Source organism: Hypanus sabinus, chromosome 19, assembly GCF_030144855.1.
Source record: "Hypanus sabinus isolate sHypSab1 chromosome 19, sHypSab1.hap1, whole genome shotgun sequence".
NCBI lineage: Eukaryota > Metazoa > Chordata > Chondrichthyes > Myliobatiformes > Dasyatidae > Hypanus > Hypanus sabinus.
The window spans coordinates 69,305,492-70,458,924 of NC_082724.1; the positions used below are offsets into that span (position 1 = coordinate 69,305,492).

At 41.0% G+C, this 1,153,433-nt stretch overlaps 11 protein-coding genes, 1 long non-coding RNA gene, 1 other non-coding gene and 3 pseudogenes across 33 annotated transcripts; 9 read left to right on the top strand and 7 right to left on the bottom strand.

Annotated features, from left to right (window-relative positions):
• Positions 1 to 8,357: 8,357 nt before the first annotated feature.
• On the bottom strand, positions 8,358 to 180,571 carry iars1 (isoleucyl-tRNA synthetase 1). 2 transcript variants are annotated; one of them, XM_059944615.1, is made up of 35 exons: positions 180,508 to 180,522; positions 167,443 to 167,537; positions 167,008 to 167,135; positions 160,164 to 160,320; positions 159,699 to 159,818; positions 159,163 to 159,245; positions 147,187 to 147,304; positions 144,833 to 144,980; positions 139,598 to 139,685; positions 132,763 to 132,823; positions 129,749 to 129,844; positions 126,168 to 126,290; positions 125,014 to 125,105; positions 116,755 to 116,853; positions 107,454 to 107,580; positions 104,414 to 104,487; positions 99,708 to 99,902; positions 94,466 to 94,552; positions 91,906 to 91,989; positions 87,693 to 87,837; positions 87,459 to 87,579; positions 86,979 to 87,070; positions 85,722 to 85,799; positions 74,746 to 74,867; positions 73,468 to 73,570; positions 71,980 to 72,063; positions 51,958 to 52,132; positions 51,141 to 51,253; positions 48,531 to 48,626; positions 42,968 to 43,144; positions 41,278 to 41,398; positions 39,567 to 39,692; positions 24,846 to 24,992; positions 17,131 to 17,283; positions 8,358 to 10,032 (listed from the first exon to the last, which is right to left on the bottom strand). In XM_059944615.1, the coding sequence occupies exons 3-35, from the start codon at positions 167,124 to 167,126 to the stop codon at positions 9,950 to 9,952; spliced, it is 3,807 nt and encodes a 1,268-aa protein (XP_059800598.1). In that variant the 5' UTR covers positions 167,127 to 167,135; positions 167,443 to 167,537; positions 180,508 to 180,522; the 3' UTR covers positions 8,358 to 9,949. The 2 variants fall into 2 exon arrangements, with proteins under 2 accessions (XP_059800598.1, XP_059800599.1); XM_059944616.1 differs by lacking the exon at positions 167,443 to 167,537 and having other exon boundaries at positions 180,508 to 180,571.
• Positions 180,572 to 215,997: 35,426 nt separating this feature from the next.
• Positions 215,998 to 217,084, top strand: wu:fb55g09 (uncharacterized). Its single transcript, XM_059944634.1, has one exon. It carries the CDS (start codon positions 216,383 to 216,385, stop codon positions 216,953 to 216,955), a length of 573 nt encoding a protein of 190 aa, XP_059800617.1. The 5' UTR covers positions 215,998 to 216,382; the 3' UTR covers positions 216,956 to 217,084.
• A 342-nt stretch (positions 217,085 to 217,426) lies between these two features.
• Positions 217,427 to 618,654, top strand: cenpp (centromere protein P). Of its 4 annotated transcripts, XM_059944631.1 has the most exons (12): positions 217,427 to 217,610; positions 217,885 to 218,000; positions 285,305 to 285,412; positions 286,411 to 286,537; positions 289,380 to 289,543; positions 291,432 to 291,517; positions 336,124 to 336,212; positions 365,113 to 365,209; positions 549,193 to 549,264; positions 600,793 to 600,872; positions 612,273 to 612,364; positions 617,891 to 618,654. In XM_059944631.1, exons 3-12 carry the CDS (start codon positions 285,307 to 285,309, stop codon positions 618,010 to 618,012), a joined length of 1,035 nt encoding a protein of 344 aa, XP_059800614.1. In that variant the 5' UTR covers positions 217,427 to 217,610; positions 217,885 to 218,000; positions 285,305 to 285,306; the 3' UTR covers positions 618,013 to 618,654. The 4 variants fall into 4 exon arrangements, with proteins under 4 accessions (XP_059800614.1, XP_059800612.1, XP_059800616.1 ...); XM_059944629.1 differs by lacking the exons at positions 217,427 to 217,610; positions 217,885 to 218,000 and having other exon boundaries at positions 285,174 to 285,412; XM_059944633.1 differs by lacking the exons at positions 217,427 to 217,610; positions 217,885 to 218,000 and having other exon boundaries at positions 285,177 to 285,452.
• Positions 218,134 to 284,909, bottom strand: nol8 (nucleolar protein 8). 2 transcript variants are annotated; one of them, XM_059944618.1, is made up of 17 exons: positions 284,876 to 284,909; positions 269,002 to 269,185; positions 268,121 to 268,183; positions 267,649 to 267,727; positions 262,204 to 262,354; positions 257,968 to 258,038; positions 254,022 to 255,753; positions 252,996 to 253,148; positions 243,658 to 243,783; positions 242,472 to 242,556; positions 239,289 to 239,439; positions 237,708 to 237,791; positions 231,114 to 231,421; positions 226,536 to 226,659; positions 225,304 to 225,371; positions 225,086 to 225,168; positions 218,134 to 218,989 (listed from the first exon to the last, which is right to left on the bottom strand). In XM_059944618.1, the coding sequence occupies exons 2-17, from the start codon at positions 269,138 to 269,140 to the stop codon at positions 218,936 to 218,938; spliced, it is 3,471 nt and encodes a 1,156-aa protein (XP_059800601.1). In that variant the 5' UTR covers positions 269,141 to 269,185; positions 284,876 to 284,909; the 3' UTR covers positions 218,134 to 218,935. The 2 variants fall into 2 exon arrangements, with proteins under 2 accessions (XP_059800601.1, XP_059800600.1); XM_059944617.1 differs by lacking the exon at positions 284,876 to 284,909 and adding an exon at positions 271,408 to 272,352.
• Positions 365,245 to 382,059, bottom strand: ogna (osteoglycin, paralog a). The gene is made up of 6 exons (XM_059944899.1): positions 381,561 to 382,059; positions 377,753 to 377,864; positions 376,629 to 376,787; positions 369,348 to 369,550; positions 367,984 to 368,079; positions 365,245 to 367,025 (listed from the first exon to the last, which is right to left on the bottom strand). The coding sequence occupies exons 1-6, from the start codon at positions 381,942 to 381,944 to the stop codon at positions 366,834 to 366,836; spliced, it is 1,146 nt and encodes a 381-aa protein (XP_059800882.1). The 5' UTR covers positions 381,945 to 382,059; the 3' UTR covers positions 365,245 to 366,833.
• On the bottom strand, positions 402,291 to 410,336 carry omd (osteomodulin). Its single transcript, XM_059944902.1, has 2 exons — positions 409,430 to 410,336; positions 402,291 to 404,844 (listed from the first exon to the last, which is right to left on the bottom strand). Exons 1-2 carry the CDS (start codon positions 410,334 to 410,336, stop codon positions 404,630 to 404,632), a joined length of 1,122 nt encoding a protein of 373 aa, XP_059800885.1. The 3' UTR covers positions 402,291 to 404,629.
• LOC132378181 (U6 spliceosomal RNA) lies at positions 418,928 to 419,034 on the top strand. Its single transcript, XR_009506910.1, has one exon. It is a non-coding gene; the product is annotated as a U6 spliceosomal RNA (small nuclear RNA).
• Positions 528,507 to 571,680, bottom strand: ecm2 (extracellular matrix protein 2, female organ and adipocyte specific). Of its 2 annotated transcripts, XM_059944619.1 has the most exons (11): positions 571,613 to 571,680; positions 550,804 to 551,103; positions 547,191 to 547,379; positions 545,634 to 546,665; positions 544,584 to 544,699; positions 543,774 to 543,909; positions 543,164 to 543,321; positions 538,094 to 538,233; positions 533,985 to 534,311; positions 532,068 to 532,227; positions 528,507 to 530,082 (listed from the first exon to the last, which is right to left on the bottom strand). In XM_059944619.1, the coding sequence occupies exons 2-11, from the start codon at positions 551,084 to 551,086 to the stop codon at positions 530,032 to 530,034; spliced, it is 2,592 nt and encodes an 863-aa protein (XP_059800602.1). In that variant the 5' UTR covers positions 551,087 to 551,103; positions 571,613 to 571,680; the 3' UTR covers positions 528,507 to 530,031. The 2 variants fall into 2 exon arrangements, with proteins under 2 accessions (XP_059800602.1, XP_059800604.1); XM_059944621.1 differs by lacking the exon at positions 547,191 to 547,379.
• On the bottom strand, positions 618,069 to 731,736 carry ippk (inositol 1,3,4,5,6-pentakisphosphate 2-kinase). 7 transcript variants are annotated; one of them, XM_059944627.1, is made up of 15 exons: positions 731,403 to 731,736; positions 698,784 to 698,840; positions 695,927 to 696,022; positions 690,121 to 690,187; positions 661,873 to 661,994; positions 660,993 to 661,082; positions 654,224 to 654,282; positions 653,145 to 653,217; positions 644,619 to 644,901; positions 639,338 to 639,488; positions 626,802 to 626,901; positions 624,784 to 624,863; positions 622,716 to 622,937; positions 619,234 to 619,286; positions 618,069 to 618,652 (listed from the first exon to the last, which is right to left on the bottom strand). In XM_059944627.1, the coding sequence occupies exons 1-14, from the start codon at positions 731,574 to 731,576 to the stop codon at positions 619,241 to 619,243; spliced, it is 1,620 nt and encodes a 539-aa protein (XP_059800610.1). In that variant the 5' UTR covers positions 731,577 to 731,736; the 3' UTR covers positions 618,069 to 618,652; positions 619,234 to 619,240. The 7 variants fall into 7 exon arrangements, with proteins under 7 accessions (XP_059800610.1, XP_059800609.1, XP_059800606.1 ...); XM_059944626.1 differs by having other exon boundaries at positions 619,222 to 619,286; XM_059944623.1 differs by having other exon boundaries at positions 619,234 to 619,313.
• Positions 731,737 to 812,686: 80,950 nt separating this feature from the next.
• On the bottom strand, positions 812,687 to 814,537 carry si:dkey-42i9.4 (uncharacterized protein LOC492503 homolog). Its single transcript, XM_059944635.1, has 2 exons — positions 813,884 to 814,537; positions 812,687 to 813,567 (listed from the first exon to the last, which is right to left on the bottom strand). Exons 1-2 carry the CDS (start codon positions 814,026 to 814,028, stop codon positions 813,224 to 813,226), a joined length of 489 nt encoding a protein of 162 aa, XP_059800618.1. The 5' UTR covers positions 814,029 to 814,537; the 3' UTR covers positions 812,687 to 813,223.
• Positions 814,538 to 849,295: 34,758 nt separating this feature from the next.
• On the top strand, positions 849,296 to 914,043 carry atrip (ATR interacting protein). Of its 4 annotated transcripts, none has more exons than XM_059944637.1 (15): positions 849,296 to 849,346; positions 851,170 to 851,623; positions 854,844 to 854,926; positions 856,406 to 856,576; positions 868,421 to 868,539; positions 874,744 to 874,889; positions 879,046 to 879,153; positions 879,997 to 880,101; positions 881,339 to 881,465; positions 882,940 to 883,665; positions 893,827 to 893,969; positions 903,991 to 904,082; positions 904,235 to 904,321; positions 911,632 to 911,884; positions 913,010 to 914,043. In XM_059944637.1, the coding sequence occupies exons 2-15, from the start codon at positions 851,182 to 851,184 to the stop codon at positions 913,081 to 913,083; spliced, it is 2,676 nt and encodes an 891-aa protein (XP_059800620.1). In that variant the 5' UTR covers positions 849,296 to 849,346; positions 851,170 to 851,181; the 3' UTR covers positions 913,084 to 914,043. The 4 variants fall into 4 exon arrangements, with proteins under 4 accessions (XP_059800620.1, XP_059800621.1, XP_059800619.1 ...); XM_059944636.1 differs by lacking the exon at positions 849,296 to 849,346 and adding an exon at positions 849,355 to 849,650; XM_059944638.1 differs by lacking the exons at positions 849,296 to 849,346; positions 913,010 to 914,043 and adding an exon at positions 849,353 to 849,650 and having other exon boundaries at positions 904,034 to 904,082; positions 911,632 to 911,766.
• A 68,721-nt stretch (positions 914,044 to 982,764) lies between these two features.
• On the top strand, positions 982,765 to 1,078,758 carry nisch (nischarin). Of its 5 annotated transcripts, XM_059944640.1 has the most exons (21): positions 982,766 to 983,004; positions 990,104 to 990,187; positions 992,138 to 992,320; positions 994,173 to 994,221; positions 995,843 to 996,006; positions 996,435 to 996,530; positions 997,193 to 997,288; positions 1,006,407 to 1,006,559; positions 1,011,582 to 1,011,650; positions 1,017,639 to 1,017,824; positions 1,020,295 to 1,020,423; positions 1,035,450 to 1,035,563; positions 1,038,012 to 1,038,120; positions 1,041,990 to 1,042,111; positions 1,043,727 to 1,043,791; positions 1,045,445 to 1,046,797; positions 1,048,198 to 1,048,381; positions 1,050,166 to 1,050,316; positions 1,074,479 to 1,074,610; positions 1,075,649 to 1,075,810; positions 1,077,031 to 1,078,758. In XM_059944640.1, the coding sequence occupies exons 1-21, from the start codon at positions 982,921 to 982,923 to the stop codon at positions 1,077,660 to 1,077,662; spliced, it is 4,317 nt and encodes a 1,438-aa protein (XP_059800623.1). In that variant the 5' UTR covers positions 982,766 to 982,920; the 3' UTR covers positions 1,077,663 to 1,078,758. The 5 variants fall into 5 exon arrangements, 4 of the variants coding, with proteins under 4 accessions (XP_059800624.1, XP_059800625.1, XP_059800623.1 ...); XM_059944641.1 differs by lacking the exons at positions 1,048,198 to 1,048,381; positions 1,050,166 to 1,050,316; positions 1,074,479 to 1,074,610; positions 1,075,649 to 1,075,810; positions 1,077,031 to 1,078,758 and having other exon boundaries at positions 982,765 to 983,004; positions 1,045,445 to 1,045,530; positions 1,046,079 to 1,046,226; XM_059944642.1 differs by lacking the exons at positions 1,048,198 to 1,048,381; positions 1,050,166 to 1,050,316; positions 1,074,479 to 1,074,610; positions 1,075,649 to 1,075,810; positions 1,077,031 to 1,078,758 and having other exon boundaries at positions 982,765 to 983,004; positions 1,045,445 to 1,045,530; positions 1,046,049 to 1,046,157.
• On the top strand, positions 1,058,527 to 1,062,781 carry LOC132378029 (NADH-ubiquinone oxidoreductase chain 1-like; annotated as a pseudogene).
• Positions 1,059,695 to 1,062,781, top strand: LOC132378027 (NADH-ubiquinone oxidoreductase chain 2-like; annotated as a pseudogene).
• On the top strand, positions 1,063,669 to 1,064,676 carry LOC132378028 (ATP synthase subunit a-like; annotated as a pseudogene).
• Positions 1,078,759 to 1,094,178: 15,420 nt separating the features above from the next.
• On the top strand, positions 1,094,179 to 1,115,047 carry LOC132378030 (uncharacterized). Of its 2 annotated transcripts, XR_009506869.1 has the most exons (4): positions 1,094,181 to 1,101,298; positions 1,102,628 to 1,102,900; positions 1,104,130 to 1,106,264; positions 1,111,952 to 1,115,046. It is a non-coding gene; the product is annotated as an uncharacterized LOC132378030 (long non-coding RNA). The 2 variants fall into 2 exon arrangements; XR_009506868.1 differs by having other exon boundaries at positions 1,094,179 to 1,101,298; positions 1,102,628 to 1,106,264; positions 1,111,952 to 1,115,047.
• Positions 1,115,048 to 1,153,433: the final 38,386 nt, after the last annotated feature.

The following is a 1,153,433-nucleotide window of genomic DNA, read 5'->3' on the forward strand; positions in this document are numbered from 1 at the left end:
GGGAAAGTAACTTTTTGAGTATGGTGGCATGGATATCATGTAGCCTCCTCTGTGATGGGAGTAGGGCAAACAGTCTGTGAGAAGTCTGTAAGGGTGGGTGGGTTCCTTCATGATATTGCTGGCCTTTTCCCAGCACCTTTCTGTATATATGTCCTTGATGGCAGACAGGATGGTGCTGGTGGTTTTAACTATCCAACAGAAATTCCTTTCTATCCTACCAGAGCAACAGGTCCACAGTCTATGCCATCTTATTGGCTCCTCATGCAACCCTGAAACATCTGGGCAGTAAAGATGCATATGTCAGGATGCTCTTTATCAACTACAGCTCAGCATTCAATACTATCTTCAACTCAAAACTAATCAATATGCTTTGGCCTCAATGCTTCCTTGTGCAATTGGATCCTCAATTTCCTCATTTGCAGACCCCAGACAGTTCAATCTTGGCAACAATACCTCCTCCACAGTTTCCATCAGCAAAGGTGCACCACAAAGCAGTGAGCCTGGCCTCCTGATCTACTCACTTTGCACTTAACTGTGTGGCTAAGCACAGTATCACTGCCTTATTAAAGTTTGCTTACACCACTCTTGAAGGCTGTATCAAAGGTGATGATGAATCTATCCCACAAGAAAATTAATCTCCGGGTTCTTTATGGTGACATGTATGTACTTTGATAATAAATTTATTTTGAACTTTGAATACTTCCCCAACTCCACAGCCAAATGTTAATATGTATTATCTTCATCTTTGTACTTACTGGGGTTTCTTTCAGCTGTTTGGAATGTTTCTTGCTCTTGCTTATCTTAACCATCTCTACTTTACAGGTCATGGAATGAATCAAACAATGGGAGCCAAATACAGTTTAATATGTTGTGAATGAATATACAGGTTGAGCACCCCTTATCTGAAACTGCAAAATCCAAAAAACACTCTGAAATCCAAATCTTTTGAGTGCTGACATGATATGACAAATAGAAAATTCCACAAGGTTCTGGGAAGGTTCCCAGGCGGTGCCAGTGTTCTGAAAAGTAGCCTCCCATTTCCTGAGTAGGGGTTGGTGCCAATTTGTGTTCAGCAGTCATCATAGTCAGACCTTCATGCATTATTCACAGTGATTACCATGTGTATGGTGTTCATTCTCTGCTCTGTGCGGTGAAGAATCAGAATCAGGTTTATTATCACTGACATGTGATGTGATATTTGTTAACTTAGCAGCAGCAGTTCAATGCAATACATAATCCAGCAGAGAAAAAATAAACCATAATAATAAACAAGTAAATCAATTACGTGTATTGAATAGATTTTTAAAAATGTGCAAAAGTAGAAATACTGTGTATTTAAAAAAAGTGAGGTAGTGTCCAAAGCTTCAATGTCCATTTAGAAATTGGATGGCAGAGGGGCAGAAGCTGTTCCTGAATTGCTGAGAGTTCTGGCTTCTTCAGGTATCTCCTATCTGACGGTAACAGTGAGAAAAGGGCTTGCCCTGGGTCTTGGATGTCCTTAAAAATGGATGCTACCTTTCTGAGACACCACTCCCTAAAAATGGTCCTGGGTACTTTGTAGGCTAGTGCTGAAGATGGAGCTGACTAAATTTACAACCTTCTGCAGCTTCTTTTGGTCCTGTGCAGTAGCCCCTCCATACCAGATAGAGATGCAGTTGATCAGAATACTCTCCACAGTACAAGAAGTTTTTGAGTGTATATGTTGACATGCCAAATCTCTTTAAACTTCTAATAAAGTATAGCCATCATCTTGCCTTCTTTCTAACTACATCTACATGTTGGGACCAGGTTAAATCCTCAGAGATCTTGACACCCAGCAACTTGAAGCTGCTCACTCTCTCCATTTCTGATCCCTTTATAAGGATTGGTACATACTTCCTGAAGTCCACAATCAGCTCTTTCGTGTTACTGACGTTGAGTGCCAGGTTGTTGCTGCAGCACCACTCCACGAGTTGGCATATCTCTCTCCTGTATGCCCTCTTATCACCACCTGAAATTTTACCAACAATGGTTGTATCATCAGCAAATTTGTAGACCTCAGTGAAAATGTCAAAAAAGGTCTGCAGTTACACCTATGGGTAATAGTGAAAAGATATAAAGAGGAGGCATTGATGGTTATCTATAGCAGAGGAAGTCAAGTTGATGGAAAACCTGACAGTGGTGGGTCATGCATCTGTGTTGGACAGCCACCATCTGCAACCTGAAACAGGACAAATGGTTTGAGTTTAATCCTGAAAGTAATGAACAGAAGTTAATGAAAAATAGAAAAATACTGCATAAAGCAAAAAATGAAGGTCTTCGTCATGTATCCAGAGTGGATTCATCAGAGTGGGAGTGAACATATGCCACCTAATGGTACGCTGATCATGAAATAAGAAAAGATCTGACATCGTCACTGTTGCAGACTGAATCAGCATATAGGAGAGAGATTGAAAACTTGGCTGAGTTGTGACTTAACAACAATCTCTTAATCAATGTCAGCAAAATAATGAGCTGTTATTTGACTTCAGAAGGAAGGAAGCCAGAGGTCCATGAGTCGGTCCTCAGTGACTGTATATGGTTAGATATACAGCACCAATAAAAAGTATTCCCCCCCCCACCCCAGAAATGTTTATGTTTTATTGTTTTACAACATCGAATCACAGTGGGGTTTTTTTTGACACTGATCAACAGAAAAACTCTTTTGTGAAAAAAGATGACTACAAAGTGATCCAAATTAATTATATAACACACTGTAAGGTTTCACTGCTAATGAAGAGGCTTCTCTGCAATGTTTCACTGCTAAGGTAATGGTTTCTCTGTAACAACAATGTTTGGGTTATGACTAGAGATAACAGGGCATGTTAGCCAATGTTCTTTCTTGTGTGTCTGGGAGCCAGGAATTTGTGGTCTTTTTGCCAGGGAGAGATGAGGAGAGAAGACGTGAATGGAGAGAGTTGGTAGACCACTAGACGGAGTGGACTTGGAGCAAGGGTACGAAGGTCAGCGACAATCGGAGGAGGTAGATGGTGGATGGATGGCCTTATTAGCAAGCTCCAATGTTGTGCATTAGACTGTTTCATGAGAATGAGCCCTTTTCTTTTTTTTTGTTATTAACCATACAATCAAATTAAGAATTATAAAGTTCAATCATTTAATCACATATTGTGTACTGTTTATTTCGTGGTACTGATTTGTAACAGGGGACACATTGCACAGCATCCACTCAAATGTAGTTTGGTCGGGCTGGGGACGATCATCCCCTATGTTAAGCCATTAGCTGAACTGAGAGTTACAATTACAAAATTACAAATTATAAATCACAAAATAAATAGTTGCATAAGTATTCATACCTTTAGCATGACACACCAAATCATCGCTGGTGCAGCCAATTAGTTTTAGAAGTCACAATTAATTAAATGGAGATCTGTTTCTGAAGACCTGTGTGCAGTCAAGATGCTTCAACTGAGTGTAGTAAAAATACACCTGTATCTGGAACATCCAACCGCTGGTGAGTCAGTATCCTGGCAAAAACTACTGTTACGGTATGTCTCCGGCAACAATGAATATAGAATTGAGTCAGGTTTTTTATAAAAATATATTAAACTCTGCTCAATAAAAATGAAAAGTGAATAAACGACTAACTTAACTGGAAGTTAACTGCTGTACAGCAACTCTGGAACAATTCTTAAAGTGGTATATGCGAACACAGTCTTGAAGTGGTAAATGCAAAAGTCCAAGTGATTTATACCGTTAATTAGGAGAGACTTTACCGAAGTAACAAATTCCTCGACGACGTGACATTACTGCTGATCCCAGCTGAAATATGCCTGGCCCGAAGGATTCACAATGAAGGAAATAAAAACAGCTTTAAGGAACTGACCTTTTCCTTGGCGAATGAACACTGCACAACCCTTTCTAATCTTACCGGTAGGGGTTATCTCAGATGCAGGTTACTATTCCCTGAATGAAGATTCAATAAGGTCGACCCTGTAGTAAACTGCTGACGACACAAACTTTACTCAATCCTTTGGGTTCCTGTACTTTGGCAAAGTCTTCACTCTCCAAAACTTAGACTTTAAAATTAAATCATAGATACATCAAACTGGCAGCGATGAGCAGAACTGCTGGCATAAGAATTCTGTACCTTACAGTAGAAAGTAAAACTCTGCTTTAAAACAAAACTGTGCCATGAGACCAAATACACAGCATAACCCAGTAACTAATGAATTGAACGACTCAACACAAAAACTCCTGCGTCACAGCAGGCTTTCCCGTTCTATACCTGTTGAGCACGTCATCACGTGACCTCACACTGGTGGAGAATTACATCACCTCACCATCACAAGACCATTACATCATGCTCAATTATGTCATGGTCATAAGACAGTCACAAAATACCCACGGGGTATGTAACACTACACCATGAAGACAAAAGAACACTCTAAGCAACTCCAAAAAATGTTACTGAAAAGCACAAGGCAGGAGATAGATACAAGAAAATTTCCAAGTAACTGATTATCCCTTTGAGTATGGTTAAGTCAATTGTCAAGAAATGGAAAGAATATGACATAGCTGCAAATCTGCTTAGATCAGGCTGTCCTCAAAAACTGAGACAGTGCAAGAAGGGAACTTGTGAGGGAGGCCAGCAAGAAACCTATGAGGAGCTACAAGCTTCAGTGGCTGAGATGAGAGAGTCTGCGCATACAACTGTTGCCTGGATGCTTCACCAGCTGCAGCTTTATTGGAGAATGACAAAAAGAAAGCCAAACACAGCACATCATCAAAAACACACCATCCCTACCGTGAAGCATGGTGAGGCTGTATCATGCTGTGGGGATGCTTCACTGCAGCAGGTCCTGGAAGGCTTTTGAAGGTAGAGGGTAAAATTAATGCAGCAAAATATAGGGAAATCCTGATGCAGTCTGCAAGATATCTGCAACTTGGGAGATTTGTTTTCCAGCAAGACAATGACCCAAACACAAACCAAAGTTACACAGGAATGGCTTATAAACAACAAAGTTAATGTCCTGGAGTGGCCAAGTCAAGAGTCCGGACCTCAATCCAATTGAGAATTTGTGGCTGGACTTGAGAAGGGTTGTTCACACTCTATCCTCGTGCAATCTGCCAGAGCTTGAGCAGTTTTGTAAAAAAATAGAGAAAAATTACAGTATCCAGATGTGCAAAGTTGACAGAGACTCAAGGATGTAATTGCTGTCAAAGGTGCATCTACTAAATACTGACCTGAAGGGGTTGAGTATGCAATCAATTTGCTTAATAATTGTAATAAATTTAGACCAATTTGTAGAAATTTGTTTTCACTTTGATATGAAAATGTCTTCTGTTGATCGGTGTCAAAAGAGCCAAATTAAATCCACTGTGATTCAACGTTATAAAACATGAGAACTTCCAAGGGGTTAGGGGGTGAATTTTTTTTATAGGCACTGTATGTATTTTGATAATAAATTTACTTTGTACTTTGATCTATCACAACAAACTAAAAATTGAATTAACTTGTAAATATTCAGGAGGTTGGATGCAGAAAATTAAGGCACGGCATAAAAATTTTAAAAGATTAATGGTGATAATGCGTTTGCTGATCACAACACAGCAAAGAAATACGTTGAGTTTTTGCCAAGATCCATGGACATTGAAGTCTAGAGCACCATGCATTCATAACAAGAAATCATGTCAGTTTATAAAATCAAAGCAAGATTGCTAAGACAACATTCCTTTTTTAATGAGGCAGACGACACTAGAACAAACAATTTAAAAAGTTATCCAGCACAGTGTCTCCTCATCCTGATGTCAACGACGATGTACTTTCTCCCTCGAGTTTCTCCGACCTGATGCAGTTGTAGTGTTTGGTGCTGCATTTATCATCTTTTGTAAGTTAAGTTAGTCACACTTTTTTCGTAAATACAAAATATATTTTTGCATGAAATCGGGTGTTTCATCTCCACCTGAAATGCCACATGAGTAACATGACCAGTGTCATTATTGCATTACATTTACATGTAATTACATTCAATCGTTGGATTTCACCTTACATAAAGCTTTAAAAAAATGTATAATAGTGCACTGTAACCTTTTAATCAAATAACAGCATCATAGGTGGAGACAAAGCCTTTTTTGTTGTTAACAGCTGATTCAGATATTCTCCCAATGTTCCTGTTCTGCTTGTTACGCTGTACACATTATAGTTGAATATTAATGATATGTAATAACTTTTCCTACAGCTTTCACATTATTCAAAACTCTTTCAAAAGTAACTCTTGAAACTGTATTGACCACCCCATTAAGCAAAGCATTCCAGATCCTAAAGTACATGTGATGCAAGAAATGTTTACCTTATGTTCCCTCTATGCATTTCATCAGTCAGAAGAAATCTGTGCCATTTGCTTATAGAACTTTAATTCAGGTCTACATCCTTCTTGGTTTTAAACAACACATCAGATCAATTTAGCTTCCTCTGTTCAGTGGAGGATAATCCCTGATTCTCAAATCTTTCAATTCATCAATAATCCATTATTCTTGGAATTACTATATGAGCAATTTTCTTTTGTAATCTTTTCCAACTCTTCTCAAGGTGTGATTGGAAAAATTGAAAAGAATATTCCAGCCAGGAAATTCTTATGTCTATTATACAAGTTTATAATAACTTCCCCACCCCACCCCCCACTTTGGGCCTGTTTAGAAAAGCCAAGATCCTTTATCCTTTACCAAATGCTATGTTTAGATTTGTGCATAAACACTGAGTTCTTCCAACTACCCCTATTTGAGATTGCAAGGTTTAGCTTTAATTCTTAGCTCACCCTTCACTCTGAAACATATCATCTGCATTCAATTTATCACCAATATTCTCATCCAAGTTCTTTTGCAATGTGACAAACAAGGGAATCAGCAGTGTTCCCTTTGGCACAAAAATCTGAAAAACAATCTTCTTCTACTATCTTCTAACTCTTTCTACTGAGCTAATTTTGTATCCCATTAACTAAATCACCATGGATTCCTTGCATCTTCTGGACCAGCCTACCTTACTGGACCCTGTGAAACACTTTGCTCAAGTCCACCACCACATCTGAAAGAATGCAATGAGCAAAGTGAAGAAGGATCCAACTGCTCTTTCTGCAATTCATGCGCAAGTTGCTCGCAATCTAACTTGTTAGGAAAGTAATTGGCACACTGGGCTTTATTGCAAGAGTTGGACTCTAAAAATAGGAAAGTATTGTTTTATGTTGGTAAGACTTCTATTGAAGTACTGTTCACTTTTGGTTCCCTTACCCCAAAGTGAACACTATGTATTGGGATTGGAAGCAGTACAAAAGAGACCACTAGGCTAATTCCCAGGATGAGAAGCTAAGCAATTTAGATATATTTTCCCTTGAAGTTTAGAAGGATGGTATGATAGACACAAATAAGGTGTTGAGGGCATGTGACAGGGAAGATGTGCTGTTTCCACTAATGGGTGATTATTAATTGAGGGAACATACTTGCAAGATAAGGGGAAATTCACTTAAAACTGAAACATGTAGCAACTTATTCTTGCGCTAGGAGGCAAATCTCTGCAAGTCACCACCTGGACAGCTGTGAGGCTAGATCATTTAGGGGAAGTAGATTTATTTTTAAAAGATCAGGGAATTAAGTTCTTTGAGGAACTGACACAGAACAGGAGATGGGACCTGGGCAAATCAGCCAGGATGATGTTGAATGGCATGGCAGACTTGAGGGGCTGAATGACCTCTCTTCTATTTGATATTATGGCACTATATTTTTCTCTAATCTATAAATTTAAAAATTGTATCTTGCCTCTCAAATTGTCATTGATGTACATCAAAAGCAGCAGTGGTCCTTATACTGAAAGCTGAGGAACTTCAGTAAACACCACTCATCAGCCTTGAAGTCAACAGCATAAACTGTGTTTCCCTGCCAAAACTGTTCTCTTGTTCCATTAGTTTCTGTTTTAAGTACCCACATCTGATATATTATTAAATGCCTTTGTTCATGTGACTTTTCCAAAAATGTTCTCACTACTGATTGCAAAACATGATGTCACATTAGCCTTTTTTTAAAGAAATAAAGGTCCTATATCAATAGCAGGTCTGGAAGACTCCAGACCAAAACGGCACATTTTATCAGGCCTGTTTATTTATTTGAATGGGGGAGGGGGTGTTTCTACAATAGGGTGACTGCCTCCTTCCCTGTTATTTCCCTTTGAGTTTTGTTTACACATTCGGGACATGGAAATCTAATTATTAGAAACTTGGCAAATACCTCATTGATGTATATAGTAATATTGTCAAAGTACTTTGGCATAGATATTACTGACAATAACAATATTTTGTTGGATTTCAAAATACCAAAACTGCACAATAGGATGTCATTAAATTTGTCACTACATTGCAACATAATCTTTAATTAAAATTAACACCATGTATCACAACATAAACAATTTCAGCTTGTTTTTTTTTTCCAGAGAGCTCAGAATCACTTGCATTCCCAATGGGCTATTAACAGTAATATATTTATTTCAGAAACCATAAGATTTTACAAATCTCATGTAAAACTCCTAGGCACATTTGGAACTGTATAATAAAAACAAACAATAATTTCCAAAACGTACTTTATCAGCTGCATGTTTTAAGTACTGACCATTGCTTGATCATTTGTCAGAAATTGCATTGCATAGTTTCATGGTTGAAGTTAGCCAGACATTTTTTTGTTACAATGGCTTACAGAAATAATTGAAATACAACATGCAACATATTCATAACAGCAAATCCATTTAGTAAATACAAAGGAGTAAAATTATTTCTTGAGACACTGCATCTAAATTCATAGGTTAATGCATCCTGAAGTTAACACAATCTGAATCCAAATAGAGACCAAGTAATACAAGGAAGTCCAGCATGTGAATTCTGAGATTGTAATTGCTACTGGAATAATTTTACTGGCTATTAGACTTTCACAGCAATTTTACAGTCTGAAGTTAATTTTGTTTTTATTCTGGCAATATTTGTTTTTTGAAAACTACATACAATGGAGGCCAGAAAACTGTTCATGATGTTACTCACTATATTTCTTGCAAAGCTGGTAATAAACTTAGCAAGACAAAGGATCTGAACCATGATGCTTCATGGGCCACTGAAATTGTGAAAATTCAATGACACCATTACAGAGTAACTAAAAAATTGGTGGTATCATTAAAAAATCATTTAAAATTGTTTTTAAATGAACTACTAAAAGCAGGTACTTCTACTTAGGATGAAGAAATATTGTTAAGCGACTTTGAAAACAAAATTAATTATTAAATCAGAATTGCTCGAGGGTAATACCTGTTACAGCCACAATATAAATATGAACTTTTGTGAATTCCTGGGAAAATGTGCTTTTTTTTTACTTGCAATAAACAGCACCACAATTTATAGATAGCAGAAACTATGAGAATGTTTGTTCAAGAACTTCACAGTAATGTAATTCCAAGTAGTCTTTAAAATCTAATGTACTGAATTCAGTCACGTGGAAGAAAATTCACTGTCTCTATTTTGCCTTCCATAAACCAGGTAGAACAGAATGATAGCAGAATCAGAAATTAGATGCATCAGTGGTGCAGGGAGTGATTCCCTTTCTTCCCACCCATGGGAATGTGCCTGTTTTTTGCCGAGCACCTCCATATCAAAGCATTGTGGAAACTAGAAGCTGTAACGAATGAATGAGACATAACCCTCCCAATATATTGAGCCCAACTAACAGATTAGCATGAATTGGGTTGAAAAGGAAAATTAAACCAACATTAACCATTAAACCAACTGAAACTGGTGAAATAAGTGTTCAATAATATTTGGAAACAGTTCTAGTAGGTGCAGTGATGCTTTTGAAGCAACATGGTAAACTTAAAATTAAAATCAGATATTCATATTCCATTAACTCCTATAATGCAGTGATAAAAGCTTAAATATCTTTTCAGATCTTAGGATTCAGCTGTACTTGGCAAAACATGAACATAGATGGTCTTCGTGTTTAACATTTTCAAAGACGAGTCATTTGTAATTCCTGAAAGAGAGATAAATCTTATGATTAAACAACTTACTTCAGTTAAATAATGTCATAATCATAGATCTACGCTAACGATCAAACATCTGAGTTAAAATTCAAGAGCATTTGAATAGCCAGTCACCAAGCACACTATAAAAAAAGGTTTTGTCTAGCAAAGTCGCCATCATCGGAGTGGATTGAATCGACTGGGATGGCTTTGGCTCAACAGGCCTCAGTGTGAACAGGCAGAGGTGAGGGTAGGTTCTGGTAAGTTGTTGTTTTTTTTTCTCCCTCCATATGATTTCTTTTTTAAATAGTAAGTTTGGAGAGAATGAAAGGCAGGATGTTGGGAAGTCAGGGAGACCTCCGGAGTCTCTGACAAAAACACCTGCAGGAAGTACATCCAGCTGCAGCTCCTAACAAACCACGTTAGGGAACTGGAGCAGGAGCTGGATGACCTCTGGATCATTTGGGAGAATGAGGAGTTTATAGATCAGGGAGGTAGTTACGCCAAAGGAGCAGTGCACAGGCAATTGAGTTACCATCAGGTGACGGAAGGGGAAAGGGCAGGCAGAGCAGGGTTCCCCTGTGACCATTCCCCTCAACAAGTATATCGACTTGGACACTGCTGGGGTGGGGGGGATGACTTATCAGGGACAAGCTACGCCAGCCGGATCTCTGGCACGGAGTCTGGTTCTTCAGTGCAGAAGGGAGGGTGGAAGAGGAGAGCAGTAGTGATAGGGGACTCAATAGTTAGAGGTACAGACAGGAGGTTGTGACAGAGACTTCTGGATGGTTTGTTGCCTCCCGGGTGCCAGGGTCAGGGATGTCTCTGATAGTGTGCACAGCATTCTGAAGTGGGAGGGTGAGCAGCCAAATGTCATGGTACACATCGGTACCAATGACATAGGAAGGAAGAGTGAGGAGGTCCTGAAGAATGAGTATAGAGAGCTTGGTAGGAAATTAAAAAGCAGGACCTCGAAGGTGGTAATCTCAGGATTGCTACCTGTGCCACGTGGCAGTGAGGGTAAGAATAGGATGCTCTGGAGGATGAACATGTGGCTGAGGATCTGGTGTAGGGGGCAGGGTTTCAGATTTCAGGATCATTAGGACCTCTTCTGGGGCAGGTGGGACCTGTACAAGAGAGACAGGTTACACTTGAACTACAGGAGGACCAATATCCTTGCAGGGAGGCTTGTTAGTGCTATTGGGGAAGGTTTAAACTAGATTTGCAGGGGAATGGGAACCAGAGTGCCAGAGTAGATAGTGGAGCAGGGGTGAAAATAAATAAAGTTAAAAGTTCATGCAAAGTCACAAATAGAAGGTTTGTGTGTGGTGGTAATAATCTTCTAAGGTGCGTCTATTTCAATGTAAGGAGTATTGTGGGGAAGGTAAATGAGCTGAGGGTGTGGATTGCCACATTGAATACGACATTATAGCCATTAGTGAAATTTGGCTACAGGAGGGGCAGGGCTGGCAGCTTAATGTTCCAGGGTTCCGATGTTTCAGACGTGATAGAGGCAGAGGTATGAAGGGTGGGGGGGGGGGGGGGTGGGGGTGACATTGCTAGTCAGGCAAAATGTTACAGCAGTTCTCAGGCAGGACAGATTAGAGGGCTTGTCTACCGAGGCCATATGGGTGGAGCTGAGAAACAGGAAAGGTATGACCACATTAATGGGTTTGTATTATAGACCACCCAATCGTCAGCGAGAATTGGAAGAGCAAATTAGCAGAGAGATAGCAGACAACTGCAGGAAACAAAGTTGTGATAGTAGGGGATTTTAATTTTCCACATATTGATTGGGACTCCCATATTGTTAAAGGTCTAGATGGGTTAGAGTTTGTAAAATGTGTTCAGGAAAGTTTTCCAAATCAATATATAGAGGTACCGACTACAGAGGATGCAATTTTAGATCTCCTATTAAGAAACGAGTTATGACAAGTGATGGAAGTGTGTGTAGGGGAACACTTTGGGTCTAGTGATCATAATGTCATTCGTTTCAACTTGATCATGGATAAAGATAGATCTGGTCCTCAGGTTGAGGTACTAAACTGGATAAAGGTCAAATTTGAAGTGAGAAAGGATCTAAAAAGCATGAATTGGGACAGGTTGTTCTCTGGCAAGGATGTGATTGGTAAGTGGGAGGCCTTCAAAGGAGAAATTTTGAGAGTACTTAGTTTGTATGTTCCTGTCAGGATTAAAGGCAAAGTGAAAAAGAATATGGAACCTTGGTTTTCGAGAGATATTGGAAATCTGACAGAGAGATGTATGAGAGGTATAGGCAACAGGGAGCAAATAAGGTGCTTGAGGAGTATAAAAATTGTAAGAAAATACTTAAGAAAGAAATCAGGAGGGCTGAAAGACATGAGGTTGCTTTGGCAGTCAAGGTGAAGGACTATCAATTTTGGCAGTCAAGAGCTTCTACAGGTATATTAAGAGCAAAAGGATAGTAAGGGATAAAATTGGTCCTCTTGAATATCAGAGTGGTCGGCTATGTATGGTACCAAAAGAAATGGGGGAGATCTTAAATGGGTTCTTTGCACCTGTATTTATTAAGGAAACTGGCAAGGAGTCTATGGAAATAAGGCAAACAAGCAGTGAGGTCATGGAGAGAGGAGGAGATGCTTGCTGTCTTGAGGCAAATCAGCATATATAACTCCACAGGACCTGACAGAGTATTCCCTCAGACCGTGAAGGAGACAATTGCAGGGTCTCTGGCTGATGTGTTTAAAATGTCAGTATCTACGGGTGAGGTGCCAGAGAATTGGAGGATAGCTCATGTTGTTCTGTTGTTTAAAAAAGGCTTTAAAAGTAATCCAGAAAATTATAGGCTGTTAAGTTTGACGTCTGTAGTAGGTAAATTATTGGAAGGAGTACTAAGAGATAGGATCTACAAGTATTTGGATAGACAGGGACTTATTAAGGAGAGTCGACATTGCTTTGTGTGTGGTAGGTCATGTTTAACGCATCTATTAGAATTTTGAGGAAGTTACCAGGAAAGTGGATAAAGGGAAGGCAGTGGATGTTGTCTACATGGACTTCAGTAAGGCCTTTGACAAGGTCCCGCATGGGAGGTTAGTTAGATATACGTGGTGAGGTGGTAAATTGGATTAGACTTGGCTCAATGGAAGAAGCCAGAGAGTGGTAGTGGAGGATTGCTTCTCTGAGTGGAGGCCTGTGACTAGTGGTGTGCCACAGGGATCAGTGCTGTGTCCATTGTTATTTGTCATCTATATCAATGTTCTGCATGATAATGTGGTAAAGTGGTCAGCAAATTTGCTGATGATACAAAGATTGGAGGTGAGGAAGGTTTTCAAAGCTTGTAGAGGGATTTGGACCAGCTGAAAAAATGGGCTGAAAAATGGCAGATGGAGTTTAATATAGACAAGTGTGAGGTATTGTACTTTGGATGGACAAACCAAGGTAGAACATACAAGGTAAATGGTAGGACATGAGGAGTGCAGTAGAACAGAGGGATTTGGGAATACAGATACAAAATTCCCTAAAAGTGGCGTCACAGGTAGATAGGGTCATAAAGAGAGCTTTTGGTACATTGGCCTTTATGAATCAAAGTATTGAGTATAAGAGTTGGAATGTTATGGTGAGGTTGTATAAGGCATTGGTAAGGCCAAATTTGGAGTATTGTGTGCAGTTTTGGTCACCTAATTACAGGAAGGATATTAATAAGGTTGAAAGACTGCACAAAAGGTTTACAAGGATGTTGCTGGGACTTGAGAAACTGAGTTACAGAGAAAGATTGTATAGGTTAGGACTTTATTCCCTGGAGTATAGAAGTATGAGGGGAGATTTGATAAAGGTGTATAAAATTATGATTGGTATAGATAAGAGTGAATGCAAGCAGGCTTTTTCCACTGAGGCTAGGGGAGAAAAAAACCAGAGAACATGGGTTGAAAGGGGAAAAGTTTAAAGGGAACATTGGGGGGGGGGGGGGCTTCTTTACACAGAGACTGGTGGGAGCGTGGAATGAGCTGCCAGATGAAGTGGTGAATGCAGGCTCACTTTTAATATTTAAGAAAAACTTGGACAGGTATATGGATAAGAGGGGTTTGGAGGGATATGGCCCAGGTGCAGGTCAGTGGGACTAGGCAGAAAAATGGTTCGGCCCAGCCAAGAAGGGCCAAAAGGCCTGTTTCTGTGCTGTGATGTTCTATGGTCCTAATAAAGCCCAAACTACAGAAAGAAAGACTAAATTACTAACAACCTTCCTAATTGTACTCAATCAAGAGCTGAAATGTCACATTACAACTCAATGATGAGACTCTACATGGTGAATTACTTACTAGGTCTGGGGAATATTCCACTTTTGCATTATTTACAGAGTCAGAGGGAAGTGCAGCAAATGATCAAGATCATTTGAACTGCTACTCTCATCGTCCTGTATCTGGCCCTCCATATCCCTACTGTACAGGTACCACTCCAAACTTCTCTTAAACATTGAAATCAAGCTCGCATGCACCACTTGTGTTGGCAGCTCATTCCACACTCTCACGGCCCACTGAGTGAAGAAGTTCCCCCTTTTGTTCCCCTTAAACTTCTCATCTTTCACCCTTAACCCCTGGTGGTTGTAGTCCTACCCATCCTCAGTGGAAATAGCCTGCTTGCATTTACCCTATCTATACTCCTTATAATATTGTTTAGCTCTATTAAATCTCCTCTCAATATTCTACATTCTAGAGAACACAGTCCTAACCTATTTAATCTTTCCTTATAACTCAGGTTCTCCTGACCCAGCAACATCCTTGCCAATTTTCTCTTGCAACTCTGTTTATATCTTTCCTGAAGGTAGGTGACCAAAGCTGCACACAGTACTCCAAAATAGGCCTCATCAACATCTTGTACAGCTTCAACATAATATGTCATCTTCTGTATACAGTACATTTGATTTATGAGAACCAATGCGTCAAAAGCTTTCTTTACAACCCTGTCTACCTGCAGTGCCCCTTTGTTCTACCACACTCCTCAGTGCCTCACTGTTCACCATGCAAGACCTACCCAGGTTGGTCCTACCAAAGTGCAACACCTTGTACTTGTCTGCATTAGATTCCATCAGCCATTTTTCAGCCCATTTTCCCAGCAGTTGCAGATTCCTTGGCAGGCCATGATAGCCTTCCTCACTGTCCACTACACCTCCAGTCTTGGTGTTATTCACAAATTTGCTGATTCAGTTAACCACATTATCATCCATGGTCGATAAGGTGGACAAACAAGGACTTAGTACTAATCCCTGTGGCACACCACTAGTCACAAGCCTCCAGTCAGAATGGCAAACTTGAAGTCCCACTGTAACCCGACAGCCCTGCACGCTACCCACAACACCCCAACCTTTATGTCATCAGCAAATTTACAGACAGTCAGAGAAATTTAATAGAAAGTCAAAGAGATGCCATTCAAGAGATTTATTTTGTTATATCTTATTGTGAAGTTAGAATGAGGCAACAATGGACTTTTTATGTTCACCTTTGGATGCTGACACTAAAGTTAAGATGCAGCTAAATGCCACAGCATTAACATTTTAATGGCTGGACAAGGAATGCAAATGCTCATCTAAAAATGAAGTAAGTTTTATTCTGTGCAGCTTCAAACAAGTTAAAAGCAACAATCAACCCTTGAATGTGATTTTGTGAGACAGATTTCGTGGCAGTAGTGATGTTTCTGAAACACATCGCTTCATCACTGAAAACATTTCAGAGCTCCAAATCTTTTTATAACCATAAGCTGACATAAACTCATTCTACTACTGCAGATCAGGACAGTATCATGGCCAGTAGAGTGACTAACAAAACACTCAATCTTGAACTGTATGGTCAAACAGCACCTAAGTAAAGTGATAAAGGGTTGATGAATCGGGCTGAGACCCTTCCCCAGGACTGAAAAGAAAGGGAGAAGCCAGAATAAAAAGATGGGGGAGAGGATGGATCTTGAAAGTGACAGATGAAGCCAGGTGAGGAGGAAGGTAGTTGGATGGGAGCGCAGTGATGAAGTAAGAAGTTGAGAGGTGACAGGTAAGAAAGGTAAAAGGCTGAAGGAGGAGGGGCACCAGAGGGAGGTGACAGTCATGTGACAAGAGAAGAGGTAAGAGGGGAGTCAGAAAAAGGAGTGGTAAATAAAGTTTTTGGGGGGGGGGGGGGGGGAGGGGAGAAATGACTGGAAGTTAGAGAAATTGATGTTCATGCTGATGTTCAGGTTGGAGGCAACCCCAGACAGGGGAGCAGGGGGAGGGTGTGAGTGTTGCTCCTCTGACCTCATTGACCTGATTGTGGAGTAGAGAAGGCCATGGACCAACATGTTGGAAAGGGAAAAGAGATTGGAATTAAAATGGTTGGCCAATGGGAAATCATGTTTGTTGCGGACAGAGTGAAGGTGCTCGACAGTTTCAAACAGTATGACAGCGTAAAATACCGAACAAGAACAGGGACAAACTCTGCAGGACTATCTACAATCAACCACAATGGTCCTATACTCAGTAATATATGAGAAATAACCTAATGAAAAGGAAAAAAGTGCATGAATACCACACATTACTTTGTCTTCTTCATTTGTCTCAGTTCAAATTGATTGATGTGTCTCCAAAAAGCAACACAGTTAAGATCAGGAATTCATCAAATTAATTAATGCAGTACATCAGAGATCTGTAATACAATGCCACCCAGGCATTTCTTTTAAATTCTCCCTCCTAAGCCATGAAAAATTTCCTGCCTCATATTGTTAAAGTGGGGCTGAACCATTCTCAAACTCAACTAACAAAGGGCATTAACTAAGGTTGCCAGAACAGAACACTTAAAAAACACAGCATGATGACACCCTAAAAGACTGAGCGTAGATAAAATAGCACAAATGTGATGCATATATAGTGTAGATAGATATGCCACCGGTATTTATCAAAATACAAAATAGCCCACAGGGAGTAAAGAAAATTCTAAGCTACATATTAATAAGGAGAACAAGACCAGTGTATGCAATAGATGAAGGACCAGAGTTCTTTAATGGACTACACAAATCTATTGATCACTATAGTCTGGCTAAACTGAACCATCAAAAGAAGTAATTACTCCCCAGTTCTCCTGGCTTTAACTTGTACCTTCAGTAGAATATACCTTTTGTATTGGTATCGTCAAGATACAAACTTAGTTTTTTGCTTCTGAGGCCAAACACTTTAGCCGCCTCATGAAGAAGTCCAGAGTACGTCAGCCCAGTCTGACCAACTGGGTTCTCCAGCAAAACAGCTCCAACTGTTCCCTTCAGGCATTCTGTATAAGAAGAGCAGAACTTGTTAGTAAAATGCTAAGAAAATAACTATCAAATTTCTACCACACATACAGATATGAAAGAACAATGTTAACAGATCAGTTGTATTGTCTTTCTGTCAAATCCACATTCGTCTTATTTCATTACAAATATAAGTTTCACCACTTCCTTTACTCAGTTTGAGTTCAAGTGATGTATTGAAGCAATTGATCATAAATTATGAAGAGCTCTGAAATGGTATCTAGGTTGACTCAAAAGAACTTTGGTTTTCTTGTTTTTTTTTAAAAGATAGAAATTCTGACCCTCATATTAATAACAATAAAAATCACAACTACATCATGGGGGTACCTCCTGCAGAACACAAATCTAATAACTAGAAGTTGAACTCATGACACTACATTTTGATCTTAAAATAGACAGATCAAAAATTTCATATTTTAATCCAAGATTTATATCCTGAATACAATTTACTTATTTTCCTAAACAGGCTATAAACAAGAAAAATGCAGAAACTATTCAGCAGTTTAGACTGCACCTATGGAAAGGGAAAGAATTGCTTAAGGCTGGTGCTGGTGATCTTCCATTATGTTCGGCATAATCAGAATCAAAATCATCGGCATTTGTCAAAAAATTTGTGGCAGCAGTACAATGCAATGCATAATAATAGAAAAAACATGAATTACACGAAATATTTTAAACAGTTAAGACCATAAGATATAGGAGCAGAAGTAGGCCATTTGACCCACTGAGTCTGCTCTGCCATTCAATCATGGGCTGATCTAATTCTTCCAGTTATCCCCACTCCCCTGCCTTCTCCCCATACCCTTTGATGCCCTGGCTAATCAAGAACCTATCTATCTCTGCCTTAAATGCACCCAATGACTTGTCCTCCACAGCTGCTCGTGGCAACAAATTCCACAGATTTATCACTTTCTGAATAAAGTTAATTTCTCCGCTTCTCTGTTCTAAATGGATATCCTTCAATTTCTGGAATCAATCATGTGAATCTTCTCCAAACTCTCTCCAATGACAGTATATCCTTTCTAAAATAAGGAACCCAAAACTGCACATAATACTCCAAGTGTGGTCTCATGAGTCCCTTATAGAGCCTCACATCAACATCACATTATATTCCATACCTCTAGAAATGAATGCCAACATTGCATTCACCTTCTTCATCACCAATTCAAGCTGGAGGTTAATCTTTATGGTATCCTGCACGAGGACTCCCAAGTCCCTTTGCATCTCTGCAGTTTGAATTCTCTCCCCATCTAAATAATAGTCTGCCCATTTGCTTCTTCTACCAAAGTGCATGACCAGACACTTTCCAACATTGTGTTCATTTGCCACTTCTTTGCCCATTCCCCTAAACTATTTAAGTCTCTCTGCAGGCTCTCTGTTTCCTCAACACTACCCGCTCCTACACTTATCTTTGCATCATTGGCACATTTAGCCACAAATCCATTAACCCCATAGTCAAACCATTGACATACACCATAAAAAGCAGTGACCCCTGTGGAACTCCACCAATAACCGGCAACCAGGCAGCATAAGATCCCTTTATTCCCACTCTCTGTTTTCTGCTGATCAGCCAAAGCTCCACCAATGCTAGTAACTCCCCTGTAATTTCATGGGATCTTATCTTGTTAAGCAGCCTCATGTGTGGCACCTTGACAAAGGCCTTCTGGAAATCCAGTACACCCCTTCTACTGCATCTCCTTTATCTACCCTGCTTGGAATTTCCTCAAAAAATTGCAGTAGGTTAGTCAGGCAGGATTTTACTTTCAGAAAACCATGCTGGCTTTGGGCTATCTTGTCATGTGCCTCCAGGTACTCCATAATCGCATCTGTAACAATCGAATCCAACAACTTCCTAAGCACTGATGTCAGGCTAACAGGTCTATAGTTTCCTTTCTGCTGCCACCCAACCTTCTTAAACAGCAGAGTAACATTTGCAATTTTCCAGTCATCCGGTAAATGCCAGAATCTATCGATTCTTGAAAGATCATCGTTAATACCTCCGCAATCTCTCCAGCTACTTCCTTCAGAACCCAAGGGTGTATTCCATCAGGTCCAGGAGAATTATGCACCCTCAGACCATTAAGCCTCCTAGGCATCTTCTCAGACGTAATTTTCACTGCACATATTTCATTTCCCTGACATTCTTGAATGTCCGTTGTTCTGCAGATGTCTTCCACTGTGAAGACTGATGCAAGATACGCTTTCAGTTCCTCTGTCATCTCTGCATCTCTGATTACAGTATCTCCAGCGTAATTTTCTATTGATTCTACATTTACCTTCACTCTCTTTTAATATCCTTTGATATTAGTCGCCAGCTTCCTTTCACAATTCACCTTTTCCATATAACAATTATAGCACGGAAACAGGCCATCTCGGCCCTTCTAGTCCATGCCAAATGCTTACTCTCACCTAGCCCCACCTACCTGCACTCAGCCCATAACCCTCATTCCTTTCCTGTCCACATACCCATCCAATTTATTTTTTAAATGACAAAATCAAACCTGCCTCTACCACTTCTACTGGAAGCTCACTCCACACAGCTACCACTCTCTGAATAAAGAAGTTCCCCATTCGTGTTACCCCTTAACCTTTGCCCCTTAACTTTCAACTCATGTCCTCTTGTTTGAATCTCCCCTACTCTCAATGGGGAAAGCCTATCCACTTCAACTCTATCTATCCCCCTCATAATTTTAAATACCTCTATCAAGTCCTCCCTCAACCTTCTACGCACCAAAGAATAAAGACCTAACTTGTTCAACCTTTCTCTGTAACTTAGGTGCTGAAACCCAGGTAACATTCTAGTAAATGTCCTCTGTACTCTCTCTATTTTGTTGACATCTTTCCTATAATTCAGTGACCAGAAATGTACACAATACTCCAAATTTGGCCTTACCAATGCCTTGTACAATTTTAACATTACATCCCAACTCCTATACTCAATGCTCTGATTTATAAAGGCCAGTGTACCAAAAGCTTCCTAATGACCTTCTTAGTTTCCTTTTGCAAGTTTTTAAAAGCTTTCCAATTCTCTATCTTCCCACCAGCTTTGGCTTCCTTGCATGCCCTCTCATTTGCTTTGGCTCTGAATTCACTTGTCAGCCGTTTGTCACTTGTTGGTTAAATTAAATAATCAGAGCAAAAATAAATAGTGAGGTCGTGTTCGTGGGTTCAATGTCCATTCAGAAATCAGATGGTAGAGTGGTAAAAAGCTAACTTTGAATTGTCCAGTGTGTGCCTTCAGGCCTCTGTACCTCCTTCCTGATAGTAGCAATGAGAACAAGGCATGTCCTGGCTGATGGGGGCCCTTAACGATGGATGCCACCTTTTTAAGGTATCACTCTTTGAAGATGTCCTGGATACTGGAGCTGATTAAGTTTACAACTCAATGCAGCTTATTTTGATCCTGTGCAGTTCCCCCCCCCCCCCCCCCAAATACCAGAAGGGTAATGCAGCCAACTAGATTGCTCTCCTTGGTACATCTGCAGAAATTTGCAAGCATTTTTTGGTGACATATCAAATCTTCTCAAACTCCAAATAAAATATAGCCACTAATGCATCTTCCTTGTAACTGCATTAATATGTTTGGGCCCTGGACAGATCTGCAGAAATATTGAAATTGCTCACTCTTTCCACATCTGATCCCTCTACAAGGACTGATGTGTATTCCCTTGTCTTACCCTTTCTGAAGTCCACAATCAATTCTTTAGTCTTACTAACACTGAGTGCAACGTTGTTGCTGTGACACCTCTCAACTAGCTGATATATCTCGCCCCTGTTTGCCCACTCAACACAAATCTGAAATTCTGCCAACATTAGTCGTGTTGTCAGCAAATTTAAAAATGGCATTTGAGCTGTGCCTAGCCACACAGTCATGAGTGTAGACAGAGTAGAGCAGTGGGCTAAACACACATTCCTGAAGTGCACTAGTGTTGACTGTCAGCAGGGTGGGGATATTACTTCTGATCTGCAAAGATTGTGCTCTTCTGGTTACGAAGTCAAGGATCCATTTGCAGAGGGAGGTACAGTGGCCCAGGTTTTGGAGCTTTTCAATCAGAACTGTTGGAGTGATTGCCTTAAATGCTGAGCTATAAATCAATAAACGGCATCCTAATGTAGATATTTGTATTGTCCAGGTAATCCAAAGCCACGTGAAGAGCCAATGACAACACATCTGCTGCAGACCTATTGGGGTGACAGGCAAATTGTGGTGGGTCCAGTTCCTTGCAGAAACAGGAGTTAATTCTAGCCATAATCAAAATCTCAAATCATTTCATCACTGTATATGTGAGTTCCACCGGACGATAGCCTTTAAAAACAAAATTATCTTCCTGATACACTGCAGCTATCAAAATAAAAGTTTTAATCCTATTCCTATATTAAGAATATAGTTTGTAAACCAATATTCTATTTTACTAATACAGGTTCTTTTTGTGCTTAAAATATTTTTATGTGGAGGTGAGTCTCTTGGCTTTGTTTCCACTTTGGAGGAATGGCTTTTTGGCAGCAACTCTTCCATGAAGACCACTTATCTAGAGTGTAGAGGGGTGTACTTAGGTTCCAGTGGTCCATGTGAGTTCAGAGCTAATACCAGCATTGCACTTCTTCCAATTTAGAAAGGGTGTCAGTTTGATGTATCTCTCATCTACTGCACTTAGATTCCATGCCTCACCACTGCATTTCTGGTCCTCAACCTTGCCCGTTTCTTTGTGCTCAGAAGAGCTTGGACAGCACAGCTTGAAACACATGTCTGCACAATATTTCTGCTTGGGTGAGACCTTGCTGATGCTGGATGACCACCTTGCGTCTTGTGGCTATGCTCACTCTTGCTATGGTGTCAAAATGTTCTTTCACCACTGAATGTTAAACTGTCACATCTGCCACACCCTCACCTTTTAGTTTGGTTATTGTTTGCTCAATTTGATTACTTTTCAACCAGCTTTTGTTTCAGTTAATCAATTTAGTTCATTGAACTCATTATCTCATTGATCATTAGCACCTGTGTATCTTTGTTTAATAATGTACTGAGGCTATAGACTTACAAAGTAATCAAGTTTTTATTTGAAAAGTGGTCTATGTTACTTAAATGAAATACAAAAAAAAATCAATGTACATTTAATTTTTTTGGAAATTTAAAATCTGTTTTCTACTGGCACACTAATACAGAAGACAAAAAATAAATATATAAAACCAAAATTTATATTAAAAAATCTAGGGTGCCTAAGACTGAAGGTCTTTCAATACTTAACGGGTTTCAAAGATTCCCCCATTTCTTCTAAACTCCAGCGAGTAGACCCAGAGCCGTCAAACACTCCTCACAAGTTAACACTTTCATTCCCAGGATCATTCTTTTGAACCTCCTCGACCCTCTCCAATTCCAGCATGTCTTCTCTTAGATAACAGGCCCAAAACTGCTCAGAACTGCTCCAAGTGTGCTCTGACCATTGCATTATAAAGCCTTAGCATTACTTCTTCACTTTTATATCCTCATCCTTTTGAAATAAATGCTAAATGCATTGGCTTTCCTTGCTGCCAACTCAACGCTGCAAGTTAACCATTAAGGGATACTGCATGAGGACTCCCAAGTCTCTTTGCACCTCTGATTTCTGAATATTCACCATTTAGAAAATTGTCTGCGCCTTTGCTCCTTCTACTGAAGTCTGTGACCATACACTTCCCTACACTATATTCCACCTGCCACTTCCTTGCCCATTCTCTTAATCCATCCAAGTCCTTTTGCAGACTTCTTGCTTCCTCAACCCTATCTGCCCTTGCACATATCTTTGTATTATCCACAAAATTGGCAACAAAGCCACCAATTCTATCATTCAAATCAATGACATATAACATGAAAAGAAGCAGCCCCTACACCGACTCATGCGGAACACCACCAGGCACTGGCAGCCAACCAGAAAAGCTCCCTTTATTCCTACACTTTGCCTACTACCTGGCAGCCAACCTTCTATCTAGTAAATAACATTCACCAACTCTCCTTTTGACTATCCTGTCTGTTATTTCCTCAAAAAAATTCCAGATTTGTCAGGCAAGATTCCCCCTTATGTAATCCATGATGACTTTAGCCTATTATATCAGAAAAGTACTGCACAATAGCATGGTTTCCTTGGTATTATACAAGAAAATTCAATTGTTGTAATATAATTGATAGACTATGGTTAAAAATAGTTAAATATTCTCAAGTTTAAATTTACCTGATTCCATTCCTGAGTTTGGTACATTTGTTGTTATTTGCAGAGTTTTCATTGACAGAAAAGGGATTTGCAAACTTTGATGATTTAATTATTTTCACGTCTACTTTTGCAGGTAGACCATCTCAACAAATTCCAAATCTCTTTATTAATCAACAAGAAGCTCAGATCTCAGCCTTCATACTCTGCCTTGTGTAGCTGGATCCTGAACTTCCTGCCAGATCGCTAGCTGGTGCTAAGAATGGGCTCCCTCACCTCTGCCCCTCAGGGCTGTGTTCAAAGCCCTCTCCTTTACTCCCTGTATACCCATGGTTGTTTCACCACCCACAGCTCTAATCTGCTAATTAAATTTGCTGATGATACTACATTGATTGGCCTAATCTCAAATAATAATGAGGCAGCCTACAGAGAAGAAGTCATCACCCTGACACAGTGGTGTCATGAAAACACCCTCTCCCTCAATGTCACAAAAACAAAGGGGCTGGTTGTGGACCACAGGAAGAGTGGAGACAGGCTAACCCCTATTGAGATCAATAGATCTGGGGTCAAGAGAGAGAACAGCTTTAAGTTCCTTGGCAAACACTTTACCGAGGCTCTCATTTGGTTTGTACATACTAGCTGTTTGGTGAAAAAGGCACTGTTGTGCCTTTTTCACCTCAGACGGTTGAAGAACTTTGGTATGGGCCCCCAGATCTAAAGAACTTTCTACAGGGGTACAATTGAGAGCATTCTGATTCACTGCCTGGTATGGGAACTGTATTTGCCTCAATCACATGACTTCGCAGAGAGTGGTGCGGACAGCCCAGTGCATCTGTACACCTGAACTTCCCACCATTCAGGATACTTACAAAGACAGGTGTGTAAAAAGGGCCCAAAAGATCATTTGGTGACCCAAGTCACCCCAATCACAAACTATTCCAACTGATAACATTGGGAAATGGTACCGAGGCATAAAAACCAGGACCAACAGGCACTGGGACAGCTTCCTCCCCCAGGCCATCCAACTGCTTAACTCAAGCTGACACAACTATATTTCTATGTTATATTGACTGTCCTGTTGTATATACTATTTATTATAAATTACTAAATATTGCACATTTAGATGGAGACATAAGGAAGATTTTTACTCATGTACATGAAGGATGCAAGTAATAAAGTTAATTCAATACAATAAAGGCAAGAATATTGCTAACCTTCAATGAAGTAGCAAAACATTTTAAGTTGCTTCACAAGATACTTTATCATAAAGTAGTTCAAAGCCTATGCACTATTACTACAGTTAAACCAGAAGACTTAAACAATCTTACATAGAACAAATGCATTAGCCGTTCTGGGCATACCTTGAGGTTTGGCATTCACAAGCTGTAAGTTGACATACTGGCAGAGTAGATTATCAGACTGTGTAATAGTTTCTACTGGCGCAGTACCAACTGTCACATACAGAGTTTTTCCATTGAGACGTTTCAGATCAGTATCATTTGTTAGTTCTGAAAGAGATGAAAATAATCATTGTTCCAGGAAGCACTTTTACTTATCTTCATAATTAAAAAAATGCAGCTGTCAGAAAAATTATTTAAGGTTAAGTTAAACATAGAAAACCTACAGCACCATGCAGGCCCTGCAGCGCACAATGCTGTGCCAAACATGTCCCTACGTGAGAAATTACCTAAGCTTACCCATAGCCCTCTATTTTTCTAAGCTCCATGTACCTTTCCAGGAGTCTCTTAAAAGACCCTATCGTAACCCCCTCCATCACCGTCACCGGCAGCCCATTCCACGCACTCACCGCTCTCTACGTAAAAAACTTAACCCTGACATCTCCTCTGTACCTACTTCCAAGCACCTTAAAACTGTGTCCTCTCGTGTTAGCCATTTCAGCCCTGGGAAAAAAGCCTCTGACTATCCACATGGTCAATGCCTCTCATCATCTTATACACTTCTATCAGGTCACCTCTCATCCTCCGTTGCTCCAAGGAGAAAAGGCCGAGTTCACTCAACCTATTCTCATAAGGCATACTCTCCAATACAGGCAACATCCTTGCAAATCTCCTCTGCAACTTTTCTATAGTTTCCACATCCTTCCTGTAGTGAGGTAACCAGAACTGAGCACAGTACTTAAAAGTGGGGTCTGACCGGGTCCTATATAGCTGTAACATTACCTCTCCGCTCTTGAACTCAATCCAACGGTTGATGAAGGTCAACCTTCTTAACCACACAGACAACCTGCACTGCAACTTTGAATGTCCTATAGATGCGGACCCCAAGATCCCTCTGATCTTCCACACTGCCAAGCCATTAATATTATATTCTGCCATCATATTTGACCTACCAAAATGAACTACCTCACACTTCTCAGCCCGGTTTTGCATCCTATCAATGTCCCACTGTAACCTCTGCCAGCCCTCCAGACCATCCACAACACCCCCAACCTTTGTCTCATCAGCAAATTTACTTCCTCATCCAGGTCATTAATAAAAATCATGAAGAGAAGGGGTGGGTCCCAGGACAGATCCCTGAGGCATGCCACTGGTCACTGACCTCCATGCAGAATATGACCTGCCTACAACCATTCTTTGCCTTCTGTGGGCAAGCCAGTTCTGCATCCACAAAGCAATGTCCCCTTGGATCCCATGCCTTCTTACTTTCTCAATAGCCTTGCATGGGGTACCTTATCAAATGCCTTGCTGAAATCCATATATGCTACATCTACTGCTCTATCTTCAAAACTCTTAGTATCTTTCCTTTCAGTTAGTCCTGACGAAGGGTCTTGCCCAGAAACGTTGACAGTGCTTCTCTCTAAAGATGCTGCCTGGCCTGCTGTGTTCCACCAGCATTTTGTGTGTGTTGTTTGAATTTCCAGCATCTGCAGATTTCCTCGTGTTTAGTCCCAGTATAGAACACCACTTATCACAAACCTCCAACTAGAGTAAGTCTCTTCAAACACTACTCTCTGTCTTCCGTGGGCAAGACATTTCTGAATCCAAATGTCCAACTCACCATTGATCCCATGCATTGCAGTCTTCTGGATGAGCCTCCCATGATGCACCTTGTCAAATGCCATACTAGAATCCATTTAGGCAACATCCCCAGTTTTATCTTCATCAATTACTCTCGCCACCTCATCAAAATACTCAATCAAGTTAGTAAGACACTATTTTCCTTGCACAAAACCATGCTGGCTCTCCCTAACTAAGCTGCATTTTTCCAAATGTTAGTAAATCCTGTCCTTAAGAATTTTCTCTGGTAACCTCCCTACCACTGACGAGAGACTTGTTGGTCTATAGTTTCCAAGATTATCCCTGGCCCTCTTTTTGAATAATGGAATAACGTTAACTATTCATCAGTCCTCCGGATCCTTGAACGTGATTAGAGAGGACACAAGGGTATTAGTCAAGGCCCCAACAATCTCCACATTTGCCTCTCTCAATAACCTGGGGTATATCCCATCAGGCCCTGAGAATTTATCCATCTTAATGCTCTTTAAGAGACCAAACTCTACTTCCTCCTTCTGACTTAAATGACTTAGCATATTAATGCACTTGGCACTGATCTGCCTATCCTTCACATCCTTTACTTGGTAAATACTGATTTAAAGTACTCATTAAGGACTTCACCCACATACACCACATCCAAACAAATATTCCCCTCTTTATCCTTGAGTGGTTCTAATCTCTCTCCAGTTATCCACTTGCTCTTGATGTATGTATAGAATGCCTTGGAATTCCCTTTAATCCTATTTGCCAAGGACTTTTCATGGCTTTTCCTTGCATTCCTAATTCCCTTGAGTTCTTTTCCAGCTCCTTTATAATCCTCAAGGGCTGTTAGATTCTAGCTTCCTTAAGCTTTACATCCTTTTCCTTTTTCTTCTTAACTAAATTCATCAGCTCTCTTGACATCTAAGGTTCTCTTATTTTGCCATCCTTGTTCTTGTTGCTCTGAGTTCTGTTTCTCACACTTACAGTTGAATTAACAGAAATACTAAAATGAAATATCTAATATCTATAGATTTCGATGTGCATCTTTACCACTGTTGTTATTTATTGCATTAGAAATATTTAGAACCCTGTGGCTAGTTTGTAATCTAACCCAGGCAAATCCTGTAATACCACAATTATAGGAGCAAGCTAAGATCCTGATCCATGGCTTCTGTCATTAATTAGAACCTTAATTTAGAATGTAAAATATCAATAGTTCTTGTTCTATACCTGGAAAAGTCTGAACAGGCACATTTAGAAATAGTGACTTCCATTCACCCACCTAGATGAAATTTGCTAGACAGGAACAGTAATAGTTAACAAAGTCACTAACTCACAGTAGGGATTAACAGTAAAGCATATTTAGCAGGTGTTGACCACATACCAGGAACAAATAAATTCTAAAACAAGACTAAAAGTGAATATAGTCTATTAACATTTGATATGTCAATGAACTTGTGAAGAGCAGGAAGATAAAACTTGAGAGAATAAGACTAATCAAGTGTGACGGTGGAAAAGTGTGAATAGAACTGGAGGAGATAGTGGAAGTACTTAATGAATACTTCAGTATTCACTGAGGAAAAGAAACTTGGCGATTGTAGGGATACTTACAGCGGACTGAAAAGCTTGAGCATATGGATATTAAGAAAGAGGATGTGCTGGACCATTTCGAAAGTATCAAGTTGGATAAGTCGCCAGGACCAGACAAAATATACCCCAGGCTACTGTGGGAGGTGAGGGAGGAGATTGCTGAGCCTCTGGCAATGATCTTTGCATCATCAATGGGGATGGGAGAGATTCCGGAGGTTTGGCGGGTTAAAGATGTTGTTCCATTATTCAAAAAAGGGAGTAGAGATAGCCCAAGAAATTATAGACCAGTGAGTCTTACTTCATTGGTTGGTAAGTTGACGGAGAAGATCCTGAGAGGCAGGTTTTATGAACATTTGGAGAGGCATAATATGATTAGGATTACGATTTGAAAGCTCTCCACAATTACCTTCTACAATCTACAAGTCACTGTGGATTCCATATGATTTAATCTTCTGGATCAGCTTACTATCTGGTCCAGGTGACCTTGTTAGTCACCTGGACCAGATGGTGTACACCCCAGGGTTCTTTAAGTAGTAGCTGAAGAGATTGTGGAATGGCTCTGGAAGACAAGAAAATTTAAATATCTCTCTACTCTTGAAGAAGAAGGGAGAGAGGCAGAAGAAAGGAAACTACGGGCCAATTGGTCTGACAGTGGTTGAGAAGATGTTGGAGTCGATGATTAAGTATGAGGTCTCACAGTATTTGGAGACACATGATAAAACAGGCCACAGTCAGCATGGTTTCCTCAAGGAAAAATCTTGCCTGACAAAGGAGAACTAGTTGATGTTGTGTACTTGGATTTTCAGAAGCCCACTGACAAGGTGCCACACGAGGCTGCTAAATAAGCTACAAGGACATGATATTAAAAGAAAAATTTTAGCATGGATAAAGCAGTGGCTGATTGGCAGGAAGCAAAGAGTAGTGAACAAAGGAAGCATTTCTGATTGGCTGCCAGTGACTAGTGGTGTTCCACAGGGGTCTGTTCTGGGACCAATTCCTTTTACATTATATGTCAATGATTTGGATGATGGAATTGATGGCTTTGTTGCAAAGTTTGCAGACGATGTGAAGATAGGTGAAGGGGCAGGTAGTTTTGAGAAAGTAGAGAAGACTAGACTGATTAGGAGAATTGGCAAAGAAGTGACAGATGGAATACAGTGTCAGGAAGTTATGATAGAAGAAATGAAAGGGTTGACTAATTTCTAAATGGAGAGAAAATACAAAAATCTGAGGCACAAAGGGATTGTGCAGGATCCCCTAAAGGTTCATTTGCAGGTTGAGTGTGTGTGGTGAGGAAGGCAAATGTTATGTTAGCATCCATTTCAAAAGGACTAGAATATAAAATCAAGGATGTAATTTTGAGCCTTTATAAAGCACTGGTGAGGCCTCCCTTGGAGTATTGTGAGCAGTTTTGGACCCCTTATCTTAAAAGTGTGCTGTAACTGGAGAGTGTTCAAAGGAGGCTCATAAAAATGATTCCAAGATTGAATGGTTTGTCATATGAAGCGCATTTGATGGCTCTGGACCGGTATTTAATAGAATTCAGAAGAATGAGGGGTGACCTCAATGAAACCTATTGAATGGTGAAACTTGATAGAGTGGATGCGGAGAGGATATTTCCTATGCTGGGAGAACCTAAGACCAGAAGACACAGCCTCAAAATAGAGGACTGTCCCTTCAGAACTGAGATGAGGAGAACTTTTTTTTTGGCCAGAGTGGTGAATATGTAGAATTCTTTGCCACTTTTCTTGATCGGGAAGTGACAAGAGGAATCTTATCCCTGGTAGGGTGGTGGGAGGATGGGGTAAGAGCAGACTGAGTGACTACTCAGTGAATTCTAGTGAATACTGTCGTGATGAGGCCACCCTCATCTTCTTCGGCACACTCTCAAAAAACTCAATCAAGTATAACCTGGTCCTCACCATGGTATGTTGACTTACACTATTAAGCTTGCGCTTGTGGGGGACTTCTGGTAAGATGGCGATTGTTTAGCTGCTCTGAACTTTTGCTCCGTCATTCTCCCTATCTTTGCACTATATGTCTCCATTCTTAAACCTTAGTTAGGTATTTTGTTAGGTCTCTTTTACTTGCCTGCGAACACATCTATCTTATAATGTCTACTAAAAGCACTAAAACCGGGAAAAAGGAAACTTCTACGGCTTTGCCAGCTGACATTCTCGCTGCTTTGGAACAGCATCGACAAGATATTTTAAAGGAATTTAGAACTTCTTTCAACCAGCTGGATGTCAAATTGGATCGGATCAACGCTAGAGTGGACGAACATGCTGAACATTTATCTCGCATCGACTCGACTTCTGATGATTTAAAATGCCGTGTTCAATGTCTTGAAACTCTCTGCTCCAGTCTAGAGGAGAAGAATTGTAAACTTTTTTCCAAAATGGTGGATCTTGAAAACCGGAACAGACGTTGCAATCTACGAACTCTTGGTTTGCCAGAGGCCACCGAACAGGGCTCTCCTGTGAAATTTTTTTCCGATTTTCTCTGTGAGATTTTTGGGAAAGAATTTCTTCCGAATCCACCTGAGCTTGAAAGGGCACACAGGATCTACGTTCCCTGTGCAATTCTGGGTTCACACCCACAGCCGGTAATTCTGTGCTTTCACCAATACCAGGTGAAAAACCATTTGATTATGGAGGCACGCCGCAGAGGTACTTTTGCTTTTCAAAATACAGTCATTCGTTTTGTGGAGGATTTTGCCCCCCAGGTTCTGAACATGCGTGCTGAGTTTAAAGGTGTAATGAAAGTGCTTTTTGATCGCGGATTCAGACCCTCCCTTCGAAACCCAGCCGATCTCCGAATTACGCTTACTACTGGAGAATATAAGTGGTTTAAATCAGTGAAGGAGGCTGAGGCATTTGTTGGAAGTCTTCCGGCCATCCCGTCTCCTTCGGAACCCGGTCTGACCTTCTAAAATGGTGGATAAGTACCTCTCGTAGTAAAGCTATTTTTTTCCGGACTCAGACTTTACTTGAATAATTCAGACATTAGCTATTAAAACTCTACGGGCTGTAGACAATCTCTCCCTGGACTTGGGGCGTTTTTTCTAAATAGATAATCTGAGTTTAATGTTTCCCTGCGGACGTTTAGATTGTACTTGTGTAATCTATTTTATTCTTGTATAACTTTATTTATAGAGTTCTACAATTGACTCTAACTTGTTTTGGAGGTTTGGACTTTTTATTGAAGGCTTCCCTGTTGGTTGATTCACAGTTTAAGTTTTGCTTTTTTTTTCTGTAAATGGTTGATAAGTACTCTCCTCAAATCTATAATTTCCCCCTTTTCTCCCTCCCTTTTTTTTTCTTTTAATCTTCTATAATTTTTCGCGGGTAGGTTAGTTTTGGTTTTCTTCTGATTTTCCTTGTATTAAGTTTTATACTTCTGTTGAAGTTGTTCCTATTTGTAATTATGTTTTCTAGTGCATAAACTAGTTACCATTTGCTATAGTATTTATACAGAACTGTTGTTAACGACACAGAACTGGAAGTCATATTTGGGTTAATTTTTTTGGTAGAGCTAGCTGCTTTTTTTGGTAGCTGTCTAGTTTTGGGTTGCGAGGGTGGGGTGGATTCTCCAGTTCTAACACTACTTGCTGTTTCTTTTGCTTTCCTTTGTTACTCAGGACATGTTTATGTTTTGATTCTACGAATCTATGTTTACATTTTTGCTCCCAGACTGTTATTGTACTGCTTGACTTTTTATATCCCTGCTGCGTTCTATGCATTAACAATTGATAATGGTTAATACACTTAAATTTGTGAGCTGGAATGTAAAGGGATTGAATCACCCTGTTAAAAGGAGGAAGGTATTCTCACATATTAAACAACTCAAAGCTGACATTGCTTTCCTTCAAGAAACTCATATTCGTTGTTTTGATAACTCCCGGCTTTTGTCAAAGTGGGCGGGTCAGCATTTTCATTCATCCTTTGCCACCAAAGCCGGGGGGGGGGGGTCTCCATCCTTATTAACTCAAATATTCCTTTTGAACTCCATAATAAGATATCTGATACAAATGGCCGTTTTATTATTGTTTCAGGTAAACTATATAATACTAAAGTTGTACTAGCACACCTGTATGCCCCCAATTTTGATGATGTTAATTTTTTTGAACGTTTTTTTCCCTCACTACCAGACTTAAACTCATACTCTCTTATACTGGGTGGTGATTTCAATTGTTGGTTAGATCCTAATTTGGATCGATCGTCCTCTGTTACTAGACCACCTACTAAATCTGCCTTAGCTATTCAATCGTTTCTCTCTGATTATGGTATCTCTGATATATGGCGTTTCCTTCATCCTACTGAGAGAGATTATTCTTTTTTTCACATGTTCACCATACCTTTACTAGAACTGACTACTTCTTACTCGATAATCAACTCATTCCATTTGTCTATTCTTGTGATTATCAGAGTATACTGATTTCTGACCATGCCCCAATTACTGTCTTTAAATTTTCCTGGTCTCCCTCAGAAGAATAAACACTGGCGGTTTGATTCGACTTTATTATCGGATGATGATTTTCTAAAATTTATTAAGGATCAGATAACTTTTTATTTTAACACCAATATATCACCTGAAGTGTCATCCCAGATTGTCTGGGATGCCATGAAAGCATATTTGAGGGGTCAAATAATCTCCTATACAGCAAATCTTAATAGAAAGTCCTGTGCAGATCGATTAGACCTCATTAATCAGATTAAAGAATTGGATCAACTGTATGCTCAAACTAAGAATCCTGAACTATACAAGAAGCGTGTCGAACTTCAAACTAAATTTAATCTTCTGTCTACTCAACCTGTCGAACGCCAACTTCTTGAAAGTAAGAGTCGCTTTTACATTCATGGTGACAAAGCTGGTAAATTTCTAGCCAATCAGCTGAGGCGTTCCAAAGCCAAACAACATATTACAAAGATCCGGAAGGAGAATGGAGACTTTACATCGGATCACTTAGAAATTAATGACGCATTTAAAAATTTCTATTCTCGACTTTATTCCTCTGAATCTTTGAATGACAATATCTCTGTTGATCATTTTTTAAATAATCTGAATATTCCTTCGCTTTCATCTGATTTTGAAGCGAAACTTAATGCGCCTATATCATCAGAAGAAATATCTTTGCAATTTCTGCATTGTCCTCAGGGAAATCTCCTGGACCTGATGGGTTCCCCGTAGAATTTTATAAATCATTCTCTTCACTTCTTTCTCCTCAGCTATTCTCAGTATTATCTGATTCGTTTAATTACGGCAAATTGCCACCCTCTTTTAATGAGGCATCTATTATTCTTTTATTAAAAAAGGGTAAAGACTCAACAGAGTATTCCTTGTATAGGCTGATTTCTTTGCTTAATGTTGATGTTAAAATCTTGGCCAAAATTTTGGCTTATAGATTAGAAACTGTTATTCCCTCTATTATTTCTGATGATCAAACTGGTTTTATTAAAAACCGTCTTCCTTTTTTTAACATTTGGCATTTATTTAACATTTTATATTCACCTCCAACTGGGATTCCTGAATGTGTTATTTCCCTCGATGCGGAGAAAGCATTTGATCGTATAGAGTGGAACTACCTTTTTGCAGTTTTAGAAAAATTTGACTTCGGTCAAAGTTTTATCTCTTGGATCAAATTGCTGTATTTGTGTCCTACTGCCTCTGTTTTAACTAATTTTCAGAAATCCCAGTTATTTAACCTCAAACGTGGCACCCGTCAGGGATGCCCTTTAAGTCCCTTACTCTTTGATTTGGCTATAGAATCTTTGGAGATAGCATTTCGAAATTGTCCTGAATTGACCGGGATTTGGAGAGGGGGTGTTGAGCATAAAGTTTCTCTTTATGCTGATGACTTGTTACTTTTTCTTTCAAATCCGTCTACATCCTTACCTCCAATGTTTTCACTTCTTGACCAGTTTAGCCAGTTCTCTGGCTATAAACTTAATTTACATAAGAGCGAACTTTTCCCAATTAATATAGAAGCACAAGAATTAACATTTCGTGATCTCCCTTTTAAAGTAGTTCATAATCAATTTACTTAACTTGGGATTACAGTCACAAGGAAGTTTAAAGATCTCTTTCGTGAAAATTTTGCCAATCATTCATAAACTATAAAACAGAGTCTGTTACAATGGTCACCTCTATCTACGTCTTTGGTAGGTCGTATTAATGTTGTTAAATGTATGTTCTCCCTAAACTTTTAAATTTATTTCAATCAATCCCAATTTTTATTCCTAAATCTTTTTTTGATTCCTTAGACTCTATTATTTTGTCATATCTGTGGGAGAATAAGCGCTCTAGAATTAATAAAGTTTATCTCCAAAAATCTAAAAAGAGGGTGGCATGGCTTTACCTAACTTTCGTTTATATTATTGGGCAGCCAATATACGTTGTGCTACCTTTTGGTCTTTTTTCCATGGCCAACCCGAGTGCCCTAATTGAGTGGCAATGGAGTTGAGCTCCACTAAAAAATTATCAATCTCTGCACTTCTTGGCTCTGTACTCCCTAGTAGTTTGTCCAGATTAATAGTTAATCCTCTTGTTAGACACACTTTGCGCATATGGGCTCAGTTTAGGAAATTTTATAGTTTCCATGGCTTTTCCGTTTCTAGTCCTATCTTACATAATCACCTTTTTTTTTACCTACTATGTATGACTCAGCATTCCATGATTGGTATAGGAAGGGCATTAGACATTTTGAAGATCTTTTTATTGATAATCGCTTCGCTTCTTTTCAACAGCTCTCTGTTAAGTTCAATCTGCCCAAAGCTCATTTTTTTAGATATCTCCAAATTAGACACTTTATTAATCCTTTAATTCCTAACTTCCCTGAAATGCCTGAGAAAAATGTTATTTCTTTCTGTTAATCCACTAGGTAAAGGTTTAATATCATTTATTCGTGATAAATTAGCAGCCTTGCAACGTGCCCCTGTGGATAAAATTAAAATGGCATGGGAGCATGATTTAAATACCTCCTTATCTGATGAGACTTGGGACTCGATTCTCAAATCGGTTCATTCAACCTCTCTTTGTGCTCGCCATTGCCTTTTACAGTTTAAGATTGTTCATAGAGCCCAAATGTCTAAATCTAAATTATCTCGATTTTACCCTAACATTAGTCCGCTTTGTGATAAATGCAAAAGGGGCGAGGCCTCTCTCATTCATATGCACTGGTTTTGTCCTAGCTTGGAGGAATTTTGGAAAGATGTCTTCATAACGTTATCGTATATTCTGAATCACCACCTAGAACCTAACCCTTTAATTGCTTTGTTCGGTTTCTGGGGTGAGACAGATTTACGTCTGAGTTCGACTAAGTGTCGAATATTATCTTTTGCCTCTCTCCTGGCTAGACGTTTAATCCTCCTTAGATGGAGAGATGTTGCCCAGCCCACGCATGCTCAATGGCTTAACGATATTATGGCCTGCTTAGACCTTGAAAAAATTCATTATTCAGTTCTTAATTCGGATTTGAAGTTCCATAAGGTCTGGGGACCTTTTATTGAGTACTTTCATAACCTTCCTCTTAACTAAGATTTTCTTTTCGGTCCCTTGCTTTCAGCTCCTTTTTTTTGGTAGTAGGCATTAATATCTTCTGTTGCTAAGTGTATTTACAGCTTTGGGGGTTTGATTGTCCTGATTTATATTCTCTATATTGTGTTGTGGTTGGTCTGGAGTTTTTTTTGTGTTGCGGGGCTTGGGGAGGATACTAATTTTATATGTCTTCAATTTGGGTGCTTTCTCAATGATCTTTCTTTGTATCATATTGTTATTGTATGTTTATTTTTGCACTGTATCAATGTTCTTCATTTTGATCTGGGTTTTTTTTAATCTGTAGCTATGTAGAAAATGTATAAAAAAAACTAATTAAAAAAAAGCTTGCGCTTGTCCAAATACAAATTTCTAAGATCAAGAAATACTTATAATTGAGTGTCTTTTAATACAATAATGTGAGGAAAATTAGGCAATTTGGCCCATAAATATTCTGCTCTGTCATTTATTCATGGCTAATATTTCTTCTAACCCCATTCTTCTGCCTTCTCCCCACAACCCTTAGCAACCAAGAACTTACCAAACTCTGCCTTAAAGATGGCCATTGACTGAGCTTCCCCAGCTCTCTGTAGCAATTAATTCCACAGATTCACCACCTGTTCCTCACCTGTTTTAAAAAATGTGCCTTTACACTGAGGCTGTGCCCTCAGATCCTAGACTCTCCTATTAATGGAATTATCCTCTCTTCATTTAGTCTATCCAGGCTTTTCAGTATCTGATAGATTTCAATGAGATACAGCTTGTTCATCAAGTGTAGGGCCAGTGACATCAAATGCTCCTCACAGCACATACATCTACTACACCAAAGCTCCTTTTTAAAAATAACAGCATCCAACTCTGAATTCATAATGTAACTTTTTTTGAGGTCTTTGTGCTCAATCAATATTCCCAAAATTAAGTAAAAGGAATGTAGATTAAATTTCAGCCCAGTTATTACAATAGAAAAAATATATATATTCTCTAATTCACATTTATTAAAGTACACAATAAAGTTAACAGCCTTGCTCAGCAAAATACAATTTTGCAACTGGTCAATAACCAACTAATCAACGACTGAGTACTTTGTTAATTAAAACAAATAAAAACAAATCAAGATATAATAAAGACTGAAGTAATATGGGTTAACAATCTTTCACAAGGCTAGAGTAGTGAATCAGTAGTGCAGCTAAAATAGAGTATGTTGCAAAACTTTTGTATGTGTAAATTGAACTACATATAAACATCCAGCAAGTAATCTGGAAAGAGGAGATTGAAAGTGAGCATCCATTACAACCATAGAACATTACAGCACTGAAACAGGTCTTTTGGCCCTTCTTGGCTATGCAGAACCATTTGTCTGCATAGTCCCACTGTCCTGCACCTGGCCCATGTCCAAGTTGTTTTTAAATGTTAAAAGTGAGCCCACATTTACAACTTCATCTGGCAGCTCATTCCACACTCCCACTACTCTCTGTGTGAAGCTCCTCCCCCAGTGCACCCTTTAACCTTTCCCCCCTTCACCCTTAACCCATGTCCTGTTTTTTTTCTCCCCTAGCCTCAGTAGAAAAAGCCTGCTTGCATTCACTCTATCTATACCCATCATAATTTTATATACTATCAAATCTCCCCTCATTCTTCTATGCTCCAGGGAATAAAGTCCTAACCTATTCAATCTTTCTCTGTAACTCAGTCTCTCAAGTCCCGGCAACATCCTTGTAAACCTTCTCTGCACTCTTTCAACCTTAATAATATCCTTCCTGTAATTCGGTGACCAAAACTGCACACAATATTCCAAATTCAGCCTCACCAATGCCTTATACAACCTCACCATAACCTTCCAACTCTTATACTCAATACTTTTGACTTATAAAGGCCAATGTACCAAAAGCTCTCTTTACTACCCTTTCTACCTGTGACGCCACTTCTAGGGAATTTTGTATCTGTATTCCCAGATCCCTCTGTTCTACTGCACTCCTCAGTGCCCTACCATTTACCTTGTATGTTCTACCTTGGTTTTTCCTTCCAAAGTGCAATACCTCACACTTGTCTGTACTAAAATCCATCTGCCATTTTTCAGCCCATTTTTGCAGATGGTCCAGATCCCTCTGCAAGCTTTGAAAACCTTCCTTATTCTCCACTACACCTCCAATCTTTGTATCAACAGCATATTTGCTGATCCATTTTCCCACATTATCATCCAGATCATTGATATAGATGACAAATAATGATGGACCCAGCACTGATCCCTGTGGCACACCACTAGTCACAGGCCTCCACTACCACTTTCTCCCATTGAGCCAATGTCTAATCCAATTTACTACCTCACCATGTATACCAAGCGACTGAATCTTCCTAACTAACCTCTCATTTAACAACACACACACAAAGTGCTGGTGGAACACAGCAGGCTAGGCAGCATCTATAGGGAGAAGCGCTGTCAACGTTTTGGGCCGAGACCCTTCGTCAGGACTAACCGAAAGGAAAGATAGTAAGAGATTTGAAAGTAGTGGGGGGAGGGGAAATGTGAAATGATAGGAGAAGACCGGAGGGGGTGGGATGAAGCCAAGAGCTGGAAAGGTGATTGGCAAAAGTGATACAGAGCTGGAGAAGGGAAAGGATCATGGGATTGGAGGCCTCAGGAGAAAGAAATTGGGGGCGGGGGGGGGGGGGGGGGAAGCACCAGAGGGAAATGGAGAACAGGCAAACAACAAAATATGTCAGGGATGGGGTAAGAAGGGGAGGAGGGGCATTAACGGAAGTTGGAGAAGTCAATGTTCATGCCATCAGGTTGGAGGCTACCCAGTCGGTATATAAAGTGTTGTTCCTCCAACCTGAGTTTGGATTCATTTTGACAATAGAGGAGGCCATGGATAGACATATCAGAATGGGAATGGGACGTGGAATTAAAATGTGTGGCCACTGGGAGATCCTGCTTTTTCTGTGCTGCGAAACGGTCTCCTAGTCTACGTCAGGTCTCACCAATATATAAAAGGCTCCTCCTTGCCCACTCGTCCCCCCCATCCCTTCCCACCGATCTCCCTCCTGGCACTTATCCTTGTAAACGGAACAAGTGCTACACCTGCCCTTACACTTCCTCCCTCACCACCATTCAGGGCCCCAGACAGTCCTTCCAGGTGAGGCGACACTTCACCTGTGAGTCAGCTGGTGTGGTATACTGCGTCCCGGTGTGGCCTTTTATATATTGGTGAGACCTGACGCAGACTGGGAGACCGTTTCGCGGAACACCTATGCTCGGTCCGCCAGAAAAAGCAGGTTGGGTAGCCTCCAACCTGATGGCATGAACATTGATTTCTCCAACTTCCATTAATGCCTCTCCTCCCCTTCTTACCCCATCCCTGACATATTTAGTTGTTTGCCTGTTCTCCATCTCCCTCTGGTGCTCCCCCCCCCACCTCCTTTCTTTCTCCTGAGGCCTCCCGTCCCATGATCCTTTGCCTTCTCCAGCTCTGTATCACTTTAATCAATCACCTTTCCAGCTCTTAGCTTCATCCCACCCACTCCAGTCTTCTCCTATCATTTCGCATTTCCCCCTCCCCTCACTACTTTCAAATCTCTTACCATCTTTCCTTTCGGTTAGTCCTGACGAAGGGTCTCAGCCTGAAACGTCGACAGCGCTTCTCTCTATAGATGCTGCCTAGCCTGCTGTGTTCTACCAGCACTTTGTGTGTGTTGTTGTTTGAATTTCCAGCATCTGCAGATTTCCTCGTGTTTAACCTCCCATTTATTTCATTTTATTAGTGGAACAGCATAAACCAAATCGCAAGTCAGAGCAATTTGCAACTCAAATCTAACTTCTTCTTTGCTTTAACCCTTTGACAATTTCATACATTAATAACAATGTTTGTTGTAAAGTCGTCATTTTTAACAGCAAGATCTAGCTGTTTACAAGAAAGTTGTAAAGAATCTCTCACTATAAAATTCCAAGAACTTGGGTTACTTTACCATTTTTTCCATAAAAGATAGCCAGATTTGATGCCTGCAGCTTGAATATGTTGACAATCACATTTTTCAGCTTGATCAAGTTCAGAATGTTATCACCCTTTGGATTTTCTAGTAGTATCACACCATCTGAAATACAAACCAAGAGAACTTTTAAAGAGAGCTGCAAAGGTAATTCAGTTTCAATAACCACATGTCCTTCTATATTCAATAATTTGTGCATCAGAGGTCACTAGAATTGCTAAAATGGCTTCTTGGTCATCAGCAAACATTTTCTGAGTGATTATTCAACACAGGTGGAAACTCAAGAATATTCAATTAATTCAGGGTACATGAGGGACTACACTGAGGATGATGGCTAAGTGGAATAAGCTGCCAGAGGAAATGTTAAAGGTGCATACAAATAAAATGTTTAAAAGCTGTTTAAGACAGATACATGGATAATTAAATTCAGAGGATGTGGGCCACACTATTGTCCTGTTGTACATACTATTTATTATAAATTGCACATTTGGACAGATACGTAACGTAAAGATTTTAAATCATGTATATGAAGGATGTAAATCACAAAGTCAATTCGATTCAATTCAAGTGGGACTAGCTCAGGTTGGCTACTTGATTATTGTGGACAAGTTAGGCAAATACCCTATGTCTATGCCATTAACTCTATGACCTATTTAAAGGAAGAACTGAGGTCATAATGTAAATAGTAAGTATTTTACATCAAGAAGGATTCTATCCTAAGAAACATATCACCATGTGCCTCCAAATCTGTCTTGAGGAATGTTCAATTCTGGAAACCTTGTGTGACCCTAGTTTTCTATGTGCACAATGCACAGCCCTGGATGATGTCATTACACTTAGGTTGACACAAATTAGTTGCAGATCAACAAAGATAAACTTTTAGGGCCCTCAATGAATCTGTGGGTATTCCTGGAGTTTAACAAAGTGAGTTTCATTCCATATTTGTGAAATAACCTTGAATCTTAGCATCCACCACCAGATCTGCTTTTCCATATGCAATTGATAAACAAGGTAATTGGTTAATATGATAGTGACCAAAAATTAATAAGATCTGCCCTGGATGATTATCAAATTTCCTGGTAGGATCAACTTTCTGATCCTTTGAGGTCAACTCAGTCTGAAAGGGAGGTACTCTTGGTCCGTTCAGAATAATTACACTTCTTAGATCACTGATAAATGTACTTACCAGTAACTTACTTGGCATGCAAGAAGTCCAAATAAATCAATGGTAAAGTAAAATTAGAACATAAACATGAAATGGCAGCATCAATGTTCAGTTTCTCAGTAAGGGCTTCCATATTGTACAAAAATTCAGTTTTATAAATATATTTTTGTCCAAGTTCAACAGCATAATTTAGTATGGGTCATGCTTCACCGCAGCGTTCCATCCCACTGATTCCATGACACCCCTACCTTTCAAGGGTGTTTATCAAAAAAGTCAACCAACATAACTCTTTTTTGGCTGATCAGAAATCCATCACCAAGGCCACCTACAGCAATTATCTTTTTATATCAAAAAATTAAACTTGCAAATGAGCAAATTAAAGCTCTTTCACTTTCTGTTTATGAGTTCCAAAGCATAACAGGGAATGGTTTAAATCTTACGCACCATAATTTTAATCAATAGCATAAATGCAGTGTATATTATGACATAAATACATATCTTGATTACAATGCTATTTGTTCCTACCTTGCTTTATTCCATCCACAGAAACCTTGACATTGACATATGCGCAGGTAAGGCCCATTGGCAGAGCACCAGCATCCGAAGTTCCTTTCACAAGAGTCAAATCAAGATTTGAGCCCTTCAACTAACAAGAAAAATGGTTATAGTTCGAAATGGTTACCAGATTACTGGCTGCCGCTGTACCTGCCTTAGGGCATTCCGTTCTTCTGCAGTCAATGGAACTAACAATTTGGAATAGATTCCAGAAGGTTGGCAATGCTTTGGCACCCACTTCATACCAGTCAGCAAAAATATCTGCAAAATTGTCATTAAACCTTCCAGCACAATTTTCAGCTTTGAACTTCCCACCACAATCATTAATAATCTCCTTCAAAAAGGCAGCAATGTTAGAAGCTGAACTCCATGAAAAAAGCAAAAACAAAAAAATCAAGACAATAAACATTTATAATTTTCTGGTGCAAATGCATCAAACAGTTTCATGTGGCATCCAGACAGGTTCAAAACTGCAGAAAATTTAGAAAAAATTCTTGCAGAATTGGGAAAACACAACTGTTGGAAACCCTGAGCAGGTAAGGAAGCACCTGTGGAAGGAGAAAAGAGTTATCAATTTAGATTGCAAGTATCTCACCCAAATTGTTAACTCCATTTCTCTTCCCACAGATGCTGCCTGATGTTCTGAGTTTCCAGCATTTTCTGTTTTGTTTCAAAGTTTCCTTGCTATAACAGATACTACACGAAGAACTAGACATTCCCTTCAAGTGAATTAGAATGGCTTGGAGGCAGAGAGATCTGACAGGCTTCAAGTTTTCTTTCGAATGGGTTCTAAGGTAGGCAATCTTGAAAAAGGCTTTATTTTTCTCATTCTTCTGTCATTAGCAAAATGTTGGGTGCAATGGATTGCTGCTGCTGAGTCAATCCAATATCAAGGCTCACTTAGGAAAAAAGGTCCTCCCTCCATTTTAAGAAAACTTAAAAAAATAAGCCATTGAAAACCCCTTTCTAAAAACTAACAAAACCATAAAAGCAAGATGTCTCAATGTACAAAATACACATTTCCCTTTATACATGTGCTATGCAAAGATTTTGGTATTCACTAATAAAACTGATAAGGCAAATCTGTCAAGGTAAATAACAGGAAAATTATGTATTATGGAATTTAACATTTGTTGCTTATGCTGCTAAATGTATGCTGGTACGTTGCTTAGAGCAAAGGACATCTTCCCAAGAAAGAAAATGCCAATGATCATTACTGCATGTTAAGTAGAGGAAGGTTATTGAAAAAACTACTGTGCCAGGAACTTGAAATAAATGCCTACTCGCCCTGTTACTGTGTGACATGCTGATAACCAGATGCAGAGTGGCTACGTGAGGCTGTTGTTGGGCAGGTCACAGCAAACAGTGTAGCCGCTCAATACCAGGTTGCAGAGTTTATGGCAGCACTTGACCGGCACCATGAATATGGGCCATTCCGGGGACTGGCAACACCTTCTCCATGTGTCGACAGACCACCGAGATTCTATAGGTTTTCTCATCAGCTCCTGCTGAATGTGATAGAAGCATCTGTTTCACTGTTTTGATTCAAGGGCCAATGAGCATTTTTGTGAGCTGGCTCTAAACAGGGTAATGTCGTAAGAAAATATATCTAAAAGAATTGTATTCCAATATTAATTCATTCAAGACAGAAACAGTTTACCTGTGTTTTTTCTTGTATAATCACGTCAACAGAATTCGGTACTGGGTAGGGCTTCAGGGAGGCTTTTACAGTTCCCAAAATAAAATCAGTGTGATTCTTAATAATGTTATCCAAATAAGCTCCTATTGGTTGAGAATTGTAATAAATTGTGATCTCATCCGATGGCACAAGATGGGCCTGTAGATGTAAATTTTATAACACATAGCATCATCTATTCAATAGTTCAATTTAATATCAGAGAAATGTATACAACATAGAACCTGAAGTTCTTATTCTTCAGATATCCATGAAAACTGTAGTGCCCCAAAAAATGAGTGACAGTAAAAATGTTAAAAGCCCAAAGCCTCTCCTACTCCTCCTGCAGCAGCAAAGCAACAACCCTCCCCCTTATCACTTCAGCAAAAAAACATCATTGTAATGATTGCTGAACCTTTTTAAAGAGACTTTAAAAAGGTAGAGACTAATTCCCAATGTATTGACAGTAGGCTGTTGAAGAATTAGAAGTTCTTAATCTCACACTACTACAGAGCAGAGAGCATACAAAAACACTCTAAATTAGCAAATGGTGCACATTATGGGGAAACTGCTTATTTTCTGAAAACAAAGTATTAAATAAATGTAAGTAATATGATGGTGTGGTATACACTTCCTGTAAAAAGAATTCACACCCCTTGGAAGTTTCATGTTTTACAATATTGAATCACAGGGGATTTAATTTGGCTTTTTTTTTTGATCGATCAATAGAAAAAGTCTCGTGTTAAAGTGAAAACAGATCTCCACAAAGTGATGTAAAATAATTACAAATTTAAAATACAAAATAATTGAGTGCATTAGTATTCACCAAATCATCACAAGTGCAGCCAACTGCTTTTAGAAGTCACATAATTGGTTAAGTGGAGATAACCTGTGTACAGTCAAGGTGTTTCAATTGACTATAGTAAGAATACACCTTTATGTGGAAGGTCCAACTGCTGGTGAGTCAATATCCTGGCAAAAACTACACCATGAAGACAAAAGAACACTCCAAGCAACTCTGTGAAAAGGTTATTGAAAAACAAGTCAGGAGATGGATACAAGAAAATTTCCAAGTCACTAAATATCCCTTTGAGTACAGTTAAGTCAATTATCAAGAAATGGAAAGAATATGGGATAGCTGTAAATCTGCCTAGAGCTTTAGAGCAGGCCATCTTCAAAAACTGAGTGACCATGCAAGAAGGGGACTGGTGAGAGAGGCCACCAAGAGACCTATGACAAATCTGGAGAAGCTAAAAGTTTCATTCACTGAGATGGAAGAGACTACACACACAACAACTGTTGAAAGAAATCTCACATGAAATCTTGGCTAGAGTTTGTCATAAGGCATGTGGGATACTCTGAAGTCAGCTGGAAGAAGGCTTTATGGTCCGATGCAACCAAAATCGACTTTTGGTTGATGATGTGTTCCATCAAAAACACACCATCCCTACTGTGAAGCATGGTGGAGGCTGCATCACGCTGTGGAGATGCTTCACTGCAGTAGGCCCTGGAAAGCTTGTGAAGGTAGAGGGTAAAATTAATATGGCAAAATACAGGCAAATTTGGAGGAAACCCCAATGTAATCTGCAAGAGAACTGTGACTCAGGAGAACATTTGTTTTCCAGTAAGAAAATGACCCCAAGCACAAAGCCAAAGTTACACAAAGCTACTTAAAAACAAAGTGAATGTCCGGGAGAGGCCAAGTCAGAGTCCAGACCTTAATCCAATTGAGAATTTGTGGCTGGACTTGAAAAGGGCTGTTTACTCATGATCCCCATACAATCTGACAGAGATTGAGCAGTTTTGTAAATAAGAATGGGGGAAAATTGCAGTGTTTAGATGTGCAAAGCTCAAGGCTGTAACTGCTGCCAAATGTGCCTGTAATAAATGCTTATGCAATCAGATATTTTGTGTTTTATATTTGTAATTAATTTAGATCACTTTGTAGAGATACGTTTTCACTTTGACAAGAAAGAGTCTTTTTCTGTTGATCAGTGTGTAAAAAAAAATGCCAAATCAATCCACTGTGATGCAATGTTGTAAAACATTAAAACATGAAAACTTCCACGGGGATGAATATGTCTTATAGGCATGGTACATGTTGAAAAAACGGAATCAAGTGTACCAATGTCCAAAGGGCCAGAACAGAATAAACTACACATATTAACCAGCAACAAGACTGATTAATGCATAATTCAACATTAAATAGTAAAAATATAATTACTAATTTATATAGTAGGGGAAAAAGTAATACTCTTGCTTCTGCTGGAAATCCATACCAAGTGTAATTAAATACAAATTTATAAAATACAACTAGTGCCACACCAATAATAAATTAACTTAACAGCTCATAAAACTTTAAGAAGCATTATCTCACCTCCGTTTTATCCCCCCCTTGTTCAGTCCCTAGGTACCTACCTACATGGGTGACAGTTCACATGCTCTGGATCTTTTCAATGATTTCAGGTTCCCTGGCCCCCATCATCTTATTTTCACTATGGATGTCCAGTCTCTATACACCTCCATACTCCACCAGGAAGGCCTCAAAGCTCTCTGGTTCTTTTTGGACACCAAACGCAACCAATTCCCCTCTGCCTGGAGGAAGAACTTGTCCTCTTTCTTAATAATTTTTCCTTTTTCTCGTTCCACTTCCTTCAACCAAAAGGTGTAGCCAAGGTCACTCACATGGGTCTCAGTTAAGCCTGCCTGTTTGTCAGCTATGTGGAATAGTCTATGTTCCAAGCCTCCAGTGGAGACTGTCCTGCACTCTTCCTATGCTACATCGATGACCGCATTGGCGTTGCTTCCTGCACCCACGTGGAACTTGTCGACTTCATCCACTTTGCCTCCAACTTCCACCATGTTCTCAAATTTATTTTGTTCATTTCTGACACTTCCCTCCCCTTGCATGATCTCTCTGTCTCAATCTCCAGAAACAGCTTATCTACTTGTCTATTACAAACCCATGGACTCTCACTGCTACCTGGACAGCACCTCTTCTCAGCTGGTTACTTGTGAAAATGACGAACCTTCTCTCAATTCCTCCATCTCCACAGCATCTGCTCTCAGGATGAAGCTTTTCATTCTAAAACAAAGGAGCTGTCCTCCCTCAAAGAAAGGAGCCTCCCTTCCTCCACTATCAATGCTGCCCTCAATCGTATCTCTTCACCCCATCATCCTGTCACCCTACTAGGACCAGAGCCTCTTGTCCTCACCTACCACCCCACCAGCCTTCATGTCCAGCAAATAATTCTCTGCAACTTCGGGCATCTCCAACTGGATCTCAAAACCAAGCACATCTCTTCCTCTTCACCCCCCCCCCCACACTTTCTGCTTTCTGCAGGGATTGCTCCCTACACAACTCCCTTGTCCATTCATCCCTCCCTACTGACACTTATCCTTGCAAGCAGAACGAGTGCTACACCTGCCCCTAACCTCCTCCCTCATTACCATTCAGGGCCCCAAACATTCCTTCCAGGGGAGGTGACACTTCACCTGTGAATTTTTTGGGGTCATATACCGTGTCCGGTGCTCCTGGTGTGGCCTCCTGTGTATCAGTGAGACCTGACGTGGATTGTGAGACCACGAGCACCTATGCTCCGTCCATCAGAAAAAGTGGTATCTCCCAGTGGTCACCCATTTTAATTCCATTTCCAATTCTGATATGCCTATCCATGGCCGCCTCCACTGTCGTGATGAGGCCACACTCAAGTTGGAGGAACAACAACCTTATATTCCATCTGGGTAGCCTCCAACCTGATGACTTGAACACTGATTTTTCGAACTTCCAGTAGTGCCCCCCCCCCCAAACTCCTTCACCATTCCCCAGCACCTTTTCCCTCGCTCACCTTATCTTGAGATTAATAGAACTTGCACTGGCTGCGTAGTGTTTAATCACAATAGCATCCTTATTGCCAAGTAAAACACCAATGCAACAGGGTATGTAAAAAGTAATAAGATTAAGAAGCCGAGATAAGTTAATGAATTATCTTTTTCCACCAAATACTGCAGATTTTGGACTAGCATGTACAGACTCAGTAAATATCCCTATCATAAGAAAAGATTATTTATGAGCAGGAGGAACCCAGAATGCTCATGTCTGCTTTGCCATTTAAACTGATAAAACCCATTGCTCAAGATCAACTCAGGTGTACAAGATGATGAGAGGCATTGCTCATGTGGATAGTCAGAGTCTTTTTCCCAGGGCTGGAATGGCTAGCATGAGAGGGCACAGTTTTAAGGTGCTTGGAAGTAGGTACAGAGATATTAGGGGTAAGTTTTTTTTTTAAAAAAACGCAGATAGTGGTGAGTGTGTGGAATGGGCTGCTGACGACAGTGGTGGAGGGGATACAATAGGGTCTTTCAAGAGACTCCTGGACAGGTACATGGAGCTCAGAAAAATAGCGGGCTATGGGTAACCCGAGGTAATTTCTAAGGTAAGGACATGTTCGGCACAGCTTTGTAGGCCAAAGGGCCTGTACTGTGCTGTAGGTTTTCTATGTTGCTAACTCCAATTTCCTGCTCTTCTCCATAATCCTTCAATTCCCTTGGTGTCATGACTCATCAACGATGACCGAATACTTGCACTCTTTTGGGTTGGAGAATTCCAGATGAGGTGGAACAAAAAGGTGAATACATTAAAAACCTTTCATTTGCCAAGCAACAAAACCACCTCTATCGAAATAAATGACACAAGTGAATACAGACTTTTATATTTATGGATATTTCTTTTTTGAAGAAAAATTAGTTAAGTAATACATTGATATCACTTGCCTGCATAACAATTCTTAAGTATAGGAATTCTGTTTTAAAATAAATGATGGATTAAAAAACTGGTGACTACCTAAACGAAAGATAAAATCTGAAATTTTTAATGTTTCAAAGCAAATTGGGTGGAAATAGTTTAAAACCTGCCTCAGCAGGTCTGGGTTAAATTACATTTAGTAAGAACATGAGATAGGTAAGGAAAAAAAATCAGCTAGAGTTCATAATCCAGCATTTCCTACATGTGGTGGGTTTGCAGTTAAGGAGAGGTTGATGATCTGCTGTGATGCACATTGGCATGGCTACCATACCAACTATCTTGACTCATGTAGGTGAAAGGGCTAGTTGGTTAAAAACAAGTTGCTAGCACTTGTATTGAATATGCAAAATAGTAGTACCTATGCCAAGACATCAACTAAACCTATTAACAAAAGCAGAGTACAATGTCCACCTGTTAAAAGACCATACATCTAATGGAAGAGGAGGACAAATTTCTTCCCCAAGGCATGCATGGAATTGTATTCTAACAAAAGTTCAATGCATTTAGGAAAATCTTTGGAAAGCAGAAGACTGCATGAAAAGAAAATGGTGGCAATGCAGGTTTGTCTGCATCTGTAGGAAGAGGAACAGTTATCATTTCAGGTTGAAAGCCTTCAATGTTCTTCCATCTGAAATATTAATCATTTTTCTCTTGCCACTAAGGTTGCCTGGACTGCTGAGTGGCTCCAGCATTTTTTGCTTATAGATATTACAAAAGATAATTCTTAAAATGGATAGAACTTGCCTTTTTTCTAAGTTTTTGGATACGATTTATCACCTCTCGTGCAACTCCTTCATCCACCATTGATTGGTCAGTTGTGACATTTAAAAGAACTAAAGCCTGAAAGAACACAAAAGCCTTCTGAAAAACTACTAGATACGTAGTCACCCCATGAAATCAAATATGTAAAGAGCATTAGACATATGTTGAAATCCGAGAAATACTTTCCATTAAGTGTTTTGAAGTTCTCAACTATAAGGGATATGTTGCCATACTTTGCTCAAACAAGCTGCAACAATATTATTAATGAAAGCTAAGACAGACCTTGTGTATTCTAACTCTCATCAATAACAAGTTTCAATCAAAGTTCTCATTGTCCCGCATCCCAATACACATTGGCACAGATATTACTGAACAATCTAAATAACATGTTAAAGATTCTAGCAATAAAACTGTGCAATCACCCAATATCAGTTAGCTCACTGATGTTATGAAAACAGCAAATACTGGAAGTATTCAGTAGGTTAGTGTTTAAAAAATGAACAGTTAATGTTTTAAGTCTGAAACCATTCAGCAGATTTAGGAAAAAGAGAAAATGTTAGCTTTCAGTAGCAGAAAAGGTAGAGAAGGTGGTAGCATAATAAAAGGAACATCGATTCTCTTGATTTTACCATATTCAGGATATTCCCTTTATTCAATGCATCCTTCTGTCACTGGAAACTTGATTTGTTTTCTCTCTTCCTCAGTTTCTTTTTCCACAAGTGCTTCCTGAGCTGCTGAGGGTTTCTAACATTTTTATTTTGAATTTCCAGCACCTACAGATTTTTGACTTTCATTATAAGAAAGTAGTCAGAGCTCAATGGATAGAAAGGGGGAACACAGAATATGAAATAGGGTTCTTGTACCTGATCACAATTTAGTGGACTTTAATACTGAATGAACTGCTGATTCCTACTGCAAGGATCAACAATTTGCAAACTATGGCCCATGGTAATCCTTGGGTTAGCCCATTGGCCCAAGCTCAGATATACCTCTGCATAAAAGGGCCATAGATGCACACAATAAAACTACTTCAACTACTAGTTGTGCCATCATTCTCGGCAGTGAATGATTATCATATATTAGTTTGGAAGAGGTGGAAAAATATGTACAAATGAAGTTTACTTGGGAAGGATAGATGGAAGATGTGGCCAAGGAGATTATTATGAGGGAAAATCATGCTTCTATAATTCAATGCCTTTAGTAGACCATAACAGCAATACTACGTACCGTATTGGTCTCCTTTCTCCAAAGAATGGTGTAAATGAATGAAAAGCATTTCAGTGTGGTTCCTGGAAAGGGCAAGTTATCACTGAGGAAAGATTGGATTTGTGAGACTTGCACCAGAGTGAGAGGGAACTTAATTGAAGCATAGAAGGTCCTGAGGGGCTTTGACAAAGTTGACGTGGAATTGTGAATTCTCTTGAGAATTAAGTTAAATTTTTTTTTTAAAGGAAGTAGCTATATTTTATCCCTTCAAGATCTTTGAAGCTCTCTTCTTTAGGTGACAGTGAAAGCGGTGATTTAAGAATGTTTGAAGTAGAAATATATAACTTCTTGATAAGCAAAGAACAGAGTTAGGTGCTTAAACAGATTTGATCCAATCAGATGACGATCAGGTCAGCAATTTTTGCTGAATGCAAGAGTAAACCTGAGTAGACACTGCTTCTAATATATATGCTTACAATAAAAAAATAACGTATGGAAAATCTTCAATTCTTCAAAGTGAGGCAGTTATTTCAAAAATGTTGCCTATACAGCATTCTGCTTGACAAATATATTTACACTAATAGAGAATTGCATTTTTGTAAAATTAATGTAAAGAAGAGAGTATGCACTCAATAGCATGGGTCTATGAATTTAGTCAAAAAAATTTTGAGGAAGCTCTGGCTCACTGTAGGAGAACCCATCACAAAAGCAAGATTACTTGGATGACTAAGGCAAGTGAAGGAGTCCCATGTCAAAGTTACTCATTCACTGACTGTAATTTGGTCTTGCGGTCAGCAGCCTGAAGGCTGTAGTAATCTCACAGCTCACAGTGCCTTGGATAGATGCAGTCTGCAAGGCATACGAGCAGAAAAATGTAAGATACACTGAGCTGGCCACAGATGGTAAGCAGCATGGATGGAAGGTGCAGATTTTCCCAGTAGAGGTTGGCTGCAAAGTATTTGTGGTTACTTCCATGGTCAGATTGCTGACGGGATTGGGAGTCCTTGGCCAGGGTTAGTGGCAAACTATAAAGAACTGAACGAAACAGAACTAACTAGAGAATTAGAGGATGAAGAGGAGTGATGACAGCTGGGTCCTAAAATGACCCATGGGTGGCCAGATGTGAAGAGGTGGGCATCTGGGACGCTGGGTCATACTATTGAGCTCTCTGGAGATGTAGTGGGCTGAAACTGATGAAACACTGAAGTAGTGGGAGATGACCTGATGACCTCTGGGAAGCATCTGCCACCCATGAAGTTCCTCCTCAAGATCTGTACGCTATGACCCAAGTTAGGACTTGCTTATGAAAGGGATTGAAACATCTTGTCTTATGAGATCAAACGTGCAGTTAATACTTACATTTTCCTATTACAATAAAACACTTACTTGAAAATCAGAATGGGCTTCATACTGATCATCTGCTCCTGCAATTCCATCAAATGCATACATGAGACGCAAGTCTTCCTCATGAAGTTCATGTCCTTCCACAATTATGGAGCCTGTTAAAAGAAGAGTATATAAAAACATACCAACATATTCACTGATTAGTGGCAAAGAAAGACATTGAGCCTTAGTCTTTTGGAACTCAGTCAAATGTATTGACTTCCATGGGGAAATAAACAGCATCACAATTTCTTTTCTCTTGTACCACAAAATGATATTTTGGGAACAACTAACCTCAATATCAGGTCTTGAAATAGTGAAACATATTGGTAGATTAAGCTAGCTTTCCTGTATAAAAATTCCAATGGTACAGAACTTCAAATAAAACAAAACCAAAAAAATTTGCATTTATAGCTTGTTACTCTAGATGCACCTTCAGGAAGTTAAACAACTGGTTAAAGAAAAGGCCACTCTGCTCATCAAGCCTGCCCTGCCATTCAATGTGATCTTGGATGATCTGCCTAAGGCTTTATCTTCACTTTTGTGTCGGCTTTCCAATAGCCTTCAATTCCCTAATCTTCAAAAAAAAAATCAACTTTATCTTGAAATACCCTCATTTATCAGAACACACAGTTCTCCAGAGCAGAGAATCCCCGAGATTCACCACCTTCTATGAGAAGAGGTGCTTGCTCATCCCAGTTTTAAATGATGATTAATCTTATTATATCTTTTTGTTTTTTTCCCCCTTGGGTTTAAACATAAATAAAACTATAAAGTGACTTTTTATCATGTAGAAAGGAAGCAGTTTCTGAATACTCACCTGTCTTCTGGAACTCCTCCAACTGTACACTCTGAAGACCTTTGATAGCTGCTGAAACAGATTTAAATGCTCCCTTCAGACGCTTTCCTAACACCATGTGATCTGGTTCTGCTCTAAGCCGAATGGCATACTTGTCTTTATCTGTGGATAATGTCAGCTGACGGACATTTAGTTCCTAGTGGGAATTAGTAAAAATGTTATGATTAATTTAAAACATTTTCAGTTATTATAACCATCAAATCACTAGTATATCAGTTATAACTCTTTCCAAAAATATATTTTTTCCATTTAGCTTTTCTTAAAACAGGTTATAATACAAAATATACTTATGAATGAGAAATGTCAATATGAGATTTCCAAACTCTTTGAGCAATTTTACATTTGCTTTCACCATGTTATGTGCTCACTTATCAAGATAGACCTGATAGCCATACATCCAAGCTAGCTGTTGATAATAAGATAGGTGGAAGGACAGGTAGTATTGAAGTAGTCTGCACAAGGACTTGAACACAGTCTCAGAATAAAAGGACCTCCCTTTAGAAATTTCTTTAGCTGGAGGGTGGTGAATCTGTGGAATTCATTGCCACAGATGGCTGTGGAGACCAACATTTTGGGTATACTTAAGTGCAGGTTGATAGGTTCCCGATTAGTAGGGTGTCAAAGGTTTCAGGGAGAAAGCAAGAAGAGGTTTGAGAAGAAGAAATAAATAAACCATAATCAAATGATGGAGAGTACCTGACAGGCCAAATGGCCTAATTCTGCTCCTATTTCATAATGACTTTGGACTAAGTTAAGTCCATTATAAGGTCAGTGATTCATTTCCAGCCCATCAATCCATATACACTTATTTCTTTGAAATCTAGTTCAAGTTACAAATACTAATTCAGAAGCAGGTGACACTGGGGATTTCAGTGAGCATACTATCAAAGAGAATTATAGTTGCTATTTTTAAAAAAAATACAAAGCACCTCTCATCCTCCGCCTCTCGAAGGAGAAAAAGCTGAGTTCACGCAACCTGTTTTCATAAGGCATGCTCCCCAAACCAGACAACATCCTTGTAAATCTCCTCTGCACTCTTTCTATGGCTTCCACATCCTTCCTGTAGTGAGGCCACCAGAACTGAACACAATACTCCAAGTGGGGTCTGACCAGGATCCTATATAGCTGCAACATTACCTCTTGGCTCCAAAATTCAATTCCATGATTGATGAAGGCTAATACACCTTCTTAACCACAGAGTCAACTTGCGCAGCTGCTTTGAGCGTTCTAAGGACTTGGACCCCAAGATCCCGCTGATCCTCCACACTGTCAAGAGTCTTACCATTAATGCTATATTCTACCATCATATTTGACCTACCAAAATGAACTACCTCACACTTATCTGGGTTGAACTCCATCTGCCACTTTTCAGCCCAGTTTTGCATCTTATTAATGTCCCACTGTAACCTCTGACAGCCCTCCACATCATCCACAACACCTCCAACCTTTGTGTCATCAGCAGATTTACTAACCCATCCCTCCACTTTTTCATCCAGGTCATTTATAAAAATCACAAAAAGTAAGAATCCTGGAACAGATCCCTGAGGCACACCACTGGTCACCGACCTCCATGCAGAATATGACCTGTCTACAACCACTCTTAGCCTTCTGTGGGCAAGCCAGTTCTGGATCCACAAAGCTATGTCCCCTTGTATCCCATACCTCCTTACTTTCTCAATAAGCCTTGCATGGGGTACCTTATCAAATGCCTTGCTGGAATCCATTTACACTATATCTGCTGCTCTTTCTTCATTAATATGTTTAGACACATCCTCAAAAATTCAATCAGGCTCATAAGGCACAACCTGCCCTTGACAAAGCCATGCTGACTATTCCTAATCATATTATGATCTCTAGAAATGTTCATAAAACCTGCCTCTCAGGATCTTCTCTGTTAACTTACCAACCACTGAAGTAAGACTCACTGGCCTATAATTCCCTGGGCTATCTCTACCCCCTTTCTTTACTTTACTTAAATGAATAATTGAATAAAGGAACAACATCCGCAACCCTCCAATCCTCCGGAACCTCTCCTGTCCCCATTGATGAAGCAAAAATCATTGCCAGAGGCTCAGCAATCTCCTCCTTTGCCTCCCACAGTAGTCTGGGGTACATCTCACCCAGTCCCAGTGACTTATCCAACTTGATGCTTATGTTTGTGAGATCTTAAGACTTTCTGACACTGTTTGCAACAAAGGTTCAGAACCTGGAATTTTCATTCTTGACATACTTCAGCACACAAGTCCCATCAGTCCAAAACTTTGAGCCCTGAAGCTGCATGTGCAACTCCTTCCTCCACAATGTGTCCATAATGCTTGCCATCATAGCAGCGGTGAGCTTTAGACAAGGAAACTGACTCAACTGCAGGACCCTGCTGAGTGTGGTGCGGACTGCCCAGTGCATCTGTAGACGTAGACTTCCCACTATTCAGGACATTTACAGGGATAGGTGTGTAAAAAATGGCCTGAAAGATCATTGGGGATCCAAGTCACCCCAACCACTAGCATCTGGGAAACAGTAATGCAGCATAAAAGTCAGGACCAACAGACTCCAGGACAGCTTCTTCCACCAGACCATCAGACTGATTAATTCATGGTGATACAATCATGTTTCTATGTTACACTGACTAACCTGTTGTACATACTATTTATTACAAATTACTATAAATTGCACATTTAGATGGAGACGTAACAAAGATTTTTACTCCTCACGTATATGATGTAAATAATAAGTCAATTCAATTCAATTCAATGGAGCTACTCTAGATTTTTCCATGATAAAAAGCACTGTGCACCAGTGAGTGCATGTTATGCAACAACAAGTAGATCACTGCTGCACAGACTGCTTCACTTGCATCTGCAGTGGTGTAACCATGCAGCAGTAAATTCTCCAAAATCCCAGGGTTTCAAACATCTAACGACCTTGAAGTCCTCCAACTGCCAGATTTCTTCCAGCCAGTTTGTCCACTCATGAGCGACTGATGTTGGTATAGTGTCATCCCAGACAAGCCCTTTCTTACACAGTTCTTGTACAATCTTTTTAGCAAATAGCACCATCAGATTCAAGATTCCTAAAGGATCGTAGATGGAACTAACTATGGAGAGGATTCCCCTTCTGGTGAGTGGTCTATCTCAGATCATGATCTTAAACTTGAAAGTATCAGACTGAATGCACTGTTAAAGGCTAGGTCCTTAATAGTGTTGCTGAGCAGAGAAATCTTGGGACCCAAGTTCAGAGCTCCTTGGAAGTGACTATATCGGTCAATAAGATGGTTCAAAAGGCTTATGGAATGCTTGCTTTTATTATTCGAGGCACTGAGTTCGAAAGTCAGGAAGTTATGTTGCAACTTTATAAAACTCTGGTTAGGCCATATCTGGATTATTGCACATAATTCTGGCCACTCCACTATAGGAAGGATGTTGAGGCTTTGGAGAGGCTGCAGAAGAGGTTTACCTGGATGCTGCCTGGTTTAGAGGGTTTGAACTGGATAAACTTAGGTTGTTTTCTCTAGAGTGTCGAAGGCAGGGCAGACATCAGACAGAGGTATACAAGCTTACGAGAAGCATAGATAGAGTGGACAGAGATTCATGGAGTTGAAATGACTAATACCAAAGGCATGCATTGAAGGTGAGACAGGGTAAGTTCAAAGGGAATGTGAAGGGTAAGTATTTTATTCAGAGAGTTGAGGATGCCTGGAACACACTGCCTTGGATAGTGACAGAGGCAAATATACTGGAGGTTTTTAAGAGACATTTGGATAAGAACATGCATGTAAAGAAGATGGAGGGATATAGAAATGGTGTAGGTAGGAGGGATTAGTGTTTGGGTGTGTTTGATTTGCTTTTTAGTTGGTTTGGGACAACATTGTTGGCTGAATGGCCCGTTCCTGTGCTGTACTCTAGTATGTTCTATGCATTGCACACACAGTACTCTCTCCACTGAAGGTAAAGTTTGATCCAAATCCTTCACGTCTTTCACTTTTTGCTCTTCTAGTGATCACAGCTAGCACACCAAGTCTGTTGCTTATCCATTTTGTGAGTCAAAAGCCGCCTCTAGTCCAAATGGATACAAGATCATGATACAGAAGACAACTGTTTCTTCCTCGGAGGACACCGACACAAGAAAGTCATCAAAATAGGAGCTGAGCAAAACTTTATTCAACATCTTGCGGCTGAACTGGTCTTAATGCATTGTCTTCTGTGCATTTCCTTACAGCATAATTTGCACAGCTTGGTGATGAAGATGCTCTAAAGAGACGAGCCAGCATTCTGAAGTCTACCATATCTTGTTTGAGGTCACCATCAGAGAAAACTCAGCAGATCTGTATCTTCTGCTGATACTATAACCCAATGAAACATTGATTCAATACCCGCCATGATTACCACTGGTTCTTTTCTAAATCTGGTTATGACTCCAATCAGCGAGCTAGTAAGATCTGGTCCTTATAAAAGCAGAGCATCGGGTGATATTCTCTGAAAAGTCACTCCACAGTCATACACAACACAGAGTTTCCCTTTTCTGGGATGATAAACACCATGATGTGAAATATACCAGCCTTTCCCATCACTGCTTCCAGATTCTCTGCAGGCACTCTTTCAGCACAACCTTTGGAGATGGCATCCTTAAACCTCTTCCTTCAATTTAGAACATGGTGTTCAGCAATCTTCCTAATGTTAACCTCCTTTTTCAAAGTTAAATTAATCTGATAATGGCCATCCACTAGTTTTGCAGAATTTGCAACCAGCTCCATGAACTTGTGTCTACTCTTGACAAACCAGGTTGTGCATCCTGACTGCATTCAGGGAAGTCTACCTTGAACTGCTGCTGTCAAAACTCAACCAAGTTCAAAACTAAGAACCTGTTAACTGTCAGCTCTGGCTGTAGAATCCTCTCTTCCATCACCATGATCTTTCATTGGTCCATTCATAGCCCAATCTAACATTGTTTTAATTGTATGGGATCCATCATTAAAACTGCAAATTACTTACAAAAGCTCCAATGCTTTGGGCACATTTGTCCCCATCAGCAGCTCAATTTCTGTATCAATCTCTGGCAAATAGACGTGTTTAAGGTGAGACCAGCCCTGGAGATCCAGCTGTTGCAGAATGTTCCATTTGTGGTCAGGCATACTTTCTTGCATACAGACATTAGGTGGTTCACAATAGTTTTCACCATCTAAGCCAACCACTTCCAAACCTGAAACAGTGGAGCTATTCACAATCTTCGCTTGACCCATGGCGCATAAGAGAATGTGTGTCATACTTCCTATGAGATTGAGCTTGTTCATGAGGCCCACTGTGAAGAAAACTTGTACTTCATTGATCTAGGAAAGCATAAGTAACCACTGTCTTGTTACCCTTCTTAGACCTCACCTGTAGTAGAACTAGGGGACGTTTACCATCATGAACCCAAGGCCTTATAAGGCTGTTGGATACCAGGGTACTACTCACAGCTGTGTCTGATTTTTTTCATAGCTTGTTTTGATTCTGTACCCTTTTTGTTAGAGAGAATATGAAGTATGGTAGCACAAACAAGAGAAAATCTGCAGATGCTGAAATCCAAGCAAAACTCACAAAATGCTGGAGGAACTCAGCAGGCCAGGCAGCATCTATGGAAAAAAAGTACAGTAGATGTTTTGGGCTGAGACCCTTCACCAGGACTGGAGAAAAAAAGATGAGTAGATTTAAAAGGTGGAGGATGGAAAGACAGAAACACAAGGTAATAGGTGAAATCAGGAGGGGGAGGGATGAAGTAAAGAGCTGGGCAATTGATTGGTGAAAGAGATAAAGGACTGGAGAAGGGGGAGTCTGGTAGGAGAGGACAGAAGGCCATGGAAGAAAGAAGGGGGGAAGCAGCACCAGAGGGAGGTGATGGGTGGGCAAGAAGATATGATAAGAGAATGGTGGAGGGGACAGGGCGGCATTACCAGAAGTTCAAGAAATCAGTGTTCGTGCCATCAGGTCAGAGGCTACACAGATGGCCAGTCTGAGAGTAGCTTCATCACATTAGAGGAGGCCAAGGATTGACATGTCAGAATGGCAATGGGAAGTGGAATTAAAATGGGTGGCCACTGGGAGATCCCGCACCTTCCGGCAGGCAGAGCGTAGGTGCTTGGCAAAGAGGTCTCCCAATCTATGTTGGATCTCACCAATATACAGGAGGCCACACCAGGAGCACCGTACACAGTATGTGACCCCAAAAGACTCAAAGGTGAAATGTTGCCTCAGTTGGAAGGTGCCCTGAACGGTAGTAAGGGAGGTGGCGTAGGGACAGGTGTAGCATTTGTTCCGCTTTCAAGGATAAAGGCCCAAATTTTCTTGGCTTGGTACTTGTGAAAGCTTTTAATGTAATGTTTATTGTTTTTCTTTTACTTTCTGCTCTATAAACATTTAGTCATGCTTTTACTCAATTAATGCAGGCTGATAGTAAACACCCTGAACTATCTCTTGGCGGTGTTGTTAATGTTTCACAGACAATTGATAAATTAATAAATCTGCATCAATATTGGGTGTTTTAGTCTTTCTTTGAGCCCTTTCAATATAGTAAGATTTTACACACAGAGAGTGGTGGGTGCGTGGAATGTCTGCTAAGGATAATGGTAGAGACAGATATATTAGGGACATTTAAGAAACACTTAAATAAGCTCTTGCATGATAAAAAAAAATGGAGGGCTATATTGGAGGGTTAGATTGAATTAGAGTACGTTAAAAGGTTGGCACAACATCAAGGCATTGATCATGTGGATGGATAGTCAGAGGTTTTCTCCCCAGGGCTGAAATGGCTAACATGAGAGGAAATCGTTTTAAGGTGCTTGGAAGTAGGTACAGAGGAGATGTCAGGGCTAAGTTGTTGTTGGTTTTGTTGTTTTTTTTTAAAAACGCAGAGAGTGGTAAGTGCGTGGAATGGGTGACGGTGGTGGAGGCGGATACAACAGGGTCTTTTAAGAGACTTTTGGATAGGTACATGGAGCTTAGAAAATAAAGGGCTATGGGTAACCCAAGGTAATAGAACCATAGAACATTATAGCACAGTACAGGCCCTTCAGCCCTCCATGTTGTGCCAACCCACATAATCCTTAACAAAGTACTAAACCCACACTACCCCATAACCCTCTATTTTTCTTTCATCTATTTGCATATCCAAGAGGCTCTTAAATACCCCTAATGTTTTAGCCTCCACCACCATCCTTGGCAAGTCATTCCAGGCACTCACAACCCTCTTGTAAAAAAAACTTACCCCTGATGTCTCTCCTAAACTTCCCTTCCTTAATTTTGTACATATGCCCTCTGGTGTTTTCTATTGGTGCCTTGGGAACAGGTACCGACTATCCACTCTATTTATGCCTCTCATAATCTTGAAGACCTCTATCAAGTCCCCTCTCATTCTTCTATGCTCCAAAGAGAAAAGTACCAGCTCTACTAAGCAACACTGTTACGTACCCGTGGGTATCTTGTACTTGTCACGTGACAGTGGTGTTGAAGCTATACTAGACTTAAAGTAATGGTCTTGTGATTGTGGAGTGACATCATTTTCCCCGCCAGTAGAGGTCATGTGACAGGTTTTTTTATACCGGATATAAAAGGAGGACCCCTCCCTGCGAGGAGGAGCAGTTCGTGGCTGGATTTACCATTTTGACTCCATGCCACTGTGTGGTCCAATATTATCACGCAGTTTGGTTGAAAGGTGGAGTTTTATTTAATGCCTAAAGTTTAAAAGATCATTGCCGGCAGTTTTTTTTATAATACTGCCAGTTAAAAATCAGTGAAGAGTGAAGATCGGAGTTCGGGAGTTAAAAGATAGAGGAAAGTCGATTTCGATGGTGAAACAGGTTTGGCGTTGTTTGATCCTCATTTGGAAGGAATTCATTTGCTGCCCCCGTGTTAACCCCTGCAAATAATAGCAGAAAGGGTTGGGTACAGTTTTGTAAAGGAAAGGTCAGTGGCTTTAAGCCGTTTCATTTTCATCTTTGTAAATTCTCCGGGAAAAGTATAGTTCAACAGGGAACCACAACAACATGACGTGAAAGAGAATTTAATTCATCTAAAAAGTCTCTCCTTTAACGGACTGTAAGCATTTTGAACTTTTGCAGTACTACTTTGAAGAACTGTTTTTGCAACATCACTTGAAGAACTGCTTTCACTTTATTCCTTTAAGAACTGTTTAAGCTGCCACACAGCAGATTTCCAGTTACATTAGTTGTTTGTTTACTTTTGGGGGGTTTGTTTTTCAATGTTTAATAAATGTTTTGTGTGTTATTTTAAAAAAAGCCCTGCCTCACTTATATATGTATTGTTGCTGAATACTTAACAACACACACAAAATGCTGGTGGAACACAGCAGGCCAGGCAGCATCTCTCGGGAGAAGCGCTGTCGATGTTTCAGGCCGAGACCCTTCGTCAGGACTAACTGAAAGGAAAGATAGTAAGAGATTTGAAAGTAGGAGGGAAGGGGAAATGATAGGAGAAGACCAGAAGGGGTGGGGTGAAGCTGAGAGCCAGAAAAGTGAATGGCAAAAGGGATACAGAGCTAGAGAAGGGAAAGGATCATGGGACGGGAGGCCTAGGGAGAAAGAAAAGGGAAGGGGAGCACCAGAGGGAGATGGAGAACAGGCAGAGTGATGGGCAGAGAGAAAAAGAAAAAAAAGGGAGGGGGAAAAAAACTAAATATATATCAGGGAAGGGGTAAGAAGAAGAGGAGGGGCATTAACAGAAGCTAGAGAAGTCAATGTTCACGGCATCAGGTTGGAGGCTACCCAGCCGGTATATAAGGTGCTGTTCCTCCAACCTGAGTTTGGATTCAACTTGACAGTAGAGGAGGCCATGGATAGACATATCAGAATGGGAATGGGACATGGAATTAAAATGTGTGGCCACTGGGAGATCCTGCTTTCTCTGGTGGACAGAGCGTAGGTGTTCAGCGAAACAGTCTCCCAATCTGCGTTGGGTCACACCAATATATAAAAGGTCACACCGGGAGCACCGGACACAGTATACCACACCAGCTGACTCACGGGTGAAGTGTTGCTTCACCTTGAAGGACTGTCTGGGGCCCTGAATGGTGGTGAGGGAGGAAGTATAAGGGCAGGTGTAATACTTGTTCCACTTGCAAGGATAAGTGCCAGGAGGGAGATCGGTGGGAAGGGATGGGGGGGGGATGAACGGACAAGGAGGTTGCACAGGGAGCATCCCTGCAGAAAGCAGTAAGGGGGAAGGGGGGTGAGATGTGCTTGGTAGTGGGATCCCGTTGGAGGTGGCGGAAGTTACGGAGAATAATACATTGGATCTGGAGGCTGGTGGGATGGTAGGTGAGGACAAGGGGGACCCTATCTCGTGTGGGGTGGTGGGCGGATGGGGTGAGGGCAGATATGCGGGAAATGGGAGAGATGCGTTTGAGAGTAGAGTTGATGATGGAAGAAGGGAAGCCCCTTTGCTTAAAAAAGGAAGACATCTCCTTCGTCCTGGAATGAAAAGCCTCATCCTGAGAGCAGATGTGGCAGAGATGAAGGAATTGTGAGAAGGGGATAGCATTTTTGCAAGAGACAGGGTGGGAAGAGGAATAGTCCAGGTAGCTGTGAGAGTCTGTAGGCTTATAGTAGATATCAGTAGATCGGCCGTCTCCAGCGATGGAGACAGAAAGATCAAGAAAGGGGAGGGAGGTGTCAGAAATAGACCAGGTGGGGGACGTCACGTGATGACGTAGGATCGAGACGCTGGAACTCAGCCCTCCCGTAAAAAAGTTAATAAATTAATGTTTAAGTGAAGATAAGTCAATCAATACTTTTTTAAGGTTACTCATAAACTACTCTGGATTGTTTTAAGCTATGCCTCATAAACAGAGGATGAAGAAAACTACTTCCGCGAAGACCGCTCAAGTTGGAACAGAATCAAGGCCTACTTCTATCGAAGAACTGCGGACTCAGGTACAACACACCACCGGTGAAACAGAAAAGGAGACCGCGGCAGCATCAGCCATTTCTAAAGGAAAAGATCAACGAGAACTGCGCAAGCGTAAAGGAACGAGCATGGGCAAAAGAGAGCAACCAGAACTACAAAACCCAGCAACGACTGAAACCGACAGTGAAGGTGAGTCTGAGAGAGAGGCGGACTCTCTGGAAAAATCAGATGAAGATGGAGAAGAAGAAGAAGATGAAAGTTCCTCTGAAAATACAAAAAAGACTGAGGCAAATAATGCATAAATTAGAAAAATTAAATGCATTAAAAGTAATTAAAGAAAAAGTAACAAAAATGGAGGCTATGTTTGATAAAATGACAAAGAAACAGGAAAAAATGGAAAAGAAAATTACAGATTTGGACGTCAAAGTGGAAGAAATGGATGGAAGAATGAAGAAGATGGAAGATGATAATGATGCCTGGACATCAGAAAGAAAACAACTCGTGGGAAAAATTGATAAGCTCGAAAATTTTAGTAGACACAACAATATTAAAATTGTTGGACTTAAAGAAGGTACAGAAGGAGAAGACCCAATAAATTTTTTTCAAAAATGGATACCTGAAAAATTGGAAATGGGAGAAGAAACTTCAATTGAGATTGAAAGGGTGCACAGAGCCTTAAGACCAAGATCTCAAGATGATCAAAATCCGCGATCAATGTTGATAAGATGTTTAAGATACCGGGATAAAGAAAAGATTTTGAAGGCAGCTGCCCAAGGTGCTAAAAGAAGAAAAGGTCCACTGATGATAGCAGAGAAACCAGTTCTTTTTTATCCTGATATAAGTTATAACCTTTTGAAGAGAAAGAAAGAATTCAATCCAGCTAAAAATGTTTTATGGAAAAAAGGTTATAAGTTTTTAATGTGTCACCCAGCAACACTGGAGGAGGGAAAAAGATTTTTTTCTGATTATCGAGAAGCGGAGGTGTTCGCACAAAAACTCCCATCTCTTCGCTAATTAAACGTAGAGACTTTTAAATGTAATGGTTAAAGATGAAGACAGAGATAGTGAATGGAATTGATGGACATTTAAGGATGATATAAGGGAGAAAAGTAAAATTTTAGAAATAATAACTGAGAATAGTATGTTTTTTTTTAATATATATACTTTTTATGTTGCGGGGGGGCTGGGGAGCTTTGAATCGGTTACTACGGGATTCACGTGTGTAATCATGGCGATTGCCATGACCCGTACAATAGAGGGGGGTAATGTTGTGTTTTTTTTCTTTCACAACATTAGTAGGGGGGTATTTTGTTTTTTTCTTTATTTTCTATTTTTCTTCTATTCTTTTGCTTGGATGATTGGTGGGGACACACATAGCAACATGGAGACTTCTAAAAAGATTTCCCAGGATACAATGAAAGTTGAAAGATTAGATATTATTATAGATTGGAGTAACATAATTAAAAATAATGACTAATCTATTGAATTTTTAAAGTTTTAATGTTAATGGGCTTAATGGACCAATAAAAAGAAAAAGAATTTTAACATATATTAAAAAAATGAAAATAGATATAGCTTTCTTACAAGAAACTCATTTAACGGATATAGAACATCAGAAATTAAAGAGAGACTGGGTTGGAAATGTTATTGCAGCTTCATTTAACTCAAAGGCGAGAGGAGTTGCAATTTTGGTTAATAAAAATTTACCAATTAAAATACAAAATGTATTAACTGATTCGGCAGGAAGATATTTAATTATACATTGTCAAATTTTTTCAGAACTATGGACTCTTATGAATATTTATGCACCAAATGAAAATGATGTAAAATTTATACAGGAGGTCTTTTTGAACTTGGCTAACGCACATGATAAAATATTAATAGGTGGAGATTTTAATTTTTGTTTAGATCCAGTTTTAGATAGATCAACAAAGGCTATTACAAAATCAAAAGTAGCAAAATTAACTCTATCGTTGATGAAAGATTTAAATTTGGTTGATATATGGAGAAGAATCAATCCAAAAGAAAGGGATTATTCATTCTATTCAAATAGACATAAAACATACTCAAGGATAGATTTTTTCCTATTATCAACAAATACTCAAGATAGAGTGAAAAATGTGGAATATAAAGCAAGAATATTGTCTGATCACTCTCCTTTAATAATGACAATGACAATGATAGATAAAGAGGAATCAATTTATAGATGGAGATTTAATTCAATTCTATTAAAACATCAAGATTTTTGTGATTTTATGAAAAAGCAGATTCAGTTCTTTTTAGATACAAATTTACATTCAGTTGATGATAAATTTATATTGTGGGAAGCAATGAAAGCATATTTGAGAGGCCAGATAATAAGTTATACTTCTAAAATTAAGAAGGAATATATGATAGAAATAGATCAATTGGAAAAAGAGATTATAAAATTAGAAAAAGAATCTCAAAGAAATATGACAGAAGAAAAACAAAGACAACTTATTAATATACACTCCAGACATATCGAACAGAAAAAGTAATTATGAGAACTAAACAAGAGATATTATGAACTAGGTGAAAGATCACATAAAGTTCTTGCATGGCAGTTAAAAACAGATCAGATTTCCAAAGCAATAAATGCAATTCGAACAAAAGTGAATGAAATTACTTATAAGCCTCTAGAAATTAATGAGGCTTTTAAGAATTTTTATTCTGAGTTGTATAAATCAGAATCAAAGAATGATGACGTTAAGATAGAAGAATTTTTATCACAAATAACTCTTCCAAAATTAAATATAGAAGAACAGAGGGGATTAGGTATGCCTTTTACATTGAAGGAAGTTGAAGAAGCTTTGGGATCACTTCAAAGTAATAAATCTCCAGGAGAAGATGGTTTTCCACCTGAATTTTATAAAAAGTTTAAAGATTTATTAATTCCTCCTTTTATGGAGTTAATATATCAAGCGGAAAGAACGCATAAACTTCCAGAATCTTTTTCAACAGCTATTTTAATAGTATTGCCAAAAAAAGATAGAGACCTTTTAAAACCAACATCATATAGACCTATTTCTTTATTAAACACCGATTATAAAATAATAGCAAAAATCTTATCTAATAGATTATCTAAATGCTTACCAAAATTAGTGCATATGGATCAAACAGGATTTATCAAAAATAGACAATCGGCAGATAATGTAACCCGGTTATTTAGTATAATCCATTTAGCGCAAAAGAGGGAGGAAATGAGTGTGGCAGTTGCTTTAGATGCAGAAAAAGCATTTGATAGATTGGAATGGGATTTTTTATTTAAGGTATTGGAAAAATATGGATTAGGAACATCATTTATAAAATGGATTAAAACCTTAAATACTAATCCCAAAGCTAACGTAGTGACAAATGGTCAAATTTCAACATCATTTCAGTTAACAAGATCAACTAGGCAAGGTTGCCCATTATCACCTGCTTTGTTTGTGTTGGCAATAGAACCACTAGCTGAATTAATTAGAATGGATCCAGATATTAAGGATTTCAGAGTTAATCAGGAAGAATACAAGATTAACTTATTTGCTGATGATGTTCTACTTTATTTAACAGATCCATTACATTCACTACGCAAATTATCCTATAGATTAGAAGAATATGGGAAAATACGGGTTATAAAATAAATTGGGATAAAAGTGAAATTTTACCTCTTACTAAAGGAGATTATAATCAATGTCGATTAATAACTCAATTTAGATGGCCAGCAAATGGTATAAAATATTTAGGTATAAGAGTTGATAATGACATAAAAAACTTATACAAATTAAATTATTTACCACTTTTGAAAAAAATTCAGGAAGATCTTGATAAATGGATGGCATTACCAATAACATTAGTAGGTACAGTAAATACTATAAAAATGAATATATTCCCTAGACTACAATATTTATTTCAATCATTACCAATACAATTACCCCAGAAGTTTTTTCAAGAGTTAAACAAATATGTGAGGAAATTTCTCTGGAAAGGTAAGATATCAAGAATATCGTTGGAAAAATTGACATGGAAATTTGATCTAGGAGGATTACAACTTCCAAATTTTAAGGATTATTATAAAGCAAATCAACTTAGATTTATTGCATCTTTTTTCGAGAAAGATAAACCGGCATGGGTTAGAATAGAACTAGATAAAATAGGAGAAAATGTACCAGAAGATTTTATATACAAATGGGAATCTAAATGGATACGGGAAAAGAAAGAATCTCCTATATTAAAACATTTGATTGATTTATGGAATAAGATAAATGTTGATGATGAGACAAAAAAATCTTTATTAGCAAAGAGATCTTTAATTCAAAATAGACTTATTCCTTTCACAATGGACAATCAACTTTTATATAATTGGATTCAAAAAGGGATTAGATATATAGGGAATTGTTTTGAAGGAGGTATATTAATGTCATTTGTTCAATTAAAGAATAAATATAAAGTATCAAATAATACTTTATTTTGTTACTTTCAATTAAGGGCTTATTTAAGAGAAAAATTAGGTCAAACAATGTTATTGCCGAAACCTAATGAAATAGAAATTTTAATTCAAAAAGGAAATATTAAAAAATTTGTATCTTGTATGTATAATTTGATTCAAAAACAGGCAATTAAACAAGGAGTTCATAAGTCAAGACAAAAATGGGAAAGTGATTTGAATATTAAAATTGAAGAAACAAATTGGTCAAGACTATGTCTTGATAGTATGACAAATACAATAAATGTTCGGTTAAGATTAGTGCAGTATAATTTTCTACATCAATTATATATTACACCACAAAAAATAAATAAATTAAATCCAAACTTATCGGATCAGTGTTTCCGATGTAACCAGGAAACTGGTACTTTTTTACATTCTACATGGTCTTGTTCTAAAATTCAACCTTTTTGGACAAATTTAAGACTTTTACTGGAACAAATTACAGGAACACAATTTCCTCATAATCCAATATTACTCTTATTAGGTGATATTGAAGGGATAAAACCAAAACTCAAACTAAATAAATACCAGAAAGAATTTATAAAAATTGCACTGGCAGTAGCCAAAAAAGCTATTGCAGTTACTTGGAAATCGGATACATATTTAAGTATAGACTCTTGGAAGAAAGAAATCTATGGTTGTATTCCATTAGAAAAAATTACTTATAATTTAAGAGATAAATATGAAACATTTCTGAAAATTTGGAGCCCTTATTTACAAAAGACAGGATTAAATCTATAAATGTTCTGAAGATGAAACAATTGGTTATTTGGGGAAAGAAATAAATATACATATTAAAGTTATTACGAATTCCATGGAGCATGTGGAGATCTTCCAACAACCAGGCAATCTTTCTTTCTTTTTTTTTCTATAGGGCAGTTAGGGGGGAGCGGATAAGGGGAGGGGGGAAGGGTTATATACATTGTTTTTCCATACTTCATTTTGTAACTACTTAAAAATGCAATAAAAAAAAGTTTAAAAAAAAAGTTTTAAAAAAAAGAAGAAATAGACCAGGTAAATTTGAGGGCAGGGTGAAGGTTGGAGGCAAAGTTAATGAAGTCAACGAGCTCAGCATGCGTGCAGAAGGCAGCGCCAATGCAGTCGTTGATGTAGTGAAGAAAAAGAGGGGGACGGATACCCATATAGGCTTGGAACATGGACTGTTCCACAAAGCCAACAAAAAGGCAGGCAAAACTAGGACCCATGCGGGTGCCCATGGCTACATCTTTGATTTGGAGGAAGTGGGAGGAGCCAAAGGAAAAATCGGCCTATCATAAAACTAGTTAAACATTTTAACCCAACTTGTTACACTGAACTGTAAACAATTCAGGCGGAGGGGGACGTCACCTGATGACGTAGGATCGAGACGCTGGAACCCAGCTCTCCCGTTAAAAAATCAGCAAATTAATGTTTAAGTGAAGGTACATTATACCACCGGCGATACAGAACAGGAAACTGCGGCAACATCGACCATTTCTAAAGAAAAAGACCAACAAGAACTGTGCAAACGTGAAGGAAGGAGCATGCGCAAACGAGAGCAACCTGAACTACAAATCAAAACCGAAAGTGAAAGTGAATCTGAGGGAGAGTCAGATTCTCTGGAAAAATCAGGCGAAGATGGAGATAAAAGTTCTTCTGGAAATATAGAAAAGACTGATGCAAATAATGCATAAATTAGGCGCATTAAAAGTAATCAAAAAAATGATAAATGTGGAGATTATGTTTGAGAAAATGACAAAAAGACAGGAAAAAATGGAAAAGAGAATTATAGATTTGGAAACTACAATGGAAGACATGGTTGAAAGAATGAATAAAATGGAAGATGATATTACTGCCTGGACATCAGAAAGAAAACAAATGTTGGAAAAAGTTGATAAGCTTTAAAATTTTAGTAGATGAAATAATATTAAAATTGTTGGACTTAAAGAAGATATAGAAGGAGAAGATCCAATAAATTTTTTTCAAAAATGGATTCCTGAAAAATTGGAAATGGAAGGAGAAACTCTAATTGAAATTGAAAGGGCTCATAAGACCTCATTTAAGGTCAAGACCTCAAGCTGACCAAAATCCACGATCAATTTTGATAAAATGCTTAAGATACCAAGATAAAGAAAAGATCCTGAAGGCGGCTGCCCAATGTGCTGATAAGAGAAACGGGCCATTGATGACAGGAGGGAAGGCAGTTCTTTTCTATCCTGATACAAGTTATAACCTTTTGAAGAGAAAGAAGGAATTTAACCCAGCGAAAAGAGTTTTATGGGAAAAGGGTTATAAATTTATAATGCGTCACGCAGCAACACTGATAATTTTTTTGGAGGAGGGAAAAAGAAGATTTTTTACCGATTATCGAGAAGCGGAGGAGTTCGCACAAAAACTTCCAAATACCCTCTAATTACACACAGAGATTTCCAAGTGTAATGGATTAAAGATGAAGACAGAGACAATGAATGGAAGTGATGGACATTTAAGGATGACATAGGGGAGAAAAGCAAAATTTCAGATATACTAATTGAATAGTATTTTTTTCTCTTCTTATATACATACTTGTTTATGTTGCGGGGGGGGCTGGGGAGCTTTGGATCAATTACTACGGGATTCACGTGTGTAATCATGGCGATCGCCATGACCCGTACAATAGAGGGGGGGTAAATGTTGTGTTCTTTTTTTTTTCACAACATTAGTAGGGGGGTATTTTGTTTTTTTCCTTACACTCTATTTTCCTTCTATCTTTCTGCCTGGATGATCGGTGGGGACACACATAGCAACATGGACAATTTTAGAAAGATTTCCCAAGATACCACGAAAGTTGAAAGATTAGGTATTATTATAGATTGGAGTAACATAATTGAAAATAATGACTAATTTACTGAATTTTTAAAGTTTTAATGTTAATGGGCTTAATGGACCGGTGAAAAGAAAAAGAATTCTAACATACATAAAAAAAATGAAAATAGATATAGCTTTTTTTTTACAAGAAACACACTTAACGGAGATAGAACATCAGAAATTAAAAAGAGACTGGGTTGGAAATGTTATTGCAGCTTCATTTAATTCAAAGGCGAGAGATAAAGAGGAATCAATTTATAGATGGAGATTTAATTCAATGTTACTAAAACATCAAGATTTTTGTGATTTTATGAAAAAGCAGATTCAGTTCTTTTTAGATACAAATTCACATTCAGTTGATGATAAATTTATATTGTGGGAAGCAATGAAAGCATATTTGAGAGGTCAGATAATAAGTTATACTTCTAAAATTAAGAAGGAATATATGATAGAAATAGATCAATTGGAAAAGAGATTACAAAATTAGAAAAAGAATCTCAAAGATATATGACAGAAGAAAAATGAAGACAACTTAGTAATAAGAAGTTACAATATAATACACTTCGGACATATCAAACAGAAAAAGCAAATATGAGAACTAAACAGAGGTATTATGAACTAAGTGAAAGATCACATAAGGTCCTTGCATGGCAGTTAAAAACAGACCAGACTTCTAAAACAATAAATGCAATTCGAACAAGAGTAAATAAATTTACTTATAAACCTTTAGAAATTAATGAAACTTTCAAGAATTTTTATTCTGAATTGTATAAATCAGAATCACAAAATGATAATGTCAAGATAGAAAGGTTTTTATCACAAATAACTCTTCCAAAATTAAATACGGAAGAACAGAAGAGATTAGATATGCCTTTTTACATTAAAAGAGGTTGAAGAAGCTTTAGGATCATTTCAAAGTAATAAATCTCAAGGAGAAGATGGTTTTCCGCTTGAATTTTATAAAAAGTTTAAAGATTTATTAATTCCTCCTTTTATGGAGTTAATACATCAAGCGGAAAGAACGCATAAACTTCCAGAATCTTTTTCGACAGCTATTTTAATAGTATTGCCAAAAAAAAGAGATCTTTTAAAGCCAACATCATATAGACCTATTTCTTGGTTAAATACTGATTATAATAATAGCAAAAATCTTATCTAACAGACTATCTAAATACTTACCAAAATTAATACATATGGATCAAACAGGATTTATTAAAAATAGACAATCAGCAGATAATGTAACTCAGTTATTTAGTATAATTCATTTGGCTCAAAAGGAGGAAATGAGTGTGGTCGTTGCTTTAGATGTAGAAAAAGCATTTGATATTTTTTATTTAAGGTATTGGAAAAATATGGATTAGGGGATATCTTTTATAAAATGGATCAAAACCTTAAATATTAATCCCAAAGCTAAAGTAGTGACAAATGGTCAAATTTCAACACCATTTCAGTTAACAAGGTCAACTAGGCAAGGTTGTCCATTACCACCTGCTTTATTTGTGTTGGCGATAGAACCATTAGCTGAATTAATTAGAATGGACCCAGATATTAAGGGTTTCAGAGTTAATCAGGAAGAATACAAGATTAACTTATTTGCTGATGATGTTCTGCTTTATTTAACAAACCCATTGTACTTGTTGCGTAAATTATCCTATAGATTAGAAGAATATGGGAAAATATCAGGTTACAAAATAAATTGGGATAAAAGTGAAATTTTACCTCTTACTAAAGGAGATTATAGTCAATGTCGATTAATAACTCAATTTAGATGGCCGGCAAATGGTATAAAATATTTAGGTATAAGGGTTGATAATGATATAAAGAACTTATACAAATTAAATTACTTACCATTATTGAAAAAAATTCAAGATCTTGATAAATGGATGATATTACCAATAACATTAGTAGGTAGAGTAAATACTGTAAAAATGAATATATTCATTGTGGAGGATGAATATATGAATATTCAACAGTGGAGGATCTCAGCAAGCCAGACAGCATCTATGAAAAAGGGTACAGCAGGGCTCAGCCTGAAATGTCGTCTGTACTCTTTTCCACAGATGCTGCCTGGCCTGCTGAATTCCTCCAGCATTTAGTGTGTGTAACTTTGAATCAGTATCAGACTCAGATTTATTATCACTGACACAGGTCGCCAAATGTGTTGTTTTGTGGCAGTAGTACAGTGCAAGACAAAAATTACTATAATTCACAAAACAAGTAGATAAATAAATAAAAAGTGCGAAAAAGGAATAGTGACCATTTAAAAGTCTGATGACAGAGGGGAAGAAGCTGTTCCTTCACACATTCACTCAGCAAACAGGAGTGCGGGTATAATTCTCTAGGGCATACTAGTCTTTCCTAGTGAACTTCATGAACAAGAAAATAAGTTGGTAAAGGGTCAGCTGGCCTTTTTTTTTAAATGTTCGTAAAAGAACAGTAAGAATCATTAAGCAATGGTTTAAAGTTCATGACACTATTTCACACTCAATAATTAGAAATATTGAGGGGCAAATTCAAACCCAATATTTCAAACTACAAATAAAATAAATTTCTATGGCTGTAAACTGCAAGAAAAACAGACTATGTTTTCATTTTTCATAAAATATCAGCTTTTACAAAACAGAATGCAATGACCACATGGAAAAAGATGCCATTAACTGTAAATTCCACTAGTTCTGCCATTTGTTCACTACTTCTTTTGATTTTACAGGCTGTCTCAAAATAATTTTACAATATTATACAAATTATGATAATTTAAAATAAAAATGAACTTGCCTCCAGAATATACTTTTCCAAGGATCTGATATCTTTAAGTGCATCTGCATCCTGATGGATAACCACAACTTCTTTCAGAGGATACTGGGAAGAAATTAAAATGCTTTTCAATTTAACTCTTGTCATATATGCTAGATCACTTTGAAGAGTGCAGCCAGTGAAGCAAACCAAGTGAAGGCAGCAAATATGAAAATTGACAAAAGAGGAAAAAATATACATGAAAGGCATAGCTAGGATAAGTAGCCAGTGTATGCTTCTTATGGCAGAGGCATCAAGACTAGTGGGTATATTTTTTAAGGTGAGTAGGAGGAAGTTTAAAAGAGATCTGATGTGTAAACTTTTCACACAAAGTGTATTTGGTATCAGGAATGAGTTGCCAGAGGAGATGATGGGAGCAGGAACAGTGACAACATTTATTTAAGAGATACCTGAACGGATATTTGAATGAGCAAGGCACAGCGGGATATAAAATTAATGCAGGTGTGCAAGATTAGCAAGAGAAAGACATGGAAGTTGGAAAAGTAACAGTGGGTCTAACTCCGTGACTCTATTACCCCAAGCAAAACATGAAATGTTGAGAAATAATGATAAATTTTCCTGAATACGCTGGCTAATTTATGGGCATACTAACGTGTTTAATTTATCAGTCTTGAGCTGCTGAACTGCAAACTGGAAAATAACTAACAAATAAAATTAACATGCAAACCCTCAAATGGATTCAAAATTTTAATAGCAAGCAAATTATCTGCATGGGGTATGACCAAAAATACTTACTGACAGTTCATACCAAAACAACCAGAATTCAAAATGTGCATTTTGGTAACAATTCCAAGAAACTAATATTAAGTAATAAATATTAAAACGTTGTTGGTTCAGCTCACATCAATTATATTGCAGTAGAGAAGGATGCCATTCAGCCCATCAGGTTCATGTCATCCCCTAGAATTGGGTTGACAACATTCTTTTTACCTTTCCTTTTCTACTGTAGCTCTGCAATGAGTTCTCACTCTCCATTTCCCTTTGTCACTTACCTACTCCAAGTAGTAATTTATAGAGGCCAATTAACCCACCATTCCAGCTTTGGAATGAGGCAGGAAACCAGAGCACCTGGTGGAAAACACATAGTTCAAGGGAGAATGTGCAAGCTCTGCAGCCTGCAATTCCAGGGAGGGTCTCTGGAATTGTCTCCCAAGACCATCAAGCACAATAAGAGGATATAGTTTATATTTCAAGTAGTGATCAAAAACAGATTTTATTGAAAAATATAAACACAAGAGATTCTGCAGATGCTGAAAATCCAGAGAAAGAAACACAAAATGCTGGGCGGACTTAGCAGGTCAGGTAGCATCTATGGAGTGGAATGAACAAGCAATGCTGTGGACTCAGATCTTTTATCTGGACTGGAAAGGAGGAGGAAAAGCCTGAGTAAGAAGGTTGGGAAAGGGGGGATTGAAGGAAAGTGTAGTTGTGAGATCTGCAATAACAAACCTTAACAGGAAGGGTCTTCCTGTCTCGTATCACCCTTCCAAGCTCAATAACTGACTGCATTTGGGCGACTGCAGCTTCAATATGCTTATTGATAATGGAATCCCTGTAGGAAAAACAAGTCAGAAATAACTTAATCAACCAAACAAAAATCAAGGAAAAGTTCCGGGCTCTTTGCCACAGTGGAAATGCAAGTTCTGATAAAATGAGAACAAGTAAAACAAATCAAGCGTTCTTTAGTATTTATCCAAAATCATTATAAAAGCAATGGAATGGGCTCATAGAAAGCACTATTCATCACAAAGAATTGCTTGAGATGCTGCTGAGACTTTCAAACTTATTGAAGTTACATATGTATATCATTACTTCAGTTTTTTTTAATTTCCCAAGAAATGTACACTTACAGGAAAGTGGTTACCTAACAAAGATCATCATAATCCCATAGGACAATGTCAGCTGTTTATTTCTAGTGCCTCTCAGGATAAATATCAATGAAGTTCACAAACATAATAGTCATTTTGAACCACTGCCATTTTCAATATTATTAGTGGAATGGATTGTAAATGCTCAGGAGATTCAATATATTGAAAATCTGATTGCTGTGTTTTTTTTTTTACAAACCATCACCCACAGTGGACATTTATTTAATATATTAAAAAATAGGAATATGTCAGTTGGATTTTAAAGGAATTACAGTAAATACGTTGGTCTATTTATGACTAACTTAATTAGGACAGCCCAATCATATTTAATTGATTTTTCTTGCACACTGAACTAGTGTCTACAAAAATAGTCAAGCTCATTATAGCATCAATTCTCTTCAGATTTCTTCAATTTCATTTACACTTTCAATATCCTACATGTATTTGTACTGTAACACTACTAGAACAGATCACTTCACGTATAGTGGATCCTTTATTGACGGGAGACAAAAAAAGAATCAACTTTTTTAGAAAATCATGTGCAAAGACAAGGACATCAAAATAAGTGTGAATCCAAACAGGACAATGCAGTGACAAAGTATGATGTGAACATTTCATACTTGAATGCAGTCTAATAATGGTAATAAACATTACAAATGAAATAGCTTGCTTAAAATATATTTTATCAAGGTCATCAGCTATGCAATAAAATTACAGAGCATTTTAGAAAATTAAGTTAAATTGCATTATTGAACAGCTTTCAAAGTTCAGCATAACTAGTCTAAATTTATGCCTTTAAAACTCCGCTATTTTTAAATATAAAATTAACACTTTTGGAATATGATGGACATCATCATACCTTACTTGTGGGAGCATGAGGTAGTGAATACTGTGTATATCCTTATTTTCTACAGAAGATGGATCTATCAAGTGCCTCAAGTTCTGGTACATCAATTCAGTGATAAATGGCGTAAAGGGTGCCTGCAACATATTTTAAACATTTAAATTTTGGTGATAACAGAAATCACAGAAATAGTCAACATTATCAAACTTTTAAGCAATACTACAACAAAACTTTAAGTGTAAAATTACTTTTCATCTATATATCCTGTCTGAATATTTACCTCCCCACAGTGTATACATTTATAAGAAACATCTTGTTGAATTAATATTATGTAACCATTATTTTGCTTTCTGTATGTTATTTAAATCTATTTTTCAATTCTATACTTTACACCTCCTGGTTTAGACTGTATGCACCTCCAAGAAATTCTTAAGTCTGATTGGTTGAACAGTTTCTTGTCCACCTCAAACTCTCCATAACTAACAATAAATATTGACAGTCTGGCACATACATCAGAGTTGAACGTTTCTGCTGAAAGCCCAAAAAATCTCTGTGGTTAGTTATGATTGAGAATAGCAAGTATCTTTCAGTTCTTTACTTTCTGACTGAGCAGCAATATCTACAGGTAACAGAGCTGACTGCACCCAATTTAACACCTGGATGTCTGTGCAATGAGTGAAAGAGTTTATGTGCATAATCCAAATATTGTTTTTAAAGCTGCATTCAGTTCTACAATGCAGGCTGGGGGCTATGAGAAACAGAACAGTCCAGGAAAACAGTTTAAGCTAGCTCATTAAATATATTTAAGACATAGCTAGATAGATTTTTGCATAGAAGGAGAATTACAGAATACGGGAAGAAGGCAGGTAGGTGGAGCTGAGTCCACAATCAGATCTGCCATGATCTTACTGATGGGGCCTGATGGCCTACTCCAGCTTCTATTTCTTATGTTTTATGACAGCGCAGAATCAACACGCCTAGTCTCAGAATCATGCAACACGACGTCCAGAGCTGCTCCACACAGAGGCTCTTTGGCCCACCATGTCCAGGATGACAGTAAATTGCCCATCTGCACGAACCCCATTTACCAGTACTGGGTCCTTAGCCTTCCGTGCTTTGGCAATTCAAGTACTTATCTCAACACTTCTTAAAACTAATCCAGAATCAAAAATTCTCAGATCCCTTCTAAATCTCTTCCCCTTGCCATAAACCAACATCCTTTAGTTCCAGCATATTACCCTCTGGGGCAGTTGTGTATCCAAAGAGCTCACTTTCATAATACTTCAATAGATGTCAGGATTGAGTCATCAAAATATTGACATTAAAGCTCATTTCTGCAAAGGTATTGGAAATTTCAAACCTGCCCAACCATTAAAAATGTGCTCTCTTTACAAGGGAATAATTCTATCGAGCATACAACAATACAGCACAGGAAAACCCTTTGACCCACCATGTCTATGTCGACAATGCAAACTAATCCCAAATGCCTGCATATCTCATCCCATCTGTTTATATGCCTGTCTAAATTCTTCTTAAATATTGCTACCTTATCTGCTTCCACCACCTCCTCATCAACATGTTCAAAGAATCTACCATAATGTGTAAACACATCTTGCCTTCAAATCTCCCTAAAACTTTAAATGTACACCCTCTATTAATTAACATATTTACAGAATCTTATTTACACACCAAAAACATTGAAGTAACCCAGTGTAATAGCTGAAAATGCATTTGATCACCTAAATTACCTAAAATTACGGTATCATATCAATAACATAGCAACAACATTTGAAGCCAAGAAGATTGAATTTATTTAAATCTTACATCAATCTTACATGAGGGAGTAAAAATCCATCGCAATGTACAGACATGTGAATTTATAAGTCTAATGGCTTGTAGGAAGAACCTGTCCCGTAGACTGCTGGTCCTGGCTTTAATGCTGTCAGACACAGCAGCTGAAACAAGTTTATGTTTGGGGAGAATGGTGTCCACGATAATCGTCCAAGCCTTTTTTTTTAAAAACACCTGCTGCTGTAAATGTCCTCAGTGGAGGGAAGTTCACATCCACAGATGTGAACCGGGCTGTCTGTACCACCCTCTGCAGTGTCCAGTGATCAAGGTTGGTGCAGTTCCCATAGGTCTTGAGGATCTGGGGGCTCATGCCAAACTTCTTCAGTCACCTGAGGTGAAATAGGCTCTGTTCTTTTTTTTGCCACACAGCTGTTGAGTACAGTCCAACTGAGATCTTCGATGATGTATATACCGAGGAACTTGAAACTACTCACCCATCTCAACTGCAGACCCACTGATGCTCATCAGGGTGAGCCTGTCTCCGTTCCTCCTGTAATCCACAATCAGCTCTTTTGTTTTTTGGACATTGAGGGAGAGATTGTTAGCTTGGCACCATTGAGTGGCTGCCTCTTCAGTGCTAGAAATAAGGCCGATTGATGTCTTGTCATCTGTGAATTTGATCAGCAGATTGGAGCTGTGTGTGAAGACGGAGTAGAGGAGTGGACTCAGGACACAACCCTGGGAAGCACCTATATTGAGGGGCAGAGGGGAAGAGGTGAGGGAGCCCATTCTTAACACCCGTTGGCAATCCAACTTAAGTCTAGGATCCAGTTGCACAAGGCAGAGTGCAGACCGAGGTCTCTGAACTTTCTGTCAAGTCAAGAGGGAATTATGGTGTTGAATGCTGAACTTTAGACCAGAAACAGCATTCTAAAATACGCATCCCTCTTCTCCAGGTGAGTGAGGACAGTGTGTAGTGCTGTGGCTATGGTGTCATCAGTAGACTGGTTTTGTCGGTAGGCGAATTGTTGAAGAAAGATGATATGAAGGCTAAGAGGGCAAGGAGAATGTGAAAAGGTTCAAAGATACAAAGGTTCATTTTATTGTTAAAGTATGCGTGTACAATACAACTCTGATATTCATCTTCTCCAGATAGCCATGAAATACTGAAGGACCGTGGGCATTGTTGAAGGAAAAGACATCAACTAACCCCCCCCCCCAGCTGGCATGAAACAAAACTCACAAACTACAAAATCACCCCCATCCCTCCCCTCGCAGAACAGAACAGAAACTATAGCATCAAAATCCCCAACCCCTCACTCAGACACAAGTAACTGATCGCTCACACAGAAAAACACCAAGAATAATTCCCAAATCCCTCAATCCTCTCTTGCACAAAAATTAACATATCGCCAACCCACCCAAAGAAAGAAAACACCAAAAAAAACTGAAGGAGAACAATACAAGGAGCAGTCTAATAATCACATAAATCTCAGAATATCGAAAAATCTTTCTGCCAGAGGAAAGTGGCCATACAAACCCAGTCCTTCTATGAACAGCAATTGCCTCACCATCAACCCAGCTACTGACCATTTTCACCCCCGTGGCCTCCATTAAGAGCAATCACTGACATCCTCCACATTCACCTCAATGCTTCAATCGTCTGATGCTTCAAAATGGAGTTGTTCATGACCCTAACTCTGGTCTTTTCCATGAGTCAGTTCGAGTATCTCTGTCCTTTTTGGGACGCCACCTCTGGTCTTCTCCATGAGGCAGCTCTCCAGACATAGCAGAACGCTATGTCATTCAACTGAAAGCCAAACTGCACATCACAGGCTCCAACAGTTTCAATAATACAATCAAGACAAGAGGAAAAAAGAGAAGGTATAGAAACAGAGAAATAATTGAAGAGATTATTTGGAAGATGTCGATCAAGGAACAGTTACTCGCTGGCGCCATCTCACCGGAAGAAACATTATGCGTAGCTTCCAATAATTTTGGCTCTTGTAATTTTACTTTAAAAGAAAATTCTTTAGCAACAACGTTCCTATGGTCAAGGGAAATCAGTCACTCTGCACGTACAGAAGTGTTGCACTTAGGAAAGTGAATTGGTCATCCACAGGCAATTGTTTCGCATTGGATCATTAATGGTGTATCTACTGAAAGATTCTAAATATAATGCAGGGTTTAACACTTAGGATCAAAAGCTGTATTTTCAAAAACATCTATCTATAAAACAACAGTTTTTTTGGACATTAAAGTTGTATGTGTCAACATCAGAAATATTGGACTAAATGGAAACCACAGAAGCAAATATGCTAAATTCAATGGAGTTTCTGAAGATAGAACAAATAACCTAATTAAAACTGCAGTGAATCCATCCTTCAGATCACCTCTAAAAATCTCATCCAGAATTTATGGCAAGATTGTTATTACATATTTTCCCACATTCAAGGGAACTTTTAAATGTAACCTGATTAAAGAAACACCCGCCTTTTCAAGTCAAGTCCAGTCACTTTTTATTGTTATTTCGACCATAACTGCTGGTACAGAACACAGTAAAAACGAGACATTTTTCGGGACCATGGTGTTACATGAAACAGTACAAAAACCACACTGAACTACTTAAAAAACACAGAAAAAAAACTAAACTACAGACCTACCCAGGACTGCATAAAATGCACAAAACAGAGCAGGCATTACAATAAATAATAAACAGGACAATAGGGCAGTAAGGTGTCAGTCCAGGCTCTGGGTATTGAGGCGTCTAATAGCTTGGGGGAAGAAACTGTTACATAGTCTGGTCATGAGAGTCTGAATGCTACGGTGTCTTTTCCCAGATGGCAGGAGGGAGAAGAGTTTGTATGAGGGGTGCGTGGGGTCCTTCATAATGCTGTTTGCTTTGCGGATGCAGCGTGGGGTGTAAGTGGCCATAGTAGCGGGAAGAGAGACCCCGATGATCTTCTCAGCTAACCTCACTATCCACTGCAGGGTTTTGCCACCAGAAATGTTACAATTTCCAAACCAGGCAGTGATACATCTGCTCAGGATGCTCTCAATACGACCCCTGTAGAATGTGATGAGGATGAGGGGTGGGAGATGGACTTTCCTCAGCCATCGCAGAAAGTAGAGATGCTGCTGGGCTTTCTTTGCTATGAAGCTGGTGTTGAGGGACCAGGTGAGAGTCTCCGCCAGGTGAACACCAAGAAATTTGGTGCTGTTTACAATCTCTACTGAGGAGCCGATGTTCAGCGGGGAGTGGTCGCTCTGTGCCCTCCTGAAGTCAACTACCATCTCTTTTGTTTTGTTCACATTCAGGGACAGGTTGTTGGCTCTGCAACAGTCTGTTAGCTGCTACACCTCCTCTCTGTAAGCTGACTTGTCGTTCTTGCTGATGAGACCCACCATGGTCATGTCATCAGCAAAGTTCAAGCCGTGAGTTGCAGCACAGCCATGGGTCAGCAGAGTGAACAGCAGTGGACTGAGCACACAGCCCTGAGGGGCCCCCATGCTCAGTGTGATGGTGTTGGAGATGCTGCCTCTGCTTCGGACTGACTGAGGTCTCCCAGTCAGAAAGTCTAGTATCCAGTTGCAGAGGGAGGTGTTCAGGCCCAGTAGGCTCAGCTTTCCAGTCAGTTTCTGAGGGATAACTCTGTTGAATGCTGAACTGAAGCCTCTGAACAGCATTCTAACATACGTGTCTTTTTTGTCCAGGTGGGTTAGGGCCAGGTGGAGGGTGATGGCAATGGCATCCGCTATTGAGCGATTGGAACGGAACGCGAACTGCAGGGGGTCCAGTGAGGGGGGCAGTAGGGTCTTGATATGCATGATGAACCTCTCGATGATGGATGCGAGTGCAATGGGACGGTAGTCATTCAGGCAGGACACTGAAGACTTCTTCGGCACGGAGATGATGGTGGCAGCCTTTAAGCACGTTGGAACGGTGGCATTGCTCAGGGAGATGTTGAAGATGTCAGTGAGAACATCTGCTAGCTGGTCTGCACATCCTCTAAACACTCTACCAGGAATATTGTGTGGTCCAGCTGATGAAGGGAAAGGTAAACTTAGGTAGAGGGATAGGTAAATGAGGGAATGGATTAAGGGGTATGATTAGCTTATGATCAATTGTCTTATAGGTACCTTATGTTACTGGGCAGACAGAAAGAAACTCTACCCAGCAACAGGTGACACATTAGGCATTTTTCTCTAAAAATGCTAAGCATAACTAAATATGGGTATGGTATGACTGAAGAGGCATCTTAAGGCATAACTAAATATGGGACATAATGTTCGCGAGAAGGGGGAAGTGTCGGGGGGGCGGTGCCAATAAGAGGAAGTTAAGTTGTATCTAGGCTAGTCTTGGCAGAAATAATTATAACTAACCAATAATGATTTTACATCTATTTGTATCTTAGTATGTGATCGAAACTATTCTAAAACTGTATTAACTTGTGTAATTATATTATTTCCTGTAATGATCAATGTAATAAATTGTTCAGAATTGTGTTTCGGGGGAGGGCAGTGCCCGGAATGTCTCTTTGGGAGATCAGTCTGCAACTTTCCCCATAACATGCTATGAATAAAAAGTGAAGTTTGATGAAGTATCTAAAAACACAAAATGCTGGCAGAACTCAGCAGGCCAGACAACATCTATGGGAGGAGGTAGTGACGACGTTTCGAGACGAAACCCTTCATCAGGGTTTCGGCCAGAAACGTCGTCACTACCTCCTCCCATAGCTGCTGTCTGGCCTGCTGAGTTCTGCCAGCATTTTGTGTTTTTATTTATTTCCAGCATCTGCAGATTCACTCGTGTTGTTTGATGAAGTACCGCTTGTTTTATGGTTTTATTGAATTCCTGGTACCTTGCGCTATTGTATCGGGTCAATCCGTCTTTGGCACAGCAGCCTTCTGTAGGTTGACCCTGCACAAGGTTCTTTTCACGTCGGCCACGGTGAGACACAGTACCTGGTCATTTGTAGAAGGGGTGGACATCCTCGCCGCCATGTCATTTCCCATCTCAAAACAAGCATAGAAGTTATTCAGCGCATCTGGGAGGGAGGCATCACCCGCACAGTCAGGTGATGTAATTGGTGATGTCCTGAATGCCCTTCCACATGCACCGCGTATCACCGCTGTCCTGGAAGTGGTTGTGGATTTGCTGGGCGTGTGCATGCTTTGCCCCTCTGATGGCCCGAGATAGTTTCACCCTTGGTGTTGTTAGGGCTGCCTTGTCACCTGCTCTGAAGGCGGAGTCACGGGTCCTCAGCAGCACACACACCTCCGCAGTCATCCACGGCTTCTGGTTACTGCATATAGTGATGGTCTTGGACAGAGTAACATCATCAATGCACTTGCTGATGTAGCTGGTCACTGATGCTGTGTACTCCTCTAAGTTGGTAGAGTTGCCATTAGTTGCAGCCTCCAGAAAATGTGCCAGTCAGTGTGCTCAAAGCAGTCATGAAGAACAGAGATGGCTCCTGCTGACCAGGTTTCCACCTGCTTCTGAACTGGTCTGGAGCACCTGACGAGCGATTTGTATGCTGGGATTAGCATAACAGAGATGTGGTCTGAGTAACCGAGGCGGAGGGCGGGGCTCCGCCCGGTAGGCGTCGGAGATGTTTGTGTAAACCAGGTCTAACATATTCTCCTCAGTCTTTCCGCAGCTCTCTCCGGTAAGACTCACGGTGGTGGCTTGTGTGTTTACATCAATACAGAATGGTGCAAGAACTCTATGCTGGTTTCCAGATACTGCTCATCGCTGGTGGAGTTTGTGGCTGCGAGATACAGACCATTTTATTTGCCACGGGAATTCACCACTGTCCTCATAGTCGGTGTCTACATTCCTCCCAGCACTAATGCTAAGGAGATGCTCAGTGAAACATATAGGGCTATTAGTGAACTGCAGAACGCACATTGCTTAAGTTTTCCTCAATTCCACATAAATACAATTTTTTTTAGCTTCTTTAGAAAATAAGTCAGAGAAAGAAAAATGAGTATTTTCAGCTTAACAAATGGGCAAGAAGCATCACAAAGGAGATTAAGTAGTCAAGTTATAGCTGAACAGAAGAGGTTCAATTGCAGTAACATTTTGTAGAGAATTCATCATTATAGTTCTGCAAGTAACAAGACTTTTAGAGGTGATTGAACTGCTTACTATTTCGCAATTTAAAATAATTTTACATGTGTGAAGAGTAGAAAATAAAATGAATTATTGTAGGATATCACCCTAGTAAGAAATCAAGCAAAATTGAGTAGATTTACTGATGCTCAAATTTCAGATTACAATTAAAAATTTAACAGAGCTTACACACAATCCTGGAACATCCAGACAGCAAAGATACATACATCAGGATGCTCTTAATTGATTACAGCTCAGCAATTAATAACATCATCCCCTCAAAACTAATCAGTAAACTCCAAGACCCGGTCTCAATACCCCCTTGTGTAACTAGATCCTAGATTTCCTCACTTGCAGACCCACATCACTTCAGATTGGCAAAAACATCTCCTCCACAATGTCCACCAGCACAAGAGCGCCACAGGGATGTGTGCTTAGCCCCCTGCTCTATTCATTCGATAACTTTGACTGAGCTAGGTACAGTTCCAACACCATATACAAGTTTGCTGGCTGTATAAAAGGTGGTGATGAATCAGCATACAGAAGGGAGATTTGACCAAGTGGTGTAATAACAACCACCTTTCACTCAATGTCCATAGGACCAAGGAAATGACTGTACCCTCAGGAGAGGAAAACCAGGGGTCCATGAGCCAGTACTCAACAAAGAATCAGAGGTAGAGAGGGTCAGTAACTTAAAAGTTCCTGGGTGTCACCATCTCAGAGGACCTGTCCTAAGCTCATCATATAAATATAATTGTAAAGTGTGATAATGCAAAAGTGTGTATGGAACTGGAGGAGATAGCAGAGATCATAAGGATGACTTACAGCAGATTAGAAAACTTGAACATATAGACATTAAGAGGTTGCGCTGGAGCTTTTGGAAAGCACCAAGTTGGATAAGACCAGATGAGATGTACCCCAGGCTACTGTGGGAGGAGAGGGAGGAGATTGCTGAGCCTCTGGCAATCTTCTCTGCATCATCAATGGGGATGGGAGAGATTCCAGAGAATTGGAGGGTTGTAAATGCTGTTCCTTTATCCATTAAAAGGGAGAAGATATAGTCCAGAAGATTATAGACCAGTGAGTCTTACTTCAGTGGTTGGTAAGTTGATGAAAAAGATCTTGAGAGGTAGGATTTCTGAACATTTGGACAGGCATATGATTAGGAATAGTCAGCATGGTTTTGTCAAAGGCAGGTCATGCCTTACGAGCCTGACTGAATTTTTTGAGGATGTGACTAAACATATTGATGAAGGCAGAACAGTAGATGTAGCATATATGGATTTCAACAAGGCATTTGATAAGGTACCCTATGAAAGGCTTATTGAGAAAGTAAGGAGGTATGAGAACCAAGGGGACCTTGCTTTGTGGATCCAGAATTGGCTTGCTCATAGAAGGCAACAAGTGGTTGTAAATGGGTCATGTTTTGTATGCCGGTCAGTGACCAGTGGTGTGCCTCAAGGATCTGTTCTGGGTCCTCTACTCTTCGTGATTCTTATAAGTAACCTGGATGTGGAAGAGGAGGGATGGGTTAGTAAATTTGCTGATGACACAAAGGTTGGCGGTGTTGTGGATAGTGTGGAGGGCTGTCAGAAGTTACAGTGGGACATTGATAGGATGCAAAACTGAGCTGAGAAGTGGCAGATGGAGTTCAACCCAGGAAAGTGCGAAGTGGTTCATTTTGGTAGGCCAAATATGATGGCAGAATGTAGTATGAATGGTAAGACTCTTGGCAGTGTGGAGGATCAGAGGGATCCTGGGGTCCGCGTCCATAGGACACTCAAAGCTGCTGTGCAGGTTGACTCCGTGGTTAAGAAGGCATACGGTGCATTGGCCTTCATCAATCGTGGGATTGAGTTTAAGAGCCAAGAGGTAATGTTACAGCTATACAAGGCCCTGGTCAGACCCCACTTGGAGTAATGTGCTCAGTTCTGGTCACCTAACTACAGGAAGGATGTGGAAACTATTGAAAAGGTGTAAAGGAGATTTACAAGGATATTGCCTGGATTGGGGTGCATTGATTATGAGAATAGGTTGAGTGAACTTGGCCTTTCCTCCTTGAAGCCGCGGAGGATGAGAGGTGACCTGATAGGTGTATAAGATGATGGAGAGGCATTGGTCGTGTGGATAGTCAGAGGTTTCTTCCCAGGACCGAAATGGCTAACATGAGAGGGTACAGTTTTAAGGTGCTTGGAAGTAGGTACAGAGGGGATGTCAGAGGTAAGTTTTTTTTAAAAACACAGAGAGTGGTGAGTACATGGAATGGCTGCCAGCGACGGTGGTGGAAGCGGATACGATGGGTTCTTTTAAGAGACTCCTGGATAGGTACATAGATCTTAGAAAAATAGAGGGCTATGGGTAACCCTAGGTAATTTCTGAAGTAATCCATGTTCGGCACAGCATTGTGGGCCAAAGGGGCTGTATGTGCTTTAGTTTTTCTATGCTTCTATGTAAAGAAAACACAACAGTGCCTCTACTTCCTCAGGAGTCTTAAGATATTCAGCATGTCATCGAAAGCATCAACAGACTTCTATCTGTGTGTGGTTGAAAGTGTACTGAGTGGTACATTGCAGTCTGGTATAGGAACATGAATGCCTTTGAGCAGAAAATCCTACAAAACATCATGGATTCGGTCCAGTATATCACAGGTAAATCCCTCCCTACCATTGAGCACATCTACATGAAATGTTGCTGTAGAAAATCATCATCCAGGCCAAGCCTCTTCTCGCTGCTGCCATCAGGTAAATGGTACAAGTGCCTCAGGACTCTCCCCACTAGGTTCAAGAACAGTTACTACCCTCAATAATCACGCTATCGTAAAAAAGGAGTAACTACACATTTTATTTCTGCTGTTCCCACAACTGATGGTTTCACTTTAAGAATTCATTATCTTGTTATTTTATGCTCTCACTATTTATTGTTATTTATTTATATGCGCATAGCTTGTTCTTCATTGCTCCTGTTTATAGTTACTGTTCTATAGATTTGCTCAGCATACCCACAGGAAAAAAGAATTTCAAGGTTGTATGTGGTGACATGTATGTACTGATAATAAATTTTACTTTGAACAGTACTTGCTTACCATCAGCCGGCACATGTTGAATAAAACTGCAAACAAAGTTTCCAAAGCCCTTTCACAATCTTCAGTTCCATTTTCACCCTATTGAAGAAAAAAAGAATCAAGAAATAGCTGAAAATTCAGATGCATAAAGTAAGAGTACCTTAATAACCTTCAGAGAGGATTTTAATATCATAAAGTTTCCTGCCTAAACAATCAACACCTCCATCAACTTCCACTGTTAATGTACTCAATGTATACTTGGTTCTATTACTGCTGAAACCCCCATTGCTACCCAAATCTAAGTAACATATAGCTGCCAACTAAAACTAGATCACAACATCTTGCTCCATTTTAAATGGTAATAAAGTAAGTTCCTTCAATATATAATAAGTACTGTGAATAATAGGGGAACCAGCAGATGTGCTGAACATAGATTTCCAGCACTTACTTACAAAAACTTCTGTGGAAAACAAAAACTAATGATGTACGAGGTAACAGTTTGGCAGCCTGTTAACAGCACAAAGAGAGTTGGTATAAATGGGTTTTTTTCAGGTTGTCAAGATGTAGTGTGAAGAAGGCAGACAAGGGTGTTATAAAGGATTACATGAATGGGTAACAACATGACAAACGGAGCATAATGTAGGAAAATCTGAATATTTTCAAAACAGTGATAGATTGTAGAATTCTGAGAAACTATAGGTTCTGGATGAATGTAAGGAAAGTAATTGGGAATAATGGCAGAATTATATTTAGTGAGAGGGGAATTAAACATTAAAACAAGGAGGTTATGCCTCAGTCACATAGGATACTGTTGAGAGCACAACCTGAGTACTGTGTTTCATTTTTCTCAGGGAAAAAATGTTTGCCATTTTAGCTGTTCAGAGAAAGTTTATTTGATTAGCACCAGCCTTCTGGCTTGGCTCTCAAGGAAAAGTTAGACAGGTTATTTTTGTACTTGTGTATTTTCAACAGTGTGAGAGGATTTTTTGAAACGTACAGGATCCTTGTAGTTGAAACAGCAACTGTTTTCCAATAAGGCAGCACCTACAGTACAAGATGGAATTTCACTCAGAAAGTCTAAGTTTTTGGAACTCTTCCTCAAGGCCGAGAGACACCTCGTCTTAGCAATGGATTTACTGCAGTTAGACAGGAAAGCAGTTACAGATATAGTGACAGAACAGACTGAGGAGCTGAGTGACCTACTCCTGCTTCTAACTTATATGTTAATATGTAAAATACTTCAAGATTGAATAAATTCTAGTACCAAATTTTACCTACCTTTAACCTTTTACGATTCATTCTGACATACCAATTGGTTAACATGTCCACAAATTTGACAAGTCTGGGCACCACAGTGTAGAGCCTGTATGCTTTAAATCAGAAAGAAACTGTACTTTAAAAACAAACCCAAAATAGCTGTAGACTTTAACTATTTTTAAAATAAAATTCCCAGCTATTACCTTCCACTTGATATGTTACTGCCTAGCACGTTGCTCTAAAGCAGGGTTTTCCAACATGGACCCCACACAAGTTAATGGTAGAGGCCCATGGCAGAAAAAGGCTGGGAACGCTTGCTCTAAAGCAAATTGTGACTCAGGATAAGACAAATGGATGTAAGACAAAGTTGTTCAACAAGTCAATTTATTAAGGAAAATGCATAGTCGTCATTTGAGGAGGCAGCGGTATTTCAGAATTCAAGTTCAACATTTCAGAATAGGAGTGCACAACATTTTAAATTGTCTTCATATTTATGATTACCTTCCATTTCTGCTTTGAAAAATTGGATGAGGGATTGTGTAAATGAAAGTATCCATTTATCCATGATGTTGTCGCTGCCCTCAACAGTGTTTTCATTGAAAAGGAATTCAATACCCTCTTCCTGGAATGAGAAATTTTTAGTTCACAAATAATTTACTAATAAATTAACAATCTCTACATATGCAAGACTTAAGCACAGAATTTGTGGATACACACAAAAACATACTCCTGTACCTTCTGCAATCTCTGAACATTCTGAATAAGGAACCTATATGCATTGTACCAAGGTAGGAAGACATCCTTGAGAATATCTCTCACTCCTTCTTCTTTAAACCTCAGGTTTTCTGCTCTCACAACAGGGGAATTAATCAGGTACAGCCTGAAAAAGAACATGACCATAATTTGTGGGGGAACTGTATATCGTCCATCAATAAATTAACACTATAATAAATTTTTCCAAAGATACAATATTCAACATTCAATCATAAACAAAATGCAATTCTGCTTCTGATATTTAACTGCAGGTTCAGTACATCTTATCCAAAATGCTTAGGGCCAGAAGTGTTTCAATTTCTGTGAATTTTGAAATAAGTAATGAGATAGCTTCAGACTGAACTTGTGTGCTACCGGTAAGCAGTCTTTGCCTTACACATATTCATCATACATATGTACTGATGCAGCCATTCAGCAGGTTAGATTTTCATCAGTGACAATCTTGGCAAACTAATGAATTTTCCTGTTGCCTCGTGATCGGCATTTTATCACCACAAATCTTTAAAAAAATTAATGTGCCTTTTCTTAAATTTCTGCAACTAACCTGCCAAATATTCACAAATAACTTCAGTTTTCAATTTGCACAGATCTTTGCTTGTTTCATGATCTGCATACCATTTAGCAGCATACCAGACAACGGAGTGACCTGTTGGGGCACCCTTTGAGAGAAAGGTAGTGCAGTCTGATGTGACCAGAATGAACATTAAATTTTCCTGAATGCTACTGGCATTGCTTTGCTTTGGAAATTGAAGAAGAAAAACCAGTTTATTGAAGAAAGACACATAGCAAGGAAAATATAGTTCCTCCTCATTTAACAAAGGACACTTCTGATGGCAACATTTCTGGTTGATCTGACACCCTTGTGCCTCTTGTCATTCTGGAGACATGTAGTCCTTTCATGCGCCATTTCTTCATCTCTTCTGCTGTTTGTTCTTTGTCTCTGATCCTGGAGATGTGCATTTCTCAGCTCCTTTGTCTCTTCCTCTCTCCTCCTTCTGTGCCTGCTGCTGTCATTTTGGAGACACGCATGCCTCTCCTCCTCTGTCTCTTCGTCTCATCTTTTTTCTCCTGACTCTTTGATCCTGAGTCATGCAGCCCTGGCCTCATCCCATTCTTGTTCTTTTTTTTGTAATTCATTTTTTTTTATTGAAGTTCATCAAACAAACATTTCTATAAGATGTATTTCGGACATTGTACATATATATCATATAATCATATATATCACACAATCTCCACAAAGTATTTATCTGGGGTATACACTTGTAGAAAAGAGTGGAAAGAAAAAAACAAGCAAAAGAACTATGTACAAGTAGGGAGTGATCTTTCTTTTTACAACAGATTCATTGATTTGTGAGAATAAAATTAGGCCTATGAGGGATTATGTAGTTAAACCATTTTTCCCAGTATGAACCAAATTATTCCAGCTTATGATTAACAGATGCTGTTATCTTCTTCATTTTGTAAATGTCCATTGTAATTTCCATCCATGTATTTAAAGTTGGCCTCTCCTGTGATAGTAAGAGTATTTTTACTAGCCACCAACAGTATATTCATTAAATATTTATCTCTTTTCAACCATTCTTGAGGTATATATGCAAAATATATGGTCTTACTCTCCAAGGGTATTTCACATTTAAAGATGTCTTGTCAGGCATTGTGTATCCCCCTCCAATAGTTTTTGATAACAGGGCAGTCCCAAAAAATATGAAAATGATTTGCATTTTGATTTTCACAATTTCCCCAACGAACAGGGAGGTTACTATCATAATGGGATTTCTGAGAGGGTGTAATAAAATATCTTATCAAGTTTTTCCATCCAAACTCCCTCCATTTCTGTGAATTGGTACACTTCTATTGATATCTCCATATTGTTTTCCATTCTTCCTCAGATATAATTATCCCTCCTTCCTTCTCCCATTTTGTTTTAATGTATGAAGTCGAATGTGTTTTAAGATTTGACAACCCCTTATACACGCTTGAAATGATTCTACTACCATTATCTGAATTATATGCTTTTCTAAAGAGCTCTATCAAGCATGTATTTGCCTTGGTTACATTTGTAAAGGGGGTTTCTTCTTTTTTCTTTGTTACTGTTGGGAAAGGGTTTCTTTGTTTTGTTAAAAGCAGGAATGTTTCTTCGTTGCGAGAGAGTGCTGGGAGAATTGTATTCCTTTGTAAACCAAATGGGGATTAATGTTCTTTCTTCCGAGTCTGTAAGCTTTTGTTGACGGGCTTTTGGGCAGATCGGCGCGAGGGGGTCGAGAGAGAGGACGCAATGCTGTAAACTGGGCGAGGAACGGACCGAGGCCCGGAGGTACTCCGAGGAGGGGGGATGAAGCTAGAAGTGCTTGGTTGACCACTTCGGAGGGTCCTGACCTGCTAGTCGAGGAGTTCGGAGGGGATCGAATGGTGGCCAGAAGACTTCAGTAATTGAGCTCCAACGGTTGTGACGAAGTGGTTTGGACTTTGATAAGTTTGGCATCTTTTCTTTATTTTTTTCTCTTCATATATACTGTATCGTTATTAATCACTTAGTTATCGTAACCTTTATAAATTGTACTCATTTAATCGCTTATGGTGTACTGTCTGTTTTTGAGCAAGGTGGGGACATCACACAGCATCCACACCAGCTGATTACCCAGTTTGGCGGGGCCGAAAGCTGCTCCCCCTAGACGAGAACGAGTGTGAGCGAGCCTGAGGTGACCCAGGGGGTTACACATTTTTAAGCGTCTTATTGTCGCATCTGTAAATACCGATAAAAATCTTGTTTTTCTAAGAAGTGTTTCGCTTTAAGCATTTCAAAACTGAACAGTGCTCCTTCTTCCATTATGTTGCAAAGAACTGTTATTGCTTTAGCTGTCCAGTCCTTAAATCAAGCATCCAATTTATTTGGTGTAAAATCAGAGTCATATGCACATCATTTAAGAATTGCAATATCTCCCTCTAGATTATATTCTTTTATAGTAGTTTTCCATATTTTAAGAGTCAATTTCACCAATGGGTATTGTATTCACCATAGTATTTATGTACCTTTGCAGGTTGTTATCAGCCAAAATTGCTTGTATGGGGATGGGAAGTATCTGCTCCTCAATGTTTTTCCATTGAGTGTCATATTGTGGGTTGCACCAACATTTCACAGCTCTCAACTGGCATAATTAGGCTGACCATATTTTGTTTTACCCTAATGCTGTATGATAGATAGGAAGCTGATTATTCTTGATGATGTGGTTGGCGTTCTCCTAACTGGACGCAATATAGTCACCGCTGTCCTTTGACCGCAGCAAAGGATTTTATGGGTGTCTTGAAGTACATCATTACAGGTTACAGGATGTTACATCATGCTTAAATTTAGAGATCTGATGTTCAGTTTTTGAATCTAGTCAAGACTACATCTACCAGGATGCTGCCTGGTTCAGAGAGTATGCATTATGATCAGAGATCAAGGGAGCTAGGGCTTTACTCTTTGGAGAGAAGGAGGATGAGGGGAGACATGAGAGAGGTATACAAGATATTAAAAGGAATAAATAGAGTGGACAGCCAGCGCCTCTTCCCTAGGGCGCCACTGCTCCGTACAAGAGGACATGGCTTTAAGTTAAGGGGAGGGAAGTTCAAAGGGGATATTAGAGGAAGGTTTTTCACTCAAAGAGTGGTTGGTGCATGGAATGCACTGCCTGAGTCTGTGGTGGAGGCAGATACACTAGTGAAGTTTAAGAGACTATTAGACAGGTATATGCAGGAATTTAAGGTGAGGAGAATATATGGGAGGCAGGGTTTAAGGGTCGACACAACATTGTGGGCCAAAGGGCCTGTACTGCGCTGTACTGTTCTGTGTTCTATGTAAGATGTTCTATAGGTGCATGCCTTTTCCACCAAATGGAAAAATATAACATTTAAAAATAATGGTCAAGGAAAAATGGCAGTGATGGCATAAACATCATGAAGTTATGAGAAGATGAACTACAAGAATAAATTTGTGAGTTGGAGCACCCTCATTCATTTTTTGACATTTATCATTTGATGAAAAATGTGCACAAATATTGGGAGAGACTGAAGGATGGTGACCCATGACTTTCAGACAAACATGCAACTCACATTTGGTGCTCATGAGTGAGGCTTTCCAGTAGGATATTCTGTAAATCAAATGTGATATACATGCAATTTTATTGCTTCTTACCTCAATGCATCTGCACCATAACTGTTAACAATATGCATTGGATCTGGGTAATTCTTCTTACGTTTGCTCATTTTCTGACCGTCACTAATGACAAGAACACAAATAAAACTCACTGATAACATATAATTGTTTACACATAAAAGTAAATGCTCTAATGAAGCAAACAATTTTATTTTATGTCTCATGAGGAAAAGGAATCTTCCTGCTTACATTTCTGATAAGATTACTTTAATGCTGAAAATAACTTCACATCTTGCTTTATTAACATTCAATCTATTGTCATCTTTAGTAAAATTCCTTCCTCAGGATTCAACAATTATACTGATGCCTCAATCCAGTAAAATTAGGAATTAAAATCACGAAGTTAGCCCACAAATGCCAGCCGTATTTATCTCTAGCAGTATTTATCTCTAATCACTGAAATATTTAAAAGGGGACTATCCAACCATTTAAAATTATTCATTGTCTTCATCTTCTCAAAAAAAATGTGCCTCTTCACAATATGGCTCAATTTGCTCCACAAAGAAAATAAGTGACCAGAATTTATTGCTGAACACAAGAAAAGGACTCACTGAATTTATATTCCACCCCTCAATGCTCCAAACTGAGTCTGGGAATCCCATATCGGCTAAACAAAAACTGCAGACATCTTACCCTGAATAACATCCGTGAAACTGGGTTTTTGTCAACCCTGCAGAGATCTATCCCTTCCTCTCAACTGAACGTTAAAGATTAACTAGAAGAATCAATATATATCCTTGTTTTACAACAGTCATTCTGGGTATAACCATCAAATTTAGTCAATTCTTCGGTTTTTCTAAATATTCTTCTCTGCATGTAGCCTACTATCCAGAAGCATAGAAGCTGAGTTTTACAATACTATTTTATAACTGTGGTTTCGTACAGATCATTACTTTAAACAAATAATTACTGAACAACACTTGCAGCTGGGCAAGGACTAAGATATTTCTGACCTTTGTCTGTTCACTTCCTCCACCCCATCAATTCAAATTTAATTATCATTCAACCATACAAATATACAGCAAAACGAAACAGCATCACTCCATGGCCAAGCTGCAAAACACAGTTCATACCATATGGTCACAAAGAGTGGGAACTCACCATTCCCTCCACCACAAATGCTCAAGTACTTTCATAAATGGAGATAACTGACTAAAGTCCAGAGAAACAACTGAAGTCTGTCCAACCTCTTATTATATCACATGCCATAATCCAGACAGCATCTCGGTAAACCTCTTCAAGCCATCCTTCCTACGATGGGATGACCAGAACCATATGGAATATTCCAGCACAACTGGTATAACCAGACTTTTAGAAAAACTGCAACCTAACTTCCTGACTTTTGAACTCAAATGCCTCAACTAATAAAGACAAGAATGCCATATGCTGTCTTAACCATCCTATCAACTTGAGCAGCCACTTTAAAGGAGCTATGAACTTGGACCCCAAGATTCCTCTGCTTCTCAATATTATTAAGGGTCCTACCATTAACTGTGAACTATTCCTTTACATTAGACCATCAAGATGCAACCCTTCACATTTGGCCTGATTAAACTCCATTTGCCATTTCTCCATCCATATCTACAACTGATCAAAATCCTGTTGCATTACCCATATAACAATTACAGCATGGAATTTAGGCCACCTTGGCCCTTCAAGTCCATGCCGAATGCTTACTCTCACTTAGTCCCACCTACTTGCACTCAGCCCATAAACCTCCATTCCTTTCCTGTCCATATACCTATCCAATTTTACCTTAAATAACAAAATGGAACCTGTCTCTACCACTTCTACTGGAAGCTCGTTCCACACAGCTACCACTCTCTGAGTAAAGAAATTCTCCCTCGTGTTACCCCTAAACTTTTGCCCCTTAACTCTCAACTCATGTCCTCTTATTTGAATCTCCCCTACTCTCAATGGAAAAAGCCTATCCACGTCAACTCTATCTATCCTTCTCATAATTTTAAATACCTCTATCAAGTCCCCCCCTCAACCTTCTACGCTCCAAAGAATAAAGACCTAACTTGTTCAACCTTTCTCTGTAACTTAGGTGCTGAAACCCAGGTAACATTCTAGTAAATCTCCTCTGTACTCTCTCTATTTTGTTGACATCTTTCCTATAATTCGGTGACCAGAATTGTACACAATATTCCAAATCTGGCCTCACCAATGCCTTGTACAATTTTAACATTATACTCAATGCTCTGATTTATAAAGGCCAGCATACCAAAAGCTTTCTTCACCACCCTATCCACATGAGATCCAACTTCAGGGAACTATGCACCATTATTCCCTAGATCACTCTGTTCTACTATATTCCTCAATGCCCAACATTTACCATGTATTGTTCGTCAGCTATCTACACCACCACCAATCTTCATATCATCTGCAAACTTATTAACCATACATCTTTGAAAAAACCTTCAGTCTTTGAAAAGTATGTTCTAATCATAGACGGTCATTCTATTGAGTTAAAGCACAAATGCTGAGAGTTCAAGCATAATTTTGATGATTATTGATGTACATGGCAGATTCTTACCTTGCCAATACAAGCCCATTTACTATCACATTCCTGAAAGGTGGTTTGCCAAACAGAGCCGTAGATAGTACCAGTAGAGTATAAAACCTATGGAAACAAATTTATACACAGAAAAACTGAGCAAGTTTTCAATCAAATTAATAAGCTCCTGAATAAGGGGACATGTCCACTAATGGACATCTTGTTAAGATGAATTATCTGTCACGAAAAACAAATTTGTTGGAAATATTCAAAACAGTAGAAAGAACCTGTGAATGAAGAAAATGTAAAAAAAGGGCTCAGCAGAGTTAAGGAGTGAGGAGGAGGGTTACACGGTGATTTAAGTGGATTACAAACATTAGCATAGACCAGCTGAGCTAAATGCCCTGTCTGTGCTATCTTTTCAATCTAATTCTTTAACTGGTTTCTGGTAAGAACAAAACATGCAACATAGAAAAACAGAATTCCTTTTCCTCAAATTTTATTTTATCTAGGACTGAGACAATTCAAATTGGCAGTTTTTAAACTTTCCTACTGAAAAATGTCAGTGTGAAGGTGCTAGAACAAACTGTGGCGACCCATTTCCTAGCATATCCGAACCGACTCACAATTAGATAGCCTACGGGGGTTTGCGAGCACAGAGCTTTGGAGCCTCTGCGCCATGGGGGGCCGGTTGACAGAGGCTTAAAAGTGAGGCTGAAGTTTTCCAATAAAGTTTTTTTCCTTCGACTGCAGTTACCGACTCTGTGTCGTAATTTTAGCGCTGTGTGTAGCACACCGCTACAATTGGTGACCCCGACGGTCCAAAGGATTTTTGGACCAGAAATGACCGACGCCGCCTCTGTTCATGCGGTTTCGTTGAAACTGCCAGGTTTCTGGGCACAGCGCCCGGACCTATGGTTCCAGCAAGCCGAAGCCCAATTCCACGTTCGCCAGATCACCTCAGAAGACACCCGCTACTACTACGTGGTGAGCTCCCTCGACCAGGACACAGCGGCCCAGGTCGCGGAGTTCGTACAGTCGCCCCCGGCAGACGGCAAGTACACGGAATTCAAAGCCCTGCTCCTCAGGACTTTCGGACTCTCACGGCACAAGCGGGCTGCCCGTTTACTGCACCTGGATGGCTTGGGCGACAGACCTCCATCGGCTTTAATGAATAAGATGTTGTCTCTCGCCGACGAACACACACCCTGCCTCACGTTTGAGCAGGCATTCCTGGAGCAGCTGCCCGAGGACATCCGCCTGCTGCTGTCCGACACGGATTTCAGTGACCCTCGGAAGGTGGCAGCCCGGGCGGACTTGCTGTGGAACGCCAAAAAGGTGAGCGTGGCGTCCATCGCACGGATCTCCCAGCCCCGCTCCCGGCAGCAAACCAGTCCAGGCCCGGCCGCAGAGCCCGCTAACCCCCGGCCCAATGAACACTGGTGCTTCTACCACCAGCGGTGGGGTGCAGAAGCCCGCCGTTGTCGCCCGCCCTGCAAGTTCCCGGGAAACGCCAGGGCCAGCCGCCGCTGATGGCTACGGCGGCTGGCCATCGGGATAGCCTCCTGTATGTGTGGGATAGAAGGTCGGGACGCCGGTTTTTGGTCGATACTGGGGCTGAGATCAGCGTTTTACCTCCGACGAGTTACGACACCCGCAGCAGGGCACCGGGTCCCCCCCTGAGGGCCGTGAATGGCAGCACCGTAAGGACCTATGGCACCCGCCAGGTGCAGCTCCAGTTCGGCTCCAGCCAGTTCACGTGGGACTTCACACTGGCCGCCGTAGCCCAACCGCTTCTGGGTGCGGATTTTTTGCGGGCTCACAGCCTGCTGGTCGACCTGCCCAGGAAGAGACTGGTACACGCCGAGACCTTTCAGCCGTTCTCCCTGGGTGCAGCCCAGTTGCCGGCCCCTCACCTCGGCTCCATCACGCTGTCCGACAACGACTTCACCAGGGTCCTGGCGGAGTTCCCATCGGTTCTGGCACCGCAGTTCACAGCAGCCATGCCCAGGCACGGCGTACAGCACCACATCCCGACCCAGGGACCACCCCTCCATGCCCGTGCTCGGCGGCTTCCCCCGGACAAGCTCCGACTGGCGAAGGAGGAGTTCCAGAGGATGGAGGAATTGGGGATCATCCGGCGGTCCGACAGCCCATGGGCCTCCCCCCTGCACATGGTGCCCAAAGCGACGGGGGGCTGGAGACCGTGCGGCGACTACCGCAGGCTGAACGAGGCTACCACACCGGACCGCTACCCTGTGCCGCACATTCAGGACTTTGCGGCAAACCTGCACGGCGCATGGATCTTCTCCAAGGTAGATCTCGTCCGGGGATACCATCAAATCCCGATGCATCCTGACGACGTCCCCAAAACGGCTCTCATCACCCCATTCGGCCTTTTCGAGTTCCTCCGCATGCCGTTCGGCCTGAAGAATGCCGCACAGACGTTCCAGCGGTTAATGGACGCGGTGGGATGGGACCTGGACTTCGCGTTCATCTATTTGGATGACATCCTCATAGCCAGCGGCAGTCGTCAGGAGCATCTGTCCCACCTCCGTCAACTCTGCGCCCGACTGAGTGAGTACGGTCTTACAATCAACCCTGCCAAATGCCAGTTCGGACTCGATACCATTGACTTCCTGGGCCACAGAATTACTAAAGACGGGGCAACCCCTCTGCCCGCTAAGGTAGATGCGGTCCGCCACTTCCCCCGACCCACCACGATCAAAGGCCTTCAGGAATTCGTAGGTATGGTCAATTTCTACCGCCGCTTCCTCCCTTCAGCTGCCCGGATCGTGCGCCCCCTGTTCGCCCTGATGTCGGGTCCGAGCAAGGACATTACCTGGGACGAGGAGTCCGCCGCCGCTTTCGTTCAAACGAAGGAAGCTTTGGCGGACGCCGCAATGCTAGTACATCCCAGAATGGACACCCCTACCGCCCTCACAGTGGACGCATCCAACACGGCAGTCGGTGGGGTGCTGGAGCAGCTCATCGCAGGTCGCTGGCAACCCCTGGCGTTTTTCAGCAAACACCTGCGACCACCCGAGCTTAAGTACAGTGCTTTCGACCGGGAACTGTTGGCGCTCTACCTGGCAATCCGGCATTTCAGGTACTTCCTAGAAGGTCGGCCCTTCACCGCGTTCACGGACCACAAACCGCTTACCTTTGCGTTTATGAAAGCATCCGACCCCTGGTCGTCCCGCCAGCAACGCCACCTGTCCTACATCTCTGAATACACGACGGATGTCCGGCACGTCTCGGGTAAGGACAATGTCGTGGCGGATGCGCTCTCTCGCCCTACCGTTCATGCCCTTTCCCAAGGGGTAGACTTTGAGGCACTGGCAGAGGCGCAGCAGGCGGATGAGGAGATTCCGAGTTACAGGACCGCAGTCTCCGGTCTGCAGCTCCAGGACCTCCCCGTGGGCCCGGGTGAGAGGACCCTACTCTGTGACGTCGCCACCGGCCAGCCCCGTCCAGTCGTCCCGACAGCATGGCGGCGCCGCGTTTTCGACTCCATTCATAACTTGGCGCATCCCTCCATCCGGACAACTGACCGGATGGTTTCAAGCAGGTTCTGGCCCAGACTGTGGACATTGGGGGGTGTATCGCCGGTTCTGGGGGGGGTTATGTGGCGACCCATTTCCTAGCGTATCCGAACCGACTCACAATTAGATAGCCTACGGGGGTTTGCGAGCACAGAGCTTTGGAGCCTCTGCGCCATGGGGGGCCGGTTGACAGAGGCTTAAAAGTGAGGCTGAAGTTTTCGAATAAAGTTTTTTCCTTCGACTGCAGTTACCGACTCCGTGTCGTAATTTTAGCGCTGCGTGTAGCACACCGCTACAAAACTATAATTATATCAGCAGCTGCAATTATGAAAGTGCACACTGATGTAAATGGAAGCATAGGGCCAGTTACACTCAATGAATTACATCTGCACACCCATTTGCAATTACCTCCTTCATAACCTGCATCACTTTAAGTTTATCTTTAGAAACACAGAAAACCAACAGCACAATACAGGCCCTTCAGCCCACAAAGCTGTGCCGAACATGTCCTTTCACAATTTTGGCACACAAATTTATCTGGTTGTCCAACAACAGTTCATAACTGCACTTTAAAACAGTTTTCACTTTGTACACTTTAAAGACACACTGCTGATGGTAAATGGTAAACACTTACTTTAGATGCTAATATCCTAAAATGGGGACATACAATAGGACATGATTTTTTTTCCTTTTCAAATAATTGAGGCAATAATGAAAGTTATTCAATATGACATTAATCTTCCGCACCATTACTTTGCATAAGGAATATATTCAACAGGCAGAAACTACCTCATTGGGGGAAAATTGTGAACTGGTGAACCTAATCTGACTGAATGCTGCCTGGCCTGCTGCGTTCCACCAGCATTTTGTGTGTGTGCTGCTTCTAATTTCTACTCTTTTTTTTACAGTTTTCTTCCTGATTGAACTAAAATACAGTATTTAAAACACAAAACCACTGCAAATGCTGAAAATCTGAATAAAGACAGAAAACACCAGAAATCCTCAGGCCAAAGTAATTCTGTTTCTCCCTCCACGGATACGACTGATCTGCTGCAGGTTTTCAACATTTTGTGCTTTTATTTCAAAATACAGCATCTTTTATTGACTTTCAAGATCATCTTCAGCCTTCAATTGCAAGACTCAAGAACATCTGTTAAATGCACTTGTTAAGCTCATGGCACTCAAATCAGTTACAAACTTGTTTTTGGAATCTCAGAGACTGTCACAATTGCCAAAATGGAAAACCTAACTATTCTACAGGTAAAGCAAGTTCAGTTCCTCTTCAGTAATGAAGTTAAAACATTGCGGTGGTGGAGTGGTTCTTACCCAAACTATTCCTAACCTAGAATGAAGACAAGAGAGACTGCAGAAGCTGGTATCTGGAGCAAAAAACTAATTGCTGGAGAAAATTAGCAGGTCGAAGTATCTGTGAAGTGAAAGGAAATGATGTCATTTTGAGTTGAGGACCCTCAGTTCTGAAACTTTGATAATCTCTCTTCCATCACAGAAATCACATTACCCATTGGGTTCCTCTAGCATTTTCTTTTATTCATAATGTAGAAAACCTAGAAACAGATCATGAGAAAAATACCCTAATTCAACTATGAAACAAGTAATTGGGACATTATTTACCAACTGGAACATCAGTTACAATCCAGTACTCCTTTGTTCAGCACAAATGTGATCAATAATTGACTAAAACAATGAAACTGGTGTAATAGAAATTAATTCTTTACCATCCTCTTGTTTGGTCAATTCCCTCAGCAATGAAGTCCGCTGGGAAGCTCTCCTCAAATTCTCTTTTGTTTTCAAACGGATAATGAACTTGAGCATATGGCATGCTTCCACTTTCAAACCAACAATCAAAGACCTCAGACACTCGTCGCAGTACACCTTTTCCACGATGTGATGGGATTGTGATGAAATCCACACTGGGGGGAAAAAAATCAGTGTAACTCTCAAAATTTGGTAAATCAAAGCATTAAACTGGTAATTACTGAAGTTTACAAGAAAGGCTTTCTCAACCTCAGCAGCACACATTTTTTTTAAATGGAGCTCTTCAAAAGTACTTCCTTTGCAATAAAGCACCTAGTAATGAAAGACGGTTGAAGAAGTTTGGTTTTGGCCCCCAAATACTAAGAACTTTCTACAGCGGTACAATTGAGAGCATACTGACTGGCTGCATCACTGCCTGGTATGGGAATGACTTCACTCAATCACAGGACTTTACAGAGCGGTGTGGACTGCCCAGCACATCTGTAGATGTAAACTTCCCACTATTCAGGACATTTGCAAAGACAGGTGTGTAAAAAAGGGCCTGTAGGATCACTGGAGAGAAGAGTCAGCACAACCACAAACTGTTCCAGCTGCTACCATCTGGGAAACGGTACCACAGCATAAAAGCCAGGACCAACAGGCTCCAGGACAGCTTCTTCCACCAGGCCATCAAACTGCTTAATTCATGGTGAAACAATTGTATTTCTATGTTATACTGACTGTCCTGATATACATACTATTTATTATAAATTGCACATTGCATATTTAGACGAAGACATAAGATTTTTCCTTCTCATGTACCGTATATGAAGGATGTATAGTTGGCTCTCCTTATCCACAGGGGATTGGTTCCAAGACCCTCCGCGGATATCAAAAAGCGTGGATCCTCAAGTCCCTTATATAAAATGGTGTAGTATTTGCATATAACCTACGAACATAACCTCCTGAATACTTTAAATCATCTCTAGATTAATACAATGTAAATGCTATGTAAATAGTTGTAATACTGTATTGTTCAGGGAATAATGATAAGAAAAAAATTCTGTACATGTTCAGTACAGACACAACCATCGTAGCTCTTCTGGGAACGCTGATGCTGCCTCGGCATCAGCCAATCCCGATTCTCCCATGATCTTTAAGTTCTTGAGGTTGTAGCGCTTTACATAGCTAGCCCGCCATCACTTACTAGCTTTAAACTCTTCTCTTGCTCACAACACAAATAGCAAATGAACGAGAAAGTGAGGCGAACAATGCTCAAACCAGTAATACTTTTAACCATCTCTAGATTACAGTACTTATAGTACCTAATGCAATGGAAATGCTATCTAAGTAGTTGTTATACTGTATTGTTTAGGGAATAAGGACGCCTTGGAGGAGGCTCAATAATACTAAAGTCAGGATCTGTGGAGGTTAAGGGCTGAGGACCACTTCGGCAAGCAACATGCCACTTTTCAAAAGATCTAAGATTTCTACTTTCTTGGCGAGAGAAAGCCTTACAGGAATTGCTTTGACCACTTAATTGTTTTTTAGGAGCCATTTTTTCATAGAAACAAAATAGCGACCGAACGAGACGCGAGGCAAATAATGCTTAAACAACGAGTGCTGAAGACAGAACTTTCAGGTTTTCCTGATCCGCAGCTGGTTGAGTCCACGCATGTGGAACCTGTGGATAAGGAGGGCAACTGTAATAAAGTCAATTCAATTAATAGCTTTTTAAAGTTTTTTTGGTCTGTTTTTGACAACTGAAAGATGTCAAAAGACAGTTTTACAACATCTAACTACCTTCAATTTCACAGTCACTCTTCGGGCACTGACGGTGAATGAATTTACAGTCAGAATTAGGGTGCAGCACAGCAAAAGATCAAAGAACATAGAATAGTACAGCATATTACAGGTCCTTCAACCCACAACGTTTTGCCGACCCTCAAACCCTGCCTCCCATATAATCCCCCACCTTAAATTCCCCCATATACCTGTCTAGTAGTCTTTTAAACTTCACTAGTGTATCTGCCTCCACCACTGATGCAGGCAGTGCATTCCACACATCAACCACTCTCTGAGTGAAAAACCTTCCTCTAATATCCCCCTTGAACTTGCCTCCCCTTACCTTAAAGCTATGTCCTCTTGTACTGAGCAGTGGTGCCCTGGGGAAGAGGCGCTAGCTATCCACTCTTATCTATTTCTCTTAATATCTTGTACACCTCTATCGTGTCTCCTCTCATCCTCCTTTTCACCAAAGAGTAAAACCCTAGCTCCCTTAATCTCTGATCTTAATCCATACTCTCTAAACCAGGCAGCATCCTGGTAAATCTCCTCTGTACCCTTTCCAATGCTTCCACATCCTTCCTATAGTGAGGCGATAAGAACTGGACACAGTACTCCAAGTGTGGCCTAACCAGAGTTTCATAGAGCTGCAGCATTACATTGCGACTCTTAAACTCTATCCGTCGACTTATGAAAGCTAACACCCCATAAGCTTTCTTAACTACCTTATCTACCTGTGAGGCAACTTTCAGGGATCTGTGGACATGTACTCCCAGATCCCTCTGCTCCTCCACACTACAGGGTCAGACTCAGTGCCAGAGGCCCTGCCACCATGGCTCACACCTGGTCGGTCTTCCCTGCCAACAGTATCCAGGACGGTAAACTTATTATTCAGGGGAATGGTTACAGGGGTGCTCTGCACTACCTGTCTACTCTCCTTCGCTTTCCCCCCTCCGACTGTCACCCAACGACCTGCTTCTGGCAGTCTGGTGTGACTACCTCCCTGTAGCTCTCATCTATGACTGTCAGGCCATCCTCACTCAGTGAATGATGGCTCAGTAAAAAATTCAAAACAAAAGTAATATCAAATTGGTAGGTGTTGACAATTGAGAGTTTAATCAAGCTGTAAAGGCCAGAAATTTGGCTTAATTTCAGGATAAGGAAATTGGCCACTTAATTCTGGATAAGGAGAAAATTATTCAGAGAACTCTAAATCTTTGAATCTTTCTACTGCAGGATTACTAAGTATACTCAAGACCATGATAGATTTTTCTAGGGTGAGAAATCAAGAAATATGAGTATTAAGGATGAACATGAAGGGGTGTGAATATCTTATGAATAGCAAAGCAGGATCAATTCTTGACTTTTTTTATGTTGTGATACAAAAACACAAACACCTCACAAAATTTTAAATATTTGACTGTAATGTTAAAGTAAGTGTCATTGGGTTGACACAAAAGTATTCGCATCTAGCTGAGGATCAACAGGAACTATCTTTCAGCAAAAATTGGTTAAAAACAATTTAATGTCTAAGTTCTGACACTTAACCTGTATGAATGAACCCTAAAATGCCAGTTTTAATTCTGACTTAACATCTTTTTGTGATTCTATTTACCGAATAACGTTAGTTAGCTTGTATAGTTTGTCAATTGGTGTTGTACGCTTTATCTTTAAAGAATACAACTGTTACTTCTTTTGCTTACAATAAAGATTCTTTATAAAGGCAAGGTGTTGTCAGTTGTCCTATTTACTACATTTTCAAATTAATTAAGGTCCTCCATTGGTTGGGGTTGACTATGGACCTTGTGTCCCAGCAGTCTACATGATATGCAAGCCAGGCCAGTACAATATGTAGAGCAAGCTATTGCCTATGTAGCAGGCTGATGAATCCAAAGGAACAGCAGAGACCAATACAGTTCAGCATCAATGGCTTTGCAGGAGTTGCCAGTCAGTGCTGAACTCAATATAGGACTGCCTTAGGGACTCCAGCTCCAGATTTTTCCCCTCAAGGTTTACTCCCAAAGCCTTCCCCATGAGTGAGTATAGTCACAAGGCAAAGGAGGTTTGAGATCAGAGTTTTCCTACTACATGAGCTGCCAGCCATGGCTGATAAACTCCATTTGCCCGAAGCAACTGTTTTTAAGGCATCAATAACCTGCCTTTGCCCAATCTCCTTTCAGCAGATATGGTTCCACTAGGCTTAGTAGTTATGCCACACGTGAAGGTCATCAGTTGGGCTTCGTTGTCAGTGGCTAGTTGAGACGCACACCATTGGGACCGTGACCACTCCCAGTTTAAAGAACCAATTAAGTAGCATTTACTTAAATAGTATTTTCAACCATAGAGAATGTCAATGTCATTTTGAGCCAATTGCTAAATCCAGCTGTTATTACATAGCAGATATATATAGCTAATATATGCAAACCAATGGCTCAGAAGCAACTATGACATAAATGACCAGATAATCTCTTTATCTTAAAACTAAATGCTACTGGTAGGAGGACAAATATAGACTAGAAAAACACCCTGTTTTTTCAATTAATGCTATACAGAGCTCCATTCCATTTGTGATGGAGACAAAATAATCAGTCTGATGTCTCATCTAAAAACATCTCAGCAAGCATAGCATTTACTCAGTATTACTCTGAAGTTCAGCTTTGCTAACAAGTTCAGGACTGTGGAATGACTCAACAATCTTCTGCATCAGCATTAAGTGTGGCACCCAAGTCAACAGTGGACTCATTCTGTTAAGCAACAGGTAGAGGTGACTTATGATATTATAACACCAAAGTTCATTTTATGCTCATAAGTGATAAACCTGGTTGGAACAGTAACAAATTTTTAAAGTATATAAATAACATTTTAACAGGGCAATCACAAAGTTCATATTAATATAATTCACCTCTCTCGATGAAGATCCTCAACTTTGACTCCACTCAGCTCTTCCAATTCTGCAACTGATCCCACACATACCACCTGTCAACAAAGTAATGTCTTAATGATAATAGTATTCTGTACACAGATTCAATCTATTTTCATGACATTAATTAGTGAACTACTTCTAAGTATTGTGGAAAACAACAACACTGTACTACTTAGATGCAATTTTTGCCTTAAAAGATGTACAAATGATATAAATGTATACTGATAAAGCTTCACAGTGGTTTCTACTTCAGGAAATCACTTCCTTTGAAATCAATGGAGGGCCGAGGAAACTATGCACAGCTGTATGATAATATGCATTTAATGAACATCAGAGGTATACGAAAATTTCAGGAAAGACAATATTATATAAATCATTGCTGCAAGATTTTTATTCAAAATTAAGAAAACTGCTGAAATTGTAAAGGACTTCAAAGGAATTTTGTTTTCTTTACCCAAGGTATGATTCACTGAGGTTAACACCACTTTAATTTCTGGAAAAAGGAAACCAATATTTAAGAAGGCAGTGAAGGACCAATAATTTCATGAATTTGTGGGTACTAGAGGCAATCTGGCTAAAATTTTAAAAATTGTGAGAAATGACACCTGTTAAACTCAACTCAACATTGTCTTTTACATTTTAACCCACCATGGACAATAGAAAAGTCACTGTTACAAACAGTGCAGCGAGCAACACTGTCATTACTTTTTACACCCCTATTAGGCAGGGGTACACTTTAGTGTAGTCTGGAGTGACATACATTTGATATTTGCTTTTTTAGGAACACTCTGCCATGGTGTGCTCTCTCGTGCCCTCTTGCTTACTCTCCGGGGGGGAAAAAGAAAAATCAATTTTCGGGATATTGTATATAACTTGTGGGCGTCAGGGAGCCACTATCAATATCGAGAGACTCCTGGAACATCCAGGAGAGGTGGGATGTCTGAATTCATCTACTATCCTGATAAAGGGTCTGAGCCCAAATCTTCAACTGTGTATTTATTTCCATCAATGCTGCTTGATTGGCTGAATTCCTCCAGCATTCTGTGTGTTGCATCTACTACCCTGTACGTCTTTGGAATGTGGGAGGAAACAGGAGCACCTGGAGGAAACCTACCATCACAGGAAAAATGTAGAAATTCCTTACAGACAGTAGTGGCTTGAATCCAGGTCTTTGGCACTGTAATAGAGTTACACTAACCGCTGTGCTACTGTGCTCTTACAAACAATACTCTTAATTTCCAGATATAATTATACTACAGATATAGAATATACACAAATGTTTTGGAATTAATCTATTTGGAAGTTCAGCCTTAAAGCAAGAAATCTGCAGAACATATGAATATTGGGAAAGTACTATACATATTTTACCTGCAATAAGAAAACAACACAGATGACCTTTAATGAACCAACCATACCAACACCATCATTAATCAGATGATAATGCATACTTTCATGATAAGCTACCTACTTTCCTCCCTTATGTTACTCCACACTTTAAGAAATGAGGGAGGCAAAAGACAGGTGGGTTAATCTGGCTTTACTGATTGGTGAGATTTAAGAGTCCATTATGAAAGATGTAGTTTTGGGGTACTTGAAAGCTAAAGGGAGATCTTGCTTAATGAATCTACTGTAATTCTTTGAAGAAGTAACAAGCAGGATAGACAAAGCAGTCACTGGATGGTGATTACTTGCATTTACTGACATGAGGCTGCTACACAAAATAGGAATCCATGATATTACCGTAAAGGTTCTTGCATAGATAGAAGATTGGCTGACTGGCAGAAGGCAAAGAGTGGAAAAGTCGGCTACTTTTCACTTTATATGTAAATGATCTGCATAATGGATTGACGGCTTTATGGACAGATTTGCAGCTGATACAAAGATACCTGAAGAGGCAGGTTGTGTTGAGGAAGAAGGGAGTCTGCACAAGGATATGGACAGGTTGAGAGAGAATGGGCAAAGAACTGACAAATAGAATACAGCATAGGGAAATGTATGGTAAACTATATTCTAAATAGGGAGAGAATTCAGAAATTGGAGGTTCAAAAGGATTTAGAAGTCTTAGTACCAAATTTCCCAAAGATTAACTTGCAGATCGAATTGGTAATATGGAAGGCAAACACAATGCTAGCTTTCATTTTGAGAGGACTAGAACACAAAGGCAAGGATGTTGTGGTAATGATTTATAAGGCATTGATCAGACCACATCTGAAGTTTTGTGAACAGTTTTGGGCTCCATAATCTAAGAAATGCTTGCATTGCAGACAGTGCAGAGGAGGTTCACAAGATTGATCCCGGAATGAAAGGGTTAATATATGAGGAGCTTTTGATGGCTCTGGGGCGTGTACTCATGGATATAGAAAGATGGTGGGAAGGGAGAATGGAGTGGATGGGGAGAGGATGTTTTCTGTGATGGAACAATTTAGGACCAGAGGGCACAGCATCAGAATAAAAGGAAACCCCTTCAGAACAGAGATGATGGGAGTTTGTTTTGCCAGAGTGGTGAATTTGAAATACCTTGCCATAAACAGCTGTGGAAACCAAATTATTGAGTGTAATTAAAAAGGATGATAGGTTCTTGATTAGTAAGAGTCTCAATGGTTACAGGGAAAGGCAGGAGAACGAGGTTGAAAGGAGAAAAAGAAAGTGCCATGGCCAAATGGTGGGGCAGGCTTGGTGGACCAAATGGTCTTTTCTACGGTCTTATGTAAGTGATATGCTGCAATTCCTGTTGCATAGGTTTGCTCAGAATCCCAGACAAGAGGAAAGAGAATAGGAATTTAAAGCTGGTCTGATACTCTGTTCTGTAGTACTATACTATACTCTTTTCAAATACCATTGAGAAGTATATTTCAGCCTCTATAACTGATATAAAGACACTCTTTTTGTATGCTGGCCATAAATATCACATCTGGAAATCATAATTACTTGTATGTCTTTTACTTTGAATACATTATTCTAGAACCATTTTAAGATCTTGGAAAATCTGAATTGGTTATTCATTCATTTCATTACTCACCTCTTCTAAGTCTTCACTAACCCATAAAGGAATGGGTGTTCCCCAATATCTGTTCCGAGAAATGGCCCAATCGCGTGCATCCTTCAACCAATTTCCAAACCTTTTCTCTCTTACAAATTCTGGTACCCTGTTCATGGGAATTATGAATGCAACTGAATCAATATAAATAATTTACTTTCTTTGTGTCATTTCAATATCTTTTTACAGCCCTGCCTCTACATCTGGAGGTCATCAATTCAAATAGTTATTCAGGAAGTCTGAACATCTAATGGCCTTCAATTCATTGCAATGATTGATGAATGCTATGAACAGCAAATAACTCAAACTGGCATTGTTTCACACAATGCTCTAGAGGTGAAAATTGATGATGATGATGTGAAAATGGGTTTGGTATTTTGCAAAAAAAGTACAGCTGCCAAAACATCAACATAGATGCTGCCTGGCCTGCTGTGCTCCTCCAGCATTTTGTGTGTGTTGCTTGAATTTCCAGCATTTGCAGATTGTCTCGTCTGGTATTTTGGAAAGTCAAGTTGTTTGTTTGCTAAATGAAGCTGGACACTCAGTCTTCGGGGAATACTGAACTACATGGAAGAGTTTAAACATATGGTATATCCTCAGCACCAAACTGGCATTGGACAGTTTCAATTAATGGACTAAATCTGAAATCAAATATTTTATCTTTCTTCATCTGTATTTTAACTGCTGTTAATGTTATATACAAATACACGCTGGGGAGAGATAATCAGTAACTAAGATTCATAGGCAAAGCTCAATTTGTTTTGATTTACAACTTTCATTCAGAATTCTATGGACTTCATATTTATAATGCTGTCACCTTTACAACTACACAAAATGAAACTAATTTTATCTTATTTTAGCCAATTTTTAAAAAACAGCATGATAACCCTTCGAATGAGTCAATTTCTTAAAAACCTGTGAAACACGAAAGATAACACCTTTCAAATATATAGTCAGCCCTCCTTATCCGCAAGTTCCACATGTGCAAATTCAACCAACCATGAATCGAGAAAACCCGGAAGTGCTCTTCCAGCACTTGTTGTTCGAGCGTGTACAGACTTTTTTTTCCCCTTGTCATTATCCCCCAAAACAATACAGTATAACAACCTTTTACATAGCATTTAACATTGTATTAGGTATTCTAAGTAACCTAGAAATGATTTAAAGCATACAGGAGGATGTGCGTAGGTTATCGTAGTTCGGGATTGAAAAAAACTGGAAGTTCTCTTACTAAGTAAGTCAGAACAGGTACATCCGGTATTATTTAGCGTCAGTCAAACATTTGTCTTAGTATTTAGCATGTATTTTACTTTTCTATGCATCTAAAACACTTAAGAAATGTATGTATTTCAATAATTAAACCACTGCATTGCTTAGTAATAACTGGAGCTTTCAATTGTAGGCTTTTGAATGAGTCCAAGTAAAATTGACTATTTCTCTTTCCTTCAACTTGCATTCAGTCAAGAGCTTTATCTGGCAACCAGGGTAAAACTGCAATGTCACTGTATACCATATATTGAAATATTCACTCATGGCCACTTTATTAAGTACACCTTTACAATTGCTCGTTATTGCAAAAATCTAACCAGCCAATCAGGTGGCAACAACTCAATGCATGAAAGCACGTAGACATGGTCAAGAGGTTTAATTATTGTTCAGATGAAACATCATAATAGTGAAGAAATGTGATCCAAGTGACTTTGACCATGGGATGATTGTTGGTGGCAAGTGGGTGGTTTGAGTATCTCAGAAACTGCTGATCTCCTAAGATTATCACATACAAAATTCTCTGGAGTTTACAGGAAATGGTGTGGAAAATGATAAACATCCAGTGAGCAATAGCTGTGTGGGTGAAAACTCCTCATTAATGAGAGAGGTCTGAGGAGAATAGCCAGACTGGTTCAACCTGACAGGAAGATAATCGTAAATCAAATAATTACACATTATAGCAGTTCAAATTTCAAAGTAAGCTTAATATCAAAGTACATACATGTGACCATATACAACCCTGAGATTCACATAGGCTGGTTCATCACCACATTTGACTTGGACAACGACAGTAGTGTTGACAGCAGACTTAAGTATGACATTACAGCTGTGCTTAGCCTCACAGTCAGAAGTATAGAGAGTAGAGCTGAAGACTAAACGTACAGCCTTGTGTGTACCTGTGTTACTGATAATTGCCAAGGAAGTGTTGTTGCCAATTTGAGCTCACTACAAGTGACCAAAATCAAGAATTCAGTTGCACAAGGAGGTATTAAGGCCTATGCCTTAGAGGTGTTTAATTAGTTTTGAGGGAATGATAGTATTGAATGCTGAATTGTAGTCAATGAAAAACATACAGGTGTCCCCTGCTTTACGCCACTTTGTTTTTACAAAAGACCTACATTAGTATCTGTTTTCACTAACTGAAAGAAATCCAAAGAGGACTTTCGCTTTTACGAAGAAAGGCATCCACATTAAACTTGTGTTTACCCAGAGAAAGACTACCACGACCGTGAAGCCTTGCACGGGCAGGTGTGTGCGCGCCGATTTTTTTTTTTTACAAATCCGTTTTGGCTAAACTTTCCCGATTCTGGTAAGTGAAACTACACTGTGCATACATTATTTCTACTTTATATAGGCTGTGTATTTATCATATCATTTATGATATGCTAGTGTTATTTTAGGTTTGATGTGTAATTTGGTAGGTTACTTTTTGGGTCTGGGAACACTCTCAAAAATTTTTCCCATATAAATTAATGGTAATTGCTTCTTTGCTTTACACCATTTCAGCTTACGAAAGGTTTCATAAGAACGCTCTACTTTCGGATAGTGGGGGAAACCTGTACTGGTGTATGCACCTTCTCTGTGCAGATGCTCCAGGGTTGAGTGAAGAACCAATGAAATGGCATCTGATGTTGACCTGTTGTGACAATAAGCAAATCGAAGCAGATCTGAGTTGCTACTCAGGCAAGAGTTGATGTGTTTCATCACCCACCTCCCAAAGCACTTCATCACAGTGGATGTAAGTGCTACTGGACAACAGACATTAGGGCAGGTTACCACGTATAGAAGAATGCACAACACATTGAACCGGTTAGACTACAGCAGAGGATCATACCACGTACCTTCCACTGAGTGTATATTTAAGTGAATATGCTTCTAATTCTTACAATCCTTCCTTAAGAATTATGTTTGGGCTTAGTTTTAATATCATATGTGATTCTAAAGGAATTGAAATATCAGGGTCACTTAATCATGTTTTAAGTACTGTTGCAAAATTCACTTACGTTTCAACATTAGGCATTTTTTTTCCAGCAATGTCTCGCTTTATTCCTCAAACTTAAAATTGCTGTTGGGTTTGATGTGGTTATCCAAAATTGTCAGAAACCCATTACTAAGATTAACAGTCTTCCAAACCAATGTACTAAGAAGTCTGTAACAAAGTGGCAAAAGTAATGGCTTGTTTGTGAAGGATTTATTTAGTACACTGAAGGAATAAACTATAATAACAAGAGCCAGAGTGTAGAGTTTTCCAAACAGGAAAACCATGGAACACATCACAGTACTGGCCATCTTGTTTGCCCAGCAACATGTAATTTCACAATGCTGTGGGAAGAATGCCAGATTCAGGATATCTGCCTTTTTAAATACAATGGAGAGTAAAATGATCAATATTGTTTGGAACTGACTGAATTACCTTTCAGACTCCCAGATATGCCTCTAAAAAGTGACTAATCCCTTGCCAAAACAGGACTGAGGCAAAATAGACAGTCAGCACATATGACAGGAGTCACAACACAATGATAAAATTGTTTTATCAAACTGGTTACAGCATAAAAGCCTAGAATTTTATGTTCATTCCAAAATGCCATGCAAACACTTTGTTAAGCCACGTTCTTGATTACTGCAGTTCTCAGTGTTGTTTGATAGGGAATAATAGTTAATTGGGTGGAGTCAGGTGGTAGTAGTAAAGGGCTTTTTTTCTGGAGGGGGGGACTCTGACAAGTGTTATGCCATGGGTATTACTGCTGGGTCCACTATTGTTCATCATCTACACCAACGATTTGTATGAAAATGTGTCTGGCAATGTTAGTAAGTTTCCAGACGACACCAAAATTGTTGATACAGTGGGCACTGGAAAGGGTTATGTTAAATGAAAACAGAAATGAGTAGGTCAAGGATTGGCAGATGAAATTTAACTCAGACATGTGTGAAGTAAGGTAACACGCCTGGAAAATAATGTAGAACAGAGAATTCTAGGGGTATGAGTATTGAGTTTTACTGAAAATGGCAATACAGATAGACAGGGTAGCGAGGAAGGCATTTAGCATGCTTGATTTCAAATGATAGGGTACTGAATACAAGAGATGATATGTTGTGTTACATCTGTAGAAAACTGATGAGACTGCAGAGTATTGTGGGTAGTCCGATCTGATAGTAAGGATGTCATTAAGCTGGAAAAGACACAGAAAATATTCACAAGGATGGTGCTGGGACTGGAGAATTTTATTAATAAGGAGAGATTGAATAGATAGGTACATCCCTGGAGCATAAGAAGCCGATGGGTGACTTTGTAGAGCTGTATAAAATCATGAAAGGCATAGAAGTGCATCCAGCTGCAGCTTCTAACAATCCACATTAAGGAGTTGGAGCTGGGGCTGGATGAACTCTGGCTCATGCGGGAGGCTGAAAGGGTGAGAGATTGGACATATAGAGAGGTAGTTATATCCAAGTTGCAGGACACAGGAAGCTGGGTGACAGTCAGGGAAAAAGAGTTAAGGAGCCAGTGCAGAGTACACCTGTGGCTATCCTTCTCAACAACAGGTATATCACTTTGGATACAGTTGGGATGGATGATCTAACAGAGGAAAGTCTCAGTGGTTGGGTCTCTTTCAAATCTGCCTTTGTGACTCAGACAGGAAGAGGAAAGAAGAGGCATGCTGTGGTGATATGGGATTGGTTAGTTAGAGGAATGGATAGGAGGTTCTGTGGGCTAGAACAAGATTCCCAGATGGTACATTGTTTCCCGGGTGCCAGAGCCTGGGACATCTCGGAACAAGTCCTCAGCATTCTTAGGTATGAGGGTGAACAGCCAGAAGTGTGGTCCACAATGACATGGGTAGGACAATAGAGAGAATAGGTTTTGCACAGAGGGTGGAGGTTATCTGAAACAAGCTGTCTGAGGAGGTGGTAGATGCAGGTAAAATTACAACATTTAAGAGGCATTTGGAAATGTATTTGGATATGGAAAGGCACAGAAGAACTAATGGGGCTAGTGTAGATAGGCCTCATGGTGAGTAGAGCAGAATTTGGCTGCAAGGGCCTATTTCTGTGATGTACAATTCAAAGGGGGATTAGTCCACTCCTCAGACACAATAACCCAAAAACTAACTTAGGCTGCGAGCCTTTCGTTTTCTTTCAGTAACTGATATACCCAATACATGTAAAAGTAACTTTCCAGGGCATTTTCAGGCTTGAAAGAGATGTCTTTCCATCAGCCTTCCAAACCATTCATGAATCACTCTAATGATCATCTGAACCATCAGTCTCACCCACTCAGAAAAGCTGTGCTTCCAGTCTCTCCCTCTTCCTTCTGTGTTCCACAACTGTAGTTTGCTTAACAACCTACATTTAAAACTCAAAGTGTCAAAGAGGGAGAATTCAAAGCTCTTGAATTCAAAGTAGAAAATCAAAGGAAAAAAGTTTCACAGGGATAATTCCAAAATTTAAGGTTCAGTCAGCTAAAGGCAGCCTCTGATCAGTATCAATTTTAATATCACGAGCATATGTCGTGAAATTTGTTGCACTTTGCAGCAGCAGCACAATGATAAATATACAAAAAAAGGTGAATTGCAGTGTGCATATATTTTACATATATATATATATATATATATATATATATATATATATATATATATATATATAAGTTTATTAAACAGTTAAATTCAGATAGGTAGTGCAAAAAGAATTTTTTTTAAAAGTACTGTGATATAAATATGAATATAAAAAGTTCATGGGTTAATCTCTTCTTGAATTGCTGAGTGTGTGCCTTCAGAGGCACCACTCCTTGAAGATGTCTTGGATACTATGGAGGCTAGTACCCATGATGGAGCTGGTAATTTTATAACTCTGCAGCTTTCTTCAATCCCCCCACCCCTATACCAGACTGATGGAGCCAGTCAGAATGCTCCCCACGGTACATCTAATTTTCGAGTATTGTAGGTGACAAAGCAAATCTCCTCAAACTCCTGATGAAACGCCACTAAATTGATTAAAATTAGGGATGCTCAAGTTGCTGGAATTTGAGTACAAAGATATATGGACTGTACGAATGAAGATTAAAATTGTTGCAAGGATGAATTGGTGTGCCAACAAGTACAGGAAAAGAGCAGAACAACAGAATGCAAAATGAAAATCACCACAAGCAGACTCAAAGGATGAATATAAAATACTAGTATATGGTATTGCAATGTCTGCTTACTTTTCAGTTTTGCTGTATTTCAAATTTTGCTGTCCGACCTACCATTTCCAACATGCTTAAAATTTTTATTTACAAAGGATTCTGGTTAATTGGGCCAATGGCTTATTTGGGACAATTCTGAAAGGACAAAAAATTATCAAGAAAATAGCCAGGATTCCCTTAATTTATTTGGGGCACTGTACCGCTTATTGGGACAGGAGACTGTTGTCAAACAATCTCAGCATGCTAGGATTGTGGTTTGCATAACACTTTACAGTACCAGCAACCCACCGTCTATAGGAATTTGTACATTCTCCTGTATGGGTTTCCTCTGGGTGCTCCAGTTTCCTCCCACAGTCCTAAAACATGCCTGTTAGTAGATCAATTTGTCATTGTAAATTGTCCCATGATTAAGCTAGCTTAAACCAGTGTTTGCTGGGCAGCATGGCTCAAAGGGCTAAAAGAGCCTAATCCATAAGACATAGGAGTAGTATGTGGTCAGTTGGCCCTTTGAGTCTTCTCTGCATGGCGGATCCTTATTTCCCCTCCTCAGCCCTAACCCCCAAAATCTTCCATGCTGTCCGTGTCCAATCAAGAACCTATCCTCTGCCTTAAATACACCCAATGACCTGGCCTCCATAGCTACCTGTGGAACAAATTCACCACCCACTGGTGAAAGAAATTTCGCCGTATCTCAGTTTTAAATGGGAACCCCTCTATCCTGAGGTTGTGCCCTCTTGCCTTAGACTCCCTCCACCATGGGAAACATCCTTTCCACATCTACTCTATCAAGGCCTTTCAACATTCGAAAGGTTTCAGTGAGATCCCCCCCATCTTTCTAAATTCCAGCAAGTACAGACTCAGAGCTATCATACTTTCCTCTTATGATAATCCTTTCATTCCCTTAATCATCCTTGTGAACCTCCACTGAACCCTCTCCAATGCCAGCACATCTTTTCCTAGATGAGGAGCCCAAAACTGTTCACAATACTCAAGGTGAGGTCTCACCCGTGCCTTATAAAGCCTCAGCATCACATCCCTGCTCTTGTATTCGAGACCTCTTGAAATGAATGCTAACGCAGCATTTTCCTTCCTCACTACCGACTCAACCTGCAAGCTACCATTCAGGGTAACAACAACACACACAAAATGCTGCTGGAACACAACAGGCCAGGCAGCATCTATAGGGAGAAGCGCTGTCGACGTTTCGGGCCGAGACCCTTCGTCAACTAACCAAAAGGAAAGATAGTAAGAGATTTGAAAGTAGTTGGGGGGGGAGGGGGAAATGCGAAATGATAGGAGAAGACTGCGGGGTGGGGGGGATGAAGCTAAAAACTGGAAAGGTGATTGATGAAAGTGATACAGAGCTGGAGAAGGGAAAGGATCATGGGATGGGAGGCATCAGGAGAAAGAAAGGTGGGGGAGGGGAGCACCAGAGGGAGATGGAGAACAGGCAAACAACTAAATATGTCAGGGATGGGGTAAGAAGGGGCATTAACGGAAGTTAGAGAAGTCATTGTTCATGCCATCAGGTTGGAGGATACCCAGCTGGTATATAAGGTATTGTTTCACCAACCTGATTTTGGATTCATTTTGACAATAGAGGAGGCATGGATAGACATATCAGAATGGGAATGGGACGTGGAATTAAAATGTGTGGCCACTGGGAGATCCTGCTTTTTCTGGCAGACCGAGTGTAGGTGTTCAGCGAAACGGTCTCCCAGTCTGCGTCGGGTCTCACTAATATATAAAAGGCCACACCGGGAGCACCGGACAAAGTATACCACACCAGCCGACTCACAGGTGAAGTGTCGCCTCACCTGGAAGGACTGTCTGGGGCCCTGAATGGTGGTGAGGGAGGAAGTGTAAGGGCAGGTGTAGCACTTGTTCCGTTTACAAGGATAAGTGCCAGGAGGGAGATCAGTGTGAAGGGATGGGGGGGGGGGGGGGGGGATGAGTGGACAAGGGAGTCATGTAGGGAGTGATCCCTGCGAAAAGAAGAAAGGGGAGGGGAGGGAAAAATGTGTTTGGTAGTGGGATCCCGTTGGAGGTGGCGGAAGTTACGGAGAATTATACGTTGGACCTGGAGGCTAGTGGGGTGGTAGGTAAGGACAAGGGGAAGCCTATCCCGAATGGGGTGGCGGATGGATGGGGTGAGGGCAGATGTCTGGGAAATGGGAGAGATGCGTTTGAGAGCAGAGTTAATGGTGGACGAAGGGAAGCCCCTTTGTTTAAAAAAGGAAGACATCTCCTTCGTCCTGGAATGAAAAGCCTCATCCTGAGAGCAGACGCGGCAGAGATGGAGGAATTGTGAGAAGGGGATAGCATTTTTGCAAGAGACAGGGTGGGAAGGGAACAGTCCAGGTAGCTGTGAGAGTCTGTCTGCTTATAACAGAGGAATTGTGAGAAGGGGATAGAACAAAGGATGAAGGAGATGTCTTCCTTTTTTAAGCAAAGGGGCTTCCCTTCGTCCACCATCAACTCTGCCCTCAAACGCATCTCTCTGCTTATGATATCTTTCATAATCTGAGGTAGTTCGGACTGAAACAGATGCATTTGTTTTCAAAAATGTATAAATAAATGCCTGAAAATATTGTAAATGAAAATTAAACACAAGAATTATAAAAGTAATGTTTGTACAGAGAACAATGACAATGTCTAAGTTGTCTAATGCCATAAAAACCAACAACCCTAAAGTATCACGATGCAGCAAAACATACCTCTGAATGAGTTTTTAACTACAGTCTATGTAAGGCACATCTACTTCAATCACAATCAGTGTAAGACAACCAGCATGATTAATACAATTTAATATTGCTCATTCAAATGTGTCATTACCAGTAGCATTTGTCATTATTCTCCAGCAGCTTGTCCACCATGTGCTCCACTCGCACAAACCAACTTGGAACAGCTTTGTAAATAAGTGGGGTGTCAGACCTGTGAAAAGACAATAACTTATGAAATTGCTGGAGGGAATGAAGAAAACAGATGCTATGCACATAATGGCCTGAAGCTCAACGCATTAGTTACTTGATTTATAATTCCACATAAAATTACTACTGAATACCAAATTGAAATAGGAACATTAAATATTATAGAGTCATGGGGAACACCAAAGAAAGCCAAATTCTATCTTCACAAAATAATACTTTGTAGCCCAAGCTATCAAAGCTAATCCAACAGTTTGACTTCTCTAAATCAAGGTTATGAAGGTGATCAACAATTCTACTAATATTTCAGTTAACTGGGTAAAATGCAAAAAAAAAGTACCCAAAATTCTGCTACCAACTGCTTTAAAGTCAGGTGTCAATGGAAACTTAATTCCCACCAAGCTTTTCTTTTGCTCCCTTACACCCAACTCATAGAAGAAAAATTATCTGCCAAGTTCCTTTTGCTTAATTTCAGAAAATTGCAACTATTTTAATTATTCATATACCACTTATGTACAGAAAGTTAAATTTTATTTTGTAATTGGGATCTTGCTATAGGTTTTAAATAATTGGTGAAAAGATTAGAAGGAAGATGAGTAAAATAATTACCTGGAAACAAAAAACAATTTGTAGCTCATTGCCTGAAAAGGTGGGAGAGCTTGGCACTTTCATTAAATTTATCAAAGTACAGTTAGGTAGGAAGAGGCCAAGTAGATCTTTCAAATCATTGTAGACAAAATGATTTTTAATTATTTAATTTTAAGCAGCTTATTCTGCTTTGTTTCAAATAGTTTGTAATGGAGCCAATAAAGCCTCTTATGGATTGCTGGAGCAAGAAAATGTAATTTTGTATATTATATTAACATTCAGTGTTCTGTGCTGCAAGGTAGCAAAAACAAATGATAATTATGAGGAATTATACCCAAGCACAGTGAAAACTTGCAGCATTGGAAACTTTTGTCCCAAGAAATTATGCAAGTTATGTCATCATTCACAGTGCTACAATATTCCCAGACTTCTATTGCTCAAGGACACAATGCAAAATATATTATAAGCTCTGCCTCCTTTCAGAAATTCCATTTAAAGTTCAAGGTTTATGGCAGAGTTCTAAAGAGTCACAGTGAATAATCGATACAGATAATTGTACTTAAATTAATCAGTCCAAATTAATTGATCAGAGCAAAATAAAAAGTATCTTCCTTTTTGCAAACAATTGATTGAGGATGTGTGTGTGGTGTGCAAGTTGTCTGGCACAGTACTGACCAGTGTTTGAACCAATCACAGCAGGGTAATGTGCACCCACTTTAATCAAATCCCCCTTTCACAATATAGGCACATAGCAATAAGAAATGATATACCATCGTTGTACTCCATTTTCATCCTAGGAAAAGCTTTCATTTCTAAGGGAGCCATATGAAAATTATTTTTTTAATTTGTTTATCAGGTCAAAATTATTACCTCCATGTCTCCCCTAAATACCAAATTATTTAAATATTTGAAATTTTACAGTACAATTAAATTTGAATTTATTAACATACCAGGAATACAAATTAATAGTTTAATAAAAGTTTCTTGCATTTCCTTCATTGAGGATCATTTTCTACTTAAAAATATTTTGGAAAAGACTAAAACAACAGCACTATGCGATGCAATACATCTTTTCCCATTCATTCCTTACTTTTGATGTTAATTTTGTTTCTGTATTTAGATTAGTTCAACTTTGGGTTTTTAAAAATAATTTTGTGTAATAAACAAACTGACACAGTATTCATTTCTTCAACAAAAAGTGAAGTGCAATTTTTAAAGAGTTCTGAAGGCAATCAAAGCATGCTTACATAATTGTTATATTTGTTACTAACAAGGAAAAAGAATAGCCTTGCCCATAGAAAACATGAATCAAATTCAGGTACTCAACAATGCATTAAAAATGCCGGTACATTTTACAATTGCATCAATATCAAAAAAGCTTTCAATAATACCTTATCACACAACAGCTAAAAATAACAACACATGCAAGACATTATTGGAAAATAGACCAATGTAAGTTGCCTATGTAAAGAAGAAGAAATTTAACCCAAAATATGCTTGAAATAAAAGAACTCCCTACTGCAAAATGCAATTCATATAGAAACCCTACAGCACAATACAGGCCCTTTGGTCCACAAAGCTGTGCCGAACATGTCCTTACCATAGAACTGCCTAGGCTTACCTGTTTTTCTAAGTTCTATGTACCCATCCAGGAATCTCTTAAAAGACCCCATTGTTTCTGCTTCCGCCACCACCGCTGACAGCCCATTCCACGCACTCACCACTCTCTGTATAACAAACTTACCCCGACATCTCCTCTGTACTACTTCCAAGCACCTTAGAAATCGGCCCTCTTCTGCTAGCCATTTCAGCTAAATTGCAGTTTGAAGACAAGACAATCAAGTATTTTACCAAGGTCTTAACTATTGCGAACATTATCTCCTTGCCTCAGACACTCATGCTATACATTGCCACTAGCCAAATGGCAACTGACCAGTCACAACCTTGAACTGAGCTACAACCATCCAGCAATACATTCATTTATTTTCACCTGTAACATTGTCCTTGCTTTTGCTCATATGCTGCCTAAACCTTTTCCTTGCCCTTTGGTATAGCAAAAGCTGACTGTGAAGAACAAACTTTAAAAGGCAGAGAAAAGGAAGAGAAACAGACCGGTTTACAACTTGGTAAAAGGGAGTAATAATAAGTGAAACAACTATCAATTCTTTTGACATGTAATTACCCTGCATTCTTCCCAACCTTCAAATCTCTCTCCCATTTTTTGTTTGTTATCTTAAAATTGATTTTAATCTCCAACATTGCCCAGTTCTAATGAAAGGATCATTGAGGTGTTTCCTGTTTTTATTTCAAATCATTCAAATTATTGTAATGATGTGGTGGCCTGCCTTGCATCTTGGAACACCTCAGAAACGTGAGCTGAGCCAAACCAAACTCCAAATCGCATAACCAATCACTCCAGTGGTTGTATTAACATAGGCTGCCAATCCACATCAGCATAATTTTAAAATTCTCATCTGTTTTCAAATCTCTCCATATCTGCCTTTTCTCATCTTCACAGGCTCCAAATCTGCATCCTAAGCTCTTTGCACAACTCCAATGACTCAGGGATCTTTGCAAAAGTACCAATGGTAGCCCAGAGCTCCATCAGAATACTACCACAATTTCACTTCCCTTTCTATGCTCTTCACTTTCAAAATGTCCCTTGCAAACATACTTCTCAATCACATTTTCTTGTTGGGAAGCTATGTATCAAAAACTGTTTCATGAATTTGTGAAGCATACATATGATATGAGTGTTACATGTATAAATGAAATTGTTCCTTGTTGATGTACTGGGTACCCAGAGTTGTACAGATTAACTATGATTAACAGAAATAACAGTACTTGCTCTAACAATTAAACAGTCCAATCACTCTTTTTTGCTTTCTAAGTCATCTTCACTAAAAATAGTGTTTTATCCTAAGTGCTGTTTCTTAATTTAAAAAATGTAATACCATTCTTAAGATAGCAAAAATTTTTCAAATCACTTCAACATTTCAAATATACTTGACATAACATAGTTAATCTGATGAGCTGCAGGAAGCAGTAGTAAAATTAATGTTTTACTTGTGGCACATTACAACACTCCTTAAGGATATCAGAAGCTTCTGGGTTGAATACATACTGAACCATGATTTTTTGCAGTTAGGCAGCTCTAAATATCTCTAAGACAATAGAAAGTCACAAGACCTCATGGATGTGGGCATTCCTGACTTAAGTAATATAAAAGATCTTTTCCCAGTTGTCCTTCACAAGTAGGGATGCAGCACCATCAATTATAAAATTCCGGTGAAGGTACTCACACATTGGTGCTTGCACAACTTCAAACACATCAAACTTCAAACAGTATTAACAGTTCAATTTAATTTCATTAGCCATTAGATTAAGTATGCAAAAATATAGGTCTGGTCCACAGGTCGAGATTCTAAATTGGAGAAAGGCCAGCTTTGATGGGTTAGAAATGATCTGGTATGTGTGGACTGGGACAGGCTATTTTTTTTGGCAAAGGTGTACTTGGTAAGTGGGAGGCCTTCAAAAGTGAATTTTTGAGTTTGTATGTGCCTGCCAGAATAAAAGGTAAAGATAAAAAGCAACACACACAAAAGGGTGGTGGAATGCAGCAGACCAGGCAGCATCTATAGGAAGAAGTACAGTCAATATTTCGGGTTGAGACCCTTTGTCAGAACTGACGGAGAAAAGAGATAGTAAGAGATTTGAAAGTGGGAGAGGGAGGGGAAAGACCCAAAATGATAGGAGAAGACAAGAAGGGGAAGGATGAAGCTAAGAGCTGGGAAGTTGATTGGCCAAAGGGACGCAAGGCTAGAGAAGGGCGGAATCATAGGACGGAAGGCCTTGGAAGAAAGAAGGGGGGATGGGAGCACAAGAGGAAGATGAAGAACAGGCAAGGAGTTATTGTGAAAGGGAGAGAGAAAAAATACACACTTAAAATAATAATAAATAAATAGGGATGGGGTAAGAAGGCGAGGAGGGGCATTAATGGAAGTTAGAGAAATCAATGCTCATGCTATCAGGTTGGCGGCTACCCAGATGAAATACAAGGTGTTGTTCCTCCAACCTGAGTGTGGCTTCATCTCGACAGTAGCGGAGGCCATGGATTGACATATCAGAATGGGAATGAGACGTGGAATTAAAACGTGTGGCCACTGGGAGATCCTGCTTTCTCTGGCAGACAGAGCATAGGTGTTCAGTGAAACGGTCTCCCAGTCTGAGTCGGGTCTCACCAATATATAGAAGGCCACACTGGGAGCACCGGACGCAGTATACCACACACCAGCTGGCTCACAGGAGAAGTGTCGCCTCACCTGGAAGGACTGTCTGGGGCCCTGAATAGTGGTGAGGGAGGAAGTGTAATGGCAGGTGTAGCACTTGTTTCGCTTACAAGGCTAAGTGCCAGGAGAGAGATCGGTGGGAAAGGATGGAGGGAGACGGATGGACAAGAGAGTCGCATAGGGAGCGATCCCTACGGAAAGCAGAAAGTGGTGGGGGAGGGAAAGATGTGCTTGGTGGTAGGATCCCGTTGGAGATGGCGGAAGTTACAGCAAATTATATGTAGAACGTATAAGCATGAATATTGATTTCCCTAACTTCCGTTAATGCCCTCCTCCCCTTCTTATTCCATCCCTATTTATTTATTTGTGTGTGTGTGTGTGTGTGTGTGTGTGTGTGTGTGTGTGTGTGTGTGTGTCCCCGTCTGTCTGTGTGTGTCTCCCCCTTTCAAATCTCTTACTATCTCTTTTTTCTGTTAGTACTGACGAAGGGCCTTGACCTGAAACGTCGACTGTACTTCTTCCTATAGATGTTGCCTGGCCTGCTGCGTTCCACCAGCATTTAGTGCGTGTTGCTTGAATTTCCAGCATCTGCAGATTTCCTTGTGTTTGCGTAAAGATAAAGAGTGTAAAGATCTTTGGTTTTGAAGAGATATTGAGGCCCTGGTTAAATAAAACAAAGGAAGTGCAGAGCAGGGTGAGGCAGGGAGGAACAAATGAGGTGTGTATGGAATATAAGAAATGCAGACAACACTTAAAGAAAGAAATCAGGAGGGCTAAAAGCATGAGGTTCCCCTAGCAGACACAAGGAGGAGAATCCTAATCCTAAGGGATTCTACAAGTTAAGAGCAAAAGGAATGCTCAGGTTAAAACTGGTCCTCCATAAGAACAGAATGGTAACCATGTGTGGAGCCAAAACAGATGAGGGAGATCTTAAATACAGGTTTCCCCCGCTATCCTAAGGTAGAGAGTTCCTATGAAACCGTTCGTAAGCCGAAATGTCATACAGCGAAGAAGCTATTAACATTAATTTATATGGGAAGGAGTTTTGAGTGTTCCCAAACCCAAAAAATAACCTACCAAATTATACCAAATAACACATAAAACCTAAAATAACATGAACATATAGTAAAAGCAGGAATGATATGATAAATACACAGCCTATATGAAGTAGAAATATTGTATGTATAGTGTAGTTTCACTTATCAGAATTGGGAAGACAGCAAGCTGAATTTGTAGGGAAAAAAAAAAATCCGCACGTACACGCATGTGCACACAACTGCCTGCACAAGGCTTCACAGTCATGGTCGTCTTTCTTGGGGTAAACGCACGTGTAAAGCACTCATTGTTTTTTTTTTGTAAAAGTGAAAATTCTCTTTGGTTAGCAAAAACAGGTACTAATGTAGGTCTTTCATAACAGCAAGCTGTTGTAAAGCGAATGTTTGAAAAACGGGGACCTGTAATTTTTTTGCATCTGTATTTACTCAGAAGACGAACGGAGTCAATAGAATTGAGGCAAAACTGCATGAACTTCATGGACCTTATACAAATTACAGAGGAGGTAGTATTTGCTGTCCTGAGGCAAATCAAGGTGGATAAATCACAAGGCCAGACAAGATGCTCCCTCAGACCATATGGTAGGTAGGGTCACCTACCTACAGGAAAGATTTTAATAAGGCTGAAAGCGGACAGATAAAATTTACAAGGAGAGAGTGTGAGAGTCTGGAACCGTAAGTAGTGCCTGCAAGCTCAATTTTAGTATATAAATGATGTTTGGATGGTAGGGATATGGAGGGCTATGGTCTTGGCGCAGGTCAATGGGAGTATACATTTTAAATGGTTTTGGCATTTCCATTCTCAGTCCTGATACAGTTGTGACTAGAATTATCAAGTTTAATTGTGATTCAGACATACATGAGTACCTATGAATACTGCTGAACAAGAGTTACACCAGAGCCAAAATGCAAAATACTGCACCAACAGTCATACACAACACAAGGCACATGTAGCCCATATAAGAAAGCAATAAAATAGTCACACAAAACAAATATCTAGTCCAAGTAATTGAGTCCAAGAAAGTTGCAGCAGTATGCAATCAAACAATACATTTGACTTCTGCTGAGTGAATACTGGAGACCAGCACTGACTCCAACATGGATGCCGAGCACTCCAGGTAAGCACACCAATTCCAACACCTCTCTCCTGGGCGGATACAAACAGGTGACACCACCGCTTGAGTCCTAGTCCTCGCCACGACCAAGGACATGCAGCTTCATCCCCGCCTTCAGTCAATAAACTCACAAATCTAAGTTGCACAATACCACATTATCAATGTCCGACAGCATCTTCGATCACGAGAAAAACACACCGCCTTTGCATATGAACTCCATGACACAGGCAGCAGCACCATCCACACCAAGTCTAGTTCCTTCACTTTCTCTGCCAACGTGCAATTTGGTGATGGGGTAGGCCTGCAGTACCAATGTCCAGGATCACAAGAAAAGCAACTAAAATGATCACTTGCTGTTCGACTTCACATTGCCTTCACGCACCGATGCCTCTCTGCCAATCCACATCAAGTCTGGCTCCTTCAGTTTCTCCACCAACATGCCACTCAGTGATGGGGGTAGGCCTGCAGTACTTTTAAGTTCTTAATGTCCAGCAAGGGCTTGTGATCATAAAAAATACACTTATAAAAGAGAGTAACACCTTCGGTTGGCTCTGTGGAAGCCATTGGGTCCAAGTACACCACCATCTTACTGGAACTTTTTCCTTCAAAAGATGCTACTCAAAGCTCTGGTGAATTGTTTGTTGTTTCAGAGTCTAGCACCTGCAGTCTCCGGTGTTAAGATTGATATTACTTCAGAACTATACAGATGAGCATATTGTTGGGTTTAGTATTTTGATTGATTTAGCTAATTTTATGAGATGATGGTAGAAAAGCTGCAACTGAATGCAATAAATTTACGTTAAGATGGTAAATTCTCCTCATCCAACAGAACGTGATTAGAAAATAGAGGACAAAAAAAATTAACCCTTTAAGTAAATAGAATATTTCAGTCAAGTGTGCCAGAACTGGATCTGTTTTAAATAAATTACCTGGCCAAAGAGTGGGGTGGTTACATGAACCAAATCAGATAACAGGTTGTTTAATAAACTAAAATTTTTTGGATAACTAAGCAGCTGTGTTTTGTACTGAGAATGCCCCACACCTAACTCAAATGGCAGCAAGCAAAATTCTAATATTTTCATAATATGATGAAAGGCTCTATACATTTCCAAATAGTTCTTACCTCCAGCAAAATGGATAATTGTGATTGAAAGTACTATTATGAACCAGTCGACCTTTATCTTTCAGATATTTAATGATATTTTTGTCTGCATCCTAGAAGGAGATTAAATATCATGTAATTCCAAATTCTAAAGACTGTGAAGTTAAAGTATACATTTTAGGATAAGGATATTAAAAATATCTAAATAACTCACAACAAAAGAATGAAGACAAGAAACTTCAGAATTTTTACATACTGAGCACTATAAAGCAATTAATCTTTAACTGTAAATCCCAAACATGACTAAATAGAAATATACTATTTATTTACCATTTAACGTGTTTTGTTCATCTGCAAGGTCATCTTTTTGACAACTATGTACATGAAACAACCACCAACAATAGACAATAGGTGCAGAAGTAGACCATTCGGCCCTTCGCGCCTGCACTGCAATTTTGAGATCATGGCTGAGCAATTACTATCAATACCCTGTTCCTGCCTTGTCCCCATATCCCTCGATTCCCCTATCCATAAGATACCTATCTAGCTCCTTCTTGAAAGCATCCAGAGAATTGGCCTCCACTACCTTCCGAGGCAGCGCATTCCAGACCCCCACAACTCTCTGGGAGATGAAGCTTTTTCTTAACTCTGTCCTAAATGACCTACCCCTTATTCTCAAACCATGCCCTCTGGTACTAGACTCTCCCAGCATCTGGAACATATTTCCTGCCTCTACCTTGTCCAATCCCTTAATAATCTTATATGTTGCAATCAGATCCCCTCTCAATCTCCTTAATTCCAGCGTGTACAAGCCCAGTCTCTCTAACCTTTCTGTGTAAGACAGTCCAGACATCCCAGGAATTAACCTCGTGAATCTCTGCACTTCCTCTGCAGCCAGGATGTCCTTCCTTAACCCTGGAGACCAAAACCGTACACAATACTCCAGGTGTGGTCTCACCAGGGCTCTGTACAAATGCAAGAGGATTTCCTTGCTCTTGTACTCAATTCCCTTTGTAATAAAGGCCAACATTCTATTAGCCTTCTTTGCTGCCTGCTGCACTTGCTCATTCATCTTCAGTGACTGATGAACAAGGACTCTGAGATCTCTTTGTATTTCTCCCTTACCAAACTCTACACCGTTCAGATAATAATCTGCCTTCCTGTTCTTCACATACCTTCACATACTGGCCAGTAAAATCCTTCACTTCAGTTGTGAAACAACCAGAGGCATCCACAGGGCACACAGGTGATGAATCTTTCTGGATTATGCCGTAATCCATACAGACACGAAAATCATCCTGTAGATGAAATACTGCATTAGGTTTGTTTAGGCAGCGAATTTCAGAGGAAGCTTGCAAAGGAAAATAGGAGTCTTTCAAGATATTGACAGAAATTTCTGGTCAAGATAAATGACTATTAATTTACAATTTTCATATTATTTCTGAAACAAAGTCAAAAATATCACTCTACTGATACTAGGGTAACAGCTTTAAACCAGTAATTTTAACAAAGTACAGCTGTTGAACAATGGTAAAACCTCAGTAAGATAACATTTAAAAATATAACCTTTATCGTGGGAATGAGCCCTTCTGCTATCTCTTAAACCCCTGCAAAATAACTGACTGCAAAACATGCAGTGACACAAATTGCACTACATCAGCCAATGTTCATCCAGTCTTAAGATCTATATCTGATGCAAAGATACCAAAAATCCTTCCCTAACACATATCTTTGCTCTTCTCCCTAAAGGTATTTAACTCATTCTCAACATTTATTATTTTGTATTTGTCATACTGTCAAGACATAGTCTTGACCAATTTGTTTCTTCAATTTTAATATTCAAATCACTTTCCCATTTTTGTCTTGACTTATGGACTCCTTGCTTAATTACCTGTCAATACAATAAATGTTCGGTTAAGATTAGTGCAGTATAATTTTCTACATCAATTATATATTACACCACAAAAAATAAAAAAATTTAATCCAAATTTATCGGATCAGTGTTTCCGATGTAACCAGGAAACTGGTACTTTTTTACATTCGACATGGTCTTGCTCTAAAATTCAACCATTTTGGACAAATTTAAGACTTTTACTGGAACAAATTACAGGAACACAATTTCCTCATAATCCAATATTATTTTTACTAGGTGATATTGAAGGGATAAAACCGAAACTCAAACTAAATAAGTATCAGAAAGAATTTATAAAAATTGCACTGGCAGTAGCCAAAAAAGCTATTGCAGTTACTTGGAAATCGGATACACATTTAAGTATAGATTCTTGGAAGAAAGAAATCTATGGTTGTATTCCATTAGAAAAAATTACTTATAATTTAAGAGATAAATATGAAACATTTTTGAAAATTTGGAGCCCTTATTTACAAAAGACAGGATTAAATATATAGATGCTTTTAAGATGAAACAATTGGTTATTAGGGGAAAGAAATAAATATACATATTAAAATTATTACGAACTCCATGGAGCATGTGGAGATCTTCCAACCACCAGGCATTCTTTCTTTCTTTCTTTCCTTTTTTTTTCTATGGGGCAGTTAGGGGGGAGGGGTTAAGGGGAGGGGGTATGGGTTATATACATTGTTTTTTCATACTTTGTAATCATTTAAAAATGCAATAAAAAATTATTAAAAAAAACATTTATTATTTTCATTTCCACGTGGTGCTTAGCAATTGCAAGTGGGTACCTGTAACCTGTATTCTACAATGGCAAATATTCACTTCAATTGATCACACAAAAAAAATGTTATTAGTAGGCCAGATCATTCTCCTATCAGATAATAACACAGATAGCACTTTCACAGAGTCTAGCAATGCCACCAGACCATCCTTCGTGTGTAATGAAAGTTCCAAACTGCACAGGGCTTCATATTGGCCTGTTTCTCCTCACCCCACTGCCAACCTACATGCCAGAAATGGCTCATATACTAGCAAAATTCCCATTCCTTTGAATAGGATCACTGAACGTGATTTATTTTTCTTTAGCATGTTAATTCTATTTACAAAAATACGTATTTACTTGTATGTAAAGGGGGTTTCTTCCTTTTGTTAACTAGCAGGAATGCTAATTTACTGATAACGAGAATGGTATTCCTTTGTAAACCAAATGGGGATTAATGTTCTTTCTTCTGAGTCTGTAAGCTTTTGTTGACAGGCTTTTGGGCAGATAGGAGCGAGGGGGTCGAGAGAGAGGACACAATGCTGTAAGCTGGGCGAGGATCGGACCCCAAGCAGGGTCCGAGGCCGGGAGGTACTCCGAGGAGGGGGGGGATGAAGCTAGGTGTGCTTGGGTGACCACTCGGAGGGTCCTGAGCTGCGAGTCGAGGAGTTCGGAGGGGATCAAATGGTGGCCAGAAGACTTCAGTAATTGAGCTCCAATGGTTGTGCACGAAGTGGTTTGGACTTTGATAAGTTTGGCGCCTTTTCTTTATTTTTTTTCTTCATATATACTGTATCGTTATTAATCACTTAGTTATAGTAACTTTTATAAATTGTACTCATTTAATCGCTTACGGTGTACTGTCTGTTTTTGGGCAAGGCGGGGACATCACACAGCATCCACACCAGCTAATTACCCAGTTTGGCGGGGATGAAGGCTGCTCCCCCTAGACGAAACGAGCTGAGCGAGCCTGAGGCGACCCAAGGGGTTACATGTAGAAAAAATATACTTTTAAATTTCAACTGTTTTTAAATGTGCCAAAAATGAGGTAAGAAAATCTTTGACAGTGCTGAATTGTGAAAGGCATCGAAGTGGTATATATGGAGCAAGCTGTCTGAGGACATGCTAGAAGAGTATACAATTATAATACTTATAGATTTAGAGGGACCTCAGTCAAATGGTGGGGAATGAGACTAGCTCCAGTAGACAACTTAGTTGTCACGTATTGAGTTGTGCGGAAGAGTCATACAACATGGAAACAAGCTATACGACTCCAAGGTGGTGTTCAGTGGCAGGATCTCAGCTTTCATAAGTCACGACTGCCATTTGTGTCCCAGAAAGACAGCAGTGGAGGGCTGCAGCTCAGTAAGTCCTGCAAATACCACAGGAATTAATAGGCTGTAGAAAATTAAGGCAAGGAGCCTAATGGAGATGTCTATGTTAGGATTAGCATGACGGGTCCTGTGCTAGTCAGGACGTAAAACTACTATAAATGGTGCTGGTTACACCTGTTAGAACCCATCATTTTTAAGACTGCTTACAGAAAAGAGTTTGGTTGCAACACCAATGAAAAGACAGGGTTTTTTTTAAGGTTGATAATATTGCCAGTGTAACTTTTATCATGCATGTTCTTGCAATGGGTAAAACACTGAGTGAAAATTATCAGGGCTATGAGATGGGGTGAACTTTTCTTTCAAGTTAGTGGCATCCTACTAAGGGCATCACTTTCATCAATGTAACTTTCTTCTATGCATCCATTGTATCTCCTCAGAAAGCCATAACTTCAGATTTCTATACACAGGGAAACCTACTTTAATATCACCGTGATTTAGTAATTCCATCAAAAACTTCACACAAAAGAAGATGAATTAGAAGAATATGTTAATATTCTTCAACTCACAAAAAAACTAACAATTTTCGTCTAGAGTCGATTAAACTCAACTATAATAAATTGTAAACAAAATAATACTGTACCTCACCATGGAAATTTTAGTACGGCATACACTGATGGGAATGAAGTGGAAATTAGAAAATGACCACTAGAATGTTAAAAATGAGTTTAGCCATAAAAAAATACTTACTGCACCGAAGTATGGAGCCTGGTGTACAACACCTGTACCCTCCTCCTCTTTAACATAATTGTCCACGAGCACTGAGAAAGCTCCAGTTTCTTTACACTGCAAGGGAAATATATAGGTATTTAAGTACTTAATAAAATCCTAGATAATCACATGTAAGTATACTCAATAAAGTTGTAATGAATAGGGGATATGAAATGGGTCACTTATTAAAGTATTTCAATACATAAAAGGCAAAATTAAAACAATAAATATGATCAATTACCAACAAATGAATCATTCCTAGTAGCTGGAATATCCCACCTACTAGCTTATGATTCAACTCAATTTACTTCCTCCAAATCAAAGATGCAGCTTTGAGAACTTGTACACAGAAAGTCTGGAGCTTAATTGAGAGAAAAATTCTCTCAACATTTTTATTATAAATTGATCCACTTTATACAATTCCTTCCTGATAAACTCTATGTTGCATTAATTTAATAACCAAGGCTGGAGTATCGCGAAGATACTTGCAGATGCTGGTCCACCCCAGTTGTCGACTTTTAACAGTACTGGGCATAAAACATATGTACAACTCCACAAGTGTATTTATTAAAGGAACACCCTAATGTCTGTTATATTTTACTACTGATAATTTTGATAAAAATTAGAGATATTTCATGACTAATACAACAGTCATTCTTACAGCTTTACAGCTCATCAATACACTCATTCTCAATATATTAATTTATACATTTGCCTGTAATTCAAAGTCTGGCATATTCCTTTTATAATACTGAGTTTGCAGTCTATAATTTATTTACAATGTAGTGAAATTTTTTGAACATCTCATCCTTCAATTATTACAGTGGACAACAAAGATTTTGCTTTTTGAACACTTCTGGGTGTATTGTACAGATTTTGGGCTGCTGATTATGAAAATCACTATGAACTTTCCCTATCATGCACCATTTTAAAACCTATATTTGTTATTTCAATTCATAATTCAAATCAATTGAAATACCGTCCAAAATGTAAGCCAAAATATTTTCTGTCGTGTCCAGGTATGCCTGGACATGCTTAGGCAGGGCAGATGTTTCATGGCAGGACAGGTATTATAAAGACTATAAACACATCACACATACACCAATACTGCATTGCGCTTACATGCATATTGGTTTGTGATCATGTTGATGGGCATGTTCTACACACACTGCATATTGTACATATTATAATAAAGTAATTGTGTTTTCAGAAGTATCTGTGATAGCAAAATGTCTCACCAATGTTGCAACAACCACAATATTATATTGTCATGAGTATATGCTTAATTCTCAAAGGCGGAACATGACTCGTCTTATTAAGAAAGCCAAAGAGCTCTACTTTGGGTGTAAAATTGGAAATCAAGGCAAAGCCTAAACTCCTCACATTTGTTGCGTAACATGCGCTGTCAATCTTACAGCTTGGCTCAGAGATACTCTGAAGTCAATGCCGTTCACTGTCTCGATAATATGGCGAAAGCAGAAGGATCATGTGACAGACTGCTACTTCTGTCTGACCAGTATGTCTGGCTTTTCTGTGAAAAACAAGGAACCCACTGAATACCCTGATCTCCCTTCAGCCATAAGACCTGTGCCACATGACGATAGTCTTTCAGGACTAAAGCCACCAAAGACATGGAGTCTAGAGGAGACAGACGAAGGTGCCATGATGCACAACCCGGGAATAGAAAACGACAGAGATTCTGATTCAGATTTTGAACCCTTTATGTCGAGTGAGCCTCATCTGATAACTTAATCTGAGTTAAATGACCTGGTCAGAGACTTGGTTTTGTCAAAGGCAAAGCAGAATTACTGGGATCAGGACTGCAAAGATGGGATCTGCTGTCATGAGGTGCAAGAATTTTCTTCTTTCACAGTCGCCAAGAGGATTTGATGCAATTCTTTGGTTGAGTTGATAATGTGTGTTTCTCCATGACCCACAACGAATCTTTTTATTGATTCTTCAGCGTTAAGCCTGAAAGCTGTGCTGCTACACAAAGGCAATGTCAACCCTTCAATACCATCTGGTTATGTAGTACACATAAGAAAATTACCAAAATTTGGAAGTCATATGTAGTACAACATCAACAACTAGAACATCTGTGGTGATCTGAAAGTAGTAGGGCTGCTACTAGACATGCAGCTTGGATACACCAAGTACCATTGTTTTATTTGCGAATGAGACAGCCATGCTGAAGAACCTCATTAACCATTCCGTAAGAAGTTGGTTCCAGGGCAGAAAAGTGTGGCACATAAGCCACTTATAGACCCAAAGATATTTTTGTCTCCTCTTCATATAAAACGGGGACTTATGAAAGCAATGAACAAGAAAGGTGAAGGATTCCAATATTTGAGACAGATGTTTCCCAGAATAACTGATGCCAAGATTAAGGAAGCCATTTTTGTTGGCCCACAAAATCAAGCAGATCATCAATGACAGGTAATTCCAAGTACTACTAGTGGGACCGGAGAAAGTGGCATGGAAGGCATTCAAGGATGTTATTGAAAATGATCTTGGCAACTACAAAGCACCAAACCACATGCAGCTGGTTGACAATATGTTTACAAAACCACGTAACATGCTATTAGACTCATTTTCTGCAAACCCATTTGGACTTCCCTGCAAATCTTCGCGCTGTCAGTGATAAGCATGGTGAAGGCTTTCACCAGCATATTATGGACATGGAGAAATGGTATCAGGGCAACTGGAATCCATCAATGCTGACTGATTATTGTTGGATACTGAAACAAGAAGCTTCTGACACAGAGTACAAACGGAAATCAAACATTTTTAATTTAGCTGAACTATTGTAAAGTGTCGGCACCATACTGCAGATGAGCAAATTATATTCAATAAAAGTAAATTTCTTGTTTCTCCAAATTCCTATATGATACAAGTAGTCTGAAATTATATTTGTGTTCAGCTTCAAGCAGTCTATCATAACCTTAAAAAATTTATGAGGAAACAAATTGCAGTTGGATGTACACTGACCTTACCTTCAAGAAATAGTCAAACAATGGTCTGTACTTCTTGCCTTTCAGGGCAATGCCCTTGAATCTTTATTTGGGAAACAAAAAGAAATCACCATTTTAACTTGACCTTATATAATTAACATCAGAATGGACAGTAATACAAGTGTTCTAGACAATCCCACTAAAGTATAACGACAAACTATTCTCCAACTGTCTATTCACATGGCTGTGAGAAATATTCACCAGAAAAACAAAATACGAAATAAAATATGGATAAACATTAAGAATATTACCTGATATTCAGCGAAGATCCATATGAATTCACAGATACTTATAGTGAATGATGTTTCTACCAAACACTTTAAAAGTATTTCAAACCAAAATGATTTGGATGCAATGGCCACTAAATAAGAAAGCAGTTGTGGAAATATGATACCCTACAAACAGCAAGGAGATGAATAAACAGACAAGAGAAAATCCACAGATGCTGGAAATCTGAGCAACACACACAAAATACTGGAGGAATTCAGCAGGGCAGGCAGAATCTATGGAAAAGAGTACAGTTGACGTTTTCGGCTGAAACACTTCAGCAGAACTGACTTATTTCAAGACAGATATATAATCAATCCATCTTGGTTTAGTGATATTATTTGATAGAGTAAAGATGGCAAGATCATTTAATCGTTTCAAGCACTATCACAGGATCTTTGGTGTCTTTCTGAACGATTACAGGCAGATGTATGGAGAATATAGATGTATGGACGGATGTACTGAGAATATGGATGTATGGATGGATGTGTGAAGAATATGGATGCATGGATAGATATGTGGAGAATATGGATATATGGACGGATGTGTAGAAAATATGGATGTATGGATGGATGTGTGAAGAATATGGATGCATGGATAGATATGTGGAGAATATGGATGTATGGATGGATGTGTAGAGAATATGGATGCATGGACGGATGTGTGGAGAATACGGATGTATGGATGGATGTGCGGGGAATATGGATGGATGTCGGGAATATGGATGTGTGGATGGATGTGTAGAGAATATGGATGTGTGGGGAATAGGAGTACACACACATGGCTCCCTGAAAATGGAGTCTCTGGTAGGCAGAGATGTGAAGACATCTTTTTGCATATTGGCTTTTAGCAGTCACAGCAATTAATTAGTTGGGAGACTGTAGTGAGTTATCAGTTGTACAAGATGTTGGTGAGGCCACACTTCGGTATTGCACTCATTTTTGCTCACACTACTATAGGAAATATGTTTTCAAATTGGAAAGAGTAGAAGAATGTATTTACAAGGATCTTGAGCAACACACAAAATGCTGGAGGCACTCAGCAGGCTAGACAACATCTATGGAGAGAAATAAGTGGATGATGTTTCGTGCTGAGACCCTTCATCAGGACTGGAAAGGAAGGGGGCGGAAGCCAAAATATAATGGTAGAGGGAGGGAGAACAGTACAAGCTGGTCAGTAATAGGTGAGACAAGATGAAGGGAAAGGTAGGTGCCTGAGGAAGGGGGGGTGATAGGTGGAAAAGGTAATACACTGAAGAAGAAGGAATCTCATAGGAGAGTACAGTGGAATAAAGGGAAGAAAGTGGAAAAGGAGGGAGATAATGAGCAATCATGAATGTGGAGAAGGGGCAAAAGGGCCACCAGAACAGAGGGGAAAAAAAACAAGATGAGTAGGAACTGAGGGGAGTGGTTACTGCAAGTTAGAAAAATCAATGTTCATGCCATCAGGTTAAAGACTATCCGGATGGAATATGAGGTGTTGCTCCTCCAGTCTGCATTTGGCCTCTTTGTGGCAGTGGAGTAGGCCATGGACAGACATGTCTGTATGAGAAAAAGTCAAATTGAAATGGATGCCACTTATTCAGTCACAATGAAGGGGCTTGGCCCAAAACATTGACAGTTTATTATACTCCATAGATGCTGTCTGATCTGTTGAGTTCTTCCAGCATTTTGTGTGTTTCTCAAGATGTCAAACATCTGCAAAACCTCTTGGGTCTCTCATTTACAAGGATGTCGCCAGGACTCAGACTGAGTTATAGAGGGATGCTGAGCAAGTAGGACTTTTTTCTTCTCCTTGGGCATAGAAACTGATAGGTACTTATTAAATCACAAGATATAGGAGCAGAATTGGGCCATTTGGCCCATTGAGTCTGCTCTGTAATTTCATCATAGGTGATCCAATTTTCCTCTCAACCCCAATCTCCTGCTTTTTTCCTGACCAATCTAGAATCAATCAACCTCTGTCTTAAATATACATGAAGACTTTGTCTGCACAGCTGTCTATGGCAAACAGGTCCAGTTTCACTATTCTCTGTCGAAAGGAATACCTACTTATCTCCTTTCTAAAAGGATGGCCCTCTATTCTGAGGCTGTGTCCTCTGGTCTTAGATTCTCCCAACGTAGGAAGTATCCTCTTCACATCCACTCTATTAAGGCCTTTCACCATTCAATGAGTTTCAATGAGGTTTCTTCTGAATTCCAGTCAATAAAGGCCCAGCCATCAAATGCTCTTCATATGACAGGTCATTCAATCCTGGAATCATTTTTATGAACCTCCTTTGAACCCTCTTCATGGAACACAGTTTATTACTTACATCTTCAATTGAAAATCAATTAATGAAAACCAGAACTGATTTTTATATATATATCGTGATAAATCGGGTAAACTATTATCTAACCAATTGAAAAATGCTTCGGTTAAACGTCAAATTATTAAGATTCGTCAACAGAATGGTGAACTGACAGTTAACCATGATGAGGTAAACAAATCTTTTCAAGGTTTTTATACCTCCCTGTATCATTCTGAATTTCCTCATGATCATAATACCATGCAAGATTTTCTTGGGAAATTGAATTTTCCAAAATTATCATCAGAAGAACTTTTAATATTAGAAACCCCTATTACGGATGCAGAAATTAAAGGTGTTATTTCCTCTATGAATTCTGGGAAAGCACCAGGACCAGATGGGTATACAGTGGAATTTTTAAAGTGTTTTTGCTCTACTCTTTTTCCTTGGTTATGAAAGGATTTTGAAGAAGCAATTAGACTAGGTAAATTGCCACACTCTTTTTATAGAGCTTCCATTTCTTTAATATTGAAAAAAGATAAAGACCCTACTGACTGTGCATCCTATAGGCCAATATCCTTATTGAATGTAGATTCCAAGATCTTTTCCAAGATACTGGAAAAGACTGGAGAAGGTATTACCTCAAATTATCTTGGAGGATCAAACTGGTTTTATTAAAAATCACTATTCTTTTTTCAATATTAGGAGATTATTGAATATTGTTTATACTCCTTCACGCAGCACCTCAGAATGTGTCATTTCATTAGATGCGGAGAAAGCATTTGATAGGATTGAATGGCCATATTTATTTACTGGGCTTAAGAAGTTTAATTTTAGTCCGACATTCATATCCTGGATTAAATTGATATATCATAATCCAGCAGCGGTTTTTACTAACAATCAAAGATCTCCCTTTTTTCGTTTATTTCGGGGTACCAGGCAAGGCTGTCCTCTTAGTCCATTATTATTTGATATTGCTATAGAACCTTTGGCAATTGCTATTAGAGAATCACCTAACATTTTTGGCATTACTTGCAGGATGGATATACATAAGTTATCATTATATGCAGATGACCTGTTATTATATATTTCTGATCCTGAGAAATCCATTCCTGCAGTTATATCATTGTTGGCTCAGTTTAGTAATTTTTCTGGGTATAAATTGAATCATAATAAGAGTGAATTGTTCCCCTTAAATAGACAGGTTCCAATTTATGGAAATTTACCTTTTAAATTAGTTAATGACTTTATATACTTAGGGATTAAAATTACAAAAAATCATAAGGAGTTATTCAAGGTTAAATTTTTACCCTTGATTGATCAGATTAAATGTTTGTTCACTAAATGGTCACCATTGTCTTTATCACTGATAGGTCAGATTAATGCTATCAAGATGATTATTTTACCCAAGTTATATATATTTCAAGCGGTACCAACTTTTATTCCGAAATCCTTTTTTGACCATGTTGATTCAAAAATTTCCTCGTATGTATGGCAGAACAAAAATCCTAGATTAGGTAAAAGATATTTACAGAAGGCAAGGAAGGAAGGTGGATTGGCATTGCCTAATTTTAGATTTTATTATTGGGCAATTAATATTCGATATTGAAATGTTGGTTAAGGGATTGGGATTTATCTCCAAGCTCTCATTAGGTAAATCTGGAAACTAAATCTGTACAAGGATTTTCACTGGGTTCTATTTTAGGGACTTCTCTTCCCTTTACTCTTTCTAAATTGCATAAACAAATTGACAATCCGATAGTCAAACACACTTTACGTATATGGTTTCAATTTCGGAAATTTTTTGGGTTGAATCAATTTGTTTTAACTAATCCTATTGTATCCAATTTCTTTTTTCATCCTTCTATTATGGACCAAGCTTATTCAGCTTGGAAGACTAAAGGAATACTATGATTTTCTGATCTATTTTTGTATAATTGTTTTATGTCTTCTGAACAATTATCTAATAAATATAATTTGCCCAGATCTCATTTTTTTAGATATTTACAGATTAGGAATTTCTTAAACACTGTACTTCCTACCTTTCCAAATCTTGATTCTTCGGGTATTTTGAAGAAATTGTTAGAACTAAATCCTTTTCAGAAAGGTGTAATATCAAATGTTTACAATATAATTATGAAAATATATTCAGAGGCCTTTTATAAGATTAAAAATGATTGGAAAAGAGAACTTAACTTTACTGTCTCTTTTGAGAATTGGGATAAAATTCTTCAATTAGTTAATTTATCCTCTATATGTGCTAAACATTCATTGATACAGTTTAAAGTTGTGCACAGGGCTCATGTGTCCAAGGATAAATTGGCTTGTTTTTATTCCCATATAAATCCTATTTGTGACAGATATCATTCTGAGATAGCTTCTTTAACTCTTATGTTTTGGTCATGTCCACATTTGAAAAAATATTGGAAAGACATTTTCATATTATTTCCACGGTATTGAACATTGATTTAGAATCTCATGCTATTACTGCAATCTTTGGTTTACCAATGATGGAGTCAATCCATTTATCTTCTTCTGCTTGTCGGATGATTGCAGTTCTTACATTAATGGCTAGAAGATCTATTTTGTTGAATTGGAAAGAAATTAATCCCCCTACCGTATTTCATTGGTTTTCTCAAACTATGTTATGTCTAAATTTGGAGAAAATTTAGAAGTGTCGTATATGACCCTTCTATTAAATTTGAAAAGATTTGGAGGCCATTTATTCATTATTTTCAAATGATGTAATTTGACCCTGTTCCAATCCTATTTGTTATTCCAGTTTTGATTTTATATATATGTATATATATATATATATATATACACGCTGAGAGGATTGGAGTTGGGGACACTGATGATTTTGTAATTTTATTTATAGATACTATAAACAGCCCATTTTTTTTCTTCTTTCCTTCTTTTTTTTCTTAATAGTTAGTGGTTAGTTTGTTAGTTTAGTTTTTCTTGGGGTATTAATATTATTTTTCTTTTTCTCTTTTCTGTTTTTTTTTCCCAACATGAATTACTTAGTTTTTTGTTTCGTTTATATGACATTTGTATCATTCATGATTTGGAAAGACTTAACTATATTGTACTTATTCCTTGTGTATCCTTTTATGTTCGTTTTAATTTTGTAAGTTTGTAATCCCATTATCTATGTACTAATCTTATCATGTTGATATTAATAAAAAGATTGACAAAGAAAGAACGAACCCTCTTCAGTTTCAGCACATCCTTTTTAAGATAAGGAGTCCAAACCTGTTAATAATAATAAACATGAGGCCTCACCAGTCCTTTATAAACTCTCAACACTACATCTTTGCTTTTATATTGTGGTCCACTTGAAATGAATGCTAACATAGCATTTCCTTTCCTCACCACAAACTCAACCTGCACATTAACCTTTAGGAAATCCTGCACAAGGACTGCCAAGTCCCTTCGCACCTCAGTTTTTTGTATTTTCTCTCCAATGAGAAAATAGTCAACCCTTTCACTTCTTCTATCAAAATGTACGACCATACACTTCCCGACACTGGAAACATTTAAGGAGTTAATTGGGGGAAGAGCTTGGGTTTTTCCTTCACAGAGATGTGTAGAGAACTATACCTACATGCAGATAATAATGTTGAGTCAATTATTCACTGACAATCTCTTTAAAGGAAAAACCCAAACTTTTCCCCAATTAACTCCTTAAATGTTTCCACTGATAACAGATTTCAGGGTTCAATTTAAAATTGCCCTTTGAAAAAAATGCAACTTTCCATTTACAATTTTCAGTCTTCTTGGTTAGCAAGTGAATCTTCACATTTGCCATTAAGTCTCTATTTATCATTTTATTGTATAGTACTGTAAATGAATTACAGAGATCATGAGCTGTGGATATTCTCCCATTTCTCTGCAATGAAATATTGAACCTCAGTATTCTTTCTTTCACATCTTAGTGCAGTATATAACAGTCAAAGTATAAACTTTATCGTGAGTAAAACACAAGGAGGGAAATACCAAGGTAAATGAGCACTTCTAAGAAATCTTGACGACCCGAAACATCTATTTTCACAGATACTGCTTGATTTGTGGCTGCTTCCAACAATTTCTGTTCTTGTAGATGAAAGTGGAAAACAAATATTGAAGTTTATTTATACTGTCACGAACTGATTAGTATACTGCTATTTTCAATTTTACAGTAAAATTTCTGTACTTATTTTCATGAACACAAGTGTTTAGTGAACACACCCTCAGATAACAAGTATGAGATCATGCACCAACCTTTCTAGGATATCATATTCAGCATCAGATTTAAAGAGTGCTACCAATCTGGCTTCCATCATTATGTAGATGTTTCCAGTAGAGAGCTCTGTTTAAAATATAAGGAAGTACAGTTTGATAGCTCGGCATGGAATGAATTGCCACCATTTTTTAAATTTTATTTTTAAGAATGTTTGTGGCAACCATCAGAAAATAAAATGCCTTTCCAGCACAGTACCAAAATCTGACAACTGCATTTATCAATCTCATGTTAAAAATCTGTCTTTCGTTCCTTCATGAGATGTTAACATTATTGACTAGACTACTTTTTAAATACCCAAATTATCTTTTGATAATTGCTGCTACCTTTACAGTGAAAAATATTCCCACTATACTCATAGTATGGAATTCCAGAATTTTGATCTAGTTGCAGTGAAAAATTATGCATTTCCAAATCAGGTTGGTGAGAGATCTGCAGAAATTAGAGATGTCTCTTGCCTTTGTTAACGCGAATGGTATAAATTGCACATCAGGGAAACACAGCTAAAGAAATATTGATAAGAGGCTGCAGCTAAATTCAAAGCTGTCACTGTGCCTCAAGCATTTGAGGAACTGCATTTTCAGTCATTGAAATTGAACAAGTTACTTTGTGCTAGATGCCACTGCAGTTTTATTGATACTGCAGTCATTCTTTCATCTGACAAATTCTTTACAATCCTTGATAACATGCAAAGATTTTGGAGAGTCAGGATTCTAGTTACTTACCTCAGAATACATAACCCCTTCCTCACTTTAACAGAGGGTAGTGAATACCTGGAATAAGCTATCAGAAGGGGAGCTGAGCAGAAATAATTACTTTTGAATTGTTTCTACAGGTACTTGGATAGGAAAGATACAGGGAATTATGGGTTTAATGCATGCAAATGGATGTGTATCATAGTCAACATAGTTGAAATGGGCAGAAAGGGTACAATTCTGTGCTGTACATTTATATAATTCTATACCGAGCTGCTGATCACGCCTCAGTGCCACCACTAAAACTGTCTAATTGCTCCTTAATATTTACCTTAATTCTATCATTGTATTAGCTTATCTACTGCTGAAATCCTTAAACATATTGATGTTACAAACAAATTTAATTCAATTAATTGTTGGCAGCTCTCCAATTAGTTGTTACTATTTCATGCACCCAATGTGTATTGGGTAGATGCTGCCAGGCTTGTTGAGCTCCTGTATTTTGTGTGTGTTTACCCAAAAGTCTCCTTTCTGCAAATGTTATTGCACTCATCTTCCATGTGCCTGCTGATCTCTTCACTCCACTGAGGTGCTTCTTAAAACCTATCTCTAATCACAAAAGTTTGTCAAATTTCATTTGAAAAGGATCCTCTAAAGCCACTTTAGCACTTTACAATATTAAAAATCTACAGATTCTTGCAGGTAAGCCTTGAATCAACTATTCTCGGGCTCTCTGAAGTCGGCCACTAACTTTGCATCACTGATTCATTCATAACAACAGAGCTAATATGCCAACTCACTCTATTCCATTCACTGATCTCTACTGGTTTCCTGTCCAACAGTCCTTCAATTTTACCAAACGGTCTCACCTGGAAAGATTTCTGCATCTCGCCCAAATTTCCAAATATCCACCATCACTGAATTCCAAAGAAGGAATTTCTATCCTGTTTATCCTAATGTTCATCATTCTCAGTAGTCTTCAGCTACCTACACCCAAAATTCCCTCCCTAAATCACACAGCATGGCAATAAGATGGTGCACCGAGTACCGAGTAGAGCTGCTACATTGCAGTGCCAAAGAGCTTCATTCAATCATTAAGAGATGCAGGTTGATCAGATGATTGACCCCTATAAATTGCTCTTGGGACTTGTGTATGAGTAGAATCTTGCATCATTTTATGTAAATACAATCAGTGTATGAATCTTGAATGGGTAGTTGATGGTGAGTGGGCCAAAGTTGATGGCACTGCCTGTTTTCCTCCCTTCTCTAAAAAGTCCAGGTTTTTTATTCAGCTAATGTCGTTATGTACTTCAGTGTCAAGTTCTGCTTAAAACCACCCATGAAGTCCTTTGAACTCCCTTATATTGCTTATTGTTGAACGACCAGGATGGGAAGAATTACTTTTTTCCTCTAGGTCAAAGACATCAAAAACTATTATTAATCACTGTGCAAATGAAAAGAAATAATAGTTCTACAAATAAATAGCTGAGCTAATAAAGTCACCATCCTATGCGAATTAAAGAATTCATCATCTGACTGAAAGTACCTGCCAAAACCGGTTAAAGATCGGATATGGTTACTGTGGCCTCTCATCATCTTGTACACCTCTATCAGGTCACCTCTCATCCTCTGTCGCTCAAAGGAGAAAAGGCCAAGTTCACTCAACCTAATCTTATGAGGCATGCTCTCCAATCCAACCTCCTTGTAAATCTCCTCTTCACCCTTTCTATGGCTTCCACATCCTTCCTGTAGTGAGGCGACCAGAACTGAGCACAATACTCTAAGTAGGGTCTGACCCATACAGCTGCAACATTACCTCTCGGCTTCCAAATTCAATTCCACGACTGATGAAGGCCAATACACCTTTCGCCTTCTTAACCAGAGCCAAGCTGCGCAGCTGCTTTGAGTGTCCTATGGACTCGGATCCCCAGATCCCGCTGATCCTCCATACTGCCAAGAGTCTTACCATTAATACTATATTGATGATGCAAAGATCATCGCTAGAGGCTCAGCAATCTCCTCCCTCACCTCCCACAGTAGCCTGGGGTACATCTTAGCCGGTCCCGGCAAATTATCCAACTTGATACTTTCCAAAAGCTCCAGCACATCCTCTTTCTTAATATCTATGTGCTCAAGCTTTTCAGTCTGCTGCAAGTCATCACTACAATCACCAGGATCCTTCTCCATAGTGAATACTGAAGTAAAGTATTCATTAATACCTCTGCTTGGATCCATACACACTTGACACTGTCACTACTGCCTTCCTTTTCCTTTCCCTACCCTTTTGAGCCCCAGGCCCAGGCTCTGTGCCAGAGACACGGCCACTACCGCTTCCCCCAGGTAGGCTGAGTCCCCCCCCCCCCCCCCAATTCTCAAACAGGAGTACTTATCGTCAAGGGGTACAGCCACAGGGGTACTCTCCAGTACCTGACTCTTCCCCTTCCCTCTCCTGACTGTGACCCACTTGTCTGTCTCCCGTGGCCCCGGTGTGACTACCTGCTATAACTCCTTTCTATCACCTCCTCGCTCTCCCTGACCAAGTGAAGGTCATCGAGCTGCATCTCCAGTTCCCTAACTCAGTCCCTCAGGAGCTGCAGCTCGACACACCTGGTGCAGATATGGCCATCTGGGAGGCTGGAAGACTCCAGGACCTCCCACATCTGACACCGAACACAGGAAACTGGCCTCACACACATACTTCCTCCTTTCCACAAATAACACAGGTAAACCTACCTCACTTCATCCCGTTACCACCTAAGCCCATTGAGCCAAAGCCCTATCACTCTGCTGCCCGCTGGATATAGCGGTCTTCTTTTTAAACCTTTCGTGCTCTACTGACCGACATCACACGCCTACGCAGTCTTGCCTCTCTTTTACCCCGAGTAGTAAAGCTGCCTTCGCTCTGGAAATCAGCCGTTCACTCGCAGCCTCCTTGCTCCAAACCTTTTTCTTTTAACATGCTTTTTTTTTGGGACCTGGGTATCACCGGCAGAGGTAGCATTTATGATCTACCCCTCATTATCCTTGAAATAATTGGCTTGCTAAGCCAATCAACCACATTCTGTAGGTTTGAAGCAACATATGGGCCAGACCAGGGAAAGAAAGCAGATTTCCCCCCCCTTAAACAGTTATAACATACGTGAGATTTATTTATTTATTTAACGATACAGCACGGTTGCACACCCTCCCAACCCAACAAACCTGCACCACCCAATTACACCCATGTGACCAAGTCACCTACTAACTCATACATCTTTGGAATGTGGGAGGGAAATGGAGCACCCAGAAGAAACCCGTACCATTACCTCCCTATGGACGGTGTCAGAATTGAACCCGGATCGCTAATATCATCACACTAATCATTACTGGATTGACTGGATTGAATTTAACTGACTGAATTTAAATTTCATAAATTGCCTGGATTACTAGTTTACTAATTTAACCACTGCACCCACCATAACCTTGTCCATGGTTAGATTAGATTCCAAACAAGTAGAATAATCTTTTTCTAAAAAAAGCCTATCCAACATAGATAATAAAACCATGACTACAGTAGTTTCTGAGAATTTTTTGAACTTAGAATAACGTATCTTCTAATTTCATATATTTATTTGCTGTCTCTTCCAAACCTGCATTTCAGTATTCAGTAATACTGATTATGGCTACATTACTCATTTTTCACTTAATCGTTCCTGCCGTCAACGACAAACATTATTTTCGCTTCTCTTCTTCCTACTTTCTCTAAGTATTAAACTAGTTTTACCTTTAACTTTTCTTTGATCTATTGAAAGGCAGTCAGCTTAAAAGGTTAACTGTTTCTCTCTACCAATGCGGCTGAATTTCTTTTACTGTTTCTGAAGTCCAGAATTTTGCATTTGGATTATATCTTCTCATTGCTGACTTTCCACAGAAATGACTTGGAAATGAGCTTAAATAGAAAGAATGACAGAATCTTTCTTTCCCAATATTTCCTAACATGAAGTGCTACACCAGAAATTTTGGAGAAAAATATGCAGGGTTTTCATTCTGTGCAATGCTCAATGAGCAATGGAAGCATATTATGAAGAGTTCTCCATCATTCCCCATTGCTTGCTAGACACTACACCCAATGAGAACACACATATTATTCTCCCCACTCAAAGGTTAATTATTTCCCTTTCAATGCTGCAGAACTCCTTTTACTGTTTCTAAATTTTAATGTGTTACTAACTAGTGCATTATTAGTCCACATTGAGCTTAGAACAAACTTTTTGATTACGTTAGGCAAGCAGTGAATGGATCTGGAGATCAGGTAGAAAGTATTTACATTTCTGGAACCTGAATATTAACTTTACTGCCTTTTTTACAAGATGCTATTGACACCTATCCAGTACACATGTTCATGCCTACTCTTTATAGCTAACTAATAAACATCATCATGAAATATTTTATTGGATTACCTAGAAGAGTGTAAAGATGATTTTACATTTCAGGCTTCAGAACTTTAAAATTAAACACACATTAGCTTAAAACAAGTTTTACCTTTGATTTTCACATATTGATATTCGGGGCTGACACATACTGCAAGGTTGCTAGGCAAGGTCCACGGTGTTGTTGTCCAAGCAACCAATGAAACATTTTCATTCTCCTCTAATGGAAAGGTCACAATGACAGAAGGATCTTGAACATCCTGCAAGAAAACAGTATGAAATGTACATCTTTCTAAAGTTTAGAATTAGATGTTTAAGTGTAATATATGTATACATCTGGAAACACAGGAAGTGATCATATCATGAATTCACATTTATCACTCTTAACAATTATCATGATCTATGAATGATTATTATTTATGAATGATTAGCGCAAACAGCTATTACAATTCAAGATAACTCTGGATTAAAAATGTTAACACATGTCAAAAATTAAATCACTTGATTTTAAACCAGATTACAATGCTCAGAAATAAAACCCATACATGCAGAATGACACTGGAAATATGGCACTGGAACTAAATGAATTAAACCTTTTTATATTCCATGGCTGCTTACAAAACTTTCACCTTATAACAACCAGTCCCATCTGATTCTTTCATCATCAAGATTTGTTAATTGGCACTGAAAAATGCTAACCACTCATCTTCAAAATATAAGCTAATAAAATTTATCACACCTTATCATACAAATGTAATTACTCTTAAAAATCTATGACACTTCAGTTTGTAGGTGCACAATTACTTTACCACTTTCTGATGGGGCCCTGCAAACTCATGACATGAAAAGAACCTCTGAAAGGAGTCAGAAATAGAAGTGAGTATTTTTTCCCAGAGAAGTCCTTCTCCTAAACTCCAGGAGTAAGTTTATGAAAGAAGTCCATTTTCTAGAGATGATGATGTATAGATCGAAGGGCTTTACTGCTGGGTAACTATATATGGGGTCAATTGCAGCAAATTTATTTCATTTTTTAAAATCAATTTATTTATTTATTTAGAGATTCCACGCGGAACAGGCCCTTCCAGCCCAATGAGCCACACTGCCCAGCAATCAGAGCACAATATACCATTTAACCTACCAATTGTGTGTCTTTGGACTGCGGGCAGAAACCAGAGCACCCGAGGAAACACGCGCAGTTAACGGGGAGAAAGCAATGTCATTTTACTTCTCTTACATCTGCTTTTCACCTCAAATGTGTTTCTGGAACTGTCAGAGCCTGTGATTTATAGTTTGGAGATTGATTGAGTGATCCAGTGCTTTGTCGTCTCCAAAATGATTCTGGGAAGCAAGCATATACTCTGACAGCCTCGACGAGAGGAAATTTTGAGACAGGGAATGAGTCAATGTTCGACAGCATTTCGCTGATCAGAGTGTCCATTAATACGATTTGAAGCATCAAGGCGAATGCAGAAGGCGAGCAAGAGTTCAGCACTGACTGCCTTCCTTTTGATCACTACAGAGGAGACTGTGAGCAGCCTGTCGTTGTGTGGCTCGCTGTGGCAGACAGGTAGGCCTCTGCCTTGTGTGGCATCCCTCTGTCCCACCCTTTTGATGAATGTCAGTGATATGGGAGGATGGCGCTGTAGTTCTGCATTTATGGATTGGACTATTGAGCTAATGGACTGTAGACTTTTCCCAGACATAGTTTTTATACTGTGTTTGTTAGTGCCTGCTTCATTTTCTGTTTTTTGCTGTGCAAGGGGAGAGGGTTTGGAGGTGATGTTCTTGTTCCATTTTGTGTGAAGGGAGGGGCTTTGGGTGTTGATGATCATTCTTTTTTGTACGGGAGGGGCAGGTTTGATATTTCTCTCTGAAAGACTTTCATTTTCTTTTTGTGTTTCCTGGCTATCTAGAGAAGATGAATTTCAGAGTGTGCACCAATACTCTTGAACAAACTCTTTACAGGTGGCACCAGGATTGAACTCCAAACTACAGATCATCCCAAACTGTAATAGTGTCATGCTAACCACAACACTGCCTTGGCATTTATGAAGAACTCAGTACAGATTTCATCACATCAGTTTCATTACAAGGCTGCATTGGTCTAGAAGCTGAAATAATTGAAGCAACAGGCTGCTTATCTTCTATCATGCCAGTATAGATGGGTACACCAACAAAATTAACAACTGACAAATTATTTGCAGCATCTGAGCCAAAGTTTATAACTTGCATTTAGTATTGAGAGGAAGGGGATTGAATCAGAAATAAATGCTTTGAATAGAGATTAATTCTAAATCATCAAACACTTCAGCAAATAATTACAGTAAAGGCCTTTTCCTGTTCATTTTTATTTCTTCCAGAACTGGTCATAGAATGCAAAATTTGGAGGAGCTTAACTATAGACTACAGTAATGCCATTGTTAGAACATTAATAAAACTATACTGAGCAATTAAAAATTATGTCACCTTATAATTTTGATGGGCTTCAAAGTTAGAAAGTGGCGTATTGCATGCAGTAGAAAATGGCATAACTTTCACACCTCTGTAGACAAATCCTTTATCATAAAGCTGTTTAAACACCCACCTGAAAGGAAAACAGATGCAAAGATACACATAATAGTATAAACTGTATTTCAAAGTCAGTCATTAAAGCTTATTCTGTGGACCTCTGTCTCAATTTCTAATATCGTCCCTAAGTCCATCAATAGCAGATGGGGAAATGTGTCTGCTGATTCTTCTTTTCCTTGCTTCACCTCAACTGAGCAAAATGAGCAACTTGATACAAAATTGGCTTAGTGGAAGGAGTCAGAGGATAGTAGTGTAGGATTATTTTTCAGATTGAAGGCCTATGGCACAGGAATGAGTGTTATTGATAATGCTAACAATTCGGCTGAGTATACAGGAAGCTTGAATGGTAATTTTGAAGAGGACACCAATAAGTTGTCATCAGATTTTACTGTGCCTCCTTGATGATGAACTCGGTCAAATGTTGACCGATTGTCAAGGACAGTTACTATCACCTAATCGACAATAGAATGAAGAAGTGCTATTGGCTGAACCTGATAATAATCCATGGCAGATGATCAATTTAAATCAATTAAACAATCTAATAATCTGACACTAGTATTGCATCAAACTACCAGATAGTCCTAAGAATCTTTGGTTGACCGATGTCCCAATCCCAAACTGGTCTATGCTACCTTTCGGGGTCCGAGGAAGACTAAACGTTGTGCAGTCATCTGTGGATATGCATGTGGCTTTGGAGGCCGAAGGCCAAAACACACATGCAGTTGGCAGTTGGACATGGAATGGCAGTTGTTGGAACAGGTGCATACACAGCTTTGTGGTGTCAGTCTCGTGCTGCTGCAAGGCCAAGATTTCGGTTGTCCTCAAAGTCGAATGCAGCTTTTCCGGTCAGGGCGCACCATGCAGCCCTGTCAGCTGCGGACTCCTCAAAATGTCGGTGCTGGAGGTCTACCCATTTGATGTACGATTTCAAATTGCCTTTGAATCTTTTTTAGGGTGACCCTGATTGCGACTGCCACACTCAAGCTCACCGTAGAGCAGCTGCCTGGGACTCTCGTTTCACCTATGCGGATTACATGGCCAGTCCAGCGTATCTGGGCCTGGAGGATCCTTGCCTCAAAGCTTGTGTTGTTGGCTCTGTCAAGGACTTTCTGGTTGGTGATTCGGTCCTGCCGTCAAATCCTCATGATTGACCGCAGAGAGCGCATGTGAAACTGCTCCAGCTGTTTGATGTGCCTGCGGTACAGGGTCCAGGTTTCGCAGCCGTACTGGAGAGAGGTGAGGACCACAGCCTTGTACACCTTGAGCTTGGTTGAAAGCTGAATGTCCTTGTGCTCCAGAACTTTGACACACAGTTTCCCGAGTGCCCGGCTGGCTTTCTGGATCCTTGCTATGATCTCTTTGTCAAGGGATCCGTCACTGGAGATGGTGCTTCCTAGATACTTGAAGTTCTCCACATTCTTCAGGACAGTGCTGTCAATGGTGATGCATGGCTGAGGAGGGTGACTGTTTGGTGCAGTTTGTAGGAGAACTTCTGTCTTACTGAGGCTGATTGTCAGGCCGAACAGCTTTGAGGCTGCAGGGAACTTATCGACAATTATCTGCAGGTGGTTCTGAGGGTGGGCCATGAGGGCACAGTCAACAGCAAACAGGGCTTCAGTGATGAGCCTCCTCAACGTTTTAGTCTTTGCAGCAAGGCGTCTCAGGTTTAGGTGATATCTTACGTAAATACCCAGGCCTAGGTCCTTAACAGCATGCTTCAGCATTTGGGTGAAGAAGAGGTTGAAGAGCTCTGGTGCTTCATGATGACCAGACTCTCAGCCACGTGATCTTAGTACTATTTGAACAACCCTTGTAAATAGGGTCAATTAGTGTGAGCAATAAAGGCAAGGATGCCAGAAATTTCAGCAATCCACAACCAATAAAAAATTCCTGACTGGAACCCTTGAAAATATCAAATTGCAGGTTTCAGTTTTCCTGGGGTCATACCGCCACCTGCTGGTAATCTAATGAAAGTACATATTTATGCAAAGACGTTCAGTCGGTTATTGGAACACCTCAGAACATTTGGCCCAATTGGCTGAAGTTTCATGGAAATAGTTTAAAAAACTATCAAAAATCAAACTGAGTAACAAATTATGTATTTAAATGAAATTGACCACAACACCATAAATATAAGAGCAGAATTAGGCCATGGGCCATTGAGTCTGCTCTGCCATTTCATCATGGCTGATCCATTTTCACTCTTGGCCCCAATCTCTTGCTTTATCCCCATATCCCTTCATGCCCTGACTAGTTAAGAATCTGTCTAACGACTTGGCCCCCACAACTGCCTGTGGCAACAAATTCCACTGACACACCACTTGCTGCTAAAGATCTCCGTTCTAAAGTGATGACCCTCTATTCTGAGGCTCTGTCCTCTAGTCTTTGACTTCCTCACCACAGGAAACATCCTCTCCACATCCACTCTATTAAGACCTTTCACCACTTGATGAAGTCACCCCTCATTCTTCTGAATTCCAGTCAGTAGAGACTCAAGGACATCAAATACTCCTCATACAACAAACCTTTCAATCCCAGAATAATTTTCATGAAACCCTTGAACCCTCTCCAAAGTCAGCATCCTTTTGAAGATAGGGGGCCCAAAACTACTCACAATACTCCAAGTGAGGTCTCACTAGTGCTTTATAAAGCCTCAACATTACATCCTTGCATTCACATTCTAGTCATCTGCAAATGAATGCTAACATCACATTTGTCTTCCTCACCACCAATTCAACCTGCATATTAACCTTTAGGAAATCCTGCTCAAGGACTCCCAAGTCTTTTTAGGCTACCAATTCTTGAATTTTCTCTCGATTTAGAAAATAGTCCACACTTTCATTTTTTCTACCAAAATACATGACCATACACTTCCTGACACTGTATTCGACCTGCCACTTCTGTGCACATTCTCCTAACTAGCCAAGTCCTTCTGTAGCCTCTCTACTATCTCAAAACTTCCTGCCCTTCCACCCATCTTTGTATCACTTGCAAACTTGGCCAAAAAGCCATCAATTCTGGCATCCAAATCATTGACATGTAAAATAAAGAGAAACAGTCCCAACACAGACCCCTGTGAAACACCAATAGTCACCGAAGCCAACCAGAAAAGGCTCCCTTTATTCCCACTCTTTGCCTCTTGCCGATCAGCCAAACCTCTATCCATGCCAGTATCTCTCTTGTAAATCCACGGGCTCTTAACTTGTTAAGCAGCCTCATGTGTGGCACCTTGTCAAATACCTTCTGAAAATCCAAGGACACAACATCAACCAATTCTCCTTGGTCTATTCTGCTTGTTATTTCTTCAAAGAATTCAAACAGGTTTGACAGGCAAGATTTTCCCTTCAGGAAACCATGTTGACTACAGGCTATGTAATCTTATGTCTCCAAGTTCCTCAAAACCACACCCTTAATAATCGACTCCAATGTCCTTCCAACCACTAAGGTCAGACTAACTGGCCTATAATTTCTTTTCTTCTGCCTCTATCTTTTCTTGAAGAGTGGAATGAAATTTGCAATTTTTCAGTCTTCCAGATCCATGCCAGAATCCATTGATTCTTAAAAGATGATTACTAATGCCTCCACAATTTCTTCAGCCCCCTCTTTCAGAACCCTGGGGTATCGTCCATCAGGTCCAGGTAACTTATCTATCTTCAGACCTTTTAGTTTCCCCAAGAACCTTCTCCTAGTAATGCTGCTAATTTCCACAATTACTTATTCAGTTTGTCCCACATTCTTAGCTCTCCAGCATCAATTTCCAGCAGTTCGATTATCTACTCTCATCTCTCCTTCACTCTTTACATTTCTGAAGAAACTTTTGGTATCCCCTTTAATATCACTGGCTAGCACAACTACATATTCCATCTTTATGACTTTAGTTGCCTTCTGTTGGTTTTTAAAAGCTTCCTAATCCTCCAACTTCCCCGCTATTATATGCCTTCTCTTTATCTTTTACGTTGCTTTGACTTCTCTTATCAGCCAGGGTTGTGTCATCCTGCCTTTAGAATACTACTTCCTCTTTGGGATGCACATATCCTGCACCTTCCAAATTCTTCCCAGAATTTCCAGCCATTGCTGCTCTGCCGTCATCACTGCTTGTGCTCCTTTCCAATCAATTTTGGTCAGCTATTTTCTCATGCTTCTGCAGTTCCCTTTACTCCACTGTAATACTGATACCTCTGACTTCAGTTTCTTCTCAAATTTCAAGGTGAATTCTATCATATTATGATTACTGGCCCCAAGGATTCCTTTACCTTAAACTCTCCAATCAATTCTGGTTTACTGCACAACATCTAATCCAAAATAGCTGAATCCCCTAGTGGGCTCAACTATGAAATGCTCTAAAATACCACCTTGTAGGCTTTGTAGAAATTCCCTCTCTTGGGATCCAGCACCTACCTGGTTTTTCCAGTCTACTTGCATATTGAAATCCCCCATGACTATCATAATATTGCCCTTTTGACATGCACTTTCTATCTCCTGTGTAATTTTTAGACCACATCTTTACCTTTAGACCCCCCATCAGGGTCTTTTTACCCTTGCAGTTCTTCAGCTCTACCCACAACAATTCAATGCCTCCTAATCCTATGTCACCTCCTTCAAGTGATTTGATTTAATTTTTTTTTTAAATCAACAGAGCCATGACAACCCCCCCCCCCCCCCACACACCTACCTTCCTATCCTTTTGACAGTGTGCATGCTTGGACATTAAGATCCTAGCTATAATCTTCTTTCAGCCATTACTCAGTGATGCCCACAACATCATACATGCCCAACTGTAACCATGCTATGGACATCAGTTCATTTTTATTGATGCTGTCTGACCTGATGTTCAGAGGATAAGTTCATCAGCCTTATTCTATATACTGTGTGCATTCAAATACACCTTTTATTTTGCAACAAATCCTGTTGACTGCAATTTTGCCCGATCATCAGCCTCTCCTTGCTAAGTCTCACTGCACACTAACCCTGCTTGTAAAACATTTACCTCAATCTCAGCACTATCAATCAGATTCTCACCCCCCCCCCCCCCGCCAAATAGTTTAAACCCTTCTGAACAGCTGTAGCAAACCTTCTTGCATGGATATTGGTTCTCCCTACATCAAGCGTAACATGTCCCTTTTCTATCTGTCATACCTTCCCCAGAAGAGATCCCAATGTACCATAAATCTGAACCCCTACTTGCTGCACCAGTTCCTCAATCATGTATTCAGTTGCCAAATCATCCCAGTCTCACCCTCTCTAGTGTGGGGCATGGAGTCCTCATCTAAGAAAAGATGCGCTGGCATGGGAGAGGGTTCAGAGGAGGTTCACAAGGATGATTCTGGGAATTAAAGGGTTATCATACGAGGAACGTTTGATGATGCTGGGTCTGTATTTGCTGGAGTTTAGAAGGACGGGTGGGGGGGGTGAATCTCACTGAAACCTTTTGAATGTTGAAAGGCCTTGATAGAGTAGTTGTGGAAAGGATGTTTCCCATGGTGGGGAAGTCTAGGACAAGAGGGAACAGCCTCAGTATAGAGGGGCATTTAAAACAGAGATGTGAAGAAACTTCTTTAGCCAGAGGGTGGTGAATTTGTTACCACAAGCAGCTGTGGAGGCCAGGTATTTAAGACAGGGCTTGATAGGTTCTTGATTGGACACAGCATCAAAGGTTACAGAGAGAAAGTTGAGGAGTGGGGCTGAGGAAGTGGGAAAAAGGATCAGCCATGATTGATTGGCAGAGTAGACTCAATAGGCCAAATAGCCTAATTCTGCTCCTATGTCTTATGGTCTTATGATACTTCTTGCATTGAAATATGCGCAGATCAGACACAAGTTGCACCATGCTCAATGATGCTAGGATTTTAGGCCCCCTCCATTCAGGTGCAAACCATTCCTTCTTTGCAGGTCCCACCTTCCCTGGAAGAGAGCCCAATGATCCAAAAATCTGACACTCTCCCTTCTACACCAACTCTTTAACCACATGTTAAACTGTATAAAGTTCTTAGTTCTGGCCTTACTTCATGTGGCATGGGTAGCAACACTGAGATCAAAACCCTGGCAGTCCTGCTCTTTAACTTAGCACCAAACTCCGTGTCCAGAACCTGACACCTATCCTACCATGCCACTGGTACCTTCATGGACCCATGACCTCTGGCTGTTCACCATCCTACTTAAGAATGCCAAGGACTCTACAGAGATGTCCCAGATCCTGGCATCCAAGAATCTCAATCTTGCCCAGAGAAACTCCTGTCTGTTCTCCTAAATAACAAACCCCTAATCACCAGAGTGTGCCTCTTCTCCCCCCCCCCACCCTTCTGAATCATAGAGGCAGACTCAGTGCCAGAGACCCGACTACTGTGTCTTTCCCAACGGTATCAAAAGTGACATACTTGCTGTTGAGGGGGCTGGCCACAGGGGTATTCTACACTGGATCCTTAACCCATTTCCCTTCCTGACTGTACCCTGCACCTTGGGTGTAACTACCTTTCTACATGTCCTTTCTATCACCCCTTCACTGAATGATCCTGAGTTCATCCAGATTGTCAGAAGTTGCAGCTGGATGCATTTCTCGCAGTTAGGGACCTGGAGGTCTCTGTTTCCCACATCCTCCAAGAGGAGCATTCAAATATGCTGCCTGATAATTCTACTGACCTAACTGAGTGGATATAAAGGAGGGAAGGAAAAAAAAAGTCTAGCCCTTTTCTCTTCTTTGCTTTTTCTTTCTGAATCCTCTCCTCATTGAAGCCTTGAAAAGCTTAAGTCTCAAGATCACCAATCTGACTTTGTTCACTCAGATGACGGCTTTGCAACAATGGCCGCTGCACTTACCCCTAATTGGCTCGTTAATAAAACCCAAATGCGGATTGGTCACTGGTCAAAGCTCAATTACGCTGCCGTGATCCGATGCTGCCTCTTTCTACTCGAGCAGAGGACCTGAGTAAAATGTCCTCTCAAACTTTTCATGTCCGGATTAGTCACTGTTCAAAGCTCAATTACAAAAAGCTCCATCTATCTAGAATTTACCCACCTGCATTCTAAATACTTCTAATGATCCAGCTTCCAACACCCACCAAGGCAGAGAATGCTAGAGATTCACATGTGGTGAGAAGCAACTTCTTCCTTTCTCCGGTTTAAGTTACCTGATCCTTATCTTACAGCTATGTCCCTATACTTGAGTCACTCTCATTCTATCTATCTGAAAGATGTCATTCCTCATTCTTCTATACTCCAAAAACTACAGGCAGAGCTGTACAATAACAACCTTTTGGCTTGTCGCGTCAATGCTGTTCTTTTTGCTTATTTGCCTGTATTACATTAATATTTTTCTCTGCTTTAAGTACTAACTAAATATCTCTGAAAAGTAGGCACTGCATTTGTCTCCACCACCTCTTCTGGCAGTGAAATCCAGATGTCACCAATCTCTGCAAAATATAAAACCTTTCCCTCAAATCCCTTTAAAACTCCTTCTTCTCACCTTAAGCCTTTTTCCTCTTGTTTCTGATACCATGACCATAGGAAAAAAAAATCAGCACTCTACCAAAACTCCTCATAATTTTATACATCTTTATCAGGTCTTTCCTCAACATCTTCTTTTCTTGGAAAATCATATAACTAAAGTCCTCCAATCCACGCAATATCCTGTAAGATTTCTGTTGCACTCTCACCAGCACAATTAGGTCCTTCTTATATGGCAGAGACCAGGACTACACGCAATATACCATGTATTCTGACCAGTATTCATAAAGTTGCAATAGAATGATCCAGCCTTTTATTCTATTCCTAGTTATGAATCCATATAACTTCTTCACCATCCTTTTCATACATGTTGCTACAATCAGTAAACTATACGAACCTATACCTCAAGGTCTCGTTCATCAAAACTCCTCAGTGCCCTAACATTTACTGCAAGTACTGTATACCTCTACTGAACTTCTTAAAATGTCCCTGTTGGCATTAAATTTTATCTGCCATATTGCACTCAACTTTCCAACTGATCAATATCCTTTTCTAGCCCAGACAAGCTTCCTTGCCATCCGCAATACCAACAACTTTCATGTCATTTCCAAACTTAATCATATTTCTACATTCAGTCAATAGGCCTCCAGATTCAATAACATTTTATTTACCTTATCCCACATCAAGATCAGTTGTTCCAATTTTAATCAGTTCTCTTTCAAGTGATAAGCCATTAAATACAGAGGATTTCAGTTAATTGGGACACTTTGGGAACACTACATTTTGCCCTAATTGTCTGCCCCAATTAGCTGAAGTTTATAGAAAAAGTTAAAACTGTATGAAAAAGACAAACTACCAATAAACTGAGTAACAAATTATGCAATTATATGAAATACAAAATGAATTAGAACACTAACAATACTACTACAGAACTATAATACTATAGTTCCTAATAGTTATCAACAGAGAAATTCATCCAGAGTACGCTGCTGCGCTCTTTTGATTGACTCTCAATGAGTAAAATTACTTGTACCACTGGACCTGGACTTCCAAGTTTGAGAGAGTGGAACTGTCCCAGTGCAACTGCTTTTAAAAACTCTCCCACAAAGGTCTCCTGCCATTGTTGAGTACGAACGATCAGCCAGCAAATGAATTAAATTAACACAGACAATGCACTGCTTTTGATGATTGCATCCTCCCAATCATCATTTTCATTGTAACATTCAAGATGATTGCCAATAACTTCAAATTCTTTATAGTTTCTAACTTGAAGTAGTGAAGTAGTTTCATTTTTGCTCACGCCCATTTCTGGCATCTCCAAGCCTGAATGCTTGAAAATTGCAGTGAGCAAAAATTCCAAACTGTCTTACTGATTATTTTTCACCAATTATCAGTGACAAAAAACAATCAATGGTTTTTGAACATAAACACATGCAACAGACGTTATTTAAAAAGTTTATTCTAAATGCAAGTGCATGCTACTGATGCTAGTTAGAAACTTTAGGTCCCAATTAAGTGCCATAGTATCCCAAATAGACAAAAGGAATCCCAACGATTTTCCTAATTTTTTTTTGTTCAATGAGCCAATTACCCAGAATCCACTGTATATTCAAGAGTTAAAAAGTATATTTTTGAGTTGTAATCAAGAAGGATTAGGAGAACCAAGCAGGTAAGTTGAAAAACGCCAATAATCAAATCAGCTGTAATCTAACCAAATGGAAAGCAGGTTCATGAAGAGATTGCCTAATCCTGCTCTTAATCTTTAGTGTGTCCCTCCTAATTCCATGACCCCCTTGACCTGCCTAAACATCCAATCTCTCAGTTAGTCAGCAGTAGGGCCTCTCAAATTAACCACGACTTATTGAGGCTCAGTTTAATCCTTCATTCATAACACTAAGATCTAAACCTAATTTCTGGTAATAATATATTTGAAGTGGTCTGTAGGACAGTGATTATTGATTTGGAGATTGAAAGAAGTTCTATATACCAATTAGAAAATGTGCATCAACAACACAAACTAAGAAAACATGGAGGCAAGACCAATAAAAATAATGAATATACAGCGATGTTAGACAAGAACCACTGCAGCCAAGAGCCCAAGCTTTTTCTCATAAATACTGCAGTTCCACAATTAACCCCAAACATTTACCCACATAACTGTGGGCAAGTCCCAATCTTCCTGCTGATTTCAATTTCAATTTCCACTTTGGTGTCCGCTTCTAGACTCAATGTAGAAACAAACAACAGAAAAAAGCTTAACAGACTGCCATCCACTTACATACTCGGGCTTCAAGGAAGAAAGGTGTAAACTTTAATTACTCAAGCTTCTTTTAACTAGTGTTTCAATTGTTTTTTTTTAATTTTTAAACTCATCATTCAAAAACCTTGGTAACTAGCAGCACTGAAATACAAATGGCAGGGGAGGGGGGAAGAGCTTTGACACTTGTCAAGTATTTCCAGAGGAGTTTTGCAGGTGCAACCACTTTTAGAATGACACATTTCTACATTTGGAGATTTGATGCTCATCTCAGCAAGCTAATCGAGTCTTACTAATTCACAAAAGCTTTGTTCAGAACACTGGGGAATAGATGCAGTAACTGCAAGCAAAGGGTCCTGCTAAAGAAAATCCAGGCCAAGGGGCTTTTCCATCCTAAGTGACTGGCAAATGTAGTCTTCAAGTAACAAATAATTAATGTATTATCCTTCATGATAAAAAAAACTGTAAGTCAACATGTGGGTCAAATGTATTAAAAGGCAAAATGGAAGAACAGTTACACTGGCCAATTCCCATAAACATTTTCATCAAATTGAATTTAAACTATAAAAGTTTTCCACCAAAGGAGCCGATCTTCAATGACAAGTACATCATCTGGATAAGGCCATTCATGTTTCTACAGCATGTCCACAGGCATATTGAATCTAACAGGAGGTTAGCTACCAATAGATTGGATTTCTAACAGTGAGGTAGGCCCCACCATGAATGGCTTTGACAGCCAACATAACCCATTTGCCAGAATCACCAACTATCAATGCTGACCTAATTGTTTTATTATTTGCATCTGCCACTGTCTTCATGCACATCACCCTACTCAAATCAGGAAATTACCTTCAGATAATATTATCATGCCAAACATTCAGAGAGAGGTGTTTTTTTAAACTAATTCTATTTCAAAGCTCCTGAAGCTCACCCTAATCATTATTTGTACTTCAGTCCATAAAACCATGTGACATAGGAGCAGAAATAGGACATTGGGCCCTTTGAATCTGCCCTGCCAAACATGGTTGATTTACTTTCCCTCTCAATCTCATTCCCCTACCTCTTCCCTGTAACCTATTGATGTTCTTACTAATCAAGAACCTATCAACCTCCACTTCAAAACAATTTTACACCCTTGTGCATCAAAAGTCATTAAAGGGGTAACTTAAGTGCACAATGGAGATTTATTTTCTCAGTCATTTTACCAAGTGTCTTTCATTGCACTTGACATTCTACAGTAGAATAATGCAGCTTATCAAGTGAACCAAATGAAGCCTTAATTTAGTTCATTGTCAAAAAACACCATTAAAAACTGAGCCCAGGGAGCTGGTTAATATCACACTGTGCCAATACATCACCAGCAGACAACAATACCACTTAGAAAGATAACTAACACCACTAAACTCAAAAATTATCACATCAATCTTCAATAGGAATAATAGAAAACCCTCCTTGTCCAACGGCTTCTGTTTCTCCAGTATACTAACACAGGTTTGCAGAATCAGGATTTACAGGCACAGGGAACTTTGAACATCTAAGGAATCAGCATTCTGAGACTAGCTTGTAGTGAATCAGAAGACCAACACTTCAGCTTAGGTGTATGCTGAGCACAAGCTTCTGAGGATTAAAGCTAATAAAAGTGCTGGCAGTTATGTGAGTATTTGAGAAATAAGAGTTCTTTCCCCAAAATTTTCTGCCACTCAATTGAGAACTGCAATGTTATATAAATGTCCTCTTATACATACATCTTAATCTGGCCAAACTGTGATTGAATTCACAAACATCTTCCTGCCAGTTTCCCATGCATTTAACACCCTATTCGATGCAAAAATCCAATTATTTCAGTATTCAACATATTCAGTCTCACTTTCTCTATGGGAAGGAAATTTCCAAAAATTCATAAACGTCAAGAATGCTGCATTTCTATCTTACAGATGTCAGCGGCAGATGCTTTCACTTTCTTCTCAATTTTAAATGGTGAATAGTAATAGATTACCAAGTATTAAAAAACTTAATAACAAGCAGTTTTTGTAAAGCAAATAAACTTGTATCATGTAAACATAGAGCTTCTGTGTTTGAGACTATAATATACAATACTGAATTCAAACTAAGATTGGACTATTCAATGTACCAACATAAACTAATTCTAAACAATTATCTTTAGTTTTATCACTTACCAGACAGATTCCATAAAAGATGGATACAGGGTCTTATAGTCATTCCTAAAATCAATCCAGCGTCCCAACCTCGTGATAACAGTCTGATGATGAAGAACATTTACACCCCTTACAAATAAAGTTCAGTTTTACAATAATAGTTTTTAAAAAGTAAAAGCAAAGTAACAAACATCAGTATTTTGTTGTAGTGTAATACTGAAAATGAAATAAATTAATATCTCAAAAACTTCTATTATATTAAATTTTGTAAATGCATTTAATCTTGTCTTTAAAAGATCCGTTAATTAGTTAATTTAAAAACCAGATAAATCAATGCATTGCAAATGAGCCAAAAATAAATTCATTTTTGAAACGAGTACTTTTAAAGTTATTAACTTCCCAAAGCAAACAGTTATGTTATATCCAATAATTAGCATACTGATCAGCCTAAAAAAGACTACTTCATAGCCTAAAACCTCTAGTGTTAATTCTGAAGGCAAGTCCAGAAACTTCGAGAAATTCTGTAGCTGCTGTGCAGTATCATGAACAGTACTTACTTCCCATTCACCTGAATATCTCATCACTATACTTCGACAATGTCTGTTGTATTCAGCTATTCCCATTTTTGCTACATCTTCAGGTCCTTTAATACCCAGCATCTTATCAATTTCATATTCCTATACGAGAGAATAATTAAAGACTGTTGTACTATGGTGTCAAATTTCAAATTTAAATTTTACATACATTCCAAGTCCTTCCTTAAACCATCCAAAGCACAATAAGATTTTTATAAAGCAATGACTATTTTAAAAATGAGGAGAAAGCTAAGCAATCCCTTTCAGGTATGAATAACAATTGTAATCACATTCTCTTTTAAGTGTTTCATTTCAACAATTGTCAAGATGATGAGAGGAGAAAGAATCAGTTAAAACTGAATAAATGCAAATATATTCATACACTGAAGCTCTTAATACACAGTACAATTTCCATCTGGTGAAACATCATCCATTCCAGTAACCTACCACAGGCAAACCATGGCAATCCCATCCAAATCTTCTTTCCACACTGAATCCACTTTGATGAGCAAATCTAGTCACTACATCCTTTATTGTCCCAGCAAGAATATGGCCATAGTGTGGAAGGCCAGTGGCAAAAGGTGGTCCATCATAGAAAGTGTACCTGTCAAGCCCAATATTAATTGACAATCGATAAAGATAAATCCATAAGACAGATACATAATCAATCAACAGAAAATCTATATTGAATACAAATACATTGAGATATTTACAGTGCCAATAAAAAGTATTCCCTCCCCTTGGAAGTTTTCACATTTTATTGTTTTACAACAATGAGTCACGCTGGATTTAATCTGTTTTTTTTGACACTGATCAGCAGAAAAACTCGTGTCAAAGTAAAAACATCTCTACAAAGTAATCCAAATGAATTACAATTATAAAATATAAAATAATTGATTGCACAAGTATTTACCCGCTTCAAGTCAGTATTTAGTCAATGCATCTTTGGCAGCAATTACAGCCTTGAGACTGTGTGGATAAGTCTCAAGGCTTTGTACATCTGGACGCTGCAATTTTTCCTCATTCTTCTTTACAAAACTGCTCAGTTTCTGTCAGATTGCACGGGGATCATGAGTGAACAGCCCTTTCCAAGTCCAGCCAAAAATTCTCAATTGGACTGAGGTCTGAGGTGACTTGGCTACTCCAGGACATTAATTTGTTGTTTTTAAGCCATTCCTGTGTAGGTTTGAGTTTATGCTTGGGGTCATTGTCTTCTGGAAAACAGATCATCCACCAAGTCGCAGTTCTCTAGCAGCTTGTAACAGGATTTCCCCAGGATTTCCCAGTACTTTGCTGTATTCACTTTACCCTCTAACTTCATAAGCCGACCAGGGCCTGCTACGGTGAAGCATCCTCACAGCATGATGCAGCAATCACTGTGCTTCACAGTAAGGATGGAGAGTTTTTGATGATGTATGGTGCTTGACTCATACCAAACAGCTCAATTTTGGTTTCATCAGACCATAGAACCTTCTTTGAACTGACTTCAGTCTCCCACATGCCTCCTGGCAAACTCTAGCTGAGATCTCATGTGAGTTTTTTTCAGTGGCTTTGTCTTTGCCACTCTCCTATAAGCTGCAACTGGTGAATCAGGCAACAGTTGTTGTATGCGCAGTCTCTCTCATCTCAGCCACTGAAACTTGTAACTCCTCCAGAATTGTCATAGCTTTCTTGATGGTCTCCCTCACTAGTCCCCTTCTTGCACGGTCACTCAGCTTTTGAGGACAGCCTGCTATAGGCAGATTTGCAGCTGTGCCATATTCTTTCGATTGATGTAACTGTACTCCAAGGGATATTCAATGACTTGGAAATGTTCTTGTAACCACTGATTTGTGCTTTTCAATACTTTTTTTATGGAGTTGCTCGGAGTGTTCTTTTGTCTTCATGGTGTTGTTTTTGTCAGGATACTGACTCACCAGCTGTTGGACCTTCCAGATCCAGGTGTATTCTTACTACGATCAATTGCAACACCTTGACTGTACACAGGTGATCTCAATTTAAATAATTATGTGACTTCTAAAACCAATTAGCTGCACCAGTGATGATCTGCTGTCATATTAAAGGGGGAACAACAATTAGTTTGTGTTTTATATTTGTAATTCATTTAAATCACTTTGTAGAGATGTGTTTTCACTCTGACAAGGAAGAATCATTTTCTGTTGATCACTTTCAAAAAAGCCAAATTAAATCCACCGTGATTCAATGTTGTAAAACAATAAAATAAAATATACTTTCGGGGGGGGGGGGGGTGTGAATACTTTTTATAGGCACTCTATATAAAAATAATTTGGCATGTGCTCTGCCTTTAAGAAAAGGAAAGAGAATAACAAAAGCAATAAATTAAAAGGACAAAGGATGTCAACATTATGTCATAAGAAGTTTGTTTAAAGAGTTCAAAATACATTTTATAAAAAACATTTCAAAAAGAGAAAACTATTTTAAAGAAAGTAGTGCAAAAATACAATTCCAACAAGGCTGAAAACTGGCAACAATCATGTAGATAAGTAGGAAGTGGGGTAGATAAGCACATATAGAAAACAAGCAGGAGCTGATGGAATGGAGATTGAAGATGGGTGGTGCAGAATCATGAATTGATTTGAAAATAAGGGTTTTCAGTACAACTGGGGACAAAGTCACGATGTAGGATTCAACCGACTTACAAGTAGGTGTGCGTCAGGGAAAATAAAGATGACAATTAAAAGAATGGAATTTAAAGTGAATAGACAACAAAACGATAGGAAGTTAGGCATTCAAAACTTTGATAGCGGTGATAAAAGTATAGTATAAATTTCAGTGACAAAGATAGTGGTGTAATAGCAAAGTGCAGAGGATTCCAGTTAATTGGGACACATCAAGACCATTTTGGCCCAATTAAGCAGCTGCCCCAATTATCTGAAGTTTAACGAAAATAGTTAGAGTAATAAAATGTCAAATTACCATTTAACTGAGTAACAAATTATATACTTAAATGAAATACAGAACAAATTAGAGCACTACCAATACTATAAAACTGTGTAATATTTCCTAATTATTGATGGAGGACTTCATCCAATGTACAGTGTCATGTGTGGGATGTCTAGGGAAAGGCACCTCTGATAAAGGGGCTTTTCTAGTCTATTCTGAGGCAACCCATTTAGCTTCGGTTCCTACCGACACTCATCTCTCATCTATGGCTCCAGCTAGCTGTTTCCATACAAAAGTGAACACACTCCTTCAAAGGGTGGGCTAAACCAGGTGAGTAGCTTCATATCCCAGTGAAATAGGACATGCCTAGTGAAGTCAACTCTGGCAGACTGGGCAGATAAAATCAGCAGTGAGACCCAATGGCCAAGAAGGCAGTTCTGCAATGTTTCGTGGAGCATGATAAGACACAGAAGTAATCATGGTTATTCACTGCAACCAAGGAAGACCCTAGTTAGTGATGACTACTTGTATGACTGGACTAGTCTTCTGAGGTCAAGAGAATGGAACTGTCCCAGTGCAGCAACTTTTCCACTTTAAAAACTCTCCTGCACAAGTTTCACTGTCAATTTCGGTTACAACGAACAACCAACATGCTCCGTGTTATTTTGATTTGACTGTAAATGAACAAAATTAGCATAAACACCTAGTGTAAATAATGGACTGCCTTCACATAATGTTTTTGATGATTGCTTCCTCCAAATCATCTTCATTTTAACATTCAAGATGACTGGTGATATCTTCAAATTCTTCATGTTCCTAACTTGAAGTAGTGAAAGAGTTTTATTTTCACTGCTGAGCATTTCTGACATCTGAATGCTTGAAACCACAGTTTCAAGTCTAAATTGTCTTACTGCTTATTTCTTGTCAACTTTCAGAGCCAAAACTTATTGCTTTTTGAACACAAACATGCACAATTAATTCTATTTTAAAACTTTGCTCTCAGAACAGTGTAGTTTATAACAGCTACACAAGTTCATGTGACCAACCCTAGTTAGAAACTGTTCAGCAGGTCTCCTGACCTATGCAAGCAGCATGGTGTCCGAAATAAACAAAGGAAATCCCTGCTATTTTCTCGATTAGATCTTTTTCTTGAAGAGCTGTCCCAAAAAAGCAGCAGCCCCAATTCACAGATGGATCAATTAACCAAATCTACCATATTTAGAGCTCTGTTCATAAGAAATTCTCATCACCTGGAATCATGACAGCTTAATTATTGCAAAAAATACACTTAAGCAAGTTGAAAAGAAATGACATGGTGGAACAATCAAACACAACAGGAAATCTGCAGATGGCTGGCTATCCAAACAACACACATAAAATGGTGGAACATTTATGGAAAAGAGTAAACGGCCGACATTTTGAGCCAAGGTATAGTAGAATATGTTTTATCAGATGTTGTAATTTGTTGTACAAAAAGTGTTAATACGGTGGTGCTAGAAAGTTTGTGAACCCCTGTAAAATTTCCACTATTTCTGCATAAATATGACCTAAACTGTAATCAGATCTTCACACAAGTCCTAAAATTAGATAAAGAGAACCCAATTAATGTTGCATGTATTTTGTTAGAAAAAGTATGTGAATCTCTAGGGTAATGCCTTCTACAAGAACAGGTGTTCCATTAAATGAGATGTGATTGGAGGTGTGGATTGTAGTGGTACCTTGCCTTATATAAAAAAAAGACACACAAAGTTAGGTTGCTGACAGGGCCTGCTCTTCTCAAGAAAGATCTGTTTAGGTGCCTCGATCAAAACAACTTTCAGAGGATCTTAGAAGAAATGTGGTGATATTAGAAAACATGAAACTAGACTACAAAATTATTTCTAAAGACCTGAGTGTTCATCAGTCCATAGTAAGAGAAATAGTCTTCAAATGGAGAAAACTCAGTACTGTTGCTACTCTCCCTAGGAGTGGGCATCCTGCAAAGATCACACCAAGAGCACAACATGCAATGCTGAAGGAGGTGAAAAAGAACCCAAGTGTACTGTAAAAAACCTACAGAAATCTCAAGAACTTGCTGAAGTCTCTGTTCACGTGTCCACCATAAGAAAAACACTGAACAAGAATGGTGTTCATGGAAGGACACCACAGAGGAAACCACTGCTCTCAAAAACCAAAACATTGCTGCATGTCTCAAGTTTGCAAAAGACCAACTGGATGTTCTACAGCACTTCTGGGACAGATGAGATAGAAGTTGAACTTTTGGCAGAAATGCACATTCCCGTGTTTGGAGGAAAAAGGGCAATGCACATCAACACCTCATCCCAACTGTGCAACATGGTGAAAGGAGTATCATGGTGTGGGACTGCTTTGCTACCTCTGGGCCTGAACAGCTTGCAATTGTTGAGGGAACAATGAATTCAAAATTGTATCAAGACATTTTACAGTTGAATGTCAAGGTAGCAGTCCATCACCTGAAACTTAACAGAAGTTGCATGATGCAACAAAACAATGATCCAAAAGACAAGAGTAAATCAAGAAAGAAAATTTGAGTTTTGGAATGGCCAAGTCAAAGTCTTGACTTTAATCTTATAGAAATGTTGTGGAAGGACCTGAAGCAAGTAGTTCATGCAAGGAAGCCTACCAACATCCCAGAGTTGACGCAGTTTTGTAAGGAGAAATGGTCTAAAATTCCTCCAAATCAATGTGCAGGACTAATCAACTGGAAACATTTGGTTGAAGTTATTGCTGTACAAAGGGGTCTTACTAGTTGCTGTAAGCTAAAGTTCACATACTTTTTTCAACAAATACATATGCTATTGGATCACTTTTCTTAATGAAAAAGCATAAAAATTTTTGTGTCATTTATTTCATTGGGTTGTCTTTATCTAGTTACAGGACGCGTGGAGATCTGATCATATTTTAGATCATAGTTATGCAGAAGCTTAAGTTTCACAAACTTTCTAGCACCACTTTACAATATATTCCCTCAGCACATTTGGACAGTAAAATACAGGTCGACCTTCACTAATCCGACTACAAAACCTATAATCTGGTTCCTTCGATAATTAATTCAGCACTGATTTCAAAATTTCCACGCAAATGTAATTTCAAATTTCCCGGGCCACCGTACCAATCTGCTGCACATTGTTTCGGTTGCGCTAGATCTGTTCACGTGTTAGCGTGCTCTTATAAGCACAGACAGGCAATTCCTGCTTGTTTTCCTGCATTTATTAATATAATTTATGTGAGGCGCAGCCACCTCGCACCCACCCGTCTCACCCTCCAGCGGCAGGGGACGCGCACTGAGTTGGTCTGTCTTTTCACCCGCCTACTGGCAGTCGCGCACTGCACTCCGGTATCGCTCAGCCGGCACTCCATTCTCTTCTGCCTACGACCTCAGATCAGGCGTGGTGACCTGCTGAACTTAAGCATGTTACTAAGCGGAGCAGAAGAAACTATCAAGGATTCCCTCAGTAACTGCAAGTGAAAAGGGAAGAGCCTAGTACCAAATCCCCGGCCGCCTGGCAGTCACGTGAAATGTGGCATATAGACCTCCTTTCTCCGACTTCTGTTTCTGCTCACCCAGATGTGCTGCCACCAACAGCAACAGTGCTTGAAGAAACTGTTGTGCCAGTTTCAGCACCAGTTTCTGATGCTTCACTCATTTTCAAGACAAAGATGTTGATGATCCTGACGACCCCACACTTGCAGACATGTAACTTTGCCTGAAGGTATATTAAACATTTCACTTTAGAAGCAGAAGTGCTCAGCTGTTCTGTACAATTCCTGTATATTTACCTGTACCCTTTATTTTATCTGTGTCTGTACAGTATATTACTTTATTAAAATTTCACTTGCTACTCATTTAATATTTGTTTCATTATTATCTAACTTGAACTGATTTACATATTTTAAAGGTATGATGAGGCGGTTAGCTATTGCTTAATGTGATCCTTCTGTAATTCAGCATTTTCACTAATCCGGCACTCCTCAGGTCCCAATGGTGCTGGATTATAGAAGGTCAACCTGTATTTTTTCATACAGGAGACCCTGGCAGCATGGGGGTAGAGATGAAAGGGGTGCATTCCTAGAAAGCAATCACTATTATGATTTTCCACAACACAAAACCACATATGTGCATGCATCAAGAAAAATATAACATAAAATTTGTATTTATTTGTTTTTGATCATTGAATCCACAAGAGCAATTTTTTATTATATATCTTAGGTACTTTGGTAGTGATTTGTGAATTTGTAAGGGTAAATTCCATTGCTCAAACTGCTGTAATGCATGTATTTAGTTTGTGCAACTAAGAAACACTGCAGAAAATCTATTTTAATATATGGCTTACTCTTAATTATTAAACAAACCCATGAGAAATGTTACCTTGGCTTGTTTTTAGCTTGCTTCAGACATTGCTGAAAACAATCCAACTCCTTCCAGATCTTTAGAATCTGCTCTTCCTCGGCAGGGAAGTTGATGGTTTCAGGCACAGGTTGAATCATTCTTTATATCTAATTTGAAACAAAGAATCAATCTTCTGAATAGAGCCATTAAGGTAATTAATTATAAATTCAGCAAATTAATAGATCAAAAAAAATCATGTGACTTAACCTGCAATAGATGACTAAAAATTTGGAGCCCATTTTGGCAACTGACTGATTCGAATGACTGAAGGATTGAAGCAGCTTAAAGACCATGGCCAGACAAACATGTGAAAATGTTTTATGGGGCTAGAGGGAAAACATTAACTTGGATATGACATCTCAGTGACGCAACTGTGACACTTCCTACTGACCAAAAATCTAGTAATGTCTGTACCTGGATTTCATATTTGCTGAAACCAGTGGGTATCTTTACCAGTTGGGGTTGGGTGCTGACCATTCACCACACTGAAAAATGTTCAGACAACAAATCTGGAAGTAAAAAGCACAATTGTTTTGCAACACTTGCAGGCTGCCCCCAACACAATCCTCGTTGATTTCATTTGATGCAAATGACTCATTTCACTGTGTGTTTCAATGTTCGTGACAAATAAATTTATTCTTCTCATTCATATCATAAAATTTCAAACTTCCAGAATGTTCAGAAAATCGAACGTTGAAGAATATTAGAAACTGATTTACATTTTTAATGGAAGTGACAGAACTTGTCAATATTTTTTGTTTAAGAAGTGTAGCAAAGACAAGCCAGAGAACTACAGCCTGACAGATGGGTGTAGTCTCTAAACCTGTTTAGCAAACCGAATGTTCGTGGGGAACCTGGTGCTAAAATATTCGCAGATTACTTAACTCGGGCTCAGGGTTTTGTAAGTAGCAGAGCAGTTACCTTGCTGTGATCTACTGAAAGTCATCTCTCAAGCCAAACTTTTGTCAGCTGATAGATCCTACCTACCTACGGGGGGGGGGGGGGGGGGGGGGGGCAGGCGCGTGGCCCTGGCATGCGGACCTCTGGCCCTTACCTTGTCCTCTCACCCCACTCATGACCAGCTGCACCTGATCAAAGCGTCTGGCGGGCAGGAAGCTGGAGTTTGGGCCCGGAGGCTGTCTAATGAGGCAATGAAGCCCTCAAAACTGCTTCGGCACCTTGGGTCCAAGCACCCTGCACTTAAAGACAAACCCGCTGAGTTTTTTGAGCAAAAAAAAAACGTGAGCAAGCGGGACAGAAGCAAGTGCCGAGAGCCACGTAAACCAAATTGTGGAATAGACTGGACATAAGGAACCCCCTTCAAGTATCGCTGTACTCCCATCAGCCCACAATGTGTAAGTCTTGTTACAGGGAAACAAGGCCAGGGCTCCCACTGATTCAGCGATATGGGTGTGTTGCAATGATTTTATATGTTCATATGAGGAAAACATGTGCTGTGTTTAATATCCAAACGATACTTAAAATGTAATAATGCTATTGACTTACTTGAGTTATAATTGACTATTAACTGTATTCATGTGAGGAAAATATGCAGTGTTTTTAACATTAAATTCGTTAGATAAACCTTTTTAGAAAGGGAATTAAGTGTATTAGCCACTTATAAGTGACTTATAGTTGACTTTTATCACCTATATTCTGGTCGTGATTAACACCCCCCCCCCACCCCCCAATCGGCCAGTCCGCAAGAATACTGTCAATATTAAACCGGTCCGCGGTCCAAAAAAGGTTGGTGACTCCTGATTCACATAAATGATTTGGATGTAAATACACAAGACTTGATCAGTAAACTTGCAGATGGCATGAAATTAGGTGATGTTGACAGTGAAGAATTATTGTAGATTACAAAGGATCTTAATCAATTACAGAAGTGTGCTGAGGAGTGGCAAATATATTTAAATACAAATAAGTATGAAGTAATGCATTTTGGGATGTCAAACCAGCATAAAACTAATACTATGGTAGGACACTAGGAAGTGCAATGGAAGAGTGAGACATAGCAGTACAGGTGTCGCCCATTTTTCGAACATTTGCTTCACGTCAACTCGCTGTTACGAAAGACCTACATTAGTTTCCTGTTTTCGCTAACAAAAGGTGTTTCCACTGTTACAAAAAAAGGCAGCGTGCGCCAAGCAGCCAAGTTCCTCCCCCGGAACTGTATTGTAGCCGGCATTGCTTAAACACATGCCTGTGTGCTTTATGTCGATTTATTTGTGCATCCATTAGCAAGATAAGTTCTAAGGTATCGCAAAAGCCTAAAAGAGTGCATAAGGGTGTTACACTTAGCGTAAAACTAGACATTAAGCATTTCGATCGTGGTGAACGAAGTAAGGACATAGTGAGTTTGGCTAAGGGTTCGTGGAAGTTGACGAAGATGATGTTGAAGAGGTTTTGGCATCCCATGACCAAGAACTGAGAGATGAAGAGCTTATGAAGAGGAAAGGATAACAATTGAAAGCAAACGCAGTAGCAAATGGCCCAAAAGTGAAGATGTCCAGGAACTGAACGGGAAGCAATTGTGTGAGATTTTCGCTGCGATTGACAACGCTGCAATGATTGCGGAAAAGTATGACTTTAATTTCGAAAGGGTACATAGGTTCAAGGCATATTTGCAGGATATTTGTAGAACTGTATGATAGAAAAATGCGCGCGGCTAAGCAGTCAAGCATACTGTCGTTTTTCAAGCCAGCCACAGCAGACGACGAAACTCGACCTTTGACATCGAGGCAGGCAAACATAGAAGAAGGTGACCTGTCTGCCCTGATGGAAACAGATGACAATGAGATGACATCCCAGTCTCCTCTACCTCCCACCACTCCAACCTCCGACAACTCAGCCTAACACACCATCATCAGGATGCTCACTGTCTTCCGGATTCTGGTAAGTGAAACTACACTGGGCGTACATTATTTCTACTTTATATAGGCTGTGTATTTTTGTGTTATTTGGTAGCTTCATAGCTTAAAGGTTACTGGAAAGAGTGTTACTGCTGGTAACACTTGTGCCGTGTGTTTCTGCTGAGAGCGCTTGCGCCACGTGTTTCTGCCGCCAGTGCTGCCAAGAGCACTTGTGTGAGATTTTCGCTGCGGTGGACAGTGTTGCAATAATTGTAGAAAAGTATTCCTACATTATATAGCCTGTGTATTTATCAGATCATTCCTGCTTTTACTATATGTTACTGTTATTTTAGGTTTTGTGTGTTATTTGGCATGATTTGGTAGGTTATTTTTTAGGTCTGCGAACGCTCACAAATTTTTTCCATATAAATAAATGGTAATTGCTTCTTTGCTTTACGACGTTCCAGCTTACGAACTGTTTCATAGGAATGCTCTACCTTCGAATAGTAGGGGGAAGCCTGTACAAGTGCCCAGTTCAAGTGACGTCACAGGTAGACAAGGTGGGTGAAAAGGAATACTATATGCTGACAATTAGTCAATGCATTAAGTAAAGGAACTGGTACATTACTCTGCAGTTATACAAGTCATTGGTGAGGATGCACTTGGAGTACTGTGTACAGTATTTCGTCATCCTGTTATAAGAAAGATGTGGTTAAAATGGAATCAGACAGAGAATTCCAAAGATCCACAACTTGCAGGTGAAAATATTTTTAATTTAGTTCCTAATGGTTTATTTAGAGATCACAATCCTTTTTTAAGATTTTATAATGCTCCTTGGTAAACCTTCCCTGTTAAATCCTGTATGAATTTCCCATGCTCTTGTGAAAATACATCATTTGCTAAGATAAAGATTATGGATTCAAACTGCTTATTCTCATTTCACTGATTAAACCAGCTCCTATACATCTGGAATCATTCTGATCCAGAGATTCTATTACATTCTATCTTTTGTAAATATATCCTTCCGTGGGTATAGCAACCTGATCTGCAGACAAAATTGTTGATATGATCTCAATGAGCTCCTACTTAAGTTATTTAATTCATTCACTTTTCACAATCTGACCACTAATGGTGAAGTGAGCATTTACTGCCCTTTTCTAAATGCCTTTAAGAAAATGGTAGCAATCTTCCTTCTTCAAGTACCAAAGCTATCCCCACTATATTGCTAATGAACAGGTTCAAGAATTTAGATCTAGATTTTGATTTAGATGGAGGGATTGTCGACAGAGTCTTTGTGGGTGCAAGTTAGGAACAGAAAAGGGTTAATAACTTTACTGGGCGTTTTTTTATAGGCCGCCCAATAGTAACAGGGAATATCAAGGAGCAGATAGGGAAACAGATCCTGGAAAGGTGTAATAATAAGAGTTGTTGTGATGGGAAATTTTAATTTCCCAAATATTGATTGGCATCTCCCTAGAGCAATGAGTTCAGATGGGGTGGAGATTGTTAGGTGTGCTCAGGAAAGTGTATGGAACCGGAGGAAACAGCAGAGGTACTTAATGAATACTTTAATTCAGTATTCACTATGGAAAAGGATCTTGGTGATTGTAGTGATGACTTGCAGCAGACTGAAAAGCTTCAGCATGTTGTTATTAAGAAAGAGGATGTGCTGGAGCTTTTGGAAAGCATCCAGTTGGATAAGACACCGGGAATGGATGAGATTTACTGTTGGGGGCGAGGGAGGAGATTGCTAAGACTCTGGCGATGATCTTTGCGTCATCAACACAGAAGGGAGAGGTTCCGGAGGATTGCGGATGTTGTTCCTTTATTCAAGAAAGGGAGTAGAGATAGCCCAGGAAATTACAGACCAGCAAGTCTTACCTCAGTGGTTGGTAAGTTAATGGAGAAGATCCTGAGAGGCACAACTCTTGTGAATGTTCAGCACAACTTTGTGGGCCGAAAGGCCTGTATTGTGCTGTAGGTTTTCTATGTTTCTATGTAGCTCTAACAAAGTTGATAGACCTTTACAAGTCAGTACACTTGTGTGCCTTAAAATGGAAACATGCAAGTGATGATGTTCCGATACACCTGAACCATTACTACAGTGGATTCTAGTTAACTGGGATGTATTGGAATCTGGACATTTTGGTATAAAAGTTCCATGGAAATAAATAAAAAGGTTTAAAAAAAATGCTATCTTAAAACTGAGTAAGACAGTATATACTTAAGTGAAATAAAGAACACATTAGAACATTATCAATACTACCAGAGTACTATAAAACTGTATTTGTTCCTAATTATTATCAATGAAGGAAGACTGCGGCAGCACACTATCTTCCTTTGTAAATAATGTAAATAATGGACTGTTTTCAAACAATGCTTTCAACAATTGCATCCTCCAACTCTTCATTCTCTTTGTAACATTCAAAGTGATTGTTGATATTGTGGCGACCCATTTCCTGGCACATCCGAACCGGCTCACAATTAGATAGCCTACGGGGGTTTGCGAGCACAGAGCTTTGGAGCCTCTGCGCCACGGGGGGCAGGTTGAGGGAGGCTTAAAAGTGAGGCTGAGGATTTCGAATAAAGTTTTTCCTTCGACTGCAGTTACCGACTCCGTGTCGTAATTTTAGCACTGCGTGTAGCACACCGCTACAATATCTTCAAATTCTTTGCAGATCCTAAACTGAAGTAGTCAAATTGTTTCATTCTCTCGCCTGGCTGTTTCCAGATCTCAAAGTCAGAATGCTTTAAAATGCAGTGAGCAAAACACTGAGTTGTTTCACTGATTATTTCTGCTAACCATCAGTGACAAAAATTGCTGCTTTTTGACATAAACACACACAAATGACGTTATTTAAAAATAGTTTGCTCTAAGCACAGGGTATTGTCTAACAGCCACACAAGTGCACATGTTTAATGTTAGTTAGGAACTGTTCAGTAACAGTCTCCTGTCCCAAATAAGCATCGTAGCATCCCAAATAAATGAAGAAAATCCCTGCTATTTTCTTGATTATTTTTGTTCTAAGAATTGTCCCAAATACAGGGCTGCCTTGATTAACCTGTCACCCAATTAAACAGAATACACTGTATTTCATGGTGGTTGAGGTCATGTTTGGAATTTCCAATCAGAGTAGCTACAAAAGAGTAACTACAGAAAGGCATTATAGACATTATTGTATTCAATCTTCCTGCAATATAAGTCAACATACAGTTTGCCTTCCTAATTGCTTGCTGTACCTGCACATTATCTTTCAGTGATTCAAGCACGAGTTAAAATCAATCCTTCTCAATGCTAACACCTTGCAAGTACTCACCATTTGAATAACTACTTTGCTCTTCTATCTTGTGTTCACAACAGGGACCTATTTTCTGCCAGTCTGAGCTCCGTGACAACAAACCAACAATACTGTAAAGATAAAATCATGTGGCAAGGAAGCATCTAATAGAGAGAAAAAAAAGGAATAGCAACAGGAAAAGAAGAAATGGACAAATTGGCTTGAGATGGGAGAAGTGCAGAAAATAGAAACAGTGGCACAAAAAATGAGAGGTAGAATTCAAGTAGAAAAGAAACATGCAAGTTTAATGGAAGAGGAAGAGTATCATGTTAAATAATAAGGTGAGAAATGCAAATACCAATACAGTGCATCAAATTAATTCCACTGTCCAGTATGTGTTGGGACTAGTGGTGCCAGAGAAGAAATAACTTCAGAGGATCATCTAGGAGATCACATTTATGAGGGGGAAGAGGAAAAATCGAGTATCTCATTTTGAGCTGTCTAATATAAAACTTACCATCAGTAACATCTGAAAACCAACATGCATCATCATCTTTACTGTAACTTTTCAAGGAACATTAATAAGAACCCACAGTTGTGGCTAGGCATAGCTCAAATATCATCTATAAATTTGCTGATGATACAACCATTGTAGAATCTCAGGTGGTGACGAGAGGGTGTACAGGAATGAGATATGCCAGCTGGTGGAGTGATGCCGCAGAAACAATTTGGCACTCAAGTCAGTAAGACAAAAGAGCTGATTGTGGATTTCTGGAAGGGTAAGATGAAAGAACACATACCGATCCTCATACAGGGATCAAAAGTGGAGAGAGTGAGCAGCTTCAAGTTCCTGTGTGTCAAGATCTCTGAGGATCTAACCTGGTCCCAACATATTAATGTAGTCATAAAGAAGGCAAGACAGCGACTATACTTCATTAGGAGTTTGAAGAGAATTGGTATGTCAACAAATACACTCAAAAACTTCTACAGTTGTATCACGGAGAGCATTCTGACAGGCTTCATCACTGTCTGGTATGGGAGGGGGGGGCTACTGCAAATGACCAAAAGAAGCTGCAGCGGGTTATAAATCTAGTCAGCTCTATCTTGGGCACTAGCCTACAAAGTATGCAGGACATTTTCAGGGAGGGATGTCTAAGGAAGGCAGCTTCCATTATTAAGGACCTCCAGCACCCAGGGCATGCCCTTTTCTCACTGTTACCATCAGGTAGGAGGTACAGAAGCCTGAAGACACACTCAGTTATTCAGAAACAGCTTCTTCCCCTCTCCCATCTGATTCCTAAATGGACACTGAACCCTTGGATTCTACCTCACTATTCTTAATCTACAGTATTTGTTTTTTTAATCTATTCAATATTCGTATTCTGTAATTGATTTACTTGTTTTTTTAATTTTATTTTTTTCTTCCTTCTAGATTATGTATTGCATTGAACTGCTGCTACAGATAACAAATTCCACTCACATGCCGGTGATAATAAACCCGATTCTGTTTGGGTACGACTCAAAGATTAATTTTGTTTTTCTTTGTTATGTATGGGTACTGAATGTAGACCAACAGGAATGCTGACATTCTTATAGAAGACAACAACACCCAAAGATGCATCACAGAAAAGAAAGAACATTGATTTTAGAATTATTATTGTTAACAAAAGAATAGCTAAAGAGGTGGGTTTTGAGGAAACGAAGGAGGTTCAAACAGTATACCACCAAAGATATGATAGTCACTTGCAGCCAGATGTCTCGACTCAAAGATCACCTATTTCCTCATCTTCATCATCCATCCCTCCCTCCGTGACATCATGCTTCCCTTCAGTGACATTTAAAAGCAATGTCAATTTCCATAAATTCCAATCTACATCTGATTGAAAACAGTATTTATAATCCAGGCAAAAAAATCCGAACCAATAAATTCAAACTCCTTTGGAAGCTTGAATCTGAAGCTAAACCACAGAGAGAAATGTCAAAGTGTAACCAGAGGAGGGGTATTAAGAAACCTGGAGAAAGTTTAGGATACTGATCAGACATCATGAAAGTTGATTTGAATGTATGAAATGAACTGTATTTTCCAGGGAACAGTGAGAAGAGCAAATGCAGTAAAGGACTGAAGTGAAGCCCACAAGACAAACCACTCCCTAGAAATTTGAAGCACTGAGTGACAGAACACATTGCTAATGGAAAAGCAGATTTATGGAAACATTATATTGGTTTGAAGCGCATAAAAATAAGATGCAGTGCAAAGGTTATGGTACACACACAACTCAGCGGCAAGGGATTACAAACAACAGTGTTCCTCAACAATGTTGCTCCTTTTGTCCTGCCCCCAGGTATCTCTCTCCACAGAGGAACTGTTGTGGAACTTGTGCATGAAGCACTAAAACAGGCAAAAAGTCAAAATAGCTGCATTTTAATTTGGTGGGTCTGAGCTAGGCAAAAGTTTCAAGTGCAATTTATTATTTATATCACTGAAGAAATATATTTTCAGATTCCTAGCTAGTGTAAGCCAAATATAATTCCATACCAACGCTGCAATATCATTGCTGAGCAACTTCCTTTATTTTAAATGTTCATTCTCTTTTCATTTTAAAAGCTTTCAATTCTACTTCATTGAACAACCCAAATTAGCAGCAACAAACTAAAAATACTGTCCAAGAAAGCTGTTTTGGGTGATCCTTAAGGGATACACCATATGATACACTTTGGAGTATTCCTATGCCTATAATCATTACACTAAGATTCAATATGTTCTATCATAATATGAACCAATAACATTCTTCTGTGTTCCTATATGCTCTGCATCCTGGACCTTCCACTCATACACTTATTATTAACGTATATATGTTACTATATGAAAACCCTGAGATTCATTTTCTTGCAGCCATAGTCAATAAATCCATAACAGAATCACTGAAGAAGGACCACACCAAGTTGGGCATTAAAAGTGGGCAAAGGACACCATCTGTGCAAATAGAAAAAGACAATAATAATAAATAAATAAGCAATAAATATCAAGAACATGAGATGAAGACTCCTTGAAAGTAATACATAGGTTGTGGGAACACTTCAACGAGGAAATGAAGTTGAGTGAATTTATCCCTTCTGGTTCAAGAGCCTGATGGTTGACGGGTAAAAACTATTCCTGAACCTGGTAGTGTGAGTCCTGAGGCTCCTGTACTATTTTCCTAATGGCAGAATCAAGAAGAGAGCATGTCCTGGGTGGTGGGAGTCCCTGATGATGGCTGTAGCTTTCCTGTGACAATGTTTCATGTAGATGTGCTCAATAGAGGGGAAGGCCATACCCTTCATTGACTGCACTGTATCCAGTACTTTTTGGAGGATTTTTCATCCAAGGAATTGGTGTTTCCATGCCAGGCTGTGATGCAGCCAGTCAATATACTCATCACTCATCTGCAGAAGTTCATTGAAGTTCAAAGGTTCATTTATTATCAAAGCATGTATCCATATACAGCTCTGAAATCTGTATTTCTCCAGATGGCCACGAAACAAAGAACATGAAAGTCATCAAACCCACCTTCCCTGTACAAAAAAAGGACGAAATCCCGATCATCAACCCCTCAAAACCTCCCTCCCACCTTACAAAACAGAACAGGAACAGCAATCCCCAAAAAACAACCCTTCTCCCACACAAAAAACATAACACCAACCCCCAAACATCCTCCCCTCACATAGCAAAACAGAAAAGGAACGGGCAATTAAAAAAAATTATAGAAAACATGTCTGAAAAAAGTCCACAATCCATAAACGCAGTAGTCCAATCCATAAACAGAGAACCACGATACCAGCCTACAGTATCACCAACGTTCATAGAAAGAGAGGCACAGAGGCCAACTCAACTGCCACAGTGAGCCACACAGCGAAAAGCCTCTCACAGAATCCTTCTCTGGCAGCGGTTGGCACAAACTCCTGCTTCCTACATTCACCTCAATCTCTCAGTCTTCCTCAATGCTTTAATCAATGATTAATGGACACTCTAAATAGTGAAATGGAGTCAAACATGTGAGTAACACTTTCACTTCTTGGAATCTTCTTGAAGACAGCAAAGCACTGGATCATCCAAATAATCTCCAAGCTATAAATCGTGGACTCTAATGGTCCCAGAAACACATTTAAGGTGAAAAACAGACATAAAAGTTAAAAAGCTTTTTTTTTGCTATCTGGGAGATGTCGACCAAGGAAGCGTTATATGTTAGCACCGTCTTGACCTTAAGTTTTAGACATCATGCCAAATCTTTGCAAACACCCAAGTAGTGACACTGCTGTGCTCTCTTAGTAATTGCACTTATATACTAGGCCCAGGACAGATCCTCCAAAATAATAACACTGAGGAAGTTCAAGTTTCTGACCCACTCCACCACTCCAATGCAGACTGCCTCATGGATCTTTAGTTTTCTCCTCCTAAAGACAATGATCAGTTCCTTGGTCTTGTTGACATTAAGAGGTTGGTGCTATTATATACCACAGAGCCAGATTTTCAATCTCCCTCCCCACATCCTGATTCATCACCAGCGACAGAAGTGATGTCATCAGCAAACTTGAATATAGCATTGAAGCTGTGCTTAGCCACACAGTCATAAGAGTAAAGCAAGCAGAGCAGGAGGCTAAGCACACAGCCTTGTGGTACACCTGTGCTGATGGAGACCGTGTAGGAGATGTTGTTGCCAATCTGAACACTGGGGTCTGCAAGTGAAGAAATCAGGGATCCAATTGCACAAGGAGGTGTGGAGGCCAAGGTCTTGAAGCTTATTGATTAGCTGAGAGGGGATGATGGTATTGAATGTTGAGCTGTAATCAATAAACAGCAACCGAATGTATGCACCTTTGCTGTCTAGTTACTTCAGAGTTTAGTGAAGAGCCAGTGAGATCGCATCTCATATTTATAAAGCTCTCCTCTAAAACTAAATAAGTTGCCAATATTCTCACTTGGGTGGCTAAACACAACTGCCGTAGTTAAGCATGGTCTGAATCACAAGCAATAAACATTTGTTACTTAAAAGAAATGCTAAATTGATGTGAATAAATTGCTGGACACAACTCTTGATATCAACAAAACGACTTCTTTAAGATCTCACAAGATTCTCCCAAATTAGATCACAGGAGGCTGGTGGGAGTAGTCACACGAGGCCGAGCTGGGCTAGGATCCTTTCCAACTCCCCAAATGGACACCATCAGAGGGAAGGAAAGGCGCCATCTAGTTCAGGAGGAGGTGGGAGCAACAGTGGAGGAGACGAGAACCTGCAAGGCGGTGGGAATGAAGCAACAGGGAGCTTAGACAAGATGGGATAATGCGATGGAGAGGAAAGTGACCTGGGCTGAGCTTTGGAAAGCCAAGCCACACCACATCCAATTTCCCATCCAGGCAGTGTCAATGTGCTTCCAAGCCCATCAAACCTGCACTCATGGGGCAGAGTCATTAGCGTGCCCACTGTGTTCCAAGTGAGGAACCCTGGAGCACATCCTCAGCAGCTGCACAAGGACACTTGGTGAGGGACGGTACTGATGGAGGCATGATCGGGTCCTGAAGATCATCGTAGAAGCCATCAGTGTAGGATTGGAGTGGGCGAAGTGGTCTCGACCCTCCAAGCAGATCATTGCCTTTGTAAGAGCTGGGGAGCAGCCAATACCTGCCAAAAGAACATCGGCAGGTTTCCTGACCTCTGCAAGAGACTGGCAGCTGTTGGTGGACCTCGAAAGACAGCTGAGGTTCCCCGACCATATCGCAGCCACCACCCTGCAACCAGACATTGTCCTTGTGTCTGAGTCTATGAAGCAGGTGGTGCTGCTGGAGCTGACAGACCCATGGGAAGATCACTTGGAAGAGGCCTTTGAAAGGAAGTATGCAGGACTTGTCAGCAACTGCCAGCAGGCTGGATGGAGAGCAAGGTGTCTCCCAGTTGTAGGGGATTTGCAGCTCGTTCCTTATCCAGAGCCTACAGCAATTTGGGCATCGAGGGAGAGAAGAAGAGGAGAGCCATCCGCAGTACCACCGATGCGGCAGAGAGGGCCTCAAGGTGGCTATGGCTCAAAAGAGGGGAGCCATGGAATCATCAGTAGCTAGCCATCTGGACACAAGCTGGGGTCTGATCAGCCCCAGCCGGGTCACCTGGAGAAGGGTGTATGATGTTGAAAGACCCGAAACACCCGATGATTCCAGGAACATCACTGATAATGTATCCAGAAGCATCAATAGATGTATGCACACAGCACACTAGTTGTTTTTTCTTTACAAGTATGTTAATTTATTTAACGAAGTATGTTTATATAAAACACCTAAATCAGGAACATAATCCTTTCTTTTCAAATCTTTTTATTATTATTATCCAAAATAACAAGAGTACATCAAAGTAAGTAACACTTACAATGTCTCAAAAAGAATAAAAAAGGATTGAAAAATAAGGTGACAAAAAAAAAATCATAATCCTGAACAGCACACAAAAACATAAGCTTCGCTGTAGTGGTTTGTGAAAACAGAAGCAAAATGCTGTTACTATAACCATATAACACGTCCGTTCAGAAATCATTCCGACATATCTAAAATTAAAACAATCACTTGTGGAACATCACAGGTTACAAAATATGCAATCCAACTGGTATCCAAAACGAACCAATTCAACTTTACTCATACGCAGGACTAAATCATGAACACAAAAAAGTAGAATAAAATAAAGGATATAAATTCTATTTGATGGTGTATTTCTGTTTATGATGCAATTTACAAGGAATTTATAATTTTCTATTTACGGTAGCCCTTCAGGCAATCACGTAGCATCACCATTATAGGCTGATGCAATATCCGGCTAATAACAGCAGGGTCTACAACACCTTAAGAGAAATTTTAAAAACTAGAACATGCAATCATATACCTGAAGTGAGCTGTGAATGTATCAAAAAAATTGAAGATTAAGATAGAATGATCCACGTCCTTTAACAAAAATTCTTTGGGGGCAACCTGCAGGACAACCAAGCCTCTCCAGATAGCATAAAGGCAGATATACGCAGAGCGTGAACAAAAGAAGGTTTGGGGAATGCCCCTTGATCAATAATGCCACGGGAACACGACAGTCATGCAGAAATGTGGCTATTAAGCGTCTCTTCGTACAGAGGGGAAAGGGAAAAAGAAGGCCTGGCTGCGTGGAGCTGCCGGGATGATCCCGTCAATCGGCTCCAGCACGCCTTTCTCGATCAGGTTAAATGCAGCCACGCACTGGAAAGTGCTCACTGCGTCGGAGGGAGAAATAACCAAGTGACTGAAGAAAGTATAACCCCGATACCCATCATTTCATCAGCGTGGCCCCGCTCGCTCGCTCACTCACCGACTTTCCCGATCCCACAACTGCACAGAGCCGGCGCTCCATCATCTGACCAATCCAAGGCGGCTCAACAATAACCCCCGTTTTCATTGGCTATTTCCCGTAACGTTGAAGAGTATTCATCTCCGATTGGTTAATTGTTGAACAGCCTTTGCTGCGGAGAATCATTCAGCGGAGAAATCGATTCTTTGGTGCGTGTCGTCGCGCCGACGCCCAAGTATTCCTAAATTCTTTTATCCGCATCTGGTGGTAATTTGCTGTGCTTTAGCAACTTAACTACTGCTTTAGACATTTTTTTTTAAATATTGTGGGTGTGTGAATACATTTTAAATGTGAGATGCAGCTTGTGACAAATCCTTGGATCTCAATTATCTGTGATTTCTGGCTACAGGAGAGGCCGGAAAGTAAGGTGTCCCAAGTTTACTGAATGCACGAAAATAGGTGGAAAGACATATTATGATGAAGGTATTGCAACCCTGTAATAGCCTATAGATAGATTTAGTGATTGCACAAAAACTTAGCAAATGGAATCTATGTGGAGAAACGTGAAGTAATAAGACTAAAAATGCAAATTCTAAATGCAGGGAGAATGCAAATGTCCAGAGGGATCTACATGTTCCTGGGTTTCAATTATAGACTTGACAAAGTGTAGAAACTAGATAAATGGCATTTTGGACTTCATTTTGCAAGCGGATTTGGAGTGCAAAAATAGGTAAGCAGTTGAGACTAAACTTTGAACAATTTTGGTCTCCTCAACTAAGAAAGAATAACTGAACTGGAGGCGCTTGTGATGGGGCTGATTGAATGTACAATTTTCTTTTTCGATCCTATACAGTACTAAATGGTGATGCAGCCAGTTAGAATGCTCTGTAGAAATTTGCAAGTGTTTTCAGTGATATACCAGGTTTCCTCACACTCTTAATGAAACATAGCCACTGTTGTGCTGCCTTTGAACTGCGTTGATATGTTGGGCCCAGGACAAATGCTCAGATGTTGAGAACCAGGAACGTGAAATTGCTCACTCTTTACATTTCTGATCACTCTTATGAGAATTGGTGTGTGTTCTCTTGTCTTTCTCTTTCTGAAGTCCACAATCAATTCTTTGGTCTTAGTTGGTCTTTGAGTGCAAGTTTGTTGCTGCAATGCCACTCAACCATCTGAAATTCTGCCAACGATAGTTATCAGCAAATTCTTAGATGGCATTTGAGCTGTGCCTAGCCACACAGTCATGAGTACAGAGAGAGGAGAGCAGTGGGCTAAGTACACATCCCTGATTATCAATTCTCTTTCATTTCAAGCTTCCTGGAGTACAAAATATGTCTAGTGCTTTGGCCTTAGAATGCCGAAATCTCCAAATATCAAAAATTCCATTATCAGTCAAAAAAGAGTTAATATAAGTGGCCGACTTATTAGGTAAAGTCTGAGTAGATATAGATCTGTCCAACAAAGGACAACAATTGTCCAACAATTAAAGTCACCACCCATTATTAGCTTATATTCATTTAGATTAGGTAGAGAAGTAAATAAGGACTTAAAAAAATAGGGATAATCCACATTTGGAGCATAACCATTAACCACAGCAACCTTTTTTGTTAAAAAGTGAGCCAGTAATTAACAAAAATCTACCATTCAGATCCGAAAAAATATCATGTTGGACAAATGCAATAGAGGAGTCAATAAAAATTGAAACTCCCCTAACTTTAGCATTCGAATTCGAATGGTACTGTTGACCCCTCCAAAACCTAAAGAAGTGATACTTGTCCTCTTTCCTCACATAAGTTTCTTGTGCAAAAATAATATGTGCATTCAGTCTTTGGAATACTTTGAAAAACTTTTTCCGTTCAATTGGATGGTTTAAGCCATCCAAGAGACAAAATTAATGGTCTGAGCCATATTTCTGAAATCAACCCTTTGGTATATAAAGGGTTAACCAAATTATGAACTCATGCACCCGGAAGAGGAACAAAAATAAGGGGCGGACCCAGAAGTGACGACATCGCGGACATTTTAGTAGTTTAAAATCAGCCCAAATGAAAAAACTAAAAAAAACTGGTGTAAAGAGCATAAGATTTAGAAATAGACCCCCCACCCCCCACCCAAGAGGAGAAAAAGTCATCCCAGCCAGGAAAAGGCTGGGAAAAAAGAGGAATGAAACTAAATCTACCCCCATATCAGCAGAAGACAACTCCGTATATATAGGATAAAAAAGATCCACCCAAACTCTAAAGAAATAATAATCACTATACTGAAACCAAAGTTCTAATATAATTGCTAGTTAAAAATAAAACAAAAAGAATATAATCACTAGTAACTTATCAATCAGGTTAAAACCCAAACAAACCAAAAAAAATTTAGACTGTGATAAGAGATGCATTATAGGAAGAAGACGAGAGAAAAAAAATGGCGAAATCAAAAAAAACAGAAATATTTTAGAGAAGAAATCGCCATCTTAGTTAAAAAAATTCACCTTCGAAGGATTAATAATAATGACCAAAAATAAAGTACAGTGATTAAAGTAAGTAAAATAAAAAGATTAGTACATCAAAAAAAAACTTTAGCTAGAGTATAAAATATAGAGTAAACCTACACCAATAGCCAGAAACAAAATCTGGTTTTGGAAACAAAAACCATCTTACAACAACCAAAATCACTCATTTATTAGAGATGAGAATCCGTAGCAGTAGGGAAGTTCTCATTCAGAAAGCTCACTTCAGATGTAGAAAAGAAAACACGCCGAGATGCATTGAGAGGCGAGATTCTGAGCTTTGCAGGGTATAAGAGAGCAGGTTTTAGATTTTTCTCATAACATTCGGACATCAGAGGTTTAAAAAGAAGCCTTACCTTCATTACTTCTGGACTAAAATCCTCCACTAATCGAAAAGCAAATTCTTGGAATTTGACCATCCCTACACACCGAGCCACACGAATAAGTTGCTCTTTAACATGCACATAGTGAAATCGGACAATTACAACCGGTGGTTTAGCTAAAGCACTTGGTGATCAACGCATAATTCTGTGAGCGTGATCAAGTAACGGAGAACTGGGAATACAGAAGGGAACGCATCCTTTAAAAGTTGAGCGAAATACTTCGAGGGGTCCCCTTGTTCAATACCTTCCGGAAGACCAAGTATACACAAGTTCTGTATTCTGGACCGATTTTCAAAGTCGACACTCTTGGCTTTAAGTGTTTCCACCTGTTTAATCATGAAACATAATTTCTGCTCTAGTTTTTCAATTATCAAGTCTCGCTTCCGAGCGTCCTCTTGCAAAGTTGTGATTAGAGCTTGCTGCTGGTTAACTACTGAATCAGTCTTATCCATATAATCCTGAAAAGCCTTTATATCTTGTTTGAAAATTCGTCGTCATTCTTCAAATTTTTCATTTAAAACCTCCAATAACATTTCATAAGTCAATTCAGTGTGCTTAGGATCGGTCTTTTTCTTCTTACCATTCCTGTTAGAATCTTTCCCAGGGTCTTGCCCTTTAGATCTCAGAGCCATTTCTGTATTCATTTCTTCAAAATTCACAATAAACTCTTAAAGATAAGTCCAAAAAAGTAGCAAGAATCTTTTGGTGTAGGTAAGAGTAAGTTAAATAAGGGTGATCATAGGTTAAAGAAAGTAAAGGTTATGGAGCGAATCTGAAACAGTGCTCACTCCATGAGCATCTCCTGCTGACCCCCACAACCACCTTCAATTGGGATTCCTGAATGTGTTATCTCCTTAAACGCAGAGAAAGTGTTCGACTGTGTGGAATGGAATTACCTCTTTGCTGTTTTAGAAAAATTTGGTTTAGGACCAAGTTTCGTCATGTGAATTAAACTGTTATATTCGTGTCCCACTGCATCTGTTTTGACCAACTCTCAGCAATCCCAACTTTTCAATCTCAAACGTGGAACCTGCCAAGGGTGCCCCTTAATCCCATGACTTTTCAATCTGGCTATAGAGCCACTGGTGATTAGGTTCCACAGTTGTGCAGATCTGATGGGGATGTGGAGCACAAACTCTCCCTTTATGCTGATGATCTTTTACTTTTTATGTCAAACGCAATCACCTCCTTAGCCCCAAGTTCTCACTTCTTAACAAATTTAGCCTATTTTCAGGATATAAAATTAATTTATACAACAGCAAACTTTTTCCAATAAATGGAGAAGCGTCAGAGTTCCATAACCTTTTAAGGTAGTGGATAACCAATTTACTTACCTTGGTGTCACAGTAACAAGGAATTATAAGTGTCTTTTTGGAGAACATAGAACAAAACTTCACTAATTTGTTAAATCATACAAAACAGAGCCTAGCACAGAGTTCACCCCCGTCCATGTCCCTAATGGGCTGATTTAATGTTGACAAAATGAACATCTTTCATAAATTCATATACCTTTTTCAATCCATACTAATTTTCATTCCCGAAGTCTTCTTTGACTCTACTAGACTGAGTCATATCATCCTATTTATGGAAGGGCAAGAGTCCCCAACAGAATAAAGTCCATCTTCAAAAATCTAGAAGTGTTGGGTGCATGGCTCTGCCCAATTTTCGCTTATATTACTGGGCAGCTAACATACGCTATCTCATCTGTTGGTCTCATTTCCACAACCAATCTGACTGACCAATATGGGTAGCAATGGAGCTGAACTCTATTTAGAATTTATCTATTTCCGTACTTTCTTGGATCTGCACTCCGTTTACTTACGCCTAAACCAATTGCTAATCCTGTTATCAGGCTCACCCTGATAAGTTCAGAAAGTATAGTGGTCTCTATGGCTTTTCTCTTTCAAGTCCTATTCTACAAAATCACCTCTTCTAGCCTTCTATACATGATCCAACATTTCATGACTGGTATAGAAAGGGCATCGGGCGCTTTAAAGATCTTTTTATGGACAACTGCTTTGCATCATTTGAGCAATTGTCTGCAAAGTTTAACTTACCCAACACTCATTTCTTAAGATTTGCAAATTAGACATTTTATCAGCCATTTGTTATCAAACTTCCCTGAGGCACCCGACACAAACATTGATATGTTCCTCTGCATGAATTCATTGCACAAAGGTCTAATATCTATTATCTGCGATCAGCTGGCGGTTCTGAGGTGAGCCCTCCTTGACAAAATTAAAACTGCCTGGGAGCAAGATTTAAAGTTTTCACTGTCAAACCATGTATACAATTCAGTTCTCAAATTAGTTAACTCAACCTCTTTATGTGCCCGCCACTGCCTGTTACAGCTCAAGGTCGTACACAGGGCCCATGTGTCTAAAAGTAAATTATCTCGCATTTACCCAGATGTTAATCCCTGCTGCAACAAATTCAAAAGGGGCGAGGCTTCCCTTATTCTCATGTACTGGATATGACCTAGCTTGGAAAAATACTGGAAAGATGTTTTCCAAACTCTATCCCAAATAATTAATTACAAACTGGAACCTAACCCTTTGATTGCTCTTTTCAGCACCTCTGGAGAGGGGGACACACACCTAAGTCTAACCAAACATTGCACACTGTCTTTTGCCTCTTTTTTGGCCAGGCGCGCCGTCTTACTCAGGTGGAGGGGTGCTGCCCCGCCCACCCATGCTCAGTGGCTTAGGGACATCATGTCCAGTCTATACCTTGAGAAGATCCATTATTCATCTCTCAATTCGGACATAAAGTTCCAAAAGGTGTGGAGCCCCTTTCTTGAATATTTTCAGAATTCCCAGCCAAACTAAAGGTTCATGCCTTCTTCCTTTCCTCTGCACATTTCCGCTTTCCCCTGACTTTCAGCATTTTCCAGTAGAATTCTACAAAATCAGATGTGCTTATGTTTATACAACAGTTTATGCGTTAGGAAAATACACCTTCTCTACACCAATACAGCTCTGTGGGGATAAAAGTTCTGTTTAATCCTTTTTGCTAATGTGATGATGGCTTGGAGATGGGAATTGGGAGGGGTAGGTCGGGGCAGGGAGGTAACCAAAACATGATTGTACTATGGGTGCATCTCTTTCATAGGTGAGAATTGTACATTTGTTATGTTGTTGGCGCATGGCCAAGTAGTTAAGGCATTTGTCTAGTTATCTGAAGGTCGCTAGTTCGAGCCTTGAACTTGAGCGTGTGTCCTTGAGCAAGACACTTAACTGCACATTGCTCTGGATAACACTGGTGCCAAGCTGTATGGGTCCTAATGTCCTTCCCCTTGACAACATTGGTGGCGTGGAGAGGGGAGACTTGCATAACTGCCGGTCTTACAAAAAAAAACCTTGCCCAGGCTTGTGCCCTGGAAACTTTCTAAGATGGAAATCCATGGTCTATCAAGACTAATGGAGGCCTACTACACTGCACACATTTGTTATGTACTGCACAAACCTCCTTTGTACTATGCTTTCTTGATTTTAAAAAACCAAAACCAATAGAAATATTGCTGAGAAAGAAGTGGAGCGAATGAGCAGTTTCAAGTTCCTCGGTGTCAAGATCTCTGAGGACATAATTTGGTCCCAACATATCAATGCAGTTATAAAGAAGGCAAGACAGGAACTATACTTCATTAGGAGTTTGAAGAGAATTGGCATGTCAACAAACTTACATAGATGTACCGTGGAGAACATTCTGACAAGCTGTATCACTGTCTGGTATGGGCAGCTACTGCACAGGACTGAAAGAAGCTGCAGAAGGTTTAAATTTAGTCGGCTGCATCTTGGGTACAAGCCTACAAAGTACCTAGAACATCTTCAAGGGGCGGTGTCTCAGAAAGGCAGAGTCCATTATTAAGGACCTCCAGCATGCCCTTTTCTCACTGTTATCATCATTATGTACAGAAGCCTGAAGGCACACACTCAGCTTCTTCCCCTCTGCCATCCAATTCCTAAATGACTATTGAACCCATGAACACTACCTACATTTTTTTTTTAATATAACTTCTGTTTTTTTGCATGGTTTTAATCTATCAATATACATATACTAATTAATTTACTTATTCTTTATCCTTTTCTTCTACATTATGTATTGCATTGAACTGCTGCTGCTAAGTTAACAAATTTCACGACATACATCAGTGATAATAAACCTGATTCTGATTCTACATGCAACGGTGAGGTGTTAACACTTCTGAGGTACTAATGTGAAGTGCTTTGGGAAACTTTGATCATGAAAGACAAAGTAAAAGTACAAATCTTTCTATGTTGAATTTTAAGATGATTTTAATGAGTAATTGTGCTGAAAAATAAAACCTAGAATCAGTGGGAATAAGTTACAATGCAAACATAATTGGAAGGTTCATGGAGCCCTGCTGTTTGTAATACAAGAAATGATGTGGTTGTTCAGGGTTTATAATAGGATATTATATGTTCATATGATTGTATAGCTGAGACACACAAAATGATCAAGTGTGCAAATGTACAAATTAAGGTGGCATGCTCCAAGTTGAACAAAATAACCTAGTGGATTTGAATGAAGTTGGTAAGTACTAAATGATGCACAATGTAGATAAATCCAAAGACCATAACATGGTGGTTTTAAATTCCAAAGAAATATTTTTTAAAAGTGAAAAAAAGGGAAAAAACCTATTTGGAAATCACAATTAGCTTTTAAGTTAAAGCCATGATATCAATAGCCTTTAACAATGTGTAAAACAAATCAGATGTTGGGATATATTAAAAAGATTGATATGTACAAAAAGTGTGATAATGTTGCAGCATTATAAAATTCTGATTATTCTCCATCTCGAGTATTGCATTCAGTTCTTAACTCCCCTTTGTTGGGAAGTTGTGTAGTCTTTGGAGAGGGTGCATAAGAGATTCACCAGGATGCTACTTGGATTAGAGGACATATAGTGCAAGGAGAGGCATGTACTGTTCTAGAATAAAGGATCATCTATTTCAGATAGAAACAGGGTGGAATTTCTTCCTTTAGAAGGTCCTGAATCTTTAGAATTCTCTATTCCAGAGAACTGTGGAGCTCATAACATCAAATATATATAAAACAGAGATTAAAATACAATAATGTTAAGGCAGATGGGGAGAGAGCAACAAAGTGGTGTTGGTGGTCAATATTGGATTAGCTACACTCTTATTAAAAGGTGAAGCGGACATGAGGGGCCAAATTGCTTTTCTGTGTGTAGGCAATTATGAAAACTAAATAGCAATAAAATTAATATAGTATCTTCAATAATAATAATACTTCTCAAAGCAGTTTAAGGGAGTGTGACAAGACAAAGATCAGTATTGGTTATAGGAGTCATATTGTTACGTCCGTAGCCCTCCTCCTTTGTGAGAATCGCAAGATCACTGTTGGGTTGGGTCAAGGGGCCCAGGAAATGAGAGAGAGAGACGTGCAGAATGCCTCGTTTCCCCGGCGATGTAAAGCTACGGGACATGGCCATTGTCTCCGGAAAACAAAGTTGTGGATTGAGATACTATGCTACGTGAATGCCCTCAGGCAAAGTGGGCTGGTTGAGGGAGAGATAGCAACACCCCCAACCTGATTGACATCTATGACCCTGCAAGTCAGGATAAAAGAGGGTCTGTAGGAACAGCCCCTCAGACGCACCAGAAGAAACGTTAAGCGACCACGTAACAGCAGGAAGTCATCTGAAGGAGGCCACGTGCGTTCAGTTCCGTTGCTGGAATTGGTGGCTGGAACCACAGAAAACGGCTTTTAGACAATAGACAATAGGTGCAGAAGTAGATCATTCGGCCCCTCAAGTCTGCACCGCCATTCTGAGATCATGGCTGATCATTCACTATCAATACCCAGTCCCTGCCTTGTCCCCATATCCTTTGGTTCCTCTATCCATCAGATATCTATCTAGCTCCTTCTTGAAAGCATCCAGAGAATTGGCCTCCACCGTCTTCTGAGGCAGTGCATTCCACACCTCCACAACTCTGTGGGAGAAGAAGTTCTTCCTCAACTCTATTTTAAATAACTGACCTCTTATTCTTAATCCATGCCCTCTGGTAATGGACTCTCCCAACATCTGGAACATATTTCCTGCCTCAATCCTATCAAATCCTTTAATTATCTTAAACGTTTCAATCAGATCCCCTCTCAATCTCCTCAATTCCAGTGTGTACAAGCCCAATCTCTCCAATCTCTCTGCGTAAGACAGCCCTGCCATCCCAGGAATCAACCTAGTGAATCTACGCTGCACTTCCTCAATTACCAGAATGTCCTTCCTTAAACCTGGAGACCAAAACTGTACACAATATTCCAGGTGTGGTCTCACCAGGGCCCTGTACAAATGCAAAAGGACATCCTTGCTCTTGTACTCAATTCCCCTTGTAATAAAGGCCAACATTCCATTTGCCCTCTTCACTGCCTGTTGCACTTGCTCATTCACCTTCATTGACTGATGAACTAGGACTCCTAGGTCTCTTTGCATTTCTCCCTTACCTAACTCTACACCATTCAGACAATACTCTGCCCCCTTGTTCCTGCTTCCAAAGTGGATAACTTCACATTTATTCACATTGAATGACATCTGCCAAGTATCTGCCCACTCACCCAGCCTATCCAAGTCTCCCTGTATTCTCCTAACTTCCTCTTCGCATGTCACACTGCCACCCAGTTTAGTATCGTCAGCAAACTTGCTGATATAGTTTTCAATGCCCTCATCTAAATCGTTGACATAAATCGTAAAGAGCTGTGGTCCCAATACAGAGCCCTGTGGTACCCCACTAGTCACCTCCAGCCAGTCTGAGAAACACCCATTCACTGCTACCCTTTGCTTTCTATCTGCCAACCAGTTTTCTATCCATGTTGAAACCCTGCCCCCAATGCCATGAGCTCTGATTTTACTCACCAATCTCCTATGTGGCACCTTATCGAATGCCTTCTGAAAATCTAGGTACACAACATCCACTGGCTTACCCACTCCCCTGACTCAACGGATTGGCATCATAAAAGACCTGGGCAAGTTTAAACTGCCTCGCTCTTAAACCCCAAAATGCTGCAGCTTGAACGAACTAACAGTGACTGTTATCTTTCCATTGGACAATACATTATCCCCTAGACAACGATAGAGCTATTTCTTATTGGTTATTATTATACCCGCGCTTTAGGTTTAGTATTGACAATGTATATTATCTGTATGTTTGCACTAATCTTATTTTTGTGCCCTTTATCAATAAATACTTTTAAAAATAGTACTATCAGACTTCAACGGACCTCTTTATCTTTGCTGGTAAGTGATCCAGTTATGGGATTTCGTAACAAAATATTTATTTTCTATCTGTATTGTATTTTGCTTTGAGTGTTTATTATGGTAGTTAGACACATGGGTTGGGGACATGGAAGATATGAAGAATTTAGTTTTGTATTCATGCTTTGTCTTTGAAGTTTAATAGAGCTAGGGAGTAAGTCTGGGGCTTTAGAATGCTGTGGACCCAATCCAAGACATCCCTGACCCTGGCACTTGGAAGACAACATACCTCCCTGGTGTCCCTAGCATGCCCACAGAATCTCATCTCTGTTCCTCCCACTATGGAAACTCCAATCACCGCTGCAGTCCTATTCACCTGTCTTCTCTTCTGAGCCACAGCACCAGACTCAGAGCCAGAGAACCGGTCATTGTTAGGTTGTACCCCTCAATAATATCCAAAGTGCCCAATGTATTACAGGAAAGATTCTAGCATGGATAAAGCAGTGGCTGATTGGCAAGAGACAAAGAGTGGGAACAAAGGGAGTCTTACCTCACTGGCTGCCGGTGACTAGTGGTGTTCCACAGAGGTCTTTGTAAGGACAGATTCTTTTTATGTTATATGTCAGTGATTTAGATGGTGGAATTGATGCCTTTGTTGAAAGTTTGCAGACGATATGAAGATAGGTGGAGGGGCAGGTAGTTTTCAGGAAGTAGAGAGGATACAGAAGGACTGTATCAGATTAGGATACAGATTAGGAGAATGGGCAAAGAAATGGCAGACGGAATACAGTGTTGTGAAGTGTATGGTCATACACTTGGATAGAAGAAAGTAAACGATTGACTATTTTCTAAATGGAGAGAAATTTACAAAAAACTGAGGCACAAAGGGTCTTGGGAGTACTTGTGCAGGATTCCCGAAATGTTAATTTGCAGGTTGAGTCTGGTGAGGAAGCAAATGCATTGTTAGGATACATTTCAAGAGGACCAGAATATAAAATCAAGGATGTAATGTTGAGACTTTATAAAGCACTGTTGGAACTTCACTTGGTGTATTGTGAACAGGTTTGGGCCCCTTCTCTTAGAAAGGATGTGCTGAAACTGGAGAGGATTCAATGGAGGTTCATGAATATGATTCCAGGATTAAATGGCTTGTCATCTGAAGAGCAACTGATGACTCTGGGCCTGTATTCACTAGAATTCGGAAGAATGAGGGTGATTTCCTGTCAGCCTAACATCAGTAGTGGGGAAGATGCTAGAGTCCATTATTAAAGATTAAATAGTGGCATATCTAGATAGCAGTGATAGGAATGGGCCGAGCCAGCATGGATTTACCAAGGGCAAATCATGTTTGACTAATCTATTGGAGTTTTTCGAGGATGTAACCAGGAAGTTAGACAAGGGAGATCCAGTGGATGTAGTGTACCTCGATTTTTCAGAAGGCTTTTGATAAGGTCCCACATAGGAGATTGGTGGGTAAAATCAGAGCTCATGGCATTGGGGAGAAGATATTGACATGGATAGAAAACTGGTTGGCAGATAGAAAGCAAAGGGTAGTGGTGAATGGGTGTTGCTCGGAATGGCAGGTGGTGACTAGAGCTGTACAGGTTGATTCTGTGGTTAAGAAGGCATACAGTGCATTGGCCTTCATCAATTGTGTGTTTGAGTTAAGGAGCCGAGAGATAATGTTGCAGCTTTATAGGACCCTGGTCAGACCCGACTTGGAGTACCGTGTTCATTTCTGGTTGCCCCACTACAGGAAACCATAGAAAGGTACAGAGGAGATTTACAAGGTTGTTGCTTGGATTGGGGAGCATGCCTTATGCAAATAGGTTGAGTGAACTTGGCCTTTTCTCCTTGGAGCGACTGAGGTTGAGTGGTGACCTGATAGAGGTGTATAAGATAATGAGAAGCATTGATTTTGTGGATAGTCAGAAGCTTTTTCCCAGGGCTGAAATGGCTAGCACGAGAGGGCATAGTTTTAAGGTGCTTGGCAGTAGGTACAGAGGAGATGTCAGGGGTAAATGAAAAGCCTCATCTTGAGAGCAGATGTGGCGAAGATGGAGGAATTGCGAGAAGGGGATGGCATTTTTGCAACAGACAGGGTGGGAAGAGGAATAGTCCAGGTAGCTGTGAGAGTCTGTAGGCTTATAGTAGATATCAGTAGATCGGCCGTCTCCAGAGATGGAGACAGAAAGATCAAGAAAGGGGAGGGAGGTGTCAGAAATGGACCAGGTAAATTTGAGGGCAGGGTGAAAGTTGGAGGCAAAGTTAATGAAGTCAACAAGCTCAGCATGCATGCAGGAGGCAGCGCCAATGCAGTCATCAATGTATCAAAGGAAAGGGGGGGGGGGAAACGGATAACTATATAGGCTTGGAACATGGACTGTTCCACAAAGCCAACAAACAGCCAGGCATAGCTGGGATCCATACAGGTGCCCATGGCTACACTTTTGGTTTGGAGGAAATGGGAGGAGCCAAAGGAGAAATTATTGAGAGTAATGACTGATTTTGCTAGACGGAGGAGAGTGGTGGTAGAGGAGAACTGGTTAGGTCCAGAATCCAAAAAGAAGCAGAGGGCTTTGAGACCCTCACATACTGTTCATATTTTATACCTTCCCAGTATAGTCAGGGTCAATTTTGACCCTTGCCCAAGAATCCCCCTATAACAAGTGTCTATACCAAATTTTGAGCCACTTTTGACAACTACAACTTGATTGGTGATCTATTCAGAAATAACATGCCACATTCCCTGCAAAGAAGCCAACTGAAAGTGAGTTAAGAAAGGTATGGGCTGGATGATGCCACATCTGTCTCCATGCTGCACACCATGAACTGTGCCAACATCTGTACCTTTAGATGGAAAGCATGTTGGGCCAAGGAAGAATCATGCTGCTCAGAGGAATTATGAAAGTGATGAAAGCAGTGGTCTGACTACAACAGTTTTCATGGGCAACTTATCTGAGAAAGCTTCTGATATGGCTTGGTTTTAAGCTGGACGAGAGCAAGGAGCTTCAGGAAAGTTGCAAGCATTCGGCTTTTGTGAGTATAAGGTATCAGAATCTACTCTGCGTGCATTAAGATTATCGCATGAACTTCAAGGGAAACAGCTGCTTGTAAAAGTAGATGCAAAGACCAAAGCTCAGATGGATGAATGAAAGGCCATAAAGAAAAGAGTCAATGAAAACAGTGGATTCATCAGATGATGCTGTGGATGAGGAAACTGAAAGGAGAGATCAGATCATAAAGGGAACAATAAAAGGATTAATAAGAAAATACTCCAGTGAACTAAATGAACCTTCCCAAGATCAAAATGCACATCCTAGAAAGAAGAGAAGGGAGAAGAGAGGTGTCCTCAGCTGTCAAAACCACTTCCTGCAGTCTCAGTCAACTCCTACAGCCACCACAAAAGAGGCCCTGGGACCTGAGATTGTTTCACAGCCACAAATCTCACCTGCCAAGCAGATAGATCTCCCTTGTCAGCAAAGGTGTTACCCCACAAGACCAAGATCCTACACAGTGATTAAATCTTCAGGCCCGAATGGAACAATTTAGAATTTACTATGCTGTGGATGTCTGTATATAGTATGCTGTGTATATACAGTGCCTATAAAATGTATTCACTCCCCAACCCCCCAGAAATTTTTATGTTTTATTGGTTTACAACAGTGCATCACAGTGCAGTTAATTTGGCTACATGAACAACACACTGGAGGAACTCAGCAGGTCAGGCAGCATCTGTGGAAACGAGCAGTCAACGTTTTGGGCCGAGACCCTTCGTCAGGACTCATTTGGCTACTTTGACACTGATCAACAGAAAAAGACTCCTTCCTGTCAAAGTGAAAACAGATCTCTACAAAGTGATCTCAATTAATTACAAATATAAAACACAAAATAATTGATTGCATATCTATTCACCCCCTTTAATATGACACATCAAATCATCACTGGGCAGCCAATTGGCTTTAGAAGTCACATAATTAGTTAAATAGAGATCTGTTTTTGGAGACCTATGTGCAGTCAATTAACTGTAGTAAAAATACACCTGTATCTGGAAGGTTCAACTGCTGGTGAGTCAGTATCTTGGCAAAAAATACACCATAAAGACAAAGGAACACTCCAAGCAACTTTGCGAAAAGGCTATTGAAAAGCACAAGTCAGGAGATGTATACAAGAAAATTATCAAGTCACTGAATATCCCTTAGAGTACAGTTAAGTCAATTATCATGAAAAGAATATGACACAGCTGTAAGTCTGCCTAGAGCAGGCTGTCCTCAAAAACTGAATGACTTTCCAAGAAGGGGACTAGTGAGGGAGACCACCAAGAGACCTATGACAACACTGGTGCAGTTACAAGTTTCAGTGACTGAGATGGGAGAGACTGTGCCTACAACAACTGTTGCCCAGGTGCTTCACCAGTTGCAGCTTTATGGGAGAGTGGCAAAGAGAAAGCCACTGGTGGAAAAAAAACTCACATGAAATCTTGGCTAAAGTTTGCCAGAAGGCATGTGGGAGACTCTGAAATCAACTGAAAGAAGGTTCTATGGTCTGATTAAACCAAAATTAAATGCCACATTTGGCATAAACCATACATGGCACGTCATCAAAAATACACCATTCCTACTGTGAAGTATTGTGGAGGCTGCATCATGCTGTGGGGATGCTTCACTGGAGCAGGCTTTGGAAGGCTTGTGAAGGTAGAGGGTAAGATGAATGCAGGAATATAAAGGGAAATCCTGAAGGAAAACCTGATGCAGTCTGCAAGAGAACTGCGACTTGGGGGAACATTTGTTTTCTGGCAAGACGATGACCCCAAGCATAAAGCCAAAGCTACACAGGACATCCTGGAGTGGCTAATTCAGAGTCCAGACTTCAATCCAAATGAGAATTTGTGGGTGGACTTGAAAAGGGCTGTTCACTGATGATCCCCATAAAATTTGACAGCGATTGAGCAGTTTTGTAAAAAGAGAATGGGGAAAAATTGCAGTGTCCAAATGTGCAAAGCTGACCTACCCACACAGACTCAAGGCTGCAATTGCTGCCAAAAGTCCATCTACTAAATACTGACTTGAAGGGGGTGAGTAATTATGCAATCAATTATTTTGTGTTTTTTTGCAATGACCATAAATGGCTGCATCATGGCCTGGTGAGGAAACACCAATGCCTAGGAATGGAAGAGTCCATAGAGAGGCTTCCGGTGACATCATCATCGAGAATAGCAGCTTAAGACACTAGATCCTCCGGAAAACACGTATTAAGCCCCATTAACCCATCAAATATAGTATTTGTCAACAGTATTTGAACTGATAAGAGGGGCAAGAATGGGGAAAAAGAATGGAAATAAAAAAAGCAACAATGCGGAGCCTGTGGTTGAGAGGGGTGCAGCGAGCGGCTCTCCTCCCCAACCGCGTGCTAGCGAGATGGACACTGGACCTCGTTCAGGCGAAGTGGCAAATATGATCGAAAATTTGAAAGAGATAAGGGAGTTCCAGAAAGATATAAAACATGATATTAAGTCAGAGCTCACCAACGTCAATCAAAAAATAGCGGTAGCAGAGACTCGAATTGAAAAGGTGGAAGATGGCATTCAAAACGTGGAATGGATACTAAGTCAGACGATAAAAATATTAAATCAACAAGAAGGCAAACTGCTTGACCTTGAGGGAAGATCACGGTGGAAAAATATCAGAATCTACAATGTTTCTGAAGGAGCGGAGGGCTCATCTATGACGGAGTTTGTCGGAAAGTTGCTGCGGGACGCGCTGGAGCTTCCCTTGACTATAGAGCTGGAAATCGAGAGAGCACATTGTACGCTTGTCCCAAAGTCTACCCGAGATAAGCCACACTCAATAATAATTAAATTCCTTCGATATGGTACCAAGGGGGAGATTCTACGAAGGGCCTGGTGTAAGAAGAGGGTATTTTTAGATGAAAGATTACCCTCCCACCAATCCTGCAGAAACATAAAGAATACTCTGAAATAAAGCGAACACTAAAACAAGAAAGGATTAGATTTCAAACTCCGTACCCTGCTAAACTTCGAGTGTTTTATGAAGATGGGATCCAATTGTATCAGACAGTGGAAGAGGTGACTACAGACATGAAGGCCAGAGGGTTGCCCGTCAGCGTGATCAAACTGAGGGAAAGCCTGGCAGAGGAATTATCCCACTCTGCTTGGGAAGTAGTGCGAGAATCGAGAAGGCAGAAGACAGGAGAAGGCCGAGAGAAGTATATCAGGAAGAGACCGGGTGTTTCCCAAAGACAGTCCTCACCCCCTTCAGAAGAGCCATAAAGTTTGGCTAACTTTAAAAATGTTGAGAAGCTAAACAGAAGCAAAAGTTCAGGGTGATATACCTATCTCGAGAAATACTTACTATAATGTGGATTTTATATTACTTAGTTGTTATTCTGTATTCACTCACTTACTCCTTTTTCCCCACCAAAATGAGAATATATGTGTGTGTGTGTGTGTGTGTGTGTGTGTGTATGTAGGAGCAGTACACAGGGAAATCTTTTCTGTGTAATGGATTTGTTCACTGACTTTTATGAATACTGCAATGGGGGCCCTTAACTCACAAGTAGGAGGGGTTATCCCCCACAGCTAGACATTTCCTCTAGCTCAACGCAGGGTCATCTACCAGAGACCTCAGCCTTGGAATCACATGTTTGTTGTCATTTCTGTTATTATTTGTGTTTCTTGGTTCTTATTTGTTCAGGGAGTAGATCGATTAAGTTTAATTCTGCTAATTTCAATGATACATTGGCAGATAAATACAGGTGGCTAAGGACAAGGTAATATTCATTTCTTTTAATGTCTGTGGGCTATTAAATCCAATCAAATGTAATAGAATTTTATCCAAAATGAAAAAAGAACAAGCCCATATAGTATATTTACAGGAAACTCATTTAAGTGATAATGAGCATAGAAAACTAAAGAGAAAGGGTTTTCCTCCTCAGATTAATCAGGACATAGGGAGAGGAGTTGCTATTCTTATCCCAAGTAAGCTAAATTTTGAAAAAGTATTCAAAATGGGAGATAAAGAGGGCAAATATATTCTGGTAAGGGGGAATATAGATGGCAATTCAGTTACTCTATTGAATATATATGCACCCCCGGGAAGTGATATTGGTTTCTTTCAGAAAATTACTGATATTATGGTAGCGGAAACAGAAGGTCTCCTGATATGTGGGGGAGACCTAAATTTACAATTACAACCAAACTTAGACTCTTCCAATAGAAAAACCTATGAAACAAAATCCTTACATAAGAAAGTTAATATACTTTTTGAGGATGTTGGTTTAATTGATATATGGAGGGACCTTTTCCCCCGACAGAAGGGATTACACTCATTATTCTGCTCCCCATTCTGTATATACAAGAATGGACTATTTCATTACATTTGGAAAAGAAAAGGCAAAATAAACACCTGTGTAATTGGAACAATAGATGCAAGTGACCATGCACCGATATATTTATTTGTTGATTTTGACCTACAACCAAAGAATACTATTTGGAAACTAAATTCAAGTCTACTCAATGATCCACACTTTAAGGAACAAATTTTAAAAAATTAGTCTCTACTTAGAATTTAATGATAATGGAGAGGTTTCACCTCCCATTTTATGGGATACTCTGAAGGTTGTCTTAAGAGGGAGAACTATAGCTATGTCTTCATATAAGAAAAAAATAAGGAATAAAACATTAGAGGAATTACAAAATAGGCTCAAGGAACTAGAGAAAAAACACAAATTGAATTTGGCACAGGATACGTTGGGGAAATTAAAAAAAATTAGGAATTAAGTTAATAGTTTGGCTATGCAAGAAATCAGGAAATATTTAATGTTTCTGAAACAGAGACATTATGAAAGTGGATCAAAGTCTACGAAAATACTGGCATGGAAACTGAAAAAAAAAGAAAATACAATTCATAGAATTAGGGACCCCAAGAACGAAAATGATAAAAAAAATAAGCTAAGTGAAATTCAAGAAGCTTTTGAGTGTTTTACAAAAATCTATATTCCAAAGTTCCAGGGGGAAGCATAACCCAAATTGATACCTACTTGAATTCTCTAGAGTTGCCCACTTTAGGCAAAGAACAAAATAGAACGATGACTGCTGACATAACTGAAGTTGAATTAAAAGCTGCAATTAGTAGGCTTAAATTAAGCAAGTCACCAGGATCAGATGGGTATATGGCAGAGTGGTACAAATAATTTAAAAATGAGCTAATTCCTGGTTTACTCCCCACACTGAACTGGGCTCTAAAAAAGACACAAATGCCACCTAGTTGGAAGGAAGTGATAATCTCAGCTATACCGAAAGAAGGCAAGGATAAAATGGAATGCGGGTCATTTAGACCAATATCCTTTCTTAATGTAGATTATAGATTATTTACCTCCATCATGGCCAAACTATTAGAGGAGTTTCTACCCATACTGATACGTAACGATCAGACCGGTTTTATACGAGAACGCCAAACACAAGACAATATATGAAGGACATTTCACATTACGGATCATATACAAAAAAATAAAATTGAAGCGATAGTGATAAGTGTGGATGCTGAAAAGGCATTTGATTCAGTTAATTGGAATTTTCTTTACAGAGTTTTACATAGATTTGGTTTCCAAGACAATTATTAAAACTATACAGACACTATATGACAACCCTATTGTTAGGATTAAAATCAATGTATATTTATCAAATAGTCTGCATGAGACAGGGTTGTGCATGGTCACCACTACTCTTCGCATTATATCTAGAACCATTAGTTCAATACATCAGACAAAATGAAGATATCAGGGGAATTACTATTAAAGGGATAGAGCATAAATTGGCTTGTTACATGGATGACATTTTGATCTATCTAGGGCAACCAACATACTCTTGAACTAAATTGATGCAATCCTTTGAACAATATGATCAATTATCAGGATACAAGATCAACACAGATAAAACCCAATAACTTTCATATTACTATAGCCCACCAAGAGAAATTGAAAGTAGATATCCCTGGGCATGGCAAACAGAGTCTTTCAAATATTTGGGCATCATTATGCCAAAAGATTTGGCAAAATTATTAGAATGTAATTATCAGCCTTTATATTAAAAAATTAAGCAAGATGGAACCTGATTCCTTTTTTCAGTCTCAGTTCAAGAATTAAGTCTATTAAAATGAATATACTGCCCAGACTGTTATATCTCTTTCAGACCCTACCAATAGAGGTTAATCAAAATCAATTCAATGAATGGAACAAGATGCTATCAAGGTATATTTGGCAGGGTAAAAGGCCTAGAGTTCGTCTCAAAACTTTGCAATTAGCAAAGGAAAAGTGGGGATGGGGCCTACGTTCTCTTACAGATTATTATTTTGCAGCATAGTTGAGAGCTGTGATATGTTGATGCAACCCATCATATGACGCTCAATGGAAAAACATTGAGGAGCGGCTACTTCCCATCCTCATACAAGCATTTTTGGCTGATAACAACCTGCAAAGGTACATAAATACTATTGATAACTCATGGGTGAAATTGACTCTTAAAATATGGAAAGCTACAATAAAAGAATATAATCTAGAGGGAGATATTGCAATTCTTAAATGGTGTGCATATCACTCTGATTTTACACCAAATAAATTGGAATCTAGAGTTAAGGACTGGACAGCTAAAGGAATAAGATTTCTTTGCAAAATAATGAAAGAAGGAACACTGTTCAGTTTTGAAATGCTTAAAGAGAAACACTTATTAGAAAAACATATTTTTATTGGTATTTACGGATGCGACAATATGTTAATAAGACGCTTAACAATGTAACCAAGGGAAGTACATTCTTGATAGAGCTCTTTAGAAAAGTATATAATTCAGATAATGGTAGTAGAATCATTTCTTAAAATCTTAAAACACAGTCGACTTCATACATTGAAACAAAATGGGAGAAGGAAGGAGGGATAATTATATCTGAGGAAGAATGGACAATAATATGGAGGTATCAATGGAAGTGTACCAGTTCACAGAAATGGAGGGAGTTTGGATGGGAAAACTTGATAAGGTATTTTATTACACCCTCTCAGAAATCCCATTATGATAGTAACCTCCCTGTTTGCTGGAGAAATTGTGGAAATCAAAATGCAAATCATTATCAATTTTTTTGGGACTACCCTGTTATCAAAGACTATTGGAGGGGTATACACAATGCCCTACAAGACATCTTTAAATGTAAAATACCCTTGGAGAGTAAGACCATATATTTTGGATATATACCTCAAGAATGGTTGAAAAGAGATAAATATTTAATGAATATACTGTTGGTGGCTGGTAAAAAGACTCTTACTAGGAAATGGTTATCACAGGAGAGCCCAACTTTAAATACATGGATGAAAATTACAATGGACATTTACAAAATGGAGAAGATAACAGCATCTGTTAATCATGAGCTGGAACAATTTGATTCATACTGGGAAAAATGGTTTAACTACATAATGCCTCATAGGCCTGATTTTATTCTCACAAATCAATGAATATGTTGTAAAAAAAATCACTCCCTACTTATGCACAGTTTTTTTTCCTTTTGCTTGTTTTTTCTTTCCACTCTTTTCTGTAAGTGTATACCTCAGATAAATACTATGACATATATGATTATATGATATATATGTACAATGTCTGAGAAACGTCTTATGGAAATGTTTGATGATGAACACTAAAAAGAATTACCAAAAAAAGAAAGAGTCCATAGAAAATGGTGGATACAGCTATGACAGGTGTGGATTCGGACAGGTACAGAATTTGTATGTTCCTCTCAGAATAAAAGGCAAAGATGACAGGTTTAGGGAACCTTAGTTTTTGAGAGATATTGAGGCACATTAAGAAAAAGAAGGTAGTGCATAGCAAGTATAGGCAGGTAGGCAAATATGAGAGATGCATGAGACCATTTAAGAAGGAAATTTGTATTTACTCAGAGATAGACATGGAGTCTACAGAACTGAGGCAAAGCCATAGCGAGATCATGGACCCTACATAGATTACAGAGGAGGAGATGTTTGCTATCTTGAGGCAAGTTTAGGTGGATAAATCCCTAGGGCCTGACAAAGTGTTCTCTTGGACCTTGTGGGAGGCTAGTGCAGAAGTTGCAGGGTTCCTAGCAGAGATGCGTAAAACATCCTTAGCCATGAGTAAGATGCCAGAGGTTGTTCCATTGTTTCAGAAAGTCTCTAAAAATACATCAGGAAATTATAAGCTGATGAGTCTGATATCAGTACAGTTGGCCTTCCTGATCCGCGGATTCCGTATGCGCAGATTCAACCAACCATGGATCGGGAAAACCCGGAAGTTCTCTCTCCAGCACTCGTTGCTTGAGCATGTACAGACTATTTTTTCTCGTCATTATTCCCTAAACAATACAGTATAACAACTATTTAAATAGCATTTACATTGTATTAAGTGCTATAAGTAATCTAGAAATGACTTAAAAGTACAGGCAGTCCCCAGGTTATGAATGAGTTCCATTCCTGAGTCCGTCTTTAAGTTGGATTTGAAGTCAGAACAAGTACATCAGGTATAATTTAGCGTCAGTTAGTCAAACGTTTTCCTTAGTATATCATACATATTTTACCTTTCTCTGCATATAAAACACTTAAGAAACATACGTATTTCAATAACTTAACCACTGCATTGCTTAGTAATAATTTCAACAAGGCAGGGCCTTTCACATTCTCCATTAAAATTGTTCCGATCGTTGACTGACTGTAGCCCAACGCTTTTCCAATGACTGATGGCGTTTCACCTCTTTCCGATCGCTTTATTACTTCCACCTTATTTTCAATCGCGATTGTGATTATTTTCGTGATCAGAAACACTGCGGATTCAGAGCTGCACCGCCAGGTCCTAATGTCCACATGTTAAATGAGTCTGGGGTTCCGCTGGGTCCTAAAGACCGCAGTACTGCCACATGTTAAATAAGGGACTTGAGCATCCGCAAATTTTAGTATCCGCGGGGGGTCCTGGAACCAATCCCCCGCAGATAAGGAGGGCTGACTGTTGTGGGAAAGTTAAGGGGCAGGATATATAAGTATTTGGATAGACAGGGACTGATTATGGATAATCAACATGGCTTTGGTGTGGTTGGTCATGTCTAGCCAATCATAGAGAGTTTTTTGAGGAAGTTACCGGAGGAGTTGATGAAGGCAAGGCAGTGGATGTTCTACCTGGACTTTAGCAAGGTGTTTGACAGGGTGCTTCATGGGATGTTGGTGGACAAGGTTCAGTCATTTGGCATTGAAGATGAGGCAGTAAATTGAATTAGACATTGGCTTCTGGGAGAAACCAGAGGGTGGTTGTTGAGAGTTGTCTCTTTGACTGGAGGCCTGTGACCAGTGGTGCGCCACTGGGATCGGTGCTGGATCTGTTGTCATTTGTCATCTATGTCAATTATCTGGATGACAATGTGGTAAATTGGATTGGGAAATTTGTGATGACACCAAGATTGGGATGTAGTGAACAGCGAGGAAAACTATAACATGGTGGAGGATTATAAATACCTGGGGATACGAATTGACAATAAACTGGTCAAAGAACACCGAGGCTGTCTACAAGAAGGGTCAGAGCCGTCTATTTCCTGAGGAGACTGAGGTCCTTTAACATCTGCCGGACGATGCTGAGGATGTTCTACCAGTCTATGGTGGCCAGTGCTATCATGTTTGCTGCTATGTGCTGGTGCAGCAGGCTGAGGGTAGCAGACACCAACAGAATCAACAACCTCATTCATAAGGCCAGTGATGTTGTGGGGGTGGAACTGGACTCTCTGACGGTGGTGTCTGAAAAGAGGATGCTGTCCAAGTTGCATGCCATCTTGGACAATGTCTCCCATCCACTCCATAATGTACTGGTTAGGCACAGGAGTACATTCAGCCAGAGACTCATTCCACTGAGATGTAACACTGAGCATCATAGGAAGTCATTCCTGCCTGTGGCCATCAAACTTTACAACACCTCCCTCGGAGTGCCAGACACCCTGAGCCAATAGGCTGGTCCGGGTCCTGGACTAATTTCCACTTGGCATTATTTACTTATTATTTAATTATTTATGGTTTTATATTGCTAGATTTCTACACTATTCTTGGTTGGTGTGACTGTAATGAAACCCAATTTCCCTTGGGATCAATAAAGTATGTCTGCCTGTCTGTCTATAAGTGCTTGCAGTGTGATCTCAACCAGCTGGAAAAATAGGAGATGGAATTTAATGCAGACAAGTGTGAGGTATTGTACTTCGGCAGGACCAAGCTGGATAGGTCTGATACAGTGAGCAGTAGGGCACCTCGGAGTGTGGTGGAACGGAGGCATCTGGGAACACAGATCCATAATTCCTCGAAAGTGATGTAACAGGTAGATAGGGCAGTGAAGAATGCTTTTGACACGTTGGCCATCATAAATCCGTGTACTGAGTGCAGGGGTTGGGATGCTAAGTTGAAGTTGTATTTAACATTCATGAGGCCTAAGTTGGAGTAATGTGTCCAGTTTTGGTTAGCTACCTACAGGAAAGATTGAAAGAGTGCAGAGAAACTTTACAAGGGTGCTGCCAGGACTTGAGGACCTGAGTTATAGGGGAAGTTGAATAGATTAGGACTTTATTCCCTGGAACATAAAAGATTGAGAGGTGTAGACGGGGGTAATGCAAGCAGGCTTTTTCCGGTGAGATTGAGTTAGAACAAAGAGGTAATGGGATAAGGGTGAAAGGTGAATTGTTTAAGGGGAACATAAGAGGGAATTTCTTTACCCAGAGGTTGATGAGAGGATAGAACGACCTGCCAGCACAAGTGGTGTATGCAGGGTCAATTTTAAATAAGCAAAATTTGAATAGTTACATGGATAGGATGGGTATGGAGGACTATAGTCTGGATGGAGGTCGATGAGACTAGTCAGATTACTGGTTTGGCATGGACCAGATGGGCTGAAGGGCCTGTTTCTGTTCAGTGAATCTATGACTACATTTTTAATAAACTGACCTTCACTTTGAAAAGCAGGATGATTATTCTTTAGAATAACATAGTGATTGGAAAATATCAACATATATCGGTGGAAGTCACTTCAAGGAATGTATGGTTAGTAAGCATAACTTAAAGGGGAATTACGTGATCCTTTTCTGACTGGCAAAAACAACATTAGTCGCACTTGTAAACATTTCACTGATAAAATAAGTGGTGTGTGGGTATTTTATTGCATGTTTACTGGGAACTTCACTGGGGAATGTGTAAAATATTTATTTGACATTGTAGTCCAATTTTTTTTGCTTTCTAATATGTCTGGAGCTGCTGGCTTATGAGTTCAATCTCCTGGAAATTTAGCAAATGTCATTGGATCAAACCTTAACTGAAATATATAGTTGAACTGCACTGCACGTAGCCTCAAGATATTCCAGAATCCTTGCCAGCTAGTGAAGCACTGTTTGAAGTGTTGTGATGTAGGAAACATAGTCACCAATTTCCACACTGCAAACTCCCATAGTTAACATTGCAGCAATAACCAGATAATGGGCAACAGCTTAGAGCCCCTCATATTACAGTGTCAGATTAATACACACAAAATGTTGGAGGAACTCAGCAGGTCAACTTAGTCATTGCTATTACTGAAGAGAAGGTGCTTGGTAAGCTGAAATGCCTGAAGGTAGATGTCCATTTGCTCCAGGTAACTAAACCCCAGGGTTCTGAAAGAGATAGCTGAAGAGAATATGCAGGCATTAGTAATGAACTTTCCAGAATCATTAGACTCTATATTAGTTCCTGAGGACTGAAGAACTGCAAATGTCACTCCTTTCTTTAAGAAGGAAAGGAGACAGAAGAAAGTAAATTACAGGTCCATTTGTCTGACTTCCGTGGTTGGAAAGATGTTGGAGTCTATTATTAAGGATAAGGTACTTGGAGTTACATAATTAAATAAGCGAAAGTCAACATGCCTTTTTAAAGGGGAAATCTTGCCTGACAACTTGTTTGGAATTCTTTGAGGAATTAACAAGCAAGATAGACAAAAGAGAGTCCATGTTTACTTGGAGTGTCAGAAGGCCTTTGACAAGGTGCCACACATGAGGCTGCTTAACAAGATAAGAGCCTAATGTATTACAGGAAAAATAGGCTGAGGGGCAGGTAGTATTGAGAAAGCAGGGTATCTGCAGAAGAACTAAAACAGATTGGGAGAATGAACAAAGAATTGGCAGATGGAATATAATGTAGGGAAGTGCATGGTAATGCATGTTGACAGAAGGAATAGAGGTGTGGACTACTTTGTAAATGGGGAGAAAATTCAAAAATCAGAGATACAAAGGGACTTGGAAGTCCTCATGCAGGATTCCCTGAAGGTGAACTTGTAGGTTGAGTCAGTAGTAAAGAAGACAAATGCAATGCTAGCATTCACTTTGGGAGGACTAGACTACAAAAGCAATGCTGAGGCTTTATATAGGACTGGCCAGAATGCACTTGGAGTATCGTGAGCAGTTTTGGGACCCTTATAACCATATAACAATTACAGCACGGAAACAGGCCATCTCAGCCCTTCTAGGCCGTGCCAAACTAAGTAAAGATGTGCTGGCATTGGAGAGGGTCAAGCGAAGGTTCACAAGAATGAGAATTAGCTTGTCAAAATGGTATTGCACAGTGCTTTTGCCCAATAATAGTATTGCAGCTTTTATTGGCCAAAGTATATGTAGTTTCTATTACCTTTATGTGGTAAATAGACTGCTTCCTAAATCAACTTAATTTTTCTTGTGACAAACAATTTTCTTGGAATCATACATTCTGGATACTCAGCTGAGAAACCAAAAGGACTTAATATCTGGCCCCTTAGTTTTGTATTACCATAGCTAACTCACTTAGTATGGCAGAAAAGGTACATAACAGTAAGTGAAGTTTTAAAATTCGGTTTTTATTTTTATTATTTTATATGTTGAGTGTGTTTTAATTGAATTTTTTATGCTTTTTTTTTCAAGTTAACCATTCCATCTCCACAATTATCTGTTTCTACCTTCACGATGTCAACTCTCATGATCTTGCAATGCCCTCTAAAACATTTGTCAGCTCCGGCCCCCACTATTACTGCCCATGTCCATCTAAGTTTCAGCTCCCCTCCCCCTCCATTCTTCCACCATTTATCCACTTGAATTAAACAGACACTGCTCCTTAGATTTAACATTCTAAGTGTTTTAAACCATCAGAGGCATTTGGAAACAATGACAAGGTCTTTGATCATACAAGCTGACAACAGGGAACAGGACAAGGTGTTAGATTCCACTATCTGAGACCATGCTGGTACTCAACATCCATTCCACTTGACGACGTGGCTAGGAACTGAGGGGGACAGGATTTCAGGACTGTAAAAAGGAAGTCCCATAACAGGTGACTATCAAAAAGTATTGAGTGTCATGAATCCCGTGACAAGTCGAAAAAGAGCAGCAGAAATGGAACACTCCTGGAGTCTGGTTTACTATAAATTAAGACTATATTTATTACTACTACGAATTAATTTCATTAAAACTGGATAATATGATACAGGATATAAACTATTTTATATATATATATCTGTAAATGTGTTTGTGTGGATACAATTATAATAGTCCCAGAGGTAGATATCAGTCTTACAGTGTCAGGTAAGTTTAAGCAGTTCAGTTCACCTTGTGTTGCGTCGAGTTGAATTGATGGAGGGAGAGAGAGTTGAGTTGATATTTATGCTGGCAGCTTTAGTTGTTCTTGCTTCCGAAGTCTTTAGAGTCACTTCGTGTGAACCCCACACAGACACAAATGGACAGAGCCCCTACTAGGGAACGGTCTACTAACCCACGGCATGAGTTCACCACAAGCAGACCCCCATAGGCAAGCTCTTACCTGCACTGGTAATCATAGGTCAAAATTAATTGGTCCGTGGCCTCCACCCTCATGGTGGCCTTAAACTACACCAGTGGGTTCTCGGGTAGCTTCCGCAATTCTCCCGTGTTGTGTCTCCTCTGCCATTATCAGACCAAAAGCCTCAACTTTTTATAATCCATTTGAAATTCCAGCTGTCCGTGAGCTCAACCGCTCTGAGTTGTTACCATGGTGACTTCCCAGCTCGTGTCTCAGCTGGCGCCGTACTCTCTCTCTCTCAAGGTTAATTAAAAGTGTTATCAAAACCAAGTCAGAGTCCTCTCTCTCTTTTAATTGCCTTCTTGTTCATTAGACTGCTGAATTTTCTAGCAGTTTCTCACCTGCGTGACATGAGGAACAGAGGGATCTTGGTGTACAAGTCCAAGGATCTTTTAAAGCACAAACACAGGTAGATAGCATGGTTAAAAAGGCCATGGGTGCTGGTCTTCATTAATCAAGGCTTTGAATATAAGAGAAGGAAGATTATGCTCTAACTTTATAAAAGATTGACCAAGCCTCAGCTGGAGTATTTTGTGCAGTTCTGGTTAGCACTGAATAGAAAAGATATGATCATGCTGGAGAGGGTGGAGGGGAGGTTCACCAGGAAGTTGCCCAGGCTGGAGCGTATTCATTATGAGGAGAGATTGGAGAGGGAAAGCCTGCTTCTCTGGAAATGAGAGGGTTATGAGGGACATGAATGAGATATCTAAAATTATGAAGTGTATAGATAGGGAAGACTGTAGGAACACGGCCCTTTTTTCAAAGGTGATCAAAAACAAGGTGACATGGATTTAGTGTTAGGGATAACAGTGTTAGAGGGAAATCTGATTATTACCCTTTTCACTCAGAGATTGGTAAGTAATTGGAATGCACTGGTGGAGAGAGAGAGGTGGGAAGCAGAGTCATCCACAGTATTTAAGAGATTCTTAGACAAACACTTGAATCACCATTGAAGGCTATGGACCAAGTGCTGGAAGATGGGATTAATACAGATAGTGGAAGTGGTGGGCTGAATAGCCATTTTCATGCTGTGGGGTTCTATGAGATCCAATCACAGTATTATGGACTCCTAAGGTCACATCTATCCATACTATCTTTTGGCCTTAACTGTCACAAACTTACAGATACTGATTACAACAGCAAACCCAACCACCTTCTTGAGGCACAAGTTAGTTAAATGACAAGTCCTCCTAAAGATACCTCCTTATATACACTCTTGACTGTTTCAGACATGAGTGGGGCTTATTGCTCAATCCTGATTGGCTGGGTCTGAATCACTTATTTCTGATTGGTTATTTTGAATTGGTCTTGTTCTGATTGGTTGAGCTTTAGGCCAAACCCTCTTTAGGAATGTGAGGTACCAGACTGGAGCTATCTCTCCACACTTAGAACCTACATTTAAGCCTCCCAAATGCTTCGTTTCTGGTGATTCCCTAGTCTTTCTCTTGTAGGCATTCTTTTCCTTGCCAAGGATGTTGGCTTCATCAAACTTTTTTCTACATGAGCATGATAGGTCGTGTTTAGTGATCCCACTTCATTCTGCTCTCAAGATTTTAAAGACTCTCTTATGTTCTGCTATTCTGGTCTTCCAGTCTCATCAAAATATATATTTTTGGCATGGTGATAGAGGTATGGAGTGCACAACTCCCTGACACAGTTCTTTAGGTCTTATAGGTGCTACTTTGCTTAGCATTTTTCTAATTGTGTCCTCATTTTTTGCTATTATGTGGACAACATATTTTCAGCAAATTCATCAGCTTTTCAGTTAAGCTGTCACTATGTTCTATCTGGAGGTTGTTGTGGTGTGTGCATCCATTCCTTTCTCAGTTATGTGCAGAGGGTAGCCATTTTTCTTGAATGCTTCTCTGATCTTCTTGCATTCTTACTCATTTGCAGCTCTAGTTGTGCAAAATATATTTGCTCTTAGTGCCATGCCTCGAATAATGCCAAACATTGTCTTCTTTGGTTGATTTGACTGGAAATTCAGCTACTGGTCTGTGTGAGTCTTCTTCTTGTAAACACTCAACTCCAGCTTGTCTAGCACCCTCACTTTCTACCTCCATGGAAAACTGTACGGCCTTGTTCTGATTGTTTAAATGTTTTTTTAAAAAATACCTCTAATACTTCCTGACCATGTTTCCACAGGATAAACGTGTCATCAGCATACCATGGCCATAAGTCTAGCTCTCTCTTGTAGCCAAGACTATTGTTTCAAAGCTGCCCAAGGTCACTGCCTAGTGGCATGGTTGGCATTTCATCTCTTTTGCTCATGAAACTGAATGTCCCCAATGCTTCATGTGAATGACCTTCCGGAATTATTTATGTTAAATCAGTTTCTTTCAGCAAGAAATTTGTTGAAACGTGCAGTTAGTTTGGGTGGGCATGTTGAAAGCATTCTGTCTGCTGTGAACATTTTGGTGGTGTCAGCTTTTTGGAAGCTATTAATGAGGTATATAGCAAGTTTCCAAAATTCTCATGAATGAGAAAGTGGCAAATTAAAATATACACTGAATCTGTTGAAAAAAGTTAACCATTAATGCTTAACTATGATATTAATGTAATTGCAGGGACATAAATAAAAGAAGATCAGGACTGGCAACTTTGACCTGCAGAGTATAGAAATTTAGCTGTGATAGAGTAAGATGTAAAAGAGGAACAAAAGTGATATTGATGAGGTCTGTGCGAAAGGTTCTCAATTCCACCATGAAGGCACAGAATGTTGATGAAGAAGATTTCCACATATTCCTTTGTGAAGTCATTATCAATGGTCATCCAATTACTAAGGCATCCTCTGATCCCAGTGACTTGGAAGCACGAGCATCTGTTGCTTCTGAAGACCTCACCATCCTTTCCTCCGAGGAGATGTGCTTATAGTTGGTGACATAGTGCACCACAAGTCTTGGATCAAGAGTCATTCAAGTCTTTTCAGACAGAAGAGGATTTGTGCGGCAGGTGTGCTTAAGACGAATACCAGCTATCTGGACAAGATCGGTCTTTTACAGGAGGCAGAGGTTTGAGGAGCCACAGTTCTATAAGCTTCACTTATTTTAGTTGTTCAACATTTAGTTCTTCACGACTTGGCCTACTGACTTGACAGACAGTGGTAGTAAAGATCACTCTGTACTAGGTTAAGAGTGGTCAACCTCTGGCCTAGATGACATTTACATGACTTGACTTAAAGAAGAAAGAGGACGTTTGCATAAATGTTAAGATGTTTGTCCTTGAAGATTTCATGTCTCCTAATTAGACCCTAGACCATAAGACATAGGACCAGAATTAGGCCATTTGGCCCATCAAGTCTGCTCCACCATTCAATCATGGCTGATACTTTTTTCCCTTTCCTCAGCCCCACTCTCCCACCTTCTCCCCATAACCTTTAATACCATGGCCAATCAAGAACCTATCAATCTCCACCTTAAATTTACCCAAAGATCTGGTCTCCACAGCTGCCTGTGGTAACAAATTTCACAAATTCACCACATTCTGGCTAAAGAAATTGCTCTGCATCTCTGTTTTAAATGGATGCCCCTCTATCTTGAGCCTGTGCCTTCTTGTCCTAGACTCCCCCACCATGGGAAGCATACTTTCCATATCTACTCTGTCTAGACCTTTTAACATTCGAATGGTTACAGTGAGATCACTCCCATCATTCTTCTAAATTCCCGCAAGTACAGGGCCCAGAACCAACAAACGTTCTTCATGTGATAACCCTTTCATTCCCAGAATCATCCTTGTGAACTTCCTCTAAACCCTCTCCAATCCCAGCGCATCTTTTATTAGATAAGGAGCACTAAACTGTTCACAATACTCAAGGTGAGGCCTCATCAGTGCCTTATAAAGCCTCAGCATCACATTGCTGCTCTCTTGAAATGAATGCTAACATTGCAATTGCATTCCTCATCACCAACTCAACCTTCAAGTTAACCTTTAGGGTGTTCTGTCCAAGCCCGTTGCATCTTGGATTTTTGGATTTTCTCCTCATTTAGAAAATAGTCTACACATTTATTTCTATTACCAAAGTGCATGACCATGCATTTTCCAACATTGTATTTCATTTGCATTTTCTTTCCCATTCTCCTGATCAAAGTCTTTCTGCAGCATACCTGTATCATGTGAACAATGGCAACAAAGCTATCTATTCCATAAAAGAGAGAGTACAGAGAAGATTTACTAGGATGTTACCTGGGCTTCAGCACCTAAGTTACAGGGAAAGATTGAACAAGTTATGTCTTTATTCTTTGGAGCGTAGAAGGTTGAGGTGGGACTTGATAGAGGTATTTGAAATTATGAGGGGGATAGATAGAGTTGACGTGGATAGGCTTTTCCCATTGAGAGTAGGAGAGATTCAAACAAGAGGACATGAGTTGAGATTTAGGGTTAGACTTTAGTTGAAAGTTTAAGGGTAACATGAGGGGGAATTTCTTTGCTCAGAGAGTGGTAGCTGTGCGGAATGAGCTTCCAGTAGAAGTGGTAGAGGCAGGTTCGGTTTTGTCATTTAAAGCAAAATTGGATAGGTATATGGACAGGAAAGGAATGGAGGGTCATGGGCTGAGTGCGAGTCAGTGAGATTAGGTGAGAGTAAGCATTCGGCATGGACTAGAAGGGCTGAGATGGCCTGTTTCCGTGCTGTAATTGTTATATGGTTATATGGTTATAATTCAAATCAATGATATACAGCATAAAAAGAAACAGTTCCAACACTGAACCTTGCCATTAGTAACTGGCACCCCACCAGAAAAGGATCCTTTTATTCCCACTTTCTGCCTCCTACTAAACAGCCAATGCTCTAACCATTCTAGTAACTTCCCTGTAATACTATTGGTTCTTAACTTGGTAAACAGCCTCATGTGTGGCACCTTGTCAAAGGCTTTCTGAAAGCCTAAATATACAACGTCCACTACATCCCCTTTATCCATCCATTTGTAATCTCCTCAAAGAATTCCAACAGGTTCATCAGGCAAGATTTTCCCTTTAAGGAAACCATGATGACGTTTTCCTATCTTCTTCTGTGTCACCAGGTACTCCATACCCTCATCAATTGACTCCAACATCTTCCCAACTACTGAGGTCAGGTTAACTGGTCTATAATTTCCTTACTGCTGCCTCCCTCCTTTCTTAAAGATATGATATTTTGTATAGAATGTAATTGTAATTATTATAGTGTAATAATTAGGGGCTGGGATTTAGGAGCCAGGTATCTATTTTCTATCTGCCTGTATTGTATTTGGCAGCGTGCGTTTTTATTATGGGTTACAGTAATTTGTCACATAGGTTGGGTGTGGTAGAAGCAAATGAGTATAGTCACGTATTCATGCTTTGTCCTTGTTAGTTTAGTTTAGTTGATAGGTGATGATCTGGCGATGAATATTTTTTGTTGACCATTTATTTCACTATATCACTAACTTATTTACAATCTTCGCTAACCATTCTTATTCCACTTGTATCGATAATATTGTAAATTTAGTTACATTAATTCTGATATCTCTAATTTTGGTTGTTTGTGTCTGTAATAAACATTCAAATATACTTTTTTCTACTTGGAACTCCATTATTTGGAAGCATGTCATACAGTGTTAATTTCTGTACAGTCGGCTTGGTTTGCTTTTCAAGTAATTGCTATGTTTTGATTAAGGAGACTATCAATGCAGTAATGAAAAATGTACAAAAGGGTTCTTAAATTGAGACCATATTGGTAGCAATAAAAAGAGCAATCATTTGACTAGGTTATACATGCTACAGGCCTTCTAACAATCAGTGAGATACAGAGAAGATATGTAAGCAAATCAAAGATGTGTGTAAGAGTAATAAGGTTATAGTAGTTTGGGGGGGGGTGGTGTTTCAACTTCCCCAAAGTTAACTGAGGTCAGCTTGGAAGGGGTGGAACTTATAATGTGTACCTAGGAGAGCTTTTTGAACATAAATGTTGAGAATCTTACTGGAGAAGGAGCAACACTGCACCTAATCTGTGGGAATAAAAAAGCCCTCAAACCTGTCATTGAGGTAAATTATATATCTTATTATGGATGGGGAATAAAGAATCAAGGGATGGCAAATTTTGTGTGAGCCATCTTGGACATGTGTGCCATAGGAGCCCTAATGGAGCATGTTAAAAAGGAGAATGTATCAGATGTCGTAGTGGACATAAGGTCAGATAATTTCTCTGGCCTGATGAGATGTTTCATAGGTTGTTATTGGAGACAAGAGAAGAAATGCTGGGGCTCTGAGTGAGATTTGATGCTGAGAGAACAGAAAATGCAGTACCTTTATTCAAGAAGAACAGCAGGGATAAACTAGGTAGTTACAGGTCAGTGAGTTGAACTTCAGTGGTAAGGAAGTCAAGGAAAATTATGGGGGAATATTATCAATCTGCATCTGGAAAAGCAGGGATTGATCAGGGATGGTCAGCACAGCTTTACTGAATGAAGATCAATCCTGCCTGACTAATTTGGTTGTGTTTCCTGAAGAAGTAACAAAATACTTTGATGACAATAATGCAGTTGATGTAATCTACATGAACTTCAGTAAGGCATTTGTCGAGGTTCCACATGAAAGGCTTGTCCAAAACCTACAAACCCCTGGGATCCCAAAGCGAGTTCACAAATTGGATCCAATGTTGGGCTGGTAAATGAGAAACAGTGGAAAAGGGAATATTGCTTTTGTGATTGGAGAACTGTAACTAATGATCATTAGTGCTAGGCCCATTACTGTTTCTTATCTATATTAATGGCTTTGATGTTAATGAAATAGACATGATGAAAAAGTTTGCAGATGCTATAAAAATTGATGGTGTTGATAGTGAAGAGGGTTGACAGGCTACAGGATAATACTGATAAGCAGGTAAATTGGGTCCAACAATGGCAGACAGAATTGAATTCTAATAGGAGTCAATTGATGCATTTTGGAGGAGATGTTAAGGACAGAACATGCAGTACACAATGATTGGTAGGGTCTTGTGGAGTATTGAGGAACAGACAGACTTTGGAATTCAAGTCCAAAGATCCCAAATGATGGCAGCACAGCTGAATAAAGTGGTGAAGAAGGAATGCAGAAATAGTCAGATCATGGAAGAGCATTTTATAACCTGATGAAACCTTGATTCAACCATAGCTGTTGCATTGTGTGTACTCTGTAATGTGATGAGTTTCTTCAGTGTGGCAACCAAAGATTTACCAGGATGTTATTGGGAATGAAATATTTCAGTTATCTGGAGAAGCTAGATAGGCTGGGGTTCTTATCCTTGTAGGGGAGAAAGCTGAGAGCAGACCCAATGGAAGCATAAAAAATGTTCAGGGGCATAGATGGGGTATATGGTAAAAAACTTTTTCTCTCTTTTAAAGGTGTCAAAGTCAAAGGGCACAGTGTTAGGATAAGGGATAAGAGGTTAGAAGTGTCTTAAGAAAGAAATTTCCTGCCTTGTAATGCACTACCTGTTAATAAAGGTGCTGTATCTCAATTTTTAAGAAGCACGTGGACATCCAAAACAAAGACACAGAAGGCTACAGACCCAGACTTATTGTGGATATAATTGGGTCTTTTACAATAGGTACATGGAGCTTAGAAAAATAGAGGGCTATGGGTAACCCTAGGTAATTTCTGAAGTACATGTTAAGTACAGCATTGTGGGCTGAAGGGCCTGTATTGTGCTGTAGGTTCTCTATGTTTCTAAATGGTGGTAACCGGGATTAGTATGGCCCTTAATGGGTGGCACGGATGTGGTAGGCAGAGAGGGCCATTTCCGTGGTGTATCACTGTATGACTCTCCAGAATAGAAAACGTTTATGAAAATAAGTGTCTTTACGACTTGCAAAAAATTCAACTGTTTGTACAGTAAGGTATGTAGCTTATGAAGTCTTATGAAAAAAATGTAGACTTAAAATAGAAAACGTGAGATTTTGGGCGTTTGTTTCTGTAGAGTACAGCACAGAAAAAAATCCTCAAGACATTATGTTCTCCAAGACCACTCCTCTATTGGGCTTCCTGTGCTGTAAACAGTGAAAAACAGCTGCTGGTCACGTTCGCGATGGTTGGCTCTGCAAATCAATGCAAACACTAAATTATGAAATATTGACAAACTGCTTGTTTTGGACAAATCTTTTCTGATTAATAAATCAATTTTATTTTTACCACCACTAGATTATCAAAAAAAGTATATATAAATTACAGTTTATATTAAGGACGACCAAAAGTGATAGAGGTAAAATGTACCATAGTCATCTAACTGTAAGTGAACACTGCAAGTTTCTTAATAAATATATTGCAAATAGTCGAATTTATAATGTGAGTAATTACAGTTTTTTCCCCAAATTTTGCGAGCAATTTAAACAAAATCTTTATTTTTCTCGGACTATACAACCCTCTCCCCCCCCCCCCCCACACACACTTTACGTTGCCCATCTAATTTCGAGGACGACCATATTTTTTGAAGCAGAGTTAGATGGCAGTTGTTATTGGTTGTTATAGTCATGTGACATGCAAGCCTCGCATTCGAAATTGGAATGTTGATAAATAGAAAGCCCAGTAACAAGCGGTACCAGTTGTGTGGTTTGTCGAGAGCGGTCTTACGTTAATGCCTCTACTGCCTCCCCACACCCCACCCTCTCTGCATTAGCTGTTTAGAAGAGAACGTTTTAAGAAGTCTGTATTGATTCGAGTGCATTATAAGAACTAAATTGTTTGACGGCATCAAAAGCCGATCGTGTTTGACCCTAAGCTGGGTATGCACTGTAGTAAACGTAGGGTGAAAAAAAAGTTGAGGAGGATAGTAAAAAGGTAGACGGAAAGAAGTGCTTACAGCACGTCGGTAACTATCATCGTTCAAGGAATAGCATTATTCCTTCACACTGAACAACTCTGAAGCCGAAGAGTATGTGACAAGGTAAGGCACGCCTAACAAGCAGAATGTCTCATAGCAAAAGAGGCGTTGCCCGTTGGGAGGCCAGTAAAGAGCGACCTGATTACAGAGTGTATTCGAAGCACAGGCTCGATTGGAAACGAGGGGCTTTTCGCTGTCACAGGCGTGCAAGAGTGGAGTGTGCCAAAGCGGGCATTGTTTTTGGCCGTTGCAGCCAGCGCCAACCTACCGTGTCTTCGGGGGTGACATTACGCCCAGCCAACGTCTACGGTAACCGGGCACCAGGCATGAGAGCACCCAGAAATACCAATCAGTTCCTGATGCACGAAAAATATCAATTAATGCATATAAGGTCGGACTCGATTGGAAGTGACAGTGGCTCAGAAATAGAGCTGGATATTGACATCGACTCGTATTTGGGCGTGTTAGAGAATGCCCGTGGCGGGCTGGACTGCATCACGACTCCCCCGTGTGACGAGAATCTGCTACACTTCGAATTCTTCGAGTCAGTAGATCATGATCAGAGTATACAATACTTTCCTTCAGAGGACGACGTGGTGAAAAGCGAAAGTTTTATGCGACAGGACTTTGCAGCATTTTGTAGTGCATTTGAGAATTGAATTTTATAGTTGTTTACCTTGAGGCAAGCTTTTGTAAAAGGGGGCGGGAAGATTATTTTCCACCTAGAGTAACGTCTGCGAATTATTCCAATAATGTACTTTGCCAATAAACTTGTTTTATTTTTAACATTGTCGAGTCAATGTTTAAAATGTGTTCGAAGTAAGTCTAAGTCCGAAACGTTGGTTTCTCTTTCCACAAGTAGTAAATTCAACCGATACTAGCACCTGCAAATTTGTGTTGCAAGATCCATTAATGTTCCTTTATAATATTTAGATCCAATAGTTTATCTTCTAGAATCGCTGAATGGTGAAAAATCGATCCGCGCGTATCTAGAACTTTTTAAAATATATAGGGCTTGCATATTAACTTGTCAGGAGATACTTAAGTTCGCGTTGAATTCATTTTTAGAATCGCGAGAATTCGCCTGCGCGCTGAAGAGGAGGTGCCGGTACTATTGAATTCCGCAGTTGAGAATAAAAACATCGGGAAGGGGGATGGTCTTCAGACAAATTGCCAATAGTTGGGAGTATTTAAAGATTCTTTAGTGGCATTGACGGCTTTTTTTCAAGTCTGCAACTTCAAAATAACGAAGTTCTCAATAATTCGGATGTTTTAGTATTTGCAGAGCTAAGACAGATTCTTATAATGAATAAGGTAAGTGGAAGCGGGCGTGATTCTAAGGATTGTCAAGGAGTTGTGAGTTTAATCGCGGTGAAAATTCTTAATACGCGCGTAAATTGGATTTTGTATCAGTACAGGGCTGAGCGTTCTTAAAACTAAAGTACTTCAGTTTAATATCTGATTTAAATGTAATTACACAAATGGTTTTGCAAAGAGCGGGCAAAACAATTGGAAGTTATTGCGGTGTTTTACTAAATTAACCAAAAGCAGTTCAGTTAACTGTACGGTGAACATTTCTTCCGAATAGGTGGTCTTGAAGCCAGTGCCAGAGACTGACAGCCCTTTAACTACTGGGTTCAAACTACAGCAAAGAGTTCTGGTCGGAGACCTTGCTATGTTTTATCCCTTAAACATTATTAGTTGGTAAGTGGGACGTACTTTGAAGTAATTAGATGTAGCTCATTACTTCAAAGTATTGGCCATGTGCTTTGAATTAAAGTGACTATACTAACCACCAGCCTAGGTAAGTAATAATGTAACAATAGATAAGTAGGTATCAGGTTGTTTCAAATTTTAATTGAGAAATTTTTGGTACAAGAATAATGAAAATATAATAGTGCTCTTAGGATATTTTAAACCTAGCTTCCAGCTGCACTCTCAAGTGGATGCTGAAGGCAAGAACACAGTCAACAAGTGTGGTTCCCATTTTTCTGGGATAAATATTGCTGGAAGAAGTGTGATATCAGCAAATGTTTCTTTGTGATTTGCATTAACCACAAATTGTTACATTTTGGCAGTTACATAGCAAGAGAACCACTTATTCTATGAATTAAGTGTATCAGAAGGTCACCATGTGTTGTCATACACTTTGTAATGCAGGATTTCTGCAGTAAAACCACAATTATCAGCTGGAGCTGTATAGAGGAAAAAAAATGATACTATTTGAAGGGCAAAAAACACCCTATGCTCCCAAAATAATCCCCCACTTCCATATGTATCATTTGAATTGAAGTTAATAGGTAGTCTTCCCAAATGTCTCATGCTAAAAATTTAATAACTCTTCAAAAGACCAAAGTCCATGACTTGATATACAGTTTAAAATACATTTTTTGTACAAAAAATCTACAAAAATCAAAGCTTTAAAATCCCCTAATAGTTTATTCAGCTTTTCTCCAGTCTTATAATTTCTAACCTTAGGCTGACCTAACTTACAAGTCTAAGTCAGCAGTGGTCCCAGTTATGACTACAGGTAATAAAACCAGAATAAAATACTTATTTAATAGATCACAGTAAAGCTTCAAATATTTCTCGTGTGTTTTCTGTTTGGATTAACAGCACCATCATTCCCATGAACTGATCTATTGCGTGTCTTTTTTTCTCCGTTTTTCTGTTTTGTGCTTCTTTTGGTATTCCTGAGAAATGGGAATAAAATGTGACATTATACAAAACATTAGATTAACATGTTTTCTTGGGTCCATAGATAAGTGATCATCTAAACAGGACAGCATTTCCAGCAAGTGGGATATGCAAGTATTCTCTTTTATACACTTTTGGAGGTGCACCACAATTAAAGCTAATTGTTGAGTTCAGAAGCAATGTGAACCAGTTTGCATTGGGGTAATCAGTGGTAGAGAAAGTCAGCAGCTTTAAATTCCTGGGTGTTAACACAAAAAACGACCTCTCCCAAGCCCAGCATATAGATGCAATCATAAGGAAAACATCAATGTCTTAAAGCTTGTCACCACACATTCTAACAAACTTTTACAGACATACCACACAGTATCTTGACTGGTGGCATCATAGGCAATTTGAATGTGTATGAACACAAGAAGCTGCAGACTGCAGTGGACTCTGCCCAAAATATCAGTGACATCCCTCCCAACCTTCTTGTATCTACAGGAGGCTTGCATTAAGGTGGCAAAATCCATCATGAAAGATTCCTGCCAGCCAGTCCATGCCATTTTCTCACAGATAATGTCAGCAAGAAGTACAGAACCCTGCACTCCCCCCACATGGCTCGAGCAGCTACTTCACTTCAATGACTCAATGCTTGAACCAACCAGCAAAGCTCTAATCACTATGATTTAATACACTACCATCACTGAACTAAAATAAAAGCTTTTTTGTTTTAATTATTTCTTGTAAAATGTGCATAATGTATGTTTTTCTTCTGAATTCTGCTTATATGATGCTGTATGCTTGTGATTCTGCTTTAAGTTTTTATTTGCATCAGTGCATAAATCAATAAACTTTTACCATTCAGATAAAAATGTTAAAACAACTCACAGAAATATAAAAGAATGAGATACTATTTTTAAGAAACAGTACATTTCCCTGGCTAATAATTTTTCTTCAATCAACATCACAAAAGTATACCACTTTACTGCTTGTTGAAGATTTTTCAGTGTAAAATGACTAGGAATACTGTATTTCTGACATTACAATAGCAACCTTTCAGCGGTGCTTCATTGGTGCAGAGATAAGTAGCCAATGATGTAAAAATAATGGAATAGCAAGCTAAAAAGTGAACATAACATGACACAATCCAATATTAAGATTGAAAAAGGATATAGGATGAACTAGTTAAAAAATTTGAATAAGGCAGACATAACCAAATGCAGTAATTAGCCACAACACACTTGGTAGAACCTTTAACTGATATACCAACAAACAACCAAAGGCTTTATTTAATAAAATTTGCCTGACATTATACAGATTGATGGTTCCTCTGTCAAAACATGGAGGAACCTTCACAAACTCTCAGTCCCCAATGACCCTGTGATTTCAGTCTCTGAGGCCAAAAAGATAGCAAACTTCAGGAGGATGAACCTGCGGAAAGCATTCAACCCAGATGGGGTACCTAGCCAAGTACTAAAAACCTGTACTAATCAACTGGCTAGCATGTTCACCACCATCTTTAAGCTCTTGTTTTGGTAGTCTGAGGTACCCCACCTGCTTCAAGCTGGCTTCAATTATACTGGTGCCCAAGAAGAATATGTGTTAACCTGCCTGAATAACTATTATCCAGTAGCACACATCCACTGTGATGAAGTGCTTTGAGAGGTTGGTGATGAATCGCAGCAACTGCCTGAGAAGCGACATTGGATCCACTCCAATTTGCCTATCAGCACAACAGGTGGATAGAAAATGCCATTTCATTGGCTCTTCATTCAACCCTGGAACATCTGGACAGCAAAGGTGCATATATCAGGATGTTCTTCCTCGACTTCAGTTCAGCATTCAATATTGCCATCCCCTCAAAACTAATCAATAAGCTTCAACAGCTTAGCCTCAATACCTCCTTGTACAAATGGATCCCCAATTTCCTCACTTGCAAACCCTGGTCAGTTTGGATTGGCAACACAATCTCCAACAACCAAGGTGTACCATAAGGATGTGTTCATTGACCCTGCTTTACTCACTTTATGATTGTGAGGCTAAGCACAGCTCTAATGCCATATTTAAGTTTGCTGACAACACCACTGTTGTTGGCCAAATCAAAGAGTTAGCAGGGCATCCAAAACTTTGATAAACTTCTATAGAGATGTGGTGGAGGCTATATTGACTAGTTGCATCACGGCCTGGTATGGAAACACCAGTGCCCTTGAAAAAGTAATGGATATGGACCAGTCCATCATGAGTAAAACCCTCCCCACCATTGAGTGCTGTCACAGGAGCCTCAGAACTCACACCACCAGTTTCAGGAAATTATTACTCCTCAATCATGAAGCTCTTGAACCAGCATGGATAACTTAAATCAGCTTCACTTGACCTATCACTGAACTGTTCCACAATTTATGAACTCACTTTCAAAAAGTCTTCATCTCAGCTTCTCGATATTTATTGCTTAATTATTGATTTATTTATTTCCCACTTTTATATTTGCATAATCTGTTGTCTTTTGCTCATTGGCCTATCCTGTTAAGTGTGGTCCTTCACTGATTCTTTTATAATTCTTGGATTTATTGAGTACGTGCATAAGAAAACAAACCTCAGGTTTGTATATGATGATCTAGACAGTATGTTCTTTGATAACAAATTTACTCTGAACTTTGAACCTATGGATATATATGACATCTCCTAAAATTACCCTTAATATCCTTGAATACCTTATTGTGTTGTTTCTACTGCCACTTTTGCCACTTTCCTTATACCCCTTTGCAGTTTTCTATTTGTTTAGAGATCAGGAGCATCACTACTGCTTTTCCCATTTGTTTAAGCCTTGCTGACTTCACAATTCCCTTACTGCTTGACTCCTATAAAATACACCTCTCTCCCACTAAAGGACAAGACTCCACAAAGGGAAGTATTAATGCTATGTATTCAATCATGAACAGCAAGAATAAATTACTTGATGCACAATGGAAACTATATTAAAAAATGTCAATGGCCATATTAATGTTAATGAAGTTATATAAATTCTGTGGACTACACCCTTGAGTGTTAATTGATATCAGTTTCTTCACCAATAATGCATCTAGTGTGTGTAAACTCTCTCCATTCAGGTGCAGCCCCTTGGAATGGAGAATTGCCCATATTATTTTTCTCATAAAGAAAGATATATTAATAAGTCATCAGTGCTTTACTCTAAAGTGTTCATTGATAAAGTTCTGAGTTGACCTGTTGATTATAGATTCCAAGTACATTAACAAAAAGCAACTAATCAGTTAGCCAAAATAGAATTGTAAAGGCTTAGTTATCTAACAAAACTTGTTGAATGGTTTGGGAATGAACTGATGTGTAATATGAAACTGTTATTTAAATGGATCTCACGAGACATTCCTGTCACTGTCTGTAAAGAGTTTGTATATTCTCCTCGGGATTACATAGGTTTCCTTTGGGTGCTCTGATTTCTTCCCACGTTCTGAAGATGTACCATTTGGTAGGTTAATTGGTCACTGTGATTAGTCTAGGATTAAATCAGGGGATTACTGGGCAGTGTGGATTGAAGGGCTGGAAGGACTTATTCAGCACTGCATGCCAACAATAAATAAACAAACGAACAAGAAAGAAGTGAACAAAAATGAGCATTATGAAATTACCACAAGTAACCTATTCATGACAAAATAATCGGTCAGGAAATAGCAGAACCAAATTGGTGGTACAGGTGAATGATGTCTCCATTGACCCAAGGACTAAAGTTTTCACTGTGTGGTTGACTTGCACAAAGGAATGGAGTCATAAAATCCAGTTTATTGAAGTTTAGCGGCAGAATAAATACTACAAATGGAAGAAAACTATCTTTCTTGTGAATTTATGTGACTGAACATAACTATAAAGATGGAAAGGAAAGACAAAAATATGTTGTTTTCTGTTCTGGACTCAAGGAAGATAAATCAGAATATTTTCCAAGCACTACAAGACAAGAGCTGTTGATTAGCAGACATTTGGGGATTCAATTTATGAAACTGCTGAAAAACTACAAAAATAACTTTGGCACACTTAACAATGCCTTTTCTCAAATGGACTGAAGCACAAAAGGATTCCCAGGGTTCAGACCCACTCAGTTCCAAATGCAGTTTGATTTTTATTTTCTTGTACTATACTTTTGTAGTTAGTTCTTGGCTTCACACTTCAGGAAGGATAATTTGGACAAAGGAGCTAATGAAAATTCACCAGTATCTCCACCATAGTTCACAGCATCAGTATCAGATAGCGGATATTGATCTGACATGGTTTACCTTGAATTTAAAATCACTATTGAGATGAATGAAGTGAAATAAAGACAAAGAGAAAAGAGAAACTAATTCCCCCGGTGACAAAAAGCACACAATCTGAATTACACTTCACACCAACGAAAGCAGAATTCTGAAACTTTCACCAAGATGTTATCATCAGCTTAAATAAAATAATAAATTGGTAATATTTTTGATTCACAAGGCCATTAAGGATTATTGAACAAGGCAATAAATGACTTAAAATTCAGATCAACCATGATCTAGTGCAGGGCATACACAAGGGCTTGAGTGTTCTATGTCCTTAGACTATCTGCAATACTTGTTCAATGATTATAAAAGCCTATGTGTTTTTACTTAATTATCCTAAACCTGGGCCTCTGTACCTCCCTCTGCAGCTGTATCTTTGACTTCCTAACTGGAAGACCACAATATGTGTGGATCAGAAATAACATCTCCACCTCACTGACAATCAACACTGGCACCTCAGAGATGTGTGCTTAGCCCACTACTCTACTCTCCCTACACCCATGACTGTGTGGTTAGGCACAGCTCAAACGTCATCTATATATTTGCTGACAACACAACTATTGTTGGCAGAATTTCAAATGGTGATGAGAGGTGAGAGGGTGTACAGGAGAGAGATATACCAGCACAGTGGTGTCACAGCAACATCCTTGCACTCAATGTCAGTACAACCAAAAAACTAACTTCAGAAAGGGTAAGACAAGGAAACACACACCAGTCCTGATAGGGGTATCGGAAGTGGAAAGAGTGAGCAACTTTAAGTTCCTGGGTGTCAGTATCTCTGAGGATTTATCCCAGGACCAACATATCATGCAGCTTCAATGGCACGATGGTGGCTATACTTAATTTGAAATTTAAGGAGATTTGATATGCCACCAAAGACACTTGCAAATTTCTACAGATGTACTGTACAGATCATTCCAAGTGGCTTCATCACCGTCTAGTATGTGTGTGTGGGGGGGAGGGGGGGGGGAAGGAGAGGCATTTGCCTGGGATCAAAATAAGCTGCAGAGACTTGTAAATTTAATCAGCTCCACCCTGGCACTAGCCTACGTAAAATCCATGACATCTTCAAAGAACACTGCCTCAAAATGGTGGCATCCATCATTAAGGACTCCCATCACCCAGGTCATGCTCTGTTCTCATTGCTACCATCAAGAAGGAGGTACGTTTGTACATGCACCTGAAGGCGCACACTCAACAATTCAGGAACAAGTCCTTCCCCTCTGCCATCTGATTTCTGAATGGACATTGAACCCATGAACACTACCTCACTACTATTTAAAAAATAATACTTCTACACTACCTATCTAATTTAATTATTATACTTACTGTAATTCATGATTTTTCTCTATTATTATGTATTGCATTGTAGTGCTGCCACAAAGACAACAAATTTGATGACATATCCCAGTGATATTAATCCTGATTCTAACAGAATAATCCATTAAAATTACTAATTATCTAAGAATTAATACATTTTTAATGTATGAAATTACAGAGCTATTATTGAAAGATTAAGGAATAAGATTATCCTGTCTTCTGAAAGAATTAGTTGTAAACAAAGGTAAAACAGAATCTGGATGCTGGAATCTAGAACAAAAAAAACCTGAAATAGCTCAGTAGGTCAAGCAGCATCTGTGGAGGCAAAAAGGTGAAAGTTGGTGTACTATGTGGAGCCGCTGCATTGTAACTGAGGATGCACAAAAATTAGTATATAGTAGTACGAAGAGTGGGGGGTTTTGTTAGGATAGGTAATAGGTGATAATGGGTATATGGAATCTGGATATTTAAAAAATCATTTACCTCAATTAGTAATGCTCGTTCTTTTTCCCAGGCTTCTCTCTCATCTGTCAGATCTCTACTTCGGCAAAACAGTTTAGGGCCATCTAAATGCAAAGAGAACAAGTCTTGCTGAGATATAATCTATTTAAAATGCCATTTTGAAAGATGCAGCAATTCAAGAGTAAATGAAACATAAATCCAGTATTAATGCTACATAACTTATATTGCACTTATTTTACCTTTAAGCCTTTGGTCATCTTTGAAAAAGAAAAAGAAATTTGCTTTCTTCTCAGGAAATTGTACCAAACTGTAACAAAATTCAAAACAAATGTCACTAAAGTTAGCAGGCATTCAAAAAAACATTTTGAATTCTAAGGATTATGAGGATTACAATCTGCTTAAAAGATATTCAAAGTGCAAAGGAATGGCATTATGTCATAATTTTACAAAAATGAAAAACTATAATTCAAAATTGCAGCAATAGTATAATTCTTAAAGTCAAGTACAAAAGGACAACAAAACTTTATTTTAAGTCATTAGTTTTATAATGATTGAAAAAAATCTGTAATTCTGATTCCAACTGAATATATCCATTAAATTTCTAATTTTATCACGTGTTCACAAAAATTTCCTTAAGTTGATGTGCAAGTTTAATTTACTGCATAATGTGAAGCTTTTAAGTTTATTATAGAACAATATTTTCCAATGTTTATTTTTTCTTGGTTTACCAATGATGCTTAGACAAATAATTTATAAGTGTGCAAGTAACATTAAACAATGCAACTGAATGTAAAATTTGAGAACAATTATGATTTTTCATTTCATACATTTTGACAGAAAAAATCAAATTGTATGACATTTCACATTAACTAAATGGGCTGGAAGTCCCACCAACCAGCGAACATGCCAAATGTGTCTTTTGCCTGCCATTGAATCATAGGTGCACAGGTGTCTATAGCCATTTCAGTGCGATTGCTGTTCTTGTGCCAAGTTACCATGACACAAGTCAGCAAGTAGACTTCTGAGAAAACTGCAGAAGTTTCCATTTCTCTGTTGGACATCTTGAGGAGTCTATGGAACAAGATGGGTGTATTAGTGTTGGCATCTAGCTGAAACAGAAGAATGCAATTCAGACAACACTAAGAGTCGGTTATGTGGGAAATCTGCCTAGAAGAGTCAGGTGAATTCAAAGTAACATGTACTGCAGTGGTTAGCGTGGTGCTATTACAGCTTGGGACATTCCAAAGTTTGGAGTTAGAATATGGCACCGTCTATAAGGAGTTTGTAAGCTTTCTAAGTGAGTGGGTTTCCTTCCACATTCCAAAGACATACAGATTAATAGGTTAATTACTCATTGGAGATTGTCCTGTGATTAGGCTAGTGTTAAATAGGTGGGTTGCTAAGTGATGCTAACCATTGGGCCGGAAGGGCCTGTTCTGCACTGCATCTCTAAACAATAAAATAAAATTACCTTTCTTCAGTGTTAGCTTCACAATCTTCGATATCCCCCTCATCTTCAGATGAGCTGTCTTGAAATCGAGGATCTTCATGCCATGGAAATGCTGACATTGTTACTGGCTCAGTTTTATAATGTTCTGAAGTAGTAAAAGACAAATCAAAATATTCTATTTCTATATGTTGTATAAACTGAATTGTTTTGAACTTAAAAGAGTGATACATTTGATTACCACATTCTGTTGAATACCCAATATCAGCAGCTTCCTTGTACAGGGAGGGATGAATATTGAGCCTATATATTGTACATCCTCCAATTAAATAAAGGGATGAACAAAGTAAACATCTTCAAACCCATTCACAAACTCCTTCTCTTAGCGGCGGTCTCTGGCAGTTATGTATATGTGAACTAGTTCATTCAAATTTTGATGTCACATTTGCCTCAAGTGTTCCATTTTGATTTGTCTATCTGTGACAGCTCATCTCAAATTCATAAAATCACCCAACTTATTTCTATCTCAGTTCATCTGCTGCTGAAACATTCATTCATACCTGTATTATTTCAGGACTTGACTACAATAATGCAACTCTCCATTGTTCTCTCTCATAAACTGGTAATACAGTTTTGGATGATCTCCAATGTACTAACTCAAGTTTATTCATCCATTTGCCGAACTACACTGGCTGCTATAAAATTCTCATCCTCTGAAAAAAGTGATCAGAATCAGATTTATTGTCACTGAATTGTGTTGTGAAGTTTGTTATTTTCTGTTTCTGTCATCCTCTCCCAACTTACAAGGATGGCATTTTGCACTCTTCCATTTCTGGTCTTTTGCTCGTTTTCCAATGTAATCAATCTACTATACCTCGCCAGCAGCAGTGCCTTAAATTGCTAAGGCCCTAAATACATTTCATAAGCCCTGGATCACTTTTAAGATATTGTTTTAAATTCACACATTTGACCAATCTTTTGTTTAATATCTCCTTGTGTGACACCATTGATCTATGTTAAAGTGTTTATGAAGTTCTTTAGGAAGTTTTCATAACATTAAAGGTGAGATGTAAATGAGAGTTGTTGTTACTTTTAAATAAGATCATCAGCATTCAGCCATATTAACAAGAAGAGTTAATGGGGGTGATTATTTAGGTATGGAGTTATTTCTACAATTATATAAATATATTGGTGTAGTGAGCTGACAGAAATCAATTTCAGTACTAATATTTTCAATTCACTAGTTTTATTTTTAATATAATGACATGAGTAGTCCAGAAAACATTTATCTGACAGCCTATCTCAAATCCATGAAAGCACCCAACTTCTGTTCTCAGTATATCTGTTGCTGAAACTTTCATCTATGTCAGTGTTATTTCCATATTTGCTTTCAAATCCTTTTCTGACTTTTAGCCTTGTCTGCAACTTTCTCTAGTCTTGCATTCTGGAGTGTATATGTCCCTGTTTTGGTTCATTACACACAGCGTCTTCCTTTACTCTAGTAAAAAAAGGCAGAGCCTCACATTGTTATATGTAGAAATAATAACTCTGCATGTTGAGTTTTGATAAAACATAATTGATCTGATTACTACTCTTCCCACTGAGGTTGCCCAACATGATTTCCAGCATTTTTTTATTTCCTTCACAATATGCTATTACACTCTTGAAAGCATTTCATTTTCTATCTTATACATCACTATAAGTTTCCATTAATTATTATACTTTGAACTACATACGTTTTCTCTATCTTCTTTCCTATTTCCTATTTTCATCCACAGACAGGCTACTTCAAGTGCCTTGAGATTTCTTATTACTGCTGAGTGATTGTAATTCAATTCTGTACTGATGGCCAATGCAAACTTCCAATCATCTAATGTATATGTATGTCTCAATGTATGTATGTGAAAAAGTGTCTGCAACAGTTGAAAAATACAAATCACTGGAGCAGCACAGAACTTGCAAGAAGGTTAAGGGAAAGGAAAATAAGTGACAAAATGCATTTATAAGGCTTTCATACAGCCCGTCACAACGTGCTTTGCTGTAGCTTAAGTACATTTTGACATATAGTTATTATGTAGGAAAATATGGCTGCTCATTTGAATATTACAAATTCTTATTTGGTTAGGTAATTACATGATGTCTTTTATTAGTGTTGGATTCTGAATACATATTGGTCAGATTATCACTGAAAATTTAACACTAAACAGCACTCTGGGTTTCTTTTGCGGTAGAGGCACATTTTTAATACTGATACAAAGCATCAAGAGTCAAGTCTCTGTATCAGTATACCATCACCAACCTTATCAGCTCTGGGGATCTCCCATTCACTGCCACCAACCTCATAGTTCCCACACCCAGCACTTCCCGTTTCTACCTCCTACCCAAGATCCACAAACCTGCCTGTCCAGATAGACCCATTGTCTCAGCTTGCTCCTGCCCCACCGAACTCATTTCTGCATACCTTGACACTGTCTTATTCCCCCTTGTTCAATCTCTTCCCACTTCTCACGCTTGAATTTTTTCAAAGATTTTAAGTTCCCTGGCCCCCACCGCCTTATCTTCACCATGGACGTCCAGTCCCTATATACCTCCATCCGGATGGTCTCAAAGCTCTTCGCTTCTTTTTGGATTCCAGACCTAACTAATTCCCCTCTACCACCACTCTCCTCCGTCTAGTGGAATTGGTTCTTACTCTCAATAATTTCTCCTTTGGCTCCTCCCACTTCCTCCAAACCAAGGGTGTAGCCATGGGCACCCATATGGGTCCCAGTTATGCCTGCCTTTTTGTTGGCTTTGTGGAACAGTCCATGTTCCAAGCCTATATGGGTATCCGCCCCCTCTTTTCCTTCGCTACATCCCACTAGACAGGTATATGGAAAAATTTAAGGTGGGGGGGGGGGTTATTTGGGAGGCAGGGTTTGAGGATTGTGGGCCGAAGGGCCTGTGATGTGCTGTACTATTCTATGTTCTATATCGACGACTGCATTGGCGCTGCCTCCTGCACGTATGCTGAGCTTGTTGACTTCATTAACTTTGCCTTCAACATTCACCCTGCCCTCAAATTTACCTGGTCCATTTCTGATACCTCCCTCCCCTTTCTTGATCGTTCTGTCTCCATCTCTGGAGACGGCTTATCTACTGATATCTACTATAAGCCTACAGACTCTCACAGCTACCTGGACTATTCCTCTTCCCACCCTGTCTCTTGCAAAAATGCTATCTGCTTCTCACAATTCCTCCATCTCCGCTGCATCTGCTCTCAGGATGAGGCTTTTCATTCCAGGACGAAGGAGATGTCTTCCTTTTTTAAACAAAGGGGTTTCCCTTCTTCCACCATCAACTCTGCTCTCAAACGCATCTCTCCCATTTCCCGCACATCTGCCCGCCACCCCACTCGGGATAGGATTCCCCTTGTCCTTACCTACCACCCCACCAGCCTCCATGTTCAACGAATAGTTCTCCGTAACTTCCGCCACCTCCAACAGGATCCCACTACCAAGCACATCTTTCCCTCCCCACCTCTTTCTGCTTTCCGCAGGGATCGCTCCTTAAGCGATTCCCTTGCCAACTTGTCCCCCCATCCCTTCCCACCGATCTCCCTCCTGGCACTTATCCTTGTAAACGGAACAAGTGCTACACCTGCCCTTACACTTCCTCGCTCACTACCATTCAGGGCCCCAGACAGTCCTTCCAGGTGAGGCGACACTTCACCTGTGAGTCGGCTGGTGTGGTAGACTGCATCCGGTGCTCCCGGTGTGGCCGCTTATATATTGGTGAGACCCGATGCAGACTGGGAGACCGTTTCACTGAACACCTACACTCGGTCCACCAGAGAAAGCAGGATCTCCCAGTGGCCACACATTTTAATTCCATGTCCCATTCCCATTCTGATATGTCTATACATGGCCTCCTCTACTGTCAAAATGAATCCAAACTCAGGTTGGAGGAACAACACCTTATATACCGGCTGGGTAGCCTCCAACTTGATGGCATGAACATTGACTTCTCTAACTTCCGTTAATGCCCCTCCTCCCCTTCTTACCCCATCCCTGACATATTAAGTTGTTTGTTTTTTTCCCCCTCTCTCTGCCCATCACTCTGCCTGTTCTCCATCTCCCTCTGGTGTTCCCCCCTCCACCTTTCTTTCTCCTGAGGCCTCCTGTCCCATAATCCATTCCTTTCTCCAGCTCTGTATCACTTTTACCAATCACCTCTCCAGCTCTTAGCTTCATCCCATCCCCTCCGGTCTTTTCCTATCATTTCACATTTCTCCCTCCTCCCACTACTTTCAAATCTCTTACTATCTTTCCTTTCAGTTAGTCCTGACAAAGGGTCTCGGCCCAAATCGTCGACAGTGCTTCTCCTTATAGATGCTGCCTGGCCTGCTGTGTCCCACCAGCATTTTGTGTGTGTTGTAAGAGTCAAGTCTCCTGAATTCATACAGTAATCTGCTGTTCTAAAGGGCAGGGATAAGAATTATGGCAGTTGGGTAAAGAAATTTCACTGGGACATTTTACTATAACATTAGAAGGCTGGAACTTGGCATCAGAAGGTAAAAAGTGTCCAAAACTAAAGAACAATTGTCACAAACTTTTTTTTTACCTGGCTTTTGACTGGAATCATGAGTGGCTGCTTCAAAAAATGAAAATGTAAAATTTGTAGATTCTTCCTTAACAGCATTTTTACTGAAAAGGTTATCAAATATGTGCTGGATGGTTGGGACTTCAGAAGATTCAGAGTACTGGTTTTCAAGTTGACTCTCATCCTTCTTATCCCATGCAACTTTTTCTTTTTCTTTGGTGCTAGAAATGAACATTCCTTTCAGGTTCTTATTCACATCAAAATAGATTTCTTTTGATACTTCTGGAAGTTTCTGTTCCTCTTCTTTCATTTTCTTTTTTGCTGCTTTGCTGCAATATTTATAAAAGAAGTCAACAACTAAGATGCAAATTCGATTAATTTGGTCAAGTTCAACTTAACCCTTTTTAGTAGAAAGCAAACTTCTGACACAGGTTAATAGCTGCAAGATGTTCTCAATAGACAATAGACAATAGGTGCAGAAGTAGACCATTCGGCCCTTCGAGCCTGCACCGCCATTCTGAGATCATGGCTGATCATCTACTATCAATACCCGGTTCCTACCTTGTCCCCATATCCCTTGATTCCCCTATCCATAAGATACCTATCTAGCTCCTTCTTGAAAGCATCCAGAGAATTGGCCTCCACTGCCTTCCGAGGCAGTGCATTCCAGACCCCCACAACTCTCTGGGAGAAGAAGTTTTTCCTTAACTCTGTCCTAAATGACCTACCCCTTATTCTCAAACCATGCCCTCTCGTACTGGACTCTCCCAGCATCTGGAACATATTTCCTGCCTCTATCTTGTCCAATCCCTTAATAATCTTATATGTTTCAATCAGATCCCCTCTCAATCTCCTTAATTCCAGCGTGTACAAGCCCAGTCTCTCTAACCTCTCTGCGTAAGACAGTCTAGACATCCCAGGAATTAACCTCGTGAATCTAAGCTGCACTTCCTCTATAGCCAGGATGTCCTTCCTTAACCCTGGAGACCAAAACTGTACACAATATTCCAGGTGTGGTCTCACCAGGGCCCTGTACAAATGCAAAAGGATTTCCTTGCTCTTGTACTCAATTCCCTTTGTAATAAAGGCCAACATTCCATTATCCTTCTTCACTGCCTGCTGCACTTGCTCATTCACCTTCAGTGACTGATGAACAAGGACTCCTAGATCTCTTTGTATTTCTCCCTTACCTAACTGTACACCGTTCAGATAATAATCTGCCTTCCTGTTCTTACTCCCAAAGTGGATAACCTCACACTTACTCACATTAAACGTCATCTGCCAAGTATCTGCCCACTCACTCAGCCTATCCAAGTCACCCTGAATTCTCCTAACATCCTCATCACATGTCACACTGCCACCCAGCTTAGTATCATCAGCAAACTTGCTGATGTTATTCTCTATTTAATATAACTTGTTAAATCAAATCTCCTTTCCAAATTCATTGCAGATATTTATAACCTTTAGTCAATGAGGTCCCTGTATGTTTCAGACTTATAAAACAGCTTTTTACATCAAGCCATGTCAAGAGATTTTCCAACAGATAATTAAAATTACATTGGAAAACAGCAATGGTACATTCAACAGCAGAGAAAAAATTGAGAAAAAGACATCCTAATGTCAATTGTTTGGAAAAATATTTTTATGAAGGAATTAGTATCAGAATAGTTAAAAGATTCATAATGGGATGAGGCAAAGCTAATGGATTTTATGAAAGGTAAAATGATATAATAGAAATTGCAGATGCTGGAAATCTGTAATAAAAGCCAAGAATGCTGGAAATGCTCACATCTTGTATCTCGCTGACCCTATATTTCGATGTACATGTGCTAACTAAATCGGAATATGACATTCCAAAGTTGAGAAGACGATGGAAAGACAATGTGAAAGTGAGAGCATGATGGAAGTTGGTGAAAAGGGGATGAAACTTTAAAATTCTGTACTTCAACAGACAGAATTGTAAAAATAAAAGGATAAACCTTAAAATGATTTTAACAGGTAGCTAAAACTGCAATTTGCCTTATGCTTCTTCTGAAAAATGTACCTATATTTTTCAGAACAATTCTTTAAACTTGGAAATTAAGTAACATTTTTAAACTAAGTTAAATTAAATTAAGTTATATCTACAAACTATCTCTTATCAAATAATGCAAAAAATGTTTCATTGACATCAGTATTCTTAATTTTACATAACTATAGAATTTGAATCTTTACCAAATCTTTACTAAATTAATCCTCAAGTTTTCACTGTTCAGGATGCAATTTTAATAGATGGGATGAAAAAAAAATAGACAATAGACAATAGATGCAGAAGTAGACCATTCGGCTCCTCGAGTCTGCACCACCATTCTGAGATCATGGCTGATCATTCACTATCAATACCCAGTCCCTGCCTTGTCCCCATATCCCTTGATTCCCCTATCCATCAGATATCTATCTAGCTCCTTCTTGAAAGCATCCAGAGAATTGGCCTCCACCGTCTTCCAAGGCAGTGCATTCCGCACCTCCACAACTCTCTGGGAGAAGAAGCTCTTCCTCAACTCTGTTTTAAATAACTGACATCTTATTCTCAATCCATGCCCTCTGGTACTGGACTCTCCCAACATCTGGAACATATTTCCTGCCTCAATCCTATCAAATCCTTTAATTATCTTAAACGTTTCAATCAGATCCCCTCTCAATCTCCTCAATTCCAGCGTGTACAAGCCCAATCTCTCCAATCTCTCTGCGTAAGACAGCCCTGCCATCCCAGGAATCAACCTAGTGAATCTACGCTGCACTTCCTCAATTGCCAGAATGTCCTTCCTTAAACCTGGAGACCAAAACTGTACACAATATTCCAGGTGTGGTCTCACCAGGGCCCTGTACAAATGCAAAAGGACATCCTTGCTCTTGTACTCAATTCCCCTTGTAACAAAGGCCAACATTCCATTTGCCCTCTTTACTGCCTGTTGCACTTGCTCATTCACCTTCATTGACTGGTGAACTAGGACTCCTAGGTCTCTTTGCATTTCTCCCTTACCTAACTCTACACCATTCAGACAATACTCTGCCCTCTTGTTCCTGCTTCCAAAGTGGATAACTTCACATTTATTCACATTGAATGACATCTGCCAAGTATCTGCCCACTCACCCAGCCTATCCAAGTCTCCCTGTATTCTCCTAACTTCCTCTTCGCATGTCACACAGCCACCCAGTTTAGTATCGTCAGCAAACTTGCTGATATAGTTTTCAATGCCCTCATCTAAATCGTTGACATAAATCGTAAAGAGCTGTGGTCCCAATTCAGAGCCCTGTGGTACCCCACTAGTCACCTCCAGCCAGTCCGAGAAACACCCATTCACTGCTACCCTTTGCTTTCTATCTGCCAACCAGTTTTCTATCCATGTTGAAACCCTGCCCCCAATGCCATGAGCTCTGATTTTACTCACCAATCTCCTATTTGGCACCTTATCGAATGCCTTCTGAAAATCTAGGTACACAACATCCACTGGCTTACCCTCGTCTAACATCCTTGTTACACCCTCAAAAAACTCCAACAGATTAGTCAAGCATGATTTGCCCTTGGTAAATCCATGCTGGCTCGGCCTAATCTTATTTCTGCCATTAAGATGTGCCACTATTTCGTCCTTAATAATGGACTCAAGCATTTTCCCCACGACTGACGTTAGGCTAACAGGGCAATAGTTCTCCGTTTTCTCCTTCCCTCCCTTCTTGAAAAGTGGGATAACATTAGCCACTCTCCAATCTTCAGGAACTGATCCTGAATCTAAGGAACATTGGAAAATGATTACCAATGCATCCGCAATTTCCTGAGCCACCTCTTTTAGAACCCTCGGATGCAGACCATCTGGACCCGGGGATTTATTAGCCTTCAGTCCTACCAGTCTACTCATCACAGTTTCTTTCCTAATGTCAATCTGTCTCAATTCCTCTGATATCTCATGACCCTGGCCCATCCATACATCTGGGAGATTGCTTGTGTCCTCCCTGGTGAAGACAGATCTAAAGTACGCATTAAATTCTGTTGCCATTTCCCTGTTTCCCATAACAATTTCTCCCAATTCATTCTTCAAGGGGCCAACATTGTTCTTAACTATCTTCTTTCTCCTCACATAGCTAAAAAAGCTTTTGGTATCCCCTTTTATATTCCTGGCTAGACTGAGCTCATACCTGATTTTTTTCTTTCCGTATTGCTTTTTTAGTTAAGATCTGCTGTTCCTTAAAACTTTCCCAATCATCTGTATTCCCACTCATCTTAGCCCTGTCATACTTCTTTTTCTTTAATGCTATACAATCTCTGACTTCCTTTGTCAACCACTGTGGCCCCTTCCCCCTCTTTGAATCCTTCCTTCTCATTGGAATGAACTGCATTTGCATCTTTTGTATTATGCCCAAGAATATCTGCCACTGCTGATCCACTGTTTTTCCTGCCAGGGCATCCGCCCATTTAACTTTGGCCAGCTCATCCCTCATGGCTCCGTAGTCTCCTTTATTTAATTGCAACACTGACACCTCTGATCTGCCCCTATCCCTCTCAAATTGTAGATAAAAACTTATCATGTTATGATCACTACTTCCTAATGGCTCCTTTACTTCAAGATCACTTATCAATTCCTGTTCATTACTCATCACCAAGTCCAAAATAGCCTTGTTCCTGGTTGGCTCAAGCACAAGCTGTTCCAAAAATACATCCCTTAGACACTCCACAAACTCCCTATCCTGGGGTCCAGCACCTACCTGATTCTCCCAGTTCACCTGCATGTTGAAATCTCCCATAACGACTGCATTACCTTTAGCACATGCCAATGTTAACTCCCTAATCAACTTGTACCCAATATCCACGCTACTGTTTGGGGGCCTGTACACAACACCCATTAGGGTCTTTTTACCCTTACTGTTCCTCAGCTCAATCCACACAGACTCTATTTCCCCTGTTCCCAAGTCACCTCTTGCTAAGAACTGAATCTCATTCCTCACCAACAGGGCTACCCCACCCCTCTTCCCATATTTCTGTCTCTACGATAGCACGTATACCCTGGTACACTCTATGAAAATCGATCTTTTACATATAGATACGCATAACCCAAGTTAAAGACACCCATTCACAAACAATTTTCATCTTTCATCAAGAAATCACATAAGCAAAATTTTCAATCCTGGCAGGAAAGGCCTATTCTGTATTTTGGAGCACAAGCTTCCTACTGAGATTTTCATGATGATACCGTAAATTCTGGTGTATAAGCCGAGAATTTGGCCCTAAATTTTGGTCCTACAATTAGGGGGTCAGCTTATACAGGGGGTGCCAACTTTGCAAAAACGAATGCAGGGAAGAAAGGTCATATTTATTGTCTGTTTTTGAGTCAAATTCGTTCCACTGTCGACACATGAATCCTTTGAATGTTTTGTTTAAGCTCGCATCTAGTGGCTGGAGAACAGACATCAAGCCACTGGGGATGACTGCAGTGTCCGTATTTTCAGCCTTCAATGCTGTTTTTGTCTTACCTGACAAGTGCGCTTTAACATGTCCCAGACAAGCAGCGACTTTTCCTTCCCGAAACCTTCGACACCAAACCACTTTAACCTACTTCAAGCAACCTGCTTCGTCCATCCAGCAGGGTTCTTGAAACAACAACACCCCACGGGAATTTTCTGAGCAATCTTTGTAATACAAGATCACGTCTATTCATAAATCGGGTGCACCAACTTTGCTGAAATTTTCGCTGATCTCATGGTGTTTTTTGGCCCATTTCAACACTTGAACTCAAATCATTTCTCTGGCAGCTATGTATCCAGATGTTCGCTGGTGATTCACCCACTCTAAAAATTTTTCTTCCAGTTCCAGCCACTGGCAGGTTTTCCCATGGTTTGCACATTTTGTCTTTGGCATTTCCCTCAGTGTGTCTTGTGCCTTTCTCCACTCTCTCACTTGTTTCTCATTTACACTAAACTTCTTAGCAGCTGCAGATTTGTTCCTTCAGCAAAATCAACAAACTTCAGCTTGAAGCCAGCATCATATCGCATTCATTTTAATCTTTTATACATGGTGGTCACAAACTCAATACTGAGTACATGTACTGATCCCGCCACCCCGTGTTATGTTTTAACGAGATTACGATGGGTGCTAAATGGTTTCACGGGGGTTACAGTTCAGAGGATTCTTTTCCATTGGAGACCTAATCCAAACTTTCCCTCCCTGATTTATTTATTAAGAATTCGCTTATAACGCTCTACAATGTGTAGGCCCGTTTTCTTAGCAGTACTGGTTCACAAAATTTCCAGGTTCCAGATCTGGCAAAGCTGAGTATGGGCATGTGAGATCTTGTGATCTTTTCTGGTTAAATCAAAAACCTGTACAAAAGGGGTTGACTTATACAAAGGTAACATGAAAAAGTCACCTTTTTAACCTTGAAAATGAGGGTTCGGCTTATACTCTGGAATATACGGTACTAGCCAATTTTGGAATAAACATTACAAATATACTGCCATTCTACTGGTTCAGAATGTTTCCACAATAGACTAGATTATAGAAATTCTTAATTACTCATCTGTATTTAACAACTGAATGGTAATTGTAGGTTACTATGTACTGCACCATATTGCATTTGTTATTACCTTATTTTCTTAGTTTCCTCAAACTTGTTTTCATAGATAATATGATCTTTTCTTGTAGGATCATATTGCAGTGCAGAAACATCTCTGGAAAAATGGAACATTTTACATTTAAAAGAAAAAATTTGGTAAAGTTATTGAAATAGAGTACAACTTTAATGATTCTTTTTTAAAAATAAGCACATTGCAATAGCATACAATATTGTACTAATTGCCATTTTGATGTCAACCGTTCCCTTTGGGAAACTATTGGCATTATTTTGTTATACACTAGTATCATCATTTTGTTGTATTACAGGAAAGATTTTAGCATGGACAAAGCAGTGGCTGATTGGCAGGAGGCAAAGAGTGGGAATAAACGCATCTTTTTCTGGTTGGCCGTTGGTGACTAGTGGTGTTCCATGGGGTCTATGTTGGAACCAAATCTTTTTATATTAAAAAAGCAAAGGAAAAGCAAGTGCTATGTTAGCATTTATTTCAAGAGGACTAGAATATTTTTGAGACTTTATAAAGCACTGGTGAGACCTCACTTGGAGGGCTGTGAATAGTTTTGAGGTCCTTATCTTAGAAAGGATGTGCTGAAACTGGAAAGGGATCAAAGAAGGTTCACAATAATGATTCCAGGTTTAAACGGCTTGTCACGTGAAGAGTGTTTAATGGCTCTGGGCCTGATTTCACTGGAATTAAGAAGAATGAGGGGTGACCTCATTGAAACCTATTGAATACTGAAAGGCCTTGATGGAGTGAAGATGAAGAGGAAGTATCCTATGGTGGGAGAATCTAAGATCAGAACATTCAGCCTTAGAATAGGAAGATGTCCTTTTAGAATGGAGATGAGGAATTTCTTTAGCCAGAAAGTAGTGAATCTGTGGAATTCATTGCCACAAGCAGCTGTGGAAGCCAAATCTTTATATATATCTAAGGCAGAGGTTGAGATCCCTTGATTGGTCAGAGCATGAAGGGACACAGAGAAAAGGCAGGAGATTGGGATGAGAGAGAAAAAATAAATTAGCCATGATGAAATGGCCAAGCAGACTCCATTGGCCAAAAGGCCTAATTCTGCTCCTATATCTTATGGTGCACAGTTGAAGCTAACTTCAATGAAACAAAAGAGGCCAAGTTGACCACTTTTTCTCTCTTTTCCTCTATTACATTGAGCAGAAGAATCAAATCCCTGAAAATCACATACCATCAGGCTCAAGGACAGTTCCTAACCCTGTGTAAGAAGACTAATAAATTGTCCTTAGCACAAGACAGTCTCTTGACTTCACAATCTCATTATTATTTTGTACTCTATAGTTTACCTGCATTGCACTTTCTCTGTAGCTGTTACTTTATTCTGCGTTTTTGTAGGGTGAGCAAAAGAACTTTATTGACGGAACAAATATGCTATCTTAAAAAAAATATTTATTGGCTTTAAGTTGATGCTCACAAAGCTTCAACCGATATAACAAAAGTTTGTTTTCTTTAAGTAAAACACACATTGAAATAACTGGTAATGCTGGGTTTGTGATTAACAATGGCAAATTAATAATTTTAGGCTGTGATGGGCTTTATAAATATTTAAAGTCAATTAAAATATACCTGAAATGTTTTAATTTTCTGTGTTCTTTATTGACTTCAGTTTTTTCAATGCCTTCCTGAACGATACTCTTCAAGATATTCAAAGCTCTCCTTTTTTCTGCAATAAGCTCTTCTTCCTCAGCATTCTGTTTTCCAACTGTGACTGAGTCTTCTGCAACAAAAAATTATAATCCTTAAATATGCATTAAAGTAAATTGCTACTTCATTAGGTTGTTCAACAGTAAACAAAAAGGGAGTTGTTGCATCTCCTGGGATTGCATGGATAGGTGCCATGCAAATGGTCTAACCTGATGCTTTTTGTCTTTCTCAAATGCATCATAGGTTACTAAACAGCAACAAGTGTGGACATAAGTAGAGTTTGATCTTATTTCTGATTCATCTTTTACTTTTCACTTTGAACAGAATGTTGGCCTAAACATGATACCAGCAGATACCTTTGACCTTCATTTATAAGACAGGAAGATCTTTCAACAAAATTGTCCTCTCACTCTCCTGCACTCCTCTGATTTATCTTCTTTCACTCTATTATAAGCATCTCCATCTATTTTCTTCCCATTCGTCAATTTTAAAAAGGACTAAACACAACATTTAATTTGGGTACAGACTAAGTACCAATGACCACTTTTTATCAATTCTCCACATTACTTTTATTTTAAGGATTTTTCTTTTCTTTGTAATTTTCTCATGCTTATATGATTTGTTTGTAGGATCCAAACCACGATAAATAAAACTGTAAAATGTTGCCGGACATATTTTTAAAATCCCTGATATTAACTATGCGCTGGTAAAAAGAAGTTTGCGTTAGCTCAATTTGTACTATCAACCACATAGGCAGTTAACAGTGTAATCAATACAGAAACTTCTCCTAACTTGAATATACCACTGGTTTATGTAAAACGTACACAGATTTTAATGGGTAGCAGTGAATGGCAGGTATGCACAAACTTCAGCAGAACAGATTAGACTCTTGGCTCTTCAAAAACGGAAGGTTATCTTCCTGACAATGTAATTGACAAATTATTCAGTATATTTTAGAAGACTTTTATTCAATTAAGCCATTGAATTATGACAATAATGTCATATTTCCAAAGAGTTCTGCAGATCATACTATCACCTCAGGGTTAGATGGTGAGCATTTCCAAATAAAAAGTGAAACTTTATATTTATCACTTGTTTGGAACCAATGTGCATTTTTATGATTTATTGTGACAGACACCCTATTGAAGGTTAGAAGGATGAGATGGCAAGGAAGTTTCATGTACTAAGTATTCACTGCACTTCCACAGCCATAGCACAACTCTGTGGCTCCAGGAATTAAATACTTCACGCAGCATTATACCCTATATTTCCCATCTATATTTAAAACATACACGTATTCAGAAACAATGGGTAAAAGAGAGTTAACTGTTCTCCCAAAGGATAAGGAGTACTTCCTGAATTGCAATGAGTACTTTGTCTATTAAGGTGTACAATAAATATATTCATTATCTCTAGGAAATTGCAGGTTGTTGCAACATCCACTATAGTGTTTTCTCCTTCACAAAGGGCTTTAGTTCAATAAAAAATAAATTGCGTAACATCATTCTCAAATTTGGTTGCCTTCAGAAATACATCCTAACTTAACCTATGCTACATGATGAACATGGCATGATAGATCCAATACAGACTTAAATAAGGCTGTGCCATGGCACCAGTTCAAAACCCAAACAAGTTATGCAAAAGAAAGTCACCCTTATTCCTGAGGTTTTCCCTTAAAAAAATTCAAAAGTACCAGAGAAATCCTTCTACTCATCACCAACAGCATCCCTCAAATCAAGATCTCCAGCAAATCAATATATGCATGGAATGAAATGAAGTTGCATGCATGAAAAGAAAACAATTTACCATCATAAAAATCTGTAGATCGATATTTAGAAATATTTGAGCAGTTCATATCAAACTGACAATATGTACATTATGGCTTACTGAAGGCAAGATAATTTTGTAAGGTAACAAATGTAGTGCCTATTTATCTCACCTCAAATTAAGAGCTAAAAAAATTGGGTGCAATAAGAATCTGATGCATTCTTAAAGACTTTACTTAACCTGAAGCCCTGACTACGAATGTGTTCTACAGAGTGAGTGAATGATCGATCAAAATTTTTGGAACTTCTTTTAATTTTTTCCAGTTTATATAGTTTATTTAGCTTTTATTTCTAGTCTCAAGCATTCACAATTGTCTTTCCTTTTGATCTTCAAGCCAACAAGCTGATTTTTAAAATTATCTCACACAAAAGTGTTAATTTATTAAGTATCAAAGTGAATATATGTGATGTATTTCATAGCCTCAGATTGAAACTGTAAGGTAAGGAATATGAGTTAACCACAGTAATGTTAATCAATAAGACAATTTATACATATAACATATATTATCAGTTTACAAATGAGAAAATCTGCAAATTCTGGAAATCCGAGCAACACACACAAAACGCTACAGGAACTCAGCAGACTAGGCAGCATCTAGGAAAAGAGTACAGTCAATGTTTGGCCGGAAACGATGACTGTACTCTTTTCCTAGATGCTGCCTGGCCTGCTGAGTTCCTCCAGCATTTTCAGTGTGTTGTACATGTTTTCTGTTTTCTTGTTAAGAGGCCAAATATAGTCATAATACCTCTATTAATTCACAAAAACACTTAACTTTCCGTAGAGAGACTTGAATACAAGCGACCAACTTAAGTGATACAAGGTAGAAATAAAAAATCTTAAATTTGGGAGAACATTATTGGAATACTACTTGGAACTACTGATGATTCACTTAAAGTCCTCTTTTACGCTTCATTAGATTTGATGTGAAAGTAATGAATAGTTTGGTTAAAACTAGCCTGATTTTTGTCAGAACTTCATAATTAATTTATTACAGTTAATTTATGGATATAATTATTAATTTACTGTTAATTTCTTCTTGGATTCCACTGATAAGTCTGAATGGTATTACTTCACCCCAGCATAAACAAAGAGAAAAAAGGGAAGGATTTACAAACAAAATGCTAATCTTCATATCAGTGTGTGATCTATTTTTTTAGAATATCACAATAGGATAGTCCAGTGAATGCAAAAACATATCTTAACCCAATGGATGACAAAACAGTCAAAAAGCAAAATAAAAACACTGAATAAAGTATATTTCATAATAAATTACGTCACCCATGTTTTCATCTTCACTTTCCAAGAATCGTTCATCCATGCGAAATCTTTCATCTGTACCAAACCGTGATTGTAAGGCCAACAGCTGCAAAATGAAGTGAATTCAACTCATTGAATCAAACTCATGTTTATCAAATTATATTTTCAGTTAAAAATATTTCCAAATTCTCTAATTTCACTCTATTAATAAATCTTGATGTATGCAATGTCAGTTTAGAGTCAATTTGCTCAAGTTACTTGTGCAAAAAGCTCCTTATTATTCTTAAATTTTACTTCCTATCTCTTTAGGTTACAGAAGTTAAAAAAAAACTCAACATCTAACCCACATAGCACTGAAGTGCACAAAGCTTTTATATATTAAATAATTTATTTTCATTTGATATCTGGAACATTGACCAACAAATATGGGACAAGCTATTGCAGAATGTAAGCCATAAAGGTGTTCAATATATTACTATTTTTTTTCAAATAGACTGACATTTCATTTCCCAGTGCCATATCCACCTAACACGCACTGAAAAAATAAAGGATCAGTGAAAATAAAAATGTACTTAAGATACCATGCAAAGGCATTTAAACAATTCAGCTCTATAGGTAATTAAAAATTGGGTTTTCAATTTATTGTCAGTTATCTATTCAAAATTCTGATTACATTTTGAAGGAAGGAACACATGCTGTTAATTTGGTTTATAATCAGAGCTATACCTTGAAATCAACATGAATCAAAATGGGGAACATTCATTATTTTTCAAATAAATAAATGAATGACAATCATTCAGTAAATAAAAATACCCCTTTTGAGTTGCATCACAGGCACATCTCTCCCCACTAGTGAGGGCATCTTCCAAGAGGTAGTGCCTCAAGACAGTGTCATCCATCACTAAGATGCTCACCATCCAGAACATGCCCTCTTGTTACTACTAGTGAGGAGGCCAGAAAACCCACACTCAACAATTTAAGAACATCCCCATCAGATTTCCATTTGGTCCAGAACATTACCTTGACATTCTTTATTTTTGCATTATCTATTTATATTGTAGTTACAACAATTTGACTTTGTACTGTACTGCTGCTGCAGAGCAACAAATCATAAAAGTTAGGGATAATAAAAATTGTCCTGATTCCGTAGAATACAAAAATGTCAGTAAAAATATTCATGCAAAATCTCTTGCAATGGATTTCTTACCTTCTGACCAGTTTTTCCTTCAAACTGAGGCTTGATTTTGAAACTTTCACTATGATCGACATCGTCATCTTCATCCTCCTCATCCTCACTATCAAATAATTTTCCAATGGTTCTACTTTTAAAATCCTATTGATAATTTAGAAGAAATAAAAATCACTGGGGTTACAATAAATTAAGTATATCCTTTTTCAGAGTTTGAAGAAATAAAATATTCTGAGAAATGAAGTAAGCTGATATTTGTAGATTTTTGCTGAATTGGAGGCCTTGAATTATATTTTTCAGTTTAAGAGATGAAGAGTAAAGAGTCAATCCTTACAGTGGGGTTTGATGAACATCACACTCAGGCTGGAGTTGGTGTTGCTGCCCCTCCACCCCGCTCAGTGTTCACTCAGCAGAACAATGGACTCAGGGTCTGCACCATATACATTTAGGAACTTAGAAGCATAAATGGGAACAGATGTTCTCAAGGAAATATACAGAAGAAATGTGACAAATGTTCAGGGGATATTTGCATGGAGTTCTGCATAGGTATGTTCCAAAGAGACAGGAAAAGGATGGTAGGGTACAGGAACCGTGGTGTACAAAGGCTGTTGTAAATCTAGTCGGAAGAAAAGCTTACGAAAGTTTCAAAAAACTAGGTAATGATAGAGATCTAGAAGGATATAAGGGTAGCAGGAAGGAAACATTAAATTAGGAGAATTAGGAATGAAATTAGGAGAGCCAGAAGGGGCCATGAGAAGGCCTTGTCAGACAGGATTAAGGAAAACCCCAAGGCATTCTACAAGTATGTGAAGAGCAAGAAGATAAGAAGTGAGAGAGTAGGATCAATCAAGTGCGACAGTGGAAAAGTGTGTATCGAACTGGAGGAGATAGCGGAGGTACTTAATGAATACTTTGCTTCAGTATTCATTACGGAAATGGAACTTGGCAATTGTACAGATGACTTACAGTGGACTGAAAAGCTTGAGCATGTAGATATTAAGAAAGAGGATGTGCTGGAGCTATTGTGAAACATCAAGTTGGATAAGTCACCAGGACCAGACGAGATGTACCCCAGGTCACTGTGGGAGGCGAGGGTGGAGACTGCTGAGCCTCTGGCGATGATCTTTACATCATCAATGGGGACGGGAGAGGTTCCGGAGGGTTAAAGGGTTGTGGATGTTGTTCCCTTATTCAACAAAGGGAGTTGAGATAGCCCAGGAAATTATAGACCAATGAGTCTTACTTCAGTGGTTGGTAAGTTGAGGGAGAAGATCCTGAGAGGCAAGGTTTATGAACATTTGGAGAGGCTTAATAGGATTAGGAATAGTCAGGATGGCTTTGTGAAAGGCAGGTCATGCCTTACGAGCCTGATTGAATTTTTTGAGGATGTGAATAAACATTGATGAAGGAAGAGCAGCAGATGTAGTGTATATGGATTTCAGCAAGGCATTTGATAAGGTTTATTGCAAGGCTTTTTGAGAAAGTAAGGAGGCATGGGATCCAAGGGGACATTGCTTTGTGGATCCAGAACTAGCTTGCCCACAGAAGGCAAAGACTAACACAAGGAAATCTGCAAAAGCTTGAAATTCAAGCAATACACCAAAATGCTGGTGGAACGCAGCAGGCCAGGCAGCTTCTTCCTTTAGATGCTGCCTGGCCTGCTGCGTTCCACCAGCATTTTGTGTGTGGTGAAAGCAACGACTGGTTGTAGACGAGTCATATACTGCATAAAGGTCGGTGACCAGTGGTGCGCCTCAGGGATCTGTTCTGGGACCCCTTCTCTTTGTGGTTTTTTATAAATGACCTGGATGAGGATGTGGAAGGACGGGTTACTAAATTTGCTAATGACAAAATGGTTGGCAGTGTTATGGATAGTGTGGAGGGTTGTCAGAGGTTACAGTGGAATGTTGATAGGATGCAAAACTGGGCTGAGAAGTGGCAGATGGAGTTCAACCCAGATAAGTGTGAGGTGGTTCATTTTGGGAGATCGAATATGATGGCAGAATACAGTATTAATGGTAAGACTCTTGGCAGTGTGGAGGATCAGAGGGATCTTGGGGTCCAAATCTATAAGACACTCAAAGCTGCTATGTAAGTTGACTCTGTGGTTAAGAAGGCATATGGTGTATTGACCTTCATCAATTGTGTTTAGGAACCGAGAGGTAATGTTGCAGCTGTATAGGAAGGACCCTGGTCAGACCCCACTTGGAAGTACTGTGCTCAGTTTTGGTCACTTCACTACAGGAAAGATGTGGAAACTAAAGAAAGGGTGCAGAGGAAATTTACAAGGATGTTGCCTGGATTGGGGAGCATTCCTTATGGGAATAGGTTGAGTGAACTCGGCCTTTTCTTCTTGGAGCGACTGAGGATGAGAGGTGACCTGATAGAGGTGTATAAAGTGATGAAAGGCATTGGTTATATGGATAGTCGGAGGCTTTTTCCCAGGGCTGGAATGGCTAGCACGAGAGGGCACAGTTTTAAGGTGCTTGGAAGTAGGTACAGAGGAGAAGTCAGGGTAAATTTCTTTTATGCAGAGAGTGGTGAGTGCGTGGAATGGGGTGACGATGGTGGAGGGGGATGCAATAGGGTCTTTTAAGAGACTCCTGGATAGGTACAAGGAGCTGAGAAAAATAGAGGACTATGGGTAAGCCTAGGTAGTTCTAAGTTAAGGACATGATGGGCACAGCATTGTGGGCCGAAAGGCCTGTATCATGCTGTAGGTTTTCTATATTTCTATATAGTTTGTGTTATTGCATTTTACTGTTATGCTACATGTGCTTGCTCTTTTGTATGTGTGAGGACAAGGCCTGAAACTGTGGTGTTGTCCGTGGATGGTGTGGCATGGTGTATAGGCTGAAGTTGGTGCTGTCCTCCTCACCTCACTCAGGGTGTACTATGGTCATCTGCAGATTTTGGCACTGTTGGATGGGTTGGGTTTGGTCTCTTTTATTGAGTGGCTGCATCTTTCTATCTTATACATGCTATGTATGTCTTGTGCTGTGCATGACAGTTGGTACTGTGTTTTGCACCCTGAACTCGGAGTAACACCATCTCGTTTGGCTGTGTTCATGAGTAATGGTTGAATAATTAAACTTGAATTGAATTGAATTCAGGAGGACAATTGTCTTTAAAAGGCATTTATCTACAATTAAAAGATGAAGACTCAGAGTTAAAGGGGCAAGATAAGTCCATGAAGAAAAAGGGATACAATTAGCGCCAAAAGCCGTCAGCAAAAAACTGATGAATTTAAATTCCTAATCAGCATCCCATCTGACTGGTTGGTGTGTAATTCTGGGCAAAAGCAGAATATGGCTAACTGTCAGATGCTACATGATTGGACATATTAAATGTGGCATAGAAGAGTGACTGGAAACCCTTCCAACAGTACAGCAACAATAGGACCACAAACACAACGTAGAAACTAGAGAAGAAATCTGTAAGCAACTCTTTTGTTCAGAAAAATAACTTGTGCAAGCCAAAAAAACTAACAGTGCCTCAAGTTCAACTCTCAATCTATAGTTTGAGGTGATGAAAGATTTTGTAATTGGTACAGTTGAAAGACTAGGCCAGGGATGTTCCACATTTCTGTTGAAGCATTTCCACTGAAAGTTCATGTTTGAAGAGAATAGACAATGATTAATCATTCTTGGCTATGATGCAGTTTGTAAAATTATCTGTCAATGATTACCATCTTGGCTCAAGTTAATTGGCCACTTGAATTAAGGTATAGATTACCAATGGAACTGGGATTTTTACACCCTAATCACAGGAATTCTTAGATCTATCACCACTGATATTCCCTGACCCTCTTTAATAAAGCATTCTGAGTCCAACCTTATCTGTAAAGAACTCTAAAGAATTATATTTATTAAAGCCATATTGGCAAGTACTTAACCATCCAGTTATATATGAAAAATCAGAAGCCACAGATCTCAACTGGTTCTTTACTTACAACTTTAATAACTAAATCCACAGCAAAGCAATATTTGTTTGAAACAATTTCCTTTGATTTGGTCTCTTCTGTTACCAAAGGCTGCAACCTGATAAAAAACTGCTTATTGGCATTTCAATCAAGTCTTGATTATCCTCCTCACATATTGTCTATGAAAGTTCTCAGTCATCCAGGTCACTGTATATCAAGCAGCAGTAAATCAAGGCAAGTAGACTTGCTGTGTTGTCTGGAAGACGTTTTGTCACTCATTTGAGAGGCCTCTTCAGTTTTGATCTATGGTGGGTAGTTTTCCAGCTTATAAACTCTAATGCTACGTCCACACTAGACCAGATAATTTTGAAAACACTGGTTTTGCGTAAAAACAATAGGCGTCCACACCAGGCATTTTTCAAAATTCCTCCGCCCACATTAAAACAGGTATTTGGGCAAATCTCCTCTTACTGGACATGCGCAGGACACATCTACAGAAAACAAGCGACATGTTTTGTGTTGAATCTTGTCGTGAAAGACTTGTTTGTCCAGTTACAGACTAGAAAAATTTAAAAGGAAATTGCCAAACGATGGACAGCTGTTGGCTCTCGCGCAGGAGGACTTAAAACAAAAAAAATACTGGAGTGTATGAAGGCAACCGACAGGGAGTTCACGGACAGTATTGGAAACATTTCCTACAGCCATAGTCTCTTCGCCAATGAAAGGGACAACAGCTACAACTAAATGCAATAAGGCTTGTTATTGGACAAAATTGAAATTTGCTGTTACCTCATTTGTTTGCCTTTACTTTTGCCATGCTTCTTTAACCCCTCTTTCAAACCACCACGTATGTACTCTACTCAACCTTTGTCTCAACACTACCTATTTCAAATACAAAGATGTCTTCCACAGGCAGAAACACGGTTGCACCATGGGTTCACTGATGATTCCTACTGCAGCCAACTTATACATGGAAAAGGTATATAGGACAGCCTTGAACACCTTCCATGGAACATAGAAACATGGAAAACATACAGCACAGTACAGGCCGTTCGGCCCACAAAGCGGTGCTGAACATGTCCCTACCTTAGAACTACCTAGGCTTTACCCGTAGCCCTCTATTTTTCTAAGCTCCATGCAGACACTCAGGAGTCTCCTAAAAGACCCTATCGTTTCCGCCACCACCGCCGCCACCAGCAGCCCATTCCGCACACTCACCACTCTCTGCGTAAAAAACTTACCCCGACATCTCCTCTGTACCTACTTCCAAGCACCTTAAAACTGTGCCCTCTCATGCTAGCCATTTCAGCCCTAGGGAAAAGCCTCTGACTATCCACACAAACAATGCCTTTCATCATCTTATACACTTCTATCAGGTCACCTCTCATCCTCCGTCACTCCAAGAAGAAAAGGCCGAGTTCACTCAACCTACTCCCAAAAGGCAGGCTCCCCAATCCAGGCAACATCCTTGTAAATTTCCTCTGCGCCCTTTCTATGGTTTCCACATCTTTCCTGTACTGAGGCAACCAGAACTCAGCACAGTACTCCAAGTGGAGTCTGACCAGGGTCCTATACAGCTGCAACATTACCTCTCGGCTCCTTAACTCAAACACACAATTGATGAAGGCCAGTACACCATATGCCTTCTTAAGCACAGAGTCAACCTGCGCAGCAGCTTTGAGTGTCTTATGGATTTGGACCCCAAGATCCCTCTGATCCTCCACACTGCCAAGAGTCCATTAATACTATATTCTGCCATCATATTCGACTTCACACTTACCTGGGTTGAACTCCATGTGCCACTTATCAGCCCAGTTTTGCATCCTATCAATGTTCCACTGTAACCACTGACAGCCCTCCACACTATCCACAACACTGCCAACCTTTGTGTCATTAGCAAATTTACTAACCCATCCCTCCACTTCTTCATCCAGGTCATTTATAAAAATCACAAAGAAAAGGGGTCCCAGAACAGATCCCTGAGGCACACCACTGGTCACCAACCTCCATGCAGAATATGACCCGTCTACAACCACTCTTTGCCTTCTGTGAGCAAGCCAGTTCTGGATCCACAAAGCAATGTCCCCTTGTATCCCATGACTCCTTACTTTCTCAATAAGCCCTGCCTTGGGTAACTTATCAAATGCTTTACTAAAATCCATATACACTACATCTATGGCTCTACCTTCATCAATGTGTTTAGTCACACCCTCAAAAAATTCAATCAGGCTCATAAAGCATGACCTGCCTTTCACAAAGCCATGCTGACTATTCCTAATCATATTATACCTCTCCAAATGTTCATGAATCCTGCCTCTCAGGATCTTCTCCATCAACTTACCAACCACTGAAGTAAGACTCACTGGCCTATAATTTCCTGGGCTATCCCTACTCCCTTTCTTGAATAAGGGAACAACATCTGCAACCCTCCAATCCTCCGGAACCTCTCCCGTCCTCATTGATGATGCAAAGATCATTGCCAGAGGCTCGGCAATCTCCTCCTTTGCTTCCCACAGTAGCCTGTCATCCGGTCCTGGTGACTTATCCAACTTGATGCTTTTCAAAAGCTCCAGCACATTCTCTTCCTTAATATCTACATTCTCAAGGTTTTCAGTCCACTGCAAGTCATCCCTACAATCACCAAGATCCTTTTCTGTAGTGAATACCCAAGCAAAGTATTCATTAAGTACTTCTGCTATTTCCTCTGGTTCCATACACACTTTTTCACTGTCACACTTGATTGGTCCTATTCTCTCATGTCTTATCCTCTTGCTCTTCACATACTTCTAGAATGCCTTAGAGTTTTCCTTAATCTTGTCTGCCAATGCCTTCTCATGGTCCCTTCTGGCTCTCCTAATTTCATTCTTAAGCTCCTTCCTGCTAGCCTTATTACCTAGTTTTTTGAACCTCTCGTAAGCTCTTCTTTTCTTCTTGACTACATTTACAGCAGACTTTGTACACCACGGATCTTGTACCCTACCATCCTTTCCATGTCTCATCAGAATGTACCTACTCAGAACCCCACGCAAATATCCCCTGAATATTTGTCACATTTCTTCCGTACATTTCCCTGAGAACATCTGTTTCCAATTTATGCTTCTAAGTTTTTGCGTGATAGCCTCATATTTCCCCTTACTCCAATTTTCTCTCTCTTGTCTGTTCCTCTCTCTCCAATGCTATGGTAAAGGAGATAAAATTGTGATCACTATCTCCAAAATGCTCTCCCACTGACAGACCTCACACCTGACCAGGTTCATTTCCCAATACCAGATCAATATGTAGGCTTATCTACATATTGTGTCAGGAAACCTTTCTGAACACATCTAACAAACTCTACCCCATCTAACCCCTCACTCTAGGGAGATGCCAATCAATATTTGGGAAATTAAAATCGCCCACCACAACAACCCTGTTATTATTACTCCTTTCCAGAATCTGTCTCCCTATCTGCTCCTCGATGTCCCTGTTACATCATCCAGTCAATGGTTCAGGTATGTGGATGACACCTGGGCCAAGATCAAAATCCATGAGGTGCAAGCCTTCATAGAACAGATCGACTCGGTGGATAATAATATCGAAGTTACACAAGAAGACATCATGAATGATAGACTGTCCTTTTTAGACTGTGCAGTACCCATAATCGAAAATGGATATCTAGATATTGAAGTTCACAGGAATCCAACTCACACAGATTAGTAACTATTGTTTGACTCGTATCACCCATTAGAACATAATTTGGGGGTTATCAGAACACTACATCACCATGCCAAGAATGTACCCACCAACATTACAGCTAAAGATAGTGAGTGCAAGTACTTGAGCGAAGCCTTGAAAGCTTGTGGTTACTGAGTGGGCCTTCATCAAGACAGTAATAAAAACCAACAGGGACACCAGCCCTACAGGTAGAGGTAAGAAGCAAAGCAGATGGAAAAACATAATCATCCCATATGTAGCTGGGGTTTCAGAGAAACTCAGAAGGATTTTCAATAAACACCTGTTTTTTAAACCTATAATCACACTGAGACAAAAAATATCATCAACCCCAAGGATCCTACATCCAAACGTAAACAGGGCAATATTGTATATGCTATCCAACGCAATGAGAACTGCACACATCTGTATATCATTGAGACAAAACAATCACTTCACAAACGGATGGCCCAACATTGGAGGGTAACATCTCAGGTCAAGACTCACCTGTATATCTACAGATAAAGGACACTCCTTTGACGACAAAAATGTGTACATTTTGGACAGGGAGGACAGGTGTTTTGAAAGAGGGGTTAAAGTAGCCATTTTTGAAAACCCACCCCTGAACAGACAGGGTGGGGTACAACACCACCTATCAGCTGCTTACAGTGCAGTCCTAACATCTCTATCCCAGCGTATCCAGGGCAGTTCACACCTCCATTCATGCAAAGGTAAGACGAATTACCTTCACTCTCCTTACCTCTAAGACTCCTAATGGCCCTCATGTGATTGCTATATCTTTAAACAACTCACAGAGTTTATAAATTGGAAAACTACCCACTATGGATCAGAACTGAAGCCTCTCAGATGAGTGGCGAAACGTATTCCAGACAACACAGCAAGACCAGTTGCCTTGATTTACTACTGCTTGATACTCCTCACAAATTCTGTCTCACATTTTAAAATTTCGCAATTAGCAGCTCCTGAAAACAATATACAACTCTTTGGTCTTTGTGAGTTATTTGAGCCATGTTCTAACCTTCTCTTTCTCAAGTTCCTGAGCATGTTGCTGTCTTCCAAATGCACATCTACCTTTCATATAACAACATGCCGTAATCTGCTAGTTTGCATACCTCTTGGTATTTTCAATGCTTTAATGATATTCTGTTTGCCTGTAATTATGGTTCCTTATATATCTTGACCCTTTCTCATACCATGATGGAATCAGTGACAATATCCATTTCTTTTTCTTCTATTCTGCTTGAACTCTCATCCATCCAATTGCAACCTCAAATAAACAAAGCCTTTCACTAATTTCATAATCAGCCCTCTAATAATTCTTTTATTTCTTTGGATTCCTTTTTAATCTGATTGTGTCTCTATGAAGGAATGTAAGACAGTTTACAAATGCCACATTTTATGCCACATAAATGCAGTCAATTTTGTTGCACTTAGCAAGATACTAGGAAGAAACTTAGAATAAAATTGCATTAAGCAGACATTAGAAGTTGTAGAAAATTTCAAACTAATTATTTGGTGATACAGATTTATAGTATTATCCGAAGCATCTTTCGGTCTCAGATGACCCAAAAAGGCTCTAAAAATAAAAGGCATCAGCCAGGCCACAATGGAAACAATTCCTAGACCAAGATGTCATTATTTGACAAGTCAATATATCTTTGAACCAGAACAGCTTGATGCTGAGAATTCAAACAATGAAACCCACCCCCCCGCAAATACTTACTTTAGCAACAAGCTTTTTGTCTTGATTTTCTGCTGATGTGGTTGCATCTCCTGCTTTGCAACTGTGTTCATCACCTTCAAACATTGTCTCACTTTCATATTCTTCTTCAAAATCAAAGATAATATGCTTTCCTTTTCCAAGTTTCTGACCTTCCTGTAATAAAATTATCTCTAAAATCTGAAAATGCACTTTTTTTCAGAGGTTAATTTTAGGGATTCAACATGGAGCTTGATTGTACACCAATAGCATAAAATCATTATGTAGAGTTGTTAAAGAAATGAATTAACTATAGCCTGTTCTGCTCTATCAGATTTCCATAATGTAAATTAGAAATAGTGTGACTGATGAATTAGGGAACACAGGAAAAACAACTTTGTTATGATCAGTCCAAAATTCTCCAGTCCTTAACCCCCTTTCCTTTCTCACATTATAGCAGGTTTACCTGCACACAAATAAACTAAATTTACATCAGCCTATTATCAGGATAGGAGATAAGTTTTTGTTGAATGTTAAATCACAACATATAAACGTGTATCAATTACTACCAAAGAGATCTGTTTAACCTAACAATATTCTTAATATTTTATACAATGCCAATTTATAAAGTTTCAGGTGGCAAAATAATAGAAATGGTGTATGTCCTCAGTACTTGTTTGCCTTCAAACCACCTAGTCACATGAATTAGAAAATAAAGGTTCAACTCAAGTTAATGTAACACCTACATCTATGTATTTATTAAATCAACACACTGAATGAAATGCTAGTACGTTACACTCTGTTGATTATTCTGCACAGATTGGTAAAACACTCGATGAATCATACATTTCATACATTAGAATGGGATCACTTGGAATGACCAATAAAAATAGATTTACTGCAGTTAATAATCAGTAGTAGAAAAAGAGGTCTTGCCAACCTGAGCAAGCAATCTGAAAAATTAAAATTAAACACTTGCTACAATTTTCGAATAAAAAAACAAAAAATTTTTTAAAACATAAACAAACCAGAAGAAAATTTTAAACATACCAAATCAGACAGCGCCCCCTGGATGAGTACCCTTTGCACTTCTGCTTCTTTTTGCCTTTGCTGTATTGCAGCCAATCTTTTCCGATTGTCCAATAAGCGCTTATCCAAATTCTGAGGACAAGTAGCATTCCTATTGCCAGGAGAAATACTTAATTCACATCCAGCTGTTCCAGCTTTAGATTCTATTATTTTGTTCTCATGGCCAGTTTTGGTGACAGACAATGACAACAGTTCAAGTTTCTGAGAGCTATTTTGTTTTGTATGCAGCGTTGTTTGCTTCCCATCTTTAACATCCTCCTTAGATTCTTCAATTTCATCTTTATTCATTGAAGTGGAGATAGATATTTTATGCACATTAGACTTGGATTTTTCTTCACATTCAACCATACTATGTTTAACACTATAGGTAGGAGAGGCTGTAGTTAAAGTATTGACTTGAAGAAATTTTGTACCTTTGAAAGGTGGCAGTTTGAAATTACTTTTTATGTCACTATCAGAATCCTCAGTTCTCAATCCATTCCCTTTCTCCTTTTTGATGTTTTTCTTTACCTCAGTAAGGCACTGAGTATCTTCACAATGAGGCAAGTTATTTAGCTGTTGATTCAGTACCATTTCAGAGTCACTGCTGTCGTTGTTCTGAACCACTGAAAACATATTGTCTGTTATAGTTTTTTGGTTAAAGACAGGTTTGCCTTGTGAAAGTGAGTTTTCTGAATTTGGCAAGAGATTCTGTGCAAAAGGGATTAATGATTTATTTTTAGTAAAGTCCATTTCACTTTTTTCTGATTGACTACTTGTTTCCTTAGATTCAGATGATTTATTTACCAGCTGTGCAAGGTCTGTTAGTGACAAGTCTATTTGGTAACAATTACTTGTCATTTCTTCATAATCAGTATCCATACTAGATTCAGAATCGTCGTCTGCTGTGTCCTCATTACTGCTATTACTTCTGGATTCACAATAATCTTTTTCAGTGTTAACTTCAGTCTCACTGTTCACAAAATCTGGTTTACTATTCACTTTTGTCTGTGGCAAATTATGACAAGGTATCATCTTCGTGGAGATAATCTCATCTGTGTCAGCAGAATCATATTCACTCCCACTGCTATTTGATGCGTCATTGCTCATACCTTTTAACACATTTCTCTTTGAGTTATACAACGCCCAGTGGGTTTTTTGTTTTAATACATAATCCTCACCAACCACTTCCAAAGGAATATCTTGTTCTTTTACATCTTTTTGACTTAATCTTTTACTTTTCTCTTCTGTAAACAACTTCAGTTCTTTAGGATCAGAATCAAGGCTTGCCAAGTGAGCTGTTGATATAGCACTGTTTTCAGTGACAATAGTAGTTTCTTTCTTGTCAAGGTTTTGATTCTTGAAGCCTATACAAGCAGATTTAGAAAATTTCTTTCCTCTCATATCTAGCTCGTACTCACTAAACCCTTTACTGGTACAATATCTGACTGAGTTCAAATGCATTATTTTTGTTTGGATATTGCAATCAGAATCCACAGAACCTTCTGCACTGTATTTGCTGGGGGATAACTTCCTCCTCTTTACATTCTGTGACTGATTAGGAAATATACCTTGTCTTTTCTTACTTGTCTCCTCATCATCTTGCTCATCAAGATGCCATGTAAGTTTGGTTACTGGTGTTTTGATTTCTGAATCTGATACATGATCAAGCTTTTTGATGTTGTGACAATATTTAGAGGGATCAATTTTTATAATGTTGAACTAGTTAAGGATTGTGCTGAATCAGAATCAGATTATCAATGACCTATGTTACAAAATTTGTTGTTTTGTGGTACAAGTACAGTTCAAGACACAAAAGTTACTAAGTCACAATCAATCAATAAATAAATAAAAGGAATAGTGCAGCAGTGTTCATGTGTTGATGAACCATTCAGAAATCTGATGGCAGAGGGGAAAATTGTATTTCTAATTAAATCAATATAATAAAACATCTAAACAATAAACACTAAATAAAACAATAAAACACTAAAATAAAACTTCTTTATATATTGTCATCCACTAAACGATTATAATCTACTATAGAATATACACAGCACCCTTGGAGTATAAATGCATATTCAAATCCTCTCGCTCATTAACAATGTACTCGGATTGGAAGTTGACATTCCAATGTAATAGATTAGTGATTCTGCAGAGAAAATGTTTAACAAAAGTCCCTCTGTCTTCCTAAACAGGCATAACAATTGCCCTGGCATTCTAAGGCTACGTCCACACTAGACTGGATAAATCCATAACCAAAGCCTTTTCTCTTCCTTTTGGCCCTCTGTCCACACTGAAATGCCGTTTTCCTCCCCCGAAAATTGAGTTTTTCTAAAACACTCTCCAGAGTGTGTAAATCTGAAAATGCCGATTGGCCGCTATAGTGTGTACAGGGTAACTGAAGCTTTTTAAAAACACTGTCATTATGTGCTGGAAAACATGGTAGCGGCAGTGCGGCATTTCATTGTTTTCTTGAATGCAACCTCCAACACCACAACAACAATGGTGGACGGCTTCAGGAGACTGTCCCTGAGCAGAATGTTACTGCAGCTTTGCAGTATGACAGAGAATTCCAACCCCCCAAACAACCTAACAATTTCAGAACAGACGGCAACGAGACTGAAGCCAGAAGAGTTAGAAATGTAGTCACCAAATACTTTGACCCATTACTTACTTAATAAGTATACACACTTTGCTCTGTTTTCTGTCCTTGCTCGTATGAAGGTGGTTTACTTATTTACACAAGTACTTCTCTGACAATAGATGAGTAACAACCTAATTGTATGGAAATACAAGATAACACTGATGCAGACGTTTTATACATTTAACAAGGTGCTTTATTAATGTATTGCTTGTGCAAACATTCAATAGATGCAATTGTCACTATTTCCGAAGTGTCATTTTTAAATAGTAGCTTATGTTTGGCATAGACGTGAAAATGCTAAGGCCAAAAAAGTTGTAAATTTCACTTTTACTCAGGTAAAAATAAAATCACCTTTGCCCAGTAACTTGTTTTATTGCACATATTAAATACATCAAAATAATACAGAAAGACATGGCAAAAGTAAAGGCAAACAAATGAGGTACTGTAAATTTCACTTTTGCCCAGTAACAAGCCTTATTGCATTTAGTTGTAGCTGTCGTCAATTTCATTGGTGAAGAGACTATGGCTGTAGGAAATGTTTCCAGGGTGACCCCTCTGTGGGAGTGGGGAAGATGTTGGTGGGGCCACCCGGGGGTCTATGTGTCCATATGTGTAGCTATTGTAGTGGCTGTGAGGCTGGTATTGTGGCACTGAAAAGTACTGGGGGGGGGGCCATCATTGCAAATCCCTCTGCAACAGAGTTAGTCAGTTTTTCAATGTTTGTCGTCAGCTGGGTCATACTGTCTACACAGGGAGTCTGTGAACTCCCTGTCGGTTGCCTCCATACACTCCAGTATGTTTTTTTTTGTTTTAAGTCCTCCTGCGTGAGAGCCAACAGCTGTCCATCGTTTGGCAATTTCCTTTTAAGTTTTTCTAGCCTGTAACTGGACAAATGCGTGCCAAGTCCTTCACAGCGAGATTTGACACCAAATACGTCGCTTGTTTTCTGTAGATGTGTCCTGCACATGTCCAGTAGGAGGAGATTCACCCAAATACCCGTTTTAATGTGGATGGAGGTATTTTCAAAAACGCCTAGTGTGGATGCCTATTGATTTTATGTGAAACCGGCGTTTTCAAAATTATCCGATCCAGTGTGGACATAGCCTAAGCCTATATAAATTTCTCCATTGACACCAAAGCAGGTTACCTAGTTATATTGTTGATTGTGAAAACTTGCTCTGAACTGGTTGCCATATTTCATAAATTAAAACAATGATTACACTGCAATACTACTTCAATTGCTGTAAAGTGATCAGAAAAACTATTAGTTTTACATAAAAGGATATTTTTTTCTTATTGTTTTGGTGGAGATGAAGAATGGGCAACACTCTTCCAAACTTACTCACAATCCAGTCCTGAGGAAAAAATACAGAATAATTTAAAATACTTGGTATAAAATAATGCCTAAAATGTATGTTTTAGACAATGATTTCTAAAATATATTCGACATTATTCAAACAACTACTTTGTCAACATGGTGCTAAACAGTGACTCCTTTGCTTGCATCTTCAGAAACAATTTCATTTCTGGTTGTGGATTACAGGAGGAATGGAGACGGGCATCAATGGATCTGGGATTGAAAGGGTAAACAGCTTTAAGTTCCTTGGCATCCACATCACCGAGGACCTCATGTGGTCTGTACACACTAGCTGTGTGGTGAAAAAGGCACAACAGCACCTCTTTCACCTTGACAGCTGAGGAAGTTTGGTATGGGCCCCCAAATCCTAAGAACTTTCTATAAAGGCACAATTGAGAGCATCCTCACTGGCTGCATCACTGCCTGGTATGAGAACTGTACCTCCCTTAATCACAGGGCTCTGCAGAGTCAAGTCAAGTTTATTGTCATTTTTACCATAAACTGCTGGTACAGTACACAGTAAAAACGAAATGACATTCCTCCAGGGCCCCCTGGTACTACATAAAACAACACAAAACTACACTAGACTATGTGAGACAGCATTAGGCTACACTAGACTACGTAAAACAACAAAGACTCCAGACCCGCACAGGACTACACAAAGTGCACAAAACAGCACAGGGCAGTACAATAATTAATAAACAAGACAATAGGCACAGCAGAGGACAAATTACAATATAATAATAAATTATGTAGATGTCAGTCTAGACTCTGAGTATCGAGGAGTCTGATGACTTTGGGGAAGAAAGAGTCTGGTTGTGAGAGCCCAAATGCTACCTTTTGCCAGATGGCAAGAGGGAGAAGAGTTTGTGTGAGGGGTGTGTGGAGTCCTTCACAATACTGTTAGCTTTGCGGATGCAGTTTGTGGTGTAAATGTCTGTAATAGTGGGAAGAGAGACCCTGATGATCTTCTCAGCTGACCTCACTATCCGCTGCAGGGTCTTGCGATCCGAGACGGTGCAATTCCTGAACCAGGCAGTGATGCAGCTGCTCAGGCTGCTCTCAATAGATCTTCTGTAGAATGTGGTGAGGATGGGGTGGTGGGGGTGGGAGATGGACTTTACTCAGCCTTCGCAGAAAGTAGAGATGCTGCTGGGCTTTCTTGGCTATGGAGGTGGTGTTGAGGGATCAGGTTAGAATCTCCAAGTACAAACAAGCTAGAGGAACTCAACAGGTCGGGCAGCATCCATTGAAATGAACAGTCAACTTTTCGGGCCGAGACCCTATAAAGAAGGTGCCAGGTGAAAAACCAATCAGAGGAAAGATCAAGGGGTGGGGGAGGGGAAGCAGGGAGGGGATAGGCAGGAAAGGTGAAGAAGGAATGTAAGGGGAAAGCACTATGGGTAGTAGAAGAAGGCAGAATCATGAGAGAGGTGATAGGCAGCTGGAAGAGGAGGCAGAGTGAAAGTGGGATGGGGGAAGGAAGAGGGAGGGAATTACCGGAAGTTGGAGAATTCGATGTTCATACCAAGGGGCTGGAGACTACCCAGACATTATATGAGGTGTTGCTCCTCCAACCTGAGTTTGGCCTCATCGTTGCAGTAGAGGTGGGTTAGGGCCAGGTGGAGGGTGGTGGCGATGGCGTCATCTGTTGAGTGGTTGGGACGATACGTGAACTACAAGGGGTCCAGTGAGGTGGGGCAGTAGGGTCCTTATGTGCCTCATGACGAGCCTCTCGAAACACTTCATGAAAATGGATGTGAGTGAAATGGGACGGTAGTCGTTGAGGCAGGCAAGACTTCTTCGGCATGGTGATGATGGTGGCAGCCTTGAAGCACGTTGGAACGGTGGAGCTGCTCAGGGAGATGTTGAAGATGTCAGTCAGAACATATGCCGGCTGGTCTGCACATCCTCTGAGCACTCTGCCAGGAATATTGTCTGGTCCAGCAGCCTTCCGTGGGTTGACCCTGCATAGAGCTTTCCTCACATCAGCCACGGTATGACACAGCACTTGGTCATTGGGAGGAGGAGTGGCTTCTGGTTAGGGCGTGTAGTGATGGTCTTGGACATAGTAACGTCATCGATGCACTTGCTGATGTAGCTAGTCACTGATGCTATGTACTCCTCTAAGTGCTCCTCCTCTCAGAGAGTTGTGCAGACAGCCCAGCGCATCTGTAGTTGTGAACTTCCATGACTCAGGCCATTTACAAGGATAGGTGTGTCAAAAGGGCCCATAGCATCATTGGGGACCTGAGTCACCCCAATCACAATCTATTCCAGCTGCTGCCATCCAGGAAACAGTACCGCAGCATTAAAGCAAGGACCACCAGGCTATCAGTCTGATTAACTCACACTGATTTGAGTGTACTTTATGTTAAATTGACTGTTCTATTAACTATAAATGATTATAAATTACTATGATTGCACTTTGCACATTTAGACGGAGATGTAACCTAAAGATTTCTACTCCTCATGTATGTGAAAGATGTAAGAAATAAAGTAAATTCAATTCAATTTTCAGGGTTCTTTTGAAGACCCTGACCTGGAGATACACTCTGACTTTGGTTCTTTGTGGAAGTGGGACCCGTGCTCAGAGTCTTACGGCCGGCCACTTTTTGATATCCCAGGGATATGGCCTGGAAGTCAAACATTCCTTCAGGGTTCCAGATTTTCGTGGCTTTGGAGATGTGCTGATTCTAGGCCAGTGCCCCTGACTGAAGCGTTGCGGGAGAACACAGAACATCGGGCTAGCTGCTGGGGGTTGTGTTCCCAGAGAGCTGCACCTTTTTGGTGCTGACTCTCGGGGCACAGAGCTGGGAAAAAACAGAACGTACTTTAACATTGTAAATCAGCGAGTTGTTTGTTATGTCTCCCCTCTCGCTGTGAAATGGGGACACCTCTTTTTCTCATATGAGGGCGAGATTCTGTGGTATGTCTCGGGTCTGTGTCTTTATTGATGCCTGCTGCATGCTTGAGTGCTTGGTGAAGGGTGCTGATGCTTTTTGCTGGTGGGGGGGCGGTTTGTTACTTTGCTGCTGCTCATGCGTGGGATGGGGGAGCTGGGGAGGGCTTTGGGGTTCTAACATTTAACTGTCATTCATTCTTTGTGGCACTCCTTTGTTTTTGTGGATGCTTGCGAGGAAAAAGAATTTCAGGATGTGTATTGCATACATGTCTCTGACATTAAATGTACCTATTGCAACATTAACTAGTTCAGATATATAGAATTAGTAATTTTCAATACAAATAGATCGATTTCTGGGTCATTAATTTTTTTAAAAGGATAATTCAGCAACAGTACAGTTAAGCAAGCTGCTTCAAAACCCAGTTATGGCTTATTAAATATATTTACATTTATCTCCAGTCAACTTTCAACAATTCTCTTTATTAAACTGGAAAAGGCTGCAAAGCAATACCCCATGAGAAGGACCATAAAAGCAGTGACAACCACCTCTAGATTAACGTATTTAACTCTGCATGTCCACCCAGAAGTTACATTATTTCTTTACCTTCTCATCACAGCTAACATACTATACATTACAAAGGCAGGGGGAAAAACAACAAAACTTCAAATCAAAGATTAGTGCAGTTAACACATTGTACCGAATGCTCAGTACCATTCATCCGGAAAACATTCACCAGGATGGTGCAAGTCAAGGGACTGTATTTACAGTAAGATTATGGAAGCTAAGCCATAATTTTGCTGAATTTCCAAGACAATAAACATATTAATTTTACTTGTGTAATCTCCCATTTCCTCAGCTACAAAAAGTGAGATTGGTAGGAATTCTGAATATCTTGTCAAGAGAGATTAAGAAAGGCCAACAGAATTCAGCCTTGTCATGAATCTGCATACCCTGAGATCACTTAAATACAATTTAAGTGGAGATCAATGTTTAGTGTTTTTCCTCTTACAGTAGTAGCATAAAATTCTTGAAATGTGAGGAACACAAAGTGCAATAGAAAATTGAGAATTTCACAATGTAGATTGTCTTGATATTTGCCTTTGTCTTGAATTTATTATCTTTTAAAGTGAAAAGAAAATAAATTTACTCTGTTGTCCTGCGTAATTTGCAATTCTGCATGATTTTCAAACATAATTTCAGAATTTAAGTATTACAAGATAAATTTTAAACAAAACGAATTTTAGAATCATTACTTGCCTTATGTTCAGGTACTTCTGTTCCCGGAACAGCAGATTTCATCTTAAAATTCTCAACACCAACTTTCTTTAGAGACTCTACCACCTTTGTTATGTTGTCAACATGTGGTTTGTGCTTACTTTTAGCTGCATTCTGTCGTTCTTCAGCAAGTCTACATCAATTAAAGCAGAAAAAGAATCAGGTTCAAATCTAAAGCAATATATTTTTGAAAAATTATTAACATTTTAACTCTTGCTTGATTCCAAGACAATAACTAACAGGAATATATATATTATATTATAATAGGAGACTATCTGGCTCATTTTGCCTCTACCATTTCTTTGAATGAAATCTAGATAGTATAAACCCATCCTTTCTGCATAACATGTATTCTTTTTCTTTCAAATATCTATTCAATTAATTATGGAAGACAGCTGTCAAAACTACTTTCACCATCTTTTTGGGTGGTGCTTTCCAAACAACAGTAATTCAATATGCACAATGCTAATAAGTTCTTCCCTTATGTCACTACTGATTATTCTGCCTATCTGCCAAAAACTCCTCTGCAGTTCCTCTAAGAACCTTCTTAAACTTGGTGCCCAGAAACAGACAAAAAAATTAGTTGCGCTCTTGTATTTTGTATAATATTTTTGTTCAGTTTTGCATAAACTCTTTCTATCTGAGGCCAAAATGACAAGAATTCTGTATTTAAAAAGCAAACGCGAGGAAATCTGCAGATGCTGGAAATTCAAGTAACACACACAAAATGCTGGTGGAACGCAGCAGGCCAGGCAGAGTCTATAGGGAGAAGTACTGTTGACGTTTCGGGCCGAGACCCTTCGTCAGGACTAACTGAAAGGAAAGATAGTAAGAGATTTGAAAATAGGAGGGGGAGAGGAAAACATGAAATGATAGGAGAAGACCAGAGGGGGTGGGGTGGAGCTGAGAGCCGGAAAGGTGATTGGCAAAAGGGATACAGAGCTAGAGAAGGGAAAGGATCATGGGATGGGAGGCCTGGGGAGAAAGAAGGGGGGAGGGGAGCACCAGAGGGAGATGGAGATGGGGAGAGTGATGGGCAGAAAGAGAGAAAAAAAAAAGGAGGGGGGGGGAAAAACTAGATATGTCAAGGATGGGGTAAGGAGGGGAGGAGGGGCATTAACGGAAGTTAGAAGTCGAAGAATTCTGTATGTTTAATATTTAAATAGCATTGACCTTGCTCCATTCCCTTCATTTGGAAATTATGGCAGGCACAAGCAATCTATTGATATGCTCCTTAACATTATTAATATTAATGTATTTCATTTTTACTATATTTCTGTATATACACATTTTAAAATTAGAGATCTTACATAGATCCCTAAAACACCATTATATACCAGTCACCTTAACCAGTATGATTTCTATCCACTAACTAATACCACTTCCACTTTATCACATGAATTCCATGGGATGATAAAAAATAATTCCTTGCTTTACATCTGCTCAGCTAGGACAGTAGAGATGCCAGGCAGGCTAGTGGATTGCTCCTCTTGCGGGTTGTGGGGAGCCAGAGAGCCCTCCTGTGTCCCTGACAACTACAACTGCGAGAAGTACATCCAGCTGCAGCTTCTAACAATCCATGTTAAGGGGTTCGAGCTGGAACTGAATAAACTCCAGGTCATTCGAGAGGCTAGAGGGGTGATACATACAGTCAGGAAGCAGAAAGGGGTTAAGGAGCCAGTGTAGAATACCCCTGTGGTCATACCCCTCAACAACTGGTATATCACTTTGGATACTGTTGACCTAACTGAGGAAAGTCACACTGATACTAAGTCTGGATCTGTGACTCAGAAGGGAAGGGGGGGGGGGGGGAGAGAAAAGGCAGATTTTTCATGACAAATGATTAATTAGAGGAGCGGACAGGAGAATCTGTGGGTCTCCCAGGTGCCAGAGCTGGGACATCTCGAATTGAGGCCTCAGCATTCTTGAGAGGGTGAACAGCAAGAGGTCATGGTCCATGTAGGTACCAATGACATCAGTAGAGCAAATAACAAGGTTCTGCATATGATGTTCAGGGAGTTAGGTGCTAAGTTAGGAGCTGAAGAGCAGTTCCTCCAGGGCTGTGATCTCAGGATTACTACCCATGCCACGTCCCAGTGAGGCCAGAACTAGGAAGATTATACAATTTATTACACGGCTAAGGAGTTGGTGAAGGAGGGAGGGCATAGGATTTTTGGATCATTGGGCTCTCTTCTAGGGAAGGTGAGATCTGTACAGAAGGGACGGATTTCACCCGAAATAGGATGGGACTAAAATTCTAGCAGGAATGTTTGTTAATGCTGCATGGTAGGATTCAAACTACATTTGCAAGGGGATGGGAACAAGCATGCCAGAACAGTTAGTAGAAAGGTTGTGGAGACAGATATTGGTAAGACCTCAGACAAAGTCAGGAATCAAAAAGTTGAGCATGGTGCAACTAGTGTCCTGAGCTGCATATATCGTAGGAAATGAGTATTGTAGGAAAGGCGAATGATAATGCTGAAGATGAGGTAATGTGTAGTGAGGAGAGGCTGTTGATAGGGCAAAATTGTAGTCAACAGGATGAGTGGCAATATAAAAGGTGGACAAAATCAAAAAGGGTGAATACAGGACTAAGATGTTATATTTGAATGTGCACTATATACGGACTTGCAGCAGACTGGCATGCATGATGATGACTGAAAGAAGATTCTAGCTGGGAGCTTAATGTCCAAAGTTAAATGCTGTATTGAAAGGATGGGGGTAAGCAGAGGGGGTGGCTGTTGGTAAAAAATGAAATCCAATCATTAGAAAGAGGTGACATAGGGTCAAAAGATGTTGAATTAATGTGGATAGAGATAAGGAACTGTATAGGTACACAGACCCTGATGGAATTATAATATATACAAACAGTAGTAACAATGTGGTCTACAAATTACGACGGGAGATAGAAAATGCTTCCCAAAGGGGCAATGTTACAATGATCATAGTACATTGGGAAAATCAGGTTGGTGCTGTATTACAAGAGTGGAGATTTCCAGAATGCCTAAAAGCAGCTCGTGATTGAGCCCTATAGGGGATCAGTTATTCTGGATTGGATGTTGTGCAGTGAACCAGAATTGATTAGAGAGTGAAAGGTAAAAGAACCCTTAGAAGCAAGTGATCATAATATGATTGAATTCACCCTGAAATTTAAGGAGAAGCTAAGTCAGATGTATCAGCATTACAGTGGAGGAAAGGGAATCACAGTGGCACGAGAGGGAAGTTGGCCAGAATTGGTTGGAAAAAAACACTGGCAGGGATGACAGCAGAGCAGCAATGACTGGAAATTCTGGAAGCAATTCGGAAGGCACAGGATATATAAATCCCAAGGAGGAAAATGAATTCTAAAGGCAAGACAACATAATCATTGCTAACAAGAGAAGCCAAGGCCAGTATAAAGGTCAAAGAAGTGACATACAACAGGGCAAAAATTAATGAAAGTTAGAGGATTGGGAAGCTGGTAAAAACCAACAGACAGCAACTAAAAATGCCATTAAGAATGTAAGGAAGGAATATGAATATAAGCTAGCCAATAATATTAAAGAGGATACCAAAAGTATCTTTGGATATATGAAGTGTAAAAGAAAGGTGCAAGCGGACATTGGACCACTGGAAAACGATGCTGGAGAGGTAGTAATGGGGGACAATGAAATGGCAGACAAAACAAATAAGCATTTTGGACTGTGGAAGACACTAGCAATACGGTGGAAGTTCCAGGTGCCAGGGATCATGAATTGTGTGAAGTTTCCATTACTAGCAAGAAGGTTCTTGCGAAACAAAAAGGTAGATAAGTCACCTGGACCAGAGGGTGTACACTCCAGGGTTCTGAAAGAGATGGCTGTAGAAATAATTGAGGCATTGGTAATGAGTCTTCAAGAATCACTAGATTCTGGAATGGTTCCAGAAGACTGGAAGATTGCAAGATTGCAAATATCACTCCACTCATCAAGAAGGGAGAGAGGCAGAAGAAAGGAAACTATAGCCCAGTTAGCCTGACCTCAGTGTTTGGGAAGATGTTGGAATTGATTATTAAGGATGAGGTCTCAGGGTATTTGGGAGGCACATGATGAAATAGACAACTGTCAGCATGGTTTCCTCAATGGAAAATTTTGCCTGACAAATCTGTTAGAATTCTTTGGAGAAATGACAAGCAGGATAGACAAAGGAGAATCGGTCAGAGTTGTGTACTTGGATTTTCAGAAGGCCTTTGACAAGGTCCCAGATATGAGGTTGCTTAACATGTTACAAGCCTGTGGTATTACAGGAAAGATTCTAGAATGGAAAAAGCAGTGGCTGATTGGCAGGAAACAAAGAGTGGGAATAACGGGAGTCTTTTCTGGTTGACCGCCAGTGACTTGTGATGTTCAATAGGGGTCTGTGTTGGTACTGTGATGGAATTGATGGCTTTTTGTAAAGCTTGCAGATGACATGAAGATAGGTGGAGGGGCAGATTAAAAAGGATGTGCTGAAACTGGAGAGGGTTTGAAGGAGGTTTACAAAAATTATTCCAGGATTGAATGGCTTATCATACGAAAAATGTTTGATGGCTCTGGACCAGTATTCACTAGAATTAAGAAGAATGAGGACTGACATCATTGAAACATATTGAAAGGTGAAAGGCCTTGATAGAGTGGATGTAGAAAGGATGTTTCCTATGGTGGGAGAGTCTAAAACCAAAGAATGCAGCCTCAGAATAGAGGGGTGTCCTTTTAGAATGGAGATGAGGAGGAATTTCTTTGGCCAAAGAGTGATGAATCTGTGGAATTCTTTGTCATAGGCAGCTGTGGAGGTCAAGTCTTTATGTATATTTTAGACAGAGGTTGATAGATTCTTGATTGGCCAGGGCATGAAAGGATACGGGGAAAAGGCAGGAGACTGGGGTTGAAAGACAAATTGGCTCAGTCATAATGAAATGGCGGAGCAGACTTGATGGGCCAAATGGCCTAATTCTGCTTCTATATCTTAAGGATATAGTTCAGTTAATAAGAGTATTATGTGAAACTTAGCCAAATAACTTCTGAAAATCCAAATAAACAATATACCCTTTTCAATGCTGACCAATACAGCATTAGAGAATTTTAATGCATAAACATGAAGGTCTGGTAAACTTTCAATTTTTTTTGTAATTCTTAACATGTGAAATTTAAGTTTTATACAACAGATTTAATAATTCAATTGGTGTTTAAAAATATGATATTAAACAGAATGGCAATCGACTGACTGCAAGCTGCAATAGTAGGAACAACACTTCGAAGAAAAAACATGTAAACAAAACATGACAACAAAGATCTTGACAATTTAAACTGTACAATGTTGTAGTTCATTAAGTAACTCTAAACTCTTTCAAAAATGCAACACTACATAAATGAAGTAAATCAAAAAGAAATAAAATAATCATTGGTAAAATGATAAACTGAAGCTACTCACCTATGCAAAAAACATTCTTTGGCTAATTCAATCTGCAGCTTTCCACCTTTCCATTTTGATTTATTCAGATGTGAAATACCTAGAAAGCACAAAAAATGCTGAATGCAATTATGTCCATAGAGGTAATTAAGCAGATGAAATAACAAACAAAAAGAATCATACTCATCTGATTTCCAAAAGGATCAAATTAGCTACTTTTTTTTTGGTTTTGGCCTGAGTGCTTTTGAACAAGTTTGAAATTTATATGAACAGCAATGCATATAAAATCAAATGTTTTACACCCCCACAGTAATATTTTACTACGTTAAAAAGGATTTTATTTTTAACCAAACTTTGAGAAAATTTAATAAAGTATCACATATGAAAATCAATCTTATTTTAAAAATGACACACAACAAGAATAAAACAGAGATCTTTACAGAGGATAAACAGTCAAAAATAGTATTATAAATAAATTTAATTACATACGTACATCGTTTTAAGTCAGCTTCTGAGATATTTATATTAATATAACCAAAGGCCTTCATGGGATTTCCTAGAAAAGTGAATATAATTAGTTAATTTGATTGTAAAAGTTACATAAAAATCTTATATAAAAATGACTTTACTGTGCATGTTCAAAGAATGGATAGCCTGTTAGAAGCAATGCCAAAATATCTAAATGAAAAGATGGAGTTTGTGTTCTATTCACAGCTAAATTATCTATTTAGCTGTTCCATTTTGTGATGTTGATATGGTAGAGGTGGGGTGAGAGAAGGAAGAAGAAAATAAATTGCTGTACTAAACACCCCATTAAGTATATAAAATTAACTGCAATAATGAGAAAACATTTCTACAGATAGTTGAAGACATTTGTACATCCTGTTATTTATTCAATTAAGTTAATACTGATTCTACAGAAAGTTGTTTCATATTTGCTTGGATATATCTCATCTTTGTAAATCTTATGGTGGAAAATGTTTTTCTTAGATCTAAAAAATACAAAATGCTGGCAGAGCTTAGCAGGCCAGACAGTATCTATGGGAGGAGGTAGTAACGACGTTTCAGGCCGAAACCCTAACTCCTGATGAAGGGTTTCGGCCTTAAAAAAATCGTCACTACCTCCTCCATAGATGCTGTCCGGCCTGCTGAGTTCTGCCAGCATTTTGTGTTTTTTTATTTATTTCCAGCATCTGCAGATTCACTTGTGTTGCCTTTTTCTTAGATCTGTTGGATTTTTGCAGCGTAAGAAAGCCAATTTAATAAAACAGATTACTGACTGACTGAGAGTCAAAGAGAGTTGACAGACTATTTGGAATTGGGCACATGCAACAAACTTGTACATCTGAAATTGCATGTTTCCTTCAGCATTACCTTGGTTGTCTTTCCTGAGTACAATATCCACTGCTGCAACATCTCCAAATGAGCTAAATATTTCTTTGATTTCACTTTCAGAAGCCAAGTGATGTAATCCGCCAACAAATAAACGCCTCAAACTTTTGGCTGTCTCCATTTTCTAATATCTTGTTCAAAATAACTCTGGTACAACAGGCTCTGACTGTTGAGATATATAATAAAGAAATAAAATTAATACATTTAATTTCACACAATTTTTCTAAAAAAATACAAGAAGTGTATAGAGGCTCCATTTGTAAATATTTGAGTTTGTTTTTATTTAAACTCAAGTCTTGGTGTGTTCTCATGGATTGAGTAAGAAAACAAAGAACAAAACTATTTACTGTATATTCTGGAGTATAAGCCAAACCCCCAATTTCAAGGTTAAGAAAGTGACTTTTTCATGTTACCTTTGTATAAGCCGACCCCTTTTGTAGAGGTTTTTGATTTAACCAGACAAGATCTCACCTGCTGGTACTCAGCTTTGCCAGATCCGGAACCGGGAAATTTTGTGAACCAGTACCTACTAAAAAAACAGGCCTACACATTGTAGAGTGTTATAGGCGAATTCTTAATAAATAAACCAGGGAGAGAAATTTTGGATTAGGTTTCCAATGGAAAAGAATCCTCTGAAATGTAACCCCCGTGAAACCATTTAGCACCCATCATAATCTCGCTAAAACATAACACAGGGTGGCAGGATCAGTACGTGTGCTCAGTATTGAGTTTGCAACCACCATGTATAAAAAATTAAAATGAATGTGATATGGTGCTGGCTTCAAGCTGAAGGATGTTGATTTTGCTAAAGGAACGAATAATTCTGCAGCTGCTAAGAAGTTTAGTGTAAACGAGAGAGAGTGACAGAGTGGAGAAAGGCCAAGGACACACTGAGGGAAATGCCAAAGACGAAATGTGCAAACCGCAGGAAAACATATCAGTGGCCAGAACTGGAAGAAAATTTTTTAGAGTGGGTGAATCGCCAGTGATCGTCTGGATACATTGTTACCAGAGAAATGATTCGAGTTCAAGTGTTGAAATGGGACGAAAATCAACGTGAGGTCAGCGAAAATTTCAAAGCTACACGAAGTTGGTGCACTCGATTTATGAATAGGAGTGATCTTGTGTTGAGACAAAAAACAAAGATTGCTCAGAAAATTCCCGTGGGAATTTTCAAGAACATGGTTGGATGGATGAAGTGGGTTAAAGAGGTGTGGTGTCGACGTCCCGAAGGTGTCAGGAAGGAAAAGTCGCTACTTGTCTGGGACATGTTCAAAGCGCACTTGTCAGGTGAGACAAAAACAACATTGAAAGCTGAAAATACGGACATTGCAGTCATCTCCAGTGATTTGATGTCCGTGCTTCAGCCACTAGATGTGGGCCCCAGAGAAACAATGTTTCATTTACCGTAAATTCCGGACTATAAGCCGCTACTTTTTTCCCACGCTTTGAACACTGCGGCCTATACTACGGTGCAGCTAATGTATGTTTTTTTTCATGCCGCCAAAAACATTTTGCCTCGTAACAGTAGACTGTTATGAATCCCGTAACTGGAGAACTTACCAGCAAAGATAGAGAGGTCTGCTGAAGTCTGATGTCACTATTTTCAAACGTTTTATTTATAAAGGGACACAAGAGTAGGGTTAATACATACATTCAGATAGTGCACATCGTCAACGATCAATCTAAAGCGCGGGTATAGTAATACTCATCATTAAGTGAGCTCTGTTGTTGTCTAGGGGTTAAAAGATTGTCTGTTGGAAATATAAAAGTCACTCAGAAGGCTGCAGGCCTCAGCCCTTTGAAAATCGCTGGGTTTAACGTGGGGCGACCGAGAGAGAGAGATTGGGGGAGCGTTGGTTCCCTCTCCCCGATGTTAGTTAAAAGCGGTTTTCTGTGATTCCAGCCACAAATTCCAATCCCGGAATCTAATGCACGTGGCTTCCTTCAGAATGGCTTCCTGCTGCTGCGAAAACACTCTCTCGTGTCCTCTTGGTACGTCTGAGGGAGCTGTCCCCCTGAGACTCACCTTTATACTTCCTCATGGAGTCGCAGGTGTCAATCAGGTTGGGATGATGCAATCTCTCTCTCAACCAGCCCACCTTGCCCAAGGGCTTTTCACGTGGTCTCCATGAGACAATAGTCGCTGTCGTCCCGGGTGGGACGTGCAATTTGGCACGTTTCTCTCTCTCTCTCTCCTACTGGGTCTACTGACCCCCCCCCCCACCCCTTCGATGGGTGCTCTTGTGATTCTCACAAAGGAGGGGGCTGGGATCATAGCAAGACCAATAAAATTGATGAGTAGTTCACAGAGGTCCAATGAAATTGTACGATACATCAAGCGCACTTTCACAATTAAATTATTGTAAATCAGTCATTTGTACTCACCCTCATCAACATGGAAAACACTCGAAGAAAAGCATATGATGCAGCTTTTAAGTTAAAGGCGATCAATAACTTTTCCTGGTAGGCTGCAGTATATATATTTTTTTACCAGTCGTTAGGAGATATTGGAATGTTGTTCGTGCACTGTTCAGTAAAAAAGTATACGCAACGTAATTTGTGTGTTACCGATACGTATGTATATTTAAAAGTAGCTGTGTTACAGGCACTGTTCGAAAAAAAAAGCATTTGCAATATGTATTTGTTTATGTTACCATACGGATTTAATTAAAAGTTAAAAAATCCTCACGTGTAATATCTTTCTGTGTAAATATCTCATATTACAACGTGGGACACCTGTAGCTTAAAATCCGGTGCGGCTTCTACAAGTACAAAATTGATTTTCTTTCTAAAATTAGAGCGTGCGGCTTTTAATCAGGTGCGCTCTGTAGTCCGGAATCTACGGTAGTTGTTTACATGTATGATTGAATGGCAATAAACCAAACTTGATTTTGAAGACTTCATCAAAATTGGGAAAGAATTACTAAGTAGGTATCGCATTGTAGAGAAAATAGGGGAGGAATGATAGGATAAAGAATTCATGCATCGACAGTGGAACCAATTTGACTCCAAAACAGCCAATAAATATGATCTGTCTTCTGAGTATTCGTTTTTCCAAAGTTGGCATCCTCTGTACAAGCCAATCCCCTAATTTTAGGACCAAAATTTAGGGCCAAATTCTCAGCATATACACTGGAATTTACGGTATATAAATATTAACAAATAAAAAATGCAACTGCTAGAAATCTAAAAGAAAATGATGGAAACAAAGAGTAGGAAGCTGCTATGGCAAAAAGAGTGTAATTAATATTTTTATATTAATGTATTTCACTCCACTTCAGCCTTCACTTCCTGAGGAGACTGAGGCAAGCGAAGCTCCTCCACCACCCCTCTACATTCTCACCACATTGTATCGGAGCATCATCAAGAGTGTCTTAACTGCTTGTATGGAAATTGCAATGCATCGGACCACAAGACCTGCAACAGATAGTAAGGGCTTCTGAAAACATTGGGGTCTCTCTCTATTCTGCCATCAAGACATGTTTCAAAAGTGCTGCATATGCAGTGCAGCCAGAATTGTCAAAGACCCCTTCCATCCTTCCCACAATCTCTTTGACCTCCTGCCATCAAACAGAAGGTAGCACAGCTTAATTACACCAAGTGTCAGGCTGGGTAACAGCTTCTTCCCCAAGGATGCTGGACTTCTTGACACCACTCTGTCAACCAGCAAACATGTACACCTGAATGCCCTGCTGCCTCTCCCACCCCGACTCCCAAACTCAGACACACTCTCATTCTGCACTAATCACTTTTCATCTTTTATTGCTGCTGTTTCACATATTTATAAGACTGTTTTATTATAACAGTGCCAGTAACATTATGCAGTCTTACATAAGCATGTACTTGACACTTTATGCTAACCTGTCATTCTACAGGCCAAGCCATTCAAGCACTTGTGCGAATTTTATTTTGTGACTGTATTTTGACTGTATGTCTTTGGTACCTGGGCCCCAGAAAAACAATGTTTCATTTAGTTGTATACATGTATGATTGAATGGCAATAAACTTGACCTTGAAACAAACTTGATTTTGAAGACTCTTCATCAAAATTGGGAAATTAGTAAGTTGGTATCTCATTGTAGAGAAAATAGGGGCGGAATGATAAGATAAAGTGAATATCTCTGATTGTGTGAGGAGACAGAATCACGGTGACAAACTGCGGAAGCCATATCCTTGACAAATTAATAAGGGAGTTAGTGAAAAATAAAACAAAGGGACAAAAACGGTGAACACAGATCAGTTTTAACAATCGTCCAGCAGCTCAGACAGCATCAGTGAAAAGAGAAAAAATGGGAACTTGCACACAGACATCAAATGGATAAGAAGAATTTTTTATGACTATGGAAACATACAAATAAAATCATGAGGAATTGGAAGAGGCCATTCAATCAACTATTTACTCATTGCAGATGTTCTCTAAGACACAGAGCGCTACCAAAAAATAAAGGTGTAGAAAACTAACAAGTGAACATGGTATCAAACAATGGATATAGAAAAGCAATATCGAGAGTTAATTTGTGAGCCTATTCCATAATGCAAGCAGGCACCATTAGATTAAATGGGTGTCATTATTGTAAAACGCTCCAAGGTGCTTCATGTGAGTGTTATCAGACAAAGATTAAATTGGGTGCTATGGTAGCATAGCAGTTAGCACAATGTTATTACAGTTCAGGGCATTAGAGTTTGGGGCTCAATTCCGACATCAGCTGTGAGAAGTTTCTGTATCCTCCCCACAAACGTGTAGGTTTTATCTGAATGCTCCTGTTTCCTCCCACAGTCCAAAGACATTCTGGTTAGTAGGTTAATTGGTCATTGTAATTTGTCCTGTGATTAGGTTAGGATTAAATTGGTGGGTTCTAAATAAAACTAAATTAACTCAAAGCCAATTTAGAGGGTACATATACCATAATCTTAAGCAAAGTGGAGTTTAAGGAGAAATGTATTGAGAGCAAAGTTCAGAGAAGAAATTTCAGAACTGAAGAATTTTTGACAATGAAAGTGAAATTTAAAAAATCAGGAATGCACAACAGGCAGAATTAGAAGAATGCTGAAATCTCAGAAGGCCATAAGGCCACAATGGTGGTGAGATCTGACACAAAGACGTACGCTTTAAGACTGAATCATTGATGGCCACTGTATGTCAGTGATCGCATGCTGAGGGATAGCTTACCAAGAGAGCACTTGTTTAGGACTAACATGAAGAGGCCTTAACAGACAATGAGAATTGAGGAAAAAATCCTCATTGGCTGGTGGCATACCCCTCAAAGTTATGATCAACAATTAATCATTTCAGTCTGAGAACAATGCTACAGGATCCCTATAGAAAGTTCTGACAAAGGATGTCTGATTTGAAAAACAAACTATTTTTCAATCAACATCCTAAATAGAGTGGGCTGGGGTCACAATTGACTAAAATATACCGGGCTCATGGATATTGCTGACGCAAAAGATGATAGGCTGCTATCATCCAAAATGTGACTCTTTCCTTCTACACAAAACCTGAAATGGTCATACGGCTTTGCAAATGAAATGTTAAATTCATGAACTATTTTGAGCAAACAGGTATAAGTAGTGTACAGGTCAATCATAATAACTTAGTTAACTTCATTAAGATTACCAGAATTCTGTTCGTACAAGCTTTTTGTGTAAAAAATTTTCCAGCAGCCCAATCAAATTGGTAGCGGGAGAGGAGGCTACTCACAGGTCCATGAGTGAGACTTAAAAAGAGCATTCACGAGCTTTTGGGGTTTTCTAGTAGCCCAATCAAATCGAGATTCATTAGCAAAGACAAAGAAAAATAAGGCAGGGGCAAGTGGAGTGGCCTTTATTGGAGAAGACTAGTGTTACATTGGGGAGGTTTTGACTCATCAGGCTTCAGCAATGTAAATATCTGGTAAATTTCTTCTTCTTCGTCATTCTTCACCTGTTAGTACATGGTTAGAGAAGTGAGAATGGCTCCAGGAGCTGTGTTGTGCTCTTATGTATGATATGGGAATTCTGGGAGACCCCCAGCCTTCTGGGTAACCACAGCTGCACCAAGCTGCAGTTCCTCAGAGTCTGTGTTAAGCTACAGCTTGATAACCCTCACCTCATATGGAAAACTGAGGAGATGACAAACAGGAGCTACAGAGAGGTAGTCACCCGTAAGTTGCTGGAGTTGGAGATACCTGTGTGACTGTCAGCAGAGGGAAAGGAAATGGCAACTGGTACAGAGTAACACCCTCAATATAAGCATACTGTTTTGGATACTGTTGTGGGAAACAATCTCCTGCAGGGGAGACACAGCAAATGGGACTTTGGTGCTGTGGCTCAAAAGGGAAGGGAGCAAAGAGGACTGCAGTAGTGATAGGGGATTCCATAGTTAGAGGACTAGATACAAGATGCTGTGGAAGCAATGGACACTGGGATGGTACGTTGCCTCCTAGGCGCTAGGTCAGGGATGTCTTGGATCAGGTCTGCAGCATTCTAAAGGGGGAGGGAGAGCAGTCAGAAGCCTCGGTACATTTTGGCACCAATGACATAGGTAGAAGGGAGCAGGTCCTGAAGAGAGTTTAGGGAGCTCAGTAGAAAGCTGAAAAGCAGTACCTCAAGGGTAGTAACTCTGGATTTCTAGCTGTGCCACATGTAGGTGACGGTAAGAATAGGATATTTTGGCAGGTGAATATGTGGCTGAGGAGCTGGTGCAAAGTGTATGCCTTCAAATTTCTGGATCATTGGGATCTCTTCTGGGGAAGGTGTGACCTGTACCAAAGGGATGGGTTACACCCGAACCTGAGGAGAAACAATATCCTTGTGGGCAGGTTTGTTAGAGCTGTTGGGGAAGATTGAAACTAATTTGGCAAAGGGACGGGAACCTGAGTGATAGGGCTGAGAATGGGGCAGTTATATATAAACAGAGGCAGTGTGTATTGAAATTGTCACAAAAGACAGGCAGATGATAGAGGTATCTATCATCTATAATAAGGCAGTCAGTGGGATGAGTTCCAGTGTAACAAGGGGACAAGGGAGAGGAGGAGAGAGATTAGGTGAGAGAGACAGAGACAGAGAAATGGAGAGTCAAGGGTGAAAGAGGGGAGGGAGAGGGGAGGATTGGAAGATGTAGTGAAGGGGAAGGGAATGAAGCTGGGAACAAGACTGGAGTAAGAGAATTGGGGGGGAGAGAGTGAGAAGGGGGAGAGAGAGAGAAGGGGAAAGAACAAAAAATGAGGAGACAAGGGGAGAGGGTAGAGTTAAGGAAAGGCAGGGAGAGAGGGAGATAAAGATAGGGAAAGGTTGGGAGTGAGAGGCAGAGGGGGAGAGAGAAGGAACGAGTGAGAGAGTTGTGGGGTGAGAGAGAAGAGAGACAGCGAAAGGAGGAGAGAGTTGTGAGAAAGAATTGTAGAAGAGTGTGAGACAGTGGGGGGGAGAGGGAGAGATTGAGAATCAAAGAAAGTGAAAGAGTGGGAGAGGGAGAGATAGGGGAGGGAGTGAGACAAGTGCAGAGAGTGTGAAAGGAAGAGAAGGGCTAAAGAGAGGGGAGTGGGGCAAGAGAGTGAAGTGGGGGGAGGAAGAAGGGAGAGAAGGGGGTAAGAGGGGAGGAGTAGGGGTAGAGAGAGAAGGGGATGAGAGGAAAGTGGAGGGAGAGAGAAGGGGAGTGAGGGGAGAGAGAAAGGTGAGAGAGAAACGAGAGGGGGAGGAAGAGAGTGGGAGAGGGGTGGAGAGAAGGGTGAAAGAGGGGAGGGGGAGGTGATTGATTGCAGAATGCCTACGAGATGGCTTTTTAGAGCAACTTGTGGTCGAGCTGACCAGAGAATCAGCTATCCTGGATTTGGTGTTGTGTAATAAACCAGATTTGATTATGGAGCTTAAGGTAAAGGAGCCCTTAGGAGACTGATCACACTATGCCAGATTTTACCCTGCAACTTAAGAGGGAGAAGCAAAAGTCAAATGTGGCAGTATTGATTAAAGAGAATTACAGGGGCATGGGAAAGGAGCTGGTCAAAGTTAATTAGAGGGAGACACTAGCAGGAATGATAGGAGCAATTGAGAAGGTACAGGATAGATAGATCAAAAAATACTATCATAAAGGCAGGATACCACAACTCTGGCTAACGTGGGACATCAAAGGCAATATAAAAGCAAAAGAGAGGACATATAATAGAGCAAAAGTTAGTGTGAAGTTAGAGGATTGAGAAGCTTGTAAAGAACAATAGCAGGCAAATTAAAAAGCCATGAAGGAGAGAAAAGGTGAAATATAAAGGTAAGCTAGCCAGCAATATCAAGTAAGATACCTAAAGTCTTTACAGATATAAAGAATAAAAGAGAGGTGTGACTGGATATTGGACTACCGGAAAATGACACTGGAGAGGTAGCAACACTCACAAAATGCTGGAGGAACTCAGAAGGCCAGGCAACATCTATGGAAAAGAGTAGTTGATGCTTTGGGCTGAGACCCTTCATCAGGCCTGGAGAAAAAAAGATGAGGAGTCAGAGCAAGGTGGGGGGGGGGGGGTAGGGAAGGTAGAAACACAAGGTGATAGGTGAAACCAGGATAGGGGGAGGGGTGAAGTAAAGAGCTGGGAAGTTGATTGGTGGAAGAGATACAGGGCTAAAGAAGGGGGAAACTGATAGGAGAGGACAGAAGGTCATAGAAGAAAGAAAAAGGGGAGGGGCACCAGTGGGAGGTGATGAGTAGATAAAGAGATAAAGTAAGAGAAGGAAATGGAAATGGTGAAAGGTGGGGTGTCGGGGGATTCCCAGAAGTTCAAGAAATCGATGTTCACGGCATCAGATTGGTGGCTATCCAGTCAAAATACAAGGTGTTGCTCCTCCAACCTGAGTGTGGCTTCATTGCAACATTAGAAGAGGCCACGGACTACCACGTTGGAATAGGAATGGAAAATGGAATTAAAATGAGTGGCCACTGGGAGATCCAGCTTCTTCCGGCAACGCACTCTCCCAGTCCATGTCTCACCAATATATTGGCCGCACCGGGAGTACCAGATACAGTACATGACCCCTAACACAGGTAAAGTGTTGCCTCACCTGGAAGGACTGTTTGGGGCCCTGAATGGTAGTGAGGGAGGAGGTGTATCAACACCAGGATCCAGTATCCATCATGGTTCAGGTGAAGCCGGCCCCAATGGAACAGCTCCCTCCTTCCCCAGTACTGGTGCAGGTTTTCCATGAATTCAAACCCACTTAAGGATTGAACATAAATCTACAGCACATTACAGGCCCTTTGGCCCACAATGTTGTGCCGACCATGTAACCTACTCTAGAAACTGCCTAGAATTTCCTTAGCGCATAGCCCTCTATTTTACTAAGCTCCATGTACCTATCTAAGAGGCTCTTAAAAGACCGTGTCATATCCGCCTCCACTACTGCTGCCGGCAACCCATTCCATGCGTTCACCACTCTCTGTGTAAAAGACTTACCCCTGACATCTCCTCTGTACCTACTTCCAAGCACTTCAAACCTGTGCCCTCTCATGTTAGCCATTTCAGCCTTGGGAAAAGCCTCCAGCTATCCACACGATCAATGCCTCTCATCATCTTATACACCTCTATCAGGTCACCTCTCATCCTCCGTCACTCCAAGGAGAAAAGGCCAAGTTCACTCAACCTATTCTCATAAAGCATGCTCCCCAATCCAGGCAACATCCCTGTAAATCTCCTCTGTGCTCTCCCTATAGCATCCACATCCTTTCTGTAGTGAGATGAACAGAATTGAACACAGTACTCCGAGTGGGGTCTGACCAAGGTCTTACAGCTGTAACATTACCTCTCAGCTCTTGAACTCAATCAGCACACTGTCTGTGTCCTCTGGTCCTAGACTCCCCCACGATAGGAAACATCCTCTCCACTTCCACTCTTTCTGGGTCCTCTGGTCCTAGACTCTCCCACTATATGAAACATCCTCTCCACATCCACTCTATCTGTGCTCTCTGGTCCCGGACTCCCCCACTATAGGAAACACACCACACCAATCATTGAGCCATGCATTTAACTCTCTAATCTTCTTAACCTTGTGCCAATTTGCATGTGACTCAGGTAGTAATCCAGAGATTACCAACTTCTTGGTTCTGCTTTTTAATTTAGCCATAACTGCTCAAATTCTCTTAGCAGAATCTCTTTCCTTGTTCTACCAATGTCATTGATACCCAAATGGACCATGACAACTGGATCTTTCTCCACCCACTGCAAATTCCTCTACAGGTCAGATTAAGATGTCCCAAACCCAAGCAGCACAGCCTTCGGGATGCTCAATCCCTGTGACAGAGAACTTTGTCTAGTCCCCTGATTACACTATCTCCGATTACCACTACCTCTCTCCCTCCTCGAGCGGCTCCCTGAACCATGGTGTCATAGTTAGGTTGCTCATCCTTCCTACAGCCCCCACTCTCATCCACACACATTTCACACCTTTCCACATTATATATCATATCACATCCTCTTAACCCATCTACAGTCTTTGATCTATTACACAAACTCTTCTTTTCCAAATCATTGAAAGAGATTCTGACTAGTTGGGTCTCCTCCACTGATCACCTCACTGATCGCATTCTCCTAACCCAAAAATCATTTGTTTATTCCTACCCCTAGATTTTCAGTTGATTAACCAATGTCTACATTTTGCCCTCATCTGGTGTTCTTTAATATTTCTCATGTGATACTTTGTCAAAAGCTCAAATAGGTTACTTCCACTCATTTCTGCTTAATCTGTTAATTGTAATGTCAAAATTACCAATATTATTTCACTTCATTCAGTTGTGTTGAATCTGATTACGGTAATCTTATTATTATTTTGTAAGTGTCCTTATACCAACCCCTTAATTGTAAATGTCAGCATTTTCCACACCAATATTGTTAGGTTAAGCTGGTGTGCAGTTCTTTTCTCTCGCTCCTTCCTTTCTTAAAATTTCAGCAGATCTTAAGGCACTTTACTGCCTTTGAAATACATTTGAATTTAGACCATAAAATCGAAGGAGCAAAATTAGGCCATTTGGCCAATTCAGTCTACTCCACAGTTTCATCATGGCTGATCCACTTCCCTCTCCGTTATCTTTCACTCTCTGACTTAAGATTCTATCACACTCCATCTTAAATACACCCAATCCCAATGACCTGGCTTCCAATGCCACTTGTTTCAACAAATTCCACATGAACCACCCTTTGGGTAAAGAAATTTATTCATTCTAAATGGATGTCCGTCTGTTCTGAGGTTGCGTGTTTTGGTCCTAGACTCTCCCTACCACAGGAAACATCCTCTCCACGTCATCTAGACTTTTCAACATTCTGTAGGTTTCAATGAGATTTCCCACTCATTCTTCGAAACTTCAGTGAGTACAGGCCCAGAGCCAAACACTTCTCATATGATAAGTCTATCATTCCCAGAATCATTCCTGTGAACCTCCTTTGAACGCTCTCCAGTGTCAGCACATCCTTTCTTAGATAAGGGGCCCAAAGCTGCTCACAACATTCCAAGTGAAGCCTCACCAGTTCCTTATAAAACCTCAGCATTACATCGCTGCTTTGATATTTTTCTCCTTTCAAAATGAATGCAACTGCACTCACGTCTGCCTCCGACTCTCGAACTTCAGGCGTACTGCTAGCATCTTCTACTAGTTAGGATTTTGCAAAATACTCAATTCCTCTGCTATTTTTTTGTTCCTCATCACTACCTCTCCAGTCACAAACAAGATAACTAGGGTTATGAACAGGGCTTTAAAGTATATAGCAGGAGGGTGCCTTTATACGGAGGATACAGAGTCTGCAGAGAGATATAGATAGGTTAAATAAGTGGGCAAGGGTCCGACAGATGGAGTACAATGTTGGTAAATGCAAGGTCATCCACTCAGAGAAGTACGAATAAAGTAAAGGAGAGAAATGTGTATAAAGTTAAAGCAGATGTTAAAAAAGTGAAAAGTAAGAGTGGAGTGCAGAAAAGTCAAGTGTGTAAGAGACAAAGATCACTGGATTTTTAAAGACACAATGAGTATAAGGGCACTTAATCTAAATGCCCATAGAATTTGTAACAAGGTCTGTAAACTTGCGGCACAAATCAGTACAAAGGGGTCTGATTTAATGGCCATTACAGAAATATGGTTGCAGGGTGGACAGGATTAGGAATTAAATATCTGAGGATAGGCAATAAGGTAAGGGAAGTGGGGTAGTGCTCTTATTTAAGGATGAGATCAGGGTGATAGTGAGAGACGATATAAGATCTAAAGAGCAGAATGCTGAATCTATCTGGATAGAGATTAGGAACAGTAAAGGTTAAAAAAAATCACTAGTGAGAGTTGTCTATGGGCCACTGAATAAAAACATTACAGTGGCACAGACAATAAATCGTGAAATATCTGAGGCATGTAAGAATGGAACAGCAGTTATCGTGGGGGACTTTAACTTGCACATAGATTGGGTGAATCAAGTTAGTCAAGGGAGTTTCGAGGAGGACTTCATAGAATGCATATGTGATAGCTTTCTTGAACAGCATGTTACTGAACCTACAAGGGAACATGCTATCTTGGATTTGGTCCTGCGCAATGAGACATGTAAAATTAGCAATCTTGTAGTTGGGATCCACTTGGAAAGAGTGATCACAGTATGAATGAGTTTCTCATACAAATGGAGAGTGCAAAATTCAATTTAAAATGAGTGTATTATGCCTACACAAGGGAGACTACAATGGGATGAGGGAGGAGTTGGATAGGGTAGACTGGGAACACAGGCTTTATGGTAGGATGGTTGTGGAAAAGTGAAAGACTTCCAAAAATCTTTCCATAGTGGTCAACAGAAGTATATTCCAGTTAAAAGCAAGGACAGCAAGGGTGGGGAGAGCCAGCCATGGATAAGTAAGGAAATAAAAGAAGGCATCAAACTAAGAGCTCGTGTGTACAAAGTCACCAAGAGTAGTAGGAAATAGGAAGATTGGGAAAACTTTAAAAGGCAACAAAAGAACCACTAAGCAATCAAAAAAGGGAAGATAAATTATGAAAATAAACCAGTACAAAATATAATAACAGGTAGTAAAAGTTTTTATAATTATATAAAGTGGAAAAGGGTGGCTAAAGTGAACCAAGCTTGTACCTTGGAGGACAAGAAGGGGGAATTGATATTGAGCAATGAGGAAACAGCTGAGGTTTTGAATTATTTTGTGTTGGTCTTTATAGTGGAGGACACATCTAACATGCTGAAGAGAGATATGGATCTGATGGGAAGTAAAGACCTCGATACAATAGCTATCATTTAAGAAATAATGCTGAACAAACCTGTGGGTCTAAAGATAGGCAAATCCCCTGGTCCAGATGGAATGTATCCCAGGGTACTGAAAGAAATAGCAGAAATTATAGTTCATCGTTTGGTGATAATTTACCAAAATCTCTGGACTCTGGGCAGGTCCCAGTGGATTGGAAGACTGCGAATGTCACACCACTGTTCAAAAAAGGATTAGGTAAAAGGCAGGAAACCATAGACCAGTTAGTTTAACATTTGTAGTTGGGAAAATGTTTGAAGCTATCATTAATGAAGAAATAGCGAGGCATCTGGAAAAAAAATGGATCCATTATGCAGACGCAGTATAGATTCAGCAAAAGCAGGCCCTGGTTAACAAACTTATTGGAGTTCTTTAATGATAATAACAAGTGGAGTTGATAGAGGGGAACAGATAGATGTTATATACTTGGATATCCAAAAGGTGTTCGATATGGTGCCACATAAAAGATTTATCCATAACGATTCATAGAGTTGGAGGTGATGTATTAGTCTGGTTAATCAATAGAAAGCAGAGTTGGGTGTTTCTCTGGTTGGCAATCAGTGGTGAGCAGTGTGCCTCAGAAGTTGATACTGGGCCCGCAACAGTTCATGATATACATTAATGATCGGGAAGAGGGGACCAAGTGGAGTATATCCAAGTTTGCTGATGACACTAAATTGAATGGAAAAGAAAACTGTGTAGAAGATATGGCGAGTCTGCAGAGAGAGATAGATAGGTTAAGTGAGTGGACAAAGGTCTGGCAGGTGGAGTACAATGTTGGTAAATGCAAAGTCATCCACTCTGGAAGGAAAAATGGAAGATTAGATAATTATTTAAATGGTAAAAGACTGCAGCATGCGGCTATGCAGAAGGACTTGAGAGTGCTTGTGCATGATTTGCAAAAGGTTGGTTTGCAGGTGCAGCAGGCTATCAAGAAGGCTAATGGAATGTTGGCCTTCATTGCTAGAGGGATTGAATTTAAGAGTAATTTATGCTGCAACTGTTCAGGGTACTGGTGAGGCAGCACCTGGAGTACTGTGTGCAGTTCTGGTCTCCTTACTTGAGGAAAGATATACTGGCTTTGGAAACAGTGCAGAGGGGGTTCACCAGGTTGATTCCAGAGATGAGAGTGATAGGCTATGAGGAGAGATTGAGTTGCCTGGTACTGTACTGCTGGAATTCAGAAGGATGAAAGGAGATCATATAAAAACATATAAAATTATGAAAGGAATGGATAAGATAGAGACCAAAAAGTTGTTTCCACTAATAGATGAGACTAGAACTAGAGGACATAACTTCAAAATTCAGGGGAGTAAATTTATGATGGAGATGAGGAGGAACTGTTTTTTCCCCCAGAGTAGTGAATCTGTGGAATTTTCTGCCCAATGAAGCAGTGGAGACTATCTCAGTAAATATGTATAACACAAGGTTGGATAGATTTTTGTATAGCGGGGGAATTGAGGGTAATGGGGAAAAGGCAGGTATGTGGAGATGAGTACATGGTCAGATCAGCCATGATGTTATTGATCAGCAGAGCAGGCTCAACAGGCCAGATGGCCGACTCCTGCTCCTATTTCTTAAGTTCTTATGAAATATAGAAAAATGGTTGAAAAAAGAGCATTGTAAATGGCATGAATGGTATTGGCATGTAAAGCATGTCCCTGTACACAAATCATCTGAAGTTTAATGTGCAGGTCCAACAAGCAATCAGCAAAGAAAACTGTTCATTGGCCATTACTACATGGGGATATAAGAACAAAGTGAAGGTGTTCAACTGAAATTTCAAAAGGCTATTCTAACATTAGAGCTGGAATATTATGTTCCTGTTTCCCTATCTAAGGGACGAGATACTTGCAAATGAAGGAGCACAGCACTAGATTCTTCATTCAATAGTCACAACACTAAATTTCTTGTAAGAAACCCTCATACTGATAACATACACTTTAAATCCCAACTTAATTTTTGCAATTCCTCAGCAAATGAAACAACCCATTCATCTATGCAGCCAAAACTGGGCAAAATATCAGCACTGGTGTGATAAGTGGCAAGTAAAATCATGACACAGAAGGCCCAAGCGATTACCATCCCCAACAAGACAGTCCCAACACCTAGACCGGACAATGAATGATTTTATCACTATGGAATCCCTCACCATCAACAAGAACCTCAAGTAGACAACACTACTACAAAAACTGGTCCGGTATCCTGCCGTAGGTACCTCCTCCTGCCACATACAGTATGTCAGAAGTCTGATGAAATACTCCCCACACTAGTCAAAGTTAATTGTACCATATATCCAGACTTTCTCTTCTCGACCTCACACAATCAAAAGTTGGACACAAAAAGAGATTATTTATCATTATTCAATGAATTTGAAACAACACAATAATATAACGGCCCAAGAGATTGGACGATTATTATTTTGGTTGCTTAGTTCACAGACTGCAATCACATGGCGTTAACCACCCACTTCTTAACTGACTGCTACAAAATTGAAATCTCACAAGGATCAAATATGAAACAATTTAACGTTAGTATAAGTTGTTGGCAACAGTATAGAGCAACATTCAAATCAGTTTCTTTCCAAAAATCTTAACCCGTGAACTTCAACACTCACGTTGCCATAACGTGCCATCCGACCCCACTATCCGTCCGGACACTCCGTGAGCAACTACTTTAGTTCCGGGGATACGAGATGTCGAGAAAAGTACTCGTCATAGGAAAGTCACACCAAACAAAATGAGATTTGGAGATTAAACTAAGGATTGTAATATTGTTATTATTGCTAATCACTTTATGAAAACATGTAATATTCAACGCGGATTAAAGTATTTAAAACTCTCCTAGTGGGGAACATTTAACCGTGATACACACATGGAATAAGTTCATAGAAAGGGGTGCAAGCATTAAACAAAGTATTAACACAGTTTTACTGTGAAAACCTAATCCCAACTAAATAAAAAAAATTCCTGTGAAAATAATATGACATTGCGTTTAATTCAGCATAGACAATGGTGAATGAAGGTGCTGTGCTTTTCCCCCTCAGAGATGGTCGGACCCGGTCTCGGCGCAGGCCCGTCACTTCGAACGGCGCTGGCGCGAACTCGCTCCTTCACCGACGGGACGGTTCCTCTCTCTTTTTTGTCGTTCTGGGGTGAGGACGTGTATTCGCTTCTCGATTCTTCACTTGTTGTGTGAGCGGAACGGGAAAGATAGTTCATACCTTTATTCTAATGGGAAGCAAGGCGGGGAACTCGAGCAGAGCACGTTTGAGAGCGCGGGGGATCGGAGGAAATCTTCAGCAACACGCACAAAATGCTGAAGGAGTCTCGGCCCGTAATGTCAACTGTTTATTTCCCTCAATAGACACCGCCTGACCTGCCGAGTTCCTCCAGCATTTTGTATGTTGCTTTGGATTGCCATCATCTGCAGAATCTCTTGTGTTTCAGAGCTGATCATTTCTGGGAACTGACTACTAGGGGATTCGAGCAAATGCACTCTGGTGAATTTCGTTTGGAATTATTGTTGTAATAATCCATTACTGACACCAAGTGGTGCTATTTTGTAGTGGAATTATTCATTTATTATAATAGGACAATTTTTGAGCACTTTAACAATGCTTCCTTGACGAGAAAGGTGAATTTTTCAAGAATTTTTTTTTTCTTTATAAGTTGTGTACAGAAATTTGATATTTTTGCTAAGTCAGCAGGTAAAATAATTTGAGTATCTTTCAGTTCAGGAACAGGCATACCAATTTTCCTGATGTTTGTACTTCCTGAAAACTGAGAATTTTGCACCTTGTGGTAATGATATTCTATACTTTGCAATGTATTTACATACAATCTTCAAAATGCCCACTTCTCCAAGAAAATAATAAAGGGAACAGAATTTGATCAAACAGAATTTGGTATTTTTGGAATGGTGGCTGAAGGCTAGATTTCAAAAATGAGCTTTGAATGGTTTCTAAATGAGGGTAGGTTTTTCTAGTGATGCAGCTTAAAACATTGATGAAATGGTGGCAAAGAAATATGCAGGAAATTTGAGGATTAAACTAAGTGGCCTTCAATATATTAATGGTTTGAAGAGTTTCTTCAAAAGAAAAATGACTTAGTTTTCTGTATAACAGAATCCTTCATAATTTTAATTTAATAGAACTCATGGAAAAATCACTGCAGCAGATCTATGAAAATGAGATCCTGTGCCTCCAGGAAGAAATTCAAATGTTGGAGAAAAAGGCCGAAGAAACTCATATTAATTCTCAAGGGTTTCTGAAAAACATGTAAGTAGGAAGAGAATAAATTGCAAACTCTAGAACTATAAGTGCCCTGTGCTTGTTTCATACCCTTTATTTTCCTTTGACTTCCAGTCTCCCCTGTTAGTGTTTATACTGTCTATTCTCCATCCCCCCCACTGAATACAAATCTCCACTGTTTGTGTGTGTATCTTGTCTCCTCTGTTCTCCCTCCACCCCATTGACTTCCAGTCTTCCCTGTTGGAGTTTATACTGTCTCAACTGTTCCCCCCCCCCCCAATGACTTACAGTCTCTCCAGTTGGTGTTGTTTATACTGTCTGTTCTGTTCCCCCAATTGACTTCCAGTCTGCCCTGTTACTGTGTTTATACTGTCTCTTGTGTTCTTCCCCTACCCCATCCTCAGCATATCGCAGCTTCAGTGCCCTAACCCCACCAATGAATTCCAAGTCTAGCGTGATACTCAGCATTTCTGATTTCACCTGGTTATTTCAGTAGGAATCTTCACCCCAGCTGTGGATCCTGTTTTCAGTATTCAGTAAAAATACATGAGCTCCTCTCTTGACATCACTCTCTAATGATCTCTTCATCATTTGACTCAACCTCAAATTAACCGTTCCATTTACAAATTTAAAGCATTTTGCTCACAAAAACCAGTAATCAGTCCTGCTCACAGTGGTGTTGCTTGGACATCTCATGCCTCATTTCAGAGTCTCACCTTTTTTATGCCATGGGCCCATACCATTAACTAAGGGGTCCATGGAACACTGGTTGGGAACCCCTTACTTTTGACCAAGAGTCTGGTACAGAAAGTCTGGTCTCCTAGTCAGTGATCTAATTTGCTCTGGAAATCTTACTTCCATAATCTCAACAATTTCTGCTTCCCAAGATTCACAAGTGATGGTTGACGGTTTCTCTTTTTCTAGTTCCAGCTGTTTGAATTTCACTATGGTCGTCAGTCCCCGAACCCCTCATCATACTCGACTTCCCTTCTTATTGTGCTTTCCTGTGCAGCTGCAGGAGATACGATATCTGTCCATTAACTTTCTTTCCCAACTTCCAGGATCCAAAGAACTTTTTCCAGATGAAGCAGCTTTTCACTCATACTATTTTTCAGTTTAGTGTGTTATTTTCTCTGCTTTGGTAAACTTCAGCACAGATGCCCTTGATAACAGCTTGCAGTCTAGTCTGTTCAGTTCACAAAAGTGAACTTCAATTTCAAGTTGGTTGGCATCTTAATTCTTCATCATTCTCTCACTCAGACATTCATTTTTGGCCTTTTACATTTTTAGACGATAGAATACTGCAGTACAGGAACAACTCTGCCCTGCAATGTCTGTACTGATCATGGTACTGCCAAATGTAAACTCAAAACTAGGTCCTTGGGACTTAGTACTGAATTCAACAGTTTCAGATAACCAGGTTTTTCTGTCTGTATCTGAACTGTCTCATTCTCATGAAACGTTATGAAGTGGTAATATTAAATGTATTTTTCTACCTTCCAGATGTCATGCCTGTATTTCACAGTTGCAGTGTAAGTTTTCCTGGTCTTCTGTACTGTTTCATTTCCTTCTTGCATCTCTTCCAGGCAGACCAGCTTGAATAAACATGCCTTTCTTAGTCAATATAGCCAACAGTTATGTCATTCATCCATAGTTGGTCTCTGTGGTATGACTTTGTTCTCTTTATGCCTCTTTATTAAAACTTGAAGCATATTTCTACTCTGTTGCCCTCTGTTGGTGCTGCCTGAGATGATCAATATCTCCAACATTTTCTGCTTTTATTTCGGACAAACTGCAGAATAATTTCTTAGTTTGGATCCAAAGTGCTGTACCTTAAAAAGATGAATTGCCACTTTTTTCATTAATTAAGCTTATGTTTTATAAATTTGCAATGAATATGGATAATTTTGTCAATATAATTTAGAGAGGTTCTCCGTTGGTCAAGGTCAACCATGGATGTTACATTGCAGCTGTCTACATGATACGTGAGCCAGGGCAATACGATATGGAGAGCAAGTTGTTGCTCAGTTGCTCAGTTGTTGCTCACCGCCCCTTCCCTCCCCACACACACACACAGCTGATCAATCCAAAACAATGGCAGAGACTGATGCAGTTTGACACTTGGTGGTGTTGCAGGAGTTGCCAGTCAACATTGAATTTAATGTAAGACTGTTTTAGGGACTCCAGCTCTGGATTTTTCCTCGGGATTTACTCCCAAAACCTTCACTGTGAGTAGGTACAGCCGCAAGGCAGCAGAAGTTTGAGAGCAGAGCTTTCCTACTCCTGAATGAGCTGCCAACCATGGCTAATGAGACCTATCTGCCAGAATATATTTAAGATTTACTATTTAAAATATTAAAAAATTATATCAATATAATAAAAATGTAATGGCAATATTCTGGTTGTATAGTTAAGATACCAAATCCCCTCACAACCTCCCTGCACTCTCCTTTCTGTAGTCTTCCCTGCCACTCCTTGAATGTCCTCTCCTTATCTACTGCACGCGTATCACCTGAACCTTCCTACCACACCATCCTCTATAATACAACATCCCCACCCTATTTTTAATAGTGTGGCTTGCACTTCAGTGACACAGCTGATTTTCTAATGAACCTAACATTTTTAGACAGTAGTAAATATTAGTTAATATTATAATTTAATTTAATTTAATTTAATTACATTGATTAGTTCTCCTCACTGTCATTATTGGATTTTAGCTTGTGTCCCATATGGCTTCAAGATTCTTGACCAGTAACAGCCATTATAGTGTGATGCTTATTTGTTGTTTATGTGAATGTTGGTGTGATGGTTTAACAAACTGGTTGATGTGTCGGCATTGTGAGACTTTTTCAAAATCTTTTATATTTAGGTATCTGCAAAAAGAAAAGATCAGTGTGCAAAATCCTGAATCATGGAAATGCTCAATGACTGATCTGGAAGCACAGGTTGAACAGGCTAAATCACAGGCTGCATTACTAATCCAGTTAACTGGCATTGAATTTAGCCAACACACTATGAAAATGGTCAGTGAAGGTAAGTTTATGAATGTTCCATTTTTCGTAAGTACATTCCAGTCAGTGATTTACTTCACATGTATAAGAGGAATTATGAGGTTGAACTGAGGAAGTAAGTAAAGCTTTGCACACAGTGATACAGGGCATAGGTTGGCCAGAATAGGAAAACTTTTCTTGCCTAGATTAACATACAACTCTTGAAGACTGAATGACAGAGACGTCAGAGATGAAAACTATAAACAATGCTGTCATCACAGAACAAACAGTTGCTAATAGTGCTGGGTGTGGCAAAAGTGGGTAAGAGTTCCATGCTCAACAGGTCAATACTGGATATTTCTGGAAATCAGGACGATAGTTAGCTAAACCTGTAGCTGCATCTGGAGGTTTCAAATAGTTTTTCTTCTTCCTAATTATGAAGCATGTAAGTAGGTGGTTAGAAAGGGTTGGAAAAGTAGCGGTTAGATATTAAGTATCAAATTGAATCAAATATTTGCAACAGTGTAGAGCTGTGATTGTTTTGAGGGTTTAACTCCACACCGAAGTTCATGATCTTGGTAACTACATTGCCTAATCAGTTTTAGGCTCCAATTATTTATCCTTATTGTTAAAAAAATGTAGATAATAAGTGGCAAGATTTTCATTGAGTGATATAACATGGAAGCACACTGTCCATACTAACAACCAAGCACAATTCTACCCTAAACCATTTTATTCTCCCTCATTCCCAGGAAACCCCCTAACTTCTACCACTCATCCACATATAAAGGTCAAGTGACAGTAGTCGATTATCCTGCTAGCTTGCATATTTTTGGGAGGTGTGAGGAATACGGAGCATCTGGAAGAAACGTGTGGTTGGCGAGAGAATGTGCTAACTTCACACAGACAGTAGCTAAGGTCAGGACTGAATCCACGTTGCTGGAGCTGTGAGCTACTAGTTTTCCTATCTACACTAGTGCTGAATGCTGAGAATCTTGGAAAATTTATGTAAAAACGTTGCATCCTGCTTTGTTATTAAGGGTAGCTTATAACGCTTATCCTTTCACCTCTGGAACTTGTCTTTAAAGCTAGCAAACAAATAAGGTGAAGAACTTCTATCCGCAGAACTGTTCCACGTGAAATGTGTTTGATAGTCAGTTCCTTGTGGGTGGAGGAATACAGAAGAAATTGTTCCAGAATGTATCTCAAGGTAGTATATGATAACATATATATACTTCAATAATAAATTTACTCTGAACTTTGAACAATCAAGTTCAAGTTTAATTGTCCAACAACCATACACTGGAATATAGCCAGATGAAACAGCATTCTTCCAGGGCCTAGGTGCAACACACAGAACCAACAGTCACATTGCACATAGGGTTCATATAATTATTCTAGCAGATAAACATTCATTTATGAAAAATCTATATTAAAAAATATAGTCCAGAGTGCCATGGCTTGTAGATTGATGGTGCATGGATGTTGTCCTGGAGTAAAGCTTCTGCAAGAACAAGCTGCGGTAGTTCCCCATTTTGCAGAAGTGCAGCCACAGCCGAATGCAGTCCAGCCTGTCTTCCTGGCGGTGAACACTGGAGAGGCCAGTATGGAATCCAGCAGCACACAGTCAGCTTTGGTGTCGCCTTCACCAATGACTGCAACAAGCAACCCTGAGGCATGAGGGCCTTGTCCATGCAACAACCTAGGTCAGATCAGCACTAAGGCTGTTATCTTATCAGGGTACAGATGTGATTGGAAGTGGAATTATCTCACTGGTACTTCAGAAAGTTGAATTAGAATAGCTTAAAGAATGCTTGACTGCATTGAATCAAATTTAGAATGCGTTGACATCACCAAAAGCTAAATTTCCTTCAAAATTGGTTTAACTACCATATATGAATCCCTATTCACTGTACTGCATTAATTTACAGGTAACAACCAAACAAAGCAGTATAGATTGTCAGGCTACAGTCATTCACTGCATTTTGAGCTTGAATTTGAATTAATGGATATTCAGGTATGTAAATTTTTAATTATGTGTCATGATATTTATTTTCATTTGCTAAGAATATTAATTGGTGAAAAACTGCTATCTAATACTTTCTAAAGAAAACAATAACATTTCATTTGGACATTCAAATGATTTTTAGCTTTGGGCTTTCATTCTTATCTAGTTAGTCATAGTCACCTGCAACATCTCCCCTATGTCCACACATTATGTCCAGAATCCTCAAATGATTTATATGTAGCCCCTTTTGATTTCTTGTTCATTTCCATTTCAAGTTCAAGTTCAGTTCATTGTCATTCAAGTATACGTATGTATACCACCAAATAAAACAATTCCTCTGGACCAAGTTGCTCAACACAATACACATAACTCACACACATTAAACATACAGTAATATTACCCTGAGTAAATTAATAATATGGTGCATTTATGACAAAACTTTAAAAGTACTGGCGCTTCATGCATGATAAGACCTGGATGGTGGCAGGGAGTTCAGTAGTCTTATGGCCTGGAGTTGTTTTCCTTCCTAACAGTTCTTATCCTAATGTTATGGTACCTTCTGTGTGATGATAGAGGATCAAAGGGATTGTTGTATGGATGGGAGGGATCATGGACAGTGCTAATTGCACTGCCCATGCAGCGCTTCTGATAAACATCTCTGGGTGGAAGAGAGACTTTGATGATCTTCTCAGCAGTCCTTACAATCTTTTGTAAGAACTTGTGGTCAGATGCCTTGAAATTCTCATACCAAATGGTGATGTAGCTGATCAGGGCAGTGTTGATAGTGCTCCTGTAAAATTTTGCTTCTATTATGTGACTTCATTTGAAAATAGACTGTAACATTTGGTTCTGAATGTATAATACTTAACTCTTTCTTAGCACAACTTCCCACAATACTCCATTGTCTATTTATAATGCTTATAATGCTTATCCCTTCCTTTCTGTAACTTTCTGAGGTATGTGTTCTCTAGTCTGGGTCTCCAATGCATCCTCATTTTAAATGTAACATTGATAAATTTGTGTTACCTGGGCCATAAAATGAAGTCTTCCTTTCCCAAGCTGTTCCACTATGTCACCTCAGTATTATTTTTCTTGTATTGATGCCTTTTCAAACCTAGTTCTTTGAATGTTTTACTCATCTGCCGTCTTGTGCATCTTGGCATTCGAAGCTTCTGTGTTAATTGACTTTGAAGCAACTTAAGATTCATGCTCTGTTAAAATAGTTTTATCAAAGCAAGTTGGTATTCTTATTTATTTCCCCTCTCGTTAACTTACATCTTTTGTTCCTACCTGCATACTTTGAAGCATGTTAATTATATAATTGTTTGAAGTTTACTAATAAAAGATAGATGACAGTGGGTGATTGTGATTATGTCTACTTTTATAAGATTAACTGGTGAAAAATCACTGTTTAGTATTTTCTTAAAAGTTAACCTCATTTTGTTGTGCAAGTGTTTTAATTGGCTTTGGGCTTTCATTCTTATCTCAAAATTGTAAAAGGGAATTTATTTTCATTTAGTATGTAGAAGATTCATAGCAAATTATGACCAGATCTGTTTTGTTGATGGTTGTTATTGAATTTGGTATGTTGAATGGTACAGCAGACTCAGTGCCATATGACCAATTCTTGCCATTGAGTCATAAAGTTCTACAACACAGGAACATCCCTTTTGGCCCATGTAATCCATTTTTGTATAGAACACAGCATTTGGTGCAAGAATCAGAACTCACTTATTCACTTTATTTCTGTATGAATTATAGAAAATAGTTATGCTGATTTTTTTGTTAAATTAGAGCACAGAGTAGGCCCTTCTGGCCCTTCAAGCCATGACACTCCAGCAACCATAAACCACCCCAATTTAAGCCAGTCAGTCACCTTCTACGACCACTCTTCTTCGCCTCACGGAATTAGTCCTCACCCTTAACAATTTCTCCTTTGGCTCTTCCCACTTCCTCCAAACTAAAGGTGTAGCCACGGGCACCCACATGGGTCCTAGCTACGCCTGCCTTTTTGTCAGCCATGTGGAGCAATCTATGTTCCATGCCTACACCGGTATCTGTCCTCCTCTTTTCTTGCATTATATTGACGACTGCATCGGCGCTGCTTCCTGCACACGTGCTGAGCTCGTCGACTTCATTAACTTCGCCTCCAATTTTCATCCCGCCCTCAAATTCACCTGGTCTATTTCTGACACCTCCCTCCCCTTTCTAGATCTTCCTGTTTCTATCTCTGGAGACAGCCTATCCACCGACGTCTACTACAAACCTACTAACTCCCACAGCTACCTAGACTGTTCCTCCTCCCACCCTGTCTCCTGCAAAAATGCTATCCCTTTCTCTCAATTCCTCCACCGCATCTGCTCTCAGGATGAGGCCTTTCATTCTAGGACAAAGGAGATGTCTTTCTTTTTTAAAGAAAGGGGCTTCCCTTCGTCCACTATCAACTCTGCCCTCCATCGTGTCTCCCGTATTTCACACACCTCTGCCCTCACCCCACCCCCCCGCCAGCCCACCAGGGATAGAGTCCCCTTGGTCCTCACCTATCACCCTACCAGCCTACAGATCCAACGTATAATCCTCCGTAACTTCTGCCACCTCCTACGGGATCCCACCACCAGCCGTATCTTCCCCTCCCCCCCCCCCACTCTCGGCTTTCCGCAGGGATCGCTCCCTAAGCGACTCCCTTGTCCATTCATTTCCCCCCCCCCCCCCACCATCCCTCCCCACCGACCTCCTTTCGGGCACTCATCCCTGCAAACGGAAGAAGTGCTACACATGTCCCCACACTTCTTCCCTCACCACCATCCCAGGCCCCCGACAGTCCTTTCAGGTGAGGCACCACTTCACCTGCGAGTCAACTGGGGTGATATACTGTATCCGGTGCTCCCGATGTGGCCATTTAAACATTGGGGAGACCCGCCACAGACTGGGAGACCGTTTCGCCAAACACCGGCGCTCAGTCCTCCAGCAGTGGCGGGATCTCCCTGTGGCCACACATTTCAATTCCACAGACCACTCCCACTCCGACATGTCTGTCCATGGCCTCCTGTACCGTCAAGATGAGGCCGCGCACAGGTCGATGGAGCAATACCTTATCTCCTGCCTAGGTAGCCTCATACCTGCCGGCATGAACATCCAACTCACAGACCTCTGTTGAGACCCCTGTCCTCCCCTTACCCTCATCCCTATCTATTTTTTCAGTCTGGTTCTCTTTCTCTCTCTTTTCTCCCCCCTCACTATAATCTCCCCCCAGCCCTACCTTTCTTTCTGTCTTATTTCCCATAATTCTCCACCTTCCCCCAGCCCATTTCCCTCCAACCGATCACTTCCTCGCTCTCTACTTTATCCATCCCCCCACTTCTTATCCCCCCCCTCGACTATCCCATGTTACTTCACTCCTGATGAAGGGTTTCGGCCCAAAACGTCGTCACTACCTCCTCCCGTAGATGCTGTCTGGCCTGCTGAGTTCTGCCAGCATTTTGTGTTTTTATTTGTTTCCAGAATCTGCAGATTCACTCATGTTGCCAATTTAAGCCTAACTTGATCATGGGACAATTAACATCTTTGGACTGTGGGAGAAAACTAGAGCCACCAACAAGAACCCACGTATTCCTCAGTAAGAGGATGAACAGAAACTCTTCACAGAGGATGCCAGAATTGAACTTTGAACTCTGATGCCCTGAGCTTGTAATAGCATCTTGTTGACCACAATTCTACTGTCATGCCCATTTCTCCCATTTGTGGTGGCCATATAAGTTCAGAAGTGAAAAGGAATCTAGGGTTATAGGACACAATGCGTTGAGGAATATAAAATGTTCTCTGTAGCTGTGGGTGTGAGTTCAAAAGAGAATTTCCTACCTATTAGCAGGGTTAAAGATATCTGGTAGATGGAGGAGATCTCAGAGAAATGTATAGTTATTGTGGTCCATGTGAAAACTTACAACGTCAATAGGATTTAAAGAAAAAGTAGTTATATTGAGGGAGTATGAGCAGCTAGAGTTCAATATACAGTAAATAGCAAGCCTACTTTTTTTGTGATTGATTTATCAGTGAATGCTACATGAATGAGTCCTAGTCCTTCAGCTTTTCATAATTTATGTGGATGCCCAAAATGAAAGGACAAAGTTTCATATATCTATTTTTGCTTATGATACAGTGCAATATCGGAGAGTGAGCTGAAAGGACAGAGAATCTGTGAGAGACACAAGGACAGATGGAATATAGTGTAGGAATTGTACTTTGATTTTTTTTATAAAGTGGGAAATTAGCAAATTGGTTTTCTGGTTCATAAGGCACAAAACAAAAAATTGGAAAGACAAATGGCGTATTGGCCTTGACTGCAAAGGAGTTGGTGTACAAAAGTAAAGGAATCTTGCTGAAATTGTACAAAGCTTTAGTGAGACCTGGTGAAGTACAGCACTGAAACAGGCACTTCAGCCCATCCAGTCCACACCAAAACCATTTAAATTGTATACTCTCAATGTCCTTCCCTCCATACCCCTGCCATCCTTGTACCTATCCAAGCTTTACTTAAGCATTGAAATCAAGCTTGCATGCACCACTTGTGGTGGCAGCTCATTCCACACTCTGCTGACTCTCTGAGTGAAGAGGTTTCTCCTCATGTTCCCCTTAAACTTATCACCGTTCACCCTTAACCCATGACCTCTGGTTGTAATCCCACCCAACCTCAGTGGAAAAAGCTGCTTGCATTTACGCCATCTATACCCGGCAACATCCTGCAAATTTTCTTTGTACTCTTTCAACTTTATTTGCATCTGTCCTGTAGGTAGGTTACCAAAACTGCACACATAGTCCAAATTAAGCCTCTCCAACATCTTATACAACTTCAACACAACATTGCATCTCTACTTAGTACCTTGATTGATGAAGGCCAATGGGGCAAAAGCTTTCTTCTGACCCTATCTACCATTTTCAATGAATTATGGACCTGTATTCCCAGATCCCTTTGTTCTATCACACTCATCAGTGTCCTTTTATTCACTGTGGAAGACCTCCCCTGGTTGGGCCTACCGAAGTGCAAAACCTCACACTTTACTTAATTAACTTCCAGCTGACATTTTTTAGCCTATTTTTTCAGCTGGTGCAGATCCATCTGCAAGCCACAATAGCCTTCCTCACTGTCCACTCCACCCCAATCTTGGTGTCATCTGCAAATTTTCTGATCGAGTTTACCACATTATCATCCAGATTGTTCATGTAGATGATAAACAACAATGGACCCAGCATCGATCCCTGTGGCACTCCACTAGTCACAGGCTTCCAGTCAAGGAGGCAACCATCCATTACCGTTCTCTGGCTTCACCCACAATCCAGTTTATTACCTCATCTTGAATGCCAAGTGACTGAAACTTTTTGACCAACCTTGTCAAATGTCTTACTAAAATCCATGTAGACTGCTTTTCTAGTAACTTCCTTGAGAAACTCTATAAGATTAGTTAGAAATGACCTATCACATATGAAACCATGCTAACTATCCCATAATCAGTCCATGTCTTTTGAGGCGATTGAACCTGATGTTTGAAAGTTGATTTAGGTGCCAGGCCAGATTGAAAAGGTCAGGGTGATGTGGCCCAAGGCAAGGGACTGGCCAGTTCAGATCGTTACTCCATGACTCGGCTCTGTGCTGAACTGTGACACTCTCTTTGCAGACTTCAGTTCAGAACACTATTTGCTTACATGCTGTTATTGTTTGCATGGTGTGTATTTTTTTCTCTGCAGATTGGCTGTTTGATGGTCTTTTTTTATATGAGTTCTTTTGGGTTTTTTTGTTTTGTGGCTGCCTGTTAGGAGATGAATCTCAAGGTTGTATAATGTATACATCCTTTGATAATGTACTTTGAACTATCCAAATACTTGTATACCTGGTTCATTAGAATACCTTCAAATAACTTTCTCACGACTGATATCAGTCATAGACAATTTAGCACATTACAGGTCCTTTGGCCCACAATGTTGTGCTAACCATGTAACCTACTCCAGAAGCTGCTTAGAATGTCCCTACTGCATAGTCCTCTAGCTTTCTAAGCTCCATGTACCTATCTAAGAGTCTCTTAGAAGACCCTGTTGTATTCGCCTCTACCACCTTTACTGGCAGTTCATTCCACGCACCCACCACTCTGTGGGAACGCTTACACCTGACATCCCCCTTGCACCTACTTCCAAACACCATAAAACTGCCCCTCATGTTAGCCATTTCAACCCTGGGAAAAGGCCTCTGACTATCCACACAATCAATGCCTCTCATCATCTTATACACCTCTATCAGCTCACCTCTCATCCTCCATCGCTCCAAGGAGAAAAGGCCAAGTTCACTCAACCTATTCTCATAAGGCATGCTCTCCAATCCAGGCAACATCCTTGTAAATCTCCTCTGCACTCTGTCGAAAGTATCCACATATTTCCTGTAATGAAGTGACCAGAACTGAACACAGTACTCCAAGTGGGGTCTAACTAAGGTCTTGTATAGCTGTAACATTACCTCACAGCTCCTGAACTCAGTCCCGTGGTTAATGAAGGCCAACACATCATACGCCTTCTTAACAGCACTGTCAAACTGTACAGCAGCTTTGAGTGTCCGATGGACATGGATCACAAGATCTCGCTGATCCTCCACACTTCTGTCACTTCTGAGCCCGGTTCTGCATCCTACTGATGTCCCACTGTAACCTCTGTCTATCCATAGCATGCCCAACTTCTGTGTCATCAGCAAATTTACTAACCCACCCTTCTTCCTCAACCAGATCATTTATAAAAATCACAAAAAGGAGAGGTCCCACTGGTCACTGTCCTCCATGCAGAACACGAACCATCCGCAACCACCCTTTGCCTTCTGTGGTCAAGCAAGGTCTCCTTGAATCCCATCCCTCATTACTTTCTGAAGCAGCCTTGCATGGGGAACCTTATCAAATGCCTACTAACATAGAAAACCAATACAGGCCCTTCGGCCCACAAAGTTGTGCCGAACATGTCCCTATCTCAGAAATTATTAGGCCCTCTATTTTACTAAGCTCCATATACCAATCTAAAAGCCTCTTAAAAGACTCTATCATATCTGCCTCCAACACCGTTGCCAGCAGCCCATTCCATGCACTCACCACTGTCTGAGTAAAAGACTTACGCCTGACTTCTCCTTTGTACCTACTCCCCAGCACCTTAAACATGTGTCCTCTTGTGGCAACCATTACAGCCCTGGGAAAAAGCCTCTGACTATCCACACGATCGATGCCTCTCATCATCTTATACACCTCTATCAGGTCACCTCTCATCCTCTTACGCTCCAAGGAGAAAAGGCTGAGTTCACTCAACCTATTCTCATAAAGCATGCTCCCCAATCCAGGCAACATCCTTGTAAATCTCCTCTGCACCCTTTCTATGGCTTCCATGTCCTTCCTTTTTTTTAACTAATTTTTTTATTGAAACATCAACAAATTACATTCAATACAACCAATTGCCAATTACATTTTGACTATTTAACCCAGCCACCCCCCAACCTTCTTCGCCATCTCCCATCTACCCCTCTCCCCTCCACCCACCAACTGAATAGTAGTGCATACACAGACAAAGCATTCCTATTTTAACAAAAGATCTTTTAAGTTAGATATCAAATTTGTCCACATTAAGATTGAGTTTGGTCGTGCATCATTTACTCTTGCTGATGAAAGTTCCAAGTAAGAAATGTCCAAAAAACTCCAAAGCCAGTGAGTATATGAAATATCATGGGGAGGTTTCCAACGCTGGCCTGCCAGCCAGACTTTGCTTGTTTTTTCCGTAAGGGAAAGGTGTGAGTCATCATTTAGAAGATGTACAGCGGGATCCATTGGTAATTGTACCCCTATTAGTTCTGTAAGAGTACTGATAACCTTCCCCCACAAACCAAAAAACCCCAGGACATTTCCATACAACAGGTATAAAAGAGCCAATGGTTCCATTGGGGCAAAATGAGCAATATGGGTCAGGAACCAGTCCCATTTGGTGACTAATTCTCGGTGTTAAGTATTCTCTATGACAAAATTTCAAGTGTATATACCGATGATTTGGGTTTTTCGAAGCACCAGCAGCGTTATCCCAAATTGCATCCCAGTCTAAGTCTTGTCCCAATTCAGATATCTCCCTATCCCAGGCTTTCATTCCTGATGTGGGCATATATTTCTGGTAGTTTAATTTATCATAGATGTATTACACTATCTGTCTTGGAGCACTCGATATCCAACTTAAAATGGGATGGTCCTTTAAATCTGACCCCCAAGGAATGCCGTAGGCTTTATAAGCTGATCTTACTTGGAGAAGAAGAAAAGAGAGTGTTAATCAATATTATATCGAGATAGCAGTTCTTGAAAGCTAAGTATAGTACTTGCCCCATTAATATCTTGAAGAGTAGCAATACCTTTATCCTCCCAAGTTCTTTTAGTGAATGGTTCCCCCCCCAGATAGAAGATAATTATTGTTCCATAATGGAGATGATTTGCACCATATGCTTTTAAATTTTAGGAATTTTTCTGCTGCTCTAAACACTTGTAGCATATGGGTTAAAATTGGACCGTAATACAAATCACATTGTTTGGTAGACATACTGATAAGGAGAAAGTCCTTCAACCTTATTGGTGCTATTAGTTCTTGTTCTATTTTTTTCCATAATGAAACTTTATCCTCCTCCATCCAATAGCTAAGACTTTTTAATACAAATGCCCAGTGATACAGTTTAAAATTTGGACATGCCAATCCCCCATTCAACTTTTTGAATTGTAGAGTTGACCACTTTATATTGGGTCATTTACCGTTCCAAAGATAGCATCGTAGTAAGGAGTCCAGTTTTTGCCAATATCCTGCTGGAGGCGCAAGTGGGATCATTGAGCTGATAAAGTTAATGCGGGGTAAGATGTTCATTTTAGAGGTCACCAGGAGACGCTCATGGAGTGAACACTGTTTTAGATTTGCTCCATAACCTTTACTATTTTAACCTATGATCACCCTTATTTAACTTATTTTTACCTACACCAGAAGATTCTTGTTACTTTTTTGGACTTATCTTTAAGAGGGTACTCTGAATTTTGAAGAAATGAGTACTAAAATGGCTTTAAGATCTAAAGGAGAAGACCCTGGGAAAGATTCTAACTGCAATGGAAAGAAAAAAAAGATTGATCCTAAGCGTACTGAATTGACTTGTGATACATTATTAGAGCTCTTGAATGAAAAATTTGAAGAACAACGACAAACTTTCAAAGCAGATTTAAAGGCTTTCCAGGATTCTCTGGATAAGATTGATCATAAAGTTATACAGTATCAAACTAATTGCAATTCTGCAAGAGGACGCTCGGAAGCGAGACTTGAAAATCGAGAAACTGGAGCAGAAATTATCTTCGGCGATTAAACAGTTAGAAATACTTAAAGCCAAGAGTGTCGATTTTGAAAATCGGTCTAGAAGACAGAACTTACGCATACTTGGTCTCCCAGAAGGTATCAAACAAGGGGACCCCTCGAAGTATTTCGCTCAACTTTTAAAGGATCCGTTCCCTTCTGTATTCCCAGGTAGTCCTCTGTTACTTGATCGTGCCCATAGAATTATGCGCCGATCACCTTGTTCTTCATCTAAACCACCTGTTGTAATTGTTCAATTTCATTATGTGCATGTTAAAGAGCACCTTATTCATTTGGCTCGGTGTTTAGGGATGGTTAAATTGAGAGAATTCCAATTTCGGCTTGTGGAGGATTTCAGCCCAGAAGTGATGAAGGCGCGGCTCGCTTTTAAACCTTTGATGTCCAAATATTATGAGAAAAACCTAAAACCAGCGCTTTTATACCCTGCGAAACTTAGAATCTCGCCTTCGAATGCACCAGGACGTGTTTTTCTCTCCATATCTGATGCTCGAAGCTTTCTAGATGAGAACTATCCTACTGCTTTGGGTTCTCGTCTCTAATAAATGTATGGTTTTGATCGTTACAAGATAGTTTTTGTTTCCAAAACCAGATTTTGTTTCTGACTATTGGTGTAGGTTTATTTTACATTTTATATTCCAATTAAAGTTTTTCTTTATCAATGTACTAATCTTTTTAATTTACTTACTTTAACCATTGTATTTTATTTTTGGTCATTATTATTAATCCTTTGAAGATGAATTTTTTTTTAATGTTTTGATATATATCTTTTTCATTTTTTGTGTAACTAAGATGGTGGTTTCTTCTAAAATTTCTTGCTTTTTTTAAAATTTTGTCATTTTTTTGTCGTCTTCTGCCTATAATGCCTTTCTTATCACATCCTAACTTTGATTTGTTCGGGTTTTAACCCGATTTATAAGTTACCAGTGTTTATATTCTTTTTGTTTTTTTTTACTAGCAATTATATTAAGAAGTCTGTTTTAGTATAGCGTTAATTACTTTTTAGGATTTTGGGTGGATCTTTTTTTTCTCCTTTATATATCTGGAGTCACCTTCTGGAGACATGGGGGTAGATTTAGTCTCACAATTTTTTTTCCTGGCCTCCTTCAGGCTCAGGAGGGTCTCTTTTCCGTGGGTGGTGGGCAGGGGGTTCCTTTCTAATTCTATTGCTCTTTTTATTAGTTTTTCTAGTTTTTTCATTTGGGTTGATTTCAAACTACTAAAGTGTCAGTCGTGTCGTCATTTCTGGGTCCTCCCCTTATTTTTGTTTCTCTTCCAGGTGCATGAGTTAATACTTTGGTTAACTCTTTATATACCAAAGGGTTGATTTTAGAAATATGGTTCAGACCATTAATTTTGTCTCTTGGAATACTAATGGCTTAAACCATCCGATTAAACGGAAAAGATTTTTAAAGTATTCCAAAGACAGAATGCACATATTATTTCTGTACAAGAAACTCATGTGAGGAAAGAGGATAATCAACGATTTTTAGGTTTTGGATGGGTCAACAGTACCATTCGAATTCGAATGCTAAAGTAAAAGGAGTTTCAATTTTTATTGACTCCTCTATTACATTTGTGAAAACACCATATTATTTCGGATCCGAGTGGTAGATTTTTGTTAATCACTGGGTTACTTTTTAATAAGAAGGTTGCTATGGTTAATGTTTATGCTCCAAATGTGGATTATCCTGATTTCTTTAAGTCTTTATTTACTTCTCTACCTAATCTAAATTAATATATGTTAATAATGGGTGGTGACTTCAACTGCTGTTTAAATCCTTTGCTGAATAGATCTATATCAATTCAGACTTTACCAAATAAGTCTGCCACTTATATTATCTCTTTTTTGACTGATAATGGAATTTTCAATATTTGGAGATTTCTGCATCCAAGGACAAAGAGTTTTCATTTTTCTCATATGTTTATCATTCTTACTCGAGAATTGACTATTTTTTCATTGACTCTCGTTTTATTCCATCTGTAACTGGTTGTAATTATTACATTATAGCCATCTCTGATCATGCTCCAATGAAACTTTCTATTAAATTAATGGATACAGCTTCTAGTACCAAGCAATGGTGACTTGACTCTACCTTACTGCAAGATCCGGATTTCATTAAATTTATGAAGGAGCAGATTGATTTCTTCTTTTCAACTAATTCCACAGATGAAATTTCCTGCGGAATACTTTGGGACACTTTTAAAGCATATATACGTGGACAGATTATCTCCTATTCTTTTGGTTTGAGAAAACGTATTAAGAAGGAAACTCTTTTATTGGTTGGTGGCGACTCATTTCCTAGCGTATCCGAACCGACTCACAATTAGATAGCCTACGGGGGTTTGCGAGCACAGAGCTTTGGAGCCTCTTCGCCATGGGGGGCCGGTTGCCAGAGGCTTAAAAGTGAGGCTGAAGTTTTCGAATAAAGTTTTTTCCTTCGACTGCAGTTACCGACTCCGTGTCGTAATTTTAGCACTGCGTGTAGCACACCGCTACAATTGGTGACCCCGACGGTCCAAACGATTTTTGGACCAGAAATGACCGACGCCGCCTCTGTTCATGCGGTTTCGTTGAAACTGCCAGGTTTCTGGACACAGCGCCCGGACCTATGGTTCCAGCAAGCCGAAGCCCAATTCCACGTTCGCCGGATCACCTCAGAAGACACCCGCTACTACTACGTGGTGAGCTCCCTCGACCAGGACACAGCGGCCCAGGTCGCGGAGTTCGTACAGTCGCCCCCGGCAGACGGCAAGTACATGGAATTCAAAGCCCTGCTCCTCAGGACTTTCGGACTCTCACGGCGCGAGCGGGCTGCCCGTTTACTGCACCTGGATGGCTTGGGCGACAGACCTCCATCGGCTTTAATGAATGAGATGTTGTCTCTCGCCGACGAACACACACCTTGCCTCATGTTTGAGCAGGCATTCCTGGAGCAGCTGCCCGAGGACATCCGCCTGCTGCTGTCCGACGCGGATTTCAGTGACCCCCGGAAGGTGGCAGCCCGGGCGGACTTGCTGTGGAACGCCAAAAAGGTGAGCGGGGCGTCCATCGCACGGATCTCCCAGCCCCGCTCCCGGCAGCAAACCAGTCCAGGCCCGGCCGCAGAGCCCGCCAACCCCCGGCCCAATGAACACTGGTGCTTCTACCACCAGCGGTGGGGTGCAGAAGCCCGCCGTTGTCGCCCGCCCTGCGAGTTCCCGGGAAACGCCAGGGCCAGCCGCCGCTGATGGCTACGGCGGCTGGCCATCGGGATAGCCTCCTGTATGTGTGGGATAGGAGGTCGGGACGCCGGTTTTTGGTCGATACTGGGGCTGAGATCAGCGTTTTACCTCCGACGAGTTACGACACCCGCAGCAGGGCACCGGGTCCCTCCCTGAGGGCCGTGAATGGCAGCACCGTAAGGACCTATGGCACCCGCCAGGTGCAGCTACTGTTCGGCTCCAGCCAGTTCACGTGGGACTTCACACTGGCCGCCGTAGCCCAACCGCTTCTGGGTGCGGATTTTTTGCCGGCTCACAGCCTGCTGGTCGACCTGCCCAGGAAGAGACTGGTACACGCTGAGACCTTTCAGACGTTCTCCCTGGGTGCAGCCCAGTTGCCGGCCCCTCACCTCGGCTCCATCACGCTGTCCGACAACGACTTCACCAGGATCTTGGCGGAGTTCCCATCGGTTCTGGCACCGCAGTTCACAGCAGCCATGCCCAGGCACGGCGTACAGCACCACATCCCGACCCAGGGACCACCCCTCCATGCCCGTGCTCGGCGGCTTCCCCCGGACAAGCTCCGACTGGTGAAGGAGGAGTTCCAGAGGATGGAGGAATTGGGGATCATCCGGCGGTCCGACAGCCCATGGGCTTCCCCCCTGCACAAGGTGCCCAAAGCGACGGGGGGCTGGAGACCGTGCGGCGACTACCGCAGGCTGAACGAGGCTACCACACCGGACCGCTACCCTGTGCCGCACATTCAAGACTTTGCGGCAAACCTGCACGGTGCACGGATCTTCTCCAAGGTAGATCTCGTCCGGGGATACCATCAAATCCCGATGCATCCTGACGACGTCCCCAAAACGGCTCTCATCATCCCATTCGGCCTTTTCGAGTTCCTCCGCATGCCGTTCGGCCTGAAGAATGCCGCACAGACGTTCCAGCGGTTAATGGACGCGGTGGGACGGGACCTGGACTTCGCGTTCATCTATTTGGATGACATCCTCATAGCCAGCGGCAGTCGTCAGGAGCATCTGTCCCACCTCCGTCAACTCTGCGCCCGACTGAGTGAGTACGGTCTTACAATCAACCCTGCCAAATGCCAGTTCGGACTCGATACCATTGACTTCCTGGGCCACAGAATTACTAAAGACGGGGCAACCCCTTTGCCCGCTAAGGTAGATGCGGTCCGCCACTTCCCCCGACCCACCACGATCAAAGGCCTTCAGGAATTCGTAGGTACGGTCAATTTCTACCGCCGCTTCCTCCCTTCAGCTGCCCGGATCATGCGCCCCCTGTTCGCCCTGATGTCGGGTCCGAGCAAGGACATTACCTGGGACGAGGAGTCCACCGCCGCTTTCGTTCAAACGAAGGAAGCTTTGGCGGACGCCGCAATGCTAGTACATCCCAGAATGGACACCCCTACCGCCCTCACAGTGGACGCATCCAACACGGCAGTCTGTGGGGTGCTGGAGCAACTCATCGCAGGTCGCTGGCAACCCCTGGCGTTTTTCAGCAAACACCTGCGACCACCCGAGCTTAAGTACAGTGCTTTCGACCGGGAACTGTTGGCGCTCTACCTGGCAATCCGGCATTTCAGGTACTTCCTAGAAGGTCGGCCCTTCACCGCGTTCACGGACCACAAACCGCTTACCTTTGCGTTTACGAAAGCATCCGACCCCTGGTCATCCCGCCAGCAACGCCACCTGTCCTACATCTCTGAATACACGACGGATGTCCGGCACGTCTCGGGTAAGGACAATGTCGTGGCGGATGCGCTCTCTCGCCCTACCGTTCATGCCCTTTCCCAAGGGGTAGACTTTGAGGCGCTGGCAGAGGCACAGCAGGCGGATGAGGAGATTCCGAGTTACAGGACCGCAGTCTCCGGTCTGCAGCTCCAGGACCTCCCCGTGGGCCCGGGTGAGAGGACCCTACTCTGTGACGTCGCCACCGGCCAGCCCCGTCCGGTCGTCCCGACAGCATGGCGGCGCCGCGTTTTCGACTCCATTCATAACTTGGCGCATCCCTCCATCCGGACAACTGTCCGGATGGTTTCCAGCAGGTTCGTTTGGCACGGACTCCGCAAACAGGTCAGTGAATGGGCCAGAACGTGCATGCACTGCCAGACGGCCAAGGTGCAGCAGCACACCAAAGCCCCACCGCAGCAGTTCCATCCCGCCCACCGGCGTTTCGACCACATTCATGTGGATATCGTGGGCCCCCTGCCAGTGTCGCGCGGAGCGCGTTACCTCCTGACTATCGTGGACCGGTTCACAAGATGGCCAGAGGCGGTCCCGCTCACTGACACCACCTCCGAATCTTGCGCCCGAGCCCTGATCGCTACCTGGATATCTCGCTTTGGTGTACCAGCCCACATTACCTCCGACAGAGGCGCCCAGTTCACCTCCAGCCTGTGGTCAGCTATGGCCAGCCTTTTGGGGACTCAGCTGCACCACACAACTGCCTACCACCCACAGTCGAACGGGCTAGTGGAGCGTTTCCACCGTCACCTGAAGTCGGCCCTCATGGCCCGCCTGCGAGGAGCCAACTGGGCGGACGAGCTTCCCTGGGTCCTACTCGGCATCTGCACAGCACCCAAGGACGACCTGGACGCCTCGTCGGCCGAGTTGGTATACGGCGCGCCCCTGGTCGTCCCCGGGGAGTTCCTACCAGCCCCAAGGGGGCAAGAGGAAGAACCCGCAGCAGTCCTGTGCAGACTTCGCGAGAAGCTTGGTAACCTTGCCCCCATACCCACTTCACAGCATGGGCGGCACCCGACCTGCGTACCCAAAGACCTACAGAACTGTAAGTTTGTGTTTGTACGAAGGGGCGGGCATCGGCCACCGCTGCAGCGGCCATACGAGGGGCCGTTTATGGTGCTCCGGAACAACGGGTCCACGTTCGTGCTGGACGTTGGGGGGAAGGAGGAGGTTTTCACGGTGGACCGCCTCAAGCCGGCCCATGTGGACCTGGCGCAACCGGCCGAGTTTCCGGCGCCTTGGCGCAGAGGCCGACCTCCCAAGCAGGTTCTGGCCCAGATTGTGGACATTGGGGGGTGTATCGCCGGTTCTGGGGGGGGGGGGTTATGTGGCGACTCATTTCCTAGCGTATCCGAACCGACTCACAATTAGATAGCCTACGGGGGTTTGCGAGCACAGAGCTTTGGAGCCTCTTCGCCATGGGGGGCCGGTTGCCAGAGGCTTAAAAGTGAGGCTGAAGTTTTCGAATAAAGTTTTTTCCTTCGACTGCAGTTACCGACTCCGTGTCGTAATTTTAGCGCTGCGTGTAGCACACCGCTACAGAAACTCTTTTATTGGTTGATAAGATTAAAGAAATTGACAAGAAATATTCGATTGCTCCTAGTAAGGAGCTTTACAAGCAAAGGGTTGAGCTTCAAATTGTACACAGTTTATTACTTACATCTGCAATTGAAAATAAATTAATGAAAACCAGAACAGATTTTTATATACATAGTGATAAATCAGGTAAACTGTTAGCTAACCCATTGAAAAATGCTTCGGTTAAATGTCAAATTATTAAGATTCGTCAACAGAATGGTGAACTGACAGTTAACCATGATGAGATAAACAAATCTTTTCAAGATTTTTATACCTCCCTGTATCATTCTGAATTTCCTCATGATCATAATACCATGCATGATTTTCTTGGGAAATTGAATTTTCCAAAATTATCTACAGAAGAACTTTTAATATTAGAGACTCCTATTACGGATGCAGAAATTAAAGGTGTTATTTCCTCTATGAGTTCTGGGAAAGCACCAGGTCCAGATGGGTATACAGTGGAATTTTTAAAGTGTTTTACCCCTACTCTTTCTCCTTGGTTATGCAAGGTTTTTGAAGAAGCAATTAGACTAGGTAACTGGCCACAATCTTTTTGTAGAGCTTCCATTTCTTTAATATTGAAAAAAGATAAAGACCCTACTGACTGTGCATCCTATAGACCAATATCCTTATTGAATGTAGATTCCAAGATCTTTTCCAAGTTACTGGCGACCAGGCTGGAGAAGGTATTACCTCAAGTTATCTCAGAGGATCAAACTGATTTTATTAATAATCGCTATTCTTTTTTCAATATTAGGAGATTATTGAATATTGTTTATACTCCTTCACGCAGCACCTCAGAATGTGTCATTTCATTAGATGTGGAGAAAGCATTTGATAGAGTTGAATGGGCATATTTATTTACTGTGCTTGAGAAGTTTAATTTTAGTCTGACATTTATATCCTGGATTAAATTGATATATCATACTCAAGTAGCGTCGGTTTTTACTAACAATCAAAGATCTCACTTTTTTCGTTTATTTCGGGGTACCAGGCAAGGCTGTCCTCTTAGTCCATTATTATTTGATATTGTTTTAGAACCTTTGGCAATTGCTATTAGAGAATCACCTAACATTTTTGGCATTACTCGTGGGATGGATATATATAAGTTATCATTATACACAGATGACTTGTTATTTCTGATCCTGAGAAATCCATTCCTGCAGTTATATCATTGTTGGCTCAGTTTAGTAATTTTTCTGGGTATAAATTGAATCTTAATAAGAGTGAATTGTTCCCCTTAAATAGACAGGTTCCAATTTATGGAAATTTACCTTTTAAATTAGTTAATGACTTTTTTATATACTTAGGGATTAAAATTACAAAAAATCATAAGGAGTTATTCAAGGTTAATTTTCTACCCTTAATTGATCAGATTAAATGTTTGTTCACTAAATAGTCACCATTGCCTTTATCTCTGATAGGTTGGATTAATGCTATCAAGATGATTATTTTACCCAAGTTCTTATATATATTTCAAGCAGTACCAATTTTTATTCCGAAATCCTTTTTTGACAATGTTGATTCAAAAATTTCCTCATATATATGGCAGAACAAAAATCCTAGATTAGGTAAAAGATATTTACAGAAGGCAAGGAAGGAAGATAGATTGGCATTGCCTAATTTTAGATTTTATTATTGGGCAGTTAATATTCGATATTTGAAATGTTGGTTAAGGGATTGGGATTTATCTCCTAGCCCTCATTGGGTAAATCTGGAAATTAAATCTGTACATGGATTTTCATTGGGTTCTATTTTAGGGACTTCTCTTCCCTTTGCTCTTTCTAAATTGCATAAACGAATTGACAATCCGATAGTCAAACACACTTTACGTATATGGTTTCAATTTCGGAAAATTTTTGAGTTGAATCAATTTGTTTTAACTATTCCTATTGTATCCAATTTCTTTTTTCATCCTTATATTATGGACCAAGCTTATTCAGCTTGGAAGACTAAAGGAATTCTACGATTTTTTGATTTATTTTTGGATAATTGTTTTATGTCTTTTGAACAATTACTTAATAAATATAATTTGCCCAGATCTAATTTTTTTTAGATATTTACAAATTAGGAATTTCTTAAACACTGTACTTCCTTCCTTTCCAAATCTTGATTCTTCGGGTATTTTGGAGAAATTGTTAGAACTAAATCCTTTTCAGAAAGGTGTAATATCAAGTGTTTACAATGTAATTATGAAAATACATTCAGAGGCCTTTTATAAGATTAAAAATGATTGGGAAAGAGAACTTAACTTTATTATCCCTATTGAGAATTGGGATAAAATTCTTCAATTAGTTAATTTATGTGCTAAGTATGTGCTAAACATTTATTGATACAATTTAAAGTTGTGCACAGGGCTCATATGCCCAAGAATAAATTGGCCCGTTTTTATTCCCATATAAATCCTATATGTGACAGATATCATTCTGAGATAGCTTCTTTAACTCGTATGCTTTGCTCATGTCCGCTTTTGAAAAAATATTGGAAAGACATTTTTGATATTATTTCCACGGTTATGAACATTGATTTACAACCTCATCCTATTACTGCAATCTTTGGTTTACCGATGATGGAGTCAATCCATTTATCTTCTTCTGCTTGTCGGATGATTGCATTTTTTACATTAATGGCTAGAAGATCTATTTTGTTGAATTGGAAAGAAATTAATCCCCCTACCGTATTTCATTGGTTTTCTCAAACTATGTTATGTCTAAATTTGGAGAAAATTAGAAGTGTCGTATTTGACCCTTCTATTAAATTTGAAAAGATTTGGAGGTCATTTATTCAATATTTTCACATGATGTAATTTGACCCTGTTCCAATCCTATTTGTTTTTCCGGTTTTGATTTCATATATTTATGTTGAGAGGATTGGAGTTGGGACACTGATGATTTTGTAATTTTTTTTATAGATACTATAAACAGCCCATTTTTTTTCTTCTTTCCTTTTTTATTTCTCTATAGCTAGCGGTTAGTTTAGTTTTTCTTAGGGTATCAATATTTTTTTCTTTTTTCACTTTTCTGTTTTTTTTCAACATGGATTACTTAGTTTTTTTGTTTCGTTTATATGACATTTGTATCATTTGTGATTTGGGAAGACTTAACTATATTGTACTTATTGCTTGGGTATCCTTTTATGTTCATTTTAATTTTGTAAGTTTGTAATCCCATTATCTATGTACTAATCTTATCATGTTGATATTAATAAAAAGATTGACAAAGAAAGAAAGATGTTCATTTTAATGACCGATATACGGGCTGGGACTGATGCTGGCAGGTGTCTCCATCTATTAATATCTTCTCCTACTTTTTGCAAAATTAAAGAGTAATTTGCTTTAGCCACAGACAATAGGGAAGTATTAACTTTAATACCCAAGTAGCAGACCTTATTTGTAACATTAATCTGGGGAGGGAGTTACACCTTACTTTTATCTGTATTAATCAGCATCAGTGCTGATTTTGACAAATTAACTTTATCCTAAAAGAAATCCAAATTGCTCCAGTGTTTTTAAGACATAGAGGAGAGTTTGTTGAACATCTGCCGTATAAACTAGCGTGTCATCCGCGTAGAGTGATATCGAATGTGAAGTTGTACCTATTGTAATGGGGGAGATCTGAGGAGAGTTTCTAATTAACTGTGCAAGCGGTTCAATAGATGTAGTAAAAATGAAAGGGGACAAAGGGTCCCCTTGTCGTGTGCCCCGTCCTATGTCAAATAACTCTGAGAAACCTCCTCCCACACATACCCGGGCTGAAGGATTAGCATACAATGTTTGAATCATATTGATAAATTTATCGCTGAACTTAAATTCTTTAAGAACTCTCCTAACATATGGGCATTCAAGACGATCGAACGCTTTTTCAGCATTTTCCAGCAGGTGGGATTTTTGATGTTGCACTGAGTATGTGTAAGAGCTGTCGAATATTATCAGATGCGAAACGTCCCCTGATAAAGCCCGTTTGATCTGGGTTAGTTATTTTCCCAATCACTGTCTCAAGTCTACTGGCTAAGACTTTGGAAAATATCTTGAGGTCAGCATTTATCAAGGAGATTGGATCGTATTTGGCACACTCCAAGGGGTACTTACCAGGCTTAGGTATAACTGTGAGCAGGGCTGTGTTTAGATCTCTATGGAAAGCGCCATTTCCAATAGCATAATTTAATGTTTCTAACCATACTGGTCCAAGAATATCCCAAAGTGCTAGGTAAAGTTCCACAGGTATGCCATCTATACCTGGTGTATGGCCTCTATTTGTAGCTTTCACTGTTTTAAGTAGCTCGTCCAGTGTAATAGGAGAGTCTAGAGTTTTGGTGTCCTCTAATGACAATGTCCAATCCACTAAAAAAATCAGTGAAGTCATTCTCAGAAGGAACTGAGCCAATTGTATACACTTCTTTAAAGTAATTCTTGAATGTCTCGTTTATTTCCTCTGTTGAAGATACTACCCCACGTTTAGCACATCTAATTGCTGGTATAGACCTTTTAGCTTCCTGTTGTTTGAGCATTAGTGTCAAAAAATGGCTCGATCTTCTGCCTTCTGCATAATACTTATGTTTGGTTATATGGATCATATATTCTGCCCTGCTTCTTAATAAGTCATTTAATTCTGCTTGTTTTGTTTTGAGCTCATTTTCTTTTGTTATGGTGTATCTCCTTTTGAGATCATTCTCCAAAACTTTACATTGTTCTTCTAGAATGGAAATCTTTTGAAGCCGGCTTTTATGTAGATGGGCACTGAACCATACGGCATTATTTCATTAGAAACCCTTGAAATCGCTGTCACATCTGAGACACTATTTTTATTTAAGTTTATAAATTCTGTCAGTTTTGTTCTCAGTTGTGATAGTAATTCGTCATTTTTTTAGAAGAGAGGAGTTAAACCTTCACCTAGTAGCCTTATTTTTAATTTTGCCATAATTAAAAGTAGATATGACTGGGTTGTGATCAGATAGATGTCTGGGCAAAAATTCTATTGAGTGTACTAAAGGCAGCAGACTGGAGGATACAAGAATGTAATCTATCCGAGAGAAAGTTTTATGTCTTGTGGAGAAGAAGGTATAGTCTTTAGCAGATGGATTATGCACCCTCCACACATCAGTTAAATTTAAGTCCGTTAGAAAAGGTTAAGTGTTTTGGAAGCAGATTCTTGAGAGCTTAATATAGTTGAAGAAGATTTATCGAGGTTAATGTTTACCAAAGCTTTCATGTCCGAACCAACATGTAGTTGGTAGTCACTTAACTTCAGTAATTGTGAGGTAATTGAGGGAAAAAATTCAACTTCGAATACAGTTGGGGCATATAGGCTAATGAATGCAACTTTTTTACTCTGAATGGATGTACAGCAAAAAGCTAGACGTTCTTTATTGTCGGCGCCAGACCTTTCAATTGCTACATTAATATTGCGTCTCATTAATATCATAACTCCTTTGGTACGAATACCATCAGCTGACGCCACAACGGGTTTATAAAAGCGGTTTTGAACCCTGGAAGTGTTAATAGGTTTAAGATGTGTTTCCTGTAACAGTGCAATATCTATTTTCTTTCTGTGTAAGAAATCTAAAACCTTTGAGCGCTTGTAGGGAGAGTTTAGTCCTCTAACATTAAATGATACAATAGTAAGATTTTCTAATTTATCTGCGTTGCTCATCTTCCCCGGATCGGTTGTTGTAAGTTGGTGTTGGAGCCCTGAGTTACCCCCTTCCCACTCCCCCTCCCATCACTCCTCACATTCAGCCCTTTACTTTGTAACATCTGTGAGTGTCACTTAGCAATATCAGACATTGAACATTAACCGCCCCCCTCCAGCACCAACAAATTAGAAAGGTAAAGCAGTTCTCATAGACAATCATATCAAACAGTCAAGAAAAAAAAACCTGGACAAACCTGTTAACCCATATAATAAAAACCATTTCCTCCTCAAAAATAGTATAACATATTATCAAGACCCCAACAGCTCTCTAGCGAGAAACTGTCGCTTTAACAGATCGTCGCTTGGCAATGGCTCCAGTGCTAGCTTATCTGGTGCCCAGGAACATAAACAAGTCCACTGGAGACATAACACTATTCAGAACGAACTGTTGTTTTTCAGCTTCATTCTTGATGAAATACGACATTTGGGTATATTGAATATCACCTTAAAACTCTGACCTGCAATACTGAGAAACAAATTGGCCCCGTAATTAACTAAATACAAAAGTGCAACGAATGACTTTCCAGTAACAGAATAACTAGAGAATTTCAAGTCTAAAACGTTAACTTGCCCATGCCTGTTAGATTGCGCATACAGGCTAGTCCGAGCTCTTAATGCAGTTCCATCTCCTCCTGAGGGGGGGACTTTGCCCATAGTCTTATTCCATATCTCTCAGCACTGATAATTTCAGAGCTTCTTTTGCTTCCTCTGCCGAGTTAAACAACATCTTCATGCCCTTGATATTCTCTTTCAAAATCGCCGGGTATAAGAGAAATGAGTCGATCCCCTTCTGTCAAAGCTTAGCACGGATCTCCTTGTATCCCTGCCGTTTCTCCATCTTGCCGGGGCTGTATTCAGCGAAGAACCGCAGTGGATGCCATCAGAGAGAGTAGGTTTGGCTTTCCTCATGCCCTTTAGGATAGCCTGCTGGTCGGTGTACCGTAGAAGCCTAAAAATCATGATACGCGGTCTTCAGGTGTTGGAAAAGATCCTCTGTCTCTATTGATCTCCAATGGAGTACTGTGGGAATTATTGAGCGCTGGAATCCAATTAGGGAGCATCTTCTGGAGGTAACCTCTTGGATCGTCGCCCTCGGTGCCTGTCGGTAGGTTGACCAGCCGCACATTGTTTCTCCTGGATCTGTCCTCCAAGTCGTTTAGCTTCTTCCATATCTTAGTCACCTCCGCGAGACAGGAATTAGTAACTTTCTCATTCTTGCGTAAGCAAACCTGAATGTTGTCTATTTTGTTGAAGACCGTGCTAAATTTTTTAGCATAAATGTCTGCTTGCTCCTTTAACGACCGGAGAATGTTACTAATTTCTGCCATATGCTTCTGTATGGGGTCGAGAGGTTTTTCCAGCGACTCTTTTAGCATGTGGGCTACCATTTCTTGCAGCGATTCCATCTCCGTTGCCATTGTTTGCTTAATTAGCATAGCTATTTCCTCAGATGAATCGCTAGCTTGGTGTCGTCTGCTGGTATTTTGTTTCCTGGTTGAGTTTGAATCTTTTTTTGAGGCCATGTCTTTAGTAAGATCTTTCTCCAACTCAACCTTGTATTAAGACCATCTACGAGCCCTAAAGAACTTGAAAAAGGAGGGTTATATGTTAGCGCTCAGTGCCGTTCTGCCATCTTGCCTCGTGCCTCACTGGAAGTCCACATCCTTCCTGTAGTGAGGCGACCAGAACTGAGCACAGTACTGCAAGTGGGTCTGACCAGGGCTCTGTACAGCTGCAACGTTACCTCTCGGCTCCTGAATTCAATTCCACAATTGATGAAGGCCAAAACACCATATGACTTCTAAACCACAGAGTCAACCTGCGCAGCTGCTTTGAGCGTCCTATGGACTTGGACCCCAAGATCCCTCTGATCCTCCACACTGCCAAGAGACTTACCATTAATACCATATTCTGCCAGCATATTTGACCTACCAAAATTAACCACTTCACACTTATCTGGCACTCCAGTTAACTCCATCTGCCACTCTCAGCCCAGCTTTGCATCCTATCAATGTCGTGCTGTAAACTCTGACAGCCCTCCATACTATCCACAACACCTCCAACCTTTGTGTCATCAGCAAATTTACTAACCCATCCCTCCACTTCCTCATCCAGGTCATTTATAAAAATCACGAAGAGTAAGAGTCCTAGGATAGATCCCTGAGGCACTCCACTGGTGGCCGACCTCCATGCAGAATATGACCCGTCTACAATCAATCTTTGCCTTCTGTGGGCAAGCCAATTCTGAATTCACAAAGCAAGGTCCCTTTGGATCCCTTGCCATCTTACTTTCTCAATAAGCCTTGCATGGAGTACCTTATCAAATGCATTGCTGAAATCCATATACACAACATCTACTGCTCTTCCTTCATCAATATGTTTAGTCACCTCAAAAAATTCAATCAGGCTCATAAGGCATGACCTGCCCTTGACAAAGCCATGCTGACTATTCCTAATCGTATTATACCTCTCCAAATGTTCATAAATCCTGCCTCTCAGGATCTTCTCCATCAACTTACCAACCACTGAGGTAAGGCTCACTGGTCTGTCACTGGTTTCCTGGGCTATCTCTACACCTTTTCTTGAATAAAGGAACAACATCCACAAGCCTCTAATCTTCTGGAACCTCTCCTGTCCCTATTGATGATGCAAAGATCATTGTCAGAGGCTCAGCAATCTCTTCCCTCACCTCCCACAGTAGCCTGGGGCCCATTTCTTCCAGTCCTGGTGACTTATCCAACTTGATGCTTTCCAAAAGCTCCAGTGCATCCTCTTTCTTAATATTTACATGCTCAAGCTTTTCAGTCTGCTGCAAGTCATCACTACAATCACTAAGATCCTTTTCCATTGTGAATACTGAAGTAAAGTATTCATTAAGTACCTCTGCTATTTCCTCTGGTTCCATACACACTTTTCTACTGTCACGCTTGATAGGTCCTATTCTTTCACGGATTACCCTCTTGCTCTTCACATACTTGTAGAATGCCTTGGAGTTTTCCTTAATTCTGCCAGCCAAAGCCTTCTCATTATCCCTTCTAGCTCTCCTAATTTCCTTCTTAAGTTCCTTCCTAGTAGCCTTATAATCTTCTAGATCTCTAACATTACCTAGCAGTCTGAACCTTTTGTAAGCTTTTCTTTTCTTCTTGACAAGATTTATTGCAGCCTTTGTACACCACAGTTCCTGTATCCTACCATAACTTCCCTGTCTCATTGGGATGTATCTATACAAAACTCTGCACAAATATATTTCAAAAACAAAGGATAAGAACAAATGTAAAAATTCATTGTATTTCAGTCAGAGGGGTGAATCTATGGAACAGTTGTAGTAAGAATTTAAAAACATGCACTACAATTTACAAGTTTAAAAATTATTTAAAATTATTTAATGAACAAATATAAAATACATAATTTAAAATGAATGGGAGTAATGTAAATGATATTTGGAATTGGATTTTGTGTTAAAAGATTATGAAATGTTTTGTTTTTGATGTGATGATTGACGTCAAATATATTGTTGTATAAGAGGGGTAGGTGTAATAAGATGTAGCTTCAGCCTCCACCCTTTCAGTCTGTTTTAAAGAATATCTATGTTTTTATTGTAATTTTATCCTATGAAATCATCGTTGTAAATGATGCTTTTTGTTATGTTTGTACTGATCAAAATAAATTAATTTCATTTCAATTCACTTTGATACTAATGGCATTATGATCACTAGATGCGAAATGTTCCCCTACACAAATTTCTGTCACCTGCCCTGTCTCATTCACTAGTAGCAGAACAAGTATTGCACACTCTCTCTTTGGTATTTCTACATACTGATGAAGGAAATTTTGCTGAACATGTTTGACAAACCCCTTCCCATCCAGTCCTTTTACATTATGCCTTTTTTTTTCCAACGAAGAGGACCATACTTGGAGTATTTACAGTTTGTCTTCTCTAGATTAGTTCACAAGATGACTTGTATTCACCAGAGTTGAGAGGATCTCATTAGGACTTGCAACATTCTGAAGAGAATTGGAAGGATAGAGGCTGTTCCCTCTAGTTAGGAGTCAGAGGATAATAAGACATAATTTAGAACCATAATAATGAGATTTTTATTTATATAGAGAATGTAATTCTTTGAAATTCTCTATTGGGGATTTGTGGATAATGTAAGTTTTTTTTAAGCTTATTTTTCTTAACCAGACATTTATTGATGGGATATTTGGCTTGAAGTCTGTAGCTGCTTCCATCTCCTCTGTTCAAATGTTCCCACCAATAATATCCAGCAGATGGCAGCATTTACTTTTGTTGGCCACTTTAATGGAAACTGCAATGGGCGCGATATGCTGGAGGAATTCAGCAGCAATGGAAATGAATAAACAGTCCAAGTTTCGAGTCTCTAAGGGTCTTGGTCTGAAATGTTGACTGTATATTCATTCCCATAGGTGCTGTATGATTTGTTGAGTTCCTTCAACCTTTTATACATGTTGCTCTGGATTTCCAGTATCTGCAAAGTCTCTGGTGTTAATGGAAACTGCATTCTTTATAATTAGAATTTTAATTAAAATAATTGAGGTTATGATTTTTAAGGTTATTTTTTATTATTAACACGCTGTAAGGTTTCACTGCTAAGGCTAATGTAATGTCTTCTATGTAATGTTCCGCTGTTAATGGTTTCTCTGTAGCAGCAATGTTTGGGTTATGACTAAAGATAACGGGAGTTTGTAATTCAGGGGCTATCCAATGGGGGAAATGTTGTTCCTTCTTGTGTGGCTGGGAGCCAGTTTTTTTTGTGGTCTTTCATCGGGGAATGATGGAGAGAGAGGACATGAATGGGGAGAGTCAGAAGACTACCGGACAGAGTGAAGGTCCGAGGGCCAGCTACACTTGGAGTTCGACGGGAACAAATGAATGAACAGTGAGCTCCAACCATGTGCAATAGACTTTTTCCTTAAAATGGGCCCTTTTACTTTTTATTTTCTTTACTAACTCTCTATCCAGATTAAGATTTATAAAGTTCAATCATTTAATTACATATGGTGTACTGTCTAATATTTTGTGGTGCGGATTTGTAATCAGGCAACACATCCTGCAAAATGTCAGTTTGGCTGGACCAGAAGTTGTTTTCCCCTAAACAAACACGTGCTGGCCAAGCCAGAGGGTTACAATTGTGGGGGCTCATCCGGGATTGGTTTTGTTGGATGCTGCTTGATTGCCCTGAGCATTGAACCAGTGGGTTGTGTGTTTAAATCAGTGCTGGTATGGATGCTGCTGGGGTGGAGGGGTGGAGCAGTGGTGCACCTCTGTGGTGTTACCAGTAACTAATGCGTGAGTGTTAAGTGCAGTGGATATTCATATCCTGGATGAATTGTTAATTCAATTTTTGAGTACGGTTAAAGCTATTGGCAAAGTTGAGATTGTTGCGCAGGCAACAAATGGCGGGCTCAGACCTTGTTATAGTTCAGACTGCCAGCATCTATCAGTGCCCCAAGTGAGGCAGGGCCATGGCCTGTCCATACTGTCAGGGTGGAGGAGAAGGTAACTGAGCAAGCTGAGTTACAAGTTGAGATTCCCGTAGCTGGGGGCGGAAACTTCAGAGGCAGAGTTCTATAATTTCTGAGGAGGCTTATGGCGGCCTGCAAGGAGGCGGCTGGGGAGAGCTTTCTGGGGACATTGTCCGTGCACCTGCTGTTTCAAACTGCTTTTAAGGAAGTGCGTGGCTGCATTGGGTTAGATACCGAATTTAGACAAGGGACTGTGTGGTTCACCCAGTCGAAGCCAATGGTAGTACGGCCCGGAGAAGTAGCGAGAGTGATGGGGACCCCCAAATTTCCCAGAGTGCCTGAGGGCGAGGCCCTCTTAGTGGTCGCTCCGGAAGACATAGAGGGGGATGGCCCTGGTGCACCTGTTTCCGGTGATGATAATGTCTAGTGTCCCTGTGAGACAAGCTGAGGAGAAACTATAGGAAAAAGGGGGAAAGTTGACAGCGAAGATAGAGGTGGTTACCACTTGGCCAAGACCCCAGACTGTGAGCACTCTGCGCTTGTTCCTCAGGTTCTGTGTTACATGCTGCCATTGATTGAGGAAGAGATTCCCGGCTCTTCTCCCATTGTTAGATGAGGAGGTGCGGAAGTCTCAGAGGATTAGGAGACCCCCAGGAAGGCTGGCCTACATAGCCCCAGGGAACAGAGTATGACACCTATTCTGTTTGGGAGCTATGTCACTGCCTTTTATACCTGGATGGGGCTTTGTGTTTTGCAGGAAGGGTTGGCGAATTATCTCAAAGTCATGAGGACATGACTAAATTCAGTGGGGGGAGAGTGTAACACGCTGTAAAGTTTCACTGCTAAGGCTAATGTAATGGCTTCAATGTAATGTTCCACTCTTAAGGTAATGGTTTCTCTATAGCAGCAATGTTTGGGTTATGACTAGGGACAACGGGACTTTGAATTCAGGGGCTATCCAATGGGAGAAATGTCATTCTTTCTTGTGTGTCTGGGAGCTGGGTTTTTCAAAGTCTTCCGTCGGGGAACGATGGAGATAGAGGATGCAAAAGGAGAAAGTCGGAAGACCACCGGACAGAGTGGACTGAGGACCAAGGGCCGGCTACACTTGGAGGTTGATGGTAACAAATGAACGAACAATGAGCTTCAATGATGTGCAATAGACTTTTTCCTTTAAATGGGCTCTTTTACTTTTTATTTTCTTTGCTAACCCTCTGTCCAGATTAAGATTTATAAAGTTTAAACATTTAATTGCATATGGTGTACTGTCTGATATTTTGTGGTGTGGATTTGTAACTGGGCAACACATCCCACAGCATCCACACAAATGAGATTTCTCCATTTGGCGGAGTGGGAAGTTGTTCTCCCCTAGACGAGCACGTGCTGGCCAAGCCTGAGGGTTACATAAGCTAATGGTAGATTCGGTGTTTTGATGTTTAAAATTTCCCTGAGTTTTGTGGGAATTGTTAAATGAGGTCTCAATGATTTGTGCTGGGATTGAAGTCAAACTTTAATTTGACTTGTTGTTTTTCTCAGTACTATAGTTACTCCTCAATTTTTGAGGAGGTTGCATTCTAGGAAAATATTTATTTAAAATGACCAAACCATAAAATCATTTTCCATTGCTTAAAATGTGAATACAAGAGGTATTTTGAGCTCAGGAACTCAATTGATCTAATCATCTACATAACTATCTGAAATTAAATAAGAGAAAAATAAGCCAAGCACTTTACATGCTCTTTCAAAATAAAAGACGTCCCTTTCTCTCACCAAAACCCCTTGTTCTTGCCTGGCTCTCTGATTCCATCCCACCCTTAATCCTTTAGTGTATGACCTTGTAATCCTCTTTCCTGGCCCAATCTTCTGTCTCCTCCTTGTCTCTACCACCCTACCATCTCTGCCAAAATCTGCCCCATCCATCAGGTCTCTGGGCAGTATTGTTCAAATTATCCTCAATATCTCCTCTTCCAACATCAACCATTCCTCCCTATTACTTTTCTTTCTCTTGAATTCTGTCTTTCACCCTATTCCCACTATCCTACACTCCCTGTCTCGCCTCACTCTATCACTCTTTGACAGCAAAATCTTAACTAAAGAATTGTAATTCTAGGATGCATACTGTTAAGAGTCGGTTGTATTATAATGAAAATTTTAAAATACAACATCTATAAATGCTGACACCAGTCAGCATTTCATTAATTCCATACAATCTGCTTTAGTTTCTGAATATGTGAACACATTATTTCCTTTAAGTCTGAACCACTTCCTTATTTTATGACTTTTCTGATTGCCTCTAGAGGACCCAAATTTTCTTGGCTTGGAACTCATGAAAACTCTCAATGTAATGTTTATTATTTTTCATTTACTTTCTGCTCTATAAACTTCTAGTCATGCTTTTACTTATTTTTAATCTTGTCCAGTTGACAAGTTTACTATTTTTTACTAATGCTCTGAATCTGATTTACTTAACTTTAACTTGTTTATTTCTTATGTCATTATTAACTGGTTATGCTAGTCAACACTCAATTCTTGAAAATTCTTCACAGTGAAATTGCTAATTACTTCTACGTTGCTGCTTGGTTTCAGACCTAGAAGTTCAGGAAATTACCTCAGATGAATTCTATAAATTTTCCTCTAACCTTCTCTTCTTAGTCTTACTTTGTCTAGACTATGATTATTGCATTATTTTATTTGAAATTCTTTGTACCTTGTAGCGGTGTGCTACATGCAGCGCTAAAATTACGACACGGAGTCGGTAACTACAGTCGAAGGAAAAACTTTATTCGAAATCCTCAGCCTCACTTTTAAGCCTCCCTCAACCTGCCCCCCATGGCGCAGAGGCTCCAAAGCTCTGTGCTTGCAAACCCCCGTAGGCTATCTTCCTTAGCCGGAAAGCTGGCTAATTGTGAGCCGGTTCGGATGTGCCAGGAAATGGGTCGCCACATAACCCCCCCCCCCCCAGAACCGGCGATACACCCCCCAATGTCCACAGTCTGGGCCGGAACCTGCTTGGGAGGTCGGCCTCTGCGCCGAGGTGCCGGAAACTCGACCGGTTGCGCCAGGTCCACATGGGCCGGTTTGAGTCGGTCCACCGTGAAAACCTCCTCTTTCCCCCCAATGTCCAGCACGAGCGTGGACCCGTTGTTCTGGAGCACCATAAACGGCCCCTCGTATGGCCGCTGCAGCGGTGGCCGATGCCCGCCCCTTCGTACAAACACAAACTTACAGTTCTGCAGGTCTTTGGTTACTCAGGTCGGGTTCTGCCCGTGCTGTAAAGTGGGTATGGGGGCCAGGTTACCGAGCTTCTCGCGTAGTCTGCCCAGGACTGCTGCGGGATCTTCCTCTTGCCCCCGTGGGGCTGGTAGGAACTCCCCGGGGACGACCAGGGGCAAGCTGTATACCAACTCGGCCGACGAGGCGTGCAGGTCGTCCTTGGGTGCTGTGCGGATGCCGAGCAGGACCCAGGGAAGTTCGTCCGCCCAGTTGGCTCCTCGCAGGCGGGCCATGAGGGCCGACTTCAGGTGACGGTGGAAACGCTCCACTAGCCCGTTCGACTGTGGGTGGTACGCAGTTGTGTGGTGCAGCTGAGTCCCCAAAAGGCTGGCCATAGCTGACCACAGGCTGGAGGTGAACTGGGCGCCTCTGTCGGAGGTAATGTGGGCCGGTACACCAAAGCGAGATATCCAGGTGGCGATCAGGGCTCGGGCGCAAGATTCGGAGGTGGTGTCGGTGAGCGGGACCGCCTCTGGCCATCTTGTGAACCGGTCCACGATAGTCAGGAGGTAACGCGCTCCGCGCGACACTGGCAGGGGGCCCACGATATCCACATGAATGTGGTCGAAACGCCGGTGGGCGGGATGGAACTGCTGCGGTGGGGCTTTGGTGTGCCGCTGCACCTTGGCCGACTGGCAGTGCATGCACGTTTTGGCCTATTCACTGACCTGTTTGCGGAGTCCGTGCCAAACGAACCTGCTGGAAACCATCCGGACAGTCGTCCGGATGGAGGGATGCGCCAAGTTATGAATGGAGTCGAAAACACGGCGCCGCCATGCTGTCGGGACGACGGGACGGGGCTGGCCTGTGACAACGTCACAGAGTAGGGTCCTCTCACCCGGGCCTACGGGGAGGTCCTGGAGCTGCAAACCGGAGACTGCGGTTCTGTAACTCGGAATCTCCTCATCTGCCTGCTGTGCCTCTGCCAGTGCCTCAAAGTCTACCCCTTGGGAAAGAGCATGAACGGTAGGGCGAGAGAGTGCATCTGCCACGACATTGTCCTTACCCGAGACGTGCCGGACATCCGTCGTGTATTCAGAGATATAGGACAGGTGGCGTTGCTGGCGGGACGACCAGGGGTCGGACGCTTTCGTAAACTCAAAGGTAAGCGGTTTGTAGTCCGTGAACGCGGTGAAGGGCCGACCTTCTAGGAAGTACCTGAAATGCCGGATTGCCAGGTAGAGCGCCAACAGTTCCCGGTCGAAAGCACTGTACTTGAGCTTGGGTGGCCGCAGGTGTTTGCTGAAAAACGCCAGGGGTTGCCAGCGACCTGCGATGAGTTGCTCCAGCACCCCACCGACTGCCGTGTTAGATACGTCCACTGTGAGGGCGGTAGGGGCGTCCATTCTGGGATGTACTAGCATTGCAGCGTTCGCCAAAGCTTCCTTCATTTGAACGAAAGCGGCGGCAGACTCCTCGTCCCACGTAATGTCCTTGCTCGGACCCGACATCAGGGCGAACAGGGGGCGCATAATCCGGGCAGCTGAAGGGAGGAAGCGGTGGTAGAAATTGACCATACCTACGAATTCCTGAAGGCCTTTGATCGTGGTGGGTCGGGGGAAGTGGCGGACCGCATCTACCTTAGCGGGCAGAGGGTTTGCCCTGTCTTTAGTAATCCTTTGGCCCAGGAAGTCAATGGTATCGAGTCCGAACTGACATTTGGCGGGGTTGATTGTAAGACCGTACTCACTCAGTCAGGCGCAGAGTTGACGGAGGTGGGACAGATGCTCCTGACGACTGCTGCTGGCTATGAGGATGTCGTCCAAATAGATGAACGCGAAGTCCAGGTCCCGTCCCACCGCGTCCATTAACCACTGGAACGTCTGTGCGGCATTCTTCAGGCCGAACGGCATGCGAAGGAACTCGAAAAGGCCAAACGGGGTGATGAGAGCCATTTTGGGGCCGTCATCAGGATGCATCGGGATTTGATGGTACCCTCGGACGAGGTCTACCTTGGAGAAGATCCGTGCGCCGTGCAGGTTTGCTGCAAAGTCCTGAATGTGCGGCACAGGGTAGCGGTCCGGTGTGGTAGCCTCGTTCAGCCTGCGGTAGTCGCCGCATGGTCTCCAGCCTCCCATCGCTTTGGGCACCATGTGCAGGGGGGAGGCCCATGGGCTGTCGGACCGCCGGATGATCCCCAATTCCTCCATCCTCTGGAACTCCTCCTTCGCCAGTCGGAGCTTGTCCGGGGGAAGCCGCCAAGCGCGGGCGTGGAGGGGTGGTCTCTGGGTCAGGATGTGGTGCTGTACGCCGTGTCGGGGCATGGCCGCTGTGAACTGCGGTGCCAGAACCGATGGGAAATCCGCCAGGACCCTGGTGAAGTCGTTGTCGGACAGCGTGATGGAGCCGAGGTGAGGGGCTGGCAACTGGGCTGCACCCAGGGAGAACATCTGAAAGGTCTCGGCGTGTACCAGTCTCTTCCTGGGCAGGTCGACCAGTAGGCTGTGAGCCCGCAAAAAATCCGCGCCCAGAAGCAGTTGGACTACGGCGGCCAGTGTAAAGTCCCACGTGAACTGGCTGGAGCCGAACTGTAGCTGCACCTGACGGGTGCCATAGGTCCTTACTGTGCTGCCGTTCACGGCCCTCAGGGGGGGCCCCGGTGCCCTGCTGCGGGTGTCGTAACTCGTCGGAGGTAAAACGCTGATCTCGGCACCAGTGTCGACCAAAAAACCGGCGTCCCGACCTTCTGTCCCACACATACAGGAGGCTATGCCGATGGCCAGCTGCCGTAGCCATCAGCGGCGGCTGGCCCTGGCGTTTCCCGGGAACTTGCAGGGCGGGTGACAACGGCGGGCTTCTGCGCCCCACCGCTGGTGATAGAAGTAACAGTGTTCATTGGGCCGGGGGTTGGCGGGCTCTGCGGCCGGGCTTGGACTGGTTTGCTGCTGGGAGTTTGGCTGGGAGATCTGTGCGATGGACGCCCCGCTCACCTTTTTGGCGTTCCACAGCAAGTCCGCCCGGGCTGCCACCTTCCGGGGGTCACTGAAATCCGCGTCGGACAGCAGCAGGCATATGTCCTCGGGCAGCTGCTCCAGGAATGCCTGCTCAAACATGAGGCAGGGTGTGTGTCCATTGGCCAGAGACAACATCTCATTCATTAAAGCCGAAGGAGGACTGTCGCCCAAGCCATCCAGGTGCAGTAAACGGGCAGCCCGCTCGCGCCGTGAGAGTCCAAAAGTCCTGAGGAGCAGGGCTTTGAATTCCGTGTACTTGCCGTCTGCCGGGGGCGACTGTACGAACTCCGCGACCTGGGCCGCTGTGTCCTGGTCGAGGGAGCTCACCACGTAGTAGTAGCGGGTGACTTCTGAGGTGATCTGGCGAACGTGGTATTGGGCTTCGGCTTGCTGGAACCATAGGTTCGGTCGCTGTGTCCAGAAACCCGGCAGTTTCAACGAAACCGCATGAACAGAGGCGGCATCGGTCATTTCTGGTCCAAAAATCGTTTGGACCGTCGGGGTCACCAATTGTAGTGTTGTGCTACACGCAGCGCTAAAATTACGACACGGAGTCGGTAACTGCAGTCGAAGGAAAAACTTTATTCGAAATCCTCAGCCTCACTTTTAAGCCTCCCTCAACCTGCCCCCCGTGGCGCAGAGGCTCCAAAGCTCTGTGCTCGCAAACCCCCGTAGGCTATCTAATTGTGAGCCGATTCGGATGTGCCAGGAAATGGGTCGCCACAACCTCTTGATTACTTCAGTCTATCCAGTGTACAAATAGTTGGGGCTCTAAAACCATGCTCATCCATTTTTATTCATTCTTTCCTTTTATTTATCTTGATTTTACTTATAGATTTTACAACCACAATCACTGCTTGAAACTTCTATTATGTTTTTTATTCCCCTAATTCTTTCATATTTTATGTTTTTGACACATTCAAGATTCCTAGAATATTTGGTTTCTAAACCTTTTGATTTCCTGTTGAAGTATATATTTTTAATTGAATTATTTTCTGTCTGAGCTGTTGTATATGGCTGTTGCATTCAGAAAAAAAGCTGATTTTAACTTTAAGTTTTTAATATTTTTCTTGAATTGGATCCTAATTACTTATGTACTACTATCTCAAAACAGTCTGTCATTCTGTCCCTACCATTAGCCTTTTCTCTTTGATATATCCCATCCTTAATTTGAGTCCTCTATCATATTATGTTTATAGTTTATAGCCTAATATGCAGCCCTTGGTTTAACTATTCACCAGGATCTTTGTCCTAGTTCACTTTATGTGAAGTGCAGTGCAATAGATTAACATAAAAAAACAATATAGTGCTTTCCCAGTGTATTTCATGAATAAACTCTTCTTGGGCTTCCAGCCAGGTATAGGTATTGATTTTAACTGAGCTCTTCGATGCAGGTTTCCACTGTTAAGTCCCATCTGACCGAGATACAGTGCACCACATTCACAGGGAATCCTGTAACCATCAGCTGTCCTAAGTCCCAGGTCATCTGTGACCCACATGAGTTGTGATTTGAGCTTCAAGGAGTTCAGGGGATGTATCCATTTGAGTTACCCGGAGAAATTGGTGGAAGCAGAACATTGCATTCGCAATGCACAAAACCACTGTGCCTGCCAATGGCTTTTGGGAATGTCCAGTGATTGAAATAAAACTAGAAGAAAAAAACTTATGGAATTTGATTGTAAACAAGGTGGGACAGTGGAAACCTGATTGGATGAGGACTAACCAATCAGGAAGGACAGACAATGGGGGTATAATACCATTGGACTAGACATGCCCAGGCATCATCCCTGATAAAGATGGCAGAATTTGTCATTAAACCATCGGTTAAAGTCAATACCTGTACCCGACAGGAAGCCCAAAAGAATTTATTCAAATGGATTAACAACTCACAGACTGCGTGTGTATCCATGGCATTGGCCCATAGTTCAAAACACTTTCTCTAGTATCTGCCTTTGAACCATGGATGTAACTTAGACTTATTCATCACAATTGCAAATTGTATGTTGATAAGAATTCCAGATGTCATTAATTTTAGGATAGCATGTGCCTTTTAGATAAATTTGGTGCACTTCTGGTATCACTCAATGATTCTTACTCTCAGGTACATCCATTGTTTCCTGATTGCTTTGTAAATCTTTTGAGTGGACATCAATCCTGACATCAAATGGTTCCAATAACTTTCTACCCTGCTGTCTGTACCCTGGACTTTATTTCATCAGTTCTGAGCCAATATTGTTAATTGAATTCATACTTGGATCTCCAAGCTCTGCAATAATACTACCCAATCTGCACTGCTGTTCTTGTAACTTATTTTTACATAAAAAAGCAAGGAATAACTTATTTTATTTACTGTAGCTAATTTTTAAAAAATCTTATTCAGTTAGCTGCTTCGTGCCACCTCCAAAGCCTACAGAGTGGGACTAATTATAACCCCTATCAATCAAGTATTTGCCATCTTGTTTTAGTGCTACTTGTTTTTGTTTGTCGTCTCAGGATCAACCACTCCTTGCTCCTTACTAACGTCACTTCCCCATTCCCCTCCTTAATTCAGCAGAAATTGAATTGGAATTTACAGATGGGGGAAAAAGGCTCCAGTGCAAAGTGAAGGAGCTTAAGGAACTGGTTATACAAGTATTTGGATAGGCAGCGACTGATTAGGGATAGTCAACAGTGCTCTGTACTTGGTAGGTTGTGTCTAACCAATCTTGTATGTTTTAAGGAAAATTGATGAAGGCAGGGCAAGGCAGTGCATGTTGTCTGCATGGACTTTAGCAAGGCCTTTGATAAGTGTCCCCTTGAGTGGTTGTTCAAGAAAGTTCAGTCATGTAGCATTCAAGATGAGGTAGTAAATTAGATTAGATATAAAATTTATGGGAGAAGCCCAGAGAGTGGTAGTAGATAGTTTTCTCTCTGCCTAGTGGTTTGCTTCAGGGATTAATACTGGGTCCATTGTTGTTTGTCATCTATATAAATGATCTCAATGATTATATAGTGAACTTGATCAGTAAATTTGTGGTTGACACCAAGATTGAGGTTGTAGTGGATAGTGAGGAAGACAATCAAAGCTTGCAGTAGGATCTGGACCAGTTGGGAAAATGGACTGAAAAATGGCAGATGCAATTTAATATAGACATGTGTGAGGTGTTGCACTTTGGAAGGACAAACCAGGGTAGGAATTAAACAGTGAGCAGTAGGGCACTCAGGTAGAACAGAGGGATGTGAGAATACAGACACAGAATTCCTTGAAAGGTGTCACAGGTATTGAATTGAATTGACTTTATTACTTATATCCTTCATATTAATGATGAGTAAAAATCTTTACGTTAAGTCTCTGTTCAAATGTGCAATGTGCAAGTATAGTAATTTATAATAATTATTATGTTGTGGCAACCCACTTTCTGCACAGGTGAACCAGTTCACAAATAGCCCGCGCGCGGGGAAAGACTTTGGTAATGCACCTCTGACGTCATTTCCGCCCGAAGAGGGCCGGAACTAGGGATTAAATGCCAGCGCCGCGAAGTTTGAATAAACTAGTCTCGAAACGACTTACCGACTGCGTGTCGTTGTTTCTAGCTCTGTATGTAGTACATCGCTACATTGGTGACCCTGACGGTCCAAACGGGATTTGGACCAAAGTTGACCGACTCTTCATCTGTTCACGCAGTTTCGCTACAACTGCCGACTTTTTGGACGCTGCAACCACGTGCATGGTTTAGCCAAGCAGAAGCCCAGTTCCAGATTCGGCAGATATCTTCTGATTCCACGCGTTACTATTACGTGGTGAGCCCCCTTGCCCAGGAGACAGCCGCTCAGGTTGCGGATTTCATACAGTCGCCCACGGAAGAAGGCAAATATGAAGCATTCAAAGCGTTGCTCATTGGGACCTTTGGCCTCTCACAGCGTGAGTGAGGTGCCCGCTTGCTTCACCTGGACGGTTTGGGATACAGGCCGCCATCAGCATTAATGAACGAGATACTGGCCCTGGCTGACGGACACAAGCCCTGCCTCATGTTTGAGCAAGTGTTCCTAGAGCAACTGCCCGAGGACATACATCTGCTGCTGGCCGACACAGATATCAGCGACCCCTGGAAGGTGGTGGCCCGGGCAGACATGCTGTGGAAAGCCAAGAGGGAGAGCGTGGCGTCCATCGGTCAGCTTACCGAGCCACGCGCCCAACAGCAGACCAGACCAGGCCCGGCAAGGAGGCGCACACAGAGGCCGGAGTGAGGAGGCCAGTGAGCAGTGGTGTTTCTACCACCAGCGGTAGGGCACAGAAGCCCGCTGTTGTCGCCTGCCCTGCACGAGCCAGGGCAAGCTGCCGCTAATGGCTATGGTGGCTGGCCACCAAGACAGCCTCGTGTACGTCTGGGACAAACAGTCGGGACGCCGCTTCTTGGTTGACACTGGAGCGTGAATCAGCGTCTTGCCCCCGACGGGGTACGACACCGGCAACAGGAAGCCAGGACCCACCCTGAGGTCCGCGAACAGCAGCACGATACGGACCTATGGCACCCACACAGTGCAGCTGCAGTTCGGCGCCAGCTGGTTCACGTGGGACTTCACACTGGCTGCCGTGCCCCAACCACTCCTGGGGGCGGATTTCTTACGAGTTCACAGCCTGCTGGTTGACTTGCAAGGGAAAAGACTGGTACATGCCGAGACTTTCCAGGCGTTCTCTCTGTGTGAAGCCAAGTTGCCGGCCCCACACCTAGACTCCATCACGCTGTCGGACAATGAATTCACCAGAATCCTGGTGGACTTTCCATCGATTCTGGCACTGCAGTTCACAGCAGCCATGCCCAGACAAAGAGTACAGCACCACATCCCGACCCAGGGACCCCTCCCCCTCCACACCCGCGCACGAAGGCTCCCCCTGGAAAAGCTCCGCCTGGCGAAGGAGGAGTTCAAGAGGATGGAGGAATTGGGGATCGTACGGAGGTCTGACAGCCCATGGGCTTTCCCCCTGCACATGGTGCCCAAAGCAACCGGGGGCTGGAGACCATGCGGCGGCTACTGCAGACTGAACGAGGCTACAACTCCAGACCGCTACCCCATGTCGCACATACAGGACTTTGCAGCAAATCTGCACGGGGCAAGAATCTTTTCCAAAGTAGACCTCGTCCGGGGATACCATCAAATCCCGGTACACCCTGAAGACATCCCTAAAACAGCACTCATCACCCCGTTTGGCCTGTTAGAGTTCCTCTGAGTGCCGTTCGGCCTGAAGAATGCTGCACAGATGTTCCAGCGGTTAATGGACGCGGTGGGACGCGACCTGGACTTTGCATTCATCTATTTGGACGACATCCTCAGAGCCAGCTGTGGTCATCAGGAGCATCTGTCCCACCTCTGCCAGCTCTACTCCTGCCTGAGTGATTTCGGCTTCACAATCAACCTGGCCAACTGCCAGTTCGGTCTCAACACCATCGACTTCCTGGACCACAGGATTACCAAAGATGGGGCAAAACCTCTGTCTGCCAAGGTAGACGTGATCCACTACTTGGCCCAGCCCAACACAGTCAAAGGCCTGCAGGAATTCGTTGGTATGGTGAACTTCTACCACCGTTTCTTCCCCTCAGCAGCCTGTATCATGTGCCCTTTGTACACCCTGATGTCGGGTAAAGGCAAGGACATTACTTGGAATGAGGAGGCTGCGGCCGCTTTCGTCAAAGCCAAGGAAGCCTTGGCAGATGCCACGATGCTGGTGCACCCCAGAACGGACGTTCCGACCGCCCTCACGGTGGACACATCCGACACAGCAGACGGTGGGGTGCTGGAGCAGCTCATCGAGGGGCGCTGGCAACCCCTGGCTTTCTTCAGCAAGCGCCTACGACCATCCGAACCCAAGTACAGTGCTTTCGACCAGGAGCTGTTGGCACTGTACCTAGCAATCCGTCATTTCAGGTACTTCTTAGAAGGCATTCATGGACCATAAACCGTTGACCTTCGCGTTCATGAAGGTGTCTGATCCCTGGTCGGCTCGCCAGCAGCGACATCTGTCCCACATCTCCAAGTACACGACGGACATCCAGCATGTCTCGGGAAAGGACAGCGTCATGGTGGACGCACTCTCCAGACCAGCTGTCCAGGCCCTATCCCTGGGGGTGGACTATGCAGCACTGGCGGAGGCGCAGCAGGCAGACGACAAGATGCCCAGCTACAGGACCACAGTCTCAGGTTTGCAGCTGCAGGACTTTCTCGTAGGCCCAGGTGAGAGGACCCTCCTGTGTGATGTGGCTACTGGCCAACCTCGCCCCATCGTCCTGTCGGCGGCAAGTTTTCGACTCCATACACGGTTTGGCGCACCCATCTATCAGGACAACCATCCGGCTGGCCTCCAGCAAGTTCACGTGGCACGGACTTGGTAAACAGGTCAGCGAATGGGCCAGAACATGCACGTAGTGCCAAACAGCCAAGGTGCAGTGGCACACTAAAGCCCCGCTGCAGCAGTTCGAACCCACCCACCGGAAGTTCGACCACATTCAAGTGGATATCATGGGGTCCCTACCAGAGTCACGAGGAGCACGGTACCTCCTAACTATGGTAGACCGGTTCACGAGATGGCCAGAGGCGGTCCCGCTCACCGACACATCTACCGATTCCTGCGCCTGAGCGCTGATTGCAACCTGGGTAGCACGCTTCGGGGTACTGGCCCACATTACCTCTGACAGAGGTGCCCAGTTCACCTCCAGCCTGTGGTCGGCTGTGGCCAGCCTGTTGGGAACGCAGCTGCACCACACAACTGCCTACCACCCACAGTCAAATGGACTAGTGGAACGCTTCCACCGTCACTTGAAGTCTGCTCTCATGGCCCACCTGAGAGGACCTAACTGGGTGGACGAGCTTCCCTGGGTCCTGCTTGGACTTCGCACAATGTCCATAGAGGATCTGTAGGCATCGTCGGCCGAGTTGGTGTACAGCACACCCCTGCTTGTCCCAGGAGAGTTCATACAAGCCCCAAGGGGGCAAGAGGAAGAACCCGCAGCAGTCCTGGACAGGCTACACGAGAGGCTCGGCAGCCTGGCCCCCGTACTGACTTGACAGCATGGACAGACCCCGACCCATGTACCCAAAGACCTGCAGAACTGTAAGTTTGTGTTTGTACGAAGGGGCACACACCGGGCACCACTACAGTGGCCGTACGTGGGGCTGTTCAAGGTGATCAGGAACAACGGGTGCACGTACATTCTGGACATTGGGGGGAAGAGGAGGTTTTCACAGTGGTCTGATTGAAACTAGCCCATGTGGACATGGCGCAGCCGGTCAAGGTTCAGGCACCGCGGCGCAAAGGCAGATGGCCAAACAGAGACTGATCCAGACCGTGGACATTGGGGGTGTATCGCTGGTTCTGGGGGGGGAGGGGGATTATGTGGCGACCCACTTTCTGTGCAGGCGAACCAGCTCACAAATAGCCCGCGCGCAGGGAGAGACTTTGGTAATGCACCTCTGATGTCATTTCCGCCCGAAGAGGGCCGGAACTAGGGATTAAAAGCCAGTGCTGCGAAGTTTGAATAAACTAGTCTCGAAATGACTTACCGAATGCGTGTCATTGTTTCTAGCTCTGTATGTAGTACATCGCTACAGTGTACAACAAGATAGTCAATATAACATAGAAATACATTTGCTTCATCATGAATTAAACAGTTTGATGGCCTGGTGGAAGAATCTGTCCCAAAGCCTGTAGGTCCTGGCTTTCATGCTGCGTTACTGTTTCCCAGATGGTAGCAGCTGAAACAAATTGTGGTTGGGGTGACTCTGGTCTCCAATGATCCTTAAAGCCCTTTTTACACAACTGTCTTTGTAAATGTTCTGAATAGTGGGAAGATTACATCTTCAGATGCGCTGGGCTGTCTGCACCAGTCTCTGTAGAGTCCTGCGATTGAGGGAAGTACAGTTCCCATACCAAACAGTGATGCTCTCAATCATGCCCCTATAGAAAGAATTTGGGGGGCCATACCAAACTTCTTCAATCATCTGAGGTGAAAGAGGTGCTGTTGTGCCTTTTTCACCACACCGCTGACAGGTACAGACCATGTGAGATCCTTGGAGATGTTTATGCCGAGAAACTGTTCACTCTTTCAACCCCAGATCCATTTATGTCCATGGAGGTTAGCTTGTTTCTATTGCGACGTTGAGGGAGAGGTTGTTTTCTTGGCAACACTGTGTCAGGGTGATGACTTCCTCTCTGTAGGCTGCCTCATTATTATTTGAGATTAGGCCAATCAGTATACTGTCGTCAGCGAATTTAATTAGCAAATTAGAGTTGTGGGTAGCAACACAGTCATGGGTATACAGAGAGTAAAGGAGGGGGCTTAGTACACAGCCCTAAGGAGCACATGTGTTGAGGGTCAGAGGAGCAGAAGTGGGAGCCCACTCTTATCACCTGCCAGTGATCTGACAGGAAGTCCAGGATCCAGCTACACAAGGCATGGTGAAGGCCACGGTCGCTGAGCTTCTTGCGGAGCCTGGAGGTATTTGTGGTGTTGAATCCTGAACTGTAGTCCTAGAACAGCATTCTCACATAAGCATATGTGAGATACATATTGTACCATAAGGTAGACACGGTCATAAAGAAAGCTTTTGGCTCTTTGACCTTCATAAATCAAAGTATTGAATACAGGAGTTGGGAATTTATGTTGAAGTTGTATAAGGTGTTGGTGATGCCTATTTTGATCACCTATAGGAAAGATGTCAATAAGATTGAAAGAATGTTGAGAAAATTTATAAGAATGTTGCCAGGATCTGAGTGATAGGGAAATGTTTAATAGGTTAGGAGCATAGGAAAATGAGGGGAGATTTGATAGAGTTATACAAAATTGTGAGGTGTATAGATAGGGTAAATGCAATCAGGCTTTTTCCACTGCAGTTGAGTGAACAGGGAGAACAGGTCATGGGTTAAAGGGGAAAGATGAAATGTTTAAGGGGAACATGAGGTGAACTTCTTCACTCGGTGGGTGGTAAGAGTGTGAAAAGAGCACCCAGTGGAAATGGGGTCAGTTTTAACATTCAGCAGAAATTTGGATGGGTATAGGGATGGGAGCAATATGGAAGACTGTGGTCTGGGTATAGAGCAATGGAACTAGGCAGACTAGATGGGCTGAAGGGCCTGTTTCATTGTTGTACTGTTATATGACTCAATGATTCTAAGTGGAATAATACAACAGTACTGTTGAAATTGTACAAGGAAGACACTTTTGGCAGCAGGCCTGATTTTAATAATGAGCAGTGTGAAATCTTACTATGCTTAGATGTGTTTTGCTCTTCAGCCCCTTTGAGATGAAGGCCAAAATCAATTTTCTTTTTGATATGTTTATATCTATGCTCATTTTCCTTATGTGAGCTTAATTGCCTAATTTTCTTTGGTTCTCCATAATTTCTAGTTTCTCACTATGAAAGAAAAATTGTGACTTATTTTCGATTCAAGTAAACATTTGCCTTCAGTAATTTAAATATCCAACATCATCATAGAATTAATCTACTTTCTAAACCCTTCTGTCTTCCTTATCAGTTATTCTTATGTCTTAATGTATTCGAGATGTATGTAACTGAATGATACCTGTTTATGTTGTACTGTAGCATGTATTGCCAACTAAGAAGTGGAAGGAGATGCAGGCTGGCTTTGCCCTTTGATATCGACTTTCTCTTCTCCTTAATGAACAGCTTTATAATTTGCTTATTATATCTTAAATTCTACATAGATTTGCTGCACATTGTAGATTTCAATTTTATTTTTATTGAAAATCATAATAAAGATAGCAGGCATAAACCAAACATCTGCTTATTTGTTAAATATATGCACTACTTAACTGATTAACACCATTGAACTAGAACACTGTCTGTTTCTGCTGGAAGCTGTGATCATTTCATTCAAAATGCACAGTGCATCATATAAAATTAGCAGGATTAAAGTGCCTCCAAACTACTAAAACACTACCTGATGCACTGAAAATTGTCAATTTTTCCCAGATTTGATCTTCCTTTAGTTTCTTCCATGAGACCCTCACAAATGGTTATGAACAATATGACAGTGTAACCAGCTGTAACATCCATCAGTGTTCAAAGATGCAAAGAGCTGCAGAAAGCAGTGATTCAATATTGCAAAACAATAAAACATGAAAACTTTGAAGTGGGTGAATAGGCAATGTACATACATTGATAATAAAATTACTTTGAACTTTAAACTTCTGAAAAATAATTTACATGTATTTTTGTTACTTGATATTCTAGGTGAATTTGGTTTCATTGGATGGAAAAAATGATGTTGAAAGCAACTGCAATTTTAGAATTTTTTTTCGATGGGTAAACCAGTGTTTGTGAAATTCAAAATGTTGATGTTTCCATCAATAAATGAGAACACTAGGAGAAAGTGTATTATCGTCCAAATTAGAATGTTTAATGATTCCAAATAGTGTTTAAGGCTGATACTGGAATGATTTAAGCAGGTTAGGCAGCATCTATGAAGTGAATGACCAGTCAATGTTTCAGGCAGAGATAGTTCTTCCATGTGAGCTGGTGCTTCACCTGTGAGTCTGTCAGTGTCATTTATTACATCCAGTCCTCCTGGTACATGTTCTTCTATATTGGTGAGACCTTACATAGATTGGGGGACCGCCTCTTTGAACACCTTCTCTCTGACCTATATCCAGGATCTCCTGGTAGGCATACATTTCAATTCCAGTTCCCATTTCCACACTGGAATGGCTGTTCACAGCTTCCGCTATTTCCATCTTGGTAGTCTCCAAGCTAGTGGCATCAACATTGATTTCTCTAACTTCTGGTAATCAGTCCATTCTGTTTTCTTTCCCATCCCCTCACCACCTTTGTTTTCTCTCATGCCCCGTTATTCCTTTGCCGTTTCTCTTCATCTTCACTTTCCTCATAACCTGCTAACACCTCCTTTTAGTTCCACAACTCCTCTTCATTCCATGGTCTAATGTTCTCTGCTTTCAGATTCCTCCTTCTTTATCACTTTGCCTCTTCTAGCACCTCCCAGCTTCTCACATCGTTCCCTTTCAATACTCCTTTTCCCCTCACCTGGACTCACCTATTACCTGTTAGCTTGTGCTCCTCTCCCTCTGCCTTTATTTTGGCTTCTAGCCTCTTGCTTTCCAATCCCGGTGAAGGATCTCAGACCAAAATGTTGACTGTTCATTTTCCTTCATAGATGCTCCTTGACCAACTGAGCTCCTTCAGCATTCAGTGTGTGTGTTCCTCAATTAATGCACTATTTTTGTGGCAGTGGTAAAGTTGATAATTTTTTTTGCTTTCAGACTGAAGAAAATGACATGGCTATTGTAACAGATCTGAACATTATTTTAGAATTAAGTGGTTTTTGTGATTTGAGCAGATTTATATCCAGGTAAGATTTCACAATTTAAAGTCATGACCAACTGTACGGTATTGTTTTCCTCTTTGTCAATTAACTGATCAAGTTCACTCTTGCTCTACCACTATCAAGAAATAGTCATTTTACATTTCATTCTGTTTATACTTATAAGCTACCATTTTAGTTTACCCTAAACCATTGAACACTGACTTTAAATAATCTCATGTGTCCTTGTGTATTTTAAGAAAGATATTCAATTAGCTTCAATGTCCTATGTAGTTTATCTGGCAAAAACCCCTGCTTTCTACCTTGCGGTGAGGTCACTAAACATTGAGCTTGTTACCCAGAGATTTTTTCAGCTAGAAGGAGCTGTGTGGCCAAGGAAGAAGTCCAAAAACAAGTGTTGAAAGAAGCAACAGGATCGGGTACTGCCTGTCTTGATGAATGGCCCATTGTTCATTGTTGCAGTCAAAGAATCAATACCTGAGTTAGTGATGAGTATGGTATCAGTACAGTGTTCAAGAGAAACTTCTTACCCAAGAAATTGGAGAATGATTAATGACATCTCACAGGCTAAGTGGCAATATATCCAGTCAAGGCGCCTGTATATAATGGACCTTTGGCCGACATCTTCTGGATAGATCGTGAAACCATCTTTTTCACTTCTTATATGTTTTTAATGTCTGTTTCTTCTCTTGAATGTGATTCTGGAACTGAATTCTGGAGCCTGTGTTGTGCTGTTTGGAGAGGGTTTGGGTGCTTCAGCGCTCTGCAGTCTCTGAGAGGATTCCTGGTGGCCGAGGCAGTGTGAGTAAACCTTGTGGCAAGAAGGCTGCAGGATGGCATGCGAGCTGATGTTTGACCCCATTTTGACAATTATAGCTTCTATTGTTTGACAATTAAAGCGATGAGGGCATCAAGGCGAGTGCAGAAGTTTGGAGATTGTTTGGATGTTCCAGCACTCTGTGGTCTCCAAGAAAATTCAGGGAGGCAGATACAGCGTGCGCAAACCTTGTAGTGGGTCGGCAGCAGGACAGGGCGCAAGCTGATGTTTGGCTCCATTCTGCCGCTGAAAGCTCCCATTGTTCACTGATTAAAGCAATGAGGGAGATTGAAGCATCGAAGACGGTGAGTGCTGACTGCTTGCCTTTTGATTGGTTGCTCTGCAGCGGAGAGGGGAGGGCCTGCTGCTGTGCCTGGAGAGTATTGTCCAGGTTTTTCCATGCATTTTGGGTTTGGAGTTTGAACTATAGATTCTTTTTTTTTCAGTCTTATAGTTTTTATATTTTGTGGTTTTTTTTCCGATCTTCTGGGTTTTTTTGTGCAGGGAGGGAGTTTTGGGGGATGATGTGCCTATTCCATTTTTTATGCATGGAGGTTGGATTTTGGGATTGATGATCATGCTGCCTTTCTTGTCTTTATGACTACCTGGAGAAAATTGATGAATTTCGAGATGTATACTTTGATAATAAATGAATATTTGAACCTTTGAATTCCAGACTAAACTTGAATCAACAAAGGATACTTATCAGTTATTCAGTTATGGTAGGGCTTGAATACTGTCACTCCTAATGAAATTAGATAAAATGACATAGGCATCACAGGGCTTTACTTCCAGATGAGCTCAATGTCTTCTATGTTTGCTTTGACCGTCAAAACATGGAGGAACCATCAGGAACTCCCACAGCCCCCCATGATCCTGTGTTTTCAGTCCCTTGAGGCAAATGTACAAGCATCCAGCTCAGACGGGGTACCTGGCCAAATACTAAAGGGCTGTGCTGATCAACTGGCTGGAGTGTCCTCTCTTCAGCATTCTGAGGTACCCACCTGCTTCAAGCAGGCTTCAGTTATACCGGTTATAGCAACCTGCCACAATGACTATCATCCGGTAGCAATTACATCCATAGTGATAAAGTGTTTTGAGAGGCTGATGATGAAACATATTAACTCATGCCTGATAAGTGAATTGGATCCACTGCAATTTGCCTCCCGGAGCAACAGATCCACAGTAGAAGCCGTCTGATTGGCTCTTCATTCAACTCTCGAACATCTAGACAGCAAAGATGCATGCATTAGGATGCTCTTTATCAACTGCAGTTCAGCATTCAATACCATCATTCCCTCAAAAATAATCAGTAAGCTTCGATCAGTAATCAATAAGGTGTACTGTGTTAATGGAGATCATGTAGCAGATCTGCTACACAATCTCCATCAATACAGGTCCACCACAAGACTATGTGCTTAGCCCCCAATCTACTTGCCTTACACGTATGACTGCGTCTCTAAGCACAGCTCAAATGTTCGTTTCAAGTTTGCTGATGACACAACTGTGCCAAATCAGCACTTAGGAGGGAGATTGAAAATCTGCCTAAGTTGTGCCATAACAACAATTTCTTACTCGATGTTAGCAAGACCAAGGAGCTGATTATTGACTTCAGGAGGAGGAAACCAGAGGTCCGTGTGCCAGTCCTCATAGGAGGATCAAAAGTGGAGAGGGTCAACAACTTTAAATGTTTTTATGTTGGAGGGCCTGACCTGGGCCCAACCTGTAAGCACAATTACAAGGAAGGAGCAGCAGTGCCTTTATTTCTTTAGAAGTTTATGAAGCTTTGACATGACATCTAAAACTTTGACAAACTTCTATAAATGTATGGTGGTGAGTATATTGACTGGCTGTAGTCAGGTATAGAAACACCAATGCCCTTGTATGGAAAACCCGACACAAAGTATTGGATACGACCCAGTCCATCATGGATAAAGTCCTCTACATGAAATGTTGTGGCAGGAAAGCAGCGCCCATCATCAGGGATCCCCCACCCAGGTCATGCTCTCTTCTGTCATCAGGAAGAAGGTACAGGAGCCTCAGAATTTGTACCACCAGGTTCAGGAACAGTTATTGCCCATGAACCATCAGGCTCTTGAACCAAAGAGGATAACTACACTCCACTTGCCTCGCCATTGGAATGTTCCCATGACCTGTGGACTCATTTTCAAGGACTTGTCATCTCACATTCTCGATATGTAATGCTTGTTTATTTATTATTATTATTTCTTTCTTGTGTTTGCACATTGTTGAGTTTGTTGTCTTTTGGTTACTGATTGAATGCCCAAGTTGGGAGTGGTCTTTCATTGATTCTGTTATAGTTATTATTCTGTTATGGATTTATCAAGTATGCCCACAAAAATGAATCTCAGGATTCTATATGGTGACATATTTGTACTTTGATAATAAATTTACTTTGGACTTTGACACTCCTGACATGTCTCATAAAATAGTGCAAAGCTTTTAGTGAGGGGAGCGCCAGAGGGAGATGGAGGGCAGGCAAGGAGTGAGTGATTGTGAGAGGGATAGAGAGAAAAATGGGAGAGAGAAAAAAAAGGGGGAAAAAAAGGAAAAAAATAATCAATCAATCAATAAGGGATGGGGTAAGAGGGGGAGGAGGCGCATTAACGAAAGTTAGAGAAATCAATGTTCATGCCATCAGGTTGTGGCTACCCAGATGGAATATAAGGTGCTGTTCCTCCACCCTGAGTGTGGCTTCATCTTGACAGTAGAGGAGGCCATGGACAGACATATGGAATGGGAATGGGACATGGAATTAAAATGTGTGGCCACTGGGAGATCCTGCTTCCTTGGGCGGACAGAGTGTAGGTGTTCAGCGAAATGGTCTCCCAGTATGTGTCGGGTCTCACCAATATAGCCTTCTAGCTCCCCTCCCCCTTTCTTTTTCCCTAGGCCTCCCGTCCCATGATCCGTTCCTTTCTCCAGCTGTGTATCCCTTTGGCCAATCAACTTTCCAGCTCTTAGCTTCATCCCTCCCCCTCCTGTCTTCTCCTATCATTTTGAATCTCCCCCCCCCCCCGACTTTCAAATCTGTTACTATCTCTTCTTTCAGTTAGTCCTGATGAAGGGTCTCAGCCCAAAACTGTACTTCTTCTTATAGATGCTGCCTGGCCTGCTGTGTTCCACCAGCATTTTGTGTGTGTTGCTTGAATTTCCACCATCTGCAGATTTCCTCATGTTAACATTCTTATAAATCTCCTCTGCACTCTTTCTATAGTTTCCACATCCTTCCTGTAGTGAGGTGACCAGAACTGAGCACAATGCTCCAAGTGGGGTTTATATAGCTGTAACATTACCTCTTGGCTCTTAAACTCAATTCCACAGATGATGAAGGCGAATGCACTGGAAACCTTCTTAACCACAGAGTCAACCTGTGCAGCAGCTTTGAATATCCTATGGACTCGGACCCCAAGATCCCTCCGATCCTCCACACTGCCAAGAGTATTACCATTAATACTATATTCTGTCATCATATTTGACCTACCAAAATGAACCACTTCACACTTATCTGGGTTGAACTCCATCTGCCACTTCTCAGCCCAGTTTTGCATCCTATCAATGTCACAATGTAACTTCTAACAGCCTTCCACACTATTCACAACACCCCCAACCTTTGTGTCATCAGCAAATTTACTAACCCATCCTTCCACTTTCTCATCCAGGTCATTTATAAAAATCATGAAGAGAAAGGGTCCCAGCACAGATCCCTGAGGCACTCCACTGGTCACTGACCTTCATGCAGAATATGACCCGTCTACTACCACTCTTTGCCTTCTGTGGGCAAGCCAGTTCCCTTGGATCCACAAAGCAAGGTTCCCTTAGATCCCATGCCTCTTTACTTTCTCAATAAGCCTTGCATGGGATACCTTACCAAATGCCTTGCTGAAATCCATATACACTACATCTACTGCTCTACTTTCATCAATGTGTTTAGTCATGTCCTCAAAAAATTCAATCAGGCTCGTAAGGCACTACCTGCCATTGACAAAACCATGCTGACTATTCCTAATCATATTATGCCTCTCCTAATGTTCATAAATCCTGCCTCTCAGGATCTTTTCTATCAACTTGCCAACTACAGAAATAAGACTCACTGGCCTATAATTTCCTGGGGTCTCTTGAATAAGGGAACAGCATCTGCAACCCTTTAATCGGCTGGAACCTCTCCTGTCCCTATTGATGATACAAGGATCATTGCCAGAGGCTCATCAATCTTCTCCCTCACATCCCACAGTAGCCTGGGATACATTTTGTCCAGTCCCAGAGATTTATCCAACTTGATGCTTTCCAAAAGGTCCAGCACATCCTCTTTCTTAATGTCTACATTCTCAAGCTTTTCAATCCACTGTAAGTCATCCCTACAATCGCCAAAATCCTTTTTGGTAGTGAATACTGAAGCAAAGTATTCATTAAGTATCTCCGCTATCTTCTCCAGTTCCATACACAAATTTCTATTGTCACACTTGATTGGTCCTATTCTCTCATATCTTACCCTCTTGCTCTTCACATACTTGTAGAATGCCTTGGGGTTTCCTTTAATCCTGCTCGCCAACGTCTTCTCATGGCCTCTTCTGGCTCTCCTAATTTCATTCTTAAGCTCCTTCCTGCTTGCCTTATAATCTTCTAGATCTCTATCATTACCTAGTTTTTTTGAAGCTTTCGCAGCTTTTCTTTTCTTCTTGACTAGATTTTCAAGTCTTTGTACATCACGGTTCCTGTACCTTACTATCTTCTCGTCTCATTGGAACATACTTATGCGGAACACTACACAAATATCCCCTGAACATTTCTGCCACACTTTACACTGAGAACATCTGTGCCCAATTTATGCTTCCAAGTTCCTGCCTGATAGCTTCATATTTCCCTTTACTCCAATTAAATGCATTCCTAACTTGTCTGTTCCTATCCCTCTCCAATGCTATGGTAAAGGAGATAGAATTGTGATCACTATCTCCAAAATGCTCTCCCTCTAAGAGACCAGGTTCATTTCCCAATACCAGATCAAGTACAGCCTCTCCTCTTGTAGGCTTATCTACGTATTGTGTCGGGAAACCTTCTATAACACACCTAACAAACTCCACTCTATCTAAACCCCTTGCTCTAGGGAGCTGCCAATGAATATTTGGGAAATAAAGATCTCCCACCATGACAACCCTGTTATTATTACACCTTTCCAGAATCTGTCTCCCTATCTGCTCCTTAATGTCCCTTTTATTATTGGGTGGTCTATAAAAAAACACCCAGTAGAGTTATTGACCCCTTCCTGTTTCTAACTTCCACCCACAGAGATTCAGTAGACAATCCCTCCATGACTTCCTCCTTTTCTGCACTTGTGACACTATCTCTAATCAGCAGTGCCGTCCCCACCTCTTTTGTCTCCCTCCCTGTCCTTTCTGAAACATCTAAAGCCTGGCACTCTAATTAACCATTCTTACCCCTGAGCCATCCAAGTCTCTGTAATGGCCACAACATCATAGTTCCAAGTATTTATCCACACTCTAAGCTCATCCACTTTGTTCATGATGCTTATTGCATTAAAATAGACAGATGTCAAACCATCAGTCTGAGCACATCCCTTCTCAATCACTTGCTTATTCTCCCTCTCGCACTGTCTCCAAGTTTTCTCCATTTGTGAGCTAACCACCCCTTCCTCCGTCTCTTCAGTTCAGTTCCCACCCTCCAGCAATTCTAGTTTAAACTTCCACAATAGCCTTAACAAACCTCAGTGCCACGTCATTTATCCTCCAACTCACTCTATTCCTATACTAACTGTCGTGTGGCACAGACAGTGATCTCAAGATTACTTTGAGGTCCTGCTTCTCAACTACCCTCATAGCTCCAAGTGCTGATCCACACTCTAAGCTCATCCACTTTGTTCATGATGCTTCTTGCTTTAAAATAGACACATCTCAAACCATCGGTCTGAGTGCATCCCTTCTCTATCACCTGCCTATCCTCCCTCTTGCACTGTCTCCAAGCTTTCACTATTGGTAAGCCAACCGCTCCCTCTGTCTCTTCAGTTCGGATCCCACCCCCCAGCAAATCTAGTTTAACCTCTTCCGTAGCAAACCTCCCTGCCAGGATGTTGGACCCCCTCGGATTCAAGTGCAAACCATTTCTTTTGTATAGGCCATGCCTGCCCCAAAAGAGGTCCCAATGATCCAGAAATCTGAATCCCTGCCCCCTGCCCTCAACCATGTATTTATCCTCCGCAGGCAGTAATCCCGAGATTTCTACTTTCGAGATCCTGCTTCTCAACTTCCTTTCTAGCCCCCTGGATTCTGTTTTCAGGACCTCCCCCTTTTTCCTACCTATGTCGTTGGTACCAATATGTACCATGGCCTCTGGCTGTTCACCTTCCCACTTCAGGATATCATGGATGCAATCAAACATTCTGGATCCTGGCACCTGGGAGACAAACTACCATCCGTATTTCTTTGCTGCATCTGCAGAGTTACCTGTTTGACCCCCTAACTATAGAGTCCCCTATTACTGCTGTCTTCTTCCTTTCCCTACCCTTCTGAGCCACAGGGCCAGACTCTGCCAGAGGTGCGGCCACTGTTGCTTTCCTCAGGTAGGCCATTCCACCCCCTCCAACAGTACTCAAACAAGATACTTATGTTAAGGGGGACAGGCACGTGGGTACTCTCTAGTATCTGACTCCCGCCCTTCCCTCTCCGGACTGTTACCAACTTAACTGTCTCTCAAGATCCTGGTGTGACCACTTGCCTATAGCTTCTCTCTATCACCTCCTGACTTTCCCTGACCAGATGAAGGTCTGCAATCTGCATCTCCAGTTCCCTAACGTGTTCCCGAAGAAGCTGCAACTCGATGCACCTGGTGCAGATGTGGCTACCTGGGAGGCTGGGAGTTTCCCAGACATCCCACATCTGTCACCCAGTTCAGAACACTGGCCTCACAGACATACTTCCTGTTTCTGTACAATTAACATAATTCACCTCGACCTATTATCGCTGTAGCTCCATTGAGCCAAAGCCCTCTTACGCTGTCTACCTCTACTCCATTGCCCACTGTCTCCTTTTAAATTCTTCCCACTGATCTTCCCACTGCTGACGTCCACACTCTTGCACAGTCCTTACTTGATCAAAATATCAGAAGTAAGATATTCATTGCAAAACTTCTAGTCTCTGATTTTTGTGGTAGTCTCAGCTGAGTTTGTTCACTATAGAGGAATAATTGATAGATTTTGCTATGAATACTTGGAGGTCGTGCTTAAATGCTCAGTTTAAGATGGATGTTGCCAGAAATCTTCCTTTCCACTTGCCAATGCAAGCTTAAGTGTTTTCCCAGTTAGTTTCATATTGACATGCTTGCAGTCTTCCTTGACATAGGCTACAATCACAAACAAGAGACAATCTGCAGATGCTGGAAATCCAAGCAACACACACAAAATGCTGGGGGAACTGAGCAGGCCAGGCAGCATTTATGGAAAAGAGTACAAGAATCCTACTGAAGGAACTTGGCCCAGAATGACGACTGTACTCTTTTCCACAGATGTGGCCTGGCCTGCTGAGTCTCCCCCAGTATTTTGTGTGTGTTGCTTCACTTAGGATAATAGTTTGTACCTTTGTGGTGAACTCCATTTTGAATGTCATCTGGTATGGCTTAGGAACCTTACTTTGGTGTATGAGTTTTTATTTAACTGTTTGCAGATGGAAAGATTGGGTTTTGCTTTGATGATGTCTGTATGGAGTTTATACTTTTTCTCCCCCCCGTGACTGTGTGAGTCTTACTGGGTATGCCACCTTCCTTCCATATCTTAAAATGTGCTATTTGGTAGGTCACTGGACAGTAATTGAGTACTATATAAATTGGGGGAAGGGAGTTACTGGGCCTATGAGTAAGAATAAATGCATGGAAAAAAGTGGAGTATTTTGACAAAGAACACTTGAGAACCAGTATAGAATCAGTGGGCTGAATGGCTCCTCCTGTGTTATTAGAAAATATAATTATTAAGAAAAAAACTTCAAAGTGTAGTCTTTGAGTGAAACTCATTTTATTAATGCTGATACTTTTTGCTGCTATAAGTGGCCATTTGTTTGAGATACTAGTGTAGCATCATTTTCATAGATCAACTTACTGAAAAGTTTTATGTGCCCACTGTAGCTAACCCTACACATCATGTAGCTTTGAAAGAAATCAATCACATTTTGCAGCTTCAGCAATCAGCCTCTTTACTAACTTCAACTGTTCCCACTCAAACAATTAAGTGTCTCATTGAGTCTGATAAGGTCTAAATGTGATGGGGTTTTCTCTTTTGTTCATGACATTCCTGTTGCAGCTGCTGAATTGTTTTAAATGTGGATCTCATGGTTCTAAAACAGCTTGTGGATTTCTGAATTACTTGGGGAATTCTGAACAGAACAACCATTAGTAAATTTTCCTGCTTTTATTCTTATGACACAGGGATGGCATTCTATACACTTGTCACAAGGAAAGGTCTTGTTGTCTCCTTCGAAATTTCTGTCTCATTCATGTAAATTTGCATAATATTTGAAGTCAGTCTAAGCAAATCACTAAACAGTTAAACAAGACTTTCTCCAATTTGTTGTTTTAGTCCAAGATATTTTCTGTCTGTTGCCAGATTCCAGAAATTGCTGCCAATGTTCTGCTTCAATCTTGTTAACAATCTATGAATATTAACTCTTGTTCCTACTTTTTAATAACACCTCTCTTTGGAGCAGCCTTCTTCTATATCTTTAGGTTCATTAGTTACTCTGCCTTTCTTTCTGGACCCTCGAAAGGACATCTTTTATCTTGTGCTCTAGAAATCTTACATCTCCTAGAAGCACCTCCAATTCCTGCAATGAATAGTTGAGGGGAAAAAAATCTTTCCCTTAAAATTTTGCATTTCCATCTTTGTACTCTGTAACCTTTCTACGGAACACACCACTGTGAAAACACTATGTTCTCTACCATTGTTCAGTTTTAGGGGCACCCAAGTAACATGGATCTCTGGCACTTGGTGTTTGAGAGACATCTCTGTAGATTCCTATCCCCTCCGTGATGCTATATGACTTCCAAAATTTTCACTGTGTTGAACCTTGATTGCTGTTACAACCTTCACTACTGTCAATTACTTTGAGAAATGCTGGTTTTATAGTTCAACCTTGAAAAATTTAATATTTCTTTTCACTAGTAAATATGTCCTCGCCTCCCAACCCAGTCAAATCTCCCAGCCCTAGGCTTTGGGTACTATGGGAGATGATCTTCTGCCATCTCTAAGGCACATCTGACTTTTGTCTTTCCACTTCCCAAGCCTCCAAAATTGCACTGTAAGGAAAATAGATTGTAGAAATTTGAAATAGTAGAATATGAACAGCTAAATAAGTGTTTCTTTTCAGATTTTTTTTCTTTTGATTATACAGCAGGTTAAAAACTTGAAGGTCCTGTAGTATTGTTCATAGCCCTCCAATAATTCCAAAATGCTTTCCTAACTTCACCTTTTTGCTTGTAATCTCACCATCCTTTATCCCAACATTTTCGTGTTCTTGTCTTGATGCTGTAGTGTTTCCTCTGTTAGCCACTTGGTTATCTTTCACATTCCCCTTTAAACTCTGTTTAAAGAATACCTCTGATTCTTCCAAATATTTACCACTTTATCTTGCTATTTATTTTGTATAACCACACTTAGTATGGGATATTTATTCAAGATGCTATAGTAATGCAAACTGTTAAGATTGAAAACATGTATACTGCTTATGGTGTGCAATGAAATAGACAGCTTATTGCTTAAAATGAAGTTAAAAACCATGAAATTACGGCCAACTGCATTTCAAAAATTGTATGTTTTTCCCTAATTATTTTTCTGTAATTCAAAGGTGTTCTTTATGGAGACCTCACAGGAATGTAAGTGTAGAATACAGCTTAATGTAGTGTCTAAGAAGGGTTGCTTTGCTTTTCTGTTGGCCAATATGTTATATAACGTGGAAACATTTTGAAACATCTGGAAAATATTAAGTTGAACGAGGACTTGTGTTGGCACAATCTTGAAGGATAATTAAATACAGCTGGGTAATAAATTTTAGCCAAAATTTAAGGATCTGTATATTTGGTTAGGTTTTATTTTCTCCTGAGGATATATATTTTGTTAAGAACAGAATACTGCAGTCAAGTATATATGATTTTCACATTGAGGTTGGATGTTTTGCATGAAATATTTTTCCATTAGTTCTGCACTAGCCATTGAATTCAGGGTGGGGTGGAAATTAGTCTTGGATTTTTTTCAGAATGAACAGTCATGAACGAGACAGCCATTTTCCACACAGTCTCATTGAAATCTGTGGAAAAGGAAACTAATAATGCACAATGATTTTCTGTTCTTTGGTTGCACTCAGTTCCCCTCCCTTACATCTTTTTAAGTACATTAATGACTGAATTGTTCTTTCTTTCTACTCTCACTCGTAATTAGAAAGTTTTGTCAACATTTTGGCAAAACTCTACCCTTGCATCACTATTAACTCATTGAAAACTTTTGTAACCATATTCAGACTCCCACAAAGTTTTTTCACTCCTATTTCTGACTCTTTCCCTATAGTTCCTCTATTTCTTCTTCAAGGGATGGGATACTAACAAATAGTCATCAGAAGCCTCTCGTCTCCTAAATTACCATGTAAATGCTTTGACCCTGTTTGCTGTATTCACCCATTTTCCCATCTCTACAGCACCTTACACTAACATATCCAATGTGCCTTTTTTCTGATTCATAGATTTCCTACTTGTCTTGGAGGACTAGATCCTGGTTTGATTCTCTTGTATTTACATTCTCCTTTGGTATACATTTGTGAGCCTACTGACCAAATTCAAGAGGAGGATGATTGAATTGCACGTGATCACCAAGATCTTGACTTAGAATAAAGACAAATATTGCATTTCAAATAAATATAGCCTTTTGGAGAAAGAAGAGTGCAGGACTGGCCAACTTCATCAAGTCAAGTCAAATGGCTTTTTATTGTCATTTCAACCATAAACAGCTGGTACAGTACACAGTAAAAACAAAACAATGTTCCTCCAGGACCATGGTGCTGCATGAAACAACACAAAACTACACTAGACTATGTGAGACAATTCAAGGCTACACTAGTCTACGTAAAATAACACAAAAACTACACTAGACTACAGACCTGCACAGGACTACATAAAGTGCACAAAACAGTGCAGGGCAGTACAATAGTTAATAAACAAGACAATAGGCACAGTAGAGGACAAATTTCAATATAATAATAAATAAATGTAGATGTCAGTCTAGACTCTGGGTATTGAGGGTATTGTCCAATTTTAAGTTATTTATCTATTATTGCTCTGTCCTATTTCGCACAGGACAATAAATGATTTGCTCGTTTGAAAGATAATTTGTACAAGAACAAATGGTTGTACAAAAAGAAATGGTTTCATTTATAACAATTCTATTATGTCTGTGAAAAGTAAATGAATGAGAGTAAGGTAATGGAGGCTATTTCATCATTTTGGTCACATATTGTGTACCTGATGCACAATCAGAAGCAACATTTTTCAGGACTGATTGATTCTTAGAGATAGACATTGGAGGCCCCTGCACATTGTTATATTCCATACTCTACTGGAAGAATGTCATCTCTCTATTATCTCTGAAAAAAGGAGCAAAAAATATGTACCCAGTGGTCACAGTAGTTACTATGTATGTATTCAGTGACTTTAGCTAAATGTAATCACAAACCAGAAAATCTGCAGATGCTAGAAATCCAAGCAACAGACACAACATGCTGGAGGAACTCAGCAGGTCAGGCAGCGTCTATGGAAAAGAGTACAGTCAACATTTTGGCCGAGACCCTTCAGCAGGACTGGAGAAAAAAATGATGAGTAAATTTAAATGGAGGGGAGAGGGGGAAACAAGGCGATAGATAAACCAGGAGGGGGAGGGGTGAAGCAAAGAGCTGGGAAGTTGATTGGTGAATGAGACACAGAGCTGGAGGAGGGGGAGAGAACAGACGGCCATGGAAGAAAGAAATGGGGAGGAGCACCAGAGGGAGGCGATGGGCATGCAAGGAGATAAGGTTAGAGAGGGAAAAGGGGATGAGGAATAGTGGGAGGGGGGGTAATGCTGAAAGTTCACAGTCAATCCGCTGATAAGGGGGATGCTATAGCAGTTTGGTGGACTGACTTCTACTTTGCTGAGGCCCAGCGACAACTCTCAGGCACCCACTTTTCTCACCACTCAAATAGAACTCCACTAAGGAGCACCATACCATTGTCTCCCACACCATCACCGACCTTATTAACTCTGGGGATCCCCCGTCCACTGCCACCAACCTCATAGTTCCCTCACCCCGCACCTCCTATTTCTACCTCCTACCCAAGATCCACAAACCTGGTTATTCAGGTAGACCCATTGTTTCAACTTGTTTCTGCCCTACTGAACTTATATCTGCTCGATATAACTCACATCCTCCCCCCCCCCCCCCCAATTCAGCCCCTTTCTACCTACATCCGTGACACTTAACACACTCTGGATCTTTTCAATGATTTCAAGTTCCCTGTCTCCCATCATCTTATTTTCACTATGGATGTCCAGCCTGTGCACCTCCATCCCCCACCAGGAAGGCCTCAAATCTCTTCATTTCTTTCTGACAGCAAACCTAATCATTTCCCCTCCACCACCACTTTCCTTCATCCTCACTCTTAATAATTTCTCCTTTGTTCCTCCCACTTCCTTCAAACAAAAGCTATAGCCATGGGCACTCACATGGGTCCCAGCTATGCCTGCCTGTTTGTCGGCTATGTGGAACAGTCTATATTCCAAACCTACAATGGTGTCCATTCCCCACTTTACCTCTGCTGCATCGACACCTGCATTGGTGATGCTTCTTACACCCTGCGGAGCTCGTCGACTTCATCAGATTTTCCTCAAAATTCCGCTGTGCTCTCAAATTTACCTGGTCCATTTCCAACGCCTCCCTCCCCTTTCTTGATCTCTCTGTCTCTGGAGACAGCTTATCTACTGATGTCTACTGTAAACCCACAGACTCTCACAGCTACCTGGACTATACCTCTTCCCTCCCTGTTACTCATAAAAATGCCATTCCCTTATCTCAATTCCTCCGTCTCCACTGTATCTGCTATCAGAATGAAGCTTTTCCTTCCAGAATGAAGATATCCTCCTTTTTCAAAGAAAGGGGATTCCCTTCCTCCACAATCAACACTGGCCTCGACCACATCTCTTCCATTTCATGCATGTCTATTCTCTTCCCATACTCTCTCCACCCTAGCAGGGATAGGGTTCCTCTTATCCTCATCTACCATCTCACTAGCCTCCATGTCCAGCACATAATTCTCCGCAGCTTCCGCTATCTCCAACGAGATCCCACCGCCAAACACATTCACCCCCCCCCCCCCCAACCACCCACTTTCTGCTTTCTGGAAGGATCGCTCCCTATGCGACACCCTTGTTTATTTGTTCCTCCCCACTGATCTCCCATCTCCCTCCTGGCACTTATCCTTGTAAGCGGAACAAGTACTACACCTGCCCCTACTCCTCCGTTAGTACCATTCAGGGCCCCAAACAGTCCTTCTAGATGAGGCAACAGTTCACCTGGGAGTCTGATGGGGTCATATACTGTGTCCGGTACTCCCATTGTGATCTCCTGTATATCAGTGAGATCCACCATAGATTGGGAGACCACTTCGCCAAGCACCTATGCTCCATCTACCAGAAAAAGTGGGATCTCCCAGTAGTCACCCATTTTAATTCCACTTCCCATTCCCATTCTGATAATGTTAGTCCATGGCCTCTACTGTTGCGATGAGGCCACACTCAGGTTGGAGGAACAATACCTTGTATTCCGCCTAAGTAACCTCCAACCTGATGGCATGAACAGCAAATTCTAAAATTTCTGGTGAGGCCCCCCCCCCAACCCTCTTCCACCAATCCCAATCCTCTTTTCCCTTTCCCAGCTTATCTCCTTGACTCCTCCCCACTCTTCTTTCTTCCATGGCCTTCTGTCTTCTCTAATTAGATTTCCCCCTTCTCCAGCACTGTATCTCTTTCACTAATCAACTTCCCTGCTGTTTACTTCATCCTCTCCTCCGTATTTCATCCCTCCCCTCCTCTTTCTCCCTGCTCTTCATCTTTTTTCTCCAGTCCTGCTTGAAGGGTCTCAGCCTGAAATGTTGACTGTACCCTTTTCCATAGATGCCGCCTGGCCTACTGAGTTCCTCCAGCGTTTTGTGTGTGTTGCTTAGCTAAATGTACATTGACTAAACAATTGGTTGCATGCAGCTGTTTTTTCTTCAACATTGGGCAATTGAAAATTAATCTTTCTTTCTCCCCTGAAATGAAACATGAACTGCTATTTCTGAGTTGTTTCATTTTAGTTGGAAAGTTCAACTGTGCACCTCATCTATGTAATTTATTTATGAGGAACTAGTATGATGAAGTCATGCACTGTTCATTATAAGGAAACTTAGATGACAATTCCCTTCGGTATATACTTTGTTGATCATATTGCCAATCCCAAAGGCCTGCAAGGTAAAAATGACTCATTTAACTAAACCTGTACTCAAGCAACCCTCCCTGATCCCCATCTGTTCCCAAACCACCATTCAATCCCACCTCACGATGTACCACATCAACTATTAACCCCTCTGACTCTTTTCCTGCCTGGATTTTATCTTTTATTGTATATTCTCAAATCCAAGCCTACTTCTCAATATATTTTACCTGTCACCAATTACACAACTAGCTTCTTCTTTCCAAACTTTCCCTAACTAGATTTTTTTTACTCCCTTAGACCAAATGCCAAATATCTATCTCCTGCTTTCAATTGGAAACACATGGATAATGGATTTTACTGCCCTTCTGTGCCCAAAACGTTAGTTCCAGTTGGCTGTGACTGATGATTTTCTGAGCCCAACATCTGCAGAAAAAGATTTGCCAACACATTTTTGTTTTACACTGTGAAATTTTGTATTGCCTGGTCACTGGAGCTCATCCCTGGTCCTCAGATCTAATTCACTGTGGGAAGTAGTTGGTAATGAAAATCTGTTGCAAAATTGTTGTATACCATGAAAGGGCTTGCACGTGGCATTAAAATAAGAAATAAATAAGCATCATCTGTCTGTTGAGTTCCTATGTGGACAAAGTCACAGATCTATAGTAAGACTGAAGTGTAAGATGGCAAATTGCTTTTGATTGTTGCCTTATTTTAGATTTGCACTTCCAACAAGAGTGATTCTCTTATACCAACTCTTCGTTTTAATCCCCTTCCTCTCGAAGGTAACATACTGTATCTTGGAATTTGTTATGAAGTTGGTGGATGAAATATTGTTTGTTTGGGGACATAAAGAGCACTTTTGCATTAAAGTTTGATAAAAGACAGTGCCAAGAAAGTAGCAATGTCCCAGTGAACATTTTTGTTATACAGCACTGTTGATTATTGAAATCTGTCTAGATATATTTTCTGAAAAATGTAAATGTGGATAAACAAAGGTAAGGGTATGAGACAGGTGACAGAAGTTTGTATAGCGGAACACTTTGCATCTAGTGAACATAATGCCATTAGTTTCAAGGTGATTATGGAAAAGTATAGTAAGCATATCTCAATAATAAGTATACAGCTTTGGATACTGTTGGGAGGGGGGGGAGATGACCTACTGGGGGAAGTCAAGTGACTTGATCTCTGTCATTGAGTCTGTCCCTGTGGCTCAGGAGTGAAAGGGGGAAAACAGGAGTGCATTAGTGATGGGATTCCATAATTGGAGGTGCAGACAGCAGATTCTGCGGATGTGAAAGAGACACCCAGATGGAATGTTGCCTCTCAGTTGTCAGGGTCAGGGATATCTTTGATCAGGTCTGCAGCATTTTAAAGGGGGAGAATGCAGCTGGAAATCATGGTACCTATTTGTACCAATGACATAGGTAGAAAAAGGGAGGAGGTGCTGAAGAAAGAATATAGGGAGTTCGTCAGAAAGCTGAAAACCAGGACCTCCAGGGTAGTAATCTCCGGATTGCTGCCTGTGCCATGCATCAGTGTGGGTAAGAATAGGATAATTTAGCAGATGAATACGTGGCTGAATAATTGGTGCAGGGAGCAGGGTTTCAGATTTCTGGATCATTGGGATCTTTTCTGGGGATGGTATGAAAAGGAAGGTTTACATCTGAACCCATGGGGTCCTATACAGTATCTTTGTGAGAGTTGTTGGGGAAGATTTATACCGATTTAGCAGGGCTATGGGAACTGGAGTGATAGTACTATGGATGGGGCAGTTGGTATACAACTAGATGCAGTGTATAGTGAGACTGCAAGGAAGGTCAGGCAGATGATAGGGCAACATTGCAGTCAGTGGGATAAGTTCAAGAGTAAAAGGGTGCCAAAATTGAAAAGGGTGATGAAGATGTTATATTTGATGCACATAGTATATGGAATAAGATAGATGATCTTGTTGTTCAGTTAGAGATTGTAAGGTATGAATGTGTGCATTGCTGAGCTGTGGTTGAAAGAAGATCATAATTGAGAGCTTAACATCCAAGAATACACATTGTATTGAAAGGATAGGCAGAGAGGGAGGATGACTCAGTAAAAAATGAAATCAAATTCTTAGAAAGAGGTGGCATAGAATCCTTGTGGGTAGAGTTAAGAAACTGCAAGGGGAAAAAAGTCCTGATGGGAGTAATATACAGCCCTCTGAAGAGTAGCCAGGCTATGGGCTATAGATTACAATGGGAGAAAGAGAAGACATGTAGAAAGGACAATGTTGCGAAAGTTATGGGGTTTTCAATATGCAGGTAAATTGAAAAAATCAGGCTGGTACTGGATTCCAAGAGAGGGAATTTATTGAATGCTGATGAGATGGTTCTTTAGTGCAGCTTGTGGTTGAGACCACTTGGTGAATGGCAATTCTGGATTATGTATTGAACCAGATTTGATTAGGCAGCTTAAGGTAAAGGAGCCCTTAAGTGACAGTCTTTACAATATGATGGAATTAATCCTGCAGTTTGTGAAGAAGAAGCTAAAATCAGATGCATCAGTATTACGATGGAATAAAGGGAAAGAGGCATGAGAGAGGAGCTAGCCAAAGGGGACACTGGCTGGGATGATGGCAGAATAGCAATGGCTGGAGTTTCTGGGAGCAATTTGGAAGGTGTAGGAAAGATACATCCCAACGATGAAGGAGGATTCTAAAGGGAGGATGAGGCAAATATGGCTGACAGACAGCATAAAAGCAAAAGAAAGGGCATATAAGAGAGCAAAAATTAGTGGAAAAGTAGAGGATTGGGAAGCTTTCAAAAATGAACAGAATGCTGGCTAATAAAAAGACACAGAGAAAAATTAAAATAGTATAAAAAAATTCAAAAGATACAAAAAGTTTTTTTCAGACGTGTAAAGAGTAAAAGAAATGAGTGGATATTGGACCACTGGAAAATGATACTGGAGAGATAGTAATGGAGACAAAAAACATTGAACAAATTTAAGTATTTTGCGTCAGTCTTCACTGTAGAAGACTCTAGGAGGATGCCAGAAATGTGACTGTGTCAGAGGCAGAGATGATTGTCATTTCTATTACTTAAGGACAAAGTGCTTAGGAAGCTGAAAAGTCTGAAGGTAGGTAAGTTACCTGGACTATACCCCAGGGTTCTGAAAGAGGTAGTTAAAGAGATTCTGGAATTGTTCTGGAGGAATGGGAAATTGCAAATGACATTGCACACTTTATAAAGGGAGGAAGGCAGAAAAGAAGATAGGCCAGTTAGCCTGACTACAGTAGTAGGAAAGATGTTGGAATCTGTTATTGAGGGTGAGGTTTGGGGTACTTGGAGGCACATGTCCAAATAGGGCAAAGTTGGCTTGATTTTCTTAAGGAGAAATCTTGCCTGAAAATCTGGTGACATTCTTTGAGGAAATAACAGGCAAGATAGACAAAGGAGAGTCGGTGGATGTTGCTTACTTGGATTTTCAGAAGACCTTTAATAAGGTGTCGCACATGAAGTTGCTTAACAAGATAAAAACCCATGGTATTACATGGATAGAACATGAATAGAAGATTGGCTGCCAGTGACTAGTGGTGTTCCACAGGATTCAATATTGAGAATGCATCTTTTCAAGTTATATGTCAATGATTTGGATGAATGAATTGATGGCCGTATAAGGACTAAGGTTGAGAGAATGGGCAAAGAAGTGGCAGAGAAAATTCAAAAATCAGAGGTGCAACAGAACTTGTGAGATCTTGTGCAGAATTCCTTAAAGGTTAACTTTAAAGGTTGAGTCAAATGCAATGTTGAAGGCAAATGCAATGTTAACATTCATTTCAAGAAGACTAGAATATAAAAGCAAGGATATAATACCGAGTCTTTATAAAACATTTGTCAGACTGCACTTGGAATATTTGTGAGTAGTTTTGGACCCCTTATCTAAAAAAAGATGTGCTGGCATTGGAGAGGGTCTAGATGAGCTTAGCGAGAATGATCCCAGGAAAGAAAGGGTTAACACAAGGAGCGTTTGATGGCTCTGGGGTACTCACTGGAGTTTAGAAGAATGAAGAGGTTGTCATTGAATGTGGAGAGGATGCTTCCAATAGTGCCGCAGTCCAGGACTAGAGGGCACAGCCTCAGAATAGAAGGGCATCCATTTAGAACAGAGATGAGGAAAAATTTCTTAGGGCAAAGGGTGGAGAATCTGTGGAATTCATTGCCACAGATGGCTGTTCAGGCCAATTCTTTGGGTATGTTTAAGACAGAGGGTGAAGGTTCTTGATTAATCAGAGTTTTAAAAGTTATGGACAGAAAATAGGAGAATGGGATTGAGAGGGATAATAAAGCAGCCATGTTGAAATGGCTTGAAGGCCGAATAGCTTAATTCTGCTCCTTTGTCTTATACTCTATGATCTTATGGGTTGAGATTCTAAATTGAAGAAAGACCAATTTTGATGGTATCAGTAAGGTTCTGGCAAGTGTGGAATGGGATAGGTTGTTTTCCGGCAAAGGTGTACTTGATAAGTGTTAGGCCTTCAAAAGTGATATTTTGTGAGTACAGAGTTTATTTGTTTCTCTCAGAATAAAAGGCAAGAATAGCAGGTTTAGGGAACCTTTGATTTTGAGAGATATTGAGGTAGGGTTGAACAAATGAGATACTTAAGGAGTATAACAAAGGTAAGAAAATACTTAAATCAAATCCATTGTTAGAGGCCTATCAGCGGCATCAACAGAGCTTTACCAAGAGGGAATTCTTGCAGGTTGGCAGCGGTTATTTAAAAAGGGAGTTTCAAGAGCATTTGTCCATTGTACGTGGCTTATCAGCGGTTATCACTGGAGCACCAGTCATGAGTTAGATAACAGGGAGGGTTCAGGCATAAAAGGGAGACACTCCCTAGCGGAGCGGTCATCAAGGTAGCCATCATCAATGGAGTGATCTGAGGCAGAGTAGTAGGGCTTTGGCTCATTCGGGCTTCAGCGATAACGGGTTGAAGCGAGGTAAGTTACCTGTGAAGAATAGAAACAGGAAGGATGAGGCTGGTGTTCTGTGCTGGCTGTCAGATGTGGGATGTCCAGGAGAGTCCCAGCCTCCCAACCAGCCACATCTGCGCCAACTATGTCGGGCTGCAGCCCCTTAGGGACCGGGTTAGGGAACTGCACATGCAGCTCGATGACCTTAGTCTGGTCAGGGAAACTAAGGAGGTGATAGAGAGGAGCTATAGGCAAGTAGTCACACTGTGGCCTCATGAGAAAGATAAGTGGATAATGGTGAGGAGAGGGAAGGGCAAGAGTCAGATACTAGAGAGTATCCTTATGGCTGTCTCCCTTAACATTAAGTACTCCTGTTCGAGTACAGTTGGGGGGACGGCCTACCTGGGAGAAGCAACAGTGGCCATGCCTCTGGCACAGAGTCTGGCCCTGTGGCTCAGAAGGGTAGGGAAAGGAAGAAGGCAGCAGTAATAGGGGACTCTATAGTTAAGGAGTCAGGCAGGTGATTCTGTGGACGCAGGAAAGAAACATTGATGCTCGTTTGCCTCCCAGTTGCCAGGGTCCAGGATGTTTCTGATCGCGTCCACGATATCCTGCAGTAGGAGGGAGAACAGCTAGAGGTCATGGTACATATTGGTACCAATGACATGGGTAGGAAAAGGGAGGGGGTCCTGAAAACAGACTACATAGAGTTAGGAAGGAAGTTGAGAAGCAGGACCTCAGACGTAGTAATCTCGAGATTACTGCCTGTGCCACGCGACAGTGAGGATAAGAATAGAGTGAGTTGGAGGATAAATATCCTGGCAGGGAGGTTTACTAAGGCTTTTGCGGAGAGTTTTTAAATTAGAATTGCTGGGGGGGTGGAAGTCATGGAGGGATTGTCTACTGAGTCTTTGTGGGTGGAAGTTAGAAACAGGAAGGGGTCAATAACTCTACTGGGTGTTTTTTTATAGACCACCCAATAGTAACAGGGACATTGAGGAGCAGATAAGGAGACAGATTCTGGAAAGGTGTAATAATAACAGGGTTGTCATGGTGGGAGATTTTTATTTCCCAAATATTCATTGGCAGCTACCTAGAGCAAGGGGTTTGGATAGAGTGGAGTTTGTTAGGTGTGTTCATGAAGGTTTCCTGACACAATATGTAGATAAGCCTACAAGAGGAGAGGCCGTACTTGATCTGGTATTGGGAAATGAACCTGGTCTCTTAGAGGGAGGGAACAGGCAAGTTAGGAATGCGCTTAATTGGAGTAAGGGGAAATATGAAACTATCAGGCAGGAACTTGGAAGCATAAATTGGGAACAAATGTTCTCAGTGTAAAGTATGGCAGAAATATTCAGGGGATATTTGTGTGGTGTTCCACATTGGTATGTTCCAGTGAGACAAGGAGAGGATAGTAAGGTACAGGAACCGTGATGTACAAATACTTGAAAATCTAGTCAAGAAGAAAAGAAAAGCTGCGAAAGCTTCAAAAAAACTAGGTAATGATAGAGATCTAGAAGATTATAAGGCAAGCAGGAAGGAGATTAAGAATGAAATTAGGGGAGCCAGAAGAGGCCATGAGAAGACCTTGGCGAGCAGGATTAAAGAAAACCCCCACGTGTTCTACAAGTACGTGAAGAGCAAGAGGATAAAATATGAGCAAATAGGACCGATCAAGTGTGACAGTGGAAAAGTGTATATGGAACCGGAGGAGATAGCAGAGATATTTAATGAATACTTTGCTTCAGTATTCACTACAGAGAAGGATCTTGGCAATTGTAGGGATGACTTACAGTGGTTTGAAAAGCTTGAACATATAGACAGTAAGAGGATGTGCTGGAGCTTTTGGAAAGCATCAAATTGGATAAGTGTCTGGGATCAGACAAGATGTACCCTAGGCTACTGTGGGAAGAGAGGGAGATTGTTGAGCCTCTGGCAATGATCTTTGCATCATCATTGGGAATGGGAGCGGTTCTGGATGATTGGAAGGTTAAAATGTTGTTCCCTTATTCATGAAAGGGTGTAGAGATAGCCCAGGAAATTATAGACCAGTGAGTCTTACTTCAGTGGTTAGTAAGTTGATAGAAAAGATCCTGAGAGGCAGGATTTATGAACATTTTGAGAGGCTTAGTATAGTCAGCATAGCTTAGTCAAAGGCAGGTCATGCCTTACGAGCCTGATTCAATTTTTTGGGATGTGACTAAACACATTGATGAAGTTAGAGATTTAGTGTATATGCATTTCAACAAGGCATTTGATAAGGTATCCCATGCAAGGCTTATTGAGAAAATAAAAAGACATGGGATCCAAGGGAACCTTGCTTTGTGGATCCAGAACTGTCTTGCCACAGAAGGTAAAGAGTGGTTTTAGACGGGTCATATTCTGCATGGAGGTCAGTGACCAGGGATCTGTTCTGGGACTCTTTCTCTTTGTGATTTTTATAAGTGACCTGGATGAAGAAGTGGAGGGATGGGTTGGTAAATTTGCTGATGACACAAAGGTTGGGGTGTTGTGGATAGTGTGGAGGGCTGTCAGAGTTTACAGCGGGTCATTGATAGGATGCGAAACTGGGCTGAGAAGTGGCAGATGGAGTTCAACCCAGTTAAGTATGAGGTGGTTCATTTTGGTAGGTCAAATATGATGGCAGAATATAGTATTAATGGTAAGACTCTTGGCATTGTGGAGGATCAGAGGGATCTTGGGGTCCAAGTTCATAGGACACTCAAAGCTGCTGTGCAGGTTGACTCTGTGGTTAAGAAGGCATACAGTGCTTTGGCCTTCATGAACTGTGGGATTGAGTTTAAGAGCTGAGAGGTAATGTTACAGCTATATAGGACCCTGGTCAGACCCCACTTGGAGTACTGTGCTCAGTTCTGGTCACCTTATTACAGGAAGGATGTGGATACTATAGAAAGTGTGCAGAGGAGATTTACAAGGATGTTGCCTGGATTGAGGAGCATGCCTTATGAGAATAGATTGAGTTAACGACCTTTTCTCCTTGGAGTGACAGAGGATGGGAGGTAACCTGATAGATGCATATAAGGTGATGAGAAGCATCGGCTGTGTGGATAGTCGGAAGCTTTTCCCGAGGGCTGAAATGACTAACATGAAAGGGCAGTTTTAAGCTGCCCTTTCATGTTAGAGAGGAGATGTCAGTGGTAAGTTTTTTACGCAGAGAGTGGTGAGTGCAAGGAATTGGCTGCCCGTGATGGTGGTGGAGGTGGATACAATAGGGTCTTTTAAGAGACTCTTGGATAGGTACATGGAGCTTAGAAAAATAGAGGGCTATTTCTAAAGTAAATACATGTTTGGCACAGCATTGTGGGCCGGAGGGTCTGTATTGTGTTGTAGGTTTTCTATGTTCTAAATCAAGAGTCCAAAAGAAAACATGAGTTTGCTTGGAGCTGAAAAAGGTGAGGGAGGTCTGAAGTAGGTTTTTTGCATCTATATTTATTTGGGAGATGGACTCAGTCTGTAGAAGTGAGGCAAAGTAGCAGTGAGGGCACGGACCCTATACAGACTACAGAGGAGGAGGAGGTATTTGCTGTCAAATTAGGATATTTGAATCACCAGTGCTTGACAAGGTGTTCCCTTGGATTCTGTGGGTGGCTAGTGTAGATATTACAGAAGCCCTAGCAAAGATATTTAAAACATGTTTAGCTACAGGTGAAGTACCAGAGGACTGGAGGATAGCTAATGTTGTTTAAGAAGGGCTTCAAGAGCAAGCCAGGAAACTACATACCTATGTACCTGACATCAGTAGTCAGAAAGTTATTGGAAGGTATTCTCAGGGACTTGATATATAAGTATTTGGATAGACAGAGGCTGATTAGGGATAGTCAGCATGGCTTTCTATCTGGTAAATCAGCTCTAATAGAGTTTTTTGAGGATGTTACTAGGAACGTTGTTGAAGGCAAGGCAGTGGATACTGTCTATATGGATTTTGGCAAGGCCGTGCATTGGAGCTTGATCAAGAAGGTTCAGTCGTGTAGCATTTACTATAATGATGTTGTAAATTGGATTAGACATTGGCTTCACGGAATAAGCCAGAGAGGGTTTATAGATGGTTGTCTTTCTGACTCAAGGCCTGTGACAGGTGGTGTGCTGCAGGGATCAGTGCTGGGTCCATTGTAGTTTGTCATCTGTATCAATGATCGGGATGATAATGTGTTAAACGTGATCAGCAACTTTGCATATGACACCAAGATTGGAGATGTAGTGAACAGCAAGGAAGACGATTAAAGCTTACAGCGGCATCTGGACCAGGTGGAGAAATAGGCTCAAAAATGGTGGATCAAATTTAATGCAGGCAAATGTTAGCAGTAGGGTACTGAGGAATGCTGTAGAACAGGGGAATCTGAGAATACAGATCCATAATTCCTGAAAGTAGTGTCAAAGCTAGATAAGGTTGTAAGGGAAGCTTTTGGCACATTGGCCTTCATAAATCAATGTATTGAGTACAGGAGTTGGGATGTTATGTTGAAATTATATTAGATGTTGGTGAGGCCTAATTTGGAGTATGTGTCTAGTTTTGGTCAGCTACCTACAAGAAATAAGATGAAAAGATAAATAAGAGTGCAGAGAAAATTTACGAGGATGTTGCTGGAACTTGATGTGAGTTAGAGGGAAAGGTTGAATAGGTTAGGACTTTATTCTCTAGAATGTAGAAATTTGAGAGGAGATTTGATAGAGATATACATAATACCCTATACAAAGGGAGGTGTGTAGAAAGTTGAGAAACAGAACCTCCAGGGTAGTAATCTCTGGATTGCTGCCCGTGCTATGCGTCAGTGTGGGTAAGAGTAGGATGATTTGGCAGGAGAATGCGTGGTTGAAGAACTGGTGCAGGGACAGAGGTTCAGATTTATGGACCATTGGGATCTCTTCTGGGGAAGGTATGAGCTGCATAAAAGGGATAGTTACACCTGAACCTGAGGGGGGACAATATCCTTGCGGGCAGGTTTGCCAGAGCTGTTCAGGAGGGTTTAACTAATTTGGCAGTGGGATGGGTACCTGAGTCATAATGCTAAGGTAGTTGGTTTATAAATAGAGGCATCGTGTAGTGAGACTGCTAGCAAGGAGAGGCTGATGATAGGGCAAAGTTGCAGTCAATTTTGCAGTAAAATAATGAAGTCAAATCATTAGCAAGAGGTGACATTGGTTCAGAAGGTGTTGAATCATTGTGTGTAGAGCTAAGGAACGGCAAAGACCCTGATGAGAGTTATATACAGACCCCCAAGCTGTAGTAAAGATATGGTCTACAAATTACAACGATGATAGAAAATGTATGCTAAAAGGACAATGTTACAATACTCATGAAGAATTTCAGTATGCAGGTAGATTGGAAAAATTAGGTTGGTGCTGGATCCCAAGAGGGAGAATTTCCAGAATGCCTACGAGATGGCTTTTTAGAAAAGCTTGTGTTTGATCCCACTAGGGGATTAGATGTTCTAGGTTAGGTATTGTGCAATGAACCTGGATTGATTAGCGAGTTTTAAGGTAAAAGAACGTTTAGGGGAAAATGATCATAATATGATTGAATTCACCCTGAAATTTGAGAAGGAGAAGCTGAAGTCAGATGTATTAGTATTACAGTGGAGTAAAGGGAATTACAGAGCCATGAGAGAGGCTGGCCAAAATTGATTGGAAAAGGATGCTGGTAGAGATGATGGCAGAGCCGCAATGGCTGGAATTTCTGGAAGCAATTCGGAAAGGATAAGATGTATACATCCCAAAGAGGAAGAGGTATTCTAAAGGCAATGACACAACCGTGGCTGACGAGAGAAGTCAAGGCCAACATAAAAGCCAAAGGGAGGACATATAAAAGAGCAAAAAATTAGTGGGAATTTGGAGGATTGGGAAGCTTTTAAAAACCAACAGAAGGCAACTAAACAGTTATTGAGAAGGAAAGGATGGAATACGAAGGTAAGCTAGCCAGTAATGCTAAAGAAGATACCAGAAGTTTGATCCATTTATCAGAAAGAATAGAACTTCTCCATAAAGTGTTTAAAATAGTTATTTGGTCATTTTGTTTACTGTCTGTCCCAAGAGGAATGGTCTGAACATTTTAAAATCTCCATATAGTTAAAGTACCACTTAGCATTAAATGTAGTAAATCCAATCAAATTAACATTTTGTGGTTAAGCATTTGCTAGAAACTTAACCACACATTACTACAAGAAGAAATTGGAGGCTCACTATCTTGGCATGTGATTCCCCAAAGCTTCTGCACACTTGAAATACATGATCTAAAGAGTGATTAAACAGTTTCCACCAGTTTGGATGAATGAATGGATGATGAGCTTTCAAGAATCTCATCACTATCCAGGATAGTGCAGCCTATGTGTTTGTCATCCTTGCACTTTTCAAACACTCTTTTATCATGGCTGCAGTGTTTACCATTAATGGTAAGCATTGTAGCAATTTAATGCCCTCTTTGAAAGCACCATCAAAACTTGTAATCAGTGCCACACCTACAAAGACAAGGGTAGCAAACAGCATTTGGATTCCAAGTCCATAGTTAAGTGAATGTGACTATACAATTAGAAATGTGGTAAACTTATGGTTTGCTTTCCTTCAATGGTTGGGGTGTTGAGTATAAATGTAAGGAAGTAATGCTGCAGCTGTATAAACTTGAGTCAAACAGCACTTGGAGCATTATGTTTAGTTCTGGTCACCCCATTATATAAAGGATGCAGAGATTGCGGAGAAGAGGCAGAAGAAGTTTCCCATGCATGAGCTATAATGAAACTTGGGCACTCTTGGGTTGTTCTCCCAAGAACATTTGAGGCTGAAAGGAGATCTGCTGGGGAGTTTTTTTTAATCATGAGAGGCATAGATAGGGTAGACAGTCAGAATCTGTACCCCAGGGTAGAAATATCAAATAACAGAGGGCATGCTTTTAAGGTTAGACATGCAAGTTTTTCTTTTATTCATAGTAGTTGGTGCCTGGAATAGGCTACTAGAAAGCAGGTGGATGTAGGCAGTTTGGTGGAGTTTAAGAGGCTTTTAAATAGACACATGAATACAAAGGGAATGGAGGGATATGAATGAAACAGAGGAAGAGAATACTTAGTATAAAGTAGCATCAAGTTTGGCACAACATCATGGGCCGAACTGCCTCTGCAGTGCCATACTGCTCTATGTTCTCTGTCCTTTGTTGCATTTGCTTCAGTAATGATTGATTCCATGGAGGTGCCTTTGTCTTCCTTTTTTAACTGTAGCTTCCTCATTACCATAATACAGAAGATAGAGCTTCTGACCTCAACTCATCTATTTCTTGCATCTTTGTTCTTACGCCTTCTCTTCTTGGTCAAGCCAAGAAAAGAATCTCCATTGGTTTTTACTTTCTATTCCATCAGTCTATGCACTCAGCTGAAAATTCCTCACAAAATCTGCCAGCTCCAATAAGACTCTATCATGAGGATACATTCCTCTCCCCTTCTATTTCTGCAATTAGAAGGGATCACGCTCTTCATGACTTCCTTCTTCATCCATCATTTTGCAATCATGTGGTATTTCCTGCATAACCACAGGATATTTTCTCCTCCCACTGGCCATTCTTTTTGGGTCAGATAGTAATTCATTTGCACTCTTCCAATCTGTTGTACAATCTATTGTAAAATTTTGTCTCCACTGCATTGGAGAAACCAAACAGAGATTGGGTGATCTCTTTGTGGAATACTTGAAGGAGCAATCCTGACCTTCCAATTGGCTGCCACTTTAATTCACCATCCCATTGCCACTCTGACATTTGCCTGTGGACTCCTGCAGTTACAATGAGGCCCAAAGCAAGCTAAGGAACCAAGTGCTTTCTTCTGTCTGTGCAGCTTGCAGCCTACAAGATTTGAAATTGAATTCTCTAAGATTAGGTAATTCTCTTCCTTTCTGTTTGTTTGAAATATAGCTACTTTTGCTTACCATACTTTTTTCCTTCTACTTGCATAAACTGGCTTGCTCATGTGTAACATTACACATATTATACAACATGAGCAATACAAAAGACAGAGAAAGGTACTTTTATCTGATTTTAAACTATCCATTAATTGCTTTATTTATTTATTGACATACATCACGGAGTAGGCTCTTTGAGCTGCGCAGCCCAGCGATCCCCCAATTTAATGCTAACCTAATCATGGGGCAATTTACAAAGACCAATTAATCTACCAAATGGCATGACTTTCAACTGTGAGTGGAAACTGGAGCACTCGGGGGAAACCCACGCGGTCACGGGGAGAATGTGCAAACTCCTTATGTGTGCAGTGGGAATTGAACCCGGGTTGCTGGTACTGTAAAGCATTGTGCTCACCACCACAGTACTGTGCCTCCCCTATATTATTTCATCTTATCAGAAAAATTCCTTTTGTCCCACCCATTGCTCTCCCAATCTTCTCTAATATATAAACTAGCTGGTCACTCTTTTTCCAGTTCTGACAAAAACTCCCAGATCTGAAACGTTAACTGTTTCTCCTTCCACAGATGCTGTGTGACCTACTGAGTTTTTTTCTGTTTTTATTTCAGATTTCCAGCAGTTGCTTTTTTTTTTTGTTGGCTGTGACTCATTTTGGTGAATTTTAGCACTGCACTACATTGAGTTTGATTTGAAACTATTTAGATTTTGGTTTTGCACTTTTTAATTGCCATTGTATTCTTTATAGAACTGAAGAAAAGAAGAGCCTCCTACAGTTTTTCAGAACCATCTCAATCTTTGCAAAATGGTATGAATATCGCCAAGCTACTTTTAGAAATTTCAAGGTAAGACAAAATAATTTTTAAAACAGTTATAAGATTTCTGTTTACGAATTTCTAGCATTTTACGAATATGACAACTATGTTGTGTTTTGAACTTGAAAACTCCAAAACAGGATCTAGCAATAAGGCAAGTGAATGTATAAAAATTGAACTGTATCATGCTGACAATGTCCAGCTGTCCCATGCTTGGTCACAAGTCCCCTAGTTATGAAAATATTTTCTAAGCTGGAACTTGCTGAGTGATATGCCATCACATTTGTCACTTTGCCTATTGCTGGTATCTAATGGTGGAAATAGAAGGAGGAGTTGGGTATTTGAACCCCTTGTGTCTGCTTTATACAGTTCCACTTTTCTATGTAGAACAGTACAGTACAGTAACAGGCCTTTCAGCCCACGATGTATTGAATCAATTAAATTAGCAGTCAAATGGCCAACTAAACTAATCCCTTCTGCCATATTCTTCCATTTCCCTCACATCCATGTGCCTATCTAAATATCTCTTAAAAATCTCTAATTTATCTGCACCTACCACCACCCTAGGCACCAGCCACCCACCATCTGTGTTTTAAAAAAAAACTTGCCCCTCACATCTCCTTTGAACTTACCCTTCTCGGGTCTTAGACATTTCAACTCTGGGAAAAAGATGCTGTCTGTCAACTCTATCTTTTCCTTTCATAATCTTATAAGCCTCTATAAGATCTCTCTTCAGCTTCTCTCTCCTTTCACTTTCAGGGAGCTATGAACTTGGACCCCTCTACTCATCAACAGTGTTGAGGGTCTTGACCTTCACGGTGTACCGTCTCTACATTTCTTGTACATGCTTCATATACATAAATATTTCCAACAACTATATTTCAAGTCTTTCTTAATCCTCCTAGTGTAGTTCCATGACTATCTGTGTGAAGGTTCATCCAACTGGCAGTTTTGTTTCATTCTGTCATTCTACATTGAATGGACATACTAATGCTGACATTACAATTATTTATTGTAACTTTTCTCAGGCATACAAAGCCCAAGTTGCAGTTACTATGGATCATATAATATTTATAATTTAGAAGATTATGATAATATACTGTAAATCATAGAAAGAGTGGAAGTTTGTTTAGAAAGGTCATAAATTTGTTTTAATGTTTTACATTAGTGATTTGTTTTAATGTCAATTATGGTTTAATAGGATTCTAATTTGGAAATTACATGATTTATTTCCTTTAAAATATTTACAAAACTTTTTCTGAAGATTCTCTTATTTATTTTAATAAATAGAATCCTGTTGAGAAAAATTAATGCTTGTAAGTGATGTGCAGCTACAATGTTATGAAATGACTACATGAAGAACTATGTTGAGTTCATTACTTTGACTGAATTAAATGCAGTTCAATATAGTACTGTATTTCAGAAACTAAAAGTCAAACAGTAATATGCGTAACTTTAATCAAATGTAAATCAATTTTAAAAACTTGCAGTTGCAATTTTTTCAGTAAATGAACTGAGTTTTTCACTGCCATGAAATAAACCCTTAGTGTTAAATTCTATTTAGAAAAAGCGGTGTTTTGTTAAATACGAGGGTGTTGGCATGAAACCTTGGTCTTCGCCCATAACCATTAAGTAGTTTCTGATTAAGTATTTTTCAGGAGTAGTGTACTCTCCCAAAATATGGTTTCCCAATAGGCAGCCTTCGCAAGCAGATGTAGCTATTGGGGTATTCTGCCAAATTGATAGGATTCTCTTCAAGCCGTATCTCAGTCAGCTGATCACGGATATAACTGGCATCCATGGGCTTGCAAAATGTATTATCCGTAATAGAAGATATATTGTTATGCTGAAAGATAAAAAGGTTACAGGTATTGTTAAATTTCAGTTAATTTAATACTTTAGTGGTCCTTGAGAAATATTGACTTGCAATCTTGATAAATGAATTGATGGATGTTTGCTCTGAGTCTTCTAGCTATATTCTAAATGGTCATATTTGTAGATTTTCAGAGCAGATATTTCACCTTGAAAATGTTTTCACCTGATTCAAAATTGTGCCCCCTAGAGCAATGCTGATTGATTATTCATTGCATATATTAGTATTTTGCAACTTCTTTTGCATTATTGACAAAAGATTCACTGTTCTTTGGCTAAGATGCATATCCAAACACCATACATGGAGTTTTGAACAACTATTGCTCTGCTATAGTTAGTGGAAATTTTTATTTTTAGGAAGGAATGCTGATTCTGTGTATTCTTCTACAAATGTAGAAAGATACACAGGATACATTACTTAATGCAACTAATTTGTACAGAATAAACTTTGTTTACAATTGATGATAAGAGGCTTTTTGGAAATTTAAGATACATGAGACTTGTGGCTGTGAAGAAACTCTGCCTTTTGTTTTAAAAAAAATCTTGTAAATACGCTTGTTTATAATTGCGCAATCCAGAAGATTAGTATAGTTGGATTATTGTCTACCACGAAAGTAGACATTGCAGTGGTTATTTATTAGACTGATTATTATTTACAATGTCATGTTATATTGATTAATTTCATTGAATGAAATTCAGCCTCTCTGCTCAAGAGATTTCTCTGACTACAGAAAATATCAGAAAAGTGAAAAATAGATTAAGTAAGCAAATTATATTGAGAAAAATGTAATAAGAGCATGTTGCTAGAATATTAACGATTCGCTAATTTCTATTTCTTTATGTTCTTTTTAATTTGCACAGTATAAATAAATATTCATAGGGTAGAAGCATGATAAAGCTTAGTTTCAATTTAAACATGTTAGATATCTAACCTGTAAATGAAGCACGCGAATACTCTGGGGTAAGTTATCGGGTACTTTATCCAGTTTGTTGTATCCTAGGTAAAGATACTGCAGTCTGGCCAAGTTCTGGGGAAAAAAAATCAGTTAGATTTGTTATCTCCAACTTTGAAGGTAGTGAAATGAAATACTTAAGTTTTGTGCTCAGTATAGTGCAGAATTTTCCATTAAATCGCACAATCTTGGAAACTGTTCACGTTGATTCCTGGGATGTATGAAGAGAGTTTGGACTCATTACAATATTTGTATTTTCTAAAGTTTAGAAGAATGAGAGGGGACCTCATTGGATTTTTTAAGATTCTGATGTGTTTGGATAGATTAGCTGCAAGGAATATTTTTCTGCTGTTGTCATCTAGAACAGATGTTACAATCTGAAGATGCAGGCTGGGCCATTAGGATGGGGTAAGAAACTGATACACAATTTTCATCTCAAACAGAAGTGAGCATCTGGAATTAAATACTGCAGAAGACATTTGAGGCCAAATCATTGAATAAAGACCTCTATCTGATATCAGTGGCTGAGGAGATAAAGGAATAGAAACATAGAAAACCTACAGCACAATACAGGCCCTTCAGCCCACAAAGCTGTGCTGAACATGTCCTGACCTTAGAAATTACCTAGGGTTATCTATAGCCCTCTATTTTTCTGAACTTGTTGTACCCGTCCAGGAGTCTCTTAAAAGACCCTATCGTATCTGCCTCCACCACTGTCGCCGGCAGCCCATTCCACGCACTCACCACTCTCAAAAAAAAAAACATCCCTAACATCTCCTCTGTACCTACTTCCAAGCACATTAAAACTGTGCCCTCTCGTGCTAGCCATTCCAGCCCTGGGAAAAAGCCTCTGACTATCCACACGACCAATGCCTCTCATCATCTTATACACCTCTATAGAATATAGAACAAAAACAGGAACAGGGTAGTAATTTAGATGATGGATAATTATGATCATATTGAATGATGAAGCCAGCTCCAAGATCTGAGTGGCATAAATAGAATGAAGCCAGTGTATTTCCATCCATCTGGACAATGGAGGGACTTTGGAAAATGCTATGTACGGTTATGTCAAAGGACAAAACAGATTGAGAAGGGGGTGGGGAAGATAGCTTTATCACATTCAAATTTAATTTTATGTAACTTTGAACTGTTCTATTTAATATTGTGATAAAGATGGAACCATATCAAGATACAAACAGACATTCAAGTGGTTTGCCTTAAATGACAATTGAACTTGAAAAGAGCTCTTCTACCCTTGCTTGATCAGCAAAGATCAGCAACAGAGAAGCACACCCAAAGGGAACTTAAAATAAGGAGGCCTAATATTCTTTACACATTACCTTAAAAGCATTGCGTTTTATTCCATTGCTTTTGATGCGGTTGTGTTGTGCATCCAACGTTATAAGTTTTGGTGGTAAAGCAGGCAGACGAGTGAGCCTGTTATCAGTAAGCGTCAAATATTCCAGTTCCGGAAGTTGTGCAAAGACCTTATCTTCTATTTCAGTAATTTGGTTTCCAGACAGATCAATCCCTCTCAGAGTTGCTATATATAATTTAAAAAAGATTGAAAAATGACTTGTGTATCAGTTTTACTATTTGATCAGAATAATTTCCTCAAAAATAAGTTTCTTGCTTATGCAATACATATTTTATAATTCCCTTTTTCAAATCGTTAACATCATCCATCCAATATGCAGCACCCACATGCCTGCACTGACACCACACGTGTTTGCATATGTGCACCACCCCATGTTCCTGACACTCACCAACATGCACATGTGGGCATGCACATTCCTCCAGCAGCAGCTGCTTATCTTTTGTGCGCGTTTGTGCCAAACACTGATTTCTGAATATAATTGTGTGTTCTAATACTTAGTCACTGGATTGTTCCCCTGAATCTTTTATCAGAAACCTGTACTCTCTTACTACTTAGAACATAGTAGTACAGCATAGGACAAGCCCTTAAGCTCATAATGTTGTGTAGACCTATGTAAAACTACTCCATGATCAACCTAATCCTTCACTTCAAAACAAACTATAGCCCTCCTTCTTTATCACATCCATGTGCTAGCTTAGAGTCTATTTAATATGCCTATTATATTCCCCTCTACTACCACTTCTGGCAGTGCGTTCCAGGCAGGTACACCTCTCTGGAAAGAAACCCTGCCTCTGACATCTTCTCTAAACTCTCCTCCATTAATCTCAAACAAATGTCCTCTGGCATTGGCCATTGCCACCATGAGGTTAAAGGTGTTGGTGGTTCTCTCTGCCAGTCTTTTAAAGTGTATTGCTTCACACTTTTCCGCAATGAACTCCATCAGACACTTATCCAACCAGCTCTGCATTCTGTCCATATCCTGTTGTAACTTGTGAAAATCTTTTACACTATCCACAACACCTCCAACCTTTGTGCAAACTTACTAATACATGCCTCCATTTCCTGATCCAAATTACATATAAAAACAACTAAGAGGTCACCAAACGTATCTCTGTAGAATACCACTGGTCACCAGCCTCCAGGCAGAATGCAGCCCATATGCTACCGCCCTCTGCCTTCTATGGACAAGCCAGTTCCGAATCAACACAGACAAGTTTCCTTGTGTCCCTTGTATCATGACTTTCTGGATGAACTGACCATGGAGAATGTTGTCAAATGCCTGACTAAAATCCATATAGTAGTAGGCAGCTGTCTATCCCAGGGGATCATGGGTTTGTGCCTCTGGTTGACTATATCCACTCCAGGGAGCAAGCCTGGGCAAGAAGATTTGAAGAACCGGCTGTTGTCCATGCAGCAGGTGCCCCCTCTCCATATCACTGATGTAGTCCAAGGGAAAGGCAAGCGCTGATACAGCTTGGCATCAGTGTTGTCACAAAGGATGCCAAAGTGAAGTTGTAAACAACATCAAACTGCCTTAAGGACCCTGGCTCCAGATTTCTTCCTCGGGGTCTACTCCCAAAGCCTTTCTCCATAGGTAGGTATGACTGCAAGGCAGCAGACATTTAAAATCAGATTCTCCTTCTCCTAGGCAGGCTGCTGCCCAAGGCTGACAAGCCCCACCTGCCCGAAGCAACTCGTTTTGAGGTGCCAGTGACCTAATGGAAAAGGAACTGGCCTCCTAAGCCTGGGATTGTGGGTTTGAGTCCCATCTGGCATGATGAAAATCATATACAGTACAGTGCCTATAAAAATTATTCACCCCCCCCCCCTTGGTTGGCTTAATGTTTTATTGTTTTATAACATTGAATCACAGTGGATTTAATTGGGCTTTTTTGATTCTGATCAACAGAAAAGGACTCTTTCCTGTTAAAGTGAAAACAGATCGCTACAAAGTGACCTAAATTAATTACAAATATAAAACACAAAATAATGGATTGCATAAGTATTCACCCCCTTCAGGTCAGTTTTTAGTAGATGCACCTTTGGCAGCAATTACAGCCTTGAGTCTGTGTTGACAGGTTTCTATCAGCTTTGCACATCTGGATACTGCAAATTTTCCCCATTCTTCTTTTCAAATCTATTCAAGCTCTGTCAGATTGCAAGGAGATTATGAGTGAACAGCTCTAATCAAGTCCAGCCACAAATTCTCAATTGGATTGAGGTCTGGACTCTGACTTGACCACTTCAGGGCATTTTTTGTTGTTTTTAAGCTATTCCTGTGTAGTTTTGGCTTAATGCTTGGGGTCATTTTCATGCTGGAAAACAAGTCATCTTGCAAGTTGCAGTTCTTTTGCAGATTGCATCAGGTTTTCCTGCAGGATTTCCCTGCATTTTACTGCATTCATTTTACCATCTACCATCAGAACCCTTCCAGGGTCTGCTGCAGTGAAGCAATCCCAACGCATGATGCAGCCACCACCACACTTCCCGGTAGGGATGGTGTGTTTCTTGATTGACTTAACTGTACTCCAAGGATATTAAGTGACATGGAAATCTTTCATGTATCAATCTCCTGAATTGACCTTCGACAGAGTTGCTTGGAGTGTTCTTTTGTCTTCATGGTGTAGCTTTTGTCAGGATACTGACTCACCAGCAGTTGGACCTTCCAGATCCAGATATATTTTCACTGCAGTCAATTGAAACACCTTGACTGTACACAGGTGATCTCCATTTAAATAATAATGTGACTTCTAAAACCAATTAGCTGCACCAGTGATGATTTGGTGTCTCATGTTAAAGGGAGTGAATACTTACACAATCAATTATTTTGTGTTTTATATTTGTAATTAATTTAGATCACTTTGTAGAGATCTGTTTACACTTAGACATGGAAGTCTTTTGGCTGATCATTGTCAAAAAAAGTCAAATTAAGTCACTGTGATTCAATGTTGTAAACCAATAAAACGTGAAAATTTCCAAGGAGGGGTGAATACTTTTATATCATGTATTTGGTTTTATTTTATCTTTTTTGACTTATAATATACATCTTCTTGTACTCTGTATTCTTCTATGTAGAAATTAATACAAATATTGAAAGAGAATACTTTTTATAGGCAGTGTACACCACATTCACCATTCCCCTCCCCACCGATGTGAGACTCATTGATCTGTAATTCCCAAGATTATTCCATAGAACCATAGCACCACAGAACATTACAGCACAGAAACAGGCCTTCTTGGCTGTGCCAAACCATTTTTCTGCCTAGTCCCACTGACCTGCCCATATCCCTCCATATACCTCTCAACCATTTACCTGTCCAAGTTTGTCTCAAATGTTAAAAGTGAACCCGCATTTACCACTTCATCTGGCAGCTCATTCCACACTCCCACCACTCTCTGTGTGAAGAAGCCCCCCCCCCCCCTGTGCTCCCTTTAAACTTTTCCCCCTTCACTCTTAACCCATGACCTCTGGGTTTTTTTTCTCCCCTAGCCTCAGTGGAAAAAGTCTGCTCTATCTATACCCATCATAATTTTATATACCTCTATCAAGTCTCCCCTCATTCTTCTACGCTCCAGGGAATAAAGTCCTAACCTATTAAACCTTTCTCTGTAACTCAGTTTCTCAAGTCCCGGCAACATCCTTATAAACCTTCTCTGCACTCTTTCAACCTTATTAATATCCTACCTGTAATTCGGTGACCAAAACTGCACACAATACTCCAAATTCGGCCTCACCAATGCCTTATACAACCTCGCCATAACATTCCAACTCTTATACTCAGTACTTTGATTTACAAAGGCCAATGTACCAAAAGCTCTCTTTACGACCCTATCTACCTGTGGTGCCACTTTTAGGGAATTTTGTATCTGTATTCCCAGATCCCTCTGTTCTACTGCACTCCTCAGTGCCCTACCATGTTCTACCTTGGTTTTTCCTTCCAAAGTGCAATACCTCACACTTGTCTGTATTAAACTCCATCTGCCATTTTTCAGCCCATTTTTCCAGCTGGTCAAGATCCCTCTGCAAGCTTTGAAAACCTTCCTCACTGTCCACTACACCTCCAATCTTTGTATCCAGCAAATTTGCTGATCCAATTTACCACAGTATCGTCCAGATCATTGATATAGATGATAAATAACAATGGATCCAGCAGTGATCCCTGTGGCACACCACTACTCACAGGTCTCCATTCAGGGAAGCAATCCTCCTCTACCACTCTCTGACTTCTCCCATTGAGCCAATGTCTAATCCAATTTACTACCTTACCATGTATAAGTAGCGAATGAATCTTCCTAACTGACCTCCCATGTGGGACCTTGTCAAAGGCCTTACTGAAGTCCATGTAGACAACATCCACTGCCTTCCCTTCATCCACTTTCCTTGCAACCTCCTCAAAAAAGCTCAATTAAGTTTGTTAAACATGACCTACCATGCATGAAGCTGTGTTGACTCTCCCTAATAATAAGTCCCTGTCCATCCAAATACTTGTCGATCCTATCTCTTAGTACTTCTTCCAATAATTTACCTACTACCGATGTCAAACTTACCAGCCTATAATTTTCCGGATTACTTTTAGAGCCCTTTTTAAACAACGGAACAACATGAGCTATCCTCCAATCCTCCGGCACCTCACCCGTAGATACCAACATTTTAAATATATCTGCCAGGGCCCCCGCAATTTCAAAACTAGTCTCCTTCAAGGTCCGAGGGAATACCCTGTAAGGTCCTGGGGATTTATCTACTCTGATTTTCCTCAAGATAGCAAGCACCTCCTATTCCTATTACATTTCTTGAATACTGGAACAACTATTGCCATCCTCCAATCCTCTGGTACCACTTTTGTAGCCAGTGAAGCCCTGAAGATTATTTTCATCACCCTGGAAATATCTTCCATTACTTCCCTTAGAAATCTGGGATACATCCTTTCTGGCCCCAGGAACTACTCTGATGTTTTTCAGAAGTTCCAACACTACCTTCTTCAAAGCGTCAACATGCTCCTGCACTGCACTGGCCTCACATTCATCAAAGTCCCTCCCTGAAGCAAAGTATTCATTAATGCCTCTCCTACCTCTTCTGCCTCCAGGCAAGTGCTTCCTGAGCAGTGCTGCTTGCACTCCAGTCATCATCCTGTTATTCAAGTATGTGTGGAGTTCAGGTTTCCTTAATCTTACATTGGCACATGGCCTTCTCATGTGCCCTTCTAGCTGTTCTCAGTCATCACTTAAGCTCCTTCCTGGCTACCTTATAATTCTCAGAAGCTTTGCCTGATTTTTGCTTCATAAATTTTACATATGCCTCCTCCTTCCTCTTGGCTAGATGTTTCACCTCTCTTATCAGTTCCTTCACCCTATCATCTATCCCCTCTCTTAGTGGGACAGACCTATGCAGTACCTCCTGCAAGTGGCCCCTAAGCAACCTCCACATTTCTGTGCTGCATTTCCCTGAAAACATCTGATCCCAATTTACACTCCCGATTTCCTGCTAGCACCATTGTAATTTGCCCTCTCCCAATTAAATACAATTCTTTCCTATTCTCTGCTCTTATTTGTTGTCCTTGCCTATGCTAAAGGTCTGGGAATTGTCACTATCTCAAAAATTTCTCACCCACTGAAAGGTCTGTTATTCGACCAACATCATTACTTTGTACCAGATCCAGTATGGCCTTTCCTTTAGAGGTCCTGTTCACATACTGTCAAAAGTCTTTCTTAGACACCTAACAAATTCTACTCAAACTAAACCTTTTGCACCAAGGAGGTGTCAATATTAGGGGAGATGAAGTCACCCATGACGACAACTCTGTTCTTTTTGCACCATTCCAAAATCTGCCTATTCCTCTGCTCTTCATGTTGCTTTTGGAGGTGGGGGGGCTAGGGGCTATAGAATAATTCTCATAGAGTGATTGCTTCTTTCTATTTCTGACCTCCACCCACAGTAACTCACTAAGTGATCTTTCCATGGCATCCTTCCTTTCTATAGCAATGATATTATCCCTGATTAGAAAAGCCACTCCCCAAGGCACTCCTCCCCACCTCTTTTTACTTATCTCTTATCCCCCCCCGCTGGCTTCGATTAAACTCTCCCTGAGTAGCTTTGGCAAACCTGTCCATGATAACATTGGTCACTGTTGAGTTCCTTTTGTATAGATTATACTTTCCCAAAAGTGATCCCATGATTCACAAATCTGAACCACTGCCCCCTGTACCATTTCATCTGCCAAATAATCCTTTACTTACCTTCACTGGCGCATGGTACAGTTAGCAAACCGGAGATTACTACTTTTGAAGTCTTGCTTCTAACTCCCTATATTAACTCCTCAGGACCTCATCTCTTTTCCTACCTATGTGTTTGTACCAATATGTTCTGCATCTTTCAGCTGCTCACCTTCCCTTTAAGAATGATGTGCATTTGATCTGAATCCGGCACCCGCGAGTCAACGTACAGTCTGGAATTCTCAATCTCAAGCCTGGCTGCTAAGATTTTCCCCTGGTAGGTTGCTCCCCCAGTTACTGAGAGTAAGTAATTAGAACTGGCAACCTTTGTAATTTCTTTCGATAGCTTATGAAATCTCTTAGCAACAGAACTGCATTTTGAATCCTTTCAACCATATCACATTGGCTATACATCTATTGTTCAAATCAATAAGTATGAAGAGTTGCACCACAGTTCTAATATAAATTTTCTATCATGTCATTGTCAGACTGGTGAGTGAATGATCTTGACCAAGTATTGCTTCAAGAGTAATGTTCAAACTCTAATATGAGGTTTGGAGCTGATTCATGATTGCTGAATCAAAATAAAAGTAATGTATTCTATACATTATTTTCTGAGATACTGTTTGAAAAGATCAATGGCAATAATATAATTAGATTTATCCTGTGTTTTGCATTGTTCCAAGATTTCAAAGTCGAAATCTTAACCACAAATTCCTCAAAAGAGAAAAATTAATCATTTTTAACTTTGTTTTTCTCTACACCATCTAGTTTATTTGTGCTGAAATCCATAAAACTTTGTATTATTAGTGCTGTACCTCAATAAGTCATAGTCTGAAGTAATTATTTTATATTTTGAAAGATCAATAATTTACATCAAAAGTTGTAAACATTACAACAGATTTTTACACAAGTAATTTTGTTTTTGTTGCCCATTAGCATTGTCAAATTATGTATATAGTTACATTTATTTATCTCCTCGTGTTATGTTATCTCTATTTTGCTTTTAGAACAAATATCAAAATGTACTCACGGAAATCGGCAAAATCTTTTACTGTGACTCTTTTAATATTGTTGAATCGTGCATAAATATATGATGTTTCCTTTGGCAAAATTGGAATTTCTTCAATCTCAGTCTCATCACAGTATACAGAGCCAGTTAGGCAGACACACAGAAGGCAAGTTGGCATGTCTGAAATATATATTTTTAAAGAATATCTCAATGGCTCCAATGAAATGTCATCATTAATAACCTCTTTAACATATATATCTATGAAGCTTGTACCTGCATTCAGATTGTCAGAGGATTTGTCTTTTATTAGTTACTTTGACTTGATCTACAATTCACAACTATCAGGTGTTGCAGTTTGACTTCAATTATAATTATGAAAATGTGGAATAATGTGCATTGTTGGTGTTTTCTCTATGATTCTTGTGACATTTTGAATCCAATTTGGCATTCTGATAGGGTATATAGTGGCATAGATTTTCCTAGTTTCAAATTGTTAGCATTGTTGAATCAAAATCAGCAAAATAAACTTACTGGTAGGCGTAGTAATGAAGCTACTCAATTTGAAACAATAATTAGGGTTTTACACAAGTGGTCAATTTGATGGTGATTATTTTCGAGTGTCATGTAGACTCATTGTGTTTGCTCAGTTGTCGCCATTTAAAATTATATATGTTGAAACTTACTTTCATTTTACTTTGAACAATGTGGGTTGAATTATGTATCAGTAAAAAACCTGGACATTTAATTATATTTAATATCTAAGGGACACAGTGTGTGTGTTTTTTGAGCCATCTATTGAAATTTATTTTTATTTACAGAAAGAAAAGAAGCAAATGTAATTTTGGCTTAACCAACAAATATAACTCTTTTACACATTCAGATTGAACTAAACAATATAATTAGTATTGTGTGCGGGATACAACCATTTAAAATTCTAAAGCCGACATATTTTATTGGGCCATTATTCATTGAATGGAATATTAGCAGATATATCTTACAGTCCTCATTTGCCATTGCAATTATTTGGAAGTTTTAAAGATGTATCTTGTTCACTGCTAATAGTTTATGGATGAAGCACTAATATTTTAACACTTAAATACAAGAGGTATTCAAATAATAAGATGAGAAAATAAGTTGGTTCTTACCTGCAGGATTATCTGGTTCTGGCGCTATTGTTGGGGACCTGATAAAACGTGAAAGTTCCACTTCTTGGCTCTTGTCAGTATCATCATGCCTTGAGGTGATAATTTCTTTTAGCTTTCAACAACAAAAAAATTCTTGTTCAAACATGTAGTTTGGATTTTTCCCATGTTATATCTACACCAACAATAAATCGTGTGCAGATTCCACAACAAAGCACCATGAAAAGTTTATGAGCAAAGCACTATAGCTGAGGGTAGAGACACCAGTGTATATTAGTATGTGCATGAGTTCTTATCTTAGCAATTTACATTGTTAGGCACTTATTTTCCACTATTAACTCCCTCATTCTTCTTTTCATTTATGTAGTTGTTAATGTGATCATTTTCTATATGATAAATAATTTTTAAAAAGTCCAAATGTATTTCTGTGGGATTTACAGAGTTTGAAGAAGGTTTCATTCCATGATGCTATAAATTATTAGGGAAATTTTGAGACAGGTGCAGAATACTGGCTGCTACACACCTTCCCTGCCTTTTTGAATAAATAGAGCTTCTTTTGGATTCATTTTGCTTCAAGACATTCTCAGAAATCAGTTTGCAACCTCCATGACAAACTTAGTTATCTTTTTTCTTATTTCTGGCAAATTCTTTAATGTCTGGAATGTTTTTATTTTCAAGCCAGATTTTGGAGGACATCCTGAACAGTACGGCTATTATTCTTGCCACTCATATTTTAATAATCTGTGAGTGATGCATAAATATAAAGCATTGCTTGAGTTTTGTGGACTAATAGATGTCAGACATGATTCAGTAGCATTGATAAAGAGGAATTAATTGATCTGGTGGGGGTGCCAGGAATTGCAGGGCATGATTTCAATATTAGTTATTCCATTTTGAAAAACATTTATACGAAGAGGGCAGCAGAAATCTGGAATTGCTCTTCCTTTCACCAGCTGTGGATAGAAGATCAATTACAGCTTTCAAGAATGATATTCCTGGTTCTTAAATGAATTATCCCTTTTAAAAAATGCTATCAAAACTTTCATCTTTGGCCATTTATTTTGTTTCACTGATAAGTATTTCCACGTGCCAATTGAAATCTTTTCCATGTTTATTTTCCATTCTCAGGAGTGCTTGAGGAATTTCTATAGAAGCTGCAAAGGAATGGCACAGGCCACTGACTTTGTAGAAACTTACTGTAAAAATTAAGCAGTTCAATGTGCAAGTTTCCCTTTTACCGATTTGATTTACAACCAAGCACAGGCAGTAGTGGGTCTTTGGCACCCTCTTACAATGATGTCATCAAGCAGGATTTACAGACAGTCAGAATGAAGAATTCTCTTAGACAGGAACCACGTTTTAAATATCTTGTGGAAAGTGAATTGCAGGTTGAGACATACACATGGCATGAAGGTAGAACATGAAATCTAAATATTTTTAAACTTTTAAAAAAATTTAATTTTTTTTCCTCAGAGATACTGATACCGTATTTCTCAAATATTTTTTCCTGTCCAAGAGGAACATTTGATAATGAATTCACCCTGGTTCACAATTGGAATATTCATTCAAAAAGGGCCTTATTTTTAATGATCACCTTAAAAACAATACATACAATATTGAAATTCATGCCAAATCACTAATTATGGGTTAATGAATCTCCGAAGACTGTAACAGCAGAGCTTCACAGAACAAATTCTAGATTATTGCAGTTAACTGTGTATAATTAGAAATCCAGGAATAATGCTGTTAATACAGAAAATGATTAGAAAGTGAAAATCCCTGATGCATGGAAAAGCTGAAATGAGAAGTATTGGTACGTTTAAGAGGAAGCATGGTAACTTGATGAAAGGGAATGGAACAGGAAATGTGTGATAGGCTTGGAGGAGGCCCATGTGAAACATAATCTCAGGTTTGGGTCAGTTTGATAAATTATATTTTGTTTTTGTTAGTAGCCAAATAGTTTGTTTGTTACTCTGTTAATACTCTGTACTAACAATGATGGTCAGAAATGCAGGAATTATATTTCTATTCATCTTGTTTTAAGAATCTCATGCATGGCTTTTGAAGTGTTTATCTATGGGAACGCACAGGCCAATGGTGTAAAGGCTTTGAAAATGACTAGAAGAATACAAGTATGGGCATATATGTGGAAATGGATGGGGGGGGAAATAAAAGATCTATGTAACATGCAAAAAAAAGAAAATTTTTGGATAAGAAATATCTGAATTAAAACCTGAACTGGACTATGGTTGATAATGGAGAGGATCGACAGGAAATAATAAAGTAGTGGTAAAGTTAATGGGTGAAAGTGTTGATCAGCCTAACTGCTTGGGGGAAAGTATCCAACATAGGTACATTTGGATGTGTAGGGACCATTGGCAGCAAATTCAGCTAGTGGGCCAAGTCCAGCACAATCTTGCCAATAATTATAATCCCTGTGGTCGTTCTTTTTAGAGTTGAAAAGTTAAGTCTCTTCAGTGGATTTTTAAAAATGTATACAAATGAAAATTCTCAGTTCTGTGGAATACTGATAAAATCACTGAACTGTACCCAAAAAGGGTCAGTCTACAATTATGAGGCAAAAAGCTGAGAATAAGAAATAAAATAAATATCATTAGCATTTTAACTGAGTTGCCAAATTTGGGAGTGTGAAACGAGAACAGTCTCAAGTGGATTTCTATTAAATCTAAGTTGCCTTGAATAATCTGTCTTTTTTTGTGTGGGAAAAGTTGCCTCATCACTGGATCGACCATTTGTACTTTTTCCTTCATTGGGCATTACTGAATGGAAAGCCAGTGATCTTGTGGAGATCATTACTGATGTGCTACCTGTCCCAGAAGAGTTTGTCTGTTATAAGTACTTTCTGGAATTTAGTAATTCTTTCATTCTGCACATGATATTCATGCTATGTGTAATGCACCACCACTTCACCTGCAGACTGACTGCATCTGGCCAGACTTAAGTGAAGATTGTAAAACAAAATATTTTTTTAATAACCTAGTTGTCAGATCTAATTTTTTAACCATTTTTACAAACCATTTTAAAATCAGATGTAGCAATTTAATGTGTTTTTTCATTTTAATAATGTCTAAGTGTGCATTCTGGTATTTTGCAGTGTTATAGTACATCATTTGGGGATTGATGCAATTTAATTATGAACAGCAACCAAAAAAAATCTACTCGTACTGATTTGGTCCAGAAAAAAGTTTTCCTCACATATTTTAGCACTCTTAAGTAAAGCCTATTTAGGATTCTAATAGCTTTTACATATTAGAAGTAACTTGTATATGTTGTGTGCAAGATACTTGACAATCACTCTGAGCAAAGCATTAAGCAGTGGAATGAGCTGATATGAAACTCATATCAGACCTGGTAGTAATAAATCTCTCAATAGTAATTAACTTCCATATTTTTCACATCAAAACTTGTTTGCTAAATTATTTGTAAATAATGCTGTAGTACTATAAAACTTTCAAGTGTTCCCCTTGTCTGACTTTTATTCAAACTTACTCTCTTGCTTAAGTATAGTTTAAGCAAGAGCGAGTTCTGAATAAAATAACATTGAACAGTTTTGAAGCAACATTATTTAATAATTTTGCCCACAAACATATTTTGCTGTCTTGAACATAAGTGATTATATGACTAAATAATTATTCCAGTCTGTTTATTTGTCTAAAAGACAATAACATTCATTAATGACTGTTCTGTAAATATTATTTCTGATCTATGTATCTTATACATTGCAAATGTAAATGTGAGTATCTTGATGATATAGAACCTAAGGCTAGTTGCCTAAATATTAAAGAATTACCTGTATTTGTTTTGTTTCTTGTAGTTCATCTTCATATTCATAATCAAGTTCTGCATCAAGAGAATCCATGTCCAAATAATGCACATTAAATTCCTCTTCCTTATTAGCTGGTGCTGTGAATACTAATTGTACAAATGTAATCACAAAAAGTAAAGGGCACACAGCATTCATTTTGGACCAAAGACCAAGAAAAGTAAGTTCTGAGAAAAATTGAAAAGCTGAAATACTGGACAGAGCAGTCCCTTGCTGTTGAAACGTAGAATCTGTCAAATCAGTATTTAAAGCTTTCACCGGCTGGTGCCAGAAGTTGCAGAAGAATGAGACTGCGTGATATTTCTTAACCCCCTGAACTCCATTCTTAGTTACAGTTGCAATAGTAGTCATGGTTCACACAGCCAGTCTCTGTAAATTCTAAACTGAACAATAAAAAGCTCATTATGTCGGTAGCGAAGCATATTTTGCAAACATTTCTGTGACATTCGGGATCTTGTGTTTTAAATTAACATTTTAAAGTGTGTTTTGATACAGTACACATGAATTGAATATAATTTGCCTAGTTGTGTAACATAGGGGCTGGCTTTAACTTTTGACATTTATCTGGCAAAGAACACTTAGTGCCAAAGAGTATCAAGCTCTGACCATACTAAATTTGGAAGGCTGGCTGATGGCAGGAATGGAAAAAAAATGTGTTTGCAGTATGTTTTTTATTTAGGGCTGGGAGAGCACTCTTGTCCTACTTATTTCCTTCCCTCCACCCAGACCTTTGCAAAAAATGTCCATTAAGGACTTTTTATTTATTTATTAATCTGGCCATTTCCTGATTGGAACTATCAGCCTGGAAAAGAGTATGCGTGTTGCTTGGTCTATCCATACATCATTCAAAATTCCTTTTCTTTGTGTGCTTTGCCCTAAGTATTATGAAAGATGTACAAAATCTGTGAATTTCAATTGCAAAATTCAATGTGTAACACTGATCAGCTTCCCTATGTATTGTGTGGAACTGATATAATTGATGTATGTTGTTCTCTGTTGACACTTTGCAACTTCTCACATTGTCAGCATGTGGTGCAACAGATGCAATCTATTACAACAACTTTGTTCCTGCATGAGAAGATTCCAGTTGAATGAATGGTTATTACAATGAAGTGTAGGGGTAGTAAAATGCTCTCAGAGGATTCTTAGGCATCTGAGCGGACTGGTGAGAGTGTGCCTGAAGGAAATATTTTCTTTGTGTACTGGGGCCAGAGAGAACCTCTAGAGCTACAGACACACATTCTTGACAGGGGTTTGCATGAAGGTGTCTGTAAAAACAGGAGTGTATTCTACAAATACCTGCGCTTTGGGGAAATCTGCTATGCTTTCTTCTGTGGACTGAAAAAGAGTGGATGGTTTCTTTCTTTTGAGTGCTTCCCTAATGTAGCAGGGAGCTTCAAACTGGGGTGGCAAAGATCCACAGCAACAGCGTGGTGTAATCCTGAAGAAAGCAAATTGAAAATATCCATGGAGAGAACAGTTGAGACAAACATAGGAGGTCATGAGTCTCATTAGGGACAAAAACGCTGCTTGAGTGTTAAATTTTTAAACACCATGGTTTCAGGAGAAGCATACTAAGTAAAAATTCAGTGAGAAAATAATTTTTTTTTCTCTGACCAGTGAAGTTGTAAATTTCACGAGAAACAAATCTTGTGTTTTGTGTAACTGCTTGGGGAAGTTTTATGCCCAAAAATGAGACCGGGCAGAAAGTCATGATATGTATCATAGTAAATAGTATCAAAGTAAAGTAGAAGTATTGTGACGCCCAGAATTATGCACATAACAGTCTGCTCCTGGTTCAGCAAATTTTCAACAGTAATAGGTTATTTATTTCAGAATTGTTCAAATGAATTTTTAATCCTGTATGTCCAGTTATGAACCATCTTGATCATTTTTCTTGTTTAAAATCTGATTTATGTCAGTCAAACTGTTAAGGTATGAAGAAATTGATATTCTTAAAGATTTTTGATGTATACTAATCTGTTTAGAAAGTGATCAGTTTACAAAGTCCATGAATGAATTATGTTTTTAATAAATTTAAAATGACAAAAACTTAATCATAAAATCACATCTTCTTCAAAACTACTTTGTACTAAAGTATGAGTAACACTTGAAAAGAATTGTTATAAACCCTTGCATTTCTTTCTGACAGCTACAGCTCATTCAAAAATAATTTAGAGAACTTTAATGGTGTAAGAGTTAACCAGTAAGTTCAACGCACAATAAATTTCCCCCCTATTTTGACCTCTGACCTCTGGGTTTTCTGTTTTATAAATTAAGTTGAGGGGTAGGAAATGTGTACTTAATACATTATGTAAAAAACATATGTACTAAAATATTGAAAATTTTAGTGCAAACATGAAAGTGGTATACTGTTCTGAACTGAGGCGTTGCAGTTTTGTGGTCTTGCTGCTTTTTATCATTGTAATCGGAAAAAACATGAGGATATTTGTAATGAATTTTTTGTTTGTTTCTCCCCCCAAGCCTTACTTTTGTCTATGTCATCGAGTCCATCAGGCTCCAGTGTATGCCATGTATAGAATGCAATACCATGATCCAGTTATTTTATTATCATTCTCAAATCCAGAATTTCTAATGGTAAAAGAGATGAAAAGCAGGCACCATGGGGACACCACAACCTGAAGTATTTTTGACAAATTGCTTACCATCCTCTCTTGGAAATACTTACAACTGAGTTAATCCTATTTGCATGAATTTGGCTTGTATCCCTGTAAACCTTTCCTATCCATGAACCTGTCCAAATTTCTTTTAAACATTGTAATTGTATCTGTCTCTACCACTTCCTGTGGGAGCTCATTCTATAAACCCATCACCATCTGTTTGGAAAAGCGTAACCCTCAGGTCCCATGTAAATATTTCCCCTCTTCCCTTACACCTTTGTCCTCTGGTATGGTAATCAGAACTGCATACAATATTCCATGTACGGTCTCAACACTGTTCTATACAATTGTAACAAAATAATTTTTCTGTTGTAGGCAATGCCCAATTCAGCAAGCATGCCAAATGCTTTCTACGCTACCCTGTCTCCTTGTGTTTACCTCATTGACTCTTTTCTACATTACTCCACAGGGTCCTGTTTGTGTCAAAATAAATAACAAAAACAATTCATTGTGCATTGTGTGCATTTTGACATAGACAAAAGAAAAATAACCATATCAACACTGGCACAATATAGTATGTATTCATCCAATATTAGCTTTAAAGCATCTAGTTGTCATGGATTAAAGACCTTTTTGTTAAAAGCTACTGTCATATTTGATATTTTAGTGCAACTCTGAAAGGTGGCTACATTATTAGAGTGTCTTATTTCAGGTGGCATATTATGTTAAAACACTTGTCTCTATGCTGAGGTAGATGTAAGCAAAACAAATGTCACTTTTAAGATTTTTCCTGCTGTTTCAGCCAATGTCATATATGGGACTTCCTATGTATAAGCTAGTTTCCTTGAGCCTCTAAAATCTGGTTAGTTTTCCAAAAAAAAACTAATTATCCTAAAGTAAATTGAGATTGGCTAAGTCTCTGATTGGGCTGTGTGTTAACGCAAACTAATTGTCTATATGCTGACAAATAATTAATGGTATTCTATTACTCTAGAACAGAGCATAGACCTAGAAGTAAGTGAAAGTGTACTGATCTATTGAAAAGTACCCAGCAACTGAAGTTGGTGATAAACATATTTAACCTGTCTCACCAGGTGTAAATAAATTGTATTGATATTTACTATAAAGCTACTGACTTCCAAAGCTACTTGTATTACACCTCTTTACTTCTTGAATTTTGTAAGAATGATGTCCCTTTCTCTCAAATTTTCCATCTCTACCATATCTGCTCTCAAGATGATATCGGGAATTCATTGGGTAGGGGAACAGGAGCTTCTGTGGGAGAGAACTAGAGTCCTGAATGGTATGTTGTCTCCCTGGTGCCATGGTCAGGGAATCTCGGATTGAGCTCATAGCATTCTTAAAGGGGAGAGTGAGTAGCTAGAAGTATTGGCCTATGTTGGTACCAATGACCGAGGCAGGAAGAGTGATGAAGTCCTGCAAAGTGAGTTCAGGGAGTTAGGTGCTAGGTTAAAGTTAGGATCTAGGGTTGTGATCTCAAGATTGCTACCCATACAGCATGTGGCCAGAAATAGGAAGATAATGCAGTTTAACACATGGCTCAGGAAATGGTACAGGAAGAAGCACTTCAGATTCTTGGATCATTGGGCTCTCTTCCTGGGAAGATCAGAATCAAGTTTATTATCACTGGCATGTGACGTGAAATTTGTTAACTTAACAACAGCAGTTTAATGCAATACATAATCTAGCAGATAATCTGTACATAATCAAGCTTGCAGCATGAACTGGACCAGCTGGGAAAATGGGTTGAATAATGGCAGTTGGAACTTAATGCAGACAAGTGTGAGCTTTTGCAATTTTTGAGGACAAACCAGAGAAGGACTTGTACAGTAAATGGCAGTGTACTGTGGAGTGTGGTAGGACAGAGGGATCTGAGAGATCCATAATTATTTGAAAGATTTGAAGTGGTGTCGCAGGTAGATGGGGTAATAAAGAGAGCTCTTGGCACATTGGCAATCATAAATCATTGAACTGAGTACAGGAGTTGAGACGTTATAATAAAGTGGTATAAGACACTGGTGAGGCCTAATTTGAAGGAAGTGCTGGTCACCTACCTACAGGAAAGATAACATTAAGACTGAAAAAGAGAAGAGAAAATGTTGATGTGACTTGAGGACCTGAATTATAGGGAAAGGTTAAAAAGTTTAAGACCTTATTCCCTGGAATGTAGGAGACTGAGCAGGAGATTTGATAGAAATAAACAAAATTCTGAGGTGTACAAATAGGGGAAATGCTAGCAGGCTTTTTCCACTGAGGTTTGGTAAGATTAGAACTGGACATAACTTAAGGGTAAAAATTGAAATATTAAAGGAGAACCAGAGGAGAGACACCTTCACACAGAGGGTGGTGAGAATGTGGAATGAGCTGCCAGTGGAAGTGGTGGATGTGGTTCAATTTCAGTGTTTAAGAGAAATTTGGATAAGTAATTATCTAAGTATGGAAGGTTACGGTCCAGGTGTGGGTTGTTGGGGCTAGACAGAATTACAGTTTGGTATGGATTAGATAGGCCGAAGGCCCTGTTTCTATGATGTGCTTTATGGGGCCTTCAACTCTAGGACATCTGAAATGTCTTCCTTTTTTTCAGGAAATGCAGTTTCCCCTCCACTGTGAGTAATGGAGACCTCCCTTGCATCTCTGCTCTTTCTTGGACTTTCATTCTTACCACATCTCCAAAAGCTCTTCTCGACTTTGCCTTTTACCCTACCAGCTTCCACATCAGGCACATTATCCTTTGACATTTCTGCCAGTTGTAACGAGATCCCACTGCCAACTATTCTGCTTCTCAACTAACCCGACTGTCAAGGAACTGTACAAGATGATCAGCACCCTTGAGACTACACACCTGGAGTCTGCCTTTATCATCACCAGTGTCTTTAATAGAGCGTCGCTGACTAAAGTCTCTCTGAAGTTTTGCCAATACATCCAGGTGAGCACACGGGGAAATAGCATAAACGACCACTACTACTCTCCCTTCTGTAATGCTTACAAAGCACTCCTTCAACCCCCATTTGGAAAATCGGATCACTCCTCCATCTTGCTGCTGCCCAAAGTACAGGCAGAAGCTGAAACAAGAGATGGCCATAGTTAAAACTGTCCACTGTTGGTCTGATGACATCAACTGGAATGTCTTCCATGATGAGGATATCTCCGAGTTCACGGATGAAGTCACGAGTTTCATCCAGAAGTGTGATTAGGATGTTGACCCACAGAAATTGATCTGGGTCTATCCAAACCAGAAACCCTGGATCAACAGTTCCGTGCGAGCAGCATTTGCCACGCAACACAAAGCTTATGTTGCCGGTAATCAGCAGGAGCTCAAGAAATGCAGTTACGATCAGCACAAGGTCATCAAGGCAGCGAAACGACAATACAGAGACAAGATCCAGACGCATCTTTCCACCAACAACACACGCAGTTTATGGCAAGGTCTGCACACTATCGCAGACTTCAAAGCTGAACGCAGTGGAGTTTCCAGTGTTGCTGCCTCTCTCCCAGACAAGCTAAATCTTTTTTACGCTCGATTTGATGTGGCCAACACTGAGCCTCGGAGGAGACCTACAGCTGATGCGACTTGCAGCTCGGTCATCTCTGAGGCCAAAGTACTCAGGTGTTTCCAACAAGTGGGCAGTCGCAAGCCCTCAGGACCGGACAGCATCCCAGGACGGGTATGCAGGATGTGTGCGGCACAACTGGCTGATGTGTTTACAGGTATTTTTAATCTCTCCCTCTCCCAGTGTAGAGTGCCCTCCTGCTTCAAAACACCCACCATTCTTCCTGTACCTAAAAAGACCAAGGTAACATGTCTGAATGACTGGCGTCCTGTTGCACTCACCTCATTAATAAGCAAATGCTTTGAGAGGAGGCTGGTCAAGGATTACATCTGCAGCAAGCTGCTACCCACACTGGACCCCCTACAATTTGCCTACCCACACAACCAATGGACAGATGACGCAATAGCCACAGCTTTACACACTGTCCTTACACATCTGGAGAAGGATGCTTATGTGAGAATGCTGTTCTTCAACTACAGTTCAGCATTCAACACCATAATTTCCTCCAGGCTCGACAAGAAGCTCGGAGACCTCGGTCTTCACCCTGCCTTGTGTAGCTGGATCCTGGACTTCCTGTCAGATCACTGGCAGGTGTTAAGAGTGGGCTCCCTCATTTCTGCCCGTCTGACCCTCAACACAGGTGCCCCTCAGAATGTGTACTAAGTTCCCTCCTTTACTCTCTGTAAACCCTTGACTGTGTTGCCATCCACAGCTCCCATCTGCTATTTAAATTTGGTGACGATACTACACTGATTGGCCTAATGTTAAATAATGATGAGGCAGCCGACAGAGAAGAAGTCATCACCCTGACACAGTGGTGTCAAGAAAACAACCTCTCCCTCAATGTCGCAAAAACAAAGGAGCTGGTTGTGGACTACAGGAGGAATGGAGACAGGCTCACCCCTATTGACATCAATGGATCTGGGGTTGAGAGGGTGAACAGCTTTAAGTTCCTCAACGTAAGCATCACTGAGGATCTCATGTAGTATGTGCATACCGGCTGTGTGGTGAAAAAGACACAACAGCACCTCTTTCACCTTAGACGGTTGAAGAGTTTGGTATGGACCCCTCATCCTAAGAACTTTCTACAGAGCATCCTGACTGGCTGCATCACTGACTGGTATGAGAACTGTATTTCCCTCAATGGCAGGACTCTGCAGAGAGTGGTGCGGACAGCCCAGCACATCTGTAGATGTGAAGTTCCCACTATTCAGGACCTTTACAAAGACAGATGTGTACAAAAGGGCCCAAAGGATCACCGGGGACCCAAGTCACCCCGACCACAAACTGTTCCAGCTGCTAGCATCCGGGAAATGGTACCGCAGCATAAAAGCCAGGATCAGCAGGCTCCGTGACAGCTTCTTCCACCAGACCATCAGAATGCTTAACTAATGCTGACACAACTGTGTTTCTGTTATATTGACTATCCTGTTGTACATACTATTTCTTATAAATTACACATTTAGATGGAAAGATAACATAAAGATTTTTACTCATGTATATGAAGGATGTACGTAATAAAGTCAATTCAATTCTCCCTAGCTGCTTCTGTCTTCTGCAGGGCCACTCCCTCCATGAGTCCCTGGGGCTTTCATCTTTCCTATTGCAACCCCTCTGATCCCTGGTACTTTCTCCTACAACTGCAAGGGGTGTGACACATCCTCTCTCACCACCATCCAGTTATCTAAACAGTCTTACTTCCAGGTGAGGCATAGATTCATGTGCACCTCTTACTACATTCAGTGCTCCAAATGTAGCCTGCTCTTGATCTTGATCTCAGTGAGAACAAGTGCAAACTAGGCAACTAGTCACAGAAAGCCTGTGTTCAGTCCACCTGAGCTCCCAGTTGCATGTCATTTCAACTGCTTTGCCATTCTCACATCTACTCTGCTGTCAGGGTGAGGCCCAACACAAACTATAACAACAAATCTATTCTGCCAGGGTAGTTTGCAAACAAATGGCATGAACCTTGAATTTTCCATTTTCAGTTAACACTCATCTCTTTTTTTGCACCTGCACCCCCTCTTTGCTTTCGGTCCTGCTGCGACTCCCCCACCCCCACTATTTTATCCTCTTTCCTAAGAAACCCCTCCAGACCCCATCATTGATTTTCATGCCTCTTTCCCTCCCGATTCCATCACATTACCACCCACACATTCAACCAACAGTTCTTTCTCGCATTTACCCCCCTCTCCACCCTCATGGTTCCAGTTCCATCTGCCTTTCAGCTTTTCCATTGTGGTTCCTGTTATCAGTTATCAGATTCCAGCGCTGGCAGCCAGGCTTTGTTTTCCTGCTTATTATCTAGCGGCAGCTATCTCCACCTTCACCATCACTTCCTAGCTTCTGACTTGATTTTCCTCATTTTTGTTTTTGGTCTGTTTCTATGTATCATCTACTTGCCCATGTCTCCTAAATAGAAATGCTTGAGAGTAGTTTTGATAGTTATTTAAAATTATGAAGCTTGTAGACAGACAAAGAGAGAGAAACTATTCCTAATGGCAAAGTTATCATGAACTAGGGGAAGTGAAATGAAGGTGTTTGGCAAAATAACCATAATGAGGAGGTGGTAGAAAGTTAAACAGCATGTGTGTTGGGTTGGCAAATGCACAGTCAAGATAGTGCTGAAGGCAGACTTAGCTATGGCAGTGCTTTGGGAAGAAGGTTAGAGGGCAGAATGAGCTGTACTGCTCTCCCTGAGAGCTGGTATTGACATGATGGTCATAATTATTTTATGAATCTGTAAAGTGAATGAACCATCATCCTGCAGTTCATTTAAAAGGAAATAAGGTGCTAAGAATTCTTGAAACGGTATGGTGAATGAGAGCAAAATTACAAAAGATAGTTCATGAAGGCAAACGTGGTGGAATCATAAACATAAGAGATTCTGGCAGATGTTGGAAATTTTGAGCAATACAAACAAAATACTGAAGAAACTGGATCTCAGCCTGATCAGCCCTTGTTTATTCCCCATCGTAGATGCTGGTTGACTTGCTGAGTTCTTCCAGCATTTTGTGATGGAATACTTTGTTTAAACTTACATTGATATATGGTGGGAAATTTGTCTTTTGTCAAAAGTGGTTTGTTTGCAAATAGTACTCATCCTTCCACATTTAGCTCCACTACAAAATTATTTGATAATGCAGTTGATTGAAACTGAATTCTTCCCATTTTCCTCAGTGCAAGCTGCCTCATAGCTTCAGCACCCAAGGTTCAATGCTAATCTCTGATTCTGACTGTGTATGCAGTTTGAAAGTTCTCCATCTCCCTGTGCACTGTAGTTTTGTCCCAGTTCCCAAAGACATGCAGGTTGGTTGGCTGATGTAAATTGAGCCCTGAACCCAACATATAAATATAATTGCAAAGAAAGCTTGACAATGCCTGTATTTATTCAGTAGTCTGTGGAAATTGTGTGTCAGCAAAAACCTTGGCAAATGTCAAGAAATGTGTGGTAGAAAGTGTGCTGACTGGTTGGATTACGGCCTGATTTGGGAACACCAATGCTTTTGAGTGGAAAGTCCTACAAAATTTCAGGATTTGGCCCAGTACATAACAGGTAAAACTCTCCCAACCATTGAACACATTTACTTGAAACATTGCCATAGAAAAACAGCATCCGTCATCAAAGATTCTCACCATTCAGGCCATGCTCTTTCCTCACTGCTGCAATCAGGTAGAAGGTACATATGCCTCAGGACTTGCACCATCAGGTTCAAAAACAGTTGCTATCCCTCAATCATTAGACTCTTGAACAAAAGGGATAACTGCACTCATTCTGCTTCTGGTGTTCCCACAAACATTGATCTCACTTTAAGGACTCTTTATCTTGTTATTTCATGTTCTCATTTTTATTGCTATTTATTTATATTTTCATTTGCACTGTTTGTGTTCATTCATCCTGTTTATAGTTACTGTTCTATAAATTGGCTAAGTTTGCCCACAGAAGAAGAATCTCAGGGTTGTTTGTAGTGACATGTATGTACTTTGATAATAAATTTTACTTTGAATTTTCAACTACAGGTGGGTGGCTGGTAGGAACCATGACACCTGAGGAAGAATAGGTTATAGTCATTAAGTGCGGGAATAGGATTGCTTTATAGATTTGATGGGCTGAATGACCTCTAAAATGTCTTCAGGAAGAATGAGGATCAATAGTTTTAAGTTTCAGAAAATATTAGAGTTCATGTTTCACTTTGAACTGACATTTTGCAGTTAGACGCTAAAATGGAATCCCTTGTGGTTTCTGGACCAAGATGATAAATAAGACCATAAGATACAGGAGCAGAATCAGGCCATTTTCCCATTGAGTCGGCTGTGCCCTTTCATCATGGCTGATCCAATTTTCCTCTCAGCCCCAATATCCTGCCTTCTCTCTGTATTCCTTCATGCCCTGATCAATCAAGAATCTATCAACCCTCTCCTTAAACATACATAAAGACTTGGCCCCCACAGCTGCCTGTGGTAAAGAATTCCACAGATTCACCACTCTTTGGCTAAATAAATTCCTCTTCATCTCCATTCTAAAAGGACACCCCTCTATCTGTGATTGTGTCCTCTGGTCTTAGACTCACCCACCATAGGAAACATCCTCTCCACATCTTCTCTATCAAGGCCTTTCACCATTCAATAGGTTTCAATGAGGTCACCCCTCATTCTTCTGAATTCTAGTGAATGCAGACCCAGAGGCATCAAATACTCTTCTTATGACAAGCCATTCAATCCTGGAATCATTTTTGTGAGCCTTCTTTAAAACCTCTCCAGTTTCAGCACATCCTTTCTCAGTTAAGGGACCCAAACTGCTCACAATAATCCCAAGTGAGGCCTCACCAGTGCCAGATAAGGTCTTAGTATTACACATCCTTGCTTTAATATCCTAGTCCTCTCGAAATAAATGCCAGCATTGCATTTGGCTTCCTCACCACAGACTCAAACTGCAAATTAACCTTTAGGGAATCCTGCACAAGGACTCCCAAGTCCCTTTGCGCCCAGTTTCTTTTTTGTATTTTCTCTCCTTTTAGAAATTTTCATTTTTTCTAACAAAGTGCGTGGGGAACATTCACTTCCCGACACTGTGTTCCATCTGTCATTTCCTTCTGTAGCTTCTCTACTTCCTCAAGACTATCTGCCCTCCACCTATCTTCATATCACCTGCAAACTTTGCAACAAAGCCATCAACTCTATCATGCAAATCATTGACATATAATGTAAAAAGAATTGGTCCCAATACAGACCTCTGCGGATCACCACTAGCCACTGGCAGCCAACCAGAAAAGGCTCCCTTTATTCCCACTCTCTGCCTCCTGCCAATCAGCCAATACTTTTTCCATGTTCAATCTTTCCTGAAATACCATGGGCTCATAGCTCGTTAAGCAGCCTCATGTGTGGCACTTTGTCAAAGGCCCTCTGAAAATCCAAGTGACAACATTAACTGATTCTCCTTTGTCTATGCTGCTTGTTTCTTCAAGGATTTCCAACAGATTTGTCAAGCAAGATGATGGACAAAATAGTTTGTTTTTGATTAATAGTTTTTGAACTTCATAATTGGAAGTTAAATATTGGATGTATTTTGTATGCATAGGTTTGGCCACTTAGCATGCCATGTTAACCATATATAACCATATAACAATTACAGCACAGAAATAGGCCATCTCAGCCCTTCTAGTCCGTGCCGAACGCTTACTCTCAACTAGTCCCACTGACCTGCACTCAGCCCATAACCCTCCATTCCTTTCCTGTCCATATACCTATCCAATTTTACTTTAAATTACAATATCGAACCTGCCTCTATCGCTTCTACTGGAAGCTCGTTCCACACAGTTACCACTCTCTGAGTAAAGAAGTTGCCCCTTTTGTTACCCCTAAACTTTTGCCCCCTAACTCTCAACTCATGTCCTCTTGTTTGAATCTCCCCTACTCTCAATGGAAAAAGCCTATCAATGTCAACTCTATTGATCCCCCTCATAATTTTAAATACCTCTATCAAGTTCCCCCTCAACCTTCTACGCTCCAAAGAATAAAGACCTAACTTGTTCAATCTTTCCCTGTAACTTAGGTGCTGAAACCCAGGTAACATTCTAGTAAATCTCCTCTGTACTCTCTCTATTTTGTTGACATCTTTCCTATAATTCGGTGATCAGAACTGTACACAATACTCCAAATTTGGCCTTAACAATGCCTTGTACAATTTTAACATTACATCCCAACTCCTATACTCGATGCTCTGATTTATAAAGGCTAGCATACCAAAAGCTTTCTTCACCACCCTATCCCCATGAGATTCCACCTTCAGGGAATTGTGCACCGTTTTTCCTAGATCACTCTGTTCCACTGCATTCTTCATTGCCCTGCCATTTACCATGTATGTCCTATTTGGATTATTCCTACTAAAATGTGGTACCTCACACTTATCAGCATTAAACTCCATTCTAACTGGCCTAAACCTCTCTGCAACCTTTGAAAATCTACTCCATTATCCACAATGCCACCTATCTTAGTATCATCTGCATACTTACTAATCCAATTTACCACCCTATCATCCAGATCATTAATGTATATCACAACATTGGACCCCATACAGATCCCTGAGGCACACCACTAGTCACCGGCCTCCAACCTGACAAACAGTTATCCACCACCACTCTGGCATCTCCCATCCAACTACTGTTGACTCAATTTTACTACTTCAATAATAACACTTAAAGATTGAACCTTCCTAACTAACCTTTCATGCGGAACCTTGTCAAAGGCCTTACTGAAGTCCATATAGTCAACATCCACTGCTGTACCCTCATCAACTTTCCTAGTGACCTTTTCAAAAAATTCAATAAGATTTGTCAAACATGACCTTCCACGCACAAATACATGTTGACTGTTCCTAATCAGACCCTGTCTATCCTGATAATTACATATACCATCTCTAAGAATACTTTCCATTAATTTACCCACCACTGATGTCAAACTTGCAGGCCTATAATTGCTAGTTTTACTCTTAGAACCCATTTTAAACAGTGGAACAACATGAGTAATACGCCAATCTTCTGGCACCATCCCTATTTCTAATGACATTTGAAATATTTATGTTTGAGCCCCTGCTATTTTTACACTAACTTCCCTCAAGGTCCTAGGGAAATCCTGTTAGGACCCGGAGATTTATCCACTTTATATTCCTTAAAAGCGCCAGCACTTCCTCCTTTTTAATCATCATAGTTTCCATAACTTCCCTACTTGTTTCCTTTACCTTAAACAATTCAATATCCTTCTCCTTAGTGAATACTGAAGAAAAGAAATTGTTCAAAATCTCCCCCATCTCTTTTGGCTTCACACATAACTGTCCACTCTGATTCTCTAAGGGATCGATTTTATCCCTCACTATCCTTTTGCTATTAATATAGCTGTAGAAACCCTTTGGATTTACTTTCACCTTACTTGCCAAAGCAACCTCGTATCTTCTTTTAGCTTTTCTTAATTTCTTTCTTAAGATTCTTTTTACATTCTTTATATTCCTCAAGCACCTCACATGCTGCCTACATTAACTGTAGATCGCTCTCTTTTTCTGAACCAAGTTTCCAATATCCCTTGAAAACCATGGCTCTCTCAAATTAACCTTTCCTTTCAACCTAACAGGAACATAAAGATTCTGTACCCTCAAAATTTCTCCTTTAAATGACCTCCATTTCGCTATTACATCCTTCGCATAAAACAAATTGTCCCAATCCACTCTTTCTAAACCCTTTCGCATCTCATCAAAGTTAGCCTTTCTCCAATCAAAAATCTCAACCCTGGGTCCAGACTTATCCTTCTCCATAATTATATTGAAACTAATGGCATTGTGATCACTGGACCCGAAGTGCTCCCCAACACATACTTCCGTCACCTGACCTATCTCATTCCCTAACAGGAGATCCAACACTGCCCCTTTTCTAGTCAGTACTGTGTTGCTGCAAAAAAACTATCCTGCACATATTTTACAAACTCCAAACCATCCATCCCTTTTACAGTATGAGCTTCCCAGTCTATGTGTCGAAAATTAAAATCTCCCACAATTACAACCCTATGGTCTACAAATATCTGCTATCTCCTTACAAATTTGCTGCTCCAGTTCTCGCTCCCCATTTGGTGGTCTATAATACACCCCTATAAGTGTTACTACACTTTTCCCATTCCTCAATTCCACCCAAATAGTCTCCCTAGATGAGCCCTCTAATCTATCCTGTCAGAGCCCCGCTGTAATATTTTCTCCAACAAGCAATGCAACCTCCCCCTCTTGCCCCTCCAATTCTATCACACCTGAAGCAATGAAATCCAGGAATATTTAGTTGCCAGTCACACCCCTCTTGCAACCATGTTTCACTAATAGCTACAACATCATAGTTCCAGGTATCAATCCATGCTCTAAGCTCATCCACCTTTCTTACAATGCTCCTAGCATTAAAATAAATGCAATTAAGATAATCTCCACCTCTTCCTCTCTGTTTATCTGTAACAGTGCAAACAACTTTACTATCTTCTTTTTCTTCCTTCTCCCATACATCTTTTCCTACACTCTGGTTCCCCTCCCCCCTTGTTTCTAATTTAAATCCACTGGAGCCTCTCTAGCAAACCTAACTGCATGAATATTTGTCCCCCTCCAGTTCAGATGTAACAGGTCCCACCTTCCCTGAAAATCTGCCCAATTATTTATAAATCTGAAGCCCTCCCTCCTGCACCATGTCTTAAGCCACGTGTTGATCTGCGCAATCTTACTATTTCTAAACCCACCTGCACGTGGCACTGGTTGCAATCCTGAGATTGCTATCCTGGAGGTCCTGTTATTTAACTTGGCACCTAGCTCCCTAAACTCACCTTTCAGAACCTCCTCACTCTTCGGACCTTACATGGACCATGACATCCAGCTGCTCACCCTCCCTCTTGAGAATACGGAGAACACGATCCGAGATATCGTGGACCCTGGCACCAGGGATGCAACAGACCACCCGGGATTCTCGATCTCTTCCACAGAACCTCCTATCTGTCCCTCTGACTATCGAATCCCCTATCACTACTGCTCTCCTCTTTTCCCCCCTACCCTTCTGAGCTGAGGGTCCAGTCTCGGTGCCAGAGACGCAACCACTGGTAGGTCCCTGGTAGGTCGTCCCCACCAACAGTATCCAAAACGGTATACTTATTGATGGGAATGGCCACAGGTGTGCTCTGCTCTTCCTGTCTATTCCCCTTCCCTCTCCTGACAGTTACCCAGCTACCTGTCCTGACTCTTAGGGGTGACTATCTCCCTGTAACTCCTGTTTTTGACAGCGTCTGCCTTCCGAATGATCTGAAGTTCATCCACCTCCAGCTCCATTTCCCTAACACGGTTTGTCAGGAGCTGCAGCTGGATGCACCTTTCACAGGTGTAGTCATCAGGGACAATTGTGCTCACCCTGACTTCCCACATCCTGCAAACAGAGCACTCAACTGCCCTAACTGCTGCCTCCATTCCCTACTCCTAAGCTAATTAGATTAATTAAAGGAGTTTACCCAGCCTTACCTCACTTGGAGTTAAGCTCGTCCTCAGCCTCTGCTCGCTTTTTAAATTCTCCCGCTGATCTCAGAGGCCGACTTTCACGCGCTTGTGCAGTCATGCCCTGTTGAAACCTCACCTCTGCCTCTCCTTGCCGAAGCCTGATTGAGCTAAAGCCGTCCCGCTCTCCCTCAGCCCACTCTAATGATGGCCGCTGTGTATGGCAGTCTTTTTTATAAACCTTTGGCGCGCTAGATCACGTGCCATTGCAGTCCAGCCTCTTTTCCCCGAACAATTTAAAATAAAACATTGGTAATTTTGTTGGTAATTTTTGTAATTAGAGCAATGGGCATGTGACCAAAATAAGTAATTTGGTAGATGTCTGAGAACAGGTAGATGAACAAAAATATATGGTTTGCAGATATTCAGCCCAAAATTATTCTCCTAAGTCAAGCAAGTAAATGCTTATTTTCAGGCTTTCTGAATGAGTTTGTAATTTTATTGCTAATACAAACTAAAACAGTACATGCACTGGAAACCAGTGCCACTTGCTTTCGATTGCTTTTAAGATGATAAAAATATTGTTTCTCAATATTGGACAATTAAACATCTGCCCAGAATCTTCCACCATTGGCTTAATACATATTTAAAATGACATACTGGGTCAGATTTCATATAGTTACTTTAATCATCTTTCTAAGTTCAAATGAGTAATTCATAGCACTGTTCAATTTAACTGTTCTCCTCAGATATTTTAATAGATACCTTCACCATCTATTCAAACGAAAGTGTGTGATGTAATTGTTCTCTTTTCATTATTCCCACACCCATTCTTGAGTTCAAGGACAAGTTAGTTTTACTCCACTTCTGTGGATTTTGAGGCTAATGTAGAAACATAGAAAATCTACAGTACCTAACATGTACTTACTTTAGAAATTACCCAGGGTTATGCAAAGCCCTCTATTTTTCTAAGCTCCATGTACCTATCCAGAAGTCTCTCAAAAGACCCTACTGTATTTGCCTCCACCACCATTGCCAGCAGCCCTATTCCATGCACTCACCACCCTCTGCATTAAAAAAAACCTACCCCTGACCTACCCCTATCTCCTCTGTACCTACTTCCAAGCACTTTAAAACTGTGCCCACTCATGTTAGCCATTTCAGCCCTGGGAAAAAGTTTCTGACTATCCACATGATCAATGTCTCTCATCATCTTAAACACCTCTATCAGGTCACCTCTAATCCTCGGTCGCTCCAAGGAGAGAAGGCCGAGTTCACCCAACCTATTCTCATAAGGCATTCTCCTCAATCCAGGCTACATCCTGCACCCTTTCTATAGTTTCCACCTCCTTCCTGTAGTGAGGTGACCAGAACTGAGCACATTATTCCAAGTGGGGTCTGACCAGGGTCCTATATAGCTGTATCATTACCTCTTGGCTCTTCAACTCAATCCCACAGTTCATGAAGGCCAATGCACCATATCCCTTCTTAACCACAGAGTCAACCTGCACAGCAGCTTTGAATGTCCTATGGACTCAGACCCCAAGATCCCTCTGATCCTCCACAGTGCTATCATATATATGACCTACCAAAGTAAACCACCTCACACTTGCCTAGGTTGAAATCCATCTGCCACTTCTCAGCCCAGTTTTGCATCCTATCAATGTCCCGCTGTAACCTCTGACAGCCCTCCACACTCTCCAACCTTTGTGTCATCAGCATATTTACTAACCCATCCCTCCACTTCCACATCCAGGTCATTTATAAAAATCACAAAGAGGAGGGGTCCCAGAACAGATCCCTGAGGCACACCATTGGTCACTGACATCCATGCAGAATATGACCCATCTACATCCACACTTTCCCTTCTGTGGGTAAGCCAATTTGGGATCCACAAAGCAAGGTCCCCTTGGATCCCATGCCTTCTTACTTTCTCAATAAGCCTTGTATGGTGTACCTTATCAAATGCCTTGCTGAAATCCGTATACACTACATTTACTGCTCTATCTTCATCAATGTGTTCAGTCACATCCTCAAAAAATTCAATCAGACTCGTAAGGCACGACCTGCCTTTGACAAAGCCATGCTGACTATGCCTAATCATATTATGTCACACAAAATATTCATAAATCTTGCCTCTCAGGTCCTTTTTCATCAACTTACCAACCACTGAAGTAAGTTTCACTGGTCTATAATTTCCCGGGCTAACACCCTTTCTTGAATAAAGAAAACATTCGCAACCCTTCAATCCTCTGGAACCTCTCCTGTCCCCATTGATGATGCAGAGATCATCGCCAGAGGCTCAGCAATCTGCTCCTTTGCCTTCCACAGTATCTGGGGTACATCTCATCCCGTCCCGGCAACTTACCCAACTTGATGCTTTCCAAAAGCTCCAGCACATCCTCTTTCTTAATATCTATATGCTCAAGCTTTTCAATCCGCTGTAAGTCATCGCTACAATGGCCAAGATCCTTTTCTGTAGTGAATACTGAAGCAAAGTATTCATAAAGTTCCTCTGCTATCTCCTCCGATTTCATATATGCTTTCCCACTGTCACACTTGATTGGTCCTATTCTTGCACGTCTTATCCTCTTGCTCTTCACATACTTGTATAATGCTTTGTGGTTTTCTTTAATCCTGCCTGCCAAGGCCTTCTTATGGCCCCTTTTGGCTCTCCTAATTTCACTCTTAAGCTCCTTCCTGATAGCCTTATAATCATCTTGATCTCTAACATTACTAGTTTTTTGAACCTTGCGTAAGCATTTCTTCTTGACTAGATTTACAACAACCTTTCTACACCACAGCTCCTGTCCCTACCATCCTTTTCCTGCCTCATTGGAACGTACCTATGCAAAACACCATGCAAATAGCCCCTGCACATTTGCCACACTTCTGCTATACATTTTCCTGACACCATCTGTTCACAATTTATGCTTCCAAGTCCCTGCCTGATAGCTTCATATTTCCCCTTACTCCAATTAAATGGATTCCTAACTTGTCAGTTCCTATCCCTCTCCAATGCTATGGTAAAGGAGATAGAATTGTGATCACTATCTCCAAAATGCTCTCCCTCTAAGAGACCAGGTTCATTTCCCAATACCAGATCAAGTACAGCCTCTCCTCTTGTAGGCTTATCTATGTATTGTGTCGGGAAACCTTCTATAACACACCTAACAAACTCCACCCCAACGCTAATCAATATTTGAGAAATTAAAATCTCCCATCATGACAACCCTGTTCTTATTACACCTTTCCAGAATCTGTCTCCCTGTCTGCTCCTCAATGTCCCTGTTACTATTGGGTAGTCTATAAAAATACACCCAGCAGAGTTATTGACCCTTTCCTGTTTCTAACTTCCACCCACAGAGACTCAATAGACAATCCCTCCATGACTTCCTCTTTTTCTGCAGCCATGACACTATCTCTCATCAGCAGTACCATGTCCCCACCAGTTTTGCCTCCCTCCCTATCCTTTCTGAAACATCTAAAGCCTGGCACTTGAAGTAACCATTCCTGCCCCAGAGCCATCCAAGTCTCTGTAATGACCACAACATCACAGCTCCAAGTACTGATCCATGCTCTGAGCTTATCCACTTTGTTCATGATACTTCTTGCATTAAAATAAACACATTTCAAACCATCAGTCTGAGCGTATCCCTTCTCTGTCACCTGCCTATCCTTCCTATCGCACTGTCTCTAAGCTTGCTCTATTTGTGAGCCAAACGTCCCTTCGTCTATCTCTTCAGTTTAGTTCCCACCCCCAAGCGATTCTAGTTTAAACTCTCCCCAATAGCCTTAGCAAACCTCCCTGCCAGGATATTGGTCCCCCTCAGATTTAAGTGCAACCTGCCCTTTTTGTACAGGTCATGCCTGCCCCAAAAGAGGTACCAATGATCCAGAAATCTGAGTCCCTGCCCCCTGCTCCAATCCCTCAGCCACGTATTTGTCCTCCACCTCACTCTATTCCTCTACTTCCTGTCGCATGGCACAGCCAGTAATCCTGAGATTACTACCTTTGAGGTCCTGCTTCTCAACTTCCTTCTTAACTCCCTGTAGTTTGTTTTCAGGACCTCTTCCCTTTTCCTATCTATGTTATTGGTACCAATGAAGCTGTTGTGTTCTTTGCTATTGTGGGGAGAAGGTGCTTGACCAGGTGGGTAATGAATAGATTTGGAGGGGCTAACTTCTTTCCACTGTTTGTTGAAGGTGTCATTGTGCTTCTGGGAAATGAATTTGTGACGACCGTTCTGAATGTTGCTCCAACGTATTCAGTGGTCTGTATGCCAGTGATTCTTGTGAGTTCAATGGAGGTGTCCCTCTTTTGTATGGTGGCTTTGAAAATATACTTAAATCTTTTTCCATTGTGAACCTGATAATATCTTGTTGTTTGAGGATTCTGATGATGAGCATGCAACCAAAGTGATCTGCATGTCAAAGCCAAATGACTATAATTTGTGCCTCATTTTGGTCTGTGAGAGGACGTTATATTGTTGCCATTTCACCTGCTGTGAATCAGTGTCACCCAAGGTTTCACCATTTTGAAGTATCTAAATGACATTTGAATAAATGCACATTTAGAACTGAAGCTGCAAGTTATTGTTGACTGATCCTCAAGCATGCAAGTGCTTTGGCCTTGTATTTAACGAACACAAAACCAAAGGATTCTATCAATCTGATTCCTTCCCACTCCTAGTATACAGCATCAGTCTCCAACAGCAAAGGTCTGCAATGACCTTTACTATTTCCATATTGTTTTCCTAGAAAATGTACACCATTTCCCAGATCTTGTGAGCCACCTCTTAATGAAGGCAAACGTAGTGAAATTCACCATTGTCATCAGTGTCACAATAAAAGCTTTGGCTGTCTGAGTAAAAGAATGTTTGACGATCAAGACCTCAAATCCAAAACAAAGTTCTACTGGGCAGTATTGATCCCACTTCATTGATATACTTCTAAAGCATGGACTGCTAACATCAGGCACCTCGAAGTACTGGAGAGCTACCAGCAACATCGTCAGTTAAATACCAAGATATAGCTTTAATTTTGGAGTAAATATTTTTACTATTGCTTAGTTGTTAACATTTGCTCTATCTAATACATGTGCCATTTCCTTATTACATAAGATGTGAATTAAATTGACAGAGTTCATACTAAGGTGGCTATCTATTCACCATTTCAAATTAATTGTATATGTATACTAAATTCACCAGTTCCCTTCCATCCTACCTCTTCTTTGACTGACATACTATACCCACTTGCTTCATCCTGTCCCTTTTTCAAAGTCTACCAATTGTCGTTTGCATTGCATTTTCTTCACTGTCCCTTTCTTCACCTATTTCCATTTGCCTTGGTGGAAGTACAGTATTACTTTACAAAGAGCTGAAGTACTAAGATTCTCAAAGGCAATATACATACATAGTCATTTTTTCTCTTCCTGGCATGTATTCTGTCAATGTTTGTCTCAAAATGGTTATGACTTTTTTGAAATTTTAGCATGTTTACTATACATTTTATTTGTTAAAATAAAATTGTTGAAGGAATATGAATGGGTCTTCCATCTTTGCGAGGAAAATGCTTACTTTGTTGATGATATATAGTGATAGCTATGAGAAAATATGCAATACATTAGTAAATAAAGATATTACAGTTGGATACAAAGGCATATGTATGTAATCATACCCTCTTGTTCCTTGCGGACAAAATTATCCATTTGAGTGTCACATTGAAAATGTCATACTTAGCTATAATATTTCAAGAAATAGGCTTAATAATAACAAAAAGATCTTGAGAATTAAAATCAGTAACATCAATATGAGTATTTAATCCTACAGAACTTCATCTCAGATGTTGGATTGTTAACTCAATCTTCCTTTTTTGAGAAAGTGATTATCTGTTATAGTTGTCAATGATGGAATGATTTAGATATGTCAGTCATTGGATTTTAAAGAGGAAATGATTGATGAGTGTGTTATAAGAAGAAAGGTTCTTTCATGAAGGGGTTGAGAAGAAAATTGGATCAGCCATGATGAAACGGCGGAGATGACGCAATGGGCCAAATGGCCTAATTCTGCTCCTACATCTTATGGTATAATGAATACTGCTTTTTATGCAAGTGTTTAAGCTTTTCAATTAGATTTACTCAGATATTCTAAAGAAACCCTAAAGATAAAGTTTTTTAAACATGTTGACTTCACAATATTATCATTCACTTATTGCGGATGAATGCTGTATTGTATAGTCAAGTATTTGAGAACAGTTGTACATGGATAAAAATGAGCAAGGGGCTGGCATAGGTAAAACTGCAAGAGAGGTGTGATATTGGATATTTAGAGTGGAAGACTATCTTTGGTTAATGTGTAGGTTGGTGGTTGACTTGGACATAATTATTCCCCTGCAACAATTGTTCTCTCCACCTATTTCAATGATTTTGACTTGGTTTTTTATATTTATGAGCAACCTTGCTATTTATTTACTTGACCATCAATCTTTCCTTAATCAGTAATGTTCATGTTATATTCAAGATTACTTTGATAATTTGAGTATCACTGGTATAATAATTACAAATAAGAACTAGAATATATGTCATTGACTTTTTTTTGGAACACTTCTCCTGGTTCAGTATTAGTTGCATTGTGCATAGATCTACTGTAAGATGAGATCAGAAGTTGCAAAGTTAAGTTCTGAGAGTAGGTAATACTGTTTCTTCATGAATCTTGAAATCTAGTGGCATTGCACATTTAATATTTATCTGATGATGTCCCATCTAATAAAGATGAATGTCTTTTTCCTGAAATAAAAAAAAATAATGCTGGAAATACTCAGCGGGTCAGGGAACATCTGTAGAGAGGGAAGAAGAGTTTTTTTCAGGTTATAAAGGGAAGAGATTAGAACATGCCTATGGAATTTCATCACATTGTAGATGGGTCAGAAATGATGTGGATTGATTCATTAAATTTACATGGTGGTTGGATAAAAGATGATGAGAATGAAAGTTATCTTGTTTCTGGGAAGAAGGAGAAGGGATGAGAGCATAAATTTCATAAATATAAAGGACATGATCTTGAGCACTGGTAACTTTTTCATTTAACTCTTAATTGAATTTTTGCCAAATGCTTAATTTGAAAAATTACTTGAAAATAAGAGTTAAATGATTGCACTTGTATTCACTTGTCATGATTTTTGAGACAATTTGAAGTAATTAGACAATGGAGAAATTAAACAATAAGAATTATACATTTTTGCTTAAGTAGCTTATATGTAGTAGAAAAAGTAGCTTCATACTATGTTTTGGAAGTTGTTAGTGCATAATATAGATTATAATTAGTAATTAATTCAATGATCTGATTTTCAAATTGGTGTTCCAGCCAATTCAGGTGCTTCTTGGGTTTCAACAACTGGTATAGTATCCTGTTCACCAAAAACAAAGTTTCGAAGACGAGGAAAACAGGCATAGATATATGTATTTAAAGGGCCTCGCAGCTTATTTTTCTCAAGCCGAATATAGGTCAGATGGTTTGGATTCATTATGTCGGTTGTAGGACACATCAAGGTAACATTAAGCGCTGTAAAGTAAAAGAAAGACATTATTAGCAATCAAATGAACATTGTGTGACATTTATAGATATTACTGTACTTTAAAGGAAGATTGCAGTGGGTTCACTATCATCATGGAATGGATCAGAGTCTCCTCCAATTACAAAACATTGGATTGAACAGTTGGTGATCCATATTCATGGAAAAAAATCACAAATTTAATCTCTCATATGGTTTAGTAGTTCAAGTGCTAATTTTGGTGCCATATCTTCCTTAATTTCTCAAGATTAGATAAGGAAACGTCAAGTTGGCATTTTATAAATTTTAAAGTCATAAAGTTATTCACAGAAACAGACCCTTTGACTGAACTCGTCCACACCAACCAAGGTGCCTACTTGTGCTAGTCCCATTTGCTTGTGTTTGGCCCCCATTTCTTTAAACCCTTCCTATTCATATACCTGTCCAAATGTCTTTTTAAGCATTATAATTGTACTCAGCTCTACCACTTTCTCTGGAACTTACTCCTTATACCTACTACCATCTGTGTGAAAAAAAAATCATATCTCACTTAAATCTTTCCCCTCTTATCGTAAACCAATGACCTCTAAACACAAGAAATTCTGCAGATGCTCTAACTCCAAATCAACATGCACAAAATGTGCCAGGAGCTTAGCAGGTCAGACAGCATCCACGGAAATGAATAAACAGTCCATGTTCAGGTCAAGACCTTTCTTCAGGACTGGAAAGGAAGGGCGAAGATGCCAAAATTAAAAGATGGGGGGAGGGGAAAGAGGATAGCTGGAAAGTGATAGGTGAAGCCAGGTGGGTGGGAGAGAAAGGAATCTGATAGGAGAGGAGGACCATAGGAGAAAGAGAAGGAGGAGGGGACCCAGGGGGAGCTGATCGGTAGGTGAGAAAAGGTAAGAGGTCAGAGTGGGGAATAGAAGAAGAGGGGAGAGGGTATTTTCTTTTACCAAAAGGAGAAATTGATATTGATGCCATCAGGTTGATGGCTACACGGTGTAACTCCTCAACCCTGACCGTGGCCTCATTGTGGCACAAGAGGAAGCCGTGGGCTAACATGTCGGAACGGGAATGGAAATCGGAATTAAAATGCTTGGTCACCAGGAAGTTCTGCTTTTGCTGAATGGGGCAGAGATGCTCGATGAAGTAGTCCCCAAATTTACCAGTAGCAGAGGCTGCATCGGGAGCACCAGATACAATAGAAGACCCCAGCAGATTGGCAGGTGACGTTTTGCCTCACCTGGAACGACTGTCAGGCCCCTAAATGGAGGTGAGGAAGGAGGTATATGAGCAGGTGTAGCACTTTGACATCCTGCAGAAGTAAGTGCCGAGATGGAAATTAATGTGGAGGAATGAATGGACAAGGGAATCATGAAGGGGACAATCCCTGTGGAAAGCAAAGAGTGGGGACAAATATACATATGTAATTGGTGGTAGGATCTCTTTGGAGACGTGTTGGATATGGAGGCTCATGGAATGGTAGCTGATGACAAAAGAAACACTATTACTGTTAAGCCTGCGAGAAGATGGGGTGAGCACAGTTGTCCAGGAAATGGAAGAGATATAGGTGAGGGCAACATCAATGGTGGAGTAAGGGAATCTCTGTTCTTTGAAGAAGGCTATGACTATTCACCTTCATTATACTATTCATGATTTTATAAACCACCTTTACTCCAGGAGAAATATTCCAGCCTATCTAGTCTATCCTTGTAACTCATACACTCCAGTCCTAGCAATATCCTCCTCTGCAACCTCTCTGGATTACTCAAGTCATTACAAATAGCATGGCAACCTGAAATGCACGTAATCCAAGTCCATTCTCTCCAACATCATGTATAGTTGTAACATGATGTCCCAACTCCTATACTGAATGCTTAACCAATGAAAGCAAACATGGCATACACCTTCTTTACAGCCCATCTATTTGTATTGTCACTTTCAGTGAACTATTTACTCATACTCCTTGACTTATCTGTTCTGCAATACTACCCAGGGCTCCTTGTTGTGGTTCAGTGCATCTCTTTGCACTTGTCTAAATTAAACACCAACTGCCATTCTTTTGCCCACTTTCCCAGTTGATCTCAAATCTGTTATTGCAGAACTATTTTCACTGTTCAATCTACCACTAATTTTGTTGTCATTCACAACCTTACTAATCATGCACCATTTTCTCATCCAAATTATTGATATAAATGGAAACCAGCAGTGGACCCACCACTGATTCCTGTGGTTCCTGTGATTCCACTAGTTACAGGTCTCCAGTCTGAAAAATAACCCTCCAGTACCACCATATATCTCCTACTAAAAAGCCATTTTTGTCTCTAGCTCACCTTAATCCCATGTGATCGAGTCTTCTGGACCAGTCTATCAAGTGGATCTTTGTCAAAGGCCTTGCTAAAGTCCATGTAGTCAATCTTTACTGCCCTGTCCATGTCAACCCTCTTGATAACCTCTTCAGGCAACTTGGTACAATTTCCTTGCGGGCCATACAAAGCCATGCTGACTCCAGTTACTTTCCCACTACTGATGTTTAGCTCACTTTATTCAAAGTTCATTGAAAAAAAACATTTTCCTCCCAGCCGACAATAATTACTGAACCAAAATGTATCCTGAGTAACTAAAATATAAAAACTTTTGAGTGAAGTATTGATTTCACTTCTCTTAATCACTATAACCGAATAAAGTTCCCATTCAACAAGCTTCATCAACTCATTACAAATTCATCTCTCTCATGCTTAGGTCAGAATAGCTGCAATTTTAAGCTGACATTCCAAATCATTTGTGCTTCTCACATTTCCTTTTGACATAGAAGTAGGCCACTTAGCCCGTCGAGTCTTTGCCAGGTCCCAGACAAATCCCATCAATCCCATCCTACATTTATATTCAAACTTGGTCGCTGGAGCTGCAAAGCATTGGCATTAACTGTTGGTGCTAATTTTAAATTTCTTTGCTACTTATGTGAAGATGAAGTAGTATAAATATTCTACCCTTGACATCTGAATAATAATAATATTTTAACAAAATTTGATGATTTTTCCGAGGTCAATTATAGTTTCAATCATGATTTGCCATTAAAAAGTACATTATACTTCACCACTATCAGCTCAGACTTCATACAGTGCTTATTAATTTTGCACAAACTTTTCAAAAACATTCCCATTTACTGATGTTAAGCTAGTTAGCTTGTAGTTTTATCACATGTTCTTCATGTACTAGGATGTGCTATTTGCCATCATACAGTTTTCTGACACTTGTGTATCTTAAGAAGATTGAAAACTCATCCCCAGTTCTTGAGCATTTTAAATACATCCCATTTCGGTCAGTTTTTCCTGGCATCTTCTCCGATTTAATTTTCTTCTTATAAATGCCCCACAACCTTGCTCTTTGTAACACAAAACCAGACAAGGAGGCACAATCTGCTTCTGTTACATTAACCCACTTGGTCTCCATCTATGTGCTTTGTTATGCACATTCCTCCCATGAACATTTTTATAGCTGACAAATGATTTGCATTGCCTCTTTCCCAGTGGGATTAACTGCCTCAGACCTGAATGTTACATTTATTTCTCTTTGTACAGAAGCTGTCTGACATGCTGTCCTGTTTCTGGTATTTTCTGCTTTTTATCTCTCACCCTCCAACATCATCCCTCTTCTTTGCCACATCCTTTTTGAATAAGTGTCAACATTCTCTTCTTGGTAATGAATGATGTAAAGTATTATGTCAGTATTCAGGATGTATCTCTTGTTTGTCTACAATGCCTTTTCCTTTCTTAGCCACCCTTTAGTTGATGCCACCAAATTGTAATCCTAAAGGAATATTTGTATTTGCGGCTTGGTTGGGATGAGAGTTGAAATTTTGTCACTGAATCTAAATGAAGGTTATTTATCAAAGGAAAAAAAGTAGTCAAGAGTTGATGCAAAAACTGGGGCATTATGTGGATGGACCTTATAGAATGTAACAGGAATGTTGTAAATATGCAGCAGATCATTCAGAATTTTTCAGATTAGTTTTCTTTAAATATATCCTATCTGAAAAATTCATTGTTTCTTTATCCACAGATCCATACTGTCTGCTGAGTATTTACATCACTGCTCCAAAGAATAATTATACCACTATGATTAAAAAAAATATTTCAGGGCAGCACGATAGCACAGTGGTTGGCACACTTTACAGTACAGGCAACCCGAGTTATATTCCCACCGCTGCCTGTAAGGAGTTTGTACGTTCTCCCCGTGACTGCATAGGTTGCTTCTGGATGCTCTGGTTTCCTCCCACAGTCAGAAGACATACCAGTTGGTAAATTAATTGGTCATTGTAAATTATCCCATTAGTAAGCTAGGATTAAATCAGGTGATTGCTGGGTGGCATGGCTCAAAGGGCCAGAAGGGCCTGTTCCATGCAACATTTCAATGAAAATTCCAACATTTGCTATATATTGTTTTTATAAAACACGTTCTTTCTTGAACTTAATTCACTTTGGTGAGTCGTTTTCAGGTTAGCACCACCTCAGTATGAACATGCATCTAATAGAATTACTTAAAAAATCATTACACTTGGTTAGTAAGAATGTAACATAATAGTATGCATACTTGTAAAGTCATTATTGTTCAGATACAGGTGTTCTAGATTTCTTGAAACGTAGAAAGTTTTAGTCAGTTGGTTGTGACCTAGATTCAGTTCCATTAGTTTTGAGAGGTTGAACACGCCATATGGAACTTGTTTAAGCTTATTGCGTGCCATCCTTAATGAAATGAGATTTGGAGTTTTTCTGAAGTAATTTGCTGGGATGGACGATATAGAGTTGTTTTCAACTGAAAGTTGTAGTAGAGAAGCTGGAAGGTCTCCAGGCATGGATTTGAGTTTGTTACTGCGCAGGTTTAACTGTAGGAGACTCTTCATTTTCCCAAGCTGATTTCCCTTGACTGCACCATCAGGGAGTCGGTTATTACCAAGATCCAAAATTGTAACATTTATCAATGATCGTATAGTTTCAGCAGGTAGTTTAGTAATTTTGTTGAAACCCAAAGAAAGTCTTTCAAGACTGTTAGGTAGTGGAGCTGGGATTTCTTCAAGTTTGTTGTATGCTAGGTTAAGAGTAATCAGATGTTTGAGTTTGCCAAAAACACCTTTGGCGATCTTGGAAGACTTCAATTTATTGCGACTTAAATTAATTTCTTGAAGCAATGTTGCATTAACAAAAGCATTTTCTGGAACACTTTCTATTTCATTGAACTGAAGGAAAAGATATCTCACATGCGGTGGAATATTGGGAATATTTGTGAGTTTTCGATTATCACAGTACATAGCCAAAGGAAATGATGGTACACACCGACATTCAGGAGCACACTCTCTGGGAAATGATCTATATAGTTCAAAATCTATGGGTGTACGAATGCTTCGTTGATGTTGTTGTGAAGACAGATAATTGGCATCTTGACAAAGAATATTTACACCGAAGAGAAGTATGAAAATTGTCAGCCTTGTGATGAAGGCCATTCTTATGGTGACAGTTTTGTCTCTATTGAAATTAAAATGAAGGCAAGAGAATGGAGAATAAATAACAAAGGAGCAATTAGTTGATATAACAAAATAAGCAGTGACAATGATACAATTCTCTTTTACATAAACCAAAAAGATTCATTCTTATACATAGCATCCTGCTGTAACTTGATGGGGTGATTCTGGAATGGTCAAAAATAACTGGAAGCGAACCTTCTTTTAGATGCTTTCAATAACAGAATAATAACTCAAGCATTCCACTTGAATATATATTACTTCCAGACGATGTTGATGTTTTTTTCACCAGACTGAGATGAATAATTGAATGCCTCTGGATAAGCACTGTACTTTCAGTACTGAGGGTTAAATAACATTCTTACTATTAAAATTCCTAAGTGTTTATTTTTACTCTATTGATGATTTCTGTCATTAATTTTCTCTGAAGGCATTAGCAATTTTAATTGTAATAGGTATTATAATAATAAAAATGGACCCACCTGTGTGATAGGGACTGCAGACTGTAAGTTTCTTTCTTTCAATTCAAACTGTCTAACATCACCTAGTTTTCTTTATATACTTTAGAAATTGGAGAATCTGCATATGAGTAATCAAATAGGTTACCTGCCAGCTTTCACTAACAGAGCTTTGAAAAATTGATTATGGAAATTAATTAGAAAGGAAGTGACAATGTAACAATTTTAGAGAATACCAACAAGATCCATTGTACAAGTACTGCTCCACAACTGCAGCTGTCTTGGCTATACTTTAAGTGACAATCTTCAATGCAAACTCAGAGTGTAAATTAGTGTAGGTGGCTGGCCTCATTAGAAAATATCTATGTTGTTTTGTAACCAAATTGGTTCAGTTTTTTTTTCTTCATTTTTGTGGGTATCCTAACTACATGCTTGCTAAGACTATCTGGTGATCTATTATGAATATCTACTCCTGTTCGAACATCTATTCCAATTATTTTTGTGTGTAGCAACAGAATAAATGGCTATGCCCACTTATATGGAATTGATTCTGGTAGAATTGGGAATCCTTGCCTTGGCCACAATCGATAGAGCACTTCAGATATTTCAGCTATGGCAACTGAATATAATTTTGTTGGTGAAGGCTCTTTAGTGAGCAAATTGATGAATTGCTTTACTAAAAAGTCATGTAACAAGCTTCCTCTGCTGCAACTGGTTTTACAATAATGAAGTATGCAATTAGGCTTTATTCCGGAGGGGGGAATAACTTAAAATTTTCATTCACTTTAAATGTTTTCAACTTGTGGAATATCATTCAGTAATATCATCAGTTTTCTAGTCATAGTCACCGTATAAAGTGCTCCTATCAGCTAATCCTCAGCTTGCAAGAATTTCATAAAGTATTCATTGAAAAACTGTTCAATTCTGAATATGGCATCTATATCTCTATTTAGAGCATCAATGATTGTAATTGCCTTCCATGAGATTAGCTGCATAGTTAGCAATATTTCATCCGAAGGGAAAGCAGGACATTACATCCATAAAAATATACATGTCCTTTTGAAGATGAGAAGTATTTTTCTCAGGATGTATTTGGAAAAATAAGTAATGATTTGCCTTTTGCAGATTAGGTAATCCAGGACCTTACAAAATCTTTGGAGGATTGTTGTGCTATAGCCTCATTGCCAAGGCCGTCTTCTGATCATCTGCATTAAGCTGATGTTGACAACTAAGTCTATGTACGCTGCGAGAGCAGAACATTTTGATCATATGAGTGCTATCCTACAGAACACAAGGAGCAATATGTATAATAGGTCTAAATAGAGTGGATGTGGAGAGAATGTTTCTTATAGTGGGGGAGTCTAGGTCCAGAGGGAACAAGGGCACTATTTAGAACAGAGATGAGGAGAAATTTCTTTAGCTACAGGATAATAAATCTGTGGAACTCATTGCCACAGATGGCTCTGGAGGCCAAGTCATTGAGTATATTTAAAGTAGAGGTTGATCAGTTTCTTGATTAGTCAAGGTGTTACAGGTTACAAGGTAAAGGCAAGAGAATCGGATTGAGAGGGATAATAAATCATCCATGATGGATTGAAGGAATAGACATGATGGGTCAAATGACCTAATTCTGCTCCTATATCTTGTGGTCTTATGGTCTATACTACTTTACAAATATTGTACTCTTTAAATTGTCTGAACACATGTGAAATCTAGTACTGAAAGAGAATAAGTTTCCTTCTAAACTCAGTAAGTTCCATAACATTGTCTGATCTGCTGTATATCAGCTTATGATCTTCTGAAGCTGATGTCCATGCTTACTTATTTTTCAACATGTTGACCACTTTTGATTAAGCTTTACTCATTCTTCTCCTTTTGGTTCAGCTGATTTAAAATTCTTTTACCTGTTTCCTAGCTTGCATCAAGATATGTTCAACCATTTACTAATTGACAGACGAGCAGTTTGTAGATTTTAAAACAATTTCTGCCTCTTCTGCAATTCTTACAGATATCTACACTTCTGATTCTGGTTTTCATACAAAAACCTTTTTGTTCTGAAAACAGTTGTACTAATTTGAGGCTTGGCCTTGTAAAAATGAGATCTTCCTTTCCTTTTGAAACAAAGTAAAAAAATATATTCTTGACTCTGCAAAATAACAGTATAGTTTAAAATACGTTGTTCACCATTGTATAAAGCACATTTTTGAATTAATTTGCCTGTATTCTCCTATAATAACAAAATGATTGTGTTGTTTTTTTGTAGTAAGATGTGAGACAGCTGACTGTAAGCAGGTTCATCTTGTACTTCTAATAGTGAGGGACAAATCTAACCCTTTTTACTTGGGGAGAAGTTCAGATAAGAAGACAATTGATATAAAGTAAGTTACCTTTATGTAAATTGATGGATCATGATTTCCACAGGTCACAACAAGGCATTACTAAGAAAAAGGAAATAGAGACTGATGCATTTTTTACAGGCATGCAAAGTTGTAGAGGAGGATTCACAATGGGCATTCAGCTCAAAATGCTGTTGAATGCATTGTTTGGATCCAATTGTTATTCTCGGATCTTAATTTGCAGCTAACCTAAAGGACCCAGTTAATTCGGAATTAATTGCAAATGGGTGATGAAACTGCAGAGCTATAATAATAATAATCCTCCAGAATACTGCTGAGTTTTTCTTTGTTAATTAAGGACTAAATCTTTATGCCATCAGTTTTGATGACTACTAGGATGACCATCCCTACAGTACCTCTTTTTTAAGGCAGTCAGAACTGCTTGTTGTTTGTGAATCAGTATTGAATGATGGAAAATTTGGCTGGGAAAATCTACTGAAAGAGGACTAAGTGTAGTGGCAAGTGTTAAGGTTGTTATATTGATCTCTGTAACTTAACAGAGAACGAATGTGTTCATTGATAAATGCATCATCTAATGTGGTTTGTAAGATGAGAAAGTATGTCAAATGTTATTTCTTGGTCTTTGTTGATAATGCTAGATGGTGGAAACAGTGCATCTGGGTGCTAAATCTTATTAGAGTCTCCAAAGTGAGGTGGGGGTGGAGTGGGGTAAGGGAAAAGCAACCTGTGACATTCTGATTACAGCTCAATATGTTTCTGATTGTGCTTAGTCATAACACTCAACATTCCATATTAAGAATAACAGGTGCCTATGAAACTCAAAGTAAAGAAATGTAACTTCCTATATCTTTTATTCATTGCACAACATTTATTGCGTTTGATTTTCACTTCTGTGTCAAATTCTGCAAATCCTTTTATTTTCTATTGCCAATCCATTACTATGCAGTTCTTTTCCTAGGCTTTGTAAGTTATACATTCCTGCTTAATTTTGTTTTATAATTTTAAGAATAATTGCGTCTTAAAATTTGAAACTTAATAGTTTTTCAAGATCAATGTTAAATTGCTATCTTATTTTATTAGGTACATTTATTTTTTCCCCTAATTAGAATGTGTTTATATATTAATTAATGACAGTGTAGCAAATTCTGCTAATTAATTATACTAACCCAATGTTTTCTCTGTGAGTTTGTTTTTGTGGATTGTAGTATTTTATTATTACTGGGCAAAGGTATTTCCAAATGGTTAAATCTGTCTTGGATATTATTCGTTACATACAGTTTAACAATTGTGGTACTGCTAAAGTTGTGGATTAAAGATTTCAAGTTCTAGGTAGTTGTATTGTTATCTCTTTCTTGCTCAACAGTGTCATTTGTGACAATATAATTTTTTTTAAATGCTGAAAACTTTACACAGTTACAAATATTTACAAAGATATTGAAACACAGATTTTCCATAATTTCCAACTTAAAATTGAAAGAAACATTAGTTGCCATAACCCAGTAAAACTACTACCTGAAATTGGCAATCCTAACTAATCCTTAAGTTAACCATGAAGTTTTGCTGAGATAAAAATAGGTCATAACTGCATTCGTACATTTATGAGCTTCATCTGAATGAATGCCTAAACTGCCATTTCTTAATAAGTTCTTTTGACATAGCACACAAAATCAGTTTTTCTTCCACCATGTAAACTGGGTTTAAAAGAAAATGAAATGGAACTTTTTCTGGTTATAGTGTTAGAAAATACCTTTCGTTGAATTGAAGGCCCAGGCCACATAGAAACATTAAATCTTGAAGTTAACATTTCAATATTAATGCAGCATCAGCTGTTGCATTTTCTTGCTTTTTGATGCAGAATCTAAATCATTATCCAGATTATGAAAATTAATATTAGTGAAATATATTGGTGTCATTCTCTGGAGGATTCCCAATATAATAAAACTAACTTACAAATTTGTATTAAATTTAGAAATAAAAGCCTTTTCCTATTATTTAAACATGCCACTGAATCTTAATTTTATTATTCTTTATCATGGAATAGCATGAAAAATATCTTTCAAATACATTGCATGAAAGATGAAAAATTACATAAATGGAAGATGAAATCAATTGCTGCTCTCAACTTCTGAATTAAACATTTCATCATATCTGATAAAGCTATTTGGTTGCATTTTGAGAGTTGAAAATCTTAATGCATAAATCATTTATAGATTCTCAGGCAAGATGATTCACAGAACAAAAAATGTAATATGATTGTGAAAAATACACCTTTGATATTGGTTTTCTTTACTAGTCTTACCTTTACCTTAGAAGCAGTGCTCAGCTGTTGGTGTCTTCATTGTATAGATTAATCTGGAAACCAAAAGCCATTTGTTCACTGACTGTGCTCAGTTTTATGGTTAAATGTTTTTGTCAGCTTTTATGAATAAGGAATCTGGAATATTTCCTCTGAGACAAAGCATAAGGAATTAATAGAGGGCTTAAATGGAACAATATGGGTTGGGTTTATTCTTGTGTCTGGATATGCCAAGTTTATTTGACTGTTAATTCAATTGAGTTGTTCATGAGATCTGAAGACATAACCTTTTCACTAATAGAATTTGGAAGTCTATAAACATAGCTCAAGAAAATTTGGGAAAAAAAAAGGAAATCTGTGCAAGAGCCTTAATAGTTTCTCTTATGAGGAGCTCAGAAGAGGCACCATACAGGTCACAACACTCATTGGCATGATTGAAGGCCTTTTTCTATGCTGTAAAACACTATGAGCTGCTTCTTACCCAGCCATGCAGTTCTAAGGCTTAATGCAGTTATTTGGACAGAATGCTCATGTAACAAAAACATTGATGAATAATTTTGATACCACAATTAACATAGAAAATTACTCAGTAAATATTGATAAGCATAAGGCCTGGAAAAAATACCATAAATGATAATCTTCCTTGCAGTGTTACTGTAAGTCAGAATCAGGTTAAATGTTTCTAGTATATGTCATGAAATCTGTTGTTCTGTGGCAGCAGTGCATTGTAATACATAACAAAAAACTATAAGTTCCAATAAATTTATATAAATATAAATTAAATAAATAGATCATAAATAGAGGGGGAAGGGCTGTTCACTCATGATTTCCAAGCAATCTGACAGAGCTTGAGCAGTTTTGTAAAGGAGAATGGGGGAAAAATTGTGAAGTCCAGATGTGCAAAGCTATTCAAACAGACTCAAGGCTGTAGTTGTTGTCAAAGGTGCATTTAGTAAATACTGACTTGAAGGGGGTAAATACTTAATGCAATCAATTATTTTGTGTTTTATATTTGTAATTTATTTCGATCACTTTGTAGAGATCTGTTTTCACTTCGACACGAAAGAGTCTTTTTCTGTGGATCAGTTTCAAAGAAAGCCAAATTAAATCCACTGTGATTCAGTGTTGCAAAACGATAAAACATGAAACCTTCCAAGGAGGACAAATACTTTTTATAGGGACTGTATATGTCACCATATACTCCTCTGAGATTCATTTTCTTGCGGGCATACTCAGTAAATCCAATAACCATAATAGAATCAATGAAAGATCACACCAAAAGGGTGACAGCCAGTGTGCAAAAGACAACAATCTGTGAAAGTACAAGCAAGAAATAAAAGAAATAATACTAAATAAGCAATAAGTATCTGATGACCACAATGCCATTAGTTTCAAAGTAAGTATGCAAAGAGAAAGGTCTGGTCCGCAGGTTGGAGATTTTAAATTGGAGAAGGGCCAATTTTGGTTATATCAGAAATGATCTGGCAAGTGTGGATTGGGTTAGGCTGTTTTCTGGCAAAGGTGTACTCGGAAGCCTTCAAAAATGAAATTTTAACACAACAAAGCTTGTATGTGCCTGTGAACAAAAACAAGTGTAGGGAACCTTCATTTTCAAGAGATATTGAGGCCCTGGTTAAGAGAATAAGGAGGTGCATAGCAGGTATAGACAAGTAGGAAATACAAGAAGGAAATCAGGATAAAAGAAAACATGAAGTTGCTCTAGCAGACAAGATGAAGGGGAATCTTCAGGGATCCTACAGGTATATTAAGAGCAAAAGGACCAGTGGTAATCCAAAACAGATGGGGGAGATCTTAATTGCATTCCTTGCATCTGTATTTACTCAGGAGACAGATACAGCGTCTATAGCAAAGCAGGATCAACTTCATGGACCTTATACATATTACAGAGGAAGAGGTGTTTGCTACCCTGAGGTAAATCAAGGAGAATAAAACCCCAGGGCCTGAGGTTTAGGCCCAAGTTATTCCCTCGGACCCTACGGGAGGCAAATATAGAAATTGCCAGGGCCCTATTAGAGATATTTGAAACATCCTTAGCAACAGGAGAGGATTGGATGATAGTCAATGTTGTTCTGCTGTTTAAAAAAAGGCTCTAAACTGAAACCAGAAAATTATAGGCTGGTGAGTCTGACATCAGTTGTGGGAAAGTTATTGGAAGGTATTCTGAGGGACCAGATATGCAAGTATTTAGACAGACATTGACTGTTTAAGGATAGTCAGCATGGCTTTGTGTGTAGTAGGTCATGTCTAACCAATCTTATGGAGTTTTTTGAGGAAGTTACCAGGAAAGTGGATGAAGTCGACATCCACTGCTTTGATTACATGGACTTTAGTAAGGCACTTGATGTGGTCCCACATGCGGGGTAAGGGGGGGGGGGAGTAGTGGTGGCACTGGTCAAGAAGGGTCAGTTGCTCGGCATTCAGAATGTGGTACTAAATTGGATTGGACATTAGCTTTGAAGAAGAAGCCACAGAGTGGTCATAGAGAGTTGCCTCTATGACTGGGGGTCTGTGACTAGTGGAGTGCCACAGGGATCAGTGCTAGGTCCTTTGTTGTTTGCCATCGACATCAATGATCTTGATGATAACTGGATCAACAAATTTGCCAATGACATCAAGATTGGGGGTGTCGTGGACAGTGAGAAAGGTTATCATGGCTTACAAAGGGCTCTGCATCAGCTGGAAAAATAGTCTGAAAAATGGCAGATGGAATTTAATGCAGATAAATGTGAGGTTTTCCATTTCAGTCGTATTAACCTGGGTAAGTCTCACACTGTGAACAGTAGGGCACTAAGAAGTGTGGTTGAATAAAGGGATCTGGGAATACATGTACATAATTTGTTGAAAGTGGCATCACAGGTGGAGGTAAAGAAAGCTTTGGCTTTCATAAATAAATGTATTGAGTACAGAAGAAGGAATCACACACAAAATGCTGGGGAACTCACCAGGTCAGCCAACATCTATGGATAAGAATATAGTCAATGTTTTGGGCTGAAACCCTTCATTAGGACATGGATGCTGCCTGGCCTGCTGAATTCCTCCAATATTTTGTGTGTGTTGCTTGGATTTCCAGCATTTGCAGATTTTCTCTAGTTTATGACAGAAGAAGGGATGTTATGTTTAAGTTATATAAAAAATTGGTGAGGCTTAATTTGGAGTATTGTGTGCAGTTTTGGTGTCCTACCTACAAGAAAGATGTAAACAAGGTTGAAAGAGTGCAGAGAAAATTTACAAGGATGTAATCAGGTCTGGAGGACCTGAGTTACAAGTAAAGATTGAATATGTTAGGACTGTACCCTTTAGAAAATAGAAGATTGAAAGGAGATTTGATGGAAGTATGCAAAATTATGAACGGTTAGAAATGGTAAATGTAAGCAGGCTTTTTCCACTGAGGTTGGGTGGGATAACAGCCAGAAGTCATGGTTTAAGGCTGAAAGGTAAGACGTGCTCGCTTCGGCAGCACATATACTAAAATTGGAACGATACAGAGAAGATTAGAATGGCCCCTGCGTAAGGATGACATGCAAATTCGTGAAGCGTTCCAAAATTTAAAAAAAAGGTAAGAGGTTTAGGGAAACATAAGTGGAAAATTCTTCACTCAGAGGTTCCTGAGAGTATGGAATGAGCTCCCAGCGTGTGGTCCATGTGAGCTCTATTTCAAAGTTTAAGAGAAGTTTTGGTAGGTACATGGATAGAAAGTATTTGAAGGGCAATGGTCCCAGTGTAGGTCATTGGGAGTAGCATGGACTAGATGTGACATAGGGTCTGATTCTGTGCTGTACTTCTCTAAATGTAGTCAGATGACAATAAACCTGAACTTCTATTCTACTTTGTTATATAACCATATAACATATAACAATTACAGCATGGAAACAGGCCATCTCAGCCCTTCTAGTCCAGTGCGTCTGTTGTGGGCACAGTAAATGTTAGACTGTGATATGTGGAGCATGTTACTCTATATATAAGAATTAGCATCTGCTCTGCTGGCAGGCACATTAGAGTGGAACTACGACAGTTCTCAGGCAGGAGTTGTTATGTCTCATCACCAACCTTTCAAAGCACTTCATCACCGTGGATGTAAGTGCTACTGGACAATAGACATTAGGGCAGATTACCACATTCTTTTTAGACACCAATATAAGTGAAGCTTACTTGAAGCAGCTGGGTACCTCAGACTGTAGAAGTGAGAGGTTAAAGATCTCACTGAACCCTCCAGCCAATTGATCAGTATAGTTCTTTAGCACTTGACCAGGTACCCTTCTGGGCTGGATGCTTTCCATGGGTTCACCCTCCTGAAAAATGCGCTCATGTCAGCCTCAGAGATTGACACTTCAAAAAAAAAATCAATCAGTTGGTCAGCCATACTGACTATCTTCGAATCTGTGCCTTTTCATCTTCCCTTTCAAAATTCTTTCCAGCAACATCCCTGCTACTAATGTTGGACTCACTGGCCTATAACTATCTGGCATATCCCTGCTTTCCCTTTGTTGAATAGAGGAACTACACTGGCTGACATACAGTCAGTCATTTTGCCAGTGAAGAATTAAAGATCTCTGTTAGAGTCCTAGCAGTTTCTTACCTCGTTTCTCACAGCAGCTGGTCTACACCTATTCAGCTCCTGAGGATTTACTGCCATCCTCTGCAACCAAGTTTGTATGTTCCCTTCCATGTGAGCATGGGTTTCCTCCAGGTACTTCAGTTTTTCCCACAGTCCAAAGACATACTGGTTACTAGGTTAGTTGTAAATTGTCCCATGATTAGGATGGGGTTAAATCAGTGGGTTGCTGGGTGGCAAGACTTGAAGGACTGGAAGGGCCTCTTCCACACTGTATCTCTAAATAAATAAATTATCCTCTTTTAAAATCCATCAGATGCCTAATATGTTCTTTTTTAAAACAAAAACTTATTCTAGAATCTCATCGTCCTCTTCCCAGAATTCTCCAAATATCATCTCCTTCTCTTGTGTGAATACATATGGGATTAATTCATTGAAGACCTATTTCACATCCTTGAGCTCCAAACATAGAATGGTACTTTGAACTCTTATTAGCCCTACTGTGCCTGCCTTTTTGTTGGCTATGTGGAACAGTCCATGGTCCAAGCCTATACTTGGATACACCTGTTACTTGTAAAAATGCCATCCCCTTCTCTCAATTCCACCATCTCTGCTGCATCTGCTCTCAGGATGAGGCTTTTCATTCCAGGATGAAGGAGATGTCTTCCTTTTTTAAAGAAAGGTGCTTCCCTTCCTCCACCATCAACTTTGCTCTCAAACGCATCTCTCCCATTTCATGCACTTCTACCCTCACCCCATCTGCCCGCCACCCCACTGGGGATAGGGTTCCTCTTGTCCTCACCTACCAACCCACCAGCCTCTGTGTCCAACATATAATTTTCCGTAACTTCCACCATTTCCAATGGGATCCCACTACCAAGCACATCTTTCCCTCCCCCCCACTTCCTGCTTTCCACAGGGATTGCTCCCGACGCAACTCCCTTGTCCACTCGTCCCCCCCACCCCCATCCCTTCCCACCGATCTCTCTCTTGGCACTTCTTCTTGCAAGCGGAACAAGTGCTATACCTGCCCTTACACTTCCTCCCTCACCACCATTCAGGGCCCCAGACAGTCCTTTCAGGTGAGGGGACTCTTCACCTGTGAGTCTGCTAGTCTGATATATTGTGTCTGGTGCTCCTGGTGCAGCCTTTTATATATTGGTGAGACCCAACACAGATTGGGAGACCATTTCACTGAACACCCGCGCTCTGTCCGCCAGAGGAAGCAGGATCTCCTAGTGGCCACACATTTTAATTCCATGTCCCATTCCCAATCCGATATGTCAATCCATGGCCTCCTCTACTGTCGAAATGAAGCCACTCTCAAGTTGGAGGAATACCACCTTATATTCCATCTGGGTAGCCTCCAACCTGATGGCATGAACATTGATTTCTCTAACTTCCATTAATGCCCCTCCTCCCCCATCCCCAATTTTTATTTTTTTTCTCTCTCTTCCCCTCTCACAATAACTCCTTGCCTGTTCTCCATCTTCCTCTGGTGCTCCCCACCCCCTTTCTTTCTTCCATGGCCTTCCGTCCTATGATACTCCCCCTTCTCCAGCCTTGTATCCCTTTTGCCAATCAATTTTCCAACTCTTAACTTCATCCTCCCCCTCCTGTCTTCTCCTATTATTTTGGGTCTACCACTCCCTCTCCCACTTTCAAATCTCAACCCAAAACATCGACTGTACTTCTTCCTGGAGATGCTGCCTGGCCTGCTGCATTCCACCAGCATTTTGTGTGTGTTGCTTGAATTTCCAGCATCTGCAGATTTTCTCGTGTTAGCCCTACTGTTTCCCCAGTTACCCTCTGACCCATAATATTATTAGGGCTTTTCTTTAATTTTCTATGCCCTTTCTTTACCATTCTATTTTTAAATTATCTTTATATCTCTTGACATCCAGGATTTCTTGAACTTGTTCTTCTTATCCTAAATTGTTAAGAGACCATGTTAGCACCGAACTTTTGATTGGCTTTCACGTCAGGTGTAGTCCTATTTGCAAAGTAACTGCTCCCAGTTGGATTGGTCTTCCTCCAATTCAGCACGTTATTTGCCAGTTCATCCTTATCCTTTTTTACAACTACCTTGAAATTTATGACTACCATCTTTAAAATATCCTACCACTGATATTCTAGCTTGCTTGTCAGGTTTCACTATGATTTCATTCAGTAATGCTTCTTCTCTTGTAGGAGACATTTAGAACAGGCTACATGGAGTAGGAGCTAATATAGGTAGATCAGATAGTGTCAAGAGGATTTTGGTCAAGGTGATATTTGATTTAATAAAGCTCAACAAGAGACTATTGAAGTAATCAATGTGTAATTAGGAGTGGGTGAAAGCTTCAGCAACAGGTTAATTGGGATAAGACAAAGGTAAATAAAGTCATTTTGATTAAAATAAATACAGGCCATTCCTGGGTTATGAATGCCCAATTTGTGGGCATGTACATGTACAAACCATGATGTTATTAAATTCAATTGCCTGAATTAGCTCAATTACATTAATTCCTACAAATGTCATAATTAGTTTCCTTTACCTCTCCGTGATAGTAATTGTTCTTTCTTATAAATCTTACAGGCTTTTGATGACATTCATCACAAAACTGTGGAAATATAGTTAATAGGTGCAGTAAATTTTGTGTATTACCCAATTTATGACCATAAGATAAGGAGCAGATTTAGGCCTTTTGGCCCATCAAGTCTGCTCCCGCCATTTCATCATGGCTGATCCATTTTCCATCTTGGGTCCAATCTCCTGCCTTATCCCCGTATCCTTTCAGGGCCAAACTAATCAAGAATCTTGTGTTTAAGTTGACTTGAGTCTGCAAAAACAGAACCCATTCTTTATCTGGGGATGGCTTTTATAAGATTTGCAATGAATCAGAATCTGGTTTAATATCACTGGCATATGTTGTGAAATTTGTTGTTTTGCAGAAGCAGTATACTGTATTGCAATACATAATAATAAAAGCAATAAATTACAATAAAATATTATATAAAAAGTAAAATTAATAGTGCAAAAAGAGAAGGAAAGTAATGGTTCAATTTAAGACCAAATAGGAAGCAAATGTTAAATGTTTCTGTCAATCTGTCAATGATTGGGAGTGGAGGACTGGATGAGTAGCAGATGGGTTTAGTTGTGAGGGTAACATGGGTTTGGTGAGAAGGTATATCTAAACTGCTTTTTACTTCATTGTTTTGCTGGAGTTATTTGCAGCTCACCCAAAACAGGATATTGGTTGAGTATTGGTAAAGCCATTGCTATCGATACTTAGCATTGATTGGATTGCTGTTTTTGGAACCAAGTAGAGAACAAGTATGATCTAAATCCTTCCGAATCCTATTTTTCCCCTGCCTCACACATTCACAATCTCAGTTCTTTATTTGTATCTTTATCTTAATCTGCCTCTCCATTCCAAATTGTCCCTACAAATTAGGGTGCTGTAACAATAAATAGGCTACTGCAGCATCAAGAAGCTTAAGAAGATAAGGAGTAAAGTCAAAATGAGAGATGAGGAAGGAAATATTGGGGAAAGAAAACTGAAACAGAAAGAAAGAAAAGTGAATTGAAAGGGATCACATAAAGAGAACTAAAGGAGACAGTAGTGGAATTAAAATTATTTAAATTGAATTGGATTGGCACTGCACCCCATTGATTGCTGGGCACTGCAGCGTATCTGTGGACATCAACTTCCTTCTATTAAGGACACTTACAGCAGCAGGTGCAGAAAGAAAGCCTGGATGATTATCGGGCACACCAGTCACCCCAACCACAAACTGCTTCAGCTGTTTCTGTCTGGCAAATGGTACCACAGCATTAAAACCAGGACCATCAGGGTACAAGACAACTTCTTTCGACAAGCCATTAGACTTATAACTTCACATGGCTGTACATTGCGATGAAGCCATAGTGCAAACATTTCTACTCCTTCAAGTTGTAGGATGAATACAAGATTTAAGTACATTCAATTTGATTAAAAATTCAATTCACATACTGAGAACAAGGACATGGAGAGGAACGCACCTAACAAACCCCACCCCATCTAAACCCCTCGCTCCAGGGACATGCCAATCGAAACTAAAATTTAAAAATTTAATTAAAATTTTAATTAAAATTAAAATCTCTCACCACAACAACGCTGTTATTCATTTCATTTTAAAATTTTTTAATAATTATTATTGAAGATTAACAAAAAAGATACATTAAGTCAATATGTCATTATGTACAATAAAGAATTAAATTAGCAAATAACTGATTAACAAAGCTAAGCAATGTATCAATAATAATAAGAAAAAATAAAGCGTTAAGAATATTTTTTTGAAAGAAAAATAAAGAGCCCCTACTAACTGAAAAAAAGAACAAAAAGAACTGCATTTGGGAGCACAACCCTGGAGCTATACATCATACAAGCTTCCATAATAGAAAAACTCAAATCCATTTAACGAAAAATCGGAAGGAAACCATATTAATGAACTCAAATCAGATGATAGTAGCGGGCGAATGAACACCACCTTTTCTCAAAATCAAATCGAGGATCAGAGGTTCGACTTCTGATTTTCTTCAAAATAAGACTGTAACGTTCTCCTTCGCGTGTAACTGATAACGTTGAATTCAACGTCGAGATAAACCACAGTCAATGAGAACCAGATCACAATAAGATTAACCATTTACTGTTCACTCTTCACATTAACATATGGTGAAAACTGTTGATAAAACAATACAAGATTGATACAGTATTTGTTCCTTCCTTAATATCACATTTCAATTGTAAATACTTGTAAAGGTGACTATAACTACATTACACTAAGGTGCAGTATACAGGGAGAGTTTACCTGCTCCATTGACTACTTTAAATACACTTCCATGCAAACTATCCGCAACTCTTTAACTAACGAAAGCATAAACATTATCGACCGTCATTACTTCTAACAGGATCGGCATTAACATCTTAGTTCAATATATCGATTATCTATTAACTTACAGCGTTGCTCTCACTGTGATTTCTCATGCCTGCAAAACAACTTCTGCTCAGGTGTGCCTCGTGGTGAGCCCCCACCCTCGCGCTAATTTCAAACCGGTACTTTCCCACAAGACGCGGCGAAACCGGATGTGACGTCATCACATGCCGATATATTTTACATGCAATGAATATACTTTAAACACTTCTAATTCTAACTAGAAAATACTATCGAATGAATTACTAAGCAAAAATATTATAAAGTAAATAACTGTCGTAAAGACAGCACACTCCCCGCTTGACCTTCGTAAGGTCACAATGAGCAGGGTACAAAACTTAGTCTCTTAATCAGTCATTGGGTAGAAGTAGAATAACTTCTGTAACTGGCCTTTGGTAAATTTTCACATCGCCTTGGTCGGTAGTCTTCAATTCGATCTTCCTGACATGTCCATCCTCGCTAGGGAATGTAGCAGTGATTCTGGCCGTTGGCCAGCTGTTGCGGGCGATTTGCTTGTCCCTGAGCAGGTCTAAGTCTCCAACTTGAAGATTCCTGCGGGGTTCTGACCACTTTTGTCTCTGTTGCAACAAAGGTAGATATTTTTGTCTCCAGCGAGACCAGAACTGATTTGCCAGAGCCTGGACTTGTCTCCATTGCTTTGTGTACAAATCCTTGTCTGAGAAGTCTCCTGGTGGAGGAGGTGTTCCTGCCTTCTGTGTAGGGAGCATTGATGGCGAAGGTATGAAGGGGTTTTCTGGGTCAGAAGACACAGGTAGGGGTGTTTGTGCGTTTATAATGGCTGTGACCTCTGCCATTAGAGTGCACAGTACCTCATGGGTCAATCGGGTGCGTTGCTGCATCTCAGGTTTCCTTTTCCGGGTTTTCCGTAAGGACGTGAACCGTTTGACTGCCTGCTCTTTGTTATCTGGTGAACGCTGGCGTAGTTCTCTGAAAGGCAATGGGGCAACCCCATTATTTGCTTCATCTCTGAAGACCTTGGTGTCTTTGGGTTTTAAAAAAATGGTATCTTGAGCTGATTGTTCAAGTTTGTTTCCGTGCTCGGTTTGAACGAAAACTGACTGACCTAGCGTCTCGTCGGTTACTTTACACTTGGTAATGTCTTGTTGTGCTTCCTTGATATACATGGAACTTGTGCAGGGTTGAAAAATCGAATGGCGGCCACTCTCTAGCACATTGGTCTTGAGTGTGTCAACCGTCGGTTTGTGTACGTCACCGAGACACTCCTCTCCTATCACCACCCAGCCCAGATCCAGACGTTGCGCGAAGGGGGCGTCGAGTGGTCCATTGACCTGCTGCCTAACCTTGTGTACCTGGATAACATCTCTTCCTAATAGCAGGAGTATTTCCGCTTTTGGATCCAGTTTGGCGATGTGGTGGAGATGTGGCTGGTGTAGCACCGCACTTGGTGTCGGGATCTCAGCGCGGTTATTCATGATTCCATCGCACTCTAAGAGCGGAGGGAGACAGATGACGACTTTACCGTCCAGGGACTCGATCTGGATGCCTTCTGCCTTCCTTCCTTGGGTTTCCATGTTGCCTGAGCAAGTTTTGAGGTAGTATGGGAACTGCTCACTCTCAATGTTGAACAATTTAAAGAACTCTGGACTGACTAGTGAGTGATTGCTCTGATCGTCCAGAATCACATAGGCTTTGATTGCCTTGTCTTTGGCTCCTTTAGGGTACACCTTAGTGAGGCAGATCTTGGAACAAGAACGGCTTGACTGAGCTTGACCGCAAACTTCTGTACAGTTCGAGCTGACAATTGTTGTCCTGGAGTGAGCCTCTCCCTTCCCGCCGTCCTGTTGTGGGGGTGAAGGAGCGTTGTCGGTTTGCGGTGGACAATCCTTGCTAGGGTCGTTGTTAGTTGTAAGGGCTTCAGTCTTGAGCACTGAGGCGGGTTTAGCAATGTTGAAAACATTCGAAGAGGATCTACTTGGCTTGGTGTAAATCGTACTGCTTCTTGGACCCACGAGGCTAGGGTCGTTTCGTTTCTTTGCCTCCCTGCACACAAACCTAGCGAGCAGCTCAAAGGGAGGTGGTTGATCATCGTGCTCTTCCTTGTAATCTAAAGCAACGGACAGCCACCTGTCCTGCAGCTCAAAAGGAAGTTTGTCCACGACTTGTCTAATCCCGAATGGAGTATCTAGGTATACTAGACCAGCTGAGTAGCCATCTTCTTTGGCGCCTTGGATCTCCATGAGTAAATCTCCGAATTCTCTTAACTTAATGTGATCTTTGGCTGACACCTCAGGAAAGTTTCCCAGACGTCGATATAGCGCCGCTTCAATAGCTTTGGGGGACCCATAGTCCTCCCGAATTCTCTCCCACGCTTTGCTTAAGGCTAGTTCGGGTTTGTTGATGTACACTGAACGTATGCGTCTCACCTGGTCGCGTGATTCTTTCCCCAGCCATTTCGCCATAAGATCCAACCTTTGGGTTGCACTGAGCTGGACTCCGTCGATCGCGTTGGTGAATGTGGAGTACCATGCACGGTAATTTTCAGGTTTATCGTCAAACTGGTACAGTCCCGAAGTGATGAGATCCCGTCGTGCTAAATACTGCATCGTGGGATCGGCTGTAAGCGGCATGCGGGCTGGAGAAGTACGTTGGCGCCTATATGACTGAGAGCGCATGTTTCTCATGGAATTTGCCATCCTGGATCCGACCTCCGCGTCTCTTCGCTTCGAACTTTGTAAGTTTGGTGTCAAGAAGTATCGGTTGTCAGCTCTTTCATTCTTGACTTCATCACGGAGCCACGAGGGTAAATTTTCTTCCTCGTATGGATGTGATGCAATCGTGACTCTCTGAGGTTCCTCGTAGCTGGGGAAGTTATCGAATACGTATGGAGAGGGGAGACGAGCCTGCCTGTCTATTTGATATTGTACATAGTCGCTTGTGCGTTCCAGTCTGGTCCTTTCTAAAGTAGATCTTACTTCGGTCAGATCACGCGACCCTTCAGGTTCTTCTATGTACTCTGCTTCCGCCATGGCAGCTTCTTCTTCTCTTTCTAGCTGCAGCACTTGCAACTCTGTCGATATTTTTGCCATTTCCAACTGGGTTTCGGCTTCTCGGGTGGCCCATTCCAACTGGGTTTCGGCTTCTCTGGCGGCCCATTCCTTCTGGGTTTCGGCTTCTCTGGCGGCCTCTTCTCTTTGTCTGGCGGCCCTTTCGGCTTCTCTGGCAGCCTTTTCTTTCTGGATTTCGGCTTCTCTGGCAGCCTTTTCTTTCTGGATTGTGGCTTCTCTGGTGGCCTGTTTCATTTTCAAAACTGCTTCTTGTCTGGCGTAACGCAGTCGCACCTTGGCAGCTTCTGCCTTGGCTCTTGCCTGGGTGGACTTACTTGATGTCGCTCTACTGCCCTTGTCGCTGGGCGCCATCGACTTGATCCCGGATCGAGCTGACATTGCAGCACTTGGAACACCTGATAACGCCTGGGTGGGCTTACTTGATGTCGGTTTACCGCCCTTGTCGCTGGGCGGCGTCGACTTGATGCTGGATTGAGCTGACATTGCAGCACTTGAAACACCTGATAATGCCGCTTTTTCACTGTAATGTTCTCCTTCGCGTGTAACTGATAACGTCGAATTCAACGTCGAGATAAACCACAGTCAATGAGAACCAGATCGCAATAAGATTAACCATTTACTGTTCACTCTTCACATTAACATATGGTGAAAACTGTTGATAAAACAATACAAGATTGATACAGTATTTGTTCCTTCCTTAATATCACATTTCAATTGTAAATACTTGTAAAGGTGACTATAACTACATTACACTAAGGTGCAGTATACAGGGAGAGTTTACCTGCTCCATTGACTACTTTAAATACACTTCCATGCAAACTATCCGCAACTCTTTAACTAACGAAAGCATAAACATTATCGACCGTCATTACTTCTAACAGGATCGGCATTAACATCTTAGTTCAATATATCGATTATCTATTAACTTACAGCGTTGCTCTCACTGTGATTTCTCATGCCTGCAAAACAACTTCTGCTCAGGTGTGCCTCGTGGTGAGCCCCCACCCTCGCGCTAATTTCAAACCGGTACTTTCCCACAAGACGCGGCGAAACCGGATGTGACGTCATCGCATGCCGATATATTTTACATGCAATGAATATACTTTAAACACTTCTAATTCTAACTAGAAAATACTATCGAATGAATTACTAAGCAAAAATATTATAAAGTAAATAACTGTCGTAAAGACAGCACAAAAGACATAAAGTTAGCATCACTCTGTCGTGCAGAGTCACAGCATAAAAAGAGAAAGGAGAGCGAGAATGCAAGAAAGGCGCTCTTTGCGAACCCTCACCAGTTCACAAAGAGATTGTTTGAATAAAATAAGAGCGGGCAGCTTAACATCTCTCAACAAGAACTTAAGGATCACCTGACAAGCACTTACTCTAACGCACAGCGGGAGGCTCCTTTGCTTGACATTTCTGGGCTTGTGAAGCCTACCGAGCCAGGAGTGAAGTTTGATCTGTCAGAACCCAAACTGGCAGAAGTTGAGCGGTTCATCAAAAAGGCAAGGTCAGGTTCAGTGCCAGGACCTAATGGAGTGCTATATAAGCTGTTCAAGAAGTGTGAAGAGCTGAGGAAATACTTGTGGAGATTGTTAAAAGTGGTGTGGAGACAAGGTGTTGTTCCTTTGTCATGGAGTGAGGCTGAAGGAGTACACATCCCGAAGGAAGAAATTTCTATTACGTTGAATAAGTTCCGACCAGTTTCACTCCTGAATGTAGAGGGGAAGATTATGTTTGGCATTCTAGCAGAAAGAATATCTTCATTTGTGATAGAGAATGTATTGGTAAATACATTTGTTCAGAAGGCAGGAATACCAGGCTTTCCGGGGTGCCTTGACCATACTAGTACGATATGGCATACCATCCAGGAGTCAAAGGGGTTGAGAAGAAATCTGGCAGTAGTTTGGCTTGATGTTGCAAATGCGTATGGTTCCGTTCCCCATGTCTTGATTGAGTTTGCGATGGAATTCCGATGGATTCCTGCTAAGGTGAGGAACTTTGTTATGCAGTACTACAACGATTTCCGGATGAGGTTTTCCACTCAGCAGTTTACAACTGGGTGGCAGAGCTTGGACATTGGTATCCCAATGGGATGTGCGATTTCACCCATCCTTTTTGTGTTAGCCATGGAGGTCATTGTGAGGGCTGCAGAATCAGTGGGACCAGGTGTTGCACTTGATGGCGGAGGGGAGTTGCCACCAATATGAGCGTTCATGGACGATCTCACCCTTTTGGGTCCTAGCACGGAGGCAGTGGAAAGTGTACTATCTAGACTCGAGGAGCTAATAGATTGGGGAAGAATGAAGTTCAAGACCAAGAAGTGAAGGAGCCTTGTTCGTAGGAGAGGAAAGCTGGTTGACTTTCATTTCACCCTGTGAAATATGATTCCATCCATTCGGGACCAAACAGTTAAGAGCCTCGGGCGATGGTACACAGAGGAGCTCAAAGACACCAAGCGGGTTCGAGAGACAGGAGAACAGATCAGCAGAGGTGTGATGTCTGTCGACAAGTGTGGCTTGCCTAGCAAGTTGAAGTTGTGGTGCTTGCAGTACGGACTGATGCCACGGATAATGTGATCACTAACTGTCTATGAAGTGGCAATGTCCCATGTTGAGGCAATGGAACGGAAGATCAACAAGTATGTGAAGGAGTGGCTTGGAGTACCGAGCAGCCTCACTAATATTGCAATCCGCAGTAGCCAGACAAAGCTTACCATCCCAGTGCAATCCCTTGTTGAAGAGGTCAAGGTAGCAAAGATAGAATCATTCTTGATGCATCGAGACTCAAAAGACCCTGTCATCAAGAACATCCAGCCGGATGTGAGATCAGGCAGGAAGTGGTCAGCCCAGGCAGCAGTCGATGAGGCAGAGTCTAGATTGAAACACAAGGAGACGGTTGGGGCTACCCAGCTAGGCCGCCAGGGTCTTGGATGGACAACCCACAAGTGGTGGTCATCTTCTACAGGTAAGGAGCGTCGTGAGCTTGTAACGCAAGAAATACGAGAGGTAGAAGAGGTAAGCTAAAGCAGCTGGCCTGACCAAGCAAGGGGCTTGGACCTGGTGGGAACTTGAATGTCCTGTGGCAGATGGAACCACTCCGCACTTCTTTTCTGTATAGAGCTCCCAACACCTGCCAGCCTCAACACCTGGTATGAAGATAAGACAGACAGGTGTGCTGCTTGTGGTGAGAAGGGAACACTTCAGCATATTTCAAGTGCATGCAGAGTCAATCTTTCCAGTGGCATGTACACTTGGAGACAGAACAACGTTCTCAAAGTTGTAACAGAAGCGGTTGAACAGGGAGTACTGCAGCACAACTTAACTCATGCCCCATGCTGCTCAGAACATCACATATCATTTGTGAAAGAAGTCAAGGGTGTACAGCACAGGCCCACGATCAAGCAGACTTTCTTCAGCCAGTGATTGGTGTGTCAAGGCCAACCTGGATGGGAAAGGCAGTTTCCCAGAGCAAATAGTTTTCACCACATTCCATCCAGATATAATCGTCTGGTCTGACACCAGTAGAGAAGTGGTTATTGGTGAGCACCCAGTCCCCTGGGAAGACAACATCGATGAAGCCCACGAGCGCAGTTAACCAAGTATGCAGAATTAAGATCAGAGTGCAGAGACAGAGGGTGGAAGGTCTCATGCTATCCATTCGAAGTAGGGTGCCGTGGCTTTATTGCGTTCACTTTCCAGAAGTGGCTGCGTGACCTTGGCTTTACTAGAAGAGAGATCAAGTCAACCCGCAGGGCTGTAGCTGAGGCAGCAGAGGCAGGATCATCATGGGTGTGGACCAAGTACGTCCAGAGGGGCAGATAGTCGGACAGTGTATCCATCTTTTGTAAACTCTTCAGTAGCTGCATAGATACCTGAAGAGTAGACTATCTGTTAAGTGGAAGCGACCAACAACTCTGATAGAGGCAGATGCCAATTTGTTAAGCTCATCAGTGGGAGGTGGTGCTTTAGCACTGCTGGCCCACCACCTTGAGGGAGTCTTGATCACGAGTGGGCCAAAACTCCTGAAGACAGGTGGCAGATCAACTGATGATAGCACAGGACAGTTAACATCTCAGTCCACGTGTATTTTCAATTCTTAGTTCTAGCATCGCCTGAGAAAACCATTGTATCAAAGTAGGAGCAGAAGCATCTTTCCATTTCACAAATTTATAATTTATTGTTGCAACAGCACAATTACCCTTCACTTAAGATTAAGCAAGGTTGGGCGAGAGAGCTTAACATGATCCTGATAACAGAAGATTGGTTGCGGATTTTGAAGTTGGTTAACTCTTCTTCGATTTGTGCTAATCACTCTTTAATTCAATTTAAAATTGTACATTGTTACTATTTGACAAAGGAGAGACTGTCTAAAATGTTTCCTAATGTTGATAGTCAGTGTGACAGCTGTAAAAGCAAGACAGCCACATTGGCACATATGTTTTGGTCGAGTTCTGTACTGAAACATTTTTGGAAGTCTATTTTCTCTACAATTTCTAAAGCTTTAAAGTTTTAAAAATTAAAAATTATTTTACAACCTAATAAATTGACAGTTTTATTTGGTATAATCCCGCAATATATTCTTGGTATTTCTCCATCAGACCCACATGTAATTGCATTTGTTACATTATTGGCCAGAAAGGTTGTTTTGTTGAAATAGAAAGACAATCCTTTTATTATTACACCTTTCCAGAATTTGTCTCCCTATCTGCTCCTCAATGTCCCTGTTACCATTGGGTTGTCTATAAAAAACACCCAGTAGAGTTATTGACTTCCATCCACAGAGACTCCGTAGACAATGTCTTCCTCCTTTTCTATGGCCATGACACTATCTCTGATCAACAATGCCATGCCTTCACCTCTTTTGTCTCCCTCCCTGTCCTTTCTGAAGCATCTAAAGCCTTGCACTCGAAGTAATCATTCCTGCCCCTGAGCCAACCAAGTCTCTGTAATGGTCACAACATAATAGCCCCAAGTACTGATCCACTCCCTAAGCTCATCCGCTTTGTTCATGATGCTTCTTGCATTAAAGTAGACACATCTCAAACCATCGGTCTGAGAGTGTCCCTACTTGATCACCTGCCTATCCTCCCTCTTGCACTGTCTCCAAGCTTTCTCTATTTGTAAGCCGACCACTTCTTCCTCCATCTCTTCAATTTGGTTCCCACCCGTCAGCAATCCCAGTTTAAACTCTCCCCAATAGCCTTAGCAAACCACCCCACCAGGATATTGGTTCCCCTGGGATTCAAGTACAACCCATCCTTTTTGTACAGGTCACTCTTGCCCCAAAAGAGGTCCCAATGATCCAGAAATCTCAATCCCTGTCCCCTGCTTCAATTCCTCAGCAACATATTTATCTTCCACTTCACTCCATTCCTATACACACTGTCTCGTGGCATAGGCAGTAATCCCAAGACGACTATGTTTGTGGTCCTGCTTCTCAGCTTCCTTCCTAACTCCGTGTAGTCTACTTTCAAGACCTCTTTGCTTTTCCTGCCTTTGTCGTTGGTACCAATATGTACCAGGACCTCTGGCTGTTCTACTTCCCACTTCAGGATATCGTGGACGCGATCAGAAACATTGCGGACCCTGGCACCTGGAAGGCAACCTGCCATCCGTGCTTCTTTCCTGCGTCCACAGAATTGCCTGTCTGACCCCCTAACTATAGAATCCACTATCACTGCTGCCATCCTCTTCCTTTCCCTACCCTTCTGAGCCACAGGGCCAGACTCTGTGCCAAAGATGTAGCCATGTTGCTTACCCCAGTTAGGCTGTCTCCCCCAACAGTACTCCAGCAGGAGTACTTATGTCAAGGGGTACAGCCACAGGGGTGATCTCTAGCATCTGACTCCTGCCCTTCCGTCTCCTGACTGTTACCCACCTTTTTGTCTCGCCAGGCCCTGGGGTGACTACCTGCCGATAGTTCTTCTCTATCACCTCCTCACTCTCCCTGACCAGACGAAGGTCATCGAGCTGCATCTCCATTTCCCTAACACGGTTCCTCAGGAGCTGCAGCTCGACGCACCTGGCACAGATTTGGCTGTCTGGGAGGCTGGGAGTCTTGCGGACTTCCTACATCTGACACCAAGCACAGAACACCGGCCTCACACACGTACTTCCTGTCTGTATTCTACTCAAGCAACCTACCTTGCCTCAATTGTTATCACTGAAGCCCTGTTGAGCCAGAGCCTTCCTACCCTGTCTCCCTCTACTCCATCGCCCGCTTCTCCAATGCCCTCTCTGTCAGGCTGTCTCCGTTTAAACTCTTCTCACTGTTCTAACTGGCTGAGGTTCACGTGCTTGTGCAGTTGTGCTCCGATCAAACCACTGAAGAAATGGTGGAATTATACTGACATTTTGATAGTAAGTACTACTTGGGGAAAACCTGTCCAGGATGCCATGCAAGTGCTTCCTAAAAAGTCTCCATATTTCCATCGTGCATTTCCCTGAGTACATTTGTTCCCAATTTTCACACCCAAATTCCTGGCTAATAGCATCATAATTTGTCGCCATTCATTTAAATACTTGTCCATATCGTCTGCTCCCATCCCTTTCGAAGGCTATGGTAAGGATTGGGGAGTTTATTTATTTTATTTTATTGAGGTATAGCACAGTAACAGGCTCTTCTGCCTAACTGATCCATGTCGCTGCAATGCACCCAAGTGACCATTTAATCTACTAACCTGTACATCGTCAGCATTTGGAGGGAAACAGGAGCACCAGAGGAAACCGACACAGTCACAGGGAGGATGTCCAAACTCCTTACAGACAACAGTGGGAATAAAACCTGGATGCTCAATTTATGACCGAACAGGAAGCTAATTTTGGGAATCACCAGTGGCACCACCTGGAAGAGCAGCCTTGGGCCTATTTCATGTATTATACGTGATACGCCCATGAAACCTGGGTATGTTGTTCTAGCATGATAATCCATTGAATGTCATGCACACAATAATACTGCACTATGCACCTTGATCAAAATGGTGGAGGTCTCTTGTGTAAAAACTAACCAAATACACATTTTGCTTATTGAAAATTTTACACCAGACACTGCAGTGGCCCACATATTCAGTACTCTGATGCCACCAGTGTAGAATTTTCTTGTTCCCCCGCTGATAATATGAATGTTGCAGATTCTTCCCACATCCAAAGCACTGGCTAGACCATAAGACACTGGAGCAGAATTAGGCCATTCGGATTATCAAGTCTGCTCCAGTTAGTAGCTTTATTGTAAATGCCCCTTGTGGGTATAGTTAGATAGAGGAGAAAGTAGGGAGTGGAAAAGTCAAGGAGAGAGCTGAGGAGGAAGAGAGAGAAATTCAAGGAGAAGGAAAGGAAGGAAAGAGCAGAGAGTAAAAGGAATGGAGGGAGAGTAACGGTTGGAGAAGAGAGCAGTAGGAAGAGGAGGATGGAGAGGGAGTTGAGGAGGGCGAAAGAGCGAAAAGGGAGAGGGAGGGCAAGAGGGTAAATAAAAGGGCAGAGAGTGTGGATGTGGGAGAAAGAGGAGAGTGAAGGGGAGAGGGATGAAGCAATGGCGCAGAGAAAGAGAATAGTCAAGTTCTGACATCATATTTCTGGCAATGTATACACAGCTTTCTGCTGATGACTAGGAGTGGGTAAACTACCTGATAATTTAACCCCCTCTTATGCAGCAGTCAGCTGAAGATGATTTGGAGGAGAAGTGCTCTGCATGGAGTGAAGGATAATACCATGCTGGTATTGGTAAGAATCATTCATATGTGGTATACATTGTTAGAGCCAGAAGGAAAAGTCTTGTGATTTGAAGTATGAAGTAATCTGTACATGCATTAGCAGAGAAGTATCACTGAAGGAAGCTCACAGTTGGAAACTTGCATGTTTAGAGTATGCATTGGAAAAATTGATGTGGGAGAGTAGTTATGAACAATGAAGGGGCTTAAGGACATTTGTCAAAAAGCAGTGAAGTCAGGAGGTCTCTAATCCTCACCTACGATGCCACTTTCAAGGGATTATGGATCTATATTCCCAGATCTCTCTGTTCGATCACATTAGTCAGTACCCTACCATTCACTGCGTTAAGTCCTACCCTAGTCTGTCCTCCCAAAATGATGCACCTCACACTTGTCTGCATTAAATTCCAAATGCCATTTCTTGGCCCATGTTTCTAGCAAATCTAGATCCCACTGCAAGCTGTGATAGCCTTCCTTTCTGTCCACTATTTCCTCAATTTTGCTCTTCTACAACCCATGACATGAATATTGAATTTTCCATTTTCTAGTACCCCTACACTCCAGTGTGTTTTCCCCACTTCCCTCCTGATCCTCCTGTTTTGTCCCTTTCTCTCCATATTGCTCTTGTTCATCCCCTTCCCCATCCTTGATCCATCCACTCATTGCACGCATAATTCACCCATGAGTTTTCCCATTTCCCCCACGTCCAATCTGGTCTTGTTCCATCTGCCATTCAACTGCCCTTTCTCTGGAATCCACACTTCACCCCCAAAAACTCTGACTCAAATTATCCATTATCTTTCACTCCTCCTCAGTCCACCAGTCGTCCTCGGTTCTTGCCCTCTCATCTGCTTGTACTGACTATCTCTTTTATAAATTCTCAGTCGAGATTCATGGTTGACATTGCTTTTCCCATTGCAGATGTTGTTCTACCCACTGAGCTTCTCCAGCAGATTGTTTGTTGTTTCAGGTTCTGGCATCTGGTCTCTCGTGTCTTTAGGAGAAGGTTTCTTTGTTAAATACTTAACAAACAGCTGAGCTGCTGCTATTTTTATTGATAGTTGCTCCATCCTTTGTTAGTGATTATAAAAACATGTTTAACAGCACTTGGCCTTTGGAGGACTTTTTCAAAACTTGTCTTCTTCCTGCATCTGGTTTTTATCAATGGTCAATAGCTTTTAAATATTTTCAGATGTTGAAGAGCAATGTGTAAAAGAACACAGAAAGATAAATTTTGTGTGTTGTGGTTTAGCACTAAGTTACTTGTTTATAGAGAAAAGGACAAGCAGCAAACTAGGAGACGCAGCACTATGGCAATATTAGGAATGGATCTTAGGAGCATCTGATAGATCTAGGCCTGTATTCAGTGGATTTCAGAAGGGCGAGGGGTGACCTCTTTGCAATTCATCAAATCATGAAAGGCCTTGATAGAGTGGATGGTGGGAGAATCTAGTACCAGAGGACACAGCCTCAGAATAGAGGAGAATCCTTTGAGAATGGAGATGAAGAGGAAGTTCTTTAGCCAGAATGGTGAATCTGTGGAATTATCTTAACTCAGGCAGCTGTGCAGTCCAAGTCGTTATGTATATTTAAGGCAAAGGTTGATAGATTCTTGATTGGTCAGGACATGAAGGGTTACAGGGAGAAGGCAGGAGATTGGGATAGAGAGGAAATTTTGTTCAGCCATAATAAAATGCTGGAGCAGACTTGATGGGCCAAATAGCCTAATCTGCTCGAATATCTTAAGGTTTTATTATCCTCCAGTGTTATTAATCATTCTTCAAATGTCATCCTAAAATCAATATATATGCCAACACCTTGATACCCAAACCCTACCTGATCAATTTTTAACTGGCCCAGTTTATGCCATCTGTACAATCCTTTCAGAAATGTTCAATTGTGAGATGAATTGTGAGATGTCTGTTATGAACATTCTTGCCTATCCAATGAAATTCCCAAAAAATTTTAAATGGAATTCTTGTGCAATCAAGAACATTCTTTCTAGTTTCACAAAATAACCGCAGGCTACCTCACTTATAAAACCATAAGATATACGAGCAGAAATAGGCCATTCGGCCCATTGAGTCTGCTCTGCCATTCAGTCATGGCTGATCCAATTCTTCCAGTCATCGCCACCCCTCTGCTTTCTCATCATACTATTTGATGCCCTGGCTAATCAAGAACCTATCTATCTCTGCCTGAAATGCACCCAATGACTTGGCTCGTGGCAACAAATTCCACAGATTTACCACCCTCTGACTAAAGTAATTTCTCTGCCTCTCCATTCTAAGTGGATGACCTTCAATCCTGAAGTCGTGCCTTCTTGTCTTAGATTCCCCTACCATGGGAAATAACTTTGCCATATCTAATCTGCTCAGGCCTTTTAACATTCAGAATGTTTCTATGAGATTCCCCCCTCATTCCCCTGAACTCCAGGGAATACAGCCCAAGAGCTGCCAAATGTTCCTCATATGGTAGCCCTTTCATTCCTGGAATCATTCTTGTGAGTCTTTTCTGAACCCTTTCCAATGTCATTGTATCCTTTCTAAAATAAGGAGCCCAAAACTGCCCACAGTACGCCAAGTGTGGTCTCATGAGTGCCTTATAAAGCCTCAACATCACATCCCGGCTCTTATATTCCATACCTCTAGAAATAAATGCCAACGTTGCATTCGCCTTCTGCACCACCGACTCAATCAGGAGGTTAATCTTTAGGGTATCCTGCACAACATCTCCCAAGTCCCTTTGCACCTTTGCATCTTGAATTCTCTTCCCACCTACATAATAGTCTGCCCATTTATTTCTTTCACCAAAGTGCATGACCGTACACTTTCCAGCATTGTATTTCATTTGCCACTTCTTTGCCCATTCCCCTAACTATCTTAGTCTCTCTGCAGGCTCTCTATTTCCTGAACACTACCCACTCCTCCACCTATCTTTGTATCATCGGTGAATTTAGCCACAAATCCATTAATCCCATAGTCTAAATCATTAACATTATTGGTAAAAAGCAGCAGTCCCAACACCGACCGCTGTGGAATTCCACTGGTAACCGGTAGCCAGCTGGAAAAGGATCCATTTATTCCCACTCTCTATTTTCTGCTGATCAGCCAAAGTTCCACCCACGGTAGTAACTCCCTTGTAATTCCATGGGCTCTTATCTTGCCAAGCAGCCTCATGTGTGGCACCTTGTCAAAGGCCTTCTGGAAATCTAAGTACACCACATCTACTGCATCTCCTTTGTCTACCCTGCTTGTAATTTCCTCAAAAAATTGCAGTAGGTTAGTCAGGCAGGATTTTCCTTTCAGGAAACCATGCTGGCTTTGGCCTATCTTGTCATGTGCCTCCAGGTGCCCCATAATCTCAACCCTAACAATCAATTCCAACAACTTCCCAACCACTGACGTCTGACTAACAGGTCTATAGTTTCCTTTTTGCTGCCTCCCACCCTTCTTAAATAGTGGAGTAACATTTGCAATTTTCCAGTCATCCGGTAAATGCCAGAATCTTTCAATTCTTGAAAGAGCATCATTAATGCCTCCACAATCTCTCCAGCTACTTCCTTCAGAACTCGAGGGTGCATTCTATCAGGTCCAGGAGATTTATCCACCCTCAGACCATTAACCTTCCTGAGCACCTTCTCAGTTGTAATTTTCACTACACAGACTTCACTTCCCTGACACGCTTGAATGTCCGGTATACTGCAGATGTCTTCCACTGTGAAAATTGAAGCAAAATACGCATTCAGTTTCTCTGCCATCTCTGCATCTCTCATTACAATATATCCAGAGTCATTTTCCATTGGTCCTATATCTACCCTCAACTCTTTTGCCCTTTATATATTTAAAAAAAGTTTTTAGTATCTTCTTTGATATTAGTCGCCAGCTTCCTTCCATAATTCATCTCTCCACAATCAAACAGTGGTAAAATGCAGATAAATTGTCTGACTCATGAGTATTAAATATTTTTGGAACTGTAGAAAACAGCAAAAAGCCAACAATTAAAGGATGCCACAAACAAATACACTCAACAATTGACAATACATTCTTTATAATATAATGTAGGACCCTCGTCAGACCCCACTTGGAGTACTGTGCTCAGTTCTGGTGGCCTCCCTACAGGAAGGATGTGGAAACAATAGAAAGGGTGCAGAGGAGATTTATAGGGATGTTACCTGGATTGGGAGCATACTTTATGAGAATAGGTTGAGTGAACTTGGCCTTTTCTCCTTGGAGCGAAGGAGGATGAGAGGTGACCTGATAGAGGTGTGTAAGATGATGAGAGGCATTGATCGTGTGGATAGTTGGAGGCTCTTTCCCAGGGCTGAAATGGTTGTCACAAGTGGACACAGGTTTAAGGGTGTAGGTACAGAGATGTCAGGGGTAAGTTATTTACACAGAGAGTGGTGAGTGTGTGGGATGGGCTGCCGCCAACAATGCTGGAGGCGGATACAATAGGGTCTTTTAAGAGACTTTTAGATAGGTACATGGAGCTTAGTAAAATAAAGGGCTATAGGTAAGCCTAATAATTTCTAAGGTAGGGACACGTTTGGCACTACTTTGTGGGCCGAAGGGCCTGTATTGTGCTGTAGGTTTTCTGTGTTTCTATGTAAACCACCTCTTCCTTAGGAGTTTGCCGATCTTCAGCATGACATCTAAAACTTTGACCAACTTCTGTAGACGTGTAGTGGAGAGTGTACTGATTGGCTGCATCACAGCCTGGTATTGGTATGGAACCACCAATCCCTTTGAATGGAAAATCCAAGGTAGTGTATTTGGTCCAATATGCCACAGGTAAAACCCTCCCAAATATTGACCACATCTACATGAAATGCTGCCTTAGGAAGGCTTCGTCCTTCATCAGGGACTCTCATCACCCAGGCCATGCTCTAAATTTAATGTAAAGACAGCTTAGATGGAACTTTTTCCAGGTGTAAAAAGAACTCATGGTGTAAAAAGATGTAAAAGAATGTTTCAAAAGTGGAAAGAGATTAAACTCGAGCCAGAGCAAGAAAATATAAGACAATTTTGTGTGAGGCCTTAATGAGAGATCTAGAGTAAGGCATCTAATGTAAAAAGTCCCATTAGAAGGGAAATTTAAAAGCATATAGCAAATGTTCTACATAGGTACACTGGGATAATGCCAAGTTTAGTTGTGATAAAAGTATTGAATTTCAGCATTTTATTCTACTAGATCTGAGAAAATGAAGGGATGACTTAAAGTGTCTTCAATATTGAATAATATATGCGTTGTAATGGGGTTAATGGCAATAGCTTAATTCCATTGACCAGCACAATGATAATGATAAGAAAAGTTTTAGGAATAAGTTACCTAAGTTACAGGGAAAGATTGAACAAGTTATGTCTTTATTCTTTGGAGCGTAGAAGGTTGAGGGGGGACTTGATAGAGGTATTTAAAATTATGAGTGGGATAGATAGAGTTGATGTGGATAGGCTTTTTCCATTGAGAGTAGGGGAGATTCAAACAAGAGAACATAAGTTGAGAGTTAGGGGGCAAAAGTTTAAGGGTAACACGAGGGGGAATTTCTTTACTCAGAGAGTGGTAGCTGTGTGGAACGAGCTTCCAGTAGAAGTGGTAGAGGCAGGTTTGGTATTGTCATTTAAAGTAAAATTGGATGGGTATATGGACAGGAAAGGAATGGAGGGTTATGGGCTGAGTGCAGGTCAGTGAGACTAGGTGAGAGTAAGTGTTCGGCATGGACTAGAAGGGCCGAGATGGCCTGTTTCCGTGCTGTAATTGTTATATGGTTAATAATTTTACATGATGATTCCAATTTAGAATTCTTATCAGCAAAGTACTGTATATCAAAGTAAAATATATAAATTAATGTAGCAACCACAGATACTTCCATTTATTTTTTTCTGGATTCAAAGCTTAAAGTAAAATTTATTATCACAGTACATACATGTCACCACATAAAGCCCTAAGATTGTTTTTCTGCGGGCATGTCTAGCAAATATATAGAACAATATATGTAAACATCAGAACTGTAAATTGTAAACAACTGTGCAAATGTAAATATAAATAGATAGCAATGAATAACATGCATGAAATAACAATATAAGAGTCCTTAAATGAGTGTAGCTATCTCCTTTTGTTCAAGCGCCTGATGGTTGAGGAGTAGTAACTGTTCTTGAATCTGGTGGGGCAAATTTTGAGGCTCCCGTACTTACTTGATGACAGCAGCGAAAGAAGTGCATGGCCTGGATGGTGAAGATTTTTGATGATGGATGCTGCTTTTATGTGGCAATGTTTCATATAGATGTGCTCAATGGTTGCTGAATTCACTATTTTCCTCTCAAAGGCATTGGTGTTCCTATACCAGGCCATATGCAGCCAAGGTTTTTGATGACATGGCGAATTGAGAAGTGAATAATGATTCTTTTCAAGGTCTAAACAGGACATAATATCATTAAGCCATTGAGCGTGAGTGGGTGGGGCAACATCTCTCCACCTGAAAAGAACTAAGCGTCTAGCCAAAAGAGAGGCAAAAGATAGTGTTTGACGTTTAGTTGGACTCACCCAAGGTACCAAAAAGAGCAATCAGAGGGTTAGGTTCTAAGTGGCAATTAAGAACATGGGATAAAGATTAAAAAAATACTTATTTCTAGAATTTCTCTAGACTAGGACAAGCCCAGTACAAATGAATGAAAGAAGCCTCGCCCCCTTTATACTTGTCACAAACAGGACTAATGTCAGGATATAAAACTGCGATAATTTATTTTTAGACATATGAGCCCTATGTACAACCTTAAACTACAAAAGGCAGTGGCAAGCACATAAAGAGGTTGAGTTAACTGACTTAAGAATTGAATACCAAACTGCATCAGATAAAGAAATATTTAAATCATGCTCCCAAGCAGTTCTAATTTTATTAAAGGGGTTATGCCTCAAGGTCACTATCATGAATAAAAGATATTAAACCTTTACCCAGTGGATTCATACAAAGAAGCAGGTCCACAATGTCTTTCTCGGGCATCTCAGGAAAATTTGATGTTAAAGGGTTAATGAAATGTCTAATTTGAAGGTGTCTAAAGAAATGAGTATTAGGTAGGTTAAACTTTACAGACAGTTGTTGAAAAGTTGCAAAACGATTATCTATGAAAAGATCTTCAAAGTGCCTAATGCCCTTCCTGTACCAATCATGAAATGTTGAGTCTTGCATAGAAGGTAGGAAAAAAAGGTGTAAAATAGGACTAGAGAGAGAGAAACCATGAAGGTCATTATATTTTCTAAACTGAGCCCATGGTTTCCCTCTCCTGAAGTCTGTAAACAGTTCTTTGGTCTTATTGACATTGAGTGAGAGGTTGTTGTTATTACACCACTCAACCAAGTTTTCAATCTCCCGTCTTTATGCTAATTCATCAGCACCTTTGCTATAGACCGTAACAGTAGTGTCATTTAGCAAATGTATGTATGGTATTGGAGTTGTACTTAGCCACACAGTCATTGGTGTAAAGCGAGTAGAACGGGGGCTAAGTAGACATTCCTGTGTGCCTCTGCGCTGATGGAGATTGTAGAGGAGATGTTTTTGCCAATCCGAACTGACTGGAGTTTGCAAGTGAGAAAATCCAGAATCCAAATGCATAAGGGGTATTGAGGCCCAAGGGAGTACTGACTAATTTTGAGGGGATCATAGTGTTAAATGTCAAGCTGTAATCAATAAAGTGCATCCTGATGTATGCACTTCTGCTTTCCAGATGTTCCAGAGTTCTGTGAAGTGCCAATGAAATAGCATCTGCTGTAGATCTGTTGCTTCAGTAGCTAAATTGGAGCAGATCCAAGTTGCCATTCATACAGGAGCTGATATGCTTCAATACCAACCTCCCAAAACACTTCATGCCTGTGGATGTAAGTGACACTGGGTGATAGTCTTTTAGACACGTACCACGCTGTTCTTGGGCACTGGTATGATTGAAGCCTGCTTGAAGCAGGTAGGTACCACACACTGCCGGAGTGAGAGGTTGAAGATATCTGTGAATACACCAGCCATTCGGTCAGCATGGATCTTCATTACTCGGCCATTTACTCCGTCTGGATGCTTTTCTTGGATTCACTCTCTTAAGGCAGCTCACGCGTCTTATTCAGATACTAAAACCAAAGGGTCATTGGGAGACATGGGGGTGCACGATGGTTCCTCCCTGTTCTTGTGGTAAAAGCGGGCATAGAAGATATTGAGCTTATCTGGAAGCTCTGCTCTGCTCTCCAACTATTCTCAAGATTTAACTTTGTAGGAGGTTATGGTATTCAAATCCTTCCATAGCTGTCAAACATCCCTTGTTGATTCCAGTCTAGTCCAGAATCTCCACTTTGCATGAGGGATGACTTTCCAGAGATCATACACTTGTAGCATTCTTGATCATCAGAATCAGGATCAGACTTTAATCGCCAAGTACCTGTGCACATACAAGGAATTTACTTCCGGCAGATGTTGTCTCTCTGCTCATAACAATAATAATGATAAATATAAATGAAAATATAGATTATACATACAAGTAGTGCAATCCATCATCAGACTTGAATGCCTCTGATCTGGCTATCAACAGGTTCCAAATTTCATTGTTCATCCAGGGCTTCTGATTAAGAAAAGCCCTGAATGATTTCATAGGGACAAATTCATCCACAGGTGTTTTAATGAAGTCTGTTGTAGTCATTCAGGTCCTTAGATGAATACTTGAACATGGTCAAGTGCACTGACTCAAGCAATCATGTAACCAGTCTTCAGCCTCCCATCACCTCCTCTCAGTTGACTTGATCTCTGGAGACTTGATCTTTAGGTTCTGTCTGTATAAGTAGTAGGAGTACAGGTAAATGATCAGACTAGCCAAAATAAAGTGTGTTGGGATGGGTTGTTTCTTGTTTACAGTTGACATTGTGTAGATTTGTGAGTGTTTGCTTATATTCAGCCACTGGTGGTATGTAAACTGCGATCAGGATCACAGATGAGAACTCCCAAGGTGAGTAGAATGGTCTACGTTTAATCATTAGTTCTAAGTCAAGGGAACAAGAAGTTGACATAACCCTAAAGAGAATTGACTAAAAAGCATATGCCGTCACCTTTATCCTTACCAGAATTTGAGGTTCGATCCACTCTGAAAATTATAGCTGGTTGGATAGCTGCTTCTGGCGTGTTTGCTGTTAACCAAGTCTCAGTGCAACAAACAATTGAAAACTGCCTCATCTACCTCTGATACAGCAGCCTTGCCTTGAGATCAAGGACTAAATCTGCAGCATGCTGCCACCCACACTAGATCCACTACAATTTGCCTACCGACCCAACTGATTGACAGTAGCCACAGCAACAATGACACAATAGTTACAGCTCTACACGCCGTCCTTACACATCTGGATGCTTATGTGAGAATGCTGTTCTTGGACTACAGTTCAGCATTCAACGCCATAATTCCCTCCAGGCTCGACAAGAAGCTTAGAGACCTTAGCATTCACCCTGCTTTGTGTAGCTGGATCCTGGACTTCCTGTCAGATCGCCTGCAGGTGGTAAGAGTGGGCTCCCTCACCTCTGCCCCTCTGACCCTCAACACAGGTGCCCCTCAGGGCTGTGTACTAAGCCCCCTCCTTTACTCTCTGTATGTCCATGACTGTGTCACCATCCACAGCTCCAATCTGCTTTTTAAGTTTGCTGACGATACTACACTGATTGGCATAATCTCAAACAATAAAGAGGCAGCCGACAGAGAAGAAGTCATCACCCTGTAACAGTGGTGTTAAGAAAACAACCTCTCCCTCAATGTCGCAAAAATAAAGAAGCTGGTTGTGGACTACAAGAGAAATGGAAACAAGCTAACCCCCTTAGACATCAGTGGATTTGGGGTTGAGAGGGTGAACAGTTCCTCAGCATAAACATCACCAAGGATCTCATGTGGTCTGTACCTACCAGCTGTGTGGTGGAAAAGGCATAACAGTGCCTCTTTCACCTCAGACGGTTGAAGAATTTGGTATGGGCCCCCAAATCCTAAGAACTTTCTAGAGGGACACAACCGAGAGCATCCTGACTGGCTGCCTCACTGCCTGGTATGGGAACTGTACTTCACTCAATCGCAGGACTCTGCAGAGAGTGGTGTGGACAGCCCAGCACAACTGTACATGTGGAATTCCCATTATTCAGGATATTTACAAAGACAGGTACATAAATAGGGCCTGAAGAATCATCGGGGAACCGAGTTGCCCCAATCACAAACTGTTCCAGCTGCTACCATCCAGGAAGTGGTACCGCACCATATAAGCCAGGACCAACAGGCTCCGGGACAGTTTCTTCCACCAGGCCATCAAACTGGTTATTCATGCTGATACAATTGTATTTCTATCTTATATTGACTGTCCTGTTGTACATGCTATTTATTATAAATCACTATAATATACACATTTAGATCGAGACATCATGTAAAGATTTTTACTCTTCATATAAATGAAGGGTGAAAGTAACAACATCAATTCAATTCAATTCAAATGACTGTACATTTGCCAACAAGATGCTCGGTAGTAGAGGCCTCACCCCATTGTACTTCAGCCTGGTTTGAATTCCACCACTCCAGCTCTGCTTTTGGCCATGGCGTTGACCCTTAAAGGCTCTACATGTAAAAGTTGAAATTGAGATTTGAAGATCATTGATGTAATTTTGTTCAGAGGAAATTTACACACTGCACATTGCAGTGAAAGTAGTTCAAAAGGAGGATATTTAAGAGGAAAACTGGTACAATTTCCTGCAGCCCGCAGAGAGTCACCAGTGTGTGCTGGCACCATCATAAGTCAGGGTTTTGCTCTCCCTGGCAAGGTGTGCTTTAATGTTGCATGTCTTGGGTTTCTTTGTGAAGGTGATCATGCTGCTTTACTGTAAATGATGAGTGGTGCAGATGATGAGCATTCATGAAATTCAGACTAACTAGAATAGGTCATTACAAACCTCATCCCACACTATTCAATACTATCGTGGCAGATCAAAATGACTTATGTTTCCAATTCCCTAAACCTTGTGATTGCATTAGTGTCTAAAAATCTGTTTTTATTTTTAGAATAGAGTGTACATGGACTCTGTGTTTGAGACTTAAACATGTATTTCTTTGCATTAATAGATGATCCTCAATTTGTGATTGTTCTGCAGTTACAGAACACAATTCCAATTAGTTTGTGCTAGTGAGGTAAGAAACAGGTTCAGCTTCTTGAACTATTGATCTCTTTTCTGTACAATAGAGAGGGGCCAATATCCTGGTAGGGAGATTTGCTGTGCCACTGGGGAGGAGGTAGGGCCCAAAGTAACAATGTGGCAAGTAAAATTGTTAAAGTGAGTAGTTCAGTAAACAGAGCAGACCATGCAACCCAGGAAGCTCTGATAAACTAAACAGTATTTATTTTCACACAAGAAGCCTGATAGGTAAGCAAATAGATGAACTCGGGGATAGAGTGGTTCATGGGACTGGGATTTTAGGGAAGGACAGGGCTGGCATCTCAATGTTCCAGGGTGCACATAGTACAGGCTTGATAGAACTGGAGGTAAGAGAGAAGAGTGAGTTGCATTTTTGATTGGGAAAATATTGCAGTGGTTCTTAGAGGATTGTCCAGTGAGGTTACAGAGAATTGTATTATAGGTTCCCCCACTCCTGTAGTCAGCAGAAATTAAAGGAATAAATATGTAGGGAGATCACAGTTGGCTTTCAAAATATTAATAGGTGATTTCAACTTCTCTTATATTGGCTGAGTCTGCTGAAGGGCACGGGCTTGGATAATGTAGAGTTTGTTAAATGTGTCCAGGAAAATTTTCTCTTACGCCACGTAGACGACCCTACAAGGGACAAGGTAACATACAACCTTTTGTAGGGAAATTGAGTCTGGGTAGCTACACTGAAATGCCAGTGGGGGAGCAGTCTTGGAAAAGTGACCATAATTATATTAGTTTTTAAATAGTTATGGAAGAAGCAAAATTTTAAGTTGGAGCAAGGCTGACTTTGATGGTATTAGACAGGAACATGAAAAGGTGGTTTGTGAGAGGCTGTTTGGAGTTGAAGGAAAATGAGAAAAGTGTGAGGCTTTTGCAAATGAGATAGGGAGAGGATATCAAGAACACATTCCTCTTAACATTAAGAGCAGGGCTGGCTGAGTTAGCGACTCCTGGCTGACAAGTTATGTTCAGACTCTCATTGTAAAACGTAGGCACCTGCCTCTTCGGTATTTATTTATTTATTTTGTTCAGCTTTGCATTTGACCAATATTTATCGTTATCACTGTCTTTGTGTCACTCTTCATTATCAGGCTATTCCATTCTATTTTGTTGTTCTCCCACCTCCTCCCCTTTCCTTTTCAATTTAGTATTTTCTTTGCCAACATCAAGAATTTTGGAATATTGAATTTCCAATGCAATAACTATTTTCTCCTTGTACTGGTGCCGATAAATTTTAAATCAAAACAGCTTTTTTCCCCCAACTATTCTTTCAGCTGTGCACTTATATCTTAGATCTCTTCAAACCCATGCCAATAATTACAAAGCACTGCAGCAGAATTCCATGGTACATTTAAACAACTAGACCTTCCCTCTCCCATATCCTTCATCTAGGCACTAGGCAAGCAATTGCTCTCAGGATTCTTACTCATGGCTGCAGATTTGCAGTGTCCCTGACTCAGATGTCCCACACTGCAAAAACTCATTTCAGGGAGGTAGCACCAATACTTGAGCAGCCTTCCCTGCGCTTAGCCTCCCTAATATGTTGTGGACCATAAAAGAAATAAAAGCATAAGGTGTATCCTTATGATATTGTCTTATGCAGAAAATGTGACATTAAAATATGCACTTATATTAAATTATATTATCATGGAGTCTATTTTTATTCTATTACAACTTTAAGCAAGGCTACAGGGAGTTTGGTCTCATCACATAGGACATCAATAGAGTGGCTCCTTAGACAGACAGATGTACTTTATTGATCCCGAGGGAAATTGGGTTTCATTACAGTCACACCAACCAAGAGCAGTGTAGAAATATAGCAATATAAAACTGTAGCGGTGTGCTACACGCAGCGCTAAAATAACGACACAGAGTCGGTAAACTGCAATTAAAGAAGATTTTATTCGAACTTCACGGCTTCGCTTTAAAGCCTCTCTGATCCCGCCTTCCCTGGGCGTGGATGCTGTAGGAGGCACGTATTCACAGTCCCACGCGAGCTTTTCCCTTTGTTGGTGAAGCAGACCTGGCGCCCTTTGCGCCGGCGCGCTGGCTATTTGTGAGCTGGTTCGAGTGCGCTAGGAAGTGGGTCGCCACATAACACCCCCCCCCCCCCCCCCAGAACCGGTGATACACCCCCCCCCCCCCCCCCAATGCCCACAGTCTGGGCCAGACCCTGTTTGGGAGGTCGGCCTCTGTGCCGGGAACTCGATCGGTTGCGCCACGTCCACATGGGCCGGTTTGAGTCGGTCCACCGTGAAAACCTCCTCTCTCCCCCCAACGTCCAGCACGAACATGGACCCATTGTTCCTGAGCACCGTAAATGGCCCCTCGTAGAGCCGTTGCAGTGGTGGCGGATGCCCACCCCTTCGTACAAACACAAACTTACAGTTCTGCAGGACTTGGGGTACACAGGTTGGGTTCTGCCCATGCTGCGAAGTGGGTATGGGGGCCAGGTGACCGAGCCTCTCGCGTAGTCTGCCCAGGACTGCTGCGGGTTCTTCCTCTTGCCCCCTTGGGGCTGGTATAAACTCCCCGGGGACGACCAGGGGTACGCCGTACACCAACTCGGCCGACGAGGTGTGCAGATCGTCTTTGGGCACCGTGCGGATGCACCAGGGAAGCTCGTCCACTCAGTTAGCTCCTCGCAGGCGGGCCATGAGAGCCGACTTTAGGTGACGGTGGAAACGCTCCACCAGGCCGTTCGACTGTGGGTGGTAGGCAGTGGTGTGGTGCAGCTGTGTCCCCAAAAGGCTGGCCATAGCTGACCACAGGCTGGAGGTGAACTGGGTGCCTCTGTCGGAGGTAATGTGGGCCGGTACACCAAAGCGGGACACCCAGGTGGCGATCAGTGCCCGGGCGCAAGATTCGGAGGTGGTGTCGGTGAGCGGGATTGCCTCTGGCCATCTTGTGAACTGGTCCACGATATTCAGGAGGTGCCGCGCTCCTCGCGACACTGGCAGGGGGCCCACGATATCCACATGAATGTGGTCGAAATGCCAGTGGGTGGGGTGGAACTGCTGCGGCAGAGCTTTGGTGTGCCGCTGCACCTTGGCCGTCTGGCATTGCATGCATGTTCTGGCCCGTTCACTGACCTGCTTGCGGAGTCCGTGTCAAACGAACCTGCTGGAGACCATCCGGATGATTGTCCTGATGGAAGGGTGCTCTAAGTTATGAATGGAGTCGAAAACGCGTCGCCGCCAAAGTGCCAGGACGACGGGATGGGGCTGGCCGGTGGCGATGTCATAGAGTAGGGTCCTCTCACCTGGGCCTACGGGGAGGTCCTGGAGCTGCAAACCGGAGATTGCGGTTCTGTAACTCGGGATCTCCTCGTCTGCCTGCTGCGCCTCTGCCAGCGCCTCAAAGCCTACCCCTTGGGAAAGGACATGAATGTTAGGGCGAGAGCGCGCGTCCGCCACGACATTGTCCTTACACAAGACGTGCCGGACATCCGTCGTGCATTCAGAGATGTAGGACAGATGGCGCTGCTGGCGGGACGACCAGGGATCGGACACCTTCATGAACGTAAAGATAAGCGGTTTGTGGTCCATGAATGCGGTGAAGGGCCTGCCTTCTAAGAAGTACCTGAAATGCCAGATTGCCAGGTATAGCGCCAACAGTTCCGGGTCGAAAGCACTGTATTTGAGCTCAGGTGGCCGCAGGTGAAAAACGCCAGGGGTTGCCAGCGACCCGCGATGAGTTGTTCCAGTACCCCACCGACTGCCGTGTTAGATGCGTCCACTGTGAGGGCGGTAAGGACATCCATTCTGGGGTGTACTAGCATCGCAGCATTTGCCAAGGCTTCTTTCGTTTTAATGAAAGCAGCGGCGGACTCCTCGTCCCAGGTAATGTCCTTGCCCTTACCCGACATCAGGGCGAACAGGAGATTTGGGCAGCTGAAGGCAGGAAGCGGTGGTAGAAATTGACCATACCTACGAATTCCTGAAGGCCTTTGATTGTGGTGGGTCGGGGGAAATGGCGGACCACGTCTACCTTAGTGGGCAGAGGGGTCGCCCCGTCTTTAGTAATCCTGTGGCCCAGGAAGTCGATGGTGTCAAGCCCGAACTGGCATTTGGCCCGGTTGATTGTTAGACCATATTCACTCAGCCGGGCGTAGAGTTGACGGAGGTGGGACAGATGCTCCTGACAACTGCTGCTGGCTATGAGGATGTCGTCCAAATAGATGAATGCAAAGTCCAGGTCGCGTCCCACCGCGTCCATTATCCGCTGGAGCGTCTGTGCGGCATTCTTCAGGCCGAACGGCATGCGGAGGAACTTGAAAAGGCTGAACGGGGTGATGAGAGCCGTTTTGGGGACGTCATCCGGATGCATCAGGATTTGATGGTATCCCCGGACGAGGTCTACCTTGGAGAAGATCCATGCGCCGTACAGGTTTGCTGCAAAGTCCTGAATGTGCGGCACAGGGTAGTGGTCCGGTGTGGTAGCCTCGTTCAGCCTGCAGTAGTCACCGCATGGTCTCCAGCCCCCTGTCACTTTGGGCACCATGTGCAGGGGGGAGGCCCATGGGCTGTCAGACCGCTGGATGATCCCCAATTCCTCCATCCTCTTGAACTCCTCCTTCACCAGTCGGAGCTTGTCCGGGGGAAGTCGCCGAGCAAGGGCGTGGAGGGGTGGTCCCTGGGTCGGGATGTGGTGCTGTACGCCATGTCGGGGCATGGCTGCCGTGAACTGCGGTGCCAGAACCGATGGGAAATCCGCCAGGACTCTGGTGAAGTCATTGTCAGACAGCGTGATGGAGTCGAGGTGAGGGACTGGCAACCGGGCTTCTTCCAGGGAGAATGTCTGAAAAGTCTCGGTGTGGACCAGTCTCTGCCTCGGCAGGTCGACCAGAAGGCTGTGAGACCGCAAAAAATCCACACCCAGAAGCGGTTGGGCTATGGCGGCCAGTGTGAAGTCCCACGTGAACCGGCTGGAGCCAAACTGTAGCTGCACTGTACGGGTGCAGTAGGTCCTTACCGTGCTGCCATTCATGGCCCTCAGGGGGGACCCAGTGCCCTGTTGCGGGTGTTGTAACTCGTCGGAGGTAGGACGCTGATCTCGGCACCGGTGTCGACCAGAAAACGACGTCCCGATCTCTTGTGTTACACATACAGGAGGCTATCCCGATGGCCAGCCACCATAGCCATCAGCGGCAGCTGGCCCTGGTGTTTCCCGGGAACTTGCAGGGCGGGCTACAGCGGTGGGCTTCTGCGCCCCACCGATGGTTGTAGAAACACCATTGTTCGTTGGGCTCCTCACCCCTGCCTCTGGGCTTAGCGGGCTCTGTGGCCGGGCCTGGTCTGGTTTGCTGCTGGGAGCATGGCCTGGTGATCTGTGCGACAGACACCCCACTCACTTTCTTGGCGTTCCACAGCAAGTCCGCCTGGGCTGCCACCTTCCAGGGGTCGCTGAAATCCGCATTGGACAGCAGCAGGCGTATGTCCTCGGACAGCTGCTCCAGGAATACCTGCTCAAACATGAGGCAGGGTTTGTGTCTGCTGGCCAGAGGCAACATCTCATTCATTAAAGCCGATGGAGGTCTCTCTCCCAAGCCATCCAGGTGCAGTAAACAGGCAGCCCGCTCACGCCGTGAGAGTCCGAAAGTCCTGAGGAGCAGGGCTTTGAATTCCGTGTACTTGCCGTCCGCTGGGGGAGACTGTACGAACTCCTCAATCTGGGCCGCTGTGTCCTGGTCGAGGGAGCTCACCACGTAGTAGTAATATGTGTCCTCTGAGGTTATCTGCCGAACGTGGAATTGGGCTTCTGCTTGCTGGAACCATAGGTGAGGTCGTAGCGTCCAGAAGCTTGGCAGTTTCAATGAAACTGCATGAACAGATGTGGCGTCGGTCATCTCTGGTCCAAAAATTGTTTGGACCGTCGGGGTCACCAATTGTAGCGGAGTGTTACACGCAGCGCTAAAGTAACAGCACTGAGTCCATAAACTACAGTTAATGAAGATTTTATTCGAACTTTGCGGCTTCGCTTTAAAGCCTCCCTGATCCTGCCCTCCACGGGCGCAGATGCTGTAGGCGGCACGTATTCACAGTCCCGCGCAAGCTTTTCCCTTTGTTTGTGAAGCAGACCTGGCGCCCTTTTGAGACTGGCCTTTGTGCTGGCGCGCTGGCTATTTGTGAGCCGTTTCGAGTGCGCTAGGAAGTGGGTCGCCACAAACCATGAATAATTAAATAATAATAAGTAAATTATGCAGCTATCCAGCTAGTTTAAATAACGTTAGCTATGCTAATGAACGAATGACACCTGTTAAACACACCTCAACATGTCTTTTACAGTCATTTAACCCACCATGGGCAATAGAAAAGTCACTGTTGCAATCATTGCAGCGAGCAACAATCGATTTCCGAGATATTGTATATAATTTGCGGGCGTCAGGGAGCCACTAACAATATGCGGGAGCCTCTCAGAACCTCCAGGAGAGATGGGATGTCTGCTGATTATTCTAATCCTTTCCCACTGGCATTTTGCTTTTGTTCTTCCCTGTGAAATAGTCTTTGAATACTAATGTGGCAAGCACCTTGACCAGTTAGACAAGATGAAAGCTAAGTTTCCTGCGTTTTTACACCTGGGTTCCTACACACCTAATTGATTTCTGGACATGTCCTTCTGTTCATGAACATTGCCGAATGCAGCCTATTCCCAAGCCCAAGGGGTGTGGCTGTCTCTTGACAAGGTAATTCTTGCTCTTGGTGTATCACAGTGTCTTCAGTTCAAAAGCCAGTTCAATAACTCTAATCGAAGTTCTTCAACCAGAGCCACTCAATGTAGGTTTGGGATTTTATTTGCCTCTGCCATTCCCAAATCATCAATCTAGATATTCTGATATAGGATCATGACTTAAAATTCTTGCCTCCATTGACTTTGTTTGACCTGCTGATCCTTCTAATGTTTTGGGTTTGTTCCAAATTCCAACATCTGTGATTTCTTTTGGCTTCCAATGAAATATTATTTATGTATTCGTAAGACCTAGGAGCAGAATTAAGCTATTCAACCCATGCAGTCTGCTCTGCCATTTGATCATGACTGATTTATTATCCTTCTTATTCCCATTCTCCTGATTTCTCCCAGTAACCTTTGACACCCTTACTAATGAAGAACCTATAAACCTCCACTACAAATAGACACAGTGACTTGGCCTCCACAGCCATCTGTGGCGATGAAATTCCACATATTCAATCTGCCCTGACTATAAAGATTCCTCCTAATCTCTGTTCTAAAGGGACATTCTTGTATTCTAAGACTGTGCCCTCTGGTCCTAGACTATCCCATTATTGGAAACATCTTCTCCATGTCTACTCTATCTGGGCCTTTCAATATTTGCTTGGTTTCATTGAGATCCCTAATGAGATTCAATTGGTTGAAGTTTCTATGTACTTTTGTCATTTTGGTTGTTTTAAATTAGGAACGCTATTAAAATATACCTTTCTGCTTGTAAACTTTTCTGTGATTAAAATCACACTACCAGGCACCGAACATAGACAATTTCAAATAATTGTTGCCTCAACCCTAGTCTCTGATATTAATGTCAAAATATGTTAAATATGCTGGAAGTTTGAAATAAATGATGAAAAGCTGAGGTGCTAAGCGGATGAGAAAAATAATTATTATTTTGAGTTGATGGCTTCATCAGGAACTGAGAAAAGTCAGGTAAAAGTAAGTTTTCAGTTACAGAGAAGGTGTAGATGAGGAGAAGATGTATTGATATATTGTTTGGCACAAATGTGAGAGTAGTTGCTGGATAATTCCTTGCAAAGATGATAAAATAGTTGAGAGAAAAAAGGGGAATGTTGGATATGGACCATCTGAGAGCAGCAAAATAGATAACATTGGGATAAAGAAACATTTCACTTCACTTGAGTTTTTAAATCTGGATCTAGTTGGTCTATTATGTTAAAATATGAAAACTCGTTGGGAAGGGAGATATTGTCCTCAGGCGCTGCAATACATTCCAGAATAATATCAGAATTTTCAGGGGTGCATATTGCAGTAATTGGCAATTCATATTCCTATTAGAGAGTCTTTAAAGTGACCAACTGATCATGAGAATAGATGCTATGAAAACATAACCTTTGGTAGGAGAATCTTAAACAAGGAAACAAACATTGCAATTACAGCTGAACATGTAAATAATGCATTGAGAAAGTTCTTCACACAGAAATCTACACACAACTCAAAATTGCAAATACTAGTTGAAATTTTTAATTCAGGGATCAAAGGAATGATAAAATTATCAAATATGTTAGACAAAGTTTGGTCAATGGAGTTAAAAGTACAAGTAAAGCATGAATGTAGAGTAAAACAAAACGCTGCCGTATCAGTGGTAAGAAAACCATACTTGGGGTATTGATGTTAGAACATTATTTATAATTGAGGATTATGTTTAATTTTGATATTAGCTATTTAGCTTTAGATTTAATAGGATTGTATGAAAACAAGTATTTACTTTTAAATGGATCAATGAATAATACATAAACCTCAAATATAAAAATTTATATTTATTTGTTATGCTTGGTGACACATCGATAGTTTTGGATTTGCAGAAGGTTAATTTAAACAATTAAAAATTTAATCTCGTAGAATCAAATTATTTTGTAAAAAAAGTTGTATATTTAGTAGATGTGTATCTCAGTTCAGTGTTACAATAAATTGTGTTGAGTTGCTAGAATCTATGGCAAAACATTGCAGTCAAAACAGAAATACAGAGATGGCCAGCAATATTTTTATGAAAAAGAATAATTAAGGCAATGATATTATCAAAGTTAATAGAAAATTGTTTACATTAAAATGTAACACACACAAAATGCTGGAGGAACTCAGCAGGCCAGGCAGCATCTATAGGAAAGAGTAATAGTTGAGATTTTGGGCTGAGACCCTCATCGGGACTGGAAAGGAAGGGGGAAAAAGTCAGAATAAGAAGGTAGGGGAGGGGAAAAAGAAGCACAAGGTGGCAGGTGATTGGTAAATCTGGGAGAGGTGGAGGGGGTAAAGCAAAAAGCTGTGAAGTTGATTGTTCAAAGAGATAAAGAGCTGGAGAAGGGGAAATCTAATAGGAGAGGACAGAAAACCATGGAAGAAAGGGAAGGGAGAGGAGCACCTGAGGGAACTGATGGGAAGGTAAAATGAGAAGATGTGAGTTGGAAAAAAGAATAGGGAATGGTGAAGGAGAGAGGGCATGGCAGTTCAGAAGTTCGAGAAATCAATGTTCATTCCATCAGGTTGGTGGTTACCCAGACAGAACGTAAGCTGTTGCTCTTCCAACCAGATTGTGGCCTCATCGTGGCAGTTGATGAGGCCATGGACTGACATGTCAGAATGGAAATGGGAAGTATAATTGAAATGGGTGGCCAGCGGATAATCCTGCTTTTTAGACCATAGACAATAGACAACAGGTGCAGGTGGACCATTCGGCCCCTCGAGTCTGCACCGCCATTCTGAGATCATGGCTGATCATTCACTATCAATACCCAGTCCCTGCCTTGTCCCCATATCCCTTGATTCCCCTATCCATCAGATATCTATCTAGCTCCTTCTTGAAAGCATCCAGAGAATTGACCATCTTCCGAGGCAGTGCATTCCACACCTCCACAACTCTCTGAGAGAAGAAGCTCTTCCTCAACTCTGTTTTAAATAACTGACCTCTTATTCTCAATCCATGCCCTCTGGTACTGGACTCTCCCAACATCAGGAACATATTTCCTGCCTCAATCCTATCAAATCCTTTAATTATTTTAAATGTTTCAATCAGATCCCCTCTCAATCTCCTCAATTCCAGTGTGTACAAGCCCAATCTCTCCAATCTCTCTGCATAAGACAGCCCTGCCATCCCAGGAATCAACCTAGTGAATCTACGCTGCACTTCCTCAATTGCTAGAATGTCCTTCCTTAAACCTGGAGACCAAAACTGTACACAATATTCCAGGTGTGGTCTCACCAGGGCCCTGTACAAATGCAAAAGGACATCCTTGCTCTTGTACTCAATTCCCCTTGTAATAAAGGCCAACATTCCATTTGCCCTCTTCACTGCCTGTTGCACTTGCTCATTCACCTTCATTGACTGGTGAACTAGGACTCCTAGGTCTCTTTGCATTTCTCCCTTACCTAACTCTACACCGTTCAGACAATACTCTGCCCTCTTGTTCCTGCTTCCAAAGTGGATAACTTCACATTTATTCACATTGAATGACATCTGCTAAGTATCTGCCCACTCACCCAGCCTATCCAAGTCTCCCTGTATTCTCCTAACGTCCTCTTCGCATGTCACACTGCCACCCAATTTAGTATCATCAGCAAACTTGCTGATATAGTTTTCAATGCCCTCATCTAAATCGTTGACATAAATCGTAAAGAGCTGTGGTCCCAATACAGAGCCCTGTGGTACCCCACTAGTCACCTCCAGCCAGTCCGAAAAACACCCATTCACTGCTACCCTTTGCTTTCTATCTGCCAACCAGTTTTCTATCCATGTTGAAACCCTGCCCCCAATGCCATGAGCTCTGATTTTACTCACCAATCTCCTATGTGGCACCTTATCGAATGCCTTCTGAAAATCTAGGTACACTACATCCACTGGCTTACCCTCATCTAACATCCTTGTTACACTCTCAAAAAACTCCAACAGATTAGTCAAGCATGATTTGCTCTTGGTAAATCCATGCTGGCTCGGCCTAATCCTATTACTGCCATCAAGATATGCCACTATTTTGTCCTTAATAATGGACTCAAGCATCTTCCCCACGGCTAACAGGGCGATAGTTCTCCATTTTCTCCTTCCTTCCCTTCTTGAAAAGTGGGATAACATTAGCTACTCTCCAATCCTCAGGAACTGATCCTGAATCTAAGAAACATTGGAAAATGATTACCAATGCATCCGCAATTTCCTGAGCCACCTCTTTTAGAACCCTCGGATGCAGACCATCTGGACCCGGGGATTTATTAGCCTTCAGTCCTATCAGTCTTCTCATCACAGTTTCTTTCCTAATGTCAATCTGTTTCAATTCCTCTGATATCTTATGACCTGGCCCATCCATACATCTGGGAGATTGCTTGTGTCCTCCCTGGTGAAGACAGATCTAAAGTACGCATTAAATTCTGTTGCCATTTCCCTGTTTCCCATAACAATTTCTCCTAATTCATTCTTCAAGGGGCCAACATTGTTCTTAACTATCTTCTTTCTCTTCACATAGCTAAAAAAGCTTTTGGTATCCCCTTTTATATTCCTGGCTAGACTGAGCTCATACCTGATCTTTTCTCTCCATATTGCTTTTTTAGTTAAGACCTGCTATTCCTTAAAACTTTCCCAATCATCTGTATTCCCACTCATCTTAGCCCTGTCATACTTCTTTTTCTTTAATGCTATACAATCTCTGACTTCCTTTGTCAACCATTGTGGCCCCTTCCCCCTCTTTGAATCCTTCCTTCTCATTGGAATGAACTGCTTTTGCATCTTTTGTATTATCCCCAAGAATATCTGCCACTGCTGATCCACTGTCTTTCCTGCCAGGGCATCTGCCCATTTAACTTTGGCCAGCTCTTCCCTCATGGCTCCGTAGTCTCCTTTATTTAATTGCAACACTGACACCTCTGATCTGCCCTTATCCCTCTCAAATTGTAGATAAAAACTTACCATGTTATGATCACTACTTCCTAATGGCTCTTTTACTTCAAGATCACTTATCAATTCCTGTTCATTACACATCACCAAGTCCAAAATAGCCTTGTTCCTGGTTGGATCAAGCACAAGCTGTTCCAAAAATACATCCCTTAGACACTCCGCAAACTCCCTATCCTGGGGTCCAGCACCTACCTGATTCTCCCAGTTCACCTGCATGTTGAAATCTCCCATAACGACTGCATTACCTTCAGCACATGCCAATGTTAACTCCCTAATCAACTTGTACCCAGTATCCACGCTACTGTTTGGGGGCCTGTACACAACACCCATTAGGGTCTTTTTACCCTTACTGTTCCTCAGCTCAATCCACACAGACTCTACTTCCCCTGTTCCTAAGTCACCCCTTGCTAAGGACTGAATCTCATTCCTCACCAACAGGGCTACCCCACCCCCTCTTCCCATATTTCTGTCTCTACGATAGCACGTATACCCTGGTACACTCAATTCCCAGGCCTGATCCCCTTGCAGCCATGTCTCCGTTATCCCAACAATATCATAGTTCCCCATTTTCATCTGAGCTTCAAGCTCATCTGTCTTATTTCTGACACTACGCACATTCAAGTATAGAATTCTTAGCCCATTCCTCCTCTCTTTGCTTAAAACACTGTCTATTGTACCTAACCCAGCTCTTTGAACTTCCATCGGGCTAATTGCACCTTGAATTTTGATGACATTCTCAAGGTCACCCAAACCTTCTACACATTTAACCCCATGCTCCTTCTGACCAACCCTCTGTACATGTAACTTTTCCAACACATGTTCTGTCTCACCTTTCTCCTTTACACAATTAATATTTGGGAAACGTGTATTCCCCACCTGTCCCTTATCCTTCATCATATCATCTTCTCTTGTATTCTGGATCCCTACCCCCTGCACATCTAGTTTAAACCCCCCCGAGCAGCACTGGCAAACATTCCTGCAAGAATGTTAGTACCCCTCCAGTTCAGATGTAGACCGTCCCTTCGAAACAGATCCCAACGTCCCTGGAGCAAAGACCAATTATCCAAAAACCTGAACCCTTCCTTCCTGCACCATGCTCTCAGCCTCGTGTTAATGTGCATAATCATTCTATTGTTCGCCTCACTCCCACGTGGCACAGGTAGCAATCCCGAGATTGTCACCCTGGAGGTCCTGCCTTTCAGATTCACTCCTAACTCCCTGAACTCTCTAAGCAGGACCCCCTCACTCACCTTACCTACATCGTTGGTCCCTACATGGACCACTGCATCTGGGTTCATGCCCTCGTTCTCAAGAATAGCCTGCACCCGATCTGAGATGTCCCGGACCCTGGCACCAGGGAGACAACATATCATCTGAGACTCCCGATCTGCCCCACAAAATCTCCTATCTGCCCCCTTGACTATAGAATCCCCTAAAACTATCGCTCTCTTCTCTTCCCTCCTCCCCTTCCTAGTTGAGGGTTCAACCTCTGTGCCAGAGGCAGGACCACTACAACTCATTCCTGGTAGGTCATCCCCATCAACAGTATCCAGTACGGTATACTTATTGTTAATGGGAATGGCCGCAGGGGTGCTCTGCTCTCTCTGCCTTTGTAGCGGATGGAGCAAAGGTGCTTGATGAAGCGGTCTCCCAATGTACGTTTGGTCTCTCCAATATACAGGAGGCCACACTGGGAGCACTGGATACAATAGATAACCCCCAACAGACTCACAGTTCAAAGTGGGGGGAGAGAGAAATATACAAACAAAGGGATCAGCAGGGATCACGCCTTAGGCAACTCCTTTTTTCACTAGTCCATCCCAACTGATCCCCCTCCTAGCACTTATCCTTGCAAGCAGAATAAGTGCCACACCTCCTCCCTCACTACCACAAAGGACCCCAAACAGTCCTTCCAGGTGAGGGAACATTTCACCTGCAAGTCTGTTGGAGTCATCTACTGTATCTGGTGTTCCTGATGTGGCCTCCTGTATATTGGTGAGGCCCAACATAGATTGGGAGACTCCTTCAGATTGGTGGAGAAACACCTTCTTTTCTATCTGGGTGATCTCCAACCTGATGGCATGAACATCCATTTCTTGAACTTCAGTAATTGCCCACCCATCTTTTCCTTCACCATTCCCAATCCTTGTTTCCCTCTCACATCTTCTCTTCTTACTTGCTTATCACCTCCCCCTAATGTTCCTCCCATTTCCCTTCTTCCATGATCTTCTGTCCTCCTCTATCAGCTTCCCCTTTCTCCAGCCCTTTACCTCTTTCACCAATCAACTTCACAGCTCTTTGCTTCACCCTCTCACCCTCTCCCATTTTCACCTATCACCGGCCACCTTGTACTTCTTCCCCTCCACCACCTTATTGTTCTGACTTCTTCCCCGTTGCTTTCCAGTCCTGATGAAGGGTCTTGGTCAGAAGCGTTAACTGTTCACTCTTTCCCATAGTTGCTGCCTGACCAGCTGAGCTCCTCCAGCATTTTCTGTGTGTTACTCTGGGTTTCCAGAATCTGCAGACTTTTTCCATATTTCTAACATTATAATTAATTGCATCAACATTTTTGAAAGCATTATTTAATTGTCTGAAGTGAAGTGATTTCAGAGATGTGCAGTTAAAATTCTTGTGTTCACCCAATTCAAAGTCAAACTATTAAGTGAAAGCATATGTGGAACAAATCAAAATCAGTCTCTATACTGCATGCCACGTTTTGCATACCAGCTGTCATTTTAAATCTGATAAGGTTTTTAACAATTTGACTTTAACTCACACACAAGATGTTGAATTTAATCTGCCTGTGAAAGTCACTAAACGTGCAATGTTTTGACCTTTTAGTGACATATTCCTTGGCAACCTGATCTAAGTTTGCCATATTAAAATCTGCAACAGAAATATGCGTAAGAGACACAGTATTGTATAAACATTAGAAAATTGTACTGATATTTAATTTGGAATAGTCAGTAACAGAAATACCTATCTTCTGGCAACCACTACTATAAATTATTTGAGACTATATTTCTTTTACTGTTTTGTCTCAGTGGCGCTGCTAGCATTGAACTCGAACGTGTATTATTTGCAACAAGTGCAATGCAATATATTGCATTATGTATCTCATGTTTAGTTCCTGATTTGGCTGACAGTGCTGAAGTGTGAAGGGTTTATGGGCCTATAAGGGGAAATCTTGCCCTAAGCTGTAATATTAGATTCTTGCCAAGTCAACAGTATCAATTCTATTAAACTTTAAAAGTAAAACAACACACATGCTGGTGGAACACAGCAGGCCAGGCAGGACGAAGGGTGTCGGCCCGAAACGTCGACTGTGCTTCTTATAGATGCTGCCTGACTTGCTGTGTTCCACCAGCATTTTGTGTGTGTTGTTTGAATTTCCAGCATCTGCAGATTTCCTTGTGATTGCTGTTTAAACTTTAAAAGTAGCTTACTTTAACGTGCAGGTAGCAAATACCACCAATTAGCAGTGAACAACCAAAATAAATTTGATTAATACCATTGAAAGAATAAGTTGTTGCAACTTATTTTCAAAGCCAGATTGCTTTGTGAGTTTTAGATTGAAGGGACTGAATGAAAAAGAAAAATTGAAATATGTTTAGAAGTCATAATTGGAATCGTTAACTATAAGCTCTATTTAATGTTTTTCCGATTTACGGTTGCCTTTGAACTAGAACTTCCTTCAGCCAAGTGTTATCATTCTGTTTGGTTATAGAAAAACGCTTCTGCTCTGAGGTTGTATTGTAAAGTGCAAATCAGAGCAACAGTTGCTTATATCTCCCAGTACTGTGCTATCTACCTTTTAACCTACATATCTATGTCTTTCTTAATATTTAATGTTTCCTTCTCCATTATTCTCTTCAGTAACTCAATCAGTTCCACATACATGAACCACAAATCTTTCAACCATCTGTATTTATTCTCCCTAATTAACTTCTGTCGCTCCCTTTGCTCTCTAAATAATGATTTCACAATCCCATTTTTTTTCTGGAATCTCTCCTTCCCTGTACATCATGCAAAATTTGGAAGCACAGAAGGTCTATATTTAAGACCTTTGTCCTTTGGTCCATGAAATTGAATTTCTATGAACTTCTTATATCTCTAACTGGTGGTGGCGAGTGAAATTATCAGTATTCGATAACTTTCACTGAGGTTCCCTCCGCATTCCTCTAAACTCCAGTGAGTACAAGCCCAGAGCCATCAAACGCTTCTCATATGTTGATCCTTTCATTCGCAGAGTCATTCTCGCGAATCCCCTCTGGACCATCTTCACCAGCACATCTTTTCTTAGATAAGGGGCCAAACTGCTCACAATACTCCATGCGGTCTGACCAATGCCTTATAAAGCCTCAACGTTCCTTCAATGCAGATTGGCACTTCCATTGTATCCTGGATAATGGACTACCTGACTGGCAGACCACAGTTTGTGTGTCAGACATGGCTATAAGCTGCACTGGGGCCCCACAGAGGACTGTATAGGCTCCCTTCCTCTTTATTCTGTACACCTCAGACTTTCACTCATCACTGAGTCATGTCAACTGCAGAAATTTTATGATGACTCAGCAATCACTATGTGGCACTTGGCCAAGTGGTTAAGGCATTGGACTAGCGATCTGAAGGTCGTGAGTTTGAGCCCCAGCCGAGGCAGCGTGTTGTGTCCTTGAGCAGAGCACTTAACCACACATTACTCCAGTCCACCCAGCTGAAAATGGGTACCGGCAAAATGCTGGGGGCTAACCTCTCGATAGACTGGCGTCCTATCTAGGAGGGAGTCTCAGTCGCATCACGCCACAGAAACCGGCATAGCCACTGGCCTGATGAGCCTATAAGGCTCAGGACAACTTTTTAACAGCAATTGCTGGGTGTATAAAGGGAGGATGGGAGGATGAATACAGGGCCCTAGGGAGGACTGTCTCAAATGGTGCAAGCTGAATCATCTGCAGCTCATTATCAGTAAGACAAAGGAGATGGTGATGGATTTTAGGAAGACTAAGCCTGCACTGCTCCCTGTTACTATCGATGGTGAGGACCTACAAGTACCAGGGGGTGCACCCGGATGACAAATTTGAATGGAGCACCAACACAGAGGTTGTGTACAGAAAGGGCCAAAGTGGCCTCTACTTCCTGAAAAGACTGAAATACTTTCAGGCCTGTCCTTCACATGTTCTATAGTCTGCTGTCACCAGGCTCAATAAACTGATTGGAAAGACTGGCTCTGTTACAGGAGTCAAACTGGGCATGCTGTGGTAGAACAGGAGAAAATCTTGGCAAATCTGGAAAACGTTTCTCACCCTCTGCATGCCACCTTGGCTGAGCAGAGGAACCCCTTTAGAAGTAGATGAAGATGAATGCACTGCTCCAGAGAGTGCTACTTGAGGTCGTTCTTACCCTTAGCCATTATGCTCTATAATGAGTCAACCTATAGCCAGGGAGGTAATGACTCTCCTCCTGTCAGACTGTTTGAGGTAACTTATTTTTTATTCTTTCTTCTCTTCTAATATTTGTTTATCTGTGCACTCGTAACGCTACTGTAACGCTGTAATTTCTTTTGGGATCTATAAAGTATCTATCTACATATATTCTAGTCCTCTCGAAATGAATGCTGACATTGCATTTGCCTTCCTTACTACTGTTAATAGTAATAGATAATAGTAATAGTAAGTTAATAGTAATAGATAATAGCAATAGGCATCCGTTAGTCTCATGAGACCATGGATTTGCGCTTTGGAAGGTTTCCAGGGCGCAGGCCTCGGCAGGGTTATATAGGAGACCGGCAGTTGCCCAAGCTGCAAGCCTTCCCCTCTCCACGCCACCGATGTTGTCCAAGGGAAGGGCACTAGGACCCATGCAGCTTGGCACCGGTGTTGTCGCAGAGCAATGTGTTGTTAAGTGCCTTGCTTAAGGACACAATACGCTGCTTCAGCTGAGGCTCGAACCAGTGACCTTCAGATCACTAGGCCGATGCCTTTATCCACTAGGCCACCTGCCAACACATCTGTAAGTTAACCTTTAGGAAATCCTGCACAAGGGCTCCCAAGTCTCTTTGCAACTCCAATTTTTGATTTTTCACCCTGTTTAGAAAATAGTCTACACCTTTACGCCATTATTTGTTCTACCAAAGTGCATGACCATTCACTTCCCTATGCTATATTTTCCTTCTGTCATATCTTTGCCCATTCTCCTAATCTGTCTAAGTCCTTCTGCAGACTTTCTGCTTCCTCAACACTACCTGCCCCTCCACCTATCTTCATATTGTCTGCAAACCTGGCCACAGAGCCATCAATTCCTTCATCTAAATCATTAACATATAACTTGAAAAGAAGTGATCCAAACACCAATCCCTGCAGAACAGCACTGGTCACCAGCAGCCAACCAGAATCGGCCCCCTTCATTGCTACTGTGTGTCTTGCCAGTCAGGCAATCTTCTATCCATGCTAGTATCTTTCCAAAACATCTTTGATTCTATTACAGAAATTTATTTAAAATACTTTGTTGGGCATATTTTTCACGTGTTTTCTGAAACTGGTGACATTTTAAGTAAACCATTATTAAATCCACCTTTTGCACACAATTTATGCACTGTCCTTTTCCAGAAGACTTCTGAGTGCACACCTCCCTCTCATGGCAAACACTATTATTACTAGGAAATGGCATTACTATATAAAGAAGCACATTGAAAAACTGTTTTTATTTTCATGTCTGTATTTTTTCCTTGTGATAAATCTTAAGATGCTGCAATGTTTTGCATTAAGATTACTAGTCTAAAATTGTGTTTTTTGTCTGTGTTTCCACTTCAGCTACATACTGGGAAATCCTATTAGAATGCACCCAAGCTGATTTAATCTGCACTTTGAGATTCAGGTTAATATGAGTGTCTCTTCTAGGCATTAGTAATTTAAGCCTCACTCATTTGTAGTTTAGTGATGTGCTGGCAACAATATGCTGAATTTATTTTTTCCACAATGGATCAGTGAAGCATAGGTTTCAATAGAAAAGGAAATGTGTGGTTGGTACACCTCAAAGGACACAGGTACACCTCAAGAATGTGCACAGCACTCTGCGCTGCTCTCTCTATCCTCCTGATTTTTGCCAATGACAGAATTATGTTGGTAGATTCTCAGATGGCAATGAATGGAGTACAGGAATGAGATAAATTGGTGTTGCAATAACAACCTCACAGTCTGTGTCATCAAAACCAAAGAATTAATTGTGGACTTCAGGAAGCAGAAGTCTGGACTGAACACATTGATGCATCCATGAAGAAGGCATGCCAGTGGAGTTTGAGGAGATTTGACATGTCACCAAAGACCTACAAACTTACATCGATACAGTTGGAAAACATTCTGACTGGTTGCATCACAACCTCCAGTGCACAGGATTACAAAAGGTTGTCGAGGTTTGTAGGCTCAGCCAGCTCCACTGTGGGCTTAATCCTCCCAACAATCAAGGGCATGTTCAAGGGGCCGTGTCTCAGGCAGCTGACATCCATCATTTAGGGCTTCATCACCTAGAGTCATTCTTGTTATTACCAGTGGGGAGGATGAACCTGAAGACCTAGACTCAACAATTCAGAAATCGCTTTTTCAAATGTGCCTTCAGATTTCTGAACAGTTCATGAATACTACCTCATTTTTCCTTTATTTTTGTAATTCAGTAATTTTATGCTTTTGCATTGTACTATTGCTGCAAAACAACACATTTCACGTCATATGTCAGTGATAATAAATCTGATTCTGATTCTGTCACAAAGAACCTCTCTCAGAACCCCCCTCCAATGGCTTTCCCACCACTGATTTTAACTTCAATAGCTTCCTGGCTTGATCTTGCATTCTTCTTAAATAATAGCTGACATATGCCTCCTTTTCTTAACCCTTGTTAGGAAACATTACCTATTCCTGTCAGTTTATTCTAAGAGGAACCTTTTGGCCCTGAACACTCCTGATTTTACTTTTAAAAACCTTCCACTTGACAGGCATCACTTTTACAGCCACCAGCCTTTCCAAACTGACCTTTGCAAGTTCCTGCTAACACATTCAAATTTTGCCCCAATTTAAGACTTAACTTGTGGACTGTTCCTATCTCTTTCCATAATTATTTTAAAACACATAGAATTATGGTGATTAATCCCAAAGTGCTCCATACTGATACTTCAGGCTCTTGTTCAACTTCATTTCCCAAGAATATGCCCAGTGTTACCCCCCCCCCCCCCCACCCCGCTGTGGGATGATCTACGTATTTTTGAGAAAACCCTCCTGAACACACTTAATCCTGCCCCATCCAAACCTTTAGCATAATGTCATTCCTAGTCACTATTATGGAAGTTGACACCACTCTTTATTACTTTGTACATTCTTATTTTTCCTTTAGCTATTTGCAGTCTCCCTCCATATTTGTTCCTCTTATCCTGTTATGGGAGATCTAAAATACAATCCCATTAAAGTGATTCTTTTTTGTTTCTAAGTTTTATGTATCTTGTCTCACTAGATAATCCTCCAAGTAATATTTTCAATAAGTACTACTGTGATGTTCTCATTAATTAAAAATGAAATTCCTTCTCCACTTTTACCTCATTTCTATTACCACTGTAGTATCTGGATTCTGAAACATTTCCTATCCCTCAACCATGTTTCCACAATTGCTATAATATTCTGGTCCAGAGACTTGGTACCTCTGGCTACTCGTCTAGTTCTAGAGAATGTTCTCCATCTGCTTGGAGACATTTTTTACCCTGTCCCCTAACTGTCAAGTCTCCCAGCAGTATAGCTTTTCTTGTCAGCTAGTTGTTGTGCCACAGACTTGGCTGCTACTGCTGCTCTCCTTTGACAGTGTAGAGAAAATATCTTCACTCTCGCCATGGATATGTACGGTGCAGGTGTGGGTGATAGGCAAGGTGAACAAAGAGAAGAGAGAACCTAGGTGGACTGATAGAGTGAGAAAGGAACAAGGAGGTATGGGTTAGCTGAAAATGGAAAATTCAGGATGAGTTATTCCATTACAGTAGTTCTGAAATAACTTCCTTTTGCAGGAAACATGATTTACCCTCTAGTATAGCTGAGGGAGCTCTTACTTGCACTTCCTCCATTTCGCAAACCTGTGCTCTTGCCACACTTGCCCCTGTGTTCGTTCACCAATCCTGCAAGTCCACATACAGTAGGGTCTTTCTCTCTTTTGTTCACCTTCCCCATTTCTATTTGTGAGTGTTACGGATTCAGCAACAATAAATGTATGAGTGAGGCAGGGGTTTTTATAACAAATAAAACATTTATTAAACACTGAAAAACAAACCCCCAAAAGTAAACAAATCACTAACGTAACCGGAAATCAGCTGCTGTACGGCAGCTTAAACAGTTCTTAAAGCAATGAAGCTTAAACAGTTCTTAAAGCGATGAAGCTTAAACAGTTCTTAAAGCGATGTTGCAAAAACAGTTCTTCAAAGTAGTATTGCAAAAGTTCAAAATTCTTACAGTCCATTTAAGGGAGAGACTTTTTAAGACGACTTAAATTCTCTTTCACATCGTGTCGCCGCGGTTCCAAATCAAACTTTTTCCCATGAAGAATTTTACGAAGATGAAAAATGAAACAGCTTAAAGGCACTGACCTTTCCTTTACAAAACTGTTCCCAATCCTTTCTGCTATTCACAGGGATTAACACGGGGACAGCCAACAAATTCCTTCCGAATGAGGATCAAACAAGGTCAAACCTGTTTCACCGTTGAAATCGACTTTCCTCGATCTTTAACTCCCGATCTCTGATCTTCACTCTCCACTGATTTTTAACTAGCAGTATTATAAAGAAACTGCTGGCAATGACCTTTTAAACTTTAGGCATTAAATAAAACTCCATCTTTCAACCACACTGAGTCATAATATTAAATCACCCAGTGGCATGAAGTCAAAATGGCAAATCTAGCCATGAATTGCCCCTCCTCACAGGGAGGGGTCCTCCTTTTATACCCTGTAAAAAAAAAACCTGTCACATGGCCTCTACTGGCAGGAAAATGACGTCACTCCATCATCACAAGACCATTACCTCAAGTCCAATATAGCTTCAACACCTATCATGTGACAAGTACACCACTGTCACATGTCATGGGTACGTAACACCTCCCTCCCAAAAGAATTTTTTTGTCTATCAAGAACAAAAATTTTAACACTTATTTACAAGAAAAACAAATGTACAAATTTTATAACATACACAATATACAATACAGTATCATCATAAAACATCTTACAACTCACTATACAGTAGGAGTGTTACAATTGTAAAAAAAAACCACTCCATAAAAAAATTACAATGTACATTCAACATCGAGATAGACAATCAGCAACCACATTATCTTTACCTTTAATATGAGTTATCACAATATTGTACTCTTGTAACATCAAACTCCAATTTAATAACCTTCTGTTTTTGTTTTTCATCTTACTCAGAAAAACTAACGGATTATGATCAGTGTAAACAATAAATGGTTTTTGAGTTGTACCAACATATACCTCAAAATATTCTAAAGCTAAAACAAGAGATAACAATTTCTTAGAAAAGTAAGCTACTGGATGATCAACCTCATCACCCTCATTCCTTTGCATTAATACTGCTCCTGCAGCCTCATCACTAGCATCTACAGCTAATGAAAAAGGTTTTTCAAAGTCAGTGCCTTGAGCACAGGTTGTTGACATATCATAGTTTTCAATTTTTCAAATGCTTCTTGACAAGGCACTGTCCACACAAACTTCACATTCTTCTGCAAAAGGTTAGTTAATGGAAGGGCAACATTAGCAAAATTCTTACAAAATTTTCGATACTATCCTACCATTCCCAAGAATCTTCTGAAAGTTTTTTTCCCCGTTGGAGTGGGAATCTCTAAAATTTCCCAAACTTTTGCCTGAACAGGAGCTACCTTACCTTGACCCACAACATAACCAAGGTAAGTCACAGTGGCATGTCCAAATTCACTCTTAGCTAAATTAATAGTTAAGTTAGCTTTTGAAAGCCTTTCAAACAATTTCTCCACCGCAATAATGTGTGCTTCCCAAGTATCATTTCCTGTCACTAAATCATCAATATAAGCATCAGTATCTTTCAATCCCTGAATCACAGAGTTAATCATCCCAAATGGAAGAACATTACACTCATATAACCCAGACGGAGTTACAAATGCAGAAACCTCTCTACCTCTGTCCGTTAATGGAACACACCAATACCCTTTCAATAAATCAATCTTTGTAAGGAACTTTGCTTTTCCAATTTTATCTACACAATCATCTACTCTAGGAATTGGATATGCATCTGTTTTCGTTACAGCATTCACCTTCCTATAGTCCGTACAAAACCTAATGCTACCATCTGGTTTTGGCACCATAACACAGGGTGAACGCCAATTCGAGTTAGAAGGTCTAATAATATTGTTCTCTAACGTATATTTAATTTCTTTCTCAGCAAGTTCACATTTTTCTATGTTCATCCTATATAGGTGTTGTTTAATAGGTTTGGCACCTCCAACATCTACATCATGTGAAGCTATAGTAGTCCTTCTCGGAACATCTGGAAACAAATCCTTATATTTAAAAATTAATTCCTTCATCTGCTGTTTCTGCTGTAGCTGTAAATGTGCTAATTTCTCATCAATATTTTCCAGAATGGTTGAATTTGGTAACCTGACAGAAACAATGTTGGATTTAGAATGAAAATCAGATGAATCATCTATCATGTTCCTAGTTAAATCAAACTCATTATCATTAACCACAACAGTCACAGTATCAGATTGTTTCTCAAAATATGGTTTTATCATATTTATATGGCAAAGTTGTGTTGACCTTCTACGGTCTGGAGTTTTTATCACGTAATCCGCATCATTGACTTTAGACACAATTTCATAAGGACCACGAAATCTAACTTGTAAAGGATTCGTTCGCACTGGGAAAAGAACCAGCACCTTATCTCCAGGCTTAAACATCCTCATCCTAGCTTCTTTATCATACTGTGGCGACCCATTTCCTGGCACATCCAAACCGACTCACAATTAGATAGCCTACGGGGGTTTGCGAGCACAGAGCTTTGGAGCCTCTGCGCCACGGGGGGCAGGTTGAGGGAGGCTTAAAAATGAAGCTGAAGATTTCGAATAAAGTTTTTCCTTCGACTGCAGTTACCGACTCCGTGTCGTAATTTTAGCGCTGCGTGTAGCACAACGCTACAATTGGTGACCCCGACAGTCCAAACGATTTTTGGACCAGAAATGACCGACGCCACCTCTGTTCATACGGTTTCGTTGAAACTGCCGGGTTTCTGGACACAGCGCCCGAACCTATGGTTCCAGCAAGCCGAAGCCCAATTCCACGTTCGCCAGATCACCTCAGAAGACACCCGCTACTACTACGTGGTGAGCTCCCTCGACCAGGACACAGCGGCCCAGGTCGCGGAGTTCGTACAGTCGCCCCCGGCAGACAGCAAGTACACGGAATTCAAAGCCCTGCTCCTCAGGACTTTCGGACTCTCACGGCGCGAGCGGGCTGCCCGTTTACTGCACCTGGATGGCTTGGGCGACAGACCTCCATCGGCTTTAATGAATGAGATGTTGTCTCTCGCCGACGGACACACACCCTGCCTCATGTTTGAGCAGGCATTCCTGGAGCAGCTGCCCGAGGACATACGTCTGCTGCTGTCCGACGCGGATTTCAGTGACCCCCGGAAGGTGGCAGCCCGGGTGGACTTGCTGTGGAACGCCAAAAATCCATCGCACAGATCTCCCAGCCACGCTCCCGGCAGCAAACCAGTCCAGGCCCGGCCGCGGAGCCCGCCAACCCCTGGCCCAATGAACACTGGTGCTTCTACCACCAGCGGTGGGGCGCAGAAGCCCGCCGTTGTCGCCCGCCCTGCAAGTTCCCGGGAAACGCCAGGGCCAGCCGCCGCTGATGGCTACGGTGGCTGGCCATCGGGATAGCCTCCTGTATGTGTGGGATAGAAGGTCGGGACGCCGGTTTTTGGTCGATACTGGGGCTGAGATCAGCGTTTTACCTCCGAAGAGTTACGACACCCGCAGCAGGGCACCGGGTCCCCCCCTGAGTGCCATGAATGGCAGCACAGTAAGGACCTATGGCACCCGTCAGGTGCAACTACTGTTCAGCTCCAGCCAGTTCACGAGGGACTTCACACTGGCCGCCGTAGCCCAACCGCTTCTGGGTGCGGATTTTTTGTGGGCTCACAGCCTACTGGTTGACCTGCCCAGGAAGAGACTGGTACACGCCGAGACCTTTCAGACGTTCTCCCTGGGTGCAGCCCAGTTGCCAGCCCCTCACCTCGGCTCCATCACGCTGTCCGACAACGACTTCACCAGGGTCCTGGCGGATTTCCCATCGGTTCTGGCACCGCAGTTCACAGCGGCCATGCCCAGGCACGGCGTACAGCACCACATCCCGACCCAGGGACCACCCCTCCACGCCCGCGCTCGGCGGCTTCCCCCGGACAAGCTCCGACTGGCGAAGGAGGAGTTCCAGAGGATGGAGGAATTGGGGATCATCTGGCGGTCCGACAGCCCATGGGCCTCCCCCCTGCACATGGTGCCCAAAGCGACGGGGGGCTGGAGACCGTGCGGCGACTACCGCAGGCTGAACGAGGCTACCACACCGGACCGCTACCCTGTGCCACACATTCAGGACTTTGCAGCAAACCTGCACGGCGCACGGATCTTCTCCAAGGTAGACCTCGTCCGAGGGTACCATCAAATCCCGATGCATCCTGACGACGTCCCCAAAATGGCTCTCATCACCCCGTTTGGCCTTTTCGAGTTCCTCTGCATGTCGTTCGTCCTGAAGAATGCCGCACAGACGTTCCAGCGGTTAATGGACGCGGTGGGACGGGACCTGGACTTCGCGTTCATCTATTTGGATGACATCCTCATAGCCACCAGCAGTCATCAGGAGCATCTGTCCCACCTCTGTCAACTCTGCGCCCGACTGAGTGAGTACGGTCTTACAATCAACCCCGCCAAATGCCAGTTCGGACTCGATACCATTGACTTCCTGGGCCACAGGATTACTAAAGACGGGGCGACCCCTCTGCCCACTAAGGTAGATGCGGTCCGCCTCTTTCCCCAACCCACCGCGATCAAAGGCCTTCAGGAATTCGTAGGTATGGTCAATTTCTACCGCCGCTTCCTCCCTTCAGCTGCCCGGATCATGCGCCCCCTGTTCGCCCTGATGTCGGGTCCGAGCAAGGACATTACCTGGGACGAGGAGTCCGCCACCGCTTTTGTTTAAACGAAGGAAGCTTTGGCGAATGCCGCAATGCTATCCCAGAATGGACGCCTCTACCGCCCTCACAGTGGACGCATCAAACACGGCAGTCGGTGGGGTGCTGGAGCAACTCATCGCAGGTCGCTGGCAACCCCTGGCGTTTTTCAGCAAACACCTGCGACCACCCGAGCTCAAATACAGTGCTTTCGACCGGGAACTGTTGGCGCTCTACCTGGCAATCCGGCATTTCAGGTACTTCCTAGAAGGTCGGCCCTTCACCGCGTTCACGGACCACAAACCGCTTACCTTTGTGTTTACGAAAGCGTCTGACCCCTGGTCGTCCCGCCAGCAATGCCACCTGTCCTACATCTCTGAATACATGACGGATGTCCGGCACGTCTCCGGTAAGGACAATGTCGTGGCGGATGCGCTCTCTCGCCCTACCGTTCATGCCCTTTCCCAAGGGGTAGACTTTGAGGCACTGGCAGAGGCGCAGCAGGCGGATGAGGAGATTCCGAGTTACAGAACCACAGTCTCCGGTTTGCAGCTCCAGGACCTCCCCGTGGGCCCGGGTGAGAGGACCCTACTCTGTGACGTCGCCACCGGCCAGCCCCGTCCAGTCGTCCCGACAGCCTGGCGGCGCCGCGTTTTCGACTCCATTCATAACTTGGCGCATCCCTCCATCCGGACAACTGTCCGGATGGTTTCCAGCAGGTTCGTTTGGCACGGACTCCGCAAACAGGTCAGTGAATGGGCCAAAACGTGCATGCACTGCCAGACGGCCAAGGTGCAGCGGCACACCGCAGCAGTTCCATCCCGTCCACCAGCGTTTCGACCACATTCATGTGGATATTGTGGGCCCCCTGCCAGTGTCGCGCAGAGCGCGGCACCTCCTGACTATTGTGGACCGGTTCACAAGATGGCCAGAGGCGGTCCCGCTCACCGACACCACCTCCGAATCTTGCGCCCGAGCCCTGATCGCCACCTGGATATCTCGCTTTGGTGTACCAGCCCACATTACCTCCGACAGAGCCGCCCAGTTCACCTCCAGCCTGTGGTCAGCTATGGCCAGCCTTTTGGGGACTCAGCTGCACCGCACCACTGCCTACCACCCACAGTCGAACAGGCTAGTGGAGCGTTTCCACCGTCACCTGAAGTCGGCCCTCATGGCCCGCCTGCGAGGAGCCAACTGGGCGGACGAGCTTCCCTGGGTCCTACTCGGCATCCGCACAGCGCCCAAGGACGACCTGCACGCCTCGTCGGCTGAGTTGGTATACGGCGCGCCCCTGGTCATCCCCGGGGAGTTCCTACCAGCCCCAAGGGGGCAAGAGGAAGATCCCGCAGCAGTCCTGGGCAGACTACGCGAGAAGCTCGGTAACCTGGCCCCCATACCCACTTCACAGCACGGGCGGCACCCGACCTGCGTACCCAAAGACCTACAGAACTGTAAGTTTGTGTTTGTACGAAAGGGCGGGCATCGGCCACCGCTGCAGCGGCCATACGAGGGGCCGTTTATGGTGCTCCGGAACAACGGGTCCATGTTCGTGCTGGACGTTGGGGGGAAAGAGGAGGTTTTCACGGAGGACCGCCTCAAACCGGCCCATGTGGACCTGGCGCAACCGGCCGAGTTTCCGGCACCTCGGCGCAGAGGCCGACCTCCCAAGCAGGTTCTGGCCCGGACTGTGGACATTGGGGGGTGTATCGCCGGTTCGGGGGGGGGGGGGTTATGTGGCGACCCATTTCTTGGCACATCCGAACCGACTCACAATTAGATAGCCTACGGGGGTTTGCGAGCACAGAGCTTTGGAGCCTCTGCGCCACGGGGGGCAGTTTGACAGAGGCTTAAAAGTGAGGCTGAAGATTTCGAATAAAGTTTTTCCTTCGACTGCAGTTACCGACTCCGTGTCGTAATTTTAGCGCTGCGTGTAGCACACCGCTACAATACCAAGTTTTCATTTTCTCCTGAGCCAATTTTAAATTTTCCTTGGCTAAGCTACAAGCTTTATGTAACCTGTCCTTAAATTTCAAAACATAGTCCAACAAATTAGTGTGTATTTCCTTACTAATCCACTGTTCTTTTAATAAAGCTAAAGGTCCTCTAACTGTATGCCCAAATGCAAGTTCAAATGGACTGAAAACTAAAGATTCTTGTACCGATTCCCTTACTGCAAATAAAAGTAAGTTTATACCCCCATCCCAATCACTTTCATTTTCCACACAATACGTCCTAATCATATTCTTGAGGATAGAATGAAACCTCTCCAAGGCACCTTGCAATTCTGGATGGTATGCAGACAAAGTGATTTGTTTAGCTCCCAATTTATAAACTATGTGTTGAAACAATCCAGACATAAAATTACTGCCTTGATCAGTTTGTATCTCCTTAGGTAATCCAAAATAAGTAAAGAATTTTATAAGGGCCTCTGTCACAGTTTTAGCTGTTATATTCCTTAGAGGTACTGCCTCCGGAAACCAAGACGAAGTACACATAATAGTCAGCAAGTACTGATAAACCAGTTTTTGTCTTTGGTAATGGACCAACACAATCTATAATAACTTTAGAAAATGGCTCATCAAATGCTGGAATAGGTTGTAATGGAGCCACTGGTGTAACTTGATTTGCTTTACCCACAATTTGACAAGTATGGCACGTTTTTCAAAACATCACCACTTCTTTTCTTAGACCAGGCCAGTAAAAATGCTTTAAAATCTTGTCCACAGTTTTGCTTACCCCTTGATGTCCACCTAAAGGCACACTATGAGCTAAAGTCAAAATTTCATTTTGATAAACTTTAGGGACAACTACCTGGTAAACAATATTCTATTCCTCACTTGCAGGAATTGTAGGTGATCTCCACTTCCTCATCAACACTCCTTTTTCCAAGTAATATCCTACTGGCACCTTCTCAATTTCACTATCTGGTAGAGCTTGTTCTCTTAATTTTATAATCTTAGGGTCTCTATTCTGCTCTCCTATCATCTCCTTCCGAGACAGTGATAAATCTTCATAGTCAGACTTACTCCAAGAATCTTGTTCAAACAATGAAGGTAAGAAAGTCTCTGACTCATCCTCAAAACTGGAATCCTGAGTTGAACAGTCATGAGTAACAATCTCATTCTGCACATCAATCTTTTTTAGCCATAGCTCTAGTCACAACACAGGAAGAATCTGTGTTAGAATTCATCTCTGGTTCCTCTGACTCCATTGTCAAATGCACTTCAGGAAAAACTTGTCCACCTGCCAAGTCATTACCTAACAATAAAGAAATATCCTTCACAGGTAAGCTTTGCTGTAATCCTACTTTAACAAATCCTGTAACTAACCCTGACTTTAAATTTACTTTATGCAAATAAACAGGCATAAAATCACTCCCAACACCTCTTAAATAATTTACCTCACCAGTATCAGACTCTTCATTAAACTTCAATACACTGTCTAACATCAGTGATTGAGAAGCTCCAGTATCCCTAAGGATTTTTATTGGCACCAGAGTAGATCCTTCTTTCAAGGATACAAACCCTTCACTTATAAAATGATCATATCCCTTTCTAACATGGTCAGACTCTAACAAAACCTCATTTGTGTTTATCGAACCCTGTAATTTTACAGGTGCTTCAGTATGTTGCACACAAGCATCTGGAACTGCTTCTTTCTCTTTCTTTTTCAATCTAAAACAGTTAGCTATTACATGGCCAGGTTTCTTACAATAGTTACAAATAGGACCACACAGGTTTTCCTTCCTCCTTACCTTTCTCATTAACTTCTGATTTAATTTCTGATTTACCTTGAGTCTCCGTGTTATTTTTCCTCTTAAAAATTCTGCCCTGAGGAAATTTATTCTTATGGATTAAAACATACTCATCAGCTAATCTGGCAGAGTCCTGCAATGTATCAGTATCCCACTCATTTAAGTAGGTCCTTACTTCAACAGGGATGCTTCTTTTAAATTCCTCCATTAAAATCAGCTTTCAATGTAAATGTCCCCATTTACATTTTTAGAGGAAACCCATCTCTCAAAACACACAGCTTTATTACAGGCAAATTCCACATTAGTTTTTTCCACAGACTTCTTCAAACTTCTGAATCTTTCTCTATCTGCTTCTGGGACCAATTTGTATGCTTTCAAAATATGCTTTCTCACAATATCATAATCAAGTGCTTGCGCAGCAGTTAAAGCTGTATAAACTCGTTGTGCTTTACCTTTAATTACACTCTGTAACAACACTGACCATTTACCTTTCGGCCACTCTGAAATCTGAGCAATCGTTTCAAAATGTTGGAAATATCTTTCCGCTTCTTTTTCACTAAATGGAGGGACCAATGTAATTTTATGACTAGCAACAAACGGTTTTTTAGAACCAGAAGACTGATTCCCAAACCTTAATTCCGCCATCGCATATTCAAATTCCCTTTTTTTCTTATCAGCTTCTAACCTACAACGCTCCAATTCTGCTTTACTTTGTCCCAACTTCATTTGTTTGATTTGCAATTGCATCTCTATACTACTTATTGGAAACGACTCTAATATCGATTCATCAAACTCACCCGAATCCACATAGTGTGACGCGATTTTTCTCTATTAGAGCCTTTGATGTAGACTTCAAAATACCTTTAAGTTGCAATCTACTAGCTATCTCAGACACCTCAGTTTTTTTTGCCTTCGCTAACAACTCCGTTTCTGGTGAAGCCAGGAACTCATCAATATTCATTGTTGCCGAATACCACTCACAAGTCAATCAAACAAAAGAATCGAGTAGTCTCCTTTTCCAAAACACCGATTGAAAATTTAACTAGCATCTAAACTCAAATGATTCATCCCAGATGAGCCCCCATATTTATGTTACGGATTCAGTGACAATAAATATATGAGTGAGGCAGGGGTTTTTATAACAAATAAAACATTTATTAAACACTGAAAAACAAACCCCCAAAAGTAAACAAATCACTAACGTAACCGGAAATCAGCTGCTGTGCGGCAGCTTAAACAGTTCTTAAAGCGATGAAACTTAAACAGTTCTTAAAGCGATGTTGCAAAAACAGTTCTTCAAAGTAGTATTGCAAAAGTTCAAAATTCTTACAGTCCATTTAAGGGAGAGACTTTTTAAGACGACTTAAATTCTCTTTCACATCGTGTTGCCACGGTTCCAAATCAAACTTTTTCCCACGAAGAATTTTACGAAGATGAAGAATGAAACGGCTTAAAGGCACTGACCTTTCCTTTACAAAACTATTCCCAATCCTTTCTGCTATTCAGAGGGATTAACACGGGGACAGCCAACAAATTCCTTCCGAATGAGGATCAAACAAGGTCGAACCTGTTTCACCGTCGAAATCGACTTTCCTCGATCTTTAACTCCCGAACCCTGATCTTCACTCTCCACTGATTATCAACTAGCAGTATTATAAAGAAACTGCTGGCAATGACCTTTTAAACTTTAGGCATTAAATAAAACTCCCATCTTTCAACCACACTGCGTCATAATATTAAATCACGCAGTGGCATGGAGTCAAAATGGCAAATCCAGCCACGAACTGCCCCTCCTCACAGGGAGGGGTCCTCCTTTTATACCCTGTAAAAAAAACCTGTCACATGACCTCTACTGGCGGGAAAATGACGCCATTCCACCATCACAAGACCATTACCTCAAGTCCAGTATAGCTTCAACACCTGTCACATGACAAGTACACCACTGTCACATGTCACAGGTATGTAACAGTGAGTAACTCACACACCTCTCTATCTGAATTTCTCCTCTGTTGGCTTCTTCCCTATCTCTTCCTCTGTCTTGTTCCATCTGCCCTCATCTCTCCATTACTTGGTTTCACAAATCTCTGTCAAGCCCTTTCTCAACATCACCCCATCTCATCTCACCACTTGGCTACTTCTGTCCTTTTCCCATGACCTGTTTCCATCTATCACTTTTTTTTATTCTCGTAAAATTTAATAGTGGTTGGCAGACCACATAAGACGCATTACTGTTACAACTGATTTGAAGTGAGTAACAAAGGGACAGGAAGTATACCCACTAACCTCCTCCCCCAAAAAGATCTGTGCTAATATAGGAAACTCTAAAGCTTTTCAGAAAGTTAAATGCACATTTTTATACATTACTGTGGCATTGATAGTCTAACCAGTTTTCCATAATAAACTGTGTCTGTCCCAAAGACCTCAATTTAGCATTAGATGTTTCCTTTGCACCTCATCGGAACTGCATTCAAACAATATCTTGACAAATGCATTACCTACAAATGCCTGTATCATACATATTAATTCTGAACAAGGAGTTATTCAACTTAGTATGTCCAATACATAAACGTGTTAGTATAACATCTTCCTTCCTTTTATACCCAAATCTCAGTTGAGTTCAAAGGTTCATTTATTATCGAAGTATACAACTCTGAAATTCTTCAATTCTCCGGATAGACATGAAACTAAGAAAGAAAAGAAAAGAAAAGAAAAGGAAGGCAGCATGATCAGCAACCTCCAAATCCTTCTCCAGCTCAAACAAAAACTGAACAGACACATTAACCCCCAAATCCCTCCTCCCGCATAGAAAAAAAAACAAACAAAACGGATCAGGCAGAAAGACACCCCCGAATCCCTCCTGCCAGACAAAAAAAAAAGAACAACATGGACCAGGCACATTGACCCTCCCAAATACCCCTCACCACAGAAAAAAAACGAGATCAGGCAAAAGACGCAGAATATAAAAACTATAAGATTGAAAAACAGAGTTTATAGTCCAAAGTTCCCACCATGCTCCGAATGTTATATAAGTGCCATCTTTCCTTTTCCTTATTCTAACTTCGTTGCCTCAGTAATCGAATAGCCATTTTAAATTATGGTTTTCACTTCCCCTTTACGCAAAGGCATCACTACATTTATATGCTTAGCTTTAAGTGCTTGTTTGGCAAGACTGTCTGCCACCTCATTTCTTTCAACCCCAAGACGGGCAGGGACCCATAAGAACTGCAGCCTCAGCAGATGTTATCCAATGAATGTCTGGCCTGTTTTAATAGGTGTCAAAACCAAGAATGAGTAAGAGAACGGAAGTACATAATCAGGGCGTACTTCTTCCACCCATTCCAAGACTAACACGATAGCAACCCTCTCAGAAATGAATACTGATACTTTGTTCGATAATCTTTTCTTAATAAACACCTGAAACTTTGGAACATAAACAGAAACACCTGTATGACCTGTTACTGGGTCTTTTGAACTATTTTCATAGATAACGCAAGAAGCCATAATATTTCCCTTGCATAAATTGGTAAACTTCCTGTATCACTGATATGCAATCATTCTTTATTTTGATCTTTTCTGGAAGGCTTATATCAACTACAGGTAATGAGAAAAACCGTGGAGGAGTGACAGAAAAGGGTACACTGGTACCATACTCCACATTAAACGACCCAAGATTTTGTGCCCTTTCGTCAGGTCTTTCAGTTCAATAAGTGAAGACCTTACGAATGCAGTGCTCCCAACACAATATTAGATAACTAACTTTATGCCCTCTTACATTAGCCCAATAAACTACTGCTAACTGTAACCTGCATAGACGTAAAGGTACTTCACCCCATTTCTGCCAGTAATGCCAAATTGGGAATTATTTAATACCACCACAACATAGTCTCAATGCTTGAGCTTAACCTTGACTTAGGGAGTTTTAAGACCACTTTTGAGGCTGGCCCATAAGCAATATATCCATAATCAAAAATAAATCTGATTAAAGCAAATATATATTGCACCCCAATCACACCCAACTAAGCACCTGAGCACATTAAGGTTTTTTTTACACTTTCCTAGAATTTTATTCACATGCATCTTCCATATTAGCCTTGCTGTTTAAGGCTAATATGAACAGAAAAGGCAAAACTTTTCTGTTTAAGAAAACGAGCAGCAGCTTACGGTAGTTCATGAAGCGAGAAATTCGACTAAAAGCATTATTAATAACACCTTTTCTAAAGTAAATTATGAACAAAGGTGAAGCAAATTTGAGGGATGAATTGTGCTGGTGCATTGCAAAATCGATTTAGATGGAATTGAAGTGAGCGATTTGGAGAAGAGGAGTCGAGGCAGAAGAGTTTTGTTTCCCATCCAACTAACCCGGTGCAAGGTCGGATCAGTCTAAGAGCCGAACCAGTTTGGAGAGGTTGAGAATGGCTTTAGGTTGGGTAGTGTGGTCTAGGCCTAGAGCATTTTGCTGTGGCGGAGCCCAGATCCTAATGTGAGGTATGATTGGACATTTGGACAATTTAAATACCAGCCTAGATAGATTGGAAAGGTGAGGTGATGGGACCAGAAGCGAAAGTTGGGCCAATTTCACTTGCTGTCTTGCAATAATCACACCCTTTCTGCAACGCTGAGGCTGCACAACCTCCCTGGCTGTTGTGCTTCATGCCTGCGAGTTTCATGATGATTTGCTCCGGTAATATGATGAACTGGGACAGAGGCTTTGGGCCTACACCGGGCTGCTCTGGGGATTCAAATCTAAGGACGCAATCTGATTCGGAATGCTGTGCTCACTTCTATTGTTTATATGATTTGTGTATTCCTCTTTCTCAAAGTTGTATAATTTATACATACTTGAACCTTGAATATCAACATTTAGAGCTTTGAAACAACACACACAAAATGCTGGTGGAGCACAGCAGGCCAGGCAGCATTTATAAGGAGAAGCACTGTCAACATTTTGGGCCGAGACCCTTCGAAAGGACTAACTGAAAGAAAAGATAGTAAGAGATTTGAAAGTAGTGGGGGGGGAGGAGGAAATGCGAAATGATAGGAGTAGACCGGAGGGGGTGGGATGAAGCTAAGAGCTGGAAAGGTGATTGGCGAAAGTGATACAGATCTGGAGAAGGGAAAGGATCATGGGACGGGAGGCCTCGGGAGAGAGAAAGGGGGAGGGGGGATGCACCAGAGGGAGATGGAGAACACGCAGAGTTCGCAGAGATGGGCAGAGAGAGAGAAAAAAAATCAAATAACTAAATATGTCAGTGATGAGGTAAGAAGGGGAGGAGGGGCATTAACGGAAGTTAGAGAATTCAATGTTCGTGCCATCAGGTTGGAGGCTACCCAGCCGATATATAAGGTGTTGTTCCTCCAACCTGAGTTTGGATTTATTTTGACAGTAGAGGAGGCCATGGATAGACATATCAGAATGGGAATGGGACGTGGAATTAAAATGTGTGGAGATCCTGCTATCTCTGACAGACCGAGCGTAGGTGTTCAGCGAAACGGTCTCCCAGTCTGCATTGGGTCTCACCAACATATAAAAGGCTGCACCAGGAGCACCGGATGCAGTATACCACACCAGCCGACTCACAGGTGAAGTGTCACCTCACCTGGAAGGACTGTCTGGGGCCCTGAATGGTGGTGAGGGAGAAAGTGTAAGGGCAGGTGTAGCACTTGTTCTGCTTGCAAGGATAAGTGCCAGGAGGGAGATTAGTGGGAAGGGATGGGTGGGACGAGTGGACAAGGGAGTTGCATAGGGAGTGATCCCTGCAGAAAGCAGAAAGTGGGGGGAGGGAAAGATGCGCTTAGTAGTAGGATCCCGTTGGAGGTGGCGAAAGTTACGGAGAATTATACGTAATGGAGGAGGCTGGTGGGGTGGTAGGTGAGGACAGGGGGAACCCTATCCCGAGTGGGGTGGCGGGCGGATGGGGTGAGTGTAGATGTGCGGGAAATGGGAGAGATGCATTTGAGAGCAGAGTTGATGGTGGAAGAAGGGAAGCTCCTTTGTTTAAAAAAGGAAGACATCTCCTTCGTCCTTTAGAGCCTTGAATAAGTTTTCAGCACCCAACCCTTTGTTCACACACAGTGCCATAAAAAAAAATTCACTTCCCCCCCGCCCCATAAGTTTTCATATTTTATTGTTTCACAACATTGAATCACAGTGGATTTAATATGGCTTTTTTGACATTGACCAACAGAAAATACTTTTTTTACAATTATTAAACACAAATTATTTGCTCATCCCCTTCGTCAATATTTAGTAGATGCATCTTTGGCAGCAATTACAGCCTTGAGTTTGTGTGGATAGATCTGTATCAGCTTTGCACATCTAGACTCTACAATTTCCCCCCATTCTTCTTAACAAAACTGCTCAAACTTTGTCAGATTGCATAGGAATCGTGAGTAAACAGCCCTTTTCAACTCTAGCCACTAATTCTCAATTGGATTGAAGTCTGGACACTGACTTGGCCACGTCAGGATATTTTTTGTTGTCTTTAAGCCATTCCTGTGTAACTCTGGCCGTATGCTGAGCTCATTGTCTTGCTGGAAAATAAATCTTCTCCCAAGTCGTAGTTCTTTTACAGACTGCATTAGGGTTTCCATAAGGATTTCCCTGTATTTTGCTGCATTCATTTTACCCTCTACCTTCACAAGCCTTCCAGGGCCTGCTGCAGTAGCCACCACCGTGTTTCATAGTAGGGATGGTATGTTTTTGATGATGTGCAGTGTTTGGCTTCCGCCAAACGTAGCATTTAGTCTGATAGCCAAAAAGATCAATTTTGGTTTTATCTGGCCATGGAACCTTCTGCCAGCTGACTTCAGAGTCTCCTACATGCCCTCTGGCAAACGCTAACCAAGATTTCATGTGGGTTTTTTTCAACAGTGGCTTTTTCATAGCCACTCTCCCATAAAGCTGCAACTGGTGAAGCACCCAGGCAACAGTTGTATGTGCAAACTCTCCAATCTCAGCTACTGAAGCTTGTAACTCCTCCATATTTGTCATAGGTCTCTTGGTGGCCTATGTCACTGGCCCCTTTCTTGCACAGTTACTCAGTTTTTGAGGACGGCCTGCTCTAGGCAGATTTACAGCTGTGCCATATTCTCTCCAATTCTTGCTAATTGACTTAACTGCACTCCAAGGGATATTCAGTGACTTGGTAATTTTCTTGCATCCATCACCTGACTTGTGCTTTTCAATTGCCTTTTTTGTGGAGTTGCTTGGAGTGTTCTTTTGTCTTTATGGTGTACTTTTTGCCAGGATACTGACTCATCAGCAGTTCAAGATACAGGTGTATTTTTAAAACACTTTCACTGCACATAGTGATAACTATTTAACTGATTATCTGACTTATAAAAGCAGTTGGCTGCACAGTGATGATTTGGTGTGTCATATTAAAGGAAGTGAATACTTTTGGAATCAATGATACTGTGTTTTATATTTGTAAATAAATTGGATAACTTTGTAGACAGCTGTTTTCATATTGACACGAAAGAGTTTTTATGTTGATGTGTCAAGAAAAGCCAAATAAAATTCACTGTGATTCAACATTGTAAAACAATATAACATGAAAACTTCCAAGGGGAATGAATACTTACTATAAGCTCTCTGAATGAGTATTACAACTAGGGATTTTAATCTGTTTTACTGAGAAATTTTTATTTGTGAATCACATGCCCCTTTTTTTTTCCACTGTAGAGCCAAAAAGCAGGGAAAATTATGAAGCATGAAAAAATAAATATTTAAGAACTGCAGTGTCAGCTTTTCAAGTGTATTGCATCCACTTTTGCTCAGTATTTAGTTGTATTTGGTCAGTAGTCTTTTTGGATGTCTCTATTAGCTTTGCACAACATAATGGAACAAGATTTGCCCTTTCCTCCTTACAAAATTGCTGAAGCTGTGCCAGGTTCATTAGGAGGCAGTGGTGGACAGCAATCCCAAGGTCTTGCCAGAGATGTGTGTTGCGCTTCTTTTTATTAAATAGCTAAGACTTCTTCCTTGCCACTCTTTCATACTTTTTTTGTGCAAGGCCTTAGAAATTGTGGAGCCATGAACCTCATCTCCAGTGCAGCCACTTCACAAGTGTGACTATTGGCATCACAGTAGTCTCTCTTACAAGTGCCATTCTTCTTCAGCAACTAAGTTTAGAGGGGCAGCCAGACTTTAGCAGTGCTGCTGTGGTTTCATGATGAACTGCTTAGGGCTCCGAGTATGTTCAATGCCTTCGAGATGGTCTTGTAACCTTCCCCAGATTTGTGCTTCTCTATTATCAGTTCCCTGACTTGTCTTGAATGCTCTTTTTGTCTTCATTTTGGTTTGGAATGTTGGAATTCCACCATACTGTTGGACTTCACTGAAAGAGGGGATTTTTATTCTTATGAATTCATTGAAAACAGTTAATCCTTTAATTTTCTACATCAACAAATTGGATGAGTTGGTAAGTTAATACAGTATATTGCACCTGAGGAAAGTCAATGTAATAATTACAAAGGGGGTAAATAGTTTTTCAGCCTCACAATTTTGATTTTTGATTATTAATTTTTAGTAAATTATTGACATGTCTTGGAATTTTTCTTATGAGGTAACATGATGCACAATATTTTGAAGATTAGCTCAAAAATCCTATTTCAATGTATTTTAAATTTTGAAAATAAGACAGTAAAATGTGAAAATAGAAAGGGTGGCTGAATACTTTTTCAAGGCACTGTATATAGAAACCTTACCACTGACTCTTGTTTAACAGATTTACCATATAACTTGAGATAAATTATGGGTATAACATTCCATGTAGAAAAACAAATAACTTGAGTCTCTGCAACAGAAAACTTAAAATTCCACCGCCGTCCCCATTTTTCTACTTCATTAATAGCTATCTGCATTTTCCTAACTATATAATTTGTAGTTTTTGCCTCTCTTCCACACTGCACCATCATCAGCTTATAATAATTTAGAAATGTCTGAGCTAACTTTAAAGAAATTATCATTAAGCATAATATTAAAAAGGAGTGGGTTATCCACATTCCCATTCTCATATTCCTCAGAGAATGTTGAAGAAGTTCAGGTCACAGATCTCTCAGTGGGTGAACATCTGGGGTACAGTGACCACCACTCTCTTGCCTTCAACATTATCATTGAAAAGGATAGAATCAGAGAGAACTGGAAAATTTTTAATTGGGGAAGGACAAATTATGAGGCTATAAGGCTAGAACTTGTGGGTGTGAATTGGGTTGATGCTTTTGCAGGGAAACGTGCTACGGACATGTGGTCGGTGTTTAGGGATCTCTTGCAGGATGTTAGGGATAAATTTGTCCTGGTGAGGAAGATAAAGAATGGTAGAGTGAAGGAACCATGGGTGACAAGTGAGGTGGAGAATCTAGTCAGATGGAAGAAGGCAGCATACGTGAAGTTTAGGAAGCAAGGATCAGATGAGTCTATTCAGGAATGTAGGGTTGCAAGAAAGGAGCTTAAGAAGGGGCTGAGGAGAGCAAGAAGGGGGCATGAGAAGGCCTTGGTGAGTAGGGTAAAGGAAAACCCCAAGGCATTCTTCAATTATGTGAAGAACAAAAGGTTAACAGGAGTGAAGATAGAACCAATTAGAGAATTAGGTGGGAAGATGTGGCTGGAGGATGTGGAAGTGAGCAAGTCCCTCAATGAATACTTCACTTCGGTATTGGCCAATGAGAGGGAACTTGATGACGGTGAGGACAATATGAGTGAGGTTGTTGTTTTGGAGCATGTTGATATTAAGGGAGAGGAGGTGTTGGAGTTGTTAAAATACATTAGTACGGATAAGTCCCCGAGGCCTGATGGAATATTCCCCAGGCTGCTCCACGAAGTGAGGGAAGAGATTGCTGAGCCTCTGGCTGGGATCTTTATGTCCTCATTGTCCATGGGAATGGTATCAGAGGATTGGAGAGAGGCGAATGTTGTCCCCTTGTTCAAAAAAGGTAGTAGGGATAGTCTGGGTAATTATACACCAGTGAGCCTTACGTCTGTGGTGGGAAAGCTGTTGGAAAAGATTCTTAGAGATAGAATCTATGGACATTTAGAGAATCATGTTCTGATCAGGGACAGTCAGCATGGCTTTGTGAAGGGCAGATCGTGTCTAACTAGCCTGATAGAGTTCTTTGAGGAGGTGACCAGGCATATAGATGAGGGTAGTGCAGTGGATGTGATCTACATGGATTTTAGTAAGGCACTTGAAAAGGTACCACATGGTAGGCTTGTTCAGAAAGTCAGAAGGCATGGGATCCAGGGAAGTTTGGCCAGGTGGATTCAGAATTGGCTTGCCTACAGAAAGCAGAGGGTCATGGTGGAGGGAGTACATTTGGATTGTAGGGTTGTGACTAGTGGTGTCCCACAAGGATTGGTTCTGGGTCTAGTTGGTGGTGTTGTGGATAGTATAGAGGATTGTCGAAGATTGCAGAAAAACATTGATAGGATGCAGAAGCGGGCTGAGAAGTGGCAGATGGTGTTCAACCCGGAAAAGTGTGAGGTGATACACTTTGGAAGGACAAACTCCAAGGCAGAGTACAAAGTAAATGGCAGGATACTTGGTAGTGTGGAGGAGCAGAGGGATCTGGGGGTACATGTCCACAGATCCCTGAAAGTTGCCTCACAGGTAGATACGGTAGTTCAGAAAGCTTATGGAGTGTTAGCTTTCATAAGTCGAGGGATAGAGTTTGAGAGTCACGAGGTAATGATGCAGCTCTATAAAACTAAGTGTGGTTAGGCCACACTTGGAGTACTGTGTCTAGTTCTGGTCGCCACACTATAGGAAGGATGTGGAGGCATTGGAAAGGGTACAGAGGAGATTTACCAAGATGCTGCCTGGTTTAGAGAGTATGCATTATGATCAGAGATTGAGGGAGCTAGGGCTTTACTCTCTGGAGAGAAGGAGGATGAGAGGAGACATAATGGAGGTATACAAGATATTAAGAGGAATAGATAGAGTGGACAGCCAAAGCCTCTTCCCCAGGGCACCACTGCTCAATACAAGAGGACATGGCTTTAAGGTAAGGGGTGGAAAGTTCAAGGGGGATATTAGAGGAAAGCTTTTTACTCAGAGAGTGGTTGGTGCATGGAATGCACTGCCTGAGTCAGTGGTGGAAGCAGATACACTAGAGAAATTTAAGAGACTACTAGACAAGTATATGGAGGAATTTAAGATGGAGGGTTATATGGGAGGCAGGGTTTAAGGGTCGGCACAGCATTGTGGGCTGAATGGCCTGCAATCTGCTGTATTGTTCTATGTTTTATGTTCTATGTAAATTCTCAAGTGGCAGGACTAGGCAACTGTAGCTGACAAGGGAAGTTAAGGACTGTATAAAAGCCAAGGAAAGGGCATATAACATCACAAAAGTATGTGGGAAGTTGGATGATTGGGAAGTTTTTAAAATCCAACAAAAGGCAACTAAAAAGCTATAAGCAGGAAAAAGGTGAAATATGAGGGCAAACTAGCTAATAATATAAAGCAGGATACTGACAGTTTTTTCAGTTATATAAAGAATTGAGAGTTGATACTGGACCACTGGAAAATGATGCTGCTGAGGTAGTAATGGGGACAAAGAAATGGCAGATGAGCTTCCTAAGTACTTTGCTTCAGTCTTTACTGTGGAAGACACCAACTGTATGCCAGAGTTCCATGAGTGTCTGGGAGCAAGAGTGAGTGCCATTGCTATTACAAAGAAAAAAATGCTGGGCAAACTGAAAGGTCTTAAGGTGGATAAGTCACCTGGACTACATCCCAGTGTCCTGAAGGAGGTTGCTGAAGAAATAATGGATGATTTGGTCATGATCTTTCAAGAACCACTTGGTTCTGTCATGGTCCCGGGGGACTGGAATCTTGCAAATGTCACTCCACTCTTTAAGAAGGGAGGAAGACAAAAGAGAGGAAATTATAGGCCAGTTAGCCTAACCTCAGTGGTTGGGAAAGTGTTGGAGTCAATTATTAAGGATGAGGTTTCAGTGTACTTGGAGACTAATGATAAAATAAGTTAAAGTCAGCATGGATTCTGTAAAAGGACATCTTGCCTGACAAACCTTTTGGAATTTTTCGAAGAAGTAACAAGCAGAATGGACAAAGGAGAGGCAGTGGATATCACTTACTTGGATTTTCAGAAGTCATTTGATAAGTTGCCTCACAAGGCTGCTCATCAAGATAAAGTCCTATGATGTTACAGGAAATATGTTGGCATGGATAGAGGAATGGCTGACAGGCAGGAGGCAGCAAGTGGGAATAAAGGTTTTCGGTTGGCTGCCAGTAATTGGTGGTGTTCCTCAGGGGTCAATATTGGGATGCTACTTTTCACATTGTTTGTCAGTGATTTACATAATGGAATTGATGACTTTTTGGCGAAGTTTGCAGATTATCTCAGATCCTTTGTCTTGTTGACATTGAGGAAAAGGTTATGTGCTTGGCATCAAGCCTCAAACTACTCCACCTCCTCTCTATGGACCATCTCATCATTCTTGGTGATGAACCCCACTACTGTCCTAACATTAGTGAACTTGACAATGTGATTACTCGGATGTTTGGCTGTGTAATCATGTGTGAGCAGAGCATGCAGCAATGGGCTCAGCACACAGCCCTGGGGTCACCTGTGTTGAGAATGATGAGGAAGGAGGAGCGGTTCAGCCAGGCTTCTGCTTGGACTGTGAAATGACTGTTCTTGAGATACGAATGCTGTCTACACACTTATTGATGTAGCTGGTGGTAGATAAGGCATATTCCATGAAGTTTGTGGCAGCCTCCTTGAACTTACCAGTAAGTCCAATCAAAACAGTCTTGAAGAGTAAAGATTGCCTCATTAGGCCATACTCTTGACTGGTTTCTCCATCTTCAGCAGCAGTCAATAGACTGGGTTTAGCAGTATGGAACTGTGATCAGAGAAGCCAAGATGAGGGTGTTAAATGGCTTTGTAAGTACTATGTCTGTATAAACATGGTCCAGTTGGTTTGTTCCTCTGTTGGCCGTGATGACATGTTGGTGGAATTTGGTTGAAATGCTCTGCTGGTTAACATGATTGAAGTCTACGATTATGAAGAAACCACCTGGATGCTCATTTTGTAGAACGTTGATGGTACCCTAAAGCTCTCCCAGTGGGTTCTTGGTACTTGCACTTGGGAATATAGTCAGTGGTACGGAACACAACAGTAAATTCCCTCATTAGGTAATGTGACCAGCATTTAATTGTAAAATGTTCAATTTCACCAGAATAATGACTGCTAACTACAGATGAGTTTGTGCTCCAAATTTCCATTTCCTTTGGGTTTCCCCAACAAGGAGTTTCTGCCTGTGCAGAATGGTCAAGTTGTCGAGTTTAAATATTGAGCCAAGCATTTAGTTTTGCCATGTTTGAGTGAAAACCAAAGTGCAGCAGTTTCTCATCTCTTTCTATGTGTTCATTCTCAATCTCAGTGAATCCATTTTAATTTCTAGCTAGTGGATGTTGGCCGGGAACAGTGATGGTACTGACAGCCTGATCAGATTAGTTCTCAGCCTAGCTAGTAACCTGGTTTCTTGTCATATTTTGCTTCCTCTCACACAGCCTTTGCCTGCTACTCCCTCAGCTGAGGTTGTTGGTGTCCATGGAATCCCTGGTCCATTGAGCACTACTATGAATTCTGTTGCCGGTGGATTAAAAGTAATTTTGTCTAAGAGTTCAGCAGTGCTGTATTCGCAGAGCTGAAATCCTTGACTAGAAACTGAAACACTATCGGAGAAGTTAAAACTAGCACCATTATTGAGAGCTTGTGAGACTGTTGCATCTCTCTGCACCACTATTTTGCTCTCTGGCTTTACCAACTGCACTACTAAACTTTTGCTGTGGTACGGTTTGGATGATTTATTGAAGAATTGCCAAAAGAATTGAAAACTGTAATTCATCAGCAAACATCCTCCTTCTGATGAAATGATGGATGGGAGGCCATTGATGAAGCATGGAAGATACGTGGTTGGTCTAGGACACTATTAAATCCTAATTGGTTGAGTTCTAGAACTGGAATAATTGATCTGCGATAACCACAACTATCCTATTTTCATTAAAAGTCCTGGAAATAATAAGAACATAAGCAAGCTTTAGGTCTAATGTAAATCATTCTTTCCCTTTGGCCTGCTTCATCAGTCAAAATCATGGCTGATTTTCAACTCTAATTTGATTTGCTTATCACCGTATCCTTTAATTCCATTAAAATCCAGAAATCTATCGATCTATGTTTTGAATGAACTCTATGCAAAGCCTTTTATAGGCTTTCAGATGAGAGAATACCAAAGATTGACCACCTCTGAATGAAGAAATTTCTTCTCACTTCTAAACCCTTCATTATGAGACTGATTCCTCCTGTCACTAACAGAGACATCCCCTCTATATTCATCCAGTAAAGAATTTTGTAAATTTCAACGAGGTAATCACACAGCCTTCAAGATGGCAGTGCGACTCAGTTTGCAGTGGCCTCTCCGGAGCTGTTAATCTGTTATTTGTCAAGTGGAGTGCCGTGCACAATCCTAATCTGATGAAAAACGGTTGTGGGAGCATGGAGGAACATCTGGAGATCTCCTAGGAAGGCCTTCTTTGTTGCTGCTGCTGTTGTTAGGTCTGGGTCTCTGCTGGGAAGAACAGGCCCCCAGTCCTCGGAGTCCCATTGCCGGTGGCAGGGGTGTCGCAGTGCGCTCGGCTGTGGATGGTGCTCAGAGAGGCTGTGCCGGAGGGGATGGTCGGAGGTTCAGAGTTTCGACGGACTCGGAGTCCACTGCAGTCGGAGCACCTTTACTATGTGCTGCGTCAGCAAGGCTGGGTCTGGCAGCACCGTAGAAGTCCATAGCGGGGGTATTCCCTTCTGCCGCCTGTGTGGGATGACGAGTCTATCGGGACCCTGAGGACTTGTGGAAACTGTGTAGTGGTTTCTTTCGCACTTATAGTCTTTTAACATCTTTGGACTATTTTTACTGTGCCCATGGTCTGTTTTCTTTATCAATTGTGGTATTTTTGCACCGTTGTAACTATATATTGTAACTGTGTGGTTTTGTGTAGGTCTTGTAGCTTTAGTTTTTGGTTTGTTGGGTGGTAAAGTTGGTCTCCTGACTTGGTGTGCCTGAGTAGTCTTGTTTTTTCTGGTGGATTTGGAGCTCCTTTCCGGGGAACGCGCTAAGACAGTAGCACGATATTAATACGCAGCAGCCTCTCCAGACTCTGGATTGGGGATTGCCAAACATTATGTGGATTTTCTGGTGTAATCTGTTTTTGTCGTGTGCTTTTGTGGTATCATTCTGGAGGAATGTTGTTTCATTTTTTTAACTGCATTGCAGTTGTGGCGTTTAAATAACAATAAACCAAAATTCAATTATTTTTCTAAATTTGAGAACATAAGCTAGTTTGCTCAGTTTGGAAAGGATTGTAGGGACAGGATTTATGAGCACTTAGAGAAGCATAGTCTTATTAGTGATATTCAGCATGGTGCTGTAATATTCAGGTTATGCTTCACGAGCCTAATTGAGTTTTCCAAGGAAATGACAAAACAACTTGATTAGAGTAGAGTGGTGGATGTAGTATACATGGATTTTAGAAAGTTCTTTGACCGTGTTTCACATGATAGGCTCATCCAGAAAGTCTTGAGGCATGAGATCAATGGAAACCTGGTTGCATGGATTTAGACTTGGCTGCCCACAGAAGGAATAGGTGCCCTCTGGGATAGGAATGATTACTTCAAGTGCCGCGTTTTAGATGGTTCAGAAAAGACAGGGAGGGAGGGGTTGTCTGCGGAGTCTCTGTGGGTGGAGGATAGGAACAGGAAGGGGTCAATAACTTCACTGGGTGTTTTATTATAGGCTGCCCAATAGTAACAGGGATATCGAGGAACAGATAGGGAAACAGATCCTGGAAAGGTGTAATAATAAGAGTTCTTGTGATGGGAGATTTTAATTTCCCAAATATCAATCGACTTCTCCCTAGAGCAAAGGGTTTACGTGGGGTGGAGTTTGTTAGGTGTGTTCAGGAAGGTTTCTTGACACAATATGAAGATAAGCCTGCAAGAGGAGAGGCTATTCTTGATTTAGTATTGTGAAATTAACCTGGTTAGATGTCAGATCTCTCAACAGGAGAACATTTTGGAGATAGTGATCATAATTCTATCTCCTTTCCAATAGCATTGGAGAGAGATAGGAACAGACAAATTAGAAAAGCATTTAATTGGAGTAAAGGGAATTATGAGGCTACAGGAACTGTGGTGTACAAAACCTGTAATAAATCTAGTCAAGAAGAAAAGAAAAGCTTACAAAAGGTTCAGAGAACTAGGTAATGTTAGAGATCTAGAAGATTATAAGGCCTAACAGGAAGGAGCTTAAGAAGGAAATTAGGAGAGACAGAAGGGCCCATGAGAACTCCTTGGTGAGCAGGATTAAAGTAAACCCCAAGGCATTATACAATTATGTGAAGAGCAAGAGGATAAGACGTGAAAGAATAGGACCTATCAAGTGTGACAATTGGAAAGTGTGTATGGAACCAGAGGAAATAGCAGGGGTACTTAATGAATACTTTACTTCAGTATTCACAATGACTTAAAAGCTTGAGCAAGTAGATATTAAGAAAGCGGATGTGCTGGAGCTCTTGGAAAGCATCAAGTTGGATAAGTTGTCAAGACCGGACGAAATGTACCCCAGGCTACTGTGGGAGGCGAGGGAGGAGATTGCTGAGCCTCTGGCGATGATCTTTGAATCATCAATGGGGACGGGAGTGGTTCCGGAGGATTGGAGGGTTGCGGATGTTGTTCCTTTATTCATGAAAGTGAGTAGAGATAGCCCAGGAAATTATGGACCAGTGAGTCTTAGTTCAGTGATTGGTAGTGTACTGCATATGTTAATCAAAATGGCTTCTTTGTTTGTTAAAAGTAAAACTGCTTCTTTGTTATGCTAACTGGTGAGGGAGTGTTTTTCTTGCAGAGCATTCTCGAAGCTTGTTTAGGTTAAAGTTGCTGATAACGGGGATTGTATTCATTTGTTAACCAGTTGGGTTGAATGTTATTTTCTCTTGTGGGTCTGGGAGCTGGGATTGCCTGGTCTTTTCGGAGAGTCGGGAAGAAGATGGCGAGGAAGATGGACGTGTGCGGCACTGATGGTCGATCACTGTGGGTGGTCCCAGGTGAGCGGGTCGTGGAGGTTGGAGAAGAATGGAGGGGTCGAACAGTTCGATGGTTGAGCTCCAGCTATGTGCACGAATTGACTGAACTCTGATAAGTTTTGGCGCCTTTTCTTTATTTTCTTTTCCTTCATATGTACTATATCGTTATTAATCACTTAGTTCTAGTAAGATTCATAAAGCGTATTCTGTAACCGTACCTGGTGTGAGCTTGATATTGTGTGTGCGACTTTGCGTTAACGTGTATTCCACAGCATCCACATATACAGAAGGCGGGGTTTGGCGGGTGATTGAATTTACCCATAGACATACACTAGCCGGTCGCATAAGTGTTACAGTAAGTTAATGGAGAAGATCCTGAGAGGCAGGATTTATGAACATTTGGAGAGGTATAATATGATTCGGAGTAGTCAGCATGGCTTTGTTAAAGGCAGGTCATGCCTTACATGCCTGATTGAATTTTTTGAGGATGTGACTAAACATATTGATGAAGGAAGAGCAGTAGATGTAGTGTATATGGATTTCAACAAGGCATTTGATAAGGTACCCCATGCGAGGCTTATTGAGAAAGTAAGGAGCCATGGGATCCAAGGGGACATTGCTTTGTAGATCTAGAACTGGCTTGCCCACAGAAGGCAAAGAGTGGTTGTAGACAGGTCGTATTCTACATGGAGGTCGGTGACCAGTGGTGTGCCTCAGGGTTCTGTTCTGGGACCCTTACTTTTCGTGATTTTTATAGTATTAATGTTAACACTCTTGGTGGCAGTGTGGAGGATCAGAGGGATCTTGGACATCTGAGTCCGTAGGACACTCAAAGCAGCTGCGCAGGTTGACTCTGTGGTTAAGAAGGCATATGCTGTATTGGCCTTCATCAATCGTGGGATTTTGTTTAGGAGCTGAGATTTAATGTTGCATCTATATAGGACCCTGGTCAGACCCCACTTGGAATACTGTGCTCAGTTCTAGTCACCTCACTACAGGAAGAATGTGGAAACCATAGAAAAGTTGCAGAGAAGATTTACAAGGATGTTGCCTGGATTGAGGACATGCCTTATGAAAACAGGTCAAGTGAACTTGGCCTTTTCTCCTTGGAGCGACGGATGAGAGGTGACCTGATAGAGGTGTATAAGATGATGAGAGGCATTGATCATGTGGATAGTCAAAGGCTTTATCCCAGGGCTGAAATGGTTGCCACAAGAGGACAAAGGTTTAAGGTGCTGGCAAGTAGGTACAGAGGAGATGCCATGGGTAAGTTTTTCACTCAGAGAGTGGTGAGTGCTTGGAATGGGCTGCCAGCAATGGTAGTAGAGGTGGATATGATAGGGTCTTTTAACAGACTTTTAAATAGGTACATGGAGCTTAGTAAAGTAGGGGTCTGTAGGTAAGCCTAATAATTTCTAAGGTAGAGACATGTTTGGCACGACTTTGTGGGCCGCTGTATTGTCCTGTAGGTTTTCTATGTTTCTGTGTTAATTGATAGACCGTTTTCTGCTTGAAGGTGCTTTTCTGCAGGAATCTATTGTGGGACCACTAGTCTTTATGTCATTTTCATAACAACTTGGATAAGGAAGTGGAAAGGTGGGTTAGTAAGTTTGCTTTGACCCGAAGGTCAATAATGTTGTGGATGGTGTAGAAGGTTGTCATAGGTTACAACGAGATATAGACAGAGTACAAAGCTGGACAGATAAGTGGAAGAGGGAGTTTAATCTGGAAGAGTATTGTTACGAACCCCGTAACTGGGTCACTTACCAGCAAAGATAGAGAGGTCCGTTGAAGTCTGATGGTACTATTTTAACAGTATTTATTGATAAAAATACACAAAATAATATCAATGCAAACATACAGATAATATACGTCATCAATACTAAATCTAAATGCGCGGGTATGATAATAATCAATAAGAAATAGCTCTATCGTTGTCTAGGGGATAATGTATTGTCTGATGGAAATATAAAAGTCATTGTTAGTTCGTTCAAGCTGCAGCGTTTTGGTTTGAGAGAAAGACGGGTTTAAAACTTGCCCAGTCCTTTTATGATGTCAATTCTTCAAGTTGTTGGGAGTTGGTTTCCCTGTTGTTAACTAAAAGCCATTTTTCCGTGGTAAAGGGCACCGGTTCCGGGGCAAATGGAACCGAACGCACGTGGCCTCCCCACCGGCTTCCGCTATTATGGGACCGCTAGCGTTTCTTCTGGTGCGTCTGAGGGGCCGAGCCCACAGACTCTCTTTTATCCTGACTCACAGGGTCTCAGATGTCAATCAGGTTGGGCTGATGCAATCCCTCCACCAACCCCCCCTCAGTTCATTGCCTGGGGGGGGGGGGGGGCTTCGATGAATCGTACAGCATTCAATACACAATCCCGTCTCCAAAAGACAATGACCTGTTCCATGGCTTTTTATCTCGGAGGCCCAGGAAACATTCCAACCATTGAGGAATCTGTGTGTCTCTCTCTCATTTCCTGGGTCTCCTGACTCAAATCAATAGCGATCCTGCGATTCTCAAAAAGGAGGGGGCCACAGGCGTAACAGTATGAAGTGATACACTTTGGAATATCAAAATTAAAGTTGGAGTACAAGTTTAATTGCAGGAGTCTTAGCAGTGTGGAGTCTAAATCCATAGATCGCTTAATGTTGCAGGGCAAGTTGGTCATGTGGTTAAGAGTCATGTGGTGTGTTGGCCTTCATTGGTAGAGGGGACTGAGTTCAAGAGCCATGAGGTAAGGTTGCAAATCTATAAAAATTCTCATTAAACCACATTTGAAGTATTATGTTTCAGTCCAGTTACCTCATTATAGGAAAGATGTTGACTCTTTAGAGAGTGTGTTGAAGAGACTCACTCAGGATGCTGCCTCGATTAGAGAGCAAGTCTTATGAGGAAAGGGTGAGCAAGCTTGGACCCTTATGCTTTGAGTGAAAAACATTGTGCGACAACTTGATGGGGGTGCATAAGATAGAGGCGTAGATAGAGTTGACAGCCAGTATCTTTTTCCCAGAGCGGTGCTGACCAATGCTGGAGGACATTCGTTTAAAGTGAGTGGAGGATAGTTTAGGGGCAGATGTCAGAGATGGTTTGTTTTTTTATTGTTGTTTTACACAGGGAGTGATTGGTGCCTGGAATGCGCTGCCAGGGGTGGTGGTTAAGGTTAATACAATAAGAACATTTAAAAGACTTAGATAGATACACAGATGTAAGAAAAATTGAGGTTTATGGGTTGTTTAGGAGGTAATGGTTAGATTGATTGTGGAGTAGGTTTATCTAATTTGGCACAATATTTTGGGCAGTACTGTGCTATCCTGTTCTATGTTCTTTCCTAATACGATTAAATTTGCCATCTTGGTGTATCTCAATTGCCTCAATGACAAATATATCCTTTATCAGTTAAGGTGATCCAAGCCGTACGGAATATTTCTGGTGCAGTCTCAACAAGGTCGTGTGTAATTGCAATACCTTTACTCTTGTATTCTAATTTTCTTTTAGTGAAGGCCAGAATACCACTTAGTTTCTAATCTCATGCTATCCATGGCTTGCAGACAAAGATGTTTATTTCCCTTTGAATGTCTATATTAGAGCCTTGAGATCACCACTGTGACTCTGTTCACTCAGATGACGAGCGATGCAGTGAAGGGCACTACACTTACCCCTGCCTTCCTTTAATTTGCTCTTGCTAATAAATCCCAAACGATTATTGGTCATTGGTCAGAGCTCAATTACACTGCCACAATCTGCCTTGTTATTAACTTCAAACTTTCTGCATAATTACTCAAAGAGTTGACCTGCATGTGCAGGTAACGAGAGCTGTATAATTTATCTCCTTCTACCCTAGGCTGCGAACTTATCATTCACCCATCTGTCGACACATTCTGGAGGTCCAAGATGCATATGCTCCACAACCGCTGGACTAAGTGTGTAAATGTAGGAGGGGACTATGTTGAAAAATAAATGTGTCGGTTTTCTAAAATAACTCCTTCTACCTTAGGCCACAAACTTATCAATCACCCCTCGTACTTAAGAAATGTGTTCACTGATGAAAAATAATAAATATACTTTAATTATAAATGAGGTTTAGTTTTATTTTTTTTAAATTTTTATTAAATTGTGTTTGACACACCTACTCTAACTACCTACTCAGTGCTAACTTGTATCTTTTTTAAAAATTTGCATTTATAAGTCTCACAGAGAAAGCAATAAAATCTTTCAATATAGATAGATGAAGGAAGAATAATAAAATTCTAGTCTATGTAACTGGAGGTTAAAGCCATTCCAGACATTTTTTGTTCTGTTATTAACTCCTTCTATGCATGAATCAAAGTATTAAAGAATTTAGAGATTAAATTACAGGTTTCCCCCACTAGTTGAAGGTAGAGCATTCTTATAAAACGGTTCATAAGCCAGAATGTCGTAAAGTGAATAAGCAATTACCATTCATTTATATGGGAAAAATTTGTGACCCAAAAAATAATCTACAAAATCTTGCCAAATAACACATAAAACCTAAAATAACAGTAACATATAGTAAAAGCAGAAATGATATGATAAATACACAGCCTATATAAATTAGGAATACTTTTCTGCAATCATTGCAGCACTGTCTAGCATAGCGAAAATCTCACTACATAGTGTATAATCTCACTACGTAGCGGAAGTAGTCTCTCCAGTAGCCTTTAAGCAATGGAGCTGCCAAATCATACCAAATAACACATAAAAACACACAGCTTACATAAAGTAGAAATAATGTAGGTACAGTGTAGTTTCACTTACCAGAATTGAACCTCAAAGGTTGAGGTTCGTCGTCTGCTTTGGCTGATGTGGAAGGCTTGAAAAACGACAGTATGCTTGACTGCTTAGCCTCGTGCATTTTTCTATCACACAATTCTTTGTAAGCACTCAAACCATCCTGTAAATATGCCCTAAACCTACATACCCTTTCAAAATTAAAGTCATACTTTTCTGCAATCATTGCAGCATTGTCAATCGCAGTGAAAATCTCATGCAGCTGCTTCACGTTCAGTTCCTGGATGACTTCACTTTCGTTACTGCGTTCGGTTTCGGTTGTTATCCTTTCCTCTTGTAATTGCATCAGCTCTTCATCTGTCAGTTTCTTTTATTGAAATAAATGTCTTGCTCGGCAATTTTTTTCTAATAAATTTCAGTTTTGTCACAGTTAAACACTTGCTTACACGAATAACCACCTTCTGTAATTCTTCATTCTGCCGGGAACTTTTCAGCAGCTTCAATATCAGCTGAAGCATTCTCTCCAGTAAATGTTAAACTATGAAGCTGCCTTCGCCTCAGAGACTGATCAAACCACCCGTGACTACCTTTAAATTCCACTTTTGCAACACTTTCATCATCATCGTCCAGTGCTTTCTGTTTCAGCTTATTAAAAAGACTGACTGATTTCTCCTTAAGCATAAGATAGCTTAACGGAACACCACGCTTTGTACACCCATCAATCCACTCAAGCGATAGACTTTCCATTTTATCCATTATTAGATGCCGACTAAAGGCTGTACTTGTGCGTCGCATCTACCCTGTGGTAGGTATCGCGTACCGTATGCCGTAGGGTAATGTGCACCTCTCCAGAAAAGTTACTCATGCATCGCGGCGACACAGACCGATTGGTCCGCTTAGTAGCATCACATTTCCTCGTATGCATTTCCGGTTGCTACTTCTCTTCCATGTCTGTAGGCTCTGCGTACACCAATACGAAATAGATGAACCAAATCATCAAATCTACCTGCTGACATGTGAAAATGTTTGAAATGCATTTCTTCGTCAATGTATCTCATGATACATTGAAGCTTTTGAAGTTTGCAGACGACACCACCGTCATCGGACTCATCCAGAACAGTGATGGGTCTGCATATCGACAGCAGGTGGACCAACTGGCACTCTGGTGCAGTCGGAACAATCTGGAGCTGAACACGCTCAAGACAAAGGAGATGATAGTGGATTTCAGGAGACATCCCCCCGTTATGTTCCCCCTCACAGTCCTCAGCAGCCCTGTGTCCACCGTGGAGAACTTCAGGTTCCTGGGAACCACCATCTCTCAGGATCTGAAGTGGGAGCAGAACATCAGCTCCATCCTGAAGAAGGCCCAGCAGCGGATGTGTTTCCTGCGGCTCTTGAGGAAATATGGTCTGCCTCAGGAATTGCTGCTGCAGTTCTACACTGCAGTCATTGAGTCTGTCCTGTGCACCTCCATCACTGTGTGGTTTGGAGCCGCCACCAAGCAGGATAGAACCAGACTACAGCGCACAGTGAGGACTGCCGAGCACATCATTGGAGCCTCCCTGCCCTCTATTGTGGACCTGTACTCTTCCAGGTAGAAGAAGAGGGCGGGGAACATCATAAAGGACTCCTTCCATTCTGCGCACGGACTGTTTGAACTGCTTCCATCTGGTAGGCACTTCAGATCCCTCCAGACTAAGACTACTACGCACTGGAGAAGTTTTTTCCCTACTGCGGTCACTTTGCTGAACAGCTACCTGCCGGTTAACTGTTGGCTAACTATTACTTGGATTGCACTACCTGTATGTATAATCTATATTTTCATTTATATTTATCATTATTATTGTTATGAGCAGAGAGACAACATCTGCCGGAAGTAAATTCCTTGTTTGTGCACAGGTACTTGGCGATTAAAGTCTGATTCTGAAGAAACTCAACACAATGGCATAGAAAACCCACCGCCAACTAGCGTTTTGGCGCACACCAATGCATGCTCGCTGTGGCGTAGAGCGACGCAGAAGTGAAAATCAGGGTTACAGTGTAGTCCGTACACACGAGTATATATCAGCCTTAAGAGAGACCACTTTGCTACGAGCAGAACCAACAGTAACATCGGCAGCTTTCAAGATTCTTTCTCTCTGCATATAACTAGTGCGAATGGTTCAACACGCAGACAATTTCCTTACTTGGTCCACCACGATCGAAGTACTTAATTATATCTAGTTTTATGCCAAGTGTAACACCACGAGCTCTTTTAGGCTTTTCCGATACCTTAGAACTCATCTTGCTAACAGATGCACCAATAAAATGAGATAAAGCACAGATGCTTAAAGGCACATGTTTAAGCTATGGTGGCTAGAATGCAGTTCCGGGGGAGGATCTTGGTTGCTTGGGGAGCACACTGCCTTTTTACATAACAGTAAAAACACCTTCCGTTAGTGAAAACAGCTAACTAATGTAGGTCTTTTGTAACAGCGAGGTGTCGTAAAGTGAATGTTTGAAAAACGGAGGCCACCTGTATATTGAAATTAAATTGGAAACTTCACTGAACTGTCTCTTTAGAAACTGATGCAATTTTAACATTCAAATTAAGGAAACTGTTACAGTTTCTTAGGGAGGAGTTTAAACTGTAATTTATAGTCCTCATTCAAATCAGAACATTGGACTACATGTACTTGGCATACTCATTTCAAAGGGCTCTTGAAAAATTGGTCATATGCTGTGGGTGCTGGAGTTAAATTCAGTTCAGGTTGACTGATATCTAATGTGTTCTGGGGAGGATCTGGCAGCATAATTTCCTGCCTGGCCAGGAAGTGAAGGCATAGTAGAATTTAGAGCCCCAACCAAACGAAACACAAGTGTTTTCATATTGAATCCTAGATGACAAGACTGCAAATACAGCAAAATTAAGGAAATACAAATGATAAACCAAAGTTAGGTCACATATAAAAAGCAGATATGTTATAACATTGCAACAATTATTTAAAAGACTGAGTCCAACTTTAAAGTGATTGTTTAATCAGTTCAGTATACCAGCTCGATATAGATTAAATGTGTTGGCTCTTCTTGTTGCAGTTTCTATTTTTTAAATTCTATTGTATTTCGTTGACTTTTTCTTCAATAAAATGTTATCTTCCATTTTGAAAGGAAAGGCCCTCATGTAAGATATCCTATTTCTTCAGCTCATCTCTACACCAGCAACCCCTCTGCCCAGTCACTTAGCATCATTTTTTATTTCATATTCCTGCCTATCTGCCTCTTAATTTTTCAGATCCTATTCGATTTTCTGGTCAATATTGATGTGATCCCACATTTATGTAGGAGCTTTACAACTTGCTCAGGCTTCAGTTAACATTGTCCCCTCAGTGATGCCAGTGGTTTCAACCACTATTCTTACCACCTGTATTGCTTCCCATGTCATACTTCTTACTGGTAAAATTGGCACTTGCAGTCAACTCCAGAGACTCAAATAAATAATCTATGTGCAACACCAACATACACGTACTTAGAAATTGGAATTTACTTGTATTCTGAATATTAAGTGCAGGATATTGGATCCTTTAGGAATTTTTTTCCCCAGATGCTGAATCCTCCCACTGAAGCCACTGCTGCTTTCTTATCTTTTGGTACTGTACTGTACTTCTATTCTTTGTTTGCCATTAGTATCTTTGAATTACATACTTACATAGTTAAATGGGAGAAATGATGTTCAAAGGCACAATCTTCTTGTATCCACTTAACTATCTTACAGTTACTCTTTTTTCTTGTATATGTGTTACCTCATCATTGTAAATGCAATGCATCTCTAATGTCCTGTGGTTTCAATGAGTCAATATCTCAAAGTTCAGTTTCTAATTTTTTCATAGAGACTAAACAACAGTGGTCCAATATTTTTAAAAGTGCTTACAAATAGTATATGAATCTGTAATTGAATTTATGAATTACATTTGTTGTATGTTTATCATATCCCTTTATTTTTGTTTTTTAATATTTACAGTACCATTAGTAGAAACATAGAAAACCTACAGCACAATATAGGCCCTTCGGTCCACAAAGTTGTGCCAAACATGTCCTTACATTGAAATTATTAGCTATAGCTCTCTATTTTACTAAGCTCCATGTACCTATCTAAAAGCCTCTTAAAAGACCCTATCGTATCCGCCTCCACCACTGTTGCCGGCAGTCCATTCCATGCACTCACCACTCTCTGAGTAAAAAACTTACCCCTGACATCTCCTCTGTATCTACTCTCCAGCACCTTAAACCTGTGTCCTTTTGTGGCAACCATTTCAGCCCTGGGAAAAAGCCTCTGACTATCCACACGATCAATGCCTCTCATCATTTTGTACCTCTATCAGGTCACCTCTCATCTTCCATTGCTCCAAGGAGAAAAGGCCAAGTTCACTCAACCTATTCTCGTAAGGCATGTTCCTCAATCCAGGCAACATGTAAATCTCCTCTGCAGTCTTTCTATGGCTTCCACATCCTTTCTGTAGTGAGGCGACCAGAACTGAGCACAGAACTCCACGTGGGGTCTCACCAGCGTCCTTTATAGCTGCAACATTACCTCTCGGCTCCTAAATTCAATCCCACGATTGATGAAGGCCAATACACCATATGCCTTCTTAATCAGTGTCAACCTGCGCAGCTGCTTTGAGCGTCCTCTGGACTTGGATGTCAAGATCCCTCTGATCCTCCACACTGCCAAGAGTCTTACCATTAATATTATATTCTGCCATCATATTTGACCTACCAAAATGAACCACTTCACACTTATCTGGGTTGAACTCCATCTGCCACTTCTCAGCCCAGTTTTGCATCCTATCAATGTCCCGCTGTAACCTCTGACAGCCCTCCACACTACACACAATACCTCCAACCTTTGTGTCATCAGCAAATTTACTAATCCATTTCTCCACTTCCTCATTCAGGTCATTTATAAAAATCCTACGAATAATCTTACAAATACTAAATAATTTCCATTTTAATTGAAGATGTCTTTCCTTAACCTACATATTTAAGAAAATTTCTCAGTATTGGTATTTTCATAAACATTACAGACATCCAGTTGAGTTACAATATTGTTTACACAGAAAAATCCGTGAAAGTTCAGGCCAGTATCAGTGATTGACCCTTGGAATACCAGCACAGAGCTGGTCAATGTTATTTAAATTCTGGATTCAAAATGGCTGTTACTTTTACCCTTTTGTGGAGCTTGTAACAAATAATCTAACTCTAAAAAGAAGAGTTTGTATCCTTTTAAAGGAAAAAAAAATTACTGACTATGCCTGACAATAACTAGGAGTTGCAAGGCTTGTCAATATCCTGTAACATAATGCATTTTTTTGGAATTGATGACAGACCAAAAGGCATGATTAGTTCTGAACTTGAACAAAAGTATCAAAGAAACCATACTAGATTGATCACAACTATGCACAATTACACTTCTTAACAGCTTCATGTTTTTGGCAAAGTTATAAATTCTTGCATTAAATCATAAACTCAGTCAAGAACAAACTCAGAGCTCAGACTCTTGTGTATCCATTGAAGTAGTTAGCTATAATTTATGAGGAAATTTACTGAAAATTTCACAGTCATGTAGCACTGAAACTGGCTCTTCAGTCACTGAATTCTGTGCCAACCTTCAAGCACCACAAGGTCTATTTTATTCTTCCTTTATTTTTAGCGTTTCCCCTCATATTCTACCTTTGGGGTCAATTTATGATGGCCAAGTAATCTAACAACCTGGATTTTTTTAGGGAGGTGTAAGTGGAAACCAGGGCACCTACAGAAACCTCACACAGTCACAGGCAAACTCCACACAGAGAGCACCAGATGTCAGAATTGAACCCTAATCATTTGAGCTGTGAGACAGCGGCTGTATTTGCTGCACAGTTGTGGTACAAAATTTGTGAGTGGAGGTTTGTTCATTCAAGAGACTATTATTTTCACTGATAATTGAAAAAGCATAATTGTTATTAGTTTTGCAGTTTTAAAATATTTTAATGACAAATTGAAAAGGTAAATAACCACAATTCCTGTTCAAGTATTTTACTGTAAGTATTTGATTATAAATTAGCATTAATTGAATAATAATTCTTGTCATGGTTACTAAAGAATTGGTACCAAAATCTTAACAATTGATTTATTTTTCCCGAGATTCTATATGGTAGCAAGTAAAAGTTTAAGTTTAGCATTAGAAGCAGAAATATTTTATAATTCTATTTGTATAATTTATATGACTGTTTACTTCTTTATTTTAATCCACAAATCTATTCTTACTATCTATCTTACCTTCTGTTGTATTAAAATATTGTAGAATATTAGAAATATATCAAGACAATAATATTTCCCTAATTAATTTACTGATTGTGACATCAATGTCATACTTTACCAATTATAAGAAAAGTTTTTCTTCTAAAATTATTTTTTATTTGAATTTCTTCTGACTGTTTGAAAATGATATTCCACTGAAATGAATGCAACCATTTGCAAACAAAAGCTTGTTTAGTAAAGTAATTTCTTTAAATATATTCATTATGGCAGAGCTCATAAAGTATGCATTAGATATATGAATATCAAAACTCTCCTTGGTGTGATACTCAGATATAAAAGAATAATGCAAGTGCCAGCTTTTATTATTACTTTGCTGCACTCTTTTTCAAGTCGTTATGAGTTTTCTTTACAGATTTTCATAGATTTTGATCACACCATCTTTTTAGACAGTGCATTCCAGGTCCAACACTTCAAACAATCAATTTCTTCTTTGTTTTATTGCCTGCTGTTCCTGGAAATGTTTGAAGATGCAATTCAAGCAGAAGTAAAGTTCTTTTAAAGAAATCTACTTTTGATTAGGCTGACCATTATCAGTGAATGAGAATATTCACTCATTTGCAATTCAAGAAATGGAGAAAGCTGCCTCTAGATTCTACAATAGCTAGCTATCATATTTAAAACATGATTAATATGCACTTCTTGGAGGGAGTGTGTGTGTGGTATTGAGGAAGATGTATTTAGCTGTGTGTCTGTACAAATAATACTTAAGAATAATACAAATGGATGTATTTGTAATTTACATGGTCTTTTACAATATTAAATTCAATAAATAGAATGCTTTTAAAATTGCCTGATTCATTATGATAGCATTACTTGAAAAGTAACTAAGGGAAAACTGTAGTTAAGGTCATAATCAAATTTTAATAGATAGTTACAATTAAAAGTATTCATGAGATTAGACATTTGTTTGCAAATGGAATATTTTACAATTTGTATATTTATTATGCCTATCAGCTTATGAATAGAATTAATATGCATTTACATTGCATTTTCCAAAATTTGAATATTTGAAAGTACTTAATAGCCAATGATTGATCATAAAGAAGAGACTATTTTAAAAATTGTACATTGCTGGTATGTACTTTGAGTTTAATTAATGTGCTCCCTAAAGAATATTTTTTATAATAATTGATTTTTAAAATGTACATACCTCACAAAAGCTTGGGAAACACCGATGTTGCCAAAAATCTTGAAGTTTCATGTAGTTTATTTTATTCTAGTAGTATGAGATGATATCTACTAAAGCATTTAATTGACCAGAATAGATCTTGTTGAAACAGAAATGCTGTTGGACCATCACTTCATCCAACTCTTAACCAAATATACAGAACACTTTTTAAGTGCTTGTGTGTTTTCCGTCAGTTCTTGTAACCAAGCCAGATCATTTCAATGGATTTCTGGATGATTCCTTTGATAGTAAGAAAAGTCCCGTGGTTCAACATGGGTGATTTAAAGATGGTATTCTGCCATTCCAAATATTATTATTATGGTATAAACAACTAATTTCCATGAGAATAGAAATCTTAAGTAGTTAATATATCTTTTACCCAGATTAATGCAATAATTGTAAGTGAAAAGGACATATTACACAAAAGATTAAATCCAATTATCTGAAATTTTGATAAGAATTTTGTTTGTGGTAATTGAATTTAAAAAAAATCTCATTCAATTATTTATTTAGCTATTGTGATACAACACGAATAGGCCCATTCAGCCCTTTGAGCAATAACCCCCAATATATCCCTATCCTGATCACAGGACAATTTTAGTGGCCAATTAATTCACCAACTGGTACATCTTTGGACTGTGGGAGGAATGCGTAACACCCAGAGGAAGCCCACACGGCACAGGTAGAATATACAAACTTCTTATAGACAGCGGCAAGAATTGAACCCGTGTTGCTGGTACTGTGAAATGTTACAAACCCCGTAACTGGGTCACTTACCAGCGAAGACAGAGACGTCCGTTGAAGTCTGATGATATTATTTTTAACAGTATTTATTAGTAAAAATACACAAAAATAATATCAATGCAAATATACAGATAATATACGTCGTCAATACTAAATCTAAAAGTGCGGATATAATAATAATCAATAAGAAATAAGCTCTATCGTTGTCTAGGGGATAATGTATTGTCCAATGGAAATATAAAGTTCACTCAGTTCATGCAGGCTGTAGCCGTTGGGGACCGCTGTGTTGCAATTGTTGGAGAGAGAGAGAGATTTGGAGAAAAACTTGCAGGCTTTCCTTTATGATTTCGATCCATCAGGAGTCTCGTTGACGTGGCCGTTCACTTGTGGCCTCTGCTTTAGCTAAACCGTTCTTCCGTGGTGAGCTCGCCACCCCAGGCAAAGGGAGGACACACATGAGCCCCCCACCAGCTTTCGCTATTAAACGCTGTCACGGGATTTCTAGTGTTTCTCCTGGTGCGTCTAAAGGGGTTGTTCCCCTGACCCCTCTTTTATCCTTACTCACGGGGTCTCAGATGTCAATCAGGTTGGGATGATGCAATCCCTCAACCAGACCACTCTGGTTGTCCCCTGAGGGGTTTCAATGAATAGTACAGTACTCAATACACAATTCCGTCTCCAAGAGACAATGGCCTTTATCAGTGGTTCCGTTCAGCTGATGTCAGGACACATTCCACCTGATTGTGTATTCTGCGTCTCTCTCCCTCATGATGTGTATCCCTCTCATTTCCTGGGTCTCAGACCTGAAATAATAGTGATCTTGCGATTCTCAAAAAGGAGGGGGGCGACTTTGTACCCTTCGGCCCCTCAGAGTTGCTTCACATTCATAACAGAAACATTGTGCTAGCCATTCTGCTACCATGCCGCACATTATGGTATGGCGTCTAATAAACATTATGGCATTTATCAAAAAATATTTTAGTCACAATGCCTTAATTTCCTTGAGCTGAACTGCAGTCATGTTCAATATGTAATGTTACATGTGTAATCAGTAGAAACTTGTGTAATTCAGTGTGTTTAGTATGGCAAAGAAATGATGTGGGTAAGGAGTGGCTATTTAGAAATTATATTAGAAACTATGTATATCTGTTACAAGTTCCACTCTGCTTTTAATATTTAAATATCAATCATGCCATTTGGTAATCTAACCATCTTGCTGTGACAAAATTTCAGTGAAAATGCCCAACTTTGGTAAAATTCCAATAATCTGTAACATTTGGTACATTGATAATGCCGGGCTTGCAGATTTGTTTACTGTTGTTACAGTAAAAAAACATCATCTTCCATTCCATCCATGCAAATCATTTAATCATATTATTGAGGTAATACAAGGGAAAACAATGAAGAATGAAGCTTTACTATGACAGATAAAGTACAGTGCAAATAGACAGTATGGTGCAAAGCCATAATGAAGTGGATTGTGAGGCTATGAGGCCAAGAATCCATCTTATTATATTAGGAAACCAATTAATAGTCTTGTAGCAGCAGGATAGAAGCTGTCCTTGAGCTTTGTGGTATGTGCTTTCAAGCTGCTCAATGGGGGAGGGGTGGATGGGATTCTTGATTATGTTGATGCTTTACTGAGGTAGCAAAGCATGCAAACAGAGCCCATGGAGGGAAGGCTTGTTTCTGTGATATGCTGACCTCTGTCCACAGCTCTCTGCAGTTCCTTGCATTTCCTTGCAGAGCAGTTGCCATTCAGATAGGTTGCTTTCAATGATGCAGCAATAAAAAACGGTAAGGGTCAAAAGGAACATATGAAATTTCTTTAGCTTCCTGACAAAGTAGAGATGCTGGTGCACTTTTTGGTCAAGGAGGCCACATGGTTGGACCACATACATTTGGTGATCTTCACTCCTGGGAACTTGAAGCCATCAACTCTTTTGACTACATAACCACTGATATAAACAGCATATGCACAGCCCCCTTCCTGAAATCAGTAACAAACTCTTTTGTTTTGATGACTTTGGGGGAAAAGTTGGGGTCATGACACAGTGCTATCAGGGTCCCCACCTCCGATTCATCACTATTTGAGATTTGGTCCACTACATTGGCATCATCTGTAAACTTACAGATGGGGATAAAGTAGAATCCGGCTGTACAGTCATGGGTGTATAGGGAATAGAGGGCTGAGGGCACAGCCTTGTGGAGTACCTTGGGGATAATTGTGGTAGAAATGTTGCTGCCTATCCTTACTCATTGATATCTGGTGGTCAAAAAGTAGTGGATCCAGTTGCAAAGGGAGGTGTTGAATCCTAGGTCTAGGAGCTTGGGATTGAGTATGCTTGGCAGTATAATATTGAAGGCATAACTGTAGTCAATAAGCAATAGTTTAGCAATTTTCCAAATGATTGATTCTTATTCCCTAGTAAAACCTCAAACTATTAATTTACTTTTTTGAGATAAGACTGTAAGAACACAAGATATAGGAGCTGAATTAGGCCATTTGACCCATTGAGTCTGCTCTTCTACGTCATCATTGCTGATCCAATTTTTCTCTCAGCCCCAATCTCCTGCCTTCTCCTTGGAATCCTGCATGCCCTGACCAAACAAGAATCTATCAATATCTGCCCTAAGCATACATAAAGGCTTGGCCTCCACAGCTGCTTGTGTTAAAGAATTCCACAGATTCACCACCCTCTGGCTAAAGAAATTCCTCCTCATTTCTGTTCTAAAAGGACAACCCACTTTTCTGTGGCTGTGTCCTCTGGTCTTAGACCCTCCCACCATAGGAAACCCATATCCACTCTATCAAGATCTTTCACCATTCAATAGGTTTCATTGAGGTCACCCTTCATTCTTTTGTATTCTAGTGAATACAAGCCCAGAGCCATCAAACACACTTCATGTGACAAGCCATTTAATCCTGGAATCATTTTTGTGAACCTCCTTTGAACCTTCTCCAGTCTTCTCACATTCTTTCTAACATAAGGGGCCCAAAACTGCTCACAATACTCCAAGCGAGGCCTCACCAGTGCTTTATAAAGTCTCGGTATTACATCCTTTCTTTTACATTCTGGCTCTCTTGAAATGAATGCTAACAACATATTTGTCTTCCTCACCACAGACTCAACTTGCAAATTAACCTTTGGAGAATCCTGCACAAGTACTCCCAAGTCCCTTTGCATCTGTTATTTGTGTTTTCATTTAGAAAATAGTTAACCCTTTAATTTCTTCTACCAAAATGCATGACCATACACTTCCTGACACTGTATTCCATCTGCCATTTCTTTGCCCATTCTCCTTATCTGTCTTGTCCTTCTATAGCCTCCCTACTTTCTCAAAATCAACAAAGCTATCAATTCCATCATCCAAATCATTGACATATTACATAAAAAGAATCAGTCCTAACACAGACCTGTAGAGCACCACTAGTCACCTGCACCCAATCAGAAAAGTCTTCCTTTATTCCCACTCATTGTCTCTTGCCATTCAGCCACTGCTTTATCCATGCTAGAATCTTTCCTGTAATACCATGCTTATTAAGCAGCCTCATGTGTGGCACCTTGTCAAAGGCCTTCCGAAAATCCAAGTACATAACATCCACTTATTCTCCTTTATCTATCCTGCTTGTTATTTCCTTAAAGAATTCCAACAGATTTGTCAGGCAAGATTTTCCCTTGAGGAAACCATGCTGACTATAGTCTATTCTATTATGTGCCTCCAAGTTCCCTGAGACCTTATCCTTAATTATCAACTCCAACATCTTCTCAACCTCTGAGGTCAGACTTACTGGTCTGTAGTTTCCTTTCTTCTGCCTCGTACCCTTCTTGAAGAGTGGAGTGACAGTAACAATTCTACAGTCTTCCAGAACAATTCTGAGTGAATCTAGTGATTCTTGGAAGTTCATTACTCATACCTCAACAATCTCTTCAGCCACCTCTTTCAGAACCCTGGATTTACACCATCTGGTTCAAGTGACTTTACTACCTTAAGACCTTTTAGTTTCCCAAGAACCTTCTCTCTAGTAATGGTAACTTCACACCCTTCACGATCCCTGGCACCTGGAACTTCCATGATACTGCTAGTGTCTTTACCTTAATGGCTTGCTTTCTGTTGGTTATTAAAAGTTTCCCAATCCCCTAACCTCCCACTAATTTTTGCTCTGTTATATGCTCCCCCTTTGGCTTTTACGTTGGCTTTGACTACTCTTGTTAGCCACGGTTGTGTGTCATCTTTCTTTTTGGGTTCTATATATCCTGTGCCTTCCGAATTGCTTCCAGAAATTCCAGCCATTGCTCCTCTCCCTGCCAGTGTTCTTTTCCAATCAATTTCAGCCAGCTCCTCCCTCTGTAATACCCTCCCTCTCCCTTCCCCATCCCAGTTTCACTCTGCCTCCTCCTCCAGCCGCCTATCACCTCTCTCATGATTCTGCCTTCTTCTACTACCCATAGTGCTTTCCCCTTACATTCCTTTTTCACCTTTCCTGCCTATCCCCTCCCTGCTTCCCCTCCCTCACCCCTTGATCTTTCCTCTGATTGGTTTTTAACCTGGCACCTACCAGCCTTTTCCTTCCCACCCTCCCCCCACCTTCTTTATAGGGCCTCTGCCCCCTCCCTCTTCATGTAGATGTAGTTCCCCAAGAGACTCTGGGTCTCCCAGTTCTCCAACATCTGGCACAAAGAGCACACCACAGCCATTTAAATAGAACAGTAAAGAAGGGGAAAAAAAACAAAAAGGAAACCTTAACAGACACCTTACATCAAGCCGAAGCCTGGTTTGAGCCAAAGCCTGTCACTTCTACTCTCACCACTAGCCTACTCCCGACAATACCTGCTCCACTTATCCTTTCTGTACTTTTATTTAGTTCTTAGAGCTCTACTGATAATGCTGATAGGTGACATACAATGGACAAACACTCTCAAAGTTCCCTTTTTAAATAACCACCACCGATCTGCAAGAAATCCCTCTTGGTGGAGCTCCATTGACGTCACTAATAGGCCATGTAAAGAAGACATTTCCACTTGCAAAAAGACCAGGGGTCAAAACTATAAGACAGTTGATAATAAATTTTGTCAGGAATTTAGAGGAGAGATGTCCTCATCCAGAAAGTGATTAAAATATTGAGCAAAGACTTCTTGAGCAATATTTTGTAAATGCGATCTCAGCATAAATGTATGTTCAATGAATGTAACAAAGAAATATGAGTAGAGAGAATGTGTTATTGGAATTTGGTGAAGAATTTATGGGAAGGCAAAGTGTGAATACTGCATGAATATGTCAGTGAGAGAACTTCACTGTTCTGTAAAAACTTGACATTGAATCATCTGCGCAAGCAGTTCGGTTTTCAGGAACACGGCCGCGAATTAGAACTTGCAATCAAACCAGAGGAGTGAGTTCTTTTGCCTATTTAATAATTGCATTAAAATTATAGGATTGAAATGAGGTGTGAATGTGACCTTATAAAACTGTCAATCTGCTAAATATTGTAATCTCTTGAATGTAGGTTGCAAAATAAAGTTAAATTCAAATGTGACTAACTATTCATCCTTTAGTACTGAGATTTGAATTCAATAACTTCAATACACTAGAGTCCTTTAGAATTCAGTTTTAACTCATCTACATCTAAATTTCATTCTTTCTTTAAGGTAGCAATAATAAAAACCTAAGTCTGATGGAATTTAATTCAATTTTCTTTGGGTCTCATTTTTAATCAAACATTTTTGGCTGGTTATACCATTATGAAGAGCCAAAATTATTCAACTAAAAATGAGTCTCAAAGATTGTTAATAGTAAATTTTTAAATCACAAATCATTGTTATTGTTGTACATTAAAAAGACAAATTGGACCGACATATTAATGTGAATGGATGAGGGAATTTAATTTCTACTGCTTTATACTGTTACTTTTCACCCATTAGCAATTTGCTTGAGTTAAATTTATTTTGAGAAGTTAAAAGCAAGGAAGGAAGCTGCAGTTGCCCTGACCATCTTTTTAATCCTCCACAGCTGCAGAAAAGATGAGGATTGGTTGGAGGAATGACAATATTGCACTGTTGTTAAAAAGAGAAGAAAGGATAAAATTGGTCACTGCAATTTTTGTGGTGGGAAAATTATTGGAATCACTTCTAAAAGAAGCCTTAAACCTTTAATTGGGGAGAGTCAACATAAATTTATTAAGGAAAGATCCTGCCTAATTAACTTTTTGAACTCTTTGAGTCAATAGCTAGGAGGGATAGTACATTTGCCTTGATCCCCAGGAATATCAGCAATGCTTTTGACAAGGCACTGCATGGAGAGGTAATCAAAACAGACCCAAGGCACTTTAGCAACTTTGATACTAATGTGTCAGAAGTATAAATCAAAGAGCAATGATTGACTGACTAGATAGCTGTTAACACTGGGATTCCATTGTGGGTTCATATTCGAATCATTCAGCCACACACACATACAACTAAATGAAGCACCATTCCTGTGGGTCCAAGGCACAAAATACTTTACAAGTAGTATGTCCATAGATCAATATTAACAAAAAACAAAGTTGTTAAAAAGGTATATTTTCCTTTCCTTTGTTAATCAAATCATAGAATATAAGAGCAAATAATTATGCCAGAACTATAAACAGAGCTGATTGGAGCACAGGCAACTTTAATAAAAACAATTACATTGTAGTAAATGCTGGTGAAATTTAATAGGACATTGCTAGGGCTGCAAAATTGAAACTATGAGGAAGATCAAACAGGGTGAACTTGTTTTCTTTGGAGTATTATAAGGTTCCTTATCAAAAGGTGGTAAAGGCAGAACATTCCTTTGAAAGCTTCATGGATATATAGGTGGAATGAAACAATATCATTGTTTCTCAACATACATATATTGTCTGCTATTGCTTACATCAAACATAATGAAGTGCTTCAAGAGATTTGATATGGCATGAATCAACACCGGCCACGGAGATAAGCTGGATCGATTCCAATTAGCCTACAGTCACAACAGGTCAAAGGCAGGTGCAGTCTCTTCTGCTCTTTGCTCTGCACTTGATCACCTGGACAATAGGCACTACATGCCAGGCTGCTGTTCAGTAACTACAGTCAGCATTCAATACTATTATCCCATCCAGACTCATCATCAAGCTTCTGGGCCTTTGCAGCCTCTTGTGCACTGGATACTCAACTTCCCCATCAGCAGACTTCAGTAGCTGATGATTGGTATTAACACCTCCTCCACACTGATCATCAACACAGGTGCACTTCATGGCTATATGCTTAACCCACTGCTCTACTCGCTTTCCACACCTCTGTTGCCATTTTCAAATTTACTGATTACTCTACTGTTGTTGGATGGATCACAAGTAGAGGTGAGTCAGCTTAGCAGAGCCAAAAAGGACACCTGGTTGAATGGTACCATAGCATCCTCAGATGCTGCCTGACCTGAATTCATCCGGCTTTTTTGTATGTCTTGATTTGACTACAGCATCTGCAGCATACTTTGTATTTAGTATAACTAAACAATTGCTTATTGAAGAGGAAGGAGGGTAAACATGCTTTCATGGAGGGTCAGCTGCTTTCAATTCCTGCTTACTAACACATTGGATGAAATGTCTTGGACTCAGGACACAGATGCAATCATAAGGAAAGCAGGCCAGCATCTTTACTTTGTTAGGAAGTTAGGGAACAGGAACGTAAGAAACTGCATTGAGTGGCGGACATTTCCCAATTCATCATCTCTTCAGCATTGACATTATCCGCAGGAAGCATTGCTTCAAGAAGGCAACATCTATCATCAAATATTCCCACCATCCAGGCTATGCCAGCTGTGGTGAACTATGTGCCTGTCTGGACATGCCCCCTTGCTGACTGCTCCTGTGGCTCCTCCCACAGGCCCCTGTATAAAGGCGATCTGAGGCCTAACGCTCGGCCTCAGTCTCCAGGACATAGTATGATGGATACTCACTCTTGGTTCCTTCTTCCAGTCAATAAAAGCCGATATCTCGCCTTACGTCTCAGAGTGAGTTATTGATGGTGCATCACCAGCTTTCCATAGCAACCATCAGGCAGAAGGTTAAAAGGTCTGAAGTCCAATACTAACAGATTCAAAAGTAGCTGCTTTGCTTCAAATAAAGACTTACTAGTTAGCAGGTTAATTGGTCATTGTAAATTATCCTGTGATTCGGCTAGTGTTAAATAGATGGAATGTTGGGCAGCACTGTTAGGCTGGAAAGGTCTATTCTGCAATGTATCTCTATATAAATAATAACCACTGGCAAAACCCAAATCACTATAATTAAGTATCACTTTGCAGTAAAATGAACTTTATTTTCTTTTTCTTCAAATTGCATTCTTTCTTGTGAAAAATATGTATAGCCTGTTAAATTTTTTTTTCATGTGAATGCTGCTTTTATGATGCCATGTGCTTGTTTTGTCATTGCACATACATGCACTTGTTCATATGTCTTAGTGTTCATTAACATGGTTTACTTCTTGGTGTGTTATTATGTATACATATGAGAAATGAGCCATATTAAAAGTAAAGTAATTTAAATGTAATGGCCTGAAACAGTTCAATAACAGGTGAAAGCACAGGTGTTTAATAGTTGCAGCTGAAATTTGTGTCCCTGCAGTCTTATTCCAGTAATATCAATTATTGTTCGGTTCTTTGAAATTGTTTTTATTTTGCATTCCCAGTGCCAACAAGACATAAAAGGATCTAACACCAAGTTATTGGGACCATTTGCTTATATCTCTGAGGAAATTTGTAAATCACAAATCAAATCCTGATTTCATTTCATTTTATTGAGTGTTTATAAGATATAAACCAATATGTCACTAAACTAAAATTTATTTTGATGTATTTGTTAAGGACTTGATATACTTATTAAACTGCATATACAATAGCAGTGGTTTTCTTAAAGGCATTAAAAAAGAAAACTATTATTTTTAAATTGTCAAAGTGTTTAGATATGAAGCAAATGTTAAATTCTGTAAATTTTATTAAACCATCTACCATATTAGATTACAGTCCTTCAGTAATGTTCAGTGATGTTGTGATCTTTCAGTGAAACTGAAATTAAATTGCAGTCAGAAAAATAGAATATAAAGCAATTGATCTGATCATGAGGTAAAGTATGGTCAACTATTGCCAATATAGTAATCTAAGTGTTCATGCAGTCAACATCAAAGCCAAGTTTTGACAGAACCATTTATTATCTGCTGAGATTAGTTATGTTGGGATCCTCCAGAAATAATTTTTATTTAATAATGTGGAAATTATATGGTTTGAAAGAAAATATTTTATAAAGGTTGATAGATTGATCCTGGCATAACATGATAAAATATTTAAAATATCCATAGGCTTCAACCTTGAAGTAAGTAAAACCTACATAAGGACCTGCAATTTAAAAATGCAGCTAATGGATAAGCAGCTTAAACAGCAGCTGCATTGTCTTGAGAATTCTGTAATCAGTTTTTTGCTGATCAGTCTCAATCGGCAGAATGCCAAATACTTTCTGTAGTTCAGTTCTTATCTTCCTCACATTAAGTAACTAGGGACTGAGCGCCACATGTTGGATTTGCCATTTTTCAACTGAAAATTGAACTGAGCTTTCATTTGCCACTAATATTAAGTATACTGCAGCATTTTGAAGAAGATGAGGGGAGCTTTGGCTGTCATTTATTCCAGACCAATGACATCACAAATCATCTACTCTTTCCTGGGAGCATTAGAATTGTCTACCTTGGTTGTGATTGGTTTCAAAAATAATTCAGAAATTCTAAAATAAATTAGGATATTTTGAGGATACATAATATACTACGTAAGTGCAAGTTATCACAGGCCACTGATGCGAACTGAAGTTTTGAAAGGCCAAAATTGTTTTCTTGCAAGTTTGAGGCATTCTCCTTCCTCTCCGCATGCTTGAGTAATGAGCTGACATGAAAACTTTCCAGGAGCCAGTAGTAATACTGCATTTGAATTCTCCTCTTTGTAAGACTTTCCCATTGTTATTGGAAAGAACTTTTATATTTTAAAGTTCCTTGTAACATCAGATGGTCCATATTAAGGGCAAAGTAGAACCATAGAACATTACAGCACAGTACAGGCCCTTCAGCCCTCCCATGTTGTGCTGACCCATATAATCCTTAAAAAAAGTACTAAACCCACACTACCCCATAACCTTCCATTTTTCTTTCATCCATGTGCCTGTCCAAGAGGCTCTTAAATACCCTTAATGTTTTAGCCTTCACCACCATCCCTGGCAAGTCATCCAAGCACTCTGGGTAAAAAACTTACCCCTAAACTTCTCTTAATTTTGTACATATGCCCTCTGGTGTTTGCTATTGGTGCCCTGGGAAACAGGTACTGACTATCCATCCTATCTATGCCTCTCATAATCTTGTAGACCTCTACCCAGTCCCCTCTCATTCTTCTATGCTCCAAAGAGAAAAGTCCCAGCTCTGCTAACCTTGCCTCATATGACTTATTCTCCAAACTAGGAAACATCCTGGTAAATCTCCTCTGCACCCTCTCCATAGCTTCCACATTCTTCCTATAATGAGGTGACCAGAATTGAACACAATACTCTAAGTGCGGTTTCACCAGAGATTTGTAGAGTTACAACATGACTTCTCTACTCTTGAACTCAATTCCCCTGTTGATGAAGCCTAGCATCCCATAGGCCTTCTTAACTACCCTATCAACCTGTGCAGTGACCTTGAGGGATGTATGGATTTGAATCCCAATGTCCCTTTGTTCATCCACACTCTTAAGTAACTGACCATTAATCCTGTACTCAGTCTTCTGATTTGTCCTTCCAAAATGCATCACCTCACACTTATCCAGATTGAACTCCATCTGCCATTTTTCTGCCCAACTCTGCAACCTGTCTATATCCTCCTGTAACCTTCGACAACCTGCAGCTCCATCCACAACTCCCCCAATCTTCATGTCATCCGCAAACTTACTCACCCATCCTTCCGCCTCTACATCCAGGTCATTTATAAAAATCACAAATAGCAGGGGTTCCAGGACAGATCCCTGTGGCACTCCACTAGTCACCGACCTCCAGACAGGATACTTTCCTTCCACAACTACCCTCTGCTTTCTTCCTTTAAACTAATTTTTTTTATCCAAACAGCCAAGGTTCCACTTATCCCATGCCTCATTTTCTAATCTGTGTAGCTAATAGATTTATGCAGGGATTTTTGCTGGGAAGCAGTTTCTCTCATTAACAATGTGCAAAAAGTCATACTGTTTGAATGGCACAATCCCAGGCCTTCTCTACAGTTAGACAGAGCATAACGTGTGAGTATGACTCAAGGTGATTATTCACCATGTTGAGAATCGCAAAGGCAGTGGTTCTCACAGAACTTGCAGCTGTAAGAGGTGGAGCTAAATCAGATGTCCCTTTGACTAGAAAGACCGCATAACCACAGGAAAGTACACAGTCAAGCTATATGATGGGTGGACATTTCCAGTTAGGAACACTCCCTACTGGACCTCCCTCCATCAGGGAAAATGAGAGGTGCAAGCAGAACATGTGCAACTATCTGTCCTTTGAAGAATTTAAGGCATACACCCAATGACTAAACAATTGAGGGTTGTCCTCTGAGGCTCAACAGATCTAGGTACTTCCAATAAGATCTGCTGATCTGGTCAAAATGCATGTTGTTTTCTCATTGCATATACCAGATTTAATTTTGCAATGAGCATGGATATCTGGATATGTTGAAAATAATGATTTGAGAAATAAATCTTACACATATATATTCACTGGTAGAACTGAAATATAACGGGTAGAATTGCCGTTCCCGTTCAGATAGAATGTTAAAGGAATAATGGGATGTAGTACAAGGACAGAGGGAGTTACTGAAAAGCCAACTTCCGATTCTATTTCTGACCTTCTTGTACATATTCTTATTTTGAAGATGCAGCAAATATAGTCAAACACCAATTCACATCAATGCTACATGCACTGTGGTTTCTCTCTGTGGGCAACATGTATGGAAGTATGCATTTTAAATTTCCATGATTAACCCATTTAGCCATCAGTTTTGCAGGTCCATTCAAGCACATAATGCATAAGGAGAACACTTAATTTGTTGTCCTGGCCATTGCTGTTAATGACAGCAAGCAACGCCACCTCAAACAACATCTTTCAGATGGTCCACAGACCTGTTTCCTTTACTTCTTTTACATCTTTTTTTTTAAATATGTTTCTGGTACTGTTGGGGCCTGTGATCTATAATTTGATGGTGTGTTTTCAGGCCAATTGAGCAATCTGACACTTTGCTGTCTCCAAGAAGGTTCAGGGAGGCAAGCGACCCCCTTGAGACACTTTTTGTCCCTCTTCCCTGCGGGAGAAGTTTCAGGAGCATGAAGATTTGGGAACAGCTTCTATCCAATTGTGATAAGAATACTGAATGGATCCTGACCTGTATCTGGGCCGTACCTTCCAAATATCCGGACCTGACTTGCACTACCTTACTTTCCCTTTTCTATTTTCTAATTATGATTTATAATTAATTTTTTTTTTGTATTTACTTCGATTTTTACCTCAGGGAGCATGAAGTGCAAAATCAAATATTGTTGTGATGATTGTATGCTCTAGTATCAATTGTTTGGTGACAATAAAGTAAAGGATAGGACGGGGGCAGAAGCCAGAATAAGAAAGTGGGGGTGGGGGAGAAGAAGGAGGAGTACAAGCTGGCAGGTCAAAGGTGAGGCGAGGCAAGGAGGAACGTGTGGGTGGGGCAGGGGGGTGATGAAGTGAGAAGTTGTGAGATAAAGGACTGAAGAGGTATCTGATAGGGGAGGAGAGTGGACCTTTGGAGAAAGGGAAGGAGGAGGAACAGCAGACAGAGGTGATAAGCAGGTGAGGATAAGAAAATGGATTGTCTTACAGTCTATCAGGTCAAACATTATCCATTCCTTCAGCCACTGAACCACTTAGGATCGACTTTATCACTTTCCTTGCAACCTGCAGTTTTTAACTTTTTAAAGATTAAAGATAAAGGTTAGTTTTATTTGTCACATGTACATTAAAACATACAATTAAATGCATCATCTTGCATCAATGACCAATGCAGTATGAGGCAAGTGTTGCCATACTGTATACTTCCATACTGCAAAAGGACTAAATGGGATAGAGTTTGTTAAATGTTCAAGAAAGTTTCCTTAGTACATAGAAGTCACCACGAGAGAGTGTGCAATACTTGATCTACTACAAAGTGAAGCTTATCTTTCACAGAAAAATATTTTCTTTTTCTAGCAGTTTGTTCCATTTTGAGCAAAAAAATGGTCCAATGACTCACACAAAATGCTGGTGGAACGCAGCAGGCCAGGCAGCATCTGGTTGAGACCCTTCATCAGGACTAACGGAAAAAAGATAGTAAAAGATTTGAAAGTGGGAGGGGTGGGAGAGACCAGAAATGATAGGAGAAGACAAGAGGGGAAAGGATGAAGCTAAGAGCTGGGAAGTTGATTGGCAAAAGGGATACAAGGCTGAAGGAGGGGGAGTATGGATTGACATGGACATGGAGTCCAATGACTCATCACGTTAAATCGGGGTTTCACTGTATTAGGGAAGGAGACAGGTCAGGTGACAGAAGTTTGTGTAGGGGAACACTTTGCATCTAGTGATCATAATGCTATTAGTTTCAAAAGAAATGTGGAAAAAGATTGTTCTGCTCAGTGTGGTCTGTTTACAAGGAGGGAAAGATGTGTTTGGTGGTAGGCTTTTCGTTCCAGAACTAAGGATATGTACTTCTTCAAAGAAAGGGGCGTATCTTCCTCGACCAACAACTCTGCCCTCACCCGCATCACTTCCATTTCACTCATGTCTGCCCTCATCCCATCCCCACACCAGTGGTAGGGTTCTTCTCATCCTCACTTCAGCAGTTCTATCAATCCTGAGCAGATTCAGAACCTAGACTCTACTGCCATCAGTGCAGGTTCTAATAACCTCAGACATCTTCAAAGTTTCTATTGCGCAACACCCCACCTCATTTCCAGGCTGGTGTTTGATGAACAGCACCTTCAGGTTGGACTTTATGCACTGACGCTGGAACCCAGTTTCTCCTTCCCCTACCACCACTCTGCAATCCCATGGCACTCCGGTCCCACCACCAGCTCTTGGGTCCTGGGAGATACCATCTTCTCACCCCACCATCCCTGAACACCCCAAACCTCTCTTCCCCTCAGGCAAAACAACCCTGGGTTCCCCCTCCCAAACCCAGCTCTCATCCATGATCAGTTTTCACTATCCCCTCTGACCTTCCGTTCTCTAAGGCAGAACATTCTGCCCTCGGTAACGGCTTCACCTTTGTCCCCCTGCACCCACACCTCAGTGAGTTCTGCGCCCGCTATGACACTGAGCTCTTCTTCCCCCGTCTCTGTATTCATGCCTACTTCTTTGGCAAGTACTCTCTAGCCCACAGTGATGACTCTTTCCCCTACCTGCATCCATGGCACTTCACATGCTCTTGATCTTTTCAGTGATTGCAAGTACCCTGGCCCCAATCATCTTATTTTAATTAAGGATGTCCAGTCCCTCAAGACCTCCATCCCCCATCAGGAAAGCCTCTAAGCTGTCCATTTCTCTTTGCACATCACACCTAACCAGTCGCCCTCCAACACAACTCACCTTCATCTGGTGGATCTTGTCCTCGCGCTCAATAATTTCTCCTTTGGCTCCTCCTACTTCCTTCAAGCAAAAGGAAAAGCCATGGGCATTCACATGGGTCCCAGCTATGCCTGCCTTTTTGTTTGCTACATGGGACAGTCTGTGTTCCAAGCCAACACTGGCATAATTCCCCAGCTTTTCCTATACTACATCAACAACAGTATTGGTGCTGCTTCCTGCACCCATGCAAAGCTCGTTGACTTCATCAACTCTGCCTCCAACTTCCACGCTATTCTCAAATTTAACTGGTCCATTTCCAAAACCTCTTTCCCCTTTCTCGATCTCCCTGTCTCGATCTCTGGAAACAACTTATCTACTGATATCTTTTCTAAACCCACTGATTCTCAGACCTACCTGGACTATACCGCTTCCTGCCCTGTTATTTGTAAAAACGCCATCCCCTTCTCACAGTTCCTCCAACTCCACCGCATCTGCTCTCAGGATGAGGCTTTTCATTCCAGAACTAAGGAGTTGTCCTCCTTCTTCCAAGAAAGGGACTTCCCTTCCTCCGCCATCAATGCTGCCCTCACCTGCATCTCATCCATTTTGCGCACATTTGTCCTCACCCCATCCTCCTGCCACCCTACTAGGTTTAGGGTACCTCTTGTCCTCACCTACCACCCTACTAGCTTCCAACTCCAGCACGTAATTATCCATAACTTCTACCAACTCCAGTGAGATCCCACCACCAAGCACATCATAAGGTCGTGCCTTACAAGCCCGATTGAATTTTTTGAGGATGTGACTAAACACATTGATGGAAGGAAGAGCAGTGGATGTAGTGTATATGGATTTCAGCAAGGCATTTGATAAGGTACCCCATGCAAGGCTTATTGAGAAAGTAAGAAGGCATGGGATCCAAGGGGGCCTTGCTTTGTGGATCTAGAATTGGCTTGCCCACCGAAGGCAAAGAGTGGTTATAGATGGGTCATATTCTGCATGGAGGTCGGTGACCTGTGGTATTCCTCAGGGATCTGTTCTGGGACCTCTTCTCTTTGTGATTTTTATAAATGACCTGGATGAGGAAGTGGAGGGGTAGTTAGCAAATTTGCTGGTGACACACAGGTTTAGGGTGTTGTGGATAGTGTGGAGGGCTGTCCGAGGTTACACCAGGACATTGATAGGATGCAAAACTGGGCTGCGAAGTGGCAGATGGAGTTCAATTCAGATAAATGTGAGATGATTCATTTTGGTAGGCCAAACATAATGGCAGAATATAGTATTAATGATAAGACTTTTGGCAGTGTGGAGGATTACAGGGGTCTTGGGGTCTAACTCCAGAAGACAGTCAAAGCTCCTGCGCAGGTTGACTCTGTGGTTAAGAAGATATATGGTGCATTGGTCTTCAATAACTGGGGGATTGAGTTTAAGAGCCAAGAGGTAATGTTGCAGCTATATAGGACCCTGGTCGGACCCCACTTGGAGTACTGTGCGCAGTTCTGGTTACCTCACTACAGGAAGGATGTGGAAACTACAGAAAAGGTATAGAGGAGATTTACAAGAATGTAGTCTTACAATTAATAATTACAAGAATTATCCTTGCAAGCGGAACAAGTGCTACACCTGCCCTTACACTTCCTCCCTCACCACCATTCAGGGCCCCAGACAGTCCTTCCAGGTGAGGTGACACTTCACCTGTGAGTCAGCTGGTGTGGTATACTGCATCCAGTGCTCCCGGTGTGGCCTTTTATATATTGGTGAGACCCGACGCAGACTGGGAGACCATTTCGCTTACTCTCTGTCCACCAGAGAAAGCAGGATCTCCCAGTGGCCACACATTTTAATTCCATGTCCCATTCCCATTCTGATATGTCTATCCATGACCTCCTCTACTGTCAAGATGAAGCCACACTCAGGTTGGAGGAACAACACCTTATATACCGGCTGGGTAGCCTCCAACCTGATAGCATGAACATTGACTTCTCTAACTTCCGTTAATGCCCCTCCCCTTCTTACCCCATCCCTGATTTTTTTTTCTCTCTGCCCATCACTCTGCCTGTTCTCCATCTCCCTCTGGTGCTCTCCTCCCCCTTTCTTCCTAGGCCACCCGTCCCATGAACCTTTCCCTTCTTTAGCTCTGTATCCCTTTTGCCAATCACCTGTCTGGCTCTCAGCTTCACCCCACCCCCTCTGGTCTTCTCCTATCATTTCACGTTTTCCCCTCCCCCTCCTACTTTCAAATCTCTTACTATCTTTCCTTTCAGTTAGTCCTGACGAAGGGTCTCAGCCCGAAACGTCGACAGCGCTTCTCCCTATAGATGCTGCCTGGACTGCTGCATTCCACCAGCATTTTGTGTGTGTTGCTTGAATTTCCAGCATCTGCAGATTTCCTTGTGTTTGCTTTACAAGAATGTTACCTGGATTGGGGAGCATGCCTTCTGAGAATAGGTTGAGTGAACTCGGCCTTTTCTCCTTGGAGCGGCAGAGGGTGAGAGGTGACCTGATAGAGGTGTATAAGATGATGAGAGGCATTGATCATATGGATAGTCAGACACTTTTTCCCAAAGCTGAAATGGCTAGCAAGAGAATTTTTAATGCAGAGAGTGGTGAGTGCGTGGAATGGGCTGCCAGCGATGGTCATAGAGGTGGATACGATAGGGTCTTTTAAGTGACTCCTGGATAGGTACATGGAGCTTAAAAAAAATAGAGGGCTAAGGGTAACCCTAGGTAATTTTAAAGTAATTGTATGTTCAGCACAGCATTGTGGGCCGAAGGGCCTGTATTGTGCTGTAGGTTTTCTATGTTTCTACGTTTCTATCACTTTACCTGTGAGGATGTTGGGATCATCTGCTGTATTTGGTGCTCCTGGTGCGGCCTCCTGTATATCGGTGAGCCCCAATGTAGATTGGAAGACCACTTCACTGAGCACCTATGCTCTGTCCACCAGAAAGAGTGGAATCTCCCAGTGGCCACCCATTCCCATTTCAAAATGGCCTACTCCACTGCTGTGATGAGGCCACACTCAGGTTGGAGGAACAACACCTTGTATTCCATCTGGGTAGCCTCCAACCTGATGGCATGACCATCAATTTCTCCATCTTCCAATGATGCCCCTCCTTCACCATTCCCCATTCCCGTTTCTCTCTCTCAGCTTATCTCCTTGCCTGCCCATCTCCTCTTTCTGGTGCTCCTCTCCCTTCCTTTTCTTCAACGGACATTTGTCCTCTCCTATCAGATTCCCCCTTCCCTAGTCCTTTATCTCTTTCACCAGTCGACTTCCCAGCTCTTTACTTCACCCCTCCCTCCTTCCAGTTTCATATATCACCTACGACCTTGTATTTCTATCCCCCCTTCCCCTACCTTCTTTCTCTGATTTCTCATCTTTTTTTCTCCTGTCCTGATGAAGGGTCTCGGCCTGAAACATCGACCATTTACTCTATTCAATCGATGCTGCCTGGCCTGCTGAGTTCTTCCAGCATTTTGCATGTGTTGCTTGAATATCCAACATCTGTAAATTTTCTCTTGTTTGAAATTGGATTAGACATTGGCTTTGTGGGAAATGCCAGGGAGTGGTAGTAGGTGGTTGCCTCTCTGACTGGAAGTCTGTTACTCGTGTGCTGCATGGATTGGTGCTGTGTCCTTTGTTGTTTGTCATCAACATTTGAATAATAATGTTATTTAAATGGATCAGCAAACTTGATGATGACACCAATATTGGATGTGTAGTGGATAGCAAAGAAGGTTATCGTGGCTTGCAGAAGGATCTGGATCAGCTGGAAAAATGGTCTGAAAAATGGCTGGTGGAATTTAATTCAGTTAAGGGCAGGTGTTGCACTTTGGTAGGACTGACCAGGGTAGGTGTTACACAGTAAATGGTAGGGCCCTGAGGAATGTGGTAGAACAAAGGGATCTGGAAATACTGGTCCATAATTCATTGGAAGTGGTCTCACACATAGATAGTGTCGTAAATAAAGCTTTTGGCACATTGGCCTTCATAAATCAAAGTATTGGGGTACAGGAGATGAGAAGTTATGTTAAAGTTGTGTGAGGCCTAATTTGGAGTATTACGTGCAGTTTTGGTCCCCTACCTACAGGAAAAATGTAAATAAGTTTGAAAGAGTACAGAGAAAATTTACAAGTACGTTGCCAGGTATGGAGGAGCTGAGTTATAAGGAAAGATTGAATGGGTTAGGACTTTATTCCTTAGAATGTAGAGGATTGTGAGGAGATTTGAAAGTGGTATATAAAATTATGAGGGGTATCTGAGGCCTCCGTTGGTCAGAGTTGACCATTGAAATGGCATCCTGGCTGTCTAGCTCCACAAGCCTGGGCAGTACAATATGGAGAGCAAGCTGCTGCCCATGTAGCAAACTCCCCCTTTCCATGCATCTGTTGAACCCAAAGTTTGGCAGAGACCAAAACAGATTGGTACCAGAAGCATTGCAGGGGTTGCCAGTCAGCATTGAATTCAACGTGGGACTGCCTTAGTGAATCCGACTCTGGATTTTTTGCTCTGGGTTTACTTCTAAAGCCTTCCCCATGAGTGGGTATAGCCACAAGGCAGCAAAGGTTTGAGATCAGAGCTATTCTCCTCCTAGAAGAGCTGCCAACCAGGGCTGACGAGTCCCATCTGCCCAAAGCGACTGGTTTTAAGGTGCCAGTAACCTGCCTTTGTCCCTTTTCCTTTCAGTAGAAATGATTCTGCCACCCTTAGTAGCTAAGCCGTATGTGAAGGCCAGGAGCTGGACTTGGTTGTGAGAGGCTACTTGAGGTGTATGCCTTTGGGAGCATTTAACAGGTAGTGGGAGCTTGTCCCCATTACCACCCCCAGCTATAACAACCTTAAGAAATCATGAGGGATATAGATAATGTAAATGCAAGCAAGCTTCTTCCACTGAGGTTGGGTGGGACTACAGCCTGAGGTCATGGGTTAAGAGTGAAAAGTGAAATGTTTAAAGGGAACATTAAGGGAAACTTCTTCACTCAGAGGGTCGTGAGAGTGTGGAATGAGCTGCCAGCACAGGTGGTGCATGTGAGCTCAATTTCAACGTTTATGCTAAGTTTGGATAGGTACATGGATAGTAGGGATTTTGACATCAATGGTCCCGGTACAAGTCGATGGGAGTAGGCAGCTTAAATGGTCTTGGTATGGACTAGATGGGCCACAGGGCCTGGTTCTGTGCTCTACTTTTATATGACTCTAGGACTCTGACTTCAGCATTGTCACAAGTTTAGCAAGGTGCAATTTAATGAAAGCAGCCATACATCCAAATCTAAAAATATCATACTCAAAAATGCTGCTTGATCATACATTCCATATCCACCAGTTATATGAGTGTTTATTACATAGCATACAAAACTGTACTTTAACCTGATAATTGCAATTTAAAAATCATGAATATTGTCTCAGGAGTCATCACAACTTAGCTGTTTTCAATGGGAAAAGAATGAAGAAATGAGGTTCTTTTAACCTCTTTTAGACTTTAAAATTGATCTTATCAAAGCCACAGTGTAATCCAAAAATTGCTAGAATAGGAATCGCCAAATACATAAACCTTTGTGTGCATGAAGATGCAGCCATCATTGTTTTCCTTCTCATGTCCTGAGAAGATTGTGCAAAATGAAGCGCTATCAGAATTCCCAACTTCAGCAGAATGGAAACTGCAATCATCTGATGAGCCAACTATAATGGTGTCCAATATAATCCAATATAAAAAAGTCAGAATGAATGTCTGATAATAGGCCAGAATTATTAACTTATGTCCAGACAAGGCTGAAAAATAGGCCCATTGTCTCTCTAACTGAAGTGAATTTTTCATATTAAATCAAAATTATGAAAGTTTTGGCATGGAAAATTCATTGAATTGGAATATTAGTTTTCCAAATAAATTATAAATTTTCCTCTATGTTCAAATCAATTTCCATTCACTATCTCAGTAAAACACTGGAAAACATTTTTGTTGAACACTTGGTTATAAATTTGTCTTACTGCTTGCATCTAGGAATAATGGTGCATAGTTCCCTGAAGGTGGAATCTCATGTGGATAGGGTGGTGAAGAAAGCTTTTGGTACGCTGGCCTTTTTAAATCAGAGCATTGAGTATAGGAGTTGGGATGTAATGTTAAAATTGTACAAGGCATTGGTGAGGCCAAATTTGGAGTATTGTGTACAGTTCTGGTCACCGAATTATAGGAAAGATGTCAACAAAATAGAGAGAGTACAGAAGAGATTTACTAGAATGTAACCTGGGTTTCATCACCTAAGTTACAGAGAAAGGTTGAACAAGTTAGGTCTTTATTCTTTGGAGCGTAGAAAATTGAGGGGGGTCTTGATAGAGGTATTCAAAATTATGAGGGGGATAGATAGAGTTGATGTGGATAGGTTTTTTCCATTGAGAGTAGGGGAGATTCAAACAAGAGGACATGAGTTGAGGGTTAAGGGGCAAAAGTTTAGGGTAACACGAGGGGGAACATTTTACTCAGACAGTGGTAGCTGTGTGGATCGAGCTTCCAGTAGAAGTGTTAGAGGCAGGTTTGGTATTGTCATTTAAAGTAAAATTGGATAGGTATATGGACAGGAAAGGAATGGAGGATTATGGGCTGAGTGCAGTTTGGTGGGACTAGGTGAGAGTAAGAGTTCGGCATGGACTAGAAGGACTGAGATGGCCTATTTCTGTGCCGTAATTGTTATATGGTTATCTCATTCTCCAGTCATTTTTATCAAGCAAAATAAATTTGGCATATCATTCAAGTACAAACATCCAATTCCTTTCTTCTGATGACTACTTCCTACTTCCGCTTCCATATCATTACATACTGTATTTTTGGCCTTATTAGAACTTGGCCATCACATAAGAGTTTATCCATCACCTCTTAGTGTTATGTAATCTGAAACTGAGCTGATTAATGTTATTCTTCAATTAATGCAATATTTTCTCATCTGTCAAAATTGTGTAATTAGAAGTTGTTGATTTAATAGCTTATATTATTTAAGGAACAACACAAGGAATTTTGAAGTGAAACAAAAATGCGTGGAGCAGTTATGTGTAGCTAGTAGAAACCTTGTTATTGTAGAGTCTATGGTAACCCATCACAGTTTTAACATAATGCCATGTCTGTTCCTATAAACAGACCATGGCTACTCATTGAAAATAAAACTTAGAGCTAAAACTGAGAGCTGTGTTTGTGTAATACAACTGGTGAAAATAGCAAAACATTGGCTTCACTTTTTTGGAAACAGTGTTTTTATTTCAATTTTTTTTCAGCTGTTGAAAGCAAACTAATCATTGTAGTTACGTATTGAAAAGTGCAATTTTCATTTCGAAGGAATTTATTGCAAAGAATTATACACAACATTCACTTAATATTTTCATGATATAAAATAACTTGTGTGACTGACTATATATGTGTAAAATATGCTTTATTATGTAATGATTCTTTAAAATTCAACAGAGTTGAATTTTATTAAAACTTAAAGGAACGACTTAGCATGTCTACTTTATCAGTTCCTGCCTGTCACCTTATGTACAGTCTCTCATGTGGCTAGCATCACTTTATGGACATACAATCAATCTATATATATATATAAGCTATCTTATGTGTTTATATTTATTGTGTTTGTATTATTATAGCGTTCTTTATCTGATATTAAAAAGATAACATTGCCATGTGCTTCTTAAACATAAGAGAACGTACTTGTAAGTAATTTCAACTTCTTTTCTGAATAGAGACCTCTCTTAATTCAAATCTGTGCAGACTTATTAAGAGCCACCATAATGGGAGCTCAAGATGCATTTTCCATACAGTTCCCAGAATTGCATGGCATTGCTCTCTGTATTTTAGAATATTATTTGGGTTTGGGAAAGTAAAACAATCTTTTTTATGCCATGAACCCCAACCATTATCTAAGGTATCTGTGGACCCCAATTGGGAATCCCTGTCCTGTCCTCAAAGTTATGGATTATTTCTTTTTTTAAAATGCACTTCTCTTTACCAGAAACCATATTGCAAGTCTCACTTGTCAATATCAAGAAATTTCTCTAAACATGAAGATAAATTTAATGTCACTTTCCTTTCATATTTCCCTAATGCACGTTAAAGGTTGTGGCTGTTGAGAGCCTGTCCATCAGATTTCCCTTTAACAAGAGACAATTTTATACTGATGTACACCCCAATTAGGATATGTTCTCTCATTTGAAATGAACTGATTTTGCAGTGTAGGTAGTATTCCAATTGCTTATTTTACTATCTTTCCAAGGTTTTGGATGTTACATAAAATAATTGAATGTTGTTAAGATGTCCTTGGCAAATTCCATTACAAGATCTGGTTCCTACAAGCAGTGTCTTGGATACATCTGACTTCTGTTTGTGTTGTGTCATGATTCCTTCCTCTGAATCTACAATTAAATCACTGAGCCCAACATTTTTGCAAACCACTCTACAAGCTTGCTTTTCTCTCCAGTTCTTGAATATGCTTTATCCTCATGTGTCTGTGCCCATTAGCACTGTGGTTCTTGAATGTCTGAAATACGATTCCGTCTTGGCCATGGTACCAAAGCAGCATTTATAATATGCATGCTATTTATGTTGTTAATTTAGTGTTATCCTACCGAGCCCTCTTCCATTGCCGGCATCTATTCAATACCTGCCCTATTTTCCTTGCAAGTGCTTAGTGGGGTGGCACAGTGATACAACAAATAGAACTGCTGCTTCTAAGCATCTGGGATCCTGTTTCAATCCAGTCTTCAGCTGCTGTCTGGAATTTTCACTGTGACTGTGCACATTTCCTCTGGGTACTCTGGTTTCCTCCCACGTCCTAAAGACATGGAGATAGTTAATTAGCCATCCAACTGGAATATAGGTGAGTGGTAGATTCTGGGTAGGCAAGGGATAATGGCTTGGCAGGATGAATTAAAAATGGAAATAGTTTAGGTCAGATTAGTGTGAATGGGTGTTTGATGGTCAGTGCAGACTAGGAGGGCCAAAAGGTCTGCTTCCATCTGTCTATATCTCTGGATCATTTTCTGTTTGATAACACACCTGTACAACATCTTGGGATACCTTCTTATCTTGAAAGCATTGTATAAGAAGAAGTCATTTTAGGTTGACATTATTTATGCCAAAAATTTATTCTGAACAAGGAACTACATGAAAAACTTTGAAATTTTAAATATTTGCGAAAAATAAATGAAGTTCTAACATGAAATTAAAGAGCATTTTGAAACCATACATAAGCTAAATGGTATTCCATAAGATTGCTGGTGTATTTCATTGATAATTAGATATTTTATTTAAAAAGCAATTCTTCATCTTAAAGTAAATGTTGAAAAGTTCTCACACTACTTGAATGTCTTTTAACCAATCAATATATAGTATATCAAAGGGATTTGATATATCAAAGTAGGTTTGTTTCTGTCATATTTGGAGTACTGATGTTCTGTTAAATATCAAATGTTTATTGAGTGACTAGTTTCAAATTGCGATAGAGACCAAATTGAATAATATTGCTTATATACCAAGTGGACCACAATAAATTAATATGATGGCCTTGTAACTTATTGCTCGTCTAGAGCATATCTTGTTACCAATATGAATCCATGAATAATGATTGACGTATAAACTATAAGTTAGTTATAGATTTGCTTAAAAATGCTTGGTACTATCTGGGAAAGTAATTGTATAGACAATCTTGACTTTTTTGTCAAAATATACTAACTAAATTTGATAAGGTACCCTATGCAAGGTTTATTGAGTAAGTGAAGAGCCATGGGATCCAAAGGGACCATGCTTTGTGGATCCAGAAGTGGCTTGCCCACAGAAGGCAAAGAGTGGTTGTAGACAGGTCATATTCTGCATGGAGTTCAGTCACCAGTGTTGTGCCTCAGGGATCTGTTTTGGGACCCCTACTGTATGTAATTTTTAAAAATAACCTGGATGTGGAAGTGGAGGGCTGTCAGAGGTTACACCAGGACATTGATAGGTTGCAAAATTGGGCTGAGAAGTGTTAGATGGAGTTCAACCCAGGTAAGTGTGAAGTGGTACATTTTGGTAGGTCAAATATGATGGCAGAATATAGTATTAGTGGTAAGACTCTTGGCAGTGTGGAGGATCAGAGGGATCTTTGGGTCCAAGTCCATAGGGCACTCAAAGCTGCTATGCAGGTTGACTGTATGGTTAAGAAGACATACAGTGCATTGGCCTTCATGGGATTGAGTTTATGAGCCGAGAGGTAATGTTGCAGCTATATAGGACCCCGGTCAGACCCCACTTGGAGTACTGTGCTCAGTTCTGGTGACCTCACTACAGGAAGGATGTGGAAACCATAGAAAGGGTGCAGAGAAGATTTACAAGGATGTTGCCTGGATTGGGGAGCATGTCTTATGACAATAGGTTGAGTGAACTTGGCCTTTTCTCCTTGGAGCAACAGAGGATGAGAGGTGGCCTGATAGAGGTGTTTCAGATGATGAGAGGCATTGATCATGTGGATAGTCAGAGGCTTTTCCTCAGGGCTGAAATGGCTAGCACAAGAGGGCACAGTTTTAAGGTGCTTGGAAGTAGGTACAGAGGAGATGTCATAGTTTTTTACGTAGAGAGTGACAGGTGCATGGAATGAGCTGCCACAGTGGTGGTGGAGGCAGATACGATAGGGTCTTTTAAAAGACTGCTGGATAGGTACATGGAGTTTAGAAAATAGAGACCTATGGGTAACCCTAGGTAATTTCTAAGGTGAGGACATGTTCGGCACAGCCTTGTGAGCCAAAGGGTCTGTATTGTGCTGTAGTTGGAATGTTATTTTTTGACCTTTTGAGGTGTTAAGACCACAGTCGAATGCAATTCAATGCAGCTGAAGGCAGTTGGAGGAATTCTCCGTGTATTTATGTAGTTGTTTTCTAGGTGAAGAGTTCGAATATTTGAGTCATCTTCATCATTTGCACTGCAGATGGAATCCAGTTGGACATTCCTGGTGAAACACAAAATTTGTATAAGTGATATAAAAAAAATTAGTTCATATGTATTTTGATACCCCATTTTGCAAATAGATTAGTATTATGCTTTCAACAGAGTTTAATGATGGAGGGATTAGTTACTTTTTAAGGGCAAACACTTAGTTCAGTACTATCTTTGCTTCTGTAAGATTTAGTTAGAAAATATCATAGATTTAAGTGTACATGAAATCCCAAATCTTAAATAACATAACCAGTAAGACAGGAATCAGCCAATTGACCTTCTAGTTTATTTTGTAATATTGATTTATTATCATCTTTGGAAAGATACTCTTGAAATACTTCACATCTTTACAGAATGAAATTATGTACAGGAAAAATACAGTATTCTGAGATTATATAGCAGTTCTTCACTAAATATATCAATTGCTTTGAAGTATCACTGTGTACCGTTGTGAAGTACCATTTCGGTTTGTATAATCTTACGTAACATCAGAATGTCCTGGTGTTCTTTACAATCAATTAAATAATTTTTTTTAAGTGCGCTCTCTGTGATGAAGTTTTCTAGCTGACCAAAGCATATTCCCACAACCAGTTATATGGGATAAAGCACTTAATTTGTTTTCACATTTAAAAGATGATTATTATTAAAGATATTATAAGTTGATAGCTGCTCACTATTTTATGTCAATCTTAGTGTGCAACTAGAATCTCAAGCTAACATTACTTCCAAGAGAAGCCACTTTTAATAGTACAAGCATTGTCTGAAAGTTCATCTGGATTTCATACGTGTTTCTGGAATGGAAGTGCAGCTTTCTTAATAAAGCAAGAATTTCTTACCTGTTATTTTGATTGTTAGTGCTTTCACCTCTCAGTGAAAAGACTATGTCAGGACACCTGATAATCTGGGCCTGCTGATCAGTGCAGTACAGAGGGGTATTGAACTCCCAGAAGTGCTGTCTTTCAAATGTTCAATCATCTGTTCCCTTAGTATATTGCAGGAATTCGAGTAAGAGCAGGGGAGTTGCTCTCCAGTGTCTTGGTCAGTGTTAACACCACACTCAACATCACTAAACCAAATTGTTATCATTCCTGTTTGTAAAAGTTTGCCCTGCATTTTGATTTCTGTGGTTTCTACACTGCAATAGTGCATTGTAGCGCAAATTTATTTATTGAGATATAGCACAGAATAGTCCCTTCCAGCCCTTTGAGTTGCGCCACCCAGCAATCCCCAATTTAATCCTAGCCTAACTACAGGACTGTTTACAAAGGCAAGTTAACCTACCATCTAGTATGACTTTGGACTGCCAAAGGAAACCAGAACATCTGGTGGAAACCCACATTTGTTGCAGGGACTGGAAGAGCCACAGATGATACTTGTTTTAGATTAGTTCCAGTTATGTAGAAGGGTATACCAGTTGTTTTGTTCAAAATAAGTTCCTTCAAACAGTAGCAAATTGAACAGTCTGTCTTTGTTACTTTTGACTGATGTAGCATTGCCAGTCAGCACATGGGAGAATGACCTGCTCTTCTTCCCGGAATACCATGGGATTTTTAAAGCCTATTTGAAACAGTTCGGTTATTTAGCATATCACCTGATGTACAATGTCCTTAACTCTGCATCCTCAGCAACTTTCAATGTGATGCTAGTCTAGATTATTGCTAATTTCATGAAGTTGGGCTGAATCCTACAACCTTCTGATTCGGATATCTGAGTCTTGGTTAACACAAAGTGATCAGACTTGATATCAAATGAGGCAAACAGTCTTTTTACCTGATTAAGTTGTCATTCAGTCTCAAAAAGTGAAGTGCTTTCATTTCAGCAATTCCAGCAGGAACTCTTTTCAACATATTGTGATCCAAAAACAGTTCCCTCATTGTATCATAAGTTCCAAAGAAAGAAACTGGGTCAATTCCACCATTGGTGATTTTGTTGAAAGAGAGGTACAGGATTTCCAGCCCCGGTTCCATGTGGGCAAACACAAAGCCTGGTATTCGCTCAATCTGATTATGAACCAATATAAGATACAGTAAACCTTTGGGTAGCAATGATGGAACATGAACGATCTTGTTGTATGAGAGGTCCAGGGATTCTAGATTTCTAAAAAAAATAAACAGAAATACTGATTGATCAAGTTAAGTTATTGTCATTTCACCATATATATGTATACCACCAAACAGAGCAATGTTCCTCCAGACCAGAGGTCGGCAACCTGCGGCTCCAGAGCCACATGCGGCTCTTTGATCTCTGTGATGCGGCTCCCCGTGGTTTGTTAGCTTTTGAAATGTAATTCGAAATTTGAAGATTATGGTGATCTTGTACAATATGAAAACTTTGCGGAGACACCGTTTCCTGGCACATCCGAACCGGCTCACAATTAGCCACCGTTCCGACTAAGGGAGATAGCCTACGGGGGTTTGTGAGTACGTGTCTTTTGGAGCATCCGCGGCCACGGGGACGGGTTGAGCGAGGCTTTAAAGCAAGGCTGTTTAGTTCGAATAAAGTTACCTTTGACTGCAGTCTTTATTTTAGCGCTGCGTGTAGCGCTACACCGCTACAACGTGTTTTTTATCGCTATTAATATACATCACAACTGCCAATGCCTGACACCCGCCAGTGCGCGCATTCTTTTAATTCTTCGATCCAAGGTAGGCTAACTATGTAGTAACCTTCAACCCAACGTCTTTTTTTCGGAGTTCAAAATGTTTTTGTTGCATGCAGAAATGTAATTTCGTTTTCTCTGCAGGAGTTCATCAATTTCAAAAATGCAACACATTATAGTTTGTTTATACATAGCATAAAGGCAAAAAAAAAAACCCGTTGTATGCAGTGTTATTTCATTTTGTGGCTCCCAGTGTTTTCTTTTCTGTGGGAAATGGGTCCATATTGGCTCTTTTAGTGGTAAACGTTGCCGACCCCTGCTCCAAACCAAGGGGCACAATATAATATGGAGGGGTGATTGATAAGTTTGTGGCCTAAAGTAGAAGGAGTCAATTTTAGAAAACCTAGCACATTTATTTTTCAACATAGTCCCCCCTTACATTTACACACTTAGTCCAGCGGTCGTGGAGCATATGGATCTTGGACCACCAGAAAGTGTCCAAAGCATGGGTGATAAGTTTGTGGACTAAGGTAGACGGCGATGAGTTATATAGATCTTGTTATATGCACATGCAGTTCAACTCTTTGCATGATCATGCAGAAAGTTTGACGTTAATAACTCATTGGGTAATATCACCCCTCGTATGTATAACTCATACACAACACATAAAGAAATAGTACCATAAATAAATAAATAATGTTCAAGTTAGAGTTAAAAAGTTACACCGTATAACTCTACTGCCACTTCAAACATGGTTAGACCTGGGTGATGGCAGGGAGTTCGGTAGTCTCTCGGCCTGGGAGAAGAAGCTGTTTCTCATCCTAACAGTCCTTATCCTAATGCGATGATACCTCCTGCCTGACACTGGGGGGGAGGGGGGGGTGTCAAAGAAATTGTTGGATATTAAAAGTAATTTCTTAAATCTGCAAAGCTCTACAAAAAGCAGAAAATTATTGGTTATATATGTCAAAAGTTTTAACCACCTAGTGCTGATCACATGTTAGATTAAAGATTAGTTTTTTTAAAGAACAGCTTTTTTACTTGTCACATGGATATCGAAACATACAGCGAAATGCATTATGTGTGCTGTTGCTTAACATTGCACTATTATCACTATTTTTTTAATATCTCAAATAATTGTATTCATTTTCACAACAATATAAAATCTTTACACAAGTTATGTACTTCATTTTCTAAAATACATGGCTGAGTACAAAAGACCTGTGCTGATCAACTGGCTGGAGTGTTCACTGATATCTTTAACCTCTCGACTCAGCAATCTGAAATGCCCACTTGCTTCGTGCAGACTTCAATTATACTGGTGCCTAAGAAGAAATGGTAACCTGCCTCAATGACTATCGTCCAAAAGCACTTACATCCGCTTTGAGAGGTTAGTGTTGAAGTACAGTATATCAACTCCTGCCTGAGGAGCAACTTGGATCCGCTCCAATTTACCGAACAGCACAACAGGTTAACAGCAGATGCCATTTCATTGACTCTTCACTCAATCCTGCAACATCTGGACAGTGGAGATGCATACATCACAATGCTCTCCACTGACTACAACTCACATTCAATTCTATCATCCCCTCAAAATTAATCAATAAGCTCCAAGACTTAGGTCTCAACGCCTCCTTGTGCAACTGAATCCTCGATTTTCTCTCTTGCAGACTCCAGTCAGTTGGGATTGACAATAGACAATAGGTACAGAAGTAGACCATTCGGCCCCTTGAGTCTGCACCGGCAGTAACATCCCCTCCCAAGATCTCCATCGGCACAGGTGCACCACATGGCTGTATGCTTAGCCTTCTGCTCTACTCTCTTTATACGTATGTCTGTGAGGCTAAGCACAACTCCAATACCATATTTAACTTTGCTGACAATATTGCTGCCGTTGGCTGAATCAAAGGTGATGATGAATCAGCATATAGGAGGGAGACTGAAAATCTGGCTGAGTGGTGCACAACTCAATGTCAGCAAGACCAAGGAACTGATTATAGACTACAGGAGGAGGAGGTCTGTGGACCAGTCCTCATCGGGGGACCAGAGACAAAGAGGGTCAGCAACTTTAAATTCCTCTGTTATTTCAGAGAATTCTGTCCTGGGCCCATCACATAGGTGCAATTACAAATGAAGCATAGCAGCACCTCTACTTCCTTAGAAGAATGCAAAGATTTAGCAAACTTCTATAGGTGTACAATGGAGAGTGTACTGGCTGGTTGCATCATGGCCTGGTCTGGGAATACCAATGCCCTTGAATCGAAATTCTACAAAAGGTAGTGGATACGGCCCAGTCCGTCATAAGGGAAGCCCTCCCCACCATCGAGCACATCTACATGTAGCACAATTGCATGAAAGGAACATCCATGATTCAGGACCCCCACTATCCAGGTCATGCTTTCTTCTTGCTGCTGCCATCAGGAAGGAGATATATGAGCCTGAAGTCCTACACCAGTCTTAAACTAAGGTGGATAATTTCACTCACCCCAACACTGAACTGATCTTACTTTCAAAGACTCTTCATCTCGTGTTCCTGATAATTACTGTTCATTTATTTATTATGATCATTTTGTATTTTTGCTTCTTTGTATTTACTGTGAATGCCTGCAAGAAAATGAACCTCCATGTTCTATATGGTGATATATATGTACTTTGATAATTAATTTAGTTTGAACGTGTTATATACTGGATTTGTTATAATTGGTAAATTGTTTTAATCTGGCACTTGAGAACATTGAATTGCCTAATGTTGCAGAGACAAGCTGTTAGAACTGCATTTGCTGTGAGCCACAGGAAATGGCTCCAGCAGCTTGGGTTCTTTCCTGAACTTTGCCACTCCCTATGACCCATGAATTTTCCTCAACTGGTTCAGCTTCTTGTTCAAAGACATTAGTTTGTGGATTTGATCACACCAGATTATCTTCTGTCAAGGTACATTTATAGGAGAGAGACTCAAAATGGAATTAATGGATATGAGAGGCAAATAGGTAACAAGGAAATTGTTCCAGGATACATCAGATTCAGCATAGTTTCATTGGGCCAAAATGTCTAACTGTGTTGTCAGAAAATATAAAGTATGGAATCCCTGTGTACATCTAAGAGTTAAAATTATGTTTGCAGCATTCAGATTTGATGGTCATTGAAGTCCCTTTTTAAAATGTTTTGCTTTTTATTGTTCAAAAGCTTCCACAGGTGAACTCATCATCTCTGATTTCCAATTCTGATTAGTTAATACTTCATGCTTGCTTTTCATATAATCAGTTAGAATCTGAATACTCACTCAAGCTTTATCCAAGCCATTGGTGCAATTCTGGCTTCATCAAGTTTGTTATTTCTCAGAACAATTACATTCAAATTGGTTGTCCTATTCAAACTCATTTCAGATATCTCCTCAATTTCATTATCTTCAAGGTAGAGTTCCTGCATTTTAGAAAAATAAACACATTTCATATCAAAAGAGCAGAAGTAAATATGGCCTGTCTGCAAAATGTATCAGTGGTACATTTTAAAATTTTAGGTAAACTCTACAGGAAATTCAGAAATTATTGTGGATTCGTTCTACAGGTCAGGTTCTACTTGGATCATGGCAACATTTGAAAAAATTGAGAAATTTATAAATTAAATCCATTCTTTAAAATTTCACAAATATTCTATTATTATTGTAAAGAGGTGTAATGTTAATTTGAAATGGCTGAATGTAGGAGACATATGTTTTGTAAATATTGTTTTAAAAAGTATGCGAATGATTCATATGAAACTAATAATTTATTTTAATTCATAGAATATATTTCTCATCATTTAAATATTGAACTTTGAAACACAAACACATGAATACTGATTTAATATAAATACCAATTTTGTCCATGTAGCTTATTCCTTTTTTCTTTTTAAATCTTTTTATTAGTTTTAAACAAACATAAATGAAACATGAATACAAAGTGTTTGAGAGTACATAATTAATAGTTTAAATAGACATTCAGATGTATAATAATAAAAATATATAACCTTTCAAACTCAGAACATTAATGAACAAAGAAGTAAAAAAAGAAAAAAAAAAGAAAAACCCCCCAAAAAAAGAGAGAAAAAAAAAATAAAAAAAGAAACACTAACCAACATGGGCCATTGAATAATATTAAGTACATATACAGTAGTGCCAATAACTCCGAACCTCCATCCAATTGATTAAGGATAATATAAATAAGGTTTAGGAAAAGACGATTCAACTCGTGAAAATGTTGAATAAAAGGTCTCCAAGTTTCTTCAAATTTAACTGAAGAATCAAAAACCGCACTTCTAATTTTATCTAAACTCAAACAAGAAATAGTTTGAGAAAACCACTGAAATACAGTTGGAGGATTAATTTCTTTACAATTCAATAAAATAGATCTTCTAGCCATTAATGTAACAAATGCAATCATTCGTTGAGATGAAGCGGATAAACGATTATTATCTGTCATAAAATCGAGCCAGTTTATCCTTAGACATATGAGCTCTATGTACAACCTTAAATTGTATTAGGGCATGTTTAGCATAAATAGAGGACGAATTTACCAATAATAAATTTTTTTCCCATTGCTCAGTAGATATAGGACAATGCAACTCTTCTTGCCATTCCTTCTTAATTTTTTCTGATACATCTGACTGTAAATTCATGATCATCTTATAAATGATGGCTATTAAACCCTTTTGATAAGGATTAAGGGCTAAAATTCTTTCTGTAATGTCTAATGGACATTCTTTCGAAAAAGACTAACTCATTATACAAAAAATTTCTAACTTGCAAATATCTAAAAAAATGTGTTTTAGGTAAATTATATTTATTAGATAGCTGTTCAAAGGACATAATGTTATCATCCAGAAACAGATCACGAAAACATGTTATACCTTTTGTTTTCCATAAAAGAAAAGCTTGATCCATAGATGAAGGCCAAAAAAAAATAATTAGATATTATAGGACATGATAAAATAAATTTATTCAAACCAAAAAATTTACGAAATTGAAACCAAGTTTGTAATGTATACCTGACTATAGGATTAGTTATCTGTTTATTCAATTTGAATAAAGAGAAAGGAAGTGAAGATCCTAAGATTGAAATCAGTGAAAAATCTTGCACAGATTTACATTCCAAATTTACCCATTGTGGGCAAGTAGCTATAGTCAATTCTTGTGTCCAGAATATTAAATACCGTATATTAACTGCCCAATAGTAAAATCTTAAGTTTGGTAAAGCCAAGCCGCCCTCCTTCTTAGGCTTCTGTAAATATTTTTTGCCCAATCTAGGATTTTTGTTCTGCCACAAGTAAGAAGATATTTTAGAGTCAATAGTATCAAAAACAGCTTTAGGAATAAAAATTGGTAATGCTTGAAATAAATGTAAGAATTTAGGTAGTATCATCATCTTAATAGCATTAACTCTACCAACCAATGACAAAGATAGTGGAGACCACCTAATAGCAATTTGCTTAATTTGATCAATTAAAGGTAAAAAGTTAACCTTAAATAAATCTTTAAGCTTATTCCTAATCCTGTTGTGGATTTATAACAGTTTGAATCTTTGAAAATGCATGCTTTCTGAAGTAATATTACTATATTTTATAACACATAATTCAGAAAAACTTATAATTGATACAGGGTTTAACATAGAAATTTACAGCACATTACAGGGCCTACAGCCCACAATGTTTTGCTGACCACGTAGCCTACTCTAGAGACTGCCTGGAATTTTCCTAGCACCTAACCCTCTATGTTCCATCTACCTATCTAAAGGGCTCTAAAACGACCCTATTGTATCCGCTTTAACAAATAACAATCTGTCGATTTCATTTTAATCCACTTAGCTACTTTCCTTCATTTAAAATAAGATCATATATAACCATATAACAATTACAGCACGGAAACAGGCCATCTCGGCCCTTCTAGTCCATGCCAAATGCTTACTCTCACCTAGTCCCACTGGCCTGCACTCAGCCCATAACCCTCCATTCCTTTCACATCCATATACCTATCCAATTTTTTTTTTAAATGACAATATCGAACCTGCCTCTACCACTTCTACTGGAAGCTCGTTCCACACAGCTACCACTTTCTGAGTAAAGAAGTTCCTCTTCGTGTTCCCCCTAAACTTTTGCCCCTTAACTCTCAATTCATGTCCTCTTGTTTGAATCTCCCCTACTCTCAATGGAAAAAGCCTATCCACGTCAACTCTATCTACCCCCTCATAATTTTAAATACCTTTATCAAGTCCCCCCTCAACCTTCTATGCTCCAAAGAAAAAAGACCTAACTTTTTCAACCTTTCTCTGTAACTTAGGTGCTGAAACCCAGTTAACAGTCTAGTAAATCTCCTCTGTACTCTCTCTATTTTGTTGACATCTTTCCTATAATTCGGTGACCAGAACTGTACACAATACTCCAAATTTGGCCTCACCAATGACTCGCACAATTTTAACATTACATCCCAACTCCTATACTCAATGCTCTGATTTATAAAGGCCAGCATACCAAAAACTTTCTTCACCACCCTATCCACATGAGATTCCACCTTCAGGGAACTATGCACTGTTATCCCTAGATCATTCTGTTCTACTGCATTCCTCAATGCCCTACCATTTACCATGTATGTCCTACTTTGATTAGTCCTACCAAAATGTAGCACCTCATACCTATCAGCATTAAACTCCATCTACCATCTTTCAGCCCACTCTTCTAACTGGCCTAAATCTCTCTCCAAGTTTTGAAAACCTACTTCATTATCTACAACGCCACCTATCTTAGTATCATCTGCACACTTACTAATCCAATTTACCACCCCATCATCCAGATCATTAATGTAAATGACAAACAACATTGAACCCAGTACAGGACCCTGAGGCACACCACTAGTCACCGGCCTCCAACCTGACAAACAGTTATCCACCACTACTCTCGGGCATCTCCCATCTAGCTACTGTTTAATCTATTTTACTACTTCAATATTAATACCTAACGATTGAACCTTCCTAATTAACCTTCCATGTAACAATACACACAAAATGCTGGTAGAACACAGCAGGCCAGGCAGCATCTATAGGGAGAAGTGCTGTCAACGTTTCGGGCCAAGACCCTTTGTCAGGACTAAACGAAAAGAAAGATAGTAAGAGATTTGAAAGTAGTGGGGGGAGGGGGAAATGGGAAATGATAGGAGAAGACCGGAGGGGGTGGGATGAAGCTAAGAGCTGGAAAGATGATTAGCAAAAGTGATACAGAGCTGGAGAAGGGAAAGGATCATGGGATGGGAGGCAGGAGAAAGAAAGTGGGGGGGGGGAAGCACCAGAGGGAGATGGAGAACAGGCAAACATCTAAATATGTCAGGGATTGGGTAAGAAGGGGACGAGGGGCATTAACGGAAGTTAGAGAAGTCAATGTTCATGCCATCAGGTTGAAGGCTACCCAGCCGGTATATAAGGTGTTGTTCCTCCAACCTGAGTTTGGATTCATTTTGACAATAGAGGAGGCCATGGATAGACATATCAGAATGGGAATGGGACATAGAATTAAAATGGGTGGCCACTGGGAGATCCTGCTTTTTCTGGCGGACCGAGCACAGGTGTTCAGCGAAACAGTCTCCCAGTCTGCGTCGGGTCTCACCAATATATAAAAGGCCACACCGGGAGCACCAGACGCAGTATACCACACCAGCCGACTCACAGGTGAAGTGTTGCCTCACCGGGAAGGACTGTCTAGTGCCCTGAATGGTGTGATCCCTTGTCAAAGGCCTTACTGGAGTCCATATAGACTGCATCCACTGCTTTACCCTCCTCAACTTTCCTAGTAACCTCTTCAAAAAAATTCAATAAGATTTGTCAAACATGACATTCCAAAGATCAAAGAATAGCCTGGATGATATTGAGTAGCTATGATGAACTAAGATTAGTCAAAGCTGTTTTCAACCCTTTTTCAGAAACCATTTACCCTTGACCCCATTCCCAGTCTTGAATTTCTCTTTAGTATTCATAAACATATTGTCTGCTCTCATATATGAATACATCCACCCCATAGTAGTAATGATGTTAAAGTCAGTGTTGAGTCCAGTAGATTGGAATATGCCAAATAGAAGGCTGAGGTGCTATTCCTCTAGCTTCTGATCATGGCAACGTTGGTAATGAATTCAGACATCCTGAGCCAGTGACAAAGAAATCCTGAAACTTATCACAAAATGTAAATCTCCAGATAGACGACTAGTATCAGTGCATTCTTAGCGTATAATTCTGTAAGTGTGATGTTTTAGCTGGTGGCACAACAATATCAATACAACTCATATTTTTGAATATAAACCCTTAAATAGTTTGGAAACGTGAAAAAAATTGTTTACCTCAATGGAAGGAGGGAGACCTTGCGGTAGGGTTCTGAATTTATTTTTTCCCAGTCGCAAGTAAGCGAGTCGCTTAAGTGGTCTAAAGACGAGGGGTTGAACATTACTTTCACTGAGTTTATTTCCTTCCAGCTCCAAATTGACTATTTTACTCAAACCTGTTTAATTTTGATGTAAAAGTTAATCAATCAATAACATGGTTACAGCATGCAAGTTCTTGTTTTATGCCCGTTGGTCATTTATAACTCTGCCAAAACATATGTAATTTATAGGTTTGACCATCTTACATTGCAGTGGAGTTTTGAGTTTTATAATTAAATCAATCATCCTTGGAAATTTATGCTTACTATGCTCACTGATAGGCTATTGGGCTCAAAGAAACCAAGAGTTGTATTTTAAAAATGTGTACATAGTTTCATTCCTAAAAAGTGGCAACTGTATATAAATATAATTAGAAGGGCATCTGTTCAGCCTTTTAAACAAGTGATTTAAATAATAATTTTCATTTGTTTAAAACATAACAATGGAATTGTTATGTAAAATAGCTTATTTTTGTACAAATAAATTTTCAGCTACATTAACTCTTCCTTAGATTTTTAAGCATAAATACCATGGAATGTTTGTTCATCCAGTTGTTGAAGAAGGTTTTCATTTACTTTTAGCTCCACTAGTGTTCGAGGGAGTCGAGGAGGAACCTGGGATAACAAATTTCCATCCAAGTATAGGCGTTCCAGTTTTTTTAATTTCTAAAAGAAACAGAACATTCCAAAAATAAATATTCTTAAAATTTTAATATAATGACCTGGCCATTTACACCAGCAATGTGTTAAGTCAATCAGTCAAGTAACTACATGTTATGATTTAGATAAAATGCATTTTACGCATTCAGCCATTGGTGGTTTGATATGCTTCAGTTGTTTGATTTAATTTGGTTTATTCAGTTTAAAATTTACTTGTAAGGTATACTTTTTGGGTACTTAAGTGTCATTTTTTTATTCATGTCCATGAACCCAGCAAGAAAAAATATTCTTGATTTATGAAAGTGAATTGTTCAACGTTGATTTATTCAACGTTGTGATTTATATTAGTTTGCCACTCATGTCCAATCTACTTGATGGATTCTGCATCACATCTCATTAATTCTAAATTTTGAGTCGTAATATTGATATTGACATCATCAATACACATCACCAGCAATGTAATAGAGAGAATAGAATTGTATTAATTTGATGATTTGGACATTTCATAATGGTATTTCATACAAATCTGGTTGCATCCCATATTGGTATGGCAACTGCGCTGCCTGTGGCTACAAAAACCTGCAGAGAATTATGGACACATCACAAAAACTAACATCCTCTCCATAGACTCTTTTCAAATGTCTATTAACAACTGCTTTGAAATCATTTGTAAAACTTACTTTGAATGCAGCTTGGTGGATATTTGATGAAGCAATCCTGTTTCTGCTGAGGTCAATTAATTCCAGATTAGGAACCCCATTAAATGCTTCTGCTGGAATAGCAGTGATTGAGTTTCCTGCAAGGTTGGTTGAGTATACATGAGTGTTTTTACAGCATAATATTTTACCATAGTATTATCTAAGGATTTAAAAATGAATTCATACTCAAGGTGCTCAAAAGCAGTAATCATCTGAAGACAGATTCAGGAGGGGGTGGGGGGGGGGAACCAGAGAAGAAGACAGGGAATTAATAATTGAGTTTAGAATATATAGGAAATTAAATTTAAATATGGACTCCAATGCAGTTTGGCAGTTTTTGATAGAATATACTTAAATGCAAGGGTTCTAGTGAAAAACCTGCTTGCATATGACCTAACTGGAATCCCTCTATCATTAGCGCGTTTTAAAAGAAACTGCCTTAATACCAGACTGAGTAACATATTTACTTTATTAGGTACACCTGTACACCTGCTTGTAAATGCAAATATCTAATCAGCCAGTTATATAGTAGCATAAAAGCATCCATGCAGACATGGTCAGGAGGTTCAGTTGCTGTTCAGTCAAACATCAGAACGGGGAAAAATATAATCTAAGTGACTTTAACCATGAAATGTTTGTTGGTTTGATCTCCAAGATTTTTCACGCACAAGTCTCTAGAGTTTACAGAGAATGGTGCAAGCAACAAAAAAACAGCCGGTGAGTGGAAGTTCTTCAGGCAAAAATGCCTTGTTAATGAGAGAGGTCAAAGGAATAGGCCAAACTGATTCAAGCTGACAGGAGAGCAACAGTAACTCATGTAACCATGCATTACAACAGTGGTGTGCAGAAGAGCATTTCTGAATGCACAACACCTCCAAACTTCAAGTGGATGGGCTACAGCAGCAGAAGACCACAAACATATACACAGCGGCCAATTTATCAGTTAGAGGATGTACCTAATGAAGTGGTCACTGAGTATATAAACAAAATTTATGAAAATATATATGTAACCTGTCTTTGTGTATTGATTACCTGCAAGCTGAAAGTGTTTGATCTCCAGATCATGTAATGGAGGTATTTGAGTCAGCTTTGCATTATTGCAGTTTATAGTAAAGTCAATTGCATCACAGCCAACTGGGAGAAAAAATGTTGGGCTATCCTCATTGGACTGATGTGGAATCAGTTGTAATAAGGTAGAAAATGATGACAAATCAAAAATGTCTTGATAATCCTCCTCCTCATGCTCCTCCTCCTCTTCATCCACTACCTCACCCTCTCCAATCACCAATTCCTTCTCCACCTCCCCATATCCATCCACTCCTTCCTTCTCTGCCTCCCCCTCACCATCCATCTCTTCCTCTTCTGCTGCCCTCTCTCCATTTACCAGCTTTTCTTCTTGCCATTCCCTTTCTTGCTCCTCCTTGGTTTCCTCTTGTGCTTTCTGTTGTTCCATGTTTTGTTTCTCCTGTTCTCTCTCCTCCCCTTGCCTTTTTTTCCCCATCTTGTATTCTACTACCACTATTTTTTCTTCCATCTCCTGCTCTTCCTCCACTTGACCCTTCTGCTGCTCCTTCACCTCCTCCAATTCATCTTTTTCCTTCACTTGCTTTTCCTCCACCTCTCGCTCTTCCTTTTGTCCCTCTCCTTGTTCCTCCTCCACCTTTTGCTGTCCCTCTTGTTCCACCTCTTGATCATCTCCAGAATTGTTTGCATAATTATCATAGCCCTGGTTTTCCTCTCCCATAGTACTTGAATTATTTTTTATTTCTTTTTCAAATTGTTCCTTTTTTTTATTTTCCTGCTTTTCTTCCTGTAAGTGGATCTGTTCCATATTAATTGCTTTTTGTATTTCATCATCTTCCAATTCTTCATTGTGATTGGCTTCGTCCAGTTCACTTTGCATTTTGTCATCTTGTTGTTTTTTCTCATTTTCTTTATGTATTTCATTTTTTCTATATAATTCCTCTTCTAATTCTTTCTCTTCTGTCCGTAGTAGCTCTTGCCCTATGTTGAAATCCTGATTATTCAAGATTGCAGGATATGTTTCACTTGGATCATTTGGCTCTGTAGAATCATAATAAAATGCAAGATCTTTAGCCTGAATTCTAAATGTGCAAAAATAATTGTAAGCATGCAATTTAACTTTTCAGATTGTTTTATATTTTGAGTAAAGTTGTATTTCATAATATGGAATTAAAGATAAGTAAAGGGCAATATTGCACTTAATATATAAATTGAAGTGCACAGCACAGAAATATGGTTTTGGTCTATTTTTTCCTGAGTTAATAAAACTAACAATAAATGATATATTCTATTAATGCTATTACATCCATTAGAGACATAAGGCACCAATCAACAAGAATAGCTAAAGGAATAATATAAATTTATAATTGCATATTGACAGGGAATGTTCGGAATTAATATCAAAAAATATCTCAAGATGGCGTTACTGTCCAGCATGTATTTTTCCAGTGAATGTTATTCATATTCTCTTTAGTAAACTATTCTAAGTTTACAATCTGTTGCAATAAGTTGCAGTCTGTCAGTGGCTATTATTAATATCTGTGCTAAAAAAGAATAAGAATATACCATTTGAAGTACAAATTGGACAGCATTCTCCTGTTGGTATCATAGTCCTTGCACATTTTAAAATAGGGCAGGTCATTTCATCACAAACTATTTTTCCACTTGAACACAGGCAGATTAGACAAGGTTTTGGAGACCAGACTGCATTGTGATACATGATCATCCCGTTGGCTTTGCAGTATCCTTGTCTGCCTTAAGTTAGAAATTAAACAAAAGTGTGTCATTATTTGTATTTCTGTTGAAATTGTCCATTACCTAAGCATTCAAGTTTAAGCTGTGAAAATGATACCACAATCCCAAAAATCATTAGACTATTTATTAAGAAATAATTCTTAATTATTTGTTAATATTTCTGCATGCCTCCACTAGCTGTGTTTTTGAAACATTCTCCACCACAAGCTAATAAAATTTCTAAAATTGTGATAGACATAAGCTACTTAGTAATTACTTCTGCTGTATGCTTTGAGAATTGTAACATGAAGTCTGAATGAACTTTTAATAGCATTCAGTGCTATAATTATCAAGTAGGAAAGTATTTGACCTTATAATGTATCTATATGTATTGTAATTTCTTCACACCAATATTTCAAAGTAGGAGTTTTGATATAGTTGGAGCTTGGAAAGGGAAGTATGGCCAGTTGTCATGGGGTAACAACATGGGGAAGAAAAGGGAGAAAGATCTGAAAATGAAATTTAGAAGTTGAGAATAAAATTTACGAGCAGCTCTCCTCAGGTGGTAATTTTTGGATTACTGCCTGAACACATACTGATAGAATGAGCTGGATCAGCATGGTGAATGTGTCTAATAAGGGAATCCGTTTCATGGGATGTTGGTTCAAGAACTGGAATAGGAAGGAGCTATTTAACATGAATATATTGGACAGGAGCATATTAGATGACCTGTCCTGGACCTAACACATTAATGCAATCATAAGGAAGGTATCTTTATTTTAAGAGATCAAGAAGTCTCAGCTTGTCATCGAACATTTCAGTAGATATATTTTGATTTGGTTTTATCGTGATCTGGTACAGCAATTCTAATGTGCAGAAATGTCAAAAGTTGCAGAGTGCAGCCCTTCCCATCATTGGTAGTATCTATGGAAGGCACAAACTCAAGAAGTCAACATCCACATCGAAGATCCTCAACATCTGGGCCATGCCATTTTCTCACAGTTATCATTGGACAGGGTGTATAGAATTCTAGATTTCCATGAAGCATTTTGGGCAAGTGAAATATACACCTATAATGTCAATCTGCCATTAATATCAAGCTACGTGTTCAACATATTCTTAATAGATGCAGAAGAGCATGCTTGGAGTAATAACAGCATTACCTATAAACAAAGTTTCAATTTTGTGAAACTACATGAAACATCTTTGTATCTATTGAAAACCATGTAATAGGCAGAGCTAAATTCTCACAAATTATGGTAAAAGTTCTGCAGCTCTGCCACATCTAGCTGTGAATTGTGGTGGACACTGGAATGTCAGGGACAAGTAAGCCAGTGGTAGACACAAAGATGAATCATTTAATCCTAGTCATCCAGAAGTGCTGAATAGATGTTCCATCTTAACTTTCTTTTGTGATCCCTTTCTTCACAGAAGTCAGTCTCCAGCAATTCCAGTCATAGCTTCAGGTATTAATATCGACTGACAGTACTGGATACATCAAAGCTAATGGAAACTGACAACATCTTAATCCTAGTGCTAAAAACTTGCATTCCAAAATTAGATATGCCTCCAGCCATGTTTCTGCAGTAAACTTATAATGCATCTACTGGCATCTACCCAGTAACGTAGAATTTGTAAGTATTCTCTGTTCACAAAGAAACAGGATAAAAGCAATCTGCTGGAAATCATTTTGTTAATCTATGCCCAATCATCAGCTAAGTGATGGAAAGTTTAACAGTGCCATCAAACAGAACTTGCCAATTAATAAACTACGCAAACATGAGGAAATCTGTAGATGCTGGAAACTACTTATGCTCAGTTTGTGTCTTGCCAGGACCACAAGGCACTAGACCTCATCAAACCCTTGGCTAAAACATGGACCAAAGAGCTAAATTTCAGAGGCAAGGTGAGAGTGACATTCCTTGACATCAAGGCAGTATTTGACCATGTGTGATATTGAGAAAGTCTTGTAAAATTGAAATCAATTGGTATCAGGATCAGACACTGCATTGGTTCAAGTCATGCAGAAGATGGTGGCTGTCACATCAGCTCCAGTATATTTCTGCAGAAATTTCTCAGGTCCAGGCCCAAGCATCTTCAGCTGATTAATCTAGTTTTCTAGGTTTGCATTAATATATTTTTGAGTTCTTGATTGCATATTTATAAAATAATTGTGTTTTAGGTGGAATTATTGATGCATGGGAAATTTTAAAACTCTATGTGAATTGATTTTTTTTGTGAATTTGAAAGTTTTTATAAGTTGCAATGGAGAGAATTGTCAGTGGAAGTAAGCTTCCATATAATACGAAATCTGAACATTGATAGTTATGGTGCAGAGATGAAGGATTTCAGCTGACAGTTTGGAGAACTAGTTGTTTTTCTTGCAGCAAGGAGAATGTGTAGAGAATTCATAAGTACAAGATCATGACATTTTAGACAAATGAATGTTACCAGAGTGAATGATTCCAAGATCAAGGGCCCCGGATTCATTGTTCTGAGGATAAGAAATGAGAGGAGTATGCAGAAAATTAATTTTTTAAATGATCACAGCCCATAGGAGTTGGGAAAATAGAATCAATTATCGTTTCAAAAGTGACAAGGGAAAATAATTTGCAGAGCAGTAAAGGAAAAACAGGGAAATGCAGCTAGCAGGATTACTACACTTGGGGTCTGCATTGATTTGATGATCCAAATGACTGCTGCTGTGTCACAATTATTCTCTGATTCTGCGAACTATATAGAGATAAAAGTTTAACTGATGATTAAGGACAGTTGAAATATGTCTTCTTCTGGCATCAAATGGATTCCAGAAGGAATTATATTTTGCAGATGTGCAAAATGGATGCAGATCAAACATGTGATATGAGAATCTGGTGTTTGGTGAATAGAATAGTTTGAAACAATTTTCAAAAGAAAAACAATCTGTAGCTCTTCAAGTTTAATGAAAATTAATTTTGCCTTCATGACAAAGTTAAAATATCTTGTTAGATGAGAATGTTTGTTGGGATACTGCCCATCAGTTTTAGTGAGATTTTAGTTTAAGCTCAAGTAGTCACGAAAGACCTTAGAATAACCAAATACGTTATTGCAATAGCAGTAACTGACATCTGCATAGATATAAAATATGAGACATATTGTATATGAAAGAATAGTATATTGAGTTAACAAATGAAATTGTAGGAATAATCCATTCTTTACATCACTTTTTAAAAGGAGATTGGTAAATTTTATCAGATGCTGAAGTAGTTATTCTACTTAAAAGTATTCATATTTTCTAAAAGGTGGTGTTAAAGTTTTTGTTTAAAATGAACGAACACTAGTATTAAAATAATGCTTAAAGTGTTTTGATTAACTCTATTCCTGAGCAAAAATGCATCATATGTTCAGGGGAGCAGTGTATTTCTGTGAATCAATGATGATATTTCTTTTATTGGTTTTCACTAACCTGGTAGTACATGGTAGCTAGGTTCCATTTCACCAACATTTATATATGAGTCGAAGAAGGGCAAAGTACTTTCATCAGCATTAATGTTTGGAATCTTGGCTACAACATGTGAATGTCTTGGTTTGAATAGTCCAACTGAGTTGCGATTTACATAGCCAACTTGTTGCCATCCTTGATGGTGAAACCTCCTTCTCAAAAGCCTCTTTGATGTCTTATGCTTTCTTATTCCAAAGGTAACACCAAAGTTAAGAAGCCAGAACAAAATAAAAGTGTTTACTTTCATTTTTTTTGAGTAATCACCTGGAAAACAAAAGAAAAATAAAAACATAGGCTTCACACACTTTTAATACCCAAGTTTGTGTAAATGGTGAAATTAATGTTTAATTAGTGAAGTTTCATAATGCTAATTTCAATTATATGTTCATATACGTATCTGTGTGTATTGTTACGTATTCAGGCAACAATAAATATATGAGTTCGGCAAGGGTTTCTTATAACAAACAACACATTTATTAAACACAGAAAACAAACCCCCCAAAAGTAAACAAACACTACCGTAACCGGAAACAGCTGCTGAGCGGCTGTTCAAACAGTTCGTAAAGTGGTATTCCAAAACAGTTCTTTAAAGTGGTATTGCCAAAAGTTCAATACCCTCACAGTCCATTTAAAAGGAGAGACTTTATAGGACGATTTAGGTTCTCTTTCACGTCGCTTGCTTCGATCCCCGACGTCGAACTTCCCACGAAGAATTTACGAAACAGAACGGCTTAAAGGCACTGACCTTTCCTTCCTCACTATCCTCAATCCTTTCTGGTAAACCCAGGGATTAACACGAAGATAGTCAACGAAATCCTTCCAAATAAGGATCAAACAAAGGTCGCCCCCGTTTCACCGTAGAAAGCGATTCTCCTCGATCTTTAACTTCCAACTTTGAATCTTCACTCTCCTCTAATTCTCAAACTAACAGAATCATGAAGAACCTGCTGGCAATGACCTTTTAAACTTTACACATTAAATAAAAACTTCATCCTTCAACTAAACTGCGTCATCACTTCAAACACGCAGTGGCATGAAGTCAACTTGGCAAATCCAGCCATGAACTGCCCCTCCTCACAGGGTGGGGTCTACCTTTTATAACCTGTAAAAAAAAAACCCATCACATGATCTCTACTGGCGGGAAAATGATGTCACCACCATCACAAGACCATCACCTCAAGTCCAGTACAGCTTCAACCCCAGTCACATGACAAGGGCTCCACTGTCATGTGTCACGAGTACGTAACAGTATATATAAATGTTGATTAATGGATCTTTGAGTATATATCAAGTAATATTTATCATAATGCTAGTTCAATTTAAGTGAAAAGTTTACCTACATAAATATTTTGGAATAAATATAAAATCTGCCAGAGGTCCAGTACTCAGATAACAACATATGAATTTTATAAAAATGTTATTTGATTGTAAAACTGCCTTTTGTTGTCTAATGCAATCAAACCCATTAAATGGCAGTCTATCTTACAGTCTGTCTAATGAAGAAGCCTGTATGCAAAACAAGTTGAATGTCCTGAATTTGGAAGCAAAGTCCCTCATGAAGGATGAAATTCAGGGAATTGAAGAGGAAAGAATAACTATGTCATGTACATATTGTGAACCTGGTTAAAACCACAATAGAAGAATAGCTGTGAATATTATTGATGAAAGGATATTGAGATTATTCACAATGAAGCTGCATTTAGTGGGAAATAAGCAGAAAAACTGTCCTTGAAGCATCACTCTGCCTGATCAAATTAACCTGTGAGAGGCATTTCTGGAAGATATAAAATGCATAACTTTGCAACTCAATACAATATATAAAATAAAATAAAATCTCTTTAGGGCATTAAAACTATTGAGGTTCAGAAGCTTGAGTTTCCGCAGCACCAGGTTTAAAACCAGCTATTTCCCTTCAACTGACTGGCAAAACACTAATCACTACAGTTTAGTAATACTACAGTGAGAGGGTTTAAGTTCAAAGGAGATGTACAGGGCAAGTTTTCCTCCTACAGAGAGTGATGGGTGACTTAAATGTGATACCAGGTATTCTGGTAGCAGCAGATAAAATGGAATGATGTACAAGGGTCATAAATATGGAGTCAACGGAGGGATATGGACTGTGTGCATGCAGAACGAATCACATATCATTAGCTTAACATGTTAGGCTGAAGAGACAGTTCCTGTGCGGCACTGTTCTGTTGTCTATGTTCCAAAAATCACCCTGACATGTAGCCTGGTCACAACTCTTGCTTTGGCTTCCAGGAATCAAAGGAAGGGTGCTACAGTAGCACAGTAGTTAGAGTGACACTACTGCATCGCAAAGAGTTGGAGTTGAGTATTCCATTCTGGCATCCCCTGTAAGGAAGTTTGTACATTCTTCCTGGGTGCGCGTTGGTTTCTTTCAGATGCTCCAGTTTGCTCCCACAGTCCAAAGACGTATAGTTAGTGGGTAAATGGGTCATTGTAAATTGTCTTGCAATTACGCTAGGGTTAAAAAGGGAAGTTGTTGGGCAGCGCGGCTTAAAGGGCCGGAATGACCTGTTCTGTTTTGTCTCTCTAAATCAAAAATAAATAAATAAATAAATAATGTCTTTAAACGCTATTGAGCATTATGTAACATTCAAACAAATTTGAAAATATTACCAACTGAAAAAACACTTATAGAATTAGAATCAGTATCAAGTTTATTTTCGCTGACTCATATGACGTGAAATTTGTTGTTTTGTAGCAGTGCAGACACACGAAATTACATAAATTACAAAATAAATAAATAGTGCAAAAATGAATAATCATGCAGTGTAATTAGCTATACCATTATCAGGAGATCAATGATATCATAGATCTCATGTCAGGACTTGAGAGTTTAGATTTCCTGGGAATCTCAGTCCTAGACTGGACTTCACATGGAGTCAAGAAGCAAAATGGACCAAAGAAATTGTCGGTGAAATTCATTGGCAAGAATGAGACTTATAAATTTGGACAGGAGTCCAAAACCCACAAATACTTACGTACATAAATGCTGACATTTGCACACTGAACTACTGGAAAAACACATCAAAATCTGGACCCACGTAACTTAAATCATCTGCAACTTTTCTTTTATCTCTCAGAGATTTCTTTTGAGACCTAGAAACAATTTCTGATCAATTTTATTGACTTAGTTATTAGTATAGTAATCAACTACAAAGTTTGTACATATAGCATAAAGCATACATTCTTTTCCTCTGTTTACTTTTAGTTCCACTCAGAATTGTCAGGTTTCATTTTTTAAAGCAAAACTCTTGGTTAGTGAAAAAGAACAGTCAAGAGATTATTCAGCTTTCAGACTGTTTCTACAATTAGATGATGCCATGCTGATAAGATGTTGCTCACACAAGTGGCCTTCTTAATGACTCCATAATATCATACCATTTTACTAAATATTCCAATGTTTTCGAGCACTTTCATCGTACCACTGTCCAGAACATGTTAGAGAATTGGAGATGCAGCTCGATGACCTTAGTATGGTCAGGGAGAGCGAGGAAATGATGGAAAGGAGTTATAGGCAGGTGGTCACACCGGGGCCATGGGAGACAGACAAGTGGGTCACAGTCAGGAGAGGGAAGGGGAAGAGTCAGGTACTAGAGAGTACCCCTGTGGCTGTACCCTTTGACAATAAGTACTCCTGTTTGAGTACTGTTGGGGGGACAGCCTATCTTGGGGAAGCGACAGTGGCTGTGCCTCTGCACAGAGTCTGGCCCTGTGGCACAGAAGGGTTGAGAAGGGAAGAGGAAGGCAGTAATGATAGGGGATTCTATAGTTAGAGGGTCAGACAGGCAATTCTGTGGATGCAGGAAAGGAACTCAAATGGTAGTTTGCCTCCCAGGTGCCAGGGTCCGGGGATGTATCAGATTGTGTCCAAGATATCCTGCAGTGGGAGGGAGAGGTGCCAGAGGTCATGGTACATATTGGTACCAATGACATAGGTAGGAAAAGGGAAGAGGTCCTGAAAACAGACTACAGGGAACCATAGAACACTACAGCACAGTACAGGCCCTTCAGCCCTCCATGTTGTGCCGACGCATATAATCCTTTAAAAAAGTACTAAACCCGCACTACCCCTTAACTCTCCATTTTTCTTTCATCCATGTGCCTGTCCAAGAGGCTCTTAAATACCCCTAAAGTTTTAGCCTTCACCACCATCCCTGGCAAGTCATTCCAGGCACTCACAACCTTCTGTGTAAAAAACTTACCCCTGATGTCTCCCCTAAACTTCCCTCCCTTAATTTTGTACATATACCCTCTGGTGTTTGCTGTTAGTGCCCTGGGAAACAGGTACTGACTATCCATCCTATCTATGCCTCTCATAATCTTGTAGACCTCTATCAAGTCCCCTCTCATTCTTCTATGCTCCAAAGAGAAAAGTCCCAGCTCTGCTAACCTTGCCTCATATGACTTATTCTCCAAACCAGGAAACATCCTGGTAAATCTCCTCTGCACCCTCTCCATAGCTTCCACATTCTTCCTATAATGAGGTGACCAGAATTGAACACAATACTCTAAGTGCGGTCTCACCAGAGATTTGTAGAGTTGCAACATGACCTCTCTACTCTTGAACTCAATTCCCCCGTTAATGAAGCCTAGCATCCCATAGGCCTTCTTAACTACTCTATCAACCTGCGAAGGACCTTGAGGGATGTATGGATTTGAATCCCAATGTCCCTTTGTTCATCCACACTCTTAAGTAACTGACCATTAATCCTGTACTCAGTCTTCTGATTTGTCCTTCCAAAATGCATCACCTCACACTTATCCAGATTGAACTCCATCTGCCATTTTTCTGCCCAACTCTGCAGCCTGTCTATATCCTCCTGTAACCTTCAACAACCTGCAGCTCCATCCACAACTCCCCCAATCTTCGTGTCATCCGCAAACTTACTCACCCATCCTTCCGCCTCTACATCCAGGTCATTTATAAAAATCACAAATAGCAGGGGTTCCAGGACAGATCCCTGTGGCACTCCACTAGTCACCGACCTCCAGACAGGATACTTTCCTTCCACAACTACCCTCTCCTTTCTTCCTTTAAGCCAATTTTTTATCCAAACAACCAAGGTTCCACTTATCCCATGCCTCATGACTTTCTGGATGAGTCTGTCTTGAGGGACCTTGTCAAATGCTTTGCTGAAGTCCATGTAGACCACATCCACTGCCCTACCCTCATCAAATTCTTTTGTTACCTCTTCAGAAAGCTCAATCAGGCTCGTGAGACACGATCTTCCCTTCACAAAGCCATGTTGACTATCCATGAGTAGACTGTACTTCTCCAAATGCTCGTAGATCCTATCCTTAAGAACCCTTTCCAGTAGTTTGCATACCACCGACGTAAGACTCACCGGTCTATAGTTCCCAGGTTTCTCCTTATTACCTTTTTTTAAACAAGGGAACTACATTTGCCATTCTCCAGTCCTCCGGCACCTCCCCTGCAGCCAAAGAGGATTCAAAGATCAAAGCTAATGCTCCTGCGATCTCTTCCCTCAATTCCCACAACAACCTGGTGTGCATCATATCTGGCCCTGGGGATTTATCAATCTTAATATTTTTAAGAAGATCCAACACTTCTTCTTCCTTAATCTCCACATTGTCCAGCACACAGGCCTGCTCTACTTCGACCTCATCCTGATTAAGATCCTCTTCACTTGTGAATTCTGAAGCAAAGTATTCATTTAGGACCTCCCCAACCTCCTCCGCTTCCAGGCACATGTTGCCTTCTTTATCCTTTACCGGTCCCACCTTTGTTCTTGTCATCCTCCTATTCTTCACATACACATAGAACGCCTTGGGGTTCTCCTTAATCCTACGTGCCAAGGCCTTCTCACGCTCCCTTTGAGCTCTCCTAAGTCCTTTCTTTAGCTCCTTACTGGCTACCCTATATTTCTCATATGCCTCTCCTACTTCCTGCTTCTTATATCTAACATATGCTTCCTTTTTCCTCTTGACGAGTTGCCTCACATGTTTTGTCGCCATGGTTCCCTTTTCCTACCATTTTTGCCTTGCCTCAGTGGGACAAACCTATCCTGAACCCAGCTCAAGTGGTCCCTAAACTTCTCCCACATTACTTCTGTTCTTTCCCCTTTGAACATCTGTTTCCAATTTACTCTCACGAGTTCCTGCCTCATCCCTTCCCCAGTTAAGCACTTTACCATTTCGTCTGATTTGATCCCTTTCCATAGCTATGCTGAAGCTAAGGGAGTTGTGGTCACTCTCACCAAAATGCTCCCCCACCACAAGGTCTGTCTCCTGACCAGATTCATTACCCAGAACTAGATCCAGTATAGCCTCTCCTCTCGTCAGCCAGTCCACATACTGTGTCAGGAATCCTTCTTGAACACACCTGACAAATTCAGCTCCTTGCACTCAGGAGGTGCCAGTCAATATGAGGGAAGTTGAAATCACCCATAACTACTACCCTGTATTTCCTGCACCTTTCTAAAATCTGCCTGCTTATCTGCTCCTCGGTGTCCCGAGGGCTATTTGGGGGCCTATAGACTACTCCCAGCACAGTGATTAATCCCTTCCTATTTCTGACTTCCACCCAGACTGACTCCGTGGACACTCCTTCTGCAGCGTCCTCCCTTTCTATAGCCGTGATACTATCCCTGACCAGCAATGCCACCCCCCCCTTTTCTACCCCCCCATACTATTCCTTTTAAAACACTTGAACCCCAGGACCTGCATCATCCAATCCTGCCCTTCCTCCAACCAAGTTTCAGTAACGGCCAGACATTGTAGTTCCACGTACTAATCCATGCTCTAAGCTCATCCTCCTTGTTCCTAATACTCTTAGCATTGAAATAGACACATTTCAACCCCTTTAACTGGCTACAATTATGTTCTGTCCCCTGCCTGTCCTTCCTCATCAACTCAGAACTCTTAGCATCATGCCCTTGTCCTTAATCCCTGCACTCACATTCTGATTCCCACCCCCCTGCCAAACTAGTTTAAACCCTCCCCAACAGCTCTGTCAAACCTGCCCGCCAGGATATTGGTCCCCCTGGGATTCAAGTGCAACCCGTCCTTTTTGTACAGGTCACACCCACCCCAAAAAAGGTCCCAATGATCCAGAAATCTGAATCCCTGCACCCTGAGTAAAGAAGTTGAGAAGCAGGACTGCAAAGATAAGCATCTCGGGATTATTGCCTTTGCCATGCGACAGTGAATATAGGAATAGGATGACATGGAAGATAAATGCAAGGCTGAGGGATTGGAGCAGGGGTCAGGGATTCAGATTACTGGATCATTGGGACCTCTCTTGGGGCAGGTGTGACCTGTACAAAAAGGATTGGTTGCACCTTGAATCCCAATATCCTAGTGGGGTGGGGGTTTGCTAATGTTGCTGGGGAGAGTTTAAACTATAATTGTTGAGGGTTGGGAATGTGCAGGGGGTATTTGTGTGGAGTTCTGCATAGGTACATTTCAATGAGACAGGAAAGTTATGGTAGGGTACAGGAACTGTGGTGTACAAAGGCTGTAATAATTCTAGTCAAGAAGAAAAGGAAAGCTTTCAAAAGATTCTGGAAACTAGGTAATGTTAGAGATCTAGAAGATTATAAGGGTAACAGGAAGGAGCTTAAGAAGGAAATTAAAAGAGCCAGAAGGGGCCATGAGAAGGCCTTGTCAGACAGGATTAAGGAAAACCCCAAGACATTCTACAAGTATGTGAATAGCAAGAGGATAAGAAGTGAAAGAATAGGACCTATTAAGTATGATGGCGGGGAAGTGTGTATGGAACCGGAGGAAATAGCAGAGGTACTTAATGAATACTTTACTTCAATATTCTCTTTAGAAAGGAATCTTGGCAATTGTAGTGCTAATGTGCAGCAGACTGAAAAGCTTGAGCATGTAGATACTAAGAAAGAGGATGTGCTGGAGCTTTTGGAAAGCATCAACTTGGATAAGTCACTGGGACTGGATGAGATGTACCCCAGGCTACTGTGGGATGCGAGGAAGGAGATTGCTGAGCCTCTGGTGATGATCTTTGAATCAACCAGAGGATTGGAGGGTTGCGGATATTGTTCCTTTATTCAAGAAAGGGAGTAGAGATAAGCCAGGAAATTATAGACCAGTGAGTCTTACTTCAGTGGTTGGTAAGTTATCTGATAAGTAATCCTGATAGGCAGTATTTTGTTACAATGAGTGACTGGATGTGGACCCAAGTGCAGGACACAGGCACGGAGAGCAGTTTAGGATTCTTACGTGGACTTCAATGTTGACTTGGACTGGGAGCCTGGACTTGAACACCGAGCCTGGTCTTGGACTTGACTTGGACACCGAGCGACTAAACCAAACAACGACAGACAATTCCTATCACGGCTCAGAGCAGTGGCAAATGCCCAGCAATACTCAGCCAGACACAAGACGACAATGTTACGTGCCAGCAGCCATAGACCACAGACACAGATTTTAATGTTAAACAGATATATTTTCAATACCTACCCAAAATATAGATAATTACAACAATTGCTCCCCTAATCAAAAATTAACAGTGCAATGCATCTTAGCTGACAAGCTGTGGAGGTCTGGAAACAGTTCTTCCCAAGTCTTACTCAAATAGAGTCCCAGGATGGCAATCCAGAAGGTTCTGGAATCCACGGGAACAGGTAAGGGTGTCTCTGAGGAAGGGTTCATAAATCCACATTAAGATGACACAAGGTGACGATCACGGAAGATTCCAGAGGACAAGTGATCGTCACGTAACACACTGGATCGACGCAGGGATAACAAGGTGACAGTCACTGAAGATTCCAGAAGTCGAGTGGTCATCACTTAAATACTAGAGTCCACGCAGGAATAACAAAGTAACACCTATGTTCCAAAATCCACATAGGGGATATCACAAAATGACGGAAACGGAATATTGCTTAACACAAGTGTTCACCACATAACACACTCGAATTCACATATGGATTATCAAAAAGTGGCTGCCACAGAATACTTCAGAAATCTGAGTATGGATCATACAAAGTGACAGTCACGTATCCAATATGCACTGTGTGCCGCAAATTATCACTAGCTTCTTGACACGGAGAAATATTGGGAACGCCCACTGCTGTAGTGAACTTTTAAACGAACTCAACTCAACTCACTCTCTCGCTGGTAACTCACAGTCCATCACATCACTTAGCTGCAGAAATTTTCAGAAACCTCTGGAATTCAATATAAAAAACCTACACTTGTTTGTTATCTGACGCCATTCTCACGCCTCATCCAGGCGCACCTAAATGACGCTTATGGTTAATCCAAGCAACGTTGACATGTAACTACAACAAAAAAAAATGACAGACAATTCGTATCATGGCTCAGAGCAGCAGCAAATAGCCAGCAATACTCAACCAGACATGAGACGACAAAAACAAACGACGACAGTCCATTCGTATCTCGACACAAAGCGGCAAACGGCCAGCAAAACCCAGATGGATGGCAGGCTCTCAACTCGACCCAGAAACTGCAGTCGGCAGGCTCTCGACTCGACCCAGGAACTGCTAATGGCAGGCTCTCAACTCAGCTCATTCTCGGCAGCCTGGAACAAGCATAGCTGCACTGCTAAGGTGACGAACCAGCAGCAAGTAGACGTAAGCCAGAGTTTTCATGCTACCGGTTCGAATGAGGATCAGGTACCCTAATCAAGGAGCCCAGTGGATCACGGGGGAAAGGAAATTCACTGAAATGAGGAGTCAACGGACCGGACCGTGACAGATTTATAAACTTTTATAAACATTTGGAGAAGTACAATATGATTAGGAATAGTCAGCATAGTCAAAGGCAGGTCGAGCCTTACTAGCCTGGTTGAATTTTTTGAGGTTGATGACTGCTTTGAGCATCCTATGGACTCAGACCCCAAGATCTCCCTTATCCTCCACACTGCCAAGAGTCTTACCATTAATTCTATATTCTGCCATCATATTTGACCTATCAAAATGAACCACTTCACACTTAACTGGATTGAACTCCATCTGCCACTTCTAAGCCCAGTTTTGCATCCTATCATCCTACCTCCCTCAGGGACCCTTACTCTTAGTGATTTTTATGAATGACCTGGATGAGGAAGTGGAGGGATGGGTTAGTAAGTTTGCTGATGAGACAAAAGTTGGAGGTGTTGTGGGTAGTGTGGGTGGCTGTCAGAGGTTACAGTGGGACATCAATTGGTGAGCATGCCTTATGAGAATAAGTTGAGTGAACTTGGCCTTTTCTCCTTGGAGTGACAGAAGATGAGAGGTGACCTGATAGAGGTGTATAAGATGATGAGAGGCATTGATCGTGTGGATAGTCAGAAGCTTTTTCCCAGGGCTGAAATGTTTGCCACGAGCGGACACAGGTTTAAGGTGCTGGCGAGTAGGTACAGAGGAGATGCCATGGGTAAGTTTTTCACTCTTAAAGAGTGGTGAGTGCTTGGAATGGGCAGCCGGCAATGATGGTAGAGATGGATATGATAGGGTCTTTTAAGAGACTTTTAGATAGGTACATGGAGCTTAGAAAAATAGAGGGCTATGTGGAAGTCTAGTGACTTCTAAGGTAGGGACATGATCGGCACAACTTTGTGGGCCGAAGGACCTGTATTGTGCTGTAAGTTTTCTGTGTTTCTATAGAACATCTCAACAACAATTGGGATTGGTCTCCAGTTCATACCATCTCTTTCAAATCTTTATATAACATTCTTAAAGCAAATTAATGAGAATATATATTTAGTATAGTTAACATTTATAGGATCATCTATAAAAAATATTCCATTTTCCCAAGTACTGCAAACCTTTGTTTTTGGAGGTTTTTAAAAAGTTAAAACTCATTGTGTAAGATGTGAAATGGCATCACTCTCTGATTCTGATTTGTCTGCCTTCATAGAACTTCATGATTTTTAAACATTAAGAAAGAATTAATATTGAGCACGTTTATTCATAAATTCAAATATATCTAATTGTGGAAAAAATACTTACATACGAGTGGCCAGAACACCATTCCCTCCCACCATTGTTTGAAATCTCGCTTCCATGCCATACGATTGCGTGGGAATTAAATATAGAAATAAAAACATCTTCTTATCTCAAAAACAGAGTTTGTAATGTCTGCAGCAGTTGGTTAGATTGAGAGGGAATTTTTATCCCCATCTATCATCTGACCAGTATTTTTCATAGCTTACAATGGGCAGTATAGTGGAATGCTCCTTTTGGGGGATGGAGGAAGGCAGTGTCCCTAATAACTACATCTCTGAGGTGCATCCAGCCGCAGCTTCTAACAATCTGTGTTAAGGAGTTGGAGCTGGAACTGGATGAACACTGGATCATTCAGTAAGCTGAGGATGTGATAGATAGGACATATAGAGAGATACTTACACCCAAGGTGCTGGTTATGAAAAGCTCAGTTGACAGTCAGGAAGGGGAAACAGGTTAAACAGCCATTACTAAGAGCCCCTGTGCCATCCCCCTCAACAACACGTATAGCCAATGTGGCTCTGTGTGACAGGTCGTGCCACGTGGACTTTAGTAAGGCATTTGACAAGGTCCCACACACCAGGTTGGGCAAGAAAATTTAGCTACTTGGTATTCAAGATAACCCAATAAATCTGATTAAACATTGCTGTGTGGGAGAAGCCACAGAGTGGTGATTGATGGTTACCTTTCCGACTGGAAGCCTGTGACTAGTGGAGTGCCACAGTGATTCGTGCTGAGTCTGCTGTTGTTTCTCATGTATATCATTGATCTGGGTGATCATGTTGGTAGCTGAATCAGCAAATTTGTGGATGACACCAAGACTGGAGGTGTAGTGGACAGTGAGGAAAGCTATCATGGCTTGCAGCAGGATCAGGACCACCTGGAAAAATGGGCTAAACAATGACAGATGAAATGTAGCAGACAAGTGCAACATGCTGCACTTAGCTAAGACAAACCAGGATCAGTCTTACACAGTGAACGGTAGGGCACTGAGGAGTGTTATAGAACAAAGGGATCTGGGAATACAGGTCCATAATTCATTGAAAGTGTCACAACAGATAGACAGGGTCATAAGGAAAGCTTTTTGGCACAATGCTTTCATAATTCAAAATATTGAGTACAAGAGATGGGATGTTATGTTGGAGTTGTGTAAGACATTGGTAAGGTGTAATTTGGAGTATTATGTGCAGCTTTGGTCACCGACCTTCAGGAACAATATAAATAAGGTTGAAAGGGTTCAGTGAAAATTTACAAGGATGTTGTCTAGAGGAGCTGAGTTATAAGGAAAGATTAAATAAATTAGGATTTTATTCCTTGGAATATTGAAGATTGAGGGGAGATTTGATATGTACAAAATTATGAGGATATACAGTGGCATGGAAAAGTTTGGGCACCCCAAGAGATTTGAGCTCTCAGATAACTTTTAGCAAGGTCTCAGACCTTAATTAGCTTGTTAGGGCAATGGCTTGTTCACAGTCATTGTTAGGAAAGGCCCATGATGCAAATTTCAAATCTTTATAAACTCCTGGCTCCACACACCTTGTCCCAACAATCTGCAGCCATGGGCTCCTCTAAGCAGCTGCTTAGCACTCTGAAAATTAAAATAAATGATGCCCACAAAGCAGGAGAAGCCTATAAGAAGATAGCAAAGCGTTTCCTCAGTTCGTAATGTAATTAATAAATGGCAGTTAACAGGAACAGTGGAGGTCAAGTTGAGGTCTCAGGGAAGACCAAGAAAACTTTCCGAGAGAACTGCTCGTAGGATTGCTTGAGAGGCAAATCAAAACCCCTGTTTGACTGCAAAAGACCTTCAGGAAGATTTAGCAGACTCTGGAGTGATGGTGCACTGTTCTACTGTGCAGCGACACCTGCACAAATATGACCTTCATGGAAGGTCATCAGAAAAAAAACCTTTCCTGTGTCCTCACCACAAAATTCAGCGTCAGAAGTTTGCAAAGGAACATCTAAACAAGCCTGATGCATTTTGGAAAGAAGTCCTGTGGACTGATGAAGTTAAAATAGAACTTTTTGGCCACAATGTGCAATGGTATGTTTGGAAAAAAAAGATGAAGAATTTCATGAAAAGAACCTCTCCAACTGTTAAACACGGGGGTGGATCGATCGTGCTTTGGTCTTGTGTTGCAGCCAGTGGCACAGGGAACATTTCACTGGTAGAGGGAAGAATGAATTCAATTAAATACCAGCAAATTCTGGAAGCAAACATCACACCATCTATAAAAAAGCTGAAGATGAAAAGAGGATGGTTTCTACAACAGGATAATGATCTTAAATACACCTTTAAAAATCCACAAAGGACTATCTCGAGGCGCAAGCTGAAGGTTTTGCCATGGCCTTCATTGTCCCTGACCTAAACATCATCGAAAATCTGTGGATAGACCTCAAAAGAGCAGTGCATGCAAAACAGCCCAAGAATCTCACAGAACTAGAAGCCTTTTGCAAGGAAGAATGGGCAAAAATACCCCAAACAAGAACAGAAAGACTCTTAGCTGGCTACAGAAAGTGTTTACATGCTGTGATGCTTGCCAAAGGGGGTGTTACTAAGTACTGACCATGCAGGGTTCCCAAACTTTTGCTTCGGGTCCTTTTCCTTTTTTGTTATTTTGAAACTGTAAAGGATGGAAGTAAAATTGTAATTTTACTTAAAATATTAAAGAAAAGTGTCATCTTTAACTTTATGCCTTTTGGAAATCAGGTCATCTTTTACTCGCTTAGCTATTCACAGTAACAGAAATTTTGACCAGGGGTGCCCAAACTTTTGCATGCTACTGCAGCTAGAGTAAATACAAGCAGGCTTTTTCCACTTAGGTTGGATGGAACTACATCTAAAGATTATGTCTAAGGGTGAAAGGTAAAAAGTTTAAGGGGAACATGGGAACGTTTTTGCTCAGAGGATCATAAGAGTGGAACGAATTGCCAGCACAACTGGTGTTTGTAAGCTACATTTCAACATTGAAGAGAAGTTTGGATAGGTACTTGGATTGAAGGAATATGGAGGGCTATGGTCCTGTAGCAGGTTGATGGGAGTAGATAGTTTAAATGATTCAGCATAGGCTATATTGACTGAAGGGCCTATTTCTGCGCTGTACTTTCCTATGATTCTGTGACAATGATTTTAAAGGACATTGTCATAGTGAAAAAGTATTTAGGAGATATTGTGTTTGCATGTACACAGCACAATGGCAGTATTTAGGATGAAGTGTAATTTTAGATTAACCAAAGAATACCTTTGAGACAGATAATCCTGAACAAACCCCAGTGTAAGTAAGCAAATGTTCTCTTCTATTGTATGATTCTTTGGGTTTGATCCCTCCTCTGCCAAATATGAAATCACATTCCTTGCTGTTTACAGAATGGATTTTTAGTTCAAAAGTTTATAACTGCCAACAGGAAGGAAAACCCTACTCGTAGATCTTCATGGGATTAGTCTAGTTTTGAAATAAATGTGTGTCTAGGGAAAGGTATTATTTTCTTTTTAAAAAGGAAAAGAGGTGTGTAATGGGCTGCAATGGAGAAAAGAGTGATGTGTTGTATATTTCACACAGCTACCCCCTAGATTGCCCTTCTTTAAATGAGCTGCTGAACTCAGATGATCACAGCCATAATTTCTGATCTCCCAGCAGAGTTACTATTCAGATATGAAGGTTATATTATTCTGATTAATCCATTGAGCTGATTAACATGTAGCTTGAAATATGTCCACTGGAGAGCCAGGAATCCTTATTTTTGCTGTTGTCTCCTCTGGAAATTCTGACACATTTTTAAATTATTTCTTAGATCTTTGAAGAATTAAGATGTACCCTTGAGGAAAGCTCTAGGTTATGCTCATCTTTGTGATGACCATGAGATGCAATAACTTCAGTTGTTCTTCCCCCTCCCAGCATGACCAATGCTCCTTCTTGGCTGTTGGGCTCTAGATCCAAACCCCAGCAGTTTTTTCCTAGTCCCAGTATATGTATCTTCATCCTTTTATATTCCGACATGACAAGGTAGGGAAAGTCCAGATGTAAGACATGAAGCATTTGTTAAGGGATTAGTGTAGGATTCTTGAAGCGTCAGTTGTGTCTATGTGTGTTTCGGTCAATGTAACTAATACATGATGAAAACCACGTCTCACACAGGTTTACGTATTACATGTCTGTAGAAAAGGATGCCCATTTAACTTGCTTAACAATGAGATGGCCTAGAGAGGAGACAGAAGGCATTGATCATGTGGATAGCTAGAGGCTTTTTCCCAGGACTGAAATAGTTAACATGAAGGGGCATAGTTTTAAAGTGCTTGAGTTCTAGACTATCCATAACACCCCCAACTTTTTAATATTTTTTATAACAGTTGTTATCTTTTTTTTATTCTGACAGGCTTTGTGCTCTAAAAAATTCATTTTTGAAGGCCTCCCATTTTCCAAGTACACCTTTACTAGAAAACGGCCTGTCCCAATCCACACTTGCCAGATTCTTTCTGATACCATCAAAATTGGACATTCTCCAATTTAGGATCTCTGCCCGCAGACCAGACCTATCTCTTTGCATATTTACTTTGAAATTCATGGCATTGTGATCACTGGATGCAAAGTGTTCCCCTTCACAAACTTCTGTCACCTGCCCCGTCTCACTCCCTAATATCAGCACCAGTGGTGCAAGCTCTCTCATTGGGGCTTCTACATACTGATGAAAGAACCATTTCTGAACACATTTGACAAACTCAGTTTCATCTAGTCATGGACCCTAGTCAATATGTGGAAAGTTAATATCACCTGCTGTAACAATCTTGTGTTACTTGCAATAGTCTGCAATCTCTATAAATTTGTTCTTCTAAATCCCTCGGACTGTTGGGTGGTCTGCAATATAGCCCCATTAACATCATCAAACCTTTCATAATTCTCAGTTCCACCCATATCACCTCACTAGTTGAGTTCTCCAGTCTGTCCTGACAGACACCAGCTGTGACATTTTTCCTGACTAGTAACACCACCCCTCCTCCTTTAATCCTTCCTGCTCTGTCACATCTAAAGCAATGAAACCTTGAAACACAGAGTTGCCAGTCTGGCCCCTCCTGCAACCATGTCTCACTAGTGGCTACAACATCTTAATTGCTGGCATTGACCTATGCCTGGAGCTCATCTGCCTTTCCTACAATACTATTTAAAAATTATTTATTGGTATATAGTACAGATTAGGTCCTTCTGGCCCTTGAGGGACCGCCACCAAAGTATCCCCCAATTTAATCCAAACCTAATCATAGGACAATTTACAATGACCAATTAACCTACTAACTTGTCTGTGGAATGTGGGAGAAAACTGGAGCACCCAGAGGAAACCCACATAGTCATGGGGAGAACCTACGAACTCCTTACAGACAGTGGCGGGAATTGAACCCGGGTCGCTGGTGCTATAAAGTATTGTGCTAACCACTAGGGTACCTTGCCACCCTACATCTTGCATTGAAATATACACAGCTCAAGACATTAGTTGCACCATGCTCAACCTTTTAATTCCTAACTTCGTATGGGGTCTTACCAACATCTGCATCCACAACCTCTGCACTAACTGTTGTGGCACTCTGGTTCCATCCCTCTGCATCTCTAATTTAAACCTTGCTATGCAGAGTTAACAAACTGTAGCGGTGTGCCACACATAGCAATAATGACACGGAGTCAGTGAGCTGCAGTTGCAAAAGAGATTTATTCAAATGTCGCGGCCTCGCTTTAAAGCCTTCCTGATCCCTCCCTCTCCGGGCGGGAATGCTGTAGGGAGTGCGTATTCACAGTGTCGTCCCGTGTGCGGGCTTTCCCCCTTGCTGGTGAAGCAGGCTTGGCGCCCTCTTTGGAACTGGCCTCTATGCCGGCGCGCGCTGCTTTGTGAGCCGGTTCGAGTGCGCTGGGAAGTGGGTCGAACCATTATAGGATATTAGTCCCCCTCCAGTTCAGGTGCACACTATCTCTTCTGTACAGGTCCCACCTTCCCTGGGAGAGAGCCCAATGAACCAAAATATCTTATGCCCTCTCTCCTACACCAACTCCTTAGCCACGTATTAAACTGTATAATCTTCCTAGTTCTGGTCTCACTAGCACATGGCACAGGTAGCAATCCTGAGGTCACAGCCCTGGAGATCCTTCCTTTGATAGCACCTAACCCCCTGAACTCCCTATGCAGAACCTTGTCACTCAACCTACCCATGTCATTTGTACCTACATAGACTATAACCTCTGGCTGTTCACCCTCCCACTGAAGAATGCTGAGGATTTGATCCAAGATACCCCAGGCCCTGGCACCTGGGAGGTAACGTACCATCCGGTAATCTCTTTCTTGCCCACAGAACCTGCTGTCCATTCCCCTAACTAATGAATCCCCTATCACCACTGTGTGCCTCTTCTTCCCCACCCCCACCTACCACTTCCCTTCTGTGTCACAGAGGCAGACTCAGTGCCAGAGACCTGACTGCTGTGACTTTCCGCAGTTAGGTCAAACCACACCCCCCCCCCCCCTCACCCTAACAGTATCTCCTGAGTGATATACCTGTTGTTGAGAGCGAAGGCCACAGGGATACCCTGGACTGGCTCCTTAACCCCTTTCCCCTTCCTGTCACCCAGTTTACTGCACCCTACACCTTAGAAGTAACTACTTTTCTATATATTCTGTCTATCACCCCTTCAACCTCTTGAGTGATCTGGAGTTCATACAGCTCCAGCTCCAACTCCTTAACATTATGAATGGCTGTGACACTTCACTCCTAGATGAGCTCAACACCTTTTACACATGCTTTGTAAGGGAGGATAAAACTGTACCAGTTTGAATCCCTGTAGCATGTACAAATCCCTGCAGCATTTGGTGTCCCTGTGATCTCTGTCTTGGAGGCCAACTTCAAGAACATCTTTCATGAGGGTGAACTCTCACAAGGCATCAGGCCTTGATGGTGTACCTGACAGGGCACTGTGCCAACTAACTGGTGGGAATTTTGAAGGACATCTTCAATTTCTCACTGCTGCTGTTGGAAGTTCCTGCATGCTTCAAAAGGACAACAATCATACCAGTGCCCAACAAGAGCCAGATGAGTCTAACCCTAATGCCTCAATGACTATCATCCAGCTGCCTCATATCTACTGTGATGAAGTCCTTTGAGAGGTTGCTTATGGCCAGAATCAACTCCTGCCTAAGCAAGGACCTGGATCTGCTGCAATTTACTTATTGCCACATTAGGTCTACAGTGGATACAATCTCACTGTCTCTCCACTCAGCCTTGGACCACTTGGACAAAAGCAATACATACATCAGGCTTCTGTTTATGGATTATAGTTCAATGTTCAATATCATCTTACCCTCAGTACTAATCAACAAGATCCAAAACCTGGACCTCTGTACCTCTCGCTATCTGTATCCTTGACTTCCTCATTGGGTGACCACAGTCAAAGGAGATCAGGAACAACATCTCCTTCTCACTGACAATACTGGCTCACTTCAAGTATATGTATGCCCACTGCTCTACTCTCTTTACTCCTGCGACTGTGTAGCTAGGCACAGCTCAAACACCATCTATAAATTCGCTGATGACACAACTATTGCTAGCAGAACAACACACGCAAAATGCCGGAGGAACTTAGCAGGCCAGGCAGCATCTATGGAAAAATGTACAGTTGACATTTCAGGCTGAGACCTTTGGCAGGACAGTAGAAGTGTCATGCCGGAGGGTCTTGGCCCGAAACGTTGTCTGTTTTTTTTTCCATAGATTCTGCCTGGCCTGCTGAGTTCCTCCAGCATTTTGTGAGTGGAACTTGGATTTCCAGAATCTGCAGATTTTCTCGTTTGTTATTGTTAGCAGAATTTCAGGAGGAGACAAAGAGCAGGCATTTAAGAGTGAGCTAGATCAGCTGATTGAGTGGTGTTGCAAAAACAACCTTGCATTCAGCTTCAGTAAGACCAAAGAATTGATTGTGAACTTAAGGGGTGTGGTGAACTATGTGCCTGTCTGGACATGCCCCCTGCTGACTGCTCCTGTGGCTCCTCCCACTGGCCCCTGTATAAAGGCGATCTGAGGCCTGACGCTCGGCCTCAGTCTCCAGGACATAGTATGATGGACACTCACTCCTGGTTCCTTCTTCCAGTCAATAAAAGCCGATATCTCGCCTTACATCTCAGTGTGAGTTATTGATGGTGCATCACCAATCAGGGCAGAGTTTGGGTGTGAATAGTGGAGGCATATTCCACCATGATGTTTGATAGGGAAAGGAATAGTATTTGCAAGGAGACTGTACATGGCTGCAGAGAAAGCTGTGATCCTCCTGCATAGAGCCTGCATTGACTGGAGGTGATAAATGGCCTCATTTTTTTTAAAAAAGTGATGAAACATTGTGTGGTGAACTATGTGCCTGTCTGGACACGCCCCCTGCTGACTGCTCCTGTGGCTCCTCCCACAGGCCCCTGTGGACACGCCCCCTGCTGACTGCTCCTGTGGCTCCTCCCACAGGCCCCTGTGGACACGCCCCCTGCTGACTGCTCCTGTGGCTCCTCCCACAGGCCCCTGTATAAAGGCGATCTGAGGCCTAACGCTCGGCCTCAGTCTCCAGGACATAGTATGATGGACACTCACTCCTGGTTCCTTCTTCCAGTCAATAAAAGCCGATATCTCGCCTTACGTCTCAGTGTGAGTTTTAAGGGGAAATCGAAGGAACACACACCAGTCCTCATTGAGAGATCAGCAGTGGAAAGGATGAGTAGTTTCAAGTTCCTGAGTGAAAACATCTCTGAAGATCTGTCCTTGGCTCAATATTCCCTCTTCGCATTACTACCATCAAGAAGCAGGTATCAGAGCCTAAAGACACACACTCAACATTTTAGGAACAGCTCCTTTCCCTCAGGCATCAGATTTCTGAATCAGCAATGCATGCATGAACACTCCCTCACTGCTTTTTCTCCTCTCTCTTTTTGGCCTACTTATATACTACTGGCACAAAACAACAAATTTCATAACATATACCAATGATATTACCTGATTATGAATCTGGTTTGCTTGTGATACTGGAGATACAGTTTGGTACATTTTGAGCACCACTGGAGTATAACTATCCTGCAACCAATCCATCTCTTTTGACCACATGGTGCAGATCAGCCAGTGTTTTCTTTCCATTTTCACACCTACTCATTCTACAAACAAGGCATGACAGCACCAACACCATCTCAACTGATGACAATTATATGCAAATACCACCAAGGTTCATTTGATTGAGTGATCTGGGCCCATGCCCACAGGGGTAAAAAACAAATCTCCATTAAAAATATTGTGCTCAGGTATAAGGTATTCTTCCTGCATATTAGAAAAGTATTTGGAGATTTATTGACACTGCTACCAGTAGATTTGTATTTCAAAGAATAGCTAGGTGCTCCTTCAGCAATGTTGTGTCCACATTGGTTGTATTGGCTCAGTAACTTCAGTCCTTCCTCAAAATGGTTGTATAAATTTGAGTGTTACCACAAAGTTCATCACAGAATAAGATGGCAGAGAGACTAAATATTCCAGAGCATCTAGGTTTGTGGGTCACTGGTACAATCAGTGTTCTGCCACAACTTCTTTAACAATCATCAGACAATCTCAGAAATGGCCTTTTTACTGAAGGAAAAAAGCAAGTTTTTGTAAGCTAAAAAATAACCTCTGGAGAAGTAAATTACTTGATCCGTCCTCCGCTTCCAGCCAAAGCTTTAATTAGTAGATGAATGGTTGCCTTATTTGTATTTTGCTATTCATCATTTAAACATTGATGTTTAAAACAGCCACTGTAAAAAGAAAAAGAAAAACTTACCAGCTCCCCCTCCCACTAGACACACGCATAGTTTTTACACCTAATTGCGATGTTTTTTAAGAATCTGCTGGCTTACACTCTAAGTATTTAACAGCCTGGATCTCTGGGGTATAAGAATGTGGTTTATAATAAAGAGTCAAAGGCAGGGTTACTGAGGAAACAAAGAGTCTGTTTCAAGAATGAAAAGATTTGATTCAGTGGGCCTTGGGGTAGCAAGGCTCTGCTGGAAAATTCTGAGAGTGATAGCTAGCTTTTGGAAATGTTAGTTGTAGTCATTAAGTTTGGCAAAGCAACTAATTATTATACTGTAGAACTGGTGTGAAACTTACTGAATTTTAACATGTTAAATCATTGATGAAACAGAACAGTGAAAGTTTCATATATAAATAATCCCACAATTTAATTATGTATAATTAATTTTGAGTTTCATTTTGCAAGTTATAAACTTAGATCCTGCTATAAAAACAGCAATTGGGGTATATCTGCACTAGTCATATCTTGAAATGTAACAAGATCAAATAGTGTGTGAATACTGGAGCATAGACATTAAATGGAAAAAGAGCATTTTAAACACAAAAGAACCACAGTTACTGCAACTCTTCAGTCATGTTATGAGGCCAAGCATTTCTTGCGGCTTTTGTTAATTTTAGTCTGATCAGAGCCAAGAACTTACAAATGCCTGAAGAATTTCAGCAGTGACAAATGTTAAAAGCAGATGGGCTACAGAGCTTAGTTTGCTTAATTTTAAAGATACACTTAAGAAAATATAATTGTATAGTTCATTCCTTATTAAACTTGCAGGAAGGTTAAAAGACTGCAATTACCAATTTTTATCATTCATTGAACATCCAGTACAAATCTATAATCTTATCTTTTAGGTCAGGTAGTATAAACAAAATACTTGCCTCTAGTTAAAGGGTATATAAATTATACTTGGTTAGTGACCATGTGAATTAAAATGGAGACTTATATAGTTAAAATTACTGTAAGACCATAAGATATAGGAGTAGAATTAGGCCATGTGGCCCATTAAGTCTGCTCTGCCATTTCATCATGGCTGATCCATTTTTCCTTTCAACCCCATTCTCCAGCCGCCCCCCATATCCCTTCATGCCCTGATCAATCAAGAATTTATCAACATCTCTGTAAATATCCATAAAGATGGCCTCCACAGCTACCTTTTGCAACGACTTCCACAGATTCGCCAATCTTCGACTAAAGAAGTTTCTCCTCATCTCCATTCTAAAAGGATGCCTCTCTATTCTCAGGCTGTGCCCTCTGGTCTTGGACTCTTCGACCATAAGACAAATCCACTCTATCAAGGCCTTTCCCCATTCAAAAAATTTCAATTAGGTCACCCCTCGTCAGTAATCCCTCTAATGTGTGTGCGTGTGCATCCTGTCTTATTTATACTGTTTTTATTGAAATTATTTTGATCCACTATGTCAAAAGTTTCAAAGATAAATTTAATGTCAGAAAAATATATACAATATACATCCTGAAATACTTTTTCTTCCCAGCCATCCATGAAAACAGAGGAGTGCCCCAAAGAATGAATGACAGTTAAATGTTAGAACCCCAAAGTCCCCCCAGCTTCCCCCCAACGCGTAAGCAGCAGCAAAGCAAGGACCCCCCTCCCCCACCGAGCAATCAAGCGTGCAGCAAAGCATCAATAAAGACACAGACTTGCAGTACCTCAAAGACTACTTGTTCATCCAGTAATTTGACATACCACAGGTGCACGCTCTCTCTCTCTCTCCCTCTCCCTCTCCCTCTCCCTCCCTTTCCCTCTCCCTCTCCCTCCCTCTCTCTCCCTCTCTCTCTCCCTCCCTCTCTCCCTCCTCCCTCCCCTCCCCCTCTCCCTCTCCCTCTCCTTTCCTCTCTCTCTCCCTCTCTCTCTCTCTCTCCCTCTCCCTCTCCCTCCCTCACTCCCTCCCTCCCTCTCCCTCTCTCTCACCCTCTCTCTCTCTCCCTCCCTCTCTCTCTCTCCCTCCCTCTCTCTCTCCCCCTCTCTCCCCCCCTCCCTCCCTAATAAGGGTAAAAGAAGAGTCTCCGTTTCACAATGACAGGGGAGACTTAACCAACAACTCACTGAATAACAATGTTAAAAGTCCGTTGCATTGCTTTTTCCAAGCTCTGTGCCCAAAGAACTTGGGTCTCTGGGCACGCAGCCAGAGATCTTCTGTCACTGATTTCCTACAGAGGTGCTGACCTCAAGTCTGCCCACCTTTGGAGCCATGAAATTCCGAAACTCAGAAGGCATACTGATCTTCTAGGCCATGTCCTTGGTATATCAAATAACAGCCAGTCGTGAGACCCCGAGAGCAGGTCCTATTCCCGCAAAGAACTGAAGTCTCTTGGGGTCTCCCTACCTTCTGTCCAAGACCTCTTTCAGAGTCGATGTCTCCAGAAGACACGGTACATTATTAAAGACCTTTCACACCCTCTCCATAAACGGTTTGTTCTTCTGCCATCAGGTAAATGTCACAGGAGCATCAAAACTAAAACCACAAGGCTACTAAACAGCTTCCTCACACAGGCAGTCAGACTGCTAAATAGCTGCTCTACCTGACTCTGCTTTGGACACTTTTAACTTGCACTGGACACTTATAACTTGTTTTTAACTGACATGTGGCTGTTGCGTTTCACTATTTATTGTTATGTTTATTGTTTAGTGTTGCGTTTGTTATGTTATGATTGCACTGCTCCTGGGAAACACTTTCTCATTCTGCCCTGCAGAGCTGATGTAAGGTTAGAATGACAGTAAAGTTTTTTTGAATCTTGAATCTTGAAGTCAACATGTAACTACAGGTCAGGGTCTTCAAAAGAACCCTGAAAGGGAAAAATAGAGATATTAAAGATAGAAATAGAGCTGTTTCCAAAGATGCAAGCAAAGGAGTCATTGTTAGCTGCCATTGTCTCTCCTAAGCCGAAACCTTTGAAATAAGCAGTAACAAATTCTCTGATCCATCTAGACACTTTTCAAAAGTTCAAATATTTTAATTTTAAGAAATAAAACTGACCCAATTTTAAGTCAGTTGAATCTTTCAAACTCCAAATAAATTGTTGAAAATGGTCTACTTTGATTAATCAAATGTTGTTATTGACTGGGATGTTAGGTTGTTCAATTTTAGGGAGAAAAAGCAGTAACTGATAGTAGATGGCTTGACCTAGATATAATACTGAACTGCTCAAGGAAATAACAATGTATGACCTAGCAATGTATTTCAGCCTTCAGTTTGAAAGAGCCATTTCAAGTGCAGTGATTATAATAATGAAAATAATGGAGGTTTTTTTTAATAACGTTTAAAAATTAGATAGTCATGAAGTTGCAATTGTTTTTTTGTTTCGCACTTCTAATTGAAGTGTGGCCTGGGAGGGGCAGATGCAAGTCTGTCTGTTCAGGAGCCAAGGTTGGATCGATCTTCATTTGGCATCTCATCAACAGCCATTCCAACATGGGTGGCCCTGAGTTGGCATCACCTGATGGAGTCCTTGAAGCTCACAAGCCTCCACGTGACGTTAACGTGTTGATTTAGGAATTTGCACTGAAATATTGAAACCAAACTATAGGTCATCATACATGTAAAGGGCGATTGGAAGTTGGCAGCCTGTTTCATATCTTGTTTATTTTCCCTTCCACATTTCACTTTCACTCATTGCATTATCGTTCAAGAATAATTTCACCCTGTACACCAAAAACTGCTGACATTTATGTAGGAATTTAAGATGACCTTCAGCTTAAAATTTCAAAATTACAAAACCTGCTAAATTTCACTTCTTGGAAAAAGTTCTATGTACATAATGCCTTTCGTGTTAAAAGTCCTAAGTGTTCTTCACAGTTCAATAAATGGAAAAGATCCTGAGACCAAAATACACACCCAATGACAGAAATCAAAAAGCAAGAGGCTTGGCAAAAAAATGTCACACTGAACAAGGAGACGAGCAATCAAGCATCACGATCCTTGTACAAGTGATACCTGTGTTATAGACGAGCAACACACACAAAATGCTGGTGGAACGCAGCAGGTCAGGCAGCATCCATAGGGAGAAGCGCTGTCGGTCTCGGCCTGAAACGTCAACAGCGGTCCTCCCTATAGATGGCGCCTGACCTGCTGTGTTCCACCAGCATTTTGTGCGTGTTGCTTGAATTTCCAGCATCTGCAGATTTCCTCGTGTTTGCCTGTGTTACAGATATTTGGTTAACGGAGATCCTCCCTTATAAAATTCACAAATTATTGCCAAAGAATTGAGATACAAAATAATTAGCTTAATGGAATTTAGGAATAAAAGTAAATTAATCAGAGATTGGATATATAATATCTAACCAGTCTTTTTAGATGGTTACCAAGCATGTGGTGGATGTTGTCTACATGGACTCTAGCAAGGCCTTTGACAAAGTCTCAGAGTGGGGGCTGTTCCAGAAGATTAAGTCACTAATTCATGATGCAGTAGTCAATTGCATTCAAAGTTGACTTAGCAGGAAAAGCCAGAGAGGGGTAATAGATGGTCCTCTTACAGATTAAGGGGCTGTCACTAGTGATGGGTCCATTGTTGTTTACCATCTATATTAATGATTTAGATGTTAATGTAGTAAACTGGATCAGCAAATTTGTGAATCTCAGCAAGTTTGGGAGGCGTAGTGGACAGTGAGGAAGGGTGTCAAAGCTTGCAAAGTGATCTGGGAAAATGGGTTAATATATGGCATATGGAATTTAATGCAGATAAGTATGAGGTTTTGCACTTTGGGAGGATATACATGTTAACCAAAGAGAGGGCAATTAATAGAGCAAGAATTAGGAGGAAGTTAGAGGATTAGGAAGCTTTTAAAAACCATTAGAAGGCAAGTAAAAAGCCCTATAGAAGGAAAGGATGGGATATGAAGGTAAGCTAGCAAATAATATTGAAGCGGATACAAAAAGATTCTTCAGATATATAAAGTGTAAAAGCAATGTAAGAGTAGATAGCAGACCACTGGAAAATGATGCTGGAAGGTAGTAATGGGGGAACAAGGAAATGACAGATGAACTGAATAAGTATTTTGCATCAATCTTCACAGTGGAAGACACTAGCAAAATGGTGGATGCTCGAGGGTGTCAGGGGGCAGAAATTATGAAATTGCCATTACTAGGAAGAAGGTTCTTGGGAAACTGAAAGCCTGAAGGTAGACAAGTTACCTGGATCAGATGATATACACACCGGGACTCTGAAAGAGATGCCTGAAGAGATTGTAGAGACATTAGTAATGATATTTCAAGAATCAATTGATTCTGGCATGGAACTGGAGTACTGGAAAATTGCAAATGTCACTACACTCTTCAAGAAGGGAAAGAGGCAGAAGAAAGAAAATTATAATCCAATTATTCTGACCTTGTTTGTTGGAATGATGTTGGAGTCGACTGTTAAGGATGTGATTTCAGGGTACTTAGAGGAACATGATAAAACAGGCTGTAACCAGCATGGTTTCCTCAAGGGAAAATATTGTCTGACAATCTGTTGGAGTTCTTTAAGGAAATAACAAGCAGGATAGATAAAGGAGAATAAGTGGATGTTATGTACTTGGATTTTCAGCAGGCCTTTGACAAGATGGCAACATGAAGCTGCTTAATAAGTTGAGCCCAAGGTATTACAGGAAAAATACTAGCACGGATAAACCATTGGCTAATTGGCGGGAGGCAGAGTGGGAATAAAAGAAACCTTTCTTGGTTGGCTTCTGGTGTCTAGTGGTGTTCCACAGGGGTCTGTAGTGGGACCACTCTTTTTAATGTTATATGTCAAAGATTTGGAAGACAGAATTGATGGCTTTGTGGCCAAGCTGGTGGATCATATGAAGATAGGTGGAGCAGTAGGTAGTTTTGAGGAAACATAGATGCTACAGGATGACTTAGACAAATTAGGAGTAAGTAGCAGATGGAATACAGTGTCGGTATATGTATGGTCATGCACTTTGGTAGAAGAAATGAAAGGGTTGACTATTTTCTAATTGGAGAGGAAATTCAAAAATCTGAGGTGTAAAGGGACTTGGGAGTCCTCATGTAGGATTCCATAAAGGTTAATTTGCAGGTTGAGTGAGAGTTGAGAAAGCAAATGTGATGTTAACATTCATTTCAAAAAGATTAGAATATAAAAACAAGATTGTAATGTTGAAGCTTTATAAAGCACAGGTGAGGCCTCAATGGGAGTATACTTAAAGCAGAAGGTTGATAAGTTCTTGATTGATCAGGGCCTGAAGAAATACGGCGAGAAAGCATGAGATTGGGGCTGAGTGGTAAAATGGATCAGCCATGATGAAAGATGGAGAAAACAGAACGGGCCAAATGGCCTAATTCTGCCCTATACCTTATAATCTTATAGTAATTAAGGTGGAAGCCGAAACTATTTTTTATTAACAAATGATAGAAATAGTGGAAATGATAGTCTGGACACATAGTTTGTTTTGCCAGGATTAAATAAATTGTTCAAGATTCAATTACTTCCATAGAACAGAGCTAAACACTTACAGTGGTTTGTTCAGCAGGAATGGGATACTAAAAACTTGTATCTGCAGAATGTAAAATCTCTCTTGTGGAAACAGAATATCTGTGAAAGTATGAATACTAGAAGTTGGAGACAGTCTTACAAAGTAATGATAACATATGTTGACAATTTTGCCACTACTGTACTTCAGATAGGGACTTCAAGCCACTGTGCCATTTGGGCCAGGTCTCTGTCTCAGTCTTTAGTTTGTGAATCATTTACATTACTCCATCTGGTGACCTTTTGGAGAATTGGCAGACTTACGTACGGGCAGTTCTCAGACCTGCAATTTTCCAAAGGATCAGTAAATAAGTTCATATTTAATAAATGACGAAGAGGAATAAGTAATCTGAATCTCTGTTTTCCGGACATAAGAGATTCTGCAGATGCTGGAAATTTTAGACAATATTCACAATATGATGGAGGAACAGCAAATCAGGCAGCATATATGCAGGGGAATAAACCATCAATGTCATGGCTGAGACCCTCTGTTTTTCTATTTTATTTGTGCATCTGAAAGAGTTTCAGTGGCACAGCCAGCAGAGCTTCTGCCTCACACATCCAACAATCTGACCTCTGGTGATTTTGCTCTGTTTCCTCTGGGTGCTCCAGATTTTAAAACATAGAACGGTACAGCACAGCATAGGCCTTTTGGCCCACGATATTGTGCCACCCTTTTAAGCTATTCCCACACTCTTTAGCTTCTCCAGTATTGACAGGAATTGCCTTAGTGCCGGGATTCCCAAACTTTCTGTGTTTCCCACAGAAACGCGAAAGCAGAGGTAGGATGGAATTTGTTAAATGTATCCAGGAAGGATTTTAAAGCATTATGTAGAGAATCCAAATAAGGTGGGGTGGGGCAAACCTTTACTCAATTTATTTTTAAGAAATGAGCACTGGACTGTGGAGGAACCTTTTGCAAACAGTGAACACTGTTTAATAAGTTTCGAGATTAGCAAAGAAAAGGAGAAGGTTAGTTGAGTGAGAGCTGACATTAATCTGGTGAAAGTAGAATGGGAACAGCAAATGGAGGGAAAAGCAACATCTGAATAATAGGAAATAAAAATAAAGTAGTATGAGTTCAGAGAAAGCATGGCTCTTTAAGGGTAGAAAACAAGATAGCAGGCAAACAGGAAATTGAGGGTTTAATCAGGAAAACATGAAGCATATGTCAAGCATAGTAATCATTCAAGTGAGTGAGTCCTTTAAGGTTGATAATGAATAGGAGAGAAACTTTAAGAAAGCACTTTAGGGGAATGGGGCGTGGGGGGGGGGGCGGTGAGGAGAATCAGACGTGAAATTGCCCTGGTCAACAGAATTAAGCAAAGTTCAAAATTATTTATACAGTGCACCTCTGAAAGTTTTCATTGTTGTTTTACAACCTTTAATCACAGTGGATTTAATTTGGGGTTTTTTTGATGCTGATCAACAGAAAAAGACATATCAAAGTGAAAACAGATCTCTACAAAGTGATCTAAATTAATCACAAATATAAAACACAAAATAATTGCATAAGTATTCACCCCTATCAGATCAGTATATAGTAGATGCACCTTCGGCAGCAATTACAGCCTCACGTCTGTGTGGATAGGACTCTGTTAGCTTTGCACATCCGGACACTGCAATTTTTCCCTATTCTTCTAAATAAAACTACTCAAGCTCTGTCAGATAGCATGGGGATTGTGAGTGAGCAGGCCTTGTCAAGTCCAGCCACAAATTCTCAATTGGATTGAGATCTGGACTCTGACTTGGCCACTCCAGAACATTAACTTTGTTGTTTTTAAGCCATTTCTGTGTAGCTTTGGCTTTATACTTGGGGTTGTTGTCTTGCTGGAAAACAAATCTCCCGAGTTGCAGTTATTTTGCAGATTGCACCAGGTTTTCCTCCAGGATTTGCCTGTATTTTGCTGTATTCATTTTACCATCTAGCTTCACAAGCCTTCCAGGGCCTGTTGCAGTGAAGCATCCCCACAGCATGATGCAGCTACAACCATACTTCACTGTATTTTTGATGATGTTTGCTTACACTAAACATAGTGTTTAATCTGATGGCCAAAAAGCTCAATTTTGGTTTCATCAGGCCATAGAACATTCTTCCAGCTAACTTCAGAGTCTCCTACATGCCTTCTGGCAAACTCTAGCCAAGATTTCATGGGAGATGCTTTTCAACTGTGGCTTTCTCTTTGTCACTCTCCTAATAAGCTGCGACTGGTGAAGCAGCTGGGCAACAGTTTCCGTATGCGCAGTCTCTCCCATCTTGCACGGTCACTCAGTTTTTGAGGACATCCTGCTCTAGGCAGATTTACAGCTGTGCCATATTCTTTCCATTTCTTGATGATTGAGTTAACTGTACTCCAAGGGATATTCAGTGATATGGAAATTTTCTTGTATCCATCTCCTAACCTGTGCTTTTCAATAACCTTTTCGCAGAGTCGCTTGGAGTGTTCTTTTGTCTTCATGGTGTAATTTTTGTCAGAATACAGACTCACCAGCAGTTGGACTTTCCAGATACAATTGCATTTTTACTACAACCAATTGAAACACCTTGACTGCACATAGGTCTCCAAGAACAGATCTCCATTTAACTAGTTATGTGACTTCTAAAACCAATTGGTTGCACCAATGATGATTTGGTGTGACATATTAAAAGGGGGGAGGGTGAATTCCTATGCAGTCAATTAATTTGTGTTTTATATTTGTAATTAATTCAGATCACTTTCTAGAGATGTTTTCATTTTAACAAGGAAGAGTCCATTAATCTTGATCAATGTCAAAAAACCAAATTAAATCCACTGTGATTCAATTTTGTAAAACAATAAAACATGAAAACTTCCAAAGTGAGGTGAATTCATTTTTTAGGCACTGTAAATATATTAGAAGCAAGAGGACAGTTAGGGCCCTTCAGAGACAAAAGAGAATTCTGTTTGAAGACAGGATATGTGTATAGTGTCCTGAATGAATATTCCTCATCAGTTTTCACCTGGGATAAAGATGAAGAGAGTTAGAGGAGATGTATTCTGATGGTCATGTGTATATCAAGAAAGTATTGTGACATTAGTAATGGACATTAAGGTGGATAAATCCCCAGGGGCTGATGAAGTGCGTGTTATGGGAAGCAAGGAAGAAGATTGCTGGGGCTCTGACAGAGACAGTGAGTATAAGAATAGAGTGAAGTGGAGGACAAAAGTGTGGCTGAGGGGTTGGAGCAGCCGGCAGGGATACAGATTTATGGATCACTGGGACCTCATTTGGGGCAGGCGAGTCCTGTACAAAAATGATGGGTTGCACTTAAATCCAAGGGGAGCCAATATTCAGGCAGGGAGGTTTGCTAAGGCTATTGCAGAGAGTTTAAACTAGAATTGTTGAGGGGTGGGAACTGAACTGAGGAGACAGAGGAAGGAGTGGTTGGCTCACAAATAAAGAAAGATTGTAGGCAGCATGACAGGGAAGATAGGCAGGCGCTCAGACTGATGGTTTGAGATGTCTCTATTTTAATGCAAGGAGTATTATGAACAAATAGGATGAGCTTTGAGCATGGATCAGTACTTGGAGCTGTGATGTTGTGGCCATTACCGAGACTTGGATGGCTCTGGGGCAGGAATGGTTACTTCAAGTGCCAGGCTTTAGATGTTTCAGAAAGGACAGGGAGGGAGGCAGGCAAAACAGGTGGGGGTGTGGCACTGCTGATTAGAGATTGTGTCATGGGTGCAGAAAAGGGGGAAGTCATGGAGGGATTGTCTACTGAGTCTCTGTGGGTGGAAGTTAGAAACAGGAAGGGGTCAATAACTCGACTGGTTGTTTTTTATAGACCACCCAATAGTAACAGGGATATTGAGGAGCAGATAGGGAGACAGATTCTGGAATGGTGCAGTAATAAGTGTTGCGATGGGGGATTTTAATTTCCCCAGTATTGATTGGCATCTCCCTAGAGTGAGGGGTTTAGATGGGGTGGAGTTTGTTAGATGTGTTCAGGCAGATAAGCCTACAAGAGGAGAGGTTGTACTTGATCTGATACTGGGAAATGAACCTGGTCAGGTGTCAGGTCTCTCAGCAGGAGAGCATTTTGGAGATAGTGATCATAATTCTATCTCCTTTACCACAACATTGGAGAGGGATAGGAACAGACAAGTTAGGAAAATGTTTAATTGGAGCAAGGGGAATTATGAGGCTATCAGGCAGGAACTTGGAAGCATAAATTGGGAACAGATGTTCTTGGAAATGTACAGCAGAAATGTGACAAATGTTCAGGGGATATTTGTGTGCCATTCTGCATAGGTACGTTCCAATCAGACAGGAAAGGATGGTAGAGTACAGGAACCGTGGTGTACAAAGGCTGTTGAAAATCTAATCAAGAAGAAAAGAAAAGCTGACGAAAGGTTCAAAAAACTAGGTAATGATAGAGATCTAGAAAATTATAAGGCTAGCAGGAAGGACCTTCGGAGAGCCAGAGGGGGCCCTGAGAAAGCCTTGGCAAGCAGGATTATAGAAAACTCCAAGGCAATCTACAAGTATGTGAAGAGCAAGAGGATAAGAAATGAGAGATTAGGACCAATCAAGTGTATCAGTGCAAAAGTGTGTATGCAACCGGAGGAGGTAGCAGAGGTACTTAATGAATACTTTGCTTCAGTATTCACTATGGAGAAGGAACTTGACGATTGTAGGGATGACTTACAGTGGACTGGAAAACTTGAGCATGTAGTTATTAAGAAAGAGGATGTGCTGGAGTTTTTGGAAAGCATCAAGTTGAATAAGTCACCGGGACTGGACAGGATATACCCCAGGGTACAGTGGGAGGCAAGGGTGGAGATTGCTGAGCCTCTGGCAATGATCTTTGTATCATCAGCGAGGACAGGAGAGGTTCCGGAGGATTGGAGGGTTGCAGATGTTGTTCCCTTATTCAAGAAAGGGAGTAGAGATAGCCCAGGAAATTATAGTCCAGAGAGTCTCACTTCAGTTGTTGGTAAGTTGATGGAGAAGATCCCAAGAGGCAGGAGTTATGAACATTTGGAGAGGCATAATATTATTAAGAATAGTCAACATGGCTTTGTGAAAGGCAGGTCATGCCTTACGAGCCTGATATTATTTTTTGAGGATGTGACTAAACATATTGATGAAGGAAGAGCAGTAGATGTAGTGTATATGGATTTCAACAAGGCATTTGATAAGGTACCCTATGCAAGACTTATTGAGAAAGTAAGGAGGCATGGGATCCAAGGGGACATTGCTTTGTGGATCCAGAAATGGCTTGCACACACAAGGCAGAGTGGTTGTAGACTGGTCATATTCTACATGGAGGTTGTTGACCAGTGTTGTGCCTCAGGGATTTGTTCTGGGATCTCTTCTTTCTGTGATTTTTATAAATGACCTGGATGATAAAGTGGAAGGATGGGTTAGTAAATTTGCTGATGACTCAAAGGCTGTGGGTGTTGTGGATAGTGTGGAGGGCTGTCAGCAGTTACAGCAGGGCATTGATAGGATGTAAAACTGGGCTGAGAAGTGGCAGATGGAGTTCAACCCAGATAAGTGTGAAGTAGTTCATTTTGGTAAATCGAATACGAATATAGTATTAATGGTGTGACTCTTGGCATTGTGGAGGATCAGAAGGATCTTGGGTCCAATTCCATAGGACACTTAAAGCAGCTGTGCAGTTTGACTGTGTGGTTAAGAAGGCATACAGTGCATTGGCCTTCATCAATCATGGGATTGAGTTTAGGAGCCAAGAGGTAATGTTGCAGCTATATAGGACCCTGGCATAACCCCACTCGGAGTACTATGCTCATTTCTGATCACCTCACTACAGGAAGGATGTGGAAACTATAGAAAGGGTGCAGAGGAAATTTACAAGGAAATTGCCTGGGTTAGGGAGCATGCCTTATGACAATAGGTTGAATGAACTTGGCCTTTTCTCCTTGGAGCAATGGAAGATGAAAGGTGACCTGATAGAGGTGTATAAGGTGATGAGAGGCATTGATCATGTGGATAGTTGGAGGCTTTTTCCCAGGTCTGAAGTGGCTAGCACGAGTGGGCACAGTTTTAAGGTGCTTGGAAGTAGATACAGAGGAGATGTCAGGGGTAAGTTCTTTTACACAAAAAGTGGTGAGTGCGTGGAATGGGCTGCCAGTGACAGTGGTGGAGACAGATACAATAGGGTCTTTTAAAAGACTCCTGGATTGGTACATGGAGCTTAGAAAAATAGAGGGCTACGGGTAACCCTACGTAATTTCTAAAGTAAGTACATGTCCAGCACATCATTATGTGCTGAAGAGCCTGTGTTATGCTGTAGGTTTTCTATATTTTTAGATTTTTGCCTCATCTATAGCAATGGCTGAGGTATCAGAAGACTGGAGAGTAGCTAATGTTGTCCCATATTTAAGTAGGGAAACCTGGGACCAGTGAGCTTAATGTCTGTAATAGTGAACATGGAAGATAAGAAATAGGAGCAGGAGTTGGCCATCTGGCCCATCAAGCCTGCCTCTCCATTCAATAAGATCATGATTGATCTGGCCATGGACTCATTTCCACCTACCTACCTTTTCCCCATAACCTTTAATTCCCCTACTATGCAAAAATCTATCCAACTTTGACTTAAATATATTTACTGAGCTAGCCTCCACTGCTTCATTGAGCAAAGAATTCCACAGATTCACCACGCTCTGGGAAAAGCAGTTCCTTCTCATCTCCATCCAAATTCTACTCCCCCAAATCTTGATGCTATGTCCCCTAGTTCTAGTCTCACCTACCAGTGGAAACAACTTTTTTGCCTCTATCTTATCTATCCCTTTCATAATTTTATATGTTTCTGTAAGATCTCCTCTCATCCTTCTGAATTCCAGCGAATCCCAGGCATCTCTCCTCATAGTCCAGCTCCCTCACCTCTGGAATCAACCTGGTAAACCTCCTCTGTACTGCCTCCAAAGCCAGTATATCCCTCCTCAAATAAGGACACCAGAACTGCACACAGTACTCCAGGTGCAGCCTCACCAGTACCCTGTACAATTAGAGCATAACTTCCCTGCTCTTAAATTCCATTGCTCCAGCAATGAAGGCCAACATTCCATTTGCCTTCTTGATAGCCTGCTGCACCTGCAAACCAACCTTTTGTGACTCATGAACAAGCACTCCCAAGTCCCTCTGCACAGCAGAATGCTGCAATTTTTTACCATTTATTTAATAATCTGGAAGAACTTCCGGTAAGATGGCGATTGTTTAGCTGCTCTGAACTTTTGCTCCGTCATTCTCCCTATCTTTGCACTATATGTCTCCATTCTTAAACCTTAGTTAGGTATTTTGTTAGGTCTCTTTTACTTGCCTGCGAACACATCTATCTTATAATGTCTACCAAAAGCACTAAAACCGGGAAAAAGGAAACTTCTACGGCTTTGCCAGCTGACATTCTCGCTGCTTTGGAACAGCATCGACAAGATATTTTAAAGGAATTTAGAACTTCTTTCAACCAGCTGGATGTCAAATTGGATATGATCAACGCTAGAGTGGACGAACACGCTGAACATTTATCTCGCATCAACTTGACTTCTGAAGATTTAAAACGCGTGTTCAATACCTTGAAACTTTCTGCTCCAGTCTAGAGGAGAAGAATTGTAAACTTTTTTCCAAAATGGTGGATCTTGAAAACTGGAACAGACGTTGCAATCTACGAACTCTTGGTTTGCCAGAGGCCACCGAACAGGGTTCTCTCGTGAAATTTTTTTCCGATTTTCTCTGTGAGATTTTTGGGAAAGAATTTCTTCCGAATCCACCTGAGCTTGAAAGGGCACACAGGATCTACGTTCCCCGCGCAATTCTGGATTCCCGCCCACGACAGGTAATTTTGTGCTTTCATCAATACCAGGTGAAAAACCGTTTGATTATGGAGGCACGCCGCAGAGGTACTTTTGCTTTTCAAAATCCAGTCATTCGTTTTGTGAAGGATTTTGCCCCCCAGGTTCTGAAGATGCGTGCTGAGTTTAAAGGTGTAATGAAAGTGCTTTTTGATCGCAGATTCAGACCCTCCAATTACACTTACTACTGGAGAAGATAGGTGGTTTAAATCAGTGAAGGAGGCTGAGGCATTTGTTGGAAGTCTTCCGGCCATCCAGTCTTCTTTGGAACCCGGTCGGACCTTCTAAAATGGTGGATAAGTACCTCTCGTAGTAAAATTATTTTTTCCGGACTCAGACTTTACTTGAATAACTCAGACTTTATCTATTGAAACTCTAAGGGCTGTAGACAATCTCTCCCTGGACTTGGTGCGTTTTTTTCTAAATAGATAATCTGAGTTTAATGTTTCCCTGCGGACGTTTAGATTGTACTTGTGTAATCTATTTTATTCTTGTATAACTTTATTTATAGAGTTCTACAATTGACTCTAACTTGTTTTGGAGGTTTGGACTTTTTATTGAAGGCTTCCCTGTTGGTTGATTCACAGTTTAAGTTTTGCTTTTTTTTTCTGTAAATGGTTGATAAGTACTCTCCTCGAATCTATAATTTCCCCCTTTTCTCCCTCCCTTTTTTTCTTCTTCTTTTAATCTTCTCTAATTTTTCATGGGTAGGTTAGTTTTGGTTTTCTTCTGATTTTCTTTGTATTAAGTTTTATACTTCTGTTGAAGTTGTTCCTATTTGTAATTATGTTTTCTAGTGCATAAACTAGTTACCATTTGCTATAGTATTTATACGGAACTGTTGTTAATGACACAGAACTGGAAGTCATATTTGGGTTAATTTTTTTGGTAGAGCTAGCTGCTTTTTTTTGGTAGCTGTCTAGTTTTGGGTTGCGAGGGTGGGGTGGGTTCTCCAGTTCTAACACTACTCACTGTTTCTTTTGCTTTCCTTTGTTACTCAGGACATGTTTATGTTTTGATTCTACGAATCTATGTTTACATTTTTGCTCCCAGACTGTTATTATACTGCTTGACTTTTTATATCCCTGCTGCCTTCTATGCAGTAACAATTGATAATGGCTAGTACACTTAAATTTGTGAGCTGGAATGTAAAGGGAATGAATCATCCTGTTAAAAGAAGGAAGGTATTCTCACATATTAAACAACTCAAAGCTGACATTGCTTTCCTTCAAGAAACTCATATTCGTTGTTTTGATAACTCCCGGCTTTTGTCAAAGTGGGAGGGTCAGCATTTTCATTCATCCTTTGCCACCAAAGCCGGGGGGGGGGGGGGGGGGGGGGTCTCCATCCTTATTAACTCAAATATTCCTTTTGAACTCCATAATAAGATATCTGATACAAATGGCCGTTTTATTGTTTCTGGTAAACTATATAATACTAAAGTTGTACTAGCAAACCTGTATGCCCCCAATTTTGATGATGTTAACTTTTTTGAACGTTTTTTTTCCTCACTACCAGACTTAAACTCATACTCTCTTATATTGGGTGTTGACTTCAATTGTTGGTTAGATCCTAATTTGGATCGATCATCCTCTGTTACTAGACCACCTACTAAATCTGCCTTAGCTATCCAATCGTTTCTCCTAATTATGGTATCTCTGATATATGGCGTTTCCTTCATCCTACTGAGGGAGATTATTCTTTTTTTTCTCATATTCACCATACCTTGACTAGAATTGACTACTTCTTACTCGATAACCAACTCATTCCATTTGTCTATTCTTGTAATTATCAGAGTATACTGATTTCTGACCATGCCCCAATTACTTTGTCTTTAAACTTTCCTGGTCTCCCTCAGAGGAATAAACACTGGCGGTTTAATTCGACTTTATTATCGGATGATGATTTTCTAAAATTTATTAAGGATCAGATAACCTTTTATTTTAACACCAATACATCACCTGAAGTGTCATCCTAGATTGTCTGGGATGCCATGAAAGCATATTTGAGGGGTCAAATAATCTCCTATACAGCAAATCTTAATAGAAAGTCCTGTGCAGATCGATTAGACCTCATCAATCAGATTAAAGAATTGGATCAACTGTATGCTCAAACTAAGAATCTTGAACTATACAAGAAGCGTGTCGAACTTCAAACTAAATTTAATCTTCTGTCTACTCAACCTGTCAAATGCCAACTTCTTGAAAGTATGAGTCGCTTTTACATTCATGGTGACAAATCTGGCAAATTTCTAGCCAATCAGCCGAGACGTTCCAAAGCCAAACAACATATTACAAAGATCCGGAAGGAGAATGGAGACTTTACATCGGATCACTTAGAAATTAATGATGCATTTAAAAATTTCTATTCTGGACTTTATTCCTCTGAATCTTTGAATGGCAATATCTCTGTTGATCATTTTTTAAATAATCTGAATATTCCTTCGCTTTCATCTGATTTTAAAGCCAAACTTAATGCGCCTATATCATCAGAAGAAATATCTTTTGCAATTTCTGCATTGTCCTCAGGGAAATCTCCTGGACCTGATGGGTTCCCCGTAGAATTTTATAAATCATTCTCTTCACTTCTTTCTCCTCAGTTATTCTCAGTATTATCTGACTCGTTTAATTACGGCAAATTGCCACCCTCTTTTAATGAGGCATCTATTATTCTTTTATTAAAAAAGGGTAAAGACCCAACAGAGTGTTCCTCGTATAGGCCGATTTCTTTGCTTAATGTTGATGTTAAAATCTTGGCTAAAGTTTTGGCTTATAGATTAGAAACTGTTATTCCCTCTATTATTTCTGATGACCAAACTGGTTTTATTAAAAACCGTCTTCCTTTTTTTAACATTCGGCGTTTATTTAACATTTTATATTCACCTCCAACTGGGATTCCTGAATGTGTTATTTCCCTCGATGCGGAGAAAGCATTTGATCATATAGAGTGGAACTACCTTTTTGCAGTTTTAGAAAAATTTGACTTCGGTCAAAGTTTTATCTCTTGGATCAAATTGCTGTATTTGTGTCCTACTGCCTCTGTTTTAACTAATTTTCAGAAATCCCAGTTATTTAACCTCAAACGTGGCACCTGTCAGGGATGCCCTTTAAGTCCCTTTCTTTTTGATTTGGCTATAGAATCTTTGGCGATAGCATTTCGAAATTGTCCTGAATTGACCGGGATTTGGAGAGGGGGTGTTGAGCATAAAGTTTCTCTTTATGCTGATGACTTATTACTTTTTCTTTCAAATCCTTACCTCCAATGTTTTCACTTCTTGACCAGTTTAGCCAGTTCTCTGGCTATAAACTTAATTTACATAAGAGCAAACTTTTTCCCAATTAATAAAGAAGCACAAGAATTAACATTTCGTGATCTCCCTTTTAAAGTAGTTCATAATCAATTTACTTATCTTGGGATTACAGTCACAAGGAAGTTTAAAGATCTCTTTCGTGAAAATTTTCCAATCTTTCATATACTATAAAACAAGAGTCTGTTACAATGGTCACCTCTATCTATGTCTTTGGTAGGTCGTATTAATGTTGTTAAATGTATGTTCTCCCTAAACTTTTATATTTATTTCAATCAATCCCAATTTTTATTCCTAAATCTTTTTTTGATTCCTTAGACTCTATTATTTTGTCATATCTGTGGAAGAATAAGCGCTCTAGAATTAATAAAGTCTTATCTCCAAAAACCTAAAAAAGAGGGTGGCATAGCTTTACCTAACTTTCGTTTATATTATTGGGCAGCCAATATACGTTGTGCTACCTTTTGGTCTTTTTTCCATGGCCAACCCAAGTGCCCTAATTGGGTGGCAATGGAGTTGAGCACCACTAAAGAATTATCTATCTCTGCACTTCTTGGCTCTGTACTCCCTAGTAGCTTGTCCAGATTAATATTTAATCCTCTTGTTAGACACACTTTGTGTATATGGGCTCAGTTTAGGAAATTTTATGGTTTCCATGGTTTTTCCGTTTCTAGCCCTATCTTACATAATCACCTTTTTTTTACCTACTATGTATGACTCAGCATTCCATGATTGGTATAGGAAGGGCATTAGACATTTTGAAGATCTTCTTATTGATAATCGCTTCGCTTCTTTTCAACAGCTCTCTGCTAAGTTCAATCTGCCCAATGCTCATTTTTTTAGATATCTCCAAAATAGACACTTTATTAATCCTTTAATTCCTAACTTCTCTGAAATGCCTGAGAAAAATGTTATTTCTTTCTGTTAATCCACTAGGTAAAGGTTTAATATCATTTTTTCCAGATAAATTAGCAGCCTTACGACGTGCCCCTGTGGATAAAATTAAAATGGCATGGGAGCAGGATTTAAATACCTCCTTATCTGATGGGACTCAATTCTCAAATCGGTTAATCCAACCTCTCTTTGTGCTCGCCATTGTCTTTTACAGTTTAAGATTGTTCATAGAGTCCATATGTCTAAATCTAAATTATCTCGATTTTACCCTAACATTAGTCCGCTTTGTGATAAATGCAAAAGGGGCGAGGCCTCTCTCATTCATATGTACTGGTTTTGTCCTAGCTTGGAGAAATTTTGGAAAGATGTCTTCATAACGTTATCATATATTCTGAATCACCACCTAGAACCTAACCCTTTAATTGCTTTGTTCGGTTTCTGGGGTGAGACAGATTTACGTCTGAGTTCGACTAAGTGTCGAATATTATCTTTTGCCTCTCTCCTGGTTAGACGTTTAATCCTCCTTAGATGGAGAGATGTTGCCCTGCCCACGCATGCTCAATGGCTTAACGATATTATGGCCTGCTTAGACCTTGAAAAAATTCATTATTCCGTTCTTAATTAGGATTTAAAGTTCCATAAGGTCTGGGGACCTTTTATTGAGTACTTTCAACAGACAATAAACAATAGGTGCAGAAGTAGACCATTCGGTCCCTCGAGTCTGCACCGCCATTCTGAGATCATGGCTGATCATTCACTATCAATACCCAGTCCCTGCCTTGTCCCCATATCCCTTGATCCCCCTATCCATCAGATATCTATCTAGCTCCTTCTTTCATAACCTTCCTCTTAACTAAGGTTTTTTTTTTCAGTCTCTTGCTTTCAGCTTTTTTTTTGGTAGTAGGCATTAATATCTTCTGTTGCTAAGTGTTTTTACAGCTTTGGGGGTTTGATTGTCCTGATTTATATTCTCTATTTTGTGTTGTAGTTGGTCTGGAGTTTTTTTTGTGTTGCAGGGCTTGGGGAGGATACTAATTTTACTCGTCTTCAATTTGGGTGCTTTCTTAATTATCTTTCTTTGTATCATATTGTTATTGTATGTTTATTTTTGCACTGTATCAATGTTCTTCATTTTGATCTGGGGTTTTTTTATCTGTAGTTATGTAGAAAATGTATAAAAAAACTAATCTAAAAAAATTTAAAAAAATAATCTGCTCTTTCATTTTCCCTTCTAAAGTGGATGACCTCATACTTACCAACATTGTACTCCACCTGCTAGACCAGGCATGGGCAAAGTACGGCCCGCGGGCCATATGCGGCCCGTTAAGCTTTTTAATCCGGCCCGCAGAACTTAATGAAATTATATTAATAAACCTTGTTAACGTTTTTTCCCCGCAATTCTGGCGTTTTCCCAATAGATGACGCACTCTATATACATTGACCTTTGTTGAGGTGCAGCGTATTACTCCACATTTGCGCTTTACTCTTTGTTCGGCTCGACCTATTTGTGTGAACAGGCGTTCAGCGTCATGAACATCAACAAAGCCAGCCACAGATCCAAGTTAACTGACCAACACCTCAGATCCATCCTGAGAATCGCCACAACAAAACTAAATCCAGACTTTGATGCGCTGGCTGAAAAGGGAGACTAACAACACTGTTCCCACTGAAATTAAAAATAAGTTTCTTCGTTGCGTTATGTAAAAATACATTTGAAAATATTTTTTTCAATAAGCCTTACATGTTACATGTCATTTCTGTTAAGTGATGGACATGAGTAGTGTGCAGGTGCACATATGTTCTCAAAATAAAAAATGCGCTCCAGATCAAATAACGCGCTCCGCATACTGGCGCGCTGTCAGTGTTCTGTCTTTGTGCTGGTCGTTGTTGAGTTTTGGCACGGGGACAAGTGAATAAGAAGGAGCAGGACAAGTAGACCTGCATCTCCTACCATTTTTGAAATAAAGACAGTCAGGAGGAGAGTGATGATGATAATATCTTGAAGGTTAACAGAATTTTCAGTGCTTTAAAATAATAACTGTTACTATTAAAAAAAGCTGTATTTTATTCATTTAATTTTCAGTGTTTTAAAAGTCATTTCAATAAATAGCTAAATACCATGGGACTTCAAAGACAGATATTTTGTTGTAATGCATTTGTTCATTTTCAATTGAAATTAAAGGACATGTTTTCTACATATCCCATGATATTTTATTTTCTCTTATGAAGTGTATTACCAAAACACTCCGTCCGACTGCTCCTGGTCCAGCTCCCCTGTCAAATTTTAGAACCCTTTGTGGCCCTCAAGTCAAAAAGTTTGCCCACCCCTGTGCTAGACCCTTGTGCACTCACTTAACCTATCTACATCTCTCTGCAGACTCTCCATATCTTTTGCGCAATTTGCTTTTCAACTCAATTTAGTATCATCAGCAAATTTAGATGCACTACACTCAGTTCCCTCTTCCAAATCGTTAATGTATATCGTGAACAGTTGCGTACCCAGCACTAACCGCTGCGGCACACCACTCACCACTGATTACCAACCAGAGTAACACCCGTGTACCCCAACTCTCTGCTTCCTATTAGTTAACCAATCCTCTGTCCATGCTAATACATCACACCCAACTCTATGCATTCTTATCTAATGCTTAAGTTTTTTATGTGGCACCTTATCGAATGCTTTCTGGAAATCCAAGTAAATAGTGTCCATCTCTTCCCCTCTATCCATTGTGCTCATTATATTCTCAAAGAACTCCAGTAAGTTTGTCAAACAGGACCTGTGTTTGCTGAATCCATGCTGGATCAACTTGATGGATCCATTTCTTTCCAGATGTCTCACTATTTCTTCTTTAATGATAGCTTCAAGCATTTTCCCAACTACAGGTGTTAAATTGACTGGCCTACAAGTTACCTGTCTTTTGGCCACATCCTTTTTTCAGCAGTAGTGTGACATTTGCTGACATCCAATCTGCTGGGACCTGCCCAGATTCCAGAGAACTTTGGTAAATTATCACCAAAGTCCCTACTATATCTTATGCCATTTCTTTCAATACCCTGGGAGGCATTCCATCAGGACCTGGGGATTTGTCTTTCTTCAGGCCCACAAGTTTTCTCAGCACTTCCTCTTTACTGAGAGCTACTGTACTGAGGTCCTCACCTCCCATCGCATCCATAACATCTCTCTTTGGCATGTTAGACGTATCCTCCACCTTGAAGACTGACACAAAATAGCCATTCAAATTCTCAAAGAACAATTCAAAGAACAAGGATGTGATTCTGAGGCTTTATAAGGCACTGGTGAGGCCTCAGCTTGAGTATTGTGTACATTTTTGGGCTCCTCATCTTATAAGACGTGCTGGTATTGAAGAGGATATAGAGGAGGTTAACAAGGATGATTCCAGGAATGAAAGGGTTGTTATATGAAGAATGTTTTATGGCTCTGCATTTGTATTCGCTGGAATTTAGAAGGTTGAGCAGGGATCTCAATGAAATGTTTTGAATGTTGAAAAGCCTAGTCTGAGTAGATGTGGAAAGGATGTTTCCCATGGTGGGAGAGTCCAGACCAAGAGGGCACAGCCACAGGATAGAGGGGCATGTATTCAAAACAGAGATGCAGAGAAATTTCTTTAGCTAGAAGATGGTGAATTTGTGGGATTTGTTGCCACAGGTAGTTGTGGAGGCCAGGTCATTGGGTATATCTAAGGCAGAGATTGATAGTTCTTGATTGGACATGGCATCAAAGGTTACGGGGAGAAGGCTGGGAAATAGGGTTGAGGAGGAGGGGAAAAAGGGTCAGCCAATAGTGGAACAGACTCGAGCCAAATGGCCTAATTCTGCTCCTATGTCTTCTGGTTTAATACAGTCCTCTACCGTTACTTTCGGCCCCTTATTACAAAGCCAGTTTTGTATGCAGTTTGCCAAAGCACCTTAGACCCCAAATGTTTTAAGATTCTGCATCGGCCTGCCATGTGGAACTATGATGAAAGCCTTACAAAAGTCTGTATGCCACATCTACCAATTTGTTTACATCAATTTTCCTAGAAATTTTCAAAAAACTTGATCAGATCTGTGAGGCAAGTCTTCCACTACACAAAAATAGGCTGACACTCCTTAATCTGTCCTGCCTTTCCAAATGATCACAAAAAATTTTATCCTTGAGAATGTTTTCCAATGCTTCTGGAGGTGTTTTGAGTTTTCCAATGCCATCCTTGAACATTGCTGTGGCATCATCCAGTTACCCTTCTTAATTCACTTTCAGTTGAGTACGAGAAGCTGAGGGTGACCTTTCAGTATTTTATGAGATTATGAGTGGTAATTATGATAATGTAACTGAGTTTTTGACTGTCGCTGTGGAATCAATGAGCTGAAGTGCCCGTTTCCATACAGTGTAATTATAAATCCATCACTCAGTGCAGATGAACAAAGCTATATAATTTAAATTGATCCTCTTCCTGCTGAATAGAGAAGTTCCTGATTTTGCTCTTGTTGTGCTGATTTTTAAATTATGCTATTTTTTGGTTTTTGTCAAACAAGAAAATGTTTCTTTATCTCAAATCGTGGCAACATTTCAAAGACTCTTCAATCTTCTGAACTCAAGGGAATGCAAACAAAAGCAAGTTAACCCCTGAAGAAAACGTATCCTCAAATGCCATTAATTTCGAACAGGGATGATAAAGAAATGTCTTTAGAATGATGAAACTATGGAATTCTGTGGAATTCATGCCACAGGTGGCTGTGGAAGCCGAGTCATTGGGTATATTTAAAGTGGAGGTTAATAGGTTCTTGATCAGTCAGGGCATCAAAAGTTAAAAGGTGAATGGGTTTGAGAGGGATAATATATCAGCCATGATGGATTGACAAAACAGACTCGATAGGCCAAATAGCCTAATTCTGCTCCTATATCTTATGGTCTTAATGATTCTAGTACATCTGTGTTGCAAAATTCCAAAACATATTCTTTTTAAAATGAGGCACCCATACAAAACACACAATCTAAGGATCTATAAGTATCAGAATCAGGTTTAATATCCCTGGCGTATGCCATGAAATTTGTTGTTTTGCAGCAGTGGTACTTTGCAGTACATAGTAATAAACACTATAAACTACAAAATAAAAATTATACAGTACTCTGCAAAAATCTTAGGCACATATATGGCCAGGGTGTCTTAAGATTTTTGCACAGTATGTATTTGTCAACATGGAGCAGAGAGCAAGTTTGTAAATCTGGTGGGAACCAGGATTGGCCAGGATGGAGCTACTGTTCATTAGGGGTATGAGGAGAGGGGTGTAGAACAGTCAGCGGAAAAGGAGTGCAAGGGTGGGGGATGGCATGAGTACAGTACAGGCACACTCAGCCCTGAGACACCAGGCAAGATCATTTGATTCCAAACAATTGGTTTATTGATTATTACAGAATGTCTTTCTGGTGCTTTCTATACCCTCCCCATTCCCTTCTCTGCCTGTCCCTTTCCAGTCTCAATCCACAACGTCTTCACTCACATCTGTCATGGAATTAGTTTTTTTTATGGCAGCAGTTCAATGCAATACATAAAATTACTACAGTACTGTGCAAAAGTCTTAGGCACCGTAGCTATATATGTGTGCAAAGTACTGTATATAAAATAATAAATTAAGTAGTTAAAAAAGAAGGGGAAATAGTGAGGGAGTGTTCACGGGTTCAGTGTCCATTCAGAAAGCTGATGGCAGAGGGGAAGAAGCTGTTCCTGAAACATTGAGTTTGTGTCTTCAGGCTCCTGTACCTCCTCTTTGATGGTAGCAATGAAAAGAAGGCATGTCCTGGGTGATGGGGTACTTAATGATGGATGCCACCTTTTGAAGATGTCCTGGATGCTGGAGAGTCTAGTGCCCATGATGGACTAGCTGAGTCTACAATTTTCTGGCTGCTTTTTCCGATCCTGTGCAATGGCCCCCTCCATACCAGGCAGTGATGCAACCAGTTAGAATGCTCTCCATGGTTCATCTGTAGAACTTTCTGAGTGTTTTTAGTGACTTACAGCTGTTGTTACGTGTTTTTTGTAATTATATTAATATGTTGATACTGTAGATCCTCAGAGCTGTTGACACCTTGGAACTTGTAATTGCTCATCTTTTCCACCTCTGATCCTTCAAAGAAAACTGGTGTGTGTTCCCTCGACTTACCTTTCCTGAACTGCACAAGTAGTTCCTTGGTCTTACTGACATTGAGTGCAAAGTTGTTGCTATGACACCACTCAACCAGCTGACTTATCTCACTCCTGTAAATCTTCAACATCTGAAATTCTTTCTCACATTTGAATTCAGACCATCTTGGGATAAGGGCAAATCTCCTTTAAACTTACATAGAAACATAGAAAACCTACAGCACTATACAGGTCCTTCAGCCCACAAAGCTGTACCGAACATCTCCCTACCTTAGAAATTACTTAAGGTTACCTATAGCCCTCTATTTTTCTAAACTCCATGTACCTGTCCAGGAGTCTCTTAAAAGACCCTATCGTATCCGCTTCCACCACCATTGCTGCAGTCCATTCCACTCACTCACCACTCTCTGCGTAAAAAGCCTACCCCTGACATCTCCTCTGTACCTACTTCCAAGCACCTTAAAACTGCCCTCTCATGCTAGCCATTTCAGCCCTGGGAAAAAGCCTCTGACTACCCACATGATCAATGCCTGTCATCAGTTTATACACCTCTATCAGGTTACCTCTCATCCTCCATTGCTCCAAGGAGAAAAGGCCGAGTTCACTCAACCTATTCTCATAAGGCATGCTCCCCAACCCAGGCAACATCCTTGTAAATCTCTGCACCCTTTCTATGGCTTCCACTTCTGTAATAATTTTTGCAATTGTCCAGCAACTAGTAATGATTTTTCCACTTGAAGTCACAGATCTCTGCTGCTGCACATTTCCTTGTTTGTAATCATGCAGAAAGCTCTCTGATTTATTTCTCTTGGGTCAAAAGTGGGTTACCTCTTATTAATCTGCGTTGAACTCTATGTTGGGTAATTTATTTCTCATCACTTTACTTAATCAATGTCCCTTACAAATAATAGTATCTATGATCTGTTTTTTTTTTTCTCTTCTACCTTCGAGTCAAGCAGTCTGGTTCCTTCTCCAAGTACACTCTATTCCTTATTGGATAGCAGCAACATTGACCTTTCTTCCAATTTAAGACCATAAGATGTAGAAGCAGAATTAGGCCATTTGGCCCATTACATCTGCACTGCCATCTCATCATGACTGATCCACTTTCCTGTCAACCTGTGGTCCAGGCCTATCTCTGCTATGACATTTTACCTGAATATTAATGCCATCCCTCCTCCTTTAGTTTGGGAATTAAACCCACGGACCAGACCTGGCTTTTTTCATATTTACTTTGAAACTAATAGCATTATGATCACTAGATGCAAAGTGTTTCCCTACACAAACTTCTGTCACCTGCCCTGTCTCATCTCCTAATAGCATATCAAGTATCACACACTCTCTTGTTGGGATTTATGTACTGATTACGGAAACTTACCTGAACGCATTTGACAAATTCTAGTCCTTTTACAGTATGGGAATCCCAGTCAATATGTAGAAAGTTAAAATCACCTCCTAATACAACAAAATGTTTCTTGCAACAGTCTACAATCTCTCTCCAAGGTTATTCCTCTAAATCCCTCAGACTGTTGGGTGTCTGTAATATAGCCACATTAACGTGGTCATACCTTTCTTATTCCTCAGTTCCACCCATAATGCCTCACTAGGTGAATTCGTCAGTCTGTCCTGAGTGAGTAAAACTGTGACATTTTCCCTGACTAGTAATGCCACCCCTCCTCCTTTAATCGCTCCTGCTCTGCCAGGTCTAAAACAACGGAACCCTGGAATACTGAGCTGCCAGTCCTGTCCCTCCTGCAACCAATCTATGGTATCATAATTCAATGTGTTAGTCTATGCCCTGAGCTTACCTGCCCATCCTACGATACTTTTTGCACTGAAATATATGCAGCTCAGGACACTAATCACACCATACTCAACCTTGTGATTCCTGACTTTGTCTAAGATCTTACCAATATCTGCCCCCACAATCTCTCCGCTGTCTGTTGTGGTACCCTGGGTCCCCTCCACCTGCAACTCCAGTTTAAACCACATTGTGCAGCATTAACAAACCTTCCTGCCAAGATGCTAGTTTCTCCCCCACAAACCCCCCCCCCCCCCTCCCGCCAGTTCAGGTGTAAACCATCCCTTCTGTACAGGCCCCACTTTCCCTGGAAGAGAGCTGAGGTATGGGTCTTAAAATACTACATCCAAACAAGATGGCCAAATAATACAAACCTTCTCTGTTTATTGAGCTTTAAGAGTTATATTTATATTTTCTGATGTTCTCCCTCCTATGCCAATTCCTTAGCCATGTATTAAACTACAATCTTCCTTGTTTTGGCCTCACTAGCACGGGTAGCAATCCTGAGATCGCAACCCTGAAGGTCCTGCCTTTTAACTTTTAACTCTCTGAACTCCCTATGCAGAAACTCATCACGCATCCCACCCATGTCACTTAAGAATGCTGAGGACTCGATCTGAGATATCCCGGACCCAGGCATCGAGCATCTCAATCTCGCCCATTTAATTTGTATTATTTGTCTATTTTGTATGGATGTATTATTTCAAGTCCCATGCCTCAGCATAAATACTGTATGTAATTAGTTTTCCTACAATAAGTGTATGGGACACTGGAAAAATGTTGAATTTCCCCTTGGGGATGAATAAAGTATCTATCTATCTATCCATCTATCTATCATTATCAGAAGCATCCCTTTTCCTATGGTTTGTACCAAATCTAACCAAATTTAACTTTGTCTTAACTCAGATATCAAAAGTCTTTTGCACACCACATTTAATTACTATGTACCTTTGTTAAATTGTGGCCAAGACCTAGACAGTGAAAAAATTGAACACCATTTTAAGGTTTTCTCAATAGCTGAATCAATATAACTTAACTATACACAGCAGTTAATATCTCTTGAAAATCCATCTTCTGTAATGGAATTTCCCACATTGGGTTATTCTTTTAACTTCTGATTCAAGAAGACATGGTCATACATTTCTCTGCTATTTTGTTTGTAAGTGATAAGCTGTCCAGAATAATTTTTTCTTATAACTTGGGGTCAAAGCCTTTGACTTTACAGTGCTCACTGTCAAGCCTCTGATCTCCTATCCACTGAGATGTCTTCCACAAGAATAACAACTCAGTCAAAACATTATTCCATTTCAAGCACACAACTGGAATTGTGCTGAATTTTGGGGAACAAATTGTTGGGGAATCTGCAAAATCCATATAAAGAGTAAATTCCAATCCTGATATTTCTGAGAAAATTGAATCAACCATTGGCGATTGTGCAAATAGTCTCAAGAAGCTGGAGAAAGTAGAAAGGGTTGTTCTTCAATTTTAGAAACTCTGCCAATTCTAGTTTATCATGATAAACAACTATCACAGAAGTATGCACCACTACAAGCACTGTGGGCTACTGTTAGTGAGGTATCATGTATCTTAACCAATTAAATGTTTTTTTATATACAGCAGTTCCCTTAACAAAGGGATTTCTCATGGTCCTTTACAAGTAGCCACATGGAAAAATGAACACCCAGATTATGAGTGGTGACTGTTTTGATCTCGGGTACCCAAAAGAGACATTAAAGACATTATGTGAGGAATATAAATACACATATGTGCAACTGTGGGTTTTACATGCAATATTCTTAAAATTATGATTTCACTAAGTACTTAATATCAGAGGAATAAAATTTTAAATATTGAACATGGGTGCTCAGTTGAAATGAAAGAAAACTCTATGAATATCTCTCCTGGACTTGCTATGTACATTGTAGATATTTATGAATCTGTGCAACTTTTCTTATTATATGAAAATATAATGAGGAGAACTTGGAATCTGCAGAAGCTCCAAGTGACAAAGGAAACATTGTTGACATTTTATAAATAAAGAGTTAAGGCAATAAGACAATGTACACTATTGAGTTGATTGAATTGTTTGAACCAAATAGTTTTATTTTCCTGAAATCATAATGCAAATTCATGTCATCAAGAAGTAGCCACAAATATTTTCCAATTGACAACTGTTAATGCTTTTGGAGGAGCAAAAAGAAAATAATGCCTCTTCAAGCATTCAGATGCTATTCATTCGATTAGTATATTGTCAAATGAAATTATATTTAGGACAAGATATTCATCTACAATAGCCATATATTTGTCTTCTAAAGAGTCTCCAAGACTTCTAAGATCCTTAACCTTGATCTGTTTACCAAAAGTGTTCCCGATCTGGCAGATTCTGCTTCTTCGAACTGTTTAGGTACAGTTTTTACAGCAGTTCAGTTCAATTTGAAATCAAAGTACATGTCAAATTACTTATAATATCTTAATTGCTAGCTACAGGTTTATAGCCACATGGTTGTGAAATATCAGCCATAGTTTTCTAATGGCAATCCAGTCTGGTTTGTCGATTTAACAAGCTATATCTTATAAACTGACTCTCTATAATGCTTTACTGATAATATCATTTTAATTATTAACAAAGAATAAATATGTATCTCAGAAGCCAGTTTCAACATATAGCTCTATTTATTTCCTAGGAGAAACACCCTGAAGTTATAAAACTTCCAGAGGGATCAAGTGGGGACTACATGGTATTGAAGTGTTCCAAGCTTCCTGGGTAAGACCACTTTAAAATCTAAGTTTAAATTGCCATAGTTTCAAATGACAACACAGTGGTAGAACCACTATCCTACTCCTTCACCTCTGATCTTGGGTGTTGTTTGTGTGGAGTTTCTACATTCTACGTTCTACATGACTTTCCTTCAGATTCTCCAGTTTACTTGATGTCACAAAGACCAGAGATTCTAGTGTTAATTGGTTACTGTAAATTGCGCCTAATGTGTAGGTGAGTAGTCAAATCTGGCAAATATATAGGGAATATAAAAATTGGGATTGATATAGGATTAGTGTAAATGAGTGGTTGATTGTTGGCACATATTTGGTGGGCCGAAGTGTCTCTTTCAAAGCTGCATCTCTCTATGATTTTATAACAATACAGTCGGCCCATTTATCCGTGGGGGATTGGTTCCGAGACCCACCGCAGATACCAAAAAACGCGGATGCTCAAGTCCCTTATTTAACTTGTCTCAGTGCAGTGGTCTTTAGGATCCAGCGGAATCCCGGACTTTATTTAACATGTCTCAATGCGGTGGACATTAGGACCCGGCGGTGAAGCTCTGAATCCGCAGTGTTTGTGTTCACAAAAATAATTACAATCACGATTGAAAATAAGGTGGAAGTAATAAAGTGATTGAAAAGAGGTGAAACATCATCGGTCATCGGAAAAGCATTAGGCTACAGTCAGTCAACGATCAGAACAATTTTAATGGGGCATGTGAAAGGCCCTGCCCTGATGAAAGCTACAATTATTACTAAGCAATGCAGTGGTTTAATTATTGAAATACGTATTTCGTAAGTGTTTTATATGCACAGAAAGGTAAAATATGTACTATATACTAAGACAAACGTTTGACTAACTGACGCTAAATAATACTAGATGTACCTGTTCCGACTTCAAATCCAACTTAATGATAGACTCAGGAACGGAAATCCTTCATAACCCGGGGACTGCCTGTACTTTTAAGTCATTTCTAGATGACTTATAATACATGTAAATGCGATGTAAATAGTTGTTATACTGTATTGTTTAGGGAATAATGACAAGAAAAAAATAATCTGTACATGCTCAAACAATGAGTGCTGGAGAGAGAACTTCCAGGTTTTCCCGATCCATGGTTGGTTGAATCCGCGCATGCAGGATCCGCGGATAAGGAGGGCCAACTGTATACAAGTATTGAATTAAGATTAACGTTATTGCATGGTGTACATGTCATGACATAAAGTCTTAAACATACCACAAATTATGATTGATAGAAATATCAAGAACTAAAGTAAAAAGGATTGTATGGTGATTATTGCAAAGATTACTGTATTGTAAAGATGCATTTTTAACAAGTAGATTTGTACTTCTGGTGAAGATGGCACAGAGCTGTGGTCACCATTGAGGTCATTAGTTTCATAGGGATAGATCTGAGGACAGAGAGAGAAGTTAGGGGCTAGGTTAAGGTTTAGGGGTAGGGACATGGGGGAGTTAGAGCTCAGGCTGGAGTCTAGACTGTCTGTCTGCACTCTGCATTTGAAGGCCAGCAATGTGTACATCTGACCAAGGGCATCCATGGACGGATAATCAGCCAGCAAGCACTGTGGATGAAGACCAGCGAGGACAAGGGCTGGTGCCCCCCGCCCCCCCCCCCCCACTTCCAGGTCAGCAAGTACAGTCAGCACTCCTTATCCACGACTTCTGCATGCGTGAATTCAACCCACCGCGAATCGAGAAAACCCGGAAGTGCTCTTCCAGCACTTGTTGCTCGAGCATGTACAGACTTTTTTTTTCTTGTCATTATTCCCTAAACAATGCAGTATAACAACTAGCTTACATAGCATTTACATTGTATTAGGTATTATAGGTAATCTAGAGATGATTCAAACTATACGGGAGGATGTGTGTAGGTTACCGCGGATCGGGATCGAAAAAAATCGCAAGTTCTCTTACTAAGTGAGTCGGAACAGGTACATCCGGTATTATTTAGCGTCAGTTAGTCAAATGTTTGTCTTAGTATATAGTATATATTTTACCTTTCTGTGCATATAAAACACTTAAGAACATATGTTTCAGCACCAGGCTTGGGAACTAAAGTTCCCGAGTTCGATCCAGTGACAGACCACTCCCAAGCGCACTCTCCATCTGTGCCTGGTTGATGTGGAGGATCAAAAACCCAAAACCTAATAAATAAACCACTGCGTTGCTTAGTAATAATTGTAGCTTTCATCGGGGCTTTCTCACTTTACCCTTTAAAATTGTTCTGATCATTGACCAACTGTAGCCTAATGCTTCTCCAATGACCAATGGCGTTTCACCTCTTTCCGATCGCTTTATTATTTCCACTTTATTTTCAATCGTGATGGTGATTATTTTGTGAACAGAAACACTGCGGAGACAGAGCTCCACCGCCAGGTCCTAATGTCCACCGCACTGAGCCAGGTGAAATAAGGTCTGGGGTTCCTCTGGGTCCTAAAGTCCTCTGTGTTGAGACAGGATGAATAAGGGACTTGAGCATCCATGTTTTTTAGTATCCGCGAGGGGTCCCGGATCCAATCCCTCGTGGATGAGGAGGGCTGACTGTACTTACAAATCACCAGGTCTTGCAATTAAAGGTTTGTGCAGACAGGAGGCATGAGGATCCTAGGTATGTGAGTAAGTTGGCAAGTCCAGAGTTCAAGGCCTGGAATTTGGAGCCCCCTCATCAGCGAGTCAGTTGTCCAAGGTCTGAAGAGTAATCAAACTTTGAGTCACAATGAGTAAAACTCTGGATCTGTGAGTCCACAGGAGGCCTGCAAGCAGCCTGTTCTGGGATTGGACGGTTATATGAGTGGGTAAGCAAGACAGGAAAGGGGCTGAATGGGGCTTGTTTGCTCTTGTTGTTTTGTTTCTGTTGTTCTGTTGTTGGTGTTGTTGCTTGTGTTATTCTGCTGAACATTGTGGGCATGCTATGTTGGCACCAGAATATATGGCAACTCATGCCAGCGGCCCTAGCACATCCTTGCATTGTGTTGCTTGTGTAAATAATGCATTTCACTGCAAGTTTAAATGTACATTGGATAAATAAATGAAACTGAATTAGAAAATTAAATAATAGCAACAAATAAGGTGAAATTAAACAAAAATATTAGGAAAAGATGGGCTGAAACAACATAAACCCTCAGGTTGGCAATAGTGGTTTTGCAAATAAAAATAAAGAAATGATAGGCATATAGAATAATTACTTTTGTTTTATATTTGCAGTAGAGAAAGAGGTAAATAAGCTTTAAATGAATTGAATAATCATCAAATTTAATGTGAGATCCAGTGGAGCATATAATGGCACACAGAGTAATACATCCCCAACACCAGGCAGTTTTACAGGAATATCTGAATTACTGTCTTCCAAACCTCTTGATTTGGAACCTCTTCCTTTACTTTGGTTAATTGTGCATGTCCATTTTCTTTTGAAGAGGTTAAGATGGCAAAAAAGGAAGTTATAGTCTAGATCTGAGAGAACATGCACAGTTTGAGAAGCTGACTAATCTTTGGAAAACATGTCTCAATTAGTGATTGGGGAAATGTCTGCAGATCTTTCCGATGTAGACTTCCAGATCAAAAATCCCTCCCCAAAGGTTGTTGACTAAAGTTGCTCCTCATAGAATTGAAGTCAAATTTTTGGCCTGATCAGGAAGTAGATCAATTGGTGTAGTTGAACATAGGATCAGGGATAAACACTGTAATTGGGAAGATGTGACGGGTGGTGTCCTTTCCACATATGGAGATGTAAGAGAGTGCAGATACTGGAATCTGGAGCAATAAACAAGCTTATCTCTCAGGTTGAGGCTTTTAATTTTAGAATGAAGGAGATGTCCTCCTTTTTCAAAGAAAGGGGCTTCCCTTCCTCCACCATCAACTCTGCCCTCAACCGCATCTTTTCCACTTCACACACATCTGCTCTTACCCCATCCTCAAACCACACTACCAGGGATAGAGTTCCTATTGTCCTCACCTACCGCCCCATCAACTTCTGCGTCCAGCACATAATTCCCCAGAACTTTTGCCACCACAAGAGGTTGCAATGAGATCCCCTCTCATCCTTCTAAATTCCAACAAGTACACACCCAGAACCATCAGACATTCCTCGTGTGATAACCCATCACTGCCAGAATCATCCTTGCGAGCCTCCTCCTCTTCAATACCAGCGCATCTTTTCTTAGATGAGGAGCCCAAAACAGTTCATAGCACTCAAGGTGAGGCCTCACCTGTACTTTATAATGCCTCAGCATCACACCCCTGCCCTTGTGTTCTAGACTTCTTAAAATGAGTGCTAACATTGCATTTGCCTTCCTCACCACCGACTGGACCTGCAAGTTACACTTTAGGATGTTCTGCAGAAGGACTCCCAAGTCCCTTTGCATCTCAGCTTGCTGGATTTTCTCCCCATTTAGAAAATAGTCTGCACATTTATTTCTACTGCCAGTGCATGTTTCTATGCAATTATATTTATATGATGGGTCCAGGACAAGTCCTCTGAGATAATAACAAAAGTCCATTGGTTGAGGGGAGTTGGTTGGGTCTGTTTTCTAGAAAGAACTGAAGAGGTTTTAAGGCCTCCTGATGGGGGATGGAGGTGCATTGGGACTGGATGAAAATGGTGAAAGTGAGATGATCAGAGCCAGGAAACTTGAAGATATTGAAAATGATCCAGAGCATGTGAAGTGTCACAGATATAAGTGGGAAGAAACTGAATCAGGGAAGATAAAACAGAGAGTCATGCAGATACAAATTCAGTGGGGCAGAAACAATGGGTCTATCTGGACAGGCAGGTTTGTGGATCTTGGGTAGGAGGTGGAAACGGGAGGTGTAGTGTGGTAACTATGAGGTTGGTGGCAGTGGATGGGAGATCCCCAGAGTTAATAAAGTTGGTGATGGTGCAAGTGACAATGGCTCCTTAGTAGGATCCTATTCGAGGTGCAAGTAAGAGGAGATTTCTCAGAGTTGTTGCCTATCCTCACCAAGGTAGAGCCAGACTACTACAGCATGCCCATCCCCATCTGCGATTTTGATAGTGAGGTTAGGGTCAGAGTGGAGAGCAGTGTGTTCAGGAGTGAAGTTGAAATTAGAGAGGGCAGTTGTAGAGTTGAGATGGTCGGCAGTTAGCAATGGAAAGATCCAGAGCAGGCAGAAGACAAGAGTGTCCGTTATAGAGGAAGGAGGGAGAAGTCTGCATCAGTGCAGACTGGAGAGTCCTTGCCAAAGTAGGCACAGAGATGGAGGAAGAAGAGCTCAGTGTCATGGCGAATGTGGAACTCACTGAGGTGTGGGCGCAGGGGACAAAATTGAGGCCCTCACTGGGGGAGAAGTTCAGAGAAAATTCTGAAGACAGCTGTTATATTCTAAATCTGTCCAAATGAAGCCGAACATTGCATTTGCCTTCCTTATAGCTGACTCAACTTGCAAGATAACCTTTAGGGAATCGTGCATGAGGACTCCCAAGTCCCTTTGCATCTCTGATTTTTAAAACTTTTTCCTATTTTGTTTACACTTTTATTCCTTCTATCCAAGTACATGACCATACAATTCTCTACACTCTATTCCATCTTCCATTTCTTTGCTCATTCTCCCAATACGTCCAAGTCCTTCTGCAGACACCTTTCTTCCTCAGGAAGATAGGTGGAAGTGCAGATAATCTTCATATCTTCTGCAAACCTGGCCACAAAGCCATCAATTCCGTCATCCAAATTGTTGACTTATAACGAAAAAATAAGTGGTCTCAACTCCAGCCCTTGCGGAAAACAAGTCACTGGCAGCCAACCAGAAAAGGGCCCTTTATTCCCACACTTTGCCTCCTCCCAGTCAGCCAAATTTCTGTCCATGCTACTATCTTTCCTGTAAAAACATGGGTTCTCATTTTGTTCAGCAGCCTTCCATGCGTGGCACCTTGCCGAAGGCCTTCTGAAAATCCGAGTGAACCCTGTTTACCACTGACTCTGTTTTGTCTATCTTGCTTCTTATTTCCTCAAAGAATTACAAAAGATTTGTCAGATAAGGTTTCTCCTTAAGGAAACCGTGCTGACTTGGGCCTGGCTTTTCGTGTGCCTCCAAGTACCCCAAAATCGCATCTTTAGTAATGGACTCAACGTTTTCCCACTAAAGTCAGGTTAACTGGCCTATAATTTCCTTTCTTCTGCCTCCCTCCCTTCTTAAAGAGTGGAGTGACATTTAGAATTTTCCAGTCTTCCAAACTATTCCAGAAACTAGGGATTCTTGAAAGATCATTATTAATACCTCTACAAATCTCTTCATCTACCACTTTCAGAACCCTGAGGTGCAATCCATCTGGTCCAGGTGATTTATCTACTTTCAGGTCTTTCAACTTCCCCAGCACTTTCTCCTCAATCATGGAAGCAACACTCACTTTTGCCCTGTGACACTCAAATATCTGGCATGTTGCTAGTGTCTTCTATACTGAAGACTAACGCATAATACTTAAAGTTCTTTTGCCAATTCTTCCTCCTATGTAACTACCTTGCCAGTGTCATTTTCTAGTACTCCGAAATCCACTTTTACTGAAAAAGCTTTTGGTATCCTCTTTTATATTATTGGCTAGCTTCCCTTCATATTTCATCATTTCTCTTCTAATGGCTTTAGTTCTAGTTTGTTAGTTTTTAAAAGCTTCCCAATCATCTAACTTCCCACTATATTGTACATTCCCACTTTTGCTTTTACTTCCCTTGTCAGCCACAGTTGCCTCATTCTCCCCTTAGAATGCTACTTCATCTTTGTGGTGTATCTATCCTGTGCCTTCTGAATTGCCCCCAGAACCACCAGCCATTAGTTTTCTGATGTCATCCATGTATGTGCAGTGAAAATTACAACTGAGAAGGTGCTCAGGAAGCAAAATGGTCTGAGGGTGGATAAATCTCCTGGATCTGATGGAATACACCCTCGGGTTCTGAAGGAAGTAGCTGGAGAGATTGCGGAGGCATTAACAATGATCTTTCAGGAATCGATAGATTTGAGCATTGTACCAGATGCCTGGAAAAATGCAAATGTTACTCTGCTATTTAAGAAGGGTGGGAGGCAGCAGAGAGGAAACTATAGACCTGCTAGCCTAACATCAGTAGTTGGAAAGTTGTTGGAATTGATTGTTTGGGATGAGATTACAAAGAACCTGGAGGCACATGACAAAATAGGCCAAAGCCAGCATGGTTTCCTGAAAGGAAAATCCTGCCTGACTAACTTACTGTAATTGTTTGAGGAAATTACAAGCAGGGTAGGCAAAGGAAATGCAGTAGGCTCGGTGTAGGTGGATTTTCAGAAGGCCTTTCACAAGGTGGCATACGTGTGGCTGCTTAGCAAGATAAGAGCCCATGGAATTACAGGGAAGTTACTGGCATGGGTGCAGCATTGGCTGGTCAGCAGAAAACAGAGTGGGAATAAAGGGATCCTATGCTGGCTGGCTGCCTGTTACCAGTGGAGTTCTACAGGGGTTGGTGTTGGGACCGCTGCTTTTTACGATGTATGTCAATGATTTGGACTATGGGATTAATGGATTTGTGGCTAAATTTGCCGATGATAGAAAGATAGCTGGAGGAGTGGGTAGTGTTGAGGAAACAAAGAGCCTGCAGAGAGACTAAGATAGTTTAGAGGAGTGGGCAAAGAAGTGGCAAATGAAATACAATGTTGGAAAGTGTATGATCATTTACTTTGGTGGAAGAAATAAATTCTGGTTGAGCTGACGGTGCCGTGGGAGGAGGACTGGGAAGAGGCCCACAAGAGAAAGGCCTTGAAGTACCAGCCCTTAGTGCAGGAGAGCAAAGACAAGGGATGGCAGGCATGGTTGTTCCCTGTGGAGATCGGATGCAGAAGTTTCCAAGCCAAATCAGCATGGTGGTTGCTGTCAGCTCTGGGCCTGGATGAAAGGAGCAAAAACAAGCAGCTCGTAGGATGGGGTAAGAGGCAGAATGAGCCTCTTGTTGGATTTGGAGTAGGCGAGAGGAGGGAAGCTGGAAGCCAGGAACAGATGGGCAGTGATTTGGCCACCACTGCCAGCCCACCAACTGGAGAGTGTCGTGGTTAAGGGTCGAAACACTCTGTGAAGGTTGGGAACCACCTGTTGACATCTGTTCCTAGCTGATGGCTACGGTTGTCTCATAAGGTATCTGGAGAATGCACCCTAACAGGTATATGTAACAAGACGTGGGGTGAGAATTCAAAATGCAGAGATGCAAAGGGAATTGGCAGTCCTTGTGCAGGATACCCTAAAAGTTAACCTCCAGGTTGAGTCAGTGGCACAGAAGGCGAATGCAATGTTAGCATTCATTTCTAGAGGTACAGAATATAAAAGCAGGGATATGATACTGAGGCTCTATAAGGCACTTGTGAGACCACACTTGGAGTATTGTGTGCAATTTTGGGCTCCTTATTTTAGAAAGGATATACTGACATTGGAGAAGGTTAAGAGAAGATTCTTAGAATGATTACAGGAATGAAAGGGTTACCATATGAGGAATGTCCGGCAGCTCTTGGGCTTTATTCCCTGGAGTTCAGGAGATTGGGGGGACTACTCATAGAAACATTCCAAATGTTAAAAGGCCTGAAGAAATTAGACATGGCAAAATTATTTCCTACGGTAGGGGAATTTAGGACAAGAGGGCACAATTTCAGGATTGAAGAACGTCCATTTAGAACAGAGATGCAGAGAAATTACTTTAGTCAGAGGGTGGTAAATCTGTAGAATTTGTTGCCACAAGCGGCTGTGGAGGCCAAGTCATTGGGCGCATTTAAGGCAGAGATAGGTTCTTGATTAGCCAGGGCATCAAAGGGTATGGGGAGAAGGCAGGGGAGTGGGGATGACTGTAAGAATTGGATCAGCCCATGATTGAATGGTGGAGTGGACTCGATGGGCTGAATGGCCTACTTCTGCTCCTATATCTTATGGCCTTATAGAGAATGCTCCAAACAACGTTGGCCAGCTCTTATCTCCTGCCTCTGTAGTTCCCTTTACTCTACTGTAATACTGATACTTTTGACTCTTCTCCCTCTCAAACTGCAGGGTGAATTCTATCATTATTATGATCACTGCTTCCTCGGGGATCCTGTACCTTAAACTTCTTAATCAAATTTGGTTCATTGAGCAACACCCAATTGAGAATTGCCTCTCCCCCAGTGAGCTCAACAACAATTTGCTCTGAAAAGCCATCTTGTGTACATCCTACAAATTGCTTCTCTTAGGATCCAGCAGCAACCTGATTTTTCCAATCTACCTGCACATTGAAATCCACATTACTATCATAAGATTATCCTTTTTATATGCCTTCTCTATCTTCGGTTGTAATTTGTATCCACATCCTGACTGCTATTTGGAAGACTGTATATAACTCCCATTGCATTTCCTTAACTCTACCCACAAGGGTTCTACATCTTCCAATCCTACTTCACCTTTTTCTAAGAATTTGATTTCATTTTTTTAAGCAATATTGCCACCTTTGGATAAGATGTGTTTCCTTGGATGTTAAGTTCCCAAATATGATCCTCTTTCACCCACAACTCAGTGAAGGCCACAACGTATCAATTGACCAACATCTCAAAGCACTTCAGCACAGTAGATGTGAGTGCCACTGGGCAATAATCATTGAGACAAACTCATCCTACTTTTTTTGGGCACTGTTATGATTGTCATCCTTTTGAAGCAAGTGGGAACCTAAACTGCAGCATTGAGAGAGCAAAGATGTCCTTGAACATTCCAACCAGTTGGTTGGCATAGGTTTTCAGAGCCCTTCCAGGTAGACGATTAGGGCCTGACACTTTGCAGGGGTTCATCCTCTTGAAAGATATTCTGAAGCCGTCTTCATGATATAGATCACATGATCACCAGCTGCTACGGGGATTTGCACAGGTACGGTTTTATTCTCCCTTTCAAAATGTGCATCACAGCCATTCATGATCTCGGTTTTCCTTAGTGGGAAGTAATGGTTCGCATCTGATTCTGTCTCTAACCTCAATCAGAAATGTTTTTTCACCCTTAAAATAAATCTCTGTAGGTCATACCTGGACCTCTTCTATAGTTCTGAATTACTGGTCTTGAATGCCAGATTTTCAGCAGACTACATATCTCCTGGATTCATCCACAGCTTTAGGTTTGGGTATATCTGATCTTGATGAAGTTGGTGACACCTGTGGCACATTCATTCAGGAAGATGAATTCCTGAATATTGTCCAGTTAACCAACTCAAGCAGAGCTCCTCTGCTTCCCTTGACATTCTTTGGCCCTCACCACTGATGCTGCAATCTTAGTCTCTGCCCATACATTGTGAGTAGAAGTACAGCCAGGTGATCGGACTTTCCAAAGTGTGGGTGTGGGATGGTACGGTAAGTGTTTTTGATGGTGGCAGAACAGTGGTCTAGTGTGTTGCCTTCTCTGGTTCTAAAAGTGATATGTTCTCGGTAGTTGTTCAGACTTATTCAAGCTGACCTGGTTGAAATCTCCCACAATGATAGGGAAGACATCAGAGTGCATAATTTTGTGTCTGCTGATTATGTTGCTCAGCTCCTCCAGTATCTACCTGATGTTGACCTGAGGTAGCATTGTATAAAAGCAGTCCAATAGTTGCCTGCACTAATTTTGTTCATTTACAGTCAATCAGAACATGGTATCCTCCATCAATAACTAATAGGGACTAATAGTGTTTTATAGTAGGATAGTATTGATAGTGTTCTGATTTGTTCTGTATTATATTTAAGTACATAATTTGTTACTGAACTAAATGGTAGTTTGTCTTTTTTAAGAGCAAATACGAGGAAATCTGCAGATGCTGGAAATTCAAACAACAACACACACAAAATGCTGGTGGAACACAGCAGGTCAGGCAGCATCTATAGGGAGAAGCGCTGTCGATGTTTTGGGCCGAGACCCTTCGTCAGGACGCTTCTCCCTATAGATGCTGCCTGGCCTGCTGTGTTCCACCAGCATTTTGTGTGTTTGTCTTTTTTATATATTTTTAACTATTTCCATGAAACTTCGGCTAATTGGGGCACCCATTTAATTGGGTAAAGATGTACTGGTCCCAATTAGCCAACATGCACTGTATTCAAAAAGAACTCAGTTGCTTTTATAATACCTGTTCTTTCAGGGGGCATGAAAGCATTTCAAAGGTCTTTGACAGCAATGAATTTAGAGAAAAAAGTAATCAGGACAGTTGTGTGTGTGGCAGAGTGGGAATGGTTGCAAAGTGGCCCAACATGAGCAGAGGTTCATTGTTTCAGTTGTTATGTGGCAGCCACTGCAACAAGGCTTTCACAATAAGGGAACCTCAGAGTGCAACTTGTCTCTGTAGACACAAAAATTGTGCAGGAAGCAAGCCAGATTGAACATGCCCTGGACAACTGCAAAATTAGTAAACACCAACCCACCTCTTTTACTCTCTTGCACAGAATTGAATTCAAAATTTTCTGGAAAATACATGTAAGCGAAGGAGGAGCCGTTACCCCAGTCTTGGATCTCTTGACGAAAGTACCAGCAGAGGGCAAGTATAAAAAATTGAAACATTAGGGAACTTTTCATATTTCTACATTGATACTATATCATAATTAAATTTAGCTGCAGTATCAGTTTACCAAAATAGGTTGATAGTGAACACTGGCGACATTAATGTAGTGAATAAATATGGTTTTTAGTCTAAAAATTTACAAGTTTAGGTTAAAAATACTTCAGGATTTCCTTGCAACTCCACATCATTCCTCTAATAACTTAATAAAATAGCTTTAACCAGGAAGGCACAAGCAGCTCGGAAAGCAATTTGAACATTAGTTGCATTAGCAGTGGACCACTCGATTTGAAGAGAGAGAGAGCTTCGCACAGGTCAGGGTGAAGAGTTTAAAAAAAGAGCATTTCGCGGGTCTCGGCGTATTAGTTCAGGGAGAAGTGCTCAGGTGCAGTAACTTGACATCACATAAGTACGCTGAGAAAGCTCTGAAATAACAGAAATTCTCTGTCTAGCAGAGTGGTCGTCAGAGTAGTAGGGCTTAACTCATCGGGGCTTCAGCGAGGTAAGTTATTTTTTCCACCCTAACAAGAATAGTGGGTATGACTACAAGGCCAGTTTTCTGTTCTGTGTGTCAGATGTGAAATGTCCAGGAGACTTCCAGCCTCCCTGATGGCAACATCTGCGCCAGCTGCATCGAGATGCAGCTCCTCAGATACAGAGTTAGGGAACTGGAGCTGCAGTTCAATGATCTTCGGCTTGTTAGGGAGTGAGGAGGTGATAGACAGGAGCTAAAGGCAGGTAGTCACTCCAGGGTCACAGGAGACACGCACGTGGGTGATTTTCAAGAGAGGGAAGGGAGGGTGTCAGGTAGTGGAGAGCACCTCTGTGGTTGTCCCCCGTAACAAGAAGTACTCCATTTTGAGTGCTGTTGGCTGGGGGGGGCGGGGGATGACCTACCTGGGGGAAGCAATATTGGCCATGCCTCTGGCCCTGAGTTTGGCCTTGTGACTGAGAAGGGTGGGGTGGGGAAAGGAACAGGATGGCAATGGTAATAGGAACTCTATAGTTAGGGGGAAGGAGCAGCAATTCTGTGGGCATGGAAAAGAAACACAGATGGTAGTTTGCCTCCCAGGTGTCGGGGTTCGTGAGCACATTCACAATATCCTGAAATGGGAGGGTGAGCAGCATGAGGTCATGGTACATATTGGTACTAACGACATAGGTAGTAAAAGGGTGGAGGTCCTGAAAACAGAATACAGGGAGTTGGTAAAAAAGCTGAGAAGCAGGACCTCAAAGGTAGTAATCTCCATATTGCTCCTGTACCCTGCGACAGTGAATATAGGAATAGAATGAAGTGGAGGATAAATGCATGGTTGAAGGATTGGAGCAGGGGGCAGGGATTAAAGTCTTTGGATCATTGGGACCTCTTCTGGGACTGGTGTGATCTGTACAAAAAGAACAGGTTGCACTTGAATACGAGAGGGACCAAAAGCTTGGTGGAGAGGCTTGCTAATGCTTTTCAGAGTGTTTGCTAATGCTGTTCAGAGTGTTTAAACTAGATTTGCGGGGGGGGGGGGGGACCAAAATGAAGAGGCAGAGGATGGGGAAATCAGAGCACAAGTAGGGACAATTTGGAGAGAGTTTGTGAGGTATTACATAGAAAACCTACAGCATAGTACAGGCTCTTCGACCCACAAAGTTGTGCCAAACATGTCCCTACCTTAGAAATTACTAGGCTTCCTATAGCCCTCTATTTTGTTAAGCTCCATGTACCTATCTAAAAGTCTCTTAAAAGACCCTATCATTTCCATCTCCACCACTGTTGCCAGCAGCCCATTCCATGCACTCACCACTTTCTGAGTAAAAAACTTACCCCTGACATCTCCTCTGTACCTACTCCCCAGACTCAAAGATGCACTCAGACTGATGGTTTGAGATGTGTCTATTTTAATGCACCGAGTATCATAAACAAGGCGGATGAGCTTAGAGCATGGATCAATACATGGAACTGCGATGTTGTGGCCATTACAGACGTAGATGTCTCAGGAACAGAATGGCTGAGTGTGCCAGGCTTTAGATGTTTCAGAAAGAACAGAGAGGGAGGCAAAAGAGGTGGGGTGTGGCATTGCTAATCAGGGATGGTATCACGGCTGCAGAAAAGGAGGAAGTCACTGAGTCAGTGTGGGTGGAAGTCAGACACAGGAAGGGGGCAATAACTCTACTGGGTGTTTTTTTTTAAGAAAACTGCCTCCCAGTAGTAACAGGGATATCAAGGAGCAGATAGGGAGACAGATTCTGGAATGATGCAATAATAATAGGGTTGTCGTGATGGGAGATTTTAAACTTTCCTAATATTGATTAACATCTCCTTAGCGCAAGGGGTTTAGATGGGGTGGAGTTTATTCGGTGTGTTCAGGAACTTGATCTGGTATTGGGAAATAAACCTGGTGTCAGATCTCTCACTGGGAGAGCATTTTGGAGGTAGGGACCATAACTCTATCTCCTTCACCATAGCGCTAGAGAGGGATAGGAGCGGACAATTTTGGAAAACATTTCATTGGGGTAGGGGGAAATACGATGCTATTAGGCAGGAACTTGGGAGCAGATATTCTCTGGGAAATGCTCGACAGAAACATGGCAAATGCACAGGGACCATTTGCATGGAGTTCTGATTAGAGGCAGGGAAAGGATAGTAGGATTAAAGAACCATGGTGTTCAAAGGATGTAGAAAATTTAGTTAAGAAAAGCTTATGAAAAGTTCAAGAAACAAGGTACTGTTAGAGTTCTAGAAAATTACAAGATTGCTAAGAAAGAGCTTAAAAATGGAATTAGGGGAGCTAGAAGGAGTCATGAGAAGGCCTTGGTGAACAGGATTAAGAAAAACCCCAAGGCATTCTACGAGTATTTGAAGAGCAAGAGGATGAGCCATGTGAGAATAGGACCAATTTGGTGCGATAGTGGAAACGTGCATGGAGTTGAAGGAGGTAGCAGAGGTACTTAATGAATACTTCGCTTCGGTATTCACTCAGGAAAAAGACCGTGGCAATTGTGGGGATAACTTACAGCAAACTGAAAAGCTTGAGCATATAGACATTAGGAAGGAGGATGTGCTGGAGCTTTTGATAAGCATTAAGTTAGATAAGTCACCAGAACTGGATGAGATAAACCCCAGTCTACTGTGGGAAGTGAGGGAGGAGATTGCTGACCCTCTGGCAATGATCTTTGTGACATCAATAAGGACAGAAGTACCGGAGGGTTGGGGGATGCAAATGTTGTTCCCTTGTTCAAGAAAGGGAGGAGAGATAACCCAGGAAATTATAGACCAGTGAGTCTGACTTCAGTAGTGGGCAAGTTGTTGGAGAAGATTCTGAGAGGCAGGATTTATGAGCATTTGGAGAGACATAATCTGATTAGGGATAGTCAGCATGGCTTTGTCAAGGGTAGGCTGTGCCTTGCAAGCCTGATTGAAGTCTTTGAAGAGGTAATGAAACACGTTGATGAAAGTAGAGCAGTGGATGCAGTGTACATGGATTTCAGTAAGGTATTTGATAAGATTCACCATGCAAGGCTCCTTCAGGAAGTAAGGAGACATGGAATCCAAGGAGACCTTGCTTTGTGGATTCAAAATTGGCTTGCCCACAGAAGGCAACAGGTGGTGGCACTTAGTTCATTTTGGTCGATCAAATTTGAAGACAGAATATAATATTAATGGTAAGTCTCTTGACAGTGTGGAGGTTCTGCAAGATCTTTGGGTCCATGTTCATGAGACACTCAAAGCTGCTGTGCAAGTTGACAGTGTCATTAAGAAGGCGTCTTGGCATTCATCAACTGTGAGATTGAGTTTAAGAGCAGGGAGGTAATGTTACAGATATACAAAACTTTGGTCAGACCCCCCCCGCCCTTGGGGTACTGTGTTCAGTTCTGGTCACCTCACTACAGGGAGGATATAGATAGTATAGAGAGTGCAGAGGAGATTTACTGGGATGTTTCCTGGATTGGAGGGCATACCCTATGATAGGTTGAGTGAACTTAGCAATTTTCTGCTTGGAGTGACAGAGGATGTGAGGTGACCTGATGATGAGGGGCATTGATCTGTGTGGCTAGCCAGAGGCTTTTTCCAGGGCTGAAATGGCTAACATGAGGCGGCATAGTTTTAAGGTGCTTGGAAATTGGTACAGAGGAGATGTCAGGGGTAAGTTTTTCACACAGAGAGTGTTGGGTGCGTGGATTGCATTGCCGGCGGCGGTAGTGGAAGCAGATACAAAAGGATATCTTAAGAGCCCCTTAGATACATATAGCTTAGAAAAATACAGGGCTATGCGCTAGGGAAATTCTAGGCAGATTCTAGAGTAGGTTACTTGATAGTCACAACATTGTGGGTCAAGGGGCCTGTGGTGTGCTGTAGATTTCCATGGTCTTTGTATTAATCTCCATTGTTGTTTCAAAAAGCCAGTGACACAATAACAGATCTGATATTGTCAGTTAACTAATACTTAAACTTTAGTTTGAGATTGTACTCTTGCTTGAATGCAGCTGTAAGCAAATCACTTAAATCAAGATTGTTTGGAGACCAAAAACCAAAATATGGAGGGTCAGACAAGGAACAATAAATGAAAGGTACAGCCATTAAAAATCTGAACTTGATGAAAAGCTATTAATAACCTACTTGAACCAATATCAACTATGTCATATCAACTATTTAAGTTCTTAATAGATTCCTAACTAAAAGGGTTGAACCAATCAATAATTATTCACATCAAAAACGTTTATCTATTCTTATAGACAAGGTCTATGATGATATTTTTCAGCTCGTCATAAAGTGGATCCCAGTTGACCAAATGTGATGCTGGTTCTTTCAATTCTCTAGTGAATATATGTTTTTCTTTTCTCCAACCCAGTCTCTAAATTTTGGTAAAGGTCATTTTTGGAGACACTACAACTAATTTTGGAAGGAATGCATTTAATTTCTGCATTAGCACAAATGCTACAATAATTAAATTATTATGAAAGTGCAAGCAAGAAAATTGCATTTCAAGTCAGTAAAATAACTGAAAATGCAAATAACACAGCAGGTCAGGCTGCATTTGTTTGAAGAGAAACCGACTTAAAGGGTCAAAGACCCTTGGCAAGGACTGAAAAGGAAACAACAGTTTAAGTTTTCAGAGGGTGGAAGGGGTTATCTCCAGGTCTTCTGGCTCTGCATTTTGAATATGCTTTATTCTCTCATTTAATAGATAATCCCTATGGTCACCCCAATCTTACCCTGGCAGATATACCTCACCTCCCCCATTTACTGTGCAGTTATGGAAGTTCCATTAGCTTTCATTTCCCTGCCAATTCTCACAAAGAGTGTTTGACCTGAAATGTTTCTCTTCCCACATATGTGGCTAGACCTGGTTGGGTAGACCAGCATCTGTAGTTTATTTTCTGGCACTTCAGATTTTACTTTAGTAGACATGGTCTATGGTGCAACTTGAAATTAAACCACAAATTAACAATTGCTTTGTTTTTCTAATCAAGTTTTAACAATTTGAGGAATTTAAATTGTGACTATTTTTTTCACAGCACTCAACTTCGATACAACGAAGGTCATGGATAGTGCCCCCAAAAGCTTTAGACATCTCTTACACCTACATGGAATCGAGGCTGCTATTGAGTGTTTAATTGAACTGTGCGAAGAACCCTGAAATATGGGATTAATGCCATACTGCTGTGCATTAAAAGGAAAATTCATAGAGAAAAATCCATTCTACTCATTTATTAAGTGTACTAGTACATCAGGACATGCCACAACTACAATTAATTTCTCCTATGGCACTGTCACATAAAAATAAATATGCATTTAAATATAAATTGCCAAAGAATATTTACAAATACTGGGACATTTCTATTGCATTTGTACAAGATTTCTACAAGTCATCTGTCACGTAGTAGTCCGAAATTAAGGAAACTACATTTGAAAGTTAAGTTTATTCTTACAATGGCAGTTCAATTCACAGCTTTTAATAAGTGCTGAGTATATAGTAACTCAAGTACATAATGAAATAGTGGTTAGTACCAATGACAAAATACATTATCAGTTGTAATTGACATTTTTACAAGTAAATCAGGACCAGATCAAATTAAAATTCTCAATGGGATGTTTGCAAATCAGTAACCTTTGAATGTCTCACAATAACACAAGGCACTATAGTCATAAACAAGTAGGAAATTGCTTGTTATATCTTTTCAAAAGGCCATATCCACACTATTCCATAAGGTAGAATACTGCAGTTGGAGATTATATACATGTATTATGAAGCATATCTTCTCACCCTCTTGTTGGTTCTGTCAATAAAAAAAATGATTCAACACAATTTAAATACTAAATAAATCAATTATTCAAGCTAAGTGGCAACAGATAAAAACCACAGGTCCAAACTACTCAGCCACATTCACAATGCTCTTAAAGTCCATTAATATTCATGTCAAGTTATTGAAATCTTATTTTGAAAAACTGATGGGTCATGTAATAGGAACAAAACGATGAACAGTGATTGATCACTTTCAATATCTAGAAAGTACAATTGGAGATGTCTGCACTAACTGAACTGCAAAACATCTCCAATCCAGTTAAATATTACTTACAAGTGTAAATTCAAATGGCACTAAACATTGGAGGTATGATTGCCAACCATTCGAACTAAAATATTTTGTCCAATTCTAAAATGTTGCTTGTCAGCCAGCAGCTAGAACAGTAACAATTTTAATTGAAGACCATTATTTTAAACTTATTTACTATTAAAACATTTTTAAACAAATTATACATATTTACAGAAATTAATCATATCCAAAATTCAAGTCACCTGAAAACACAAAGTAAAAAGCTTACACTATAGAATTAAAAAACAATTTACCTAAAAACTCACATTCAAGTCAAATATATTGTTTCTCAAGTAGAGTCAGCAATCCAGTATCTTGGCTAATTTTGAAATCAGAAGTGGTGTTACTATCACAGAGAAAATATTAACATTAATATAAATACAATACTGGCATTCAACATAATGGATGTTGACTTAATTTGCTTCATTTGGACAGGTAAAGTAGTCAGATTCATTTTTCTGTTTAATTCCAGTGGAAAGGAGCATGTGCTACTGATACAAATGCTTCCCTTCAAGGTTGCCAGAAGCAAAAAATTAAAAAACCTCATCTAACAATCATCAAAAGTTTTTTGACCAGATTTGCCTATTTAAATATCAAAAACAAAGTTAGCACCCAAATGAAATTATAACAGATTTAACACCATTATAAAATGGGAAATTACCTATACATTGTTTTGTACAATGACATTAGTGCAATTTGAGCTAGGTAATATTAAGAACAGGATTAATGTTAAATGCAACTACCAGAGGAAAAAAACACTACTGATTGTCCTGGAGACAGAATGCAGCCTAAATCTGAAAAGTAATTAAATCAAATTGTATTGAGTACACTCCTCAAGCATTCCATTCCACAACAAAGTCTTCTGGGAAAGTACTAGGATCAAGTATTATCCTCATGGTTATTTAGTGCAGATATCAAAAAAGAAAATCTGAAAAACTACCTATCGTTTGTAACATACCTCTTCAAAAATCAGTGATCACACAAAATGTTTTTCCTTAAGAAAGCCCACAATTTTTCTTTATTAAGCCCAGATCACTCTGTTTATTTATTCAGAGATACAGTGTGGAGTAGGCCCTCTGAGCACCTTCCCCCCCCCACCCCCCCAACAATCCCAATTTAATCCTAGCCTAATCATGGGAGAATTTACAATGACTAATTAACCTACTGGGTACATCTGTGGACTGTGGGAAGGAAGCGGAGCATCCGGAGAAAACCAACATATTCCATGGAGAGGACATACAGAGACTCCCTACAGAGGATACCAAACTCCAACACACCGAACTGTAATAGTAACTCACCTAATTTTTTTGGACACTACTTTAAAGTGGTTTCTGATTCTGCTATCAGGTAATGCAAAATGCTTCGACTGCCATTTTTAAAATTCAATAGGATAATTGTAGAAAATAAAATCGTGAATAATTACACCTTCTTTTAATCCTGATGGGCAGCATCTGCTTATTACTGTTCGAGAAAAATGTAAAATAATGGCAACATAATGGAAAATCAACTTAAATACAGGACCAAGATGTGAAAGAAAAACTATCTTCTCAAAAATGTGGAATTGATTCAACTTCTCTTCAGACATACAGTAGAAAACTGTACAGTCTTCACTATAATATTATTATATGGGTTCAGTAATGCATCAGTTCAACTCACTCAGCTAGGAGTTAGGAAAAAAAAGAATAATCTTAAGCATAATGAACCAGATAAAGAGAATCCACAAACATCATAGAAACAACATTTAAATTCTACTTGTATATGTTTTCAAAAACCAACAAAGCTCTTGCAAGTTCAGAAATTTTGGATCGATGCACAGCTTTAGCTCCACAAGGAGATAACTGACATATTTCAAGAAAAGTTGGTAGATGGCATCAAAGGAAATTAACTGGTAAAATGGTTCATATTATTTTATGCAAAGTTATGTTACCAAGGCCCATTTTCATCTCAGTGTCACTTATGAAATTTGCTATGTCATTCCATTCTCTTTTAATTTGCACTTACAACAATTTGTGACTGTTCTATTGTTTTGTCCTGGATCTATGCTAATCCTATTCCTTTTTTATATAAAAGAACTCTCTTCATGCCCCTTTATCACACTTTTCCAAAAATGCCTCAATATTTATTCCCCAAATCCTCATTCTCCCACCACCTGTCACTCCCTAGCAACTCACTTTTTTCCCGTCCTAAGAGGCATCTGTTTCCACTGTTATGCTGTCACAAACATAGCTCAGAAAATTGTACATGAGGTAACTGTCAGCAATAATTGATTTCTTTTTTCAGCTATTTCACATATTTATTCCATCAACAATAGTCCATCTTTTAACTATTCACTTCTCATGTACAGCTGATAACATTGTGTAGAGCCTAATTTAATGCACATCTAGATAATACAATTTTGATTTTGGTCCCATGGTACAAAGTCATTGTTTCAACTATGACTACTTTTTTAATCTTATTAACTTTAGAATGTATGTGCACCTTAGAAAGCAGCTAAGAGCACTTATGTTTTAATGCCTTAAACTGAAAAAGCATGTGATCAAATAAATACCTGTAGTTTCCACAAAGTACATTTGAGTGAAGAATTTGCAGATTCCACATATCAAAGTCATAGAGGGATACATCATGGAAACAGGTCTTTTGGCCTAACAGCATCCTCCCCGATAGTCCCAGTCACATTTAACAATTGCAAAAGAAGTTTTTACTGCTGCTCCAGAGCAAACATTACTTGTTATACAGCATACCTACTACTTGCAAGAAAATAACTCCAAGAGAGAGCCACATAAGGAAGAAAAACGCATGCCAACTACAAGCTTAATTCTAACTCTGAAGTTAGGGATATGTTTAAATAATGATGATGCATCCTTGCCAATTTCTGTTCCTGAACTCTATGACTACTAATCAGCATCCATGGACTTTGCAGCAATATTAAGATTTATATTCAAACATTATCTTAACATAGGAAGCGTTCTTGCCACTTGGTATTTTTCCTAAATACAAGAGATCCGTGGGTATCTACTAAACGCAGACTCGAAGGGCCAAATGGCCTAATTCTGCTCCTATATAACTATAATTTCAGTGGCACTTTTCTTAAGTGGTTAGATCATATTTAAAACATTTAACGGTTACAGTTATCTGTACTAACTGCAGCAAATTTCAGTGACTGACAAGACAAATCTGGCACAAACTGAAGCTGTAGAAAAACAAACTGCAAAATCTAGCAGCAATTTGAATGATGAGTTTTAATCAAGTTTATGACTACACCTGCAGCCTTGAACTACATTTGAAAGCATGAAGGAAACTAATAGCAGCGGTGAAAAACGCCTTTCCTTTATTGTTAATGGAAAATTCTCTTGTAGTTTTCAATGTTCTTAAATTATAGTTGTTTTCTTTCAACTGCTTTAAAAAGCTCGCTTCACACTCTATACTGACATAACTTGCCAAAATACATCTTAGAAACAGATAAAATGACTGTGTTTAAACATAATCTGCAGTTTCCCTTCTAAAGATAGGTACTACACTATTCCAAAAGAAAAGCTGTCCTTAGTGCTATTATTGAGGAACAACATGCTTTTTTGAATGCAAATATCCAATCTAAATTTTGATAATGTTCAAAATCCAAAGCTAGTCTTCAATGTACAAAATCTCAAGTTTATTTCCTAAACTTCACAAACTAGAGAGTATGGCCACTAAGTCAGTGCAGTCATTTTATTAAATATTACATGAATATTTATGCCCAACTGAAACTCACACAGAATGAAAAAATAATGTGCATTCTTCATATCCTCTGTAGACATTAGGATTGGTAACATCTTTCTTGGTCCTTGTATTTTGCAAATAATAGTTTATGATTTTCCCATCTAACTTATACTGGTGTGCAATATTCTCATATGGTTTGGGGTCCAAATCAAGAATAGAGATGGAATATGCAAATGATGTCCTTGAGGTCCTAATTATGCTACTTGGTTCAGGTCTGAAAAACAAATGATAATTTGTAGATATTGTTAATTATTAGACTAGACAGTAAACAAAATCAAACAGTACATATAATACAGGACCAGGCCCCTCAGTTGACAATGTCTGCACCAACCATGCTGCCAATCCAAACTAATGCCATCTACTCTATCTGTATATGCTCCATATCCCTCTATTTTTTGACTATTTACTTGTCTGTCTAAATGCCTCTCGAACCTCTCGAAGTTGCTTCTGCCACTTCTGCTGGCAGCATGTCCCCAGTACCTATCACTCTCTACAAAAGAAAGACTTGCTTCCTAAATAAAATTCCCCTCCTCGAAAGATATGCCTTCTAGTATTTGATATTTCCACTCTGGGAAAGAGACCGGTTACTCTAAACCTATAAATACAGGGGAATTAACGTCAAGTCAGAGTCTAAACCTCTGCTCTATTACTGAAGGCCAGCGACAAAGACATAGGACATCCATGGTCGATGTTGGGTCAGCAGACCAGTATTGCCCACCCTGCCTCGAGTCAGTGAGTTATTGGCAGGTTCCATGTGAGAAGCAAGAGGAACTCCCCAGCTATATGAACTGATAAAACCTAAATTCAAGGCCTAGTGTATGGTGCTCAGTGAGTTCTGGGGCCAATGCTGAGGATGGAAGCTCAAAGTCATTTGGCAGATGGAGTTTAATGCTGAGAAGTGTGAGGTTCTACATTTTGGCAGGAATAATCCAAATAGAACATACAGGGTAAATGGCAGGGCATTGAGGAATGCAGAGGAACAGAGAGATCTAGGAATAACAGTGCATAGTTCCCTGAAGGTGGAGTCTCATGTAGATTGGGTGATTAAGAAGGCTTTTGGAACGCTGGCCTTTATAAATCAAGGCATTGAGTACAGAAGTTGGGATGTAATGTTAAAATTGTACAAGGCATTGGTAAAGCCAAATTTAGAATATTGTGTGCAGTTCTGGTCACCGAATTATAGGAAAGATATCAATAAATTAGAGAGAGTGCAGAGACGATTTACTAGGATGTTACCTGGGTTTCAGCACTTAAGTTACAGAGAAAGGTTGAACAAGTTAGGTCTCTATTCATTGGAGCGTAGAAGGTTGAGGGGGGATTTGATCAAGGTATTTAAAATTTTGAGAGGGATAGATAGAGTTGACGTGAATAGGCTGTTTCCATTGAGAGTAGGGGAGATTCAAACAAGAGGACATAATTTGAGAGTTAGGGGGCAGAAGTTTAAGGGAAACACGAGGGGGTATTTCTTTACTCAGAGAGTGATAGCTGTGTGGAATGAGCTTCCTGTAGAAGTAGTAGAGGCCAGTTCAGTTGTGTCATTTAAGGTAAAATTGGATAGGTATATGGACAGGAAAAGAGTGGAGGGTTATGGGCTGAGTGCGGGTAGGTGGGACTAGGTGAGATTAAGAGTTCGGCACGGACTAGGAGGGCCGAGATGGCCTGTTTCCGTGCTGTGATTGTTATATGGTCATCGAGAATTCCAGAAGCTGAAGCCTGACGTCCGAGCACACAGGAAGCTGAAGGCCAAAGACAGCCAGTCCTGGGGTTGGAGGACTGCGTATGTGCATGGGTAGGAAGGAGGAACAGTGCTTGTTGTTCTGTTACTTGTTATGCTCTGTGTTGTTCTAAACTACAGCACATCCTTGGGAGGATCTTTTGTTAAAAAAATGATACATTTCACTGCACGTAATAAATAAACCTGAATCTCGAACCAAAGAAATCTTCTACCTTGCCCTTATTCATTTGCACTTTACAGACTTATATATACTAGTTATTTCTATCATTTACTGATCTTTAAATTTGATCTTATTTTGATATATTTTCAGCAAGAAACCCCTTACCGTTCCTCCAGAAGACAAGGAGAAAGTGCAATCATAATGGAACAATCCTTGGCTGTTGTAGCAACCCTGTATTGATGTATCTGTTTACAGAAACAAAAGTATTTCCTGGTCATAACAATTTTTGGATGAGATTATAAAGGCCACAACTTTTACATCAAAGTGTTTACAGACCAGGTAAAGATATGGATCGGTCTAACTAATCATTGGGTCCCTTTATGAGAATTCTAACAGAATGAAGAAATACATCAGCTGAATTTTAAACATTTTCAAGAGACAGTTGTCAGTTCTGCTTGTTTTAATAACTTATCCTTAACTCAAGCATTTAAAAAATAGCTAATACCATTGGAGGGGGATACACAATGCCCTACAAGACATCTTTAAATGTGAAATACCCTTGGAGAGTAAGACTATATATTTTGCATATATACCTCAAGAATGGTTGAAAAGAGATAAATATCTAATGAATATACGGTTGGTGGCTGGTAAAAAGACTCTTATTAGGAAATGGTTATCACAGGAGAGCCCGTGGATGGAAATTACAACAGACATTTACAAAATGGAGAAGATAACAGCATCTGTTAATCATAAGCTGGAACAATTTGATTCATACTGGGAAAAATGGTTTAACTACATAATGCCTCATAGGCCTGATTTTATTCTCACAAATCAATGAATCTGTTGTAAAAAAAAAGATCACTCCCTACTTGTACATAGTTCTTTCCTTTTGCTTGTTTCTTCTTTCCACTCTTTTCTATAGGTGTATACCCCAGATAAATACTTTGTGAAGATTTTGTGATATATATGTACAATGTCTGAAATACATCTTATGGAAATGTTTGACGAACTTCAATAAAAAAATAAATTACAAAACAATTTTTTTTTTTGAAATAGCTAATACCAATAAATTCAATAGCCCAAATCTGTCAGTTAATTAATTACTGAAGCTCCCTTGGCAGAGTATGCAAAAAAAGTAATGAACAGAGTTTGCATCAAAGGTCAGGCTGACAGTACAATCCCTTGGCAGAGTATGCAAAAAAAGTAATGAACAGAGTTTGCATCAAAGGTCAGGCTGACAGTACAATTTAATACATCTCAAAATTCCAGCTCACATGAGTAAGCCTCAAGAAATATTTGCAGCTGCAGACCAGTGAATGATTGTTAATTTTCTGCAGATTTCCAGCAGTTACACTGGAATATATAGGGAATATTTCAAAAGACAAATATAAATTCCTCTTTACAGATGCTGCCTGAGCTGCTAAGTTCCTCTAGCATCTGCAGTCTCATGTCTCCCCATCACTGAAACTTGTTCATTTAATTTTCCAAGTAACCAACAATCATATTTTGTCCAACAGTTGGCTATAGAATTAGGCCAGGAACTAAGCTCACATTAAGGTTAATTTGACAAGATTCAGTAACTGAAAAAGTGTAATTATCAACTCATTAACATTTTGGCACAAAAGGAATTAAGCCTACAGGACTATACCAATGGCCCAAAACCAACCTAGTCTTTTCCATCAGTTCTGAAAACAATCGCAAATCAGCTTGCTTGCACGATAGTAGTCAGTCATGACAGAACTTCAGCTCCACCACTAGAGTGCACGCTAGCTTTATGCAGAATCCAGCAGCCGAGAATAAACATAGCAGATACACATCCCGTACTGCCCTTCACCTTTACATCAGACCCCATTGACTTAGTGGGAACACCCAATTTGATTGAAAAGTCACATTTAGGAAAACAGTTTATTTATTTTTGCCTGTAAATGCCTTTGAGTTGTAAAGTAGATTTTAAAAAAATTTTCTTTGACGCCTTTTGAACTCTAAATTTTACAAGCTGTAAGAAATACATTAAAAACAGAAACAAAGGCTGGAGACTATTTGGACCTATAGCTCCATAAAAAGTTAATGTAGGATGACAACTAGATAGAGTCTAGTACGGATCATTATGTCTCCAAAATGAACAGAAATTCACTTAATTTTGTTTTAAATAAAAACAGACACTGCAAAAATATTAATTTTACCTTTCGGGCTGCATAGTCCACTGTTTCATCATCTTGTGAAAAGTCTGATAGACTTTCATAAAAAGATTCATCATAAGGCCCATCTAAATGTAGCCTACTCCTGCAAAGGGACAAATGGAAATAACAGTTAACTAAATCTATGAAAAGTTATATTAAATCAACTCTTGACCAATATAACAAATAAGTGCACCTTTCTCAAGGTTTTATTGTTTTAAAGAAGAGAGAATATTGGAAAGTATCTGAGGAAAGAAAAAACGTTAATATTTTGAGTCATCTGAACATTCTGACAAAAGATCTCTGGCCCAAAATTTTAACTGTATTTCTTTTCCATGTACACTATGCCTGCTGAATATTCCCATAATTTTTTTCAGACTTCCATAATATGCAGATTTTGTTCATCTTTATTAATAAGGAAATATGTAAATGAAGTGTTAACCAGTTAATTGTTGCTGGTGTCATCATCTTCCTTTCTTTGTTCTGCTTTTCACAGAAGTTAAAACAGACACTACAAACCACACTTTCACATTATTGTAAACAGTGGATAACTATTACTACATCTCATTTAATTAGAAAGTTGATGAGATTCATATAAAAACAAAGAAAAGCTTTAAAGACACAAATTACTGAAAAACCCTTAAAATTCACACAATTGTACTGAAACATGAGTATTCTATGATAATGATATGTATTGTCCAAAAACAACATGCTGATTGATTTTTGAGCAGGCAGTTCAGTTCCTGAAACAATCAAACTGTTTAATATGCATAGAGAACAATACCAAATCTAATTATTATAAGTAAATACAAATATCCAAAGTAATAATTTTAAGTTGTAGTTCCAGGGTTTCCACCCCAAAACCCTGCTACATCTTTCCAGTGCCAGTCAAAACAAAAGAACAACATAACTAGACTGGACTTGAAAAATAATTCTCATTAAAGATAATTTTGCCTGAAATACAAGATTAGTGAAGTTAGAGAGAGATTTTTAGTCACGTAAAAGGATTGTTTAGTAAAATTATTTCTTTAACCAATAGTTTTCATATGTTTTATGCCTGGTAGTTCACAACCTTATTACTTGGAAAATCAACAGAGCACAGCCTAGAACACTTCAGCATCACAAAATTGATATAACTTCACAATATTAATTGATTAATTTGCAAATAACAACACTATTATTCTGTTAGCATATTATCATCAAAACTTCAAGAAAATGATCTGGCAATGGGAAATATATGTTGCTCTTGCCAGCAACAACCATTTTCCAAGACTGAATGTCTTCAATCTTTAGTCTTACAGCACCCTCAGGTGGTGCTTCCTCAGAAATCTTTTTTGGTTATTGTAAACCACTTGAAACAAAACACAAAAATAATTTTGGATTACTTGTGTCATGTAGGAATTTGAAAACAAAACAAGAAATTAACTTTTTTTTAATATAATGCATTTAATTGCACTTAATTGTGCTGATGCTTTGCAATAGTTCAACAAAGCTTTCTTTTTACAATATTTTTATTCAGAAGAAGAAAAAAAATTACAGAGTGCAACACATAGCATCTCAACATAACTGGGTACATTCATATATTGTAATAAAATTGATCAAAATGTTATAGCATAACACATTAAGTTATACCACTCTGTAATCAAAAATTTAAAGATAGGTCATGCATCATAAAATAAATTTTTATATATATGTAAAAGAAGTCAACCCCCTACCAACTATCAAAGAAAAAAGCTGATGGATGACAATGGATAATTAGAAAAAAAACATATTCACTTAAGAAGAGAAGATAAAAATATACATAAAAGTCCATGCACTGTTAAACTTTATAAATTGGAAAAGAAATTTAGGAAAGGTCCCCAAATATCATAAAAAGATTGTTTCGAATTTAAGACTGAGCAGCGGATCTTTTCTAAATTTAAATACGACATAATATCACGTAGCCATTGAAGATGTGTAGGAGGGGTAGACTCCTTCCATTTAAGCAAGATTGCTCTTCTTGCTAAAAGAGAGGTAAAAACTAAAACCTGTAGGTTAGGAGTATTTAAACTTATATCTTCATTTGCAATAATACCAAGTAAGGGGATTTGGGTCAAATTGGACCCTAAAAAGTTGTGAGAAGGTATGGAATACCTCCCGCCAAAACTTTTCAATTGTTGGGCAAAACCAACACATATGAATTAAAGAGGCATCAGCAGAGTTGCATTTATTACAAAGTGGAGAAACATTCGGGTAAAAACTGGAGAGATTCAGTTTAGAAACGTAAGCTCTATGAACCACTTTAAATTGTAGAAGAGAATGACGAGCACAGAAAGATGATTTATTAACCCATTTAAGAATTTTATTCCATCTGTCATCAGAAATCTGACAATTTAGGTCATCCTCCCAAGCTTTTTTTATTTTATCTAAAATAAAATATTAAAAAAGTCTTGTCTAGAATCAATCAACAATTTATAGATACCGGTAATAGAACTGTTACGTATTCAGGCAACAATAAATATATGAGTTCGGCAAGGGTTTCTTATAACAAACAACACGTTTATTAAACACCAAAAACAAACCCCCCAAAAGTAAACAAACACTACCGTAACCAGAAACAGCTGCTGAGCGGCAGCCCAAACAGTTCTTTAAAGTCTTATTGCCAAAAGTTCGATATGCTCACAGTCCATCTAAAAGGAGAGACTTTATAAGACGATTTAAATTCTCTTTTACGTCACTTGCTTCAATCCCCGACATTGAACTTCCCACGAAGAATTTACGAAACAGAACGGCTTAAAGGCACTGACCTTTCCTTCCACACTATCCTCAATCCTTTCTGGTAAACCCAGGGATTAACACGAAGATAGTCAACGAAATCCTTCTGAATAAGGATCAAACAAAGGTCGCCCCCGTTTCACCGTAGAAAGTGATTCTCCTCGATCTTTAACTTCCGAACTTCCAATCTTCACTCTCCACTGTCTCGAACTAACAGAATCATAAAGAACCTGCTGGCAATGACCTTTTAAACTTTAGGCATTAAATAAAAACTTCATCCTTCAACTAAACTGCGTCGTCATTTAAAACACGCAGTGGCATGAAGTCAACTTGGCAAATCCAGCCACGAACTGCCCCTCCTCACAGGGTGGGGTCTACCTTTTATAACCTGTAAAAAAAACCTGTCACATGATCTCTACTGGCGGGAAAATGACGTCATTCCACCATCACGAGACCATCACCTCAAGTCCAGTACAGCTTCAACCCCAGTCACGTGACAAGGGCTCATGTGTCATGAGTACGTAACAGAACCGTTAACAAAACGTTTTAAATTTAAAAGATCATCCAGTAAATTTTTATCAGGACCTATAGGAAAATTAGCTAATTGGAAACGTAGAAAATCTCTAATTTGAAGATATCTGTAAAAATGTGATTTTAGGAGTGCAAATTTATTTGACATTTGGTCAAATGAAGCAAGAGATCCTGAGATAAACAGGTCGCAAAAACACTTAATACCTAATTCATCCCAATCTTTAAAGACTTTATCAGTTATGGAAGGGATAAAAAAATAATTAAGGAGAATGGGAGATGATAATGAAAAATTCACTAAACCAAAAAATTTTCTAAATTGAGACCAGATCCTTAAAGTTTGCTTAACAATTATGTTATCTGTTGTTTTATTTGCTGAAAAAGAGTATGATCCAAGAAGAGAGACAATAGAGGAATTTTTTACAGAATTAACTTCTAAGGAGACCCATGATGGGCAATCTTTATAATATAATAGGACCAGAAAGTAATATTCCTTATATTGGCAGCCCAAAAGTAAAACCTAAAATTAGGTAGGGCTAGTCCACCCGTCTCTTTATTTCTTTGTAAATAAACTTTACTTAAATGAGCGTTTATTATTCCAAATATAAGAGGTTAAAATTGAATCTAAAGAATCAAAGTACGTCTTAGGAATAAAAATAGCTAAGGCCTGAAAAAGATATAAAAATTTAGGAAGAATCTTCATTTTAATCTAATTAATTCAGCCAATTAGGGATAAAGAAAGGGGGGACCATTTAGAAAGTGTCTTTTTCACATAATTCAATAAGGGGTTTAAGTTTTCTTTGAATAAATTCTTGAAGTTCTTAGTAATTGTTACACCTAGATATGTAAATCAACTTGTAACAACTTTGAACGGAAATTTGGCATTTGATAATATTAGGTCATTTAAAGGAAACAGCTCACTTTTATGTAGGTTCAGCTTATATCCTGAAAAAGAACTAAACTGGGAGATTAAAGAAAGAACCAAAGGTAAAGAAGTTTCAGTGTTAGAGATAAAAAGTAAAATATCATCAGCGTATAATGAAATTTTATGAGACATACCTTCCCTTAGTATACCAGAAATCTCCTTAGATTCTCGTAGTGCTATTGCTAAGGGTTCTATAGCTAAAGCAAAAAGTAAAGGACTAAGAGGGCATCCTTGTCTAGTTCCCCGCTGTAATTTAAAGGGCTTAGAAATTTGGGAGTTAGTAATAACCTGAGCAGTAGGAGACAAGTAGATTAATTTAACCCAATGAATAAAATTAAGCCCAAAATTAAACTTTTCTAAGGTCTTAAAAAGATGATTCCACTTAATCCTATCAAAGGCTTTTTCTGCATCTAAGGATAATATACATTCTGATATTTTTTTGGATGGTGAATATATCACATTCAATAACCGACGTATATTAAAATATGAGTAACGATTTTTAATTAATCCTGTCTGGTCATGTGATATAATAGATGGTAGAATATTTTCAAGTCTTCGAGCTAAGATTTTGGAGAACATTTTTGCATCAACATTTAATAAAGAAATCGGTCTGTATGAAGAACATTCAGCTGGATTTTTTTTAAGAATAACAGAAATAAAAGCTTCATAAAAAGATTGAGAGAGTTTACCTGATTTAAAGGACTCTGATAAAACAAAGGATAAATAAGGTGTAAGTAACGTAGTGAAAGTTTTATAAAACTCCCCAGGAAAGCCATCAGGTCCTGGGGTCTTACCAGAATGTAAAGCACATATAGCCTCAGCCACTTCTTCATTGGAAATAGGCTGATCTAACTGTGTTAGACTATCAGCAGACAGTGTAGGAATGTTGATATTACTGAAAAAAGCATTCATATAGGTATCATCTGAAGAAGAGTCAGACTAATACAACTTAAGGTAAAAGTCTTTAAATACATTGTTAATTTCAGAATAGTCGGATATCTTAGTTCCATTATCTTTAAAAATTTCTGTGATTTGACGATTAAAAGACTTTAAGCGATTGGCTAATAAACTACCAGTTCTATCCCCATGAATGTAAAATTGAGTTTTATCTCTCAACAGCTGTCGTTCAATTGGGTAAGTCAGTAGAAGATTATACTTGGATTGGATTTCAATACGCTTATTATATATACTTGGATCTGGAGATAGCGCATACTTTCAATCAAGATCTTTTAATATCGCTGCTAGGTCAGACCTTTCTTTGTCAGCTTTTTTCTTTATACAGGTAGAGTAAGAGATAATTTCTCCACAAATATATGCTTTAAAAGTATCCCAGACTATATTACCAGTAGTATCTCCTTTAAAATTTTCTTTAAAGAAAAAAGTAATATGGTTTTCCAAAAACTTTAGAAATTTTTTATCAGATAACAATGATAAGTTGAAACGCCAACTTGGTACAGAGTAAACAGGTAATCTTAAAGCAAGAAGCACAGGTGCATGATCAGACAAAGCAATCTCCTTGTAATCACAGGATCGTACCAGTGGAAGCAAGTTTCTATCTATAAAAAATAATCAATCCGAGAGTACATATGATGAACCTGAGAGAAATATGAATATTCCTTTTCTTGGGGGGTGTAAAAAACGCCACACGTCAAGAATACCACATTGAGATAAAAAAGATTTTAAAAGTAGGCCTGATTTATTAGTGACAGGGGTTGTACTTGAAGAGCGGTCTAATATAGGGTCAAGCCAAAAATTAAAATTTCCACCCATCACTGAGGAATACCGATTCAAATCAGGCAGAAAAGAGAAAAGACGTTCAAAGAACAAGGAGTCATCTGTATTTGGAGCGTGTACATTCGTAAATATGATTAGTTTATTCCCAAGACTACCTGAAACAATAACAAAGCGCCCATTTGTATCAGAAATTACATTATGTTGAATAAACGATACATTCTGATCAAACAGGATAGAGACGCCTCTTGATCTAGACTGAGAGGGTGAGTGAAAATGTATACCCTTCCATCCTTTGAAAGAACATGAAATATCATCTTTACGAATATAGGTTTCTTGGAGAAAGATTATATGAGTTTTAAGTTTCCAGATATAAGAGAAATCTTATTTCGTTTGGCAACAGGGTTATTTAGACCTTTCACATTAAAACTGAGTATATTAATAAAAGAATCCATCAAGTATCCTTTAGTAATGTATAAAAGGTAATCACAGACATGTAGATAGTGAATAAGTAAAACAGTAAAAACATCCAATCAGCTTTATAGAAGAACCCATTTCCCCCCCCTCCCCCCAAAGAGAGAAATCAGCCAAGGGAGGCTGAAGACTAATTCAAACGTTCCCAACCCAAAACTCTGGTGGCTCCAGAAAATATATATGTATAGCTGTGCTGAATAAATGATTGTAAATATATATATACATACACAAAAAAAATCAAAGTGAATATGTTTGCTAATTACAATAAAAAAAATGGGAAAATATAAGTATTAGTCTCGGTAAAAAAGGAAAGACAGATAAGGAAAATCAAATATGGAAAATCAATAAGTAAAACAACATATACTCACGGGTGCAAAAAAAAGTAAAGAAACAAATAGAAGATAATTAAAAAGGGAAGCGGTTTAGATAGCTTCCTACATAACACTGAGAGAATATAACATATTGTTTAAAAAGAGCTGCGAAAAACAGCAAAAGAGAAAATGGATGCAGTCTGCCTGCATGTTTTGCATAGTTTGAACGATAACAAGGCGCCAGTTACTTAAACAAACAAATGATTAAGACTTCGTAAAACCCAGAAACCTTGTTATCAACAAAATGCCAATTACTTGATTGAACACCTGAAATTAAAACATTTAACATAAAACAATTCAAAGTTGAATTTAAGGATGGAGACTTTGTAAAAGTTTCTTAGCTTCTTCAGGCTCCGTAAACCAAGAAACCTTATTATCAGAAGTAGTAACCTTGAGTTTACATGGATCTCTGAGAGAAAGGCGACAGCCAAGTTTAAAAAGATCAGACATGACCTCTTTAAAAGCCTGTCTAACTTCTGGTGGATAATCTTGAACGATCCAAAACTGTTGATCACGAAATTGTAATATACGTTTCTTCCTTGATTCACGAAGGATCTGTTCTTTAATCTGATAGTCATAAAAGCGAATGATAATAGAGCGAGGTTTGGCAGGATCCCAATTAGGCGGGGTAACTCGGTGAACGCGCTCAAATTTTGGTAGTTCTGATAATATATCAGGGAATAAATCTTTCAACATTTGAGCACAAAAATCGATAGGTTGATTACCCTCCAGTTTTTCAGGAAGCCCAAGAATTCTGATATTGCACCTTCGGTTCCCGGTCTCCAAATCTGTAAGTTTCTTCAGTAACGCATCGTATTTTTTAAGTTGTTCCTTAGAAATTCTCTTGAAACCTTCGATATCCTTCTGCAACACCGGCAGAAATTCTTCATGTAGCTTAACACGAATTTCGTGGTCATTCACAGTCTGCTATAGACTTCTAAGTTTCCGATTGAGCGTTTTCAGTTCAGATTTAACCAGGTCAAAGGAATTCTGTAACAAATCAAACTTGGATTCCAAGTCATCCAGTTTATCCAATTTTTTGAGTTTCTCTGACATTTGTTGAGTCATTTCAGTCAAAGTCTCTAAAGTCGTCTCTTTTTTTGACAGCTTTCTACTCATGGTGCTCTCACCGAGATAGGTTTAAACAGCAAAGTAAGCAAATAATTTCGGAGCACGTAGCTAGTGCAACCTACTCCATTACAGCCACCGGAAGTCTCCACAACAAAGCTAAAAATGTTTTATTGATGATTTCATTTGCACTGAGTCTGAGACTTCTCGCCTAACTGTCCAACAATAATCGGCCAGTATTAATGGATTTCAGTTGCCCTGATACCATTTCTCCGTGACCACAGTGTCTTAGTGAAATCTTTCACCATTCTCATCACTGACAGGGCAAAGATTTGTAGGGAAGAAGTCTAAATGGGAATGCAGAAAACGAATCTTGAGTGTCATGTTGCATTTCATGGTTTTGTATGCTTGAAGCAGGTTGTCAACCAGCTGCATGTAGTTTGGTGTCCGTAGTTGCCAATAAAATCTTCAACTACATCCTTCCATGCACTAAAAGTTCCTCAAATTGCTGGTCATTGATGAGCTGACTGATTTGTGGAGCAACAAAAATGCCTTGCTTATTCTTGACATCAGTTATTCTGGGAAACATCTGTCTCAAATATTGAAATCCTTCACGGATATTTTTGTGCCTGGTGACAGCAAATCCCATTCTTGCAGTCTTGAACCCAGTAATTCTGCTTTTGCCTTTCACAAACCCAAGTCTCTGACCAGGTCATTTGACTCCGACCGAGTTATCACATGAGGCTCACTTGACATAATGGGTTCAAAATCTGTATCCGTATCAGTGTTGTTTTCCATCCCTGGCTCATGCATCATGGCATCTTTGTCTGCCTCCTCTAAAATCCATGTCTCTGGTACCTTCAGTACTAGAAGACTATGGTCATGCAGCACAGATTTCATGGCTGGCTGAAGGGAGCTTGGGGTATTCAACGAATTTCTTGTTTTTAACAGAGAAACCAGACACACTGGTCAGAAAGAAATAGCAGTATGTCACATGATCCTTCAGCTCTCACCATATCATCGGGACGGCAAACCGCATTGATTTCTGCATATCTTTGAACCAAACTCTAAGACCAACAACAAATACGGAAGGGATAACAGGGGTCATGATCTTTCAAGAATCACTTGAGTCTGGCCTGGTTCTGGAAGACTGGAAGATTTCACTCCACTCTTTAAGAATGGAGGAAGGTAAAAGAAAGGAAATTATTGGCCAGTTAGCCTAAGCTCAGTGGTTGGGAAATTGTTGGAGTTTATTGTTAAGGATGATGTTCCAGGGTAGTTGGAGACTAATGATAAAATGTCAAAGACGGCATAGTTTCTTTAAAGGGAAGTCTTGCCTGACAAATCTGTTAAGGTTCTTCGAGAAAGTAACAAGCCAGGTGGACAAGGGGAGGCAAGTCTAACGAGATAAAAATCCTATGGCATTACAGGAAAGAATCTGGCATGGACAGAGAAATGAATGACAGGCAGGAGGCAGTGAGTGGGAATAAAGGGGACTTTTCTGGTTGGCTGTCAGTGACTAACGGTGTTCCTCAGGGGTCAGTATTGGGACCTCCACTTTTCACATTCTTTGTCAGTGATTTGGATAATGGAACTGATGGCTTCGTGGCAAAGTGCAGATAATACGAAAATAGGTAGAGGGGTGGGTAGTGCTGAAGAAGCAATGTGATTACAGCAGGACTTAAAAAAAATTAGAAGAATAGGCAACAATGTGGCAGGTGGAATACAGTGTTTGAAAATGTACGATAACGCCTTTTGGTAAAAGGAAGAATAGTGCAGACTATTGTTCTCGTGCAAGACTCCAAGAAAGTTAATTTACAGGTTGAGTCTGTGGTAAAGGTGGCAAATGCAATGCTGGCATTTATTTCAAGGGGAAAATAATATAAAAAGCAAGCAGATAATGTTAAGCCTCTCTGGACTCTGGACTGGATATTGCCAAACATTATGTGGATTTTCTGGAGTAGTCTAATTTTGTCATATGCTTTTGTGATATCATTCTGGAGGAACATTCTCATTTTTTAAACTGCATTGCATTTGTGGTTTCTAAATGACAATAAACTGAATCTGAATCTGAAGACATTAGTCAGATTGCACTTGGGAGTATTGTCAACAGTTTTGGGCCCCATATCTCAGAAAGGATGTGTTGGCATTGGAAAGTGTCCAGAGGAGGTTAAAGAGGATGATTCCAGGAATGACAGAGTTAACATATGAGGAGCATGTATGGGAGTTGACTGAGATTTGGGATCAGTCATGATGGAATGTTGGAGTAGATTCGATGGGCTGAATGGCCTAATTCCGCTCCTAAATCTTATGTCGTATAACCAATATGAGGAGCCTAGACTGTACCCTGGTCACCAATTTTATCCCCAAAGTAGAACTCGTAGGCTTCCTTAATAAGAAGAGTCATGCTCTGTCTTTGACACTTAAGCATAGCTGCTAAAAATATCAGAGAAATATTGCAGCTATTGCAATATTAGCAATATTGCAATATTTGTGATAGCAAGAATATTTGCTATCACAAATATTCCTAAGAATAGTTTATTTATTATGAGTACACATAATCTACGATGCATGTAGAGCTGACATACATGTAAATGCAATGCATAGAACAGTGTGTGCAAGATGCTTTTATAGCCTTTCTAAAACCTGTACTGCCATACAGCATCCACCCTGCTTTTAGCTAAGCATGCCATGGCATGCCTGGACAAGATAGAAAACTTTTCTGCTTATATTGTGGGCAACATTTTAATTGATTTGAATTATGAAATAACAAATATAGTCGATTTCAAAATGAAATAAATGGTGCATTATAGGGAAATTCCATGGTGATTTTCATGATCAGCAGCCCAAAATCCACTAAGATACACCCAAAAGTATCCAGAAAGCAAAATCTTTGTTGTTCAGTGAGATTAAAGGAGCTAATTGCAAAATTTACCAAGTTGACAAATATTAAAGATAAACTACCTACTGCTTGAGACTCGAACAATCAGTCTCGAAGCAGCCTTAATCAAATAGAATTTAACATAGATTGGTAATTGGTACCAAATAGAAAATTATGTATTTTGGATAAAGTAGCCTGAGAGTTTCTATAAACATTTGTGCAGGGATAATTACAAATGCCTGACGAACATATTGGAAAACATTTGAAGAGATTACAAATGTAATATATTTGTAGGATAAATGAAGGGGGTGCAGTGGATGTTGTATATTTGGACTTTTAGAAGGTCTTTGACAAGGAGCACTCATGAGGCTGCTTATTGTGTTAAGAGCCATGGTATTACAGGAAATACCATGGTTAGAGCATTGGCTGATTGGAAGACAGCATGTGAGAATAAAGGGATCCTTTTCTGGTTGGCTGCCAATGACTACTGGGGTTCCACAGGGGTCAGTGTTGGGAGCACTTCTTTTTATGCTGTATATCAATGATTTAGATAACTTTGTTGCCAAGTTTGCAGATGATATAAAGACTGGTGGAGGGGCAGCTAATGTTGAAGTAAAAAGTAGGCTGCAGAAGGATTTAGACAGATTAGGAGAATGAGCAATAAGGTGGCAAATGAAATACATTGTTGGAAAATGCACGGTCGTGCACTTTGGTAGTAGAAATAGATGTGCAAACTATCTTCTAAATGGAGAAAATCCAAAAATCTGAGATGCAAAGGGACTTGGGAGTGTAAAGTGTAACTTGTAGTTTGAGTCAGTGGTGAAGAAGGCAAATGTAATGTTAGCATTCATTACAAGAAGTCTAGAATACAAGAGCAAGGATGTGATGCTGAGACTTTATGAGGCACTGGTGAGTCCTCATCTTGAGTATTGTGAACAGTTTTGGGCTCCTCGTTCAAGAAAAGATGTGCTGGCACTGGAGAAGGTTTAGAGGAAGTTAACAAGGATGACTCTGGGAATGAAAGGGTTATCATATAAGGAACGTTTGAAGGTTCTGTGTCTGTACTTGCTGGAATTAGAAGGATTAGATGGGATCTCATTGAAACCTTTCGAATGTTGAAAGGCCTAGATAGAGCAGATGTGGAAAGGATTTTTCCCATGGTGGGGGATTCTAAGACAAGAGAGCACAGCATTGGGATAGCGGGGCATCCATATAAAACAGATGCGGATAAATTTCTTTAGCCAGAGGATGGTGAATTTCTGGTATTTGTTACCACAGGCAGCTGGGGAAGCCAAGTTGTTGGGTCTACTTAAGGCAGAGCTTGATTGGTTCTTGACTGGACATGGCTTCAAAGGTTACAGGGAGAAGGCCAGGGACTGGGGCTGAGGAGGGAAACAGGATCAGCCATCATTAAATGGTGGTGCAGACTCAATGGGCCAAATGCCCTATTTCTACTCCTATGTCTCTTGGTCTGATATGTAATGTCATACTTTTACCTTATGCAGGCAAATAACGAGGGGAAAGCATTCTTATTTCAAAGGGAATTTTACTAGTTACACAGGTAGACTTGGATAAAACAGGTGAATCCACTGACACATGTAAAGTTCTCCATATTATTGAATTAGTCAAATAAGGTGAAGAGTCCAATTTTGGGTCTTCCAGAATAGGGAATAACAACATATGGCCAGTATATGAAACAGATGGGAAATGTTACTGATCTACTTCACAAAATAAATACTGTAGTTATACAATCAATGGCCCAATTCTTTTCCACATACCCCTACAATTACATCATACAATTCCAACTAACCTGTCTTTGGGAAATTCTTCTAAGTGCTGTTGAACTCTGAGATATAAAGGATAAATTCCATCTATGTCCATCATATCAAGCATCTGCACTTGAAGAATCTGAGAAAGAACAGAGCCATTTGGCAAGCCCGAATTCTCCACTGAGTGAATATCTGGAATCATATGAGATTTTGGTTTTCTTACAAAATAATTATTACAACAAAACTACAACAGAAAAACTAAAATTGATTTTTATGCTGGACTTTAACAATCTTCCATGCAAGTCACATTTTTTATGCCTTAATCTTAATAATGTTATTTCTGCAAATCTTCATCTGATGGCTCTCATTGTTGAAAGCTGAATACAAGTGTATTACATAGTTTTAGATATGGATTAAAGGCACCTACCTCACATTAACAACACAAATTTAAATAAAAGATTTAACTAGAATATCTGTAATTCTAAACAATCAAGCAATATTGCTTCTTAAAACTTGAAGCAAGCTTTGTCAGGAAGCCCATCCAAGTACTGTTTTTAAAGAGTGACCCAAGTAAGAACAACTAATGATAGGAGCAAAGAGGACATTTCTAAATTTAGAGTGAAGTGCCTTGATACAAGGTGAGATACAAGCAGCAGAGCTTTGGTTAAACCCATTAACAGGACTGAGGTGACAGTTAGCTGACATAACATTGAGATAGCTGACATAACATTGAATATATAAAAGGTATGAATGAGATTTTCAGTAAACGTCCTGCAGTTGGCTATATTAGAGATGGAAGCTGAATTTTTATTAAGATATGGCACAAGAAGCATTGCTTAGGATCAAAGAGGATGTAGCTCTCAATTCTTTTGATTGAAATCCCCATTTATTCATACACTTTAAAAAAAATGCTCCCCAACTACTCACAATAGAAGCAAGACTGAACCCAAGAATGGAATTAATTGGAAGAACATCTGTGGCAGATGATAAAGGCAATCAACTTGCAACTATTGGCAGGGGGAAACTGTGGCACACCTGAGACTGAATGTCAAACAACCATAGTGAGTGTGGTATATGTAGAAACTGATCCCACTTAAGCAGGCAAAGAAGGGACCTATGGAAAATGGCTTGAGATTGAAAAACAGAACAGGAAAGGAGTTGATGGTGAATATACCATCACCGTTCGTAAGGTTCAGCATTTTCCGGCAACCCAATCAAATCAGGAACAAGAGATTACTACTAAAAGCTCCAGGAGAGTTTTTTAAAAATTAAATGTTGCAGGCATTCAGCATTTTTCCAGCAGCTCAGTCAAATCAGGAACGAGAGAGGAAGCTACTCACAAGTCCATGCTTGACATCTTAAAAAGAAGCATTGACTATCTTTCAGCATTTTCCAGCAGCCCAATCAAATGATGATTCATTAGCAAGGTCAAATAAAAATAAGGCAGGAACAAGCAGAGCGGCCACTGTGTGAGTAGAGTGGAGAGGCTTTGGCTCATCAGGCTTCAGCAAGGCAAATATCTGGTAAGTTTCTTCTTTGTCACTTTTCCTCTGTTAGTATCTACTGTAATGAAAATGGCTCTAGGGGCTGTGTTGTGTTATTTGTGTGAGGCGTGAGTAACCACATCTGCACCAAGCTGTGGCTCGATTACCTTTGGAGTTGATAGATGAGAGCTACAGAGAAGAAGTCACCCCCAAGTTGCAGGAGGCAGGTACCTGAGTGACTGTCAGGACAGTGAAAGGAAATGGTCAGCCAGTGCAGAGTACCCTGTGACTGTTCCCCTCAATGATAATACTACTTTGGATAGTGTTTTTGCTCGGGGGGCGGGGGGGGGGGGGGGGAGTTGGTGATGACCTACCAGGGAAACCCCAGCAATCAGGTCTCTCGCACCGAGTCTGGCGCTGTGGCTCAGTAGGGAAGGTGGGGGAGGGGGGGGGAAGGGTGGTGAAGAAGACTGCAACAGTGATATGGGATTCTGTGGATGCAATTGACACGCAGATGGAATGTTGCCTCACAGGTGCCAGGGTCAGGGACATCTTGGATTGGGTCCATGGTATTCTAAAGGGAGAGGGTAAGCAGCCATAAATCTCTGTACATATTGGCACCAATGGCATAATGTAGGAAAGGGGAGGAGATACTGAAGAGCAAATTTAGAGAGCTAGGCTGAAAGCTGAAAAGCAGGGCCTCCAGTGTATTGCTGCCTGTGCCATGCGCAGGTAAAGGTAAGAATAGGATGATTTGGCAGATGAATGTGTAGCTGAGGAACTGGTGCAGGGGGCAGGGCTTCAGATTTCTAAAGCATCAGGATCTCTGCCAGGGAAGACAGAGCCTGCACAAAAGGGATGGGTTACACCTGAACCCGAGGGGGCCCAATGTCATTGTGGGCAGGTTTTTGAGAACTGTTGGGGAGGGTTTAAACTGATATGGCAGGGGGGATGGGAAGTTGAGTAATGGGGCTGAGGATGGGGCATTTGGCAAAGAAGCCGAGGCAACGAGACTGTCAGAAAGGACAGACATGATAGTGGAAAATTGTAGTCTGTGGAATAAGCTGCAGTGTAACGGGGGGCAAAATCAAAAGGGGTGATGAATACAGGACTGAAGGTGTTATATTTGAAAGCAGGAAGTATATAAAATAGATGACCTTATTGCAAAGTTAGAGATTGGCAGGTATGACACTGTGGGCATGACTAAGATATGGCTAAAAGAAGATTATAGTTGGGAACATAATATCCAAGGATTCACAGTGTAATGAAAGGATGAACAAGAAGGCAGAAGGGGTAGTGTTGCTCTACTGATTAAAAAATGAAAACAAATCCTTATGAACTGGTGACATTGGATCCAGAAGATGTAGAATCAATGTGGGTAGAGTTAAGAAATTGCAAGGATAAAAAGTTCTGGGTATAGAGAGTGTAGAGCAGTGGGCTAAGCACCACACCTTGGAGGTGCACCAGTGTGATTTGTCAGCAAGGAGGCATTATCAGCAATCAATATTGATTCTGGTCTTCCGGTTAGGAAATCGAGGATCCAATTACAAAAGGAGGTACAGAGGCCCAGGTTGTGTAACTTATCGATCAGGATTGTGGGAATAATGGTGTTAAACACAGAGTTGCAGTCATCAAACAGCATCCTGATATTGGTGTTTGTGTTGTCCAGGTGATCTCAGGCCGTGTGAAGAGCCACTGAGATTGTGTCTGCCGTAGACCTATTATGGTGATAGGCAAACTGCAGTGGGTCCAGGTCTTTGGTGAGGCAGGAGATCATTCTAGTCATGACCAACCACTTACAGCATTGCATCAATCTATTGCTACTAGGCACTGCAATGTGCTGATGTTGGAGAGGGTTCAAAGGACGTTCACGAAAATTATTCCAGGACTGAAAGGCTTATCACATGAGGAGTATTTGATAGTTCTCAGCCTGTATATGCCAGAATTCAGAAAAATAAGGGGGGGGGGGGATCTCATTGTAACCCTTTGCATATTGAAAGGCTTTGATAAGAGCAGATGTGGGGAGGGTTTTCCTGTAGTGGGGGAGTCTAGAACAACCTTAAAGTAGAGGAACGTCCATTTAGAATGGAGGTAAGGAGGAAGCTCTTTAGCCAGAGAGTGGTCAATCTGTGCAATTCTTTGACATAGGTGGCTGTGGAGGCCCGATCATGGAGTGTACTTAAAGTGGAGTTTGATACATTTTTGATAAGACATGGAGTTATTAGGGAGCAAGCAGGAGATTGGGGTTGAGAGGGAAATGAATCAGCCATGATCAAAAAGTGGAGCAAACTCGAGGGCCAAATGGCCTAATTCTGCTCCAAGGTCTTATCTTCTTGTACCCTGATTATAACTTTATCGGAAACAACTCAGAATTGTCCAATTGACTTAGGATCACCTTGGGGAACAGGAATGAAAAATTATTGCAGGTGACCATTTGAAAAGCTATTGGAGGTAAATAAAGAAATAACGTATCATCATCACGAATAATAAACATCATTCATGGCATGTGTCACTGCCGTGTTCAGGAAATCACTTGACTGACAAAATTAGAATTAAGTTACTTAATTTAAAAAGAAGACACTGATTTTATTTATCACCATAGGTTCTACAACTACCTTCAACATAATGCAAGGAGTTTGTGCATTCTCCCTGTGACTGCATGGGTTCCCTTGGGGTGCTCCGGTTTCCTCCCACAAATCTAAAGGCATGCTGATTGGTAGGTTAATTGGTCATTGTAAATTGTCCCATGATTAGGCTAGGATTAAATGGATAGTGTGGCTTGAGGGCTGGAGGGGCCTATTCTGTGTTGTATCTCTATTTATTTATTTAAAAGAAGATAGTTCTTCTATAGGAAATGACGCACCCCAAACAATTATAGATGTTAAATGCAATACAGGAATACACCATCACGTGAAGGTGCCCCACCTAGCAACACATTACCCTGACTTGCAAATATACCAGCACTGTAAGTGGATTGAAGTCTTGGAACTCCTTAATAAACTGCATGATGGGAGCCCTTACCTCTTGGTGGAAGTGAAGAGTTATTTAATTAGCCCTAGGTACAACAAATGTACAGTAGATGTGGACTTGCCTATTGCTTTAAAACTAGCAGAAATAAAAAGTTCAATCAGCCAGCTTGATATTTTATACACATCACATATGGAATAAATATCAGAATAGTTTAATAATTTGAGTCAATCCTCTTCATCCAATCTTTTTGTACTGATTTCTGAATCATTCAGAGGTACTGTTTTACATCACTTGCATAAATCTAGCTGGCTGAATTCATACAAAGGTATTTTGAAAGTTAAGATACTGATCTGAGATTAGTAATAGCAACATAAATTGCCCAGTGTAGCCATCATTATAGGATGACACCAACCTTGATTACACTTGGAAATATGTGAGTGGGCCCAGTTTCAAATGACTGGCCCATACCAAAGTCCATGCATAGCAGTCTAGAGATTTAATTTACAAAATTATGTCATACTTGAAATACACAGCAAAACACCCATTAATATGGCAAAGAGCACACAAGGCTAAAAACAGATACTGATGAAAAATAAAATTTGGCTGCAAGCTTTGCAAGGCAAGATCCAGAAAAAATTGAAAACTGTCAATGAATAAAGATCTCAAAGATCCAGTTAAAAATAAATGAGGTGGTTAATTAAGGTTATTGTGATGAAAAGTTAAGAAGTGTTATCTTTATAGGTCTCTTGTTAATTGGACTAGGCCAACTCGTAATTGCAACAGAGAATAAAGATCAAACACTTAATCTAATCATGCTCATCATTAAATAATAATACTTCCAAATAAAATAGTAACAAAAAAAACTTACTATTTCTTAAAACGTCCCTGCGAAACTGACTCGCTTCACATTGGCTCATTTCCTCTGAAATACGTGTTCTCTTCATATCGCCTGTCCTGCAGGAGTCTGCAGGAGTACTTAACAAAGCCATTGTTATTACTTGAATGAGTTCAGTGATAACAGTTCGGATACATTGTGGTCCATTAACCACACCGTTTGTGGGGAAAAAGTATGCTTTCAAATGATTAGCAAGTTCATTCAGATCCATCAAGCAATCTTGGTCATCTTTACAGCCAAATATCAACTCTCCATTCTTCATGGGTCAGTCATCAAAGCACGCAGGGGTTTTGTTGATACAAGGGGAAAGGAAGAAGGTGAAAAGATACAAAATTGAAAAATTGGAAACCAAATACAAGAAGCAAATAATGCATCTCTATACAGTGTATTTCAAAAACCATTCAAATAAGGATTAATAGTGTAGTATTGCTGTTCACTAAATGACAACTTCTGCTTATGGATAATTTCTTACCTTGTGCATTCCAGGTTTCTTTATTCTATTGCTGAACATTTATTTCAAATTATACACGCAATTAAAAATGAACAACTGAATATTTAAAAACCATTAAAACATTTTCTGTATCTAAAATAAGTTTTTCCACATGAATTTTGGCTAAAGCCAAAACAAGTCTGCAGCAGATGCCATCTCTCTGGCCCGTCTCTGAAGCATCTGGGCAGTAAAAACCATAGAGACTATTGACTATGGCTTTGCCATCAATACTATTATTCCAAGCAAATTAATTAAGCTCTGGACCACAAGAGTCAAAACCTCCCTCCACAACTGGATCTTCAATTTCTTGACCAACAGACTACAACCAGAAAAGATACCTAGCAACACCTCTACCACTATTATTCAAAAAACTGGTATTCCACAAGGTTGCATGTTCAACTCCCTACTCTATTCCCTGTACTTCATGGCCAAATTCTGCTCTAATTTCCCCATCCACAAGTTTGCAGTTTTAGCCAGGGTGTATGTGCCTTCAAAGTCTTGTATCTTCTGCCCAAGGGGAGAAGAGAGAAGAGGGTAGGTGGGCCTTTGATGCTCACTGCTTTTCTGAGGCAATGAGAAGTACAGTTATAGACAGGAGGTGGTTGCTGTGATGGGATGTGCTGTCCACAAATCTCTGCAGTTTCTTGTGGTCATGTGCAAAGCAGTAAGCACATTAAGCTGTCATGCATACATATAGAATGCTTTCTATGTTGCATCATTAAAAATTGGTAAGGTTTGATGGGGACGAGCCAAATCTCTTTAGCCTCCTTAGGAAGTAAGGCTTTGGTGAGCTTTCCTGGTTGTGGAGTCAACGTGATTAGATCAGGATAGGCTATTGGTGAAGTTCATTCCTAGAAGCTCAAAGCTCTCAATCTCGATGCTATTGATGTAGACAGAAGTGTATACATCACTTTGTTTTCCCCTTTGTTGAAGTCAATCACCACCTCTTTTGCTTACATTGAGGGAAAGTATATTATGTTATCTCTCTATCTCTTTCCAGTACAATGACTCAACATTATTTGAGATATAGCCCAAAGGCCCACCTACCCTCTTCTCTCTTCTCCCCTTGGGCAGAAGATACAAGACTTTGAAGGCACATACACCCTGGCTCAAGGAGAGCTTCTACCCTGCTGTTATAAATGATACAATAAGACCTCAATCTTATCTTGACCTCAATCTGTCTCATTATGATCTTGTACTTTATTGTTTACCTACACTGCACTTTCTCCGCAGCTGTTCTACTTTATTCTGCATTATTGTTCTGCCTTGCCCTAACTCAATGCACTGTGTAATAATTTGATCTGTTTGAACAGTATGTAATACAAGCTTTCCACTGTATCTCAGTGTACATAATAATAAACCAATTCCAAGAATTGATGCTACACATAACCAAATCATGCCATTGTCACCAAGTATGGAGGAATCTCTGCATTCAAACCTCAGACATTCATTTTCCTTCAGGATAAATTTAGAGATTGAAACTGCAAGGTAACCAAATGAATGCATTATATAGGACTTCAAATCAGTGAAGGAACATATGAGTAAATGATCCCAATCTAAAACTTGATATTGTATTTATAATTTACCTTTTACATGTTGAACATAATTTATCTTTTTTAATCAATGGTTTTAATATTTGTCTGCATGTCAAATTTAATAGTCATTTAATGTTCAACCTCAAATAAGTACCTGAATAGATGGTAATTACTATCAGCAGTAAATGTGTCAGCAGTTTACTAACTTGGGTCTGCTTTACGTGTTGATGCAATGTCACTGACAGCATTTAAGTGCCAGATCAACACGTAAATCACTTAAGCATAGAAGAGCTATAAAACAAATGCTTGATGATGAGGTTTAATATGTAAGGGTGTCGACTGGTTGGTGTGGATGAATTGGGCAATATGTCCCACTTCCATGCAGTACAATTTTATAATTCTAAAATGGCAAAGGAATTCTGTGATGTACAATGAACAAGCTGTTTAGATAATGATAAAAGATCAGCATTGTTTCCCGAAAAAATAAGCAAATACAGTCGGCCCTCCTTATCCGTGGGGGATTGGTTCCGGGACCCCCCCCGCTGATACCAAAATTAGTAGATGGTCAAGACCCTAATTTAACATATATCAGTGCGGTGGTCTTCAGGACCCAGCAGAACCCCAGTCTTTATTTAACATGTCTCCGTGCCGTGCACATTATGTTCTGACTTCAAATCCGACTTAAAGACGGATTCAGAAATGGAACTCATTCATAACCCGGGGACTGTCTGTACTTTTAAGTCATTTCTAGATTACTTATAATACCTAATACAATGTAAATGCTGCGTAAATAGTTGATATACTGTATTGTTTAGGGAATAATGACAAGAAAAAATAGTCTGTACGTGGTCAAGCAACGAGTGCTGTAGAGAGATCTTCCGGGTTTTCCCAATCCGAGGTTGGTTGAATCCGCGCATACGGAATCTGCGGATAAGGAGGGCCAACTGTACATCAAAAACTATGCCACCTGCAATTGTCAGGAATAGGGGTATTTCTACACTATTTGTGTGAAGAACAGTTTCTTCAATAAATATTTAATTGCTGGATATGTTCATGTGTTTTTCAATTTATTTTCAACTCCTTTCTTAATCCAATCAGTTTTTAACCCTCTTATTTCTGCACCCTATTTGACACTGAAATCAATAATCTGAATTGTTCTGTGAATAACTGATTATTTTAAAAGGATACACCACTCACAAAGATTTAGTATGCCTTATAAAGAACATTAAATCATTTTGATGTCAAATTCATTTCAATTTGCTGTTCAATATTTCAAACAGACAAGTGAAAATCTAACATGAGGAAATCTGCAGATGCTGGAAATTAAAAAAAACAACACACACAAAATGCTGGTGGAACACAGCAGGCCAGGCAACATCTATAGGAGAAGCACTGTCGACGTTTCAGGCTGAGACCCTTCGTCAGGACTAACTGAAAGGAAAGATATTAAGAGATTTGAAAGTAGTGGGAGGAGGGGGGAAATACAAAATGATAGAAGACCAGAGGGGGTGGGATGAAGCTAAGAGCTGGAAAGGTGATTGGCGAAAGTGATACAGAGCTGGAGAAGGGAAAGGATCATGGGACGGGAGGCCTCAGGAGAAAGAAAGTGGGGTTGGGGGGGGGGGGGGACACCAGAGGGAGATGGAGAACAGGCAAACAACTAAATATGTCAGGGATGGGGTGAGGAAGGGCATTAACGGAAGTTAGAGAAGTCAATGTTCATGCCATCAGGTTGGAGGCTACCCAGCCGGTATATAAGGTGTTATTCCTCCAACCTGAGTTTGGATTCATTTTGACAATAGAGGAGGCCATGGATAGACATATCAGAATGGGAATGGGATGTGGAATTAAAATGTGTGGCCACTGGGAGATCCTGCTTTTTCTGGCGGACCGAGCATAGGTGTTCAGCGAAACGGTCTCCCAGTCTGCGCGGGCTCACCAATATATAAAAGGCCACACCGGGAGCACTGGACGCAGTATACCACACCAGCCGACTCACAGGTGAAGTGTCGCCTCACCTGGAAGGACTGTCTGGGGCCCTGAATGGTGGTGAAGGTGGTGAATGGCAGGTGTAGCACTTGTTCCATTTACAAGGATAAGTGCCAGGAGGGAGATCGGTGGGAAGGGATGGGGGGGGACAAGTGGACAAGGGAGTCGCGTAGGGAGCGATCCCTGCGAAAAGCAGAAGGGGGGGGAGAGGGAAAAATGTGTTTAGTAGTGGGATCCCATTGGAGCTGGCGGAAGTTACGGAGAATTATATGTTGGACCTGGAGGCTGGTGGGGTGGTAGGTGAGGACAAGGGAAATCCTATCCCGAGTGGGGTGGCGGGTGGATGGGGTGAGGGCAGATGTGCGGGAAATGGGAGAGGTGCTTTTGAGAGCAGAGTTGATGGTGGACAAAGGGAAGCCCCTTTGTTTAAAAAAGGAAGACATCTGCTTCGTCCTGGAATGAAAAGCCTCATCCTGAGAGCAGATGCGGCGGAGACAGAGGTATTGTGAGAAGGGGATAGCATTTTTGCAAGAGACAGGGTAGGAAGAGGAATAGTCCAGGTAGCTGTGAGAGTCTGTAGGCTTATAGTAGATCTCAGTAGATAGGCCGTCTCCAGAGATGGAGACAGAAAGATCAAGAAAGGGGAGGGAGGTGTCGGAAATGGACCAGGTAAATTTGAGGGCTGGGTGAAAGTTGGAGGCAAAGTTAATGAAGTCAACGAGCTCAGCATGCGTGCAGGAGGCAGCGCCAATGCAGTCGTCGATGTAGCGAAGGAAAAGAGGAGGACGGATACCGGTATAGGCTTGGAATATGGACTGTTCCACAAAGCCAACAAAAAGGCAGGCATAACTGGGACCCATACGGGTGCCCATGGCTACACCCTTGGTTTGGAGGAAGTGGGAGGAGCCAAAGGAGAAATTGTTGAGAGTAAGAACTAATTCTGCTAGACGGAGGAGAGTGGTGGTAGAGGGAAATTGGTTAGGTCTGGAATCCAAAAAAAATCGAAGAGCTTCAAGAACATCTCGGTGGGGGATGGAGGCATAAAGGGACTGGATGTCCATGGTGAAATTAAGACGGTGAGGGCCAGTGAAAATCTACTAGTTTTGTTCAGTTGTAATCAATTCTAGGTCATTGAGTTCATTACCCTTTGCACTCATTTACAAGAGTTCCCAAAGCTTGCCTGTCAGGTGCAAGTAGCTTTATCACCATTCTGCTCAAATGTAAGCAAGGCCATTTCAAAATAAGATGATTAATGACAAGGCACAGAATCATGCCACAGTTGAGTCTGAATAGCTAAGTAAAGGTTTAGCTAATGGTTCTGCATAAAAAAAATAAGTAAACTGCAATTACAAATAATATACAAAGGAATGATCCAACAAGTCATACTTCTTGGCTGGAGTAATTTACCTTACTTACTGGTCTGATCCACGCAACCACATGGATCAGCACTTGGAGCTATGATGTTGTGGCCATTACAGAGACTTGGATGGCTCAGGGGCAGGAATGGTTACTTCAAGTGCCAGGCTTTAAATGTTTTAGAAAGGACAGGAAGGGAGGCAAAAGAGGTGGGGCGTGGCACTGTTGATCAGAGATGGTGTCACATCTGCAGAAAAGGAGGAAGTCAAGGAGGGATTGTCTACAGAGTCTCTGTGGTGGAAGTTAGGAACAGGAAGGGCTCAATAACTCTACTGGGTTTTTTTTTTAAATAGAGATCACCTAATAGTAACAGGGACATCGAGGAACAGATAGGAAGACAGATTCGGGAAAGGAGTAATAATAACAGGGTTGTCATGGTGGGAGATTTTAATTTCCCAAATATTGATTGCCATCTCCCTGGAGCAAGGGGTTTAGATGGGGTGGAGTTGTTAGGTGTGTTCAAGAAGGCTTCTTGATTTGGATAAGCCTACAATAGGAGAGGCTGTACTTGATCTGGTATTGGGAAATGAACCTGGTCAGGTGTCAGATCTCTCAGTGGGAGAGCATTTTGGAGATAGTGATCACAATTCTATCTTCTTTACAATAGCATTGGAGAGGGATAGGAACAGACAAGTTAGGAAAGTGTTTAATTGGAGTAAGGAGAAATATGAAGCTATCAGGCAGGAACTTGTAAGCATAAATTGGGAACATTTATTCTCAGGGAAATGTACGGAAGAAATGTGGCAGATGTTCGAGGGATATTTGCATGGAGTTCTGCAGAGGTACGTTTCAAAGAGACAAGGAAAGGATGGTAGGGTACAGAAACCGTGGTGTACAAAGGCGGTTGTAAATCTAGTCAAGAAAAGAAAAGCTTACGAAAGGTTCAAAAAGCTAGGTAATGATAGAGATCCAGAAGATTATAAGGCTAACAGGAAGGAGCTTAAGAATGAAATTAGGAGAGCCTTAAGGGGCCATGAGAAGGCCTTGTCAGACAGGATTAAGGAAAACCCCAAGGCATTCTACAAGTATTTGAAGAGGAAGAGGGTAACACTTGAAAGAATATGACCAATCAAGTGTGACAGTGGAAAACTGTGAATGGAACCAGAGGAGATAGCAGAGGTACTTAATGAATAAATTGCTTCAGTATTCACTACGGAAAAGGATCTTGGCGATTGTAGGAATGACTTACTGCAGAATGAAAAGCTTGAGCATGTAGATATTAAGAAAGAGGATGTTCTGGAGCTTTTGGAAAGTATCAAGTTGGATAAGTCACCGGCACCAGATGAAATGTACCCCTGGCTACTGTGGGAGGCGAGGGAGGAGATTGCTGAGCCTCTGGCGATGAACTTTGCATCATCAATGGGGACAGGAGAGGTTCTGAAGGATTGGAGTATTGCAGATGTTATTCCCTTATTCGTGAGTAGAGATAGCCCAGGAAATTATAGACCAGTGAGTCTTTCTTCAGTGTTTGGTAAGTTGATGGAGAAGATCCTGAGAGGCAAGATTTATGAACATTTGGAAAGACATAATATGATTAGGAATAGTCAGCATGGCTTTGCCAAAGGCAGGTTGTGCCTTACGAGCCTGATTGAATTTTTTGAGGATGTGACTAAACACATTGATGAAGGAAGAGCAGTAGATGTAGTGTATATGGATTTCAGCAAGGCATTTGATAAGGTACCCCATGCAAGGCTTATTGAGAAAATAAGGAGGCACGGAATCCAAGGGAACATTGCTTTGTGGATTCAGAACTGGCTTGTCCACAGAAAGCAAAGAATGGTTGTAGACGGGTCATATTCTGTATGGAGGTCAGTGACCAGGTGTGCCTCAGGGACCCTTACTCTTCGTGATATTTATAAATGACCTGGATGAGGAAGTGGAGGGATGGCTTAGTAAAAGATTAGGGGTGTTGTGGATAGTGTGGAGGGCTGTCAGAGGTTACAGCGGGACATTGATAGGATGCAAAACTGGAATGAGAAGTGCCAGATGGAGTTCAACCCAGTTAAGTGTGAGATGGTTCATTTTGGTAGGTCAAATATGATGGCAGAATATAGTATTAATAGTAAGACTCTTGACAGTGTGGAGGATCAGAGGGATCTTGGGGTCCGAGTCCACAGGACACTCAAAGCAGCTGTGTGTGTGGTTAAGAAGGCATACAGTGTATTGGCCGCCATTAATTGTGAGACTGAGTTTAGGAGCCAAGAGATAATGTTGCAGCTGTATAGGAACCTGGTCAGATTCCACTTGGAGTACTGTGCTCAGTTCTGGTTGCCTCACTACAGGAAGGATGCACAGAAAAACCATAGAAAGGGTGCAGAGGAGATTTACAAGGGTGTTGCCAGGATTGAGGAGCATGCCTTATGAGAATAGTTTGAGTGAACTCGGTCTTTTCTCCTTGGAGCGACAGAGGATGAGAGGTGACCTGATAGAGGTATACAAGATGATGAGAGACATTGATCATGTGGATAGTCAGAGGCTTTTTCCCAGGGCAGAAATTTCTAGTACCAGAGGGCACAGTTTTATAGGAGATGTCAGGGTTAAGCTTTTTTTTAAATTAAAATGCAGAGAGTGGTGAGTGCGTGGAATGGGCTGCTGGCAATTGTTGTGGAGATGGATACGATAGGGTCTTTTAAGAGACCACTGGGAAATGGGAAAACTTACTGAATATAACAACTGATGTGAACTATATCAGGTCTCAAATACAAGGTCTACCAAATAAATGTTTGGGAAAGAAGCCAGGCTCTCACTCATTCTCTGCTTTTATTAAGCTTTTATCCTAATCAACCCATGTAAGTACCTGCAAATAAACAACTACCAGCAGCAATACCTGAAATGTCAGGAAGACAACCATTAGTGTAGGATGCTGGAGAGACCGAACTGTTGCACTGATGACCATAAACAACGTCATGTTTGTAATTGTCTATTAACTGCTTGTTATATTTGAACTAAATGGCTAACTAGGAACCAGAGGAAAAAAAATTAGGTCTTACAAAGCAATGTGTTAGGATTGATCTTAAGAGGTAATTGACTTTGTTTCTGTCTTCAATACATTTTAAGCAAACAATTTACCTTAAAAATCTTTAAATTATTCTGAGGCTCCTGCAACAAACTTTTCAAGGCTATGCACATTCGTTGTTTATTCCTGTGAAGAACATGAGCACATTATTAATTACACTATTTACATCTCTAAAAACAGCTTTTTGTGCCAGCAAAGATTCCCCAAACAAGTATACATATCCAACAAAACAAGTGCAATTTTAATTTAAAGTGATCTTTCAATTGCTGTAATTTTAGTGGTTTTTAAATGGCCTGACATTCAGATATTAAATTGAATAATAAATTAAAAGCACTTGACATTAAACTAATTCAATTTTTAATTAATTCAGCTGTTTCTGATCCACCACTACAATGAGTCTGAGGAATGAGCTGACAGGCTCAGCCTTCCCTAAGTAACTCAACTGCTAAATGCCATTCTAGCTGATTAGGATAGGAAAGAATCAACAATTGTTCAGTCTTGTTCCAACATTCAATTACATCATAAATGAACTAATCTGGTATTCATCAACATATTTCTCCCAGTCATTAACTTCAGCAGCCTAACTTGCATGGGTGACAGTGGTGCAGCAGTTGGTGCTGTGTGATCTGGGCTCATCTTTCTTTGGCTTTATATTCTTTTCAGGTCTGTGGATTTCCACCTGGTGCTCTGGTTTTCTCCTATGTCTCAAAAAATATTCTGGTAGATAATTGGCTATGGTAAAATTACCACTGATATAAGTGGGTGGTATAAAAATTTATGTGGTGGAAGAGGTAAAAAGTTGATGGGCACGTAAAGATAAACAAGTGACGAGAAAATAAATGGAATTGATAGAATTACCCCAAGAGCCAGTATGTAGGAGTAAATGGACTGAATGGTCACCTCTGCCATTAGAAATATGAGATAGCTGAGAAATGAGAGATAAATCTCACAATGCAATTCAATGTTTAGAGATCTTGGTGAATGCCTTAAAACATATTAAGCGTTTTGAGAATGAAACAAAAATGTTCTTCAATCTCTCTCAGTAATTAAAGAAAATAAATAGCAATACTTAAGTGAAGAAAATGCATCCGATTAATAAAGGAAATACCGTACGCTTTTCAAAACATCTTACCCTGAAAAAAGGTCAAGAGGACAGTATTTGCTCATCTTCTTCCACTTTCCATTAGCCACCTTTTAAGAAGAAATGTAGTTAGACCCAAAAATATCAAAATCAATAGATGCAGTCTGTGCAAGTGATGCAATACAGAGTGAAGTATTAATGAATTTCTGAATTTTTTAAACTTTAGAATGAATGTAGGAGCGACGTATCTGTTCTCTACCTGTTCTCTACTCTGTGTTGCAGGGTTTATTATGGTAACTAGTCACATGAGTGGGGTTGTGTTAAAGGCAAAGGGGAATAAATAATGTATTCTTGCTTATTTCATTATAGTTTGTAGATTCGGACTGGCGGAGATTGTATCTTTTGCCAACCACTGAATAATGCTTAACTTACACTTTAATAGGCTTAAGTTCATTGCTTCAAGGTTGTATGTTAACTAATTGTTAATAAAGGATTGGATAAATGATTCAACTTTGGAAGCAATCATCAGAGCTGAGGGTATGTCATACAAGTATAACAAATCTGCAGGGTCACAAGCAGTGGCAATTCTTTTGGTTTTGTTTTACAACCAAGAATCCTTACTTCCAAAAGACAAATATAGCATATATGATAAAACTATTTCACTTTTTTAATTATCGGAAGAAACAAATGGTTAATACAATGGAAACAGAAAATGGTGAAAAAATTCAACAAGTTGCGCAGCATCTGTGGAAAGAGATACCGCTGACATGTCAAGCTGAAGAGCCTTAATCGCTATAGAGAAGGTGAGAAAGTATGTTGGTCTATGTAGCTGAGAAGGTGTGGAAAAGCAATAGGCAAAACAAAAGGAATGTCCGTATGCCTTCAGGACCCAGCAATCCACATATTTAACCCCAGCCTAATTATTGGACAAATTTACAATGATCCACTGACCATCTTTGGACTGAAGGAGGAGACCAGAGCACCCAAAGGAAACCCATACACACACACAGGAACAACATACAAACTTTCTCACAGAGAATTGAATTCTAAACTCCAGCACCCCAAGCTGTAATAGCGTCGCACTAAGTGCTCCATCTGGGCCATTAGTAGGCTCGTTCCATCCAGTTACATGCATTGTGATAGAAAAGATCCTTCATGGGGAAATACGAGATGAAGAAATTCAATTGTGAAATTAGTGCCTAATCTTAAATAAAGGTAATTACAAAGGTAGAAAAGCATAATTTGGAAAATAAACTTAAAGGCATGATCATAGCAAAGGACTGATATATATTTAGGTGACACACACATAAACATTCCATTAAGAAACAAGATTTAAAAAAAGATTACCAAAATATTTAAAGTAAAAGATAAAATGCCGTGAAAATTTATGGCAGGCCATAAGAGTTTTCAAAACAAGTAACAGTGAAAAATAAAATGGAAGAAAATGAATGAAAGTACACTGGATATGAATATTCTTTCCTTTTATGCACATTTGTGTCAGCTCCTTTCTATTTTTCTATTTCTTGCTAGTTTATTCTCATCCATTATCTCTTCCTTTCCAATATTAGACTAATCAACCTTCCCTAGAGACTGTTATTCTTCATTTTAAGGGAAATAATGATATCACATCAGCATTGTCATGACTGTACTGGCATCTTTATTCAAAAACAGATACAGCTGTGTAGAAAACAGTTCAAAGAAGGTGAACTGGACTAATATTAGAAAGAAACTGTTTGTTTTCTCTAGAGTTTGGAAGAGCATAAGACAATCTGAATGAAACAAAAGATCCTGAGAGCTACTGACAAAGTAGAGGTGCTAAGGACATATCCACTCATGCAAGAATCTAAAACTTGGTAGTCAGCAATCAAATTCTAAATCTGTGTATATTTACAAAATACAATTAAGTTGGTCAGTAAAACTATTGAAAATCTTTTCTTTGTAATTTTGTCAGTTAAATAAAGGTTCACGTGAATTAACATCACAGATTTTTGTTTTTATTGCATTTTGGAAAACTTTTCTGGAAATGGGGTTTGTAGTTATCATCAATAAATATACTGAGCAACTTCTTTGAAGCATAATTGTAACTTGCTGTTTGACAGTGGAGTAGTGAAACTGTTATGTAGTATCATGTGTCTTCATTTCTGAGCCCTGCCCCCCCCCCCCCCTCAGATGAATGGGAAAGATTTCTTGGAAGTGTTCTTAAAATAATGGCATTTTCCACCCAGTGTATAGTCAGTATTTTTGCCTTCACCAGCACTGCTAATCCCCAACAGAGGAATTTGTTGTTCCTTATATAGTATTGAATATGTTCTTTCTCTCTGATCCTGGAGTCCTGCGGCCCTGGCCTGATCCGATTCTTGTTCTCTCCTCCTTCTGTGCCTGTTGCTGTCATTCTGGAGACATGCATGCCTCTCCTCCTCTGTTTCTTCTTCTCTCCTCTTCTTTGTCCTGACTCTTTGATCCTAGAGTCGTGCAGCCCTGGCCTCATCCGATTCTTGTTCTCTCCCTCTCCTTGCTGCTTCCCAATGACGTTTGGCATCATCTCCTGACCATAATGCCCCCTTATCTTTCTATGCGGCATAATTAGGCTGTCCATTTTTTTTACCCTAATGCTTGATAGAAGATACAAAGCATTACCCTAAGCCTCCAGAATGCTGATTTTTCGTGATGATGTGATTGGCGCTCTCCTAAATGGGTGTGATAGCCCTGCCCTTTTGCTGCGGTTGGTGTCGCTGCTGTGAGCATCGTGAGGCGTTGCTGAGGCTGGCCGTGTGCATGCGTCATGGTGTTGCGTCACGGTTTCCATTAAAGCTGGAATTGGCTCGAATTGTGGAAAGCAGGGCCTGGTGATTGACGAGTGAACAGTTTTATATGAATATATAACCCTGAACTTTGCTTGCATTCTGTAAGTTAACACATTTTATGTCGATTTAATCAAAAAAAAGTGGCGCTGTAATGCACCATTTGGGCTAATTGGAGGTCACAAACAGAGCATGAGAATTTTAGTAGTATATAGATAAACTATGCCGACACTTGCCAAACAAATTAAATTTGAGCTCCCAATACTGTATTGATTTTTATTTCCTTAATGACAGACTTCAGCATTTTCCCCAATGGTTCTTAAGATCTTCCCAGAAATCCAGTGAATTTTGGAAGACGAGTACCATTATCCACTGAGGCATTTCTTTTGAGATCCTGGAACCCAGCTGTCAAGTTCAAGGAATGTACTTAATGTTTTCTACCACAAAGACATTCAAATATTTGTTCAGTCTTTGCTATTCCCTTTTTACAATTAATTCCCCACAAATGGAGCCAACATACATTTGGCCTTTCAAATACTTGTAGCTCTGACTGGCTTACATTATCTGCTGGTTTACTCAAGTCTATTTCCCCCCTCTATCCTTTGAATCATTCCTTGCTGATCTGCAGAATTCTTGCATTATGACCTGTGTGGATGATCGTGTGTCTTAGAGAACGAACCCAAGATTTCCCAAACCTGAAGTCTTGAATGAAGCAGGATATGAAGAGTCTGTTGGGGGCTAGATCTGTGGTGGTCAAGACTGGCAATTCAGAATCCTACAAGAAGTCCAGGCACAATCTACAGAAAGCCAAAGAGAAAGCAAATACCTAATTCCATTTAGCTTTTGGAATTTTAGAAATTAGATTGGATCACAGCTGTGGCAGGGTTTGTATGTTATTGCTTCCTACAAGGAAGAACTTAACAGTTTTAACAAACTTAAATGGTAGGAACATCTCATTCCCCAATGAGCCCAATGCATTTTATACACACATCAAACACTACAGCATCTAGCATTTGGTCTCCAAGACCAATATCAGAACACGGTTCAGGGAGGAAATGAACACTTTCAAATGTCAGGCACTCAGCAGGGTACTGAAAACATGCAAACCAACTGGCAGAAGCATTCAAGAACATCTTTTATTGCTTCAAAAGGGCAGGAATCACACTAGTGCCAAAGAACAGGGTGAGCTGCTTCAACAACAATTGATTAATAGTACACACATGTAGTAAATGCTTTAAGAGCTTGGTCACAGCTAAAACTCCTGCCCGAGAAAGGACCCGGACCTATTGCAATTCGCTTACTGCGACAACGGTTCTACAGCAGACACAAACTCACTGGCTCTTCATACTGCTTTGGAACACCTAAACAACAGCAAAACCCATGTCATGCTGCTGTTTATCAAATACAGCTCAGCATTCAGCTGAGCTACTTGTAAGTATTAATCACCAAGCTTCTATCAGTCACCCGGGCTTCTGTAGTCAGTGCAGAGCAGTGTTAACACCTCTGCCTTGCTTACTATCAATTAAGGATGCGTGCCTAGCTACTGCTCTACTCTCTATAATCATTACCGTCTGGCTAACCACAGCAGCTTTAAGTGCCCTATGGACACAGACCCCAAGATCTCTCAGACCCTCCACATTACCAAGAGTCTTGCCATTAATATTATATTCTGTTTTCAAATTTGATGCACCAAAATGAACCACTTCACACTTAAGTGGGTTGAAGTTCATCTGCCGCCTCTCAGCCCAGTTCTGCAAGCTATCAATGTCCTGCTGTAACCTCTGACTACCCTCCAGACTATCCACAACATCCCCAACCTTGAGTCATCAGCAAACTTATTAACCCTTCTACTTCTTCATCCAGATCATTTATAAAAATAATCACAAATCGGAGGGGTCCCAGAACAGATCCCTGCAGAACACCACTGGCCATAACGTGGCTATCATATCTCACACACACATTGACTTGTGCCACTTATTCATCTACCTTGTCATAAATGCTACACACAAAGTTTTTAGCACACGTAAAAAATACTGTAAAGCAAAGATGTTTTCGAAAGTAATGAAAAGTTTCTAAATACCAAAAATAACCACAAAGAGCAGTAAATAGTAAAAAAAACTAAATCAAATCAATATTTGGTGTGACCACCCTTTGCCTTTAAAATTGTGTCAATTCTCTTAGATACACTGTCGTGCAGTTTGATAAGATAGTAGGTTGATAGTAGGCCAGTAGGTTGTTCCGAACACCTTGGAGAACTTGCCGCAGTTCTTCTGTAGACTTTGATTGTCTCTCTTGCTTCTGTCTCTCCAGACAGCCTCGATGACGTTGAGATCAAGGCTTTGTCGAGGACATTCTATCTACTCCATTAATTCTGACCAGATCACCAACTCCATTTGCAGAAATGCGGCCCCAAACCTGCATGCTTCACTGTTGGCTGCAGACACTCATTCATGTAGCACTCTCTCAGTTCTATGAACAAACTGCCTCCTGCTTAAGCCAAATTTTGACTTCTCAGTCCAGAACACTTGCTGCCATTTTTCAGCATTCTAGTCCTTGTGTTTTTGTGGCTAGTTGAGTCTCTTGGCTTTGTTTCCACTTCGGAGGAATGGCTTTTTGGCAGCAACTCTTCCATGAATACCACTTCTGACAAGACTTCTCCAGACTGTAGAGAGGTGTACTTGAGTTCTAGTGGTTTCAGTGAACTTAGAGCTGATAGCAGTGCAGGACATCTTCTGATTTAGAAGGGATGTAGGTTTAATGTATCCCTCGCCTGCTGCACTCAGTTTCCATGGCCAACCACTATGCTACTGCTCCGTAACCTTAACTGGTTTTTTTTTTGTGATTCTTCAGAAGAGCTTGGACAACCAATCTTGAAATTCCTGTCTGTCGTGAAATTTCTGCTTGGGAGGGACCTTGCTCATACAGGTTGACAACCATGCTCGATTTTGCCATGGTGTAAGAAATTATAATTTGAAGGTTAAACTGTCACATCTGCCACACCGTCACCTTTTAGTTTGGTTGTCCTTCACCCAGTTTGATTCCTTCTACACCTATTTCTGTTTCAGTTAATTAGTATACAGGTGTCCCCTGCTTTGTGAATGTTCGCATTATGCCACTTCGCTTTTACAAAAGACCTACATTAGTGACCTGTTTTCACATTACAGAGGATTTTTGCTTTTATGAAAATTTTTCCCATATAAATCCAGGGTGCTTAAGAGTTTTGCACTGTACCTTTTGTTTTTAAACCACATTTCTACATTGTATTTCTAATTGCAAATAAACTCTTATGTCTATTCAAATCACCAGTTCCAGCTCATCAAGTTATCATTACTCATTTTGCTCCCATGCCATCCTTTCTAAGATTTCCTTCATCCCTACTACAACCTTAATTGTAACATCTGCCAACACTTCAATGCTAGTCTGACTCAACTGAGAAACGTCCAAAGGGAAGTGTTCCCTTTCTCTTGTACTGGTGCCCATACCCCATGAATTCAAAGCACGTGAAATTAAAATATGAAACTTGCAAACATTCAGCATCCACGGAAAGAAGGCCCATTGTCTGTTTCTTATTAATATACAGAATGCAAGACCCACTTCCAGCATTTTAATATTCATTTCAGATTTCCTGCAGTTATTTTCAATTGAATCCATTACTGTTACACTGATGTTGGAATAAAGCATTCAGCTTGTATCTTACTAACCCAATGTTAACTTGCAAATAGTTCAGGCAATAATTGAAAGATCATCATGATTTTGACCTTTAGACTCTCAAACTCTGGTCTGCAGAAAGCAGAGTTAGGTTTCAGAAATGACTTTTTCAGTGTAACCGAAGGAAGAGATCCGAATAAAGAGAATTACATGTAACTTAAACCTTAAAAATATATTCCATAAAATCAGTTACAAATCCTAAGCAGACATGTAAAATCAATTTCTAAACAACAATGCTCACAAATATGGGTTTAATTTATATGAATCTGGTTGTAATTCTCAGAAATATAATAGATAAAAATTGCAAGTACCTTAAGATGCTGATGCATGCAATAACGGCAAACACGTCGTTTAATCTCTTTGGTAATGTGACTTGAGAAAGGGATAAATCCACATTTAGGCTGAAAGTAAAATGAAAACTAAATAAACACAAAGGGAGATCAACTAAAGTGATTGTTATCCAAGAAAAATATGGATGCATTAGAAATGGAATTACTCAAGGCTGCAAGAGTACACCAAGTCATACTTGAAAAAAAAATGACATGTCACTATAGAAAAAGCCAAATGAGAAAATTTAACACTATAAAATGTAGAAAACTAATATTTCCTACTACCATGGGTGGCTATACTGAATTTATCAGAGTTAACATTAATATTTTTGATGGGATTATAAGTAATATCAAACTTAATGATTAACTTTAGTAAGTCCTTCAGATCTGTCTTACTTGTGAAGCCTGCATTTATTATGCATTGCAAAGTACCATGAAGCGGTGACAGACACTTTCTTGAAGCACATCTGTCTAGGTGGTTAAAGTGCTCCACGTGGGTTGCAATTTAAGCATCTAGGCAGATCACTCCCTATCCAGTTAAATTTGATTAACTTTATGACAGCCCTCAGAAATAAAAAAAAATTTAAAGTATGGCCACAAAGTTCACTGAAGGTAACTACAACATATTATTCGTGCAACTCATCTCAAGAGTACCTTGCATATAACTGACAAAAAAGTCACATTTTTATTGAATATAAATTTTAACTTATCAATTAAACAAATTAAATATTTATAGGCAAAGTTTCTAAAAATACCATTTCTTAGTGGGAACAGAGGAAGAATACAACAGATTCTTGAACATTTAAATCTATACAAGAGTTAATACACCAATGAAAATTATTCTGGTAATTGAGACAATTACCTTAATTTCTATACAGAGGGGAGGTCGTTTTTCTATGTGATGGGAAGTTTGGAACTTAGTGAGATCCGGAAGGCATAATGTGTATCCACTGAAGACATCCATTACTTTATTGCAACGTGATCCTGTAGAGTAAAATTAAGATACATTTCAAATTATTTATTAATATCTAAAATCATAATTTGATTTGAAAAACATGCCATCAAATCCAAAATTAGTTTATGACTATTGATAACAGTTCATAAATAAACCTTATAGTCACTGATACAACTTTTAGAACATAAGAAATAGGAGCAGAAGTAGGTCATCAGGCCCATCAAGCATGCTCCACTATTCAATAAGATCATGGCTGATCTGACCATGGACTCATCTCCACTTAATATCCAACAACGTCTTAAATCTATTTACCGAGGTAGCCTCCGCTGCTTCATTGGGCAGAGAATTCTACAGATTCCCCATTCTTTGGGAATGTTCCTCCTTTGGGAATTTACTCCCCTGAATCTTGAGGCCATGACTCCTAGTTCTCGTCTCACCAACCAGAGGAAACAACTTTACTGCCTCTACCTTATCTATCCATTCACAAATTTTGTGTTTCTATAAGATCTCCTCTCATCCTTCTGAATTCCAGTGAGTACAGTCTCAAGACGACTCAATCTCTCCTCATAATCTAACCCACTCATCTCTGGAATCAACGTGAACCTCCTCCACACTGTTGCCAAAGCCAGTATATCCTTCCTCAAGTAAGGAGACTAGAACTGCACACAGTACTCCAGATATGACCTTACCAGTACCCTTGCAGCATTAGCTCCCTGCTCTTAAATTCAATCCCTACAGCAATGAAGGCCAATATTCCATTTGCCTTCTTGATAGCCTACAGCACCTGCAAACCAATCTTTGGGATTCATGCACTCCCAAGCCCTTTTGTACAACAACATGCTGCAATCTTTTACCATTTAAACAATAATCTGACATTCCATTTTACCTTCCAAAGTGGATGACCTTACATTCACCAACATTGTACTTCACCTGCCAGACCCTGGTCCACTAACTTGACCCATCTAAATCTCTCTGCAGACCCTCTGAATTCTCTGCATAATTTGCTTTTCCCCTCTTCCAGATCGTTAAAGTGTACTGTGAACAGTTGCTGACCCAGCAGAGACCCCTGTGGCACACCATTCACTGCCGACCAGAGAAACACCTATGTATCCTCTCTGCTTTCTATTGGTTAACCAAATCTCTATCCATGCTAACACATCACCCGAAACTCTATATATCCTTATTGTACACCTTCTGGAAATTCAAGTAAATAACATCCATCTGTTCCCCTCTATCCACTGAGCTTATAATATCCTCAAAGAACTCCAGTAAGTTTGTCAAACAGGATCTGCGTTTGCTGAATCCATGCTGCATCAGCTTGATGGATCCATTTCTTTCCAGGTGCCTCACTATTTCTTCTTTAATGATAGCTTCAAGCATTTTGCCAACTGCAGATGTTAAACTAACTGGCCTATAGTGACCTCCCAAGTCTCATTGTTCCACAACACTTGTCAGTGCCCTGCCAGTCACTGTATAGATTATACCATGTTTGAATGTCCAAATGCATCACCTCACACTTATCCAAGTTGAAATCCATCTGCTCCAATGCTTTATGATCTAATCAGAACTTAGGTCTGAACTCTACTAGGAGAAAGGGGAAGAAAAACATGTTTTACATTACTGGGATACAGTGAAATGGAACCTGGAATCTGTACAGGTAAAACCTCTGCAGGGATAGAACAATCTCAACAAGTAGGAATGCTTTTGCCAGACATACTATGGAGATAAAAAGCAGAAAGCTGATTCATAGAGAGAAAAAGAAACTGCAATTGGATGGGATAAAATGACAGTTTGAAAAGGCAATAAATTACATTTAGAAAATAAAATATGCCTTTACTTAATGGTATGAAAAAAAATGCAAGGCCTTGCGAACAAACTCAGGGCACTGACTGACAAAGAATTAGGCGTTTCAATTATTACTCATAATTTAAAAAGGCAACAAGACTAGATTAACTTCAGGTTTTTCAAACATAAAGAGAAAGGAAGTTTAAAAAAAGTAGAGGTAAGGCAATATTGACTTAACAATCACAGTTATGTATATTTATCATGAACATTCATATACTATTTACAGCCTGTGAGGTTCATCTCCTTACTGGCATTCACAAAATAAAGAACCCCAATAGAACCCATTAAAAAAGACTGCCAAAATCCAAAGTGCAGAACAAAAATTGTGCAACTAATTATAGTAAGCAAATAACATTCAAAACTGAAGTTCACAAAAGTGAGTCCATAGCCACAAAGCCAGTTGTCACTGCATAAGTGATGTGACAAAAGGTCATTAAATGAAAATCTGAGTTGAATCCATGTACGAAAAAGGAACAGCATTGGAACGGTATTGTAGACTCTGCTCCTCTTCCTCCCCAAGAACATTCGAAGTCATAGCAAGGGCAAGGAGTTTAAAGTACCCTAATATTAACTGGGATACGCTCAGCATAAAAAGGGATGGAAGGCACAGAATTCTTCAACTGCTTTCAGGAGTACTTTTTTTAGCCAGAATGCAGCTTACAGCCAGAGAGGGAGCAATTCTGGATTGAGTGGTTATTAAATTTTAGGCTTATAAAAGGAACTAAAGTGATAATAATTGTTTGATTCAAAGAAGGTATGAATAAAGAACAAAGGTAAAATAGGACCGATTTTTCTTTTGAACCCAAATCCTTTGTGCTTTAAGCAGTGAGTTAAATCTCTGCTTTAAGAACCATCGCCCCAACTCCTTCCTCATTTGACCATAAGCATTGAAAGCCTTTTAGTATCTTATACACTTCGTTAAAAGCCTTCTCTTCCTCTCATTATAGTAGAAGATCCATATAGAATATGGACAGGTCTGCAGCCAAAATATATTGAGAAATTCAACACAACTTCCTGACTTTTGTACTCTGCTTATTATACAATCTTGGGATCAAAACTGCTTTAAACCCCTTTTATTTCCAGTCCTACCATCTTGAAGGATTTATGCTAATATATTCATAAAAATTAAGGAGTACCTTCTTGTACTTAAGTTGTATTACAAATAGTCCATGAGCCAGGACCAAATTTGGGCCACTGGTACCATCTGGGGGCAATAATTCTTACCAGTGATTTTTGGCAAGGTATACACCCCTAGGGCTAGAAAATATGCGATAGCATGCAGCAATGGTAGCTTCATTCTTAGACCGTGAGAACGACATGTGAACCAACAGAAGTTGGAATAATCTGCTCCAACTTCCAAAGTCCACTCTTAGCTGAGCTGATAACCCCGTGGACAGATTTTCTGGAACACCTCCGTCACAACAATGGAGAGCTATCCGCATTCTAGATATCATACATTGACATGGTAGAGAACATCGTTCCTGGGCTTCTGCACACCTCTCGTGAGGGGGACTGGGAGTTACACCTCCATGCTCTAAGAACCATGATCCCATGGTGCTTTGCCCATGATAAGATGAATTATGCAAGGTACCTGTCCCCTTACTTTGCTCAAATGATGACCCTCCCACAGAAGAATCCTTCTGTACAGGAGGCCTTCAAGACAGGCCAATTCTCAGTGCAGCTGTCAAGTAACCAGGTCAGCTCTCAGGCAGATTCCTGTGGGCCAGGCTATCGAAGCCACAGTGAACAAACACACACAGACTCCTGGAGGCACATCACGGTTCAGCCTGAATGCTGGAGCTATCAAGCATTACTACGTAACGGCTGAGCACCGCGGTGCATTCCTGGGACAGTTAAGGGAGATGGTGCAAGGCAACAAATCAGAGCTTTGTCATGCGGAGCTACAGCAGCCAAGAATCCAGAAAGATGAGGAAGCAGTTTCAGCAGTGGTTAGCCTCATTCATGAATGGGTCAACCCATTTGCAGAGAAGTGGGACCTCATTAGCATCTCTATGGCAAAGGCAGCCCCCAAGGACATTGCCCTCGACCTGGAAACTCCCAGGAAACTCTGCTACAGTGGTTGATGGAATGAACTTGGTCCAAAGAGTGAAAGGTGATGTTGTCACAACAATTGGCTCTGAGGGAAGGAAGTCAGAGTAGCAGAATAGATTCTGTGTTTGACACATACAAGGAGAACTCTATCAAGAATAGCGAAAGATCTCTACGGGGTGAAGGGACTGGTTATGCATTGCAAGGTATCACAAGCACACAGATGGTGAGGCAGTGGAGGAGCGTCCTGACCAAAGTTAATAACAAAAACAGTCTCATTAGCTTCAGAGTCCATGAATGGAAGAAGACAGAGTATAGAGCAAAGCTACAGGAGAAGATTCTGTATGCAACTGTGAATGACAAAATGTTACAAAATCACATCTCGAGAAAGTGAGGTGGTGTCAGCTCTTCAGTATCAGCAAGAAGTAGATGGCCACCTACTTCTCCATGCTGCCCATGCCACAAGAGACGGATACCAATCTGAAGTGATCTGCTCAGAAGACACAGAAGTCTTTATCATGTCTTTAGCATTTCGTGACACGATTGAGGCCCCATTGTTCCAGAAGTGTGGCACTAGAACCTGTACAAGGCTTGCAGACATCAGGAAGGTTGCTGCCACTGTTGGCATAGAGATTTGTAGGGCTCTCATCGGGTTGCACGCATATACAGAATGTGACACTGTAAGCACTTTTGCAGGCAAAGGGAAGACAAGTGCCCTAAAACTTCTCACCAGCAACAGGGAAACTCAGGACACATTATTAGAGTTGTGTCAGGAATGGGATCTCTCCCCAGACCTGACAGACAAACTGGAGGTATTTACATGTCTCCTGTATCCCCCACGTAGGGCTCTCAGTACCAGTAACTGTGATGTTAACTGTTCAGACTAACAAAATGGCTTCTCTGTAATGTTATTTAATGCTATAATGGGTTTCTGTGTCTGTTATGTTTGGGTTATGGCTGCAGATAAGGGGGGAACTAACCAATGGAGAATTATTATGCTACTTTGTATGTGTAAGCTGAGCGGGAGTTCACGGTCTTTTTCGGGAGGAGAGCGAGGAGGACGGAGGTGTGAGGAGCGGACAGCTGTTCCAGAACTGCGGATACTGGACATTGGCAGTTCGGACGGTGGCCAAAGGCTCAGAAGGTCATTGTGGATGGAACCAGAGGCAGCTCCAACGTATTAAAATATAATGTGCACAAACTGATAAACATTGATTTGGCGCCTTTAGGTTATCTATTTTTACTAACCCATCACTAAGAAATAACTATAAAGTTGCAATTATTTACTCGCTTTTGGTGTATTGGCTGGTATTTGTGTTGCAAGCATGTACTGGGGGAGCATTACACCGTATTTACACTGAAGTATCACACTATTGGCGGAGAGATGGCAGTTCACCCTAGGTGAACGGGGGTCAGCTGGAGGCACGGTGGCTACATATTTGGGGGGTCGTCCGGGATTTGAATTTGTCACATATGGTGTAATTTGCCCCGGTTTAAACAAGGCGAGATGAATTCGGATAAGACTGAACTCCGGTGTGAGATCGAGGGAATACCGTATTAAGTGCGGTGGACACGTGTACCTCAGATAAACTGTTAATTCGATGTTTGAGTACGGTTAGAGCTATCGGTAAGGTTGAAATTGTAGGCAGAAAGATTGTTAAAATGGGGGATTTAGGCTTTGTGTTAGAGCAGATTGGTGTTGACGTCTCGACGGTGGGATGGCCACCGTCTCTCGGTGACCTCAGTGACACGGGGCCATGGGGCGTGCACACTGTCACCGAGGAAAAGTTTTGACGTGTCTGATAGGACGCCAGTGGAGTTGCCAGCAGCTAGAGGCGGAGATTTTTGAGAGCGGGTCCTATCGTTTTTGAAGGATGAAGGAAGGGAGTAGTCAGATTTGGAAAATCTAATTAGTTTAGTTCTCCTCTCCCCGGAAGGGGGAGGGTTCGGAGTTGGCGTCAGCCATTAATTCCTTGGTGAACAAGACAGACGGGCCCTCGTCAGAAGTTAAGAATTTTCTCAGGGAGGACTCCCACCCCCGAAGGGGAGGATGATTATGAGACCTGGATAGAATATGTCTCTCGGCTGCTGGGTGAATGGCAGAGTTCTGAGTAAGAGAAGAGGCAGAGATTGGTTGACAGCTGGAGAGAGGTGGCGGCTGAGGTAATAAAAGGCATGATAGGCAGCAAACTCTTGGCTACCTGGAGGGAGTATCTAGAAGCATTGGAGAGGCTTTTGGTCTGATGAGGGGCACGGTGGAGCTTTTAGGGGGGGCTTTGGAGCTTGCGTCAGGAGAAAGAGGAAAAGCTTTCTGAGTACAGGTGTTCCCCGTTTTTCAAACATTCACTTTACTACAACTTGCTGTTACAAAAGACCTACATTAGTACCTGTTTTCACTAACCAAAGAGGATTTTCGCTTTTATGAAAAAAAGACGCCCGCTTTATACGTGTATTTACCCCAAGAAAGACTACAATGACCGTGAAACCTTGTGCAGGCAGTTGAGTGCGCATGCCTGTACCTGTCGATTTTTTTCTCCAAATCTATTCTGGCTCACTGTCGTCCCAATTTTGATCAGTGAAACTACACTGTACGTACAATATTTCTACTTTATATAGGCTGTATATTTGTCATATCATTCCTGCCTTTACTATATGTTTGTGTTATTTAGTAGGTTATTTTTTTGGGTCTGGGAACGCTCAAAAAATTTTCCCATATAAATTAATGGTAATAGCTTCTTCACTTTACAACATTTCAGTTTACAAACAGTTTCATAGATATGCTCTACCTTTGGATAGCAGGGGAAACCTGCATCTCTTCCAGGTAGAGCAAAGGCTAAATTGTTTGAGGGGACAGGTGGGTCATTTTGGAGACGGAGATGAATCAGATAAGGATAGACCAGGTGGCCCAGAGGCATGATGTGATTGCTAAGAGACTCTGGCAGTCCCATAGATCACGGGCCCCCCCATCTTTTGTTCAGTTCTCAGAGAGGTGAGGGAGGAGGAGGATGCATTGGAGTCAGAAGAGGACTCCGTCAGTACTGTACAGTCCTCCGTGGTAGCCCTTTGTAGTGAAGTGACTGGGGCCAGCTCCAATCAGGAGGTAATGAGGAGGGTCGTGACAGGTGGGGTCCTTCTGTGTGAGGGGACTGGCAGAGAGGGCTCCTCTCTGAAGGGATGGACTGCACAGAGGCCTGGGGGAAGCCAGAGTCCCACGAAATGAGGTGTATGTTATAACTGTGGGGAAGAGGGGCACTTCAGGCGGGAATGTGACTGGCCAAGAGCCTCTCAGAGGGAGACTCCACGGGTGGCCCAGCAAGAAGGTGGGGGGGGGGGGGGTCGGGAAACAGAGGAGACCCAGTGAGGGAATGGCTTGGAGTCTCTGGGAAAACACGTTCCCAGCAATTTGCCATAGGACCCCCAAGAGGAAAAGACCCTATCCCAGAAGGATTGGTGGCACCCCAATCGAGTATGTCGATCCGGAGAGGGAATAGATACAAAAGCCATACTTGACACTGAGTCGCAGGTCATGCTATTGTACCAGTCGTTCTACAATCAGTATTTGTTGCATTTACCCTTGACACCCTTCTGTGCCCTGGAAATTTGGGGTGTTAGTGCTGGTGATTACACATATGATGATTATTTGTCCATGAGGCTGGAGTTACTCGAGGCCAAGGTGGGAGTGTCTGAGGCACATGAGGCCTTGGTGCTGGTTTGCCTGGACCCAGTTGTGACTGGAGGTGTGTCAATTCTGGTAGGGACCAACATCCCTACTGTGCAGAGATTCCTGGGAGCCTGCAAGGAGAAGGCAGGTGAGGACTTTTTGGTGACCCTGTCAGTGCACCCAATGTTTCAAGCTGCCTTTAAGGAGGTGTGTGGACGCACCAGGCGGGACACGGCATTGGAAAGAGGAACTGTATGGTGTGCCTAGTCGAAGCCCAGGATGGTACGACCTGGGAAAGTATCGAGAGTGATGGGGATCCCCAGATACTCCGGATTGCCGGAGGGTGAAGCCTTTTTAGTGAACACCCCGGTGGATCTCGAGGGGAAATCGAGATTCCCAGCTGGGGTGCTGGTGAGACCTGAGCTGCAGAAGTTCTCGGTGGTACAGGCACGCTGGGTGGTGGTGAACATCAGGAACACCACGCCACGGGAGGTCACTTTTAAACAAGGGATGCCCCTGGCGCATTTGTTCTGGTGAAGTTGATGCATAGTGCCCCTGTGAGGCTTGCAGGGGAATGCCATTGGAAAACAGGGATAAGTTGACTGCTGGGGCATTTAACTTTGGGGCCTCACCTGTGCCGGAGAGTTGGAAGGAGAGGATGGTGGAGAAGACTTTGATGCTGAAAGACTTTTTTCCCCAGATGAGTTTGACGTGGGCTGTTCCAGGAGCACTCACCACACCATCCGGGTGACTGAAGACACCCCGTTTCCAGAAAGGTCGCGGTGACTGGTCCCTGCAGATGTGGACGATGTGCAGCAGCATTTGAGTAAGTTGAAGGAAGCAGGGATCATTTCGGAGTCCCACAGACCTTATGCGTCCCCGATAGTCATGGCCAGGAAAAAAAATGGGAAGATTCGTATGCATGTGGTCTATAGGACCCTGAATAGGCGCACCATCCCTGACTAGTATATGGTCCCCAGGGTCTTAGACACGCTGGCCTGTCTGAGTGGGCGAAGTGGTTCAGCGTGTTGGATCTGAGGAGTGAATATTACCAGATCCTGGCAGGATCTGGTAATATCAGAGTGAGGCAGATAAGCAGAAGACGTACTTTATATGCCCTCTGGGATTTTACCAGTTCGAAAGGATGCCCAGGGCATATCTGGGGCCCCGCCACCTTCCAGAGGGTCATGGAGAAGACTGTGGGGGATATGAACTTGCTTCAAGTGCTGGTATATTTGGACTACCTGATAGTATTTGGATCCACCTTGGAAGAACACAATGAAGGGTATATATTTCCTAATATAATCTCGAATTTGTAAATATCTAAAAAAAACTAGATGCAGAGATATTGTAATCTGCTTGTAACTGCGCAAATGAGGCAAAATTTCCATTAATATATAGGTCACTTACACTACAGATGCCACTCTGTTTCAGTATCATTCAGGCCAGGCAAAAAGGAATGATTGTCATAAATCAGAGTGTCAATATAGGTTTTTGGGGCCTTAATGTGCAGTTGAATCTGCTTCCAAATTCTTATAGTGCTGCCAACTACAAAGCTGTTACTAAAATGTGACTTATTAACTGCAGCGGGGCTATTAAGGAGAGCTGGTAAGGAAGTCTTCTTACAAAGCACTCGCTCTATGAGTAACCATGCTGGGCACGAGCCTGAGATAGAGGGTGGGCCTTTTTTCCACCATGCAAGAATGGATAGGTGGGCAGCCCAGTAATACATTTTAATGCTCAGTAGGGCAAAAGCACCTACTTCCTTGGGCTTTGGCAAGTGTTTGTTAGTAATTCTAATGGCTTTATTATTCCAAATGAAGGGCATAATAATTGAATCCAATTGTTTAAAATATGACAGAGGAATAAAACATGGAATTGACTGGAAAAGATGAAGAAATGGTGGCAGTACAATCATCTTGATTGTGTTAACCTTCCCCACCAAAGAAATTGGAAGGGTTTTCCAAAAGTCAATATTGCATTTAATCTGCTCAATTTTGTTTCGCCAATTCACTTGCAAAAGGTCATCTGGGTTTTTTGTAATAAACACAACAAGATAGTAAAAATTATCTTAAGTTATTTTAAAGGGAATAGACTGTAAGTACTCTGTATGAACCACTGCAGTGACCGGCATTAGTTCACTCTTATCCCAATTAATAAAGAAACCTGAGGAACTACCAAAATTATTAATTAGAGTCAGAAGGGTGGGTATTGATGTTCGTGGGCTGGAGATACATTAAAGGACATCGTCAGCGTATAACGAAAGGTGATGCTTATATCCATGCATATCAATGGGAGATATCAAAGGGTCCTGTCTGATGCTAACAGCCAATGGCTCAATGATAACTGCAAACAAAAAGGGAGAAAGGAGGCAGCCTTGACAAGTCTCAAGATGAATTACAAAAGGGGAGGAAATATTCTGATTAGTGATAATAGAAGCAGATGGGTGTGAATAAATTATCTCAATACATTTAATGAAAGATGGTCCAAATCCAAATTTCTTAAGTGCAAACATCATATATGGTCATTCCACTTGGTCAAACGCATGTTGCGCATCTAATGAAATGACTACAGCCTCTTCTGCATGTTTCGTAGATAAAATATTGAAAAGACGACGCAGATTAAAATGCATACATCTACCTGGCATAAAGCCAGTTTGATCTGGATGAATAATAGAACAAATGCATTCTTTTAACCTATTGGCCAGGGATTTCCCGAGAATTTTGGTTTCAATGGGCAGCAGCGAAATGGGGCGATACGATGAAACTACCTCGGGATCACAGCCTAGTTTCGGAATCAGAGAAAAATTGACTTTATGTAAAGTAAGTGGCAATCTGGAAGCTGTTCCAGAGTGAGTCAACATTCGTAAGAACAGAGGTGACAATTTTGGAAATACTCTGAAGAATTTCATGCTAAAACCATCCAGACCCACTGCCTTATTACTGGGGAGGGAAAAGATGACCTTTTTGATTTTACCTAGGCTTATATCAGCATCAAATGTATTTACTGAATCTGCTGACAGTGTGGGCATATTCAGATTATCAAAAATTAGGTTTTTTACCTTTTTGGGAGTGGGGTAACATTTTCTGCTGTACTGATGTTAATACCGAATATATACAAAAAGTAATTACTTATTTGAATTCCTGAATAAATTCTTTACAAATCCATGTGATTATATGTGTCCTAGGGTTTTTATTGACTTTTCCAAAATAAACAACAGACAAATCTATCTATCTATAATACTACTAAAATTCTCATGCTCTGTTTGTCTGTGACCTCCAATTAGCCCAAACGGTGCATCACAGCGGCACTTTTAAATTGACTTAAAATGCGCTAACTTACAGAATACAAGCAAAGTTCAGGGTTACACATTCATATAAAATTCTTCACTCGTCAATCAACAGGCCCCGCTTTCCACAACCTGAGCTGATTCAAGCTTTAATGGAAACCGTGATGCAACACCATGACACATGCGCACGGCCAGCCTCAGCAGTGCCTCACGATGCTCACAGAGCCGATTCCACCTTTCATGGAAATTATGACACGACACCACAACGCATGCACACGGCCAGCCTCAGCAACGCCTCACGATGCTCACAGCAGCAACACCAACCACAGCAAAAGGGCAGGGCTATCATGTCCATTTAGGAGAGCGTCAATCACATCATCATAAAAAATCAGCATCCTGGAGGCTTAGGTAATGCTTTGTATCTTCTATCAAGCATTAGGGTAAAAAAAAATGGACAGCCTAATTATGCCGCATGGAAAGAGAAGGGGGTCATTATGGTCAAGAGATGACACCAAACGTCATTGGGAAGCAGCAAGGAGAGGGAGAGAACAACAATCGGATGAGGCCAGGGCTGCACAACTCCAGGATCAGAGTCAGGACAAAAAAGATGAGAGAAGAAGAGACAGAGGAGGAGAGGCATGCAAAATGACAGCAACAAGCACAGAAGGAGGAGAGAACAAAAAATCAGATCAGGCCAGGGCCACGCGACTCCAAGATCAGACAGACAGAATAAATGGTAGAAGAGATGAAGAGACGAAGGATGAAAGGGCTGCATGTCTCCACAATGACAAAAACAGGCAGAGAAAGAGGAGAGAGGAAGAGACAGAGAAAAGGAAAGAACAACTCAAGACTATGCGGCAAATTGTAATTATTGCGAGAGTTGCTGAAGACAACAATGGCTGCTTTCATCAACAATACCTCAACAGAGAAAGAGCAAAATATATTATATATATTAAATACTATAATAAAAGGAACAACAAATTACTCTTAAGTAGCATTTTTTAACATTTTCTATTGCTTCACAGCTAATTTAATACTTCTGACATACTGTCACTTTAGAAATATGGCAGCTGAGTGTGGCCAAAGCTGAGATGTAGAAATAACCATATTGCCAAATGTATATCTTAGGTTGGGAGTTGGAGGTTGGGGATTAGCAGTGCTGGTGGAGGCAAAATTACTGACTATACACTAGGTGAAAAATGCCATTATTTTAAGAACACTTCCAAGCAATCTTTCCTATTCATCTGAGGGATGGCAGGGCTCAGAAATGAAGACACATGATAGTACATAACAGTTTCTGTACTCCACTGTCCAAGCATGTTATAATTATGCTTCATAGTGTTAAGCATGGACACTGAAAAGGCATCTGATTTGATTAATTGGAATTTTCGTTCCAGAGTTTTACATAGATTTGGTCTACATGACACAATTAATAAAACTATACAGGTACTATATGACAATCCTACTGCTAGGATTATAATCAATGGATATTTATCAAATAGTTTTACCCTAGAAAGGGGCACGAGACAGGGTTGTGCATGGTCAACACTACTCTTTGTATTATATCTGGAACCATTAGCTCAATACATCAGACAAAATAAAGATATGGGGGGAATTACTATTAAAGGGACAGAGCATAAATTGGCCTGTTACGCGGATGGCATTTTGATCTATCCAGGGCAACCAAATCTTTACCTAAATTGATGCAATCCTTTGAACAATATGGGCAATTATCAGGATACAAGATCAACATAGATAAAACACAACTACTTTCATATAAGCAGCACACACAAAATGCTGGTGTGTTGCTTGAATTTCCAGCATCTGCAGATTTCCTCATGTTTACTTTCATATAACTATAGCCCACCAAGAGAAATTGAAAGTAGATATCCTTGGGCATGGCAAACAGAGTCTGTCAAATATTTGGGCATCATTATGCCAAAAGATTTGGCAAAATTATCAAAATGCAATTATCAGTCTATATATAAAAAAATTAAGGAAGATATAACAAGATAGAACCTAGTTCCTTTTCTTGGTCTCTGTTCAAGGATTGAATCTATTAAAATGAATATACTGCCCAGACTATTATATCTCTTTCAGACCCTACCAATAGAGATTAATCAAAATCAATTCAATGAATGTAACAAGATGCTATCAAGATATATATGGCAAGGTAAAAGGTCTAGAGTTCATCTCAAAACTTTGCAATTAGCCAAGAAAAAGGGGGGATGAGGCCTACTTTCTCTTAGAGATTATTATTTTGCAGCACAGTTGAGAGCTGTGATATGCTGGTGTAACCCATCATATGACGTTCAATGAAAAAACATTGGGGGGGGGGGGAATACTGCCCATCCCCATACAGGCAATTTTGGCTGATAACAACCTACAAAGTTACATAAGTACTGTTGGTAACCTGTGAGTGAAATGGACTCTTAAAATACGGAAAACTATTATAAAAGAATATAAACTAGAGAAATACATTGCAATTCTTAAATGGAGTGCATATGACTCGGATTTTGCACCGAATAAACTGGATGCTAGGTTTAAGGAGTGGACAGCTAAAGGAATAATAGTTCTTTGCAATATAATGAAAGAAGGAACACTGTTCAGTTTTGAAATGCTCAAAGAGAAAAACTTAGAAAAACAAGACTTTTATCGGTATTTACAGATATGACCCTATGTTAATAGGACAGTTAAAAATGTAACCAAAGTTGATACAGCTATTTAGAAAAGCATATAATTCAGACACTGGTAGTAGAATCATTTCAAGTGTGTATAGGGTTTGTCAAATCTTAAACCACATTCGACTTCATACAGTAAAACAAAATGGAAGGAAGGAGGGATAATAATATCTGAGGAAGAATGGACAATAAGGTGGTATCAATGAAAGTGTACCAGTTCACAGAAATGGAGGCAGTTCGGATGGAAAAACTTGATAAAATATTTTATTACATCCTCTCAGAAATCCAATTATGATAGTAACATCCCTGTTTGCTGGAGAAGTTGTGGAAATCAAAATGAAAACTATTATCATATTTTCTGGGAATGCCCCATTATCAAAGACTATTGGAGTGGGATACTAACACCCTACAAGACATCTTTACATGTGAAATACCCTTAGAGAGTAAGACCATATATTTTGGGTATATACCTCAAGAATGGTTGAAAAGAGATAAATATTTAATGAATATACTGCTGGTGGCTGGTAAAAAGGCCCTTACCAGGAAATGGTTATCACAGGAGAGCCCAACTTTAAATACATGGATAGGAATTACCATGAAAATTTACAAAATGGAGAAGATAACAGCATCTGTTAATCATAAGTTGGAACAATTTGATTCATACTGGGAAAAATTGTTTAACTACATAATGCCTCATAGGCCTGATTTTATTCTCACAAGTCAATATGCTGTTAAAAAAAATCACTCCCTACTTTGTACATAGTTTTCTTATTTCGATTGTTCTTTCTCTCCTCTCCTTTCTATAAGTGTATACCCCAGATAATTATTATGTGGAGATCTGTGACAAATATGATTATATGATATATGTGTAAAGTATCTGAAATACATCTTATGGAAATGTTTGATGATAAACTTCAAAAAAATCACAAAAAAATTATGCTTCAAAGAAGTTGCTCGGTATATTTAATGACAATAACTAAATGCATTGTAATAAATACTAATAAGAAAGGGTTACTATGGAAAGCATTCTACTGACAATGTAAATTATTAATTTTTAAATATAAGAATATTTTAATTATAGTGTAAATTACTGAAAATTATTTTTAAAATATACAGAAACAGGGACGTCATTGTCGAGAATGGCAGCTTAAGTCACAAGCTCCTCCGGAAAAACGCATATTAAGCCCCACTATCCCATCAAATATAATATTTTTCAAAAAATATTTGAACTGAAAAGAGGGGCAAGAATGGGGAAAAAGCGACACTGTGGAGCCTGCGTCCGAGAGGAGTGCAGCGAGTGGCTTGCCTACCCGACCGTGTGCTAGCGAGGCGGCTGCTGGGCCTCACTGAGACGAAGCGGCGAATGTCTTCGAAATCCTGAAAGAAATAATGGAGGTCCAGAAAGATATAAAGCAGCAGTTCCATGATATTAAGGCAGAGCTCGCCAGTGTTAATCAAAAAATAGCGGTGGCAGAGACTCGCATTGAGAAGGCGGAAGATCGCGTTCAAAATGTGGAACGGATACTGAGCAAGACAATAAAAATCATACATCACCAAGAAGGTAAACTGCTTGATCTGGAGGGAAGATCACGACGGAAAAATATCAGAATCTACAACGTTCCCAAAGGAACGGAGGGCTCGTCTATGACGGAGTTTGTCGAAAAGTTACTGCTGGATCTTCCCTCGGTTCTGGAGCTGGAAGTCGAGAGAGACACCGAGCGTTCGTTCCGAAACCTACCCAGGATAGATAGCCACGCTCAATAATAATTAAATTCCTGCGGTACAGCACCAAGGCGCAAATTCTACAAAGGGCCTGGGGTAAGAAGAGAGTGTTTAAGACGATAAATAAATATATTTCGACCAAGATTACCTCCCCCCCCACCCTACGGTCCTGCAGAAACGCAAAGAATACTCTGAAGTAAAGCGAGTATTAAAGCAAAACAAGATTAGATTTCAAACTCTGTACCCTGCTAAACTTCAAGTGTTTTATGACAACAGGACACGGTTGTACCAGACAGTGGAAGAGGCGACTACAGACATGAAGGCCAGAGGGTTGCCCGTCAGCGTCACCAAATCAAGGGAAAGCCTGACTGAGGAATTATCCCGCTCGGCTTGGGAAATAGTGCGAGAATCGAGAAGGCAGGAGACGGGAGGAGGCCTAGAGAAATATATTGGGAAGAGACCGGGAGTTTCCCCAAAGACAGTCCTCACCCCCTTCAGAAGAGCCATAAGGTTTGGCTAACTTTAAAAATGTTGAGAAGCTAAACAGAAGCAAAAGTACACGGTGATATACCTATCTCGAGAAATACTTATTATAATGTGGATTTTATATTACTTAGTTGTTATTCTTTATTCTCTCACTTACTCCTTTTTCCCCACCAAAATGGGAGTGAGTGAGTGAGTGAGTGAGAGTGTGAGTGTATACACACACACACACACACACACACGTGAGGAGTACACAAGGAAATCTTTTCTGTATAATGGATTTGTTCACTGACCTTTATGAATACTGCAATGGGGGCCCTCAACTCACAAGTAGGAGGGGTTATCCCCCACAGCGAGACATTTCCTCTAGCTCAACGCAGGGTCATCTACTAGAGACCTCAGCCTTGGAATTACACATTCGTCGACATTTTTGTTATTATTTGCGTTTCTTGGTTCTTATTTGTTCAGGGAATAGATCGATTAAGTTTTATTCTAATTTCAATGGTACATTGACAGATAAATACAGATGACTAAGGACAAGGTAAAGTTCATTTCTTTTAATGTCAATGGGCTATTAAATCCAATCAAATGTAAGAGAATTTTATCCAATTTGGAACAATTTGATTCATACTGGGAAAAATGGTTTAACTACATAATGCCTCATAGGCGTGATTTTATTCTCACAAATCAATGAATCTGCTTTTGCTTGTTTTTTCTTTACACTCTTTTCTATGAGTGTATACCTCAGATAAATGCTTTGTGGAGATTTGTGATATATATTGTTATGCCTGCAGCCCCCTCCTTTGTGAGAATCGCAAGATCACTGTTGGGTTGGGTCAGGGGCCCAGGAGAATGAGAGAGAGATGTAATGTCTCGTTCCCCGGCGATGTAAAGCTATGGGACATGGCCATTGTCTCCGGAAGGTGAATTTTGTGGATTGGAGACTGTACTATGTGAACGCCCTCAGGCAAAGTGGGCTGGTTGAGGGAGAGATTGCACACCCCCAACCTGATTGACATCTACAACCCTGCGAGTCAGGATAAAAGAGGGTCTGGGGGAATAGCCCCTCAGACGCACCAGAAGAAACGCTAGCACTCCCGTGATAATGGGAAGCCATTTGAAGGAGGCCACGTGCATTCAGTTCTGTTGCCTGGGACTGGTGGCTTGTAACACGGAAAACGGCTTTTAGCTAACAACAGCGAATCAGAAGTGGCCCAGAGGTCAGTGGGTGGCGCTGTTACGAAGTGTGTTAAAGGGGAAGGCACAGTGGGCATATACAGCATTGGCCATGGAGGAGGAGGAAGAGGAGGAGAGTTATGACAACGTAAAGGCGGCCATTCTCCGGAGTTATGATCTAGTCCCTGAGGCAAATAGACAAAAGTTTAGAAATTTAAAGGAAGGGTGGAATCAGACGTATACTGAGTTTGCCTATGAGAAGAGTGTGTTCTTGGACCGTTGGTGCACAGCAGAGATAGTGGAAGAGGATTATGGGCATCTCAGGGAGTTAATTCTGATTGAGGAATTTAAAGGTTGTGTTTCGGAAGATATCTGGATGTATTTGAATGAGAAGCCAAATAAGTCCATCTCAGAATTTGTTAGGTTCACAGATGAATACGCCCTAACCCACAAGACAAAGTTTTCCTCGAATAAAAGTTCCTAGAGAGACCGGGGGAACGATCAAGAAAGTCCGCCGGCTAAGGCAGAGGTCCCACCGGGAGCTAGTGGTAAGGTTGAGGGGGGAAAGGCCAGACGGCCAGAGATTTCTGGGCTTGACCTGTTTTAATTGTGGAAAGGGGGGGGGGGGCATATTGCATCTCAGTGCTTTGCTCCGAGGAAAGAGACAGGGAAAGGGAAAGCAGCAGTCCCTATCGGATGTGCCGTGGTAATCAGTAAATCGACAAGAGAGCCCTGGGTAGACAGAGTACGAGAAGGGTCTGACACTTGTCTGTCACAAGGAACCGTGTCTGTGAGGGAGGGAGACACACCAGTTCCCGTACGGATCTGGAGAGACACGGGGGCTGAGCTGTCGTTGATCAGCAGTAAGGTACTAGAGTTTGGTCGCAAGACGAGAATGGTAGCTGTGATGGGAATAAGTAAAGGGACAGAAATGGTGCCCTTACATAAGGTCATTCTGGATTGTGAGCTGGTATCCGGACCAGTTGAAATAGGGGTGCGATCAGAATTCCCGAGAACTGACGGGGACGTCCTTCTCGGTAACAATTTCGCAGGTGGTAAGGTTTGGGCAGCAATGACGCTGACAAGCCAGCTGGTGAGAGTTGCGGCCCAGCCCCTAGGTTCCAAGATCTGTCCGCATGCGCGGTCACTCGCAGCATGTCGAGAGTGGCAGCTAAGAACAAGAGCAGTTTAAATCCAGCCAGTTTTGATTTGGCTGAGACATTTCTACCAACCCTGTACCATGAGGGTTTAGAGGGTGGTAAAACGAAAAGTAGTAAAGTGAAAGAGGGTAAGGGAGAGGAGGTAGATCTGCCCTTAGCGAGGAGAAAGGTTCTAGAGGCAAAAAATAAAGATGAGGAACCGTTAGAGCAGTTAAGAGGTCCAGAGTTGGACAGGGATGATCTGCCTGGTTTGGCAGAACTGTTTGAAGAAGTTGAAAATTCTACAGGTGTTCCCAATAATGAAATGAGGGCAATCCTAGATGAAAAGGGTGCCCTTGCCTTGAAGAAGTCTGCTGGGCTGGCAGATGAGGTTGTTTCAGCCCGCGGGGTCAAGTTTACTCCGGAAGGGAGTTGCCCAGAGAGTAACTGGGAGGATCGGGGGAACTTAGAATTTGAAAAGGGTACAGGTATTGAAAGCCAGGAAGAGGCCATTGTCCCGTTTGAGTGATGGGGATGCACGTGGTGCTGAACCTGGTAACGGAGCTCAGAAAAAACCTGAGGTATTTGATTCAGTGGAACGAGACGGCCGTCCTTGTGGGTCAGATAGACTTGGTTCGGTGAAGAAAAGGTTAACCTTGGTAATAGTGAGAAGTGAGAGTTCTCAGGTGTTTGTGCTCAAAGGTGTGTTAAAAGTTAATGCGGAGCTCAAAAATGGGGAGATAAATATTATTATTGAAGGAAACGGGAAATCTGTAGTTCCCAAATCGAATGAAGAAATTTAAAACCCTGCAGATCACTTACAGATTAAGTAGGGAGATGACCGGGGCCCCCCCGTGCTATTGTTATTCCAGAGTGTGGTGTGAAAAGGCAGAATTTGAAATGCTGCTTGAAGAAAGAGTTCGAACTGAAAACACATAGCCTGAAGGGTCCTGACGAGAGGGCTAGCCCCCAGTGTAAAATTAAAGAATTGGGTGGAAATTCAGAAGATGGTCTAAGTCTGGGACACTGTGTTGATAAAATAACCCCTATGGAAAAAGCGGGCGAGAGTTTATTTCGCCAAAGTACCCAAGCTCCCCACGTGGGAACTAACCAGAAAAGAGGCGACGGTGAAGGGGACACCATTTTTAAATAGCAAAGCCGGTTGTACGGGATTTCAACAAAGCATGTGAATAATAAGGAATAATAATGGAAGCCTGCCTGTTAAGTTTGAAAATGACCGAAAGATTAGCATTTACATAAACTTTTGTAGATGCACGTAAGCTAAGATCCCAACTCCTTAGTTTTGTTGCTGAAGGGAGGAAATAAAAATAGGTGGTGGTTATTAAATTGAAGTCTGATGCTACAAGACTTTAGTAAGGTACAAGATGTTAAGATATTAAAGGAAGTGACACTGTAATCATTAACTGTTTAGATGCTGAATTGACTGTATAACTGTATTCCTCTGTAGTGAAAAGGAAAAGCTTTTGTATTGTGTTAGATTCCACAATCCTGTAAGACTCTGTACTACTTCGTTTTAACCGCTGGTAAAAACACGTTGAAGAAAGGAGGTGTTATGCCTGCAGCCCCCTCCTTTGTGAGAATCGCAAGATCACTGTTGGGTTGGGTCAGGGGGCCCAGGAGAATGAGAGAGAAACGTGCGGAATGTCTTGTTTCCCCAGCAATGTAAAGCTAGGAGAATTTTGTCAATTGGAGACTGTACTACGTGGACGCCCTCAGGCAAAGTGGGCTGGTTGAGGAAGAGATTGCATCACCCCCAACCTGAATGACATCTACGACCCGGTGAGTCAGGATAAAAGAGGGGCTGGGGGAACAGCCCCTCATATGCACCAGAAGAAATGCTAGCACTCCCGTGATAACGGGAAGCCAGTTGAAGGAGGCCACGTGCGTTCAGTTCCGTTGCCTGGGACTGGTGGCTTGTAACACGGAAAACGGCTTTTAGCTAACAATGGGGAAACCAACTCCCCGACTGGCATCATAAAAGACCTGGGCAAGTTAAACCGTCTCTCTCTTAAACCCAAAACGCTGCAGCTTAAACAAACTTACAGTGACTTTTATATTTCCATCGGACAATACATTATCCCCTAGACAATGATAGAGCTATTTCTTATTGGTTATTATTATACACGCGCTTTTAGATTTAGTATTGACGACTTATATTATCTGTATGTTTGCATTAATCTTATTTTTGTGCCCCTTTATCAATAAATAGTTTTAAAAATAGTACCATCAGACTTCAACAGACCTCTCTATCTTTGCTGGTAAGTGACCCAGTTACGGGGTTTCGTAACAATATGATTATATGATATATACGTACAATGTCTGAAATACATCTTATGGAAATGTTTGTTTGATGATGAACTTCAATAAAAATAAATTACAAAAAAAAAATGCAGAAACAGTCTTGGTGGTTCTATTTGGATAAGTAAATGGTCATTATTTTTTAAAGAAAATTATTAAAAATCTTCTTAAAACATTATTAGTTCTGTTGCAAGAAAAGCAGATAAGGAGCTATATTTGTCTTGCTACGCGTCTTTCTTCTTTAATAAACTGAGATTTTCTTCTTTAATTTCCAAAGCACATTACATCAGACTGCACTACTGTTCTCTCAAAGGGTGCCCCAACGGGTCACCCGGTTGTCTAGTATTTTTCTAAAAATGAAATGATTTACTCTACTGAAATTGGGCACTGTACTACAAGTGCCACCAACACATAGTTTTCAATGTAGAAATTTATAATAACATTTGATGAAAAGTGCTTGAACTCAGCTGTCATTATGACAAATTTCAATGTTGAGGGATCACTGATAACAAAATACCACTAGGTTGAATACACCCTATCCTCGTTATATGCGGGGGATCTGTTCCTCGCAGTCGATACGCGTTTTCACATTGTAATGTGTATAATTATTTAAATGGAGAAAATAGTTATGTGTTCTGGAGGGCTTCCTAAATAGGTTTTATTTGTAATTTATTCACTTTTTCATACCAATATGACACAGAAGCAGTACCACAAGGCAATGTTTGTATTATGTTTAATCAATTTAAGGTAATATTCAACATAATAAATCATAGAAAGTTAACATACTAGGGTGTATAGTACGCACCAACAGTGGCAGGTGTGGTGGCTCCGGGAGATGAGTGGTTGTTGTGGTGTCGGGCAGCTTTAGATGGATGAGGTGGATGGTTGTGTGTTGTCAGGGTCATCAAGGCCAGCAAGGGGTGAAGAAAGACTCACAGAACTCTGAGTACTGCCAGCAGCAGAAGATGACACGGGTTTGAAGAAAGTGGTGAGGGTTGTTTGCTTGGCAGCAATTTGTTTTTCCAGCATAAATTTGCTTATAGGGAAGAAAGCTTAACTGCAGGGAATGACTGAAATACTGGCTCCATTCTAAACTTGGGTCCATGTCCATTGCCATTTGTGCCAAGTGTTCCGCAGCCTTAAAAAAATTCTGCCAGTTGCTCCACCATAAAATCCTTCACCTGCAACTCGACACTTTCCTCTTCATCGTTATCACCTTCAGTGTGAGTTAAAACTCAGAAGGTCATCCACACTTAATTCTTCATTGTGAGAACCCAGGAGTTCTACCACGTCAGCAGTCTCGAGATCTGCGAATCCTCCCCCACCAATTTTACGGCTCTGGGCCACACAATCCTGGACAGCTGCAGTGAAGGCAGGAAACCCCTTTGAGGGTGTGCACACACTCCACCCAAATTGATTTCCATGCTCCATTGAGAGTGGAAGACCTGACCTCTTTCCAGGATTCATCAATTTTGTTGATGGCATGTCTGATATTGAAGGATTTCTACCATTCCCTCACCTTTGGTAAACTTGCGGGATTTTCAAAATTGTCTGTTGCTTACAAGCATCTGAGAGATAGTTCGCCGTAAAAAATACACCTTGTATGTGGATATCACACCTTGGTTGAATCAGCAATGTTGTGTTAGGCAGCAGGAAACACACTGTTATGTTAGGATGAATGCTGTCCAAATGTTTAGGATGGGCTGGCGCATTGTCAAGCAACAAAAGAACTTTACCAAGATTTACCAACTTTACCAGGTACAAGATTCTGTACTTGGTAGTAGTGTTCAGCCTCAACTGCAAAATGATTAGCAAACCAATATTCAAAGATTTGACCAGTGACCCATGCTTTTTGTTAGCTACCCAGTGGACAGGAAGCATATTCTTACTCAAACCCTTAAAAGCATGGGGGTTCAGTGAATGGTAAACTAAGAGAGGCTTCATCTTACAGTCTCTTTCGGCATTGGAACACATAAGCAAAGTTAATCTATCCTTTGCTGCCTTGAAACCTAACGCAGTTTTTTCATCCTTATTTTCATAAGTGCGTTTCGGCATACGCTTCCAAAAAAGCCCAATCCCGTCTGCGTTAAGCACCTGCTTTGGTGTGATGCCTAACCCAGCTATCACAGCCCGCAGCTGCTCAGGGTAGTGTTCTGCAGCTTCATGGTCAGCACTAGCTTGCTCGCCACGCACAGCTCAGTTGTGAAGCCTGTAATGATTAACAAACTTAAAAAACCATCCCCTACTTGCATTAAAGCTAACAATATCACTTGACACTTCCTCACTAGCCTCTGAACAAAGGCGACCATAAATTTCCAAAGGTTTCACACGAAGATGATCGGAATTAAGAGGTTGTTTTTTTCTTTGATTCATGCTCAATGTACAAACTCAACCATTTTTGTCATAATCAGGTTACGCACTTTGGTAACAATCTTTGGAGACACTTGTGATGAACCAATTACTGCACTTTTTATTTTCTCAGCATTTTTCTTTATGTTTCTGACTGCAGACACACCCAGGCCGAAGTAGCGTCCCAGAGCTGTGTTACCTTCACCTGACATCACCCTGATTATAATTTCCAACATTTTTTTCAAGTGTCAAAGTGGTTGATGGCCCAGGACTTGACATCGGATGCTTAGGAGGCATAGTTAAATATTTCAAGCACAAAATCACTGCACCGTAGGCAAAAACAACAAAAGTTTAAGAGTGCCAAATCACACATCCACATGTTGTCAAAACCAATGCGAGACTGGCGGAAGTGACATTGTGAGGTGTGTGCATGTGACTTGTACTGGCAGGAAAGCAGTGTTCCTCGCATAACTATGACAACGCATATAATGAAGATAGGGTGTATATATGTTGTACTTTATATTGACCACTTTTCAGAAATGCTTATTTTAGGGTAATGTTATAAAATGCATGATAGCACACATACAACTACCACTGGTGCAATGCTATCACATATTTTCTATCTCTAGAGATGTATACCTTGCCAAAAATCACTATGAGCGCTATTCCCCTCAGATGGTACCGACCAACCCTCAGACTAAAAGCACATTTCATCTCTTCTCATTTCTCCTACAAAAAGGAACCTCACTTACGCTCATTTAATTTAATTTGCCTGTCCAACCATTCTTCAAGCTTGCCTATTACTAACTGAAAGTTTACTGCACTTCAGCATTTCACATCACCTTGCATTTTCAAAAACATTCTTTTTTGCCTTCAAATCAATGCACAAGATCTGAGCTTTGAACAACTGCAGTGTCTCTTTTTCCAGGCTTAATAAGTAGATCAACTACAGGTGCTTTTCATTCTTAAACTAATTTTACAGCAGGATCCTGCTTTGCGCTTATTTTTATTAAAAAGTCTAATATGTAGCATTTTATATCCAAGCTTCTCAAGTCTACACTCAGTTACCTCCAAATATTTAAAATCCGTTTAACTAAGTCCTTAGCAATCAAGTTGCCTCTCCTTTATTGACCCAAATCAGCAGTTCATTACGTTTAGCAGAGAACCCATGTGAATCACACAAAGTTTGATGTACTCTGGTCTCCATTTAGGATATTAGCACCAAAAATGATATGAACACATTTACATGTTTGACATGAGTATTAGGAAGCAAGTTAAGAAGATGCTCTATTCTCCAGTACACAGATGGCAAAGACCTAAATGGGGACTTTAAGATTATGAAATTATTTTACTGCACGTACCCAAGTACATTCACTAGTGTGGTTGTCCAAAACCATGCTGTTACAAAGATACTAATCACTGATTTACCAATAAGAAATTCACAAAAAAATAAGTTTTACCTTGTATAAAGAAATGAAGTTAGAATGGTCTGGATTTGTACCACATTTTCTATTTACTCCTATGCATTTGTGCACTTGCATTTTTGTTATACATGGACACCCATAAGCCTTCACTTCTGACTAATTAGAATAAATTACAAATGTATCTTTCTTCTCAAAGTTAGTAATATCTCAATTACTCACAATGGCCACTAGGAATGTTTGGACCACTTAATTAATCTACCTATATTTGTTCCTAGCTTCCCTCTCAACTGCACCAGATATATAGTCTCCAAAAGTAATGCTTTATGCAAATCATCGATAAATATAATTTTAAAAAACCAAGGTTTCAGTACAAATCTTTACAAGAACCACAGGAAACATTCTGCCAGTATTCAGTCTTTATCTTAATACTCTGCTTGCCACCTTTCATGCTGTTTCTAGTTCACGCCATCAAGTTGCCACCAATTCTATTGCATTTATTTCCAGGAACATCACATGGAATTACAGTGCCTAGTAAGAGTTTACAATCCTCAACCCTTTGTTCACATAAATGAGTACTACAACCCACATAAATAAGTACTACAACCAGGGATTTTGATCAATTTAACTGAGAATTTTTATTTGTGAATCACATGCTCCTTTTTGCTCAGTCGAGTTCATAAACGGAAAATTGTAAAGCATGAAAAGCTAATAATTTAAAAACTGAAATGTCAGCAACTCAAAAGTATTCTTCCCCCTTTGCTCAGATGAACCACCTCACACAGCCATTACAGCCAGTAGTCTTTATGGACAAGTCAGCTTTCCACAGCACAATGAGCAAACTTTGCAAGGAGGAATGGGTGGATGTGGAGAGCATCAAGAGGTCTTGCCAGTGATGCTTGATCAGGTTAAGGTCAGGACTCTGACTGGGCCACCCTAGGACATCAATTTTCTTCATTTGAAGCTACACCATAGTTGCTCTAGCAGTGTGCTTTGTGTCATTGTCCTGCTGAAAGATGAACTCCCTCCCCACTTTACGGTTCCTGGCAGAGGCTAGCAGGTTTTAAGCCAAGATCTCACAGCATTGAGTAGCATTCATCTCCCCATGAATCCTCACCAGATTTTCAGTTCCTGCTGCTTAAAAGCAACCCCATAGCATGACACAACCTCCAAACTTGACAATAGGGATGGTGTTACCTGGCTGATGCTAAGTATTTGATTTACACCACATATGCCATTTAGTGTTGAGGCCAAAATGCTCCACTTTAATCTCATCTGACCACAAGACCTTCTTCCACATCCTTACAGTATCTTCTAAGTGACACTTTGCAAAGTCTTTATTAACAACATTATGCATCTTTTACATGTGGCTATAAGGAAGAGTGGCTTCACAAACACAAACACCTACGTCAGGATGCTGTTCATCGACTATTTAATACCATCATTCCCACAATCCTGATTGAGAAGCTGCAGAACCTGGGCCTTTGTACCTCCCTCTGTAATTGTACCCTCAACTTCCTAACCAGAAGACCACAGTCTGTGCAGATTGGTGATAACTTATCCTCTTCGCTGACGATCAACACTGGTGCACCTCAGGGGTGTGTGCTTAGTCCACTGCTCTACTCTCTATATACACATGACTGTGTGGCTAGGCATAGCTTAAACACCATCTACAAACTTGCTGATGATTGTTGGTAGAATTTCAGGTGGTGACGAGAGGGTGTACAGGAGTGAGATATGCCAACTAGTGGAGTGGTGCTGCAGCAACAACCAGGCACTCAACATCAGTAGATATTGATTCTGGACCTCAGGAAGGATAAGATGGAGGAACACATACCAATCCTCACAGAGGGATCAGGAGTGGAGAGATTGAGCAGCTTCAAGTTCCTGGGTGTCAAGATCTCTGAGGATCTAACCTGGTCCCAACATATTGACATAGTCATAAAGAAGGCAAGTCAGCACTTATACTTTATTATGAGTTCCAAGAGATTTAGCATGTCAACAAATACACTCAAAAACTTCTATACTTGTACAGTGGAGAGCATTCTGACAGGCTGCATCACTGTCTGGTATGGAGGGACTACTGCACAGGACCAAAAGAAGCTGCAGAAGGTTGTAAATCTTCATCTTGGGCACTAGCCTATAAAGTACCCAGGACATATTTAGGGAGCAGTGTCTCAGAAAGGCAGCATCCATTACTAAATACCTCCAGTACCCAGGGCATGCCCTTTTCTCACTGTTACCATCATTAGGAGATACAGAAGCCTGAAGGCACACACTCAGTGATTCAGGAACAGCTTTTCCCATCTGCCATCCAATTCCTAATGGACATTGAAACTTAGGACACTAACTCACTCCTTTTAAATATTCTGTTTTTGCACATTTTAAAATCTATTCGATACACGTAATTGATTTACTTGTTTCTTTATTATGTTTAATTTTATTTATTTTTTTCTCTCTGCTAGATTATGTATTGCATTGAACTGCTGCTGCTGTTAACAAATTTCACATCACATGCCAGTGATAATAAACCTGATTCTGATTTGTGCAAAGCCTCAGAGATTGTGGAACAATGAACATTATCCCCAGTTGCAGCCACTGACTTTTAACACTCACTCAGGGTGACTGTTGGTGTCACAATAAGCCTTACTTACATGTCATTCTTCTCTGGCGACTAAGTTTAGAAGGGCAGCCTGACCTGGACAGTGTGGCTGTGGTTTCATCTTTCTTCCACTTTTTCACAATAGACTGCAATGAGTTCCAAGGTATATTCAGTGCCTTTGAGATGGTGTACCCTTCCCCAGATTTATGTTTCCCTGTAATCATTTCCCTGACTGCCTTGAATGCTGTTTTGGTCTTCATTTTGGTTTGGTCTGTTGAAAATCTATCATTCTGTTAGACATTACAGAGAGGGGGGTATTTATTCAAGTGATCCTCCAATTTTCTACATGAACAAATTGGGCAAGTTCATAAAGTAATATACAGTGCCGAACCCAAAGAAAGTTAGGAAAAGGGATGAATGCTTGTTCAGCCTCACAATTTGTTTTAATTTTTAGTAAATTGCTGACAGATTTTGGAATTTTTATTTCTAATTTTACATCATGCACAATGTTTTGTAGGTTAGCTCAAAAGTCCTATTTCAATATATTTTAAATTTAGAAAATGAGACGGTTATATGTGAAAATATTCTTGAGGGCTGAATACTTTAAGGCACTGTATATCAAATCTCTCTTGAACCCGATAGAAATCTTATTGAAAGTAGTTTCTTCAATACTTATGTGTTTATTTACCAAAATTTCTATCTTCTGTTGTCAAAAAATTTAAGCCTTCAGACAGGAAGTGAAAAATAATTAATAATGGATAACAATAGCAGATCAAAATAGCTAGCAAAATAAAGCCAACTATAGAAAAGGTCCTCAATGCTATACTGCATTGTTATTATTTTACCCAATTCTAGTTCAGTGTACTGTGTTATAATTTGATTGAATGAACAGAATATGAAACAAGCTTTTCACTTTATCTTCGTACATGTAATAATAATAAACCAATACCAATACTTATGGACATGGATATGGATTCAGATCTAATAGACATAAATCTCTGTCCAACATCAGGAAAGACTTTGATGGACAGCAGGTCTGGCAGGCAGGACTTAAAGAGTTGAGATCTCCAGTCTTCACAATGCTCCACTGGCTTCATGTCATGGGTCACTTCTTTTAATAAACTGAGCTGTCACGGGGATTCCTGCGAGCCAAAGTTACTGCTATACTACTGTCACAGCTCACATGTATAGCAATTCAACCAGACAGAAGCAGACCCTACAGAGACAAGGAATAGAATGGGGTGCCCCATAGCAATCATCACAAAACCCCATATAACCAATTCTGATAATGTAATTAAAAAACAGGAGATTTCCAGCACTGCACATACAAGACACTAATGATTTTAAAAACAAAAGTAATAACAATTCAGCATCACTGGGTTTTCAATACAAAGCAGTATTATTTAATTTCTATCATACCCGGCCTTTCTTGTTGGATCTTCAATGCCAGTTGTCTCACAAAATCCAGTGGTAACTGTATAACTTCCTAAAAAGAAAGGAGGTGGATTATATTTCTATGTATTTTCTGTAACTCATTTCAATATCACTTTACAACTTCATACCAAACTTGTTATGATACACAGTTGCAAAAAAAATGTTTGCGAACCCTTTGGAATTACCTGGTTTTCTGAATTAATTACTTAAAATGTGGTCTGATCTTATATGAGAGGTTCATGGCCTAACAGAGAAGGAGATGACTTATTAACTTCAAATTTTCTGCATAATCACTCAAAGAGTTGACATGCATGTGCATGTAACGAGAGCTGTATAACTCATCTCCTTCTACCTTAGGGCACAGACTCATCAATCACTGTGGACACTTTCTGGAGGTCCATGGTCCGTATGCTCCATGACCGCTGGACTAAGTGTGTAAATGTAGGACGGGACTATGTTGAACAATAAATGTGCTATGTTTTCTAAAATTGACTCCTACCTTATATAAGGTGGACACGAACATATCAATCATCCCATATTAAGTCACAATAATAGACAAACATAATCTGCCTAAACTAATAACACACAAACAATTACACTTTTCATGTCTTTATTGAACACATTACCTAATCATTCACATTCCAGGCTAGAAACACTATGTGAATTTAATAACTGGTAGAACCTCCTTTAGCAGCAATAACCGCCACCAAACATTTCCTGCAGCTGTTAATCAGATTTGCACAACGGCAAGGATGAATTTTACACCTTCCTCCATACAAAACTGTTTCAGTTCATCAATATTTCTGGGATACCTTGCACGAACAGCCCTCTTCAGGGCATGTCACAGCATCTCAATTGGGTTAAGATCTGGACTCTTGAATTGGCCATTCTAAAACATGAATTTTCTTAAACTATTCCATTGTTGATTTACTCTTGCCTTTAGGATCATTGTCTTGTTGCATCATCCAACTTCTATTAAGCATTAGCTGACAGACCACTACCCTGATATTCTCTTGTAAAGAATCTTGTACAATTTTGAATTCATTGTTCCCTCAACAATTGCAAGCTGTCCAGGCCCTGAAGCAGCAAAGCAGCCCCAAACCATGATGCTTCTTCCACCACGCTTCACATTTGGGATGTGGTTTTGGTGTTGGTGTGCAGTGCCCTTTTTCCTCCAAACATAGCAATGTGCATTTCTGCCAAAAAGTTCAACTTTTCTCTCATCTGTCCACAGAACATTGTCCCAGAAGTGTTGCTGGATAACCAGGTGGTTATCTGCAAACTTGTGATGTGCAGCAATATTTTTTTTGGAGAGCTGCAGTTTCCTCTGTGGTGTCATTTCATGAACACCTGTCTCGTTCACTGTTTTTCTTATAGTGGACACAAGAACAGAGACTTTAGCAAGTTCGAGATTTCTGCAGGTCTTTTGCTGTTACCTTTGAGTTCTTGTTCACCTCCTTCAGCATTGCATGTCATGCTCTCAGAGAGATCTTTGCAGGATGCCCACTTCTAGGGAGAGTGACAAAAGTATTGAATTTCCTTCATTTGTAGAAAAGTTCTCTTACTGTGGACTGATGAACACTTGGGTATTTAGAAATGCTTTTGTAGCCTTTTCCAGCTTCATGCATCTCTACAATTCTTCTAAGGTCCTCTGAAAGTTGTTTTGATTGAGGCATGGTACACATAAACAGACCTTTCTTGAGAACAGCAGGCTCTGTCAGTAAGTAACGTGTTTTTATGTGTCTTTTTTTAAATATAGGGGAGGGCACCTCTACATCCCACACCTCCAATCTCATTTCATTGATTGGAACACCTGACTCCAAAAAGCTTTTGTAGAGGGCATTACCCCAGAGGTTCACATACTTTTTTGAACCTAGACTGTGATTGTTTAAATGGTGTACAAGTAGTAGTACAAATGTCTGTGTGTTGTTGGTTTAGGCAGATGTTTTTTTGTTTATTATTGTGACTTAGATGAAGATCAGAACACATTTTTGAGTAATTTATGCAGAAAACCAGGTAATTGCAAAGGGTTCACAAACTTTTTCTTGCAAATGTTTTTCAAGCTCACCAACTTAAGAACTGTGAAGTAATACCATTACTATTTTGTCTTAGAACTGCTGAATAAATTTCCAAAACTATGCAAAGTCACAAGTATTTCACCTATTGAGATTAGCCAGCAATAGTTTGTGGATTGGATTTTCCGATTATAAAGTTATTTATTTTCCAAATGTACAAATTAGTATTGGACTTCATGAGCAACATTCAATTAATTTTTTTAAGGACATCCATTTGGACAGCGTATACTTTTTCCAAGTTGCTACCATTTCACCAGCAGTGTCCATTTTGCTGCTTTCTCCAGATTCTTCAGGAATCAATGATCACATTAACTCATGTTGCAAAATGATAATCCTTAATGTAGTCTTTATTGCAATAGAATCTTTAATAGCAGTTCAAGGGAGTACTGCTGCTCAACACAAACTAAATCTGAAAAGTATATATCATCCCCTCAAAAAACAAACAAATCTGATTTTTATTTTTGGAATTAATTTCTCCATTGCAGACTTAGCCTGCCTGGCACTATTGATATACAATTTATATTATACAGTATATCAATAAGTACAATTCTGACATCTATCATCCAAAACAAGAGTGTTTCCATGCTGCAAGGGAATGTCCCCATGAGCACTTTGTGCTGTTGGATATGACATAGGTTCAAAGTGCCTTATTAGTGTGGACTGAGTAAATCCTCTGAAACACGAGCAGGTCTAGCTCATGTTTCACAGACAACTGAGGAACAAATGAATCAATACTGGCAGAATTTCAGATGGTGACGAAAGGGTGTACAGGAGCGAGATATACCAGTTAGCTGAGTGGTGTCGCAGCAAAGAGCCGACTGCAGACTTCAGCAAGGGTAAGACAAGGCAACACAAAACAATCCTCAGAAGGATCAGAAGGTCCTCTTTGTCAGTATCTCTGAGGGCCTAACCTGAATGCAAAATATTGATGCAGTTATAAAGAAGGCAAGACTACAAGTTTGAGGACTGACATCTCACACAATGCCATATTGCTTCACATCATCTTGTGGGTTATCTGCTATATGTGTCGTCAAAACATTCCTTAGAATGAGAAATATTATCTGATGGAAGGTGACTCACATCACTTGCTGTAGCCAACATGACTTTCAATACATATTTGGTTGAACTACTGTTTCACATGCCTTATGAATGCACTACAATAGCAATTAATGCTTGAAAAACATCTATTTTCTCTTTCCTGCTTAAACTTGGGAATTAATGAGATTAGCATGGGAGGTCGCTTAGCAACAGCTTCACAGGAATTAGTCAAGTCATTTATAAGGCATTTTCTTTATTTTTCATAAGCTCATTAATTGATGGTATTAAACCTTTAATTTGGTTCCCATTTGTTTCATACTCCTCTCAAAGACCATTGATTAGATCAGCTTTAGCTTCAATTTCTCTGTTGCAAGCCCAACTCCAGAGTCGTTGACGCATGTTCCATGCTTCAATACACTTACGTTACTTTCTCTGGTTGCAAAACTCACAATTAACTTCCTGCTCGCCCACAGCACCAACAATATCCAAGTTAATAAACATAAGCAACAAACAAAATGTCCGCACATCCGCAGCAATTAAGCAAGACCAAACAGAAATTAAACAAGATCGACAAATGATGCAATAGCCACAGCTCTACACACTACTGTCCTTACACACCTGAAGAGGAGGGATGCTTATGTGAGAATGCTGTTCTTGGGCTACAGTTCAGAATTCAACACTATTATTCCCTTCCAGGTTTGACAAGGAGCTCAGCAACCTCTGCCTTCACCCTGCCTTGTGCAGCTGGATCCTGGACTTCCCGTCAGATCAGTGGCAGGTGGTAAGAGTGGGATCCCTCACATCTGCCCCTCAACACATGAGCCCTGCAGGGCTGTGTCCTAAACCCCCTCCTTTACTCTCTGTACCTCCATCCACAGCTCCAATCTGTTAAACTTGTAGATGCTACTACATCGATTGGCCTCATCTCAAATAATAATGAGGCAGCCTACAGAGAAGAGGTCATCACCCTGATATAGTGGTGTCAAGAAAACACCTCAATGTCGCAAAAACAAAGGAGTTGGTTGTGGATTACAGAAGGAACGAAGACAGGCTCACCACTTTTGACATCAATGGATCCGGGATTGAGAGGGTGAACAGCTTCAAGTTCCACAGTATACACATCACCAAGGACTTCATTTGGCTGTGTGGTGAAAAAAGCATAATGGCACCAGTTTCACCTCAGATGGCTGAAGAAATTTGGCATGAGTCTCCAAATCCTAAGGACTTTCTACAGGGTCACAATTGAGAGCATCCTGACTGGCTGTATCACTGCCTGGTCTGGGAATTATACTTCCCTCAATCGCAGGACAGAATGGTGCAGATAGCCTAGCGCATCTGTGGATGTGAACTTCCCACTATTCAGGACATTTGCAAAGACAGGTGTGTAAAAAAGGCCTGAAGGATCATTGGAGACCTGCGTCACCCCAACCACAAACTGTTCCAGTTCCCACCATCAGGAAACAGTACCACCTCATTAAAGCCAGGACCAACAAGCCACGGGACAGCTTCTTCCACCAGGCTATCAGACTGATTAATCCACGCTGAAACAATTGTATATCTAAGCTACATTGACTGTTCTGTTGTAGATCTTACTGTACATACTATTTATTACAAATTACTATAATTTGCACATTCAGACAGAAACATAATAAATATAATTCATGTATGTAAAAATAATTCATGTATGTGAAGGATGTAAGAAATAAGTCAACTCAAATTCAACATACAGCCTTCATTTCAAATGCCAGGAACCAGAATATTTCAGCACTTCAAAGAAACAAAGCAATGAACCCTCAGGCAAACATCACACAATTCCCAATGATCAGGCAGCACTGACCATTCAAAACTGTGTTCAAACAACAAATACACAGCATGAATCAACAAAAGGTTGCTTATTTGCTCCAAGTTGCTCCAGTTTTGCCAAGAGTTCTAAAGTAATCCTTTGCCATAGAGTGGTATTCATTTGCTATCACTTTTTTTGTTGACAAAATGTAGCGGATACTTGAAAACAAACCAAAAGTACTTAGTGACACACCCTGGGTAATCGAATTTGTATGATGCACTTCCAAATAATGAATTTCCAAATTGAAAGAGGTACACTCAATTCTTCTTTACAAAACCAGCAATAACAAATGTTCTTGTAGCAATATAAAAAACTAACAAAACTAAATTAGTGATATAAAAGTATAATTGGCAGTTTAATAGTGATATTAGTGGTATCAAGTAGTACAACAGCAAATTTAGTGTAATAAGCAGTCTAATAATGTTTAAATTAGCAAAATAACGAAGTTAGTGATCAACTGGCAGTCAACAAAAAGATGATTCCCCATGGGTTCACTCCCTCTCCACTAGAATAAACTAAGACAAAGCGTAAATGTATTAACTACACACATTTGCCCCTACCACGCCCCAACCTATGTGACAGATTACCATAATAAATGGACCACAAAATACAATACAAACAGAAAATAGATATACATCTCCTACACAAACCCTGATTTTAAACAGGTGGATGCTAGAGCAGCTAAACATTTTTAATGATCAAGTGTGAATGTTCATTTAATCTGCCTTTATTCCTTTAAACATCACTCAGTGTTTATCAACTCACCAATATTATCCTCAAGCACAATATTGCTGAATGCTTGGAACCTTTTATTATTAAATTGAAATTTTCTTACCCCAGGTTGTACAAAGTTATCTCCCAATAACGGCTTCATCACATGTTTACTAAATTCTACTATGTTGTTTAGTCGGTGAGGAACTTCTTCCAAGGCCTATAAAATAAAATCATGTATTAATGATAAAAGATCTAGTGCTTTTCTGGCATACATGATAAATAAGCTCTCCTCAGGCATCCAGCAGTTACAGATATAGAGTATAACCAATGTTTCAATGACAAACTCCATTTTCGTCAGGGATGATACTTGGGCATTTCTAGTCTGGTGGTATTTATACCCCAGAGGTCTATCCCTCTAGATTGGTTAGTTGTCATGCAATCAGGTTTCCATTCTTCCACCTTGCTTACAATCGAATTTACAGGATTCCCTATGAATGTAGTGGAAACCCACATCAAGGAGCACAGAAGTATCTGTTTTGGTTACCCAGAGAAATTGGCAATAATACTGCATTCGCAATGGCCATAGGATTGACTTTGATGCCACAAAACTACTGTGCTGTGCCAATGGCCTGGTAAAGGAAGCCACTGAAATAAAACTAGAGGAAAAGAATTTTAACAAAGATGAAGGTCTCTCTCTAAGTAACGACAGGAATTCGATTATAAACAAGGTAGGAGAGCAGAAACCTGACTAGATGAGGACTAAACAATCCGGAGAGATGGACCATGGGGGTATAAATACCTCTGGACTAGACATGCCCAGGCATCATCCCTGAAGAAGATGGCAGAGTTTGCCATCAAAATGTCGGTTATAAAATGTTGGACATCAATATCCAGCTGGAAGACTGAGAAGCATTTATTCAGAATCAGAATCAGGTTTATTATCACTGGCATGTGTCATGAAATTTGCTAACTTAGCAGAAACAGTTCAATGCTATACATAATATAAAAGAGGAAGATAATAAATAAATAAATCAATTAAAGTATACATATGTTGAATAGATTAAAAATCGTGCAAAAAGACAGAAATATGTATTAAAAAAGTGAGGTAGTGTTCATGGGTTCAATGTCCTTCTAGGAATTGGATGGCAGAGGGGAAGAAGCTGTTCTTGAATCACTGAGTGTTCTGGCTTCTTCAGGCTTCTGTACCTCCTACCTGATTGTAACAGTGAGAAAAGGGCATGCCCTGGGTGCTGGAGGTCCTTCATAATGGATGCTGCCTTTCTGAGACACCGCTCCTTGAAGATGTCCTAGGTATTTTGTAGGCTAGTACCCAAGATGGAGCCAACTAAATTTACAACCCTCTGCAGCTTGTTTTCATCCTGTGCAGTAGCCAGACAGTGATGCAGCCTGTAAGAATGCACCCTACGGCACATCTATAGAAGTTTTTGAGTGTATTTGTTGACATGCCAAATATGTATTAATATCCAAAGATTAGTCTCTGACAAGCTTAAAATAAACAGATTTTTAATACAGCCTGGCTACCATAGAATATATATGGACACAAAACTTGTTTTCAGCACTACTAAAGTTCCTTACCAGCTTTTTGATGCAGCTGCTTTCTTTCAGACTTATTCCAATTTAAATAATTGTTTTTCCACTTTCAAAATCATGAATCCATGATTGAAAAGCAATACTGAAAATCACTTCTCTATATTCACCATGTTACATGTCAGCACAGCTCAAATTACATCTAATTAAAAAAAACAGGAGATTTGCAGATGCTGAAAATTCAGAGTAACACAAACACAAAAGTTTTCTGGAGGAAAGCAAAATGCAAGTCAGGCAGCATCTATGGAAAGGAATAAGCAGTCAGCATATCTGACTGAGGCCCTTTAACAGGACGGAAAAGGAAGAGGAAATAAGCCAAAATAAGAAATGGTTGGGGGGGGGGGGGGGGGAGCGGGACACTGGATACAGAAAGATGACCCTAACAAATTTGCAAGTGAAATGATGCCTCATCTGCAAGAACTGTTTGGGCCCTGAATAGAGGTGACGGAGGAGATGAATAAGCAGATGTAGCACTTCTGTTTTCAGAGATAAGTGGCAGAAGGGAGATTAGTGGTCAGAGACTCAGAGGGATCCCTGCGGAAAGCAGAGAGTGGTGGGGGGAGGGGGTAAAGATATGTATGGTAGTAGGATCCCTTGTTGAAGATGACAGAAGCTGTAAAGAAAGCGAAGATTGATGGTGTGGTAAACAAAGACAAAAGAAACTCTATCCCTGTTCAGGCAGCAGGAAGATGGGGTGTTGGTGGATGTCCAGGAATGGGAAGAGATGTAGGTGACAGCACCGTTAGTGGTAAAGGAAAATCCCATTCTTTAAAGGACAAGCATATCTCTGATGGTCTGGAATGGAAAGCCTCATCCTGGGAACAAATGCAGTGGAGATGAAGGAACTGAATGAAAAAAAAGGAAGGTGTTTCTACAGGTGATGGTGGGAATCAGAACAACATCATGAGCCAAAGAGCCTATGTTCTATGATACTTCAAATATATAAAACTATGGATCACTGTATAAAAGTAAGAGATCACTAAGCAAAAATATTCTCTTCTCGGAGGGCCCAAATCTTTTGAATTCTCTTCCTCAAAGTGAGATGAAAGCAGAGTTTTTGAATACTTTTAGGAAGAGGTACATTGGTACTTGATAAGTAAAACACTTAAAGGTTGCTGGTCATAAAGAGTAAATGTAGAGATGATGTTACAATCAGATGATAATGTGATCTTATTGACTGACTGGGTACGAGTAAAATACACATTTCTACTCCCCATATTTATGCCCATGTGAAAGAGGGGAACTGAAGGAAGTTTACAGATTTTCTTAAAAACTAGTTTTAAGAATGTTAGGTTTGTTGAACTGCATTAAAGCCAAGTCAAACTTTTTTTGTATGCAAGCTACTTTAATAATGGAAGAAATGACTATACCTTGTTTGGCTGTGGTAGTTCAATGGGAAACTTAAGGAACCGCAATACTTGGCAGTGCTGGAAAATTAAAAAAAGTTTAAGTAAATTTATTATCAAAGTACGTATATGTTACCATATCCTACCTTGAGATTCATTTTCTTGCAGGCATTTACAGGAAAAAGAAATGCAATACAGTTTACAAAAAACTATATAAACAGACAGACAACCAATGTACAAAAGACAAACTATGCAAATAAAAAATAATAACAAGTTTTAGAGAGTCCTTGTAAGTGAGTCTAGAATCTGTTTATAGTAGTGCTGAGAAGGCAGGTTCAGGAGCCTGATAGATTTAGGGTAATAACTGTCCCTCAGCATACTGATCCAAAATGGATGCAGCGGTTCCACCCACTGTTGAAATTTCTCATCTTTTCTATGACTGAAAAACACTGCTGAACATTAAGAACACAAAAATATGCAAGTCTACCTCACTTGCAAATAGAACAGCAAAGGTGCCGTGCTGTTACAGGCTTACACTGGAGCAGTCTCTCGCTTTGAGTCACGATCTACTACAGCTACTTGAGGAAGTGGCTGTTGGAAGCAGAACACTTGAATGCAGAAGCACGGTAACCATGTCAGTATTAAAGCAAGTATTACAGCAGGTAACTTGCAAGTTCACAAACCTGTTGATTCTACTTCTTAATGTCCAATCATTGGAAAATAAACTAGATTAACTGCATCAGCATCTGACCAGCTGGAAGTGAGGAACTGTTGCACACTTGTCCTGACAGAAATGTGGCTTCAAGACACCATTCCAGACTAAGCCATCCAGTCAGAAACCTCATCTCCTTCTGGACAGACAGAAATGCTGCGATATCCAGCAAGACCCATAGAGAAGGTCTGTGTGTCTACAACAATAAGAACTGGTGTGTGAATGCCTTGGTAGTTATGGCCCACTGCTCACTGCAGATGGAGTTTTTAAAATGAAGTGCAGGCTCTTGTACTTACTGAGGGAGTTCACTAACATTTCAATTACTTCTGTTTACATTCCCTCCTGTGCTAGTGCTGGGGACTTGCTGCAGAAGCTCTATGCTATGCATGCAAAAGTTTGGGCACCCCTTGTCGAAATTTCTGTTATAGTGAGTAGCTAAGCGAGTAAAAGATGACCTGATTTCCAAAAGCATAAAGTTAAAGATGGCACATTTCTTTAATATCTTAAGTAAGATTACTTTTTTATTTCCATCTTTTACCATTTCAAAATAACAAAAAAGGAAAAGGGCCTGAAGCAAAAGTTTGGGAACCCTGCATGGTCAGTACTTAGTAACACCCCTTTGGCAAGTATCACAGCTTGTAAACGCTTTCTGTAGCCAGCTAGAGTCTTTCAATTCTTGTTTGGGGGATTTTCGCCCATTCTTCCTTGCAAAAGGCTTCTAGTTCTGTGAGATTCTTAGGCCATCTTGCATGCACTGCTCTTTTGAGGTCTATCCACAGATTCTGGATGATGTTCAGGTCAGAAGACCGAGGGCCATGGCCAAACCTTCAGCTTGCAGCTCTTGAGGTAGTCCATTGTGCATTTTGAGGTGTGTTTAGGATCATTATCCTGTTCTATCTTTTCACCTTCAGCATTTTTTTTTCCACAGATGGTGTGATGTTTGCTTCCAGAATTTGCTGGTATTTAATTGAATTTGTTCTTCCCTCTACCAGTGAAATGTTCCCCGTGCCACTGGCTGCAACACAAGACCAAAGCACGATCGATCCACCCCTGTGCTTAACAGTTGGAGAGGTGTTCTTTTCATGAAATTCTGCACCATTTTTTTTCCAAACATACCTTTGCTCATTGCGGCCAACAAGTTCTTTTCTAACTTTATCAGTCCACAGGACTTGTTTCCAAAATGCATCAGGTTTGTTTAGATGTTCCTTTGCAAACTTCTGACGCTGAATTTTGTGGTGAGGACACAGGAAAGGTTTTCTTCTGATGACCTTCCATGAAGGTCATATTTGTGTAGGTATCACTGCACAGTAGAACGGTGCACCCCTACTCCAGAGTCTGCTAAATCTTCCTGAAGGTCTTTTGCATTCAAACGGGGGTTTTGATTTGCCTTTCTAGCAATCCTACGAGCAGTTCTCTTGGAAAGTTTTCTTGCTCTCCCAGACCTCAACTTGACCTCCACCGTTCCTGTTAACTGCCATTTCTTAATAACATTACGAACTGAGGAAATGTTTTGATACCAAATTATAGCCTTCTCCTGCTTTGTGGCATCATTTATTTTAATTTTCAGAGTGCTAGACAGCTGCTTAGAGGAGCCCATGGCTGCTGATGGGACAAGTTTTGAGGAGTCAGTGTTTATAAAGCTTTGAAATTTGCATCACCTGGCCTTTTCTAACGATGACTGTGAACAAGCCATAGCCCTAACAAGCTAATTACGGTCTGAGACCTTGGTAAAAGTTATCTGAGAGCTCAAATCTCTTGGGGTGCCCAAACTTTTACATGGTGTTCCTTTCCTTTTTCTCACTAAAATTGTACAAAACAAAAATAATACACTAATCTTGCTTAAAATGTTGAAAAGAATGTTTCATCTTGAACTTTATGACTTTTGGAGATCTGTTCATCTTCTACTCACTTAACTATTCACAGTAACAGAAATTTTGACTGGGGTGTCCAAACTTTTGCATGCCACTGTATATTATTTATTTGCACTTGCAGACTTGGCAAAGTAATTTCACACTGCGTACACTTGTCAGGATTTCCTCTTAACGCTCCAAGTAGAAAAGCAATTTGACACAATTTCAATTTATGTCCAAAGTTCTACTGTCTACATACCAGTAGTTTAAGCATTAACTCAAAAATGATTGCCACAAAAATCTAACACAGGCATGGGCAAACTACGGCCCGCGGGCCATATGCGGCCCGTTAAGCTTTTTAATCCGGCCCGCAGAACTTGATGAAATTATATTAATAAACCTTGTTAACGTTTTCTCCCCACAATTCTGGCGTTTTCCCAATAGATGACGCACTCTATATACATTGACCTTTGTTGAGGTGCAGCGTATTACTCCACATTTGCGCTTTACTTTGTGACCTTGTGGCGACCCATTTCCTGGCACATCCGAACCGGCTCACAATTAGCCAGCGTTCCGGCTAAGAGAGATCGCCTGCGGGGATTTGCGAGCACAGAGCTCCGCATACCGGCGCGCTCTCCCTGCTTTGTCATTCTGCGGGTCGTTGTTGAGTTTTGGCACAGGGGACAATTGAATAAGAAGGAGCAGGACAAGTAGACCTGCATCTCCTACCGTTTTTGAAATAAAGACAGTCAGGAGGAGAGTGATGATGATAATATCTTGAAGGATAACAGAATTTTCAGTGCTTTAAAATAATAACTGTTACTATTAAAAAAAGCTGTATTTTATTCATTTAATTTCCAGTGTTTTAAAAGTCATTTCAATAAATAGCTAAATACCATGGGACTTCAAAGACAGATATTTTGTTGTAATGCATTTGTTCATTTTCAGTTGAAATTAAAGCACATGTTTTCTACATATCCCATGATATTTTATTTTCTCTTATGAGGTGTATTACCAAAACACTCCGTCCATCTGCTCCTGGTCCGGCCCCCCTGTCAAATTTTAGAACCCTTTGTGGCCCTCAAGTCAAAAAGTTTGCCCACCCCTGATCTAACAGCAATCAAAGCAGAATAGCCCAAAGCGCTGAGAACTGGGGAAATGATAAATAATTGTCTAACAACAAACAGCTCTATTGAATCATAAAACACAAGGGTAATATTTATTTTCCAATTACCTAATACAAACTTTCTTCCGTATGAACAAGCTATATAAATAAAAATCAGGAGCAATAACAAAGCATAAAGGGCGTAATATATTGAGGATTACTGCAAATAATGGCGGCAGAAAATTAGACACAAATTACATATCACAAGGTTTAACATATTTAGAATAGTTAGAAGGGAGGAATCAGTACTTGAGAACATAATGGCAGTTGAGAACTTTGACGAAGACAACGGAACACATATATAGAAACTTAAAACTAATGCACAGATAGAGACAGAACTAATGAGTCCTCGCCAATTATCAACTACCCAGTTATATCAAACCTACATTAATCCTGTTTTTTTTATTCTCTTCACATCTCAATTCCCCCTGCCAAAGATTCCATCATGCTGGGCAATTTATAGTAGTCTGACAATCTGCATACAAGAGATAGGGAAGAAACTGGAAAATACACACTGCACAAACAACATTGGAGATCACGTTTGAAATCAGGTCATTGGACCTGTCAGGCAGGTGCTCTACTAGCTGCATCACTACCTAAAGATAAAAGATGAATGATAATCAAACTCCTTTCCCTCATTGTCCATTCTCTGAGATTCATTTTATGTTCAATAGATCATCCTCTGGGATTTCAAGCCCAACCCCATTCAACACATCTTCCTTCCACTTTAAGGAACTATTTAATCTGCCAATTCATAATTCACTGCCAAGTCACAAACACAAATCTTTTTCCTTACCATGGCACCTCCAACTGGAAGGATAGGAAATATAGCTGTCTTTTTACAGACACCTTCACACTTTCCGGAACTAAAAACTCACTTCCAAGTAAAACTCCAATTTTCTTTCCCTTGCTTCAACTTTGTATAGTGTACTGATGTTTCAAAGTGCATCTTCCTTACACCTGACAAACCAAATGCTAATTGCATAACTCCTTTGCGATTCACCTCCATTCAGTGTGCAAATAACTCAGGCCAAATCACTTCACTGTCAACCAGCACTGAATGTTGCAAGTTTGGGAGCTCAGTGGAGGCACACACTGCTTATAAAAACACTGATGTTCCAATTTTCCTAAGCACTTACAGTATATTACCAGACCCTTACTGCAATGTTAGGTTCTCATGGACCTCAGCACCTAAGTGTAAGCTCCCAGCCCTTAAATCTATCCAAGGTCCACACTACTATCCCAGCATTGCCACCAAATGTCAGTGAATTAGAGCCGAACTCCATGCAGTCATTCACAGAGCATGATACATGAAAAATCTAAAGACTCCAAAGACTCAAATGTTTGTAACCTAAAAATTTAATGCCACTCATGGGCAAGGGGGAAGTACACTCTTTGTGTGTTCTATGAACAAGGAACCAGGATTGGAGCAACACATGCAAAATGCTGGTGGAATGCAGCAGGCCAGGCAGCATCTCTAGGGAGAAGCACTGTCGACATTTCGGGGTGAGACCCTTCATCAGGACTAACTGAAAGGAAAGATAGTAAGAGATTTGAAAGCAGGAGGGGAAAATGCGAAATAATAGGAGAAGACCAGAGGGGGTAGGGTGAAGCTGAGAGTCAGAAAGGTGATTGGCAAAAGGGATACAGAGCTAGAGAAGGGAAAGGATCATGGGACGGGAGGCCTAGGGAGAAAGAAACGGGGAGGGGAGCACCAGAGGGAGATGGAGAACAGGCAAGGTGATGGGCAGAGAGAGAGAAAAAAAAAACAACTAAATATTGTCAGGGATGGGGTAAGAAGGGGAGGAGGGGCATTAACGGAAGTTAGAGAAGTCAATGTTCATGCCATCAGGTTGGAGGCTACACAGCCGGTACATAAGGTTTTGTTCCTCCAACCTGAGTGTGGCTTCATCTTAACAATAGAGGAGGCCATGGATAGACTTATCAGAATGGGAATGGGAATGGGACGTGGAATTAAAATGTGTGGCCACTGGGAGATTCTGCTCTCTGTGGCAGACAGAGCGTAGGTGTTCAGCGAAATGGTTTCCCAGTCTGCATCAGGTCTCACCAATATAAAAGGCCACACTGGGAGCACCGGACACAGTATACCACACCAGCCGACTCACAGGTGAAGTGTTGCCTCACCTGGAAGGACTATCTGGGGCCCTGAATGGTGGTGAGGGAGGAAGTGTAAGGGCAGGTGTAGCACTTGTTCTGCTTGCAAGGATAAGTGCCAGGAGGGAGATCAGTGGGAAGGGATGGGGGGGGATGAATGGACAAGGGAGTCGCGGAGGGAGCAACCCCTGTAGAAAGCAGAAGGGGGGGGGGAGAGAAAGACGTGCTTGGTAGTGGGATCCCATTGGAGGTGGCAGGTTACGGAGAATTTTGCGTTGGATCCTGAGGCTAGTGGGGTGGTAGATGAGGACAAGGGGGACCCTATCCCGAGTGGGGTAGTGGGCCGATGGGGTGAGGGCAGATGTGTGGGAAATGGGAGAAATGCTTTTGAGAGCAGAGTTGATGGTGGAAGAAGGGAAGCCCCTTTGTTTAAAAAAGGAAGACACCTCCTTCGTCCCGGAATGAAAAGCCTCATCCTGAGAGCAGATGCGGCAGAGACGGAGGAATTGTGAGAAGGGGATAGCATTTTTTCAAGAGACAGGGTGGGACGAGGAATAGTCCAGGTAGCTGAGAGAGTCTGTAGGCTTATAGTAGATATCAGTAGATAGGCTGTCTCCAGAGAAGGAGACAGAAAGATCAAGAAAGGGGAGGGAGGTGTTGGATTTAGACCAAGTAAATTTGAGGGCAGGGTGAAAGTTGGAGGCAAAGTTAATGAAGCCAACGAGCTCAGCATGCGTGCAGGAGGCAACACCAATGCAATCGTCGATGTAGCGAAGGAAAAGAGGGGGACGGTTACAAGTATAGACTTGGAACATGGACTGTCCCACAAGGATTGGATGCATGTTTTTTGAAGTATTAGGTGTTTTTCTTGTGGCCTTAATTACCCCTTGCTCCCAAGTACTTATGTTATGAGATAAATGGTTTGTTAGCTTACCCATCCATCCTGATTACTTTCCTTGAGTCTGTGGTAGTTTAATCACAAGAAATTTCTTTATCTGAATACAGGTCTTCCTAGCTGAGACAAGCTTTCTTTGTACAGATTCCTGTGAACTATTCAAAATGTCAACAATTCACAAGTTGGAAATGTGGCCACAAACAGATGTGCCACATCATAAATAAAAATGCCTGTCAACCCCCAGTAACCAACAAATCTATTCCAGTGGTCTCACAAATGTTCAAGCATATGCAAGAGCTGAACACCAGTTGGAAAGGATCTGTAATACTCAATCTGTAATACTCAATTTTTAATACTCAATTTTTTGAGAGCTGAACACGAGTAGATTTCTACCTTTTTCTGCAACCCCACATGACACACTTTCTACAATTGCATTGTTATTTCTTACAAAACCATGATTTCATTTTGAAGCATGGCAGCATATAGCACTGTGTACATAATCTGTTCATAGTAGTTTGTGATTCTATTGGGTAAGGTTCTACTAGAATTTGGGCCTATTCAGGCACTTATGGAAGATGTGGTTCTTTCAGTATTGGTTCTACAAAGATGTAATGCCATCAGATATGGTTGTTCTGGACTGTGGCTCCAGTTAAGAATGATTTTACAGAGATATTACTTAAGTATAGTTCTAGAGTAATAGTGGAGTTGCGCAATATTGAGAACTACAACAAATCAGAGGAAAGCGAACTACAGAAACATGAGCAAATGATTTTAGCACATTATATATTGTATTTAGCAATAAACATGGTAAACATGGGGCACAAAATCAAGAGATACACAAAAGGACCTGCAGATAAAAAGACTTTATTTCAAGTGATCAAATTTATTAAGCAGAAGGATTAAATTTAGGCCACAAACAAGCTTTTGGTTAGCACAAGGCTTGGCAGCTGTATTAAAACAGAGAAAGGCAGAAAGTTCAAAAGCAACATTCATATCAAACATGCCTATCTTAAGGAAACTAGAGAATGGATTTCTTTTCTCTTCCAAAGAAACAGAAGTAATTCATTTGACATCTTTAAAATTATAACTGAGCATGACACAGACCAAATAATACAGCATGCAGAACATGATGTTGTAACAAAATCATAAAGAGAGCTTTATTCAGAGATGACTAAGACGTTGTAATAAAACTAAAATTGTTGGAAACACTCAGCAGGCTAGACAACATCTGTGGAAAGAGATACAGACAGTTTAAGATGCAGGACTCTTCCTCCAAATTAGGAAAAAGAGAAAACAAGTTTTTAAGACTGAGAAGGCTGGAGAGGACTAAGTAGAATAAAGGGAAAACAAAAAAAAATCAAAAAGGCAAGAGCAAATACATAATGCTGTAGCAGGAACTGTGCCAAGATCAGATTATGCTTCTTTGATTTGTAATATGTTGCTAATGGCAAGTTTATGGGAGATGAACAGTCAGAAGATATGAATATGGATGGCCAGCAAAAATGACCAGTTCTCAAGCAGTAAGAGCAAGTTACCTAAAGTTGTAGAATTCTATGCTAAGCCCTGCTGTCTGCGAAGTGTCCAAATATAGTGAGTTCTGTTAAATCCTGCAGGCTGCAATATCTTCCGCAAACTTCTGCTTTTCTTTGTAATATTGCAAAATGCCTCAGTGGAGTGAGAAAGTGTGCTAAAAGTGGAAGCTCAGGTTCAGTTCTGTGAACACCAATGCTATGCAAATGATCAATCTGTACTTCACCAATTTAGAGGACTGTATAACTTTATAGCTTTCATTCAAAATACAGAGTTTGTTATGAGGAATAGCTGAAAATAGATGTGCTTAAGGTAAACCTACAAAAGGATACATGGGTATGCAGATAAGAGGGTGAAAGAATGATGGTTATGTATTGCATTAAGTGATAGAGACATAGTGAGGGTATCATATGATGAGTCCTTTGTAATTAAGATTGACTAATGAATAAGCAATGGAAAAACAAAAACACAAGCCCAGTTATTAGTTAATACCTTCCTATACAGAGTGAAATCAGTTATATCCCCTAATATGAGGAAATCTGTAGATGCTGGAAATTCAAGCAACACACACAAAATGCTGGTAGAATGCAGCAGGCCAGGCAGCATCTATAGGGAGAAGCGCTGTCGACGTTTCGGGCCAAGACCCTTCGTCAGGACTAACTGAAAGGAAAGATAGTAAGAGATCTCTTACTATCTTTCCTTTCAGTTAGTCCTGACGAAGGGTCTCGGCCCGAAACGTCAACAGCTGATATCCCCTAATATGTTAACAACTACAATTCTTTTTAAAGATGAACCTTAAACTTATGTTTTTAAAGTTGGTTTTGTTGTCATCTTTGGAAACTGCCCTAAAGCTTCAATGTAGCATACTGCCAGCCTGGCTCAGAGGAGCACATCCTTCATCTGCAGGTAGCTTACCTACTTGAATAGAATTTGATAAAAGTCAAAGTCATACACAGCAGGAAAAAAAATCATTCAGTCCACCATATCCATGCCAACCAGATGGCATCCATTTGTATTAATTATTAATTCATTCCACAGATGTCACCTGGCCAGCTGAACATTTTTATTATTTTATCTGTAAACACAAGCTCTTTTGCCCTACACATGCCCATTCAGCTCAACCTTCTACTCCCACCAGCACTGATAGAGTATCTCTGGCAAAATACCCAGATTTACAAAAAGGCAGGAGAGCAATCTTGAGAAATGTTGGAGAGGCTCAAAAGCCAAGTCTGGGTCTATTTCCAACTCAAATAATATGCAAGTAGATTTTCAATTGATCACAAGAGGATAACAATTTCCAGGCAACACTATTCTCTTCTGCGGAGCACAGACTTGTATCTTGAAAGTTGAGGCCAGCCAAAAATGTGCTCATTCACATCAAACAGGATTATTCCCAGCTCTGCAGAAGATAATCAATGTGATATGACCAGTCCAGTTTTCAAACGAGACTAAAAATCCTAAAAACCAGAGAACAGCTCTCACTCTTTAGCCCTAAACCGGGGGTCGGCAACCTGCGGCTCCCGAGCCATTTGTGGCTCTTTCACCTCTGTGCTGCGGCTCCCTGTGGCTTTGGGAAATAATTGGTCAGTATTTAATTAAAATGTATTTTATGTTAGTTTGTTAGCTTTTGAAATGTAATTCTAAATTTGAAGATTATGGTGATCTTGTACAATCTAAGTGTGGCGACACATTTCCTCACAATTAGCCAGCATTCCGGCTAAGGGAGATAGCCTACGGGGGTTTGTGAGTACGCGTCTTTTGCAGCATCTGCGTCCATGGGGGCTGGGTTGAGGGAGGCTTAAAAGCAAGGCTGTTTAGTTCGAATAAAGTTACCTTTGACTGCAGTCTTTATTTTAGCGCTGCGTGTAGCGCTACACCGCTACAACGTGTTTTTTATCGCTATTAATATACATCACCACAGCCAATGCCTGACACCCGCCAGTGCGCGCTTTCTTTTAATTCTTCGATCCAAGGTAGGCTACCTATGTAGTAACCTTCAACCCAACGTCTTTTTTTCGGAGTTCAAAATGTTTTTGTTGCATGCAGAAATGTAATTTCGTTTTCTCTGCAGGAGTTCATCAATTTCAAAAATGCAACACATTATAGTTTGTTTATACATAGCATAAAGGCAAAAAAAACCCGTTGTATGCAGTGTTATTTCATTTTGTGGCTCCCAGTGTTTTCTTTTCTGTGGGAAATGGGTCCATATTGGCTCTTTTAGTGGTAAACGTTGCCGACCCCTGCCCTAAACTGTTTCAGACCCATATGAGAAGCAAAATATACCAATATGCATGCTCAGATCTGCTTATTTTTTAAATGACTCATTTTCAAATGATTTCAGACTAGTTAAGATACCACTGATAATTACAAAAAAAATGGAACAAGAACAAACATTTCTTGCCACAGGTTAATAGTTCCAACTGCCAAAACAAATGACATTTTAAACAAAGGATGTTATATAGTAGATTCCAGTTAACTGGGCCATCGGTTATTTGGGACTGCCGCTTATTTGGGACAAAGAAAAAAACTAATCAAGAAAATAGCCAGGATTCCCTTAATTTATTTGGGACACTATACCACTTAATTGGGACAGGAAACTGCTAGCTCACAGTTTTAACTGGCATCAGATGCATGCACTTGTATCTGTTAGACACTACACAGTGCTTAGAGCAAACAGGACCAATCTGGTGCAATAGTGGAAACGTGAGCATGGAGTCAGAGGAGATAGAGGAGGTAGTTAATGAATACTTTGCTTCAGTATTCACCAGGGCAAAGGACCTGGCAATCGTAGGATGACTTACAATGGATTGAAAGGCTTGCGCATATAGACATTAAGAAAGAGGACGTGCAGGAGCTTTTGAAAAGTATTATGTTAGATAAGTCACCGGAGCTGGATGAGATATACCTAAGGCTACTGTGGGAAGTGAGGGAGAAGATTGCTGAGCCTCTGGCGATGATCTTTGCATCATCAATAGGGACGGGAGAAGTACCAGTGGATTGGAGGGTTGCAAATGTTGTTTCCTTGTTCAAGGAAGGGAATATAGACCACGAAATTATAGACCAGTGAGTCCGACTTCAGTGGTGGACAAGTTGTTGGAGAAGATCCCAAGAGGCAGGATTTATGAGCATTTGGAGACACATAATCTGATTACGGATCGTCAGCATGGCTTTTTCAAGGGAAGATCATGGTTTGAACATGACTGAATTCTTTGAGGAAGTAACAAAACACATTGATGAAGGTAGAGCAGTGTATGTCGTGTATATGGATTTCAGTAAGGCATTTGATAAGATTCCCTATGCAAAGCTCATTCAGAAAGTAAGGAGGCATGGGATCCAAGAATATCCTGGTTTTTTGGTTGAGAATTGGCATGCCCACATGAGGCAAAGCGTATTTGTAGATGGCTTGTATCCTGCATGGAGGTTGGTGGCCAGTGGTGTTCTGCAAGGATCTGTTCCGAGACCCCTCCTGTTTGTGATTTTTATAAATGAGCTGGATGAAGTTGAAAGGTGGGTTAGTTAAGTTTGCTGATGACACAAAGGTTGGGGGTGTTGTGGTTAGTCTGGAGAGTTGTCAGAGGTTACAGTGGGACATCAATAGAACTGGGCTGAGAAGTGGTAGATGGAGTTCAACCCAAGTAAGTGTGAAGTGTTTAATTTTGCTAGGTCAGATTTGAAGACAGAATATAGTATGTCTTGGCAACGTGGAAGATCTGAGAGTCCTTGGGTCCGTGCCCATAGGACACCCAAAGCTGCTACACAGGTTGACAGTGTTATTAAGAAGGCAAATGGTGTGCTGGCATTCATCAACTGTGGGATTGAGTTCAAGAGCCGTGAATTAATGTTACAACTATACAGTACTCCACTTGGAGTACTGTGTTCAGTTCTAGTCACCTCACTACAGGAAGTATGTGGATACTATAGAAAGAGTACAAAGGAGATTTACAAGGATGTTGCTTGGATTGGAGAGTATGCCTTATGAGAATAGGTTGGGTGAAACTTGGCCTTTTCTCCTTGGAGTGATAAGAGTGAGAGGTGACCTGATAGAGGTGTATAAGATGATAAGAGGCATTGATCATGTGCATAGTGCATAGTCAGAGGCTTTTTCCCCCAGGGATAAAATAGCTAACATGAGGGGGCATAATTTTAAGGTGCTTGGAAGTAGGTACAGAGGGGATGTCAGGAGTAAGTTTTTCCCACACAGAGTGGTGGTTGTGTGGAATGCACTGCCAGTGACAGTGGTGGAGGTGGATAAGAGACTTTTAGGTACATGGAGTTTAGAAAAATAGAGGGCTATGTGACAGGGTAACTCTAGGCAGTTTCTAGAGTAGGTTAGATGGTCGGCACAACAGTGTGAGCCAAAGGGCCTGTAATGTACTATTGATTTCTACGTTCCATGTTCTATGAAGTTGGCGAGTAATAACAGCAAGACAATTCAGAACTCTCTTGCTTACTGTGGTTTGAAGCATTCAGGCTTGGAGATGCCAGGAACAGCTAGGAGTGAAAATTAAACAGAATCACTACTTCAATTTGGGAACTACAAAGAATCTGAAGGGATCAACAATCATCTTGAACGTTACAATAAATATTCAAGGTTTGGAGAATGCAATCATTGAAAGCATTATATGAAGGCAGTCCATTATTTGTGCTAGGGGTCTACACTGATTTGGTATTACTTTGATGTCCAGCATCTGCAGATTTTTTTGTTTATAGTACCATAGTAGTATTGGTAGTGTTCTAATTTGTTCTGTATTTCATTTAAATATGTAATGTGTTACTCAGTTAAATAGTAGTTTGTCTTTTTTTAAAATATACCTTTTCAACTATATTCATGAAACCAGCTAATTGGAATAGCCTCTTAATTGGGGCAAATTGTATTGGTCCTGATGTGTTCCAATTAACCAGAATTCACTGTATTATCCTGTAGTAGGAAAGGTAGTGGATAGATCTTTTAAGCGTATTAGCATCACACCTGAATCACAAGTAGCACTCTGAGTCAAGGTTTAATTTATTATCAAAGTATAAAACTCTGAAATTCTTCAATTCTCTGGTTAGTCATGAAATCAAGAAAGAAAAGAAAGACAGCATAATCATCAACCCCCAAATCCCTCCTCCCTGCAAAAAAAAACAAACACAATGGATCAGGCACATCAACACCCCCCCCCATCCCCCTCCCTGCACAACAAAAAAACAAGATCAGGCAAAAAAATCACAGAATATAAAACCGTAAAGACTGGGGAAAAAGTCTATAGTCATTAAGTCCACATCCAAAACGCAACACTCTCTGAGCACAGCGACGGGCTCTCCCCTCTCTGGTACACAGCAACCGACCAAAAGGCAAGCAACTAGCGCTCACCCTCTGCACTCACTTCAATGGTTCAATCTCCCTCGTCACTTTAATTGCCAAACAATGGAAGCTATAATCGATGAAATGGAGCCAAATACTGGCTTGGACCCCGTCATGCAGCCTGCCCATTATGCACACTTCCACTGCCTCCCAGAATCCTCTCAGACTGCAGAACGCTGGAATACCCAAATGATCTCCAAACTTCCACACTCGCCTTGATGTATTAATCACCCTCATTGCTTTAAGCAGTGAACAACGGAAACTATAAGCAGTGAAATGGGGTCAAACATTGCTCACGCAACATCCTACCATGAGGTTCGTTCACACTGCCTTTGCCTGGCAGAATCCTCTTGGAGACTGCAGAGTGCTGAAGCACCCAAACCCTCTCCAAACAGCAAAACACAGGCTCCAATAGTTACAGAATTACATTCAAGATGAGAAACAAATATTAAAGACATAAAAGAAGTGTAAAAGATGGGGTCATGGTCTATCCAGAAGATGCTGACCAAAGGAGTGTTGTACACAGGTACCATCTTGATCAGAAGTTCGTATATTCAAGATACTCCAAAGAGGTGCATGCACACAACTTTCAGCTCAGAGAAGCATGGTGCTTGCCATTACAGAAACCAGCGTTTAGCTAAGACATGAAGCTGAGCTCTCGACTGCAGACTCAGTGGTGCTCATCATTAATGGTACTACAAGAACTGGTAACTTGTGCCCTGGCCGATGTTTACCTCTCCAGCAATTTCAATGGAAAAAAATTCTGGCCACTTTCTCAGTTCTAGTTACTTTTCTTAAAATGCTACAATGACACCACTTAAAAGAACCCATTGCTGAAGTGCTGAAAGATATAACACAATCAGAAAAAGCACTATTACATTTTTCCCCCTACATTACAGTCAGATGTCTTAAGACCAATGTAAAATTGAGTAGGATTAAAAAACACTGTAGTCGGACACACCTTTGAAATCTGAGGTAATTAATTAAAGACAGGGTTTGCCAGCACCAGTTGGGGGCACAAAGAACACTCAGCACAGAGACAGGCCCTTCGGCACATCCAGCCCGTGCCGAGCCAGTCCTATCAACCTGCACCCAGACCATAGCCCTCAATAGCCCACCCCTCCAAACTTCTCAAACACAGAAATCAAAATCACATCCACCACTTGCACTGGCAGCTTGTTCCACACTCCCACCACCCTCTGAGTGAAGTTTCCCCTCATGGTCCCCTTAAACATTTCACCTTTCATCCTTAACCCATGACCTCTAACTGCAGTCTCAGCGGAAAAAACCTGCTTGCATTTACCTCATCTATACCCCTCATAATTTTGTATATCTCTAAGAGGGGGTGATTAATAAGTTTGTGGCCTAAGGTCGAAGGAGAACTCATTTTCTACCTTAGGCCACAAGCTTATAATCACCCCGATGCGTGAACGTCAAACTTCTGCATAATCACTTAGAGTTGAACTGCATGTGCATGTAATGAGAGCTGTACAACTCATCTCCTTCTACCTTAGGCCATGAACATCAATCACCCATGCTGTGGACACTTTCTACAGGTCAAAGATCTATATGCTGCACGAGCACTGGACTAAGTGTATAAGTGTAGGAGGGGACTATGTTGAAAAATAAGTGTGCTCGGTTTTCTAAAATTAAGTCCTTCTACCCTGGGCCACGATCTTATCAATTACCACTCGTATTAAATCTCCCTCCAAGTCTTCTACATTCTAGGAAATAAAGCCTATTCAATCTTTCCCTGTATGTAACTCAGGTCCTCCAGCCCCAGCAACATCCTTGTAAATTTTCTCTGTATTCTTTCAACCTTATTTACATCTGTCCTGTAGGTAGATGACCAAAACTACACACAATATTCCAAATTAAGCCTCAGGAACATCTTGAACAACTTCAACCTAACATCCCAACAGTGCTCATTACTTCGATCTACGAAGGCTAAGGTGCTAAAAGCTTTCTTTACGATCCTATCTACCTATGACTCCACTATCAACAGATTATGGATTTGTATCCCCACACCCCTCTATTCTACCACACTTCTCAATGCCCTAACGTTCACTGTGTAAGATCTATCCTGGTTTATCCTCCCCAAGTACAACACCTCACACTTTTCTGCGTTAACTCCATCTGCCATTTTTCAGTCCCTTTTTCCAGCTGGTCCAGAACCCACTGCAAGTTTTCATAGTCTTCATCACTGTCAACAACACCCCCAATCTTGGTGACATCCGCAAATTTGCTGATCCAGTTAACCACATTACCCTCCACTGATACAGATGACAAACAACAAAGAACTCAGCACAATCCCTGCGGCACACCACTCATCACAAGTCTCCAGTTAGAGAGGCAACCATCTAATATCACTCTCTGGCTTCTCCCATAAAGACAATTTCTAAACCAATTTACTTCTTCATCTTGAATGCCAAGTGACTAAACCTTCTTGACCAACTTCCCTTGAGGCGCCTTGTCAAGGCAAGCAGTATCCACTTCCTTGTTTTCATCAACTTTCCTGGTAACTTCCTCAAAAAACTCTAAGACTGGTTAGGCATGACATACCATGCACAAAGCCATGCTGACTATCCCTAATCAGTCCTTATCTATCCAAATCCTGTATATTCCAGAGTATAAGCCGACCCCCCCCCCCCATTTTCAAGGTTAAAGTAAGTGACTTTTTCATGTTACCTTTGTATAAGCCGACCCCTTTCGTACAGGTTTTTGATTTAACCAGAAAAGATCACAAGATCTCACATGCCCATACTCAGCTTTGCCAGATCTGGAACCAGGAAATTTTGTGAACCGGTACTGCTAAGAAAACAGGCCTACACATTGTAGAGCGTTATAAGCAAATTCTTAATAAATAAATCAGGGAGGGAAATTTTGGATTAGGTCTCCAATGGTAAAGAATCCTCTGAAATGTAACCCCCGCGAAACCATTTAGCGTCCATCGTAATCTCGTTAAAACATAACACGGGGGTGGCGGGATCAGTACATGTACTCAGTATTGAGTTTGTGACCACCATTCACAAAAGATTAAAACAAATGCGATATGATGCTGGCTTCAAGCCAAAGATTGTTGATTTTGCTAAAGGAACGAATAATTCTGCAGCCCCCTGCTAAGAAGTTTAGTGTAAATGAGAAACAAGTGAGAGAATGTAGAAAGGCAGAGGACACGCTGAGGGAAACGCCAAAGATGAAATGTGTAAGCTGCGGGAAAACATGCCAGTGGCCGGAACAGGACGAGAAAGTTTTGGAGTGGGTGAATCACCAGCGATCATCTGGATAACATCGTTACCAGAGAAATTATTTGAAATCAAGCATTGAAATGGGCCAAAAAACACCGTGAGGTCAGCAAAAATTTCAAAGCTACGCAAAGTTAGCGCACCCGATTTATGAATAGACGTGATCTTGTGTTGAGACAAAAAACAAAAGATAGCTCAGAAAATTCCTGCGGGGTGTTATTGTCTATGTTCAAGAACGCTCCTGGATGGACGAAGCAGGTTGCTTGAAGTGGGTTAAGGAGGTGTGGTGTCGACGTCCGTTTCAGGAAGGAAAAGTCGCTAATTGTCTGGGACATGTTCAAAGCACACTTGTCAGGTGAGACAAAAGCAGCATTGAAAGCTGAAAATATGGACACTGCAGTCATCACCGGTGGTTTGACGTCCGTGCTCCAGCCACGAGATGTGAGTTGAAACAAACCATGCAAAGAATTCATGCATCGACAGTGGAACGAATTTGACTCAAAAATCAGCCAATAAATATAACCTGTCTTCCGTGTATTCATTTTTCCAAAGTTGGCACCCTCTGTATACACCAGCCTCCTATTTATAGGACCAAAATTTAGGGCCAAGTTCTCGGCTTATACACCGGAATTTACGGTACTTAAATATCCAGTCCCTTAGAATACATTCCAATAACTTTCCCAATACTGATGTTAAGACTGATTGGCATATAATTTCCTGGCTTACTCTTAGAGTTTTCCTTAAACATAACAACATCAGCTATCCTCCAATCTTCTAGCACCTCACCCATGGCTAAAGATGCTTTTTCTGCACTTGCCTCCCACAAGGTCCAAGAAAGCACATTGTCAGATCCTGGGGATTTTTCCACCTTAATTTGCTTTAACTAACACTTTCTTCTCTGTAACCTATATAGGATCCATGACTTCGCTGCTGCATTGCCTCACATCTACAGACTATGAATAGCCGTGATCTACCCAGTAAATACAGATACAAAAAAAAATTTAAGATCTCTCCCAACTCCTTTGTCTCTATGAACTCTGGTCTTCCAAAGAACCAATTTTGTTCCTTGGTATCCTTTTCCTCTTAATCTATCTGTATGTAATAACCCTGGTTTAAGCCATGCTTTGGGCACTTCGTACTCTGCAGATCTCTTCAAAATGCAAATCTCTACATAAAAAGTGCTCTTTTAATTACATTATTTAATAGAGTATTTCACTTTTGTTGTTCAAAATAAAATTTTAATTGATTACTAATTTAGGCTTGCTGAATTAGCTAATAAGATTTGTCCTGTTAAAATTTTGGCCAATAAGATGCCCCAAAAAAAGAAACAGACAACAGGAGTAACCATTTTAGAGAGAGTGTGGGAAAAGAACAGGTAGCCATTTTCTACAAAGAGCATAAGAAAGAATGGAGACAGACAACAAACATGGGTGAAAAACATGATGAAACGCTCACAGAACCAAATTTGGACAGACAGATACAGGTGTCCAAAAATCCTCATGCAGATTATGGTTTCACTGAGAATATGCAAATAATTCAGCTCACACCAGTATCAACTTATACTGAAATTGTATTGACAAAATATTTTAAACTACAGCAAACAAAATAAAGAAAAACCTATCTCACATGAGCTGAATTATTGCTTCCTAGCGAACAGTAGATTTGAATAGGTGTCTTAGTGTTCATATAGGTAACGGTCTTATTTTCCCTTAAAAAAATTCAAGCTTATGTTTTTTGTGTTTATCCAAATCATATCCATCCTAGACCCATTTATTTATTGGCAATGGCCTTTTCATTGTTATTCTCATGCACTGTAGAGTTATGTTGCTGTTTGTATTCATAGTAATAGTTAATTAATTAAGTGCCTATGGTGAGAGGATTACATTTTTGGAGGCATCATCCACAATGGATATTTTTTGCACAATTGAAAGTATGTCATGATTAATGTATGTGATAGCTGCTGAGAGTGAAGATTTTCAGTTTAAGTCGCTCTCTTTTCTGAGGAATGAAGGGAAAACTCTGACAACTGTTACAAATCTACTAAGTTCTTCAGTTGTTGATCTAAATACTGAGCTGGTTTCTGCTATTACATCACATAAAGACTATAGCGAACTTACTGAAATCCAAGGTTATCATAAGCTGAGAATGCTCTCTGGAGTCAAACCCACGCCAAATGGAGAAGAAAATTACGAGACTTGAGCTGATCAGACATCTCATTTAGTTGACAAATGGCAATGCTCAGACAATATAAGAAAAAGCAAAGATTTGTAGAAAGTTTAAAGGGTCCTGCTGCTGACATAGTAACGTTGCTAAAAGCAGTAAATCCTTTAGCCAACACACACAAAATGCTGGTGGAACACAGCAGGCCAGGCAGCATCTATTAAGAAGCACTGTTGACGTTTCGGGCCGAGACCCTTCGTTCTGACTCTATGTATTCGAATAACCCACAAGATGCGTGATCCATCATCTTTTACTGAGTTACTAAGAGAAGTCAGAGCGGAGAAAAATATTATTGAGGAGTGAAGTGATTCCAGAAGACAAGTAATAGCCTCTGTTGCTAAAGCAACCCATGAGGCCTCATAAGTAGAGCTGTTGAGAAGTGTTAATGTTGCAGCTAAACATGACACATCTACTGGAAAATGCAACTCAACTGTAAAAGAAAAATCACAAGGCAGAAAAATGCTACTGCAAAAGATTTCTTGACCAAGGATAGGCCTGGGATTTTCTGTTACAAATGCGGAGAAGATGGACATTTCAAGCGAGATTGTGAGAGACAAGAAAATATTTGAAAAGTAACCAGCAGTTAATCAAACAGAAAAAGATGGGAAACTACAGAGGACCCAGTAATGGAATCCAATCAGTGCATTAACAGAAATATCAATATTGAAAACACTATTCCTGAAGGCTTAGTGGGGCGAAATTCTGATACACTACAGATCCTTTTACAACCAGTAGTTGACACATTTACCGTTGACTCCTGTCAGTACTCGAGATATGGGGGCTTATGGTTATTTGTTGTTGAAACTGGAGTTTTCAGAAGTAGATGTTGGAGTAGCTGAGACTATTGATACACTAGAGTTGATCATAAAAGATAAAGCTTCCATTCTTGTAAGAACATACACTTGCATTGTGAGAAAGCTCAGGGCAGCATATACAGTGGGAAGGGGAGAGAACTTTCTGAGAACCCTGTCCAGTCACCCTGTATTCAGAGACATGGTTCTCTTAATATAGAGAACTTCGAGAATTTGTAAGTTTCTCCTATGCAAGACAATAAGAATAAAAGAGTGACTGGAACACCCAAATTTTCACCCAAAGGTGCCCAGCACCCCAACCATTCTTGCGGGTCTGTCTGATGATCAGGAAGAGAAGTCACTCTTACCAGCAAGAGTGCTGGAGAGATCTGAACTGCAGAAATCTTTGGCTGTCTACTCTGAGAGGACAACAATGATCATCAGGGACACCTCGAGAAGAGATGTCATCCTCGGTTATAGGCGGCATACAGATTGCACATCTCTGTCCTGTGACGGTAGCTTCTAGTTCTCCGGTGGAGGAAAAAGAGAAATAGTCTCCTGGATCAGGAAAGTTGACATCAAATTCATTCAACTGTGATGATTCACCAATACCCAGAGGAATGGAAAAGAAAAAGAGGCTGACTGATCAGATGTTGATGTTGGCTGCTCCAAGAGTACTCACCACACTATCAGAGTGACAGAGGACACACCTTTCCAAGAGAAGTCTTGCCGGCCAGCACCAGCGGAGTGTAAAAATGTTAGGCAACACCTGCAGAAACTTAAGCTAGAATTATCACTGAGTTGAGAAGTCCCTATGCACCGCCTATAACCGTCAGGAAAAAGAATAAGAAAATACGAATGTGTGTTGATTATACAACACTGAACAGACATACAATCATAGAAACATAGAAAACCTACAGCACAATACAGGCCTTTTGGCCCACAAAGTTGTGCTGAACATGTCCTACCTTAGAAATTACTGGGCTTACCTATAGCCCTCCATTTTACTAAGCTCCAAGTACCTATCCAAAAGTGTCTTAAAAGACCCTATCAACGTTGCTGGCAGCCCATTCCACGCACTCACAACTCTGAGTAACAAAAAACTTACTCTGAGTGTACCTATTCCCCAGCACCTTAAACCTGTGTCCTCTTGTAGCAACCATTTCAGCCCTGGGAAAAAGCTTCTGACTATCCACCCAATTAATGCCTCTCATCATCTTATACACCTCTATCAGGTCACCTCTCATCCTCCGTCACTCCAAGGAGAAAAGGCCAAGTTCACTCAACCCATTCTCATATGGCATGCTCCCTAATCCAGGCAACATCCTTGTAAATCTCCTCTGCACCCTTTCTATGGCTTCCACATCCTTCCTGTAGTGGGGCGACCAGAACTGAGCACAGTACTCCAAGTGATCCTAGACCAATATACAGACCCACAGATTGAGAATGCTCTGGCCTGCTTAAGTGGAAGCAACTGGTTCCGTGTGTTGGTACAAAGTACCAATGAGCAAATCTGATTATGACAGCATCCAAAGGTTGAAAGGATCATTTATTATCAAATTATACAATTCTGAAATTCTTCTTCCCCAGTAGCCATGAAACCAAGGAAGGAAAAAAAAGGAACTCGATCATCAACCCCCAAGGCCCCCCTCCCACACAAAATAAACAAACCAAATAGAACAGGCACATCAACCCCTAAAGCTTCCACCCCGCACCCCCACACACACAAAAAAAGAGAAAGATCGGGGAAAACCACAGAGTATAAAAAAACTATAAAACTAAAAAAAGTCTAAAGTCCAAGTCCACATCCAAACTGCAGAAAACCTGGGCAACACTCTGAGCACCAGAGCAGGGTCTCCCCTCTCTGGGAGCAAAGCGATCAGAAGACAGGCAGCCGGCGCTCACAGTCCTTCCAGGTAAGGTGACACTTCAACTGCAAGTCTGTTGAGGTCATCTGCTATATTCAGTGATCCCAGTGTGGACTCCTGTATATCAATGACGCCCGATGACGATTGGGAGATCACTTGATCGCGCATCCTCACTCCCTCTGCCACAAAAAGTAGGCTTCCCTGGAGGACACACATTTCAATTCTAGTTCCCATTCTGACATGCCAATCCATGGCCTCCTCTACTGACATTATGAGACCAACTCAGGATGGAGAAGCAACACCTTATATTTTATTTGGGCAGCCTCCAACCTGATGGCATGAACATCAACTTCTATAACTTCCAGTAACTGCCCACCCCCCTTCACCATTTCCCCATCCTGTTCTCTTCTCTCACTTCATTTCCTCACCTACCCATCCCCTCCTCCTTCCCTTTCTTCCATGATCTTCCGTCCTCTCCTATCAGATTCCCCCTTCTTCAGCCCTTTTTCTCTTTCACCAATCAACTCCCCAGCTTTTACTTCAACTTCATCCCCAGTCTCACCTATCACTTGCCACTTAGTACTTCTTCCTCCCTCCCCCCACCTTCTTGCTCTGACTTCTCCCCTTCCTTTCCAGTCCTGATAAAGGGTCTTAGCCCAAAACCTCAACTGTTTACTCTTTTGCATAGATGCTGCCTGGCCTGCTGAGTTACCCCAACATTTCATATGTGCCTCTTTGGATTTCCAGAACCTGCACATTTTCTCACATCTGTCCCAATCCACACTTGCCAGATCCTTTCTGATACCATCAGAATTGGCCTTTCTCCAATTTAGAATCTCAACCTGAGGACTAGACCGTAATTACCTTGAAACTAATGGCATTATGATCACTGGATACAAAGTGTTCTTCTGCAAAAAATTTTGTCACCTGCCCCATCTCATTCCCTAATAGGATATCTATTATCACATCTTCTCTAGTTGGGATTTCTATGTACTGATTAAGGAAACTGAACACATTTGGCAAACACTTACCCATCCAGCCCTTTTACAGTACTGGAATCCCAGTCAAGATGTGGAAAGTTAAAATCACCTCCTTTAACAGCCTCATGGATCTTGCAACATAGTGTGATGACTCTACAAATCTGCTCCTCCAAGTCCAGCAGAGGAGGTTGTCTATAATATAAACTCACTGATGTGGTCATACCTTTCCTATTTCTCAGTTCTACTCATAAGGCCTCACTAGATGAGTTTTCCAGTCTGTCCTGACTGAGCACTGTCATGACATATTCCCTGACTAGTAATGCCACCCCTCCCCTTTTAATCCCTCCCACTCTATCATATCTAAAACAATGGAACTCTGGAACATTGAGCTGCCGGTCTTGCCCCTCCCGCAACCTAATGGCTACAATGTCACAATTCCACGTGCTGTTCCACACCCTAAGCCTTTCCTACAATACTCCTTGTATTGAAATCTGCACAGCTCAGAACATTAACCCCCACCCATCCTCAACTAAATTTGATTCCTGAATTTGTACGTGGGCTTAACAACACTTTTCTCCACAACCACCCCATTAACTGCTCTGGCACTCCAACTCCCATCCTCCTGTAACTCTAGTTGAATCCTCCAGTGCAATACTAGCAAACCTGCCTACTAGTTCCCCTCCAGTTCAGGTGCAAACCATCCACTCTGTACAGCAGGGCTCACCAACCCTTTCTGCACCACGGACCGGTTTAATATTGACAATATGCTTGCAGATCGGCCGACGGTGAGGGGGGGGGGGGGGGTTTAATCACAACTGGAATAAAGGTGATAAATCACATAAGCGGCTAATACACTTAATTTCATTTCTAAAAGGGTTTATCGAACAAATATTAAACACAGCGCAAATTTTCCTCACATGAATATAGTGATAAGTCAACTATAACTCACTTATCAGTCAATAGCATCATTACATTTTAAGTAACGTTTGGATATTAAACACAGGTCACATATTTTCCTCGTATGAGCATACAAAATCACTGCAACACACCAATATCGCTGATTCAGTGGGAGCCCTGGCCTTGTTTCCCTGCAACATCGTGGGCTGATGGGAGACGATACTTGAAAGGGGTTCCTTATGTCCAGTCTATTCCGCAATTCAGTTTTCGTGGCTCTCAGCACTTGCTTCTGTCCCACTTGCTCATGTTTTTGTCACTCAGAAAACTCAATGGATTTGTCTTAAAGTGCAGGGTGCTTGGACTCAAGGTACCGAAGCAGTTTTGAGGGCTTCATTGTCTCATCAGACAGCCTCCGGGCCCGAAGTCCAGCCTCCCGCCCACCCGCCGCCAGATGCCTTGGCCAGGTGCGGCTGGTTGTGGGGGGTGTGAGAGGACAAGGTCAGGACCGGAGGTCCCCGTGCCAGGGCCGCGGCGGTCGCAGTCCAGACAGAGAGAGCGACCGAGCGAGGAATGCGACAGGGCACGTGCCCGCCCCACCTTGTAGGTAGGTAGGATCTATAGGCCAACAAAAGTTTGGCTCAAGGGATGACTTTCAGCGAAGCAGCTACTCTGCTGCTTACAAAACCCTGAGCCCGAATTAGGTTGTCTGCGAATATGTTCCCCACGAACATTCGATGTGCTAAACAGGTTTAGAGGTTGTGCCCATCTGTCCGCACTCCAGGCCAGTAGCAACGGCACTTCTCACCAGCCACGCGAGGGTATCACTGCGTTTAGGCGACAGATGACCTCGCATGCGTTCAAATTCAACAGTGGGCAGGGAATGAGGAAAGGTGCAACTGACTCATATAGTTTTGTATCGCCAAATCATAGCATTTCCTCGCGGCCCGGTACCAGTCTGTGGCCCGGTGGTTGGGGACCACTGCTGTACAGATCCCACCTTCCTTGCAAAAGAACCCAATAATCCAAAAAATCTGAAGCCCTCCTTCCTGTACCATCTCCTTAGCCACAAGTTAAACTGATGATCGGCCCAGCTCTGGCCTTACTAGTACATGGCCCAGGTGGCAATCCTGAGATCACAACCTTGGAGGTCCTGTCCTTTAACTGAGCACCCAACTCCCTGAACTAACTTTACAGGACCTTGTCACTCATCCTACCCATGTCACTGGTACTGATGTGGACCACAACCTCTGCTGCTCACCCTCACATACAATAATGATGTGGACTTCAATCAGAGATGTCCCTGACCCTGGCACTCTGGGGGCAACTATCATCCAGAAATTTCATTCTCATCCAAAGAACCTTCTTTCTGCTCCTCTAACTGCAAATCCACCATCACTATAGCTCACCTCTTTTCCCTCTTCTCTTCTGAGCCACAGAGCCAGGCTCAGTACCAGAGACCTGACTGCTATGGCCTTTCTCTGCTAGTTCATCCCAACACAGCAGTGTACCTGTTGTTGAGAGGAATGGCCACAGGGGTACTCTGCAATGGCTGCCTATCCCCTTTCCCCCTCCTGACAATCACTCAGTTACCTGGGTCCTGCACCTTGGGTGTAACTACCTCCCTGTATGCCCTGTCTATCAATTTACAGCAGTCGGATCGGCAATAAACACACATGGACAATTAATAACAATCGTGGACACACACACACACACACACACACACACACACACACACACACACACACACACACACACACACAGACACAGACACAGACACACACACACCAACCCCTCAGCCTCCCAAATTATCTGCAGCTCATCCAGCTCCACCTCCAACTTTTTAATAGTCTGTCAGAAGCTGCAGTGGGATGCACTTCTTCAGTTATTGTCATCAGGGTCACTGGCGGTCTCCCCGTCTTCCCACATTCTGCAAGAGGAGCATTCGACTATCTGACTTGGCATCCCCACTGCCCTAAATGAGCAATAAGAAATAAAGAAAGAAAACATCTCTCTTCACTAAAGCCTCTATGAACCAAAGCCTCAACTCCCACCATCACTGGCCCACTCACACAATGGTAGCTCCACTTAAATCTAGCTTCTTTTTATTGGACCTTGCCAAGTGCCTATTTACATGCTATCCAATGTTGCCTTGGGAACTGTGGTGCTTAAAATGTGCCAACTGCCCCCGACAACTTCTTTTACACTCGCTCCCTTTATGCAGTCCAATATCTCCTTGGGAACTGTGGCATGCAAAAATGTGGGACAACGGTACAAAGAAACAATAAATCTTTTTCCAATACTCTTAATTTAAAGTACCAATTACAAAAGTTTTTCAGACATATGTTTAATCTCTTCAATTCTGTACATACAGAGGCTGGTCAAGATTTCTGTTACTGTGAATAGTTAAGTAAGTAGAAGATGAACTGATCTCCAGAAGTCATAAAGTTAAAGATAAAACATTCTTTTCAACATTTTAAGCAAGATTAGTGTATTATTTTTGTTTTGTACAATTTTAGAGTGGAAAAAAAGGAAAGGAGCACCATGCGAAAGTTTGGGCACCCCAAGAGATTTGAGCTCTCAGATAACTTTTACCAAAGCCTAGCACTCTGAAAATTAAAATAAATGATGCCCAGAAAGCAGAACAAGGGTATAAGAAAATAGCAAAGCGTTTTCAGGTAGCCGTTTCCTCAGTTCGTAATGTAATTAAGAAATGGCAGTTAACAGGAACAGTGGAGGTCAAGTTGAGGTCTGGAAGACCAAGAAAACTTTCCAAGAGAACTGCTCATAGGATTGCTAGAAAGGCAAATCAAAACCCCCATTTGACTGCAAAAGACCTTCAGGAAGATTTAGCTGACTCTGGAGTGGTGGTGCACCGTTCTACTGTGCAGTGATACCTACACAAATATGACCTTCATGGAAGAGTCATCAGAAGAAAACCTTTCCTGCGTCCTCACCACAAAATTCAGTGTCAGAAGTCTGAAAAGGAACATCTAAACAAGCCTGATGCATTTTGGAAACAAGTCCTGTGGATTGATGAAGTTAAAATAGAACTTTTTGGCCACAATGAACAAAGGTATGTTTGGAAAAAAAAAGGGTGCAGAATTTCATGAAAAGAACACCTCTCCAACTGTTAAGCACGAGGGTGGATAGATCATGCTTTGGGCTTGTGTTGCAGCCAATGGCACAGGGAACATTTCACTGGTAGAGGGAAGAATGAATTCAGTTAAATACCAACAAATTCTGGAAACAAACATCACATCGTCTGTAAAAAAAAAAAGATGAAGATGAAAAGAGGATGGCTTCTACAACAGGATAACGATCCTGAACACACCTCAAAATCCACAATGGACTACCTCAAGAGGCGCAAGCTGAAGGTTTTGCCATGGCCCTCACGGCCTCTGATCTAAACATCATCGAAAATCTGTGGATGGACCTCAAAAGAGCAGTGTATACAAGACAGCCCAAGAATCTCATAGAACTAGAAGCCTTTTGCAAGGAAGAATGTATGAAAATCCCCCAAACAAGAATTGAAAGACTCTTAGCTGGCCACAGAAAGTGTTTACAAGCTGTGATACTTGCCAAAGGGGGTGTTACTAAGTACTGACCATGCAGGGTGCCCAAACTTTTGCTTCGGGCCCATTTCCTTTTTTGTTATTTTGCAACAGTAAAAGATGGAAATAAAAAGTAATCTTGCTTAAAATATTAAAGATATGTTTCATCTTTAACTTTATGCCTTTTGGAAATCTGGTCATCTTTTACTTGCTTAACTATTCACAGTAAAAGAAATTTTGATTGGGGTGCCCAAACTTTTGCTTGCCACTGTACATGTCTGGTTATTCCCTCGCTCCTTTCCACATGGCTGGTGTGAAAGCTGGAAAACACAAACCCAAAAGGCTGGAAAATTATCTACAATTTCACAATAAAACACAACTCAATTTTCCACAATCTGATGTTAATTTGTGTCTCAGTGAAAATTTATCAATATTTTCAAGTCACCTACAGTTCACCATTGTAAAACCAACATAAAAATATATTTAATGACAGTCAATTGTTAACTGCAAACAAGAGTATGTTCTGGTATTACCAAATCTTTAAATATATATTAATTCTACTGATTGTTAATGGTAACAGTAGGAGGAAAAGTAAGAGACACAATCAATCACTGCTGGTAATAAAAAAAACAAAGAATCGTTTTTGAAGAAAAGAAAGGTGGTAAAGCCTTTCAGGCCTATTGTCAGAGCCTTCTTATTACTTCAAATGAAACTACAACTAATGTAGCCTCAAATTAATTTTGCATTAAGCATAATGGAAATTGTGACTAGCAAGGTGGCTTTATTGGGATAATTAGCTGCCTTCTTGAACTAATCCAATTAATGTGAAGGTGATGTTACATGCTAAGTAGTATATGGATTTTAGATGATCAGTATTACAAAATGGGGAGGAACTTGGTGATGGTAGAAATCTCATGAAAATGTCACCCAAGTCATGCTTGATGAGAGTTCATTTGTACTGCAGCCAGTGGGCAACATGTAATGAGAATGAGATTGTTTTTCTTTCAGTGTTGTGTATAGCAACACTGAAAGTACCTTACTCCTAATAACTAGATTCCTTCCATCAATCAGAGGGAACACAACATACCCATTCCCAACCTCTGTTTTACCTACACCATTTGCCACTGCCCTGGACCCTCAGCACCTTCAGGTTGACCAGTTGCCAAAGAACATGATATTGCTTTTCCTGCAACTGATTCTGCCCCCACCTTACAGAAGCCATTTTAAACAGTGACAAATGCCGATCAATCTGTGGGGAGATGGTGGATTGAAGTAGATGGCATCATCCATATTCTAGGCATATGGTGCCTGGAGCCATCCTGAATTCACCAAAGGCTCCATACAATAAACAAAGAAGAAAGAGGAGAAAATACAGAGAAGCCCAGATTTAACATTTGATGAAGTTTTCTGATGTCTGCATAGAATGGAAGCATTCAATTATGTAGTCCCTTCCCAAGGCCAATTTTGGAGCTCAGCCCATCATATATATGGATAATATTTTGTCAAAGGCCTTCTGCTAGTTCAAAAGCATGAATAGTATTTTGCACAGATACAACTGTATCCCTGAATAAAGCAAGGTTTTCATATATTGTCATGTTGGGTAGAACTTTGGGTATTGAAACTCACCGTTCGATTGAATCAATGGTGAGTTTAAATTTTCAGACAGAAAACCTGGAATACTGTGGCAGCACACTATTGCAATCCACGGACTAATGCTGAAGAGTTAATAGGTTAATAAAATGATACCTGGATATTGTCAGCCACACCCTTCATGTTAACTGGATAACCTGAGGCGGAGGTGACACCAAACCAAGCTCTATTGTCCATGTTATTCTTTACACATCACATGAAGTGGGGGAGGGGAGGAAAAGATTGAGAATGTAATAAGTATTGAACAGAAGTGCCACACCACTGTAAGATCAACTGTTGAATATCCTTTTCTGCCCTTAGGTTCTCCATGTCATTGTTTAATAAAAACTTAAGCTTATAATAATTCTTGATTTTATCTCCAGAGTCAATTGTTTTCCAAGGATTGAAGGGGTGACCTAATAGAGGTATATAAATGTACAAGAAGCATGGATAGTCAGAATCTTTTTCCCAAGGTAACCTTCCTATCCCCCAATCTACAGTAATCCTATTTGCCAAATGACGTCTATATCCAACTATGTCGTGCTGAAGTGTCTAAATATTTCTTAAAAGCAAAGATTGCATCTGACTTTGCCCCTTCTTCTGCCATCAAGTTCAGTATTTCAAACACTCAATAAAAAAAACTTACCATAAAAAAAGTTTCTGACTACTTATCCTCTTATAATGTGATACAGCTCCACCAGCCCCAAGTCCCCTCTGCTCCATGCAAAATAGACTCTGTCTATCCAATCTTTCTCCATAACACATGCTCTCCAATCCAAGCAACATCCTGGTGAATCTACTCTGGACTCTCTCCAGTGAAATCAGTCCTACAATGTGGCAACAGAACTGCCACACAATATTCCAAGTGCAATCTAATCAGTATTAAAAGTTATAACATGTTTCAACTCTTATGTTCAATGCCCCATTCTCAGAAGACAAGCATGAACACTCCAAGTTCCACTATTTAGTGCAAAATTAAAGTGATCTTTTGTTGCTACAAAGCCTAGATCAGATGTCCTATCCCTCAAGATAAAGAAATGTAAAGACATTATTTTCCAAAAGAGACTCGTCTAACCACATTAAGCACTTGTTTGGGTGAGCAGCTTACTGAATACAGTAATGTGTTTCAGTTCCTTGGAAATATTTTCTGCAGCCAAGGTATCTACAGTTGTTGCCTCCTTCTCTTCCCCCCCCCCCCCACCCCACCCCAAGATGTACACCTTGTACCATTTGTTACAGCGATTTTTGGGTTTAGCACATTTACCAGATAACTTTGGTCTTCAGATCTGAATTGTGGATTTGATTTTAATGCAGCTCTGAACAATAGGTTCACAGACCAGGTAACAGACTGATTGCCTGCATAGTCCAATCAATATTCTATTGCATGCATGCGATGGTGATTAACATTTGTTTTGGGTGTGATGGTTGTAAATATGGATTTGTTTGACTTGTCCCAAATTTTCTTTGATCTTTATCACATAAAATTTGTGTAGTGCTGGCATAAGCAGACCTTTTGACCAAAAGCATTTCCATATGATGCCTGGTGTATCTTTTTTTGTCAATAAAGAAGCTGCTTCGTATCTACCAGTACTTTTCTCCAGTGACCCCAATCGTGCAACAGTACCACTCACACTAGCCATGGCTGGCCTTGCTAGTAATAGCAATTTCATGAGACCCATTATTCCTTACTTTCAATGGTACCATTATGAGCTTGCTTTTGCCCGTAACATCAGAGGAAATGCCACTGGTTCTGATCTTCTTAGTAGGAATTTAACCCTTTTCCTCTCCACCCTCCAGGGTAACATCTCTACCCTTTGTAAAGACTGCTAGGGACAACATTCTAACAATCAAAGGAGAGTGGCACCCAATAACCACTGTCAATGACAAAGTATGTCAATTGACTGTGGCTTGTTTCACCTCAATGGTCTGATGTTAGTCTAGCACAGGGATTCTCAACCTTTTTTATGCCAATAGCTAATACCATTAAGCAAGGGGTCTATGAACCTGAGGTTGTAAACCCCTGATCTAGTGACTTACGGAACACTGTGATCATTGAAGGTCAAAGATGTGGATTCTCAAGTAACCCGTGGGGAGAGGAGAAAAAAAAACCATTGCAAGCAATTTTACTTCATGTGACTAGATTGAAAACAGTGGAACACTGTGTCACTCAACTAGACAACATGTTTATAATCATAATCAACATTGTTCAATACTTAAGACAAGTCAAGCAGCAATGTAAATTCATTTTGCTGTGTTTGCTGAGCTTGGCAATCAGCTTGCAGACATTTTATCACCAGTCGAGATGACATCCTCAGTGCACACTTGTTGGTGTTTCTCTCTGAGAGTGCTCATGTTTATATAGACCCTCATTCACCTGCCTCAGTCCTGATTGACAACACGTTCAGCTGACCTTCGAATTCTATTGGTTCGCACTTTTTTGGCTCTTTGGGTTTCACAGATAGTGTCTATTTTGATATGTCTGTTTTTTTTTAAGAGTTCACAGATGGCATCTATTTCAATACGTTTGTTTCAGAGTTCAGAAGGGGAAATTTTTTTTAGTTGTTGTGGAGCACAATACTTTGGTGAAATTCAAGTGTACACTTACAGAGAATGTAGAAGATTCTGGAGTATAGTCACTACTGTGACTAGCAGTAATTAAAATTGCCAAATTTATTTCCTATCGTAAGAACATAAGGAATGGGCCATCCGGCCCATCGAGCCTGCCCCACCATACATTATCATGGCTGATCTGCCCGTAAACCTAGCTCTATCTACCTGCCTTTTCCCCATAACCCTTAATTCCCCTAAAATGTAAAAATCTATCTATCAAATGATGCCCTCTTCTCTCCATCAGAAAATTTCAAACCTAATGCTGGTTCCACAGGCACCAAGCACCTACAATCTAAATGGAGAGGGGCTACAAATGAGTTATGTATATAGGGATCTGGATGTTCCAGTACATAAATCACAAACAGATAACAACTATTTCAGACAAAATACATTTTTTTGAAATTTACATACAAGCATGTTCAGATCCAGTTGTACAGGGACACACCTGGAACATTGTGTATAGTTTTGGTGCTCTTAAAAAATAATATAAGCACTGGAGGCAATAAATGAGATTCACCTAGCTAATTCTGGAAGGTGAGGGCCATCTATCAAGAAAGATTACGTGGTTTGTATTCATTGACATTTAGGTATAATGTTACATACCCACCCATAGCAAAGTAACTAACAGAGCAATTTAATTGGTATTTTCAAAGTTTGTTATAACATCTCAGCATGGGCCAATAAAAATAGCAATATATTGAATACTGCAGAGACGTTCAATTTTCAAATGAGACGATTTACTCTAACATAAAAAGTCGCTAGTTTCACAAATGAATATATCGATATACGTATACAGCCTTACTAGTTTATACCTAATGTATTCGCTATCTTTATATTTCAAACTTCCATCTGTTTTCATTACAATAAAGCATTACACCATAAATTAGTAACCGCAAGCGGCTCATTAAACAGTGAAAACTCGAACTATAGTAAAGATCGGAACTCGATTCATATTTGCTTAGACTAGGGTAGACAAGTCACTACGTAGACCCTTCCCAGGAAGCACACCATTACCCACAAATAAATTAAACTGATTTTTTTTTAAATGAACGATTATTTATTGTAAACGTCTGTAACTGATGGACGAATGTGCATTTGCAGTTAGTTCAGCCCCCTGCACGCCTGCACAGTCCCCTTTGTTCACAGCGGGCCCTTCGGCGCTGTTCACCCGGAGCAGGTGTGCACGAGGGCGCGCGCAGGAAGCGCCGTTCGCGTGCACGTTGCCCGCGCGCCCCACTGACCTGGACGTGGGACACGACCAAACTTCTATTGCCCTCTCCGTGGTACTTCCACTCGTTTCCATCCGGCTCCTTCAGTTCCATAACCTCCGTCCGGCAGGTTGGGTCTGAGCACCGTCTGGGGATTGTCTTGCCCGCCGTCCACTCCCCTCCTTCCGCCGCTCCCGGTACCCACATTCACGCTCAGCGACGCCTGCAACACACCGGAAGGACAAGGGGAAAACAACCTGACAGCATCGCCGGAAGCGCCCGTGCCCTGCGCTGATTGGGCAAGTGGTTCCTGATTGGCAACTGCCGAAGGCCGACTCCGTAGTCCGATTGGTCGGTCTTGATCCAGCGCCCCCACCCCCCCGAATGTATCCGGCAATGTTCGGCATCTGTCAGAGTTGCCGGGATGCCGCTGCTTTCGATGGCCTCTTCCGCGTTCTAGCTGAGTGCTGAAAACGCGAAATAGGTCGGCAGGCTTCAGATGCTGGAATCCGGAGCAGCACAAAAGGCGCTGCAGGAACTCAATGAGTTAGGGAAGGTCTTGTTGAGACCCTGCGTCCGCACTCGATTGTGCCCATCCCACAGAGTTCCTCCAGTCCATCGCCTTTTGTGTGCACGCAGTAGGATTAGGCAATGCCCATGATGAAAGAAACAGAGTAAGCGTTTCAATACTCCGATTTGTCAAAAAAACTGCTCTGTTATGTATGCATTCGTTTTTTTATGGATTACGTTGAGTGAGGAATGTGAAAATGTGCCTCCCGAAAGATCTTTCATTGGTTTTAGTAATCCATGTTGTTATGTAAGATGCGCCTTTAAAATAAATCTTTTTGAAAATCTAAATTCAGATGATGCTTCATTTGTCTTCGTACAATGCTTACCCAGGATTCTCTTTATATTAAATGACTACGTCCATCACAACTAACTGTGTGACTAGGAAACGAAAAGGTCTTAAGGTCTTAATTTAATTACTTAGTTTATTAAATTTCGCAGCAGAGAATGTACAGATAACAATGAAATATTTCAAATACGTTCACCGATATATGAAAATTGGAAAATATGTATATTTACTGGAAATGTGAAACTTAAAACACTGAAAACTCTCAGAATATTCGAATTATTATAATACAGTTATCTAATCTTTTATTCTTTTATTGCTTACAGCAATAAACAAAGATTAACAGGCATGACATTGGTTTGGAGTTTGAACATTGTTCCGGAAATTAGCCACAATGGAGTAATATCATGTGACTGGTAAAAAGGGAAGAGGGTTCTCTTCGAGGATTAGTAACAATCTATAAAATGGATTCCAGGTTCTGTAAAATCTCATGGTATTAGGTCAAGTAGGAGCAAAAAAATCTTCATCCTGATTTCCATTTATCATTCTACTTCACTCTGTCCATCAGTGAGTAGCACTAGCACTGGCCAAATCATGAAGGACTTGGCTGTCTCACAAGGTGTGTGGCAGGGAGTGAGTAAACCAAAACAAACCTATCAGCAATTAAACTACCATCTTTCCAATGATGGCATTAGTAGAAGTGACCACCACACAGTCCTCTCAGAATAAGACAGGTAATTCCTGAATTCATTCTGAAACCACCTTGTACCTTTGTTATTATTGAAAATGTTATTATTTTAATCAGGTTATGTGGCACAACAGACATCGGATTGCCTGAAAGTGGGCACTCATGAGGCGCTCGTGATCAGCAGCAGCAAAAAAAAGTCACAATTTCTAATTTCAATGCTTGCAAAGCCTTCATTTTGCCATTACTATCAAGCCTGGGAATCAATCCTGACTTGATAAGAAGTGTAGAGGTGCATGTTGAAAGCAGCAAAAATATTACCTAAAAATGACTTCGTGCCGACCTAGTCAAATGCAATACAGGACTGGTAGGTAAGTAGCAAAAATAACAATGCCACATCACACAGCTAAGGGATCTCAGTACCAACAGACCCAATCAAAGCTCTATATTTGTGCCACATCTTGTCAAGAATGATGGACAATTAAAAAGCAAACAGGAAGAGGATGCTTCAACGTCCAAAAAACGTTTATTTTATTTGGAGATACAGCATGGAACAGGCCCTTCTGGCCAATGAGCTGCTTCGCCCTGCAACCCACGAGTTTAACCCTCAGACAATTTATAATGATCAACTGTGGGAGAAAAACCCAGTGGAATCCCACACTGTGACAAAGAGAATGTACAAACTTCCTACAGACAGCCCGAGAAATGATCCTGGGTCAATGATTTTACTAACTGCTACACTACCATGCCACCCGAAGTGGCTGACAGCACTGGATTTGGCAAACCAGACTAACCTCTAGATGGTCCACGGTGCCTCATAGAGACATGTTCCAATAGATTCATTGTACATGACATCCAAAACTAGTGAAGAGCACTGGATTTGGCAAAGGTTATGAAACTAAACTAACCTCCTAGCTACAGTACTGAAGACCTGGATTCAGGAGCTAGATGTGCTTCCAGAACAATGTCAATATTGCCATCACCTCATTCACAAAAGACAGTTCCAATCCAACTAATGACTGCCTAATTCAAGCATGGACCAAAGAGCTGAACTCCAGGGCGTAGGTGCAAGTGACAGTCCTTACCATTAAGAGAGCATTTGATCAAGGGTGGCTTCAAGGCAACTAAAATCAATATTTCTTTATATTTAGGCCTGGTGAGATGCATCTGCAATTTTATTTACATGTTCAGTCTCCATACCTAAGGATACACTTGTGACAGAGGGAGAAACACATACAAAATTTAAAGGAATGAAGGGTTAGGGTTAAATATTCATGAACATTGATTTCTCAAAAGTTCAGTAATGCCTCCCCACCCCCCTTCACCATTTCCTATCTCCTTTTCCCTCTCTCATGTTATTTCCTTGCCCGCCCATCGCCTCCCTCTGGTGTTCCCACCCCCACTTTCTTTCTTCCATGGTTTCTGCCTCTTTCACTTATTAACTTCCTAGTTCTTTGCTTCATCCCTCCCCTCCAAGTTTCACCTGCTACCTGATATTTCTCTCTCCCCTTCCCCACCTTGAACATCTACTCCTCAGCTTTTTTTTCTCCAGTCCTGCTGAAGGTTTTCAGTCTGAGAAGTTGACTGTACTTTTTCCCATAGATGCTGCCTGGCCTGCTGAGTTCCTCCAGCATTTTGTATGTGTTGCTAGGTATAAAGAGTCGACATTCTGGGCTACGGCTCTTAAGATTGTACCTGGTATGGTGGGTGAGGGCAGTTGTCTGAGGTCAGATTAAGCATATTATGCCTGTATTCTCTTGAGTTTAGAAGAATTAGAGATGATATTTTTTAGAGTTTATAAAGTACATGTAGGATTAGTAACACACACACACAATGCCAGAGGAACTCAGCAAGTCAGACAGCATGTATGGAAATGAATAAACTGTCAATGTTTCAAGCCAAGACCCTTCATCAGGACTGGAAATGAAGGGAAGGTGCCAGAATACAAAGGTAAGGTGGTGGGGGGGAGAATAGCTAGAAGGTGATAGGTGGGTAGGAAAGATGAGGGGCTGGAGAGGAAGGAATCTGTTACGTGACGAGAGTGGACTATAGGAGAAAGGGAAGATGGAGGGGAACCAGGAAGAAGTGATAAGTAGGTGAAAAGAGGTAAAAGAATACTGAATAGAAGAGAGGGGAAGAAGGGGGGATTTTTTTTACTGGAAGGAGAAAGTAATAGTCATGTCATCAGGTTGGAGGCTACCCAGATGGAATACAAAGTGTTACCCCTCCTCTGTGAGGGTGACTTCATCTCGGTACAGAAGGAGGACATGGACTGACATGTCAGAATGGGAATGGGAATTGGAATAAAATGTTTGGTCACTAGGAAGATCAGTTTTGGGTGGATGGAGCAGAAATGCTCAAAGACATGGCCCCCCACTTTATGACAGGGTCACATTAGGAGCACTGGATATGTAGGGTTTGTACTTCCACACTGGCTGAGTGTTTACTATCAAGGATAACAATCTCAACGTAAAGTATCAATCATTGTAACCTGGGATCAGGACACATTTTTTGAATTCTCTATCCAAGAGGGCTTTGGAAACTCAGTCACTGAGTTGATTCAATGCAGAGATCCAAAAATCTTTGTATATTGGGCAAATCATGTGATATATAGGTTATTACAGGAAAGAATCAGAATTAGATTTCTTATCACTGACTTATATGTTGTGAAATTTGTTGTTCTTATAGAAGATCAGGAATAAATCTTATTAAAGCTGCTTCTCAGGGATGGGGTGTAATGGTAGTGTACCAGTTAACATGACACTATTACAGCTCAGGGACGGGGTGTAATGGTAGTGTACCAGTTAACATGACACTATTACAGCTCAGGGACGGGGTGTAATGGTAGTGTACCAGTTAACATGACACTATTACAGCTCAGGGACGGGGTGTAATGGTAGTGTACCAGTTAACATGACACTATTACAGCTCAGGGACGGGGTGTAATGGTAGTGTACCAGTTAACATGACACTATTACAGCTCAGGACATCAGGGTTCAGAGTTCATCTCTGACATCATCTGTACATCCTCCCTGTGGAATGCATGGGTTTTCTATGAGTGCTCCGGTTTCCTTCCACAGTCCAAAGGTGGACAGATTAGTAGGTCAATTGGTCATTGTAAATTGTCCTGTGATTAGGTTAGGATTAAATCAAGCATTACTGGGCAGCACAACTCAAAGGGCCATAAGCGCAAATTCCATGCTGTATCTCAACAAATAAATAGATAGATAGATAGATAGATAGATAGATAGATAGATAGATAAATAAATAGGCAGATAATTGAATAAATGGATTGAATGCAAGACTGATCAGGTACATGAGATCAAATGGCCTCTAATCCTACCTCTGTTTCTTTGTCTGTTGAGACTGTCATATGATGGAGAAGATGCATTTATTCCTCGCATAATGGAATCAGATCACCAGGTTCTAATTGTGCTTCCTCCTATGTATCTTAATCTCTAATTGTAGAAACTATGTGCAGCATGAACTATTCAAGACTTAAGATTTTGGTGATTCCTGAGAGACTTTAAATATTCATGCTGAAGTATGTCCATCTCAAGCATATGAGATGTATACATTAAGACAATGGCCTGGATCATGTTGACCTGGATCCCTCAGGACATTGAAGATCTAGTGAAGTCCTACTTGTGTATCAGGATTGCTGGCCACAGCTCAAATACAAACATGGAGGTGACCAGCAGAGCTCTTTCAGAAGATACCCACCAATTTTTCCCTACTGGAATAGAAATATTTCTTCCTGCAGGTTGTTAGAAATTCAGAGTGGTAAGAAGTGTTGCTTTTTGGGTCATGCACTTCAATATCTTAGCCCATAGAGGCTTTGAGATCACCTTTGGCAACTGCTGGTTTCCCGAAAGAACCAGCAGTTCATGTTGGCACAGTTCATCACATTCTAAGGCTACAATTAAATATGGACACAAGTGATCCTGCAGATGCTGAGAACCTTTAGGAACCTACTCATGATTTCCAGCATTTACAGAATCAAACATGGTACAACTTAACATAACTATGCCACCCAGCATCTTACTGGGAGACTGAATAAATAAATCAATGGAATTCCAAATATTGGCAATGGAATTCCATGAGTTCCTGATTTGCATTGTTTCCTCTTATTCCCGTCAGCCAGTGAGAACAGCAAGAAGAGTTTAAAAGGGAGAAGAGTTTGAAGCGAGACAGTTACTTCTTCAGCAGTTTGATCGGGGCACAACTGTGCAAGTGCGTGGACATCAGCCAGTGAGAACAGCGAGAAGAGTTTAAAAGGAGACAGCTGTACAGAGCAGGCGGCAGAGTAGAGGGAGTAGAGTAGGAAGGCTTTGGCTCAACGGGGCTTAGGCGTTAACAGGTCGAGGCGAGGTAGGTTGCAGACAGGAAGAATGTGTGTGAGGCTGGTGTTCTGTGCTTGGTGTCAAATGTGGGAAGTCTGGGAGACTCCCAGCCCCCCGGATGGCCACATCTGCACCAAGTGCGTCGAGTTGCAGCTCCTTAGGGACTGTATTAGGGAGCTGGAGATTCAGCTCGACGACCTCTGTCTGGTCAGGAAGAATGAGGAGGTGATAGAGAGGAGCTATAGGCAGGGTGTCACACCGGGGCCTCGGGGAAATGAATAAGTGGGTAACAGTCAGGGGAAGAAAGGGCAGGAGTCAGAGGCTCCCTTGTGGCTCTACCCCTTGACAATAAATAATCATGCTTGAGTACTGTTGGAGGGGACAGCCTATCTGGGGGAAGCAACAGTGGCTTGTTGTACAACAGAGGTTGTGGTACATATTGGTACCAGGAAAAGGGAGCAGACTACAGGGAGTTAGAAAGGAAGTAGGACCACAAAGGTAGTCATCTCGGGATTGCTGCCTGTGCCACGTGACAGTGAGTATAGGAATAGAATGAGGTGGAGGATAACTGTGTGGCTGAGGGATTGGAACAGGGGGCAGGGATTCAGATTTCTGGATTATTGGGATCTCTTTTGGGACAGGTATGACCTGTACAAAAAGGGTGGGTTGCACTTGAATCCCAGGGGGACCAATATCCTGTTGAGGAGGTTTGCTAAGGCTACTGGGGAGAGTTTCAACTAGGATTGCTGGGGGGGGGGGGGTGGGAAACAAACTGAAGAGACAGAGGAAGAGGTGGTTGGCTCACAGATAGAGAAAGCTTGTAGATAGTGCAAGAGGGAGGATAGGCAGGTGATAGAGAAGGGACACACTCAGACTAATGGTTTGAGATGTGTCTATTTTAATGCAAGGAGTATTTTGAACAAAGCAGATGAGCTTAGAGCATGGATCAGTACTTGGAGCTATAATGTTGTGGCCATTACAGAGACTTGGATGGCTCAGGGACAGGAATGGTTACTTCAAATGCCAGGCTTTAGATCTTTCAGAAAGGACAGAGAGGGAGGCAAAAGAGGTGGGGGCATGGCACTGTTGATCAGACAGTGTCACGGCTGTAGTAAAAGAGGAAGTCATGGAGGGTTTGTCCACTAAATCTCTGTGGGTGGAAGTTAGGAAAAGGACAGGGTTAATAACTCTACTGGGTGTTTTTTATATACCACCCTATAGTAACAGGGACATCGAGGAGCTGAGAGGGAAGCAGATTCTGGAAAGTTGTAATAATAACAGGGTTTTTGTGGTGAGATATTTTAATTTCCCAAATATTGATTGCCATGTCCCTAGAGTGGGGGTTCAGATGGAGTGGAGTTTGTTAGGTGTGTTCAGGAAGGTTTCTTGACACAGTATGTAGATAAGCCTACAAGAGGAGAGGCTGCACTTGATTTGGTATTGGGAAATGAACCTGGTCAGGAGTCAGATCTCTCAGTGGGAGAGCATTTTGGAGATAGTGATCACAACTCTCTCTCCTTTACCACAGCACTGGAGAGGGATAGGAACAGACAAGTTAGGAAAGTGTTTAATTGGAGTAAGGGGAAATATGAGGCTATCAGGCAGGAACTTGGAAGCATAAATTGGGGTCAGATATTCTCAGGGAAATGTACGGAAGAATTGTGGTAAATGTTCAGGGGGTATTTGTGTGGAGTTCTGCATAGGTTTGTTCCAATGAGTCACGGAAAGGACAGCAGGTTACAGGAACCGTGTTGTACAAAGGCTGTTGTAAATCTAGTCAAGGAGAAAAGAAGAGCTTATGAAAGGTTCAAAAAGCTAGCTAATGACAGACAGCTAGAAAATTATGGCTAGTAGGAAGGAGCTCAAGAAAGAAATTAGGAGAGCCAAAAGGGGCCATGAGAAGGCCTTAGCAGACAGGATTAAGGAAACCCCAAGACATTCTACAAGTATGTTAAGAGTAAGAGGATAAGACATGAGAGAATAGGACCAATCAAATGTGACAGTGGAAAAGTGTGTATGGAACCCAAGGAGATAGCAGAGGTACTTAATGAGTACTTTGCTTAGTATTCACTACAGAAAAGGATCTTGGTGATTGTAGGGATGACTTACTGCAGACTGAAAAGCTTGAGCATGTAGATATTAAGAAAGAGGATGTGCTGGAGCTTTTGGAAAGCATCAAGTTGGATAGGTCACCGGGACCAGACGAGATGTACCCCAGGCTACTGTGGGAGGCAAAGGACGAGATTTCTGAGCCTCTGGTGATGATCTTTGCATCATCAATGGGGACAGGAGAGGTTCCAGAGGATGAGAGGGTTGAAGATATTGTTCCATTACTCAAGAAAGGGAATAGAGGTAGCCCTATAAATTATAGACCAGTGAGTCTTACTTCAGTGGTTGGTAAGTTGATGGAGAAGATATTGAGAGGCAGGATTTATAAAGATTTGGAGAGGCATAATATGATTAATTATAGTCAGCATGGCTTTGTGAAAGGCCTGATTGAATTTTTTTTGAGGATGTGACTAAACACATTGATGAAGGTAGAGCAGTAGATATGTAGTGTATACAGATTTCAGCAAGGCATTTGACAAGGTACCCCATGCAAGGCTTATTGGGAAAGTAAGAAAGCACGGGATCCAAGGGGAAATTGCTTTGTGGATCCAAAACCGGCTTCTGCATGGAGGTCGGTCACCAGTGATGTGCCTCAGGGATCTGTTCTGGGACCCTCCACTCTTCGTGATTTTTATAAATGACCTGGATGAGGAAGTGGAGGGATGGCTTAGTAAGTTTGCTGATGACACAAAGGTGGGGGGTGTTGTGGATAGTGCGGAGGGCTGTCAGAGGTTACAACGGGACATCGATTGGATGCAAAACTGAGCTGAGAAGTGCCAGATGGAGTTCAACCCGGATAAGTTTGAGGTGGTTCATTTTGGTAGGTCAAATATGATGACAGAATGTAAGTATTAATGGTAAGACTCCTAGCAGTGTGGAGGATCAGAGGGGTCTTGGGGTCCGAGTTCATAGGACGCTTAAAGCATCTGCGCAGGTTGGCTCTGTGGTTAAGAAGGCATGTTGTGTAATTGCCTTCATCAATTGTGGAATTGAGTTTAAGAGCTGAGTGGTAACGTTACAGCTATATAGGACCCTGGCCAGACCCCACGGAGAACTGGACTCAGTTCTGGTCGCCTCACTATAGGAAGGATGTGGAAACCATAGAAAGGGTGCAGAGGAGATTTACAAGGATTGGGGAGCATGCCTTATGAGAATAGGTTGAGTGAACTCGGCCTTTTCTCTTTGGAGCGACAGAGGATGAGAGGTGACCTGTTAGAGGTGTATAAGATGATGAGAGGCATTGATCGTGTGGATAGTCAGAGGATTTTTCCCAGAGCTGAAATGGCTAGCACGAGAGGGCACAGTTTTAAGGTGGTTGGAATTAGGTACAGAGGAGATATCAGGGGTAAGTTTTTTTTTACACAGAGGGTGGTGAGTGCGAGGAATGAGCTGCAGGTGACAGTGGTGGAGGCGGATACGATAGGGTCTTTTAAGAGACTCCTGGACTGGTATATGGAGTCAGAAAAATAGAGGGCTATGGGTGACACTAGGTAATCTCTCAGGTAAGGACAAGTTCGGCAGAGCTTTGTGGGCCGAGGGGCCTGTATTGTGCTGTAGGGTTTCTATGTTTCTATATATTCACAGCCTGACCACAGGATACTTCCCAGTGAAATATTGGTAGGTTTCTGTATGAGAACATGGCTACGTATGGTGCAGCATTTGGAGGGATAGTTAAATGAAACTAGAAGGTATACCATGACAAGAGACAGATTGCACTAGGACATGCTGTGAAAGTGTCCCAGGCTCCAGGCAATACAGGCACAATTTAATTATTTATTTTGATACTGAGTGGACCTGGCCCTCTGAGGCACACCACTGTGGTGAACTACATATACCTGTCTGGACATGCCCCCCCCCACCCCCCCGACTGCTCCTGTGGCTCCTCCCACTGACCCCAGTATAAAGGCGATTGGATTGTTCCTCCAGCATTTTGTGTGTGCTGCTTGGATTTCCAGCATCTGCAGATTTTCTCTTGTTTGTGGTTTGATTTATGTGGGTTTTCTTTTTGTAAAGGAGAAACATGCTAATGTACAAACAGGAGGAAATCTGCAGATGCTGGAAATTCAAACAACAACACACACAAAATGCTGGTGTAACACAGCAGGCCAGGCAGCATCTATAGGGAGAAGCGCTGTCGACATTTCGGGCCGAGATCCTTCATCAGGACTAACTGAAAGGAAAGATAGTAAGAGATTTGAAAGTAATGGTGGGGGGGGGGGGGGAATGCAAAATGACAGGAGAAGACTGGAGGAGGTAGGATGAAGCTAAGAGCTGGGAAGGTGATTGGCGAAAGTGATACAGGCCTCAGGAGAAAGAAAGGGGGTCCTCCCACTTCCTCCAAACCAAGGGTGTAGCCATGGGCACCCGCATGGGTCCCAGTTATGTCTGCCTTTTTGTTGGCTTTGTGGAACAGTCCATGTTCCAAGTCTATACGGGTATCCGTCCCCCTCTTTTCCTTCCCTACATCGATGACTGCATTGACACTGCCTCCTGCACACATGCTGAGCTTGTTGACTTCATTAACTTTGCCTCCAACTTTCACCCTGCCCTCAAATTTACCTGGTCCATTTCTGACACCTCCCTCCCCTTTCTTGATCTTTCTGTCTCCATCTCTGGAGATGGCTTATCTACTGAGATCTACTATAAGCCTACAGACTCTCACAGCTACCTGGACTATTCCTCTTCCCACCCTGTCTCTTGCAAAAATGCTATCCCCTTCTCACAATTCCTCCGTCTCCGCCGCATCTGCTCTCAGGATGAGGCTTTTCATTCCAGGACGAAGGAGATGTCTTCCTTTTTTAAACAAAGGGGCTTCCCTTCTTCCACAATCAACTCTGCTCTCAAACGCATCTCTCCCATTTCCTGCACATCTGCCCTCACCCCATCCTCCCGCCACCCCACTTGGGATAGGGTTCCCCTTGTCCTCACCTACCACCCCACCAGCCTCCAGGTCCAACGTATAATTCTCCATAACTTCTGCCACCTCCAACGGGATCCCACTACCAAGCACATCTTTCCCTCCCCCCCTTCTGCTTTCCACAGGGATCGCAGAATCCCTGCGACTCCTTTGTCCACTCATCCCCCCCCCCCATCCCTTCCCACTGATCTCCCTCCTGGCACTTATCCTTGTAAGCAGAACAAGTGCTACACCTGCCCTTACACTTCCTCCCTCACCACCATTCAGGGCCCCAGATAGTCCTTCCAGGTGAGGCGACACTTCACCTGTGAGTCGGCTGGTGTGGTATACTGCACCCGGTGCTCCCGGTGTGGCCTTTTACATATTGGTGAGACCCAACGCAGACTGGGAAACCATTTCGCTGAACATCTACGCTCTGTCTGCCAGAGAAAGCAGGATCTCCCAGTGGCCACACATTTTAATTCCACGTCCCGTTCCCATTCTGGTATGTCTATCCATGGCCTCCTCTACTGTCAAGATGAAGCCACACTCAGGTTGGAGGAACAACACCTTATATACCGGCTGGGTAGCCTCCAACTTGATGGCATGAACATTGACTTCTCTAACTTCCGTTAATGCCCCTCCTCCCCTTTTTACCCCATCCCTGACATATTTAGCTGTTTTTTTTTCTCTCTCTCTGCCCATCACCCTGCCTGTTCTCCATCTCACTCTGGTGCTTCCCCCCCCCCCCCCCTTCTTTCTCCTGAGGCCTCCTGTCCCATGATCCTTTCCCTTTTCCAGCTCTGTATCACTTTTGCCAATCACCTTTCCAGCTCTTAGCTTCATCCCACCCCCTCCGGTCTTCTTCTATCATTTTGCATTTCCCCCTCCCCCCACAACTTTCAAATCTCTTACTATCTTTCCTTTCGGTTAGTCCTGATGAAGGGTCTCGGCCCGAAATGTCAACACTGCTTCTCCGTATAGATGCTGCCTGGCCTGCTGTGTTCCACCAGAATTTTGTACATGATAATGTAAATAGTTGTAAGGGTGCCTGTAGGAACAGAATGTACAATATTCCCAAACTTTGAAACATTGTACTAGACAGCTGCTCAGTTGATAATTGCTGCCAATAAAGCATGTTTTCTTTATAATGCAACCTTTGTCTAAAAAATACAAAGAAATCTGCAGTTGTATCAAAGCATTAGTTTGATACAACTATACATATTGTAAGTTTGGAACAACATATCATCTTTTCTTTCAAAGTTCAAAGTACATATGTGTCATCATATACAACCCTGAGATTAATTTTCTTGCAGGCGTACTCAGTAAATCCAAGAACCATAAGGGTATATACTATTTTATCAACATTATCTTAGGTGCTTTCAAGAATAGTGAATGATTTTGAAAGTCAATTGTGTCCATTCGAATTCAGTGGTTCAATTTATTATCAGAGAATGTATACAACCTGAAATTCTTATTCTTCTCATCCACAAAACAGAAACAATTCAAAAGAATAAATGACATACACAAACAGCACCCAAAGCGTCAACCCTTCCCCTCCCTTCCCATCTCCCACTTGCACCGGCAAAAGCATTAACCCCTCCTCCTCGCCGTGCAAACAATAGCAAAGCCCCCAAAAAGACCCTGATCTAGAGTCCCTCACCATCAGAAAGAGAGAGAGAGAGGATTGCCCGAGTACAGGCCACACAGCAAGTCTGAGAATGAGGACCCACCACCCGTGGAGATCTGTAGTTTAAGCTGCAGCTATAGATCATGGGCTCTGTCCAGACCCCAGCCGCCCAGAAAAGAAAAGAGAGACATGAGAAAAGAAGAATAAGCTGTTTTGCAGATGAACTGGAAGAGGTCTGCAAAAACCTTTGGCACCATAAGCAAGCATTCTTAAAAAGCTTAAAAGCTGGAGTTTACTACTCTGCAATAGGAAAGCTGAATTGACACAATAATAGGCCTCATTAACTTTGGAGTGGAATCTACAATCCAAAAGATGGGAAGACTTAATGAAAACATCAGTGTTGAAGCTGCTATCACAATAGCACATGCAGCAGAAATAGAGAGTGGAATGAATACTTATAAGAAGCAGTCATTGTGTCGTCAAAAGTAGTTGTACATGTCAATGATGCAGACAGGATTGAAACTTATTCTGTATTTTCACCCCTTCCAGATTTTGTTTTCTAATACCACTTTCTTTTACCTTGTACAGTCACATATTCTGTTGTTTTATATCTGTTCCCTTCCCCTGGTCGTACCTTCCCATTTGTTATCTCTTCCATTCCCAACTTTCCCAGCATCTTGTTTTATCTCAAACCACTTCTTGTTTTTCTTTCTATGAACGTTCTAAATATTTCCAACCTTCCCTGTTTATGTTTCTGATTTTCAGCAGCTGCAATATTTCATTTTTGAAAGATTATATCTTTGGCGTCTCCAATGTTCCTCCATTTCTTTTCAAATCCAAGGATGAAAACCATCTGGACTAGTCAATTTGTCATAAACAAGCGCCATTATGTTTTTGTAATTTTAATTTCAAACTGTTGTAATTCAATGTTACTTTCATCAGTATTTCCAGCCTATGACCCTTATTTTTAGTTAAAAGAATTGTTTTCAATAGGACCATATTGCCCCTGGGTCCTTATCCAATGGTTGGGAAATAACGTATTCACTTCGATATTCCTTGTGTTTAAAACAAAGAGTTAGCTCTAGCCAAACTAAACTATACAGTCTTTATTTAGAACTTAAGGAAACCATGGGTAAATTTTGTAAATGGGTAAAATCATAAACAGTGTGTATATATATATATATATATATATATATATATATATATTTAATGCAGTAAAACTCATAGGAACAAAGGAGAAAATAATTGAAAAGTTTTTATAGTGACCAGAAGCTTTCATTTTCAGAGGACTGAAAAGGTTTCCAGAACTGAAAGCAAGGATGCCTATGAGATGGTGAAATAGGATGGTCAAAATGCCAGAACCAGAAGAACTGAGTATAGTATGAATCAGTCTCTTATATTAGAATATTAAAAGTCACACACAAATGTAAGGACAAAATCATCCAACAAACCTAAATTTATACTTGAATTTAGACATTTGTTATTGAAGCAGGACAGTCATTTGATTCTCAATAAGGAAGTGCATGAAGATAAATTTTCCTTTCTTAAACCTAAGCAATGAATCTAAACCTTCTAGATGTCACTAACCTATACTCACCTAAACTTTTTTATTTGTGGAAAAATGGAAGGGAAAAAATAATATGCTACGGACTAGAATAGTTCAATACAACACACAGAAAATGCTGGAGGAACACAGTAAATTAAGCAGCTTCTAAGGAAAGGAATAAATAGCCAATAATTTGGGCTGAGACCCTTCATCAGGGCAGGAGGAAGGAACAGAAGCCAAAATAAGAAGGTGGGAGAGAGGAAGGAGTACACACTAGCAAGTAATAAGTGAAGTCAGGTGAGGGGGAAATACTCTTTCTTCCCTCACTACCCTATACTGAGCTCCTCCAGCATTTGTGTATATTTCTCAACATTTCCAGCATCTGCAAAACTTATTGTGTTTATGGTTTGACGCTCCAACCCAAAATGGGAAGAATAATTAAGAATTCAGGTAATTGCATGCTAATGTTATCTTTTACAACCTTTTAGCCCTTCAAGATTGATGCACCATCAATAACTCACACTGAGACGTAAGGCGAGATATCGGCTTTTATTGACTGGAAGAAGGAACCAGGAGTGAGTGTCCATCATACTACATCCTGGAGACTGAGGCCGAGCGTCAGGCCTCAGATCGCCTTTATACAGGGGCCTGTGGGAGGAGCCACAGGAGCAGTCAGCAAGGGGCGTGTCCAGACAGGCACATAGTTCACCACATTCACCCCCTCCTTTGTTTGAAAGAGTCCCCATGTGGCGAAGTTTCTTACAAGTCAAGTCTATCAGGTGGTCGAATCTGTCGCTGCGATCTACGTAGCACCGGCTGTGATCGCATGGATGCCGGCAACATTGGTGATTGCACAGGGGACGGAGGTTGCGCTTGTTCCTGCCCACTAGGCGCCGGTGATCCCTCACACATGTGCGAGGCGCCTGGTATAAATGCGTACGAAACGCCCGGTATACAAGTGTCGTGAGGAGTCTGTGTAGGACCTGGTGAGTACGGTGTCACCTCTGGTGCAGGGTTCATAGTTACCGGAGAGCCTTCAGGGTAGTGGTCTGCTGCACCCGCGGGTGCCAGGTCGCGGATGGAGACCGTGTCCTCCCGCCCATCAGGTAAGACCACGTAAGCATACTGGGGGTTCGCATGTAGAAGGTGAACCCTCTCTACCAGCGGGGAGTATTTACTGCTCCTCACATGTTTCCGGAGCAGCACTGGCCCCGGGGACGTCAGCCAAACTGGTAGGGTGGTCCCAGTGACAGACTTCCTGGGAAAAGAGAATAGGCGTTCGTGAGGGGTGGCATTGGTGGACGTACATAACAGAGAGCGGATAGAGTGCAGTGCCTCAGGGAGGACCTCCTGCCATCGAGAGACCGGCAACCCTTTTGACTTAAGGGCTAAAAGTGTGGCCTTCCACACTGTGGCATTCTCCCGCTCCACCTGGCCATTACCCCGGGGATTATAACTCGTGGTCCGACTGGTAGCAATGCCCCTAGCTAGCAAGTACTGGCGCAGCTCCTCACTCATAAAGGAGAACCCTCTATCGCTGTGGATATAGCAGGGATACCTGAACAGAGTGAAGAGCTGGCGCAGGGCTTTTATGACGGACGTGGCAGTGGTGTCGGGGCAGGGGATGGCAAAGGGGAACCGTGAGTACTCGTCGATAACACTGAGAAAATAGACATTGCGGTCAGTGGAGGGAAGGGGGCCCTTAAAGTCAACACTCAGTCGTTCAAAAGGGCGGGTGGCCTTGACAAGTTGCGCCGTGTCAGGACGGTAGAAGTGCAGTTTGCACTCAGCGCAAATTTGGCAGTCCCTGGTCATCGTCCTGATGTCCTCCAGGGAGTATGGCAGGTTCCGAGCTTTCACGAAATGGTAAAATCGGGTGACCCCCGGATGGCAAAGTTGTGCATGAAGGGTGTACAGCTGGTCGAGCTGTGTGCTAGCACATGTTCCCCGGGATAGGGCATCAGGGCGCTCATTGAGTCTGCCAGGCCGGTACAGGATATCATAGGTGTAGGTAGAGAGTTCTATTCTCCACCGCAAAATCTTTCTGGCCTTACGTCTCAGTGTGAGTTATTGATGGTGCATCAATTTTATTGACTGGAAGAAGGAACCAGGAGTGAGTGTCCATCATACTATGACCTGGAGACTGAGGCCGAGCGTCAGGCCTCAGATCGCCTTTATACAGGGGCCTGTGGGAGGAGCCACAGGAGCAGTCAGCAGGGGGCGTGTCCAGACAGGCACATTGTTCACCACAAAGATATCATTTATTCTTGAATTTGGCCATCAGAATGGTAGCAATTTTTTATTGCCTCACAGTTCCTGAATTCCCTTACCTGTTAACCTTTCCTTCAGTTCTTAAGACTTTATTAAGTCATATATCTATATCTAGCATATCATCTTGCAGAATGGATTGCAGGGATTAAGTTATAAAAAGAGATTGAACGGAGTAAAGAAGGCTGAGAGGTGATATGATAGAGGTATACTAGGTTATGAGAAGCATAGATAGCCCGAATTTGTTTCCCGTGGCTGGGGTGTTTAAAATTCAGAATCAGAATCAGGTTTAATTTCACTGGAAAATGTGAGATTTATTAACTTTGCAGCAGCAGTACAATGCAATACATGATAAAATAGAAAAAATGAATTACAATAAACATATACTGTATGTTTAATTAAATAAGTAGTGTGCAAAAACAGAAATAAAAAAGAAATGAGGAAGTGTTCATGGGTTCAATGTACAATTAGGAATCGGATGGCAGAGGGGAAGAAACTGTTCCTGAATCGCTGAGTGTGTGCCTTCAGGCTTCTGTACCTCCTTCCTGATGATAGCAATGAGTAGATAGCATGTCCTGTCTGGTGAGGGTCTTGCCTTTTTAAGACACCGCTCCATGAAGTTATCTTGGAAACTATGAAGGCCAGCACCCATAATAGAGTTGATTATTTTTACATCTCTCTGCAGCTTACTTCGAGCCTGTGCAGTAGCATCCCCCCATACCAGATAGTGATATACCTCTCCAAGGTACATCTGAAGAAAAAGTGGGACCACCCTTTTTAATTGCACTGCCCATTCCTATTTCAACATGTCAGTCCATGGCCTCCTGTACTGCCACAATGAGGCCACACTCAGGTTGGAGGAGCAACACCTTATATTCCATCTGGGTAGTCTCCAACCTGATGCCATGAACATTGATTTCACAAACTTCCCATTAATGCCTCCCACTGCTTCACCATTCCCCATTCCCATTCCCCTCTTTCTCCTTACATGCCTATCAGCTCCCTCTGGTGCTCCTCCCCCTTTTCTTTCTTCTGTAGCCTCTGTCCTCTCCTGTCAGATTCCCCCTTCTTTCTCCAGTCAACTTCCCAGCTCTTTACTTCACCCCTCCCACCATTGCGATTTCACCTATCACCTTGTGTTTCTTCCTCCCCTCTGCCACTTTCTTACTTTGACTTCTCATCTTTTCCCCCCAGTCCTGCCAAGGGTTTCAGCCTGAAAAGTTGACTGTACTCTTTTCCATAGATACTGCCTGGCCATCTGAGTTCCTCCAGCACTTTGTGTGTGTTGCTGTAGATACGAGTGATAGTTGACAAAGATGCTTATAGTTTACAGTCAGTAAACATGCACTATTTGAATTTTCACCTTTTATTCAGTGCCTTTTTAAAAGGAATGCCAGTCAATATAGTTTGTTTGACTATCCACTGTTCTGATCTCAGTATTTGAAGCAAAGCTAATCTTATTTCCAAACAGTGGTACTCTATTTTGATATCTGCAACAGATACATTTTGCTACATAAAACAGGAATAGCATGATCACTCGAGTCAAGTTCTCCTAAGGGGCTGCCTATTGATCTCAGGTGACAATAGAGGCACATCTGCAATCCACATGAATGGAGAATGCCTGTGCGTGACTTTGCTTAACATTGGGAGGCTGATACACAGGCAGCCACATCACCTAGTTCTTGACTGATTGGGGTCAGGATCCAGTGGCAAGATGACTGGGAACCCTTCCATGCTGCAGCCTTTCTCCACCTTTGAGATGAGTCATCATCTTCCACTGAGATCTTGCTTAAATCGCTCTTTGTCTGGAACCCCACCCTTGACCTTACCACCATGTGGTGACCCTACCAAAAGCTGAGTGCCAGATGGCATTGCTCTCAGGATCTCTGGAACTCATGAGTCTCTCCATCACAAAAATGGATGATCCTCGGAGAAGCAAATGAAAGAATTTGAGAGCAGTCATTGCCTTCGTGATTCCTATGACACTGGATTCATGGCCTCCTTTCACTTGGTTGCTCAATGGTACTCAGGAGAATACTCTGCTAACACTGTGGAGGATAGTCACATATTTCCTTTCATTGCTTCAAATAAGCATTGTTTTATGTTTTTTTGTTACTCGCTGATTATTGTTGACCTGAATTATTGAAAATGAAACTTAATTAAAATAGTTAAAAATACAACTGCTTACTGAAAGAAACTGAACTTTTGACATCTATATAAAAGTTCCTTTATAAGTGCAAACAGAGGGCAATGGAAAATCTGATTTAAAATTACACTTTACATCACTGACAGTTTTTGAGTAGCTGTTATGAGAATGCTTTATAAAATATTTTTAATGCTTTGAGAAGGAATTGGGAAAGAAATAAACAAATACGTATCAGTGAGATATGTTATGCTTAAACAACAAATTGGAAAATAATGATATGAATATTTAAAACAGAAAATAGCCAAGCAGTCAAATAATTTTTTCAGTTGAACCTTGTTAAGAAAACAAACTTTATTTACTCCCCTTATATATAAACAAGCTCCCATAATATTATTATATTCAAAAGTCTAAAATGCATATGTAGGTTTGCTCCTACATGTGGCAGAAACATTCTCTCCCACTCTCTCTCTCTCACCAGCTTTAGTAATTGTTCTTTCTTATTGGTCTTATGTGCTTTTGATGCTATTCATGAAAGTACTGTGTTATGAATGTACCACAGCTCTGAGGGGCCAAAGGGGCGGGATACGTAACAACTGTAATAAGACCATAGGTATGGGAGAGGAATTAGGCCGTTTGACCCACAGTGTCTGCTCTCCCATTTCATCAAGGCTAATCCAAATTTTCTTTCAGCCCCAATCTCCTCCCTTCTCCCCATATCCCTTCACGTCCTGACCAATAAAGACCTTAATGCAGCACAGTAGTGAACAGAGACTGGATCTCTGTCGTAAATATGAAGCACTGGGACTAAAGAATTGTAAATTATTGAAACGGATGAGTCCATGATAGAATGTTAGGGAATTGGACAAAGAGAGACAGAATGAAGTTGAGAATGAAAAGAGGTCAATGGGACTACCAAAGTAGTCCTGTTTATGGATATTGGGAGGGTGGAGACTGTGGAGGGGAAATCTCCTGATATAAAGACAGACAATTATAGTTCATTAAGATTTGAGGAGGTGTCAGAAAGTTGGCATCTGACCTCTGAAAGGTAAAGGTTAATTTGCCGAAATATAATGGTACTTCCATTGCCTGCAGGTTTGATGATGAAGTTAAGAATGGTCTGAAGTGAGCAGGTGAAATATGGGAAAAGCAGAATAGTGACATCCTACATTTCACAAATATCATTGTGATCTTTAGTGTAATTGAGCATCAGATTCCTCTGGTGAAGATTGATGCAAGGTTCCAGTAAGATGGTGGTGCATTTGATCACAGCAGCTTCTGCTGGGCCAACAAAAGGGGCTATTGTCCTGTCGTAATGTTTATAATTGCAAGATCCCCCAAGACATTAAGAATTTAAAGTTATACAGGTGTACCCCATTAGCAAGTTGCTCATTGGCAGAGAAAATGAAGGAGCCACATATCATGCTGCTGCCTGAGTCAAAGGAGGTGTACAGTCTAATAGTGAGTGATGGTCTCCATTGCTTTTCTTGTGATTGCAAGACCCTTTTGGATGTTGTTCATTTTGAATGCCACAAGTTTGATTCATTGACTTCCTAGCGGTGAGTAGGGTCAGACGGAGGAGGAGCTGCGTGGCCTCGGTCGTAGTATGTACTGGGCCTCACCATGGCGTTGCCTGTTTACATCGGCCAGGAGAGAGGCACAGGAGCCAGTGTGCTCCACTGGCGTCACAGTGGTGCAGCGTCCAGGCTGGCCCCCGTGTTCGCTCAGCAGAAGACAAGGTGGACTGCAGATTTCTGCAGTAATCGTGGACTCAGGCTCTGGGCGATATATATTTTTTTTTGTGCAGTCGTATTTTACTGATGTCTTGCGTGTGCGAGGATTTGGCCTTAAGTGACAGTGTCACCTTAGGATCTGGAGTATTCGTATTTTTTTGCGTGGCTGTATTTTACTGATAACTTTATATGCTTGATATCTTATCTGTGCTATGTGTGCTTTGACTGTTCTGTCATTAGGTCTCATCTGGAATTTCTAGTTGGTGGACGATTTCCCTCCATGCCACTCTGACATATTGGGAAATCGTGTACTCGGCAGATTTCAGCAGAGGTTTGCCTTTGCCTTCTGCCAGGTGAGTTTAAGGAGATCACCACCTCTTGCAGTGGATGTCGTGCTATTAGCGCTTCACAACGCCTGCTGGGCCTGCCTTCTTGACCATTGGACTATTAATCAGTCTCCTCTGTTCGATCTGCCAGGGCCAGACTTCACACGCTGGGACAGACAGATCCTCTACCTCACTGAGGGTCGAAGACCCGTCGGCTACCCTCACCTGGTTTGGCCCGTCTGCTGAGACGGTTTATTGGGGTGTGGCCACTGCGTGTGTTACAGCTACTTGGAGCCACAGGTGAGAGCTGAGTGCCAGGTGCGGACCGAAGGTGGACGAGCTGCCCTGAAAAAGGAGGTGTCAGAGGTGCTATCCCTCCCTAGGGACCCCATACACCCCGTTTGACTGTTGGTACTGTGTTTTGGACCTTGGCCCAGGAGTAACGTCGTCTTGCTTTGCTATTTTCATGAGTATTCATGGCTGGTTGAATGAATTAAACTTGAATGGAATTGAAGAAATGATAAAGTAATCTCAGTTGTGTGTACATTGTTAAATGACTCTCATACAGACGTGAATGCCAACATCTCAATACATATACTGTCTGCCAAATTGACAATAGCAAAAGACCCTCATTAGGTTCGTGCTCAGTTAAGTGTCAATGAAAAAAGCCAACGCTACTTGACAATTGACACCCACAAGGATTGTAATAGTTACCAACCTATTGAAGGTCGGTATCAACATGGAACCATTGTTTGCACCTCAATGATATTCCACAACCATGTTAGGCAATGCTTCAATGTGGTGATTTGGCCAAAGATCAGGGTTGTGGATTTGGCCAATGCTGGAGATCTGGCATCAATCAAAGATGTTGGAGTCTGGAACCGTGGGTCAGGGGCCAAGGGAACCACTTAGAGAGCAGAAAATGATACTAGAACCAGAATCTGCGTCGGGAGAAAAGGATGGTCAGGAGCAGATTGGAAATGGATCCTTATATGATGGACAAGAGAAAATCTGCAGATGCTGGAAATCCAAGCAACGATGTACAGTCAATGTTTCAGCAAGAAACTTTGATTGTACTTTTTTCCATAGATGCTGCCTGGCCTGCTGAGCTCCTCCAGCATTTTGTGTGTGTTGCCCTTATGTGAAGAAATATTGTTGGGGTGTGGAAGCATAACCTGAGCATGGGTCAGAACATGGTGGGATTTATTGGGGGTTGTGAGGAAGTCAGTGATGTATGGGAGCATGGGGAATCACAAATGGTATTTATCAGAAGTGGCTGTTACAGTGAGGTCTAATCCTGAGGAGTATGAGACTCCTCACTTCAGTCACTTCAGGATAAAAAAGGTGAAAATGAAAGAATAAACTACAGACCTTGGCAATCTGAAATAAAAATTGAAATCCCAGAAGTGCTCAGTAGGTCAGAAACACCCTTGGAAAGAAAAACAAAATGAATATTACAGGTTCAATAAAATTCCTCTATCACAGCTTTTCAATGGACGCTGCCTGACCCACTGAGTATTTCCAGCATTTTCTTTTTTATGCCTCATGATAAACCATTCTTCAGAGACAGACCTTAACTGGAAGGTAAATGTTCATTTGCGTATAAAAGCAACTTGTACCAGTTTCAGAAATATTAAAGGTATTCTCTTATTTAAAACTAGTACAATATGTTACTCACACTTCATTGGGAATGTATGTGATTTTTCTCCTCCCAAAGAGCTGGAAATATTCAGCAGTTAGACAACATATGTAGAGAGAGAAACATTATTAATGCTTTGTGTCAATGGATCTTCTTCAGAATTGGAAGTATATGTAAAGAATCGAATTCAAAGTTGTAGAGGGAGAGGAGAAAAGTCCTAATGAAGGGTCATTCAAACATCCTCAGAGAAATGTTTCATAGAAAATGTCTCAGAGAAAAGCCATATAAGGTTTGGGGAAGTGAAAATTTATGTAGAAATGCTCTGAGGTTTTGATAGCTGGTGAATTCCAGTGTGGGAGCTGTTTTTATCTATTTAAAAATACACTGTTTTCATTTCATGATCTAAATTATTTTCAATATTCAACTAAACTAATACTTAAAGCACTTAAACAACACACCCAAAATGCTGGTGGAACTCAGCAGGCCAGGCAGCATCTATAGGGAGAAGCACTGTCAATGTTTCGGGCCGAGACCCTTCGTCAGGACTAGGGTTTAAATTAATTTAAAGCACTTATATTACTTCTTGAATTGATTTAGAATCCAACAATATCAGATTAAGACTGAAAATAATTTAACTTTTTTTTATTCTGGCTCAGCACGAAAGGTTAAACTAAATGTTCTTGTTAATACACTGCAGTGCCATTTGAACATTACGTATGCGTTATGACAATTTTTTAAAAAACTGTGAGACAACGATTTAACGAGGACAAGATTTCCACACATTATACTCAATGAAGTGATTTAATTAAAATTTTCATTAGGCAGAGTTGAATACAATTTTTTCATGGAATATGAGTTGTATTATTGAATTTGTTCATGTTCTATTTTGGAAATTAGGTCAAGTTCTAGTTGAGCTATATACCACAGTCCTTGTGATTTGAGGTATTATTTTGCTTCTGGTTTAATTATATTTGTTTTTGGGCAATATGACTATTTATAGTACTGTGCCAAAATCTTAGGCGCACGTGTCAAAAAATTCTGTAAAGTGAAGATGCTTTCAAACATAAAGTTTCTAAAACAGTTTTCAGAGAAGGACCTCGAATGGAAGAAAAACTTTCATTTATAAAAGCAACTTCCACCAGTTTCAAAAATATTTTAAAAATATTACGACAAGGAGCAGTAAACAAAGAAAAAACAATTAAATCAAATCAATATTTAGTGTAATTACCCTTTACTTTTAAAACTGCATCAATTCTCTTTGATACACTGTCATGCAGTTCTATAAGAAAATCGGCTGGTAGGTTGTTCCAAACATCTTGGAGAACTTGCTGCAGTTCTTCTGCGGACTTGGGCTGTCTTTCTCTCCAGGTGATCCCAGACAGCCTCGATGATATTGAGACCAGGGCTCTGTGGAGGCCACACCATCTGAAACCAGACAAAAAACCTGGGTGCCTAAGACTTTTGCACAGTACTAGGTTCATTGGAAATTAACTTTCACTTAATTGGCCAACAAAATACATCAACAAATTTGGTTTATAAGGTAAATGCCTGAACCAAGGTATAGGAAGACATACAAATGTTTCAGCGGTGACAAGTGAATGACAAATTAAAATCAATTAAATACTTTGGCAGGAGTTATAAGGCCACATTTATTCCACTGAGAAACTAAATGAAGTAGAGAAACAAGATTACTAAAAGCATACATTTTTATGCTAAGGAATACCAACTGCATATTAAAGTTAATTTCCTTAATAAAGTAATACAACGATAGGAAAACTATAACATTCTGTTTGAACTAGTTTGGATTCCACTTTGAAGTGCTCAGTTCAGTACCCATTTAAATTTGAAGGTAAGATTTTACAGGTGTCCCCCGTTTTAAAAATGCTTGCTTTACACCACTTCGCTTTTACAAAAGACCTACATTAGTAACCTGTTTTCGCATGACAAAGAGGATTTTCATTAAAATTTTTCCCATATAAATTAATGGTTCTTCACTTTACACCATTTTGGTTTAAGAAAGATTTCAAAGGAACACTCTACCTTTGTAAAGTGGGGGACACCTGCATTTAACGTTGATTGTGAACAATAATTGATACTTTCAGGCCATCATTCCTTTAAAGATCATGTCATATAACAAACTGCTCTCTGGATTGCAACATTGTTTAATATAAATTCTAGGAAAGCAGCCTATGAAAAATCTTTGAATAAACTACATTTATCTTGACTGAGATTGTAATGCCTTGTTCATTAAATGGATGTAGTCAGAGGTCAAGATCCCACTAACCAAATATACGTTTCATAGGCGATGAATCACAGGCAATAAAAGTGACAAAGCTGTTGATTAAGATGGTCTCTCTTTCCATTGATGCTGCCTGACCTGCTGAGTTTGAAAGCACTTTATATTTAATGTCTCATTGTACATCATTCTTTGAGAAGGAGCTCAGATGAAAGTAAACCACTTTTTTTCATATACAAAAGCAACTTACGTACACTTCAGAAGCTGTTCTCGTTTGTCCTTTCACAATATCCGGAACATTTTTTCTTCCATAATAAAAGCAGAAAGAATTGGAAATATTCAGCAGTTAGGCAGCATCTGTGGAGAAAGAAGCACAGTTACGTCAATGGTGAAGTAACAGTTTCACTGTAGGTACACACAAAGTACAGTGTGTTGTACATGTAACTGTAGGTACAGTAGTCTACCAAGTAGGGCCGGATTAACCTAGTAGCAAAAGTAGCTTATGCTACAGGCTCCGCATTTTCGAGGGCCCCTCCCACACTCAATGCTTGCAAGCTGCAGTGTGGTGAGATCGGCATCTCACCGTATTCTCACAACTGTTAGAGTGAGTGTTGGGTAGACGATTCATTTATACTTAAATAAATGACTTCAGCCATCAGTCTTCTGTTCTTTGACAAAGTACTGTGGATTGGGTTCATAATAATGCATTTCCTAAAAGCTGTGAACCCAGTTTCATTTGTAACAATGCATCTCTGACGCCTCTGAGACAAGAATGTTAAGTTTACAGGCAGTTGCGAAGACACCATATTTATGCTTTTTGAATATGTATTGTCCTCTATGTCAGCATGTAACATACCAAATAATGTATTACGGATCTTAACTTGCATTCCTAAAGGCCATGAGTGCCAGCTTAGGCGCCAGTAGAATGAATTTAATCAAAAGATGTGAAAAATTCAAAGAATTGTCTATAACTATGAGCTGTCATTTGTGTTTAGTAGATAAATATCGAGCCTCAATGACAAGGTGGTTAGACCTGTTTTACCAGGGGTCTCTGCCTGCTGTAACCTTGTTTTGTCGAATAAAGAAACTGCCATGTACCTACTGGTAACACAATGCTCTGTGATTTCATCCGCGCCACAACAAAGACGATCTGGCAACCCTGTTGTTTTCATGTAGACAGCAATGAGCAATAGAGCCAGAGATACTGGACGTCATTATGCTTTCTGGAAGTGCAAAATGTAAAACAAAAGAAGAAAAAGAAAGAAGAGACCAACTTGTGATATCAAAAACACGTAAGTTGACAGAATATTTTGATGTTCATGGAGATGGTAATGGTGCTATAACGGCTGAAGCTGGAAATCTAGGACAACTAGTGCTAGTGCAGCAGAAGGCATGATACAGCAACAGCCTGCATCCATTGAAAGTGAAAGAACAAGTACTCTAATGATATTGGTGAGTGGTCAAACAATCTAGATGATTGTGATTGTGAATATTGGATAGCCAAGAGAAGTGATGAATGTCAACATGCTGAGAGTGACTCCTCTTCATCCATGACAATGAAAAGAATAATGGTCATATTGTGGGATCAAGTATTACAGCGAGTTCAAATGATCAGTGCTTCTTTGCAATCTTCTGGCCAAGACTTGAACACAGTTTGTGCACTCTCTGAATCCTTGCATGGATATATTCAAGCTATACGGTCTACTTCTTAAGACATTAAGCAAAAAGCCAAGGATCTAACTAAGTGTGAAGATTATCAACAGCAAACTCAAAGAAAACACAAGCAAAATCATGCGTATTATGATCTCAGTGATTCCAGCATTCTTGATCCACTTGTTGAATCTCAAATACCTTCTCAGAAGTTTAAAAGCCAAACATTTCTTTCCATTATTGATGGCTTGCTTTCTTCCCTGTCAAAAGACTTATTTAAAAGGCGAATGGTGTTTTTGGATTCCTTCACCAGTTACAGTCGTTTACACCCGAAGAGATCGTAAAGAGGTAATCAAATCTTATTAAATCATATCCAGAAGATCTGGAAGGAAGTCTTAACGAAGAATTTGTGCAGTTTACTGAATTGTTGAAAACTGATCTTGCTTCTCATATTAGCGCCAAACAAGACCTTGTAGAGTTACAGTTGTACAGTTTGATAACTGAAAATGATTTGGAATCATGTTTTTCAAATGTAGAAAATGCCTGTGCATCTATTTGTCACTCATGGTTACCAACTGCAGTGGAGAATGCTCATTTTCAAAACTGAAAAGGATTAAAAATGAACTATGAAGCACCATGGGTCAAAACAGATTGAACAATCTCACTCTAATGAGCATTGAACATGAACTTCAGCGTGAAATAGACATTTCCAGTATCATCAACAAATTTGCTCATGCTAAATCTAGAAAATGTAACTTTTAAATTGTAGTTTGTTATTTTTGACATTTGAAATTGATGCCTACATGCAAGTAATAGTATTACTGAAGTGTCAGACATTTGTTGTATTATCTGGCTGTATAGCAAATGAAAAAATTGAATTACTTTACTAAGCAAGTAAATAATTTAAATTTTAATACTTATGTGCATTAAAAAAAAATTAGGGTCCCTTTATAACATATGTCACATAAACATATGTAATGTTGAGTGCAAATTAATAATCAAGGCATCAACATGAACATTGTCTCAACTGCAGAATACTCCATCCAGGTAAAGTGCAGGAATTTCACTTGTGAAATATTTCAGCATCTACATTATGGAGTATTACATAGGTGGTCAGAGGATTCGGCATTTGTCCACAGTTAGTTTGGAAGATGTTGAGGTTCAGCAGTTGTGAAATGCATATTTGCTGTGTAAATCAGAGTATCATCATATTTGGAGATACTCAGAGCCTTTTGTAGCCCTTTGCATGTAGATTGCTTTAAGTAGGATAATTTCATCAATTTAGAAATAAATAAATATAATATTCTCTTCAAAGAACTTGGAGTGAGCTGAACAATACATGAAGCAATTGTTAAAATGGGTGAGGTTTAATCCAAGATACCATCAGTGAGAAGGAAACAAAACACATCTCTTGAATGGTATTTGTAGTGTTACGTATTCAGGCAACAATAAATATATGAGTTCGGCAAGGGTTTCTTATAACAAACAACACGTTTATTAAACACAGAAAACAAACCCCCAAAAAGTAAACAAACACTAACGCAACCGGAAACAGCCCAAACAGTTCTTAAAGCGATATTGCAAAAACAGTTCTTAAAGTGATATTGCAAAAGCAGTTCTTCAAAGTGGTATTGCCAAAAGTTCGATATGCTCACAGTCCATTTAAAAGGAGAGACTTTATAAGTCGATTCAAATTCTCTTTCAAGTCGCTTTGCTTCGATCCCCGACGTCGAACTTCCCACGAAGAATTTACGAAACAGAACGGCTTAAAGGCACTGACCTTTCCTTCCTCACTACCTTCAATCCTTTCTGGTAAACCCAGGGATTAACACGAATATAGTCAACGAAATCCTTCCGTATAAGGATCAAACAAAAAGGTCGAAACCCGTTTCACAGTAGAAAGTGATTCTCCTCGATCTTTAACTTCCGAACTTTGATCTTCACTCTCCACTGTCTCAAACTAGCAGAATCGTAAAGAACCTGCTGGCAATGACCTCTTAAACTTTAGGCATTAAATAAAACTTCACCTTTCAACTAAACTGTGTCATCACTTAAAACACGCAGTGGCATTAAGTCAACCTGGCAAAACCAGCCACGAACTGCCCCTCCTCACAGGGTGGGGTCTACCTTTTATAACCTGTAAAAAAAACCCGTCACATGATCTCTACTGGCGGGAAAATGACGTCACCACCATCACAAGACCATCACCTCAAGTCCAGTACAGCTTCAACCCCAGTCACATGACAAGGGCTCCACTGTCATGTGTCACGAGTACGTAACACCTCCCTCCAAAAAAACATTTTTGGTCTGACAAGAACAAAAATTTTTAACAATTGCTTACAAGAAAAACAAAGGTATAAATTTTATAACATATACAATACACAACACCATCATATAACAGCTTATAAGTCACAATACAGTAGGAGTGTTACAATTGAAAAAAAACCACTCCATAAAAAAAATTACAGTGTACATTCAACATCGAGATAGACAATCAGCAACCACATTATCTTTACCTTTAATATGAGTTATCACAATATTGTACTCTTGTAACATCAAACTCCAATTTAATAATCTTCTGTTTTTGTTTTTCATCTTACTCAGAAAAACTAACAGATTATGATCAGTGTAAACAATAAGTGGTTTTTGAGTTGTTCCTACATATACCTCAAAATATTCTAAAGCTAAAACAAGAGATAACAATTTCTTAGAAAAGTAAGCTACTGGATGATCAACCTCATCACCCTCATTCCTTTGCATTAATACTGCTCCTGCAGCCTCATCACTAGCATCCACAGCCAATGAAAAAGGTTTTTCAAAGTCAGGTGCCTTAAGCACAGGTTGTTGACATATCATTGTTTTCAATTTTTCAAATGCTTCTTGACAAGGCACCGTCCATACAAACTTCTCATTCTTCTGCAGAAGGTTAGTTAATGGAAGGACAACATTAGCAAAATTCTTATAAAATTTCTGATAATATCCTACCATTTCCAAAAACCTTCTGAGAGTCTTTTTCCCCGTTGGAGTGGGAATCTCTAAAATTGCCTGAACTTTTGCCTGTACAGGAGCTACCTTACCTTGACCCACAACATAACCAAGGTAAGTCACAGTGGCATGTCCAAATTCACTCTTAGCTAAATTAATAGTTAAGTTCACTTTTGAAAGCCTTTCAAACAATTTCTCCATCGCAATAATGTGTGCTTCCCAAGTATCATTTCCTGTCACTAAATCATCAATATAAGCATCAGTATCTTTCAATCCCTGAATCACAGAGTTAATCATCCTCTGGAAAGTACCTGGAGCATTTTTCATCCCAAATGGAAGAACATTATACTCATATAACCCAGACGGAGTTACAAATGCAGAAATCTCTCTACCTCTGTCCGTTAATGGAACACACCAATACCCTTTCAATAAGTCAATCTTTGTAAGGAACTTTGCTTTTCCAACTTTATCTACACAATCATCTACTCTAGGAATTGGATATGCATCTGTTTTCGTTACAGCATTCACCTTCCTATAATCCGTACAAAACCTAATACTACCATCTGGTTTTGGCACCATAACACATGGTGAACTCCAATTCGAGTTAGAATGTCTAATGACATTATTCTCTAACATATATTCAATTTCTTTCTCAGCAAGTTCACATTTTTCCATGTTCATCCTATATGGATGTTGTTTAATAGGTTTGGTATCCCCAACATCTACATCATGTGAAGCTATAGTAGTCCTTCTCGGAACATCTGGAAACAACTCCTTATATTTAAAAATTAACTCCTTCATCTGTTGTCTCTGCTCTAACTGTAAATCTGCTAATTTTTCATCAATATTTTCCAGAATGGTTGAATTTGGTAACCTAACAGAAACAATGTTGGATTTAGAATGAAAGTCAGATGAATCATCTATCATGTTCCTAGTTAAATCAAACTTACTCTCACTAACCACAACAGTCACAGTATCAGATTGTTTCTCAAAATATGGTTTTATCATATTTATATTGCAAAGTTGTGTTGACCTTCTATGATCTGGAGTTTTTGATCACGTAATCCACATCATTGATTTTAGACACAATTTCATAAGGACCATGAAATCTAGCTTGTAAAGGATTTGTCTGCACTGGGAAAAGAACCAACACCTTATCTCCAGGCTTAAACATCCTCATCCTAGCTTCTTTATCATACCAAGTCTTCCTTTTCTCCTGAGCCAACTTTAAATTTTCCTTAGCTAAGCTACAAGCTTTATGTAACCTGTCCTTAAATTTCAAAACATAGTCCAACAAATTAGTGTGTACTTCCTTACTAATCCACTGTTCTTTCAATAAAGCTAAAGGTCCTCTAACTCTATGCCCAAACACAAGTTCAAATGGACTAAAACCTAAAGATTCCGGTACCGATTCCCTTACTGCAAATAAAAGTAAGTTTATACCCTCATTCCAGTCACTTTCATTTTCCACACAAAATGTCCTAATCATATTCTTGAGGGTAGAATGAAACCTCTCCAAGGCACCCTGCGATTCTGGATGGTATGCAGACGAAGTGATTTGCTTAGCTCCCAATTTATAAACTATCTGTTGAAACAATCCAGACATAAAATTACTGCCTTGATCAGTTTGTATCTCCTTAGGTAATCCAAAATAAGTAAAAAAAAATTATAAGGGCCTTTGTCACAGTTCTAGCTTTTATTTTCCTAAGTGGTACTGCCTCTGGAAACCTAGACGAAGTACACATGATAGTCAACAAATACTGATAACCAGTTTTTGTCTTTGGTAATGGACCAACACAATCTACAATAACTTTAGAAAATGGTTCACCAAATGCTGGGATAGGTTGTAATGGAGCTACTGGTGTAACCTGATTTGGTTTACCCACAATTTGACAAGTATGGCACGTTTTACAAAACATCGCCACATCTTTTCTTAGACCAGGCCAGTAAAAATGTTTTAAAATCTTGTCCACAGTTTTCCTTACCCCTTGATGTCCACCTAAAGGCACACAATGAGCTAAAGTCAAAATCTCATTTCGATAAACTTTCGGGACAACTACCTGGTAAACAACATTCCAATCCTCACTTGCAGGAATTGTAGGTGATCTCCACTTCCTCATCAACACTCCTTTTTCCAAGTAATATCCTACTGGCACCTTATCAATTTCACTATCTAGTAAAACCTGCTCTCTTAATTTTATAATCTCAGAGTCTCTATTCTGCTCTGCTATCATCTCCTTCCGAGACAGAGATAAATCTTTATAGTCAGACTTACTCCCAGAATCTTGTTCAAACAACGAAGATAAGTAAGTCTCTGACACATCCTCAAAACTCGAATCCTGAGTTGAACAGTCCTGAGTAACAACCTCATTCTGCGCATCAATCTTTTTAGCCATAGCTCTAGTCACAACACAGGAAGAATCTGTGTTAGAATTCAACTCTGGTTCCTCTGACTCCATTGTCAAATGCACTTCAGGAAAAACTTGTCCACCTGCCAAGTCATTACCTAACAATAAAGAAATACCCTTCACAGGTAAGCTATGCTGTAATCCTACTTTAACAAATTCTGTAACTAACCCTGACTTTAAATTTACTTTATGTAAATGTACAGGCATAAAATCACTTCCAACACCTCTTATGTAATTTACCTCACCAGTATCAGACTCTTCATTAAACTTCAACACACTGTCTAACATCAATGACTGAGAAGCACCAGTATCCCTAAGGATTTTTATTGGCACCAGAGTATATCCTTCCTTCAAGGATACAAACCCTTCAGTTACAAAATGATCATATCCCTTTCTAACTTGGTCAGACTCTAACAAAGCCTCACTTGTGTTTATCAAACCCTGTAACTTTACAGGTGCTTCAGTATGTTGCACACAAGCATCTGGAACTGCTTCCTTCTCTTTCTTTTTCAATCTGAAACAGTTAGCTATGACATGGCCAGGCTTCTTACAATAGTTACAAGTAAGACCAAACTGTCTTTCCTTCACAGGCTTTCCTTTCTCATTAACCTCTGATTTAATTTCTGATTTACCTTGAGTCTCCATGTTATTTTTCCTCTTAAAAATTCTGCCCTGAGGAAATTTATTCTTATGGATTAAAACATACTCATCAGCTAATCTAGCACAGTCCTGCAATTTATCAGTATCCTTCTCATTTAAGTAGGTCCTTACTTCAACAGGAATGCTTCTTCTAAATTCCTCCATTAAAATCAGCTCTCTCAATGTATCATAGTCCCCATTTACATTTTTAGAAGAAACCCATCTCTCAAAACACATAGCTTTATCATAGGCAAATTCCACATAAGTTTTTTCCACAGACTTTTTCAAACTTCTGAATCTTTCCCTATAAGCTTCTGGGACCAACTCATATGCGTTTAAGATATGCATCTTTACAATATCATAATCAAGTGCTTGTGCAGCTGTTAAAGCTGTGTAAACTTGTTGTGCTTTACCTTTAATTACACTCTGTAACAACACTGACCATTTATCTTTCGGCCACTCTGACATCCGAGCAATAGTTTCAAAATGTTGAAAATACCTTTCCACTTCTGTTTCACTAAATGGAGGGACCAATTTAATTTCTTGACTAGCAACAAACGGATTTTTAGAACCAGAAGACTGATTCCCAGACCTTAATTCCTCCATTGCATGGTCAAAATCCCTCTTCTTCTGATCCATCTCCAATTTACACCTCTCCAAATCAGCTTTACTCTGTTCCAAACACATTTGTTCGATTTGCAACTGCATCTCCAGATTACTTATTGGAAACGACTCTAAAATCGATTAATCAAAAACACCTGAGACCACATAGTGTGACGCGATTTTTCTCTGTATCACAGCCTTAGATGTAGTCTGCAAAATACCCTTAAGTTGAAATCTACTAGCTATCTCAAACACCTCAGTTTTTTTCGCCTTCGCCAACAACTCGGCAGCTGGCAAAGCCAGAAACTCATCAATATTCGTTGCTGCCGAATACCACAAGCCAAACAAAAGAACTGAGTAATCCCCATTTCCAAAACGCTGATTCAAAAGTCAGCAAGCATTTTAACTCAAATGATCCAATCCCAGACGAGCCCCCATATTTAATGTTACGTATTCAGGCAACAATAAATATATGAGTTCGGCAAGGGTTTCTTATGACAAACAACATGTTTATTAAACACAGAAAACAAACCCCCAAAAAGTAAACAAACACTAACGCAACCGGAAACAGCTGCGGTGCGGCAGCCCAAACAGTTCTTAAAGCGATATTGCAAAAACAGTTCTTAAAGTGATATTGCAAAAACAGTTCTTTAAAGTGGTATTGCCAAAAGTTCAATATGCTCACAGTCCATTTAAAAGGAGAGACTTTATAAGACGATTCAAATACTCTTTCACGTCGCTTTGCTTCGATCCCCGACGTCGAACTTCCCACGAAGAATTTACGAAACGGAACACCTTAAAGGCACTGACCTTTCCTTCCTCACTACCTTCAATCCTTTCTGGTTACCCAGGGATTAACACGAAGATAGTCAACGAAATCCTTCCGTATAAGGATCAAACAAAAAGGTCGAAACCTGTTTCACCGTAGAAAGCGATTCTCCTCGATCTTTAACACCCGAACTTTGATCTTCACTCTCTACTGTCTCGAACTAGCAGAATCATAAAGAACCTGCTGGCAACAGTAGTGTATTTAATATTTCAGTAGTATTTGAGTAATATTATAGATATTCTTGTTTGATGAAGCATTCTTTGTTTTTTTACATAAATCATTATGGGTTGTATGTAAGAAATATGTGAATACTTATGTCATTACACTACCACATCATACACGAGCATCCAACTAAAAAGAATACAAAACCTAAGTAGACAAATATCCCAACTCCTGTATTTTTCTTTCAAATAGTTTCTGTAGTTAGAAAACATAACAGTGGTGAAAAAGAAGTTTTAAAACATAGCTAAGACAACTACCAGCCCATTGAAGCACAGCACATTTTTCTTCAGAAGGGGAGAGAGATTTTAGAGTTAGAAAATGAAAGAAATTAACAAGAAAAGAGTATGGCCATGGTTTCATAAACAGTGAGTGCTGGGTGATAATAATAATAAATAAATGAACTGCAGAAATGGCTGGGTGTATCAGAAAGGTAGATGCACAACAGATAAGTGGATGATGTATACTGAATGAATTGAGCAGTATTTAGAAGCAAATGAAATAGCCAATGGAAAATTAGTGCCAGTGTTGTTGAATGCAATGGGTGGAAAAGCATACAGTTTGCTTAGAAGTTTAACTGTTCCAACCAAACCAGCCAAAATGAGTCTTGCTGACATTGTGAATGTATAGCAGGAACATTTAGAACAGAAACTATTGTTGATTGCAGAACACTTTAGGGTTCATAAGCAGAATCAAAATGAAGCAGAGTCCATTTTAACTTATGTGACTAAATTGAAGAACTTGTCCAGTCATTGTTAGTTCAGTGATGGGCTTAATGATGCACTGAGAGATCATTTAGTTTGTGGAATCTTACAAGAAAACATTCAAACATGCCTCCTAACTGAAGCACATTTCACATTTCAAAGAGCAGTTGAAATCACTGCATCAATGAAAACAGCAGGCAGAGAAGCAATTGAGTTCCAGTCAGGAATGAAAGTCAGTGTGAACAAAATTGCATAATCTAAGCAGAAACCTGCATAGCTGAACAAATTGTGTTATCATTATGGCAGGGGATTACATACACCAGACCAACACAGGTTTAAAGGGGAAACTTGCAGAAAATGCAACAAAGTAGAATACATACAAAGAGCATGTTGGGCAGATGAAAATAAATGGACTGCACAGGGAAGAGAAAAAGATGGAAAGTCAAGGTGCAGGTTCAAAAAGAGCACTAACCTGCATGCTGTTGATGAAAAATCTGATAATAATGAGAATGACAAACATTTGCAGCAGTATGTACCATCTACAAGATGCACTGCAACAGCACACTGAAGTTCCTAAGGCAACACCTTCCTGACCCATGACCACTACCGTTTAGGAGGACAAGAACAGCAGGAATGGGAATACCAACACTTGGAAATCCTCCTCCAAGTCACTCACCATCCTGACTTGGAAACATATCACCATTTCTTCATTGTCACTGAGTCAAAATCATGGAATTCCCTCCCTAACACCACTGTGGGTGTACCTGCACTTCAGGGACTGCAGCTCACTACCACCTTCTCAAGGGCAACTAGGGATGGGCAATAAATGCTGGCTTAGCTGGCGAAACCCACATCTGATAAATGAATATATAAAAGAAATACAACCACCAAAAACCACATTGGGCATCTATGTAGTAAAAACAGGAGGGCCAGATTGTGGGGTTATGATTGCTGAGACAACTACAACTTAATTGGAGATTGCCACGTTCCCTGCAGTAGAGTCAAATGAAAGCAAATGAAGAAAGGTACTGGAAAATGCCACAGCAGTGTTCAAGGATGGCATTGGAAAACCAACGTCACACCCAAGTTTTACAAAGTCCTTTTGGTTCCTTATATCATTTGTGAGAAATAGCCAGTATGCTAGGTCGCATGGAGGCCGATTGAATTTGTTCCAAGGTTGGGTGGAGTCCATGGGCAACACCAGTGGTCCCATTAGCCAAGAAAGATGGTTATTAGGATATATGGTGATTTTAAAGTCACCATCAACTTAGTACTGAAAGTAGATCAATAACCTCTGTCCAGGATAGAGGATATCTTTGCAAACCTTTCTGGAGGAAAAGACTTCAGTAAAATGGAGTTAGCTGACGGCTATCTACAGATGGAGATGAAGGAAGAGTCCAAAGTGTTTCTCACCATAAACACTCACAAAGGGATTTATCACTATAATAGGCTTGTTTTGGAGCAGCACCTGCACCTGCACTCTGGCAGAAAGTTGCGGACCAGGTGCTGCAAGGTTGCCCAGGTGCACAGTGTTACCTGGATGACATCATTGTTACTGGTGAGGATGATAAGGAACATCTCCAAAATCTCAAGACATTGTTAAAAAGATTAGAAGATTATGTGCTCAGAACATGACACAAGTGTGAATTATTTCAACTAAGCATCACTTACTGTGGTCACACCATTGAAACACAAGCTTTAACAAGTGTGTTGAGAAATGGTAGATGCCCCAAATCCGAAGGATGTACCACTGCTGAGGTCCATTTTAGAATTTGTCAATGGCTTTAAGTAACAGGTTCCTGCCAAACCTGGCTACTGTGCTCCACCCTTTGAACTCATTAACACAAATTGGGAAGAAATGAAATGGACAAAACAGTGTGAGGTGGTTTTCTAAAAGGCAAAGGGAATGGTGACATTAAATACTGTGCTCACACTTTATGATCCACATCATCCAGTGATGCTTGCCTGTGACACCTGGCTTTATGGTATAGGTGCAGCCATGTCACATGTTAGGAGTGATGGAAGTGAATACCATAGCATTTGCATCACATTCCCTTACCGCTGCTGAGAAAAAATGATGCACAGATTGCCTTGAGTCTGGTTTGGGGTGTAAAACACTTCATCCAGTACCAGTATGGGAGAGAGTTTGCCCTGAATCACAAAAAATTGGTTTGCAGGTGCAGCTGGCTATCAAGAAGGCAAATGGGATGTTGGCCTTCATTGCTAGAGGGATTGAATTTTACAGCAGGGAGGTTACATTGCAATTGTATAGGATACTGGTGAGGCCGCACCTGGAGTACTGCGTGCAGTTCTGGTCTCCTTACTTGAGGAAAGATATACTGGCTCTGCAGGTGGTGCAGAGGAGGTTCACTGGGTTGATTACCAAGATGAGGGGGTCAGACTATGAGGAGAGATCGAGTCGCCTTGGACTGTACTTGCTGGAATTCAGAAGGTTGTGACGAGATCTTATAGAAATATAAAAAATTGTGTGAGGGATAGATAAGGTAGAAGCATAAAAGTTGTTTCCACTGGTAGGTGAGACTAGAACTACGGTACATAGTCTCAAGATTCAGGGATTAGCTTTAGGATGGAGATGAGGAGGAACTGCTTGTCCCAGAGTGTGGTGAATCTGTGGAATTCTCTGTCCAATGAAGCACTGGAGGTTACCTCAGTAAATATATTTTAGACAAGTTTGGACAAATTCTTACATAGTAGGGGATTTAAGGGTTATGGGGAAAAGGCAGGTAGGTGGAGATGAGTCCATGGCCAAATCAGCCATGATCTTATTAAATGGCAGAGTAGGCTTGATGGCCCAGATGACCGACTCCTGCTTATATTTCTTATGTTCAATACTGATCATCAATCATTAGTGCCAATTTTCAATCTGTGGAAGAGTGTTCCACAAATAGCAGCAAAACAAATGCAGAGGTAGTCTCTGCTTCTTGCAGGACACAATTCCAAGATTGAATTCAAGAGGACAACTAATCATGGAAAAGCTGATAGATTGTCCCATTTACTCTTGGGAAAGAAAATACTTGAAAATTTTACAAAAGAGGACACTCCTCTTGACATTTTCACCCTTATGCAAACTTTAAGTCCCCCTATACTGGCAAGGAAACCAAAATAGACCCCACACTGTCCCTGGTGGGAATTCAGGTGTTTGGCAGTTTGGATATATGCAAGGTTCTTGTGAACGGTCCAGACGATAAATGAATGTTCTGCTCCCTCCAGCCAGTGCCTCTACTCCTCCAAAGCAAGTTTGACCATCAGTAACTCCTGGTTCCCTACTTTGTAATTTTGTTCGGCGGGGGACAGCTGGCGAGAAAAGAAGGCACAGGGATGAAGTTTTTGGTCAGGGCCTGAACGTTGGGAGAGGACTGTTCCCACCCCAGAGTCGGAGGCGTCTACCTCCACAATGAATTGACAAGAGGGGTCTGGTTGGACCAGCATGGGAGCAGAGGTGAAATGCCTCTCCAGCTCTTGAGAAGGCATTGTCCCAGTGAAAAGGGGTCTTAGGAGAGGTAAGTCGAGTAAGGGGCACTGCCACCTAGCTGTAATTCCTGATGAAATGATGATAAAAGTTTGCAAATGCCAGAAATCGCTGGGGTTGCTTGAGTGTTGCAGGTGTTGGTCACTCCACTACCGCCCGGATCTTTTCGGGATCTGCTCTCACTTGCCCGCTCTCGATGATGTATTCTAAGAAACTGACTGAAGGAACGCGAAATTCGCACTTTTGGGCTTTTATGAATTGTTTGTTCTCCCAAAGCCTCTGTAGAACCTGACAGACATGGTGGGTGTGTTCCTGAAGATTGCTGGAGAAGATTAAACATGTCATCCAAATAAACAAAAACGAAGCAGTTAATGAAATCTTGTAATGGACTCGAATTCTTGTAATCAGTTAACGGACATCGTTTATCAGGGCATTGGTGAGGCCGAATGGCATGACCAGGTATTCGAAGTGACCAAGAGGGATGTTGAACGCAGTTTTCCATTCATCTCCCTCCCTTATCCTGACCAGATGATAGGCACTTCGCAGGTCCAACTTGGAGAAGATGGTGGCTCCGTAAAGTGGTTCGAAAGCAGAGTTGATAAGGGGCAGTGAATATTTGTTCTTTATGGTTATGCTATTTAGGCCTCGGTAATCAATGTAGGGACACAGTGATCTGTCCTTCTTCTCCACAAAGAAGAAACCTGCGCCAACTGGGGAGGATGAGGGCCGGATAATGCCCGCCGTGAGAGATTCACTTAAGTACGCCTCCATTGCCTCCCTTTCTGGCCGGGACAAGTTATACAGATGACTGGTGGGTAGAGGGGCCCCGGAGAGAAGGTTGTTTGCACAATCATAAGGGCAGTGTGGCAGCAGGGAAAAGGCTCGCTGTTTGCTGAATATTTCTCCCAGATCGTGGTACTCTGCTGTAACCTTGGATAGTTCGGGGGGGGGTCTCATCTGCAGATCACGTCACGGTGACTTTCACAGGGGGCAGGGCCGATTGAAGACAAGTGGAGTGACAGGACGGGCTCCAGCTGGCTACCTTCCCGGTGGACCAGTCGATGTGAGGATTATGGCGGACCAACCAGGGATACCCAAGAACTATGGGAGCTCGAGGGGAGGAAACTAAATCAAATTGTACGTGCTCCCGATAGTTCCCGGAGAGAATTAGAGACAGGGGTGGTGTGCAATATGTAACCCGGGCCAAAAGTCTGCCATCCAGCGCCTGGGCCTCCAGGGGGGCACTCAACAGCTCCCGAGGAATTCCGGCCCGGAAAGCTAAGTCTTCATCCAGAAGATTGCCCTCAGCACCGGAGTCCACTAGAGCTGACAGAGGCAGGGATTGTTTGTTGTAACATAAAGTTGCTGGGATCTGCATCTGGGTTCTGGGAACAGAAGGGAATGTTGTCTGGCTCACCAGGATCCCCCTTTCTACTGGTGAGCCTTCCTTCTTTGGCCGAAGGGAACAGGTAGCCAGTCCGGCTGCAATGTAGACACTCACCCGCTCTCAATCTCAGTGGGAGAGGCAGTTCCATCCCAGCTGCATGAGTTCCTCTCCCGGGGTGGTGGAAATGGCCGGACTGGGAGCTACTCTTGGAGCAGGAGGAGGAGAGGGACTTGTTCTTGAGGGAGGCGGAAACGAGTGCTGTGGAGTGGCTAACGGTGGTGGACGACCAGATCTTTCCCTATGGCATTCTCAGACGGTTGTGCAGCCTGGTGGCTCAGGAGATCAATGTATCCAGGCTGTCGATGTCATCCCTTGCCGCCAACTCATCCTTCACCATGTTGCTGAGGCCATTCCAGAAAATCTCTTGGAGCACCTCATCATTCCACCCTGAGTCAGCTGCTAATGTCCGGAACTCCATGGAATACTTGGTGACACTATGGGATCCCTGACGGAGCAGGAGTAGATACTTAGCAGCATCTTTACCATGAATGAGATGGTCAAAGATCTTGATCATCTTGTGATAAAGGTGGGGAATGAAGAGCAGATTATCCCAGACTGCCATAGCCCACGCTAAGGCAATTCCCTGCAACAACCCCATGATGTCAGCTACCTTTGACTTGTCTGTGGAGTATGTGGATGACTGCCGAGGAACATTGCAGAAGGAAGGTCCAGCACTTCCCTAAATCCCCAGTGTAGTGTTCTGGTTCCGGTATGTGTGGCTCTCTTGGTGGGGGTGTTGCTGACACGTAGGGGGTTGCCACTACAGACTGCCCGGACTGGTTTGACTGAGTTCCAGGAGAGGATGGGGTAAGATTATTGAATACATGGTCCATGACATCGCAAAGAAGTTGATCGTGCAGACCCAGTAGGGAACCCTGGCTGGTGAGGGCTTGTTGCAGGATCTTCATGTCCACTGGGTCCAATAGTGTCCAGTTCATTCTGTTACAAAGAGCGAAGGAAACGAACCCAAGTGCAGGGTACAGGCACAGAGATTCAGTTTGGATGCTTCCGCAGGCATAAACACCAAACAGCAAACAGGAGGGATCTTGACACAGAGCCCTGATATGGAGCCTTGACTCAGAGACTTGATGCGGTCTCATAGGTAAACCTTTGAAACTGGAGCTAAACTTAGAACAAGCTGTTCTAAGTGGTCAGGAAACGTAGTTATCTCACAGGAAAAGACCAATAAACTGGCAACTAGTGGATGTGATGTAAAGGTTCTTATACTGAGTCTTTGATGGAAACCGGGTGCGCCATTATTAAAGAGAATTGGAAGCAATTTGGGAAATTAACAACCGGGACCATGACATGCTACTGCGCTGTCCAAATTTATGTACTTGATGACATTGTTAAACCACTTCACAAATTCACCTTGTAGATGATTACCAGTGGCTCCTCTTGTATTTTTAAAGATCTGATATTTTTGAGTGTAGTAACAATAAGCATAATCCCTCACTACCTAGGTACAATTGCTCCCTAGGCAGGCATTCCACATATAATAATCCTTCCGCACGCAGGCACTCCACATATAATAACCCTTTCCCACCCAGCACAACCCCTCCTACCCAGGTACTCCAGTTGCCTGGATTGGAGAACAAGTCATATGAAGCAAGGTTAGCAGAGCTGGGACTTTTCTCTTTGGAGCGTCGAAGAATGAGAGGGAACCTGATAAAAGTCTACAAGATTATGAGAGGCGTAGATAGGGTGAATAGTCAGTACCTGTTTTCCAGGGCACCAACAGCAAACTCCAGAGAGCATATGTACAAAGTTAAGGGAGGGAAGTTTAGGGGAGACATCAGGGGTAAGTTTTTTACACAGAGGGTTGTGAGTGCCTGGAATGACTTGCCAGGGATGGTGGTGGAGGCTAAAACATTAGGGTATTTAAAAGCCTCTTGGACAGGCACATGGAAGAAAGAAAAATGGAGGGTTATGGGGTAGTGTGGGTTTAGTACTTTTTTTAAAGGATTATATGGGTCGGCACAACATGGAGGGCTGAAGGGCCTGTACTGTGCTGTAGTGTCTATGGTTCTATATAATAACCCCACCCAACCCAGGTACTCCACATATAATAACCCCTCCCCATCCAGCACAACCCCTCCTACCCAGGTACTCCACATATAATAACCCCCCCCCCCCCCACACAGGTACTCCACATATAATAACCCCTCCCCACCTGGGTACAACCCTTCAGATGCAGGTACTCCACATATAATTTCCCCCTACCCAGGTATTCCACACATAATAACCCCTTCCCACCCAGGTATTCCACACATAATAACTCCTTCCCACCCAGGTACTCCACATATAATAACCCCTCCCCACCTGGGTACAACCCCTCCGATGCAGGTACTCCACATATAATTTCCCCCTACCCAGGTATTCCACACATAATAACCCCTTCCCACCCAGGTATTCCACACATAATAACCCCTTCCCACCCAGGTACTCCACATACAATAACCCCTCCCCACCTGGGTACAACCCCTCTGATGCAGGTACTCCACATACAATAACCCCTCCCCACCTGGGTACAACCCCTCCGATGCAGGTACTCCACATACAATAACCCCTCCCCACCTGGGTACAACCCCTCCGATGCAGGTACTCCACATACAATAACCCCTCCCCACCTGGGTACAACCCCTCTGATGCAGGTACTCCACATACAATAACCCCTCCCCACCTGGGTACAACCCCTCCGATGCAGGTACTCCACATACAATAACCCCTCCCCACCTGGGTACAACCCCTCCGATGCAGGTACTCCACATACAATAACCCCTCCCCACCTGGGTACAACCCCTCCGATGCAGGTACTCCACATACAATAACCCCTCCCCACCTGGGTACAACCCCTCCAATGCAGGTACTCCACATACAATAATTTCCCCCTACCCAGGTATTCCACACATAATAACCACTTGCTACCCAGGTACAATCCCACCCATGCAGGTACTCAACATATAATAACCCCTCCTCACCCAGACACTCTACATATAATAACTTCTCCCTACAGAGTGCAGGATATAAGTACAATAGATTTTGCAGATGCTGAAAATTCAGAGTAAAACACAAAGGCCTATACCTTGCTGTATCTCAATAAATAAATGTATACATTTATGTTGCTGAGGCCATTCTGGAAAACCCTTTGGAACACCTCATCATTCCACCCCGAGTCAGCCGCTAACTCCACAGAATTCTCGGTGACACTATGGGAGCCCTGACGGAGGGGGAGTAGGCGCTTAGCGGCATCTTTACCACAGACGGGGTGGTCAAAGATCTTTCTCATCTCTGTGATAAAGGTGGGGAATGAAGAGCAGATACCTGGCTGATTATCCCAGACTGCCATAGCCCACATTAAGGCACTTCCCCGCAAAAACCCCATGATGTAAACTGCCTTTGACTTGTCCGTGGAGTACGTGGACGACTGCTGATCGAACACGAAGGAGCATTGCAGAAGGAAGGTCTGGCACTTCCCCAGATCCCCAGTGTAGTGTTCTGGTTCAGGTATGTGGGGCTCTCTTGGCGGGGGTGTTGCTGACACGTAGCGGGTTGCCACTACAAACTGCCTGGACTGGTTCCAGGAGAGGATGGGGTCAGATGAGTGGATACACGGTCCACCTGGTCACCGATCTTCGTTCTGTTAGCGGACAGGGAACGGAGATTCTCCACGACATCCCGGAGAAGTTGATCGTGCAGACCAGTAGGGAGCCCTGGCTGGCGAGGACTTCTTGCAGAGCCTTCGTGTCTGCTGGGTCCACAGTGTCCAGTTCATTCTGTTGCAATGAGCGACTGGAGTGAACCCAAGTGCAGGACACAGGGGCAGAGATTGAGTTTGGATGTTTACACGGGTGTAACACTGAACAGCAAGCAGGAGGGATCTTGACACAGAGCCCTGATATTGAACCTTGACACGGAGCTTTGACTCAAAAACTTGACATGGAGCCTTGACTCAGAGAAACGGAGTCTCATAGGTAACCCTTGAAACTGGAACTAAGCTTAGAACAAACAGTTCTAAGTGGTTGGGAAACATGGTTTACTCACAGGAAAAAAGACCAACGAACTGGTGACTAGTGTTTGTGACATAGAGGTTCCTGCACTGAGTCTTTGATGGAAACCAGGTGTGCCATCATCAAAGAGAATTGGAAGCAGTTTGGGAAATTAACGATCAGGACCATGGCATAATCAAAGAAAATTAGGAGCAAGAATTAATGATTGGGACCATGACACAGAATGCTTAGTCAATGACTATGGACCACAGTTTGCTGTGGAACAGTTTCAGTCATTCCTGAAAATGAATGGAGTAAGACTTGTGTTAAGGAACTGGAGCTGCAGCTCAATAACCTTTGACTCATACGGGAGAATGAAGAGGTGATAGACAGGAGCTACAGGGAGGTAGTTACATTAAGACCATAAGATATAGGAGCAGAAGTAGGCCATTCAGTCCATTGAGTCTATTCTGCCATTCAATCATGGGCCACCAATTCTTCCAGTCACCCCCACTCCCTTGCCTTCTCCCCATACCCTTTGATGCCCTGGTTAATCAAGAACCTATCTATCTCTGCCTTAAATACACCCAAAGACTTGGCCTCCACAGAAGCTCGTGGCAACAAATTCCACAGGTATACCATCCTCTGACTAAAGTAATTTCTCTGCATCTCACTTCCAAATGGACATCCTTCAATCCTGAAGTCGTGCCCTCTTGTCCTAGAACCCCCTACCATGGGAAGTAACTTTGCCATATCTAAGCTGTTCAGGCCTTTTAACATTTGGAATGTTTCTATGAGATCCCCCCTCATTCTCCTGAACTCCAGGGAATACAGCCCAAGAACTGCCAGACATTCCTCATACGGTAACCCTTTCATTCCTGGAATCATTCTCGTGAATCTTCTCTGAACCCTCTCCAATGTCAGTATATCCTTTCTAAAATAAGGAGCCCAAAACTGCACACAATACTCCAAGTGTGGTCTCACGAGTGCCTTATAGAGCCCCAACATCACATCCCGGCTCTTATATTCTATACCTCCAGAAATGAATGCCAACATTGCATTCACCTTCTTCACCACCGACTCAACCTGGAGGTTAACCTTTAGGGTATCCTGCACAAGGACTCCCAAGTCCCTTTGCATCTCTGCATTTTGAATTCTCTCCCCATCTAAATAATAGTCTGCTTGTTTATTTCTTCCACCAAAGTGCATGACCATACACTTTCCAACATTGTATTTCATTTGCCACTTCTTTTCCCATTCCCCTAAATTATCTAAGTCTCTCTACAGACTCTCTGTTTCCTCAACACTACCCGTTCCTCCAGCTATCTTTGTATCATTGGCAAACTTAGCCACAAATCCATTCATACCATATTCCAAATCATTGACATACATCATAAAAAGCAATGGTCCCAACACCGACCCCAGTGGAACACCACTGGTAACCGGCAGCCAGCCAGAATAGGATCCCTTTATTCCCACTCTCTGTTTTCTGCCAAACAGCCAATTATCCACCCATGCTCCTGTAAGGGGTTTCTTCTTTATGTTAATCAAAATGGCTTCTTTGTTTGTTAAAAGTAAAAATGCTTCTTTGTTATGCTAACTGGTGAGAGAGTGCTTTTTCTTGCAGAGCATTCTCGAAGCTTCTCGAAGCTTGTTTGGGTTATAGTTACTGATAATGGGGATTGTATTCATTTGTTAACCAATTGGGATAGATGTTATTCTCTCTTCTGGGTCTGTAAGCTATTGTTGGCGGGCTTTTGGGGAGTCAGCGCGAGGGGGTGAGAGAGAGGATGCGATGCTGTAAGCTGGCAACGGAACGGACCCCGAACGGGGGTCCAAAGCCAGGGTTTTCGGCGAGGAGACAAAGACCGACGTGCCGGGGGTGCTTGGTTGATCACTTCGGGTGGTCCTGAGCTACGAGTCGAGGAGGTCTGAGGGGATTGAATGGTGGCCAGAAGACTTCGTGAATTGAGCTCCAACAGTTGTGCACGAAGTGGTTTGGACTTTGATAAGTTTGGCGCCTTTTACTTTTCCTTTTATATTGTATCTCTATTAAGTACATAGTTCCAGTAGGATCTATAAAGTGTAATCATTTAATCGTATATGGTGCCCTGTCTGTTATTTGGTGTTTTGGGGACATCACACAGCAATCACACAAGCTGATTACCCAGTTTGGGGGGGCCGAAGGCTGCTCCCCCTAGACGGAAGCGAGCTGAGCGAGCCTGAGGCTTATCGGGGGTTACACTGGTAACTCCCCTGAAATTCCATGGGCTCTTATCTTGCTAAGCAGCCTCATGTGTAGCACCTTGTCAAAGGCCTTCTGAAAATCCAAGTACACCATGTCCACTGCATCTTCTTTGACTACCCTGATTGTAATTTCCTCAAAGAGTTGCAGTGGGTTTGTCAGGCAGGATTTTCCTTTCAGGAAACCATGCTGGCTTTGGCCTATCTTGTCATGAGCCTCCAGGTACTCCGTAATCTCATCCCCAACAATCGATTCCAACAACTTCCCAACCACTGATGTCAGGCTAACAGGTCTATAGTTTCCTTTCTGCTGCCCCCCACCCTTTTTAAATAGCAGAGTAACATTTGCAATTTCCAGTCATCTGGTACAGTGCCAGAATCTATTGATTCTTGAAAAATCATCGTTAATGCCGCCACAATCTCTCCAGCTACTTCCTTCAGAACCCAAGGGTGCATTCCATCAGGACCAGGAGATTTATCCACCCTCAGATCATTAAGCTTCCTGAGCACCTTCTCAGTTGTAATTTTCACTGCACAAACTTCACTTCCCTGACACTCTTGAATGTCCAGTATACTGCAGACATCTTCCATTGTGAAGTCTGATGCAAAATACACATTCAGTTCCTCTGCCATCTCTGCATCTCTCATTACAATATCTCCAGCACCATTTTGTATTGGTCCTATATCCACCCTAGACTCTCTTTTACCCTTTATATGTTTAAAAAAGTTTGTAGTATCTTCTTTGACTACCCTGCTTGTAATTTCTTCAAAGAATTGCAGTGGGTTTGTCAGGCAGGATTTTCCTTTCAGGAAACTATGCTGGCTTTGGCCTATCTTGTTATGCGCCTCCAGGTATTCCATAATTTATAGACAATAGACAATAGGTGCAGAAGTAGACCATTCGGCCCCTCGAGTCTGCACCGCCATTCTGAGATCATGGCTGATCATTCACTATCAATACCCAGTCCCTGCCTTGTCCCCATATCCCTTGATTCCCCTATCCATCAGATATCTATCTAGCTCCTTCTTGAAAGCATCCAGAGAATTGGCCTCCACCGTCTTCCGAGGCAGTACATTCCACACCTCCACAACTCTCTGGGAGAAGAAGTTTTTCCTCAACTCTGTTTTAAATAACTGACCTCTTATTCTCAATCCATGCCCTCTGGTACTGGACTCTCCCAACATCAGGAACATATTTCCTGCCTCAATCCTATCAAATCCTTTAATTATCTTAAACTTTTCAATCAGATCCCCTCTCAATCTCCTCAATTCCAGTGTGTACAAGCCCAATCTCTCCAATCTCTCTGCGTAAGACAGCCCTGCCATCCCAGGAATCAACCTAGTGAATCTATGCTGCACTTCCTCAATTGCCAGAATGTCCTTCCTCAAACCTGGAGACCAAAACTGTACACAATATTCCAGGTGTGGTCTCACCAGGGCCCTGTACAAATGCAAAAGGACATCCTTGCTCTTGTACTCAATTCCCCTTGTAATAAAGGCCAACATTCCATTTGCCCTCTTCACTGCCTGTTGCACTTGCTCATTCACCTTCATTGACTGATGAACTAGGACTCCTAGGTCTCTTTGCATTTCTCCCTTACCTAACTCTACACCGTTCAGACAATACTCTGCCCTCTTGTTCCTGCTTCCAAAGTGGATAACTTCACATTTATTCACATTGAATGACATCTGCTAAGTATCTGCCCACTCACCCAGCCTATCCAAGTCTCCCTGTATTCTCCTAACGTCCTCTTCGCATGTCACACTGCCACCCAATTTAGTATCATCAGCAAACTTGCTGATATAGTTTTCAATGCCCTCATCTAAATCGTTGACATAAATCGTAAAGAGCTGTGGTCCCAATACAATACAATTCAGCCCTAACAATCAACTCCAACAACTTCCCAACCACTGATGTCAGGCTAACAGGTCTATAGTTTCCTTTCTGCTGCCTCCTATTCTTCTTAAATAGTGGAGTAACATTTGCAATTTTCCAGTCATCCGGTACAATGCCAGAATCTGATGCAGAATACGCATTCAATTCCTCTCTAATCTCTGTGTCTCTCTTTACAAAATCTCCAATGCCATTTTCTATTGGTCCTATATCTACCCTCAACTCTCTTTTGCCCGTTATATACTTAAAAAACTTTTAGTATCTTCTTTGATATTCATCACCAGCTTCCTTTCATAATTCATCTTTTCCTCCCTAATGACCTTCTTAGTTTCCTTCTGCAAGTTTTTAAAAGCTCCCAGTCCTCTATCTTCCCACTAGCTCTGGCTTCCTTGTATGCTCTCTCTCTGGCTTTTACTTTGGCTCTGATTTTACTTATCAGCCACCGTAGTGTCCTTCTTCCCTTTGAAAATGTCTTCTTATTTGGAATATATCTGTCTTGCACTTCCCTCATTTTTCACAGAAACTCCAGCCATTGCTGCTTTGCTGTCCTTCCTGAAAAAGTCCCTTTCCAGTCAAGGTCGGCCAGTTCCCCTCTTATGCCACCGTAACTTCTTTTATTCCACTGAAATATCAACACTTTGGATTTTATTTTTCCCTATAAAATTTCAATGTAAACTTGATCATATTGTGATCACTGTCCCCCAAGGGTTCCTTAATTTAAAGCTCTCTTATCACCTCCGGATCATTGCACAATACCCAATCCAGCACAGCCAATCCCCTAGTGGGCTCAACTACAAGCTGTTCTAAAAAGCCATTCTTTAGACATTCTACAAATTCTCCCTCTTGAGGTCCAGTACTGGCCTGGTTTTCCCAATCCACTTTCATGTTAAACTCCCCAACGAATATCATGACATTGCCCTTCTGACATGCCTTTTCTATCTCCTGCTGTAACTTGTAATCCACATCCCGGCTGCTGTTTGGAGGCCTGTATACAACTGCCATTAGGGTCCTTTTACCCTTGCCCCATTTCTTAACTCAACCCATAGAGACCCTACACCTATGTCATCCCTTTCTAATGATTTAGCATTATTTCTTATACACAGAGCCACAGCAGCCCCCCCCCGCCCCCGCCTACTAACCTATCTTACTGATACACCGTATATACTTGAATGTTCAGCTCCCAAAGGCAGCCAAGCTTTAGCCAAGTTTCAGAAATGGTCACAATGTCACATTTGCCAATCTGTAGCTGAATTTTGAGATTGTCCATTTTATTTCTTATGCTGCATGCATTCAAATAGAGCACTTACAGTTCAGTATTTGTCGCTTTCTGTTTTAACTGCGCCACGCCTCTATTGCCCTGTATCTCATGCCACTGGCTGTGATTATGCCTCCTCTCCTGCCTGTCCTCTCTATCATCTCTGTTGCACGCTATCTTTGATTTATTTCTGTCTTCCCCTTCCTCAACCCTATCACTCCGGTTCCCATCTGCCTGCTAATTTAGTTTGAACCCTCCCTTACAGCTCTATTAAATGTACCTGCTAGGATATTGGACCCCTTTGGGTTCAGTTACCCCTGGCTTGCAGGAGACAGGTAACCGAGTGACTGTCAGGAGAAGGCGGGGAAAAGCACAGCCAGTGCTGAGTCATCTGTGGCCATTCCTCTCAATAATAATTATATTATTTAGTTACTATTGAGGGGGACAACCTACCAGGGGTAGGGAGGGGGCACAGTGACTGGATCCTGAGAAGGTCAGAAGGTGCTATGCCTGATCCTGAGGCTCAGAAGAGCAGAGAGGTGAAGAGGGCCGCATTATTGAAAGGAGATTCCTTAGTCATTGGAGCAGAGACGAGCTTCTGTGTGATAAAGACACCTGGATGACGTGTTGTCTCCTGGTGCCAGGATTAGGGATATCTTGAATCGTGTTCATGGTGTTCTCAAGGGTGAGGTGACCAGCCAGGAGTCTTGGTACATTTTGGCACCTAATACATAGTTAGAGAAGGTGAGAAGTTCTGGAAGAGAGATTTTATGGACCTAGGCAGAAATCTGAAAAACAGGACCTCCAGGGTATTAATCTCTGGATTGCTGCTTGTGCCATGTGCCAGTGGAGGCAAGAATAGGATGAGTTGGCAGATGAATGCATGGCTGAGTAACTGGTGCAGGGGACAGGGGTTTGGATTTATGGATCAATGTCTGGGAAAGGTATAACCTGTACAAAAGGTTTAGTCTATCAGATGGTCGAATCTGTCACTGCGATCTACGTAGCACCAGCTGTGATTGCACAGATGCTGGTGGCGGTGATTGCACAGGAGACGGAGGTTGTGCTGGTTCCAGCCCACTAGGCGCCAGTGATCCCTCATGCATGTGCGAGGCGCCTGGTATATATGCGTACGAAACGCCCGGTATATGAGTGTCGTGAGGAGTCTGTGTAGGGCCTGGTGAGCACGGTGTCACCTCAGGTGCAGGGTTCATAGTTACCGGAGAGTGTTCGGGGTAGTGGTCTGCTGCTCCTGCGGGCGCCAGGTCACGGACGGAGACCGTCTCCTCCCGCCCATTAGGTAAGACCACGTAGGCATAGTGGGGGTTCTCATGTAGAAGGTGAACCCTCTCGACCAGCAGGGAGTATTTGTTGCTCCTCACATGTTTCCAGAGCAGCACTGGCCCTGGGGACGTCAACCAAACTGGTAGGGTGGTCCCAGTGAGACTTCCTGGGAAAAGAGAATAGGCATTTGTGAGGGGTGGCATTGGTGGACATACAGAACAGGCAGCGGATAGAGTGGAGTGCCTCGGGGAGGACTTCCTGCCATCGAGAGACCGGCAACCCTTTTGACTTAAGGGCTAAAAGTGTGGCCTTTCACACTGTGGCATTCTCCCTCTCCACCTGTCTATTTCCCCGGGGATTATAACTCGTGGTCCGACTAGTAGCAATGCCCCTAGCTAGCAGGTACTGGCGCAGCTCGTCACTCATAAACGAGGACCCTCTATCACTGTGTATATAGCAGGGGTATCCAAACAGAGTGAAGAGCTGGCGCAGGGCTTTTATGACGGACGTGGCAGTGGTGTCAGGGCAGGGAATGGCAAAGGGGAACCGTGAGTACTCGTCGATAATATTGAGAAAATAGACATTGCGGTGGGAGGAGGGAAGGGGGCCCTTAAAGTCAATACCTAGTCACTCAAAAGGGCGGGTGGCCTTGACAAGTTGCGCCGTGTCAGGATGGTAGAAGTGCGGTTTGCACTCAGCGCAAATTTGGCAGTCCCTGGTCATCGTCCTGATGTCCTCCAGGGAGTATGGCAGGTTCCGAGCTTTCACGAAATGGTAAAATCGGGTGACCCCCGGATGGCAAAGTTGTGCATGAAGAGCGTATAGCTGGTCGAGCTGTGCGCTGGCACACGTACCCCGGGATCGTGGGGCTCATTGAGTCTACCAGGCTGGTACAGAATATCATAGTTGTAGGTGGAGAGTTCTATTCTCCACCGCAAAACCTTATCATTTTTGATTTTGCCCCGCTGTTGGTTGCTGAACATGAACGCAACCGAGCGCTGGTCGGTCAGCAAGATGAACCTTTTGCCAGCGAGATAGTGCCTCCAGTGCCTAACAGCCTCCACTATGGCCTGGGCTTCTTTCTCCACCGCGGAGTGCCGAATTTCAGAGCCTTGGAGGGTACGAGAAAAGAATGCTACTGGCCTGCCTTCCTGATTGAGGGTAGCAGCCAGAGCGAAATCGGAGGCGTCACACTCCACTTGGAAGGGAATGGTCTCGTCCAGCGCATGCATCGTAGCTTTGGCAATGTCCCCTTTAATGCAGCTGAAGGCCGCGCAGGCCTCAGCAGAGAGGGCAAAAGTGGTAGACTTGACCAGGGGGCAGGCCTTGTCTGTGTAATGGGGGACCCATTGGGTGTAATAGGAAAAATAACCCAGGCACCTTCTGAGGGCTTTGAGAGTGGTGGGAAGAGGGAGTTCTAACAGGGGGCACATACGGTCGGGATCAGGGCCAATGACCCCGTTTTCCACGACATACCCAAGGATAGCAAGGCGGGTGGTTCCGAACACACACTTGTTATAAGTAAGGTTCAGAGCTGCGGCCACTTGGAGAAATCGTTGGAGGTTGGCGTCGTGATCTGGCCAGTTGTGACCACAGATGGTGATATTATCCAGATAGGGAAATGTGGCCGTCAGTTGGCACTGGTCCACCATCTGGTCCATTTCCCTCTGGAAGACAGGGACACCATTCGTGACACCGAAAGGGACGTGCAGGAAGTGATAGAGCCTGCCGCCCGCCTCGAAGGCGGTGTAGGGGCGGTCCTCTGGGCGGATGGGGAGCTGGTGGTAAGCAGATTTCAGATCTATTGTCGAGTACACCTTGTACTGAGCTATCTGGTTGACCATATCTGCGATGCGGGGTAGGGGGTACGTGTCAAGCTGCGTGAACCTATTGATGGTTTGACTATAGTCCACAACCATCCTATTTTTCTGCCCAGTCCGAACAACAACCACCTGGGCCCTCCAAGGACTTGTGCTTGGCTCAATGATCCCCTCCCTGAGCAGCCGCTGCACCTCCGACTGAATGAAGGCCCTGTCCCCCGCACTGTACCTCCTGCTTTTAGTTGCCACAGGTTTACAGTCGGGGGTCAGGTTGGCGAACAGCGGTGGGGGAGGGATCTTGAGGGTGGAGAGACTGCAAGTGGTGTCGGTAGCGCAGCTGTCGGCATGGTGCTGGATGGGACGTGTGGGCCCGTGTGTGTGTGTGGTCAGTAGTGATGAAGTCCTGGAGACTGAGAGGCCTGGCCCAGGCTGAGATCGCCTTTATTCAGGGGTCTGTGGGAGGAGCCACAGGAACAGTCAGCAGGGGGAGTGTCCAGACAGGCACACGTAGTTCACAACATTGCGGACCGGGCACAGAGCAGAATTCTTAGCTAGTGGACCAGGTGCAGAGCAGGATTCAGAGCCGGCGGACGGAGTACAGAGTAGGATTCAGAGGCGGTGGACAGGGCACAGAGCAGGATTCAGAGGCAGCAGGCCAGGTACAGAGCAGGATTCAGAGCCGGCTAAACAGGTACAGAGTAGCGTTCCGAGCCGGTGGACCGGGCACAGAGCAGGATCCAGAGCCAGCGAAACAGGTACAGAGCAGGATTCAGAGCCAGTGGACCAGGTACAGAGCAGGATTCAGAGCCAGCGGACCGGGTACAGAGCAGAATTCTTAGCCAGTGGACCGGGCAAGAACAGGATTCAGAGCCGGTGGACCAGGTGCAGAGCATGATTCAGAGCAAGCGGACTGGGTACAGAGCAGAATTCTTAGCCAGTGGACCGGGCACAGAGCAGGATCCAGAGCCAGCGAAACAGGTACAGAGCATGATTCGGAGCCGGCGGACCAGGTACAGAGCAGGATTCAGAGGCAGCGGACCAGGTACAGAGCAGGATTCAGAGCCGGTGGACCAGGTGCAGTTGAGAATTCAGAGCCGGTGGACCAGATGCAGAGCAGAATTCAGAGCCGGCGGATCGGGTACAGAGCAGGATCCAGAACCGGCGAAACAGGTACAGAGCAGGATTCAGAGCCGGCGGACAGGGCACAGAGCAGGATTCAGAAGCAGCGGACCTGGTACAGAGCAGGGTTCAGAGCTGGCGGACCGGGTACAGAACAGGATTCAGAGCAGGTGGACCGGGCACAGAGCAGGATTCAGAAGCAGCGGACCAGGTACAGAGCAGGATTCAGAGCCGGTGGACCAGGTGCAGTTGAGAATTCAGAGCCGGTGGACCAGATGCAGAGCAGAATTCAGAGCCGGCGGATCGGGTACAGAGCAGGATCCAGAACCGGCGAAACAGGTACAGAGCAGGATTCAGAGCCGGCGGACAGGGCACAGAGCAGGATTCAGAAGCAGCGGACCTGGTACAGAGCAGGGTTCAGAGCTGGCGGACCGGGTACAGAACAGGATTCAGAGCAGGTGGACCGGGCACAGAGCAGGATTCAGAAGCAGCGGACCTGGTACAGAGCAGGATTCAGAGCTGGCCGACCGGGTACAGAGCAGGATTCCGAGCTGGCGGACTGGGCACAGAGCAGGATTCAGAGCCGGTGGACCGGGTACTGATCAGGATTCAGAGCCGGCGGACCGGGTACTGATCAGGATTCAGAGCCGGCGGACCTGGTACAGAGTAGGATTCAGAGCCGGTGGACCGGGTACAGAGCAGGATTCAGAGCCGGTGGACCGGGTACAGAGCAGGATTCAGAGCCGGCGGACCTGGTACAGAGCAGGATTCAGAGCCGGCGGACCGGGCCCAGAGCAGGATTCAGAGCCGGTAAACCGGGTACAGAGCAGGATTCAGAGGCAGCGGACCGGGCCCAGAGCAGGATTCAGAGCCTGCGGACCGGGTACAGAGCAGGATTCAGAGCCGTTGGACCAGATACAGAGCAGAATTCTTAGCCAGTGGACCGGGCACAGAGCAGGATTCAGAGCCAGCGGACCGGGCACAGAGCAGGATTTAGAGCCAGCGGACCGGGCACAGAGCAGGATTCAGTGCTGGCGGACCGGGTACAGAGCAGGATTCGGAGCCGGCGGATCGGGTACAGAGTAGCGTTCCGAGCCGGTAGACTGGTCACAGAGAAGGATCCAGAACCGGCGAAACAGGTACAGAGCAGGATTCAGAGCCGGTGGACTCGTCACAGAGAAGGATCCAGAACCGGCGAAACAGGTACAGAGCAGGATTTAGACACGACAGACTGGGTACAGAGCAGGATTCAGAGCCGGCGGACCGGGCACAGAGCAGGATTCAGAGCCAGATGACCAGGTGCTGTGGTGAACTACATAAACTTGTCTGGACACGCCCCCTGCTGACATCTCCTGTGGCTGCTCCCACAGACCCCCGTATAAAGGCGATCAAGGCCTGAGCCCGGCCTCTCAGTCTCCAGGATGTAGTATGGTGGTCACTCACTGTTTGTTCCATCTTCCAGTCAATAAAAGCCGATATCTCACCTTACGTCTCAGAGTGAGTTATTGATGGTGCATCGGGTACGGAGCAGGATTCAGAGCTGGTGGACCGGGCACAGAGTAGGATTCAGAGCTGGCAGACCGGGCACAGAGCAGGATTCAGAAGCAGCGGACCTGGTACAGAGCAGGATTCAGAGCCGGCCGACCGGGTACAGAGCAGGATTCAGAAGCAGCGGACCTGGTACAGAGCAGAATACAGAACCGGTGGACCGGATACATAGCAGGATTCAGAGCCGGCGGACCCGGTACAGTTCAGGATTCAGAGCTGGCGGACCAGGTACAGAGCAGGATTCAGAGCCTGCGGATCGGGTACAGAGCAGGATTCAGAGCTGGCGGACCGGGTACAGAGAAGGATCCAGAGCCGGTGGACCGGGAAGAGAGCAGAATTCAGAGCCCGATGACCCGGTATAGAGCAGGATTCAGAGCCGACAGAATGGGTACATAGCAGGATTCAGAGCCGGCTGACCGGGCACAGAGTAGGATTCAGAGCTGGTGGACCACGTACAGAGCAGTATTCAGAGCCAGCGGATTGGGTACAGAGCAGGATTCAGAGATGGTGGACTGGTCACAGAGAAGGATCCAGAACCGGCGAAACAGATACAGAGCAGGATTCAGAGCCGGCCGACCGGGTACAGAGCAGGATTCAGAAGCAGCGGACCTGGTACAGAGCAGAATACAGAACCGGTGGACCGGATACAGAGCAGGATTCAGAGCCGGCGGACCCGGTACAGTTCAGGATTCAGAGCCGGCGGACCAGGTACAGAGCAGGATTCAGAGCCTGCGGATCGGGTACAGAGCAGGATTTAGAGCCGGTGGACCAGATACAGAGCAGAATTCTTAGCCAGTGGACCGGGCACAGAGCAGGATTCAGAGCTGGCGGACTGGGTACAGAGCAGGATTCGGAGCCGGCGGACCGGGCACAGAGCAGGATTCAGTGGCAGCGGACCGGGCACAGAGCAGGATTCAGAGGCAGCGGACCAGGTACAGAGCAGGATTCAGAGCAGGTGGACGGGGTACAGAGCTGGATTCACAGCCGGCTAAACAGGTAGAGAGTAGCGTTCCAAGCTGGCGGACCGGGACAGAGCAGGATTCAGAGCCCGATGACCAGGGCCAGAGCAGGATTCAGAGCCGGCGGACCAGGTACAGAGCAGGATTTAGAACCAGCGGACCATGTACAGAGCAGGATTCATTGCCAGAGGGCCGAGTACAGAGCAGAATTCTTAGCCAGTGGACCAGGTACAGAGCAGGATTCAGAGCCGGCGGACGGAGTACAGAGTAGGATTCACAGGCGGTGGACAGGGCACAGAGCAGGATTCAGAGCCAGCGGACCAGGGACAGAGCAGGATTTAGAGCCGGTGGACCAGATACAGAGCAGAATTCTTAGACAGTGGACCGGGCACAGAGCAGGATTCAGAGCCAGCGGACCGGGTACAGAGCAGGATTTAGAGCCGGTGGACCAGATACAGAGCAGAATTCTTAGCCAGTGGACCGGGCACAGAGCAGGATTCAGAGCTGGCGGACCGGGTACAGAGCAGGATTCGGAGCCGGCGGACTGGGCACAGAGCAGGATTCAGTGGCAGCGGACCGGTCACAGAGCAGGATTCAGAGGCAGCGGACCAGGTACAGAGCAGGATTCAGAGCAGGTGGACGGGGTACAGAGCTGGAATCACAGCCAGCTAAACAGGTAGAGAGTAGCGTTCCAAGCTGGCGGACCGGGACAGAGCAGGATTCAGAGCCCGATGACCAGGGCCAGAGCAGGATTCAGAGCCGGCGGACCAGGTACAGAGCAGGATTTAGAACCAGCGGACCATGTACAGAGCAGGATTCATTGCCAGAGGGCCGAGTACAGAGCAGAATTCTTAGCCAGTGGACCAGGTACAGAGCAGGATTCAGAGCCGGCGGACGGAGTACAGAGTAGGATTCACAGGCGGTGGACAGGGCACAGAGCAGGATTCAGAGCCAGCGGACCAGGGACAGAGCAGGATTTAGAGCCGGTGGACCAGATACAGAGCAGAATTCTTAGCCAGTGGACCGGGCACAGAGCAGGATTCAGAGCCAGCGGACCGGGTACAGAGCAGGATTTAGAGCCGGTGGACCAGATACAGAGCAGAATTCTTAGCCAGTGGACCGGGCACAGAGCAGGATCCAGAGCCAGCGAAACAGGTACAGAGCATGATTCGGAGCCGGCGGACCAGGTACAGAGCAGGATTCAGAGGCAGCGGACCAGGTACAGAGCAGGATTCAGAGCCGGTGGACCAGGTGCAGTTGAGAATTCAGAGCCGGTGGACCAGGTGCAGTTGAGAATTCAGAGCCGGTGGACCAGATGCAGAGCAGAATTCAGAGCCGGCGGATCGGGTACAGAGCAGGATCCAGAACCGGCGAAACAGGTACAGAGCAGGATTCAGAGCCGGCGGACAGGGCACAGAGCAGGATTCAGAAGCAGCGGACCTGGTACAGAGCAGGGTTCAGAGCTGGCGGACCGGGTACAGAACAGGATTCAGAGCAGGTGGACCGGGCACAGAGCAGGATTCAGAAGCAGCGGACCAGGTACAGAGCAGGATTCAGAGCCGGTGGACCAGGTGCAGTTGAGAATTCAGAGCCGGTGGACCAGATGCAGAGCAGAATTCAGAGCCGGCGGATCGGGTACAGAGCAGGATCCAGAACCGGCGAAACAGGTACAGAGCAGGATTCAGAGCCGGCGGACAGGGCACAGAGCAGGATTCAGAAGCAGCGGACCTGGTACAGAGCAGGGTTCAGAGCTGGCGGACCGGGTACAGAACAGGATTCAGAGCAGGTGGACCGGGCACAGAGCAGGATTCAGAAGCAGCGGACCTGGTACAGAGCAGGATTCAGAGCTGGCCGACCGGGTACAGAGCAGGATTCCGAGCTGGCGGACTGGGCACAGAGCAGGATTCAGAGCCGGTGGACCGGGTACTGATCAGGATTCAGAGCCGGCGGACCGGGTACTGATCAGGATTCAGAGCCGGCGGACCTGGTACAGAGTAGGATTCAGAGCCGGTGGACCGGGTACAGAGCAGGATTCAGAGCCGGTGGACCGGGTACAGAGCAGGATTCAGAGCCGGCGGACCTGGTACAGAGCAGGATTCAGAGCCGGCGGACCGGGCCCAGAGCAGGATTCAGAGCCGGTAAACCGGGTACAGAGCAGGATTCAGAGGCAGCGGACCGGGCCCAGAGCAGGATTCAGAGCCTGCGGACCGGGTACAGAGCAGGATTCAGAGCCGTTGGACCAGATACAGAGCAGAATTCTTAGCCAGTGGACCGGGCACAGAGCAGGATTCAGAGCCAGCGGACCGGGCACAGAGCAGGATTTAGAGCCAGCGGACCGGGCACAGAGCAGGATTCAGTGCTGGCGGACCGGGTACAGAGCAGGATTCGGAGCCGGCGGATCGGGTACAGAGTAGCGTTCCGAGCCGGTAGACTGGTCACAGAGAAGGATCCAGAACCGGCGAAACAGGTACAGAGCAGGATTCAGAGCCGGTGGACTCGTCACAGAGAAGGATCCAGAACCGGCGAAACAGGTACAGAGCAGGATTTAGACACGACAGACTGGGTACAGAGCAGGATTCAGAGCCGGCGGACCGGGCACAGAGCAGGATTCAGAGCCAGATGACCAGGTGCTGTGGTGAACTACATAAACTTGTCTGGACACGCCCCCTGCTGACATCTCCTGTGGCTGCTCCCACAGACCCCCGTATAAAGGCGATCAAGGCCTGAGCCCGGCCTCTCAGTCTCCAGGATGTAGTATGGTGGTCACTCACTGTTTGTTCCATCTTCCAGTCAATAAAAGCCGATATCTCACCTTACGTCTCAGAGTGAGTTATTGATGGTGCATCGGGTACGGAGCAGGATTCAGAGCTGGTGGACCGGGCACAGAGTAGGATTCAGAGCTGGCAGACCGGGCACAGAGCAGGATTCAGAAGCAGCGGACCTGGTACAGAGCAGGATTCAGAGCCGGCCGACCGGGTACAGAGCAGGATTCAGAAGCAGCGGACCTGGTACAGAGCAGAATACAGAACCGGTGGACCGGATACATAGCAGGATTCAGAGCCGGCGGACCCGGTACAGTTCAGGATTCAGAGCCGGCGGACCAGGTACAGAGCAGGATTCAGAGCCTGCGGATCGGGTACAGAGCAGGATTTAGAGCCGGTGGACCAGATACAGAGCAGAATTCTTAGCCAGTGGACCGGGCACAGAGCAGGATTCAGAGCCAGTGGACCGGGTACAGAGCAGGATTTAGAGCCGGTGGACCAGATACAGAGCAGAATTCTTAGCCAGTGGACCGGGCACAGAGCAGGATTCAGAGCTGGCGGACCGGGTACAGAGAAGGATCCAGAGCCGGTGGACCGGGAAGAGAGCAGAATTCAGAGCCCGATGACCCGGTATAGAGCAGGATTCAGAGCCGACAGAATGGGTACATAGCAGGATTCAGAGCCGGCTGACCGGGCACAGAGTAGGATTCAGAGCTGGTGGACCACGTACAGAGCAGTATTCAGAGCCAGCGGATTGGGTACAGAGCAGGATTCAGAGATGGTGGACTGGTCACAGAGAAGGATCCAGAACCGGCGAAACAGATACAGAGCAGGATTCAGAGCCGGCCGACCGGGTACAGAGCAGGATTCAGAAGCAGCGGACCTGGTACAGAGCAGAATACAGAACCGGTGGACCGGATACAGAGCAGGATTCAGAGCCGGCGGACCCGGTACAGTTCAGGATTCAGAGCCGGCGGACCAGGTACAGAGCAGGATTCAGAGCCTGCGGATCGGGTACAGAGCAGGATTTAGAGCCGGTGGACCAGATACAGAGCAGAATTCTTAGCCAGTGGACCGGGCACAGAGCAGGATTCAGAGCTGGCGGACTGGGTACAGAGCAGGATTCGGAGCCGGCGGACCGGGCACAGAGCAGGATTCAGTGGCAGCGGACCGGGCACAGAGCAGGATTCAGAGGCAGCGGACCAGGTACAGAGCAGGATTCAGAGCAGGTGGACGGGGTACAGAGCTGGATTCACAGCCGGCTAAACAGGTAGAGAGTAGCGTTCCAAGCTGGCGGACCGGGACAGAGCAGGATTCAGAGCCCGATGACCAGGGCCAGAGCAGGATTCAGAGCCGGCGGACCAGGTACAGAGCAGGATTTAGAACCAGCGGACCATGTACAGAGCAGGATTCATTGCCAGAGGGCCGAGTACAGAGCAGAATTCTTAGCCAGTGGACCAGGTACAGAGCAGGATTCAGAGCCGGCGGACGGAGTACAGAGTAGGATTCACAGGCGGTGGACAGGGCACAGAGCAGGATTCAGAGCCAGCGGACCAGGGACAGAGCAGGATTTAGAGCCGGTGGACCAGATACAGAGCAGAATTCTTAGACAGTGGACCGGGCACAGAGCAGGATTCAGAGCCAGCGGACCGGGTACAGAGCAGGATTTAGAGCCGGTGGACCAGATACAGAGCAGAATTCTTAGCCAGTGGACCGGGCACAGAGCAGGATTCAGAGCTGGCGGACCGGGTACAGAGCAGGATTCGGAGCCGGCGGACCGGGCACAGAGCAGGATTCAGTGGCAGCGGACCGGGCACAGAGCAGGATTCAGAGGCAGCGGACCAGGTACAGAGCAGGATTCAGAGCAGGTGGACGGGGTACAGAGCTGGAATCACAGCCAGCTAAACAGGTAGAGAGTAGCGTTCCAAGCTGGCGGACCGGGACAGAGCAGGATTCAGAGCCCGATGACCAGGGCCAGAGCAGGATTCAGAGCCGGCGGACCAGGTACAGAGCAGGATTTAGAACCAGCGGACCATGTACAGAGCAGGATTCATTGCCAGAGGGCCGAGTACAGAGCAGAATTCTTAGCCAGTGGACCAGGTACAGAGCAGGATTCAGAGCCGGCGGACGGAGTACAGAGTAGGATTCACAGGCGGTGGACAGGGCACAGAGCAGGATTCAGAGCCAGCGGACCAGGGACAGAGCAGGATTTAGAGCCGGTGGACCAGATACAGAGCAGAATTCTTAGCCAGTGGACCGGGCACAGAGCAGGATTCAGAGCCAGCGGACCGGGTACAGAGCAGGATTTAGAGCCGGTGGACCAGATACAGAGCAGAATTCTTAGCCAGTGGACCGGGCACAGAGCAGGATTCAGAGCTGGCGGACCGGGTACAGAGCAGGATTCGGAGCCGGCGGACTGGGCACAGAGCAGGATTCAGTGGCAGCGGACCGGGCACAGAGCAGGATTCAGAGGCAGCGGACCAGGTACAGAGCAGGATTCAGAGCAGGTGGACGGGGTACAGAGCAGGATTTAGAACCAGCGGACCGTGTACAGAGCAGGATTCATTGCCAGAGGGCCGAGTACAGAGCAGAATTCTTAGCCAGTGGACCAGGTACAGAGTAGGATTCAGAGGCGGTGGACAGGGCACAGAGCAGGATTCAGAGGCGGCATGCCAGGTACAGAGCTGGATTCACAGCCGGCTAAACAGGTACAGAGTAGCGTTCCGAGCTGGTGGACCGGGCACAGAGCAGGATCCAGAGCCAGCGAAACAGGTACAGAGCATGATTCGGAGCCGGCGGACCTGGTACAGAGCAGGATTCAGAGCTGGTGGACCAGGTGCAGTTGAGAATTCAGAGCCGGCGGACCGGGTACAGAGCAGGATTCAGAGCCGGCGGACCGGGCCCAGAGCAGGATTCAGAGCTGGCGGATCGGGTACAGAGTAGCGTTCCGAGCCAGTAGACTTGTCACAGAGAAGGATCCAGAACTGGCGAAACAGGTACAGAGCAGGATTCAGAGCCGGTGGACTGGTCACAGAGAAGGATCCAGAACCGGCGAAACAGGTACAGAGCAGGATTCAGAGCCGGAGGTCAGGGCACAGAGCAGGATTCAGAGCCTGCGGACCGGGTACAGAGCAGGATTTAGAGCCAGTGGACCAGATACAGAGCAGAATTCTTAGCCAGTGGACCGGGCACAGAGCAGGATTCAAAGCCGGCGGACCGGGCACAGAGCAGGATTCAGAGCCAGATGACCAGGTGCTGTGGTGAACTACATAAACCTGTCTGGACACGCCCCCTGCTGACATCTCCTGTGGCTGCTCCCACAGACCCCTGTATAAAGGCGATCAAGGCCTGAGCCCGGCCTCTCAGTTTCCAGGATGTAGTATAGTGGTCACTCACTGTTTGTTCCAACTTCCAGTCAATAAAAGCCGATATCTCAGTTTACGTCTCAGAGTGAGTTATTGATGGTGCATCGGGTACGGAGCAGGATTCAGAGCCGGCGGACCCGGCACAGAGCAGGATTCAGAGCCGGCGGACCACCTACAGAGCAGGATTCAGAGACCACGGACCGGGCACAGAGCAGGATTCAGAGCTGGCGAACCGGGCACAGTGCAGGTTTCAGAGCTGGCAGACTGGGCACAGAGTAGGATTCAGAGCTGGCGGACCAACACAGAGCAGGATTCAGAGCTGGCGGACCGGGCACAGAGTAGGATTCAGAGCTGGCGGACCGGGCACAGAGCAGGATTCAGAGCCGGCGGACCGGGCACAGAGCAGGATTCAGAAGCAGCGGACCTGGTACAGAGCAGGGTTCAGAGCTGGCGGACCTGGTACAGAGCAGGATTCAGAGGCAGCGGACCTGGTACAGAGCAGGATTCCGAGCTGGCGGACCGGGCACAGAGCAGGATTCAGAGGCAGCGGACTGGGCCCAGAGCAGGATTCAGAGCCGGTGGACCGGGAAGAGAGCAGAATTCAGAGCCCGATGACCAGGTATAGAGCAGCATTCAGAGCCGACAGAATGGGTACAGAGCAGGATTCAGAGCCAGCGGATCGGGTACAGAGCAGGATTCAGAGCCAGCGGATCGGGTACAGAACAGGATTCAGAGCCGGCGGACGGAGTACAGAGCAGGATTCAGAGGCGGTGGACAGGGCACAGAGCAGGATACAGAGCCAGCGAAACAGGTACAGAGCAGGATTCAGAGGCAGCAGACCAGGTGCAGAGCAGGATTCAGAGCCAGCGGACCGGGCACAGAGCAGGATTCAGAGCCAGCGGACCGGGTACAGAGCAGGATTCAGAGCCAGTGGACCGGGTACAGAGCAGGATTCAGAGCCAGTGGACCGGGTACAGAGCAGGATCCAGAGACGGTGGACCACGTACAGAGCAGGATTCAGAGCCGGCTGACCGGGCCCAGAGCAGGATTCAGAGCCAGCGGACCGGGTACAGAGCAGGATTCAGAGCCGTCAGAACGGGTACAGAGCAGGTTTCAGAGCCGGCGTACCGGGTACAGAGGTGGATTCAGAGCCAGAGGAGCGGGTACAGAGCCAGATTCCGAGCCGGCAGACCAGGTCCAGAGCAGGATTCAGAGCCGGTGGACCGGGTACAGAGCAGGATTACGAGCTGGTGGACCACGTATAGAGCAGAATTCAGAGCCGGCAGACCAGGTCCAGAGCAGGATTCAGAGCCGGTGGACCACGTATAGAGCAGAATTCAGAGCCAGCAGACCAGGTCCAGAGCAGGATTCAGAGCCGGTGGACCGGGTACAGAGCAGGATTCAGAGGCGGCGGACCGGGCCCAGAGCAGGATTCAGAGCCGGTGGACCGGGTACAGAGCAGGATTACGAGCTGGCGGACTGGGTACAGAGAAGGATCCAGAGCCGGTGGACCGGGCACAGAGCAGAATTCAGAGCCCGATGACCCGGTATAGAGCAGGATTCAGAGCCGACAGAATGGGTACATAGCAGGATTCAGAGCCGGTGGACTGGTCACAGAGAAGGATCCAGAACCGGCGAAAAAGATACAGAGCAGGATTTAGAGACGACAGACTGGGTACAGAGCAGGATTCAGAGCCGGCGGACCGGGTACTGAGCAGGATTCAGAGCCAGCGGACCAGGCACAGAGCAGAATACAGAACCGGTGGACCGGATACAGAGCAGGATTCAGAGCCGGCGGACCCAGTACAGTTCAGGATTCAGAGCCGGCGGACCAGGTACAGAGCAGGATTCAGAGCCTGCGGATCGGGTACAGAGCAGGATTTAGAGCCGGTGGACCAGATACAGAGCAGAATTCTTAGCCAGTGGACCGGGCACAGAGCAGGATTCAGAGCCAGCGGACCGGGTACAGAGCAGGATTTAGAGCCGGTGGACCAGATACAGAGCAGAATTCTTAGCCAGTGGACCGGGCACAGAGCAGGATTCAGAGCTGGCGGACCGGGTACAGAGCAGGATTCGGAGCCGGCGGACCGGGCACAGAGCAGGATTCAGTGGCAGCGGACCGGGCACAGAGCAGGATTCAGAGGCAGCGGAACAGGTACAGAGCAGGATTCAGAGCAGGTGGACGGGGTACAGAGCTGGATTCACAGCCAGCTAAACAGGTAGAGAGTAGCGTTCCAAGCTGGCGGACCGGGACAGAGCAGGATTCAGAGCCCGATGACCAGGGCCAGAGCAGGATTCAGAGCCGGCGGACCAGGTACAGAGCAGGATTTAGAACCAGCGGACCGTGTACAGAGCAGGATTCATTGCCAGAGGGCCGAGTACAGAGCAGAATTCTTAGCCAGTGGACCAGGTACAGAGTAGGATTCAGAGGCGGTGGACAGGGCACAGAGCAGGATTCAGAGGCAGCATGCCAGGTACAGAGCTGGATTCACAGCCGGCTAAACAGGTACAGAGTAGCGTTCCGAGCTGGTGGACCGGGCACAGAGCAGGATCCAGAGCCAGCGAAACAGGTACAGAGCATGATTCGGAGCCGGCGGACCTGGTACAGAGCAGGATTCAGAGCTGGTGGACCAGGTGCAGTTGAGAATTCAGAGCCGGCGGACCGGGTACATAGCAGGATTCAGAGCCGGCGGACCGGGCCCAGAGCAGGATTCAGAGCTGGCGGATCGGGTACAGAGTAGCGTTCCGAGCCAGTAGACTGGTCACAGAGAAGGATCCAGAACTGGCGAAACAGGTACAGAGCAGGATTCAGAGCCGGTGGACTGGTCACAGAGAAGGATCCAGAACCGGCGAAACAGGTACAGAGCAGGATTCAGAGCCGGAGGTCAGGGCACAGAGCAGGATTCAGAGCCTGCGGACCGGGTACAGAGCAGGATTTAGAGCCAGTGGACCAGATACAGAGCAGAATTCTTAGCCAGTGGACCGGGCACAGAGCAGGATTCAGAGCCGGCGGACCGGGCACAGAGCAGGATTCAGAACCAGATGACCAGGTGCTGTGGTGAACTACATAAACCTGTTTGGACACGCCCCCTGCTGACATCTCCTGTGGCTGCTCCCACAGACCCCTGTATAAAGGCGATCAAGGCCTGAGCCCGGCCTCTCAGTTTCCAGGATGTAGTATAGTGGTCACTCAGTGTTTGTTCCAACTTCCAGTCAATAAAAGCCGATATCTCAGTTTACGTCTCAGAGTGAGTTATTGATGGTGCATCGGGTACGGAGCAGGATTCAGAGCCGGCGGACCCGGCACAGAGCAGGATTCAGAGCCGGCGGACCACCTACAGAGCAGGATTCAGAGACCACGGACCGGGCACAGAGCAGGATTCAGAGCTGGCGAACCGGGCACAGTGCAGGTTTCAGAGCTGGCAGACCGGGCACAGAGTAGGATTCAGAGCTGGCGGACCGGGCACAGAGTAGGATTCAGAGCTGGCGGACCGGGCACAGAGTAGGATTCAGAGCTGGCGGACCGGGCACAGAGCAGGATTCAGAGCCGGCGGACCGGGCACAGAGCAGGATTCAGAAGCAGCGGACCTGGTACAGAGCAGGGTTCAGAGCTGGCGGACCTGGTACAGAGCAGGATTCCGAGCTGGCGGACCGGGCACAGAGCAGGATTCAGAGGCAGCGGACTGGGCCCAGAGCAGGATTCAGAGCCGGTGGACCGGGAAGAGAGCAGAATTCAGAGCCCGATGACCAGGTATAGAGCAGCATTCAGAGCCGACAGAATGGGTACAGAGCAGGATTCAGAGCCAGCGGATCGGGTACAGAGCAGGATTCAGAGCCAGCGGATCGGGTACAGAACAGGATTCAGAGCCGGCGGACGGAGTACAGAGCAGGATTCAGAGGCGGTGGACAGGGCACAGAGCAGGATACAGAGCCAGCGAAACAGGTACAGAGCAGGATTTAGAGGCAGCAGACCAGGTGCAGAGCAGGATTCAGAGCCGGCGGATCGGGTACAGAGCAGGATTCAGAGCCAGTGGACCGGGTACAGAGCAGGATCCAGAGACGGTGGACCACGTACAGAGGTGGATTCAGAGCCGGCGGTCCGGGTACAGAGCAGGATTCAGAGACTGCGGACCGGGTACAGAGCAGGATTCAGAGCCGTCAGAACGGGTACAGAGCAGGTTTCAGAGCCGGCGTACCGGGTACAGAGGTGGATTCAGAGCCAGAGGAGCGGGTACAGAGCCAGATTCCGAGCCGGCTGACCTGGTACAGAGCAGGATTCAGATCCGGCGGACCGGGTACAGAGTAGGATTCAGAGCCGGCGGACCAGGTCCAGAGCAGGATTCAGAGCCGGTGGACCGGGTACAGAGCAGGATTCAGAGGCGGCGGACCGGGCCCAGAGCAGGATTCAGAGCCGGTGGACTGGGTACAGAGCAGGATTACGAGCTGGCGGACTGGGTACAGAGAAGGATCCAGAGCCGGTGGACCGGGCACAGAGCAGAATTCAGAGCCCGATGACCCGGTATAGAGCAGGATTCAGAGCCGACAGAATGGGTACATAGCAGGATTCAGAGCCGGTGGACTGGTCACAGAGAAGGATCCAGAACCGGCGAAACAGATACAGAGCAGGATTTAGAGACGACAGACTGGGTACAGAGCAGGATTCAGAGCCGGCGGACCGGGTACTGAGCAGGATTCAGAGCCAGCAGACCAGGCACAGAGCAGAATACAGAACCGGTGGACCGGATACAGAGCAGGATTCAGAGCCGGCGGACCCGGTACAGTTCAGGATTCAGAGCCGGCGGACCAGGTACAGAGCAGGATTCAGAGCCTGCGGATCGGGTACAGAGCAGGATTCAGAGCCTGCGGATCGGGTACAGAGCAGGATTTAGAGCCGGTGGACCAGATACAGAGCAGAATTCTTAGCCAGTGGACCGGGCACAGAGCAGGATTCAGAGCCAGCGGACCGGGTACAGAGCAGGATTTAGAGCCGGTGGACCAGATACAGAGCAGAATTCTTAGCCAGTGGACCGGGCACAGAGCAGAATTCTTAGCCAGTGGACCGGGCACAGAGCAGGATTCAGAGCTGGCGGACCGGGTACAGAGCAGGATTCGGAGCCGGCGGACCGGGCACAGAGCAGGATTCAGTGGCAGCGGACCGGGCACAGAGCAGGATTCAGAGGCAGCGGACCAGGTACAGAGCAGGATTCAGAGCAGGTGGACGGGGTACAGAGCTGGATTCACAGCCAGCTAAACAGGTAGAGAGTAGCGTTCCAAGCTGGCGGACCGGGACAGAGCAGGATTCAGAGCCCGATGACCAGGGCCAGAGCAGGATTCAGAGCCGGCGGACCAGGTACAGAGCAGGATTTAGAACCAGCGGACCGTGTACAGAGCAGGATTCATTGCCAGAGGGCCGAGTACAGAGCAGAATTCTTAGCCAGTGGACCAGGTACAGAGTAGGATTCAGAGGCGGTGGACAGGGCACAGAGCAGGATTCAGAGGCAGCATGCCAGGTACAGAGCTGGATTCACAGCCGGCTAAACAGGTACAGAGTAGCGTTCCGAGCCGGTAGAACGGTCACAGAGAAGGATCCAGAACCGGCGAAACAGGTACAGAGCAGGATTCGGAGCCGGCGGACCGGGTACAGAGCAGGATTCAGAGCTGGTGGACCAGGTGCAGTTGAGAATTCAGAGCCGGCGGACCGGGTACAGAGCAGGATTCAGAGCCGGCGAAACAGGTACAGAGCATGATTCGGAGCCGGCGGACCAGGTACAGAGCTGGATTCACAGCCGGCTAAACAGGTACAGAGTAGCGTTCCGAGCTGGTGGACCGGGCACAGAGCAGGATCCAGAGCCAGCGAAACAGGTACAGAGCATGATTCGGAGCCGGCGGACCTGGTACAGAGCAGGATTCAGAGCTGGTGGACCAGGTGCAGTTGAGAATTCAGAGCCGGCGGACCGGGTACAGAGCAGGATTCAGAGCCGGCGGACCGGGCCCAGAGCAGGATTCAGAGCTGGCGGATCGGGTACAGAGTAACGTTCCGAGCCAGTAGACTGGTCACAGAGAAGGATCCAGAACCGGCGAAACAGGTACAGAGCAGGATTCAGAGCCGGTGGACTGGTCACAGAGAAGGATCCAGAACCGGCGAAACAGGTACAGAGCAGGATTCAGAGCCGGAGGTCAGGGCACAGAGCAGGATTCAGAGCCTGCGGACCGGGTACAGAGCAGGATTTAGAGCCAGTGGACCAGATACAGAGCAGAATTCTTAGCCAGTGGACCGGGCACAGAGCAGGATTCAGAGCCGGCGGACCGGGCACAGAGCAGGATTCAGAGCCAGATGACCAGGTGCTGTGGTGAACTACATAAACCTGTCTGGACACGCCCCCTGCTGACATCTCCTGTGGCTGCTCCCACAGACCCCTGTATAAAGGCGATCAAGGCCTGAGCCCGGCCTCTCAGTTTCCAGGATGTAGTATAGTGGTCACTCAGTGTTTGTTCCAACTTCCAGTCAATAAAAGCCGATATCTCAGTTTACGTCTCAGAGTGAGTTATTGATGGTGCATCGGGTACGGAGCAGGATTCAGAGCCGGCGGACCCGGCACAGAGCAGGATTCAGAGCCGGCGGACCACCTACAGAGCAGGATTCAGAGACCACGGACCGGGCACAGAGCAGGATTCAGAGCTGGCGAACCGGGCACAGTGCAGGTTTCAGAGCTGGCAGACCGGGCACAGAGTAGGATTCAGAGCTGGCGGACCGGGCACAGAGTAGGATTCAGAGCTGGCGGACCGGGCACAGAGCAGGATTCAGAGCTGGCGGACCGGGCACAGAGCAGGATTCAGAGCCGGCGGACCGGGCACAGAGCAGGATTCAGAAGCAGCGGACCTGGTACAGAGCAGGGTTCAGAGCTGGCGGACCTGGTACAGAGCAGGATTCAGAGGCAGCGGACCTGGTACAGAGCAGGATTCCGAGCTGGTGGACCGGGCACAGAGCAGGATTCAGAGGCAGCGGACTGGGCCCAGAGCAGGATTCAGAGCCGGTGGACCGGGAAGAGAGCAGAATTCAGAGCCCGATGACCAGGTATAGAGCAGCATTCAGAGCCGACAGAATGGGTACAGAGCAGGATTCAGAGCCAGCGGATCGGGTACAGAGCAGGATTCAGAGCTAGCGGACCGGGTACAGAACAGGATTCAGAGCCGGCGGACGGAGTACAGAGCAGGATTCAGAGGCGGTGGACAGGGCACACAGAGCCAGCGAAACAGGTACAGAGCAGGATTTAGAGGCAGCAGACCAGGTGCAGAGCAGGATTCAGAGCCGGCGGATGGGGTACAGAACAGGATTCAGAGCCGGCGGACGGAGTACAGAGCAGGATTCAGAGGCGGTGGACAGGGCACAGAGCAGGATTCAGAGCCAGTGGACCGGGTACAGAGCAGGATTCAGAGCCAGTGGACCGGGTACAGAGCAGGATCCAGAGACGGTGGACCACGTACAGAGCAGGATTCAGAGCCGGCGGTCCGGGTACAGAGCAAGATTCAGAGGCGGTGGACAGTGCCCAGAGCAGGATTCAGAGCCAGCTGACCGGGCCCAGAGCAGGATTCAGAGCCAGCGGACCGGGTACAGAGCAGGATTCAGAGCCAGCGGACCGGGTACAGAGCAGGATTCAGAGACTGCGGACCGGGTACAGAGCAGGATTCAGAGCCGTCAGAACGGGTACAGAGCAGGTTTCAGAGCCGGCGTACCGGGTACAGAAGTGGATTCAGAGCCAGAGGAGCGGGTACAGAGCCAGATTCCGAGCCGGCTGACCTGGTACAGAGCAGAATTCAGATCTGGCGGACCGGGTACAGAGCAGGATTCAGATCCGGCGGACCGGGTACAGAGCAGGATTCAGATCCGGCGGACCGGGTACAGAGTAGGATTCAGAGCCGGTGGACCACGTATAGAGCAGAATTCAGAGCCGGCGGACCAGGTCCAGAGCAGGATTCAGATCCGGCGGACCGGGTACAGAGCAGGATTCAGAGCCGGTGGACCACGTATAGAGCAGAATTCAGAGCCGGCGGACCAGGTCCAGAGCAGGATTCAGATCCGGCGGACTGGGTACAGAGCAGGATTCAGAGCCGGCGGACTGGGTACAGAGCAGAATTCAGAGCCGGCGGACCAGCTGTAGACCAGGATTCAGAGCTGGCGGAGCAGGTGCGGAGCAGGATTCATTGTTCCAGACCAGGTACCGAGTGGGTTAAACGGGCTTTGGAGCTTGCCCTAGTCTCCGAGCCCCTTATAATCACCTGCCCACCTAATAGACGACAAGTGTACCTACTTAAGCCAAGATGATCCAAAAGCTCCAGGTGACAAGAGGGCTGGCTGCAAGGCCAGCAGTCTGGAGTCCGCCTACCGGAGCCAGACCCAGAAGGTGGTCTCCAGACCGGACCCTAACAATGGGTTATACCTGACCCTGAGTGGGTCAAATATCCTTGTGGGTAGGTTGACAAGAGTTGTTCAGGTGGGTTTAAAATAATTTGGCTGGGTGTTGAGAAGAAAAGTGGTAGTTTGGTAGATGAGGTAGTTGCTTTACAGAGGCAATGTTTAGTAAGTCTCCTAGCAGGGCGAACCTGACAATAGTACAAAATTGCAGTCAACAGCATGCAACTTAAAATTCGGACAAAATTGAAATAAGTGCACACAGGTTTAAAGGTGTTATATTTGAATGTGCGTAGTATGTGGAATTAGGTCAATCAACTTGTAGCACGGTTAGATTGATATGTATAATTTTGTAGGCATCATTGAATCATGGATGAAGTAAGATTATAGCTGCAAACTTAATGTCCAAGAATACCAATTGTATCTGAAGGATAGGTAGGAAAAAGCAGAGGGAGTTGCATGGCTCTGTTTTAAAAATGAAATTAAATCATTAGAAAGAGGTGACATAGGGTTGGAAGGTGTTAAATTGATGTAGATAGAGCTAATAAACTGCAAGGATAAGAAGACGCTGATGGGAATTGTATACAGACCCCCAAACATTGGTAAGGATGTGGTCTACAAGTTACAACAGGAGATAGAAAATACATACCAAAAGGGCAATGCTACAATAGTCATATGAGATATCAATATACAGGTAGATTGGAACAATCGAGTTGGTGTGGAATTCTAAGAGAGGAAATTTCTAGAATACCTACAAGATGGCTTTTTGGACCAGCTTGTGGTTGAGTTCACTGGACGATCAGCTATTCTAGATTGGGTGTTGTGCAGTGAACCAGAATAGATTAGAGAGCTTAAGGTAAAAGAACCCTTTGGGGAGAGTGATAATAATCTGATCAAATTCACCCTGAAAACTGAGGAGGTGAAGTCAGATGTATCAGTATTACCATGGAGTAAAGGGAATTACAGAGGTGTGAGAAAGGAGCTGGCCAAATTGATTGGAAAAGAACACTGGCAGGGATGACGGCAGAGGAGCAATGGCTGGAATTTCTGGAAGCAGTTCAGAAGGCACAGGATATATATATATATATATATATATATATATATATATATCTCAAAGAAGAAGAAGTATTCTAAAGGCAAGATGACACAACCATGGCTAACAAGGGAAGTCAGTACCAACATAAAAGTCAAAGAGGGCAATGTAATAGAGCAAAATTTAGTGGGAAGTTAGGGAATTAGGAAGCTTTTAAATACCAGCAGAAGGAAACTAAAAAGTCACTAAGAAGGTAAAGATGGAGTATGAAGGTAAGCTAGCTAATAATATTAAAGAGGATACCAAAAGTTTCTTCAGATACATGAAGTGTAAAAGAGAGGCAAGAGTGGATATCAGACCTCTGGAAAATGATACTGGAGAGGTAGTAACAAGGGACAACAAAATGGCAGTTGAAATGAGTAAGTATTTTACATCAGTCTTCTGGAAGACACTAGCAGTATGGTGGAAGTTCAAGGTGTCAGGGGGCATGAAGTGTGTGATGTTACCATTAGAAGAGAGAAAGTGAAAGTTATGAAGGTAGGTCTCCTGGATCAGATGGCGTACAGCCCAGCATTCTGAACGAGGTGGCTGAAGAGATTGTGGAAACATTAGTAATGATTTTTCAAGAATCACCAGTTTCTAGAATGGTTCTGGAGGACTGGAAAATTGCAAATGTCACTCCACTCTTCAAGAAGGGAGAGAAGCAGAAAAAAGCAAATCATAGGCCATTTAGTCTGACCTCAGTGGTTCAGAAGATGTTGGAGTCTATTGTTAAGGATGTGGTTTTGGGGTACTTGGAGGCACATGATAAAATAGGCCATAGTCAGCATGGTCTCCTCAAGGGAAAATCTCGCTTGACAAATCTGTTGGAATTATTTGAAGAAACAAGCAGGATAGACAGAGAATTGGTTGATATTATTTACTTCAATGTTCAGAAGGTCTTTGATAAGGTGCCACACATGAGGCTGTTTAACAAGCTGCTAGCCCATGGTATTACAAGAAAGATTCTAGCATGGCTAAAGCTGCGACTGATTGGCAGGAGGCAAAGAGTGGGAATAAAGGGGCCTTTTCTGGTTGGTCGCCAGTGACTAGTGGTATTCCACAGGGGTCTGCTGGCACTGAATCTTTTTGTGATTTGGATGATGGAGGCTTTGTTGCAAAGTTTGCAGACCATACCTTTGTAGGTTCAATAGGTACATTTAATGTCACAGAAATGTATACAATATACATCCTGAAATTAATTTTCTTTGCAAGCATCCACAGAAATGAAAATAGGTGGAGGGGCAGATAGTTTTGAGGAAATAGGGAGGGTACAGAGGACTTAGATTAGGAGAATGGGCAAAGAAGTGGCAGATGGACTACAGTATCAAGATGTGTATGTCATGCACTTTGGTAGAAGAAATGAAAGGGTAGACTAGTTACTAAATGGAGAGAAAATACAAAAATCTGAGGTATAAAGGGATTTGGGAGTCCTTGTGCAAGATTCCCTAAAGGGTGATCTGCAGGCTGTGTCTGTGGGTGAGAAAGGCAAATGCAATATTAGGATTCATTTCAAGAGGACTAGAATATAAAAGCCAAGATGTATTGCTTTTTTTTGTAATTTATTTTTTATTGAAGTTCATCATCAAACAAACATTTCCATAAGGTGTATTTCAGACATTGTACATATATATCATATAATCGTATATATCACAAATCTCCACAGCGTATTTATCTGAGGTATACACTTATAGAAAAGAGTGGAGAGAAAAAACTATGTACAAGTAGGGAGTGATCTTTTTTTTTATATAACATATTCATTGATTTGTGAGAATAAAATCAGGCCTATGAGACATTACGTAGTTAAACCATTATCCCCAGTATGAATCAAATTGTTCCAGCTTATGATTAACAGATGCTGTTATCTTCTCCATTTTGTAAATGTCCATTGTAATTTCCATCCATGTATTTAAAGTTGGGCTCTCCTGTGATAACCATTTCCTAGTAAGAGTCTTTTTACCAGCCACCAACAGTATATTCATTAAATATTTATCTCTTTTCAACCATTCTTGAGGTATATATCCAAAATATATGGTCTTACTCTCCAAGGGTATTTCACATTTAAAGATGTCTTGTAGGGCATTGTGTATCCCCCTCCAATAGTCTTTGATAACAGGGCAGTCCCAAAAAACATGATAATGATTTGCATTTTGATTTCCACAATTCACAATTTCTCCAGCAAACAGGGAGGTTACTATCATATTGGGATTTCTGAGAGGGTGTAATAAAATATCTTATCAAGTTTTTCCATCCGAACTCCCTCCATTTCTGTGAACTGGTACATTTCCATTGATATCTCCATATTATTGTCCATTCTTCCTCAATTATAATTATCTCTCTTTCCTTCTCCCATTTTATTTTAATGTATTAAGTCAAGTATGTTTTAAGATTTGACAACCCCTGATACATGCTTGAAATGATTCTACTACCATTATCTGAATTATATGCTTTTCTGAATAGCTCTATCAAGCATGTATTTGCCTTGTTTACATTTTTAAGCATCTTATTAACGTATTGTCGCATCTGTAAATACCGATAAAAATCTTGTTTTTCTAGTAAGTGTTTCTCTTTAAGCATTTCAAAACTGAACAGTGTTCTTTCTTTTATTATGTTGCAAAGAACTGTTATTCCTTTAGCTGTCCAGTCCTTAAATCTAGCATCCAATTTATTTGGTGTAAAATCCGAGTTATATGCACACCATTTAAGAATTGCATTATCTCCCTCTAGATTATATTCTTTTATAGTAGTTTTCCATATTTTAAGAGTCAATTTCACCCATGGGTTATCAATAGTATTTCTGTACCTTTGCTGGTTGTTATCAGCCAAAATTGGTTGTATGGGGATGGGAAGTACCCACTCCTCAATGTTTTTCCATTGAGTATCATATGATGGGTTGCATCAACATATCACAGCTCTCAACTATACTGCAAAATAATAATCTCTAAGAGAAGGTAGGCCCCATCCCCCCCCCTTTTCCTTTGCTAATTGCAAAGTTTTGAGACGAACTCTAGGCCTTTTACCCTGCCAAATATACCTTGATAACATCTTGTTCCATTCATTGAATTATTTTGATTAATCTCTATTGGTAGGGTCTGAAAGAGATATAACAGTCTGGGCAGTATATTCATTTTAATAGACTCAATCCTTGAACTGAGACTGAAAAAAGGAATCAGGATCCATCTTGCCATATCTTCCTTATTTTTTTATATAAAGGCTGATAATTACATTCTAATAATTTTGCCAAATCTTTTGGCATAATGATGCCCAAATATTTGAAAGACTCTGTTTGCCATGCTCAGGGATATCTACTTTCAATTTCTCTTGGTGGGCTATAGTAATATGAAAGTTATTGGGTTTTATCTATGTTGATCTTGTATCCTGATAATTGGTCATATTGTTTAAAGGATTGCATCAATTTAGGTAAAGAGTATGTTGGTTGCCCTAGATAGATCAAAATGTCATCCGCGTAACAAGCCAATTTATGCTCTGTCCCTTTAATAGTAATTCCCCTGATATCTTCATTTTGTCTGATGTATTGAGCTAATGGTTCCAGATATAATGTGAAGAGTAGTGGTGACCATGCACAACCCTGTCTCGTGCCCCTTTCTAGGGTAAGACTATTTGATAAATATCCGTCGATTTTAATCCTTGCAGTAGGGTTGTCATATAGTGTCTGTATAGTCTTAATAATTCTGTCTTGGAAACCAAATCTATGTAAAACTCTGTAAAGAAAATTCCAATTAACCGAATCAAATGCCTTTTCAGCATCCACGCTTATTACTATTGCTTTGATTTTATTTTTTTGTATGTGATCCATAATGTGAACTGTCCTTCGTATATTGTCTTGTGTTTGGCGTTGTTGTATAAAACCTGTCTGATCGTTACGTATCAGTACAGGTAGAAACTCCTCTAATCGTTTGGCAATGATGGAGATAAATAATCTATAATCTACATTAAGAACAGATATTGGTCTAAATGACCCACATTCCATTTTATCCTTGCCTTCTTTCGGTATAGCTGAGATTATCGCTTCCTTCCAACTGGGTGGCATTTGTGTCTTCTATAGAGCCCAGTTCAGTGTGGGGAGTAAAACAGGAATTAACTCATTTTTAAATTCTTTGTACCACTCTGCCACTCTTTGTATACCCATCTGATCCTGGTGATTTGCTTAATTTAAGCCTACTAATTGCAGCTTTTAATTCAACTTCAGTTATGTCAGCAGTCATCGTTCAATTTTGTTCTTCGCTTAAAGTGGGTAACTCTAGAGAATTCAAGAAGGTGTCAATTTGGGTTATGCTTCCCCCTGGAACTTTGGAATATAGGGTTTTGTAAAACACTTCAAAAGCTTCTTGAATTTCACTTAGCTTATTTTTTATCATTTTCATTCTTGGGTCCCTAATTCTATGAATTGTATTTTCTGCTATCTTTTTTTTCAGTTTCCATGGCAGTATTTTCATAGACTTTGATCCACTTTCATAACATCTCTGTTTCAGGAACATTAAATTTTTCCTGATTTCTTGCATAGCCAAAATATTAATTTAATTCCTAATTTTTAATATTTCCCCTGATGTATCCTGTGCCAAATTCAATTTGTGTTTTTCTCTAGTTCCTTCAGCCTATTTTGTAATTCCTCTAATGTTTTATTCCCTATTTTTTTCTTATATGATATCGCTATAATTTTCCCTCTTAAGACAGTCTTCAGAGTATCCCATAAAATGGGAGGTGAAACCTCTCCATTATCATTAAATTCTAAGTAGAGACCAATTTCTTTTTTAATTTGTTCCTTAAAGTACGGATCATTGAGTAGGCTTGAATTTAGTTTCCAAATAGTATTCTTTGGTTGTAGGTCAAAATCAACAGATAAATATATAGGTGCATGGTCACTTACATCTATTGTCCTAATTCCACGGGTGCTTATTTTGCCAAGATGTATTGCTGAGACTTTATAAAGCACTGGTGAGGTCTCACTTGGAGTATTGTGTGCAGTTTTGGGCCCCTTATCTTAGAAGGAATGTGCTAAAACTGGAAAAGGATCAAAAGAGTTTGACAAAAATGATTACAGGATTAAACAACTTGATATATGAAGAGCATATGATGACTGGGCCTGTATTCACTGGAATTTAGAAGAATGAGGAGTGACCTAATTTAAACCTATTGAGTTGTGAAAGACCCTGATAGAGTGGATGAGGAGAGGATGTTTCCTATGGTGGAAGAGTCTAAGGCCAGAGGACACAGCCTCAAAATAGATGGCTGTCCTTTTGGAATGGAGGTGAGGAAGAATTTCAATAGCCAGGCAGTGGTGAATCTGTGGAAGTTGTAGTTACAGGCAGCTGGCAGAGGGCATGAAGGGATATGGGGAGAAGGCAGGAGACTGGTACTGGGAGAGAAAATGGATCAGCCATGATTAAATGGCAGAGCAAATTCGATAGGCCAAATAGCCTATTATGCCTGATTATGCAGAAAGCGTGAAATTAATAACATCTCCTTCTACCTTAGGCCACAAATTTATCAATCACCCCTGCTGTGGGCACTTTCTGGAGGTCCAAGATCCATATGCTCCACGACAGCTGGACTAAGTGTGTAAATGTAGGAGGGGACTATGTTGAAAAATAAATGTGCTAGGTTTTCTAAAGTTGACTCCTTCTACCCTGGGCCATGAACTTATCAATCACCCCTTGTAGATTTGCCTCGACCACCACCCCTGGCAATGCTGCCCACCCACCCAGCACTTCCTGTGTAAAAAGCCTAACTCTGATATCCACCCTATAATTTCCTTCAATCATCTTAAAATTATCAGCAGGACAGGCAGGAAGGCAGAGGGGTGGTATTGCTCAGCTGGTAGAAAATGAAATCAAATCATTAGAAAGAGGTGACACAGGGTCGGAAGGTATCGAATCATCATGGACAGAGTTAAGGAACTCCAGGGCAAAAAGACCCTACTGTCAGTTGTATATAGACCCCTAAACAGTAGAAAGGGTGTTGTCTACAGATTATAATGGGAGAAATGCATGCCAAAAGGGCAATGTTACAATACTCATGGAGGATTTAAATTTGCAGGTAGATTGGGAAAACCAGGCTGGCGCTGGATTCCAAGAGGGGGAGTTTCTGGAATGCGTACAAAATCGCTTTTCAGAGCAGCTCGTGGTTGAGCCCACGAGGGCAGCAGCTATTCTAGATTGAGTGTTGTGCAATGAATTGAAGTTGGTTAGAGAGCTTAAGCTAAAAAAAAACACTAAAGGGAAATGATCATAATATAATTGAATTCACCCTGAAAATTAAGGAGAAGATGAAGTCAGATGTATCAGTATTACAGTGGAGTAAGGGGAATGAAAGAAGCATGAGAGATGAGTCGGCCAGAATTGATTGAAAAAGAACACTGGCAGGGATGACAACAGAGCAGCAATGGCTGCAATTACTGAAAGCAATTTGGAAGGCACAAGATATACACATCCCAAAGAGGAAGGAGTATTCTAAAGGCAAGGTGACACAACCGTGGCTAACAAGAGAAGTCAAAGCCAACATAAAAGCCAAGAAGAGGGCATATAATAGGGCAAAAAATAATGTGAAGTTGGAGGATTGGGTAGCTTTTAAAAATTGACAGAAGACAACTAAAAATCATTAAGAAAGTAAAGATGGAATGCGTGAGTAAACTAGCCAGTAATATTAAAGAGGCTACCAAAAGTTCCTTCAGATTCATTAAGTGTAAAAGAGATGTGAGAATGGATATTGGACTGCTGGAAAACTATGTTGGAGACATAGTAATGGGGGACAAGGAAACAACGGATGAACTGAATAAATATTTTGCATGTCTTCACTGTGGAAGACACTAGCAAAATGGTGGTAGTTCCAGGTGTCAGGGACCATGAAGTGTGAAGTTACCTTTACTAGAGAGAAAGTTCTTGGGAAACTGGAAGGTAAAGTCACTTGAATCAGATGGTGTAAACCCCAGGGTTCTGAAAGCGGTGTCAGAAGAGATTGTGGAGGCATTAGTAATGATCTTTCAGGAATCACAAGATTCTGGAATGGTTCTGGAAGACTGTAAATGTTGTTCCACTCTTCAAAAAGGGAGAGAGGCGAAGGAAATTATAGGCCATTAAGTCTGTTGTTGGGAAGATGTTGTAGCTGAGTTTTAAGAATACGGGCTCAGGGTTTTCTGGAGGCACATGATGAACTAGGCTGTAGTCAGCATGATTTCCTCAAGGGAAAATCTTGCTTGACAAATCTGTTGAAGTTCTTTGAAGAAGTAACAAGCAAGATAGACTAAGGAGAATCAGTTGATGTTGTGTACTTGGATGTTCAAAGGCCTTTGACAAGCTGCCACACATGAGGCTGCTTAACAAACTACGAGCCCATGGTATTGCAGGAAAGTTTCTCGCATGGATAAAGCAGTGGCTGATTGGCAGGAGGAAAAGAGTAGGAATAAAGGGAGACTTTTCTGGTTGGCTGCCAGTGACTAGTGATGTTCCACAGGGGTCTGTTGGGATTGATTCTTTTTATGTTATATATCAATGATTTGGATGATGAAATTGATGGCTTTGTTGCAAAGTTTGCAGACCATACAAAGATCAGTGGAGGGGCAGTAGTTTTGAGGAAATAGGGAGGCTAGAGAAGGACTTAAACAATTAGGAGTATGGGCAAAGAAGAGGCAGATGGAATACAGTGTCGGGAAGGGTTTGGTCATGCACTTTGGAAGAAGAAATGAAAGGGTTGACTATTTTCTAAATGGAGAGCAAATACAAAATCCTGAGGCACAAAGGGATTTGGGAGTCCTTGTGCAGGATTCCATAAAGGTTAATTTGCAGGCTGCGTCTGTGGATGAGGAAGGCAAATGCAATATTAGCTTTCATTTCAAGAGTAGTATATAAAAGCCAAGAAGTATTGCTGAGATTTTATAAAGTACTGATGAGGTCTCACTTGGAATATTGTGTTCAGTTTTGGGTCCCTTATCTTAGAAAGGATGTGCTAAAACTGGTAGGGGTTCAAAAAAGTTTGACAAAATTGAGTCCAGGATTAAACAGCTTGTCATATGAAAAGTGTTTAATGGCTCTGGGCCTGTATTCACTGGAAGTTAGAAGAATGAAGGGTGAGCTAATTGAATCCTATCAAATGGTGAATGGCCTTGATAGAGTGGATGAGGAAAGGATTCTTCCTATGGCAGGAGTGTCTGAGATGAGAGGACACAGCCTCAAAATAGATCCTTTTAGAATGGGAATGAGGAGATATTTCTTTAGCCAGACGGTGGTGAATCTGTGTAAGTTGTTGCCACAGGCAGCTGTGGAGGCCAAGACTTTATGTATACTTAAGGCAGAGAGGTTGATAGATTCTTGACTGGTCAGGGCATGAAGGGATATGGAGAGAAGGCAGGAGACTGGAGCTGAGAGGAAAAATGGATCTGCCATGATGAAACGGCGGAGCAAACCCGATGGGTCAAATAGGCTAATACTGCTGCTATCTCTTATGGAAATATTTGAGGATCTTATAAGTATATTGTTTGCTGACATAATCCATTGCGGGTTATATATAAGAAGTATGTGAATAGCATACAGCATTACGCCACCACGTCATACCAGAATGTTTCACTAAAAAGGAGAAAAATCTAAGTAGACAAATATTCTGGCTCCTTTTTCAATTTGTTTCTGGAGTTACGAAATACAAACGTTTGTATATGAGTATTATATAGCTCCAAAGAAAACATAGCTACCTTCAGGATTAGACCCTCTTATATCTCCTAAAGGGGAAAAAATAAAATTGCAAAAAACTGACATGAATATGGAAGAAACTTCCAAATGTGTTAGGAGACATAAATCTGTTGGGATGAAATTCAGCCCTGATCCAACCAAATAGCAGTTCAGGGGGTTGAACCACCTACCCCTCTCTATGGATGGATGAATCACATCTACATCTGTCATATACACAAGAGATTCTGCAGATGCTGGAAATCCAGATGAACACACACAAAATGCTGGAACAACTCAACAGGTCAGGCAGCATCTACATAAAGGAATAAAGCAGGTGTTTCAGCCTGAGGTCCTCCATCAGGTCTGGAAAGGAAGAGATAAGTATCCAAAATAAGAAAGTGGGGGTGGGGAAGTAACACAATGTGGCGGGTGATAGGTTAAGCCAAGTTGGGTGTAGGTGGAATGAAGTGAGAAGCCGGGAGATGATTGGAGGAAGAGATAAAGGACTGAAGAAAAGACAATCTGATAGTAAAGGACAGTGGGCCATGGGAGGAGGGGCACCAGAGGAAGGTGATGAGCAAGTGAGGAGAAGGGGTACGAGGGGAGCCAGAATGGTGAATAGAAAAGGGGGGGGGGGGGAGAAATTATCAGCATTAGAGAACGTTATGTTCATGCTATCAAGTTGAAGGCTACCCAGAAGGTATATGAGATGTTTCTCCTCCAACATGACAGTGACATTATCATGATCTTAGAGACCATCTACTGACATGTCAGAGTGGGAGGGGGAAGTAGAATTAAAATAAAGTGGGTCTCCCTGATGTTGCACGTCGAGTACTAGATACAGTAGATGACCCTGACAGATCCACGGGTGAAGTGTCACCTCACATGGGAGGACTATTTGGAGCCCTGAATGAGCCCTTTATTTGTCATCTTATTCAGAGAGAACATAAACATTCTGTCCAGAAATAATCAAATAAGTAATAAATGGACAGAGTCCACATGTCATAGAATATACAGTATTACCACAAATATGACAAGAAAACTGACTTGCATCTTCTTTCAAATATTTGACTAATTTTCAAGATGGCAGCTAGAGAGATAAAGGTCTAATCTTCTGAACTTGTAAATAAATGGGAAAATAAATCTCAATCAAAATTTAGCATGCAATTCTTGATTTGCATGCTAATAATGAGGTTACTCGTACTTTACACACAACTTTAGAGAGTTATTTTATATTTGTAAAATACTCAAAGCATCACAAATGAAAATGTCTCTTTTCCCTGTTACTTTCAACCTTTGAATTAAATCAAGGAACTCAATTTAGTTCTTTGTTAAACTAACCTTCATGGTTGCATCCATTGAAGATCAATAGCTTTTCTACCTTCTTGATCGTTTTGTCATTCTCCATTCCATGACTGGTTACTAAACAGAAAAGCCACCATGTCATTTGACATAATGCCCGACCCTTCGAGATGATCCTAGATTGTAGAGATTGACCAGGTTTGCAGGTTCATTATAAATGTTAAAAAAAACTTGATGAGGTGGAACAAAGTACTTTATTATTTAAGAAAAAAAAGTACAGTACTGTTCCTGCAACATACCTATATGAGAAATAAAAGGGACGTCAAACTCAGTAAACCATATCATGCAATTGTTAAGTGTGCCACATTTAATTTCTCTAAGTTCAAAGATCACATCTATGGTGACCAGTTTAAAAAATGCAATGTTTTAAGCATCAAAGACAGTGCAGATATTTTATCAAAACCGTTCAAAGTCATTAAAAGACATCCTAAACACATCATATGGATTCATTTTGATGTTTTATTACAAACAGCCATGGCTTATTTTAAAATATAAATTTGTAAAACACAAACATCCATTGACTGTACATGTTTTTACAATATACAATCCAGGAATTTAATTGGTGCAGAAACAGTTTTGCATATAGCCACCGGCCACATCAAACAAAGGTTTTGGCAATCGCACTAAAAGTTAACTCGGGAATCAACATTTCACTACATTATCAAAAGAGCCTGCATACTGTACAATAACAGTTGTAAGTGTAAATTAATTATTAACTTGAGACAGTCATCATGTAACTCTTAGAGGGACTCGATCTGCCAATTCTAAATTCATCCTTGCAACTTATTATACTATCCAAGGGGGATATCGCGCTGCTAGGTACATTTTCATAAAGAACACAAATGGAGCCGTCTTCACCTATTCGGTAGGACACCTCGAACGGGTCGACCCACAGAGTCAATTCGCTTGGCAAAAGTTGAAAAAGTTGTTGACTGCTGAGCCCGATAATATTGGACGCCCTTGCTATCAGAGGATCCATTTTGTGATTGATCCTAATGCATCGATAACCCGATCCTTTGCAAGGCATGTGGGGGAACCAATGATGCCGGTAGTGTTCTGTCAAACAAAGACAAGAAACGTTACATTCAAATGACCTGCAAAATCCGTTCTGCTCTGCTTTCTTTGTGAATCCAACCGCTCTTTGTTTCTTTCTGTACAACAGAGGGACAGAGTGAGGGGAGGGATATGACACTTAGTCATGATTTATATTACTCCGTCGGTGAATTTCGGTTCCCTGTACTTTGTTGCACTTGACAATGGTTTCTTTAAACGATCGACGTTATGGGAGTAATACTCCGAGAGGTTTCATATAATAGTACAGAAATACTAACCCCCTTACCGCCACCTCCTGTGTGCGCCCTTTCTCCCTCACCTGCCAAAGATTTCTCCAAGGACTCGCTGAAATGTTGGAGCTGCTCGTCAGATATGAGCCCTGTGGTCCTCAGCAGTCTGGTAATAAAGCCCACGGCAGTTGTGATTTCAGTTTTCATTTTGATCAAATCTTCTCCAGGACTCATCAGCCGTCTCAAACACAAAGGTGAAAACAATCTTTTTTTTTTCTTCAATCCGACTTTTCCAAAAACAAAAAACGTTGAATCAAACGTTGGAGACTAATCGCTGTTTTGGACGAAACTGGCTTCGGTGTGATTTCTTTTTGCTTTTACTTTGCTTTTGTTCACTGGGCCTAGAAACAAAACCAGACGGACTTTTCTTCTTTTCCTTTTGTTCGGTTCAAGGCGACGATTCGACTTTTTTTTCTTGTTCTTTGTTTATTTTTTTCTGCGGGGAATCTCTTCGGTGCGTGTGTTCTGTTTTTAATGACAGGACTCGGCTAAGGCAAATACATCTTTTTTACACACAGCCAAGTGAACGGAGACGGTGAAGAGATGAAGAGACATGAACGACAAGGCGACCCGCGGCCAATCTCCAGCAACACAAACCCCGCAGAGCAGAGCAGAGCAGAGCTGTAAACATCGCCAGCGCAGCCCCTCTGTGATCTCACACACAGCGCCTCACAGCCAATCGAATCACTGGGGTTCGCAACGTCACAATACCTCATTTGCATCTCACGTACAGCGTCTTTTCCTCTCCACCACTGTGTCGTCTGTTGACGACCAAAAGTTTATGAAGTTTCTCAACGCAGTGCGTAATGTTGCCCTAAGCTATATATTTTCTCACCTCTTTAGTGAGAAACGGTGATATCAGAAATTATTACAATATGGACTTTGCTGTTTATTTTCCAGGAAGCTTCAGAGTTTAATGGTTTGTAACTTTGTTCACTTTTGGTGTTTTTGTCCTTTCACAAGTGTTAGAAAATTAACTTTGGTTCTTTATTAGACCATAAGTAATTCCCAGTCCAATAATCAAACCACTAGAATTCCCTGTTTTGAGCTCATTCGGCTAATTTCTGTTGTGGACTTTCTATGAGAGGTTGATCAAATGCTGATGTTTTTGTTCTTGATATGTGAAACCTCCATTTTAACTATATGACTATAAAGCAATAAAATCTGGATTTCAGTTACAATGATACAGGTACATAGATTGGGGAGACATATGGAATTCTGCCATGGACAGTCCCAAGCCCGGCTGCAAAAGGAGGAGGGTTGGGCACAGGGGCTAGCAACCCCATCCCATAAAAACCCAGAGCTACAAAAATGCCAACAGAAACTCCAGAGACCTTGTTCCTGGGAGAGCAAGGATCTTCGCCTAGAAGACATACGAAGTTGTGTGGTAAAAGTGGAGGCCATAAGGCTGATCACCTTCTATTAGCCCAGGACAGAGGACACTGGTGAGGTGCTGTCGGCGACCCGTGCCCCACTCACGGTGATGGGCTGAAGGGGAAGAGGAAGATGGGCCAAATGAGGGCTTAGATGGCCATCTTGATGAGTTGGGCCAAAGGGATTTTTTCCATGCTCTATTATTCTACAACTAAATCTTTATGCAGTTGACTAGCTAGTCAGTAATCATTTGAATTTCATACTTCCTGGACTGCCAGGTTAGTGACTGATAAAGATAAAGAATTATAGAACATTACTGCAGAGAAATAGGCCCTTTGGTCTGCCTAGTCCCATCAATCTGCACCTGGAGCATAGCCCTCTATACCATGGGGTGACACGGTGGTGTCGTAGTTAGCACAATATTTTACAGCAGCAGTGACCCAGATTCACTTCCCTCTGTTGCCTGGAACACTCCCCATGACCACATGAGTTTCCACTGGGTGCTCCAATTTCCTCCCAGGGAGCAAAGACGCACCCGTTCATAGGTTAATTTGTCACTGTCAATTGTCCCCTGATTAGGCTAGGGTTAAAATCGGAGGTTACTGGGGTGGAAGGGCCTATTTTGTGCTGCATCTCAATAAATAAATAAATATTCCCCCCTCTCATCGTGTTCCTATTCAAATTTCTCTTAAATGTTGACCCTGCTTCCACCACACGACTTGAACTTGGCCATCAGTCTTACTGGTTGCAATAATTCAATTACTTTTTAATTGTATGAAGGATTTCTGCCTCTTTCATCCACTGAAATTCAAACCCACACTCTCAACCTGCCCCCCTTCTAATTCTTTGACCAATGACTTCATAATTGTCAGCTACTAGCCTCTCTTCTATGCGGTACTGGTCCTTCCTAGTCATTCCACCAAGATCCCTCATACATATGAATTAGACACAGGAGAAGGCCATTTGGTTACAGATTGCTAATATCACAACCTCAACTTGCACTCTTGTATTGTCATGGTAACCTTTCATTCCCATGCTTATTTAGTACCAATCTACCTCTCCTTAAGAATATTCAAAGACTGTCTCCACTTCTGTAAGGAAGCCCTCTCACAGAAGAACTTTCATGTCATCTCTTGTCTTAAATGGGTGACCTCTTACTTCTAAATAGTGGTCCACCGGTTCTCAGTTCTTGCTCAAGAGGAAATATCCCCTTGTCACCATGTCAAGGCTTCTCAGTACTTTATGTGTTTCAATAAAGTCTCCTCTCATTTTTCAAAATTCCAACAGATATAAGCCTGACTTTCCAACTTTAACCATTATACAATCTGTGCATTCTTAGTTTTAACCTAGTAAGTATTCTCTAAGTTGGTTTCATTGTATTAACGTACCATATGGCAGTTCAGACTCAATGGGCCAGATGGCCTAATTCTGCTCCTATTTCTTAGAACCAAATTAGAGCTTCCTCAATTTTGTATTCCACTTCTGTGAAATAAATGGTAACTTTTTTCCTAATGACCTGCTGTACAGCAAACTAACCTCCTGTAAATCTGCTAGGTCCAAGATGTTAAACTACAAAGTTGTTGAGGTGAGGACAAAGGAAGGAGTTTAGTTATTGGAACCAGAAGAAGTGGAAGAAGTCCTTAATGAATGTTTTGCATTAGTATTCACCAGGATGAAAAACATTTATGATGGGGTGATTAGGGCAGAGAGTTTTACAAAAATGTCACAGGAAATCTTGCTGTCAGTAAAATAGCATAGAATAGTTTTGCTTGCATTGGAACAGAGCATAGTTGAGTAATATAAAGTTGCAAGCTTGTGAAGCAGACATGAAGATGCTATGAAGAGATGTAAATAGGTTAAGTGAGTGGCAAGAATTGGCAAATGGAGTACCATATTGAATTGACTTTATTTCTTACATCCTTCACATACACGAGGAGTAAAATCTTAACATTATATCTCCACCTAAATGTGAAATGTGCAATCACAGCAATTTATAATAAATAGAACAGTCAATGTAACATAGAAATATACTCAAATCAGCATGAGTTAATCAGTCTGATGGCCTGGTGGAAGAAGCTCTCGCAGAGCCTGTTGGTCCTGGCTTTTATGCTGCAGTGCTGTTTCCCAGAATGTATCAGCTAGAATAGATTGTGGTTGTGTAGTGAACTATGTGCCTGTCTGGACACGCCCCCTGCTGACTGCTCCTGTGGCTCCTCCCACAGGCCCCTGTATAAAGGCGATCTGAGGCCTGACGCTCGGCCTCAGTCTCCAGGACATAGTATGATAGACACTCACTCCTGGTTCCTTCTTCCAGTCAATAAAAGCCAATATCTCGCCTTACGTCTCAGTGTGAGTTATTGATGGTGCATCAGGTTGGGGTGACTCGGTTCCCCATGATTCTTCGGGCTCTTTTCTCACACCTGTCTTTGTAAATGTCCTGAATCATGGGAAGTTCACAACTACAAATGCGCTGGGCTGCCTACACCACTCTCTGCAGAATCCTGTGATTAAGGGAGGTACAGTTCCCATACCAGGCAAATACCAGTTCCCATACCATACCAGGCAAATTTCCTCAACTGTCTGAGGTGAAAGAGATGCTGTTGTGCCTCCTTCACCACACAGCTGGTGTGTACAGACCATGTGAGGTCTTCGGTGATGTGGATGCCAAGGAACTTAAAGCTGTTTGCCCTCTCAACCCCAGATCCATTGATGTCAATGGGGGTTAGCCTGTTTCCATTCCTCCTGTAATCCACAACCAGCTCCTTTGTTTTTGTGACATTGAGGGAGAGTTTGCTTTCTTGACACCGCTGTGTCAGAGAGACAGAGAGACACAGAGAGACTTCTTCCCTGTAGGCCACCTTGTTATTGTTTGAGATTAGGCCAATCAATCTAGTGTCGTCAGCAAATGTAATTAGCAGATTGGAGCTGTGGGTGGTGACACAGCCATGGGTATACAGGGAGTAAAGGAGGGGACTTAGTACACAGCCCTGAGGAGCTCCTGTGTTGAGAGTCAGAGGGGTGGAGGTGAGGAAGCCCACTCTTATTACCTGCCAGTGATCTGACAGGAAGTCCAGGATCCAGCTATACAAGGCAGGGTGAAGGCCGAGGTCTCTGAGCTTCTTGTCGAGCCTGGAGGGAATTATGGTGTTGAATGCTGAACTGTAGTCCAAGAACAGCATTCTCACATAAGTATCCTTCTTCTCCAGATGTGTAAGGACAGTATATAGACCAGTGTTGTCTGTCAATCGGTTTCCTGTATTTCATACAGGAACTATGTAATTGTACATTTTGGAAGAAAAAAATCCTGCATTAGCAAAGTCTCTCCCAAGCAGCATATAGCAGTTTCAAAATGTGCTGTCTAAGCTCTTCTGAAGAAGCACAAAGAAATGGGCAAAGTTGAAGACCAGAAACACAGTTGTTGGCCATGGAAACAGTGCAGCAGACAACAGATGCATCAAAATGATATCCTTCCTAAGTTGTAAAAAGTCCAGCACTGCTATCAGCTCTGAATTCACAAGAATCACTGGAACGAAAGTACACCCCTCCATTGTCCAGAGAAGTCTTATCAGAGGTGGACTTCATGGAAGAGTGGCCGCCAGAAAACTGTTCCTCCAAAGTGGAAGCAAAGCCAAGGGACTCTCATATGCACAAAAGTACAAGGACTGGTGTGCTGAACGATGGCAGCAAGTGTTCTGGACTGACAAGTCAAAATTTGAAATGTTTGACTCACACAGAAGGCAGTTTGTCCATAGAATTGCTGGAGAGTGCCACATGGATGAGTGTCTGCAGCCAACAGTGGAGGTTCCCTGCAGCTTTGGGCTGCATTTCTGCAAATGGAGTTGGTGATCTGGTCAGAATCAATGGTATCCTCAATGCTGAGAAGTACAAACGGTACAAGCAGATTTCCATCCATCACACAATACCATCAAGGGAGGTATCTGATCAGTCCCAATTTCATTCTATAGCAGGACAATGACCCCAAGCACACTGCCAAGGTCATAAAGAATTATCTTCAGCAAGAAAACAAATGTGTGACCTCCACAGAGCCCTGATCTCAACATCTGCAATTACCTGGATAGGCAGCAGCAGGCGAGACAGCCAAATTCCGCAGAACGGCTGTGGCAACTTCTCAAATTTGCTTGGAACAATTAACCAGCTGATTTTCTTATTAAACTGCACAACAGCGTACCTAAGAGAATTGATGCAGCTTTAAAGGCTCGTCACACCAAACATTGATTTGAATTAGTTTATTACTGCTTACTGCTCTTTATAGTAATTTTTTTGATATTTAGAAACTTAATTTTGTTAGTTTTGAAAGCATCTTCGCTTTACATAATTTTTTTTTACATGTGCCTAAGACTTTTGCAGAGTAGTGTAAATTAGTAAAGGAATAAGAGACCACAGACTTCCAAAATACAGAGGGATCTTGGTACCCTTAGTATATGCTTTAGATCTTAGAACAGTACAGCACAGGAATAGGTCGTTGGCTTACCATTTCTATAACAACCTTGATGCTATTCTAATTAGTTCCATCTGACTGTACATGATACCTATCTGTCTATACTGCTCGCTGCTCTGTAATGTTTACTCAGCTCTGCACTGATCTGAGACTGTGGCCTGCACCAGCTGATCAGGGCTTTGAGTCTATGGACTCACTTTTGTTCTGAATGCTATCTGCTTGCTTTTACTGTCTGCATGATTTGGTTTTTTTTCTTTGCATGTTGGATGTTTGTCAGTCTTTTTTTATGGGTTCTTTCAGGTTTCTTTGTGGCTGCCCATAGAGAGACAAATCTCAAGGTTGTATAAGGTATACATACTTCAATAATAAATGTACTTTGAATTTTGATATAATATTAGTAAAGTAAATGAAGAGATAAGACACTGCACATGCTAGAATTTAGTGCAGGAACACAAACTAACAGAGTCAGTCCTGACCCAGATGTTTCTTGACCCTCTGAATTCCTCCAGCAGTTAGATTTTTGTTTAATAAAACATAATAAGCAAAATGCTGTTGTTCTTTTTTCACAACACAGAATATCGTGGAAACAAGAAAGCAGCATCCATCTTCAAATACCCCCACAATCTAGGCCATTGTTAGCATTGAGCAGTAGATGCAGAATCCTTGGGTCCCACATCACCAGGATCAGGAACAGGAACAGATATCACCCTACAACCATCAGGCTTCTGAACTGGTGTGGATAACTTCAACCACCACTATTCGGAACTGATTCTATGACCTTCAGAACACAGTTCACCTGTGCCCACGCCTCAGATCCATGCTCGCCATGACGCTGAACTCTTCTTCCACTGTCTCTGTGCCTACTTCTTTGGCAAGGACTCTCCAGCCCACACCAATGACCCCTTCTCCCATCTTCAACCCTTTGCCTCTTCCTGGTCACCCCACTCTGCTCTTCTGCCTGCTCTGGATATTTTCATTGCTTACTACCAATGAGACATCAACCACCTCGACTTCACCATCCCTCTCTCCAATTCCAACCTCATTCCTTCTGAACGCACTGTTCTCCACTCTCTCTGCACTAATCCTAACCTCACCATCAAACCCAAAGGTAAGTAGAGTGCTGTAGTAGTCTGGCAGACAGATTTCTACCTTGCTGAGGCCAGGCGACAACTCTCAAAAACCTCCTCTTACTTACCCCTCGAACAGGACCCCACTAAGGAGCACCAGGCCATTGTCATCTGCACCATCACTGACCTTATTGACTCCAGGAATCTCCCATCCATTGCCACCAACCTCTTAGTTCCCTTACACCACCCCTCCCGTTTCTACCTCCTTCCCAAGATCCACAGACATGGTAGACCCATTGTTTCTGCTCATTTCTGCCCCACCCAACTTATATCTGCATGACTCTGCTTTATTCCCCCCCCCCACCTGTACAGTCCCACCCTACCTACATTTGTGACATTTCACATGCTCTTGATCTTTTCAATGACTTCAGGTTTTCTGGCCCTGAACATCTCATTTATCTCATTTTCACCATAGACATCCAGGCCCTATGCACCTCCATTCCACATCAGGAAGGCCTTAAAGCTCTCTGCTTCATCCTAGATAACAGGCCCAAACTGTTCCCCTCCATTGCCACTTTCCTCTATGTGGCTTAACTGATCCTCACTCTCAATAGTTTCTCCTTCGGCTCCTCCCACTTCCTCCAAAGGTATAGCCATGGGCACTCACATGGGTCCCAGCTATGTCTGCCTTTTTGTCAGCTATGTGGAATGGGGTGCTCCAAGCCTCTGGCAGTATGGTCCCCCATCTTTTCCCACACTACATTGATGACTGCATTAGGGCTATTTCCTGTACCCATGCTGAGCTCATCAACGTCAACTTCCAGCCTGTCCTCAAATTTACCTAGTCCGTTTCTGACACCTCCCTTCTCTTTCTCAATCTCTTTTTCTCTGACTCCAGAGACAGTTTATCTACTGATATCTTTATAAACCCATTGATTCTCACAGCTACCTGGACTATACCTCTCCTCACACTGTCAATTGTAAAAATGCCATCCCCATCTTTCAGTTCCTCCGCCTTCACCGTATCTGCTCTCAGGATGAGGCTTTTCGTTCCAGAACTAATGACAGACATGTCTTCCTATTTTAATGAAAAGGGCTTTCCTTCCTCCACCATCAATGCTCCCCTCACCTGCATGTCTACCACCTTAGCACACACCTGCCCCCTTCTCGTCCTTCCACCACCCCACCAGGAATAGGGTTCCTCTTGTCCTCGTCTATCACTCCAGTAGCCTTGGCATCCAGCACAATGTTTTCCACAACTGTCACCATCTCTAATGGGATCCCTCCACCAAGCACATCTTTCCTTCCTCCCTCACCCCCTCCTCCCCCTTTCTGATTTCCACAGGGATCGCTCCCTACGCGACTCCCTTGTTGATTCATTCCACCCCACCCCCCACTGATCTCCCTCTTGGTACTTACCCTTGCAAACAAAACAAGTGTCAACCCTGCCCCTACAACTTCTCCCTCACTAGCATTCAGGGCCTCAAACAGTCCTTTCAGGTGAGGCGACACTTCACCTGTAAGTCTGTCAGGGTCATCTATTGTAGTTGGTGCCCCCAGTGTGGCCTCCTGTATATTGGTGAGACCTGCCATAGATTGAGAGACCTCTTCGCCAAGCACCTACAATCCTTCTGACAAGTAAAGCAGGATCTCCCAATGGTAACCCATTTCAGTTCAACTTCCCATTCTCATTCTGACAATATGACGTGGCCACACTCGGGTTGGAGGAGCATTTCCTTATATTCCGTCTGGTAGCCTCCAACCTGATGGCACCAACATCGATTTTTCGAACTTCCAGTAATTGCCACCACCCCCCACCTTCACCATTCCCATTCCTGTTTCATTCCTCTCTCACCTAATCTCCTTACATCACCTCCCTCTGGTTTTCTCCCCCTTCCATGGTCTTCTGCCCCATCAGATTCCTCTTCTCCAACCCTTTATCTCTTTCACCAATCAGCTTCACTCCTGCCCTTCTCCCTGTTTCACCAGTTATCTACCACCTGTACTTCTTCCTCCCCTCCTGTAACATTGACTGTTTACTCTTTTCCATAGTTGCTGCCTGGCCCACTGAGCTCCTCCAGCATTTTGTGTGTGTTCCCTAGATTTGCAGATTTTCTCATCTCTATGACCTACAGTTTCAGTCTCAAGGGCTTTTCGTAACTCATGTTCTCATATTTTTTATTTGCAGTTTGTCTACTTTTGTCTTTTTGGTTTTTAGTTTATGCATTCTTTTGTAAGTTCTGTTGTATTTTACCCCCTGTAAATGCCTGCAAGAAAATTAGTTACAAGGTAAGCTATGTTAACACAGGTACTTTGATAACAAAATTCGAACGCTGAGATTGAATAGAGACAGCTAACTTTTTAATTAGTGTTTTTGTTGTTTTAGATTCTGTTTAAATTTATAGAGAATTTGAATAATAAGGGAAGGAAAAACTGTCATGTTCATTTTTGCTACTGGAGTGAAGCTTTAGGATTACAAATTATAATTATTTTTAAATGCACAATGTTAAGCCAATTGGTATGTAATTGACTCTTACTGACAGAAGACGATAAAATTGTACAAATTTCAAGCTTTAGCAAGGCACAGATCAGTATAAAGACTGGCTCTCTTTTACTTGTCACTGGTAAATCTTTGAATGCTGCATATGTTTGTCCTTTGCTTCTTATAGAAAATTTGCACATGATAGGCAGAGTAGATATGTGAGTACCTATGTTCATATGAATAAACTTCAGTTATTCTTTCGTTAAAGACTGGGAGTTGTTCAGTTATAATGAAATGAAATGATAAGATGGATTCAGAAAACAATCCTTTGAGCTTTGCTTCAGAATGAATACTTCGACTGCAGTCATAGAAGCAAAGTTTAATTACCATGACAATCTTTGAGGTTTATTTTATTGACTAAGCTATTGTAATTATCATAGAATATGAAGGTTTCCTCTTTGTAGGTAGTACCATAATCCTTTTGAGATATGTGTAGTCCAAAATCAAATAGAAACTAAAGAGATTCCATCTTGCTGTGTATTTGTGATTGTTTATGGTCTCAAGTAGTTATATGAGTCTCAAGTAGTAATACTGGAGCAGTTTGGACTTAACATAAGTTATGTATTACCTTGATATAGTGATTTTATCACACCTGGGCATTAAAATGAAATGTTTAAAAATGTACCTTTCTCTGATGCTTTTTGCATTGCCTCATCATGCATTAAAATATGCAACATGGTTTGATAAAATTACTTTATCAAAGGTAATTACATATATTATGTTAAAAGTCCAAACTATATTTGGACTTGTAGTCCATCATTTATTTTTGATGCAGCAATGTGTATTCATGCATGTTGTTTATGTATCTAGTTATTTTTTCAATCCGATTTCCTGGTCAGTTCCAATTCCTGAAACGTTATAAAATAAAATAGGCTTTAGAATGATCTCCATAAATATTAATAATACATTGGTACTGAACAGAATGTGAATTAGAACTCTATATTCCAGAGTCTGGCCTCCAACATATTGCTCAATAGCTTGACTCTGAAGTCAAGGCCCAAGTCTTGAGATTCAGTTACTGATTCTAAAGGAGGTGCATTGCACTGGAGAAGGTGTTGAGGAGATTTTCATCAGGGTATTGTCCAGGAGGAAATATTTCTCTTGTGCAGAGATACACGCTAGGCTGTGTTTAATTTTCTTGAAACAGAGGAAGGGCATACAAGATAGAAGTTTACATAATAATGAGAAGCCATAGACTGAATAGAAAGTCTGACCAGGGAAGTGCTTAAGGTGAGAACTTACAAGTTTTAGAGAGGATTTGGGGAAGAATTTCTGCCCTGGAGGGTGTTTAAAATCTGCAACTCACTGCCTGGAAAGTTGTTGGAAACAGAGTAATATCTGGATGGCCCACCTGAGTCATCAAGGGATAGTAGGCTATGGACAAGTCTGGTAAACGGCATTAATACAAGGGTACTAGATGGCTGGCACGGCCAAGGTGGCCTGCAAGGCCTGTATCTGAGCCACATCTTTATATGGCAAATTTTTGTTGTCACCTGTGTTAATGTTTTCTTTGTTGATTGGATTTCCAATATTAAAGACATGTAGTTGGTATTATCATGTGAAATAAAGCAACATTTTTTGTACTATGGTTTGTTTTAATCAAATCTTTTCATATTGCAGCTGCAATGAGATTAAAAAAGAAAGAATGTGGAAAACTCAGAAATTAACTAGTCCCCATCATAAGCTTACATTAGTTGGATCCACTTTCTTTAAAATAGATAAAAAGAAAGAAAGAGCCTATAGTATCATACTGCTTTATGTTCCTTAGGACATCCAAAATGCTTCACAACTAACAAATCACCTTTGAAATATAGCTGCTGTGGTTATATAGGCAAAGATGACAGCCAAACTGCACACGGCAAGTCTTCACAAAACAGCAATGAAGTGAAAGATACTCGTATTCTCACGTGATTGAATAGGCTTTAGAAACGCTTGCATTTTTGTTAACCAGAGATATTCCTCTTCAAATAGTTTTTAATATTGATAACTGTGTTTTTATATTTTGCTGGCTTGTGAAATTGTCAGTTTAAATGCTTCCTTGCATTTGGATTTGGATTGTGTGCAGTTATTGTTGCTCCTTGCCAGATTTTGAAGACAAGTAATTCAATGTATAAATATCACATACCATAATATCACATTCATAGTTGCTTGCTAGAGAGATAATTTCTAGGAATGCAATATATTAAGATTATTGAACATTTAGAATGAAATAACATCTGGTTTGCAATAATGCACACTGACAAGCAATTTATTTGGGACATATATCCATACATTAAAAGCAAACCTTCAGACTGATTTGCGTATTTTACTCTCTGGATGCTTATCTTCTCCAGTAACTGATTACAGTGCCAATAAAAAGTATTCACTCCGTTGGAATTGTTCATCTTTAACTGTTTTATAACAATGAATCACAGTGGATTTAATTTTGCTTTTTTGGCACTGATCAACAGAAAAAGTCTCTTACATGTCAAAATGAAAACAGATCTTTACAAATTGATCTAAATCAAATACAACTATAAAACACAAAATAATTGATTGCTTAAATATGACATACCAAATCATCACTGGTGCAGTCAACACACACAAAATGCTGGTAGCACACAGCAGGCCAGGCAGCATCTGTAAGGAGAAGCACTGTCGACGTTTCGGGCCGAGACCCTTCGTCAGGACTAACTGAAAGGAAAGATAGTAAGAGATTTGAAAGTAGTGGGGGGAGGGGGAAATGCAAAATGATAGAAGAAGACCGGAGGGGGTGGGATGAAGCTAAGAGCTGGAAAGGTGATTGGCAAAAGTGATACAGAGCTGGAGAAGGGAAAGGAACATGGGACAGGAGGTCTCGGGAGAAAAAAAGGGGGAGGGGGTAGCACCAGAGGGAGATGGAGAACAGGCAGGGTGATGGGCAGAGAGATAGAAAAAAAACAAACAACTAAATATTGTCAGGGTAAGAAGGGGAGGAGGTGCATTTACGGAAGTTAGAGATGTCAATGTTCTTGCCATCAGGTTGGAGGCTACCCAGCCGGTATATAAGGTGTTGTTCCTCCAACCTGAGTTTGGATTCATTTTGAGAGTAGAGGAGGCCATGAATAGACATATCAGAATGGGACGTGGAATTAAAATGAGCGGCCACTGCTTTCTCTGGCAGACCAAGCTTAGGTGTTCAGTGAAACAGTCTCCCAGTCTGTGTTGGGTCTCACCAATATATAACTGGTGCAGTCAATTGGTTTTAGAAGTCACATAATTATTTAAATTGAGATCACTTGTGTGCAGTCAAAGTGTTTCAGTTGACTGTGTGATGCACCATCAATAACTCTCTCTGAGACGTAAAGGCGAGATATCGGCTTTTATTGACTGGAAGAAGGAACAAGCAGTGGTTGACCACCATACTACATCCTGGAGACTGAGAGCCGGCCCCAGGCCTCGATCGCCTTTAGTTTGTGGGTCTGTGGGAGGAGCCACAGGAGCAGTCAGCAGGGGGCGTGTCCAGACAGGTATATGTAGTTCACCACACTGTGGTAAGAATACACCTGAATCTGGAAGGTCCAACAGCTGGTGAGTCAGTATCCTGACAAAAACAACACCATGAAGACAAAAGAACACTCCAAGCAACTCTGCAAAAAGGCTATTGAAAAGCACAGGTCAGGTGATGGACACAAGAAAGTTTCCAAGTCACTGAATATCTCTTGGAGGACGGTGAAGTCAATCAGCAAGAAATGGAAAGAATATGGCACAGCTGTAAATCTGCCTAGAGCAGGTTGTTCTCAAAGACTGAGTGACCGGGCAAGAAGGGGGATGAGCGAGGGAGGCTACCAAGAGACCCATGACAACTGGAGGAGTTATAAGCTTCAGTGGCTGAGATGGGAGAGAATGTGCATACAACAATTATTGTCTGGGTGCTTCACTAATCTCAGCTCAATGAGAGAGTGGCAAAGAGAAAGCCACTGTTGGAAAAAACTGACATGAAATCTTAGCTAGAGTTTGCCAGGAGGCATGTGAGGGACTCTGATCTCAGCTGGAACTAAGTTCCATGGTCTGATGAAACCAAAATTGTGATTTTTTGGCCATCAGATGAAATGCCACTGCTTTCTCCTCTTCTCTTCGGTAGTCCATCGGAATCCGATGACGACGTCTGCTCCTTTACGGTGAGATCTTTGATGACTATACAATCCTATCCTGGACTCACAAGATCTATTGCAGGTGGGATATGTATATGTGGAGGTGGTGGTAGTGATGGCAACCATGGCTGCATTTCTCCTGGCTCTCTTCTGCTGTCTTCTGGTTGTTCTTTCCATCTCCAGAATACAAACCCCGTCCCTACACAGCTATCACCAAATGTTACGGTCAGCAGCAACATCCTCCAGGTCCTCAGGTCTGATCTTGCACTTCCTCAAAGCATTATTCATCTGATCCTTATTGCACTTCTTCAGCCCTCCAGCTGAGTGATGACCATGGTGTAGCTGGCTGTATAACACTCTGCGGGGTAGCCGACATGGGGGCATCCTTATCATGTGCCCCAGCCACTGAAACTGACCCTGGGTGATCATGGCCTCAGTACTTCTGCAGTTGGTCTTTACTAGTATTTCAGTGTGATGCGCCCGCTCACGCCAAGTAATTCCCAGGATGCGCTGAAGGCAGCTTATGTGGATGTGTTCCGAGGACTTGATGTGACGGCTGTAGGTTACCCAAGCTTCACAGCCATAAAGGAGGGTGGTATACAGCGACCTTTGTGGAGGGACGAAGGCTCCTGTTCTGAAAGACTCTACGCTGAAGTCTCCCAAAGGCAGCTGATGCCAGTTTAATGCAGCTCTGGGTGTCGTCAGTGCCGCTATCCTCACAGAGAATGCTCCCCAGATTTCTGAAAGATGGCAGCTTTTCATCACCAACAGTGAAGGCAGGTAGGGTGGGTGGGACAATGGTACTCCACTGGCAAACCACTTCTGTCTTGGTGGTATTGACAGTCAGCCCCATCCTGCTGTACGGGTCTCACCACCACAGCAAGGACAGTCTGAAGATCCTCCGGAGTGTGGGCCACAAGAGCACAGTCATCTGCATACTGCAGCTCCGGGACCCGCTCTCTACAGAGTTTGGTGGTTGCGTGGAGCCTCCTGATGTCAAAGAGGTTGCCATCTAATCTGACGTCCACTGCCACACTGCTGCTGTCCTCAGTCTCGTTGTGGAGAAGCTTGGTAACACACAGGAGGAAGATGTTAAAGAACTGGCGTTAGCACACACTCCTGCCTCACCCCTGTGTTTACAAGGAAGGGCTCGGACTCTTGTCCTCCTATGGGCACCCGAGCAGTCATCCCATTGTGGAACTAGCAGAGGATGTTAACAAATTTATTGGGACAGCCAAACCTGAGGAGGACATCCCATAAGAGCTCTCTTTGCCCGGTGTCGAATGCTCTGGAGAGGTCGACAAAGGCCATAAACGGGTCCTGATGTTGCTCCCGGCACTTCTCCTGAAGCTGCCGGGCTGTGAAGATCATGTTGATCGTGGTCCTGTTCTCCTTAAACCCACACTGCGATTCAGGCAGCATTGACTCAGTGATGTTGCTGATGAGCCTCTGAAGAATCACCTTAGCCAGGACCTTTCCAGCAACAGAAAGGAGTGAGATGTCCCAACTATTGCCACAGATGGCCTTGTTATCCTTGTTCTTATAAATGACAACGATGTTTGCATTTTTCCATTGCTGTGGGATGTTCTCATCAGTCCAGGCCTTGGTGATGTACTGGTGGAGGGTGCACATGCACATGTACACTCCGTTCTTCAGTAACTTGGCAGGGATATTGTCAGTGCCAGGGGACTTGTTGTTCTTAAGGGAATGGACAGCTGATAGAACCTCCTGGAAGGTTGGTGGTAGACTGAGGTCGTGGATAGGAGGAAGTTCAGTAGATGTTTTTGACAGCATTGTGAAAATTATGCATGTCATTATTATTGGCAAAGGACTGGATTTCATGTGCCTTTTCAGTCCACCGCTCATTTTGTATGACCTGTATTGACTTTTACACTTTCCTCTGAGCTGCCTGCCAATGCTGCCTGATGCTGGTGGATGAAGGGTTGTCTAAAGTTGCCCGGTGTACTTTGTGCATGTCCTTAAGCAAGTTGTGAATGGCATCTGAGTTATCGTCAAACCAGTCTTGGTGGTTTCTGCTCTTATGGCCGGTGGATTGGGCTGCTGACTCATAGAGCGCAGAGCTGATATAGGTCCACTGTTGATCCATGGTATTTTCCAAACTTAGACAAGGTTCCAGCTCCCTTAGTTTCTCAGCTAGGATGTGTCGAAACTCACTTTCTTGCTTCTGTGTTTCTCAGGCGGTTGTAATTTAGCAGCTTTTTATTGGGTTTTTGCAGCCACGGAGGTGGGGGGGGGGCACACTTTCATGTGGAACTTGGCCACAATCATACGATGGTCAGTCCAGCACTCTGTACCTCTCATGGCACGGGTGATGAGAACATCCTTGATGTCACCACGTCTCACAATGATGAAGTTGATCAAGTGCCAATGTTTAGAGAGAGGGTGCATCCACAAGGTCTTATATTTTGCCTCCTGCTGGAAGATGGTGTTGGTTATCGTAAGGTTATGCTTAAGAGTAAGTAGCCTCATGCCATTTGCCAATACCATGCCTACCTAGCACTCCACTCCATTTCCTGTTGTTCTGTCCCACCCTAGTGTTGAAGTCCCCAAGCGGCAGGATCTTCTCATTCGTAGGGATCCGGCAAAGAGCTTCACCCGATGTCTGATAACAGCATTCCTTGGCCTCATTCTCAGATGGCAAGTTGGTGCGTAGGCACTGAGAAGCGTGGCATAACGTTTCTTTGCCAGGGGATACGGAGGGTCATTAGTCTTTCACTAATGCCAACAGGTGTTTCTGTGAGACTTGGTAGAAAGGTGTTCTTGATGGCTAATCCTACTCCATGGAGATGTTGTCCACCTGGGGGGAAACCTTTCCAGAAGTAGGTGTAACCCATCCCTTCCTCTGTTAAAGAGCCTTCATCCAGGAGCCTGGTCTCACTCAGAGCAGGAATGTTGATGTTGTACCACCTCAGCTCAGCAGCGATCAAGGCTGTTTTCCATTGAGGTCTGTCAGAGATGCCATACGAGCCCAGGAGAGTCTTTACATTCCATGTTGCCAGTTTTAGGTTGTATTGTTTCTTATTTCGACCACAGTAGTGAAATAGCCCGATAGGCTCGGTAACCTATCCAGGTGAGTGATTGAAAGGGCAATTTTTCGGCCACCTTTTCTAGGCCCTTCCTCAATTGGGGTGAGCAGTGCGGTCCCTAAATAGGGCTGCTCAGTGGCACAGGGGTCTGTCGGAAACAGCTGCTGCTCAGTCCCAGCTGCTGGTGACCAAATACCCTGTGCCACTGCTGTGCAGGGTTCTGACTAGGAGCTCCCAGCCCATTCGTACCTGCTCCCGTTGCCAGGCACCCCATCGCTGTCAGACTTCAACCGTATGTAAGGTCCAGGTATTGTTCACCATTGTCAGAGGTGGAGACCTGAGCAAGGAAAATATTAAAGTGTCACAGGGGGTGTGCCATCCCCACTATCTCTATCTTCACCATGATGAGGTAAATCCCGGTGGCAAGGGTGAACCCAGGACAACCGATCCCACATCTAGGCTGCAGGAAGCTGCTGGGTCCTTGGTCTGTTAAGGCCTGCCTATTGCGCGCCGCTAGCATATTGCTTTTCTGTCAGGGCGTGCTCCCTTAGCCTTGTCTCAACTTACCACTAGGCAGTGGGGCTACGTACCCATAGCTGGGACAGTGGTTGACGGGCTCCAGGGCGTATCCACACAGTCTCTGGTCCCACTGCTCCTCCAGAATCCCCTGTAGTTTAGTCTGGGACCATAAGATACCCAGTTTCCACGTGTGGCCCCGAGGAGGCACTGCAGGAGTCTTGGTGGTGGAGAGGCTCTGAACTGGCGGGAGGAGGCCTACACACTCGGCTGCACTTCACACACACCCTGTGAGCAAATACTCCACATCATCAAAATCACACCATCCCTACCGTGACACACGGTGGTGGCTGCATCAGGCTGTGGGGATGTTTCACTCCAGCAGGCCCTGCAAGGCTTGTGAAGGTAGAGGCTAAAGTGAAATCAGCAAAATACAGGGACATCCTTGAGGAAAATCTGATGCAGCCTGATGCAGAACTGTGACTTGGGAAAAGATTTGTTTTCCAGCAAGACAATGTCCCCAAGCGTAAAGCCAAAGCCACACAAACAGCAAAGAATGTCCTGGAGTGGCCAAGTCAGAGTCCAGACCTCAATCCAATTGAGGATTTGTGGTTGGACTTGAACAAGTCTGTTCACTCACGATCCCCATGCAATCTGACAGAGCTTGAGCAGTTTTGTAAAGAAGAACGGGGAAAACTTGTAGTGTGCAAAGCTGTTAGAGACCTATCCACACAGACTCAAGGCTGTAATTGCTGCCAAAGGTGCATCTACTATATAGTGACTTGAAGGATGTGAATATTTATGCAATTGTTTTCTGGTTTATATTTGTAATTAATTTAGATTACTTTGTAGATGTCTATTTTCACTTTGACACAAAAATCTTTTTCTGTTGAGCAGTGTCAAAAAAGACAAATTAAATCCACTGTAGTTCAACGTTGTAAAACAATAAAACATGTAAACTTCCTGGGGGTTGGTGTGGATACTTTCTATTGGTGCTGTATCTAGCTCTTTACGTTCTTACTAGTTTTGGGATATAGATTATGATTCTAGTTTTGAATATAGATATAGACTGCTGGGTGAATTTCCAGACTTCAACAAGCCCACATTCTCCACTAGTCATAAAACTTGGGCCCACATGTGCCCACACATGTAAACTAGACCCAGAAAAGCTGGCGACCATGAAGGCTGTTTGCCAACGTGGAAAGACTCAGTTATGTATACTGGTCAATGGGCTTCACCCCTCCATATGGTCACTAGGTGTGATGGTGGTTGCCACCCATGCAGTGATTACCGATGCCTGAACGAGGCCACCACCCCCCAATCGTTACCCGGTCCCAAACCTCAAAGATTTTTCGGCACATTTAGCTGGAAAGTTGACATTTTTTTTCCAAAATCGATCTAGTTATGGGCTCTCATCAGGTGCCTGCATGCTTGGTGGATATTCCGAAAGCAGCTGTGATAACCCTGTTTGGTCTTTTTGAGTTACTGACATGGTATTTGGACTGAAAAATGCAGCATAGACTTTGCCACAGCTGTTGGACTCCGCATTAAGAGACTTGGATTTTCTTCTTGCTTACCTGGATGATATATTTGTCGTCAGCGCATCCAAAATCAAATACATATTTCACCTCAGCACAGATTTTGAGCGCATAAGCCAACACAGGTTGATTATTAATCCTACTAAATGCCAGTTTGGGTCGTCAACCATTGACTTTCTTGACCATCGCATCTCCACAGAAAGTGCGAAACCCATCCCATCAAAAGTAGCCACTGCTATGGATTTCCCTCCCCGCACCACAAAAAAATCTATAGGAGTTTTTTGGAATGATATATTTCTATCACTGCTTCATTCCCTGAGCTGCTGAGTTTATGTAGTGCGCGTAAAGGCAATACCCATGATCAAGTGCAGACATGACCAGGGCATTTGATGATACCAAATGGGCTTTAATGCAACCTGACTGGCACACCCGCTCCCCATAATGACCCATAGCCATTACTACTGCCACACGCCTCTGAATGGCTGTCCTGCACAGAGCGTGAGCTGTGTACTAACAGCTGGTGCGAAGTGCATGACAGCCACTCATCTTCTTCAGCTGACAGCTCCCACCCCCAAGAAGAAGTGTAGCACATCTGGCGATGAGCTTCTCAGTCTCTGGCTGGCTGTCACCATTTCCATTTCCTTTTACATGGTAGCCAATTCACAGTGTTTGTTCACCACAAACCCTTATGCATGCGATGGCAAAACTATCAACCCCCGGTCTGCATGGCAGCAATGCCTCTTTGCCTACATGAGTCCACAAGTGATATACAACGTATCAAGGGGAAAAATAATGCTGTGGCCAATTGCCTCTCACACCAGCTGTTGAGGCCATGCATGTAGGGGTTGACTACGCCAGCCTGGCAGCTGATCTAGAATCTAGGCTCACTGAACAGCAGTCATGAGCCTGCGGTTGGCTACTAGTAAGTTCGGGGAAGCTGGGGCTTCTCTCCTCTGTGATGTCTCAATCGGTCACTGTTGCCCCAAACTGGAGACAGAATGTTTTCACCTTCATACATGGCCTCTGGCATACAGACTGGAAGGCCTCACAGAAACTGGTTGCACTAAAGTTTGTTTGGAATGGCCTCAGAAAGGACTGCAGCTTGTGTGGACTGCCAGCGGGTAAAAGCTAATCATCATGTTCAGGCACCATTGGCACCTTTTGAGTTCCCTGAGCAACAACTTGACCATGTGGACCGCAACACCAGGTGGCCAGAGTTAGTCCCTCTCACATCGATGACAGCCACAGACATGGCTCTAGCACCTGGACTGCTCGGTTTGGCACCCCATCTGATATTTCCTCTGAGCACAGTCCCCAATTCATTTCAAATCTCTGGGCTCCAATGGCCTAGAAACTTAGCATTAGGCTACATCACATCACAGTGTTTCACTCACAGTCCAAATACCTATGTGAGCAGTTTCACCACTCCTTACAGGCTGCTCTGTGGGCTTTCTTGACTGATGAGTGTTGGCATGATCATCTCCCATAGGTCCTGCTGGGGCTCAGAGCTGCTCCAAAAGAGGCCCTGCGGTCATCCATGGCAGAGCTGGTAGATGATTTCATTCCTATCGCCATGACAACATGGTCGGCCTCTCAACAGCATTCCACTCTTCTTAGTAAACTCAATTCCCTTTCACCTATTTCTACCTCCCATTATGGCATACAGAACTCTTGGGTTCCTGTGGACCTCCATTCCACCTCGTTTATTTTTGCCCACAAACCAACATACCTTTAGGCCCCCTTATGATGGCCTGATCCGTGTTTTGAAACGGGGAGAAAAGAATTTTATCACGGATCAGAGGGGTAAACCTGTATGTACTTTGGTAGATTGTCTTAAACCAGCCCACCAAGATTAGGAATGTTCTGCTGCCGTGCCCCTGGCGTCACAACATTACCATGAGTGTGTCAATGCACCTATGAACGAGCCAGTGGCACCTGCAATTCCTCCACAAATTGAACACAGGACTCAAGCCGAGCAGCTCGACTGAGCCGCAGAAAGGCTCACCATGCTGGTTTTAGTGAGTTCTGGGTGGCCTGTGCAGGGTAATGTAACTGGGAGAAATGTACATAATTCACAACCATTGAGTTGGGCTTTTGCTTTAAGAGGCTGATCTGATGTGATGATGTTGTTACGTAAAGATCTTTAGCGCACTTTTGTGTTGAGATTTTGGAATTCAATGAAAGTGTTATGGGTTTCATCAAACATAAGATGCCTCACTTTGTTTTATTTGTGAAAACCTACATCAGTTTATAGACCCATGGATGGCAAGCTGTTGTGTGATGATCAAGGGAGCTTGCAGGGGATGCTTCCCTGTATGGCAGAACAGGACATAAAGTCAAGTTGCTTTTTATTGTTATTTTGACCATAAACTGCTGGTACAGTACACAGTAAAAACAATGTTCCTCCAGGACCATGGTGCTACATGAGAGAACACAAAACTAGACTAGACTATGTGAGACAACTCAAGGCTACACTAGACTACATAAAACAACACAAAAACTAGACCATAGACCTACACAGGACTACCTAAAGTGCACGAAACACAACAGTACCTTTTGCCATGAATGCAAGATGCAGTTTATTAGGAATATACAGTGTCGTTGGCCTTACCAGCAATGGCCATATCTCATGAAAGAACAACAAAATACATTTAAGATTATATAACCTTATGCTTAGCTCTTGAACTTCCAAAAGATGAATGTGGTTTGTGATACGATTACAAGAGGGCACTGCTGGCTGATGTTGAGGACACATCTATCATTTACTGAGTTTTGGATGAAGACCTAGTAATTTTCAGAAATTAGTGTAAGTTCTGTGTAATAGCTAGATAAATACCAGGTTATAAATGCGGGAGGAATTTAACAGGCCAGGCAACATCTATGGAAATGAGTACAGTTGATGTTTCAGGCTTTTCTATAGATGCTGCCTGACCTGCTGAGTTCCTTCAGCATTTTGTGTGTGTTGCTCGGATTTCCAGCATCTGCAGATTTTCTCTTGTTTGTGACTAGAGTATACTATATTGCTTTTCAGACTACTGACCAAGGATCCTAAACATCCATCTGAGTGACTACATATATAACATGATAACATGTTTAGGGTAAAATTGCCCAACCATCCCTATTTGGTACAGTGATATTCAGAGAGGAGGAGAGGTACAGATATAATGGGTGGTATGGCATGAATATCGATTTCTCCTTCCAGTAAAAAAAAGGGATCCACCCATCCCCTCTTCTATTTTCCACCCCGGCCTCTTATCTCTTCTCATCACTCCCTGGATCCATTCCTTCTTCCCTTTCTCCTGTGGGCCACTCTCTTCTACTATCAGATTCCTTTCTCTCTAGCCCTTTTCCTTGCCTACAAACTCCCCCCCCCCCCCCCCCCGGCCTCACCTATCATCTTCTAGCTAGTTTTCTTTCTCCTCCCTTTTTATTCTGGTGTCTTCCCACTTCCTTTCCAGTCCTGAAGAAGGATCTTGGCCCAGGACATTGACTGTCCGTTCATTTCCATGGAGGCTGCCTGACCTGTGGTGTTCCTCCACCATTTTGTGCACTTTGCTTTGGATCTCCAATTTCCTCACTTGCAGACCCCATGGATTGGCATCAACATCTCCTCCACAATCACCATCAGCATTGGTGCACTACAAGGCTTAGTCCCCTGCTCTGCTTGCCTTATACTTAATGACTGTGAGGCTAAGAACAGTACCAATGCCATATTTAAGTTTGCTGACCACACCACTGTTGTTGGCTGAATCAAAGGTGGTGATGAATCAGCACACAGGAGGGAGATTGAAAATCTAACTAAATGGTGCATTAACTTCTCACTCAATGTCATCATCATTATGTGCTGTGTCATATGATGAGGGTCATCGTGATTTCCCATATGTTCACCATGAAAATTCCTGACAAAGTTTTCCACAGAAGTGGTTTGCCTTTGCCGTCTTCTTTACAAGATGGGTGACCCCAGCCATTAGCAATACTCTTCAGAGATTGTCTGCCTGGCATCAGTGTTTGCATTATCAGCACCTGTGATATGCACCAGCTCCTCATGTGACCATCCTCCACCTGTTCCCATGGCTTCATGTGACCTTGATTGATGGGGGGGGGGGGCACCAAGTAGGTGCTACACCTTGCCCAAGGGTAACCTGCAGGCTAGTGGAGGGAAGGAGCACCTTACACCTCCTTTGGTAGAGATTTATCTCCACCCCACCACCTTACTCAATGTCAACGAACTAAAGAGCTGATTATTGACTACAGGAGATCCATGAGTCAGTCCTTATCAGGGGATCAGATGTGGAGAGCGCCAGCAACTTTAAATTTCTCAGTGTTATCACTTCGAAGAATCTAACCTGGATCCAGCACATAATTACCATGTAAAAGAAAACATGGCTTCATCTCTACTTTCTTAGAAGTTTATGAAGACATTGGTATGCCATCTAAAACTGACAAATCTCTATAGATACACAGTGGAGGGTACAGTAACTGGCTGCATCACAGTCTGGTAAATACATCTGAATGGAAAAGCCAACAAAAAATGGTGGATACAGCCCAGTCCATCATGGGTAAAGCCCCCCTCCTTCCTTCAGCACGGAAAGCAGGAAAGAAACATCCATCATCAAGGACCCCCACCATCCACGCCATTCTCTCTTCTCCTTCACCTGTAACTTCAGGAAGGAGGTACAGGAGCCTCAAGTCCCACACCACCAGATTCAGGAACAGTTCTTACCCCTCAACCTACAGGCTCCTGGAACAGAATGTATCTCTTCACCCAGCCCAACACTGAACTTATTCCACAACCTATGGACTCACTTTTAATGATTCTACAACTCATGGCTCAGTATTATTTATCATTTGTTCCTTTATTATTATTATGTTTGTGTTTTACTTTTTGTATTTGTTGTCTTTTATACATTGGTTGTTTTTCTGTCTTTATTTATGTGTAGTTTTTCATTGATTCTGTTGTGTTTCTTAGAATTTATTGTGAATACCAAAAGAAAATGAATCTCAGGGTAGTATATTGTGACGTGTATGTACTTTGATAATAAATTTACTTTGAACTTTAATGAAACATTGTCAAGAGCTGCATTAACAACAGAATTCTACAGATACCAGCTGCACATTTCCCACTTATATTTTGCTGCTCCCACACTGACTTCAGTAACTAGTGATCAGGCCTTTTCCAATAAGAATCGTTATCTTGAAATACCAGTTGGTCCAGAGAAGAATAAAACCAGTTTCATGTACTAGAACTCCAGTTTATTAAAGGATATTTGTTGTACATATCAAATAAATAAAGGCACATAGTCAGAGAAGTAACTTGTACTGTATATCCACTTTTCAGAGAGAGCAACAAATCAATGTGCATGTGTAAGTTATCGGTCAATAATTAATGCTAAGGGGAGTAATTGGACTAAAAGAAATAGTTTTAGATTAATGTAACAAAAACTGTATATTAACAAAACATTCAATTTCCCTTTAACAAACCATTTTCAAATAAACATGCTTTCACAATAACAGTCCATAATTAACCTCTCTATACTAAAGATCCAGTCTTCTGGGTGGCACTCTGTTGCTTTCAGGATAGCGCTTTTGGACCTGTGGACTGGCATCAGGTTTAGCACGTGTCTTGTCAAAGACAACCATCTTTGTCACGTTGCTGTTAGTGACAGGATCGTTCAATGGTAATTCTGGTGGCTATAATGTGTCCATCTTTTTGGATGTTGTCAGCTCAGGTGTGTTGTTCGGCTGAGCATTCAGTATCTGGTCCACATGACATCTCCATGTATGATCTCCAACATCCATGGGGTACATCAGTGGTACAGTTCTTGTAGTTATCCTACTGGGTATCCACTTGTCTGCTAAGTAATCATGCACTTAGTCCTCCTGCCCAGCCTTGAACACCTTGCTGATTTACTTGGCAACTGGCTGAACTGTTCATTCTGCACTTCCCTTTGAAGATTTGGTTTCAGGTCTATGTGAGATCTCAGATTCCTGCTCATGAACAGCATTGCAGGTGTTTGATTTGTCATTGCATGAATAGAGTTCCAAGACACAAAAAGGAAATTGTTCACCTTATGCTGGAGAGAAATGTCCCCCTAGTCCATTCTTTTAATAGACTTCTTGAAGGTTAGATGAACCTTTCAGCTAACCTGTTCACTGGTGGATGGTGATGAGCTGACATGAAATGCCTGATGCCATTTTTCTTCATGAGTAGTCTGAACTCCTCTGAATTGTGAGCCCATTGTCATTCACAATTTATTCTGGTAAGCCATTTCTGAAGAAGATGGCTCTCAGCATGGAAACAGTCTTTTCTAATGTCGTTGACTTTATTGGTAGGACTTCAGGCCACTTTGAAGGAGCATCCACAGCAATCAGAAACATGGAGTTCATGAATGGCCCAGCAAAGTCAATATGCACTCTTTGCCATGGTGAAGATGGCCACTTCCATGGGTGTAACAGTGCCTGTGGGGGTGCATTTTGATCTTTGTGCCATCCTGAACAGCTTTTGGTCAAGTCTTCAATCTTTCTATATATTCCTGGCCACCACATGTAGCCCTGGGTGAGACTCTTCATCTTGATTGTACCCAGGAGTCCTTCACGCAGAGGTTTTAACACTCTGGTATGCAGTTTAGAGAGAACCACACATCAGGGTTCTTTGACGTACAGAGAGTTGCTCTCATCTCACTGAGAACTCTGGAAACACAGGATTACCATGAGCTCCCCATCCTTGCACCGCTTTTGCCAATGCTGGGTCATTCCTTGTTTCTCCTTGTATTTCAGAACATATTACTGTCAGCTGGTCCACCAATGCATGTGGAACACATCTGCTGGGTCACAGAATGAAGACTGTTCTTCTTCAGTTGTCAACAGTGGAAGATGTGACAAGCCATCAGCATTGCTGTGTTGTTTGGTACCCTTGAACTCTATGTCATAAGAGTGGGCTCCTAGGAAAAGTGTCCAATGTTGCCACCGGATAGCAGACAACACTGGGATTCTCTTCCTACAATTGAAAATGCACACAAGGTGCTGGTGGTCTGTCACTGGAATAAACTTTTTTCTGTGGAGGTAGTGGTGGAACTTCTTTAATCCCCATACTAGACTAAGGGCCTCTCAGTCAATCTATGTGTAGTTGTGTTCTGTGCTCGTCAGTGATCTTGAAGCAAATGCAATTGGACTTTCAGATTAATCTTTCATTGTGTGTTACAAAATGGCACCAATGCCATAAGGGGATGCATTGCATGCCACTCTGATAGGCAGGGATGAGTCATAATGGATGAGCAATTCATCAGATGTTACTAGTCTGTTTCCTTGTATGCTCTTTCATATCTTTCTGACCATTCCCACTTTGCTCCTGTCTGTAACAGTGCATTCAATGGGTGCAGCACTGTAGCAATGTTTGGAAGAAACCACTGGAGTAGTTTCCCAGGCCAAGTATGACCTGAGTTGAAATACATCTTCTGGATTGCTTCAATCTCCTCTTGTGACTTACGTAAGCCATGCTTGTCAATGACATGTCTACAATATGAGGTTTCATTCTTGAAAAACTCACATTTCTCTCTCTTTGCGTGCAGACTATACTCACTCAGCCTGGTAAGCACCACACCAAGGCTCTGGAGGTGCTCTTCATCATTCTTGCTAGTCACGATGATGTCATCAAGGTAACACTGTATCCTGGGATATCTTGGAGTACTTGGTCCATTGCTCTTTGCCAAATTCCTGTGGCTGATGCAATGCCAAAGGTGAGATACTGGAACACTACCTTGTGGAGTGTTGATTGTGAGCAACTTCCTGCTTGACACCTCAATCTCCATTTGAAGATAGGCTTGTGATCAGTCAATCATTGAAAACTTCTCCCTGCCTGCCAAAGATGCAAAAATGTTTTCTATTTGTGGCAGGGGATACTGCACAGTATGCAGCACAGGGTTGATGCTCACTTTGAAGTTCCCGCATATGCAAACAGGTCCGGCCTTCCCTTTCTTGATCACCAGGACAACAGGCATGGTCCAATCACTCCACTCAACATTGGAGAGAATCACAGATACCTCCAAGCTCTGAAGTTCAACATCCACTTTAGGATGTAGTGTGTAAGGCACTGGATGCACTTCATGGAATCTTGGTGTTGCTGCTTCATCCAGTTCAATTCTGGCCTTCATGCCTTTGAGTTTACCAATCCCCTTCTCAAACACCTTCTCATTACCATTGTGATAGTCTCTGGTTAGTGCTACCATTTGGGCTGCAGTTGTCTGTTGATGACACATTGAGAGCTTTGATTGTGTGCCAGTCTAGTTGGATTTTTCTCAACCATTTATATCTGAAAAGTGTTGACCCTTCACTTTTCATCACATAAACCTCTAACTGCTGTGTTTGGCTGCTGTATGTCACACTCATTTTCAGTTTGCCTTTGGGAGACTCTTTTTGCCTATGTAGGTCTTTCGTATGGCCAAGGTCTTTTCTAATGGTAGGTTAGAAAACAGTGTGTTGTGGTTACCCTTTGAGATTGCAGACAAAGCTGACCCTGTATCCAGCTCCATTTTCAGTTTTACACCAGACACATCAGTTGTGATCCATGTGATTTTGTGATCTGCTTCAGAAAGGCTTTGCAGTTCTAGGCATGACTGCTCACCTTTGTCAGACTCTGTGTTGTCTGATTCAGTTTCACATTTAGTCACTTAATACATTTGTTTGGTTTTGCATTTGAAACTTTTCCATCTGTGTGGTTTTTATCCTTGGTTGTGCTTTTTGTCTGACTTGCACAGTCTCTCAATGTGGCCTTGTCTGCGACACTTTTTGAAAACTTTTTCTTTGAACCAACAGTCATTTGCATCACGGGTGAATTTGCCATATTTTTGGATTTTTTCACCATTCAGGGACATTTTGTGCATTTCACATTCTAAACTGTTTTTCTGTAGTTCGGCTGCATCCTTTGCTGCCTCTAATGATCATGCAATGCTCAGGTTAGGCCTCTTTAGAGTGCTTTGACTGTGCATGCCACATACAAGCCTGTCCCTTAATGCATCAGAAAGTTACAGTAATGGGAGAGTTTGTACAGTTCTGCAATGCAGTCAGAAATGCGTTCATCCTTTGACTGATTCTTTTTGTGAAATCTAAATCTCTCAGCGATTACTAGCAATTTTGGGCTCAAGTGATTTTGTAAAATTGCAACAATTTTGTTGAATGTCTTGCTTGCTGGCCTTTGAGTAGTTACTAAGTTGCATAAGAGACGGTATATTCTAGCACCCATTAAGCTAAGAAGCGTGGAGACTTTCTTTGCCTCATCCACATTGTTTGCATTACAAAATGGTTCAACCCTTTCAATATACGATTCCCAGCCCTCATCAGCATTCTGAAATTCATCAACTTTCCCAACTAAGCCCATTGTGATATTAATTTTACTTGTTTTGCTAGTTGTGCATCTCTCACTGTGTACTGTTACTTACAAACCTTTTTCTAGCATCCATGACCACCTCTTCTGCATTGGATCACTCTTCCTTCTCGCTGTCTCTCTCCCTTCCTCTGAATTCTGTCTGCAGTTGGCGATAAACCCTGACATTCAGGTTCGTACTCATCGGCAATTCGTTGTGCCTGTACAGCCACGTATCAAATAAATAGACACATACCCGGTGGAGAAGTTAACTGGTATATTCCCTTTGCAGAGACAGCAATGAATCATTGTGCATGTGGAAGTTGTCAGTCAATAATCAGTGCTAAGGGGAATCATTGCGCTAATAGATCCCTACATAGTATTGATTATTTTCATTTATTTACTGATACAGTGCAGAGATAGATCAGTGCTAAGGGGAATCATTGCGCTAATAGATCCCTACATTATAGTATTGATTATTTTCATTTATTTACTGATACAGTGCAGAGTAGGCTCTTCTGTTCGACAAGCCGCGCCGCCCAGCAACCACAGATTTAACCCAAGTCTAATCATAGGACAATTTACAATAACCAAATAACCAAAGAACCCAGAGGAAACCCACATGCCAACAGGAGACAGTCTTTTTTTTAAAAGAGGAGCTGTAATTGTGTTATGCTAACTGCTACCCTAACGTAGTGCCCCAATATTTATTGTCTTAAAATTCTTAACTTTCTAAGAATGTTCCAGAACTATCATAAGAACGTAAGAAATAGGAGCAGGCCATCTGTCCTGTCGAGCCTGCTCTGCTATTCAATAAGACCATGGCTGATCTGGCCATGGACTCATCTCCACCTACCTGCCTTTTCCCCTTAATTCCCCTTACTATACAAAAATCTATCCAACCTTGTCTTAAATATATTTACTGAGGTAGCCTCCACAGCTACATTGGGCAGAGAATTCCATAGGTTCACCACTCTCTGGGAAAAGCAATTCCTCCTCATCTCTCCCTGTGGTGAACTACATATACCTGTCTGGAAGCCCCTCTGCTGACTGCTCCTGTGGCTTCTCCCAAAGACCCCTGTATAAAGGTGATTGGGGCACTGCTCCTCCCTCAGTCTCTGACATGGTTGTGCTCCCTTTACGCTGTTAATAAAAGCCTATTGTTCACTTCCAGTCTCCTAGTGTTATTGATGAAGCATCAATTTTATTAACAGCATTTTTAAAACATGGAGAGCATTTTATGGCCCAGCAGATTGGATCTTGACCCTCAATCCCAGGAAGCCGGCAATGCTTTCAAACTCTGGCTAGCATGCTTCGAATCGTACCTGCAGGAGATTCAAGTGACCGAGCCTGCCACGATGCGCAGAGTTCTCCTCTCCAGGGTCAGTCCACAGGTCTACCCCATGATCAGGGACCAACCGAGCTACCAGGGCGCGATGGACACCCTCAAACGACAGTACCTGCGGCTGGTGAGCACCGTCTACGCGAGACATCGCTTAGCGACACGGCAGCAGCAGGCAGGAGAATCGAGCGCCAAGTTTTTCTGGGCCCTACAGACACTCGTGCGGGCCTGTGATTGTGGCGGGCTGAAAATGTGGAGTGTTGCAGAACAGCATGCGGTGCTCCTGGTACAGGACGCCTTCATCACAGGGATCAGGTCAGTGTACGTGCACCAGTGGCTGCTGGAACACGCCGATCTTACCTTACGTTTGGCAATTGAGCTGGCCGACATGCTGGAGGCCGCTCTGCACAACGCTGATGCTCTCCAGGCGCGTGATAGCCTGCTGGCCTCGTGGACTCTGCAGACCCTGCAACCCACCAGCAAATTGACCACGGCTGCTGCCACTCGCGAGTCAGCAAAGTGTTACTTCTGCGGACTCGAGAAGCACCCCCGAAAATGCTGCCCGGCCCGAGAATCGACCTGCTCCAGCTGCGGAAAGAAGGGCCACTTCGCCAAGGCCTGTAAGTCCAAACCACGAGCGGGGTCGAACAACGCCGTGTGCGAGGCATGGGCATCGCCATCTTGCCTGCCCGCCGTGTGTGAGGCATGGGGCGGCCATCTTGGTTGGCGCCACCTCGCACTGCCTCCGACCCACGGGTGCTTACCGGGCACCCCACCGCGCCGGACCAAGAAGGTGATTCAACTCTGGCCTCCGTGACCCTCGACCAAAGCACTCCACACCCATGCAAGGTCAATGATGGACATCCTGGTGGAGGGGTGCAGGACTAGCTGCCTGTTTGACATGGGCAACACTGAGAGTTTTATTCACCCGGACACAGTGCAACGCTGAGGACTCGTGACATGGCCGGTAAGCCAGAGGGTCACCATGGCTTCTGGGTCGCAATCCACAGACATCCAGGGGGGTTGTGTAGCGACACTAGTGGTGCAGGGCGCAGAATATCGGGACTTTATCTTACTGGTCAGGCCTCAACTGTGTGCCCCTGTGCTATTGGGGCTCGACTTCCAGAGCCACCTGAAAAGTGTGACAATGGAGTACACCACCAATCACTGTCACAAATCCCCAGTTTTATAGACAATAGACAATAGGTGCAGAAGTAGACAATTCGGCCCCTCGAGCCTGCACTGCCATTTTGAGATCATGGCTGATCAACTACTATCAATACCCGGTTCCTGCCTTGTCCCCATATCTCTTGATTCCCCTATCCATAAGATACCTATCTAGCTCCTTCTTGAAAGCATCCAGAGAATTGGCCTCCACTACCTTCCGAGGCAGTGCATTCCAGACACCCACAACTCTCTGGGAGAAGAAATTCTTCCTTAACTCTGTCCTAAATGACCTCCCCCTTATTCTCAAACCATGCCCTCTGGTACTGGACTCTCCCAGCATCTGGAACATATTTCCTGCCTCTATCTTGTCCAATCCCTTAATAATCTTACATATTTCAATCAGATCCCCTCTCAATCTCCTTAATTCCAACGTGTACATGCCCAGTCTCTCTAACCTCTCTGCGTAAGACAGTCCAGACATCCCAGGAATTAACCTCGTGAATCTACGCTGCACTTCCTCTACAGCCAGGATGTCCTTCCCTAACCCTGGAGACCAAAACTGTACACAATACTCCAGGTGTGGTCTCACCAGGGCTCTGTACAAATGCATGAGGATTTCCTTGCTCTTGTATTCAATTCCCTTTGTAATAAAGGCCAACATTCCATTAGCCTTCTTCACTGCCTGCTGCACTTGCTCATTCACCATCAGTGACTGATGAACAAGGACTCCTAGATCTCTTTGTATTTCTCCCTTACCTAACTCTACACCGTTCAGATAATAATCTGCCTTCCTGTTCTTACTCCCAAAGTGGATAACCTCACACTTATTCACATTAAACGTCATCTGCCAACTCACCCAGCCTATCATACACCCCGCTACTGACCACACACACACACCAACCCGCACATCCCACCCAACACCATGCCAACAGCCATGCTACTGACACCACTTGCAGCCTCTCCACCCTCAAGATCCCTCCCCCACCGCTGGTCGCCAACCTGACCCCAGACTGTAAACCTGTGGCAACTAAAAGCAGGAGGTACAGCGCGGGGGACAGGGCCTTCATTCAGTCGGAGGTGCAGCGGCTGCTCAGGGAGGGGATCATTGAGCCAAGCACAAGCCCTTGGAGGGCCCAGGTGGTCGTTGTTCGGGCCGAGCAGAAAAATAGGATGGTCGTGGACTATAGTCAAACCATCAATAGGTTCACGCAGCTTGATGCGTACCCCCTACCCCGCATCGCAGATATGGTCAACCAGATAGCTCAGTACAAGGTGTACTCGACCATAGACCTGAAATCCGCTTACCATCAGCTCCCCATCCGCCCGGAGGATTGCCCCTACACCGCCTTCGAGGCTGGCGGCAGGCCTTATCACTTCCTGCGCGTCCCCTTCGGTGTCATGAATGGTGTCTCTGACTTCCAGAGGGAAATGGACCGGATGGTGGACCAGTGCCAACTGAAGGCCACGTTCCCATATCTGGATAACATCACCATCTGCGGTCACGACTGGCCGGATCACGACACCAACCTCCAACAATTTTACCAAGCGGCCAAAGCTTTTAACCTCACCTATAACAGGGACAAGTGTGTGTTTGGAACCACCCGACTCGCTATCCTTGGGTGTGTCGTGGAGAATGGGGTCATTGGCCCTGACCCCGACCGTATGCGCCCCCTGTTAGAACTCCCTCTTCCCACTACCCTGAGAGCCCTCAAACGGTGCCTGGGCTTCTTTTCCTAGTATGCCCGATGGGTCTCTCACTACACAGACAAGGCCCGCCCCCTGGTCAAGTCCACCACATTTCCCCTCTCAGTCGAGGCCTGCGCGGCCTTCAGCCGCATTAAAGGGGACATTGCCAAAGCAACGATGCATGCAGTGGACAAGACCATTCCCTTCCAAGTAGAGAGTGATGCCTCCGACTTTGTGCTGGCTGTTACCCTCAATCAGGCAGGCAGGCCAGTAGCATTCTTCTCTCGTACCCTTCAAGGCTCTGAAATTCGGCACTCCGCGGTGGAGAAAGAAGCCCAGGCCATAGTGGAAGCTATTAGGCACTGGAGGCACTATCTCGCCGGCAAAAGGTTCACCTTGCTGACCGACCAGCGCTCAGTTGCGTTCATGTTCAGCAACCAACAGCGGGGCAAAATCAAAAATGATAACATTTTGAGGTAGAGAATGGAACTCTCCACCTACAACTATGATATCCTGTACCAGCCTGGAAGGCTCAATGAGCCCCCTGATGCCCTATCCCGGGGAACATGTGCCAGCGCACAGATCGACCGGCTGTACACCCTCCATGCAGATCTTTGCCACCCGGGTGTCACCCGGCTTTTCCATTTCGTGAAAGCCCGGAACCTGCCCTACTCCCTTGAGGAAATCAGGACAATGACCGGGGATTGCCAAGTCTGCACTGAGTGCAAATCGCACTTCTACTGTCCTGAAAAGGCACAACTTATCAAGGCTACCCACTCCTTCGAGCGACTGAGTGTCGACTTTAAGGGACTTCCCTCCACCGACCACAATGTGTACTTTCTTAACATAATCGGCGAGTACTCGCGGTTCCCCTTTGCCATCCCCTGCCCCGATACCACAGCCACGTCCGTCATAAAGGCCCTGCGCCAGCTCTTCACACTGTTCGGATATCCCTTCTATATCCACAGTGACAGAGGGTCCTCCTTTATGAGTGACGAGCTGCGCCAGTACCTGCTGGCTAGGGGTATTGCTACTAGTAGGACCATGAGCTATAATCCCCGGGGGAATGTACAGGTGGAGAGGGAGAATGCCACCGTGTGGAAGGCCACACTCTTAGCCCTTAGGTCAAAGGGACTGCCGGTCTCTCACTGGCAGGAGGTCCTCCCCGAGGCACTCCACTCCATCTGCTCTCTGTTATGTACGTCCACCAATGCCACCCCTCATGAGCGACTCTTTTCTTTCCCCAGGAAGTCTGCCACTGAGAGGGACGACCCTACCGGCTTGGCTGTCGTCCTCAGGGCCAGTGCTGCTCCGGAAACATGCGAGGAGCAATAAATATTCCCCGATGGTCAAGAGGGTTCACCTATTTCATGCGAACCCCTAGTATGCTTACATGGTCTTACCTGATGGGCGGGAGGACACGGTCTCCATCCGTGACCTGGTGCCCACAGGAGCACCAGATCCCTACCCCAAACACTCCACGGTGACTATGAACCCCGTACCCACCAATGTACCCCATACCCCGTACACACCAAGCCCTACACAGACTCCTCACGACACTCCCATACCGGGCGCCACGCAGACACGAGGGATTACTGACGCCTAACGGGCTGGCACCTCAAGTCAGGCCGGAGCCAGCAAAACCACCATCTCCGGTGCAATCACCAGTGCTACGTAGACAGACTCGACAGCCTGATAGACTTAACCTGTAAATATACTTGTAAGAAACTTCGCCCCATGGGGACTCTCTTTTAAAACAAAGGGGGGGGGGTGAATGTAGTAAACTATGTATACCCCTCTGCTGACTGCTCCTGTGGCTCTCCCCACAGACCCCTGTATAAAGGTGATTGGGGCACTGCTCCTCCCTCAGTCTTCGACATGGTCGTGCTCCCTTTTCGCTGTTAATAAAAGCCGATCATTCACTTCCAGTCTCCTAGAGCTATTGATGGTGCATCACTACCCTAAAGCTAGTCCCTTGAATCTGGACTAGTTCTAGTCTCATCTCTCAGTGGAAACAACTCCTGCCTCTATCTTCTCTATCCCTTTCATAATTTTATATTTTTCTATACAATCTCCTCTCATTCTTCTAATTTCCCATGAGTACAGTCTCAGGTTACTCAATTTCTCATCCTAGTCTAACCCCCTCATCTCTGGAATTAACCTGGTGAACCTCCTCTGCACCACCTCCAAAGCCAGTATATCCTTCCTCAAGTAAGGATACCAGAACTGCACACATTACTCTGGGTGTGGCCTCACCAGTACCTGTACTGTTGCAGCATAACCTCCCTGCTCAAGTTCAATCCCTCTTGCAAAGAAGGCCAACATTTCATTTGCCTTCTTGATAGCCTGCTGCACTTGCAAACCAATCTTTTGTGACTCATGCACAAGCACTCTCAAATCCTTCTGCACAGCAGCATGCTGCAAACATTTAATTAATTAAATAATAATCTGCTCTTTCATTTTTCCTTCCAAAGTGGATGACCTCGCATTTACCAACATTGTATTCCATCTGCCGGACCCTTGCACACTCACTTACCCTTTCAATATCTCTCCACAGACTCTCCATATCTTCTGCACAACTTGCTTTTCGGAGAAATATTGTGAAACGCCGGTAATGACTCACAAAACATAATAGGGCAAATTATCAAAAGTTTGATTGGAGACGTAGTTTTTGAGGAAAGGAGAGAGAGAAAAAGGTAGAAAGCATGAGTATCAAGAAGCATTGATTAACTCTTCAAATAGAGATACCAGCATTTGACAGTGAGAGTAAATATCTCAGAGCTGTAGCAGATTACAGAGCCCGGTAAAAGTGCAACTATAAAGAGAACTGAACACAGTAATAACGTTTTGGAAAATTGAGGCGTCACTTAACTGGTTCAGTTCAATAAGAAAACTGATTTCGCGACAGTGCCTGGTGACTTCAAATTAACTTAAAATACTGGAAATGATAAAGCTGCGGATACGGGAAATATAAAATAAAAACAGAAAGCGGGGTCTTTGGTCTGAATAATTATAACATTTGCCGTCTTCAAGCTAAAATACTATTTTAACGCAGAATATATACCCGTTTTCCAAAAACGTACAATGTTGCAATTATCATTTAATACGCGCCCAATACAATGTTCTCGGTTACATCAAAATGTATTTTCGAGACCCCACTTGAACCTTGAAGGATGCCGTAGGTAGAGAGCACCAATCGGAAAGCTTGATGGAGGGAAGCTGTTGGGGAAAAGCGAAGCGGTGATTGGCCGCAGTGGAGCGACACTGCTCATGGCTGGCGGCTTGTGAGTATTGGGATTGGGAACTTGCTGCTTTTAATTTCTCGGAGCGATGGGAGATATGACTGAGTTAGCTTGCCCCGAGCCATTGAAATATAGACTAAAAGGGGAACGGAATCAGGCAGGCAGTTTCCCAACTTTATATCAATAGGAAATGCTGGAAACGCCCCGGCGGTCCTTACATCCCACAGCAAGGTGCCATGTCTCTCAGTGGACAGTGGAAGTTTGTCCACCCTCAGCCATCTAGTACGTCCTCTCCAAAGTCACCGTACTCCAGGACATCGCCATCCCTAAGCATAAGCACGCCCATGTAAGATTCTAAAGTAGTTTGTATCGCATTTGGTGATCAAGTTGTTGTTCTTTGGGAATCTTTATTTGCCGGCCGTAGTTATAGAAAAAAATAGAGATGTGATAGCCAAACGTCTGAATGTCAAACATAGGCGACTTAATGTTCTATTGTCGCCTGTGGCAAGAGCTCTTCTAAGGGAGACGGCAATGCAGTTGAACTTGTAGTCAGAACAGGACACTTCATATGATATTTTCACTGTCACTATTAAATGAATTGTTGAAGGATGCATAGTCTTAGGGAATTATCCTGCAGCAGTTGACTGGATTTCAAAAGCCACGGCTACCTTTATTGCTTACTTTATTTATCGAGAGACAACGTAGAATGGGCCCCTCTGGTCCCTCAAGCTGTGCCACCTAACAACCCCCGATTTAACCCTAACCTAATCATGAGAGAATTTTATAATGAGCAGTTAACCTACCAACCTGTATGTCTTTGGACTATGGGAGGAAACTGAGTACCCAGAGGAAACCCACACAATCACGGGGAGAACATACAAACTCCTTCCCGACAGTCACATGAACCTTATCACTCGATTGCATTTCAACCTGTGGAGATATTTTCGTTTTGATTTCCATTAACTTAGGTTTTGAAATGCATGTTGATGCTAGATTCACTTGAGAGTTGTCACTCTCACCATTCTTCACTAAGTACAATAAAATCCTAACGAAGTAGGTAATTTAAAGACTGATATTGGAACTAAAGAGAAGAAAATGTTTGAACACTCAGCTAGTCAACATCTATAAAGAGACAAAGTTAGCTTCTCAGGGCAATAACCTTTAATCAGAATTAGTTTTAGACTGGTGTAGATGTAAAATATAAGACACATTAGTGTAAGCCGAGGAAATTGAAAGTGCAAGCAGTTTAGATTCAACAGGTTCAGAGCCTTCCTATTTCTGTACCTTCCTCAAGCTTTTTGAGATCCCTGTGCACCTTCCATTATAAAAGTAACATATCCCCTGAATTTGAATAATTTCATGGTAGTTATCTGTGCCTTCCAAAAGGCTTTTCCAGCCTTCAAATTTTCCTTCAAGATGCCATGAAAACCTGCCCTTGACTCAGCTGTTTATGTTCTCCCATCTCCGTAAGCGGCTCACTGCCAAATGTTATTTGAGTTATTTTGTGAAACAGCTTACAACATGAAAGGACCCACATACAATGCAAGTTGTTTGTACTGTTAGATGCTTGGAAGACAGAAAAGGACAAATGCTTACATATTTGTTGTAGATTATAGAGAGAGGTTCAGTTTAGGCTTTGACCAATTTTTAAAATAATCTTTCTTTAATTTCCTGTGTAATTAATTATTGTTGATTCTTCTTCTGGAGCAATATTTTGTTAGGATTATGCCCACTTGTGAATTATGGCTTTTCTTGGTGTTGTGTTGGGTAGGGTAAGGATATCTGCTATTGATTAAAAAGAAGACATAGCTGAAGAATTTGAGAGCACTATTTATGCTTCATTTGTCAGATGTTCTGTCTTTCAGGATGTTGGAACGATGTCAACAAATTCTCTTTTCAAGAATTCAGGAAAGAAACGAAACTCTTCTATTATTTATAGTGTGGAAAGTTTGCCTTCAGAAGTTCCAGTTTCAGCCTTCTCAGGGTTGTCAAACCAAGGGAAAAAGAATATAAATTATGAGAGTAAAGAATTTCCACCAAACAAACGTCACAAGGGAGAACAAGCAAAAGATGCAAGAGCCAGTGAGGATCCTTTTGGAGATAATGATGATTTCACTGCTGATGACTTGGAGGAATTGGATACTCTAGCCTCACAGGTTTTAACTCAGGATATGAAGCCTGCATCCAATGCTACGAATGCACCAGCAACTGATAAGCAAAACAGGGAAATGTCAGTACTAAAAAAAGATACAAATGCAAAAGTTGCTACATTTTCCTCAAGAGCATTGAACTGTGGAAATACAGCAAAGGAATTTCATGGTAATGTATTTTATTTAATTCTGGTTTTTGTGATCTTGAACTTAAAACTGATGAATTCTTAAACATTTGTGTTTCCTCTAATGCTGTGTTTTGACTGCTAGGATTTCTCATATATTTATTACAAAATATAGAAAGACTATTGAGCCTACTGAGTCTCAGAGCGACCCCATAGTCACCCATTCACCCTCTTATTTCACATATCTGTCAACTTCACCCTGATTGTATACACTGAGAGTAATTTGCACGTCTAATTAAATCCACAAAACCATAAGGCATAGGAGCAGAACTTAAGCCATTCAACCTATTGAATCTGCTCCACAATTTGATCATGGCTGACGGAGAATCTCACCTGGTCCCTCAACACCAGCTCCATAGCAAAGAAAGCCCAGCAGTGTCTCTACTGTTTGCGAAGGCTGAGGAAAGCCCATCTCCCACCCCCCCCATCCTCATCACATTCTACAGGGGTTGTATTGAGAGCATCCTGAGCAGCTGCATCACTGCCTGGTTCAGAAATTGCACCATCTCGGATCGCAAGACCCTACAGCGGATAGTGAGGTCAGCTGAGATGGTCATCAGGGTCTCTCTTCCTGCCATCATGGACATTTACACTACACGCTTCATCCGCAAAGAAAACAGCATTATGAAGGACCCCTTGCACCCCTCATACCCCTCCCTCCTGCCGTCTGGGAAAAGGCTCTGAAGCATTCGGGCTCTCATGACCAGACTATGTAACAGTTTCTTCCCCCAAGCTATCAGACTCCTCAATACCTGAAGCCTGGACTGACACCTTGCCCTACTGTCCTGTTTATTATTTATTGTAATGCCTGCACTGTTTTTGTGCACTTTATGCAGTCCAGTGTAGGTCTGTAGTCTAGTGTAGCTTTCTCTTTTTTTTATTACATAGTTCAGTCTAGTTTTTGTACTGTGTCATGTAACACCATGGTCCTGAAAAACGTCTCATTTTTACTATGCACTGTACCAGCAGTTATGGTCGAAATGACAATAAAAGTGACTTGACTTGACTTTATTTCTGCTTTAAATGTCATTTTCCTGCCTTCTGTCTGTATTCTTTGGTGCTCTTATAAATCAATGACCTGTCAATTTCTGCATTAAGTATGCTCAGTGACTTTGCATTTTTTAACTGTCTGTGGCAATCAATTCCACAGATTCACCACCCTCTGACTAAAGAAATTCTTTTTCATCTCTGTACTTGTATTATGAGGCTGTTGTCCTAGTGTCTCCCACAACTGGAATTCTCTTCCAATCTATCCTGTATTTGCAAGGTGTCAGTGAGATCCACCACCCCCATTCTTCTGCCTCCAGCAAATACAGACCCAGAGCTATCAAAATTACCTGGTACCTTAACCCTTTCACTTCTGATATCATTCTGTTAAACATCCGGACCATCCCAAATACCAGTGCCCGAAATTGCTCACAATTCTCCAAATGTCGTCTGACCAATGCCTCATAAAGCTTTACATCCTTGTTTTTATATTCTAATCCTCTCGAAAGGAATGCTTACATTGCATTTGCCCTCCTTGCTTGCAGGTGAGTTGGTAGTTAACCTTAGGGGATCCTGCGCTAAGACTCCCTTTGCACCTTCAATTTCAGAATTTTCTCCCCATTTAGAAAATACTATGTGCCTGGCCATACATTTCCCTGACTGTATTCCATCTGTGTGCCTTTTGGATGTAGAAATAAACCAGGAAAACATGCCACCGCCACTTTAGCAGCGCAGGAGTTCGGGGTCAAACCTGGATTGATAGAAATGTGATGCAATAGCTTTATAGTTGTGCTGTTGTTCTGCTTAATGCAGGGGTTTGCTCTCGCAGTCCCAAGGCAGACATGACAAGAATCAATGATTGTGTTGAGGCTCCGCCATTCTGCTAGTATTATTTGGGCACCACTGACAAGAAAGCACAATTTTTAATCATGGTACATCAGTAATTGTAGTAGTACAATGAGTGGAATTGATTCTGTAACCATTGGAAATCTTAAATACACTAGTGTGTTCTTTCTCCTTCCAGCTGCTGAGGTCAATTTTTGTGGCATCAGTACCCCAACTAAATGTATAATTTTACTTTGGTTCTGGTAGTAGATAAGGATCTCCTTGAGGTTCATGATTGTGGAATTAATACAGTCAAGTACGTGAGGTAACGTATAATAAGTTATGAGTGAAGTTTGCAACAAAAGAGTTGAAAGAGAGCAACAATGAGTCAGATTGTACACCAGAAATAACAACTAGGTGTATAATGAGATCTGGAAAGTAGATTGTGCTGATGGTGATTGAGCAAGATAGCTGAAAACTGATTGAACAATTCTCAATCCATTGAAGTTGAATAGGCAAGTATAGCAAGTACAGCCATTTTCTATAAATGACAGTTGGAGAACTGTAGATGATTGTCATTTAGAGATCTTTTTCACAGTGATCAAATAATCATATTCCATTTTTATTATAACATTTTTATTCGGAGTTTTAATATTTTTGAAGTGGATCATCCATTATTTATAATTGGGGCTACTCTTCTGTGATGAACTTACAATCTACAGGTTGTACATGTCACTATTAGTATCTATGGATTAATATTTCATGATTCTGTCTTTGTTATTTGCATAAATAAGAAAAATACCTAGCACACTTAATTTTTCTGATACAAAAAAAAATTACAGCCTTTATAAGGCAGATTGTGAAATGGTAAATTAGCTCAGGGAGTTAAAGAAAAGCAGTGAGCAGCAGAAGATGTGTTTGATGGGTTCTTTTTAGTTCAGTTTCAGAGAACATGGGGGGAAGAATTGGAGAGAAAGTGATATACAGTTAATAAATACAGAGATGGGGATGTGTCAAATGACATAATTTTTAGGGATAAAATAGGGAATGAAAATGATTTTCAAGAAGGAAGATACTGAAATAAAATGCATGCAATAAAGAATAAAAAATATATAGTTGAGAAAAGAAAAATAGGGAAAAACATTTAAGTGGTAAGATAGTGTAAAAGAATAATGGAAAGTGAAATGCAGAAGAAATAGTGGGACAAAAATGAGAGGCAGTCATGGTCTAGAAAAGGATGAATAAAGATTTTCTTTTGCATTCTATGAAAGATGTTATGAGAGAAAGATAGGAAGATATTATAAATGTGCACCTGGTGTTTGTCCAGGTTGAGTGTGAATATCTTTGCAAATTCTAGTTTATTTATCAAATTACTTTATTCCTTTTTTGTAGAGAATGGTCTAATTCAGTGTAAAAATGCTAATTCATTTGGCTTTGAAGTTCTTCAGGAACAACACAGCAAACTGAGGAAGCAGGTGATGTGCTTTGAGCTTTTCTGTGAATATGGTTTTTAGTGAATTAAGTTGGCAAATAGTGTGAAGACAAATACTACAGTTAGCATCTGGTCTTTGCTTGCCATTTGCTTGTTGACTACCTTATCTTAATGGATCTGTTATCAAGAACCAAGTGCTGAGGATTGAATGGTTCCTGTTTATGTTTATTTTGTTAAGGGGCTGACAGTTTGTTCAATCTTGACTTGCATTTGTGTTGACTATGGCAGAGCTAACCTGCCAGAATGTCAAATATATTTTGTGGTTTGTGTAGCATCTCTATGTACTTGTTTCAAATTCAGACTACAAGTTTGCATAGTTATTTATGATCTCAAGATTTTATCAAAGCAATTGACGTCGTCTGCAAAAAGGCAGACCAGATGTTCTTCAGTTTTAAAATTCAGTGAAACTCTTTTGTAGATTTGTTATCTGTGAATCGTAAATCTACTTTGCAGCCTGAGGATTTTATTTTATAGTACTTTCGTTGTTTTCAACTGCATTTTTTTACCCTGCAGACTGGGGACAATTTTAGAACATTTTTAATTCGTCATGATCCCTTTATTAGCAAAGCTTAACTTCCCACTCCTCTATGTGCAATTTTTAATTTTGGCTGTGGACAAAAAAATCAGAAACATATCATTATAATTATAACATAAAAGCTGTTGTCAGTTTGTCTTGGATTTCAAAGATGGACCTTGAGGTTTTCATCAATATTAAGAAACGACGAAAGGAAAGTCTTAACAGCTCAAATTTTTGTTCATTTTGTGAGAAATGTTGCAAAATATGCTTAATTATATTGGCAATCCTGTTTCTGTATTCAGCTGTGCTAAATTTTCTTTAAGTGATTGCAGGCTTGTCCATAGGACTTGAATCTTGCTTCTTCCTGAACTTCAGTGTAATCACAGAGTTTAGCAGTTAATTATTGAAGGTGAACAACAAACCAAATTTCGGAAATACGTGTTTTCCAATTGCACCAGACTCATGACATATCCTCAATGTTAGGATGCTTTGTTCTGATCATATTTTTTACACAGTGAATTCTACTCTGCCTTTCTCAGAGACAATTAGTTTTTTGTTTGACGAGGTGCTGAATTCTACCCAAGCTGATATCATTGACAAGTTTTTATGGTGATTCTTCGGTCTGATAGTTCTTGTGGACTTCTTTATCATTCACAGTTAAATTGTGGCATTGTATATTAATCTTAAGAAATTGTTTGCCGACATCAGTATCATCTATATTTGTTCATTCTTTATGCATTTAATATTAACTCTAATATTCTTCAACTGGAAAGGTCTTGTAAGCTTGCATGTAACCAAGTTGGAGTTAATACTTCATTTAGTCTTTCAGCTTTTACATTTGGGTTTGCATCAGGTTTAAGTTCTTTTCCTGTCCTAACTTTTGCTTGCTTAATGAATGTTTAATGATTTTTGTTGCTGCAAATTAAATATGTTTTATTCATGCAGTTTAATGAAACATGTGAAGAACTACAGATTAAAAATGGTGAAATCAAAATTCTGCGAGATTGTTTACGGCGTGTAGAATCTGAGCTTGATCAACAGAAAAGCCAGTATTTACTCAGTGAGAAGGAGAAAAATGAAGCACAAAGCCAAAAAGAAAAGGACTTGTCCAAAAAGGTATGAGACATACAAGACCATGGAACAAGATGCAAATCCTATTTAAACTTGTTTAACGTACTTCTCAACAAAGCTGACAGTTCCTTCTCGCGTATTTCTGATAGAAAAGTAAGAACATAAGAAATAGGAGCAGGAGTCGGCCATCTGGCCTGTTGAGCCTGCTCCGCTATTCAATAAGATCATGGCTGATCTGGCCATGGACTCATCTCCACCAATCTGTCTTTTCCCCATAACCCTCAATTTCCCCTTCTATCCAATCTTGTCTTAAATATATTTACTGAGGTAGCCACCACTCCTTCATCGGGCAGAGAAGTCCACAGATTTACCACTCTCTGGGAAAAGCAGCACCTCCTCATCTCTGTCCTAAGTCTACTCCCCTGGATCTTGAGGCTATGTACCTAGTACTCATCTCCCAGTCGAAACAACTCCTGCCTCTACTTATCCCTTTCATAATTTTATATATTTTTATAAGATCTCTCATTCTTCTGAATTCCGGCGAGTACAGTCATAGGCGACTCAATCTCTCCTCATAGCCTACCCCCCTCATCTCAGAAAAAACCCTGATGAACCACCGCCTCCAAAGCCAGTATATATTTCTTCAAGTAAGGAGACCAGAACTGCACGCAGTACTCCAGGAGCAGCCTCACCAGTACCCTGTACAGCTGCAGCATAACCTCCTTGCTCTTACATTCAATCCCTCTAGCAATGAAGGTCTGCTGCACCTGCAAACTAACCTTTTGTGATTCATGCACAGGCACTCCCCAAGTCCTTATGTACAGCAGCATGCTGCAATCTTTTGCCATTTAAGTAATAATCTGATATTTCATTTTTCCTTCCAAAGTGGATGACCTCGCATTTACCAATATTGTACTCCATCTGCCAGACCCTGGTCCACTCACTAAACCTCTCTATATCTCTCTCTCCAGTTTTTCTGTATCTTCTATACAATTTGCTTTTCCACTTAATTTAGGGGCATCAGCAAACTTAGTTACACTACATTCAGTCCCCTCTTCCGGACCGTTAATGTGTATTGTGAACAGTTGTGGGCCCAGTACTGACCCTTGTGGCACACTGTTCACCACTGATTGCCAACCAGAGTAACACCCATGTATCCCAACACTCTGCTTTCTGTTAGTTAACCAATCCTCTATCCATGCTATATCGCCCCCAACTCTGCATCCTTATGGATAAATCTTTTTATGTGGCACCTGATCAAATGTCTTCTGGAAATCCAAGTAAATAACATCACTGTTCCCCTCTATCCATTGTGCTCATTATATCCTCAAAGAACTCCAGTAAGTCTGTCAAACAGGACCTGCCTTTGTTGAATCCATGCTGCATCTGTCTGATAGATCCATTTTTTTAGATGCCTTGCTATTTCTTCTTTAATGATAGCGTCAAGCATTTTCCCAACTACAGATGTTAAACTAACTGGCCTGTAATTACCTGTCTTTTGCCTACATCCTTTTTTTTTTGAACAGTGGTGTGACATCCACCATCTTCCAGTCCGCCAGGACTTGCCCAGAGTCCAGAAATTTTGGTAAATCATTACCAAAGCCTCTATTATAACCTCTGCCCTTTCTTTCAGTATCCTGGGTTGCATTCCATCAGGACCAGGGGACTTGTCTATCTTCAGGCCCCCAAGTTTGCTCATTGCTACCTCTTTAGTGAGAGCTATTGTATTGAGGTCCTTACCTCCCATTGCATCCATAACAACTCTCTTTGACATGTTAGATGTATCCTCCACCACGAAGACCAACACAAAATAGTCAGTCAAAGCTTTGGCCATTTCCTCATTACCCAATATCAATTCCCCCTTCTTTTCCTTTAAGGGACCTACATTCACTTTAGCCACCCTTTTCCGTTTTATACAATTATATAAACTTCTATCAGTTTTTATATTTTGTACCAGTTTATTTTCATAACCTAGCTTCCCTTTTTCATGGTACTTTGTTGCTTTTTAAAGTTTTCTCAATCTTCCAGTTTCCCACCACTCTTGACGAATTTGTATGCACAAGCTTTTAGTTTGACGCCTTCTTTTATTTCCTTAGTTATCCAAGGCTAGTTCCCCCCACCCTTACTGTCCTTGCTTTTAATTGGAATATATTTTTGTTGACCACTGTGAAAAATCTCTTTGAAAGTCTTCTTTCCACTCTTTCCAAGAGGATGCCTAATTACAGGAATACAAATTTTACCTATCTCATTGTACAGGACCAGATCTAAGATAGCATGTTCCCTTGTAGATTCAGTAATATGCTGTTCAGGAAAGCCATCACAGATGCATCACAGAAACAGACTCCAAGTAACGTGTAATCTAAGCCTCCCAATCTCTTAGTAACTAAACATGAAAAAGATTTTTAAAAAGTCCCCCTAAACTAAAAAAACCAAAATAACAACAAAACAAAAGCTGGGCTGCCATGTTTCATCGGTTAAAGTCACTATTTGTCATTAACTCCGCTCCTCTATACACGAACAAAAAGTTATTGAGAAGGATTCGGAAAAGGCCAACTTATATCATATGAAACTGTGGAATAAATTGCCTCCAAGTTTTTTCAAATTTATCTGAAGGGTCGATAGTGCCACTCCTAATTTTTTCCAAGTTTATACATGTTATAGTTTGGGAAAACCATTGAAATGTAGTAGGGGGATTAGAATCTCTCCATTTAAATAAAATGGATCTTCTGGCCATTAATATAACAAATGCAATCAAATGGCAAGCTGAAGGGGATAATTGACTAGAGTCCATCACTGGTAATCCAAAAATTGCAGTAATAGGATGAGGTTGTAAATCAATACGCAAAACTGCTGAAATAATATCAAAAATATCTTTCCAATATTTTTCTAAAAGAGGGCAAGACCAGAACATATGTTCAAGGAAGCTACCTCAGACTTACATCTGTCACAGACAGGATTTCTTTCTTTTTTCAATCTTTTTATTGATTTAAAAGAAGTGTGTATACAAACAAGAGGAGAATATCGCTGGTATATATGTCAATAACAGTACATACAGAAGGTAAAATAAACAATATCAGAATCACACATAGTGTTAATCTACATAGTATAAATTTGATATAGAATGTATAATTCTCTTATCAATTTATTAAGAAAGGAAGGAGACAGGATTTATATGGCAATAAAAACGAGCTAACTTATCCTTCGACGTATGGGCCCTATGAACCACCTTAAATTGTATCAAAGCGTGGCTAACGCACATTGAAGAAGTGTTAACTAGTTGGAGAATTTTCTCCCATTTCTCTATAGTAAGGATAGCTGAAGTTCTCTTTCCCATTCTTTCTTAATTTTATCAGATGTACCTAGATGTATTTTCATAATCGGATCATAAATAATTTCTATTAAAGTCTTCTGATAAGCGGTTTAAACCTAAATTTTTTTCTGTATTTTCAGTTTGATGTGATATCAGAAAGTAGGTAAAATAATATTCAATAAGTTTCTAATCTGTAAATATCTGAAAAAAATGTGATCTAGGCAAATTATATTTATTAGACAACTGTTCAAAAGACATGAGACAGTTATCCATGAATAAGTCCCAAAAACATGTTATTCCCTTCATTTTCCATTAAAGATCAGTTCTGGATGGTTGGAAGAAAAAATTAGATATGACTTGATAGGATAAATTTATTCAGTCCAAAAAATTTACGAAATTGAAACCATATTCGTATTGTATGTTTAGTTATTGGATTAGTCATTTGTTTATTCAGTTTAGTAAGTGCAAAGGGAAGCAAAGCCCCTAAGATTGAAGCCAATGAGAACCCCTGTACAGACTCACGCTTGAGGTTCACCCATCATGGACAATGAATTTCATCCAGATCTTGTGTCCAGAACATCAAATATCGAATATTAATTGCCCAATAATAGAATCTTAAGTTCGGCATTGCCAAACCGCCATCCTTTTTTGATTCCTGTATATATTTCTTACTTAACCTAGGATTTTTATTCTGCCATATCTATGAAGAAATTTTAGAATCAATAATATCAAAAAAGGATTTAGAAATGAAAATTGGTACCGCCTGAAATAGATACAGAAGTTAAGGTAAAATAATTATCTTAATAGTTTTAATTCTACCAATCAATGATTAGGACAATGGGGACCATTTAGTAAACAGTTGTTTAACATGATCAATTAAGGGTAAAAAGTTAACTTTTAAATAGATCCTTATGCTTCTTAGTAATTTTAACACCCAAGTAAGTTATCAGTAACCAGTCTGAATGGTGATTGTCTATAGATTGGAACTTGCATATTTAATGGGAAACGCTCACTCTTATTAAGATTCAATTTTTTAACCAGAAAAAGTACTGAACTGATATTATTGCAAGGATGGATTTCTCTGGGATAGAGATATATAGTAACAGGTCATCTGCATATAGTGATACCTTATGTATCTCATTCCCACAAATAATGCCAAATATATTGGGTGAATCATGAAGAGCAACTGCCAAGGGCTCCAAGGTAATATCAAATAGTAAGGGACTTAAGGACAGCCCTGTCTATTACCTCGAAAAAGGGGCAATCTCTGATTATTGGCAAGTACAGAAGCCAAAGGTGTATGCTATATCAATTTAATCCAAGATATAAACTGGGCTAAAATTAAATTCGTCAAGTGTGTTAAATAAATATTCCCATTCAACTCTATCAAACGCCTTCTCGGCCTCAAGCAAAATAACACTTTCTGGAGTTTTAGATGAAGAAGTATATACAATATTCATTAACTTCCTAACATTAAAATAAGAATAACGATTTTCAATAAATCCTGTCTGGTCATCAGGCAATTTGTGGCAATACATTTTCCAATCAAATTGCCAATATTTTGAAAAAGATTTTGGAGTCCATATTCATCAAGGATATAGGTCTATATGATGCACATTTAGTGGGATCTTTATCTTTTTTAGGAATTAAAGAAATAGATGCTTCATAAAAGGATTGTGGTAATTTACCTACAAATAAGGCATCCTTAAAGATTCTACATAACCAAGGAGAAAGTGGATTTGAAAAAGATTTTAAAAATTCTACTGTATACCCATCCAAACCAGGTGCTTTACCAGAATTCATCAAAGAAATGGCTTTCTCTGTTTCTTTCGTGATGGGTGCGTCTAATGCTAAACGTTCATTAAGTGGTAATTTCGGAATATTCAATTTCCTTAAAAATTCATGCATTATGGTAGAATCATCAGGAAATTCTGATTGTTATAGAGAGGTATAGAATTCTTGAAAAGCTTTATTAATTTCGTCATGGTCAACTGTCAAACTATCATCCCATTTACGAATTTTAATAATCTGAAATCTAGCCAAAGCAATTTTCAGTTAGTTAGCCAATAATTTACCTGATTTATCAATATGTATATCAAATTGGCTCAAGTCTTAAGTAATTGATTTTCATTCGGGGATGTTAATAATAAACTGTGTTGCATCTGAAGTTCAACTCTCTTATAAAGCTCCAGATTAAGAGCAGCAGAATAATTTTTATCAATTTCTTTAATCTTATGAATCAATGTACCTATTTCATTATTAATTCAGTTTTTCAATGCAGTAGAATTTGAAATAATTTGGCCACAGATGTATACTTCAAAAGTATTCCATAATATCCCACTGGAAATTTCTTCAATAAAGTTAGTTGAAAAGAAAAAGGCAATCTTTTCTTTAATAAAGTTAACAAAGTTTAAGTCCTGAAGTAGAGTAGAATTGAACCGCCATTGTTTAGCGCTAAAAGTTACATCAGTTAATTTGATAGTTTCAAGGGCGTATGATCGGAAATGGCAATTGCATCGTACTCACAGGCAGTAACAGATGGAACTAATCAAGAGTTGATAAAAGAAGTAATCAATTCTAGTGTAATTATGATATACATGAGAAAAGAACTCCCTTTATTGTTAGGATGTAAAAATCTCCAAACTCTAAAATTCCAGAGTCAACTAAAAAGGAACTAATAAGAATAGCAGATTTGTTTGGTGGTACCTGATTGGACGCAGACCTGTCCATCAAGGGATTCAGGCAACAGTTAAAATCTCCACCCATTATCAACAAATATTCATTTAAATTAGGAAGAGATGCAAATAGATGTTTAAAGAATTCAGGCTAGTCGGCATTTGGTGCATAGATATTAACCATAACAACTTTTTGGTTATGAAGTAAACCGTGAATTAATAGAAATCTACCATTCAGGTCTGAGATTGTTTCATAGTGAACAAATGAAATCGAGGAGTCTATAAAAATAGATACACCTTTCATAGATACGCCTGTGAATTAGAGTGAAATTGTTGACTTTTCCAAAACCTAAAAAAAAACACTGATTATTTTCCTTCCTCAGATGAGTTTCCTGGGCAAAGATAATCTGAGCATTCAATCTATGAAAAACTTTAAAAATCTTCTTCCATTTAATCAGATAGTTCAAACCATTCGAATTCTATGAGACAGGGTTAGTAATGTTATCCATTTTATTTGAATAAACCGTATGGTATGTAAAGGGTTAACCCTCCTGCATAGGAAACTTATGAATGAGGAAGAGGGGAAAAGGTTTAAAGGGGAACTGGAAGTTATGACAAATCAGACATATTTGTAATTTCAGTTCAGCCCAGATGAAAAAAACTAAACTAAGAATAGCCCCACACCCTGCCCACAAAAGCTCGAAAACTGGCCAATAGACAGCCAGAAAGTTAACTAGAAACTTCCTTACCCCCACTCTCTTGAAGGTAAATCTCCAAAATTGAAAAAAAAATGCAAAATACCACCCATCGTCATTGAAAGAGGAATGCCATATTTGCAAATCATTTTGAAAAGCGAGATCTTGAAAAGTAAAACAGAATATAATCTTATCAATATTTCAGGGAAAAAAATCAATCACCACATCAGATTCTTGATTATTTTTAAAAACGAACAATTGAAAATAATAAAATAAGTTAATAAAGACAAAAAGAACTTTAACATAGAAACATGACACACATGACATACTCCAAAACAAAGTACAAGTATTATCAAACCAAGGGCAAAAAACTTCAAACTTTAACAGTCCAAATCTATAAACTGGTTATTAATTTATAAACTGAATACAGACATGAAAAAATTGAGAAAAATACGAACTTCCATCCATAGTCAAAACATTGAGAAGGGAATGCTATAAACAACACCAGACAAGAGTTAAAATAAAGATCAGCCGTTTGCAAAACATTTTGAAAGACGAGTTCTTGAAAAATAAAACAGAATACAATCTTATTAATATTTCAGGGAAAAGAAACAGTCAATCACCAAATCAAATTCTTAATTATTTTCAAAAATGAACAATTGAAAATAATAAAGTAACAAAGGAAAAAAAAGGAACTTTAACATAGAAGCATGATAAACATCCATACTCAGAAATAGAATACCAGTGTTATCAAAACAATGGCAAAAATCTTCAAACTTCATAAGTCTAGATCTATGAACTGATTATTAACTTATAAACCAAATGAATACAGACACGAAGAAACGGTAAATTTATTAGACAGCTGGGATCAAATGTTGATCCCCAAGGAATTGTTGAGGTTCTTCCACGGATTTAAACCATTTACGTGATATGTCAGGCAGAACAACCCTGGAAATAGCAGAGCTGGTTGAAACTTTCTTTGATAAAGCTTGGACATCACCGGTTTAAAAAGCAATCTTTCTTGTATTACCTTGGGTCTGTAGTCTTCAACCAGACGAAACTTGAGGTCTCCATGTTCAATAACCCCTTTCCGACGGGCAGTTCAAATTAAATGCTCCTTGGTTTGCACATAGTGGAATAGGAGTAAAACAGGTCAGGGCTTCAACTCTTTAAGCCCGATGGGTGTGATCGAGTATAGGGGTAGTAGAGAGAGAGAGCTTCAGAGCTGAACACATCCATTAAAATTTGAGAAAAGAGTTTAGTAAGGTCACCACTCTCAACATCTTCACAGAGTCCTATTATTCACAGGTTCTGTCTATGACTGCGACTTTCCAGGTTAATAATCTTGAGTTTATACTGTTACAGTGTTTGAGCAGTCGAAGTTAATTTCTTTTTCAGCGTGTCCAATCTGCAATCTCTCTGTCTTCCAGCTTCATCGAGTTCAGATATTTGCCACTGTTGTTTTTCACTCTCCAGCTTAAGAGCTCCTGGTCCGCTTTCGATCTCCTTTAACAATACTTGCAAAGTAGAACATTTTTTAATCGAATTTATCATCCAGGAGCTTCAACATAGCTTCCAAAGTGAGTGGAGACTGTTTAAGTTGTTTAGAATCTCCTTCTTTCCTTCCACGTCCATTACCGACTTCCTTGCCTTCGGCTGATGCCTTTTGCCCCCTGGCATTCATTTTCAGCGATTAAAAATCAAAGTTCAGGTGAAAGGGTGGTAAAAAAAAATTGAAAAATGAACGGAGCAAAGCCAAAATACAACTTGCTCCATCTAGTGCTCCAAGAGAACTCACGGATGCATTCTATGAAGTCCTCCTCAAGACTACCTCGATCAACTTGATTCACCCAATCTATGTGCCAGTTAAAGCCCCCCATATGATAACTGGTGTTGCATTCTTACATGCCACAGATATTTCCTTGTTTATTGCCTGTGCCACTGTAATGTTATTATTCGGTGCCTGATAGACAACTCCCAGCAGTGATTTTTGTCACTTTTATATTCCTAATCTTTACCCAGACATTCAACATTCTGCTCCTTAAATCTTATAACATCTCTCACTATCACCCTGAACTCATCTTTAATCAAGAGCTGTAGTCAACCTCCTTTACCTTCCTGTCTGTCCTTCCGTATTACCGGATATCCTTGGATATTTAATTACCAATCCTTTCCACCCTGCAACCATGTCTCTGTAATGGCCACTAAATCGTATTTCCTTTGTACTAATTTGAGCCACGAGTTCACTGACCTTGTTGCGAATACTACGGGCATTCAAATAAAGTGAGCTTACGCTCATCGTGCTTTTAAAATCTTGTAATCTTTTACTCTTTTGCACTTGACTTTTCTTCACTTCACTCTTACTTTTCTCTTTTTTTAGCTTTTGTTTTTTTTATCCACACTTTTCTTTTTTACTTTATCCATACTTCTCCAGTCTGTTGAACCCATCCCCCTACTATTTAGTTTAAAGCCCTATCCACAGCCCTAGTTATGTGATTTGCTAAGATCCAGGTCCCATCATGGTTCAGGTGTAACCTGTACCTTTGGTACAGCTCCCTCCTTCCCCAATACTGATGGCAATTTCCCATGAATTCAAACCCACTTCTCCCACACCAATCCTTAAGCCACACATTTAACTCTAATCTTCTTGATCCTATGCCTATTTGCACATGGCTCAGGTAGTAATCTAGAGATTTCGCCCTGTTTGGTTCTGCTTTTTAATTCAGTCCCTAGCTGCTCAACTTCCTTCAGTAGAACCTCTTTCCTCATTCTACCTATTTCATTGATACTCATATGGACCACAACAAATAGATCTTCCCCTCCCATTTACAAATTCCTCTGCAGGTAAGATAAGGTGTCCCAAACCTGGGTACTAGGCAGGTAACACAGCCTTCAGGATGCTTATCTTGTGACAGAGAACTCTGTGTATTCCCCTGACTACTATCCCCAATTACTACTACGTTTCTTTTCTTTACCCCTCTTGATTGGCTCCCTGAACCACAGTGCCAGAGTTAGGTTGTTCATCCATCCTACAGCTCCCATTGCCATCCAGGAGCAAAAATCTCAGACCTGTTGGACAAGCTCAAGGGCTGAGGTTTCTCCAGCACTGTCTCTTGGATCCTACTACCCACCTCACTTGTGGTCACACCCTCTTATATATCACCATGGATTGAATTTCAGGCAGCTAACCTAATGGGTGTGACTACCTCCTGAAACAGAGAATCTGGGTAACTCTCTCCCTCCCTGATGTGCCGCAGTGTTTGAAGCTCAGATTCCAGGTCATCAGCTTTGAGCCTGAGTTCCTCGAGCAGCCAACACTTGCTGCAGATGTGGTCACCAGGAATCACAATGGGGTCCACCAGCTCCCACATCATGCAGCTACAGCACATCACCTGATCCTGCAGCATCCCTACTTAAATATTAGCTGTAATTTTGTGACATTTTATTCAACCACTACAAAAGTCTTACAAAAGTCTAAGTAGCAGTACTTGCCTGTGCCTTCATGTCAAAGCCTCAAGTTCTCATTCCTAAACTCACACAATGGCCGCTCTGCTTTGACCCTCCTTTACTTTTATTTGCTTCTGCTAATGAATCGCAAGTCGATTGGTCTGCCGCTAGTGAGCCGAGCCCTGCAAAACTCTTTTCCCTGACCTGTGTGAAGCTCTCTCTTCGAATCAATTAGTCTGCGGCAAATGGACTGAACCCTGAAAAACATTCCCTTTTTAAACTCTTCTCCCCAATGTGTGCTAAGCTCTCTCTCTCTTTGAAATGATTGGTTCACCACTAATGCCAGGCAGCATCTATGGTAAAGAGTACAGTTGATGTTTCAGGCTGGGACCCTTCATCAGGACACCTATGCTCTTCGTGTGTCCTAATGAAGGGTCTCAGCCCGAAACATTGTCTGTACTTTGTTTTGATAGATGCTGCCTGGCCTTCTGAGTTCTTCCAGCATTTTGTGTGTTTTACTTATGTCATCTGTTCCAAGACTTTTTTTCAGTAAAACACTTTGGAAATTTTGTATCTTAGGTTTCCCTTTGATTCTTGAATGCACAATGTAGTGTGTTATAGGCAGTTCTCTGGCTGATGTTGAATATCAGTAGGTAAGAGTGACCAGCACAGTTATTGCTATAGGTTGTTCTCTCCTTAATGTGACAGATAGCTTGTTGAATAACGAGAATAAGATTTCCAGTCCTTAAACTGCCTTAATAACATTTGTGAAGATTTGGCATGATATCTAAAACTTTGACAAACTTCTATAGATGTGTGTTGGAGAATATATTGTCTAGTTGCATCCCATCCTAGAAACACTAATGCCTTTGAACAGGAAATCCGACAAAACTAGTGGATGTGGTCCAGTCCATCATGGGTACAGCCCTCCCCACCATTGAGCACATCTACGCAGCAATTTTGCAGGAAAGCAGCACCCATCATCAAGGACCCCCATCATCCAGTTCATGCTCCCTTCTCACTGCTGCCTTTGGGAAGAAGGTGCAGGAGCCTCAGGACCCAAACCACCAGGTTTAGAAACAGTTATTACCCTTCATCCATTACATTTTTGAACCAGAGGGGATAGCTTCACTCCACTTAACTTGTCCCATCACTGAACTGTTCCCACAACCTATAGACTCATTTTCAAGGACTCTTTATCTTATGTTGTTGATTTTTGTTGCTTTTTTATTTTTATTAATATTATATATTTTTTCCCCTTTTCAAGCTGGTAAAACTTGAGGTGCAAGCATAGCCAAGCACATACATTTCTCAATTGCTAGCAATCTTTGGACTATTCTAGTGATGTTCAGTATTGTGACTTTTTAAGATTGATTTTTTTTCTTTCTTTCTGTATTTGCACAGTTTGTTGTCATTTGCACATTGTGTTTGTATTCCATCCTGTGGGTGCAGTCTTTCCCTGATTCTATTGTGTTTCTTGAATTTACTGTGTATCTTGCGAGAAAATGAATCTCAGGGTTGTATACGGTGATATATATGTACTTTGATAATAAACTTCAATGGACTTAGACCCTGAAGCTCATGGCAACAGTGTGATATTAGCTCAATAAGCAGCTGTTGACTTCTTTATACTCCGTTTTTAATGAAAAATCACGTCAAAACCCCATATTAGCATGTATTTGCTAAACTTTTATTGGCTATCTGCTAACATTTCAAAGTAAAATACATTTCTGTTAAATTTGACTGCTGTTCTAAATTTAAGGTGCAGTCATTGCAGTCTGAACTGCAGTTTAAAGAAGCAGAGATGAATGAGTTGCGTACAAAGTTCAGAAATTGTGAAAGAACCACCAAGTCTCCAATTCTGGGTGTTTCTAAAGTCAGGTAGGTGAAATGCACTTCAAATATGGCTGTCAGATTTATTTGATTAACTGAACATTTCAATAGTTTTGATTTTCTTTGTATTTTTCAGCCTTTTAATGCCTTTTAAATAATGTTTTTATAATATCCATACATTCTGATCAGTTCAAAAGGCCAGTGATTAAGTTTGAGATGGATAATACAGTAAGAAAATATTACTGGGATGTGTTCCTTTCAGAAATAAATATGCAAGAATATCGAACTGTTCAGGAATGTAAATTCTATAATTCCTGCTATCTCTGGAAGCTGAAGACCATAGCCCTTGATCACAAAACCAGTGTTTGGAACAATTGTAGTTTCAGATTAGAGCAACTGGTCTTAAAATTTATCCATACTGTTGAGGAATGAATTTTAATGTTCTATTCAGGAGGCAAGTGTGACAACATCTAAAGCGGTAGGCAATTTGCCTTCAGGCAAGGTTCCAGCGCTTGCTCATCAGCTTGGTGTTAATTCTTATTCCAGTTTTTAAAAAAAGGACAGCAAGGGCGGGGAGAGCCAGCATTGGAGAACTAAGAAAATAAAAGAAGGCATCAAACTTAAAAGCTCGTGCATACCAAGTCTCCAAGAGTAGTGGGGAAACTGGAAGATTGGGAAAACTTTAAAAAACAACAAAGAGCCACTAAGCAATAAAGAAAAGGAAGCTAGATCATGAAAATAAACTAGCACAAAATATAAAAACAAATAGTGAAAGTTTTTATAATTATATAAAGTAGAAAAGGGTGGCTGAAGTGAGTGTAGGTCCCTTGGAGGACGAGAAGGGGGAATTGGTAATGAGGAAATGGCCGAGGCTTTGAATGATGATTTTATGTCTGTCCTCATGGTGGAGGAGGAGCCTAACATGCCGAAGAGAGATGGCTGCATTGGGAGATGAGGACCTCAATACAATATCTATTACTAAAGAGGTAGTGCTGAACAAACTTGTGGGCCTGAAGATAGGTAAGCCCCCTGGTTCTGATGGAATGCATCCCAGGATACTGAAAGAAATGGCAGAAGTTATAGTAGAGGCTTTGGTAATGATTTACCAAAATAATTCTCTGATCTCTGGGCAAGTCCTGGCGGATTGGAAGATGGTGAATGTAATGCTGCTGTTCATAAAAGAATGTAGGCAAAAGGCAATTAACTATAGACCAGTTGTTTAACATCTGTAGTTGGGAAAATGCTTGAAGTTATCATTAAAGAAGAAATAGTGAGGCATCTGGAAAGAATTGGATCCATCAGGCAGATGCAACATGGATTCAGCAAAGGCAGGTCCTGTTTGATAAACTTACTGGAGTTCTTTGAGGGTATAACAAACGCAGTGGATAGAGGGGAACAGATGGACAATATTTACTTGGATTTCCAGAAGGTGTTCAATAAGGTGTTCATAAAAGACTTGTCCATAAGATAAGGATGCATAGAATTGGGGGTGATGTATTAGCATGGATAGAAGATTGGTTAACTAAAAGCTCATGCAGTGAGTTGGGTGTTACTCTGGTTGGCAATCAGTGGTGAGTGGTGTGCCGCAGGGGTCAGGGCTGGGCCCAGAACTGTTCACAATATACATTAACGATCTGGAAGAGTGGACTGAGTGTAGTGCATCTAAGTTTGCTGATGATACTAAATTGAGTGGAAAAGCAAATTATGCAGAAGGTGTGGAGAATCTGTAGAGAGACATAGATAGGTTTAGTGAGTAGGCAAGGGTCTGGAAGATGGAGTACAGTGTTAGTAAATGCAAGGTCATCAACCTTGGAGGGAAAAATGAAAGAGCACTTTATTTAAATGGTAAAAAGTTGCAGCATGTTGCTGTGCAGAGGGACTTGGGAGTGCTTGTGCGTGAATCACAAAATGTTGGTTTGCAGGTGGCTGCAAGCTATTGAGAAGGCAAATTGAATGTTGGCCTTCATTGCTAGAGGGATTGAATTTAAGAGCAAGGAGGTTATGCTGCAACTGTAGAGGATACTGATGAGGCTGCACCTGGAATACTTCCGTTACTTAAGATTTGGTGATAAGCTTTATATAGCATTATAATAACAGATGTTATTTTTGGAAATTATATATGCCTATCAAACTATGTTGAGCTCTTAAGGATGCAAGAAAATTCATAGATTAAATGTTCGCATTCTTTGCTCAGTTCTGTCCATAACTTAATTATCTCCATAATCTTGGAAGGTTTCACCAAGGTGTTACGAACCCCGTAACTGGGTCACTTACCAGCAAAGATAGAGAGGTCCGTTGAAGTCTGATGATACTATTTTTAACAGTGTTTATTAGTAAAAATACACAAAAATAATATCAATGCAAATATACAGATAATATACGTCGTCAATACTAAATCTAAAAGTGCGGGTATAATAATAATAAGAAATAAGCTCTATCGTTGTCTAGGGGATAATGTATTGTCCGATGGAAATATAAAGTCACTCAGTTCATGCAGGCTGCAGCCTTTGGGGACCGCTGTGTGGCAATGGTTGGAGAGAGAGAGAGATTTTGAGAAACTTGCCGGCTTTCCTTTTATGATTTTGATCCGTCAGAGTCTCGTTGGTGTGGCCGTTCACTTGTGGCCTCTCCTTTAGCTAATCTGTTCTTCCGTGGCGAGCCTGCCAATCCCAGGCAAGGCAAGGTCGCACACGAGCCCCCCACCGGCTGTCACTATTAAACGGTGTCACGGGATTTCTAGCGTTTCTCCTGGTGCGTCTAAAGGGGTTGTTCCCCAGACCCTCTTTTATCCTTACTCACGGGGTCTCAGATGTCAGTCAGGTTGGGATGATGCAATCGCTCAACCAGCCCACTCTGGTCATCCCCTGAGGGGCTTCAATGAATAGTACAGTACTCAATACACAATTCCGTCTCCAAGAGACAATGGCCGTTATCAATGGTTTTGTTTTGCTGAGGCCAGGACACATTCCAAACCTTGTGGATTCTCTCTCATTTCCTGGGTCCCAGACCCGAATTAATAGCGATCTTGCGATTCTCAAAAAGGAGGGGGCGACTTTGTACCCTTCGGTCCCTCAGAGTTGTGGCACATTCGTTTTTAACTGTTTGCCCCTCTTTAAGAGGAGAGGAATAAAATCATACAGTTGGTTTGATGAAATATTTGAATACTGATCTTTTTCTGATCACTTTTATGAATATTACATTTTTTAAAAATCGATGAGGATCTTTGCTATGAAACAAAAAATATCTATAACAGAAAACACTTAACTTTTATGGGCCCTTTTAGTTTAGCCGGTCTTAATCACAAATGATGTGCTTTGGAGGTCTGTTGACACCCGATGTGACGTACCAGGAAGTATTCAACAGCAGCTGGAAGATGGTTGTCTTTTTCCTGACTCTATAAGCTGTGTGGTTGACATTTCCAAATTAGGAGAATAGCAAAAACAAATATTCATCGAATTCCTTTAGGAATAAAATAGCTATAACTGAGCCCATTCTTTCAGAATGGGTAATGGAAAATACTGAGGTATCTCTCTGTTTACAGTATATTTTAACACTTCCATTTTACCGTAAATTCCAGTGTATAAGCCGAGAATTTGGTCCTAAATTTTAGTCCTAAAATTAGGACTTATACACAGGGTGCCAACTTTAGAAATACGAATACATGGAAGGCAGGTTGTATTTATTGGCTGTTTTTGAGTCAATTTCGTTCCACTGTCGTCGCATGAGTTTTTTGAATGATTTGTTTAAACTCACATCTGGTGGCTGGAGCATGGAGATCAAACCACCAGGGATGACTGCAATGTGCGTATTTTCAGCTTTCAACGCTGCTTTTGTCTCACCTGACAAGTGCGCTTTGAAGATGTCCCAGACAAGTAGTGACTTTTCTTTCCCAAAACCATTGGGACGTCAATGTCACACCTCTTTAACCCACTTCAAACAACTGGCTTCGTCCATCCAGCAGCGTTCTTGAATGTAAACAACACCCCACGGGAATTTTCTGAGCAATCTTTGTTTTTTGTCTCAACACAAGATCACGTCTATTCATAAATCGTGAGCACCAACTTCGCGTAGCTTTGAAATTTTCACTGACCTCATGGTGTTTCTTGGCCCATTTCAATGCTTGAACTCAAATCATTTCTCTGGTAAAGATGTATCCGGATGGTCACTGATGATTCACCCACTCTAAAACTTTTTCTTCCAGTTCCGGCCACTGGCGTGGTTTGCACAGTTCGTCTTTGGCATTTCCCTCAGCGTGTCCTCTACCTTTCTCCACTCTCTCACTTGTTTCTCATTTACACTAAACTTCTTAGCAGCTGCAGAATTATTCATTCCTTTAGCAAAATCAACAACCTTCAGCTTGAAGCCAGCATCATATCGCATTTGTTTTAATCTTTGGTACATGGTGGTCGCAAACTCAATACTGAGTAGACGTACTGATCCCGCCACCCCATGTTATGTTTTAACGAGATTACGATGGGCGCTAAATGGTTTCGCGGGGGTTACAATTCTGAGGATTCTTTACTATTGGAGACCTAATTCAAAATTTCCCTCCCTGATTTATTTATTGAGAATTCACTTATAACGCTCTACGATGTATAGGCCTGTTTTTTTTAGCACGTACTGGTTCACAAAATTTCCTGGTTCCAGATCCGGCAAAGCTGAGTACCGGCATGTGAGATCTTGTGATCTTTTCTGGTTAAATCAAAAACCTCTACAAAAGGGGTCGGCTTATACAAAGGTAACATGAAAATGTCACTTTTTTAACCTTGAAAATGGTGGGGGGGGGGGGGGGTTTGGCTTATACTCTGGAATATACGGTATTTCATGGTTTTTGACATTGATCCATGTTATCTATATTTTTGTCATTCTTTGGGAGGTTGTTATCATTGTTGCTAACTAGATGTTTATATATTTTTTGAAGAAGAATTAACTTACACAACTTAAGCTATTTTTGCTGGAAGTCTGTTGCGCATTAGCGCAATTCTGGAAGGAGAAGGTTCCATGAGACCGTAAGAATAGAGTTCGCCCATTTGGCCCATCAAATCTGAAATGCCATTACATCGTGGCTGATTTTTTAATTTCTCTCAACAATATTCTGCTGCCTTCTCCCTGTAATCTTTGATGCCCTTACTACATCAACAACCTATTTCCACTATAGTTATACCCAGTGATTTGGCTTGACACAGCTATCTGTGGCAAAGAATTCTATAGATTCACCAATTCACCACCCTCTGGGTAAAGAAATCCCTCCTTGTCTCCATTCTAAGGGCAATCGTTCCATTCTGAGGCTGTCTCCTCTGACCCTAGACTGCCCCCACTAGTGGAAACATCCTTTCTGTGTTCACTCTTATGTTTTCAATATTCAGTAGGTTTCAGTGAGATTCCCCTCCCATTATTCTAAACTCTAGTGAGTACAGGTCTAGAGCCATTAAATGCTCTTCATTAACTAATCCTTTAATTCCTGGGATAATTCTCAGGACCCTCTTCAATGCTAGTGCATCCTTCCTTAGCTCATCATTTTCCAAGTCTTTCCCTTTTTAAATTTTATTATTGCTTTGTTTTTTTGAAGCTCACTTTCTTTATTTATACTCTGTTCTGAATGAATAACATTTTTTCTCAACATTTGCTTCTCAAATGCTTCTCAACACTTTGAAGACCAGGATCATCATTCTTTTCCTTAATAGAGACAAATTTATTCTGAGCTTCACTGTGGACATCCTCGTATTCTGAGGCTGTGCTCTCTTCCTAGACTCCCCCACTATAGGAAACATCCTCTCCATGTCCACTGTACCTAGGCCTTTCAATGTTCAATAGGGTTCAATGAGATTACACCCTCATTCTTGAGGATGAGTTCGAAATCACTTCATACTTCTGTGAGTCATCCCATTGGTTTAATGTTTTTCTCAAAGGTAGAGTGCCCAAGTTCAATGCAAATTTCATTTAGTTTGTTGTCATTTTCAGGATACAACAAGAGTATTCTTGATTATTTCAGCTACGTTTTAGTAATGCTATTTCCTTACTAATGTTGGTTATATGAGCACATTCAGACATTTTGAATTTCATTCCCCATCTTCAATGATTTTCATTTCAATTAGCTTTTTTAATCAGTTATTAATAAGCAGCCTTTTGTTTGGCTGAATAACTTTTGTCATTTTGAGGCATAACTGCCTAAAGAAAAATGGTAAGTTCATATTGTTGGCAGTGTCACTGTTCCTTCAAACATTTTCTAATATTTGCCTAAATTCTCTTTAGCCCCAGGAAATGTTCATCTGGACCCAGTGCCTCTCCCCAGACTGCAAGAAGTTATTTTCCTGATAAAAAGTCATTTGCTGCAGAGATGTCCCCTGTGCATTCCATTTGTTCCCCTTCAGCAGGAAACCAGCTTACATCTAATAAAGGTAAGTTTTTTTTTAAGCTTGCAAACACGAGGAAATCTGCGGATGCTGGAAATTCAAACAACAACACACACAAAATGCTGCTGTGTTCCACCAGCATTTTGTGTGTGTTGTTTTTCTTTCAGCTTGTTTTTCTTGGATTCTTATTAACATTAAACTGTGATTATTTAGCTAGTGTGATTGCCATTGTTATTTTCATAAAGCTTGCATTACTTGTAATCAGAAGCTGCATTTCCTTGAGTAATATAAACTGAAGAAATTGTTATTTTGTCTTTTGAAGCAATAGAATCAATTATAGGCACTTTATATGTTCTAAAATAAGTGTATTTCTGTTTGTACTTAGGATCTGCTTGAAAGTTTGATTTCTAAAATGCTGCTCTTCCAAATGTCAGAAGGAAAGCAGATTAATGAAATATTTGCTTTTAATGCAATTGCTGGAAGTTTCTGAATTCAGAAATATTTTAGCATAGCTTGATCAATCAGCTGATGAACGTTACCAATGAGAATTACCCTATAAATTAATGTAAAAAAGGGGACCATTGCTGAAGAATAAAGAAACAAAATCTTCAAAACAATAATACTTTGAAGAACCTCAAACAGAAGAATGTGATTTCTGCCTGTTTCAGATATTACTTTTGAAATTGGTTCATAATAGGGAGCTAAAGCTGTGTTTTCCTGCTTTTTTGTATATCGTCTATATTTCTGTCATAACTGTTCATGCTGAGACAGATGTGATAATTTAATATTGTACATTGGACATATGCTGAAGCATATGACTTGAACATGATGAGCATAACTGAAGGCCTAGAGGTATGGATAATCACTGTATCGTACCATTACTACACAATGTTTTAAATTTTACAACCATCATTCACTGAGCACAGCTTTAAGAAGAAGTTTGTGAACCCTTTGCAATTATCTGGTTTTCTGCACTAATTACTCAGAAACTATGGTCTAATCTTCATCTAAGTCAGAATAATAGACAAACACAATCTGCCTAAACTGATAACAGACAAACAATTGTACTTTTCATGTCTCTTGAACACATTGTTTAATCATTCACAGTCCAGGCTGGTAAAAGTATATGCACCCTTCTACTTAATAACTGGTGGAACCTCCTTTAGAAACAGTAACCTCCGCTAAACGTTTTGTGTTGCTGCTGATCAGACTTGCACAATGGCGAGGATGAATTTTGACCATTCTTCCATACAAAACTGTTTTAGTTCATCAGTATTTCTGGGATACCTTACATGAACAGCTCACTTCAGGTCATATCACAACATGTCAATTGGGTTAAGGTCTGGACTCTGACTTACACATTCCAAAACATGAATTTTCTTCATTTAAAACATCCTGTTGTTGATTTACTCTTGTCTTTCGGATCATTGTCTTGTTGCAACATCCAACTTCTATTAAGCTTTAGCTGACAGACTACTACCCTGACATTCTCCTGTAAATATTTTGATGTAATTGTTGAGGAAACAATGAATTCAAAATTGTAAGCTGTCCTGGCCCTGAGGCAGCAAAGCAGCTCTAAACCTTGATGCTCTTTCCACCATGCTTCACAGTTGGGATGAGGTTTTGGTGTTGGTGTGCAGAGTCCTTTTTCCTCCAAACATAGTGGTGTGCATTTCTGCTAAAAAGTTCAGCTTTTGTTTCATCTGTCCATAGAACATTGTCCTATAAGCGTTGTGGAACATCCAGGTGGTCTTTTGCAAACTTGACATGCAGGAATGTTTTTTTTTGGAGAGCAGTGGTTTCCTCTGGTGTGCTTCAATGAACATAATTCTTGTTCGCAGTTTTTCTTACAATGGACACATGAACAGAGACTTTAGCAAGCTCTAGAGATTCTTGCAGGTCTTTTGCTGTTTCGCTTGGGTTCTTTTTCACCTCCTTCAGCACTGCATGTCATGCTCTTGGTGTGATCTTTGCAGAATGCACACTCCTAGGGAGAGTAGCAACAGTACTGAGTTTCCTCCATGTGTGGGCTATTTCTCTTACTGTGGACTGATGAACGCTTGGGTCTTTAGAAATGCTTCTGTAGCCTTTTCCAGCTTCATGTATCTCTACAATTCTTCTAAGATCACCTGAAAGTTGTTTTGATCGAGTCATGGTGCACATAGACAGATCTTTCTTGAGAAGAATGCAGGCTGTGTCATTTTGTTAGGGCAGGCACCTCTACAACAAAAACTTCCAATCTCATCTCTTATTGAAACAGCTGACTCCAAATCGCTTTTGTAGAAGATATTATTCCAGAGGTTCATACATCTTTTGAACCTAAACTGTGTTTGTTTAAATGGATACTTGGTATTAATGAGAAGTACAATTGCTTGTGTGTTACTAGTTTAGGCAGATTATATTTGTCTATTGTTGTGAGTTAGATGAAGATCAGACCACATTTGATGAGTGATTAATGCCGAAAACCAGGTAATTGCAAAGGGTTCACAAGCTTATTCTTGCAATTGTACTATCTTATAAAACACATTCCTTATTTTCTTCTACTAGTCACAGACATGTTAACAATAACCACAGTTTTGAATTCTTTCATTGAAGTACAATGTCAAGAATGGATATTCAAATATTTTAGGTTTCCTGGGGGGGGGGGGCGGGGGAGGAATAGTGGTGAAGCATTTTGCTGAATGGCAGTCTTTTAAGTTATTTGAGGTCTCAGTAGACGCACATGGTTATTATATTGATACAGTTGGCCCCCCTTATCCACGGGGGATTGGTTCCAGGGCTCCCCGCGGATACCAAAAAATGTGGATGCTCAAGTCAGTGGACTTTAGGACCCGGCAGAGCTCCGGAGCTTATTTAGTTTGGCTCAGTGCAGTGGACTTTAGGACCCAGCGGAGCCTGGGACCCACCATCCACAGTGATTCTGTCCCGGCAATCAATCACGATTGAGAATAAAGTGGAAATAATAAAGCGATCGGAAGGAGGTGAAACATCATCAGTCATTGGAAAAGTGTTAGGCTACAGTTGGGATAAGAATAATGGAGCACGTGGAGGCCATGCCTGGATGAAAGCTGCAATTATTACTAAGCAAATGCAGTGGTTTAATTATTCAAATACATACATTTGTTAAGTTTTATATGCATAGAAAGGTAAAATATATACTATATGCTAAGATAAACGTTTAACTAACTGACGCTAAATAGTACCAGATGTACCTGTTCCGTCTTAGAGGACTTACATTTTTCTTTCGATTTTTGATCCACGGTAACCTATGCACATCCTCCTGTATACTTTAAATCATCTCCAAATTACTTATAATACCTAATACAATGTAAATACTATGTAAGTATTTGTTATACTGTATTGTTTAGGGAATAATGACAAGAAAAATAAGTCTGTACATGCTCAAACAACAAGTGCTGGAGAGAGGACTAATGGGTTTTCCCGATCCGTGGTTGGTTGAATTCGCGCATGCGGAACTTACGGATAAGGAGGGCTGACTGTATTTATTTCTACCATGTTTGTTTTTATTTTATGGATGATTTTATGTTTTGTAAGCTATGGTTTACATAATTTCAACACTGACTCAAGGGTTCGGGGAAAATTTGTAAAATAATTCATTAAAATTTAAATCATAAAAATGGATATTAATATGTTATTTATTTGACAGGGAATGCTAAATGTTTCTTTTTCACTCTATGAATACCCTTTATAAAATGCTGAAGGGAAGTTTGCCTTATAAATTAAAAAGCACACATTGGTGTTTTGGCAAATGAAACTTTGCTAAAAGAAGAACAGTAGCTCATTTTGAAAAGGATGCCAGCCTGAGGAAATGTTTCAAGTGAATGAGTTGTAGCCATACTTCTTACTGGATTCCCTGCTATTTGCAGTTAATATAAAATTCCAGGACACAACAACACAATAAAAGGTGCAGATGCTGATCAGAAGAATAGTTGTTGTGAGGTTGGGGGGGGGGGGGGAGGGGAGAAGGGAGGGAGGAGGGGAGAGAGAGAGAGAGAGAGAGAGAGACTGATCAATATGCAGTAGTACTTTCTAAAATCTTTAAGTAGGTCATAGAATGAAAATCTGGGCAGGAGAGCTTTTGAATAGTTTGGTTAAGAGGTGGGAAAAAAATCAAGCATAAGAAGATGGGTGGATGTTTGGGACTGTTAATTTTTTTTAATTTGCATTCTTAAATTAACAGAGACAAGAGATTTGAAGGAGTATCACATTGCCAAGAAGGAAATGCCTAAAAAAAGTCTCTCATTTACCTCCTTTTTGGGAAAATCATCCCACAACAGGCAGTCTGAAGGTAAACAATCATTGTACTTCAATATATTTGAAAATATGTGATATAATTTGGTGGGGAAATCCTTACCTTTGGAATGTTTCTATTATAATGCTGTCTGTGAGCTTGATTTTACAGTTTAATTAATTTTAAAATTGGTCACCTGGCATGTTCCTTCTCATTCAATCAACAATCCCTAATTCTTTTATGTCTGTGTTTTGTTACACCTGCGTATTTCTGCAAAGTCTATGTAGTCTAATTGAAGAAATGTTAATTTTAGCCTGGTATTATTCTGTAAACTTTTGATTGCTGAGGTACATACACATAGTTTTTTAGGCAAGCTTTTTTTTAGGTTCCTTGTGTAAATACCTGTAACAAAAAAACAGATGATGAGGTAAAGTTGTTGCATTGCTCAAGTATAATCAGTTTCCATATTTTTAATGGAATTTTTAGATGCTAGTCAGCACTGTGTGGACTCTTGTAGGTTACTAAAGCAGTAGAGGCATTGACCATCCTTTAGGAAATTGAGCTACTCCATGAGTCAATGAGGAAGTATCTAAAAATATGCAATTTATGCAGATCCCTAAATTGGGTGGTAGCAATAATCTTTCATCAATTATTTGGTTTTGGAATGGTACAGTTCCAAAACAGTAATAAAGAAAATAAGGTGTAAATTTACTCCAGTTTTGGCTTTTTACTTAGTTTCTCTTTTTTGCCCAATAGAGAGATCATTCATATGAATTTAGATACAATTTAAATTGTTGTCTAAGCTACAGATTTTACACTTATTTCAGTACATTTTAAATGGTTTAAAGATGTTTTATTTGTCTTGGTAAATGTGTTCTTTGTCCTTTCTTTATTCCTTAGGTTCTCCTAGTACACATTCCATTTCCACTGGTGAGGGGAAGCAAGCATCCTGGTCCAAAGTTGATGTTGAGATGGCATCTGGAAAGTGCAAAAGACGGTTTGAAGGTGATTGATTAATTCAGATTCAGTTTATTGTCATTTATAAACCACCAATACAATGCAGTTAAAAATGAGACAACGTTCTCCGGAATGATATCACGAAAAAGCACAAAACAGACCGCACAAGAAAAACCACATAACGTTTGGTAATCTCCAATCCAGAGACCGGAGAGGCTGCTGCATATCGATATCGCGCTACCGTCTTAGCACGTTCCCCAGAAAGGAACTACAAACCCATCAGACAAACCTAAAGCTACAAGACCTACACAAAACCACATAGTTACATATAGTTCACATATAGTTTCAACAGTGCAGACAATGCCATAATTGATAAAAGACTAACTGCCAAAGACCACATAATTATAACACATAGTTTCAACAGTGCAAAGCAATACTGTAATCTGATAGAGAGCAGTCCATGGCACGGTTTAAAAGAAAGTCTCGAAGTCCCAACAGCCCATCATCTCACGCAAAAAGTAGAAGGAAGAGAAACTTCCTGCCATGAACCTCCAGCGCTGCAGCTTGCTGATACAGCACTCTGGGAACCCTGACCACAGCCAACTCTGAATCTGTCCGAAAACTTCGAGCTTCAGACCAGCCCTCCGACACCGAGCACCATCTCTGCCGAGTGCTTCGAACCCAACCCCGGCTGCCAAGCAACAGGCAAAGCCGAGGATTTGGGGCCTTCCTCCCAGAGATTTTTCCTATTGCACAGTCTCAGCGGCAGTGAAACAGGCACTTCAAAAGTTTCACCAGATGTTCTTCCGTGTTCCACACGTCCGTCTCCATCAAATCAAGATTGTACACGGCATCCTACATGACAGATTACAGATATTCATTCCAAAGTGGCCGCTGCGCGCTGCATTGCGCCGCCATCTTGCAGATGTTTTTCAAACTGCTTCAGAATCTTCAAGTCTTACAATTTGGTATCATCAAGTAGCATACTTCATCATCCATAGCTAAAATAAATGTAATCATTGACATTCCCCTTTGATGTTCAGAACTTAATGGTCTTAATTGCCATTGTAAGCTAATTCTGCCACTCTGGCTTGAATTTCCAAACTTCAAAAGTTTAGAGATACTTGGATGAAAACTAGCCACACATCCTACAGATTGAATAAGAAATGCATTTATTGGGCAGTTTATCAATTAGTTAGCTTTTATAGAGTTTCCTTCATATTTTGCTTAATTACAGACATTTAGTACATTTAGTGTTTTTTTTGTGGACTTTGTGCTTTTTAAGGTGCTGTTCTGGTGACTATGCTGCTCAGCCAGCCAGCTGGTCCTCGGAGTCTGGGGTTGAGACATCTCCTCACTTGCAGTTGTGAAGCTTTCACTGGGTTGGTCCAATACCATAGTTGCTGCAGCACGTGAGTATAGTTTGTTATAGATGCAAATGGAATTCCATAAGCCTTGACAAATTGTAGTAGTTTTAAAGTGTCAATTCAATTGTTGAATTTTATTGTGGTGAATTAATGCAAGCAGATCTTAGTAAATAATTTGTTAGTTTAATTTGAAAGTTGAATGATATTCATGTGTTGTATCTGCTGATTATTTTGCCAGACGGTAAAACTGGTTCTCAGGTTAATACTGACTGTAAATATACTGCTTTGATGATTCTTTGTGGAATATGAATAAAATTCAAATAAGGTAATCAGGCTTTTTCCTGAAGTAATTTCTTTTGAGGGTTAGGCAGATCATTGCAGCAGTTATCCTTTTAGTATCTTTTCTATGAATTTAAACAAGATTTTCTTGAGTACCAACCTACATTGCTGAGTTTTGTTCAGAGAATAATATTCATTCTGGACAGCTACTTGGTGCTTGAAATTCTCCTCAGCCTGGAATAGATTTGGAAAACTAGCAACATTTACAGCCAGCTTTCATTCTAAAGTATTTACAAATTTTGCTAGGTGAGTGAATTTGATTCTAAGCCCAGAATAGGCTTTTTTATATTCTGAGACCACTCAGTCCAGTCCTTACATTTAATAAGCTTTTCTAGATAAATGCTCCATATTGATTCTTTTGATCTGTCTCTCGTAGATATCTTTGCTTCCCTTTTTTTACTGCTTTCAGACATGCCCTTAAATTTCAAAAGCCATTCTGATTTTCAAACTATTTGGTTTGATGTAACTAATCTTATGTAAAATTTCTTTCCATCAAGTATTATGACGTTGTTTTATTTTGCCTATACTTGTTACCTTATTTTGAACAATATTTCTCTATTCACAGCAGCAACTTAATTATACCAATTCATTTTAAAATTTTTTCTATACTGATGGAAGTTAATAATACTCCAGTTTTCATTTAACTAGCACAACATTTTATCTCTAAGTAAAACAGAAAATGCTAAAAGTATGCAGTAGGTCAGGCAGCATATCGAGAGAGATGCAGTTAATATTTCAGGACAATTGCATTTCATAGAACTAGAAATGCATAACATTTTTAATTGCAGATAAAGGAAAGGATGGGAAAGAACAAATAATATCTGTGATACTCTCACAATGCTATAATTTTCTTTGAAAGATGCTTAAAAAAGATGGTTAATTGAAGCAGCAGCTTTTTTTTAAAGAACAGAGATCCTGCTGTAGTATCTTAACAACTCTTAATACAGTGATTTTGTTACATCCACTGGAGCTAACTTGTAATTGTGATCTTCAGTGACATTTGGAATTGGCCCCACATGTGCATGATTAATAGTCAGATTCATAGAAGAATGAATCACTCAATCAGTAAATATATGTATAGTAATTACAGAGGAAAGTTCACCTGGACTGTTCTGATTATGCAAAATTAAAAAGGCAGACAATATAAATGTGGTATAATAATAACTTTTCATCTTTGTAGTGACTCTTCCTCAACTGAGAAATCTTCTGATGTCAGGATAAAAGAAATGTCTTCAAATCTAAATAAACTTCAACAGTTAGCTTTGTGTGGTATTAACATGCTCATCTTGGACCAAGAATTGTCAGAAAAAAACTTGGACCCTGCAGAAATTTATCTTAGAAAACATAATGACATGCCTGGTGTAGTTCACCTTTTGCCACTAATAGAATATTACCTTGATACATATTGTCAAGCATTGCAAACTGAAAAAGGGGGAAGAAGTCCTTCTCAAAGCAGAACTTGCTGTTCATCCAGCTCTGGGGAGCTTACTGCCTCGAATATAGATGATCATTTGCATAATTGTGAAGACTTTGCACTTACAGCACTTGGAGTTCTGTATCACCTTGTATCACATAGTCAAAAGGTTGGAAATTTCTTACTGGTCCATAACTCCAGAGAAGGCACAGAAGGTGACTCTAACTTGGCCACCCAAATGCATAACAAAAGCATACCACCAGGTGAACATGATGAAGAAGAAGCAGGAATGTCGAAGCTTCAAGAAGAACAAACAAAGCCGCAGGAATCGGCTGGCTTAGAACAATCTCAGAATCACTTGTTTGACAAGTTACTCCAATTTACTGATCCTGTGGCTATAAGCATGTCTCATCGAAGAGAGAGTGTCCAGTGCCAAAGCTTAAGAGTTTTGAGGAGGCTTGCTGAACATGCAAATTCTTCACTCCTGCACAGGTAACAAAGGGCAGAGGTCTTGTGATAGATAATCTGGGACAAAATGTTGGTGAAATTCATCTGGGACAAAATGTTACAGATTTATTCCTCCTGCACTGAGTAGAATTAACGGTAAATATTATATAATTAATTTCAGCTTATCTGAATTAACTAGTGTGTTCTGGACTCCGAGTCTTGCTTCTTAATCCCAATTTATTATCTATTAACTTCTTCAGAAAGTCCACGCATTTAAGTTTTTCTGGCTTGGCTATGTTGCTTGTTGATTAACATGACTGTATAGACTTGGGTTGTAGGAAGTGTTAACTTTGTATGTCAATCAAGCATAGTATTAAACAGCATAAGTAACTAAACAAAAAAAACTGCAGATGCTAGAAAGTTAATTTAAAAATCAGTACTTTTTCTTATATTCAGCATGTCAAGCAACATCTGTATAGATCAAATCAGAATTAATGTATTAGATCAATAACGTTCTGTTTTGGTCTATATTCCTCAGTAGATTATCTGCTGAAGTCAAATGTCTGTATTTTAATTTTGAAATAGATTTTGAAAGAATTTTGCAATGTAATTTTTGGTGATTTTTATTTGTTTGCTGTTATAACTAATATTTGTAAATTTCCCAGTAATTATTACATCATGCTGCAGTGGAAACAAACTGCTGGAAGTCAACATTTTTAATCAGTTTGAATTCAATTTGAGAAACATGATTTAACATTTCATAAATTCTGTGAACCTTCCAGTGAAATGTTAAATGATGTTTAAGTTAAGCACATTAAATGAGGCAAGAGTAAATTTCCAATGGAAGGTATAAACGGGCACTCCAATGAGTGGGAAGGGAGCACATGTACTGAGGTACCAGCAGGTGGGATAGGATCACAGCAAGCATTCCCTTGTGAGCCAAATGCTAAATCATTGGGATTTCTAAGTGGTACACATGAAATATTCATGAGGACAGTACAATTTAACTAATAATTGAATATCCTAAGCAATATGGGTAGTCCTCGAGTTACGAACGTCCGACTTATGGACAACTCGTACTTAGGAACCGAGGAAGGAGAACGCCGTCCACCATTTTAAGTCAGATCACGACGCCGTCCACCATCTTAAGTCATTGCCGTTGACACTGTGTTGAGTGTATAACTTTGTATTAGGCTTAAATTTTTCTTAGCAAGATTCACCCTGACCCTGCCCCCCCCCCCCCCCTCGCCCCCGTTCCGGTCGGCTGGTGGCGCAGTGAGATCAGCACCGGGCTCGAGAACGGAGGTTCCCGAGTTCGATCCAGTGACAGACTGCTCCCATGCCGGGTTGATGTCGATCCAGTGACTCCCGTAACATCGTGCCGGGTTGATGTCAAGCTTGCAACTCGACCTCATAAAAAAAACACTGCAACCTCCAGTTTATATTCCCAGGTGTAATATTGTGTAGGATCAAATACCCAAACCCAGCACAGCCCCCACTTGTCCCATTTAACCTGTCTCAGTGCAGTGGATCTTGGGACCCAGCGAATCTCAAGAGCAGGCGAAGCTTGGGAGCCGCCGCCCGCAGTATTTCTGTTCCATTGACAGGAAGCGATCGCGATTGAAAATAAAGTGGAAATAATAAAGCATTTGGAAAGAGGTGAAACGTCATCGGTCATTGGAAAAGCGTTAGGCTACAGTTGGTCAACGATTGGAACAATTTTAAAGGATAGAAGATAAAGTGAGAATAATGGAGCATGTAAAAGGTCCTGCCCCGATGAAAGCTACAATTGTTACTAAGCAACGCAGTGGTTTAATTATTGGAATACATAGATTTCTTAAGTGTTTTATATGCATAGAAAGGTAAAATATATACTATATACTAAGACAAATGTTTGACTAACTGACGCTAAATAATACCGGATGTACTTGTTCCGACTTACATACAAATCTGACTTAAAGACAGACTCAGGAACGGAACGCCATAATATTATTAAAAAGGTTTGAAAAATGTTTATCCTCCCAACAGATAACTCTGTAAAGCAGTATTAACTGTCTTTCAAGCATTAAGTTGCACTATGTTTTGTGTGCTTTGCCTTTGGGCTTTGTATTCCAGAACATAATTTCATCTTTTACAGATGGAATTTGTCTTTTCAGCATTTTTCATTAGTCAAGGAATTTTCATTAAGTATTCTGTATAAAAGTAGGTTTTCAGGAATCTGGAGGGTTGCACTAATTTTCCTAATTCATTTACATTTGGTTGTATTTGGAACATTTTAAAGAAAACTTTAAGAACCATTATAACTAAGATGTTAATGGGATAGTTTAAATTGTTTAAAGCCTGTATTAGCCCTTGAGCTGGAGGTAATTTCCCAGTCAAGAAGGTTCTGTCTTTTGGTGGATTATCATTAATTTGTGATCCAACTCCAGTTACCTGCCTTTCCCTCAATACAGCAGATTCTCAAACATCAGTGAATCTCTGCACCTTGTGTTCCAAATGCCAGCATGCAGAAATGGTTCTGAACTTAATTCCTGAATCACCTAGCTTGAAGTATTAGTCTATAAATTTTATCCTTGACATCACGTAACATCTTGAAAACTCAGTCGCCCTTTCTCTGGAACACTTTCTTGATTTCTTCAACTTCTCTACAGCGTTTAACCCTTGGAGTCTGGAATTCTAGTAAATCTGTGCTATACTTCCTCTAAGGACTGTTATCTTGTAAGGTTTTCCAAAACAACGAATCAAGTTTATTGTCATTTAACCATATTCATGTATACCGCCAAACAAAACAATGTTCCTCCAGACCAAGATGCACAACACACACATCACACAAAGTTATATTGCTACAAATAAATTAATGATTAATAACATGAATTTATGACACAAGTTAAACAGTAAACATAACTTTGTGTGATGTGTGTGTTATATATACTGTGTTGTGGTTCATATGTGGTGAGACCTGGGTGGTAGCCGGGGGTTCAGTTGTCTCATTGCCTGGGGGAAAGAAACTGTTTCCTTTTCCTAACAATTGGATATAGGGATATTTGACAATGCTAAGGTCCTATGTATGCATTGGTCCTGATAAATATCTCTAATGGGTAGAAGAAAGACCCCAATGATTCTTTCAGCAGTCCTTCCAAATCTTTGTAGAGACTTGAGGTCAGATGAACTTTATTTAGAGGTTTGACTAGTTTTATGTCTTGGAATTCAATTACCTTTTTGATTTGTTTTGTACCTAGTCGTATAATTTTAAAGTTCAATCTTCTTGGACCTTTCATATCTATCAATCTTCATGGAATCGTAGTGAGATGTGGTATGGAAACAGCTTCCTGTCCTATCAAGTCTGCCCAACCATAACCATCTTATTTCTCTTTTTAACCTTAATCATACTTAGCACAGTTTTTATTTCTCCACATCATTAACTCCCCATATTCCCATTGTATCCCAGATTGTACCATTCACTGACACAATCACCAATGACCAATCAACCTACTTTTCTGTGATGTGAGAGGAAACCAGAGCATCCTGTTGAAACCTACATGGTCATGGGGGAAGGTGCAAACCCCACAAGATAATGTCAAAGATGACAATCGAACCTGGATCGCAGAAGTTGAGGCTGCGTGCCTTGTTCACTTAATGCTTTTTTAACAAAAATTGAAACCTAATGTTAAAAAAAATGAGTTTATTTAAATAGGAGTAGATGGTGTGTATGTATGTGTGTGTGTGTGTGTGTGTGTGCGTATATATTTTATTTTCTTAAAAAGTTTTTTGAGCCAGTTACAGAAAAATCTTGCTACTTATTCCTCATCTATTTTGCTACTTTATGAAAAACAGCATTTAGCAATAAAATATTTAAAGCAGGTGTACAGGATAAGTTTATTGCACAATAGGTGCCTGGGATGGGGTGGTGTGTATAAGGCTTTTAGATAGGCAAGTGAATCTGTAGGGTTGGAGGGATGTTGATCAGGCACAGGCAGAGAAATTTAGTTTAATTTCAAGATTCGACGTTTAATGTCATTTTCATTACACAGATGTAAAAGTGAACAAAATAATTGTTACTACAGATCTGATGCAGCACAAAAAAACAAGACGAGGAACACAATAATATAAATACATAAAATAACTGATATAAATACAGTGCCTATAAAAAGTATTCTCACCCCCCCCCCCCCCCCGGAAGTTTTCATGTTTTATTGTTTTACAACATTGAATCACAGTAGATTTAGTTTTGCTTTTTTTACACTGATCAACAGAACAAGACTCTTTCATGTCAAAGTGAAAAAAACCTCCACAAAGTGATCTAAATTAACTACAAATATAAAACAAAAAACAATTGATTGTATAAATATTTACCCCCTTTAATATGACACACCAAATCATCACTGGTGTAGTCAGTTGGTTTTAGAAGTCACATAATTACTTAAATGGAGATCACCTGTGTACAGTCACGGTGTTTCAATTGATTGAAGTAAGAATACCCCTGTATCTGGAAGGTCCAACTGCTGGTGAGTCAGTGTCCTGACAAAAACAACACCACGAAGACAAAAGAACACTCCAAGCAACTCTGTGAAAAGGTTATTGAAAAGTACAGGTCAGGAGATGAATATAAGAAAATTTCAAAGTCATTGAATACTGTTGTCAATCATCAAGAAATGGGTAGGACATGGCACCACTGTAAACCTACCTAGAGCAGGCTGACCTTAAAGACTGAATGACTGAGCAAGAAGGGCACTAGTGAGGGGGGCCACCAAGAGACCTACGACAACTCTGGAGGAGTTAAAAACTTCAGTGGCTGAGATCGGAGAGACTGTACATACAACAACTGTTGCCCGGGTGATTCAGTAGTCGCAGCTAATGAGAGAAAGCCACTGCTAAAAAATACACATACATGAAATCTCGGCTAGAGTTTGCCAGAAGGCATGTGGAAGACTCCAAACTCAGCTGGAAGAAGGTTCTGTGGTCTGATGAAACCAAAGTTGAGCTTTTTTTGCTATTTTTGGCATAAGACATCAAAACACACCATGCCTACTGTGAAGCTTGGTGGTAGGTGCAACATGCAGTGGGGATGCTTCACTGCAGTTGCCCTAGAAAGCCTGTGAAGGTAGAGGGTAAAATGAATGCAGCAAAATACAGGGAAATCCTGGAGGAAAACTGATGCAATCTGCAAAAGAACTGCGACTTGGGAGAAGCTTTGTTTACCAGCAAGACAATGTCTCTAAGCACAAAGCCAAAGCTACAGAGGAATGGCTTAAAAACAACAAAGTTGATATCCTGAAGAGGCCAATTCAGAGTCCAGACCTCAATCCAATTGAGAATTTGACTTGAAAAGGGCTGTTCACTCATGATCCCCAGCTCTCTGATAGAGCTTGAGCAGCTTTGTAAAGAAGAAAGGGGAAAAATTGCAGTGTCCAGATGTGCAAAGTTGATAGAGACCTATCCACACAGTCTCAAGACTGTAATTACTCCCAAAGATGCATCTCCTTGAAAGGAGTTAATACTTATGCAATCAATTATTTTGTGTTTTATATTTGTAATTAATTTAGATCACTTTGTCGAGATCTGTTTTCACTTTGACAGAGTCTTTTGCTGTTGATCAGTGTCAAAAAAAGCCAAATTAAATCTACTGGATTCAATGTTTGACGATAAGACATAGGAGCAAAATTAGTCCATTTAGCCCATTGAGTCTGCTCTGCCATTCAATAACAGCTGAAACCGTTTTTCCCCTCCTCAATTGTTGATGCTGTGTCCAGCTAAAATCCTATGAGTCTCTGCCTTAAATACATCCAACGATCTGGCCTCCACAGCTCCCTGTGGTAACAAATTCACCACCATTTGGCTAAAGAAATTTCTCCGCATCTATGTTTTAAATGGATACACCTCTTTTCCTGAGGCTGTGCCTACTTATCCTAGACTCCCTACCATGGGAGCAATCTTCTTCACTTCTAATCTCAACACTGATTCAGTTTGCAAGTTACACTTTAGGATACTACCAAAGTGTATGACCATGTATTTTCCAACATTGTATCTCATTTGCCACTTTCTTGCCTATTCTCCTCATTTGTCCTCATCTGTCTAAGTCCTTCTGCAGCCTAACTGTTTCCTCAACGCTACTTGCCCCTCACCAATCTTTGTATCATTTGCAAACTTGGCAACAAAGCCATTTATTCCATCATCTAAAACGACTGATACACAGCATAAAACACACCAACCTCCCACAGAATACCACTAGTCTCTACAACCCACCAGAAGAGTATCCTTTTATCCCTCTCCCTGCCTCCTACCAGTGCTCTAACCATGCCAGTAACTTTGCTGTAATACCCTGGGCTCTTGATAAGCAGCCTCACGTATGGCATCTTGTCAAAGGCCTTCTGAAAGTCCAAATATACAAAATCCACTGCAATCCCTTTATCTATCATACATGAAATCTCCAAAAGAATTCCAACAGGGCAAGATTTTCCCTGAGGGGAAACCATGCTGATTTTGCTCTGTTTTCTCCTGTGTCTCCAGGTACTCCATAATCTCATCCACTGAGGTCAGGCTAATTGGTCTATGCAGTTGGCCTTCCTTATCTGCGGGTTCCGTATGTGTGGATTCAGACAACTCCGGATAGGGAAAACCCGGAAGTTTGCTCTCCAGCACTTGTTTTTTGAGCATGTACAGACTTTTTCTTCTTGTCATTATTCCCTAAACAATGCAGTATAACAACTATTTACATAGCGTTTTCATTGTATTAGGTATTATAAGTAATCTAGAGATGATTTAAAGTATATGGAAGGATGTGCGCAGGTTACAGCGGATTGGGATTGGGAAAAAAAACTGGAAGTTCTCTAAGTCGGAACAGGTACATCCGGTATTATTTAGTGTCAGTTAGTCAAATGTTTATCTTAGTATATAGTATATATTTTACCTTTCTATGCATATAAAACACTTAAGAAATGTATGTATTTCAATAATTGTTGAAATACACTGTGTTGCTTAGCAATAATTGATTGTTGACCGACTGTAGCCTAATGCTTTTCCAGTGACCGATGGCATTTCCCCTCATTCTGATTGCTTTATTATTTCCACTTTATTTTTCATCATGATCGTTATTATTTTTGTGAGCAGAAACACTGCGGAGTCAGAGGTCTGCCAGATCCTAAAGTCCACTGCACTGAGACAGGTTAAATAAGGGACTTGAGCATCTGCATTTTTTGGTATCTGGGGGGGGTGCCGGAACCAATCCCCCGCGGATAAGGAGGGCTGACTATAATTGCCTTTCTGCTGCCTTCCTCCTTTCTTAAAGAGTGGAGTAACGTTTGCAATTTTCCAGTCCTCTGGCACCATGCCAGAGTCCAATGATTTTTGAGAAATCATTACTAATGCCTCCACAGTCTCTGTTGCTGCATCTTTCAGAACCCTAGGGTGCAGTTCATCTGGTCTGGGTGACTTATGTACCCTTGGGTCTTTAAGCTTTTTGAGCACCTTCTCCCTTGTAACAGTAACTGCACTCACTTCTCTTCCCTCACACCCTTCAACACCTGACACACTGATAGTGTCTTCCACAGTGAAGACTGACGCAAAATGCTCATTTAGTTCATCTGCCGTCTCCTTGGCCCTCATTATTATTTCTCCAGCCTCATTTTATAGCAGTCCTATATCCACTCTCATCTGCCTTTTACTTTTTACATACTTACAGCTTTTATTATCAGCTTTGATATTATTTGCTAGCTTGCTTTCATATTTGTTCTTTTCCCTCCTAATGATTCTTTTAGTTGCTCTCTGTAGGTTTTAAAAGCTTCCAAATCCTCTACCTTCCTGCTAATTTTTGTTCTGTTGTATGCCCTCTTTTCTTTTGCTTTTACATTAGTTTTGACTTCCCTTGTCAGCCACGGTTATACTATTTTGCTGTTTTTTAGATTATTTCTTCATTCTTGGAATACATCTATCCTGCACCTTCCTCATTTTCCCCAGAAACACATGCCATTGCTGTTTTGCTGTCATCCCTGCCAACATCTCCTTCCAAATTATTTTGGCCAACTCCTCTCTCGAACCACTAAAATTTCCTTTACTCCACTGAAATACTGCTACGTCAGACTTTATTTTCTCCCTATCGAATTTCAAGTTTAACTCAATCATATGGTGATCACTCACTCCTCAGGGTTCTTATACCTAAAACTCCCTAATTGCCTCTGGTTCATTACATAACAGCCAATCCAGTCCAGCTGATCCCCGAGTAGGCTCAATGACAAACTGCTCTAAAAATCCATCTTGTAGGCATTTAACAAATTCACTCTCTTGAAATCCATTACCAACCTGATTTTCCCAATCATCCGCATGTTAAAATCTCCCGTGACTATCATGACATTACCCTTTTGACTCACCTTTTCTATTTCCCGTAGTAATCCGTGGTCCATATCCCAGTTATGGTTGGGAGGCCTGTATATAACTGGCATCAAGAACCTTTGCAGTTTCTTAACTCAGCCCATGAGGATTCAACATCTTCTGATCTTACGTTACGTCTTTCTAATGGTTTGATGCTATTCTTTACTAGCAGAGGCACACCACCCCCTCTGCCTACCTTCCTATCCCTCTGATACAATTTGTAACCTTGGATATTCAGCTCCCAACTACAACCATCCGTCAGCCATGATTCAGTGATGGCCACAATATCATACCTGTGTAATAGTGCAACAAGATCATCCTCTTTATTTCTTACACTCCGTGCATTGAGATATATTTTGAGTGCTATATTTGCTATGCTTTTTGATTCTAATGCACTGATAATCACCCTGCTGGCTGCAATGTTGTCCTATCATCTGCTGCCCTCACTGACAGTCTGACTGCAGGCTAACTTTGCTTTTTTACCATCTGTCCTATCCTGAGTCCCTTCACTCTGGTTCAAACTCCACTGCCAAATTAGTTTAAACCCTCCCCAACAGCTCTAAAAAACCTGCCCATGAGAATATTGGATCCCCTCTGGTACAGGTGCAACCCATCACTTCTTTACAGGTCATACTTCCCCTGGAAGAGATCCCAATAATCCAAGAACCTGAAGCCCTGTCCCCTGCACCAGCTTCTCAGCCAATCATTTATCTGCCAAATCACTGGCAGATGTCACAGGTAGCAATCCAGAAATTACTCCTCGGTGGTCCTGCTTCTCAACTTTCTGCCTAGCTCTCTAAATTCTCTCTTTAGGACCTCTGCTTTTTCTTCCTATGTCATTGCTACTAATATGTACCAAGTCATCTGGCTGTTCTTCCTCTCCCGCCCCCCCCCCCCCCCCAAAATGCAATGGACGCGATCCAAGTCGTCCCTGACCCTGGCACTGGGAGGCAACATACTATCCAGGTGGTCTGTTCACGTCCACAGAGTCTCCTGTCTGTTCCTCTGATTATTGAGTCCCCTATCACCACCACTCCTCTCTTCTCTCTCTTTCTCTTCTGCACCACGGACCCATGCTCAGTGCCAGTAACCTGGTCACCGTGGCATTTCCCTGGAGGTCATCCCCCACAACATTATCCAAAACAGTATACCTACTATTGAGGGGAATGGCCACGTGCTAATTGCCCATTCACATTTCCATTTCTCCTGACAGTCACTCAGCTACTCACCTCCTGCAACTTTGGGGTGACTACTTCCCTGTAACTCCAGTCGATGATCTCACTCTCCCTTACAAGCCAAAAGTCACCCAGCTGCTGCTCCAAAACCCTAACCCAGTCTTCAAGGAGCTGCAGCTGGATGACCTTCTCTTCATTGTAAGAACAATAAAACAAGAAAACTTCTGGTTTAATACTTTTTATGGGCTCTGTAAATTGATTGTATGTTCATAAACTGATGGTAGGTACTGAAGTGTTCTAGTACATAAGGTGACTGACAGGAAATGATAAAGTAGTAGTGGTGGAGTGCATTAGTGGATGGAGGTGTTGATCAGCCTTACTGCTGGGTGAAAGTGGCTGGTTTTGAGTCTAGTGGCCCTGTTGTAAATGCTATATAGCCTCCTCCCTGATGGGAGTGGGACAAACAGTCCATGAGTAGGATGGGTGGGATCCTTCATGATGTTGCTTGCCTTCTCCTGGCATCTTTCTGTATATATGTCCTTGATATTGGGTAGGCTGGTGCTGGTGATGCATTGGGCATTCTTGACTGCTCCACCCCACACCCTCTGTCTCCCCCCCTCCCCCACACCCTTTGATTTAAACAAATTTTATTTGGACTTTCTGCCAGGTTTCACCATTTACTGAGCAGCCAAGTGCTACTGCGGTGCCTTTCTCCAGATTCTTCATGTTCCATTGTCCTGCTTGTTGTCCAGATCCTGGCAAATCTGGCAGATCATGTGGAACTGGCCTCAAGGTTTTGCTCACAGTCAGGTAAAAAAAAAGGTGTTCTTGACTAGTTATTTGGTTTTGCTTTTATTTTTATATCAAGTGCGTTGTTTGTAAACTTTATTGGATGAACATTTGTTGGCCTTAAAAATTGGTATCCCTTGGTCAGCTGCTTTATTTTACCCTTCAAATTTTTATCACAGCACTGAAATAGCTTTTTTTTATTTATCATGTCAGAAGTATACTATTTTACATGGTGAATGTTGGGTTTCAGTATATTTTTCTCTTTTAACCCTAATTCTGTAAGAATGCTACTTGTTAAGAAATTAAGGCCTTTAGATATGTAGTACTTCTGCAAACCCCATCTAAAGTTGGAAAATAATGCACTGAAAGAATGCCAAATAAAAAATATCAAATTTAAATTATCTTTGCTTTGGGTCTCCTTGGCCAGGTGTCGAGGAAATATTCAAAGTTTCTACCCTATTTTGGGTCATTCAAGTCGTTTCCAAGAATGCTTTTATCCTACCCTACATAGTGTATGCATAGAATTGGGTACCAGCTACAATGAAATGCAGCCCTGTGACGTGAGTTTCCCATAATTGCTGTGGTTTCTTCCTACCTTCCAACCTTTTTAGATTAACTGGTAATGTGAGAGAATTGTTAGGCATGTATGAGCTAATAGACTGCAGGAAAATAAGTTGGGAGGGAAAATGAAATTGATGTAATTGTTTGAACAGTTGTATAGATTGACATGTCTAAACAGTCTCCTGTATCATAGTGAAGTATAGAAACGAAGTATACAGCCAGAGGTCGTGGTACATATTGGTACCAATGACATGGGTAGGAAAAGGGAGGAGGTCCTGAAAACAGAATACAGGGAGTTAGGAAGGAAGTTGAGAAACAGGACCTTAAAGGTAGTAATCTCAGGATTACTGCCTGTGCCACATAACAGTGAATATAGGAGTAGAATAAGGTAGAGGATGAATGTGTGGCTGAGGGATTGGAGCGGGGGCAGCGATTTAGATTTCTGGATCATTGGGACCTCTTTTGGGGTATGCGTGATCTGTACAAAAAGGACGGGTTGCACTTGAATCCTAGGGGGACCAGTATCCTGGTGGGGAGGTTGGCTAAGGCTGTTGGGGAGAGTTTAAACTAGAATTGTTGGAGGGTAGGAACCGAACTGAAGTGATGGGGAAAAGGGAGGGTGGCTCAAATAGAGAAAGCTTGGAGACAGTGCAAAAGGGAGAATAGGCAGGTGATCGAGAAGGGACGCACCTAGACCGATGGTTTGAGATGTGTCTATTTTAATGCAAGGAGTATTATGATCAAAGCGGATGAGCTTAGAGCGTGGATCAGCACTTGGAGCTATGATGTTGTAGCCATTACAGAGACTTGGATGGTGCAGGGACAGGAATGGATACTTCAAGTGCCAGGCTTTAGATGTTTCAGAAAGGACAGGGAGGGAGGCAAAAGAGGTGGGAGCGTGGCATTGTTGATCAGGGATAGAGTCATGGCTGCAGAAAAGGAGGAAGTAATGGAGGGGTTGTCTACGGAGTCTCTGTGGGTGTAAGTTAGGAATAGGAAGGGGTCAATAACTCTACTGGGTGTTTTTTAAAAGACCACCCAATAGTAATAGGACATCGAGAAGCAGATAGGGAGTCAGATTCTGAAAAGGTGTAATAATAACAGGGTTGTCACGGTGGGAGATTTTTATTTCCCAAATATTGATTGGCATTTCCCTAGAGTGAGGGGTTTAGATGGGGTGGAGTTTGTTAGATGTGTTCAGGAAGGTTTCCTGACACAATACGTAGATAAGCCTACAAGAGGAGAGGCTGTAGTTGACCTGGTATTGGGAAATGAACCTGGTCAGGTGTCAGGTCTCTCAGAAGGAGAGCATTTTAGAGATGGTGATCGCAATTCTATCTCCTTTACCGTAGCATTGGAGAGGGATAGGAACAAACAACTTAGGGAAATGTTTAATTGGATTAAGGGGAAATATGAAGCTATCAGGCAGGAACCTGGAAGCATAAATCGGAAACAGATGTTCTCAGGGACACGTACCGAAGAAATGTGGCAAATGTTCAGGGAGTATTTGCGTGGGGTTCTGAATAGGTACATTCCAATGAGACAAGGAAAGGATGGTAGGGTACAGGAACCGTGGTGTACAAAGGCTGTTGTAAATGTAGTCAAGAAGAAAAGAGCTTACAAAAGGTTCAAAAGACTAGGTAATGATAGAGATCTAGAAGATTATAAGGCTAGCAGGAAAGAGCTTAAGAATGAAATTAGGAGAGCCAGAAGGGGCCATGTGAAGGCCTTGGTGGACAGGATTAAGGAAAACCCCAAGGCATTATACAAGTATGTGAAGAGCAAGAGGATAAGATGTGACAGAATAGGACCAATCAAGTGTGACAGTGGAAAAGTGTGTGTGGAACTGGAGGAGACAGCTGAGGTACTTAGTTAATACATCAAGTTGGATAAGTCACCGGGTCTGGACAGGATGTACCCCAGGCTACTGTGGGAAGCAAGGGAGGAGATTGCTGAGCCTCTGGTGATGATCTTTGCATCATCAGTGAGGACAGGAGAGGTTCTGGAGGATTGGAGGGTTGCGGATGTTGTTCCCTTATTCGAGAAAGGGAGTAGAGATAGCCCAGGAAAATTATAGCCCAGTGATTCTTACTTCAGTAGTTGGTAAGTTGATGGAGAAGATTCTGAGAGGCAGGATTCATGAATATTTGGAGAGGCATAATACGATTAGGAATAATTAGCTTGGCTTTGTTAAAAACAGGTTGTGCCTTACGAGCCTGATTGAATTTTTTGAGATGTGACTAAACACATTAATGAAGGAAGAGCAGTAGATGTAGTGTATATGGATTTCAGCAAGGCATTTGATAAGGTACCCCATGCAAGGCTTATTGAGAAAATAAGGAGGCATAGGATCCAAGGGGACATTGCTTTGTGGATCCAGAACTGGCTTGTCCACAGAGGGCAAAGATTGGTTGGAGACGGGTCATATTCTGCATGGAGTTCGGTGACCAATGGTGTGCCTCAGGAATCTGTTCTGGGACCCTCACTCTATGATTTTTATAAATGACCTGGATGAGAAAGTGGAGGGATGAGTTAGTAAATTTGCTGATGACACAAAGGTTGGGGATGTTGTGGATAGTGCAGAGAGCTGTCAGAGGTTACGGCAGGACATTGATAGGATGCAAAACTGGGCTGAGAAGTGGCAGATGTAGTTCAACCCAGTTAAGTGTGAAGTGGTTCATTTTGGTAGGTCAAATATGTTGGCAGAATATAGCATTAATGGTAAGACTCTTGGCAGTGTGGAGGATCAGAGGGATCTTGGGGTCTGAGTCGATAGGATACTCAAAGCTGCTGTACAGGTTGATTCTGTGGTTAAGAAGGCATATGGTGTATTGGCCTTCGCAACCGTGGGATTGAGTTTAAGAGCCGAGAGGTAATGTTGCAGCTATATAGGACCCTGGTCAGACCCCACTTGGAGTACTGTGCTCAATTCTGGTCGCCTCACTATAGGAAGGATGTGGAAACCATAGAAAGGGTGCAGAGGAGATTTACAAGAATGTTGCCTGGATTGGGGAGCATGCCTTATGAGAATAGGTTGAGTGAACTTGGCCTTTTCTCCTTGGAGTGACGGAGAATGAGAGGTGACCTGATAGAGGTGCACAGGATAATGAGAGGCATTGATTGTGTGGATAGTCAGAGGCTTTTTCCCAGGGCTGAAATGGCATATTGAGTTGTCAGCAAGTTGCATAGTTTTGTGTTGAGTTATCAATAATAAGCTTGCCCGTTCCAAAATATGTGTATATCGAATCTTATTTTACTTGGGGGCTTTGCATGTCAGCACACCAACAATTGTTATCATATGCCTACTTATCTTATATCCTGTTGGATACTGAGAAGATAGGTCAGTTGTTTATGTTGCTCTGGGTGGCAGTGAATAAAATTGCTCTGACTAACTACTCTGTGGGAATTATTACAATTTTTAGTTTTCTCAATTCTGATAATGCTTGAGTTTTGAAGAGTACATGAATTTAACACTGATAATTTTAACATGCCCCTGATGATAGGGTTTTAATCTGGAATATGCCTCAAAGATCCATGGATGTTAATTTTATACATCTTTTAAATTTTTGATTCATTTTTCTATTCCATCTATTCCCAGCTGAGTGGGATTGGAGATCAGATGGGAATATTGTGAAGGTTTCCCAGAATAATTAGACCCAACATTTTCCTTCTTTTAAAAAAATTACCTCTGTGAAGAGTATTTTATCGGAAAACCTTCCTGTGATTTCGAGGGGCATCAGAAACTATCATTTAAGTGATTTTTTTTTAGCCCAGTTATTGATGTATCTCATTCATAGTGTTTATGTGCGCATAATAGAGTCTCATCCACATTGAAGAACAAGTGAGGTAGGGTTTTCATTTTGAGTAACACCTCAGGTATGACTGAACTCTATCACTTGTCATTATAATTTCCTGCCCCCACACCAACAGCACCTTGCTCTTTTATTTAGAGCTTTGCAATCTAACAGATATAACATTTGTAATCAAAAATTTAAAATCATACACATTCTTATCAATATTTTGATCAGCAGTTACTGGTACTTTTTTCTCCTGTGAAGACCACGGATATAGGAGCAGAATTAGGCCATTTGGCCCATCCAATTTGCTCTGCCATTTGATCATGGCTGATCCATTTCCCCTTCTCAGCCCTAATCCCCTGCCTTCTCCCCGTATCCCTTCATGCCCTGACTAATCAAGTATCTGTCAACTGCTGTCGTAAATATACCAAATGACTTGGCGTCCACAGTGCCTGTGGCAATGAATTCCACAGAATCACCCCTCTCTGGCTAAAGAATTTCCTTTTCCTCATCTCCATTTTAAAAGGACACCCCTCTATTCAAACAACACACACAAAATGCTGGTGGAACACAGCAGGCCAGGCAGCATCTATAGGGAGAAGCGCTGTCAATGTTTCGGGCCGAGACCCTTCGTCAGGACTAACTAAAAGGAAAGATACTAAGAAATTTGAAAGTAGGAGGGGGAGGGGGAAATGCAAACTGATAGGAGAAGACCAGAGGGGGTGGGATGAAGCTAAGAGCTAGAAAGGTGATTGGCGAAAGTGATACAGAGCTGGAGAAGGGAAAGGATCAGGAGTTGGGAGGCCCAGGGGGAAAGAAAGTGGGGGGGAGCACCAGAGGGAGATGGAGAACAGGCAGGGTGATGGGCAGAGAGAGAGAGAAAAAAAAAATATGTCAGGGATGGGGTAAGAAGGGGAAGAGGGGCATTAACGGAAGTTAGAGAAGTCAATGTTCATGCCATCAGGTTGGAGGCTACCCAGCCGGTATATAAGGTGTTGTTCCTCCAACCTGAGTGTGGGTTCATCTTGACAGTAGAGGAGGCCATGGATAGACATATCAGAATGGGAATGGGACGTGGAATTAAAGTGTGTGGCCACTGGGAGATCCTGCTTTCTCTGGCGGACCGAGCGTAGGTGTTCAGCGAAATGGTCTCCCAGTCTGCGTCGGGTCTCACCAATATATAAAAGGCCACACCGGGAGCACTGGACGCAGTGTACCACATCAGCCGACTCACAGGTGAAGTGTCGCCTCACCTGGAAGGACTGTCTGGGGCTCTGAATGGTGGTGCGGAAAGCAGAAAGGTGGGGGGAGGGAAAGATGTGCTTGGTAGTGGGATCCCGTTTCAGGTGGTGGAAGTTACGGAGAATTATACGTTGGACCTGGAGGCTGGTGCGGTGGTAGGTGAGGACAAGGGGACCCTATCCTGAGTGGGGTGGCAGGCAGATGGGGTGAGGGCAGATGTGCGGGAAATAGGAGAGATGTGTTTGAGAGCAGAGTTGATGGTGGAAGAAGGGAAGCCCCTTTGTTAAAAAAAGGAAGACATCTCCTTCGTCCTGGAATGAAAAGCCTCATCCTGAGAGCAGATGCGGTGGAGACGGAGGAATTGTGAGAAGGGGATAGCATTTTTGCAAGAGACAGGGTGGGAAGAGGAATAGTCCAGGTAGCTGTGAGAGTCTGTAGGCTTATAGTAGATCTCAGTAGATAGGCTGTCTCCAGAGATGGAGACAGAAAGACCAAGAAAGGGGAGGGAGGTGTTGGAAATGGACCAGGTAAATTTGAGGGCAAGGTGAAAGTTGGAGGCAAAGTTAATGAAGTCAACGAGCTCAGCATGCAGGAGGCAGCGCCAATGCAGTCGTCAATGTAGCGAAGGAAAAGAGGGGGACGGATACCCGTATAGACTTGGAACATGGACTGTTCCACAAAGCCAACAAAAAGGCAGGCATAACTGGGACCCATGCGGGCGCCCATGGCTACACCCTTGGTTTGGAGGAAGTGGGAGGAGCCAAAGGAGAAATGATTGAGAGTAAGAACTAATTCTGCTAGATGGAGGAGAGTGGTGGTAGAGGGGAATTGGTTAGGTCTGGAATCCAAAAAGAAGCGAAGAGCTTTGAGACCGTCCAGGTGGGGGATGGAGGTATATAGGGACTGGACGTCCATGGTGAAAATAAGGTGGTGGGGGCCAGGGAACTTAAAATCATTGAAAAAATTCAAAGCGTGAGAAGTGTCACGAACATAGGTGGGAAGAGATTGAACTAGGGGGGATAAGATAGTGTCAAGGTATGCAGAAACAAGTTCGGTGGGGCAGGAGCAATCTGAGACAATGGGTCTATCTGGACAGGCAGGTTTGTGGATCTTGGGTAGGAGGTAGAAACGGGAAGTGCGGGGTGTGGGAACTGAGGTTGATGGCAGTGGATGGGAGATCCCCAGAGCTGATAAAGTTGGTGATGGTATAGGAGACAGTGGCCTAATGCTCCTGAGTGGGGTCATGATCAAAGGGTAAATAAGAGGAGGTATCAGAGAGTTGTCGCTGTGCATCGGCCAGGTAGAGGTCAGTACGTCAGACAACAACAGCTCCCCCCTTATCAGCAGGTTTTATAGTGAGGTTGGAATTGGTGCAGAGGGAGCGGAGAGCAGAGCATTCGGAAGAAGTTAGGTTGGAATTGGAACAGGGAGTAGTGAAGTCCGGTTATGTCCTGTTGGCAATTAGCAATAAAGAGATCCAGAGCAGGCAGAAGACCAGAGAGGGGTGTCCATGAAGAGGAGGAGGGTTGAAGATGGGAGAAGGGGTCATCGGTGGGGGTAGGAGAGTCCTTGCCAAAGAAGTAAGCTCGGAGACAGAGCCGGCGGTTGAAGAGTTCAGCGTCATGGCATACACGGAACTCGCTGAGGTGTGGGCGAAGGGAGACAAAGCTGAAGCCCTTACTGAGGACGGAGCGCTCTGCCTCAGAGAGTTGAAGGTCGGAGGGAATGGTAAAGACCCGGCGCGGATGAGAGATGGGATCAGAGGGGGGAGGGAGGCTGGTGGTGTCAGTGGAGAGGGAAGGGTTGGGGTGAGAGGAAGGTGGAGCCTCTGAGGGCCCAGGAGCTGACGATAGGATCTGAGGGAGAGGGGATGGCAGAGTGGGAGACGGGAGTCACAATTGCAGCATGTGAAGACTCAGCTTGGACTTCAAGGCTGGAGTCGCAGTCGGTGATTGCATAATCGCTTTGAAGCTGTCCATGGTCGTTGGAACCCGGGTTGATGGTGCTGGAGTCCGGGTTTTCAATATGCCCTGGGTTGCCATTGATGGTGCTGGAATCCAGGTTTTCAATACGCCCTGGGTTGCTGGGGCAGCCGAGATCGACAGCCGGGGCCAATCCATGGTCGTTGGAACACGCGTTGATGGTGCTGGAGTCTGGGTTTTCAATACGCCCTGGGTTGCTGGGGCAGCCGAGATCAACGGCCGAGGCCAATCCATGGCCATTGGACACATGCAGTGATGGTGCTGGAGTCCAGGCTTTGAACATACCCAGGTTGCTGGGGCAGCCGAGATCGACGGCCAGGCCCGGGGCTGCGATACGAAGTCCGTGCTCTGGGGTCTGCAGATGGAAGATCTTGCGATCCTTGCAGGATGTGATAAAGTCAAAGAAACGGCGATTGTGCACATGGATCCGACGGAGGATGAAATAACGGACAGGTCCATTGCAAACGGAGGAAAAGGTGTCCCGGAGGCGTGGAAGGGATTGTGATGGGGACGCCAGGTACCTTCTCATGGCAGAGAGTGTCGCCCTCAGACCTCGACGGGAGAAACAACGGGAGGCAGAGTCAATTAAATGTGAGTACCTGGGATCCTCAGAAGGTCCAAATTGAGAAGCTCGAAAACGGATCCTGAAGCCAACTGGAGTCAGTTGGCGGCAGAGACACGTTCCAAGGAAGGATATATGGCTGTAATAGAGGGTCTGGGTCAAAATATGATTGAAAAGTTGAAGAGCCAAAGGAATCATAGATAGGGAGCAGCGAGAGAGGGTTTCACTGAACTTCCGTCAAAGAGAAGATTTAAACTTCTTCAGTGTAGGCATCACTGGCAGAGGCTTTGCAGTACTGAATTTGAAGAGCAAACATGAAGAAATCTGCAGATGTTGGAAATTCAAACAACACACACAAAATGCTGGTGGAACACAGCAGGCCAGGCAGCATCTATAGGAAGAAGCACTGTTGATGTTTCGGGCCGAGACCCTTCGTCAGGACTAACTGAAAGGAGAGATACTAAGAGATTTGAAAGTAGTGGGGGGAGGGGGAAATGCAAACTGATAGGAGAAGACCGGAGGGGTTGGGATGAAGCTAAGAGCTGGAAAGGTGATTGGCGAAAGTGATACAGAGCTGGAGAAGGGAAAGGATCATGGGACGGGAGGCCTCAGGAGAAAGAAAGGGGGGGAGAGCACCAGAGGGAGATGGAGAACAGGCAGAGTGATGGGCAGAGAGAGAGAAAAAACCAAACAACTAAATATGTCAGGGATTCTGTACAATATCTTCAGCCACCTTTTTCAGAATTCTGGGATGACTTACCACACCTTTTTGGCTTGCATAATGATTTAGTTTGGATATGTAACCATTGCACATTTCACAGTGTCACATTTATATATTAATTCTGCCCATATTTGAATGCTTTTATGCCTGAAGAAGTCCTTATAAAAAGTTTCAGCCAAAAATGGTGATTCTTTCTTCCCTTCCATAGATGCTGCGTAACCTGTTGAGTTCCTCAAACATCTTAACTCTGTATTTCCAACATTTGCAGAATTTCCTGTATGTCTTGTATACCTGAAACTTTTTCCTGATTGCTAGGCCTCAATATACTATATTTTAACAGCTGTCAATTGTCAGCACAAGTGATTCAGTAGATGTTGGAATCCAGAGCAACACACACAAAATGTTGGAAGAACTCAACAGGTCAGGCAGCTCCATGGAAATGAATGAACAGTCAATGTATTGGTCTGAGACCCTTCAACAGGACTGATGATAATTTTTTTAACAACCTGATGACATGATCATTCATTTCTCCTTCCAGTATTTTTTTCTTTTTTTCCCTTCCCCTTCCCTCTTTTTCTATTCCCCACTCTGACCTCTTACCTCTTCTCCTCACCTGCCTATCACCTCCCCCTGTGCCCCTTTCGCTCATGTTCCACTGTCCTCTCCGATCAGATTCCTTCTTCTCCAGTCCTTTACCTTTCCCACTCTCTTGACTCCATCTATCACCTTCTGGCTTGTCCTACTTCCCCTCCCCCACCTCTGTATTCTGGTGTCTTCCTGCCTCCTTTCCAGTCCTGAAAAAGAGTCTGGGCCCAAAACATTGACTGCTCATTCATTTCCATAGATAATTCCTGACCTGGTGAGTTCCTCCAGCATTTTGTGTGTGTTGTTTAAGAGCCCTGTTATACTCTGCAACTGAAATCTAATAGACACAATTTTGTAAGCAGAGCAAAACGCACAGTTGCTATTGTCATTATCAATTGTGCCATTGGGATTTATTTAGTTGTGCTGGTGACTTATTGAAACAAACCACTGTTTTTCTTTTTTATTATCGTCCTATCTTAGCAGCTGAGTATTTCCAACATTTCTGTTATTGTTTCTGATCCAGCAGTAATGCATCAAATTGATTTATATAGTTATATATCCCTATTAATAGATTACTTTTTGTTCTTTGCAGCAGCGTGCCTGTTTCTTAACCTATACATATATGCTTCCTCCAGACCTGACAACTCTGCTTCAGATGGACTTTGGCTCCAGCTTGAACAAGAGGTCAGTTCCAAATCTGCATTTCCTTCTGTTGTAAAATTAATACTGTTTTAAGAAGTTGATAATTTTTAAAAATGTCCTACTTGGTATTTAGGGCAATTTTATTTTTTTTTACTCAGATATTAAAAAATTCTCAAATTTCTCCATTTCAATAGATTGTTCGATTCATCACCAAATTTGGTTTATCTCATTCTGGTGCCAGTGCTGTGTTGGTAGAACTAGACTGTCCATGCAATACTGAGGTAACCAATACAAAAAATATTGTTAATTCTTTACTCAACGTCTGTCATTTTGGTTTTAACTTGAACAGATTTAGGAGTTGTTCACAAATTTAAAAACTAATGATAATATTTACTAATAATTTAGGATGCAGTACATATTTAGCATCAGAATGAAGAAGCAACAGAACTTAAATTTTTGAAGTAAAATTTCAAAGGCCAAGCAATCCAGTCCTGACTCTGGATGTAGGACATGATTTGATTATGACTGATAACGATGTTGTTACGTATCCCGTAACTGGAGAACTTACCAGCAAAGATAGAGAGGTTCGTTGAAGTCTGATGTCACTATTTTCAAACGTTTTTATTTATAAAGGGGCACAAAAGTAAGGTTAATGCAAACATTCAGATAATGCACATCACCAATACTCAATCTAAAGCGCGGGTATAGTCATAATCATCATTAAGAAGTAATCTCGGCTGTTGTCTAGGGGATAATATTTTTGTCCATTGGAAATATAAAAAGTCATTCAGAAGTCTGCAGACTTTAGCCTTTCGAGGAATCGTTGGGTTTCACGTGTTTTAGAGGGATCGGTGAAAACGAAAAGAAAACTTGCCCGGGTCTTTATGAAGCCACTCCGTTAAAAATCAGGGGAGCGTTGGGTTCCCCGTTGTTAGTTCAAAGTCCTTCTCGGTATTATCAGCCACTCGCTCCCCAGGCAAAGGAGTTAGGAGCACACGTGGCGTTGAGTGGCTTCCAGCTCTCACGGGAGCGTTGAGCGAGCGAGTTCTTCTGGTGCATCGCTAGGGTACTGCCTCCTGCAGTCCGCTTTTATCTTTACTTGCAGAGTTGTATATGTCCATCAAAGTAGGGGGATGCAATCTTCACCCCCACATTGCCCGAGGGTGTCCATGTCCATGGTAGCTGTCACGTAGTAGGGACACACAGGTGCCTCTGAGAACAATGGCCAGAACTGTTGCATTGTCTCTCATTTCCGAGACCCGAATTAATAGCGATCTTGCGATTCTCCGGAAGGAGGGGGCTGCTCCCGCTCCTTCGGCCCCTCAGAGCTGTGGTACCTCCATAACACCACCCCTCTAAAAAACGGAGTTTTACAGTGTCTTAAATCTAACACAATACCCAAGCTTTTTCTCTTCACAGAATACTACCGTTATACATTCAAGTCAGTATCTAAATAGTTGACGATTACAGTGCCCCTTTCTTTAATATCTTAAAATCGCATACCGTACTAAAGTCTTGTAGCATCAGACTTCAATTCAATAATCATCTATTTTTTATTATTATTATTATTATTATTATTATTTTTCACAACAAAACTAAGGAGGTGTGACCTTAGCTTAGGTGCATTTACAAAAGTTTATGCGAACACTGATCATTTCAGTCGTTTTATGTAATCGGCAGGTCTCCAAAAGGGGCTGTCTTTATTATTCACAGGCTTTGGCGCAAACCCGTTCAACCTGCTTGACTGTTTAACAATGGCATCTCCATTAACCGTCACCTCTTTTGCGGCGAGCCCCCCCGTGGGGAACTTGTAATTTTTCGTGGTGAATTCCTGCCAGCCTCGTTCATCGGGGTTATTTTTGCAACACCATGCCCCAAACTTAGACCCTTTCCACCCAATTCTTCGATTTTACCCAGGTGGCTGGCCCTTTTATCAGTCCCCTTCAGGCTATTGGTGTTTGATTCGAACTCTTCGCTCAAGTAGCATGTCGAAGGCAGCCTTTTCACATCCCATCCTGGCATAACAATAGAGTGGGGGGCCCCGCTATCCCCCGGCTCACTCTGTGAGCGATCTGCCAGGTTTAAGATTTCTTCCTTCGATTTGGAAACTACAGACTTTCCGTTTCCTTCACTAACAATCCTCACCCCCCCTTTCTTAAATTCGGCGTTAACTTTGAACCCACCTTCGAGTACAAACACCGGGGAACTCACACTTCCCCCGGTAACCAAGGTTAACCCTTTTCCCACTGAACCAAGTCTATCTGACCCACAAGGACGGCTGCCCCGTTCCACTGAATCAGATCCCTCAGACTTCTTCTGAGCTCCATTACCAGGTTCAGCACCTCGTGCATCCCCATCTCGGACACACTCAAACGGGACATTGGCCTCTTCCAGGCTTTCAACAGCTGTACCTTTTTCAAATTCTAACTTCCCCCGATCCTCCCAGTTACTCTCTGGGCAGCTCCCACCCAGGGAAGGCGCAACCCTGCGAGCTGAAACAACCTCCGCGGCCTTTTCAGCAGACTCCTTCAAGGCAAGGGTATCCTTTCCATCTAGGACTGCCCTCCTCTCATTATCGGGAACACCTTTAGAACTCTCAAGTTCTTCAAACAATTCTGCCAAACCAGACAGATCATCCATGTCCAACTCTGGACCTTTTAACAGCTTTATCTGTTTCTCATCTTTATTTCCTACCTTTAGGACCTTTCTCTTTGCTAAGGGCAGATCTGTCTCCTTTCCCTTACGCCCTTTCACTTTACTACTCTTCGTCTTACCACCCTGTAAACCCTCGTGGCACAGGGTCAGCAAAGACGTCTCGGCCAAATCAAAACTGGCCAGATTTAAACTGCTCTCGTTCACAGCTGTCTCTCTCGACATGCTGCGAGTGACCGCGCCAGCGAGATGGTCCTTGGGCGCTGGGGTGGGGCCACCACACTCGCCGGTCAGCAGGTCGGCAGCATTGCTGACTAAACCTTACCCCCTGCTAAGTCGTTCCCCAGCAGGATGTCCACGTCAGCTCTCGGGAATTCTGAGGGCACCCCTATTTCAACTGATCCATACACCAGCTCACAATCCAGAATGACCTTATATAAGGGCACCATTTCTATCCTTTTATTTATTCCTTCCACCTTTACCATGCCCGTTTCCCAACCAAATTCTAGTACCTTTCGGCTAACCAGGGATAGTTCAGCGCCCGTATCCCTCCAGCTTCGTACGGGAACTGGTGTGTCTCCCTCCGTCACAGACACAGTTCCGTGTGACGGACAACTCCCAGAGCCTTCTCGTACTCTGTCTACCCTCGGCTCCCTGGTCGATTTGCTGATTATCACGGCACACCCGATAGGGACTGCAGCTTTCCCTCTTCCTATCTCCTTTCTCGGAACAAAGCATCGAGATGCAATGTGCCCCTCCTTTCCACAATTAAAACAGGTCAAACCTGGAACCCTCTGGCTGTCTTGCCTTTCCCCCCTCAACCTTACTGCTAGCTCCCGGTGGGACCTCTGCCTCACTCGTCGGACTTTCTCGATCGTTCCCACGGTCTCTCTGGGAACCTTTATTCGAGGAAGTCTTTGTCTTGTGGGTTAGGACATATTCGTCCGCAAACCTGGCAAATTCTGAAATGGACTTATCCGGCTTCTCATTCAAATACATCTGGATCTCCTCCGGAACACAACTTTTAAATTCCTCAATCAAAAATAACTCCCTGAGACGCCCATAATCCTCGTCCACCCTTTCCGCGGTGCACCAACGGTCCAAGAGCACCCCCTTTTCATGGGCTAGCTTGGTATACGTTTGATTCCACCCTTTCCTTAAATTTCTAAACTTTTGTCTATAGGCCTCAGGTACCAATTCGTAAGTTCGGAGAATGCCCTTCTTTACCTCATCATAATTCTCCGCTCCTCCCTCCTCCAGGGACAACGCCGCATATGCTCATTGGGCCTTCCCCTTTAACACACTTTGTAACAACGCCACCCACTGCTCTTTTGGCCACTTCTGATTTACTGCCACCTTTTCAAAAAGCAAGAAATAACTATCGACATCTGTCTTCTCGAACGGGGGCACCAATCTCAACTCCCTACTAACATTAAACCTCCGCTTGGTCTAACCCTTGATCTCTTCGCTCGTTCCTCATCTCAATTTCCCTGTCATGTTGCCTCTGTTTCTCTTTCTCTTCTGCTTCTAGCTCAGGCATGGGCAAACTACGGCCCGGGGGCCATATGCGGCCCGTTAAGCTTTTTAATCCGGCCCGCAGAACTTGATGAAATTATATTAATAAACCTTGTTAATGTTTTTTCCCCGCAATTCTGGCGTTTTTCCAATAGATGACGCACTCTATATACATTTATGGCGACCCATTTCCTGGCACATCCGAACCGGCTCACAATTAGCCAGCGTTCCGGCTAAGGGAGATAGCCTGCGGAGATTTGCGAGCACAGAGCTTTGGAGCCTCTGCGCCACGGGGGGCAGGTTGAGGGAGGCTTAAAAGTGAGGCTGGGGATTTCGAATAAAGTTTTTTTTCTTCGACTGCAGTTACCGACTCCGTGTCGTAATTTTAGCGCTGCATGTAGCACACCGCTACACATTGACCTTTGTTGAGGTGTAGCGTATTACTCCACATTTGCACTTTACTCTTTGTTCGTCTCGACCTATTTGTGTAAACAGGCGTTCAGCGTCATGAACATCAACAAAGCCAGCCACAGATCCAAGTTAACTGACCAACACCTCAGATCCATCCTGAGAATCGCCACAACAAAACAAAATCCAGACTTTGATGCGCTGGCTAAAAAGGGAGACCAACAACACTGTTCCTACTGAAATTAAAAATAAGTTTCTTCGTTGTGTTATGTAAAAAATGCATTTGAAAATATTTTTTTCAACGAGCCTTACATGTTCCATGTCATTTCTGTTAAGTAATGGACATGAGTAGTGCGCAGGTGCACGTACGTTCTCAAAATAAAAAATGCGCTCCAGATCAAATAACACGTTCCACATACTGGCGCGCTGTCACTGTTCTGTCTTTGTGCTGGTCGTTGTTGAGTTTTGGCACAGGGGACAATTGAATAAGAAGGAGCAGGACAAGTAGACCTGCATCTCCTACCGTTTTTGAAATAAAGACAGGCAGGAGGAGAGTGATGATGATAATATCTTGAAGGATAACAGAATTTTCAGTGCTTTAAAATAATAACTGTTACTATTAAAAAAAAAGCTGTATTTTATTCATTTAGTTTTCAGTGTTTTAAAAGTCATTTCAATAAATAGCTAAATACCATGGGACTTCAAAGACAGATATTTTGTTGTAATGCATTTGTTCATTTTCAATTGAAATTAAAGCACATGTTTTCTACATATCCCATGATATTTTATTTTCTCTTATGAGGTGTATTACCAAAACACTCCATCCATCTGCTCCCTGTCAAATTTTAGAACCCTTTGTGGCCCACAAGTCAAAAAGTTTGCCCACCCCTGTTCTAGCTTCTTTAGGTGAATTTCATGCTGTCTTTGCCTTTCTTTCTCTCTCTCCACTGCTTCCAGCTCTTTTAACTTAATTTCACTTTCCAACCTTAATTTCTCCACCTCTAACTGAACCGTCCCACTTGATGGTACCTCTTCAGGGATATCTCCCAATACCTCAGCTTCAAACACATTCTTCCCAACGTAATACTGAGTTATGGCTCTTCGTACCTCCCGCTTTTTCATGGACGACCTCACTTCTGCGAGGTTCAACCCCTTCGCTAAATTTAACAAGTCTGATTGGTGACCGCCTCTAGTGCCCCCACCGTCGGGTTTTGCATAAATTCACCCACGTCCATCTTTGCTGGTTTCCCGTCTGGTTACCCGCGTAACCAGATTCAAGTTTTGGATTTGCAAGCCCAATTCACTGGCCTCCCAATTTGGTGTCAAATCCCGAGACAAGAAACCCACTGTTGTTACGTATCCCGTAACTGGAGAACTTACCAGCAAAGATAGAGAGGTCCGTTGAAGTCTGATGTCACTATTTTCAAACATTTTTATTTATAAAGGGGCACAAAAGTAAGGTTAATGCAAACATTCAGATAATGCACATCACCAATACTCAATCTAAAGCGCAGGTATAGTCATAATCATCATTAAGAAGTAATCTCGGCTGTTGTCTAGGGGATAATATTTTTGTCCATTGGAAATATAAAAAGTCATTCAGAAGTCTGCAGACTTTAGCCTTTCGAGGAATCGTTGGGTTTCACGTGTTTTAGAGGGATCGGTGAAAACGAAAAGAAAACTTGCCCGGGTCTTTATGAAGCCACTCCGTTAAAAATCAGGGGAGCGTTGGGTTCCCCGTTGTTAGTTCAAAGTCCTTCTCGGTATTATCAGCCACTCGCTCCCCAGGCAAAGGAGTTAGGAGCGCACGTGGCGTTGAGTGGCTTCCAGCTCTCACGGGAGCGTTGAGCGAGCGAGTTCTTCTGGTGCATCACTAGGGTACTGCCTCCTGCAGTCCGCTTTTATCTTTACTTGCAGAGTTGTATATGTCCATCAAAGTAGGGGGATGCAATCTCCACCCCCACATTGCCCGAGGGTATCCATGTCCATGGTAGCTGTCACGTAGTAGGGACACACAGGTGCCTCTAAGAACAATGGCCAGAACTGTTGCATTGTCTCTCACTTCCGAGACCCGAATTAATAGCGATCTTGCGATTCTCCGGAAGGAGGGGGCTGCTCCTGCTCCTTCGGCCCCTCAGAGCTGTGGTACCTCCATAACAATGTAAAGAAAAGAATACTATACTTGATGTCACACCTGCAATCTCAAAATGTTCTCTAATATGAGCACGACACTACTGGTGACTTTACCTTTTCTGCTTGTAAGATTTTTAATTCTACCATTCACACAATTTTTAAGTGCCTTTTTTTCTTATAGTCAGTTATTTGATTTCCAGTGAATCATTTATAGCATCATTTTCAGAGCTTGAAACATATAAACCTCTTTGCTTCTGCAATGCATATTTTACTTGTTCCATTCATTGAGTTGTCACAGATAGATATGTTGATAGTTATAAAAGATTCATGACACTCAACATTCTTCCTTCATACTTGAGAAATCTAAAATTTGAAATGCTAAAATCATGTTGGAATGCTCTGTGATATTGGTTGTTTGCATATGATATAGCATTCATTGTAAATAAGTAAGAACTTTACATGGCTAAGTAGTAGTTACATAAGACAGGACCCATTGAGTGTGCTCCACCATTGCGTCATGTCTTTTTTGTTATTCCTCTCAACCCCATTTCCTTGCCTTCTCCCCGTAACCTTTGATGCCCCGACTAATCAAGAACCTATGAACGTCTGTTTTTAAATATTCTCCATGACTTGGCTGTATGGCAGTAAATTGCACAGATTCACAATCCTCTGTCAACAGAAATTCCTCCTCATTTCTGTTCTAAATGGACATCCCTCTATTCTGAGGCTGTGCCCTCTCATCCTAAACCCTGACACTATAGGAAATATCCTCTCTACCATCCACTCTATTTAGGCCTTTCAATATTTGATAGATTTCAATAAGTTTTTCCCCTCATTCTTTTAAACTCTAGCAAGTATATGTGTGAATTTTCTTATTTTACAGATATTGAAGACTTTAATAATTATGTTACACCGACAGTGGCTTACCATTCGACTATCCACACAGGATCTGCATTCACTGGGTAATCAAGCTGTAGTGCAGTTCCTGAGAGAAACGGTAATGCTGCTGCACTCCCTATCACAGAGGGACAAAAACTTTACAGACCATTGTTTTGTTGTATTGCACTTATATGATCAAGTTATGCATGGGATTAAAGCTATTTTTAAACAACTACCGGATCTGGAAGAAAATGAAGGTGAGAGATATTTTTCTTAATTCTTTTTAATATAACATTTTTTAATGCGAAGTATCATGGGGCACAGTTAGTAATTTTTTAAACTCTTTCATAGGATTTGGGCACAATTATCGAGTGTGTTAACATTTTTTCCCAACTGCACATGAGTGGGTGTTGTTGAACTGCCTCCTTGAATTGCTGCAGTTCATAGATTAGATATAGCAAAGTTATTTCTCATGGTAGGGGAGTCTATGACAAGAGGGCAAGACTTCAGGATTGAAGGACGTCCATTTAGAACAGAAATGCGGAGAAATTACTTGGCTGTGGAGGCCAAGTAATTGGGTGCATTTAAGGCAGAGATAGTTAGGTTCTTGATTAACCAGGGCTCAAAGGGTATGGGGAGAAGGCAGGTGAGTGGGGATGACTAGAAGAATCGGATCAGCCTGTGATTGAATGGCAGAGCAGACTTGATGAGCCGAATGGCCTACTTCTGCTCCTATATCTTATGGTCTTGTATGGTCGGGGGCTTTCAAGGTATTATTAGATTGGGTCAAAATTCTGGAATAATGTATGTCAATGAAGGAACTTCAGTATATTTCCAGGAAGGAATGTTATATAACAGATTTGTAAGTGATGGCATTCTCAGATGACATTGTAAAGTGTGTTTGAATGGGAGATGCTATCAGAGAAGCCTTGAAGAGATCTTGCATTGCATCTTGATGGTACAACCATCCCATCAGTTTCATTGTCATATTTGACAATGCATGATTCCATTTTATAAACTGAATTCCATGGAATATGTACTTTGTTTCCTAAATTATATTTTAAGATTGTCACCTATTCACTCTGTCAACCAGTAGGGTACCATGGTGTACCAAGGACACAGCAGTTTATAACTGCAAATTATTAGAGAACTCTGGGCCTTTGTTGAAGTGGGAGAAGTTAGGATTTATTGTTATTTAACTGCTCATAAGCTTTGTTTTAATAACTTTCTTGGAATCAATAAAAGTAATTTCTTGCATAACTAGCATAGTTAAGAGATTTTTTATTTTATTTGAAATAGTTCATATGCTATTTTAAAACATGTTATTAGACACTCCTTTGCTTTTAAATAACTTGAGTCATTTATATGCAATTTTATTTCAGAAATTGCATTGGAAGAGCTTTGTTCTCCTGAGCCTGAAGCTGAGTATCAAGGATTGGAAACCGAAGGACCTTAGAGCGCCATGTACAAAAATGGAAAATAAACCTTCTATAGTCTAATATAACTGAGGTTATCTTTCTTAAGTAAATTTCACAGCATATCACCAAAATCGTGATAGTAGGTTTTGCAGATGAAATAGGTGGAGCTATTTTTCTTTTTCATTGATTAACCCTGCTGGCTAATAACATGCATCCGACTATCACTATCAAAATGCTGGTAAATATCTTTTAGTTTTCTAAAATGCAGCTATACAATTTTTATTTTCTGACCATGCAATAAAAGTTTGGTTGTTTATTAACACGCATCAGGAAAATTAACTTGCAATGCTTTAACTGTCAAGTGGTTTGTGTTTTCTCTAGGAAACTACTGAACCTCAGCTCCAAGTGTTTGATATGCATTTTTATAATGTGTTGAAAATGTGCGAAGTTATTCTTTGGTTCTTGAATGATTAATTAAGGAAACTGAGGTGTCAAAATGGTATATTTTTGATTCCATGATAATGCTCTGGCAGTTCAGAATATTTACAGGTACAATATAACAAAAATGGAAAATGTTGAGATCACCTAGAAGGTTTGGAAACATCTAAAAGGAAAGGGAAAAAAATTGTTTCAGAATTAAATGACCAATTTGTTTGCAAAGCAGATGCAAGCTGACTTGAGTGCTTCTAGCATTTTCCAATTTTGTTTCAAATTTCTTGCATTCTTTGTTTGATTTGTGATAATTTCAACAACTAATGCCTCGAGTCATGGGTCCAGAACATGATTCAAGTAGGATTTCCATTGATTGATTCATACTTGAGAAATAAGAATGCTTATTTTGCAAAAGAGAGTACTCATGTTGATAGCTGAATTAATGTGTCCTGTGCTGGTCAGATGTGGGCAATTACTGCATCTTCAGATATGTAAAGTATTTTCCAGATTACCTATACAACTTTGTTTACAATAAATATAAAAATTATAAACATTTTGTTTTATTTTCATTCTGTTTCAAGATTAATCATGTTTTCTAAGCTTTTTACTCATGGAAAAGTAGCTTTTAAAAATTGGGTGAAAATGAGTAAAAGCAAAATTTTATGATAGAAAATTTGTAGTGTTTTTTGCAATTATCTTCGAATGTCAATTTGCAGGAACATTAATAATTACATTGTCACATCTTACATCTTCAGGCTGGTTTTGATTGTCTATCCCCTTTTGATTTTAAACCTTGTAAGTATCAATGTTAAATTAGAAACACGCGAAATTCTGCAGATGTTGGAAATCCAAAGCAACATGTAAAATGCTGGAGGAATGTTAGAACATTAGAAAGTCTTTGACAAGAACAGGCCATTCTGCCCAACAAAGGTTGCCATTTTCCCTATTCACATAGTGTGTTGAAATAACTTGTTGAATTTAGACTAGAAAGGTACTACTCTCTACTACACAACTAGGTAATTTGCTGCATGTGTCCACAATTCACTGTGCAAAGAAATGCTTCCTGATGTAAGTCTGAAATCTCCCCTTTAACCAGTCTCCACATATGGATTAATTTTGAAGTAGCAGCTGGCATCCACTTTATTTATACCCTTAATAGTTTTGGACAGTTCTATCATGCCTCTTGGGTCTCGGGTTAGTTGCAAGACTTTCTCATAGGCCCAGGTGAGAGGACCCTCCTGTGCGACGTGGCTACCAGCCAACTTCGCCCCATCGTCCCGGCAGCCTGGAGGCGGCGAGTTTTCGACTCCATACACGGTTTGGTGCACCCACCTATCAGGACAACCGTCCGGCTGGTCTCCTGCAAGTTCGCGTGGCACGGACTTCACAAGCAGGTCAGTGAATGGGCCAGAACGTGCGCGCAGTGCCAAACAGCCAAGGTGCAGCGGCACACTAAAGGCCCGCTGCAGCAGTTCGAACCCACCCACCGGAGGTTCGACCACATTCATGTGGATATCATGGGCCCCCTACCAGTGTCCCGAGGAGCGCGGTACCTCCTAACTATGGTAGACTGGTTCACGAGGTGGCCAGAGGCAGTCCCACTCACCGACACATCTGCCGATTCTGGCGCCCGAGCACTGATTGCAACCTGGGTAGCACGCTTCGGGGTACCGGCCCACATTACCTCCGACAGAGGCGCCCAGTTCACCTCCAGCCTGTGGTCGGCCGTGGCCAGCCTGTTGGGAACGCAGCTACACCACACAACTGCCTACCACCCACAGTCGAACGGACTGGTGGAACGCTTCCACCGTCACTTGAAGTCGGCTCTCATGGCCCGCCTGAGAGGACCTAACTAGGTGGACGAGCTTCCCTGGGTCCTGCTTGGAATTCGCATAGCACCCAAAGAGGATCTGCAAGCCTCGTCGGTCGAGTTGGTGTACGGCGCACCCCTGGCCGTCCCAGGAGAGTTCATACCAGCCCCAAGGGGGCAAGAGGAAGAACCCGCAGCAGTCCTGGACAGGCTACACGAAAGGCTCAGCAACCTGGCCCCCGTACCGACTTCACAGCATGAACAGACCCCGACCCATGTACCCAAAGACCTGCAGAACTGTAAGTTTGTGTTTGTACGAAGGGGCGGACACCGGGCACCACTACAGCGGCCGTACGAGGGCCCATTCAAGGTGATCAACAACAACGAGTCCACGTATGTTCTGGACATTGGGGGGGAAAGAGGAGGTTATCATGGTGGACTGACTCAAACCAGCCCATGTGGACTTGGCACAGTGGTAGAGGTTCAGGCACTGCGGCGCAGAGGCAGACCTCCCAAACAGAGTCCGACCCAGCCTGTGGACATTGGGGGGTGTATCGTTGGTTCTGGGGGGGGGGGGGGGGGGTGTTATGTGGCGACCCACTTTCTGCGCAGGCGAACCAGCTCACAAATAGCCCCCGCACGGGGGAAGACTTTGGTAATGCACCTCTGTCATCATTTCCGCCCGGAGGGGGCGGGCGCTAGAGATTAAATGCCAGCGCCGCGAAGTTTGAATAAACTATTCTCGAAACGACTTACCGACTGCGAATCGTTATTTCAGCACTGTGTGTAGCACATCGCTACAATATATTTTCAGAATGTAAGAGAATACATTTCAAATCATCATAATGCATAAAAGATATGTATTAGCTTTATTTATTGCACGTTATTGTCAAGTATAACCTTCTGGTCGCTGATTAGTGCAATACTCCAGAGATGGATTCTTGCTCTTAAATCTTGACCACACCTGTCCGTTATGATTACTGACCTTACCATCGGTTCAATATCCATAACTACATTGATGAGATATTTCAGAACTCTACCTTGTACCAAATTTGCAGTTTGGTATCCAATTGACTTTTGGCGTTCAAGCCAGTGTAAGATTATAACTATTTACAAAATTAATCACTACAAATTGTAAAGTTGTTTATTGGCATATTCACTCCTTTTATTGTTTTATCTGCCAAGATAAGTGACATCAGATGGAATTTAAATGTCTTTAAGTTCTGTTTCTTAAGTTATGTAAAAGTGAGCAGAAAAATGATAACAATGGCACTTATAAAATTAAACTTCCTTTATAAGGAATTAAACAACACATATTATTTTTATTAATAAGTGTGAAATCTATAGAAGGGTTGACAAATTTGTGGTGCGGTTTTCAAACCTCTTTGTTATTAATAACCATTTGAGCAGAAATTATCTTAACAAATAATTTAACAATAATTAACATTAAATTTAATTCCCAGATGATCTGTATTTGTGTTATTGTATAATCGTGACATTATGCATACAGCCTTGTTTGAAGATCCACCACACTGCACAACCAATTGTTGGTTTAACCCTTTGCTTTTTTGAAAGGACAGCACCTCTGACAATGATGAACTTCCTCCTTTGTGCAATCATTGGCTGGGTTCCATAACATGTTGTTCCAACCAGAAATTATTGCCCATCATTGTGGTGTCTTAACTGTGGAGTAGCCAGATTGTAAAGTTGTTCCAAATATTTCTTCTCTGACAATGAAATTTGTTAGTTTTATGATATGATCCATTATTCTCAAATTATTATTTCTCACAAACGTTGTGCCCAGTACATCTTTTCTTTTACTTGCTGCCATTCATTACAGAAGAGATTTTATAGAACGCAAGTGGTGTAGCAGCAACAGCAACCTCACATGCAACATCAGCAAGACCAAGGAATTAGTTGTGGACTTCAGGAAGGGGAAGTCAGAAGAACAAATGCCAGTCCTTATTGCAGGGTCAAGGAAAGGGTGAGCAGCTTCAAGTTTCTGGGTGTCCAAATCTCAGAGGATCTTACCTGGGCCCAACACAGTGATGCATTCACAAAGAGGGCACACCAACAATTATACTTTGTGAGGAGTTTGAGGAGATTTTGTATATCACCAAAGACATAAATTTTTCTATGGAGAACATTCGGACTGGTTGCATCAGTCTGGTACAGAGCCTCCAATGCACAGGATCACAAGGTAGTGCAGAGGGTTATAGACTCGTGCAGCTCCATCACAAGCAGAACCCTTCCCATTTCCGAGAAGGGTGGCATCCATCCTAAAGACTCACAACACCTAGAACATATCCTTTCTCTTTGCTAACAACAGGATCCTGAAGACTTTCAATGTTTTATGAACAGCAGCTTCAACACCACAAGATTTTTGAAGTCAAGTTTTGAACATTACCTCATTACGTATACCCTTTCATTTTACAACAATTTACTGTCATTTATCAGTGATAATAGATCTGATTCTGTAATTGGATTTGCCTCTACCACGTCCGCTGGCAACACCTAACAAAACCAGCACCCTTTGTGTAGAAGTCTTGCTTTTCAAATCTCTATATTTCTCTCGTTTCACCTTTAACATGTGTTTTAGATAACCATACCCTGGGAAAATACTTTCTCTGCCCCTCATCATTCTATAAACCTCTACAATTTTACTCTCCAGCCTCCGATGCCCCAGTGTTAACAAGTCCAAACAATCCGATCTCTCCTTATAACTAAGCCCTCTTCTAGACAACACCTTGGTCATCTCTCCAGCGCTATCTCTATTACACATCCTTCCTGAAGTATGATGACCAGAACTATACACAATACTCGAAGTGTAGCTTGACCAATGTATTACACAGTTGCAACATCAAACTCCAATTCTTGAACTCAGTGCCTCGTTCCAACAATGCAGGCATGATAACTGCCTTCTTCACTTCCTTATCCACCTGTGTTATTATTTTCAGTTAAGTATGAACATGCATCCTCAGGTATTTGACATGCCAAAATTTATTACCTCACAGTTATTTTGAGCAAATTCCATCTGCCTAACTTTCTGGAAGATCTATGTCCCTTTGTATACTGAGATAGTCTTCATTGACTTGAATCTATCAATTTTCATGTCATCAAACTTGATAATTAGACCACCCAAGTTTTCATCCAAGTCATGTATGACAAACAACCAGCACTGATCCCTGTGGTTATGACCACTGATGAAAGATTTCATTCAGAAAAACAACTGTTGGTTATGTGGGTTTAAAATATGGAAGAAAATGTTGAACTCGAACGGGTCATGGACAGTGGCAGCAGACAGATCAATTGTCTTTGTTCCTGCCATGTGCTTGGAAATGGAGGCTACCATTTTGTGAAATGGAGTTGCTTTGCTTTCTGTGTTTTAAAGTAAACACAATGATGTTTCAGTTAATCTGCCTGGCTGGAGATAATTTCCAAATTACAAGTTATTTGTGAGGTGTCTTTGATAATAACTTGCAGGTTTGTGAATGTTGGGGTTGGTGCCTGCCTGAAGTGATTTGATCTGGTTGCTGAAGAGAACAAAGAGTCAAATTACCAATTGTCACTTGCTGGGAAGAGGGCAATAAATGGATGCTGGCCTGGAACAGAGCCAATAAAACATCTTTAAGGTCAATCAGATGACCTACAGCCAATGACACTGGAATGCCATGTTTGAATTGGGAAGGAAGGAATATAAAATTGGACACTTCGAGTGTGCTATCAGTCACACTCGAGACCCACCATTGCAAGGAAGAACCCCCATGCCAGGGACTGGGTGAAGAAAGGATCAATCATCTGGCCAATGGAGATGCCCTATTTCATTGTTATCAATGGGAAAAGTGGTCTGGGTTGGTATTGGTACAGAGGGAGCAGCAGAATTCATATTCTAAGTTGTTGGCCCAGGGTCAACATAGTTATGTCGTCGTTTGTACAGAGCCAATGAAGTGTGAGCTTCAATTAATTATGAGTTGTGTAGTGAATTTCCTAGTCCTGTTGATGAACAGTCAACACAAACCCCCACTACCACTCTGCCTCCTATCACCCTGCCAATTTTGGATTTGGTTTGCCAGCATAATGTGGATCCAGTGTGGATATACAGTAGATCCATCTTAGTAATTGGATCTGTTAGTTATAGAAGACTATACTAACATATGAAAGTAACACTAAAGATGGTTAAAAATATCCAAAATGATAGCCAAACCTGCTGCCTTTCAGAGCCACAAGCAGCATGTTCAACTTTGAAAAGGTGCTTTTTTTTCTATTAATACATACACTTAATTTTAAAAATACGTTACTTTGTCACATCATAGCTAAATACCTCGAGCACTGAAGAACTTGGATATAATGATGAACCTTTAATTGATCTGAGGCAAAAGAAAAGGCACAAATGATTTTTTTTGTCGTACCTGAGAGCAACACCTGATCTATTACCTATGACTCGTGTTCTGGGCAGCTAAGCTCTGCACAGGTTTAAGTTTTTGTAATGTTATGGTGCAATCTAATTGAGATGTTATAAACCAATAAAAAAAAACAAGTTTATACTGTATGGTTAAACTGTCAGCCATGAGATTAACTATTTTGCATATATATATTGGAGGAAGAGAGTAGGATGATGTTTTACAAAATGATTTTGTGATCATTCTAAGGTATCATGTTCGGTGAGGTATCATAAGTCATCATTCTTGCATAAATCAATGATATTTCTAGAGGAAAGATCTCTACTATTTAGGAAAGTGATTTTTTATTCAGAAATTCATTCTGTGCAGTTTTGGTCACCAAATTACAGGAAGGAGTGCAGAGATGTTGCCGGGACTTGAGAAACTAAATTACAGAGAAAGATTGAATAGGTTAGGAGTTTATTCCCTGGAGCATAGAAGAATGAGGGGAGACTTGATAGAGGTTTATAAAATTATGATGAGTATAGATAGAGTGAATGCAAGCAGGCTTTTTCCACTGAAGCTAGGGGAGAAAAAAACCAGAGGACATGGGTTAAGGGTGAAGGGGGAGAAGTTTAAAGGGAACATTAGTGGTGGGCTCACAGAGAGTGGTGGGAGTGTGAAATGAGCTGCCAGACATAGTTGTAAATGCGGGCTCACTTTTAACATTTAGAAAAACTTGTACATAGATGAGAGGTGTATCGAGGATATGGGCCAGGTGCAGGTCGGTGGGACTAGGCAGAAAAATGGTTTGGCACAGCCAAGAAGGGCCAAAAGACCTGTTTCTTTGCTATAATGTTCTATGGTTCTAAATTGCAGGGTATTTAAAACATTCTTAGCCACAGGTGAGCTGCCAGAGGATTAGAGGATAGCCAATGTTGTTCTGTTGTTTAAGAAAGGCTCTAATAATAAGTCAGGAAATTATAGTTGACATCAATAGTGTGTTCTCAACACTACATTCCCCTCCAACTATCTTTGTATCATCTACAAATGTGGCCACAAAGCCACCAATTCTATCATTCAGATCATAAGCATATAATGTGAAAAGAAGTGAATTCAACACCAATTCCTGAGGAACACCACTAGTAACCAACCAAGAAAGTCCCCCCTTTATCTCCACATTTTGCCTTCTGCTTGTCAATCAATCTTCTGTTCATGCTAGTAACTTTCCTGTAATACCATGTGCTCTTACCTTGTTAAGCAGCCTTATATGCAGCACCTTGTCAAAGGCCTTCTGAAAGTCCAAGTGAACAACATCCATTGACTCGCCTTTGTCAATCCTGCTTGTTAATTACTTCAATAATTCCACCAGGTTAGTTAAGCAAGAACTTCCCCCTGATGAAACCATGAGGCTTCGGCCTATTATGTACTTTCAAGAACACTGAAACCTCATCCTTAATAATCTAACATCTTGCAAACCACGGAAGTCAGGCTAACTGGCATATAATTTCCTGTCTTTTACTTTCCTCCTTTTTTAAAGCACACAGTTATATTCGTGCTTCTCCAGTCCACTGGAAGCATTCCAGAATCTAGTGATTCTTGAAATACCACTAAGAATGCCTCCACAATCTCTTCGGCCATTTCTTTCAGAACCTTGGATTATAGTCCATTTGGTCCAGATGACTTATTTACCTTTGGCTGCCATTGCAACTTAATATTCTTAATAGTGACTTGCTGCTCACTTTTGACACCTGACTCTCGAATTTCTGGCATGATGCTGATGCCTTCCACAGTGCAGAATGTCACAAAGTACTGATTCAGTTCATCTGCTATTTCTTTGTCCACCATTGCTACCTCTTCAGCGTCATTTTTGATTGGCCCTATGTCCACTCTTGCCTCTCTTTTACCCTTTATATGTCTACAGAAATGTGATATCCTCTTTTATAATATTGGCTACTTTACCTTCATACTTTAACTTTTCATTCCTTGTTGCTTTTTTAGTTGTCTTCTGATGGTTTTCAAAAGTTTCCCAATCCTCTAGCTTCTCACTAATTTTTGCTATCTTTTATGACCTCTTTGTCTTCTCTTGCCAGCCACGGTTGCCTCATTCTCCCTTCAGAATACTTTTCTTCTTTGGAATTGACCAATCCTGCATCTTCCAAATTACTCCCATCCATCGAGGTTCTGCTATCATCCCTGTTCATGTCCACTTTCAATTAACTTTGGTCAGCTCCTCCCTCATGCCTCTGTAATTCCCTTTACTCAGCTGCAATAATCAATGCATCAATATTAGCTTCACCCTCTCAAATTGCATGGCAAATTCTGTCATATTATGAACACTGCTACTGAGGGTTCCTTTAAGATCATAAGATAGAGAAGCAGAATTAGGCCATTTTGCCTATCAAGCCTGCTCCACCATTTCATCATGGCTGATCCAATTTTCCTCTCAGCCCCCAATCTCCTGCCTTTTCTTGTATCCCTTCATACCTTGACCAATCAAGAATCTGTCAAGCTCTGCCTTAAATATATCCAATGACTTGACCTGCAGCCATCGGTCTCCTGGACCGGCTTCACTCACCTCAGCTCTGAACTGGCTCCATGGCTGTGGCCTTCAGCCATCAGACTCACAGACAGCTTCACTTGCCTCAGCAGTGAACTGATACTGCAACTGTGGCCTGCAGCCATCGGGCTCCAGGACTGGCTTCACTCACATCAGCAGTGAACTGGCTCCATGGCTGTGGCCTGCAGCCATCAGGCTCCTTGACCATCTTCTCTCGCCTCAGCACTGAACTGTCACCATGACTGTGGCCTGCAGCCATTGGGTTCCTGGACCGGCTTCACTCACCTCATCAGTGAACTGACTCCATGACTGTGGCTCCCGGAATGGCTTCACTCACCTCAGTGCTGAACTGACTCTGCACCCGTGGCCTGCGGCCATCGGGTTCCTGTACCAGCTTCACTCGTATCGGCTGAACTGGCTCTATGGCTGAGATCTGCAGTCGTTGAACTGCTGGACTGGTTTCACTCACCTCGGCTCTAATCTGTCTCCATGGCTGAGGCCTGTGGCCATCGGGCTCCTGAACCGGCTTCCTCACCTCAACAGTGAACTGTCTCCATGACTGTGGACCCACTTTCAGTGCATCTGCAGTTCATGTCTATGTGTTATTTCTTTGCTTATCTATTGTTTGCACAATTTGTTTTTTCCCCAACATGGGTAATTGATGGTTTCCCTTGTGTGGGTTCTTTTTAAATCAGTTCTTTTGTGTTTCTTTGTTTTGTGGCTGCCTGAGAGAAGACAAATCTCAAGTTTGATAATTTGATAATTGATACTTTGAACTTTGAATAGATGTACTTTGATTATAAATATACTAGAATATAGGAGCAAGGATGTAATGCTGAGGCTTTATAAGACAAACACAAGGAAATCTGCAGATGCTGGAAATTCAAGCAACACACACAAAGTGCTGGTGGAACACAGCAGGCCAGGCAGCATCTATAGGGAGAAGCACTGATGAAGGGTCTCGGCCCAAAATGTCGTCTGTACTTCTTCCTATAGATGCTTATCTATAACCTGTTGTGTTCCACCAGCATTTTGTGTGTGTTGCATTATAAGGCATTGGTCAGACCACACTTGAAATATTGTGGGCAATTTTGGGCCCCTTATCTAAGAAAAGATGGGCCAGCATTGAAAAGGTTCCAGAGGAATTCCATGAGAATGATTCTGGAAATGAAAGTGTTAACGCATGAGGAGCCTTTGTTGGCTCTGGGACTGTACTCACTAGAGTTTAGAAGAATGAGGGGATCTCATTGAAAAGTATTGAATATTGAAGGGCCTAGATAGAGTGGATGTGGAACGAATGTTTCCTATTGTGGGTGAGCCTAAGGACAGAGGGCACAGCCTCAGGATAGAGGGACATCCAGTTAGAACAGAGATGAAAATTTCTTTAGCCGGGGGTGGTGAATCTGTGGAATTCATTACCACAGATGGCTATGGAAGTCGAGTCACTGAGTATATTTAAAGTAGAGATTGATAGGCTCTTGATTGGTCAGGGTGTGAAAAGTAATGGGGAGAAGGTAGGGGAATGGAGGTTGAGAGGGATAATATATAAGCCATAATGGAATGATGGAGCAAACTTGATTGGCCAAATGGCCTAATTTTGCTCCTTTGTCTAATGATCTTAAAATCTTCCATCTATGTTGATTATTAACACAAACTGTATGTTTCGATGTACTTGTGATGAATAAAAATCCCAGCTGTTCTACCTAAACTGAGAGCTAGAAATCTAAACTATTTTACTGTACTATCCATGAAATGGAAATAAAAAGAACAGATGCTAGAAAACTGAAATAAAACAGAAAATGCTGAAAACACTTTATAGGTCAGGCAGCATTTGTGAAACACAATGTTAATTTTAAAGATCCTTCATTAGAACTTAACCGAAACGTTGCTCTGTTTCTCTTTACGTGGGTGTACACTGACATACTGAGTACTTCCTGCATTTCAGAATGAGAATCAGAATCAGGTTTATTATCACCGGCATGTGTCGTGAAATTTGTTAATTTAGTAGCAGCAGTTCAATGAAATACATAATATAGAAGAATAACATAAAATAATAATAATAATAATAATAATAATATCTGAATAAGTAAATCATTTTATGATATACATATATTGAATAGATTAAAACTGCAAAAAAGCAAGAAATGATATAAAAAAAGTGAGGTACTGTTCATGGGTTCAAAGTCCATTTAGGAATCAGTTGGCAGAGGGGAAGAAACTGTTCCTGAATCACTGAGTGTGTGCCTTCAGGCTTCTGTATCTCCTACCTGATGGTAACAGTGAGAAAAGGGCATGCCCTGGGTGTTGGTTTAATAATGGACTCTGCCTTTCTGAGACACCGCTCCCTAAAGATGTCCTGGGTACTTTGTAGGCTAGTACCCAAGATGGAGCTGACTAGATTTACAGCCCTCTGCAGCTTCTTTTGGTCCTGTGCAGTAGCCCCTCCATGCCAGAGACTGTCAGAATGCTCTCCACGGTACAAGTATAGAAGTTTTTGAATGGACTTATTGACATGCCAAATCTCTTCAAACTCTTAATGAAGTATTGTTGCTGTCTTGCCTTCTTTATAACTGCATCGATATGTTGAGCACAGGTTAGATCCTCAGAGATCTTGACACCCAGGAACTTGAAATACTCATTCTCTCCACTTCTGATCCCTGTATGAGGATTGGTATGTGTTCCTTCGTCTTACCCTTCCTGAAGTCCACAATCAGCTCTTTCGTCTTACTGACATTGAGTGCCTGGTTGTTGCTGTGGTACCATTCCACTAGTTGGCATATCTCACTCCTGTACGCCCTCTCATCTCTATCTGAGATTCTACCAACAATGGTTGTACCATCAGCAAATTTATAGATGGTATTTGAGCTATGCCAAGCCTCACAGTCATGAGTATATAGAGAGTAGAGCAGTGGGCTAAGCACACACCCCTGTGGTGCACCAGTGTTGATCATCAGCAAGGAGGAGATATTATCACCAATCCACACAGATTGTGGTCTTCCAGTTAGGAAGTTGAGGGTACAATTACAGAGGGAGGTACAGAGGACCAGGTTCTGTAACTTCTCAATCAGGATTGTGGGAATGATGGCATTAAATGCTGAGCTATAGTTGATGAACAGCATCCTGACATAGGTGTTTGTGTTATCCAGGTGGTCTAAGGCAGTGTGAAGGGCCATTGAGATTGTGTCTGCCGTTGACCTATTGTGGTGATAGGCAAATTGCAATGGGTCCAGGTCCTTGCTGAGGCAGGAGTTCAGTCTAGTCATAACCCACCTCTCAAAGCACTTCATCACTATAGATGTGAGTGCTACTGGGTGATAATCATTAAGGCAGCCCACATTATTCTTCTTAGGCACTGGTATAATTGTTGCCTTTTTGAAGTAAGTGGGAATTTCCACCTGTAGCACTGAGAGGTTGAAAATGTCCTTGAATACTCCCGCCAGCTGGTTGGCACAGGTTTTTAGAGCCTTACTGGGTACTCCATCGGGAGCTTCCGCCTTGTGCGGGTTCACTCTCTTTAAAGACAGTCTAACATCTGCCCCTGAGACAGAGATCACAGGGTCACCGGGTGCAGCAGGGATCTTCACAGCCGTAGTTATATTCTCCCTTTCAAAGCAGGCACAGAAGGTGTTGAGTTCACCTGGTAGTGAAGCATCACTGCCATTCATGCTATTGGGTTTTGCTTTGTAGGAAGTAATGTCTTGCAAACCCTGCCAGAGTTGTTGTACATCTGATGTTGCTTCCAACCTCATTTGAAATTGTCCCTTCACCCTCTGCAAATCGTACTTGGCTTTTTGGTATGGGCCTGGGTTGCCAGACCTGAATGCCACAGATCTAGTCTTCATCCAGTGATGTACCTCCTGGTTGATTTTCTGTTTTATTATTTCTTTTATCCAACTATTATTCAATATTATACTAAACATTTAAGATCAGGTGTGTCCACTAGATTAAATACGGTGCTCCATAGTTAATTGTGCTGTTTGATCTTTGTATTCTGGTTTTTGGTCTAGACATGAACCAGGTGAACTAGGAATGGCACTACAAACGTTCCAGGCCAAGCCCACAACAAAAAAATTATATTTATTTTTTTATTAGTTTTTTAAATACATTTTACAGATTAAAAAACCCCAAATCACAATGAGGAACATTAATACAGTGCAAAATTAAGCATACAATGACAATATGATACAGAGAAAGAGAATTTAAAAAAAGCACCTAAATTGAAGACAAGTAAACTTAGTGTCCTCCCCAATCCCACAACACAAAAAAAAACTCCAGACCAACCACAACACAATATAGAGAATATAAATCAGGACAATCAAACTCCCAGACTGTGAATACACTCAGCAACAGAGGATAATAATGCCTACTACCAGAAGAAAAAAGGAGCTGAAAGCAAGGGACCGAAAAAAAAAACCCTAGTCAAGAGGAAGGTTATGAAAGTACTCGATAAAAGGTCCCCAGCCCTTATGGAACTTTAGATCCGAATTAAGAACTGAATAATGAATTTTTTCGAGGTCCAAGCAGGCCAGAATGTCGTTAAGCCATTGAGCATGAGTGGGCGGGGCAACATCTCTCCATCTGAGGAGGATCAAGCGTCTAGCCAGGAGAGAGGCAAAGGATAATATTCCGCATTTGGTCGGACTCAGACGTAAATCTGTCTCGCCCCAGAAACTGAACAAAGCAATTAAGAGGTTCGGTTCTAGGTGCTGATTCAGAATATACGATAACGTAGTGAAGACATCTTTCCAAAATTTCTCCAAGCTAGGACAGAACCAGCACATATGAATGAGAGAGGCCTCGCCCCTCTTGCATTTATCACAGAGCGGACTAATGTCAGGGTAGAATCGAGATAGTTTAGATTTAGACATATGGGCTCTATGAACAATCTTAAACTGTAAAAGGCAATGGCGAGCACAAAGAGAGGTTGAGTTAAGTGATTTGAGAATCAAGTCCCAGCTATCATCAGATAAGGAGGTATTTAAATCATGCTTCCATGCCATTTTAATTTTATCCCCAGGGACACGTCGTAAGGCTGCTAATTTATCTCGAATAAATGATATTAAACCTTTACCTAGTGGATTAATGGAAAGAAATAAGTCCATAGCATTTTTTGCAGGCATTTCAGGAAAGTTAGGAATTAAAGGAGCAATAAAGTGTCTAATTTGGAGATATCTAAAAAAATGAGCATTGGGCAGATTGAACTTAACAGAGAGCTGCTGAAAAGAAGCGAAGCGATTATCAATGAAAAGATCTTCAGAGTGTCTAATGCCCTTCCTATACCAAACATGGAATGCTGAATCGTACGTAGTAGGTAAAAAAAGGTGGTTATGTACGACAGGGCTGGAAACGGAAAAACCATGGAAACCATAGCATTTCCTAAACTGAGCCTATATACGCAAAGTGTGTCTAACAAGAGGATTAGCTATTAATCTGGACAGACTGCTAGGGAGTGCAGAGCCAAGAAGTGCAGAGATAGATAATTTTTTTAGTGGAGCTCAACTCCATTGCCACCCAATTAGGGCACTCGGGTTGGCCATGGAAGAAAGACCAAAAGGTAGCACAACGTGTATTAGCTGCCCAATAATAAAAAATTATATTTATATACAAAAGAACAAATGGAACCTAGTTGTTCGAATCCTGTGGTCTGAATTGGTATCAGGTCATACTTTAAACATTTCTTGCTGCATACACTTGTGCACTAGGCTTAGCATTAATCATGAAAAAGCTTAAAAATGTAAGACACAGCCAAAATATAGATAACCACTTATAAGTACAACAGTGATATAAGAAAAAATTTACTTGGGAAGTGAAAAACATGCTCCATCAGGATAGTTAATCTCTATCATTAACTATCAGGATTTGGAAAGGGTTTGCATTTATCAATGTGTGTCGACCCACTTCCCAGCGCACTCGAACCGGCTCACAGTGTGGCATGCGCTGGCATAGAGGCCGGTTCCAAAGAGGGTGCCAAGCCTGCTTCACCAGCAAGGGGGAAAAGCCTGTGTGTGGGACGGGACTGTGAATACGCGCCCCCTACAGCATTCCCGCCCGGGGAGGGCGGGATCAGGAAGGCTTTAAAGCGAGGCCACAAAGTTTGAATAAATTTCTTTTGCAACTGCAGCTCACCGACTCCATGTTGTCATTGCAGCACTGTGTGTAGCACACTGCTACAATTGGTGACCCCGATGGCCCAAACGATATTTGGACCGAAGATAAATGACGCCGCATCTGTTCATGCAGTTTCGTTAAAACTGCCAAGCTTCTGGACGCTGCGACCTCACCTATGGTTCCAGCAAGCAGAAGCCTAATTCCACGTTCGGCAGATAACCTCAGAGAACACACATTACTACTACGTGCTGAGCTCCCTCGACCAGGAAACAGCGGCCCAGGTTGAGGAGTTCATACAGTCTCCCCCAGCGGACGGCAAGTACACAGAATTCAAAGCCTTGCTCATAAGGACTTTCGGACTCTCACGGCGCGAGCGAGCTGCCCGCTGACTGCACCTGGATGGTTTGGGAGACAGGCCACCATCGGCTTTGATGAACGAGATGGTGTCCCTGGCCGGAGGTCACAAGCCCTGCCTCATGTTTGAGCAGGCATTCCTGGAGCAGCTGCCCAAGGACATACGCCTGCTGCTGTCCGACGCGGATTTCAGTGACCCCTGGAAGGTGGCGGCCTGGGTGGACATGCTGTGGAACGCCAAGAAGGAGATTGTGGCATCCGTCGCACAGATCACCAGGCCACGCTCCCAGCAGCAAACCAGACCAGGCCTGGCCGCAGAGCATGCTAACCCCAGAGGCAGGGGTGAGGTGGCCAACAAACAATGGTGCTTCTAACCACCATTGGTGGGGCGCAGAAGCCCACCACTGTAGCCCACCCTGCAAGTTCCCGGGAAACACCAGGGCCAGCCGCTGCTGATGGCTACGGTGCTGGACATCGGGATAGGCTCCTGTATGTCTGGGACAAGCGGTCGGGAAGCCACTTTTTGGTCAATACCAGAGCTGAGATCAGTGTCTTACCTCCGACGAGTTACGACACCCGCAACAGGGCACTGGGTCCCACCTTGAGGGCCGTGAACGGCAGCACAGTAAGGACCTACGGCATCCGTACGATGTGGCTACAGTTTGGCTCCAGCCAGTTCACGTGGGACTTCACACTGGCCGCCGTAGTCCAACCGCTCCTGGGCGCGGATTTTTTGCGGGCTCACATCCTACTGGTCGGCCTGCCGAGGCAGAGACTGGTCCACCCCGAGACCTTTCAAACATTCTCCCTGGAAGAAGCCCGGTTGCCAGTCCCTCACCTCGACTCCATCATGCTGTCCGACAACGACTTCACCAGGGTCCTGGCGGATTTCCCATCGGTTCTGGCACCGCAGTTCACAGCGGCCATGCCCCGACACGGCGTACAGCACCACATCCCGACCCAGGGGCCACCCCTCCACGCCCGTGCTCGGCAGCTTCCCCCGTACAAGCTCCGCCTGGCGAAGGAGGAGTTCCAGAGGATGGAGGAATTGGGGATCATCCGGCGGTCCGACAGCCCATGGGCCTCCCCCCGCACATGGTGCTCAAAGCAACAGGAGGCTGGAGACCATGTGGCGACTACTGCAGGCTGAACGAGGCTACCACACCGGACCGCTACCCCATGCCGCACATTCAGGACTTTGCAGCAAACCTGCAGGGCACACTGATCTTCTCCAAGGTAGACCTCGTCCAAGGCTACCATCAAATCCCGATGCATCCGGACGACATCCCCAAAACGGCTCTCATCACCCCGTTTGGCCTTTTTGAGTTCCTCCGCATGCCGTTCGGCCTGAAGAATGCCGCACAGACGTTCCAGCGGTTAATGGACGCGGTGGAACGCAACCTGGACTTCGCTTTCATCTATTTGGATGACATCCTCATAGCCAGCAGCAGTCGTCAGGAGCATCTGTCCCACCTCCGTCAACTCTACGCCCGGCTGAGTGAATATGGTCTAACAATCAACCCAACCAAATGCCAGTTCAGGCTCGACACCATTGACTTCCTGGGCCACGGGATTACTAAAGATGGGGCAACCCCTCTGCCCGCCAAGGTAGATGCGGTCCGCCATTTCCCCCGACCCAACACAATCAAAGGCCTTCAGGAATTCGTGGGTATGATCAATTTTTACCACCGCTTCCTCCCTTCAGCTGCCCGAATCATGTGCCCCCTGTTCGCCCTGATGTTGGGTAAGGGCAAGGACGTTACCTGGGACGAGGAGGCTGCAGCCGCTTTCATTAAAACCAAAGAAGCCTTGGCAAACGCCGCGATGCTAGTGCACCCCAGAATGGACATCCCTACTGCCCTCACAGTGGATGCATCTAACACGGCAGTCGGTGGGCTGCTGGAACAACTCATCGAGGGTCGCTGGCAACCCCTGGCGTACTTCAGCAAACACCTACAACCACCCGAGCTCAAATACAGTGCTTTTGACCGGGAACTGTTGGCACTATACCTGGCAATCCGGCATTTCTGGTACTTCTTGGAAGGTCGGCCCTTCACCGCATTCACGGACCACAAACCGCTTACCTTTGCGTTCACAAAGGCATCTGACCCCTGGTCGTCCCGCCAGCAGCAACATCTGTCCTACATCTCTGAATACACGACGGATGTCCAGCATGTCTCAGGAAAGGACAATGTCGTGGCGGACGCTCTCTCCCGCCCTAACATCCAAGCCCTGTCCCAGGGGGTAGACTATGAAGCACTGACAGAGGTGCAGCAGGCAGACGAGGAGATCCCCAGTTACAGAACCGCAGTCTCCGGTTTGCAGCTCCAGGACCTCCCCGTGGGCCTGGGTGAGAGGCCCCTACTCTGTGACGTCACCTCCGGCCAACCCCGCCCCATCGTCCTGGCAACCTGGCGGCGGCGCGTTTTCAACTCCGTTCACAACTTAGCACACCCCTCCATCAGGACAACCATCCGGATGGTCTCCAACAGGTTTGTTTGGCACGGACTCCACAAGCAGATCCGTGAATGGGCCAGAACGTGCATGCACTGCCAAACAGCCAAGGTGCAGCAGCACACCAAAGCCCTGCCACAGCAGTTCTACTCCACCCGCCGGCGTTTCGACCACATTCATGTGGATATCATGGGCCTCCTGCCAGTGTCGCGAGGAGCGCGGCATCTCCTGACTATCGTGGACTGGTTCACACGATGGCCAGAGGCGGTCCCGCTCACCGACTGCACTTCCGAATCTTTCGCCCGAGCACTGATTTCCACCTGGGTATCTTGCTTTGGTGTACCAGCCCACATTACCTCTGACAGAGGCGCCCAGTTCACCTCCAGCCTGTGGTCAGCTATGGCCAGCCTTTTGGGGACACAGCTGTACCACACAACTGCCTACCACCCACAGTAGAATGGCCTGGTGGAGCGTTTCCACCATCACCTGAAGTTGGCTCTCATGGCCCGTCTCAAAGGACCTAATTGAGTGGACGAGCTTCCCTGGGTCCTGCTCGGAATCCGCACGGTGTCCAAAGAAGATCTGCACACCTCGTTGGCCAAGTTGGTGTATGGCGTACCCCTGGTCATCCCCGGGGAGTTCATACCAGCCCCAAGGGGACAAGAGGAATAACCCACGGCAGTCCTGGTCAGACTATGTGAGGGGCTTGGTAACCTGGCCCCCATACCCACTTCGCAGCATGGGCAGAACCCAAACTGCGTACCCAAAGACCTGAAAAACTGTAAGTTTGTTTTTGTACAACGGGGCGGACATCGGGCACCGCTACAGCGGCCCTGCGAGGGGCCGTTTACAGTGATCAGAAACAACGGGTCCACATTCATACTGGACATTGGGGGGAAGGAGGAGGTTTTCATGGTGGACCGACTCAAACCGGCCCATGTGGACGGCGCAGCCAGTCAAGATTCAGGCACCACGCCGCAGAGGCAGACCTCCCAAACAGAGTCCGACCCAGGCTGTGGACATGGGGGGGTGTATCGCCAGTTCTTGGGGGGGGGGGGAGTTATGTGGCGACCAACTTCCCAGCACACTCGAACCAGCTCACAAAGCGGCACACGCCGGCATAGAGGCTGGTTCCAAAGTGGACACCAAGCCTGCTTCACCAGCAAGGGGAAAAGCCCGTGCGCGGAACGGGACTGTGAATACGCGCCCCCTACAGCATTCCTGCCCAGGGAGGGCGGGATCAGGAAGGCTTTAAAGTGAGGCCGCGAAGTTTGAATAAATCTCTTTTGCAACTGCAGCTCACCGACTCCGCGTTGTCATTGCAGCGCTGAGTGTGGCACACCGCTACAAATTTGCTATTTTTATTTACTGCAGTTAGATCCAGTGTGCTTGAATCTGGGCTAAAGCCAACATTTGAACAGCAGTGGATTCAATTACAGGATTATTCATTGTGATTCAAGCAGAAGGCTCTTGAAATACTCAGCAAAGTGGGCACGGTTGATGGAGAAAGAAACACTTTAGTATGATGAGCTTTCACTGTAATGTGACATACAGTAGGTGTACTGTGACATGGGACCCTTCGACCTGCACTGGGTCCAGAACCCTCAATACACCTACTATCCATGTACCTATCCAAACTTCTCTTAAATGTTGAAATTGAGTTTGCATGCACAACTTGTTCTGACAGCTTGTTCCACACTCTGAGCGAAGATGTTTCCTCTGATGTTCCCCTTAAACTTCTCACCTTTCACCCTTAAGCCGTGATCTCTGGTTGTAGTCCTACCCATCCTCAGTGGAGAAACCCTGTTTGCATTTACCCTATCTATAACCTTAATATTTTGTATACCTCTATCAAATCTCCCCTCAATCTTCTACGTTCTAAAGAATACAGCCCTAACTTATTGAATATTTCTGTATAACTTGGGTCCTCCAAATCTGGCAACATCCTTGTAAATTTTATCTGTACTCTTTCAACCTTGTTTACATCTTTCCTGTAGGTAGGTGACCAAAACTGTACACAATGCTCCAAATTAGGCCTCACCAACGTCTTCAACATAACATCCCATCGCCTGTACTTAATACATTGATTATGAAAGCCCATGTGCCAAATGCTTTCTTTACAACCTGTATCACTCCTTTCAACAAATTATGTACCTGTATTCTCATCTCCATTTGTTCTACCACACTCCTCAGTGCCCCACCATTCACTGTGTAAGACCTACTCTGGTTGGTCTAACCAAAGTGCAAAAGCTCACACTTATCTACACTAAATTCTATCTGCCAGGTTTCAGCCCATTTTCCAGCTGATGCAGATCCCTCTGCAAGCCATGATAGCCTTCCTCACCGTCCACTACCCTCTCCCACTCCTACCCCCTCCCCAGTTTGGTGTAATCCACAAATTTGTTGATCCAGTTAACCACATTATTATCCAAATCATTGATATAGATGACAAACAACAAAGGACCCAGCACCATTCCCCGTGGTACACTGCTGGTCACAGGCCTCCAGTCAGAGGCAACTCTCTAAGACCACTCTCTGGTATCTCCCACAAAACCAAGGTCTAATCCAATTTACTATCTCATCCAGAATTCCAAATGACTGGACCTTCTTGATCAGCCTCCCATGTGGGACGTTGTCAAATTTTTTACTAAAATCCATGTAGATAACATTCACTGCCTTACCTTCATCCACTTTCCTGATAACGTCCTCAAAAAACTCTAAATGATTGGTTAGACGTGACATACCACACACAAAGCCATGCTGATTATCCTTAATAAATCCATGTCTATCCAAATACTTATATATCCGGTCCCTCAGAATACCTACCAATAACTTTCCCACACTTGATGTCAGACTTACGGGCCTATAATTTCCTGGTTTATGTTTAGAGCCTTTGTTAAATAGAGGAACAATACTGGCTATCCTCCAATCCTCTGGTCCCTTCCCTATCACTAAGGGTGATTTAAATATTTCTGCAAGGATCACAGCTATTTCTGCACTTGCCTACCATAGGGTCCAAGGGAACACATTGTCATGCCCTGGGGATCTATCCACCCTGATCTACCTCAGGATGGCACACACCTCCTCCTCTGTAATCTGTACAGGGTACTGCCTTGCCTCACTTTTATAGACTCTCCTGAGTAAATACGGGTGCAAAGAATTCATTTAAGAATCACGGCCCTATCTGTTTTGGCTCCATATCATTCTGGTCTTCCAGAGGACCAACTTTGTCCCTTACAATTCTTTTGTTCTTAACATACCTGTAGAATTCCTTAGGATTCTCGTCCACCTTGTCTGTTAGAGCAACTTTCTTTTAGTCTTCCTGATTTCTTTCTGAAGTGCTCTCTTGCATTTCTTGTATACCATAAGCACCTCATTTATTCCTACCTACCTGCTATGCACCTCCTTTTTAAAAAAATCTTAATCAGGGCCTCAATATCTCTTGAAAACCAAGGTTCCTTACACTTGTTATCTTTAACTTTTATTCTGACAGGCACATACAAGTTTTGTGCTCTCAAAACTTAATTTTTTGAGGGCTTCCCAGTTACTGTACACCTTTACCTGAAAACAGCCTGTCCGATCTGCACTTGCTGGATCATTTCTGATACCATCAAAGTTGTCCTTTCTCCTATTTAGAATCTCAATCCAGACCTATCTTTTTGCATGAATTGAACCCTAGTACAGAGTAGGAAGGCAAATGGAGTTCAAACAGCTTCATTCCAGTAAAATGGAAGGAATGGGTAAAATTTGTCCAGATAACATTGTAAAATGTTATTTTCTAAATCAAAAGATTTTCTCAATAGTCCATTACACCACCTAGCATTGTAAGGCTGCTTTATCTGATGCAAACACTCAACTTGAAGCAGGTGATTAACATTCTACCAATGAACTTTTATTTTGATTATGCAATTTCTAAATCTGCACTATTTTCTGGATTTGCTGCCTTATTTTGTGATAGGTATTATAATATTTAAAGTTACATGTGAGCACTAAGTGAGGCCAATTATTTAAAAATGATTTCTGAACTGTTTGGGAATTTCAGGTCGACAAGTCTAATTGTCTTCGATCTGAAAATTGGCCAGCCTGAATTTGCTCAATTGTCCTTATTACTATTATTTTCTGCATTGAAATTTGAATGACACCTTTGTACTAAAATGAACCCATCTTCCATAGTACAATAAATAGTATAGATAACTCGCAGTGAAATCTGCAATATATGTGATTAGATTACAGATTGTCATTGCATTAATCCATAACATTTGAACAATAAGAACTAATTGGTGGTGTTTTTGAGAAACCAGTTCATTCAGTTCTTACTTTGAATGTTGTATAGCTGCTCTTGTTGAAAAGGAGCCTGCTGGGATTCAGCCCTCAAGTGGCTTATGCAGTTGGAATAAATTTATCTACACTTACTCCACACAACAGTAATTACAAACTTAAGTGGTCTTTAACAACTGTTATACATTTCTTATTTTAAAAGGTTACAAAGGTTTAAAAGGGAAAAAAAATCGACAATTCGACAATGACAGGAAAAATCTTGGATTTAAGTGTAGATTTAGTCAGTTATTTTGAAGATTATTTGTTTCTTCATAGTTGTGGGTGGTGACTAATACAGAGTTTACAGCAAAGCATGTAACTAGTTTCCTGTCGTCAATTGTGTAAAATCTACTCAACATCTTTCATGAACTCCAAGAATTCTGCAAAAGAACAGAATAAAATATTTAGTGTCAAATTGTCAATTTTTTTCTTCAAAGTTTCTGAAAATGTGCAAGGTAGAGACATAGTGTGATAGCAGGCTTCTCGGACAACAACTGCAATGACTATCAGGTACCGCTTCCAGATCTTCCCTCACGCCAAACCCCCTTCCACTACCTGTGTACACTAGGGGCAATTGTAAAGTACCCATTTCATCTATGAACCAGCACATCTGAGACAAAGAGGGAAAACGGAGGAAATCCTTGAAGTCCAAGGAGAAGGTGCAAATTACACACAGACAGCAAGTTGAAGTTGGGTCACTGGAGTTGAGAGGCAGTATACATTCATTTCAGAACAAAGTATTCACACTTTTTTAAAAAAAATTCATCATGTGATAAAGGTTAGTGATTAAAAAAATTATTGTAACATTTCTGAAATGTTTTCTCTTCTGGGGAGGTATGACTTATTCAAAAGTGACGGGTTGCACCTGAACCCGAGGGGGATCGATATTCTCCTGGGCAGGTTTGTCAGATCTGTTGGGGAGAGTTTAAACTAATTTGGCAGTGGGGTGGGATCTGGAGTGAAGGGACTCAGGTTAGGATTGATGGTAAAAAAGTAAAGGTAGCGTGCAGTATCAAAGGCTGAGTATCAAAGAATTAGGGATGCAGAATCAGAAAGGATAGCAAATACAGTACTCAAGGTGCTGTGTCTAAATGCACATAGTATAAGAAATAAAGTGAATGATCTTGTTGCAATATTACAGATTGCCATGTGTGATGTTGTGGCCATCGCTGAATTGTGGCTGAAGGATGGTTTTAGTTGGGAGCTGAATGTCCAAGGGTACATGTTATATCGGAGGGATAGAAAAGGAGGCAGGGGGAGGTGTGGCTCCACTGGTAAAAAGATGTAAAATAGGATCAGAGGACGTTGAATCCTTGTAGGTTGAGTTAAGAAAGTGCAAGGGTAAAAGGACGCTGATGGCAGTTATATACAGGCCTCCCAGCAGCACAGGCTACAACAGGAAAGAGAAAAGACGAGTCCAAAGGACAAAGTTATGATAGTCACGGGAGATTTTAACATGGAGGTTGATTGTGAAAATCAGGTTGGTAAATGATGCACCATCAATAACTCACACTGAGACGTAAGGTGAGATATCGGCTTTTATTGACTGGAAGAAGGAACCAGGAGTGAGTGTCCATCATACTATGTCCTGGAGACTGAGGCCGAGCGTCAGGCCTCAGATCGCCTTTATACAGGGGCCTGTGGGAGGAGCCACAGGAGCAGTCAGCAGGGGCGTGTCCAGACAGGCACATAGTTCACCACAGTAAAGGATCTCAAGAGAGTGAGTTTTGTTGAATACCTAAGAGACAGCTTTTATAGAGCAGTTTGTTGTTCAGCCTACTAGGGGATCAGCTATACTGGATTGGGTGTTATGTAATGAACTGGGGGTGATTAGGCAGCTTAAGGTAAAAGAACCCTTAGGAACCAGTGATCACAATATTGCTCCTTGGGGACCGCGTTAGATGAACTGGAGATGCAGCTCGATTACCTTCATCTGGTCAGGGAGAGTGAGGAGGTGATAGAGAGGAGCCTCCGGGGCCTTGGGAGACAGATAAGTGGGTAACAGTCAGGAGACGGAAGGGCAGGAGTCAGATGCTAGAAAGCACCCATGTGGCTCTACCCCTTAACAATAAGTACTCCTATTTGAGTACTGTTGGGGGGGGGGGGGTGGGTAGGCCGACATGGGGGAAGCAACAGTGGCTGCACCTCTGGCACAGAGACTGGCCCTGTGTCTCAGAAGGGTAGGGAAAGGAAGAGGATGGCAGCAGTGATAGAGGACTCTATAGATAGAAGGCCAGACAGGCGATTCTGTGGATTCAGGAAAGAAGCACAGATGGTAGTTTGCCTCCCAGGTGCCAGGGTCCGGAATGTTTCAGATCGCGAACATGATATCCTGAAGTGGGAGGGAGAACAGCCAGAGGTTGTGGTACATATTGGTACCAATGACATAGGCAGGAGGTCCTTAAAACAGACTCCAGGGAGCTAGGAAGGAAATTGAGAAGCAGGACCACTAAGGTAGGGATCTCAGGATTACTGCCTGTGCCATGTGACAGTGAGTACAGGAAGTGAGTAATGAGGTGGAGGATAAATGCAAGGCTGAGGGATTGGAGCAGGGGTCAGGGATTCAGATTTTTGGATCATTGGGGCATTGATCACCTCTTTTGGGGCAGGTGTGACCTGTAAAAAAAGGACAGTTTGCACTTGAATCCCAAGGGGATGAATATCCTGGCAGGGAGGTTTGCTAAGGCTACTGGGGAGAGTTTACACTAGAATTGCTGGGGGTAGGAAACAAACTGAAGTGATGGAGGAAAAGGCAGTTGGGGATGACAAACAGAGAAAGCTTGGAGACAGTGTGAGAGGGAGGATAGGCAGGTGATGGAGAAGGGACGCGCTCAGACCGATTTTAAGATGTATCTATTTTAATGCAAGGAGTATTGTGAACAAAGAGGATGAGTTTAGAGCATGGATCAGTCCTTGGAGATATGATGTGGTGGCCATTACAGAGACTTGGATGACTCAGGAACCAGAATGGTTACTTCAAGTGTCAGGCTTTACATGTTTCAGGAAGGACAGGGAGGGAGGCAAAAGAGGTGGGGGTGTGGCACTGTTGATCAGAGATAGTGTCGTGGTTGCAGAAAAGGTGGACGCCATGGAGGGATTGTCTACAGAGTTTCTGTGGGTGGAGGTCAGGAACAGGAAGGGATCAATAATTTTACTGGGTGTCTTTTATAGACCACCCAATAGTAACAGGGACACTGAGGAGCAGATAGGGAGACAGATTCTGGAAAGGTGTAATAATAACAGGGTTGTTGTGGTGGGAAATTTTAATTTCCCAAATATCGATTGGCATCTCCCTAGAGCGAGGGGTTTAGATCAGGTTTGTTAGGTGTGTTCAGGAAGGTTTCTTAACACAGTATGTAGATAAGCCTACAAGAGGAGAGACTGTACTTGATCTGGTATTGGGAAATGAACCTGGTCAGATGTCAGATCCCTCAGTGGGAGAGCATTTTGGAGATAGTGATCACAATTCTATCTCCTTTACCATAGCACTGGAGAGAGATAGGAACAGACAAGTTAAGGAAACGTTTAATTGGAGTAAGGGGAAATATGAGACTATCAGGCAGGAACTTGGAAGCATAAATTGAAAACATATGTTCTCAGGGAAATGTACGGAAGAAATATGGCAAATGTTCAGGGGATACTTGCGTGGGGTTCTACATAGGTACCTTCCAATGAGACAGGGAAAGGATGATAGGGTACAGAAATCGTGGTGTACAAAGGCTGATGAAAATCTAGTCAAGAAGAAAAGAAGAGCTTCTGAAAGGTTCAAAAAACAGGATAATGATAGAGATCTAGAAGATTATAAAGTTAGGAGGAAGGAGTTTAAGAATGAAATTAGGAGAGCCAGAAGGAGCCATGAGAAGGCCGTGATGGGCAGGATTAAGGAAAACCTGAAGGCATTCTACAAGTATGTGAAGAGCAAGAGGATAAGATTTGAGAGAATAGGACCAATCAAGTGAGACAGTGGAAAAGTGAGTATGAAACTGGAGGAGATAGAGGCACTTAATGAATACTTTTCTTCAGTACTCACTATGGAAAAGGATCTTGACGATTATAGGGATGACTTACAGTGGACTGAAAAGCTTGAGCATGTAGATATTAAGGAAAAGGATGTGCTGGAGCTTTTGGAAAGCATCAAGTTGGATAAGTCACTGGACCAGATGAGATGTACCCCAGGCTACTGTGGGAGGTGATTGAGGAGATTGCTGAGCTTCTGTCAATGATCTTTTCATCATCAACATGGACAGGAGAGGTTCTGAAGGATTGGAGGGTTGTGGATGTTGTTCCTTTATTCAAGAAAGGGAGTAGAGATAGCCCAGGAAATTAGAGACCAGTGAGTCTTACTTCAGTGGTTGGTAAGTTGTTGGAGAAGATCCTGAGAGGCAGGATTTATGAACATCTGGAGAGGCATAATTATATATAGGCATCCGTTAGTCTCATAGTTTTGCACCTTGGAAGGTTTTCAGGATGCAGGCCTGGGCAGGGTTGTATGGGAGACCGGCAGTTGCCCAAGCTGCAAGCCTTCCCCTCTCCACGCCACTGATGTTGTCCAAGGGAAGGGCACTAGGACCCAAGCAGCTTGGCACCGGTGTCGTCGCAGAGCAATGTGTTGTTAAGTGCCTTGCTCAAGGACACAACAAGGTGCCTCAGCTGAGGCTCGAATCAGTGACCTTCAGATCATTAGACCGATGCCTTATCCACTAGGCCATGAAGATATTGCCTGAGCATTGTCTGCTCAGTAATGGCTTCATGATGTACTAGGAGATTGTTTAGTTTGTGGAATCTTACAAGAATGCCTTCAAAAATAGCTCCTAACTAAAGCACAACTTACATTTAAAAGGGCAGTTGAAATCGTTGTTTCAATGGAAACCGCAGACAGATGAAACTGAATTGCAGCCAGGAATGAAAGTGACCAAAATTGAAAAGCCAAAGCAGAAACGGACCTGGCTGTCAGGAACGGGGCCGGATGGACCCAAATGCACGACGCAGACACTGAAGTACTAGGGGGACAGGATGGGGATGCCATGGCATTTAAGGGTTAATGAAGGCAGGGCTGGGTCCAAGAGTTCAAACGAGGCAGGCAGAAGGATCCCAGAGTTCAGACGGGGCAGGCAGGAGGATCCCACATGGCGGGCCACAGGGATCCTGGGCAGGGCCGCCTCCCAGGCAGAAAACACAGAGGCCTGGGCCAGTCACAGACACCTGAGCAGGTGCGGGGCACAACCCTTAGGGAGCAATAGGTGGAAGGGGCAGAACCCCCGCCAGGCAGCAGCAGTCCAGCCGGACCTGCCTGATAGAGGCATTGAGTAGGAAGGGGCAGAGCTCCCACTGGGCAGCAGCAGTCCCACCCAACCCACCCGACAGAGGCAACAGGTAGGAAGCTGGGTCTAGGGTAAGCTACAAAACTACAGTGATCCACCGGGTACATTGGTAAATTGGGAAAGGCAACTGACAGCGTGGCAGTGCAAGCAAGCAGAATAAGGCAGGACAGCAGGACCAACGCAAGGAGAGAAGCAGGGTAACAAGACCAACCAGATAGAGCATATACAGAACAGTCCAGCAACCAGGGCAGAACCAGATACAGAACAAAATAACCACCAATCCAGTCTCTGTCCCACGGCCCCTTATAAACACCTGCAGCCGAATTGGCCACAGGTGTGTCTCCTTGATCCAGGCTGATCTTAACAGGTTCAAAGGGGCCGGGAGGGACAGCTGCAAGACCCAGAGTCCGGAGTACTCGGACCAGATCGAGACCCGGAACGCAGATTCTGGACCGGACCGGACCCTGACCCTGGCTGAACAAATTGTGTTACTGTTGTGGCAGGGGCTCACATACACCAGACCAATGCAAATTTAAAGGCAAGACTTGCAGAAGATACAACAAAACAGGACGACAAATACAACAAAAAGATGTTGGCCAGCCAAAAAATAAATGGACTGCACAGGAAAGAGAAAAAGCTAAGAAGTCAAGTTGCAGTTTCAAAAAGAGAACTAATCTGCATGCTGTTGATGAAAAATCTGATAATGATGAGAGTGACACGGGTCTGTGAAGCCTTGAGATTTACAGTGTGAAAATTAACAATGGATAGGCAATATAGCCTATGCCAGAAATGAACAGCAAATTAATTAAAATGGAATTAGACACTAGTTTAGCTGTTTCAGTCATTAAACAAAATGAGTTCAAATGACATTTCTAAGATATTGAACTGAAGCCTGCAGATATCAAACTAAGAACTTACATTGGAGAAAAGATAACTCCTGTGGGAATGATATTTGTAACAGTGAAATACAACCAACAAGCCACATTGAGCTTGTATGTGGTAAAAATAGAAGGCCAGCATTGGCTGAGACAACTACAACTTGATCGGAGATCCATCCACTATTTGCATGCCACATTCCCTGCTATGAAGCCAACTGAAAGTGAATTAAGACATATTGGATGATGCCACAACTATCTGAATACTGATCACCATGAACAGTTACCCATCAGAGGTCAAACAGGTGCTGGTGCCAACCTCTGTGCCTCTGATTGGAAAGCAGTGGTTCAACTACAACAGTTTTTTAGGAAACATATCTGAGAAAGCTTCTAGCATGTTAATCAGGTAGTTACTTGTGAAATGTGGCTCGGTTTTACATTGGGAATGAGTTCAGGGAGCTTCAGGAAAGCTGCAAGCATTTGGCTTTTGTCAGTATAAAGAACCAGAATCTACTCTGTGCACTCAGGTTATTGTAGGAACTTCAACTAGGAAACAAAAAGCTGCTTGTGAAAGTAGATGCAAAGACCAAAGCCAAAATGACAAGAGTCATCAGAGATATGAAATCAGAGGATTTGCTAGATGATGTTGGGGATGAGGAAACAAAGAGGAGAGGGAGCAATAGAAAGATTAATGAGTATACTCCAATGAACTAAATGGACTTTTCCAAGATCAAGATATATAAACTCGAAGAAGAAAAAGGTTGGTTACTGCTGTTATAGCCAAAGTGGTCGTCTCAGAGCAATCTCCTGCAAACACCACGGAGGATGTCTCAGAACAGAGATCGTTTCATAGCCACAAGTCTCACCTGTCAAAGAGAGTGATTCCCCTTGCCAAGAAAGACATTATCCCACAAGAATAAGAAATCCTCCACAGTGGTTATATCTTTAGGGATAATTAAAAATTTACTATGCTGTGGATGTCTGTATATAGTAGATGTATTATGTAGTATACAGTGTTGGAGTATATAGCTAAGTACAGAGGAGTGTTGTGTATTTAATATTTACGTAATGTTTGAGTAATCACATATATATACGCACATATATTGTTTGATTAAGCACTCTTGTTCATTTAAATTATGGGTTATATGTATAAATATATGAATTGCATATATCATCACGCTACCACTTGATCAAAGCATGCCTTGCTTAAAGTAAGCTTGAAGTTAGACCCGCATTCCCAGGCTCCCATGGCTTCCTCCTTTGAATTAGTTGAATATTTTGAAGTTTTATAACATAATACTTTCATTTTAATTTTTCCCAGTCAAGTTTTATGAATATGCAGATTTTATTCCAGCACAATCTGATCACTGTGTAAAGAACAGATTTTCATTAATATACTGTGCAAAAATGGAGTAGTGACCTTGAGAGCAAAAGTCTCAGGCTTATAGGGACCGTAGTGGTATATGACATTTGCACAGTACTGTATACTGGTATTATGTTTCAAGTTATCAAATAACACTTAATACTACTGAGCTAATACAAAGCAAAGTATTCTTATTTCTATTTTGCAACCATCCTCCTGTCTTAACCAGTAAACAATACTATGCATAAGTCTTAGTCACCCTAGCTATATAGATATCCAGAAGACATTTGCACAAGACTGTATTAGGATACATAATGTTATACAGTTTTGGCCTTGAGTCATAGATATTGAAATCTCATTTTATTTTGATAGATTATTGAATGAGATGATGCAACGTAATTCATAACTGTACCATCTTCATCCACTTCATCAATCATCTCCTGTAGCTCCTCTGGTGTTGGGTTCTGACTCAACATTCACATTACTTTACCCAGCTCCTTGGTACTAATGCAACCATCTTCAGCGTCTTGCACAAAAATATCAAAAGCTGCCTTGAATTCTGTAAAAGGAAAAACAAAAAAGGCATTAGGACCATCAAATTCAACTATTACGTTGAACTGCTTTTAATTTTCTTTAACATTTTATGATCCCTTACCATTCTTCTGTTCCTCAGTGAGCTGCTCAACCTATAGTCCAAAAACACAATGAGTTCCGTAGGCATGATTTAAAATAAAAATCTAAAGTTAGATGTGTCAGTCCATCTGTTACTCAAACTCTCATCTATATCATTGTCAAGTTGATATTCAACTCTTTTGATGTCCACTAAGTTGTTCCTTAGTTGGAATATCAAGTGCATATGGTCATCACAGTGCAGACTGATGGAAAGGTAAAGTTATGAAATTATTGTTATAAAATGAAGTTAGTTCGTCATTTCCACCATGAGGAGTTATCTGGTGTCCCTATTCCAATCACTTCCACAACTCTGGGATTCATTCTCCGCTGTTTTAATGGACCTATCTGCTACTTTATCCTCTGCCAGATCCACACTTTCAATCGCCAGTTCTTTGACTTTCTCATGTCCTGCAAGGTTTGGAAGATCACCTGTCTATAGACCACAGAACCTGCCTCTCCTGGCAGGGCTGGACATCTCCAGAACGTGATCTCTGCTGCTAACCTCAACGGTTCTCATGAGTCAGGGCAGATTCAGAACGCAGACTCCACCGCCATCAATGTAGGTTTCAATAACCTCAGACACCTCTGAAGGCCAATTGCGCAACTTCCAACTCCTACTCCAGTCTTGACCTACTGCACCTCCAGACCAGGACTCTATGCACTGCCACTGAAACCCCATCTCCCCTTTCCGCACCACCATTCAGCAATCATGCCTCTCTCAGTTCATACCACTAGCTCTTGGGCCCTCGGAGACTCCATCTTCTTCTCACCCCACCAGCCTCAGATGTTACCAATCCTCTTTCCCCCTCTGATCCCAGCTCTCATTTGTGCCAGGTCTTCACCTTCCTCTCTCTGAGCCAAAATGTTCTGTCCTCAGTGAGGGCCTCATCTTTGTCCCCCTGTGCCCACACCTCAACTCCCTGTGAGTTCCGCGCCCGCCAGGACACTGAGCTTTTCTTCTGCCGCCCACGTTTCTATGCCTAGTTCTTTAGCAATGACTCTCCACCCTGCACCGATGACCCCTTCTCCCATCTGCAATACTCCTCCTCTTCCTGGACACTCTCTCCTGGTCTTCTGCCTACTCTGAACCTTCTCATTGCCAACTGCTGACGGGACATCAACCGTCTCCACTTCCTCATTCCAACCTCACTCCTTCTTAACACTTGGCTCTCCACTCCCTCTGCACGAATTTTAACCTCATCATCAAACCCATGGATAAGGGGGTGGTGGGTGCTGGAGTAGTCTAGCATACTGACCTTTACTTTGCTGAGGCCCAGCAACAACTTTCAGACACCTTCTCTTACTTACCCCTCAAATAGGACCCCATGAAGGAGCACCAGGCCATTGTCACCCACACTATCACTGGCCATATTAGCTCTGAGGATCTCCTATCCACCAGCATCAACCTCACACCTCCCATTTCTACCTCCTACCCAAGATCCACAAACCCACTTGTCCAGGAAGACCCATTGTTTCAACTGGTTTCTGCCACGTTGAACTCATATCTGCATACCTCAACTCTATCTTATCCCCCCCCCCCCCAGTTCAGTCCCTTTCTACCTACATCTACGACATTTCACACGCTCTGTATCTTTTCAATGATTTCAGGTTCCTTGGCCCCCATCATCTTATTTTCACTATGGATGTCCAGTCCCTCTACACCTCCACCCCCCACCAGGAAGGCCTCAAAGCTCTCCACCCAACCATTTCCCCTCCACCACTATTCTCCTCCACCTGACAGAACTGGGCCTCACTCTAAATAATTTCTCTTTTGGTTCCTCTCATTTCCTTCAAACAAAAGGAGCCTTCAAGTCTACACTGGTGACCGTCCCACACTTTTCCTCCGCTACATCGATGTCTGTACAGGTGCTACTTCCTGCACCCATGCGGAGCTCAACGACTTCATCCACTTTGCCTCCAATTTCCACCCTGCCCTCAAATTTACCTGTCCATTTCTGACACCTCCCTCCCCTTTCTTAATCTCAACGTCTCTATCTCTGGAGACAATGATGTCTGTCATAAACCCACGGACTCTCACAGCTACATCAACTATACCTCGTCCCACCCTGCTACTTGTAAACAAGCCATGAGGTCTGTAATTAGTGGAACTCCTCAGGGATCTGTGCTGGGACCTCTGCTATTTGTAATGTATATAAAAGACCTGGATGAAAATGTACATGGGTGGATTAGTAAATTTGCGGGTGTTACCAAGATTGGTGGAGTCATGGATAGTGCAGAAGATTTGCAGATAATATAGCACAATGCAAACCAGGTGCAGACATGAGCAGAGAAATGGAAGATGGAATGTAACTCTGATAAATGTGAGGTGTTGCACCTTAGTAGGGCAAATGCAAGGACACAGTACACTGTTAAGGGCAAGATCCTTCACAGTGTTGCTGAGCAGAGAGATCTTGGTGTCAAGTTCATAGCTCCTTGAAAGTGACTACAAAGGTCAATAAGGTGGTTAAGAAGGTTTATCGAATACTTGCTTTTATGCCCTACTATAGGAAGGATGTTGAGGCTTTGGAGAGGGTGTGGAGGAGATTTACCAGGATGCTGCCTGGTTTAGAGGGCATGGGCTATCACAAAAGGCTGGATAAACCTGGATTGTTTTCTCTGGAGTGGGAGAGGGTGAGGGGAGATCTGATAGGGGTTTACAATATTATGAGAAGCACAGATAGAGTGGAGACAGAGTATGTTTCCCAGGGTTGAAATGTCTAATACCAGAGGGTATGCACTGAAGGTGAGAGGGCATAGGTTCAAGAGGGATATGAGTGGTAAGTTTTTTTACTGAGAATGTGGATGCCTGGAATACACTGCCTGGTATGGTGGTAGAGACAAATACATTAAAGGCTTTCTGTCATGGTCCGGTCCGTGAAGTCTGTGTTCCAGTTCACAGTCCCACCTCCCAGTGATGTTGTGGGGGTGGGACTGGACTCTCTGACGGTGGTGTCTGAAAAGAGGATGCTGTCCAAGTTGCATGTCATCTTGGACAATGTCTCCCATCCACTCCATAATGTACTGGTTAGGCACAGGAGGACATTCAGCCAGAGACTCATTCCACCGAGATGCAACACTGAGCGTCATAGGAAGTCATTCCTGCCTGTGGCCATCAAACTTCACTGCTCCTCCCTTGGAGTGTCAGACACCCTGAGCCAATAGGCTGGTCCTGGACTTATTTCCACTTGGAATAATTTACTTATTATTATTTAATTATTTATGGTTTTCTATTGCTATATTTCTACACTATCCTTGGTTGGTTGACTGTAACGAAACCCAATTTCACTCAGGATCAATAAAGTCTGTCTGTCTGTCTGTTTCAGTTGGGCTTAATCACAGCACCTGATTCTCATATTGGGGCTGGAATATAAGTGGCTCTGGGTTTGAGCGTGGTTGCTGATTTGTCTTGTTGGTATCCTGTCCTTGCCTCTTTGGGGTAGGTCAGGCCATTCTTGCTATTACCCTATGGTGGGATCTGTCCCTTCATGTCCTAGCCTCAGTTCCGTAATTTAGGCTGTCTATGCTGTTACCCTGAGGCTGGACTGTTCCCTTCCTTCCCTCTGAAGCCCTGCTGGCAGCCTCGCCTGTGTCCTTGCCTGTATTGCTGTCAAGTTCAGCCACTGGAGTGAGACCAGAGCCTTGCCACAACAACAGAATGAACTATCTATCGTTGAGCTTGGAACTGTCTCTTTGTGTCCCTGTGTTTAGTGTCTGTGTATGAGTCCTGGCCCGAAGGAGGGGTCCTGACTCTGTGTAAAGCCCTGGCCCTACATCCTGTTCCCAAGGAGGGGTCCCAGCTCTGTGTTCTGTGTTCCTGTGCTCCAGTCCAAGGCTCTATGGAGGTTCCATTCCATGTCCAAGTTGTAGCCTAGGCCCTGAGTCCTGGTCTCGTCCAGGGCTAGTGTTTGTGTCCAGCTACGCCTCTCCCCGCTTCTGCTCTGCTCTCCCTTGATGTAGGCTCTGCGTTCCTGCTGTCCCTCGACCCGGGCTCTGCGTTCCTGCTGTCCCTCGACCCGGGCTCTGCGTTCCTGCTGTCCCTCGACCCGGGCTCTGCGTTCCTGCTCCCCCTCGACCCGGGCTCTACGTTCCTGCTCTCCCTCGACCCGGGCTCTGCGTTCCTGCTCTCCCTCAACCTAGGCTCTGCGTTCCTGCTCCCCCTCGACCCGGGCTCTGCGTTCCTGCTCTCCCTCGACCTAGGCTCTGCATTCCTGCTCTCCCTCGACCTGGGCTCTGCGTTCCTGCTCTCCCTCGACCTAGGCTCTGCGTTCCTGCTCTCCCTCGACCCAGGCTCTGCGTTCCTGCTGTCCCTCGACCCGGGCTCTGCGTTCCTGCTGTCCCTCGACCTGGGCTCTGCGTTCCTGCTCTCCCTCGACCCGGGCTCTGCGTTCCTGCTGTCCCTCGACCCAGGCTCTGCGTTCCTGCTCTCCCTCGACCCGGGCTCTGCGTTCCTGCTCTCCCTCGACCCGGGCTCTGCGTTCCTGCTCCCCCTCGACCCGGGCTCTGCGTTCCTGCTCCCCCTCGACCCGGGCTCTGCGTTCCTGCTCCCCCTCGACCCGGGCTCTGCGTTCCTGCTCTCCCTCGACCCGGGCTCTGCGTTCCTGCTCTCCCTCGACCCGGGCTCTGCGTTCCTGCTCTCCCTCGACCCGGGCTCTGCGTTCCTGCTCCCCCTCGACCCGGGCTCTGCGTTCCTGCTCTCCCTCGACCCGGGCTCTGCGTTCCTGCTCTCCCTCGACCCGGGCTCTGCGTTCCTGCTCTCCCTCGACCCGGGCTCTGCGTTCCTGCTCCCCCTCGACCCGGGCTCTGCGTTCCTGCTCCCCCTCGACCCGGGCTCTGCGTTCCTGCTCCCCCTCGACCCGGGCTCTGCGTTCCTGCTCCCCCTCGACCCGGGCTCTGCGTTCCTGCTCCCCCTCGACCCGGGCTCTGCGTTCCTGCTGTCCCTCGACCCAGGCTCTGCGTTCCTGCTGTCCCTCGACCCGGGCTCTGCGTTCCTGTCTCTCCCTCGACCCAGGCTCTGCGTTCCTGCTCCCCCTCGACCCGGGCTCTGCGTTCCTGCTCTCCCTCAACCTGGGCTCTGCGTTCCTGCTCTCCCTCGACCCAGGCTCTGCGTTCCTGCTGTCCCTCGACCTGGGCTCTGCGTTCCCGTCTCTCCCTCGACCCGGGCTCTACGTTCCTGCTGTCCCTCGACCCGGGCTCTGCGTTCCTGCTGTCCCTCGACCCAGGCTCTGCGTTCCTGCTCTCCCTCGATCTAGGCTCTGTGTTCCTGCTCTCCCTCGATCAAGACCAAGTCTGAATTTCATGTCCTCATCCAGCCCTGGAATCCCGTGTCCTACCCCCACGTCTAGTCCTGTTGCCTTGCCACGTCTTGTCCTCGCCTGGATCCGGAGTCCGAGCCCAAGTCAAGACTTGGGCTCGGAGTCCTTGTCCAGGTTCCTAGTTCCTCATCCGGGTCCCACTTTCCTACTCTAATCCTAGCCCATGCCCTGTCTCCTAGTCTTGTCCAGGGCCTGTGTCTTGTCCAGCGTCATTTCTTCCCCATTTCCCTTGCTTTCTTGACACACCTAGTCCTCTCCCTAGTACTTCAGAGTCTGTGTCTTGCGTTTGGGTCTGTTCCCAACACCCACCGTATGACACTTTCAAGAAATGTTTGGATAGGCACATGGATGTAAGGAAGACTTGGGGAGATGGACATGGTGTAGGTAGGAGGGATTAGTGTTTGGGTGTTTTTGATTTGATTTTTAGCTAGCTTGGCACGACACTATGTGCTGAAAGGTCTATTCCTGTGCTGTTCTATGTTCTATTATAATATATCTAGTGTTTACTCTTACATTTCTGCCATTTGTATCATTTCAGTTTACTGATTTCTTGTCAAGTTGTGTACTGTCTCAGTTTCCTTTATGAGATATGGGATTCACCAGCATATACAGAATTTACTGGACATCCATCACTCACTTCAATAATAAGAAAATGCTTTGAGAGGCTGGTCAAGGACTTAATCTGCAGCATGATACCACCCAAACTGGACCCCCTACAATTCACCTACTGACACAACCAAATGACAGATGACTCAGTAGCCACAGCTCTACACACCGTCCTTCCACATCCGGAGAAGAAGGATGCTTATGTGAGAATGCTGTTCTTGGACCACAGTTCAGCATTCAACACCATAATTCCATCCAGGCTCGACAAGAAGCTCAGAGACCTCGGCCTTCACCCTGCCTTGTGTAGCTGGATCCTGGACCTCCTGTCAGATTGCCGGCAGGTGGTAAGAGTGGGCTCCCTCATCTCTGCCCCTCTGCCCCTCAGGGCTGTGTCCTAAGCCCCCTCTTTTACTCTCTGCATACCCATGACTGTGACACCACCCACAGCTCCGATCTGCTAATGAAGTTTTCTGACAGCACTACTCTGATTGGCCTGATCTCAAATAATAATGAGGCAGCCTACAGAGAAGAAGTCATCACCCTGACACAGTGGTGTCAGGAAAACAACCTCTCCCTCAATGTCGCAAAAACAAAGGAGCTGGTTGTGGACTACAGGAGGAATGGAGACAGGCTAACCCCTGTTGACAGCAATGGATCTGGGATTGAGAGGGTGAGCAGCTTTACATATCACCCAGGATCTCACGTGGTCTGTACATATCGACTGTGTGGTGAAAAAGGCACAGCAGCGCCTCTTTCACCTCAGGTGGTTGAAGAAGTTTGGTGTGGGCACCCAATTCCCAAGAACTTTCTATGGAGACACAATTGAGAGCATCCTGACTGGCTGCATCACTGACTGGTATGGGAACTGTACTTCCCTCAATCACAGGACTCTGCAGAGAGTGGTGCGGACAGTCCACTGCATCTGTAGATGGGAACTTCCCACTATTCAGGACATTTACAAATACAGGTATGTAAAAAGGTCTTTAAGGATCATGGGGGACTTGAGTCACCCCAACCACAATCTATTCCAGCCGCTGCCATCCAGCTGACAGTGCCGCAGCATAAAAGCCAGGACCAACAGGCTCCGGAACAGCTTCTTCCACCAGGCCATCAGACTGCTTAATTCATACTGATACAATTGTATTTCTGTGTTATATTGACTCTTCTGTTGTACATACTATCTATTATAAATTACCATAAAATTGCACATATAGATGGAGACGTAACAAAGAATTTTACTCCTTGTGTATCTGAAGGATGGAAGTAATAAGGTCAATCCAATTCAATTGAGAAGATGCCATTGAGCTGGCTACAGTTGATGTGATAGATTCTCATCCAGTATAGTTAGTGGGAAGTTAGCGGTTTACACCCAGCAGCAATGAAGAAAAGGCCATATGCTTCCAACTCAGAATGATGATTCATTTTGGGAGGTGCTGTTGAATAAGTTTTCATACTGCAATATATTTTCTTGGCTGTAAATCCTGTAGCCATGTTTTGTGAATGCAATGAATATGTAAAGTGCAGATCAGATGGGCAGCTTTGTCCTGAATGACATAGAGCTTACTGATATTTTATGGAAAGATGAAATGAGAGTATTTCATCACACTCCTGTTTGCGGGTCGTCCCACATTGTGGTTGTTCAGGTTTTGGAAATTAATCTGTACAAATTTCACAGATCACACTGCAATATTTTGAAAGATCATATACAATTCACTCAAGGAATTAATATGAAAAAACTAAAATATGATGTTTATTATTATTTCAAATCATGTTTTTGGCACATGAGCAGATGATGCAGCTGGGCATTATGGAAAACTAAGAGTAGACTGTTTTCTGGAACACAGTACCCCACCCACCATCACAATTTGAGAGCCTTTGCAGATGCTGGAAATATATAGGGAGTGTGGAAGAGACTATCTGGCAGAGGGCATCCTGCTTCTGATTGCGCTTGGCACTGGCTTCTCTCCACCAGCATCCCCATCCCACTCAGGATATTGAGAGCAGGGGTCCCTGCAATGATTATGCTGTTGAACAACAAAGGAATATGGTTAGATTCTCTCTTACTGGAGATGATCCTTGTCTGGTATTTTTGTAGCACAAGTGTTAATTGTCTCATATCTGCTCATACCTAATTGCTGTTGGAACCTGTTCCATTGTGGGGCTTTGCCAAGAACATTCCTCCAATGACATCCTGGGCTGAAGTAATTGACCATTGCCTTTGTACTAAATATAATTCCACTAGTATAAAGTTGTCCTCTAGACAATTTTACAATGTCTAGATGAAGTCAGTTTTGGTCAAATATTATCTAACTAAGAGGGTATTCTTTTCCTCTGGAATTCAATTTGTTCATATTTAAGTCTCTTAGTGAAATCCAACTGAACCAGTAAGTGATGAATCATTAATGTATAAATATCATCTGTTAGCTCTGTTGAATGATATTTTCCAGTACTTTGCTAATGGTCGAGACCGAACCAAGGGAACTTAATTAGATATAGTGGATTTGCCTTTTTTGTGGAAAGGATATACACTCAGTGGCCTAATAAAGTGGACACTGGGTTCATGGCCCTTTACTGCTGTAGCCCATCCACTTCAAGGTCACCATTCTGCACACCATTGTTGTAATGCAAGCTTGTATGAGTTACTGCACTACCTGTCAGTACCTCCAGCTGAACTCTGTCTTTTTGTGTTTTCCCCCTTGCTGTCAGTCTGTGGTTTTGTACTGCCAGGTGCTCCTGTCCCCACTCCTGCTCTACTCCAGCCCCTGTATCACTGAGTACTCCGTCTCTCATGTTTCTCATTATTACCTGTATTGCTGCCACCTGTGTCTCATTGTGCTCCACCTATCATCTGCCTCTCTGTTTATTGCTCAGTGTATCTCAGTCCTGTGTTTTCACCTGTTTGTTGCCAAATTGTACCAGTGAATTTTCCTGAGCCTTTCCAGCATTTGTATCTGTACTCTCTCAGTCTGATTATTGACTCTGCCTGTTTCCCAATTCTAGTTTTTGGATTTCTCTGGATGCTTTGATCTCTGCCTGAACTTTGACACTGACTTTGTTTGCTCCTCAGGATTTATTACTCAATTAATATTAGCGTGTGCACAGTAGTGGGTCTACGATTGGATCCCTGTTCCAATGGCCTGACACCACCTAGAACCTTGCACCAGTCTGGCCACTCCTCTGACCTCTCTCATTAACGAGTCATTGTCACCCACAGAACTGCCACTCATTGGATTTTGTTTTTGGTTTTTTTGCACCATCCTCTGTAAACTCTGGAGGCTGTTGTGCTGATGCACCATCAACAACTCTCTGAGACGTGAGGCGAGATATTGGCTTTTATTGGCTGGAAGAAAGAACAAGCAGCAATTGGCCACCACACTACATCCTGGAGACTGAGACTGGGGCGGAGTCCCCAATCGCCTTTATACAGGGGTCTGTGGGAGGAGCCACAGGAGCAGTCAGCAGAGGGGCATGTCCAGACAGGTATATGTAGTTCACCACATATGCATAAAAATCCCAGGAGATCAGCAGTTTTTGAAATACTCAAACTACGTTTCTGGTACAACAATGATTCCATGGTCAAAGCCACTTGGGTCACATTTCCTCCCCATTCTGATATTTGGCCTGAACAACAATTGACCTCTTGACCATGTCTGCATGCTTTACTGCATTGAGTTGCTGCCACCTGATTGGCCGATCTGATGTTTGTATTAATAAGCAGGTGTACTTAACAAAGTGGCCACTGAGTGCATTTGGGCAAGTTTCCAGATTGTCGGCATGAATGCCCAGATGCAAAGCACATCATCTAACACAAGTATTTAGCACTATAGCCAGGATGTTGGCCGATCCCTTAGCTTTTGCAATGCAAGATCACTCATCCATTTCCTGATTATCACATGCAACAAAAGTTAGAGATTGGCAGGTATGATGCTGTGGGCATCTCCAAGTTGTGGCTGAATGAAAATTATAGTTGGGAGTTTAACATCCAAGAATACACATTGTATTGAAAGGACAGGCATGTAGGCAGAGGGGGTGAGGTAGCTCCAATGGTAAAAAAATGAAATCAATCCTTAGAAATAGGAGACATAGGATCAAAAGATATAAAATCCTAGTGGGTAGAGTTAAGAAACGACAAGAGTACAAAGACCCTGATGGGAGTTATATACGGGCCTCTGAACAGTAGTAGGATATTGGCTACAAATTACAATGAGAAACAGAAAAGGCATGTAAAATGGGGGAAAGTTGTGATAATCATGGGGGATTTCAATATGCAGCTAGGTTGGTGATGGATCCCAAGAGAAGGAATTTCACAAGAAAGGAAATTATAGGCCAGTTAGCCAGACTGCACTTGACGTTGGGGTTGATTCTTAAAGACGAGGTTTTGGGGTACTTGAAGGCACATGATAATAAGGGCCAAAGTCAGCATGGTCTCCTTAAAGGAAAATGTTGCCTGACAGATCTGTTGCAATTCTTTGAAGCAATAACAGGTAGGATAGACAAAGGAGAGTTGGTGGATCTTTATTTGGATTTTCAGAAGGCCTTTGACAAAGTACTGCACATGAGGCTACTTAACAAAATAAGTGCCCATGGTATTATGGGAAAGGTATTAGAATGGATAGAACAAACACGAGGAAATCTGCAGATGCTGGAAATTCAAACAACACACACAAAATGCTGGTAGAACACAGCAGGCCAGGCAGAATGGATAGAAGTTTGGCTGACTGGCAGGAGGCAAAGAGTGGGAATAAAGGAGGCCTTTTCTGGTTGGCAGCGGTGACTAGTGGTGTGCTGCAGGATCACTTCTTTTCATGACGTATGTCAATGATTTGGATGAAGGATTTGATAGCTCTGTGGACAGATTTGTAGACAATATAAAGATATGTGGATAGGCAGGTAGTGTTATGGAAGGATGAAGACAGATCGGGGAAATGGGCTAAGAAGTGGTAGATGGAATATAATGTAGGGAAGTACATGCTCATGCACTTTGTTAGAAGGAATAAAGGCAGGTTTTGTAAATGGGGAGAAAATATAAAAATCACAGTTGCCGAGGAACTTGGGAGTCATTGTGCAAGATTTCCTAAAGGTTCACTTGAAGGTTGAGTCAGTGAGTAAGGCAAGAGCAACATTAGCCTTCATTTCAAGAGGAGTAAAATACAAAAGAAAGGATGTATTACCGAGGTTTTATAAGGCATGGGTTAGACACACTTGGGGTATTGTGAGCAGTTTTGATTCCCTTTTGTAAGAAAAGATGTTCTGGCATTGGAGAGAGCCCAAAGGAGACCAAATCCTGGAATCAAAGTTTTAACATGTGTATGAGGAGTGTTTGATGGCTCGGCCCCGTATTTGCTAGAGTTTAGAAGAATTGTTGGGGCAGGGGGGTGGGGGTGGGAAGAATCTCATTGAATCCTAATCAATATTGAAAAGTCTGGATGAAGTGGATGTAAATAGGATGTTTCCTATAGTGGGGGAGTCTAAGACCAGAATGCGCAGCCTCAGAACTGAGGGATGGCCATTTAGAACAGATGAGGAAGATTTCTTTAGCTAGAAGGTGGTGAATCTGGGATTCTTTGCCAGCGATGGCTGTGCAAGCCAAATCATTGGGTATATTTAAGGTGGAGGTTGATAAGTTCTTGATTAATCAGGGCATCAAAGTTATGGGGAGAAGGCAGGAGAATGGGGTTGAGAGGGTTGTGACGGATTGGCAGAGCAGACTTGATGGGCTGAATGGCCCAATTCTGCTCCTAGATGTTATGGTCTAAACATTGGCTAAAGACTATGTTGCGTATGTGATCTGGATCTTGGGAGGATTATAAACAAACTCACTCAGTACTTCAGGTTGAACATACTTGCACAAACTTATCCTTGAATTCACTACATGTGCTGGTCTCTAGCATCATTATGGATGGAGATATATTTGGAGTTTCCTTCATCTTTAGCTATTTAATGCCCCCCCCCTGAATTCACAACTGGATGTGGCAGGACTGTGGAACTATTACCCAGTCTGTTATTCTATGATCATTCAACTCCCACAGTTACTATTAATTTCTCACTTCTGACACCTGTTCCATTTCCTGCGGCTGATCTTCTTGATCTAATCTTGATGACCTTTGTCTTTATTCAGAGATTCTGTAGGTTGTCCCAAATGCACAGTCTGGCTGCTACTGTAAGATCTGCACCACCATCACCAAGGACCCCACAATCCAGGTCATGGTGTTCTCTCACTGCTGCCATTGGTAAGGAGGTAGAGGAGCCTTTAGTTTCACACCACCAGGTTCAGAAACAATTATTTCCCCTCAACTATCAGGCTCCTGAACCAGAATGGATAATTTCACTGGCCTCAACTCTGAACTGATTCCACAACCTGTATACACTCACTTTCAAGGACCGGTTACAACTCATGTTCTCAGTATTATTGCTTTTTTTATTTACACATTGGTTGTCAGAATTTATGTATAGTTTTGTAAATTCTATTGTATTGCAAATGATGACAAGAAAATTAATCTCAAGTTAGTAAATGGTAACATATGTATTGATAATAAATTTTACTTTGACTTCGAATTAACTGTCACATTGTTTCTGGATTATTTGATACAGGCAGAATCTTTACTCTTTGATGGTTCTAGAATTGTCAGATAATCCAAGGTATGTTTGAGCAATGCCTAGAACTGAATATAATACTAACTTCAGAATGTTTATTGTTAGATAGCATGTCACATAAATCACAGCACATTGCAGTAGTTAACACTATCCAAGTACAAGATACAAGAAAAGCAGCTTTTATTTTCATCTTCATTTAGCTTTCTAAGTGCTGAGAATTTCTTTGTCAGTAATGGAGATAGATGTTGGCTGTTTGAAGATCTGGTGATAAAACTAACGCGACTCTGAGCAATCTGTCCAAACTTTTCAAACGTTGGAAACAGCTGTGAGGTGGTAAAAAGAGCGGCAGCTATTGTCTTTGTTAGGCATCGCATCCAAGTCGGGATGCTTTAGGTACGAATAGGTTCCTAACACACTTGCACACACAAAAAAAGTTCCTTTAAAGTCCTGTTTACATGTGGCCTTGGAAATACTACTCCTTGTTATTTATAACAGTGTAAAAGACAAGACAACTGTGGAGGACAACAACAGCAAATACTACGAATAGCTTACTTTTGATCCAAGATTTTGACTGAGACACACAAATATCCTTGAAGTCCTTATCTGAGCCTTGTGGGTGTTGTGGAAGTTATCGACAAAATAAACGTCTCCTGCGACCCAAAATTAGCTTTACCCCAGTACAACAAAATCTCCTTACATTCCTTCAAGGGTAGAGTAAGTACTACAACAAAAGAGCTGCTAAAATTAATGGAGAATACATTCCCAAATATTAAACTGTAAAGATCTTGTTCACCTGCAAGAAACTAAACGCAACAGACTAACATTTATGAATGAATCGCTCCAAACCTGGCCTGCTGAGTTCCTCAGAGTTTTGTGTGTCCGTACAAACTTCTGTTATTTTTCCCCACATCTGACCGTTTTATAAGTAGCGATTTTACAACAAAGATTGGAGCCACCTGCCGATTGTTTTATATTCCCCGCCTCTAAAATGGAACAAGACGATGTCAAGGCACCCCACGTTTGACTACAAGGAGTTTATTTTGAAAGCACGCTGTAACTACGTGTAATTTACTTTTCAGCAATCGATGAACCTTCCTCATGTGTAACATCGGACAACTTTTTAAGCTATGCATAATATCGAACACAGCCCGGGATTGGATTGAAAGTGATGAAGACAAGATCCTGCCGCTCATGATCCCTTGCAATATGGTGAAGAGGGAACAAGTATTGAGGGTTTTATAATTGACTATTTTTATACATTTAACATCAAATTTCATAGTAAAAGAGGAAATTTTATTATGCTCAAAATTATTGGAATAATTGGCTGTCTGGGACAATTTAAGGTAGTTAGAATTCATGTAAATTTAAGTTTTAGTTTATTTGTGTATTACGATTTATAGAATATTTTTATAAACCATTGTTTAATCATGCAATTTCTGTCCTAGTATAGATTGGTGGTAAAATACATTTGTGTAGCTTTTCCCATAAGGGTATCTAATGATTTGTGCTTCAGAACAACTTAAAATTGAAATTGATAAATTGAACATCTGTAGCCAAATTTAAGAAACTGTGCACTCACCGCCGCTTTGTAAATATCTTCCATGATCGTGGATGGATGTAGTGATGTCGATGGACAGAGAGACAATGGTTCCAGATCATCTTTTATATTGAGGTCTAAGTTCCAGGTTTACCACACGCCGCACTTTCCGTTCAATCCGAACAGCGTAAAATCACTGACGATTTGCCAGATAAGAATTTAATGTCACAAGAGGCATAATTAAACTGGCTTCTTGCCCTTTCATCTCCACTCGCCTATGCAGATGTCATTGGGGACAAAACAAGGTGTCCTGCTAAAATTTTACTGATAACTCAGCGCATGGGACAGCCATTTTCTAAATATTCTGGATCATAGTGGGATTTATTCAATTTATTTATTTCAATTTATTCAAACAATGAAGTTCTTTTTCTCTTGTGCTGTCTTGTTAAAAATGTGATTAAATAAAATAATGATGAGTCTTAAAATTCGAAGTATATATGTTTTGTTTTACAATACTAAGACAAATGTATTTATAATCAGCATACAATACTGCTTTATGCAGTTTATTTTCTTTGGTCCTTTATGTAAATATGGCTATTATCATTGAAGTATGTGACCAGGATTTATGCTAATAAAATATTTTGCACCAGTTAGGTTTGGTTTGGATTCTAGTGGGTCAGTTTTACGGAGGTTGTATTTGTATCATTGCAGTTTATGTTATACATTTGAGATGCAAAGTCACTCTTATAAAACTTCGAGTTTTCATTGGCTTAGCACAAAGCAACACTTGGATTCAAACTTGATCTTTGGTGTTGTCAGTAGGGAATTTTATGTTCACCCTGTGGTCACATGGATTTCTCCAGTGCTCCGACTTCCTCACAAAGACGTGCAGGTTGGTAGGTTGCCTCTAGTGGGTGAGGGATTGGGATCAGGGGGAAGTTGATGTGAAAAGAGGAAGAATTAAAAAATGGGATTAATATAATAATAATGTGAATAATGGTTGATGTATTTTTAAAATCACAATAAACTTTATTCTTAATAAAAATATTATTTATAAGAATAAAATCTACAATTCCTTTCCATTCTAACCTTCATAGTCAGTGCATTAAGTAGTGTTCTATTACATTCTTTAAAACCAATTTAAGTTGCCACTCATGTTGCTCCCTGGGGTGGTAGGCTACTACAATTGGCAGGACTCTGGTAGCTATACATTTAAGAGTTCTATTTCAAAACTGGCACAAGCCGCATTAGGGCAGTTTCTTTTGTCAGTCAGTATGAGGATGTATGTTCTCAGTGTCACCTCATGGGTATGCAGTGTTCCTAGGATTTTATGCCTAATGCTTGTTTTTAGCTAGGTCTGGTGTTACACTTTGTTTCGCAGATGCACATTTGGTATTATGAGGAATTTTAATCTCTTTGTATTTATAACTTCTATTTTTTGGGATAATTTAATTAGCATTTTCAATGTTTTGGATTGTAGTTTTTGGCTTTGGGGATTATTGCTTCATTTGGGCACCTCTGTTGTCTTATTGGTCCTGAATTGTGGACCTGTACTCTTCCAGGTTGAAGAAGAGGGCGAGGAACATCATACAGGACTCCTTCCATCCTGCGCACGGACTGTTTGAACTGCTTCCATCTGGTAGGCGCTTCAGATCCCTCCAGACTAAGACTGATAGGCACTGGAGAAGTTTTTTCCCTACTGCGGTCACTTTGCTGAACAGTTAACTGCTGGTTAACTGTCGGCTAACTATTACTTGGATTGCACTACTTGTATGTATAATCTATATTTTCATTTATATTTATCATTATTATTGTTATGAGCAGAGAGACAACATCTGCCGGAAGTACATTCCTTGTGTGTGCACAGGTACTTGGTGATTAAAGTCTGATTCTGATTTCTGTTCTTGAGATCCTTAGTAATCTTTACAAAAACTACTTACAATTATGTTTTCCTGACTCCCCATTCTAGACATGGTGGATTGCATCATCTTTGCAATAGCTAGTTTCAAGAGCTGTTGCTCCTGATGCCTTCAAATATCATTCTTTAATACAACTTATTTAAATCTTCCAGAAGCTTCTTGTTCTTCCCATTCAGTGCTGTTGCTTCATGTTCATCTACATGCCAATTAATGGCTTCATATAGCACCATCCTTCTCATAGCACTCTTAAGCAGGTACCAAATGAACAACTCTGTTCTCATTACATTCTATCTGATCACTGAATACACTCCTGATGTCTTGATGAATGTATAGCTAATCCATTGTCCATGTCTTTGGTCCTTATCCAGAACCCCTATTCAGCTGACTCCTTGGTGAATCTCTTCAGAGCATGTTGGGATATCTGGCATTTCATTTCCATCTAGAAACTTTTCTCAATAATTTCTCACCCAAGGGCACACTCATCTCTCCAGCAAAAAGAATCAAGAAAACAACAAAAATTAAACACCAGCACTGAGAAAGTGAGCTTATTTTAAAGGTGAGAAGTAAATCAGAAAAAATACAATTCTGATACAAACTGGACTAAGTTTTATTACATTTTGTGGAGAATAAATTGTAAAGCATTCAAAACATTGGATTGATAGGAAAGTATCAACTGATTTGCTAAAAGATTCATTCATTTGTGCATACAATTAGCAAAAGGTAAGTTAAATGATCAAAGCATGTGGAATTCTGTATTATGGAATGGTTCACTTTTTACAATTCAGTTTGGAATCTGAGATTTCTGACAAGGGCTGCTCTTATGACTTATTGCTAATTGTCTTTGAGAGGTGGTCAGTCATCTTGAATTGCTTCAGTTCTTCAGGTGAAAGCACTGTTGAATCAGGAGTTCAAGGATTTAGACCCAGCAATGGTGACAGACTGGCAACATACTTCTAAGTTGTGATGGTGATAGAGGGTCACTTGCTTGTAATGATTTTACTTTTTGTGTGCTGCCCTTGCTCTCCATATTAGTAGTGATATTGCAATTAAGAGGTGAGCCTAATGAGTAACAACAGTGCAAATTGTACATAGTTCAGTGTTTTCTGTGTCCGCTTGCATGAAGATGGATACAGAATTTTATTTCATTTCTCTTTTATTTCCTTATCCCTCTATGTTTTTACCCATCTCCTACCACAGTCTACCTACCCACAAACCACCCAAATGCTTGTATTTAAAGCTGATGTAGGCAGATTAGAAAATATATATATTTTTTACCTCTTATCTTCATTGTTCCCTTCACTGGAATAATGATTGCAAGCTTCAGGACATGTTGGGTAGATAAAGAGCAACTTGTCCACCAAGGCTGTGTGCAGGATTGTGGATGAACAATCATAGCAAATAGTCCTTCCTCTTCCTATCTTTCATGACAACCATGTAATATTTGCAAGCAAGGAAAAATGAAAATCTTGTTAATATGAATAAAGTAAAAATCTGTAGAATCATACTTGGCCAATTGAGGATTTGAATGGCCAAGAAATTAGATGTTAGGTTAAAAGACATTTCAGTCCCTTGCTTTCAGCTTTTTTTTTGGTAGTAGGCATTATCTTCTGTTTTTAATTGTATTCACAGTTTTGGGGGTTTGAATGTTCTGATTTATATTTCCTACATTTTGCTCTGATTGGTCTGGAGTTTTTTTTTCTTGCGGGGGTGGGGGTGGATACTAACTTTACACAACTTCAATTTTGGTGTTTTTTCAATTATTATATTCTGTATTAGATTACCATTGTATGTTTATCTTGCACTGTATTAATTTCCTATTTCATTCATGGGTTTTTTTGTAGTGTTGTAGAAAATGCATAAAAAATCAATTAAAAAAAAAGACAGTTAGGTTTTATGTATGATCACTGCATCTCCAAGGAACCAGTCTAGTTCCCCCTTATGCGTGTATGAAGAACCAGTACTTTCTCCGTAGTTAGCAATGTATTTCAGAATTTACTGGAATTTCAGTTCTCTGTATCCATTCTGTTCTAATAATGGTGACATGGTCCGGATCAGTTCCCCTTAAATTTAGTTAGGTCGCGTTATGATCCAGTCCATTGACTCTTTGTTCCCTTCTAATTCCGTTTCACATGTCCCTTGAGCTTGGCAATTAAGGTGATCTACTCCTGACCCGAACCAGCAGCTTATAAGCCCCTGGCTTTAGCCATTCGGGGCGAGAGTGTTAGGAAGCATTAGCAAGTCGCCGTTGCTATCACAAGCCAGAGTTATCCAGCCCACATCGGAGCACCAGTGATTCACCTTCCTTCGCCAGAGTGGGTCTGGACAAGGTCAATCTGCCAGGGGTGAGTTGAAGACGTAGTCCTGACTCGACGTTCATGCCCCTTGTCCGTGTCTATCCCTCAAAGAGTCCTGGCTCGGTGCCTGAGTGGAAGGCGGAGTCCTGACTCGACGTTCATGCCCTGTGTCCATGTCTGTCCCCTTTAAGAAGAGTCCCAGCTTGATGTCTGATCTGGAGGAGGAGTCCTGGCTCAATGTTCCTGTCCTGTGTTTTGGTGTCCATGTTTCAGGCTGTGGCAATCCATGGTGTCCACATTTCTGGCTGCGGTGAATTAAGGTCCTAGACTCCTAGTCCAAGGTCCACGGCTGTCCATGTTCCCATTGTCCAAGTCCAAGGGCCATGATGATCCATGTTCCCATTGTCCAAGTCCAAGGGCCTCGGCTGTCCATGTTCCCATTGTCCAAGTCCAAGGTCCGCGGCTGTCCATGTTCCCATTGTCCAAGTCCAAGGGCCTCGGCTGTCCATGTTCCCATTGTCCGTCCAAGGGCCACGGCTGTCCATGTTCCCATTGTCCGTCCAAGGGCCACGGCTGTCCATGTTCCCACTGTCCAAGTCCAAGGGCCGTGATGATCCATGTTCCCATTGTCCAAGTCCAAGGGCCATGATGATCCATGTTCCCATTGTCCAAGTCCAAGGGCCATGATGATCCATGTTCCCATTGTCCAAGTCCAAGGGCCTCGGCTGTCCATGTTCCCATTGTCCAAGTCCAAGGTCCGCGGCTGTCCATGTTCCCATTGTCCAAGTCCAAGGGCCTCGGCTGTCCATGTTCCCATTGTCCAAGTCCAAGGGCCACGGCTGTCCATGTTCCCACTGTCCAAGTCCAAGGGCCGTGATGATCCATGTTCCCATTGTCCAAGTCCAAGGGCCATGATGATCCATGTTCCCATTGTCCAAGTCCAAGGGCCATGATGATCCATGTTCCCATTGTCCAAGTCCAAGGGCCGCGATGATCCATGTTCCCATTGTCCAAGTCCAAGGGCCGCGATGATCCATGTTCCCATTGTCCAAGTCCAAGGGCCACGGCTGTCCATGTTCCCACTGTCCAAGTCCAAGGGCCATGATGATCCATGTTCCCATTGTCCAAGTCCAAGGGCCATGATGATCCATGTTCCCATTGTCCAAGTCCAAGGGCCATGATGATCCATGTTCCCATTGTCCAAGGGCCATGATGATCCATGTTCCCATTGTCCAAGTCCAAGGGCCATGATGATCCATGTTCCCATTGTCCAAGTCCAAGGGCCGTGATGATCCATGTTCCCATTGTCCAAGGGCCATGATGATCCATGTTCCCATTGTCCAAGTCCAAGGGCCATGATGATCCATGTTCCCATTGTCCAAGTCCAAGGGCCGTGATGATCCATGTTCCCATTGTCCAAGTCCAAGGGCCGCGGCTGTCCATGTTCCCATTGTCCAAGTCCAAGGGCCGCGGCTGTCCATGTTCCCATTGTCCAAGTCCAAGGGCCATGATGATCCATGTTCCCATTGTCCAAGTCCAAGGGCCATGATGATCCATGTTCCCATTGTCCAAGTCCAAGGGCCATGATGATCCATGTTCCCATTGTCCAAGGGCCATGATGATCCATGTTCCCATTGTCCAAGTCCAAGGGCCATGATGATCCATGTTCCCATTGTCCAAGTCCAAGGGCCGTGATGATCCATGTTCCCATTGTCCAAGTCCAAGGGCCGCGGCTGTCCATGTTCCCATTGTCCAAGTCCAAGGGCCGCGGCTGTCCATGTTCCCATTGTCCAAGTCCAAGGGCCATGATGATCCATGTTCCCATTGTCCAAGTCCAAGGGCCATGATGATCCATGTTCCCATTGTCCAAGTCCAAGGGCCATGATGATCCATGTTCCCATTGTCCAAGTCCAAGGGCCGTGATGATCCATGTTCCCATTGTCCAAGTCCAAGGGCCATGATGATCCATGTTCCCATTGTCCAAGTCCAAGGGCCGTGGCTGTCCATGTTCCCATTGTCCAAGTCCAAGGGCCATGATGATCCATGTTCCCATTGTCCAAGTCCAAGGTCCACGGCTGTCCATGTTCCCATTGTCCAAGTCCAAGGGCCATGATGATCCATGTTCCCATTGTCCAAGTCCAAGGGCCGCGGCTGTCCATGTTCCCATTGTCCAAGTCCAAGGGCCATGATGATCCATGTTCCCATTGTCCAAGTCCAAGGGCCATGATGATCCATGTTCCCATTGTCCAAGTCCAAGGGCCATGATGATCCATGTTCCCACTGTCCAAGTCCAAGGGCCGCGGCTGTCCATGTTCCCATTGTCCAAGTCCAAGGGCCATGATGATCCATGTTCCCATTGTCCAAGTCCAAGGGCCATGATGATCCATGTTCCCATTGTCCAAGTCCAAGGGCCATGATGATCCATGTTCCCATTGTCCAAGTCCAAGGGCCATGATGATCCATGTTCCCATTGTCCAAGTCCAAGGGCCATGATGATCCATGTTCCCATTGTCCAAGTCCAAGGGCCATGATGATCCATGTTCCCACTGTCCAAGTCCAAGGGCCGCGGCTGTCCATGTTCCCATTGTCCAAGTCCAAGGTCCCCGGCTGTCCATGTTCCCACTGTCCAAGTCCAAGGGCCATGATGATCCATGTTCCCATTGTCCAAGTCCAAGGGCCATGATGATCCATGTTCCCATTGTCCAAGTCCAAGGGCCATGATGATCCATGTTCCCACTGTCCAAGTCCAAGGGCCATGATGATCCATGTTCCCATTGTCCAAGTCCAAGGGCCATGATGATCCATGTTCCCATTGTCCAAGTCCAAGGGCCTCGGCTGTCCATGTTCCCATTGTCCAAGTCCAAGGGCCGCGGCTGTCCATGTTCCCACTGTCCAAGTCCAAGGGCCGCGGCTGTCCATGTTCCCACTGTCCAAGTCCAAGGGCCATGATGATCCATGTTCCCATTGTCCAAGTCCAAGGGCCGCGGCTGTCCATGTTCCCATTGTCCAAGTCCAAGGGCCATGATGATCCATGTTCCCACTGTCCAAGTCCAAGGGCCATGATGATCCATGTTCCCATTGTCCAAGTCCAAGGGCCATGATGATCCATGTTCCCATTGTCCAAGTCCAAGGGCCGCGGCTGTCCATGTTCCCATTGTCCAAGTCCAAGGGCCATGATGATCCATGTTCCCATTGTCCAAGTCCAAGGGCCATGATGATCCATGTTCCCATTGTCCAAGTCCAAGGGCCATGATGATCCATGTTCCCATTGTCCAAGTCCAAGGGCCATGATGATCCATGTTCCCATTGTCCAAGTCCAAGGGCCATGATGATCCATGTTCCCATTGTCCAAGTCCAAGGGCCATGATGATCCATGTTCCCATTGTCCAAGTCCAAGGGCCGCGATGATCCATGTTCCCATTGTCCAAGTCCAAGGGCCATGATGATCCATGTTCCCAATGTCCAAGTCCAAGGGCCGCGATGATCCATGTTCCCATTGTCCAAGTCCAAGGGCCATGATGATCCATGTTCCCACTGTCCAAGTCCAAGGGCCGCGATGATCCATGTTCCCATTGTCCAAGTCCAAGGGCCATGATGATCCATGTTCCCATTGTCCAAGTCCAAGGGCCATTATGATCCATGTTCCCATTGTCCAAGTCCAAGGGCCGCGGCTGTCCATGTTCCCATTGTCCAAGTCCAAGGGCCATGATGATCCATGTTCCCATTGTCCAAGTCCAAGGGCCATGATGATCCATGTTCCCATTGTCCAAGTCCAAGGGCCATGATGATCCATGTTCCCATTGTCCAAGTCCAAGGGCCGCGGCTGTCCATGTTCCCATTGTCCAAGTCCAAGGGCCATGATGATCCATGTTCCCACTGTCCAAGTCATGGCTGCGGTAATCCCAGTTCCCTGTTTCCAAGTCCCAGGTCCGTGGCGATCCAAGTCCCTAGTCCCCTAGTCCAAGGTTCATGTTCCTCTTTGTCCTCCTTGATTTCCCAGTTTTCTGTGTAGTGAGTAATAAACACTATTTTATTGTACCTAAGAAAGACGTGTTTGTGTCCTGCGTGTGGGTCCTCTTCCAGCACCCTTGTCCCCACCTTGTGACAAATGGATCTTCAACTCACTCTCCTGGTCTCAATTATAGTAAAAGGGTACCACACCGACAGAAAATTATATTACCTGTAATCAAGCACAGTTGGCTACTTAACAAAAATACTCATGCAATTTTGTAGTTTTTTTTCAAAAATATGAAATTAGTGATAATTTTTTCACCAATATAGTATATTTATCACTAATCAAGTTATATAATTATTACAAAAATATTCTTAACAGTAGCAGAGTACTTGGACTAGTTAGGGATCAGGTTATGATGCAAGGTTGGGCTAAGTTCTAGTAAAAATGAACAATTACTACACTGATACTTACAGTGATGGAAATAATGCAAAGCTATACTGGCATAAGTCAAATAGGTTCCATTTGCTAAATGTACAAATGTTTAATCAATACAGTAGCCAAAATCTAGGGTAATAATTTAAAAGAAGCATAAAAGTAAGTGAAATGGGGACTACTTCTGAAGAAAAAGATGCATTTTGGATAAAATTGAGATTTACTGTAATACCTTATACATCTTAGAATTATTATCTATCCTTTGTAAGCTGATGACTGTCACCTACTGAATATTTGTGTTATGTTTATGCAGATATCATTTCAAAATAAGCTTCACAATATTGAGACTCTTACTTCTGCAGGAAACATTAGATATTTTATTTTATTTGAGATACAGAGCAGAATAGGCCTTTCCAGCCCTTTGAGCTGACTAGCTCAGCAAACCCCCAACAACGGGGTATTTTACAATCAACAATTTACCTACCCTTATTCCTTCAGTGGTTTGAATGGGCATGACTGCGCAAGCGTGTGGAGCTTGGCCAGTTAGAACAGCCGGAAGAGTTTAAAAGAAAGACAGATTTACAGAGCGGGCGTCGGAGGAGCGCACGGCGGAGTAGTGGGAGACAGACAGAGTAGGAAGACTTTGGCTCAACAGGGCTTAGGTGATAAGGGGTCAAGGCCAGGTAGGTTATCTGTTTAAAATAACGACAGAAAGTATGTGTGAGAGGCCGGTTTTCTGTGCTCGGTGTCAGATGTGGGAGGTCCTGGAGACTCCCAGCCTCCTGGATGACCACATCTGCACCAGGTGTGTTGAGCTGCAGCTCCTTAAAGACCACATTAGGGAACTGGAGAAGCAGCTCGATGATCTTCGTCTGGTCAGGGAGAGTGAGGAGTTGATAGAGATGAGCTATAGGCTGGTAGTCACCTTAGGAGACAGAAGTGAGTAACAGTCATGAGGGCATGGCAAGAAGTAGGTACTAGAGAGTACCCCTTGACAATAAGTACAAAATACTCTGCAGATGCTGTGGTAAAAGCAACACACACAACACGCTGGAGGAACTCAGCAGGTTGGGCAGCATCCGTGGAAACGAACAGTCAACGTTTCGAGCTGAGACCCTTCCTCATAAATTGGAAACAGATGTTCTCAAGGAAATGTACGGAAGAAATGTGTTAAATGTTCAGGGGATAGTTGCGTAGAGTTCTGAGTAGGTATGTTCCAATGAGACATGGAAAGGATGGTACAGAGCAAGATCCGTGACATACAAAGGCTGTTGAAAATCCAGTGAAGTAGTAAAAGAGCTCTCAAAAGGTTCAAAAAACTAGATAATGATAGGAACCTAGAATATTGTAAGGCTAGTAGGAAGGAGCTTAAGAATGGAAATAGGAGAGCCAGAAGGGGCCATGAGAAGGCCTTGGCGGACAAGATTAAGGAAAACCCCAAGGCATTCTACAAGTACGTGAAGAGCAAAAGGATAAAATATGAGAGAATAGGACCAATCAAGTGTGACAGTGGAGAAGTATGTATGGAACCGGAGGAAGTGGTGGAAGTACTTAATGAATACTTTGCTTCAGTATTCACCATGGAAAAGGATCTTGGCGATTATAGGGTTGACTTGCAGCAGACTTGAAAAGCTCGAATATGTAGATGTTAAGGAAGAGGATGTGCTGGAACTTTTGGAAAGCATCAAGTTGGATAAGTCACCAGGACCGGATGGGATGTATCCCAGGCTACTATGGGAAGCAAGCAATGATTACTGACCCTCTGGCAATGATCTTGCATCATCAATGAGGACGGGAGAGGTTTGGGAGGATTGAAGGGTTGCGGATGTTGTCCCCTTATTCAGGAAAGGGAGTAGGGATAGCCCAGAAAATTATAGGCCATTGAGTCTTAGTTCAGTGGTTGGTAACTTGATGGAGAAGATCCTGAGAGGCAGGATTTATGAACATTTGGAGAGGCATAATATGAGCAGGAATAGTCAACCTGGCATTATCAAAGGCAGGTTGTGCCTTACGAGCTGATTGAAATTTTTGAGGATGTGAATAAACACATTGATGAAGATAGAGCCGTAGATGTAGTGTATATGGATTTCAGCAAGGCTTTTGATGTACACCATGCAAGGCTTATTGAGAAAGTAAGGAGGCATGGGATCCAAGCAGACATTGCTTTGTGGATCCAGTACTGGCTTGCCCACAGAGTTGTTGTAGATGGGTCATATTCTGTATGGTGGTGTGCCTCAGGGATCTGTTCTTTGAGATTTTTATAAATGACCTGGATGAGGAAGTGGAGGGATGGATTAGTAAATTTGCTGATGACACAAAGGTTGAGGGAGTTATAGATAATGTGGAGGGCTGTCAGAGGATACAATAGGACATTGATAGGATGCAAAACTGGGCTGAGAAGTGGAAGATGGAGTTGAACCCAGGTTAGTGCAAGGTGGTTCATTTTGGTAGGTCAAATATGATGGCAGAATATAGTATTAATGGTAAGACTCTTGGCAGTGTGGAGGATCAGAAGGACCTTGGAGTCCAAATCTATAGGATACTCAAAGCTACCAAGCAGGTTGACTCTGTGGTTAAGAAGGCATATGGTGCATTGGTCTTCATCAATTGTGAGATTGAGTTTAGGAGCCGAGAGGTAATTTTGCAGCTATGCAGGACCCTGGTCAGACCCCGCTTGGAGTACTGTGCTCAATTTTGGTTGCCTTACTACAGGAAGGATGCGGAAGCCATAGAAAGAGTGCAGAGGAGATTTACAAGGACTGGATATGAGAATAGGTTGAGTGAACTCAGCCTTTTCTCCTTGGTGCGATGGAGGATGAGAGATGACCTGATAGAGGTGTACAAGATAATGAGAGGCATTGATTGTGTGGATAATCAGAGGCTTTACCCCAGGGCTGAAACAGCTAGCATGAGAAGGCACAGTTTTAAGGTGCCTGGAAGTAGGCACAGAGGAGATGTTTTTTCCTGTGTAAGTTTTTTTTTAAATAAACGCAGAGAGTGGTGAGTGTGCGGAATGGGCTGCTGGCGGCAGCAGTGGTGGCGGAAACAATAGGGTCTTTTAAGAGACTCCTGGATGGCTGCATGGAGCTTGGGTGATGGGTAAAGCCTAGGTAGTTCTAAGGTAGGGACATGTTCGGCACATCTTTGTGGGCCATAGGGCCTGTGTTGTGCTGTATGTTTTCTATGTTCCATATTTCTCTGTTTCTACCCAATACGTCTTTGGACTATGGGAGGAAACCCTCCCATTCCATGGGAAGGATATATAGAGACTCCTTACAGACGATGCTGGGATTGAACGCACAATTCTGATGTCCCGAGCTATAATAGCATAGTGCTAACCGCTATATTACTCAGGCACGCTGCAGTAACATGAAAGAATGGTTATTAATAATTTAACCTTGTTTTGTTTTGACTCCATTATGTACTGTATAACAAGGAAACACACACAACTAACGTAAGATCTGATTCAGTCAAGCAATGCAAAAGGCAAACAATTTGTATAAGTGCAGTTTGGGAAAAATAAGGTGTTTGTTCCTTTTGTGAGAATACTGTATACCTTAAAATATTCTGCTGAAATTCACAAAAGGTTGAGTACTAACACCCAAAATGATAGCAAGATGTGCAGAATAGATTCAATTTTGTCTTTTTTTTTCTGATTTAGTTAGTCCCATTGTGAAAATATCTGAGTCAGCAGATGATCCTACATTGATTCAATTCCTGATGACTTCTAGTGGAAAACATCACCATTGTCAAAGAGCTTGCTAACATTTGCCTTTGTCACATCTGTAGGCAGTGCAGACCAAATTCCTCAACACGCTGCATAATAATGTTTTTCATAATTCTCTTTACAATTGTGACCACTAGCCTTTCTTCTTTGGTCTTTTTTCATTTAATATTCTTCTCAGATCCTATTTCAGCTTGCTGTTTTCTAGAGAGTGGGGAAAGTCCACACTCTCTTATCTATCCTTGTAACTGTTGTCCCTGCTCTCAGGAACCTTTCTCATAAACCTTTGCTGCATGCTCCATGTAGTGAGGTGACCAGAAATGAAATGTTGAAGCCAGACCAATGTTTCATAAAGTTGAGCATGGCTAGTTTTGGATCAATTGATATTTTGAATGATGGCATTCCTCAGAATCAGATTTAATATAACTGTAATATGTTGTTTATATATTACAGTAAAAATAATTAAAAACTAAATTATGATAATAAATATGTTTTAAATATTAAATTAAATAAGTGATTCAAAAAGAGTAAAAATGGAAAAAGTTAGGGTTTATTGCCCATTCAGAAATCTGATGGTGATGGTGAAGAAGTTGATCCCAAGTTGTTGCATGTCTTCCTGTACTTCCTCCTTGACGATGGCAGAGAGAAAAGGGCATGTCCTGGGTTATGGGTGTCCTTAATGAGAGATGCCTCCTTTTTGAGGTATCACATTTTGAAGATGTCCTCAATGCTGTGGAGTCTAGTGCCCATGATGAAGCTGGATTGATGGATGTGCAACTTTCTGCAGCTTTTTCCCGATCTTGTGCAGTGGCCCATCTAAATCAGTCAGCGATGCAAACATTTAGAATGCTCTCCACAGTACATCTGCAGTTTTTGCAGTTTCAGGTCTCAGAATCTCACACCATAGGAAACATCCTTTCCACATCCACTCTATCAAGACCTTTCACCATTCAATAGATTTCAATGAGGTCACCCCTCATTCTTCTTAATTCCAGTGAATACAGGCCCAGAGCCACCAAATGCTCTTCATATGACAAGACATTCAATCCTGGAATCATTTTCGTGGACCTCCATTGAAGCCTCTCCAATTTCAACATATACTTTCCAAGACAAGGCATCCAAACCTGCTCACAATACTCAAAGTGAGGCCTCACCAGTACTTTATAAAATTCCAACTTTACATCCTTACTTTTATACTCTAGTCTTCTTGAAATGTATGCCAACATTGCATTTGCCTTCCTCACCAGACTCAACGTGCAAATGAACCTTCAGGGAATCCTGCACAAAGGTCCCTTTACACATCAGTTTTTTTGTACTTCCTCTCTAGTTAAGAAAATAGTCAGCCCTTTCATTTATACATCCAAAGTACATGACTAATCACTTCCAAAAACTGTATTCCTTTTTGTTGCCCATTCTCCTAATTTGTCTAAGTCCTTTTATGGCCTCCCTACTTTCTCACAAGCATCAATCCCACCACCTATCTTCATATTGTCTGCAAACTCTACACAAAGCCATCAATTCCATCATCCAGATTATTGATTATAACAAAGGAAACGGTCACAACAGAAATTCCTGTTGAACAGTATTAGTCACCAGCAGTCAATCAGAAAAGTCTTCCTTTATTCCCACTCTTTGCCTCCTACCAATCAACCACTGCTTTATCCATGCTAGAATCTTCCTTGTAGTACCATGGGCTCATAGCTTGTTAAGCAGCCTCATGTGTGTGTCAGGAGGGGTCAGTTGCGGTAGGACTCTGGTGCAGACCAATGAATGTTCTTTTACCAGGATTTTATTAGCAGCCACAGGGGCAACAGTCTTTCAACACCAGGAGGCAGGCACAAAGCCAGAATGGCAGGCAGAGGTCTTACCCGGGAAAGGCTGTCTGGCGAGGGCAGACAATTACAGGTGCTTCAGGCAAGAATCAGGTTCCAAACAGGCAGAATCCAGAAGCACAGAATTCAACAATTTCCATTAGCAGTAGCCACTGTAGCAGACTGGAACAACTCAGTTCAGGACTGGGACGAACAGTCAGACAGTGTGAGTCGAGGCAGGGTTTAAATGGACCGGGTAATGAGCAAGAGCAGAAACAGGTGGGTGCTATTGAGGAGATAAGTGGGTAATTGGCGAGAGTCCAATTAGGGAAGGGACTGGTTCAAAGCCCACATGGCCAGGTGAAAGAAGGTAGAATTTAAGGGCTGTCATGGTCCAGAGCTATCAGCAGAGCCCCTCTGACCCAGTGTTCAATGCCAAAGGCCTTCTGAAAATCCAAGTACATAGCATCGACCATTTCTCCTTTGTCTACCATGCTTGCTACTTCTTCAAAGAATTCCAAAATATTTGTCAGACAGGATTTTGAGGAAACCATGCTGACTATGGCTTATTTTATCATGTGCTTCCAAGTACCCTGAGACCTCATGCTTAATAATCAACTCTAACATTTCCCCAACCACTGGCCTATGGTTTCTTTTCTTTTGCCTCTCTGTCTTCTGGAACCAATCCAGAATCTAGTGATTCTTGAAAGATCATTACTAATGCCTCCACAATCTCTTCAGCCACCTCTTTCAGAACCCTGGAGTGTACAGCATCTTGTCCAAGTGACCTATCTACCTTCAGATCTTTCAATTTCCCAAGAACCTTCTCTGTATATATGTTTACTTTACATAATTCATGGTCCCTGCTACCTGGAATTTTCTCTAGTGGGTTATTGATAAGTTTGTGGCCTGAGGCAGAAGGAGTCAATTTTAGAAAAACTAACACATTTATTTTTCAAAATGGCCCCTCCTACATTTACACACTTAGTCCAGCAGTTGTGGAGCATACGGATCCCTTCTTTGTAGAAGTTGGCGTCTTGGACCTCCAGAAGTGGTCCACAGCAGAAGTGATTGATAAGTTTGTGGCCTAAGGTAGAAGGAGTTGAGTTATACATCTCTCGTTCCATGCATGTGCTATTCAATACTTTGAGTGATTATGCAGAAAGTTTGAAGTTAATAGCTCATCTCCTTCCACCGTAAGCCATGAACTTATCAATCACCCCTGCTGTGGACCAGTTCTGGAGGTCCAAGACGCCAACTTCTACAAAGAAGGGATCCGTATATTCCACGATCGCTGGACTGTGTGTAAATGTAGGAAAAATAAATGTGCTAGGTTTTCTAAAATTGACTCCTTCTACCTTAGGCCACAAACTTACCAATCACCCCTCATGTGTATTTGAAGAAACTTTTGGTATCTTTAATTTAATTGGCTAGCTTACGTTCATATTCCATCTTTACCTTCTAAATACCACACACAAACTGCTGGAGGAAGTTAGCAGGCCAAGCAGCATCTATGGAAAATGGTACAGATGATATTTCTGGTCAAAACATAGACTATACACTTCTCCATAAATGCTGCTCAGTTCCTCCAGTATTTTGTGTGTGTGTGTGTGTGTGTGTGTGTGTATTGCTTAGATTTCCAGTATACGCAGATTTTCTCTTATTTGAAATTGGTTTACCTTCTCAATTACATTTTAGTTGCCTTCTCTTGGTGTTTAAAAGCTTCCCAATCCTCTAACTTCCTACTAATCTTTGTTCTATTATATGCCTTCTCTTTGACTTTGATGTTTGCTTTGACTTCTCTTGTTAGCCACGGTTGTGTCATCTTTCCTTTAGGGTACGTCTACCTATGTAGATATCTTGTGCTTTTCGAATTGCTTCCAGAAATTCCAACTGTTGCAGCTCTGCCATCATTCTTGCCAGTGTTCTTTTTCAATCAATTCTGGTCAACTCCTCTCTCATGCCTCTGTAATTCCGCTTACTCCACTGTAATATTGATACAACTGACTTACACTTCTTTTCAAATTTCAGTGTGAATTTGATCATATTATGATCACTTTCCCTTAAAGGTTCTTTTACCTTAAGCTCTCTAATCAATTCTGGTTCATTGCACAACACCCAATCCATAATAGCTGATTCTCTAGTGGGCTCAACCATGAGCTGCTCTAAAAAGCCATCTCATAGGCACTCTAGGAATTCCCTCTCCTGTAATCCAGCATTAACCTGATTTTTCCAATCTACTTGCATATTAAGGTCCCCATGACTATTGTAACATTGCCCCTTTGGCATGCATTTTCTATCTCCTGTTGTAATTTGTAGGCTACAATCCTTACTACTGTTTACGGGTCTGTATATCACTCCCATCGGGTCTTTTTACCTTTGCAGTTCCTTAGCTCCATCCACAATTATTCAGCACCTTCTGACCCTATGTCACCTCTTTCTAATGATTTGATTTCAATTTTTACCAACAGAGCAACACTGCCACCTCTGGCTTGCTGCCTATTCCTTTGATACAATGTGTTGTTACGGATTCAGCAACAATAAATATATACGTGAGGCATGGTTTGTTTATAACAAATAAAACATTTATTAAACACTGAAAAACAAACCCCAAAAGTAAACAAACAACTAACGCAACCAGAAATCAGCTGCTGTGCGGCAGCTTAAACAGTCCTTAAAGGGATAAAGCGAAAACAGTTCTTAAAGTGATGTTGCAAAAACAGTTCTTTAAAGTAGTACTGTGAAAGTTCAAAATGCTTAGTCCATGAAAGGAGAGACTTTCTTAGACGATTTAAATTCTCTTTCACGTCGTGTTGTTGCAGTTCCCAGTTGGACCATACTTTTCCCGGAGAATTTATGAAGATGAAAATGAGACGGCTTAAAGGCACTGACCTTTCCTTGATGAAACTGTGCATCCAACCCTTTCTTCTCTTATCGCAGGGGTTAACACGGGCACAGCAAACGAATTCCTTCCGAATGAGGATCAAACAAGGTCGAACCTGTTTCACTGTTGAAATCGACTTTCCTCGATCTTTTAGCTCCTGAACTCCAATCTTCACTGTTTTTTAACTGGCAGTATTATAAAGAAACTGCCGGAAATGACCTTTTAAACTTTAGGCATTAAATAAAACTCCACCTTTCAATGGACCTGTGTCATAATATATGACCACGCAGTAGCATGGAGTCAAAATGGCAAATCCAGCCATGAACCGCCCCTCCTCACAGGGAGGGGTCCTCCTTTTATACCCTGTGGAAAACTGTCACATGATCTCTACTGGCGGGAAAATTACATCACTCCACCATCACAAGACCATTACCTTAGGTCCAGTATAGCTCCAACACCACTGTCACGTGACAAGTACAAGATACCCACGGGTACGTAGCAGTGTATCCTTGAACATTAAGCTCCCAGCTCTAATCTTTCAGCTAATGCCTACAACATCATATTTGCCATTCTGCAAGTTCATCTACTTTATTCCGTATATTATGCACATTCAGATATGATTCTTTCAGAGCTGTGTTCACCTTCTTTGATTTTGTTGCCCCATACTCAATCTTTTGATTCCTAACTTTGTCTGAGGTCTTCACTACTTCTCCATTAACTGTTCTGGCTCTCATCCCCCTGCAACTCTAAACCCCACTGTGCAGCATTAACAAACCTTCCCACTAGGAAATTAGTTCCCCTCCAGTTCAGGTGCAAACCATTCCTTCTGTACAGGTAGCATCTTCCTTGGAAGACAGCCCAATGCTCCAAAAATCTTACACCCTCCCTCCTACATCAACTCCTTAGCTACATATTAAATTGTATAATCTTCCTAGTTCTAGCCTCACTAGCACGTGGCTCGATAGCAATCTTGAGATCACAAACCTGGAGCTCCAGTCCTTTAACTTAGCATATATGTAATTCCTTATGCATAACCTTGTCACTCGTCCTACTCATCTCTTTGGTACCTAGAGTTGAAGTCAGAAGTTTACATATACCTTAGCCAATTACATTTAAACTCAGTTTTTCACAATTCCTGACATTTAATCCTAGAAAACATTCCCTGTCAGTTAGGATCACAACTTTATTTTAAGAATGTGAAATATCAGAATTATAGCAGGGAGAATGATTTATTTAAGCTTTTATTTCTTTCATCACATCACAATCAAATTACTGGAGGAGATTCACCAGGATGTTGTCTGGAATGGAGGGATGGATTTATAAGGATAGATTGGATATTCTGGGCTTCTTGCTTGGACTTAGGAAGCAGAGAGGCAATGCTATAAAGATTTATAAAATTATAACAGGTATAGATAAGAACAGGTGGCGAGAATCTTTTACCTCAGGGCAGGGGTGTCTGGAACTTGAAGGCTGAGATTTAAGGTGAGAAATTTAATGGTATTCTGAGGGGTAGGTTTTTCACACAGTGGGTGGTGCTTATCTACAAACCCCATTTCCAAAACAAAATGCAATAAAGACAAAAATCTGTGATATGTTAATTCACGTGAACCCTTATTTAACTGACAAAAGTACAAAGAAAAGATTTTCAATAGTTTTACTGACCAACTTAATTGTATTTTGTAAATATACACAAATTTAGAATTTGATGGCTGCAACACACTCAACAAAAATTGGGACAGAGTTAAAATAAGATTGAAAAGTGCACAGAATATTCAAGTAACACCGGTTTGGATGACTCCACATTAAGCAGGCTAATTGGTAGCAGGTGAGTTATCAAGACTGGGTATAAAAGCAGTGTCCATCAAAGGCTCAGTCCTTGCAAGCAAGGATGGGTCATGGCTCACCCCTTTGCGCCAAAATTTGTGAGAGAATTGTTAGTCAGTTCAAAAGGAACATTTCCCAACGCAAGATTGCAGAAAATTTAGGTCTTTCAACATCTACAGTACGTAATATTGTGAAAAGATTCAGAGAATTCAGAGACATCCCAGTGCGTAAAGGGCAAGGTTGGAAACCGCTGTTGAATGTGCGTGATCTTCGAGCCCTCAGGCGGCACTGCCTAAGAAACTGACATGCTACTGTGACAATTATAGCCACCTGGGCTCAGGAGTACTTTGAAAAACCGTTGTCACTTAACACAGTCTGTCACTGCATCCAGAAATGCAACTTGAAACTGTATTACGCAAGGGGGAATCCATACATCAACTCTATGCAGAAACGCCGGTGAGTTCTCTGGGCCCGAGCTCATCTCAAATGGACCGAAAGACTGTGGAACCATGTGCTGTGGTCAGATGAGTCCACATTTCAGCTAGTTTTTGGAAAAAAGAGGCGTCGAGTTCTTCGTGCCGAAGATGAAAACGACCATCCTGATTGTTATCAACAAAAGGTGCAAAAGCCAGCATCTGTGATGGTATGGGGGTGCATCAGTGCCCACAGCATGGGTGAGTTGCATGTATGTGAAGGTACCATTGACTCAGAGGCTTATATTAGGATTTTAGAGAGACATATGTTGCCATCAAGGTGACGTCTCTTCCCAGGACGTCCATGCTTATTTCAGCAGGTCATGTCAGACCACATTCTGCACGGGCTACAACAGTGTGGCTTTGTAGACACAGAGTGTGTGTGCTTGACTGGCCTGCTGCCAGTCCTGCTCTATCTCCTATTGAAAATGTATGGCGCATCATGAAGAGGAGAATCAGACAACGGAGACTACGGACTGTTGAGCAGCTGAAGTCTTATATCAAGCAAGAATGGACAATATTTCCAATTGCAAATCTGCAATTAGTATCCTCAGTTCCAAAACGATTAAAAAGTGTTATTAAAAGGAAAGGTGATGTAACACAATGGTAAACATGCCTCTGTCCCAACTTTTGTTGAGTGTGTTGCAGCCATCAAATTCTAAATTTGTGTATATTTACAAAATACAATTAAGTTGGCCAGTAAAACTATTGAAAATGTTTTCTTTGTACTTTTGTCAGTTAAATAAAAGTTCACGTGAATTAACATATCTCAGATTTTTGTTTTTACTGCATTTTAGAAAATATCCCAACTTTTCTGGAAATGGGGTTTGTAGAAAGAGCTGCCAGAAAAAGTGGTAATGGTGGTACAATTACAATAGTTAAAAGGGTTTTGGACAGATACTGAGGCTACATCCACATTAGACTGGATAATTTTGAAAACACCGGTTTTGTGTAAAAACGATAGGCGTCCACACTCTGCGTTTTTAAAAATATCTCTGTCCACATTGTAACGGAGATTTCGGCGAATTTCCTCCTACTGCACATGTGCAGGACACATCTACCAAAAACAAGTGACGTGTCTGGTGTCGAATCTCGTCGTGAAAGTGCACGTTTGTGTAGTTACAGACTAGAAAAACTTAAAACGATGGACAGCTGTTGGCTCTCGCGCAGGGGAACTTAAAGGTAAAAAAAAACAAATACTGGAGCGTACGGAGGCAATCGACAGGGAGTTCGTGGACAGATTGACCTAGCTGATGCCAAACATTGAAAAACTGACTAACTGTTGCATTAATAAAGCACCTTGTTAAATGTATAAAACATGTCTGCATCACTGTTATCTTATATTTCCATACAATGTTACATTAGGCTGTTACACATCTATTGTCAGAGAAGTACTTGCATAAATAGGTAAACCACCTTCATACGAGCATGGACAGAAAACAGAGCGAAGTGAGTATACATACTTATTCAGTAAGTTATGGGTCAAAATATTTAGTGAGTACACTTCTAACTCTTCTGGCAACAGTCTCATTGCCGTCTGTTCTGAAACTGTTAGGTTGTGTTCAAGAAAACAATGAAATAGCGTGCTGCCGTCTGACAATGTTTTCAGGTTTCTCTGGTTACCCCATCCACACTGCTCTGGCCAATCTGGCGTTTTTAAAATTACACACTTTGGGGAGTGTTTCTGAAAAGCTCCAGTTTCGGGGGACAAAAATGCCGTTTTAGTGTGGACGGAGGGTAAAAATGAAGAGAAGAAGCTTCGGTTATGGATTTATCCAGTGTAGTATGGACGTAGCCTCAGATAGGAATGGCATAGGTAAATGTGATTAGAGTAGCTGTCATCAAGATCATCAAGGATAAAGTGGGTGGAAAAGGCCTAATTGATTATATGATTCTATGACTCTACACACATTGGATATAAGGTTACATGCAGTAACAAAATGTCCATACAACTCACTCAGGTTCAGTATTGGAGAAATTGAATTAAACGCATGTCAGCTTACGTTAAACTTTCATCATAGTTTAGTTTGACCCCAAATGGAATATTGTGAACATTTCTGGTTTCTTTCAGACGTTAAACCACTGGAGGATGTGCCAATGGATTTACTAGAATTATACCAGACAGAAAAGATATGCCTATTTAGGGAATGAAGAAGGTAGCTGCCTTTCTTCAAGGAAATGAGATAACCTAATAGAGATACACACACACACACACACACACAAAATGCTAGAGGAACTTAGCAGATCAGACAGCATCTATGGAGAGGAATTAATAATCGATGTTTTGGGCCAAAATCCTTCATTAAGACTGGAAAGAAAGTGGGAAAAGCCAGAGTAAGAAGGTGGGGCAGGGTAAGGAGTACAAGCTAGAAGGTGATTGGTAAAGCCATGTGAGAGGAAGGGAGGCAGATATGGGGGGGGGGTGTGAAGTGAAAATCTGGGAGGTGATGTGGAAAAGTTAAAGGACTGAAGAAGAAGGAATCTGACAGGAGAGGAGATAGGACCATGGGAGAAAGGAGGGACAGAGAGAGAGAGAGAGAGAGAGAGAGAGAGAGAGAGAGAGAGAGAGAGAGAGAGAGAGAGGTGATAGGCAGGTGAGAAGAAGAGGTGAAAGGGGAGCTAGATTAGGAAGTGGAAGAAGAGAGAAAGGGAAAGGGGAGAAATTGTCGGAAGTTAGAGAAATTAATGTCCATGTTGTTAGGTTGGAGGCTATCCAGATGGATTATGAGGAATTGCTCTTTCAACTTGAGGGTGGCTTCATCTTATCATGAATTATGACTAAAGACTGAATAGGGTGGGACTGTTTTTGAGCAAAGGAGATTGAGGGGTGACCTTACAAAATCATGACAGGCATGTATAAGATGGACGATCACCGACATTTTCCCAGGGTTATTGAGTCTAAAACTAGAGGCATAATTTAACATGAAAAGGGAGGGACTTACAGGTGATGTGGGGCAAGTTTTTCACACAAGTGAATGTGAGTAGGTGGAATGAATGACCAGAAGGAATGGCACAATAACAATGTTTAAAATACACTTTAATAGATTCATGGATTTAAGGGATACAGACAAACTGAAGTCAAATGGGATTAGTTCAGGAACGCACCTTGGATGGCTTGGAGGATTTGGGTTGAGCTGCCATTCTTCCATGCTGTATAACTCTATGGCTCTATATCAAGAAATGGTTGATTGCAGACTTATAACACTGTATCTGTACTTGAGAACTCAATCTGTCTTTAGCCAAGCTGTTCCAGTAAGTTACAGTAAAGCTATCGTGGGCACCAAGGTAGCGTAGCGGTTAGCATGATGCTTTTACAGCTTAGGGTGTTCTGGAGTTCAGACTTCAGTTCTAGTGCTGTTCTTTATAGGGTCTCTTTACGTCCTCCCTGTGGAATGTATGGGTTTTCCCCAGGTGCTCGAGTTTCCTCCCACAGTCCAAAGGCCTACTGGATAGGCTAATTGGTCATTGTAATTTGTCCAGTGATTAGGTTAAGATTAATCGGGGCTGAGGTGTTGCTGCAGTTGCGTGGCTCAAAGGGCCGGGCCTCCTCTGCACTGGATTGTAAAATCAATAGAATAAAATACTGGCGTCTATCCAATATGGTGACACTCTGATATCTAACTATCTGGAAATTCAGGTAGTGCAGCATCTGGTTCACAGGTGATGATTCATGTGCTTTCCTGAAAATGACTGGGCTCCTGGTTTCTATGTTTCCTGAAATTTACCAAGGCTCTGGTTCCTGTGCTCCAATAATAGTTTGTCATGGTTCCACTTGGCCATTCCCTTTTAACACTTCTTTCTCCCTGATCATGCCCCAATTTCAGTCAATTGCTGCTAGTTGCACAATTACCGTACATCTGGCCTTCATCAGCCACTAGGAAATAAATACGAGGATGACTCTATCACAGGTTGCCAGTTTGTTGGTCAATTCTCATGTGATACTTTGTTCCCTGTTCCGATTAGAACCGTTAGTTCTAAGTTCTGCTCTAGTTTCTAGAGAATCCCTGTGAATCCCGTCTCCTTGTCAAGATCCCTCTGGTTTCCTGCTCTACGTTCAGGTCTACGTCAGCCTCCCCAACTGAGTTGACGTGCCAGTGTCCTGCCCTTGGGTTCTCCTCTGTCGCCTCCATGTAACATAGTCACTGGGGCTGCATGTTCCAGCACTCCCTTTAAAAGCAAATGGCTCTAATTTCTGCACACTCATTAAATTTGATGGGACACTGGAAAATGATTACAATACCATATAACATCTAAGAAAACCAATTTAAGATTTGATGGGATATTAACATCCAATGATCCAGAAAATCAGCCGGTCTGGCACCCTCAAATTCCCGAGGGTGTCCAAGTTTGGTCAACTATCTCCCATCCAATTGCAGGATATCCAATCTGGATACCTAGTCTACTCTCAATCTCCAGTCAAATGATGGAGGGTGATATTAACACTGCAGGAGTGCCACCAACTCACCTTTCTTTTCCAGATTTATTATTACTGACCTATGTCAGGAAGTTTGTTGTTTTGTATAGCAGTACAAGGCAAGACATAAAGAAATACAACATGTTACAAAAGATAAATAAATAATGCAAAAGAGGATTAGTGAGGTAGTGTTCATTGGGTTCATAGATTGTTTTGAAATCTGATGGCAGAGGGAGGAAGCTATCTTAAAGCGTTGAGTATTAGTCTTCTAGCATCCATACACGCCCCCGCATGGTAGTAATGAGAAGAGGGCATATCCCAGATGGTAGGGGTCCTTAATGATGGATGTCACCTTCTTAAACACTGCCTTTTGAAAATGTCATCAAAAAGGGTAGGGTTGTGTCGGTAATGGAGCTGGCTGAATCGAAAATCCTCTGCAGGCTCTTTCAATCCTGGACATTGGTGCCTCCACACCAGCCAGTGATGCAACCAGTCAGAATGCTCCCCATGGTATATCTGTAGAAATTTGCAAGAGACTTTGGTGACATAGCAAATATCCTCAAACTCCTAATGAAGTATAGCCACTGGTGTGCCTTCTTCATGATTGAATTGCATCAATAACTTGCTTACCACTGCCCCTTTTGGGTTTCACCAGGACCACTCAATTCCAGCACAGCTGTATTTGGACCAAAATATGATTCCCTTGGTGTGGTGAGAGGGACTACTCTTGATAGCTGGGCAGCATTCAACCTAGCATGCTATCAAGAAACACTGGTAAAACAATGGGTATCAAGGTGAAAACTCTCTTAAAAACGAAGACAGAATTTAATTTGCACGAAACAAGATGGTTGCTTATGATCAAACAACCCAAAACTCATTCTGTAAGTCAGTGCCCTGGGCCAAACATCTTTGGCTGTGCTCTTCCTCCCATCATAATATCAGAAACGGGGATGCTTGATAATGATTATACAACGTTAAATTTCACTTGGTACTCTTCAATAATCTTCATGCAGCAAGATCAAGGCCAGGATTGACAACACTTGCAAAACAGAAACGCCAGGTAACGGCTATCTCCGACAAGGGAGAATTTGATCATGACACAGGAGATGTTGGAAGTCTTCAGCACCACACACAAAGTGCAACACATCGGATCGGGCAGCGCCTGTGAAGGAAACAGACCAGTCGACGTTTCCCTTGACATTCAACAGCATTAAGGCCGCCACGCGACGCCTCGAGCGCGAAGCAGCCGTGACGCGAGGCGAGCGCGTGACGCCGCGCGTGGACGCCGGCGCCGCAGTGCGCGCGCCTGTCAGTAAAGTTGTGTCGTTGTGAAGGCGCAGGCAAGATGGAGGTGGTTTGGTGCAGTGGCTGAGAAGTGGGCAGGGGCTGCAGCAGGGGTTTTTCTGTTTTTTCCTTTAACCGCGTTCTCTTTAGATGCTGCCAGGAGTAGAATGGAGGCGGGACAGCTTACGGAGGGGCCCTTGGAGGGTAAAGAGATCCGCATCATCGGGACGGAGCTGGTGGAGAACTACACGGTGAGCGAGACTTCTTCCTGGGGTCGGGGAAGGCGCAGTACATAGGGGCTTGGGGTAATCAAGGGGCGAGGGAGAGAAAGTTACATAGGGATAAAGCGAAATCGAAGATATTCTATGATTTGAGGCTGAAAGGAATCTTCTGCTCCGTCACTCTCGGCGTCCAATTGAAACGCCCTACGTTAAGGGCATTGGGAAGTCTGTCGGACCTGCTACTAAGCTATGGTTAATCAAAAAGAAGCAGAATTAAACAAAATTAGTTCAGCCCTGCAGTAAAGTGTTCCAGATATTTACAGGTTGTTTTCTGCACAGTCGCGTTAACTGCAATTGTAATATTTTGTAAATTGACGAGGGTTATTAATAGCAATATCTATCAATCACCGAAGGCATTTTCCTCAATTTTTTTTTACATCCTGGCACGTAGGTCACAATGAAGAAATTAGTCCGATTTGTATAATATCTTTATTGGATGAGACAACCAAGGCTGTGTTCTCTGCCTTTTCCTAAGGATGCACACCATGGAGTAGAATAGGATTTGATCACATGTGTCCATCCCATTGAGTTACTTAGTTTCATTGCTGATTCATAATAATTATTTGATTGACATCTTTGAATAGTAATTGGGGTAATGTTTAAGTCTCTGGTGTGATTTACCTCACCACCTTGGCTAACTCCATCATCCTAGGCAAGATTGCTGCAATTAATAGTACAGTTATATTCTGGGTAGCAAATAGCAAAGAGTGCTCTTTGGTTCTGGTATTAATTAGTTTGTTTTCTGGCCCTACAACTGTGAGAGTCTTTGAGTGCAGCAAATTTCTGATAATATAGCACTCTCAAGACTTGGTGATGTTGGACTATTGGATTTTACTATAATTAATACCCAAATACCTTTTCCCCAATATCTTTATGTTACTCAATGGTATGATTCCCCCCCCCCCTCCAGTGAACCACAAGTTCAGAGTGAGCAGGAAATGCAACACAGTTTCAGTTTTGTGTTTCAGTTCTTCAAAACAAGCTGTCAGTTTTAAGTTTTAAACACAATGTAGTGAACTAAAATTTTATTTTGGAAATCATGGCATTTTAAGTTTATAGGTGTGCAAGGAAGCTCTGTAGAATGTTGCTTAAGATTAATGAAAATGATAAATTTCCTCTAGGAATTGGCTTTGATGATTTCTTGTTTTGTGGTGTCTGTTTGGAGTTGTGCTCACATTTGTTTGCCTGATGTGGGAGATGAAGAATGAAGATCCAAACTTAACATTGTGTATCTAATTCATTAAAGGCAACTTCAGTCAGCCTTTTTTTTTGTAGTTGATGCAGTCCAGGCTTCCCAGAGTTACATTGTTGTGATGCAGTGCATGCATATTGTGGAGCAAAACCTCTGGTAAAACACAAGAACAAATAAAAAGTTGAAGCTAGAGTTGGCCATTTAGTGCCTCCTCTCTGTGCTGCAGCTTCACTAAGATCATGGCCAATCTTTTATTTCAAAGCTACTTTTTTGCAAAGTTTTGGAATATGGTTTCTGTGTTTATCCAAAAATCTATAGGTTTATGTCATGAATAAATTCGGCTTGCAAGCAGCTTTTGTAGAGAATTTCTTCTTTGACTGGAATAATAGATGCCTTATTTTGAGAGTACTCCTAGTCCTAGACTATAAAGCCAGAAAGTGCTGTCAATCGCAGGTCAGGCTGCATCTGTGGAAAGAGAAACAGCTGAAGTTTCAAATCAAAGCCCCTTTGTCAGAATTTCATCAGGTCTGATGAAGGGCTTCAACCTCAAATGGTAGCTCTGTTTCTCCTCACACAGATGCAGCCAGATTTGCTGAGTACTTCCAGTATTTTCTGTTAACTTTTTAAATTTACAGCACCTGCAATTTTTTTTCATATTTTCCCCGCATAGTCATGAAATGTCATCCTTAAAATTGCACAATATTATCTTGTTTTTCTTAAATACACACACCAGAAGACACCCCTGACCCCATACCCTTCATGCAAGAAATCAATCTAATGACCATGAGGTTGTTTTGAGCTGCAGCTTCTAAAAGAGGAAAGAAAAAATTTAAAAAAATGTTTAGGGAGATGATTCTAGAAGTTGTACATTTGTAGTTCAAGGCATGGCCATAAATGTTTTGGAGCTTAAATCGGGGGACTAGAATTGAAGTAGCATCCATATCTAGGAGTAGTATGGGGTCAGAAGATATTAAAGATGAGCAAGATTTGAAAACTGGCATCATTTTAAATTTGTGGCATTTGATTACCTAGGTTCCAGAATAATAATTTTTGTGTGAATGAGACTTGGTTTGCATTAGAAAAGAATTGTGGATGATCTCAGTTTAGTGTTAGAAAGGAAGCCAGCCAGTTAATGAATGGAAGACCCTGACCTGGAGTTATACTGATTTTTGGTTCTTTGTGGGAATGGGGCCTGCTCGCAGGACCTCACAATTGGTCACTTTTTGAAATACCATGGACATGGCCTGGGAAGACCAGGGTGCTGGATTTTCATGGCTTTGGAGACAGGCTGGTGCTGTTAACTGATGTGTTGTGGGAGAACATCGAAGATCGCAAGTAGCGAGCCAAGAGACTCAAGTTCTTTGGGCACAGAGCTTGAAAAAGCAATGCAACAGATTTTTAAAACTGTAAGTCAGCGAGTTGTTTGTTATGTCTCCCCTCTTGCTGTGAAACCGGGACACCTCTTTTTCCCTTGTTAGGGAGAGGAAGAGCCTGTGTTATGTCGAATTACTGGGTGAATGAGTAGTGTTTGGGTTACTGCAAGTCTGTGTCTTTATTGATGTTTTGCTGCGTGGTTGAGTGCTCAGTGGAGGGTGCTGATGCTTTTTTTGCTGGTGGGGGGGTTGTTGCCTTGCTGCTGCTTGTATGGGGTAAAACTAGGGGGCCTCATTTGTGGGGGCACTCTCTGTTTTCATGGATAGGCATTGGCTCGCCTAACTGCAGCTTGCGAGGATCCCTACTCTCCCAGGGATGGAGCCTTTGGAGCTTTTTTGGCATTTCTGTAGCTCTGGGTTTTTACAGGATGAGGTTGGTAGCCCCAGGCCCAACCCTCCTCCTTTTGCAGCCAGGCTTGGGACTACCCATGGCAAGGTTAAGATTTTTCTTGGGTTTCTTTTGTTGTTTTACATTCCAGTTCATTATGACTGGAAGCTAACAAGGAAAGTAACAGCTAAAGTGTCAACACAACATTTATATGATTGGGGCAGCACTCTTTGCCTGATTTCCATTATGTGAGGCACTGAGGTGATTTCAACCCAACCTGTATCTTATCTTTGTAGACAACAGATCATTATTTTTTTGTCCCTAACAGCATGGAGCAGCTGTTAACTCAGCCACAGCAGACTGCAGAGTGTAAAATGAGGTGTTTGTAATGTGACGGTTTTGTATCACGAGATCAATACTTGAAATGTTATTCACTGCGGCATTTTGCATTTTCACTTTTCTGAGTTTACTTACATATTTTGAGTTTGACTTGCCAGATTGTATTATCACCACTTAATTTATCTGAAACAAATTCTTGATTAATCAGAAATTTATTCCAACTTGAAATTAATGATGATTGAAGCCATTAACTTTTGTTCTTAACACAAGCACCATTCACTGAATCCACTTCTCTCCTTGCCAGTTCTGAAGCTGAACCAAATTCAAGTTTGATATATTTAACGTCTGGTTTTGTGTTGCTGCCATCATTGAGAGCCCATCCCCCAATTACTCCAGCCTACCTCATTCATTTGGGTGAAACACAAATGTTTGTTACTTTAAAATTTGACAAGGTCCTTATTCTACCATTTTTAAACTTGAGGTCTTTTAATACTGATTACTTGAGTGCCTTTCACTCATCATCCTTTGCTTACCTATTACAACTACCATTTAGAAAACTGAGCATTATCAACACCCTAATAAATTATTTTTGATTAGACCACTATTCATGATGGAAGTAGGCATTTGGTTGATTCATTACTGTGTATCGTGGTTTATTAAGTGAAGCATTCCATTGATTTTTTTTTGAGTGTGCAGATTTCATTTTCAAAGGTTTGAAAGTTACATTTAATGTCAGAAATGTAAACAATATACATTCTGAAATTTTTTTCTTTGGAAACATCCACAAAAACAGAGGAATGCCCCAATGAATGAATGACAGTTAAATGCTAGAACCCCAAAGACCCCCCCACTTCCCCCCCACACGCACAAGCAATAACAATGCAACGACTGCTCCTCCTGACCAGCAAAAAAGCATCAGCACCCTCCACTGAGCACTCAAGTGTGCAGTAAAGCATCAGTAAAGACAGAGCTACTTGTTCACCTGGTATTTGACATATCACAATCTGTCCCCAGCCCACACTCTTCCTTCCTCCCTCCCTTTCTCCCCCTACAAGGAAAAAACAGGTGTCCCCTTCTCGCAGCGAGTGGGGAGACATAATAAACAACTCACTGATTACAATGTCAAAAGTCTATTGTGTCGTTATTTCCAAGCTCTGTGCATAAAGATCTCAGGTCTCTGGGAACACAGCCAGCTTGCTGCTTTCGATCTGTCATCTCCCACAACACACCAATTTCCTGTGAAGGCACCGATCTTGAGTCTGCCTGCCTCCAGAGCCACGAATTTCCAGAATCCTGAAGGCGCGCTAGTCTTCTAGGCCGCGTCCTTGGTATATTGAACAGCAGCTGGTCATGAGGCCCCGAGAGTGGGTCCCATTCCTGCAGAGAATTGAAGTCAGAATTGTTTAGGGAATAATAAGAAAAAAAGTCTGTACATGTTCAGTACAGACACAACCATCGTAGCTCTTCTGGGAACGCTGATGCTGCCTCGGCATTAGTCGATGCTGATTCTTCCGTGATCTTTAATTTCTTAAGGGTGTAGCGCTTTACGTAGCTAGCTAGCCAGCCATCCCTTACCAGGCTTAAACTCCTTCCTCTCGCTAACAACACAAGTAGCGAACAATGCTCAAACAACAAGTGCTGGAGGGAGACAGGATCTGTGAAATGGCAGGAGGCTACAGCATGGTATGCCTACACATCACTTCATTCGTGTGGATTCAGCGTAGTGCCTGGCGTGTGGCAAGTTTTGCTTTTTTGGAACTTTATGGAATTTTTTTTTTCACGTTTTTGATCTGCAGTTGGTTGAATCCGCGGATGCAGAACCCGCGGATACGGAGGGCGGACTGTACTTATATCATGTGGGAATTTGATAAAACAAGAAATTAAACACATTCCATAAAAGTTAATTGCATAAAGTGCTGATGCTTTGTAATAGTTCAACTATATTTTGTTGATGATTTTCATTTGCACTCAGTGTCTGAGGTTTCTCGCTGAAGTATCCAACAACAATCAGCTGGCATTAATGGTTTCCAGTTGCCCTGATACTGTTTCTGTATGACCACAATGTCAAAGGTCAAATTTAATGTCAGAAGTGTATACAATATACATCCTGAAATGCTTTTTCTTCACAAGCATCCTTGAAAACAGAAAGTGCCCCAAAGAATGAACGATATTTAAATGTGAGAACCCCAAAGTCCCTCCAACTCCCCCAACAGTAAAAAAAATCATCAGTACCATCACTGAACCCAAGCGTGTGCTTAGCAAAGACACAGACCATAGTTACCCCAAAAGTTTCGCATTTCATCCAAAATTCAGCGAACCACGGGTTCTCTCTCTCCATGGCAAAGGAGAGGAAAGTGTCCCCTATTTTTACAGTGAGTGGGAGACAAAACAACCTGCTGGTTTATGATCTTAAAAATCCATTTGGTTGCTTTTTTCGAGCTCTGTGCCTGAAGATCGCAAAGACCTCAGGTCTTCAGGCCCACAGTGAAAGATTTTCTGGCCTCCCTGACTACACGTGAGTCTCCTGCCATGACACTGATCCTTAATCCGCCCGTTTCCAGAGCTTCGAGATCTTAGGCTTCTGAACATGATCGAGGGTCTCAGGCTAAATCCTTGGCATGTGGAATAGTGGCCAATCATGGAACCCTGAGAACAGGTCCCATTCCCATTAAGAACCAAAGCCTGCATGTAACTCCAGGTTAAGGTCTTCAAAAGAACCCTGAAAGGGAAAAATAAAGATATTAAAGGTAGAAATAGAGCTGTTTCTGAAAATGCAAGGAAAGGAGTTGCCATTAGGTGCTATCATCCCTCATAAGCTCTGCCCTGGTGTCCTGGTGAAACCTTTCACTGTGCTTGTCACTGACAGTGCTAAGACTTGCAGGCAAGAAGTCTAAATGGAAATGCAGAAAATGAATCTTTAGCAACGCTTTGCACTTACTGGTTTTGTATGCTTGAAGCATCCAGAGGATGAACTGGTTTTCAGCTCAGCACTTTGTGTCAGCCAGGATCACTTATCTGAGACTGTTCTGTCTGCCTGTGTCTGACTCGTCACCCCCTCTTCTCACTATTACATTAGGTGTGAGATGCAGGGGTTGTGAGTGGCTTATCAGTGCTGAACTGGTTCTGTGGCTGTGGACATTCTTTCAGAGACTCTGTGGTTCATGTTCTGTGTATTTGTTCACCTTATTGTTTGCATGATATGTTCTTTTTTGGACATTGGCTGTTTTGACATTTTTTGTGTGGGTTGCCTTGTGAATTGTTGTGTTTCCTTGCTTTGTGGCTGCCTGCAAAATACATATTTTGAACTTTTGTTGCTACTGGATTATGGACGTCAGGTTTTTAAACCAATATTTTGTGGATTAATGATTATATTTCTGGGACTTTGAAGGTAATTTGCACAAGGAGAGGGGAGTACCACCATCTCCTTTTAGATGGTGTAATTATGAATTTGATACGTGCTTTTGAAGACACAGTAAGTTAGTGCAGCATGTTTTGGAGATTGTGTACATTCCATTTTGCACTAGTGATGGAAGGAGTCTGTATATCATGTGATAGATTGACTATGGTGTTATTGCTCTTACTTTTATCATGATTAACTTTGTCTGAGGCTGAATGCTTTTTATGACTTTATTCTGGTTCTGTGCTCCCTTTGCTAATTACTTTTTAAGAATTTGTTTACCGTCCTTTTGAATGACTGAGAATAAATGAGATAAAAGGTGTGATAAATGCTGTGGTTATCAATTGGCTCTCACCAATGAAAGTATTATACATTCTTAGGTATATATCATAGAAGTGAAAGTTGGGAACCACCAATGGACAGTTAAACACCGCTACAGTGATTTTCATGAACTGCATGAAAAGGCAAGTTTTTATTAATTATAGAACACTTGTGTTGTTTTTGTGGGATTCCTTCTAATCACTAACTGCATGAGATCTGCTAAATTTTCTGCAAATCAAGCCATACTTTGAAATCCATTTTGTGAAGAGGAGTACTTCAAATGGATGTGTGGCAAGTATACGGATCTTTTGCTTTCGTCTGCTGCTTCATGGTTTTAGAATTCAGCTGATCAACAGAATAGACTCTTTCATGTTAAAGTGAAAACATCTCTACAAAGTGATCTAAATTAATTACAAATATAAAACACAAAATAATTGATCGCATAAGTATTCACCCTTTAATGTGACACACCATATCATCACTGGTGCATCCAATTGGTTTTAAAAGTCACATAATTAGTTAAATGGAGATCACCTGTGTACAGTCAAGGTGTTTCAATTGATTGTAGTAAGAATACACCGATATCTGGAAGGTCCAACTGCTGGTGAGTCAGTATCCTGGCAAAAACTGCACCATGACGACAAAAGAACACTACAAGCAACTCTGTGAAAAAAGTTATTGAAAAGTACAAGTCAGGAGATGGATACTAGAAAATTTCCAAGTAACTAAATATCCCTTGGAGTACAGTTATTTCAATCAAGAAACGGTAAGAATATGACACACGAGGAAATCTGGAGATGCTGGAAATTCAAGCAACACGCACAAGAATATGACAGAGTTAGAAATCTGCCAAGAGGCAGGCTGTCCTCAAAAATTGACAGACCATGTAAGAAAGAGGCTATGAAGAAGGACACCAAGGACAACTCTGGAGGAGTTACAAGTTTCAGGGACTGATGTGGGAGACAACTGTTGCCCTGGTGCTTCACCAGTCACAGCTTTGTGGGAAAGTGGTAAAGAGAAAGCCACTGTTGGGGGAGAAAAGCTCTCATGAAATCTTGGATAGAGTTTACCAGAAGGCATGTAGGGGACTCTGAATTTAGCAGGAAGAAGATTCTATGGTTTGATGAAACCAGAAGCTTTTTGGCTATCAGACTAAACACTATGTTTGGTGTAAGCCAAACATCAGCAAAAACACACCATCCCTACTGTGAAACATGTTGGAGGCTGCATCATGCTGTGGGGATGCTTCACTCCAGCAGGCCCTGCAAGGCTTGTGAAGGTAGAGAGTAAAATGAATGCAGCAAAATACAGGGAAATCCTGGAGCAAAATGTAATGCAGTCTGCAAGACAGCTGCAACTTGGGAGATTTGTTTTCTAGCAAGGCAAGGACCTTGAGCACAAAGCCAAAGTTCCACAGAAATGGCTTGAGAACAACAAAGTTGATGTCCTGGAGTGGCCAAGTCAGAGTTTAGACCTCAACCCAATTGAGAATTTGTGGCTGGACTTCAGAAGGGCTGTTCACTCATGATCCTCATGCAATCTAACAGAGCTTGGGCAGTTTTGTAAAAAAGAATGGGTGAAAATTGTAGTGTCCAGATGTGCAAAGCTGATCAAGACCTATCCACACAGACTCAAGGCTGTAAATGCTGCCAAAGTTGCATCCACTAAATTCTGAATTGACGGTTGAGTAATCATTCAATAATTTATTTTGTGTTTAATTATTATCATAAATTTTGTAGTAATTTGTTTTCAATTTGACATGAGTCTCTTTTGTTGATCAGTGTCAAAAAGCCAAATTAAATCTACTGTGATTTGATATTGTAAAACAATTAAAAACATAATAACTTCCAAGGCGAGTGAATACTTTTTATAGGCACTGTTTATTATAATTGATGTGCTTTTTCCTTTTCTTCTGCAAAGATAACCATGGTAAATATTTCTCAATTCAACTCTTCTCCCTTCTCTGGTAAGTGTTTTGCACCTTGGAGCTGATGGCTGCTTCTATTCACCAAGGTGGTGTATTTTATGTGATGTCATGTACTGAAATACTAATGATTTTTGTAAATTACAAATATTTTCCTTTTTTTCCACAGCTGACTGCAGGAAAAAAGATAGATAAGAATTTGCTTCCACCAAAGAAGATTATTGGCAAAAATTCCAAGACATTTGTAGAAAAAAGGCAGAAAGAATTAGAAGTTTATTTGCAAACCCTTCTAACAAAGTTCCCTTTGGCTGCCCCAAAAGTCATGTCACACTTTCTGCATTTTGATCTATATGTAAGTTTTAAAATTATGCCACAGTGATATATAGTGCTCTTGTATGTGTTCTTGATATTAAATATTCAGTCTTGCACGAATCTAGAGTTAGCTTGACTGATGAGATTGTGTATACATTCCTTCCCCATCTCCCTCAAAGTAAGTACCTTGTAAAGCTTTATAAAGGAAAGTCCTTGTTTATTAACAGTTGAAGATAGTGTAGGGTTTTGATGTAACAAGGAATCAGTTTAATTGGTGAACAGTTTATTTGCAAGGTGGAGGAAATCAATTACAGGATCTGCTCGTGGTAAAAGCAGAATAACTTCTTCAGAAAAATGCAGTGAGGGAAAGATGTCTTAACTTGTGTGAATAAAATCTACCTGCCATTTTCTTCTGTTGAGCTACAAGGCTTCTTGGGAATTATCTGATCTTCACCAGAGCTAGCTAAAGTGTGCTGGTATGTGCAACTTCAAGATGATTTGATGTATGTTAGCATCCCTTGAAACCAGCCACTCAACTTATTGCAAATGATTGTTATTCTGTATGTAGTAATTTGTTATAACTTAATGGCTTGGTTTACTACATCAGAGGGTGGGTAAAAGTGCACTGCAGTTGAGGTTTGGCTGGGATATCCCAAATGGAGTAATTTATGGTAATTTCCTTCTCTGAATAGATCTAGTTTGTTTGTGTTCATCTGATAGTTTTATCTGCTTTAGAACTACTGATTATTTTAACTACTTTATTCTTTTGTATTAAAAGAACAGCTTCAAATTATTAATGTCTTAAGATGACATTTTGTTATGTTTTCTCTGGATGACTAGTCTGGCCATTTGCATGAATTGTGTTAATTGTCCAAATTTACTTGTAAAGTCAAAGCACAACTACCTGTATGGACAAGTGCAATGAAGAACTTATTTGTAGCAGCATCTCAGTCACATAACATCATAAACAGTATTCACACAATAAAACATCATAAACATAATTTTTACAAGCAAACACAATTGGAACAAAAAAAGTCCATTTGAGTGGAAGTGTTCAAAGTGTTGTGATTTTGGTTTTGGTGGTTGATTCAAGAGTAGTCAAGGGAAGTATTTGTGCATGAACCTAGTGGTGTGGGTTTTCTGGCTTCTGTACCTTCTGCCCAATGGTACTTGTGAGAAAATGGCATGGTCCAGATGGTAGAGATCTTTGATGGATTGGATTATATTAGATAGGATTTGTAACATACATCAAAACATGGTGAAACACATAGTTTGCGGCAAAACTAGCACACTGTGCTGGTGGGGGGGGGGGGGGTGTGTGCAGCCCACATGTTTTGCTATACTTCTGCCAGCGCAGCACTCACTATCTGTAACTTCAATGCTTTTGGAATGTGGGTGGAAACCGGAGCGCCCAGAAGAAACCCACATAATCACAGGGAGAATTTACAAACTCGTTACAGACAACAGTGGGTATCGAACCCTAATCTTCTAATTGATATCTGGCACTGTAAAGGCTTACGCTAATCTCTATGCTACTGTGCCACCCTAAGGATATTGCCTTTTGATTTGTCACCTCCCATGGATGCTTAACCACGATGGGGGAGTGATACACATGATGGACTGGGCACAGTCCATTACTATTCGAAATTTCTTGCTTCCTTGTGTATTTGAATTGCTGCAAATAAATCAGGGTACTTTCATTTCTGCATCTGTTGAAGTAGAGTGTTCTGTGACAAGCCAAACCTCTTAAGGAAAGTTTGCCAGCAGTTTAATTTCTTATGATTGCTTCTATGTGCTGGGTCTAGGTCAGCTCATCTGATAGATGTACACTCTTGATCTAGGTTATAGTAATGCAAATAGTTTAATTTTGCGCTCTTGATTTTTTTTTAAAGGAGATAAATGGTATTACTGCTGCCCTTGCTGAGCAACTGTTTCACAAAGGTATGGTGTTTCAGTTTTAAAATTTTATAAATCCTTGAAATTTGTCAGAGCAAATCTTAAAAGGTCATCTGTGGTATGCTATAGGATTGCAATAGTTTACTTGACTAATAATTAAGGAGCACGTATACTGAAGTAAAGTAGCTTTAAAATATCGCTAAAATGTAAAGGACTTTTTTAGTTACACGGTGTAGCTTTAAGATTCTAAGAAACAATCTTTTATGTGATAGCTGAAATTTTGTAGTGGTTATGAGGGGGGGGGGGGGGAAAGGGAAACAATTGTTTGGAATTTGTGCCTGCCTGTTGTAGTTGCCAAATAAGTAATGTGCTTGCCACACATGAAGTATTCTTTTCTAATCTTCAAGTCCTCTGGATCTCAGTTGTGCTTACAGTAAGAATGGCAAATATTTTCTTTTTAAAAAGGGTGGAAGGTGCACATTGTGTAGGTATACTGAGGTAGAAGTGAAATTTAGGAGCAATTACTACTCTCCTATGTACATAGCTAAAGAAAAGAGAGCAGGTAACTTTAATTGTCAAAGATCAGTTTGGTATTTTCATTTTAGATTCTGTTGCAGAGAAGCTCATTTGTTTAGGCAGGCTTTTTGAAAAGGAGGGAGAGATGTCTTTGAAGAATTAGTTTTTTTTTGTTACGAACCCCGTAACTGGGTGTCTTACCAGCAAAGATAGTAGCCGTTGAAGTCTGATGATACTATTTTTAACAGTACTTATTAGTAAAAATGCACAAAAATAATATCAATGCAAATATACAGATAATATATGTCATCAATACTAAATTTAAAAGTGCGGGTATAATAATAATGAGAAATAAGCTCTATCGTTGTCTAGGGAATAATGAATTGTCCGATGTAAGTATAAAGTTCAGTTCAGTTCATACAGGCTGCCGTCGTTGCTGATCACCATGTGGCAGTTGTTGGAGAGAGAGAGAGAGAGAGAGAGAGAGAAACTTGCCGACTTTCCTTGTTACGATCTTGATCTGTATCCGTCCTTTAGCTAGTCCGTTCCGTGGAGGACTCGTCACCCAGGCAAGGATGGACACACACACAAGCCCCCCCACCGATCTCATAGCGTTTCTCCTGGTGCGTCTGAGGAGGTGTATCCTCACTCACGGGGTCTCAGATGTCAGTCAGGTTGGGATGATGCAATCCCTCAACCAGACCACTCTGGTTGCTCCCTGAGGGGTTTCAATGAATAGTACAGTACTCAACACACAATTCCTTCTCCAAGAGACAATAGCAGTAATCAGTGGTTCAGTTCCACTTTTGTTAGGAGACATTCCACTTTTTGTGTATTCCTGCATTGTCAATAACAACTGCCTTTTCTGTTATCCTGCGTCTCTTTCTCATTACTGACATGATGTGTATCTCTCTCATTTCCTGGGTATCAGACCCGAAATAATAGCGATCTTGTGATTCTCAAAAAGGAGGGGGCGACTTTGCACCCTTTGGCCATCAGAGTTGCTTCACATTCGTAACATTTTAGTCAGAAAACCAGAAGTTCATGTCTAGACCAAACACGTAATCGGCTTTGCATTTTTTCCAAAGTGTTATTTATCTACAAATGCCGTAAACTTTTTTTCAAATGTCTTTTTTTAAAAAAAAAATAGGTGAACAGTTGCTTTTGGCAGGTGAAGTATTCTGTCTGAGACCATTACAATTGTATGCAATCACTCAACAACTGAGACTGGCCAGTCCCACCTGTGCTAGTGGAGATGCCAAGACTGATCTTGGACACGTCCTGGACTTTGCTTGTAGACTTAAATATTTGAAGGTAAAATTTCTTTTCCACTGAAAGCATTTAAGTATCACATTTTGATCTGTATTTCATTGCAGTTGTTTCATGTTAATTTGTTGGTTCTAAAGTATGCTTTGGTGTAACTAACAATAGATTTCATGTTTTTGATACAATTTTGGAAAATGTTTACTTCAAAATAATCTCCATGGAATAATAGAAAACCTATTTGAGGATCACGTTAAATAATTTTGTTCTTCCTCTTCCATAGTAGTTGTTTTTTGGGTAAAGTGCTATTTAACATCTCTTCCCAATTACCTCTCCGCCTGAACTTGATACTTAACTGTGATAAAGGGCCTGCTTCCTTGCACTTTGATCTAGCATTCACATGTGAGCTACAAATGATCGTTTCAGAAGAATATTAGAATGTTGAAGCCTATACATTGAAAAGTCTTTATTTTTAACAGATAACAGGCACTAGAGGTTCTGTGGGTAATAGCAATATTCAGGAACATCTTCTTAAATTTGATTTGTCGATTTTCAAGTCTGTTCTTCAGATTGAGGTTAGTAAGACTATTGAGCTTCAATGTGTATGTTTTGATTCCATGTAATGTTTGCCAGTTTAACAAAATAACAGCAAATGTTTTCTATTGCACCATGACCAGCAAACTCTGGGGCAATATGCATAATCAGTTTTGTACAATAACCCTTTGAATTCTGTTCATGGAAAGAACCAGACTCCATAATCTTGTAGTTAAAAGATTCGAATAAAAAAAAAATCTACTCAACGCTATTTGACTATCCTTAACTGGGAAGATTATTAATGGAGATGATTCAATTTACATTAATCCACTTTGTTGTTGTATAATCATAGTTCTATACTTCCAAATAAAGTTACTGTCAAATTGATTCTTAGCTTAATTTGGAGAAAATTGTACCCTTTTTGAAAATATAGGTTTAGTCTGTACATTTGAGGGTAATTGATGGTCATGATTTTCAACATGCTTTCAGATACCAGCATAAACACTAATATATTTAACAGACTAGTACTGATTAGAAACAATGATTTTTTTTTGGGTAGAATTTGACATCTTTTGATTTTAAATTTTGCTTCTTATTTCAATTTATTTGAAAACTAGTGGAATAAATAGCACATTTAATATTTGAAGTAATTTCCATTGTATTACTATAAAATTTCAATCTTGATTTTACTGTTGTCTTATAGATAAGTAATTGTGATGCTGAACAAATTATTGGACTTCCTTCTCTGAAGCACTCATTAGCTACCATGACTGTGTCTTTTTCAACTGCTTCAATGAAGGTAACCTTTAATATATTTGTCACATTTCCATTTTGGTTGGAAAGGTATGTGGTTATAAAGCAATATAATCTGTGAACTTTGATTTTTTAGCATATTAGACCATAAGGCATAGGAGCAGAATTAGGCTATTTGGCCCATCAAGTTTGCTGTGCCATTTCATCATATCTGATCCAATTTTCCTCTTGGCTCCAATCTCCTTCCTTCTCCCTGTATCCCTTCAGGCTCTGACCAATCAAGAATCTATCAAGCTCTGCCGTAAGTAGACTTAAAGACTTGGCCTCCACAGCTGTCTATGGCAAAGAATTCTACATATTCACCACTCTCTGGCTGAAGAAGTTCCTCTGTATCTCCATTTTAAAAGGACGTCCTCTATTCTGAGGCCTCTGGTCTTAGACTCTCCCATCATAGGAAACATCCACTCTATCAAGCCCTTGACCATTCAATAGGTTTCAATGAGGCCACATCTCTTTCTTCTGAATTCTAGGAACACAGGTACAGAGCCATCAGATGCTCTTCATACGACAAGCCATTCAATCATGGAATCATTTTCATGAACCTCCTTTGAACCCTTTCCAGTCTCTGCATATCCTTTCTAAGATAATGGGCGAAAACCTGCTTCCAGTACTCCAAGAGAGGCCTCACCAACTTTATAAAGCTTCAACATTACATCCTTGGTTTTATATTCTTTAATATGACACACCAAATCATTATTCCACTGGAAGGCTTGTGGAGGTAGAGAATACAATGAATGCAGCAAAATACAGGGAAGTTCTGGAGGAAAACCTGATGCAGTCTGCAGTCAAGAGAATTGCAACTTGGGAGATTTGTTTTTCAGCAAGACAAGGACTCTAAGCATAAAGTCAAAGCTACACAGGAATGGCTTAAAAACAACAAAGTTGATGTCCTTGAGCGGCCAAGTCAGAGTCCAGACCTTGATCCAATTGAGAATTCATGGCTGGACTTGAAAGGGGCTGATCACTGACTATCCTCGTGCAATCTGACTGGGATTGAGTTGTTTTGTAAAGAAGAATGGGGAAAAATTGTGTCTAGATGTGCAAATTTGATAGACCTATCCACCCAGACTCAAGGCTGTAAATACTGCCGAAAGTACATCTACTAAATACTGATGTGAAGAGGGTGAATACTTAGGCAATCAATTATTTTATATTTGTAGTTAATTTAGATCACTTTGTAGACACGAAACAGTTTCTGTCGATCAGTGTCAAAAATGCCAAATTAAATCCACTGTGATTCAATGTTGGAAAACAATAAAACATGAAAGCTTCCAAGGTGGGAAGAATTTATTATTTTTTTATATAGGCACTGTACCTAAAAACTTGACCCCCACAGATGCCTGTGAAAGGAATTCCACAAATTCACCACTCACTGACAAACCATTCAATCCTGGAAGCATTTTTGTGAACTTTTGAACTGTCTCCAGTTTCAGCACATCCTTTCTAAGAAGAGGCCCAAAACTGCTCACAATACTCCAAGTGAGCCCTCACTTTATGAAAGTGCTTTATAAAGTCTCAGCATTACATCCTTGCTTTTATATTCTAGTCCTCTTACAATGGATGCTAACTTGCCTTCATGACCACTGACTCAACCAGCAAATTAACCTTTAGGGAATCCTGCAGAAGGACTCACAAGTCCCTTTACGCCTCAGTTACATGTATTTTCTCTCCATTTTAGAAAATAGTCAACCCTTTTATTTCTTCAACCAAAAGGCATGATTGTACACTTCCTGACACTGTATTTCATTTGCTATTTCTTTGCCCATTCTCCTAATTTAAGTCCTACTTCCTCAAAACTACCTGCCCCCATTCCTAGCTTCATATTATTTGCAAACTTTCCAACAAAACCCTCAATTCCACCATCCAAATCATTGACATGTATTGCAAAAAGAATAAATTCCAACACAGACCCCTGTGGAACATCACTAGTCACTGGCAGCAGGCAGAAAAGGCTTCCTTTATTTCCATTTTTTCACCTCCTACCAATTAGCTACTGCTTTATCCTTGCCAAAATCTATCCTGTAATACAATGGGTTATAGCTTGTTAAACAGCCTCATCTGTGGCACCTTGTCAGAGGCGTTCTGGAATATCCAAATGCACATCAACGGATTCTCCTTCATTTATCCTGTTTGTTACTACTTCAAAGGATTCCAACAGATTTGTTGGTCGGGATTTTCCCGTGAGGAAACCATGCTGACTATGGCCTACTTTATCATGTAACACTTAAGTACCCTGAGACCTCATCCTTAGTAATCAACTCCAATATCTTCCCAACCACTGAAGTCAGAATAACTGGCTATAGTTTCCTTTCTTCTGGCTCTCTCCCTTCTTGAAGAGTGGAATGACATTTGCATTTTTCCAATTTTCTGGAACCATTCCTGAATCTAGTGATTCTTGAAAGATCATTATGAATGCCTCCACGATCCCTTCAGCTACTTCTTTCAGAATCTGGTCCAGGTGACTTGTCTACCTTCAGATCTTCCAGTTTTCCAAGAACCTTCTCTCTAGTTACGGTAGCTTTAAACACTTCATGACCCCTGATACCTGGTAGTTCCACCATCCTGCTGCTGTCTTTCACAATGAAGACTGGTGTAAAATTTCACTACGGAAAAGGATCTTGGCGATTGTAGGGATGACTTACAGTGGATTTAAAAGCCTGAGCATTTAGACATTAAGAATCTAAAAAAAGATCCTGAGAGGCAAGATTTATGAACATTTGTAGAGGCCTAATATGATTAAGAATAATCAGCATGGCTTTGTCAAAGGCAGGTCATGCCTTATGAGCCTGATTGAATTTTTTGAGTATGTGACTAAACACATTGAAGGTAGAGCAGTAGATGTAATGCATATGGATATCAGCAAGGCATTTGATAGTTACCCCCAATAAGCTTATTGAGAAAGTAAAGAGGCATGGGATTCAAAGGGACCTTACTTTGTGGATCCAGCATTGGCTTGCACAGAGAAGGCGAGGAGTGGTTGTAGACAGGTCATATTCTGCATGGAGGTCGGTGACCAGTGGTGTGCCTCAGGAATCTGTTCGGGGACCCCTTCTCTTTGGGATTTTTATAAATGAGCTGGATGAGGAAGTGGAGGGATAGGTTAGTAAATTTGTTGATGATACAAAGGTTGGAGGTGTTGTGAATAGTGTGGAGGGCTGTCAGAGGTTATAGCGGGACATCGATAGGATGCAAAACTGGGCTGAGAGGTGGCAGATGGAGTTCAACCCAGATAAGTGTGAGGTGGTTCATTTTGGTAAGTCAAATATAGTGGTAGAATATAGTATTAATGGTAGGACACTTGACAGTGTGGAGGATCAGAGGGATATTGGGGAGTGAGTCCATAGGACACTCAAAGCTGCTGCACAGGTTGATCCTGTGGTTAAGAAGGCATATGTTGCATTGGCCTTCATCAACTGTGGGATTGAGTTTAAGAGTTGAGAGGTAACGTTACAGCTACATAGGACCCTGGTCAGACCCCACTTGGAGTACTGTGCTCAGTTCTGGTCGCCTCACTACAGGAAGGATGTGGAACCCATAGGAAGGGTGCAGAGGAGATTGACAAGGTTGTTGCCTGGATTGGGGAGCATGTCTGATGAGAGTAGGTTGAGTGAACTCGGCCTTTTCTCCTTGGAATGGCGGAGGATGAGAGGTGACCTGATAGAGTGTATAAGATGAGATGATGAGAGGCATTAGTTGTGTGGATAGAGGCTTTTTCCCAGGGCTGGAATGGCTAGCATGAGAAGGCGCAGTTTTAAGGTGCTTGGAAATGGGTATAGAGGAGATGTTGGGGTAAATTTTTCACCCAGAGTGGTGAGTGCATGGAATGGGCTGCTGGCGACGGTCTTTTAAGAGATCCCTGGATAGGTACATGAAGCTTAGAAAAGTAGTGCTGTGGGGATCCTAGATAACTTCTAAAGTAAGTACGTGTTCGGCGCAGCATTGTGGGCTGAAGGGCTATATTGTGCTCTAGGTTTTCTATGTTTCTAAAATAGTTATTCAATTTGTCACCATGTTATTGTCCCCCATTACTACCTCTCCAGCATCATTTCCTAGCGTTGCGATGTCTACTATCACGTCTCTGCTACACATGATTTATCTGAAGAAACTTTTGGTAGCCTCTTTAATTTTATCGGCTGGCTAGCTTTTGTATTCCTTCTTTACCACCTTAATGTTATGGTAGTCATGGGAGATTTTAACATGCCAGTCGATTGGGGAAATCAGGTTGGTAATGGATCTCAAGAGAGTGAGTTTGTTGAATGCCTACAAGATAGTTTTTTAGAGCAGTTTGTCGATGATCCTACTAGGGGATCAGCTATGTAATAAACCGGAGGAAATTAGGGAGCTTAAGGTAAAAGAACACTTGGGAGCCAGTGATCACAGTATGATTGTGTTCAACTTGACATTTGATAGGGAGAAAGTAAAGTCAGATGTAGCAGTACTTCAGTGGAGTAAGGAAAATTACAGTGGAGTGAGAGAGGAGTTGGCCAAAGTAAATTGAAGGAGCTGCTGGCAAGGATGTCGGCAGACCAACAATGGCGTGCATTTCTGGGAAAAATGAGGAAGGTGCAAGACATGTGTTTTCCAAAAATTTAGAAATACTCAAATGGTAAAATGTCACCCTTGTGGCTGACAAGGGAAGTCAAAGCTATTGTAAAAGCAAAAGAAAGGGCATACAACAAAGCAAAAATTAGTGGGAAGGTAGAGGATTGGAAAGTTTTGACTACTTAGCAAGTTAAGACAGGAATTACAGGAAAGTTACTAAAATGCTTAGAGCATTGGCTGATTGGTAGAAAGCAGCGAGTGGGAATGAATGACCCTTTTCTGGTTGGCTGCCAGTGACTAGTGGTGTTCCTCAGGGGTCGGTGTTGGGACCACTTCTTTTTGTGCTATATATCAATGATTTAGATGATGGAATAGATGGCTTTGTTGCCAAGTTTGCAGATGATATGAAGATTGGTGAAGGGGTAGGTAGTGTTGAGGAAACAGGTAGGATACAATAGGACTTGGACAGATTAGGAGAATAGGCAAGAAAATGGCAAATGAAATATAATGTTGGAAAATGTATGGTCATGCAGTTTGGTAGTAGAAATAAATGTGCAGACTATTTCCGAAACGGGGTGAAAATCCAGCAATCTGAGATGCAGTGGGACTTGAGAGTACTTGTGCAGAACACCCTGAAGGTTAACTTGCAGGATGAGTTGGTGGTGAGGAAGACAAATGCCATGTTAGCATTCATTTCAAGAGGTCTAGAATACAAGGGAAAGGATGTGTTGCTGAGTCTCTATAAGGCACTGGTGTGGCCTCACCTTGAGTGTTGTGAACAGTTTTGGGCCCCTCATCTTAGAAAAGATGTGCTGGCATTGGAGAGTGTCCAGAGGAGGTTCACTTGATTGATTCCAGGAATGAAAGGGTTATCATACAAGGAATGTTTGATGGCTCTGGGTCTATACTTGCTGGAATTCGGAATGATGGGGGTGGGGGTGGGATTGAAACCTTTTGAATGTTGAAAGGCCTAGACAGAGTAGATGTAGACAGCATGTTTCCAATGGTTGGAGAGTCTAGGACAAGAGGTCACAGCCTCAGGATAGAGGGGAGCCCTTTCAAAACAGATGTGGAAAATTTTCTTTAGACAAAGGGTGGTGAATTTGTGAAATTTGTTGCCATATGCAGCTGTGGAGGCCAGGTCTTTGGGTGTATTTAAGTCACAGATTGATCGGTTCTTGATTGGACATGGCATCAAAGGTTAAGGGGAGAAGGCCAGGAACTGGGGTTGAGGAGGAGATGGAAGAAAAGAAAGATCAGCCATGATTGAATGGCGGAGCAGACTTGATGGGTCAGATGGCCTAGTTCTGCTCCTATGTCTTATGGTCTTAGGGTCTTAATTACTTTTTTAGTTGACTTGTATTGGTATTTAAAAGTTTCCCAATCCTGTAACTTCCCACTAATTTTTGATGTACAGGTTTCCCCTGCTATCTGAAGGTAGAGCGTTCCTGTGAAACGGTTCGTAAGCCGGAATGTCGTAAAGTGAATAAGCAATTGTTATTTATATGGGGGAAAAATTTGTGAGCGTTGCCCGACCCAAAAAATAACCTACAAAATCATGCCAAATAACACATAAAACCTAAAATAACAGTAGCATATAGTAAGAGCAGGAATGATATGATAAATACACAGCCTATATAAAGTAGAAATACTTTTCTGCAATCATTGCAGCACTGTCTAGCGTAGCGGAAGCAATCTCTCCAGTAACTTTTAAGCTATGAAGCTGCCAAATCATACCAAATAACACATAAAAATACATAGCCTACATAAAGTAGAAATAACGTATGTACAGTGTAGTTTCACTTACCGGAATCGGGAAGACAGCGAGCACACTGATGATGGGATGTTAGGCTGAGTCGTTGGAGGTTGGGGTGCTTGGCAATTTTTTGACAATAAATTGCAGTTTCATCACAGTTAAACACTTGCTTATATGAATAACCACCTTCTGTAATTTTCTTCAGTTCTGCTGGGAACTTTTCGGCAGCTTTGGTATCAGCTGAAGCACCCTTTCCAGTAAACTAAGCTATGAAGCTGCCCTCAGAAACTGATCAAACCACCCATGACTAACTTTAAATTCCACTTGCAACACTTTCATCACCATCATCCAGTGCTTTCTGTTTCAGCTTATTAGAAAGACTGACTGATTTCTCCTTAAGTATAAGATAACTTAATGGAACACCACGCTTTGTACACCCATCAATCCACTCAAGCAATAGACTTTCCATTTTTTCCATTATTGGGTGCTGACTAGGAGAGATCACTTTGCTAGGAGCAGAACCAACAGTAACATCGGCAGTTTTCAAGATTCTTTCTCTCTGTGTATAAATAGTGTAAATAGTTTAATGCGCGGACAATGTCCTTACTTCGTTCACCACGATTAAAACGCTTAATTACATCTAGCTTTATGCTGAGCATAACACCCTTACGAGCTCTTTTAGGCTTTTCCAATACCTTAGAACTCATCTTGCTAACGGATGCACAAAATAAATTGAGATAAAGCACAGATGCTCAGAGGCACGTGTTTAAGCTATGGCGGCTAGAATGCAGTTCCGGGGGAGGATCTTGGCTGCTCGGGGTGCACACTGCTTTTTTTCATAACAGTGAAAACACCATCTGTTAGCGAAAACAGGTAACTAATAGGTCTTTTGAAACAGTGAGGTATCGTAAAGCGAATGTTCAAAAAATGGGGGCAACCGGTATTCTATGCCCTCTCTTTGGATCTTATGTTAATTTTTACATGTTAGCATGTTGTGTTATTTTCCCTTTAGAATACTTGCTTCTCTTTGGGATGTATGTATCCTGAGCCTTCCATCTTGCTTCTGGAAATTCCAGCCATTGCTGCTTTGCAGTCATCCCTGCAGTGTTATTTTCCAGTCAATTCTGCCCAACTCCTCTCTCATGCCTCTGTTGTTCCCTTTACTCCACTGTAATACAGATACATTTTAGTTGCAGCAAGTGGTAAATCTGAGGTGTTTGGTGAAATTATGTAAATAAATATCAAAAAATGTGGGGTTGAAAAATGTTATTCTTTTTAAAGAGATTGGTTTAATCTGTATGTTTGAGGGTGATTGATAGCAATGCTTTTCAACATAGTTTCAGATATTAGTGTAAACACCAGTATATTTAACAGTCTAGTACTGATTAGAGACAATATTTTTTGGTGCAAATATGAATTTACATTGATGTATACACACCGCTGTTTCCAGTGATGTGGCCCAAATCACCCTGAATTGATTGGCAAGCAACAGCATTTGTGTGCTTGATGCCATGCTGACTAAACAAAGTTATTCTAATTTTTTTCACAGCAATTAAGAGATTGCTGCTAAAAAATATTCAGAGATGTTCTAAAAGTTTCTTATAGTATGGTGGAAGAAATTGTAATAACCCCAACTTCTCATTCATGCCCACAATTAGCCTACCTGGCTAGCAAACAAATTCTACCCTGGTAGAGTCTGCACATGCAATATTAATCTTGTTGACCACCAAGGAGCGCACAAAAGTAAAGTGGAAACCGTTTACCTTTGATCCTGAGACATTGCCTAAGAGAAAAAGTGGCATTTAACTTGTTCTTTTAAATGGTCTGAAAGTGAATTAATGGAATAAATTACCAAATGATTGACAGATATTCATCAAGGTTTTCCTCAAGTGTAACCTGGTTATGCATTTCAGTAGGGCTTTGAAAATGTAAGAACAACTTATTTGTAAAAACAATTTAACCAGTTGACAGAGAGTTAATTACCAGTTATCCTCTCCGTTTATTGAAAATGGGATCCTTGGTGAACCCGAACCCAATTAATGTTCTGACCTTGATTTTCCTTTCTCAAGATGTTTTTTGGAGCTAAAGTATGGGTATCAACAAATGGCCTGTCTTGTGCATATGTGGGGACTGTAATCACTAAAGGTTTGCCCCAGCATAGGATGGGGAGAAAAGTCATTCTTCCACACTATCTTCTATATTTTGTTCTTTCTTTTTCCAATATTTTTATAAAGTTTTGTATACACAAATACAGAATTCATAAGGATTCATACATATCAAAGTAAAACAGCACAAAGAGTACTGTATATAAATCACACTGATACAATCATGGTATCCCATGATGATCAATCAAATAAAATAAATTGAATGATGAAATACAATATGGTTAATTATATTATAAAATAATCTATACCCCCTACCAAGATAAAGCTGGTTGGTTTAAAAAAAAATACAAGAGGGGGGAGAAAAAAGAGTACTTTACCATATAATGTTTTATTATAATAATAGGCCAGATCTATATTTTAATAACAATTCAAAGATTTTTTAAATAGTTCAGAAAGGGTCCCCATAATGTTTGAAAATCTCTCCTATATTTTGGACACCAATCCTGATTAGATGTTAAGCATGGGTTAAGTTGGAGTTCTGAAGTTGTGGAGCAACTATTTCTGAATCTGTTCACAACTCTCTTGCTTGATGAGAAAAACTATTTATACTTATATTAAATTTGATTTGCATCAGGAAATCTTTGTTTAGGTGGTATTAGCCTCCTATTCTAGCTTTGATGAGCTTGATTTATTTTAATTAGGATATTCTTGTGCCAGAAGCTTCTGAATTTGAACAGTGGGAAGTAGAGGGGATGGCATCTGAACGTCCAGTTGCTGCTATTATCCCACGATGGAATATGCTGACCACACTTGATATGAGTCATAACCAAATATCAAATATTGATGAATCTGTGGTAAGAAAAGATTTTTTTTCATCCATTTCATGTTGTCATTTTCATTGTCCAAGAGCAGACTATTGTGCTTGTATTTCAGTTGCACTGACCTTTCTCCTGATTGCAATTTACACTCCATTTTTATCGTTTGTTTTGACAAATTCTTCTTCAGTGTCTGACACATTAACAAACATTGTAATACTACTAAGCGATTCATGTCTCTTTTAACCACAAATTATTATGAACAGTCAATTTGAAAACTATTTCAAAATGTGTTTTCTGTTTTAAAAAAAAAATGAAATCGATGGGAGAAAAACTAGTGTAAGAAGCTACACTTTTACCAGTTAATATGACTTCTTCATAGTTATGACACTGTCAATCACATGCTTAGCACTTCCTTTATGATGTGTTGCTTTAGGGAGGCTATTGGTATTGTTAAGGATGCCAGCCACTCCAGTCATTCCCTTTATTTTTCTCTGAACCTGGGAGAAGATCTGGGAGCTTGGAATCATGGATCTCTACATTTAGGAACAGCTCTACTGCTGAACCAATTATTTCTTTCACACTGATTTACTGGTGGTGCTGCCACATTGGTTCTCTTGGTTATTCCACATTTATTTATTTTTGTTGCAATATAGTCTGCACCATTCTGCTGTTTTTGTTCTTATCATATTTATTGTAAATTATTGCCATTGTAAGGAAAGAGTTACATGTGATTCTTCCTTGGTATATGCTAAAATAGAAGTCTGTATGACAAACTGGTGTTAGCCTAGAAGTGGGATTATTTTGAGAAAGTTATAGGAATACAAGTTTACAGCCTTGAGAATAGATAATGATGAATACATGTTTGTCTGAGGAAGGTGAGATCATTGTGTAGGTATCAAATGGGAAAATACTAATGTAAGGGGCTTTGAAGGGTATAAAAGAGGTACTTTTTGCAAAAGGGAACTCTGGGTCAAGACTAGTGCTAGTGCTAAGAGTTAGAGTGAGAGAGAGAAGGCAATGTGAAAGTTTGTCAGATATGTGGTTGCCTCTAGCATTCTGCAGATCAGCTCATTTAGTGGATGAGGTGTATCAGTTTGTTTTCTATATTACTACCTCACTATGCATTTTTCTTTCTGTATTTCATGTTTCATAACTCCCAATAGAGTGATTTCTTGTGTATGGTGCCTTCTTTACAAATACTACTTTTCGATTCAGCAAGATGACAGAACAAATTTTTAAACAATCATTAGAACCATGTGCACACTCTGGGCTTCATGTAAACCATTATTTAATTGCATCCTGCTATAGATAACAATATCATTGTCTATTATAGTTTAATTCAAAAAGGCCGAGTGCGGAATTAACTGAATTCAGCAATTCAGACTTTTCAGAAAGTTAATCTACCAAAGTCAAACCCACATTCTTGTACACAGTGTAACATTGATACATAAGAATATTTGCAATTGTTAAAATTGGAAAGATCTGAATGCATACTGCTGTGATGTCACATCACAGCATTATTTTATGTGCCCAACAAATTCTATTGTAGGTGAAGAATTGCTAGTTAATTGTGTACTCTTGCTGATTGTATTAAGAGGAGCTCCAGGCTGCTGACTGATCTGTGTTTGTCTAATCACCCATAATAGTTCTTTCTTTTTACAATATTTTTATTCAGAAGAAAAAAAAAGATTTACAGAGTGCAACACATAGATACATCTCAACATAACTTGTGTACATTCATATATTGTAATAAAATTGATCAAAATGTTATAGCATAACACATAAAGCTATACCACTCTGTAATCAAAAATTTAAAGACAAGTCGTACATCATAAAATAAATTTTTTATATAAAAAAAGTCAACCCCCTACCAACTACCAAAGAAAAAAGCTGATAGATGACAATGGATAATTAGAAAAAAAACATTCACTTAAGAAGAGAAGATAAAAATATACATAAAAGTCTGTGCACTGTTAAACTTTATAAATTGGAAAAGTAATTTAGGAAAGGTCCCCAAATATCACAAAAAGACTGTTTTGAATTTAAGACTGAGCAGCGGATCTTTTCTAAATTTAAATAAGACATAATATCACGTAGCCATTGAAGATGTGTAGGAGGGGTAGACTCCTTCCATTTAAGCAAGATTGCTCTTCTTGCTAAAAGAGAAGTAAAAACTAAAACCTGTAGGTTAGGAGTATTTAAAGTTATGTCTTCATTTGCAATAATACCAAACAAAGCAGTAAGGGGATCTGGGCAAATTGGACCCTAAAAAGTTGAGAGAAGGTATGAAATACTTCCTGCCAAAACTTTTCAATTGTAGGGCAAAACCAAAATGTATGAATTAAAGAGGCATCAGCAGAGTTGCATTTATTACAAAGTGGAGAAACATTCGGGTAAAAACTGGAGAGCTTCTGTTTAGAAATGTAAGCTCTATGCACCACTTTAAATTGTAGAAGAGAGCGACGAGCACAGAAAGATGATTTGTTAACCCGTTTAAGAATTTTATTCCATCTATCATCAGAAATCTGACAATTTAGGTCATCCTCCCAAGCTTTTTTGTTATTTTATCTAAAAAGTCTTGTCTAGAATCAATCAACAAGTTATAGATACCGGTAATAGAACCATTAACAAAAGGTTTTAAATTTAAAAGATCGTCCAGTAAATTTTTACCAGGACCTATAGGAAAAGTAGCTAATTGGAAATGTAGAAAATCTCTAATTTGAAGGTATCTGTAAAAATGTGTTTTTGGGAGTGCAAATTTATTTGACAATTGGTCAAATAAAGCAAGAGATCCTGAGATAAACAGGTCCCAAAGACACTTAATATCTAATTCATCCCAATCTTTAAAGACTTTATCAGTCATGGAAGGGATAAAAAAAATAATTAAGGAGAATGGGAGATGATAATGAAAAATTTGCTAAACCAAAAATTTTTTAAATTGAGACCAGATCCTTAAAGTTTGCTTAACAATTATGTTATCTGTTTTTTTATTTGTTGAAAAAAGAGTATGATCCAAGAAAAGAGGCAATAGAGGGATTTTTTTACAGAATTAACTTCTAAGGAGACCCAAGATGGGCAATCTTTACGATAAATATAATAGGACCAGAAAGTAATATTCCTTATATTGGCAGCCCAATAGTAAAACCTAAAATTGGGTAGTGCTAGTCCACCCATCTCTTTATTTCTTTGTAAGTAAACTTTACTTAAACGAGCTTGTTTATTATTCCAAATATAAGAGGTTAAAATTGAATCTAAAGAATCAAAGTATGTCTTAGGAATAAAAATAGGTAAGGCCTGAAAAAGATATAAAAATTTAGGAAGAATCTTCATTTTAATCGAATTAATTCGGCCAATTAGGGATAAAGAAAGAGGGGACCATTTAGAAAGCGTCTTTTTCACATAATTCAATAAGGGGTTTAAGTTTTCTTTAAATAATTTCTTGAAGCTTTTAGTAATTGTTACACCTAGATATGTAAATTGACTTGTAACAACTTTGAACGGAAATTTGGCATTTGATGACATTAGGTCTTTTAAAGGAAACAGCTCACTTTTATGTAGGTTCAGCTTATATCCTGAAAAAGAACTAAACTGGGAGATTAAAGAAAGAACCAAAGGTAAAGAAGTTTCAGTGTTAGAGATAAAAAGTAAAATATCATCAGCATATAATGAAATTTTATGAGACATACCTTCCCTTAGTATACCAGAAATCTTAGATTCTCGAAGTGCTGTTGCTAAGGGTTCTATAGCTAAAGCAAAAAGTAAAGGACTAAGAGGACAACCTTATCTAGTTCCCCGCTGTAATTTAAAGGGCTTAGAAATTTGGGAGTTAGTAATAACCTGAGTGGTAGGAGACAAGTAGATTAATTTAACCCAACGAATAAAATTAGGCCCAAAATTAAACTTTTCTAAGGTCTTAAAAAGATAATTCCACTCAATCCTATCAAAGGCTTTTTCTGCCTTTGTTAACTAGGGGAAGCTGTCTTGGTTGTCAGTAACTAGACAGAATGCACTAGTTTTCCTTTTCAGTAGTAACAGATCCACATAGGCCTGGCTTCATAAGGAACTTGGATGAATATATAATTTTACATTTCAAGTTACTTATAAGATATGAACAGTAGTATAGACTTGGATGTTGGTGCACAGTGGTGTACAGTCAGAGATAACAATTCCAGTTTTATAATGCAGTTGGATTTGGCCTTTTAAAGGGGATTTAGAAGTTTGCTGCTTGAACTTAGTGCAAGGAAGTGCAAATATACAGTAATAAACAAATGGAAGTTGATCTATTAATTAAAATTTCAAGTTGTATAATGGAAGGAGTTAATAGCACTTAATCTGTTATCAAACAACAAGTAAATGATATTTTTTCTGTTCTATTCCTCATCTCACCTATCTTAACACACTTTTAAAGGAAATCGAGTTTGCTATAGTCTCTTATCTGTTGGCATGAATAATTCTAGTAGATTATCACTGTATTGCATGCATTGAATTAATAAAATGGGTAACACATTTTTATAATAAAGTGCAGGTCTTGCTGCCAAGCAGCTGTTGCCATTCTAATAATAGATTGGAAGTACCTTAGTGCATTAATTCTGACTCTTCTCAGTGTAAAACGTGGCCAAAGGTTTGCATTTCTTCATCCTTTGAAACATTCCTGAGTGCTTAAGCCAGAGTTCACAAGCACCACTACAACTTGTTTCAATAACCAAGGTCGCGTAATGCTATTACAGCTCATGGCATTCCAGAGTTTGGAGTTCAATTCTGGTGCCAAACCAGAAGTTTGTATGTCCTCCCCATGGAGTGCACGGGTTTTGCCTGGGTGCTCAGGTTTTATATCTCAGTCCAAATACGTACCAGTTGGCTTAATTGGTCACTTTGTCTCCTGATTAGGTTAGGGTTAATTGGGTTTGTTGGAGTTTGTGTGACATAGCTCAAAGGGCCAGAAGGGCCTACTCTATACTGTATTGTTAAATAGTAAATAAAATAATAGATCCTCTTGCTTTTTTTTAAAATTTGGTGTTGTGCATTAGTTTATAATTTTGTGTTTCTTTTTACTTACAGAGACTCATACCGAGAGTGGAATTTCTGGATCTAAGTTACAATGAAATAACAGTTATGGAGAATTTACAGGTAGATTACATGGTTATGTAGACCATGTTTCTGTGAAGTGCCAGAACTGCTAATTGCTACTTAAAAGTAACACACAAAATGCTGGAGGTACTCGGCAGGCCAGGCAACATTTATATGAAAGAGTAAACAGTCGACGTTTCAGGCTGAGGCCATCACAAGTGGAGAAAATAGTTGAGAAGGTGGGGGGAAGGGAGGAAGAAATATCAGGTAAGTAGGTGGTGGGTGAAACTGGAAGAGATGGAAGGGTGAAGTAAAAGAGCTGGGAAGTTGATTGGTGAAAGAGATAAAGGGCTGGAGAAGGGGAATCTGATAGAAGTGGACAGAAGGCCAGTGAAGAGGAGGAAGGGGGAGGTGATAGGCAGGTAAGGAGATGTGGTGAGAAAAGTGAATGGGGAATGGTGAAAGTGGGGGTGGTGGGCCATTACTGGATGTTAGAGAAACCTATGTTTATGCTATCAGCTTGGAAGCTACCCAGACAGAATATAAGGTCTTGGTCCTCCAATCTGAATGTGGCCTCATTGCAGCAGTAAAGGAAGCCATGGACTGACAGGTCAGAATGGGAAGTGGAGTGAAAATGGGTGGCCATTCTGCTCAGTGAAGTGGTCTTCCAATCTCCATCAGGTCTCACTGATGTACAGGAGGCCACACTGGGATGACCAGGTATGGTAGATGACCCCCAACAAATTCACAGATTAAGTGTCACTTTTCCGGAAGGACGGTTTGGAGACCTGAATGGTAGTGAGGGAGGAGATGTAGGGGCAGATGTAGCACTTATTCTGCTTGCAAGGATAAGTGTCAGGAGGGAGATGAGTGGGATGATAAATGGATAAGGGAGTTGCATAGGGAGCGATTACAGCGAAAAGTTGAAAGTTGGGGGTGGGGGAGATGTTCTTGGTGTTAGGATCCCATTATCCTGTTGGAGATGGCTGAAGTTATGGAGAATTATGTGGTGGACATGGAGGCTGGTGGGGTGGTAGGTGAGGACAAGAGGAACCCTTTCCCTGGTGGGATGGTAGGTGAATGGGGTGAGGGCAGACGTGCGAAATGGAAAAGATGTAGGTGAAGGCTGCATTGAAGGTGGAGGAAAGGAAGCCCTTTTATTTGAAAGAGGGGGACATCTTCGTTCTGGAATGAGAAGTGTCATTCTGAGAGCAGATGCTGTAGCGATGGAGGAATTGAGAGAAAGGGATGACATTTTTACAAGTAATGGCGGGAAGAGGTATAGGTCAGATAGCTCTGAGAATCAGTGGGTTTATAATAGACATCAGTAGTTAAGCTGTCTCCAGAGACAGACAGATTGAGAAAGGGAAGGGAGGTGTTAGAAATGGACCAGGTTAAATTTTGAAGGCAGGGTAGAAGTTGGAGGGGAAGTCGATGAGCTCAGCATAGGTGCAGAAAGTCGCACCAATGTAGTCATCGATGTAGCAAAGGAAAAGAGTGACACCAGTGTAGGCTTTGAACATAGACTGTTCCATGGAGCCTATAGAAAGGCAGGCATAGCTGGGACCCATGCAAGTGCCCATGGTGACATCTTTTGATTGAAGGAAATGGGAGGAGTCAAAGGAGAAATTATTAAGAGTGAAGACCAGTTCTGCCAGATGGAGGAGAGTGGTGGTGGAGATGAACTGGTTGGGTCTGGTGTCCAGAAAAAAGTCGGAGAGCTTTGAGGCCTTCCTGATGGGGATGGGGAATGGAGGTGTATAGGGACAGGATATCTGTAGTGAAAATAAGATGATTGGGGCCAGGGTATTTGAAAAATTGAAAAGATCAAGAGTGTATGAAGTGTCATGGATGTAGGTAGGAAGGGAGTGAAGCTGTGGGGGGGGGGAATAAAACCAGGGGGGGAGAAGGCACAGTTTTAAGGCGCTTAAAAGTAGGTATAGAGGAGATGTAAGGGGTAAGTTTTTTATGCAGAGAGTGGTGAGTGCATGGAATGGGCTGCCAGCAGCGGTAGTGGAGGCCGATACAATAGAATCTTTTAAGAGACTCCTGGATAGGTATATGGAGCTTAGAAAAATAGAAGGCTGTGGGTAACCCTAGGTAATTACTATAGTAAGGACATGTTCGGCATAGCTTTGTGGGCCGAAGGGCCTGTATTGTGCTGTAGGCTTTCTATGTTCTAAGTTTCTAAAACTGAGTTGAGGTATGAAGATACAAGTTCAGTGGGGCAGGAAGAAGCAGAAACAATGGGTCTATCTGGACAGAGAGGTTTATGGATCTTGGGTAGGAGGTAGAAACGGGAGTTCTGGGTTAAGGGAACTATGAGGTTGGTGGCAGTGGACGGGAGATCCAGAGTTGTGATGGAGTGGAAGACAATGGCCTGGTGTTCCTTAGTGTAACTGCTACTTGCACATGACTGGTTAACCAATAAAGTTGCCAGTGAAGCACATGCAAAATGCTGCAGGAGCTCAGCAACTCAGACAGCACATATGTTAGATGGCCAAAGTGTCAGACCGAGCCTTTATTCAGGACTCTGTGATAGCAGTGTTTTTTGTTTTAATTAGCAGGCAGTCTTTTCGTTTAAAGAATAATGGAAAAATATGATTTCTCTTTTTTTTTAAAAGAGGTAATACAACAGTATCTTGTATTTATTCAGTTTCTTTAATTTTAAGGGAAACTTATAAGAGGATGGAAAGATGCTCAGTTTTGGAGCCCTTTCCAGAGTTTAGCCTTAGAAAATTAACATGGACAGAATACTCAGAAAATTGAGCAATCATTAAATGTTAGTGTGTTTAGACTCTTGTAGGAATTTGACATTCCTTAGCATTTCTGTGACATGATTATTACTACTTTTTAATCTAATCATGGTGTTGCTGTATGAACTGTATGAAATTGCTGCATTTTCTGAAGAGATGCAGATCAAATTGAGCATTGTTGCATAATTAGGGGATACTTTCATTAGGATGAAAGGACACAGACAATCAGATTGGAAGATTGGGCTTAGGACATGCTGTAGTAGTGAGGTTCTGGTGTTTTGATGATTGGCATCCAACTGCCACTATTATGGGGCAATGACTGAAATTGAACTTTTTTTTCCCTGGTGTTCATTGACTTTGTCTCTTTGAGATTGCACTTCATTAAATGTTGCTTTGATGATGAGGGTAATCATGTGATTGAGTTCAACTTGAAATTTGATAAATTTCAAGAAGCTAAAATCTGACGTAGCAGTATTTCAGTGGAGTAAAGGAAATTACAGTGGTATGAGAGAGGAGATGGCTAAAGTAAATTGGAAGGTGATGCTGGCAGGGATGACAGCAGAGCAGCAATGGCATTAGTTTCTGGGAACAGTGAGGAAGGTGCAGGATAGATGTATTCCAAAACAAAGGAATACTCAAATGGCAAAATAATACAACCGTGACTGACAAGGGAAGTCAAAACTAATGTAAAAGCAAAAGAGAGGGCATACAACAAAGCAAAGATTAGCGGGAAGAGAGAATTGGGAAGCTTTTTAAAAATCTGCAGAAAGCAACTGAAAGAATCATTAGGAGGGAGAAGATGTAATATGAAAGGAAGCTTGCAAACAATATCAAAGTGGATAGTAAAAGCTTTTTCAAATATGTAAAAAAAAAAGTGAGAGATGGGAGTGGATATAGCACTGCTAGAAAATGAGGCCAGAGAAATAATAATGGGGGACAAGGTGATGGCAGATGAACTAAATGAGTGTGTTGCATCAGTCTTCATTGTGGAAAACAACTACCAGTGTGCTGGATGTTGAAGGGTGTGAGAGAAAAGAAGTGAGTGCAATTACTATTACAAGGGAGAAGGTGCTCAAAAAGCTGAAAGAACTAAGGGTACATAAGTCACCCAGACCAGATGAACTGTACCTGAGCGTTCAGAAAGAGGTAGCGGTAGAGATTGTGGAGGCAAGATTCAAAAATCTTGGACTGGAAAATTGCAAATGTCACTCCACTCTTTAAGAAAGGAGGTAGGCAGCAGAAAATAAATTATGGACCAGTTAGCCTGACCTCAGTGGTTGGGAAGATGTTGGAGTCAATTTTTAAGGATGAAGTTATGCAGTACTTGGTGACACAGGACAAGATGGGACAAAGTCAGCATGGTTTCCTTAAGGGAAAACCTTGCCTGACAAACTTGTTGGAATTGTTTGAGGAGATTTTAAGTAGGATAGCTAAAGGGGATGCAGAAGATGTTGTATAATTGGACTTTCAAAAGGCCTTTGACAAGATGCCACACATGAGGGAACTTGCCAGGTTAAGAGCCCTTGATATTACAGGAAAGTTACTGGCATGGTTAGAGCATTGGCTGAATGGTAGGAGGCAGCGAATGGGAACAAAATGATCCTTCTCTGGTTGGCTGCCAGTGACTAGTGGTGTTCTGCAACGGTTACTGTTTTGACTGCCTTCTTTTTATGCTGTATATCAATGATTTAGATGATGGAGTAAATGGCTTTATTGCCAAGTTTGCAGATGATATGAAAATTGGTGGAGGGGCAGGTAGTGTTGAGGAAACAGATAAGCTACAGAAGGACTTGGACAGATTAGGAGAATGAGCAAGAAAGTGACAAATGAAATACAATGTTGGAAAATTCATGGTCATGCAGTTTGGTGGTGGAAATAAATGTGCAAACTATTTTCTAAATGGAGAGAAAATCCAAAAAATCTGAGATGCAGAACACACTAAAGGTTAACTTGCAGGTAGAGATGGTGGTGAGGAAGGGAAATGCACTTTTAGCATTCATATCAGGAGTCTAGAATACCAGAGCAGGGATGTGATGCTAAGGCTTTATAAGGCACTGATAAGTCCTCACATTGAGTATTGCGAACAGTTTTGGGCTCCTCATTGAAGCAAAGATATGTTGGCATTGGAGAGTGTTCAGAGGAGGTTCACAAGGATGATTCTGGGAATGAAAGAGTTATTACAAGGACCATTTGATGGCTCTGGGTCTGTACACCTTAGAATTTAGAAGGATGAGGGAGGAAATCTCATTGATACCTTTCGAATGCTGAAAGGATAAGACAGAGTCGATGTGAGAAGGTTGTCTTCCATTGTGGGGGAGACTAGGACAAGAAAGCACTGCCTGAGGATGACGGAGTGTCCATTTAAAACAGAGATGCTGAGAAATTTCTTTAGTTAGTTGGTGAAGTTGTGAAATTTGTTAACACAGGCAGCTGTGGAGGCCAGGTCAGGTGTATTTAAGGCAGAGATTGATAGTTTCTTGATTAAACACGGATTAAACACGGATCAGAGGTTATGGGGAGTGGGGCTGTGGAGGGAGAAAAAGGATCAGTCATGATTGAATGGTGAAGCAGAATCAATGGGCCAATGACCTAATTCTGCTCCTGTTTCTTGTGGTCTGTGGTAATCGAGCTCTCCCTACATCAGGAATTTGGCGCAGGGGGCTTTCAAAATCTTCAGTCACTTTTTATAGAGTTTCTAATTTGTTTTCCTTCTCGGCTGCGCAATGCTTTAGAGTTACACAGCTCATAATTTTTGCACTGATTCATTTTGATTGTTATTGGTACAACACATTTTGTTGTTGCTGTTGGCACACAGTGCCTCATGGCTGCTGAATTTTGAGATGTGAGATCTGTTCTGAGCCCATCCCATTTAGCTCATGGTTTGCTGGGCTACTTGACAGAACAGTGAGAGTCCAGTACTTTTGGTGAATCTAAAGTTGTATATTAGTCAGACCAGGTAGAAAGTGTGAGTAATGAGGCAGTTTGGGTCAGAAGTTGTGATCTTGTGATAATGTGCTGAATGAGGTAGAAGAATATATGTGCTTAGAATTCAGGGTAGTTGGTCTGTGGGTATGTGAGCTAAGTTTATTAGACAGTTTAAATTAATTAAAAGATTTCTAGTCCTCATTATCACAAAGAAAGATGTCTAGCAAAATACCTGGTCACTAGTTTTTCTGTTTACAAATGAGTACTTATTGAAGAATAGCCACTGAACTTCCTGCATTATTTGATTAATTTGGACTTCTGCTTAATCAAATTCTTAATGTTCTTTCACGGTTTTCTTTCTTTTCAGCATCTTTATAATCTCATTCATTTGGATTTATCATTCAACAAGCTCACCTTATTGCAAGGTGTTCATACAAAACTTGGGAACATCAAAACTTTGAACTTGACAGGAAATCAATTGGAAAGTCTGTCTGGTCTGAACAAACTTTACTCATTAGTTAACTTGGATCTTGGCGACAATAAAATATCACAGGTAATTTTATATGTTTGATATATTTGTGTAAAATATTGTAAATGCTCCCAGCAGTTTGGGCCTGTGCTGAAATATTATATTAAAAATTGGCCTCTATAGTTTATGAAAACAGTCAAAGTTTTGGAGAGGAGCAGAAAAAATTGTTAATAATTATGTGGTAATAATGGCAAGAAGAACAAATTATTCCCCTTGGAGGAAAATGGGTTAAGTGAAAGTCTGATGAATTTAAATTCACTTCCTGATCTGCCAGCATTTATTGCTTGTCCCTAACTGGTCTTGAAGAGAGTCATGAACTGTCACTGTAAACAGCTACTCTAGGTCCAGTGAAGTTGCTGTGACATTAAAGTTAGGGCTCGAATTTCAGGATTTAGATCCAGGGAAGTGAAGGGCTGATAGTTTATGCTTGTGTTGTGATGGTGTGTGATTTTTGAGGGTAAGTTGCAGCTGGTTGTTGTTAACCTTTTTCTTGGTAGTAAGGGTTTGCAAGCTGCAGTCAAAGAGCCTGGGTGGGTAATATAGTCCATTTTTATGGTTGGCATACACTGCAGCAACCAGGCACTGGTGGTGGAGGGAATGAAAGTTTGATGGGGTGCCAGTCAAATGTGTTGATTTGTCCTAGATGGTCCAGAGCAGCTTGACGAATGTTGCTGCTGCACTTGTCCTCGCAATGAAAGTTATTCTATAATTTCATAATTTTTCTTATAGATACCTTGTAGCGAGTGATGCCAGGCCATGAAGTAAAAGATTGTGTAATATGTTTCATCTGGAGCTATACTGTATGTTCACTGCATTCCATGATGCCCAAGTTTGAGCTGCTGCTTCTGAATCTATTCCGTTTAGAATGTTAGTAGTGCCACACACCTGGAAGGAAGGAAGGACTTTGTCTCCAAAAGAGTTGTGCTGTGGTTACTTCTACCAGTTACTATCATGGATGGAGAGGTCTACCACAGAAAGGATTGGTGAGGATGAGGTTGTATAGGTATTATCCCAATTTTGATTGACGTAATACTTGCCACATGTCCAATCTGGTAGCTGGCCTTTAGCTGTGTCAATACAACCAAGCCACTCTTGGTGATAGACTGTGTCTCCATCTAGAGTATATTTTGTGTCCTTAGTATTTTCAGAGATTTTACTAAATGTGCAGTGATGAGGAGCACTCACTGATTTATGGTTAATAAGTAGGCTGAGGGTGGTAATTAAGAAGAGATTATTTTAGCCTATGTTTGACCTGATTCCATGAGATTACACTGGGTCTGGAGTCAATGCTGAGAACTCTGTACTACTGCCACCGTGCCTCCATTGCTCTTGATTCTGTTCTGCTGTTGGCGCAGGAAGTATCCAAGGATTGTAATGGAAGAATCTTGTTACATTAGGCATGTCTAGTCTGTTAATCAGATTAGTAAATTGACAAGAGTGCTGTGAAGTCTCAGTTACTGAGTGCAATTAAGATGGTGATGACTAGATTAAAATTTTAACAGATGTTTGGTTAGAGCAGGGAAGTGAAACTGAGTTAAAAGTTCAGGCATGATCTTATTAAATGATAGTGCAAGTAAGCAGGACCAAATGCAACACTCCTGTTTATCATGTTTAATACTGCAATGAACTTCAAATGTCAATTCTTGAAAAATCACTTTGAACTCAAGTTTGTTTTCTACCACAATAGAACATAGAATAGTATAGGCCCTTCAGCCCACAATGTTGTGCTGACCCTTAAACCCTGCCTCCCATATATCCCCCCCCACCTTAAATTCCTCCATATACCTGTCTAGTAGTCTCTTAAATTTCACTAGTGTATCTGCCTCCAGCATTGACTCAGGCAGTGCATTCCACGCACCAACCACTCTCTGAGTAAAAAAAACCTTCCTCTAATACCCCCCTTGAACTTCCCACCCCTTACCTTAAAGCCATGTCCTCTTGTATTGAGCAGTGGTGCTCTGGGGAAGAGGCGCTGGCTGTCCACTCTACCTATTCCTCTTAATATCTTGTGTACCTCTATCATGTCTCCTCTCATCCTCCTCCGCTCCCTTAATCTCTGATCATAATGCATACTCTCTAAACCAAGCAGCATTCTGGTAAATCTCCTCTGTACCCTTTCTACCTGTGAGGCAACTTTCAGGGATCTGTGGTCATGTACCCCCAGATTCCTCTGCTCCTTCGCACTACCAAGTATCCTGCCATTTACTTTGTACTCTGCCTTGGACTTTGTCCTTCTAAAGTGTACCACCTCACACTTCTCCGGGTTGAACTCCATCTGCCACTTCTCAGCCCACTTCTGCATCCTATCAATGTCTCTCTGCAATCTTTGACAATCCTCTACAACACCACCAACCTTTTTGTCGTCTGCAAACTTGCCAACCCACCTTTCTACCCCCACATCCATTTATTCACAAAGTTAATATGTCCAGGGTACTATAAACATGTTTTCTAGTGTTTTCTGCAAAATGTATTGATGCAGAATAATTATTTTCAGATAGAAGAAATTAAGAACATTGGGAGTTTGCCCTGCCTTGAGAAGGTCTTTCTAAGTAACAACCCTTTGAGCATCATTCCTGATTACAGAACAAAGGTTCTCGCACAATTTGGCGATCGTGCTTCAGAGGTAACAATGAATAATAATAATAATTAAATTCATGGTAGAAATGTGTAACATTTTTGTACTGTTCAGTTAATGGCAAATGAGTTTTCCAGCTTAAATTTTTCGATTGTTTGCAACCTGAAGTGGATTTCTATCTAAATTGTTGGAGAAAATTCACCAAAGCAAACTTTTCATTAAGATTAATGAACCATTTTAACTGTGTAGTTTGGGGATTCTCTAGTTATTTAAATATGGAATAGTACCTCCCTGCAAAGCTATTTTTTTTTTTGAGAAATCTGATGGGGTGAGATAACTTGGCTCTTTTTTTGTTAATGACTGTAGACCCTCTGGCTTTTAACAAAAATAATGTGTAACTGCCAAGCTTGATTTTTTTCCTTTAAATTTGAGGACTTTTTATTTCATTATTACAATATCTATAACTGAATTGTTATTTTTCTTGAGTTTCTAAACATCACCTTAAAATTTAATGGTCTGTGTAGGAATTACGTACCTATTTTCTATCTCTGTATTGTATTTTGTGTTGCGCAATGATGGGTTTTGGTAATTTGTCACATGTGTTGGTCTGGTAGAATAAGTATCATTTCATATTCATGCTTTGTCTTAATTAGTTTAGTTTATGGGGAGCAGAGGATGATGTATTTGTTGACTGCTAATAACTCTTATTCCACTGTATTTCTAATTTAGTTTTGTGAGTTATTGTTATATAATATAGTTTGTCTTTGGTTGTGTAATAAAGGATCAAACTTACTTTTTTTGACTTAGAACTCAGTTATTTGTAAGCATACCATACAGTGTCAAGTCCTCGCTCAGTCTCTCAGTGGTTTTGGCTTGCTTTTCAGGTAACTGCTACTGCCTGAGTTCAAAGATTTTTCTTTTATTTATTAATTTACATATAAGAATACAGAGTTCATTGATAGTTTGCCTGAATTGTTCATATTCCTTCTCAATTCGAAGAGTAGTCTGCTTGAGCGTCTGAAATTAAAGATGTCATCTATGGAAAAGAAAATTAATGAAATTACCTCGGAACTATTAAAAACGAGGGAAAAATGGATTGCTTTAGACAGCAGAGCATGTTGGAGGAACTTGCGTATATTAGGTTTGCCTGAAAATGCTGAAACTGGTGATCAAAGTTCTTCTCAGATATGCTGTACTCACTTTTTAGTGAGACTCTTGAAGCAAGCCCTTTACTCGACAGAGTCCATATAATTCCAGGATTTCAGCGCTCATCTGAATTACACCCCTGGCCAATCGTACTTTGCTTGCATTATTATACAACCAAAAAAGCCATACTTCGAGAAGCCAGAAGGAAACGGAAACTAATCTTCAACTCAATTCAAATTTGTATAGTCGAAGACTTTCCTCCTGAGATTCTTGTCGAAAGAAAGAAATACTGGGAAGTGATGAGTGAAATGTATAAGAAAAATCTCCATCCATCGCTTCGCTACCCAGTGCGGCTGATAATCTTCCCCCGACTCTCAGCCGCAGAGGATTTATTCCCTTGATGAAGGATGAAAGTTTATTAAGAATTTCAAAGTTAAGCCAAGTGTAACCTGAATAGGTAATTCTGATCTATGAGATGTTTTGAGGAAAGTCTATTCTATGCTTTTTGGATGTCCTAATGGGACTTGGCTGATCTGATTCTTCTTTTTATTTGTTGATAATTAGTATATATTCATAACTGTTTTGAAGGAAACCTGTATCATAGAGGTCCGTATAGGACCTAGTTTGAATTATTTTTTCTAACTTTTTGCTTGCCTCAAATAGCTTTAGGTTTGATATCTATATTCACTATTTTTTTGTACGACTTGTAAATTTATTTTGAAAGCAAGAACTTCAGTTGTAATATTATTTGCTTGGATTTATTCTTTTCTGTATACGTGATTAATGTACTTCAGATGAATTTAAGATGGCCATTGCCAGTTACGTTTTTATTATTGTTAGACATAACTTTACAGTTTTTGAAATTTGTTTACTACTTTTATTATGGTTTGATTTGGTGGGATGAATAATACTACATTTTTTTAATGTAGCTGCAGAATGGAGGACAGGGTCAAAGGTCATTAGCCTAGCATGTGATCACCCTATTGGTTGCTTTTTTTCGGGCTTTGCTGGAGGAGGGGGGCTATTAGAATAGGTTTTATTCCACGATTGGGCTGTTCTATTGATGGACATTTTTTCTCAAATATGTCGTCACTTCTGGTCAAATTTGTTTCTTTTGGATTAATGTGCAGTTGCGCAGTAGTTTTCTTTATAAAACTCTAAATCTTAAACATGGATGTTAATAAAATTAATATAATCTCTTGGAATTTGACTGGCATGAATCATCCTATTAAGCATAAAAAGATGTTTAAGAAATTAAAAACACTTAATACGGATATTATTTTTGCACAAGAAAATCATGTACGGAGACAGGATGAAGATTGCCTTTTTAAATTCTGGAAAGGACCTTTATATCATTCTTTATCAACTAATAAAGTTAGAGGGCATCTAATTTTGTTAACTCTAAAATCCCTTTTGTACATTTTAATACTATTACTGATTCAATTGGAAGATAATTAATTATCAAAGGTAGCTTTGGTGTGTGTATATGCACCTAATTCAGACAGTCCTGAATTTTTTAAGGAGCTTTTTTCTGAACTACCGAATCTGAATGAATATAAGTTGATCATGGGCGATGACTTTAATTGCTGTCTGAATCCGACGATTGACAGGTCATCAACCAATCCGTCGCCCCCTAATAAAGCGGCGGCCTGTATTAATGTTTTTCTATTAGAATATGGCCTGGTTGATATCTGGAAATAGAAACATGCTAATGACAAAGTTTTTTCTTTTTTTTCCACATGTTCATCATAGATCCTCAAGAATTTATTACTTTTTTCTAGACACACGCTTGCTATGCTCCGTTGTTGAGTGCGTGTATGATGTCATTGTGCTGTCAGATCACGCGCCTGTGAAATTAACCCTGAAGCTCTCTGATAGTTTTTTTGAAAATGTCACAGTGGAGGTTGAATCCCGTATTGTTACAGGATCCAGCCTTTGTTAGTTTTATTAAGGAGCAAATTTCTATGTTTTTTTAACTTAATACATCTGAAGGAATGTCAAATTTGGTTATATGGGATACGATGAAATCCTTTCTTAGGGGACAGGTAATTTCATAATCAGCAGCTTTAAGAAAGAAAACTAAAGTGGAACAGTTAGTGCTTACAAATAAAATTAGAGAGAGATTAAGCGTATTCAGAAGATCTATATAAGCAAAGTGTTGAACTTCAAACACAATATGATTTGCTTCTGACCTTTCCCATCGAACAGCAAATTTTTAAATCTAAAAGCTTATTTTATATACATGGAGATAAGTCAGGTAAACTTTTGGTTGGTCAGTTAAAAGCAAGCATGGTTAGAAGACAGATTTTGAAAATACACAGATCAGATCGAACTGAAACATTGGATCCTTATGAAATTAATAAGATATTTATGGATTTCTATTCCAATCTTTATAAATCTGAATTCTCTGACAATACTTTTATTATGGACAGATTTTTTGCAAAAATTAAATATACCTAAAATTTTGACTCAAGATATTAATACAGTAGATGCACCTGTTAAACAAGAAGAAATTGCTAAAGCTATATCCTCTGTGCAACTAAGGAAAGCTCTGGGACCAGATGGATATATAGTGGAAATTTATAAGACCTTCAATGAAATGCTTATACCATATCTTTGTCAAACTTTCACTGATTGTATATCCTCTGGGAATCTTCCAAAAACTTTTTATGAGGCATTAATTTCATTGATTCCTAAAAAAAAAAGATCTATCTGAATGTGCATCCTATAGACATATCTCCTTACTGAATGTGGATTTTAAAATTCTAAGATTTTAGCTAATAGACTTGAGAATATTTTGCCTACTGTTATCTCAAATGATCAAACTGGATTTATTAAAAATAGGTATTCACATTTTAATATTTGAAGATGGTTAAATATTATTTATTCCCCCTCAGCTAAAGAATCCGAATGTATTGTGTCTGGATGCAGAGAAAGCTTTTGATAGGGTGGAATGGCCTTATTTGTTTCAGGGTTTGAAGAGGTTTAATTTCGGTCCGGGATTCATTTCCTGGATCAAACTGATTTATCAAGCCCTGGTGGCTGCGGTTATAACTAATAATCAAAAGTCCCCTTATTTTAGATTATATAGAGGAACCCGTCAGGGTTGTCTTCTCAGTCCTTTATTATTTAATTTGGTTTTAGAACCACTTGTTATTGCTCTTAGGGATTCTAACTCTGTTCAGGGTATTAAGAGAGGGGATAAACTACATAAGGTTTCGTTATGTGCAGATGATTTATTAGTTTACAGTTCAAACCCTAGGAAATCTATTCCCTCTATCCATATTTACTGAATTTAGTGTTTTCTCTGGATACAAACTAAACTTACATAAAAGTGAATTATTTCCCATTAATAATTACTCTTATTATACCCTTTAATATTGCTAAAAATTATTTTATGTATCTTGGTATTGAAATTACTAAAAATTTTAAAGATTTATGAGTATAATTTCCTTCCTCTAATTGAATATGCACAACAAACGTTTTCCAAATGGTCACCTATGACGATATCATTAAATGGTTGAATAAATGCTATAAAAATGGTAACTTTACCATAATTTTTATATACATTTCAAGCGCTTCCATCCTTTGTCCCGACAATGTTTTTTGATAGAATAGATTCCATGATCCTGTCATACATTTGGAATAATAAAAGCTCTAGAGTGAATAAATCTTTATTGCAAAAATCAAAAAAGGGTGGAAGACTGATGTTACCAAATTTTAGATTTTATTATTGGGTAATTAATATTCATTATATCACCTTTTGGACTCACAATACAGATGAACAGGACTGTCCTTCATGGTTACATTTGGAGGAGAATTCAGTAAGGGGGTTTTCTTTGGCTTCTTTACTGGGAGCTCCTCTTCCTTTTTTGTTCTCTAGGATAGGTAGACAAGATCTTAGTCCCATTGTTTAAAAATTCATTAAAATACATTAAAAATTTGTTTCAATTTTGTAGATTTTTTCAATTTAAGTAACTTGGTTCTCTCTAGTAATATCCATTTTAACTTTTTCTTTAAACCATCAATATTGGATAAGGCTTTTTTAACATGGAAAACTAAGGGAATAAAAACTTCTTTAGATCTGTTTTCGATATTGGAATGTGTGGTATCCCTAGATGCTGAGAAAGCTTTCGACAGAGTTGAATGGAATTATTTATTTAAAACTTTAGAAAAATTCAATTTTGGACCTGCTTTCATTCAATGGATTAAATTACTTTATTTAGCTCCTTCCGCTGGGTTATCACTAATTCTCATAATTCCAAACCATTTAAACTTCAACATGGCCCTAGACAAGGCTTTTTGATCTGGCTTTAGAACCCTTAGCCATTGCTTTTCGAGAATCTAATGATACCACTGGTATTTTAAGGAGAGACATGATTCACAAAATCTCACTGTATTCTGATGATCTGCTGCTATTTATTTCTAATGTTGAGACTTCATTACCCCATGCGCTTTCTTTACTCTCCTGTTTTAGCCAGTTCTCAGGTTATAATTTAAACCTACATAAAAGTGAACTTTTCCCTTTTGAATAATTTGATACCAACAAATTCTAACCTACTTTTTTAAGATTATAAGAAACCAATTTGCCTACTTAGCTGTAACAGTCACTAAAAACTGTAAGTGTCTATTTAAAGAAAATTTTCTTACCCTATTGAATCACGTAAAAAGGATACTATCAAATTGGTCACCTCTTTTGTTATCGCTGATTGGCCGAATTAACTCTATCAAAGTGAATATATTACTTAAATTTATATTTCTTTTTCAGGCATTGCCTGGTTTTATTATTAAATCTTTTTTTGATTCTCTTGACTCTATTATATATAGAAGGATAAGCATTCCAGATTAAATAAAATTCATCTTCAGAAAGATAAAAAGAATGGAGGATTAGCCTTACCAAACATTTAGATTTTATTATTGGGCAGTTAATATAAGAAATCTTACATTTTGGTTATATTACATTAATCGTGATTGCCCGATGTGGGGTTTTTTTTTCAGAAGCTAACTCTGTTAATAAATTTTCTATTATTTCTCTTCTTGGATCCTCACTTCCTTTGTCTCTGAGTAAGTTAACTGATAATCTGGTAGTTAAACATACTATGAGAATTTGGATACAATTCCCAAGATACTTTGGCTTATTGTGATTTTTCTCTTTCAGGTCTCATTTTTTCTAATCATTTTTTTAAACCCTCTGTGATTGATGTGGCTTTTAAAGAATGGGATTGATTAAGTATTACGTGCTTTTAGGACTTGTTTGTAGAGGGAAGTCTCTTTTCGATTGAACAGCTGTCAACTAAATATAGTTTACCCAAAACTCATTTTTTTCCAATACCTACAAATGAGAGATTTTTTACGGTCTCAAATAAATACATCTCCTAAAAGTCCTGATAAGAATTTACTAGATGTAATTTTTAATTTGAAACCTTTTTATAATATATCTATATCTAATATTTATAATATGCTGTTGAGTTCAAAGATTTAAAGTCTTGGCTGCATTGATTGTGGATGCTATTGGTTGATAGGTCCTGTATTAATAAGGGTTTCAAAGGGTAAGGGGAGAAGGCAGGAGAATGGGGGTCAGAGGGATAATAAATCAGCCATGATGGAATGGTAGAGATGACTTGATGGGCCAAATGGCCTAATTCTGCTCCTGTATCTTATGGTCATATGGTCTTGTGCTTTTGTAATGAACTTTTAAAAATTCCCCATTCCCTAAATGCTGAAGAACACAGCAGATTGAAAGTTACTATAATTGTATACTATTTAAGAGAGAAGTTTAAGGGACTTAAAGTCTATTTAACCTGATATTTGTCAGCAAAGTGCTGGAGTACATTACCAAGTATGTGTTGTAGATTATTAGCCCTGGTCAACATGATGTCAAAAAGAACAAACAGCAATATTGTTCTTGGTTGGATAAATCATTGTATGCACTATATTGGGTTTTAAAAGACATTTACCAAAGTATTTTTTTTTTAAGATCTTTTCAATCTTTTTATTAAATTTCATATATATATAAAAAAAAACATAGCATGATAATGAATAGATTACAAATTCAATAAACTTGAAATTACATTAGTAATAGGATAATAATATCCTATTAAACATCAATCAACAAAAGGTACATTAATCAATCAAGTCTATATAAATATATATGAAAAAAAACCAAAAATAATCATCAAAAGAGAAAAAAAAATTGAAAATATATAGAAGAAAATATATATTGAAAAAAATACTAAACTAAACTAACATGGGCAATAATAACAGTTTATAAGTATGTGATAGTGTCAAGAAAAAACTCCGGAACTCCATACCTGAACAAGAATAAGTAGAGAAAAGGATCTGAAAAAGGCCAAATTAATTCATATGAAAATGTCGAATGAATGGTCCCCAGGTTTCTTCAAATTTAATTGATGAGTCAAAAATAGTGCTTCTAATTTTTTCCAAACTCAGATAGGAAATAGTTTGAGAGAACCACTGAGATGTGGTAGGAGGATTTACTTCTTTTCAGTTTTGTAATATAGACCTTCTGGCAATTAATGTTACAAAAGCAATCATTCGTCTGATTGAAGGGGAAAACTGATTACCATCTTCATTTGGCATACCGAAAATTGCAGTAATAAAATGAGGTTGTAAATCGATATTCCATATTGAGGAAATGACATCAAAAATGTCCTTCCAATAGTTATGTAAAGTGGGACATGACCAAAACATGTGGGTCAATGAAGCCACTTCTAAGTGACATCTGTCACATTGAGGATTGATATGCGAGTAGAATCGAGCAAGCTTATCTTTAGACATATAAGCTCTATGTACAATTTTAAATTGTATTAAAGCATGTTTAGCACAAATAGAAGAGGAATTAACCATTTGTAAAATTTTTTCCCATTTATCTGTTGATATATTATATCGAAGTTCTTTTACCCATTCTTGTTTAATTCTATCTGATATTTCTGGTTGTATCTTCATAATCATGTTATAAATAAAAGCTACTAATCCCTTCTGGCAGGGATTAAAGGTAAAAATCAAATCTGAAAAATCCAATGGAGTTGAATTGGGAAAAGATGGGAGAATTTTATGTAAGAAATTTCTAATTTGTAAGTATCTAAAAAAATTAGATTTAGGTAATTTAAATTTGTTAGAAAGTTGATCAAGCGACATCAAAGTACCTTCAAAAAAAAAGATCACGGAAACATTTTATACCTTTCCTTTTCCATATGCTAAAAGCTTGATCTGTCAATGAAGGTTTGAAAAAAAAAATTAAATAAAATAGGGCTGTCAAGAACAAAGTTTTTCAGATTAAAAAATTTACGAAATTGAAACCAAATTCGTAGTGTATGTTTGACAACAGGGTTAGATATCTGTTTATTGAATTTAAATAAATCAACAGGAAGAAAAGAACCAAGAACGGAGAATATAGAATATCCCTTTACCTCACTACATTCCAAATTTACCCACTGTGGACACAATGGTGAGTCCAAATCTAGTTTCCAATACGTTAGGTTATGAATATTATTCGCCCAATAATAAAATCTAAAGTTAGGTAAAGCTAGACCACCATCTTTTTTAGATTTTTGTAATTGCCTTTTGCTTAACCTAGGGTTTTTATTTTGCCACACAAATGAGGAAATTTTTGAATCAATGTTGTCAAAAAAAAGATTTAGGAATAAAAATTGGTAAGGCTTGAAATAAATATAAAAATTTCGGTAAAATCATCATTTTAATAGTATTAATCCGACCAACTAATGATAAAAATAAGGGAGACCATCTTGTAGTAAGTTGTTGAATTTGATGAAGCATATGTAAAAAATTCAGTCCAAATAAATCTTTATATTTCTTGGTGATTTTTATACCTAAATAGATAAAGTTATCAGTAACAACTTTAAATGGCATCCTGCCATTCAATAAGGTTTGCGAGTTTAAGGGGAATAATTCACTCTTATCTAAGTTTAATTTATAACCAGAAAAACTACCAAATTGAGCCAACAAGGATAAAATAGCGGGAATAGACCTATTAGGATCAGAAATATATAACAGCAAATCATCAGCATAAAGTGATAATTTGTATAACTTCTCATTACGGATGATACCAAAAATATTAGGAGACTCACGAATAGCAATGACTAAAGGTTCTAATGCAATATTAAATAATAAAGGACTTAAAGGACAACCTTGTCTTGTACCACGAGATAATTGAAAAAAAGAGGATCTATAATTATTTGTAAGAACAGAAGCAACAGGTTTATAATATATTAATTTAATCCATGATATAAAATTAGGACTAAAATTAAAGTTTCTCAATGCATTAAATAAGTATGTCCATTCAACTCTATCAAAAGCTTTTTCAGCATCTAATGAGATAACACATTCTGGGGTTGTAGGTGATGAAGTATAAATTATGTTAATCAATTTTCTAATATTAAAAAAGGAATACCGATTCCTAATAAAACCAGTTTGATCTTCTGAAATAATCTGTGATAGTACCTTTTCTAATCTAATGGCTAAAATTTTTGAAAGAATCTTAGAGTCTACATTTAATAATGATATAGGGCGATAAGATGCACATAAAGTAGGATCTTTATCTTTTTTAAGAATTAGAGAAATAGTAGCTTCATAAAAAGATTGAGGTAATCTCTTCTTAACAAACGCATCATTAAAGATTTCACATAGCCAAGGAGAAAGCAATAAAGAAAAAGTTTTAAAAAATTCTACAATAAAACCATCAGGACCAGGAGCTTTATTTCGGCCATAGAGATAGGAACATCAAGCAATCTTCAAACATCAATCTTCATCTATCAGTTTAGGAATATTCAAGTTGTTAAAAAAATTATCCATCATGGACAGGTCACCATCAAATTCTAATTGATATAAAGATTTATAAAAATCTTGAAAAGTGTTATTGATTTCTTTATGATCAGCAGTTAAATTACCGTCTTGTTTACGAATTTTAATAATTTGTCGCTTAGTCGAAATAGCTTTTAATTGATTAGCTAGCAATTTACCAGTTCGATCACTATGAATATAAAATTGAGCCCTGGTCTTAATTAATTGATTCTCAATTGAAGAAGATAATAATAAACTATGTTCCATTTGAAGCTCAACTCTCTTCTTATAAAGTTCTTTGGTAGGAGTAACGGAATAAATCTTATCAATTTCTTTAATTTTAACCACCAATAAAGCTATATCTAAATATCTTTGTTTTCTTTTACCAACGGAATATGGGATAATTTGTCCACGGATAAAAGCCTTGAAAGAGTCCCAAAGTATTCCTCTGTCAATCTCTTCGGTATAGTTTGTTGAAAAAAATAAGTCAATTTGTTGTTTTATAAAGGTAATAAATTCTGGATCTTGAAGCAAAGTAGCATTAAGTCTCCAAGATCTAGTATTAATAGAAGAGTCCGAGATCTTGATAGATAACTTCAAAGGTGCATGATCCGAAATAGCAATAGAGTCATATTTACAATCAATAACATCTGTTAATAAACGATGATCAATAAGGAAATAATCAATTCTAGAATAACTATGATATACATGTGAAAAAAATGAAACTTCTTTATCTTTAAGGTTCAGAAACCGCCATATTTCAGTAATTCCAGAATCGACCATAAAAGAATTAATAAGTAAAGCTGATCTATTCGGAAGAGTTCGAATAGGTTTAGATCTATCCATCGAAGGATTCAAACAACAATTAAAGTCTCCACCCATTATCAACATATATTCATTCAAGTTAAGAAGGGAAGTATATAAACGTTTAAAAAATTAAGGGCAATCAAAGTTTGGAGCATAAATATTAACTAGAACGACTTTCCGATTAAAAAGTGAACCAGTTATCAACAAAAATCTGCCCTGTGGATCAGAAATAACTTCATAATGTGTAAACGAAATTGAGGGGTCTATAAAAATAGACACACCCCTAATTTTAGCGGTACAATTCGAGTGAAATTGTTGACCCTTCCAGAACCTAAAAAAACGTTGATTATCCTCCCTCCTAATATGGGTCTCCTGTGCAAAAATAATATTAGCGTTCAATCTATGGAATACTTTAAATATTTTTTTACATTTAATCAGCTGATTTAAACCATTAGTATTCCACGAGATAAAGTTAATAGATTTATCCATCATACCAATATTAATTGTGTGTATCATAAAAGGTTAAAAAGACACATAACCCACAATTTAGGAAGAAGGAAAATTGATTCAGGAGCAACCGGAGATCATGACACCTCAACAATATTAATAATTTAAAGTCGGCCCATAAACTAAAAGCAAAAAAATAAAAAGCAAAAGCGTGAAAAAAGATCCCTACCCCCTCCCCCCACCCTTTGAAAGAAAGCCAAGCGGCAGGCGCATAAACTAATACTAATATTACCCCCATTTCAAGATGGCAGCTCCATAAGAAGATTTTTTAAAAAAAACAATATAACACCCAGATTAAGATATAGGGTTGCAAAAAAAATATATATATATATATCAGTCAGGTTAAAAAAAAACTAAAATACTAAAACAAAAAATCATTAATAAAAAAAATGAACATTAAAATTTAAAAGTGTAATATACCTTTAAAAGAAAAATTCCATATTCAAATACAAGAAAGATGACGTTTCAAAAGCAAAGACTTATGGGAAGAAGAAACGACATTTTAAAAAAATAATTCATTATTACAAAATACAAACGTGTATAAAAAAGGATATTATAAAAATTAAAACAGCATCTATAAGCAATGATAATAGTAGTAGAAAAAAAAACCAGACCCGTAGATCAGGATAAGAAGTTATAACCCAGCTTCATGGGTTAAAACTTAAAATGAAATGGCATCCTCTCTCCAAAAAATCTTCAATGTAACTCATAGTTCAAGTTGCACTAGAAGATCGATATTCTTCAACAAATTTCTTCACTTCTTCCGGAGTGTTGAAAAATCGTTGACTGTTGTCGTTCAGCACAATTCTAAGCTTCGCTGGATACATTAAAGCTTGTTTAAGTCCAATCGAGTGAATCTCTGCCATCACTGGTTTAAAAGCGATTCTGGCTCTCATTACATCGTAGGAGTAATCCTCAACAATTCGAAATGAATTGGTATTGTAAGAGATCATACCTTTTTTACGAGCTAATCGAATTAGAAGCTCTTTCTCACGAGGATAATGAAGGCGAACAATCACCGCTCGTGGTTTACCAGTCGTAGACGAAAACCTCGCAACTCTGTGAGCGCAATCAATAACAGGTTTAGTTTGCAAACCTTCATCACCGAAAATTTCCCACAGTAATTTAGAGAAAAATTCAGTTAAATCACCGGACTCAACTTTTTCGGGAAATCCGATGATGCGCAAATTCTGTCTGCGAGATCGGTTTTCAAGATCAGTAATTTTAAACTTATACTGATCCATAGTTTTAGCAGTCGACTCTATCTTCTTCTCCAACGCTTCAATTGTACGTGCTTTTTCACAAATTGATTGTTCAAGAGTCGTAATCTTATTTTCATGCCGCTGAACATCTAATGCCTGCGATTGAAACTTAATTTCAAGCGATCTAACAACTCCTTCAAGATCAGATATTTTCGTGGTAAGCCTTTTTTCCAAACTTGACAGTTTACCTTCTAGTCTGCCTTCCAAACCCGCAAGTTTAGAATCCAGAAGGTTAGCAACTGTGTCGATAGATAAAGGATCCTTAGACGATTTCTTACTTGTAGCCATTTTAAGTTTGACAAGATTAGATCAAATATTATTTTAGGAAAAAAGAGTTAATCAGAAGTAGCAACTCATATGATTAAGTTCGGAAAGATTTGATTAAAGGGTGATTATAGTTGAAAAAATAAAGAGCGCCTAAAAGGCAGATGCTTACGTCGCCATCTTGAAACTCCACCCCCCGACATTTACCAAAGTATTGCACAAGGGGTTGTGCAATAATTATAAGAGATCGTGGGTTATGTTAACTGTAGGACAGGACCGGTAAAACAATGAGGGTGAACAGTTCATTTTCAAGTGGGTAAATTATTACCAGTCTAAACTGGATCCTCAGGTGCTCAAGTTGTACATTGACGGATATTTGCAATGATCTGAAGCTATAAGGAATAGTGTTGAGGAATGGATATGAGAAGATTGCATAGTGTGTGCAGATGTCTTGAGTGAGAAACAAATGAACATGTAAAGTATAATGTGGAGAAAATAATTTTTTCACTTATTACTTTTGTAGTTAGAAACTGCTAAATGTTTATGTCTTGGGGGAATTTGTAGATGGAATATGAAACTGGGCCTATTGCGAAGGAATTGGAATACAAAAATCAGTAAGACTTGATTTGGAGTGCTGCATATAGTTTCGGTTTCCTTATCAGTACTAAATTTGGTTATCCTGGAGTTGGCACGGTATAAATTTACAAGATTGCTTCTTGTAATGATGGATTCCCCTTTGAAGTAGGAATGAACAAAACAAGTTTGCACTTACTGGCATTTAGACTATATATGATTCCATAGATTCCATTTATAGCACTTCTTAGGCTTCAGCATGAATAGTGCATAAATTTTATTTACCAGTGTGAAGAGGGTTTCTTCTTTTTGTTAACTAGCAGGAATGCTAATTTACTGATAACGAGAATGGTATTCCTTTGTAAACCAAATGGGGATTAATGTTCTTTCTTCTGAGTCTGTAAGCTTTTGTTGACGGGCTTTTGGGCAGATCGGCGCGAGGGGGTCGAGAGAGAGGACGCAATGCTCTAAGCTGGGCGAGGATCGGACCCCAAAGGGGGGTCCGAGGCCGGGAGATTCTCCGAGGGGGGGCTGGGATGAAGCTAGAAGTGCTTGGTTGACCACTCAGAGGGTCCTCAGCTGTTTGGAGAGTCGAGGAGTTCGGAGGGTCTTGAGCTGCGAGTCGAGGAGTTCGGAGGGGAGCGAATGGTGGCCAGAAGACTTCAGTAATTGAGCTCCAACGGCTGTGCACGAAGTGGTTTGGACTTTGATAAGTTTGGCGCCTTTTCTTTAATTTTCTCTTCATATATACTGTATCGTTATTAATCACTTAGTTATAGTAACCTTTATAAATTGTACTCATTTAATCGCATATGGTGTACTGTCTGTTTTTGGGCGAGGCGGGGACATCACACAGCATCCACACCAGCTGATTACCCAGTTTGGCGGGGCCGAAGGCTGCTCCCCCTAGACAAGAACGAGCTGAGCGAGCCTGAGGTGACCCAGGGGGTTACACCACATTATAGGAAAGCTATTATTCCTTTGGAAAATAGATGTGATTGAATATGCTACTAGGATTGGAATATTGGAGCTATGAGGAAAGCTTGATTAAGCTAAGGTTGTTTTTCTTTGAATTGAGGATATGAAGGGGTTGAGAAGTGTAAAATTGAGGAGCCTAATAGAATAAATAACAAATGTCAGAAACCAAGAGTTGAAGTAAGTAATTGAGGGATTACAGAGACGCAAGATAAATGTTTCATCCACACAGTGGAAGAGATCAGGAGCAGGTAATCTGAAAGTGTAGGTAAAAATAAAATTAAACCTCGATTGGATTTAAAGAACGTAGATATGCACTTGAAGACCATGATTGCAGAGTTATGGATCTAATGCTGGAAGGTGGGATAACGTTGGGTGGTTCTTCTGTGATTGCAATAGATATAATAGACAATTAATCTCCTGTATTGCAAATGTTTTTCTTTACTTTGAGAGGAGTTTTTTTTAAAATCAGGAATTGCCTGGTAGATTTCTAGAGGTCCTTTCTTCTGAATTCAGTAGTGTGAAACCTGAGAAGATAATCTCCAGACAAGAGGTTAGCAATTTATGATTTGGATGAGAAATATTACAGTGCAGATGTCTTTGAAAATATTTGCCTCCAGTAAGAAGTCCATAGGATTACAAAAATTAGATGATACAGTGAATGAGGCACAATCATAATCTTATTAAGGCTTGCTCCTGATTTTACTTTTATTCTTGTAGGTCTGCCTGGATAATACTGTTACAACAGGAAAAGAACTTGATACAGTTGAGGTGCTGAAGGCAATTCAGAAAGCCAGAGAAGCAAAAGATCGAATGAATAGTACAGATAAAAAAGTAAGATTATTGCAATGTTTTCTTAATTCTATTTTGAATGAATGTGGTGTTCGGTGTTGAATAACGAATACAGAATTAAAAGCAATGAAGGTGAGGTGGAAATTAGAGTGAAAGTTGAAACTGTTACTGGATTTACTTCCCTGATAGTCTTCATAAGCATTGAATTGTGTAACCATATAACAATCACAGCACGGAAACAGGCCATCTTGGCCCTCCTAGTCCGTGCCGAACTCTTAATCTCACCTAGTCCCACCTACCCGCACTCAGCCCATAACCCTCCACTCCTTTCCTGTCCATATACCTATCCAATTTTACCTTAAATGACACAACTGAACTGGCCTCTACTACTTCTACAGGAAGCTCATTCCACACAGCTATCACTCTCTGAGTAAAGAAATACCCCCTCTTGTTTCCCTTAAACTTCTGCCCCCTAACTCTCAAATCATGTCCTCTCGTTTGAATCTCCCCTACTCTCAATTGAAACAGCCTTTTCATGTCGACTCTATCTATCCCTCTCAAAATTTTAAATACCTCGATCAAATCCCCCCTCAACCTTCTACGCTCCAATGAATAGAGACCTAACTTGTTCAACCTTTCTCTGTAACTTAAGTGCTGAAACCCAGGTAACATCCTAGTAAATCGTCTCTGCACTCTCTCTAATTTATTGATATCTTTCCTATAATTTGGTGACCAGAACTGTACACAATATTCCAAATTTGGCCTTACCAGTGCCTTGTACAATTTTAACATTACATCCCAACTTCTGTACTCAATGCTTTGATTTATAAAGGCCAGTGTTCCAAAAGCCTTCTTCACCACCCTATCTACATGAGACTCCACCTTCAGGGAACTATGCACTGTTATTCCTAGATCTCTCTGTTCCACTGCATTCCTCAATGCCCTAACATTTACCCTGTATGTTCTATTTGGATTATTCCTGCCAAAATGTAGAACCTCAGACTTCTCAGCATTAAACTCCATCTGCCAACATTCAGCCCATTCTTCTAACTGGCATAAATCTCCCTGCAAGCTTTGAAAATCCACCTCATTATCCACAACACCTCTTACCTTAGTATCATCGGCATACTTACTAATCCAATTTACCATCCCATCATCCAGATCATTTATGTATATTACAAACAACATTGGGCCCAAAACAGATCCCTGAGGCACCCCGCTAGTCACCGGCCTCCATCCCGATAAACAATTATCCACCACTACTCTCTGGCATCTCCCATCTAGCCACTGTTGAATCTATTTTATTACTCCAGCATTAATACCTAACAACTGAACCTTCTTAACTAACCTTCCATGTGGAACTTTGTCAAAGGCTTTGCTGAAGTCCATATAGACTACATCCACTGCCTTACCCTCGTCAACATTCCTCGTAACTTCTTCAAAATTGATTTGATTTGATAGTGTTTGCCTTGTAGTCATTATGCCTGAAATCTAATTATTTTAGTGTCTATTAATAGTGTTTCATTATAGTGCCAATATACTGTAATGCTCTTTAAGTACAGTCGGTCCTCCTTATCCGCGGGTTCCACATGCGCGGATTCAACCAACCGCGGATCGGGAAAACCCGGAAGTTCTCTCTGCAGCACTCGTTGTTTGAGCATGTACAGACTATTTTTCTTGTCATTATTCCCTAAACAATACAGTATAGCAACTATTTACATTGTACTAGGTATTATAAGTAATCTAGAAATGACTTAAAAGTACAGGCAGTCCCCAGGTTATGAATGAGTTCCATTCCTGAGTCTGTCTTTAAGTCGGATTTGAAGTCAGAACAGGTACATCTGGTAATATTTAGCGTCAGTTAGTCAAACGATTTTCTTAGTATATAGTACATATTTTACCTTTCTATGCATATAAAACACTTAAGAAACATAAGTATTTCAATAATTAAACCACTGCATTGCTTAGTAATAATCGTAGCTTTCATCGGGGCAGGGCCTTTCAAATGCTCCATTAAAATTGTTCCGATCGTTGACTGACTGTAGCCTAATGCTTTTCCAATGACCGATGGCGTCTCACCTCTTTCCGATCGCTTTATTCCTTTGACCTTATTTTCTATTGCGATCGTATTATTTTCATGAACACTGCAGATTCAGAGCTACGCCAAGTCCCACCACTCTGAACATGTTAAATAAAGTCTGGGGTTCCACTGGGTCCTAAAGACCACCGGACTGATTCAGGTTAAATAAGGGACTTGAGCATCTGCGATTTTTGGTATCCGCAGGGGGTCTCGGAACCAATCCCCCGTGGATAAGGAGGGCCGACTGTAATACAATTTAATTTATAAAGTGCTTTTGACTAAGAGGGTAAGGGTAAAGGTGTGTTTTTGGACTTTGATGCTTTTTGCCCTTGCTTCCTGCTTGCTTGGTCCAACTCTGCTATATTAAACTTGGCAATGTGTGTAGTCTTAAAGTGCATTTTTTTTGTTAGATCAGTGAGGAAACAAGACTTGCTGCTAAAGGGTCCAAACCCAACTACTCTTCCTGTGTTGCTTGTTCTCCTTCTCCTCTGCTACACCATGCTGCCAGCTCCAGCCAAGGTAATCATGTATGTATCGGGCTGCTGGTGTGGACCATTTTTTTTTTGGCTCTGGTGCTTGCTTATCTGCATTAATGTGTGCATATTAAGGAATTGACCACTACTATTTCTAGCTTGTACACAAAGTATTTAAGTTGCACGTTGATCAAGGGCTTTTGGGTTGTTTTAAAATCATGGTATTTCTAGATGCATGAAAATTTCAGTTTTGTTACAATGGTTATCACTTACTGTATATTCCGGGGTATAAGCCGACCCCCCATTTTCAAGGTTAAAAAAGTGACTTTTTCATGTTACCTTTCTATAAGCCGACCCCTTTTGTAGAGGTTTTTGATTTAACCAGAAACGATCACAAGATCTCACGTGCCGGTACTCAGCTTTGCCGTATCCGGACCCTGGAAATTTTTTGAACTAGTACCTGCTAAGAAAACAGGCCTACACACTGTAGAGCATTATAGACTAATTCTAAATAAATATATCAGAGAAATTTTGGATTAGGTTTCCAATGGAAAAGAATCCTCTGAAAAGTAACCCCCGTGAAGTCATTTAGCGCTCATCGTAATCTCGTTAAAACATAACACAGTGTGGCGGGATCAGTACGTGTACTCTATTGAGTTTGCAACCACGATGTACAAAAGATTAAAGCAAATGCGATATGGATGCTGGCTTCAAGCTGAAGGTTGTTGATTTTGCTAAAGGAACGAATAATTCTGCAGCTGCTAAGAAGTTTAGTGTAAATGAGAGAGTGAGAGAGAGAGAGAGTGGAGAAAGGCAGAGGACACGCTGAGGGAAATGCCAAAGATGAAATGTGTAAACTGTGGGAAAACATGCCAGTGGCAAGAACTGGAAGAAAAAGTTTTAGAGTGGGTGAATCATCAGCGATCGTCCGGATACATTGTTACCAGAGAAATGATTTGAGTTCAAGCATTGAAATGGGCCGTGAAACACCGTGAGGTCAGTGAAAATTTCAAAGCTACGCGAAGTTGGTGCACCCGATTTATGAATAGACGTGATCTTGTGTTGAGACAGAAAAACAAAGATTGCTCAGAAAATTCCTGAGGGGTGTTGTTTACGTTCAAGAACGCTGCTGGATAGATGAAGCAGGTTGCTTGAAGTGGGTTAAAGAGGTGTGGAGTCGATGTCCCGAAGGTGTCGGGAAGGAAAAGTGGCTACTTGCCTGGGACATGTTCAAAGCGCACTTGTCAGGTGAGACAAAAGTGGCATTGAAAGCTGAAAATATGAAAACTGCAGTCATCCCTGGTGGTTTGATGTCCGTGCTTCAGCCACGAAATGTGAGTTTAAACAAACCAAAGAATTCATGCGTCAATAGTGGAACCAGTTTGACTCAAAAACAGCCAATAAATACGACCTGTCTTCCGTGTATTCGCTTTTCCAAAGTTGGCACCCTCTGTATAAGCCGATCCCCTAATTTTAGGACCAAAATTTAGGTCCAAATTCTCGGCTTAAACACTGGAATTTACGGTATCATGATTTTCTAGAAATATCTTCAGGGCCACCTTTCCACCTTTTGCTCAGTATTTAGTTATAGAAAAGTACAGCCCAGAAATGGGCCCTTTGGCCTTTAGAGTCCATGCTGAACCATTTAAACTGCCTGCTCCTGTCTATCTTCACTGGGACCATAATCTATCCATATGTGTACCATCCAAGTCCCTATCCAAACTTCTCTTAAACATTGAAGTCAAGCTCATATGCACTACTTGTGCTGGCAGCTCATTCCACACTTGCATGACACTCTGAGTGAAGAAGTTTCCCCTCATATTTCCCTTAAACTTCTCACCTTTCACCCTTAACCCATGGCCCCCAGTTGTAACTCCACCCAACATTAGTGGAAAAAGCCTGCTTGAACTTGCCCTATCTATACCCCTCATAATTTTGTGTATATCTCTATCAAATCTCCCAGCAACATCCTTGTAAATTTTCTCTGTACTCCTTTAATCTTCTTTACATCTTTCTTGTAGGTAGATGGCCAAAACGGCAGACAGTATTCCAAAGTACCTCATCAATGTCTTGTAGAACTTCAACATAACATCACATCTCTTGTACTCAGTTCTTTGATTTATGAAGGCCAATGTGTCAAAGCTTTCTTTACAACCCCATCTAGCTCTGCTGCCACTTCCAATGAATTATAGACCTATATTCCCAGATCGGTGCCCTAGTATTTTCCTTTTTTAATTCTGATTTCCTGAATCTACATTTTTTTCATTCAGAAGCTGAATATGGATGGGCCAGTTCTTTCTTATACCTAAAATGAGCAACATACCAAGCTCTTGAAATTCTGTTCAAGTAACTTTAAAAACTTGCATATTAAGCAACTAAACAGTAACATAGTATGTTTGTGTGAAAGGAGCATGCTTCTTTTGACATTTTTTGTCATCATAAATATCTGTTATTTTTGAAGAACCACTTTCAAAATAGATACCCTTCCCTATCTATTCAGGTAGAGCATACTAGATCATAATGACTTGCTGCATAATTCACCTTTCTGTTTTCTTTAAATCATAGGTGCTCTGGTTTCTATGAGTGGAATAATTTATCTACTTTTTGAAACCCTTCATGATTTAGAACCTCTCTTGCATCACCTCTTGACTTCCTCTGCTATAATTTTGTTCTAGTGTGGGGAGCCATCTGGAACTGAGAGTCACTGTTCAATGTTCTGTTTCTTTTGTGCTGAAAGAACTGTGAAGAAAAGTTTGGGGAGAGTAAATTGACTTTGCTTGGTTGCTGCTGAAAATTACTGATTCAAATTCCTTGGTTGAAAAATAGTAATGGTAACTTAAAAGCTTAATTTGTCCTTTTTGGTTTAAAATGTTGCACTACCTTTTTTTTAATGTTCTTTGGTGAAACATTGGGTTCTGTGGTGCTACTTAAAAGAAAGAATTAAAAAATGCAGATTCTGGAAATCAATTAGAAATGGGAACACTAGAAATACCTCACAGGTTGGGCAACATCTGCAGAAGTGAGATTTGTCTAGAACTCGCCTGCCCTTCCATAGACACTAATCCTGCTGTAAGTTGCTACCTGTGCATGTGGATCTCAGCAGTGCTGACCAAAGTAGAACATTTTACAGGGTGTTTCAATTGTAGGGTATATGTAGCTGAAAAAAGGCTGAATTAGTTGCATAGCATGTGTGCTAGTCAAAGCATAAATTTTTCTTGCCGCTATGAATGAGCTTTTTAGGTTCACTGTTCCCACCATGTATCCCCAAATTCCACACCACACTCCTTATTATCTTTTCAGTGACTCCTGCCTCCCCAAAATAATTACCTGTTCTCATTGGCTTTAGTTACGTAAAGCATCTGCCTTGTCATTGGGCTGCATAATGACCATATGTCATGAAATTTGTTTTGTGGCAGCAGTATAGTGCATAACATCAAAATTACTATGTTACAAAATAAATAGTGCAAAAGATGAAAAATTAGGTTGTGTTCGTTAACTGTTCAAATCTGGAAGAGTCTTTTTTTAAAACATTGAGTGTTGGTCTTAAGCCCCTTGATGCCATCTCCATAGTGGTAGCAATGCGAAGAGGGTGTGTCATGGAAGGTGAGAATTTAATGGAATGTTTGTGCAGTATTTTTATATCTCCAGGACGTTATGATTATTCTTGTGGCTCTGGCTCTCCTAATCTGAGCAAGAGGCTATCCACGGAGAACATTCATCCTGATTATAATACGTTATCGTTACCAGACTTGGTAATTATATTATCCACGGTGTTGAATAGTACAATGGTCACGACATGACTTGCCCTCTTACATTTTTATAAAAATAAATAAATATTTAATGTTTATGAACAACATGTCAAAGCTGGATTTCAGCTTTCTTAATGAATAGCAATATGGAATGTTCCTGTTGCAGAAATAAATACTAAATCAGCCCTAATCATCAATCTACATCAAAGTGAGAGTTTGACTCCTATGGCTTCCACAATTACCCCAGGAGCCTCTGACACAGCCATTTTAAATGGAAGCAAGAGCAAGGTAATGATTCACATTTCAAAATTAATTGTTAACTAATATAAATTGAAATGACACAACAGTTGCCTTGTAGCCTGCATCTTTTTAAATTTTAGTTGCATTGTGCATTGCATATGCCTTCCCTCTGTTCTCAAGAAATCCCCTCATCTGTGTGCGAACATGTTGATTAAGACATGGAATTGACAAAATGAAAAGGGATAGTATTCTCTTGGATATATAAGATGAAGGGTTGTATAATTTAAGCTTTAGTGTAGGTAGATTAAAATGATTTCCTCTTTTAAGAGAGAAGAGAAATGGGTTGTAACTTTACATTTAGAGTTGGGATGATGTCATAAAGCACTCATGCACATGAGTTAGAGAAATGTGGAACTGTGGCCAATTGGAAAACTTCAAAACTGAGTTTGACAAAAGGGCGTATAGGAATATATGACAAAAGTGGACAAAAATAAAGTGCAGCAAATACGCAACTTAATTTGAATGGTGGAATATTATCAAAGGCTGAATGATTACTTTACTTTCCTATGTTTGATGATGGGATATTTGAAGACAGTCTGTTTGCTAACTTTTTTTAAAAAAAAGAAAGATTTGAACCTAAAATGTAAAACCTGAGTAAGCTTTGCAATCCAAAGGAAGATATTATTTGATCTGAAAGATAGCATAGACATGATGGGCCAATCGAATTGGACTAGTAAAATTGAAATTATGATTTTGTGATTTGAGTTTCAATTTCTTTCCCTTTTATTCCCATGTAGCCCTTCTTCAAAAACTATTCTATTGTTTTTCATTTGGCATTCCTTATAGAATTTCCTTTGTGTTTTAGCTGCTCTTGTCTTTGATGTCTGTTAATTTTAAATTCCTGCTCCTGTTCTTATTTTCATATTGTTTTAGTGGGGACCATTTGGCACATGTCTATACTGGCTGTCCTATCAATTCCATTCTTCATCTTATTTCCTTATAATCCGTTTTCTTTCAAATTGATTCATAGTTGAACCTGGGTCACTGAAGCTGAGGCAGCATCACTATCTTTTGTGCTGCTTCAGCTTCATCATCTTAAAATAATATTTAACTCTTCTTCCTGCTTCCTCCATAAATTTAATGAAAGGTAGTTCAGTCTCCACAAAACCAAAATCCCTCATTCCGTATGATCATATAAATATTATCATATTGTAACTTATCCACGATTATTGAATATTTTCTAAAATAGCTTTTGATGTTGGAGATAGAAGTCCAAAAGGATCATTAGTAGCATTTACTGAGGTACATTTACCCCTGCCTCTGTTCCTATTTTTCTTAATGTATCACCAAATTTGTATTATATTTTTGAAATTCTTATTACTATTCCTTTGCATGACTTCGTTAAAATTGATATAACATTTTAAAATTGTGATTAAAATGAATTGGCTTGACTGGGACATTGCAGATTATCAATAGAGTGTACATCCATTGTTGAGTTATCCTCTGTTAGAAAATAATCTGAAATTTCTGAAGGTCTTTCAAGCACTTGGTCCATTAAGGGTTTGTTGAAAAAAGTGGTAAATATAACTAGTTACTTTTAAAGAAAAAGACTGTAAATTTTAAAATCAGATTTGATATTTCAGCAACTAATATTATATTTAAGGTTGCAAATCCGGAGCTAAAACCCATGAATAAATCACTTGAAGACTCTGACTGTCCACAAACAAGGTATGACATTCCTGTACTACTTCTGATGGATGTGTGATTTTTAGCTATTACATCTTAAAACTAATCATTTTGATTAAAACTTTAATGTTAAAATTATTTTGTGCTTGATATTCTCTTGTTCATTGAATTTCCGATATTATTTGCTAGGTTCTGCATTTCAGCACAAATATTTTTCCAGTGTCTATTTTTATCAAGTTCTATTGCAGATCAACATCTTAATAATTGTTAGCTTGCTTTGAATAGTGCAATTTGTTTCCTTTGGATTGTGCAGTTTTGGTCTCCTTGGTGGAGGTGGGGGGGGGGGGGAGGAGGATATAATAACATTGGAGGTGGTCCAGTGGAGATTCAGTTTGCTACTTCCAGACATGAGAGGTTTGGTGGACAATTTAGGTCTGTATTCTTTGGAGTTTAGAAGAATGAGGGGTGACCTTATTTAAATGTGCAGGATTGGGATGGGGTTTGACAGAGCAGATATTGAGTTGTTTTTTTCTACTCATGAGTTTCAAATAAGGTGCAGTTATAAGGATCCATGAATTTAAAACTAGGTTGCATAGAAAGTACTTTTCAGAGGATAGTGGCTGTCTGGAATTTTCTGCACCGTAGAGTTGTGAAGTATTCATTAGAAATACTTAAGATGGAGATCCATACATAATTGAAAGGTAATGGAATTAATTTCTGTAGAGAACTGGCACAGAAAAGTGGGTCAGAACAGATCAGCCATTATCCTATTGAATTGTGGGGCAGGGTTGAGGGGCCAGATGGTCTTACTCCTACTCCTATTTTCTTGTGTGCTTGTGAAATTTTAACTTTTACTTGCTGCACTTTTTTTTCCTCCAAATGCAATTATCTATATTCATAATAAGGTAAGTCTACTTTGCATTTGAGTTTTTGAAGAATCGTGGTCCATCATAAGCTATCTAGCTCATCTTTCTTATTAATTATAAGAAAACAGTGGTAAAAACAGGGTAATTGTAGTGAAGCTTAAATCACTGGTAAGGCCGCAGCTAGATTTATGTGTTTATGGTTACCATAATTCAGGAAAGGTGCAAAGATCCTGAAGAGTGCAGAAGCTATTTGTTTGAATGGAGCCAAGGCTCAGAAAATTAAGTTGAGGATAAAGAGGGGGATCTTGGACTGATAAGGTTGTTTGATGTAATGCAGTGCAAATTTGCAGACTTAAGCTTCATTTGTTATGATCCAAACTGTTATAAATACTCTGCGGGTGAGGCTGCACGTGTGGAGAGTGTAAAACAGAGTGAATGCTTCAAGTCAATAACCTTTCATCAGGATTAAAAGGTTTTAAAAAAAATTGCAGGAAAAATGGGTTGGGACATGGTATAAAATGAATGCCTGTGATAATGACAATCATGACACTGAACTATGCAAATTGTTACCAGCTGGAAGAGGGTGCTGAAGGCTTATTGATCAGAGGTGATCTATTTGGATGAAGTGTAAATAAAGGAAAATGGGTAGAAGATAATAAGTATGCTGGAACTATGAAAAATTACAGCTGTTGGGACTTTGAAATAAGATGCTGGAAATAGACTGTGAAGAGAGGAAAAATTAAATTGGTATTTGTTTAGTTCTTCCTGAATTTAAAATCTGTTTTGTTTTTTTCCCTTCCTTACTCCTCTTTTTTTCTTTAAAAAAAAGATTTGGATCAGCAGATGCACCTACTCAAGCTGATGTGCTGAAATCACTACGTGATCCCGAAGTAACTCTTGTGCTGCCATTTTCATGTATGTCATACAATATCACCAATCTTGACTTTGCTGCCCATTTGTCTGGAATAATTAATCAAGCTCTATTGAAAGCGCATACCACTGAGACTTTATTTGGCTGTCAAGGAAACCCTGTTAATTATCCTGAGGTCTTCGGTAACGAAGCTGGATATTTTGAAATGGGTCCAGATCAAGGTGATTGTATTTTGGGATGTAGTTCAAACATTGATCTATCCAGTATTTCTGCAAACCAAGAAGCTGAGATATTAAAGGTACTGTGGGCTCTTTGTATACAGGCAAACAAGAGATTAAGATTGTTTATATCTTGCATTGTACTGATTGACAGTGCTGTAGCTATATTTCAGATTCCTCACTGCGAACCCCTGGGAAATGTGCAAAATGTTATTTCTCAAATGCAGCTTGTTCTTTGTCTTCCCTATTCAGAAATTTTGGAAGTGTTCTTTGAAGTGCCAGAAATGTGCCTTTCAATGAAAATTAAAACACATGGCTGTTTCTTCTTTATATCTGATTCTCAGAGTCTTAAAGACTTCAATTTCTGTTTGAAGGCTGTGTTGAATAAATCTACTTCAAGTTTGACTAGACTTGATTATGAAGAGCCTCTTATGGAAGACTTCATTGTTCAGCTTTTACAGCATCAGCAGCTTGCACTAAGTGACACTGGCATTAAAGGTAGTTTTGCAGCATATATTTTGATCAGCGACAACCCCAAACCATGGGGTTGGGCAGAGGAGACGAATCCTTGTGTTTCACATACTGAAGTGGTCAGTGGTTTAGAATTAAAGAACAAAAATACTCTGCACTCTGAAGTTTTTTCGGAAGTTCTTCCAGGGAGAGAAGAAAATTCCAAACCTGTATGTGTACCTTGTCTTATGATTTTGACAGCCCAACATCTTTATTTCATAAAGATAGATTTCTACAAAGCAGCAAAAAAGTGTCTTCATCCGGAAGAGAATGCAGAATGTCCATTTAAGTTGAACAGAATTTCATTAGCTACGTTGCTTTTAAATCCAAAGCATGGATCCCATACTGTTGAAACAGTGGCATTTTGGGATGGTCATGTCCTTGAATTCTTGATTGGATATCAACTTGCAACGGCAGTTTTTTTGCTTCCCCATGAGAAGTTCCATTTTCTACGAATGTTTAATCAACTGAGAGCAAGCTTTCAGGGTGTCAAATCTGTTGTAGTGTACAGAACTTGTCCGGATCACTGCTACGTGACGAGGCATTCCACGGATACAACTGATCACTCTCCTGAACCTAAAAGGTAATAACAGAGCAATATGTAGTTGTTAGTCAAATCTTAAAGTCTATTTCATTTCTCTGCGGCTCTTGGCTGTAATTGCATTTATTTGCAGATTCAGGGTTTTCATCAAAAATGTTAATCAACTCTTTGCCTCCACAGATGCTGCTTTAGTCTTCCAGTAGTTTTCTTTAAACTCTGCATTTCAGCATCTGTGGTTTCTTGTCCCTTTTGACAGTTTGGATCTCATGTCAGCTATTTAATGAGTCCATCTGATTGTTTGTGGACGGGTTTACTGCACTGTAGAAAGGGAATGTATGACTTTTTGCCAAGTGCTCAATTTTTTAGAGTTGATCAAATTAAGCACAGTAAATCTAATTTTGATATCTGTATAGTATGAAATCTTGGGATTTTGTATATGATTTAATTATTGGTACAATATTTATTAAGTACAGTATGTTGTATTTAATAGATGACTTTATACTTGAGAATTAAACATTTACAAACATGACTTTACATCTAAAATCTGCATTTGGTTGTTAGTGTAACAGTCTGCATATTAACAAGTTTTGTATGTGTGATAACACAATTAAGTTTATGGCTATCATTGCTTCCTTTTTATTTGTGATGCAGAACATCTAGAGAAGGATTTCTTGGTGGAGGGTATTACTTGGTATTACAGCACATTAACATGTAAATCAGAAATAGGCCCTTTAGCCCTTACGGCTACTATCTCATTTAATGAGATTATGGCTAGTTTGATGTGTGACTGTAAATATTGCACATTTCTGTCTAGCATCACTAACGTTTAACCCTTTGCTAATGAGGAATCATACTGTCTTTTAAAAGAAAGCTTTGAAGTCTTTGTGTTTGACTGGGTTTACAGGAAGAATTCCAAGAATTCACTGCTTTCCTATGTGAATATCTTGCAAATGACTCTTATTTTTATCCAGGCCATGCTGATATTTTTAAAAATAAAAGGCCATGTTGCTTTTCATAATGTAATCAAAAGTCACAAGATTAAGATTTTAATTTTGTCCGTCCAAATGTTGTTATTATTATTATGGTTAAGGTCTTTTGTGTTCTTGTTCCTATCATGATAGATCTTGAAGATATCTTGTAGAAACAATTGAGGCCCCACATTCTACCATTTCTTCTATGGTAACCTCTTAACAGTTTTTGTTACGATACTTAAATCAAATTTGTATGTCTGAAAATGGTAGTTAATTATTACAACAAAAATAATTAACTGGCCAAATGTTTATAGAATATAAAAGTATTTGGGGGAGGAATTTTTTTTATTGTAAATGGATTGTAAAAGTGCCTTAATGTTTTATCATCAACTCCTTTTGTTTCCCAATATTTTCATTTGTTTAATTATCTTCTCCTGGTAAGTTTAAGTTTCTATCTGTTTATCTCTACAGTAACCAGCCAAAGTTGAAATCGGACTTGGGTCTTTCTCTACAGTATCCTTCTGAGACGTTGCTGCAAAAATTAACTGAAGAGAATCGGCGTCCCTTTCATCTTTCTGCCTCCCCATCTCTCCATTACCTAGCAGGTTTGAAAGGAAGAGCTATTGTGGATTGTTTTCACAACAGTATGGCTGAGGTAATACTTGTACATGATGGGTGTGTTTTTGTGTTAACTCCCTTTTTACTATCATCTCCCATTTGGGCATAGTGAGAAACTTTTCCCTCGACAGATGTCTGTAACAGGAGGGCATATATTTTGGGTTAGGGCTAGGAGATTTAGAAGGGATTTGAGGAAGAATTATTTTACTCTGAAGGTTAAAATCTGGAACACTGTCCAAGAGGTGAATGCAAAGACTTGTACAACATTTAAGAAGTACTCAGATGAGCACTTGAAAAGATATGGCATTGTAAGCTACCAGCCCCATGCCAGAAAATGTGATTAGTATGGATAGGTAATAGATAGCAGCATGGATAAAGTGGTTCAAGGGCCTATTTACTGTGTTGTATGACTGATTAGAAGATGTTGGACTTTATTCATTCAAGGACTTTTGGCTTAGCAAGTTGAGCCAACATTCTAGTTGTAGAAGGTGGAGGTAAACGGCCTTGAATCACTGCATTATATGTATATAAAATATATGTATATACATATTCTATATATTATATATATACACACTTTATACATATGTATATAAAGCTCAGCAGCGTCTCTGCTTTCTGTGAAGGCTGAGAAAAGTTCATCTCCCACCCCCCCATCCTCACCACATTCTACAGAGGATGTATCGAGAGTATCCTGAGCAGCTGCATCACTGCCTGGTTTGGGAATTGCAGCATCTCTGATCGCAAGACCCTGCAGCAGATAGATCAGCCATCAGCCTCCTCGATACCCAGAGTCTAGACTGACATCTACATCATTTATTATTATATTGAAATTTGTCCTCTACTGTGCCTGTTGTCTTGTTTATTAATTAACTTATTAATCCATTATTGTACTGCCCTGCACTGTTTTGTGCACTTTATGTAGTTCTGTGTAGGTCTGTAGTCTAGTGTAGTTTTTGTGTTTTATGTAGTCTAGTATAGCCTTGAGTTGTCTCACATAGCCTAGTCTAGTTTTGTGTTCTTTCATGTAGCACCATGGTCCTGGAGGAACATTGTTTTTACTGTGTACTGTACCAGCAGTTTATGGTCGAAATGACAATAAAAAATGACTTGTTAACTGGGTCTGTTTGGACAGCAAACACATGGCCACACATGAGAATAATTATATGCATTAGACTTCCCATTTGTTCACTAGAAATTAGAATAACTGTGGAACTGACTCTGTTGAATTTATATGGTTAGAACTTTTGTGGATGTGCCTAAATCACATTTTCTGATGTGCTTGTTTAACAGTGTTTTCTTTTGATTTTGTGCTACTCCTGCTGGTGATTTTCTTATTATTGGTTCAAGTTAACCTAAAACTAAATTATATGTGGTACTGAGTGTTTTTTTTTGGCTAATGATTGATTAGTATCCAAAGATAATTGTATTCATTATTTAATACTTAAAATAATATTGCTAGATATTCATAAACTATTTTTCAGATTTTTTTCATAACTTTGAGCAGTTTACTCTTTTTTACCTTGTAGTTTGTATGATTATAACTTTAACTTTGAAATGTCAATCTATTACCTAGAATGGAATTTTGGTTAGATAATAAATGACAATAACTTTGTATTTTGATCTGAAGCAAAGTTGAACCTGGAATACTGTAAGAATGACAGCAAAAATGTAATTTTCAGTAAGGCTATTTTCGATGCGTAAATTCAAAGCTCATTGCTGACTAAAGTCAAAGTTGCTTGCTGACTAAAGTCAAAGTGGTATGTACTTTTATTTTAAGTTTTTTTTTCCCCTTGTTGCTTAATTATTCCTGTTCTATTACAGGTTGAGAATGAAGAGCTACGGTATCTAATTTGGTCTTCAGTTATATTTTACAAAAGCTCGGAGCTTGAAGTTACTGCCTGCATAATGCTCTCTACCAAAGCATTGTATTTCGTGTTGGATGATAGCATCATTAAGCTTGCTGATCAAACTGGTATGGCTAGTTTGTTTTTGATTTAAGTATTATTTCGTTTTGTCTGGAAGCAATTATTTTACTCTTTTGCGATTGTTATTAGTATAGTGTTCTTCAACAAGGAATATTATATTAAAATTTTAGTAAGCAGGGAACGTGTGTGTGAAAGGTTGTAAGGAAATCTCATGGATTATCAGTAAAACTGCTTGGAAGCAGGATGAACAAATAGCACTGTTATAGTTACTAATCTCCTGACTACCAAGGGCATTGTTAAAAGGCGATGTGTCAAAAAGGTGACATCTTCATTAAGGACTCGCACCACCCAGAACATGCCGTCGTCTTATTCCTACTATCAGGGAGGAGGTACAGGAACATCTTAGGAACAGCTCTTCCCCTCCACCATCAGATGTATGAATGGTCCACGAACACTACTTCACTAGTGTTGTCTTTTTCCACTTTTTTTTTTACAAGTTGTAACTTAGTTTTCATGTATTGCACCGTATTTCTGCCCCAAAACAACAGATTTCACAACATGCGTCCATGATATTAAACCTGATTCTGGTTCTGATAGAAACATTAAGAAGGCATTTACAGAAAAAGGTAGGATTTGCAAAAGGAACACAAAAAATACTGGAGGAACTCAGCAGGCCAAGCAATATCTTTGGAAGAAAGTAGAGTCGATGTTTCAGGCAGAGACCGTTCATTAGACCTTCATTCTGATGAAGGGTCTCGGCCTGAAATGTCAACTGTACTTTTTTTTTCCTATAGATGCTACCTGGCCTGTTGAGTTCCTCCAGCATTTTGTTATGTTGCTTGGATTTCCAGCATCTGCAGATTTTCTCTTGTTTGACATTTGCAAAAGGGTTGGATTAAATTGATATTTGCAGCAATGTGCTCCAGATATAGTGGTTATGCTATGGGATTGTAGTTTGTGGTTGATATTCTGGAGTTTATGAAGTAAATGGTTCAATAGTTCAGAAATCCACATGACTTTCAAAATGGAACATGAAAATAATTTGCAGCACTCTGGAAGTGTGAGTATGGGTCAGATGGAATTTCGCTGGACTCCGCCTTCCGCTCACGGACATGTAAGATATAGTTTCTTTCTGTCCACCTTTAATCTCTTCCTTTTCCGACTTAAACTTTGAAATTTCAACTTTATTCAGTCGGATCTGTAGAGCAACAGTTATAATTATGGCTACTTTAAGAAGCACCAAAAGGAACCCGGACCCAGGCAACGGAAAGTCTAAAAAAATTTGACGAGTTCTTGGAGGAACCCCCTTGGGTGAAGAGATTAGAATCTCAAATCAGCAGTATTGGCACTGAAATAACTCAACTAAAAGAGAAATTTGAAGAAAAAATTGACTCTCTGAGCCTCAATCTTAAAGAAGTTAGTTGAAATATGGCTGACCTTTCTTCTCGTTTGGAAAAGGCTCAACAACAAATCGTGGATCTGGAAGCTCAACGTCGGAATAATATTCAAATAGTTGGATTAAAAGAGAAATCAGAATTTGCCGACACAATGGATTATTTTGCTAAAATGTTTCAGCCTTTATTTCCGGAGGTTTGTTTGTTACCTCCAGGTATTGAAATGGCTCACAGAACCGATGCTTTAAAACTTTTGGATCAAGGTTAAAAACAGGCATATTGTTGTGCGTTTTCTCCGTTTCAGAGACAAAGCCCGCATTATTAAGCTTGCAAGAAAACAAAGGTGGTTTCAATTTCAAGGTTCGGAGATTTGCTTTTTTGAAGATTTTCCATGCGAAATTGTTAAAAAGCGTGCTGGATTTGCTTCGGCTATGAGATCAGTGTATCAAAAACAGTTCCTTCCAATTTAATTATATTGAGATACATGTCGACTAATGACTTTTATGTTGGGTAGAGGGAGACAGAGATTACTTTTTAAATTTTTTTTATTTAGGTAGGTGGAGTTTATAATCGCTTCTACGCTTTTCTTTGTACTTTTGTCAGTTAAATAAAGGTTCATGTGAATTAACGTATCACAGATTTTTGTTTTTATTGCATTTTGGAAAATATCCCAGCTTTTCCGGAAATGGTGTGTAGATGATCCCTCTTTTCTTTTTTTTAAAGCTGTCTTTGCTCTATTACCTGATTTAAATGAATATATGTTATTAATGGGTGGTGATTTTAATACTTGTTTAAATCCTTTAATGAAGAACCCAAACATCAACTCCCTAATCGTTCTGCATCACTTATTAATTCCTTTTTAATTGATTATGGTCTAATTGAAGTATGGAGGCATATGCATCCTAGTGATAGAGAATACTCTTTTTTTCTCACATGTTCATAATAAATATTTGAGAATCGACTATTTTATAGTTGACCCTCGACTTATATTTAATGTTCAGAGATGTGAGTATGATGTGATTGCTATCTCTGATTCATGCTCCTTTAAACCTAATATTTGAACTGAAAGATGTTGCTTCTACCAGACCATTTTGGCATTTTCCAGACCACTTGTTACAAAGTTCAGAATTTGTTGAGTGTATTGAAACTCGGATAAGAGTTTTTTCTCTTTAATAATACAGAAAAAGTCTCAAAGTTAGTAATTTGGGATACATTAAAAGCCTATTTACGTGGTCAGATTATTTTGTATATAGCTAAACTGAAGAAACAAACAAGAATAGAATTAGATAAAATCTCTAAACAAATTAAAGAATTAGATAACATCAGTGCAATTTCTCCAAATGTTTCATTTAAAAGAAGAGTAGAATTACAATCACAATATAATTTATAATTAACATAACCTATTGAAGAATGCTGAAATTGAAAAGTCAATTTTATATTTTCGGGGATAAAAATAATAAGCTCTTAGCTTCCCAATTAAGAGCAGCTAGAGCTAAAAGACAAAATTTTAAAGATTCATAAAAATAATGGAGGTATAACAAGTAACCATGAAGACATTAATAATATTTTTCAAGATTTTTATTCTGATCTTTACAGATCTCAATTTACTGCAGATTCCTCCAAAATGAAGGCTTTTTTTTTTACATAAGATTAAATTTCCTCAACTTTCTGCTGAAGATCAACAGATGCTTTATGCTCCAATTACTGAGCATGAAATTCAGAAAGCTATTTTATTTATGCAATCAGGTAAAGCTCCTGGACTTGATGGTTATTCGGTAGGATTTTACAAAAAATTTGAAAGATTACTTTTTCCGTATCTTTTAGAAATATTTCATGAATACTTTGAGAAGGAAGAATACCTTCTTCCTTTTATGAAGCATCTATTTCCTTAATCCTTAAGAAAGATAAAGATCCTACTGAATGTTCATCATATAGACCTATTTCACTATTAAATGTGGATGCAAAAATTCTCTCTAAGACAATGACTATCCACTTGGAAAATATTGTTTGAAATCGAAGTCAGAGGCAGAGGGGGAAGAGGTAAAAGAAGCTCAGAGAGAAGCATTTTTTTTTATAACTGATCGGGGCAAAGAGGCTAGACTGCGCGCCAAACGTTTAAAAGAAAGACTGCCATATACAGTGGCCATTGTTCGGAGTGGACTGAGGCAGAATGGGACGGCTTTGGCTCAGTCAGGCTTCGGTGAGAACAGGCAGAGGCGAGGTTGAACGGGGCACAATTTAAAAAGCGAGCACAGGCTGAGTGCGAGCTTCATTCCAGGTGAGGTAGGGCCCGGTAAGCTCCTTTAATTAATCTAATTAGCTTAGGAGTAGGTAATGGAGGCAGCAGTTAGAGCAGTTGAGTGCTCTGTTTGCAGTATGTCGGAAGTCAGGGTGAGCACGGCTGTCCCTGATGACTACACCTGTGAAAGGTGCATCCAGCCGCAGCTCCTGACAAACCGTGTTAGGGAACTGGAGCTGGATGAATTTTGGATCATTCGGGAGGCAGAAGCAGAAATAGGAGTTTCAGGGAGATAGTCACCCCTAGGAGTCAGGAGACAGGTAGTTGGGTGACTGTCAGGAGAGGGAAGGGAATTAGACAGGAAGAGCAGAGCACCCCTGTGGCCATTCCCATCAACAATAAGTATACCATTTTGGATACTGTTGGTGGGAACAACCTACCAAGGACAAGTTGCAATGGTTGCATCTCTGGCACCGAGACTGGACCCTCAGTTCAGAAGGGAAGGACGGAAAAGGGAAGAGCAGTAGTGATAGGGGATTTGATAGGGGGACAGATAGGAGGTTCTGTGGAAGAGATCTAGAATCACGGATGGTCTGTTGCCTCCTTGGTGCCAGGGTCCACGATATCTCGGATCAAGTTCTCAGTATTCTCAAGAGGGAGGGTGAGCAGCCAGATGTCATGGTCCATGTAGGGACCAGTGACGTTGGTAGGAAAAGTGAGGAGGTCCTGAAATGTGAGTTTAGGGAGCTAGGTGCCAAGTTAAAGGACAGGACCTCCAGGATTGCAATCTCAGGATTGCTACCAGTGCCACGTGCAGGTGGGTTTAGAAATAGTAAGATAGTGCAGATCAACATGTGGCTGAAGAAATGGTGCAGGAGTGAGGGCTTCAGATTTATAAATAATTGGGCAGTTTTCCAGGGAAGGTGGGACCTGTTCTGGCGGGACGATTTACATCTGAACTGGAGGGGGACAAATATTCTTGCAGGTAGGTTTTCTAGAGAGGCTCCAGTGGATTTAAACTAGATACGAGGGGGGAGGGGAACCAGAGTGTAGGAACAGGTGTATGAGAGAAGGAAGAAAAAGAAGACAGTAAAGTTCTTTGTACTGTTAGAGATAAACAGAGAGGAAGAGGTGGAGAATTTCTTAAATGCATTTATTTTAATGCTAGGAGCATTGTAAGAAAGGTGGATGAGCTTAGAGCATGGATTGATACCTAGAAATATGATGTTGTAGCTATTAGTGAAACATGGTTGCAGGAGGGGTGTGATTGGCAACTAAATATTCCTGGATTTCATTACTTCAGGTGTGATAGAATCAGAGGGACAAGAGGGGGAGGTGTTGCGTTGCTTGTCAGAGAAAATATTACAGCAGTGCTCTGGCAGGATAGATTAGAGGGCTCGTCTAGGGAGACTATTTGGGTGGAATTGAGGAATGGGAAAAGTGTAGTAACACTTATAGGGGTGTATTATAGACCACCTAAAGGGGAGCGAGAATTGGAGGAGCAAATTTGCAAGGAGATAGCAGATATTTGTAGTAAGCACAGGGTTGTGATTGTGGAAGATTTTAATTTTCCACACATATACTGGGAAGCTCATACTGTAAAAGGGATGGATGGTTTGGAGTTTGTAAAATGTGTGCAGGATAGTTTTTTGCAGCAATACATAGAGGTATCAACTAGAGAGGGGCAGTGTCAGATCTCCTGTTAGGGAATGAAATAGGTCAGGTGACGGAGATATGTGTTGTGGAGCACTTCAGGTCCAGTGATCACAATACCATTAGTTTCAATATAATTATGGAGAAGGATAGGACTAGATCCAGGGTTGAGATTTTTGATTGGAGAAAGGCTAACTTTGATGAGATGCGAAAGAATTTAATTGGGACAATTTGTTTATGGGAAGGATGTAATAGAGAAATGGAGGTCATTTAAAGGTGAAATTTTGAGGGTACAGAATCTTTTATGTTCCTGTTAGGTTGAAAGGAAAGGTTAAAAGTTTGAGAGAGCCATGGTTTTCAAGGGATATTGGAAACTTGGTTTGGAAAAAGAAATAAATATAGTCAGCATGGAGTAAATGAGGTGCTTGAGGAATATAAAGAATGTAAAAAGAATCTTAAGAAAACAATTAGAGAAGCTAAAAGAAGATACAAGTTTGTTTTGGCAGGTAAGGTGAAAATAAATCCAAAGGGTTTCTACAGTTCTATTAATAGCAAAAGGATAGTGAGGGATAAAATTGGTCCCTTAGAGACTCAGAGTGGACAGCTATCTGTGGAGCTGAAAAAGATGGGTGAGATTTTGAACAATTTCTTTTCTTCAGTATTTACTAAGGGGAAGTATATTGAATTGTGTAACGTAAGGGAGACAAGTAGGGAAGTTATGGAAAATATGACGATTAAAGAGGAGGAAGTACTGGCGCTTTTAAGGAATATAAAAGTCGATAAATCTCTGGGTCCTGACAGGATATTCCCTAGGACCTTGAGAGAAGTTAGTGTAGAAATTACAGAGGCTCTGACAGAAATATTTCAAATGTCATTGGAAACAGGGATGGTGCCAGAGGATTGGCATATTGCTCATGAGGTTCCATTGTTTAAAAAAGGGTTCTAAGAGTAAACCTAGCAATTATAGGCCTGTCAGTTTAACGTCAGTGGTGGATAAATTAATGGAAAGTATTCTTATAGATGGTATATATAATTATCTGGATAGACAGGATCTGATTAGGAACAGTGAACATAGATTTGTGCATGGAAGGTCATGTTTGACAAATCTTATTGAATTTTTTGAAGAGGTTACGAGGAAAGTTGATGAGGGTAAAGCAGTGGATGTTGTCTATATGGACTTCAGTAAGGCCTTTGACAAGGTTCTGCATCGAAGGTTAGTTAGGAAGGTTCAATCATTAGTATTAATATTGAAGTAGTGAAATGGATTCAACAGTGGCTGGATGGGAGATGCCAGAGAGAAGTCGTGGATAACTGTTTGTCAGGTTGGAGGCCGGTGACTAGTGGTGTGCCTCGGGGATTTGTACTGGGTCCAATGTTGTTTGTCATATACATTAATGATCTGGATGATGGGGTGGTAAATTGGATTAGTAAGTATGCAGATGATACTAAGATCGGTGGCATTGTGGATAATGAAGTAGGTTTTCAAAGTTTGCAGAGAGATTTAGGCCAGTTAGAAGAGTGGGCTGAGTGATGGCAGATGGATTTTAATACTGATAAGTGTGAGGTGCTACATTTTGGTAGGAATGATCCGTATAGGACATACATGGTAAATGGTAGGGCATTGAAGAATGCAGTGGAACAGAGTGATCTAGGAATAATGGTGCATAGTTACCTGAAGGTGGAATCTCATGTGGATAGGGTGGTGAAGAAAGCTTTCAGTACGTTGGCCTTTATAAATCAGAGCATTGAGTATAGGAGTTGGGATGTAATATTAAAATTTTACAAGGCATTGTTAAAGTGGAATTTGGAGTATTGTGTACAGTTCTGGTCACTGAATTACAGGAAAGATGTCAACAAAATAGGGAGAGTACAGAGAAGATTTACTAGAATGTTACCTGGGTTTCAGCACCTAAGTTACAGGGAAAGATTGAACAAGTTAGGTCTTTATTCTTTGGAGCGTAGAAGGTTGGGGGGGAACTTGATAGAGGTATTTAAAGTTATGAGGGGGATAGATAGAGTTGACGTGGATAGGCTTTTTCCATTGAGAGTAGGGGAGATTCAAACAAGAGGACAGGAGTTGAGAGTCGGGGGGCAAAAATTTAAGGGTAACACGAAGGGGAATTTCTTTACTCAGAGTGGCAGCTGTGTGGAATGAGCTTCCAGTATAAGTGGTAGACGCAGGTTCAGTATTGTCATTTAAAGTAAAATTGGATAGGTATATGGACAGGAAAGGAATGGAGGGTTATGAGTTGAGTGCGGGTCAGTTGGACTAGGTGAGAGTAAGCATTCGGCACGGATTAGAAAGGCTGAGATGGCCTGTTTCTGTGCTGTAATTGTTACACGGTTATATGATTATAACTAAAATTATCTCTATGGATCAAACAAGCTTTATTAAAGGCTGTTACTCTTTCTGTAATGTTCGGAGATTGTTGAATATTATGTATTCACCAATATCTAAGCAACCACAATGTGTTTTCTCTCTCGACACAGAAAAGGCATTTGATAGAGTTAAGTGGCCATATTTGTTTAAAGTATTAGAAAAATTTGGTTTTGGTAATAATTTTAATAAGTGGATTAAAATGATTTATAAGAATCCTATTGCCACAGTTATTACTGATTATCTCAGGTCTTTTTTTCCACTTTCTTGTGGTACGAGACCGGGATGTCCTTTAAGCCCTTTATTATTTAATCTTGTATTGGAGCCTTTGGCAATAACACTACGTGAAGCTAAAAATATTCATGGTATCTCTATGAATGGAACCATACATAAGATTTCTCTTTATGCAGATGATCTTTTGGTTTTTATTTTGAATCCTGAGAAATCAATTCCTAATCTTTTAGTAACACTAAAAGATTTTGGTGAATATAAAATATAATGACCAAAGATAATGGTTTGTTGGGGTGGCAGAGCCTGGTAAATGCAAAAGACCTAAGCTCCTTGATTCAGAGGTTCAATTCCTCTCCCTAACTAATGCTAGATCTTGTACTTCTCTACATTATTAATCCATTAGCCTTCATTATCCCCATCCTCTTAGCTACAGCCTTTCTTACCCTAGTTGAACGAAAAATCATAGGTTATATACAATTCTGCAAAGGGCCTAACGTAGTAGGTCCATATGGTCTTTTACAGCCTATTGCCAATGGACTTAAATTATTCACCAAAGAACCAGTCTGACCATCCTTCTCATCCCAGTTACTATTCCTAATTACTCCTACTATTGCCCTAACACTAGCACTATTAATATGAATTCCCCTACCCCTCCCACATTCAATCTTTAATTTAAACCTGGGCCTACTTTTTATTTTAACCATCTCAAGCTTAACAGTTTACACCATCTTAGGCTCAGGCTGAGCCTCAAACTCCAAATACGCCCTCATAGGAGCCCTCCGTGCAGTTGCACAAACCATTTCCTACGAAGTAACACTTGCCCTGATCCTCCTAGCCTTAATTATCTTCACAGGAGGCTTTACACTCCACACATTTAACTTAAGCCAAGAAACTATCTGGTTAATCATCCCCGTATGACCCTTAGCCATAATATGATACATCTCAACACTAGCAGAAACCAACCGAGCTCCCTTTGACCTCACAGAAGGTAAATCCGAATTAGTTTCAGGATTCAACATCGAATATGCAGGAGGTTCATTCGCCCTCTTCTTCTTAGCTGAATATTCCAACATCCTGTTAATAAATACCCTCTCCGTCATCCTATTCCTAGGAACATCCTATAATCCTCATCTTCCACAACTCACCACCATCAACCTCATACTTAAAGCAACCGCACTAACCCTGTTATTCCTATGAATTCGAGCCTCTTACCCACGATTTCGATATGATCAGCTCATACATCTTGTCTGAAAAAACTTCCTACCCATCACACTAGCCATAATTCTATGACATATCACTTTACCCATTGCCACAGCCAGCCTCCCACCGATAAACACTTAAAAGGAAAAGTGCCTGAATCAAAGGGCCACTTTGATAGAGTGGATAATGAATGTTAAAGCCATTCCTCTTCCCTATGTTAGAAAAACAGGATTCGAACCTGTGCTCGAGATCAAAACCCTTGGTACTTCCAACTATATTATTCTCTAAGTAAAGTCAGCTAATCTTAAGCTTTTGGGCCCATACCCCAAACATGTTGGTTAAAATCCTTCCTCTACTAATGAACCCACTAGTTCTCTCCATCACAATCCTCAGCTTAGGATTAGGTACCACAATAACATTTATTGCCTCACACTGACTATTAATCTGGATCGGCCTAGAAATTAATACAATAGCCATTATACCCCTTATAATTTACCAACATCACCCACGGGCAACAGAAGCTACCACAAAATACTTTCTTACACAAGCCACTGCCTCTGCTGTCCTCCTATTTGCAGGAACCACAAATGCTTGACTCACGGGTCAATGAAGCATTACAGAAATTATCCACCCAACCTCTGCCACACTTCTCTCCATTGCTTTAGCATTAAAAATTGGACTAGCACCCCTACACTTCTGACTACCAGAAGTTCTCCAAGGACTTAACTTGCTTACCGGACTCATCCTCTCCACATGACAAAAACTTGCACTATTCGCAATCCTACTACAACTTTATCATCTCCTCAACCCAACATTACTTATAACTATGGGTATTCTATCAATTATCATTGGAGGTTGAGGGGGTCTTAACCAAACACAACTACGAAAAATCCTAGCATACTCATCAATCGCCCATATCGGCTGAATGATTATCATCCTACATTATTCCCCAAATCTCACCCTCCTCAACCTAACCATTTACATCATTATAACTTCATCCTTATTCCTTCTCCTTAACACAAATAACACCACAAAAATCAACTCAATCACTATCTCATCAACCAAATCACCACTACTAACCATTATGGCAATACTAACCCTCCTCTCCCTAGGAGGACTTCCTCCTCTTACAGGCTTCATGCCCAAATGTCTCATCCTCCAAGAAATAACTAAACAAAACCTTCTTATTCCAGCCACACTCATAGCCCTAACAGCATTACTTAGCTTATTCTTCTACCTACGCCTATGTTAATTACTCTCACCCTTTCTCCCAACCCCACCACCTCCTCATCATCATGACGAACAAAAACCTTCCAACCAAATCTACTCCTAACCGTTACAACATCCCTCGCCTTACTTCTCCTTCCACTCACTCCTATAATTCTCTCACTAACCACGTAAGAAATTTAGGTTTAAACAAGCCAAAAGCCTTCAAAGCTTTAAACAAGAGTGGAACTCTCTTAATTTCTGTAAGACTTGCAAGATTTTATCTCACATCTCCTGAATGCAACTCAGATACTTTTATTAAGCTAAAGCCCTACTAGATAAATAGGCCTCGATCCTATAAAATCTTAGTTAACAGCTAAGCGTTCTATCCAGCGAACTTTTATCTAGGCTTCTCCCGCCGTTTAACGGCAGTGAGGCGGGAGAAGCCCCGGGAGAGCCTATTCTCCTCCTTGGGATTTGCAATCCCATGTATTCTTATACTGCAGAGCTGATGTTTGATAAGAAGAGGACTTGAACCTCTCTTCACAGAGCTACAATCCGCCGCTTAAATCTCAGCCATCTTACCTGTGGCAATAATTAACCGTTGATTATTCTCTACTAATCACAAAGATATTGGCACCCTTTATTTAGTCTTTGGTGCATGAGCGGGGATAGTGGGTACTGGTCTCAGCCTATTAATCCGGACAGAACTAAGTCAACCAGGCGCATTGTTGGGAGATGACCAGATCTATAATGTGATCGTTACAGCCCATGCCTTTGTAATGATTTTCTTCATAGTAATACCAATTATGATTGGTGGGTTTGGTAACTGACTAGTTCCCCTGATAATTGGCGCTCCAGATATAGCCTTTCCACGAATAAATAATATGTTTTTGACTCCTCCCTCCGTCCTTCCTTTTACTTTTAGCCTCAGCAGGAGTAGAAGCCGGAGCTGGCACAGGATGAACAGTGTACCCCCCACTAGCCGGCAATCTTGCACATGCTGGGGCTTCTGTAGACCTTACTATCTTCTCCCTCCATTTAGCTGGAGTCTCCTCTATTCTAGCATCTATTAACTTTATCACAACAATCATTAATATGAAACCCCCTGCAATCTCCCACCTCTCTTTGTTTGATCCATCCTTATTACAACTGTCCTTCTCTTACTATCACTCCCAGTTCTAGCAGCAGGTATTAGCATGCTTCTCACAGACCGTAATCTTAATACAACCTTCTTTGACCCAGCAGGTGGAGGAGACCCCATTCTCTATCAACATCTCTTTTGATTCTTTGGACATCCAGAAGTTTATATTCTTATTCTGCCAGGCTTTGGCATGATTTCTCATGTTGTAGCCTATTACTCAGGAAAAAAAGAGCCTTTTGGCTACATAGGAATGGTTTGAGCAATAATAGCAATTGGTCTTCTTGGTTTCATTGTTTGAGCCCATCATATATTTACAGTCGGAATAGACGTAGATACACGAGCCTACTTTACATCGGCAACTATAATTATCGCTATCCCAACCAGAGTAAAAGTCTTTAGCTGACTGGCTACCCTTCATGGCGGCTCTATTAAATGAGAGACACCTCTCCTTTGAGCACTAGGTTTCATTTTCCTATTTACTGTCGGAGGTTTAACTGGCATCGTTTTAGCCAACTCATCCCTAGACATCATTCTACATGACACCTACTACGTCGTAGCTCATTTCCACTACGTCCTATCTATAGGAGCAGTATTTGCTATTATGGCTGGCTTTGTCCACTGATTCCCACTTATTACAGGCTACATCCTACACTCCGCCTGAACAAAAACACAATTCCTAGTTATATTTGTAGGAGTAAACATGACATTCTTCCCACAACATTTCCTAGGCCTAGCTGGAATGCCACGTCGATACTCGGACTATCCAGATGCCTACACCTATTGAAACATTATTTCATCAATCGGCTCTCTAATCTCACTAGTAGCCGTTATTATCATGATATTTATCCTATGAGAAGCATTTGCATCAAAACGTGAAATCATGTATATCGAACTACCTCACACAAACGTGGAGTGATTACATGGATGTCCACCACCTTATCACACCTGCGAAGAGCCAGCATTTGTTCAGGTTCAACGACCTTACTAAATCAATAAACAAGAAAGGAAGGAATTGAACCCCCATTAATTGGTTTCAAGCCAACCACATAACCACTCTGTCACTTTCTTGAGATTCTAGTAAAACAGTATTACATTACCTTGTCAGGGTAAAATTGTGGGTTCAAACCCCACGAATCTTAAACATGGCACATCCATCACAATTAGGTTTTCAAGATGCAGCTTCCCCTGTTATGGAAGAACTACTCCACTTTCACGATCATACCCTTATAATCGTGTTTCTTATCAGCTCATTAGTTCTTTACGTTATTGTAGCAACAATTTCAGCTAAATTAACCAACAAATATATTTTAGACTCCCAAGAAATTGAAATCGTCTGAACCATTGTTCCAGCAATTATCCTAATTCTAATCGCCCTACCATCCCTACGCATTCTTTACTTAATAGATGAAATTAATGATCCCCACATTACAATTAAAGCACTCGGACATCAATGATGCTGAAACTACGAATATACAGACTATCAAAACCTAGAATTTGATTCCTATATAATTCAAACAGAAGATCTCTCCCCCGGACAATTTCGTCTCCTAGAAACAGACCATCGTATGGTAGTCCCTATACAATCCCCAATCCAAGTCTTGGTAACTGCAGAAGACGTTCTCCATGCATGAACAGTTCCAGCACTAGGAGTAAAAATTGATGCAGTACCAGGCCGTCTAAACCAAACAGCCTTTATTATTTCTCACCCCGGAGTCTTCTATGGCCAATGTTCCGAGATTTGTGGAGCCAACTATAGCTTTATGTCAATCGTAGTTGAAGCAGTTCCATTGGAACACTTCGAGAACTGATCCTCACTAATACTCGAAGAACTTTCATTAAGAAGCTAAACCGGGTCTAGCATTAGCCTTTTAAGCTAAAAACTGGTGACTCCCAACCACCCTTAATGACATGCCTCAACTCAACCCAAGTCCTTGATTTTTAATCTTCTTATTTGCATGGGTATTCTTCCTAACTATTATACCGAGCAAGGTAATATCCTATCTATTCAACAACAACCCAACCACAAAAAGCACGGAAAAATCTCAACCAACCCCCTGAAACTGACCATGAGCCTAAACTTTTTTGACCAATTCTTAAGCCCATCCCTACTGGGAGTTCCTCTTATTGCCTTAGCAATTATAACTCCTTGACTTATTTTTCCCACAACAACTAAACGATGGTTAAACAACCGCCTGCTTATTCTACAAACCTGATTTATCAACCGCTTCACCTACCAGCTTACACAACCACTAAACTTTGGAGGACATAAATGAGCTTCCATCCTTACAGCACTCATATTATTCTTAATCACTATTAATCTCTTAGGATTACTTCCATATACTTTCACTCCAACAACTCAACTTTCACTAAACATAGCATTTGTCATCCCCCTTTGACTGACCACAGTTCTAATTGGCATGCTCAACCAACCAACAGTGGCCCTAGGTCACTTCTTACCGGAAGGAACACCCACCCTCCTAGTCCCAGTCCTCATTATCATTGAATCTATTAGTCTATTTATCCGACCCTTAGCCCTAGGGGTACGGTTAATGGCCAACCTCACAGCAGGTCATCTCCTAATACAACTAATTGCAACTGCAGCTTTCGTCCTAATTTCCATTATACCCTCAATTGCTCTCCTCACTTCACTTATTCTATTCCTCCTCACAATTTTAGAAGTCGCAGTAGCAATAATTCAAGCTTACGTTTTTGATCTCTTACTTTTAGTAACACTAAAAGATTTTGGTAAATTTTCAGGATATAAACTTAACTTCAATAAAAGTGCAAACACGAGGAAATCTGCAGATGCTGGAAATTCAAGCAACACACACAAGATGTTTGTGGAACACAGCAGGCCAGGCAGCATCTATAAGGAGATTATAACCACCTCTATAACTGCCAACTTACAGTATCCATCACCCTGGAACTATTGTCCGCTCCTCACACATCTGTCCTCCTTATAAATGCTGCCTGGCCTGGTGTGTTCCACCAGCATTTTGTGTGTTGTTTCAATAAAAGTGAATTGTTTCCATTAAATGCCTGTTTTTATATATAATGATATTCCTTTTAGAATTGTTAATATTTTTAAATATTGAGGTATTATAATTATGGAAAAATATAAAGATCTTTATAAAGCTAATATAGTTCCTTTAATGGACTCCATGAAACAACTATTTTCTAGATGGAATCCACTTACTCTTTCTTTAATAGGTCGTATCCATGCTGTGAAAATGATGATTTTACCTAGATTTTTATATATTTTCCAAAATATACCAATATTTTTAACTAAAAAATTTTTTGATCAAGCTGACTCTTATTTCTTCCTTTAATTGGAACAATAAAAGACCAAGAATTAATAAATATCATTTACAAAAATCTAAAAAAGATGGTGGACTTGCACTTACTAATTTAAGACTATTATTGGGCTGATAATATCAGAAGATTATGTTTTTGGCTATATTTGCTCAACAAGAGCCAAAAACCACTATGGGTTGATTTGGAATTAAAAGCTGTTAAACGATTTCATTTAACTTCAATATTAGAAGCTCCATTACCTTTACAGCTCTCTAAAATTCCAAATTTAAATCTTTACCCTGTTATTAAACAGTCCTTACTGATCTGGTTTCAGTTTTGCAATTTTTAAAATTTTAAACAACTTAAGTTGTCTAGTTTTTTTTAATTAAAACTTTTTATTTAAACCTTCAATAACCGATCCCATTTTTCTCCTATAGAGAAATAAGGGATCCGTTCTTTTACAGATTTATTTTGTAATGGTTGATTGATGACACAAATTTTCTCTCGCTCATACACATTTTCTGCAATATCTTCAGGTTAGACATTTTTTAGGACAATATTTATCTAAGTTTCCATATTTGCAAGAACCTGATTTGTTGGATACCATTTTGAAGTTGAATCCTTTAGTGAGAGGTTCCATTAGCAGAATTTATAATTTACTTTTGTTACAAAAATCTCTCACTAAAGATTAAACAAGATTAGGAGAGAGAACTTAATATGACCTGTGTTAATGAAGATTGGTTGTGAGTTTTGAAAAATGTAAATTCTTCTATATGTGCCAATCACGGTGTAATTCAGTTTAAAATTGTTCACTGTTATTATTTAACAAAGGAGAGATTATCTAAAATATTTCCTAGTATAGACAACTACTGCGATAGGTGTAAAACTTTGTCACATATGTCCTGATTATGTTCTTTATTAAAACTGTTTTGGAAATCTTTATTTTCTACAATTTCTAAAGCTCTGAAAATTAATTTACAACCTAACAGATTGACTGTACTATTTGGAATAGTTCTGAATCATATTCAGGGTATTTCATCTTCAAATCAACATGTAATTGCATTTGTTACATTATTAGCAAGAAGGGCTATTTTATTAAAATGGAAAGATACCTCCGTCCCTACATTAATTGAATGGTTTTCTCAAGTAATGTTATGTCTCGGTGTGGAAAAAATTAGTAGAACTTTTGATCCCCGATTCGATTTTGAGAGAAGATGGGGCTCTTTGGCCAAATATTACCATTTAATTTGAATTATTTTATATGGTTTCCTTCCAATCTTATTCTATATAAATATGAATTGGCAGTTGATGATTCTTTTTCTTTATAGATGATGGTAAGACTTATTACCCCGGGGGTTGATTCCTAATGGTTTTTTTTCTTTTGTAGTCAGTGGGGGTTTTTTTTCTTAGTTAGATGGGGTTCTTTTTTCTCCCCTTCTTTTCCTTACATATACATTTTTTTCATTTATATATAACGAACTGTTTATTTTCAGCTTTGATTGTATATATATTAATTTGTTGAGGTTTTGTATCATTTTATAGCTGTAGAAGATTATGTACCAATAAAAAGATTCTAAAAATGAAAAAATGGAATTTCTCTACTAGAAACTGGCACACAGAGTCTGAGTTGAATGACTTGTGCTGCAATGATTTGATTATATAATGAAAGTGATACTTAAATGCAGAAATTTATCTCTAATTCTGTCACAGCTATAATCAGTGCTTGAACTTAATTAACATCTGTATGTTGCATCCGTACCCCCAATTTACCCCCATTCACCTAGGGTGAACCGGCATCGCCCCGCCAACAGTGCAATATTTCAGTGTAAATACTATGTAATGCCCCGCCCCCCCAGTTCCCCCTCGCAACACAAATATCAGCCAATACACCAAAGGCGAGTAAATAATTACAACTTTATCATTATTTCTTAGTGATAGGTTAGTAGAACCAGGTAACCTAAAGGTGCTAAATCACTAAGTTTATCAGTTTATGCACATAATATTTTAATATGTTGGAGCTCACGCCTCCGGTTCCATCCACAACGACCTTCCGAGCCTTTGGCCACTGTCTGAACCACCAACTTACAGTATCCACCACTCTGGAACCGTTGTCCACTCCTCACACCTCCGTCCTCCTCGCTCGCCTCCCGAAAAGGACCATGAACTCCCGCTTAGCTCACACATACAAGATAGCGTAACAATTCTCCATTGGTTATTTTCGCCCCTTATCTGCTGTTATAACCCAAACATTCCAGCTACAGAAACCCATTACAGCGTTAAGTAAAATTACAGAGAAGCCATTTTGTTAGCCTGAACAGTTGTACTGAGAGCCCTGCATGTAAGTTTAAGAACACAAGTAAAGGAAGTAGGAGAGTGGTATTGTGTCCTTCTGCCATTTAATAAGAACATATTTGATCTTCTTTCATTTCCATTTCCACTTCCACTTTCTTGCACCAGTCTTCTCCCACCTCCCCACAATCACTTGATTCCCAGAACATCTGATATCCATTAATCTTTTTACTTGTTCTTTATTAGACAGCTTGTGCACTTTTGGTGTGCTTGCCAGGATGTCTGGATGGTTCCTGGTTGGAACTAAGCAAGGATAGGAAATTGAAACATAGAAAACCTACAGCACAATTCAGGCCAAACATGTCCCTACCTTAGAAATTACTAAAATTCCCCATAGCACTCTACTTTTCTAAGCTCCATGTACCTATCTAAAGGTCTCTTAAAAGACCCTATTGTATCCACCACCACCATTGCCAGCAGCCCATTCCACGCACTCACCACTGTCTGAGTAAAAAATGACATCTCCTCTGTACCTACTCCCCAGCTCCTTAAGCCTGTGTCCTCTTGTGGCAACCATTTCAGCCCTGGGAAAAAGCCTATGACTATCTACACGATCAATACCTCTTATCTTATACACCTTTATCAGATCATCTCTCATCCTCTGTCGCTCCAAGGAGAGAAGGCTGAGTTCATTCAACCTGTTTTCCTAAGGCATGCTCCCAATCCAGGCAACATCCTTGTAAATCTCTTTTGCACCCTTTCTATGGTTTGCAGATCCTTCCTGTAGTAAGGCAACCAGAACTGAGCACAGTACTCTAAATGGGGTTTGACCAGGGTCCTACATAGCTGCAACATTACCTCTCAGCTCCTAAATTCAATTCCACGATTGATGAAGGCCAATACACCATACGCCTTCTTAACCACAGAGTCAACCTGCACAGCTGCTTTGAGTGTCCTATGGATTCCGACCCCAAGATCCCATTGATCCTCCACACTGCCAAGAGTTTTAGCATTAATACTATATTCTGCCATCATATTTGACTTACCAAAATGAACCACTTCACACTTATCTGTGTTGAACTCTATCTGCCACTGTTCAGCCCAGCTTTGCATCCTATCAATGTTCCGTTGTAACCTCTGACAGCCCTCCACACTATCCACAACACCTCCAACTTTTGTGTCATCAGCAAACTTATTAACCCATCCCTCCACTTCCTCATCCAGGTCATTTATAAAAATCATGGGGAGTAAGGGTCCCAGAACAGATCCCTGAGACACACTACTGGTCACTGGCCTTCATGCAGAATATGACCCATCTACAACAACTCTTTGCCTTCTGTGGGCAAGCCAGTTCTGGATCCACAAAGCAATGTCCCCTTGGATCCTATGCCTCCTTACTTCCTCAATAAGCCTGGTAATGGGGTACCTTATCAAATGCCCTGCTAAAATCCATATGCACTACATCTACTGCTCTTCATAGAAACATAGAAAACCTACAGCACAATACAGGCCCTTCGGCCCACAAAGTTGTGCCAAACATGTCCCTACCTCAGAAATACTAGTCTTAGCTATAGCCCTCTATTTTACTAAGCTCCATGTACCTATCTAAATGTCTCTTAAAAGACCCTATTGTATCCGTCTCCACCACAATTGCCGGCAGTCCATTCCATGTACTCGCCTCTCTGAGTAAAAAACATACCCCTGACATCTCTGTATCTACTCCCCAGCACCTTAAACCTGTGTCCACTTGTGGCAACCATTTCAGCCCTGGGAAAAAGCCTCTAACTACCCACACAATCTATGCCTCTCAGCATCTTGTACACCTCTATCAGGTCACCTCTCATCCTCCACTCCAAGGAGAAAAGGCCGAGTTTACTCAACCTATTCTCATAAGGCATGCTCCCCAATCCAGGCAACATCCTTGATTAATGTGTTTAGTCACATCCTCAAGAAATTCAGTCAGGCTCGTAAGGCATTACCTGCCCTTGACAAAGCCATACTGATTATTACTAATCATATTGTTCCTCTCCAAATGTTCATAAATCCTGCCTTTCAGGATCTTCTCCATCAGCTTACCAACCACTGAAGTAAGGCTCACTGATCTATCATTTCCTGGGCTATCTCTACTCCCTTTCTTGAATAAAGGAACAGCATCCACAACCTTCAAATCCTCTGATACCTCTCCCGTCCCCATTGATGATTCAAAGATCATCGTCAGAGGCTCAGCAATCTCCTCCCTCGCCTCTCACGGTAGCCTGAGATACATCTCATCTGGTCCTGGCGATGTATCCAACTTGATGGTCTCCAAAAGCTCCAGCACATCCTCTTTCTTAATATCTACATGCTCAAGCTTTTCAGTTTGCTGCAAGTTAGCACTACAATCGCCAAGATCCTTTTCCATAGTGAATACTGAAGTATTCATTAAGTACCCCTGCTATTTCCTCCAGTTCCATACACACTTTCCCACTGTCACAGTTGATAGGTCCTTTGCTTTCACATGTTATCCTCTTGCTCTTCACATACTTGTAGAATGCCTTGGGGGTTTCCTTAATCCTGCCTGTCAGGGCCTTCTCATGGCCCCTGCTGGCTCTCCTAATTTCCTTTTTAAGATCTTTCCTGTTAGGATTATAATCTTCTAGATCCCTAACATTACCTAACTCACTGAAACTTTTCCAAGCTTTTCTTTTCTTCTTGATTAGATTTATTACAGCCTTTGTACACCACAGTTCCTACCATAACAGTTCCTACTCTACCATAACTTCTCTGTCACATTGGAACGTACCTATGCAGAACTCCACACAAATATCCCCTGAATATTTGCCACATTTCTTCCATACTTTTCCCTGAGAACATCTGTTCCCAATTTAAGCTTCCAATTTCCTGCCTGGTAGCCTGGTACTTCACTCCAATTAAACGCTTTCCTAACTTGTCTGTTCCTATCTCTCTCCAATGCTATTGTAAAGGAGACAGAATTATGATCACTATCTCCAAATTGCTCTCCCACTGTGAGATCTGACACCTGACCAGGTTCATTTCCCATTACCAAATCAAGTACAGTCTCTCCTCTTGTAGGTTTATCTACATATTGTGTCAAGAAACCTTCCTGAACACATCTAACAACTCCACCCCATCTAAACCCCTTGCTCTAGGGAGATGCCGATCGATATTTGGGAAATTAAAATCTCCCATCATGACAACTCTGTTATTATTACACCTTTCCAGGATCTTTTTCCCATCTGCTCCTCAATAACCCTGTTACAGTTGGGCAGCCTGTAATAAACACCCAGTAAAGTTATTGACCCCTTCCTGTTCCTAACTTGCACCCACAGAGACTAGGTAGACAATCCCTCCATGACGTCCACCTTTTCTGCAGCTGTGACACTATAACAGTGCCATGCCCCCACCTCTTTTGCCTCCCTCCCTGTTCGTTCTGAAATATATAAACCCGGCACTTGGAAGTAACCATTCCTGTCCCTGAGCCATCCACGTCTCTGTAATGGCCACCCCTCATAGCTCCAAGTCCTGATCCACTCTCTAAACTCATCTGCTTTGTTCACAATATTCCCAGCGTTAAAATAGACTCATCTCAAACTGTTCATCTGAGCACGTCCCTTATCTATTACCTGCCTATCCTCCCTCACACTTGGTCTCCAAACTTTCTCTATTTGTGAGCCAACCGCCTCTTCCCTAGTCTCTTCAGTTCAGTACCCACCCCCCAACAATTCTAGTTTAAACTCTCCCCAGTAGCCTTAGCAAACCTCCCGGTCAGGATGTTGATCCCCCCTGTGATTCAAGTGCAGCCCATCCTTTTTGTACAGGCCACACCTGCCCCAAAAGAGGTCCTAATGATCCAGAAATCTGAATCCCTGCCCCTTGCTCCAATCCCTCAGCCACGCAGTTATCCTCCACCTCATTCTATTCCTATTCTCACTGTCGCATGGCACAGGCGGTAATCCCGAGATGCTTACCTTTGCGGTCCTGCTTCTCAACTTCCTTTCTAACTCCCTGGAGTTTGTTTTCAGGGGACCTCCTCCCTTTTCTTGCCTATGTTTTTGGTACCAATGTGTACTACGATCTCTGGCTGTTCTGCCTCCCACTGCAGGATATCATGGATGCAATCAGAAGCATGCCGGATCCTAACACCTGGGAGGCAAGCTATCATCTGTGTTTCTTTCCTGCGTCCACAGAATCGCCTGTCTGACTCTAACTATAAAGTCCCCATTCACTACTGCCTGCCTCTTCCTTCCCCTGCCCTTCTGAGCCATAGTGCCGGACTCTGTGCCAGAGGCATGGCCACTGTTGCTTCCCCCAGGTAGGCTGTCCCCTCTGAACAGTACTCAAACAGGAGTATTTATTGTCAAGGGGTACAGCCACAGGGGTACTCTCTAGTACCTGACTCTTCCCCTTCCCTCTCCTGACTGTTACCCACTTGTCTTTGAAGTGGTTTTTGATTTTGAAGTATAGTCAACCCTCCTTATCTATGGGTTCCGCATGCATGGATTCAACCAACCGCTGATCGGGAAAACCCAAAAGTTTTCTCTCCAGCACTCGTTTAAGCATGTATAGACTTTTTTTCTTGTTATTATTCCTTAAACAATACAGTATAACAACTATTTTCATAGCATTTACATTGTATTAGGTATTATATGTAATCTAGGGATGATTTAAAGTATACAGGAGGATGTGCGTAGGGTACCACGGATTGGGATTGAAAAAAAATATCCTGGAAGTTTTCTCTCCAGCACTACTGTTTGAGCATGTACAGACTTTTTTGTCTTGTCGTTATTCCCTAAACAATACAATATAACAATTTATTTACATAACATTTACATTGTATTAGGTACTATAAGTAATCAAGAGATGATTTAAAGTACAGGCAGTCTTTATCGGATTTGTACGTGAGTTGGAACAGGTACATCCGGTATTATTTAGCGTCAGTTAGTGAAACGTTTGTCTTAGTATGTAGTATATATTTTACTTTTCTATGCATATAAAACACTTAAGAAATGTATGTATTTCAATAATTAAACCACTGCTTTGCTTAGTAATAATTGTAGCTTTCATCGGGGCAGGCCCTTTCACATGCTCCATTATTCTCACTTTATCCTTTAAAATTGTTCCGATTGTTAACCGACTGTTGCCTAACGCTTTTCCAGTGACCGATGGCGTTTCACCTCTTTCCGATCGCTTTATTATTTCCACTTTATTTTCAATCGCGATCATTTTCCATCAACGGAACAGAAACGGTGCGGATTCAGCAGCAGCTGCAGGCTGCAGGTCTGGAGCTCCCCGGGGTCCTAAAGTCCACCCGCACTGAGTCAGGTTAAATAAGGGACTTGAGCATCTATGTTTTTTGGTATCGGGGTGGAGGGGGGGGTGTCCCAGAACCAAATCCCCTGCGGATAAGAACTGTACTCATTGCTTAGACTGCAGAGTTACCTGAAGAACCCTGAGTGCAGCAACTCTGTCCTATAAATCCCAAAATAATGTCTACTATGGAGCCTAAAATGGGCATTAGACATTTGTGTGGAACTTGGGACCAGTTTTGAATGGTATCCGTACCAGCAGGAAATTGCTGTATTCAGTGCCATTGTATATTTTGCGGAGACTTTGGAGTACGGGATTTTGATCTTTATGAATCAGGAAATTGAATCTCAGGGTTATATATAGTGACATGTTCTTTGATAATTAAATTTATTTCAAACTTTTCATAATTGGTTTTATGCTTTTTCATCCTTTAGATCTTCTGTTTCTAAACCTAAAAGGCAGATTTTTCTTTAGCATGCTGCCCATTTCCATAAAAGGAAGAGTCATGCTCTATAATTTTCCAACTATTTTTGGGATTGGTAATTTTGCTTTGTTGAAGTGTTAACCGGGTATTTTTTAGCCAGGTATTTTTAGAGCTATATAACTCTTTTTTGGCTGTGGGTGAATCTTTGGAGCCCATAATATGGGATCAAATTAATGAGAGAATTGTGGCTAATAGGTTCTGGTTAATCTGAAAAATTATTGGTGCATTTTATGCTTTAATAATTAAGATGTTAGCAACAAGAAAGGTGTGTGAACTTTGTTGTGCCATATGGAAAAAAAATCGAAATTGAGGACCATACTTAAGAAAAAGGAGCTGTTTGGATAGTGGGGTAACGAAGAAGTTGGAAATTCTGAAAGGGCAAGAAGCTACTACAAAGGACAAACATGTAAGGATTAGTGAATCTTGCTCTGTTTATCTCTTGTGTAAGTAAAAGGTGATGGTAAAGGAAATATTAAGATATCCTAAGGGTTTTGATATATTATGGGAAAGTTGAAGAATTGGCAGTAGAGAAAGGAAGCATTTACCTGAGAGGAATGTGAATTAATGTACGAGATGGGAGAATTAGTATTTTTTAACAATTTACTAGAATCTTTTATGGCTTTTGAGGTAAGGATTCTAAAGTTCAAAGTATCCAAGCTTTTTTTTAATTGGATGTCAATATTTCCATGGATTTTGTAGGCTAAAACTTATTTTTAGAGCCAATTTCAAGAATTTTTTAAACCTCAAGTATAACTCAATTTATAGATGCATAATTTCACTTTTTACAACTGACATGGTTGTATTAACTTGATTATACTCATCCTTTGAATAGGAATTTTAAAGACAACCTTATCAGTATTTGGAGACAACCTTCAAGATGGGAAAAGTATTTGTTGGTTAAAATAGGTTGGGAGTGTAGAGGTGGAGAGATATTGCCCTTTCTCAGGTTGGACTGCTAAGGCCTATTGGATTAGCACTGATATCATCTCAAAGTTGGCCAAGTTTAGAACCTTAGATATGCATAACTGATACATAGTATCCTACAGAAAAATTGTGCGTTTAACCTCAATATCAATTTTGGTAATTTGGGTTAATCTCAGGAGATGTTTACTAATGAAAATAATGTGAGCGATTAATTTCTGTCATTGTTAAGGGGCCTCTGCTATAAATGAACTCACTTGGTCTTTGCATAAAGCAAAATTATATTAATACTAATTTAATACTTGTCCCATTAATATATTATCACTTAATTCCATGATATTAATATGCTTTTGCTTTACACATTCATTTTTTAATGTATAGTATTTAGACTTTAAAATAATTATGGAAACGTAAGTGTTCCACAAGCTGTCAACAACATTTCAAGGGCTGTTACATAAATTTTTATCCAGGATATTGGAATGAAAAGCCATCTTCAAATTCTGAGCAGAGTGGTTTGCTCTTATCGTTCTGCTTTGTCCTGAAGTTAAATGATCTGCACTCCATACACTTGGGCCTTTTTGATCAATACTTCCGCATCACTGGTGAGTTGTCACTTTTAATTGTAACAAGATGCTGGCTTCCAGAAAATGCTTATTATCTATGTAGTTATTTTAAGAATGGTATAATAGGAAACTTGTATCCTGAATCTCATGGCTTTTTGGGCATAATTTTGTAAAACAAATTGTTGATAGTTTACTATGCATTGTTCTAATTGATTTATTTGTACTAAGAACTAGGAGCTTTTGGCAAAATTCCACTTCTTTTGGGTTGAATTCCTATACTACTAATTAATTTTATTTTACTAACCTTGAGTTTAGCTTTTGTGTCTGAGCCAACTCCTTGAAAGCTATTATGCTAATCCCACACCTGTACTCTTTCCTTGTAAATCCAGTGTCTGTTAGAAAGTTATGATGGACAATACTGAGAAAATTTTCAGCTAACCCTACTCTGATAATCCTTGTGGTTCTTTATGAAGGAAATGTTTCTAATTTTGAACCAGTGTTAAATCTCCCATTGGTCTTTATGACTCCAGTGAAAATAATTCTAGCTTTTTAATAAATTTGTGTCTCAGTCTCTTCTACTTTGTATTCACTGTTGGGATTAGGTATATCATTTTGTAGCTTTTCTGGGAACTGGTAAGAGCAATGCTGTGAAGATAGCTGCCAGTAGTAGTATTGCTTTATTTTTATTGTAGGACCAAATGGCTGTCTAATTATATAGTTGTTACTGTTATTCTTTCGTTGTTGTTCAACAAAATGTTCCCCTGAAAACTCCCAAGTTCTGCGCTGGTAATGATTGCGAATGTTCAGAAATGGATACTGAGACATTGTGCATATGTGCACTCATTCATCCTTTTTTTTAATCGTACAAACCTTGTTTGGGTTTGATTAACAGTTGAAAATGTCATCCCTGTAACTCAGTATTTCACTATTAGTAAATTTCTTTTCTAATATTAAGGAAAAATGCATATGCTTGGTACATATTTTAGCAAATTATTTTCTTCTAGACTTGGCACAGACCTCAGTTTTGTTTTATTAGAAATTTTAACTAGAAATGAGCTATTCTACTTTTGTTTATAGGTCCATCTGCTGAACACACAATTGCTTGCCTGACCAGGGACAGTTATACAACACATACATTTGTACAGCAATTAATGGCTGTATTATCTTTGTTGGAACGAACACCTTCGCCGGAGCCAGTAGAGCTCGACTTTTATACAGAATTTGGAAAGAAAAGTACAGGTAACCGTGCTATGACGTAGTTTATTTTTTGCAGTATTTCAATTCAAGGCTCTGTAGCATTGTCATACCTGAAATCTGCAATGATCCTTTTTAGTTAACCTTCTCAGCGGTTCTCACAATTTATCTGATTTTACTTCTAATGTGTCTTACTGCACTGCATTTAGTAAAAGTATATGTGCATGCGTTAATTATTACCAGAAGCATTTGGTCAACTGATACCTTGTTAGTATTACTTGTGCAAAGTCAGTTTCTGATAAATACAAAAACAGTAGATTGCAATGAGAATGTCAAAACTATTTGAATGAAATATGTCTGCTAAGTATGCCACTTTCCATGCATTTCAGTTGTACTGATAAAGTCTTGGGTAAAATGAGATTTAATGCTGAAAATGATCACAGATCTATTTGTTTTCCATTATAAAATATATAATTAAATTTGTAATACTCTTACCAAATGTTTATTTTGTGGACTGGCTGTATTCTCCCCGTATTTTGTGTATGTAGATAACATGATTGTTTTCAGGTTCACATCTGTTTGGTATCTCCAAAGCAGTAGATGCCAAAGCTGCCCTTGAAGCACAATGAGAGGGTAAGAATGCTTAATGCGGTATTTTTCTTGATGTGGATGATGTCCTAGCATGTGTTTCTTAGACCATTACTAATAGGCCTGAAGAAGGGTCTCGACACAAAATGTTTACTGTTTGTTCATTTCCATAGATGTTGCCGGACCTGCTAAGTTCCTTCAGCATTTTATATGTATTATTAATAACCAATTGAATATGTTTTTTTACATTACGCTTCAACCAAGGCACATTTTTTTAAATGAATCTTCCTCCTTAATAACTATATTATATTGCTACAGTCATTGGTAACTCTGAAAATTTAATGTAGCCACAATAAAATAATGACTGAAAAGTGCTGTGTGGATAGTAAGACTCTGCTTAATTCAAGTGTGCACTAACCTTGTGAGCAGTCTGCTTTTCAACTAAATTTGAAATGGTTAGTTGGAACCTATAATCAGATCAAGGAGGTTAACTATAAAGACTGCAGATTTCGGGTATGGGAATGATGTGCAGTGGTCAGCTGGAGGCTTTAATCAGATCAGGTTGAATGGTGGAGCAGAATTGGAGTCCGGGCAGCTCATGCCTTTTTTTTGGTTTTGTTTGCAAAACATGAATATCCCAAGAATACTGTTAACATGCATGATTCTATTCTGAACAGGTCAAATGGAAAATTATGAAATTGTCCACTCCAGTCGAGTGAAATTCATTTATCCCAGTGAAGAGGAGGTTGGTGATCTGACATTTATGATAGCAGAAAATGTTCAAGATCTAAATAATCTCCGAACATCTAACATCCTCTTGTATGTTTTGGCATTTCAAGTAGAGTCTTTGGAGAATTCTTTATATTCTTGCAAGTGTTCTTTGCAGCCTAAAACGTTAATTTTGACAAGCTATGATATGCTTCTGTTCGAAGAAGATTATGTTAGTTATCCATTACCCGAATTTGCAAAAGAACCACCAAAGCGGGACAAATACCAATTAACTGATGTTAGAAGAATTCGCGACCTGGATCGAGTGCTCATGGGTTACCAGACCTATCCACAGGCCATCACTTTTGTGTTCGATGATGTACAGAATCGGGATCTCTTAAGTAATATGATGCTTGACCATTTTGAACATCCACTTAATACCTGTTCTGCAGATAGAAGAAGTTACTGCAGCATCAGCAATGAAGTCCAGTGGTGTCTCTTTGTAGCCAGTCCTGAAAGTCGTGAAAAGCTGATTGCATTGCTTGCTAGGCAGTGGGAAATTCTTTGTAGCAGAGAACTACCCGTTGAACTTACAGGCTAAAAGTTGTTGCCAAGAGTGTCCAACAAACCATAAACATTATACTGATCATGAATAATTAAATGTACAGCACTCTTGGGGAATTTGTAAATACCATGGGAGTCAGACAAGTTGTTCCTTTGATGTCTAGGGCTTTTAGAGTTTATTTTTTAACATGTAAAATAATATGTGTAACATAAACTGATGCATCCTGCTACATTGTGCAATGTAAACTCTACATAAAAGGTCACTATTGCATGTTACGCTTGAATGTTTTGAAATATAAAATATAATGTTTGTATCTAATGGACAGCTCTCTAATCTGCTGCTATGATTTGAAATAAAGTTGTTGGTCTTAAATAGTTTTTAAACAAAGAGTAACCTTAAGCTTACTGTATTTTAATATTATTACATAGTATTGCAGAATATTAAAAAAAACTGTTTAACATGTTTAGCTTGATCTGTTCCACTTAGTATTCAGTATAATATGGTAAGTTGGATCAATGCCAGCTAGTTTGCTTTTGTTGCATGTAATAAACCAATAGTAGTGCTGCTGAGATGTAGAAGGGGACTGCTGACGTGTCTGTAGCTATGGACACGAAAACTATTTTGCCATTATTGTTTTAGAAAGCCAAAGTACTGCTCTGCAATGCGAGTATCCTGCAGATGCTCTGCTATGTTTTGTAGGGCTTGATTCAATGCATTGGAACTGGAACTTGATTTGTAAAGTTAAAAATAGTTTCTGGTGGTAATTTGCCAAACAAGGTGCCTGAAATATCATTGATTGATGTCATCCTAAATGGATATAAATAATAGAACAAGATAGCAGTTGACTAGGTTGTGCTTGTATCTCCTGTCATGTAGATTATTCCAGATTAGTATATTTCAGGTCAAGAACATGAATTTTTCTCTCCCTTCTCCAATACATGTTTACTGCAGCAGCGAAAATCGTGCATATGAAAACTAGCCCAATAAAGTTGTTTTGAAAGACTAGTTTCAAATAATGGAAGTGAAGTTGAATATGCTTTATTGTGGTCACTGAGTAATGTAAATGGATGAAACTTGTCTAGCATTAGACTTTTCAACTCACTTTAAAATATTGGATAACTATTCTGTTTCAAAGATTAAAGTATTAATGTTTCTGAAGTAGTTTTAAGACAGGCATAAATTTTACAAAAGTGCTGGAAATATTCAGCAGAGAAGCATTGTTTCAAATGAATGAACTTCTATCAAAACCAGCTCAGCAAGAACTTGTGTGACACTGCTAGTTAGTTTGCTTTGTAACAGAAGGAACTTGCTTTCTGCCATATCATGATGATAAACTTCCTTGGGTATCTTTCATTCTAGGTAAAGTTGCCTGCACTCTTGAGTAGATTAGCTGGTGATTTCTCCATAAGATTGATATAGCTGTATAACTTTTTTAAAGAAGGGGGTGGGTTCAACAGCTTGAAAATGTATGGACAAAGTAAAATGGATGAAGAGCGTAGGTGAGATTACTGAAGTCTTCAGAACAAGGGGGGTAAAAGACAGGAAATTATAAGCCAGTTAGCCTGATTTCACTTGTTGAGAAGACATTGGAGTCGAGGTACTTGCACAGAACAAAATACGAGGGGTGATTGAGAAGTCCGTGGCCTAAGGTAGCAGAGATGAGTTATTAACTTCAAACTTACTGCATTATCACTCAAAAGAGTTGAGCTGCACGTGCATATAATGAGAGTGTCGTGGATCTCCAGGTGGTCCACAGCAGTGGTGATTGATACTCTCGTCACATGCACATGGAGTTCAACTCTTTGAGTGATTAGGCAGAAAGTTTGAAGTTAATAACTCATCTCCATCTACCTTAAGCCACAAAGTTATCAATCACCCCATGCTGTGGACCACTTCTGGAGGTCCAAGATGCCGACTTCTACAAAGAAGGGATCCATGTGCTCCACAACCGCTGGAGTAATTGACTCCTCCTATCTTAGGTCACAAACTTATCAATCACCCATTGCAGATTTCCTTAAGAAAAAATCTTGACTGACTAATCTGTTGGAATTTTTTGAAGTAGTAACAGGCAGCATAAATGAAGGAAAGTCAATGTAGGTTGTTTATATGGATTTTCAGAACGCCTTTTGCCAAGGTACCACACGAGACTGCTAAACAAGGTAAGACCCTGTGGTGTTACAGGAAAAATATTAGAATGTTTAGAAGATTGGTTAATGGGCAGAAGATAAAGAGTGGGAATAAAGGTGCCTTTTTTTTTGTTTGACTGCAGGTGACTAGTGGTGCTCCACAGGGGTCGTCATTGGGTCTGCAACTTTTCATGTTGTATGTTAACGGTTTGAATGATGGAATTGATGGGTTTGTGGCCAAGTTTGCAGATTGAGGCAAAGTTAAATGGAGGGGGATGTAGTGTTGAAAAATCAGGAAGTTCCACACCCAGTTGCATGCATTACAGGTTTTCATTTTCCTGGCCCTTTTTGTCACCCTTAATAATAGCGTGTACTTCTTGATCATTGTTGTTTGAATCTTTTTCTTGGAGAGCCCTGCTGGCAGCCAATGGGGTAACGTCATATTAAGTTTGCTCCTATCTTACCTATCTCTTTATTTCCTACCAGTTTTTTGAAACCTTATTATAAATCTTAATATTGCTCTAATACATCTTTGAGAAAGACGAAAGCCTCTGCAAAAGAAAAAGGTGATTCTCCAACTACTTGGAATTAATTGGAGAGTTCCTTAAAAAGCAAAGAACAGACCTCTCTGAGGAATTTCAGCATCTTAATGTCAAGTTGGACGCTATTCAACAAACTTTAACCGAACATGAAAAACGAATTAAAGAGAATAAGCTTTGTCATTACTGGAAGCAGACTTGGAAGACCATGAGTAAGCTCTGCAAAAAATTATCATTTCTAATGAAAAATTAACAAAGAAGATTACCAACCTGGAAAGCAGAAGGAATAATCTAATTATTCTGGGTCTTGAAGAATCAATTGAGGGTGCCCACCCAACAGAGTTTTTTGCAAGCTTTTTGAAGCAGCTATTCCCTGATTTATTGCTGTCCATGCCTAAGTTAGACCACGCCCATCGATCACTGGTCCGCAAATCAAAGGCAGGAGAGCATCCCAAGTCGGTCATTTTATGTTTTCATGAATTTCGTACTAAGGAGCTATTAATCTGACATACCCTTCAAGTTGGAATGATTGATTTCAACTGGAAGATGATTAGATTCATGGAAGATTATACACCAGAGGTTATGGCTGAACGTGTCAAGTATAAAGAGGTCATGTTGCTGCTTTTTAAGAAAGAGTTTAAGCCCTCCGTTTGTTTCCCCGCACATCTTAGAATTGTTTTGAAAAATGGTGAGCTGAAATGGCTGGGATCGGTTGAACACGCACAGAAGGTTTTGGAAGCAGAAGATTAATTGCATTATATCTCTTACATTAACAATGATCTTTTAAATGTTAGAATAAGGTTTCAATAAACTTATGTTTTGACTGTTTAGATATCTTGTTTTTTTAATTTTGATATTTTTTACTATTATTTTATGTGAGGTTTTTATTTATATATATATTTATATTTCTTTTGGATTTTTGATCTCAGTTTTTTCTCTGTTTTGTCTGGATAGGAACATAACAACCTTGAATATTTTGGAGATTTGCCAGCAGGATTCCTTGGGGAGGGTTGTCTTTAGTGTTAGCATGCCGGCTGTCCTTTGGCCGGTTTTTTTGGCTTTGGGAGGGGGAGGGAGGTGGGGTTTCTTTATTTATTTTCTGGAAGCTGGGTTTGGCTACCATCCAAATTTACTGTTTGAGTACCTTATTTTATGGTCTGTCTTTTGGATCTTGTCATTTATGCTCAGATCTCTTAACTCTTTTGTTAATTAGAATTTAAAATGGAGCGAAATATTAATTGTTTTAATGTGAAAGGGTTAAATCATCCTGTGAAATGGAATAAGATCTTAGCTTATATTAAAAAGTTAAGGGCCCCCATTATTTTTCTATAAGATATGCATATACATAGCTCTGATAATGCATGCCTTTTTAATCGGTGGAGGGGTCTACAATTTCATTCTTCATTCAGAGCAAAATCTCGAGGGGTCTCAATTTTTATAGATAATACAATTTCTTTTGTTCAACATTAAATTGTCACTGACCCTAATGGGGGATTTGTCATAGTGTCGGGGAAACTAGGTAATAAATTAATTGTATTTGCTGATGTGTAATGTGGATAACCCAGGACATTTTGAGTGTATCTTTTCATTCTTGCCAGATTTGAGTTCGTGTTCTTTAGTGATGGGAGGAGATTTTAATTGTTGTCTAGACCCAGTATCAGATCGTTCTTCTCCTAAATTAGCCACAATTTATGGCTAAATTAGCCATAAATAAAACAGCTTTATTTATTCAATCCTTTCTAACAAAATATGATATTGTTGATGTCTGGCATTTTCTTCACCCAGCAGAAAGGGAATATTCATTCTTCTCTCATGTCCATCATTCCTATACTAGGATTGATTGTTTTTTTTTATTGAAGTCAAATGATTGCATTAGTTTGATCCATTGAAAATAAAGGAATAGCTGTGTTTGGCCACTCTCCTGTATTTCTATCTTCAAATCTTCCTGGTTTCACTCATATGAACAGATCCTGGCATTTTCATTTCATTTTAAAATCTTTTTATTAATTATTATTGAAGATCAACAAAAAAGATACATTAAGTCAATATGTCATGAAGAATTAAATTAGCAAATAACTGATTAACAGAGCTAAGCAATATATCAATAATAATAAGAAAAAAATAAAGTGTTAAGAATATTTTTGAAAGAAAAAAGGGAAAAAAATAACCCCTACTAACTGGAGAAAAAAATCGAGGGAGAAAAAAAGAACCCCATTGGGAGCACAACCCCAGAGCTATACATCATACAAGCTTCCATAATAGAAAAACTCAAATCCATTTAATGAAAAATTGGAAGGAAACCATATTAGTGAACTCAAATCAGATGATAGTAGTGGGCAAATGAACCCCACCTTTTCTCAAAATCAAATCGAGGATCAGAAGTTTGACTTATGATTTTCTCTAAACTAAGACAGCATCACCTGAGAAAACCGTTGTATCAATGTCGGAGCAGAAGCATCTTTCCATTTCAACAAAATAGCCCTTCTGGCCAATAATGTAACAAATGCAATTACATGTTGGTCTAATGGAGAAATACCATGAATCTATTGAGGGATTATACCAAATAAAACTGTCAATTTATTAGGTTGTAAATTAATTTTTAAGACTTTAGAAATTGTAGAGAAAATAGACTTCCAAAAATGTTTCAATACAGAACATGACTGAAACATATGTGTCAATGTGGCTGTCTCAGTTTTACATCTATCACACTGACTATCAACATTAGGAAACATTTTAGACAGTCTTTCCTTTGTCAAATAGTAACGATGTACAATTTAAAATTGAATTAAAGAGTGACTGGCTCAGATTGAAGGAGAGTTAACCAACTTCAAAATCCGCAACCAATCTTCTGTTATCAAGGTCATGTTAACCTCTCTCTCCCAATCTTGCTTAATCTTAAGTGAAATGTGCTGTTGTAACAATAAATTATAAATTTTCCCAATAAACCCTTAACTGAAGGATTCATTTTTAAAATAATAACTAACAGATCAGAATCCTGTATATATGGAAAATTACTTAAATATTCTTGTAAGAAATGTCTGACCTGAAGATATTGCAGGAAATGTGAATACAAGAGTATTCAGTTACTAATTTCTCAAAAGACATCAATTGGCCATCTTGGAACAGATCCATGAAGGAATAAACTCCTTTATGCCTCCAAACAAGAAAGGTAGGATCACTTAATGAAGGTTTAAATAAATAATTCAGATAAATTAAACTAAAAAGTTTAATTTTTTTTAGATTAAATAAAATTACGAAACTGGAACCAAATTCGTAATGACTGTTTAATCACAGGGTATAAATTTAAATTAGTAATTTTGGCCATTTGTACAGGTTGAGAAGCTCCTAATAATGAGGTTAAGTAAAACTGTTCCACAGCATTCAATTCCAAATCAGCCCAAGGTGGTCGTTCATTTTTATCAGCCCAATATAACTGAAAACACATAATGTATATTAACAGCCCAATAATACATTTTTAAATTAGGCAGAGCAAGACCTCCATCTTCTTTTAATTTTTGTAAATGATATTTACCAATTCTTGGTCTTTTATTATTCCAAACAAAAGATAAATAATAGAGTCAACCTGATCAAAGAAAACTTCTTAGTTTAAAAAAAAGGAGATTTTGAAATACATATAAAAATTTTGGTAAAATCATCATTTTAACTGCATGAATTTGGCTGGCTAACGAAAGTGTAAGTGGATCCCATTTACAAAATAATTGCTTCATAAAATCCACTAAAGGAACCAAATTAGCTTTATAAAGGTCTTTATGATTTTTAGTAATAGTAATACCTAAATATTTAAATGAGTCCATAACTCTAAAAGGAATGTCATCATATATAGAAGCAGAATCATTTAGGGGAAAATAATTCTCTTTTATGAAGGTTTAGTTTATATCCCGAAAACTTTCCAAAATCATATAATAGTTTCAATAAACTAGGAATAGAATCTTCAGGATTCGAAATATAAACTAAGATTATCAGCATAAAGGGAGATCTTATGAACAGTCCCATTTATGAGAATTCCATGAATATCTTTAGCTTCACGAAGTGCAATAGCCAAAGGTTCCAGCTCTAAATTAAATAACAAAGGACTTAACGGACATCCTTGTCTCATACCCTGCGAAAGCTGAAACAAAGATCTGCAATTATTAGTAATAACAGTAGCAATAAGGCTTTTATATATCATTCTGATCCACTTATTAAAATTAATACCAAAGCTGAATTTCTCTAAAACATTAAATAAGTATTTCCACCAACTTTGTCAAATGACTTTTCAGCATCGAGAGAGGCAACGCATTGGGGAGACGTTGAAAAGGATGAATATATAACATTTAACTGTCTCTAAAGATTAGAGAAGGAATAATGGACCTTTACAAAACCTGTTTGGTCTCGAGAGATAATCTCAGCTAAAAATTCTCTAGCCAATTAGCCATTATTTTTGAAAGTATTTTAGCATCCACATTTAATAATGAAATCTGTCTATATGAAGCACAGTCAGTAGGGTCTTTACCTTTCTTAAGAATTAAAGAAATAGAAGCTTCGTAAAATGTGGGAGGTAACTCTTCTATCAAAAAAGAATGTAAGCATTTCCAATATATATGAAGAAAGCAATTTTTCAAAATTTCTATAAAACCCTACAGAATAACCATCCAGTCCAGGAGATTACATTGAAAAAAAACTTTCTGAATTTCTTTTTCAGTAATAGGAGCATCAAGAGTTTGTTGATCTTCAACAGAAATTCGAGGAAAATCGATCTTTTGTAAAAAGGCATTAATTTTAGAAGAATCAACTGGAAACAGATTTATAAAGTTCAATATAAAAGTCTTGAAAAACTTCATTAGTATCTTCATAATTGCATGTTAAACTACCATCTCCCTTACGAATTTTTAAAATGTGTCTTTTAGCTCTAGCTGCTTTTAATTGAGATGCTAATAGCTTATTATTTTTATCTTCAAGCACATAAAATTTACTTTTCAATTTTAGCAAATTTCTTTCAATAGGATAAGTTAATAAAATATATTGTGATTGAAATTTAACTCTTTGAATAAATCAATGTTAGGAGAGATTGCATAAATATTATCCAAGTCTTTAATTTTTTTGGAAATCTTATCTAGCTCTGTTTTTGTCTGTTTATTGAGCTTAGCTAAATAGGAGATTATCTGACCGTGCAAATATGCTTTAAATATATCCCATATAATCAATTTTGGCAGATCTTCTGTATTATTAAAAAGAAAAAAATCTTTTATCTGAGTCTCAATAAATTGACAAAGTCTGAACTTTGTAATAAATTTTCTGGTAAACGCCAAGGCAAATTTGCAAAAACGACATCATTCGATTCAAAAGCTAAGCTTAAAGGTGTATGATCTGAGAGAACTATAGCATAAAAACATAGAAAATAGGTGCAGGAGTAGGCCATTTGGCCCTTTGAGCCTGCACCACCAATCAGTATGATCATGGTTGATCGTCCAACTCAGAACCCTGTACCTGCTTTCTCTCCATATCCCCTGATCCCTGTAGCCACAAGTATCTAACTTCCTCTTAAATATAGCCAATGAACTGGCCTCAACTGTTTCCTGTGGCAGAGAATTTCACAGATTCGCCACTCTCTGTGTGAAGAAGTTTTTCCTCATCTTGGTCCTAAAAGGCTTCCCCTTTATCCTTAAACTGTGACCCCTCATTCTGGACTTCCTCAACATCGGAAACAATCCTCCTGCAATTAGCCTGTTCAATCCCTTTAGAATTTTATATATTTCAATAAGATCCCCCTCAATCTTCTAAATTCCAGCGAGTATAAGCCTAGTCGATGCAGTCTTTCTTCATATGAAAGTCCTGCCATCCCAGGAATCAATCTGGTGAACTTTCTTTGTCCTCCTTGTATGGCAAGAATGTCTTTCCTCAGATTAGGGGACCAAAACTGCACACAATACTCTAGGTGGGATCTCACCAAGGCCTTGTACAACTGCAGTAGAACCTCCCTGCTCCTATACTCGAATCTTTTTGCTATGAATGCCATCATATTCATATTTCTGGACTTCCGACAAAAGTCGGGGATCAAAAATCGATTCTCGAATTTTTTTTGTGAACATGTGGGGGAAAAAAGAATAATCTCTATCATTAGGATGTAAATGTCTCCCAAGTTTCAACCAGGCCAAAACCAATTAAAAAAGAATTAATAAGTGACCAACTCGGAAGCTGCTGATTGGTTGAACTCTTGTCAATCAAAGGATTTAAACAACATTTGAAGGCACCACCCATTAATAACTTATATTCATCTAAATCCAGCAATAAAGCAAATAATTTTTTTAAAAAAGGATCATCTACATTAGGTCCATATAGGTTAACCAGAACAATTGTTCTATTACATATTGTTCCTTAAACAATTAAAAGTCTACCATTAATATCTGACACAATGTCTTCTTGGATGAATAAAATATTAGATTTAATAAAAATAGATACACCCTTTGTTTTATTTTGACGAGTAACATGAAATTGAAGGTATTTCCACATTTTAAAAAATCTATTTTGATTGCATGTTTCTTGAACAAAAATTATATTGGGCTAGAATTGATTAATGATTTTATGTCTTTTTTCACTTAATAGGATGGTTCCAACCACGTACGTTCCAACTTATAACGTTTATCTGTTTAGTCAACATAAAAATTTTTTATTTAACATATAAATACACGCATACCAGTGCAGGCTAATCAAAACTGGCAGTGATAAGTATAACCATATACAAAACATACATGCTCTGGAACTCTGTAATGGGGAAAAAATACAACAAAGAAAACTAAAATTAATCCTATAGTTAATTGTATAACTGAAAACTAACCTAATCCTCCCCCCACCCTGAAAAGCCCGAAATTCAGCAAAAAAAAGCCAAAATGCGTCCCCATAGAGTAAAAAGAGAGACTCCACAAGCTGCCCATTTTATAATAGTGATTTTAAAAGCTTTCCTTAATTCCTCCTCCAGTTACCAAAAAAAACCATATGGCCCTAAAATAGAAAAGCCCTGCAGAGGGAAAAAATATTTTGCTAAATATAAAAAGCCAAACACTACAGAGCAACAAACCACCATATCAAGTCTTCTTAACTGGTTCTTCTGCCCACTTACAGGCCTTGCTTCTAATTAATATATATGCAATTTAAGTATCAATTTACTTTGATGCCTTCGGATCCAGATCCCCATATCCAGCATAAAAGTTCAGAGAAAAAGTGTTTATACTTAATCCTTAAAAACAAGCTGGGGAATGCAGAAACAATCTGCAAAAATACCAAAACAATAAAATTAAACAGAGAAAAATGCCGATGTAATCTCTAACGAAGAATAATCAGCACCATTTTCCATTTAACTTACACGCCCCATGAAAAACTCTTTTTAGAAAAAAATCTAAGTATCTATCTACTAAGCACTCCCATATATATATATATGTATAAAAGAAAAAGTCCTTATGAACTATGAAAACTATCAGTTAATGAAAAAAGGATAAAAACAAGTAATCAAACAATCTGTCCGTTGTGTTAATTTGCTCAGTAGACCAAACAGATTTTGGAAAAGTCATTCATCATTCACATCAAAAAGTTCTCATCATTAAATGGTCGATCAATCAAAGGACATCTTAAGCAAATCAGCAATCTTAAAAACTTATCTTCTTTCCAAAATACCAATTATTCAGCAGACCTAAAACCATTCAAACCTCAGCTACAACTGAAATAGAGTTAACATAGTCCAACAACACACACAAAATGCTGGTGGAACACAGCAGGCCAGGCAGCATCTATAAGCATCAATGTCGACGTTTTGGGCTGAGATGAAGTTAGTTAGCCCTGACAAAGGGTCTCGGCCCAAAACGTTGACAGTGCTTCTCCTTATAGAAGCTGCCTGGCCTGCTGTGTTCCACCAGCATTTTGTGTGTGTTGTTTGAATTTACAGCATCTGCAGATTTCCTCGTGTTAACATAGTCCAATGCCTCTTTGGAGTCCAGAAAAACACGTGGAGTCGAATCTTTGGGAAATAATTTTAATCGGGCTGGCTATTGAAGTGATGGGAACAATCCCTTATCATAGGCTATCTTCATGGTTGGAACAGATTTAGACTACAGGTCCATAACTTCCTGTGGATAATCTTCATAAAACCAAATCTCGGAACCCTTAAATTTAAAAACTTGGTGTTTCTTTGCATATTTTAGGATTTGGTCTTTGACTTTGAAACAAAGGAAGCAGACCAAAACTGACCTTGGTTTATTCAGATCCCGAGATTTCGAAGTGAAAATTCTATGTGCTCTTTCGATATTGGGAGGTTGAGGTAAAATATCCGGAAACAGAGATTGAAACAAGTTAGCAAAATTGTCCATTAAATACCCACTCTCAGATCCTTCCTTCAGTCCAACAATTCGAATATCATTCTGACGAGATCTTGCTTCCAAATCTATAATCTTATTTTGAGACTTTTCCAAGTGGGCTGAAATGGCCACTATTTGACACTTTGTCTCTTTAAGTTCAGAATTCAGGGAAATACTATTTTCCTGCACAAGTTGAAAACTCTCTCGTAACAACTTCATCTCAGAAGAGGTAGCATCAAGTTTTACTGTGTTGTCTATTTTCCTGTCGAGAACCATCAACTAAATGCTCAGCCTGCGCTGTCATATCCTCTGATTTTTTCCCCTTTCCATTGCTGGGTTCAGGAAGCTGCTTTCCACTTCCTGAATATTGTGACATAATAACAGCTATTCCCCTCTAAGATCTGACAAATAAAAGTTAAAAATTCAAAGTTTAAACTGGGGAAAAGGAAGAATTAATTGCAGCCACACAAACTGTGTGTCACTCCATTAGACAGTAGGCAGAGTCTCAGATCCTGGCATTTTAATTCAACTCTATTATCTGATAAGGACTTCCTAAAATTTCTGCAGAATCAAATTTTTTTTGAAGAAAATGTGTTGGAAGAGAACTGACTTTGTTAATCAATTAAACAATTAGACCAGAAATATGCTTTGGCACCAGACCCTGAACTATACAAAAGACGTATTGAAATTAAAACAAAATATGATCTTATAATGTATCCAATTGAAAGACAACTTTTAAAAGATAGAAGCCAATTCTATATACATGGAGAAAAAAAAAAGGTAAACTATTGGCTAATCAATTGAAGACCTTTACAGCTAAACAGCAAATTAAAGAGATTTGCAAAACCAATGGTGATATGACAACTGACCATTTTGGAATAAATGACACTTTTAGAGAATTTTATTCTAAATTGTATAGTTCTGATTCTGTTAAAGATAGTACTGCAATGAACAATTTTTTAGACCAATTAAATCGGGTGTCAAACTCATTTTAGGTCACGGGCCGGATCGGGCAAAATGCAGCTTCATGGGGGCAGGATCAGTCGGTCGCGTGCGAACGCAGCTTTCTTTGCCTCCGTTTTTTCAGCCTGTCCTCATGTGTCTCAGTCTCTGCTATAACTACAAAGTGTTTCACTTCACAAGTTCCATTTCTTATGAAGAAGACTGCTGAGCAAGCATTATTTTTATGATTGGTATTAACTTACAATCATAGGCTTCATATCGCGAGGCCATTAATAATTAAAATAATAGATCTATCTAAAATGATCTCACGGGCCAGATATAATTGTACGCCGGGCCGGATATGGCCCGTGGGCCTTGAGTTTGACACCTATGAATTAAATATTTCTGGACTTTAGGTTGTTAATCGAAGCAGTTGGATCAACCAATTTCTCAGGAGGGAATCATTGAGGCTGTATGTTCATTGCATTCTAGGAAATCTCCAGGACACGATGGATTCTATGGAGAATTTTATAAGGCTTTTTCTTCATTGTTTATACCTTATTTATGTTCTACGCTTGCTGAGTCCTTCATGGTCAGTAGGTTGCCACAGGCTTTTTATGAAGCTTCCATTTCACTTATTTTTATAATGAATAAAAATCCCATTGAATGCTCTTCAGATAGACCAATCTCTTTACTCAATATTGATGCTAAGGTCCTATCTAAAGTTTTTGCCCATAGACTCAAATATTATACCTTCTATAATATCTGATGATCAGATAGGCTTTATTAAAAATAGATATTCTCATTTTAATATATGGTGACTGTTAAATGTTATGCATTCTCCATCCAAGGAAATATTGGAATGTGTGATTTCTCTGGATGCAGAGAAGGCTTTTGATCGAGTTGAATGGAATGACCTATTTTAAAATCTTAGAAAAATTTAATTTTGGGTCCAACTTTATTCATTGTATTAAATTACTTTATTTATCTCCCTCTGCTCGGGTCCTTAATCATTTTTAGATTTCTAAACCTATTAAACTCCAACATGGAACCAGTCAAGGATGTCCATTGAGTCCTTTGCTTTTTGATTTGGTATTAGAACCTTTAGCAATTGCCTTTCGAGAGTCTAACGATATCACCAGTATCTTAATTCCTGAAGTCTCATAAAGTCTTGCTTTATGCTGATGAACTATGGCTTTTATATCTATTGTTACAACTTCTTTAACCTCAATGTTTCGTTTACTGACTAATTTTAGTCAGTTTTCAAGATATAAATTGAACTTACATAAAAGTGAATTGTTTCCTTTAAACAATTTGATACTAACCAATATTAACCTTCCTTTTAAAATTGTAAGAAAACAATTTACATATTTGGGCATAACAATCACTGAGAATTACAAACTGTATTCAAAGAAAATATTCTAACCGTAATGAATTATGTGCAAAAGACACTTTCTAATTGGTCACCTCTCTCTTTATCATTGACTGCTTGAATTAATTCTATTAAAATAAATATTTTACCTAAATTTATATACTTCTTTCAAACCTGTTTTTATTCCTAAGTTTTTTTATTGTCTAGATTTGATTCTTCCTTCCTATATATGAAAGAACAGAACACCCCGATTAAATAAAGCCCACCTTCAAAAAAGCAAAAAGAATGGTGGCCTTGCTTTACCCAATTTTAGTTTATATTATTGCGCAAATAACATACGGAATCTTACGTTCTGGTTATATTAATCGTGAGGATTGTCCAATATGGGTTTTTTTGGAAGCCAGTTCTGTTACAAAATTTTCTATTATTTCTCTTCCTTTATCCTTATATAAATTAACTGACAGTTTGGTGGTTAAACACACTTTGAGGATCTGGCTACAGTTTAGAAAACATTTTGGTCTATTGAGATTTTCTCTTTCCAGTCCTACTTTTTCTAATTTTTTTTTAAACCATCTACAACCGATATGTTTTTTAGAGAATGGGATTGATTAGGCATTAAACAATTCCAGGATCTGTTTGTTGGAGTGCATCTTCCTTCTTTTGAGCAGCTTTCAGTGAAATATAACCTATCAAATACCCACTTTTTTCAATATCTACAGATTAGAGATTTTTTAAGTTCTAAGCTACATATATTTCCTACTAGCCAGGATAAGAACATAATAAATGTAATTTTTTAATTTGAAACCTTTTGAAAGTGATTCAATATCTTATATTTGTGGTCTGTTGTCAGGATTGAGAATGGCTCCTTTAGATAAAATTAAAAAAGATGGGGAAAAGGATTTACAGACTTCATTATCTGATGAGACCTGGAAGGTTATTTTCAAAATGGTTAATTTTTCTTCATTATGTGCTCATCATTCTTTTCTACAATCTAAAGTAGTACATTGGGCTCATATGTCTAAAGACAAGCTCTCTAGTTACATTGGAAAGATGTATTCCAAACTTTTTCTGTACTTTTTAAAGTTAGTTTTAAGCCCAATCCTTTGACTGCCTTATTTGGTATTGTTGAGGAAAGAATTATAATTTTGGAGCCTTCTCATTCGTGGGTACTGGCTTTTATCTCTCTTATAGCCAGGAGGGTGGTCTTGCTTAAATGGAAGAAGGTTGCCCCCCCCCAACACATGCTCAATGGTTATGTGATGTTATGTCATGTTTAAATCTAGGGAAGATTCGTTGTTCGATTTCTGACTCTAACCAAGATTTTCAAACGTTATGGGGACCCGTTCTGAACTATTTTAAAAATCTTTGAATTGTTATTAAAATATAGATCTGGGCTATTATTATAAAACATTATATAGTAAAGTAATTTTTTTCTCTTGTTTTTTTTTTACCAACCACTTTTGTCTTGGTAGGGGGTGTTGATTTTTTAAAAATATAATTAACAATACTATTGTATTGCATCATTCAACTTATTTGATTGATCATGGATATGGGATATCGTGATTGTATCAGTGTGATTTATATATAATGCATTTTGTGCTATCTTATTTTGATTTATAATGAGTATCCTTATTAATTCTGTATTTTTGTATATGAACCTTAATAAAAATATTGGAAAGGAATCTTTTTCTTCATACAGTATATGTTTTTGTTTCTAGACTCAGGAACATCGTCAATAAATGTGCTATCTTTAGGCCCAAGAATAAGACTTGGTGGATGAGGACAGGTAAAATTAGTAATTTCCACACATCTGCCCTTCCCTACTTGTGGGGATTGATTTATTGGTATTTTTGCAACAGTGCTCAAGGGTACAGTTGAGATTTATTGAGTTTTCCCTACAACATAAACTACTTAGTACCTCACCTGTGTGTACAGCCTCCAGGAGTAGATTTCCTTTCCGGTATTTGATTGGCTACTTTTGTAATCCGTATTTACAGATGTTTAAAAGCAATTGTTTTTGATCTCTCGTTCCATTTTACACTTGCTCTAAGTTTTTGATAATTAGATATATTTCCCCTATGTTAACTACCTACCTACTTTGTTTTTTCTCTTTTGCTCCATTTTACACCCTATCAGTTTGGATCACTACAGGAGTTCTTGATTTAATTTACCCAATATTGCCATTCTCCATCATAAATGGAAACAGCTGGTGATGAGGCTTACAAGATTGAGATAGATCTGCTGGTTGAATAATGTTGCATTAACAACCTTGCACTCAATGTCAACAAGACCAAGGAATTGATTATGTGCTTCAGGAAGGAGAGGTCAGGAGAACACACAGCAGTCCTCAAGTGAAGTTTATTGTCATTTTGACCATAAACTGCTGGTACAGTACACAGTAAAAATGAAACAATGCTCTTCCAGGACCCTGGTGCTACATGAAACACAAAACTACATTAGACTATGTGAGACAGCACAAGGCTACACCAGACTACATAAAACTGCACTAGACTACAGACCTGCACAGGACTACATGAAGTGCACAAAACAGTGCAGGGCAGTACAATAATTAATAAGACAATAGGCACAGTAGAGGACAAATTACAATACGGTATAATAAATGATGTAGATGTCAGTCTAGACTCTTGAGTATTGAGGAGTCTGATGGCTTAGGGGAAGAAACTGTTGCACAATCTGGTTGTGAGAGCCTGAATGTTTTGGTACCTTCTTGCCAGATGGCAGGAGGGAGAAGAGTTTGTGTGAGGGGTGTGTGGGGTCCACAATACTGTTAGCTTTGCGGGTGCAACGTGTGGTGTAAATGCCTGTAATAGCAAGAAGAGAGACCCTGATGATCTTCTCAGCTGACCTCATTATCCTCTGCAGAGTCTTGTGATCTGAGGCGGTGCAATTCCCGAACCAGGAGGTGATGCAGCTGCTCAGGATGCTCTCGATACATCCTCTGTAGTATGTGGTGAGGATGGGGGGGGGGGGGGGAAGGGATGGGAGATGAACTTTTCTCAGCCTTCTCAGAAAGTAGAGACCCTACTGGGCTTTCTTGGCTATGGAGCTGGTGTGGAGCGACCAGGTGAGATTCTCCACCAGGTGAACACCAAGAAATTTAGTGACCTCATTGAGAGGTCAGTGATAGAAAGAGTGAGCAGCTTCAAATTCCTGAGCATCAATATTCCTAAGATCTGTCCTGCATCTAATGTGTATTGATGCAATCACAAAGCTAGAATGCCAGTGGCTCTGCTTAATTAAGAATGAGGAGATTTTATATGTCACCAAAGATTACTGCAATATTTATATAGATGTACAGTGTTCTTGTCTGGTTGCATCACTACCTACTAATAATCCCATGAGGCTGCAGAGGCAGACGTAGCCAATTTCTTCGTGCACTGTACCCTCCCTGCCGCATCTTCAAGATGTGGTGACTTCAGCTGGCAGCACCCATCGATAAGGACCTTCATCATCCAGGAAGTACCCTCCACATAGTACTACATCAGAAGCCTGAACACTTACTCTCAATATTTTAAGAACAGTTTCTTCGCTCTGCCATCAGATTTCATGAACACAGACTCATTATAAGCCTTTTGCACTATTTATTTGTTTTGTAACTTATTTTTGTCTTGTACTTTGCAGCAGCAAAACAACAAATTTAATGACATGTCAGTGATAATTAACCTCTATTCCTTTCTGATATCCATATATTTTCAGCCTCCTCCACTGCTTAAGCCTGCACTCTTCCTTCAGTTTCAAGTTACTTTTCCTTCCCAAGAGTTGTCTTCTTGAATTTCTATGACATTACTTCCATGAACCCGACATTCTATCATGGTCTTATAACCATATAACAATTAGTCCATGCTGAATGCTTACTCTCACCTAGTCTCACTGACCTGCACTCAGCCCATAACCCTCCATTCCTTTCCTGTCCATATACCTATCCAATTTTACTTTAATTGACAATATTGAACCTGCCTCTACCACTTCTATTGGAAGCTCATTCCACACAGCTACCACTCTCTGAGTAAAGAAATTCCCCCTCGTGTTACCCCTAAACTTTTGACCCCAAACTCTCAACTCATGTCCTCTTGTTTGAATCTCCCCCCACTCTAAATGGAAAAAGCCTATCCACGTCAACTCTATCTATCCCCCTCATAATTTTAAATACCTCTATCAAGTCCCCCCTCAACCTCCTATGCTCCAAAGAATAAAGACCTAACTTGTTCAGTCTCTCCCTGTAACTTAGGTACTGAAACCCAGGTAACGTTCTAGTAAATCTTCTCTGTACTCTATTTTGTTGACATCTTTCCTATAATTCAGTGGCCAGAACTGTACACAATACTCCAAATTTGGTCTCACCAATGCCTTGTACAATTTTAACATTACATCCCAACTCTTATACTCAATGCTCTGATTTATAAAGGCCAGCACACCAAAAGCTTTCTTCACCACCCTATCCACGAGATTCCACCTTCAGGGAACTATACACCATTATTCCTAGATCACTCTGTTCTACTGCATTCTTCAATGCCCTACCATTTACCATGTACATCCTATTTTGATTAGTCCTACCAAAATGTAACTCCTCTCACTTATCAGCATTAAACTCCATCTGCCATCTTTCAGCCCACTCTTCTAACTGGCCTAAATCTCTGCAAGCTTTGAAAACCTACTTCATTATCCACACACCACCTATCTTGGTATCATCTGCATACTTACTAATCCAATTTACCACCCCATCATCCAGATCATTAATGTATATGACAAACAATATTGGACCCAGTACAGATCCCTGAGGCACACCACTAGTTACTGACCTCCAATCTGACAAACAGTTATCCACCACTACTCTCTGGCATCCTAATCAGACCCTGACTATCCAGATAATTATATATACCATCTCTACGAATACTTTCCATTAATTTACCCACCACTGACGTCAAACTTACAGGCCTATAATTGCTAGGTTTCCTCTTAGAACCCTTTTTAAACAATGGAACAACATGAACAATATGCCAATCCTCTGACACCATCCCTGTTTCAAATGACATTTGAAATATTTCAAATTTTCAAACCACCTCGGACAAAACTCATATTTTTTACAACCCATCTTTTCCTTGTGCAAAGGAAGATATTGACTCTAATTTTGAAGTTTCTAAACACAAATTACTCCAAAAGTATGGAAGCTTTATTCAAGTGACTGGCCATTGCATTTTTGTAATAGAGTAATAAATACTTGTAATTCTTCGGTTCTTTGCGGGAATGGGATCTACTCTTGGGGGTCTCATAACTAACTCTATTTGATATGCCAAGGATGCGAATTGTTTGTTATGTCTCCCCTCTTGGTGAAATGGGGACACTTCTATTTCCCTTATTAGGGAGAGAGAGAGCCTGTGGTATGTGGAAATACGGGATGAACGAGTAGTCTTTAGGAGACTGCAAGTCTGTCTTTATTGAATTGATGCTTTGCTGCACGCTTGAGTGCTTGGTGAAGGGTGCTGATTTTTTTGCTGTGGGGAGGTGTCACCTTGCTGCTTGCTGCTTATGTGTAGGAGGGAGAGCTGGGGGAAGGCTTTGGGATTGTAATATTTAACTGTCATTCATTCTTTGGGGCACTGCTCTGTTTTTGTGGATGTTTGCGATGAAAAAGAATTTCAGGATGTATATTGCATACATTTCTCTTACCTTAAATGTACCTATTGAAACCTAATACAAGGAAGGCACTTTGCTCTAAAGAACCATGCCTAATTAAATTTTAAATATCTACAATGTTTTCTTTCTCCTGTAAACTTTATGTACTGGCTTCTCAGATCCCATTCAAAGTTATGAGAGATTACTTTTAAATAGCTGGACTTGTACATTGTATTGCTGGTGAAAGTTTAAATATATTCTGATTAATTTTAGATCAAGTGAATTATGATTGCACTTTTGCAAGAGTAATGAATTATTGTTGCTAAAAGCTGTATATGACAGAAGCAACAATAATAGAAACATAGAAAACCAACAGTACAATACAGGCCCTTCAGCTCACAAGGCTGTGCTGAACATGTCCTTACATTAAAACTACCTAGGCTTACCCATAGCCCTCTATTTTTCTAAGCTCCATGTACCCATCCAAGAGTCTCTTAAAAGACCCTATTGTATCAGCCTCCACCACCGTTGCTGGCAGCCCATTCCACGCACCAACCACTCACTGCATTTAAAAAAAATCTTAACCCTGACATCTCCTCTGTACCTACTTCCAAGCACCTTAAAACTGTGCCCTCCGGTGCCAGCCATTTCAGCTCTGGGGAAAAGTCTCTGACTATCTGCACGATCAATCATCATCTTCTACACCTCTATCAGGTCACCTCTTATCCTCCATCGCTGCAAGGAAAAAAGGTCGATTTCACTCAACCTATTCTCAAAAGGTATGCTCCCCAATCCAGTCAATATCCTTGTAAATCTCCTCTGCACCCTTTCTGTGGTTTCCACATACTTCCTGTGGTAAGGTGATCTTACAGGTCATCTATATCAATGATCTGGATGATAATGTGTTAAATTGGATCAGCAAATTTGCTAATGATACAAAGATTGGAGGTGTAGTGGACACTGAGGAAGGTTTTCAAAGCTTGCAGAGGGATCTGGACCAGCTGGAAAAATGGGCTGAAAAATGACAGATGGAGTTTAATACAGACAAGTGTGAGGTATTGCACTTTGGAAGGAAAAACCAAATTCCCTAAAAGTGGCGTCACAGGTAGAAAGGGTAATAAAGAGAGCTTTTGGTCTTTATAAATCAAAGTATTGAGTATAAGAATTGGAATGTTATGGTGAGGTCGTGTAAGGCATTGGTGAGGCCGAATTTGGAGTATTGTGTGCAGTTTTTGTCACCGAATTACAAGAAGGATATCAATAAGGTTGAAAGAGTGCAGAGAAGGTTTACAAGAATGTTGCCGGGACTTCAGAAACTGAGTTACTGAGAAAGGTTGAATAGGTTAGGACTTTATTCCCTGGAGTGTAGAAGAATGAGGGGAGATTTGATAGAGGTATATAAAATTATGATGGGTATAGGTAGAGTGAATGCAAGCAGGCTTTTTCCACCGAGGCCAGGGGAGAAAAAAAACCAGAGGACATAGGTAAGGTGAAGGGGGAAAATTTTAAAGGGAGTATTAGGGGGAGCTTCTTCACACAGAGAGTGGTGGGAGTGTGTAATGATCTGCCAGATGAAGTTGTAAATGCAGGCTCACTTTTAACATTTAAGAAAAACTTGGACAGGTACATGGATGAGAGGTGTATGGAGGGATATGGGCCAGTGGGATTAGGCAGAGAAATGGTTTGGCACAGCCAAGAAGGGCCAAAAGGCCTGTTTCTGTGCTGTAATGTTCTATGATTATATGTTCTGTGGTTCGAATGTGACCAGAACTGAGCACAGTACTCCAAGTAGGGTCTGCCCAGGGTTCTATACAGCTGCAACATTACCTCTTGGCTCCTAAACTCAATCCCATGATTGATGAAGGCCAATGCACCTTATGCTTTCTTAACCACAGAGTCAATCTGCTTATCAGCTTTGAGCGTCCTATGGACTCGGACCTCAAGATCCCTCTGATCCTCCACGCTGCCAAGAGTCTTACCATTAATACTATATTCTGCCATCATATTTGACCTACCAAAATTAACCACCTCACACTTATCTGGGTTGAACTCCATTTGCCACTTCTCAGCCCAGCTTTGCATCCTATCAATGTCCTGCTGTAACCCCCAACAGCCCTCCACACTATCCAACCTTTGCGTCACCAGCAAATTTACTAACCCATCCCTTCACTTCCTCATCCAGGTCATTTATAAAAATCATGAAGAGTAGGGGTACCAGAAGAAATCCCTGAGGCACACCAGTGGTCACCGGTCTCCTGCAGAATATGACCAGTCTACAACCACTCTTTGCCTTTTGTGTGCAAGCCAGGTCTGGATCCAGAAAGCAATGCCCCTTTGGATCCCATGCCTCCTTACCTTCTCAATAAGCCTTTCATGGGTTACCTTATTAAATGCCTTGCGGAAATCCATATACACTACATCTACTGCTCTACCTTCATAAATATGTTTAGTCACATCCTCAAAAAATTCAGTCAGGCTTGTAAGCCACACTGACTATTCCTTATCATATTATGCCTCTCTAAATATTCATAAATCCTGCCTCTCAGGATCTCCTCCAATGACTTACCAACCACTGAAGTAAGACTCACTGGTCTATAATTTCCTGGGCTATCTCTACTCCCTTTCTTGAATAAGGGAACAACATTTGCAACCTTCCAATCCTCTGGAACCTCTCCCATCCCCATTGATGATGCAAAGATCATTGCCAGAGGCTCAGCAATCTCTTCCCTCACCTCCCACAGTAGCCTGTGGTACATCTCATCTGGTCCTGGTGACGTATCCAACTTGATGCTTTACAAATGCTCCAGCACATCCTCTTTCTTAATATCTACATGCTCAAGCTTTGCAGTCTATTGCAAGACATCCCTACAATCTCCAAGATCTTTTTCGTAGTGAATACTGAAGCAAAGTATTCATTAAGTACCTCTGTTATCTCCTCTGATACCATAAACACTTTTCCACTGTCTCACTTGATTGGTCCTATTCTCTCAAGTCTCATCCTCTTGCTCTTCACATATTTTTAGAATGCCTTGGGGTTTTCCTTAATCTTGTCCACCAAGGCTTTCTCATGGCCCCTCGGGGCTCTCCTGATTTCATTCTTAAGCTTCTTCCTGCTAGCCTTATAACCTTCTGGATCTCAATCATTACCTAGCCATTTGAATCTTTCATAAGCTCTTCCGGATTAACAACAGCCTTTGTACACCACAGTTCCTGTACCCTAACATCTTTTCCCTATCATTGGAATGTACCTATGCAGAACTCCACACAAATATTCCCTGAACATTTCTTCCGTACATTTCCCTGAGAACATCTGTTCCCAATTGATGTATCTAAGTTCCTGCCTGAGCCTCATAATTCCCCTTACTCCAATTAAACGTTTCCTTAACTTGTCGGTTCCTATCCCTCTCCAATGCTATGGTAAAAGAGATAGTGATCATAATTCTATCTCCAAAATTCTCTCCTACTAAGAGATCTGACACCTGACCAGGTTCATTTCCCAATACCAGATCAAGTACAGCCTCTCTTGTAGGCTTATCTATATATTGTGTCAAGAAACCTTCCTGAACACACCTAACAAACTCCACCCCATCTACACCGCTCGCTCTAGGGAGATGCCAATCGACATCTGGGAAATTAAAATCTTTCACACAACAACCTTGTTATTATGACACCTTCCCAGAATCTGTCCTCCTATCTGCTCCTCGAAGGCCCTGTTACTATTGGGTGGTCTATATAAAAAAAACATCCAGTAGTGTTATTGACCCCTTCCTGTTCCTACCTTCCACCCACAGAGACCCTGTAGACAATCCCTCCGTATTTTCCTCCTCTTCTGCAGCCGTGACACTATCTTTGATCAACAGGGTCATGCCCCCAACTCTTTTGCCTCCCTCCCTGTACTTCCTGGAACATCTAAAGCCTGGCATTTGAAGTAACCATTCCTGCCCCTGAGCCATCCAAGTCTCTGTAATGGCCACAACATCATAGCTCCAAGTATTAATCCACACTCTAAGCTCATCCACTTTGTTCGTTATACTCGTGCATTAAAATAGACATCTGAAACCATCGGTCTGAGTGTGTCCCTTCTCTATCTATCACCCTCTCACTCTGTTTCCAAGCTTTTTCTATTTGTGAGCCAACCGCCTCTTCCTCCATCTCTTCGGTTTGGTTCCCACCTCCCAGCAATTCTTGTTTAAACTCTCCCCAAAAGCCTAAGCAAACTTCCCTGCCAGGATATTGGTCCCCCAGGATTCAGGTGCAAACTGTCCTTTTTGTATAGGTCACTGCTGCCTTTAAAAAAGATATCCCAATCCCTCAACCATGCATTCATACTCCACCTCACTCTATTCCTGTACATGCTCACTATCATGTGGAACAGGCAGTCATCCCAAGATGACTACTTTTGTGGTCCTGCTTCTCAACTTCCTTCCTAACTCCCTGTAGTCTGCTTTCAGGACCTCCTCCCTTTTCCTGCCTATGTCTTTGGTACCAATATGTGCCACGACCTGATGAAGGGTCTTGGCCCAAAACGTCGACAGTGCTTCACCTTATAGATGCTGCTTCGTGTGCTGTGTTCCACCAGCATTTTGTGTGTGTAGTTTGAATTTCCAGCATCTGCAGATTTCCTCGTGTGTGCCATGACCTCTGGCTGTTCCACTTCCCACTTCAGGATATTGTGGACGCGATCAGAAACATCCCGGACGATGGCGCCTGGGAGGTAAGCTGCCATCCGTGCTTCTTTCCTGTGTCCAAGAATCACCTGTCTGACCCCCTAACTATAGAATCCCCTATCACTGCTGCCATCCTCTTCCTTTCCCTATCCTTCTGAGCCACAGGGCCAGACTCTGTGCCAGAGGCACGGCCACTGTTGCTTCCCCCAGTTAGGCCGTTTCCCCCAACAGTACTTGAGCAGGAGTACTTATTGTTAAGGGATACAGCCTTAGTGGTACTCTCTAGCCTCTCGTTCCTGCCCTTCCCTCTACTGATTGTTACCCACTTATCTGTCTTCCCAAGCCCCGGTGCCTCTTATCTATCACCTCATTCTCCGTGACCAGACGAAGGTCATAGAGCTACATCTCCGGTTCCCTAACACGGTACCTCAGGAGCTGCAGCTGGACGCACCTGATGTAGATGTGGCCATCTGGGAGGCTGGGAGTCTCTTGAACCTCCCACATCTGACACTGAGCACAGAACACCAGTCTCATACATATTTCCTGTCTGTATTCTACACAGGCAACCTACCTCGCCTCGACCTGTTAATGCTGAAGCCCCATTGAGCCAAAGCCATCCTACTCTGTCTCCTTCTACTCTGGTGCCCACTCTATAAGGCTGTCTCCTTTCAAACGCTTCTTGCTGTTGTCACTGGCTGATGTCCATGGCAGTTGTGCCCCGATCAAACCGTTGAAGAAATAATGGTAGACGTCTCCCACAATTAATCAGTTCCATCTTTTTATTACTTATCTACCCCTTTTCAAATTGTTGTTTACATTATGAATAATCTATATGACCACCTTTTAAAACCATAAGACAATAGTAAGGTTGTTACCACAAAGCACAATGCAAAGTTTAGCTAACTAAATCAGGGTTAATGAGTTATGCAGCTAATATGTAAACCCTATTCATGCCAGTGTTCCTCTGACTAAGAATGATTCTTTGCTTTTGTAATTGCCCAAGAAAATACAGTAGAACTGAAAACAGTTGAAGAGACTTTAAATGTAATAATTAGCTGCCTGATTTTTCAAAATAGTGTGAGAAAAGACGTGAAAGTTGAAACCTTAATGGACATTCTGGAGTGAAGGAGTATGGACAATTGTTCATGAGATATGACAGATGGGAGAAGGAAATTGATCATTGCAATTCATCGGTGGCCATACTCTTTTTAGCCACCAAAGCCAATGAAAACAAACGGAGAGCCAAATTTAGATGGGTTGAGTTACCCTTGTGTTTACCAATCAGGAAGGAAGCGGAGGCGTGACTGGATAGAGGTACAGGTTAAACATCCCTCATCCAAAATCCGAAAACCTCTGAAATTAGATTTTTTTTTTAGCACAGACATAACATCACAAATGAAAAATTTCATGGCATTTGGAAAGCTCCCAGGCGATGCACAGGTCTCTGCTCAACAGACACTTATGAGAAGTGACCTCATCTTTAATGAACAGATAATGGAAAAATAGAAAAAGACTCCATACAGCGAAAAATGAAGATCGCTGTCACATATAAAAAGAATGAATTCATCTGTGTCAGAGTGAACATATGCTGCTTAACAGTGTACTAATCGTGAAAGAAACAAAAATCTATCATAAACCGAAAAATGAAGGTAATTGTTTCACGGGCCATATAACAATTACAGCACAGGAACAGGCCACCTCAGCCCTTCTAGTCCGTGCCGAATGCTTGCTCTCACCTAGTCCCATCTACCTGCACTCAGCCCATAACTCTCCATTCCTTTCCTGTCCATATACCTACCCAATTTTTTAAAATGACAAAATTGAACCAGCCTCTACCACTTCTATTGGAAGCTCATTCTACACAGCTACCACTCTCCGAGTAAAGAAGTTCCCCCTCGTGTTACCCCTAAACTTTTGCCCCCAAACTTTCAACTCATGTCCTCTTGTTTGAATCTCCCCCACTCTAAATGGAAAAAGCCTATCCACATCAACTCTATCCATTCCCCTCATAACTTTAAATACCTCTATCAAGTCCCCCCTCAACCTTCTACACTCCAAAGAATAAAGACCTAACTTGTTCAACCTTTCTCTGTAACTTAGGTGCTGAAACCCAGGTAACATTCTAGTAAATCTCCTCTGTACTCTCTCTATTTTGTTGACATCTTTCCTATAATTCAGTGACCAGAACTGTACACAATACTCCAAATTTGGCCTCACCAATGCCTTGTACAATTTTAACATTACATCCCAACTCCTATACTCAATGAAAACACAAAATGCTGGCAGAACTCAGCAGGCCAGTCAGCATCTATGCGAGGAGGAAGTGACGACGTTTCGGGCCTCATTGCTCTGATTTATAAAGGCCAGCATACCAAAAGCTTTTTTCACCACCCTATCCACATGAGATTCCACCTTCAGGGAACTATGCAACATTATTCCGAGATCACTCTGTTCTACCGCATTCTTCAATGCCCTACCATTTACCATGTATGTCCTATTTGGATTATTCCTATCAAAATGTAGCACCTCATACTTATCAGCATTAAACTCCATCTGCTATCTTTCAGCCCACTCTTTTAACTGGCCTAAATCTCTCTGCAAGCTTTGAAAACCTACTTTATTATCCACAACGCCACCTACCTTAGTATCATCTGCATACTTACTAATCCAATTTACCACCTCATCATCCAGATCATTAATGTATATGACAAACAACATTGGACCCAGTACAGATCCCTGAGGCACACCACTAGTCACCAGCCTCCAACCTGACAGTTATCCACCACTACTCTCTGGCATCTCCCATGTTGAATCCATTTCACTACTTTAACAAAATTGTTAGAAGTTTTATATAAAACCACACCTCTTCCCGTCATAGTTGCTGTGGCTGTTCGGAACTGACGACAGATAATAAACCATTTGCAGCGCTGGAACCCAGTAGACATGGTTGGGGATGGTCATTCAATTCCAATAGTCTTGAGGATGCTGCTCCATCATGTCAGACTGTACTCTGACTGCGGACTTCATTTTGTGAGCTTCACATAAGTTGTACAGAAGCTGTACACTTATAAGGCATCTTCTATTGATGCAGATACAGTATTACAAAATCTGAAAAAAATCCAAAACACTAACAGCACCAAGCATTACAAATAAGGAATGCTCAATCTGTATCTAAAATTCTAATAGTCATAAATGGTGTAGAGGGAATGCATGGTAGTTGTATTTAAAAACAAGAGGCATAGGTTTAAATTGAGATTGTAGGTCTTGAGGCTTTTGCAGCTCCTCCCAGTGGTAGACCTAGAAGCAGAATCAGACTATTAAGGCCGCCGTCTCCTCCGCCATTCCATCATTAATATTCCTTTTGACTCCATTCTGCAGCCCTCTTCCTATAACCCTTGATGGCCCTAAATGGACGTCTTTGTATTCTGAGACTGGCCTCCAGTCCCAGACTCTCCCACTGTAGGAAATATCCTTTCCACCCTCACTCTCTAGGCCTTTCAATTTGTGTCAATGAGATCCTGCTCATTCTTCTAAACTCCAGTGAGTACATGCCCAGAGTCATCAAACGCTCCTTACTCCTTAATCCTTTCAATCCTGTCAATTTCCTTTGGAGTCTGGAACCTCTCCAATTCCCACATGTCCTTTCTTGCATACAAAATTGCACACAATACTCATCTCGTACTGTATTTGGAGTAATCACACCGGTAGTGTAACCTAGTGTAAGAAGGAGACAGACCTGTGCTTTATCCATTGCACTGTAACAACTGGTCCTAGCAGTTGTACAGGACTGATCACCAGTTCTATAACAAGAGCACATCTATAGATGTGCGCGGAACTGGTCTGACGAGGTGCGCGAAGCATCTGTTTGCAGGAAAGTTTAGAGCATTTTCATTCTGTCAGATAGGGAAACAAAAAGTACGCTGTTATTCTACACACCCAATATAAAAATCCGGAGGATTGAAATTACTTACACACACACCTCAAAACGATTACAACTGGATGTCAACATGATACTTTACAAAAGGGCTATGATCGGCCCATCTCAAAGACAAGTACACCATATCCTTGTTATATGCGTCCTCATACAATGCGAGTTATGCGAGGAATCTATTTCTACCAATGTCTCCTTATATACGTCCAAAACTCACAGTTATGCGAGGAACACTGCTCTCCCGCCAATACAATGTTACGTGCGCACACCTCACAGTCTCAATCCCGCCAGTCTCGCATTGGTTTTGGCAAGGTGTGGATGTGCGATCTTGCGCTCTTAAACTTTGTTGTTGTTACCTACGGTGCAGTGATTTTTTTTGTTGGAAATATTTAACTATGCCTCCTAAGCATCTGATGTCAAGTCCTGGGCCATCAGCCGAGTGGCAGAGAACCACTTTAACGCTTGAACAAAAGTTGGAAATTATAAACAGCGCAGCATCAGCTCTGGGACGCTACTACCTGGGACAGAATTTTGCCTTTAAAGTTCTTTTGTTGCCTGACAATTCGCCAGCCCCTCCTAAACATTTGGACAGCATTCATCCTAATATAACAGTGCGTTCGTTTCCTGCCGCCTAACACAACAACTCTGACTCAACCACTTGACCAAGACGTACTTATTTTACGGCGAACTATCTCTCAGGTGCCGCAAGCAACAGATGCTTTTGAAAATCCCAGGAGGTTACCAACGGTGAGGGAATGGTGGAAGTCGGAACAGTTGGCACAAATGGTGATGGACACGGACCCAAGTTTAGAACGGACTCAGCATTTCAGTCGTTCCCTGCCGTCAACCCTTCTTCCCTACAAGCAAATTTATGCTGAAAAACAAAATGCTGCCAAGCAAACAACCCTCACCACTTTCTTCAAACCAGTGCCAGCAGTTCTAAGAGTTCTTTGAGTCTTCCTTCACCTCTTGCTGTGTTTGATCTGATCCTGATGACCACAACCATCCACCTTATCCACGTAAAGCTGCCCGACACCACAACAACCACTCATCTCCCGGAGCGAACACACCTGCCACTGTTGGTGAGTACTGTACACCCTAGTATGTTAACTTTCTATGATTTATTACATTGAATATTACCTTAAGTTGATGAAATATAATATGAATGTGCCTTGTGGTACTGCTTGTGTGTTGTATTGGTTTGAAAATGAATAAATTACAGATGAAACATATTTCGGAAGCCGTCTGGAACGCATCCCTATTTTCTCCATTTAAATAATTATTCACATTATGCGTCAACCACGAGGAACGTATCCCCCGCATATAACTTATAACTGCGAATTTTGCAGCAATAATTATTACTACAGGTAGTACTGCTCTTAATCGTACTACCCCAAGGCAACTTTCATATTCATCTACTAAAATAAAAATAACTTTCCCACTTTTCATTCCTACTTCTCTGGGGCCATACTTCGTGAAAGAGAAGCAAACGATCAAAACAACTGTATCCTCAGTGTTATGGTCCGGTCCGGAGCCCGCATTCCGGGTCTTGATCTGGTCTGCGGACTCCGGGTCTTGTCGCCGTCCCTCCTTTCACCCTTAAGCCCAAATAGGATCATCTTGGCTTAAGAAGGTGCACCTGAGACCTATCAGCTTGGAGGTGGATATAAGGGAATCTGGGACTGAGTCTAGTTGGGGGGTTGTCCTGCTCTGAACTTGTTTTGTCCTGTTTGCTGGTTGTCTTGTACGAGCTGGTTTGTCATGTTCAGAGGTTTTTTGTCCGATCGGCTCTGTTTGTTCAGGTCGTCCCGACTTGGAGGGCCCACTGCTTCATCTCCAAGTTCTGTGAGTCAACCTTGGAGTCACCCCAGACCAAGTTCCCTCCCGATCCCTTGCCTCCATCGGGTAGCAGGCCGGACTGCCATTGCACAGTGGAGGTCTCTGCCCCTTCCTACCCCTTGCTCCCTACGGGTTGTGCCCACACCTGCCTAGGTGTTCCACGTCTTGCCCGGGCCTCCGTGTTCCTGCCTGGGAGGCGGCCCTGCCCAGGAGTTATGCGGCCACCCAGGGGGCTCTCCAGCCTTGCCATGAACTCTCTCTGAACCCCAGGATTACCTAGCATGCCCCATCTCTTTCGCACGCCCTGGTTTCCCCAACTGGTTCTATCCTTTAGTTATTCCTGCCTTGCCCCTAGTACTTCAGTGCCTGCGTCCTGCACTTGGGTGCAGCCTCCTGTCCCCCTGTGACACTCAGACGATGCACTGATAATCTGGAGGAAGTCAGCAGGTCAAGCAGCACCTATTGAAATTAATAAGTAGTGGTAAAAGTGTGGGGAATAGAAGAAGAGTGGGGAAGAGGTGAGGGGTGTAAAATAAAATGACTGGAAGGAGAAATCTACATTGATGCAATCAGGTTGGAGGCTATCCCAATGGAATATAAGATGCTGCTTCTCCACCCTGAGGATAGCCTTATGGCACAAGAGAAAGCCATTGTCCGACGTGTCGGAGCGGGAATCAGAAATCGGATTTAAAATCTTTGGCCTCCAAGGAGTTCCACTTTTGGCAGATGGAGCGGAGGTGTTCGATGAAGTGGTCTATTGTGTCCATTGCTCCCGATGTGGCCTCCTCTGCGTTAGTGAGACCCTTCGTAAATTGGAAGAGTGTTTCGTCGAGCACCTCTTCTATTCCCCACTCTGGCCACCTGCCTCTCACTTCCCCCCTGAGTACCCTCCTCCTTCCCTTTCACCCAGGGCCACTCTCCACACCTATCAGATTCCAGCCCCTTACCTTTACCATCTACTGGTCTTCTAGCTTGCTCCCTCCCCACCTCTTTACACTGGCATCTTGCCCTTTCCTTGTCAGTCCTGAAAAAGACTCTCGGCTAGAAACATCGACTGTTTATTTATTTCCATAGATGCTACCTGAACTGTTGAGTTCCTCCTGCATTTTGTCTGTGATGCTTTGGATTTCCAGCATCTGTACACTTTCTTGTGTTTATGTACATGGTTAATGCCAGATGAATCAATTCACAGAGAGAGAGAGCTTTGCACAGGTCGGGGAGAAGAGTTTTAAAAAGGAGCATTTCGCGGGGCTCAGCATATTAGGTCGGGGAGACGTGTGCAGACACCGAGAAAGCTCCAAAGTTTAAGAGAGACACTGTCTAGCGAAGTGGTCATTGCAGTAGAGGTAAGTTACATTTTTCTCCTCCTCTCACAAGAATAGCGGGCATGACTGTGTGGCCAGTTTTCTGTTCTGAGTGTTAAACGTGAGTTGTCTGGGAGACCTTCAGCCTTCCTGATGGCCACGTCTGCTCCAGGTGCATCGACCTGTTGCTTTTTAAAGACCAAGTTAGGGAACTGCAGTTTCATCTTGATGACCTTCAGCTTGTTAGGGAGAGTGAGGAGGTGATAGACAGGAGCTACAGACAGGTAGTCACAGGAGACTGATAAGTGGATGACTGTCAGGAGAGGGAAGTGAAGGTGTCAGAAAGTGGAGAGCATCCCCGTGGCTGTCCCCCTTACAATAAGTACTCCATTTTGAGTGCTGTTGGGGGGTGGTGGGATGACCTACCTGGGGGAGCAACAGTGGCCACGCCTCTGGCACTGAATCTGACCTTGTGACTAAGAGGGATAGGGAAAGGAACAGGGGGACAGATAGGCGACTCTGTGGGTGCGAAAAAGAAACAAGGATGGTAGTTTGCCTCCCAGTGCCAGGGTTCGTGGTGTTTCTGAGCGCATCTACAATATCCTGAAATGGGCGGGTGAGCAGCCTGAGGTCATGGTACACGTCTCTCGTAGGAGAGACGGCTTGGAGAGAGTTTGTGAGGAAGGATAGGTGGATGTTAGAGTAAAGATGCACTCAGACTGATGGTTTGAGATGTGTCTATTTTAATGCACGGAGTATCATAAACAAGACGGATGAGCTTAGAGCATGGATCAATACATGGAACTATGATGTTGTGGCCATTACAGACATAGATGTCTCAGGAACAGAATGGCTGAGTGTGCCAGGCTTTAGATGTTTCAGAAAGAACAGAGAGGGAGGCAAAAGAGGTGGGGTGTGGCATTGCTAATCAGGGATGGTATCACGGCTGCAGAAAAGGAGGAAGTCATGGAGGGATGGTCGACTGAGTCAGTGTGGGTGGAAGTCAGAAACAGGAAGGGGGCAATAACTCTACTGGGTGCTTTTTATAGATCTCCCAGTAGCAACAGGGACATTGAGGATCAGATAGGGAGGCAGATTCTGAGATGGTGCAATAATAGTAGGGTTGCTGTGATGAGATAACTTTCCTAATATTGATTGGCATCTCCTTAGCGCAAGGGGTTTAGATGGAGTGCAGTTTGTTCGGTGTGTTCAGGAACTAGAGGAGAGGCTGTACTTGATCTGGTATTGGGAAATGAACTTGGTCAGGTGTCAGATCTCTCAGTGGGAGAGCATTTTGGAGGTAGTAACCATAATTCTATCTCCTTCACCATAGCGCTAGAGAGGGATAGGAGCAGACAATTTGGGAAAACATTTAATTGGGGTAGAGGGAAATATGATATTAGACAGGAATTTTGGAGCAGATATTCGCAAGGAAATGCACAGCAGAAATGTGGCAAATGTTAAGCGAACATTTGCATGGAGTTCTGCATACGTGTGTTCCATTGAGACGGAAAGGATGGTAGGATTAAAGAACCATGATGTACAAAGGATGTAGACAATCTAGTTAAGCATAAGAGAAAAGCTTATGAAAGGTTAAAGAAACTAGGTACTGTTAGAGCTCTAGAAAATTACAAGATTCCTGGGAAGGAGCTTAAGAATGGAATTAGGAGAGCCATGAGAAGGCCTTGGTGAACAGGATTAAGGAAAACCCCAAGGCATTCTACAAGTATGTGAAGAGCAAGAGGATGAGCCGTGTGAGAATAGGACCAATTTGGTGCGATAGTGGAAACGTGTGCATGGAGTTGGAGGAGGTAGCAGAAGTACTTAATAAATACCCTGCTTCAGTATTCACCAGGGAAAAAGACCTTGGCAATTGTGGGAATGACTTACAGTGGATTGAAGCGCTTGAGCATATAGACATTAGGAAGGAGGATGTGCTGGAGCTTTTGAAAAGCATTAAGTTAGATAAGTCACCAGGACCGGATGCGATGTACCCCAGGCTACTGTGGGAAGCAAGGGAGGAGATTGGCTGAGCCTCTTGCAATGATCTTTGCATCATCAATGGGGATAGGAGAAGTACTGGAGGATTGGAGGGTTACAAATGTTGTTCCCTTGTTCAAGAAAGGGAGTAGAGATAACCCAAGTAATTATAGACCAGTTGTGGAGAAGATCCTGAGAGGCAGGGTTTATGAGCATTTGGAGAGACATAATCTGATTAGGGATAGTCAATGTGGCTTTGTCAAAGGCAGGTCATACCTTCTGAGTCTGATTGAATTCTTTCAGGATGTAACAAAACACTTTGTTGAAGGTAGAGCAGTGGATGTAGTGTGTATAGATTTCAGTAAGGCATTTGATAAGGTTCCCCAAGCAAGGCTTCTTCAGAAAGTAAGGAGGCATGGGATCCAAGGAGACCTTACTTTGTGGATCCAGATTTGGCTTGCACACAGAAGGCAAAGAGTGGTTGTAGATGGTTTGTACTCTGCATGGAGGTCGGTGACCAGTGGAGTTCCTCAGGGATCTGTTCTAGGACCCGTCCTCTTTGCGATTTTTTTAATAAATGATCTGGATGAAGAAGTAGAAGGGTGGGTTAGTAAGTTTGTTGATGACACAAAGGTTGGGGTGTTGTGGGGAGGGTTGTCAGAGATTACAGTGGGACATTGATAGGATGCAGAACCAGGTTGAGAAGTGGCAGATGGACTTCAACCCAGATAAGTGTGAAGTGGTTTATTTTGGTAGGTCAAATTTGAAGACAGAATATAATATTAATGGTAAGACTCTTGGAGGTGAGGAGGATCTGAGAGGTCTTGGTGTCAGTGTCCATGGGACACACGAAGCTGCTGCATGGGTTGACAGTGTTGTTTGGAAGGCATATGGTATGTTGACCTTCATCAGGCATGTGATTGAGTTCAAGAGCCATGAGGTAATGTTACATCTATATAAGACCTTGGTCAAACCCCACTTGGAGTACTGTGCTCAGTTCTGGTCACCTCACTACAGGAAGGATGCGAATACTGTAGAGACCGTGCAGAGGAGATTTACAAGGATGTTGCCTGGATTGGGGGGTGTACCTTATGAGAATAGGTTGAGTGAAATTGGCCTTTTCTCCTTGGAGGGACAGAGAATAAAAGGTGACATGATAGAGGTGTGTAAGATGATGAAGTGCATTTATTGTTTGATAGCCAGAGGCTTTTTTCCAGGGCTGAAAGGCTAACACAATGGGGCATAATTTTAAGGTGCTTGGAAATGGATACTGAAGGAATGTCAGGGATAAGTTTTCCACACAGAGAGTGGTGAGTGCGTGGATTGCACTGCCGGCGGCGGTGGTGGAGGCGGATACAATAGGGTCTTTTAAGATCCTCTTGGGTAGGTACATGGAGCTTAGAAGAATAGAGGGCTATGCGCTAGGGAAATTCCAGGCAGTTTCTAGAGTAGGTTACATGGTCGGCACAACACTGGGCTAAAGGGCCTGTAGTGTTCTGTGGAGTTCTATGTTCAGTGTAACTCTATTCCAAATACTGACTGCTGTTTCAGAAATCAGGAAAGAGGTTGCAGGTGGCGGCCTTCGTGATTAATGAATGTTCACGCTTTGTCGGCCTGTCCCTTAAAACCTTCTCTAATTTTTATAGATACACCGTAGAAAGCATTCTTCTAGGGTGCATCACAACCTGGTATGGAAGTTGTTCTGTCCAAGACCGGAAAAAGCTGCAGAAGATCGTGAACATAGCCCAGCACATCACAGAAACCAGTCTTCCATCCTTGGACTCACTTTACACCGCACGCTGTCGGAGCAGTGCTACCAGGATAATCAAGGACATGACCCACCCAGCCAACACATTTTTTGTCCCTCTTCCCTGCAGGAGAAGGTTCAGGAGCTTGAAGATTTGTGCGGCCAGATTTGGGAACAGCTTCTTTCCAACTGATAAGACTGCTGAATGGATCCTGACCCAGATCTGGGTCGTACCTTCCAAATATCCGAACCTGACTTGCACTACCGTACTTTCCCTTTTCTATTTTCTAATTATGATTTGTAATTTAAATTTTTTTATTATATTTACTTTGATTTGTACTTAAGGGAGTGCAAAGCGCAGAATCAAATATTGCTGTGATGATTGTACGCTCTAGTATCAATTGTTTGGTGACATAAAGTAAAGTAAAACATTACATATCCATTAAACCTGCCTTTTCATGAGCATGCTGTACTTAGAGTGTTAACTTGATGCTAAAATCTCCTAATCTTACTTAAATCTGCTCCCACGAGTGGCCTTTGTACGGCTGGTATCAGCACGCAGATCATCGGTTTCTATTGTGGTGAGGTTAATCTGGACAACGTCGCTTTAGGGAGAAGCAAAGAGTGCAGGACAAAAGCTGGCACTTCACAATCTATTATAGAGAGATTGATTCTGTCTGCTTGATGCAACCAGCTTTTAAATAGTTCCTCCATGCTCTCAAGTAGGGCCTTTTTCATCAGAATGTGCAATAAACCAAAGGAGGAGTCTGTAGGTGAGCTGACATGTTCAAAAGGCTGATTTTTTTTTAAGAAGTATGATTTCATTAAAAGACACCAAAGTGACCAAAGAGAACAGAACAGCAAAACACTGTACAGGTTGTTCAACCTATGGTGTTGTACCAACCTTTTAACCTAATCAAAGATCAACCTTAAGCCATAGGAGCAGAGTTAGGCCATTTGGCATGTCAAGTCTGTTCCAGCATTCCATTCCAGCTGATTTAGTATCCCTTTTCCATCCCATTCTGCTCCTTTCTCTCTGTAATCTTGATGCCCTTACTAGTTAAGAACTAATCAACTTCCATTTTAAATATACCCAATAACTTGTCCTCCACAGCCCTCTGTGGCAATGAAGTCCTCACATTCACCACCCTCTGGCTAATGAAATTCTTCCTCAACCATTTTATAAAGGGACATCCTTGCATTCGATGGATATGCCCTCTGGTTCTACACTCCTTCCCTCATTGGCCTCCATCTTTCTTTCATCCATATGCCTGAGTCTTTTAATTATCCCTAATGTATCTGCCTCTATCACCTCCATTTATCTGTCACCCATTTTCCTATCTAAGAGCCTGTTAAATGATAATAATGTAACTGCCTCTACCATCATCCCTGACAGCTCATTCCATGCACCTACCATTCTCTGTGTGGGGGAAAAAACATACCACTGATATCCCTCTATACTTTCCTCCAATCACTTTATAATAATACCCTCTCATATTAGCAATATCCATTCTGGGAGAAAAAGACTCTGGCTGTCAACTCTGTCTATGCCCCTTATATATTTTACACGTCTTTCAAGTCACCTTTGATCCTACCACCAAGGAGGAGTATTATGATCCCATGCTACCTAGACATACACAACGTGTGGCACTGTTAATACTTGCAGCTAAAAGGTCTTGTCAGTAGTTTATGAGGTGAGAGATGTATTTTGAAAATGTCAAAATACCATTGGTGTTTTACAATGATTCCTGCATAGCAGAAGTGTTCAAGAGCCTTCTTTCTGCCCCTTTTAACTTTGCATTAGATTGGCTGCCATGGTAGCATAGTGGTTAGCGTGGCACTGTTACAGTTCCGAGTTCCAAGTCCCACAGTGTCATACAGTGGGTTTTCTCTGGGTTCTCCAGTTCCCTTCCATAGTCCAAATTGCTTCACAGAAATTGTCCTGTGATTGAGCGAGGGTCATTCGAGGGATGCTGGGAGGGTGCATTTTGAAAGGGCGTATTTTGCACAATAAACAATATCCACAATGAAGTATGTCCACGACAATATCAGGAAACTTGCAAACTTCAGAAAAGGTTGAGAAACTTCTAAGCCTCCTCAGGAGAATCAAGTCAATTGCATAAGCAACTCCATCATTTAATCCTTAGCTGACAATCGTGTGTAGTTGAATCATTGAAAGTTTAATCTATGTTCTATGTCTGTATAGCCATCACTTTGACTCTTGTATTTTTTTCTTTCTTTAAGATTTGTATGAATTTAACATAAGTCATAACATATTATTTAATTGAATCTATCTTTTCTGAATATATGGTCAATTTTTACTAAATGAATTTAGGATGGCCACCGTTAATTATGTGCTAACATTTATTAGACATAATATTGAATTCAATCTTTATCTACAGCTGAATCGTTGAAAATTCAATTTACATTTTTTGGTGGTCCAGACATCGTTAGGCGGTTTTATTTTTTTTCCCTTCTGCTTTCTTTTAGGATCTGTAAGAGTTTAATATCAGTCGTATCATATTATTTGGTTAGATATTTCTTTTTTGAATATATGATCAATGTTTATTAAACAAATTTAAGATAGCCACTGTTAACTATGTTTTAACCTCTGTTACACATAACATTATAATATTTGGAATTTCTCAATTTTCTTTCTATGTATCTGATGTTGTGTCTTGAGTCAGTGGTGTTAGTTTAAAACTTTTTTTTAAAAAGAGTCTGCCTTTTAGAGACAAAGGGATTAGGGTCTTTAGTTTAGTCCACCTATTGGATGTATTTTTTTCCGGCTTTGGGGGGGAGGGGATGGGGCTATTAGTTTAGGTTTTTTTGACTGGGCAGTCCTGAGAGGTTTTCTTGTCAATCACATTGGTTTTTTTCCTTTCTGATTGAATCCATTTTGTTCCTCCCTGCAGGTTTGGTTTGTTTCAGCGCACTAATTCAGTTTGTAAATCCCTAAATTAAAATCTCAGTATGGATGTTAATAAAATTAATATAATTTCCTGGAACCTGAACGGCTTGAATCAATCTATTAAGCGTAGAAAGATCTTTAAGAAATTGAAAACATTTCAAGTCGATATTATTTTTGCGTAAGAGACCCACATCCGTAGGATGTTTTTTTAATTTTGGAAGCGTTCTCAGTTTCACTCTTCGTCAACATCAAAAAATAGAGGAGTGTCTATTTTTATGAATTTTAAAGTCTCTTTTGTACATTTTAATACTGTTACTGATTCAATTGAAAGATACTTAATTGTCATGGTTCCAGTTGGCCGTTCCCCTTTAACATTTCTTTCTCCCTGATCATGCCCCAGTTTTAGTCAATTGCTGCTAGTTACACAATTACCGTACATCTGGCCTTCATCAGCGACTAGGAAATAAGTACGAGGATGACTCTATCACAGGTTGCCAGATCGTTGGTCAATTCTTGTGTGATTCTTTGTTCCCTGTTTCGATAAGAACCGTTAGTTCTAAGTTCTACTCTAGTTTCTAGAGGGTCCCTGTGAGTCCCATCTCCTTGTCAAGATCCCCCTGGTTCCCTGCTCTTCGTTCAGGTCTACGTCAGCCTCCCTAATTGAGTCGATGTGCCAGTGTCCTGCACTTGGGTTCTCCTCCGTCACCCCCGTGTAACAGAACAAACTGGACAGAATGTACCCAGCAGACACGGACCCAATGCAACAGGCCCTCGTTAGCCAGGGGTCCCTACTAGGATACATGAGTAACTACTCAGAGAAGTCATGAAAGATCTTCGTGCCCTGTCCGAGGATGTAAAGAAGGTCAGTGAGCAGGTTGACCGGGTATCCGCTCCCCTTACTCCGTCCCTTCCAAGAACCCAGTCTGACCAAACCACATAGCCTGGGATGGCTACGCCCCTTGGCTCGGCACCACAATCACCTCGAGAGCCTTACGTACCCAAACCAGAACCCTACACTGGGGACCTAGGGAAGTGCCGGGCTTTCTTACTGCAGTGCTGTCTGGTTTTTGAGCAACAGCCACGTACGTACAGCTCAGACAGATCAAAAATTGCGTACATCATGGGGCTGTTAGGAGGGGATGCCTTATCATGGGCCACCGCGATCTGGGACAACCAGCCAGAGGTCTGTTCTTCCTTCTCCACCTTCGTCTCTGAAATGAGGAAGGTTTTTGAACAGCCCATTCGTGGGAAAGATGCCACTAGGCGCCTTCTGACTCTCTCTTAGGGCTCGCGAAGTGTAGCGAAATACTCCGTAGAGTTCCAAACATTAGTGGCCGATTCTAGGTGGAATGACGAAGCACTACAGGAAGTGTTTCGATGGGGTCTCTCTGACAAGATAAGAGATGAATTAGTGGCCAGGGATGATGCAAACAGTCTGGACTCTTTGGTCTCTCTAGCCACCACGGTAGATAATCAACTTTGAGAACATCTGAGAGAAAAGACCGGTCATCCTACGGCCCACCTTACCATCTTCGGCCAGCCTCTCTTCCCTGTCGGCTCCTAGTGTAGCCCCCACTCCAAATGTTCTGGTGAATCAGACGACACTCCCTTCAGTTCCCCAAGCCCGGATGCAGATCCAAGCTACTGTAACCTATAACCAACAGTCCCTGTCCTTGTCTACCTTGATAGACTCTGGTTCTGAGGGGAATCTGTTGGATGAAGACATAGCTGCCCAGGCCAGAATTCTTCAGGAGCCATTGTCTACCCCTCTGGAAGCCCAGGCATTGGACTGAAGACTTCTGGCTCGAGACACTCACCGTACTCCACCACTGTCTTTGATCCTCTCTGGGAATCATCGGGAGCAGGTTCAATTTAACCTAATCTCCTCTCCTCAAGCCCCGATATACTCGGATACCCTCGGTTAAGCCGCCATAATCCTTGCATTGACTGGTCTACCGGGAGGATAGCCAGCTGGAGCCCGTTTTGCCACATCACCTCCCCTGGGGAGGATACAGTGACCTCGCCTGTCTTTGAAACCCTCGACTTGTCCAGAGTTCCCACAGAATACCACAACCTGGGACAGGTATTCAGCAATGAATCTGCCCTTTCCCTGTCTCCACACCGCCTGTATGACTGCGCTATTGACCTTCTCCCCGGGGCCTTGTTACCTACCAGTCACCTGTATAACTTGTCTGGGCCTGAGAAAGAAGCCATGGAGAAATATATTAGTGAGTCTATTGCTGCGGGCATTATTCGACCCTCATCCTCCCCGGTGAGCAATGGATTCTTTTTTGTGGGGAAGAAGGATGGCTCTCTCTGTCCCTGCATTGATTACCGAGGCCTAAATCATATAACCATCAAGAACAAGTACCCACTGCCTCTTATAAGTTCTGTGTTCGAGCCACTTCATGGATCCACCATCTTCTTGAAGTTGGACCACCGAAACGCCTACCATTTGGTCCGGATAAGGGAGCGGGATGAGTGGAAGACGGCTTTCGATACCCCGTTAGGCCACTTCGAGTACTTAGTCATGTCCTTCGGCCTCACCAATGCCCCCGCAGTTTTTCAAGCCTTGATTAACGATGTACTAAGAGACTTCATTAACCACTTAGTGTTTGTCTACCTGGCTAACATCCTGATCTTTTCCAGCAGTCCCTAGCAACACGTGCACCATGTCCATCAAGTCCTGCAGAGGCTGATGCTCTCTCCCACCAATATGTTTCTGAGGAGGATCTTCCCAACCCCGAGCCCATCCTTCCACCATCCTGTGTAGTGGCTGCCCTCACCTGAGAGATCGAGTCCAAATTCAAAGAGGCCCAAAGGATGCAACCCGACCCAGGCACCGGACCTCCCAGTCGCCTCTTTGTACCCGGTGCTGTTCGATCACAGGTCCTACAATGGGGGCACACTTCTAACTTTGCCTGCCATCCTGGAGTCGATTGGACCCTAACCCTCCTGAAGAGGCATTTCTGGTGGCCTTCCATGGATGCTGACACCCGTTCCTATGTTTCCGCATGTTCCGTCTGCGCCCATGGAAAAGCCTCCCATCAGCCACCTGCGGGATTAATCCGTCCCCTACCTGTACCTGGGTGTCCCTGGTCCCACATCGCTTTAGATTTCATCACCGGTCTACCCTCTTCACATGGAAACACTGTTGTACTCACTGTGGTGGATCGTTTCTCCACATCAGTGCAATTTGTGGCCCTCCCCAAACTACCTTCCACGCAAGAGACCGCAGATCTTCTCGTCCGCCACGTCTTCCACCTCCACGGAATCCCCACAGACATCATCTCCGATTGGGGTCCCCAGTTCTTCTCACAGGTATGGAAGGCCTTCTGTCAAGCCTTAGGTGCATCGGTCAGCCTGTCGTCCAGCTTCCACCCCCAGGTGAACGGGCAGACGGAACGGGTCAACCAAGACCTGGAGGCGATGCTACGGCGAACAACCCGTCGACCGGGAGCGACCATCTCCCGTGGGTTGAGTATGCCCGCAACTCCCTGGTGAGCTCTGCCATTGCCATTCGAGTGCTCCCTTGGGTACCACCCCCCGCTGTTCCCCGCACAGGAAGAAGAGATCGTGGTACCATCGGTTTGGGACCATGTTAATCGGTGCCGGAAGATTTGGGAGGAGTCTCACACCAACCTACTCAAATCAACACATCAAAATAAGAAAACGGCCAACCGACACTGGACTCCAGCGCCGGAATACCAACTGGGGCAGATGGTGTGGCTTTCCTCCAGGGACATCCCACTCAAATGCGAACATAGGAAACTTTCCCTCCGCCCCGCTTCCTGGGACCATTCAAGGTTGATAGGATTATCAATCCCACAGCGGTCCACCTCACGCTGCCAAAGTCCATGCGTATTCACCCAACCTTTCATGTGTCTCAGTTGAAACCAGTCTCCATCAGCCCTTTGTGTCCCCCAGCTGAGAATCCTCCCCCTGCCCGGTTCATCGACAACCATCTGACGACTGCTAGATATGCGCCGTCGGGGCAGGGGTCTCCAATACCTGGTGGACTGGGAGGGGTACGGTCCTGAAGAGCATTCTTGGGTCCCCTGGTCCTTTATCCTAGACCCTTCCCTCATCCAAGACTTCCATCTGGACCATCCAGACAGTCCTGGAGGAATGCCGGGAGGCTCCCATTGAGGGGGGGTGGTACTTTCATGGTTCCGGTTGGCCATTTCCCTTTAACACTTCTTTCTCCCTGATCATGCCCCAATGTTAGTCAATTGCTGCTAGTTACCCAATTACCGTACATCTGGCCCTCATCAGAGACTGGGAAATAAATACGATGGTGACTCTATCCCAGGTTGCCAGTTCGTTGGTCAATTCTCATGCGATACTTCGTTCCTTGTTCTGATTAGAACCGATAGTTCTAAGTTCCATTCTAGTTTCTAGAGAGTCCCTGTGAATCCCTTCTCCTTGTCAAGATCCCTCTGGTTCCCTGCTCTATGTTCAGGTCTACGCCAGCCTCCCCAATTGAGTCGATGGGCCAGTGTCCTACACTTGGGTTCTCCAACGTTGGCCCCCCGTGTAACACTTAATCGTTACTGGTTTGTTATGTGGTCAAAAGGTGGCACTGGTTTGTGTGTATGCACCTAATGTAGATAGCCCTGAATTTTTAAGAGGTTATTTTCTACACTGCCGAATTTAAATGAATGTAAGTTGATTATGGGCGGGGATTTTAACTGCTGTCTCAATCCCTTGATTGATAGGTCATCAACCAATCCGTTCCTTCCTAATAAGGCTGCATCCTGTATTAATTCCTTTTTACTAGAATACGATGTGTTAGATATTTGGAGATTTCTCCATCCTAAAGATAAAGATTTTTCTTTTTTTCACATGTACATCATAAATATTCAAGAATTGATTATCTTCTGTTAGATACAAGATTGGTATCCATTGTTACTGATTGTGCATATGACATTATTGCGCTGTTGGATCATGCGCCCATGAGACTAACACTGAAGCTTTCTGATGATACAAGGAATGCATCTCATTGGAGATTTAATACTACTCTGCTCCATGATTCAGAATTTGTAAGTTTTATAAAAGAGCAAATCTCTTTATTTTTTGAATTAAAAACAACTGAGGGTATGTCAAATTTGGTTATTTGGGGTATGATGAAATCTTTTCTTAGGGGACATATAATTTCGTATGCAGCAGCTTTAAGAAGGAAAACTAAAGTGAAGCTTTTAGTGATTACTAACAGGATTAAAGAAATAGATAAAGTTTATTCAGTATTACCTACTGAAGATTTATATAAGGAAAGGGTGAAACTTCAATTGCAGCATGATTTGCTGTTGACTTATCCCACTGAGCAGCTACTTTTGAAATTAAAAAGTTAATTTTATATGAATGGAGATATATCAGGTAAACTGTTAACTGCTCAACTCAAAGCAACTATGGCTAGAAGGCAGATTTTGAAAGTATGAAGATCTGATGGAACTGAAACTTGAGATTGTCAGGATATTAATAAGATTTTTTTGGACTTTTACTCTAATCTTTATGAATCTGATTTTCTAGACAATGCTACTTCTATGAATGAATTTCTGCAAATATTGAATATACCCCAAATTTCTACCCAAGATAGGAATACTTTAGATGCATCCATTAATTGAGAGTAAATGGTAAGAGTTATATCTTCTTTTCAATCAGATAAAGCTCCAGGACCGGATGGATTTATGGTAGAATTTTTAAGACGTGTACGGATATTCTTACACCTCATCTATGCCAAAATTTCACTGAATCTATATCTTCTGGAACCCTCCCAAAAACTTTTTATGAGGCATCAATTTAATTAATTCCTAAAAAGGAAAAGATTTATTTGAATGTGCCTCTTACAGACTGATTAAATGTCAATTCTAAAATTCTTTCAAAGATTTCGGTTAACAGGCTTGAGAATGTTTTACCTAATGTTATTTCTAAGGATCAAACTGGGTTTATTAAGAATAGATATTCATATTGTAATATTCAGAGATTGTTGAACATCATTTATTGCTCTCCATCTAAAGAATTTGAATGTGTTTTTCTCTTGACGCAGAGAAAGCCTTTGATGGGGTAAAATGGCCCTATTTATTTCAGGTTTTAGAAATATATAATTTGTGTTCATGTTTTATTTCTTGGATTGTTGATTTATCAAGCCCCTTTGGTGGCAGTTATAACTAATAATCAAAAATCTTCTTATTTTAGGTTATATAGAGGTACGCAGCAGGTTTGCCCTCTTAGTCCGTTGTTATTCAGCCTGGCTCTAGAACCTCTTGTTATTGCTCTTCTGGACTCCAATGAGGTTTTAGGTATTAAGAGAGGAGTTAAAGTTCATAAGGTTTCGTTGTATGCAGATCACTTGTTAGTTTATATTTCAGATCCTAAGAAATCTATTCCTGCTTTGTTATCTATATTTTCTGAATTTAGTAGTTTTTCTGGATATAAATTATATTTGCACAGAAGTGAGTTATTTCCTATTAACAACTATTTTGATCAATATGACTAATTTCCTTTTAGTATTGCTAAAAATAACTTGGTATTAAAATTACCAAAATTTTTAACGACCAGTATAAATATAACTTTCTTCCATTAATTGAGTATACGCAACAAGTAATACCTAAGTGGTCTCCTATCACATTATCATTAATTGGCCATATTAATGCTATTAAAATGATAGTGTTACTGAAGTTTTTATATGTATTCCAAGCAATTCTCTCTTTTGTTCCTAAATTGTTTTTTGATAGAATAGACTCTAAAATTTTATCTTTTATTTGGAATAATAAAAATCCAAGATTGAGTAAATCTTTATTGCAGAAATTAAAGAAGTATGGTGGTATGGCTTTGCCGAAATCTTGTTATATGTCTTTTAGGATTCATTTTTCAGATATACATGATTATCCCTTATGGGTGGATTTAGAGAAAAACTCGGTCAAGGGGTATTCTTTGGCCCCTTTATTGGGAGCTCCTCTTCCTTTTTTGCTTTTTAAGATTGGTAGTCAAGATTTTAATCCTATTATTAAAATACATTAAGAATTTGGTTTCTGTTTCATAGATCCTTTGACTTTAATAATTTTGTTCTTTCTAGTGAAATCCATTTTAATTATCTTTTTAAACCTTCAATTTTTGATCACACCTTTTCAATTTGGAACACCAAAGGAATAGTAACTTTTTAAGATTTGTTCATGTTTAAGATTTGTCTAATGTCTTTCACTCAGTTAGTGGATAAATATGACCTATCTAATGTACACTTTTTTGGCTATTTACAAATTAGGAATTTTCTATGTAGTTTATTTCCAGATTTTCCCACGGCTTATTCACCCAATATTATTGATACTCTTTTTCAGGTCAAACCATTTCTAAAAGGACTGATAGCTATAATTTATAAATATTTATTGAATTTGCATATGTTATCTAATGATAAAACTAAAGTTGTGTGGGAATTGGAGTTTCAAGAGTCACTTTCAGATAATCAATGGGATAAAAATTTTTATTTGGTAAATACTTCATCTATTTGTGCCCATCATTCCTTGATACAGTTCAAGGTAGTGCATCGAGCGCATATGTCAAAGGATAAATTAGCCCGCAATATTTCCAATATTAATCCTATCTGTGATATTATTGTTAACCCATGGGTGAAATTGACTCTTAAAATATGGAAAACTACTATAAAAGAATATAATCTAGAGGGAGATATTGCAATTCTTAAATGGTGTGCATATGACTCGGATTTTACACCAAATAAATTGGATGCTAGATTTAAGGACTGGACAGCTAAAGGAATAACAGTTCTTTGCAACATAATGAAAGAAGGAACACTGTTCAGTTTTGAACTCCTTAAAGAGAAACACTTATTAGAAAAACAAGATTTTTATCGGTATTTACAGTTGCGACAATACATTAATAAGACGCTTAAGAATGTAACCAAGGCAAATACAGGCTTGATAGAGCTCTTCAGAAAAGCATATAATTCAGATAATGATAGTAGAATCATTTTAAGCATGTATAAGGGGTTGTCAAATCTTAAAACACATTTGACTTCATACAAAACAAAATGGGGGGGGTGGAGTTTCAAGATGGCGGCGTAAGCATCTGCCTTTTAGGCGCTCTTTATTTTTTTAACTATAATCACCCTTTAATTAGACCTTTTCGAACTTAATCATATGAGTTGCTACCTTTGATTGACCCTTTTTTCCTAAAATAATAGTTGATCTAATCTTGTCAAACCTAAAATGGCTACAAGTAAGAAATCGGCTAAGGATCCTGTATCCATCGACGCAATTGTTGGTCTTTTGGACACTAAACTGGATGTTAAATTTGCGGCTATGGAAAGTAAATTGGACAATAAACTGGATGCTAAATTTGCGGCTCTGGAAGGCAGACTAGAAGGTAAATTGGACAGTAAACTGTTAAGTTTTGAAAGGAGGATTACTTCGAAAATATCCGATCTTGAAGGAGTTGTTAAATCGCTTGAAACTAAGTTTCAGTCGCAGGCGTTAGAGGTTCAACAGCATGGAAATAAGATCACGACTCTTGAACAATCAATTTGTGAAAAAGCACGTATAATTGAAGTGTTAGAGAAGAAGATAGAGTCGACTGCTAAAACTTTAGATCAGTACAAGTTTAAAATTACTGATCTTGAAAATCGTTCTCGCAGACAGAATTTGCGCATCATCGGAATTCCCGAAAAAGTTGAGTCCGGTGATTTAACTGAATTTTTCTCTAAATTACTGTGGGAAATTTTCGGTGGTGAAGGTTTGAAAAATGAACCTGTTATTGACCGCGCTCATAGAGTTGCGAGGCTTTCGCCTGTGTCTGATAAACCACGAGCGGTGATTGTTCGCCTTCATTATCCTCGTGAGAAAGAGCTTTTAATTCGATTAGCTCGTAAAAAAGGTATGATCTCCTACAGAAATTATTCATTTCGAATAGTTGAAGACTATTCGTATGAAGTTATGAAAGCCAGGATCGCTTTTAAACCAGTGATGGCAGAGATTCATTCGTTTGGTTTTAAACAAGCTTTAATGTATCCAGCGAAGCTTAGAATGGTGCTGCCCGACAACAGTCTACACTTTTTTATCACTCCTGAAGAAGCGAAGAAATTTGTTGAAGAATATCGATCCTCTAGTGCAACTTGAACTATGAGTTACATTGAAGATTTTTTTTTTTGGAGAGAGGATGTTATTTCATTTTAAGTTTTAACCCTGGAAGTTGGGTTATAACTTCTTATTTTGAACTATGGGTCTGGGTCTTTTTTTTTACTACTATTATTATTGCTTATAGATGCTGTTTTAATTTTTATAATATCCTTTTTTTTATATACGTTTGTATTTTGTAATAATGAATTATTTTTTTTCAAAATGTCGTTTCTTCTTCCCATAAGTCTTTACTTTTTATAAGCGTTTATTTGCTTGCCTGTATTTAGAAATGGAACAAAGGTTTTGAATTCTTTTTCTTTAGTTTTTTTTTAAATATGTTGTAGTGTCTATTAAATCTTTTTTTTTATAAAAATATTCTATTTTGATAACTTTTTTACTATATTTTCTTATTAGATTGCTGAATTTATATTCATATTTTGTAATATGGCTTTCTCAAAATGTCGTTTCTTCTTCCCATAAGTCTTGGCTTGTGAAACGTCATCTTTGTATCTGAATATGGAATTTCTTTTTTAAAGGTGTATCACATTTTTAAACTTTAATGTGCATTTTTTTTTATTAATGATCTTTCTGGTTTTACTATTTTAGTTTTTTTTTTGATTTGTCTGATATGGGTGTGTATGTGTATGTGTATATATATATATATATATGTAGGTATATATATATATATATATATTTTTTTTTTTGCAACTCTATATTTTAATTGGGGTGTTATATAGTTTTTTCTTAAAAAATTTTTCTTATGGAGCTGCCATCTTGAAATGGGGGTAATATTAGTATTAGTTTATGCGCCTGCCGCTTGGCTTTCTTTCAAAGGGTGGGGGGAGGGGGGAGGGATCTTTTTTCATGCTTTTGCTTTTTATTTTTTTGCTTTTAGTTTATGGGCTGACTTTAAATTGTTAATATTGTTGAGGTGTCAGGATCTCCGGTTGCTCCTGAATCAATTTTCCTTCTTCCTAAATTGTGGGTTATGTGTCTTTTTAACCTTTTATGATACACACAATTAATATTGGTATGATGGATAAATCTATTAACTTTATCTCGTGGAATACTAATGGTTTAAATCATCCGATTAAACGTAAAAAAATATTTAAAGTATTCCATAGATTGAACGCTAATATTATTTTTGCACAGGAGACCCACATTAGGAGGGAGGATAATCAACGTTTTTTTAGGTTCTGGAAAGGTCAACAATTTCACTCAAATTGTACCGCTAAAATTAGGGGTGTGTCTATTTTTATAGACGCCTCAATTTCGTTTACACATTATGAAATTATTTCTGATCCACAGGGTAGATTTTTGTTGATAACTGGTTCACTTTTTAATCGGAAAGTTGTTTTAGTTAATATTTATGCTCCAAACTTTGATTGTCCTGAATTTTTTAAACGTTTATTTACTTCTCTTCCTAATTTGAATGAATATATGTTGATTATGGGTGGAGACTTTAATTGTTGTTTGAATCCTTCGATGGATAGATCTAAACCTATTCGAACTCTTCCGAATAGATCAGCTTTACTTATTAATTCTTTTATGGTTGATTCTGGAATTACTGAAATATGGCGGTTTTTGAATCCTAAAGGTAAAGAATTTTCATTTTTTTCACATGTATATCATAGTTATTCTAGAATTGATTACTTTCTTATTGATCATCGTTTATTAACAGATGTTATTGATTGTAAATACGATTCTATTGCTATTTCGGATCATGCGCCTTTGAAGTTATCTATCAAGATTTCGGATTCTTCTATCAATACTAGATCTTGGAGACTTAATGCTACTTTACTTCAAGATCCAGAATTTATTACCTTCATAAAACAACAAATTGACTTATTTTTTTCAACAAACTATAATGAAGAGATTGATAAAGGAATACTTTGGGACTCTTTCAAGGCTTTTATTCGTGGACAAATTATTTCATATTCCGCTGGTAAAAGAAAACAAAGATATTCAGATATAGCTTTATTGGTGGATAAAATTAAAGAAATTGATAAGATTTATTCCGTTACTCCTACCAAAGAACTTTATAAGAAGAGAGTTGAGCTTCAAATGGAACATAGTTTATTATTATCTTCTTCAATTGAGAATCAATTAATTAAGACTAGGGCTCAATTTTATATTCATAGTGATCGAACTGGTAAATTGTTAGCTAATCAATTAAAAGCTATTTCGACTAAGCGACAAATTATTAAAATTCGTAAACAAGACGGTAATTTAACTACTGATTATAAAGAAATCAATAACACTTTTCAAGATTTTTATAAATCTTTATATCAATCAGAATTTGACGGTGACCGGTTTACGATGGATAATTTTTTTAATAATTTGAATATTTCTAAACTGATAGATGAAGATTGTAGCTTGCTTGATGCTCCTATTTCTATGGATGAAATAAGAGAGGCTATCTCATCAATGAATTCAGGGAAAGCTCCTGGTCCTGATGGTTTTATTGTAGAATTTTTTAAAACTTTTTCTTTATTGCTTTCTCCTTGGCTATGTGAAATCTTTAATGATGCGTTTGTTAAGAAGAGATTACCTCAATCGTTTTATGAAGCTACTATCTCTTTAATTCTTAAAAAAGATAAAGATCCTACCTTATGTGCATCTTATCGCCCTATATCATTATTAAATGTAGACTCTAAGATTCTTACAAAAATTTTAGCCATTAGATTAGAAAAGGTATTACCACAGATTATTTCAGAAGATCAAACTGGTTTTATTAGGAATCGATATTCCTTTTTTAATATTAGAAAATTGATTAACATAATTTATACTTCATCTCCTACAACCCCAGAATGTGTTATCTCATTAGATGCTGAAAAAGCCTTTGATAGAGTTGAATGGACATATTTATTTAATGCATTGAGAAACTTTAATTTTAGTCCTAATTTTATATCATGGATTAAATTAATATATTATAAACCTGTTGCTTCTGTTCTTACAAATAATTATAGATCCTCTTTTTTTCAATTATCTCGTGGTACGAGACAAGGTTGTCCTTTAAGTCCTTTATTATTTAATATTGCATTAGAACCTTTAGCTATTGCTATTCGTGAGTCTCCTAATATTTTTGGTATTACCCGTAATGAGAAGTTATACAAATTATCGCTTTATGCTGATGATTTGTTGTTATATATTTCTAATCCTAGTAGGTCTATTCCTGCTATTTTATCCTTGTTGGCTCAATTTGGTAGTTTTTCTGGTTATAAGTTAAACTTAGATAAGAGTGAGTTATTCCCTTTAAACGCGCAAACTTTATTGAGTGATAGGATGCCATTTAAAGTTGTTACTGATAACTTTATCTATTTAGGTATAAAAATCACCAAGAAATATAAAGATTTATTTGGACTGAATTTTTTACCTATGCTTCATCAAATTCAGCAACTTACTACTAGATGGTCTTCCTTATTTTTATCATTAGTTGGTCGGATTAATGCTATTAAAATGATGATTTTACCGAAATTTTTATATTTATTCCAAGCTTTACCAATTTTTATTCCTAAATCTTTTTTTGATAATATTGATTCAAAGATTTCCTCATTTGTTTGGCAAAATAAAAATCCTAGGTTAAGCAAAAGGCAATTACAAAAGTCTAAAAAAGATGGTGGTCTAGCTTTACCTAACTTTAGATTTTATTATTGGGCGAATAATATTCGTAACCTAATGTACTGGAAACTAGATTTGGATTCACCTGTGTGCCCACAGTGGGTAAATTTGGAATGTAGTGAGGTTAAGGGATATTCTATATTTTCCGTTCTTGGTTCTTTTCTTCCTATTGATTTAGCCAAATTCAATAAACAGATATCTAACCCTGTTGTTAAACATACACTACGAATTTGGTTTCAATTTCGCAAATTCTTTAATCTGAAAAACTTTGCTCTGGACAGCCCTATTTTATGTAATTTTTTTTTCAAACCTTCATTGACAGATCAAGCTTTTAGTATATGGAAAAGGAAAGGTATAAAATGTTTTCGTGATCTTTTTTTTGAAGGTACTTTGATGTCTTTTGATCAACTATCCAACAAATTTGAATTACCTAAATCTAATTTTTTTAGATACTTACAAATTAGAAATTTCTTACATAAAATTCTTCCATCTTTTCCTAATTCAACTCCATCGGATTTTTCAGATTTGATTTTTACTTTTAATCCTTGTCAGAAGGGATTAGTAGCTTTTATTTATAACATGATTATGAAGATACAGCCAGAAATATCGGATAGAATTAGACAAGAATGGGAAAAAGAACTTCGATGTAATATATCAACAGATAAATGGGAAAAAATTTTACAAATGGTTAATTCCTCCTCTATTTGTGCTAAACATGCTTTAATACAATTTAAAATTGTACATAGAGCTTATATGTCTAAAGATAAACTTGCCCGATTTTATTCGCATATTAATCCTCAATGTGACAGATGTCACTTAGAAGTGGCTTCATTGACTCACATGTTTTGGACATGTCCCACTTTACATAACTATTGGAAGGACATTTTTGATGTCATTTCCTCAGTATGGAATATCGATTTACAACCCCATTTTATTACTGCAATTTTCGGTATACCAAATGAAGATGGCAATCAGCTTTCCCCTTCAATCAGACGAATGATTGCTTTTGTAACATTAATTGCCAGAAGGTCTATATTACAAAACTGGAAAGAAGTAAATCCTCCTACTACATTTCAGTGGTTCTCCCAAACTATTTCTTATCTGAGTTTGGAAAAAATCAGAAGCACTATCTTTGATTCTTCAATTAAATTTGAAGAAACCTGGGGACCATTTATTCGACACTTTCATATGAATTAATTTGGCTTATTTCAGATCCTTTTCTCTACTTATACTTGTTCAGGTATGGAGTTCTGGAGTTTTTCTTGACACCTTTATATATTTATAAAGTGCTATTATTGCCCATGTTAGTTTTAGTTTAGTATTTTTGTTCATTATATATTTTCTCTCATATATAATTTCAATTTTTTTTTCTTTTTTCGACGATTATTTTTGTTTTTCATATATATTTATATAGACTTGATTGATTTATGTACCTTTTGTTGATGGATGTTTTAATAGGATATTATTATCCTATTACTAATGTAATCTCAAGTCTATTGAATCTGTAATCTATTCATTATTTTGTGTTGTTTTTTTATATATGAAATTTAATAAAAAGATTGAAAAAGAAAAGAAGAAAACAAAATGGGAGAAGGAAGAAGGGATAATTATATCTGAGGAAGAATGGACAACAATATGGAGATATCAATGGAAGTGTATCAGTTCACAGAAATGAAGGGAGTTTGGATGTAAAAACGTGATAAGATATTTTATTACACCCTCTCAGAAATCCCATTATGATAGTAACCTCCCTGTTTGCTGGAGAAATTGTGGAAATCAAAATGCAAATCATTATCATATTTTTTGGGACTGCCCTGTTATCAAAAACTGTTGGAGGGGGATACACAATGCCCTACAAGTTATCTTTAAATGTGAAATACCCTTAGAGAGTAAGACCATATATTTTCAAGAATAGTTGAAAAGAGATAAATATTTAATGAATATACTGTTGGTGGCTGGTAAAAAGACTCTTACTAGGAAATGGTTATCACAGGAGAGCCCAACTTTAAATACATGGATGGAAATTACAATGGACATTTACAAAATGGAGAAGATAACAGCATCTGTTAATCATAAGCTGTAACAATTTGATTCATACTGGGAAAAATGGTTTAACTAAATAATGCCTCATAGGCCTGATTTTATTCTCACAAATCAATGAACCTGTTGTAAAACAAAAGATCACTCCCTACTGGTACATAGTTTTTTCCTTTTGCTTGTTTTTTTCTCTCCACTCTTTTCTATGAGTGTATACCTCAGATAAATATTTCGTGATTTGTGATATATATGATTATATGATATATATGTACAATGTCTGAAATACATCTTATGGAAATATTTGATGATGAACTTCAATAAAAAAAATAAATTACAAAAAAAAAGGAAAAGTGTAAACAGTTGACATTTTGAGCCAAGACCCTTCAGCAGGATTCCTGAAGGGTCCCATTGAAGGGTCTTGGCCTGAAAAGTTGACTGTACTCTTTTCCATAGATGCTTCTTGGCTTGAAGAGTTCTTCTGAAATTTTGCATGTGTTACTTGGATTTCCAACATCCTCAGATTTTCTCTTGTTTCTGACTATGGCCTAATTTATCATGAGGCTCCCAGCACCCTGCGACCTCATCCTCAATAATAGGCTCCAACATCTTCCCAACCATTACTAATGCTTCCATGATCTCTTCAGCCACCTCTTTCAGAACTCTGGGGTGTACACCATGTGGTCCAGGTGACTTATCTACCTTCAGGCAATTCAGTATTCCAAAAATATTCTCTCTAGTATCACAAACTTCATGCCCCATGACACCTGGAACTTCCACCATACTGCTAGTGTCTTCCACAGTGAAGACCCATGGAAAATACTTATTCAGTTCATCTGCTATTTCATTCTCCCCCATTACTACCTTCTTGCATCGTTTCCCAGTGGTCTGATATCCACTCTTGCCTCCCTTTTACACTTTATGTATCTAAAGAAACTTGTGGTATCCTCTTTAATATTATTAGCTAGCTTACTTTCGTATTCCATCTTTACCTTCTTAATGAATTTTTAGTTGCCATCTGTTGATTTTTAGAAGCTTCCCAAACTTCTAACTTCCTACTAATCTTTGCTTTATTATATGCCCTCTCTTTGGCTTTTATGTTGGCTTTAAGTTCTCGTTAGCCATGGTTGTGTCATCTTTCCTTTAGAATACATCTTCTTCTTTGGGATGTATATATCCTGTGCCTTCTGAATTGCTTCCAGAAATTCCAGACATTGTTGCTCTTCCACCATACCTGCCAGTGTTCTTCTTCAATCAACTCTGGCCAACTCTTTTCTTCTGCCCCTTTACTCCACTGTAATACTGATACATCTGACTTTAGCTTCTCCTTCTCAAATTTTAGGGTGAATTCGATCATATTATGATCACTTGTCCCTAAAGGTTCTTTTACCTTAAGTTCTCTAATCAATTCTGGTTCATTGCATAGTCGGCACAACCACAAGCTGCTCTAAAAAGCCATCTCATAGGCACTCTAGAAATTCCCCCACCTGGAATCCAGCACCAACACAATTTTCCCAATCTACCTGCATAGGAAGTCCCCATGACTATTGTAACATTGCCCTTTTGACATGCATTTTCTATCTCCTGTTGTAATTTGTAGACCACATCCTTACTACTGTTTGAGGGCTTGTTTACAACTCCCATCAGGGTCTTTTTCCCCTTCCAGTTCCTTAGCTCTATCCACAATGATTCGACACCTTCTAATGTTTCACCTTCTATGTCACTTATTTCTAATGATTTGATTTCAATTTTTACCAACAGAGCAATACCGTCCCCTCTGCCTGCCTACCTATCATTGCGATACAATGTGTATCCTTAGACATTAAGCTCCCAGCTCTAATCTTCCAGCCGTGATTCCGTGATACCCACCACATCACACCTGCCCATCTGAAACTGTGCGGCCTTATTCCATTTACTGCATGCATTCAGATATAACCCCCTCCCCCACCAGTCCTGTATTTATCTGTTTTGGATTTGTCACACCATGCTCAACCTTTTGATTCCTAAGTTTCTCTGAAGTCTTACCAACATCAGCCTCCACATCCTCTCCACTAACTGTTCTGGCACTCTGGTTCCCACCCCCCTGCAACTCTAGTTTAAACCCCACCATGCAGCATTAACAAACCTTCCCACTAGGATATTAGTCTCCTCCAGTTCAGGTGCAAACCGTCCCTTCTATACAGGTCCCATCTTCCCTAGAAGAGAGCCCAATGATCCAAAAATCATATGTCCTCCCTCCTACATCAATTCTTTAGTTATGTACTAAACTGTATAACTTCTTGGTTCTAGCCTCACTAGCATGTGGTACGTGTAGCAATCCTGAGATTACAACGCTGAAGATCCTGTCCTTTAACTTAACACCTAACTCCCTGTGCAGAACCTTGTCACTCATTTTACCCATGTTATTAGTACCACGACTCCTGTCTGTTCACCCTCGCATCTAAGAATGCTAAGGACTCGATCTGAGATATTCTCTCTGGCACCCAGGAGGCAACGTACCATCTGGGAATCTTGTTCTCACCCACAGAGCCTCCTTTCAGTTCCCCTAACTAACGAATCCCTCACTACAGTGCACCTTTTCTTCCCCTTTCCTGTATGAGTCACAGTGGCAGACTCAGTGCCAGAGTCCCAACCAATGGGACTTTCTGTTAGATCACCCTTACCCCTGCCTCCCCCGACAGTATCCAAAGTGATATACCTGTAGTTGAGGGGACGGCTGCAGGGGTACTCGGCACTGGGTCCTTAACCCTTTCACCTTCTTGTTTGTCACCCAGTTTGGGTGTAACTACTCCTCTATATGTCCTATCTATCACCCCTCCAGCCTCTTGACTGATCCGGAGTTTATCCATTTCCAGCTCCAACTCCTTATTGCGGCTTGTTAGAAGCTGGAGCTGGATGTACTTCTGGCAGTTGCAGTCGGCTGGGACACTAGAGGTCTTCCTGCCTTCCCACATCCCTCAGGAGGAGCATTTCACTATCCTGCCTGGCATCTCTACCTAGCAGAGTGGATCTAAGAGTTTTTCTTTCCTTTCTCTGTGAAGCCTCTCTTTGCAGATGCTTCGAAGAGCTAAAGCCTTAAGATCACCACTCAGATGATAGCCGGTGTGGTTTACCAAATAAAATGGCCACAGCAGTAGAACCTGGTGTGGTTTTCTGCTGTTATTGGAGAAATAACGTGCTAATTTTAAGTAAAATATCAGTTATCTGCATAACCACAGTTACAGCATTTTAAAAATGTATTAATCTGGAAAGCAATTTAATGTTCTTTGAAATTCATATAGTGTTTTTACATTTAAAATCTGAGGATTTAACATGGTATTGGTCTTAAGTTCAGGCAAAGGCTAAAACTACTTTTGTGTTAGAATAGAGTATAAAAGCATATGGAGGCAATGTAGGGTTTCACAAATTAAACTGCAGAGGCTTTTGATATCTAAGAAAAGCCATAACAATTCATTTATTGTACTCCAAAAAACTGAACACAAAGCATGTAAAAACTTCATGTAATTACATCATCACATCAGACCAGCCTCTTAAACTGAAACCCCAACTCAATTTTGGTGTTTGTGAATTATGTACATTTCTACCAATTACATTACCCTATAATGTCATTATGTATGTGTTGTCATGGTAACCCCACCACCCTTCCACCAAAATAAAGAATTTTCCAAGGAAAATCCAAGGAATTGGATCTTAGATGGAGCTAAGGTGGCACTAAGTGGCCGCCTCTTCGAGCACATCTGCGGAAACAACTTAAATTCCTCTTCTTAATGTCTCTCTTTTTCACTGTCAAGGTGGCTGGGGACCTATTGAGGTCTCTGAACTGCAGTAATACTAGAAATGCAGTTTTCCACAGTGATGAGTTCCCATTCTGGGAGCTCACCGACTGACGGGCTGTTATCCAGGCGCAGCATGGAAGGTGCCAGGGTGCGGCCCAGAGGATGACCGATGCCAGGCTGGTGCTGCTGAATGAATCGTCACGTGAGAAGGAACGTCAGGAGCTTGCGGGGGTGGATGCTGCGGACGGAGGTTTCAGTGTCTGAGCAATCACTTCCTTTCAATGGTGGAGAGAGATTGCTGCTGGTTCTCGAGTTGGAGAATCTCAGAATAAAAAACGACGCGACAGACTATAGCATTGTAACAGTGACTGTTTGTTAGTCTCCCCTGTAAAATGGGTGACATTTCTCTGTCCCTTGTAGACAGCCTGTGGCATGTCGAACTGTTGGGTAAACAATAGTTTTCATTGACTGCAGATCATGGTCTTTCTTTAGGAGCTTTGCAGTTGCTTTGTGGGTGGTGGGCGGTAGGTGCTGATGTTCTTTGCTGAAATAGGCAGAGGGGAGAGGGAGGTTGATGCTTCCCTGCTGCTTGTGCAGGGAGGGGTAGAGGGGCTTTGGGGTTCTCACTTTTTTCTGTTGCTCATTCTTTTGGGATTCTGTTTTTCATGGATGTCTGCAAAGAGTAAGAATTTTGGTTTGTATACTGTATACACTCTCTGTTTATACATGAAACCATTTGAACCATTAAGTGGAACCATTTGAATTAGACATTTCAGAAAAGCCTTGTGATATTTAGATTACGAACTGATGATCACAAGGGTGAGAATGCCTTGGGTTATGTTGTTGCAAAACTTTAAAAGTATCCATGGCATTATGGGAAGGAAGAGTGGCACAAGGAATTGGATAAAGTGGATCTTTGCTGATGTACTGTACAATTTTAAACAGAATCACAGAAAACAAGGTACAGAAAGACCCATTGAGTCTGTGGTAGAATGTGCAAGATTAACTTAGCTGATCCCATTTCATTGCTCTTCATTGCTCAATACAGATTTCTTTCAAATGCTTATCCAGGCCCTTTTTCAACAACAGAATAGAATGTGTCTCCATTAACTGCTGATAATAGAATTCAGGACCAAGCTGTTGGCAACATTAAGATAAGTTGGTGCTAGTGTCACTTTTGGTTGATTTGCCAAACATATTCTTTCTATAGTCCCTGGTTCTTGACCCATTTGGGAACAGCTTTGCACTATTTACTTTGTCTATAGCCTTTCTGATTTTCATCACCCTTCTTGGTTTCTCTTCTGTTCTAAGAGTGAACACAGGCTTCTCCAGTCCATCCATATCACTAAAATCTCTTATCCCTAAAATTCATTAAAAAAAATATCTTCTGCATTTTAAAACGTTCAAATCTTTCCTGAAGTGTGGTGCACTTAATCAGACATAAAATTATAGTTGTGGCTTAACGGATGAATGTTTTATGAAAGATCTGCATAACTTCCGGGCTTCTCTTTTCTATTCTACTCCCATTTGTTTCTTTTAGTCAGCTTATCAACTTGCCCTCCCACTTTCATCTAACTATGCACACCTACCTCCAGGTGGACTTGTGGAGCCTGGTTGCTCCAAGTTAATAGTCATAAACTATCAAAAGATCTGTACGAATACACCACTGTTGTCACAGTCGTAGATGAGTGTGTCCCTGCAAAATCATTCAGAGTCTTTCCCGCCCTGAAGTCCTGGATGAACCGTGAGGTCCACAGTTTCAGGGCCACATCAGTGGCATTCATGTCTGGCAATCAAGTTAAATATAAGAGGTTCAGGTCTGGTTTCTGGAAAGTTACCTTACGTGCGAAGTTGCAATTCCAGACCAAGCTTGAATCACTGTGTTAATTGTGGAAAGAAGGAAGTATGTGTGTGAGGCCAGTTTTCTGTGCTTGGTGTCAGATGTGGGGGGTCCTGGAGTCTCCCAGCCTCCCGGACAGCCATATCTGCACCCGGTGTTGAGCTGAGGGACCGAGTTAGGGAACTGGAGATGCAGCTCGATGACCTTCATCTGGTCAGGGAGAGCGAGGAGGTGACAGAGAGGAGTTACAGGCAGGTGGTCACACCGGGGCCACGGGAGACGGACAAGTGGGTCACAGTCAGGAGAGGGAAGGGGAAGAGTCAGGTACTAGAGAGTACCCCTGTGGCTGTACCCCTTGACAAAAAGTACTCCTGTCTGAGTACTGCCGGGGGAGACAGCTGACCTGGGGGAAAAGGCAGTGACCGTGCCTCTGGCACAGATTCTGGCCTTGTGGCTCAGAAGGATAGGGAAAGGAAGAGGAAGGTAGTACTGATAGGGGACTCTATAGTTACGGGGTCAGACAGGTGATTCTGTGGATGCAGGAAAGAAACTTGGATGGTAGTTTTCCTCCCAGGTGCCAGGGTCCGGGATCGCGTCCAAGATATCCTGTGATGGGAGGGAGAACAGCCAGAGGTCATATTGGTACCAATTACATAGGCAGGAAAAGGAAGAGGTTCTGAAATAAGACTGCAGGGAGTTAGGAAGGAAGTTGAGAAGCAGGACCGCAAAGGTAGTAATCTTGGGATTGCTGCCTGTGCCACATGACAGTGAGAATAGGAATAGAGTGAGGCAGAGGATAAATGTGTCTCTGAGGGATTGGAGCAGGGGGCAGGGATTCAGATTTCTGGATCATTGGAACCTCTTTTGGGGCAGGCGTGACCTGTACAAAAAGGACGTGTGGTATTTAAATCCCTGGGGGATCAATATCCTGGCGGGGAGGTTTGCTAAGGCTACTGGGCAGAGTTTAAACTAGAATTGTTGGGTGGGAACAGAACTCAAGTGACTGGGGAAGAGGAAGTTGGCTCACAAATAGAGAAAGCTTGTAGACAATGTGAGAGGGAGGATAGGCAGGTGATAGAGAAGGGACGCGCTCAGACCGAAGGTTTGAGATGTGTCTATTTTAATGCAAGGAGTGCTGTGAACAAAGCAGATGAGCTTAGAGCATGGATCCATACTTGGGGATATGATGTGGTGCCCATTACAGAAATTTGGATGGCTCAGAGACAGGAGGGGTTACTTAAAGTGCCAGGTTTACGATGTTTCAGAAAAGACGGGGAGGGAGGCAACAGAGGTGGGGACGTGGCACTGTTGATCAGAGATAGTGTCATGGCTGCAGAAAAGGTGGACACCATGGAGGGATTGTCTACGGAGTCTCTGTGGGTGGAGGTTAGGAACAGGAAGGGGTCAATAAATTTACTGGGTGTTTTTTATAGGCCGCCCAAATTGGACTGGAACCAAGTCACTCCTCAGGCAGGAGTTGATGTGTTTCATCACCAACCTCCCACAGCACTTCATCACAGTGGGTGTAAATGCTACTGGACAGTAGTCATTGAGGCAGGTTACCATGTTTTTCTTGGGCACTGAAAGAATTGAAGCCAACTTGAAACTGGTTTGAGTATCTAGGATTACCAAAGTGAGGGGTTAAAGATATTAGTGAATGCTTTCCATGAGTTCACCTTCCTGAAGGATGCTCTCATGTTGGCCTCCGAGACTGAAATTACAAGGTCATTGGGGGTTGTGGTAGTTTGTGAGAGTTTATGAAGATGCCTCCATGTTTTAATGGTCAAATTCTGGATAAAAAGCATTGAGCTCATCCGGAAGTGAAGCTTTGTTATCACCTGTGTAGGAGATGATAGCATATGACTCTAGTGTAGTGGATAAAGATGCTAAATTTCATTCAGTGAACACATTTGAGCAATTAACCTGGGAAGCCCAGAGCTGCAGGCAATGTTTTGGGCTACTTTGCAAACAGTGTTGCAACTGCCCCTTCAGAATCAGAATCAAGTTTATTATCATTTTTGATGTTTGAAGTTTGTTGTTTTGTTGCAGCAGTACAATGCAAAATATAACAGTTACTCTGTGTGTGTGTGTGTGTGCACACGTGTCCTTAGCTCCTGGTGGAGTCATCGGGGCGCTGTCATGACAAGCTTTTTGCTCTGATCTTTTTGGTGATTGCTCATCATATAGCGTGTCTTGGGCATCTGAAACCTGGCCGAGCCCATCCCTCTCCAGGCATGGATGGAGAGCGTGCAAGGGAGCTGGCTGGATTTGAACTCGGAACCTCTTGCCCTGAAGTCCAGCGCTGATGCCACCAGCCGGCGTTACTATAAATTACAATAAATAAATAATTCAAAAGAGGAATAGTGAAGTAGTGCTCATGGATTCATGGACTGTTCAGAAATCTGATAGTGGAGCTGTTTCTAAAACTTCATGTGTGTCTTCAAGCACCTGTAACTTATCCCCAGTGGTGATAATGAGAAGAGGACATGTCCCAGATGGTGATTATCCTTTATGTTGGATACTGCCTTCTTGAGGAACTGCCTTTTGAAGATGTCCTTGATGGTGGGTAGGCTCGTGCCCATGATGGAGCTACAACCCTTTGTAGGTTCTTTCCATTCTATGCCTTAGAGCCTCCAATACCAGGCAGCAATGCAGAATGCTCTTCAACATACAACTGTCAAAATTTGCTGGTTACCAAATCCTATCTAATTCTAAATGAAGTATAGCCTCTGGTATGCCTTCTCCATAATTGCAGCAATGTGTTGGCCCAGGGTAGATCCCTTGAGGTGTTGATGCCAAAGACATGAAGCTGCTTACTCTTTCCACTGCTGATACCTCAATGAGGACTTGTGTGTGTTCTCCTGACATCCTCTTTCTGGTCCACAAACAATTCCTAGCTCTTGCTGGCTTTGAATGCAAGGTGGTTGTGATACCATCCAAACAGCCGATCTATCTTACTTCTTTACGTCTCCTCATCACCATCTGATGTTTTGCAAACAACAGTGCTGTCATTGGTGAATTTATAGATGCCATTTGAGCTGTGTTTTTGAACTCTGGCACAATCAGGGATGTGGCAAGAAATTCACAGTTTGCACACTTAAAATACATTGAAAGTTTTACCCTTGAACCATGTTTGTCTACTTTTTATTGATCACTAGGTTATAATTACTGATGAAGGTGCTGAAAATCTTGAGTGTGTGGAATGCAAATTCTTTTGAATAACTAGCTCAAATGCCATGAAATTTAAAATAGTAAAAATGAATAGTTTGAAGTCTTTTCATACTTTAGCCTTGTCTTATTTCTCAAACTCCATTGCTTTGTCTGTAATTAGGAAAAATCTTTTTAAAAATGAGAGTTTTTAAAATCTGTCAGAATTCTTGAGGGGTAGCATTTCAATCCAGGTCAGTGTGTGAAATGAATTGCCAGAGGAAGTGGTTGTGATAGTTATATTATCAAGGCAAGTACATGGACTGGAAAGTTTTAGAGGGATATGAGCCAAATGTGAGCAAATAAAACCAGCTCCATAGGGCACCCTGGTCAGCATGGAGTGGATGGGCCAAAAGGCTGGCTTCTGTCTGCACGGCTCCCTGACTCTTCAACATATTTGTTTGCGCTAATACCTTCCTAGTGCTTGATGGGAAAATTTCTGGACACAAGAGACCTCTTACATAAAACATCAGATCTCAGATCATAAAAAAGAAGAAATAAGCCAGAGACTTATTTTTGGACACATTCATCATGTTTAGCTCAAATGTGGACACTTCCTCACCGAATGGCAATTCTCTCAGGATGGCCTCAATTTTGCAATTATGGTGAAGGCTAGACTTTCCATTACTATGACCCGATACTGACAGCCATGGTGGGATTTCAGACTAGTACGGAAACACCAGAACACCTGTTAGTAGCTAAGGAGTGACCTACGGGCTTTTCCTCTTTGCAGCTATTTCATGAGGCCTAAGTTACCAATATACTTCTGCTTAACCAACTCTCTAACCCAGAAAAATACCTCTATCTATGTGATTTGCAATTACAGGTGTCCCCCGCTTTATGGAAGTTTGCTTTATGCCACTTCGCTTTTACAAAAGACCTATATTAGTAACCTGTTTTCGCATTAAAAAGAGGATTTTCACTTTAACAAAAAATTTTCCCATATAAATTAATGGTTCTTCGCTTTACCCTATTTCAGCCTGAAGGTTTCATAGGAATGCTCCATCTTTGTAAGGGGGGGGGGGTGACATCTGTACTTCAAATAAATATCTCAACATGTAATGAACTTAAAAGTTTATTCTTCAATAAGTAATAGTATTAAGGCAATATATGAGCAACGTGTACATGTTGTAGTCTTTATTTAGATTAGATTAGCTTCATTTCTCACATATACATCAAAATATCAAAACATACGCTGAAATACTTTTTTGCGTCAATGACAGACAGAGTCCGAGGATGTGCTGGTGGCAGCCTGCAAATGTTGCCTTGCTTCTGGTGCCAAAATGGCAAGCCTGTGACTTACTGACTCTAACCCTAACCCTAACGTCTTTGGAATGTGGGAAACACCCGGAGCATATGGAGGAAACCCATGCAGTCACAGGAAGAACATATAAACTCCTTATGGACGGTGATTGGAATTGAACCCTGAATGCTGGTGCTGTAAAGCAGTGTGCTATTCTAAACTGTTGAAAATATTAGCTTAAAAATGGTGCTGCTTCAATGTCCTTTGGCAGCTCAGCCAGCTCGATCCCTTTGATGGCTTGCTGTCAGCTGCCATCGGGAAAAGAGAATTTCGTGCCATTGAGTTTTCTAGGGAAATTGTCAGAGAATGTTATTCATAGCCAAATGTGCAAAATATTTCAATATAAAATCTCTCTCAATTGCAAATTCCACTTTAATAGTTTTCTTGTGGTGCAGAGTGCAAAACTGAAAGCCTGCTGTAGATGCAGCTGACGAAGGCAGTCTACAATTCAATGAACTTAATTTGCTGAACTGACAATTAATTCATAACGAATGTGAGCTCCATTCTCAGTGACTCCTGTGAGTGACAGCCTCATTTCTATTTTGTTTGGAGGACTTGAGCAGGAATTCGCACATACATTTCCAAAGGGGATGTTTATGGCTCAATAATCAGAAGTTGGTTTTGTAACTTTTACTGCTAATTGTTTCCATTGCTGTGTACATCCAGCATTGAACATGTTTGTGGGAAAGAGTGACTTTTTTATGGTTTATATGATATTTCTCAAATCATTAAATGGAAATCAACTTTGCACACATGTTTACTAACATATACCCTAAGGTAAGAGAGATCTGAGGGAGCACTGGCACATAGTTTTATGTATAGTGAAAGTAACTGTGATTTTTTTATGTATTGAAAAATTTTGCATCTTGGCTGTAAAAGATCACCAGCTTAAACATTAGTCCCATTATATGAATAATTACTATGTACATGGCTAGATAATGTCATGGTCAAGTCAATTCCCTTTTCCAATTTGCACTGATAATATTGTAAGTTTAAATATATCATTATAGAAAATAGTTGCAAGGAAGCTAAGATGGCTTAACCCTGCCTAAAACCTCATTATAATAACCTTATAAGTTTTGTTTATTGATTGTCGAATAATCCTTGCGTATGGAGCTGTTACTGTCTGCTCTGGATCAGGTGGTTGGCCAAGGATGCCTCAGTTTTCGAGACAATCAGGATAAGACAAAAGCTGGCTGGGATAGATTGAGGAACTTTACTTAGGAGGTTGACGGTTGATCGGGAAAGACAAAGGTTAAAGGATGATGTGAATGAAACTGCAACAACTGTTCCTTCCTGCCTGGCTGAGAAATAAAACAGGAAGGGTAGCTCAACAATAGTTAACAGGGGAATTCATGCCATGTTAGATCCAAAGAGGAGGCATTTACAGAGGCTCAAAAAAGCAGCAAAACTGAGACTGGATTCAATTTAGCATTCAGAAATGAATACCAAGGGAATGACTAAGATGGGGGCAGCAGAGTGGTAAGGGGTGTGAGAGAATAGGGAGCTTGCAATGAAGATTTTTAAAAAATGACTATTATAGCCTTTTGAAGATAGATGAGGAGAAATATATATCAGCATTATCATTATGTACTATGTTGTATGACATAGGCGATCATGGCCCCATGACATTGATTGTTCTTGGCAATTTTTTCTACAGAAGTGGTTTGCCTTTGCCTTCTTCTGGGCAGTGGTAACTCCAGCCCGTTATCAGTCTTCTGAGAATGTCTGGCATCAGTAGTTGCATAACCAGGACTTGGGATGTTCACGGGCTGCTCATATGACCATCCAAAGTGTTCAATCCCCTCCCCCTTGGAAGTTTCATGTTTTATTGTTTTACAACATTGACTCACAGTGGATTTAATTTGGCTTTTTTTTTACACTGATCAACAGCATGTTAAAGTGAAAACAGACCTCTATAAGCCGATCTAAATTAATTAGTTGTTTGTAGTAAGAATACACCTGGATCTGGAAGGTCCAACTGCTGGTGAGTCAGTATCCTGACAAAAACAACACCATGAAGACAAAAGAACACTCCAAGCACTTTGATGTGGAAGAGTCTTTTCTGTTAATCAGGGTCAAAAAAGCCAAGGTAAATCCACTGTGATTTCATGAGGTTAACCAATAAAACATGAAAACTTCCAAGGGAGGTGAATACTTTCTATAGGCACTGTACAAAGGTTAATTAAATGGCACACCAGCAACTGACCTGTACATACTGGAGGAAAGAAAAATGGGAGGCTATGGCTATGTAGGAAGGAAGGGTTAGATTGATTATGGAGAAGGTTGAAAGGTCTGAGGTCCTGTACTGTGCTGTACTGTTATACTGGATGAATCCCTTCAAAAAACATTGTGGAGTGTTTCTTCCTGTCTGTTAGCGCCACCGTTTGGTTGTGACTGACACATGTAAATTCATTTTTGAAGCAAGAAAGAAAGACCTTTATAGTGGCACCCATAGCCTCCAGTTGCCTCTTGACAAATACAGCTGCAGAAGAACTTTTGTGACTGGTATATACAGCAGCCTATCTACACAGCAGGCAACCAGCCTCCTTTCTGTGATTCTGTCTATGCTTCCCGATGCTTCAGTAAAGCAGCCCGTATGGTCAAAGACCTCACCGACCCCAGACATTCTCTCTTCTACCCTCTCCCATCGTGCAGAAGTTACAAAAGCCTGAAAGCACGTACCAGCAGGCTCAAGGACAGCGTCAATTCCATTGTTATCAGACTCTTAAATGGATCTCTTGTACAATAAGGTGAACTTTTGCTCTCACAATCATGCACTTTATCATTTACCTGCTCTGCAGTTTTTCAGTTAGCTTGTACACTTTATTCTGCATTGTAATGCTTTTACTTTATTCTGCCTCAATGCGCTGTTTAATTAATTGATCTGTATGAACAGTGTGAAAGACAAGTTTTCATTGTAGCTTGGGTACATGTGTCAATAACATACCAATACCAAATCAGACACTGGCTAGATAATGCATTCCTGATATATTAAAAAAAAGCAGAAGAATTAGGCCATTTGGCTTGTTGAACTTGCTCTACCATTTCATTATGATTGATTTATTATCCCTCTCCCCATATCCCTTCATCCATCAAGAATCTATCAACCTTTGCCTTAAATATACTCAATGAAAAAGAATCTAGTGCTTTCCCAGCAAATATATGTTGAATAAACTCTTCTCAGGCTTCAAGCCAAGTTGTTCAGGTAGTGATTTGATTGCAAACTCTGCCATCCTCTTCAGGGATGATGCCTGGGTAAGTCCAGTCCGGTGGTATTTATACCCCCATCACCCGTCCCTCCTGATTGGTTAGTCTTCACACAATCAGGTTCCGCTTTCCCACTTTGTTTACAATCAAATTCCAGTTCTTACTTAGAGGGAGACCTTTGGCTTTGTTAAAATTCTTTCCTCTAGTTTAATTTCAATGGCTTCATTTACCAGGTGGGCCCAGTTTTGTGCCATCGAAGTCAATCCTATGGCTATTGTGAACGCAGTGTACTGCTTCCGCTGATTTGTCCAGGTAACCCAATCGGATACACCCCCTGTGCTCATTGATATGGGTTTCCACTTGTATCCCGTCTGGCTGATAGGCGCTGCTCCACATTCACAGGAATTCCTTTCTACTGCGCCACACCAATGACTTTTGGGACCACCTGGTGAAAAAAGCCATTGAAATAAAACTAGAGGAAAAGAATTTTAACAGATAAGAAGGTCTCGCTCAAAGTAAGAACTGAAATTCAATTGTAAACAAGGTGGGAGAGTGGAAATCTGATTTGTTAGTCATCATCCAATCAAGAGGGAGGGACTAAGAGGCTATAAATACCAATGGACCAGACTTACCCAGGCATCATCCCTGAAGAAGATAGCAAAGTTTGTCACTGAAACATCAGTTATAACTGATACCTATACCTGGCTTGAAGCCCAAGGAGAGTTTATCTGTCATACCCAGTGAGCTGGTCTCCACAGCCACCTGTGGCAGTGAGTTCCACAGATTCACCACTCACTGGCTAAAGAAATTCATCTGCATCTCTGTTCTAAAAGGTCTCCCCTCTATTCTGTGACTGTCTCCTGGTTTTAGATTCCCTCCATAACCACTCTAACAAGGCCTTTCAACATTCGATAGGTTTCAATGAGGTCACCCTTCATTCTTCTGAATTCCATAGAGTACAAGCCCAGAGCCATTTAAAAGCTCTTCAAGTGACAGGCCTTTCAAACCCGGAGTCATTTTTATGAACTTCCTTTGAACCCTCTCCAATGTCAACATATCCTTCCTCAGATAAGGGCCCAACACTGCTCACAATACTCTAAGTGAGGTCACACCAGTACTTTATAAAGCCTCAACATTACATCTTTGCTTTTATATTCTAGTCCTCTTTAGATGAATACTAACATCATTTTTACCTTCCTCACCATCAACTCAACCTGTAAAATTAACCTTTAGGGAATTCTGCACAAGTACTCCCAAGTCTCTTTGCATCTCAGATTTTTGAATTTTCTCTCCATTTAGAAAGTAGACTATGTTTTCATTTTTTCTACCAAAGTGCATGACCGTGCACTTCTTGACACTGTGTTCCATCTGCCACCATTTTACCCCTTCTCAGAATCTGTCTCAGTCCTTATGTAGCCTCTCTACTTCTTCAAAACTATCTGCCCCTCCACCTGTCTTTGTATCATTAGGTTTATTATCACCGGCTAGTGACGTGAAATTTGTTAACTTAGCAGCTGTTCAATGCAATACATAATCTAGCAGAGAAATAATAATATAAAAAATAAAATAATAATAATAATAAATAAACAAGTAAATCAATTACATATATTGAATAGATTTTAAAAATATGCAAAAACAGAAATACTGTATATTTAAAAAAGAAAGTGAGGTAGTGTCCAAAGATTCAACATCCATTTAGGAATCAGATGGCAGAGGGGAAGAAGCTGTTCTTGAAACACTGAGTGTGTGCCTTCAGGCTTCTGTACCTTCTACCTGATGGTAACAATGAGAAAATGGCATGCCTTGGGTGCTGGAGGTCCTTAATAATGGAAGCTGCCTTTCTGAGACACCGCTCCCTGAAGATGTGCTGGGTACTTTGTAGGCTAGTACGGTACCCAAGATGGAGCTGACTAGATTTACAACCTTCTGCAGCTTCTTTCAGTCCTGGGCAGTAGCCCCTCCATACCAGACAGTGATGCAGTTTGTCAGAATGCTCTCCACTGTACAACTATAGAAGTTTTTGAGTGTATTTGTTAACATACCAAATCTCTTCAAACTCCTAATAAATCATCTGTAAACTTTGCCACAAAGTCATCATTCCCATCATACCAGTCATTAACATTGTAACATAAAAAGAGACAGACCCAACCCAGATCCCAGTGGAATACCACTGGTCACTGGCTCCCTTTGTTCCCACTCTTTGCCTCGTGCTAATTAGCCACTGCTTTATCCATGCTAGAATCTTTCCTGTAATACCACTGCCTCTTAACTTGCTAAGCAGCCTCGTATGTGGCACCCTGTCAAAGATCTTCTGAAAATCCAAGTACTCAACATCAACTGATTCTCCCTTGTGCATCCTGCTTATTATTTCTTCAAATAATTCCAACAGATTTGTCAGGAAAGACTTTTTCTTAAGGACACCATGCTGGAGTGGCACTTACAATTTTCCATTTCTTCAGAACTATGCCAGAAACAAATGATTTTTGAAAAATCATTACTAATGCCCCACCACTTCTTCAGCCACCACTTTCAGAACCCTGGGGTTTATACCATCTGATTTATCTACCTTCAGACCTTTTAGTTTCCCAAAAACCTTCTCCCTAATAATGGCAACTTCACACACATCTGCCCCTTGACACCCTCGAACCTCCAACGTACTGCTAGTGTCTTCTACAGTGAAGACTGAAGCAAAATACTTATTCAATTCATTCACAATTTCCTTTTCCCCCTTTACTATCTCTCCAGAATCATTATCCAGTGGTCCAATACCTGCTCTTGCCTCACTTTTACACTTTACGGATCTGAAGAAACTTTTAGTATGCTCTTCAATATTATTAGCTAACCTACCTTTGTATTCCATCTTTTTCTTCTTAATGGCCTATTTTAGTAGTCTTCTGGTGGTTTTTAAAGTTTCTCAATTCTCCAACTTCCCACTAATCTTTGCTCTTTTATATGCCCTCTCTTTGGCTTTTATGTTGGCTTTGACTTCTCTTGTTAGCCACAGTTATGATATCTTGCCTTTAGTATACTTTTTCCTCTTTGGGACATATATATCCTGCAACTTCTGAATTGTTTTCAGAAATTCCAGCCATTGCTGCTCTGCCATCATCCCTGCCAGTGTTCTTTTCCAATCAGTTCTGGCCAACTCCTCTCTCATGCCTCTGGAATTCCCTTTATTCCACTGTAATACTGATACATCTGACTTCAGCTTCTTCTCAAATGTCAGGTTAATTTGATCATATTATGATCACTTATCCCTAAGGATTCCTTTACCTTACGCTCGCTAATCAATTCTGGTTCATCGCACAACACCCAATCCAGAAGAGCTCATCCTCTGATGGGCTCAACCATGAGCTGCTCTAAAAAGCCATCTCATAGGCATTCTACAAATTCCCCCTCCAACCTGATTTTCCCAATCTACCATGACTATTTTATCTTTGTCCTTTTGGCATGCATTTTCTATCTCCTATTGTAATTTGTAGACCACGTTGTTACTACTGTTTGTGGGTCTGTACATAACTCTCATCAGGGTTTTTACCCTTGCAGTTCCACAATCATTCAACACCTTCCAACCCTATGTCACCTCTTTCTAATGATTTAATTTCATTTTTTACCAAAGGAGCCATGCCAGCTCTTCTGCCTTCTGCTGTTCTTTTTGGAACAGCCTATATCCTTGGTCATTAAGCTCACAGCTATAACTTCCTTTCAGCCATGATTCAGTGTTCCCACAACGTCATACATGCCAATCTGTAACTATGCTACAAGTTCACCTACCTTATTTCCTGTACTGTGTGCATTCAAGTATAACGTCTTCAGTTCTGTATTCACCCTTTTTAATTTTCTCCACTTTTACATTGCAACTCATCCTGTTGACTGCAATTTTAACTTATAATCAACTTCTCCTTGCTAGCAGTCTCACTACACACTGCCCCTGTTTGCAAACTGATGCATCATCAATAACTCTATGAGACAGGAAGTGAACAATAGGCTTTTATTAACAGCAAAAAGGGAGCACGGCATCTCGAAGACTCAGGGAGGAGCAGTGCCCCAATCGCCTTTATACAGGGGTCTGTGGGGAGAGCCACAGGAGCAGTCAGCAGAGGGGCGTGTCCAGACAGGTATACATAGTTTACCACATTCACCCCTCCTTTGTTTTAAAAGAGAGTCCCCACGGGGTGAAGTTTCTTACAAGTATATTTACAGGTCAAGTCTATCAGGCGGTCGAGTCTGTCGCTGCGATCTACGTAGCACCGGTGGTGATTGCACCGGTGACGGTGGTTGTGCTGGCTCCGGCCTGACTTGAGGTGCCAGCCCGTTAGGCATCAGTAACCCCTCATGTGTGTGCGTGGCGCCCGGTTTGGGAGTGTCGTGAGGAGTCTATGTAGGGCTTGGCGTGCGTGTTGTCTTGTGGGTATATACATCGGTGGGTACGGGGTTCATAGTCACCGTGGAGTGTTCGGGGTAGGGGTCTGGTGCTCCTGCGGGCGCCAGGTCGCGGACGGAGACCGTGTCCTCCCGCCCATCAGGTAAGACCACGTAAGCATACTGGGGGTTCGCATGTAGAAGGTGAACCCTCTCAACCATCGGGGAGTATTTATTGCTCCTCGCATGTTTCCGGAGCAGCACTGGCCCTGGGGACGTCAGCCAAGCTGGTAGGGTTGTCCCTCCCGGTGGCAGACTTCCTGGGAAAAGAAAAGCGTCGCTCATGAGGGGTGGCATTGGTGGATGTGCATAACGGAGCAGGTGGAGTGGAGTGCCTCGGGGAGGACCTCCTGCCAGTGAGAGACCGGCAGTCCCTTTGACCTAAGGGCTAAGAGTGTGGCCTTCCACACAGTGGCATTCTCCCTCTCCACCTGTACATTCCCCCGGGGATTATAGCTCGTGGTCCTACTAGTAGCAATACACCTAGCCAGCAGGTATTGGTGCAGCTCGTCACTCATAAACAAGGACCCCCTATTACTGTGGATATAGCAGGGATATCCGAACAGAGTGAAGAGCTGGCGCAGGGCCTTTATGACGGACGTGGCAGTGGTGTCGGGGCAGGGGATGGCAAAGGGAACCGCGAGTACTCGTCTCTTATGTTAAGAAAGTAGACATTGCGGTCGGTGGAGGGAAGGGGACCCTTAAAGTCAACACTCAGTCACTGAAAGGGGCTGGTGGCCTTGATAAGTTGCGTCTTTTCAAGACGGTAGAAGTGCGATTTGCACTCAGTGCAGACTTGGCAGTCCCTGGTCATCGTCCTGATTTCCTCAAGGGAGTAAGGCAGGTTCCGGGCTTTCACAAAATGGAAAAGCCGGGTGACCCCCGAGTGGCAAAGATCTGCATGAAGGGTGTACAGCTGGTCGAGCTGTGCGCTGGCACATGTTCCCCGGGATAGGGCATCAGGGGGCTCATTGAGCCTTCCAGGCCGGTACGGGATATCATAGTTGTAGGTGGAGAGTTCGATTCTCCACCTCAAAATTTCATCATTTTTGATTTTGCCCCGTTGTTGGTTGCTGAACATGAACACAACTGAGCGCTGGTCGGTCAGCAAGGTGAACCTTTTGCCAGCGAGATAGTGCCTCCAGTGCCTAATAGCTTCCACTATGGCCTGGGCTTCTTTCTCCACCGCGGAGTGCCGAATTTCAGAGCCTTGAAGGGTACGAGTGAAGAATGCTACTGGCCTGCCTGCCTGATTGAGGGTAACAGCCAGCACAAAGTCAGAGGCGTCACTCTCTACTTGGAAGGGAATGGTCTGGTCCACCGCATGCATCGTTGCTTTGGCAATGTCCCCTTTAATGCAGCTGAAGGCCACGCGGGCCTCGACTGAGAGGGGAAATGCGGTGGACTTGACCAGGGGGTGGGCCTTGTCTGCGTAGTGAGGGACCCATTGGGTGTAATAGGAAAAGAAGTCCAGGCACCGTTTGAGGGCTCTGAGGGTGGTGGGAAGAGGGAGTTCCAACAGTGGGTGCAAACGGTCGGGGTCAGTGCCAATGACCCCATTCTCCACGACATATCCAAGGATATCAAGTCGGGTGGTTCCGAACACACACTTGTCTCTGTTATAGGTGAGGATAAAAGCTTTGGCTGCTTGGAAAAATCATTGGAGGTTGGTGTCGTGATCCTGCCAGTCGTGACCGCAGATGGTGATGTTATCCAGATAGGGAAATGTGGCCTTCAGTTGGCACTGGTCCACCATCCGGTCCATTTCCCTGAGACAGAGACAGAGACATCATTCGTGACACCGAAGGGGACTTACAGAAGTGATAGGGCCTGCCGCCAGCCTCGAAGGCAGTGTAGGGTGGTCCTCTAGGCGGATGGGGAGCTGGTGATAAGCGGATTTCAGGTCTATGGTGGAGTACACCTTGTACTGAGCTATCTGGTTGACCATATCTGCGATGTGGGGTAGGGGGTACGCGTCAAGCTGCGTGAACCTATTGATGGTCTGGCTATAGTCCACGACCATCCTATTTTTCTGCCCGGTCTGAACAACGACCACCTGGGCCCTCCAAGGACTTGTGCTTGGCTCAATGATCCCCTCCCTGAGCAGCCGCTGCACCTCCGACTTAATGAAGGCCCTGTCCCCCGCGCTGTACCTCCTGCTTTTAGTTGCCACAAGTTTACAGTCGGGAGTCAGGTTGGCGAACAGCGGTGGGGGAGGGATCTTGAGGGTGGAGAGGCTGCAAGTGGTGTCAGTAGCACGGCTATTGGCATGGTGTTGGGTGGGATGTGTGGGTCAGTAGCGGGGTATATGACGAAGTCCCACAAAACTGAGGATTTCTGACAGTGATTGGTGGGAGGGGCCCATCATACTCCATTGTCACACTTTTCAGGTGACTCTGGAAGTCAAGCCCCAATAGCACAGGGGCACACAGTTGAGGCCTGACCAGTAAGATAAAGTCCCGATATTCTGTGCCCTACACCACTAGTGTTGCTACACAACCTGCCCGGATGTCTGTGGAATGCGACCCAGCCATGGCAACCCTCTGGCTTACCAGCCTTGTCACGAGTCTGCAGCGTTGCACTGTGTCTGGGTGAATAAAACTCTCAGAGCTGCCCGTGTCAAACAGGCAGCTGGTCCTGTGCCCCTCCACCCGGATGTCCATCATTGACCTTTCGAGCTGGTGTGGAGCGTTTTGGTCGAGGGTCACGGAGGCGAGGGTTGAATCGCCGTCTTGGTGCCCGGTAAGCACCCATGGGTCGTAGGCGGTGCGAGGTGGCACCAACCAAGATGGCTGCCCCCGTGCCTCGCATGTGGCGGGCAGACAATATGGCGGTGACCAAGATGGCGACCCCCATTCCTCACACACGGCACTGCTCAACCCTGCTCGCAGTTTGGACTTACAGGCCTTGGCGAAGTGGCCCTTCTTTCCGCAGCTGGAGCAGGTAGCTTCTTGGGCCGGGCAGCGTTGTCAGGGGTGCTTCTCAAGTCTGCAGAAGTAACAGTTTGCGGACTTGCGACTGACAGCAGCCGAGGTCGATTCGCCGGCGGGTTGCGGGGTCTGCGGAGTCCACGAGGCCAGCAGGCTATCACGCGCCTGGAGAACGCCAGCATTGTGAAGAGTGGCATCCAGCATGTCGGCCAGCTCAATCGCTGAATGTAAGGTAAGATTGGTGTGTTCCAGCAGCCGCTGGCGCACATACACTGACCTGATTCCTGTGATGAAGGCGTCTCTTACTAGGTGCTCCGCATGCTGTTCCGCCGTCAGCCCGCCACAATTGCAGGCCCGCACGAGTGTCTGTAGGGCCCGGACAAACTCAGCGCTCGACTCTCCTGCCTGCTGCCGCCGTGTCGCTAAGCGATGTCTCGCGTAGATGGTGTTCACCGGCCGCGGGTACTGTCCTTTGAGGGTCTCATCGCGCCCTGGTAGTTCGGTTGGTTCCTGATCATGGAGTAGACCCGTGGACTGACCCTGGAGAGGAGAACTCTGTGCATCGTGGCAGACTCGGTCACTTGAATCTCCTCCAGGTACAATTCGAAGCATGCTAGCCAGAGTTCGGAAGCTTCGCCAGCTTCCTGGGATTGAGGGTTGAGATCCAATCGGTCTGGTCATAAAATGCTCTCCATGTTTTAAAATTGCTGCTAATAAAATTGATGCACCATCAATAACTCTCGGAGACGGGAGGTGAACAATAGGCTTTTATTAACAGCAAAACGGAATGCGACATCTTGGAGACTGATGGGGGAGCAGTGCCTCCAATCGCCTTTATACAGGGGTCTGTGGGAGGAGCCACAGGAGCAGTCAGCAGGGGGAGTGTCCAGACAGGTATACATAGTTTACCACATAAACCAACCCCTTCATCCTCAGATCTATCTCTCCAGTTCCCAACCCCCTACCAAATGAGTTTAAAACCTCCAAGCAGCTCTAGCAAACCTGCTCGCAACCATGTTGGATCCCACCTCCTTGGGTTCAGATGTAACCCGTCCATTTTGTACAGGTCACATCATCCCCAGAAGAGATCCAATGATCCATAAATCTGAACCTCTGCCCCTTGCACCAGTTCCTCAGCCACACATTCACCTGCAAATCATCCAGTTCTTGCAGGAATTACCACCCTTCTGAAAGTCCAGTCACCCAGTCCGAACCAAATTCTCTCTAGTAATGGAAACTTCACACACTTCGTGCCCCCGAAACCTGGAACTTCCATCACACTGCTGGTGTCTTCCACAGTGAATTCCAGCTCCCATTAAGTACAAGTTCAAACATTGTTATCCATCTATACATATATTAAAGCAAACAAAACAACATTCCTCTGGACCACAGAGAACCCATAAAACATATATCACACATAAACATAAAACAAAATATTACCATAACTAAATAAATAATGTAGTGGGCAGCACAGGTAAACAGTGGTGAACAGTTCACTGTCCCAGTTTCGAGGCCTTGGTGGTGAACAGTTCACTGTCCCAGTGTTGAGGCCTCAGTGGTGAACAGTTCACTGTCCCAGTGTTGAGGCCTCAGTGGTGAACAGTTCACTGTCCCAGTGATGAGGCCACAGTGGTGAACAGTTCACTGTCCCAGTGTTGAGGCCTCAGTGGTGAACAGTTCACTGTCCCAGTGTTGAGGCCTCGGTGGTGAACAGTTCACTGTCCCAGTGTTGAGGCCTCAGTGGTGAACAGTTCACTGTCCCAGTGTTGAGGCCTCGGTGGTGAACAGTTCACTGTCCCAGTGTTGAGGCCTCAGTGGTGAACAGTTCACTGTCCCAGTGTTGAGGCCTCGGTGGTGAACAGTTCACTGTCCCAGTGTTGAGGCCTCGGTGGTGAACAGTTCACTGTCCCAGTGTTGAGGCCTCGGTGGTGAACAGTTCACTGTCCCAGTGTTGAGGCCTCAGTGGTGAACAGTTCACTGTCCCAGTGTTGAGGCCTCGGTGGTGAACAGTTCACTGTCTGATGCACCATCAATAACTCACACTGAGACGTAGGCGAGATATCGGCTTTTATTGACTGGAAGAAGGAACCAGGAGTGTGTGTCCATCATACTATGTCCTGGAGACTGAGGCCGAGCGTCAGGCCGCAGGTCTCCTTTATACAGGGGCCTGTGGGAGGAGCCACAGGAGCAGTCAGCAGGGGCGTGTCCCGACAGGCACATAGTTCACCACATTCACCCCCCCTTCGTTTGAAAAAGTCCTCATGTAGCGAAGGTTCTTACAAGTCAAGCCGATCAGGCGGTCGAATCTGTCGCTGCGATCTACGTAGCACCGGCTGTGACCCCATAGGTGCCGGCAACATCGGCGATTGCACAGGGGACGGGGGTTGCGCGTGTTCTTGCCCACTAGGCGCCGGTGATCCCTCATGCATGTGCGAGGCGCCTGGTATAAACGCGTACGAAACGCCCGGTATACAAGTGTCGTGAGGAGTCTGTGTAGGGCCTGGTGCGTACGGTGTCACCTCTGGTGCAGGGTTCATAGTTACCGGAGAGCCTTCAGGGTAGTGGTCTGCTGCACCTGCGGGTGCCAGGTCGCGGATGGAGACCGTGTCCTCCCGCCCATCAGGTAAGACCACGTAAGCATACTGGGGGTTCGCATGGAGAAGGTGAACCCTCTCCACCAGCGGGGAGTATTTATTGCTCCTCACATGTTTCCGGAGCAGCACTGGCCCCGGGGACGTCAGCCAAACTGGTAGGGTGGTCCCAGTGACAGACTTCCTGGGAAAAGAGAATAGGCGTTCGTGAGGGGTGGCATTGGTGGACGTACATAACAGAGAGCGGATAGAGTGCAGTGCCTCAGGGAGGACCTCCTGCCATCGAGAGACCGGCAACCCTTTGGACTTAAGGGCTAAAAGTGTGGCCTTCCACACTGTGGCATTCTCCCGCTCTACCTGGCCATTACCCCGGGGATTATAACTCGTGGTCCGACTGGTAGCAATGCCCCT

Coding starts and splice junctions, on each gene's coding strand:
- iars1 (XM_059944616.1), bottom strand. CDS start 167,126: ATGATTCAACCTGTGCCTGAAACCATCAACTTCCCTGCCGAGGAAGAG. Junction 144,981..147,186: donor AAGCCCATCAAAATTATAAG/GTGACATAATTT, acceptor GTTTTCTTGCAG/GATGTTCAAGATCCTTCTGT. Junction 104,488..107,453: donor TTAGTGAAGACTTAGAAGAG/GTGAGTAATGAA, acceptor CTTTGTTGACAG/GTGGTATGTGTGGGATCAGT.
- wu:fb55g09 (XM_059944634.1), top strand. CDS start 216,383: ATGTCTCATAGCAAAAGAGGCGTTGCCCGTTGGGAGGCCAGTAAAGAG.
- nol8 (XM_059944618.1), bottom strand. CDS start 269,140: ATGGAGACAGCCAAAAGTTTGAGGCGTTTATTTGTTGGCGGATTACAT. Junction 267,728..268,120: donor AGAAGCTGACTTAAAACGAT/GTACGTATGTAA, acceptor TGTGCTTTCTAG/GTATTTCACATCTGAATAAA. Junction 253,149..254,021: donor AGGGGGCGCTGTCTGATTTG/GTATGTTTAAAA, acceptor ATTTTATTACAG/GAAGGTCAGAAACTTGGAAA.
- cenpp (XM_059944629.1), top strand. CDS start 285,277: ATGAAGGTGCTGTGCTTTTCCCCCTCAGAGATGGTCGGACCCGGTCTC. Junction 285,413..286,410: donor CTCTTTTTTGTCGTTCTGGG/GTGAGGACGTGT, acceptor TTAATTTAATAG/AACTCATGGAAAAATCACTG. Junction 600,873..612,272: donor AAGTGTTCCAAGCTTCCTGG/GTAAGACCACTT, acceptor TCTCTTGCACAG/AATTGAATTCAAAATTTTCT.
- ogna (XM_059944899.1), bottom strand. CDS start 381,944: ATGACTACTATTGCAACTGTAACTAAGAATGGAGTTCAGGGGGTTAAG. Junction 376,788..377,752: donor AGAACCAGATAATCCTGCAG/GTAAGAACCAAC, acceptor TATATATTTCAG/ACATGCCAACTTGCCTTCTG. Junction 369,551..376,628: donor AAAAGATTTTGCCGATTTCC/GTGAGTACATTT, acceptor AATTATATATAG/CAACTCTGAGAGGGATTGAT.
- omd (XM_059944902.1), bottom strand. CDS start 410,336: ATGGCCTTCATCACAAGGCTGACAATTTTCATACTTCTCTTCGGTGTA. Junction 404,845..409,429: donor GAACAATAATGACTTTACAA/GTATGCATACTA, acceptor TTTACTTTACAG/CGCTTAATGTTACCTTGATG.
- ecm2 (XM_059944619.1), bottom strand. CDS start 551,086: ATGAAAGTAAACACTTTTATTTTGTTCTGGCTTCTTAACTTTGGTGTT. Junction 543,910..544,583: donor TCCACCAAGCTGCATTCAAA/GTAAGTTTTACA, acceptor TGTTTCTTTTAG/AAATTAAAAAAACTGGAACG. Junction 534,312..538,093: donor ATGGCTTGGATAAAGCTTGA/GTGAGTATTCAG, acceptor TATTTTTTTTAG/AAATCTAGAATCCCTGGACC.
- ippk (XM_059944623.1), bottom strand. CDS start 731,576: ATGTGGGTACCGGGAGCGGCGGAAGGAGGGGAGTGGACGGCGGGCAAG. Junction 661,083..661,872: donor CCCTCTGTATAGAAATTAAG/GTAATTGTCTCA, acceptor TTTTACTTTCAG/CCTAAATGTGGATTTATCCC. Junction 653,218..654,223: donor CCTCTTGACCTTTTTTCAGG/GTAAGATGTTTT, acceptor TGTTCTTCACAG/GAATAAACAACGAATGTGCA.
- si:dkey-42i9.4 (XM_059944635.1), bottom strand. CDS start 814,028: ATGAGTCCTGGAGAAGATTTGATCAAAATGAAAACTGAAATCACAACT. Junction 813,568..813,883: donor CTTGGAGAAATCTTTGGCAG/GTGAGGGAGAAA, acceptor TTTGTTTGACAG/AACACTACCGGCATCATTGG.
- atrip (XM_059944637.1), top strand. CDS start 851,182: ATGTCAACAAATTCTCTTTTCAAGAATTCAGGAAAGAAACGAAACTCT. Junction 851,624..854,843: donor TACAGCAAAGGAATTTCATG/GTAATGTATTTT, acceptor CCTTTTTTGTAG/AGAATGGTCTAATTCAGTGT. Junction 854,927..856,405: donor ACAGCAAACTGAGGAAGCAG/GTGATGTGCTTT, acceptor TTATTCATGCAG/TTTAATGAAACATGTGAAGA.
- nisch (XM_059944640.1), top strand. CDS start 982,921: ATGGAGGCGGGACAGCTTACGGAGGGGCCCTTGGAGGGTAAAGAGATC. Junction 996,531..997,192: donor AGTCTGTTCTTCAGATTGAG/GTTAGTAAGACT, acceptor GTTGTCTTATAG/ATAAGTAATTGTGATGCTGA. Junction 1,017,825..1,020,294: donor GCGACAATAAAATATCACAG/GTAATTTTATAT, acceptor AATTATTTTCAG/ATAGAAGAAATTAAGAACAT.